Raw genomic sequence first — 1,085,560 nt, 5'->3', positions numbered from 1 at the left:
GCCAATCATAATCCCAGCAGGCTTTTGTGTAGAAATTGAAAAGATTATTCTGCAGTGTATGTGGAAAAGTAAACGACCTAGAATTGCTAAAACAATTTTGAAACACATACACGCAGTTGGAAGACTGACACTACCTGACTTTAAGACCTATTATAAAAATGTAATAGTCAACTCAGTGTGGTATTGGCATGAGGACAGACATATTGATCAATGGAACAAAATAGAAAATTCAAAAATAGACCTATACATATATGGTCAATTGACTTTTGCCAACAGTGCCAAGGTAATTTAATGGGGCAAAGGGTAGACTATTCAACAAATGGTACTGGAGCAACTGCATATCAATATGGAAGTAAAACGAACTTCTACCTTTATCTTAAACACATAAAAAAGGTTTTTCAAGATGGAGCAGAAACCTAAGTGTAAAAGTGAAACTGTAAAACTTCTGGGATGTAAATATTGCTTACTGGAACACCAAAAGCATAAATGATACAAGAAAAAATTGACAAACTGGACTTCATCACAAGTAAGAATGTTTGCTCTTCAAAAGAAACCTTTAAGAAACTGAAAAGACAAATCACAGATTGGGAGAAAATATTCCTAATACACATAATTTTCAAAGGACTTGTATGCAGATTATATAAAGAACTCTTATAACTCAGTAAGAAGAAAGACAATCCAATTGAAAAACCGAATGAACATATTTAACTAATGTTTCACAAAAGAAGATATACAAATAACCAATAAGCATATTCATTGATTATCAGGAAAATGCAAAACAAGACCATAGTTTAACATTGCTCTATGTCAATTTGCTTGGCTAAAAATAAAAATACTGACAATGGCAATGTTGGCAAGGATATGGAGTGACTAGAACTTCATATGTTAATAGTGAGAGTGTGAAATGCTACAACTACGTGGAAAAACTCTTTAGAAGTTTTTTATAGGCTTAAACATGCCTTTAACATATGATTCAATATTTTCATTCCTAGAAAAATGAAAATGCAGTCCACAGACATACACATGAAAATATATAAGAGCATTATTCATAATGGGTCCACTGGGAACATTGCAAATATCCATCAGCCGGTGAACAGATATATTATTTGCATTATATTTCCACAATGGAACACTATTCAGAAATAAGATGGAATAAACTACTGGTACATAGACCTTGCCTAGAAAGGATTTGAACTTGAGGTCGTCCTCACACCAAGGATGTGTGGGGACAGTGAGGCTTCAAACATGAAGGAATCTCAGAAATATTAGTCTAAGTGAAAGCAGCAAGATGCAGATTAGTATATACCGTGTGATTCCATTCATATGAACTTCTAGAATAGGTAACCTAATCCTATTGTCATGGAAATCGGAAAAATGGCTTCCTGGGATGGAGGTAGAGGAACATTGAGAGAGGCAGAGAAAGAGAAAGAGAGAAAGAGAGAGAGAGTGTGTGTGTGTGTGTGTGTGTGTGCATGTGTGTGTGTGCGTGCATGCGTGTGTATTGGAATTAGCTGCAAAGGGGCATGAGAAATCTCTCTGGAGCGATGGAAGTGTTCTATATCTTGAATGTGGGATGCTTACATGAGTGTTTACATGTCAAAGAGCATGCATTTTATTGCTTGTAAATTATCCCTTAATAAATTTGAAAAGCACAGACATCTTGTAAGCATTAGCAAAGTAAGAAGGTTGGCAATTCTTGGGCTCACCTCCTTGGTGTGAGGATGACCTCAAGTTCAAATCCTTTCTAGGCAAGGTCATCCAAATTAAATTTTGTATTATGTTGTTGGTCCTTCAGACTTAGTCTTGCAAAGTATGAGGTCAGAACTCTAATGAGTAAGCATTGGAGAGTAAAAAGAGAAAGCTTTCTTATTCATTGGTGGGACCGTTGTCCTGTTGAGACCCTCCTCTGACTTCTCTTGGGAGAGCACTGCTCCTGACCTCAGGCTAACTAAATTGACGGTTTCTACACAGCACTGATCCACTCCAAGCCTCACTGTCCTCACATGTAAAAACAAGGTAGGAGTTTGTGAGGATTTTTTTTTTGAGAATTAAATGAGATAATTATGTAAGGAAACCAACTAGGTGCTTGGCATGTAGCAATCATTGAATTCTGTAATTTTATTACCTGTTTTTTGAGGAGTAAATCTTTTGAGGTTTTTTTGAGGTCCTTCATTTTATAAATTGGACTGGAGAACACAAAGGTATCAGAGTGGAAGTGGAAAGACTTGTGAATGTAGAATCAATTTCTTTATATTGTCATGGATTTCTGTTTCTTCTTTTTAGGACTCAAGATACTGGTACCTTTGTTTTTGTGTTAGCTAGATCTCCTTAAGTTTCAAGTGACAGAAATGCAATTCATGCCAATTTCAGCAAGAGGGAATTTTACTGGCTCATAGGACTGAAAAATCCAGGATCTTCTATTTTCATAGCTCTAAAACTTCTAATAGTTCCAACAAAATTGCCCAATTGAATCTCATGGAACCTACGTGAATCCTGTTTCCATATCTGAACCAATAATTGTGTTGATGAGGATGGAATACAGTTTTCATCGTAGGCTTACTCTGTCAGCCAGAAGTAGGGTCAGCACCACCAGAACCGCATGGGGAGAGAGGGAAAGACACTGTTTCTCAAAGAAAAATACAAGTGCTGCTCTGTTTTGTCCTAGTTTTGTATGTCTGACAAGTGGTTTCTCTGGCACTACAGATTGTTCTCCCTGTGTTTGCAATACCATGGTGGATTATGCACAAGCAGCTTAGTGTTCTGGGGGGAACTTCACTCCTGTGAAACTGCCTACGCATCACATGATCCTGCTACGCAGTTTTCACATCTATTCCCAGTGAGGCACCCGTTCTAAAAAAAGAACGTTAGCTCCACAAAGGAGGGGAAAGAAGCTATTCCTACTAAGAATCTATGACTTGGCCTTGTGGTTAAACAGACTTTGGAATCTCTTTTTTTCCATTTACACAGAGTTTGAGTTCATTTCAGCACCACCCTTTTGTACACTGAAGGTGCCTTAGTTGGGAGGAAGAGAAGGATGGAATTGTTTGTTCTTCCAAGTATTCAGTTTTTACAAGCAGGCTAGTTGGTCACTTGGAACACTTTAATTGCTTCCTGTTATGAGACCAATCAAATTGGTTGAATGAATTAGACCATTCATTTAGAAGCCATAAATGCCAACTGAATGGAAAGAAACTAAACTCCCCTTTTCCAAATGGCAGTCAGAAAGTGTCCAAACCAACGCTGACGGTAGGCTGGCATCATCCTCACCATCATTTTGTGTTTTGGGACTTTGCACATTTTGCAAAGTGTTTATATAACATATGGGTAGTAGACACTGATGGTTTCCTGTGATAATTGATCCCTGCTTTTCTTTTCTATCAGGTATCTGTTTTTTTCGGGTATAGAAATCTACCAAAATGCAGGGAGTCACCAAGAAAGTTGCTGATTAATCTTGTTCAATCAGCACATGGTATTCCCTGAGGATGGCCAAGCAGTGAGATGGAATGATCTGGGTCCTTGAGGCCCTGATGGCTCTGCATCTGCATCTTTTTTAACCTCTGGACTTCCCACTGTGTGACTCTGTTGTGTAAGTTAGTGCAAGCCAAGACTTTCTTTTACTTGCAGCCCATACTAATACAGTGTGCCTGTCATCATCATCCATCCATTCATTTATTCATTCAATCTAACATTTCTAAATTCAGTCGAAGTACAGTCTTGTCAACAATACCTCTAGCACTTTAGCTTTGCTAGTGCCAAGGCTACAGAGCAGGTCTATGTAAATATTCCTGTAAATACTCTGTGAGGAATTGGCTTTTAGTTAGGCAATGTGCAATGAAGAAGGCATATTCCTTTCCCCTTCCAGACACCGGAACCAAGACAGTAGTTTTCAATTGGATCAACCCAAGAGTATCTGCCAGGAATGCTTTTGGCTACAAATAAAGAAAGTATGACAAAAACTTGCTGGAACACTCAGGCATTTGTTGCATGGAACAAAAAGTCCAGAGCTGGTAGGGTGGCTCCATGATAACTGCAGGGCTTGCGATTTTCCCATGTTTGCTTCCCACCATTGTCAGTGTGCAGGCTTCTGACCTCATGATTGTTGCCTCAAGGCTGCAAGGTGGCTTATACACCTCCAGATATGGCACCTCACTTCAGGCAGGAAGAAGGAAAAGGAAAGTAGCAACACCCTATTTCCCAGACAATTTCAATTTATGTCTCATAGTCAGAAATGTGTCACAGGGCATCCCTAGGTCACAGGAGTCTGGCAGAGTAAATGTCCTTTCATTGAACGTTTTGCTACCCTAGCAAAATCAAATTTTCCTTACTATGAAGGAAGGAAAGATTTTATTGGCTAGGCAGCCAACAATACCTGCCACACTGGTTCAGATATTTACCTTTAGTTCTTTAAGGAACTACAGACATTATTTAATTTGGGATTTTATAAAGAAAGCAAGAAAAATAGTTGGGAAGGACCAAACTAATTCCATGGAATTGACTGCTTACAGTTAACTTGAGCACGAATAAAGAGGCTCCAAACTACGAGCAATGACAATAATAAGGTCTCATATAATCCTTATCTAGAGCAAGTGATGTAACTCATAACCGGGTTCAGCACAGTAAAATGTTTCTGCCTGGATCTTCATCTCCCATCATCTTGGTTCTGAGCCATTCACAGATCTTCAGGTCCCAAAATGATATCCAGTTGTTTCCCTCTAGCAGAGCTGGTGGATAAATTGTACTCTCTCTGCCCATCATCATCATCCATCCATCCATTTATTCATTCAATCCAACGTTTCTAAATTCAGTCAAAGTACAGTCTTGTCAACAATAGTTCTAGCACTTTAACTTCGCTGGTGCCAAGGCTATAGAGCAGGTCTATGTAAATGTTCCTTCAATGTGGTCTCAAAATGCTTTGTTTTTCTTTCTCTCCTTCAGAGCTGCACAGATACTTTATGTCGCTCTCTGTTATGAGCAAGCTGTGAGCTTCACTACAAAAGTAGGAGCAGTTTTGTTATCTGCCTGATTTTTGACAGAAATGCAAAGCTTTCTGCTTGAAAAAAAGAGTCCCTTTTTCAGAGCCATCACTCACTCTCTAAAACTTAGGGAGATACTCAGTGCAGCATAATCAAGCAATGACTCTCGTCCTTCCCCCAACCAGCACCACTAGCCCACAAGCACAGGGTTTTGCTGTTTAACTCCATGGTGGAGAATAGGTGGAGTTCCTGTTTTTACACAGAGAGAAAACAAGAGCAAGAAAGTAATGGAAAAATTTAATATTTTTCTCTTGGCTTGCACAAGGAAGTTAGGAGTCTCATCTCTAAGAATCACAGTGAATATGATAATTTTTCTAAAAAACAGAGGGAGACTTTCTTTCATGAACACATGTGAACACACATGGATGATTTTCCTAAAGGTGCTAGGAGATATCTTGGAAATGCACAGACAGATGGTTTCTTAGTCAGCTTGGGCTACTGTAACAAAATGCCACAGGGTGACGTAGACCATAGACATTTGATTCTCACAATTCTGGAGGCTAGGAAATCCAAGATCTAGGTGTCCACAGATTTGGTTCCTGGCAAGGTCTCTCTTCCTGGCTTGCAGACAGCCACCTTCTTGCTATGTTCACATATGGTGAAGAGAGCGAACTCTGGTTTCTCTTCCTCTTCTTGTGAGGACATTTGTCCCATCATGGTGGCCCCCACCCTTATGACCTCATCTAAACCTAATTACCTTCCAAAGCCTCCACCCCAAAATACCATCCACTGGGGTTTAGAGCTTCAACATATGAATTTTGGGGAGACACAAACCTTCAGTCCATAACCAATGGTCAAGGGTGGGTGAAAGGGGCATCCTAACAGGGATAATGCAAAGAGGCATTTTGGTTATTTATTGTTTTGCAACATCCACCCCAAATTTAGTGGCTTAAAACAACAACCATTTTATCATATCTCATGATTCTGTGGGTTACCTAGGGATGGGCAGGCAGTTCCTCTACTGGCCTTGCTTAAGTTCTTTCTTGCAGTTGTAGCCAGTTGGCAGCTGAGGCTGCCACTGGGCTGAATGTCTAGGCCTCAGGCGCTTAGAGGCCATGTGGCCTATCTCCAGTTGATGGCTCATCCCCCAAGGCCTCTCCCTGTGGTCTGGCTCTACAGCAGGGGAAACTGGACTTCCTCTATAGTGGCTCAAGGCATGGCCAAAGATTTCAGGTCTTTGTAATGCCTGGGCTCAGAAATCCAGAAACATCACTTTCTCCAAATTCTATTGATCAAAGGAGTCATAGGTCAAAGCCAGATTAGGTGGCAGTGAATGTATAAACATGTAAGAGGAGTTTTAATGCTTACAGTGTGAAAAAGAAGAGAAGAAAAGGCACCAGACCAAACTTGGCTATTGCGCAGCTTGACGTGTAGCCAGCACCAGTGCCCAACAGCACATCATTTATGAGACAATCCTGATGTTGGGGATCTGGGTTGTGAAATGGGGTTGTGTAAGATTTTGGAGTTAGGCTCAGAGCCAGAGAGACTCTAACTAATACACTCATTTCCTCTCCGCAGCTCCACACGTTTTTAATAATCCTTTCCTTGGAATGAAGATGAGGCCTACTTTAAAGCATCTGAAAAAAAATGTGGAAAAATGGCCTCATTCTGCTATGAAGGAAGCCTTTGTGACCACCTATAACAGCGCCTTATTTAAACAAAATGTGTTGATTATTTTTAGCATAATTTAAGCCCCGGGAGACTAATGAGGTGTTAACAGTGTGTGTTAATTATGTGGTTTTTGTTGTCTTCATTAAAGTTAAGATTCTCAATCCTATTTGCCACCTGAAGTCCCAGTGGAGCCACATTTTACTCTTCTGACCCTGACATCTTTTAGTTTGCTGCAGTTCACACAATCACATCAACATATTCTGCTTCCCCTGCAGAGAACCAGATGAGCGCAGCTCACACACTCAGAGGACCTTGGATTCCCCCTTTTTAATTCTTATCCATTTTTAATCTCCATTATTAGTTGTTAGATCTTACAGTAAGTTCATGGTGTGGGAAGCTAGCGACATGAGCTCAAATTTCATCATTTAGATCTGACTGTCCTTCACTCAACAGAAAACTGCCAGAAAAGCTGAAAAACAGGAAGAAGGAAAAGCACAAAAATCAGCTTTCACTGCTTTTTGCAAGCATTTTAATTAACCAGGGAATTGTGTTGCATACACACGACTCTGATTATTTTAAACTTCTGCAATATATGCTATACCTCTGTCCCGAGTGACAATACATCCCATCCAGCATAACCTTTCCTTAGAAAGAGATAATCACCTATCCCAGACTCATTTGAAGTTGTAATCAACATCCCTCTCGTGACTTTGTCTGCATCGCTGATGTTCTGGAGTAACTTTATTTGGCAATGGTGTTAGGGGCCTTATTGCAAGTCCAGGAGGTAATGGAGTTCAGGATTTCAGCCAAGGATGTCTTAATAATGGCCTCATCAGGGTGTATGAAGTTGTAATGAAAATAGCAGGTGAATCTGTCTGGCAAATAGCACATTATGAGTCTTTCTAGTAATTAGAGTTGTCTAAAAATGGAATGGGCTGTCACATGAGGAGATGAGCTTTCCATCAAAGAGTCAGGATGTTGAAGTAGGGGTTTCTTATGAGGTGAGGGTTAGACTCAATAATTTTTTGGGCCCCTTCCACCTTTCATCTAGATTCTACGATTGTTTTAGGTCCACACAGTCCAGTAGTCTTGACTTTGGCAATTTGCAAGCCAGGTTCCATGATGGAATATGATCGAGTGGAAAGCCAGGCAGTCCTGGGTTCAAATCCCTGCTCTAGCACAATGTAATGGTGAGCAGTTTACTTAAGCTCTCTCTGTCCCTATAAATGAGGATTGAAATATATTGCTTCTAGGGCTGTTGTAAGTGTTAGAAATAATGCATTTAAAATATGAGGCCCAAGGTAAGCACTCAATAAATCACAGCTCTAGTTACCCTTAAGAATCTAATTCTCTTACTTTTTATTGACTCTCCACTTCAATGATACAGTCTTGGTTTATAAAACAGAAGAAATGAAGGGCTCATAAAGACACAAGAACAAGGTTATGCTAGTGCTGGGCCAGTTGAACAAAGCAGGCGGAAGAAATCTTCAGGAGTCACCAGGGAGAGTCTCCTGAGCAGGCAGAATCCCACAGCATCATCCCCTTCCCAGGAAAGGATATCAGCATTGCTCAGTGCCTATAGTGTGTTGGGCACATGCATGTGTTATCTTAATTCTCCATACCATTGTCATACCAATTCCGAGAGGTGGACCTGATCATCTCCATTTTACAGAAGAGAAAACTCATGTTCAGACAGGTTATGTGCCTAACCCAAGGCCATATGGCTGTTCCCAGATCCATCTCACCCACTCTACGACGAAGTATCCCCAGCATCACGCTGCATCCTCCATTCGCAGGGCAGAGTAAATACAGGTGTCCAAGTGCTGCCTGGTAGAGATACTCCCACCTGATGGGATGTGGTGATGGAAGACCAACCAATGAGAGTCTCTGGAAAGAGAGTGCTTTCAGTTTGTAGATTCTAAATTAATTGTGATTTGCCATTAATTCATTATTTATCCATTTACCCTGGGTTTTACAGAGGGGATGTATGTGTCTCTTAGACCTTCCTATCACCTCTTGTCCATATGGTTCAAACAATAAGGCATACAATGAAGTTACTCCCACACCTAGTCTCCCAGATTCCCACTTCTCCTCTTTAGACAGCTTACCAGTTTCTCTGTGCAGCCTGCCAGAGATTTATGTTTTTGTTTTCTTTCTTTTATCTTTCTTTCCTTTTTTTGTTTTTGTTTGTTTGTTTGTTTGTTTGTTTTGAGATGGTGTCTCACTCTGTCACCCAAGCTAGAGTGTGGTGGTGCAATCTCAGTTCACTGCAACCTCCACCTTCCAGGCTCAAGTGATCCTCCCACCTTAGCATCCCGAGTAGCTGGGACCGCAGGTGCACGCCACCACGCCTGGCTCATTTTTTGTATTTTTGGTAGAGATGGGGTTTCACCATGTTGTCCAGGCTGGTCTCGAACTCCTGTGCTCAAGCAATCTGCCCTCCTGGCCTTCCAGAGTGTTGGGATTACAGGCGTGAGCCTGTACGATTCAGTGGCATTTAATGTATGCATAATGTTGTGCAACCACTACCACTCTTTAGTTTCAAAACCTTTTCATCCCTCCAGAAACACACATACACAAATTACCCATTAAATAATCATTCCTCATTCCCTTTCCTCCATTCCCTGGTAACCACTAATCTGTTTTCTGTCTCTATAGATTTGACTATTCTGCCTATATCATATAAAAGGAATCATATAATATGTGACCTTTTGTGTCTGGCTGCTTTCACTTAGCATAATGTTTTTGAGGTTCATCCAAGTTGTGGCATTCATCAATACTTCATTCCTTTTCGTGGCTGAATATTATTCTAGTATATGTCCATACCACCATTAATTTATTCATTCATCCGCTGATGGACAGTTAGGTTGTTTTTACCTATTGGTTCATATAAATAATGCTGCTACAAACATTTGTTTTCATGTTTCTGTGTGGACATATGTTTCCACTTCTCTTGGGAATACATACGGTAATTCTATGTTTAAGTTTTAAAGAATCTAGAGGTTTTTAACGCACAATAATTTCCCCTATTTTTACACAGTTGTTTGCATACTATGCAGATTGTGCAATACCTTGCTTTATTCACTTTAAAGTGGGTCTTAGAGATCTTTTCAGTGGCGTGCTAGTAAATATTCAGCAACTGCCTCTTATGGAGTGAGCTGTGCTCTGATTCATACCATTTATAGATTTTCATAATGTAACTCCCACTGTGGCAAATTTCAAGTTGTTGCTGACTGCAAAATTAAGAAGAGACGCTAACAATGTGCCCTTGTGAACTGGTCCAAACTGGCTGTAGCACTGTACCGGATCATTCTATATCAGAGCATGAAGAGCTGCCTCATTCTCCTTTGTGTGTGCATACTGTGCCATCTTTAGAAGTGCTATAATTTTTTAACCTGTCCCTGATGGCAGACACTTAGGTTGTTTCCAGTCTTATACTTCCACAAACCAGGCTTTAATGGATAACCTTGTGTGCAAGTCACTTTGCTCATGTGCAAATATAGAAGTAGGCATGGTTCCATGACTTCATAAGAATCACTATGGGAGGAAAACCTTAAAAGGCAATTTATTACTTCATTGGACAGTTGTGACTGATAGGAAGAATTCCATGCAAATAAATAATCATTTTTGCCCCAGCTTCCTTGCAAATAAAATGGATGCAAATTAACTAGCCACTTGCCAACGTCAAAGCGTTGTCGTAAAACTTTGAAATGAAATTGAAAAGCATGCTTTTCTTTTAAAGATAGGAATTTCTGTAAATACAAAGTAGCACGGTTCACATTTAGTAACCTAAAGCACTTTCATAAGTAGGTTGGTGGGGAAAAAGTACCTGTTCCTAGGACCTTGTGATTCTGCTCTACAGTCTCATAAAGGTAAGATTCACAGCAAAGGAATTCAACAGCTGATTAGGAAATAGGATATTTGAAGAGCTTTAGCCCAGTTCTTATTTAGATTTTTTTTTAACCAACGAACTCTAAGACAATGTTTCCCAACTGTGCTTGTACAGATGCTCCTCAACTTATGAGTTTTTATGCCCCAGTAAACATAACATAAATTGATAATATAGCAGGTCAAAATGCATCAGATTACATTCTTATAAACCCATGGTAAAGTCAAAGTACTGTAAGTTGAAACATTGTGACTCAGATGGTCCTCAGTGTACAATGGAATGACATCTCAATAAACCCATCGTAAAATCAAAAAACTATAAGTCAAAACAACATAAGTTTGAGATCCTCTGTACTTTAGAATCATCTGGGAAGCTTTTAAAATCTTAGTACCTAGGCCACGGCCCAGATTAATCAAACTGGACTGTCTGAAGATGGGGACCCAGGCATTTGTTTGTTTGTTTGTTTGTTTCTGAGATGGAGTTTTGCTCTTGTTGCCCAGGCTGGAGGGCAATGGCACAATCTCGGTTCACTGCAACCTCCGCCTCCCAGGTTCAAGCGATTCTCCTGCCTCAGCCTCCCAAGTAGCTGGGATTACAGGCGTGTGCCACCATGCCTGGCTAATTTTGTATTTTTAGTACAGATGGGGTTTCTCCATGTTGGTCAGCCTGGTCTTGAACTCCTGACCTCAGGTGATCTGCCCACCTCGGCCTCCCAAAATGCTGGGATTACAGATATGAGCCACTGTGCCCAGCTGTATCTTTATTTTTTAAAGCTACCCTGGTGATTCCACTGTTCAACCAAGATTGGGAAGAGAATAGAAGAAAGGAATCAAATTAGGAAAGCAGGGAAACACGTTTGTCAGGATTCTCTGGAGAAATGGAACCAGTAGAATGTGTGTGTGTGTTTATGTGTGTGTATATACACACACATACAATTTACATATATGTATATATGTACATATATACATATATCCATGTATATACATATATGTATATATGTATATATGTACATGTATACGTATATATGTATATATGTACATGTATATACATATATGTATATGTACATATGTACATGTATATACATATATGTATATATACATATGTACATGTATATACATATATGTATATATGTACATATGTACATGTATATACATATATGTATATATGTACATATGTACATGTATATACATATATGTATATGTGTATATGTACATATGTACATGTATATACATATATGTATGTGTATATATGTACATGTATATACATGCATGCACACATGTATATATGTATGTACACCTATGTACACCTATGTACACGTATGTACACGTATGTACACGTATGTACATGTATGTACACGTATGTACATGTATGTGCATGTATGTGCATATACACGTATATACATGTATGTACATATGTACATGTATGTACATATGTACGTATATACATGTATGTACATGTATGTACGTATACACATGTATGTACATGTATGTACGCACACACATGTATGTACATGTATGTACGCACACACATGTATGTACATGTATGTACATACATGTACGTATATACATGTATGCATATACATGTACGTATATACATGTATGTATATACATGTACGTGTACATATGTACATGTATATACATGTATGTATATGTGTGCATATGTACATGTATATACATGTATGCATATACATGTACGTATATACATGTATGCATATACATGTACGTATATACATGTATGTACATACATGTACGTGTACATATGTACATGTATATACATGTATGTATATGTGTGCATATGTACATGTATATACATGTGTGTATATGTGTGCATATGTACATGTATATACATGTATGTATATACACGTATGTATATATGTACATGTATATACATGTATATACACGTATGTATCTATGTACATATGTACATACACATGTATATACACGTATGTATCTATGTACATATGTACATACACACCTGTATATACACGTATGTATATATGTACATATGTACATACACGCCTGTATATACACGTATGTATATATGTACATATGTACATACATGCCTGTATATACATATATGTATATGTGTACATATGTACATATATACCTGTATATACATATATGTATATGTGTACATATATACCTGTATATACATATATGTATATGTGTACATATGTACATATATACCTGTATATACATATATGTATATGTGTACATATGTACATATATACCTGTATATACATATATGTATATGTGTACATATGTACATAGATACCTGTATATACATATATGTATATGTGTATATATGTACATATATGTATATATGTACATATATACATGTATATGTGTATATATGTACATATATACGTGTATATACGTCTATATATGTGCATATATACGTGTATATATGTGTATATATACGTGTATATATGTGTATATATGTACATATATACATGCATATATGTGTATATATGTACATATATACATATATCCATGTATATACATATATGTATACATGTATGCGTACATATGCACATGTATGTATATGTATATGCATACATATATGTATGTGCATATATGTATATGTGTACACATGTATACGTAGACATATATGTATACATATATATACATATGTAAATTGTATATGGCTTACATATAAATGTAATTGGCTTACATGATTATGGAGACTGGCAAGTCCAAAATCTGCAGGGTGGGCCAGGAGGCAGGAGACCTGGAGGCAGGAAGAATTAATACTGCAGTTCAAGTCCTGAGGCCATCAGGTGGGGACCCAGGGAAGAGCTGATGCTGCACTTCCATCTTAAAGACTGTCTGCTGCTGAATTCTCTCTTGTTCAGGGAGATCAGTTCTATTCGGGCCTTCAACTGATTAGATAAAGCCCACCCATTTTATGGAAGGAAACCTGCTTTACTCAAAGTCTCCTGATTTCAGTGTTAATCTCATAGAAAAACACTCTCACAGAAATATCCAGAATAATGTTTTGTTTCTTTGTGTGTTTGTTTTAAAAAGACATATTTATTCGGCATCATGATCAGACTATTACATTTAGGAATTAATAGCATGGGTGAAACAAAAAAGTCTACATTTAATGCTTTGTGTTGGAATGCTTTATACTTTCCACAGAACAGAAACTAAAATAACCTATTATGCAATTAATTACAAATACAGTCCTTGAGTTTTTTGCCCATACACATGAGTATTGTCTAACACATGTCTTCTTTGTGGCAGCTAGGCCCTGCCACCACTGTGCTTGGCTGAGTTCACACATCTGTTGTAACCTGTAGCTTCCCTGTCACTTCTCTGGCTCGCTCTCCTGCCGAGCTTTGTTTCCTGGCAGTAATTAAAATCTTCCCCCACTGCCATAGCTACTGCTGTTACTGAAACCTTGGTTTCATGGTTTGGCAAAGTATCGGCCTCCACCACCACAGGGGCCAGAGCTTCTGCCTCCAAAGTTTCCTCCCTTCATGGATTCAAAATTTGAAGACTGATTGTTTTAATTGCCAAAATCATTGTAGCTTCCACCACCTCCAAAATTGCTTTTATCATTACCAAATTCCTTATAGCCATCCCCGCTGCCACCACATCCACCATCACCATGGGTGCCACCAAAGCCAGCACAACCACTGAAGTTTCCTCTATGACTAAAGTTGTCATTCCCACAAAAACCACCTCTATGACCACCACCAAAGTTTCCAGAACCATTTTGACCTCTTTGGCTGCATGAAGCACTAGCCATCTCTTGTGTGACAGGGCTTTCCTAACTTCACAGTTGTAGCCATTCACAGGATGGCATTTCCAAATGACAATCTTATCCTTGGAGTCATGGTCTTCAAAGCTTACAAAAGCAAAGCCCCTTTTCTTGCTACTGCCTCATTCAGTTATGATTTCAATCACTTCGGTTTTCCCAAATTGTCTGAAATCATCTCTTTGGTGATGTACTTCAGTGTCTTCTTTAATGCCACTAACAAATACCTATTTCACAGTTAAGTGGACACCTGCTCTTTGAGAATCTTCTCTTGAGACAGCTCTCTTTGGTTTCACAATTCTTCCATTCACCTTGTGTGGCCTTGCATTAATGGCTGCATCTACCTCCTCCACAGTGGCATTGGTGACAAACCCAATGACCCTGGAGCTCTTGGTGTTTGGATCTCTCAGACCACACAGTCTGTAAGAGTGAGCCTTCCCCATTGCTCAAAATGGCCCATCAGACTCCCATCAGTTGTTTCAAAGCTGAAGCCCCAGTGTAGAGCTTCCGCACCTGTTCAGGCTCTTTAGGAGACTGGCTTCGACATGACGCCCATGGGAAGAGAGACTTTAATGATGCTTCCTCGGCAGCATCCCCAGGCAGAAAGCCAGAATAATGTTTGACCGCATATCTGAGCACCACGGCCCCACCAAGTTGACACATAAAATTAACTATCACAATTTAAGTTGTTTGGAAATACTCAAAAACCTCATGTTTAGGGAGTGAAGACAGAAGTTTGGTGGTTATTTGAAGTTGTGCTTCTCTGGTTTGGTTACAAACAGATTCTCTCTGAAATTCCCCTGCGGCTCCCCCAAGATGAACCTTCTACTTGTCATTTGTAAGTCCTGCTCCCAGAGCCCATAGATTTTATTGAAATTAAGGACTATGAGAAGATACAGTGGTTTTTTTAGTTTTCATTATCTCTGAATTGGATGTTTTTATTAGAAGATTATCAACTTTTTTGTCAGTGGTAGCGAGTGTTGTAAAATGTGCAAAGAGATTCATTTTAAGTCATTAATATATCCTCTTAAGAAAATCTGATTCTTTCTGTCCTCTTGAAAGAACCCCAGTGTCCAAACCCAGAACTCACAAAGATTGGTGGCAAGAGTTCTGTTGCTCTCCATAGGAAGGAATCCCTGATTTATTGGGAAAATCCTGGACAACCAAATTATCCCTTCTCTCCTTTATAAAAGAGCTTTGGAGACTTTCCATGTCACCAGCAATAGAATTTGCTTTCTTCTATAAATGGTGGGAAAGTGTATTTAGAATCGCTTTTTATAAGCAGCTGGCCATCAGGTTGCCTGGATTTCCTGAGGTGTTTCATCTCAGGTAACAGGTGAGAACTTGGAGGCCTTTGGCTAAGCAGCAATCTCAGCTCTGCACGTCCAACTGGCCTTGCCTCCTCTACCCTTGTTCAGGCTCCAGGTTCAGAGTGCACACTCGAAATATTCAGTCCAGTGAGAAGGCCCAGGCCATGTGGAAACAGAAGGGGGTCTGAGGACTCATGCTAAGCCTCTTACAGTGGCCACATGCAACACTCTCGTTCCCAGGGATCTTGGGTTCTGCCTGGAGCCACTTTTAACCTGGGGAACCAGCTGACTGGTAAAGCTGGGACTGCTGTGAGTCAGCAGGAAATTGAGTCAGCCTCATTGATTTGGAATAGAAGGGTGTGGGCTGAGTTTGTGGGGATCCTGAATGGGTTTTTGTGGTCATGGAAATAGCTTCATTTTGCCAGCTATGAATTGACTAGCATTCATGCAGGCCCAGAAGCAGAAGAGTTCGTTAAAGATAAGTCAACCTTTTGGCAGGAACTATGACATATAGATCTGCCTTGTTTTAGAGACTCAAGGGGAAGGGGCAATAGCATAGGATCTCTCCCACATGGCTTCTCTGCTTACACAAGAGAGTACGTGGGAAGAGCTATCCAAGCATGAGAGACAGCCTGAACCAGCGCAGTGTTGTGCTCCTATCCTGTTCCCTGCTAAAGTTCAGCAGAGCCTCAGTTTTCTATGAAAACCTCTCAGGAATGACATGAGTGTGAGAACACTTCTGCTGTGTGTGGTCCTGGTTGTGTAGGCAGGACTGGTGTGCACCAGTCCCAGATGCTCCGGTTGTTAAAACATTGGAATATTTTCATACAGCCTGGTAAATATACATTGACTCAAGCTCTCTGTTTGCTTCCCCACTGTCAGCTACCCAGCCCCTCTTCTGGAACCTCATGAACTTCCCCAGGATCCAGAAACTAAAGGGTTAATTCCTGGCACAGTGGGACATCCAGAAAATCTGATTCACTCTTTTGAAAGAAAAAAAAACCCACTAACAAAACCCAGAATTCAGAAAGATTGGTGGCAAAAGTTCTACCAATCTCAATAGATAGAAATTATAGTTTGTTGGGAAAATGATGGAAAACCCAAATACCCCTTCTCTCCTTTATAAAGGGGCTTTGGAGATCTTCCATGTCACCAGCAATAGGATTTGCTTTCTTCCATAAATGATTGTAAGCTTCAGCACCAGGATCAGCTACATCCTTTTGGACTGGTCTTTGACAACACAGCAGTGGTTAAATACAGCGACCATCCCCACTGACTGTAGACATGTGTGTGTTCTGTTAAATGAAGGTGTTTGGCTGTTAACCCAAGGGACTACATCTATGGCCCTGCCCACATAGTTAGCAGAAAATATCCCATCATTCCATCCAGTGAATTCCAGCTAGTTCAGTGTTTTGGGCATCTCTCTTATGTACTTGGGCACAGACTCTTGTGTTCTGCCACTTGGATCTCTTCACCTTACCACCATATGGTGCCTCTGCCACCAATGATCCTCTTCTGGTGGCCTCACTGCTACCTCCAGCCTGAACTCAGGGAGGGGTTGCTACCTCCTTGTGTCCTCTTCATCTCACACATGGGCAGGCCCATCTGCTTGTAAGGACAGGGTAGCATTCTTATTGAGAACTAGCCTGGGTGTGGGAAAAATGGCACGAAAGTAAAAGCCAAATAAAAACTCACAGATTTGAAGGACCCAGGCCTATCCCTGCATTTTTATAGGTCAGTTTCCTAGATTGCATCCCGATGGCCACTTTGGGGCTGGGCTGGGCTTCCCTGAGCAACTGTCAGAAGCACCCCAGATCTCCCCACACCTTAGAGTCCAGACCAAGCTCCAAAAAGGGAAGTGCTTTTCTCACCTACATCTATGCCCAATATCAAGAGCTTGGTCAAAATGAAATAACACTAAACTCATCAGTCTCTCTTCAATGGTTCAAACATTTTGCAAAGGAGTCAGACCTGGAGTCAACCAGGTATAGAATAGTCTTCAATTCCCATTTACCACAAGGATGTTATATTATTATTCCCATTTTGTGGAAGAGAAACTGAAGCCCAGAAATGTTTAATAACTCAACTAAACTCACACAGCTTGTAAAGCTTCTCAGGCCCTGTACCTGGATGATCACTCCAAAATCCACGCTTTTAACCACTACACAAAGCACTTTTCTCGTGGGGATGAGAAGAGTTCTTTAAAGTCTTTAATCATCAACAAGTTGCAAAAGTATGAAAGGCATATGGAGCTTTTGAGTTAGGCATGAAGGCAAGCTTGAAGAGCTTTACTGGGTTTCATATGAAACAGAAGCCGACAACGAAAAGCTTAGAAGAGGATACATCAGTGGAACGCTTTTGAAATTTCCCTGTTAACTTTTTCACCATCTTACCTGTGATGCCAGGACAGGTGGCTTCAATCACAGCACTAGCGTTCTCGAGTTCCTCAATTGCCCTGTTCCTGCTAACGTTATCCACACACAGCTGTTTAAGATCAGCAAACACAGGTGCAGTGGCCACAACCAGCTCAGTGTTTTCACAACACCTTGATCTGCCACATTCTGTTGTTTCTTTTGTATCAGGCATCGTTCCATTGTGATAAAGGTCCATTTGGGATGAGTATGATCGTCCCAGCTGATCTTTTTCCAATCAAATTTGTCATTGCTATATTTCTTCCTTCTATCCTTAAAATCTACACATCAGTTGAATCAGTACATCAGCCTTCTGATTTACTTGCTAGCACCACAAAAATGCCCTTATGTATTCTAGGTAATCTCTTTGGTTTCTCATGTAGGTGAGAAACTATCCCCAGATTGAATCCTTTGAGGACAGGGACCATGTCTTAAGCATCTTTGTCTTTTTCTTAGCCCCTGGCACTGCACCTGATGTAGACACATTGGAATTTCCTTACCACCCACTTCAAGTCCATCCCATGGCAACTCTAAACAATTTCTGTGTGTCTCTGCTGTGCAGAGAAGGTAAGAAGCAAACCATTCTCATCCCCAAACAGCCTTTTATTTTCTTCAATTTCAATTAAACTTGTCAACATTTCTCTCATTAGGCAAACTGACAAATGTGATTTTCCAAAAATTGTTTCTTGCTACTCATGGAAGCCAATTTTACATGGTGGCATACGCACTGGGCCAAACACCTTTAAGGCAACTTATTCACAGGTGTAGAGGATTCCTATGTGGACCTCTTTGGGAGGCCATTGTGTGGCCTACCACAGGCAGAAAAGGTACTAAATGACACAGAACATCTTATTGTGCTAGAAAGTAAAGAAATGCTCAATAAATGATCAGGGCACGCCAAAAGGATACCAGGAATCAGCTTGAAGGACTTTTTATTAGTTTTCTAGGGCTGCCATAACAAAGTACCACAGTCTCGGTGACTTAAACAACAGAAACTTGTTTGAGCACCGTTGAGAAAGCTGGAAGTCCAAGATCAAGGTGTCAGCAGGATTGACCACTCCTGTGGCCGCTCTCTGCAGCTTGCAGATGGCTGCCTTCTCTCTGTATCTTCACATAGCCTGCCTATGTGCATGCATTGAGAGAAAGAGGAGAGATATTTGGTGTCTGTCTTCTTATAAGGACACCAATCCTGTTAGATTAGGGCCTCACCCTTATGACCATATTTAACCATAATTACCTCTTTAAAGGCCTTATCTTCAAATGCAGTTACATTGGGGCTTCAGGTTTCAAGATACACATTTTGGGGGAACACAATTCAGTCCATAACAGGCCTCTGGATCTGTACTGGGATCCAGGTCCTGCTGTGTGAGCAAAACTAGGTTGAGAAAGTTCTCTGGACATCAGCAGGTAGAGGGAAGTCTGGGTGTGTAGTGTAGAGCATCTAATAATAACACATAGCTTTTAATTCCACATTGCTTGAGTGATTGAATGCAAGAACATTCTGTTTGGACAGATCTGTACCACTTTTCAGTTTCAACATTTGACCTATGTCTCGTTACTTGTTTCATGGGGCAAACAGAATTTAATGGCCATGAAATGTGTGAACCCACTTGGGTGTCTTGATCCTGCACATAAGAGATAACACTTTTGGGCTTCCTCCTGGCCCTAATTAGTCCTTGAAGTGTCACATAATAGCCCCGTGCATTACCGCTCAATCCGACTTCACCACAGCCAAGGCTACCTTCATATCCAACTGGTCATGTTCTCAATGCTCCCTCTCATTCTCAAACCCAACTTAAAGTGATTCTCATGGCTATCCCAAAGATAAACTGTAAGATAAAAGGAGCAGAGGTTATAAAGAAAAAGTATCAAATCACTTAGAAATATGTTTTCTTTTCTTTCATTCATTCTTTCTTTCCTACTATAAAATAAATGGAAAAAAATCATCTACAATAATGAAAAAATACAATATTTTTTGCATTTCTTTCCAATGTTTTTCATATGTCCATTCCTGGATACTGCTTTCAATCCCAGGGCATATGCAATTATATATTCTGCTTTTTTATCGCTAACCTTAGAGAATTTAATATGTTGTGTGGCAGTTTTAAAACATATCTGCAAATTGTTTGTCACTTATTTCATGGAGGGGTGGTATCTATGTCCCCTACCCACGAATCTGGGATGACTTAGTGAGCACCTTATAACCAATAGAATGCAGCAGATGTGATGCTGTTTTTAACTTTCAAAACTGGGTCAGAAAAGACCATACAACTTCTGCCTGGTTCTTTTGGGATGTTAGCCCCGGGGGAAACCAGCACCATGGAAGAAGGCCAAGTATCCTGAGAGTGCTGTGCTGGAAAGCCCACATGTAAACACCGAGACAGCCCAGCTGAGCTCACAGCTGACAGCAGCGCCAGCTCTTAACCGTACACATGAGCCATCTTGGACATCCAGGATGGTCAAGTCATCAGATGTTTGCAGCCCCAGCTGACATCTTACTGCAACTGCATGAGTAACCTCAAATGAGAACTGCTCAGCTGAGCCCTTTTCAAATTTCTGATGCACAAAATTATGAGCAAAATGAAATGGTTGTTGTAGGCCACTACATTTAAAGACAAATTTTCACACAGCAATAGTAACCAGAACGAATTGTGGTACCTGGAAATGAGGGTCTGCAATAATAGAAATCTAAACCACAAGCCATTGGTTTTGAGACTAGGCATCAGGCAAGGGCTGGAATGTAAACTGACACCTGATTGGCCTTGAGAACTGCAATATGTCAGGGAGGGCTTAAAGGAAGGTGAGGGAGATTTACAAGAAGCTGAAGGGGAGGAGACCATGGTTATGTAGTGGTGGAAAGTTTTGCAAAACTATCACCTGCAGTAATGTGGAAAATAGAAAATGTACTAAAGGAACACGATGACCTAGCTAAGAAAATTCCCAAGCAGAGTGTTTAAGATACTATCTGGCTTCTTCTAATTGCCTATGATAAAATGAAAGTAGAGAGAATAAACAAATAAACTTTAAAAACCAACTATTTTATTTTCAAGGGAAATTTGAAAGAAATACGAAGGGCTCAAGAGAATATTTTCAGTCAGCAAAGAATTCTTAAAGTAAGAAAGGACCTTAGGGAAAAGATCAAACTCAGGGCTCTTTCAGGAAAATGCCATCAAAAGGTAAAAGTAAAGCCAGAAGGACAACTTTAAAACACCTTTTTTATGATTTCAGAAAGATTTAAAATGGTATCTCCTAGACACGGTCTGCTAGATAAAATGTATCTAAGGATCTTAAGATCATGCTTTGTAGTAGATCATCCCTCTTAAATCATAGAGCTTCTAGGCTCTGAAGGATGTTGCAGCCTTATAGAGAATCAAAGATGGAGAAGAGTCTGTCCCAAAGACCCTTTATGGCCGTTGTCCAATGAAGGGACTCTAGTAAGATTCATAAAAGCTGACAAATATTTCAAGGGAATTATATTGGCAGAGGCAATACCATCTTGGTCTGAAGGAGACAGAAGCAGCACAAAATGAAAGTGGTTCCGATCCACAACCTTCTGTGGGACGGAAGCCAAATGAGAGAACCACCCAGCTGCACTCACAGGCTGTTTATTATGAAAAGGGAAGGACGACTCGGAGGGAAAAACCAGGAGTGCAGATGGAGGAGCCGAGAACCTACAGGAGGAATTCCCTAGTACAATCAGTACAAATCAGTACTGATGAACAATCCCCTAGTACAATTAGTACAAATCAGTACTAGGGAATCAGTACTGATGTACTTAGTACATCAGTACAATCCACAGTACTGGATGACATGAACCAAGAACTGGTGACGGGTACCCAGTTGAATTTCAAGTTTCTCTGGACTAGTGACTGCTCTGTGCTTGTCATCCCTTCCTTTTTGAATAGGAGTGTCTATTTTATTTATTCTAACCCTTGATCTCTTTAGTCCTGAGGTCTTCAGAAACTTGAGCAGATGCATTTACACCTGGACCTGACTGAGATGATGTGATCCTGAACGTCCAGCCTGAGTCTGATGCTGTAATAGTTGAGCCTTTGGGAGATCTTGATAAGGGAGAGGGTATGTTGCACGTAGGAGGAATGCAAATAAGACTGTAGCAATTTTAAAACATGTCTGTAATTCCTCTGACATTCCTCCCATTGATGGGTGGAGTGTGTATCCCCTCCCCTTGAGTTTGGGTCAGCATTAATGACTCACTTTTGAGTACAGGAGACATGACACAGCATAACTTTCAAGATCAGATTAGCAAAAGCTACAAAGCTTACACCTGGTGTTTTTGGGGTTTTACCTCTGGGAGAAACAAAAACCCCGTAAAGAAATCTGATTATCCTGAGACTGCTATGCTGGAGAGTCTGCGTGTAGGTGCTCTGGTTGACAGCCCAGCTAAGCTTTCAGCTGAAACCAACTGCCTGTCGTGTGAGTGATCCATCTCGGATGACAAGCCTAGTCATGCCATTGGAGGACTACAGCCCCAACAGAGATCTGAATGCAGTCCATGAGAGACTCCAAGTAAGAACTTCCCAACCTTTTTGAATTTCTGACTCATAAAACTGTGAGCAAATGCACCATCCTGGCTAACACAGTGAAACCCCATCGCCACTAAAAATACTAGAAAGTAGCCAGGCGTGGTGGTGGGCACCTGTAGTCCCAGCTACTCGGGAGGCTGAGTCAGGAGAATGGTGTGAACCCGGGCGGCGGAGCTTGAGCAGAGATCGCGCCAGTGCACTGCAGCCTGGGCGACAGAGTGAGACTCCGTCTCCAAAAAAAAAAAAAAAAAAGTGAGCAAATGAACATGACTGGTTTAAATTGCTATTTTTTATTGTTTTTGTTTTGAGACAGCGTCTCATTAGGGTCTCATTCTGTTAACCAGGCTGGAGTGTAGTGGTGCAATCATGGCTCACTGCAGCCTCGTCCTCCCCAAGCTCAGGTGATCCTCCCACCTCTACCTCCCAAGTAGCTGAGACTGCAGTCACATGCCTCCACGCCCGGCTAATTTTTGTATTTTTTTTGTAAAGAGAGGGTTTTGCCATGTTGCCTACGGTGGTCTCAAACTCCTAAGCCTGAGTGATCTTCCCATCTTGGCTGCCCAAAGTGCTGGGATTACTGGCATGACCCACATCACCCAGCCTAAACTGCTATGTTTTCAAGTAATTTTGATATGCCCCAATTATAACTAGATTATATTGTTACATAAATATCCTTTGAATTATATAGCTGCTTTCTGTTTTTTTCTTCTTCTCCAATATAGGTAACGAAAACAATCATCTTCCTTGTTTTCCTTCTTTTGGATTATTTCCTTAGAATAACTTTGCAAATGAAGAACAATCAAGTGACAGAGTATGAATAATTTATGAAATTAGAATTTTCATAATTTATAAAATTAGAATTTTCATAATTTCTAATTCATACTGCCAAATTACTTTCCTAAAAGATAGTACCAATGTGCCACCAGCAACTTATGATATAGAAGTTTTATTGTAACTTCACCAGATTGGGTGTTGTCATCTTAAAGCATATTTAAAAGCATCACAAATTCAAAAACTGTTCTGGTGGACCTGTTGTAAAATTTCAGTACTTTAATCTTAGGAGGGAATTTACACTCTTTGTAGCTATAGAATCCTCTCCTGCTCAGTCTAACTCAGGCCTTTACTATCTAGTTAGTGCTTTTTTTCTTTTTTCTCGATAAAATTCTTCTACTGTGTTCTCAGCCTCCTTCTGGAAAGTTGGCCCAGGAGAACATTTGTAGCCTGGGCTAGATCTACTCCTCTGCATTGCTTACATGTATGTCAAAAATAGCCCTGAACTATGCTGACATTCTGGTCTATGTCCGGCCTGATACCAAGTTATCATTGATTGAGAGTTAACAATGAGTCATGCATATATTCATTTCATTCATTCTCTCAACCAACTTGCAAGATAGACTTTATCTCTCCTTTTAAGATGAAGATACTAGGCATCAAAGACATTCAATAACTTGCCAAGGTCACACAATTTGTAACTGATGGAGACAGGATTTGAACCCATGCTTTTGGCCACTACATTTCACTGGCTCACCTAGTCTGCTGGTCTGTTGGGTGTTTCCTTCCCACTTTCCCAGACTTCCTGGGAGGAACCTAAAAGGCAGTGGAAAATCACCCTCTATTCCCTCTAAACACTGTCTTCATCCATATTTTTGAACCACCCCAATTTAAAAGTTAATATTCATGTCATGCCTCTGTCTATATCCCCATATGGCAAGAACATTATAATGTGTCTTGATGTATATTTTGTTAGAAATTATTTGCAGGAAGTAAAAGTGAATATGCCTGTATAAATATATGAACATCTTTTCTGAAAAATTTATTTATGAGTCTACAAAATGTTCAGACTTCTTAAATAAAATGGAAGAAAAAAGTATTCTGAGTTATTCTACTTTTCTCTAGTCCTTTATCTTTCTCCTTCCTCAGGATAAGCTGTGATATGAAAAATTGAAGCCAAAAAAAGAATCCTCTGAGAGATTGAAGAGTGTGCTATAAACATGATTTTGCTTCTCAGGAATGGGAATTCCATGAAAGCAAGGACTTTGTTTTGTTCACTGCAGTGTCCCAGCACTTTAACAGCACCTGGCACACAGTAGGTGCTCTGCTCATATCTGCAGAGTCAATGAGTGAGCTACCTGGGTCCCTGCCTAACAATGTCTAGTCTCTACAGTTGCAGTAATCTGTCATGCAACTTCAAGCCCTGCATCTGCCACTGAACCAACCCTAGGCCCTTGATGCTCAAAGCCTGGTCCCTGGGCCAGTATCTGGAAGCTTGCTCAGCAATGCAGAATCTCAGGCCCCACCCCAGACTCACTGAATCAGAATCTGCATTTTAACAAGATCTCCAGCTGATTTGTACCTATATTAAAGTTTGCAAATTGACTGTCTAAGCCAATCTCAAGATGTGGTCTCTGGCCTAGCAGCATCAATATGACCTGGGAACCTGTTAGAACACCTATGAAATCAGAGACTCTGGGACCAGGGCCCAACTCTATGTACTTGTAACCTTTAGGAGATCCTGATGCATGCTGCTGTTTGCAAACCACATTCCCAAGCTCAGCTTCACCAACTTTGCTCCTAATTCCACCTGGACCTTAAATCTCAGTTGTAGTAACTGGGCTATTTTCTTACATCCTATAACCAAAACTTTGCTTAAACTTTTTTAATTATGGGGAATAACTTCCTCCTAATAAGCTTTGCATTTCAAATCTGGATAGTTTTGAAAGTTCTTCTTTGCCATTTGTGTGGAGTTTGATATATTCCATTCCATTCCAAACAAAATGAATAATCTCATCCCTCTGACCCAACCTTTAGAGTCTAGATAGAAAATTCCAAAAATGAGTTTCAGAAAATATGAATAGATGATGTGGAGACTATTCATAGCCATGGGTACAGCTATTCCCTGCATGAAGGTGCTCAGCAGATGGCCATGTGTGAAAGCTGAAATCCAGCTTATACTTTATTCCCCAAGCAATTCACCTACAGGACTACATCCGCCCAGTGTGTGCCTTTTTCTAATTGACCTGAAGTTATTGGACAAGCTAGCTGTGGTCCTGAGTCTTATGCCTGTGACTTGGGGACCATGACTTAAATGGCTGTATACAGTATAGTACTACTGTCCAAGATCGATGTAGTGCACACCATTCTAACAGCATTTTCTATGCTATGCCCATCCACCTTGATTACAGTGATTGATTATTCTCCTCTACAATTCCCACTCTTTCCTCCAGGTTCACTGTTGGTCTCTCACTTGTCAACTATTTGTTCTCTCTTCTAAGGCTTTACTTGTGTATCTTGCTTCGTTTGTCAGAACTCCTATACGTGGTTCTGAAAATTTTTACAAAACTCCTAAAATAAATAAATGCTAAAAATATACATAGCTGTTTTATAAATAGGGTTTGTATTATATCAGTTTCAAAATAGAAAATGCATATTTATTACTACAACTTGTGAAAGAATCACTACATTTAATTTTTAAAAGAGTAGGTGAACAAAACCTTAACCAAACACACAATTCTTACAGCTTTCACCTGCCTGTCACTCATCAGTGTCAGTATTTATAAATGAACAGTGTTAGTCATCACAATTATACATACTTTGACTAAAATTACAAAGTGAAAGACCACTTCTAGGTGACCTTATAGAAAACATATTTAAGTATTTTATATAGAGTCATATGGAATTAAAATGTATCTACTTGTAGCTTCTGCCTGTTGATCCTTGATCTGTCACTGGAGATAGAGAGAACAAATGCTATCCTTCTTCCACATCTCATTTCTGCAGATTTTGAAAATAGCTATGTTACTTCCCATTCTCTATTATTTCTACCCCCTTATTTTGTCCTCTGCAAATTAAATGCTCCTTCCAGTGTTCATTACATGGTGGCTGAAGTCAATTCACCATCTTGATTGTTCTCCTCTAAATGTGTTCTTGATAGTCTCTAGCACATAAGATGTGTGATGTCTAAAATGAAGATATAACTTTGAGTGCTCTAAGAAGGATGAAACAGAGGAGGACTATCAACTTCCCTGTTTAATATAATATATCTCTATTAATGCTATTTAATAACACAGATTGCTTGTTTATCAGCCACATTTTGCTGCTGGCCCACATCAAACAAAACCCAAAATTGTTTTTATACCTGATGTTGATAAGCAAGCCATTGCTACCCAATACTCCCTTGAATAGTTCTTTCAACGATGGCCTTCTAGAGACATTCCCCCCAACTTCCTGTCCCTCCAGAAAAGACTACCAGTAGCCAGTTCTCACCATGCCATGTTCTCAGGACCAGTCCAAATCCCATGTCATGCAGGCCAGGTCATCCTTCGTAACTACTGCTGGCTGTTTATTTACCAGCAGACTTGAAAACTTGATTTTTAACAAGAGTGACAACAACAAAAAAAGTGTGCTATCTATGAGGAAATCTGGTGACAATGATTTGTTATTATTACTGCTATTCCCAGCCCAGATGGTTCTCCAGATGAAATGGATAAAAATTGGATCCTTTTTGTGACTGGTGACAGGTGCAGACTTGGCCCCTCCAGTGGGATTTCATCAGGCACACAACATACCACCGGCATAGGCGCGTCCCACAGGCACGCGTGTGTTGCAGCAATCCCAAAAACTGTCAAGTGAATAATTGGCCTCTTATCTGGAGTCTTTAGAAGATTCCCTTCTGCACATCCTTTGAAAAGCTGTATCAGTCAGACTCTTTGTTTGCCAGAACAGAAACAGGCTCTGGCTAACTTGAGAAGGAAAGGTATTTATTGGACAGACATGGGGGTCCTTCTAGAATTGATGAAAGGCCGCAGAACCAGCCTTTGTACATGACGAGAACCAGAGGAGCCCTAGACGTAGAGGTAGCATGAGATAATTTAGAATCCGGTCAGGGTGCTGCTAAAATGAATGAAGTATAACACTTTATTTTTAGTTTTTGTATCACTCCTATCAAGATTTAAAATTTGGGACAAGAGTGTTTGATGGCTCAGCTATGTCTTAGGTGTATTTCCTGGCAAAAAAAAAAAAAAGGGTGGGGTATCTGGTTGGCAGTCCTAGCAAAGCAGCATACAAAAGAGCAATAACAAAAAAATTATATTGAAGAGATGAAACTTTGAGAAAGGTAGAGAAAGGAACTCTGCAAATTCTTCACTAAAGAAACAACTGAACAAAATTGTCAAAAAACAACTTTGAGACATTGAAAATTGACCAAAGGCATGCAAAAAATTGAGAATAGTTTATTCAAATAAACCTACTGACACTGGGCCAATGACACTGGTACTCTGATGTTTTAACCTGGGGCTGCACCCATCATCCCCTCAATTCCATCAGTGTAGTAGATCTACCAGGTCAGGGTATACTGTGAAAACCAATAGCTTTTCTGCCAGAGAAGACTGACTTGATTTGAAATGAATATGGAAAATATCCCATGCTCCCAGACATCATGGAAAAGAGTAGTTGATTCACACTAGTAATTTCATTAGCAAACAAATGGGGAAGGCCAATGTTGCAGTTAGTCTGTGGTTATAATATTGGTTAGGATAAGCAATAGATCAGAAGCATAGCTAGAAATTTGACAGGGAGCTCTAAGTAACTAGACAGCCACAGTGAGCCTTGTTAAACTCCAAAATATCCCTAAAGGTCTGAAAGACTGTGGTTATGTGCAAGGCTGACTGCATGTGCAGAAAAGACTGAAGAGGACACTAGCTATATACATTTGGCTGGCTGAATGTGAGATCTTGTGTACATGCAAAGAAGGCACAAAATCTCCATAGAAGGTAAGAGCAGGGACACAACTGTAAACTGCCTGAAATTTAAATGTGTTCTGCAATCCATATAGTGATCCATCAGCAAGGAGTAGAAGCTTTACTGACTTGATGTGTTTGAACACAAATTCTGATCGATTAGTAAGCTATGCTGAACCAAGGGTTAACAACAGTAATTAAAATTTAGGAAAAAAGTAAGAACAAAAAAGAAACTTTAGCAGAGCTATCACAGCCACATATTATAGTAGAGAGACTTTACAGAGTAAGTCCAGGAAAGTCAATACACAATCAAAATCAGCAGTAACAACTCCAAGAGAGAGGGTGAGAATTTACAGTTGCTAAAATATACTATTTAAAATTTCTAATTTCCAAAAAAAAGTTGTAAGACATCAAAAGAAACAGGAAAGTAGGAAAAGCTCAGGGGAAAAGTCGATAGAAATTGTCTCTTAGAGGTCTTCTAAGATGTCAGACTTTGCAGAAAAAATTTCAAAGCAGCTAGTAAAATTATGTTCAAAAACTAAAGGAAATTATATTTTATAAGTTAAGGGAAATTATAATGACAATGACCCATCAAATAGAGAATATCAACACACAGATAGGGATTATATTTTAAAAAGAACCAAATGGAAAACTAGAGTTGAAAAATAAAGTAAGTAAAATGGAAAGTACACTAAAGGGGCTCAACACCAGATCTGAGATGCCATAATAAAAAATCAGTGAACTTGAAGATAAATCAATAAAAATTATCCAATCTGAAAAAAGAAAAAAATGAAGGAAATTGAACAGATTCTCAAACAGCTGTGGAACTCCATCAAGCATAACAACATTCATGTAATGGGAATCCTGGAACAAGAGAAGTGGGAAAAAGGGCATAAAAATATTTGAAGAAATAATTGCCAAAAACTTTCCAAATTTGATAAGAGACATTAATCTACCCATTTAAGAAGCTCCATGAACTCCAAGTATGATAAGAACAAATAGATCTACATCTAGATACACAATATATAAACTGTTGAAAGCTAAAGACAAGCTTGAAAACAGCAAGAGAAAAATAACTCATCATGTACAGTGGGACAATACAATTAACAACTGACTCCTTATCAGGAACAATGGAGGCCAGAAGACAGTGGGAGGACATATTGGAGGTGCTGGGGGAGAAACATCTGACCACAAGAAATTAAATTAAATGTCCTCAACAGAGAAAATTTGGAAATTCACAAATATTTGAAAATTAACCATCCACTTCAAAATAACCAATGAGTCAAAGAAAAAAGTCACAAAGGAAGTTGAAAAATGTGTTTAAGTAAATGAAAATGAAAACACAACATATCAAAAATTTATTAAGTACAGCTAAAGCCGTACCAACAGGAAAATTTATAGCTTTAAATGCCTATGTTAGTAGAAAAGAAAGATCTCAGATCAATACTTAAGCTTTCATCTTAAGAAAAAAGAATGAAGGAGGAAAGTAAACCCAAAGCATGCAAAAAAAGGAAATAATAAAAATTACAGTAAAAATCAGTGAAATAGAAACAAAATAATCCTGAAAAATCAATGAAACGAAAAATTTACTCCATGGGAAAAATCAGTAGAATTGGCAAATTGTTAACTAGACTGACTAGGGGAAAAAAGAGACAGACACAAATGACAAAAATCAGGACTGAAAGAGGGGAATATCACTACATATCCTACAGAAATCAAAATAATTAGAAGGGATTAGTGTAAACAATGTTATGGAAACAAATTAGGTAACTTAAATGTAACTTAAATGAAACTAAAGGATGCATATTATCAAATGGACTCAAGAAGAAATAAAAACATATGAGTAGACCTATAACAAGAAAAGAAATTGAATTTAAAATCTCTTCACAAAGAAAACCCCAGAGACAGATCACTTTATTGGTGAATTCTATCAAATATTTAAATAATAAAAACACTAATCCTTCCAGAAAATGTAGAATGGAAACACTTTCCAAAGAATTCTATGAGGCAAGCATTACCCTGATGCTAGTCAAACATATTACAGGGAAATAAAACTACAGACTAATAGTCACATGAATATAGATAAAAAACTCCTCAACAAAATATTAGTAAAATGAATCCAGAAACATATAAAAAGAATTATATACCATGACTGAGTGAGGTTTATCTCAGTATTGCAAGATTGGTTTAATATCTGAACATTAATTAGTGTAATGCACTATATTAATAGAATAAAGGACAAAAGCCACACGATCATCTCAACACATACATAAAAAGCATTTAACAAAATCCGGCACTCATTCAAGTAAAACATTTTCAACAAACTAGGAATAGAAAGGAACTTTTCAACCTGATAAAGGGCATCTATAAAAATCTTACAGCTAATATCATATTTAATAGTGAAAGATTTAGTGCTCTCCCCTCAAGATCAGGAACAAAGCAAGATGTCTCTCACCACTTTCTACTTAATATTGTGGCTAGAGGTTCTAGCTAGTAAAGTAAGAAAAATATTTTTCATTGAAATGGTTCAGATTAGAAAGGAAGAATAAAATGGTCTTTATTTATAAATTACATGATCATATGGGGAGAAAATCCTAAGGAATCCACTCCAATTATTTTTAAACTACTAGAAGGAATATATGAGTACAGCAAGTTGCAGGACACAAGATTAATATATAAAAATCAATTGTATTTCTACATAATAATACATGTAACAATCCACAAAATGAAAATAAAATTTCATTCATGATAGCATCAAAAAGACTAGAGTATTTTGAAATAAGCTTATCAATAAAGTGCAAGACTTGCACACTGAAAATTACAAAGCATTGCTGAGAGAAAATAAGAAAGATTTTAATACATGAAGAGACAGTCTATGTTCTTGGATCAGAAGACCCAATATTGTTAAGGAGTCAATCCCTATAAAAATGCCAGAGTACTTTTCAGAAATTGACACGCTTGTCCTAAAATGTATATGAAAAAGCAAAGGTCCCAGAATGGCCAGAACAATTTCAAAAAAGAAGAACAATGTGGGAGAACTTTCACTTCAAAACTTATTACAAGCCTCTCTGTGTTCCTGCTTTTCTTCAGGAATTCCCTTGCTCTACTTCCTTCCTAGATGATGGCCTCAGAGCCATAAACCTCGGGTTTCATCCTGTAAGGGACTCCCTTCTTAGGCCACCCTGTCTAGACACCACCCAGTAAAGCTTGTTATGTATTACTGCATCTCGTGGTCATATGTTTTTCCTTGATCAGCCTCCAAAACCTTTGAAACTCTTATGATAACACAAATGACCCTTTAAAACATAATCAGAAGCAAGAAGCCAGACACAAAAGATTATGTATCACATGATTTTATTTGTATGAAATGTTCAGAAAAGATACATATGTACAGACAGAAAACAGATTAATACTTGCATGATGTTGGGTGTGTGAGTGGGGATTGACTTCAGATAAACATGAGGAACATTTCTGGGGTGCTGGAAATGCTGAATTTTGGTGACGGTCCCACAACTCTAACATTTACAAAAATCATTGAATCATACATTTAAAACAGGTGAAGTTTCTGGCATATAAATTTTATCTCATGAAGTGGTTTAAACATTATAGTTGAGTGATGATTCCAAAAGAAAGAGGCCAGGCATGGCGGCTCACACCTGTAATCCCAGCACTTTGGGAGGCCAAGGTGGGCAGATTATTTGAGGTCAGGAGTTCGAGACCAGCCTGGACAACATGATGAAACCCTGTCTCTACTAAAAAACACAAAAATTAGCCATGTGTGGTAGTGCATATCTATAATCCCAGCTACTAGGGAGGCTAAGGCAGGAGACTCGCTTGAACCCAGGAGGCAGATGTTGCAGTCATCCAAGATCGTGCCACTGCACTCCAGCCTGGGCAACAGAGTGAGACTCTGTCTCAAAAACAAAAAAGAAAGAAAGAAAGAAGAAAGAGAGAGAAAGAAAGAAGAGAGAAAAAGAAAGAAGGAAGGAAAGAAAGAAAGAAAGAGAAAAAGAAGAATTAATAATGGGTATCAAAACACAGTAAATGCCCAAAGCAGTTTGTGCCTCAAGCTGTCATTGATTCCTGCTGTCCTTGTTGGAAGTTAAGTGTATGTAGAGTTATGCATGACTTCTGTAGATCTACGGTGCTATCTTTCTCATTGTTCATCAATGTAAGTTTCAGTTCTCTGCCTTCTGGGCATAGTGTGATTGTACTTGCTGGGTCCCAGTGGTTGATGCAAGCATGTGACTGCTTCTGACTAATCAGTTGTGGGTCACTTCTGGGATCAGACTTGCCAGTGGAAGGAGCTCCAGGGTATTCCTTTTGACTCTCATGGTGACTGGCAATGTTCCATATGACTGAGACTCTGACAACCCCTAGTCAACCTTGATGGACAAGTAATGCAGGTAAAATAAATATTTGCTGTGTTATGCCCCTGAGACTTGGAGGATATTTGTCATCAGAGAATAATTTAGTCTCCTGACTGATACAAGGCAGCCTTATTGGAACCCAGTATTTTTTGGTCTGAATCTTAGTCATATCAATTGTCACTAATGGTTGTAGCACCATTTACAGAGCAACTGCTATGTGCCATATGCTCTGCAAGGTACCTGACCTATCCCTAATTCTCATAGCATCACTTCTGAGTAGAAATTACTTTTTCATTTTACAGATGAAAAAACTGAGCCTCAGGAAGTCTCAGTAATCTGAGTAAGGAGATATAAGACTGTCAGTTGCTAATATGAAATGCACTTATTTGTTCAACAAATATTTGCTGTTACTTATTACCTACTGATCGTATGTGCTGGGCACCAGGACTATGCTGGTGAGCAAGTTCCTCCTTTGCAGGGTTCAGATGCCACAGCCCTCCCCTAGAGATTCATTCAGTTGTTTGAGGAGCGGACTCTGGCATCAATGCTTTTCAAAAGCTCCTGGGTAATTACACTGAGCATCAAGGGTATAAGTCACTGGTTTGGAGTCCAGCAGGCCCAGTTCTTTTGACTCCAAACCCAAAATGTCCAGTCTCATCGCAAAACCTCTCACTTTTATAGATCCTGTGCCAGGTTTGACTGGGCCAAAGCCATCAGCTCCTCATGTCCTCTGCTCATGTCCTCTCATAGACTTCGTCATAATCATCTTTGTACCCTCAGCTGTCTCCCTCTCTTTCTCTGCTGGAGGTGTCTGTGTTACAACAGAATGTTTGAGCTGGGCAAGATCCTAGTTATAAAGATCAGTGGTTTTCTAATGTTTTCAAGCTATTAATGCCTCTTTTTTCCAAAACAAATTCTTATAAAATCACAATATATGATGCAGATATTAAAAAAGACCTGAATAGAATTAGGAGTGGGATCCAAAGGTTGTTTTTGCCCTCTTTTTCCTTCTCACCTGGGCAGATTTCTCCAGAATTCCTAGAGCTCTGAAGGACATAGTTTGAAAATACCAACATAGCCCTACTCCCCCATGGAAGTCACTGGCATAGCCCTACTCCCCCATGAAAACTGCTGGTGTAGCCCTGCTATCCCATGAAAACCACTGGCGTGGCCCTACTCCCCCATGAAAACCACTGTTGTAGCCCTACTCCCCCATGAAAACCACTGGTGTAGCCCTACTCCCCCATGAGAACCACTGGTGTAGCCCTACTCCCCCATGAAAGCCACTGACATAGCCGTACTCCCCCATGAGAACCACTGGCGTAGCCCTACTCCCTCACAAAAACCACTGACATAACCCTACTCCCCCATGAGAACCACTGGCATAGCCCTACTCCCTCATGAAAACCACTGACATAGCCCTACTCCCCCATGAAAATCACTGGTGTAGCCCTACTCCCTCATGAGAATGACTAGCATAGCCCTACTCCCTCATGAGAATGACTGGCATAGCCCTACTCCCTCATCCTATGGGCAGAGCAACTGAGCCCAAGAGAAAAAATGACTTCCCCAGGACTCCACTACTTCATCAGTGTCAGACACTGGGGCATCTTCTCACTCCCTGTCTAGTGCTTGTGCCACTACAACACGCAGCCTCCCACACCATGTTCCTCTTAGCACCAATGTTCTTCTAGAATCTGAAAATATCCAACCAAGCAATAGCAGGATCAATCAGAAAAGGCCCTTTGGGGAAGGAGTGGCTGAGCTGAGGCCTGGAGAATTAGTTGGTGTTAGGCAGGCCAAGGGAGGCAGCTTGTATTCTAGCTCAAGGAAGCTGTCTGTGCAAAGGCCCTGAGGTGAGACAGACAGTGGTAACTTCAGCAGCTGACAAGTCTAACCAAGTCATAAGAGATGAAGCTGAAATTACTACCAGGGGCCAGATCATGAATGACATGCTATGGAGTTTGAACTTGGCCTTTGTCCTAAAGGCAATGAGAATAACCTGGAGAAATTATATATTACAGAGTCTCACCCTGGGTCTGGTGAGGAGGGTAGTTTAAGTTAACAAAGAGTTGACACAGACAGCACAGTTCAGCTGCTGTGACAACACATAAGGGGAAGCTTAGTACCAGGGCAGTGAAGGCATGGGCAGACTGAATAGGGAGGCAATATTGGCGGGGCCTGATGAATGATCAAGTCGGGAGGATGACAGAAAGGAAAGCACCAAGGATGGAGGCTGGTTTATCTCATGGGCATTTGGGTTGATCATGATGCCATTCACTGTGATGAGGAACAGAGGAGCAGGGAGCCTGGAGTGAAGAAGGTATGAGAGCCATCCATCAATCAGATGCACTTGTCTCTAAAAATCAGGAAACTCAATCCCAAATGGTTGAGACGATAAGGGTTTGTACTATCTCATATTACAAGAAGTTTAGAGGAAGGAGAGTTTCCAAGCTGGCTAATTCAGGAGCTCAACAAATGTATCAAACACCCAGATTCTCCTGACTCTGTGCTGTCACCCTCAGTGTATCTGTGGGCACACATCATGGTAGCAGGATGGCACAGCAGCCCAAGGAATGACACTGTCACACATTGAATCAATTTCGTAGGGCTGCCCTAACAAAGTGCCACAAACTGGGAGCTTAAGACAATAGAAATGCATTGTCTCACAGTTCTGGAAGCCAGAAATCCAAAATCAAGGTGTTGGCAGGGTTGGTTTCTTCTAAAGGTTCTGAGAGAGGATCTGTTCCATGCCTTTCCCTTAGCGTCCAGTGTAGTGTAACACTTGGTGTTCATTCCTTGGCTTACAGCTGCAGAATTCCAATCTCTTCTTCCATCATCAAATGACACTCTCTCCATGTCTGTATCTTATAAGGGCACCAGTCATATTCGATTAAGGGCCCACTCTACTCCAGTACGACCTCATCTTAACTAATTACATCTACAATGAAGTCATTCCCAAACAAGGGCACATTCTGAGGCAGCAGGGTTAGAATCACAGTATATCTTTTTGGGGAGACATGATTCAATCCACAAGCCTCACCAAGTTAGAATGGGGACATGATGGTTCATTTTCTGTGTCAACTTGACTGGGCCACAGGGTGATATTTGGTCAAAGGTTATTCTGGGTGTTTCTGTGTGGGTATTTTTGGATGAGATTAACATGTGATTCAGTAGATTGAGTAAAGCATATTGCCCTTCCTAACGTGGGTGGGCCTCGGCCAATCAGTTGAAGGCCAGAATAGAGCAAAAAGGTTGTCCCTCCGTCGAGTAAGAGAGCATTCTTCCTGTCTGACTGCCTTCCAACTGGGACATTGGCTTTTGTCCTGCCTTCAGGAAACACAAGCTCTTCCTGGGTCTACAGCCTATCAACCTTTCAACTGGAATTTACACTGTCAGTTTTCCTCATTCTCAGATCTTTGCATTTGGGCAGGAATTAAATCATTGGCTCTCCTGGGTCTCCAGCCTGTAGATCTTTCGACTTGCCAGCCTGCTTAATACATAATAGCATGAGCCAATTCCTTATGATAACTTTCTCTCTCCCTCTCTCTGTCTCTCTTCATCTCTCTCTCTCTACGCAAAGACACACACACACACACACACACAGTGATGGTTAATACTGAGTGTGAACTTGATTGGATTGAAAGATGCAAAGTATTAATCCTGAGTGTGTCCATGAGGGTGTTGCCAAAGGAGATTAACATTTGAGTCAGTGGGCTGAGAAAGGCAGACCCACCCTTAATCTGGATGGGCACCACCTAATCAGCTGCCAGCAAATATATAAAGCAGGCAGAAAAGCATGAAAAAGTTAGACTGACCTAGCCTCCCAGACTACATCTTTCTCCTGTGCTGGATACTTCCTGCCCTTGAACATCAGACTCCAGGTTCTTCAGTTTTGGAACTCTCTCTGGCTCTTCTTGTTCCTCAGACTACAGATGGTGTATTTGTGGGATCTTGTGATCGAGTGAGTTATTATTTAATAAACTATCTTTTATATATATCTATATATCTATTCCATTAATTCTGTTCCTCTAGAGAACCCTAATACACACACACACACACACACACACCTCTTATTGGTTTTATTTCTCTGGAGAACCCTGACTGATACAGGGGTACTAGCTCTTCTTATTATCACTTTTACCCTTTTTTTTAGAGCTAAGAAGCCTTACTCGGAAGCTCTATTCTCATTGGCCAAATTTGGTGAATGAGGCTCCAATGACTGCCTTAGACCAACCTGAATTAATCCAAGCGACTCAGGGGAGATGTGGCTACCGGAACAAAACTAAGACTCCAGCATGGAAGAATGAGGAAAAGCCTGCCAGTGCCAGCTGCAGCAGAGGGCAGAGGAGTTCAGGGCCAAGCACGCCTAGGTCAGGACCCAAGCAGACAGGCACAGCAGATAGGAGTTCGCCAGAGACCAACAAACTCAAGTCGAGGCTCCAGGCCAGTGAAACATTTCCTGGTGTATCTTTCTCAAGGCCAGGACTCATCCCAGCAAATGGGTCTGCTGGAATCTCTAAGTGTGTGGAAATGGGAAGGTGCTGAAGGCAGACCCTGTCATCCAATCTTAACAGGAAGAAATATTTCCCCAGCTACGGAAATGTAGAGATGTCGGAGATTTTGCCCACTTGTATCCCATGACTCATTCTTACCCTTCAGATGAACCCGAAGATGCTGCTGCCCTTCAGCGAGTCCTCAGTGGCAGACACATCATCTGTCCCTGAGAGGCAGGCTGTGAAAATCCATTATCACAGAAAGTAAGTCCATCTCCACGCACTGGGTGTGGCAAAGAACTGCAAACATGGGGTCGCTTCTCTTCCGGCACTTATACTCTACTCCAAATCCCAAAACACAAGGCTATAATTAACATCACTCCTCTCTATAAGGAATACTTTCTAAATGCTGATGACCTGACACGTCCGTTGCCATTTCTTTCTCACAACAACATAGCAGGTTATCTTTATAGTTATTCCCATTTTGCAGGTGAGGAAATGGAAGCTCAAAAATATTCCCTCCCTGTTCAATTTACATGAGTGGCAGAGTTGGGACTCACACTCAGCTGTGATACCAAAGCCTGTGTTCTCACCCACAGTATCTATGGGGACAAATAATGTCTATTGGAGTTTCAGAAAGAGAGAAATGTTTGCATATGGGATAGGGGTAAAAAGCACAGATTTCCTGAAAGGACAGTAGTTTAATGAAGCTCACCTTGAACGATGAATTGAATTTATTCTACACTTTCTTTCCTTTCTCAGTGTGAGATAGTGAGACACAGTAGGAGCAATGAATCTCCCAAGGTCATGCCACAAGTCACTGGCCAAGCCTGGCCTGTCACTCAAAGCTCTGAATTCCCAGCTCACTGAACTCAGCGGTTGAAGCCACCATGGTGGGGCTGCGTCAAAATAAGTCTGGAATAAAGCACCCACCTACAATGTTTCCCCTTCTTCGACTATTCCCCACTGTGTCCCCTGTCTTCTCCACAAACAACCTTCTTATGACCCCTCCCACCTATCCATAAACTGTCCCAGGAAATGCCAGGATCTGAACATCATATTGGCCATGAGAGACTCGGTCAACTTCTTTGCCTTCTGGCTGTTTTAAATAAACAAAGGGCAGTTCACAAGTTATTAGTAAATACCAAGGCTTAGTTTATTGTATAAAACTTCAATCCAACAAATAAATGAGCCATCAAGTTTGAATTTATGTAGCATTCAAAACACATTAAAGCCATTTGACCATGACAAAGGCCTTTCCTGCTTTGAATGATGAAGCCAGCACTGCAAATACCCTTTGGATGAGACATTAAGTGAGGTCCTTTCAGTTGATCTCTGGGCACTGTCAGGGTGGAAAGTAAAGATTCTGAAACTCTGCTAAAGAATTCTTTGGGGAAAATCCCATCCTGGCTGATATCGCCTTTCTCAAAAAACAAACAAACAAACAAAACCAAATTTAAAAAAGGGTTTGTAAACCTATAACAGTCAGAAGAATTAGTCACTCATCTAGCTGACCATTCTTATGCCCTTATTTCCCTTAAGATATCCCGGAGAAACACCAGGGAACACATGGGTTCTCACGAAGGGATGCTGGTAGCTTACTCTATGAGGCTCCAGCTGCTATTGTGACCTGTCTCTGAGCAGTTTCTCCATCTGCAAATTGGCTGTAATACCTCAAAGGGAATGATGAGCAATGAATGAGATAATACAAGAAAAAGCATTTTTTTAATTCCGTAGTGCTGTTCAAATAAAAGCTGTCATTATTAATAATATGTAAAGATAAGGCTGGGCCTGGTGGCTCAAGTCTGTAATCCCAGCACTTTGGGAGGCTGAGGCAGGCAGATCACCAGGTCATAAGTTCGAGACCAGCCTGGCCAACATGGCGAAATCCCATCTCTACTAAAAATACAAGCAGTAGCCGGGCGTGGTGGTGGGTGCCTTTAATCCCAGCTACTTGGGAGGCTGAGGCAGGAGAATCGCTTGAACCTGGGAGGTGGAGGTTGCAGTGAGCTGAGATTGTGCCATTGCTCTCCAGCCTAGGCAACAAGAGCAAGATTCTATCTCAAAAAAAAAAAAAAACCAGTAAGCATAATAGTCAGTCTCACCTTCTCCATTTTAGTTTGCTTTCTTTTGCTATAGGCAATAGAAAGTTTCTCATTTCCGTGGCTGTTTCTACTTTTGCAAGGAGCTCTTGGGGCTTGCAGCTACTATTAATGATTATGGGAGTCTCGGGATTTGACACATTGGAGTTGAGCTCCCTCTGCAAGGCCTGAGCCTCTGCATAAGCAGGCAAGTTTTAGGCAGGCATCCCCTAGGGATGTAGAGCGCCTAGAAGGAATTCTATTTGTGTGGTCTCCTTCCCAATGTACCCCCAAGCCCCACCCAAATGAAGATCAAAGACAACATTGAAAGTATCTCCTCCACAAAACACCAAAAAAGTAGAAATCCAATCAGTCTTAGTAGGAAGGGTTGAGAAGGGAATATGTATTCAACAAACAGTGATTGGGCACCCACCATGCACCAGCACTGTGTTGCCTTCTGAGTTACAAAGATGAGTAAGATGCAGGCCCTGTTCCCCAGGGGAGTCAGATATAACTAAATGTACCTTGTAAGTACTCTGGCCAAACACCATGAGCGACCAGCTATGTCTTCCTAGAGTCCAGTTCCACTCCCTTTGCTTCAGGGCCTTTGGGGTTAAGACTCATGTATGTGTAAGTTTCTGGTCCATTTCAGCACCTCTTTCTCCCACTTGCAGGGCTCTCAGTCTTCACCTCCTCAGTTTCAGCTTAAGGTGACTGATCTCAGTGGATGCACCATAAAGATGCCCAATACAAATTCCCTACTTGAAGGAACTCTGGGTGACACAGTGAAGGGTTTCAAGAGGACAAAGAAGACACAGAGGTCAAAGAGGGTAAACCTTGTTCTTGGTCTCCAGGTTTCTGAACTTTTTTGTATAAAAGCTGGAAATAATTACTAATATTTACTCAATTCTTTTTGTGCTATGCACTCAATCTTATTTAATCATCACAACAACCCTGGGAAACAAATATTCACATCCTCATTCTACAACTTAAGAAATGAGGGCCTGGAGGAAATGTCTTCTCCAAGATCTGTAGCTGGTAAAGTCAGGATTCAAACTCAGCTCTAACTGATTTCAAATATGGACTCTAAAATATACACTGCACTGTCCCCAGCCCGAGCTCTTTTATCTTGGACTCCTTGTTAAAGGCTTGATCTTTTGAAAAAGATGCTTTGAGGCTGAACACAGTGGCTCATGCCTGTAATCCCAACACTTTGGGAGGCCAAGGTGGGTGGATCACCTGAGGTCAGGAGTTTGAGACCAGCTTGGCCAACATGGTGAAACCCTGTCTCTACTTAAAAATAAAAATATTAGCTGGACATGGTGACACATGCCTGTAATCCCAGCTACTAGGGAGGATGAGGCAGGAGAATTGCTTGAACCCAGGAGGTGGAGGTTGCAGTGAGACAAGATCCTGCCACTGCACTCCAGCCTGGGTGACAGAGTAAGACTTCGTCTCAAAAAAAAAGTTGCTTTGAAGGTTAAAGTTCAAGTGAGATGATGAGGGTAAAGCTTCCAGTATAACATCTGGAAACTACTAAGTATTTGCTACAGACTGAATATTTGTGTCCTGTCCAAAATTCATATGCCAAAACTTAACCCCCAATGTGATGGTATTAGGATGTAGGGCCTCTGGGAATGATAAGGTCATGAGGTGACTAAGCCCCTGAATGGGATTAGTACCTGTATTAGTCCATTTTCACACTGCTGATAAAGACATATCCAAGACTGGGCAATTTACAAAAGAAAGAGGTTTAATGGACTCACAGTTTCACATGACTAGGAGGCCTCACAATCATGGCAGAAGGTGAAAGACACATCTCACATGGCAGCAGACAAGAGAAGAGTACTTGTGCAGGGAAACTCCCCTTTACAAAGCTATCAGATCCCATGAGACTTATTCACTATCACAAGAATAGCATGGGAAAAACCCAGCCCCCCATGATTCAATTACCTCCCACTCTGTCCCTCCCACAACATGTGGGAATTGTGGGAGCTACAATTCAAGATGAGATTTGGATGGGGACACAGCCAAACCATGTTAGTACCCTTATAAAAGGGACCCCAGAGAGCTCCCTCACTTTTCTCACCATGGGAGGACACAGGGACAAGACAGCCACCTATGAACCTCCTTCAAAAGGAAGCCAGCCCTCATCAGACACCGATCTGCTGGCATCTTGATCTTGGACTTTGCAGCCTCCAGAAATGTGAGAAACAATTTCTGGTGTTTATAAGCCACCTAGTCAATGGTATTCTGTTGTAGCAACCCCAAGAGACTGAGACAGAGTTGAATATATGATAGTTATTTCTCCTACTACTATTATTATGCCATGGTGGGATCTCAGAGAACAGAATTCAGCTCTGGCAGAAGGCACTGAGGAAAGCCATGCAGATTATCAATATATTCAGGGAAGGTCCCACATCCTAATGCAAAGACACAGCTGAGCAAGTTCCTGAGGCTGCCTATGAAAAGAAAGGCAGATCTTTCAGCTAAACCACAAGATTCCTGAGTGTGTGTGTCCATCCAACCAACAACATATTTTTAAGCACATCACGTGTACCTGGCACTGAGTATAAAGTGGTGAACAGATGTAGCTCTGCTCCTGTGAAGCTAGCTGTAGGTGAGGAGTATGGAAAAAGTTAACACATAAGTAAATAAATATGTAATCACAAATTGAGAAAAGCTGAATGAGTGTAATGTATAGAGTGCTGCGCTAGAGAATAATCTAGGAGGTAACCTATTTAGAATAGATGATCAAGGAAGACCTGTCTGAGGAGGTGACATTTAAAACAGACTTGAAGGATAAGAAGCCAGTCAGCAGAAAGGATTGGGGCAAAGTGACTCGAGACTTGCCCAGGAGGCTTCTTAATAGCAAATCTTGTTGGCAAAATGGCTCACCTGCAATGTTTCAACCAATGTTGCAGCAAAAGGTGGTGAGTGACCCCTCCTCATCATTGGTGCAGGGACGGGATCATCCGGCTTTAAAGGTGACCCTAGAGAGATCCCACCACAGGGAGCTGGGATATACTAAACAAAGACACCCGTAGGGGCTGATGAGTTGTCGTTCAAATTCTCTCCCAATTCTTCATAAGATGCATAGAATGAAGGGGTTGGAAGTGAATTGGAAGAAGCAGTGGAGACTGGCTACCCAGTGACCTCGGGTCAGTCTGTTTTCCCAAGCCCCGAAAGGAGCACTATTGCTATTTATATTTCAATGTAAATCAAGCTGACTTCAACTAGCAAGGCTGTGTAAACTTGTGTTTAATGTCAGGTTTATATTAATATTTGCATTAACAAGATCGATCGTTTACATAACAATGCATATGTAAAGTCTGGGCTAGGTTTGGGTTTACACACATTTGCATAATGTTTACAGATTGATTGATTAGACAGACTGTGCATAAATCCAAGTAAACTGCTAGTTGTTTGTTTATTTTTTCTATTGGGGCTTGATAGCCTATATCTTAATAAATGGCTAAACTGAACGTAAGTCCTCTATTATAACCTTCACAGAAGATTTAATAGTTCTGAAAAGTAATTTTCACTGAAAAAGAGTGAGATGAAATCACTGGGCCTATTTTTTCCCTTAATCTCCAGCACTGAGTGGTTAAAAAGGAGGACACTGGCTTAAACTGTGCTCTAATAGAGATAAAACCAGGCCGGAGGGGGAGTATCTGGACTCAGGACTCCTGCGTGAGCCATTGCTGAGAGTCTCTTAGAGAGGCTCAGGTTTGGCAGGGACCTTTCTGGGCCCTGGGAATCTTCACTACCAGCTAGTCAGAGGAGCGAGGTGGAGCGTGGCTTCTTTCCTTTCATGCCCTGAGTGGCTCTGCCTGAGGAGTAATGATCTGGATACTTAGTCCCCAAGCAGAGGGAAGCTTGAAAAAGGACAAGAGGAGTAGAAGAGATTTCAGAAGAGAAAAATACCATGCAAAAAGAAATAAAAACAAGCTAATTGTTTTTTTTTTTTTTTTGAGATGGAGTTTTGCTCTTGTTGCCCAGGCTGGAGTGCAGTGGTGCAATCTCAGCTCACTGCAACCCTGCCTCCCAGGTTCAAGCAATTGTCCTGCCTCAGCCTCCCAAGTAGCTGGGATTACAGACATGCACCACCACGCCTGGCTAATTTTTTTTTGTATTTAGTAGAGACGGGGTTTCACCATGTTGGTCAGGCTGGCGTCGAACTCTTAACCTCAGGTGAGCCACCCGCCTCGGCCTCCCAAAGTGCTGGGATTACAAGCATGAGCCATCATGCCCAGCCCCAAAACGAACTAATTTTAAAAATGCTTTTCTGTATTTTGTGTGGACCTCCAAGAGTTTGGTGAATCACTTCCTCAGCTCATGGCACATGGTCTGTAGGTCCATGCAAGGCCCTGAGCTCCATTCTCCAATCCAGTTCATTCCCACCCCTCAAAAGGCAGCACTCGTGTGCCCTGCAGTTCTCTTTGGAGACTGTAGGAATAAACAAAGACCTACCAGATGAGAACAGGCAAGGGCTCTTTATTCAGAGCTTGTTGTATAGCAACAGACAGCCATCGCCACTTGCATTTGGCAGAGACTCAAAGGCAGGCAGAGGAGTGAGGAAGATTTATGGGGGAAAGCGAAAGCTTTGGGTGTGCCCTGATGGGAGGCTGCTGGCCTGAAGAAGCTGGAGGCAACTAACTAGAAGTGTGGCATCTTATGTGATTGATTAGGGGTGCATATTTGACTTTCTCTAAGTGGCCTGGAGTTGGAAGTGGGAACAAAAATTATGGAAGTTGTCAGTTGTTAATCAACTCCTGGCTGTTTGAGATCAATTGTTACAAAAGTTACTGTTTAGCTTCTTGAATTGTTACTAGAGATAGCATCTGACTTTCTAGATGTCTGACTTGCAGCAGGCTGGCTTCCTGGGCTGGGTATTGTAGATAAAGATTTGGTTTCCTGGGCAGTTTGCTGCAGGTCGTGAGTCCTAGTTCTATTTTCAAATACGGTCTACCACCGTTCATGTGTACATTCAGTTTCTCAAGATACAGATATCTTACAAAATATGCAGTGTTGTTTTCTGTGGGTATGTTATTAAACGGTATTGTGCTAAAGATCTCTTGATGTTCTTAACCTTTTTTCTTACTCAATAGTATGAGTTAAGGATATATCTGGGTTGCTGTCCATACATAGTTCCTTGGACCTTATGGTTGCAGCTGCTACATACTGTGCACCCACCAGGACACACCTTCCACATTTTATAACAAGTTGCCTCCGGTATCCACCATCACTAACAGCGCTGAGATGAATATCTTCATATTTGTTCAATTAAAGGATGGTTTGCCAGAGTTCCCTGTTTATATACTCAGGATAGGAGGGTTGAGTCATAATATATGTGTTTCTTAGTGTCAGTATGTAGCACCAGATTGTTCTCAGAATGGTTATAAAAGTGGATATCCTATCAACAGTGCATGAGAATTCTCATTTTCCCACGTCTTTGCCAATGCTTGGTAGTAACAGGGTTTCCTTTTTTTTTTTTTTTTTTTTTTTGAGACAGGGTCTCCCTTTGTTATCCAGGCTGGAGTGCAATGGCACAATCTTAGCTCATTGCAGTCTCAACTTGCTGGGCTCGAGAGATCCTTCCACCTCAGTTTTCTAAGTAGCTGGGACTACAGGCACACGCCACCATGCCTAGCTAATTTTTTGTATTTTTTGTATTTTTTGTAGAAACGGGGTTTTGCCTTGTTATGCAGGCTAGTCTCAAACTTCCTGAGCTCAGGCAATCTGCCTGCCTCGGCCTCCCAAAGTGCTGGAATTACAGCCGCCACGCCCAACCACTGGTGACAGGCTTTCTATTTATGGAAAATAGGATGGTATTCAGTATCTACTTCATTGATGTTTTAATTTTCCACTCATTTAGTACAAGTGAGTGAACATCTCATCACATAGTTATTACACGTACAAGATTTTCACTTCCGTAAAGTGTCTATTCATACATTTTTACTTGGTTTTCTTGACCTTTCCTTGTTGATTTGTAGAAACTCCTCATTTATTCTAGATGGCAATCCTTTGTTGGTTTTGAAGGTTGCAAATGTTTTCTCCTAGTCTGTCATCTTATTAAACAAAATTTCTGAATTTTAAAGGAAACAAATCCATCAATTCTTTGTGCATTTTGGGGCCACTATCTTAGAAGTTCTTCTCTAGCGTTAAGGACTCAAAAATAATCTCTTCTACTTCTATCAGCTGTATTGAAGGAGTTTTTAACTAGATTGGCATTAACCTGGAATTCAAGACGTCAGTGAACGTGGATGGGAAAACAATACATTTTTATTTTCAGTAACCTCTAATAGACATTGAGTATTTCTTCTGATTATGAATGTGGGCAACAAGCCACACTGGTAGTAGTGAGCTTTCAATTTTGTCTCCAAAAAAAGTATATTTTTAGCTTACATTACCATTGTTGCATATATTTCAAAATTGTTTTTGAGTGCCACATTTCAAAATTGCTATAGCTGTTAGATTTGCTGCCAGATCTGAGTAATGCTTGTATTAGTCCATTTTCCCAGATATTAGTCCGTTTTCGTGCTTCCCAACACTGGGAAGAAAAAGAGGTTTAATTGGACTTACAGTTCCTTGACTGGGGGTCCTCAGAATCATAGCAGGAGGCAAAAGGCACTTCTTACATGGCAGTGGCGAGAGAAAAATGAGAAGGATGCAAAGCAGAAACCCCTAATAAAACCACCAGATCTCGTGAGACTTATTCACTACCATGAGAACAATATGGGAGAAACCACCCCCATGATTCAAATTCTCTCCCATCGGGTCCCTCCCACAACATGTGGGAATTAAGGGAGTGCAATTCAAGATGAGATTTGGATGGGAACACAGAGCCAAACCATATCAATGCTTTAATACAGAAGCATGTATTTTACTTCACAAGTTTTAAAATTTCTACATAATTGTTTCTTTTGATAATCCTATTTTATTTTGTGCATTTAAAAATACTATGCTGCGGAGTCTATAGGCTTCCTCAGATTACCAAAAAGATATATATTAACAACACTGTTTTATAGCTGTACCTTTCACAATTAGATGTTAATCTGAAGTTCATCTTTGTATATGGTTTGAGTCAAATTCCTGATTCACACCATATGCCAATACCATATGCAGAGTAATCCTTTCCTTCCCCATGGACTGATTTCTGGTGCCATCTTTATTATGACAAACTTTCCATTCATACCCAAGTCTTCCCCTGAGTTTCTGTTCTACTCTATCAATCATTGCCTGGTCCAGGCTAAAATTTTAAGATGTAGAGCAGGAGGGATGGAGAGTGGAACTGGGCACACCCATGATGTCTGCATTTGGAGGTTCATTTTATTTTTTTTTTATTAAATGTTAATTTTTCCTGTATTTGTTTTTAATATAAAAATTAAAGAGAGACTTTTTAAAATATTAGTAAAAATGTATGATTTAGGATTCTTGGATTTTGGATAAGATTACTGAGTTCTCTCACAGTCCGTATCAGGAAATCACAAACTGTTTTTTGTAAAGGGCCAGACTGTAAGTATCTTAGGGTTTACAAACCCAGGCTGCTCAATTCTGCCCTTGCAGCATGAAAGCAGTCACAGACAATGTGGGAGCAAATGAACTTAGCTGTTTCAGTAAAACTTTATTTACAAAAACCTGCTGGCTGGATTTGGCTTACAGGCTATAGTTTTCCAACCCCTATCCTGTATCACTTGAAGTATTTTCTTCCCCATATAAGGTATCAATGTTCTTTACTGCGAAAGTCATCAAAGAAATTATTATCTTTGATTAAAGACCCATGTCTGTGGAGCTGGGCATTAGATGTCCACATTTGCTGTCCCAGCACTATTTATAATAGATAACATAATAGAAAATTGTATCATAAAAGATAACCCAAATAGCCAGAGGTAAGAAAACTATTAAGACAATTCTGATAAATCCAAATAATAGACTATTATGTAGCCATTTAAAATGTTTATGGAATTTTTAAATAAGATGCACATGTTTATAATATGTCAACTTTTACATGAGAATAAAAATAATACATATAAAATATAAACTATGTTTTAAAATTCATAGAGAAAAGCCTAAAAGGAAAAACATTAGTGACAGATCTGGATACAGATCTGGGTGAAATTATGAATGATTTTTATTATCTTCTGAATATGTGTCTGTATTTTCTACAATTCCTACAGCAGACCTGTATTAATTTTAAAATAAAATGCTGTATTGTTTTAGTGTAAAGAAAGTTTAAAAGATGGCATCCACAAAACAATCTGCATAAATCCACTTAACATCAAGGAGCACTGAGCAGATGGACAATGGAAATGCTCGTTTAGTAACAGCACAAGAATTCAGAATATCAAGTCAAACCAAAGCCATTTGTAACTTTAATTGGGGTATTGAAAAAACAAGTAATTAATAGTAAACAATATTTTAGAAAATATTTATTAACAACGGGGACTCTTATCAGAGTCACACGTAGTATGCTAAGAGTTTTTCAGGGATTGTGTCAATTAATCTTTCCAAAAGCCCTCTAAGATAGGCACTGCTAATATAATAATCATCATCATCATCCCCATTTTATAGAGGAGAAAACTGAGGCTTATACCCTTAAGAACTTGGTTCAAGCTCTGTGTACCTAGAAAGTAATGGAGATTGGGTGCAAATCCAGGGGGATATGATGCCCAACCAAGCACTGAAGAAATTGAACTCTTATAGAACTTTAAAAATAACTATTAGAGGCATGGCGTTTCAGGCCAGGCACAGTGGCTCACGCCTGTAATCCCAGCACTTTGGGAGGCTGAGGCAGGTGGATCACTTGAGGTCAGGAATTCAAGACCAGCCCAACCAACCTGTCTCTATTAAAAATACAAAATTAGCCAGGCGTGGTGGCACATGCCTTTGATCCCAGCTACTTGGGAGGCTGAAGCAGGAGAATCACTTGATCCCAGGAGGCAGAGGTTGCAGTGAGCTGAGATTTCGCCACTTCACTCCAGCCTGGGCAACAAGAGCAAAACTCCATTTCAAAAAAAAAAAAAAAAAAAAGAAGAAGAAGAAGAAGCATGGTATTTCCATCAGGTGAGGTGGTAGTTTCAAGTGGGATTATTAATTATTCACAGCAACAGTTCCCAACAGGATGTCTGTTTGCCAAAATTTGATCTAGCTGTCTTTATGTTCTGATCTCTGGAAAAGCTGCATTTCTTTAAAAATGCTCTCCAGTCAGACCTTTCACTGGTTTAGACACTGGTTCAGACAAGAAGTCATCATGCCTTCCTTCCAGCTCACCCCTTTGCATCCCTTCTGCTTCAGAATTACAGAGCTTGTATTTTCCAGCAATGCACTGCAGTAGTTGCAGTGGGAGGGCTTTGACTTTGGATGGCTTCCTCAGGAAGGCACACACTGGGCCCTATGAGCCATACTCCTTGTATTAGTCCGTACTCACACTACTATAAATAATAACCCGAGACTGGATAATTTATGAAGAAAAGAGATTTAATTGACTCACAGTCCCACAGGCTGTACAGGAAGCATGGCTGGGAGGCCTCAGGAAATTTACAATGATGGCAGAAGGGTGAATGGGAAGCAAGGACCTCCTCACATGGCAGCAGGAGAGAGAGAGCAAAGGGGGAAGTGCTACACACTTTTAAACAATGAGATCTCATGAGATCTCACTTACTATTGTGAGAATAGAAAGGGGGAAATCCACCCCCATGATCCAGTCACCTTCCACTAGGTCCCTCCCTCAACACTGGGGATTACAATTCACCATGTGATTTGGGTAGGGGCACAGAGTCAAACCATATCATTCCAGTCATTCCACCCTGGCCTCTCCCAAATCTCATGTCCTTCTGACATTTCAAAATGTGGCCGTCTTTTCACAGCATCACTAGGCAATACCCTAGTGAGGACTCTGGGCAGGGGCTCCAACCCCACATTTCCCCTATGCCTGCCTGAGTAGAGGTTCTCCATGAGGGCTCTATCTCTACAGCAGACTTCTGCCTGGACATCCAGGCATTTCCATATATCCTCCGAAATCTAGGTGGAGGTTCTCAAATCTCAACTCTTGCCTTCTGCGCACCTGCAGGTCCAACACCACATGGAAGCCACCAAGCCTTGGGGCTTGTGCCCTCTGAAACAACAGCCCAAGCTGTACGTTGGCCCCTTTCAGCCATGACTGGAGCTGGAGCATGTGGGATGCAGAGCACCATGTCCTGAGAGTGTACAGAGCCGTGAGTCCCTGGCCCTGGCCCACTAAACCACTTTTTCCTCCTAGGTCTCCAGGCCTGTGATAGGAGGGGCTGCCACAAAGGTCTCTGAAATGCCCTGGAGGCATTTTCCCCATTTTCTTGGCTATTAACATTCAGCTCTTTTTTACTTATGCAAATTTCTACAGCCTTAAATTCCTCCCTAGAAAGTGGGCTTTTCTTTTCTACCACATGGTTGGGCTGCGAATTTCCAAACTTTTATGTTCTGCTTCCTTTTTAAATACAAGTTCTGGTTTCAGGTCATTTCTTTGTTTATGCAAATGAGCATAGGCTTTTAGAAGCAGCCAGACCACATCTTGAATGTTTAGCTGCTTAGAAATTTTTTCTGCGTGATACCCTAAATTATCTCCCTCAACTTCAAAGTTCCACAGACCTCTAGAGCAGGGGCACAATGCCGCCAGTCTCTTTGCTAATTCATAGCAAGAGTGAACTTTACTCCACTTCTCAATAAGTTTCTTGTCTCCACCTGAGACCACTTCAGCCTGGACTTCCCTGACCATATCACCATCAGCATTTTGGTCACAACCATTCAACAAGTCTAGGAAGTTCAAAACATTCCCTCATCTTCTTATCTTCTTTTGAGCCTTCCAAACTATTCCAACCTCTGCCCATTACCCAGTTCCAACATCACTTCCACATTTTCACATATCTTTATAGCAATACCCCACTTCTGGGTACCAATTTTCTGTATTAGTCCATTCTTGCACTGCTATAAAGAAGTACCTGAAACTGGGTAATTTATAGATAAAACAGGTTTAATTGACTCACAGTTCCACAGGCCATACAGAAGGAATGGCTATGGAGGCCTCAGGAAACTTACAATCATGGAAGACGGTGAAGGGGAAGCCAGCATGTCCTACATGGCTGGAGCAGGGGGAAGAGAAAGTGAAGAGGGAAGTGCCACACACTTTCTTTCTTTTTTTTTTTTTGAGACACGGTCTCGCTCTGTCACCCAGGTTGGAGTGCAGTGGCGCTATCTCTGCGCACTGCAACCTCTGCCTCCTAGGTTCACGCCATTCTCCTGCCTCAGCCTCCTGAGTAGCTGGGACTACAGGCGCCCACCACCATGCCTGGCTAATTTTTTTGTATTTTTAGTAGAGACGGGGTTTCACCATGTTAGCCAGGATGGTCTTGATCTCCTGACCTCGTGATCTGCCTACCTCGGCCTCCCAAAGTGCTGGGATTACAGGTACCACACACTTTTAAACAACCAGATCTCATGAGAACTCACTATCTCAAGAACAGCAAGGGGGTAATCTGCCCCAAGATCCAATCACCTCCCACAAGGTCCTTCCCCCAACACTGGGGATTACAATTCAGCATGAGATTTGGGTTTGACACAGAGCCAAACCATATCACTCTTCACGTGTACTTGTCACGCTGACTTCTCTCGCCTTGCTCCAACAGGCCCTGCTGCCTCCTACTGGAGGTATTTGCCATTTGCTGTTCCTTCAGCCTACAATAGCTATTTCGAAAATCTTCTAATGGCTGACTCTTCATCATTCAGGTCTCAGCTCTAACGTTACCATCCAGAGAGCCCTCCATGCTATCCATATCTAAAATCGCCCCCCATCCTCCGCCCAGCATGAGCAATTCCATTCCTGTTATTTGATGCATTTTTTTTCTTCATAGCACTGCACCTGTTTGTAACCATCTTGTTAATTTTTAAATGTGTGTTGTTTATGCCCTCCATTAGAATATTAGTTCTTTGTGGACAAAAACCCAGCATGCAGTTTTTGCTACAGTCCTTGTTCCTGGCACTTAGGAAGGCCTCAGTAAAGATTTACTGAGTAAGGCCAGGCTTGGTGGTTCATGCCTGTAATCCTAGAAATTTGGGAGGCTGAGGTGGGCAGATCACTTGAGGTAAGGAGTTCAAAACCAGCCTAGCCAACATAGTGAAACCCCATCTCTACTAAAAATACAAAAATTAGCTGGGTATAGCGGTGTGTGCCTGTAATCCCAGCTACTCGGGAGGCTGAGGCAGGAGAATCGCTTGAACCCAGGAGGCGGAGGTTGCAATGAGCTGAGATCACAGCACTGTACTCCAGCCTGGGCAACAAGAGCAAAACTCCGTCTCAAACAAACAAACAAAAAAAGATTAACTGAGTAAATGATCCCATTTAATTTTCCCAAAAAACTCATAAAGCAAATGCTGCTCTACAGTTGAGGGAACTCAAGCTCAAAGAAGTTAAACAATTTCCCAGGTCACACAGCTAAAAACTGGGAAGGACAGGGGTTTGAAGCCAGCGTTTGTCTACCTCCCATTATTTTAACCACCTTCTATTCAGCCCGTTGATGACAAGGAGATTCTCTCCCTAGGGCTATAGGAATAGCTGAACACAAGACGCCTAACACTGGACAGCTGAGATCAGCAGCAGTTTACTAGTGACATATACTCACACCCAAAGAGAAGAATTGCTGCACCATGCAGGGCCACATGGGGGGTGCAGTCGAGAACAGAGTGAACCATAAGAGGCTGTGGAAGGCAGGTTGTGTAGTGTCAAGAGGGTGGGGTCCTCCTTGGTTCCCGTGAGAGGATAGATTGGCTTGTTTGGATAATTCTGCAGACTAGCAGAGAACTGAAACTTGCTACTCAGGGATAAGCAAGAGCTACACCTGGCTCATTTAACAAGAAGGGTCCTTTGGCCACTGGACTCTGTGGGACTCTAGAGTGGGAAGGGGAACTTGTGATTAGGCATTTGAGACCCTCCCAATATTACCGGATGTCAAGGTACAGATAATATTAGACCTTAATTTTAAGCTTTACACCACCCCCATATTAGAAACCACATGAATACTAAAAGAGAAAACAGGAGGACTGGTAGTAAGGGGATGAAGTGGAAGTGGCCTTTGAATAAGGCAGCCTAAAAATAGATTCAGCCAGCATCCCTCAAGAAAATGCATGGTTCTTTCCAAATGCCTTGCAATCTTCTAGAAATTCTTTCTTATTTCAACAATACTGCAAAATTGGCAAGGCTGGTCTCTCTGGGAAGAACCTCAAGGGCAATATTTTAGGGCATTTGAACTCATGAGGATGATAGACGATGGCTGACTTGCATCCTGGAACCGGTTCAACACCTACCCATAATGCCAATGGGTTTTGCTAGTATGGTTTTAAACATCCATAAAAATCAAGCTTTATTGATGGGGAAAACATAATAACTTCTTGGAAGTGAGCCCTGCTTTGTGCAAAGAGAGTATACACAATGTTCCAAATATAGATAACTGACCCAGGAGTCCTCTGGGGCTACTGTGGCCTCAAACATAAACACAATGGAAGAACTCGTTAAAAGCAGTGTGATTGGCATCTAAGTCATGCCACTCTTGCCTGCATTTTAGACACTTAGTTGTGTCAAATATCGAATTACTTTCATCTGTGTGGGATGAAGAGCTGTTTGAAGCTCTTGCTCATTTTGCTTTGGGCATGTGTGTGTTGTTGTTATTGTGATGTTCTTATCTTCATCTCTTTGAGATTGGATTCTTTCTGCACTTTTACACATCCATGCAAAAGAGAGGAGGTGAGCATTGAGGCTGACAGTCCTTTGACTGGCTGGGGAGATGTGCAACCTTTTTAAATGCATTGCTTGGAGATGTATCTCCTATGTGCCTTTCCTCCCCACCTAAGTGTGCACATGTGCACACACCACACATACACACACACACACACACAGCTGTGCACTAATGCCACAGACAATCTGGGTCGAACCTACCTTTGCCACTTGCCACCTCCCTCTTTCACCCCTGCTGTAGAGAATATTTGCAGATATTTCTGTGTCTTCACCTCCTGACAGTCTTCTGTTTGGAATGCTTTTCCCCGCCACTCTCCTGTCTCCTTCACCTGCCATCTCGCTCTCTTTCACTGGTTGACTCACACTCACCCTTCAGAGCTCACTTCCACACAGAGTTACACACTTTAATTAGAACCCTGCGTTTCCCTTTTGTCATCCTCTGTGTTTGGAGGCTGCCCTGGGCCTGCACACAGCAGCCCCTTCAGCTACAATATGGAATGTGGTCAGACGACAGGGGCAAGACCACAGCACCAGCCAGGAGGGTTGCACCTGTTCATTTCTTTTTTTTTTTTTGAAGCAGAATCCAGCTCTGTTGCCCAGGCTGGAGTGCAGTGGCACGATCTCGGCTCACTGCAACCTTCACCTCCTGGGTTCAAGCAATTCTCTGCCTCAGCCTCCAGAGTAGCTGGGATTACAGGTGCCCACCACCACGCCTGGCTAATTTTTTGTATTTTTAGTAGAGATGGGGTTTCACCACCTTGGCCAGGCTGGTCTTGAACTCCTGACCTCGTGATCCACCCACCTCAGCCGCCCAAAGTGCTGGGACCACAGGTGTGAGTCACTGCGCCCGGCCGCACCTGTCCATTTCTTTCCCTGAATTGTCCTCAAATTGGTCTTCCTTTCAACCCTGTTTCCTGCCCATTTCAGACCACCATTGATATCCCATAAAATACGTTAGCAGCCTTTTAACTGGCCCTGCCTCAAGGGTTGCCCTGCCCAATCTGATGAGGCAAGCGGCACAATCTTTCACCTTGGGCTTCATTCCTGGATTCTGTACTATAGAGGGCCCAGCTCCGGCTCTCAGAGCTCTTGGGTCTCAGCTGCACCCCTCCCTATGGAACAAGGAGTCTGCAGGCTAAAGGAATGTTCCCAACAAAGTCCTATCTGGTCCTCCACCTGCAGACGGTTCCAGATTAGAATGCAGACACCCAGGACCCTGCATTACTGATATTCCAGCCCTGAGCCAATTCTGGGCCTGCACAGGACTCCTCCCCTGAAGGTGGAGCCACTGCTAGTGTCCACACTACCAGGCCTTGAAGTGTGGTCAAGGGGTAGCAGTTTCCCTGGGAGTGGGATGTGGAAGGAGACTGGACATAGGATGGTAAAAACAGACACCTGCCCAAGTGGGGAGAATCTGGGGAGGGAAGAGACAAGAAGCAGGCAGCAGGCTGTAGGCCCTGCAGATGTGAGGACAGGCTGAGGTTGCTCCCTGTCTTGAATCCTCAAGGACTCCCTACTTCTTTCAGGAAATAATGCAAACCCCTTAGCATTGATATAAGGCCCCGAGGGAGCTTTCCCCTTCTGTACTTCTCCAACTTCAACCATGTCTCACGGTTTTCTTTCAAATTTTCATTCCAGACCCACTAAACAATTTGCATGCCCTTAGCAAATAATTGATCCTATTTTATCATGACTCCTTTACTTTCTGGCCCCACTTTTCCCCACTAGACTGTGTGCTTCTTATCATGTCTTGTCCTCCGCGGATGTCTCCCCAGCATCCAGGATTGGGTTTGGCACGCAGTAGACTTCTGGGAAATATGGTATGTTGGGGGAGGGGAGAAAGCAGGAAAGGGCCACAAGAACTGTGTTTCTGCCTGTAGGATTTGTACCTCTGAACCTCTGAGAGCAACCCCAGGCCATATGGCAACACTTTGGGATGCTTCTAAGAGCCCTTAGACTTAGTTGAGTTCAGGAAGAGGGGAAAAAGTGAGTGGGAAGAACATAGAATAAGTAACAAGAAATATTTGTATGGAGATAATGATGAGAAACAAGCCTTCATTAGAAATTATTCCAGAATCAGAAGCTGCAGTTCCCACCCTGGCTCTGCCAGGAGTTTGATGTGTGGACTCTAGTTCAGGGCATTGCTTGGGGGCCCAAGTTCTGAGCTATCTTAAGCTCTGGATGTGGGACACTGCTGTGCACACTATGATAAGAGATGCAGAAATACATTTTAGATAAATTAAAAACATACAAAAACAATTTCAGAATTATTTTGCTGTCTGCTGCCACCATTGCTTTTTTCATTTAGAGAAGGCATGTTCCTGATGTAACCCTGGATTGAGGCATCCATAGACAGGTGCATTATTTCACTCCTGGTTCCACCACTTATCATCTATGTCAGAGGTCAGCAAACATTTTCTGTAAAGAGACAGACAGGAAATACGTTAAGTTTTGCAAGCCTATGCTTCTCAACTCTGCCTTTGCAGTGCAAAGGTGGCCACAGACAATGCAGAACTGAATGGACATGGTTGTGTTTCAATAAAACTTTATTTACACAAACAGACAGTGGGCCGGATTTGGTCCACTGGCCATAGTATGCAAACCCCTGATCTCCATGATCTCCAGCATCTCAAACTTTATCTGAAAAAAAAAAATGGGATATGATATCTGCCTCTGCAGAAGATAAAGAAATGTTATATGAAATTATTTTGAAAACTAGAGTGAACTAAAGCACTAGCAAAGTATACATTATTAGTAATAGCAGTAATGTTACTATGCTATAGTTAGTCTCATTAATAAATCACATTTGTTAAGTACCCACTATATACTAGCTGCATTGTATTGATGATATTACTCAGTCTTCACAAAGATCTTGCAAAAGAAAATGGTTACAAACATACAGATGAGGAAACTGAGGCTCAGAGGCTGTGACTCAAGGGTTACATAGGAAGTCAGAGGTAGGACTGAATCCTAACAGCAGTTCCTGGATCCAAAACAGTGACCTCAAAAAATATATATAATGTGTTAAGGATGTAAATAACAGATATATATAGATGAGTACATGGCTGTCAACAGATGGGCCGCTGTTGCATTTAGTCAGTGGGATAGGATCAGGTAACTTTCTTGTTGCTATCAAATGACAGAAACCCCATGCTTGCCACGGTATTTGGGTGCTGGACACTCTTCCCTGGAGGAAAAAGGCCTTTCCTGGCAGGGTCCCAGATTTAAATCCTAAACGAAGCAAGCTACCCGTGATGGGCTGTGTCAGTGTTGGAGGGCTGGCCATCTCTGCAAGGGATTGTCTGAGTCACAAGGCAGCCCGCCAGAACTTTCTGGGCCTGCCCAAAGCCAGGTCTGCCTCGGCCCCACAGGGAGGCATGAGCAGCCGGCGCCACTTGAACGCCGAGTCTCCTGCTTCGAGGAGGCCAGATTTAGCAATCTGTCACACACAGCCCGCCTCATTGTGACACCGGGCTCCAAGAGGCTGGCAGCGCAGGCAAGCAGAAAAGCATCTGTCGGCATGCCATACAGACAGGGATTAGAGAGGATGGGGGAGGATAATTATGGCATTTGCTTTCCTATAAAGTGTATGTCAGGAGGAAAGGATTAAGCTAATTGAAGAAATCTCCAGCACTTACGTCAAAGGTGGTTGAAAAGCGATTGCTTTATCTTGCATCTCACCTGCTTCTGAGAGCCTGGCTCAAGGAGGCCTACCCACATCTCCACTTTGTCCCCAGCAACTCTTTGCAGAAATAGTTTGAGTTGGCGTTAGCCATTCTGCAAAGGAGAGAGGAGCTAAAAATAAGAGCATGTGAAGGATGCTCCCCACCTTTTTTTTTTTTAATTTCCAAAGCTCACATCAAGTTTCTCAGAGAAAGATGGAAAGCTGATTTTCCTGAGGTTTACATATTTGTGTGCGTGTGACAGGTGAAATAAATGGCACCTGTATTGCACGTACTACACGGGGACAGGTGGCGGCTGCCCTCAAACTCTATCTCTTTTTCATCTCTCTGGAACATTAGCTTATGCTCCTGAGGGCCAGGCTGCATGCAAAGAGAAAGCTCGGGCTTCAGGATCATTTATCATCACTCTCCCCCGTGCAAAACCCAAACATCCACAAACCCAAAACCAATGGAAAAAGGCAGGAATAGTCTTTTGTCTTCTGTCATCCAGATGGAACTTGGTTTTTGAGTTCCAGGTGACAGGTATTGGAGTTGCTGTGGTAATTAATTTGGAAAGGAAATAAATAGAAAGATTTCCTCTTTCTTTTAATTCCAAATATTATACTACATTTACACAAATATGACTTGCCACAGTGGACTATCGTTTTTCCAAGAATAAGATGTCACATCTGGAAAACATAGTTGGCTGCCTAATTTTTGCCATAATGCATCCTTAGACTGCTTAGAAAACGGATTGCCAGAGGAATCTTAGAAATATTTGTTCTAGTGATTAGGACCAGAAAGCTGGCTCCATTCTCTGTCGCTTTCTAGCTCTCTGACTTTGGGTGAGTTATTTCAACTCACTTTGATTTCTTCGTTTGTGATAGCTCAAGAAAAGCATCTGGCATATAGTAGAGACTAAAAAATGGGCACCGTCATTGTCATTATCATCATCATCTTCATCTACCAGAAAGGCATAAGGTATTATATTAGTCAGAGGTCTCCAGAGAAACCAAATAAATAGAGTATGTGCATATATCCTATTATACATGATAGAGATAGAGACTTAAACATAGAAAGAGATTTATTTTTAAGGAATTGGCTCACACGATTATGAGGGCTGGTAAGTCTGAGATATGTAAGGCCGGCCAGCAGGCTGGAAATTCTGCCAGGAATTGATGTTGCAGTCTTGAGTGCAAAGGCAATGTGGAGGCAGAATTCCTTCTTCTTTGGAGGATCTCAGTCTTTTTTCTTAAGGCCTTCAACTGATTGGATGAGGCCCACCCCCATTATGAAGCATCATCTGCTTTACTCAGAGTATACTGATTTAAATGTTAACCACATCTTAAAAAAAATATCTTCCCAGCCACATCTAGACTGGTGTTTGACGAAGCAGCTGGGCACCATAGCCTAGCCAACTTGACACATAAAATTCACCATCACAGGTATGTCATCTTATTTCAGGTTTTCATCTTATACAGGTTTTCAGGGAAAACCTAACCCAACTATGCAGTAAACGTTGAATAAGCCAGGTGTGGTGGCTCATGCCTGTAATCCCAGCACTTTGGGAGGCCAAGGTGAGTGGATCACTTGAGGTCAGGAGTTCGAGACCAGCCTGACCAAAATGGTGAAACCCCGACTCTACTAAAAATACAAAAATTAGCCAGGCATGGTGGTACCTGTAATCCCAGCTGCTTGGGAGGGCAAGGCAGGACAATTGGTTGAACCTGGGAAGTGGAGGCTGCAGTGAGCCAAGATCATGCCACTGTACTCCAGACTGGGTGACAGAGCAAGACTCTGTCTCAAAAAACAAAACAAAACAAAACGAATAAATCTTAGATTTACAACATGCTATCTTAAAAGGAACAACAACAACAACACAAAAGGTACAACAATCACCTGCTTAGCCCGCTTGGAACCTACCAGAAATCACAGCTGGCATCCCAGGTTCCAGACCCCTCTGCTTTTGGGTTAGTGTGTGGTTTTAGGCCGATTCCTGAGAATCTCTAAACTTCCGCAGCTGCAACTCATACTGAACATATCCGCCCTGCCTTCATAGGCGAAAGGTAAGAATAAAATTAAGCAACTCTTGGGAAGGGCTTTGTGAATAAACTTTTAAATGTCTTAACATAAGACATTTTCCTACATGAAATGTAGTGCTCTGGACAGACTGAGTCCAATTATTTGTACTAAAGCCAATAAAAGGCAACTCTAATATGTCATAAGTTTGACCTAACTCTAATATGTTAGCTAACAAAATCATTAACGTTTTCAATTAGAATTAATTTCCTCGCCTTCTCGTTAATCACATCTAATTCACATCCAAACACCGTTCTTGGGATTTAGAATGGCTTTTGGATGTGAATTAGATGACCAAGTTGTCTGAACACTAGCCTTTTTCCCCCACCTCAATAAATTTTCACATAGAAAACATTTCATTGCCTTTGAGCAGGGCTCAAAGCAGCAGGTCCAACAAATGTTTGTTGTAGGATAATTCATTCATTACAGAGATATTTATGGAGCCCTCGCCTTGCACCAGGCAGCGTGCCGGGGTCTGGATGAAGACGGTGGTGACTTTAAGTGCTGAGAGCCCAGTCATGGGATAGCGTAAGAATTTGATAGATGTCACTATTTATCATTGGTTCATATATTATTATGTGACCATTTTTATAAAAGTAAGACAGGATTAATGATTTAAAATAAAGGCATGGCTGAGCCCAATATTCTTTCCAACCTCAGCAGCTTTTTCAAAGTTCCCAGGTTTGCGCTCAGCATCAGTATAATATCACAGCAAAGCCAAGGCACCAACAGATCAGAAGAGTGAGGCAATTGTTCTTTGGAAAACTTCACCATCAAAGGAAATTGTCTTGTGTTGTCTCTCAGAACACTTCACACTTCATTGGGAAGCAATAAAAACAATTACCAGGTCATTAGTAAAGGTTATTATTTTTTTTAAGATTCAAACACCCGCTCTCAGAATGACCTTAGCATGCATTTCAGTGGGAGGCAGTTGCTGTAGTGGAAAGAGTGAAAGCTTGGGAGTGGAAACCAAACGGCCTCGGAGCAGGTGTTTAACCTTTCCCGGGCCTCAGTTTCCTCAGCCCTACACTGAAGCTAGGAGCCCCTGCCTATCTCTTTGACTGTAAAGAGGTTGAAATAAAATGGCTTGGAACTGGATGCAGAGGTAAAATCAAGCCTGGGCAACATAGCAAGACCCTGTCTCTTAAAAAAAAAAAATGGCCCTAGAATGACTGCCACCACCAGCCTGGCACTTGGAAAGTGTTCTGTAAATGCAATTCCTTCCATTCCCAGGCTCCAAGTTACCTGTGTTTGGGGCTAAAGATATGAATCAATAAAGCAGAAAAGATAGAAGTGAGCTCTGGATTCATTGGAATAGGCTAGGTTGTGCTACAATAACAACCTGAAAACCTCAGCAGCTGAAAACAACCAAATTCATTTCTCACTACACCCCACGTCCATCCATCATGGGTTGACAAGCGAGCTATACCCACCTTAGCCACTCAGAAACCCAGGCTGGCAGAAGCTCCGTTTGGACTCATGACTCCAAGATCAGAGGAAGAAAAAAGGAGTATAGCAAACAGTACACTAGCTCTCAAAGTTTCTGCCTGGACATGATACACATTACTTGCACTCACATTTCATAGACTGAAGCAAGTCATATTGCTGCACTGAGTAAATGGCATGGGGATGTATTGTCTTACCACAGTCATAAAGACTGGAGGTGTAGGAAGGGACCATGGTACAGGAACTTGGCTGAAGCAAATTTCCATATATAATTAAAAAGTATGTGGAATTCTAGCAAAAGTTTAGGCTTTGAATCCTGTCACATCAATAAAAATTATTTTCTATAGGGGCTGGGTATGGTGGCTCAAGCTTGTAATCCCAGCACTTTGGGAGGCCGAGGCAGGAGAAAAATTTGAGGCCAGGAGTTCGAGACCAGCTTGGGCAACATGGGAAGAACTGATCTCTACAAAATATTTAAAAAATTAGCCAGGTGTGGTGGTGTGCACCTGTGGTCCCAGCTACTTAGGAGGCTGAGGTGGGAGGATCACTTGAGCCCAGGAGGTCGAGGCTGCAATGAGTCATGATCGTGTTACTGCATTCCAGCCTGAGCAACAGAGCAAGACCTCATCTCAAAAAAAAAAAAAAAAAAAAATTCCTAGAACCCATAGTTTGCTTCAAACATTTAGACCTGTATTTATTCAATAATCTGGTTACATATCCTCAATGCTCCAAGCACTGTTCTAGGCTCAGTGAACATGATCTAGTCCCTGCCATTATGAAACTTACCTTCTAGAAGGAAGGCAGACAACAAACAAGTAGAACATATATACTTACATTTCAAGGCTTATGTGCTAAAAAATAAATAAATAAATAAAGTGGGTAAGGGTACTAAGGATGACTAAACTGAAGTGAGGGACTCAAGAGGATGTTGAATGAGTTGAATGCTATTCCCTTCAAATTTTATTTTATCCCCTCCCCCAGTTCTCTAAAGCTTTCTGAAAGGCAATGTGACTGCCTCAAAATAACAACCACAATAACAGTTTTCACAAACACAAGCACTAACACCTTTCTCCCACCACCACCACCTTGATCCAACTCCTTCCTTCCAATGTGAACCTCAGATACTGGGCAGTGTCCCCAGGCTCCTGCTGCACCATCACCCCACGGGACACAGAGTGGGGCAGGTTAGCCCAAGGTGGGACAAGAATGGCCTCCACCAGGGCCTGGGGTTACGCTGTAGCCACTGTCAAGGCCTCAACTTCCCTGTGCGTCTGTACTGATGGGACTATTCCATGTATTTGCCCACACCTGTGCATGGATATTCAGGTCACCTGTTAAGAGCAAAGACAGAACTGAGATGGGGGGAGGTGGACGGAAGGAGGGAGGGATAGCTCATTTCCTGAACACCCCACTGGGCCAGGTGCTGTCCACACACACCTTTTCTTATCTAACCTTCTCAATATCCTCATGAGGTGAACATTATTATCTCTAGTTTGAAGATAAGGATATTGAGGCTCAGAGAAAGGAGGTCATTTGCTCTAGGTCACAGGGGAGTAAGTGCCAAAGGTGTGCTCTGTTCATCTGTGCTGACTTGCACCTCTTGACCCTTACCTATGCTTTCTTCCTATCTTTGCCTCAGGTCCCTCCATTGGCATCAATAGTTTAGCCCTGCAGGTGATTCTCAAGGTCATTGGTTATGACCTTGAGATGCTAATGACTATGCTAATGCATTATACACGATAAAATCATTTTGTATTCAGTGAATTACTATACACCACATTAAACCTATGAGATGAATCCCTATGCTCCCATCTTTTGCATTAGAAAACAGAGGCTCTCAGAGGTGATGTCCAACTCTAGAAGCTACCCTTGCACCTATGGTGCCATGTTGCCTCCATTAACCCACATTTGTTTTCCAATAAGGCTACAAGCTACTGTAACTCTCTCACACAATAGCCCTTCAGGTAGACTTTCCACAAGGAAACTTTTTCTTTCTGTCCCAAACTTTTTTGAGAATCCAATGAAGGGTATAAAACCTTTCTCTAGAAAAATGCTCATTAAAAACATAAGAGGGAAAATGTACTACACTAGAAATGGACTTACTTTGTAAATGTTCAACCTTATTGTTTAATATATCATGTCTCTCACTTTTATTCAATGATGTAACAATTAATGGTTCATTCCAGAAAGAAAAAAATGCACAATAAAAGTTTTTCCTAGGCCAGGCGCGGTGGCTCACTCCTGTAATCTCAGCACTTTGGGAGGCCAAGGCTGACAGATCACCTGAGTCAGGAGCTCAAGACCAGCCTGGCCAACGTTGTGAAACCCCCTCTCTACTAAAAATACAAAAATTAGCCAGGTGTGATGGCTGATGCCTGTAATCCCAGCTACTTGGGAGGCTGAAGTAGGAAAATCGCTTGAACCCGGGAGGTGGAGGTTGCAGTGAGCCAAGTTCATGCCATTGTACTCTAGCCTGGGTGACAAGAGTGAAACTCCGTCTCAAAAAAAAAAAGAAAGAAAAGAAAAGAAGTCCATCTTAAATCTGCTAAAAAAATCAATTTTAAAAACACGATGGTGCTTGCTTTGAAATAGAAGTTGAAATGGTAGTAGGCAGCTTGACATGGTCCATGCATATCATCTTTGATATCCTTTCAGTCTGACTTTTCCTTTTGAAGATATTAAATGCTGACTCACAAAAGAATCAGTGCTCCCAAAGTCTCTGCTGAGAGACTTGTGCCAAGGAGCACCCGCATTCTCCAAAAGAGGATGAAAAATCAAGGATCCTATCCACATTTGTTAAGCTGTGATGGAGAATAAGCAACAAAATATATATAAATTGATTTAAATTTAAATTGATTTAAACCCTAAGAATGTGTTTTTCCCCAGGTAGTAAGTCTGAAAATAAGCCTGAAAATTGCACTATTAATTCAGCAGCTCAACAACATCAAAGTTCTGGGTAAGCTTCTCTGTAATTCTCTTCATGTCCCCTTCACGGTCACAAGATAGCTGCAGCAACCCCAAGCAACACATCTTCATAGGCCATCATATTAAAAGAAATAGTGATAATTCCAGATGGCTGGTTCCATCTGATGGAACTGTTGCTTCCATTTTCTTTATCTACCTCAATTCCCAAATAAGCTACGTCAGCTCCATAGAACAAGGATTTCCCCAAATATCTTCAACTGTATATGGCTGATTTTATTTGAAGGGTAAAGAAATAACTGTGTAAGATGTTTCAACCAAAGGATTTTGTATTGAGACAAATACAAGTTTAAATACAGGTCCAGGCTTTTAAAATTAAGCTTTCTCATGAAAAAAATGTCTGCATTGTCCAATGTCGGGATGGACAAACATTAACTTTGCCACACAAGAAGCACTGGGGTTTGGGGAGGTGGGGAATCCTTATCATGTTCAGTCATATAAATAGAAACAATGGATATAGGTAAATTTGGACCTCATCTCCTTTCATTGATATTTTTCCACTCAAGCTAGACCTGATGTGAGCAAAAGCAGGTGTGCCCATTCACAATGATAGGGTGTGATGTCATGCATTCCTATCGATAGGAATCTCCTCTCATCAATGGGATATCAGGGTAATTACTACTATATCTGTTACTAACCATGTACAGAAACATCTTTTCCATCCTACATTTATTTGCAGTGAAACTACACAGCAACAATAGTTTTACATTTAAAAAGCTCATTTCACGAAGATAATTTAGCATACAAAAAAAATTAAAGAAAATACCTATCTTCCCACCAGGAGGCTATTTATGGACTGCAGTCTAAGAAACTGTTTGCAAACAATTCTCCTCTTCTCCTGGTGTGAGAGAATGGTAGATGATACTTTTCATGTGATCTCAGAGTTCTGCCTCTAAGAACATCACCCACGCAGGACATGCTAAAAGGATGGGATGCAACTGGCTGGCAACCTTTCACTCATCACTTGCTCAGGGGTTGATACAACAGGTGCGGGAGAAAGGTGAGAGAGTCAGGGTGTCTCTTTGGAGGCACCTGGTAGAGAGGGGGAGGTATGGCCTGCCGAGTGAGACAGACATGGGTTTAAATGCTGGCTTTCCCACTTCTTGGACTTTTGTTAAGTCAATTACTATCTCTCAACTTTCATTTTCTTACCTGAACAAATGAAGCTAATCATTACCTCCAATGAGAGTGAACTTTTTTTTTGAGATGGAGTCTCGCTCTGTCGCCCAGATCGCAGTGGCACGATCTCAGCTTCCTGCAACCTCCACCTCCCGGGTTCAAGGGATTCTCCTGCCTGCCGAGTAGCTGGGACTACAGATGCCTGCCACCTCGCCTGGCTAGCTTTTGTATTTTTAGTAGAGACAGGGTTTTGCTATGTTGGCCAGGGTGGCCTTGAACTCCTGACCTCAGGTGATCTGCCTCAGCCTCTCAAAGTGCTGGGATTACAGACATCAGCCACTGCGGCCGGCCAGGAGTGAACATTTTTAAATTGCCCAAGTTGATCTATGTCTGTGATTAAAGGTGACCAAAGAAAGTTTTACTGTCTAAGAGTCACCAGTGAGCTGATGGGACCAGCCTGGGTTTCTACTAGGAAGGTGAGAGAAAAACAAGGTTGGTTGCATAATTCTACCCCCATCACATAAATATAAATACACATGAGAGGTCACTTGAGGCCACCCTGCCGTCCGTCCTGCATGCTCTACCCCTCTTTGGAGGCAGCAGGGTAAGGGAGAGTAGTCTAGGCTTACATTTGTAGGCCATTCACGCCAAGCCTCCAAACCCACCAGGATGAGACATTCTGCCACCCTGTGGTCCAGGGACGCTTCAACAGGTAGGATGGGCAAGACAATGTGGGAGGCACCAACTTTTGATTTCTTTACTTTGGTCTTGATCAGGCTAGAAGGAGAAACAGTAGCCGTGTAAATCCAAGCTCATACCTGTATGTCTTGGGTTAGTCACTCAACCACTTTTTCTCTTTCATTCTTTCCATTTACTTTATTTGGACGTGTTTTTGCTCATGATAAAGTCACTAGCATGACATACTATTAGGGGAGCCAAGAGGGCTGAGACCACTGACCTACAAGATCATAGTCTTCATCTGTGTCCTTAACTCACTTCATTCTGTGGGTTGCCAGATTGTAAAGTCTTACATTTTTACTACATCACTCATATATCTTACTAACCAAACATATTCATCTAAATCCACATATTGTATATATTCATTTCCACATTCATAAGCACATGATTCTTTGCATGTAGAAATGAATGTTGTATGTGTGCCATCTTATGCATACAAAACACACTTTATAAATGCATTATTTAACTTAATAAATTGTCCTTCTTACTGAATAAAAGATTAAATTCTTGACCACTCACCGTCAATCTCTCTGTTGTACTAAGGGTTCTGACAAATGTGTATCTTTATATAAAAGAAATCCATTTTTGCCCTTTTCTATATTCTGAGAAAGACTTCACATCTCTCAAAATGTTAAAGAAATTGGATCACATTTCCTACATTTCCAAGAACTGATGGAAGTCAAAAGGTGCAGAGGATTCTGTGAATTCCTATGTGACTACAGGTTCTTGAGGTCACCTGCAGAGTCCATGTTTTCTCATGCTGCCTCAGATCTGCTGCTTGGTGTGAAACTCAGGTCCGTCCTCCGATTCTCCCTCTACAGTCACTCACATCCAATATAACCAGAAAATGTTATCCAAAAATGCCAATTCACAGCTCTTCTACCGCCCCCTCATCCTGAGTTAAAGGGAAAATTTGGATGTGATATACTATGCATTTTTCTTTCTTATTCCTCTCTCACCCCACTGTGGGTTCTTATTATGCAAATGTGGGTACTACAGAGCTGGAGAATCAAAGTTTGGGGACTGCATTGGAAAATGCAGAGATTCCAAAGAGACAGTAAAAGAAAAGAGTAGAAAACTGATTGGAGAGAGAGAGGAAAACTAGAAATGGTCTTTTAGGTCAAGTGTTAGAGAAAATATATCTTAAGATGTATTATTTATCTAGCAACCATTTATTAGCTCTTCCTATGTGCCTAGTACTATCTTGAGGGTACAACAATTATTAACTCAATTACCTCTCATCACTACCCTATGAAGTAGGTACTATTATTATCCTCATTTTACAGATGAGAAAACCAAAGCAGAGAGAGGTTAAGCTACTTGTCCAAGATTCCACAGCTTGTAAGCGAGAGAGCCAAAACTCAAACTTAGGCTGCCTGGCCCAGATTCCATACTTGGGAATCCTTGCTCTATCCTCCTTCCCATGTGATTTGTGATCTGCATTTCCTTTTATGATATTACAGATATTCAAGTAAACTTTGGAATGAGCAACATACTGGATGACATTATTTTGCCCATTACAGCAACTTGAGACTAACCCATGGGGCCCCAAAATGTATTTGGCCTTTGTAAGAGCATCTGAATTGATAGGTTTTGCTGAAAATGCAGGGTGTAGCTCACAGAGAGGAATCATAACATAACGTTACAGACTTCTGCCTCCCTGGCATCCTCCTCCTTCCTTTTCTCCTCCATAGTCTTCTTATCTCTTTCCTCTGGGATTGCCTTGGGAACTCCAAATTCTTCTCCCTTCATTATATAGCTTTTATCTAGCTGCTTATTTCAAATATGCATGCCCCAACCCATCACTGGACCACTCTCCTTTAGACAGTGTTAAAAGTTTGCCTTTGGTTGAATTCCTTTGTTTCTCTAGTTTCTGAGAAGATGAATTAAAACTCAATATTACTAGGGTGTTATCCGTAGGGTGCTGATAAAGTGCAAATACCCAGAATTATAAAGAAGAGGCATTTAGAGTCACCCTCAAGAGTCTCCATGGAAAAATATTCTCATCTGTAGCACGCTTGGCTTTTTTACATTATCCGGTTTACCTTCACTTCACTCTTCTGATGAGCAGAATCTAGAGGTTGGTGCTTCTTAGATATAATTGCTTATTGCTGAAGCCTTGAAAAGCCAAGGAAGAGATATTTTTCAAAAATCTGGCCACTTTGATATCAACAGTGACTTGAGCCCAGTAGAGAATGTTACTTCCTATTGCCAAATTGCAAAAACGCCCTCTTGAGTTTCCAAAAATACCTCTTTGCTGAAGAGTTCTTTGCCACAAAGAAGGGTGACAGGTCGCAACAGTCACTGAGTAGAAGGCAGCAGGCATTAGTCACACAGGGGAGAAATTGCAGATAAATTTTAAGAGCTGCCACAAACACGGGACCATATGATGTCCAGGGGCATTTTTGTTTTAGCAGATATATCTTGGGATCTTTGAAGGAATGGTTGCACTGCCAACTCGTCAATTAATCAAGCCTCCCAAGGTCACCTGGGACATTCTGGATTGGGTTCGGGCAACAGGGGCCTGGAGGAACTGGCTTTAATTAAAGGATTTGCACAGTAATGGAATCCTCAAATCCTTTGAGCAATGTTGCATGACCTGGGCCTTTCAATCCCTGTGTGCATTTTCCATAGCTGCAAAAAAGTGACAAATATCCTGACCAAGCACTTCTTCGGGAGGATATTATTGTTAAACCATTTAGAAACCCCACTGAAGGACACATGGTTGGGAAACAAGCCCAAGCAAATGAAAAAGAAAAAAGAAAACTGCACTCTGCAGCATTGAGAAGGATATTTATCCGCTAAATTCTTGTGATAAAGTCCTGACATGGTCATTACTACTTTAAGGAATAATTGCTTTGAGGGACCTTAAGTATTTTGACATTACCTGAAGTCCAAATTCTCAGCAGCCATCTTCGTTTTAATTATTACTTAGGATTTGGATGGGATAATTAATATCTGAGAGTTAATAGTCTTGCAGTTTGTGTGACCCATTGACGGAATCCTCTTGCAGAATTCTGCCCTTAGATGGCTTTTGACATGCACAATATTCTCGCAGGGCATCTTTTAGCTTCTGAGAGATCAGCTACTCTATTTTGACCAGGTGTACACTCTCTGGGCCACTCCATACACGACCTCACTTGTCTGGCTCTAGAACATTTCTTGAGTTTCTGACTGATATGATTTGGATCTGTGTCCCCATCCAAATCTCATGTTTAATTGTAATCCCCAGTGTTGGAGGTGGGGCCTGGTGGGAAGTGATTGGATCATGTGGGTGGATCCTTCATTGATAGTTTAACACTATCTTTTTGGTGCTGTTCTCATGATAGAGTTCTCACGAGATCTGGTTGTTTAAAAGTGTGTAGCACCTGCACCCCTCTTGCTTCTGCTCCAGCCACATAAGACGTGCCTGCTTCCCCTTCCCCTTCTACCATATTTGTAAGTTTCCTGAGGCCTCCCTAGAAGCTGGCAGATGCCAGCATCATGCTTGCTGTACACCCTGTGGAATGATGAGCCAATTAAACCTCTTTTCTTTATATATTACCCGTCTCAGGTATTTCTTTTTTCTTTTTCTTTTTTTTTTTTTTTTTTTTTTGAGACAGAGTCTCACTCTATTCCCCAGGCTGGAGGGCAATGGTATGATCTTGGCTCACTGCAACCTCCGCCTCCCGGGTTCAAGTGATTCTCCTGCCTCAGCCTTCCGAGTAGCTGGTACTACAGGCATGCACCACCATGTCTGGCTAATTTTGGGATTTTTAGTAGAGACAGAGTTTCACCATGTTGGCCAGGCTGGCCTCAAACTCCTGACCTCGTGATCTGCCTGCTTCAGCCTCCCAAAGTGCTGGGATTACAGGCATGAGACACCGTGCCTGGCCCCTCAGGTATTTCTTTATACCAATGTGAGAATGGACTAATACAGTGACCCTGATCAGACATTTCTCCAAAGCCATGTTTATCCCCTTTCTGTCATTTGGCACTTGTGAAATTCACACATATGCCACCCTCGTACTCTCATGCCTGTCCCATATTATGGGTTATAGGACAGAAAATATGGGCTAAGAATAATGCCAATTCCCAGTAACTAACAGGAAGTCTACCTCACTGCTGATTGCTACACATCTTTTATCAAGTCCCATCACCAAAAACTTGGAGCCTGTGTGACACTACTCAGTTCTCTAAATCTTTTCAAAGAACTATGGTTTAACTTTTAGGCACCCGCTTTTTATCAGGAACTGTTATAAGGTCATCTTTATGTGTTTGAGAAACTGCTATCAAATTCTAATATATTGTTCAATGTCTCTTATCAAAGCAACCTGCAGGTTGGGTTACTTGCAGAGCTCTGAACTGGATAACAGTTTGCTTTCTTGATAACTAGACATATACAGTACGCATGTCATCATCTACTCAGGCTGCCATAATGAAATACCATAGAGTGGTGGCTGAAAAAACACATTTATTTTTCATAGTTCTGAAGACTGGAAGTCTCAGATGAGGATGCCACCATGGTCAGTTACTAGCAAGGGCTAACTTCCTGGCTTGCCAATGGCCTCCTTCTCTCTGTGTCCTCACATCGTGGATAGGGAAGGAGAGTGCTTTCTGGTGTCTCCTCTTATAAGGATACTAATCCTGTAAGATCAAGGCCTTACCCTTGTGACTTCAATTAACCTTAATTACTTCTAAAAAGTCTCTATCTCTAAAGTCAGTCACATTAGGGACTAATGTTTCAACGTGTAAATTTTGAGGGGACACAATTTAGTTTATAGAAATATAAGTTTCTGTCTGGTTTCTTTCTCCCTGGGAATATCATAGCAAATTTTGGGCTCAGTTCCATTTGCTTTTTAAATATAGGTTTTCACTTATAATATTTCCATATCCCCTTACCAGGCCCATCCCAGCACCAGGCCCCTACTGTCCCAGCAATAGACCAGTGCCCATGGCCCAGGGTCAGGGCTGGCACCTACAGACCCAGGCTCCTGGCTGTACCCCCACAGCCCTAGGCTCCCAACTCATTCTTGAAGACCCATGCCCCAGGCCCACTCCAGTACTATCTTCTACCACCCTAGGCCAGCATTCGTGGCCTCAGGCTCCAGGCTGGCACCTGTAGACTGAGTACCAAGCTTTCCCAAGTACCAGGCTGGACCCAGGGCCCTGGGCTCCAGGCTCCACCCATACAGCCAAGCTCCAGGCCCACCCCAGTGCCAGGTCAACCCTTGAACCCCCAGTCCTTGCAGACCTGGGCCCTAGGCCCACCCTTGCAGGCTCAGTCTCAAGGCCCACCCCAGAATTATGTTAATCTCCATGGACCCAAACTCCTGGGCAGCCTCATGGATCCAGGCTCTAGGCCCAACCTCTGGACCCAGGTTCCATGCCTGGCTATGTGGATCCAAGCTCCAAGTTGACCCTTGTGAACCCAGGCATCAGGCCCATCCACTCAAGTGGGTCCAGGCACCAGACCAACCAGCCCAAGCACCCTAGCAGCAAATTGGCCCATCCAGAATCTCTGGATAGGCTGACTGGTAAAGGGCTTTCCCTGCTGAAGCCAATATGTAAAAGCTAAAAGAATTCCCTACTTCTTCAAATACACAGATACCTATGCAAAGCCACAAAGATCATGAATAATAATAATAGTAATAAAATGACACCACAAAAGAAACAAAATAAAGCACCAGTAATCAACCCTAAAGAAATGGAAATTTACAAACTGCCTTACAAAGAATTCAAAATAACTGTCTTCAAATACAGTGAACAACAAAAGAAAATAAATAGACAACTAAACAAAATCAGGAAAACAATACATGAACAAAATGAGAAGTTTAACAAAAAGATAGAAAACATAAAAATGAACCAAGGAGGCTGGGCATGGTGGGTCAGGCCTGTAATTCCAGCACTTTGGGAGGCTGAGGCAGGTGGATCACCTGAGGTCAGGAGTTTGAGACCAGCCTGGCCAACATGGTGAAATCCCGTCTCTACTAAAAGCACAAAAAAATTAGCTGGACATGGTGGCAGGCACTTGTAATCCCAGCTGCTTCCAGTAGGCGGAGGCAGAAGAATCGTTTGAACCCAGGAGGCAGAGGCTGCAGTGAGCCGAGATTGTGCCATTGAACTCCAGCCTGGGCAACAAGAGTGAAACTCCTTCTCAAACAAAAAATAAAATAATGAAATAAATAAATTAAAATTAAAATTAAAAAAATGAATCAAGGAAATTCTAGAGGTAAAGAACACAATTACTGAACTGCAAAATTCCATAGAGATCTTCAATAGCAGGCCTGATCAAGCAGGAGAAAAATCAGCAAGCTAAAAGATAGGCATTTGAAATTACCCAAAGGAGCACAAAGGAAAAAAAATTAAAAAGAGTAAAAAAGGCATATAGAACTTACAGGACACTATCAAGTGAACCAATATATACATTATGGCAATTCCAGAGGAGCAGAAAAAGAGAAAGGGGAAGAAAACTTATTTAAAGAAATAATGACAGAAAACTTTCCAAATCTGTAGCGGAAAAAGAACATCTAGTTTCATAAATCCTAAAGAACCTCAAATAGATTAAACATGAAGAGATCTTTACCACAACACATTATAATTAAATTCCCAAGAGTCAAAACAAGAGAATTTTGAAAATAGTAAGAGAAAACAATTGTCATTTAAAAGGAACCATCATAAGATATCAGCAGATTTCTCAACAGAAACCTTGCAGGCCAGGAGAAATTCGGATGATGTATTCAAAGTGCTAAAGAAGAAGAAAAACAATCTTTCAACTGAGAATACTATAGCCAGAAAAGCTGTCCTTTGGAAATGAAAGAAATATAAAGATGTCCCCAAACAAATAAAATCTGAAAGAGTTCATCACCACTAGACCTACTTTACTAGAAATGGTAAAGGGAGTTCTCCAGGTTAAAGTAAAAGAATGCTAACAATATGGAAACATATGAAAGGGTAAAACTCACTGAAAAGGTAAGAATACAGTCAAATGCAGAATACTATAATACTATACTGGCTGTGTGTAAATCTCATCTAATTCTAGTATAAAAGTTCAGAGACAAAATATTAAAAACAACTATAGCTATAATATTGTTAATAAATATACAACATAAAAATGTAAACTGTGACATTCATAACATAAAGTGTGGGGGAAGGGAAAATTAAAAGTGTAGAGTTTTTGTATATGGTAAAAGTTAAGTTGTTATCAGCTTAGAATAAACAGTCGTAACCTTAAGATGTTTTATATCAGCTTCATGGTAACCACAGAGCAAAAACCTGTAATAGATATACAAAGATAAAAAGAAAGGAATCAAAGCATGCCAATATTTTCAAAAATTATTCAAATCAGAAAGACAGCAAGAGAGGAAGAAAGGAAGAATGGAACTACAGAACAATCAGAAACAATTAACAAAATGGCAATTCTAAGTTCTTACCTATCAATAATTAGTTTAAATGTAAATGGATTAAATTCCTCATTCAAAATGCATAGATTATCTGAATGGGATATTTTTAACAAATAGGATCTAATTGTATACCGCCTACAAGAAACTCATTTCAGTTTTAAGGACACACATAGGCTAAAAGTGAAGAAATGGGGAAAATATTCCAAGCAAATGGTAATCAAAAAAGAGGAGGAGTAGCTATACTCACAATAAACAAAATGGACTTTAAGCCAAAAACTGTCACAAGAGACCAAGAAGGTCATTAGATAATGACAAGGAACAAATTCATCAAGAGGATATAACAATTGTAAATATATATGTAACCAACATTGGAGCATCTAAATACATAAAGCAAATATTAACAAAGCTGAAGGGAGAAATAGATAACAATGCAATGATATGAGGGGACCTCAATACCCCACTTTTAATGATGAATAGATTATTAAGACAGAAATTAATTAAGATTATAATTAAGATTATTAAGACAGAAAATTGATAAGTAAATGGAGGACTTGAACATTATTGACCAAATGGACCTAACAGACATCTATAGAACATTCTATCCAACAGCATCAGAACACACATTCTTCTCAATTGACCACAGAACATTCTCCAGGATATTAGGTCACAAAACAAATCTTAGTAAATTTAAGAAGATTGAGATTATATCAAGTATCCTAAACCCTAAAGACTCCACCAGAAAAAAAAACTCTTAGAACTAATAAACTAATACAGGGACATTGCAATAATAATAGAACTTATACTATAAGTTCCATTACATAAATGCGGAATATCATTTAGCCTTTTTCAAAAAAGCAAATCCCATCATTTGCAACTATGTGGATAAACCAGGAGGACATTATGCTAAGTGAAGTAAGCCAGACACAGAAAGACAAATATTGCACGATATCGCTTGTATATGAACTCTAAGTCAAACTCATAGAAGCAGAGAGTAGAACAGTGGTTTCCAGGGTCTGGAGATTGGGAAAAATGAGAAAATATTCGTCAAAGGGTACAAAGTTTCAGTTATTTGGGATAAATAAGTTCTGGAGATCTAACGTACATCATGGTAACTATAGTTAATACTACTGTATTGTATATTTTAAATTTGCTAAGAAAGTATATCTTAAATGTTCTCAACACACACACAAAAACACACACACACACAAAGGTAACTATGTGAGGTAATAAATGTGTTAATTAGCTTGATTGTGGTAATCATTTCACAATGTATATCTGTATAAAAACACCACTTTGTACACCTTAAATATATACAATTTTTACTTGTCAATTTTGCCTCAGTAAAGCTGGAAAAATATCGAGAAATTCTAGATAGCCCTAGAATTTCTATCTGCTATCCTCTAATAAGTTGTGCTCTACTAAAACTACTGTGAGTGGTTTTCTGCTACTAAAAACTCTATGTCAGACAGGATCTTAGTTGTAAACAACAGAAGCTGACTTTGATTGATTAAGTTGAAAGTAGTTGAGTTAAAGGATGATGAATTGCCTCCACTTTCAGTAAGATAGACATACTTTCCCCTATTCCTCCCATCAAGTATGACTAAAAACCCTGAACATTATATGAATAAACATAAGAAGTCTCCAAAAGGTGAAAAGAAGAAGGTAGACTGTCTAGGAAACCTGAGATCCAAGGAATGACATGGTGATAAGGGTTTTATTTTGACATGGGCTTTATTTTGCCTCATATACCCTAGATTGGATACTGGAGAAATTGGAAACCCAGAAATGTCAATGAGTATAGACAAAACATCCCCAAGGAAACCTGCTTTCTCTTGCCAAATGACCAGAACAGAGAAAGCCAAACATACCAGAAAATGTTAGACAATAACTGCCCTAGTTAAACAGCACACATACACACACACACATACACACACACACAAAAAGCCCTGCAGCCCCACTCATACCCTTCCAGCAAAAGCCTATAGCCTAGACTCGCACTCTTGCCAGACAGTAGTGAGGTACCCCAACTTCCCTCCTGGGGTAGTATCAGAGAAAGCCAAGTACAGAGCCAAGATGTGTATCTCCCTCAGCATCAGGCAGTAATGACTCCTCTCCTGCAGTATTAGTGGAGGCCATTCAGGAGGCTGAATATTCACTCCCACCAGCCATAATGAGGTACCCTTCCCTGTCCTTTCACCATCACCCAGTAGTAACAAGGTCACTCTCCCACAGTGTCAGTGAAAGTCACAATGTGCCCCTCCCCCTCCCAGGTATCAGGGGCCTAGTGAGGAGCCCCAAAACCCCTTCCACCCAGCAGTACCTTGGAGCCCCTCAAAGAAAAACCTGGACTCCCACCCCCAGCTGGCAATAATGAGGTCTGCTCCCCCTTCACTCGGCAGAGTAGTGTCAGAGGAGGCCTGCCAAGTTCCAATATTTATTATAAATAGATGCAGAGTTGTATAATATAAAAATAAAAATATTGAGACTTCAATAAAAAATCACTCTTCATACTGAAGACCAGGAATACTGCAGGGTAAATTTAAAAAGGCAATCAATAGACATCAACACCAAGATGGCATGTGTTAAAATTAGTAGATAAGGAATTTAAAGCAAAAATGTTTCAATGAGCAATTGCGAGTCTTTAAAAAATAATTTTTTAAGACTTGGCAAAAAAAAAAGTCTCAGAAATAGAAGACATGCAGAACCGAATAAAAATTTTATAACTAAAAAATGCAATGACTAAAATTTTAAAACTCAGTTGGTGGGCTCAACAACAGAATGGAGAGGACTGAGAAAAGAATCAGTGAACTTGAAGAAAGAACAATAGAAATTACCCAATCTGATAAATAGAGAAGAAAATCACTAAATAACAAATGAGCAAAGCCTCACTTTTCTGTGGGACTATAACAAAAGATCTAATATTTTGGTCATCAGAGTTTCAGGAGGAGAAGAAAAAGATTGTGGGGCTGAAGAAATATTCAAAAAAATAATGGCTTAAGATTTCCCGAATTTGGCAAAAGACATAAACCTACATTTAAAAGGGCAAGTGAATCACAACCAAAATTTAAAAATTCACTGTGAGATATGCTATAGTAAAGTTCTGAAAACTAAAGACAAAAAGCAATTTTGAAGGCAGCCAGAGAGAAATGACATTACCTACAGTAGAAAAACAATTCAAATGTCATTGGATTTTTCATCAGAAACCATGCAGGCCAGAAGGAAGTGGCAAATTTTCCTCTTTAAAAAATTTATCATTTTTTACTTTAAAGAGACAGGACCAGCTCAGGCTGGTCTCAAACTCATGGGCTCTAGCAATCCCTTGCCTTGACCTCCCAAATTGCTTGGATTACAGGTGTGAGCCACTGCACCTGCCCCACATCTTTCAAGTGTTGTTGAAAGAAAAGAACTGTCAACCCAGAATTCTACATCCAGTGAAAATATCTTTCAGGAATAATGGGGAACTTAATATATTCCCAGATGAAATAAAACTGAGAATTGGTCACTAGATGATCCACCCTTAAAAAGATGGCTAAAGGAAGTTCTGTAAACAGAAAGGAAATGACAAAAGAAGGACTTTAGAACATAAGAAAGAAGAAAGAACATAGTAAGAGCACAAATATGTGTGAATACAATAGACTTTCCTTCTTAAGTTTTCTAAATTATGTTTGAAGTTTAATGCAAAAATTGTAACAGACTAGTGTGGTTCTCAATGTATGTAGAGGAAATATTTAAGAATTATTAGTAATGGAGGAAAGTAAAGAGACATAAAGGTAAGTAAGGATTTTATACTTCACGCAACTGGTAAAATGTCAACACCAGTACATTTTGATAAGTTATGTTTATATAATGTAGTCCCTAGAGCAACTTTTATAAAGCTACTCGAAAGATATACTCAAAATATTATAGGTAAATCAAAATAAAATTCTAAAATGTTTAAGTAATCCAAAGGAAGGCAAGAAAAATAAAATAGACAAACAAGAAAAAAAAAAACAGAGAAAACAAACAGAAAACAAAAAATCAAATGGCAGACTTAAGGCTTAAAATGTCAGTAATTACATTAAATGTAAGTGTTCTAAATATACCAGTTAAAAGATGGAGAATGAAAGAGTGGATAATAAAGTAACAGAACTGGCCAGGCACAGTGGCTCATGCCTGTGCCTGGTGGGCCGAGGTGGGAGGCACTGTTGGAGGCCGAGGTGGGCAGATCACGAGGGTAAGAGATCGAGACCATCCTGGCTAACATGGTGAAGCCTCATATCTACTAAAAATACAAAAATTAGCTGGATGTGGTGTTGCATAGCTGTAATCCCAGCTACTCGAGAGGCTAAGGTAGAAGAATTGCTTGAACCAGGGAGTCGGAGGTTGCAGTGAGCCGAGATCGTGCCACTGCACTCCAGCCTGGTGACAGAGCAAGTGAGACTTCTCAAAAAAAAAAAAAAAAAAAAAGTAACAGAGCTATATGGATACATTACATATACACACAAGAATCCCACTTCAACTATACTGATATACATAAATTGGCAGTACAACATGGAAAAAGTGTTCCATGTGAGTATTAATCCAAAGAATGTAGGAGTGGCTATCAGATAAAGTATACTTTAGGGCAAATAAATTTTCCAAGGACAGAGAAGGACATTACATAGTAATAAAAGTGTCAGTCTACCAGAAATACATAGCAATCCTAAATACGTATGTACCAAACAATACAGCTGCAAAGTATGTGATACTGATATATTGAACTGGTAGAACTGAAAAGAGAAATGGACACATCCACAACTATAATTGAGAACTTCAACACATTTCTCTCAAAAATTAATAAGAATAAAACAGAAAATCAGCAAGTTTGTAGAAGAACTCAATAACACCATCAAGCCATCAAGTCTAATTAATATTTACAGAACATTCAACTCAAAATAGCAGAATACGTGTTATTTTCAGGTTTTTACAGAACGTATCTCAAGGTACACCATAACCTGAGCCATAAAAAAACACCCTCGACACTTTTAAAATAATTGACACCATTATGTTCTCCGACTGCAATGAAATAAAACTAGAAATCAATAACAGAAAGATATAAAGGAAATCTTTTTTTTTTTTCGATAGGTTCTTGCTCTGTCTCCCAGGCTAGAGTGCAGTGGTGCAATCTCAGCTCACTGCAACCTCTGCCTCCCAGGTTCCAGCAATTCTCCTGCCTTAGCCTCCATAGTAGCTGGGATTACAGGTGCATGCCACCATGCCCAGCTAATTTTTGTATTTTTAGTAGAGACGGGGTTTCACCGTGTTAGCCAGGCTGGGTGCAATGGCTCATGCCTGTAATCCCAGCACTTTGGGAGGCCGAGGCAGGCCGATCACGAGGAAAAAGGAAATCTTAAAACATGGTTATATTAGTTTGCTAGGGCTGTCATAACAAAGTACCAGAAACTGGATGGCTTAAATAACAGAAATTTATTTTCTAACCATTCTGGAAGCTAGAAGTCTGAAATCAAGGTGTTAGCATTGTTGCTTTCTTTTGCAGCCATCTCTTTGTCTTACAGATGGCCACCTTCTCCCTGTGCTTCGCATGGTCCTCCGTCTGTACTTATGTGTCTTCTAATATTTTCTTCTTATAAGTGCCTCACTATTGGTTTGGGGCCCACACGAATAATTTCATTGTAACTTTATTTTCTCTTTAAAGACCCTATCTCCAAATATGGTCGCAGTCTGAGGTACCGAGAATTAGGACTTTAATGTATGAATTTTTTCATATGTTGAACAAATAGTCTGTGGGACATAGCTGAAGCAGTGCTGAGAGGGAAATTTATAACACTAGATGCTTAGTGTTATACAAAGAAAAAGCCTCAAAAATCAATAACCTGAGCTCCCACTTCAAGAAACTAGAAAAACGAAAGAACAAAACAAACCAAAAGCAAACAGAAAGAAAGAAATAATGAAGAACAGAAATCAATGAAATTGAAAACAGAAAAACAATAGAGAAAGTCAATGCAACAAAAAGTTGATTGTTTGGAAAGATCAGCAACACTAACAAATCTCAAGCAAGACTGCCAAAGAAAAAGAGAAGACACAAGTTAATAAAGTCAGAAATTAGGCCTGGTATATTACAACAGATCCTGCAGTCATCAAAACAACAATAATGGAATACTATGAACAATTCTACATAAGTAAATATGATTTTTGACAAAGATGAAAAAGCAATTTAATTGAAGCAGTATATAGTCTTTTCAACAAATGGTAGTAGGGCAATTGGATATTCATAGGTTAAAAAAAAAATTGCACTTTGGGAGGCCAAGGTGGGAGGATCATGAGTTCAAGAGATCAAGACTATCCTGGCCAACATGGTGAAACCCCGTCTCTACTAAAAATACAAAAAATGAGCCAGGTGTGGTGGTGCGCACCTGTAGTCCCAGCTACTCAGGAGGCTGAGGCAGGAGAATCGCTTGAACCCGGGAGGCAGAGGTTGCAGTGAGCCAAGATCACGCCACTGCACTCCAGCCTGGGCAACAGAGCGAGACTCCATCTCAAAAAAAAAAAAAAAAAAGAACTGTGACTTAAACCTCACGCCTTATACAAAGTTAACTCAATGAATCATACATTTACTTAAATGTAAAATGTGAAACTATACAACTTTTAGAAAATATTATAGGAAAAAATGTTTGATATCTAGGACTTTGTGGAGAGTTCTTAGCTATTATTACCAAAAGAACAACCCATAAAATAAAAAATAGATAAATTGAACTTCATCAAAATTTAGAGATTTTGCCCTACAAATGACCTTATTAAGAGGTAAAAGACAAGCTATTGACTGGGAGAAAATATTTGTAAACCACATATCTGACAGAGATCTCATTTCTAGAATATATAAAGAACTTTCAATACTCATCATTAAAAGAAAGACAATTCAATTAGACAATGGGGAAAAGCCATTAAGAGAATATATGGATGGCAAATAAGCACATGAAAAGATGTTCAACCTCACTAGCTGTTAGAGAAATGCAAATGAAGACCACAATGAGCTATCACTCTGCACCTATTTAGAAGAGATAAAATAAAAGACAGTGACAATACCCAATGCAGGGAAAGATGCAGAGAAACTGGATTTCTAATACATTGCAGATGGGTATGTAAAATGGCACGTCACTCTAGAAAATAGTTCAGCAGTTTCAAAAAACACACAAATAGGAAAAATGAAACCTATACTTACCATATGACCAGTAATTGCACTAGAGTTGGACATTTACCCTAGAGTTATGAAAATGCATATCTACACAAAAGCCTGAACATGATTGTTCATAGCAGCACTATTTGCAATAGCCAAAAACTGGAGACAACAAAAGCGTCCCTCCAGAGCAGAGGGGAATGGTTAAAGAAACTGTGGTACGTCTACACAATGGAATACTACTCAGTAATGAAAAGGAATAAAATATTGTTATAGACAACACTTAGGATGGATCTTAAGAGCATTACTCAAAGTAAAAAGTAAAGTCAGTCTCCAAAGAACATATACTGTATGATGGCGACTGAAAAAACATCCACAAAATGATAAAATAGAAGAAATGGAAAACAGATTAGTGGTTGTCATGAGCTGGGAATGGAGGGTGGAGGCGGGAGAATGACTATTTAGGGGTAAGAAGAGCTCAGAAGAGTTAGGTGTCTTAATTGTGGTGGTGAATACATGAATTTACACATGTAATAAGATGACGTAAAACTATGCACACATATTTACCAATGTAAATTTTCTAGTTTTTACTATAGTCATTTGAAATGTAGCCATTGGGGGAAACTGCGTGAGGGGTACATTGAACCTCCCTGTAGTATCTTTATGACTTCCTATAAATGTATACAGAATTAAAGTCAAAAACTAAGATTATTGGGGAGGCTCAGTGTCTCAGGCCTGTTGTCCTGGCACATAAGGAGATGAGGCTAGGCGCTCGAGACCAGCCTGGGCAACATAGCAAGCCCTCATCTTTATAAATAAATAAATAAGATTACTGACTATTTCACAGTTGACACTGGAGTGTTGGAGAATGAGCTTGAGGATAAGATTTGGTAAAGGATGACCAACTCTGAGGTGAAGGCCTGATCAGAAACAGAAGAAACAGCAGCCACCACCATATGCATGGATACTACAGTCGGCACTACTGCATTCTCAGTGTCTGCAGGCTCCACTGCACGAAAGAGAGAGAGACAGGGAAACACAGGGAGGAAGAGGGAGCTGGAGTGCAAGGGAAAGAGGGAAAGAGAAAGAGGAAGAGGGTGAAGGAGAGAAAGAGGGATACGGAAGGATAGAAAGAAGAAGAAGGAGAAGGGGGAGGAGGAGGAAGTAGAGGGGAAGAGGTGGGGTAAGAGAAAGAAGAAGGGCAAAAGGAGGAGAAAAAGAAGGAGGAAGAGGAAGAAGAGGAGGAGGAGGAAGAGGAAAGAGAAGAAGAGGAGAAGAGAGAGAGGAATAAAAACGTCACATGGGACCTTCTGATTGGCCAAGCTAAGGTTACATGGCTATGTCCCAGCTATGAGCCAGGCTGGGAAAGTGAACATCTATCTTTTCAGCTTCTAGCAGGGGAGGCCGTCTTTGTCCCACATCAATACTCATAAAGTGAGAAATCTCCCTAAATAAACAAAAAGTGCATCCAGATGCCAGGTGGCCCAAACAAATAGCAGATGCTCATCTCAAACCCTGATGGAGAAGGGCCTCTTCCTGGGTCTCCCGGCCTCCAGCCGCCCTTCATCCTCCACATGCAATCTTCAGCAGATTATTTCATTTTCCTTCACGGACTCAACCTTCAGGGCCAACGGCAAACACCTCAGCTGAGCACACAGACATTTTATGATGTGGCCCCTGCTAACCTTCCTGCAGCTTCACTCCATTATCACCTGCTTCCTCTGCTTATTACACAGGCATCCTAGACTCCAGTTCAACAGCCACGCTAAGTTCTTAGAGTTCCCACACAGGGTCCTGTTGCCTTGACTCTTCCTGTAGGCTGCCACCCAGGCCTAGATGGCTCCCCATCAGCACTAGCTTACTCCTATTCCTACTCAAAACACAGTTGGTCATATCACTTCCAGAGGGAGAAGGGGAGAAGCCACTCATTTCCCAGTCCACTCCCTGTGAGCTCTAGCCATGCTTTCTACCCACGGGTTCTAGCAAATCTCCTCCCTCCCCTTTTTGACAAACCTCCTTTTCAGTTTAAGCCTGTTTGAATAGGTCTCTGATTCTCACATCCAACTGTACACTGACTCAGACAAAATTCAAGACACCTGGTACGTGCCCCAAGCACATACTTCTGGCACTCCCCATGCCTCCAACTCCGCTTTCCTTTCTCCAGGTAAATGCCACTTCCTCTGAGAGGGCTTCTGTATCCTGACGGTACAAATTGTGCCCCTCGTATCCCCATCTGGTACCTCTTTGGAGTCCTAAACCTGGTGTGTAATTGCACATTCACTTATGACTGTCTTCACATTAGCTGCAGTTCTCTGGGAAGAGACACCATGTTTTTGTTCAACTTCACGTACCCAGCAAGACAAAAAACACAAGCCTAACAGGCGCTCAATAAATAGCACTTGAAGGAATGAGCTCTGCAACATCAATCATTCCCCGCATGCCTAACAGGCTTCTCAGGTGATGAGCGTAATGATGTGCAATGCAGAGGGTCAGCCTATTATAATAATGTGTCTCCTACCTTTCTCTCTCTTGCTGCTGCCAACCCTGCTCTCCTCACCGGGCAAACTCCCAAAAAGGAGAGAGCTGATTGTGACCTCCTCTCTCCACTTATTCCATCTTCCAGCTGTGAAGAGAGGAGACAGGAGAGGAAGAGAAAAGGCAAGGAGGAGGCAACACCTACAAACCTGTCCGCCCCAGAGGGGGCACCTGGCTCACATTTGCGCTCAGTGACGTTTTGGCAGCTCCTGCAATCATGCCCATGCCAGAATGCCAGACAATGAACTCTTGATGACCCGCAGTCATAAACTTCACGCCATTGTCAAAACAACCCTTTCTGTCCTCCAGAACTCAAAACATCAGAGGTTTTTGTTGTTGTAGATTTCCATCATTTTAAATTGGTCACATAAGGAGTACGCTGTGGTGGCTGTTGCTTTTAAGTAGGTGGAAGGTGCTTTTGAGCTAAGACCTCTCCTTGGCCCGTTGCTGCCTGGAACAAATGTTACAATCAAATCATCATTCCCTGGAAATAGCAGCCTAAGTGGGAAATGCTGACAACTTCTAACCTGAGCAGCGCAAATGGCGTTGATGGACTATCTAAAATAAATGAATACAGCAAAAAGAAGAAAAAAAACTCCTGAGGTATGGATTTCCTTAACACAGCAGAACCATGTGGCTCCGAGCCTTCTGTGAACAGGCAAGGGAAAGGAAAGGCAAGAAGATACCCAGCATGCAGTGGGAATGCCTTTGCTGACCTTTGCATAGTATTGTGTTCTGCCGGCATTGTTCTAAGGAGCAAAGCTGGCTCTGTAATGAGGCCTGGTCATCAGAGAGGTGTCAGAAACCGCCCCTACCCCGCCCCCCGGTTCTCCTGCAGGATGGCGAATGCCAGCCACAAAGCACCGGACTGTGCCTCTCGGATCAGGAGGAGCAATGCTTATGTTCATGAGGTCTTGGATTTACACAGCTTTCTCTTTTTCACAGTTCTTTTTAAAAGAGACAAGACAGGTATTTAACACTCCATTTTGTAGGTAAGGACACTAGCAACAAGTATGTGGCTCACCAGGTCTAGAGATCAACTTTTCATACACATATATATGGAAGAGAAGAGACAAGGTCTTGCTCTGTTGCCCAGGCTGGAGTACAGTGGTGTGATCTCAGCTCACTGCAGCCTTGACCTCCTGGGCTAAAGCAATTCTCCCACCTCAGCCTCCCAAGTAGCTGGAACTACAGGCAGAAACCACCACACCTGGCTAATTTTTTCATATTATTTGTAGGGATATGTGTTGCCCAGGGCTGGTCTCAAACTCCTGAACTCAAGTGATCCACCGGCCTTGGCCTCCCGAAGTGCTGGGATTACAGGCGTGAGGCACCATGACTGGCCAAGCTCAATCTTTCGGATTTCTAATTCAGTGCCCATTCCACCAAAATCATGTTTGGAAGTACATGGAAGTTTAAACAATAATAATGATGATTATAATAGCAATGATGGCTGACTTTCATTAAGAGTTCATAATGTGACAGGTCTGCAGTATTTCAGTGCACATTATCCCATTCCATTGAGTAAGCACCGCCATTATCCACATTGTGTAGGTGAAGAAACTAAAGCTCAGAGAGGTTAAGTAACTTGTCCAAAGTCACACAGCTAGCAAGTAGCAGAACTGACATTTAAGTCAGGTCAGACTCCAGAGACAGAACTGTCAACTCCCAGATAGGAGGCCTTGCCAAGGGTTCAATGTTAGGGGAAAGAGTAACGTTATTTAACTTATATATTTTGCTTTATTCATTTCCTTATTCTAAAAGTGATTTATTCTAACTGTGTAAACAGTTTAGAAATTAAGGTATGTTCACTTAATGGACTCTCCCAGCGAAATGTGGAAGATATAGAAAGGTGTGACTGATAAACATTTACATATAAAAGTAGGATACAAAATTGTGAATACACTATAATTACAACTACGTGAATAAGTACAGGGGTAAAAATCTATAAAGAAACACATCAAGATGATCAGTATTTATGTGAGATCATCTGTGTGTTTCTTCAATATTCTCTACTTCTAAATTTTCTGGGTTTTGTGTTTTAAAAATCTTAAGAAAACATGAAAAACTTTCCAAAAATATGGCTTGACTTGTTGCTTTGAATCTTTGGCATTTGGGATCTGTGGTGAAAAAAACAATGTTACATAAAGCTAAAAAGGTAGAAACAGCTCATGTTTTAAATTTTCATTGAACCAAAACTTCAAGGAATTTGTCTCGATTACACCAGGAAAAAAATGGCCCCACTGCCCTCCCCCCTCATTCCACCAAAAGAAAGAAAGAAGGGGGTAAATTTTGTTGCACAGCAAAACCATTAAATTTCATTGCTTTGTTTGGGATCTACTTAACAAGTCCACAAACACCAATCTTTCTGGGTAATTAAAACAGTGTAAATGTCGCTATTCCAATCTTTGACATTTGGTTTGGGTCCTGACAGGGAGCAATGAATTATAGAGAAGGAATCGTCCTGTTGCAAACACATGTGTTAGTAATCCTGGCACAAGGTTTTACTATTCCTCTGGATGTTTGAAATGATCTGTATAGCTAGATATATATGTTTCTTCTGCACTTCATCACACACTGCCTTGTGGCATGTCTTCTATGGCTTCTTTGTATTGCTGTGTGTTTGTCTTGAATCATTTGAACTTCCATGAGTGTGGGTCTGGACTTGCTATAGACATGGCATTTTCCCTGAGAGAATTTACTGTGTTCTATTTCTTAGTAACACAATATCATGTACACCAGAGAAGGTCAACCACATTTGGATGGTAACAATATTAATAATAACAGCTATCATTAATTAATCACCTACTATGCACTGGGCGCTGTTCTTCATTGACACCTGCTCGTTTCATAAGAAGCAGTGTGTACAGCGAGCATGGAGCCAGTCAGCCTGAATTCCAAGTCCCCAATTTACTAGCTCTGTCACCTCTGACGATTTTTTTAGCCTCTCTGCTTCTTAGTTCCATCGTCAGTACAATGAGGAAATAACAGTACCTTACTTCTTAGGGTTATCACAAAATTAAATGAGTTGGTATATGCAGCATGCTTGGTCACGGTAGGCACACAGTAAATATTGATAAACATCAGTGCATCACTGTTACTGTTCATTCTTACATTCATTGTTCATTATGATGTGTTCATTCTTATAATCATTGCCTCCCTCTGACCCTGTCTTTCCCGTAGACATCCCCATCTCAATAGATGGCACCACCTCCCTCCTAATCGTCCATGTCAGACTTCGAGGTATCGTTGTTTCTTCAAATTGACAAATGATGATTGCACATATTTATGGAATACATAGTGATGTTTCCATACATATAATGTATAGTGATCAGATCAGGATAATTAGCATATCCATCATCTCAAACGTTTACCGTTTCTTCCTGTTGGGAAGATTCAATATCAAGGTATCATTCTTGATGTCTTTCTTTGCCCTTCTCCAAATCCAATTACTTAGCAAGAACTGGCCTCTCCAGAATACCCTGAATTATCCCGCTGGATTCCATCCAGTGAAGAAGCACACTGCGGGGGCCCTGCCTGGATTAGGAGTCTTTCTGTACCACTTACTAAATATGTGGTACTGGGCAAGGTACTTGAACTCTCATCTGGTACAATAATGGAACATACATCAAAGGGTCATTGTGAGGATAAAATCATATAATCTGTGTAATGCACTTTAAACAATGCCTGAACATAGAAACCACTCAGGCAACGTTAGTTACTGTTGTTTTTGTCATTATACTACATCCACCGATTCCAATGCCAGTCCAAGCCGCCTTCTGTTCTCACTTGGACTCAGGCCATCGTCTCTGAATTACTGTCTCTACTTCAGTTGTTACCCTTCAATCCCTTCACCACGCAATAGCCAAAGGGATCTTGTAAATGGAACCATATCTCTTCACTGCTAAGAATCTTTCAGTGGCTTCCCATCACACTTAAATAAAAATCCAAAGCCTTGATCTAGCCTACAAGTCCCTATATGAGGTGACCCTGTCTGCTCTGACCTCACCTTGGGATGTTATTCTTCCCTCTCTGTAACCCAGGGGCACCAGCTATTTTTTAGGTCCTCTAATGTGCGCAGCTGCAGGCTTCCCTGGGCCGTTGCATTCACTGTTACCTCTGTCCCCAGAACATTCAATCTGGCCCTTCTTTTTATATTTTCAAGTTGACGCAGCTCAAATGTTTTCTCTTCTGCCAGGATTTCTATGGGGAAAATCTTCTAGCAGGAGTTGCCTCTCCCTCCCTCTCCTCAGTCGCATCACCCTATTTTTAGTTCTTTGTGGTCATGTTTGACATATCTTGTTGTTTACTGGCTTAGCATCTTTCTGCCCAACTAGGATACAGCTTTTTTCAGTTATAAGGGTGCCATAACAAATTACCCCAAAACTTGTGGCATAAAACCACTGCTTATTATGCTCATAGCTTATATAGCATGAAGTTCAGACGGGGCACAGTAGGGATGGATTATCTCTCGGGGCCTTCACCAAAGATCAAAGGCTGGGGCCTGGAACAGCTGGGATGCTATGGGTATCTTTCTCTGTCTCTATATGGTCTCTCCTTATGACCTTTCCATCTTAGCAGCTACAGGGTAGCTAAATTTCTTGTATATCAACGTAGGGATTTCAAGGCATGTGTCCGAAGAGAGAAGGCCGGGAGAATTCTGCCTCACGTTTTATGATGAGCTTGAATAGTTATGCTGTATCACTCCCCTGATGGCCACAGGCCTGCTCTGATCCAAGGGGAGGGAACACGGACCACACCTCTCTGTGGAGGTGTGTCAGTGTCACCCTGTAAGGAGAGAGTGTGTGATAGAATACGCTGGTGCAGCCATCTTTGAAAATGTGGTCTTGCAGAGAGCTCTGTGAGAGCAGCAACTTCGTTTAGTTTCCATTGCCCCTATATTCTAGAGCAATGTCTGGCACATAGTAGGTGCTCAATAAATACTTGTTGCATCAAGGAATGAAATGCTGTATGATTTAAGTATCTCCTCTTCAATTTACAGATGAAAAATAATTGGGCGGGGAATAGTGGCTCACGCCTATAGTCCCAACACTTTGGAAGACCAAGGCAGGCAGATCACTTGAGGTCAAAAGTTCGAGACCATCCTGACCAACATGGTGAAACCTCATTCCTACTAAAAATACAAAAATTAGTCGAGCATGGTGGCACATGCCTGTAATCCCAGCTACTCAGGAGGCTGAGGCAGGAGAATTGCTTGAACCCAGGAGGCAGAGGTTGTAGTGAGTTGAGATCACACCACTGTACTCCAGCCTGGGTGACAGTGCAAGACTCCATCTCAAAAAGAAAGAAAGAAAGAGAGAAAGAGAGAAAGGGAGACAGAAAGGGAGACAGAGAGAGAGAAGAAGGAAGAAAGGAAGGAAGGAAAGAAGGAAGGAAGGAAGGAAGGAAGGAAGGAAAAAAGAAAAAAAAATTGGAGTTCTGTGAGTGGCTCAGATAGAAACCCAGGTATGACTCCAACACGTATTTCTGAATAAATTATATACTGCATTCATTTCCTGCCCCATGTTGAATATCAAATAAATGAATAAAATAAAGGACTGAATGATTCTATTTCCTACCCTAATGAAATTACTCTGATATCAGTAATGAACGTTCAGATTCTCTCAAATCTTCCAATTTCATTCCTATATTTTTCTTTCCCAAACTTTTTAGTACTGATTCTTAACACTCATATGTACCAAGCATCTTTTTGTTCAATCAGGTCATATAACATGTGGTGTTAGAATACCTAAAACTACTGTTTCCAGGTAAAAGGCCCTAGGAATGGCTACACATGGTTCTCAATGGACTCCAGCCAAGGGCTGTCTAAGAAGCCTTCATAACTGAAAGCACCTAAAGGCTCCTTTCCTGTCCCTTTCAGAAGGCAGGCTCTTCCTGTAGACCAATTCCCAGTTTTAACCCAGGGTAGGGCAGGGTGACTAGATCGTAGTTCAGGGGCAGAGCACCACCTTTGGATGACTGACTCCACCTCCATCACCCTACAGCTGGACTTGGACCATCCTGCTCAGGACCCAAATGATGTGCAGGGGTCTTCTGAGTAGAACAGTGGAATCTTAGTCTTGACCTGCAACCCAAGTATTTGAAGTAATGCTAAGACAAATGGAATCATAGCACATTCAATATAGTGCAGGCCAGTGTGGTTCTGTGAGGCAGGGAGGTAACTCAAATAGGAAAAGACTCTTTCTAAAATACCACATGCATTTTTCTGGCAAGTCTCTTCACTGAATGTTACTTTATTAAGGAGAATAATCCCATAGCATATTTAACAGCATTCTAGCAAGACATTAACTGGGTTATTATTTCCAGAACGGTTCTTTCATTTCTATTTTCACATGTTTCTGAGAAATTCCAATTTATAACATAAGGCAGGAAAGACCAATCTCAAATGGGGCTTGTTTTAACTAGAAGGCTTATGGCTACAAGTAACAGAAAGCCCATCACAACCCGACTTAGCCATAAGAAACCATAAGCTCCTGTTAGAGAAAGTTTGGAGCTGGGATGGGGTTTAGGGTTCGTTAACCTAATGTTCAAAGATGCCATCAAGGATCGAGGTTACTCTGCAGCAACAAAAAGAAAAAATACTGATAGATGCAATGACATTGTGCTGAGCAAGAAGAGAGGTACATGAAGTATTTCATACCATATGAATCCATTTACATGAGGTTTTAGAACAGGCAAAACTAATATGTAGTCACAGAAATTAGCTCCATTATTGTCTGGGGCAAAGGATGGTAAGAAATGAATTGCAAAAGAGCACTAAGGAAGTTTCTGTGGTGATGAAGATGTTTTACATTTTGATGGAATTTGAGTTACTCGGGTACCCAAATTAGTCAAAACCCATTGAGTGGTACAGTTGAGATGTATATTTTACTTATATAAATTATATCAGAGAAAGAAAAAATGTAGTTAGTGACATGTATGCTGAAGTGTTTAACAATGAAGTTTATTGATGTCTGCAACTTAGTTTGAAATGCATTTAAAAATAAGATGGGTTGAGAGATGGATTGATAAAATATAAAGCAAATAGGGGAAAATGATAACCATTGTAGGATTATGGTGTTATGCATTTGAGTGTACACAGTATGATTCTTTCAACTTTTCTGAATGTTTGAAAATATTCATAATGAGAAAAAAGGAAATTTAAAAAAAAGAAGCCTAATGAAAATGATACATGTACCCACCATCAGGTTGAAATGACATAAGAAAATATCAAGTTTGGTCTGCTTTGGAATGGAATTATCTCAATTTACTAAATTATCTCATCTTAGTAAGAAGGACAGATTAGGGAGTTACCGACGGCATCAATTAATTTAAATAGGAAATTTTAAAAACTTGAGGTGCCCCTGAGCTTCCTGGCACATCCCTGTGGTAGAGATGAGCTCTTAAATTAAGTTAATTAAACCAAGTTAAAGAGATTGCTTTCCCAATTCTGTGTACCTTTCTGCAACCTCTTGACTAGTAAGAATGTTTTAATGAATGCCTGGGAGCCTGCCCTTCCCCAAGTCCATCACCTTCCTAAATTTCTACTTTTTTTAAATGAGAATCCTCCCTCCTCAGCTTCCTGCCTCTGGAAAAAAAAAAAGCTGCACAAAAAAATTCTCATTTGAAAGAGCCAACAACGCTGTTTGAACCATGAAGCGACTTAAGTGAAGATGAAGCAGAAGTATATGAATTAAATTTCCCCTCAAGTCCCATAGAAATCCAATAAATAAATTAAGTGCATGTGGATTTAAAAATTAAAGGCCAAGAAGGCTTGAGGCAAAGTGCATTTGACATTTGAAATAATAGAAATGAGAGGAGGCGTGTAGCAGGATGTGCACTTACCTGATGTAATAGGGGCTCGTGGTCACTGCGTCTGCCTGACTCTGTGTTTACGGAGCATAATAGCATTGCAAGGAAATTCTATAAAACTCTCTGCGAGCCAGGTGTGACTTGAGTGGCATCATTTAGAGGTCAATGTCAATGAGCCCAGTTCAGTCCTCAGCCCAGGAGGGCCATGATTGCTGCAGTCCATAGTTCCTGCAGAGTTACCATTCCCATTTGGAAGAGTTTGCCTAAAGCTCCAAAGCAGGCCTGCAAAAGGGTCTGGTTCTCTCTGGCAATATGTTACAAGAAGATAAAAGACGTTATCTCATTTTGACCCAGTTCCACTTTTAGGAATTTAACGTAAGCAGGGAATTCTGGGATGTGGCCAAAACTGTGTATGCAAGGATAATCATCATAGTGGTATTTAAGATGGCAAAAATTTTCAAGCAGTCTTATGTCCAGCAGTAGTGGATTGGGTAAATAATTGTTTCAGGGGCGGTTCTACTGTGTTTTACTTAAGAGTAGCTAAAACAATAGATGTGTGTTTGAGACCTGGCTTAGCCACGTGCTAGCTTTGGGATCTTGGGCCAGTTACAAACATAGCTGGCTGAGCCTCTCCTTCCTCATCTATAAAATGGGAATTACAACATTATCTCATGGGTGTGTTGGAAGGATGAAAGGAGACAATAGAAGCTAAACCCTCAGGCACAACTTGATACACTGTATCACAATTGTGACTATCTACTGTAAATGTATACATGTAGGCTATTACGTATCCATTGCAAATTACATTGTTTGAAGAATATTTAAGGCAGAGAAAATGCTTATAATATCTTATTAAGTAAAGGAAACAGGATAAAACTGAACATAAAATATCACTCAATTTTATTAAAGTAGATATTTTATAGACAGAGGAAAGAAAGACTGAAGGAAACTTTACTAAAATGTTGATAATGATTATTGTATCTGATAGGGAGAATACAGATGATTTCTGTTCTGTTTTTTATGCAAAACTTATACCAGCATCTATCCATGCAAACGGACCCATCTCATTCTTTTAATTTTTATCAAATTTGGTTTACATCCTCTTCTGGAAAGACTGTTGCTTTGAAATCTCTTCAGTGGGTCAGGAGCGGTGGCTCATGCCTGTAATCTCAGCACTTTGGGAGGCCAAGGCGGGCAGGTCACCTGAGGTCAGGAGTTCGAGACTAGACTGACCAAAATGGTGAAACCCCATCTCTACTAAAAATACAAAATTAGCTGGACATGGTGGTGCATGCCTGTAATCCTAGCTACTCGGGGGGCTAAGACAGGAGAATGGCTTGAACCCGGGGGGCGGAGGTTGCAGTGAGCCAAGATTGCCCCATTGCACTCCAGCCTGGGTGACAAGAGGGAAACTCCGTCAAAAAAAAAAAAAAAGAAAGAAAGAAGGAAAGAAAGAAAGAAAGAAATCCCTTTAGCAATCACTCTAATCCATGTCACCACCCCCTCCTTCTTCTCCCAGGTCAGCCATAGTTATCAGTCCATAAACCTCTTTCTATGCATTTACTTATAAAACTACATCCTCAGACTCAGCATATGGCATTGTTGTGGGGATTTTCTTTTTGCGTAAATGTTTTTACACTGTACACATGAGTTAAACTATGGCATACTTTTCTCTAGTATGAGAAACTCTAGTATATCACTAGTGTATTTAGCATTTCTCTACTATATCTTAGTATATTTAGCATTTCCCTGATGAATAGTTGACCTTGTTTCATTTTAGATATTTTACCTTGTTTCATTTTTTATTATTTGTGTAGCAAGAATGAAATATTAATTATTTTTGTTTCCTCTTCACTGAACCTAAAATATATACACAAATTTTAAATGGGATGTTGGAAGCTGAGAAACCAAAGCTCCTGTGGCTTACTCAAGTATTCAGATTCATGAACCATCTCGGGGTTTTCATGGTGTTCATCCTACTCTGGCCCTTTTGAATGAACTTGGTCTGTGCAATCTCACCCATACCAGCAGTCCATTCCAGGAGCTCCCCCAGGCTACCTCCAGTTTCACCTCCTCTGCGACTGTGAGCTTTTTCCCTCTCCAGATGCATTCTTCTCTGACTTCCACATAGCTCCAAAACTCAGCTCCTGCTTCTGTTCCAAGCCAGGAGGTAGCTAATCCAGCATTGAACAAGCTATTGCAGGTACTCATTGAGAAACAAGAAGAAAAGGGGGCCAGGAAAAAAGACATTTGGCCTATTTTTATACCTTAACAATAGGAAAATCTATACTCTGTAGTGGACCAGTTCTGTAACATTCCTGTAACTAATGTAGAAGTTTATACTTAAAGCGGGATGCTGTTGCAACACAAATCTAAAATGTGTGGCCTTGTTTAGAGGTCTTCCTTTTAAGCCATCACAGGTGTTTTGTCACTACACGAGTCTTTCCAGTTTCCAGAATCAGCTTCCGTGTGCCCACTGCTCAATTAGTGGTGAGTGACAAGTGATTTAAAAGAATGATTTTTGAAGCTATAAAGATAAAGATCACATTATGTGGTAGCAAAACATTTGGAGGCAAAGAAATAAATTAGACGAGAACATTCTTGTTTAGAAAACAATTTTGACCATGGTTACTGGTCATGGAACTGACTGGAAGCATATAGATCAGAAGCCTAATAAGATTTTGAGGGAATGATATTGCCAAAGAAACCATGAGCCAAGACTTTGTTTAAGCCTTAACCCAGTGGTTCTCAACTGGAAATGCTTTTGCCCTCCAAGGGACATTTGGCAATGGTTGATAACATTTTTTGGTGTCATAACTGTAATAGTAATGCCTCTCTATCCATGGCATCTCGTAAGTAGAGGCCCTTAGTGGGAGATGATGGGATCATAGAGTGGATTTTTCCCTTGCTATTCTCCTAATAGTGAGTGAGTTCTCACAAGAGCTGATGGTTTTAAAATGTGGTACTTCCTCCTTTGATCTTTCTCTCTCTCCTGCTGCCATGTAAGATGTGCCTTGCTTCCTCTTCACCTTCTGCCATGATTGTAAGTTTCCTGAGGCCTCCTCAGCCATGTAGAACCATGAGTCAATTAAACTTATTTTCTTTATAAATTTTTTTAAAATTAAGTAGAGACCCTGAATGTTGCTAAACGTCCTACAATACATAGGACAGACTCCCCACAACAAAAAAATTATCTAGATAAAAATGCCCATAGGAGTGAGGTTGGAAAATCCTGCTTTAAACCAATCTCAAAACCCCCAAATTGCAAAAGCTTTACAACTACCACAGTACAAGGGGCCAAGAAAAATAACAGACCACAGAGAGCAATAGACAAGGAAGTTGTCTTGTACAATTGCTATGGACCAGTGACAGCCACGTGGCTCCCATTCTGCCGTTTTCTGAATGGGAGTTCTCGTTGCCTTGTGCCATCTATATTCCATCATAGATTATGGGGGACATGTAGGATGGTGGCAGATAACTTGTCTTTTTAGATCACAGGTCAATGAATGTGAAATATTGCATCTGGACTTGGATATATTACATATCACCCAGAGATTCAAGACACTGGGCTGGACACAGTGACTAAATTGGGATTTGAGTTACCTCTCTTAAGGATAAAGGTCAGTGTGTTCTATGAATAGGAAGAAGGGGATGAAGGGGATTTAATGATCAGAAGGGCAGATTGCAGCAAAGATCCTTAAGCCCTGGCCTAGACTACATTTCCCAGTCTCCCTTGTGTTCTGGTTTGGCTGTGGCCTGACTTCTGACCTACAGAATGGAAGCACATGTCATGCTCACCACTGCCTGGCTTGGTCCATAAAAACCTTTTGCCAAGCCCTCTCCTCTACCCCTACTACCACCAAGTTGATGCAGAGAAACACAGGGGACTTAGCCAAGTGTGGAAGAGGACAGAGCCACAACAGGGAAGGAACCTGGGTCCCTGAAACACCATCTGGAGGAGAATGGCTGGCTGATCAGAGGCAGCTGTTTAGGCTTCATGTGAGCAGGAAATAAACTTCTCTTGTATTAATCACTGCTAGTTAAAGTGTATCTGTTACAGTGACTAGCATTACCTTAACTAATACACCACTGGAAGGGACTGTAGTCCAAATGAAGTCTGTGTAGTCCAACTAAAGTCTGGCACCCAGTTCAAATTTTTTGTATAGTCAACCTCATTTTATCCCACAAACTATGTGAGGTCAGCACATTGATTAACACTCAGTTGCTTGTTCAACACCTGTCTCCTTCATTAGACTATAAACTCCATCAGCAAATGTGTCTCTTGTTCCCTGCTGTCTTCCCTGAACCTAACAGAGCACCTGGTATACACCAGCCAATAAACAAATGTTTTGACTGAACAAATAAAGTATTCTTTATGCTCGCTCTCTCTCTTTTTTTTTTTTTTGTTTTTGATACAGAGTCTCCTCTGTCACCCAGGCTGGAGTGCAGTGGTGCAATCACGGCTGACTGCAGCCTCAACCTCCCAGGCTCAAGTGATCCTCCTGCCTCAGTGTCCCACCTCCACCAAGTAGCTGGCACTACAGGCATGCGCCACCATGCCTGGCTAATTTTTTTGTATTTTTTGTAGAGACAGGGTTTCATCATGCTGCCCAGGCTGGTCTTGAACTCCTGGGCTCAAGTGATCTGCCCACCTCAGCCTCCCAAAGTGCTGTGATTACAGGCATGGGCCACCCTGCCTGGCCTCTTTATGCTCTCTTAAACACTTTCTGAGGAAGCTTCTAAACCACTCATAACAGCATGAACTAGCATTAACTATGTTTATGCAGATACTTGTACTAAGCACTTTGCATGGGTGATTGTATTTTAAACATTCAACAAATGTTTGCTGTGTGTCTAAAATATGCTATTGTCTACCCCAGGCTCTGGGGACTCAGGAGATATATAAACAGATGAAAATCTCTGTCCTCAGAGAGCTTATATTCTGAGGAATTTAAACACTTGCAGCTCTTCCCTTGTGTACACGATAAACTAGATAACTTGTCTGACCACTTACAGTGGGGAATGGGGGACCATGTCATCCCAGAGCCCAAGTATTAACAGTAAGAATGCAGGGCGGGCAGCCCTGGTGCCTCTCCTATGCTGCTCTTTACAATGCACCTGCTGCCCACATAGGAACTCCTTTGGAGGGACTATCAATCCACAGACCCCAATCTGGGGAAGATAACACAGAAGAGGAGGGAAGCAGAGAGTGCTGGGCAGAGACTGTGAAAACTGCTTTGTGAGACTGTTGGGTACAATGTGGGATTCAGGTCCACAAGACCCACCCGCTGACCTGTACCCCAGAATGAATGGTTAAGACTCACTATCCCACAAGCCTGGGTGTAAGGGAGGGGCAGCTCTGGACTGGCACAGCTGCAGATGTTTTCAGGCAAGCCTAGGCGGCCTGGGCCATCAACACAGCTTCATTTATTGGGGGACAACTCTCAAACGTGGCCTCTTTAGAAAAAATATGGAGCTGCCTTGAAAATGGGAGAGGTTTGCCATATAAAAGTAGCCATGGGCCTTAGCCCCTCTGATGGCCTCGGCCTGCTCCAGGGCACCCGACCCTCATACCTCTAGCCCAGGCCCACATCTGGTCCCTTGGTCCATGTCAGAGCTCTTGGCTGCCAAGGCTCTGTGCTCCTCCTGCCCACTCTTATATGAGGCCGGGTGTTTCATACTCCTTGCCCATCGTTGCCTGAATTCTCTGCTTAATCTCTCTGATCCAGCACTTGCAGCTCTAGATGATTGGCTCTCCCAACACCCTACTTTCCCCATGCACACACTCACGCTCACAGATGCACACACATCCCAACACTTATCACCACCTCCTGGCTCTTCTTAGAGCACTCACCTCTGAGAGTCTTCATCTCACTTTTGCCTCGAAACTGACATCATAGAAAGCCCAAACACAACCCAGGCCCTCAGTGAGGGCTGTGTCTCATACACATAACCCCATTCTCTTTTTCCCACAGCCAAGTTCATTCACAAGACAGGTCTGTCGATCACATGAGACCAATACTAATAGGGTTGAATTTTCATATCTTTCAGAGGCGAATGTATCACCAGCCCACCTTGCAAGACAAACCTACTTGGGTCTCAGAATGTTAACTCACATTATCCCCAAACCAGTACATGATAAAAGAGATCAGTTCCGCTGCAAGGATCTCTCCCTCTGCTGCAATAACAACGTGTTTTCTAAATAATACACAACTCTTTTTTTCAAAAGGGAGGGGATTGCTCTGAGAGGTTTAAGGACCCCTTTGAGAAATGACTAGAAATCCTTTTCCCATTAGGATGCCCCAGAGAGTCTGGAGAGTGAGGCTGATTCACTAAGATCTCTGGCCCACTTGTCTAGGAGACCTCCAGACCAGAGGCAACCCTGGCTGACCTCAGACCTGAGTGGAGCAGCACTCACTCACTGACTCACTCACTCACTCACTCACTCCAACTGAGAGTCCTGCTGGTCTGGGGCTCTCTGACTTAATGCTGGCCCAGGCTGGTAAAGACGAGGAGCGGCAGAGGCTAGCTCAGTCAGGAGGATTACAACATCTTCCAGGATGCCAGAGCTTGGCAGGGTTCAGAGAAGCCCTTTCTGGCAAAGCAGAATTCCTGTCCTCAAGAATATTCTCTTTGGAAGGAACCTTAGAGAGCATCTAAGCCAGCCTCATTGCAGCAGCCTCCCCACAGATGCCAAATCTAATTCACCCTTTGCAATGAAAGAAAAAGAGAACTAACTCAAATACATTGCATTTTGAAAAATATTTATCAGTAAAATTACTCTGCATTTTTTTCTCAATTGTAAGCTCTTTGAGTACAGAGTATTGTACCCAACTCTCTATCCTCTGGGGACCAACCACCCTGCCTTATACACAGTCCGTGCTCAATATACTTGTTGAATTGAGTCTAATTGTCCTGATTAGACATTTAGGAAGATGGAGACCACCCCATTTGGGAATGGGGGGGATCTCTAAAAAGCAGATTTCTCATTGTAGGGATCCCTCTGTCTGCTGCAATAAGAATGTATTTTCTAAATATGATAATATGCATTTCTTTTTTTCAATATGCTTTTCTGTTTTTAACTACTCTTTCCATGTGTTTCTGGAGCTCTGAACTTTGAAGACCTGCATCCGGATTTTACAACCTTGGGCTAGACACATACGGGATGTTGTAGTTTCAACATCCCTTAAAAAAGATGATAAAGATGCCTCATTTGCCTGCCTTCCTGGTATGTTGTCAAATCGAAGAGGCAATGTTTGTGACAGCATCTTATAAACTGTAAAGCTCTGCATAAAGTCTTCTTCCTGTCCCACTTCTGTTTCTCTTCTTGCTAACATTCACTGAACATTATTTTGTGACAAACACTGTGCTTGGCTCCTTACATTCATCTTCTCATGTAACCTCATGAAAAGCCCGTGTTCTCTCCATTCTGTAAGTGAGGAAACCTAAGCTTAGACAAGCTCAAGGATAAGCCAAGAACAGGCAGCTAGAAAACAACCAAGCTAGGATTGAAACCAAAGTCTGTTTGATTCCAAAGCTGCAATCCCACCTTCTCCTCCTCTCTGCTTTTCTCCTTCCCCCCTTTTTCCTCTACCCTTTCTCTCCTTCCTTCCTCACCAATCTTACAGAGGAAGTGGAGGGATGGTGGAGAGACACTGTTAGTGGTCTTCCTGACAGCTGTGTTTCCTGCCTTTCTTCCTGGCACTCAGAATCCTAATTTTGCTCAGATACAAGGTTTCCTGCACCTCATGGAGGAGGCAGAGCCTCTCCCTTCTCCAGCATGAATCTGCATTGTTTGGCTCTAAACTAACCAAAGTAATTACATTCCTTTGCTAATGATTGTTTTAGGCATGAGCATGTGACTCATTTCTGGCCATTAAGAAGGTCTTTTGAGGGGCTTACTGGAAAATTAGCACACTGGAAAAAAAGGTACACATGAAAGAAAAGTGTGCAAAGACATGATGCCGGGAACAGTGGCAACAATTTCATTACAAGGAGGAGAATTGGCCTCTAACGAAGTAGAGAAACAGAAGGGATATGGGTCTTTGAAGACATCAATAAGCTGTTGATCATTTCTAGAGCTGCTGGAATAACTCTGGGCTTCTCGTGACATTAAAGTATCTCCTTATTTAAGATTAAGCTGGTTTGAGTTGCTTTTCTGTTATTTGTGTCCAAATTCTGATTTCCATACAATTTTCTTCTTCTTTTTCTCCTTTATGCTTTGTGGTTTCCTCACAGGTTGAGAAGTGTTGATCAAGGAACCTGACTATGTGACCCTCTTGTGCACTGTTGAACTGTACCAGAAATGGCAGAGGGGAGAAGGGCAAGGGACCCTCTGTGCCAGGATTATGTGGGCTCTATAGATGCCTCGAGGCCCACCTTATGTTCACATGACAGGTTAGACCAGAATCTCTTCCAGCTGCTCAAGGTGGTGTCCATAGAACTCCATGGTCATCGACATGCCTAGACACTAGACCAGTGAGTTGCTATCCATGGTCTGTAGCAAAAACAATGTTAAGGGAGAGAACAGGAGTGGTTCCCCTTGCCTGCCTCGTGGGGAATGAAAGATCGTGAAGATTGTCAGTGCTAGAGGGGACCTAAGACATCCAAGTTCATTCCCATTATTTCACAGATAAGAACCCAAGGCTTGAAGAGGGGAAATAATTGTCCAAGCTCCCACAATTAGTTAATCCTATAGGAAGGTCTGTGTATCCAGCTTTTGGGTTACCTAACTGAGGGCTTCTCCATGACCCAAAGTTGCTGCGATCAGGTGAGACACCTGGTCCCAGATTGTTAAGCATTCTCCACATTGTCCGTGGATATGTGTAAAGCAACCCTTTTTTATTTGGATATGGTTCAAATTTAAAAACAGTAAACTGAATCAGCCACCAGGGAAGAGGCAAGGGTGTGTGTGTGTGTGTGTGTGTGTGTGTGTAGTGCATGCAAAGAGGAGATGTGAGTGTTGGAGAAGGGAGCTGCTGCCACACTGGCTTTCCTGTTACGATCACTGGGCTTGTTGGTCACACCAGCTGCGCTTCCCAAAGCTCATTCCTTCCCAGCCTGTACCGACAAATTGCATTGATTTGCAAAACAGACAACTCTGCAATTGCCTGAGTACATTTAATCTTTTCAAATTAAGCCAACTTCACATTCGGCATACCATATGGAATTCTTCAGGGTGTTTATAAACACAGTTACTCTTAAGCCCTGGTCCACCGTGCTTAAAGTGTAGCAAAAATAGTCCAGAGAGCCAAAAACACCCAGATTGAAGGGATGATCTGCCACCAGGCCAAATCCTTTCAAAGGTGGAAAAGATGTTAGGCATCATCTGGTCTAAAGGCTGTATCCTGGAGGCCATGGGCTGAATTCGGCACACAGATGTGTTGAGTTTGGCTCACGTTGCGTTTCTGAAAAATTTTGTGCCAACATTTAAGAATTGAAAGATTTCACATAAAAATCCAGACTTCCCTCATCTTACAAAAACAAAACAAAACAAAACAAAACAAAAAACTGGAAATGTGACCACACTGAGCGCTCATTCCTACCTAACAACAGGTAAAGATGGGTAGTAGCTTCTCCCTCTGCCAGGGGGCGCCCTTTCCCGCCTGCTTTTCCGTTTTCCCCACTTCCTATCATCTTAGGCGATCTGCATCGCTCATCTTCAATATTTGCCTGATCCTTGTAGGCATTTGGGTTTGCCATCCTTATCTAAGTCAAGACACTTATTTTGCAGAGGATGAAACTGAATCCCAGAATCCAAAATCGACTTACCTAAGGACACATAACTGGCAAGTGACCCAGTCAGGATTTGATTCATGGGCATAGTGGGAATAGCAGGACAGACATCAGGGTCAGGAGGCTAAGGGGGGTAATGAGAGCACAACGCTGTCGCCAAACCCAGGAATTTCCAGAGGTTCCAGACAAGACCCTGGACTTACTTCCCTACTTCCCGGGCCATAGAATTGGGTGTGTGGAGGATGGAGGAAGACAAACCAGTTCCCTACATTTTGAGAGCCAGAGAGACCACAGATGACTTTAGGGTTAGAGGAGAAGGCAAGATAGTTGACCCTTGGCCTTGGTCTCATTGCAGATGTTCATTTGTTTGTTCATGCATCAAACTTTTATTATCTATTGCCTTTCAAGAACTATTTCAGCCTCTGAGGAGACAAAGGATTAAATCTTGATTCTGATACTCAAGGAGATTACAATACAGCAGAGTAAGCAGATGAATAAGCAGATGAATTCTTTTTTTCTTTTTTTTTTTTTTTGAGACAGGGCCTAGCTCTGTAGCCCAGGCTGGAGTACGGTGGTGAGATCTCAGCTCACTGCAGCCTCGACCTTCCAGGATCAAGCAATCCTCCTGCCTCAGCCTCCCGAGTAGCTGGGACTGCAGGTGTGCCCCACCACTCCCAGCTAATTTTTGTATTTTTTGTAGAAATGGGGTCTCACCATGTTGCCCAGGCTGGTCTACCAAGCCTTCTCAAGCCATCTGCCCACCTCCCAAAGTGCTGGGATTACAGGCGTAAGCCACCACGCCTGGCCTGTAAGCAGATGAATTTTTAACACCCCTTCCTTCCCGCTCTCTTTCGGTCAGATCTATAGGCAGAAGGCAGTACCAGGCAGTGGTTAAGGCTGACTTAACAGACTTGGACTCAAATGCTGGTCCTGCCCCTTCCTAACTTGGGAAAAGCCTCATCCCTCTAAGCCTCAGTTTTTACATCCATTTAAAGTCATCAAATGCCTACCTCGTGGAATTCTTATGAGGAAACATTTGAAAAGCTCCTTGCACAGAGCAGGCATTCGATAATTAGTAGTTACTCTTTTTCTAGAATGCTTTCATCCCCTCCTGTTACTCATTTTTCTTTTCTTCTTTTCTCTCTTTCATTTTTTTCTCCCTCTAATCTTTTCCAGACATTTGTTTACATTTTGAGATCTCCAAATATTTTCTAGCATCACAGGTACCTCCACTGGGTGATGGCCACGCCTCATAAGGAAAAGTGCCGAAGCTTATTAAAATAAACCCACGTGGCCTTCACTCTCGCCAGTGGCGCATTGTTTGCATTACTTTTTTGAAGGACAGAAAATTACTAAAGAGCGAAGCATTAATTATCTGGTCTCTTATTTGCATACAGCATCTTGGTTGACAGTCCTGCTTTGGGATTCTCACTTCTGGGCCTTGAGCATTCCAGATTCAAAGGTAAAACCAAGGACCAAGAGCCAGAAAAATCTTAGATTTTAATCCCAGGACAAATGCTGTTTCCCTTGTTGGCCACAGGAAAATTACCTCCCCCTCCTCACTTTCCCCACCAGCAATGTGGAAATCAATTATTTCCTTGCCTCACTCGAGGGCTGACAGACTTAATTAAGCTTTTGGAAGCTGGTTGTTAGTTAACCTAATTCTCTTTATAAACTAACCATTCTTTGCTCTCCTGATCACATCTCCCAAACTTTTCATAAATTTGTCCCCCTTTCCTAAAGCTAGAATCCAAGATGACTCTTATTTTTCACTCATCCTCTCCTATATATTTTTAAATTATACTGTTATCACTTTCTCATAAACAGATCTAGGGTAGAAAAATTCTCATAAAGACAGAGCACCTCAGGGATGACCAAGATCCCAGAGGTGCTGGAGAGAGGACTTCCCTCTCCAGGAAGAAAGTGTTATCTTTGACCTTGAAGATGGAGAACCGTCTTGGACCCTCTGGTCCTTCTGGGCCTTAAGGAGAATTGTAGAGTAGGTTAAACTTGCTTATTTTGCAGTGTGATATCTTAGAAGGAGCAAGAGCTTATCAGACATGGGTTCAAATTCTGGCTCCACTACCTCTTACGTAAGCAACCTTGAACACTTAACCTTGAAATCTCTTCTTCCGTAAAATGATGATGATAATGTTTGCAAAGCTCTCCTTTATAGGCTTGTCATAAGGCTGAAGTGAAGTGAAGTGATATGAGATTCCCCCTTCACATTCCCGTGCAGAGAGGTGTGTACATCTGTCCAATTTCCACAACTAGATTATCATAAACCCTTTGAGAATGGACATTGTGCGAGTATATTCAGCTTTTCTAACAGGGGTTCCACAAGAGAATTAAACTCCATGGAAAATCACGTAAGTGACTCTTTTCTCAATTCTCTGAAAAGACAAATAATATATAACTCATAGCATTTCAGATGCACAGAAGAGAAGTTAATTCATTATCTACATTGGATGCCTTAGGGCATTAGGTTTTTTGTTTTTTTTTTTTGAGACAAGTCTGCAGCTATCGCCCAGGCTGGAGTGTAATGGTGCAATCTCGGCTCACTGCAACCTCTGCCTCTCAGGTTCAAGCAATTCTCCTGCCTCAGCCTCCCGAGTAGCTGGGATTACAGGCACGCACCACCATGCCTGAGCCTGTAATTTTTTGTATTTTTATAGAGACGGGATTTCACCATGTTGGCCAGGCTGTTTTCGAACTCCTGACCCAGGTGATCTGCCCTCCTCGGCTTCCCAAAGTGCTGGGGTTACAGGCATCAGCCACTGCGTCCAGACAGGGCATTAGGTCTTAATTTCTTCCTACAATCTTGTTAAGAAGCCCAGGAAGGTAACACTAATCACTATAAAAGATAAACTCCAAACTTTCAATATTTCATATAATAGAAGTTTCTGTCTCATGGTGTGCCAAATTGACAGGAACAATCATTGAAAGGTTCCAAGGTCTCCATGCTCATCTGCTTCAAGGGGAAAGAGCTGGTAGGAGCAAGGTTTTCAGTTCACGTTCTGTTCTCTAAACTCAGGCCCAAGGAAAGTTGGGAAATGTATAGTCCATCTGTGGAACTAGGAAGAAGAAGAAAAATGCAAGCAAGTTTCTGCCATAAATAAGCATGATCCATCCCCTTGGTGATATAGACTATCATGGAGTATCATACTGTGAGTGATGGTGTTTAATAAATGTTTATTAAGGTCGGGCGCGGTGGCTCACATCTGTAATCCCAGCACTTTCGGAGGCCGAGGCGGGCGGATCACAAGGTCAGGAGATTGAAACCATCCTGGCTAACACGGTGAAACCCTGTCTCTACTAAAAATACAAAAAATTAGCCAGGCGTGGTGGGAGGCGCCTGTAGTCCCAGCTACTCGGGAGGCTGAGGCAGAAGAATGGCGTGAACCCAGGAGGCAGAGTTTGCAGTGAGCCAAGATCACGCCACTGCGCTCCAGCCTGGGTGACAGAGCGAGACTACGTCTCAAAAAATAAATAGAAATAAAAATAAATAAATAAATAAATGTTTATTAAATGGATGAATGAATGATTGAATTTTTCATTTATTCAATCAATCGATCCTCATACCCTGACTTTCTCTGTTTATCCTGTGTTCCATTTCCCCAAACCCTTTCTCCCAACCAGCTGCCACAGTTAGTAAAGGCCTCATGTGTCGATCTTGAAACAGCCTTTGCAAAATTATGACTGTAAGAGAAATGTTAACACCGTTGACTCCATCTTGCTTCTAACCTCCACGCTGTCCTTGGTCATTGCTAGGCACAGGCTAAGCTAATGTGGGGAGGAATTTAGTTTATAGTTTAAACTTAAAGCAAGGATGGTAATATCCCTTCTCAAAACTAAACCACTTTGGTAAAACTAATGAAAGGCCACAAGGTTAGGATTATGAGAGGGGCCTGCATGATAACCAGCCCCTCTCAAGAGTTAAATGATAACCAGCCATTGTTCCCGAGTTCACAAGATTTGTAACTTCCCCAATTACTCGAATAGATAACATCATTATTGTAGAACCTGAAATTGGCCTTTTGAGATGTTTTTCAGACTTCTGCATTTTTGATAGCCAATTGACTTCACCAGGACCTGCAATCTGTGGGACCCGCAGCTTGTGACTCAACCAGTCTTGTGGTCCCACCTAGAGGCTGACTTAGTGCATGAGATTTTCCACACCCCTATGATTTCATCCCCAACCAATCAACATTTGTCATTCCCTCACCCCCTGCCCACCAAACTATGCCTGAAAAATGCAAACCTCTGAGCCCTTCAGGGAGACTCATTTGACTGATAACTCCAATTTTCCCATATGGCCAGCCTCACATTAATTAAACTCTTGCTTTACTGCAATACAACAGTCTCCGTGAATTGGTTTTGTCTGTGCAGTGGGCAGGAAGAACCTGTTGGGCAATTACAATCTATAGAGTCAAATGGAGTGTTTGGAAAGAGCCCTTGGCCTCAACTTCCAAAGCCTTGGGTTTGAGTCCCAGCTGGTTCAGTTACTAGCTGGGTGCCCTGGGGCCAGTCGTTATAGGCATGTATTTCATGCTCCTTTGTCTATAGTGAAAATAGTGGTTCATGGCCATCTCTTGGTTTTTAGGAAGACCACAAGACTTAATATGAATTACAGTTCTTTGGGAAGTACCATACAAATATAACTGCTATTGATATTAATCCTTGTTAAATTATTGACAAAAAATACTCACGGTGTTTCTCCTCCACGGGCATCTGTATCATAAGAGAAAACCCTGAACAGATTACTGTTGTGAAATATCAGGCACTTTCTGGCTAAGCTATGCTTTCTGCTCAATGCTCCTATGTCCTAGTAGCTTTGTGTCAATAATGTCCATAATGGCCATCACAGGGGACCAGAGTGTGGGGTTTTGTTTGAAACTGTAATGATGACAGGCTCCAGGATCAGAAGGAATTTGCAAACACGGACTGGCTATGTCAATGAGATTCAAGCCAATTCAGAGATACGGGCAGAATGAAAAGAGAGAGTGGGGAGCAGAGTCTGAGAGGGATAGCAGGGAGGAGGCAAGGATGGGCTGCCACCCCACACAAGCTGTTGTGTGTCTCTAGCAACACAACTGCACATCAACTAATCCAACTGGACTATTTCCTCCAAAGGGAAAGGTTATAGTGAATTAGGGGAAAATGAAACGAAGAAAGGAAGTAATTCAAGGTTTGCAGATTCTTGTAAAGGGGAGCGGGGGGTGCGCCTTTGTCATTTGCAGGGAATCTAGGTGAATTCTAAATTAAACTATTCACCCTTTGTGGAACAAGGGTTTGCAGGGTATCATGTTATCACAAACAGAACTCTTACCTCTTAGAAAGAGAAGCCATGTGGTATAGAAAAGGCACTGGTTGTACAGTCAAGTAGATCCAGGTTCAAATTTTTGCTCTGCCATTTCTTTCTAATATGACTTTGGGAAACCCTCTCTGAGCTTTTTTGGAGATAATAATTCCTACATCAAAGGTTTGTTGTAAAGACTAGGTACAGCGACATGCCTATAGCCTGTACCTATAGACCCCTATAGACAAGGATGTGCCTATAGCCTGCCTAGCACATCCTAGACATTCAGTAAGTGTAAGTTATTATCATTACACAGACCAAAGCATTTATCTCCTGTAATGATGTAGTGACTGACATGCCCATTTCTGGACAACAAAGAAAGTTTGCAAATCTCAAAAACAACCTGATCAACTGCATCTGACTTTTCTAAAAACCTCACCCTGTACCATCAAGGTCATGTTCTTAAAAAGTGCACTAAGAACCTGGATCTGCTGTTGTCCTGGCTTTTCACATGGCTAACTCAATTCTTTAAGGTTGTGGTATAAGTAGTATCACCACCTCTTGGAAAAGAGGTATTTTTTCCTGAGCATCCAATCCAGAGTAGATCCTCCTGATAACCTCATCATAAGGGGTGCATTTGCATACTTGGTACTCAGTCTTTTCAACCGAAATGTATGCCCAAGAGGGCAAAGAGCTTGTCTGTCTTGTGCATGGTGGTTGTGCTGTGTGATACCACACACATGATGTGTTCAATAAATGGCTGTTGGAAGGAAGGACATGGAACGAAGTGGGGCTCCCTTAATGATTAGTATACAGTTTAACACTGGCAACCCTCACACCCCAGAGGTAGAGCTGCATCCTGAAATGCAGATGGCCCTCCAGTGGCAGCAGTTGACTGAAATGTGTTCTGGCATGTAAGGAACCCCTAGGAGATCCCAGCAAGGGAAAGCGCCTCCGGAGAAAGTGAGCTGGGAAATGAGGGTCAGGAAAGAGCTTGTCTGGCTGTCCCCTGGGCACTTGGGTACAGGTGTGAGTGTGGATTGGGAAGACGCTCTCCCCAACCCAGCCAGCCCACACACAACCCAATCTGCAGGCATCATCTGCGTCCTTGGTGTAGTCTATCTTCTTTTCCATCAGTGGCTGTGGGGCAAGGGAGGAAATGCCTTTCAAGACCAGACGGGAGTGTTGCAGTAAACAAACAGTACTCTGCCCTGTTGGGTGGGGTTTAACCCTTCTTAATACCCAAAAGGCAGGGGGAAATGCTGAAGTATTGTGCTGTAGAGCTTCTCTTCCGTGCTAGGCTGGGGAAACTCTAGCCAAGAGATAAACAACTAAAAAAGCATGAAAAGCATTTAAGAGCCCTTTTCTCCTAAGCAGCAGCATGTTAAGCCCATGTTGTTTGTTTGCCAAACCTCCTTCTCCATTCCCTTAACACCTCCTTCCCTCCCTCCCTCCTTTTGTCTCTCCCTGCTCCTTCTCTGCCTCCCATCTTCCTCCTTCCTTCTCCCTTTCTCTCTGTCTCTATCTTTCTCCTCTCGGTCTCCTTCCCTACTCCTTCCCTCCTCCCTCCTTTCCTCCTTCCCTCTTCTTCTCTTCCTTCTTCTTCCTCCCTCTCTCTGCACCTGCCTCCCCTTCTCCCTCTTTTTCAGCAGAATCAGTGACAATCTAAAAGGAGCCACTCTGACACAAGAGCGTGGTGGAGGAGACATAGGTTTCATACTAGGTGGGGACTCAGAAAGAAAGGGACCTGAAATTGATGAAGCACCTGTTGTGTGCCAGGCACTGTACCCAGGACACCTACATATGCATATACGTATTCATTTAACTGCCCCAACAAGCCACACAGCTGTCATTATTCTCCCGTCTACAGATACAGTGTGGAACTCAACAGTTTACTTGCCTGGGATCACAGAGCTAACTAACCAGATATCTGTCAGATTCCACCACCCATACTGTCATTATTTTAAATTTTACTCAATGTGAGGAGTATTTTCTTTTCTTTTCTTTTCTTTTTTTTGAGACAGAGTCTCGCTCTGTCGCCCAGGCTGGAGCGCAGTAACACAATCTCAGCTCACCACAAGCTCGGCCTCCCGGGTTCACACCATTCTCCTGCCTCAGCCTCCCGAGTAGCTGGGACTACAGGCGCCCGCCACCACGCCCGGCTAATTTTTTGTATTTTTAGTAGAGATGGGGTTTCACCGTGTTAGCCAGGATGGTGTCAATCTCCTGACCTTGTGATCCACCCGCATTGGCCTCCCCAAGTGCTAGGATTACAGGTGTGAGCCACCACGCCCCGCCAATGTGAGGAGTATTTTTTTACAAATGTGTATGCCATGTTCTTTCACCCATGAATGTCGTTTCCTGTGGAAATGAAGATGGAAACAAAGATTCAAAAATGAGGCTGTTGGTTACAGCTTTGTTCTGATAGAGGAAATAAAATAACTTAAATGTCCAATAACTGCAGTTGGTTAAATAAATTTTGGAATACCCATGCAGTAGGATACTCGTAGACATTAAAAATATTATGGTGGTTGTTTATTGCCATAAAAACATGTTGATGATTTATTATCAAGTGAGAAAAATAAACAGGTTTCAAGCAATATGTAAAATGTTATTTTGGCAAATAAAAACACAGGCAAATGCAAGCATATAAAAATTCAATAGAACATAAAATTATATCTTGGAAGAGTAGGATTATAGGTAATTTTTTATCTTCTTTTGCTTATCTGTATTTTTAAATATCTTTCTATAATGAGACTCCATCTCTTGAGCACTTTGTTTTAGTTTTTTCTTTATAAGAGTAATTTTCAGAATGATTAGAAAGCTGCTTTCTGGAACAATTTGCTTGAGGGCCCAGAATTTGGAAACGTCTCTATTCTTTTCTAGCCACAACTGAACAGAGAAATAAAAATCCTAGCCAAAAACTCACATTTGGCCGATATTGTTTCTTTTTATAATTATGTTGTCAATTGCTGATTAAAATGTAAGTGCCTGAAAATGGAAAATATGTCCTTTTTTTCCCTCTTTAATCTACGTCGATATGTGGTACTCAGCAAATATTCATGATTGTTTGATTTCTTTCCTCTACTTCTTTGAGTGTTTTTTCTTTTCTTTTCCCCCCTATTTTATACCAGAAGCTTTTTATCTGAACTCTTTTTAGTTATAGTTTGTGAGAATTTGGAGAATTTAGACAATATTAAAACTTACTTTTTTTCTTTGAGTAAAATTAGTTTGTGGAGTGAAATGTCCATGTAAGCAAGATGAGGTTGGAGGGGTATGTTTAACCTACTTGGGAAAATACTTTTGAACTCTGTACAACATCCTTTTGTGCCCAGTTAATTAATGGACTGGTTAGAAATAATTATAATTCATTGACTTGATTTGGCAGAATTTCTTCCTGGCAGCATTCTGTTTTCTATTAGTTTGTGTTATTCTCAGTATTGAAAGTAACATATCTTTTCCTTACAAATAGCACAAAAGCCAGGCATGGTGGCACATGCCTGCAGCTACTCGGGTGGCTCAGGTGGGAGGATCACTTGAGCCCACGAGTTCAAGGTTGCAGTAAGCCATGATTGTACCACTGTACCACTCCAGCCTGGGCAACAGAGACCCAGTCTCTCAAAAAACAGCAACAATAAAACTTAAAAATTAAAATTACACTTAAAAAAAAGCCACAAATATTTATTAACTCAGAACTTCTTCAATAATTTGAGTAGATCTTTCATACTCTTACTTCTAATTTTCAGATTTTTCCTGTGTTTTGTAACCCACTATATCCCTCTTTAAAATAAAAACATGCTTCTAAAAATGCAAAAGTTTTTCCTTCACTAAAATATACAGCTGTAAAATACAGGACATAAATTGAGAAATTAATTATTCTCTCTGAGTAAAAAAAAATAACCTAAACATGACCAAAGTGTGTAAAAGTAAAAAGTGGAAGTCCACACTGCAGCCCACCATGCCTGTCTCCATGCACAGGTGCAGTTGATTTCTGCTTGTGCATTCCAAGAGCCGTGTCTGCAGGGCTGGGGCGGGGCTTCCTTTCTCATTGAGTTGATGATGGCCGAATGCGTTCTGACCTCTAATAACCCAGCTTCAGAGTCTTCATGGCCACTTGGTACCAAAATGCCAGTTTGATAGAGTTGGTGATTTTCCAGTTTTGCAAAGTGCTTTTGGTTTTCTGTTTTGTTTTGTTTGCCAAAAGCAAAGTCTTCAATATTCTGTAACAGTATGCCTATCAGGTATTTTTCCCCTTCACTTAATAAAACAGGTATAGCATGGAGGTAAGAATTGATATATGAGTACATGAAATCTAAAATAGTCCCGCCAAAGCTGCGTTGTCTAGTACAGCAGCCAGTAACACATGAGGCTATTTAAATTTAAATAATATTTAAAGTCCAGCTCCTCCTTTGCACTAGCCACATTTCAAGGGCTCAATAACCACATGCAGCCAGTGGGTACCAGATGGAAAATGCAGATGGAGACCGTTTCTGTTACTGCAGAAAGTTCTATGGGACAGCACTGCTCTAGAGCCTAACATGAGACAAAAAAATGCAAAACCATTATTATAACAACTCCTTCCCAATATAGATATAGATTTCAAGTTTGGGCTACAGACATCTTACACTTCGTGCATTAGCTATAGTGCAAAAAAAATAGAGTATTGCTGGAAGAAGAACAAAAATATACCCCAGGCAACATGCAAATCAAAACCACGATAAGATATCATCTTACCCCAGTTACTATGGCTATTATCAAAAAGACAAAAATAACAAATGCTGGCAAGGATGCAGAGGAAAGGAAACTCTTATACAATGTTTGTGAGTATGTAAATTAGTACAGCCATTATGGAAAACAGTATGGAGGTCTCTCCAAAAACTAAAGATAGGACCACCATCCCATCTAGAAATTTCACTACTGGGCATTTTTCCAAAGGAAAGGAAATCAGTGTATCCAGGGGATACCTGCGCCCCCATGCTTACTGCAGCAGTAATCTCAGTAGCCAACATGTGGACTCAACCTAAGTGTCCATCAATGGATGAATGGATTAAAAATGTAGTGTACATATACACAATGTAATATTCAGCCACACAAAAGAATAAAATTCTGTCATTTACAGCAACATGGATGGAGCTGGAGGTAATTATGTTAAGTGAAATCAGTCAGGCACAGAAAGACAAGTGTCACCTGTTTTCACTCATATGTGGGAGCTAAAAAAGTGAATCACTTGGAGGTAGAGAGTACAATATAGTTACTAGAGGCTGGAAAAGGTGTGGGTGGGAGATGGGGAGGAAGAGAGGTTGACTAGTAGGTGTAAACACACAGGTCGAATGAATAAGTTCTAGTGTTTGAGAGCACAGTAGGGTGACTACAATTAACAGTAATATATTATTTATTTCAAAATAGCTAGAAGAGAAAATTCGAAACAGTCCCAGTATGAAGAAATGATCAACGTTTAAGGTGATGGATATCCTAAATACTAAATACACTGGTTTGATTATTACACATTGTATGTTTCAAAACATCACATGTACCCCATCAATATGTACAAATATTATATATTAATAAAAATAATTAAATTTAAAATTATATATTATTCTAGACCCCTTTTATTCTGCTTACTATTGTTATGAAACAAGTCACCCCAAAACTTAGCACCTTAAAGCAATAACAATTATTTTATTATCTCTCCTGGTTCTGGGGAGTGGACTTTGAGACAGTCTTATGATCTTATTATACTTCCCAGAACCAGGAGTCTTACTATCTTTCCTGGTTCTGGGGAGTGACTTTGAGATAGTCTTAGGCTATGTCCCCACCTAAATTTCATCTTGAACTGCAGCTCTCATAATCCCCACATGTCATGGTAGGGATCCAGTGGGAGGTAACTGAATCAAGGGAGTAGGTCTTTCCCATCCTGTTCTTGTGATAGTGAATCAGTCTCACGAGATCTGATGGTTTTATAGAGGGAAGTTCCCCTGCATGTGCTCTCTCCTGCCTGCTGCCATGTAACACATGCCTTTGCTCCTCCTTTGCTGTCTGCAATGATTGTGAAGCATCCCTAGCCATGTGAAACTGTGAGTCCATTAAACCTCTTTTTCTTTATAAATTGCCCAGTCTTGGGTATTTCTTCATAGCAGTATGAAAATGGACTAATACACAGTCATTGCCAAGGATTTCTGCAGTTGGAAGTTGCAGCTTGTGGCTGGGCTGAGGGTGGCAGGAAGGCTTCTCCCTTCTAGTGTCTGGCAGCTGATGTGGCTGTAACCTGGAACCTCAGCTGGGGCTTGTCCTGGAGGAAGTGGTGACATCTCTCATGACCTGGCTTGGGAAGTTACATTCTGCATCACACACAGAAGTCCTGGGCCTCCCATATTCAAGGGGAGCAACACAAGCTCTCCACAGTGGAGAGCCTGGGGACTACTGCTGCATGTTCTCAGGAACAAACTGCCCTCCTGGTCACTGACCCTTAGTGCAGATGGAGCCCCAGCTAGGAATCGATCACATTAAAGAAAAACTCTAATTGCACAGATTCTGCAGTGCTTTTTCCAGCCAAAGCAAGAATTCTAAGTATTTCATACTGTGGATCCCCTTGGCATTATCGTATAATAGAATCTATGGATTCCTCAGAATAATATTTTCAAGTGCATGAAATAAAAACATAGGATTACAAAGAAAATCAGTTGTACAGAAACACAGTCATCAAACTATTTAGTTACATTATAATTTAGTCAGCTGTAGCAGCAGGTATCATAAATTCTGTAATTTCTATTTTTTTTTTAGATGGAGTCTCACTCTGTCACCCAGTCTGGAGTGCAGTGGTGCAATCTTGGCTCACTGCAACCTCTGCTTCCCGGGTTCAAGTGATTCTCCTGCCTCAGCCTCCTGAGTAGCTGGGATTACAGGCCCGTGCTACCACATCCAGCTAATTTTTGTATTTTTAGTAGAGATGGGTTTTCACCATGTTGGCCAGGCTGGTCTCAAACTCCTGACCTCAGGTGATCCACCCACCTCAGCCTCCCAAAGTGCTGGGATTACAGGCGTGAGCCACCGTGCCCAGACAAATTCTGTAATTTCAAAGTTGTGATGAACATAAATGATATTTCAAAATATCTGTAACAATGACAATGCAATGAAATGATTTGTGATTTCTAATGATGACAAGTTCGCAAATACTGCCAATACCACTGTGGTTTGTTGCCTACATTCATATTTAAAGGAAATGCTGAATTTCAGCTGAAGGCTAATGAAACTAAAGATGTGATTTTTTTCCTCTCACCTAGGTTTGCATTTCTCTGAATCTGCACTGCTTAGGTGCCCCAGACCTAGAGGTGCAGGTGCTCTTCGGACAGCAGAGCAACCAGGAGAGCTTTGGGAAGAATAAGGTGAGGTCAGGCCTGGGTACAGGATGGGTAGAGGGCAGGAAGGCAGGACCTCAACTGGGCAGCATGAGAAAGTAACAGGGATATGGACAGGCAGAAGGTTCTAGAAGGCAGAAATCTGGAGACCATGGTTAAAGGTGAGGCCTGAGGGGAAAATTCCCTAGTGAGAAAATTCCCTCTGGCTAGAACGGCCAAGGAAACTTTAGGCCCTATTGAGATTCCTTATACTTGATCTTGTCTCCCCACCCCCAGCCAATGGCCTGAAATTACTTATGGCTGCCACACATGAGCCACTTCCCTTTTTCTGCCAGTCTAGGGTCTTCCAGCAGGTACAAGCAGAGTTTCTGCTGCAGCAACTTTCCTGAGCCAGTTGGTCCAGCCCCTTCTGTCGGGGCTTGAAGGAACTGATTAACTATAGCTGTCTCCTCTGGGCCAAAAAGGGAGTACCAAGAATGAATTGGAGATGAATGTCCAAACATCTGCTTTATTGTTACTGAAATCTGGATTGGAAGGTATGACTCAGAAGTGGGCTTCCAACTTCTCCCTGCCTCTCCCGCCACCTACGCACCCCATTCTGAAGCCAGGAACCTGCAGGGGAAAGCTCAAGTCTGTGGAGCACACAGACTTACTCAGGACTGCACCCTGGCACTGGCCCAGGAAGGAGGGTGGAGGGGAAGAGGGCAGAGAGAGGCAACACACACACATTTACCTTTAGGATTCTTGACAGGTTTGTTCTGTCCAATCTAGAAGCATGGATCGATGGCCATCACCCACCAAGAGGGTAACTCCCTCCACCTCCAAGGGGAGGAGTAAGAAGTATAGCAGGAGGCCAGGAGCGCTTTGGGAAAACTAATAGGGGGTCCCCCTCCAACACCCACATTCTGAACTCTCCTACGCAGGTATAAATAATCATCATTATAATTATTATTATTACGAAGAGGAGAATCAAAAGGGCTTTTTACCTGGTGATAGGGACTAGATTAAAATTTTAATACATAATCTCCTTTAATTTTCACAACCCTCTATCGTAGGAGGTTGAACCACATGAAACTGTAGATGCTGGACTATTTTGACTCACAAAAATGGTAATTTTGTATCCTTCAACCTAATGATTCCCCTGTTTCACAGGTGAGGTCACTGAGACTTACAGAAGGTAAGCAACTTGCCAAGGACCTCATAGCTGATAAGTGATCCATCTGGAACTTGCACTGAGACCTGACTCCAAGGCCTGTGGTTGGAACCATGGCACTAATTACGATGGAGGTGCGGTGGCACTGCCCAGAACACACCTGGAGGATTGTGGGGCTCATTTCACAGCACAACAAACACCCACCTTTTCTCTTTCGGTCCTGTGCCTATGCCAGGGATTAATAATAATGAGATAAATCATATACAGGATCTGCCTCCAGAGCCACCTTGCACGTAGTATAGTAGGTGTCCAATAAATATATTTTTGACAGGTCAGTTACTGAGGCTCACCTTCTATGGCACAAAGCACAAGGAAGGCCTGCTTGCTTGGGAGATGGCTGCAACCTTGCGGTGTCCGGCCCTTTACCATTAACAAAGTTAATGCACACGCATTCCCGGAGCTGGCCTGCTTCTTTGTTAAGCGCCTGATTAAGGACTGAAATGATTGCTTAGCCTGCTTCCTGAGGGCGATGACTCTCTGCTGCTCAGAATCCTGCCGGCTTACAGTAGAAATCAGGGCCAGAGTGGAAGCAGCCTCGGGCCAAGTTGGAGAAATGCTAGAGATTCAGAGGCAGGGCAATTTCTGATTCCTTTTTGCATTTTTCCTGAGTGTAAATCAACCATGGGGTTCTCACCCCTATCCCAAATCACTCCTGGGAAACAGATCTTACTTCAGGTACAACCTGACCCATGGTGGCAGTAGGACCCTCAGGCAGTGAAATCTTGCACCCCAGGCTGGGAAGGTGATATGTTCAGCCTATCAGCGCTTCACCCCCCAATTCCCCAGTACTAGGGTCTGGCGAGGGGATCACCGCAGCCTGACAGTTCTGCCTCCTAAACACTTCTAATTGCTGCTGCCACCACCCAAGCTCAGAGAGAGCAATAATCTCTTCCCCAGATTATTGATCTTTTAAACTCTGCCCTGGGCGCAGTGGCTAGCGCCTGTAATTCCAGCACTTCAGGAGGCTGAGGCGGGCTGATGACTTGAGGCCAGGAGTTCGAGACCAGCCTGGCCAACAACCCCGCCTCTACTAAAAATACAAAAATTCACCTGGCGTGATGGCGTGTGCCTGTATTCCCAGCCACCTGGGAGGCTGAGGCACGAGAGTCACTTGAATCCGGGAGGCAGAGGTTGCAGTGAGCTGAGGTCACACCACTGCACTCCAGCCTGGGCAACAGTGAGACCCTGTCTCACGGCTTCAGACTCTTCAAAGCGGTGTCATGCTGACCTTAGAATAAAGTCCAGCCTCCCTCACTAGGCCTGTGAAGCTGTCCCCCTCCTGGCCCCTACCTAACTCCCTTCCTCCTCTCCTTCCCACACACTCAAGGCTCCAGCCACACCACACTTCTCTCGCTCCTCAAGCATGTCATTCTCAGAGAACTTCCATACACACTGTTTATCCACCCGCAGCATCCTCCCCGTCTCCACTCATCTTCGCCCTTATTTCCTGGGAGACTTTCTCCCATCCCCCTCGAGCTCCTGTACGACCGTGCACTTCCTCTTTCCTAATACTTTTCCCACACCATTGTACTTCTTTTTTCAATTGTCTGCCTCTCCCACTACATCTGGTTGAGTTGCAATCTGATTTCAGTAAATACTTGTCAAATGCATAGATGAATAAATGAAGAAATAAAAGAGGAAATTAAAGTTCCATGCTCCAGAATATGTAGCCAGTTTTGGACCTGAGAGAACTTTAGTTCTGGGAGACAGACATACAGACCCTAGGCTCCAATTGGCACACATGTATCTGGGCAGTTCCAAAACTCCGTGGAAGTCTCAGCACCTGAGGCCACAGTGTGTCAGGGGTGGACTCCATAAGTCCAGTATAGGGCAGTGGCTGTGAATTAGGATTCATTCTTCATCCCACAGATTTAATCCCATTCAACAACACCAGGTCTAAGTCCAATAAAAGATGCCATCCGACCTCTGGATTTGCTTTTATTATTCATCTCAAATATGTTAAAATAAGTTTTCCCCCAAACTTGAAATGGACTGAGGATTTCTCGACTTCTGGGCTGCCCAAATGAACGCTGCATGGGAGCAGCCTTCCTTATGGACAGTTTTGCTTTAACAATGTCTTGCTGCTGTGTCCTCAAGGACAGGGGCCAGGGTTACCTGCAAACCCCTGGTGTATTAGGCTGTTCTTGTATTGCCATAAAGAAATACCTGAGGCTGGGTAATTTATAAAGAAAGGAGGTTGAATTGGCTCATGGTTCTGCAGGCTGTACCGGAAGCATGGCGCCAACATCGCTCAGCTTCTGGGGAGGCTCCGGGGAGCTTTTAGTCCTGGCAGAAGGCAAAGGGATCATGTGCGCCCCATGGCAAAAGCAGGAACAAGAAAGAGTGGGGGTGGGGAGAGGTGCCACACACTTTTAAACCACCAGATCTTGTGAACACTCAGAGTGAGTGTTCCCTCATCACCAAGAGGATGGCCCAAGCCATTCATGAGGGATCTGCTCCCATGACACAAACACTTCCCACCAGGGCTTACCTCCAACATTGGGGATTACAATTCAACATGAAATTTTGGCGGGGACACAGATCTAAACCATATCACCTGTCCACAATATGTGGTGGACGCTGTGCTGTGCTGCTTAAGATGGCTTTTAGCACAAAAGACTCTCCTTCAGCTGCTGACAGTGCCTCTGGCACGCAGCCGTCAGCTGGCAGCTCGCTTCAGGAACCACCTGAGCGAGGGGAGCTGCCTCAACTAGGGTGGCCCACTTCTAATGACTGATCAACGTGGGGGTATGATATAGTTTGGATCTGTGTCCCCCACCCAAATCTCATGTTGAATTATAAATCCCCAATGTTGGAGGTGAGGCCTGGTGGGAGGTGATTGGATCGTGGGGGTGGTTTCTTATGGTTTAACACCATCTCCCTTGGTGGTGTTGTGGTGAGAGTGAGTTATCAGGAGATCTGGTTGTTTAAAGGTATGTAGCATCTCCTGCCTCTCTCTCTCCTCTTGCACCGGCCATGTGAAGTGCCTGCTCCCCCTTCACCTTCAGCCATGATTGTACATTTCCTGAGGCCTCCCAAGAAGCTGAGCAGATGCCAGCATCATGCTTTTTGTATAGCCTGAGGAACTGTGAGCCAATTAAACCTCTTCTTTATGAATTACCAGTCTCAGTTCTTTCTTTCTCTCTCTCTCTTTTTTTTTTTTTTTTTTTTTTGACAAGAGTTTCGCTTTATTCCCTAGGCTGGAGTGCAGAGGCACAATCTCAGCTCACTGCAACCTCCACTTCCTGGGTTCAAGCAATTCTTCTGCCTCAGCCTCCCGAGTAGCTGGGATTACAGGCATGTGCCACCACATCTGGCTAATTTTCATATTTGTAGTAGAACTGGGGTTTCACCATGTTGGCCAGGCTGGTGTCAGACTCCTGACCTCGTGATCCGCTTGCCTCGGCCTCCCAAAGTGCTGGGATTAAGGGCGTGAGCCACCGTGCCAGGCCATAGTTATTTCTTTATAGCAGTGCAAGAATGGCCTAATACAGGGCTAAATGCCCAGCTCCCTCATCTCAGCTTGGGATAATTTGGAGGAGATATTCTAGCTTCAGGACATGACTCAGAATTGGCTGAGGTCTCCATTGAGGCTTCATCACAGCTCAACTTCTCCTTCTGGCCAATCCTGCTTCCTTCCCTTCCTTTTTACAGGCATTGATCCCAAGAGCTCTTCCTAATGAACCACAGGCACGTTCTCTCCATCTCAGAGCAAACTTATAGGAGAAGAGAAGTTCCACATGGTCAGCAGTTATAACTCTGCTATGCCTCCAGGAAGTCGCAGCAGAAGAGAAGAGGGAGGAAGGATGCTCTGGTGCCCCGGTGTTGGAGAGCCTGGGTGGTCCAGCTCACACAGCGTTTCACCTGTTTCCCCTATTGTCCTCCCGGCCAGGGGTCCAGGATCGTTGTGCTCTCTCATTATCAAAATCTAATCTTGGGCTGTTTTCTTATGCTTAAAATGAGGGAAATAGACTCAGTGGTTTGTAAGCGCTACAATTATGATGCTTCGAACATTTAAAAACATAGTCATGTGCTTTTAAATCTCAAACCCACATATTTCAGAGAGTCCCAATTTATGCAAACACCAACTAAAGAACATTACAATATACTATTTACTTTTTCAATACACTCTATTTTAGTAAATAGATTTATGTCACATCATTGAAGAACATTCAATGAGTGCCCGCCAGATGCATCGTATAGCACTTGAAAAATCAGCAATTGTTGAGATGTTGACATATCTAAATTTGGCTCATATTACATGAAGCAAATGGGAGTGCATAACTTAGATAGGAATTACATTCATGCTACATGGCTGTTGTTTCTTCTCCCTCTTCATCTTTTTCTTCTTCTTTCAAGCTGCCAGATGGTGTGGATCAAATTATTCCAGAATGCAGAGAGCCTGGATTTCTGCAGATGAGCCTAACAGTCGGTGCCGACTTGTGCTTCTATCACTGCTGCTCACGGTGGTGTAATCGGATCCCACCCCAGGAGCCCCCAGCCAGCCGCACAGCGGAGGCATAAGCATGGTTCCAGCAACAATCTTCAGTACGCTTTGAGAATTCTGAAATAAAACTTGCATCTCTTTCATTTATTTTCTTAAACTCTTAAAATTTCAGTTTTTAAAAATGAACTGGCCAGGGCCAGGTGTGGTGGCTCATGCCTGTAATCCCAGCACTTTGGGAGGCCAAGGCAGGCGGATCACCTGAGGTCAGGAGTTCAAGACCAGCCTGGCCAACATGGTGAAACCCCGTCTCTACTAAAAATACAAAAATTAGCCAGATGTGGTGGTGCACATCTGTAATCCCAGCTACTCAGGAAGTTGACGCACGAGAATCGCTTGAACCCGGGAGGCAGAGGTTGCAGTGAGCCGAGATTGGGCCACTGCACTCCAGCATGGGCGAAAGAGTGAGACACTGTCTCAAGATAAATAAATAAATAAATAATAAAATAAATTTAAAAAATGAACTGGACTGCTGGGATACTGTAAAATACAGTGACTAAAATTCCAGTTTCAAGAGTCATATAGACAATGATTAGATAGCCAATTTTTTCTGAGCATTTTCTATCTATTAACTTATTTCACCTTCATAGCAATGTCTCCATTTTACAGAGGAGAAAATAGCAGCACCGAAGAGAAGAAGGGCATCTTGCCTAAGGTTACCCAACTCATAAGAGAAACAGCCAGGATTTTAACCCTGGCAGTTTGGGTTAGGCTTTCAATAGTTTCCATCTACTAAGTGGTCAATTAATATATTTATCATTCAGTAACCTCATTAAAAGACAGGAATAAGAACATCATCTTCAATATAGGGTTGCTGGGAGATGATAAGAAGATGCAAGGAGTGCATTTGGCTCTCGGCCAGGCACACAGTGAGCACTCAGAATGTATTAATATTTGCCCATATTCAATTGCAAGGGGCCTATCAAGAGAAGTGCATATATCCCTTCAATATCTCACTATTGGGTCTGATTTGGAAACTTCATCTTTGAGGTGTTCACAACTTTGTTCCTCCATAACATTTAACCAACAAGGATTCTAACGGTCTGGAGAGCAAGGGGGTTTGCTGTGTGTATGTGTGTCCACACCTTCAGGAACACCACCGGGTGCCTCCCGGCTGCATTCGTTCACCTGGGGTTCCACAGCCTGGGAGTTCCATGCTCATGTCCACTTCTGAGGTACAGGAGAGAGGACATGCTTTGAGCAGAGACCAAAGCAGGGACAAAGGCAACCTAAACATTTGGCTTCATCTTTTCAGCACCAAGTTTCAACTCATATGTTGCTGGTGAGAAGCTATAAATTGGTGTAGGCTTTATAAAGAATTGGCAATGTCTATCAAAGTTTTAAACATGCATATCTCATGACTCTGGAAGAAATTATATCAAATGTATAAGGGCACTGATAAACTGTTTCAAGGGCACTGTTTCAAGGGCACTGATAAACACAGAAGATGAAAATCTATCTAGATGCCCATAAGTTATGGGATATCTATATAATGAAATAGAATGTTGCAAGAAATAATGAGATATTAATAGCTCACTATATCTTGGTGATAAGGAACACCACCAAGATATATAATTAAGTGAAAAAGCAAGACGTAGAACGTTATCACTTGTGTAAAAACCGTATCTATATATACACATATATACTACACATACACATATACACATATAAATATATGTGTGTGTATATATATATACATGTATATCTATGTATGTATACATAGGTATGTATGTATAGATAGATAGATATAGATATAGATAGCCCTTTTTTAGTTTGGGTCCCTCCAGAATCACACTCTGAGATGTTTGCTTGCAATCCCAGGAAATTCCGATAGGAGAGTGGAGAAGTAAGGCACGGAAGAAAAGGTAGTCAACTAAGGGAAAATATCAAGAACGTTACCACTGAGGGCAACTGGACGGCAATCCTGCAGGGGGAAACCAGCCAACAGTGTAGAACTCCCTTCAGAGTTATCTCACCCAAGATAAGCTGGGGTATTTATCTACCAACTTCCCACCTGTCTTTGGTTGTGGGCTACTTCCAGGAGCATTAACTCTTGGGCAATTCCAGTTTGCCAAAGGTGCTCCCAGGGCCAGAACAAAAAGCCCCCAGGCAGAAAAACTTGGATAGTCACAAAAAGCAGCCTTTGGTGTGTCGAGATGAGAGATGAGAAGATATTAGGTAGGACACTAACAGGCAGAGTATATTTGGAAGGAGATACACAAGGTAGTAGGGGTGGGGAAGAGGAAGGAGAGCTATTAATAAGACTAAACGAGACAGGCATTTTCACTATGACCCCTGTTGTTCTTTTGGAATGTTGCGATGTGCATTTATCACCCATTCTCAAAGTAAACAAAATAATATAGAGAAATTAAATTCAGCCCCTGCACAGATGCAGGAGGGGTGGGTGGCTAACAAGCATGGCTCCAGGGCACCCGGGAACTACTGACATTGTAGGCCAGATAATTCTGCCTTGTGCATTGTGGCATGTTTGGCGGCATCCCTGGCTTCTACCCACTAAATGCCAGTGCACTCCCTCCCCGAGTTGTGATCATCCAAAATGTTTCCAGACATTGCCAAATGTTCCCTGATACGGGTATGGCAGGGAAAATCACTTCTTACCCTGCTGAGAATCTCTGCTCTAGGGAACCTGATGAGGTTAGTTAAATCCCTCCGGTAAATGGAGGCACGAAGTGGTCTAATGCAGCATATCCAGATCTCTGCATGAAGCCTGTGTACAGGGAGGGACCACCCAGTTTATCCCATAAAAGGAGTGGAGAAGCTGTTGGTGGCTCTCTCCCCTGCCCTTTGCTATGGGCTCCCCCTCCACGTACATACCACCCCTCACCTCCCATGCACATGATCAACGCAACCAACAGGACACTTGGAGGCAGCAGGTCTTGCTCACATAGACACCATGCAAGTATTTCAATACACTGTGGTATAATCTGCTGCCCGGCAGCATTTGGGGAAGCGTTGCATCTGACCTTGGACACAGCTGAATCAAATATGGCCCCTGCCTGAGGTAGCTCCCAGCTTCAGGGAGAAGCCAAGCATGAAAGGTAAGCCTTCACAGCAAAGGGCTAGTCAGGCACTAAGAGGCTGGGCCCCTTCTCCTCCACCTTCCTTCCCTTTCTTTGCTCCCCTCTCCATTCTGTCTGCCCTTGGGAGCACTTCTCACTCTCCCAAATTATGCCTTTCATTTTATTTACTTGTTCGTTATTTGGCAGCCTCTGCTAGAAGTAGCTCAGATGGAAATTGGGAATGGGTTCAGTCCTGTTCTCGCTGTTTCCACAGCATCAAGAACAGCAATTGGCACAAAGGAGGTGGTCAATAAATGCCTATTCATTGAATGGATGAATGAATATTCTGGAATGTTGGAGAAGGAGGAGTAGAAACATAAATAAGGATGAGGGAAAAGAGAAAGAACAAGGCAGGAACCAGGACAGGAGACACCTGGAAGTCTCCAGGCATAGCTTCTACTGCTGAGAACTGGAATAAGATGAAAGCTCCTCCCCAACAAGGAGAGGGGCTACCTTTCCACCATCTCTTCCTCACCTCTTGCCAGTTGCCTTCCAGAAGCTAGAGCTGGACCGCCATTTCCAGGGTGTAACACCATCAGAAGGTGGTGGTATCTCTGAAATGAACTGACTTCAGATGGAATTTGATGGCTTTGTGCCCCACTTACCAGGTCCTTGCACCATCTGCCATTTTTGCAAACAGGCAGTGGGGAAAAAAGGAGTCTTTGTTTCATCGGAATGAAAGCCAGCTTTTCCTGAGGCTGTGTAGAATAGTTGTGATTGTTTGGATCACTGTTGAGCAATGCTCATGCTCCCTCCTTCTGTGGGCCAAGTATATCTCCCTGCTCCACAGATGTTGGGCTCAGCATCACAGCTTCTTTTGATCAATGGAATGCTAGCAGACACAATATGACTAGAGACCTTAAATGCACTCACCGATTAGGGCTTGGTTCTTACATTCTGGTATTCTCCCAAGGGAAGAGCATACCCTGCACAGCTACTGCCCTTTCAGAGTGAAAACACATGGAGTGGACTTGAACCCAACTCCCAGCCTAGACCCTATCCCACGGGAATCACAGCTTGAAGCAGAGGCATGCAACTGAGCCCAACTGGGATCACCCAAACCACAGTCATCCTACAGAACTATAAGCACGAGAGTAAATTCTGGTTGTGAGCCACTGAGTTTTGACATGGATTGTCAAGCAGCATTATGTGGCAATAGAGGATTGATTCCATATTATTAGCAATGCCTGGTCCAAAGTCAGGCATGAGCTGTAATAATGACTCTTTCTCTATAGCTACATAGCTTTGGGCAAGCTAGCTAAACTTTTGAGCCTCAGTTTCTTAAACTATACATAAAAAAGTAATAATAGCATGACTTTCAGCACCGTTGTCAGGATTAAATGTGATCATCTATATAAAATGCTTAGCATAGCATCTGGCCCAGAGTAAAGATTCTATAAATCAGAGATCACAAATTGGAAGTGTGTCTTCAAAAAATTCAATTAATTGTCTCTATTGGGATCAATTACCAACTGCCAACTGGGAAATTTTGTGTTTTAAAAAATCCAGATTTATATCTTCTCTTGAAAAATCAGAAAATCTTGTGACACTGAGCCAGCATTCCTATACAGCAACAATGGATAGAGCCGGGGGTAGCATATCACTCGGTGTAGAGCAGAAAACCTGACCACAGCGGCTTAAATAAGTAAGGGGTTAATTTTTTTCATGCAGCTAGATGTCCAGGACTGGCAGTGAGGCTGAGCAATGCCAGCAGGGACCTAGGCTCCTCAGCCTTGCTGCTCTGCTATCTTTAAGCATGAAGTGTTTGGTCCTCATGATCTCAAGATAGCTCCTGCACAGCAAGCTATGGCATCTGTGTTTCAGGCAGGAAAAGAAGGAGGGAATGGTAAAGGAGCAAATGACAAAATCTCTCCTAGCAAGACTTTGCTTTTTTATACAAGAAAGGAAGACTTTCCAGGGACTTCCACTTATGTCTTACAGGTTAGAAGTGAGGTAGCCTGGGCAACATGGTGAAACCCCTTGTATACAAAAAATTAAAAAATTAGCCAGGCCTGGTGACATGCACCTGTAATCTCACTCAGGAAGCTGAGGTGGAAGGATCGCTTGAGCTCGGGAGGCAGAGGTTGCAGTGAGCTGAGGTCGCACTACTGCACTCCAGCCTGGGAAACATAGCGAGACCTGGACACACACACAGACACACACACACACACACACACACACACACGCACACAAGAAAGAAGGGTGGAGGAAGGGAAAGCATCAGGAAAAATAGCTAACGCATACTGGGCTTAGTACTTGGGTGGTGGGTGGATAGGTGCAGCAAACCACCATGGCATATGTTTACCTATGCAATGAACCACACATCCTTCACATGTGCCCCAGAACTCAATAAAATAATAAAATAAAATAAAACAAAATAAAATAAGGAAAGAAAAAACAGAAGAACAAAAAAGAAAGAAGGAGTTAGAAAGGTGTTGAATAACTCAAGCTAGAGTCTCTCAGTTTAGCAGACTCTCCCCAGCCATTTACCTTCCCTCCATGGCGCCTGAGTTTGCCTGTGTTTGCAGCTCCTGCCATATGTGGTATCTGTTTTGATTACTCTCAGCTGAATCGGGCACAGTTTTGGAGTGCACTCTTCAGTTTCTCCCTTCTGACTTAGTCCTTCTAAGCTCATGACAGAACTGAACGTCCAAGGCCCCTCACTCCCCAGGTACTTTGCCACATTCTTTGCCTTTAGCCTCTCGTCTAGGGCAGGGGCAATAGACAATGTGCTCAAAGAAGAAATGGGAAGTTTCTGGGCCACCTCTTAAAGATCGCTTTGAGCATACTAGCCATATTCTTGATACAGCCTTGGCTAAAACTGAGAAAATACTTTTCCCTTTCACTCTCTTCGTCCTATTTTTTTTTTTTTTTTTTTCCTTTAGATGGACATTGATAGTTTCATGCCATTTTTCAAGGCAGGCGACTGAAGTTCCAGGAGGTGACCTCTATTTACTACAATAAAATTAGTGATTTATAGAAAGTCAGAATTCTGCAATCCCCCAAACTCCCCTTTTATCCCTAACTACTGTGTCAACAAAGCACCCAGCATCCAGCCTGGTTCAAAGGTCTGAATTGTGTAGCAAAATAAATCATTTTAAAAATCCCCATAGTAATGTATGGTGTGAGCATTCTTAACTTGAATTGAGTAAGGAGGAAGAGAGCAGATGCAGCCAACCTTGGCTGTGGTTTATTACTCAAGTTGATGTGAGGCAGAGAAGATTGGATATTTAATGTCAATGATACCGTGAGAGGGGGTGAAAAATTCCAAGTTCCACTAGAAAATAAGATGGTAAAATTTAGGTCCCATAAGCCCTAGCCTATTTTTTCTTTCCTCCCCCTCCCCAACTGTCACTCTCCCAGTTTTTTTACCTTTCTCCTTTCCTCTGTCTCTCCCTCCCTCCCTCCCTGCCCGCTGGTCTATTTCTGAGTCCACTGCTGAAGGCCTAGCAAATTTTTTAGTAGGGCCCTAATTTAAGTTCCACATTGACATTCTAATATATGCAGGATGCCGATCCCAAACTCACTTATTCAAATGCGCTGGATGTTGTGCTTTACATCACAATGTTCAAACCTAAATCTCTGGAGTGCACAGAGCTGCCCAGGGTCTGTGTGTGTGTGGGGGGGGGGGGGTTGCGGGGGGTGCGGGTTGGGGGTTGCCTTGTTTTGACAAATTTGCACATCAAGGTGGTCGCTGCTCCAGGCAGCTCAGGAATCCTGGAGAGGAAAGTCCTGTCCATGAGATAGGGGAGTAAGCTTGACGAGTCTGGCTGTTCAGTTACATCAGCTCACTGCAGTTCAGCAAATTAGTTTTGAGCTCCTATTACATTTAGGCGCAGCGCTTGGTGCTGGGGATACAAAGACTCACAAGGTATCATCCTCCCCTCAAGAACTCACCACCTAGAAGAGGGGATGGACCCCAAATAAATGATATGACCTTCCAGAAGAGCTCTACATCTCCTAAGACCTGTGCTCCTTGAACTTTAATGTGCACACAAATTCCCTGTGGTTCTGGTGAAATGTCAGTTTAGATTCATTAGGTGAGGGTGGGCTCTGAGATTCTGCAGGTCTGATGGGCTCCTGGGTGATGCCCAGGCTGCTGGCCAGGGGCCACACTTTGCCCATTCTAAGGTTGGGTGTCCGCTGTGAAGAGGCAGCCTAGAGGGCTGCTGAGTAAGAAAAGCCCCAGGGGCTGGGCATGGTGGCTCACGCCTGTAATCCCAGCACTTTGGAAGGCCAAGGCGGGCAGATCACTTGAGGTCAGGAGTTCAAGACCAGCCTGACCAACATGCTGGAACCCTGTCTCTACTAAAAATACAAAAATTAGCTGAGTGTGGTGGCACATGCCTGTAATCTCAGCTACTCAGGAGGCTGAGGCAGGATTCAATCACTCGAACCCGGGAGACGGAGGCTGCAGTGAGCTGGGATTGCTGTATCCAGCCTGGGCGACAGAGCCAGACTTGGTCTCCGGAAAAAGAAAGAAAAAAAAAAGCCCCAGGGAGCAAGTAGAGGCTGTGTCTTCAGAAGCTTGTGCACTTAAGAAGCGTGTGCCTCCACTCAGAGTAAGGAGTGCAAACTCCTTTTCCAGGCTTTACCCATCTTAGTAAGGCCACCTATCTCAGTGTCTGTGGCATGTGAATCAGAGCAACTCCATCTTGAATAGGAGCTGGGTAAAATGAGGCTAAGGCCTACTGGGCTGCATTCCCAGATGGTTAAGGCATTCTAAGTTACAGGATGAGATAGGAGATACAAGACACAGATCATAAAGACCTTGGTAATAAAACAAGTTGTGGTAAGAAGCCACTGAAAACCCATCAAAACCAAGATGGCCACGAGAGTGACCACTGGTCATCCTCACCTACTACACTTCCACCAGTGTCATGACAGTTTACAGATGCCATGGCAACATCAGGAACTTACCCTATATAGTCTACAAAGGGGAGGCATGAATAATCCACTCATTGTTTAGCATATGATGGAAAAATAACCATAAAAATAGGCAACCAGCAGCCCTCTGGGTGTTCTGTCTATAAAGCAGCCATTCTTTTATTCCTTTATTTTCTTAATAAACTTGCTTTCACTTTTTTGTATGGACTCACCCTGAATTCTTTCTTGTGCGAGATCCAAGAACCCTCTTTTGGGGTCTGGATCGGAACCCCTTTCCTGTAACAATGGTGTTGCCATAAACCAAAGGAGCATTTTTCGGCTGTAGCCTGAGTGATGTGACTGTTTCCAGAGGCAAATATTTGAAAATGAAACAGCAAACCAGTGCTTAGGGTTAGAGGACAGTCAGTGCATTCTAACTATTAGGTCACTTTTCATTTCTCTTTTCTGTCTTCATTGGAAAAAGAAGGCCAGGTGCAGTGGCTCACACCTAGAATCCTACCACTTTGGGAGACCAAGATTGGAAGATCACTTGAGCCCGGGAATTTGAAACCAAACTGGGCAGTACAGTGAGACCTTGTTTTACTTAAAAGAGAGACAGAGAGAGAAAGGAAAAAGGAGTACTTTTAGTGCCCTGCATATTCTGGAAGTCTCCATGGAGGCTCTTTTCTCCCTTGCTCCTTGTCTCTTAAAGGTTACTGTAGACACTAGAGCCTGTTTTGTCCTTCTGAATCTCTATTTAGAAAACTTTTCCTTCTCATTTCTTGTAAAGGATCGTGTCAGGGACCCACCATGTGGAAAATCTTTGGAAGATCAATGAGTTCCCAGTCCATAAAGCCCCAAATGTGTGCTATTGTATCAGCTATCTATTGCCATAGCTGATGCTGTGTAACAAACAAGACCTCATAAGCAATATACTTATTGCTCATGCATCTGGTGGTGGTCAGCTTGCAAATTCTGCTGATTTCACTCACATATCTGAAGATCATCCAGTTGTCAGAAGATCTAGGCTGGTCCTGGCTAGTCAACTGGAGAGACTAGGGCACTGCTCTGGGTACTGTCTTCTCGCAGGCTCTCCCAGGCATGTTTTCATAGCAATGGTAGAGGCTCAGGAGTGCAAGCAGACACGTAGTGCTTTTTTCCAAGCTTACACTTGCATTATGTCTGCTAAAATCCCATTTGCCAAAGAAAGTCACATGGCTGGGCAGAGTCAGAGTTGGGAGTGTACTGCAAAGTTACATCAGTAAAGGGCATGGATATGGGGAGGAGAGAAAAACTAGAGCCATGAATGCAATCCATCTACCACATCTTTCACATGCAACAGTGTAACTTTACACTTGGAGTTAAGCTGATCCAAGCAATATCTTTGCATACAGCAAACAGCTACCCTTCTCTGCTCCCAGAAAGATAAACAGCTGCAGAAAGTCAAGAGCAAACAAAGGCATCTGAGAGGAGGGAGAGCAACAGTATTTACTGACAATGCTCTATTCATAATCCACATTTAATTCAAACTCAAAAGGATGCATTTACAATCTGTCAGGTTTTAATATCCCCACCCTTTAAGTGGCATCTATGCAGCAGTAGAAATAGCAAGCTTTCTGCCTCCTTCAAAAGCAAGGACCTGAGCTCACAAGGTAAACAAAGGGTAATGAAACAGCAAATGGCAGAGTGTCAAGTTGTTGGAAGGTGTCTAGCGGAATGCCATGGGGACACGGTTTCATTCTGGTCTCATTTAACATCTTCATTAATGATCTGGAAGAGGGAGTAAACAGCACATTAATTATAATCACAAGTGATGCTAAATTAGGATTTCTTGCCTGCATCAAAAGAAGGGACTCTGAAAGGACCAAGTGGGAGATGGAATTCCAGCTTAAGAAAGGGAACTAGCACCAAGGAAAAAATATCACAGCATGGCTGGGCGCAGGGGCTCACACCTGTAATCCCAGTACTTTGGGAGGCCGAAGCAGGTGGATCAATTGAGGTCAGGAGTTGGAGACCAGCCTGGCCAACACAGTGAAAACCTGTCTCTACCAAAAAATACAAAAATTAGCTGGACATAGTGGCGCATGCCTGTAGTCCCAGCTACTCAGGAGGCTGAGGTGGGAGGATCACTTTAGCCCGGGAGGTGGAGGTTGCAGTGAACCGAGATTGTGCGCCACTGCACTCCAGCCTGGGTGACAGAATGAGACCCTGAAAAAAATAGAGAGAGAAAGAAAGAAAGAAGGAAGGAAGGAAGGAAGAAAGGAAAGAAAGAAAGAGAAAGAAAGAAAGAAAGAGAAAGAAAGGGAAACAGAAAGAGAAAATATCACAGCACTTGCAGCAAAGGAAAAAGTCACTTGTAAGCAATGAGGCCAAAGGGCAAGGAAGCTGCCTAAAATTCTTTCTGGGAAAACCCAGGGTATTTGCAAATAAATCTTTTGGTTTCAACCTTGTTTTCCCTTGGAAAAACCTTGTTTTCAAGGGAAAAGTTTACAGCAAGCAGATGGTATCAAGAAGTTACAGATAGACATTCAGCCGGCTGTTCGGGGCGACGAACTTTCCATCCCAGAACCATAGCCCAATTTGTCTGTAACCTTGCAGAAAAGGCCCGGGCACTGGTGAACGCTGCTGTGACTTATGCAAAGCCTGGATTGGCCACATTTTGGTACTATGCCAAGGTTGAGCTGGTTCCTCCCACCCCTGTTGAGATCCCTAGAGCTAGTCAGAGCCTGAAAACAATAGTCAATAGTGCTCAGACTGGTAGCTTCAAACAGCTCACAGTTAAGGAAGCTGTGCTGAACGGTTTGGTGGTCGCTGAGGTGTGGATGTGGTTTTGTGTCTAGCCAAGTGAGGCATGAATGGTTATAATGTTTAAAGACCAATCTTTTTTTTTTTTGACTCTGTCGCCCAGGCTGGAGTGCAGTGGTGCGATCTTGGCTCATTGCAACCTCTGCCTCCCGGGTTCAAGCGATTCTCCTGCCTCAGCCTCTCAAGCAGCTGGGACTACAGGTGTGCGTGACCACGCCCAGCTAATTTTTGTATTTTTAGTGGAGATGGGGTTTCACCATATTGGCCAGGCTGATCTTGAACTCCTGACCTCGTGATCCACCCACCTCAGCCTCTCAAAGTGCTGGAATTACAGGTGTGAGCTACCACACCTGGCTGAAAACCAGTCTTTAACATCTGATTATATGTGGTTTATTATTTGAGTGTTCTTCGACCATGTGTGATCAGACTGCTATCTGAATACAATAAGATTTGTCCAAAAAAAAAAAAAAAAAAAAAGGTAAAAAGGGCCAGGCGCTGTGGCTCACGCCTCTAATCCCAGCACTTTGGGAGGCCGAAGTGGGCGGATCATGAGGTCAGGAGATCGAGACCATCCTAGCTAACACGGTGAAACCCCATCTTTACTAAAAATATAAAAAATTTAGCCGAGCATGGTGGCGGGTGCCTGTAGTCCCAACTACTCGGGAGGCTGAGGCAGGAGAATGGCGTGAATCCAGGAGGTGGAGCTTGCATTGAGTGGAGATTGCACCACTGTGCTCCAATCTGGGTGACAGAGTGAGACTCCATCTCAAAAAAAAAAAAAAAATGTAATAAATAAGCGTAAGCTGCAGCAGGAGAAGGGGAGAAACACAATGTAATATTAAGTATAAGCTGGGGAGCAGGAGACGCTTGACATTTTTTCCTTCATATTTCCCTTCTCCCATGGGGACATAAGACCACGAGGGCAGGGATTTCTGTTGATTTGTTTTCTGCTACATCTGAAGCACCTTGAATTATGCCTGGCCTATAGGAGTTACTTAATAAATATTTGTTGAATGAGTGATAATGGAGTGTGACTTCTGAAGAAGGAATCAAAAGCAGCTTTCTAGCCAGGTATAGAGGTGTGAGCCTGTGGTCCCAGCTACTCAGGAGGCTGAGGTGGGAAGATTGCCTTGAGCCCAGGAGTTCGAGTCCAGCCTGGTCCACATAGTGATATCCTGTCTCAAAACAAAACAAACAAAAACAAGATATTTCTCTTTATAAGGTGCAAACCAGTCAGAAGGTTGACTAAAAACCAAAGAAACAGAACAAAAACTGGGGGTGAGGAGAAAACACAGAAAATGAAAACCAGGCAGGGCGTGGTGGCTCACCCCCGTAATCCCAGCACTTTGGGAGGCTGAGGTGGGTGGATCACCTGAGGCCAGGAGTTCCAGACCAGTCTGGCCAACATTGTGAAACCCCATCCCTACTAAAAATACAAAAATTAGCCGGGCGTGGTGGTGCATGTCTGTAGTCCCAGCTACTCGGGAGGCTGATGAAAGAGGATTGCTTGAACCCAGGAGACGGAGGTTGCAGTGAGATGAGATCTCTGCACTCCAGCCTGGACAACAGAGCGAGACTCCATCTCAAAAAAAAAGAAAGAAAGAAAAAAAGAAAACCAATAAAATAAAACTCCCCATAGAGCAGAGGCCCTATTGGTTTTATTATAGTGCAAACAGTTGTAGTAGTCATGGTGCTTAAAGATGCCTAGTACTGTTCTAAATACATTGCTTGTATTATTCTACTTTATCATCACAATAAAACTATGAGGTATGTTCTATCATTCCCTCATTTTATATTTGAGGTACAGAAAGATTAAGTCAGTTTTTCCAAGATTTCCATAGTGAGAGTGATGGAATTTAGAGAATTGAGAGGAAATCAACAAACACAGTCAAAACAGCACAGGCGACTCCTCCCAGCCTTCCCTTCAGTGAGACATGCCCCAGTGAGAACATGACACTGAAGAACTAACACTGCCCTTTGCCCTGACCGTGGCTAGGAGAAACCATCTGCAGTCTTCCTTTTTATTCTTTCATCCCCCTCGCCTTTTTTTTTTTTTTGGAGACAGAGTCTTGCTCTGTCGCTCAGGCTGGAGTGCAGTGGCGTGATCTTGGCTCACTGCAACCTCTGCCTCCCGGGTTCAAGAGAGTCTCCTGCCTCAGCCCCCTGAATAGTTGGGATTACAGGCATGTGCCACCACACCCAGCTAATTTCTGTATTTTTTATTAGAGACAGAGTTTTACCATGTTGACCAGTCTGGTCTCAAACTCCTGGCCTCAGGTGACCCACCCGCCTCGGCCTCCCAAAGTGCTGGGATTACGGGGTTGAGCCACCACGCCCAGCCTGGTTTTCATTTTCTGTGTTTTCTCTTCACCCCCAGTTTTTGTTTTGTTTCTGTAATCCCAAAGTGCTGGGATTACAGGCAAGAGCCATTGTGCCCAGCCTCATCTCTTTTTCATGTAAGTAAAAATCTGGAAATGTATGTTTTGCATGTGCATCCTTCATTATGTTCTGTATATTACCACATACCTCTGTTATTTGAATGTATTCAGCGTTGAATACATCAAACCACATATATTGTACTTCACAAGTGATTTAAGGAACTTTCAAGGAAAACGTTTTATAAGAATCATTTTTTTGTACCATAGTTTGACTTTAGAACAAAAATTTCATTGTCCTGTTTCCTCCTCCCATGAAACCACTCTCTGTTGCTTGGTGGGAAAGACTGAAGCTAAAGCAGAGAAAAGCTGTGGTTGGAGAGAAAATCCTGGAAGCATCAGGGGACTGTGGTTCCTGAAGCCGGTCCTCTGATTCTAAGTTTCTTGCCCAAATTACTAGCATTTTTTTTTTTTTTTTTTGGCCTGTTAAGGTTTAGCTTCTGTCTTTTAACAACCAAAAAAAAAAAAACAAAAAAACTTTAATAATGTAATCAGCTTAGGGTCTGTTTAATTTTAAACAATCTATGCTTTGGTTTTGGGATTCTAATGCTGATATTAACGGGGGATCAATTTAGAAGTGTTCCGGGGACAATAGGAAACCATTGTTTCACCAACATGGTGAAACCCCGTCTCCTGTCTCTACTAAAAATACAAAAAATGAGCCAGGGGTGGTGGCGTGTGCCTGTAATCCCAGCTACACAGGAGGCTGAGGCAGGAGAATCACTTGAATCCCAGAGGTGGACCAGGTTGCAGTGAGCCAAGATGGCACCACTGCACCGCAGCCTGGGCGACAGAGCGAGACTCCATCTCAAAAAAAAAAAAAGGTTGCTCTCCAGAAATCCAGGTAACAACAGAAAAGCATTTTCCAAAGTTTGCTCCTGTTACAATAAGGTGACCATAAAATTTATCCTCCAACCTGATATACTCTGGGGAACAAAGAAGAATGCCTTTAGCAATTATGCAAGGACAAAGGACAAAACAGGACTGGTAGTCCTATGTAAAATGCGCCTCAGCAAAGGGGCTCCTAGGCCCAATAAGTTGGGAAGTCTACATATTATTCTTCCTTCATTGAGAGTCACAACACCCATTCTATTAAAGGCCCTGAGTCCTATAGTAAAAAACTGTACTAAATGTCATCTAAACCAGCATTTCCCTAATGGATTTTATTATGAAATCTTTATTTTCAATAATAATTACTAGCATCCAGGGACTCCCTGTTTCGAAGAACATACTTCAGAAAATGTTGGCCTTGCAATAGACACTGGGGAATACTAGATGGGGGAGGAAGAGACGGAGGGAAAGGGGTAAGAATTGAAAACCTAACTGTTGCGTTTAACTATGTAACAAACCTGCATATCCTGCACATGTACTCAGGAACTTAAAATAATTTTTTTTAAAAAAAGGCAAAACAGCCAAGAGCAGTGGCTCACGCCTGTAATCCCAGCACTTTGGGAGGCTGAGGTGGGCAGATCACGAGGTCAGGAGATCGAGACCATCCTGGCTAACACAGTGAAACCCTGTCTCTACTAAAAATACAAAAAAATTAGCTTGGCGTGTTGGCGGGCACCTGTAGTCCCAGCTACTCGGGAGGCTGAGGCAGGAGAATGGCGTGAACCCAGGAGGCAGAGCTTGCAGTGAGCCAAGATCGCGCCACTGCACTCCAGCCTGGACGACAGAGCGAGACTCTGCCTCAAAAAAAAGGCAAAGCAAACAAACAGAAAGAAAACCTAATTGTTGGGTATTATGCTCAGTACTTGGGTGATGAGATTATTTGTACCCTAAACCTTAGCATCACACAATATACCCAGTTAATAAAGCTGCACATGTACCCCGTGAATCCAACATAAGAGTTGAAAAAAAAAAAAAGCAAATGTTAACCTTGAACCTGTCTTATTCAGACACAGCGTAACTTGCTACCTGCATTAATGACTTGAATGGAAGGCCGCTACAACAAAAAAATTTTCCCAGTAAGCTCCTACTCGACTGGAAGTTCTACCACTATTTCCTCCTTTAGAGACCTTTGAAAGAATATGCACATTATCATGGGGTTAGGCATTATGTCATCTGGAAGGAATAACTCATTAGCTAGCTAACATTAGCAGTAATTAGTTTATCTAAATAGCCATTTACCACCCAAGGATTCTGAGTGGAGAACAGGTCCCCCAGGAATTGCCTTCATAAGAAGAGTGGGGGCTGGGCACGACAGCTCATGCCTGTAATCGCAGCACTTTGGGAGGTCAGGAGTTCGAGACCAGCCTGGTCCAACATGGTGACACCCTGTCTCTACTAAAAATACAAAAATTAGCCGAGTGTAGTGGTGGGTGCCTGTAATCCCAGATACTTGGGAGGCTGAGGCAGGAGAATCGCTTGAACCTGGGAGAGAGAGATTGCAGTGAGCCGAGATTGCGCCACTGCACTCCAGCCTGGGCAACAGAGTGAGACTCTGTCTCAAAAAAACTAACTAAATAAATAAATAAAAATAAGAGTGGGGAATAAAGAGTATGGAGTATGGGACACTGGCCTGGCCTGTGCAGTATCTTAGTGGTGGGTTCTCGATTAATATGGTTCCCAGACTTTACTCCTTTGAAGGTCACTTCTCTTTGCCTGCTGCCTCATATCTCTACTTCTAAAAGATGTTGCCTCCCAGATAAACTAAAATTACTCACTAGAAGCTTTCGTGGCCTGACTGTCATCTATTTCCTGGCCTGCCCTTTACGCTTCTCATTCTGAGAATATTTCTTACCAACTCCAAACATGAGGCCCTGGAAAGGAGTTCCATGACCTTCTAACATTCAACTTTTGGACATAGTGATTAGTCTAGGGATGCATCGCTGGATGAAGTTGGACCAATCGGAGACATTCCCCGACATTTTTGACATTTGGATCAGGGTGATTGAGTCTCAGTCCCCCTTAGGTCACCAAAGCCATTAGATATGGGTCTGAGAGCTGCCAGCAGCTACGTTTCCAGGAGAAAGCTGGCTGCTAAAGTTTGTATGTACCCCCAAAGTTCACGTGTTGGAACTTGGTCCCCAGTGTGGTGGTACTGAGAGGTAGGACCTCTAAGAGGTGATTAGATAGAGCCCTCATGAATGATTAATGCTGTTGTAGAAGGAATGGGTTCTGCATAATAGTACAAATTTGGCCCCCTTTTTTCTCCCTTTCTGGCCCTCTCTTGCCCTTCTACTGTGTGATGCCTTCTAGCATGAGAAAATGCAACAAGAAGGCCCTCACCAGATGCAGCCCCTCGATCTTGGACTTCCCAGCCTCCAGAACTGTGAGCCAAATAAATTTCTTTTTCTTTTCCTTTCTTTCTTTTCTGAGACTGAGCCTTGCTCTGTCACCCAGGCTGGAGTGCAGTGGCACAATCTCAGCTCACTGCAACCTCCACCTCCTGGGTTCAAGTGATTCCTCTGCCTCAGCCTCCCAAGTACCTGGGACTACAGGCGCCCACCACCACTCCAGGCTAATTTTTGTATTTTTGGTAGAGAGGGGGTTTCACCATGTTGGTCAGGCTGGTCTTGAACTCCTGACCTCAGGTGATCTGCCTGCCTCAGCCTCCCAAAATGTTGGGATTACAGGCATGAGCCACTGCGCCCAGCCATATAAGCCAAATAAATTAATGTTCATTATAAATTACCCAGTTTGTGGTATTCTGTTGTAGCAGCAAAGAACAAACTAAAACATTGGTCTTAGAGCAGGCTTTCTCAACTACTACTGACATTTTTAGTGAGATAATTCTTTGTTTTGGGAGGCTGTTCTATACATTGTGGGATAATTAGCAGCAGTTTTGGCCTCTACCCACTGAATGTCAGTAGTACCTTTCCCCAAGTTGTGACAATCAAAAATATCCCCCAGATATTGCCAAATGTCCCCTGGGAGGTAAAATAGCTCTCCATCTCTTGTTGAGAACCACTGGCCTGCAGCATGGAGCCCACACTCGGAGAAGAGCACAGGTGAGAAATGGGGAATAAGAGAATGCCCCGGTGACATTTAGGGCCCTGGCTTCAGCTGTCCCTGAGACTCAGCACACCCCACTTATTTCTGTGGATTGATTTCATGAGCCAATTAACTCCAATTTTTCCCCTAAGCTAGCTCAAGTTGAATTTCTCTAGTTGCACACAAGAGTGTTAATCTATATTTTCTATTAGGATTTTTGACAAACTGAAAATAGCTCACTTCCTTGTTCTCCTCCTGCGCCCACCCCCTCCAAGTCCATGATTATATTCAAAGACCTTATGAGTCAGAGTTCTCTACCCCTGTACTAGACAGAGAAGTTGGAGGCATGAATGAGGGCAGAGGGAGTAAAAATGAGCCCACCATCGTCACCTCCACCAATGCATACAATAAAAACAGTTCCTCTCCTCTCCCCAGGAAGTAGCAGAAATGAGTTCGCCAAAAGATAAGCTGTTTTGGGGTTGTGTTTTTTGTGTGTGTGGTCGCGGGGAGGCATATGGAGACAGTAGAAATGGGGGAAAGTATTTTTTTCTTCAATAGTGGTAATAGGCTAAGCAAAAAAAAAAAAAAAAAGAATAGAAAGTTTGTGTCTCAATGTCAGAAGAAGCCTTTTCCTAGAGAAACAGATCTATATTAGGGAATTTCCTGGGTGTCAAAGCCAGTGACTACACCTCTGTATCTGAGGAGAGGCTGTAACCTGTCCTGACAGCCCCACTCAGAGCTGGACAGACATTGCCTTCTTGGGCCAGGCCTTGGACCATTCGCTACAACCTCCATGCCTGCCCCAGGATTGAGCTCAGTGACCTTCCCCCATCAAAGTATCCAGGCCCCATGCAAAGAGAGCTTCCCTAGGCCCAGCTTCAGCACACAATTGGAGATTAGAACTAGGTGCCTGGAACTGGGTAGGGCTGCCACTCAGGCAAGAAAGCACTGGGAATTTTGGAATACTTCTACACTGCTGGGTGAGCAGATGCTATCCTGAGCCCGCTGGGTGTGCCTTTGCAAACTCAGCCCCTGCCTTGGAACAGCCGGAATTAAAGGGTTAATGCTGCACAATGGGCAGCCCCAGAGCCCCATGGATTGATTTCATGGGCAAGACCTGTTCTTTTCTGGTTAGTTAGTACTGATGCCTTCCTGGTTGTTAAATATTTTGAATTACACACCTGCAAAGGGAAAACAGACCTGGGGAAAAGGGATGAGAGGATGGCAAAGACTGCACTTATTTTTACAACACTGCTTTGGAATGATCCTGCATTGCCATTTCTTCTTTATGGATGCATTTTTTCTGAAAGCATTTTGGACTTGCCCCCAGTGACGGAGTAGCCTTGGCTCCTGTCAAAGACGAGGGCACTCACAGTCCAGCAGGAGAGAGAAGACGTATTTGTGAGAGCTACGGGTGACGGAGAAGGTGCTCTGGCTGGAAGGCTGGGACTCAGCTGATGGATACCTTCATTTCCCGTGGAGGTCACGCTGCATCTCTGCAGTTTTCCAGAGAGTTCGGATAAATTAGCAGTGTGCATCCATGCTCTGTTTTGATCCCTCCTGAGGGGCACACATTGCTAAGTCTGCTGGTATGAATTCCACTTTTTCCTACCACAGACAAAATGCACCCACCACCCTGGCCACATCCAGGCTTTGCTGTGACCCACTGAGCCACCAAAAGACACGTGTGTACCACGACACTGATGTGATTAAATGGGAACTAAATTTAGAGCAGAGAAGGGTTCTGTAGCAATTTCCTTAGATTACTTTTAGTCTTTCTAATTTAGGCAAAGCAGAGATGCTCCAGCATTCCTCCTTAATTCAACTTATACTCAGGTCAAAGGGTATTTAAAACCAACCCTTTTAAAAATGACTGCTGTTGAGAAAGCAAAGGAAACAGCTGTGGATAATGGTGAGCAAAGTTCATTCTGGTCAAAATACAAGAAAGATCCCAAAATGACCCCTTTAATAAATACCCACTCTCTTCCTTCCCGAATTTATTTGTCCTTCCACAGTACGGTCCCATCCCTCTGCCATTCTGTGCTCCATTACAGCAGGATCTTAATGCTCCTGCGACCGTCAGCTATTAGCTGATAAGGCTTAACAACTCCCAGTAGGGATTTGCATTTTAATAGAGAATTATTGAAGACCAAAAAGCTTTCAGGGTCCAAAAGAACAAAGCACAGAATTAGAGGCTGCGAGGTGGATATTCTAGGGAGCAGAAAATTGTCCAGATTATTCTCAAGTTGTACCACATTTATTTTGTCCCCTCCGCAAGGGCCACTAAGTCTCTGATCCCTCTTCTGATGTTCTCCTCTCCCTCCCCTTCCCACCCCATCTCCACAAACACATTAGCTGGCAGTGGCTTGTTTTGAGGGGGTCCCTGAGGGAGAGAACAGCCCTTTGTTTAGTGAAAATTCTAATGAGCCATTCTGGTCATGGAAAATGAGCCTACAGGTGTGCAAAGCCTGTCTGGATGGAAGGCAATAGAGAAGTGAATTGCTTGGCTTAGGAAAATATTATGAAGGGAGGGTGGTTGGATTGAGAACTGTCAGCTAAAATTGTGACAGTTCAGAAGAGAGGAGAGAAAAAAAAGGACAAGAATATGGGGAATATGGGGATAGATTATGGTTTTATATGGAAGACTGGCCAGTAAGAAGTTCCTGGTACCGGAAAGGCCAACAGAGTTTTAGAATAGGGATGTTTAATGTTTAATTTTAAATTGGGACATATGTGCTATGCTTAGTTAATAGCAACACCCCATACCCTCAAAATTTCAGTGATTAGGCCGGGCATGGTGGCTCATGCCTGTAATCCCAGCACTTTAGGAGGCTGAGGCAGGCGGATCACTTGAGGTCAGGAGTTCAAGACCAGCTGGGCCAACATGGTGAAACCCCGTCTCTACTAAAAATACAAAAATTAGGGTGTGTTGGCAGGCTCCTGTAATCCCAGCTACTTGGGAGGCTGAGGTGGGAGAATCACTTGAACTCAGGAGGTGGAGGTTGCAGTGAGCCACGATGGTGCCACTGTACCCCAGCCTGGGTGACAGAGTGAAACTCTGTCTCAAAAAAAAAAAAAAAATTCAGTAATTAAAAACTTCTTCAGTTAATAAGAGGAGAGATATCTGCTGGGCAAATCCTTAATGTTAAAGGTTAGGTTTCAGTGGCTAAAAGCCTGTGAAATGTTTAAACTCTATAACCACTAACTCTATTTCTGGGAGTCAATCTTAAAAGGAATTATCTGAAATTAAAATAAAATGTTATTATGCAAATATAGTATCATTTGCACAAAGAAAATTTAGAAACAATGTCCAAAAGTGTTCAAAAGAGCTTCTACCTAGAACACTCACCAGCCTCCCTCTATCTGTCAATATCTTAGCCATCCTTCAAGGTTTGTTAGTTTGATTTCCTATAAAAGCAGATCCTGAATCAAGGGCTTGGGTGTAGGTGGCTTATTTGAAGGAGGAAGACAATAAAGTGTGTGTTAATCAGCAGGTTACTGCCCAGAGTAATCTGGGGCTCAATCCCTACAGGGATCTTCCAAGGAACTTTGTAAAATGTGTCACAGAATTGCTCCACTGTGGAATGGGGAGGCTGGGGTACTGATTCACCAGCTCCTATTCCCCTTAAGTTGAGGGTTACCATTGGGCACTTTAAGTCTGACACCTGCGGGCTACCCTGTGAGTAGACTCAGCAAACCTCGATGGCACTGGAGAAAGCCTCAGGCAGAGGAGCAGAGAGTCCCTTGAAATAAGAAGCGGTCAGGCCGGGCGCGGAGGCTCACTCCTGTAATCCCAGCACTTTGGGAGGCCCAGGTGCTTGGATCATCTGAGGTCAGGAGTTCGAGACCAGCCTGGCCAACATGGTGAAACCCGGTCTCTACTAAAAATACAAAAATTACCCAGGCGTGGTTGCGGGCACCTGTAATCCCAGCTACTCGGGAGGCTGAGGCAGGAGAATCACTTGAACCCAGAAGGTGGAGGTTTGCAGTGAGCTGAGATCACGCCACTGTACTCTAGCCTGGGTGACAGAGTGAGACTTGGTCTCATAAATAAATAAATAAATAATAAAATGAAATGAGCAGCGTGCAGCATGCGGGAACCACCCGCTACAGCTACCAGTAATCTCAGAGTTGGTCCTGGCATGATATGGGACATCAACAGCATCTCTAGAGTGCTAAGGTTCAAATTCATCCCCACTCTTCTTCCACACAAGGTAGCCTTTATAAAAGCACTAGTGTCTCCCTTTGCCAACAATTCTACAGTCTTTTGTCTATTAATATACATTGCCATCACTTTCTACATGAGCTAGGTATCTCTTTATGCCTCAGTTTCCTTATCTGTGAAATGGGAGCGATAATAGTACCCACGGTGGAATGCAAAAAACGGCTGCAATTCTTCATCGTTCTGGTATCCAGGCCCTTTACAGCATAATTTTGCAGCTCCTCTCATCAAAAAGCAGAGTGTATTGCCTCATTCCCTGAATCTGGGTTACCCTTTTAAATGGGCTTAGGCCAAATACAAATGTTCAGCAGAAATGGCAGTGTGCCCATTTTGAGTCTCGGCCTCAAGAGGCTTGTGTACTTTGTGCCCTTAGGGATCCTGCCTCTGCCAAAAGAATAAGCAAGAGCTAGGCTGCTGGAGGAGGAGACATCTCCTAAAACAGAGGCAAACTGTTTCATCTGAGACCCTCCTAGCACCAGCCAGCCCCAAGCTGCCCAGATGCACAAGAGAGCCCAGCTGAGGTGCCTCAGCCCACAGCCAGCTACCCTAGAAGCAGAAGCTGCCAGCCAGCACATAGACTTGTGAGCAAAAATAAATGTTGTGTGCCACTGAAGTTTTATGGTTGTTACACAGCATTATTACGATACTAGATAACTGATACAGCCTCAATTTCACTGGGGATTAAAGAAGCATAGAAACATATTCAGGACTTCGCACAGTACCAGGACTGTGATACATTTTCCTCAAATGGTAACTATTACTGTTATAGTCATTATGGCATTATCGTAGTGTGTCATGTATTCAGATTATTTATATATATGTCGGTTTCTCCTACTAAACTAGGGGCTCCTGGATGATAGAAAACCAGATCCAATTCATCCTTAATGACACATTTCCCTATATTCAGGAGCCCATCATTTATGAAGGAGACAGACATGTACATAAAGTCTGTTGTGAGCACGGGAGATAGCAAACATCCAAAAGTGCTGAACACAGAACTAGCACACAGAAGATGCCCAATAATGATAAAACAAATAAAACCAAAGCACCCTGCACGTCAGGGTATTTGCATGGGAGGTAAGATTGATAAGGGCAAGGCTGGCCTTCACGTTTGCCACATGGAGCACAGACAAGGGAATGAATGACGGGCTTATTTGGCATTTTTATAACCATAGCTGTTGCTCATGTTTCCAGGCTCCCTCTCCCTCCAGAGACCAAAACCATTGCATGATGAAAAAACTAATTAGAGCAAGCATGGAGCCCAGAATAAGCAGCCTATTAAGGAAATTTGAGTCAAATGAATGCAAAAGGACATCTATTGTAAATATACCCTTAACCAGTATTTATTTTTTGTTCTCTCCCAACTTCCCTAAAGGGAGTTTATTGTTTGAGAAAAGTCATAGTAAAAATCAGAAGGCTTTTACCATACACCTCCTGGTCCCCAGAGAAGTCCTCTCTGGGGCCAGCAGGCTGCATGGAGCAAGCTCCCAGCAGAAACACTCAGGCAGCGTGTGCTGAGCCTGGGCAGCAAGGTTAACAGAGACTCAGATAAATTCATCTTCATTTCATGTTTTCGACAGCCTCTTAACTTAGGTCAACTCCAAGGCAAACCAAGTGATTTTATCAGAGGCAGGGAGAGGTGATAGAGAGCACGTGGACTAACTTGGATTCCATTCCCAACTCCGCGGCCCACCAGCTGGAGGACCTTGACCTAGTTACTTAATTTCTCTGAGTCTCAATTCCCTCATCTGTAGAATAGGGATAATAAGAAGTCACCTTGTCAGGCTAGGATGAAGATAAAAAAGAGATGTCAAGTGTTTGGCTTATAATGGCCTGAGTTTTTTATTCCAACTTTGCCCTTTGCTGTCTATACGTAACCTCTCTGTGCCTCAAATTCTGTAAAATCTGTAAAGTAGGAAAAATCACTAGCCTTAAGTCTGTCGTGGGTATTAAATGAGTCAGCATATGTAAAGTCCTTCGAACAGTATCTGGCACACAGCAGGCACTTCGTAAGTGTTGCTATTGCAGTTATTCAAACAGAATTAATAGAAATCTCTGATGACCAGAGACCTCCTAATCATCTCATTTGAGTCCAGGTATCAGCTGCAATACATCAGCTCATATGCACAAATGGTAAGAGTGGATTTAAGCAAATCGTAATTCAGTGAGTCATGATTCCAGTTTATAAGCAGAGAAGCACAATTCAATTTTATAGGCAGCTGGGCTGCTAATTAAGAAGAAGCCCTTAATTACAGCACCTGATGTAGAAGCCCTGTCTCATGCTTACTGGCCTTGTTTTTCCTCACTTCTCCCTCAGTCTATCACCCATCTATTTACCTGCTTATTATTTATTTCTCTATCTCCACAGAGGGTATATATGTCTGTTGTCCAGAAACCTAAAAGTGAAACTGCTTCTTGGCACCAGAACTCACACATCTCTGCTGGAAGTAAAAACAGTACTCAGTTCCCCAGGGTGGTGATTTCTGAGGACGATGGGGGAGCCACAGGAGTTTGGGTGGGGGCAAAGAAGATGGTCCATAGAATTTAATTCCAGGAAATGAAAGGCTATGTTCATACAGAAATCTGTATGCAGATATTTATTATAGTGACTTTATTCATAATTGCTAAAAACTTGAAACAACCCAAATGCCTTTCAACTGGTGAATGGATAAACAAACTGTGGTACATTCATACAATGAAATACTATTCAGCAATTAAAAAAAAACAACTACTAGTACCAGTATACCATCAATACATCTATATTATTCCATTCTTGCATTGCTATAAAGAACTACCTGAAGGCCGGGTGCGGTGGCTCACGCCAGTAATCCCAGCACTTTGGGAGGCCGAGGCAGATGGATCACCTGAAGTCAGGAGTTCGAGACCAGCCTGACTAATATGGTGAAACCCGTCTCTACTAAAAATACAAAAATTAGCTGGGCGTGGTGGTGGGCACCTGTAGTCCCAGCTACTCGGGAAGCTGAGACAGGAGGATTGCTTGAACCTGGGAGGCGGAGATTGCAGTGAGCCAAGATCATGCCACTGCACTCTAGCCTGGGCGACACAACAAGACTCCGTCTCAAAAAAAAAAAAAAAAGGTTTCATTGGCTCACAGTTATACAGGAAGGCTATACAGGAAGCATGGCTGGGGAGGACTCAGGAAACTTACAATCATGGTGGAAGGCGAAAGGGAACCAAGTACGTACATCTTCACATGGTGGAGCAGGAGAGAGAGAGAGGGAAGCGGGAGGTGCTACACACTTTTAAACAACCAGATCTCATGAGAACTCACTCACTATCACGAGAACAGCAAAGGGGAAATCCGCTCCCGTGATCCAATCACCTCCCCCCAGACCCCTTCCCCAACACTGGGGATTACAATTCAACATATTTGTGCAGAGACACAAATCCAAACCATATCAACATCTCAAATGTATTAGTTAAGTAAAAAAAAAGCCAGACTCAAAATATTGTCTGACTACATATTGTATGATTCCTATTAGTATGACTTCCCAGAAAAAGGCAAAGCTATAGGTACAGAAAAACAGATCAGTGGTTGCCAGGGCCTGTTGTTGGCAGAAGGGGACTGGCTACAAAAAGCCTTAGGGAATTTGGGGAAGGAATGGAAATGTTTCATCTCCTCATTATGGTGGTGGTTACACAACACATGTGTTTGGAAAGACTCATAAACTCTACACTAAAATAAATAAATTTTATAGTGTGTGAATTATACCTCAATAAACCTAACTTTGAAATAAAATGATCCATAGGAACCATGGAGCGGCAATAAAAGAACTTTGGCACTTCCCAAAGTCAAACAAATAACCTCTATTTTTTTCTGACTTTTATTTTTACTTTATGTATTTCTTGAGATCTTTGTTAGCCATTAAAATATGCATATTTTAAAGTAGAGGGCAATTAATCTCACTCATCAAATATAGTAGCACTAGTATAGGAAAATATTTCTTTTTCCAAGTAAAATCACTGTTGCAGAGAGAATCAGATATGAATTCCATTGGGCAAAACACATTAACAGCCTTTATCCATGTCAGATGATGCATAGGAGGGAATGCATTGTTTCAGACTCTGGAGAAGGGGAGATAAGGGCTGTTGCCCAGCCTATTCATGGCTGACCTCAATGCACAATGACCTCAACACATAGGAAAGCTGGTCCTACATAACTAAGGCAAAGTTGAATAGAGATAAATGCCAGGTGGGTGCTCTCAGAAGAATAACTTTGGCCAAGTAAAATAAGTCCAGCATGGATAACAGTCCAAGAATTTACATTCAGAATACTCTCTCACTTCTCAGGGTATAGCTTTGCAGAAAGAGACCTGGTTTTCACAGTTCATCACAGATGTAGAAGAGTGTGCACTGATTGTTGTGAGCATTTTCCTACTGAAAACACACTTCACTGATGAGTCATTAGTGTCAGCTATTCAAAGAATGCGAGCTCCAAAACGTGTCGGTTGATAAATAAGTAACCCAAGGCTGGGTGCATGCAGAGAATGAGACCAGTGATATGGCCAGAGGGTATTGAGTATTTGCTGAGCCCAGATGTGTATGACATCACCTCATCCCACCACAACCTATGAGGAAGATGTTGCTATCACCACTTTACAGACAGGAGACAAAAGCTTAGAAAGATGAGACCACTTGTTCTTGACCATTTTATATTTTCAAATGCAAATGTTCTATGTTTCTACCGCAAGTGGAAATAGTGATTCTGAATTAAATTTAGACGGGGGTGGGAGAGGCAAGAGGAGAGAAAATAAAATCATAAAGACATGAACAGTGGTGTGCTGGTAAGTGCTTAACATCCAGCTCTGGGACAGGGGTGCTAATTTATACCATAAATAGTCTGCTATGACCAAGTTCAAGCTATCCTCACAAAGTCAACCAGCTTGCAAACTTCCTGACAATTTAACAATTGGCTCTCCTGAGAGTTGTTTGTAGGGAAGTTTTTGGTAAAAAATACCATTCAGAGAAAGGCTTACGAGAACCCTGTGTAAAGTAGAAGGCAGGCCATCCACACTACAACAAAACTTTGGGACCGTGAAATTTGGGTTCACGATCTCACAACTGAGAAGAGTCCCTCCACATTCTTGGAGCTAGCTGTGCACCCATTGGAATCTTTTTTTTTTTTTTTTGAGGCGTAGTATCGCTCGGTCCCCCAGGCTGGAGTGCAGTGGCGCAATCTCGGCTCACTGCAAGCTCCGCCTCTAGGGTTCACACCATTCTCCTGCCTCAGCCTCCCGAGTAGCTGGGACTACAGGCGCGCGCCACCGCGCCCGGCTAATTTTTTGTATTTTTAGTAGAGATGGGATTTCACTGTGTTAGCCAGGATGGTCTCGATCTCCTGACCTCATGATCCGCCCGCCTTGACCTCCAAAAGAGCTGGGATTACAGGCGTGAGCCACTGTGCCCGGCCAGAATCTTTAAGGTAAAACAAACCAGGGAAATTTCTCCCAAGAAGAGGATGGCATCCTTGATGTGAACTGCTTTTCCCAAGTTCACAAATTAAGACCTCTGCTATCATGAAACTCTTATCTTTGAATATTTTTCCTTGCTTATGCCTCTATCAACAATAGAAGTGGAAAGGCGCCTGTTGTGTGCACTAATGGAGTAGACTTTTATTTGTGAAGGAGTTTGCAGCCAGCCTTATACATGGATAACCTTCTACTTTGACAGATAAAAGATGAAGGCCCAATATAGGTGAGAAACTTTAATGGTACATGTGTTGCCTCATAATCAGTCAAAAACAAAACGTTGGTTCACTCTTCTTAACCCACATCACGGGTTAAAGAGAACATTGCCAGAAGGTCTTCACTCTTCTAAAAGGGCATCATTTGTTAGGTCCTTTTTCCATGGTTTAAGTAGAAGAAGCAATGATTAGAAATGTATCCCTCATGATAGGTTCTATAGCAAATTCTAGTTTAAAGGCTACAGTTACACAACAAACTTTAAATTCCCTTGTGAAAGTTATGCTAAACAATAGAATTGGCTAAACAGAAATGTATCTGTGCAGCTTCTGGCACTTGTGGCCTATAGGGGAATACATCAAACGAAGATTATATAAATTCAGTGGTAGGGGATTGACGAAGAAATTGCTTAGTGAAGTGAGTAAACTCTTTATCTAGCTCATTCTTTGATCTGTTTGATTTTAGGAGGTTTGATTTATGGAGACCTTGGGTAAGGAACATACTCCAAACTCTTGGTATTATCCTCCCAATAGTCATAATAATAGTCTCCCTGGCATGCTGTATTCCCTCAAAGGTTTTAAATACTTGCATGCAGCCATCTCTAGAATGTCATATGGTCTCTCTTCAACTGGAATAACAGGAGCTGAATGAAATGTGCAACCATGAGGACATAATAACCTATGAATGATATGCTGAGACCGGAAACCCAAAAAGATGGTAACGGAGAGTTGGCTCTAAGGCCCTAAGTTTTGGTTACGCTCTCACCTAAGTGAGAGCCTGACGAAAAGGGGGAATTTTTTTAAACACAATTATGGGAGGCCATTGTTTTGGACTGAGCTCACGCACTAGTCCCCAACAAACCAAACCAAACCAACAAAACCAAAATGGAGTTTCTCGTGCTAAGACTTTAAGGAAACACATAGATTCTAGAACAGACCAGGTTTTGTTTTTTCTCCTGCAAATCTCTATAACAAACATTTCTGACAGCATAGGTATCCACCCTCTGAAGTTCCCATTAAATCTTTTAACCCAATTCATTTCCTTTCACCTAGAGACCATCAAGCTTTAGATGATCAGGCAACGAAGGTTCCAGCCAGTTCCAGGTGAAGACATCACCCCTGGACATCAAGAAGTTACCCTGCCTCCACTAGACAGAACAGGGCGAGAGTTCCGTGATCCCCTAGAGGTAGAGACTATGCCCCAAGGCAGCATGAAGCAGTTACAGAAAAAAAAAAAAAAAAGACCATCTGTCTCTCTACCTTCCATAAAGATTTATGGGGATCACATCTCTGAGGGGGGAGATTAGGCAGGAAAATAGGATCTGGAGGCAGGGAACATAAGGCCATTCACACTTCAGCTGTAACAGGAACTATCCTCCCCACAGGGTGTATGCCATAAATGACTTTGTAACTTTACTTCACCCTCTCCGTTTACATAAGGCAAACCTGAAGTAAGCAGTGGAACCCTCTAGGGGGTATTTGAACTCCCAAAAATTCTGTAATGGAGCCTTTGAGCTCCTATGCTCGGGCCCGCTCCCACACTGCGGAGTGTACACTATCTTTTTCTATAAAACCATTCCCTCCTTGCTTTGTTTGTGTGTTTTGACCAATTCTTTCTTTAAGACACCAAGAACCTGGACACCCTCCACCGGTAACAGGTACGGCAGAATGACTGAAAGAGGGAAGAGAGCTGAAGGTTATGGAGGGATGATGGAGGAAGACAGAATGCAGGTGACGGATTTGAGACCTGCTGATGAAAATGGAGGCTCCATTGAGAGTTCAGAAAAACCAAAGAACCCCAGGTCACCCCCTGTGTCTCATGGCCCCTGAAGTTTAAGGCTATGGGTGGGTCTGGGGACAGAACAGAAGCTTCTGCTTAAGGAAAGGCCAATAACCCAGTAATCACTGGTCGGGGTTTAGAAAAGTGATCCATGGAACAGGAAACAGATTGAATCACTGAGAAGGGAAATTGTGATTTCTGGTGACCACATTGTCAAACTTACTCTGATGTCCAAGCATACAGAAGCAACCGTCTAGCCATCTGAGCCCCTCCGATAGTAAATCACACCCTGTGTCCTCCGTGTCAGCTTGGCCCCGCACCACTGGCAAAGGGAAGCCTCCAGCGTCACATGCTGCTCATAGATCTTACTTCTGAGTGCCTGATGCCAGCATTTTCTCCTGTCACATAGTTTATGACGCTTGCTGCTTAGCTTCTGACCTTATTTCTCATTCTCCTATTTGCAGCCTCATCATCAAGCCTGAAGGGCACACAGTCCTTCCTCTATAAATTTGGCTTTCCTTTGAATTCTCCCCACTCCCACACTCACGGCAGTTTTTAAACAAAGCTGCAAATTCCTTGACACTCCTTCCTTCTAGAGGTGCCGCTATGCAATTCTGAGATTGGGTCATAAATGGCCATTCAGCCCTGAGCTGCTCTGTTAGGAAACTAATCACCCTGAGGCCACCATGATGGAAAAGCCACAAATTGGCTCTCGGGGTGGTTGTTGGGGGGGAAGTTCCAGCTGGTCCCAGCTTTTCATTCAACTTGCCAAGATACCACATATGAGTAAAGTGATCTTGGACCCTCCTAGACTGCCCAGCCTCCATCTGAACACAGCAAATAACTTCAGTAGATGCTATATGGAGCTCTTCTACTGACCTCTGCCTAAAATCCTTACACACAAAGTCCTGAGATATAATAAAATGGTTGCTGATTAAAGTCAGTAAGTTTGGGGGATAGTTTGTTATACAGCAATGGATAATACAGCACCCCTCTCACAGGCTGCTCTTTTGAAAAGCCTGTGGGCTGACAGTGGATCTAGTCCTAACCCCAGAACTGCTAAGTTCCTTTGATCAGCACAATGAAACATTGGTTTGTTTAATCCCATCGCATAAACCAAGAACAATTTTAATAGCCTATATACTACAAGTGTGCAATAAAGAATCACAACCTTCAACACACATTTTCTTGAAATATCAGTCTCCGGACCTAAGGACCATCAGCCGTTTCTAAGATGACCTGTTAATATTTGTTTGCTACTTGTTCACTCACTTGTTTATGAACTACTCTCTATCACAGAAGTAGAAGCAGGTTCCCAAGATTCATAGACAATTTAAATAAGAAGATTTTATTCATTTATGTATAAGTGTTCCCTCTTGTATTTTAGAAAAACATTCTTCCAACTGAGCAGCAAAACACCTCTATTACAATTCACAGAACGAGGAATAATAAATTGGGAACTATCCCTTCAAACCTGTCATTCCAACTGAATTACTTGAACATGTATTGTCGGTTACCTGTCTAACTTATAGCTTGCCTTTACTCATTCATGACACTTTATTTACTGAGCATGTAAATATACCAAGTGCCATACTGGATTCTAGAACCACAGAGATGAGGGAGAAACAATAGTGGAACTGAGGAGCTTGTAGTCTTGCAAAGGAAACAAACACGTAGCAAGTATGTTAATTTTGTGATTGTAAATGCAAACATTCGTTAAATCTTGATATTTCTGGGATTGGAGTGTGTCTTCGCAATGTCAAATCTTACTTTCGTACCAGCTGCATAAAAATACAGCTGCACAGAAATACATCATACAGCCCCCTTTTCTCACCTCAGCGAATTATTTGCATTGGTAACAGTATTTTAACTAAACTTTGGATCTCTAATTTGTTGCTTAAAATGTCTTCCAGAATATTATGTTATGATGAAACATTAAAACAAAAACATATGTGCATACAGAAAAAAATACCTCTCTTCAATAGGCAATGCAATTAAAGGGGGTCTCTCAGGAATAGCTAATAGAGCTTTCAAACCAGGGAGGGACAGGTGTAACCGATGCACGCGCCACGAAGGGTTATCACTCAGGCTCTAGAAGTCTCTCTGTTCAAAGCTTCCTGTTTCTTAAAGAGCAGCCATTTAACTTCTAGCAATATGTCATTTGCTACTCTATGATCTTATCATGGTGGATATATGTCATTATAGAGTTTTTCAAACCCATAAAATGTAGAACACCACGAGTGAACCCTAATGTAAATTATGGGTGGGCTGGGCACCGTGGCTCACGCCTGTAATCCCAGCACTTTAGGAGGCCGAGGCGGGCGGATCATGAGGTCAAGAGATCAAGACCATCCTGGCCAACATGGTGAAACCCCGTCTCTACTAAAAATACAAAAATTAGCTGGGCGTGGTGGCACGGGCCTGTAGTCCCAGCTACTCTGGAGGCTGAGGCAGGAGAATCGCTTGAACCCAGGAGGTGGAGGTTGCAGTGAGCCAAGACTGCACCACTGCACTCCAACCTGGCAACAGAGTGAGACTCCATCTCAAAACAACAACAAACAAACAAACAAACAAAAAACTATGTGTGATAATGATGTGTCAATGTAGGTTCATCAGTTGTAACATGTACACCAGCGGTCCCCAACCTTAGTAGTTTCGGAATGAAACCATTCCACCTCAGATCCTCAGGCATAAGTTAGAGTCTCATAAGCAGAGCACAACCTAGATCCCTCGCGTGCGCAGTTCACCATAGGGTTCGTGCTCCTACGAGAGTCTACTGCTGCTGCCCGTCTGACAGGAGGCAGAGCTCGCTGCCCGTCTGACAGGAGGCAGAGCTCCGGCAGTAATGTTCACTTGCGCTCACCTCCTATTGTGCAGCCCAGCTCCTAACAGGCCACAGCCAGGTACGGGTCCACGGCCACGGGGTTGGGGACCCCTGATGTATACCACTGGTGAGGGATGCTGGTAATGGGGGAGACTATGCATGTATGAGGGCAAAGAGCATATGGGGTATCTCTGCACCTTCCTCTCAATTTTGCTGTGAAAATAAAAGTGCTGTAACAAATTAAGGTCTTAAAAATATATATATTATTCATCTTTATTACTGATGCCTTTGATAACCCCTTAAATTTTGTAACCAAGGCCAATGCCTCAGCAACTGCAACCCAGTTCCAGCCCTGTGTCTCATCACAGGCTGCCAAATCATCAAAGGGTTTTGCTTCCAGTGACTCTTATGTAAATACAAGCATTATTTTACAATGTTTTTAAATCAAATTACAAAAATACTGCATACTCATAAAAAATAAAAAGTAGAAAACAGCAGATGGGATGCGATGGCTCACACCTGTAATCCCAGTACTTTGGGAGGCCAAGGTGGGCAGATCTCTTGAGGTCAGGAGTTCAAGACCAGCCTGGCCAACACGGTGTAACGCTGTCTCTACTGAAAATACAAAAATTGGCCAGGTGTGGTGGCATGCGCCTGTAATCCCAGCTACTCAGGAGGCTGAGGCAGGGGAATCATTTGAACCCGAGATGCGGAAGTCTTAGTGAGCCGAGATTGCACCACTGCACCCCAGCCTGGGTGACAGAGCGAGACTCTGTCTCAAAAAAAATAAAAAATAAAAAAAAGGGAAAACAGCATAAAGTAAAAAGTAAGTTTCTTATATTGTGCTCCTCTCAATCCCATTTCCAGAATAAATTGTTTATTTATTCTGTTAATAAATTACATATCCATCCACGTAGTTTTTTATATAAATACATGCAAAATATGCATGTGATACATATCCTTTAAAAAACAAACAGGATAATTTATACCACTATTGTGAACCTGATGGGTTTTTTTTTTTTTTTTCCATTTAAGGACATAATAGATATTTTTCCATATCCTTCTCTTCTAGCTTGTTCTGTCTGAGCTGCTGCACAGAAATCCATTGCAATGTGTCTTAGTTGGTTCAGGCTGCTATAATACCATAAACTGGCAAATAACAGAATTGCATTTCCTATTGTTCTGGAGGCTGGGAACGCCAAGATCAAGGTGCTGGCAGTTTTGGTGTCTGGTAAAGGGCCACTTCCTGGTTCATAGATGATGCTTTCTAGCTGTGTCCTCACATCATGAAAGGATCTAATTAGCTCCCTTTAGCCTCTTTTATTAGGACACTAATCCCACTTCTAACAATTCTTTCCTCATGACTTACTCATTTCCCAAAAGGCCCCACCTCCTAATATCATTGCCTTGGGGGTTTCGGTTTCATTATATGAATTTTGGGTGGACATCAATATTCAAACCAGAGGATAAGCCATATCATAATTTAATCCATTCCCTACTGATAGACATCCAGGTTGTTTCTAGCATTTGTTGTTTCAAACAATGTTACAACAACAAAAATCCCCAATCGTATTTTTGCTTGTTTGTTCTAATTTAAATTTTTGATTAATATTGCCAAATTGCTTTTCCAAATATTTTATGTATTTTTTTCACCCTCCATCAACACTTTTGTGAATATCTACTTCCCCTCTCCATGGTGAAGGCTGTATGTCATTAAATTTATATAACTGCTAATCTGATAGGTAATTTTATTTATTTTGATTTTTTAATTATCTTTTTATAGATTCATTAGCCACTCATTGCTCTGCCATGAATTTTGTGTTCGTATCCTTTGTCCATATTTCTACTGGGTCACTGATCTTTTCCATGCAGATTGGTAAGAACTCCTTTCATATTAAACAGATTAGTCCTTTTTGTGTCACATATTGCAAACAATTTTCTTCTGTTTCTTGTTTATCTTTTGATTTTGTCTACACAAGGTTTTTTTGCTTGTTTTTTGGGAGCTTTTTTTTTTTCTGTATGGAATTTTCAGGTTTTTTTGTTTTTTGTTTTTGAGATGAAGTTTCACTCTCGTTGCCCAGGCTTAAGTGCAGTGGTGCAGTCTCAGCTCACTGCAACCTCTGCCTCCCAGGTTCAAGCAATTCTCCAGCCTCAGCCTCCTAAGTAGCTGGGATTACAGGCATGCACCACCACACCCGGCTAATTTTTCGTATTTTTAGTAGAGACACGGTTTCACCATGTTGGCCAGGCTGGTTTCAAACCCCTGACCTCAGGTGATCCACCCACCTCGGCCTCCCAACGTGATAGGATTACAAGTGTGAGCCACAGTGCCCAGCCACAGTTTCAGGGTTTTTAAAAAAAAAAAATTTAAATAATCAGCATTATCATTAGTAGTGTCTCAATTTCATGTCATTATTTAGTATGCCGTTCCCCATTCAAACTTTTAAAAAATCTAATTCTAGGATTGTTGTTGCTGTTATGGCATTTCTTTGAGAGGTCGAGCCATTGAATTTCCTTTGGTTGAAAGAAGCGATGTAGAGATCCAGGTGACCTTTGTCAAATGGCTATTTTCATAACGTACCTTATTGATGAAGTATGAAAAATGGTGAAAAGGCCATCTTTTACCACCATTTGAGAAGCCAGCTTTATCTTAAAATAATGTTCACATGTACTTTTGTTTCTTTCTGAATTTTCCATTCAGTTTATTTAATAGAATCTTTCTGTCTCCATACCGGTGTATAGCATGTTAATTACTGTAATATAATGATACATTTAAACATTTGATAGAGGTATTTCCCCTCGTGGTTGCTTTTTATCTGAAGATTTTTTTTTCTGGCTCTTCATCCATGTTTGCTTTTCTATATGAACTTTAGAAAAACTTCATCAAGTTTTTAAAAGCCCTATATTCTGACTGGCCTTATATAGAATTCATAAATTAATTTCAGGAGAATTTATATTGTTACTATCTTTAAAATAATACTTACAACTTTTTAATTCATAGAAAAAGGAATGCATGTCTGTTGATGGTATTAAAGTCTTCTTGAGCAAAATAATATTGCATCACGTGGCATGTCTTTGGAAGTTTAAGGAGGGAGATCTTTTCCATATTCTGTAATTACTATTTACATCTGTTTTAACATAAACTCATTCATTCTATGAGCAGTGTTGCAGCATCTACTGCATGTAGTAGGCGTCATGTTAGACCATGAAAAAAAGAATGAAGCGACTACATGGTCCCTGATCTGCCACCTCCTGATAAAGATGATCATTTCTACTAGGGAAGAGAGTCATAAAAAATTTCAGTGTAATGTAATGACTGCTATAACAGGGACAGTACAGTGTGGGATTGTAGAGTCATACAGATTGGAATTCCTTGTAGAATTGTGGAATATAGAATAACGGGATTTGAAGAGGAGCTTATTTTCCTGCGGATTTGTCCAGTGCTTTCAAGACATGACATGTCCACTAGATTTTGAGGAAAATTGGACGTTGGCCAATAAGAGTATTGTCCATTCATGTATGTGCTAGAGTCATGATGTTACTAAAAAAAAATTGTTTTATTTTATTTATTTATTTTTCCGAGACGGACTCTTGTTCTGTTACCCAGGCTGGAGTGCAGTGGCGTGATCTTGACTCACTGCAACCTCCACCTCCTGGGTTCAAGCAATTCTCCTGCCTCCCGAGTAGCTGGGATTACAGGCACCCACCACCACACCCAGCTAATTTTTGTATTTTTAGTAGAGACGGGGTTTCACCATGTTGGTCAGGCTGATCTTGAACTCCTGACCTTGTGATCCGCCTGCCTCGGCCTCCCAAAGTGCTGGGATTACAGGCATGAGCTGTGGCCCAGCCAAAAAATTGTTTTAATTGAGAATAACATCTTATGAGCTGGCACAGTGGCTCATGCCTGTAGTCCCAGCTACTTGGGTGGCTGAGGTGAAGGATCACTTGAGCCCAGATGTTCTAGTCTCCAGTGAGCTATGATCATGCCACTAGCCTGGCCCACAGTGCAAGACCCCTCTAAAAAAATAAATAACATCTTATTGCAAAAGTATTCATTAATAATTGAATATTATATATAGGCAACTTTTCATATATATGAGAGTGAATTTTTTAGATAGTATAGATATGAATTTTTTTTTTTTTTTTTGAGACAGTCTTGTTTTGTCTCCCAGGCTGGAGTGCAATGGTGCGATCTCGGCTCACTGCAACCTCCGCCTCCCAGGTTCAAGTGATTCTACTGCCTCGGCCTCCCTAGTAGCTGGGATTACAGGCGCCCGCCACTATGCCCAGCTAATTTTTGTATTTTTAGTAGAGACAGGGCTTCACCATGCTAGTCAGGCTGGTCTCAAACTCCTGAGCTCAGGTGATCTGCCCGCCTCAGCCTCCCAAAGTGCTGGGATTACAGGCGTGAGCCACCGCACCCAGCCAGATATGAATTTTTAACTGTTATAGATGATGCAAATACTTTCCCAGCTAACTTTATTGATTTCTATGGTACAAAAGTTCAAAAATATTAGACAGTTAAATCTGTCACTTCCAGTTTAATTTCTCTTATTGTTTCAATCTTTCAAGTGCCACCATCTCTACAAAGATCTAGTAAATGGGATCCCATTTTGGCCACCACATTTCAGTTGTCACATGGAACATCTGAATAGGATCCAAAAATGATGAGAAATGAAAAGTAAGTTTCCATTTTTTCACAAGTAAAAGTTAGAATAGAACAGACCAAAGACAGAACTTATGTATTATCCCCAAGAATAATACAGAGGATAATGAGCAATGATTTTCCATGTTCAACAATTTTGATTAAGAGAAAATGTGTTTACAGCAAAGTTGAAGAGTTCGGAGGAACATGAGGAAAAACTTATTTACTATCAGGGTGTTAGAACAATGAGATAAACTCCAAAATAAGAAAAGAATCTCCTGCCCCACAGGTTTTCCAAAGATAATAGAAACCATTTATCCTTAAAGGTTTATATCAATAATTTACAAACTAGAGTTCTTATTTGGAGTAACTTGTGAAAAGTGAGAGAAAGGGATAGGACTGTTAGCAGCAGACTAGGGCTAGGGTCTATCGGTGAAAACTTAGATTTGGAAAAACTGGTTTATCCTGTCCTCTGTTGACAGGTGGGTGCTGACTCAGATGATAACTCAAGGTTTCTTCTCAACATTGTTTGACAGCAGTCAAAGTGCAAGTCACATTCTTAGAAATAATAATATTGGTCACAGCTCTGTATCAATATATGTTTGGCTGTGGAAAATGGGCTCACAATGAACGCTTTTCCCTCCATTTCAACATAGGTACAAAATTACTTTGTAGTAAAGAACCAAAAGCATTGATTCTTTAAGTATATAATTTTTTTAAAGCAAGGAATAAGAAAGCTTGTTTTTCTGAGGCTTAGAAATGCTATGCTGGGGCTGGGAGCAGTGGCTCCTGCCTATAATCTCAGCATTTTAGGAGGCCAAGGAAGGCAGATCACTTGAGGCCAGGAGTTCAAGACCAGCCTGGCCAAGTTGGCAAAACCCCGTCTCTACTAAAAATACAAAAATTAGCTGGGCACAATGGAGCACACATGTAATCCCAGCTACTTGGGAGGCTGAGGTTGCAGTGAGCTGAGATCAGGCCATGGTACTCCAGCCTGGGCAACAGAGTGAGACTGTCTCAAGAAAAAAAGAAAAAGAAATGCTATGCTGGTAGGAAAGTTAGATAAAAATAGTTTAGCACACTCCTAAATTAACCAAATTTCTTTTTGTAGGGCAGGCATATTCAGTATATACATCAACGGTCAAAAATCGGTCTTTAGTGACTCTGAAAACAGACATAAAAATGCATATTTTACATTTTGAAAAGTCTTTAATTGACTACTAGAGCCATGGTAAAAAGATTAGAAATTTTTTCAGCTGCATAAGATTTTCAATGAGTTCCCTAAGGATGTGGGTGGATATCTTTGATTTTAAGATTGAGTTGATTAGTAGGAAGGAAATGTCGTGTCAGGCATTAGAACCTCATTTTTATTATCTAGCATTTATGCAATTCATTTCCTCTCTGAATTGAAAAATACTTTATAATATCATGGTTAATGTAGGCAGTGTTATTCTCAAGGGGCTGGAGGTGGAAATATTAGAGAAGTGCAGCTGGTGGCCAAGCCAGGATTCGTAAGTTCATCAGATTTACCCAGACTCGGAAAGACTGACTCACATCAACAAACTCTGTTCTCTGAGGTCAAGGCTGCATGATAATAGTTGAGTGAGACACGCATCTGCCTTTCCTTCCTCACCCAATCCTATGAAATCATGGAATTTTTTTTTTTTTGGTGGAGAGGTATAGTCATTTATTATTATTTATTTCATTCTATTCTATTAATTGACAAATAATAGTTGTATATATTCAAGGAGTACATAGTAATGTTTCAATATATATATAATGTATGGTGATCACATCAAGGTAGTTAACATATCCATCACCTCAAACATTTGTCATTTCCTCATGTTGAGAACGTTCAATGTCCTCTTTCTAGCTCTTTGAAACTATATACCATATTATTGTTAATATAGTCATTGTGCAGTATTATAGAACACTAGAACTTGTTCCTCTTACTTAGCTGTAATGTTGTACCTTTTAACAAATTAAAAAAAATAAATCTATAACAGTGTGAGGAAATAATAAAAAGCTTCATTAATGAACCAGAAACTTGGAATTATTCCTAAAGAGAGAAAGCAACAGGGATCATATTTAAGAGAAAAAACAATTCTAAAGAACATCATAGCTTAAAACAAATATAAGAGAGGAATTATAGGGGAGTGGGGGAACTGGTTTAGGGAAGCATCACACTCAGAGCCAATGCAATGCACAAATTCATTTTTTTATTCAACAAATATTTGTTAAGCATCTTTTATGTGCCAGGCACCGTTCTAGGCATTCAGGTAACATGAGTGAACAAAACAGGATTCTTGCACTCTTGGAGCTGATGTCCTAATGAGATAAGACAGAAAACAGAAGATAAACTTAATAAACACCTTTGTATGCCAGAAAGGGATGTGAGTGCAATGGAAAATGATAAAGTGGCTCAGGGCAAGGAGATTTGTTGTATCAGGGAAGGAAGGAGGATACTGAATAAAGTGGTCAGGGTAGGCCCTGTTGAGAAGGAGAGAGTTAGCCAAACAGATTATTAGGGAAAGGGTATTCTAAGCAGAAAGAACAGCGAGTGCAAAAACACCAGGGTGGGAGGGAGTATGCCCAGCATGTTCAAGGGACTTCAGGGAAGCCAGAATGGTTGTGGGAGAGTAAGTTAGAAGAGTGGAAGGAGATGAGGTGGAGAAGTCACAGGACGCTGTTTTTTTGTTTGTTTGTTTGTTTTTAACAGAGTTTTGCTCTTGTTGCCCAGGCTGGATGCAATAGTTCGATCTCGGCCCACTACAACCTCTGCCTCCAGGGTTCAAGCGATTCTCCTGCCTCAGCCTCCCGAGTAGCTGGGATTACAGGCGCCCACCACCATGCCCAGATAATTTTGTATTTTTAGTAGAGACGAGGTTTCTCCATGTTGGTCAGGCTGGTCTCGAACTCCTGACCTCAGGTGATCCGCCCGCCTCAACCCCTCAAAGTGTTGGGATTACAGGCATGAGCCACCGTGCCTGGCCTAGGATGTTGGTTTTCTCTCTAAATAAAATGGGGCAATGTCAGGAGAGGTATGTAGGGAGAAGCGGGGAAGTGCAGGGCTTTGAGCAAAGGAGGGATATGATCTAATGTATCTACGAAACGGCTTGATTCTGGGTGCCTTATTGATAATAACTTTAGAAGGAGTGAGAATAGAGCCAGGGAGATCAGTGATCTAGGCAAGAGAGGATAGATGGTGACCATGATGGAAGCAGTCCAGATGATTAAAGCTGTCCATTCTGAATGTATTTTGAAGGTAGAAGGAGCAAGATTTCCCTGATGCATTGAGTATAGGGTGTGAGAGAAGGAGGAAAGTCACAGATGATCCATGTTTTCTGGCCTGAGCAACTAGTTGGATGAAGTGCCCTCAACTAAGATAGCGCAGCTGCAGGTTCCTGCATGAGCTTTTCCCCCAAGGTCATGTAAGGTTTGGTGGGATTTGGGACGGAGGAACGTGGTCAAGAGTTCCATTTTGGACATGTTGAGTCCAAGATGTCAATTACACATTCAAGCAGAGATGGTAGTAGACAGTTACCCAGAGTCTGGAGCTGGGAAGAGAGGTCTGGGCTGGAGATACATGTTTGGGAATTGTTGGCGTATGTATCTTGTTCAAAGCCATGAGACGAGGCGAGATTATCACATAGGAGAATATAGATAAGAAAGAGAAAAATCACATTAATTGATTAAAAGAGAAAAATCAGAGTATCATCTCAACAGATGCCAAAGAAGATGTGATAAACCGCAAACACTGGTTATTGATTAATAAACAACAACAGTCCGGGCATAGTGGCTCACGCCTGCAATCCCACCACTTTGTGAGGCCGAGGGGGATGGATCACGAGGTCAGGAGATCGAGACCATCCTGGCCAACACAGTGAAACCCCGTCTCTACTAAAAATACAAAAAATTAGCCGGGCATGGTGGCGCACGCCTGTAATTCCAGCTACTTGGGAGACTGAGGCAGGAGAATCACTTGAACCCAGGAGGCAGAGGTTGCAGTGAGCTGAGATCAAACCATTGCACTCCAGCCTGGGCGACAGAGTGAGATTCCATCTCAAAAAAAAAAGAAAGAAAGAAACAACAACAAAAAGAAAGATAAAGAAACTTTTAAGGAAAAAAGGAAGACCTGAATAGATATTGAAAGATATCACATCTTTAGATGGAATACGCATATTTTTTTCCTTTTTTTCTCAAATTACAAAGCAATATAGGCGTATTGAAGAAGCAAAATGGTACAATGATGTGCAAAGAAAAAGTTAATCATAATTTCATCCTTATTTCAATCCCCTTTGAGTTAACACATGTTAACACCCTGACATTTATTCCTTCACACATTTTTTCATAGCTCATTCAATATTACAAGCATTTATGGAGACCACAACTATAGAAGTTTGTTTGTATGTGTTTGCTTTGACAAAACAGAATCATACTTACACATTACTAGCTTTTAAAAATTTAACACCATATCATGCGCATCTCTACAAATATGTAAATATGGATTCAACTCTAGCTTTTTCTCCTCTCATGTATATCATATATACACACACATTATACATGTGTATTATATTTTAGGTATATATGCATATAACGTATTCATATACATATTAATATGTAAATATATTAACAGAATATCATTATGGTAGCTAAAAAAAATTAGATCCAATTTTTCTTCTACCCTTCTCCTTTCAGATTTTACCCAAATCTCACACCCTCACACCCAACTCAACAAAATTCCTGTTAACAATCCAATGTAGAGCATTCCAAACTTTCTCCCCAAACTCATGTAATTATAAACAAATAGAAGTTTGTACACAAATATACATGTGTACACATACATACACACACACACACACACACACACATCCATACAGAGTCATGTGCTGCATAACCACATTTCGGTCAATGACAAACCACATATACAACAGTGGCCCCAAAGAAACAAAGAATTATAATACCATATTTTTGCTGTACGTTTTGTATGTTCAGGTACGCAATTGTGTTACAATTGTCTATAGTTTTCAGTACAATAACATGTTATACAAGTTTGTAGCCTAGGAGCCACAGACCGTACCTTATAGCCTAAGTGTGCAGTAGTAGCCTCTACCACCCAGGTTTATGTAAGTACACTCTATGATATTCACATAACAACAAAATTGCTTAACAATGCATTTTGAGAAAGCATCCCCATCCTTAAGTGATGCATGACTGAATACTGTTTATTACTGGAAACCATAATATACACCATTCTTGGCATCTTGCCTTTCTCACTCAACACCTTGTAGCAATCCTTCTAATTCATATGCAGCAGCTCTAATTCCTTCTTATTAGTAACTGCATAGTATTTTTTTTTTTTTTTGAGACAGGGTCTCACTCAGTTACCCAGGCTGGAGTGCAATGATATGTTCATGGCTCTCTGCAAGCCCCAACCTCCTGGGCTCAAGTGATCCTCCCACTTTAGCCTCCCTAGTAGCTGGAACTATAGGCGTGCACCACCATGCCTAGCTAATTTTTATATTTTTGGTAGAAATGAGGTCTTGCTATGTTGCCCAGGCTGGTTTTGAACTCCTGGGCTCAAATGATCCACCTGCCTCAGACTCTCAAAGAGCTGGGTTTCCAGGCATGAGCCACCACGCCCGGCCAACTGCATAGTATTTTATGATGCAAATACACACACATTTATTCAACCATTCCCTTATGGATGTATATTCACTTTGTTTTTTGGTTTTTGTTACTATAATTCTGTAATAAACAACTTTACTTATAGCTCTCCATATTGATTATTTTATTTTTACTGACTACAATCCCAGGAGTGCAATCATTGGGTTAAAGGGTATGAGGATTCTTTATTTTAATGGATACTGCTTGGCATTTGTTTTTCTCAAAATGTGACAATTCACATTTTCACAAGTAATGCATGAGATTGCAATAGATCATATCATTCTTTTTAACTTCTGCCAATCTGTTGCATGTAGAGTAATATCTCATTATTATTTTAATTTGCAATTCCCTGGCTGCCACTGAGTTGGGTACCTTTTCATATGTTTACCAGGCATTTGGATTTGCTATTCGTTTTATTTCCTTTTTCATACTTATTGCCCTTTTTAAAAATTGGAATGGTTTATCTTTTTCTTATCAATTTGTAAGAATTCGTTATATGTAAGAAATATTAACCCAATATCTGTTATCTACATTGTACATATTTTTCTAAATGAATTTTGACTCTTTGTTTGGGTACCTTTCACCACATAAAGGTTTGAAATTTTTATGTAATCAAATATGTCTATCTTTTATACTTTCCAGGTTTCTGGTTTTAGTTTAAAAGATGTTCTCTGTGCCCTAGATTTGCATGTAGTCACCTAAATGTTTTTTTAAAACTTATTGTTTACATTTATGTTTTTAATCCATTTGGAATTTATTTTTGGATTTGTTGTGAAATTGAGATACAAGTTCATTTTGTTCCAGATGAATAGGCAGTTATGCCGGCAATACTTATTAAGTAAGCCATTCTTTCCCACAGAATTGAAATACTACCTTTGTCACATATTAAATTATGATATATACTGAGATCTATTTTTGGATCCACTCTTCTGTTCCACTGATTTGTCTACTCTTACGCCAATACCACGTTGATTGTATTCCAGTGATTTTTATTACAGTGGCTTTCAGTTGAAGGCAAGTCTCTCATTATTTATCTTCTGCATACTTTCTTTGTTATTCAGGCACTTACATCTCCATGTGGCTTTTAAAATAATTTAATCCAATGCATTCTACTCCCAAAAAAGAGAACTATTAGGATAATACATGGAATTTTGCTATATTTATTTAGGGGAATATTATTAGTTTTTTAATCCGTAAAAATTTTAGTCTTTCTTTCTTTCTTTGCCGTTTATTATATCTTAAAAATTAGCAATAATTTCTTGATATGATTAAATATCTAGTCACTGCTTAAATTTCCCCAACTGTCTCAGGATTGTTTAATTTATTTTTTAGACTTAGGATCTAAATAGGCCATAAGTTGCAGTTGGTAGTGATAGGTGTTTAAATCTTTTTTAATCTGTTGACACCTCCTTCATTATATGTTTTCTTGCAATTTACCAAAGAAAACAAGTTGTCCATCAGCATTTTCCAAGCCTGAATCTTGATTAATTGTACCTCTGTGGTGTCATTTAATGTATTCTTTTGTCTCCTGTAGTTCTTGGATGTTGGTGGTTAGATCTAGAGCTTTGATCAGACTCAGGTTCAATTTTCGGGCAAATATTTGTCATAGAAGGTGACATGGAAAGTCTGATCATCTCTCTTTGTTGTTTAGCACATCTATATCCACTGATTTGTCAAGACTTGCACAGTGGTAATATTTTGACTCCATCATTCCTTCTCATTGTTAACTGAAGCAGCTTTAGAAGTTTCTTACACAATGGTGCAGTGTCTTCTTCAACCATCTGGTACCTAGACGTGCAGGTTATGCAGGGAAATAAGATAAGGAACTAATTTCAGATGAGCTGGTTTCCCAGAATCCTATAACATTACTACTGTGTTTTATTTTGTTGGTTTGTTTCATTATAAACTAGTGGATATCAACACATGTATTTGCTTTTTGTCTATGATAGTTATTATTTTTTGTTTCATTGGCCTATGGGAGAGAATTTCTTCAGATTGGATCTTGGAATCTTTGGACACGCCCCTGGGACCTTTGGGGTCAAACCAGAGAAAAGAAAGCTCAGGTACTTAGGGTAGGCTGTGTGTTTCCTGCGCAAGACCTGTCAAGGCTGTAATGCAAGGGACCCTGCTGTTTCCAGGGAATATGGTATTTGGGAACACCATTTAGGCATTTGGTGTTATGGGCTTAGTTATTGTTTCTGAGATTTTTCAGTAGACAGAATAGAAAATGGTATTTGTTTATAAGATTACATATGTCATGACTTTATACTAATAGTTGCAGTTCAACTACAGGGTTTTTGTCTAACCCATTGATATCTTTTCTCCCACACTGAAAAATTACAGAATGACCTGTTTACTTTAAGCCTCTCAGTATACACTACAGTCTCAAAACAATGGTTTTCACACTACTTCTGAAACATGAGATTTCTGAGCAGCTTAAGATATTTTTTGCAATTCTTTTCGCCCTTAGGGAATATCCCACTAGGGATGGGCTATCAAATTACTGTGCTTTCAAGCTGCTCTAAATATGTTCTCTCTGTGTGACTGTGCCACCAACCTAATTCCAGTTGTGTTGGGTTCATTTGCTTTATTTTACTTTCCATTTTAAGGGATTGCTTTTTTTTTTTTTTTTTTTTTTGAGACGGAGTCTCACTCTGTCACTCTGTCGCCCAGGCTGGAGTGCAGTGGCCCCATCTCGGCTCACTGCAAGCTCCGCTTCCCAGGTTCAAGCCATTCTCCTGCCTCAGCCTCCTGAGTAGCTGGGATTACAGGTACCCGCCACCACGCCTGGCTAATCTTTCGTATTTTTAGTAGAAACGGAGTTTCACAGTGTTAGCCAGGATCGTCTCGATCTCCTGACCTCGTTATTCAACCACCTTGGCCTCCCAAAGTGCTGGGATTACAGGCGTGAGCCACTGCACCCTGCCTATTTTTTATACTAACTTTTCCCATCCAAGGACAAGGTGTATGAAAATGTAAGCCTATCAGTCATGTTTCATGTTAGTATATAATTTAATTCAATTTCAATCCAAATCCTAACAGGACTTTCTAAGGAAATTTAGTAAGCTGGCTAGACAATCACAGGAAAGAGAAATAGACTCAGATGGCCAAGAAAATTTTGAAATAATAAGAAAAATGAGGGAAGACTTTCCCTACCAGATATTGAAGCATATCCTGAGAGTCTATAATGTAGGAAAACTTTACTAACATGTTATAAGACATCTGCTCCTGGCTATGAGGAAGCAACACAGCCCAGATTCAGCCTCCTCCCTAAACAACCATATTACTAGACAAAATATATGAAATAACAATTTTCAGGCATTGGACAACAGGCAACATAGAAAAGGAAAATAAATAAAGGGAACTCTAATGTTGCCAGCTTACTGTCAGGAGAGAATTTCTCAGCTGTAGCTCATGGAAGGAGCACCCAGAGTGCAGAGTCTGAAGAGGTCAAAGGAGCTAGGATTTGTGGGGCAGGGCCAAAGAGTAATGAGCCACACTGGGAGGACCCTGAAGATCTGCAGAGGGCTCCCCTTGAGAGTTTAGCTTAGTATCAATCAGTTTATGTGTGCCTTAGTCAGCTTGGGCTGCTGTAATATACACTGGGAGGCTTAAACAACAAACATTTATTTCCCACAATTCTGGAAGCTGGAAGTTTGAGATCAGGGTGCTGGCATGGTCAGGATCTTGATGAGGGCCCTCTTCCTGCTTGTGTCCTCACATGGCCTTCCTTGTTACTTGCATGTAGAGACAAAGAAGTAACAATTCCTCCTCTTTTTATAAGGGCATTAATTTCATGATGAGGGCCCCACTCTCACGACCTAATCTAACCCTAATTACCTCCCAAAGGCCTAATCAACAAATACCATTACATTAAGGTTTAGGTTTTCACTATGAATTTTGAGGGGGACATAAGCATTCAGTCCATAGCAATATGTATGGGAAAATTACATGAAGTGTGGGGAAGACCACCAGAATGGATCAGGTAGAACAATAGCCAGAACTAGCCCTAGGCTAAAGATTGTTCTGGATCCAACTAACAAAGCATAAAGGCAAGCTTTGAAAGGAGTGAATTCATTCAACAAGCCAGGATAGGTGTTGTCTGCCATCATCTTCACATGGAAGCATTGATTTTGACAACTACCCACAGATGACAGTACCTTTGTGGGAGTCTGATAGTTCAGCAGAGAAGTTCTAGTACACTGTGGAGCAAAAAGTCTGAGAATAGATGCATTGAAGAGGGTAAGAAGAACGATTTCACTATAACTGTGTCATCTTTCCCCCAAGACAGCACAGTTCAGTGCCAAGAGAAACTCCTTCAGCCTGCAATTTCTCCTATAGGGGAAAGTGAATGCATAGCAAGCAAGTACCTGGCTTAACCAGTCATGAAGAGTGCTGCTTGGGAGGTCCACCTCTTTCTTATCTCACACAGAATACTGAGGTGATTGGCACAATCAAAAAGCTCAGAAAGTTGGGAGCAAGGAAGAGAGCCAGGGAGTCACATTAACCAGGGTTCAGAACTCAATAAAGTGCCACGGATCTTACTAACTGCTTTGTTTTGCAGATTCCATCAGGAAGCCCTCCTATGAGTTACTGGAAATGCTTTGTTCACAAAATCTCTCAGCTTGCTCCCGGGCACACTAAATGCTTTGCATGTCCCACCCTTCTCCACCCCATGGCCCCTATGCCTGTCACCACAAATGCAATTAGAAGCCTCTGCAGATGGCTCATGAGCATGTGCAGAAAGCCATCCTAACTCTATGAGATTGGGACAAGGCACATAAACTTGACCATTTCAGGGAACAGCCTTAAAAAAAAAAAAAAGATCAAGAGAAGGCATACAGTCTTAGGAATCTCCCCTTCCATGAGTGGCAACAAGAGGTGTGAATCAGACACATTAATAGGAAAGGACTGAGAAAACCTCAGAATCCCTAGTCAGGCCGAATAGTGCAGGTATTTCTCTCCCAAAGTTAGTCAGCAGAGACTGGAGAGGGTGATTCCTTCTTCAGATGAAAAACAAAAACAAAACAAAACAAAAATCAACAATGCAAGATCTCAATGTAATTGAAAAATCAAGGAAACATGATACTAAGGGAAGAGACCACCCCTCATATTGTCCTATGCCCAATTTCTGCCTCCAAAGAAAGAAGAAGTCTTTCTGAAGACTCAGCTGCCTTGGGCAAAAACTGTATAATAGTACTATAAAAACAGTCACCTGGTAAACTTCAAACCACACTAAAAGAAATCTGTTTAGTCAATTTCCAAAGTTGCAAACTGTGTGGACCCACCTGGGGTCCCATCTGGACTGGACAGACCCCACTGGATTATACCAGATATGTGGGCATAAAGCCTATGCCAAGTTACCTGACCAGTGGGCAGGTAGTTGTGTTATTGGCACGGTTAAACCATCCTTTTTCTCACTGCCCATAAAAACAGGCGAGCTCCTAGGCTTCCCTGTTGATGCTTCCCAAGAAAAGAGAAGCATAGGTATAGGCAACTGGCAAGATGACAAGTGGCCTCCTAAAAAAATCATACAGTACTATGGGCCTGCCACTTGGGCACAAGATGGCTCATGGGGATACCAAACCCCCATTTATATGTTCAACCAAATCATATGGTTACAAGCTGTCTTAGAAATAATCACTAATAAAACTGGCAGAGCTTTAACTGGTTTAGCCTGGCAAGAAACCCAGATTAAGAAATGCTATCTATAAAAATAGACTAGCCCTAGACTACTTGCTTGCAGCTGAAGGAGGGGGTCTGTAAAAAATTTAACCTGACCAATTGCTGTCTGCACATAGATGACCAAGGGCAAGTAGTTGAAGATATAAAGATATAATAAAGCTGGCACATGTGCCCATGCAGGTGTGGCATGGGTTTAATCCTAGGTCCATGTTTGGAAAATGGTTTCCAGCACTAGGAGGATTTAAAACTTCTATAATAGGAATTATATTAGTAATAGGAACCCGCTTGTTGCTTCCCTGTGTGCTGCCTTCGCTCCTTCAAGTAATGAAAAGTTTTGTTACTACCTTAGCACAAGTGTACTATATGAATCACTATCGATCTGTCTTGCAAGAAGACATGGGTAGTAAGGATGAAAGTAAGAATGCCCACTAATGAGTGAGGTTCTCAAAGGGGGAAATAAGGGAGGAGACCACCCCTCATATTGTCTTATACCAAATTTCTGCCTCCAAAGAAAGAAGTAAAAACTAAAAGGCAGAAATGAAATCCACGGGCAGACTGCCTGGTGCCGTGCCCTGGGCCTGGTAGTTAAAGATCGACCCCTGACCTAACCGGTTATGTTATCTATAGATTCCAGACATTGTGTGGAAAAGCATTGTGAAAATCCCTGTCCTGTTCTGTTCCGTTCTGATTACCAGTGCCTGTAGCCCCCAGTCATGTACCCCCTGCTTGCTCAATCGATCACAACCTTCTCACATGGACCCCCTTAGAGTTGTAAGCCCTTAAAAGGGACAGGAATTGCTCACTCGGGGAGCTTGGCTTTTGAGACACAAGTCTGCCCAAGTTCCTGGCCGAATAAAGCAGCTTCCTTCTTTAACCCAGTGTTTGAGGAGTTTTGTTTGTGGCTTGTTCTGCTACAATACTACTAAAGGAATATAATAATTTTCCAGTAACTAACTCAAAGAAATAGGGATCTATGAATTACCTGATAAAGAATTCAGAGCAACTGTTTGAAGGAAATTCAGCTAGCTACAAAGAAAACATACACAACTCAACAGAATTGGAAAACAATACATGAACACAACAGGAAGTTAAACAAAGAGATGGAAATCAAAAGAGTACCAAACAGAAATTCTGGAGCAGAAGAATGTAATGAATAAAGTGACAAATACAATAAATTATGTCAATGGCAGTCCTAAGCAAAAGAAATAATCCGTGAACTCAAAGACAGATTACTTGAAATTTTCCAGTTAGAGGAAAATAATTGAAAAAGAATGAAAAGGAATGAAGAAAGAATTTATAGGACACAATCAAGAAAACTAACATATGCATTATGAGAGTTCTAGAAGAAGAAAGAAAGGAGCAGAAAGATTATTTAAAGAAATAATAGCAGAACACTTCCCAAATCTAGAGAGAGATATGATCATCCAGGTAAATGAAGCTCAAAGAAACACAGTGAAATCAAACTGATAAAAAGTAAAGGCAAAGAGAATTTTAAAAGCAGCAAGAGAAAAGAGACTCAGCATACACAAAGAAACTGACCCCATAAAACTAACAGATAATTTCTCACCAGAAATCTTGCAGGCCAAGAGACAGTGAAATAATATATTCAAGGTGCTGAAAGAAAAAAAAACTGTCAAAGAAGAATGCTTTGCCCAGCAAAGATACCCCTCAGGAATGAAAGGGAGATAAAAACTTTCTTAGACAATAGAAACTGAGGGAGTTTATCATCACCAGACCTGTCCTACAAGAAATGCTAAAGGGAGTTCTTCAAGTTGAGTTGAAAGGATGCTGATTAGTAACTCAAAAACATCTTAAAGTATAAAACTCACTAGTAAAGATAAGTATATAGTCAAACTGGAATATTCTAATATTATTATGGCAGTGTGTAAATCATTTGTAACTCTAGTACAAAAGTTAAAAGACCACAATATTAAAAATGAGTATAGCTTTCATAACTTTTTAATAGGTAAACAATATAAAAACATGTAAGTTGTGACATTAAAAAAAGTGGAGGGGGAATAAAAATTGTACAGTTTTTATATGTTATTACAGTTGTTTCTATCAGCTTAAAATATACTGTTATAAGATATATTATGTCAATTTCATGGTAACCACAAAGCGGAAATCTATAGTAGATACACAAAAAGATAAACAGAAAGGAATCAAAGCATACCACTACAGAAAATTATCAAATCACAAAGGAAGATAGCAAGAGAGGAAGAAAGGTACAAAGAAACTACAAAACAGAAAATAATTAACGAAATGGTAATAGTAAGTCTTTACCTATCAATAAGTACTTGAAATGTAAATAAATTATATTTCTCAATCAAAAAACATAGAATGGCTGAATGGATAAAAATACAACACTCAACTATATGCTGCTTACAAGAGCCTCATCATAGCTTTAAGGACATACATATGCTGAAACTGTGAAGGACGGTAAAAAAATATTCCATGCAAATGGCAACCAAAAGAGAGCAGTGATAATACTGAACTTGCATCAGACAAAGCAGACTTTTAGTCAAAAACTGATAAATAACTCAGTAAAGTTGCAGGATACAAAATCAACATACAAAAATCAGTAACATATTCATATAATGACAATAAAGGATCAAAAAAGAGATAAAGTCCTTAAAATGTCCTATTAGAAACAGAGATAATCCCATTTATTATAGTAACAAAAAGGAAAAAATAATTAACTATAAATTTAACCAAGGAAGTGAACTATTTATACTATTGCACTATTTATGAAAACATTAAAACATTAGCGAAAGAAATTGAAGACAAATAAATGAAAATATATCCCATATCAATGAATTGGAAGAATTAATATTATTAAAATACCCATATTACCCAAAACAATTATATTAGTCATTTTCTCACTGCTATAAAGAACTACCTAAGATTGGATAATTTATAAAGAAAAGAGGTTCAATTGACTCACAGTTCTGCATGACTTGGGAGGCCTCAGGAAACTTAAAATTATGGTGGAAGGTGAAGGGGAAGCAAGGCATGTCTTACATGGTAGCAGGAGAGAGACCAAGCAAGGGGAGAAGTGCCACACTTTTAAACCATCAGATCTTGTGAGAATTCACTATGACAAGAACAGCATGGGGGAAACTGCCCCCATGAGCCAGTCACCAACCACCACGTCCCTCCCTAACACATGGGGAACACAATTTGAGATGAGATTTGGGTGGGGACACAGAGTCAAATCATATCAGCAATCTACAGATTCAGTGCAATTCCTATCAAAATTCCAAAAGTACTTTTAACAGAAAAAGAAAAAATGATCCTAAAATTAATATGGAATGGCAAAAGATCCTGAGTAGCTCAAGCAATCTTGAGCAAGAACAGAGCTGGAGGCATCACACTTCTTGATTTCAAAGCTATCTTAATCAAAACAATATGATACTGGCATAAAATCATATATCAATAGAACAGAGAGCCCAAAAATAAACCCACACATATACAGTCAACTGTCTGACAAAAGTGCTGAGAATATGCAATGGACAAAGGATAGTCTCTTCAATAAACGGTGTTGAGAAACTGGATATCCACATGCAGAAGAATGAAATTGGCCCTTTATTTAACATAAAAATGAAGTAAAAATATATCAAAGACTTAAACGTAACACCTGAAGCCATAAAACTCCTGGAAGAAAACACAGGAAAAAGTTCCATGACATTTATCTTGGCAATTTTTGTTGAATATCAGGATACCAAAAGCACAGGCAACAAAAGCAAAAACAGAAATAAGTAAGTGAAACCACATCAAACTAAAAAGTTTCTGTATAAGTTTCTGCCAATGAAATAATCAAAAAATGAAAAGACAACCTCCAAAATGAGAGAAAATATTTGCAAACCATATATACCAGGGATCTCCAGCCCTACAGTACAGGTCTGTGGCCTGTTAAGAACCAGGCCACACAGCAGGAGGTGAGCGGCAGGTGAATTAGCTTTACTGCCTGAGCTCCACCTCCTATCAGATCAGTAGTGGCATTAGATTCTCATAGGAGTGCAAACTCTATTGTGAACTGTGAACATGCAAGGGATCTAAGTTGCATGCTCCTTATGAGAATCTAATGCCTAATAATGTGAGGTGGAACAGTTTCATCCTGAAAAAATTCGAGAAAAAGCTTTCATGGCCCCGTCCATGAAAAAATGGTCTTCCACAAAACTGATCCCTGGTGCAAAAAGGTTGGGGACTGCTGATATATATGATACGGGGTTACTACCCAAAAAATAAAAGGAACTCATACAACTCACTAGCAAAAACCAAAAACAAACCCAAATAATTCAATTTTAAAATGAATAAAAGATCTTAAGAGATATTTTTCCAAAGAAGACATATAAATGGCCAACAGGTATATGAAAAGGTATTCAACATCACTAATAATCAGAAAACCCAAATACAAAAACACAAGATATTACCTCACACCTGTTAGTATGGCTATTCCCAAAAAGACAAAAGATAACAAGTGTTGGTGAGGATATGGACAAAAGGGAACCTTTGTTGGCTGATGGTGGAAATGTAAGTTAGTAGAGCCATTATGGAAAACAATGTGGTGTTTTCTCAAACAATTAAAAATAGAACTACCATATGATCTAGCAATCTCTTTTCTGGGTATACAGCCAAGGAAATAAAATACTCCAATGTTAGCTGCAGCACTATTTATAATAACCAAGACACAGAATCAACCTAAGTGTCCATCAATGGTTGAATGGATTAAAAAAATGTGGTGCACATATATGCAATGGAACATTATTTAACCTTAAAAAACAAAGAACTCCTGTCACTTGCAACAAAATGGATGATATTGAGGGACATTATGTTAACTTAGATAAGCCAGGCACAGAAAAACAAATACTGCATCATCTGACTTATATATGGAATCTAAAAAAGTCAACCTCATAGAAGTAGACTGTAGAATGGTGGTTGCCAGGAGCTGTGGGTGGGGGAAATGTAGGAGATGTTGGTCAAGGGGTACAATCATAAGTTATAAGATGAATAAATTCTGGAGACCTAATGTAGAGTATGGTGACTATAGTTAATAATAATGTATCGTATACTTGAAATTTGCTGAGAGTAGATCTTAAGTCTTATACCACACACAAAACTATCTGAAGTGATTTATATATTAATTAGCTTGAGGTAATCCTTGCACCATATATACATATATCAAAACATTATGTTGTGCACTTTAAATACATACAATTTTTATTTATATATCATACCTCCACAAAACTGGAAAATAAAATTGCCAGGCATGAAAGATGCAGAATAATATAACTCATAATGAGGATTTAAATAATCAACCTGTAAATGGACCTGGAAATGACGCAGATGATTAAATTAGTAGGCAATGATATTAAAGTATTATAGTAATCACAAATATGTCCAGGAAGGTAGGAAGAAAGCATGAAAATGTTAAGGAGAGACGTAGAAGTTGTAGAAAAGACTCAAATCAGACTTCTAAGGACTTGGAGACTGGGCCATTCAGTGCATCAGACTTTGGTGAATTGGTTTTTTAGAAACTGGCTTTTAGAGAACTCATCAAGAACTATAGATTGGGCTGGGTGCAGTGGCTCACACCTGTAATCCTAGCAATTTGGGAGGCAGAGGCGGGCAGATCACTTGAGGTCAGGAGTTCGAGACCACCCTGGCCAACATGGTGAAATGCCATCTTCACTAAAAACACAAAAAATTAGCCAGGCACGGTGACACACGCCTGTAATCCCAGTTACTCAGGAGGCAGGCAGGAGAATTGCTTGAACCGGGGAGGCGGAGGTTGCAGTGAGCTGAAATCATGCCACTGCACTCTAGCCTGGGTGACAGAGTGAGACCCTGTCTTAAAAACAAAAAACAAACAAACAAAAAAAAACAAGAACTATAGCTTGGACCTGAGACTGATAGTGGGGCTAATATTTCTTCCCTCTTGTGGGAACAGGAGGTGGGAATAAGATAGATGCTCTACTTTGCCAAGCTTACCCTGAGAAATAGGAAAAACACAATGGACTCCATTTGTGGCTGTGCGGATCCAACAGAACAAGAGCCAGAAGACCAGGCCACAGAGAGACTCATTAATCCTGTCCAACTGAGAAACATGGACTGATGAATGTCAGGCTCTCACTGAGTTTGCAGAAATAGTGATATCTTCCTTCCTGGTACTTCCCACAAGAGGAAGGTGTGTCTGCAAAGTGCATAAAGCTGGGAATGGAAAGAGAAGCTGTCCCATACACTTAAGAAGGCATTTTGCTGAGAATTCAAATGTGGATATCATACGGTCCCTCTTCTGTCTCTCACAGTCTAATGGGCTTGGCTTCGTCATTTTCTGTTCCTTTCTGTTTTCTTTGTAGATTTCCATTCTTCTTACTTTTCTCCCAGTTAACATAGCACCTGTATGGCACTGGTAACAAGATGCTTCCCTGAGTTTCCTACTGCACACTATACACAACTATCATCAGAGGGGAAGAAACGGACACAAATTACCAGAGCCTGGAGCAGGACCTCCCTTAGACCCAGGTGACCAGGGCTCCTGCCATGAAATCTGGGCTGTAGGGCTCCACTGTAGCTCTCCTCAGGCCTGACGCTCTACTCATTCACATGGCAAGGTGTCTTTAGGGCCAAGGAAATGTGGCCACTTGGAGTCTCTGCCTGTAGGATCCTGGACCACAACCATTACAATTGTGCTGGCGTGTCCATACAGGGAAGTATGCACAGGCGTTGAGCATTCATTTATATCCTCCTCCAGATCCCTCAAATATTAGCAGTAGACCTGTCTGGCAATCCACAGGTGGCCTAAGAGTGTTCCATATTAATACACATCCCTTCTTACTAAGGGAACCCAATCTTATTTTTCACGAATGTGAACACTGTCTTTAGGGCCTGGACTGTGTATCAGAACCCATGGTTTAAATTGTTGCTCTGTGTCATGTCTCTGCCTCCCTTGAAATAATTGTCTATGTGTACAGTTGTGCACCTCATAACATTTTGCTAAACAATGGATGGTATATACAAGGGAGGTCTTGTAAGATTATACTATCATAATTTGAATGTACCTTTTCTATGTTTAGATTTGTTTATATACACAAATCCTTACCATTGTGTTACAGTTGCCTACATTATTCAGTACAGCAACATGCTGTATAGGTTTGTAGCTTAGAAGCAATAAGCCCTACCATATAGCCTAGGTGTGCACTAGGCTATACATCCAGGTTTGTGTAAGTACATTCAATGATGGTCACACAAGGAAATCACCCAACAATACATTTCTTAGAAAGTATCCTCATTGTTAAGTGACTCAACCATTTTCGTTTCTAATTTACTCAACCCACTTCATTTGAGTTTTCAGTGCCATCACTCTTCTGAAACAGCTCATATAAAGATCACCCATGGCCTCCATTTTTCCAAATCCATTTCTGTATTAGTTTTGTATTGTTGCTGTAACATATTACTACACATTAGCAGCTTAAAACAATAAGAATTTAATAACTTACAGTTCTGTGAGGCAGAAGACTGACAGGGGACTCACCAGGCTAAAACCAAGGTGTCTGCAGAGCTATGTTGCTTTCTGGAAATTCCAGGGAAGAATCTTGTTTTTTTGCTCATTCAGATTGTGGACAAAATTTGATTTCTTGTGGCTGTAGAACTATTTCCTTGTTTGATATCAGCTAAAGGTCATTCCCAGTTTCTAAAGGCCGTACTCATTTCTTTGATCATGGCTCCTTACTTGATCTTCAAAGCCAGCAATGCTGGGTTGGGTCCATCTCTTGCTTTGAATCTTTCCCACCTCCTCATCAATCACATCTCTCTGACTGACTATTCTGCCTTCTTCCATTTTTCTAGGTCCATGTGATTACATTTGCCCACCAGCATAATCTGGGAAAACCTCTCTATCTTAGAGTTTGTGACATGTGACATCAATTTTTTTTTTTTTTGAGATGAAGTCTCACTCTGTTGCCCAGGCTGGAGCATGGTGACACAATCTCAGCTCACTGCAACCTCTGTCTCCTAGGCTCAAGTGATCCTCCCACCACAGCCTCCTGAGTAGCTGGGACTACAGGCATGCGCCACCATGCCCAGTTGTTTTTTTTTTTTTTTTAATAGAGACAGAGTTTCACCATGTTGCCCAGGCTGGTCTCTAGCTCCTGGACTCAAGTGATCCTCCCACTTCAGCCTCCCAGAGCATTGAGATTACAGGCATGAGCCACTGCGTCGGCCCTGCGACATTAATTTCATCAATTTCATCTGCAATTATAATATAGTATTACAGGTAAAACACTAGGGAATGAAGATCATGGGCCAAAATCTTGCCTAACACACCTGGCTTCTTAGAAACATTTAAGATTTTTTCTTGAGATGTTAATTTTTCTTGACTTAAAGGACGTGGTTTGATGGTTGATTCTTCTGTCATTTTGGCTGGTTTTGGTGGTTAATACTTCCCAGTTATCTGTAATGGCAAATGAAAGAATTCAAGAACACCAGGGTTGGTTCTCAGTCTACTTCTCTATGTGGATAAAGTCATCTCAGCTACTTCCATTTCTTAAATATATCTTTATGCTGATGACTCCCAAATTTACATTTCCAGCCCTAAGATCAAACACAGCTGAGTCCTCGATATCTACTTCTGGATGTCTAATAAGCATCTCAAATTTAGTATGACCGAAGTAGAGTCATGATTCATTCACTTCAACTCCACTCACCACAATCCTCCCCAGCTCAGTAAATAGTTACATGATCCACCCAGTTGATCAGACATCCTATATTCTTCTCCTTTCCTTCTATTCTCGAACCTTCTGCCGTGACAATACATTGCCATGTCCTATTGTCTCTTCCTCTAAAGTATATCCCAAGTGCAACCACATCTTACCTGTTTAATTGCCACCATCTTAGGTTTAGTCACGATTTAGTCTACTCAGGCTGCTATAACAAAATATCATAGACTGAATAGCTTATGAACAACAGAAATTTATTTCTCACAGTTCTGGAGGCTGAAAAGATTAAGATTAAGGCATTGGCAGATTCAATATCTGGTGAGAGCTTGCTTTCCGGTTTATAGATGATGCCTTCTTCCCATGTTGTCACATGGTAGAAAAGGTGTTGAATCTCTCTCAGGCTTTTCTATAAGGGCATTCATGTAGGCTCCATCTACATGACCTAATCACCTCCCGAAGGCCCCACCTCCTAACACTGTCACGTTGGGGATTAGGTTTCAACAAAGGAATTTTGGGGGCACAAAAACTTTCAGACCATAGCTGTCACCATCATTTCTCATCTGGATACTTCAATAGCTTCCATTTTTTCCTTCTTTCCCCGTAGTTGACTCTGCAGTGGCAGCTGAAGTGACTTATGGAAAAGTAAAACAGATAATATTCCTCCCTTATTTTAAATCCTCCAATGGATTCCAATTGAAATTAGAATAAATCTGAAATCCTTACAATGATCCATGAAACCCAACACTATCTGGCTCCTGTCTCCCTCACTGACCTCCTCTCAGTTTACTTCGTCTTGTTCACTACCTCCATTCATTACAACCTTTTTCATATATTATTTCATAGGTAGAGACGGGGTTTTGCCATGTTGTCCAGGCTGGTCTTGAACTCCTGACCTCAAGTGATCCTCTCATGTTTGCCTCCCAAAGTGCTGGAATTACAGGAATAAGCCACTGTATCCCACCTGTATTTTACACACTCACACTCCTTTCCCTCCTTTTACTTGCTTTTTTGTCTGCGTGGAGTTTCTTCCCCAGTTTTTAAAAAAACCTGTTTTCATTTTGTCTTAGCTCAATGCCGTCTTCTAAGAGAATCCTTCCCCAACCCACTTTCGATGTAGTCCTTCATACCTCCAGCACCTCCAATCACTTTCTATCATACTGTTTCTATCATACTGCCCTATATTATTTTTATAGCACTCATCAATCTATTAAATTACCCTATTTGTTTATTTACTTGCTTATTGTTTGTTACCCTCCACTAGAATTTAAATGCCATGAGCCCAGGAACCTTCTTTATCTTTTTTATCACTATAGCCTTAGCACCTCGAACTGTGCTTAATATATAATAGGTGCAAAGTAAGTATTTCTTGAATGAATGACTGAAAACAAGCCTTTCTTTTTTTTTACTTTTTTATTTTTGAAACAGAGTCTCACTCTGTCACCCAGGTTGGAGTGCAGTGGTGCAATTTCGGCTCACTGCAACCTCTGCCTCCGAGGTTCAAGCGATTCTCCTGCCTCAGCCTGCCGAGTAGCTGGGATTACAGGCATGCTCCACCATGCCTGGCTAAATTTTGTATTTTCAGTAGAGACGGTTTTGCCATGTTGGCCAGGCTGGTCTCAAACTTCTGATCTCAAGTGATCCGCCCGCCTCTGCCTCCCAGATTGCTGGGATTACAGGCATGAACCACCACACACAGCCAAAAACATAAACCTTTCAAAGTCTCTGACAATTCATCTAGAATTTGTTAGGAGTTTATTCAAATTGAAAATGAAGAAACCAACCCTAGTATTTCAACTTGGGCTTCTTGGGAAGCAGTCTTGGAAACTGAGATTAGCATGCAGAAAGTTTATTGTGGAACACTCCTGAGATTCACACCAGTGGAGAAAAAGGCAATAAAGCAGTATTGGGCAGAGGATAAAGTTTGGGTGTGACGCAGAGTCTCACTCTGTCACGCCAGGAGTGCAATGGCGTGATCTTGGCTCACCGCAACCTCCACCTCCCAGGTTCAAGCGATTCTTTCACCTTAGCCTCCTGAGTAGCTGGGATTACAGGCATGCACCACCACGCCCGGCTAATTTTGTATTTTCAGTAGAGAGAGAGTTTCTTCCATGTTGGTCAGGCTAGTCTCAAACTCCCGACCTCAGGTGATCCGCCCGCCTCAGCCTCCCAAAATGCTGGGATTACAGGCGTGAGCCACCGCGCCTGGCCAATGAAGTTATTTTTAAAAAGCCTAAGCTGATTCCAAAGGGAACTCTGAAGCTGGGATATAGCCCTCTCAATTTGGCCCAGATTATGAAGGGAGGGGCCCGGGTATATATTCCCGTAATGATCAGTCATTAGACACAGGCTATCCTGGGGAGGGGATGTGTCCTAGAGTGAGGTAGCTCTCTCCAGATGAGGAAATTCTTGGAGAGGCTGACAACTGAGGGTTGTCTGCTGACAGCACTCCTTGCAAATGCTGAGGAAATCAGTCCTTCATTCTTGAAGGAGGTCTGGGTGGCACGTTCCAGGATCTATTACAGTCCAATCTTTGCATTGCCTAGAGCCACTTCTTCTTCTTCTTCTTTTTTTTTTTTTTTTTTGAGACAGAGTTTCACTCTTGATGCCCAGGCTGGGCTGGAGTGCAATGGTGCCATCTCAGCTCACTGCAACCTCCGCCTCTCAGGTTCGAGCGATGTCTCAGCCTCCTGAGTAGCTGGGATTACAGGCATGTGCCACGACAGCCAACTAATTTTGTATTTTTAGTAGAGATGGGGTTTCACCATAGTCAGGCTGGTCTGGAACTCCTGACCTCAGGTGATCCACCTGCCTTGGCCTCCCAAAGTGCTGGGATTACAGGTGTGAGCCACCACACCTGGCCTAGAGCCACTTCTTTGTATAAGTTTTAGGAACAACTTCTCCAGAATTCTGGAGCACCTTTTCCCTGGGGAAAGCTAAGAGGATGAAGGTGAGTGGGATCATCCACAGATAGCACCACTACAGTAGATTTCAGTGCTGCAGTTAATACTCATGGTCTCCCTGAACTACTAGCTGTCTATTTGACCCTTAAGCCTGGCTAGCACCTCCGCTGTCCTGGTGGCTTGTATGTAAGTATGACCCAGACCATCAACTCCTAAGGATCTGAATCCCTGGTCACCTATGTCTTTGTCAGGGTGTTACTGCTACACTTGTCTACTTACTATCAACATTGCTCAACAGAATACCAAGGTACTGAAATGGATCACCTGGTGGAAAACATATTTTTCCTTCTTGCCCTTATTGTGTAACAGCAGCCTTACCTCCTCCTGGTGATGGGGGCCATTTACTTCTGCCAGAATAGTAATTCTTCTTCTTGTCCTGGCCTCTTGGTGTGAGAAACTTCAAGAACTCAGGTCGCAACCTTTGTAGATGTATTCCTTCTTAGGAACCTGGACTCTTAAGTGTTAAAAACTCAAGAGTTTTGGCCAGGCACAGTGGCTCATGCCTGTAATCCCAGCACATTGGGAGGCTGAGGCAGGTAGATCACGAGGTCAAGAGATAGAGGCCATCCTGACCAACATGGTGAAATCCCATTTCTACGAAAAATACAAAAATTATCTGGGCATAGTGGCATGCACCTGTAGTCCCAGCTACTCGGGAGGCTGAGGCAAGAGAATCACTTGAATCCAGGAGGTGGAGGTTGCAGTGAGCCAAGATTGCATCATTGCACTACAACCTGGCAACAGAGTGGGACTCTCAAACAAACAAACAAACAAACAAAAAAAAAACAAAAAACAAACAAATAAATACAAACTCAGAGTTTCAAGAACGGAAAGCACAAATTCCCAAAATGAATCATTGGGAGTGAAGGAAAATAAGGGTACTCTCACTTTTACTCCTTGATTCCTAGACCTATGTGTTCTACCTACAGGGGAAATAGCACCATGTAAAGGTCATTCCTTTAGAAAGTGCACTGCATTCTGAGTGATGGCGAGCCATCTTCATAAGGCACTATCTCTGTGTTTCTGTCAGGACCAGCTTCTTGCTATGTGATACGAACATTGAATCTCGTGGTCATGTGCCTGTTTCTGTGCTTCCTTTAATATTAAATGAGTCCCTTTGTCTGACACAATAGTATGTGGGATCTCATATTGATGATAGAGGCTGGCTGCTACCAGTTGAATGACATGTAGTTTTTTTGGTTTGATTTTTTTTTTTTTTTTTTTTTTTTTTTAGTGCTTCTTATGTCATGGATGCTCTGATGGGCATTAACATCTGAATAAAGATCTTTACACTTTGTGCTCACTTCCATAAGTTCATTTATTTCCATATGTTCATAGCCCTTGTTGCCCACCAATCTTCCAAGTGTTCACCTTCCAAGACCCTGGCCAAGATGTATCACACTGCCCATGAGTCCCTGTGTGTCTATCTAACTGCAGACCACTTCTCTTTCCACGCAAAATGGCTGACCAGGTGGACTTCCTGGAATACTACTCACTGGGAGGATTTCCCCTTGCCACTACCTTTCAAGACTATCCTGAGTGGGGCTGTTGTACAGCCATCATCTATATCTAGCTTGCACCAACATACCAAGTTGAGCCATTTGTGAATAAAGCTCAGGCTTCTTCCTCTTACATCAACTAGTCATTACAGACCCCCATGCAGTCATGGATGTGAGCTGAGCAATGATGTGGTGGTAAATATTTAGCAACTAGCTTTCTGAAAAGGAGAAGAAAAGACCCAATTTGTAGTATTAACTAATTTCCATGCTGTAAGTACTTATGGTGAATTTCAACCTACCGATGTGGCATCAATGGGCTTGCAAGATTCCTGAAAATTTAACAAGAAACTATTATGAGCTGGTACAAACTTGCTTCCGCATATCCCCAGAGCTGGAGAAGATGTGCTGTGTAACAGTGGTAGATGACATGAACTACCCGCATGCTACCTGCTCACTCGGATTGCTTGTGCCCTCTGGTTTTATTGATGTTGAATCCTAGATGCTCCTCTTCCATCTAGACCCATCCTAATTTATCGCTTGGTGAGTGTGATGGAGCCTAGCTCATGAGAGGTAGTTTTGGTGTCTCCACAGTGAGGCACTTGTCTTTATTAGGGCCCAGTCTTATTCCAACATTTATTTTTTGGAAGGCGTATAATTCTCTGTTGCCATGGTATGGCTTTTATGCAGGATCTATGTTGTGATTCTTCCATTAGGGCTTGTCATAAAATCCACATGTCATCTTTTCACAACACTGATATTCCTCATACCATAGGGTCTGCTGGATTATGTGGTGCAAGAGGCCAGCTGCTTGCCCTGAAGCATGTACTTGATCCTTTCCTGCCATGGGCCCCATTGAAAAATAGCAACCATTGCCGGGCGTGGTGGCTTACACCTGTAATCCCAGCATTTTGGGAGGCCAAGGGGGGTGGATCACAAGGTCAGGAGATCGAGACCATCCTGGCTAACATGGTGAAACCCCATCTCTACTAAAAATACAAAAAATTAGCTGGGCATGGTGGTGGGCGCCTGTAGTCCCAGCTACTCGGGAGGCTGAGGCAGGAGAATGGCGTGAACCTGGGAGGCGGAGCTTGCAGTGAGCCGAGATCGAGCCACTGCACTCCAGCCTGGGCGACAGAGCGAGACTCCGTCTCAGAAAAAAAAAAGGAAAAATAGCAACCATTGTGTCAACCAGTATGTGAGCTGGAAGTGTACTTCTGGGAATACATTGCCTACAGAACCTGAAGAGGCCTACTACTTAGCATGCAATGTGCTTCCATTCTTGTGATGGGAACTACAAGATGCAGTCATTTCTCCTTTACTTAGACGATGTCCTAGCATACCCCAGACCACCAGACTTTTCAAAATTTACCTCTGCAGTGTGCTCCTGAATCTTTAAGGTTTATTTCCCTCAAGAGTGCATGTGAATTATCAAGGCCTTCAACCTCCTAGCTACTCTTGTTTATTTGGTCCAGCTAACATGATGTCATCAATTTCCTGGACCAGTGTGCTATTCTGCAGCACCTCCAGCTGGTCCATGTCTCTTCAGATTATGTTATGACAGAGGACAGCAGAGTTAACATAGCTCTGGGACAAAGCTGTAAATGAACATTGTTGTGCATTCCAAAGAAACATGAATCATTTCTGATTCTATTTTGTATAGGAATAGAGAAAGAATGGACTTGCCAAATCATTGGTCACATATCACGTACCTGAGTCCATGCTTATCTGTTCTAACAAAGATAGATCTGGAACAGAAACTGTAATTGGAGATACTGTTAAAATAATAGGTCAGGACTGTGATAATCCACTGCCATTCTCCATGATCTGTCTGAATTTTGCAGAGGCCAGATGGTTAATCTAAATGGAGATATAATGGGAACCACAGCCTATTTGTCTTTTAGGTCTTTAAGGAGGCAATCATTTTAATCTTTTTTCCCAAGATGCTTTATCATGGTAAAATATACACAAATAATAAAATGACCATTTTAACCATTTTTAGGTGTACAGTTCTGTGGCATCAAGTACATCCACATTGTTGTGTGACTGTCACCACCATCCATCTCCAAAACTTTTTCACTCTTCCCAGACTGAAAATCTGTGCCCATTAAATAATAATGCCCCATTCCCCCTTTCTCCTCAGCCCCTGGCAACCACCATTCTACTTTCTGCCTATGAATTTGACTACTTTAAGTAGTTCAACGAAGTGAACTCATACAATATTGGTTCTTTTGTGTGTAGTTTATTTCACTTAGCATAATGTTTTCAGGATTCATGTATGGTGTAGCACAAGCTTGATCAACCTGCAGTCCATGGCCCACATGAGGCCCAGGACAGCTTTGAATGCGGCCCAATACAAACTCTTAAAACATTACGAGATTTGTGCATGAACCTTTTTTTTTTTCAGCTCACCAGCTATCGTTAGTGTTAGTGTATTTTATGTGAGGCCCAAGGAAATTCTTCTTCTTCCAATGTGGCCCAGGAAAGCCAAAAGATTGGACACCCCTGTTGCAGCATGTGTCAGAATTTCGTTCCTTTCTAAGGCTAAATAATATTCCATTTATGCATATATGACATTTTGTTTATTCACTCATCTGCCAATGGACATTTTGATTGTTTCCACATTTTGGCTGCTGTAAATAATGCTGCTATAAACATTCTTGTACAGATATCTGTTTTTTGAGTCCTTGCTTTCAATTATCTTGCATATATACCCAAACAGAATTTCTGGATCACGTGGTGCTACGGTTTGAATGCCCCCTCCAAAATTCATGTTGAAATTTAATTGCCATTGTAACAGTATTTGGAGGCAGGGCCTTTAAGAGGTGTTTAGGTCATGAGGGCATTACTCTCATGAATAAACTAATGCTGTTATTGCCAAAGTGAGTTATTGTGGGAGTTCAGCCCCTTTTTCTCTCTGTCTCATGCCCTTGCTTCTGCCTTTAGTCTTCCAACGTGGGATGACCCTTGCCAGATGATGATGCCATGTTCTTCAGCTTTCCAGCTTCCAAAACTGTAAGTCAAATAAACTCCTGTTCTTTGTAAATTACCCCATCTGTGATATTCTGTTCTAGCAGCAGAAAATGGACTAAGACATAAGGTAATTTTATTTTTCATATTTGAGGAATCTCTATACTCTATATATTTCCACAGTGGCCAGACCAATTTACATTGCCCCCAGCAATGCACAGGTTTCCAATTTCTCTACACCCCTCACGACAGTTGTTGATTTCTTTCTTAAAAGAATAATAGGCATCCTAATGGGTGTGAAGTGGTTTCTCATTGTGGTTTTGATTTGCATTTCCCTACTGATTAGTGATGTTGAGCATCTTTTCATGTATTTATGGGCCATTTGGATATCTTCTCTGCAGAAATGTTTGTTCAAGTCCTTTGTCCATTTCTAAATCAGGTTTTTTGTTATTTTGTTGCTGAATTGTAGGGGTTCCCTATATATTCTGGATATTAATCCCCTATCAGAACTATGATTTGTGAATATTTACTCCCATTCTGTAGGTTGCCTTTTTACTCTGTTGAGAATGTCTTTTGATGAAGAGACTTTCATGAAGTATGGTTTGGGAAGTTTACAGACATTATTCCTTGAAATATTCTCTCTTCCCTTTTCTTTCTCTCTTCTCCTTCTGGAACTCCCATAATGTGTATATTGGTCCACTTGATGGTGTGGCAGGCAGAGCAGGTTTCCATTAGCAACAAGAACAGTAAGTTTCCACTAACCCTTTACTAGAGTTTTGATGAATGCATAAGTTAAACATTAAAGAACTAGAGAAACTGGTGCCTCAGTATGAGGCTGGAATGAGAAAACAAACCCACTAAGATTCTGCCTGGGTTTTCTCAGACCCTAAATAATAATAATAGCATTCATACACATGCATCTCGCATCAGGACCCACTTAAGATTAAGAAACTTTCCAAGACTCTAGAGAAAGCTTTCCAGACCTGAGACCCTAGTTAAAGACTAGTTATAGATTGAATGAAACACTCCTGTTTGTAGGTGCAATTCCACACATAGTATGGAGGATGTTAATATTAGGATAAGTTAATGTTTAACTTGTGCACTCATCAAAATTATAGTAAAGGTTGCTAATGGAAACCTAGCTCACCACAATCTCCACTGTCAATTTTTACATGATTTCTATCATGTTAGTTAATTTTCCCAAGCACTGATTTGTTAAAAGATTAGTACAAGAGTACAAACTATGATGTGGCAAACTAAGAGGAGGTGAGCAATGTATTCTCTCTGGCTACTTACTGCTGGAGAGGGTCATCGTCAGGGGGCACTGGAATAGAAGATGTTTATTTGGCATCGGTAATGTTCTCAACTTTGGGGACTCAAAGGCAGTGCTTGTTGAAACATGATCTTATGAGCTGAAGGAATGCTTGGGAACAGCATACAACAACAATATAGTCTACAACATAGTGTTATACTTATGCCCAGGAGGACAGCTAAGACAACAACAATTTTCTGCCACAGGAAGGTCCCCCATCAAACCAAGATGCTGTCAATTCATTGAGAGACAGTGCAGGACTAAAGATTGCCTTGATCTGTTGGTGCATATCCTTTAAAGCTAAAACAATGTTTCCTGAGTTATCAGGAATATACATACAACATTCAGTTTTAACTGCAGCTCAAGGAGGAATCTGTGATCATTTAAAGTTTTCTTTATAGGCCATTCTGAAATATTTTTTTCTAGTTACCCCAGTCATCTGCAACCCCGTCCATTGTTTAAGATCTATAAAGAAACCTAATCTTTTCATTGTACAGGGGAGGCCTACCAAAGCAGTGCCTTGGTGATAGAGAGGGGTAATAGACCACAGACCCAGCATGAGTCTTGCTGTAATCTATCTGCATAATCTTGTGCCTGTTTGACATGGTTTGGCTCAGTGTCCTCACCCAAATCTCATCTCCAGTTGAAATCACCATGTGTCAGGAGAGGGACCTGATGGGAGGTGATTAGATGAGAGGGGTGATTTTCTCCATGCTGTTGTCATGATGGTGAGTTCTCACAAGAGCTGATGGTTTTAAAGTGTGGGAATTGCTCGCTCTCTTTCTCCTGCCACCTTGTGAAGAACACGCTTGCTTCCCCTTCACCTTCCGCCATGATTGTAAGTTTCCCGAGGCCTCCCCAGCCATACAGAACTGTGAGTCAATTAAACATCTTTCCTTTTACCTAGTCTCAGGTAGTATCTTTATAGCAGTGTGAGTCCGAACTAATACACCATTATAGAAAAAGGTTAGGAGTATAGAAAGAAACAACAAAAGATGCAGTAAGAAAAAATATTATAAAGAAAAATCCTATCATTTTTTGAACAGAAATCTTAGGCCTTTGAGAGGTTTTGCCTCCTATTTGGCTATCTTGGGGTCCTCTGTTGTGAATGTTTCTTTCGGCAGGAACTTCTTTACAATGTGTAGTGGATCCATGGCTTGATGCCCGCCAGTTTCAGTGCTGAAACTGGCAGTTAGCAGCACCCATAGGGCCCTTTCTATTTCTCCTGTAGCTGCTGAGTTGGGCCCGTTCCCATCTATGTTTTAGCAGTACTTGATCACGGGACTGGAATGAGTGGCGTGGTTCTGCTGAGTTCACAATGCTGTTGTTGAAAGCAAGCTTATGCAAAACGTTAAGAATTTGTCCCAAGTGAGTAACACAATGTTTAATAGTTGACTTTTTAAGGGGCACCCTAGTAACCCAAGATGGATTAGCAGTAAAGGGTCTCTCATATATCATTTCACAGGACTTAACCTAATCCCACATCTGGGGAGGTCATTCTTACCCAGAGCAATGCAATGCCAAGTACCTGAATTCATTTTGGTTGAGTTTCCTGGCACAGTTTGGCAATAACTGTTTTCACTGTTGGATTTTCCTTTCAGTCTGTCCAGAAGACTGTGGTCTCCATGCTGAGTGTAGTTTCCAATTTATTCCAAGTGCCTTGTTTACTTGGAACAACTGCAGGTTCTTGCAAGGGCGATCAGTTCTGCCTTCTGTGCAGAGGCTCCTAGTGGTAAAGTCCTGGCTTCTGTGACCTCTGAAAAGGTTACCATTACATATATAGCATTTCTTTTTCTGTCGGTTACCAGGCTGCTCCCATCCATGAACAATGTCCAGTCTGCATATGGCAGGGCTGTATCCTTTAAATTAGGGGGACTGGAAAACATCTTAGTCAATAATTTGTAAACATTATGCATAAGTTCTTTTGGCTCTTCGGTAGAGGGAAGTAAAGTAGCTGGGTTCAAGGCTCTGGTAACCTGCAATTTTACTGTAGGTTCATCTAAGAGTGTGGCCTGGTATTTGCTCAATCTGCCCACTGTCAGCCAGTAGCCTCCCTTTTGTTCTAGTAACACTAGTACTTGGTGAGGCATGTAGACAGTGACAGGCTGTCCCAAAGTCAACTTTTCAGCTTCCTTTAATAGTAGGCAGGTGGCAGTGACCCCCCTTGAACAGGGGCCAGCCTTTGGCCACATTATCCAGTTGTTTAGGAAAGTAAACCTACTAGCTGCAATATTTCTCCTGTGTACTGTGTAAGGATCCCCAGTGCTAGACCCAGTCTCTCATGCATGTACAATCGAAAGGGCTTATGAGGATTTGGGAGCCCCAGGAATACGGTGGAGGTTAACTTACATTTCAGTTGTCCAAATGAGTGCTGGTGTTTTGCTCCCAGTCAAAGCCATCATTGTTAGGTCCCTTAACAGACTGTATAGTGGCTTCACTGGTAGTTCATAGTTAGGAATCCAGATCTAACAAAACCCTGCCATGCCTAGAAATCCTCTCAGCTACCTTCTGACAGTGGGTGCTGCAATGGAAGCAACCGCATTTTGTCTTTCCACTGTTAGAGCTCTAGTTCCCTTCTGTAAGAGAAAATCTAAGTATGCCAGTTTGTTGGCATATTTGAGCCTTTTTACTTGAAACCTTATACCCACGGGTGGCTAGGTGGTTCAGAGTTTTAATGGTGTTATTCCAACATTCCCATTCAGAGAGGCTAGGTATTAGTAAATCACCCACATATTGTAAGAATACCCCATTTTCCAATTTTAAACTCTTTAAATTTCAAGCCAAGGCTTCCCCAAATATATGTGGAGAGTTTTTAAATCCTAGTGGGAGTGTAGTCCAAGGATACTGAAACCACGTTGCAGCTTCAAGATCTATCCATTCAAAGGCAAACAACAGTTGACTTTCTGTGTCTATGGGTATGCAAAAGAAAGCATCTTTTAAATCCAATACTGTGAGCCATTTATAATCTCCAGGAAGAGAAATGAACGTAGTATATGGGTTAGCTACAGTGGGATGTATGTCCTCTACAATATCCCAATTAGGGTCCCTGTGGGGAATTGCCGCCCCTGGATCTGTGTTGACTGAATTTTCATCATGAAGTCATTGCGCCTCTTCCTTCACTTTATTGAAAACCAGCTGCCGCTAATCTGCAGTGAGCATAATGCTTAGGAGAGCTTGCACATCTGCCCAGGTGTGCACTGTGTAGCAAATACAGTGGCATTATAGGCTCAATAATATTGTTGGCTGGAGCTCCTTGCTAATTCACTTCTACTGAATATTGTTACAGTGGGAACTTCCCTGCTCCAGACTCGGTGACTCCCTGGCCAAAATTAGTACCTTGCCTAGTCCTAGAGGGAGATAGTAGCCCTGCTGCCTTCCTGTACTCTAGGGGTAGCATTCCCTCTCTTTCCTGAGCTGCGGCAGTAGCCACTATGGGGTTTAAGGTATTCATTAACTATTCGTTAAGTTGGGTTTCAAAGGTTTTCTCTTCCTCCCCTTGTGAGTCAGGACAGACTTGGCAGTGCATTGCACCATTAGCTTATTTCCTTTTTCTTTAGCAACATTAATGCCCAGACGTAAGGTATTTCACCTCATTTGCCTGACCTCTGGCAGAACAATTCTAATTGATAAATGCTATGACAATTTAAAGATCCAAAAACTGGCTACCATTTCTCAGACCCCAAAACATACATTGGCCAAGATGTGTTACAACAGAGGATTAACTCTTCTTGTCATTAGTGGATAACCAACATGCTTCTAATCTGACAAAGCTCTTCCCAGAGGACTATTTGTAGGGATAGATGCAGTGTTGCCCATACTAACTACTCTAAACTTAATATCAGACCAACAGAACAAATGAATTTTCACAAACAAATGCAAATGGGTCCTCTAACATTGTAAAGTGGGAATATACAAAGGAGAGTTTATTAAGTATTAACTCACACGATCACAAGATCCCACAATAGGCCGTCTGTAGGCTGAGGAGCAACAAGAACCAGTCCGAGTCCCAAAACTGAAGAACTTAAATTCCAATGTTCAAGGGCAGGAAGCATCCAGCACAGGACAAAGATATAGGCTGGGAGGCTAGGCCAGTTTCTCTTTTCACATTTTTCTGCCTGCTTGTATTCTAGCCTCGCTGGCAGCTGATTAGATTGTGCCCACCCAGATTAAGGGCAGGTCTGCCTTTCCCAGCCCACTGACTCAAATGCTGATCTCCTTTGGCAACACCCTCATAGACACACACAGGATCAATACTTTGTATCCTTCAATCCAATCAAGTTGATACTCAGTATTAACCATGACCGGGTATACAAAGGAGTCCTATTGTTTCCTCAACAGTACTGAAAAAAATGGCTACATGAGCTCTAATAGAGAAAACAATAGACTCCCAGCTTTCCATCAGGTTTTACTTAACCCTTTGAGCAGCTCCACTCCCAACCTCTGTTGTTCCCCAGTAATAGAGAGACGCGGTCTTTGCATCTAGGAAGGTCCTTGGGAGACTCCCCAGGACAAACCATACCTGGCAGCTGTTGGGAGTCTCCCGATGACTGTTGACTTACAAGCCACTGGCCACTGAGCACAGATCCATCCCTGAGGAGTCATCAGATTTGCTCCTGGACAGAACAAGGTCTGGCTGCTCATTTCTGTGATCCAATAACAAGATGCAGACAGACTGGGAAAGAAGGGAGTTTATTTCTGCAACCAGTTACAGGGAGAAGGTTGAAGTAACTCACCAGACCAACTCAAAGTTACAAGTTTTTTTCCAGTGTTGATATACATTTTAAGCTCCATGCTACATGTAGAATTGCATCTATAAGCAAGAGTGTTTCATTCGCTCTATACCTAATCTTTAACTAGGGTCTAGGGTCTGGAAAGCTTTCTCTGGAATCTTGGAAAGTTTCTTAGTCTGGTTTTTTTAAATTTATTTTTTATTTTTATTTTCTTGAGATGGAGTTATGCTCTTGTCTCTCAGGCTAGAGTGCAATGGTGTGATCTCAGCTCACTGCAACCTTTGCCTTCCGGGTTCAAGCGATTCTCCTGCCTCAGTCTCCCAAATAGCTGGGATTACAGGCATGTGCCACTGAGAGGTGACAACGTGCTAGCAGCCCTCACTTGCTCTGGGTGCCTCCTTGGCCTCTGCGTCCACTCTGGCCATGCTTGAGGAGCCCTTAAGCCCGCCACTGCAGTGTGGGAGCCACATTCTGGGCTTCACCAAGGCAGGAGCCAGCTCTCTCTGCTTGGAGGAGGTTTGGAGGGAGAGGCGTGGGCGGGAACAGGGGCAGCGCACGTGGCTCACAGGCCTGCCCCAGTTCCTGGTAGGCGCAGGCTTGGCGGGCCCCACACTTGGAGTGGCTGGCGTCGCTGGCCCCAGGCAGTGAGGGGCTTAGCACCTGGGCCAGTAGCTGCAGAGGGTGTGCCAGGTCCCCCAGCACTGCTGGCCCTCCTGTGCCGCGCTTGAATTCCTCACTGGGCCTCAGCCTTCTCCCTGCTGGGGCAGGGCTCAGGACCTAGGGGAAGCCAGCTGGGCTCCTGAGTCTAGTGGGGACTTGGAGAACTTTTGTGTCTAGCCGGAGGATTATATATGCACCAATCAGCACTCTGAGTCTAGCTTGGGGTTTGTGGATGCACCAATCAGCACTCTGTATCTACCGGGGACTTGGAGAACTTTTATGTCTAGCTGGAGGATTGTAAATGCACCAATCAGCACTGTGTCTAGCTCAAGGTTTGTAAATGCACCAATCAGCAACCTGTGTCTAGCTCAAGGTTTGTAAATGCACCAATCAGTGCTCTGTGTCTAGCTAATCTAGTGGGGACTTGGAGAACTTTTATGTCTAGCTAGAGGATTGTAAATGCACCAATCAGCACTCTGTGTCTAGCTCAGGGATTGTAAACGCACCAATCAGAACCCTGTCAAAAACGGACCAATCAGCTTTCTGTAAAACGGACCAATCAGCTCTCTGTAAAATGGACCAATCAGCAGGATGTGAGTGGTTGGGGGGGTGGTGGGGGTTAGATAAGGGAATAAAAGCGGGCTACCCAACCCAGCAGCGGCAACCAGCTTGGTCTCCCTCCATGCTGTGGCAGCTTTGTTCTTTCGCCCTTTGCAATAAATTTTGCTGTTGCTCACTTTTTGGGTATGTGCTGCCTTTATGAGCTGTAACACTCACTGCGAAGATCTGCAGCTTCACTGCTGAAGCCAGTAAGACCATGAATCCACCGGAAGGAACAAACAACTCCCGACAGGCTGCCTTTAAGAGCTGTAACACTCACCATGAGGGTCTGCAGCTTCATTCCTGAAGTCAGCGAGACCATGAACCCACTGGAAGAAAGAAACTCCAGACACATCTGAACATCTGAAGGAACAAACTCCGGACACACCATCTTTAAGAGCTGTAACACTCACCATGAAGGTCCACGGCTTCATTCTTGAAGTCAGCAAGACCAAGAACCCACGAATTTCGGACAGACCACCACCCCCGGCTAATTTTTGTATTTTTGGTAGAGATGGGGTTTCTCTACTGAAACAGGGCTGGTCTTAAATTCTTGACCTCAAGTGATCTGCCCACCTTGGCCTACCAAAGTGCTAGGACTACGGGCGTGAGCCACCACGCCCAGCTGAAAGTTTGTTAATCTTAAGGGGGCCCTGGTACGAGAGGTATGTGTAAGAATGCTTTTATTGTTCCGTCGGACTTTAGGGTTTAAGAAAACCGAGGCGGGATCTTAATGGGTTTGTTTTCTCATTCCAGCCCTCATACTCAGGCACCAGTTTCTCCAGTTCTTTAATGTTTAACTTATGACTTCATCATAATTACAGTAAAGGGTTAGTGGAAACTGTTCTGGTTGCTAATGGAAACCTGGCCTGCTACAATGGTGTCCCATAAGTCTCTTAGGATCTGTTTACTTTTCTTAAATTGTTTTTCTTTCTATTTCTCAGATTCAATAATTCCCATTATTTTATCTTCAAATTTGCTAATGCATTCTTCTACTTGCTCAAATCTCTCTTTGAATACTTCCAGTGAAATTTTCATTTTAGTTACTGTGTTTTTCAGCTCCAGACTTTCTTTTAGGTTTCTTTTTAGCCCTTCTACCTTTTTATTGGTATTTCCGTTTTGTTCGTACACTACTTTTGACTTCATCTTTTCTTTTAGTTCTTTTGGCATCTTTAAGACAGTTTAGTAGATCCGCCATCAAGTCTGTTTCAGGGACAGTTTCTGTTTACTGTTTTTCCTTTGACTAGGCCATATTTTCCTGTTTCTTATATGCTTTATGATTTTTTTTGTCGTTGAAAACCGAACATTTGAATACAGTGATGTGATAACTCTGGAAATCAGATTCTCCTTCTTCCCAGGGTTTGCTGGTTTTTGTTGTTTTTGTTTGTTTATTTATAATTGGTGTAGTTTGTCTCTGGTCCAAGAGTCAGCCTGAGGTGTAAACTTAAGGTCTTCTCAGGTCTTTTCTGGGCCTTACTCTGGGCAAGTTTAGTCACTTTCTAAGTTTTCCTATATGTGTTGTTTTTAATATCATTGTTTTTTATCTCTGGGTCCAGAAAAGAGAAAAAGAAAAAAATGAAACAGGGAGCGAAAGGTGCTGGCTTTTTAAATCCCCCAAAGTCACTTGAGCTGGAGGAGTTTGCAACAAATGAGGGTAGGTGCAACAATAATGGCCATTCACCTCTTTGTATCTCTCTGAACTTTTGTGTTCAGAAGTGACATTCAGGACCAGGCGTGGTGGCTGACGCATGTAATCCTGGCGCTTTCTAGATGTATCACTTGAGGCCAGCAGTTCAAGACCAGCCCGGGCCAACATGGTGAAACCCCATCTCTACTAAAAATATAAAAATTAGGCAGGTGTGTTGGCAGGTGCCTGTAATCCCAGCTACTCGGGAGGCTGAGGCAGAAGAAGCGCTTGAACCCAGGAGGCAGAGGCTGCAGTGAGCTGAGATTGCACCAATGCACTCCAGCCTGGATGACAGAGTGAGACTCTGTAAAAAAAAAAAAAAAAAAAAAAAAGTGACAGTCAGCGATCAAGCACAGAGTACTGATATTCAAAAGACAGAGTCCTTTTTGCCCAACCCCCCAAGCTGTTTGTAAGCTGCTTCAGGAACCTATGCACTGCTGCCTGCCTTGTAGATGTGTGGTGAGGGATAGGTAGTTGCTACTGTGCTAAGTGCTGAAATTGACAGAAATTAACCACAACTTAACATTACAAACCCTCCTCTAGAAATTGCAAGCCTTCTAGACTCCAGAAGTAGTTAGGAAAGACAGATTCTGCCAGTGCAATTGTTGCCTGCATGGAGAGACAGATTATTCCTGCTTCCTGCTCCACCATCTTCCCCAACCTGACCTCCTAGAGTTTTCAATATATATTTTAACCTAATCTATGTCCATTCTCAAATACCATTATACTGCTCCAGGTGTAGTGTAGATAAATTACAACAGAATAACTCCACTTCCTCCCATCCCTCATTACATTGGTGCCATTCATTTCACTTGTCTCTATGCTCTCCTCTCCCAAGACATTGTTACTCTTACTTTAAACAGTTATCTGTCAGATCAATTAAGAATGAAAAAAATAAAATATTTTATTTTACCTTCATTTATTCCTTTTCCAATGCTCTCCCTTTATGTAGGTCTAAGTTTCTGACTTATATCATTTCTTTTTCCTTGAAGAACTTATTTTAATATTTTTTGCATGCAGTTCTGCTTGCAATGAATTCTTTCCTTTTTTGTTGACTAAAAACTTATTTCTCTTTCACTTTTAAAGGATAATTTTTCTGTACCTAAAATTATAGCTTGATGCATTTTAAATAGTTTACTCCATTCTTTTCTTGCTTGTTTGGTTTCTTTTTTTTTTCTTTTCTTTTCTTTTTTTTTTTTTCCAATAGAAACGGGGTCTGGCTATGTTGCCCAAGCTGCTCTTGAACTACCGTGGAGGGCTCAAGTGGTCCCCAACCCTCAGCCTCCCAAAGTGCTGGAATTATAGGCATGAGTCACTACGCCTGGCAGGTTTCTGATGAGAAGTCCACTGTGATTATTATCATTATTCCTATGTAGGTAAAAAATTTTTTTCTCTCACTTCTTTAAATATTTTCTCTTTATCTTTGCTTTGTTGCAGTTTGAGTATGATATGCCTAGTTGTATGAGTTTTGGTATTTATCCTGTTTGATCCATCCTCAGCTTCCTGGATTGTGGTTGTATGTCTGTCATTAATTTTGAAAAATTTTTTACCATTATTATTTCAAATATTTCTTCTGATCTGTTTTGTCTTTCTTCTTCTTCTGGTACCAATTACACATAGTTACACTTTTGAAATGTCCCAAAGTTCTTGTATGTTCTGTTCTGGTTTCAATTACTTTTTCTCTTTGCATATCAGTTTGGGAAGTTTCTGTTGAACTATTTTCAAGCTCATGGGTTCTTTCCTTGGTCATGTCCAATCTATTAATGAGCCCATGAAAGGCAATCTTCATTTATGTTATAATAGTTTTTATTCCTAGCATTTCTTTTTTATTCTTTCGTCTATCTTATATTACCCATTTGCTCTTGCATGTTGTTTACTTTCTTCATCAGAGTCCTTTACAGATTAATCACAGTTATTTTAAATTTCCTGTCTGAAAACTTAAATCTATGTCGTATCTTAGCCTGATTCCAATGCTTGCTTTGTCTCTTCAGACTACGTTTTCTCTTGTCTTTTAGTATGCCTTGCAATTTTTTGTTGAAATCTAGTGTGATGCATTGGGTAATAGGAACCGAAGTAAATAGACATTTAGTGTGAGGTTTTATGTTAATCTGGCTAGAAGTTAAACTGTGTTTAATGTTTGCTATAGCTAGAGGGGCTGGAGGTTTCAAATTCCATTAGTGTTCTCTAGTCTCCCCTGTTGACTCTGGGATTCTCTAAGAACGAAGCATTAGTTAGAGTCTGTGTCTTGGACCTTTTCCAGCTGTAATCCACTGCTGTTATACTAGACTTATGTTGGTGTGGTAGAAAGGAGTGGAAAGGGAAAGTGTTTTGTAATTTTTTTTTTTTTTTTTTTGAGACAGGGTCTCCCTGTCACCCAGGCTGGAGTGCCACGGTGCAATCTCGGCTGACTGCATCCTCTGCATCCCAGGCTTAAGCGATTCTCCTGCCTCACTGCCCACACCCACCCCTACTTCTCTTCTGAGTAGCTGGAACTACAGGCGCCTGCCACCATGCCGGCTAATTTTTGTATTTTTCGTAGAGATAGGGTTTCACCATGTTGCCCAGGCTGCTCTTGAACTCCTGGGCTCAAGTGATCTGCCCACCTTGGCTTTCCAAAGTGCTGGAATTATAGGTGTGAGGCACTGTGCCTGGCCTCTTTTGTAATCCTGTAATTAAATCTTAGTCTTTTAATAGGCCTATGTCCCTGAGCTGTGACCTTCACAAATGTTCGTTAGCTTTTTAAAATTTCCTTAGGTAGACAGAAAGGCTAGTGGACTGGGTGTAGGTGAAATGCCCATTTCCAAGTTGGGATAAGGCTCCCATAAAGTCTTTTCCCTGGAAAGCAGGACTTCCATGTGGACAATGTTCTGGGCATGCTTTACAATGGTTACTCTTTTCTTTCTCTGCCTGAGCCACGGGGACATCTTTCTTAGCTTTTCATTGTGCAAACTGAGTGGGTTTCTGGAGGAAAACCCATTAAAGTCTGGGGGTCTCCCTAACATTAAAATACCCAGGAGTTTCTCATCATCGACAGTTCATACTCAGCCTCTAGAAATTTGTCAAAGTAACCACTTAAGTGTTTCTACCAATTTATGGTTCTGGTTGCTTCTGGTCAAAGTAAGCAGATCTCTGCTGTGACTCTTTGAACTTGCACGTCTCTTCAGATTTCAGCATGGCAGTTTACCCTGCAACCTGGTTCTCTAATGGCTCTAAGAAAAGCCGTTGGTTTTCAGTTTGTTCAGCTTTTCTTCTTGTAAGAATGGGAGCAGTAACTTCCAAGCTCTTTACATACCAGAGGTGAAACTGGTAATTCCATCCTGGGCTGTTTTTTATTTAGTATCTTGGCTGAGTTTTCAGGGGATGGGAAGTGTGTGCAACTTCCTAAACTTCCACTTGGAATTCCCCAGTATGATAGCTCTTACCCCTTACAGATCCAGAATTTAATATGGGGGCTGCACAAACTACTAAGGATGTTTATTCTATGTGTATGTTTGTATACTGGGGGCATAGCAAGTAGTTTGAGAACGCTGTAGACTTACCATGAGCTGGACCTGGGCCAGACATCCAGTCTCGATTTCCATATATCTCCATGCTAAGAAAGGGCCAATAATGAAACTGAGTCTCTTGGTATCAATGTCATTTTACACACTGTGTCCATGATGTCCTTGAAATCGTTAGATATTCTCTTTTCCCCAGTGTATGGCTACCTAAGTAAATGGCTATAGATCACTTGAGGGAAGGACTTGGGAAATTATTACTGTGTACACTTGTGCTGGTGCTGCAGAGTTCTTTCTTCTAGGGACATGCCCTCTCCCTCCAATTAAATATATTCTAGGTCCAAAAACTGGTTCAAGTCCAGAAACTGGGCAAGTGATCATGACTTTGTATCAGAGCATCAGCCTTTAACCTCCTGATCATCCATTCTTGGCTTAATTTGGTTGTTCAGATTGAAGACTTCCTTTGATGGTTGCCCATTTCTTTTGCTCCAGATGGCTTATTTGTCATCTCCAAAACATCTGTGGGTAAAGCCCCCTGGACTGCCGCTCTTGCCTTGCAGTGTCCATTTGGCTGTTTAAGTTTGAGTGCCATCATGTCACTTCAATGTTACAAGGTTCCATCATCTCTACTGTTCTCAGTGAACTCAGTTCTGAAATGGTATCTTCTGTCTTCACCCTGAACTACAGAGAGAACCACTGCTGAGTCTTAGAGTGATGCTGATTCCTCTCTAACCAGATAATGCCTTATTGATTTGGTAAGTGGTGTATTCTCTGAACTTTCCTTTGAAATATATTCATCTGTTGGGTTTTCCATTTTTATATAAGTATATTCACTCTAGCAAGCTCACTTCTTTGAGCCATTTAGTCCCTCCTTACAATGTAAACCAAAGCAGTTTTGGCATCTCTATGTAACCAGGTGTACTGTGAGCCATTGATTTCTCTGTGCTTCTAGATGACATCCTAAATGTGTTCACACTATCACCCAGGATCCTTGCATGAGTGTTAAATCTTGTATGCTGGGAGAGTATTACCAACTTGATACAATTCTCCCTTACCTAACTGTATGCTCCACCTCCCCACCCTGCCATTCATAACCTTCAGAATTCGGTCCTTGGCCAGACGTGGTGGCTCACGCCTGTAATCTCAGCACTTTGGGATGCTGAGGTGGGCAGATCACCTGAGGTTGGGAGTTCAAGTCCAGCCTGACCAACATGGAGAAACCCCATCTCTACTAAAAATACAAAATTATCTGGGCGTGGTGGCATATGCCTGTAATCCCAGCTACTCAGGAGGCTGAGGCAGGAGAATCACTTGAATCCAGGAGGTGGAGGTTGCAGTGAGCCAAGATCGTGCCACTGCACTCCAGTCTGGGCAACATGAGCAAAACTCTGTCTCAAAAAAAAAAAAAAAAAAAAAAAAAAAAAGAATTTGGTCCTGTGCCTACTCTCCTGGTTCCTGCTGGTACCTGTTGGCTGGGTCCTATAGCTTCTTTGAGTAGGATTGTATGCCAGTATTATGTGTCCTCTGATGTTGTATTAGTCTGTTCCTCTTTTATTAGCAAATAAAGACATACCCAAGACTTGGTAATTTATAAAGGAAAGAGGTTTAATGGACTCACAGTTCCACATGGCTGGGGAGGCCTCACAATCATGGCAGAAGGCAAAGGAGGAGTAAAGGCACATCTTACACAGTGGCAGGCAAGAAAGCATGTGCAGGGGAACTCCCCTATATAAAATCATCAGATCTCCTGAGACTTACTATCACTAGAACAGAATGGGAAAGACTCACCACCATGATTCAATTACCTCCCCACCAGGTTTCTCCCACAACACATGGAAATTATGGGAGCATCAATTCAAGATGAGATTTGGGTTAGGACACAGCCACACCATACCAGATGTCCTTGGAATATCATATGTAGTGATATGACCTTGTATCATGTGATACTTATATACTTTTTTCTGCCTTCCCACTGTAAGAAATGGCAGTCAAAGGAACTTTACTCACAGAGGTTTTGGAGACAATAAGTTAAATAAGGCATCTGGAGGAAAATAAATGGGCAAAAGTCAAAGGAAGTTCTCAATCTGAACAACCAAATTAAGCCAAAGATGGATGCTTATGATATACTTATATCATACGTAGTGATGTCCCTGGAATATCATATGCAGTGACTTCCTGGTTTATGTATCCTGAAAAGGGTGGTAGATGTTATTCTGCAGAGAGGAAACTTCTGCATCATTTTACAAGAGGGGAACATGAGCTTTTAATATGGAAAAGTAGGGTACTTTGGCAGACTCAGTGGGTTGAGGGGAATCTAGGGATTCAAAATTTTTCAAATACATCAACCCAAATGTCCCCATCCATGTGTCAGAGTCCCACTCTTTCCCATCCAGGGTCCTAACCTTGGTATATCACAATTGCCTAAGTGGAGAGTTAAATCTTCTTTGGAAGTTTCCACTTAATTTTCTGCTACTATGATAATTAAGTCCTGGAACTGCTTTTCAGTTTTCTCTGCCTTCCCACTGCAAGAAATGAAAAACTTTTTATATGCTCCCTCGTAGGATTTCTGGTTTTCATGCTTAGTTTTGAATTGCAGATAAATCACATCCAGCCTTTCATTATCTCTCCCCAAAATATTAATTCTACTTAGCAATAGCCATCAAATTCTAGGGAGCTTATAGTTACTAGTTCCCCCATATGTGAGAACTGCATGCCTTTTGCAGTACACCACATGCTTTTTTTCCCAGTAAGCTACAGGTGAAAGTTTTAACAATTGCCCTGCTTCCTTGTATCCTACCTCCACCACAGATTCATTGCCAGCCAGCAATGGGTGACCAACTCCAAAATCCAATCATAATGTCTGCTTTCTTTCTGGCACCAAATCTTTTAGGTCGGCTTCCATGAAAACTAGACTCTGAGGCAAAGATTAGCATTTAGAAAGTTTATTAGGAAGTACATTTAGGATCAATATCAGTGGAAAGAAAAGATAAAAGTAGAATCAGATAAGGAAAAGTTGACTGTGATGCTGTTGCATGACAATGAATTTGACTGGCCTTTATCCCTGGTTCATGGGATTGGTTCATTTTAAATCCTTGGGGTCTCCCAAGTCAATAAGAGTATCTTTTTTGCTCTCTTTAGGGAATATGCAGTGACTTCCTGGTTTATGTATCCTGGTTTATGTATTCCCTTTATTCTCTTTATTCCCTTTATTCTCCTTATGTATTCCCTTTATTCTCTTTAGGTTTATGTATTCCCTTTATTCCCTAAAGAGTTACTCTCTTTATGTTGGGCCCTTGGATGACATCTGAATTAGTGCTAAGGAGATAACTAAGGATGGGGACTGGTCATCCCAGAAAGGCCAACCATGTGATTAAAGGGTTGAAGCTTTGAGCCACATGTTACCAGCCCAATCTCTTGACCTTTAAGCAGGGAAAGGAGGCTGGAAATTGAGTTGAATCATGGAGCCAATGATTCAGTCAATCAATCATGGCTACATAATGAAATCCCAATAAAAACTGCAGACACTGAAGCTCAGTGGAACACCCTAGTTTGTGAGGACATGGATGTGAGGGAGGGTCACGTGTTCTAATTCCATGGGGAGAGGACACAGAGGCTCTGATTTGTTTCCTTTATAATAAAACAGCAAACTTAAGTATAGTGCTTTCCTGAGTTTTATAAGTTATTCTAGTAAATTATCAAATATGATGGAATTGTGAGAAACTCTGAATTTGTAGCCAGTTGGGCTGGAGTGCTGGTGGCCTGCAGACCCCTGAACTTATGGATGGTGTCTGGAGTGGGGACATCTTCAGTCTTGTTTGGGACTATGTCCTTAACTTGTGGGATTGGAGGTAACTCTGGATTGTTACTGGCCAAATTGCATTGGGATACATCAGATGCCATTATAACAAAGGCTTCAGCTGATCCCACAGAGGGTTCAGATGCTCTGAAGCTCCCAGTTGTCCTGAGTTGGTAGACAGGCCAGGTCTTCATACCTGTAGAATGTACTCAGGCTGCCCCTGGGCATGGCAGCTTTCTTTAGCCACGGAAGTTTCTGAAGAGGGCTGACATGAGGATTGTGTGCAGATGGCAAGCACTCCCAGAGCTGAGGGACGTCTCATTATTAAAGTGAGATTTTGATGGCAAGCCATAGCACCACTATAGTTTGTAACTATTTCTGTCTCTTACATGCTAGTGAGAGGATAAGGTGATTAAAAATAGTACTGAAAATTCTTTCAAATTTGTAAGCATTTTGTTGCTAAAGAGGATTCAAAGAGGGAGACTGGTGGATTGATCCTGGCAAATCCTCATGAGTGATCATATTGTTTTCCCACTTACGTCTCATTTCTGTTTTCTTCTTGTTTTAGGAAGGATAAAGGCTTACCTCTTCAGCAGGACTCCTCAGACAGGGCATGATATGCCCTGTTCTTGCATCTGCAGGATCACAGATGACAACTTCCTCATCTCAACACATATGTGTTGTTTTCTCTGTCTGTGGGTCGCACCTGACTTTTTAAAGCTTCAGGGCCTTTGCACAGGCTGTCTCCTCTGCTTGGAATGCTTTCTGCCTTCTCTGCCTGGACAATTTGCATTCTTTTTTTTTTTTTTGAGACGGAGTTTTGCTCCTGTTGCCCAGGCTGGAGGGCAATGGTGTGACCTTGGCTCCCCACAACCTCCGCCTCCTGAGTTCAAGCAATTCTCCCACCTTAGCCTCCCGAGTAGCTGGGATTACAGGTATGTGCCACCATGCCCGGCTAATTTCCTGAGTTCAAGCAATTCTCCCACCTTAGCCTCCCGAGTAGCTGGGATTACAGGTATGTGCCACCATGCCTGGCTAATTTTGTATTTTTAGTAGAGATGGGGTTTCTCCATATTGGTCAGGCTAGTCTCGAACTCCTGACCTCAGGTGATCTGCCTGCCTTGGCCTCCCAAAGTGCTGGGATTGCATTCATTTTTAAGGTTTTTGTCTAAATGTTTCTTTCTCAGAGAGGCATTCCCTAACCCGCAATGTAGATCAAGGCCACTTGTTATATGCTCTCACAACGCCTGTCCTCTGTAGCCGGCCTTTTCAGCACTTATCATCGTGATAACAACATAGTTATTTATGTGTTTAGCTGTTCAGTGCCTGTCTCTCTCCCTCTGCCAAGTTTTATGAAGGCAAGAACTATGGCTATTTTCTTCTTTCCTCTTTCCCCAGCACTTAACTCAATGCGTGACATGGGAGCTTAATACATATTTGTTGAGCGAATAAATAAATGGTAATAGTGATACTGTACAATGGTCAATAGCGCGGCTCTAGAGTTGGACTGGGTTCAAATCATCCAAATCCCCACTTGTGCTCTGAGAGTTCTGTAAACTAGTTCTCTACATGGACAATGCAGAAGTTTTATCAGTTCATGATCATCTTGTCAGACTGGGAGTACTTATCCTCAGTAACCACACCTTAGATGAATAAAGTGGAATGAGAATATCTATTTATCAGCCGCAGCAGAACATAGCAATTAAGCACACACACTGTCTGGGCTGAATCTCAGAACTGTCATCTTGGCCAAAATACTTAACTCTTTGAGTTACAGTTTCCTCAGCTGTAAATAAGAGTAATTCATTGGACTAAACTTGAAGTTGCTGTAAGTCTCAAACAGGCTCAGATGTGTAAGGAACAGCATCTGGCTCATAGTGCTTTGTATGTGTTTGCTATTAGCAATTATTTTTTATTAATTTAGGTTGGCTTGAGACCCTGCAGCTGGTTAGCTGCATAAGACATTTCCTCCAGGTGAGAAAGTCCATGTCATAGGCCAGAGGGTTGTCTAGTAGAGAAAGAGTAACAGTAAGGGAAAAGGTATTCTCTGGAAATATTTCCAGCCGAGTTGTGGAGGGCCTAGTGGGTGCCTTTTCTCTACTCCAGGGATAACGATGTCTGAAAATCCAGGGTGGATCATTTAGACCTAGAATTCTACCCTTCTTCCCAAGGAGTGTGCACATCCTGGCAGCTTCTGGCCACTTGTTCCCCTTATTCTAGATTCCAGAGAGGTCACTATCCTTCGGTAAGTAGGGCCTTTCTCTTTCCTTCTTTCCTTCCTTTCTTCCTTTCTTTCTTTCCTTCTTTCCTTCCTTTCTTCCTTTCTTCTTTCCTTCCTTTCTTCCTTTCTTTCTTTCCTTCTTTCCTTCCTTTCTCTCTTTCTGATGGAGACTTGCTCTGTTGCCCAGGCTGGAGTGCAATGGCACAATCTTGGCTCACTGCAACCTCAACCTCCCGGATTCAAGTGATTCTCCTGCCTCAGCCTCCTGAGTAGCTGGGATTACAGGCATGTGCCACCATGCCTGGCTAATTTTTGTATTTTTAGTAGAGACGGGGTTTCACCATGTTGGTCAGGCTGGTCTCGAACTCCTGACCTCATGATCCACCTGCCTCGGCCTCCCAAAGTGCTGGAATTACAGGTGTGAACCACTGCGCCTGCCCAGGGCCTTTCTTTAATTGTTCAGGTCACAACACAACTGATGAGGTTATGGTTTTCTTTAGCTGTAACCTAGGCCCAAGGGAAAAGTCTCATCACCTTGATTTCAGTTCCTCTTTTACCATTTATAAGAGGCTGACATCTCTTAGAGTGGAGCACTTCTGCAGATAGAATTCTAACTTTTTTCCCTGATTATTTCTCCAAAATTTTAGAGCACTTTATAACAGTCATCAAACTGGAAACCTGAAGACTGAGATTTTAATACTTCAAGTGAAATCTGTATTTTATTCTGACTTTGATACTAACTGATTGTGTGAACTTCGATAAGACCTAGGGGTTCAGGTTTCCTCATTTGTAAAATTAAGCAAAAAGAGAAAAATCAGATGGAATCCAGTGATTATACATCACGATCTGAAAAGAGTCAATACAATTGTCCCTCAGTATCCACTGGGGATTGGTTCCAGGAGAAACTGCCGACACTAAAGTCATGGAGGTTCAAGTGTCTGATATAAAATAGCACAGTATTTGCATATAAGCTATGCACATTCTTCTGTGTACTTAATCATCACTAGATCACTTATAATACCTAATACAATGTAATTGCTATGGAAATAGCTGCTATACTGTATTGTTTAAGAAATAAGAGCAAGAAAAAGTCTGTACATGTTCAGTCCAGATGCAACCATCCATTTTTAAAGAAAAATACATTTTTGATTTGCAGTTGATTGAATCCAGGGATAAGGAACCCACAGATAATAGAAGGCCAACTCATCATTTTAATTTCAGTTTTTTCATATACATATGTAATTATGATAAAGTGTAACTTATAAATTAGGCACAGTAAGATATTAACAACTAATAATAAAACATTTATAACAACATACAGACAGTCCTGACTTACAATTGTTTGACCAGATTTTTTGACTTTACAATGGGTTTATCGGTATATTAACTGCATGTTCAACTTACAATGTTTTCAATTTACGATGGCTTTACGATGGCCATCACCCCATCATAAGTCAACGAGAATCTATACTGTAATAGAAGCTATGTGAATGTGGTCTCTCTCTCAGAATATCTTACTGTACTGTGAAAGCAAAACCAGGGACAAAGTGGGGACTACTGTACATTTAGGATAGGAAGTTGTACTGAATATTTCACAAGTGAAAAAGATACTCACTTTTCTTTGTGTTGACTTTCCAATGTGGATTTGGTACAAAAAAATAAAAACCCTCCTTATCAATTGCTGGCTGGGCGCAGTGGCTCACGCCTGTAATCCCAGCACTTTGGGAGGTCGAGGTGGGCAGATCACTTGAAGTCCGGAGTTCGAGACCAGCCTGGCCAGCATGGCGACACCTCGTCTCTACTAAAAATACCAAAATTAGCCGGGCGCATAGCCGGGCGTGGTGGTGGGCGCTTATAATCCCAGCTAGGAGGAAGGCTGAGGCAGAAGAATAGCTTAAACCCGGGAGGCGGAGGTTGCAGTGAGCTGAGATTGTGCTACTGTCCTCCAGCCTGGGCGACAGAGCAAGACTGTCTCAAAACAAACACACAAACCCCTCATCAGTTGCAATATTTAAGTTGTATTTAATCCTAGCAATTGCAGTCCTGAGACTTTGATAAGAACCAGAGTATGGTCTTCCAGGGCAGCCAAACCAAGACATTCCATGAACAACAGAGATCACCCTGCTGCAGATGGTCCACAGATCTTTTCTTGTGCATTTCTTCTGGGAACGAATGCAACTGAGGAAGCAGAGATACTCTAGGGGGAGAGATCCACAAAAATCCTTAGAGTCATCTTGCCCCACCTCCTTGTTACGGCTTTAGATACAGCCCTTATGGCTAGGAGATGTAACCTTCCTCAGCCTTTGCGTCTACGTCTACAAAATAACAACTACCTTGCAGGGTGTTATTTAACACTGTGAAAGTGCATTAATAGGCACAGAAAGAAAAACAAAAAACAAACAAAAAAGCAAATTGTGACCTCACTGCGAATTCTCTGTATTCTAGTTAAAAACATCTATAGCTTGAGTGCATGGTGTCCGTGCTGGGCAAGAAAAGGGCAAAATAGATCATGACAAGCCTTAACATTTTCTCACTTCAGTTTCCTCACTGCAATTGATTTTTTTTTTCTTTCAAGTCGGAGTCTTGTTCTGTTGCCCAGTCTGGAGTGCACTGGCGTGATCTCGTCTCACTGCAACTCCGCCTCCCAGGTTCAAGCGATTCTCCTGCCTCAGCCTACCGAGTAGCTGGGATTACAGGCGTACGCCACCACGCCCAGCTAATTTTTGTATTTTTAGTAGAGACAGGGTTTCACCATGTTGGCCAGGCTGGTCTCGTACCCCTGACCTCGTGATCCGCCCGCCTCGGTCTCCCAAAGCGTTGGGATTACAGGCGTGAACCATCGTGCGGCCCCTCACTGCAACTGAGGGTAGCGCAGTGGCCACAAGTTCCAGATCTGGAGTTACTAAATAGCTGGGTTCCAACCCCGGCTCTGCCACTTATTAGCTGTACGATCTTCATTCATTTCTCAACCTCTTTGGGTCTGAGATTCCCTTAAAGCCGGGGTAATAGAGATGAATAGGATTTCCTAACTAGGACTAGACTTTCTCAATTTCTTGACTCAGAGGGGCAAGGATAGCCTGAAATGGAAAGTGAAGGCCTTCAGGCTCTTCCTAACAGCCGCTCCGAAGAGGGGAAAGCTACAGGAAGAGGGAGGAGACCCAAGAAAGGTCGGACCAATGAGGCAGCGGGCGGGAGAGGAGTTCCCGCCTTTGGGCGGCGTGCGCGCGCACCTCGCTCACACGCACACCCGCTGGCTCGCACGCACGCACGCACGCTGCGGAAGCGCGCGCCCGCGCAGGCCCAGCCCTCGTCGCCGCCGCCATTTTAGCTGCTGGTTCCGGCCGCACCGTGTGGGCTGTAGTAGCGGGAGGGGTGGGGGTCCTCCAGAGTTAAGTGGCTGTCCTCGACTGTGCCCATACAGCAGCCAGCTTTCTTCCTTAATAACTGCCCGTTCGAAGAGTGCGAGGATGTCCAAGCGGCACCGGTTGGACCTAGGGGAGGATTACCCCTCTGGCAAGAAGCGTGCGGGGACCGATGGGTAAGCCAGGCCGGGGGCGCGAGGCGGCAGCTCGGGCTTTGTTGGGGTCCTGGCAGGGAGCGGGCCGGGGCTGGCCTGGCCGAGCGGGTCCTGGAGCCCGAGCCTTTGTTTCCCTCTGGGCTGGGTTCACTAGCGGCGGGTCGGAGAAGCGCGGCGCCTGTTCGGCCCGGCAAGGGCGCGGGGGGTTGCGTGCGACGGGGCCGCTGCCCAGCCCAGTCCGGAGGGTGGAGAGGCCTGCAGTGGCCATGAGGGCGCCTCCTTCCCTAGGCCGAACCGAGCGGGAGTCACTTGCGAGGGCGTCGGGCGGGAGTGAACCGCGGACCTCGTGGCCTCGGTTCCCGAGGAAGGCCTGGAGCCGGGGGAGAGGGTGGGGGAGGGCGCGGCGGGAGTATTCGCTTCCAAGGGCAGCAGGCACTTCCCAGGCAGAGGGGCCGTGGGGAGGGCCTGGGTGGGGGCGCGGCCAGGCACTCCAGACGGGAAAGGCGGAGGGCGGAAAGTGAGAGCAGCGCGTGGATCCTAATGTAGGCTGGGATGGGGGTGGCGGGAGTTGAGAGAAGCCGGCAAATAGGGAATTCTCGGGGGAGGTGGGAATAGAGGACCTGCCGGGAGAAAGGAAAACGTGGAGTAATATACCTGATGGGCTGGAAGGCTGGTATTTTGGGGCGACTGAATATAGTTTGGCGGGAGAGAGCGTGCCTCGGTCCATTCAAACACTTCAAAGTAGATACTAGCAAACTTCCGCCCTCTGCCTACGCTCCCGCCATCTCCTCTATTTCCTGCTTTGGTTAAAACTGGTTACTGAACATCATCCCATGGGGAGGGATTAGAAGGCATTGTATTTTTTTTTTTCATCATTTGTTTTCTGTGCATGTCCCACTTTTCTTCATAAGTAGCTTTTGAAATACAGGGATCATATTCAAAACGTGTTTTTAGTATTTATGGCGAAACACCGCCCATGTGGAGGTTGAGAGTTGAAATACTTACACAAACTCATGGTGTTCCAGATTCCTTTCCTTAAAGGTACAGGGGAATTTAGCAGTTAATTTAAGCAATTTCGTGAAAATCATTTCTTGTCCCTTGTGTGTTTTCATTGCTGAAGTACAAAGACCTGTTTGGATAATTCAGGCAAAACCCACAAAAGCCCGAGTAGCGAAATACTTTGCATAATTGTGTCATTTTATTGTGTACTTGTGATACAGAATCACTGTGTCAAGTCACCTGTATAGCTTTTTTGAGTTTTTCAGCTAAAGTTCTTCATTGAAATTGATTTCCAGGGATATGTTTAGTGTCACTGTAGAGTATAAGCCAGGATAGGGTGTACTTTTTGAGGCCTTGCCATATGTTGAATTATTCAATAGAAAGCAAAAGCATGTCACATTTTAATTTTGTGAGTTCTTTAGTTTACGATATTAGGCATTGTAAAAAGAATGACATTGTAAGACAGACTCTCTTAGGCTATCACCCTCCCCCACCATTACCCCCCACAAAACGTTAATGCCTCTGAGCTGTATGTCACGGACTCTCAGAGCTGGAAGCAACTTAAAAAAGACTATACTCGGCTCCAATCAAGGAATGAGAAATGGAGAACAGAGTTAAGGTGGCTTGTGCAAGTTTACAGCAGGATCTGGAACCCTGCGTTTATCATTTTCACTCAGCAGCACACAGTTCAGTACTGTAGTTAAGAGTCATTACAGCCTATTTTAATGACATTTATAATGCGTTGGTAAAGTAGGGAACACTTAGTTCTTGATTTCTCTGAGGCAAAAATAAAATTGCTGTCATCTGGAACTGATGTCTCTCACAGGAGGTCAGATTGGAACAAAATATTCTGGGAGGGAATGAATGAATTCATTTGTATTTGTGCATATGTGCACCATTTAAAATGTTTCCCTTGGGATTAGTGGTCCCACCATGTGTATGTGCGATTGTTTACTTTCTCTTGCAAAAACAGATATCCTTAGTAAAAAGGTTGACTTTTGGGGTCTAATGGTAGCTTTATGATTCCCTTGTATATTATTTAGAATTTGCCTATGGATAAAGGAGAGTTCATCTTTGGAATAATGCCCAACTTATAAGAAATTGTAGAGGGAAGTTTTTATACTCATTTCTACGTCATTTGAGTGCCATTTATCATTGAACTGGTTTTATTTAACAGTGGACTTAAAATGTTTATCGGCATCAGAATTTTTTCATACTCGATAATTTTAAGTCACTTGTTGACTGCCATGCAGTCCTGCAGATTTTTTTATTTCCCTGATAGCAAGTGGTTTTATCGGAGAGCATAAGCTTGTCAGTCTTACAAACTCCACTGCCAGATAGGGTTTCTCCAGTGCTGAGAAGGGAAGGTAATTCAGTGGGAGATTTCACTTATATTAATGCTCCCAAACTATATAAGGCTTTATTTACTCCTGGCATATTTTAACTTTGAAATCAGGTGAAGTAATTATAGGTTTCTGTTGCATATTCTGGCCTCATTTCTTCTTTTTGTCAACCCACAGAATCTTCACTACAATTATTACCGAAAGTAATACATTTCCATACTTAACATTGAAGTACGGAAAAAAGTTTTCGATGTTAGGGACGTTTTTCATTTTGATGTTGGTTTTTGATATTACCACCTGATAAGAGTTTTTTCTGTTAATTATGGGAAAGTAAAGCTAATGTATTAATACTGTGATAACATTTGTAGAGCATGCACATTTTCACTACAATCCTGTATGGTAGATGAGGTTAAATGAACTTGCCACAGGAAACGTAAGAAATGTTTATACTCAAAGGTTTAAAGAAGGCATTCCCTGAAATCTTCATCTCCATCTTTGGAGAACAGTTTCTGGTGAACATTTTTTAAGATCTCTGCATATTGACTCAAAAATATGAACTATAAAATTTAATATCAGTGGGATCAACGCGTGTCATTTTGTACTTTGATTTTTTTTTTCCACTCAGAAATGTCATTAACTGTAGGTACACATTACGCTTTTAAATTGGCTGCCATAGGCCGGGCGCGATGGCTCAGGCCTGTAATCCCAGCACTTTGGGAGGCTGAGGCAGGTGGATCACGAGGTCAGGAGATCAAGACCATCTTGGCTAACACGGTGAAACCCCGTCTTTACTAAAAATACAAAAAGCCGGGTGTGGTGGCTGGCACCTGTAGTCCCGGCTACTCGGGAGGCTGAGGAAGAATGGTATGAACCCGGGACGGAGCTTGCAGTGAGCCGAGATTGTGCCGCTGCACTCCAGCCTGGGCAACAGAGCGAGACTCCATCTCAAACAAACAAAAAAAATTAGATTGGCTGCCATAGTACTCCAGTTGTAAAGGTATGACATCACTTATTTAACCAATATCCTGTTCATTGATAGTTAGTTTTCCACTTGTTGCTATTTTATAAATGAGAAGTTTGATGAACATCCTTATACATACGTATTTGCACACATCCTTGAGAGGTTCCTGGAAATAAGATTGACAGATAAAAAGCAATGCTTATTGCTGGGTGTGGTGGCTCACACCTGTAATCCCAGCACTTTGGGAGGCCTAGGCGAATGGATCACCTGAGGTCAGGAGTTCGAGACCAGCCTGGCCAACGTAGTAAAACCTGTTTTTGTCTCTGTTAAAAATACAAAAATTCACTGGGCCTGGTGGCGCAGCACTGTAATCCCAGCTACTCTGGAGGCTGAGGCAGGAGAATTGCTTGAACCTGGGAGGCAGAGGTTGCAGTGAGTTGAGATTGCACCACCGCACTTCCAGCCTGGGTAACAGAGGGAGACTGTCTTTTAGGAAAAAAAAAAAAAAAAGGCAATGCTTATTTAAAATATCATGATTTTGATGACCAGTTAACGTCTTCCTTAGCAGTACTTCAGTGCCTGTTATTATTCCATGTAGAATTTTTTTATTTTTTAGAGACAGGGTCTTCCTCTGTTTCCCAGGCTGGAGTGCACTGGTGTGATCATGGCTCACTGCAGTCTCAAATTCCAGGACTCAAGTGATCTTCCCGCCTCAGCCTCCCAGGTAGCTGGGACTACAGGCGTGCCACCACACCTAGCTAAGTTTAAAGTTTTTTTGTAGAGATGGGGTCTCACTGTATTGCTCAGGCTGGTCTCAAACTTTTGGCCTCCAGTGATCCTCCCACTTTGGCCTCCCAAAGCACTGGGATTACATGCGTGAGTCACTAGGTCTTGCCCTCCATGTAGAATTTTAACATGGTATTAGAACTTTAAAAAGATCTTTAATAATAACCAATACTGGCGGGGCGTGGTGGCTCATGCCTGTAATCCCAGCACTTCGGGAGGCCGAGGCAGTCAGATCATGAGGTCAAGAGATTGAAACCATCCTGGCCAACATGGTGAAACCTCGTCTCTACTAAAAATACAAAAATTAACCGGGTGTGGTGGCATGTGCTGTAGTCCCAGCTACTCTGGAGGCTGAGGCAGGAGAGAATCGCTTGAAACAGGGAGGCAGAGGTTGCAGTGAGCTGAGATTGCGCCACTGCACTCCAGCCTGGTGGCAGAGCAAGACTCCGTCTCAAAATAATAGTAATAATAACAACAACAACCGATATTGGGCATTTGCAATGTGCCAGACAACACTTAAAGCATATCACGTATATTAACTCATTTAATCCTATTGATACTCTATAAAACATATTGATAGCCACATCTTATAGGTGAGGGAAGAAATAACTGTGATCCTATAGTTGGCTTAAGTCTTGAGCCAAGATTGAACCGAGACACAGTACAGAGCAGTATGTTCAACAACTGTGTCATGTCATACCTCCCTCCCTGCTCGTGTTGTGGCTGTGTCTGAAGCACTGACTTGATACCAGTTTTTAAAAACCCTTATACTTCAACTAGTAAACTTTTAAGAACAAAACTCCTTTATAATAAAAAGTATCTGTGTAAAAAAGAAAACTCGCACATGCACAATAGTTGACAAATATTTATGAAGTGGAGGGTTTGATTTTCCCCTTTTACTCACCTTTCATTTGTATCCTCCCTCTCTCATCGAAGGAAGGTAGTTTGAGCCATAAGCAACATTTCCAGGTGGCTGAATTTGCCTCCTGCATCCTCCCTGTTTTCTTACTTTAATCTGAGACTAAAAGTATCTGAAAATGGTCTTCATTTTGCAGATCAGTAAATTGAGGCGGTGTCTTGCAACGGTGATTCCAGCATTCCTTTTATCATAATACCACAGCTGTCCCCATTGCTTGATCAGCAGCTAACCTTTTTATCTTTAGAATGTATTTTATACATCCTTTGTCTGGTTTGGTAATGAAGCATCTGATGAAGTGGGCCCCTGAAAAAATCTTTGTTAGTATAGGTATTACTTAAACAAACTAAGGCAATATATAATACATGATTTACTTTGTCTGTCACCCCTCTTCCCCCAAATTTTGTAACTCTTGAAAGGTTAGGTCCATGTCTTAATTGCCTGGTACTATGCTAGAAGTATAGAAATCATTAAACTCGGCTGGGCATGGTAGCTCATATCAGTAATCCCAGCACTTTGGGAGGCTGAAGCAAGAGATTGCTAGATCCAAGGAGTTGAAAACTATCCTGGGCAACATGGTGAGACCCTTATCTCTACAAAAATAAGAAATTAGCCAGGCGTGGTGGTGCATGCCTATAGTCCCAGTTACTCGGGAGGCTGAGGTGAGAGGACCACTTGAACCCGGAAGTTTGAGATTGCAGTGAGCCATGACCCAGTGAGCCACTGCACTCCAACCCGGGTGATGGAGCAAGATCCTATCTCAAAAAAAAGTTGTTTCAATTATTTTTTGTCGTCTTCTCCTTCCCCCATGGTTAAGTGAATACTGGAAACATGAATCCTTTTTGTTCAGACCAGATGTTCTTTAAGAGTTCTTTTCTAGCTGTATGATCCATGATCTTTAAGGTGTCAAGTATTTGAACCATTTGTGAGTACAGTGCTGCTTACTTTGCTGGGTACATCTATGTACTCTTATTATAAACTACACCTCGTTGGCATTTTGGAGCAATGTAAACACTTAATTAACAGTCACCTTAGGCCAGAAGCAGGAGAAGCAAAGATGGTTGATGGCATATTTCAGAAGATAGGCCCAGACTCTCAAGTATTGAATTGTGAGACTTCGTTTTATGTTTATTAAGTTATCCTTTGACTTTTCTTTCCCATTGATTTTCTTTCTGTTTATGCCAGGTGAAATGAGAGGCTTCATACAGTTCTGACTTGTATGCTCTGTGATTTTTGTAGAAGGTGAACATTGGGATGGAAGAGGGGAAAATCACTTTTCATGTTTATATATGCATATATATGGCTTTTCCCCTTTTTCAGTAAATTTGTACATGTCACACAACTGTACTTGGAGCACAGGGAATTTGTACTTTTGTGTGTTGTGGGTAAGGAACAATGACATGTTTAGGGGCTTGTGTCATAGCTCCATCATGCCTCATTATTTCAAGTCTGGGTTTAAACATCTTGAGGCAAATTTCTCTGCTGAAGGACTTGGTCTGAAGTAAACTGGATTAGTAAAATGAACAAGCACAGATTATTTTATTTTATTCCCACCACCAGTCTCCCAGAGGCTGCTTTCAGCCACAACGCATATGAGCAACCTGCAGCCATTCTGCTTGTGAAGTTCTTAGCATAGGTACTTTTAAAATGACTTATTAAGGTCAATCTCTAGTAACTGGAAATAGATACCAGAATTGACTACTTAAAATTGACCCAAGTTTAATAGAGTGGCTACCTGCATAATTTTAACATGTTAAACAACTTAATAGTATTCAGCGAAGCTTATTTTTAATTTGGCTATGTTTCATTTTATGATAGACGAAGGTACATAGATTTATAGAGTGCTTTCAGTGTTTTGCTGTTGCTGTTTAGGTTAAAATGCAAGAGTAAACAAGGAAGAAGGAATAAAAGTTTTAATTTCAGTTTTTTTAATAAAGCAATATACATTTACTGAAGAAAATTGGGAAAGTGCTGGAAAGTATAACTAAGAAAACAACTAAGAAAACAAATTCTGCAGTCCTGTAATTCGTATTTCTATTAGTTGAGATATTGACAGGTATAACATTGTACTATGCTCTTTTCACTTTGCATTACAACCAAACATTGTCCTATGGCAAAGAAAGGAATATTAAAGTAATTTATTAGAAGTGGATTATAAAAGTATTGAGCAAAACCCACCACTGTTGACTGTAATGATGTGAGGTGGAGTTGTCTTTATCTCCAGTAGCAGTGTTTGTGCTAACTTATGAATATACTTTTAGTGCAAAAAATACCTCTTCACAAATTGAAGGAGAATTTGAGAAAGATTGAGATGCCATCTTCTTTTACTCAATTTGGACTTATCCTTTCTTCATCCTACCCTCAGTATCTGATTTCTGTTGTCTAAGTAGGAGGGGTTTTACTTGCAGCAGACTGAGTTCTTGTGTTACCTCACCTTATGTTAAAAGTTAAGGAAGGTGAGGCATCAGCAAGGAAGGGAAAGATGTTTGTGGTGGAGAATGAGAAACCCTTGATTGTAGGGTATTTTTTATTATTTCTGATAGTTACATAATCCATTGGACTTTTTATTCATTTGAATGTTGGACATCTACTCTCTTTGTGATTATAATGCTACCATGAACATTCTGCATAAAATTCAGAATCTGAATTCTAAATTTTTGTTTTTAGGAAGGATCGAGATCGAGACCGGGATCGTGAAGATCGGTCTAAAGATCGAGACCGAGAACGTGATAGAGGAGATAGAGAGCGGGAGAGGGAGAAAGAAAAGGAGAAGGAGTTGCGAGCGTCAACGAATGCTATGCTTATCAGTGCTGGATTACCACCTTTAAAAGCTTCTCATTCAGCTCACTCAACCCACTCAGCACATTCAGCGCATTCTACACATTCTGCTCATTCAACGCACGCCGGACATGCAGGTCACACGTCACTTCCACAGTGCATTAATCCGTTCACCAACTTACCCCATACTCCTCGATACTATGATATTCTAAAGAAACGTCTTCAGCTCCCTGTTTGGGAATACAAGGATAGGTTTACAGATATTCTGGTTAGACATCAGTCCTTTGTACTGGTTGGTGAGACTGGGTCTGGTAAAACAACACAGGTGAGTTATTGTATACCATGGTACATATTTTATTTATGTTTAAGTTTACCAAATGTTGCATATTTGATTCTGGTGGTCATTTCCCTTGTCTGTCCTATAGAACATCTTGAAGAATAGCTGATTTGATGTTTAATTGGCACTCTGAATTTCAGAGTGGAAATCCTATAGAGAGTACCTCTCTCCCCTGAGTCTAGGGGAAAATAGTGGTGCTCGCTTTTCAAATTTTGTTACCTTATGTATGGCAGAGTGATGCTCTCCCACCCGTTTTGACTCCAGGACAGTACAGATTTAGGGACACACAGTTTGTTTTCTGGTGCTTGGGTGGAGAAATCACTGGGGTAGATTTTTGTTGTTTGTATTTAATATAGTATTTTGAACCATGCAAATACCTATTTTTCCAAAAAATGAAGTGCTAAAGTAATATAAAGTCTATACCAGTGACTTTTGTCCATCTAGTCGTCCTCCCCGCCATAGAACTAAACACTGTTACTAGTGTCTTATTTGTAATATAGCTAGGATATTTTTTAAGCGTGGATGGGCTATTATTAACTAGACCCCTGTTGATAGACATTTAGGCTGTTTCTCATGACTGTTTTGCATGGGGCAAGTGTTTCTGTAGGAAGCAGAAATTGCTGGGTCAGAAGATCATTTGTAATTGTGATACAGAAAGCTGGATAGCCTTCCAGAGGGAGTGTATCAATTTACCTTTCCATGAGCATGTATGAGAACACGTGGGAAACTATTAAAACGTGAATTTTTACAAATCCAATAGGTGAAAAATTGCATTCTAATGTACTTTTTAATTTGCATTTTCTTGCTGTGGGTGAGAAGTAACTGTCTTTATACACTAAAGCCTGAACCGTCAATTAAAAATTTCTGGTTTCAAAAGTAGCAGTCCCTGATCATTGTAGAAACTGAAAAATTCAGGAAAGTATTGAAGCAAATTTAATAATTACCTGTCTTACCTTGCAGATTGAACATACTGCATACACAATTTATCTTTTTCTAAAGTTACATGTGCATAGAGACATTTTGAAGGTACTGTAGCAACGAAAATAGGAGGCTTTTGTTACAGACTGAGCCTTAGTACCATTCTTCTTTTCTTTTTTTTTTTTTTTTTTAATTTTTGTGTTGTTGTTGAGACAGTCTCTTTCACCCATGCCAGAGTGCAGTGGTATGAACACAGCCTCAACCTCCTGGGCTGAAGCGATCCTCCTGCCTCAGCCTCCCAAGTAGCTGGGATCACAGGCATATGCCACCAGTGCCTGGCTAATTTTTAAATAAAATTTTTGTAGAGTTGAGGTTTTGAACTCCTGAGTTCAAGCAATCCTTCTGCCTTAGCCTTGCCAATTTTTCTTTTTTAATGAAGGAAAACTTAGAATTGATGTTAGGGTATTCAAAAATCACCTTACGCAAATTTAAAGAATATTCAAACTACATGAAAGACTGTAACTCTGAACTTACTATTTAATTGACATTTGGGTAAAGCCAGACACTGTATACTTTACATGTGTTAGCTTATTTATATTTTTCTATAACCCTGCAGGGAAGGTATTCATCACCACTTTACAGATGAGCAAAATGAGGTTTAGATTTATGAGAAACTTAGGTTTAGCGGATTGTCCTGGGTTACATGGATTATGGATTTTGGTGGGCTCAACATTTAAAACTTTGTGCCTTTGTCTTTATATCTAAAGTTATATTTCATACTGCTATTCTGTGGTCTGACATCATTTCAGAGATGAGTTTATTAATGGTTAGTGTAGAAGGAGGTCAGGTCAACTTAAGATGAGATTTGTGATTATTTGGATTAATATTTAACTTTTAGAGGGGTAATTAAGATACTTGAATACTGAGGATTGCAGCACATCTGGAGGATTTGAAGGGAAACCAAACAGTTTAAAAAGTGAATTTCATTCAAATGTTTCCTAGCATGCTCTTATTAAACTTTGACTCAAACCATTAAAGCCAGTCTTTCTGGTGATTTGTTCTTGTCAGAAAAATTCTCTAAATAAAATCTAAAGTAATGACTTTAACTTTTTTTTTTTTTTTAATTATTTTGAGACAAAGTCTTGCTCTGTCACCCAAGCTGGAGTGCAGTGGTATGATCTTGGCTTTCTGCAACCTCCTCCTCCTGGGTTCAAGTGATTCTCCTGCCTCAGCCTCCTGAGTAGCTGGGACTACAAGCGCGCGCCACCATGCCTGGCTAATTTTTTTTTTTGTATTTTTAATAGAGATGGGGTTTCACCATGTTGGCCAGGCTGGTCTCTAAATCCTGACGTCAAGTTATTGGCCTGTCTGGGCCTCCCAAAGTGCTGGGATTACAGGCCTGAGCCACTGCACCGGGCCATGACTTTAACTTTTGACAGACCTACAATAAAGACATTTCACATTGCTGCTTAGTAGACACATAACTGCACATGAGGAAGGAATTGAAGCTAGGTCAACCAAAGGGACAGTGGGAGCAAGGACACATGTTGAGCTAAGGGAATGCAGGTATGCTCTGGCTAGAATACAGAGGGTTTGGGAAGGTGGAGGTGGGGCAGTGAGACTGGAACTGTAAGTTGAGCCTTAATATATCTTGTATAGATTGGAAACCATCAGAGCTCTTGAATTGAAGAGGAATGATGAGGATTTTTTAAAAAAATGTCCTGTCTAGTGAACATATTGATGATAGACCATGTAAGAGGTCATAACAAAAGTTTTGATTCTGTGAAGGGCCTTGGGAATAGAAAATAAAGAATGAATTGGAGTCAGGACATTAGGAATTAAAAGTATTTTGGAGGAAGGTGAGAAATGGTTTTGCTTTTGAATGTGTGAATTTGAGAAACCAACTAGGTGGAAATGACCGTTAGCTCTAAGATGGAAGCTAGAGTTAGGATTGGCATTGATGTATTATAGGTAGTATTAGAAGTTAGAACATATAAGACTTCACAGGATATTGTGTAAAACAAGACTAGAACACTGAGGATCAGTTTTTAAGATGACCTCAAGTGGAGGAAGCAAAGAAGCTGAAAAGGAGGAATGGCTTTAGAATAACTTAGACCTGGCTGGGTGCAGTGGCCCATGCCTGTAATCCTGGCGCTTTGGGATGCTGAGGCGGGCAGATTACCTGAGGTCAGGAGTTTGAGACCAGCCTGGCCAATATGGTGAAACCCCGTCTCTACTAAAAATACAAAAATCAGCTGGGCGTGGTGGCGCACACCTGTAATCCCAGCTACTTGGGAGGCTGAGGCAGGAGAATCACTTGAACCCTGGAGGTGGAGGTTGCAGTAAGCCTAGATTGCGCCCCTGTGCTCCAGCCTGGGCAACAGAGTGAAACTCCGTCTTAAAAAAAAAAAAAAACAAAAAACGGATCCCTGGCTTGATTATACCAGTAGCCTACATATTTCAGGACCTCCTTGTTTTCCTAATGCTATTTTCCTTAGAAATGTGAACAGATGCGTTAACTGACTGGTTCTCCAGCTATTGCCTGGGAGTTCTTGCAAGTCCTTGAAACCATTTCAGGGATCCTAGAATTTGTAAAAATATAAGGAAATGCACTCTTCTAGCTAAGTTTTCTTGTTTGAAAAGTAGTCATTTTTATAGAGAGCGTTATTTTGTGTTAAAACAGAATGAGTTTTTATTGTTAGGAATTAATATTTTAGCAATTTTTCAGTTTTAATATCTTAACACAGTAAATTTATTAGCAGCTTGGCATCCTCAGTCATTTTCAGAGTGAGTGTACAGGAGTCCTGAGAGCTGCTAATTAACTTGTTGGTCTTGTTTTTAAAGTGGAGGTAAGCTGTTGATTTTAGCGGAGTGAATTAAAAAATCTGAACATTCTTGGCCAGGCATGGTGGCTCACACCTATAATCCCAGCACTTTGGAAGGCTGAGGCGGGTGCATCACCTGAGGTCAGGAGTTCGAGACCAGCCTGCCCAACATGGTGAAACCCCGTCTCTACTAAAAATATAAAAAATCAGCCAGGCGTGGGGGCATGTGCCTGTAGTCCCAGCTACTTGGGAGGCTGAAGCAGGAGAATCGCTTGAACCTGGGAAGCGGTGGTTGCAGTGAGCCAAGATCATGCCACTGCACTCCAGCCTGGTCAACAGACTGAGATTCCATCTCAAAAAACAAACAAAAAGACAAAAGATCTGAACATTCTTGCCTTGAGAATTTTGAATTAATTTTAAATATCTTTAGTTCACCAGTGAGTGAATTTCACTTTCTAGATCTTTGAAAGTACATTTTGCCTTTGTAAAAGGGTTGCCGAATTGAGGATATATCAGTAAGTAAGGCTTTATAGCCTGACTAGAAAACCACTTAAACATAGGTCTGTGGATTTACAGAACCCGATAGACACTACTTTAGTTATTTTTGTTCATTTAAAGTGTTTTAAAGATATATATGATGTTTTTAGAGAATCAGCATAATTACCCTCCCTTTCAGATATTTGTTAGTGACAAGTTACCCCCAAATTGCAGAAGCAACCTAACTAAAATGTAATAATAGTGCAGCCACAAATATTCCTTATCAGTTTTACTGTACTGATACTGTGCAGAAAACTCCATGTTTCCTGTAGCATTAGAGTTTGATAGGCTTTTGGAAGCTTTGATGTAAACCAATTATGCTCTTCTAGCAGTGGATTTCCATTTAATATGGTGAGCACTTACATTTTTCCCATGGTTCTTTTCCATTTAAGTGACTGGAAAACTGTGAAATTGGGGAATCCATTAGCTTATATTGATAATGGAACTGGGGGAAAATGTACTGCCGTCATGGCAACCAATTTAACTTGTGCTTGGGGGTCCCCCAACCCTTTGGCTGCCCTTAACGAAGTGGTGCTGCTCTAGGTCCTGTTAAATTTGAGACTGGCAGTTCTTAAAATTGACTTTAAGATGGTACCTAAGGTGCTGCCATTGTGCATACTGCTCCTGAGGGGGAAAGGATAGGATTACAAAAGAGTTGGGTGCTAAGAGTTAGGTTCTGCTGGCTTATAAACCAAATTTGAATTGAATTAAATAAAAGTACAGCTTCAGAGTTTCAAGGGGGTATGATTTTACTTGATTTTGCAACTCAAATTATGTAAGAATTTAAAAGTTACACTTTCTTAGAAATGTCTGTTCTAAAGTAGAATTTGTTGTAGGTTGGATTTTTTAAAATTGCATAGAGAAATACTTCATGATGGGATAGTCACACTGTCGAGTGTATCCCTGATTGTGTCTACCCAACTTGGGTGTGTATCATATCAGTATTATACATAACTGTTCCTTGGTTTAGAGAGCTTGTGTTGTTACAGGTTTTGAGTCACAAGTCTTTTAGTCATTTGCCTAATTGGATTTGGTGTTAAATCATTGGAATGAGATAAAGTGCTTTATGTTACATATACTTGATATGCAGGCAGAATATAATTAATTTAAATGTGAAATTATTTGATAGATTCCACAGTGGTGTGTGGAGTACATGCGATCATTACCAGGACCCAAGAGAGGAGTTGCCTGTACCCAACCCAGGAGAGTGGCTGCAATGAGTGTGGCTCAGAGAGTTGCTGATGAGATGGATGTGATGTTGGGCCAGGAAGTTGGTTACTCCATTCGATTTGAAGACTGCAGTAGTGCAAAAACCATTCTTAAGTAAGTACTGTATCTTTAATGATGCTTTTATTTCTTTGCTTGCTATTTTCTGCTATTAGATAGAAGACTTTGCTAGTGCAGGCTTATGTCATCCGAGTTTAGAATTATCCAAAGTAGGCCTTCTTAGACTTACCACATGACCTTAGTTTAATTATATATTATTGGTAATCTATAGTTATTTGGTAGAAATTGAAGTTCAAAGGTCAGATTTTAGTTACTTGGTTCTGCATTTTAGGTGAAATGTTACTGATACTGTAAAATGTGTGGTTTTAGTAGACACAATGGTGTATGACTTAATTGTGAAAGAAAAGGAAAGTGATATGTCTTACTTAGTAAAAGATAACTACTTTTAGCAAGAAGAATGTATAGGATGGGATATGATTTATTTAGGGGAGAGGGGTCTTTTAATGTTAATTATGCAGCTATTACCGTGCATCTGTTATAAGCTAAAAAGAGGAATCTTTTGTTCTGTAATACACTCTTAGAGCTGCCTCTAGGTCCTCGTTTCTCTATAGCTATGGTGCAGATAATTGACTACCGTATTGAGCTTTCTAATGTTTTAACTCTACCAACTTTTTATTGTCTTATACTTGCATTCTGCATAAGTTATGATATATGCTACCTGATGATGATTCTTTCTCGTCTTACTTCCCTCTGGTTGCTTCTGCTTATTCTGTATTTATGTGATATTTAAGTCCTTTTAAACGTGACTTGTTTGAGTGGGGCTCAGTGGCATATGCCTGTTTATTCCCAGCCACTTGGTAGGCTGAAGCAGGATTGCTTGAGGCCAGGAGTTCAAGGCTACAGTGGGCTCTGATCATGCCTGTGATGGCTACTGCATTTGAACCTGAGCAACATGGCAAGACCACATTTCTTTAAAAAAAAAAAAAAAAATCATATCTATGTGATCTTCTCCCTGAGATTTTTAAAAACCATTTTGGAGCATTGTGTAGGCAGTGATATGAGTCTGTTGTCAGAGAGATATATAGTGTTAATGGGATAAATGAAACAAGAGTCTTTTTGAGATGGAGTCTCACTCTGTTGCCCAGGTTGGAGTGCAGTGGTGCCATCTCAGCTCACTGCAACCTCCGCCTCCCGGGTTCAAGCGATTCTCCTGCCTCAGCCTCTCAGGTAGCTGGGACTATAGGTGTGCGCCACCACGCCTGGCTAACTTTTTGTATTTTTAGTAGAGTTGTGGTTTCACTATGTTGGCCAGGCTGGTCTCGAACTCCTGACCTGATGATCTGCCCACCTCAGCCTCCCACAATGCTGGGATTACAGGCATGAGCCACTACACCCAGCCACAGAAATTGAATGGAATAATGAACTGCATGTGTTTATCATCGACTTTTAACTATTTCAATCTTATTTATTTCATATCCAATCTTATTTATTTCCCTGTCCCATGTTATTTTGAAGCAGTCTTAGATACCAAATAATTATATATATAAATATTTTAGTGTGTGTCTCTGAGATAGTTTCTTAAAATAGAGCTATCATAACTTAAAACGATTTATTGGATCAAAATATCCAGTCTTCATTCAACATTTGTGTCAGTTTTTTCTAATTCTTTGATTTATCTCATTTTATTAGAACTTCTTATTCAGCGTGATATTTAATAGCAGTTGAACTTTAAAATATTTAAATAAGCTTATCCTTATTACTTTATGGGACATATTTTTGGCTTAAACCTTAATCTTCACTGAATAAATTCTTGTAGTTATTCAGTGATATGTTATTGATCACTGGTAATTACAATATAATTGACAATAATTACATAAGCAAAATCATAGCTCATTATGTTATATTACTTTAAAATGCAGATAATGTCAAGGACTTGAGGCTAATAAGGGGGAGATTTTACTCATCTTTAGGAGGAATATCATTATTCTGACTTGATTCACATTGCATTGAATTTTTCTTGGTAAGCCACAGTTGAGTTGAGAACAGAATTTGGAAGTTGGGATACAAGAAAGTTATGCAATATTGGTGCTGTGTGTATGTGTAGTAGGAAGTGGGTGGAGGTTAGGCTTTCAAAAGATGAGTACTTCTGAAAGATTTTGGTTCACCTCATAGGGAATGACAAGTAACAGATTTTATAGTTCAAATGAAGTATTTTTGGCATTGTGATTTTTTTTTTTTAATGGAACAGTTTCTAGAGGTTATAACTACTTTTAAAAGCTTACTTAAGACAGGGTAAGCTTATTGGGGTTTCTTTCAGGAGCTAACCTGGTGTTGCCTTTAAGTAATATAAGTCAAGGAGTGTATTATTACAATAAGTTGCTTAAAATTTAAAAATTTCAAATGTAACTCTTTGCTATTTGATAGGAAGAACTTAACTAATGGGAATGCTTCATTAAATGTAGCTCTTATCATATATAGATATAAAATGCATATATATCCATTGTGTAGCCAGGGCGAACTTTAATTTTCACTCTAGGATGGTAAAGAGGCTAACTTAGGCAGATTCTGCTTGAGCACAGAATTTAACCATAGTTTGAGAGCATTTTAGCTAAATAAAGTATCTTTAAATTGTCCCCATATAGATTAAGGGTCCATGAGATAGTTTCTTCAGTGTTTGGGATACCTATTCATAAATTTTAGGTTATAGATCTGATACTGTGCTCTTTTTGGAAGATTGGATCTGGTATAACTTAGTGCACACTCTGTTAGTCTAGCCTTAAATGGCTACCCCATCCCAGTGGACAAGTGAGTTTACAAAGCTGCCACTCCTAAATGGTTTTTATATTTCCTTTTTTATGTGTTTGCTTGTCTCCATCCTTTTCTTCTGAAGCATTCTTTTTGCAACATACTTACTTTCCTGTTGTCTTGGAGTGGAAATTATGAAGAAAAAACCCAAGGAGATACCTAAAGAGCTTACCAGTCAGGGAACAATATATTGCTGTATTTGTGACTAGTCAGTGTAAAATGCCTTGATTCATTTTGATGTAAGGAAGGAGAGGTTGTTGGCTTCTGGTGTAGCCCTTTTGCAGTGGATTTTAAGAAGTATTTGTCTGTTATTGTAACTTTTTTTTTTTTTTTTTGGAGACGGAGTCTCGCTCTGTCGCCCAGGCTGGAGTGCAGTGGCACGATCTCGGCCCACTGCAACCTCCACCTCCCGGGTTCAAGCCATTCTCCTGCCTCAGCCTTCGAAATAGCTGAGATTACAGGCACCCGCCACCACACCCAGCTAATTTTTGTATTTTTAGTAGAGACGGGGTTTCACCATATTGGCCAGGCTGGTCTCAAACTCCTGACCTTGTGATCCGCCCGCCTCGGCCTCCCAAAGTGCTGGGATTACAGGCACCCGCCACGACGCCCAGCCTGGTTGTAACATATTTTAATTCAGGAAATCACCTTCAGTTTTTTGAAGGAGCTGATAATTTTTTAGGGAAGAAAACAATTTGATAATCTTGTATGAGTAGAGAAACATAATGAAGTTGTTAATTTGGTAGGTAATTTTACTGTTATTTTAGGTGATACACTTCCTTTTTATTTTTTCGTAAGCTGTAAAATTAGAGATTTTTATGTTGAAGGAATCTAATTTGTACACATAATGATTAGTCATTCAGTCAGCTAATACTTAAGTACCTTCTGTGTGTTGAAGGTACCTTCTGTGTAGTACTAGGTATAATGAAAAGTGAATCTAGTCCCTGTTCTTATTAAAGCAAATAAAAATGTAAATAAAAAGTCTGACATTGTGATTAACCTTCTGAAGTAGAATATGGGTGTTTATATGAAGGAATGATTTGAGAATAAGTTTAGGTAGGAAGATGTTGGATTTATTTATTTATTTTTGAGACAGAGTCTCATCTCATCTGTCACTCAGGCTGGAGTGCAGTGGTGCCATCTCGGCTCACTGCAACCTCCGCCTGCTGGGTTCAAGCGATTCTCATGCCTCACCCTCCCAAGTAGCTGGGATTACAGGCGTGTGCCACCATGCCCAGCTACTTTTTGTATTTTTAGTAGAGACAGAGTTTCACCATGTTGGCCAGGCTGGTCTCAAACTCCTGACCTGAAGTGATCCACCCACCTCAGCCTCCCAAAGTGCTGGGATTACAGGCGTGAGCCACTGCTCCCGGCCAAGAAGTTGGAATTTAAGTCAAGGGTTGAATTTAAAGTAGTGGTTAGCCAGAACAGGGGGGGTTATGGGATAGGGAATTACAGGGCATTGCCATAGCGGAATCTTCGGTGTCTCTGGAAACAGCTGACTGAAGCACTAACTGTATAAAGACTACTTATGCAGGTTCCAGAGTGAGTTTCCAACAAGACAACTTCGTTTAAAAATACCTTGAGGCCAGGAGCAGTGGCTCACACATGTAGTCCCAACACTTTGGAAGGCTGAGGTAGGAGGATCACTTGAGTCCAGGATGAGTAACATAGTGAGACCCTGGCTCTCCAAAAAGATTTATATATAAAAAAATTAGCCGGGTGTGGTGGTTTGTACCTGTAGTCCCAGCTACTTGGATGAGGTGAGTGGATCACTCGGACCCAAGAGTTTGAGACTGAGGTGAGCTAGGATTGTGTCACTGCGCTCTAGCCTGGGTGACAGAGCAAGACTCCATCTCTCTTAAAAAGAAAAAAAAAAGGGGGGGGGTGGGGGCTTGTGAAGAGAATCAAAAGGAAATAGATCCTAGAGCATAGCCTCTAGGGTCGGTGTCTGAGTTGTCCTAGCTCTGCCCACGTATTAGCTGTGACATTAACTGTGTGTTAAGTAGCCTTCATGTGCTTATTTCTTTTTCAAAAGATGGAGCTGGTACTAACTACCTGACAGGGTTGTTCTGAGATCAGATATAGTTGTCGGTGTACAACTCTTTGTCATTTATGGCACTCTGTTTAGGGGTGCATCAGTCAGCATTGCTGATTCTTGCTGCTGTTGGTGATGATGGTAGATTTCCAGTTGGAGAAATTATTGGATCTTTTTAACCAGTTAACCCCGTTAGAGAGGGACTTATAAAACCACTTTAATAAAGTTCCTTTTGGCACAATAATTGAATTACAATTGGGGATGTAAACTTAAACCTTGACGTGACTTGTCACTGGAATGAATCAATTCAAGTATTCTTTTAGGGCTGGAGGTAAAGGTGAAACAGATGTGGCACTTTAAGGACCATTAATTATACAAACAATTATAAACTAATTTATTGAACATCTGTTACGTGGCAGTCTTGGTTCTAGTTCATGTGTAGCACGTAAGTTAGGTAAGGGTAATTTTATTGGACTCTTAAAGAGAGGTGGGAATAAAGGATAAATGTGGTTATTTAACACTTAGGCAGTTTCTACCAGAGGACTGAAAAGTTACTGTGGTCACCCTAGAAGTAGAATTCTATTGGCTTTTGCTAATTTCTAGAAAGCTAACTTGGTTTTCTGAGGCTGTACATGTTTTGTTAAATTTGACCTTTGTACTTAAGTATTTGTGATGATTAGATAGAGAAGGCTCTCTTCGTTTATACAGTGCCAGTGTCTTACAAAATATTAAGTAGAACCTACACATTCATTCTAGCTTTCTGTGAGTTCTGTTGAGGATGAAAGAATATTCCCTTTAAAACTTGTGAAAATTTGAAGAATAGGCAATATATTTTTATTTAGTTGTCTTTATTTTCCATTGTTAACTTCTTAGGCATTTTTTCGTGATTAGGTATCTAACTCTGAAATACATACCAAATGTATTTTAGCTGTTTACACTAACAAAGCTGTATGGTTTGATTGTGGTCTTAAACATTTCAGCTCTCTTTAAGAGTCCAGGGTTTGATGTTTTCTTTTTGCCCTGTTTGATGTATTGAACATTGAAACACTTCAAAATATGTTCCCTTTCCTTGTGAGCAATTACATCTAGTAGTTTGTTGTCACTGTAACCAGTATTTTGCTATATGTAGTGCTATTGTGATTACAGTAAGTTAGTGTTGCTCATATTGTGTAATATGGTTGCTAAGAACATACCAGATTGAACTAGAGCCTGTCTTTGTTTATTTCTTCACCAATAAAAGAAACATTATGTAAGGACTCTGCTAATATCACTGGCTCTTCACTGACTTGGTTGGGGAGGGGTAAGCTGTCAAGCCAATAAGAAGGTGATTTGAATATATAGAGATTTCACAGAGGAGGAGGTATTTCATCTGAGTTGAGAAGGACAGGGAGACTTTGATAGGCAGATGGACTAGCCAGTAGCAAATAGTATCAATCATTTCCTGATACTCTAGGTAGATGAGCTGATTTCCATCAAGGTTGAAGTTCTCACACTGTCTTAATTGACAGCACACTTAATATCTCAATAATTTCTCCGTAGTACCCCAGGCCTAAAGAAATATTTCAGAATTCCATTTACTAAGTAGTTGGGTCCTAATAACCTAAGTATTTGTTTCTTTTAAAAAATACTACACATACATTGAAAGAAAAATTATTTCATTCATAAATAACCACCATTATTTACTAAGTGTGTTAATGCTATTTGATCACTCACAGTTTCTCAAACCTTGATAACAGATTGAACAGTACCTCTTTCATTTCCTACTCTATACTGATGTTTGCCTCATGCTTTTTTTTTTTGAGACGGAGTCTTGCTCTGTCCCCCAGGCTGGAGTGCAGTAGCGCAATCTTGGCTCACTGCAAGCTCCACCTCCCAGGTTCACACCATTCTCCTGCCTCAGCCTCCCGAGTAGCTGGGACTACAGGAGCCCACCACCACGTCCGGCTAATTTTTTTTTGTATTTTTAGTAGAAACGGGTTTCACTGTGTTAGCCAGGATGGTCTTGATCTCCTGACCTCGTGATCCACCCGCCTCGGCCTCCCAAAGTGCTGAGATTACAGGCGTGAGCCACCACGCCCAGCCTTGCCTCATACTTTTTAAAACAGCAGCTATCAAAAGTCTAGCTTCCACAGATATGACATCAAAAGGATCTATGGTCTACTTTTGAAACTCTCAACTACCTTAAACTTGTAGTTCCTGGGATGTCCTACATGTTGAACATGGAAAATAGTAAAAAAAATTATGTTTTAAATCATTAAAATGAGAACATATATATTCTAGGTGATCATTTAATGCATTTACAGATGGAATCAACAACTTACTCTACCATTTGAGTGATCTATTTATATCCCAGAAAAGTAGTTTAATCTTCTTTGGCTGCATGGACATTAAAGTTGTAAACAAGTCCAGGTGCAGTGGCTTATGCCTGTAATCCCAATACTTTGGGAGGCTGAGGCAGGAGGATTGCATGAGTCCAAGAGTTCCGGGATGTAGTGTGCTAGTTTGGCATCCATATGGTAACTCCTTGGAGAGCGTGGGACTACCAGGTTGCCCCAGGGGGTGTGAACCGGCCCAGGTTGGAAAATGAGCAGGTCAAAGCTGATCAGTGGTGGGATTGCATCTGTGAGTAGCCACTGCCTTCCAGCCTGGGCAACATAGCAAGGCCTTGTCTCTTTAAAATATATACATACATATATATGTATTTCTTTATATATAGATTATATATATTTCTTTATATGTGTATAAAGATAAACCTAAAAGATCAGTTGTAAATAGAAAAATTATACCTGGACATTTAAATATGAGACCTATAGGTTCATTTATTGTTAACATTAATCAACACCATTTTGTTGAGTATGGGTCATTTGTTTGAAATTCCATGTAATTCTAAAGCTGGAATTTAAACTCAAACATTTAGAAAATACACAAGTTGTTTTTCTGGAATTTAAGACAATTCAGTCTTTTGGAATGCTTGGTTTCTAGGCTCTTTTAAATCTTTCAGAGTTGTCTCACAGATTTGGTAGTTCTGTGTGTGTGAGAGATTCATCTTGTTCTAAACTTCTGAAACATACGACTTAGCGTTCATATATATGACTCTCTTTTCTATGCTTGCGGTTTGTCATTTCATGTCAACTGTAATTCTCTTGACCCAACTGATGGAGACAGGATTATGTATATATTACACTATGTTTCATAAAGTGTATGGCTATCGCAAGGATTTATGAGTTACATGGAGACTAGTTAAGAGTGTGGTATAGAACCGTTTATTGAATATTTCCCAAGTGCCAGGCAGTTAGTGTACTGAGGACTTTATATATGTACATTGTTTTGTTTATTTTAATTAATTTTTACCCTGTTCACATTTTTTACAAAGGGACCATTACAGAAGAAATTGTCTTCTGTATTATTGTCTGACAATAATAGGAATAGGGACTTATTAGGAAATAGGACAATAATAGGAAATAATAGGAATAATAGGAAATAATAGGAAAACAGGGACTTAAACCCAGTTTTGTCTTGCAACAAGTATGTATTCTTAACCTCTGTGTGTTTTATTTCCTTCATCATCATTCCTCATTGCTCCATGTAATTCTCTGAGTGTATTGTAAAGCTTTCCTAGGTAATATGGAAAACAGTAAATCTCATTATTCAGATTAAACAGTGCCATTCATTTATAATAGATGCCTTTTTCAGGTTGCTTTATTTATGCTTTTTTAACTTTTAGGTTCAAGGGTATGTGTGCAGGTTTGCTGTATAGGTAAATTGCATGTTGTAGGAGTTTGGTGTACAGATTTTTTTTTTTTTTTTTTTTTTTTGAGACAGTGTCTCACTCTTCCAGGCTGGAGTGCAGTGACGCAATCTCAGCTCGCTACAACCTGTGCCTCCTGGGTTCAAGCGATTCGATTCTCTTGCCTCAGCCTCCCGAGTAGCTGGGGCTACAGGCGCACGCCACCATACCTGGCGAATTTTTGTATTTTTTGGTAAAGATGGGATTTCCCCATGTTGGCCAGGCTGATCTTAAACTTTGACCTCAAGTGATTCACCTGCTTCGGCCTCCCAAAGTGCTGGAATTACAGGCTGGTGTACAGATTACTTTGTCACTCGGGTAATAAACATAGTTACCCGACAGGTAGTTTTTCTGATCCTCTTTCTCTTCCCACCCTCCACCCTCTGGTAGGCCCCAGTGTTTGTTGTTCCCTTCTTTGTGTCCCTATTTACTCAAAGTTGAGCTCCCAACTGAGAACATGAGGTATTTGGTTTTCTTTTCTTGTGTTAGTTTGCTTAGGATAATGGCCTTTAGCTTCATATATGTTGTCATAAGAACATGGTCTCTTTTTTTTATGGCTGCATAGTATTCCATTGTGTATATGTGCTACTTTTAAAAATGAATTCTACTTTTGATGGACATTTAAGTTGATTCTATGTCTTTGCTATTGTGAATAGTACTGCAGTGAATATACACATGCTCGTGTCATTATGGTAGAAGGGTTTATATTCTGTATACCCAATAATGGGATTGCTGGGTCAACTGGTAATTGTATTATAAATCTTTGAGAAGTTGCCAAACTGCTTTCCACAATGGCTGAACTGATACATTCCCACCAGCAGTGGATAAGTATTCCCTTTTCTCTACAACCTTGTTATTTTTTGACTTTTTAGTAGCCATGCTGACTGGTATAAGATGGTATCTCATTGTGGTTTTAAGTTGCTTTATTTTTAATGGCTGCATAGCATTTGTGATTGTACCTTAGTTTACTTAACAGATTCTATTGATGGAAACTCATTTGCAGTTTTTGCTGTTAGAAACATTTGCTGTCCTCCATATCCTCTTACAAACTTGTACACACATTTTTTTCACACATACACATCTGTGAAATAAATTCCCTACAAGTGAAATTGTTCGGGTCATAGAGTATACTTGAATTTTATCAGCTTTTGCCAGATTGCCCTCCATAGAGATTTTTATATACTCTCACCAGTAAGGAATCAGTAAATGAGCATCTCTTTCTTTACCCTTGCCAACTCAGCATTATAAAACTTTTTATCTTTGTCAATCTTGTTAAGTGAAAAATGGGATTACTTTATGGTTTTAATTTGCATTTATTTTCTGTGAAATTGAACATCTTTGTATGTTAGCCATTTGTATTTCTTTTTGGAATCTGAGACTGGTGCTTTTTTCATCTCAGGATTTCTACCTAGTTGATAGCTGTTTTTAAGGTGCTATTTTAAAATGCATCTTAGTTTCAGAGAATTTAAATTTGACCAAATATGCGATATTATAAAATTGATAGAATTAGATGTTTCCTCATATGCTTTGCCCATATTTCTATAGTGGGTTGGCCTTTTTCTTATTGATTTGTAGGAGCTTATAACAGAATTAGCACTTTGGATATAAGTTGCAATTTTGCCCAGTTTGTCATACATTTCTTGGCTTTATGACACTTCATGCAACACAGAGACTTGAATTTTGTACACGTATTGAATTAACCACTTTTATGATGTCCAGATTTTGCATCATACCCTGCCCAATATTGTTTTAAATAATTTAATCCATGTATGTTACTATTTTGTTTTTGTTTTAAACATTTAACCAAGCTGGAATTTTACTGGGGAGGGATCATAAGGTTTCAGGTAGGGATTTCTGGTTTTCATTTTAGAAAAATGATTTTTTGCCTTTCTGAGGCTTAGTTTGTAATTTTTTGGAATGTTTCATAAAATGTATATACATATATATAAATACAAAAATACAAATAAGTAATATATTTGCAGGATGTAATGTTTTACCATGGTTTGTTCAAATCTGAATTAGTGATGTGTTAGGTGTCGTCATCTTGCTGAGATCATAGTTGGCAGTTGGCTTATAGTTACACTACGCCATCTACATGTGCCTGTTGCAAAAAAATACTTCAGCTAGGTTGATACTATTCAGTACATTGGGTTTTTGGTATATTTTATTAGGCAGTCACAGTTGAAAAACTGAACTGTTACTTACTCCAAGGATGTTTTTGCTACTTTAGACATCTACTTTAGGTAATCTGCTTCTTGTTTAATTTGTTTAATTTAGACTAGTGTTTCTTAAACTTTAGCAATCATCAGAATCACTTGAAAACTTGTTAGAGCAGATTGCTATGCCTCACCTTCAAAATTTCTGATTAAGTAGATCTGAGATGAGACTCAAGTTTTGTAGTTCTTACTAGGTCCCAGGTGATGCTGATCAATTTTTAAGAGCGTCTCTGCCCTAAAACAGTTGGAAGACACTGTAGATAGTAAGGCACCCAGTAAAGTATAGAGTTTGGCTATCCTGTGGCACTTTTATTAATTCATCATTGAAACGTCAAACTTAAAATTTTACTATTGTGACTCATTCCTTAGCCTGGATAAATATTTCATTACTAAGAAAGTTAGTAAAACTTGACTCTTACATAAAGGAAAATGGACTGTAGTTTTTATCTCCAGTGCCTGGTTCTGCCTTTCCTGAGTTCTGTGTCAAGTTAGTTTTTTGTTGTTAAGCAAAGGGTTTCATACATTTAACAGTATAGCAAATCATCAAGTACTGTTTCTATTTTTTTTTTTTTTTAGTGGCTTAAAATTAACAGCAAGTTCATTCTCTCACAATCCTGAAGGTCAGAAGTTCAAAAACAGTATGTTGGCAGGTTAGTTCCAGCTGGAGGCTCTAAGTGGCAACAGTCTTTCATGATTCTCTCCTAGCTTTTGGTGGTGGCTAACAGTCCTTAGCATTCCTTGGCTTGTAGCTTTGTAACCACAGTCTCTGCCTTCATCTTCACGTGGCTTTCCTTTTGTGTTCAAATCTCCCTCTCTTTACATTTTGTAAGGATACTGGTCATTGCATTTAGGGCCCACTCTTAAATTCAGGGCGATCTTGTCTGAAATTTATAACTTAATTACTTCTGCAAAGACCCTATTTCTGAAAAATGTCACGTTGATAGGTAGCAGAGGTTAGGACCTGGGCATATCTTTTGAATAGCTTTTTGCTATGAAATTTGTACGTACAATGTGTTCCTTTTTCTGGGACTTTGTGAAGAGTGTGTTAATGTAGGAGAGACTTAGGACTGGGAATCAGTACAGTGATACCTAGTCTTAGTAACTGGTTTTGAGAGCCTGGAAAAGTTGACTATGGTTTTTTCGTTTTCTTCACTGGAAAAGAAGTAAATTCGACTATATTCTTGAGACCTTTGAAATTTTAAAATTTCATTTTTCTTGAAATTCTTCATTGTACAAACAGCAATATCCCATATTAACTGGTGACGCAAGAAGTAATTAAGTGCAGCACCTCATGGAATGGGATCACTAGGTGATGATCAGTATTGAGGAACCATTGGGAATTGTCTGTGGATGACAGAAGTTTTGGCCATTTATCTAAGTACTTGTAATATGCATAGTTAATAAAGCACAATAAAATATTTCCATTAATCTAATTTATAATATTTATAGTCTGCCATCTGTAACATTTCTTCCCTTAGAAAAATAAAAAGGAATGTCTGTTGGTTAGCTCTGCTCCATATTGTGATTGATTAAAGCTTGAGGAATGTGAGGAGAAAAAAGATCAAAATAAAGAAGGTGACTTTTAAAACCAGTTTTAAGAAGTTTTCAACTTAAAGTCATATTTTATCATTTCTGTGACTTTTTTCTCAAGTTTTTATTGTCTGAAGTTACAATGTGTCTTACAATTTACTGAGATCTTGTAGTTGGTGGCAGTTTGGTTATTATTGCCTGTGAATACTTGAACTTGATCTAGCTGTACATATTTTCACCTCAAATAATGTGAATTGTTGGGTCTGTATATACTGAGAGTATTTGCTAATTTAAATGCCTTCAGAAATATTAAATATTACGCTATGATTCCATGTTGAAATGAGTACTGAGTATCAAGAGGCTGGGAAATGGAGCGATAGGGTGTAAATATGCTAGTATTTGAGCAAATGTCGGAAGAGTAACCAATCCATTTTTTTTTTGCCCTGCAAATCAACAGACAGCTCTATTGAAGCTAAGAGAGGTAACTCACAAATAGAGGAAGCTGTATGTTATGTTCTGCTACTGAGATCATATACAAGAGTATTGCCTATCTCGTGTCTGTGATATATCGGAAGACAGGAAAAATTACCAAATGTCCTCAGATCAAAGAAATTTCAAAGCAGCTACGGGCTATAGTGTTGCTGATTCATGCAGTATGCTTTACTGTCTTTAAGGCACTGAGTCATAATTTAATTGGCAGTGTTTTTTCTTTCCTGGTCTTACATAAAATAACCTTATAGCTAATGCTGTTTGTCCCTCCCAGGAATGTGGTAGTTTATTTTTAAAAATATGACCAAGGACAAGAAGCATAAAGCATATAAATGAGTTAAGATGGATTTGTTTGCCAAAAGTTTATGAAATTTAGAATTAAGTTTAGGTGAAATAAAGAGAATTCACTTCTTTTTGTTGTACACTATCAATTTGCTGAACTTAATGCTCCAACAGATGGCATGAGCTAAAAATATCCAGTTGGTCCATGAAAGATTAGGTTAGACTAATCATAAAAAGAGCCACAATCGTGAATTTATAAATGATCGCTTCAGATTTTTTAATACCAGTTTTAAATCCGTAAATAAAATAATGGGTTTTTATCTAACTGAATGAGCTGTGACTTAAGCATCTAAAGGCATCCTGTGTTTTGTCCAGGTGCCAAAAGGAAGATAGTTGTTTTTCATAGTGACATCAGTAACCAGTGTGGAATGGACAGGAGGTAGCTGACCCCTGCAAAGTTATACAATCTTGACCCTTGATCTCATTGCCTTCATTCTTCCGTGGCACCTCTCTTGTGATAACTGGAGTCCATATTAGCTGCCTTCACTTGAGCCATCCCTAACTAAGCCTGGTTTCTCTTTTTGGTTCATTGATCAATCTGACGTCATTTGTTTTTTTATCTTCCATTTATGTATCAGCATTTCTTTAGTGTTGATGCTGCCCCTCAGTCCCACTTCTTTCATTAATGAATTCCTTTTGTGCTTTAAGATTATTTCCTTGGGGTGGGAGGACTCACGCTTTCAGCCCTTTTGAACCAAGAGCTTGTTGTTAGCTTATTAAGTAAGGAATCGTTAAGGCTTAACAAAAAATGTTTATTTGCATGTGGTAACATTTTAGTAGTGTGACATGAAGCAACTTAAAATGGTTTATTAGATTTTGCGTGTTGAATATTTGTATGTTTTTAAAAGGTTTAAGAAATTGAAAATGACGAATTTTGCCTTGGCATTCGTGCGACACCACGTGATCATTATGTTCCATAATCGGCCATATCATGTCTTCCCAGTACATTTCAGTATTACATTTTTCAAGAATTGATGATGCATATCTTGTTTCATTGTATACTCTTAAAAGATTTTCTTGAAACTTAATTTTGCAATTGATCATGAAACAGTAGCACATTTGTTTGGGGCAGAAATTTATTTTTAATTTACCTAATGTCTTTGCGTTTCATTTTTGTCACGAAGTTTGGTTTTAAAATGACCTAACGGAATCTTTAACTAACATGTTCTTTGGAGTATAGGTATATGACTGATGGGATGTTACTTCGTGAAGCTATGAATGATCCCCTCCTGGAGCGTTATGGTGTAATAATTCTTGATGAGGCTCATGAGAGGACACTGGCTACAGATATTCTAATGGGTGTTCTGAAGGAAGTTGTAAGACAGAGATCAGATTTAAAGGTGAAGTAATTTCTTCTCTCCATTTAACTATATATGTGTGTATGTGGGCATAAAAACAGGGAATACATACTCATCAATAACCAACTGTAAGAAATCACCTGTAAAAGAAGGAACTAGTAAGTACCTTCTTGTTTTGTTTCTGCTTTGCTGTGCCTTCATTTTAGACTTTATTTCTCACCCTTTATAGTAATGCATTTTTAAGCCAAATCTTCTCAATTTGTAACCCACCTAGTTCTTTTATAATCTAATAACATATGTGTAACTGTGCTACTCACTCTACCCTTCATTAAGTACAGAGGCTTATTTTACTTAAGGATCAAATCTTTCTCCCTCAGATCCATGTCCTTGTCTCATCACAAACACCCATTGTAACTTATAATGCTGGAGAGTGGAAATGACTATACACAGGACAGGCAGCTCCTTAGAAATGTAGTCACTTGCCCTAGTGTGTTACTTCTTTCCTTCATACCACATGTACCTTGGCCCCTGTTACTGTATTGATTGAGGGCCTAAAACTACTTGACATTTTTGTCCCCCAAAGTCTATGACGTTCCGCTTTTTGCTGTGTTGTGTGTGTATACTATTCATTGGAATGTAGACTCATCCCTTGTTGATATGTGTGTTATAGAAGGGTTCATAGCCTGGTGACAGAGCGAGACTCTATCTCAAAAACAAACAAACAAACAAGCGTTCAGCACTAGCAAGAAAGATTCTGGGTCTTTAGAAAAAAAACTGAGGCCTGAGCATGTTTTTGTTTATACAAATTAGATCAATGCTTTAAAAAATATATTTAAAGAATAATGTGAGTACTATCATTATTTATTAAATTTATTGTGCTACCAAGGTTTTAGTGAGAATCTGAAAGTAGAAATTAAGAACGCTAATGAAACTTTTTATGGAGGAACCTTTTTATATCTGGTCCACTTATTTTTTTTTTTCCTTGCATTTTCTTTCTGTTTTTTCCTGTTTGCAAAGTTTTGTTTTAATAATGGTAGCAATAATTATACTGCATATTAATGTTTTCTTTTACCAATCTGAATTACATATAATTTTATAAAATCTGATTTTAAGGTATTTTATGAAGAAATGCTGTAGTTTATGCATTTATTTTTTTTCTAAATTTTTAAAAATGTAAACTTTTACTATAGTTCAGCCATTATGTATTTGATTTTTCATTTACAGTTTATTTGAAGGTTTTCATGGGCATTTTTATAGCTGATATATATGTAGAATAGTAAATATGGCTATACTTTAAGACCATGTAAAAATCCTTGAAGACAGCTTCAAGTAATTTACTGTTTGCTTTCAGGTTATAGTTATGAGCGCTACTCTAGATGCAGGAAAATTCCAGATTTACTTTGATAACTGTCCTCTCCTAACTATTCCTGGGCGTACACATCCTGTTGAGATCTTTTATACTCCAGAACCAGAGAGAGATTATCTTGAAGCCGCAATTCGAACAGTTATCCAGATTCATATGTGTGAAGAGGAAGAGGGAGATCTTCTTCTTTTCTTAACTGGTCAAGAGGTATTGTTTTAATTTTCTTCATTATTTAGCTTTTGACATACTGTTTCTAATACGCAGCAACTTTAATCATAAGAACATGTTAATCATATTTTTTATTTCAATGTTCTTCAACCTGATTGTATTAATATGTAAAATATGTAACCCCTTTTATCTGTTTACTGTAGGAATACTTTTGTATACCACTAGAGTTTGTGTTATAGTTAATTATTTTAAGAGTGTTAAATGCTTTTGGAATTTCAAGATTTTGCAATTGTAGTTTAAGAGATCCCTGGGATATAAGTGCTGTTATGCTGAGGCATGAATTTGCATCACAGCTGCTTTGAAATCAGGTTATCCTCATCAGTTATTTAGCTTGTGAGTGAACTTGGGTGCCTATTCATCATCAAAACACTTCAGTTTGGTTTTGTCTTCCCATATGCTCATGAAGGTTGGGAAGGATGACTAAAAGTTCTTAGTTAGAATTTACTTCATTTAAAATTTTATTCTCAGATGTAGCATTTCTTTTTTTTTTTTGAGACGGAGTCTCACTCTGTCACCCAGGCTGGAGTGCAGTGGCATGATTATCGGCTCACTGCAACCTCTGCCTCCTGGGTTCAAGCGATTCTCTTGCCTCAGCCTCCCAAGTAGCTGGGATCACAGGTGCCCACCATCACACCTGGCTAATTTTTTTTTTATTTTTAGTAGAGATGGGGTTTCACTATGTTGGTCAGGCTAGTCTTGAACTCCTGACCTCAGGTGATCTGCCCTTCTTGCGTTCCCAAAGTGCTGGGATTATAGGCGCGAGCCACCACACCTGGCCCCAGAATGCTTTTTTGATGGCATATAAACAGCATTTGTGCTATAATGTAGTATTGAGGCTGTTGGGATAATCATTTTGTCCTCTTGTGTCTGGTCTCTAGTTTCTCATTTCCTCCAAAGTGCATAGTGTATTTTTATTTTTATTTATTTTGTTTTATTATTTATTTATTTGAGACGGAGTTTTGCTCTTGTTGCCCAGGCTGGAGTGCAGTGGCACGATCTCGGCTCACCGCAACCTCTGCCTCCCGGGTTCAAGTGATTTTCTTGCCTCAGCCTTCTGAGTAGCTGCGATTACAGGCATGCGCCACCATGCCCAACTAATTTGTATTTTTGGTAGAGATGGGGTTTCTCCATGTTGGTCAGGCTGGTCTCGAACTCCCAACTTCAGGTGATCCACCCACCTCGGCCTCCCAAAGTGCTGGGATTACAGGCGTGAGCCACTGCGCCCGGCCATATTTTTATTTTTTAAATCACTATTTAAAATTGTCATCATTCTCAGATAACATAAGCATATTGAGATTCTATCAGAAATATCAAATGGCCTCATGGTTAAGGACCTGAAAGGTTTTTCTCTGAGACAACTTTGTGCGGTGTGTTCTGTGAATCCCACAGCTGGGGAAAGGAAGGGAGTAAGCCCAAGGGTTTTCAGATGTGTGCTAGAGTGTCTTTCACGAAATAAAATGCCGCTCTAGTTGTCAACTGTTTTTGTGCATACCATTGCTTCTTTAAATTATCTTTGGATTCCCAGTCTTGAATTTGAAGAGTTTTGGGGAGAAGGTAGCAGAAAACCTAATGTTTTGTTTACATTTCATTTGTTTTATTTAGTAGTAGAGCTGGTCTAAAGTAAATATTACCTTCTCATTTTTGTGAACCTTTGTTATTTTTACTTGGTAAGTTAAATGCAACTGCAAAATCAGTACTCCTTTCTTCATAAATTGAATAGCCTCCATGAAATTGAATAATCTCATAAAATTTTAAAACTGGTTTTTAAGAACATATTCTGACCACTTAAATAAAAGTGCTTCTATAGTCACGTGAGTTAATTTGGGAGGGAGCGAGAACAGTTTAAAGTGTTGCCTAGATAGTAATTAGATAAGAGTGATTGTAATTAAATAATTTTATTTTTAATTTTGCTTAGTAAAATTTTTTTTCAACATGCAGTGAGTTAATTGGTAAGGTCCAGATTAATTTACTAACATGTTGCTGCTTTTGGAGTTAAAAATCTTTCCTCAAATCAAAAACTCCTGAACTGTCTGTCTTTATTCTCAGTATTGCTAATGACTAAGCAGATGGCTGCTGTTGGGACAGTGAAACTTCTTTTCCTCCACTACCTGTTTCTGTTTTTATTCTGATGAATGCAGATAAGTTTTGTGGCATTCTCAGCTGATAGTGTTGACTTTTTGGAAGTTTGGCAAACCTCAGGGAAAATTTTTATTGCAAGTTTTAAAACTGTTTAGAACTTTATCTAAAAACATAAGTGTTACGGGATTTCTTCCACATTTTGGAGATGCCTTTATATCCTACATAGTCATCATTTTGTTTTAGCTCCATGCATACTTAGCAGATTAGGTACTCTAATCTCCAGTAAAGTTAGAATTGTCATTTTAAAATACTAGAATCACAAAGCAAATGTCTAATTTAAGCACTTAATTTTTAATGTGTGAAATCTGGATATTTTGTGATTTCTGAGCATTTATTTTTCATTTATATACGGTAAAATTAACAAAATTACAGATACTCTTAAATGTTGGAAGCCTAGTTTTATATTATGTTCAAATGTTTTTTAAGTTGGAGAGCTCTTAATTTTTTATTTGCATGCCAGCAGGGGGCATTCTAATCTAGATACAACATTTGAAAGCAGTGTTTTCAAAAAATATTTGTTCGCTTTGTTATATTTTTTATTTAGATGAATAGCATCTACTTTCATTTTCTTTTAGAAACTTGAGATTTCAAAGGAGGATCTAGTAACATTGAATCTTTAATAGTTTTCTGTGTTACAATTTTTGAGACAGATAACCTTTAAAACTGATGTATTTGAAATAAGTGAAAAGTAATTTATTTGTTTACTGTGTTTAAGAACGTTGTGTTTTTTGATAATGGAAACACAGTTTGGACATTAAAAAAATATAAAGTAAATGTCCTAAAATTCTTCCTCACCATTTAGTATCATTGTCCTTTGAAAAAAACACGTACTTTGTTGACAAGGGTAGCTTCTAATTGGGTCATTTATTGGACAGGCTGCCTAGTATATAATAAGCGTTTTACGTACTTCTGGGTTTAATTGAATTAATACTTCAGTAAAATTTAGAATACATTTGTCCGCAGTGCTGCCTTCCATTTTTAAGTTCCTTTGCCTCTCCCAGAGCTGTCATACATAATCTGTCTCTCTCTTTTTTTCTGTCTTGATATTCATTATGTCTCCTCTTGAATGCAAATGCGTTAGAATATAGTCATGTGCCACATAACAATGTTTTGGTCAAGACAGACTTCTCAGCCGTGGTGCTGCTCCCATAAGATTATAGTGGAGCTGAACGTAACCTTGCAACATCATAGCACAACACATTACTCATTGCTTTGTGATGATGCTAGTTCAAACAAACCTACTTTGCTGCCAGTTGTTTAAAAGTACTATATAGTATGTACAGTTGTGTACAGTACATAATGATAATGATAATAGGACACTGTTAGTGGTTTTTGTATTTACTATACTACATGTTTTGTTTTATCATTATTTTAGAATGTTCTCCTTCGACTTAAAAATGTTAACTGTAAAACAGGCTTAGGCAGGTCCTTCAGGAGGTGTTCTAGGAGAAGGCATTGTTATCACAGGAGATGACAGCTCCATGTGTGTTACTGGCCTTTGAAGACCTTCCAGTGGGTTAATATGTTAAGGTGGAAGATGGTGATATTGATGATCCTGACCCTGTGGGGGCCTAGGTTAAGTGTGTGTTTGTGTCTTTTAACCAAAAAGTTTAATAAGTTGAAAAAGTAAAAAATTTTAAATTAGAATGAAGCTTATAGAATAAGGATATAAAGAGAAAATACTTTTGCACAGCCATACGATGTGTTTGTGTTTTAAGCTAAGTGTTACTACAAAAGAGTCAGAGTTTAAAAAAATTAAAAAGTTTATAAAGTATAAAAGTTGTAAGCTAAGGTTAATTTATTGAAGAAAGAAAAATATATCGAAAAAAAGAAAATACATTTTTAAATAAATTTTGTGTAGCCAAAATGTACAGTGTTTATAAAGTCTACAGTTCTGTACAGAATGTCCTAGGCTATCACATTCACTAAGTACTCACTCACTCACAGCAACTTTCAGCCCTGCAGACTTCATTCATGGCAGATGCCCTATATGAGTGTACTGATTTTTACCTTTTTTTTTTTTTTGGAGACGGAGTTTCCCTCTTTTTGCCCAGGCTGGAGTGCAATGGCGCGATCTCGGCTCACCGCAACCTCCTGCCTCCCGGGTTCAAGCGATTCTCCCGCCTCAGCCTCCCGAGTGGCTGGGATTATAGGCATGTGCCACCCCGCCCAGCTAATTTTGTATTTTTGGTAGAGACGGGGTTTCTCCATGTTGGTCAGGCTGGTCTTGAACTCCCGACCTCAGGTGATCCGCCCGTGTCGGCCTCCCAAAGTGCTGGGATTACAGGTGTGAGCCACCGTGCCGTGCCTGGCGGTTTTTATCTTTTATACCATATTTTTGCCATGCCTTTTCTTTGTTTAGATGAACAAACACTTCCCATTGTGTTACAGTTGCCTACTGTATTCACTTCAGTAACATGCTCCTCAGGTTTGTAGCCTAGGAGCAAAAGGCTATACAGTTTAGGTTCATGAATACACTAGAATGTTTACACAACAGCAGAATCGCCTAACAAATTTCTCAGAACATATTCCTGTCATTAAGCAACGTGTGACTGTAGTTTTCTGAGAAAAAAATTTGTAGCTGCTCTAAGACATTTGGGTTAGCCTAGTTCTTAAATATCTGTGTTGATACTGTAAAGGTGTTTGTTCTCATTAGGCACAATGAAGCAAATCTTCCATATAATTGCATTAGTGATACGTGACATTAAAGCCTAATTGGCTTATTTAAAATGTCTAGCACATCAATTTCTTTTAGATTGTGAAAATTGAAAAGGTCATGAGTGCATTTAAATATTCCTGAGTGAGAAATTTCAATTTTAGTACAGTTTGTTGAGAAATAATTAGGAAATCTGACTCTAAGAAAAGGGGGGTGGAATGCAAATAAGGCAGTTATATATTCATTTGAATACAAAAATGAAAGTTTCTTGGATTGTTTTGGAAATCCCATTGAAATTTGCTAAATTAGTTTTGGTTACTAAATTGAAAATAGGGTATCCATGAAGTGAAAGATGGCATACATAAAACAGACTGCATAGAACTAGGATTATAATAAATACTTTAAAATGTTTCAGTATTCGTTTTTAGACTCACTTTTATTTTGTAGGAAATTGATGAAGCCTGTAAGAGAATAAAGCGTGAAGTCGATGATTTGGGCCCTGAAGTTGGCGACATTAAAATCATTCCATTGTATTCTACACTTCCACCTCAGCAGCAGCAACGCATTTTTGAGCCTCCACCTCCCAAAAAACAGAATGGAGCAATTGGAAGAAAGGTAACATTAGAAATGTTCTTCATAAATATTTCACTAATAATGAAAGAATTATTTATGAGATAAAAACTTTATTCAGTTATAAAGGACTAAGTTATGGGTGATTGTGATCTAGGTTTTATACAACAAAATAATATCCATTTGGAGGGTTCTGCATATCTCTTGACCCTAAAGTAAGAATGAGTACTGCTCCTAGGTAGTCCCTCCTTAGCAAATGGAAGATTCGTTAGGATGGGTTAAGAAAAGAGGATGTTGGCCAAGTACTATCTTTTCTCCTGTTAAATCACTTGGTATAAAGTAAGCACTTTTTCTTTGGTTCCTTGGCCTTCTGCCCATAATTTTGTTTAAGGCTTCACCAAATGTAATGTCTATAGGTGTGAAATGTTGACCCTGTGCAGACCTAATAACAGTAGCACTGATCTGGCCGGGCGTGGCGGCTCAGGCCCGTAATCCCAGCACTTTGGGAGGCTGAAGCGGATGGATCGTGAGGTCAGGAGTTTGAGACCAGCCTGACCAACATGGTGAAACCCTGTCTCTATTGAAAATACAAAAAAATTAGCCGGGCATGGTAGCGCGTGCCTGCAATCCCAGCTACTCAGAAGGCAGAGGCAGGAGAATCGCTTGAACCCTGGAGGCGGAGGTTGCAGTGAGCTGAGACCACACCACTGCACTCCAGCCTGGGCGACAGCGCGACTCCATCTCAAAAAAAAAAAAAAAATATATAGCACTGATCACACTGCATAAGTATGTGAGGTCCTGGAATGCAGAAGCTCCATCTAGATCCTGTCACACGGACAGGAACAAGATTATTTCAGCCCTATTTCTGAGATACTTTGTTGAGGGGCTGGGAAGACATCTTTGATTCCCCATCAGCAGATATAGATATAGATATATATATATAGAGAGAGAGAGAGAGAGACAGACATATATGTCTTAAATATTTATATAATAAGTTAATGCATCCTCCAGGCAGAGCTTTATTTTTTTTTATTTATTTTATTTTTTAAACAACATGGGGTCTCAGTATGTTGCCAGGGCTGGTCTTAAACTCCTGGGTTCAATGAGTCCCACCTCCTGGGCCTCCCAAAGTGCTAGGACTACAGGCATGAGCCACCAAGCCCAGCCCTCAGCCTGCCTAGTTTTCATTTGTCTTGAAATCATGTGTACTTTGTATATCTGTATTTGTTTTATTTTTAAAACGTTGTGTTTGTTTACCATTGAGTGAAACTGGTGTACAACAAAGATATCCTGTTTGTGCATCCTTTTGTGTACTTCTCGTTTCATTGAGTTCTTTGAGATATATGGGCCCATATTTACTACAGTTACACATCTGAGCTCTTGCTGTCGTAAGTCTATGAAGTAAATTAAAGTTTTTGTTTCTGTTTTGCTTTTTGTGTTTTAAATCCTTAGGATGCTGAGGAGAATTTTGTCTTACTGAAAAGAGTGACTCAGCAGTGGCTGGATATGTGATGATGGCCACAGCTGGTGATGGGCTCACTCTGAGGACTGATCATGAGCTTTTAATTCAAAACTAGGGGCTATATTGCCACTTTGCCATCCTGTGATGGTGTTTCAGCCAAAACTGTAGGACCTCTTGCTGGGAAATCATGTTATCCTTTCCTTGAGTCAATTTCATCTTAGAGGTTGAGACAAGCACTGATGTAGCTTCCCTGGACAGTCCTATGGAGAGTAAAGGAAGACTTCCTTGGCAGTTGCTGCATAATTTTCATTATGAGAAAGAACATTCTGAGGCGCAGCATGTTAAGCACAAATTTAAAGTTTTCATACAAGCCTAGCTTATAGAGGAGGGATCTATACAAGTTTTACTGTTCATATGTAATTTTAAACTTACTGTTTGCATCTAATTGTGAAAAAAATACTTGATTTTTTTTTGTTAAACTGTTCTAAGGATAGTAGATAGCATAAAGCAAATATATAAAAGTATTGAAAGTTTTTGAACAAATATGATATTTAATACAAATTTTAATTTCCATCAAATTGTAATTCCGTATAACTTTATATTTGAGTCCCTTTTATAAGGCAGTGCCATTTCTTATTTCTCTATTAGTTTATGAAAAATAGATTTTATAACTTGATTGTGGTACTAATAAAACAAACAGCCTTTTAAACATGTTACAGCACTAATGGTGAACGATTTCAAGTTTAGCAATCAAGAAAGGTTGAGAATGCAACATATATTTATATGAGGGTAGATATTTTTACCTCGATAATTTTTGAAGTTTATTCAAGTATTTGACTAAGTTAAAAGTTATAGTAATTCTTTACATGCATTCAAGTTTACTCTTCAGTAGATAACTTCTGCATTTTTTGACTGAGACTTAAATTGCTATTTTGTGGATTTGGTTGTTATTAAAATACAACTATAATTATTTTTAAAATATTTAGTTTTCATTAATTTTGTTCATACAAATAGCTGACTTTTCTATAGTTGATCCTACATTTCGCTAATTAATATGGTTCAGAGCATACATTGCTCAGTAAAAAAGAGAAATGGCCCTTGTGGAGATGGTTCTATAGTTTTAAAGAAAGACTTAATGATCCAGGATCTGAAGATAGCTTACTGTGGTGCTACTGGGATGTTTATAAGCAAATAAGTTGATGTCCTTGTGTTGGAGACCCCCACAGAGTTCCCTGGGAACTAAAAGTCCAAATTAGTTTAAATGCATTGTTGTGTCCAGACAGTATTCAGGTAGGGCAAATGAAGTACTGCGCGTTCTACTTTGAAGTGGAGTTATTGGGGGCGGAGCGGAGGGATGTGGTTCTATTAGAAAAAAAGTGAGTTCTATTAGAAGGCAGGTTATTGAGGGGGGAAGACTTACTCTTAGCATGTCCTGACAGTGATGCCAAGCTTTTCACCATAGGGTCTGTTCCATATTAGTCAATGCGGTTTGAACACTTTAAGGCTCTTTGAACGCTTACTGCAGTGTTGCAGTCTAGAAAGCATGTAGCAATTATATTGATTCTTACTGGTCGTAATGTAAATCCCTTGACAAATTCAAGGTCATTTTGTCTCCTGATGGGTTCCTCATTGTATGGTGTGCCATTTACAATTAGAACATGGTTAGGGCTTGCCTCACTCAACTGCTGAAGTACCAAAGAAGCTTTTATCTTGTCATTTATTAGTTTGCTTTTGCATTGTGTGTGTGTGTATTTAGCCTTAGCTATTTTTAGTCCTTGAGAAAGGCCTAAAACTTGTGCTTTTTTGTAAGGACTCAATTTAACTCTTGTATTTTAGGGTTTGACTTTTGGCTGGCAATAGACTCTTATTAATATCACTAATGACGAGGGTTTGCCAAGTTGGCATAAATCATTTGATTCTTAAACACTTGCAGAATCATGCTTCCGCGTCTTGTTAAGTATTACAGAATTTAATACACTCACCCAGACAAAAAACATACACACAGGATGAAATTATTTTGTGGAGAAAAATTAACTGTTTTCTATAATAGTAACTAAAGAGTTGGTCACATGAGAAATTTTTATCACATTGTATTATGTTATAGAAGAAATATGTGAAATGTATTTTTTCCCAGAACAACTTTTTTAAAAGTGATTTTCTTCATAAATATTTTCAGAACTATGGTTTTCACCCCAGAATTCCAGAAAGCCAGAAGACGTCTTCTGTATTTACAGGCACGTAGTTGGTTCTGTATAGATTTGAGATAGGGTCTCAGTCTGTTGCCTCGGGTGGAGTTCTGTGCCATGATCATAGCTCACTGCAACCTCAACCTCCTGGACTCAAGCAGTCCTCCCACCTTAGCCTCCTAGGTAGCTGGGACTACAAGCATGTGCCACCATGCCTGGCTAATTTCTTTTAATGTTTTGTAGAGGTGGGGTTTTACTATGTTGTCCAGGCTTGTCTCAAACTCCTGGACTCAAATAATCCTCCTTGGCCTTTTTAAGTGCTGGGATTACAGATGTGAGCCACCATGCCTGACCTATTCTGTATAGTTTATAGAGCATTTCCACATCCTTACATAATTTATTCCCTACAACCCTGTGTTATGTAGACTAAGTAATATGCAAGTTACAAAAGAATACAAGCTTGGGGGTGTTAAAACCTTTCCACAGTTACTTTAGCCACTCAGGTTTGATTGCTAGTTCTGCCAGTTACCTCTAAATTCATCGCTTCTTTAACTACAACAAACTGACTTTCTAGGAGAATATTAAATGCAGGTTATGCTTATTCAAGTTTCACCTGTTAACCTTATGTATGTCGTCGTTTGCTTCAGTTCTAGTTGCTGATTATTCATCTAAATGTCCTGAAGAATGTATTTCAGCAACATCATCAAACCACTTGTGGTTCGTTATTCCTTTGCTAGTTGTCAGTCTTTTCAACTGACAAATAAAAGGAAACATTTTGGTTTTTGACTTGTAAATTATTCTGAAATACCCTCATGGTAGATTGCTATTATGTTTTTAAATCCCTGAGGTTTCCTGCTATTATTTTGGGAAGTCTACTACTTAGTAAATATGAAATCAGAAAATGAAACTGTTAATATTAAGTAAAATAGTTAATGCAGCAAAAGCCTATGATTTTTTAAAGCTATTTGATTTATAAAATTAACTGTTTTTAAAATAAAATAGGGATAAATATAAATCTTTTCATTTTTTGTATGTGCCCATAGGCATTTCTCCCACATGTGTTTTTTTAAGATGGAACTTTAGTGCTAGTGCTGTTTCCTTCTCTCATGAGTAGGTCTTAACCTTACCTTCAAGGACTATCCTAAATGCTATTATTTTTCAGTAAAGCTTTTCTTGTCTTTGCTGTGGAAGTAAACCTTTTTAAATTTCACAGTGTGTCTTTGGTGCCACTCACACTTTCTATCCGTGTCTAATCATCCCTTAGAAATAGTAAAAGCAGACTGTTTGATTCATCTTCTGTATCAATTGCTTGCATATACAGACATCTTCAACTTAATATCAGTAACCTGTTCCTGAAAATCATGTCCTGAGTTAAAATACTAATGAGGAATCCCCATTTCCCATTGTTTAAAAAAAAAATTATGTGTAACATGTATTTCCCAAGTCCTTAACTAATTTTCTGAAACATGTAATATATAGTAAAACATGCACGTATACAAAACAAGCTGTCATATTAGTATGTAAATGCTTTAAACATTTTCCGTCAATAAAGAATTATAGTTCTTAACAGTTGCTTTGTATGTAGTAACGTATTACATGTCATCCCTTTGAGACCATGCAATTACCGAAATATTTACATTTGATTCTGCTGATCTGTCCGTTCTTATTGGATTATAACTTGAGGTTTTTTCCATGTGGCATTTTGTTTAAAATGTTGAGTTGAATTTTGGTGATATAAATAACGAAGTTTTCATTTGTAAATATTGCCTAAAAACATTGAAAGATACACTTGTGGAAATTTGAATACTAATTATAAGGGCTGTTTTATCAGACATTTTGTAAGGCATGTTATATTGCTTTATCAGTATTTTTATGCTGTCCATTAATTTGATTAAGCAAAATGTAATGCGGTTGAGTGATAACCTGAAGTAATAGCTTTGTTGAGAAAGAAGTTGCTGTTGTGGCGTAAACAAAATTTTGGTTTCTTAAATTTTAATTTACCTTTTTAAAGCCTTGGCCATTGAAGATCAAATCATATTTCTAGTTTATTTGCTGGTTTGAAATTCCTTGTGTTAGTGAAAGTTAGTGGCTGATCTTTAACAGTCCTGTTAATTTTATTTGATCTGTAATATAATTTATATACTGTATTTCTTAACAGGTAGTTGTGTCAACTAACATAGCAGAGACATCTTTGACAATAGATGGTGTGGTGTTTGTGATTGATCCTGGATTTGCAAAACAGAAGGTACATGTTTAGTGGATACTTTATAAATTAGAGTTGGTTTAACAGTACTTACTACCCATTCATTTAATGGCTAAAATTTACCTTTCAGAATATTTTCCCGTCTTTTGTTTCATTTTCAGATTTCTGCTGTATGAACCCTTTATGTTTTGGCTGGCTCTCAGAAATTAAGACAGTGTTTAATATGTAATTCTAGGCTTTTTTTTCTTTTAGAGTTGCTTTGGTTTCTTTGTTTCAGTGTAGTGACGGTGGGTGTTTTGGCTTGTATATTCATTTAAAAGTATGGGTTTAGTAATAAAGTCCAGGATTTCCATCCCTGCAGTTCAGTCACTTATCCAACATTAGAGTTACTGCTGTCAACTAGGCACACTATTTGAAAACAGTACTATGTTACTCCTCTAGTTTAACAGTGCTGTATACTAAATGAAGTGAAATGCAGGTGAAGTGGCTATTCAATAAATACATGTTTTATTTTTCAGATAACTTTTGGATAAATTGATTACATTTTGTTATTGATGGAAATTTTTTCATTAAACAGTAACAGAGTAATAGTACTCAGACCGTCGAGTTTTGAAAGTGAAGATTTCTTTTCGGGCAGAATCCTTGACTGCCCAGCATATAAAAAGCAAGGAACAAGGTCAGCCTGATAGAACTGAAATTAGGAGGAGTAAGGATTATGTAAGCTGTCTGTGTGTTTGACAAGAAGTTTTTCATGTTAGAGTCTTTCAGATGATCGAATTAGAACGTCTGAAAGAACTTTAAGGTTCAGGATGATGGGTTGTCTATTGTAGCAGCATGATTTATGGCTATCGATATTTCTTTGTTTATTTTGGAATTAACTGTGGGCTTTGGATACTTCTTTTGCATCACAATTTTGTGTTTGACTGAAGAAAGACTCTTGTGTTATTTCAATTCCAATAGGTCTACAATCCTCGAATCAGAGTTGAGTCCCTTTTGGTGACAGCTATTAGTAAAGCTTCAGCTCAACAAAGGGCTGGTCGAGCTGGACGTACCAGACCTGGAAAATGCTTCAGACTTTACACAGAGAAAGCTTATAAAACAGAAATGCAGGTATGGAGTATTGTCGTTTCCTGCCGATATGTTTAAAATGTTAAGTTGAATTATCTTACCAGAAGAAAATTGCCTTATTTACTTAATCTTGCCCTTTAGGATTAAAAGCTCCTTAGCTTTTCCAGGAGTGAAATGTATGGTGTAATTAACTTAAATAGTTGTACACCCCCTTATTCGAGGCTGATACATTCCAAGACACTCCCCCTCCCACGCCTGAAAACTGGAATATGCTGAACCTACTTATGTGTACTATGTATAAATATCTTTCGTTACAATTTCACTGATAGAAGATACATTTTTACTTTAGATGTGATTTTTTTTTCTTTCGTTACTAGGTTTCAACTTTTTTTCTTTCCTTACTAACTTTCAACCTTTCACTTAAAGGAAGCACTTCAGGGCCTCTCATTGGCATATCCAAATGACCAGCATCACTGTTCTTGGTGCTTTGGGGCCATTATTAAGTAAAAGGTTACTTGAGCACAAGCACTGTGATACTGCAAAAGTTGATCTAATAACAGATGGTTGCTAAGTGACAAATGGGTGTATAGTGTATATAGCATACTACTAAGAATGGTGCACAATTTGAAATTGATGAATTGTTTCTGGAATCTTTAAAATTTTTTCTGTTGACAATGCTTAACTGAAACCATGGAAATTGCAAGTACAGATGAGTGAAGACTACTATACGAATTTCTTTCTGCAGTTGCGAATTTTATGGACAGTAGCAAACACTTTGAGTACTATAAAGATAGTTGGAGAAAAATGGTTTCTCTCTAGTCTAGCCTACAAGTATTTATCTCAACTGAGACAGTGTAGAAGTAATGCTAAAACAAATAGCTCAAGAGGCAGCAGATTTTTGTTTTCTGGAACTAGGAGACTGAGGCATTTTTAACATAACAAATAAATGTTTTTGTTTTTTTGCTAGGATAACACCTATCCTGAGATTTTGCGTTCTAATTTAGGATCAGTTGTGTTACAATTGAAGAAACTTGGTATTGATGATTTGGTACATTTTGATTTTATGGATCCACCAGGTATGACTTATCAAAACACATTTTTATCAGATCTTTTAACCAAAATTGACTCTTAGTGTTTTTCTGCATCCTATTTAATATATGTATTAAATACATTTTGCTTTTTCCATCCAGTATGCATCAAGATTGTCTTACATGATAGCATTAAAACTAAAAAAGGTGACAGTTATATGAGCACATTATTTTTTTTCTTCAAAAGTTATTATGGGGGGTGTTTAGGTAAATTGAATTATCCTCTGGGCATGAAAATGTGAGAATTCCTAATTTTTCTTTGGGGAAAAAACAGTTTGATAAACACATTGATGAATTAGCAATTATTTAATATATTTCGGAAGAAGACAGTTTTGCCTACAGGAAAATTTTGTAATGTTTTTATGATTCATTGTTTGCTAGATCTGTATAATTGAATTGGATGACAGTTTGAGTTTGAGTTTGGTCCACTGCAGAATGAAAAATGAGATTGCTTATAATAGTTTATACTTTGTCACATTTTTGCTTGCTTAAGGCACTGTGTCTAATAGATTGTCTTTTACCACTAGCTCCTGAAACTCTGATGAGAGCCCTGGAACTTTTGAATTATCTGGCTGCTTTAAATGATGATGGAGATCTGACTGAATTGGGATCCATGATGGCAGAGTTTCCTCTAGATCCACAGCTCGCAAAAATGGTTATTGCAAGTTGTGACTACAACTGTTCTAATGAGGTCCTATCTATTACTGCTATGTTGTCAGGTAATAGAGGGAAAGGAACAAAAAAAAGCCCAGCTCTTCAAAGTTTGGGTGGACTTCACTTTTGTTTTTGTTTTTTAATTTTTAGTATGATAGTGGATTTTATAGATGGTTTTAAGGAATTAATTTTGTTTCCTAAATACCTTGTAAATAGCTTCGTAATGACATAGTGCTTACAAAAGTAAAGTAAGTCATTGTGCACAAAAGATAGTAAAGCATTGGCTCTCTTGAGTGCTAATAAAAATTGCAGTAAGTTTGAGCACAGTTGTAACTGAATTCTTTGGTCAAAGGTCCATCACTGCTATCTTTGTGGTTTTTTTGTTTTTTGTTTTTTACTGCAAGTACAGGAAGAACTTTGCTCTAGTACTTAGCTCTATTAAATGTGCCTGTGACAAACTTAAAGCTATACATTAAGTTGAGCCTTTTCTATATATGTACTCCAATGGCACCCAAACATGAATTTCAAACTTGATATCAAGTAAATAGAAATAGTAATGTATAATTTTAGGCTTAAAATCTAATCTGATAATGGTATTCTTTTACAATGGTAGAAAAACTTGGTAAAAGAAACATACCTAATATATAAAATTGCTAATTTTGTAAAATTGGACCATTAAGCTAAGGAAATAATGCTGTTTTTAGTAACAATAAAATGTAATCCACAAATGAATAGTAACTTGGAAATTAGATTTTCCCTAAAGGAGAAGAAATGTTAAGAAACAAATGAATGGCTATTCTTACAGCTAAAAATAGAAAATAAGTTCTTACTGATGATCAGAATATTCTCTGCTACTAGTTTTAGCATCGGAGAGAACTGACTCCCTATTGCTGAGTGGTTTATTGAACTTAATGCTGCAAATATTTCAAAATATTCTCTGGAATTAAAGGATAAATTGAAAAACATTTAAATATAAAATTATGGCTTAGTTTAGATGTATGGTATATTCATTCTAATGGTGTGAATTTTTTATTTAAGAAGTAGCTAAAATGTTTTCTTGCAGAGTTATGACTGATCAGACTCAGAGCAGATGGGCAGGGCAGTATTGAGTCACTTTAATTAAATTGTAGCTTAATTTGCGGAGGTGGTGGTAGGTTGTTGTCTGCCTTTCTTATATGTTGTTTTATAGATTCTCCCAGTTGTACTTCTCCCAAGATTTTAGTTTTTAGAAAAAGTGTGGGGCAAGAGCTAATGGATTGTGTACTTACTAGTCTATCTGCCTAGTTTTTATTTCTCTAGGTTCTCTTATCAGATATACTTACATGATTACCGTCGTTTGAGTTTAGAATATTAGCTCTTTAAGAAGTTTGTTGTTGTGATGCAGTTGTAATCTTCCAACTACATCTCAGTTTTATTTGTAATTTAAAAAAAAACCTTATTTTTATTTATTACAAATAAAAACCTTTAGTTTGGCAGGAGAATGAGCATTTATGTGCAGCAGTGTAAATGGACAGTTTTTAAACGGTCCATTTGTAGGAAAAGTGTTGAAATAAGAGGCAAGTAAGAAGTCAGGGAATAAAAAATAGTTTGCTGAGCTTGTAATGCTTTGTTTGACATTAAAATAGTTGTTGAAGTTTTGAGGTCCTGATATTAACAGTGCAAATCTAGAGGCCTTTGAGAGCACTACTTATTTATTCCCACTTAACTCTAGTGGCTAGTTCACATTAAAATTCACAGCTGTGAGAAGTTTGTGTGCTTTTATGAATTACCTTGCTTCAATTAAGCAAGAGTTTTAATATTTATTATGATCATGTTTTGTTGTCACTATTTGGCTATTTTGGCATCTTTTTAAAGGGGAAACTGTATGGGAAAGAGTAATATGATACTGTATTTTATCTTGTTGTTGATTATTCCCATTATCTTCTATCCGAACCGATAATTTATGAATTTTTTCATTGACAAGGTTTTAAGAGCTTTTAAAATGTGTTGAAAGAGTCCCAAGCTGTTAAGTATTTTTATTTTCATACTGCTTTTATGACTATGGAATTGCTAAACTGAATTAAGGAAAGTTGTATTTCAAAAATGTAGTACATGCTTTGTAACAATTTAAAGTTTTATGTGAATTAATATTGAGGCTCTAAACAAATAACTGTAGTTACATATTTTGATGACCCTTGATATGATTGTTTCAGACTAATTGTCAACTTTTGAAATATTGGACTTTGCTTTTATATTGAGGTTTTGATTCAAATAAGTTTGTTTTTTTTTCTTTTTTAAATTTGGGACTTTATTTTCTAATCCTTTTGTTAAAATGCTGAAACACTAGGCTGAATATCCCAGCCTTTTTGAATTTTCTTAATTCAAAGGCGGTTTAACCTTCCACCACTACTGCTATCATCCAAACCCAAGAGTTCTTGATATTTTTATGTTTACATATGCTTCTGCTCACCGGTGCTAATAGTGATACCCACCAGTTGGTAATAGCCACAGTATTAGGGAAAAAATTCTGATAGAAACATGGCAGTAGACCGGTTTCAAAGTTGTTGTTAGCTCTGCAGTGGGCAAGCATAGCTTCCTAACTTTCACAGCCGTTCAATAGATTTAGTGGATGCCCTTTTGAAAAATTACAGTTAGCTAAAAGGCAATTGACGCCATTATTCTGGTTATTGGTAGAGCTATCAGCACTGGTTTTTTTTTTAAATAAGTTGAGCTTTTTAGTATCCTGATGGCCTTCAGAATAGCTGTTTTGATGCCTACTTTTAGATCTAGTTAAAATAATAGGTACTCTGTAGCTTTGAAACCCTCTTGTCTTACAGATGTGGTTAGGTGTTGATGTACCAAATCAAGGTAGTAAACAGTCCAAGATGCAGTTGGAGGCCATCCTGCCCTGCCCTATGCTCTGTGAACTGACCTAGCTAGGCCTTGTTCCTCTATCTGTGAATGCGTGACTCATCGATATGGGCGTTTGTGTTGGGCCCATACCAACCTTGTTTAGTCCCACAGTGTTTTGTTCGCCCCACGGAGGCCAAGAAAGCCGCAGATGAGGCCAAGATGAGATTTGCCCACATAGATGGAGATCATCTGACACTGCTGAACGTCTACCATGCTTTTAAACAAAGTAAGTGTAAATTTGATTGGAGACACTCTTGTCTAAATGTTACTTGCAGTGTATAAGATGTTTCTTCGTCCCACTTGATTTATTATCCGTGACAACTTACATTAGAAACCCAGACTTACTTTGGAAAAACTCCTGACGAGCATTTAAAATAGAAATTGCCAATCGTTTTCCAAGTTGTTTATGTTTATAATCGGGATAAAGCACCAATTGTAGAAAACCTGAAAAATACAGTGATAAAAATGACAGACTTGTATGACATTTATCACTAACATACAAGTTTTTGTATACTTTTATTTCTGTGCATTTTACATTTTTAAGAATAGTTTTATATTGTTCCTACAATCATTACTCTAACATTTTTACTAATAAAGAACTTTTTACACCAAAATAAAACTAATAGAAAAAAATGGACAAGTATGAATGATGGTTCTCAGGCTACTAGTGGTCTCTAAACATGATATGGAAAAGTTCAGCTCTACTGTTAGCCCAAGAAGTGCATTATTATTTTGGCATTATTATTGATAATGAAAGGCATTACCATTTTCTCACATAAAATTTGCAGATATTGAAGAAAAATATCCCTTAGCTCTATGGGAGTGGGGTTAGTTGTGGTCTTTATGAAAAGTTTATTTTATGTTACCAGGAACTTTAGCAACTGTATACTCTTTGACCCAGAAATAATTTAGAAAGTTATTTTTTGGTATTCTATGGACACCGATTTGATTAAATAATTTCACCAGAATTATTTATGGTGGTAAAAAAAAATTGGCTACCTAAACCTAAATGCCCACCAGTGGAAAAATTGTGAGTTATGCTGTAGACATATGAAGTAATTGTTCTAGCTTTAAATCATCTTATCATAGAATATTTAGTGACCTGAAAAACATTTGCCAGTGACTTGTAAATGAGGAAACATAATAACAATGAAGTCATTGCTAGCTGCTGCTGTTGGAATGTACCATTTACAGAAATTGAGAGGAAACCTTAATAAATTTAAAGGAGAAAAAAAAAATACAGAAATTGCAACTGGATCTTTTTTTTTTTTTTTTTTAACTGATAGCCCTGCATCATCACCCTGTGCCAAAAATGTGGAATTCTGTCACTGAGTTTGTAGTTTCTTCTCATGAGAAATTGGTTTCCTAATTTATAAAGTTGACATTCCAATTTTGTATGTCTGGTTTTATTTGTAACTCATTTTTATTATCTCATAAAAATCTCATTTATACTCTTAAAATGGGGAGCCTGTTGACTTTGGCACATCTCCGTAGGGGTGATGGTGAATTTATTTGTCTTGGGGTCCAGAAGTGCTAGAGGGCCAGTGTGTGCACCAGACGTAGTACCTAACTTGATTTACATCTGTTCCTTACTCCAGAACCCTGATATGAGTTGAATAGAATTGATGACTAGCAGAGAGAAAGAATGGAGCCCTTCTCTGCCCAGGCCCAGAAAACTTGGGGCAGATATGAGAGTTAAGGGAAATGTGGTTGTGAAACCACAGGCTGAAGACCAGCACATGGTTTACCTTAGAACAGTTATTTAATCTTTCTTGTATCCAAATACTGGTATTACCTAGTGTTAAAGACTTACCCCTGATGAGACAGATCTACTCAAAAAACCTACTGTATTCCTCTTGTATGCGAAACATGTTGGGTGACCAAGAGATACATAACCTATTAAAGCCTTGAGAAGGAACAGATTCACAGTCAGAGGGGATGTAGTAAGTTAAAATGGTGTTATCCACTCACTAGATGTGTGATCTATTTCTGATAAATACATCAAAGTACTACTTTCTACATCAAAATACAACTAATAAAAGAGAAAAACGGACAAGTATGAATGATGGTTCTCAGGCTACAAGTGACCTGTAAACAAGAGGTGGAAAAGTTCAAGTCTATTGTTTGCCCAAGAAATGCATTATTAGTGAGAGGTACTATGATTTCTCACTGCCAGAGGGATGGTTAGTCATTGGTGGTTTTTAGGGGTTTGCAGTATGTGATGACTTGACATTTGGTAGAGCTGTCCTTATTAGTTAAAGGTAAGGATTTAGCCTTTAATCACTGATTGCCACCTTTTCAAATAAGAGAAGCTCTTTAAAAAAAAAAACAAAAAACTTTGCCAGATCCCCACGTGTTATTATTTCGATATATCCATATATATATGGATATGAAAATATTTGAAATATTTTCATGAAAGCTTTTTAAATGGTTGTATGTTATTAATTGAAACATTGAGTATATTTGAAAAAAGCGTGTTTCAGATACTGGTCAAGATGTTTTACATTAGAGACAATAGTTGATTACATAGTGAAGCTAAAATGTCATGTCAGTTAAAATGTTGTCTTAATTTATGTAAATAACCCTTTGAAATCCAAAACTAAATTTAAGTTATTTTGCAGTACCTTAATCTGTCTGGGGAGGGGAGATTTCTCTCTCAAAGTCAGACAAATGGTTTGGCTTTAGATCTTAGGGGTGGTTTTACTGTATTGGTGAGAGATAAATAGCTAGAATTATATTAATGTTCCTAGTTTTAGATTTACTTTTCCCATTTACCCAATTATTTCTCACAAGTTTAGAAATACAGTAGAACCATCAGGTGTTAGTTATTAGTCATTTGTTCTTAACAAATAACTTAGATTTGCAATTTTTCCATCTGTACTACATGAATTCTAAAAATTGAGAACCACACAAAAAAGCTACATTTCAAGCCATAGTCTGCAAATCAACAACCTTTTCAAAAATTTGCCTTTTTATTGTCCAGCCTGGGCATTTTTCTGCCTTTCAGCTTGTTACAGAGCATCAGCATAAGTAAAATTACCTCTAAGGTGTGCTGTTTCAGCTCCCAAAGATATTCAGTGCTTTGGTTTAAATGTCAATAGCTTCAGATGGGTAACTTTTATTTCTCATTCCAGATGGATTAATTAATAGGTATTCTAATATGTTATTGTATTCTTTAATTCAAAAATCTATTTCCTATCTCCACCTCACCCACCCTTAATTTCTGAAATGGGGATGCATTTCGTAATGGATAAAAATGTACTTATATATTTGTTATGTCTAAAAAACATTAAGGCAAAGTTATACACTATAACTGGTAGAATCCTAGAATCAAAGAGAAAAGAGTATGCTGAAGATAAGCATACATCACAGTAGCAAGAGAAGGATCAACAGTTTTAATTTTTTGTTTTCTCTCTCCCATTTCACAATAACCCTCTTAGTTTTCTTTATCAAAGGTCCTCTGAAATAAATAATGCAGTTCTTTGCCATGACTGTCTTTGGCACATAAAAGATGTCACTGTAAAATTTCTTTCATGATGCTACAGGTTGAGCTCTTTAAGTGAGCAACACTAGGCTAGTTGGAAGCTTATCAAGGATTCATCAGTGGAGAAATATCCTTTTGATAATACATGTAATAAAATTACTTGAAGTGCTTAGACTTAGGTCTTGTTTATTAAACATGAGTGGAGGTTTCAGGCATCCTTGTAAACTTTCTTCTGTTTCAGGACTTGCTCATAAATTGCTGAGAGGCACGTGTGTCGCAATAAAACTTTGCCGTCTTTAAGTCTGAGGTGCTCTGTCTCAGGCATAAAGAACAATACACAACAATTGTTTGCCGTTATCTTAATCTAAAGCTGTAGTTTCATTGAAAATGAACAGGCCATGACTTTTTACCAAATGCTTCCAGCCTTCCCTTATCTGATAGACCATCTTTTGGAAACAACCAGGTGGATGTTAATGGGTGAAATAATTCACTAAAAACAGTTAATTCAAAATCATTGTTTTGGCATCCAAATCCAAAAGCCTTTTTACTGTTTCTAATGTTGAATCACACTACAGATCTTTGAGAAAGTTGGTAACATTACAGTTCATTTAAAGAAAATGTTGTGGGTACATCTCCTTTCTGGTTTATTTAGCTTATTCTTTATAACAGTTTTTTTAATTAGAGAACATTCCTGTATGAATGATTCATGGTGCCCTCTTTTCTCCCCACCTTCTACCTTTTTAGATCATGAATCGGTTCAGTGGTGTTATGACAACTTCATTAACTACAGGTCCCTGATGTCCGCAGACAATGTACGCCAGCAGCTATCTCGAATTATGGACAGATTTAATTTGCCTCGTCGAAGTACTGACTTTACAAGCAGGGACTATTATATTAATATAAGAAAAGCTTTGGTTACTGGGTATTTTATGCAGGTATGTAGATAATATGGGAATGAATAAGTATTCACATGACACTGATTTCTATTAACAGTCCTTTGAATCCACTCAAAAGCAAAAGTGAGTTTATGCATGCTCATAAAAATTTATCTTAAATGTTGTTACATCCAGTTTCTTTGAGTGAATTAATATACTAAGAAATTTTAAGTATTTAATGAGTAACAAATTAATGTACTAAATGGCTAAGGTAGTCTAGTTATACAGGAATCATTCTTAGAATTATTTTATTAATAGAGCCTTTGTTATACAAAATGGAAACTTTGGCTACTTTCAGATGTGATTAGGCACCTATTTCTTCAGGAATGTGAATATTGATCAGTGCATTAAAGTTTCTCTGAATCTAGGTCTTAATTGGAAATACATTGTCATAACAGAGTACTAAAAGGAAGCAATTGAGCAGATCCAAAAGTACATACAGTTGGCTTTAGTCTTTATCTAAAAACTAAGCACCTCCAAATTCAAATATTCAAATACATGGATTTCATTTACAGTCCTCTACAGAGTGATCATTGGTAATTATGACCAAGACCCTTGCATACTGCAAAAGCCAAAAATGTCTGTTGAGTAGCAATAAAGATGAAACATAATTTAAAAGGTTTTATTTAGTTTAAGTGTGCTGTGTTAACGGCTATAAGAACAGAAGTAAAACTTGTCAAGTAAATACTGCGAACAGTTTATTTAAGGTGTTTATAAGATAAGAGAAACATTGAGAAAAATGCAAGAAAATTTTGTGGTGATAAAATTGAAAGCAAAACACTTCTCTTCTATCTCTTTCCTGTTTGTTCATTCTCTCTTTGGCTGTGTCTGTTAAGCACGATGTGGCTTACCCTTAAGGCCAGATGGGCTCAGTAGCTAGAATATGAGCCTGAGGACATTCAGTTTCAGAATCAAAAATCAAAGGAGATTGGTGAGATGTCTGTATTTGAATCTAAGTAACAGAATGTTTATTGTGGCATCTTATTATATAATAGGCTTATTAGAGTTTGGTGAATAATAGGTATGAGCATTCTTTCTTGAAACTCTTAACTGTATTCTTAATATTTGATATGTACTGGCTTCTCTTTGACATGTTCTGTTCTTTTTTAGGGGAGGGGTATGGGATGAGGGAGGCAATGTCTCACTCCCAGGCTGGAGTGCAGTGGCGCAGTCATGGCTCACTGCAGCTTTTACCTCCCTGGGCTCTGGTGATCCTCCCACCTCAGACTCCTGAGTTCCTGGGACTACAGGCACGCACCACTATGCCCAGCTAATTTTTGCCTTTTTGTGTGTGTAGAGAGGGCCTCGCCATGTTGCCCAGGCTGGTCTTGAACTACTGGCTTCAAATGATCCTCCTACCTCGACCTCCCAAAGTGCTGGGATTACAGACGTGAACCACCAGGCCTGGGTTGACATGTTCTTAAATTTGCTTTTTATATTTCAAAAAAAAACTGGCCGGGCGCTGTGGCTCACGCCTGTAATCCCAGCACTTCTGGAGGCTGAGGCAGGCGGATCACGAGGTCAAGAGATCGAGACCATCCTGGCTAACATGGTGAAACCCCGTCTCTACTAAAAATACGAAAAATTAGCCGGGCGCGGTGGCGGATGCCTGTAGTCCCAGCTACTCGGGAGGCTGAGGCAGGAGAATGGCGTGAACCCAAGAGGCAGAGCTTGCAGTGAGCCGAGATAGCGCCACTGCACTCCAGCCTGGGCGAAAGAGCGAGACTCCGTCTCAAAAAAAAAAAAAAAATAGATGAAATTATATTCAAGCATTATACTTCTTAATTGTGTAGACTAAAATTTGTTACAAACAGCTAGGCACCACAGAGTGTGCTTGTAGTCCTAGCTACTAGAGAAATTGAGTGGAGAGCAAGGAGCGTTGAAGCCAGCCCAGGCAACATAGCAAAACCGTATCTCTTTAAAAACAAACAAAAAATTTATTAGAAACAGCATGCATTATAGTACCTGGCACCTAATAGGTGTTTAGTAAATATTTTGAATGAAATTGAGTTTCTTTTCTATTATTCATGCTCATTCTTTAAGCACAGGATATTAGAATTGGAAAGGGAGAACTGTCCATTTTGATGAGTATCACCAGTCAAGGTGTTATCAAAAAAAGAAATGAGAGAGAAGCACGTGCAAGCTCTTATTTTTTTTTTTCATTTTTATTTTCCTGTCCTTGTAGGTTACCTTTTTCTTTTCCCTCTTTGCCCTCTTTAGTTTTCTACCTTATTTTTTATTCTATTTCTTTATTTTCTTTTTTGAGATGGAGCCTCTCACTCTGTCGCCCAGGCTGGAGTGCAGTGACTTGATCTCAGCTGTCTGCAACCTCCGCCTCCTGGGTTCAGGCGATTCTCCTGCCTCAGCCTCCTGAGTAGCTGGGATACAGGCACCCGCCACCACGCGTGTCTAATTTTTGTATTTTTAGTAGAGATGAGATTTCACCGTGTTGGCCAGGCTGGTCTCGAACTCCTGACCTCAGGTGATCCGCCTGTCTCAGCCTCCCAAAGTGCTGGGATTACTGCACCTGGCTTTAGTTTTCTACCTTAGACATGAATGTTGTGGTAATTGTCTACTCATAGTTGGCGCCCAGTGCTGAAGAGCCTGCTCTAGATGATCTAAGGTAGGAAAGATCAGATAGTAAATGTTGGGCTCTGTGGACCCATGATGTCCTTGTCAAAACTACCTAACAAGGTAATAGGTATAGACAAATGGGCATGCCTGTGTTCTAATAAAACTTTCCTTATGGACACTGAAGTTTGAATTTTACATGCTACTCATGCTTCACGGAATGTTTTTTGTATGATATTTTTTCTTTCTAATTAAAGATATATAAACCATTTTGGATTCACAGACCTTACAAATAGAGGCTGTGAGTTGGATTTGGCCCACAGGTGGCACTTTGCTTATCTCTGCTTTTATCAGACAGTGATAAATAAGTATAGCCATAGAATGAAAAGTAAAAGGGAGGCCTGCCTCTTCCTAATTATGTAGGTAGCTTTACAACTAGCATGTCAGAAGCATTGTATTAATAATATACTGGGTTTTGGTTTCAGGTGGCACATTTAGAACGAACAGGGCATTACTTAACTGTGAAAGATAACCAGGTGGTTCAGTTGCATCCCTCTACTGTTCTTGACCACAAACCTGAATGGGTGCTTTATAATGAGTTTGTTCTAACAACAAAGAATTACATCCGGACATGTACAGATATCAAGCCAGAATGGTAAGTACACTTTTTGTTCTAACAGTTTTTTGTTCGTACTTTGCTCAAAATGGAACCTGACTGTTGTTAGAGTCATGGCCTTGCATTCGCTCATTGAGAATTTATATTTCAGTGTGTAGGTATGAGGGAATTGACTGGATGGTGTGATTAATCTTTCACACACACCCTTTGATAAGTGGACAGTGGGATTGTTGATATTTATGGGCAGGATTTGAAGCCAAATGTGAAGTTACATTTGAATAGCATGAAAAGTTTCTTTAGGGGCTGGGCATGGTGGCTCACACCTGTAATCCCAGGACTCTGGGAGGCCAGGATGGGAGGATCACTTGAAGCCAGGGGTTCAAGACCAGCCTGTGCAATATAGCCAGAACCCATCTCTACTAAAATATATATAGGTGTGTACAAAAATTAGCTGGGCATGTATGTGCTGCACGTCTATAGTCCCAGCTACTGGGGAGGCTGAGGCAGGAGGATTGCTTGACCCCAGGAGTTTGAGGTTGCAGTGAGCTATGATCATGCCACTGTACTCCAGCCTGGGTGACAGTGAGACCCTGTCTCTCAAAAATACTTTTAAAAAAGGGTTTTTTAAATTTTTTTTTTTTTTTTTTTTTTTTTTTTAGAGTTTCTTTGGCGCCATTCTCTTGTTGTGATTAACTCAAGTCAGTACTGTTTCTTGCTTGCAGAAATCTGGTTGTTGTTTTTTTTTTTAACAATTTTTTTGTCCCATTACAATTAGCTCTCAACTATTTATTATTTATATATTGGTTTTTAGGAACTGTGCAGGCATAAAAATGATAGCTCTTTGTGTTTTAACATACTAGCTTCTACAAAATGTAGAGTAAGAACGGATTGTTTTATTTTAAGCAAAATAACCCTCACCTTGATGGTTTTTTGTTTTATTTATGCCAGAATCTATTCTATAACCTATGATAGGAAATGTCAGCCAAGAGTAGTGGGACTGAAGGCACGTATTCTACGTGCTGTCACCGCTTTATATTGTGCAGCTGCTTTCTTATATGGATTTGGGACTTTTGACACTTAAATTGTGTAGGACATTACCATTTTATCTTAAACGCTTTGTTGAGAAAAAAAATTGTATAGCTAAACTTTATAAAAGATTTCAGTCAAGTGTATTTTGGGGGTATAGAGTTATAGTTATTAAAACATTGAAAATGAGAGGATCCAATCATTTGAATACCACGATGTTTCCTACACAGAACCTGTTACATATTACTATATCTTTGGAGCGGCAAATTAATAGTGTGCCAGAGTAAAGAAATCAGTGACTTTATCTGTTATCTTTACATTCATGTATCCTGAGGGGTTTGTTATTAAGTTTATGGTAAGTCCAACATCAGAAAATTCACATCTTACTAAATAAAATAGTTAACACATTTCTAAAAGTGCTATTTGTAAGGATTAGTTATTTGTGTTTTTCTGAGACTTGAATTCATAGATTTGCCTTGGTTCATCAGTATATTAATGAATAATGCCTATCCTATTAACAACTCCAGTACTTCAATTAAATGTTAATTTGGAAATTTTTCTCCCCCTTTCTAAACAGGTTGGTGAAAATTGCCCCTCAATATTATGACATGAGCAATTTCCCACAGTGCGAAGCAAAGAGACAGTTGGACCGCATCATTGCCAAACTTCAATCCAAGGAATATTCACAGTACTGAATTCAGTGCTTAGAACTGAAGTTATTGAGAGGACAGCTTTAAAAGATGAATGAACTCAAAAGTTCGAGTTGTGCTCTTCACGTTGGTTCGATAATGGCCTTTATTTGAAAGCTTTTTAATTTTTCTTTACAGTAAATATTCCATTCTGATTTCATAAATTAAACATTTATGCCTCCCTTTTGTGTTGACACTGTAGCTCATACTGGAAAAGTCGATCAATGTTTTGCAGTTTATTGAAAGTAGTTCTATATATAACAATGTTATAAGCATTTCTTTAGAAATGGTTGAAAATGCTTCTAAAATGTGATTATCGACCATGGTATGCATGATCGTTGTAATTGTTGACATTCCTTTTAGAAGTTGTGAAATGTTACAACTTGTGCTTATGTAGACACAATCTTCTGTCTCAGTACAGAGGCACTGACTTCAATAAAGTCTATTTATACTAATTTTGGCCAAAGCCCTTTGGTATCTTTGTTCTAGTCTCTAAGTATAGCTGTTTTTCTTTTCAAGTGTGGAGCTTTTTTATTATTATAATTATACTATTACTACATATTTAGTGTCTTTCTACCAGGAGTACTCCTTAGGAAAAGTAGCTGTTAAAGCAATATTTTTAAGAGCATGGCTTAGCGCTTTGTTAGGTTAATCAGGATGTGATCAATCTAAAAGGGGTAAAGTGTGTGTAGTGATCATTTGAAACTGGACCCCGAAAGACAGAATAATGAAAGGAGAGCTCTCTACTTGTCTTTCTTAGAGTTCCTTTCATAAGGCTCATAATTTATTATCTTAACTACATTTTTGTCAGATGTTTTTATTATACTTCTAGCTTCTCAAACGTTTATTAGTATTAGGTAAGAGGAAAGCATATTTTAGATCTCAGTTTAACAAAATTCTTAGTGATGGAAGTTTTATGCAGTATACGAAATAATTTGTATAGTGTGTTAAAATGTACATTTGACCTTCCATTTTCTACGACAGGCAGTAGACAAGTTGAAAACTTGTATACATTCATTTAAGTGTTAAAGGAAATATATAGGTGTGTGCCTGGCATTTAAATATGCTTGGTAACTAGCATATGACTTAGGAAGTTGGGCAAGTTAACTCTTTGAAGCTAACTAGTATGCTTTTTAGTGTAGGTAGGTGTTACTAAATGATGCCTGGTGGCTTGAAAAAGTTAATGTGCCTTGTATAAGTGCCTCATTTTGTTCCCATGGAATAGTTTACATGATGGAATAATACTTCAGGTTACATTTAAATATTGGTTAGATATTCATGCAACATAAGCATTGGCAACATTGCCAGAATCTCTTAAAGTTATGTTGAAAAAGTCTAAGTACTTGGTCAGACTGTTCTCACTGAAGTGGCAGCTCTCACCAGAGGAATATTTTGCCTGTTAATTTAAGCTGCAAGTGTAGTTTGTAAGTTGTTGTGTATCTTTAAATCTGACCATCCAATTTTAAGTAGGTCTCAGAGTGGTGTAACGTATTATTTAATCTTGGGCTGTGTAAAATGTGAAGTTAGACCATTAGGTTTTCTTACAGTGAAACTGTTACGTGTTAGAGTTTTCAGATATCTAGAATAAAGTTTGGTATTTGGCAGAGCTTCTAGGAATGATGGATGTGCATTGAGAATGGCCACATAGAAAGAGCAAGTTGAGTTTTTATCATGATGTCTATCCCCCGCCATCTCCAGTTGTTCTAGGCTGCCTACATCTGACCAAAGCTGAAAATTCTTTTTATTTTATTTTTTTCTTTTTTAAAGATGGAGTCTTGCTCTGCTGCCCAGGCTGGAGTGCAGTGGCGCAAACTCAGCTTACTACAAGCTCTGCCTCCTGGGCTCACGCCATTCTCCTGCCTCAGCCTCCCGAGTAGCTGGGACTACAGGCGCCCACCACCACACCTGGCTAATTTTTTTGTATTTTTAGTAGAGACGAGGTTTCACCGTGTTAGCTAAGATGGTCTCGATCTCCTGACCTCGTGATCCACCCGTCTCGGCCTCCCAAAGTCCTGGGATTAACAGGCGTGAGCCACCGTGCCCAGCCTAAAGCTGAAGATTCTTACCATTGATGTTATTGACAAAGTTGTGGCTTTTAAAAATGGTCTTCTCTCAACCTGCTTATCTTATAGATTTGGCAGCTGAACACCAAAGTTGTTAGTTTCCTTTGTTCACATAGAGTTATGACTATCAAATAATTTATTTGTGCTATACAACAAGAAAATTAGAAAGTTTTTTGGAGATTACCTGAAGAGGTCACCTTCCTTATCTCTCAACTTGGAATAGGTGAACTGCTTGTTGCATTATGGTATAAGGAAAGAAAGCCATCAGTAAGTAGAACCATTGACCCTGCAAATGTCAGGAAGTTAACACAACTTGTGAGAAATGGGACAAGATAAAAGATGCCCTACAATAAACCAATTTAGCTAGAATCCAAAAGCATTCTATACTCAAGTTTTTTATATGGCATATGACTTAGTTCTAGAATTTTAGGTTTATAAGGTACTCGCATATACTTAGAAGTAATTTTAATGGCTATCCTCCCTAACCAGATACATCAAGAAAAACAGTTCATTGCCCTTGAAGGCTGCCTAATAGCTCTTAGAAATGCTAAGCTAAAGCCCTTTCTGTGTAACACCTGATTCCAGTTTTTCCTTCTAGAACATAATTAAATAAGGCAGTTCTGCTACTTGGTGGCCATTTAGATATTTGGAGTTAACTGTCATCTTCCCTTATTTTTAATTTAGACTGAATACCCTGGTTTTTTTTTTGTTTGTTTTCTTTCCTGTCAACATTTCTCTTTAACATGATTTCCATCTATTCTGAACATTCCTGGTTAACCTCTGCCAAGTACTCTGTGGATTGCAGTCAGTACTATGGTCTAAGCTGGACAGACTGCAGTTGAACTTGCTATTTCCCAGAGGACCAGGCCTACCATCACTTCTGTTACTACAATTTCAGATTACATTAACCTTTCAAGCAACCACAGCATACTTTTGTTTCATATTAATCTTAGTATAAACTTAAGGCTCCTAATTATTACTTGAGAATTTTAATCTTTGTGGCTCAGGGCTGAGAAGGGACCTTCACAGACCTTGGGTGGTGTTAATCTTTGGAGACTTCACCCAACATGTTCAAATATATCCATAGCTCACATGTTCAAATATATCCATAGCTCATTAATGACATTTAAAAAAATTAAAGGCAGGATAGGAATATCTTAATTATAAATGTTTTCTAACAGTCTCAGAATTCTTGTAGTATGAAACTAACCACATTATTTCAAATGCAGTTTTTATCAATGTTACATTTAAAAATGAAGTTGACAGATTTAGTAAATGATTGCATGTAAACATTAATTTGAATTTTGCAGTTTCTTTTAATATTAAAGAACATGATGAGGTGGTTTTCTGGTCTTGTGCATTTTTAGTGGTCCCTAAAAAATGGGCTATAAGGATTTCTTAGATGATTAACAGCATTTCAGAGCAAGAGTCATGGTTCAAAGACAGTTTTTAAAGTTCTGCTTTATTGAGGTATAATTAACATCAACTATATAGTTTGATAAAGTTTGACAAATGTATATAGTTGTGTAATTGTCACCACAATAAATACACAACGTTTTCATCACCCTAAAAAGTTCCCCATGTCTCTCTGTAGCTAATACCCTTCCTCCTATTCCAAGTGTTTGGCTACTTGGAATCATACTGTGTGTAGTGTTTTGTGTCTAGATTCTCTAATTTGGCATAATCCTTTCAAGAGTCATCTATTTCACATGTATCAGTGAGTTCTTTTTTTATTGCTGGGTGGTATTCCATTGTATACGTACTATATTTGTTTATGTGTTTTCCACTTGTTAGAAAGTCAGCTTTTGACGGTTACGAGTAAAGCTATTTGCGTGTAGATTTTTATATGGGCATGGGTAAGTTTTTCTATTGGGTAAGTAACTAGGAATCAGAGTTGCTGGGTTGTGATAAATATACGTTAAATTTTGTGAGAAACTGCTAGTTTTTCAAAATACTGTATCATTTTGCTCCCCCACCATCAGCATATAGGTGTTTTGATTGCCCTGTATCCTTGCCAACATTTCATAGTATCTATTTTATTTTAAATTTTAGTCATTTTAGTAGGTGTTGTACCTCGTGGTTTGTTTGCATTTCTCTAATGACTAATCAGTAATGGTGTGGAATATTGGGATATCTTTTCATGTCCCCATTTGCCATTTATATCTCTTAGGTGAAGTGACTGCTCATAACTTTTGCCCTCTTTATAATTAGTTTTTCTAATTATTGAGTTTAAGAGTTCTTTGTGTATACTGGATCTAACTTCTTTATGAGATAATGTGTTTTGCAAATGTTTCTCTAACCCGTTAGCTTGTACTGTTGTTTGCTTAAGAGTGTCTTTTGCAGAGTAGAACTTTTTTTTTTTTTTTTTTTGAGACGGAGTTTTGCTCTTGTTGCCCAGGCTGGAGTGCAATGGTGTGATCCCAGCTCACCACAACCTCCACCTCCCGTGTTCAATTGATTCTCCTGAGTCCTCAGCCTCCAGAGTAGCTGGGATTACAGGCATGCGCCACCACGCCCAGCTAATTTTGTATTTTTATAGAGACGGGGTTTCTCCATGTTGGTCAGGCTCGTCTTGAACTCCTGACCTCAGGTGATCCATCCACCTCGGCCTCCCAAAGTGCTGGGATTACAGGAGGGAGCCACCGCGCCCAACCCAGAAGAGTAGAACTTTTTAAAATATTGATCAAGTCCAATATTTGGTTTTGGGTTGGTTTTTGTTTGTTTTCTTAAATGGTTTAATGGTTTGTGCTTTTTGGTCAGGGTCAGTTTTGGTGGTATGCTAAGAGGACAACAAAGAGCAGTCTGGTTTGAATGGAGCATGATCTCTTTATTTAGGTAAAAACAGGAGACTATGAATTTAGGTTGGGGTTGAGTTGTGGAGGAACTTAAAGGTTAGGCTAGGTGTGCATCTGAGTTCAATATAGAGGATAGATTGTCGGAAGAGGGTTCACTGAAGTCATTTAGAAAAAAATACTACACAATAACCCAGGTAATGAGATTGAACCAGAAAAGAAGAATCAGAATGAAAGGGTCAGAGATGAAGTGGTGGTGTAAAGCAAGAGTCATCAGAGATAGCTTGTGTAGGCTATATGAGATGCATGGCTTGGGGTGCCAGTCATGAATCTAGGCTGCATATCAATTTGAGATCCTAGTTGCTGCTGAGAGAGAAAAAAATTGTGAAGATTAAAAAGCACAGAACCTTTAATAAGAGAAGGGGAGGTGTGAAGGAGCAGCCAGAAAGTAAAATAATTTATTTAGATAGTGGAGTTTCATGCTGCAGAGAGGTGTGTAGTGGATGGGAACTGTGAATCCTGAAAGCTATGGGAATTGGTAGTTTGGTCTTTAGCCAGCTTATGTACGTTTAAGGTAGAGGATTCAAGCAGGTATTCAAAAGGGCCCAGATGCAGCCTGCCCTCATGTGATCCTCATGAAGTGTTTCAAAGAAATAGAGCAACTTTCTGTAAAAATAGATCCACGTAAAGTTTTCAGAATATTCCTAAGTCTGGCAAGGGCAGGCCTACCTGAAGTTTCTCCTGACACACTGTTAATTAGCTGCTTTGTAGGTAGGCATGTATTCTTCAGTTTGCCAGAACCCGTTGCATGCCTTCATTTAGTCTACCTGTAGGCATTGTTGGGTGAGAAAGGGTTTTGAAGTGGGAAAGCTTGCAAAGACTGCTTTTAACAGAAAGTTTCATGGGCAGGATTGAGACCAAGAGGAAAGAAACTTCAAGTTAATGGACCACCTTGAAATTTTAGGCAAAACCTATACCTGTGTCATGGGAGAGACTGGGATTATGGCCACACTTGATCTGAAGTTGAGGTCAAACTTAGTGATGTTAGCCTTGAAAATAGGAGAGGTTTTCATAGACCAGGATGAAGATAGAAAGGAAAGTTACAAGGGACTTCAGCTTAAATTTAGTCTCTCTCATCTTGGCACAGAGGGATATATCTGTTAATCTGAGGTGGATCAAGTTCAGGCTTGAGAAGAGGGAGTAATGCATGAGACTTTGAAAGTGGTTTGATTGTGAGTAAGCAAGAGATGGTGAAAGAGATGCCTTAGATCATGGGCATACTTAGATCTTACAATTTTGATGATGAATTCACGCTAGCCTGAGAACTGAAGTGGAAGGCTACCCCTGGTTGATGATGGGAGCCACCATGCCCAGCTGGTATTGAGTTCTTAAAAATGGAAATTCTTTGATTTTTAAGGAATGATAGATAAAACTTGTGCAGTAGACTATAAAAGAAATGATTAGAATTTCATCTCTGATTTGTGATAACGAGTATGTTATTATTTTAGAATATTTGCATTTTAGTGTACTGTCTCAGTTCTGCTTACTACAAAAACATACTGAAGACTGTTTTGTAAGATACTTACTTAAAAAATTTTAAAGTTTTATATTTGGCTGTTTTGTTGAATCATTGTTTCCCAAGATTATATTAATGAAATACAGCTTACACCTCATTTTCTTTTTTCTTATTATTTCCCTTTTTACACTTAAGGAAGGCTGAACGGATAACTTTTAAGGTATTGTCTTACGTGTTAAATGTCTGAGTATGCTTTCCTTGCCTCTCCAGCAATATTTTAATAACCTTAGAGAAACATGTAGGATTTTCTACAGAAAGTGTCGGCTGCTTTAGAGGTGTCTCCCTGAAGTGATGCATGACTGATCAGGATCTACTCGTGTCGTCTTTGGTAAAGTTATGTTGCTTGTCAGGGTGAGGAGAGTTTTTGAGATGCAAATTTTCCCGTTTTTGTTTTATTACCATAGAGAAATGTAATAGTAGGTGTCTTTTGGTATAGATAACTTTTAAACAGTACAGGTGGCTCTTGGACAGTTACTGTTGTGTTTTAAACAAGCAGCAGTAAGGCAGACCGAAGACAGTAGAAAAAATGATCAACATGGTGGAGGGAAAGAAAGCAGTCAGTAACAACTTATATAATAATTTGCAGGAACTCTTAGAACTGAACCTTACAGTTAAGTTGTAATATCTGGGGTAGATTGTATTATTTCCTTATTTCAGAAGAACTGAGGCCCCAGGTCACATGGCTGTTTATCTGCAGAGCTGGCATTCCACTCTGCTTAGCTAAGTGCTCCCTCAACCTTGATGCTATTTTTCCTGAGCTGGGTACCAGGGGAGCTTGGATATGTAAAGCTTGGTTGATGTCCTTGATAGGTGCATGGCTCTAAGACTGTGATTTTCATCCTAAGTTTAGGAATTTACACACCTGTGTGGACAAGGTGGGTCTAATTATTTTTCATTCTGGTTTAATGTTGACAAGAAAACAGACATGGAAGAGGACTTTCCTGCACTCCTGGTCTTCCTTTTCCTTAAGTAGTGCTACAAGGGTCTGACCGGGAGATCTTTTTACTGGTGGCTTGCTGCTTAAAATAATACAGGTTTTGAGTACAATCATTTCTTCGTATTGTTTTTAAAGTAGAGCAGTGATATGGCTAGTCTGAAGTGAACATAGTCCAGAAGTCACTTGCTTGGTTTGGGGATTAGTATTTGCAAGGTGAACCACCCATTCTCTTCTGCTTATTTACACTATACTGCTTTTATCTATAACGTGGAGCCATCATTAAGGTAGATTGTTTTTTCTATCTCTGTCCTTGGAACCTGTTCAAGTATTTAAAGCTGTTTTCCTCTGCTAGGCTTTGAGTTTCTTAAGGGTTGGAGCCATATCATTATGTCCCTTGCACCTGGTTCTGGTATACAATATCATTCTTTCAGCAAATACTTTTATTTATTTATTTATTTGAGGCAGAATCTCGCTCTATTGCTCACGCTGAAGTGCAGTGGCACGATCTGGCTCACTGCAACCTCTGCCTCCCAGGTACAAGTGTTTCTCCTGCCTCAGCCTCCCGAGTAGCTGGGATTACAGGCGCCCACCATCACATCCAGCTAATTTTTGTATTTTTAGTAGTGATGGGGTTTCACCATGTTGGCCAGGCTTGTCTTGAGCTCCTGACCTCAAGTGATCCACCCACCTCGGCCTCCCAAAGTGCTGGGATTACAGGTGTGAGCCACTGCGCCTGGCCAAGCTTCTTTCTTTATATGGACTTTGAAACATTTACTGTGACTCTTGGGATTTCTAGTTGAAGTCACCTGCAAAGGGATTCCCCCTGTAAATGTCCATATTGCATATTGCTGTGAATATGACTGGAGGTTGTAACTTACCTGAATGTTTCCCTTTCCTGTTTACATGCCAGGTAATACTGAAAGGGAAATGTCCAGAAAGGATGTATTGGATGCTTTCAAAAGAATCACAACCTTTTCATGAATAAACCTCCTTTTATTTATGAATGGACATTGTGCTGTCTGTGACAATGTTTGTAAGTGCTGTAATCTGCTAAAATCAGTATCTGATTACAAATAAATGACCAAAGTATTTGTCTACAAGGGAAACTCCAGGACATTGTGTACTTTCTAAGGATCCTGTTTCAGTTTCCAGGGGGAAGATTTTGAACTATTTGGCATATAACAAGTTATTTTTCTCCTCTAACATCTTTTTTCCCCAGTCTCATAAGGAAGAGAGAAAAGTCAGAAAATAATATTTAAATTCTGTAACTAGCTTATTATTTTCATATTAAAAAGTAATCACTGATGGTTTTTCTATAGGTATGAGATCAAGGGAATCATTTTTAGAAATCATTTTCATTGTAAAAAGTATATTAGATGTCTTTTGCCAAATTTTATCTATAAACAGTAATTATAAACAGTATCAGTCTTATTTTCCTATTGTTTATGAACAATATAAAGACCTCTTAATAGTGATCTAAAAGCTTTCTATTGTCACTGGGTTACCTTCAGAATTTCTAGGCCTGTTAGATTTATTTTTGTAGTTAGCATTTAAAGTTTTGCTCTGTATTAGAAAACAAAACTTAGAAAAACAGATAGTGGCAGTTCATCACTTCCCCCACTTTTATTTCCAAGCCATTATCTAGTTTCTCAATGTGGCATTGCAACTCTGATTTTTTACTGTTCGTGCACTAAGGCATTTGAGATAAGCCCTTAGTGTTGAGGAAATCCTAAATCCTACTGCTGGGGGGTTAAAGGAAATACAGTGACAGGCTATGAAATAGTGTTGTCATAACTTATCAGTGGCTAGTAAATAGGGTAGTTGCCTTCTGACACCATTTTGAGTGAAGGCAGTTTAATTGCGTTGCCTCTGTTTAGATAAGCATTTGGAATCCACAGTCAAATGTGTGAATGCTGTGGTTAAAGTATTTCCATTATATGAGATTTGATTTCTTAAGTGATTTTTTTTCTCAGGTTCCATTCTACATCAAAAGTTATTTGGAAAATGTCTTTCACTGTATGTGTACATGGAGAACCATAACCTATAATTGTATGTAAATCTAGTGATTGTGAAAAACAAGAAACTTGCAGACACGTATTAACAGTTGGTGACTTATCGCCAGTTGGTGACTTATTTACCTACCCCTGCCTCTCAAATCTTGTTATAACAATTAAACAGTTCGTATTAAGACTTTGTAATTTTTTAGTTGTGTTATTTTTACTTGAAGAAGACTCTTTCCCTATTGAATTAAGATTCTAGTTTCTGGGCATAACACATTCATGCTTTCCAACCTCATTGCTTCTTGCAGCATAAACAATACACACTTAAACTCCTAAGCATTTACCAGGATACTCATAGAAGAAGGTTGCGGCTACTTGAGCTAATTTTTGCATGCTTTGTCAATCAGATTTTCTAGTAGGTTGAAAATCCACTTTGGTTTGCAGTGGTGATGGGTTTTATCCTCTGATGATTCAACCTTTTTGATTTTTGAAAGAAAGGAGTTTTAACCTTAGCAGTCATGTAGCACTTTAAATTCAAAATAAGAATCTGACTCTGACTCTTGAAATGATACTGTGTGTTTTGTTTTTGTGGAATGGGAGGGCCAAATGGGTAGTTAGTTTCTTTTGCAATTGGAGTAACTGTCATAAAATCAGAAAGTGCTGGAAGAGACCCCAGAAGTAATTGATTTCAAATCCTCGTACTCAAAGAAAACCAAGACCCAAAGATAACCAAGTTCTGTTCAAGGTCATTCAGTTTGTTCTTTTGTCTCATCCTAAGCGAGAGCATTTCCTCTCTATGGAGTATATCCTGTAACTGTGTTTTGTTTTTTTTTGTTTGTTTGTTTGAGACAGAGTCTCGCTCTGTCCACCAGGCTAGAGTGCAGTGGCAAGATCTTGGCTCACTGCAACCTCTGCCTCCCAGGTTTGAGCAATTCTGCCTCAGCCTCCCCAGTAGCTGGCACTATGGGCATGCACATCCATGCCTGGCTGATTTTTGTATTTTTAGTAGAGACGGTTTCACCACGTTGGCCAGGCTGGTCTCGAACTCCTGACCTCAGGTGACCCATCCGCCTCGGCCTCCCACAGTGCTGGGATTACAGGCGTGAACCACCGCGCCCGGCTGTACCTGTGGTATTTTATAATCCTATTTGGTTTCTTGCTTTCCCCAAATAAAAACCAATTTCGAATTGTGCCAGTGACATTAAGGAAAGGAGGATATAAAACTTGATGATAGTTATCAAAAGAACATTTTTCCCCCATTATTTTAGTGATATAACTATGGAGGAAATTTTAAGCCTTTGCTAATTTTAAACTTTTTTTTCTCGTTTCATTAGCATTTGATAAGGCTATGAAATCCTAGTCCTTTAAAGATGTTTATTTTTCATTAAATTGGCAGATAATGCATAACCATATCTTGACCTTCTTAAGGAAAAATCTTGATCTCTGGGAGAAAAACACATTTCCACTTTTGATTTGCCCCTTCCATGCGTTTGTACACCTAGCACTTAATATGCACGAAGTTTATCGGCTTTTCACAATACCACAGCCAAGGCAAATGAGGTACCATAAGGTTATGTAACCTGCCCAAGGTTAAGGACTAGTAAGTGAGAACTGTGAACCCCAGGCAGAGGGATGGGAAAGGTCCACAGAGCCCATTAACTTAATCTGTAGAGCTGGTTATTTTCCTTGGTATACCTTATACCACTTGCAGCCAGTGCAGAGAACTTCATTGTCCTATGCCTGTGTCCCTTTAAAGGCCCAGACTTTATGTAGAAATCTCAGTTCTACAGCACTTCACTCATTCCTCATCTTCCTGTCTCCAATGCATACCCAGTCACATTACTCTTACTGTTTGAATTTTTCCAGTCCCTTCCTCCCATCCCAGAATAAGCTCAGCTGTGCATTTAAAAATACGTATTTATGCCAGGTACAGCGGCTCACGCCTGTAATCCCAGCACTTTGGGAGGCCGAGGCAGGCGGATCACGAGGTCGGGAGATCGAGACCATCCTGGCTAACACGGTGAAACCCCGTCTTTACGAAAAATACAAAAAAAAAAAAAAAATTAGCTGGGCGTGGTGGCGGGTGCCTGTAGTCCCAGCTACTTGCGAGGCTGAGGCAGGAGAATGGCTTGAACCCAGGAGGCGGAGCTTGCAGTGATCCGAGATCGTGCCACTGCACTCCAGCCTGGGCGACAGAGTGAGACTCCATCTCAAAAAAAAAAAAAAAGTATTTCCTAAGCATATTTATTATATGCATTTCTAGGTGTTTTGTTGCAGGGACGCTTTCAGGTTATCTGTCTTCAGAATTGCTAGATACAGAAGTTGACCACTCCCTTTTAATCTTTACATCAAGGATAGGATTGAGGTCAGTATCGCTGTGTGCTGTCTAATGAATTATTTGTACAGATTTAGAAAAGATAAATATTTATTGGTGTAGTCAGATGAGTGAAAGTTTAGTAAGCTTCTTCAGACATATTGACATACTTAAGCCAGCTGATTTTCTGTCCTTTAGCAAATCTCACCTCCATTCTCTGGCATAATTAAGTGGGGTTGATAAACCATCTCTATTTTCTTTCCCCCGAAGCCTGACACCCAGTGGTCAGACTTTGAAACCAAAACCTTCCTGAGGGGGTTAACAAAGAAACCCCCTAGTTATTTGCTAGCCTCCTGCCTCACACTGTTCATCTTCACTGTGGAATAGATAGCTGAAGTACTGAGCTGGATGGGGAGAGCCACATCTATTCCCTTACAGGAGACTTGCCTTAAAGAGATGGGAATTTTGAGCCACTTCCTTGCTCAGTGTCCTTGTTGACTGCTGAAACTGTGTTCATTTCTTCTTCTTTTAGAGAATGATGAAGTGATGTCTCAGCTCTCATCCAGGGGCAGACTCTAAAGTCAGTCCTTAAGGCAGAAATCATGATATAGTCCAAACTGAGTCTCCCTAAGAAGGTGTTGTGATAGGGAAGCATGCTCAATTACTTTGCAGGGGAAAAATGGCCTTTTTTCCCTCCAACATTGAAAGATTACAGCTTTTGAGCTGAGAATCTTGGTTGGCCTTCATTCAGAGGCCATGTACAAAAAAAGAAATATCTTTATCAAAAGCAGAATCCCACTCATAGATGACACACATATGGAGAGGTGGACAAGGCTTGAGCACATAGCAGATTCCTACCTTGCATCTCATGCGCTCCAGACACTTTCACTCACTAGTGGACAGAGTTGCCTGAACTGTTTATATTGGGTTTTCTGTTTTGGTTGGTGCTTGCTGATGCCTTATAATTAAATGATCACATTTAATGATTAATTACCATCTTGGAATTGTGAGGATTAAGTTGGGTAATCATTGTGACAGATGCTTTGTAAACTAAGATCCCTGTGGTAGTCATTAATGCTGTTCTCCAGATATTTCTAATTTCAGGCATGTGGTAGGTTTGCACTGCTCCCTTGAAGTTACATATGTCCAGGTGAGACTTGCTTAGGTCAACAGGATTGAGCAGAAGCGATGGGGTCACATCTGGGTGGCAGCTATACGAGCACAATGTCATTTCACCATGCTCCCTCTCCCCCTGCCGTGGCAGCGTTCCAGCATGAGGCATCATAGAGCAAACCTCCCAAAAGATCCAAGATGGAGATGAGCAAGAAATCAATTGATGTTGTAGGAGCCACTGAGATTTGGGGGCTGTTTGTTACTACTGTGTGACTTAGCCTATCCTGCCCGATGGGCTACATGCACAGGTCTCATGTGGTTTTGTGCCATTTGCCCTAACCCCAGTAAATGGGCAAGGAAATAAGGATAAGACCTATTAGAAGGCTGGGAGAGTACAATGAGACTTACAGTGAAGATACAGTTGTGAATTGTATTTAAAATGAAATCTTTTTAACTCAACAGAAGAAGATGGCACCAAGATCCTTTAAGGGTATGTCTGAGTCAAGCCCCATTTCCATTAACCGAACGTAAGCATGACTAGAAAAAAGATGGAGATCTGATATTTAGTGAGCCCCTTCTCTGGCATTGTGCTAGACCTACTGGCACAATGAGCTCATTCAATTCTAATGGCAACCCTAGGAAGAACCCAGGGTGTTATTCCTATTGCATTAAATATATGAAGTAAGGGTAAGAGATATTAACTGTCCCAGGTCACTTAGGCAGTAAGAAGATGAGAAGATTATAAAGCACTAAGTGCCACAAAATGGTACTTGAATATACAGTGCCAGTTTCTGCTTAAACCTAGACATTTATAGGAATACCTACTGGCAGAAGTTTAGTGCCCCAATTTAAGGATTAATTCCTCTTATTATGAGTATAAGAGAGAAGGTGCAGGTCACTCCAGTGTACCTTGACCTTGCAAAAAGTCACCCTGGTGTAAACCTCAGCCTAACAAAGCCCTAACTGCCGGTGGGCCATCCTTAGCAGTTTGGAAGTTAACTTACTCCTGTTTGGGTGGGAGTGCTGGCTGGACTCTGTTTTACCAGAGCTCTTTATTGCTTGATTGATTTTTCCTGATTTATGTTTTCACTAAAAACAGAAAGAAAAAAACCCAGCATTCTAAAGTGATGTGCATTATCAGAATGCTACACCTTTCAAATTCAGATTTTTTAAAAATTGCAAAGCCAAATATATTCATTTGCATTTATTATAAATTAATATAATAGCTGAGAGTTAGCAACAGTTAATTGCTTAAGAATATAATTTGCCACACATTATGAAGCTGTCTTAGTTTATTATACAGCTGTATTCCCTTTTGTGCATTTCTGTGCGTGGACATGAGATGAGAGAGGAACTGCTAGTTTTAAGGGTGCTGCTTTGTAACGTGGTTAAAACAGTGGTTCCCAAGTCAGCTCCCACCTCAGATTAGTTAAATCAAGTTTGGGGCCCAAGCATCGGCATTTTTTTCATGAGTCCTCATTTGCTTTTAATACAAATCCAGGGTTGAGAACCACTGGGCTAAAACGGGCTCTGGTATTGGAGTTAGATTCAAATCCTGGGTCCACTGAGGAAATTAACCCTTTTTCAGTTTTGTCACCTGTAAAATGGGGATAGCCATCTATTTCCTATATTTCTATTAAGTATAAAATTATGTAATGTGTGCAAAAACAGCGTAGTCCCCAGCTAAATTCAAGTATTCAATAAATTATTAAGAGGTCTGGGCTGGGCACAGTGGCTCAAGCCTGTAATCCCAGCACTTTGGGAGGCCAAGGTGGGTGGATCACCTGAGGTCAGGAGTTCAAGACCAGCCTGGTCAACATGGTGAAACCCCGTCTCTACAAAAATACAAAATTAGCCAGGCATGATGGCAGGTGCCTGTAATCCCAGCTACTCGAGAGGCTGAGGCCGGAGAATCATTTGAACCTGGGAGGTGGAGGTTGCAGTGAGCGGAGATCATGCCATTGCACTCCAGCCTGGGCGACAGAGACCCTGTCTCAAAAAAAAAAAAAAAGAGACCTGTTTTTAACTGAGTGGGAAGTATATATCATGTGGCAGTGGAAAGGATGTCTCCATTTTCAGTGAAGCAAACCCAACCTTTACAAGGTTTGAGAAATGACTTGCCCAAGTTGTCACAGGCAGACCTACAATCCTGTTTTCCTCCTCCAAACCTAATCTCATCATCATTCCATGCTGCCTCCCCTTTTCAATTTCAGCTTCTTAGCTACAGCAGACAGCATTCCCTCAAATAAGCCAACAGAAATGAGCTGGGTGTCTTTACCAAGGGAATGTAAACACGGAGCTGCCTAAGCACCCACACAGTGATGCCTCCAGCTGCACCCAATCTGCATTTCCTTTCTAGGAATACTGTGCTGGATGACAAGGCTCAGGGCTTGGAAAGGTGAAGGGGCTTTTCTAGGAAATGATCCTTTGGGCTCAGGGACACATTATGATGCAGTAGTGAAAGGGTAGGACAATTGGAGTCAGCCAGTTTTTGATTCAGGCCCTGGCTCCACACTTCCAGCTGAGTAACTTCACATCTCTGAGACAGTTTCTCCCTCTATTCACTGGTGATGGTAATACCTGTCATTTAGGGTTGTGAGTAGGGCTGACTCTACTGATTCTGCCACTTCCCACTCAGGTTACCTGGGGATAATTACTTAAGGGATAATTACTTAATCTTTGATGCCTCCTATTACAATATTTGGTACCTCAATATGATTATCTGTAAGATGGGATAATAATAGTAATACCTACCTCTTAGGGTACTTTGATGATTAAATAAGACGATTGTGAGAAGTTGGGCGTATGCCTGGTACGTGCTCAACACCTAAGCCATGGCAACTATGCTTGCTGTATCCTGTTAGAGGAAATCGCCCATTTTTCCATCCCTCTATCAGATGTGATGAGGTGACATTACCCTTATGAAGCCTGCTTCCTCTTCTGAGGGCTGACGGGCAGTGGGCACAAAGTCGGGCCCATTCCACATTTACCTTCATGGAAAACCCATTCCCATTTGCCCTTGGTGGCTCCTCTGTGGCATTTCCAAGCTTGCCCCAGTTTGCTTCCCATTTGTGGATCCTGTTGGTCTGCGGTTTCCCTTGTCTTTGTTTTGCCTTCTAATTACTTCCTTACCATTAGTTTCACCATAGAAAGTGGGCAAGGAACTAATGGATAAGACATTCTATTAGAAGGCTGGGAGAACACATTTGCAAAACCATTGCTGTCTCCTTGTTACCCTGATAATAAGAAACTTTGCATTTGAAAGGCTGATTCTAATTCACAAGGCACTTGCAGGTATATTATCTCTGAGATGGACAGTACCCTGTTTTTGTAATTGTGAAGACTGTAAAGACTGCAGCTCAAGCTGGAAAAGTGCCTTCCCAAGGCTCTCCTAGTTATTGAATCTCAGCCTAAATTTTACCTTCTTTTTTTAAAGCTCGGGTGCAGAGGTTTGAGTGAATCCTATGTACCCTTTAGTATATGACACATTATCATCGCTTGTTCACGTAACGTGCCTCTGACAATACATAAACAAATGGGCATGGTGGTGTTCCAATAAAATGTTACAGAAACAGGCTAAGGGTGGATTTCACCTGAGAGTCACAGTTTGCTGATCTCTGCTTTCAGGTAACTCTGTGTTTCATGTGAATTTTCTTGTTTATGTATGTCCTTCCAAATGAATGTTTTGTTTTGTGGGGCTGTATTTTGAATTTACACTTTCGACATCATTTCATTGCTTATTTTTGTTTGTTTGTTTGTTTTTCTCTCAGCTTGATGCCTTAAGGCCCATTCTTGCTATGGGGACATTTAATTGGTTGCTTCTGGTTATTCCATACTGTTTGCAGGTACAACCCCGACATCTTCCCAACCTACCCTCCCGGTGACTGACTCACAGCTTTGCACTGCAGTAAATGAAGCTGCAGTGAGCCATTCTTGCACATTTTCCCTATGAGACTCTCTGTGCTATATGCCAGATCACAGAATGGGCTTATTCAAACAAGTAGGGCCATATTGCTCTTCACCATGCCTGTCCCGTGGACGTGTCCACCTATATCTCTGCCAGCAATTGGTATTATTCTACTTGCTCATTTTTGCCAAGTTAATATCTCTGTTTTAATTTGCATCTCTTTTGATTACTGGTGAGTTTGAACATGTCATCATGTGCATATACATTTTCTAATTCAAAAGCCAGGTTCCTTCCCTTAACCCTCATTTGCTTCTTCCCAAAAGACTTCAGGTTTTTTAATGAGATTTTTCAAACATGCACAAATATATAGATGTTTTATAATGAACTCCCGTGTATCCACCCCCTGCATCAACTGTTAACATTTCGCCAACCTTGTTTCAGCTATTCCCCTACACTTTTTTTTTTTAGTTGTTGTCAGTGGAATGTTTTAAAGCCAATTCCAGACCAAATGCTATCTCACTTTTAAGGTAGTTTGCAGCTCTGCCTAATCAGGATTTTTTTTTTTTTAAACATCACTTATGCCATTATGCCAACTAATAAAATGGACAATTCTGCAATATCCATATTCAGGTTTTCTCAGTTGTCTGGATCCGGCCGATTATTTCCTCGTGCTGTCACTTAGCTTGTTCCTCTGCCTTCATGCCTGGCTTCTCACCTGGAGAGACATTTGTGGCCATCCTGCCTTTGGGAGCCCCACCTATAGGCCCCCGAAGGACCAAGGCTGCCTGAACCTCACTCTGATTATCTGTGCCCAGCCTCCCCAGTGCTTCACATGCCAGTCACCTGCTTCTGGGTCCTTTCCTGTTCACCCACCCCAGGCCAGCAGGCCCTGAAGACTGAAGGTCCCAGCATTCTGATTAGCCAAATGTTAGCCGAACGCTGGTGTGGTAGGCCGAATAATGGCCCCCCAAACTGGTACACATCCTAATCCCAGGAACCTTTGAATATATTACCTTCTGTTCCAAAAAGGACTTTGCAGATATGGTTAGATAAAGGATCTTAAAATGGGAAGGTTGTCCTAGATTTTACAGTAGGACAAATGTCATCATAGGATCTTTACAAGAGGGAGCAGGAGGGTCACCAAGTAGGAGGTATGATGACAGCAGAGGTTACAGTGATGCCAGGAAGGGGCCATGAGCCAAGAAATGCCGGCGACTTCTGGAAGCTGGAAAAGGTGAGAGGACAGGTTTTCCCCGAGAACCTACGAAAGGAATGCAGATCTACTGTCACCTTGATTCTGGCCTGGAAAACCCACTTTAGACCACTGACCTCCAGAAATGTAAGCTTGTAAGTTTGTGGCATTTTAAACCAATGAGTTTGTAGTAATTTGTTACAGCAGCTTTAGGTAACTAAAGCAACCAGTATCGCACGTTTATGCAAAAACTATACATCATCATGGTAATGCCTTCTGCTTCCCTCTTTCTAGAATACCCTTCTCCCCAGGTACCCGCATGGCCTCCATTCACACCTCCTTCACCTTCTTGGGTGTCTCTAGTCAGATGCCACGTGCTCAGAGAAGCCTACTTCAAATAAAACACACCCTGTCACAGGGTTCCCCCTTGCCCTGCTTTACTTTACTTTTCTTCATAGAAAAGTCTGTATCTTTATTAATATATGAAAGCCAGGGCTTTGTTTTGCTCCTTTCACCCGGCACAAAGCAGGGGCCCCATTAAATATTTGTTGAAAGATTGAGGAAAGGAAAGTTCTTGCTTGTGGTAAGAACCCTCTAACTTAAGGGCTTCCTAAGTGAATAAATATTCCCACTTCACCAATATTCTTCGTGTGGTTTGTCTATTTCTTCCTTGAATCCTTTTCCATAAAACGAGGACAGTGCTTAAATCACGGAATGCTTCAAGTGCACCGCAGGTTGCCAACAAAAAAATTGGCATTTATTTTGCACTGCAAATGAGAAAAACAAAAGTGCCTGGTCCTAGGCCAACAGCTTTTTTAAAACCATAATTGTAGGGATTTGAGCTACTGTCCTGGGCCGAGGGCAAAGGTGAACCCGATGGCTCTGAGCGAATGGCTCACCTGGGCTTCCCAGGAGGAGCAGAATCATTTGGGGGCAGCACTGAATCCTAATTCACCATCTGAGGTCAGCAGAGCTGGGAATGAGCTGGGCGATTCTCTGGATTCACTCCTTGCCTTTGGAGCATGACTGTTGAAACATTCCTGGGCTCCGGAGTTAAAAAAAAAAATAGTCCCCATTCCTGGGTGTTCCCTCTCCATTCCTCTGACTGGCCCCAAACTCCCCAGGCTGAGACTTGATGGATTTTGGGGATACTGCTGTGGACGGAGAAATCCTTGCTCTCTTGGCTCCATGCAGAGGCCCTCAGGCAATTGGTGAGAGTTGCACCCTCTGTGTGGCTAACACTTCAGGCTGGCTGCCTGGGGCCCTTCCTGGTTTTCCAGCAGTGGGCAGGCTGGAAGGGTAAATGGCACCAGGAGTAGCCTTGAGTCAGTGAGGGGGCAAGGTTATGTAGCCTCCTCTCTTTCACGTTGGGACGATTTTCAGGCACAATCCACACCAGGGTCCTCCAGCAAGATAGAGCTCTAGTTGCCTTCCCAGGAATGGGCTTGATAAAGTCCCTTTTATTGGCTTTCTTCCCTTCCCTGTCCACACTTCCCTACTGGGACTTCCAGGGATCATCTCAAGTTAAATACCTGCACTGAATCCTTGACTGTGGGTTCGCTTCTGGGGGAACCCAGATTGAGAAGCAGCCCTCGGCTCCTTCACTAAATGGTTCACTCCATGGAAGCTACCCAGGCCTCTGAGCGTCTGCCCATGCCACTCCCACCTCCAGCAAGCCACCTCTCTTCCCTCTGCCTGCCTCAGTCCTCCTCAGCCTTCAGTGGCATCTTACCCTTCCTCTGAAACCCCTCCTTCCCTTCCTCAGCAGTGAAGTGAGCATCCCTCTTCAAACTGGCACCTATTCACTGCCTGTGGTAATTCTAATATTGTTCAACTTTTGGTAGAGTCAGAGTGGGTGGGGTGGACGTGTCACTCCCGACAAGACTATAAATTCATAGTGACCATGACTTAGACTTTTTAATCTCCCTTAGAACCTACGGTTTTGGACCAGATGCTTAATAGTGAGCTGTGATCACGCCATTGCACTCCAGCCTGGGTGACAGAATGAGACCCTGCCAAAAAAAGAAAAAAAGAAAATCTTTAGTTCTGAACAACAGAAAACCCAGCTCAAAATAGGGATATGCAAAAATGGGGATGCATTGATTTATATAGCAGAAAAGTTCGGAGGTAAATTGGCTTCAGGCAAGACTCATCAGGCCGGGCGCGGTGGCTCATGGTTTTAATCCCAGCACTTTGGGAGGTCGAGGTGGGCGGATCAAGAGGTCAGGAGTACGAGACAAGCCTGGCCAACACGGTGAAAACCCGTCTCTACTAAAAATACAAAAATTAGCTGGATGTGGTGGCGGGCACCTGTAATCCCAGCTACTCGGGAGGCTGAGGCAGGAGAATCACTTGAACCTGGGAGGCGGAGGTTGCAGTGAGCCAAGTTTGCACCACTGCACTCCAGCCTGGGTGACAGAGCAAGACTCCGTCTCAAAAAAAAAAAAAAAAGACTCATCCAGGACTTCAACAAGAGCACTGAGACATAGTCCTTCTCCTCCTCTTGCCTCTGCTTTCCTCTGTGTTGGCTTTGTTTTCAGGCTCCTCTTAGGGACCCCAGTAATCACCTACTTCATTGCCAGTTGTCTCAGCTGAAAAGACAGAGGCTGTTCCTGGGAGCCCCGGTCCCAGGATGCATCAGCTGAGATCTGCACTTGCCCCTCAGCCAAGCACTTCAGCCAGGGAGCTGGAACTTTGCTGACTGCCAGGCTGGGCCCTGCACCTCACTCTGGACAGGGGTAGAGTCCCACATGACTCACATGACCTGAGAGGAAGGGAGAAGGGGTTCCTTAAAGGAATATGGAGTGCCGCTGTTTCTGGCTCTGGAGCCAGGCAGTGGGACTTTGGGCAATTCATCTCACAATGACTGTTTCCTCATGCATGAAATAGGAAGAACAATAATAATAGTATTCACCACACAGCGATGTTCTGAGCGCTGGAAGTATCTTAGCCCATTCAGGCTGCTATAATAAGACACCATAAACAGGTGGCTGATAAACAACAGAAATGTGTCCTAGTTCTGGAGGCTGGGAAGTCCAAGATTGAGGCACTGGCAGATTCAGTGCCTGCTTTCTGGTTTATGCATGGCACCTTCTCACTGTGTCCTCATGTGGCGGAAGTGGCAAGCTAGCCCTCTGAAGCCAGTTTTATTAGGGCACTAATCCCATGAATGTGGGCTCCCCTGTCACGATCTAATTCACCTCCCAAAGGCCCCGCCTACCTCCTAATATTTAATACTATCACCTTGGGGGTTAGACTTTCAACATGTAAATTTTGGCAGGGAGACACAAACATTCAGACCATAGCATAGAGTTAACACAGTGTACTTAGAACATTCACCAATCCATGTAAAGTACTCCATAAATGCTTGCTATCAGTACAGCAAGCTCAATTTTTTTTTTTTTTTTTTTTTTTTGAGACAGAATCTCAGTCTCACTCTGTCTCCCAGGGTGGAGTCCAGTGGCGCGATCTCAGCTCACTGCAACCTCCATCCCCCTGGTTCAAGCAATCCTTTCACCTTGGCCTCCCCAGTAGCTGGGATTACAGGCGTGTGCCACCACACCTGGCTAACTTTTATATTTTTTGTAGAGACCGGGGTTTCCCCATGTTGGCCAGGCTGGTCTTGAACTCCTGACCTCAAGTGATCTGCCTGCCTTGGCCTCCCAAAGTGCTGGGACTACAGGCGTGAGCCACTGTGCCCAGCCTCGATATTTTTGATACTGTAGAAGCTTTCCCTCCAACAGATTGGAACTGATTGGTTAGTTAATAAAATGATGAATTTTTAAAAATGTTATACTCCTTCCATATTTAAGTTTAAAAGCATAACTAGGCCTGAGGCCATCTGGCAGGGCTGGGACGAGGGTGAGGCAAGTCAGAAATAAGAGCACAACATTTAATGAGGCGCTCGCTCTCAGGCGCTGACCCTACACTTGCATGGTCCTGAGGGCAGTGCCTTCTTAATCTTTGCACTCTAGGTGCCCCTCTTCTTGCCTTTCTGCTTTGCCATCTAGGTCTGTTGAGCAACATTCCCTGTCTATCTTGTCTAAGTCGCACCCTGAAATAATTCATCTATAACCTCCAGTTTCAGTTTTTTAAAATTCCAGGAAGAACTTACAGACATTTGCAAAGCAGAATCTCGTATTCCTACCATTTTCTCCAATAGTCGATGGTTGTCTGGCCTACGCCAAATTCAACAGCATTTGTTTGAAGCAACTTGCATCTATTCAGTCATGCCAAAATATTCAGCTTAGTTTTCATAGGAACAAAAACTTCTTTTCCCGTTCTTTTTTTTTTTTTTTCTTTTCTGAGATGGAGTTTCATTCTTGTCGCCCAGGCGACACTCCATGCATGTCATTCCATGCAATGGCATAATCGCGGCTCGCTGCAACCTCTGCCTACCCAGTTCAAGCAATTCTCCTGCCTCAACCTCCTGAATAGCTGGGGTTACAGGCACCCACCACCACACCCGGCTAATTTTGTGTTTTTAGTAGAGATGGGGTTTCAATTCACCATGTTGGCCAGGCTAGTTTTGAACTCGTGACCTCAGGTGATCTACCTGCCTCAGCTTCCCGAAGTGATGGGATTACAGGCGTAAGCCATCATGCCCAGCTTCCCATTCATTTTTAAATAGGTTTTACAACGTGTAATTAAACCATAGAAGCAAATAAGTATAACTAGCATAGAAGCTCCTTGAGGGCAGGACTTCTCTGTTCTATATCACTGCAGTGTCTCCAGAGCTTAAAACAGTGTGTACACATCATAGGTGCTCAGATGTCTGTGCATGAATGAATAAACTGGCCTTCACAGGTTTGGGGAGCAAAGGGTTAATTCAATATGTGGGAATCCATGGACAAAGTCAGGTGGAGCCTGCCAGCTTCAGGTATTTCAGGGGCCATGGGAATCATCAACATCATTTACAGAAGCCTACATGGTTTACAGTGAATCCAGCAGGGTAGTTAAGAGATGGTCAGTTGTGAAAGCTACTACCACATTATAAGTAAATATTTAAGGGAAGGATCCGGAAACATCTGTTCGTCTCTTTTGGTGAACAGGTGTGTCTTGGAGGGAGGGTATGGTAAGGGGGATGGCATTTGCATTCCAGCAGGTGAACATGCATCGTTTGAAAAAACCTATTTAACATAATTATGATATTTTAAAAATACGATAAATGAAAAATACCTACTGCTTTCATAACACATTATAGAAAGCAAAGCTCAAGAAAATATGGTAGTGGGAACAGGCAGAAGCAGCAGCAATTCTAGACAGTAAGTCCCATGAAGGCAGTATATTATCGATGCCTGGCAAATTGTCCTGACTTAATCAATATTGTGGTAGAAAACAGATTCTCAATAAGAAGTGTACCTCTTAAGGGCAATGTAGCTATGAAGGTGTAGGCTTGGAAAATGTCATTTCCCAATCAATATTTTAAAAGGCATCTTTTTAAAATATTGAAAAACCGTGTTTTAAAAACATAGCAACGTTTTTGGCTGGGCGTGGTGTCTCATGCCTATAGTCTCAGCACTTTGGGAGGCTAAGGCAGGCAGATCTCCTGAGGTCAGGAGTTCAAGACCAGCCTGGCCAACATGGCGAAAACCCATCTCTACTAAAAACACAAAAATTAGCCGGGTGTGGTGGTGGGTGCCTGTAATCTTAGCTAATTGGGAGGCTGAGGCAGGAGAATCCCTTGAACCTGGGAGGCGGAGGTTGCAGTGAGCTGAGATCGCGTCACTGTACTCCAGCCTGGGCGACAAGAGGAAGACTCTGTCTCAAAATAAATAAATAAAAATAAATAAAAATAAAAACATAGCAATGGTTGTTCCAAATAAATCACAACAGGATTCTTTTTCGGTGCTTCCCCAATGTTATTTCCTTGGTGGGATTTTGTGGTCAGTTGATTCACCGGACGAGTAAAGCTGATTTTTAGACTAACCACGGGGAATAGTTCACGGGATGGAATTGCGTTAGCATTTTGGCTCATGGAAATAGATGCGTATAGTAAGGTTCATAGAGGCCGCAGCCTTTCACTGACCAAATAATTGATTGTATTTGTAGCTAATTTAAACTGGAGTATTTTCTGGAAGAGTCGGAGGCTATGATGCTGTACCATCCATTGCACAAACATTAGCCACAAAATGGTGGAAGTCACTCGGTCTGGCCTCCCCAAGGAATCAGGCCCGGTCGTTTCCTCCCGGCTGCCTCCGGTGGAAGGACATTCCATACACAGCTCCGTGGTATTTGTAGCACAAGCCCAAGTCTGGTTATCCTAGTGGGGATTTCAAGTTCTTTGTTTCCTACCCTCCTTTTTAAACCTATTTCTTCCTAATCAGTTTTCTGAAGATATGAAACCTATTCCTTACACAAACCAGTTGAGCTCAATTTTTCCTTATCTAGGCTAAACCCCACTTTTGTGACTTTTCCAGAGATATTAAAATAAGCACTAACCACAAAACCAACAGCACCAAAACTAGCTGCATCTTTAGGACGGCACTGTGTTCTTCCTTGTTTTTCTTCTTTGCACGTGCTGTTCCCTCTGCTGCTGGGTGTGCACCCTTTAAACCTGCATCTCCCTGGGCTCATCACCATGCCAACTCAACTCCTGCTCGTGCCTAAAGACTTACCTCTGTTAAAGAGTGATGCTCCAGACAACCGCCCTTGCTCCCCACACCAACAGAGGAAATTATTTTTATTTATTTATTTATTTTTGAGACAGAGTCTCACTCTGTCACCCAGACTCAAGTGCAGTGGGGCGATCTCGGCTCACTACAACCCCTGCCTCCCAGGTTTGAGTGATTCTGGTGCCTCAGCCTCCTGAGTAGCTGGGATTTCAAGTGCATGCCACCGCGCCCATTTAATTTTTGTAATTTTAGTAGAGATGGGGTTTTGCCATGTTGGCCAGGCTGGTCTTGAACTCCTGAACTCAGGTGACTCACCAGCCTCAGCCTCCCAAAGTGCTGGGATTACAGGCGTGAGCCACCGTGCCTAGCCATGTACTTTCAAAATATATAAAAAATGTTGAGAAGATGCAGAGAAGAAAAATAAAATGCGGTCAAAGAACTGGACAATAAGACCTACCACTTACCCAGCCATCCAAACACCCATCTCTGAAACGCACATCAAGTCTTTGTGCCAGGTGCTGTGTGAAGTGTGGAGACACACAGGGACGAAAACAGTGTTTTGTAAAATGAGAATCTCAACCTGTCAAATAATTACATCAATAATTATGTACATCAACCTCTATCAAATAATTACATTGCTTGGTATGGGTCCTGTGATGTTTAATTTTTATATGTAAGCTTGGCTAGGCCCCAGTGCTCAGATATATAGTCAAACATTATTCCAGATGTTTCTGTGAAGGTATATTTTAGATGAGATTTAACATTTAAATCAACAGACTGTGAATAAAGAGATTACCCTCCATAATGTAGGTGAGCCTCATCTAACCAGGTGAAGGCCTTAAGAGAAAAAGACTGACCTCTCTGAGGGAGAAGGAATCCTGCTGGCTGACGGTCTTTGGACTTGAACTGCAATTCTTCCCTGGATCTCCAGGCTGCTGGCCTACCCTGCAGATTTTGGATTTCGCACTTGTCAGCTTCCACAATCATGTGAGTCAGTTCCTTAAAATCAATGTTTCTCTCAATCTCTTTCTTTTCTCCTTCCTTCCTTCTATTCTCCTTCTCCTTCTTCCTCTTCCTCCTCCTCTTCTTCTTCTTCTCCCCCTTTCCTCTCTTCCTTTTTCTTTCCTTTTTTTCCTTCCCTCCCTCCCTTCTCTCTCTTTTCTTTTCTTCTCTTCCTTTCTTTCTTGCTTTCTTTCTTTCTCTCTTTTTCTCTCTCTTTCTTTCCTTTCTCTCTCTCTCTTTCTCTCTCCCTCTCTCTCTCTCTCCTTCCTTCCTTCCTTCCCTGCTTCCTTCTTTCTTTCCTGTTTTTCTCCCCTGTTGGTTCTGTCTCCCTGAAGAACCCTGACTAATATGCCCCTATCAGGTCTTGCCTTCAAGTTTTCAGAACCATTTCACCAGTGTGTTAAAGTCACTAGAAATTGCCTCTCCAGCTGATTGACAAAAATTCTCTAGACTCTGGAATCAGCCCTTGACAGGGATAAGACGTGTTTGTGTCCAACTCTGCACAGTATAGAAATTCCCTTTGGGTGCTTGTCTTGGTCAGCGTTCTACACAGTGAGCAACAAAAGTGGCCCCCAGCCCATTAGGCTGGAGAGGAGTTTATTGAGAGCACATTGGGGGCTTGTCAATCTGCTAGGGTGCAGCAGAATGGGGCTCAAAATTCAGGAGCCAAACTTGAAAGCATCAGTCTAGTCTGATGAGGAATCCACCACTGATGCTGCCACTAAGCAGCTAGTTTGCCTCTATCAGGAACCTGATTTCACCAAAGTCGCCACTGTCACTAGCTCCAATGCCAGCTCTGTGCCAGAAAGTAGGCTTTGTGGCCACCGCCACCCTCAAAAAACCAGCCTCTTTAGCAAAATGGACTCCATGTCCCTGTTCTTGAATCACAGTCTGGACACTCCAGTTGCTGAAGCCTGGTCTCATGTCTGTGCGCTAGCTGCAAGAGAGGCTGGGAAAACATGCTTTCAGGCCGTGGCTTAGGGAAGAGAGTCACCTAATATGGAAATTGTGTTGCTTGGTATGGGAAGGGTGTTCTAAAGGGCTGGGCATTGAGGAAACATAATACATATATACATATGTAATACATATAATACATACATATAATACATATAATACATATATACATATGTAATATAATACATATACATATTATAATACATATATACATTATAATTATTATATTGTATATATAATACATATATACTACATATATAATACATATATTCTAATACATATATACATAAGTATACATATGTATATGTATTATATACAAATACTACATAATACATATATAATACATAATACTAATTTTTTTTTGTGTGTATATATACATATATACGTATATGTATATATACATATATACATATGTGTATATATGTACATATGTGTATATATGTATATATGTGTATATATACATACATATATATGTGTATATATACATACATATATGTGTATATATACATATATATGTATGTATATATACACATATATGTGTATACATATATTTTTTTCTGTAGAGACAGAGTTTCACCATGTTGCCCAGGGTGGTCTTGAACTCCTGGGCTCAAGTGATCCACCCCCCTCGGCCCCCCTCGGCCACCTTGAGGAATGGATAATACTTTAAATGCATCTTTTCCCTTCCTTAGTACCTGTTTTGATGACTTTCCCTGAACTGTCTTCTACATCCTCATTTTCTTCCATCTCTTCATTCCCTTCACTATCCTTTTCCTCCTTTTCCTCCTCTTGGAAAAACTGGTAGCTTTTGTAATTAGAGCGAGGTGCAGTGGCTCACACCTATAATTTCAGAGCTTTGGGAGGCTGAGGTGGCGGGATACTCAAGCCCAGGACTTTGAGGTCAGCCTGGACAACATAGTGAAACCCCGTCTCCACAAAAAATTTAAAAATTAGCTGGGAATGGTGGTGCATGCCTGTACTACCAGCTATTTGGGAAGCTGAGGTGGGAGGATCCCTTGAGCCCAGGAGTTGGAGGGTGTAGTGGGCCATGATTAGGCTGCAGCACTCCAACCTGGGTGACAGAGAAAGACTCTGCCTCTTAAAAAAAAGAGTGCAATAAAGAGTGGGTGATTCCATAAGTCTTAACCACTCTTAACTACTTAATTATTCATATAGTCCTTTCATTCACACCCACCCATTCATGTATCTATCTACCCACCCACCCACCCACCTATCCACTCATCCATCAATCCAGTTCCCACCCATCAATCTATCCAGCCATTCATCCATCCATCCAATGAGTTACCTACCTGCTCAAACACCCATCCATCCATCCAGTCCCCGCTCATCCATCCACCCATCCAGTCCCCATCCATCCATCCATCCATCCATCCATCCATCCTTCCATCCATCCATCCATTTGTCCATCCAGTCATCCATCCATCCATCCATCCATCTGTCCATATATCTGTCCATCCAGTCATCCATCCATCCATCCAACCAACCAGTTACCCACACACCCATATCTATCTATCCATTCATCTATCCATCCATCCATCATTCCATCCACCCATGCATCCAACCAGTCACCAACTCAGCTATCCATCCATTTATCCATTTAGTCACCCACTCATTAACCCATCTACCCATTCATCCAGTCACCCACCCATCCATTCATCCACCCATCTATTCATTCAGTCACCCACCCACCCATCTACCCATCCATCCAGTCACTCACACACCCACCCACCTATGCATCCATCCAGTCACCTACCCATCCATCCATCCATCCAACCAGTCACCTACCCACTCACACACCCATCCATCCATCCAGTCCCCACCCATCCATCTGTCCATCCATTTGTCCATCCATCCATCCATCCATCCATCCATTCATCCAACCAGTCACCCACCCACTAACATCCACCCATCCATCCTGTCATCCATCCATCCATTCATCCATGCATCCAGTCACCAACCTACCTATCCATTGATTTGTCCATTTAGTCACCCACCCATTCATCCATCTACCCATTAATCTAGTCACCCACCCATCCACCCATTCATCTATTCATCCAGTCACCAACCCACCCATCTACCCACCCATCTATTCACCCATCCATCCAGTCACCTACCCTTCCATCCATCCATCCATCCCTCCTTCCCTCCCTCCCTCCATTTCACTAGCGACCTTGCCTATTTTGCTCCAGGCACTGTACTTAGTTTTTGCTATGCAAGAGAATCTTATAGAGTCATGAGGGAAACAGGTATAAACCATACGATACAAACTGTTAAGTAAGAAAGCAAAGGGGAACAAACCAGCCAGTGGGGAGAGGGAGGCAGGGAATGATCTTATGTGTCAGGCATATAGGTGGTGCCTGCTAAATATTAATCATTTGTTGATTAATTTGGCTCCTTTTGCTCCCCAGGAAAAGCATCTGCTCCTATGATGAAATGAGAGCATGTGGGTAAATATATTATGTCAACTCTAAAGCTCTTACAAATGTAAGGAAACGTGCCTGTGGTTATCTGACAGGTGAAACACCTGAGGCAATGCCTAACACATAGTAGGTGCTAAATCCGTAAGTGCTTTTAGTAAAGACAAATGTCAAGGACCCAGCTGGTGTGCTGGCCTTGCTAATTTAAAGGAAAAAATCTTTAGCATTATGAAAACATTCCCTCTTTCCTATTCAGTCTCATAGCAGTGATATAACTGAAGCCAGAGGGAGGACATATTTTCATGAGAATTCTCCATTGTCTACAACTTTTCTTTTATTTTAGGCTAGAATCAGAGGTGCTTTCTTTTGCACCCACACAAACTCACCATTCATTCTACTTCTCTACTACCTATTTTCTCTATAGCATATTTTGTGGATTTTTTTTCCCTAATACTTTTTCGAATAATGAAAGATACTGGAGACAGAAAAACAGGGTTGCTGTGTGACTTGGGATGAGTTTCTTAATGTGTCCAAGGTCAAAGTCTTAATTCTCACATTTGTACAATTAAAGAAAATTGTGACGATTATAGGAGATAACATATTCAAAGTACCTACTTTGGTGCCATCACTTATAGTAGCTCAATAAAATTGTGTTCCAGTTATCTATTGCTGTTTAACAAATAATCTCACATTTAGTGGCTTAAAACAACCATTTTACTGTATTTCATGAATGTAGGATCAGATTATTTAGGGGTGAGAAGAGTAGGGCATGGCTGGATGACTTGTTGGTTTTCCAACTACTTCTAAGATGGCTCATTTACGTGGCTGGCAAGATGGTGCTGGCCATTGGCTGGAGCTCAACCAGGGCTCCATGTGGCCTCCACATGGGGCTGCTTGGTCTTCCTCACAGAAGGGTAGCTGGGTCCCAGGACTGAGTGTTCCAGGAGACTGACAGAAGCTGCAAGCTTCTTATGATTTAGCCTCAAAAGTCCCAGAACAGTACGGTTGCCACATTTGCTTGGTCAAGTGAGCCATTATGGCCAGCTCAGATTCAAGGGGAGGGAAATTAGACCCCACCTATTGAAAGGGGAAGTGTCAAAGGATTTGTGGCCATCTTTAACCCATCAGGAACAGTAGATGTTATTTTTCATTGTACTCCATCCTGAGGCATGAAGTCAGCATGAGCCACCAGGCTCATGTGCTGACTGTGGGGCCTCTCAAGGTCAATCCCTGCAGCTGTTCCAGCTGTGGAAAGCAGCTGGTTCCTCGCTTGTCTCTGCTGGCCTCTCACTGAACTGGAGAATGCAGCTTTGGGACCCAGCCATGGGTCTAACCATCTGTCTCTGTGGACTGTACCCTCTAAGCCATTCAGTACAATCGTAGCAAAACTTTCTTCCGTTGTGCGTGTGTGTGTGTTGATGAATACAGCAAGTTCATGAATAAACTCACATTCCATGCTAAGATCCAGCTCTGAGCATGCTTTGGAGATTAAGGACTCAAAATGTAAAATTTTTACCCCGTGGTGTGAAACATCTTGGTTACCATGATACTTTGTCTTCTGGATTACATTTTGGAGTCATCCTGAATGCTGAAATGGTTCTTCATATCCTAAAGACTTTAGGTTTCTGTATGGTTCTGGGTCTGTTTTTGTTTCATAACTCAGACTTTCCATAAATACCCTACTTGGACACACTTTCCTCTGTCTTTGAGACATCTATGTCAATCCCTTATTTGAATGTGTGAATTCCCATTCCTTCACTTTCAGTATGTTCCTAATGTTCTGAAGCAAGCTTATTTTTAAAAAATGAATAGATGTCATATGTATGTAACAACCCTGATGTCCAATAGGCTGGCCAAGTGCTCAACTAGATTAAACAAAGTCAAGCAAACAGGTTTCTTTACTGCAGGACTTCCCAGGACCTTTAACATACTCACCAATATTTTGTATTTCAGACAGAACAGTAAATGCCACATTTCAAATACTTCTATGACCGCAGAGACCTTTTTTACAGAGGACCCTTCAGGATTTAAGTTCTGTGGGACACACTTTGGGAAACACAGGCTTAAACCTACGCCCCTTTTTGGGGGAAGATGTATGTGACCCACCATTTTGTCAGTGTCCACATGTCTGGTGTCTGCACACCTTCCTTTCCAACAAAGCTGAGTATTGCTCTTTACAGGGACCCTGTAGGTGGCCTGCTAGAGTAGGAGAAGCCTGGGTTCCATCACAATTTCCACTTTCAGCTCTGGGATCCTGGGCCGATTAACTAAACCCCCTGAGCCCAGAATACCTAGGTTTAATATGGAGAAAATACAACCTCCTCAGCCGGGGCAATGTTAGATTACATATAGTAGTGCATCCAGAGATGGGCCTGGGAGAGTGCCTGGAACGTGTTAGCTCCCCCTTCCCTTCCTAGTTCCAGGACTGAACCACCACGGGGATCGCTGAGTAAGCACGCTCGCCCCCTAGTGGGCATTTCTGCCTTGGCCTCCTGAGTCAACCCATCCTTAAAGAGGACTGGATGGCCTCTGTCGTCCTAGTTGGTTTATTTACCAGCTGTTTTGAACTGGTGTGAGGGCAATTCATGTTAGGGTAACAAGGCAATAGATCATTTAAATGAAGGCGACAGGTTTGAGAATAGGGATGGTGAATTCTTTCTCCAGTAAGGGGTAAAGTACCATCCCCTTTTTACAGATGCTGGCCCTGAGGTCTCAGAAGGGACGGCAGGAGACTGGGACTCATGGATGGGCCGTTTGCACACATCTAAATGCTTGTGTGGACAACCGAGAGTGAGATCTTCTTAGTGCCTTTATCACACGTGGTTCTTAATTTTGAGGTGCAGGGAGAGGTGTGAATTGCCTTGTTCTGTCTGTGATTCAAGGTAGTCTCTATCATGGAAGTGCCTTGCAAAGAGGAGGCAGTAGGCAAGAAACCAAAGTTATTGTTTATCAACAGCTTGCTCTGTCAGGTATCTTCCTTAGTGTTTTACGTATTTAATCCTTGCAGTAAGCCTTGGAAGATGGTAGAAAAGACTCTCATTCCCATTTTACAGCTGAGGAAATGGAAGCCTAGAGCATTTGAGTGGCTTGCTTAAGGTCACAGAGCCACATGTGGAATAAAACCAGCATTGAAACCCACATGTCCCCATTTCACACCCACGTACTTAAGCAGGACTCCAACCTGCCTCTCTGAAAATCACTTGTTGGCCACCTAGTCAACCAACAAGTATTTATTGGGTCACTGCTGTGTGCCCACTCCTGTGCCAGAGCTGGGGAGGAGACAAATGATTCGGGAGACTGTTTGGTATCCAGGATTGCTCCAAAATTGGTTCTGACTTCTTAATAAAGGGTAAAATCCCTGAGGAAATACTGAATGATGAAATTTAAAAGAGTGAGTTTTTCAAAGTAGGAAGAAACTGGTTAATAGCAGGCTGAAGGGCAAACATGTTTAAAAAAAGAACCAACCCAGGAAAAATCAACACTGTATTAGTGACACATATGATTTGTATGCCTGTGAGCAGGAAAATGTGAAAGAGGGAGAGAGAGATGTCTTCTTGAGTAAATGAAGCATAGAAGTTCATTAGGACTACAAAAAAGTGTTAAAAGAGGAAGCCCTGCCTTCGGAGAATCAAGGGATTGTAATATAAACTATGTCAGGTAGGTGCAAATTGGAAACTAGAGATGCTAAGGCAAGATCTGAGGAATACATTTACAAAAATACCAGATAAATAATAAATTATTAAATATGTTAAAAGCTAAAAGGATCTTCGTGTCTGCAAGGCTCTCAAATTCAACAGAAAAAAAATGCCGGGCTGGTCTGGTCCGAGAGGGTAAAGGGAGGGGAATGGAGACGGTCTGGCTGGATTAGTCCTTCCTCTGAAGACACAGGAATACACCCCGTGTAGAAAATTCACAGGAAATCATTAGGCCTGGAGCACACACAAGTCTCCCAGGAAAATGCAGGAACAAGTTAAAAACACCAGGGCATTTGAGAGATGGGAGGTCTCCTATCCCTGTCCTCGTTCTGTGCCCGGGAGACCAAGGCTGGTGTGAGAACCCACTGCCTGGTGCTGGGAGATCTGGGCCCACCAAGACCCCTCTCTCCCTACTCTGGAGTGACCTTCAGCCCCTCTGCTGTCATCTTTGTTTCTGGCAGCTCAGACAGAGAATCTGCAGGCAGTCGGGCTTGGGAGACAGTATGAAGGTGCGCCTACTTTGGCATGCTTCCTCCCTAAGCTTCCGCAACCCCCTGTTCCCTCTCCTGCCTGGACTCTGGGTTTTATCCACGGTAGACCAGAAGACCCTATGGCCAGCAGAATAGCCAGGTGGGATGAGCAATAGGATTCAAGGTGAGTCTCAGCTCAGTGTCTTAACTAGCCATGTGACCTTGGGCAAGCGACTCGAACGCTGTCTTGTAAAATGAGAATGATAATGATGATGATGATGATGATAGTACTTCATTGAGTTCTACAGGTATTTGTGGAATACCTGCTTTGCCAAGCGCGACACCATCTTGCCTGTATGGAGGTTGCAGTGTGGCTTGGTGTGGCCTAGGAGATGGCCTTCTGGCTCCGCTCTACGTGTATTGCAGGCTGTCTGTTGGGCATTTTCCCCAAGAACTTTAGCAACATGAGTTGATTTCACATCACTGCCATTCTGTGAGGTAGTTATTATTATGATTCTCATTTTACACCCCAGGAAACTGAGATGGGCAAGGGCTAAATAAGTTGCCCAAAGACACTCAGCTGGAAAGAGGTGGCACTCACTTCTAAACCCATGTCCCTGATGTCTGAGCTTGGGCTCTTTACTCCTACTTTATACATGGATCCAACAGTCACATGGACAATTGTGCAATTGTAGCTGTGATAGGCAGGATGAAGGAGGAAGATACAGAGCTTGGTGAGCCCATAATATGGGCTTTTCACTGAGGAAGTGACACAAGCTGAGATCTGAAGATGAGGTGAGAGCTGACCGGGGAAAACGGAAGAAAGAGTGCTTCCTGAGGCAAAAAGGCTTGAAGACTGTTGTGGGGACTGAGTACATGAACGAGAAAAGGACCCAGCCCAGAGCGAGCTGCCTACCTGGCTGTGTGACCTCTCAGAACCTCGGTCCCCTCGTCTGTAAAATGGGGAGAACAGGAGGTAGGAAGATGAAGGTAGGCGATGGATATAAATGTAGTCAGAGCCATTGTTAACATGATTTACTGCCATGGACAAAGAAAGGTGAGAGAGAAAGAATTTTTCCCCAAGGGCCTCTACCACAACAGTGACATCAACTGAGAGTTGAGAAAAGTCAAAGGTGGTCATGGGTGACCCATTTAGCCTTCCCCCTCAGTCTATCAGAGTAAACAGACCAACTGAGAAGCCAAAGGTCATTCCTCTGAATTTTCCAAGTTGCTCTTGTGGAGAGACTTAATAAATTATGTGCCAAGTATTATCTAGATCTTAATCATAATATGGTGACAATACCCAATAAGCTCACAAATATGTGTAGTTTGTGAAATCTCAGGAAACTCCTTATTCTCCTATTGATTAATGCTGATGTCTTTTTTTTTTTTTTTTTTTTTTGGGACGGAATCTTACTCCGTCGCCCAGGCTGGAGAGCAATGGTGCAATCTCAGCTCACTGCAGCCTCCGCCTCCCAGGTTCAAGTGTTTCTCCTGCCTCAGCCTCCTGAGTAGCTGGGATTACAGGGGCATGCCTCCATGCCTGGCTGATTTTTGTATTCTTAGTAGAGGCAGCGTTTTGCCATGTTGGCTAGGCTGGTCTTGAACTCCTGACCTTAAGTGATCTGCCTGCCTCAGCCTCCCAAAATACTGGGATTACAGGCATAAGCCACCACACCCTGCCGCTGATGTCTTAATATTCCAGACTGGATGCTTCAAAGGGCAGGCCAATCAAACCCTGAGAGCTGATGTCAACAGTAGAGATTGCAGTGTCCTCCAGGTGCCTTCCATAGTTATTCCATTTCATGTTGACAGCAGCCCTGCTCTAAGCAATTGCAAGCCCATTTTACAGATGAGGTGACTGAGACTCTGTCAAAGGCCACACACGGGACAGAGCCAGGCTTACCCCTGCCAGCCAGCCCTGGCTCCCAAGCCTTGCTGTTTCCACTCTGCCTGCACTGTCTCATGCTCTTTATGAGACTTCTAAAAATAAAAGATGCTTCTGCTCACCATTCCCTCGGGTTAGCACTAAGCTTTTGTTTGATGTTAAGAGCTTTAGATAAATCTGACTCTAGATTACTGTGTGATGACTTCCTCTTGTCATCTGGGTATCACTTCAAATCTTACCTCCTCAAACAGTTTTCCAGAATAATCACTGCCACTCACACTCATCACACCACAGAGTGGAATTGTTTTTCTAGCACTTGCCAATATCTCAAATCATCTTGGTCATGTATTTGCTTGCTTATTTCATTGCGTGTCTCAACCCACTGGGCTGTAAGTTGCACAGCAGTGAGAATTGTATGGGTCTGCCATTCTTCACTGAGACCAGCAAATACCCTGATTGCAGTAGGTGCTCAGCGTGTGTGCTTCTGAGAGCACTGTGGGGTGGACAGCGCCTAAGGCTTGCAGGCAGGTTGTGGTCATTCCAACTACCCTCTGCCAGCCTACTGAGCACCCAAGCCTCGATTTTCTCATCTGTAAAATGGAGATAATAATAGACAACAAATACTATGCAGCCACCAAAAGTGATGTTGTGCAAAACTACGGAATGGCGAGGACAGATATTCATGATGTGGTAAATGGAAAATAATCAGGCAGTGAAACAGCATGTCAGGATGAACCATGAAGAACGCAGAACATGGGGGTTTTAGGCAGGGGCTGTGCTGTGGGCTGCCTGGTTTCCACCCTGAATTCCCCATTTACTGGTTGTGAGACCTTGGGTATATTACACTTTTTGTGCCTCAGTTTCCTCATTTATAAAATGCAGATGATAAGCGTCTATGTCAAAGGGTTGTGAAAATTCATGAGTTAAGAGTGTGTTAGAGGGGTGTTTAACACATAGTAAGAGGCTAAAAAAGACTAGCTATTGTTATCGTCATCACTACTATTGTTCTATTATTATTGGCATGCATCGAGGGAAAATAAAAAGATTGCAAAATGGTATGTTCAATAGAATTCTATTATTTAAAGTATATGTGTTTATAACTAGAAGTACATAGACTAAAATGTCACATGATCTCTTTGGCAGTTTTTTCTTATTTTATTTTATTTTTCTTATTTATTTATTTATTTTGAGACGGAGTCTTGCTCTGTCGCCCAGGCTGGAGTGCAGTGGCTCAATCTCAGCTCACTGCAAGCTCTGCCTCCCGGGTTCACACCATTCTCCTGCCTCAGCCTCCCAAGTAGCTGGGACTACAGGTGCCCGCCACCACGCCGGGCTAATTTTTTGTCTTTTTAGTAGAGACGGGGTTTCACCGTGTTAGCCAGGATGGTCTCGATCTCCTGACCTCGTGATCCGCCCATCTCGGCCTCCCAAAGTGCTGGGATTACAGGCGTGAGCCACCGCGTCCAGCCTTTATTTTATTTTTTGAGGATGAAGTCTTGCTCTGTCACCCAGGCTGGAGTGCCGTGGCATGATCTTGGCACACTGCAACCTCTGCTTCCTGGGTTCAAGTGATTCTCATGTCTCAGCCTCCCTAGTAGTTGGGATTACAGGTGCCCACCACCACGCCCAGCTAATTTTTTAATTTTAATTTTTATTTTTAGTGGAGACGCAATTTCACCATGTTGGCCAGGTTGGTCTTGAACATCCGACCTCAGGTGATCCACCTGCCTTGGCCTCCCAAAATTCTGGGATTACAGGCATGAGCCACAGCATCTGGCCTTTTTCTAATTTAATTCTGTTCCTTCTTTTCTCCCTCCCTCTGTCTTTACCTCCCTATCTTCCTCCTTTTCTTTCTTTTCACAAATCTGTATTATTATGTGTAATGAGAAAATACAACCAAGAAAAGTCTAAATATTTAAAATAATAAAATAATGAAATAGGCAAGGCGTACTTCCCAGGGAGTTGGGGAGTTAGGCTCTGGTCCTCCTTCTGTCACCTTTAACATGCCTCACTCCAAGAAGTCTCTGAATCAGGTAACAATAAGCAACGCTAACCAGATGGCTTTCTGGCACGCCAGACATTACACTGAACCCCTCACGTGCAGACCTGCTCAATGGGTACTATCATTGCTGTTACACTGATAAGGAATCCTATCAGTGTAAGGGCCTAGAGAATTAAGAAATTTGCCCAAGAGTGCCCAGCTACCCAGGGGGTGATTCCCAGCCAGGCCTGTCTGACTCAGAGCCTGAGGTTTAAATTTCCTCAACACTCACATTGCAGGCCCCAGCCAGCAGCAGCAGCAGCCTCCAGGAGCTTGCTAGTAGATGCACAATCTCAGGCCCCTGTCCAACCCTACCAAGCCAGAATCTTCACTGTGATGAAATCCCCCAGGTGATTTGTGCCCAAGGAGCCCTTGCGTGAACATGGCTTGTGGAGCCTCTCAGGTTGCTTCCGGCTGCACAAAGTCCCCAACTCATCGTCGCCTTTCCTCACTGTCTTCCTTCTCTCTGTCTGACCCCGACGCCATCTCACTGGGGTCTCACCCTCCAGATCTCCGCAGGAGAAGCGAGCAGAGGGGAATCCAAACCACTCCCTTTAGTGACTACTCAGCATCTCTGAGACAAAGGTTTGAAGAAAAACAGATGTTTGAATCTGTAGACGAGATGCAGGGATTATCTATGAAGTGTCTGTATCCATGTTATCCCTTTCCAAATAGTGGACTGTAAATAGGATATTTTTGTGATTTAAAGAAAAATAAACATTGCAGGCTTCGTAACCAGAGGCCTCTCTGATATGCTTAAATGCGGTCAGGATGCCATGATTTAAGGGTCTAGCGATAGAACAGCAAAGGAAATTCTCCTGGCCCGTGGGTGTTTATATATGATGATGGAATGCAAACAAGCGTTGTTTGGCTCTGAAAGCAGAACCAGAGAAAACTTCATCTAGGTATTTAATTATACAGGGCAGAGTGGAAATGATCTTTTGTTTCCTCGCTGGCCCATGGCTGAAACCCATAGGTCACTCCAAATCAAAAGACATTAAAATGTATAAGAAGGAACTGGAACATAACATTTAGCAGAAGTTTTAAGCATTTCTGGTCGTGTTTTTGTCACTAAGGCTGTTTGCACTGTAATTTGTAGCTGTAGCCACGTATGGAGTTAAATAACCTGGTTGGCGCGCCCACGCATGCGCGCGCGCACACACACACACACACACACACACACACACAAACACACACATACACACACACACACACATACACACACATACACAGGTTCCTTAGGGTGTAGGTGAGAAAACAAAATGATCAAATATGGTAATCTGGCATTTAATTCTATCTAGGTAAAAGAAGCATTGGAAATGAATGTTTTCTCCTGACACATGTATATATCGGTTGCAGCACCAGATAAAGTCAAGGTACCAGGCCGTAGCTCTTGCTTTTGCCAGTTTCTTATGAAATATCAGGGCTTTTTCACTAGTGTTAGAACCAAGGCAGAGAACTAGAAAGATAAATGATTTAATTCGGCCTGTCAGATTCTGTTTGCTTGGAAGCAAGGATTCATGAGGAGAAAAGCACATTAATTGAGGTCTTAAGGTGGTAGTAGAACACATTTTCTTTATTACTGCTTTCTGTGTAGGGGGATTTTTTTTCCTTCTTTTTAACGTTTATTTGGTCTTGTTCAGTCAACTTGTGTTGAGTAGGTTCTGTGCTAGGTGAGGAAAACCACAGTGAATAAGACCAGCTGGTGGGAGATGGAACAGAGGAGTGGCAGAAACCAGGAGAAGAGATGAAAGGGCTTTCCTCTGGGACCGTGACAAAAGACTTTCCCCAAAATGATGACCTCTACTCTAGAGTCTGAGAAGGTCTTAGGCAGGCAGGAAGGGTGGGAAAGCTTCTTCAGGCAGAGGGAACAGCAGGGACAAAGCCACACTGAGGTGGAAAAATCTGACGTCTCTGAGAGCTTAAGTGAGCTGGCCACACTGAGACCTTCTGTGAGTTGGGAGGCCTTTGAGAAGGAGCAAAGAAAAAAGTCACTTAAGACGAGCCTGGAGAGGTCCGTGGTAGGAATCTGATCACAAGGGGCCTTGTAACTCCTTAGAAAGCCCCGTGGGATTATGGAAAATTATGTCAGACTTGGGGTTGGGGTAGGTGTCTAGATTAGAGGAACTGAAAGGGGTCATTTTTAGGATTTGGGTTTTGATCCAAAGAGCAATGAAAGCCACTGAAGCGGGCTATGATTAGATTTGCGCTTTGAAGACATTATTCTTTTTGCAGGATGAAGAATGGCTGGGTCACAATGGATGCAAAAAGACCTATTAGGAATCTACCATAAGGTCCTGACAGAAGAGAAAGGTAGCCCAGCCTAGGTGACTGAGTGGAAGTAGAGAGAAGGGGAAGCACTTAAGGAGAGACATTGGATATTGATATTGAAGGGGAGGGAGGTGTCAAGGTGGTTCATACAACATAGTCCAGACTTCTTCCTGATCATCTGCCCATGGGCAAACACAACTTGCCATCATCTGTCTTCGAATGGCAGCCAGAACTTGGAGGTATGGACCAGGTGTGGCTTCTGTGGACATTTTACCCCCGGCATCTATATCCTCTGATTTTTTGGCAAATGTCAGACAACCAATGCGACAGATGATTGGATCTTGGCCTTTATCTTCTTCTCTCCACTGAACTCCTGTCACCTGCTCTATGGCAGATATCGTAAATTAACTCGTTCGGTTTCCATTGCAACATTCTCCTACCAACTCTGTGATTCATAGAGGCTGGAGAGCCAAAAACAACATTTCCTAGAACCTTTTGCAGGTACCTTTTGCAGGTCACCCACATGACCAAGGTGCCTCCAGGCAAACACAACTTCTCCAGTCTTACAGGCAGAAGTGCACAATGTATGGCAACTGCTAAGTACAGGGAGATCAGATGTTCTGGCAAATGAGGTTACCAAGCTTCCTGTTCTTCCGAGACCGTGGGTGGTAGAGTTTCTGGTGTCCAGTCTATTGTCATATAGCTTTTTTTCCTGGCAGCTTTGTTCCTATTTGTAGCATCCAAACCCAATTCTCTAACCCTCCTGGAAATTATATGAGTTACCTAAGACTTTCTGCCTAAAGTATCTGAAGTGAATTCTGTTGCCTGCAAATAACCTGTGATATGCTCATCAGTGAACTTCATTTATTATTATATATTTTATTTGTTGTTCTACAGGTAGTGATACTTTTTTTCTGAACATAGCATGTGCTCCTTAAAGACAAAAAAGCAGTCACGTACCCTCTATCATGTTATCCACAGTGCAGAGCACATAGTAGGTGCGATGTGGATGACTGCCATTTTTTCCTGCTTGACATCCAATCATCATTCTCCCAAAAGTACCAGATACACAGACTGTGCTCCAGTTTTCCTCTGGGGAGCTACGTCTTCTTCAGTCTGTTTATTTGCTTTGGTGTTATGGACTTCTAGAGCCAGGGATGGGCATGAGACTCAAGCCTGGCCAATCAGAGAGCATTGCATCCCACTGGTTACCATAATTAATGTAAAGATGGGAACATGACCCAACCAGAGCCAATGTTTTAGGATCTAAGGATTTTTGACTGGATTGTTGAGAGAGAGAGAGAGAGAGAGAGAGAGGGAGGGAGGGAGAGAGAGGGATGCACATCTATCTCATCTGTCTACTCTCTTTCTGTTAGGACCACTGATACAAAGGAAGAGGTGAGCCAGTGATATTGGGGGCTCCATGTGGAATGGAAAATGAAGTTATCCCAAAGGGAAGCAAAGCCAAGAAATTGGGTTGTTGACACTGTTTGAGATTTGCATAGATCAGCCTTGCCTGAAAACACCCCTACTCCTGGGCTCTTCAGTCAGGAGAACCATTAAAGTTCTTAAAACTTTTTTTTGTTTTGTTTTAGCCACTGAAGTTGGGTTTTTGTCACTTGCTACTGAGTCCTGACTAATACAGAGGTTGTCCAAAAATATCTCCTGATTGGGTCATCAGAAAAAAGGCAAGAGTTGAAGGTCTTAATTCCCTATTTTCTCCCTTCTTTTCCCTTCCCCTTCCCCTTCCCCTTCTTCCTTCTTCCTTCTTCCTTCTTCTTCCTTCTCCTTCTCCTTCTTTTTCTTCCTCTTCTTCTCTCGCTCTCTTTCTTTTTTTTTTGATGGAATCTTGTTCTGTCACCCAGGTTGGAGTGCAGTGGCACAATCTGGGCTCACTGCAACCTCCGCCTCCCAGGTTCAAGCGATTCTCTTGCCTCAACCTCCTGAGTAGCTGGGATTACAGGCACCCACCACCATGCCTGGCTAATTTTTTTTTTTTTTTTGTATTTTTAGTAGAGATGAGGTTTTACCACATTGACCAGGCTGCTCTCGAACTCCTGACCTCAAGTGATCCGCCTGCCTCAGCCTCCCAAAGTGCTGAGATTACAGGCGTGAGCTACCGTGCCTGGCCTTAATTCCCTATTTTCTTTTTACACTTTCTCTCACCTCCACTCCAGCCTTTCACCAAGTGATCGAGACATGTCCAGACTTTTAATGATTTGATGCAACAAATGATTCAAATAAAGCTGAGATGTTTGCCTCCATAACAGTAAAAAACAAACAAACAAACAAAACTGAGATGTACCCTGATCAATCACTCTGTTAAAAAAATTGGCAGCTGCTTCTGGAAGGGAAGAGACTCCCAGTGAGGGCCAGGCAATGAAAGGATGTGGCTCTGAGCTCTGTCCAGCCATAGATGCTATTTGCCACTATACAGCATGGTGGTTAAGAACCCTAGCACATATGGAATTAGGGTTGTATGGATCTGAATATTACTCCACACTTGTTAGATGTGCGATCTTGGCCAAGATGCTTAACTTCTATAAATCAGGCTCAAACTGGCTTATAATGAGGAGACGTTTATTGGCTTACACACTTAGAAAGTCCAGGGAGGTGTCTAGCTTCAGGTTGGGCTGGATCCAGTTGCTTAAAGGATCTAAGTCAGGAATCTGCAGTGCTTCCTCTCGGGCTGTCTTTGCTTCTGAGCTGGCTTCATTCTTAAGCAGCTGGGTTCATTCCGGTGGGAGTCAAATGGTCTGGAAGAGCGCCAGGCTTACACATTCTCCCAGCCTTGCTCTCCCAGCAGAGAGAGCACGCCTCTCTATGGCTCTGGTGAAAATCTCTATGGCTCTGGAGAGGGAGAGCTCTCATCCCGTCAGCTGGGTTCCCCTGCACATCCCTGGAGTGAGATAGTGAGGTCAGATCACAGAGATGGGGAAGGGAATGTTTCTCAAAGGAAGAGCAGGGGGCTGTTCCCAGAAGAGGGAACCGACACTAGCTGGGTAAAAACAACAGATGCCACTCCTCACTCTCTTAGATTGTGTTCTCCTGGGAGAAACTGGAAATGTAATCGTTCCCACTTCATAAGGTTTTGGTAAAATTAAATGAGTTAATGTTTGTGTCGCAGATGCTGTTGATCCCAACTCAGCCCTGACCGTTTCCACGCATGACCATTTCTATGAATTTCCCAGATTCCATCAGCAGCAGCACCCCTTTGCCCGAGGACTTGCTCTGGCTGCTAGACTCCACTTTGCCTGTGCTGGCCACAGGTGGGATGTGCCCGGGAGTGACCAACACCTGGGAGTAGCCTTCCACTGAGGAGGTGGAAGATCAGCAAATACCCCAGCCCCTCACGCTTCCAGGAGGGTGAGTCTAGACTGTGCATTCCACACTGCCTCCCAGAGGGTTCCAAGCAGAACTAAACTCTTCTTACCCATAGTTGCGCTCCTTACAGCCTCCTCCACTTCTTTCTCTCATTTCTCCTACTTCCTTACCTGTGTAAGCACCTTCCTTACCTACTTCCTTACCTCCCAAATAAACAACTTGCACTCCAATCCTTTTCTCAAGGAAGCCCAAAGCAAAAGAGATTGTTATGTGCTGTATATCATGCCTGGCACGTTAGAAGCATTCACTAAGTACTTGTTATTATTACTGCTGTAGCTGTTTTGAGGTTCATTTCTTCTTCAGTTTCTTTTCTTGATTTTTTTTTTGAGACAGCGTCTCACTCTGTCTCTCAGGCTGGAGTGCAGTGGCATCTCAACTCACTGCAACCTCCACTTTCTGGATCTAAGTGATCCTCCCTCCTTAGCCTCCCAGGTAGCTGGGATTACAAGTGTGCACCACCACACATGGCTAATTTTTGTATTTTTAGTAGAGACAGGGTTTTACCACGTTGGTCAGGCTGGTCTCAAACTCCTGACCTCAAGCGGTCCTCCTGCCTCGGCCTCCCAAAGTGCTGGGATTACAGGCTTGAGCCACTGCGCCCGGCCCTGCCTCAGTTTCTTTTTGCATTAACTGTTGCACCCTCCTCCCTGGCCTTGGCATCACGTGTTTTCCACAAAAGGTAACTTCCTCTTCTGTTATACATTCCTTTTGCCCTCCTGACATTTCCGTGTCTCACAACTTCTTAATTTTAATCTTTCCCCAGGGTAATTATGATTTCGATGAGATGTAAACTTTTATACAGTTTCAAAGGAATAGTGGCAACCCCAAATCCTAATAGACCAAACACTTGTTGAGACTGCAAACTTCTTGAAGGCAGGAATCATACTGGTTTTCACTTTGCCTCAAGTTAACACATGTGTTTGCATTCAGAATGCTTTTTTAAATAAGACAAATTAATAGACTTTAATAAAGGAAAGAGACGGAATGAAATCGACTTCTTCTGTACATTACACCTGCTTCCCATCTGCAGTTTTAGCCAAAATGATCATTTTTTATTCACATCTACAAGAATTTGGCCTCTTGCATCTGCAGAGCCGAGCAGTCATTGGCTAAATGATACCCTAGTGGTACGAGAGTGTTAATGCACCTCATTTATAAACAAGGAAAACATCCCACATCATCTGGACTATTAACTAATTTCCAATACAAGATTAATGCAAAACTTATTTCTTGGGTGGAAAGTATTTATGAATAAAGATGGATTTCTCACTAATAGGATGATATCAGTTCAACAAATTCCATATTTTCAAAGTGACAAATTGTGACTTGGCAATATGATAGGGGAATACGTGCAGAAGAAAGTTTGGTTTGTCTTGAGAGAAACAACCACAGCGGATCTGGAAATCGAAAGCTTTCTGTTTTGGGTTTCCATCTTCAGCCTTCTGAATACTGCACAGCAAGGAGTTGGCAAGGTGGCTGGAGGGATCTTTTCTCAATGAGCTTACGGCTCCCTCTGCTTCCCAAGGGGCTGTCTCCATCTGTTCTGGGCCCCGGTGAGGGTAGGGGGTGGGGTGGCAGCTTGTTTTATGTTGCTGGGAACTAGCAAACAAACCTCCATGTTACTGTGGTGATGCCAGGTGAGCAAATCTATCAAGGAAGGCAGAATTCTTTTGGGGTGGCAGAGCTGCCAGGGAGAGGGGTAAGCAGGGAAGGAGGCATTTTATCACAAAACTACTCAGGTGGCCGTCTTTGGGGGCTTTCCTGTTTAAAAAAGAAAGAGCTGGAGGCTTGATGGGAAACAAATGTTTGAGGCTGGAGGTGAGACTTTTATACAGCGTTCCCCTGTTTGTGCCCAGAGGAGGTTCTTTTAAACCTGTTCCTTCCTCTTTATCCCTGGATGCCTCTGCAGGCCCTGGGCCTGCTAGGTGGATCCATGTATCTGTTTTCCTGTGTGTTTGTTCAGGGAAAGAGAGGCATGAGCCAGAAGTCTTTGATTCAAGACCCAGCTCTTCCACTTACTAGCTGTAGGAAGGAGGGGGATTTGGGGAGGGGGGTCTTTCCTTAAGCCTCAGTTTCCTGGTCTATTAAAAAAAACCTAATAATTGCTGCCTAACAGGGCTCTTGTGGACAGTGATGAGCACATGCAATCAATTTTTAAATTAAGACATTTCACAAATGTACACTTGCCATCAATTGGGGGGAAAGGGTTGGAATCACTTACTCCATCTGGTATGTAGGGGGCCGAAATGTTCATACAAGAGCAGGCCTGTGATGGGCTCAGTTAGATCTGGAAGAAAGAGGTAGGTGGGGTCACAAAGTTTACGTTCAATTTCTATCACTTTGTAGCTGCGGGACCTGGGTTAGCTTATTTAGCATCTCTGAGCCTCTTTCCACAACTGTAAAATGGAGATAAAGAGTCCTGATTCTCCCAAAATTGTTGTGAGAAATGAATCCATTTATCCAACAAATAGAGGATGGGATAACACAGACAGAATGAACTTCCACTGGTGTGAATGTGGGAACTGAGCTAAAATCAGGGAATCAGTGAGTGGCTGCAGAAACAGAATGTTAACTTGGGCTAACGTATGTATGAAAAGCAATTTACAAAGTGTACATTTCTATAATGCTCTGTATAAATGTTATTTAGACAGGAAGCCTAAGAAAATGCAGGCATTGGGCCTAATTTAATATCATCCAGTCTCTTTACATTTAATGTTTAGAGGGGTGGGACTGCAAGGGGATTGAATTAGGGGCAGTATGAAGAATTCCTCCCTTCTTTTTCTCAGCCAGGAGACACAGGAAACAATAGATGGAACAATGGAGAAGCCCCTTTATTCAATATTGGTGAGATCAGCACCAATTTCAATAACTGAATAGAACTTCTGTGTGCCTAATACTTTAAAAAAACTATTGTAAGTTTGAAGCCAGGTCAGTCAGCATTATTTGGGCCTGAAGTTAGTACATAAAATTTCATCTCTCAATGTTCTCTCCAACATCAATTTTTAGAAAAAATATTTCCCCCCCTTATCAAAATCTACAGTGGCCAGTGTGGTTAGGCACCACTGATTTGAAACACCATTCTTCACCAATCCAGAAAAGAGGATGGTGACCCATTTTTTTTTTAAATATCATTTGACATGCCTTTGAAAAATAAGTCAATCTCAGAAAAAGAAAACAGGTATTTAGCCAGTAATGTTTTCTGAATTTCTAGTAGGAGGCATGCTATTCGCAAGGATGAAGGAACTGTCTTTCTAGAGCGACTCTTTGCTCCTGTTTTATTTCCCCTCTGAAATCACTAGCCGATGTTTCTGACATCACTGGGTTGCTGTGGAAATGTTTATTTCACAGAGGATTTCGACCTCCAGTGGGGAATTTACAAGTGGAAATGTGAACTCTTGGAAAAACACAATTGGTTTGAATAAAAATAGGCAGCATTTGGAAACGGGATTCAGAAAGAAAACAATATAAACTGCCTATAAGAGGTTGTTTCAAGTCTTCTTGCAAGGATTCAAATACTTCTAAGGGCATCTTACACAGATATGCTGGTTTTTATTTGAATTTTACTTTCTATAAATACCTATATAAAGAGTAAGGGGAAACAAGTAAAGAATGTCTTTTTGCAGGAAAAAAAAACACACCTTTCAGCCACCCAATTATTAAGACTGAAAGATTTGGTTCTAAAATACCATCTTGTGAGGAGAGAGAGAGACGACATTATATCCGTTTACATTTTTATATCATATAATGGACTTTAGAGAATAGCTCCCTTTAAATAATTGTGACTCAAGGGGCCTGAGTTTTAGTGCAGAAGCTACAAAATCCATTTTCGTTTTAAACTGTTAAATCAACAGAACGCCAAACTAGAGCCTTTCTTCCTGCTGGGGCAGTATTGTCCCCTAAATCCACTTTCCAGTCCTCTCAGCCTAGCCTAGTTTGATGTAGCATTGACTTAGCTTAACTACAGCAACCGGCAAAAGGAAGTGGGTTTGCATTTGGAATGGGAGGAGGCAGGCACCGGTGTGTCTGTGCCTGCGTGGACACGCGCGCGGGGGGCTGGAGGGATCGCGAAACCAAGAAAAGCGGGACATAGCAACTATGTGAAAATAATTTTCCCGTGGCTGGAAGGGGGGTCTCTGCATGGAAAAGCAATTTTAGGAATAAAAAAAAAATCTTCAAACAGGGTGGAAGGAAGGCTTGCCAGGAGGGTGCGGGACGTAGCGGGGGTGCCTGTGTTTTTCCTCGAGCATTTTTCCTCTTCCCGGGCTCAGGGCGGCCCACTCCCCACCCATCCATCCACCTGCCCGCGGCCTCACCCGCGCCCCCTGCAGTCCCGGGACGCGCATGGCCCGTCGGCTATGGCGAGGAGGTCGGAGAAGGCGGCCGGCCGGCCGGCCGCGGGCTGCGAAGGTCTGGCGGCGCGGGCTGATTTAGTGGCCGGGGCTGTAGTACAGGCTGTCCCCGGCAGCCGGCGGAGTCAGCGCGCCCACGTGACGGCCCCGGCTCTCCGGTGAGCTCCCCAAACAGACGCACACCCAGCCACACGCGCGCGCTCGCTCGCGCGCGCTCGCGCGCACACACACACAAAACACACACACACACACACACACGCACGCACCCCCGCGCGCACACGCCCGCCCGCTCGCGCTGCCTCTGCGCCTCCATCCCGGCTCGCTCATTATCTCGCCCTCTCGCTTCCCCTGCGGTCTCTCGCTCTGCGCGCACACACCACACACACGCACACGCACACACACGCGCGCACACACGCAGCCGGCACAGGCGGCGGCGGCGGCTGCCCAAGTCAGGACGAACCTCTCTAGGTACCGTCTTGAGAAGGCGGCAGCGGCGGCGGCGGCGGTGGCGGCGGCAGCCCGAGCATCCCTCCTCTCCCGGAGAGGGAGCACCGCCGAGAGTTTCCGTTCCCTTTGCCATTCCCTTCCCCCTCCTTTTCTTTATTTTCGAGAGAATTTCTTCTTGGCTTATTGGTTTAATTTGATTTTTAAAATTTTGGGTTGCTTTTGTGTATGTGTGCTTTTTTTTTTCTTTCCTCATTTTATTTGCATCCAGAGCATGGCGGGCTGCGGGCTGTCGGAAGACACCCTCTTCTCTTCCTTCTTTTACAACTACGGCTCCTCCTGGGAAACCCCTTCCAACCAGGTAAGGGGTGGCTCGGTGCCGGGCGGCGTCGCGCCCCTTGCCCCCTGCCGCGCGCTCACTTGGTACTCGGTGGGGAGGCAGAGGCTCGGGAGGGGGTGGGGATGATGGGGGGCCAAGTGGGTCGCACTGTCTGGGTCAGCGCCAACCGGCGAGAGGAGGTACCCCCCCTTCCCCCATCGCTAGCTTTCCAGTCTCCAGGTTCTGTCGCTTTCCTCCCGTGCCCAATCTGCCATCGACACCTTCCCCCACCACCTCCGAGCCCAGCGGGAACCCGAGAAAGAGGCAGGAGCCGGCGCGTCACCCCGAACAACTCCAGGCAGAACCAGGGAACTCGAGCGCAACCTTCCCCAAGTCGCCGCGGGCGCCGCGCCCCTGTGCGCCCGGCGCCTACCCGCCTTCCAGTTGCGCCGAGGGGCTGCAGAACCGCAAGCCCCCCGCGACGTGCTGTCCCCCCTCCACTCCCCTCGGGGCCCGAGCGGCCTCTTTCCCTAAAATGGCTGCAATCTCAAGTAGAGGCGTCCCCTGACCCGCGGAGGTGGGGGGGGGGTGGGGTGCAGAGTGGAGGCTCCGCTCCTCCTGACCCCGCGCCTCCCCCGGGGCGCACAAGCACCCCACAAACACACACACTTAACTTTGATGACTGTGCAATGCAGTCCGGCTGCATCGTGCCCTAGACGCTCCACGCCGCCGGCCTGTAGGTGTGCGTGTCGGTGTGACTCGGGGGGCCCAGGGACGCTGGGGGTAGACGCCGGAAGGGGGGCGTGGAAGGAGATGGATGTCAGCGGGCCACTGGTAACCTGGAGAGACAGGCATGTGCTCAGGGTCTAGGGGTGAAAAAGCTATTCTGGGAGCTGGAGCGAGAAATAGAGGAAAAATGCCTTTTAATTAAATAACTGTTGTAGTCTGCTGCCCCCACTGCTTGTTTGGTGAAAGTCTACAGGCATCTGTCATCTCCAAACTACGCGGGGAAGTAGAGCTGGGGTCGAGGCAGGGGAGGCATGTGTGTGCGTGTGTGTGTGTGCACGCGGGTGTGTGTCTGTGTGTGGGTGTGCGCGCGCGCTCGCGTGTCTGGGCTGGGGAAAGTTGGGGCCAGAGGAGCGGTGGAGGAGCAATGGTGAAAGGCATTAGCAACTCGGTGGGCGGTCCAGGGCGCCGGGGATTCCCGGGCCCCGCGGAGTGCGCACCGCGGGGGGAGCTGGCCTGCTAGGGGTGGGGGGTGTCGAGGAAAAGAGCTCTGTTCAGCCCGGCTCGCCTGGCCGCAGCGGCGCCTCTCCTCTGGAGCCCGCCAGCCAGCCTCGGCCCCTTGCGGGGCTGCCCGCCGCGCTCGCCGGCGCTGGCGCGCTCCCTCCCGGGCCCCGGGCGCAGCGCGTTCCTGCGAGCTCCCGGCAGAGAAGCCAAACCCCGAAAGCAAATAACCGAAAAATGTTCGCCGCCGCCCCCGCATCACCCCAAGTTTCCAAGAAACAAATCGCCAAACTACTAGCTGCCAGGTGAAGACCTCTCTCTCCGGCGTGGGCTCTCCAGAAAGCGCCGCGGCCATCCGAGTCAATAATACATAAGGGCCGCCGGGGAGCCTTGGAGAGGCTCCCGCCGCCGCGGCAACAGCAGCGGGAGGCGGCGGCGAGCTCTGGGCAGACCGTCGGGCCGCCGCCGCGGGTGGGGGCGTCTGGGCTGCCCCCGGGAAGTACGCCGGCCGTTCGGGCGGGGCGGGAGGGCAGCCCAGGCGCGCGGAGTGAGGGTTCGCGGTGAGGCAGCCGGGAGACACGAGGCCTCGCTGCGAGTAGAAACTTGCAGGAGCTACTGAGGTGGTCGGGCCGGCGCTGGAGTTGGGGGTCTGAAGAAGCACGATCGGGGCCCGGAGGGTGCCCGGCTGCCCGTGGCCGGCGCCGGTGGCTTTCTTCAGGCTATCCCGCCCCTCCTGGCGGGCCTTGGGTGCTCTCCACGCTTCCTCGCGTCCGCCCAGGATTGCCGAGAGCCAACGACCCCTCCGGCTCCGCAAACTCCAGCTCTCCAGGAGCGGGCGTCCGCGTGCCTGCCTGCGTGAGTGTGTGTGTGTGTGTGTGTGTGTCTGTCTGTCTGTCGATGAGTCAGAAACCAAGCCCTGCTCGTCTTTGAGGACTGAGGCGGGTACGAAAGGTTTGAACCACGCACCCGGCACAAGCCCGGCCGGCATTCGGGCGTCCTCGGCAGCGCCGCGTCCCCCAGTCCTGGAGTCAGATGCGTTAGGACAAGTTTCCAGGCGCGTGCCTCCGACCTGCACCCCGGGGCCGTGAAACTCAGGCACTTTGTATTCCTCCAAAGCAAGAGAGGAAGGAGACTTGGGTCTAAGGAAGCAGTGATACAGCTTTGCAGAGATGGGAGGTTTCGCAGCATCTTTAACGAGATAAGAAACAAGTCGTTTGAGAGTGTTTAAAAGCGAAGGGCTGCGGCTGGATTTCACAAGACAGGCAATCACGTGCAAACTCCTAGGAAACCAGAGGAGGTGGGAGAGAGGGACTGGGTGGGGGCAGGTTTGGAGCAAAGGAAAGAGAGAACCATTTGCGGAGGGGGGCGTTTTAAAAAGTGGAAAACTACCGGCTTCTTCGGGTAAAGTTAGTTTAACTTGAGGTGGAAAAGTGTTTCCCCAAGAGGCAGCATCTTTCTTCTAGAAGGGGATACTCATGTTGCTAAGAAAATCGAAAGAATTTCTGATAAAGCAGCTGGCTCTGCTCTCTGGAGAATGATTGGCTCTCGGGCTGGTATTGGGTACTGTGCTACTCTTAGTGCAGTGAAATTGTATGATGGGGAGAGGAGATTATTTGAAGTATTGATTTCTTCTTCCAGTGGTGCGGTATGAACTTTAAGATAAAGTACAGAAACAAATGAGAGATGTACATCATTAGGGGAAGGTGCGTCAGATGCTACCGAAGCTTTAATCTCTGGTGGTAAATGCAGCCGGGGCAGTGAATCTTACCAGGATTTGCGGTTTCCAACATTGCCACAATCTCCATTTTCAGAGATGAAGAATACATGTGCATAAGGGGCCTTACTGATCTCCAGTTTGCATTTTCAGCATTTGAGCATGGGCACATGTTTGAGAAACCTGCTCCTAACTGTTCCTAAGAAGAAAAAGAATACAACAAAGGCGATACTTTAAATCTCATCTTGGACTCGGGCAGAGCTGCTATAGGAAGGCCTGGGCCAAATTTGCAAGAGTGAGACTTATTCATGATTTTACCCTGATTGCTGCCAAAATGCTTACATATCCTGCGTTTCCTAAAAATAGCAATGTTCTTCAAATATAATTTGTTTACTCTACCTCAATTAAAAATGAAATCCTTTTCCTAGTGTTATAAAGTGCTTATGAAGGTAAGGGTTGGCTGTACTAAAAAAAAAAAAATCAAGCTTTTTATTTCTAGATCAATATGATGTGCTCTCAACATCTAATACCATGTAAAAGGAGCCTTTCTGCAACATCAATAGCAGGCAGGCATGTCTCCCTAAGAAGCTCTTTTCCTGGAATCACAAGACATTTTGATTACTTTCATTTTCACAAGAAACATGATTATGACGCCTCTCGTTATAAACAAGCAAGTAAAAAAAATAATGAAGATGGAGCTTCTTGATATATAGACCTGGAAAATTGGAAACAATGAGGGTGTTTATTCATTACTGAAAAACAGAAACATAAACAAACAACAAAAACCCAGCCACAAATCATCACTGACCAGGTTTTTACTTGTTCTGTGACATTTTATTCTTGAAGCTGGGGAGGGAGGGGTGATTTTTTTGGAGAGAGCCCAATGTGTATTAGAGCCGAAACTACATCTGTTACCATTTAAAAACTGGGAAATTCCATCCTATATCTGAGAGGACCATGTTGCAGATATTTTGCACCCACTTGCCAATGTGCAAAACATATCATAGCAAGTGTGTGTGTGCGGGGGGGAGCATCTGCTTAGGTGGAATTCATTTCTTCAATTAGAATGAAACCCCCAGTTAAAGTGTATATGTGAAATGTCTCTGATTTGGCTCAGTGCAGCAGACAGCAGACCATTCTTTAATTTACAGTTTCACGCCTAGGGATGGCAGTAGTGCAAGCTTCCAAAACCGAGCTTTATCTTTTGATGTTGTGCTTTTCAACCTGTAATTCTCTCCTGTAGTTGTTTTGGCTTTCTGTCTCCATCAGAAAGCTGACTGTGGAGTGGTCATTACTGCTTGCAGTTTGGACCCAGGTCACCTTATTAGCTGTCACTATGTAAGCCCAAATCGAAGCAGGCCAGGTCTGTATGATATTGAATCAATCAGTTGAAAGTGAAAAATGGAGCCAATTAGCTGACTGCTTGAGTGTGATGAGGCCAGACATCTGACTTTACTCACCTGATTGACCAGCTGTTTGGTTACTGGGTAGCTTAACCTGAGGCTACGTAAAAGACATTACCACGAGGCTTGACCCTGCTTTTTTAACTTTTCTTTCTCTGCCCCCTGCCCCCACCACTTCCCAAATTTTCCAGACTAGAAATATAAAATGGCATCTTCATAAGGGAACTATCTTCTCAGAGTAGGCAATGACTGTTTTGAATTAGCCAGTACCCATAGTTCTGTATACTCACTGTATCTTCTCCAGCAAGGTAGAAGTTTCAGTGCAGAATCATTAATGGATGTGGGTAAGTTGTCGAAAGCTTGTGCTGACTGCCCATTTTTTTTTTTGGCTTGGCATTACCTCCATGAATATGGATAGCCAAAGCAGAAAGCAGCCCACTGAGGAACACTTCTTTTCCATTCAGTCCAAATGCCATAAAGAATTCAGTGTTTTTTTTTCTTTCTTTCTGGACATTTCATAATTCTTAAAGTGGTGACAATGTTGGCATCCCCGGAGATGAGCCAAGACTTGGGAATATCCTCCATTTACAAAGTTGTTAGATAGCCAATACCTCAAAGTTAAAAAAATATCAACTGGGCTTCTATACCTTTTCAACATTTTTATTTCCCTGAAGATGTAGTATGAACTGCAAAAGAGTTTTAAGTGCATTTCTACATTCTTACCTTAAATAAATTTTAGAAATCCTCCTGTAAATCCAGCTCACAGAACCCCAGTTTTCACATAACTCCAATTTTTCTGACTTTGGGTTTCTCCTAGGGGTATAGGAGAGGAAAAGAATTTGTTGCAGGTCTTCCAATAAGGCTGGCTTACTTAATGCATCAGCTTGAAAACGTTGTTCACTTTTCTTTTTCTTTCTTTCCTTCCTTCCTCTTTCTTTCTTTTCTTTTCTTTTCTTTTCTTTTCTTTCTTTCTTTCTTTCTCTTTCTTTCTCTTCCTTCCTTTCTTTCTTTCTTTCTTTTTTCTTTGTCTCTTTCTTTCCTTCCTTCTCTCTCTCTCTTTCTTTCTTTTCCTTCTCTCTTTTTCTTTCTCTCCCTCCCTTCCTTCCCTTCCTTCCTTCCTTCCTTTTTTTTTTTTTTTGCTGGTGTGCAGTGGTGCAATCTTAGCCCACTGCAACATCCACCTCCCGGGTACAAGCAATTCTCTTGTCTCAGCCTCCTGAGTAGCTGGGACAACAGGCTCATGCCACAACGCCTGGCTAATTTTTGTATTTTTAGTAGAGACGGGGTTTCACCATGTTGGCCAGGCTGGTCTCGAACTCCTGACCTCGGCCTCCCAAAGTGCAATTTTTAGCTTTTCTTTGTAATTTATGTAAACCATAAACTTGGTAATTAAAGAGCAGTGACAATGACTACCATTTATCAATTGTTGTTCCATATACTTTATAAATATTTGACTCATTTAATCTCCATAACAACATATGAGGTAGGTACTTTTACTATTATTCCCATTTTATAGATGAGGCAAAGCACAGAGAATTAAGTGACTTGCCTAAGGTCTCAGCGCTAGTCAGGGAAAGCTGGGTCCTCTACCAGACAGACTTGTGCCAGCTTCCTCTTCTTATCCCCACTGTACTCACTTTCTGCTACAACACAGAAGAAACTGTGTGGCCACATGTACATTTCTGGCAAGTTTGGCAATTTATTTGCCAGCTTTGTGAAATAGTGAATATCTCCTTTGTTTGCCCAAGTTTACCCACTTTCTTTTATATAACCAGATAGAATTCTTTTTGATGAATGAGGTGAAGTTGTCTCTTTTGGTGGAATCAACCATAACTACCTGATGCTTTTTGGACTAGATGTTTGAGTTGACCATTCTTTTTGTTTTGAATGGTAGATCTAGCCTGGGAGATAGTCAGGGCCTTCTAAAACAGAATAATTATGGTTTAGTGGGGTGCTCATTCCAAATGTACCTGAATATCAATAAAATATTCGACAGGAGAAATGTAATTGTGAGATACACAAATAGAATAATTTTATAATCATTCAGATGTATCAAAACCCTATCATATATATAGTGAGGGATACACTCTCATGAGCTAATCCGTGTCACTTTCTGCTTGTGCTACATATAGTTACATTTGAGATTTAGGCTGAAATGTACCTTTCTCATCCCGGCCATGTTATAACAGGTATCTTCTGCACTGAATCGTGCGCCTAACATTTATGTCCATCATGAACTGATGCCTTTTAGTGGTTCAGCCCTTATTTTGTGATCTTCCAAAGTACAGTTGTGGGAAGGGGAGGGAAAACATTAAATGTCAGTAGTTACAGCAAGACAGTCTCCATGAAGAGGGCAAGGAGTTTCTCACTGCTTTCACGTTCCTGTGGCCCTAGCGGAAATGTAAAAGTGCAAGGCTTGCATTGGAATGAGAATGGGGTCACCTACCCCTTGTATTCATCATCAAGGAAGCAGAACTTCCTTCCAGAGAGACCACAGGAAATCAATGATCACACTTTGCCAGTGAAGAGGTAAATGTGTACAGCAGACGGCATTAAATAAAAGGGCAGCAGAAAAGTGATTTACTCTAGAAGGCAGTGTGACTTTTTGGTCCTTTCGAAAAAAATCACCTTTTTGATATAATAATTATATGAAAATGTTTCTTTCTTTTGGATTCTATGTTTTAAAAAAAGAAGAAAGGAGAAAATGCCATTAGGTGGTGTTACATTATTTTCACATGAAGATCGTTATTTCAACAAAGCAGTGTCTAGAATGTGGTACCAGATCCACCCCCACCCTTTTTGTGTGTGTTAATAAGGATTGACTATATTTATTGAAATTTACTGATTTTGCCAGAGCACAGTTTTTCGCACCTGTAATCCCAACTACTCAGAAGGCTGCGGCAGGAGGATTCCTTGAGTCCAGGAGTTCGGGACCAGCCTGAGCAACACAGGGAGACCCCCATCTCTAAAGAACAATAAAAATAACCAGGTGTGATTGTGTGTGCCTGTAATCGTAGCTACTGACCCCATCTTTAAAAAAAGTTACTGGGTTTATGTGCATTTTTGCATTTGTTCAGTGTAGTTGCTGAAGCAGAGGGGAAGCTTGCTACTGAGGGAGGCTCACCTTGACCAGAAGAGGTTACAGTGGGGTCTTCATACAGGAGAAACATGCGGTGGAGGGGAGGAGGGAAGGGGGTAGGGGAGGAGACCGTTGATGCAAAGGGAAATGTAGATGTGGAAACTTAATGGAATGTGGAAAAGCAGGTGTGTAGTTCTAATGTGCTTCCCCTCTGTAGTGTGCACGTCTGATTGCTTTGTGAGCATGTCTTCTGTAGGTTTCAAATAGAGAGCTGCAGGTAATAGCTAAAAGCCCAGTGAATGTCTGGCTTCTTTGTGGAAGAAGACAAGACATCCATGTAATATCTTGCCTGAAAGAGTATTAGAAAGTGTGTTGGTTGTATAATAACAAAACAACAAAAAAGATACAAAGAAAAAGAAAAATCTAACCAACAACCCCTACACATTCTGCTCCAATTTATTATTTCCAGTAGCAGTTTAGTCCCTAATGTTAACAATGAGTGATTATGATTCTGTAGTTTCGTTTACAGCATAAATTAGCATTTTGTTTCTGTTACAGCTTTTGAATGAGGAATTATAATGTATAATTTGCTGAAAATAGATGTTATCATCTCTTAGGATGAGAACAACCACATAAACTTGAACAAATGATAAAAATGGAATCAATTACATTTCAAATGGAAGTAGTTTACAAACCTCCAAATACAAAGTGGCAGTAGTAGCTGGTTATTGTAACAAATAATTAGTTTTTTTAAACAACATTTATTGAATTCCACTGACGATTTGGTAATTGTTCACAGTTGGCTGTAGGCCTCCCTCTCCTAAAATGAAATGTGGCATGGAACAACTGCATTTTATAAACTGTAGTTTGCCTCATTATTTAATGTTGCAACCAGAATGTATATTTATTTGCATATATAACCCTTTCTGAGTAATAGGGAAATAGCAAATTGAATAAAACAATGTCGCCAAGCCTAGGTGACAGGTAAACACCCAAGGGCTGGTGATTGAGAGTACTGTCAGATTCCAAAGAAAGAAAAGAAGCAAACAGTCAAAATGGATATGTGTGCATGTATGTTGAAGAAGGGGAAAACATTTTAAATGTTCTATCAAATAGGCAGATCATATTTTTATTTCAGCAGGAATTGACTTTTTTTCCCCCACTCCCATTGCCCTCTTTTCCATAAAGCTTTCTGTCTTGTGCTGTCATATTTATTTGGAAGTCTTTCCTCCCATTCTACTGAGGAAGCTGTTTTTGGGAAAGAACCACACCCTCTTCAATTCTAGATCCTCATCTTGCCCAGCCTGTAGTGGACAGACAGAGCATATGTGTTGGATAAATGGCTGAAATGTCAGAAAACAACTTTTATACCAACACATGTGTCACTTTATTTATCATTCTTTGTTCCGTCTCTTAGGATGATGGCAATTCCGCAATGTCATTTTTGAAAATGAGAATTTGACTTGGAGAATAAATGAATCCTGCTTCCATTTAAATGTCCCCAGGGAAAAACATGATTGGGTTACCATAGGCTTGCTAAACCTCTTAATTTTTCAGATGAAAAAGTTATGAAGGATATACTTACATTAACAAATCCAGAAGCAGTAAAAAAGGAAAAGTAGGAATCTGAAGAGTTTTTGCTTTTTATTATTTTTAGTAACTGCTCCATGCGGAGTGGATCATTTAATTTTGATTATTTCTAAAAGATTAATCCATTTCTTTAAAGTTAATATGCAAAGAAATATGTTCAACATCACTTTATTTTTAGATCCCACGATTTAGTCCTGAAACAAATCAGTGATGCATTATAAACCCATAAGAATGTATCTAATGACGGGAGTCAGGCTGAACAGATGCTAAAAAAGATGCTTCGTGTGAAGTCGAGGGAGCTGCAGGAGGGAATGGAAAAAAATCTCCAGAAGTTGGCGGGCTTGTGAGATGAACGCTGTGGAGACTTTTCACCTGCTAAGTATGTGCTTGTGCAAGTGCAGAAGGGACTCTGCTCCTGGGTGAAGGTGGAGGGGGTGACATCCATCCCCTGCAATTGTTGTGAGGAGTAAATGAGACCTTGGACCTGAAAGACGTTTGTTACTGACTTAATAAAGGGCTGAGTCAATGTTAGCTGTCACCAGTCATTCCTCAAATATTTATGGAGTTCCTACTGATGTGACCGCCGAGCAGACCGCCCGGTACATAGTAGATTCTCAGTAAATTATATTGAGTCCATCATAATAGAATCCATTTATAGACCACTTACTGTAACATTCCAGAGACATTTTAAAGGGCTTTACATGGATTCACTCATTTAGTCATCAAATTACCCTATGAGGTGGGTACTATTATTAGTATTCCATGAGGAAACTGAGGCACAGAGAGGTGAAGTTACATAGCCAAGGTCACGCAGCTAGTAAGTGGTAGAGCCAGGATTTATATGAAGCATGTCTGGTTTCCGAGCCCATGTTTTAACTATCCTGTTAGGCTGCATTCAGATGGATGAACTGATGGAGGAGTGGAGAGCGGAGCATCAAGGACAAATAAAACCTGCTGGCCAGGTGCGGTGGCTCACACCTGTAATCCCAGCACTTTGGGAGGCTGAGGTGGGTGGACCTGACCTGAGGTCAGGCGTTTGAGACCAGCCTGACTAACAAGGTGAAACCCTGCCTCTACTAAAAATACAAAACAAACAAACAAAAAAAATTAGCCGGGTGTGGTGGTGTGCGCCTGTAATCCCAGCTACTCGGGAGGCTGAGACAGGAGAATTGCTTGAACTGGGGAGACGGAGGTTGCAGTGAGCCAAGATCCTGCCAGTGCACTCCAGCCTGTGCGACGGAGCGAGACTCCATCTCAAAAACAAACAAACAAACAAAAAACATGCCGCTCTGCATGTCTAAAACTGAAAGAAAAAGAAAAAAAATGCTTCCTTCAACATGAATGTGTGTTACAAGTGGAGCCCCACCTGGATGCAGAGAAGATAGAAAACAGTTAGTGCTTCAGGGAGGAGATAGCGGTGCTGTGGTCATTTGGAGAAGGGGGAGTTTACTTTTGGCTGGAAAAATCACAGAAAGTTTCAAGAAGGCAGCGACATTTGTTCTGGGCTTTAAGAAATGGAGAACATCTGGGCAGATGAGAATGGGGGATGAGAGTGGGGACATTTGAGGCAGAAGGAAAGTGTAGAAGGAATTAGTCAAGGAATACCTGCCAAGAGTTTTTTTAAATTGTGTTAAATTTTTTTCATTCAATTAAATTTATTGAGCACCTACAATGTGCTTGCCCTACCCCCTAAGAGAGCTTTAATTTAGTAAGAGAGACATAAAAGTCACACACACACACACGATAGACACAATAGACACGATAGAGACATAGACAGTTGATATGTGCATATATATGAATAGATATACACAAAATAGTACAACTCTGTCCATCCATATCCATACACACGTCATCTTCACCCTCTCTTTCTCTGTCTCTCCCTCTTTCTTTCTCTCTCTTTTTCCCTTCCTATCATCTAGCTATCATTATCTCTTTTAAACTGTGTGAAGTACCAAGAAGGAAAAATAATGTGCCTAGAAAGAAGAACAGGTGAAAGGAGGCAGAGTCTTTCCTGCTCATTGTTTTGACTTCAGAAATTTAGAAGTAGGAACTCCTCTCCAGTTGTTCTGTCACAAGCAAGAAAGCTTTCAAACTTGGTTGAAAATAATTAAGATCTTTGCATCATTTTAAATCCGCCGTAGGCAGGCCATTGTGGCTTATGCTGTAATCCTAGCGTTTTGGAGGCTGAAGCAGAGGGATTGCTTGAGGCCAGGAGTTTGAGACCAGCTTGGGCAACATAGCAAGACCCACCTCTACAACAAATAAAAACATTTAGCCAGGTGTGATGGCATGCACCTGTAGTCTCAGCTACTAGGGAGGCTGAGGCGGGAGGATGGCTTGAGCCCAGCAGTTCTAGGCTGCAGTGAGCTAGGATTACATGACTGCATTCCAGCCTGGATGATAGAGTGAGAACCAGTTTCTAAAAAAATTAAAATCTGTTCTGTTGACAATGTCAGAAGAACAGTTTAATTAGTAAATCAAAGATGAAGTTTTATTTGGATTATTATACTTCAATAAATTACCAAACTTTTTGTGGATTAAAATTAGCCACTCGAGCTAGAGAGTGAAATAGCATCAGAAGTCGAGGACACACTCTGAGGCCCAGGAAGCAGCGCTAGTGAAGTCCTTTAGGTCTTTCTTTGTGTGATGTCAAACGAAGAGGGTTACACAGCTTTGATGAAAGAGCCAAACAAATGGTAAAAGAGAATGGAATTATCTTTACCATGTTTATCAAAGCCTTGTTGTTTCAGAAAATAGGACTTATTGCTAACTGATTTTTTGACCCTGATAGTAACAGTTTCATTAGAAAGAATTTAAAAATTATTTCTCCCAATTAAACTAGTCCTAGAGAACAGGCTGCTGAAAAACAATGGTTGCTTCATTGTTTATCTCTATTAACATACATACTGGTTTATTTTCCCAAAATTTTGGCCATATTCATTCTTTCACTGTGCTAGTATAATCAAGTATGATGATGTTTTGGGGAGTGTTTGTAAACCGTAAAGTATCCTCTTAGTCATTATCATTATGGTGGAAGAACAGTTCGCTGGCTGAAAAGAGAAGCCATTAGCATTGAATACAGACCCAGAATAAAGTAGATGTTAAATAAATATACGTTAGATTCACTTAGGGAGTTATGTTAAAATGCTTGTTTACAATGATATTAAACATTTGTACTGTGGCACCTTACCCCAGGAATAATGACTAAATCTGTATTAAATCTTTTTGTATCCACTGTAACCAATTCTGTCAAGAGACCTCTCTAAACATCCCAAAGCTTTGACTGAAGTCATTTCAGGCTATTGAGTCTTCCTCAAGCATCACTTAGTTGTTTAAATAAAGTAACTAGAGAATGTCCTATGATATGTCAGTCTTTAAAAATACACAAATATCTCTTATTTCCAGAGAGTTTTGGGAAACTACCTCATCTTATATTTGGGCATATACAGTATTTAAGAAGGCTTCGGAAAAAGCACTGCTTGAATGCTAATTGTTGTTATTAGTTATTTTATGCCTATTGTATTTGAAGTAAATATCTACAGTTTTTTTTTGTTGTTGTTGTTTGTTTATTTTTAGACAGGGTCTCGCTCTGTCGCTCATGCTGGATTTCAGTGGCATAATCTTGGCTAACTGCAGATTCAATCTCTTGGGGCTCAAGCAAGTCTCCCACTTCAGCCTCCCGAGTGGCTTGGACTACAGGTGTGCGACATCATGCCTGGCTAATTTTTGTATTTTTTGTAGAGGCAGGGTTTCACCATGTTTCCCAGGCTGGTCTCGAACTCCTGAGCTCAAGCTATTGCCTGCCTCAGCCTCCCAAAGTGCTGGGATTACAGGAGTGAACCACTGCACCTGGCCCAGTTTTTTTTTCCTTAATTGATTTCTGAATACCTTGAGTTTTTTTTTTTTCATTATTTTCACCATCCATAACATTAAATACAGTGTAGGGAATGAAATAGGCACTAACTAAAATCTTTATTAATCATGTGACTAGAGAAATAATCTTTAACTCATTCTTGGAATTTAAAGACATCAGCCCCTAATAGCCATGTGATTATTAGCAAAACAGAAAGGGTCAGAACTTAGATGGGCGGAGCCATTTCCTTTAAGCCCCTCCCCAAAAGAACTTTTTGCTAAAAAGGGAGTTTCCCCTTGAAATTAGGATATTTTCACATATAGGGAATATTGTCTTCCTTTATATTTTACCTTTTAATTAAAACAATTTAAACTTGGCTTCTTAGAGCATTATTTTTGCAAATAATATACCCAGGAAACTGATAAAAGCATATTATTAATTTTTCTTATTGTAGATAAGATATATTTTTGTTTTGGATTTTTTTTCTCAGAAAAGTTTGAAAAAAGAAGAAAACTCGAATCAAAACCACACATAGTCTAAATACCTAGAGATAATCTCAGATATTTTGATTTATATATTTCCTGTCTTTTTTCTAGGCGTATGCATTTCATGTTTAAGTTGGTATCACATGTAAATATTTGTGTAACCTTATTTTAGTCCAATAAATCATAACTGACCTGCCATATAATATTTCATATGCCTCTATATAATTTTTAGTGGCCCAGTAGTATCCCATTGTATGTTAATAGAACCATTTATTTAACAGTCCTGTATCATTGGGTATTTAGGTTGTCACCAATTATGACTAAACCGGGTACGTATCTATGAGTATTTCTTTAGGGTAATACCCAGTGGTAGAGCTACTGGGTTAAAGGCCATACAAATGTAATTGCCTCTCTGAAAAGATGCACCAACTTACACTCCAGACAGGTACATGTAAGGGTACCAGATGGAGAATATCATAAAATAAATCCTCATATTACAGTATTTTCTTTCCTTTTGAGACAGGGTCTTACTCTGTCACAAAGGATGGAGCGCAGTGGCACGATCTTGGCTCACTGCAACCTCTGCCTCCTGGGCTAAAGCCATCCTCCCCCATCAGCCTCCCAAGTAGCTGGGACTGCAGGCATGTGCCACCACACTCAGCTACTTTTTGTATTTTTTTGTAGAGATGGGGTTCGCCATGTTCCCCAGGCTGCTCTTAAACTCCTGAGGTCAAGAAATCCACCTGCCTCAGCCTCCAAAAGTGCTGGGATTACAGATGTGAGCCACTATGCCCAGCCCAATATTTTCTGTGTGCATTTGAAAACCCCAAAATAACCCTTTTTAACAACCATATATATTAGTCAAGAGGTCATGCTTACAACTCTGATGACCTTCCTTCATCTTTAGTTTTTGCAAATTCTTTTGGCTGCTAGAACCAAATGTTGATCAAGGGATCCAAGCAAATAGTTTAAATCAAGAGTGTAACTCCAGTTATCAGAGCATTTTTTCTTTCCTTCCAGGGTATAATATCTCTGCAAATACCTACTGGCTTATGTTCTGTTGAGATCTACAGAGAAAAATCTTTCTTGTTCTATTTACTGAACTACTTAACTTCAAAACAAGGAATAAACCTGGACTCTAAACAGTATCTCGGCTGGGCGTGGTGGCTCATGCCTGTAATCCCAGCACTTTGGGAGGCTGAGGCGGGCAGATCATGAGGTCAGGAGATCAAGACTATCCTGGCTAAAATGGTGAAACCCCGTCTCTACTAAACATACAAAAAAAGTTAGCTGGGCTTGGTGGTGGGCGCCTGTAGTCCCAGCTACTCGGGAGGCTGAGGCAGGGGAATGGCGTGAACCCGAGAGTGGAGGTTGCAGTGACCCGAGATCGCACCACTGCACTCCAGCCTGGGGGACAGAGCAAGACTCCATCTCAAAAAAAAAAAACAAAAACAAAAACAAAAAATAAAAAACAGTATCTCTTGTTATTCCTGAGATAATTCCAAGAGGAGAGGAATGTTGACTATATCCTATTGCATCATTATTGTTGGTCTGATTGGAACCAGGCTTGAAATCTTAAAGATATTTGTGAAAAATAAAGCTCTTATTCAAGATGAAATATTAAGCCCCACAGTGAAGGTCATTCGCATTCTCTCCGGCTTGCTCCTCTTTCTTTCTCACTTGATTTTCTCATAATTTTTTTCAGCAAAGTCTTTGGACCCCTGGTTCATTAAAAATAATGATCATTATTTAATATTTATTAAATTATATTTAATGAACCCCTGATTCATTAAAAATAAAAAATCCCCACATCCGATTTTTCCCCAAGAAAGTGCTTTCTGGAGAGGGCAGGGGGAGTGACTATTCATTTGTCTACACTTCCCAAGCTCAAAGGAGCTATGGTCACTATTGCTTCCGAAACATTCCTTTGCCATAATCCTGCAAAACTGTATGATCCCATACCTCCCAGTGAAATTCCCATAGACCATATTCTACCGTTTTTCCTGGCTGTCTTGCTCTATCCCTGTTACTTCCCCTGGTCCCATGAGGGCTCAGTCCCTTGGCTCACATCCTCTTTGCTATCTGAACTGCCACCATCAGGGTGGTCTTCAGCATCTGCGTGTGGAGGAAATATCCAGTGACTTAGCTTCAGAGTTGCAAGACTTCATCCCTACCATACTTTGCCAGCTCAGTCACATTGCCCACGCTCTGGCCTTGTCTTCTGTAATGTCTCTGCTTCCAGAACATTCAACTCCAGTGTAACCATATCTGGTTATACCCTCATAGCCTCTCTGCTTGCTCCCCTACTCTCCCTTTTTCCAAGTTCATTAACCATGCTTTTCCCCTGACTCCTTTTAGCCAGCTGAGAGATCCCATGATATATTATGTTAACCACTGTCTTGCTAAAACCTCAAAGCTCTTAATCTCTCTCCCTTCTATATCTGTCCACAAAAATCCTAGTCTTGGATTGGTGCAACTAACTGTTCTGTTTGCTTCTGCATGCAAGCTATTTCCTGCTGTTGGAAAAAACCAGCCATGTCAAAGAATGCCAGTATAATTTTATTATCCTCAACTTCAGTGTCATCTAGCAAATATTGTATGGAATATCAAGCTCACTCACTGTTCATATCTGCAGCTCTGAACATTTCCCACCGTCCCCAACTCCCCTGCCCACCAATGGGCTTCCTTCCAGGTAAGGATTCATGGTCACCCAATGTGAATTCCCTCAACCTCTTGTCTCATATCTGGAAATCTCTTATCTTTCCACCCCTAGCTTTTCTTCCACCTGTGCTGTGGATATCATCCCTTGCCATCCTCTCCAGGACTTTAATCCATCAGTTACAGCTTTATGACTCAATAAAGTTAGGAATAAATGTACCAAAATCTCTCCCATCTTGAAAAATTCCCCCATCAACCTTTCACTTCCCTTTAGGGGTTATTTGTCTCTTTTTTTCCCTTTGTTGCATGGCATGAAAGGCCCAGCTAATGCTGGGTACTATACCTTTTAATGGCATTAATCAGCATGAGTGTGACATTGGCTGCCACCAGTAGCTCACAGATTCTTTGAGCAAAGAGGCAGATAGTGTCTAAAGCAGCCTATCTGCCAAGCTAAGCTAGATAATTATCTTAGTTCATTTTGTGTTGCTATAACAGAATACCACAGACTGGGCAATTTATAAAAAACAGAGATTTATTTCTTACAGTTCTGGAGGTTGGTAAGTCCAAGAGCATGGTGCTGACGTTCGGTGAGGGCCTTCATGTTGCATCATTTCATGGCAGAAGGTAGAAGGGCAGGAACGCATGAGAGCAAGAGGGCAAGAGGAGGTGAGCTCCCTCTTGTAATAAGCTCACTCTTGGAACAACTAACTGTCTCTGGAGATAATGACAGTAATCCATTCATGAGAGCAGGGCATTCATCACATAATTACCTCTTAAACGCTCAACACTGTTGCATTGGGGATTAAGTTTCCAACACTTGAACTTTGGGGGACACATTCAAACCATGGTAGTTATACTCATTGTTTCCAATTCAATTCATCCCCTTCCAGGCACTTTTGTAAACAAAATTTATTTTAATTTGTTTCAGAGACTTGCTTTTTCTATGTTGCCCAGGCTGGAGTGCAGTGGCACAATGATGGCTATTGCAGCCTTGAACTCCAAGACTCAAGCGATCCTTCCATTTCAACCTCTCGAGTATCTAGGACTGCAGGCACAAGCCACAAAGCCCAGCTAATTTTTTATTTTTTTGTAGCGACAGAGTCTTGCTATGTTGCCCAGGCTGGTCTCAAACTTCTGGCCTCAAGTGATCCTCCCACTTCAGCCTCTCAAAGCACTGGGATTACAGGCTTGAGCCACTGCCCTGGCCCCGTTCATTCTTTAATGATGGCTGGTAGGAGTCAGCCTTCAATGCTTTGCTAAAACTCTTCTGGCAATGACTTTATAATTCCCAAATGTTTGGGACTCTTATCAATCCTATTTGTTTTTTTAGACATTACTATGACTTTGACTCTGTTGAGAATTTCCTTTGACTTCTCTCGTGTATTTCATCGGTTTCCTCTTCTCCCTAATTGACTTTCCTGCTTTACCTGATGTTAAATGTTGATGTTCATGGGGTCCTAACTTGGATCTCTTGTTACCTTATTCTATTCTTGCTTTTTTTTTGTGACAATCTACTCATAGATGGAAATCAGTCACATGACTATCTTTCAGATTTGTATTTCTAAATAAGACCTCTTGCCTGAGACTCGGAACTATTTAACTAACTGGCTTCTTGACAGTCTCATAGATATTTCAAACACAATATGTCAAATACAGATTTTTTTTTGAGACAAGGTCTCTCTCTATCACCCAGCTAGGAGTGCAGTGGTGCAGTCCTGGCTCACTGCAGCCTCAACCTCTCAGGTTCAAGTGATCCTCTCACCTCAGCCTCCTGAGTAGGTGGGGCTATAGGCATGCACCACCACACTCAGCTATTTAAAAATTTTTTTTTGTAGAAACAAGGTCTTGTCATGTTGTCCAGGCTGGAGTGCAACTCCTGGGCTCAAGTGATCCTCCCATCTCAGCTTCTCAAAGTGCTGGGATTACAGGTGTGAACCACTGCTCTGGGTCCAAGACAGAATTTCTTATCCAGATTGCTTTGCTCTTGAATTTCTTATCCAGGCAAAAGGAAACAATATTTATCCCACATACCAGTTAACTTTTTCAGTGTACCAAAAACTACCCCAAAACTTTGTGGCTTAAAACTGAAACCATGTACTATGTTAAAAAAAACAAACCGGCAACCATGTATAAGTGCACAATTATATGGGTCAGTAATGTGGGCTAAGGTCAGCTGGGTGGTCTTCTGCTAGACTCAGCTGGGTTCACTTATGTCTTCAGTCACCTGGCAGTTGATTGCTCATCAATCTGGCAGATGGCTGACTGCTGGCTGGGGAACTGGGGCTAACACAACCATGTATCCACGTTTCCATCAGCCAGTAAGCTAGCCCAGGCTTATTCAATAGTAGTGATCAAGAAGACTACCAAGAAGAGTAAGGGAGAAGAAGCTTGCAAGGCATCTTGAGGCCTAGGCTTGTTACTAATAAAGCGTCACTTCTATTTTATTCTATTGGTCAGAGAAAGTTACAAGGCCACCCCATATTTAGGAGTTGAGAAATAGACATTACCTTTTGATTGGAGTATCTTCAAGACCACATCATAAGGACAGGTATGTGGAGGTGGGGTGGAGGAGGGGTGAAGGGATGGGAGTGGGGAGGGAATTAGTGGCCACTTTTTTTTTTTTGAGACAGAGTTTCACTTTTGTTGCCCAGGCTGGAGTGCAATGGCATGATCTCGGCTCACTGTAACCTCTGCCTCCCAGGTAAAAGTGATTCTCCTGTTTCAGCCTCCCAAGTAGCTCAGATTACAGGCATGTGCCACCATGCCCAGCTAATTTTTTTGTATTTAGTAGAGATGGGGTTTTACCATGTTAGTCAGGCTGGTTGCCAACTCCTGACCTCAGGTGATCCACCCACTTGGCTTCCCAAAGTGCTGGGATTACAGGCGTGTACCACCGCACCCAGCCTAGTGGCCACTTTTATAATTTACTACACCCATAACTCAAGTCGACCTGCGTCTCTTGCTTTCCTTCTCCTTTTGCTTCTAGTCAGTCATTAGGTCAGGTTGATGATGCCTTTGTGAGAACTCCCTTACTTGTTCTTATCTTCAGCCATTGCTCTACATCATTATTAAGCTTAGCCTCTGTATTAGTTTGCAAGAGCTGCTGTAACAAGTACCACGGGCTGGGTGTCTTAAACAACAGAAATTATTTCCTCACAGTTCTGAAGGTTGAAAGTCTGAGATCAAGGTGTTGGCAGATTTGGTTCCTTCTCAGGCCCATGAGGGAAAGGCTCTGTTCCAGGCCCCCGTCCTTGCCTTGTAGTTGGCCATCTTCTCCCTGTATCTTCACATGGTTTTCTGTGCCTGTCTGTGTTTTGAATTCCCCCTTTTATAAGGACACCTGTCATACCGGCTTAGGCTTCACCCTAAGACCTCAGTTTAATGCAGTCGCCTCTGTGAAGTCCATGTCTCCAAATACAGTCACATTCTAAGGCACTGGGTGTTAAGACTTCAACATGAATTTCTTTAGGGGGTAGGAGGAACACAATTCAGCTAGTAACAACCTCCTCACACCCCTGTCATTTGCCTCATTCTAAATATCATTATTATAGTGATAGGGTTGAAATCCCAGGCCCTTTGTTGGGGATGTTAATGCCAAGAGATATTATTTTTTGCCGCTATTTTTTATGTCTCCCCACTAGACTGTAAACTCCACAAAGGCAGCATATTTATTTATCCTTGTGTTTCCAGCACATGGAAGAGTATTCCACCCCACACATGATTAAATAGAGTATGAAAACATTTCACTTTTGAAAAAATAAGTAAAATGAACAACCCAGAGCAGGCGGTCATTCAGAAATACAGTGATCTCAAGATTTATAATTTAGAAAAGAGTGGTGAATGTGTGGCCTAGTGTCTTTTAGCTGGCTGTCAACAAGGAATTGAACGGATCCTAGCCTTTGCCTATTCAAAGTCGTATTATAACTAGTGCACAATTATGGAAGAAATGAGGTTGAGAGAGTAGAACTTCTTAGACCTACCTATGCAATTAGAACACATTTTGTTAACTAAAGGAAGCAGCTGAAGCTTCACTGGAAATGACAACAATGTTAGAAAGTCTGTATTAGAATTCTCCAGGAAAACAAAACCAACAAGAATAGGGTGTATATGTGCATGTGTGTATGTGTGTGTGTTTGTGTGGGTGGGGGTGGGGCAGGCAGAGAGAGACGATTTATTTTAAGGAATTGGTTCATGCAATTGTAGAGGCTTGGTAAGTCCAAAATCTGCATGGCAGGCTGGCAGGTTGGAGATCCAGGGGAGAGTTTCAGTTTGAGTTGTAATTCTTCTGCTAGAAGTATTCCTTCTTGCTTAGGGGAGGTCAGTCTTTGTTCTATTGATGCCTTCAACTGATTAGATGAGGCCCACCCACACTTGGGAGTGTAATCTGTTTTACTCAAAGTCCAATAATTTAAATGTTAAATCTCATAAAAAAAACACCTTCACAGAAACATCTAGAATAATGTTTGACCAAATATCTGGGTACCATGGCCCAGTCAAGTTAACACATAAAATCAACCATCACAGCCAGGCACAGTGGCTCATGCCTGTAATCCTAGCACTTTGGTAGGCTAAGGTGGGCAGATTGCGAGGTCAGGAGATTGAGATCATCCTGGCCAACATGGTGAAACCCCGTCTCTACTAAAAATACAAAAATTAGTTGGGTGTGGTGGTGTGTGCCTGTAATCCCACCTACTTGAGAGGCTGAGGCAGGATAATGGCTTGAACCTGGGAGGCAGAGGTTGCAGTAAGCCAAGATCGTGCCAGTGCACTCCAGCCTGGCGACAGAGCAAGACGCCATCTCAAAAAAAAAAAACCACCAAAAACCAAAAAACCAAAAACCAAAAAAAAAAAAAAAAAAACAAACCATCACATAGTCTAGCTCTCTTGGTCCCATGAGGCACTTCATGGCATAGAATGTAATGACTGTAATGTAGGTAGAAGAACTGGACTAAAATAAATCAGCAACTGACCTATGTACATATGCAGAAGAGACTCTCACTGAAAGTGCCATTAGGGTCGTGCTTGTTTTAGAAGTCAGCCAGCTTTAAAAAAAGATATTTAGTAGCCTAAAAAGGGATAGTCAGAGGATTTTCTGTAGCCAGGGTAGAAAATATGACAAGCCCTGAATGTTTAAGAAAACGTTAAAATTCTTATTTGATGGTGAACTTAATTCCAGTCAATAAGACACAATACAAATATAGAAACAATATCCACTTTTATGCAAACACCAAATCAAAGTTCATGGTATATGCTGGCAAGGGGTATTACAGATTAAACAAAATAATGAAAATCAAAGATTTATTTGATTAGGAACCCAAGCCGAAGTGCTGATTATCTCAGCTTTGTTAACTTCCTTTACTATTACTCTTAGATCTATTTGTGATTCTAATCAAATTCCCTGTAGTTTCTTGTCTTTGAGCAGACTCAGAAGAGTTCTAAAAAGAAATGATAATTTTCTTAGACAGTTTTTGGTTTCTGAGACAGTCTTTCATAACAGAAGAGGCATCTGTGGGTGGTCATTTGAGGGACAACAAGAGGCAGAGAGGTACATTTCCACTGAGCCTTGAAAACATGTATAAAGGCAGGAATTTGGAACAGCTATTTTTTTTTCCCTTCAAATGGTCAAATATTCAGATGATTAAATACTGTTTTCAAAGATGTCTGTAGGCATCTGGCCCAGACTGAATATGCAGTGTTTATGAAGTCAAAGGAAGAAAGAAAGATTACTTGTAATGATGAATTCAACAAGGTGGTTATTAATACTGCCATCATTTTTACGGGTGAGAAAAATATAGACTTTAGATCCCCCCCCCTTTTTTTAACTGGGAAGAGAAGGATCTTTGAAACAGTTATATTCTCCTAGGCAGCTTTGTATAAGAATTCTATATTGCTTTAAAGTTTTGACCCTTCTAAATAAAAATCTTGCCATATGAAAGTTCTAGAAAGAAATTTAAGTATAATGTGATGGCGAAGGTCTTGTGTCTTGCAGTCAGCTCTGCACATTACTAATCCTCAGCTTTCTGATCTGTAAAATGGACATTTTAACATTCACCTTCTGAGGTTAAGAGTTAAAGGAGTTCGTACATGTGAATACAAGACAAAGCTTAGGACAATGTGTGGCATATGGGAAGCAAACAGAGGCCATCATGATAATGTTGGTTTAAAAGGAGGGAGAGAGAGAGAGACAGATGTGGCGCATATGAACAGATGCTAACTATGTTCACGAGAGACCATTTTTGGGGAACCATAATGTCCACTTGACCCAGTCATTTGTTTCTTCATCCTCTTCTGGACTTGTTCCCGCAGACCATGTTGGTGATGGGGTAAGTTTCAATAAAATATTTTCTAGGAACAACACATTTATTTCTTTGTTGAGAAGCCCTATGCTCTAATATATACCAGTTAGGTCATTTCTAGAAGGCTGTTGTCTGATTTAAATATTTCTTTCCTGATTTGCACACAAAATGGAAAAAAACTGCCCATTTATTTGCAGGGAATAAAAACATATAATACAAAAGAAAATTAGAAGGTAAAACTCCAGAATAACATGATTCTTCAGAAAATACAATCCAATTATAGGAGAGAGGTAATATCCAGTTCTTTTTTGGTTGACCTATAATAAATGCAGATTACTTAGGTATTTAATAGACAGTTGTATTTCAAAATCAAATGATGACTGTTATTTCTATTATCAGTGGAAAAAGTAATATTAAAGTAGAAATTAGTACTTCAGACTTATAAATGGAGGACAAAAGTCTTTTGTGCAAAACTACCTGAAAAATTATAACTCTCTCAATCTCAAGTCAGAGGATTTTTCTTCCAATAAATATTTTTGGAGGCTCTATCATGTGCCAGGCATTGTTTTAGAACCTGGACATACAGCAGTGAACAAGAAAGGAAGGCCTTGGCTTTGATGGAATTTATAATCTTGCAGGTAGAGACAGAACAAAACAACAAAATTGAACGCAGTTACAAGATAATTTCTGAAAATGAGAAGTACTATGAAGATTCCAAAAAGATCATGTGATGGGATAGACAATGATCAGCGACAGGAAGTGTTGTAGGACCAACAGTTTCCTATGCCCGCTGCACAGGAACAGACCAATTACACTGAGGCAGCAGGGTTTGCATCAGAGAAAGAGTTTAATGGCTGCAGGGGGCCAAGTGAGCAGATGATAGAAGACCCTCAAATCCATCTCCCCAAGGAGTTCTGGGCTGGGTTTTTAAGCAGTTCATGGAAAGTGAGGGGCTAGAAAATTGGGGTCATTGATTGGTTAGGATAAGGAGCAGGAAATCATTGAGACATGGAAACTGCCTTCGTTGGTGAGTCAGCTCTTGTGGGGTCCTGCAGACCAGCTGACGTCAGTAGTTTCACTGGTATGCGGGACCTGAAAGAACATCTCAAAGGGAAAACAACATTTTATGATGTTCAAGTTTTTATTTGTAGAGCAGTTAAGGGGAACTATAATCTTGTAATGGGGTCTATGTGTTCTATGTGATTCTGAGGCAATAGGCACCAACGACTATGAGGAAGCAGATCCAAAAGCAGGCAGACCTCATGATTCATGTTGCATGTGCTGCAAGCTTGATTTATCTTTGTTTCCCTGCCTCCTTTCTTCCCTAATTTTATAAAGTTGATAGGCATGGTTTCAAGGGTGTGTGTGAGATATGCAGGGAGGGGGTATTCAGACTAGGGGTGGTCACAGGAGGTCTCCCTGGAAAGGTCGTGATTAACCTTCGATCTTCTGGGTGGTGTTCCAGGCAGAGGCCGGGTGGGAAGCAACTCCCCATGTGGCCACAGCTGGGAGAGTTCGAGGCTGTGGTCTAAGATAAGTTCAGAGATGATAAGACCCCAGGTCCCTCCATACTGTGGGTGATGTGGGGAGTTTAGACTTTATTTTCAGTGATGTGGGAATCCAGTGGAGATTTTAAAGCATGGGAGGGACATGGCCTGATTTATGTTTTTCAAAGATCACTCTGACAGCTTCAAAGAAGATGGGCTGTAACAAGAACAAGAATGAATCAGGAGGAAAGTGAGGGGCTCTTGCGTAAAGCAGCAGAGACGGATGGTAGGGCAGGGACTAAAGATGGAGAGGCATTCACCTAAACAAAGAAGAGTGTGGGCCGCTGCCTCTGCTTACCAGCATTCTAGGGACATCTGTGTATTTGGTAGGAAGCGCAACTGATCAACCTGACGTGGGCTTCTCAAACGTTAAACAGCCTCCAGGGCCAAGGCTGTTTCATCAAGTTAGAGTATTGTAAAGTGTGGAGCAATGATACATTCAGTTGTATAGGAAAATAGTGTTTGCTTGGGTTAAAGGGGAGATTTAAGAAAATCTAGCATGACAAAAGTTTAGTAGCTTGTTAAGGGCAGATGTCCACAGTTCTTTGTGAGGAGCTGGAATTCAGTGGTAGATGAGAAGGGTGCACTGCAGCGGACACGCTCTGTGTACTCTTGGGAACCCTCTGGTGTTTTTACAAATATGTGTTTTAATGTCTAAATAAGCAAACCTGTGTTTTGTTAGTTACGGAGTGGAATGATTGCCTGGCTTGAAGGGCTTGGTGATAAAGTCTGTAGATGCTGCGGGCCATTGCCTGCTGTTGTTCTGTGGGAAAGGATGTCTTCTGCGACTGTTTCATGCCGATGTTTCCTCCTAACATTTAGGACCTAAATGGGGCAGAGGTGGGTTGAGTGTATATGTGGGGGAAGTGAGACAACTGGGGAAACTGAGGAGCCCAGGGATGTGGTCCCTGTCCTTTGTTTTTGTTCAGGTTCCTTTGTTTGCAAGGAGGAAACCCACTCAACTGGACAGCAGATGCATGACGAGGATTCAGACACATCATGGGCTCCAAGGTGAGAAAGTAAGGTGAAGCCACGTCTCCTGTGAAGTGGGACTGGGCTCTGCAGAGGCAAGGTCAAGACTGCTGACCCTCCCCTTCCTAGGAGCCCCTTTCTGCACTGACTCATCTAGCCTGAGGTTCAGCCCAATGGCTGCCAGCCCTGCTTCCACATCATCACCTTTTCAGCTCCAGTGCCGCATCCCTGGGCTCCTCAGTTTCCCTGATTGTCTCACTTCTCCTGTGTCCCTTCTCTGGTTGACTTAGTTCCATTTTTCCGGAGGGCAGCTCTGTTTGGCTCAGCCCCTGGTCAGTGATGATGGTCCTTTGTGTACTCAGCAGAGCTGGGCAGGGCAATGATGGATGTGTCGAATGTTGTTGTTTTGTGAAGAGACATCTTCTGTTTCTCTAGAGCCTTGGGATCACTTGGCAGGGGAGGGAGGAGAGTGTTAACAGTCACTTCTTGGAGACGGCTATGTTAGGGCTCAGCAGCTGGCCTGGCCTGTGGAGAATTCTAGAGAATTCCAGGGTGTCTGTAAGGGAGGGCTGGAGCAAGGCTGTCTTGGAATAGCTGCAGTCAGATAGAAGATGCTGCCAGAGGCTGAGGGCCTTCTCTATAAAGGGGTGTCTTTGATTCAGTGGGCAGGTTTTCACTTGTAAAATAAGGCAAAGTTGTGAGATAGTTCTCTAGCATTAATAAATTCAGTCCGGGAGTAGTGGCTCACACCTGTAATCTCAGCACTTTTGGAGGCCGAGGCAGGTGGATCACCTGAGGTCAGGAGTTTGAGACCAGCCTGGCCAACATGGCAAAACATCCGTCTCTACTGAAAAATACAAAAAATTAGCCAGGCGTGGTAGCAGGCACCTGTAATCCCAGCTACTCAGGAAGCTGAGGCAGGAGAATTGCTTGAACCTAGGGGGCGGAGGTTGCAGTGAGCCAAGATCCCGCCACTGCACTCCAGCCTGGATGACAGAGCAAGACTCCATCAAGAAAAAAAAAAAAAAATTCAGTGTTTTCCACTTCACCTGCTCTGTGAGAGACCTTTTCTTTTCCTCTGGCCGTTAGCACACCTCTGTATTGTTACTTTGCTAAAATAGTCTTTGTCTCCTCTTTCTCCTTGAAGGAATTAAAATATATAGAAACTCCTACAACTCAATGGCAAAAGACCCAATAATCCTATTAAAAACTGGCTAAAGACTTGAATAGACATTTCTCCGAAGAAGACACACAAATGGCCAACAGGTATATGAAAAGGTGCTCAAAGGCACTAATCATCAGGGAAATGCACGTCAAAACAATGAGATACCACCTCACATCTGTTAGGAGGGCTATCATAAAAAAATAAAAAACAAAAAGTAAAAGACAGCTGTTGGTGAAGATGTGGGGAAATTCGACCATCCTTCTTATCTTGGCTTTGGAGGATGCCAAGTTCCAGAACGAGGTCCTGTTGAGAGAAACCTGCCTTACCACTCAGAATTTCAATTATATTGAATGGATGAATGTCTTTTTTATTTTTATTTATTTATTTTTTTGAGACAGAGTCTCGCTCTGTTGTGCAGGCTGGAGTGCAATGACGCGATCTCTGCTCACTGCAATCTCTGCCTCCTGGGTTCAAGTGATTCTCCTGCCTCAGCCTCCCAAGTAGCTGGGACTACGGCACATGCTCCCACACCAGGCTAATTTTGTATTTTTAGTAGAGACAGGGTTTCACCATGTTGGCCAGGCTGGTCTGAACTCCTGGCCTCAAGTGATCCTCCCGCCTCAGCCTCCCAAAGTGCAGAGATTAGAGGTGTGAACCACTGCGCCTGGCCTCAATAAGTATCTTCTAACCAGCAATGTTCTCCAGATTCTCAGAACACACTTGGCAAATGAAGGCATCCCCTTCCTTCCCACTAGACCCAGAAATGTATAATGGTGGGATTTTCTGATCCTTTTCATGTCCTCTCTTGCCCCACCCAGATTAAAGGAGCTACAGATGTGCTCTTGACTTACCCTCTGAAATACTTTAAGTGCAAAGCTTCACATATACCAACATGTTTCTTGAGCGGTTTGGAAGAATTGAATCCACTGCATGAAAATTGTTATTATTTTATAATAATCAGAAAACCCACTGCGTGTATTCCGAACAGGGCCTGTGTAAAATATACGAATCCAGTACTGACAATCTGGTTGTGTCATCAGAATAGACAAAAAGGAATTGTCAAGATATCGATTTTGTATCCACACAGCCTTACTGACACATGATTTAGGAAACGTTTAAATGAAAGACCAGTCAGAGCAGAGGCATTAGATAAGTCTTCAGTATAGAAAAACAATCAGTCTTGAGATCTTATTCACACCTGTAAATGCCACTGACCACAGAGGGTTTGTTCTTTGATGATTGGGGTGATGGTCTTAACATTTTTGGAGATCCTAAGAGGGATTAGCCATAGAGGATTTGCTGAGATGACTACTTCAATGTGAAGCACTGCTCAGGATTGTCGGGTCAGTGTAGGGATGCTCAAGTAGCTGTGGTTTTCTCTCTCTCTTTTTTTTTTTTTTTGAGACAGGGTCTTGCTCTGTTGCCCAGGCTGGAGTGCAAGTGGTGTGATTATAGCTTACTGGAACCTCCACCTCTTGGGCTTAGCAATCCTCCCACTTCAGCCTCCCGAGTAGCTGGGACTACAGGTGTGTGCCACCATGTCCGGCTAATTTTTACATCTTTTCTAGAGACAGGGTTCACCATGTTGCTTAGGCTGGTCTTAAACCCCTGGGCTCAAGCCATCTGGCTGCCTCTCAAATTGCTGGGATTACAGGCTGGAGCCGCTGCACCTGGATTTTGTCTCTTTGTTCTTTCAAGCAGATACAAACTCACTTGCTCATCTAATACTCACCCAGGCTACTATCCCCTGAATCACTTCTTCTCAAGTTTAAGTTGGTCTTTGCTAGGAGGCCAATCCTGACTTTCTAAGTTACATCAATCTCTCACCTTCTGTGATGTTCGTATAGCAGTGGCTCATGCATGACCCTGTACTGTTCTCTGTTTCACTGTGTTGCTTCATCTTCCAGTCCAGACTGTAGGCTCTTTGGATGTAGAAATGATTCTCAAAGCTGACTTGTTCTCTTTGTGACAACTTTACCCCTAGCTTTTATTGTTGTCGTTGTTGTTTTTTTTGCTTGGATAAGTGCAGTAGACTCCTAATTGAACCACTTAAAAACAAAGTTTCTAAAACACAGGTCTAACTGTGGCAATTCCTTGTTTAAAAAGCCTCTGGTGGGGGCCGGGTGCAGTGGCTCACACCTGTAATCCCAGCGGATTACCTGAGGTCAGGAGTTTGAGACCAATCTGGCCAATGTGGCGAAACCCTGTCGCTACTAAAAATACAAAAATTAACCGATGCGGTGGTGTGTGCCTGTGTAGTCCCACCTACTTGGGAGGCTGAGGCAGGAGAATCACTTGAACCCGGGAGGCGGAGGCTGCCTATATTGTGTCACTACACTCCAGTCTGGGCAACATAATGAGACTCTGTCTCTACAACAACAACAATAACAACAACAACAAAGAAATTACTCTCAAAGCTGACTTGTCCTTTTTGCAACAACTTTACTCCTTGCTTTCACTGTTTGTTTTTTGCTTGGGCAAGTGTAGTAGACTCTTAATTGAACCACCTGAAAACAAAGTTTCTAAAACAAATCTGGCTGTGGTAATTCCTTGTTTAAAAGCCCTTTGGTGGGGGCCGGGCGCGGTGGCTCAAGCCTGTAATCCCGGCACGTTGGGAGGCTGAGGCAGGCAGATCACGAGGTCAGGAGTTCGAGACCAGCCTGGCCAACATAGTAAAACCCCATCTTTACCAAAAAAAAAAAAAAAAATTAGCTGGGCATGGTGGCGGTCGCCTGTAATCCCAGCTACTCAGGGAGCTGAGGCAGGAGAATCACTTGAACCCAGGAGGCAGAAGTTGCAGTGAGCCGAGATTGTGACACTGCACTTCAGCCTAGGCGACAGAGCAAGACTCTGTCTCAATAAATAAATAAAAACAAAAACAAACAAAAACCAAAAGCCCTCTGGTGGGTACCATTGCCTTTGGTGTGGCTTCCGACACTCGGCACAGCCTCCCTGACCTGGTCATTCTTGCCTGTGCTTTCAGTTCCCACCTTTATGTTTCCACATTCTCCTTTCCCCAGTGCCAGAGCCAGATGAGCTGTTTCCTGGTGTTCAGGTGTGACGTCATCTCTCATTCTGCTGATCCTGGGCTTTCACTGGTCACTGGACTGGACCTTCGTTCCCTACTCTTTACGGTTCTGAAATTTGTGGTGTATTATTAAAAAAAAAAAAAAACCCATACATTTTTCAAACTAAAATAGTGACGTTAAAACTGAAGGAAGAGAGGTAAGGAATGTATGTAATGATGAACATTATTTGACCAACCGGACAAATATATAATTTGTGCAGGTTAAAAAAGCATATTAATAACTTCATGAGGTTAACCAATTTAGGACTCAATTAGAAATGTGATCCCGGGAACTACATACAAATTATTATAATTATGGTGACAGGAAATGGCGCTCCTAGGAAATGGTAGAAGGCAGAAATTTAAAAGGGGAATATATTATTTAAAAGTCAGGCAGCTTGTCTTTGCGGCCCTAAGAGTTGAATTGGGAAAATTAAAGATCTGAGATCATAAAACTACCAGCAGAATGAAGTACTAAGCTAATCCACTCTGCAGAAAGCAGTTCACCACCATAATTGGAAATACAGGCTCGTGGTTACTTAATAGAAGTGAACATTTAATCATGTCAGGGCCACTGCGTGCCGTAGATTTAGCATACCATCTCTAACATATTTTGCAACTTGGACAATTAATTCCACACCTGTACTGTCCCATATTCAGCTTTATAAAACATGTCTTCCCCATAAAAATAAATGTATGTGGCAGATAGCCCTCTATCTTGTTTGCCAAAAAACAGATTACTATCAGGAAGGCCGAATTATCACCTGCTGTCAACAAATGGATTACCCAAGTTAAGGTCATTATTGTTGCTGTCATTATCTTACATATTAAAACTGTTATTTATGAACATAGGAATGAAATGGATGATCTTAAATTTATCTGGGGTTTCTATGAGACCTTTTTGAACTTCATTTTGCATGCTTGTAAGATTACGAATTAAAACTATCCATGCAGCCCCACATTTTTTAAAAAATAAATTGCCTCTTTAAATGAAGATTTTTTTCTCCTTACTGCTAAAGGTTTTAGATTAACTCAGCAACCCATGAACCTTTTCATGTTGTCATCTACTGACATTTTTCTTTTTGAGTTTTTACAAATATAATACAAGATAAAAATACACTTGGAGGTGAAACAGCAAGAGGTAGAGATAACAAGAATATTTATTTAGTTTACTCATCTGCTTTTATTTTTCCATTATTATTTATGTAATTTATATTTCTACTTTTTTTGAACTCTAAAGTCTATTTCAGTTAACTTTGATTTCCATGATTCTGATTTATTTAATTAAACTTTTTGAAGACTTTTTGCCACTCTATTTAAATGAAACACGACCAAGGAGAAAATGAATATAAACATCTTTGCATAACTGATACGTTGAAAAATGCATGACCACTTAAATGTCACAACCCAGCCTAGCATTTCTTTTTCATTCTGATGCTACTGAATTTTAAGGACAAGCTGCATTTTGCATTTGTAGCTTTGCTTAAATCAGATAGCAGCATGCTCTTGAGGTAAGAACCATCTCTCTGAGGAGCATGTTGTTGAGAGCTCAGAGTTTCTCCCTCCCTTCTCCTCTCCCCCTTTCTCTTCTTTCTCCTTCCTTTCTTCCACCCTTTTCCTCCCCTCCTGCTTTCCTCCTTTCTTCCTTCCCTCCCCTTCCTTCTTCCCCCCTTCCTTCTGTTTCTTCCTCCCTCCCTATTTCCTTCTTTCCTTTTTTTTGGACAATAGCCAGGGCTGTAGGGATGACAGATGTGAGGCCAGCCTTGGGCTGGGGCAGCAACAGGACATTCAGGGTGGCTGTCCCTCCTCCTATGTCCTGTAACATGCCTCAGGAATGAATTTTGTTCCAGGTGGTACCTCGTCCCTACTTCTGGCCCTGACGGTCCTACTCATTTACTTGCTCTTCAGCAGTCAGACTGCAGTAGCTTAGACTCTGAGAATGAGGTAAGGTCTGATTCTGATGTCCTCCCAGCAGCACCCCACGGGCAGAAAGGGGCAGGGGAATACAAATCAGAAAGGGAAATGAAAGGACACGGAAACAATTAGGTTATTACAAGACAGAATAAATCAAAGCTAGAAGAAGAAGTGTTCAGGAAGCTATCATTTTGTAAGCACCTGCTAGGGTGGAATACTTCTGTGACTACAGGAGCCAGGCAGGATGACATTCTGGGTGGGTGATGACTGGAGCTTGTATTTGTCCCTTTGTCACAGTCCCCACCATTCCACAGTATCTCTCTAACAAACAACTGATGAACTGAAGGCTGTTTTTAAGAAACAAGAGTTTTTATGTTATTGCAGATCTTAGCTTAATATTGTGTTAGATTGCTTGGGAATAGTGGGGAACCTGTGAGCCAGAAAAACGTATGCTTTTCTGGGGGAAGCAGCTGCTTCTCCATCAATCGTTGCTAGGTAGACATGCTGCATCAGTGATGAGTGCTGAGTTCTCAACAGAAGCAGATTCCAGGTTGGCTGGTTTGATTTTGTGTGTGTATGAAATTTCCTGATTTTTAAATGTTGGCAATTAAATAAGAGGTGTTTTTTTTTTTTTTTTTTTTTTGACAGAGTCTTACTCTGTCACCCAGGCTGGAATGCAGTGGTGCAATCTCTGCTCACTGCAGCTTTGACCTCCGCAGCTCAAACTATCCTCCTGCCTCAGCCTCCCGAGTAACTAGGACTACAGGCATACGCCACGATGCCCAGCTAATTTTTTCATTTTTATTGGAGACAGGGTTTTACCATGTTGGCCAGGCTGTTCTCAAACTCCCGACCTCAAGTGATCTGCCCATCTCGGCCTCCCAAAGTAGGGATTACAAGCGTGAGCCACTGCGGCCAGCCAAGAAATCTGAAAAGTAATGAACACTCTGAAATAAATATGTCGATGGGAGGCATGTGTCAGTTTCCAACTGTGGCCTGCCATGTGTCATGCTCTGTACTTTGCGTGAACTGGCTGAACCTCAGCCCATCTCCATGGGGTTGGTATTGCTCTTCCCTTCCATGGGAATTGAAGGAAAAAACCGATGAGGAGCTTGAAAGAAAAATTCAACAAATGTCTCCTGAGCACCTACTGTGTGCCAGAACCCATGTTGTCCCCTGTAGGAAGATGTAGAAGAGTTTCCTGCCCTGCAGATATTTATGGTCCACTTCTGAACACTGGAGGGATATATGAAAAGTTCACCACCACCACAATATTGAGATAACAGTTCAGAACAACAATACGTAGACCTCCTAGGATTAATTGTGAAACAAACTGCACACATAATTATTGTTATAGGGACTCAGAGAAAAGAAGGAGACCTCTTTTTGTGCTTAATATAGGGCAAGGGATTTGAACAGGGATTAAAAGATTAGGAAGATTCTCCAAAACAGGTTGAATAATGAGGAGAGAAATTAGAGCAAGGCACTGAATTGGCTTCTCTTTTGGAAGAATTCCTTTCGGAGAAAAAGTCTCCTTCATGGACCTTAAGGGATTTGGCTCTGAGGGTTGAGTCCTGTTCCCATGAGTGCACAGTAAAATCATGGTAAATCCAAGCCTAGAACCCCAGAGCCTATTTCTATAACCATCAACTGGTCATTTTATCAGGATTTATCTTGGATTTTTGATGTGCAAAGATCAGAATGGTTATAACGGAAGTCTCTACAGAGCTACTGCAGAATCCCTATGCCTACGGTTGAGACGCTTTCTAATGCTGTCTTGGAATTCTTCCCGTTTCTTCTGGAAATCTTTTTTTCACGTGAAAGCAGTTGCTGGTAGTACCCAGATGGTGGCCATATAGTCCCTAGGTATGACAGTCTGCCCAATACCAGTTAAACATTATAAATAGTCAGCGGGTACTCCTTGAATAACTTTTAACCTTGAACCTGGAAGAAGTGAAGATTACAGGAAAAAAATTATAGCAAGTGCAGAGAATGGAAGGGAGCATACCAATGACTTCTAACTGGCAAGCATAAGTCCTAGCTGCTCAGTAGAGCAGTGGTTTTCAGACTTGGTCTTATTAACTACAAAGCCCTTTGTTCATTTGAACTCATTCAAAGCCCCCAAGTCTAAAACAGATGAAAATGGTTCTCTTACCTCCTCTCACCTGAGCCTTTCCTTAGGGTGCTGCGTTTAGCCTTAGGGGTTGGAAAGCCATTATTGCATCAGTTCTTCTCTTAAAGAAGGAGAAGGATGGAGAAGAATCAGAGATGGGTGTGGAGATGCAGGGAGGACAATATTCTAGGGCTGTGCTTTCCAAACTGCAGAACATTTACCCACGGGGTTGCAAAGCCGTGGGGAGAGGGAAGGAGATACTGGAACTTTTATGTCGATTTATTTTGTATCTCATCCTTTTCCAGTTCCTTTTGGTTTGTGTTATAATGTGCATAATATATTAGTGCAGTCTAATTTATAATAAATTATATAATAGATTCCATTCCATTATATGATAAATTAAAAAATACATTCTGGGGGTATGTGTTCCACTTTATTTATTTTTATTTATTTTTATTTATTTTATTATTATTATACTTTAAGTTTTAGGGTACATGTGCACAATGTGCAGGTTAGTTACATATGTATACATATGCCATGCTGGTGTGCTGCACCCATTAACTCGTCATTTAGCGTTAGGTATATCTCCTAAAGCTATCCCTCCCCCCTCCCCCCACCCCACAACAGTCCCCAGAGTGTGATGTTCCCCTTCGTATTTTTTTATTTGACTAATGAGACACAGCGTCAAAAATATTTGGAGGCCAGTATACTAGATTATGAATTTCAACCTTTTGTATTTCAAATCCCTTTCACTAACGGACTCAGATCCCACCATGATAGCAATGAGAAGCCCAGCTTTTCCAAGAAGAGAGTTTAACTGCTCAAAGGCATTCTGTAATTTGTCATTTATGGCAGGTTTTGAGAACATAAACATTGCAGTGGTATTTTTGAGAGGAAATGTTTATCATTATAGCGCCAAAACACATCACAAACAGAAACAATAATTTCATTAGTAGCCGAAAATTGTAATAATGCTGTTGCATATAAATTTCACTGCTATGGTAATTCTAAATCACAAGGATGATGAATAAAATATTGCAATATTATTATTGGGAATAAACTTTATTGCCATGAGTGAGACACAAGTGGGAGGATTGATGGAGACTCAAATTTTGGATAATTGTTTTCAGCCAGTGGTATGGGTATTATCCACAGAAATGTATCCTCTTCTCTAGTATCACACCCTCGCCTCTGGTGGAAAATCCCTGCTCTGGAGAGAATGGGATAATGGTCCCTTCACTCCAGCCCCAACTCTCACATCTGTTTCTTACTCAGGCTTTTATTACCCCAGCAATTCCATCCTGTTGTGTGAGGTGAAACCCAAGGATCATCCTCCGTTTTCCTGTTCCTCCACATCAAACCTATCCCCAAGGGCTGTCATCAGTGCTACCTCTGGATTAGGTCTTGAGTCAGGTTATCCTTCTCCATCTCCCCGGTGACCCCTGGTCCAATCCTGGACTCTGCTGTGTCCTCTTGCTGGATCTGTCCCTCCTGTGCTGCTCCTTGCAGTTATTCATCACCAGACTGAGCATGGGCCAGCCACTCTCCAGCTGAAACCCTGCTGTGGGCTGGGCAGAGTGGGTCAGGCCTGTAATCCCAGCACTTTGGGAGGCCGAGGCGGGTGGATCACCTGTGGTCAGGAGTTCGAGACCAGCCTGGCCAACATGGTGAAACCCCTTCTCTACTTAAAAACCAAAACCAAAACCAAAAATCTAGAAACAAAAAATTAGCTGGATGTGGTGGTGGGTGCCTGTAATCCCACTTGAACCTGGGAGGTGGAGGTTGCAGTGAGCTGAGATCACACCACTGCACTCAAGCCTGGGCAACAAGAACAAAACTCCATCTCAAAAAAAAAAAAAAACCAAACAAAAAAACCTGTGCCTTTCCCATACTTACAGAATTAACTCAAAGTCCTTCACAAAGTCTTCAGAGCCCTGAGGGATCGCCAGCCTCATCTCCTGCACCTCTCTACCTGGGTCACTGTGTCCGGCTACTCATGTCTCCCTTCTAAATCTTGGACACCAAGCCTATGGCAGCCCTAGGACCCCCTGTTCCCTCAGCACTGAGCTGGCTCATGTCTGCCCTTCAGGTGTTCAGCTGTCTGTCCTTTCCTTGGAGAGCACCTCCCTGACCACCCCAGCTAACGTGGCCACTGGGAACCTCCATTTCTGTCCATCTGTACCCTAGAGCTGTGGCCTCCTTGCCTCCAGGGGCTGCTATTCCCACAGAACACAGGGCTAGAGGTGGTCCCTGAGGCTGTGCCATGAAGCAGTCCTTCATCATCCCTTGTCTTTCCTTCAAAGATCGTATCCCAATCTGACATTGCCATGCGTATTTGCTTATTACTTGAATAAACAAAAGCCCAGTCTTGAAAGAAAGGGAGAACTTGTGACTTTCAGGTTTGGAGTTTCACATCTAATGGGGAGGAACAAACACGATCACATGTTGGCAAATAAAATACCCATGTGTTCCCCATGCTCAGCTGAGGTCTCCCTAGAGCCAGCCAGCCAGACATTCCTGGCTGCGACCTGGGCTCTGGGGTGGCCAATAGATGTCAGCTCTGTGACCTGGGCTCTGGGGTGGCCAATAGATGTCAGCTGTGTGACCAGGGCTATGGGGTGGCCAATCGATGTCAGCTCTGTGACCTGGGCTCTGGGGTGGCCAATCGATGTCAGCTCTGTGACCCGGGCTCTGGGGTGGCCAATCGATGTCAGCTCTGTGACCAGGGCTATGGGATGGCTCATAGATGTCAACTCGTTGGCCACCTCTGCTCACCTGTGAGAGCTGCACAGAGCGGTGTTGTGGCGAGCCACATTGGAGCCTGAGGCAGTGGAAAAATCAGTCACACCCATCCTGTCTTTATTTCAAATTTTGACATTTTGCTCATCAATTTTTTGGTGTTAAATTTATACATTGCATTAAAATACTATCTTGCTTACTGAGATTTTGGTGACCCATTAAGTTTTGCATCCAAGGCCAGTATCTCACCGGCCTCACTTTTATCCTGGCTGGGAACATTATATTGATCGGGAATATCTAAGGAATATGCAGTATAAGGAATTAGAGGCTTAATTTGGCTCAGTGGAATAGTGGTTGAGGAGTGACAGTGGCTCATGTGTATAGAGTTGGGTGGATGAAACCTAGTAGCCCACGCTGCTAAACTGACAAACAAGAGTGGTACACATCAGGGGCTAGGACATTTCACAGTTATTTTTTTAACAGCTCAGTATTAGCGACTGAGGCCCGGTAGCAGGGTCATAACTAAATTGCAGAAAAAGCAGGGCTTGGGCATCTCTTGGTCTTAAGTTCAAATCTTGCTTTTGCCTACTTATATGCTGTGTGGTTTAGGGCAAGTGACTTGTCTTCCTTGAACCTCAGCATCTTTGTTAGTAAAATGGAAATTTTAAAAAATCACCTCTTAGTGGGGTGGTTGTAAACGTTAAATGAAATGATTGGTTCATTCGACTCCTATCTACAGGGTACTCAAAATGTGCCAGCTGTGGGCTTAGCTCTGGGATTCAAAGGTGAGGCAGTGAAATGAGGAGAGGTTGTCTCACCTTTCTGGAGCTTGCAATCTAGTGGAGGAGGTAGACATTTGTCTGAGTCACAAACATGTTAAGTCCCCAATCTGTGGGAGCCTCGGGGAGAGCTTCCTCCAGGGAGCCATGATCTAGGTGAGATCTGATGAGAAAACAGGAGTTTACTAGGCACAGCAAGTAGGAAGGGCTTCCATGCAGGGGAAACAGCTTGTGCAAAGACCCAGTGTGGGCAAGGGCATGGCCTGTCTGCAGAAGTGAGCAAATGCCAGTGCAACTGGAGAGCAAAGCATTAATTTATGTAATTTATGATGTCACTGTGCCATTATCCGCCTTCCTGCTGGGCCCTCGGTGATATAGGGAGGATGAGTTCCAGGTGCTTCACTGTCCTTCTAATACCACCTGAGGGAAGAACAGTTCTGCCTTCAAAGGCAGGAACTGAGGTCCAGGTATAGGGCTGTATTTCTAGAGAAGGTCCCAGAAAGGGGCAGGAGAAGCCCAACAGGGTGAAGAAAGAGGAAAAAGAGTTAAAGCAAAGAGAGCCAACCTTACGACAGACAGTGAATAAACAAGAAGGGACGTTTCTGTGTCACCTGCCATATTTCTTTGGAAATAAAAGTTATTTTTCCAGAAATAACTTAAGTATTCAGGAAGAAGAGGTCCTGAGCTGTAAAGTGCCAGGGCTGAGAAAATTCCCTGGTGTGTTAACATTTCTGAACAAAATGTACGGGCAGCTGTCATTGACAGCACCCATTCTCCCCACAAGGTGATTGAGTTTTGGAGGAAACTGAAAGGTTTCCATGGGCCTGTCGTGAATGGACAAAAGAATTAGGTGAGAGTGAGAGTGAAGCTGTTGAACTTTTAAAGTAAAATCCCAACAATGCATCGAGGGGCAATCTGCGTTGATGAACAATCTGATGTTGGCAAAATCCATTCCCCATGGAGATCACAGAACAGGTGGAAAGGGGCCACTTATTCTGTCTGAGCCTTTTGCTTTCCCAAGCCAACCATGACCTTAGAGAGCATGAGTTTCCAGGCCCCACCCTGAGACCCTGTGCACCGAGCATTTGTCACGCGAGCGCCATTTGTGGCAGCTGATATCGCCTGGAAACTTTCACTGAGTCCGCCAGAAGATAACGGCTTTTTATGGCCTTTTGCATTTGAACTAGTGATCCAGAGGTGAGAAATTCTATATTCCATTACTGACTCCCTCAGCTCTCCCGGGCACCCTGATATAGCTGTGACACTCAAGAGTCACATGTGGCATGCTGCATCAGCTCACGATGAAAAGCTACCTCAGTCTGAAAGCAAATCCTCCGTGAAAATCCCATGATTCTAGCTTAGCAATGAACAGATCCGACTTTCCTGAGGGGGCCTCATCACTGCCAAACTGTTAAAAATCCATACGAGAGGTGGTGAGTTCATAGCAAAGCCCCCTCTGTCATCTGTTGTTTATACCTCTCATTATTTAAATGCTTCCTTCTTTCCTTTCTTTCTTTCCTCTTTTGGGTAGAGAGAGCAGTTCTAATCAGTACCCTGCAAAGGATCAGAAAAGAATTCAGGGCAACGTGGAGATGGCAAGATGTTTTGACGATGATAGCAAGAATAGCAATCAACAGGTTGTCCTCCCCAGCTAGGGTCTTCCGTGGGTGGGAAAAGCAGTCATTATGGCGGCCAGCGAGGCTTGTGGTGTCGTTTTGTTAATAAAGGCTTTATAAGAACCAGGAGAACACCATCTGGTCCTGGGGCCCTGCCAGGTTGAGGAGACTTAATAGCTTCTTGAGTTTCAGCAATAAAAATCGGGCTATCCAGGGAACAGAACATGTGCTCAGGAATGATGAGGAGATAGAGCTTATTTAAAAAGTATAGGGGGCCTAAGATGACCCTCTGCATTGGCAGAGGAGAGAGATGATGAAAAAGGAGTAATTTACGGCTGCAACATAGCATCCCACATTACCCCGTCATGTGGGATCTGTGAATCAACAAGGAGAGGAAAGTCGTTATCTAAAAGGCTGTCAAATAATCCTTTAGGCAAGAGACATCATTCATAAACTCAAAGCCTGTAGAAAGGAGCTTTTAAAATGAGGGTTTATATGCCCCTCTGCAGATAATGATAATTAGCATGGGTTAAAAGAGATGGGGATTTTCCTAGTTTATGAAACTTGTAGGCCAGAATAAAACCCAGTAACCTATTTCATGAAGTAAACTGCCGAAGAGTTGACAGTCTCCCTCCAGAGAATTGCCTGTCCCCCCAGAGCGAAGTAAGGTAATATTTATTCATGGTATTAAAAAATTTAAATGAAGTCATCCAGTAGCAGCCTCCTGAGAAGGAAATAAAACATACAGGGACAGTGGTTGGAAATGTTGCTACAGACTAAGACTATGGAGGCAATTAATATTGAGAAAAAGTCAATCTAGCAGGGAAGGAAACTGAAATATTTATATAAAAAGTTTAAAAAAACCCATTAGCTATTACCCAGGTGGACATATCTCCATGTAATTATGGAGTCCGCTAACACAAGCAAATTTCTCTCTCCCTGGTTCCATCTCTAAGGCATTAGAGTCGGCAGAAATTCTTTTCATGGGGAAGTAATTTAAATAGATACTGAATGAGTTTAGGGTCTCCTCTGAAAATTGTTCTTATTTTATAGGTCAAAAATATGACACCCATGGGGCAAAAAGAGAGATGGCCAGGTGCCTGGTAGAGGCTGGTGTGTCTTCCCAGAACTGCATTATGAAAGATGGCAGAAGTTTGGTTCAGGGGAACCAGGAGGCGGCCACCTGAGCAGCATTTAGGAGTTGGTAACAGTTATTCAAATCAATTATCTGATTGGAGCCCCACCACAAGCCAGTGAGACTAGAAAGATATTACAGTCCCCAGTTGTAGACAAGACACTCAGAGGTATGGTGACACACTCAGGATCACACAACCCCATCCAGTGGGGCTAAGACTCGAGCTAACTGTGCTTATGTGCAGAGAAGAAAGGGAGGCTTTCTTCCAGGGCACCTCTCATTAGACCATGCTCTGGACGCCGGGTGGGTCCAATTTGTTTTTCTCTGTGTCTGCTCTGGTGCTCTATGCATTGCTAAATGGAGTTCCATGACCATGCTGATTGACACTGTATGAAGTCAGGCTATCTGATTTGCGCTAAGTCTTTGGTGCTTCATGAAATCCCTCTGCTCTCCCCGGTTAGCTACCTTCCAATCCCTGATGGCAGCACATCCAAAATGAGCTCTCCCTCACCCTGTGCAGGTTGTGCAGAAAATCTTGCCTCATCTTTCATAGAGAGGGAGAAAAAGATCCTTATCACCCATGGCAGGCACATCTTCTCCTCCTCTTCTTTTCTGTTACAGACAAAGCTTATTAAGGTCAGCCTCTTCACCTGTATACTGGACTTCCTAACCCATTCCACCTTTACCGCTACCTTACTATTTTGCTTTCCTCCTCTTTTAACTTCACTTTCTTTCCTCTGGCTTATTCACCTGAGTCTATACATGATCTCTGATTGCTTTCATCTCTCTTCCTCCAAATTAACCTTCTCTTGACATTTCTACCTACTCCCTTGCAACTCGTGGCCTCACCCCCATTTTCCCTGAAGCCATAACCATTTAGCTTTTATCCCAACATGTTATTGAAATGGATCTTGCTAAGGTTCCCAACAACCTAATTTTCAAATTAATGACCTATTTTCAGCCCTCTTTCTTGATTCTTTAAAGCAATTGCCTTGGTTGACAACTCTCATATTTTGAAATGCTTTCCTTCCCTGGCTTGATTTTATGTATTTATCCATTCACTTACTCAGTAAATATTTATTGATCCCTACCATGTGCTAGGGGCCCTATTCTAGCTTCTGGATATTCAGCAGCATATTTTATTCTAGTGGAGGAGACAGGAAACAAATATGTATAGAGATGAATGGAAAGTATTGTGTTGGAAAATGATGAGGCCACGAAGCACCTTCTGCCACTTGCCAGTACACTTTCTTCCAGCACCTTCGACAGTCTCTCTGGTTCTTCTCTCTGGTCCTTGAATGTTGGTGATCCCAGGGTGACCGGTCTATTCTCCCTGCTTTTTCTAACACCCAACCCTCTAAGAGATCTTATCCACTCGGAGGCTTTAATGATGATGTTTCAGCTAATTTAATCTGTATCCGTGTTTCTATCTCAGTTATATTTTGCAGAGTTTGCATTCTTCTATCCAGTCATTTACTGGACATTTCTGTTGGGGTTTCCTGTATACATCTCATATTTACCAAGTCCAAACAGGTAACCTCCTATCACCCAAACATGTTCTACTCTCTGTCTTCTCTATCCTAGTTAGTGTTGACATCATCCCATCAATCTTTCCCTCTAGAAATCTCCCCTGCATCCCCACTGTAACAAGTCACCAACGGCAGTCGATTCTATGACTGAATGGCCAGAACTTGGCCCTACTTTCTTGTCTTTTCTTTTTCTTTTTTTTTTCTCTTTTTTTTTTTTTTTGAGATGGAGTCTTGCTCTGTCGCCCAGGCTGCAGTGCAGCTCACTGCAACCTCCACCTCCCGGGTTCAAGTGATTCTCCCACCTCAGCCTCCCGAGTAGCTGGGATTACCAGGCACCCGCCACCACACCTGGCTAATTTTTTGGTATTTTTTTTAGTAGAGACAGGGTTTCACCATGTTGGTCAGGCTGGTCTTGAACTCCTGACCTCAGGTGATCCGCTTGCCTCAGCCTCCCAGAGTGCTGGGATGACAGGCTTGAGCCCCCGCGCCCAGCCCCTACTTTCTGTCTCAGTGTCTGTGCCTTACTTCAGACTCATACCATGTCTTTTCTGGACTCTTGCCTTGTAGCAGGCTTCCCTAGCTCCAGGGTTTCCTAGTTCAGTTCCCCTTTCACCTTGTTACTGAAATTATCACACTAAATATACCTGATTTTGTCAGTTGCCAGTTAAAAAAACACCCTGCTTGCCTCCCTGTGGCCCATAGCAGGGTTTGAAGAACTGTGGGATACAACTGATTCGTGACTCATGAGATCATTTTAGGGGGTTGCAACAAACATTAAAAAATATGAAATACTGTAATCCTAGCACTTTGGGAGGCCAAGGCAGGCAGATCATGAGGTCAGGAGATCGAGACCATCCTGGCTAACACAGTGAAACCCCATCTCTACTAAAAATACAAAAAAAAAATTAGCCGGGCGTGGTGGCAGGCGCCTGTAGTCCCAGCTACTCAGGAGGCTTAGGCAGGAGAATGGCGTGAACCCGGGAGCGGAGGTTGCAGTGACCCAAGATTGTGCCACTGCACTCCAGCCTGGGAGACAGAGTGAGACTCTGTCTCAAAAAAAAAAAAAAAAAAAAAGAAATACAAAATATCAGGGTGAATTTCACATAGAAAGGGCCAGTGTTGTTATGTGAACTTTTTGTTTCTGTTATAGATACTTGTGTGTATGCACTAGGTTGTGATATAAAATGTGTGTCTTTGGGCAGCATCAGAAAAGTTTTAAAAAGTGCTGGCTCCTAGGGGATAATCTAAATTCCTTCACTTGGCATGTAAGGCTTTTTCCAGTTCCACCTCAATCTTCCTCATCAGGTTCTTACATAGGACAAGGACTGGATCTCAAGAAAACTCTTCTGAAGTCACATGCAGATAAATTCTCACTGTCAGACCAGGCGCGGTGGCTCACACCTGTAATCCCAGCACTTTGGGAGGCCGAGGCGGGCGGATCGCCTGAGGTCAGGAGTTTGAGACCAGCCTGACCAACATGGTGAAACCCCATCTCTATAAAAATATAAAAAGTAGCCGGGCCTGGTGGCGGGTGCCTGTGATCCCAGCTACTTGGGAGGCTGAGGTGGGAGAATTGCTTGAACCTGGGAGGCAGAAGTTGCAGTGAGCCAAGATCATGCCACTGCACTCCAGCCTGGGTGATAGAGTGAGACTGTCTTAAAAAAAAAAAAAAAAAAAATTCTCACTGTCCCTGCACATGGCTCTGCCTGCTCCATGCCTTTCCCCTCCTGCCTCCTGCCCTCGGGCTGCTTTGCTTTTCTGTTGGCAAACCCCTTCTTGTTTTTCATATCCCAGCTTCAATGTACCTTCCCTGGCCGTTTTTAGGCAGAGTTATTTGTTTCCCTTCCCCCATGGGTGTCCTTCAAGCTTCCTGATCTCCCATTGAACACTGGCCTTTTTGTGATGTGATTCACCTGCTAATATGCCTTTGTCTCCCTCATTAGGCCTTGTGGGGGGTGATGCAGGAGGCCAAGTCATCTTTGTGTCTTTGGTGTCTAGCAAAGGACCTGATACACCAAAGAACTTAGGAAATATAGGAAACTGTGTGAGTGTGTGTGTGTTGCATGTGTGTGAAAGAGAGAGAGGGAGAGAGAGAGTGTGTGAGCAAGTGTATACACAGCACAGAAAAATAGACACGAGTTCTTTGGACGTTATAAACATGTGTATGCATGCACACAGCTCACTTCTGAGTTGTCTTGTTTTACTACTTTTGTGTATTTACTACCTCGCCCAGTGCCTGCTCAGGCCAGACACTGACCACAAGGGTGTACTCTGCCACTGTTCCAGGCCAAATAGATGGGAATTTGCAGGGAAATTTCACATGTATTTTGTCATATGCTGGCAGCAATCTGACACCAGTTTCTGACCTTTTGTTGGGTCTCTCATCACTTCCAGAGGTCAATGGCTCAGGCAATCTCATAATGCCTGAGATTACCCCATGGCCTGAGGCTTTTAAAATAAGACATTTGTATGCCTAATGATAAGAAAGATACAATTTCATTTTTTCAGTCTGGGAATGTTGGGCTTCCAATCACCACAGGAAAGAGAGGAGGGGTGTCAGCCTGAATATCTTCCTGTTATGTTATTCTTGCTACCCAACTACTTATGAATAGTTTTGAATCATTTTAGAAGATGTACCAGCCACCTCCTTGCAACAAGACCAAATACTGTCAAAGGGTGTCCTTTACTTGGAGAGAACACTTGTTTCTGAAGGTAGACATGCATCCAGCTTCCCCTTTATAACTTAGTCGCTTAGGTGATCTTTGACAAATTCCTTATATTTTGTGAACTTTTGTTTTGCTCTGTGTAGAGTAAGGTATAATATTACCCCTACAGGATTGTTTTGAAGATCGCATAAGCTGAGCTGCTTTGGAAACTGTGAACCATTCTCCAAATGTAGCATTTTGAGCAAAGAGAAAGAATAAAGAGTAAAATAAGAGAGAGGGAGTAGGCAGGGGGAAAAGAGAGAAAGAAGAAATCTTGGCTCTCTTGCCATTGACTGCCTTTGGCCATTCTCTCTGCCAGCACTGATGGAGGGTCTTCTATACGCTAGACACCAGGAGAGGTGCTGGGATGCGTGCGAATATCAGGAAGACGCCTGTTCTAAACAGCAAGGAATCTAGACTAGAGCTTCTCAGTCTTGGCACTGTGGTCATTTGGGCTGGATAATTCTTTTTTTTTTTTTTTTTGGAGACAGGGTCTCTCTCACTCTGTCACCCATGCTGGAGTGCAGTGGTGTGGTGCCATCATGGCTCACTGCAACCTCAAACTCCTGGGCTCCAGTGATCCTCACCCCTCAGCCTCCCGAGTATCTGGGACTAAAGACATATGCCACCATGCCTGGCTAATTAAAAAAATTTTTTTTATAGAAAAGAGGTCTTGCTATGTGACCCAGGCTGGTCTCCAACTCCTGGCCTCAAGTGATCCTCCCACCTCAGGCTCCCAAAGCACTGGGAATACAGGTGTGAGCCAGTGCACCTGGCCAGCGCTGGATAATTCTTTATTGTGGGAGACTTTCTTGTGGATCTCCTGACCTTTACATTCATTAGATGCCAGTAACCACCCCTCCTGCCACACCTCCAGTTATGACAACCCGAAATGTCTCCAGAATGACTCCAAGGGACAAAAATCACAGCCCATTGAGAACCCCTGTTCTAGACAGATATTGGCCCACCCACCTATGGCATGCTGCAGCTGTGAGGCAGATCCAGCGCTGTTGGGCCTGTCTCCACCGGCTCTGCAGACTCTTGAGTGTTTTACCTGAAAAAACAAATTGGATAGGTCACGGGTGGATCACCTGAGCCCAGGAGTTCAAGATCAGCCTGGGGAACATGGTGGAACTCCTCTCTACCAAAAATACGTTACCTAACTGGACATGGTAGCACTCGCCTGTAGTCCCACCTACTTGGGAGGCTGAGGTGGGAGGACGGCTTGAGCCCAGGAGGTGGAGGTTGCAATGAGCTGAGATCACATCACTGCACTCCAGCCTGGGTAGCAGAGCCAGACCCTGTCTCAAAAAAAAAAAAAAAAAAAAAAAAAAAAAAAGAAAAAGAAAAAAAAATAGATGCAGCATTTTCTGTACATTTGAAAAAAATATTTTAAGTGTGCAAAAATCTCTCAGTTTACAGGAGGCAGAAAAGAAATTCAGGTGAATTTGTAATGAGGACATTAGAAAATTGTAAAAAAATTGACCTTACTATGGGAACCTAAGCCTGCCCCACAAAGCAGTTAATTCTCAGCGTCATTGCCTTGCTTCCTCCCCAACAGGTTATCTGATTTACCTGTGCCTCACTGTTTTGATCTGCAGAATGGGAATATTGATATGTCATTTCACAGAGGTGAAGAACGTATTAACTGAGATTCTTGCAGCTTTCCTGACAGCTGAGATTTAAAAAAGGTCAAAATGTACCCGAGTCTGTGTTGTAAAAACATTCACCTGCCTTACTGGAGCCCGCTCTCTGTGTATGTTTTAGATTGCCTCGGCCTGAGTATTTATCTTTTCAGTATAGAACTATTGCCCTAAGGTACATATTTTTCAGATCATTATAAGATTCCTGGTGTGATAACACTAGAGAGGGAAAAATCCATGCACGCAAGCCAGACTTGGAACAGTTTGAGCTTTTATGGCAAGACTGTATTGCTTATTCCTAAGCTACACATCTGCAATGAGCACTAGCCCATACTTCAGCCATAATGCATGGTTTTAAGGTCACTGCCGGTTATTATCTGACTGGTAATGACCACAAAACTATACATTATTGCTATTAGGAACCATTTTTGTACTACTTTCAGTTTTCCTTTTTATTGAGTAGCTGCTGACACCCCCAGAGTTTCACAGAGTTGGATTACAGTAGCTGAAATTCTCAGTAATTTCACTGGGTTTTGTTTTGGGAAGAAGCTGGTATATCGCTGCTGTTTTTGTTCGTATGCTGTCAAGGAGATTGAAGTTTATTTGAAATGTTCCTTTTATTTTTAAATGGCACTTGGGACTTTTCATCCTAAGAAGCCCTGTTTTTCTTCCCCTTTAAATTAGGGACTAAGGTTAGAGGAGGAGTTGGATTTATTTTCTGACACTTTCTGAATAATTAGTTACTATGTCTCAGAAAGAATCACAATATCAATAGTATATGTTCTGGAATTACAAAGTATTATATTAGAGGGCTTCACCTCTCTACCTTCTTCTGTAGGAAGAAATAAGGACAGGGTCTAAACTTAACTGATTGCAAGCGTTCCCTCACTGTTGTAATTTTAAATCATATTTATGATTGCTTGTGTTACTTATCTTACTGAGAAAACAGTAGTGCTGGAATTTGAATTAGTCAGATTTTTATTTTTTCAAATGTGTAAGCATTCCTTTTTGAAATGTTTATTGTTAAATAAAACACCATAGAGTAATTTCTTTGTGTGTAAAAGCTTGTTATTTCGTTGTTAGCTTTAGTCAACTTTCATTTCCTGTGGAGATTCAAATAATTATTCAGAAAGTAATACAAGGGGGAAAAAATCAGGAATTCGGCACCATGACAATTTGATCCTAGATGTGAATTCTCTCCCTGAAAGTGCAGAAGTGATATGAATGATTTTATTCAGCCCAGTGGTTGGATATCAAGGTCTTAATAATGAAACCTCATTCTGACAGCTTTTACTGTTGGACAGCAGGCTTCGTTATATTGGCCATGTTGATTTATTACTTTTAACTTCTTTTACATATGTATGCATGCTATGTAACTATTTTCCTTGTATCTTCTGTTTTCATCACTATCTGGACTTATGAAGGAGCATATTAACATTTTTAATGGGAAATTTTATGTAGGAATAAGAAACGACTAACATTAATTATTATACTTGTCTAAAGTAGAGAAGAATCTCCACCATATATCTTTGTCTATTTATGTAACTGTCTAATGGTGGATAAATTATTCCCTGGGTGCTGCAGTAAATTAAAAAATAATAATAATCCAAGCTAGAGAAGCAGTTTTATAAATATATGATTCTACAGAAATATTTCAGGAGATGACAAAGTTTCCCCAAGACTTGGCTATTATGTTATAATGTGTGTCGTTGTGGTCCAGTTATTGAGACAATAATTATGGCCCGTGATATTTTAAGGTATCCTCTGTAATCTGTTACCATCACAGATTTTTTTCTTCCATAAGAGAAATCAGATGGGTGGGAAGTTGCATTCCATGTGATTCTTTGCCAAACTGGAGAGGCATTGAGCGTTTGGATGATCTCTTTTATACTCTTAAATACATAATCCCAAGAAGGTTTAAATCAATTTGTTAATTGGTAAGTGATACTGTAATTGTATGCATAATCAGGGAAATTTTGAATCCAGATTATTTGCTTGCTCTCAGAAAATTAATCTGCAGAGGTCATATATTAGATTGCTTGTTTATGAAGTGGAACCCCTGTAGTTTCAAAGTGCCGACTGGCTCTGCCCTCTGCGAAGCATTCTTCTAGATGTTCCCAGCAGGTGTCAACGGCACAGAGCCTCGAGTGCTTATTGATCCAGATTCAAACAGTTCATTAATCTAAGCACACATTATATAGATTTTTCAATGTAATTTTGAAAGAGTTGAACTATATTGAATGATGGGAGATGATGCTCAAATTATGCTTTTTATAGCACATCTCGCTTGGGACTGTGGCATTCTAACTGGGATGGATACTGGAACCTAAAGTACATAGTTCCTTCTGGATTTAGCATTTGCTTCACTCTCCGATTTCCAGATGTTTACTTAAAAAGTGTGTATAGCGGCCGGGCGCGGTGGCTCACGCCTGTAATCCCAGCACTTTGGGAGGCAGAGGTGGGAGGATAATGAGGTCAGGAGATCGAGGCCATCCTGTCTAACACAGTGAAACCCCGTCTCTACTAAAAATACAAAAAATTAGCCAGGCGTGGTGGCGGGCGCCTGTAGTCCCAGCTACTCGGGAGGCTGAGGCAGGAGAATGGCGTGAACCCGGGAGGCGGAGCTTGCAGTGAGCCGAGATTGTGCCACTTTACTCCAGCCTGGGCGACAGAGCAAGACTCCGTCTCAAAAAAAAAAAAAAAAAAAGTGTGTATATAGCATTGCTCTTTCATACAATTTTTTTTCCTTTTCCTAATTGGCATAACCACAGAGGCTCCTCAAATAATGCCAAAATTAGAAAGTCAGCTCTAGAAGTGTAAAGGGTGAAAACAATCATGTACTCTACAAAACATTTTTTAGAATATTTTTGTCTTTCTTATGGATACAGTAAAATTTTCCCCCAAGTTTTCCATTTCTTCTCAAGATCTTTACTTTTATACATGTACCAGTTAGTTTTAAATACGGTATTATCATGTTTTAAAATCAATGAAGTGAGACTCAGATCTAGAAAAGGTGCCAAAAAGAATTGTCGCTGGTATTTCAATCTCCACCATCATGGCCGCCATTTTGTATGTCTCTAGTTGAGCCAAGGTCACAGTCCATCCAGATGGGCCTGACTTGTAGGCAGCGTTGGGTAGTGTTTGACTTTTCCCTGGTCTGTTGCTTTTGTTGTCAGTTCCTTTAATTTGAAATAATGCCTTTACAGCCTCAGTTGGAATTGAGGCTGGGACAGGTAATGAATTGTCTTATTCATACTAATGTGCAAATAACTGACAGTGTCATATTTCCTAAGAGAAAAAGCAGTAGCATTAGGCAGATGATAAAAAATCAACCAATGACAAAAACTCAACTCAAACTTTTTATATGATAGCATACAAAAAGGGAAAGACTAGAGGTCATGGAACACCCTCCCCCCAGCCCCCCAACACAGCTCAGGTATCTTGCTTTGATAGTCATAACTTGTCAACCAAGCTGGATTACAAATAGAATACTTCTTTGATTAGTGAGAAATAGTTACTTAGTTTTGTTTTATTCTGCTAGTTTAACAGAACTGAATGGTCATATTCTCCTTGAATCTAATTTGGAATGACTTTAGAGGGTTTCATCTCATCTTTTAGCAAAGACATATCAAGCCCTATCATGTGTTAGGCACTGGAGAAAGCAAGTCAAACATGGGTCTTAATTTGGAGGCAACCGGGTCACTGATTTGTCACCACATACATGATTATGGCAAGTTGGTGAATACTGGACTTGTGAGAGCAACCAGTATCTACAGACCTCCAGAGGGAGAAGCAATGATTTTTGTCTATGCCAGTGTGGGAAGGCTCATTTAGGAGGTGACACTGAGCTGGAATTCAACTGTTTGTGTGTGTGTGTGTGTATTATATTTATAAACACCATATATATATGGTGTTTTCCAAGGTTGGGAAAATCTCTACAACTGTTCAATATCTGTAACAGCATAATAGGAGCTGTATTTTAATTTTATTTTAAATCCAAGGTGTCTATGTCTTCCCACCTTAGTGAATTGGCATGGGAGGCTGCAATACTGCTGACCTGTGGATTAGAATGCTATCATGCTTAAGGATGCTTAACTAGTGGGGTGCAATTACGCTTACTCAGGCATTTGCAACTGATTAAAGCTTTATTTCCAGAGCCTACCCATTGTTTCAGAAGTAATTTGTGCATGATTATGGAAGTTACTGTGTTACCTATTTATGCTAACTTTAACAAATTCTGTACTAAATTATTGTGTTGTTGGGTTATTAAGAAGGGTTTGCCTTATATGGTCATAGTTCTCTATGTGAGCAGATAGCTTTTTTTTTTTTCATTTTTAAAGAGAACACAATAAAAGCCATATTCACTTACTACTATGTAGCTCAGGGTGTAGGTGGGTCTGAGTTAATAAGGGAAGGCTTACTGGAAGAAGCAGATTTTATTCTGAATCTTAAAACATGAGAATGAAAGATGGAAAGCTTAGGCAGATCTGGGCATGGGAAAGAGGTTAATAAAAAGAATCTGAAATGGAAATGGAGGCCCTGTCAGCTTTAGACTGTATTGTGCCATATATCTGCTCTGTCCAAAAATATCTCCATCATGGGGACTTTCAACATTCTAGATTTTCCTTTGACAATCTAGGATGAGTGATGCTTTAGGTCAAAGATCAGCAAACTTTTCTTTTGTAAAGGGCCAGAGGGTTAATATTATAGGCTTCATGAGCCATATGGTCTCTATTGCAACTATTTGACTCTGCTGTATGCTCTGCTGCAGCATGAAAACAGCCATGGATGATACAATAAATGAATGGTGGGCTGTGTCCCAATAAAACTTTATTTACAAAAACAGACAGTGGGCCGGATTTGGCCTATGGGCCATAGTTTGCTGACCCCTGCTTTAGGTAATTGTTTCCTGAACTTCAATCCTTTTAGTATGACTTATTATATGGTTTAATCTGAGTAGCATCTGCAATAATGTTTAATTTTTCCCCTTAAACTGACTTACATTATTTTTTTTTTAACCAACAACTTAAGTTTAATTTATAAGGAGCTCTCTGTCACTACCATGGAAAAGCAGTATTATATGTCCTTAATAAGGAATCACCAAAAAATAAACATAACAAGAACAAAATGATAAAGGCATGTACTACTAATTGTATGCACACCACAAGACAGCTTAAAATTTGACTCTCAGATTTGAGTACTGCTTACTTAGATGTCTTGAAAGAATGTTGACAGGTACGCATCGTGGAGGCAGTGGCTGAGGAAGGACTCGCAGCAGGGGATGTTGCATGGAAGACCAGGGCTCCTCTGGGCTAGAGTTATTGTATCAAATGTAAACTGTTGGCCCGGTGCGGTGGCTCACGCCTGTAATCCCAGCACTTTGGGAGGCCGAGGCGGGCGGATCACAAGGTCAGGAGAGCGGTATCATCCTGGCTAACACGGTGAAACCCCGTCTCTACTAAAAATGCAAAAACATTAGCCGGGCGTGATGGCGAGTGCCATCTACTCAGCTACTCAGAAGTCTGAGGCAGGAGAATGGTGTGAACCCGGGAGGCGGAGCTTGCAGTGAGCCGAAATCGCGCCACTGCACTCCAGCCTGGGCGATAGAGTGAGACTCCATCTCAAAAAAAAAAAAAAAAAAAAAAAGTAAACTGTTCATCAAACTTGAATTCTAGACAAACAATAAATAATGTTTTGATTTAAATATCTCCCATACAATATTTGGGACATACTGCTGCTAAAAAATTATTTTCTGTTTATCTGAAATTCAAATACAACTGGATGTCTCATCTTGATTTTTTGTTTTTTTTTATTTGTTGTTTTTTCTAAATCTAGTGTTATGATCTGAATGTGCATGTCCCTCCAAAATGTATATGTTGAAACCTAAATCCCCAATGCAATAGTGTTAGAAGATGGGGTCATTAGGAGGTGATTAGATCCTGAGGGCTCTGCCCTCAAGAATCGAATTAGTGACCTTATGAAAGAGGCTTGAGGGAACCCTTTTAACATTTTCTGCCATATGAGGACATGTAGAAGGTACCATCTATGAGGAGCAGGCCCTCACCAGACACCATATCTGCTGGTGCTTTAATCATGGACTTCCCAGGCTCCAGAACTGTGAGCAATAAATTTCTGTTGTTTATGAATTACCCAGTCTAAGGTTTTCTGTGATAGCAACCCAAGCAGACCAAGACATCTGGGAACCCTACCCTGGTTCAACAGCGAGAATCAGTTCAAGAATGTGCCAAGTGGTAGGGGAGGGCTGCTGGCCTGTGTGGAAAATGTGGGCAGGGAAGAATCAACTTGGCCTGCTTAAAATTTAGTCAAGGGTGGATCTCAGCAGGGGACAGTGAGTAAGCCAACCAGGAGGTATGGATCAGAAATTAAGAAAGACGTTTGTGACTTGGAATCCCAGCCAGTAGTGTGGACATGATCCATTCTGCATTAAAAACCTGCTAGAGAGTTATAAAAAGGGGCATACGATCGGACAGACACTGATCTTTCAAAGAACCAGAGTGTCAGCCTATTTATGTAGCTATATCATGCCTTCAACGCGCTGGAAAAATAATCAAAGGAGAATTTAGAACTGTTCTCGGATTGTCAGTTTTTCATCTAAAAATGTTAATGTACATTAAACTTTTAATTAAAAAAAGCGCATCCCATCAAAAACTATTTTTAATATGGAATACTTAGCAGCAGTGCACTTTCTGTTCTGAGATTTACCAGGCCATTAACCAGAATAATTTGGGTTTAAAATGAACTGAATTAGGTTGTGTATCTCCATGTTAAGTCTCAAACAAATTACATTATTTAAGCTGTCATCTGTAAAAGGTGCATATGCTTTTGGTTGTTCTATGCAGATAAAGCTGCAGTCCAGTTAGAAGTGTCTGATGGCATCAGACATGTCAGCAACTGACAGAGCTGTTTATGGAAAAGAGAAAAGAGGAATCTCATTACAGGTTCTTCAGAGCCTATTTTTCACTTTTCTTTTTGTTTGAAAATAATTTAATGTATATAACTGCATGCCTTGAAGACTTTAAAATACACAAGGTTGCTTGGATTTAGACTCAATATTTGTGCTAGTTTGTGAGTTTGTATGAGGATGCATTTGGACATGAAAACCTAAAGTTGGCAGGAATTTTTCTATCCTCTTTTGTCTCTTCTGGGTGATTTGGATGTGATTATAATCAGGAAATAGTTTGAATGTGATAGAACCCTGATGATTCCTAATTCTGGCCGTCATGTGCACCAGCCACTTCTGTTTCTCTCTGGAAAGAATTGAAGAGTCAGCAGATAAAAGTTGCTTTTTCAGACTGAGTGCGCCCCTAGCTCACCTGGCCGCTAGGTGGCACTGCAGCCATAAGGAAGTGTGGTCACAGTTACATAGTTCGGCTGCGGCATTAAGGACGTTCTCCAAGGCTGAAATTGGGAGAGGGCAGCCTTTTTATCTCTGTGTTTTTCGGGATTGTAGGGTTCTTTGGATTCTATTGCATACTTTGTGTATCTAGGATGCTGCTAAAGGGAAGGGGATTATTTGTTTAGGGTGTGATGTTTCCTGGGTTTGTGTTGTTGCATCAGACACACGCGCGCGCGCACACACACACACACACACTTGAAGATTTGTTAGGAATTGTGTTGGTCAGGGAGTGGGAAGTGAAGGACAATATCACACTTCCGTGGTTTCTGAGCAGAATGGTCTGTTCCAACTGAGCAACAGATGGCGTCCTGACCTGTGTGCCTTTTTCTTTGGTGTTCATCTGCTGGAAATGTTCTCAGTAGAGACGACCAAAATTCTGGAAGATGGTTAAGTGTCATAGCATCTCTCTTTGTGCCAGCCTCCTCTCCTGCTTCTTTTCCCTCTGTTTTTAACCACTAAGGAAAAAATCATTATCCAAAAGTATTTTTTTTTTTTGTTTTTCCTTTTTGAATAGAAGCTAAGTATTTGAAACCTAAACACCTTACTATTGTCCCAGAGAAGAAAAGAAACCAACAAAGAATCTACTAAGAGTGTCAAAGAGTGAAAACTGAATAACAGCTACACAAGTTGCTCCGAAAATAACAAGAATTCTGGCAGATGATTAGCAAAAATATTTCCTAAATTGTGAAAGATGAGGAATTGACTGACATTGAGGTGTATCTGGTGAAATTAAATTTGCTGTTAAGTGACTTGAAAAGAAATGTGTGGAGGGTATGTTGGTAATTAAATCAGCAAACAATGGGATTCATAATGAAAATGGTAATAGCTATGTTTATAGAGGTCCTGCTATGTTCCAGGCATTTTTGTATAATTACTTAATCTTTAGAATAGATCTTTGAAATGGGTATGATCAAACTCTTTGGCACATAAATAAATGGTAGTGTAGCTAGGTTCATACCTGGCCTGGGTTCTAACACCTTTAAAAGCTCTAATTAGAATTAGGTCTGTTAGAGTCTAACACTTGTGTCTCGGTGTTTAGAAAATGACTTGATAATGGAACATAAAGGCAAAGAGAATGTCTGTGTTGCTTCTCATTGCATCTCCAGGACCTGCCATAGTGCTTGGCTGGCTCATGTAGGACTTCAGTATACATTTGTTCTACCCATAGATAAATGCCAGAGAGCTGGAAGATTCCATGGTGTTTAATTAGAACACTAGTTAACCTTTGATGTAGCAAATGTAATAACAGCTTTAGATGTGGATGGCCCTCTGCTGCTTAGAAGAACTGGAATACACTTTATTTCAGCTCACTCAACCTCAGACGCCAAGTTCTATGGGGTGGGGAATGTCATTGAATTTTACAAAACAAAGAAGCTGGAATTCTGGAGTTAAGGAAGCTTCCCGTGGTGGCTGTACTTGTTGAATTCAGGTTTTCTCACTTTAGATTTAAGGGTTTTTAAGGCAGCTCCAAGTTCACAAATGCCTACACAATTTTTTATTAATTAAAATTACATATAATGAATAATATTCTTATTATTTTTATGTATATATAATAAATATTCTTACAGAAAAAACAAAATAAATAGTCTGATGGTGGAGGGTTAGTCCTATAGCCATATAGAAGTCATTTCACTTTAAAAAGTATGTTTTTGAACTTTTACCTGCAGTTTTTATTTGAGAAAAATTAGAAGGTACAGATGAGCAAAATGAAATATGCAACCACTCATCTTTCCTTTTAGAAATTTATATCATCTATAAATTTTTTCTATGCATATATGTTATAAAAAGATTATGTTTTATAATTTGCTTCTAAACTCAATATAATGTATACATCTTTATGTGTCAACAAATTATTTCTACATTGTAACCTTTAATGGCTGCAAAGTGACCTGCTAGATGAACATATCAATTTATTTAACCAATACCTTGTTGCTGGACATTTGTGTTGTTTCCAGACTTTTGCTATAATAAAGCAATATTACAACAAACATCCTTCAATACGTATCTTTGTGCAATTAATCTTGACCCATTGTTTTATAGGGGAATTTACATACACCCAGAGAGGTTATGAGATTTACTTGCTAGGCAGAACTTGGACCAGATTTCAGGGCTCTTAAATCACTGACAACTGTTTTTCTGCTTCGTCAGTGAGGTTTCAGAACCTATCTGGTGGCTGTGGCCATTTCTTCCCAGGGAAAGGAAGGGATTCTTGGCATGTGCTGGGAGTTGTTCCTCAACAGAACTGAGTTACCCCTACAAAAGAAAAGTCAAGTTTAAGAAAAACAAACTGGATAAGGTGATTTTACTGCTTTAATACTGTTAATAGAACTCCTTCTTTAAACTATTTCCTTCCTTTTCCTCTGTAACTTTACATTCTGTTTCCTCCCTGCTTCTCTGATCTTCCTTTCTTCTTCCACTTCCTCCCTAACTCCCTTCCACCCCTCCTTCCTTTCCAACTAGTTGTCACTGTTACTTGAGTTCCTATCCCCAAATTTCTCCTTTTTCCACTCTTTCCCTGTTTTTTTGAGATGGAGTCTTGCTCTGTTGCCCAGGCTGGAGTGCAATGGTGTGATCTTGGCTCACTGCAACCTCCGCCTCCTGGTTTAAGCGATTCTCCTGCCTGAGCCTCCCAAGTAGCTGGGATTACAGGCACACACCACCATGCCTGGCTAATTTTTGTATTTTTAGTAGAGATGGGATTTGGCCATGTTGGCCAGGCTGGTCTCAAACTCCTCACCTCAGGTGATCCACCTGCCTCAGTCTCCCAAAGTGCTGGGATTACAGGCATGAGCCACTGTGCCAAGCCATGTTTCCCTATTTTTAATGGCTTCATCTATCACTTCCAGACACATGACTCCCAAATCTGAAACTTCAATCCTGATGCCTCCCCCACGGGCCAGTTCCATGCTTCCTATCAACTGTTAGATATTTGCATTCCTGGGCCCAGGACTTCTAATTAAAGCCTCTCATTTCCACAGCCAGAGTCTTGAGTCACCTGATCCCTTCGCCTAGTCTCACACATCTTGTCAAGTGCAGTCAGGTCTTTGTCTCTGGCCCTCAGTCCTTCTCTCCCATTCCCACTGCCTATGCCCTAATTCTGGCACTCCTGACCTCTTGCCTGGACTATTGCAGTAGCCTCTCACATGGTCCCGTGCCTCTCTTTTCTCCCTGGCAAATTCATTTTGCACAGGCTTGGCACATTTATCTTTTGAGGTCACTGCTCTGATCCACACTGTATACTAAATAGATTCCAAAGCTGTTAGCCTGGCCTTCAAGAGTCTTTGTAATTCGGCCTTAAGCTACCTTCTTAGGCCCACCTACCCTCATTCTCTGGCATAAGACATTGTGCTTCCGTGTATCTGGACTTCTTGAAACTTCTTTAACACACTTGTCTCGTAACTGGCTCTGAGCCTTTCTTGGATCACTTCCTGGGCCTGAAGTGCCTGTACCCATCTGCATTTTAAGATCTTAAAACACGATTACCACCTCTTCCATGAAGCCTTTCCTGATTCCTTAAGCCCAAGGTAATTTTTAAAGAATTAATCACGACCCCTTGCTGGCAGTACGAAACATCCATTGTAGCTATTCATGTACATGTTTTATGTCGCACTGTACATTTTAATCTCCTCATGGATAGGAACTTGTGTCTTTCTCAAATCCCTGCAGTCTCACTCCTCAACCTTAATATAAGTGTTATCCCCATACCAGATTCTCCAAAAACTCTTTGTGAATAAATAATTTTAGATTTAAAACATTTTACATAAATTTATAACTAATGCAGAATATTTGCAGTATACAGCAAAATTACAATGAACATCTCTGAATATGTAATTAAGAACTCTCTGTTCTTAAAGCAAAACAAACTTTATATGTATTCGTAATCACCATTACTTATCAAACCCTCTTCTTTCTCAGTGTTCTGGCAACACATACAAATGGGATTCAGAAATAACTGCTCAGAAGGTCAGTAGAGTTGGCTGGAAAGGTCTGCTTTTGTAAGTGGGAAACCTTTTCTTTGTCCTTAAAATATACTCTGCCCCATCCCCTCTAGAAGAAAGGTCACAAGACTAGAATCAAAACCTTTGGCCTCTGCTACTTATAAACTGGTATTACCCTGGGCCAGTTCTCTCATTTGTAACATAAGGTTGCCTACTATGTTACTTAAGAATTGCTGTTTGGCTATTGGTAATAGACATTTGATATGGTGGCTTGAAAATGGAATGATTTATTTTTCTTTCTTATAAATAAAGTCTGGAGATAGTCCCTAGCTCCACAACTATCGATGACCCCAGCTCCTCTTCTCTGTTTTGCCCCTTAGTGTGTGGTTTTCTTTTCTTTTCTTTCTTTTTTTGACACAGTCTCACTCTGTCACCCAGGCTGGAGTGCAGTGGTGCGATCTTGGCTCACTGCAACCTCTACCTCCGGAGTTCAAGTGATTCTCATGCCTCAGCTTCCCAAGTAGCTGGGATTACAGGTGCATGCCACTGCACTCAGCTAATTTTTCTATTTTTAGTAAAGACAGGGTTTCACCATATTGGCCAGGCTGGTCTTGAGCTCCTGGCCTCAAGTGATCCACCTGCCTTGGCCTCCCAAAGTGTTGGGATTACAGGCGTGAGCCACCATGTCTGGCCATGGTTTTCATCATCAAGGTCAGCCTCATAGACCAATATGGCTGCTTGTGCTCCAGCCATCATGTCAGCATTCCAGCAAGAAGGAGGAAGGGTGCAAGGCCACCCCCTCCTCCTGAATAATCTCTCTTCAAGCAGTTTTAAAACAAATTATCCAGAAGTTTTACCTAACAACTTTGGCTTAGAGCTGGTGCACAGTGCTTCTCAGCACCAGCTGCATACTTGGAACACAAGGGGCTTTTAAAAAGTACCTATACTTGGGCCTCACTGCAAACAAATTAAATCAGAATGTCTATGTTTGGGGTCAGGACTCAGTATTTTTAAATGACCCCAGGTGATCCAATTGGATAGTCGAGACTGAGGACCACTGAACTAGGGTGACCATATAATTTATCATCTAAATGGGGCTCTTCAGAGTGAAAGGAGCATAAACCAGGCTTATCCCAGGTGAACCTAGAGGTACGATGACCCTAATTATAGTTCATCCTTTGCCCCTATCTATCAGGTGGCTGGACACATAATTTTCTACTGCTACTGCTCTGGAAGGAGAATAAAGAAGAGAATAAAAGATATTGGTTAGGCACCCACTATTCCTTTCCATTTCATTCTCATTTAATTCTGCCCAAAAGCAAATGTACCCAGGCTTTTGGGCAAAATTAAATGAGATAAATGTACATGAAATCGCTTTGTAATCTGCAATGTTTCAAAGCTATGTTTATAAATAATATCATCATAATTTAGCACAAATAAGTACATGTGATGGCTAGAAGGAACCCAGTTTGGATCCTGTAGCTTGTGTTTGATTAATTTAGTGCTTTATGATAATTAACAAATACTCACTGGGAGACAGTGTCTCATGGTGGTTTCAGAGCGTGGGCTTTGGAGACCGACAGCCCTGGGTTCGAATCTCACCTCTGCTTTTTACCAGCCTTGTCATTTGACTTCTCAAAATCTCCTTTTCAAAATCCCGGTAGTATTTCTTGACTCAAGGGATTGTTGTAAGGATTAAAGACATTTAACATATGGAAAGGATCTAATCTGGGGCCTGGCATATCGCAAGCATTCAGTGACTGGCCTCTCATTATCATTTATAAGATTACTTTGGGGAATGCTGAGAAAAGGTCATCTTTTCTGCTTTTCAAGAGCTTAAAATATCAGGGGTCTTCTCAGGCTGATGTTGGGCAAGAGATCTTTCTCCTCTCCTCTCCAGCTGGGAAGCCAGCAGTGGAAAGAAGGAATTGCAGATTCAAACGGTCTTCCTGTTTCCCACGGCCCCTTTCCTGACTGATCCCTACCCCCCAACAAGGATCTGGGTTAAAATACCAGTGGGGATCCCAGCCGGCTAAAGAAGCTAATAGCCAGAATTAAATAAATTGTTTCCGCGACTTGATCCACACTTTGGGAGATTTGTGCATTGAAATAACCTTTGCCTGTGGCGATTTTGTCTCGGGATTCTTCCTTCTGGCCACTGTGTTCCTGGCATAATCTCCCTTTCCATCTACTCAGTTGGTAACCTGTAAACTTTCTTCCCTGGGGCTTGCTCCTCTAATCTTCCCTTCTCCGTGTTTTGCTGTAGTCTTGTCTTCCTTTATTCATTCTGCGTTGCTTTTATCTCCTTACCTTTCCTCCTGCTGAGTAAAAACAAACCTTAAGGCAAAAAAAATGAAGCCAGGCAGGATGCTGCTTAGTTCCCTTGAAGGGGAAAACACAGTCTAAATCTTAGCGACAGTACTCTTTACTGTTGGCAGAGTCAAAATTCAGTACTTCCTATGTGTAGCATCACTGCCTATACAATGCTAAGATGTCTGGGAAAGTAAGAAAGAGAATTCTATGGGGAGGAGGGCCACACAAGGAAACTGCCTTTGAATATATTTTCTCATTTGTTGGTTGAAAACCATTAGGAAGCCTAGGATTTTCTTCATTGAGAGGATACTTCTAATCGGGTCTGATTCTTCTGTGCAGGGTTGGCAAACTATTTCTGAAAAGTGCCAGATAGTAAATATTTTACGCTTTGCAGGCTATACTGTTCTAGTGGCAACCACTCAGCCCAACTGGCACAGCAAAAAAGCAGCCATAGATAGTGGGTAAACGGTGGGTGTGGCTGTGTACCCATAAAACTTTACCAGCTGGGCGTGGTGGCTCACGCCCTGTAATCCCAACACTTTGGGAGGCTGAGGCTGGTGGATCACGAGGTCGGGGGTTCGAGACCAGCCTGGGCAACATAGTGAAACCCCGTCTCCACTAAAAATACAAAAAATTAGCTGGCCATGATGGCGGGCGCCTGTAATCCCAGCTACTCGGGAGGCTGAGGCAGGAGAATCGCTTGAACCCGGGAGGTGGAGGTTGCAGTGAGCGGAGATTGAGCCATTGCACTCCAGCCTGGGCAACAAGAGTGAGACTCTGTCTCAAAACAAAGCAAAACAACAAAAAAACTTTATTTACCAACAATGGAATTTGAATTCCATGTAATTTTCACATCATTACATTTATTCTTCGTTTGTTTTTTTTTTTCCCCTAACCATTAAAAAATATGAACATTGTTTTTAGTTCAGGGGTTGTGGAACAATAGGTGGTGGGTGAGATTTGACCTCTGGGTAGGAGTTTGCTGACCTCTGCCCTGGTGAAATGGAAGGAGCATACTGATTGCAGTTAGAAAACCTTGGTTCCAGTCATTTCACTTGGAGGCTGGACTCTTTCTTCATTTTGAATATCAGATTAAATGACAACACCAAATTCTGGCAAGGATATAGAGCAACAGGAACTTTCATTCATTGCTGGTGGGAATGCAAAATGGTACAGCCACTTTGGAAGACTGTTTGGCAGTTTCCTACCAAACTAAACATACTCTTAACATATGATCCAGCAATCACGCTCCTTGATATTTACCCAAATGGAGATGAAAACTTATGTCCACACAAAAATGTGCATATGGATATTTATAGCAGCTTTATTCACTATTGTCGAAACTTGGAAGCAACCAAGATGTCCTTAGTAGGTAAATGGATAAACTGTGATATATCCAGGCAATGGAATATTATTCAGTGCTAAAAACAAATGAGCTATCAAGCATGAAAAGACATGGAGGAAACTTAAATGCATGTAACTAAGTGAAAGAAGCCCATGCAAAAAGTCTGCATACTCTGTGATTCCAACTATATGACATTCTGGAAAAGGCAACATGATGGAGACACTAAAAAGATCAGAGGTTGCTAGGGGTTACTGGGGAGGGAGAGATGAAGAGATGGAACACAGGATTTTTAAAGCAGAGAAACTATTCCGTATGATGCTACAGTGGTGGTTGCATGTCCTAAAGCATTTGTCAAAACTCAGAGAATGTGTAATAGCAACCGTGAACCCTAATGTGAACTATGGATTTTGGGTGATGATGTGTCAACGTAGGTTCACAGATTGTAACAAATGCACCACTTTGGCCTGGGATGTTGACAGTGGGGCAGGCTGCACCTGTGTGAGGGCAGCGGTTATATGAGATCTCTCTGTACTTGTCACTCTATTTTGCTGTGACCCTAAAACATCTCTAAAATTATAAAACCTACTGAAAAATAATGTTAGTGACACCTGCTCAACTGAACTCAGAGCAGTGCTGCAGAGCTTATGAGTTAATTGTAAAGCACTGAGTAAATGGGAAGCTGCTATCCAAATGTTAGTTACCCAGGACAGTTGGCTTCTCTTCTTCCTCCTGGGGTGTCCTGAAGAAGAAATGTCTGGAGAAAGAGCTCTTGAGTAAATCATTTCTGGGTACCTCTTGGAGATTCGCAATGTGCACATTAATATTTCTGAGAAGAGTTGTCATTAAAAACAGCCGCCACCAAATGCAAAAACCTCATTAAGGTTGTTTAACCTAACATTTCCCAAACATATACATGACTTCAGGATAGATGTATATATGAGAGGGAGTTTATTAAGGAGAAGTGACTCACACAATTACAAGATGAAGTCCCACAATAGGCAGTCTGCAAGGTGAGGAGCAAGGAAGCCAGTGGTGGATCAGAGTCCCAAAACCTCAAAAGTAGGGAAGCCGACAGTGCAGCCTTCAGTCTGGCCAAAGGCCTGAGAGCCCATGGCGAACCACTGGTGTAAGTCCAAAAGTCCAAAAGCTGAAGAACTTGGAGTCTGATGTTCGAGGGCAGGAAGCATCCAGCACAGGAGAAAGATGGAGGCTGGAAGATTCAGCAAGTCTAGTCCTTCTGTGTTCTTCTGCCTGCTTTCTTCTAGCTGCGCTGGCAGCTGATTAGATTGTGCCCACCCAGATTGAGGGTGGGTCAGCCTCTCCCTGACCACTGATTCAAATGTTAATCTCCTTTGGCAACATCCTAACAGACACATCCAGGAACAATACTTTGCATCCTTCAATCCAATCAAGTTGACACTCAATATTAACCATCACAAGCATTAATAAATATAAATTATTAAAATTAGTTGGTGGGGGCAGGAATCTGCGGGCACTCTTTGGGAAATGCTAGCCTAAGGCATTTCAATTAATACCATAGAAAAGATGAACACATGCAAAACTTTTTGTATTCTATTTTTCCATTTGTTGTATATATTTGTATATGTAGGAAAATATGTGTATGTGTATCTATACACATATGTGTATGTGTATCTATACACATATGTGTATGTGTATATATAATATTCATTCTATTGTTATTTGGTGTTACCTTGTATGTTGTTATATTTTATTACAAAACTATGAGCCATTGGCAAATGCGTGAGTGTAAGCTGACTTCTTAAATTAGATTATTTTATTAATTGTTTTCACAATTTTTTCAATAGTAACAGACCATTGAAATGTAAAGACAAGTTAATGGAGGAATCTGCTTCAGTTACGGATACTTGGCTTTTTCCAAACTCACTACATAGAGCTGTACATAGAATTATAGTTCTTGATATAGCAGTACACATTTGAGTGGATTAATTTATTAGTGAAGTTAATGGCTTGCTAACCTTTTTGGTTTTTGTTTGGGAGAATTATCAATTATCCCACAATAGATGCACATTCTGCTGTCCCCTCTGTGGAGTTGACCACAGCAAAGGGCAGGTTTGTTGACCTCCCATTGGAGCACACATGGTTTTCTGGTCCAAACGTACACTCTCTGGATTAACAATCACATGCAGTCATGTAAAACCCCATTTTTGATGACCTGTGTGGTGAGCACACATCTTCTCAAGATGCCCCACACCCCAAAAATGAGCCATGCACACCCTACATGTCTTATAGTTTAGTCAGGCCACCCCAGCACATCCTCCCTGGTGAAGAAGCATCTGTCCAGCTCCTGAATGTAATGTGAGAAAAGAACAGAAATTTGACATCATTTACACTGGTAGGTAGATGATCTATAGTGATATAATATTGTCAGGGCCTTAAGAGTAAATAATTTCTTTTTCATTACAGCTTGCAACACTAGTATCTGTAATTTTGTAGCACTTTCTGGTGTACACTGTCCCTTTAAGTATTTAGGAATTGGGCAACTTCATCAGGAAAAAAATTCTTTGCACATAAAGCAGTGAAACCCAGAGATGTTGAAGAATGTGCCAAAGGAACCCCAGCTAGAAGAAGGCAGAGCTGGGATTTGAATTTTACTTTTAATTGCAGGTTCTTTTAACTCCTTTACTGTCTTCTTAAAGATGGACATGCTGAGGTTGGACAGGTAATAATGAATTATCAATGCTGCACATTGAAATAACATCTGTGATGCCTACCACATACACTAACCTAACAGCTAGTATTCTTTTCTCTGTAGTCTTCAAACTTTGTCTTGACAAATCCAGAGATCTTAAAAAAAACAACTTTTTATTATAAAACATTTAAAAAATATTCAATATTATAGAGAAGAATATAAGGACTTTCTATGATCCAACTTCCCAGTGTCAGCCTTAGCAGCACCTGGGCAAGCTTGTTTTAACTCTACCCCCCTCCTCAACTGGATTAATTTGAATATCCCAACTATCATATCATTTCTTCTATAAATCATTAAGAACACATCTTTAAGAGAAAGTTTTCTGATTACTTTTTGCTGCATAACAAATCACCTCCAAACTTAATGGCTTAAAACAGTAGTTTATTGTTATGTTTCATGGTTCCGTGGGCTGGCTGGGCTCAGCAGGGTGGTTTTCATCTGGGGTCTCTAATGTGACTATAATCAGATTTTAGCTGGGGCTGGAGTCATCTAAAGGTACCAATGGGCTGGATCTCCAGAGTGGCTTACTGATATGACTGTCAGCTGGGGACTCAGGTGGAGGTGTCAGCTCTTCAGGTCCCACAGATGGTCTTTCCATGCTTTTGGGCTTCTCCCAGCATGGCTGCTGGGTCCCAAGAAGAAATATTCTAGGAGCAAGAGTTCCAAGACACTTGTGTAGAAGCTGCAAGGTTCTCATGACCTAGGCTCAGAGGTTGTAGAGAAGCAAGTCACTAAGGTCACCTCAGATCCAATGGAGGGGAATCAGATTCCCCCTCAATGGGAGGAGCAGCGAAAAAGTTTAAGAACAATTATTTGCTATCACAATATTCAATTAGTGTTTGAATGGACCCAATTTGAACTGTTGCTATTTTATAGGTTTTTGTTTTTTTTTTTTCAAAACAGTATCAAAATGAAAATTGGCACATGGCATTTGGTAGATTTGCCTTTTGTGTTTTCTTTTATTTTAAGATATTCCCTGTCTTTTTTTTTTCTTTGTTAGAAATCTATGTGTTGAAGGAGCAGAGTAGTTTGTCTTGTTGAAATTTCCATGGCCTGGATTTTGCTGCATGTATCCATGATGTTCCTCAGTCCCTTTTATCTTCCTCTTGTAAACTGTTGGGTTCAGAAGCTCACTCAAGTTCAGGTCCGAGATTTTGGCAGAAACAGTTCGTGGGTGGTGGTGTGTATGTCTGATTGCATCACACCAGGAAGTACAAAATCAGTTTGTCTCTCTTTGGTGATATTAAAATTGATTTGTAGGTTGAAGTGTTGAATCCAGAGCTCCTTATTCTAATCGAGCCTTTTAAGAAGAAGCTTTTAAGTAGCTGTCTCCCATTTTGCAGGATCAGGAAATGAGTTTGGAATAGGTCTATATTTATGTATCTATATCTGCATTTACTGTGTGCTAACTATGTGCCAGGCAGCCTTTCAGATACTTTACATGAATTAATGGATTTATTTTTCATAACCCAATAAAAGAGGTACTACAATTATCCCTATTTTATAGAAGAAGGGACTGAGGCTCAGACCCCCTATGTCCAATATTCAAACAGTGGATGCCTTCTGTTTAATTCTCATTTCCAAAAGGGATTAGTTCTTGTTTCCAGGATTCCTGGGGGAAACCAACTTAGGTCTGAGCAAAAGAGAGCAAGGTCAATGGGAGGGTGAAATGAGGCAGTCACACATTTACTTGCCTCCTCTTAAAATCGATGTCACTGGACTGGATCTGGGAGAATGCAGATGCTTGTGCGACAAATTCTGCCCCAGCTTCCCAGTGTTGGAGAATGATTGATTTTACCAGAACATTCTCCCACTCCCACTACACATTATTCATTGTGTAGTGGGGTCAGCAGGGTGTGGCCTGCTACCTCTGTAAAGGAGGCAGGGATGACGCCCTTATTTCATGTTAGTGCTACTTGTTTTACCCAGTCACTGGGTGCCTGCAGGAGGCTCAGAAATGACAATTTTATTTTAAAGAAAATATTTTCAAATGCAATTTGCAGTTTATACATGAAGAGTAATGAGCAAAATGGATGCAGCTGTCTTTTAAATTAACCCTGCAGTGCCACCCTGTTTTGCTTTCCTACCAAAGTGATAATGCAGGCAGCTTTTGTGCCTTTCGTGAAGACTTCGGAGGCCTCCGGAGCTTCAAAGAGAGAGTGGAGGTGGTTCAAGAAATACGTGCATGTCTGGTGGTGCCTGGTATGTTTCTACGGCCACCATAGCTGAAAAAGAAAAGGTTCAAAAGAACAGAACCCAAGAAGAACACAGAGAAAGGTTCCTGCCTGAGAATGAGCAGCAAGAGGATACTGATCCCTGAGGGGCCCTGGTAGCAGGAACAATTCCCTTTCTCCAGGGAACATGTTTGAAAGACAACATTTCTGGCCTCTCCGAGAGCTATTTCAAGCCATCTTGGTGCGGGATGGCCAGGCTCAATGTGGTCTCAAACAGATTCACTGCTTGTCAATCTCATGAGGTTGTTCTCTGCCTTTTCATGCAGATATGCCCACACTGCTGGAGCTGCTAGCTCTAACCTCAGCAGAAGACTCAACATTTTAGAGACCTTGACCTTCCACTGTGGGCATGTGTATGCTCAGCTCTGTGGGTCTCTAGGACATGGCACATTGGACAAAGGCCATTTCTTAACAATGTTTGAAAGGGAGAGATGACTAGTTCCAATTCCGAAGATGCAATTTCTTGGCATTTCTAGCATTGACGTTTAGTTATTTTAAAAGACACCGAGTGACTTAAATCAGCATAATTCCAACTCCCTTTACACAGACAGAGATATGCAGACACACTCACACAGTTTAATTTGATATCCAGTACTCTAAACAGACACAATAATGGTGCATTTGACTTAAGGAAAGAAGAAGGACACCTCGCCAGAAGCACAGGGGCACAGGTTCCTAGGAAAATTCCATGTACAATGAAGGAGATAGGATTCACTTGGGGATAGGTGATGACTTTATTTACATGCAGCCTAACTTCTTTTGGGGAGATGGCTGTGGCTGCCACATGCAGTGTCCAAGTTAACTTCAACATACTAGCCATCCAGGGCGAGAGTATTTTTACTGACCAAGCAATTGCCTCATTAAGAATGTGATGACATTTTACGTGCAGCACTGCAGTCATTGCTGGCTTCTTAAAATACTTTTCTGTAGCATGTGCCTTTCCCATGGACAAACAGCCCTTGTGTAGCATTTCTTTGCCTGGCGTCTTGTGATTTAGGAATTGAACCTTAGATTCTGTATCAGAATAGCAGGGAGGAAAATGAAGAAATGAAGGAAGGGAAAGAGAGAAGTGAGAGTGGGGAGGAAGAAAAGAAGGAAAGAAGGAGGGAAGGAAGGAGGGAAAGAAGAAAGGAAAGGAGGAAGACAGAAGAAAAAAGAAAGGGGAGAGTGAAGAAAACATGTGGAAGTCTTATAATAACCCTAAGACTGGGCAGTTCGAGTTGAGTTGAATAAATCATTGTTGGAAATTTTTTTTTGTCCTCTAATGTCTTCTTTCCTACCTTAAGGGGATTGGCCATACTGGCTGGTTGGAGGCTACCATTGGATCTATTCTCACCTTGGGATAGCAGTTCAATGTCTCAGGCAGGACAGAATCCCCAGCCGTGATGTAATGGGAGTTTCTACCTCATGCTTGTATGTCATTCACAGGCGTGGAGCACCATGGGAGCTGCGCTAGATTGATGTCCTCTCCAAGAATAGCACTGATTATAGAACAGATTTTCCCATATACAGAGCCATTTTTAATTCACTGCCTACCACAGCTGCCAGCCTGCGGAGATAATTCCTTCTAGCAGAATAGCTCTAGATTATTATAGGGAAATCAAATTTGCATAAAAGCGCTCGCTCTTCTCTCTCTCAAGTTACTAAACAGATACTGTCAATTACTTTTGTTGGAAAAACTTTTTGGGGGGAGGGGAAAATACTTTTTCTTTTCTTGAAAAAAAAATACCACCTTTTCATACAACTTAGAAAGATTTTGAGGACTAGCAGTTTGTGTGACATTTTGCATTTAATACATGCTTGACCGTTTTCAAAGTGCTTTTCAGTTCAACAAACTTTTAATTTCTATTTTATTTTGATTGACTATTTTATTTTTATTTTATTTTTCATCCTTGGGGACATAAAGCCCTTGTTTTTGAATAACTTATTTTATTTGATTCATGCAAAAATTGTATGACATTAATTAGGCAGGCATCATTAGGTCCATTATGCAGATGAGGAAACTGAAGCCCAGGGAAGTGTAAGTGACCTTTTGAAAGTGTGCATAAGTAATCATTGAAGGATTCAGAACTGGAACCCAGGTCTTCAGAGTCTTGTTTGGGCTTGTTGTATAGTACCATGATATTACTCAGGAGGGAAAAAGCTGCAGTCACAAATTGGCAGTCTGAAGTTGCTTGAATTTGACAATATTTAGAAATAAGTAGGTCTTCCTTCCTCAATCCCAACTCTGCCAAAGAAAAGGACTTTTGGCTTCTCTTGAAAAATATAAAATCTGGCAACATCGAGCCTGTATTCTATCTAGGTAAGATTGAGTGGCCAGTGGCCACCACTTGCCAGGTCCTAATGCCTGAGAAGTCACTCATTTAGTTTGCCAACTTTGGACCAAGAAGGCCTTGAGTTGCCTCCTCTGCTGAGAGAGAATAAGGATGTTAGTACCTTATACTGGGGACAGCATTCTTGCACTGTTTTTAATATATATCTTTTGGTTTTTCCATGCCTTCGCTTATCAGCTTTTAAAAAGAAGTCCCTTGTGAGTTCCCAATCCTGATGAGTCAGGATTTGAAGACTCACTAAAGATTTTTGCTTTATTAGCCACTGTACGCTGATATTCTGCTTGTGTTTTTAAGAAAGCTTTCATGAATGATGAGTTCACGTCCTTTGTAGGGACATGGATGAAATTGGAAATCATCATTCTCAGTAAACTATCGCAAGAACAAAAAACCAAACACCGCATATTCTCACTCATAGGTGGGAATTGAACAATGAGAACACATGGACACAGGAAGGGGAACATCACACTCTGGGGACTGTTGTGGGGTGGGGGGAGGGGGGAGGGATAGCATTGGGAGATATACCTAATGCTATATGACGAGTTGGTGGGTGCAGCGCACCAGCATGGCACATGTATACATATGTAACTTACCTGCACATTGCGCACATGTACCATAAAACCTAAAGTATAATAATAATAATAATAATAATCATAAAAGAAAAAAAAAAAAAAAAAAAAAGAAAGCTTTCATGGTTATTGTTTCCTTTAATTGCTTTCTGTTTTCTGATCTATTCTCAGCCACCTTTTGTTTTATTTATTTATTTATTTATTTTTAATTTTTTAATATATATTTTTTGAGATGGAGTCTCACTCTGTCACCCAGGCTGGAGTGCGGTGGCGCGATCTCGGCTCACTGCAACCTCTACCTCCCAGATTCAAGCAATTCTCCTGCCTCAGCCTCCTGAGTAGCTGGGATTATAGGTGTGTGCCACCATGCCCGGCTAATTTTTTTTTATTTTTAGTAGAGACAGGGTTTCACCATGTTAGCCAGGATGGTCTCAATCTCCTGACCTCATGATCCACCCACCTTAGCCTCCCAAAGTGCTGGGATTACAGGCGTGAGCCACCTCACCTGGCCTCAGTCACCTTTTAAAGGGATGAAGAGTTTGAAGGTAGAATTCTACCCAGCCTTCACTTTTGCATTTGAGCCTTAATTTCCTGATTTTGTGGGCAAATTTTTGTGCTGTATCTAGATTCTTCTTATTCGGAAAATGAGGATAAGACTATTGTAAGAGAGAGAGAGATGATCATGGTTTTAAAAATTCCTTAGATATAAAGTGTTGCTAAATTCTAATTTACTGTGGAAGCTTAATTAAATCATTTGATTTAACCATGGAAGTTACAGGTTAGACAGATCACCCAGGAATGGAAAAACAATATGAGCCTAAGAGATCTTCTGGGGAAGTGATTGTATCCAGCAGGTATTTTGTTTTGAGACCTACATTTCTGGTATCTCTTTCTGGTCTTATGCTGTCACATTTCTGTTCAATCAGAGATGAGGTGACAATCTGTCCAGGGTGCCGCACTGGGTGGAATGCTGTGCTGGGTGGCCTTTGCATAATTCTGCAATTCTGCAATTCTAAATCTGGGGATTCTGTTCCTCACCCACATCCTGAGAAGGTGGCTGCGAGTACGCAGTGTGATTTGATTTCAAAGCTAGCGAAAACCTTCTTGGCCCCAAATACTCCTTTTTCTTCTCAGAGCTTAACGTTCCACTGAAGTTGTGCTGTTTTGACTTTAGGCTTTGATTTTGTGTTAAAAATCACAGTTACCAACCTTTGCAAGTACAGTGATTACAAAACCCATTCATCCACCTTATCTCATTTCATCTTCATGATAGCCGTGGGAGGTGGGAGAGTGGCATTGTGTCCTTTTGGGGAAGAGAAATACAGAGAAAAGAGTAGGATTTGGGAGCCAGATAGGCTAGGTTTGAATCCCGCTGTAGCACTCATTAACTGTGTGACCTTGAACAGGGGATTTGGCTGCTCTGAACTTAATTTCTTTTCCTACATACAGAGGATTCAAATTTTACTTTACAGCAGTCGTAAGGATCAGAGCGAATATTTTCACTCGTTCATTCATTAATTCTCCAAGTATTCATTCAGCCCATAATGAGAGCCAGGGATCATACCAGGCTCTGGGGATACATTAGCAAACGAGACAGATGCTGTTCCTGCCCAAGTAGGGCATACAGTCTAGCAGCAGGCATAGAGCTGAGCACATAGTAGGTCCTCAATAAATGATGCTTGCTATTTATGGGCAGCCTCAAGGCGCTTGATGAGTAAGGAGCAGAGTGAGGAGCCAAGCTCAGATTTGGAGCCTCTGTCTCCCAAGTGTTTGGCTGGTAGGCTCTGTCCACTAGGCCTCTGGGGAAAGGAAGCTCATTGTTGCTACATTTGCCGCTTTATTTCAGTCCTCATCTCTGGTGTGTACTGTCTTAGGACAAAGTGTGACCCAGCTCTGGGCTGAGCCCTGGCTCTGGTGTTTAATTATCTGTCCTCGGGCAATGTACCTGACCTCACTAATTCTCAGGTTCCTCATCTGCAGAGAGGACATAGTGACAAACCCATGCCTCATCGGATTGTCATGGGGATCAGATTAAGACGTTCCTGTCACATGCCTAGCACCACCTGGCCAATGGAAGTGTTTGTCAAATGGCGGCTGTTGTTGCCGTTTGGGCTCTCAAATAGCGCGCATGTTGGTTGGGGAAGACACAGCAGCTCCCCCTTCTGTCTTGGCGATCCTTTCCTGTCGCTGGGGAGACAGCTGTAGCAGCCGCTGCAGAGTCCAAGAACCCTGAGGAGTATGTCTCTCCACCGCTCAGCCATTGGTCCACGTCCGCCATTCTGCAACAGTGCTGTGCTGTGGCAGGTTACGGAGTGGGGTAGGATGGAATCAACCAGGCCAGAAGGCCAGGCCTTTCCTGTATTCTGCTGCCACCTCAACCAAATAGAGTTCTATTCAGCAGCGCTTCCGTTGCCTGGGGTGGGGTGAGAGCACTTACGTGTGCAGATGAAGCTTCAGAGCAGCCGCGGAGTGGGTGCTGTATTTCCATTTCCCTCTTTATGTCAAGGGTCTGAAGCCAGACCTGCCCGGGTTTGAGTGCCAGCACTGCTTTTTACAAGCTAAGTAATTTGACTTCTTTAAACCCCAGTTTCTTCATCTGTAAAGTAAGTAATAGCCAAGACTTACATGTTTACTAATATTTACTATGTTCCAGGCATTTCACATGTACCAACCCACTCACCTCTCATCTGCCTTGAGTTACCTTCTATTGTCATGCCTATTTGTAGATTAGGAAATTGAGGCATAGAGAGATTAAGTAGCTTGGTTCAAGGCAAATGACAGCTGCGATTCTATCTGTGCTTTTAATGACTCTGCCATGCTCTTTCCCCAATAGGATGGGATATTAAGAATTTATCTTAAAGGGTTTTTGTGAGGATTGGATGAGATAAGAGGGAAAAACTGAGCATCAAACTTGGCACATAGTACATGCTGAGTAAACATTAACGATCATCCTCAGCTCTGAAGGTGGGTGTGGTTCTTTCTCTCTGGAGCAGTAAGCAAGCAGAACCCTAGAACATGAAGTGTGGAGAATTCTTCATAGACCTTGGAGTCATGGGCATACGTGTTCATTGGCCCCATAATGGAAGTTTGAAACCTAATGTTTGTGAGTGGCACCATCATAATAATTACTGTCATACCCTCATGACAATACTAATATTTTTTGAAAATATCAGGTATGGCCGGGCACATTGGCTCACGCCTGTAATCCCAGCACTTTGGGAGGCTGAGGCAGGCAGATCATGAGGTCAGGAGATCGAGACCATCCTGGCTAACACGGTGAAACCCTGTCTCTACTAAAAATACAAAAAATTAGCCGGGCATAGTGGCGGGCGACTGTAGCCCCAGCTACTCGGGAGGCTGAAGCAGGAGAATGGCATGAACCCGGGAGGCGGAGCTTGCAGTGAGCCGAGATCGCGCCACTGCACTCCAACCTGGGTGACAGAGCAAGACTATCTCAAAAAACAACAAACAAACAAACAAACAAAAAGAAAGTATCAGGTATATTTAAAGTACCTACTTAGACCTGATACAGGTTCATATGTTCCAGATACAAGTAAACAACTTTGAATCATGCCTCTTTGGAGTTTTAAGTTTAAAACAAAGAATGCTCCATTTGTCCTTCATTGATTTTAGTTTCAGTCACTTGGCATATCTGCCTCACATTTTACATAGGTGCTTTTAAAAATCATCACCATCTTCATCACCATTTTCATCATCCTCCCCACCATCATCCTGACAGTCTTACGATGAGCTAGGTGCTAAGCACTTTGACTGGGCCAGCTCATTAAATTCTCACATTAGAACATAAAATGAAGGTTTCTGCAAATTAGACACCTACAGATTAAAGCAAGTGTGTCAATGTCATTGCTGGCAATAGTTACAACACAGGGAAGGGGAGAGGAGTGTTGTATTAGTCAGGGTTCTCTTAGAAGGACAGAACTAATAAGATATATATAGATATATCTCCTATATATGGGAGTTTATTAAGTATTAACTTAGACAATTACAAGATCCCACAACTGGCTTTCTGCAAGCTGAGGAGCAAGGAGAGCCAGTCTGAGTCCCAAAACTGAAGAACCTGGAGTCCAACCTTTGAGAGCGGGAAGCATCTAGCATGGGAGAAAGATGTAGCCTGGTAGGCTAGGCCCGTCTCTCTCCTTTTCACATTTTTCTGCTTGCTTTATATACAATGGAAGTTGATTAGATTGTGCCCGCTAGGTTAAGGGTGGGTCTGCCTTCCCCAGCCCTCTGACTCAAATGTTAATCTCTTTTGTCGACACCCATCCAGACACACCCAGGACTAATACTTTGTATCCCCCAATCCAATCAAGTTGACATTCAGTATTAACCATCACAAGTGTATTTCAGCTCTTTGAATACTTAAGAATTACTCCATAGAATATTTAAAGAGATTCCTCCCCCAGGCATGGGGGCTCACACCTGTAATTCTAGCACTTTGGGAGGCTGAGGCGGGGTGGATCACTTGAGATCAGGAGTTCGGACCAGCCTGGCCAACATGGTGAAACCCCGTCTCCACTAAAAATACAAAAATTAGCCAGGCGTGGTGGTGTGTGCCTATAATCCCAGCTGCTCAGGAGGCTGAGGCAGAATTGCTTGAACCCGGAAGGCGGAGGTTGCAGTGAGCCGAGATCATGCCACTGCCCTCCAGCCTGGGTGACAGAGTAAGACTCGGTCTCAAAAAAAAAAAAAAAAAAAGAGATTCCTTTGGTGTAAATGTTCATATGCTTCAGATAATAGAATATGATGAACATCAAAATATTGGCACTCTACTGGTACCCATTTCCAAAATATTGTCTGGTGGAAATGAGTGTTCGTATTTTGTTAATATAAATATTTAATAAAAACCTACAATGTTCTGGCCCCTGCATGTTATCCCACATCCCACATTCTCTGCTCACCTGTGGAAGTTCTTGACTTACACATAATGTCCTTTTGCTGTGGTGATAAATTAGTTAACTTCAGTCCCAGTGAGGTGCAAGGTTTTTCCTGGAGCTGCCTCTCCATGCTGAATAATTTTTAGTTATGGAAAAAGCAACCCATCAGAGAAATTTTCGGAACAGTTAATAGGTGAAATTTCTCCTATTGTGTAGGGATAGTTTCATTTGTACTTAATATATTTTTTTCTCATTATAAAAGTAACATCAGCCTAAATTTCCAATTGTGGCTATATAGTGGGTTGCCCAGGTATTCTGGTAAATGACTTTACTCAAAGGACCTAAGAATGCTAGATAAAATATAACTAACATATTTTCATGACATCTGCAAAAAAAGTGAGTGAAATTTCCAGGGACTAAAAACAAATAGAAGGTGGAAGCTTGGCGGGAAGCATAAGCTGAGGGTCTTCGCTGAGAGCATTTGCTGAGAACAGGGTTAGATTCTTGTGCTTTGATTGGGGACCGGAAACCAGGCTTTGGGCCCTTGCAATGTGGGAAGTTGAAATCCTAAAATACAGCTAGGACCCTTGCAGGGCTACATTCTCTATAAAAAAGTATATTAGTAAAAATAAATCCTCATGTTGGCCAAGAGAGTTATTTTAGCTTTAGCTCTGGGTGGGGAAAATATCTCCTTCCTAATATTTTCACAACAGCCCTGCCCTCATTTGGCTTTGGAGGTTGAAATTCTCCTGCCTGAGAGATCTGGAAGAGATATTGATTTTAGAGGTCCTGGATTGGGGTGCTCAGAGTGCCTAGAAGATGTGCAGAAATGCACTTTAACCCCTGGAGAAATGCACTTTAACCCCAGGCCCTCTGGCATCCCACAGTTTCAGATTAGCCTCATGTGATCTTACAATCCAGGATTACAGACACATGAAGAATGTAGTCATCTTGTATTTAAGAGTCAAGGGAAACACAAATAGCAGAATGAGAGCTGCAAGTACTTCATGTATTGGAGTTGTGATGCTACAGAAAAGAGGACATGGTAAATAAATTTAGAATGTTCAATGAAAGAAGAGAACTGAAAACATGAACAAAATTATAGACTAATCCCAAATAATGTATGTGTCAAAAATATATCAGAAAAACTAGTAATATTTAAAAGAAGACCAAATATAACATCTAGAAATAAAAATAGAATTATTAAAATTGAAAGTAGAACATTCTCTTTGTAAGAAATTTGAAAAGGATAATGGAGCCACCATAAATTAACTATTATTCTCTCACTCAGAGGCCAGAAATGTTAATTTTTCAATATAATCTATTCTGTTACATATAAAGTATTTTTCTGTGTATTTTATAGATCTGCTTTACAGGTTAGACATAGTCTTCCATATGAGTATAATTTTATATGCCATCTTTTTTCTATATAATAATCATTTCCCATCATTGTGCTATATATGTTAATAAAGAAATACCACAATGTAAATGTTCTCATAAAGTTGGATTTATTTATTTGCTGTTATAAACAATTCTGCAAAGAGCATCTTGACAGAAGCAGCTAGGTCTTGTTAAGGCTTAGGCTGGGAATTGGCAGTGTCACTTTTTTCAGAGTTTACTGGTTTAGATGAGACACATGGCAAGCTCATATTCAGTGTAGGAAGGGACTATATAAGGATGTGAACACAGGGAGGCCTGAGTCAGTATAGACTTAGTTACCACATAGCCTTTTAGTTTTCCTCTTTTTATACATGTACTAGCATTTTATACACTGTTTTGCATCTCGCTCTTTTAAGCAAAAATATTTTGCACTATATTTGCTATTAATACTTATATTGTCTGCAGTTAGATTTGGCTGCAAGCAAAACTTCAAATTACTACGACTCAAAAAGGCTGGAGGTCGTAGGTGCAGATCTTTCTACTTCGTTGCTCCACCACATCTGACTTTCATTCTAAAACCACCTCAGCAACCAAGATGGCTGCCGGAGCTCTAGTCATCCGTTCCAGCCAGAAGGAAAGAGTGAGCAAGAGGGGGAAGAAAGTATGTCTCTTTTTAAGGATATCACTTGGAATTTGCACCCATCATTCCCACTTACATTCCTTAGGATGGAACACATTTACAGAGCCACAGCTAGGTACAAGAGAGACTAGAAAATGTAATCTTTATTACAAATGGCCATGTGCCCAGTTAAAAAATTGGGGATTTATTCCTAAAGAGGAAGGGGAGAGTAGATATTGGAGGATCATAGTACATTATAAATCCTTCTCCTCATGTTTGCATCTCAGTGCAAGCATAGGCCTTTTAATGTATTCTACATTGTTTTCAGGAAAATTGTGCCAGTTCCAGTAGACTCAGAGGCCTCATTTATGTCATTCTTATCAACGCTGGGTATAATAAGTTTTGTAATATTGTCAGTCATTTAAGATTGAGTCATATTTTAATTTACTTTTCTTTGATTACTAGTGTGTGTTGAAATTTTATTCTATAATTTATTAGCCATTTATTTTTTATCTTTTGTGTAATTTTGGTTCACGTCTCATGTGCATGGAGTTATCTGGCTTATTTGTTTTTCTTAACTGTTTGCTAATCACTTTATTCTAAAGTTATTGACACTTTATCTTGTTAATTGTAAAGCAGAAAAATTGTGTTTCTGAGAGTCTTGGAATAGAGGATGCATGAGAGTATCATTTTGTAACTGGAGAGTGATGAAAAGCTCTCCTCATCACACCAAAAGGGACCAGGATTTGTGCAAGTTCTATGTTTGAGTCTATAGACTTCTTTAGTGTTTTAGTTGCAGAAATTAGAGGATCTTTTTATGAAGGAATCAAAAAAGCCTAAAGGGAACAGAGAAGGGGTACCAGGGAGAGGGTTAGATGCTGTGTGTTTGAAGTGTGAGCTGTGGGGAGCAATGCGGTGCTCTTTGCCCCCTAAACTGATAGCTAGGGTTCTCTGAATCCTGCTTGCTCAGGTCTCTGAAGAAAAAAAAAAATAGGAGACATCCTAAAATAGGAATTCTTCTTTAGCTGGAGAAGATTTTGATGATACCATCTATCTATTAGAGGATGCTTCACAGACAGCCATGTTGGCATTCTTTCAGTTGAGAGCATTTTGTGAACGTTATGGCATTTGATCTGCCCAGGGAGGTCACCCACAGGAAGGATGCTATGGGAGTACTTTAGTGCTGGACTATAAAGGTCACGAGTCAACAACTCTTAGAGACCTTCTCTTAGAGATCGGGGGAAGTGACTTGCCTAGCACTCCCCAGCTCGTCAGCTGCAGAAGCAAATCTAGAATGAGCATGTGTAAGTCATATACTGAACTACCATATTCCTTGACGCACTGCTGCCTCTGAGCCGTCTCCATCGTCCTGCACTTGCTCTAAGGGTTTGGACTGCACACCTGCTCTGGAGCAGGGTGGCTGCACACTGAGTCACCCTGCTCCCTGGTGGCTCTACCTGAGAACAGCACTGTCCCCGGCACCCTGATGACCAAGGACCCAGTGTCTGTCCGGCTCTGCCGCAGGAGATGTGGGATCAGTAACAGGTTGAGTCTCTCAGACACTTGTTGCATCTTGAGAACACTAGGAGGAGGTGAGCAAGGGATTGAAGGCCAGTGTGAGGGCTTGGAAGACTGATCAAGAGTGAGTTACCAACCCAAAATGAGAAGGTAGAATGCAAGTGGAGAGAAAAATAATGTAATTATTTTTTAAAGAATGTTGTTTCTTAGTTATGTGGAAGCATGGAGGGGCAAGGTGAGCACCACATTTGGAGCCATACTTGAGCTTCCTTCCAGGCCCTGCCGCTTACAATGGTGTGACATTGGACAAGCTCCACTGTGTCCTCCCTGAACCTCAACTTCCTCTTCCGTGAGTTGGAACAGCAGTGCCTGTCTTAACTCCCTGGCTTGGTGTGAGGCTCAGATCATGTCCCAGCTTGAAAACACCTGGTGTAGTAATCCACAAATTAAAGAGATGCTGCTCTGTCAATTGGAAGAACAGCTTCCTATTTCCACAGTAGCATGGAGATAGATAATTCCACATTTTGTCTTCAGAATGATTCACATTTACAGACTTATTAATGTCCAGGAGGAGACTTGGAACAGAAAATCTCATGGAGCTTGAATCCGGGGTTGTACATTGACCAACCCAAATGAATCCAACCATATGGACCCCAACTTATTTGTCAGTGATCAGTTCTCATATACTATATTATTTAAGTGAGCATCAATACAGTGATGTGATGATGATAACCTAAGACCTTTGGGCACTGTGGTTCTTTGGGTATAATAAGGAAAAGAGGACAAACTATTTTACTAACAGTGTTACCACTGATAATATTAGTTACAAATGATAATTAGCTTTCATTAAAAATCAGTTTGGATTACTCTAGGCAGGGAAATGCTCAGGGTCCTTACTTTGAGTTTTCCTTTGGGAGGGTGTTTACATATTGAAAAATACAAAGAAGATGCTACAGATAAACCAACGGAAGTTTTGGAAGTTTGTTATTCATCTAAGGTGCCACAGCTGGTGAGTGGCAGAAGTAGCACTTGAACCCAGGTATTTCTGGCTCAGGTCTGAACCACTGTTTTATGTTGTCTTATCTCAAGAGGCTGACAATTTATTGCTCTAGTTACATCAGGAAGGACATTGTACAAGATATGCTTTTTCATTGTTTTTGAAAACCAATTAACTCCCAAGCTCTATATTATTTGCTTTTAAGCAATAGTGATTAATAATGTGTCTCACTGATTCCAAGCCAAGCATTTTTTCCCCCACATTTTAACATCTCTGAAATTGGATGCTTCTTACAAGTGATGGTGTATCATCATTTAATTGGCAGCATTTTTCTTTCTTAGTGGCGTATAAAATAATGGTGCATCTCACAATTGATAGCATCTTAGATTTGATGAAATGCAGTCATAACGACTTGGTTCATATAAAGGACGGAGCAGTATGGGAAACATACAGCATGCAAACGTGGTACCATTGGGGAGGAACATTTACCTATTCTCCATCCCTTCTCCTATTACTTTAGTTAAGATGCTTGGCTTATCTCAAATGAGCTGATCTCTTAGCTTTTCATCTCTTCTCTGTTCAATTATCTTTAGTACCACAACCAGCGTTTTCTTCTTAAAGACCTGTCTACCTGAAATGACTTCTTAGCACCTCAAGTGAAGGCCGTGAAGTGCTAAGCATGAACTTCAGGGTGCCTAGGGAACCTCAGGGTCCATACAAGTTACCAATCTGCTTTCTGCCTTCTCTCTCCTTGTATCCTTCTCTCAGCCAGCTCCTGAAGGACTTGGATCTCAGCGTTTCCAAGAGTGTGGGATAATGACTCAAAATGACCTTAGGTGGTACACTAACATGGCCGAGAGTGAACCCGAGTTACCACATGAGTAATTTATGCAGTTTAGAATTCTCTCTCACCCCTTTGGGATCCCTTGAGGAAGAATTCTTAGTTGCATATGGGGGAGTCATTAACATATTGACATTCTCACTTTCTTTTGTAGCAAAGAGAAAGCAGGCTCAGACAAAGTATTTAGCTGGAGGGCCATGGTTTTGTTCTTATTTATTATCTTTACAGTTACTTTATACTTGGGGGAAGTGACACTGGGCTTTTATTTAAACTAGTGCCATAAAATTTCTCTTTAACATATATATTTTTTTGTAGAAACAGGGTCTTCTATGTTGCCGAGGCTCGTCTTGAACTCCTGGGCTCAGGCCATCCTCCTGCCTTGGTCTCCTAAAACACTGAGATGACAGATGTGAGCCACTATGCCCGGCCAAAATTTTCTTTTTTATGCCATAAATTATTCTTTAAAAAAACTATTTCAGTAAAAATGGAGTCACTTAAAAAGAATGTTAAGCGAATACTAGTACAGATGACACAAGGACGTGGCAAGAATTGTGCATGTGATACTCACGACAGAAATGGGGCAGCAAGAATCTGTTCCAAGTGTTTTCACTTCTCTGTGTGTTTGCCCATGCTGTTCCTTAATCCTAGGTGCCCTTTTCCCTGCTCACTAATAATGGAACTCCTTTGCATCCTCCTTTATGAAGCCTTCCCTGATCCCTCTAGTGAGAGTTAATCACGCATGCCCGTAGGACATTGCTTAACAATTGATTTAGTACTATTACCATGCAGTGTGCAAGGGTGCGTATGTTATGTTATTCTTGTCTTAGTTATCACAGGGTTAGATTCATATGCCTGTGTCTATTTTGATTGGAAGCCTTTTACAGGAAGGGGCCGTTTCTCAATCTATCTCGGTGGCTTCTTCAGTGGCTTCTGTGTGGCTGTAGAAAAGAATGAATGGATGGAATTGAAATTCATGTTCGCTATTATTTTATGCAATTTCCCCTCCTCCTGCAGATCTCTAGCTTGGTTTTCGACAGCTCCTTTGCTTGACTTCCATTTCAGCTGCAGCATAAGTAGTAGTTACTGAGGCCTTTGTGGCACCTGCATTGTTCTGCAGCAGAAATATTTTGCCAAGAAGGTCATAGACTCATCAGAAAGCATTCATGAGCAAGTTAACCCTAAGGTAAGGTAAAGCCAAAGAAAGGCCAGAAAAAGGTGTGTGTGTGTGTGTGTGTGTGTGTGTGTGTGTGCTGATGGAGCAGTAATCCATGGGGTTTAGAGCTGTACCATCTGGTTGACTTCACTCTTCATTTGAAGCCTAAGAGACAAAATTCAGTGACCAAAGATAATGGTAATCTAAGCAGAAAGAAAGAGAGATAAATAAAATACTTGCAGTTTTTATACTCGAGCAGTCCTGTTATCCTTTTCAGAGTCTTAGATAAGGAGCTTTGCTCAGCCTGCGCAAGCTGAGGCAACGGGAAAGTGTGCAGAATTCCAAAGATAGATGCTGTTTCTGGAAAGAAGTCTGATTCTGCTACCCATGTTGTCTTCCGGAAAGAGAAAGGACAAAAAGATCTGGTACCACTACACCATCAATTAAATTGGATTAATGGTGTTCTAAGTAGCTCCTAATAAAGCCCACTGTTTACTAATCTTATCTCTGTTAAGGAGGAATGATGTCAGAGTGTGCCTACAGAAGGGAAGGTGATAAAAATGGGAGGCAGCTTTATGGGAACACACCTTTTATTGCCTGATGAGACTTTCAAAGCATATCTGGCTGCTTTCTATAAAAAATAGCTCTGCTCATTTCACGGTATATTCTTCAAGAATATGAGGAGGGGCAACAGGCATGAGGCATCATGGTTAGCCATCTGGCTTTTCTTTTCCTCTTTTCAGGATTCAACTGCACTGAGGTGCAATCAACATGATAGTTTAATTGTACTCCAAGGAATGCTCCAGTACAATCAAAACTGACACATGATGGTCTATGAAGTGAGAATTTTTATTTTTTTTAAAAAAGCCTTCACCTAGTTGTCAATCATTTACAAAAGAGATTCAAGTTTTAATGTCTGACGGCAATTGGACACATCTAACTGTCCTTCTCATGATAATTTTTTTCCTTGGGTTTTAGCTGGCAGATCCAGGAAAAAAGGGAATGACAATAAAATTCTTACTATCAGGTTTTCTATAGGAAAACTATCAGGTTTCTCCTAAGGCTCCCCTGGTGCTCTGGCAAAGTGAATTGAAATAATTAATTATTTTGATCAATTTTACATTAAAAACTAATTTCTGCTTGTACCTTCTGTATCCTTTGTCAGGGCATAATCCTGTGGTTGGCTGATCTTTAAAATAATATACAGCGTATCTATTTCAGAGTTCATTGAAAGCAATTTACTACTCACATGTTAAATATGTGGGACAGTTGGTCTTGCCACAGCAATACAATTATTCTGGAAAAGAATTTTCAATGATGAAAATGAAAAAAAGTTAAAATAGTTATAATTTACTTCTCTGGAGGGCTGGGCAGCTGTTTTCTGCCTCGATCTGTATTCTAATAAGTCTTTTAAATGAAGAGATTTATGAGATTATTTTAATTTTGATGTCTTTTTAATGCTTCATGCATTTTAAATACAACCTTTTAATAGTTTTTGAGATTGAAGAATTTAATTTTGTTTTATACTGCAGAAATAAATGTATTCTCAAGGGACCCCACCACCATTATTGTAATTCTTTCTTTCTTTTTTAAAATCAGCATATCCACTACATATAGCTCAATTTCCAACCAGAACCAATAAAGTTAGATTTCAACAAAGCCTTTTTCAGTTGGGGAGCTAGCAAATTAGAAGAAAGTGTACCTTGCTATGTTACAGAGTAACTGGTGCTAAGTAGAATTTTTGTAGGTTTAGATGTGTATTTACCCCAGTGGGGAAAAGATTTCTTGATGAAAAGGAGCCAACTTTATTTGGATGAGTAGTCAGAGATATATGTGGATTGAATATATATGTAACACGTGGCTTGAGAGCAAGAAATGGCCAAGTCAAACTCAAATTTTGCAGAGATCACTGTTGTGTGTATATAAAACTACAAAATGATTTCAAAATACAATATTATGGACAATATTCACCCAGGAACATATTTTTAAAAAGTAATAACTGATGCAATTAGATTTTTTGTAAGAATTTCATAATAATATTTTACTTTTACCTTTACTTTTTAGGCAGGGAAAACCATAAAGCTAAGGAAAGCTTTTATAGCCAAAATATTTGAAGTACTCAAAACAGGCCTTTAAAAATGCAAACAGAAGGAATTACTCTTAACTAAAAGCTTTTCGCTGATATTTTAAGGCAATATTAATTATATTCCTAAGTTGCTTGAGACAATTTTACATGTGCTAATTGGTGTTATCAGGGGGTCATGAAACTTAGATCTCCATATTGTATCAGAGAGATTTGAAGGGCAGAACATTCTTGAATCCACTTACTATTTAAAAAAGGTGAGCAATCAACATAGAAAGGCCACTAAAAATACCGCTAAAAATACCGCTTCAAACAATACTTAGTAACCTGGGAAATGCTCCCGATATAATATTGAATATAAAAATGAAAAGCAAGCAGGACAAAACAGCGTACACAGTATCCCAGTGGTGATAGAAAGCAGTTTATGATGATGTAAAAAATATTGTTATAAAATAATTTGCAGAAAGTGAAATAACATTGTAAGTAGAGGTAATGTACATAAGTGTACGTGCACATGTGCATAACATGCATATAAAAAACATTACAGTATTGACTGTTTATTTTGGGGTTGTGGAATTTAGGGTGGTTTTTCATTTTCTTTTTCATAATTTTCCACAATAAAAATGTTTTTATATAGTTCCAAAAAACTAATAAAAATATATCTATTTAATAATATTTCTGTATACTAATGCATAAAAGGGGCCAGGATTTCTTATAGAAATTGCTAAAAATTCTACCAGTTTTGTTACAAGCATAGTGTTTTCAAATAGTGATCTTCTCTTAATTTGTATTTGAGGGGCAAAAAAGTGCTAACTTCCTGTCTTGGGACTCTAATTTGATTTTGAAGCTAGAAACCTAGACTTGTCTGGGGAATAATCACATTTCATGAGCTCTTAGGATATGGCTGCTAAAACAGTTTTCACAATGCTGCTTTCTGGAATTTTCTTTCAGTCATTTTCTCTGAAAAAAAATAAGTTACTTACAATTCATGCCTTGATTAATGATTACTCAAGTTTTACTATACCATTAAAAACTCCAAACCCGCCCAAATTACTTTGTCAACTAAAAAGGAGGTCACAGACTCTCAACTAGTTTTTCCCTATTGGATCATATTGTGAGGACTGATGCTATTTAGACCTTTTTCTCTAATTTGTACCTTTAGAACAAAACCTCCCTTAGCCCTTAGCTAAAATCTCTATAGTGGGGAATCCTGTCATTTGAATTGTTCTCCTGGACCTCAGTTTCTTGAGCTATCTAATGGGTCTGAGCTCTGTCTCACGGAGTTGTAGCGCAATCAGAAAAGTTAATGCATGCAAATAATGCTATGCATGCAAAAGGCATAATATTATCCTTATTTATGTTATCATTATTAATAGTCATAAAGCCAGCCTCCCTGAAGGCCAGAACTCTGATTCTTCTTGTATCCTTGCAACATCTAATATTAATAATGGCTAACATTAGCTATGTGCTTATTATGATGCAGGTCTATTTCTAGGTACTCCACATACATTAATCTCACTTAATATTTGTAAGACCTCATGGGATAAATACTGTTATATCCATATTGCAAATGAGGAACCAGAAGCACAGAGCTTTTCTGTAACTCATTGAGGGTCTCCAAGCTAATAATGTGGAGCTTGAATTTGAACCCTTCTGACTCTGGAGCCTCCTTCTAACCGTTATAGGCCTTTATAGTATAAGCAAAATAAATTATTGTTATATGAGGGGACACATTGTTACAGGTGCTAAGAAGTTCAGTTTCCATGGAAATGTTGGGGAAACAGTCTTTGTTAAACTTAAAATGAAACCAAGGCCTGTTAACAGCAGACTGATCCAACTCTACCTCAGGGGTAGTGTTATTTGAGCATATTCAAAATTTTACTGAAAATGTTTTAAAAATAAAATTGTTTATTTTATTTTATTTACTACTGTAAATAGTATTCAACTAAAAATGCAGGGAAACTTGCTAATTTAGCACTTCAATAACACTTCATACTAGAACTGTCTGCCATCTTTATTTGTTTGTTTTCAGGAAAATTGGAGAGAAAAGTATTGCTTTTTTAAAAATGATTATTGGCCGGGTGTGGTGGCTCACTCCTGTAATCCCAGCACTTTGGGAGGCCGAGGCAGGCGGATCACAAAGTCAGGAGATCGAGACCATCCTGGCTAACACGGTGAAACCCCGTCTCTACTAAAAATACAAAAAAAAATTAGCCGGGTGTGGTGGCGGGCGCCTGTAGTCCCAGCTACTAGGGAGGCTGAGGCAGGAGAATGGCGTGAACCCGGGAGGCGGAGCTTGCAGTGAGCTGAGATCGCGCCACTGCACTTCAGCCTGGGCGACAGAGCAAGACTCCGTCTAAAAAAAAAAAAAATGATTATTATACTTTAAGTTCTGGGATACATGTGTAGAACTTGCAGGTTTGTTACATAAGTATACACGTGCCATGGTGGTTTGCTGCACCCATCAACCCGTCATCTACATTAGGTATTTCTCCTAATGCTATCCCTCCCCTAGCCGTCCACCTCCCGACAGGCTCCAGTGTGTGATGTTCCCCTCCCTGTGTCCATGTGTTCTCATTGTTGAACTCCCACTTACGAGTGAGGACATGCAGTGTTTTATTTTCTGTTCCTGTGTTAGTTTGCTGAGAATGATGTCTTCCAGATTCATCCATGTCCTTGCAAAGGACATGAACTCATCCTTTTTTATGGCTGCATAGTATTCCATGGTGTATATGTGTCACATTTTCTTTATCCAATCTATCAATGATGGGCATTTGGGTTGGTTCCAAGTTCTTGCTGTTGTGAAGTGTGCTGCAATAAACATACATGTGCATGTGTCTTTATAGTAGAATGGTTTATAATCCTTTGGGTATATACCTAGTAATGGGATTGCTGGGTCGAATGGTATTTCTGGTTCTAGATCCTTGAGGAATCACCACATTGTCTTCCACAATGGTTGAACTAATTTTACACTCCCACCAACAATGTAAAAGTGTTCCTATTACTCCACATCCTCTCCAGCATCTGTTGTTTCCTGACTTTTTAATGATTGCCATTCTAACTGGCGTGAGATGGTATCTCATTATGGTTTTGATTTACATTTCTCTAATGACCAGTGATGATGAGATTTTTTTCATATGTTTGTTGGCCGCATAATTGTCTTCTTTCGAGAAGTGTCTGTTCATATCCTTCGCCCACTTTTTGATGGTTTTTTTTTTCTTGTAGATTTGTTTAAGTTCCTTGTAGATTCTGGATATTATCCCTTTGTCAGATGGATAGATTGCAAAAATTTTCTTCCATTCTGTAGTTTGCCTGTTCACTCTGATGATAGTTTCTTCCTTTCTTTCCTTCCTTCCTTCTTTCCTTCCTCCCTCTCTCCCTCCCTCCCTCTCTCTCTCTCCCTCTCTCTCTCCCTTCCTTTCTTTCTTCCTTCCTTCCTTCCTTTCTTTCTTCATGGAATCTCACTCTTTTGCCAGGCTGGAGTGCAGTGGCATGTTCTCGGCTCACTACAATCTCCACCTCCTGGGTTCAAGCAATTCTCCTGCCTCAGCCTCCTGAGTAGCTGGGCCTACCAGCATGTGCTACCAGCATGCGCTACCATGCTCAGCTAATTTTTGTATTTTTAGTAGAGACGGGGTTTCACCATGTTGGCCAGGACGGTCTCCATCACTTGACCTCATGATCCACCCACCTCGGCCTAACAAAGTGCTGGGATTACAGTCATGAGCCACCATGCCCAACCTGATGATAGTTTCTTTTGCTATGCAGAAGCTCTTTAGTTTAATTACATTCCATTGGTCAATTTTGGCTTTTGTTGCTCTTGCTTTTGGTGTTTTAGTCATGAAGTCTTTGCCCATGCCTATGTCCTGAATGGTATTGTCTAGGTTTTCTTCTACGGTTTTTTATGGTTTTAGGTCTTACATTTAAGTCTTTAATCCATCTTGAGTTAATTTTTGTATAAGGTGTAAGGAAAGGGTCCAGTTTCAGTTTTCCGCATATGGCTAGCCAGTTTTCCCGACACCATTTATTAAATAGGGAATCCTTTCCGCATTGCTTGTTTTTGTCAGATTTGTCAAAGATCAGATGGTTGTAGATGTGTGGCGTTATTTCTGAGGCCTCTGTTCTGTTCCATTGGTCTATGTATCTGTTTTGGAACCAGTACCATGCTGTTTTGGTTAATGTAGCCTTGTAGTATAGTTTGAAGTCGGGTAGCATGATGCCTCCAGCTTTGTTCTTTTTCTTAGGATTGTCTTTGCTATACGGGCTCTATTTGGTTCCATATGAAATTTAAAGTAGTTTTTTCTAATTCTGTGAAGAAAGTTGATGGTAGCTTGATGGGAATAGCATTGAATCTATAAATTACTTTAGGCAGTATGGCCATTTTCACGATATTGATTCTTCGTATCCATGAGCATGGAATGTTTTTCCATTTGTTTGTGTCCTCTCTTATTTCCTTGAGCAGTGGTTTGTAGTTCTCCTTGAAGAGGTCCTTCACATCCCTTGTAAGTTGGATTCCTAGGTATTTTATTCTCTTTGTAGCAATTGTGAATGGGAGTTCACTCATGATTTGGCTCTCTGTTTGTCTATTATTGGTGTATAGGAATGCTTGTGATTTGTGCACATTGACTTTGTAGCCTGAGAATTTGCTGAAGTTGTTTATTAGCTTAAGGAGATTTTGGGCTGAGATGATGGAGTTTTCTAAATATGCAATCGTGTCATCTGCAAACAGAGACAATTTGACTTCCTTTCTTCCTATTTGAATACACTTTATTTCTTTCTCTTGCCTTATTGCCCTGTCCAGAACTTCGAATACTATGTTGAATAGGAGTGGTGAGAGAGGGCATCCTTGTCTTGTGCCGGTTTTCAAAGAGAATGCTTCCAGCTTTTGCCCATTCAGTATGATATTGGCTGTGGGTTTGTCATAAATAGCTCTTATTATTTTGAGATACATTCTATCAATACCTAGTTTATTGAGAGTTTTTAGCATGAAGGGGTGTTGAATTTTATCAAAGGCCTTTTCTGCATCTATTGAGATAATCATGTGGTTTTTTTCATCGGTTCTGTTTATGTGATGGATTATGTTTATTGATTTGCATATGTTGAACCAGCCTTGCATCCCAGGGATGAAGTTGACTTGATCATGGTGGATAAGCTTTTTGATGTGCTGCTGGATTCAATTTGCCAGCATTTTATTGAGAATTTTCGCATTGATGTTCATCAGGGGTATTGGCCTGAAATTTTCTTTTTTTGTTGTGTCTCTGCCAGGTTTTGGTATCAGGATGATACTTGCCTCATAAAATGTGTTAGGGAGGAGTCCCTCTTTTTCTGTTGTTTGGAATAGTTTCAGAAGTAATGGTACCAGCTCCTCTGTGTACCTCTGGTACAATTTGGCTGTAAATCCTTCTGGTCCTGGGCTTTTTTTGGTTGGTAGGCTATAATTTCTGCCTCAATTTCAGAACATGTTATTGGTCTATTCAAGGATTTGGCTTCTTCCTAGTTTAGTCTTGCGAGGGTGTGTGTGTCCCAGAATTTATCCATTTCTTCCAGATTTTCTAGTTTATTTGCGTAGAGGTGTTTATAGTATTCTCTGATGGTAGTTTGTATTTCTGTGGGATCAGTGGTGATATCCTCTTTATCATTTTTATTGTATCTATTTGAGTCTTCTCTCTTTTCTTCTTTATTAGTCTGGTTAGTGGTCTATCTATTTTGTTAATCTTTTCAAAAAACCAGCTCCTGGATTCATTGAGTTTTTGAAGGGGTTTTTGTGTCTCTATCTCCTTCAATTTTGCTCTGATCTTAGTTATTCCTTGCCTTTTGCTAGCTTTTGAATTTGTTTGCTCTTACTTCTCTAGTTCTTTTAATTGTGATATTAGGGTGTAGATTTTAGATCTTTCCTGCTTTCTCCTGTGGGCACTTAGTGCTATAAATTTCCCTCTAAACACTGCTTTAGCGGTGTCCCAGAGATTCTGGTATGTTGTGTCTCTGTTCTCATTGGTTTCAAATAATGTATTTATTTCTTCCTTAATTTTGTTATTTATCCCCCAGTAGTCATTTGGGAGCAGGTTGTTCAGTTTCCATGTAGTTGTGCGGTTTTCGGTGAGTTTCTTAATCCTGAGTTCTAATTTGATTGCACTGTGGTCTGAGAGACTGTTTGTTATAATTTCTGTTTGCATTTGCTGAGGCATGTTTTACTTCCAATTATGTGGTCAGTTGTAGAATAAATGCTATGTGGTGCTGAGAAGAATGTATATTCTGTTGATTTGAGGTGGAGAATTCTGTAGATATCTATTAGGTCTGCTTGGTCCAGAGCTGAGTTCAAGTCCTGAATATCCTTGCTAATTTTCTGTCTCATTGATCTGTCTAATATTGACAATGGGGTGTTAAAGTCTCCCACTATTATTGTGTGGGAGTCTAAGTCTCTTTATAGCACTCTAAGAACTTGCTTTGTGAATCTGGGTGCTCCTGTATTGGGTGCATATATATTTAGGATAGTTAGCTCTTCTTGTTTCATTGATACCTTTACCATTATGTAATGCCCTTCTTTGTCTTTTTTGCCCTTTTTTGGTTTAAAGTCTGTTTTATCAGAGACTAGGATTGCAACCCCTGCTGGTTTTTTTTTTTTTTCCTTTCCATTTGCTTGGTAAATATTCCTCCATCCGTTTATTTTGAGCCTATGTGTGTCTTTGCACATGAGATGGGTCTCCTGAATACAGCACATTGATGGGTCTTGACTCTATCCAATTTGCCAGTCTGTGTCTTTTAATTGGGGCATTTCGCCCATTTACATTTAAGGTTAATATTGTTATGTGTGAATTTGATCCTGTCATTATGATGTTAGCTGGTTATTTTGCCTGTTAGTTGATGCAGTTTCTTCCTAGCATCAATGGTCTTTACAATTTGGTATGTTTTTACAGTGGCTGGTACTGGTTTTTTCTTTCCATGGTTAGTGCTTCCTTCATGAGCTCTTGTAAGGCAGACCTGGTGGTGACAAAATCTCTCAGCATTTGCTTGTCTGTAAAGGATTTTATTTCTCCTTCACTTATGAAGCTTAGTTTGGCTGGATATGAAATTCTGGGTTGAAAATTCTTTTCTTTAAGAATGTTGAATATTGGCCCCTACTCTCTTCTGGTTTGTAGGGTTTCTGCAGAGAGATCCACTGTTAGTCTGATGGGCTTCTATCTGTGGGTAACCTGACCTTTTCCTCTGGCTGCCCTTAACATTTTTTCCTTCATTTCAACCTTGGTGAATCTGACGATTATGTGGCTTGCGGTTGCTCTTCTCGAGAAGTATCTTTGTGGTGTTCTCTGTATATCCTGAATTTGAATGTTGGCCTGTCTTGCTAGTTTGGGAAGTTTCCCTGGATAATATCTAGAGGAGTGTTTTCCAACTTGGTTGCATTCTCCCCATCACTTTCAGGTACAACAATCAAATATAGGTTTGGTCTTTTCACATAGTCCCATATTTCTTGGAGGCTTTGTACATTCTTTTTCATTCTTTTTTCTCTAATCTTGTCTTCACACTTTATTTCATTAAGTTGATCTTCAATCTCTGATATCCTTTCTTCTGCTTGATTGATTCGGCTATTGATACTTGTGTATGCTTCACAAAGTTCTCGTGATGTGTTTTTCAGCTCCATCAGGTCATTTATGTTCTTCTCTAAACTGGTTATTCTAGTTAGTGATTCCTCTAACCTTTTTTCAAGGTTCTCAGCTTCCTTGCATTGGGTTAGAACATGCCCCTTTAGCTCGGAGGAGTTTGTTATTACCCACCTTCTGAAGCCTACTTCTGTCAATTGGTCAAACTTATTCTCCGTCCAGCTTTTTTCCCTTGCTGGCGAGGAGTTGTGATCCTTCGAAGGAGAAGAGGCATTCTGGTTTCCGGAATTTTCAGCCTTTTTGTGCTGGTTTTTCCTCACCTTCGTGGATTTATCTACCTTTGGTCTTTGATATTGGTGATCTTTGGATGGGCTTTCTGTGTGGATGTTCTTTTTGTTGATGTTGATGCTATTCCTTTCTGTTTGTTAGTTTTCCTTCTAATAGTCAGGCCCCTCTGCTGCAGGTCTGCTGAAGTTTGCTGGAGGTCCACTCCAGACCCTGTTTGCGTGGGTATCACCAGCAGAGCCTGCAGAATAGCAAAGATTGCTGCCCATTCCTTCCTCTGGAAGCTTCATCCCAGAGAGGCAGCCAGTTGGAGCTCTCCTGTATGAGATGTCTATCATCCCCTGCTGGGAGGTATCTCCCTGTCAGGAAGCACGAGGGTCAGGGACCCACTTGAGGAGGCAGTCTGTCCCTTAGCAGAGCTCAAGCACTGTGCTGGGAGATCTGCTGCTCTCTTCAGAGCCAGCAGCAGGAACTTTTAAGTCTGCTGAAGCTGCGCCCACAACCACCCCTTCTCCCAGGTGCTCTGTCCCAGGGAGATGGGAGTTTTATCTATAAGCCCCTGACTGGTGCTGCTGCCTTTGGAAAAAAGTATTTCTTAAAAAATATTTACAGACACTGACTGTATAGAGAACAAGGTACCTGTCAGTATCATTTGAATGAGTCACACTTGCAAATGGATAACTACATTTAACCTTGTATCAGTTCTAAACAGGGCTTCCGAGCCTACAGATGAGTCACAGTCTACAAATAGTCTACAAACATGTCTAGATACATTTCAGAATTCTTTTTTTCTTACGTAGCAGTTTCCTTTCCATTGGTTTTGGTCCCCAGTTGTTCTCCCTCCTCCCTCCCTTACTTCCTGCCTTTTAAGTTCTGAAAGTTCTTATAAGAACATTAAGGGAAAATTTGAAATAAGAAACCCAAACAATTCTTATTCCTTCATTCTTGCAACACAGCTTTGTTTTCACCCAAGTTTGAGTTATCTTTAAGAGTTTTTTGGTTTGTACGTACAATTTATAATTATATGATTGCAGTCAGTGAACAATTTTATTCAGCTTTGTTTCATGCAATTAGTGACTGTACATTATTCCATTAAGTTAATGTCCACAATTCATGTTGTTTTTTCTCCATTGTTGAATTTTTAGGTTTTCTCTAAGTTTTTGTTCTTATAATGTCCGAGTGAATATTTTTGTTCATGTAGCATTTTCTCCTATTATGTAATAAATTTCTAAAAGCAGATTTATTGGGTTAGAAATAATAAATCTTTTTGTGGATTCCAATACATATAGTGAATTTGATATTTCTAGGTGAGTGGAAGGAAAGAATGATATAGACTTTTATCTCCACATGGATTGAAGTTCCTAACATTAAGTTGGGTAGTCCAGTGAGAACCACAACACAAATGAAGTTTCTTAAATTTCTTTGTAAACTTCTTCAATTACTTTGTACTATATAAGTGGATTTTTATCTAATCAACCTCAGGTCTACCTAATGTTGAAAGAGTTGTATAGCTAATTTAAAACATCTTGGCTATTCAGCAGATAACCTAGACAACAATTAATTCATTCCTGGTACCATGTTTTTTGTAGCTATAAACTGTATTCTTTATATTGGTCAACTCTTTCAATTACCTGAGTAACACCACAGTTTAAGGTGAGACTTTGGAAATGAGATTGTAGGATTTTTTTGTGCTAGCAAAACACTTTGTGAACGTGAATTTTAGCTAGATAATGCTGATGTCTTAAGAGCAAGCATTTGGACATGTATTGTCATATCTTGGTTTTGTAGCTAGATGACTATATTTTTATTAGGTGAAAAACAATGACTTCATTTCTTGTGTAATCATTACTGCAGTTGCAGCTAGTTACCTTTTAATAAACAATCAGTGTGGTCCTGTGTTTACTTCTAATTTTGGTGCTTTCTTTCCCAGTTCATGATTAAGTTTGTGGAAAGAGTTGCCACACTCTCGTTAAATCTGAATTATCCATAAGCTCCTGTTCATGCCACCCACTGAAACTGCTCCAGCAATGGTCAATGAGGATTTGTACTGTGAAGCCTAAATGATACATTTTGGCCCATATCTTACCTGATCTCTGTAGTATTTTACAACTGGGATCGCTCCCTTCTTGAAAGCCTCTGCTCCTCAGCTCCCATGACCTCTCTGGCTGACCATTCTGTCTTGGTTTCCTCCGCAGGCTCTGTGTGTCTGCCTCCAAATGTTGATGTCTCCCAGTTGTCAGAGCTCCTTCCTCATTTAGCCCAATCTTCTACAGTGATTCCATTCCTTTTTTTTTTTTTTTAATCACACAGCTACATGCTGAGTGTTCTCAAATCTCTTCTACCCTTCACTTATGACTTGCTTATTAATCCGTGCAGCCTACTGTTTATTTATAATCATCTTTAATTCTACATGTCTCAAATCCCTGGCTTTTTGCCCAGATCCACTTGATTTAGGTAACGACACCACTGTCCAGTCAATTACCCAGTCTAGAAACCTGGGAAGAACTTTAGACGCTCTTCTCATTCACCCCTACGTAACTGGCCATTAAGACATGTTGATTCTGTTTCTTAACTATCTCTGGAACTTTTTTTCTTTCTGTTTCCACTGATACTCCCTGGGTTAAACCCGTCAGAATCTCGTAACTGGTATCACTGACTCTCGTCTTGTCTTCCCTCCAATCCTCTGCTTGTTGAAGTCAGAGTGAGCTAAATGACTCCACTAATTTTACTACTTTCTTGATCTAACCTCTCCATGCCTCCTTTCCCAGTATGCTCTACACATTATCCAAAAAGGATGAGGCTGGACTCTTTCCTACAGTAATCAAGGTCTTCCATAATCTGGCATGTGCCATCTCCATGATCATCTTCTTTGATTCCTGATTGTATTCTTTGCTCCAGTGAAGCTCTTCAAGCTCTCTGTTGTTTCTCGTGCCTCCTGCTTCTGTGCCTCTGCATATGTGATTCCCTCTGTCTAGACTGCTCTCTTTATTAGTGAATACTGCATTTCTTTAAGACCCACTTAAAGGTTTTCTTCCTTCTACCCTGAATTTCTATCTTGAGTTACTCCCATGTACTGTGCTCTCAACTCTCAAAGAGATCTTAAAGGGCAAGGTTTATGATTTTGTTTTCCTTTAAATAACATTAATGTCCCATGATTAAAAAAAATACTATACATTTTATTGTTAAGGATTTAAATAATAGGCCAGGCATGGTGGCTCAGGCCTGTAATCCTAGCACTTCTGGAGGCCGAACGGGCAGATCACTGAGGTCAGGAGTTCGAGACCAGCCTGGCCAACATGGTGAAACCCTGTCTTTACTAAAAATACAAAATTAGCCAGGTGTGGTGGGGCGCGTCTGTAATCCCAGCTACTTGGGAGGCTGAGGCGGAAGAGTCAATTGAACCCGGGAGGTGGAGATAGCAGTGAGCCGAATCGTGCCATTGCACTCTAGCCTGGGCAAAAAGAGCAAAACTCTTTCTCAAAAAAAAAAAAAAAAAAAAAGAATTTAAATAATAAAGTTCAAAGAAAGAAATAAAACCACACATATACCCACCACTCACATTTATTTCATCCAGTTTGCTTATATGTTTATAGATAATTATTTCTTTTTCATAATGGACATCACAGGCCATAGATAAATTTGTGACCTTTTCAAAAGTTAATATATTGTGAAAATTTTCCTGTATTTTCCAAAAACCTAATTATTATTTTATTTTTATATTGATATATAATATTTTACATATTTATGAGGTACATGTGATATTTTGTTACATGCATAGAACGTATAATGATCAATATTTGACTTATTTGCCTGTTTATCTAATTTCTATGTGTTGGGAACATTTCATGTTCTCTCTTTTAGCTACTTTGAAATATACAATGCATTGTTGCTAACTATAGTCACCCTACTCTGCTATCCAACATTAGAACTTATACCATCTGTCTAACTGTATGTTTCTACCTATTAACCAACCTCTCTTTATCACCTCCTCCAACCCATACACCCTTTCAAGCCTCTGGTATTTGTTAGTCTACTCTCTACATCCATGATATTAACTTCAAAAACATAATTATTAATGTCTATATTATATTTGATATTATTATATCATATAGACAAGCCATAATTTATTTAATCATGTCCTATTGATGCATATGTAAGTTTTCTTTTCAATTTTAATATGCTAAAGCTTTCTTGAATAACCTTTTTCTTGATATTTGACAGATTTCATGAAATAGAAGAAGGGGACAAAGAAGATTTACCACAATACAAGTCTAATTTTTCTCAAACTTAACAAATTCCACGAAAGGCAGATACTTATGAATAGTAAGGACTGCCTGGTATAATAAAACTCCATTAACCCTTTAGATGTTTTTGTAAAAGCAATATTGATAATTAAACATGTTTTTAAGAAACCTAATCTTTGCTATAGATTAGTCATATAGAATGTGTGAGAGTGAGGGTTGGTAAGAGAACTTCAGCTTTCCCATTTTCTGATTTTGCAGTAATATAGCTTTTTATGTAACTAGTTCATATTTGTGAAGTGCTTTGAAGATGAAAGCTATTATGTAAGGGCAAAATCACTTCATAAAAATGTTACATATAAAATACAAAAATCCATAGACAGACTCTAAGATTTTCAAAGTAACATCAACTCTTTCATGTAATCATTTATAACCACCATCTTTTGACTAGTAATCCAGGATTCATTTATAGATTATTCTTGGAGTATTTTAGTGTTATCCGTTACGGTGAAATTGTTTTTACAGTCAAAGGCAGTGTGGTTAGGAATGATGTTATTTTTTTTAACCACGGTTATTGAAGTTGTAGCACAATTTATAAATAGGTAAAGATAAGTAAAAATTGGCTATAAATATAAATCTTTCTTTCTGCTATCCGACATTACAACTACACAGATTGGTATTTTATTTATTTGTTTATTTATTTATTTTGAGATGAAGTCTAACTCTGTTGCCCAGGCTGGAGTGCAGTGGCATGATCTCTGCTCACTGTAGCCTCTGCCTCCCGAGTTCAAGTGATTCTCCTGCCTCAGCCTCCTGAGTAGCTGGGACTACAGGCATGCGCAGCCATGCCCAGCTAATTTTTGTATTTTTAGTAGAGATGGGATTTTACCATGTTGGCCAGACTGGTCTCGAACTCTTGACCTCAGGTGATCTACCCACCTCAGCCTCCCAAAGTGCTGGTATTACAGGTGTGAGCCACTGTGCCCAGCCCAGATTAGTATTTTAAAGAACAAGATTTCATCATGTGTTGTTTAGGTTGTAAAGCTGCAGCAATCGTAAATTACAGATTATCTTATTTCTGTAGCATATTCAAAGAAAGATTGTACATTCTGTGTGAGTAATGGACCTGGAGAGTTAGCTAGGTGTTAAAATAAAGGTTTTCCCTGCATGCAACTGTGAGCAATATTCCACAGAAACAATATGTCATCCCCAAATTCAAGGTGTCCTGATGTCAGCATTTGACCCTTTTAGTCACACAATAATTTTCAGTTTAAAATATTGGTTTTAAAGTTTCTCTGGATCCCCCACTTATTACATACCTGTTACTGAAATCAAGTTTCACTGCTGTATCCTGAAATTGAAGCTACATTTTTTCAGTGATTTTTTGTAATGACAGTAACACTTTTCACACAGACACCTCTCAACTCACTGACTCCAAATGCCCATGAAACTATCCTATGATATGTGCTCTTTTTGGCCAGGATTGAAACTCAATTATAGTGAATTTAAAAACAGGAACTGAGAATTGCAGTCATGCAAGGAACCAAGAATCAGGCTGAACTTCAGTATAACTGACATGCCGTAGTTGGAGTCCAGGAATTTTGCTTTTGCTTTTATGCCTTTCTGCTGGGGTTGATGCATATTTATGCAATACGACTTCAACTTTGGAAATTGAAAACAAGTGAAATATTTTCTATTTATTTATTTTTTAGTTTCGGCTTCTAGTTGTGCCTATTTCTAGGCATCTCCTTTCTAGCTTCCTCCCTGACGCCCTACCCTGCTGCCCCAGTCTGGGCCGGGTTGGCTTTTAGGGGTATTTAAGCCTAGGCATACTCAAAGTGTGATAAAATTAATGTTGTTCTAGAAATCTTTCTTTTTTTTCCTCTTGGCTTCTGACCTTTTTGTGCACTTGAAATTGCATTTAATATTTCATTACTACAGGTCTTTCCATTTAATTTGCTAGATTTTTTTTCACGTGAAAAAAAAATCTACAAATTTGGCTTTGCAGTACAGAATTATGGAGTCTAATAATTCTCCAGTCTATGACAGTTCAGTAACTGGTGCCCTCCAGCATTTTTATTGCTCATGATTTTATTGCTAAAAGGTTAGGCCATTTGACCATTTTATTTTAGACTTATCCATCAAACATTACTTGCAGAGAATTAAAATCATGCACAATGTAAAATGTAACCAACATTTAGTCATTTTCCTTGAAAGGGGTATCCTTAACCTCACCATGAGAAGGACCCCTAACCTACAAATACAACACATAACAAATGGATATGTGATCATGGAAAGGTAGGTAAGTTCATCGTGTAGGTATGTCTAGTACTTCGTGCAGCTAACCGTATAGTTATGAAGGTAATGAATAAGTATTTCCCTAATAGTCTTCCTTTTTTTAGTCACCCATAAATATTTCTAGAACATTGACCTTTAGTCAAATGGTGAATTCTTTCATCCTGACATGACAACGGAAAGATCAGTGAGCTAGTTAGGAAAACTCTCTTGCAATTCGTTTTATTTTCCAAATGGCTCAAAAACGGCTTAAAAGTTTAAGACTGGAATTTCATAAAATTTACAACTTTTTGGGTGACTGGGAAATGGAAGGATGCTTTATTCAGTTGGGCACATTCTTTTGACTGCCTGAAGATTGACCTATCCATGGAGCTGATTGGATTTGTCCTTGACGTGACAGGCTTTCATGAAGAGCTGACCACTTTGGCAAGCCCTCCTCTTCACCCCCTACAGGGTTTGCTCCATAGGACTTGCCGTAAATACCTGATTGTTTTTCGGAGTTCACTTGTTTGATGGAAGGCTCTTGTCCTGTCTATGGTGGGAACCGTATATGCTTATGTGTGCTAAATGCATTAGAAACTATGTGTCATACTTCAAAGTTCCTTAATGATGTTGATGATAATCTTTAATGATAATTTCCGAAAGGAAAGTAAAATGTATGGGCTGTTAGGTGTTCTTTAATGTGTGAATGGAAAGCCATGACAGGAAATAAAAGTGTGCAGGTTTTTTTTTTTCTTTTTTTTTCCTGGTGCAATGTCTGCCATCTCGCACAATCCACGCAAATGATTTCTGGCAATGTTACCCACAATATCACTAGTAATCATTTGGTATGGCAAGTCACTGTGGGCCTGTTCTGCCTTTCCTCTTCACCCTTGGGCCCCCTGTCTGTCCAAGACCACGACAGGTCCCACTTATGAGTTTGGGTTTGCTCTTTTTTTTTGCCTGGGACATGATTCTGTGCCTCTTAACTAGGGCTGCTTTCATCTCACTCTTCCACCTGAACCTAAATACCTCCCTTCAGAGAAAGCATCCCTGTGAGCCCTGTCTAAAGTGGGCTATCTCCGTTTTTGTCTATCGCGGCACCCTTTTTATTCCCATGCTGGCTCTAGTCTTAGTTTTTGCTAGCTTTAATTATTCCCCTCACACATCCTCCCACCATAATATAAGCTCTATCGTCTGCCTTGTGATTTACCATATCCCCAGCTTGTACTGTGCTGCCTGGTATAGAGTAGGTGCTTAATAAATATTTGTTGAACGAATTGATGCACAAATGATGGATCTGAGCATGATTCTTGCTTCAACTAGTTAATGTGACATTTTCCTTTTAACTGCCTTTTTGGTCTATGCCCTGTTCGACTCTTAAAGAAGCTGAATGATTTTGGTAAAATTTGGTACACTGCACAGTGTAAGTCCCACCTTGAATTGGATTTATAACTCAGTCTGTCATCTTGAATCCAAATGGTGGCAGATAAACTTGACAAATCGGACTTTGAGCAGATTTCAGTACAGTTTGGGATATGGATCAATGTACCATTTAACTGAAATGTGTGGAGTCTAAATTTCACAACCTTAACCCTAACCTTCACCCACCTCAACCTGATTTTCCTTTTTAATGATACTGTTTTCTTCAAAACCTCACATTTGGGGCCAGATTAAAAATGTCTTGGGAAAAGAAAATCAACCTGGAGTTTTAATGGTGGATATTTGGTTATTTTCTCTGAAAGTCCCCACATATCCCAACCTGACAGGCATGATAGTGGACACAGGTTTCTTTTTCTTTTTTTTTTTAGGGTGGGGGGTTGGTGGATGTTTGGATTGTTTCTGCTTTTTGGCTATTACTAATAACGCCGCTGTAAACATGCAGGTGCAGGTTTTCATGTGGACACATGTTTTCCTTTCTCTTGAGCATATACTTAGGAGTGGAATTGTTGGGTCATATAGTAACACCATGTTTAATCTTTTCCAAATAGTCTGGTAATTCCTCAAATTAATAGTGCACATTTTTACAGTCGCATCATCATGGTATGAGGGTTTCAATTTCTCCACATCCTTGCCAACACTTGTTAGTATCTGACTTGTTGATTCTAGCAATCCTAGTGGGTGTGAAGTGGCATCTCGTGTTTTTGATTTCCATTTCCCTGATGACTCAGTGATGCTGAGCATCTTTTCTTGTGCTTACTGGCTCTTTGTATACCTCGTTCAGAGAAATGTCTCTTCAGATCCTTGGCCCTTTTTTTTTTAACATTTATTTTAAGTTCAGGGGTACACATGCAGGTTTGTTACATAGGTAAACTTGTGTCATGGGGGTTTGCTATACAGATTATTCCATCACTCAGGTATTAAGCCTAGATCCCCTTAGTTGCTTTCCCTGATCCTCTCCCTCCTTCCACCCCCACCCTCTCTGATAGACCCCAGTGTGCGATGTTCCCCACTATGAGGACACAAGGTTTCTTCGTGATTCCTGGCAACCAGGCCACATGGAGAGGTTTCAAAATATAGAGTGACAGGGTAGGACTGTTCTCTAACTTTCCTGAGTGAGTCTAGACCAGCAGCCAGGGATAGAGGCAGATAGAAGAAAAGAAATACCAACTTGGGTCAATGAAATAGAGGCTTTTCTACATGGAAAAATCTGTCCCTCCCAGAGGTGTTAACCATCATCTTTTGGCCACAGGAAGCAGTTTGAATGTTGTAGGAAAATTTTTAACTCTGATATCTGGGATCACCTCTTAGAAATCTATGACATCCTGTATGAGGTTTCATGTATTTTTGGATTGGAAAAATACTGACAAGTGGTGTTTCAAGAAACGTCAGTGCCTCCTTGGTTTTGTTTTGATTTCTGTGTGTCTGTGCTCAGTGCTAGGTCCTTTTGCTAGAGAATTTGCATCGTTGTTCCTCAGTGATTTATTTGTGTTTGCTATCACATAGCAATTGCCAGGTTCCAAAACACTAGAAAAGCCAGTGTCAACACGGAAAGTGAAAAACGTGAAAATAAAGACTGCAGATTACCTGCTATTTGCAGTGGCAAATTCTGACCTCAGTACCGTAGATATATAGTCTCATGAATGGGCAACCTATCAAGTTTTTATTTGATTTATTCTTAAAAACACAGCTGTCTTTTGATATCTTAATCCTGTGCTCTCCTTTTTCCCACCCACAACCTTGTCCCTTGTCTCTCGTTTATAAATTTGTATAACATGCCTCATTTCTTCCTTTCAATTTGTTTTCTGATAGTAAGAGACATTTTTATTCATTATAGATTTGCAGTCTGCAGAAATATACAGGGAAGAGCCTAGAAATGACCCAGAAGTTCAATATTTAGAGACAAACAGTATTAACATTTTAGCGTGTTTCCTTCCAGCTTTATTCCTATGCCGAAATATGCACTGATAGGGAAAAGCTAATTTTGAATAGCAGTCTTACTCACAGCTTTAGTGCTGAACATTTTCCTTGCCGCTTAATCTCAGTGGTCTGAGAAATTCTTTCCATGGCCCTGCCAAAGCTGGAAAGGGCAAATATCTTCTATTTTGCTCATCTTTTTCCTCCATCTGCTGCAGACACCTCTTTGCCCCAGTATTGCCAGACCCGACTGTTTCCTCATTAGGTCCCTTTGACCATTAGCCTCTCTTTTCCTGCTGCTTACGCCGCAGGAGTCCGGGACTGGCCTACTTATCTCATGGCCTGCAGTTTTGTGAGTTCACACTTGTAGCTTCTCCCTTCCAGAATGTGGAACTGGACTGTGTTTCTGCTACTCTGCAGCTGATGGAAGGGAAGACGATGCTCATGGCAGGGAGTCAGAGCTCTGAAGCTCTAAGTGTCTCCCGGGCTGGTGTTGATCTGCTTAGCCAAAGACTGCTCTTAAGGATTCTAGAAATTTAGACCGACTTTCCCCCAGCTCTCTCCTCTGTGAGCACAGAACCTCCTTCACTTCCAAGTTGCAGGAAGGAAGTAGTAACATTTATTCAGCATTTGTACTTTGTATACATTCACTCTTCACAAGGATCCATGAAATAGCTATTATTATCCCCATTTTGGAGATGAGAATGTTGAGGCCTAGAGAGATTAATAAAGTAGCTTGCTCAAGACTACCACATCGGGATTCAAAACCAGGCCTGTGTAGCTACAAAGTCTATATTTTTCACCAAACTCAAAAGTTCTTTTGGGTAGAAAAATAAACTTCAGATCTTTGGTGCGGGCAGTTCTCTGGATAAGACTAAGAACTGCAAGTATAGCCAAGGCAAAAGTGTTTACTGATAAGGGCTGTGTAGAACAAATAGAAACAAGAAAAGGCCACCAGCCCCTGAGTTAGCATTAGGGACTCAAAGACTGTCAGGGCTAGAAAGAACCTTAGAGTTGATTTAAGCTGGAGATCCTCAACCCTAGCTGCATAGCAGAACCACCTGGGAAGCTTAAAAAAACTACAAATGCCTAGCATACAGGAACCTAGCCAACAATTTTTAGGTGTGAGCCCTGGTGTGGGCATTTTTATAAAGCTCTTCAGGTGATTCTAATGTGGAACCAACTTTGAGAACCACTGATTTAGGTAAACTCCCTTATTTGGCATTTAAGTAAGCTCAAAGCCAATGAGTTAAATGACGTGCTCAAGGTCACAAAGTTGGTTAGGGAAAGACTTGGAAGTAGAGTGTAGCTCGTGTGCCTTAGTTTAGTGGCTGCCTGGGGTGAGTGGAATGAGCTGGAGCTTGCACAAATTGGAAACACATATGCTCCTCCCAAACTCTGGAGGCAAGAGAGATGAAACTTTATCAGTGTCCCTTCCATAAGTAGCACTAGGGAGTTTCAGAAGAGAGGCAACCTTAATTCATTCTACTGACTTTTTTTTTCTTTTTTTTTTTTGAGACAGAATCTTGGTCTGTTGCCCAGGCTGGAGTGCAGTGGCATGATCTGGTCTCACTGCAACCTCCGCCTCCTAGCTTCAAACGATTCTCTTGCCTTAGTCTCCTGAGTAGCTGAGACTACAGGCACGCACCACCATGCCTGCCCATTTTTTTTTTTTTTTTGTATTTTTCGTGGAGATGGGGTTTCATCATGTTGGCCAGCCTAGTCTTGAACTCCTGACCTCAGGTGATCCTCCTGCATTGGCCTCACAAAGTGCTGGGATTATAGGCATGAGCCACCGCACCCTGCCCCTACTGACTTTCCATGTTGCATTTATGAAGGGAGAAGTTTCCTGTTTTCATATCTGGCTCAGGGACTCTCCCCTCCCCTCACCTTTTCCTTTTCCTCTTAGACTTCTTGGAGGTTTTTCAGGAGATATTCTATCAGCTCTTTGGAGAAGACAGTGAGTGGGGGTTAGGGATGATACAAGTGAAGGATAGGTAGCTACCACCACTTAGAGCTTTTGCAAAGCTCTAAGCAACTTGATTGTTTTGTAGGAAGTGTATTGGGGACAGAAAGTTGTGTAAAGCTTGAAGGTGGGATAAAATGGTTCCTGATAGATCAAAGAGGGTCAGTGTATTTCATGTATGGTTTAACATAAGTTATATAAGATATGGGAACCCAAAGGATTATAAATCATTCTAGTATAAAGACACATGCACATGTATGTTTATTGCAGCACTATTTACAATAGCAAAGACTTGGAACCAACCCAAATGCCCATCAATGATAGACTGGATAAAGAAAATGTGGCACATATATACCATGGAATACTATGCAGCCATAAAAAAGAATGCGTTCATGTCCTTTGTAGGGACATGGATGAAGCTGGAAACCATCATCCTCAGCAAACTAACACAGGAACGGAAAACCAAACAACACATGTTCTCACTCGTAAGTGGGAGTTGAACAATGAGAACACATGGACACATGGAGGGGAACATCACACACTAGGGCCTTTTGGGAGTGAGGGGCAAGGGGAGGGAGAGCATTAGGACAAATACCTAATGCATAAGGGGCTTAAAACCTAGATGACGTGTTGATAGGTGCAGCAAACCACCATGGTGCATGTATACCTATGTAACAAACCTGCGCGTTGTGCACATGGATCCCAGAACTTAAAGTCAAAAAAAAAAAAAGAGGGACAGGAGAAACCCAGAGGAAGATGAGAAGAGAATGGAGTGGGACGTCCTGTGGTCTTGTTTCTGCTCTCTGGCTGATCTGTTTAGGAGTCTGGAGCGTGTAATTCTCACTTGTGGCTGGCCTTGGGCCAGAGTGAGATCCAATCTACAATGAAGCCAGATGCCTTTGCCTGGATTGAGTGGAGAGTCAAATTGTTATAGCTTAAGGGTATTGTTCTGAAGAATGGGACTCCAGCTTAATATTATGATCATCCTAATAACAAGGCTTTTCAATTTGAAGTCGTTCATCTACTCTTTTTTTGTGTTATTTGTATATGTCTCCTTATGTGTCATATCTATGTAAATATATTCTGTTTTGTATATATATGTCTATACACTATCGCTATTATTTACTACCTATTATTCATCCATTAGTCCAAACCATATGAAAGTGCCCATTTTTGACCATTTCTGATTTAAAATAAATACTAGTAGTTTCATGTGGCTTAATCTATTTATTTCACTTTTTCTTTAACCTCTGGGAATTTATTTGTAGAAAAAATTTTGTTACCGTTTTAAATGGAAAACCAGTATCACTTGCTATAGATAGAAGAATATGTAAAAAAAATGTTAAAAGAACACCAAAAAGTTAACATCTTTAGCTAGACGCTGTTGCCTGCTGAAGGCTATGAGCCTGAAGCTTGTTTTTCCTTTGTTAAAAGAATCTTAAGTCTTAGAAGTTTAATGTAAAGGCTTATTATCCCCAAGCCAAACCTTTCTCTTTGATGGAATCACGGTGATTAAAAAGGAGATAGCACATTACTTACTGCTGTGGGAGCCCACCTACTACCCTCCACTTTCTGCTGGTGGAGTCATCTCACACTGCAGGTGACATAGAGCCATAGGATGTGATCGTGACTTGCCGAGCCCCTGCTAACTCGGGGGGTTGGCGGGCAAGAAAGTCTTGGCTGCCTTTCTTCATTGTGACTTAGTCAAATGTGTTGATGGGGCAGTTGTGCCTTCTTGAATAATTATGCAACAGCAAATATGCCAGAATTCTTCTTGCTGCATTTATAGCTACAGCTTTGCAGGGTGTTAAAAAAGCATGGCACACTCCCAGCTCTCATGTTTTTAAAAAGTGAATGAGTTTGATGTTTTATATTTCTTTCTCTGTGTGACCCTAAGCATTCCTAAGCATTTTTTTTTTTTTCTGTTCTCTCTGAGCTTCAATTTTCTCATGTAGAAATTGGGGATTGTACTGCTTCTCTTAACTACTTCATAGGGTTATAATAAGGACAAATGAGATAGTGATTGGAAAGTGCATTTAGGATGTAAAGCATTGTTATTATTCTAATTCAAATTAATTTACTTGTAACTTCCATGTCTCGGATGCCATTCCCCCAACTCCTTGGCCTTATCAGTGAAAATGATCTGAGAAAATGTTTCCTGATCCCTCATCAAGCAGCTATTCTCAGAGTTTGAACATGAGGTGGGAAGCTGTTAGACTAGTTTTAAAAAATAATTTTGATGGCTTTTTAGCTATGTAAGAGTGATGTACATGTTTAATTAAAACACTGACCAAACAGAAATACACAAAAAGAAGGAGGTGACCATTATCCACGTTCTCACCCTGCTCTTCCAGTCTTTTTTCTCCAGTAACGCTGATCTCAAATTTGCTGATATCTTTAAATTCAGTGGCCTTGGGAAGAGATAATTAGTGGGCCAGGCTTCAGTCCCCTTCTGAAATGGTGGCTGTCAGAGCCAGATGGGGTGCTCGTGGGAGGTTGGAGACAGGGCGGAGTGAGCCTTGGGATCTCTGACTTGTCTCCATTCCATTGTCAGGAGACTCTGTGTGTCTGCTCATTTCAAAGGAGAGAATAAAACGGTTTGAAAGAAACTGAGTTAACAGGCCACAAGAAAATTGCCATCTCCCTCCCATTCACTCTCCGTTTCTTCCTCATCTCCTGATGGATGTGTCTCTTCGTTTTTGTTCCGAGGAAAGTCCTGTCTTTCATGCATGCTAGGTTTCAACTACCTCCCTTTAGTGTAGCACTTAAGAAATTAATTAAAATATTAATCAGTTTATTGCACAGCCCATTGGAAACAGGCCACTTAAAGGTCTTTTTCATATTTTGTGTGGTATGAATTATATGGTACAAACGTATAGAATAATGTATTGCTATTTTAAAAGCCCTTGTTCAGGGAATGTACCCTAAAATTTTGAAGTCCACCTTGAAGAGAGAACCCCCCCAAATTTGATTCCATTATTGCTGGAATCTTAGGTACCCAGCTTCAGACAAGGATCTATAGAAAAGAGAAAACTATAAGTGATATCAGGGGAAAGGGGAGATAATTTTTTTAATGTTTTAAATTTGCATGCAGGTTACCATGACTGCAAAATATCTTTATCACTTATTGAAAGTATCTGTTAACCTTCTGCGGCTGTCCCATCCACAGCTATATTTCACGATTGCTACCCAAAAATTGTATAGTACTTCAAAATTGCTCCTTTACCAGATTGCTGAGTCTGAGTTGAAGGAGTCCAGTTTTGATGCAAATAGAGTTCAGAATTCATTCCTTCTTACTGTAGTTTTCAGTTCACATTTGACCCAGTTGGTTAAGACGATTCACGTCTCACATCTTAACATACAGCAAAGCACTGAGGTTTCTGTGACTTGAGAGTGAATTAGATCTCAGTCATTTTGGCAAGTTGTAGGAAGGTATTTTTAGAAAACCTTACTTACATAATGTTGATATCTTTTCCTTTCTCTCTTCATCTAGCAACCATAGGTTAGTGTATAGATAAAGGGTGTGTTGGAGAGTGATGTATTGTGTCCTTCAAATAAAAGGTTGGATTTCCTAGCTGCACCCTGGGGGGGGACTGGCATATGATTGCAGTGATTGTCCCTGTTTATTGGACTGTTTTACAATTTCTGGTAACACTGTCTTGTTACAAAGCACCACCTACCTCATCAAGCACCAAAGGAGCTTGAAAATCGGCAGGTTTGCCTTATTATTATTTTTTCTATGGCAACAAAGAAACAACAACAATGTGTTCATTAAGGCAGCAGTTTAGATACTAATACATGCCCACTCCATAAGAATGTTTATAGAAATTAACTTCTATTTCTAAGCAAGCAAAAAAGAAAAAGACATTTTTAGGCATTTTAAGATGTCCCTGATATCTTCCCACTGTTCCTCCTAAATTACTTACTATTATTTGCATTAATTTGGAATGACTCTCATTTTTCATAATTGCAATCAGGGTGGCTTAGCTTAGTTAACCAGATTCTTCACATATCAGAGCTCATTGCAAAGCCCATTTCATTTGGAACTTTCTAGTGTGTGAGCCTGTTATACTTAAGCTTTTTAAATAAATGCCTTTTAAGTCAAGATGAGTGTTGAGGATCAGAACTTTTCTTTCTGTGTCTGCTCTTTCAACCTTGATTCTAGACTAAACAATATAGTTCTTGGGAATAATTTGGCCTAGTTATGGCTATTTAGTGTACATTTCTCTGATGGTGGAAATGCAGGGTTAGCCTCTTCCTCTGTGATTTTCCTGAGGAGTCCCCTCCCCCATTTCTTCCTGGGGTGCCCACTTTTCCTTCCACAGTAGTGGTTGCTCACCCTTAGGCTCTTACTAGTGATTACGAATCATTAACCCAAATGCTTCTCTTGACAGCAATTGCTTTTCAAAAGGAGGAAAGTCACATTTGAACAATTTTATCCATTATGATCTATTTTGAACGTACACACCAGAAAAGAGCAGGAGTTTAAAAACATACAGCTTTGTGTTTTTTCCACAAGTGTGTACATAAAATAACAATCCTGAAGTCACTTATTTCTCCCCTCATAAATGTCCCTGGAAGGAATTTCAGCATAGTTGTCACCTTGCAAGCATCATCAGATTTGGAAGTTGCAGAAAACGGTGGAAAATACTTGTTTCTATTTCAGAGAACAAAGTAATCTCTGTGGCATTTTATCAGTGGGAACCTCTAAGAAGGGCTGCCCGTGTTAGGTTTTGTTGGTTTCTAATTCATTACAATGGGGGTGTTGACGGAAAATAGCATCAGAATTTAGGTCTTGGGGAGAGCAGGATAGAAAGCTTTGAACCAGGCTCAAGTTTTTTGAGTAGCATCTGTTTGGGTAGGCATGGACTTTGAAATGTCCCAAACATTTTATGATACTAGTTTAATTGGTATAAGTTTTGTGTCACCCAATTCTCTTGAAACAGAGGAAAATATACTTGTTGTTGGTTGTGTTGTGGGGAAGTTTAATATAGAAGATAAAGGAAGTGAAACAAACAGACAGCAAACTTCTTTTCTTTGCTCGATCACTGGTAGTTGAGTCAAATATAGTAGGAAAAAAGTCACCAATCAATTCTTTCCAGAATAGAAAGGCTTCAGGTAAATTTCAGCTCCCAAATAAATTGAACAAAGTCAATAAAAATTGGCTTAATCATTTCAATAAACATGACATGACTTCTTTTCTCATTAAAGATTTAAGGAGCAAGCTACATAAACGATAACTCACTTCAGTGAATGAAATGGAATAAAATTTGTGAAAAGCACATTTTGGCTGGCTCTGGGAAGGAGATGATGGTGTTTTGGTTTAAGTGCCAAAGAATCATATTTTTGACTTAATATTTTGATGGCGTGCATTTCAGCTCTTGGCTAGATAATTTCTGACTGATGACTCTTTCAGGCTGGTTCAAGTCTGGTGGTTTTCATCCAGTAGGCTAGAGAGTGAGGGAATGTTTAGCTCCTTGCTTTCCCTTACTTCCTCTCCACAAGTTGATGATTAGGAGAAGAGCCAAAACTGGAAGCCTAGCATACTAAGTGATCTGGCTGTTCTAAAATTTTCATTGTATATTCTCTAATTTTGAAGCTGTCAAGTATTATCTGTCAATCATCTGCATATAGCTTGTTAAGATTACAGAGTCGTGAATGTGCATAGGAGGCTGACTAAATCCTGTGATTAGCAACAAAATGTATAAGAAGAAAAGTTGAAGCATATATTAAAAAAAACTATTGCTAATAAAGACCTCAGTGTTTACTTATGAAAAAATAGAAAATATGTGACTGGGAAAAAAGGCATTTTGGAGAATGCAGCCCAACTGGAATTTATCTGATGTACATTTAATAATCTAATAACAATACAGCTGCACCTGTGATGCTTAAGAACAAGAGGGATTATTAGATTTGTGCATGGAAGGTAAAATTACTGCAAAGAATTGCTTTGGGGAATATACAAGATACAGGAAATGAAATGAAATAAAATAAATACAGGGGCAGATGACTGGTTTCTGTATATTGCTGGGTAGATTTAATTAATTGCTAATATAGCACTGAGGCATGAATTACTCAGTCATTGCCATTGTTTCAATTTTGGAATTTTCCTCTTAAATACAAATTCATTAGAAAAGAAGAAAATGTCACCAGGCAGAGAATAAATTTGTGATTTTGGATGTTAACTTTTTAGAGTCAGTTGTAAAATATTGAGAAATCTTGGGAACATATTTTTAAATAACTTGGAAGGCTTTTTCCCCTTTATTTTCATGATAGGCTTTATAGTCTTTCAAAGTCCCATTGCAACTTGAAATCAATCAATTAATTTTTCTCTTTTTTTTTTTCAATGCCATCTCTGCATTAGCTTGTTATGGTAGGATCTGCAGGGAGTACTGAGAAAGGCTAGGGTTTCTGACTCAAACAGATCTGGTTCAAATCCTATATTTAGCATTTGGTAGAAGTGTCGCGCTGGGTAAGTTTCAAAAGGCACATTCTCTGTGCCTTAGTCTCCTTGTATATATGGGTATATGGTGAGAGTTAGTAATAATTCATTCATCTGCTATTTATTGAGTATTGACACGTGTCAAGCACTGCGCCAGATGCTGTGATATAATTCAATCATGATAGTAATAGTAGCTATCATTTATTGAGAGCTTACTAGCTGTTGGGTATTATTCTATTCATTTCATGTACAATGTCTAATTCAACCTTTACAACTCTCTAATGCATACATGTATATGGGTCTACATGTATATGGGTCCACACGTATACACAAATATATATGTATATTCACACAGAAATATATAAACGAATAATCACATAATAGAAGTGGAATTATTTGCTCTCAGGAAAGCTCAGTTTCCTCATCAGAGGTAAGTTTTAAAGTTTTCTTTATTATTATTATTATTATTATTATACTTTAGGTTTTATGGTACATGTGCACAATGTGCAGGTAAGTTACATATGTATACATGTGCCATGCAGGTGTGCTGCACCCACTAACTCGTCATCTAGCATTAGGTATATCTCCCAGTGCTATCCCTCCCCCCTCCCCCCACCCCGCAACAGTCCCCGAAGTGTGATGTTCCCCTTCCTGTGTCCATGTGTTCTCATTGTTCAATTCCCACCTATGAGTGAGAATATGCGGTGTTTGGTTTTTTGTCCTTGCGATAGTTTACTGAGAATGATGATTTCCAATTTCATCCATGTCCCTACAAAGGACATGAACTCATCATTTTTTATGGCTGCATAGTATTCCATGGTGTATATGTGCCACATTTTCTTAATCCAGTCTATCGTTGTTGGACATTTGGGTTGGTTCCAAGTCTTTGCTATTATGAATAATGCCTCAATAAACATACGTGTGCATGTGTCTTTATAGCAGCATGATTTATAGTCCTTTGGGTATATACCCAGTAATGGGATGGCTGGGTCGAATGGAATTTCTAGTTCTAGATCCCTGAGGAATCGCCACACTGACTTCCACAATGGTTGAACTAGTTTACAGTCCCACCAACAGTGTCAAAGTGTTCCTATTTCTCCACATCCTCTCCAGCACCTGTTGTTTCCTGACTTTTTAATGATGGCCATTCTAACTGGTGTGAGATGGTATCTCATTGTGGTTTTGATTTGCATTTCTCTGATGGCCAGTGATGGTGAGCATTTTTTCATGTGTTTTTTGGCTGCATAAATGTCTTCTTTTGAGAAGTGTCTGTTCATGTCCTTTGCCCACTTTTTGATGGGGTTGTTTGTTTTTTTCTTGTAAATTTGTTTGAGTTCATTGTAGATTCTGGATATTAGCCGTTTGTCAGATGAGTAGGTTGCGAAAATTTTCTCCCATTTTGTAGGTTGCCTGTTCACTCTGATGGTAGTTTCCTTTGCTGTGCAGAAACTCTTGAGTTTAATTAGATCCCATTTGTCAATTTTGGCTTTTGTTGCCATTGCTTTTGGTGTTTTAGACATGAAGTCCTTGCCCATGCCTATGTCCTGAATGGTAATGCCTAGGTTTTCTTCTAGGGTTTTTATGGTTTTAGGTCTAACGTTTAAGTCTTTAAACCATCTTGAATTGATTTTTGTATAAGGTGTAAGGAAGGGATCCAGTTTCAGCTTTCTCCATATGGCTAGCCAGTTTTCCCAGCACCATTTATTAAATAGGGAATCCTTTCCCCATTTCTTGTTTTTCTCAGGTTTGTCAAAGATCAGATAGTTGTAGATATGTGGCATTATTTCTGATGGCTCTGTTCTGTTCCATTGATCTATATCTCTGTTTTGGTACCAGTACCATGCTGTTTTGGTTACTGTAGCCTTGTAGTATAGTTTGAAGTCAGGTAGTGTGATGCCTCCAGCTTTGTTCTTTTGGCTTAGGATTGACTTGGTGATGCGGGCTCTTTTTTGGTTCCATATGAACTTTCAAGTAGTTTTTTCCAATTCTGTGAAGAAAGTCATTGGTAGCTTGATGGGGATGGCATTGAATCTGTAAATTACCTTGGGAAGGATGGCCATTTTCACAATATTGATTCTTCCTACCCAGGAGCATGGAATGTTCTTCCATTTGTTTGTATCCTCTTTTATTTCCTTGAGCAGTGGTTTGTAGTTCTCCTTGAAGAGGTCCTTCACGTCCCTTGTAAGTTGGATTCCTAGGTATTTTATTCTCTTTGAAGCAATTGTGAATGGGAGTTCACTCATGATTTGGCTCTCTGTTTGTCTGTTGTTGGTGTATAAGAATGCTTGTGATTTTTGTACATTGATTTTGTATCCTGAGACTTTGCTGAAGTTGCTTATCAGCTTAAGGAGATTTTGGGCTGAGACAATGGGGTTTTCTAGATATATAATCATGTCGTCTGCAAACAGGGACAATTTGAGTTCCTCTTTTCCTAATTGAATACCCTTTATTTCCTTCTCCTGCCTAATTGCCCTGGCCAGAACTTCCAACACTATGTTGAATAGAAGTGGTGAGAGAGGGAATCCCTGTCTTGTGCCAGTTTTCAAAGGGAATGCTTCCAGTTTTTGCCCATTCAGTATGATATTGGCTGTGGGTTTGTCATAGATAGCTCTTATTATTTTGAGATACATCCCATCAATACCTAATTTATTGAGAGTTTTTAGCATGAAGAGTTGTTGAATTTTGTCAAAGGCCTTTTCTGCATCTATTGAGATAATCATGTGGTTTTTGACTTTGGTTCTGTTTATATGCTGGATTACGTTTATTGATTTGCGTATATTGAACCAGCCTTGCATCTCAGGGATGAAGCCCACTTGATCATGGGGGATAAGCTTTTTGATGTGCTGCTGGATTCTGTTTGCCAGTATTTTATTGAGGATTTTTGCATCAATGTTCATCAAGGATATTGGTCTAAAATTCTCTTTTTTGGTTGTGTCTCTGCGTGGCTTTGGTATCAGGATGATGCTGGCCTCATAAAATGAGTTAGGGAGGATTCCCTCTTTTTCTATTGATTGGAATAGTTTCAGAAGGAATGGTACCAGTTCCTCCTTGTACCTCTGGTAGAATTCGGCTGTGAACCCATCTGGTCCTGGACTTTTTTTGGTTGGTAAGCTATTGATTATTGCCACAATTTCAGCTCCTGTTATTGGTCTATTCAGAGATTCAACTTCTTCCTGGTTTAGTCTTGGGAGGGTGTATGTGTTGACGAATTTATCCATTTCTTCTAGATTTTCTAGTTTATTTGCGTAGAGGTGTTTGTAGTATTCTCTGATGGTAGTTTGTATTTCTGTGGGATCGGTGGTGATATCCCCTTTATCATTTTTTATTGCATCTATTTGACTCTTCTTTTTTTCTTTATTAATCTTGCTAGTGGTCTATCAATTTTGTTGATCCTTTCAAAAAACCAGCTCCTGGATTCATTAATTTTTTGAAGGGTTTTTTGTGTCTCTATTTCCTTCAGTTCTGCTCTGATTTTAGTTATTTCTTGCCTTCTGCTAGCTTTTGAATGTGTTTGCTCTTGCTTTTCTAGTTCTTTTAATTGTGATGTTAGGGTGTCAATTTTGGATCTTTCCTGCTTTCTCTTATGGGCATTTAGTGCTATAAATTTCCCTCTACACACTGCTTTGAATGTGTCCCAGAGATTCTGGTATGTTGTGTCTTGGTTCTCGTTGGTTTCAAAGAACATCTTTATTTCTGCCTTCATTTCGTTATGTACCCAGTAGTCATTCAGGAGCAGGTTGTTCAGTTTCCATGTAGTTGAGTGGTTTTGAGTGAGATTCTTAATCCTGAGTTCTAGCTTGATTGCACTGTGATCTGAGAGATAGTTTGTTATAATTTCTGTTCTTTTACATTTATTGAGGAGAGCTTTACTTCCAAGTATGTGGTCAATTTTGGAATAGGTGTGGTGTGGTGCTGAAAAAAATGTATATTCTGTTGATTTGGGGTGGAGAGTTCTGTAGATGTCTATTAGGTCCGCTTGGTGCAGAGCTGAGTTCAATTCCTGGGTATCCTTGTTGATTCTCTGTCTCGTTGATCTGTCTAATGTTGACAGTGGGGTGTTAAAGTCTCCCATTATTAATGTGTGGGAGTCTAAGTCTCTTTGTAGGTCACTCAGGACTTGCTTTATGAATCTGGGTGTTCCTGTATTGGGTGCATATATATTTAGGATAGTTAGCTCTTCTTGTTGAATTAATCCCTTTACCATTATGTAATGGCCTTCTTTGTCTCTTTTGATCTTTGTTGGTTTAAAGTCTGTTTTATCAGAGACTAGGATTGCAACCCCTGCCTTTTTTTGTTTTCCATTTGCTTGGTAGATCTTCCTCCATCCTTTTATTTTGAGCCTATGTGTGTCTCTGCACGTGAGATGGGTTTCCTGAATACAGCACACTGATGGGTCTTGAGTCTTTATCCAATTTGCCAGTCTGTGTCTTTTAATGGGAGCATTTAGTCCATTTACATTTAAAGTTAATATTGTTATGTGTGAATTTGATCCTGTCATTATGATGTTAGCTGGTTATTTTGCTCGTTAGTTGATGCAGTCTCTTCCTAGTCTCAATGGTCTTTACATTTTGGCATGATTTTGCAGTGGCTGGTACCGGTTGTGCCTTTCCATGTTTAGCGCTTCCTTCAGGAGCTCTTTTAGGGCAGGCCTGGTGGTGACAAAATCTCTCAGCATTTGCTTGTCTGTAAAGTATTTTATTTCCCCTTCACTTATGAAGTTTAGTTTGGCTGGATATGAAATTCTGGGTTGAAAATTCTTTTCTTTAAGAATGTTGAATATTGGCCCCCACTCTCTTCTGGCTTGTAGGGTTTCTGCCGAGAGATCCGCTGTTAGTCTGATGGGCTTCCCTTTGATGGTAACCCGACCTTTCTCTCTGGCTGCCCTTAACATTTTTTCCTTCATTTCAACTTTGGTGAATCTGACAATTATGTGTCTTGGAGTTGCTCTTCTCGAGGAGTATCTTTGTGGCGTTCTCTGTATTTCCTAAATCTGAATGTTGGCCTGCCTTGCTAGATTGGGGAAGTTCTCCTGGATAATATCCTGCAGAGTGTTTTCCAACTTGTTTCCATTCTCCCCGTCACTTTCAGGTACACCAATCAGACGTAGATTTGGTCTTTTCACATAGTCCCACATTTCTTGGAGGCTTTGCTCATTTCTTTTTATTCTTTTTTCTCTAAACTTCCCTTCTCGCTTCCTTTCATTCATTTCATCTTCCAGGGCTGATACCCTTTCTTCCATTTGATCGCATCGGCTCCTGAGGCTTCTGCATTCTTCATGTAGTTCTCGAGCCTTGGTTTTCAGCTCCATCAGCTCCTTTAAGCACTTCTCTGTATTGGTTATTCTAGTTATACATTCTTCTAAATTTTTTTCAAAGTTTTCAACTTCTTTGCCTTTGGTTTGAATATCCTCCCGTAGCTCGGAGTAATTTGATCGTCTGAAGCCTTCTTCTCTCAGCTTGTCAAAGTCATTCTCCGTCCAGCTTTGTTCCGTTGCTGGTGAGGAACTGCGTTCCTTTGGAGGAGGAGAGGTACTCTGCTTTTTAGAGTTTCCAGTTTTTCTGCTCTGTTTTTTCCCCATCTTTGTGGTTTTATCTACTTTTGGTCTTTGATGATGGTGATGTACAGATGGGTTTTTGGTGTGGATGTCCTGTTAGTTTTCCTTCTAACAGACAGGACCCCCAGCTGCAGGTCTGTTGGAGTACCTGGCTGGCCGTGTGAGGTGTCAGTCTGCCCCTGCTGGGGGGTGCCTCCCAGTTAGGCTGCTCGGGGGTCAGGGGTCAGGGACCCACTTGAGGAGGCAGTCTGCCCGTTCTCAGATCTCCAGCTGCGTGCTGGGAGAACCACTGCTCTCCTCAAAGCTGTCAGACAGGGACATTTACGTCTGCAGAGGTTACTGCTGTCTTTTTGTTTGTCTGTGCCCTGCCCCCAGAGGTGGAGCCTACAGAGGCAGGCAGGCCTCCTTGAGCTGTGGTGGGCTCCACCCAGTTCGAGCTTCCAGGCTGCTTTGTTTACCTAAGCAAGCCTGGGCAATGGCGGGCGCCCCTCCCCCAGCCTCGCTGCCGACTTGCTGTTTGATCTCAGACTGCTGTGCTAGCAATCAGCGAGACTCCGTGGGCATAGGACCCTCTGAGCCAGGTGTGGGCTATAATCTCCTGGTGCACCGTTTCCTAAGCCCGTCGGAAAAGCACAGTATTCAGGTGGGAGTGGCCCGATTTTCCAGGTGCCGCCTGTCACCCCTGGAAAGGGAACTCCCTGACCCCTTGCACTTCCGGAGTGAGGCAATGCCTTGCCCCTGCTTTGGCTGGCGCATGGTGCACTCACCCACTGACCTGCGCCCACTGTCTGGCACTCCCTAGTGAGATGAACACGGTACCTCAGATGGAAATGCAGAAATCACCTGTCTTCTGCGTCGCTCATGCTGGGAGCTGTAGACCGGAGCTGTTCCTATTCGGCCATCTTGGCTCCTCCCCAGTTTTAAAGTTTTCTTTGGTTTTTCTTTCTTTTTTTCTTATCATTCTTAGAAAAAAGGTTTGACTATTACTAACCTGAGGAACTAGAGAAAAACTACGTAAGAACATGATGTCATGAGAGGCGAGGAGAAGTGCAAGACCTTTGCCTCTTGAGAGATTGGATGTGGGCCCAGGGGCAACCTCCCTGGAAGCAGCTTGACAGGAAGATAAGGTTTCAGTGCTTGCACCTTTAAACGTAGCGCTTTGTGTCTGCACCTCATTTCTGCGAAGGGTTTTCTCATCCGAAATGTCATACAAACCAATGTTTGCCACGTATTAATTCATAGAGAAAAGGGTCGGCGTAATTGCCCACAGAAAATCCCTATATATGGTTTGAATGTCTTTATTATGAATAAGCCTCAAGCACCTTAACTGAAAACACTTTAGAGTCATCAGAATGGCTGGCTTCTCTTTCCATTCCTGTGAGCTAGGAATGCTGGATCATCCACAGTGGATAGTTGCTAGCTGTTGATTTTGCAGTTGCGGCAGTTGTTAAAATGGGTGGACTTATTTGGGTGATTTTGGGCAAGCTTAATCTCATAAGAAAATCTTTAGCCAAGTCAGGTTTTTAATCGCTATGTTAGTCATCCTACTGATTACATAAGGAACACTGTAGGAGCATTTCAAATGCCATCAGCTCTTGGCAGCGGAATGACAATGAGGATGAAGTATTAAAAACTAGGTACTCATAAAGACAGTCATGGAGAGGGGCCTACAACTCCCTGCTCCTGAATATGCCTCGACATTAATTCCGCTCCTTATAAGAGAACTCAGTGGAAGAAAGGCATAATTTGAATTAATTATTTGCACATATGATGTGTCCCTGATGTCAACTAATGCTACATTAAGGACAGACATGCTGGGCACCCATTAAATAATCAAGTAAATATTTGTATTGTTTATGATAAACTGATTCCTTCTGTGGGCATTTTCTGTGCCTTTGTAAACATTCCTGTAGTAGGCAGATTTTGTTTGTTAGGGCTTTATACCAAGCTTAACTGTGACAAAGAGTGCTGTTTAAATTCCAAATCTGACAAAGAAACCTTACACCCACTGTGTTTTTTGGCGCTAAGTGAATATTTAGTAACACTTTAATATAATAGCCGGATCATTATGGTATATTACCGAACTGAATGTTATGTTAATAACATTAATCACATGGACTCATTCTTGTCCTAGTCTGAATGTTAAAAGCACTTCTATATGATTTCCACTATAATTCAATAGTAATTAGTGATACAATTACTTCAAGCTGGCACCAAATGTTTATATTGAGCCAACATGAGTGTTAGATCTCGACATATAAGTGAGCCTGATCTCTGAATAAAAGATTGAGGCTCAGGTAAGTTAGCCCAGTGTTTCTCTGATGAAATGTGTTTTATAACCGGGACAAATACAATGTTTATAAGTGCTCTGAATACATGAATGAGGTTGACTTTTCACACTATTCACTGAAGGTCACATTGTCATAGGGAAATATGAAAAGGAATAATCTCTGGACACATTTTCCTGTAAAGAATCCCATGTTTGAGAAAAGCCTGAAGTGAGTGCAAGAGAAAGACATCAAGTTGGGGAATTGCCTTAGAATCTGTTCTTGAAGTCATCTAAATATAAATTCCTAATAATTGTTAAGTTCTTACGATGTTTCTATTTCAATGAGTTTTAGGAAATCTTGATGCCTCTTGCACGTTTGATATTTGAAAGGAGCTTCCAAATGTGCTTGAATGCCTCTCCTGTCTCATGAAAGGAGGGTTTTCATATGCTCTTGGTCCTTCTGCGTAAATTCAAGTGTGGAAGTGAGTGGTGGTGCTTAACTGGGATTCTTGTGAAATGGGAAGAAACTGTGTCTGATGATGTCAGCTAATGGAGATTAATGGAACTCTTTGGATGACTAGACTTGCAAACAACCTCTAGACATTTCTTGAAAAGTTAGAGGTAAATATCTCATTCATTTTCTGAAAGTGGGGAGAGAAGGCCAATAAATACTTCTATCTACTGCAAGGCAATGTGGCTTGTCATTGTCTCCTTCTTGGCTGTGGAACTTAGTTTCTGGAGGAAAAAAAACTAGTCCTTTGATGCCCCTACTTTAGAAAAAACCAATCCAAGCCAAAACAAAAGTAAAAAACTTTAAAAGCATTTACTTCTTCTCTAATCCTAAGTGCAGATCTCCGATCTCTTAATAAATCCATCCATCCATCCATCCATCCATCCATCCATCCATCCATCCATCCAGTCACGTGTTCAAGAAGCTCATATTTGATTGCCTGCTAGGTCTCAGAAATTGTGCTCAATACTGGAATTGGTACAGGAATCTGGAACCTGTATTTTAGGGCAGCAAAATGAGGTGGTGAGAGACATACATTCAGAAAAAGGAAGATGATCACAGCCCGTATCTGAAGTGGGTGAACTTCTGAAAGGCAGGTACTGGGAATGAGCCCATGACTACAGTCTCTTCATAACAGGATACCAGGGACAACAATGTGAAGAATATTCGGATAAATGGTGACACTGAATGAATATAAGTTTTGCATAGGACTTTGTCTTGCTCTTCTTAAGGTTTTATTTTGATAGAAAAACCCTGAGAATGTCAGTACTGGGGTAAAGTCCAGTTTATCTTTTTGTCTTTATTTCCCATATGGGAAACTCTTTCAGACAATGGATTTGTATTTGAGGAGACTGTTTAGGTTAGGGAAGGAATCAGACTCTATGTTTCTCCTGCCTGGAGCCTCTGTGGCCGTCTTCACTTTCCAGATGTCAGAACAAGCTTTCTGTAGCTGATCACGCAGGCTTTACCTGCTCAACAAAAAGTGGACATTGTAACGTGGGATACGAATGCTGCTGCTTTCTTTGTTTTGAGGTCCTGAATATAAATTTCTCTGGTCTTCACCTGGATATCTTGCCTTTAAGTATAACACTAGATTTTTCCCGTTGAGTTTTAGATTTGGATTTTTTTAAGCTAAAAAGCTAAAATGGAGGCATTCCAACAGTGGATTATCAAATTCAGGGTGTTACATACACATCCCATCTATAGAAAAGGATATATAAAGCAATGTGGCTTGAGAGAGAGAGAGAAAGAGGCAGAGAGAGAGTCAAAGAGAAGGATAGAGAGAGTGAATCAGCCTCCCTTAGGGGAATGCTCATGAAATTCTTGCTAATGCTGCATTTGAAAGAAAACAAAGTCTTCATTTCAGGTCTTGTTGGCTATATTGTTATAGGAACTTTGCGGTTTGACTCTAAGAGGTAAATTGGGGAGTTGTAGGTTCTCACTGAATCTGTGATGTGCTTTATCATCTATGCTGCTTTCCTGCTTGTCATTTGAATCAGATGATGATTTCTTTCCCTTTTCCCTGTGAAGCTTTTGAGATCTGGCTCCTGCTAAACCTCTCACCCTGTCCTCCGCTGACTCCTTCCCTGTCCTCTGCTGGCTCCTTCTTCCTTCTTGTCCCTACCCCTCTGCTGTCACCACAGTTCCTTCTTGTCCAAGCCACACTGGAGCAAGTGGTCACCTGAATGCCTTATGCAGGCCCTTGCCTCGTTATCTCCTCTCATCTGCCTGCAACCCCTGCCTTCTTGTAATCCACCAGGAGCTAGTTCAAGGGGCACCTCCTTTGTGAATTCTATTCTGTGCCTAAATGAGCACTAGCTAATATTTTGTTGAATTCTTACCATGAACTAAACACTGTGCACTCGATGCTCCTTGTCTATATTTAAGCTATATATAAGGTACAAATCTATATATCCATATTTAAGCCACATCATATAGATGAGCAAAACTATGCTATAGCTTAGGCTATATCCAAGCATTGCATTACCTATGGGTTAGATGCTATTCTTCCTATTCCCCTTTTAGAGATGAAAAGACAATAAATACTTAGCTCTCAGGCAGAATCAGGCACTGCCCTGCAACACCTCAACTGCTGTACATTTGTTTTCTCCCAGCACTGCATTGCTTCAACAGATGTACTGAACATCTTTGATGAGCCAGGTACTGTTCTAAGTGCCTGGCAAACAGTGGTGGTTCACACTATGGCCTGTCATGGGGCTCCTTTTTTAGGCAGGGAGGCAGACAACACACAAACTCATATAATATGCCAAGCAGTGATGGTGATGAGGGTTCAAAAGATAAATAAGCAGAATGAAAGACAGGATGAGGGAGTGGTGCTATCTGGGCAGCCTCTGCTTAGATAGGATGGGCTTGTGGCTGGTGCAGAGTGAAGGATGAGAGTTCCAAGAAAGGATGAGGTCAGGGAAAGTAGCCATAGTGTCGAGTTTGGATTTTATCCTGCAGTCATAAAATGGTTGAGTGAGAAGTGAAATAATTTGATATATGTTTTTAAAACCACATTTCCCCAGTTTTGTGGAAAATGGACTGTGGTGGGCTATGGGTGGTGGTAGGGAGACCCATTAGGAGCCTTTTGCTCCAATTCAGGGGAGAGTTGATGTGGCTGAAATAAGTGGCAGCTATAGAGGTGGTGAGAAGTTGTGAGATTCTGGATGTGTTTCAACATTGAGCCGGTGACATATCTTCATGGATTGAGTGTGAACTGTATGAGTAAAAGAAGCAAAAAAGTGACCCAATCCACAGAGAGACTGGATTTACCTTCTACTCAGATGGGAGATGCTGGTCTTGAGGGATGTATTAGTTTCTTCGGGCTGCTGTAACAAGTTGCCACAAACTTGAATGGCTTAAAACCACAGAAATGTATTGTCTCAGTTCTAGAGGCTGAGAATTGTTCCAAACTAAGGTATTGGCAGGGTCATTTTCTATGAAAATTCCAGGGAAGAATTCATTTTTGCTCTTCTAGTGGTTGCAATCTTTGGTGTTCCTTGGCTTGTAGAAGAATCCTTCCAATTTTTGTTTCCAAAGTCACTTGGTGTTCTCCCTGTGTCTGTATCCAAATTTCCCTCTTCTGATAAGGACACCAGTCCTTGGATTAGGGCCCATCCTGGACCAGTATGACCACATCTTTACTTGATTCTATCTGCAAAGACACTATTTCCAAATAAGGTCCCATTCATAGGTATCAGGGAGTAGGACTTGAACATATCTTTTTGGGGTGACACAGTTCAGTCTACACCAGTGGGGATCAAGAATTTGGTGATTCAGATTAAGTTTAAGATGCCATTAGATATCCAGGAAGAGATGGCATGTGGGCAATTGGACATGGGGTATGGAGTTCAGGGTAGGGACCAAGCTAAAGGTATAAATGGTGGAGGCATCTGTATAGAGATGGCAGTCAAGCCACAGGAGCAAATGGAATCTCTAGAGAAGTGTGTATGTTCTGAAGAGAAGTTTAAGGACTGAGCCTGGGATGCTCTAGTGTTTGGGGGTCAGGAGAGGGAGAGGAAGAAGATCTGGATGGAAGTTATTTGATTTTGTGTATCTCTTTCTTACTAGGCTCTAAACTCCCAGAGATCAGCACCCATTGTTCTATTCCTAGCCCTCAACATTGACCCTGGCATAGAGAGGCTCTCCACAAATGATTGCTAAATAAAGACGGTGAACTTTCTTTAAGTTTTAAACCATAAATAAAGGTACAGCATCAGTGGCAAGTCAATACCAACAGAAATGGGAGTGCTCGCCTGTATGTACCCAGCCTGAAGTGTTTGTAATCGCCCCTGCTGGTCTGTGCTGTCCTCCTGGCATGGAAGAAACACATAGGTGGGAAAATGGGTGTGGAACATGAGGAAAATGTCTCTTCTTTGTTGAGCTTCTTCACACAACCTACCTGCTAGAAAAGGCCATGCCACGCTCAGGGTTCACTGGCCAAAGTCCTGCATCAGGGCAGGGGAGGTCATCTTCACACTATGCAGTGATCTGGCCACACCTGGTGGACCTCAGTTCTGAGAAATTGGGAACTGGGGTGGAGGTTTTTCACAAGGCATGGGTGGTATAGCAAAGGATTTGGATGTCAAGGCATTGCTAGTGACCACGTAAGACCACTTGAAAAGACATAGGATCACCATCTTTGAATATTTACAGTTTTATCAAGGGGAAAGAGATAAGACTAGTTTTGGATTTTGGAAGTCAAACCTAAGAATATTGGGTAGAAGTGATACTGACGACATTTAAATGTAGCATAAGAACTTGGGTCAATACAGATCACTGTGGTTAAGAGAGTTAACAAAAAGTAGTGTTTAGGAGTGTGGGCTGGGCCAGAACACCTGGGTCTGAATCTGGCCCTCTGCCATTTTCTGTGTGCCCTTCACAAGTTACTTATCCGCCTGTTGCCTCAGTTATCACATCTATAAAATGGGGATAATGATAGTACCTAATTCAGAGGGTTATTTTAAAGATTAAATAAATTAGTATTTAAAAATCTTGGACTAGTACCTGGCACATGCAAGCACTATTTGTTATACAAAAAGAGCTTAGACTTTGGGGTCAGAGGGACCTGGCTTTCAATTCTGAATCTGCCACATACTAACTGCATGACCTTGAACAGGTTACCAGCCTCAGTTTCCTCATCTGTAAAATGGAGATAATAACACCTGCTTGAAAGGGCTGTTGTGAGGGTTAGTGGAGTAATATGTATGATATCCCTGGAACATCACCTGATATATTGTGGATGCTCCTAAATGTTAGCTCTTTTCTAACAGGAAGGACTCAACCATCCTTAGAGATAGATTAAGCAACAGTAGTAGATTAGTCTATTTTCACGCTGCTGACAAAGACATATCTGAGACTGGGTAATTTATAAAGAAAAGGAGGTTTAATGAACTCACAGTTCCATGTGGTTGGGGAGGCCTCACAGTCATGGTGGAAGACAAAAGTCATGTCTTACATGGCGGCAGACAAGAGAGAAAATGAGAACCAGGCAAAAGGAGTTTCCCCTTAAAAAACCATCAGTATCATGAGACTTATTCACTACTATGAGAACGGTATGGAGGAAACTGCCCCCATGATTCAATTATCTCCCACCGGGTCTCTCCCACAACCTGTGGGAATTATGGGAGCTACAATTCAAGATGAGATTTGGGTGGGGACACAGCAAAACCATATCAAACAGGCATGATGGCCATCTATCAAGAATGTAGTTGAAGTAAGATCAGAGTAAATGCCTTGTAGAGCCTTCAACCCAGACTATTTTAGCAAGTGAAGCTGCTAGAAGCAAAACAGGCAGGAAAAAGTATAGCAAAAATATGGAAAAGTCTAATTCCAATGTATTACTTGAATGCTTTGATTAAATATCATGCCAGATAAGGGATGACAAAGAGATAGTATAATCTGGGGAGTAAGAGTATGGACTTTGGCATTAGCCAGCCTGGGTTTGGCTCTAGCTGTGTCATTTGTTGGTCATCTGGCCTTGGACAAGTACTGTGTGTGACCTCCCCCAGAAGCTGACCCTAAGTCAGCTTAGACTTGAGTTGCAGTTATTTATTTGGGTGCAAATTTATTTGGATTTTCCCAGGTTAGCGTCTTGGGGGAGAGAGTAAGGAAACCAGTGTAAGGGGTGTTGATGAGCAAGTTCCTGCTATGGCACCTGAATGCTCAGGCTGGGAACCTCTGGATGATGGTGCAGACCTGTCTCAGCATAGTCCCATACAAGAAAAGAAGCTCTAGTATTACCCAACTCTCATTAATGTTATCTGAGGGCTGCTCCCAGGATGGGGAACATTAATTCCTTTGCACTTCAATACTTTCCTTATCTCAAGCAGAGAGTGTCTTAACTTTTAGAAGAAGCTAAGTGTGCTAACCCCAGGGTATGGAGGGGAATTGGGTGAGCACTAGTGATATCTGCTAAGACAGTCATTTTAATCTAAATCTCAGTTTTCTCCTCCATCATATAGGAATAATATAATGTATATTTTATAACTCTTTGTAGAGATTAAGGGAGAGAATGAATATACAATGTTTAGCTTAGACTGCTTGGCCTGTGGAAAGCCAGCCAGAGTAGCTATTACTGTGATAAAAGAGGATGGTATGAACAAGGAGACTGTGACTTCCAAAGGACAGGGCCCAGAGACACTGCTCAGGAAATAAATTATTAGAGGGAGTTTGTGTCCATTTAATTTGCTTGGAGAAGTGCCCATAATAGAATCTTATACACTTGGTCTCTTAAAAGAATTATGTGTGGCCGACACATTGAAGTCACATTTATTCACTTGGACAGAAGGTTCATCTTGAGTATACAGCCTGTAATTTACTTACAGGTGTATATAGTGGGATAACTCAGGTTAATGTCCGTGAACAGAGACCAACAATTAGCAAGTTAATTAGGGTCCTGATTTTAGTAGAGAAGGATAATCATTTATTAGCTTAGGTCAGACCCTGGGCCTTCCCGTGAAGTGACTGTCTATGAAAATATTGACTGAGAGGGAATCCCTGTAGCTTCCCCTGTGCAATTCACACATGCTTGGTAAACTCATTATCTCTCTCTCTCTCTCTTTTTTTTTTTGTTTGAGATGGAGTCTTGCTCTGTCGCCTAGGCTGGAGTACAGTGGTATGATCTCAGCTCACTGCAACCTCTGCTTCCTGGATTCAAGCAATTCTCCTGTCTCAGCCTCCTGAGTAGCTGGGATTACAGGCACGCACCACCACGCCTGGCTAATTTTTATATTTTTAGTAGAGACAGGGTTTCTCTATGTTGGCCAGGCTGGTCTTGAACTTCTGACCTCAGGTGATCTGCCCACCTCGGCCTCCCAAAATGCTGGGATTACAGGCATGAGCCATCGTGCCCTGCCGTAAACTCATTATCTCTTATAGAGATAGGCATGAGGACTACAATAAGTTTAGGAGGCTTGGCTTCAGCTAGCCTGTTTTAAATTGATGGCAAAATATAAATGGATTCTAATATAACAATGAAAACACCAGTCCTTCCTCCCCCTCGCACTTCCATGTTCTTTTGGGTGTCGCTTGTCGCTCGGCAGGTTTGTGACTGGTGTGTGCTGGCACTTTGCTCTTTTCCAGCCAATAATCTCAGCTACATTAACATGGTCATTTCAATCAAGGCATTTGTTGAAACAATAACAACAATGAAGTGTCTCATTGTGCCTTGGGGCTAAAAAGCGTTAGAAAGTGGTAAGCTTTTCTTCTTTCTCATTTTTTTTTCACAGTGACAGCCATTGACCCACACCTGGGATTTTGTAGAAGGGGCTGGAGATTATAAATCCAATTTACAGAAGGGGAGAGGGCATAAATTGAAGAAGCATCTTGCAATACAAGAAGATATGAGCAGCAGCTCCTCTTCTTGACAATAAAAGGCATGGAGTTTCTTGTGTCTGTTTTGTCTTCTCTCTCCAGCCATTCTTGCCTATTTTTTTTTTGTTTCCTGGCACTGCTGCCTGCTTAGCTCGGTTTGAAAGTTGCTTAGCATGTCCCTTGACTAATAAGGTGGATGCTGGGCCATGCCTCATAAGCTATAGAAAGGATGATGGACAAGGCTTTTAAAATCGGTTTGGTTCCTGTTTCCTACTCCATCAGTCATGAATTCTGAGTGAGTTGTTTCTGTTTGTAAAATAGGAGAGAGATAATGTCATGACAAACATAGCTTTGGTAAGTCCCTTCAACTTTCTGATGGAAGCTGACCCTAGGCTTTGAAAACATTCCCTGGTCTCTCTTGGCTAGGGGCAGATCACCTAAACAATTTTTTCCATTTTGGTTTAAGCTGAATTGGCAAAAAGAAAGGCTGAGTGGTAAAAGTCCAAGCCAAGGACAAAAGGTGTTTTTTTTTTTTTTGACAGAGTCTTGCTCTGTCATCCATGCTGGAGTGCAGTGGTGTGATCTTGGCTCACTACAAGCTCCGCCTCCCGGGTTCATGCCATTCTCCTGCCTCAGCCTCCCGAGTAGCTGAGACTACAGGCGCCCGCCACCACGCCTGGCTAATTTTTTTGTATTTTTAGTAGAGATGGGGTTTTACCGTGTTAGCCAGTATGGTCTTGATCTCCTGACCTCATGATTCACCCGCCTCGGCCTCCCAAAGTGCTGGGATTACAGGTGTGAGCCACCGCACCCAGCCAAAAGGGTGGTTTTAAATGATATGTGTCTCAGCTGTTTTGTCTTAACGCTATCTTGGTAAGCCCAATTTTAGTGAGTAAAAGAAAACTAAATGATAGAACTACTGCAAAAATCATTTCCCATGATTTCCACGTTCCAGCATTCTGTGTGTAAATTGGTGAACATTTATGAATTGTTAATGTTCAACAAGTGCTCTTGTTTGGTAGTCAGAATAATGGCCACCCCCTACTTCCTAAAATTGTCTAGGTTCTGATCCCTAGAGCCTGGGAATGTTACCTTACATGGCAGAAGAGACTTTGCAGATATGATTAAGATTACAGACCTTATGAGATGGGGAGATTATCTTGGATTATCCTGGTGGGTCCAATGTAATCACAAGTCCTTAAAATTGGAGCATATTTCCTAGCTGTGGCTAGAGAGAGGGCAGCATGAGAAGGATTTGACGTCCCATTGCTGGTTCTGAGGTATAGCAGGCTGTGTGCAAGGAACTGAATTCTGCCAACAACTTGAGTGAGTGAAGGACTACTCCTCTCTTAGAGCCTCCAGGAAGGATCAGCCCTGCCTCGATAGGAGGCTGGTGAGACCACAGCAGACTTCTGACCTACAGAGCTGTAAGAAAATAAATTTGTATTGGTGTAAGGCCACAAAATTTGTGATAATTTGTTCCAGGGGCAAGAGCAAACCAATGCATTGCAGTTTCTCTGGTCCAAAGTTTTCCTAATGCTGAAGTGATTTCTGAAACTAGTGTGTGTACCCTGCAATCAGGAAGGGCTCAGTCATTTCCTATCAAAATCAAGAGCTCTGACTCTGATGTGTTTCAAAGGATTCCCACCTGTGGTACTGGGTTGCTAGAATGTTAGAAGACTTGGATGATAGAGAACCAAGAAGAAATTAATGAATATTAATGGTGCCTCCTTGTGTTCCTGAGTCTGTGCTGGATATTAATGATCTTACTTAACTCTCACAACAATCTGCAGGGGAGATATTATATTTTACAAGTGGGAAACAGAATAAGAATATGTTCTTTCTTTTATGACCCATTTTTGCATTCTTCTTAGCAAGGCTTAGGAGTCGGGAAATCTGAAGTTTAGTGGCCGAGTCTTTCGCTGTAGTAAACAAGAAAATAGAATCCCTTGCCAGTCTCGCCTTAATGTTTCTTCAGTTGATAAAACATTGATGAAGATGGAGAACATTGTCCCTGTCTTTTTTTTTTTTTTTAACCCACAGAGGGAGGGCGGGGGACCCAGATGAAATGGCTCATCTCTCAATCTCCACTTCAGTTCCCTTCTACGCTCGGCTTCCCTGATTACTAATCAGCAAGCTTTGTGGCTTGCAGAATAAGCACCTAGTTTGTTAGTAAAGGAATCAGGTTGGTATTTAAGATGAAAGAGGATTTGGAAAAAAAAAAAGATTGATTATTTAAAAGGGTCACTTGGGATTGGCTTTGCAGATTCTACTGCATTAAGCCAGATTTTGGTTCAATTGCTGGCAATGCCAGTCAGATCAGATGGATGCAACATGTCCCTGAAATCCCAGGATCCTCCGCCTGCCATTTAATAGTCCCACGTGTCACCCAGAGAGAACGTTGGTGGTGATCAGCTAACGAACTCCAGCCCCCTCCCATGCCACAGGAGAGAGATAGGCTTCTTTGAATTCAGCTGTAATACTTACTGGTAGGGAACTCCAGACAGGATTTATTTAATAGGTGATTTTAAAGCACTCCCTCTACAGCATTAAGTTCCATGAGAGCAGAGAAGAAGCATACAAAATGCTACCTGCTTCTAAGGAGCCTCTAGTTTAGTAAGAGAGGAGGCTGATAACAAACACCAGCAGGTTTTGGTAAACAATAGTTCTGTGCTCCACATGAGGGGAGGAAACTCAAAGATCGCCTGGGCACATGCGAAGGTTGGGGCAGGCAGTGGGACGTTTGGGGATATAAGTTTGCTCATGGGTTGGTTTGGAGAATGCCTACAGCAGCCCCAGCTTCCTTTCCAGCTTTTGAACTGAGTCCTCAGACTTTGGCCAGGCCTTTGCTGCTGGGCCTCATTGTTAAGGTCCCCGTAGCCAGTTGGACCCCATCCCTGAGATGTGGGGATGAACTGGGCACCATTCTCTGGGCACCCTCACCTATGGGACGTTGAATGACAGCTAGCTCGTTAGCTCTTCCTAATTACCTCTTTGGAGCTGGATTGTGCTTCTAGAATCTTCTTTTCTGGCAGCTAGAGTTCTCCCCACTTGTGTTGGCTGTTCCTATCCTAGCTGCACTCTCACCTGGCTTCTGACAGGGGCTGGCGCCTTACATCCCTGTGCTTTCTGTTGGAGTGATGCCTTTGAGCTGTGTGCCCCAGCTGGCACCTTGTTCTTCAGACTCAAAGCCCTCTTCCCCTCCCTATGTCTGTATTTGGGTCAGTTGCCATTCCCCTCCTGTCCCTCTGATCCCAGGCTTCTCCTGGCCTCTCGCGTCCCACTCCCGGGTGGCTCTGTATAGTTCAAGTCCCAGCATGCCTTGTTTTGGAGTGGGAATAGCAACAGAATGAACCCCAAATCAATCCCCCTGGCGCCTCCTTGATCTAGGCCCATCAGGTTTTAAACTCCCCTTTGAGGCTTTTGCAGTGACCCCAGAACCCAAAGAACATAGTATCCAGTTCTGCAACTTTTCACAGAAACTGCCACACAGGATAGCATTAAAATTCTTACTGAAATAAAAAAAGAACACCCTTTCTCTTCTTTGTTGACTGCAGGAGGCCTTTTTTGAAAAGACCATATTAAAAAAAAAAAAAAAACAAACCCTGTGATTTTTAGGTTAGAAAATAGTGTCAGAGTACACTATGCCCCTAATCAGGATGCTGGATGTTTCTGTACCATGAAGCCTTTTTATTTTTTCCTTAGCTCAACTCTTAAAGTAATTTTAAATATTTAAGACTAAACACTTCTTACATTACATAGTGTCTTTTTGGAGAGGGTCTTAGGTTATATTTGGCCTTATTTTTGTGAATTTTTTTGGTAAATGGAATCCTTTAATGTGCATTGTGTTTTTTTTTTATAAGCACCCTGCTTTAAGCAGAACACGTGTAGTCAAAATATCTCTTTAAACACTGCTTTCAACAAATCACTCTTCTGCTGAGAAATTTTGAGTTGTTTTCTAATCGCATTTTTCCTCTAATCTAATCTAAATTTTACCTTCTTTCTTTTTCTTTTTCTTTTTTTTTTTTTTTGAGACAGGATCTCACTCTGTTGTCCAAGCTGGAACAGTGGTGCGATCACAGCTCACTGCAGCCTCAACCTCTCAGGCTCAAGTGATCCTCTCGCTTCAGTAAACCGAGTAGCTACGACTACAGGTGTGCACCACCATGCCTGGTTAACTTTTTTTTTTTTTTTTAAATACAAGGGTTTGCTCTGTCACTCAGTCTGGAGTGCAGTGGCGTGATCTCAGCTCCCTGCAACCTTTGGCTCCTGGGCTCAAGCCATTCTCCCACCTCAGCCTCGCAAAGCTGGCACTATAGGCATGAGCCACCACTCCCAGCTAATTCTTGTGTTTTTGGTAGAGACGGGGTTTCACCAAGTTGCCCAGGCTGATCTTGAACTCCTGGGCTCAAAGTGATCCACTCCCAGCTAATTAAAAAAAAAAAAAATTGTTATTTTTCTAGAGATCAGATCTCACTATGTTATCCAGGCTGGTCTCTAACTCTTGGCCTCAAGTGATCCTCCTGTCCCCACCTCCCAAAGTGCTGGGATTACAAGTGTGAGCCACGATGCCCAGCCATCGAGTCTGACTTTCTAGGTCTTCTTGCACTCCACTCCACCCTACCTGCCCTTTCCTTTTCTAGTAGGCTTTTATAATTTTACCCTCTCCATGTTCTGCCGGTAGTGAATGAGAGACCATGTTATAGTTCGTGATAAAGACCTTGAAGCCACAGTTCCTTGGTTCAAGTCATCTATTAGCTGTGTGACTGGTAAATTGCAGTTTGTTTCGTTTTCATCTTTTGGGGTTGATATGACTACTAAATACATTCTTTCATGTGAAATGCTTTCTGTCACACAGTTTTATGCGTTCAATAGGTGTAAGCTATCATACCACTCCCTCATGAGGGAATTGGTGATTAGGATAAGGGAAGTATTTATGTCTTGCTCTTCCTTTTTCTCCTATATCCCAGGCATATGTATCCTCGTACTAGGTTTAACCTGAAATCTGCATACCATTTGGAACATCAAAAAAAAATTTTTTTTCAGATGCTATTTGCGTAAATGTACCCAGCCACAGGGCAGCTTTACTGGTTCAAAATGTACCAACTAAAGCATTTCCCAGGGGCGCCGTGGCTCATGCCTGTAATCCCAACACTTTGGGAGGCCAAGATGGGCAGATCACCTGAGCTCCAGATCGACTGCAAGAACAAACCAGCAATCCTGACAGGACCCACAGACCCTCTGAAGGAAGCAGACTGCTCCTGGGAGACACCCAAATATTGTGAGTGCCCCAACTGCAGAAGTGGGAAAGGGAGACCCTCCTCTCCCGAACACACCCCCCACTGGAGAAGCTGAAGGTCTGTTTGCCGGAGAAGTTTCCAACTTCACCTGGAGCTGAGTCAAGGTTGAGAGCCGAGCGAAATACAGGGGTAGAGAAAGCAGCCAAAAGGCCCTGGGAGCTCGCTGGGTCCCTAAGCAGCCCATTCCTGCCTGGCACCACAGGGATCCATCGGGAGGATGGTAAAACTCCACAGGGAGAAGGAATTCTCTAGCTGAACTTTGTAACAATTTGAACGGGGTGAGAAACCTCCTGGCCAGAACTTGAGGGATGGTGTGAATTGGGCGTGCAGACTTCACAGGAGGGGGAAGAACTAAAGCCCTTTTCTCTCACAGTTGGGAGGTAGATAGCTTCGGGTAAGTTTTCACGCCCCTCTTGCCCTCTACCTGGAAACAGACTCAGGGCTGTTGGTGGGGGCATGGTGGGAGTGAGACTGGCCCTTCAGTTTGCATGGGAGCTGGGTGAGGCCTGTGACTACCCACTTTTCCCCACTTCCCTGACAACCTGCATGACTCAGCAGAAGCAGCTGTAATCCTCCTAGGTACACAACTCCAGTGACCTGGGAATCTCACCCCCATTCCCCACAGCAGCTGCAGCAAAATCTGCCCAAGGAGAGTTTGAGCTCAGACATGCCTAGTCACACCCCCACCTGATGGCCCTTCCCTATCCACCCTGGTAGCAGAAGACAAAGGGCACATAATCCTGGGAATTCTAGGGCCCCGCCCACTGCTGGTCCCTCTCCACACTACTACAGCTGATGCTTTCTGGAAAGCCCCACCTCCTGGCAGGAGGCCAACCAGCACAAAAATAGAGCATCAAACCACCAAAGCTAAGGACCCTCATGGAGTCCATTACACCCTCTGCTACCTCCACCAGAACCGTATCCACGGTTGAGGGACCCATAGAGGGTTCACATCACAGGACTCTGCAGACAACCCCCAGTACCAGCCTGGAGCTGGGTAGACTCGCTGGATGGCTAGACCCAGAAGAGAGACAACAATCACTGCAGCTTGGCTCACAGGAAGCCACATCCATAGGAAAAGGGGGAGAGTACTACATCAAGGGAACACTTTGTGGGACAAAAGAATCTGAAAACAGCCTTCAGTCCTAGGTCTTCCCTCTGATAGAGCCTACCCAAATGACAAGGAACCAGAAAACCAACCTTGGTAATATGATAAAACAAGGCTCTTCAGCACCCCCCAAAAATCACACAAGCAATAGATCCAAATCAAGAAGAAATCCCTGATTTCCAGAAAAAGAATTTAGGAGGTTAGTTATTTAGCTAATGAGGGAAAGATCAGAGAAAGGTGAAGCCCAATGCAAGAAAATCCAAAAAATGATATAAGGAGTGAAGAGAGAAATATTCATGGAAATAGCTTAAAGAAAAAAACAATGAAAAATTCAGGAAACTTTGGACACACTTTTAGAAATGCAAAATGCTCTGGAAAGTCTCAGCAATAGAATTGAACAACTAGAAGAAAGAAATTCAGAGCTCCAAGACAAGGTATTCGAGTTAACCTAATTAAACAAAGACAAAGAAAAAAGAACAAGAAAATATGAACAAAGCCTCCAAGAAGTCTGGGATTATGTTAAACGACCAAACCTAAGAATAATGAGTGTACCCGAGGAAGAAGAGAATTCTAAAAGCCTGGAAAATATATTTGGGGGAATAATCAAGGAAAACTTCCCTGGGTTGTGAGAGACCTAGACATCCAAATATAAGAAGGACAAAGAACACCTGGGAAATTCATCGCAAAAAGATCTTCGCCTAGGCACATTGTCATCAGGTTATACAAAGTTACGAAGAAGGAAAGAATCTTAAGAGCTGTGAGACAGAAGCACCAGGTAACCTATGAAGGAAAACCTGTCAGATTAATGGCAGATTTCTCAGCAGAAACCGTACAAGCTAGAAGGGATTGGGGACCTATCTTCAGCCTCCTCAAACAAAGCAATTATCAGTCAAGAATTTTGTATCCAGCAAAACTAAGCATCATATATGACAGAAAGATACAGTTGTTTTCAGACAAACACATGCTGAGAGAATTTGCCATTACCAATGGCAAACTACTAAAAGGAGCTCTAAATCTTGTGGTGGCCCTAAATCTTGAAACAAATCCTGGAAACACATCAAAACACATCAAAACAGAACCTCTTTAAAGCATAAATCACATAGGACCTATAAAACAAAATACAAGTTAAAAAGCAAAAACAAACAAAAAATAACAAAAAAACCGCAGCACAGAAGCAACAAAGAGCAGGATGAAAGCAACAGTACCTCACATTTCAATACTAACATTGAATGTAAATAGCCTAAATGCGCCACTTGAAAGATACAGAACTGCAGAATGGGTAAAAACTCATCAACCAACTATCTGCTGTCTTCAGGAGAATCACCTAACACGTAAGGACTCACATACACTTAAAGTAAAGGGGTGGAAAAAGGCATTTCATGCAAATGGACAACAAAAGCGAGCAGGGGTAGCTATTCTTATATCAAACAAAATAAACTTTAAAGCAATAGCAGTTAAAAGAGACAAAGAGGGACAGTATATAATGGTAAAAGGCCTTGTCCAACAGGAAAATGTCACAATCCTAAAATATATGCACCTAACACTGGAGCTCCCAAATTTATAAAACAATTACTAATAGACCTAAGAAATGAGACACAATAATAGTGGTGGACTTCAATACTCCACTGACAGCACTAGACAGATCATGAAGACAGAAAGTCAACAAAGAAACAATGGATTTAAACTATATCTTGGAACAAATGGCCTTAACAGATATATACAGACCATTTCATCCAGCAACCACAGAATACACATTCTATTCAACAGCACATGGAACTTTCTCCAAGATAGAACATAAGATAGACCATAAAACAAGCCTCAGTAAATTTAAGAAAATTGAAATTATATCAAGCACTCTCTCAGACCACAGTGGAATAAAACTGGAAATCAACTCCAAAAGGAACCTTCGAAACCATACAAATACATGAAAATTAAATAACCTACTCCTGACTGAGCATTGAAGAAGATCAAGATGGAAATTAAAAAATTCTTTGAACTGAATGACAATAATGATAGAACCTGTCGAAACCTCTGGGATACAGCAAAGGTGGTGCTAAGAGGAAAGTTCATAGCCCTAAATAGCTACATCAAAAAGTCTGAAAGAGCACAAACAATCTAAGGTCATACCTCAAGGAACTAGAGAAACAAGAACAAACCAAACCCAAACCCAGCAGAAGAAAGGAAATAACCAAGATCAAAGAAGGACTAAATGAAATTGAAACAAACAAAAATACAAAAGATAAATGAAACAAAAAGCTGGTTCTTTGAAAAGATAAAACTGATAGATCATTAGCAAGATTAACCAGGAAAAGAAGAGAGAAAATCCAAATAACCTCACTGAGAAATGAAACAGGAGATATTACAACTGACACCACTGAAATACAAAAGATGATTCAAGGCTACTATGAACACCTTTATGCACATAGAAAACGTAGAAGAGATGGATAAATTCCTGGAAAAATACAACTCTCCTAGCTCAAATCAGGAAGAATTAGATACCCTGAGCAGACCAAAAACAAGCAGCGAGATTGAAACGGTAATTAAAAAATTACTGACAAAAAAAGGCCAGGACCAGAAGGATTCACAGTAGAACTCTACCAGACATTCAAGGAAGAACTGTTACCAATCCTTTTGACACTACGCCACAAGATAGAGAAAGAAAAAACCCTCCCTAACTCATTCTCTGAAGCCAGCATTACCTTAATACCAAAACCAGGAAAGGACACAACCAAAAAAGAAAACTACAAACTGATATCCTTGATGAACACAGATGCTAAAATCCTTAACAAAATACTAGCTAACAGAATCTCACAACATATCAAAAAGATAATCCACCATGATCAAGTGGGTTTCATACCAGGGATGCAGGAATGGTTTAACATATGCAAGTCAATAAATGTGGTACACCACATAAACAGAATTAAAAACAAAAATTACATGATCATCTCAGTAGATGCAGAAAAAGCATTAGACAAAATCCAGCATCACTTTATGATTAAAACTCTCAGCAAAATCAGCATACAAGGCACATACCTTAATGTAATAAAAGCCATCTATGGCAGATCCATAGCCACCATAATACTCAATGGGGAAAAGTTGAAAGCATTCCCTCTAAGAACTGGAACAAGACAAGGATGCCCATTCTCACCACTCCTCTTCAACATAGTACTGGAAGTCCTAGCCAGAGCAATCAGGCAAGAGAAAAAAATAAAGGGCATCCAAATTGGTAAAGAGGAAGTCAAACTGTCACTGTTTGCTGATGATATGATTGTTTACCTTGAAAACCCTAAGGACTCCTCTAGAAAGCTCCTGGAACTAATAAAAGAATTCAGCAAAGTTTCTGGATACAAGATTAATGTGCACAAATCAGTAGCTCTTCTATACACCAACAGCAACCAAGCAGAGAATGAAATCAATAACTCACTTCTTTTACAATAGCTGCAAAAAACAAAACAAAACAAAACTAAACTAAACTAAAACACTTTTTAGGAATGTACCTAACAAAAGAGTTGAAAGACCTCTACAAGGAAAACTACAAAACACTGCTGAAAGAAATCATGGATGACACAAACAAATAGAAACACATCCCATGCTCATGGATGGGTAGAATCAATATTGTGAAAATGACCATACTGCCAAAAGCAATCTACAAATTCAACACAATCCCCATCAGAATACCATCATCATTCTTCACAGAATTACAAAAAAAAAATTCTAAAATTCATATGGAACCAAAAGAGAACCCGCATAGCCAAAACAAGCCTAAGCAAAAAGAACAAATCTGGAGGTATCACACTACCTGATTTCAAACTATCCTATAAGGCCATAGTCACCGAAACAGTGTGGTACTGTTATAAACACAGGCACATAGACAAATGGAACAGAATAGAGAACCCAGAAATAAATGGAAATACTTGCAGCCAACCAATCTTTGACAAAGCAAACAAAAACATAAAGTGAAGGAAAGGACCCCCTTTTCAACAAATGGTGCTGGGATAATTGGCTAGCCACATGTAGGAGAATGAAACTGGATCCTCACCTCTCATTTTATACAAAAATCAACTCAAGATGGATTAACGGCTTAAACCTAAAACCTGAAATTATAAAAATTCTAGAAGACAACATTGGAAAAACCCTTCTAGACATTGGCTTAGGCAAGGATTTAATGACCAAGGACCCAAAAACAAATGCAATAAAAACAAAGATAAATAGCTAGGACCTAATTAAACCAAAGGGCTTTTGCACGGCAAAAGGAAGAGTCAGCAGAGTAAAGAGACAACTCACAGAGTAGGAGAAAACCTTCACAATCTATACATCTGACAAAGGACTAATATCCATAATCTACAACAAACTCAGACAAATCAGTAAGAAAAAACAAACAAACAATCCCATCAAAAAGTGGTCTAAGGACATGAATAAATAATTCTCAAAAGAAGATATACAAATGGCCAACGAATATATGAAAAAATGCTCAACAACACTAATGATCAGGGAAATGCAAATCAAAACCGCAACGCAATACCACCTTACTCCTACAATAAGGCCATAATCAAAAAATAAAAAAAAAGTAGATGTGGGGATGGATGTGGTGAACAGGGAACACTTCTACACTTCTGGTGGGAATGTAAACCAGTACAGCCACTATGGAAAACACTGTGGAGATTCCTTAAAGAACTAAAAGTAGAACTACCATTTGATCCAGCAATCCCACTACTGGGTATCTACCCAGAGGAAAAGAAGTCATTATTCAAAAAAGATACTTGCACACACATTTTTATAGCAGCACAATTCACAATTGCAAAATTGTAGAATGAACCCAAATGCCCACCAATCAATGAGTGGATTAAAAAAACTGTGAGATATATATATAATGGAATACTACACAGACATAAAAAGGAATGAACTAACAGCATTTGCAGCGACCTGGATGAGATTGGAGACTATTATTCTAAGTGAGGTAACTCAGAAATGGAAAACCAAACATTGTATGTTCTCACTGATATGTGGGAGCTAAGCTATGAGGATGCAAAAGCATAAAAATGACATAATGGACTTTGTGGACTTGGGGGGAAGAGTGGGAGGGGGGTGAGGGATAAAAGACTACAAATAGGGTGCAGTGTATACTGCTCGGGTGATGGGTGCACCAAAATCTCACAAATCACCACTAAAGAACTTACTCATGTAACCAAATACCCCAATAACTTACGGAAATTAAAAAAAAAAAGCATTTCCCAAAAGTAAGACACACACCACATCTCCACTCTCAGCCCTAATCATTTGCATATGCATACAAGGTATTATCTTTAATCCAGAAAGTCAAATAAGTTTCAGGTTTGGATGACTGCCATAGTCCATTCCTGCTGCTATAACAAAATATCACAGACTGTACAATTTATAAACAATAGAAATTTCTTTCTGATAGTTCTGGAGCCTCAGAAATCTAGGATCAAGGTGCTGGCAGGTTCGATGTTCAGTAAAGGATTGCTCTGTGCCTCAAAATGATGCCTTGTTGCTGCGTCCTGTGGATGGGACAAATGCTGTGTCTTCTTGTGGCCAAATAGATGGAAGAAGGAAACCCACTCCTACTCAAGCCCTTTATAAGGCACTAATCTCATCCATGGGCAGGGCCCTTATGGCCCAATCACCTTCTAAAGGCACCACCTTTTAATACTGTTGCATTAGAGATGAAGTTTCCACATGAATTTTAGAGGGGACACACACATTCAAACCATAAAATTACTTTTCCTGAATCGATTGCCATGTCATTGACACTAACGTGGGAAGTGTGGGCACAGAACAATCCATTTATGATTAAGGGTTTGGTTTGAACCAGGGCACTTGAGAAGCAGAGTGTTTCAGTGGTGGTTTTTGCTATTTTGAAACGTTCTATTCTGGTTCCTTGGCCTCCTCCCTCCAAATGAATCCCGCAAGCTGACTGACCTTCAGAGCTTAGTTTGAAACTCATTAAGAACATCATAACATGAGGATGGCATAGTGGGTCAGATTTCTAGTCTCTCTAGCCCAGTTTTCTGTCACCAGTATTGGAGGAAGTGTTGTCTTGTGGTGAAACATGGCAGAGACTGACCATAAAATTATCTTCAGGAAGTCAGGAGCTTACCTGATCAGCTAGCAGAGCAAGGTATCCCAGGACTCAAACTGGCTTGGGTGCCCATGATAGAACCCAACGGGGAAGTCAATCCAGGCTCAAGGTCAGAGTCTGTCCAATTTTTCAGTTGTCCTGAAACTTAGTTTAATTAAAAGAAAGTAGTTTTGTTTTTAATCACTTTGCCTATTTGCTCCGAAGAACAAGTCCTTCAATTTTACCATAGCTTAATGAAGGAAATACATTTTGCATCATGAATTTTAGTCTTAGTACTGTAATAATATGAAAGACTTCCTTATATGTCATGTGATATCCATGATACATATTTCTCTCTGAAAGAAAAATCAATGGGGTTCTTATTTTTATATTTTAGTTGTGGGAGGCTGGTTAGTGTAATAGATAAGGGAACACATTCTAAGGATAATAGATTTGGTAATTGTCAGCAGCACGATCTTGGGCAAATTCCCTAACCTTTATTAGCCTCAGTTTTCTCATTTGTAATTGGAGACAAAAATAATGAAGATTACACACCAACACACACACACTCACCCACACATATACATATGCTTCTTGCAGATTTTTTTTTGAAACTTGAATTAGCCAATGTATGCAAAGTGCTTTGGACACTACCTGGCACATACTAAGGTCTCATTAAGCAGAAGTTCAGTCAATAAGTATTTATCAAGTGCCTGTTTATTCATGGCACGTAAAAGAAGCAGGAGCCACAAAAATGAGTAAGAAATAGCCCCTGCCTTTGAAACATCTTACAGTAAAGATAAACGTGTGGGAAGTCTTTGAGTTTCAGTAATAAAAGAGGAAATAAGTTGGGCATGGATGTTTTGGGTCCTGTGGTGAGATGATGGAGGTGTCTTCAAAATGGCGGCAAGACCCTCCATGATCTGGCTCCTGGCTGCATGAGCAGACTCGTCGTAGGCTGCTCCCCTGCTTGTTCACTGAACTCCAGCTACATTGACCACAGTCATGTACTCAACAACCACTTAATAGATATTTAGTGAGCACCTTCTGTGAGCAAGACACTTTCTCTGTGCTGTGGTGAGCAAAACAGATTGGGACCCTGCCTTCATAGAATGTGTGTGTTGCGTGTCTCAAACATGCTAAGCTCTTTCTCACCTCAAGGCCTTTAATGCTGTCTCCTCTGCCTAGAGTGTTTCTTCTTGTATGTCTTCTTCACAGTAACTTCCATTTATCCTTCATATCTTAAATTTTGCTTCCTCAGACAAGCCTTGCTGACCTCTTATCCCAAACTGAATCCAAATTGAATTCTGTCATTATCTTTTCTTAAAGTATCCTTAACTTTTACTCAAAACATTTGCACAGTTTGTTCATATTGTTGTTTGTTTACTGCCTCACCCACTAGACTGCGGGCTCCATGAGTCACAGACTGTGTTGATTTTGTTTATTGTTGTACCCATCACATCTAGGACTTAGCTGACTCCCAATAGGTTCTTAAAATATATGTGCCAATTTAATAAAAGAATCAACTTAGTATTGAAATATATTTTCATTTTACAAGCACTGATGGAAAATATGTGCAGATTTTTAGTGGTGATAATGCATTCAGATCAGTTGGTTTATTTTGGTTCTGCTAGCTCATTTTATATATGTGTGTGTGTGTATATATGTATATAATTATATATATAAGTCTTTAATTGCTAAAGTATGATCCTGGGGAGCTATTCTTTATATTCGAAAAGCTTCCAAATAGTTTTCTTTTCCTTCCCATAGGATTCGCTTTTAGAGTTATATTTTCTTGAGATTTTTGTCATGTTCTTTAATCTTTGTAATAGCACGGATTGCACAGAATGAAAGTTCTTGGGTGTTTCAGAAGCTCATTCCTATGATGGAAAATGAAAATCTGCTTCCTTGATTGCCTGTGCCATCAATGTAACCCAAAATCTCTGGAGATAACTTTCAGAAGAAAATGAAGAAATGGATAATTTACTAAACCACTGTTCCCCATTTGCTTGTCAGTAGGAGTGGCGGGTGGATGGGAAAGGGAGTTTGGTGGTCAGCGGGTTTAAATGTATACAGCAGATCATAGCTTGGAGCACGGTTCAAACAGAGGTGTCTTCTTTTTGGCTAAGTTGACCAAGCTAGCCCACTGCGTTCCCATCTTTTTGAAAAGTGTTAGTTTCCAGTTTCAATACAGCTATGAAAAAAAAATCTGCCATCATGGCAAATGATACTGTTAGATGTGGACGGAAACCCCATAAAATTGTATGGGTGATATTAATTTAGTCACCTACGGCTTAATAGTCATTTTATGGACATTAAAAAAAAAGTTTTGTAGCCATAATGTTTTATCTATCTTTATGGTCTCTTATGCTGTGTTTAATCAGTGTAATTATGGGAGAAGATAATTAAATAGAGTACTATACAGTTCTTAAGATTTTAATGCTGTTATTACTAACTTAACCACAAAAAGGATGTATAAAATCTAAGGCACTGCAAATCTTAAAGAGAAATAGCCAGTCAGAATTTTCAATAAGCAGTTTAAGTAGCAAAGTTGTGCGTTCCTTTTTGTCAGTTTATTTATGCCATTTAATATATTTCTTGTTTATAACTGGGAAAGAAAATCGAGTGGAGATGAATATTTGTATTATTTTCTGAATAAACTGCTATATCTCTATAGTTCAAAATGGTTACATTAGAAATAGTCCAGTGCCCCCAAAGGCTATTCATGACTACATTTTAAAACTGAGATTATACATGCAATATTTTTATTTTATATGTGTTCTCAATACACATTAGTCACATTATTTTTTTTCCTGGCTTTAAATAAAAAGAAATTTCTATTTTTTAAAAACCTAGGCCAGGCTTGGTGGCTCACGCCTGTAATCTCAGCACTTTGGGAGGCTGAGGGGGGCGGATCATGAGGTCAGGAGATGGAGACCATCCTGGCTAACACAGTGAAACCTTGCCTCTACTAAAAATACAAAAATTAGCCGGGCGTGGTGGCGGGCGCCTGTAGTCCCAGCTACTCGGGAGGCTGAGGCAGGAGAATGGAGTGAACCCGGCAGGCAGAGGTTGCAGTGAGCCGAGATGGCGCCACTGCACTCCAGCCTGGACAACAGAGCGAGACTCTGTCTGAAAAAAAAACAAAGCGAAACAAAACAAACCTAAAACAGGGCTTGCCAAATAATTGAAAACTGTATTTTAAACTGTCTTGTTTCAGAGAAGGCGACTTTGAGCACCATTGGCTGTGATGAAAGCACACATTTTACAGCTGGTCCTACTGTAATTGGAGGGTGCTCCATAGTATGCATGGATCCACATGGTGGAACAGGCATTAATTGAGCACAGGGAACAACTAGGATTTTGATTAGAGAAAGCAGGATGGAGGATGTGCTGGGTTAAGGGACCAGTGTGAACAAAGGTAAAAAGGCTTAAAATCTCTGGGAAAAAGGTGATGAATTCCTGACTCATCTTCTCTGCCCTAGGTATGTAGGTCTCTGGAATGGGAAATAAGATAAAGAAAAAAAAAATCAGGCCAGAATGTGGAAGGCTTAAAACATTATGCAAAGAGTATTGAACTGAATACAATGGAATATTATTCAGCCTTAAACAGGAATGGAATTCTGATGTGTGTGTGCATATATATATATATATATATATACGTATATATGTGTATATATATATACACATACACACACTACATGGATGAACCTTGAAGACAGTGTGCTAAGGGAAATAGGCCAGACACACAGGGAACAAATATGTGATTCCACTTACGTGAGGGACCTAGTCAAATTCATGGGGACGGGAAATAGAATGGAGGTTACCAGGGCATGACGGGAGGGAGGAATAGTAATTTATTTTTTAATGGGTACAGGATAGCAGTGATGGTTGCAAAGCAATATGAATGGACTTAATGCCACTGAACTATACATTTAAAAGTGGTTAAAATGGCTAATTTTATGTCATGCATATTTTACCACAATAATAAAGATTTTTAAAAGTGTACTGAACTGACTGTAAACAATGAGACATTGGAGGTTCTTATGGAAGGGAGGCTAACATGCCAGTGGGGCCTTTGGAATTAAGCCATTTTTTTTTTCAAGCTTTGTGCTTTTGTTGGAAAGCTGTGTTTGAGACCATCTTTGTTGCTATCACATAGCAAGATGAGTCTTCAGTCCCTATAATGTCATGATGAAACAGACAGGATTGATAGATGAACATTTTTAATGGAGAATGCATAGTTGAGGTTGGAATTTGGGCAGCGAAAAGGACTTGAAACTGGGGTTGGTATCCCATATTTGAAAGACTTCTTGGCAACCCCAAATGAATTTTGATTTGTTTGTGTGCTTCTAGGAAACTTGAGTTGGATGAAGCATGGAGGCTTAATGTTGAAAGTTATCAGCCTGGATGGAATTAATGAAAAATGTGAGAATAGATCCTTAGGTTTTAGAGTAGTTTTGTGCACTGAATTGATGTTGTGTTCTTTTTCATTCCCCAGCAAATATATTCTCGTTGTGTGCTCTGAGGAAATGATTAAAAAACATCATTAAAATACTTCTTTTCCTTTCTTCTTCATTGGAAGAGGCCACAAGTGTCTGCTTTTTCAATTTGAACCAAACCTTTGCTTTTGTATTCTGATAGCAACCCTAAATGCGCTCGGTGTGGTTCAGTGGCTCACAGGATTTTATACCATGAGAATTACACAGGGGCTCACAAATCATCGTTTCTGATCTCGTCGCTTTAGAGACAAAGAAGGCGGGGCCCCGAGAATCATCATGGATCTTTTATAATTCCATCAGTTTCCTGGCAGTTAAAACAAATTTTATAGCCAAATGGCAAGGCTAGGCAGGGTGAAGTGCTGAGGGTCACCGTGCTCAAGAGAAGAGGGGAGTTCAGACCGGATGACAAGGAGCAGAATGTAGGAAAGCCACCCCTGCAGGGCAAAGCAAGGGAGGCTTCTGGGAAGAGGCGGGCTTGAGAAGGGGTTGCACCTCTCTTTGTCATTAACGGATGGAATGGGGTCGTCAGAGCTCAAGTCTTGGGGGGAACCTTATTTGGGCTGATGGAGCCTTTTTGGTAGACCCTTGATGAGCTCAATGTGAAGTTTTGAATTTAGTTACATTTGGTTTCACCCTTTCTTAGCTGTGTGATCTGGGACAAGTTATTTACTTTGCTCAACCTCATTTTTTTTTTTTTTCCATTTGTGAAAGAGCAATAAGATCTCCTTAGTGGAGGTGTTCTGAGGGTAAATGAGGCAATGCTTGTAAGTACAGAGGAAAGAGTAACTGTTATGTTATGATGTCACCTAGGGACTGGTCAGACATCATCTCCCCACGCTTAGTAGGGGCTCCTCTCCGAGGACCTGGAGCACTCCGTGCCTGCCTCCATGAGCTCTGGTCTCCCGGTACTGTGGCTTATTTTCATGTCTGTCTGTCCCACCACACCATTGTTCATGTAAGTTAGGGATAATGTTCTATTCATCTTTATATCCTCAGCACTGGCACAGGACCTGGCAAATAACTATTCCATAGCTGTTCACGAGTGGTTGAATGAATGAATAAGAGAATGGCTTTATTTGGCTTGTCTTGCAAAAAGGTGAGACAAAACCTAGAGGGCATAAGCTGGTGACCCTCCACAGGTGGAATGGGGTGGGGTGGTGAGAGTCAGAGGAAAGATGGACTCCCAATTTTTTGCCTGTTTCACAAAGGACAAATCAGGAGGTGGTTATTTGCTTTATAACATTTCTTTACCCAATTTATAAAAACGATTCTTAGCGTGGTAAGGGATTTGGAGAGAGCACGAACTTTTTGGAATGCAATTTACAGAACCTTAAAAGCATTCATAACCTTTGATTCAACAATTTTACTTTTGGAATTATTTCCCAAGGAAACCATTGAAAATTACAGAAATAACTTTTTGCACAAAGTCATCCATGGTAACATTATTTATTTATTATTATTTTAAATTAAAGTTTATTTTTTAGAGATGGGTGGGTCTTGCTATGTTGCCCAGGATGGCCTCCACCTCTTGGCCTCAAGCAGTCCTCCTTCCTTAGCCTCCCAAGTAGCTGGGATTACAGGTGCAAGCCACTGTGTTTGCCTCATGGCAGCGTTATTTATAACGCAAAAAATGGAAAAAAACCCAAAAAGCTAGCTATCTACCAAAAGGAGTATGACTCAGTGTATTTTAGTATGTTCATACATTGGAATAAGATGCAGCCATAATGATGTTGATGAGAATTAGAATAACGTGAACAGTGCATGTATGTATGTAAAATTAGTGATACATGAATGTGTGATGTATCATTAGTGATATATATGAACAAACGTGATGTTTGTTAAAATACAGGGATAAAAGGCATACACATTTAATAGTGATTGCTTTCATATTACAGTAAGAATTAGTGATTACGCTCTTTATATTTTTCTGTATTTTCAATAAGTATTTATTACTTTTATAATAAGAAAAAGCCGTGAAAAAAATCCAGTTCCGTAATCCATTTAAAATTAGATGCTGGGTGCAATTTTTAGGGTACATTTTAGGAGCAAATATCCCAGCTCGAGATGTACCTTCACCATCCCTGTCTCTTCTCAGCAGCAGAAGAGACCTATAGATCAGTGTGTCTTAAGTGACAGTATGACACAAAGCACTTGCCAACAGGGAGGTAAAAACTCTACTACTCTGCTATTTCCTCTTGGAACCAGACACAAAATACCAGAGAGGAGGTGCTCAGGAGATGAAGGGGAACGGTTCTTGAAGAGAGGAACAGAAAGATAGAAAGGATGTGGAAAACAGAAAAAATTAAAAGAGGCATGAGGCGTAAAAACGGGAAAAAAAAAGTGAAGAAATAGGAGAGAAAGACAACTGGTGTTTAGGGGAAAATGCAAAGAAAGCCCTCAATTAGCCCTTTTTATTGCTCTAGGCCTTTATTATATTCTGAATAATAAATCAGTAGGTGCTTAACTTTTATTTATTTTTATTTAGCAATTGTAGCACTAGGCAATAAATAAATGGGCATATCCGCCTGACTTCTGTCTCCAGGAAGCATTTGTAATTCAAATTGGAAGCAAGACCATTTTTTCCTCCCATGTTTCTCAGCTACCTTGGGCAGCTGGGAGCCTTGGCCTTGGCCCTGGGTGATGGACTGTCATGGGCCTGTTGTCTAGACCCAAACACTTTGTTTTCCTAAATAAAGGATCCTCTGTAACGTACCCTCGCGCTTATAGTTGAGGGCTGAGGAATAGGATTCAGAAAGAAGTTACGTATTTTATACTGAAACTTTTCGGGGGTGGCTTTGAGGGACCACTTTTTTCTACTATGAACCAATCCATAAAATGGGAATACCTTGCTGACATTGGTTGTTGGCTGGGATTCACAAAGACTTCTGATATTTGTGGAAGGAACCCTATAGAGGAGGGAAGACAAAAAGGAAAGAGGCAAGGAAGGAAATAGCCTAATGTAGTGGAAAGAAAATTGCTTTTGACATCAAGCATCTATGGGCTGGCATCATAACTTCAACCCTCACCTACTTCCCTAAGGACCTGATAAACACCACCTAACTTCTATGAATCTCGGTTTCCTCATCTATAAATGAATAGCCATACCTAAATCAGGGGACAGTATAAAGACTCAATGACATGCTGTGTGTAAAATCCTAACACATACTATGTGCTCATTTGTGTGAATCTCTGTTCCATTTATTGACTGCTTACCTTATGCCAAGAATTATGCTAAGTGATTTCCAGGGCCCCTGCCTAGTAATTTAGACAGACAACTCCCATTATTTCCTCCGAATGCAATAAAGTTGTTTTGAGTATATCCTGATAAGTAATTGCTTCCCTTAGTGATACTCCAGTGGAATACAATATGGAAACCTCTGAAGGTTCTTATTCTTGAAACTAATATTTAAGTACAAGTGCTTACAATTAGTCTTGCCTCGATGTGTTCGTAGCATACCAAAAAGCCCTGGGTTTCTAAATATAGAAATCAAAATACACTGAATCCTCTGAAAGCCAAATCAGAGAACTTTATACCAAAGGAGGCTATGCTCGCACTAATCTCCAACATAACTATGTATCACATCATAGGGAACGCTGTCTATCCAGTTGAACATTGTCTTAGAAATGGAAATGATCAATCTGTTTGAAACAGCTCCCCACCTTCACGTGCCCCCCAACATCCTCCACTTATAGCACATAAGGGAATTTCTTGGAAAAACAAACTCAGTAATTAACAAACAAAACAAAACCTCAGAAAAGAGAATCTATGGATACTGATGTTTGGACAATGGGATGGAGTACTTTGCCAAGACTGTGGTTAAAAATTTCCCATGCAAATAAAAAGGCGACAAAAACAGGACCATGTGCTAAGTGAGATTCCTAGAATTCTGCCTTGTTTTTGACTTTGCGGAGCACTTCTTAGACACCACTGTCTTTTGAATCCTCACGAGGTACCTGACAATATTTTTTCAGTAGATGAAGAAAATGAACCACAGAAAGGTTAACTCACTTTCTGAAGATTATAGCGATTTGGTTAATCATCAAGCTGGAATGCGAGTAGAGCTTATTCTTTGGGCTTCAGTATTCTCATCTATAAAATGGGAAAGGACTGTTGGGGAGAATCAAAGGAGTTAGTGTATGAAAAGGCGAGGTACTTGGTTCTCATGGTGTGACTGGCAGACCAGCAGCATTGGCATTACATGGGAATGTAATGCCAATTTTCCTGTTAGAAATACAAAATTCCTGTTAGAAATACAGGATCCCAGGCACCACCCCAGAACTCCTAAAACTTTGGGGTGGGGTGTGAGGATGCAACAGTCTGTGTTTTAACAAGGCTTCCAAGTGATTCTGATGTCACCCTAAATTTGAGAGCCGATGGACTAGTTTCTATGTTCTGACTTTTCTCTTAGTGACTTTTTTTTTTTTTGTTGGAGTCTTCCTCTGTTGTGCAGGCTGGAGTGCAGTGGCACTAACTCAGCTCACTGCAACCAGCACCTCCCAGGTTTAAGAGATTCTCTTGCCTCAACCTCCTGAGTAGCTGGGGTTACAGGCAACTGCCACTACACCTGGCTAATTTCTGTACTTTTAGTAGAGTCAGGGTTTTACCATGTTGACCAGGCTGGTCTTGAACTCATGACCTCAGGTGATCCTCCCTCCTTGGCCTCCCAAAGTGCTGGAATTACAGGTGTGAGCCACTGCACACCGCCACTAGTGATGATTTTATAGGCCCACTTGTTTGGGCTCTATACTATAAACCACAGACTAGAGGCTCAAGAGTTTGATTTTTTCTTTGCTGTTTCTAACTTGCTCTCTGCCTCTGGTAAGATGGAGAAGCTCTCTATACCATGAGATCCTTTGCTGAAAAGCAGAGAGAACAGAATAAAAACATGAGTGAAGAATTATAAAATGATTAGGAAAAACTTTGCAGACTGAGTATTTGGAACAAACAGGTAATAGTCATTTGTGAATGAATCATGAAACTCAGAAATAGTAAAAAATATATTACATTGATTAAAAAATTTTTAAATGTATTTTTAAGTATTTGAAATGTCAGAAAGAGAGGAAGACGGAAACTGTCAATTAGCTCATATTCCTATTACACTTTTTTTTTTTTTGAGATGGAGTCTCACTCTGTTGCCCAGGCTGGAGTGCAGCAGCACAATCTCAGCTCAGTGCAACTACCACCTCCTGGGTTCAAGTGATTCTCGTGCCTCTCAGCCTCCTGAGTAGCTGGGATTACAGGCGCGTGTCACCACGCCCAGCTAATTTTTGTAGTTTTTGTAGAGACAGGGTTTTGCCATGTTGGCCAGTCTGGTCTCGAACTCCTGAACTCAAATGATCTGCCCGCCTTGGCCTCCCGAAGTGCTGGGATTACAGGTGTGAGCCACAACGCCCGGCCTCTTATTACACTTTTAAAGTATTTACTCATCTGTTCTTCCATCTTAGACTCACTATGAATATTTCAGGTTGGTAAATAAGAAAGAAATTGTCTTCAGTATACAGTAGAGGAAACTGAGACTCAGCGAGGCTGAGCAAATTTCTGAAATATACACTCCAGAAAATTAATTAATGTTAATAGACTATCGCATCTGTTAACTCCCTCAGCCTGTGGCCTTTCCTTTCTAGATTTCTCTACTTGCCTATTATGTATTTCGGGGAGCACAGATGTTCATTTACATTTCAACTTTGTTGTTGAAAAGTTGTAAGTTTTACAACTTTGTAGCTACTATTTTGTTGGTAAGTTTCACATACACAAAATGAAAAATGTACTCTGAGTTCTTGTACATATTGAAATGATAAGTGATAAGAAATGAGACACAAGGTAAAGATGTTTCATTAATTCATTAGTTTGCTCCTTTGTTCATTCAACAAGTGTTTATTGAGGATTTACTCTGTTCTAGATACCAGGATGAATTTCTGTGTTTACCACAGTGAGCAAAATGGACCTCCATTGGATTTAATATTCTCATTTCATCATCCCTGCAATGTGGCCTTTATTAATGCATGTCGTACTAAGCCTGCCTGGCCACCCTCTCTTCTTGGGGTCATCCTAGAGGCTCCTCGACCAGCTTTAAATGCGCTCTTCTAGGCCAGGCACAGTGGTTCCTGCCTGTAATCCCAGCACTTTGAGAGGCCGAGGTGATTGGATTGCTTGAGCCCAGGAGTTTGAGATCAGCCTGGGTAACACAATGAGACCCTGTCTCTACAAAAGAAAAATGAAAACAAGACAAAACAACAACAAAAACAAAAAAAACCCACTGTTCTTCTGAGAACTCAGTTGTAAAAAATGGTTTGGACAACCAAAGCAGCATGTAGACTACTGCCTAACGTCAACAACTGGCTAAATAAACACAGAGTTTACCTCAGTGACAACACATGGACACAGGGAGGGGAACATCACACACTGGGGCCTGTCGAGGGGTGAGGGGCAAGGGGAGGGAGAGCATTAGGACAAATACCTAATGCATGTGGGGCTTAAAACCTATATGATGGGTTGACAGGTGCAGCAAACCACCATGGCACATGTATACTTATGTAACAAACCTGCACGTTCTGCACATGTATCCCAGAACTTAAAAAAATATATATATATATTAAAAAAATAAACAGAGTTCACCTTAGAGGCAAGTATAGGCTTTCTGCATGAGAAATGGAAGGTTGCACCTTATGCTGAAGATGCAACTGACATGATAGGGGAAAACGCTTTGTGTACGTGAGCACAACTGCTCCAGGGTGGCAGATCTTATGAAGTGAAGATTCAATAAACAAATATGCATTCATTTATTTAACAATATTTTTTGAGATGCTACTGTAGGCCAGAAACTGTCCTGGGGATTGAGACTATAGCAATAAACAAGATGGGCATGTTCTGTCCTTCTGGAACTTGTTTTCTACCTAAGGGAATTAAGAAACTGACAACTAATTAATACAATGCAGGATAAGGAGATGGTGAATGGCTGACTAGGGGTGGGGAGGGGTGGCTCCTTTAGACAGGGTGGTCACGATAGGCCTGTTGGTGGAGGGGAGATATTTTCTGAGATCTGAGTGCTGTGAAGGAGCAGCTCAGGTTGAAAGCTAAGAAAGCGTATTCCAGGGAAAGGGAACTGCAAACATAAAGGCTCTGAAAAGGGAATGAGCTTGGCTAGTACGGCTGGAGGGTACATTTATTGAGTGCACAGCATTGTGCTGGGCAAAGTGGGAATGGGCAAGGTTTTCTGGAGAGGTGGGCAAAATCAAAATAGAAGATTTAGTCTTGACCTTTAAGGAGATAACATATAGTTATGAAGCAAAAAACAGCATGAAGAATATTACTAGAACAATTAATGGTAAGGCTAGATGCCTGTCTTTAAATGTACCCAGGAATTTGGAGGAAGGGGACACCAGTAGAGGGTTCAGAGAGGGGATCATGATAGAGGTAGGAGATTAGGCACATGGGCAGAAGGAAAGAGAAGGGGACCCTTTTAGAGGGACAACAGCAGTAGAGACTACGTCTTGGAGGAGTCAAATGGAGAAAGTTGCCTGCCAAAGAGTGGTGTGGCTGCATGGATGATGAAAGCCTGGGTTCTGAAGCCAGCCTTCCTGGATTGGGCTCCCAGCTCCACCCCTTCCCAACTGTATGGTTTTGAGTGTTTTGGGTCTCAGTTTCTCATTTATAAAGCCAGGGTCATAATAGTGCCTATGTGTTTTGGCTATTTATTGCTGCCTAATAATCCTCCCCACAATTTAGTGGTTTAAAATACTAATTTGTTATTCTCTCTTACAATTTTGGGGGTTAACTGGGGTCAGCTGAGTGGTCTGTCATGGAGCTTCTCCTGTGGCTAGGGCTGGAGTCAGCTGAAGGCTCGATTGGGCTGGATGTGCAAGATAGTGCCCACATGTACGTGCCTGGCAACTGGGCTGGCATGGTTGCAACAGCTGGGGGCTGGAAGGGCGTTCTTTTCCTAGGACCTCTCCCTGCAACCAGCTCAAGTTTCCTCCCTGCAGTCTCAGGGGAGTCAGACTTCTTACATGCTTTGTGCCAATTAGGTGTTAGTTGTTAGTTGTAAGCTGGTTTCCCCCAGAGTGAGCCTTCCGACACAGAAACTGGAAAAGGCATGACATCATTTCCTGTGCACACTATTGGTCAAAGCAGTCACATGATAGCTCAGATTCAAGGGGAGGGGACAAAGACCCCACCTCTCAATGGGAGAAATGTCAAAGAATTTATGCATCTGTGCCCATCTTTAATACACTGCACTATTTTATGGATTGCAGTGAGGATCAAATAGATCAGTAGAGAATACTGAGTAATGCACATAGAACATATTACATGTTCAATAATGTTCATGATGATGATGATGATGATGATAAGAGAGGGTCCTGAGAGCCAGGCAGTAGATTCGATGGTACAGCCCTGATGGGAAGGCAGGACCATCTGAAATCCTTATGCCAGAATGATTGGAGAGGAGAGGTAGGAGAGAATACTCACTCCCTAGTTTGTGCACATTTAAGATGAAGATTTTGTTTTACTGGGTTTGCTTTGTTAGATTCTCTCATAGGCAGTCAATATCTTTTGTGCACCTACTTCATTCATTTGTGCATTTGACCTATGAAATATTCGGCATTGCACTAAGTGCTAGGTGTATACGATAGACAAAGTCCCTGCCAGTGGGGGAGCACAATTTTAAAGCAATAGTAATTATTCATGGTTGTGCTTAGACCTGTAATGAAGTTCTTAATGATCTTATGATCCCAGAAGATCATAATGGAGAAGCTTGCCTGATCTTTGCCGATGACATTCAACCTGGAACAAGGATAAGAAGGATTGCCAGGTAAAGAGAGAGGAAGAGCCCCAGGGGGAGGGCGCAGCACAAGCAAAGGCTGAAGGTGGAGAGGAAATTGGGGCAGTCAGAAACCGGAGGGGTGGCCATTGTGGTTGAGTGCAGGAGGTTTGGGGGCCAGTGGCAGGAGCCGGAGCTGGAGAGGCAGGTAGGACCCCATCACACAGGACCTCAAAGGCTTGTGAAGGATTGCAGATTTTATCCTAAGGGTAATGGGGTTCACTGGAATGGTGGTATTTGAAGAGTTCCCAAAATTGCTAAGTCTTTTTGCTTGAAGAGGAAAAAAAAAAAGCTTAAAGAGATGGGAGATGGTGTTGAAGGATGAACTTGGCTGGTTTCACTTGAACAAATAAATCACCGGTTGCCATTTATCCCCAATCAGCAATAAATCCCAGCATTCTCACCCTAGGTCAGTCTGGACAAAAGCTGCCCACTCTGCTGCGTTCCACATTTGTCAGCCCGTAATAGCACCCTTATCTCAGGAAATTTCTAGATTGCTCCCCAACATAAACTGTTTGCTGGGCAGCCAGGGTCAGCTGTGCCTGCTAAGCTCTCAGACTGACACAGGTGCCCTGTTTGAACTGTGGAAGGTTCAATGGAATTGAAGTGGCCAGTCTGAGGCAGTGTGTTTACTGATACAAGTTTTGGTCTGAGACTATAATTTTCCAGCACCCGTGAAAGCCACCTGCACTAACCAGTTCATAGACTGAATGGCCAAGCAGTGCATGTAGCCAAAAAGGACATTGCTTCCCCTCCACTGCCCTCAAATAATCAGACCATTTAAAGCAAACTCCATTCATGCAAGGAGTGGGATTTCTTAGAGATTGGGATGGGGTGGGGTGGGGTGGAAAAAACCCCTCAAGTTGCAAAATAAAACAAAAATACACATGGCCTTCACTTTTTAGTGCCAGTGTTGAATCAAAAATAGCCTATGTTGGGAAGGGAGATGATGTTAGTTAGGTAAACCCCTTTAACTATCTGCTGGATGGGCTGGTTGTGCTTAAATGCTTCAAATATTTCCTAGGAGCAGTTTGAGCTGGAAAAATCCTCCTTGCCTAAAGGGTTAAAAATGTGGAACATATTTTCGAGTGCCTCTTTTCTTTTGTTAATGGGAACTGACATTCCCTACAATCAAATGGGACTGAGCTTAATCATATTGTCCATGACAGAAGAAATTAAGGTCTGTGGTAGAAGACATTATAATCCTGACAGAATTTTCATGCTCTCCAAAAGCCCAAATTACTCTGTTTACTAAAATGACATGTTGGTTGATCTTTGTTTTAATGCTCTGATTGGGGGGCCTGCTAATTTCTGTTTTGTGGGGAGGGGGTGGTCTTCAGTGTTCCCAGAAGCTTCTCATCATTTATCTTCAGATGTGCTTGGACAGATAAGTGACTTTTTTGACTAGAAAATCTCCCCCATGCTGTATGACTTCAGGGTTTGGGCTGGCCAAAGGCAGCAGAGAGAACTGACTCATTTTGTTTTTCTCTAAGGCCCGGCATGGTTTCTTCCTTCCCAAATGATCTATTTGGGATCCACCAGCAGTTGAGCTACCCAGAATTTATTCAGCAGAGTACCTGAGGTCCAAACCCATGCTCAAAAAAATTGTTTTTTGATGATGGATGATGTGATAGTATATGCTGCTTTTCCATTGTTATACCAAAGACAATGTAGATAGTACAATGATATAATTTGACTACACATGATGAAGTTGCTATTCAAAATATTGTACAGTGCTTACAACATGAGCATTGACCAAAGTGGAGAGTGCAGCCAATCAGTGTGGATGGCTGTGCAAACAGCTGGTGTCCCAGTAACCAGTGGTGGGCTAGTATGTGCTAAAAACCTGACTCTCCCAAAAATCATGAAGCCCTGAGTCATAGTGCATGCTGATTTCTGAGGTAGAAACACTCCCACCACTGCCAGCTTCAAGCCACCAATGTGATATCAGTTGGCTTGCAAATTTTCTGCAAATTTAACAATCGGCTCTTGCAAAGCCTATGTAAGCCAGTTCCAGCACAACACTGTCTGTAGCAGGAACATACCAGCTTAACATCATCCCTGCACACACACACTCACATACACATGGATACACAGATACATCCAAGAGGTACTTTTCTCTCTCTGAAAAATGTGAAGTTATAAATGACATATAGAAACAACTCAGCTAGGAATAAAGTGTCTGAGGTGTTACCAGATGAACCATCAGGGTTGTCAAGAGAAAAGCTGCAGTTTGACTATTTTCTGCTTCTCCATTGTAGCGAAGCTACAACTCAAGCTTCATTTTCAAAATGCATTTCTCACCCAATGCTTTTCTTTTCTTTTTAAAAAATACACTTCAACTCAGGGGGGAAAATAATTTTGTACCCCAGCCACCAGTGAAGCTAGCTGAAAAGTCACTAATTTTAAAAAACCATTTTCAGATTTGGTATGTGGGCAAAATAAGCAGAGGCTATAATCAGGAAATTCTGCATAAGAGCAAATGGATTTGAGGCGATTTTAACTCGGTGGGTAACGAATTCTGCAGCATTATAGGTGGAATAATTCCTTGCAAGCCTTCTTGGGGAAGCTATGTTCTAAAAATGGTTGATGCTTCTATTAGGTCAGTGTTCTCCATTAGTCCATGATCTATTTTAGAAGAAAAAACAATCCCATGTAGCCCGTGAGATTTTTGATTTGAGCACTTCGGTCAGAGGCCGATTATTTCTTTTTTACGAACAAGTCCAGAGTTGCTCCTTGCAAGTGAAGTCCTTACAAAGAATTCTAATAGGCATCCTGCTGAGTTGTTGTCTGTTCTTAAGTCTCTTTTCATTTGAATTGGAAAGAAATAGCAGTCAGCTGAAATACTGGTCTCTGGCAGTGCCCTTTGCAGAGCTAAACAATAGCAACCAACGTCCATCATCACACATTATGACTAAATAATTTCAGTCAAGTTGCATGTAGCAGATAGATGGTGATTTTCACATTCTGCAGCTTCTGACAAATATTGCCTTATCCATCCGTAAACATCTCTATTGGTGCCTCTCTGGGTTCTGGAAAAGTAGTTCCGGCAGGGTAGTGCTGCGAAGAAATTAAAGTCAGAGAAATACTTGTATCATCCTTTTTTGCTTTGATTTATTTACATATCAAAATTAGTTTCTGATTTCCACTTGGGAGAAAATAATACAGTAGCTCCTAGTGGAAAACCTGTCTTCGGTTATATTTAGCAGGGAAATGAGTCAAACTATTGAGAGACTGCCAGCTTCATCATTATAGGATTATGCATTTTAATAGGACACAAGTTCGCAGGCCTTTGGGTGTGTTAGTTGCGTCATACACATTTTATTTTTCCAAGCATCCTGAGGCCTGGAATCTACCTAGTTTTTAAAAGCCAGGTGTTGGGTGACCTTTGTTTCTTTTTGCTTCATTTTAATCACTTGATCCTTCTTAACACGGTATCATTGAGGATGAGGGAATAGACACCGGCAAATTTAATTTGAAGGGCACCTCTATTTTGGAAGCTTTACATGATGACTTAGCAGAGAAATAAATTTCCTCTTCTTAGGCGCTGCTTAGATAATTCAGGCTTGCACGAAGAGGAGTCAGGCCCTACACTTTGCAACTCTTCATTAGTGCAGCTGGGACTCGGTGAGAGAAAACGGGGACCTGGATATCTTCCTGGACTTGTAAGGCTAATTTTTGGAAACTGCCAAAATAGTTTTGTCATTTCAGAGGACCGGAAGGGCAGGCTTTCTGGGAGCCATTTTCCGGCTCTTGACCTTGTTTGCACAAATTCGATTATTTTCGAAATAATAAACAGATATTCAGAAGTTTATTACCCGGCTTCCTATGGTCGTCTGTATATGTTTCTCTTGAATCGAATCTGTAAGAGGGTCTCCTCGGAGTAGTGTTTTTATGTAAAGCTTTTGCACACACACCCAAGAAGAGCTTCACTGAACTTTTTGCAAGAGAGACACCTGTTTACTGGCTTTGGCATCAAAATTCATCTCTCTGTTTTTATATAAGGATGGTCTTTGTTTTCAAAGGACATTCATTACCCGTTGAAATACTGTATTTTCGAGTTCCTGATGCTTAAACATATTTAGGAAATGTCAAAAAGAGCAAAAACCAAGTCTTCATTTTAAATGCATTGCTTTATGGAGAAAAGGGGGAGTAAGAGAAGGAGTGTGTATATCATGATTAATATTGAATGCTAAGGTTGTTTACTTTCCTTTGGACTTGGCCAAGTAAATGTAAATCTGGTAGAATAGAATCCATGAGGCATATAATTAATGGTGTGGTGTTTATTTCCTGTGAAGAAACTATATTATTTATTCCAGAATAAAAAAGGAGATACAAACTTTTCTTCCTTCTTGTGATGTGAAACAGAAGATAGATGGTAATTTTAGAAAACATTGCTTAAACCTCCAGGAAACAAAATGTCTCAGGAAGGTTTAAGAGCATTGTGGCAGTGATTCACAGCAAGTAAAGATTTTCAAAGGAAATCTACTAGTTAGAAATTTAAGTTTACAAAATAAATGAAGAAATCTCTCCAGTATTCTTTTAAATGGTCCCTTCTCCTCTTGCACCATTCAATTCAATGTTAGCTATTCTGGTTGTCTGATGTTTCTGCAGTCCTTGTCTTCTATAATGTGAGGCACACCTGTGTCTAGTATGACTCAGAAGGCAATGTCTTTCTTTTTAATGAGCCAGCTTTTTGAGAAACAAATATGAAGAAGAAGGAAAAAACTGACTGTGAAATCAGAAACATTCCTGTGGACAGAAAGAGGTACTTTAGAGAAAAGTAACATATCCCTCTTATAGTGAATTCAACTCATTCTGCAACAGTGTAATAGGAGGAAAAAATTTCTTGGAGAACCCACAGGTCTGCCTTGAGTTATGAGTATCAATAACATTAGCCATAACTGCAGAGAGAACCGTTAGGTGTATGAACATATAATTCTATCAAAAAGTAAAGCTCACTAAGCTACTTGGGAAAAAAGTGTCTACAGTAGTAAGTCCCCAAAACTCACTGTGTTATGTTAAAAGCCCGTGTTCAACCCATTTATTGTTTTTTTCCTTTTTAATTTCATGGAGTGTTTCCTGGGTATTGCCTTATGGCCCAAGCTAACTAAGGAGATCCACGTGGCATTTCATGAACCCTCATTTATTCATACTTTGTTCATACTCTATTTTTCTTGACACTTCTCTGTTTTCATAATGAAGCAACCCTTATCTCAGGACAAAAGTTGGTCTTTTCTCAAATGAATGAGTTTCTTTATTTTTATTTTTTGAGGTAGGGTCTCACTCTGTCGCCCAGGCTGGAGTACAGTTGAATTGTACAACCATGGCTCACTGTAGCCTCGAACTCCTTGGCTCAAGGGATCCCCCCACCTCAGCCTCTGAGTAGCTGGGACGATGGGCATGCACCACACACAGCTAATTTTTAACTGTTTGTAGAGACGAGTTCTTGCTATGGTGCCCAGGCTGGTCTGGAACTCCCGGCCTCAAGTGATCCTCCTGCCTCTGCCTCCCGAAGTGTGGGATTACAACCGTAAGCCACCGCACTCAGCCTAGTTTCTTTATTTTTGATCTCTTCTTGTTTCTTTTCTGCTCCCAATTCATTTTTTTGTTTGTTTGTTTGTTTCTCTTTTTGGTCCTGGAGATCTTCCTGTTATCTTCCAACTACAGAAATAGTATTCATTCTTGAAGGTGAGGTTCACATCCTACCTTGACTGGGAAGTTCTTCAAACTTTACTGGCTGGGTCGTTAATTTGGCACACTAGTTGTATTTCGTTATCTCTTTTTTGTTTGTAAAATCACCAACCAGATTGGAGGTTCTTGAGAGCAGGCATTCAGGGGCCCCCAAATTATACATCCTTGGCTATATCAGTATTTGTCATTCAATTTATAAAAAGCCTATTCTGATAATATCAGAGACAAAGATAGGACATAAGGCTGATTTAGGCGATAGCCTGATAATACTTTTCTGTGCTTTTTTCAGTGCTTAAAAAAATGCTGCATATGGTTTATTGGCACTTTGATGATGCCCGACTAAGAATAGGCATTCTCATGAAACTGTCCGCAGGAATGCTTATAGCTTTCTTTGGAGAAGTTATCACTTATTCTGAACTAAGCAAGTCACCCCAAAATAGCAGAGTGAAAGTATTTACTTTGCCTTTTCTGATGTTCCTTTGGATCTTGGATTGCTCAATTTGGTTAATTCATTTTGTTCCTTCTAGTTCTACCTGAATGAACTTCAAGCCAAAGAATTTTAAATGTTTTCACAGATGGTCTCAGAGACCTTAGAAACAGCTTGTGTCATTTCCCATTCCATCATTTCACAGATAGAGAAATTGAGGCACAGAGAAACGTAGTCATATGTGCAGGCTGGGCTCGGCTTCTTAGTGCCCTGCCAGCTCAGTGCTTTCTTCACTATACCAAGTGGTCGCCTGTCATTAGCTACCTGCATTTTTCTATTTACTGTACTTCATTTGACAAATCATTAAAAATAGATAGCACAACACTGGCTTCAGGACTAATCTTTGAGCGGCCCCATTATTTTTAGCTTCCCATGTGGAGAACTGGCTATTTATTCCTGGGCTTTGGTTCCTCTCAGTTAAGAAGGCTTTAATCACGACAGAACTTCACCTTTTACCCCATAGTTACCGACTTGCCTGCCTGGCCTTAATAGCCTCCTATGAGAGAGACCTTCTCAGCAGCCTTTAGAAAGTCTAAATAAATTATGCCCACAGATTCCTTTTTATCTGCTGTTTTTAGCACACAATTTTCCCAAACAAAAAACCAGGCCAGAGGGCACGTTCGTCTTGGTAGGTGCTTTGAAATGCCTTGCTGTGGAATTTATTCTTTTCTGGTGCTTGTATATAGGTGGATGCTTGTCTGGGTTCGGGGCTGGGGCTGTGGAGAACAGCAGCCGCAGCTCTGAAGTGAAAAAAAATCCAGCCCTACAACTGATTTCTCTGTCTACAAGATGCCAGGTGGCCAGTTCCACTGCACATTTTTTAGGGCCAGCCCTTTTGGTGTTGTTGGTTTTATTTTTTTAAGTCCTCTGAACACTGGGCTCCTCAAAGTCACCTCTGCTATGAGGGCTTTTGGACTTCCATTCTTTCATCCCAATCCCCGCTCAGTCCCTAAAGCAAGTAGGAGGATGTCTTTGTTCCTTGAGGCTTCCTGGTTATTGTACAAATGTCTATCATGGAATTGTAGCATCTTTGACATTTCTTTATTTACCTGTGGGTTTCACTGGACTGGTCACACTTTCCCTGCTATATGCCAGTGCCTAGGAGAGTGACTGCCATATAGTCAGGCTCAATCAATGTCTGCCTAGGGAGTGAACTGTGTGTCTCCAGTGCTTAGTGCAGGGTTGCAATATAGAGTGTTTGAATGAACACATGAATGAATGGAGTTGAGTTGCAATGGTTAAGGGTAGTGTGCCCACTCCTAGCTGAGTAACCATGAGTGAGCTGCTTACCCAACCTTTTTAAGCCTCATCTTCCTCATCTGTATAATGGGGATAATAATAATATTACCTACCTGATAGGGTGATGGTGAGGATTAAGCCATACAATTCTTAGAACAGTTCTCAGTTACAGTTTGAAATTATTTTATTTTCTGAAACAAAATGATGTAAATTTCCTCTCCCCTCCACCTACACCCATGGCAGAAATGAACATGGATCCTGCTGGAGGGCTGTGGAAGGTAGGGAGATTTGTAGTCATAACTGTTCTGAATTATCCAAGACATGGTGGCTTCAAGAATACCCAAGCTTCTTAGATGACTTTTAAAAACTAGTTACCATTTTCATAGTTCTTACAATGTGCCAGGCAAGTTACATATGCGATGTCATTTATTCCTCAAAACAAATCTTTAAGGATAAGCATTATTCTTCCCATTCTGCAGATGATGACGTGGAAGCTGAGAAAAGTCAAAGGCCAAGGTCTTGCATGAGTAAATGGCAGAGCCAAGAGTGGGTTTAGGGTCTTGCCGTTCTTTCTGTGGGACTGTACAATGGGCTTTGTCTGATTTTAAAGATGTGATTATAAAGCTAATGTGGAGGGTTTTAAAAACCATGTTCTTATATTAATATCTAGGAAAAGTTCATTTGTAGCTAAGGCTCCTCAGCAGCTTAATCCTGCCTCTTCACTTTTGCTTCAAAAGACTGCAGGTTATCAAATAACAAACAGCTCATTAAATAACAATGCAAAGCCAAGCATTTGGACATTGTGCTAATGGAGTCAGAAAGTCTGGTTTAGAATCTTGATGTGGACCCTATACTGAGCCAGCAGCTTGTGAGATGTGGCTAGTCATTTGGCCCATGCCTGTCTATCCTGGTCTAGCTGTCTCTGCCCATCTAAGATAGAACCCACTGTGGCAGACACATATGGTCTTGACAATTCAGCATCACTTTGGCTGGACCCTTGCATTGGGAGAAGTTGGTGATCTTTCAGATAGACCAACATAGATGAAAACATTCATGGTCCTGAAAATCATTCTGGAATCCAAGAGAAGAAACAAATTGAGCAGAACCGTCATCCCACAAAGGTCAGAATGAAAAGTCCTGGGTCCAGAAGCTACCCGCTTGGCCTTGCTTATATGGGCATTGGGTGCATGTTGGACTGTGGCTCTTCAAGCAGGCCAAAACTCTTGGATAGGAACTATCCCTTATGAAGAGCAGATCTAGACTAGAACCTTTAGATCTATCCCATACACTCCAGAATGGGTCTGGCCTTGAATGCCCAGGAAGGACCTGGCAATCTAATCTACAAATGATGTGAGCCTTAGAAAAGAGTTTCTCAACTGTTGCAGTATTGACATTTGGGGCCAGATTACTCCTTGTTGTGGGAGGGTGTCCTGTGCGTTCCATTGTAGGATGTTTACCAGCATCCCTGGCTTCTACCCACCAGAAGCCAGTAGCGTTTCCTCAGTGGTGACAATGGAAAGATCTCTAGATATTGCTAAATGTCCTCTGGGGTGGGACAAAATTGGCCCTGGTGGAAAACCACTGCTATAGGGTCACTGGCTTGTGAAACCTTGGCTTAGGCAGAGCTAGTCAGGGAAGACTTGGTTTGTGGACACATCTCTCCTCTCAGGTGCACTTCTGAATGCTGTGCAACTAATGCAGAGTCTATTCCTTATGGACTGAATTCTGGAAGATGTTTGGCACCTAACTCTATGCATAAAACACCATGAATTCCCAGCTTCTGCATATCAAGAAAGGCCATTTCCTTCATGTGGCTATACTTCTTAGATAGCAGATACATGGCTTATGACTTCCCCACGCCTCAACCCACACCTAGTCTAGTGCTCATGTAAGACATTATGAATCCACCTTAACATTCTTTTCCGACACTAGTGGCTTCAGCATCCTTTCAACGTAGGTTGCAGGAAGCTGTCATTGTTTAGAATTAGTAAGCAAAGTAGAAGCTCTTTATCATCTCTGGACTTGACTCTATGAAATCAATTCGAAGAGAACTGTCACACATTAAGATGGGTGTGGAAAAGCCTTCTGACCAAAGTCTTTTGGTCTGATCCTTGATTTTTAGTCTCTTTCAATTTTTTTTTTTAAGGTCTGTATGTCTCAGTTATTTGTTCTACAGAATGGAGCCAAACTTTACTGGAAGAAACAGGGATGCCATAAGAGTTATTAATTAACCTTTTTGGGTTCTTAGGTAGTGGAAAGCTGAGAGCCTAAGGAACTGAAGACATCTGTATAAGTGAGCAGAAGAGACTATTTCTGGCACTACTCTGGGCTTCCAAGGCAAATCTTGAGTTAATTATAGCTCTTGGTACATTCAACAATAATCAACTTAATAAAGTTAAGCTTTGTCTCCAGGTGATGGACAGAACACATTTTTGTTTTTGCAAATTAAAAACAAATAATAAAATACAGTAAGTTCTATGATCAAAACTCTATTATCACCATCCAGAATTGATCATTGTTAACATTTTGTCATACTTACCTCAAATCTTTCTTTTAATTAAAGAAATAGATTGTCTTAGTCCATTTGTGCTGCCTTGACAAAATATCTGAAACTGGGTGATTTGTAAACGATAGAAGTTGCTCCGGAGGCTGGGAAGTCCGAGAGCAAGGGGCTGGCTAATTTGGTCTGTTAAGAGACCATTCCTTATAGATGGCATTGTATAAGTGTCCTCCCATGACAGAAAGGACAGAAGGACAAAGAGGGACTAAGTTAGTTCCCTCCAGCCCTTTTATAAAGCACTAATTCACTCTTGAGGGCAGAGCCCTCATGACTTAATCACTTCCCAAAAGGTTCCACTTCTGAACATTACTGTGATGGGGGTTACATTTCAACATGAATTTTGGAGGGGACATGAACATTCAAACCATGGCACAGACTTCAAAGATAAAGTGAAATGCTCAGTCCATTCCTAGTTCCACATGACTGCCGAATCTCTCTAGAGCCATCCCATATTATACATTTATTGTATATCTCACTAGTGCATTTTTTACTCTTTTGTTGACATATATATGAATCTTTGAACTATTGTTTTAGGTGTTCTTTAAACACTTTTCACATGCAGTTTTTCGTGCTGTTTATTTTTTCTTCAATTGCATTTCATTCAAACTATTATGATTTTGAAGCCTATCCAAGTTGATACATATACATCTAGCTAATTAGAAGTTTACAACTTCTTGTAATTCATTGCATGAACATATCTTATTATCCATTCCTCTATTTATGGACATTTATGTTGTTATCCATTTTTCACTTCTACAAATAATCTTGCAGTGAACAATCTTGTAATTTCTCCTATAGTTTCTTTAGCATATGTACCTAGCAGTGAAATTGGTGGTTCATTTGACATACACATTTTAAACTTTACTGGATAATATAAATGTTCCATAAAGCTGGTGGCTCCAGTTTAAATTCCTGCTAGCAGTATATGAGAATTTCCAATTGCATACATTCTCAGATGGCCTGGATGAAAGCTCCCTTCTCTTGTTTGACTTTTGATCAACCAGTCTGTTGGGTTGTAATATACTGGCTGGAGGTTTTGCAGTTTGGAGATCAGTCTACCATAGAAACTGAATAAACTTTCCTACCACGGTAGAAATGTAACTTGCCTTGCAGTATACCACAATGTGAAGCCTTTTACATGGCAAGTGATGAGGCTATAAGGAATCAGAGATTACAGGCATTTTGTGCTTCTGAACTCTGACAGATGCCTCCTGCTTTGGCTGGAACATGGCAAATATCTTCTATCACCGTTTCATGCCTCATGGTTCCTTTTGATGTCTCAATCTGAGCTGGGCCTCTCTTTCACATAATAAGGTTTTTCCTCCCTTTCCTCTTATTGCCTTATTCTCCAGTGTGAAAACTGATGCAAATACATTATTTAGTTTCCCTGCAATCTCCTTATCCCTTTGACTATCTCCTTTGTGCACTGCTTGTCTAGCTGATTCACTGATCCCTTTGCAGCAGTCTTACTTCTGATGTACTTAAAGAATTTAATATTATTTGTTGTGTTATCATTCGCTGTTTGTTTTCAAACATCATTTTTAATCCCTTCTAATCTACACTTTACATCTCACCTGCTAAAGTTTATTCTTCTATAAGCCTCACACTGGAATGGATTTCAATTTTTTGAAATATCCTTTTTCTTTGGTCTCAATAAGCTTCTGAATCTTGCTGTTTTTTTTTCTTTATGGTAACTGTTTTAATTTTTGTTCTGATGTGACTTTTGTTCCTATTAGAGACTTAAAATTTGAAATCTTTCTCTTTCAAGGGATTCTTCATGATAAAATTACTGGAAGAATAGTATATACTGTTATGTTCTGGAACAAGGCAGTAAACAAATGCAAAACTTCTAAGAAAGTAAATTTGCTTTAGCTAACCACTGTACTTTGTACCACTTGTTAGGTCCTAGTTACAGAGTAGAGAGAGAGAACATGACAGTGAGTCAGTAAGTTGCAACCTTTTTTTTTTTTTGGTTAGTTGATGAAATCCTTCTCCCCCCACCCCACATTTTTTGGGGTAACTATATTCATAGAATTAAGACAAAGAGAAAAGCAAAACACAAAAACTGATTTTCTGATAAATAAGAAAATTAAAGAGTTTCTCTGTCTTCTTTGTTGATTCTTCTACAGAACACCCTGAATATTGCCTCAGAGCTCAGTCCTGGGATCCTTTCTCTTCTTCATTCACCTACGTGATTCAAACCTAAAAAAAATAGCAAAGAATATCCCTAAATATGTTGAGTTAATTTGGGAATGAAAAATGAGGATTATAGTCCAGGATGAATGGAATGGCAAGCCACAAGTGCATTTGGTGATGGAGGCTAAAGAGAAGCTTTTATTGGCAAAAAGGGAGAAGTTTAGGTAAACTGCACAGAAACAGAGTTTGGTGGTCCAGAGGCTCAAAGCCAGAGTTGTCATCATTTCATTGGTGGGGATGCCATTACTGGGCAAGAATTCTTTTGAGAGTGTCTTATCTGAATTAGTGAGGCTTAAAGAATGTCTAGTGATAAAACTTGTTATAGAGATACATGTATAGGTGCAAAACGTTCAAGCTGTGCAAAGCAGGAGACGAGTGAAGGATGCAAAGGGATTTCCTGTGGGTTCCTGTGGGGGATTGTGGAAGGTCCTTGGAAACAGTTTTTATCTCAGACATGTACAGATGAGCCTCCTCTTCTTCATGGCTTCCTAACCCTGTTTTATCTGGGTCTGACAAAAATGATTTCATCCTGGTATCTGCAACTTTCACAGTGATTTTATCTAACATTTGTAATCATGTATATTAGAACTTCTGATATTGTTCCACATGGCACCGAGACTCTGTTAAATTTTTTCAGTCTTTTTCTCTGTTCAGTTTGCATAACATGAATTGATCTGTATTCAAGCTTACAGAATCATTCGCCAGTCATCTTTATTGTGCTGTTAAACCTATCCATTATTTTAAGAAAAGAATTATTATTATTATTTTTGAGATGGAGTCTTGCTCTGTCGCCCAGGCTGGAGTGCAGTGGCGCGATCTTGGCTCACTGCAAGCTCCCACTCCCGGGTTCAAGCCATTCTCCTGCCTCAGCCTCCTGAGTAGCTGGGATTATAGGCACCTGCCACCGTGCCGGCTAATTTTTTGTATTTTTTTTTTAGTAGAGATGGGGTTGCGCCATGTTAGCCAGGATGGTCTTGATCTCACGACCTCGTGATCCACCCGGCCAAGACTGGGCACGGTGGCTCACGCCTGCAATCCCAGCACTTTGGGAGGCCGAGGCGGGCGGATCACGAGATCAGGAGATCGAGACCATCCTGGCTAACACAGTGAAACGCCGTCTCTACTAAGAATACAAAAAAAATTAGCCGGGCATGGTGGCGGGCGCCTGTAGTCCCAGCTACTCTGGAGGCTGAGGCAGGAGAATGGCGTGAACCCGGGAGGCGGAGCTTGCAGTGAGCAGAGATCACGCCACTACACTCTAGCCTGGGTGACAGAGCAAGACTCTGTCTCAAAAAAAAAAAAAAAAAAAAAGAATTATTATATAACTTACTATTCTATGTTGTATATCTTAATATTCTCACTTTAGTTGTAGAAATTCTATTTCATTCTTCTTTGTAGTATTTACTTTTCCTTGTGAGAGATCACATCTACTCATTCATTACAAGCTTGCATTCTTTTACCTCATTGAGTCAAGCTGTATTAGTTGCTTTAAAATCAAAGTCTGTTCCAACATCTAGGCCAGCTGTGAGGTTGATTTCCATGGATCATTTTTCTCTTAATACTAGGTCACACTTTTCTAGTTTTTTATGTGTTGACTAATTCACATCATATCTCAGATATTGTGAATTTTATGTTGTAGAGATTCTGGATTCTGTTATATTTTTCAAAGAGTGTTGATTTTTTTTTGTTTTAGTAGGCAATTAACTCAGTTGAACTCAGATAGAAATTTTTTTTTTTGGATGCCAGCTGAAATTTCGGTTCTGTTATTTTATCCTTAGGTGATGGGCTTTCAGTTGGCCTCATGCAGTTGTAGTTCAGGGTACTAGAGATTTGCTGCCCTCTGATTCTTCAGACAAGAAAAACAGTTTGTTTGTTTTTTTCTCTCTTCTTAAATGAGCTACGAACCACAAAATTGCTCCTATTTACCATCCTGCGGGTAACAACTATAATATATTCTGGACAAAATACCAAAAACAACTATATGAAGGACCTAGAAAGTAAATAAAACCAGGTAGATTCTAGAGAGGAATTCATACTTGGAGAAAGATACTGTCGCATTGTGACTTTCCCATTTTTGTGGTTTTTAGTTGATCCTAGGTAAGAAACTTAGAGGTGGATCTCTTCAACCCCATGTTTTAAAATACCATCTTTATGATGTTACATGCCACATTTTCAACTGCAACCCGGAACACTCTCTTGAGCTCCACGTGTATATAGCCAAGGGACCTACTTATCATTTCTAGCAGGCATCTTGAACACAGTATGCCTAAAATGCATTTTAAAATTTCTCTTTGCGAAATATCTTTCTCCACCCTCATTCTCAATAAATGGAATACCATCCTTCTGGATGTTCAACTAGGAGTCACTCTTGACACATTTTTCCTTATTAATTTTCACTATTTGACCCATCAGAAAATCCTATTCAATGCTTTACATACTTCATATACATTGAATACATTTACTTTTCTTTACCTCTGTTACTATCACCCTTACCACCATTATCTCTTTTGTTGACACATACAATACTCTCTCAGCATTGGTCTTCCTTGCGTTTATCCCATCTCCCCTTCAAACTATTCATCATGCAGCAGCCAGGGTGTTTTTCAAATATAAATCAGATTATGTAGCTGGGCGTGGTGGCACATGCCTATAATTCTAGCTGCTCAGGAGGCTGAGGCAGGAGGATCCCTTAAGCCCAGGAGTTCAATGCTGCAGTGGGCTATGATCATGCCACTGTACTCCAGCCTGGGTGACAGAGTGAAACCCTGTCTCTAAAAAACTAACTAAATAAAAAGATTATGGGACTTTCTGGGTAGAAACCTTTCAGTGATCTAGATAGATTCCTTGCTGTTAGAATAAAATCTAAGTTTCATACCATGGTCCACATCGCCATGTGTGATCTAGTTCCTGCCTACCTCTGCAACCTCACCCTGGCCACTTTTCCCATGAGGCTCCAGTCACACTATCCCCCTTGATGTTGAACAGGTTCCAATCTTTCTCACTTCCAGGATTTTACACTTGGGATTTGGAGGCATCTTTGCATTACCCCTTTTGCATTACTGACTCCTTCTCCTCCTCCTTTTTAAAATTAAATATCACCTTCTTAAAGCTACCTTGCCTAATCAATCAGGAGAGTTACTTTCTATCTCATCACCTTGTTTTTTTGCCTCAAGGTGTTTGTCATATTTGTAATTGTTTTGCTTATTTACTCCTTTGACATCTTTTTTTCTTTCCACACTAAAATATGAACCTTGTGAAAAGCAGAGTCCTTTTCTGTCTTGACTGCTGTTCTTCCATTGTCTTGATAATACCTACCGAATGAATGAATGAAATCCAGAGTACTGAACTATTTCCTTCTTTAATGTATGAACTCCTTAGCTTTCTAAATTCTTTCTCTTTTCTAACACCTTGTACTCAAATGTTGAAAAAAAAATCACTGATGTGACAGTGATTTTTCCCTATTTGTATCAATCTCCTTTGAGATTTTACCCCCATCCCATTGCTAATTAGCTGAATGACTCTGGGTAAGTCTCTCATCTTCTTGGGACCCAGTTGTTTTTATCTGTGACACAAGGAAGTAAAATGAAAACTAGCAGTTTTCAACTTTTTAAGCAGTAGGAAACCTTCCTCTCTTTTATTTCAAATGAAGTCTTATGCACAACCTCAAATTGTTCCATTTAAAGCAAGGCAGGAGGCCTAGAGCCCTTCCTCTCACCCTCACACTTGACCCATGAGACACCTCTGGAAGACCTGAGACTTTCTGAATGCAGCCTGGAAGCTGTTGCCCTTTCAGCTTGAGCAGCCTCTGGCTTCATAACATGATCAATATTTCTGAGATGAACTCTAGGTAAATAAATCCCATGCTGTCCACTGTGGTAAAGGGTATGATTAATTCCTCTGTGCAACATACATTGAAAAAATATTTGCGCTTGTTAAAAAAATTAAGGCAAGAAATATAGCCTCTAACTCAGCAAAACTAAATAAAAGTTAACCTGATTCAAATGTACCTCTAAGAAGACATGCTTTCCAAACTGATTTCTTTTCTTTCTTTTTTCTTTTCTTTTATCTTTTTTTTTTTTTGGTGGCAGAGTCTCACTCTGTCACCCAGTGTGGAGTACAGTGGTGTGATCTCTGCTCACTGCAACCTCCACCTCCCAGGTTCAAGAGATTCTCCTGCCTCAGCCTTCCCAGTAGCTGAGATTACAGGCATGTGCCACCACACCTGGCTAATTTTTGTATTTTTGGTAGAGATGGGGTTTAATCATGTTGGCCAGGCTGGTCTCAAACTTCTGACCTCAAGTGACCCACCTGCCTTGGCCTCTCAAAGTTCTGGGGTTACAGGCATGAGGCACCGCACCCAGCCTGATCTGATTTCTTTTTAAAACTTAAATTTCCTGAGGTTATAGTTGTGCTGTTTGTTAGTTGGGAAAGGCAGGAGTTTAGGCATCATGGCTTTGGAGCAAGCATCTGTGTCTCTCCCCATTCCCCAAAGGGTGACGGAAAGAATATCACTGCTATGAGACTGTCTTGGGTATTCATTTAAAAAGCAGGGCAGGTTAGTGGAAAAAGCCAGGACTAGAAATGAGGGTGGGCTCGAGAGTCAGCTGGGACTCTGGTTCCTGTTAATTAACGTCTCAAACACACTTCATCTTCTGAACCAGATCCTCTGCTGGTACTACATCAAGACTTCCTTTTCTTCTTATATACCTGTGGTCCTCAGAGAATCTGCCTTTATAGACTCATGGTAGCTTTTTAGACTTTTAAGTGCTTCACAAGGACTCTTAACTCTCCTAATTCTTTTGAACCATGTCCAGTAGCAAAATAGAATTGTTTTCAGTTTCTTCCTTGCCTCCTCTTATTTTGGGGAGAGCTAAGCTTCTTGAGGCCAAGGAAGGGTAATAGAGTTGCCTCAAATTCCCAAGAGTGCTCAACACAATGCCAGGCATACACCATGTGCCTTTGATATTGTTCAGTTCACACAAATATGTACAAAAGTGTGTTTTTCTCTTTATAATAGTAATATACATTGCAGAAAATTTAATTTTGCAATATTTATTACAGTGTAGATTTTACATCAAAAGGATGTGAAAAATACCAGAATACAATTTTTGTATTCCAGGGGTCACTTGGGGGAGAGCTGCCCCAAATGTCTTGATAAGATGGGTGAAATCTGTGTTTCAAAACCTGTGGAACCCTGATCCCCTTTCCATGGTACTGCTGTAGAGACTTCGGTATGTATGGCAGGACCACTGCTAGTGATTATAGGCATAGCCCATAGAAGGGGAGCCAGGCCCGTGGACTGGAAATTTATAGATGACTTAAATTTTTAAATAGAAGGATTAACTGGATTTTGGAAATTCTACAAACCAGTGAATATCCCATCAATCTTGAGACAAAAAAGTAGTAAAATTCTAGAGATTTAAGTAGCTAGTTATTGAATAGTAATAATGAAAGTGATTCAATTTTTCAATACCCTGGATCCCCTTAAAAGTATGTTTAGTGACAATGGTAACATTTTGTTTGAAATGTTAGCAAGAAGTACACTTTATAAAAGCCCTTTGTGGTTTCCCAGTGTTTTGTGGCCAATATTTAGCTGTTCCACCTGCCTCCTTCCTATTACTACTTTGTAGAGAGTCTAGATCAAGGGTTAGCAAGCTATGACCTGCAGGTCAAATCTGGCCTGCCACCTGTTTCTGTAAATAACACTTTATTACCATGCTGCCATGTTCATTTGTGTATATATTGTCTTTCATTGCTTTTGTACTACGATGCAGATTTGAGTAGTTGCAACAGTATAGCCTGCAGAGCCTAAAATATTTTCAATCAAGCCCTATATCACCAAGTTTGCCATCCTCTGGTGTAGATAATTGCTCGGAATTTGCAGATAAGGTGCTACTATGCTGGATGTTCACTATGTTGTCCAGGGTCTTGGAGTAAACCTATGACCCAGTCATAATCCCAATGGGCCTACTGATTTTGTCCTCTTTGTAGTCATCTGCTTCTGTCTTGATTGCTGTTCTTCCATTGTCTTGATAATACCTATTGAATGAATGAATGAAACCCAGAGTACTGAACTGTTTCCTTCTTTAATGTATGAACTCCTTAGCTTTCTAAATTCTTTCTCTTTTCTAACACCTTGTGCTCAAATGTTGAAAAAAAAATCACCGATGTGACCACGATTTTCCCTATTTGTATCAGTCTCTTTTGAGATTTTACCCCCATCCCATTGCTAATTAGCTGGATGACTCTGTAAGTCTCTCATCTTCTTGGGACCCAGTTATTTTTATCTGGGACTGTGGATTGTGCATCTGGAATCTGCTCCTGGAATTCTGTGGAATCTGCTTCTGCGGATTGTGTTCTCATAACTCATAGATACTGACTGCTCCCTAGGTCTTCTGTTTTCGGTGTCATTCAGATTTCTTCCATAGGATGAGGGTACATCCTTGCTTTAATGTGCTCATCTCCCTCAGGCCATCTTCAGATGTTGTACAAACCCAGCCAGCTAGATATCCTTTGAATTGTATGTACCTGTGGGATTGTGAAACTACCTAGGGCATGAGACCCCAGGCATCCCAATAATGATAATGGCCACCCTCTTTTTTTATTTTTTTTGAGATGTGGTTTCGCTATTGTTGCCCAGGCTGGAGTGCAGTGGCATGATCTTGGCTCACTGCAAACTCCACCTCCCGGGTTCAAGCGATTCTCCTGCCTCAGCCTCCGATTAGTTGGGATTACAGACATGCGCCACCACGTCCAGCTAATTTTGTATTTTTAGTAGAGATAGGGTTTCTCCATGTTGGTTAGGCTGGTCTCGAACTCCCAACTTCAGGTGATCCACCCGCCTCGGCCTCCCAAAGTGCTGGGATTACAGGCGTAAGCCACCGCACCTGGCAATGGCCACCATCTTTTAAGCAGTAGCAGATCTCATGCTAGTCATGTAATTTCCGTTATTACAGTTCTGACTAACACTTTGCAATGTAGATGTTAGTATTCATATTTTATAGATCAGGAAATGGAGACTGAGTGGTTAATTAATGTGCCCAAAGTCACACAGATAGTGAATGGAAAAGCCAAATTAAAGTACAGGTCTGTTTCACTCTCAAAGTCGTGTTTTTTTGTTTGTTTGTTTGTTTTTCTGCCATACACCCTGCTTCTTAGATATCATATATATATTATATATATGATCAGGCTATCACTAAGAAGCAGGGTGCTTTGGCAAAAAAAAACACATGACTTTGGGAGCATATAAATATACACACACACACACATATATGTGTGTATATATATGTATATATATGTGTATATATGTATATATATGTGTATGTATATACACATATATATGTATTCTGTTTTACAGTGCCCCAAACAACCACCATTCTTATGTATGTTATCTCATTTAATTGATTTTGATCCTCACAACAACCTACTCGACTGTAAGTTTCAAGAGGGCAGGGACTTTGTCTGACTTATCCATCTTCATCCATAATAACTTCATACCTGGCGCAGGGTTTGGCACATAGTAGATGCTTAGCAATATTTTATTGAATGAGCAAGTTGGCTTTCTGTCCTTCTTTACTCTTTCTTAAAAGCCGATAATCCATGACTTTGCCTTAGACCTTCCTTTATCATGTGAGCTCTTTATAAGATATATACCTTCCTTATAATGAGGGAGGCCATGTTTCTCCATTTGCCAGGGGTAATTTCAGTCTGCTCCTCTTGTTTTTGTACACTTTTTAATAAGATCCCCCTCATTCCCAAAAGTGTCCTGATTCGGTCAGTGAACCAAGTGGTCATCCAAGTGTGACACTGAAACTGTTGCTGAGCACAGGAGGGTTGAATTTGGAGGTCTGATGGAGAGGTGGTTACAAATATAGACTCTGGAGCCAGACCACCTGGGTTTTCATCCCAGCTCAGCCATGCATTTGCTGTGCGAGTTGGTCAAGTAATTTAACCTTTCTGTGTCTCCATCCCCTCTTGGTGATAAGACTAAGACCTTCCTCACAGGATTGCTGATGGGGATGAAATTAAATTAAATAACTGTGCAAAGTGCTTACAAAAATTCTGGGGTCATTGTAAGGACTTTAAGTGACAGCTGTTAGGAGTACCCCATTCTCACAAGTTATAATAAGTCTCTTAAGTTATAACAAGTCTGGGGGCCTTTTATTAGAAATGTCTGTCCTTTAGCACTCACTAGAAGTCAAAATAAGTGCACGAAGCTTCCCTCGGAAATGCTGCCCCATTGCCACACAAGCAGGTCATCTATAAGCATTTATTAGATCAAAATATCCTTGTGCCGAGTGAACAATGTATTCTCAGTTCTCCCAGCCATCCTGGATTTGGCAGCCTGTCCTCTGGTTGACTGAGTCTTCCAGAACAGATGCTTGTCTTTCGAGATTCTCCTTACATTTCAAGGGAGTTGTGGGGGTTTTCCTCTTAAGATTTGTCAATAAAACTGGTTAATGTTCTCTATGTACATTTCTTGTTGGGACTAACCCCATGGCAGAAAGAATTTTCCTTGTACATTTTTCCCTCTTTCTGCCATTTACTTTTAAAATGATAGCATTTGAGCAATACAGAGTTTAGTTAAACCAGACATGGAGAGTCTCTGGTTTAAAAGGCACCAGAAACGGACAGCAACCAATTTTTGCTTTTTTTTCTTCTTCTTTTGTACAACACTGTTTATTAGACCAGATGATGTACTCTATTCCAAAACATTCATATGGAAAAAAAATTGAAGAATTGTGATTAAAATTGATTTTTTCCCTTTGGGAAGTTGGAATCAAAAATGGTTACCTGCTCATTTATGAAACAGATTTATTCTGTTGACATGGAGGCTTGTTTGAAATGTAATTGAATTTCTGTTACCTAATGGAAAGTGACAGTTAACAGTATTTATTTTCCATTTGTGTCTCAGCAGATAACCTAACACAATTTTGATTTGTAGTTAGCTTTGGAATCTGAGATTGTTCTATCTCCGTAATTGAAAAGATGGGAGTGTGATGGCCCCAATACAATCCTTTTTTGTTTTTATACAACCAGTAAAGGTAGCTTTAATACAGTAAACAGCTTCTCTCCCATGCTGCTAATGGTTATATTCAGATGTACTGCGTGTGTTGTGTCTTCTTATTCGACTCTAACACATCTTTCTATGTTGATAATCTCTCCATTTAGACTCACATTTTTTTCCTTTGCAACGAATTTCTGTAAATAACGTCTTCTCTGTCTTCTGCCCCTCCCTTTTGCTCAAAAACAACTCCTATCTTGGAAATAAAGTGAATATTCTTCGTGAGGATTTAAGCTGTTCATGTTTAGCTGACATTTCTTGGTGCCTCGTGTAAGGGAGATGGAAGATGTGGGAAAGGATGACTTTTGAAGGTGGCCATGGTTCCACACAGGGGCCTGGGTTTTTATGTCAGGGGAAGGGATACTTCCTTTTACTTGATGTCACCCTTTTCCTTCTCTGGTCTTGACTGAGAGATCTCTCTTTGGTCTGTGCAAGAATAGAACGACTTCTGAAGTAGACTGACAATGGGAAAGCATATTCATTAAGATGGTTTTCTTTTTCATTTAGAGAAGCTGGAATCAGATCTTGAGTCTATGTCCCCAGGCAGTAATTTATTTGTCTTCCCTTAACCTTATTCCTTGGACCCCTTGGTTTCCCAGAAACCCCTTTGGATGGATAATTCCTGACTGCCATTTGAGAAACACTGAATGTGCATGACAAATGGCACAAATGGAGGTTTCATGGCTGCTGGACTTGATTACGGAATGCCCTGCCTGGCCCTTGACTCGCTAAGTGACCGTGGGAAGTTTGCTTCATCCACCTGCTGTAAACGAGGACCTGAAAGGCCGTCAACAGTGCTTGGATGAAAGAAAGGTCTTCAGTGAAGCTACAGCATTTTGATTCAATAAACCAGCCTTCTGCCTCAGGGCCACCTTCATCAAACACCTTGTCAAAGTGCCCCGGTTGAAGACAAGTAGTCACAGTGGCCTGTGGGGCAGGGGCAAAGAAGAGAGTGGTCAGATGCTGACCATTCATAACTGCAGCCTGCAAAGGGAGAACAGGCATTTCAGTGCTCACTAATTTCAAAGTTGCCCATCAGTCTCTGTGGGCAGTGCAGCTCTCCTCTGCAAATACAGTATTCCAGCAAGGACATTACCCAGGAACATTGTTTTTTGGATACGTGATGTTTTGTTAACAGTTATGCAGCCATGAAATCAAACCTTTTATACAACATCAGATATCATAACCATCAATTATTATTCTACCATCAAACCATTTCCTTGTTCATGCTGAAAAATGAACCAAGAAGGAAGATGGATTTTTGGAGGCAGCTTGAATCTAGAGTGGCAAGAGAGTGATGAGAATGCAGTGTCTGCCTCAAGAAGAACAACCTGGGGGGAAACGAAGGGAATAGGAGGTGGCTGCCCCTCATGCAGAAACAAACAGCATTGCTTCAAAGTGAATGCTTAATTTCAAGAGCAGCATGCCCTCCACACCCTGACAGGGCGATTTTAGAAAATGGCCATTCCTTCAGCAGACATTTATGGGGCACCTATAACACAGTGCTCAGTACTGTGTTAGATTAAATGGGCAGGATGAAAAGACCCCAAACAGGATCTTCGCATTTGAGGTAGGCACTGCTTCTAAGAACCAAGAAACTGGTCATCCCACAATGTATACAAGTATGGAAACAGGACATTCTACCCCATAAATATAGATAATGATTGTTAGTCAATTAAAAATAAGATAAAACTTAAAAAAGTACATTAAAAAATTTCAAACATTAAAAAAATCCACATGGCACATACTCTTTTTTTTTTTTGGCAATGGGTGTGGGGGTGCATTTTAAACATTTACTTAAATGCTGACCCTAAAAGAATATTCTCATGGCCTTAGCAGCTGACCGTAATCGCTTTCAACTGATATGGGTATTCACTAAATAGACCGCAGGCTATTTAACGACTTGATGACTCAGTTTCTCTGTCAATAAAATTATGTCAGTAATTTTACCTACCCCATAGGGCTATTTGCAATTTGCTACAAATTTTAGGGATGAAAGGCTGTAAATCACTACTGGTGTTATTATTTACTTAACAGCTAGAGTTCAATTCTCATCAACATGAACCTCATTAACCCTGGACTTGGATGATTTTGCCAGATAAAATCCTTCCAAATCATGGGGTCTAAAAAGATCCTGTGCTTCTTTTTACGATGAAGATTGAAAAAATATCTACTAGTGTTAAGGTAAAATCTGAATTGTATTTATTTATTCACTATTAATGGGCTCATACATGATTATTTTGACTTTTAATATGGTATCCTTTATACATGCTGAATTTGGTAGCAAATACATTTTGGCTTAAACAAATTAGGGATTTTTTTTCCTTCTCTTTATGAATAAAGACCAGAAATACTAGTGTGGTAGCTCCAAAAGTTTATTAAAGACTTAGGCCTTTTCCATCTTTCTGCTCTCTCATCTGTTGTATCTGAGCTTTTATCTTTAAGATAAAAGATATTTGCAGAATCTCCAGCCATTATTCCTATGTTTCAGACAGGAAGAGGAAGAGCAAGGGGCAGAAAGGGGTGAGTTCTAGGCTTCGTCATCTTTTAAGGAGTTTCTTGGACATGTTAGTCAATGACCTCTGCTTGCATTTCATTGGCCAGAAGTTGACTCTGCATACCTAGCTGCAAGGGAAGCTACAAAATGTCAAATCAACTGGGTACATTGGTGATCCAAATGAAATTGGGGCTTTATTATTAAGGATAAGGGGACTGAATATGAAGGAGGCAATTTACCTAATAAATACTAGGTAGATGTTCTCTGTCACATATAAACTGATGGACCAATTTAATTACAATTTAATTACAAGTCAGCTTACTGCCAAAGGTGAATAAGTTTACCTAAGTGGAAATTGATATTATCCATTTATAGTTATCTACCTGAGTGTCTAACATACTTATTTTTACACAGCCATGTATTTTGATATATGCTTATTCAATGCTTCATCTTCCGGGCACATATATATGCCAATATGCCTGTATCATGTAAATTTTTAACTTAAGCAAAAAAAAAAAAGTTATTATATAGAAAATTACCATTGCTTAAAGGAGGAAAAAAACCCCATAAAAGCAGTAGTAAGGTGGTTTTGCCTCATTTTTAGTTAATGAGGTCTTATATATAAAAATGTTGGCCAGGCACGGTGGCTTATGCCTGTAATCCCAGCACTTTGGGAGGCCGAGGTGGGTGGATCACCTGAGGTCAGGAGTTCGAGACCAGCCTGGCCAACATGGTGAAACCCCGTCTCTACTAAAAATATAAAAAATTAGTTGGGCGTGGTCGTGGGCCCCTGTAATCCCAGCTACTCGGGAGGCTGAGGCAGGAGAATTGCTTGAACCCCGGAGGCAGAGGTTGCAGTGAGCCGAGATAGTGCCACTGCACTCCAGCCTGGGCAACAAGAGCAAAACTCTGTATCAAAAAAAAAAAAAAAAAAGTGGCAAATGGAACAAAATGTGAGGAAGACACAAATAATGAATGTAGACGGTTTCTGTAAAGGACACTGGAGTAGATAACGAAGGCAGGAAAGCCAGAGTCCTCACTTTTGCTTCTGGCTGCTCCCACCTAATCAGACCTGACCTTTAAGAAAGCCCCAAGGCATGGGACCCTCATCAGATTGGAAATGATGAATTAAGTAAAAGCTTAAATTGCAAATATGGAAATGTTTAATTTGCACATCACAAACAAAAACCCATGTGATTTCTGATGCAGACTACGATCTCAGCCACATAATTCTTATAGAAGTTGATTAATATACAATGAATATACATATGAACATTTTATATTTCTGAAAATGGTGCTTTCTAGTCTGGATCTTGGTTCTACTAACATTATTCATATTTCGATTTGAGATGGGTCTTTTCTGAAGGATCTAAACAGCCAAGTGAAATGCTTCCCTAGATATTCCCCAAGACTGCAGTCGTTTATGTGTTAGGGGTGGTATGAATTAGTCTGTAGTTTGTCATGCTCGGTGCCACAGAGATTTGATTGGATACCAATCCATGCCCATATGATCATTTAAATATTCTGACTTATTTGGAGAAGAAAGACTAAGAGGTAGTTCACAGTTTTTAGACTCCAAGGAGTGAACTAGCTCTTTAATCCTAGCAGGCCTGCACAAGATGCTTAACCATTTTAGTCCCTGGAAGATACTTTATTTAGCAAATTACTGCTCCAGGGCATTCTGCAACCTTAAAAAAGCCCATATATTGACTTCTGTAAGTAGGTTCCTAAGTCACACTTGCTTAGGCAGTAAGGCTCATGCACAAGACATAGACTTTTAACATTGTGATGTTAATATATATTTTTTTTATTAAACCGGAAACTATGGCTTTAGTGAATAATTTTTAATAGCAAAAGTCCTATTCATCAACTAGCTTCTGTGGTTGGCTGTGGCGATTCATGCTGACAAATGAGGAAATCAGTGACTGAATTTAAAATCAGGTCCTTAGAGAAGTCATGTAATAAAGAGCATAAAATTTTCACTGCAGCTGTTCTTTGTGTTCAATCTGTGTATCTGGCTGTGACTTTTGGCAGTGTTTGTGCATTGGTTTTGCTATAGAATATTTTATCCCCTTCTTGGTAATGAGACCTATGGATTTAGTCGATGCGATTCTGTACTTCTTGTTACCACTCAGTCCACCAGTGGCCTATTAGCCATTATATTGGTGTAGCAAGAGGAGTTGTTTAGGCTCTTAACATTAAACATTTAGTAAGCACATTTATTAAACACATATGTAGTATAAATGCTGTTTCATAGGAGGGAGGCATAGGTGCCTCTAGTTGTTTACATTTTGAGGAGTAAATTTGTACGACAGATACCAGTAAAATCCAAGAACTTTATAGGAACTGTGCTTCTTAGACATCTGTTTCTGGGTTTTGTTTTTGATGTGGAATTGAGCAGACTAAAAGCCATGTTTTATTGAGACACTTCACATTTTCAACTGCATTTTAAGCTCAGACAGTGTCTTTTTCTATGTGTTCAGTTCCTAACCTAGAATCTTGGTACTTGTAGTACATGTCCGTTGAAATGAACGAACCTATTATGGAGGTAAAATGCCATAGTTAGGATAGGGTAGGTTATGCTGCAGTAACAACTGCAAAATCATGTGGGCAATGGTGAATGCATTTATCAATGACAAGAATGGTGCCCAATATTTATGGAGTAGTTGCTACATAGTAGATGCTATTTTAAAGAGTTCACATTGATTAACACTTTTAATCTCCACAACAGCTAAATGAGATGTATACTACTATCCATTCCTATTTTACAGAGGCACAGAGTGGGTAAGCAACTTATCCAAGGTTACATAGTAATAAGTGTCAGATCCAGGATTAGAGCCCTGGAAGTCTGGTTTCAGAGTCTGAGCCTGAATATTATTTTGTAAGCACATAATGTTTTTGTCCGTCTAAGCATCTATCTCCTTTTCTTTCTTATCTTTTTTTTTTCATTTGGTAATAGCACCTGAGTTTTGGTTCTCCAACTGGCTGTGTGATAAAGACGAGGCCAATTGGGGTTTTCTCTCACAAATAATGTGACTCCTGACTCTAATTGGAGCTAAAATATGCCTCCGTGGAGGTGGCTGGTAAGAGGATCTATCAGTTTCTGTTATTTCCATCTCTGTAGCTACTATGGTTCCTGTTCTTTCTGCAGCCTGACTCTCCAGTATTTTCTTTGGTTTTCACATGTCCTCTTATTTTCTCTTTGTAAACAATTGTTTGGGCTTACATTAGCTGAAGATCATTCTGTAGCTTGCAACAAAAAGCCCGATTGACCCAGAGCATAGTTGACAGGAGAGTGGTTACGTATTAGCAACCTGTTTTGTCTTCATTTCTCTAGTCATGGACCAGTAGAAGCTTTGGACACAGGCAAACTAGGCTGTTGCTGCCACTTTTGTCTGGTGTACAGTGGGATTCTCATTAAATAGTGGTTGAATTGAATAAAAATGTGAGGGATCTCACTGCTTCTACTTCCTTCAAAGCTCCTGATGAAGTGTTATTTTTTGATTCCTGCAATGGAAATAAACAAGTGAGGTCACCTTTTCTTGAGTTTATGGTAATGAATCATTTTTGCATTGACCCGTTTCTTCCAGATGTCAAGATTATGTATAGATGAATATAATTTGTTCATTGGCCTCTATGGAGTGTTATACATCCCCACGATGGCTCATGAAGGTAAATTGTGTTTTGAGGTGAGCTAAAAGCTGTGAGAATTCGTGGGCATAAAGGAGATGCTTTGAAAGTACATTTCCGAGAAGAATATGTATTAAAGCCTCGCAGCCTACTGGTTCAGAGTATGGACTTTATGGAAGAGGAATCCTGGGGATTTTTGTTTGAATCTTCTAGCGCTACTACATAGCAACTCTAGGAAAGCTATTCAGCCTCTGCCTCACTTCCTTACTGGTACTATCAAGGTTGTAATGCCTACCTCGTGCCTGTATATAGTAGGTGTTTATTAAATGATATTCATTATTAGGAACCTTGATTTGATACCCAGAACACTTTCTTCTAATGCACTAGCTTTGAGTGTGAATCACTTTGACACTTCTTTACTGCCTTCTCTTTATGGTGCTTTAACGCATTTGTCTTGTCTTCTTAACAACACTCAAGTCCCTTGTCTTTTGCCTTCTTCCTCTCCATTACCTGAATCAAGCTGCAGTCTCTAACACAGTCCTCTGCACATCGTCCATTTGCAATTGAAAAAAAAAGTGTGCTGATTTGAAAGGTGAGATAGGAGGAGATATACTTGGCAGTAAGACAGAACTTCATATGCATCCTGGCACCTCTATTTACCAGCTGTGTGACCTTGGGCAGTATTCTGCAACTCACCAAGTGATAAATAATACTGGCATCTCAGAGATTTGCAGACTAAATCAGTTAGAGTAATAAAGGCCTAGCACAGAGGCTGGGCACAAAAATCAAAGCATTCTTGATGACAATGTCATTTTCTGCTTGAAATGGGAATGGGATGCTAATTTAAAGGATGCATCACAGATACACACAGTGCAGGGATACCGAAGTTGTAAAATTCACAAACATCATGGCCACCAACCATGTTGAAATTAAGGTTATGTCCTGATGAATCTGTAAATCAGGCAAATCCTCAGCCAAACTAACTGACATAGTTAAAGAGGCAGGCTTTTAGGTGAGTTTGCCAACAGGACTTAACTCCTTGTCTCCTCAGAGCAACCTAAGTTCTTTGGAGATAGGGTTGCAACATAAAATAGGAGACACCCATTTTATCTTTCAAAGTACATTTCTGAGAAGAATATATATTAATTTGAATTTCAGATAAACCCTGAATAATTTTTAATATAAGAATGTCCCATCCAATATTTGGAACATGCTTATACTAAACAATTATTTGTTGTTCATTTGGCATTAAAATTCAACTGGATATCCTATATATATATATATACACACACGCACACATACACACACACACACACACATATAGTTGGGAAGTTATCGTGTGTGTATCTATATACGTGTGTATATATGTATATATGTACATACATATATATGTGTGTGTGTATATATGTATATATATGTACATACATATGTGTGTGTATATATGTACATATATACATATACACATATATACATACATACACACATATACATATATACACACATATATACACATATATAGTAGTTGGGCAGTTTTCTGCAACTCACCAAGTGATAAATAATACCGGCATCTCAGAGATGTGCAGATTAAATGAGCTAGAGTTATAAAGGCCTAGCACAGAGGCTGGGCACAAAAATTAAGACATTCTTGATGACAATGTCATTTTCTGTTTGAAATGGGAATGGGATGCCAATTTAAACAATTTAAAGGATGCATCATAGGTACACACAGTGCAGTGTGTAATATATATATAAATACATATATAATATATATAATGTAGCATATAATACATATATGTGTATATAATATAATATATATACTCATATATACATATATATAACACAAAAACCTATGAATATATATATTCATAGTTTCTTCCCCCTTAAACCTGGCAACTTCATTTGGAGCCACATAGCAGCTACCCTGTTAATCTTGCTAATAAAGATTAGTCTTTCAGGATAAAGTTAGATTTTTCTCCCCAGTGTCTGGTGCTCAGGATTCTAGTCCAATGCCCTCTCTGATGGTTTTCCCACAAACTCCAATAGCATCCTGTTTTACCTTAATTTTGTATTCATCTATTTTAATCCCTTTCATCAGATGAACAGCATTAACTCATCCTATTTATATATAATCTATTCATAAGCATTGAAAAAGAGAGGGTATATTTGGCAGGAAAAACAACTCCTATTTAGCAACTGGCAAACGTCAAGAGAGGTTTTGGCTTCAATAAACATCTCTCAAAGTTGTGATGGAGGGAAAGAGATTATTACCATCCTTTTCCTTTTTGGGTAAACTTAAAAAATGAAAACAAACACACAAAAACATCTCATGATAAGGAATGAAGAGATTTTGGTTTGATGCTTATAGAATATTCTTTGAGGCTACATCTAGCCCCAACTCTCAAGGCACTAACTAAACAGCTTTGCATTAATTGGAGAGGCAGCTGGGTTGAAAGCGGGGATTGATGCCTGTCATTGACCACAGCACAATCAGTTGCCCATGAAACTGCCTCCCTACTAGTCTCCCCATGGGCTTGCTGGTGCTGGTGAGGGCCACAGAAGGCCATGGAGAGTAAGGGGCCTAGCTGTGCTGGGTTATTGCACTGTCCTCTTAGTTGGAGCTGCTACTCTCAAAAAGCTGACTAGGTGACATCCCAGAGTTATGGATATGATTTGCCTGGAAGAACTGGGAGCTCCTTCTTGTCTTGTCATTGCATCTTTGGGGTATCACGAAGAAAACATAAAAGGAAACCTTTGCCTGGCTTCTTATCTTTCAAAGGAAGAGATTAAAATTGGACTCTACAGTGATTTGGTATCTATGAATGAAGAGACTCATGTGGATGCTGAGTTTTGCTAGGAATCTCCAAAGGCTAATAATTCTTTACCCACAGCAAGTTTGTTTTTGGGAGTAGGGGTGGGGAAGTTGTTTAGACCTCACTAGGCTTTCTTGGTAACTAATTCTCACTTATTCTTTAATTTGTGACCTAAACGTCCTTCTGAATTGCTTCCTATTTATTTCAGAAAAAGGAGAATTTGTAGCAATAGATAAGCAAGATTTAACCCCAGAGTGAATAAATTTTTATTCCTTTCCTTTAGAAAGAAAAGCTCATAAAAATTAAGCCTTCCACAGAGGAACTGTAATATACATTTTAAAGACATTACCTGTGTATTAATGGACATTGAAACATTGTTCAAGATCATATTTTCTGATCATGATTTTCATATCAATTATGTACCCAGAAAGGCACTGTAGTGAAGGCAGTAGCACATTAAATTTTCACAAAAGCCCTAGGGATAGGTAGTTTTATCTCCATCCTGGGCACCTGGGCCCCTGGGCCCCTGAGTTCAGCCTCAGTGTGTTCAGGCTGACCAAAAGCCTCGGCTTTGGTATGAGCTTGACTTGGGATGGAGCCAGTTCTACTACTTCAGTAGCTGTGTGTTTGGGGACAAGTTATTGAGCTCTCTGAGCCTCAGATAAATAATAAGGGCCAGTTATATAGATTTTCTGCCAAACTTGATCCAAAAGTTTTATATAAATTAACTCAATGCATTTATATATTTATCCATCTCTTCATACCATAAAAATAGCCTCAGCTTTGGCCCATGTCTAGGAAAACACAGTAGGGAAGAGATGGAGAAAATATTTCTATATTCAAAGATCTGGTTTTAAGTTCAAAATAGAAGGTGTTTGTGCCTGTAACAATGAGAAAACAATTTAGGTTGACTTAATACGAGAATTCGAAGCAAGGGGAAGGTGCCTGGGGAGTAAGATTATTCTAAAAAGCCCCAAGGAAAGCTGTAATCCCTGAGTTAGACCTTGAAGAGAAGCTGGGCTTTGATGTGAAAATGAGGAGAGGAGGAGCACAGGCAGGGGTGGGGGTGAGGGGACAGGGAGGAGCACAGGAAGGGGTGGGGGTGAGGGGGTAGGAGGAGCACAGGCAGGAGTGGGGCTGAGGGGGTAGGAGGAGCGCAGGCAGGAGTGGGGGTGAGGGGTTAGGGAGGAGCACAGGAAGGGGTGGGGGTGAGGGGATAGGAGGAGCACAGGCAGGAGTGGGGGTGAGGAGGTAGGAGGAGCACAGGCAGGAGTGGGGGTGAGGGGGTAGGAAGGAGCACGGGCGGGGGTGGGGGTGAGGGGGTAGGAGGAACACAGGCAGGGGTGGGGATGAGGCGGAGGGAGGAGTGCAGGCAGGAGTGGGGGTAAGGGGGTTGGAGGAGTGCAGGCAGGGGTGAGAGGTGAGGGGGTAGGGAGGAGCACGGGCGGGGGTGGGGGTGAGGGGGTAGGAGGAGCACAGACAGGGGTGGGGATGGGGGGTAGGGATGAGCACAGGAAGGGGTGGGGGTGAGGGAGTAGTGAGGAGGACAGGAAAGGGTGGGGTGGGGGTGTAGGGAGGAGCACAGGAAGGGGTAGGGGTGAGGGGTTAGGGAGGAGTGCACGTAGGGGAGGCAGAAAGGCAGGCATGAGGGAAACCTTCCTGATGCTTCTCCAGGAAAGGGTGTGTTTAGGAGTTGGAGCATTGGGTCTTGGGTACCAGCTTATTCATAATTGTCAATTTCTTTAGACCAGTGGACAGCAGTCCTGACTTCTCTTATGGCCTTCTTTTCTCAAAAGTGGCCAGGATCCACATAATCAAGCCCTTTGAAGCAACCCTTGAGAGTTCTCTCTTGCAGTGCAGGGAGTGCTTGTTGAGTGGCTATTTTGTACCTGGAGATTCATATGTGTTCGCCTGGGTTCATCCACGTGCAGGGGTGAGAGCAGGACAGCCTCCGTGGCAGAGGCGAGTCTTAGGGAAACTTTAGCGTGGCTGAATCTCCCACAGCATCTCAGCCTGTGTCCACCTTTAGGTCTGTCTCTCCACCTTCTTCTTCACTCACTTCTTTTCGTCTTTGGAGAAGCCATGTCATTCTCGCAGGTTTTCTGTGCTGCTCAACATCCAAAATGATAACCTTTGTTTTCTTTTGCATTTGTGGGTGTCCTGGTTTTCTCTCAGCTACGATATCTGTTTTCTCTTTGAATTCACTTATGTATTCATTTCTCACATTCTCCAATGAATTCTCTCTCTAACTCTTCCACTCTTCACTGGTTTTGTACCAGATGTTTATCTCTGACTTATGGTTTTCTTCCTGCTCTTTTTCTCTTTTACTCAATTAATTTAGTCTTCATTTTGCTGATCTCCATTCTGGGCCCCAGAGCCGCTGAGTTCAGCTTCAGTGTTCAGGCTGGTCAAGAAGAGCACGGGCTTTGGGATCAGCTGGACTTCAGATAGAAGGCGGTTCTACTGCTTCAATAGCTGTGTGTTTGGAGACATGTTATTGAGCTCATTGAGCCTCGGTGTTCCCATACTTGAGGATAAAACCACCTACCCCTTGGGATTTTTGTGAAGATTAAATGGGGTACTGCAGACTGTGTGTGCTGCTCAGTGCCTTGCCTGGCAGAGAACAAGAGCCTAATGAATGGCAGCCATGAGCTACGATTCATTGTTCAATGCCATCCTAGTTCAAGCTCAAGGAGTACTTTTTAACATTTACATCTTGCATGTATTTACATAGAATGGCTGCATGTGACCTCTTGTCCACTACAAAACCAAAATGAGGGACATGGTGGGAAGAAGCTAATTTATTATATCATTAAGAGATACTGAGAGAGAGAGAGAGTGTTGAATAGGCAGTTTTGTCAGGCCCAGGGGTTTGGATTTGTTTTAAAAAGCAAAGGAGACTCACTTCTTAAAGAAGTGACGCTGGGCACCTAATTCCTGGAGACTCGTTCGGCAATTGGGTGGAATGCTTTAGCGAGATTGGAGATCAGGAAACCATTTAGGGGCCTCAGTGATGATCTGAGAGATAGAAAGTGCCAGATTAAGGGCTAACAAGAGAGGAGGGGTGAATGGGGTGCATAAGACAGTAGAAGAGCAATGGAGGGTGGAGAAAGTAGAATCGAACCAAGATTTTTTCTGTAAGATATCAGGGAAGTGGCTGCTTCAAATTAATACAAATGAGGATTTTGCAAAAAGGAATCAGTAGGAAAAGAAACGTTGAAGCAAATTTTAGGCAGATGATGACTCTAATGTCACCTAGGATGGATTTCAAAATCAAAACCAAATCGAGTCAGAAGTGAGGGACTGTGTACAGGAATCATCAGCAGAGTCATTAACTGAAATTTTTTTTTTACTTTATTAGTTTGTCACAAGGTTATCAAGTGCCTACTATGTGCCAGGCATCATTCTATGAGCTAGAGATATAGGAGTGAATGAACTGAAGTCCCTGCCCTCCTGGAGCTTACATTCAAGTGTAAGAGTGAGTGGGCATTCAAGGCAATCATGATGGTCAGTCACATTGACTTTGGGATGGCACCGTGTTCAGCACTTTATTTGGATTATTTGTGTTATTTATTTCTTTTGACAACCCAGTGAGATAGATATTATAATCTCCATTTTATAGATGAGGAAATGGAGGCTCAGAGAGGCTAATGCAAGAGGAAAAGCAGAAGGCTTAAGACTGAGCTTTGCAGGATATTCACTGATGAAGCTGGGAGGGAGAAATAAGTATAAAAAATATAAAAGACTATAAATTGGGTGCAGTGTGTACTGTTCGGGTGATGGGTGCACCAAAATCTCACAGATCACCGCTAAAGAACTTACTCATGTAACCAAACACCACCTATACCCCAACAACCTATGGAAAAAATAAAAATAAATTAAAAAAAAAAAAGAAAGAAGGTGACATGGTTTGGCTGTGTCCCCACCCAAATCTCATCTTGAATTGTAGCTCCCGTAATTCCCACATGTCGTGGGAAGGATCCTATGGGAGGTAATTGAATCATGGGGGTGGGTTTTTCCCCATGCTGTACTCATGATAGTGAATAAGTCTTATGAGATCTGATGGTTTTATAAATGGGAGTTCCCCTGCACAAGTTTTTTTGCCTGCCACCATGTAAGATGTGACTTTGCTCCTCATCCATCTTCCTCCATGATTGGGAGGCCTCCCCAGCCATGTGGAACTGTGAGTCCATTAAACCTCTTCCCTTTATAAATTACCCAGTTTTGGATATGCCTTTATTAGCAGTGTGAGAACAGACTAATACAGAAGGTAAAGGAGGAGTCAGAGACATGGGAAATAAATTTTAAAAAAGCTGGAAGTGGTGATCAATGTGAAGTGCCCTAGGAAGTTTAGCAGAATAACAAATGAGATAAGGTCTCAGGAATTGGCTCGAGAGATCTCCTGATGATGTTCTGCGGTCAGTCTCCCCAAGTAGTACAAATAGATGCCAGATTTCAGATTCCTCCCCAGATTGAGGAATCACTAGTGAGAAGATGGACAGAGACCTCTCATCCCAGGAGTTAGAGAGAGAAAGAAGAGAAATAAAATAACAGTTAACAAACATGAACATGTGAAGTTATTTTCTATGTGGAGAAAACTTCCTGTGAGGGGAAGTGTCGAGGGGAGAATGAGATGTTGGTGAAGTAGAGAAGAGGAAATGTCCCAGAGAGCTGGAGGAGGCAGGATTGATGGCCATGCTGGAGGGGCCAACCTTGGGTGGGAAGGTTCAGCTCTGCCCTGAGAGTGCAGCGAAGGGTCAGAGAAGAGAGGTAAGGCATGGATTTGCTGAAATGGAGCAATATAATGGGCTAAGTGGGATTCTTGCTTTGAATAGCTAACTTTTTCTTCTCTCTTTTTTTTTTTTTTTTTTGAGACAGAGTCTCACTCTGTCACCCAGGCTGGAGTGCAGTGGTGTGACCTTGGCTCACCGCAACCTCCACCTCCCGGGTTCAAGTGATTCTTCTGCCTCAGCCTCCCCAGTGGCTGGGATTATAGGCATGCACCACTACGCCTGGCTAATTTTTGTATTTTTAGTAGAGATGGGGTTTCACCACATTGGCCAGGCTGGTCTGGAACTCCTGACCTCGTGATCCATCCACCTCGGCCTCCCAAAGTGCTGGGATTACAGGCATGAGCCACCGCACCTGGCCCTAACTTTTTCTTTGAGCAATAAGATCCCATGTCATCAGGTGCAAGTCTTGGTCAGCAAAAAGCATTGGTAACTAAAAAGAGGGAGGAATATTTGTAGTCTCTCTGAGGCATCCATCAAATGGAACTTACTATTCACTTGGTTGTGTTGTTGATGTCTACTGCTGTTTATTTATTTATTTTGGATTTTTTAAATAGCCATTCCTCTTATCCTGTTGGTGCATGTCTTGTTCTTGTAGAAAAATGCTGGTGATATTAAAAGGAAATTTGTATTTGCACTTTTGTTAGTCTTTCGCATCCTCTTCCTGTCAACTTTATTAGTGTGAAATGCCATTAATCATTACAGTGTCATAAAACACATTTTACAAAAATGTCATTTTCCTCCAAGGTTTATTTCTACCATTCTAAGAGATATTTGTATTGGAAATAGCTTTCATTTTGAGCCTTTCATCTTGAACTCCATAGTTATTCCTGGGACTACTGCCCCTTAGTTGATAATTGGTTTTGGATGCCCGTTACAGACTTTGTAATCTCCTGAGGGAGCTCTGTAAAGGGATGGGTTAGGCTGATAAAAAGACCCTTAGTTTTTGAACAAAAATCACCATATGGCTTTCCCTAGGACCATGTGTTCAAAGCCTGGAAGGTTGAGAAACCCAGCTAGGGTCATAATAAGGTAGAAAGAAGCTCTTTGCCCCTGGGAGACTGAGGAGTGGTCAGCTGCTGAAGGATCTGATAAATGAAAACCAGGGTTGTTGGTAAATTGCACAGGCTCCTGTAATTCAGGTCTGGGGTATAACAGTAAAGCTACTCAGAGAACAGGAATGGGTTGAAACTTGAAGAATGAATATAGATGTTGGGGGAAAATCCAAGAGTTGCTAGGTTTCTAAAGAGGGTTTACTTGGAGGGCACCCAGAAAAGTTGCCAGGGTGGGTGAGGGGGAGGGAGAGAGGGTGTGAGCAGGCAGAAATATGAAAGAAGGAGCTGCTGGATCAGCTGGCTGACATTCTCCTTCGCCTCACAGTCAGTGTTTAAGGCTGCTAAATGGTAGGTGACTCTTCTCCATTTCCACTCTAGAACCAGACAGGTCAGGATCTGTCTTTTTCTGAGCATGTAACCTTTATTAAAAGCCTAAAGAATTCCAACTGATATAATATGACCATTTCTTTTTGGAAGTGGTAGCATTTTTTACTGCTGTCTTCCTTTGTATTCTGACTATTGTGTCTTCTCCATCCAGGGAAAATACACCAGATGAGTGCAGTTGATGTCTTTCCTTTAGAAAAGTGTGTGTGTGTGTGTGTGTGTGTGTGTGTGCGCGCGCGCGCGTGCATGTGGTGTTGAGCATTTTATTGGTCTGAAATGGGAGCTATTGGTTCTGTATCAGGGCCCTAGAGGGCCACTTTATTGGTAAGAATGGTACTTTGCTTGATTTTTTTTTACTCAGTACTCCTGAAAGATGGAAAAAATAACCTTATTAATAGATAAAAATAAGTGGCTAGTCCCTTTATATCATTTAGGGTGCTCTTGGCTTCAAATAACCAAAGGGTCAATATTAAGTGGCTTAAACATTAAAGAAGTTGATTATCTTGTAAAACAAGATGAAGTATGTAGCCTCTAAGAGGGCGCCCAACCATCGCTGCTTCCTGGTATTCATGCCTTTGAGTGTGGGATTTTGTGACTCATTATAAACCAGTGATTCTTGACTGGGAATGATTTGTCCCTGTAGGACATTTGGCAGTGTCTGGATACATTTTTTTTTTTGGTCACAACTGGGGTTGGTGGTGGTAATACTGGCATCTAGTAGGTAGAGCTCAGGGATGCTGCTAGCTATTCTATAATGCACAGGACAGCCCTGGCAACAAAGAATTATCCAACCTAAAATGAATGTCAGTGGTACTGTGGTTGAGAACCTCTCAGTTAAAAGAATAGAATGTAGCAGGAATAATATGACTGGGTAATAAAGACTGTGACCTCCATCTGGGGTTCTTTGTGTCACTCTCTCTTGATTTCTTAAGATCTCTTTCTCTTGGGGAAGCCAGTTGCCATGCTGTAGAGTGGCCTGTGTGAGGAAGCTTGGGAGTGGATCCTGCCCCAGCTCAGCCTTGAGATGACTGCAGCCCTCACCAGCATCTTGCTTGAGATGACTGCAGCCCTCACCACCACCAGTAGCCTTGTGGGAGACCCTGAGTCCGAATTCCTCACCTACGCTGCTCTGATTCCTGGTTCACTGAAGCTGTGAGATAATGTTTGCTATTTTAAGCTGCCAAGGTTTGGGGTGATTTGTTACATAGCAATAGACAACTAATACATAAGGAGTGTGGAGGAAAGGTGGTTTCAGAATTGGATCAGAGATTCAACGATGGCATCTGGGCCCAGGTTCTCTCTGTGCTTTCACTCAGCCATCTTCTGTGCCTTGGCTAGTCCTTGGGCTTGGATGGCTTCTGTGGCATCACACACTCAAATCCAAAGGCTTCCAGGAAAGAGAGTTTCTTCCCAGGCATCTGTTGATCAGGGAGGTAAACTTCTCTTGGGAGCCACCTACAGACTTTCCCCTCAGATCTTTGTGGTCATGATTAAGACACGTAATGACATCTTAGTTGCAAGGCAGGCTGGGAAAATAAATATTAGGTATTTTCAGTCTCTATCATGGGAAGTGGTCGCTATTAGCAGGAGAGAAGAGCAAGACTAAGGAATAGATAATTCTATACCTTTCCCTCTGTGAGTAGAAGCCTGTAGCTTTGGACAACTTTCCCTCGGTAGCAATAGCCATATCATGACTTTAAGACTCTATTTTATTCTCTGGGCACTGACTGCTTGGACAATTGAACGTATCATTCACCTGTTCTGTTTCGTAGCGGATATTTTCCCACTGAGACATGCTCGCATGCAGAGAATTGGTAAAAGAGGGAGAGAGGGAAAGCCTGTATGGGTTCAGGAATTTTGCTCTTGGCTGCTGGTTGAACCTCAAGGGATTGCTGCTGTAATAGGAGCATTGTTTCCTCTGAAAGTTTGGGCAGAGTAGTTGAAGAGGGATGAACTGTGGCTTAATAGTTTCGCTTTTTCTTAAGCTTCAGTGCAACCGCTGCTGCTGCTGACTGTGGCCATAGCCTTCTAGAAGAGAAATTATGGGGAGAAATGAAATCACATATTTTATCCTCATGATTGCAATGGAAGTGGTGGGGAAATGAAGAATATATATGAGGGAGAAAAGTTTGTAAACCCAATGACCTGCAGAGAAATTGTTGAGCACAGATTCTGATTTAGAAATAGGGAGACCCAAGGTGATACCTGAGTTGCAAGAGTAGGTAGTTTAACAGAGAGAGGCAGAGGCTATGGGGATAAGATTATGGGATTTGGAGAGAAACATGTTCAAATCTCATCTCTGTTCCTTATTAGCTGTGTTATCTTGAGCAAGTCATTTAACCTCTCTGAAGCTCAATTTCATAATCCGTAGTACATGAAAACACTCCCCATAGTAAGCACCATGTTTTCTTCTCTACCATGAAATGTCAAGTCATGTCACTTCTGTTTGACAGAATCTTGAAGGCTTTTCCCCCACCTGTTTTTTTACAGCCCCCTTTCACCCTCTTATTCTTCATTCCTTTCTGAGGACATCCATGTGCTTGTGTATCTTGCCATGTGGAAAAAGGATCTGAGGAACACAGACAGTACCAGGGACCGGAATTAAATTTCTTACTTACCTAGAACATATTTGTAGTTTGAAAGAGGAGGACTTGATGGATATAGGCTTAATGCAAAAGCATAAACCATGACTAGTAAGACATCAGTGGGGAAACATTTGTTTGGGAAGCTATGTATAGGCAACAGCATCTCCTTCCTGTGTCCAAGACTAACTTTATCAATGCAAAGTTCTCATGAGAACAAAAGGGCTGCATACAACCCTAGCTCATGCCCTCTTTGCCTCACTGCATGATTTTTTTAACTTCTTCTTTCTTTTTTACTTTTTTTTGAGACAGAGTCTCTCTCTGTTGCCCAGGCTGTAGTGCAGTGGCACGATCTCGGCTCACTACAACCTCCGCCTCCTGGGTTCAAACGATTCCCCTGCCTCAGCCTCCCAAGTAGCTAGGATTACAGGCACCCGCCACCATGCCCACCTAATTTTTTGTATTTTTAGTAAAGACAGGGTTTCACCATGCTGGCCAGGCTGGTCTCCAACTCCTGACCTCATGATCCGTCTGCCTTGGCCTCCCAAAGTGCAGAGATTACAGGCATGAGCCACCGTGCCCGGGCTTTTTCTTTCTTTTCTAAGGAATGAATACTCTTCTTTTACATCCTGCTTCAGGGCAGAGACATATTGGGAAAGTTCATTTCTTTGTAGAGGGTCTGGGGTGAGGGGCAGAGCTGTCCCTAAGTCTGTGAAGCTTTGGGTAACCCCTTCCCCACTGGCATTCTGGAAACAATGGGGCACACACCTCCCTATATTCCTGACTTGACACTGGGCTGCCCCTTTGAAGCCCTTTTCCCTTCAAAATGTCCATTTTAAATTGATTTCATAAGGCTAAGAAACTCACAAGTAAACATTGACCCTAGGAAGAAGTGAATGGAGTGGTTAAGATCTTGGGCTCTGCAGTTAGACTGCCTAGTTCAAATCCCCATGTTGCTTTCCACTCAATAGTCATGACTTTCAGTATGCATTTTTTGTTTTTTGTTTGTTTGTTTGTTGTGAGATGGAGTCTCGCTCTGTCGCCCAGGCTGGAGAGCAGTGGCATGATCTCGGCTCATTGCAACCTCCGCCTCCCGGGTTCAAGCAATTCTCCTGCCTCAGCCTCTTGAGTAAATAGCTGAGATTACAGGTGCCGCCCACCACCATGCCCGGCTAATTTTTTTTTTTCTTTGTATTTTTAGTAGAGGCGGGGTTTCACCATGTTGGCCAGGCTGGTTTTGAACTCCTGACCTGAAGGGATCCACCAGTCTCAGCCTCCCAAAGTGCTGCTGGGATTACAGACGTGAACCACTGTGACCAGCCTGAGTATGCCTTTTAAGTAGCCTCCCCAATCCTCAGTTTCCCCATCTATAAAGCTGGATTAATGACAGTAATACTGATATGCAATGCTTATTTGAGCCCTAGTCATGGGCCGAGACCCGTTCAAATACTTTATACATATTGACTTGTTTAATCCTTTCAGCAGTCTGAGAGCTAAGTGTCATTATCCCCTTTCTGTGTGTACAGAGCTGAAGCAAGGTGAATTAAATGACTTGCCCAAGGTCACACAGCCAGTCAGTGGGTGAACCAGCATTTCAGTCTAGGTGGTATGGGCCCAGGGCCTCTGCTTCTAACCACTCTCCACTGCCTTGATTTTGTAGGATTCCTTTGGGGACTCACTGAGATGATGCAGGCAAAATGATGCAGTGGCCCCTTGATGGTTGTTATCATTCTTTCTATTTATTGGTCTACTTTCTAAAGAAAAGCTGAACTATCCTCTTAAATATTCATCAGGTTAAAGAGTTGTCTATTACTAACACTTAAAAGTTGCTGGAAAAAAATGTAAATGAAGGCTTTTCCTTCTTTTGTTCCCTCATTCAAGTTTAAATGCTACCAATTAGAACTTTCGTGTATTAAATACCTGAAGGTGGCTAGGGTAGATGGTATGACCCCCACTTTAAATGTGAGAAAGGGGAAGCAGGGATGGATCCCATGGCATGGCTAGTTGGTGGTGCAGTGAGGACTACCATCCAAGTAACCTCCTGCCATAACCCAGTGGGAGGTTGACATGGATAGGGTGGAAAAGTAACTGAGAGTGAACCTTGGTGGTCGAGAACAGTCATGTCTGATGTTAGATCATGATCTTTTTGGATCAAATACCACCACCATGTCTTTGTCACTACATAATGAGCCTCACGAGGGGGTGGCTTACAGAGGAATCAGTCATATGTCTTCACCTTAAAAATGTTGCAAAGGAGAAGTGAAGGCCAGCGACTGAGTTGATTTGTAAGGAGCATGGGAAGTAACCGCCATATTATAGAAGCTGACCTTCTGCTTAAACCTGTAGTCATTTCATCAATCACCTACGGTTAGGTCCCCTGAAGGTCAGTCAAATGATTCCGTTAATCACCCGCTCATTCTCAGGTTCTCGCTTCAGGAATAATAAATTTTTAAAACTTTTTAAAAAATGAAAAGTTGGGTGACAGATGTGTATGGAAGAAAAATAATCAGTTGGAAGAACAGTCATTTAGGAGCAAGCAGCCAGAGCAAGTGCTGGAAAAAAAGATAAAAGTTTTCCATGGCTGAGGAAGACCTCACTGACTCACAGGACTGTGCCTGGATGAAAGAGAGGGATGAGGTTTTGATTTAGCCGCGATGTGTCATCAGCGCCACTAGGCCCTGTGCTGCTTGGCACCAAGTGTTTCCAATACTGAGTAAGAAATGTTCAGAGCTGCCCATGGAGACATTCCTTACAGAATTAACCATACAGATAAAGTCCTCATCAGTGACACGCTCTGATGGACAGGTTCCTATGAAATCAGAGAGCTGCCTGACCCATTTTTCACTCGTCATCTAAAATATCAGCCTTTCTTTTTGTTATACAGCTGATTTGGGGGCAATAAAAACCACACACTCCAACCCCTAAAGAGTTTTATCTGCTTTATTAAACACGTTTCTTTGTGTGCAGAAAGAGACGCTGTTATTGACAAGATGGAGAAGTGGAGCCACTGACTCAAAGTGTAGGTTAGGGAATTGCTTGGTTACATGGTTATATAATACCATAGTTATTTCAAGATCATGGGCCTCCATGTCAGAAAGACCTGTGTGGGGTCCTCATTCTGTACAACTATGTGACCTAGGGCAAGTTGCTTAACCACTCTGAGTCTCAGTTTCCTAATTGGTAGATAGGAATCACCTTATTTGCTCTATTCGGTTGCTGTAATGTTCACATGAAATCTTTCATTCATTCAAAAAATGTTTATTGATGTAATAAACATCCTATAATAGCAAGAGGTTAAAAGCATAGATTCTGGAACCAGAAGATCTGTGTTAGAATTCTGGTTTCAGTGCTTCCTTGGACAAGTTGCTGAAGCCCTTTGAGCCTCAGTTGTTGCATCAGAGATAAGAGTATCTACCTTATAGGCTTGCTGTGGGAATTTGATAAGTTTCTCTATGTAAAGTCCTTAGAATGTGTCTGGCACCTAGTTAGTGCTATGTAAATGTTAGCCATTATTATGTGGTATGGACAACAGCAAGCCAAAAGAAAAATAAAAGGTTGGGGGTGGGGGGAGAAACAGAGGCATGATCTCTGCCCTTCATGGAACTTCTGGTTTATTAGGGGAAGACAAGAAATAAAGTGCTATTGCGCAGAGCCTGCTGTATAGTAAGTATTCAATAAATGGTAGTGTTATGATTTCGGTTTTTGTCCCCTTCAAACCTCATGTTGAAATTTGATCCTCAATGTTGGAGGTGGGGCCTAATGGGAGGTGGTGTGGTCATGGGAGTGGATCCTTCATAAGTAGATCAATGCCCTCTCTATGGGGTGAGTTCTTGCTGTATTGGTTCCCATGAGAACTGGTTGTCACAAAGAGCCTGGCACCTCACTCCTGTCTCTGCGAGATCCTCTTGCGCTGTGTGATCTCTACACATGCTGTCTCCTCTTCATCTTCCACCGTGAATGGAAACAGCCTGAGGCTCTCACCAGATGTAGATGCTGATGCCATGCTTCCTGTACAGTCTGCTGAACTGTGAGCCAAATAAACCTCTTTTCTTTATAATTTACCCAGCCTCAGGTATTCCTACATAGCAACACAAAACAGACTAAGACGGGTAGCTGTAAGTTTCATCACTGTTACTGAATTTGCTTGGCTTAAGTCACGAGAAGCCAGAATCTGAATGGCAGAGGTGAGCTGTAAGTCATGTATATGCCACATGTCAAGCCTATACCTCCTTCTAGTTCCTAATCTTGTGTATGGGATAGATGTACCCTTTGAGATAGGCAGGGAAATAGAGGTGGCTGCCTGACAGCTCACTCATAAAGCATATTTCTACCCATGATGAAACATGCTGGGCTTCTCCAGCTTTGGTTGGTTGATTCGGTTGTATATTACTGTACCCAAGAGAACACGGACTGCCACATGCCAGAAAATATCTTGAGTGATTAACTTTATAAGGCTTCAGCAAGAAGTTGCTGTTGAGAAATGTGTCCCAGAATGCCAAAGACAAGGAACAACAAAAGTGTCTTCACATATGCAATGTATACATGCCTGAAAACTTGGGGATCAAATGGAATGAAACCCATTTTCTCATTAACGTTCATTGCACCATTGGAGATTAAGTCCACTAAAAAAATTGACTACAAAATCTCTACTTTTCATAGAAATGTGTGCTCTAAGAAATAATAAAGCTATGTGTTATCTTCCCAACCGCTGTTTTCTACTCATTAGCAGGGAGACAGATAATAGAAGTTTTTTTCTTTCCTCTCTCCTTCCCTTCTCTTTCTCTGCCTTCCTTTCCCTTCCTTCCTCCCTCTCTTCCTTCCTTTCTTCTTCTCTCCCTCCCTTCAGAGGGAAAAGAGCTTCCAAGACATAGGAGAGCAGAGACACCCCTAAGCTTTCAGGATGTAGCTCTGAAGCAGGTCACAGCATATTTCTGAGAACAAAAACTGTGATCTCCTGCCCTTTCTGCTTCCTGGGAAGTTGGTTTCTTTATTTGGCATTTGTTTAGCATTTATTTACAAAGTTTAGGCAGCAGCTGTGACTTCAGCAGGTACACAGAGAGAAGAGCTAGCAGGCTGCCAAATTCCACGAGTACAAATCAAATGTAATGCCATGTTCCGTGAGTTCTCCGTATTATGTGGAATTAAACTTTGGACTGTCGAGTTGCTCTATGAGAAGGGATGCTTCCACTGATCTCTGCAAGCCAGTGGTTAACATTAAAGATGAGACGTGTGTCTGGCTGGGATGCATCAGGGCAGTTCTATTTGAAAGGGGGCGGGATGTGTGGGGCATTGTTGCGAGAAAGAGTGGATGGGCTAGATATTGGCTTTCTGGCTGAATTGGGCTGGGCCTCTCTAATAATAGCTCTCAGAGGGAAAGGCCAATTTGCTCTCCTGCTGTTTTCTAGAATGCTTAAATTCCCTTTTCTCAGTGGCCCAGTTATGTACCTTAAGCATATGGGAACTCCAGCAACTATCTGCCCCAAATTGCACATCCTGAGCACATTTCTAACAATGTGCCATTTTGATGGGAGCAGAGACAAGAAGGGGGGGTGGCAGAGATTGCCCCATGCCAGCCGAGAGCGTGACAGTCAGTCACCCTTGCAGGGGGACTGTGGAGGAAGTTTCAGTGCCTGAGGGTGCGGCGTGTGTCAGTGGAGCTTTGTCACCATCTGTGGCAGGAGTGGGGAGTGAGAAGACCATGTGTGAATCAACGCGGGAGAGTCTGCCTGGTTCTGGCTGGTGAATTCTTTGTTTGTTTGATTTTACTTTTTTTGGTTTGAGAGCTAGACACAACGATAACAAATGCTTGCCTCTCTACAGAATTCAAGATAGAAGGATCTTTTTTTTTCTCCCCCCTGTTACTTCTTTCTCTATCATCTTGAACACTCCCATGTTCTATTTCTCCAGCTCCAAAATTCCCTACATGTGACCCAAGATTGGGATTGTACAAAGATCAGTTAATAGGTGCAAAGATCAGTTAATAGGTTCATATTCTTTCTTTCTCATGATGCCTGGGAAATCACTAAATCTTGCATTGCTCTTTTCCCAGCATTTGGTCAACTCAAGGCTTCTCATTTATCTGCACCACATATTCGTAGCGGGAAAAAGCAAAACGGAGAGGCTTTGAATTCACTCAAGCCATGTACCCTTTGATTGTTCGACCAGGTTGGAACAGAGTGGAATGTGTTTTTGTACCATGTGGTTGGACCACGGAAGTATAGAATTGGAAGGCCAAAAAGGTTAGATGGAAAAAAGTGGTGGCAAATTTTGCTGGCCCGCTGAAGTGACAATGCTAACACCAACGTTTTCCTCAGCCTTGTAAGCTTTCCTTCTTGGTCCAGGAACAAACAGTTTCTATTTAGTATTTTTGTTGTGGGAAAACGTATCTGGGACTCAGCTGCTTTGGCTCAGGGGCTGACTTTCTGGTGAGTAAGAGTGACCTAGGGGAGAGTGTTGATGTGGACGCTTTCTGTTCTAGGAGCAGAGGTTCAGCTGTGTGGTTTGACTACTGTGTGCAGACACACTTCTGGTGAGGGGGAAGTAAAAAAAAATCATACGACTTTGTTGTTTTCCTTACAAAGCTAGCAGTGTAGGGATTTGTCAGTTTGTTAAGTCAAAATAGCAACACGGTGTGGAAAATCAAAGCTGACCTTTGCTTGGAGCCACGAGAAGAAAGGGAAGGAGTTGGGGTGAAGGTCTCTGAGGCTTCAAGAGGATGGGCATGCTTTTTCAAAAATCATGAAAAACAGAAGGGACTGAGCCTGTGTGCAGTACATAACTTTTTGCAAAAAAAATTTGTCCACTGTCTGTTTTTTCTTGTGTGTAGCCTTAAGTGTTGTACATAACCTTTTATAATTAGAGGTGGACAAATTCCTAGTACCTAGGACAAAGTCTGACACATAGTTGGTGCTCAGTAAATGTTAGTTGAATAAATAAATACATCTTATTAGCCATCACTTGGACTTGAAACAAGAAAGCGTGGATTATTTTTCTAGATAATAAGTTCCTTTTAAAGGTATAGATGGGGTGCTTATAACAGCTACCATCTTGAGCTCCTAAATTATGCTTGGTACGTTGTAGTATGTCTGATTTAATCTCACAGAAGCCATGCAAAGAAGTTTATTGTCTTTTTTTAATTTTTCATCTTATTTTATTTTATTTCAATCTTTATTTTTATTTTTTTCTGAGACAGGATCTTGCTCTGTCACCCAGGCTGGAGTACAGTGGTGCAATCATAACTTATGGCAGCTTCGAACTCCTGGGCTCAAGTGAGCCCAGACTCTTGAGTAGCTGGGACTACAAGCATGAGCCACCACGCCGGTCTTATTTTCAAAATTTTTGTAGAGCAAAGGTCTTGCTGTGTAGCCCAGGCTGGTCTCGAACTCCAGGCCTGAAGCGTTCCTCCAGCCTCAGCCTCCCAAAGCCCTGGGGTTACGGGTATGAGCCACCACACCCACCCCTTATTATCCTTTTTTTAGAGGTGACAAAACTGAAGCTCAAAGAGGATAAATTACTTACTGATGACACATAGTCCATGAGTGACAGGAGCAGCATTTGCTCTCCTGTCCTGACCCCCATTTGGTACTCTGTCCTCAACCCCCCTACCAGCTCATGTTAATGTTCGTAGCTGATTGGAAAGTTAGTCTTTTAAACAAGGAAATAAATGAAATGAGGGAATTTTATTTCCCATCAGATTTCATCTCGCCTAGAGAGATTTATGTCCCTGGATTGTATTTCATGGGGTCTTTTTATGAGCAGCTAGATTTATAGGTAATAATCAATAGAGTGCTGAGCTGGGTTTCTGTTGCATATGTGTACCTTCACCGAGAGCAGCTAAAATGATCAAGGAAGAGACAGTCTTCATGGTTCCCATGCAGCATCTTAACTGAGCTGACACTGTTGGAGGGGTGGGGGCAAGAAGAGGAGTGAGACAGAGTCTACACTTGGAGGGCTGCTTGGGAAACAGTTGGGGGCCAACTGTATATTTGGAGAAAGTAAGCCACCCGAGGAGGCTCACCTGTCAGGAGAGGGCATGACTTTTATATCAAAGTCTACATGTGCAGCCTGGGCAACATGGTGAAACCCCATCTCTATAAAAAATACAAAAGTTAGCTGTACATGGTAGTGTGTGCTTGTAGGAGGCTGAGGTGGGAGGATTGCTTGAGCCCAGGAGGTTGAGGCTGCAGTGAGCTGTGAGCATGCCACTGCACTCCAGCCTGGGCAACAGAGCGAGACCCTGCCTCAAAACAAACAAAAAGCAAAACTCAAAAATCCCTAAGGTCCACATGTGTATGTTTTCACAAATGAATACCTTTGAAGGTATCCCTGTTTGGACCTGAGTACATCCTGGGACACCTTAGGAGCCTGAATTTGAGGGTGGTCTGTACTCAGAAGAGCTACATGGAGCTGAGGTGCCTGACGCTTGATATTCATCATTTTGCTCGGGGGTTATATGTGATCCTAGACTCCATGTATGTGTCTGTGCAGGACTGGGTCTACTCACGTGTGTTCGATACTTTCCTTTTATGAGTCTTTTTCTTGTCCTTTTGGGCTTTTCTTGTTTAATTTCTGCAGGGCTTCAGTATCTAACAAGACATCATCTGATAAGAGGACTGAAGCTATTTCTTCTCTTAGGTATATTTGAGTTTAATTTTCGTACCTTTGGAGACCAGAAAACCTTTAAGAGGCAAAGAATGAATTGCTAATTATGGGATTCCGGGGTATTGAGAGAGTAGTGTTGTAATAATTTCGGGGGCAAAGAGCTCTTCTCAGATGCCTCTCAAATATGATCACAGAGGCCACTGGTTCCTAAACTTTGAAGAATAACCTGGGGAACATATTAGAAATACAGGCAGTCAAGAGTAGGACTGGCAATCCAGACACGCAGGTTTAGAATAGGACTCAAGGACCCCGATGTCTGAGGCCTTGTGTGGAGACAGATACTTGTTGTGCATTTGTGTAGGAATGGAAGTCACCAGTGTGAGGGTAGGCACGCATGCATTTGTGTGGTTGTGCACTTGGATGCATGTGGACTTACAGGACCTGGAGCTTTGAGTCATAGTTCCTTTTCTGACAATGTGACTTTGAGCTGCTCCCCAAGCTATAATCATGGCTTCTACCTCAAGAGAAAACAAGTGGTAGGCATTTTCCTTGTTTACTGGAGGGATTCAGGTGATTGAAGGTGGCTGCTGCCCTTTCTTTGAGTCTTGGGAACTCTAGTGTAAATGTATTGTTGAGCCCCACTAAACTTTCATTAAGTCCTCCCTCTGCTTCCTGGATGGCTAAAAGCATCCAGCTATAGGGTGTAATGATCACTTTGTAGTGTTTTTATATTTATGCTTTCCGTAGCTTTGCAATGTCAAATGTCATGTTTTCCTTCCCTCATTTCCTTCAATTCTTTCTCCCTTCCCTCCTTTTATCTTAGGGGCAGAAATTAATATGAAACTTAGTATTCAGAGAAGCAGCTCTATAGTTCTTCCCATTAGCCTGTGTGTATTATATATATGCATATCACTTGTGCATTTGTATTGGCAGTGCATGCTTATAAATGCTGCCATAAAGCTCACTTCTTCCATCCAGGATGGGAATGGAGTTGTTAAAGACAGTTGATGAGGTGGCATCTCTTGGCCAACAGTTTTATGCTGCACTAGCTCTGAACAGATAACATTAATAGGAATCACATTTTAAAGTTGTAAATTTGATGTAAAATACTAAATTTGACAATAATTTCATTATAAAGCAAAAATCCTATTTATTAAAGGGTTCCTGCCTCTTCCTCATGTGAGGGGCTCTAAAATTCTTGCTCATACCTGTCCCTGGCAATTATCATGCTTTCTCTAAAATTCTGCCTTATTTTTCCATTTTCATAACAACTACATTATGATGTGACATATTTTTCCAGATATTTTGCTTGAATAAATAAATAGGATATTAAATTCAACTGGGGTATTAGATTATAAATTAGTTCTGTAATAGGCGTCATAATGTTATTTAGATTTTCAGTTTACACAGACCTTGTAGCAACTCCCCAGAGCTATGCTACAGAATTAGAAGTAGATAGAAGTTGAAGTAAGAAAATTGGTTTTTGTAATATGCTGATGCCAGTAGAGTTGTGCTGTGTGTAAACGTATTTAAATAGCACGTTCCTACTTACTTGATTGTACAGACAAAAGATTGATAATAATTTCAAATGATTGATTTGTTGGTGCTGATATTGGCCATATGTGAAACTAAAATATTTCTTTCCAAAATTGAAGCAGTACTTCCTGTGTGAGGGCTAAGAATCCGGGTTGTAGAAAGCATAAGACTATCCTCTGAATAGATGTTTCTCTTTCATCTGATTGGTGTAACAATGATATCACAACTATTTCTTAGTGGCAAAGTTTCTTGGTCCTTTTAGTTATATTTCACATGGAAGAAGATGCTCTACCCAGGAACCCTGTGTGGTTATTGAAGTCGTTAGCAAGGAGGGTATAACCTTAGTGAATCATTACCCATGGGACACAAATGGAAAACACGCACATTTAATTTTAAAAAAGTGGATTTGCTAGGTGAGGGCCAATAGCAGCTTAAAGAGGGAGCAACTGGGTAGCAAAAGGAATTTGTTTTTTTGGTGGTCTCTTTCATCTCCCTAAACCAAGGGTTGGCAGGCTATGGCAGATAAGACAAATCTGGCTGCTGCCAATTTTTGTATAACTCATCAGTTAAGAATGGTTTTTGCATGTTTAAATGGTTGAATAAAAATCAAAGGAGGAATAATGCTTCATGACACATGAAAATGGTATGAAATTCAATTTCAGTATAGATAAATAAAGTTTTATTGGAACGCAGCCATGCTCATTTGTTTACATATTGTCTATGGCTGCTTCTCTACTGCAACGGCAGAATTGAGCAGCGACGAAGGAGACCAGGTGGCCCACAGAGCCTAGAATCATCATCACTATCTGGCCCTTTACAGAAAATGTTTGCTGGCCTCTGCTTTACAGTAAAACCAGGGTAGACTTCTGTGTTCTGGCCATATCAGCAAGGCCTATACTAGGAAGGGATAGAGTAGGAAGTGGATATCCTCTGCTTGGGACTTCGGTGACCAGTGAACAGTGACACTTTACCTAAAAGAGAGAATATGAATTAACAAATGAGAAGGATTGTACTTCTTGGTTAAAAAAGTTGAGGAATGTAAAATCAGTCCAACTAACTTCTGTAGCATGAGTAGAAATATGATACTGGGATAAATTCATTTCCAAATGTATGGAAACTTTTATCTAATTATCAAGAAGTTGGTGCCCCACAGGACTTTAAAAAAGTGCCCCGTCCAGGCGCGGTGGCTCACGCCTGTAATCCCAGCACTTTGGGAGGTTGAGGCAGTGGATCACTTGAGGTCAGGAGTTTGAGACCAGCCTGGCCAACATGGTGAAACACCATCTCTACTAAAAATACATTAAAAAAAAAATTAGCTGGGCATGGTGGCAGGTGCCTGTAATCCCACCTACTCAGGAAGCTGAGTCAGGAGAATCGCTTCAACCTGGAAGGTGGAGGTTGCAGTGAGCTGAGATCATGCCATTGCACTCCAGCCTGGGCAACAAGAGTGAAACTCTGTCTCAAAAAAAAAAAAAAAAAATGTGCCCCAAGGGGACAAAAGCTATTTGAGAGTCTCGTCCATATGACACTATCGGAAGGTGCCTTGGGCTGGGCAGGTGAGACCTGGGCCTGGTTGTTTTTGTCTCTAACCAGCCCTGACACTTAGGAAAATTCTCATTCTCTTTCAGGTTTTGGTCTCTTCATCTGTAAGCTGTAGTGGCTGGACTCAATGACCTCTAAAGTCCTACTTGGTTCTGAGATGATACAGTGTCTCTGATAATGGGAACCATCACTAGTATAACAAGGTCCCAGTCCCAGGAAAGAGAGTCTCTTCTTTCTGGAGTCTTCGTAGCTTCCCTTGCCTCTAAAATGCTGCATTTCATTAAGGGTTCACAAGTCTTGACATGTTTGTAAAGAAAGACACGGCAGGAATTCATATGCCTCGCCTTATAATAAACATGTTGTGAATAACCTATATTTGGAATACAATTTGTCATAGTGATGCGGGCAGAGTTTTAAATTTGAGCAGCTGCTGAAATGCAATGTTTTATTCTTCTCAAACAGCTCCCCAAGCTCTCCCACTTTACACTTTGAAGGGAGTCTTTATTGGAGAAGCTGCTCTCCATTTCCGAAGAATGGGAACATTTGCATTAAACGATGCAAGAGATGCCATTGTAATTTCATGAGAATTACCCTTTCCAATGAATGTTAGATTAAGAACCAAGTAAAATCCCTTGAAAGTGGCTGGAAGATAAATTAGAGCTGAGCTGCAGTTAGGTAGAACTAAATTTTATTCCTTCCCTTTAAAATGGTTTTTAATTGATTTGGCATACTTTTTAAGTTAATAATGAATACTGTACCTGGGTCTGCATGATCACACCTGTGAATTAGATCTATTGCGCTGGAAACAGCTTTCCCTTACAGAGGACAGTGATTTTAATGAAGAGTCTTTGCTTATTGCACCAGTGGAAATGTGGTTCATGGTGGTTTCAGACAGTTCCCTAATTAGCAGTCTGGTCTGTTACCCTGAATATTTAACCTGAAACAGTATGGAAATGTAGAAAGGAAAGACGCTTTATGATGACGTTGGGGGTTCTTCCCCACTTTGTGTGAGGACCTTGGGACTGGAAGAGTTGTGCAAATATGTAGTAAGGCCCAGAGAATTTTAAAAAGGGGTGGAAATGGGTAATTCTGAATAAATAATTGGTTCTTATGTTAGAATAATGAATTTCACACAAGATTTTTTTTTTTCTTTTTGTTGTGGGGGAAGTGTATTAAATTTCTAAGTTAGGGCCTAGTATCAGGTAAGTCAGGGAGGTATGATGTGGGTGGAGGTGGGAATTTCATGGCACTTGTATTCACCTGTTAGGGATTGAAGCCTCCTCAGTGGTTCTCTGGCATTATGGGTAGAGCACGGGGTGTATCCTGGATCCATACTTAAAGGCCATCGTTAGAGACAACAGGAAGGGCTCAAGAGAGGATGAGTGTTAGGAATAATGCTCAAAATCCTAAGGTACTATGAATTAAATAATAAAAGATTGATCAGATTATTTGAAGAGAAACCTCATCATATCCCACATGAGGTAAAGACAGACAGAGGTGAAAATATGTAGGAAGAACATAGCATCATCCCATGGACTCAGCACTGAGTGAGAAAAAGGAGATGGAGAAAACATGGAAGGAGTCAATAGAGGAGAAAACCCAATGCGTTTTGAAGAATGCAGTCCCTGAGAGACAGAAGCTAACAGTCAGCACGCCTCCACCTTAAATAGAACACTTGGTCACTTTTATGAAGACCAGGATCTTAAAAGCTTAGGAAAATGAATGATCTGAGTGTTAGTATAATATAATAACAAGTATGTATACCACACATGTATATACATACATGTCTATCTCAATACATAGTTGTATTGAGGACTTACCATGTTCCAGGTGCTAGGCTAAGTACTACATAGAGAATAATCTGCTTTTGTTGTTACAATACCCCTCTGAGGTAGGTAATACTATGTTTTCCATTTTAAAGAACAGGAATCTAAGGCACAGAGAACTTACCTTTAGCCCAGTTCATATGACTAGAAAGTAAAAGAACTCACTGAGATTTGAACTCGGCTCATGCCTGTAATCCCAGCACTTTGGGAGGCTGAGGCGGGCGGATCATGAGGTCAGGAGATTGAGACCACCCTGGCTAACATGGTGAAACCCCATTTCTACTAAAAATACAAAAAAAATAGCTGGGGTGGTGGTGGGCGCCTGTAGTCCCAGCTACTTGGGAGGCTGAGGCAGGAGAATGGCATGAACCTGGGTGGCGGAGCTTACAGTGAGCTGAGATTGTGCCACTGCACTCCAGCCAGGGCCACAGAGCGAGACTCCGTCTCAAAAAAAAAGTAAAAGGACAAGGATTTAATCCTGGAAGAATGACTCCAAATCTCATGATATGCTGATTCTGCAGAGGGAACTCAGTCCGCTATTTAAAGGTGGAGGAGGAATTGTGCATTTCTTGAACTTGAACAACAGGAGTCAGAGTGAGGGCTGCATGGAAGGGCTGCCAGTTCCCATGATGCACTAGAGCAGTAGACCCCTGCATGCTCTCTTGCTACCAAACTGTAATTAAAATTATCATGCAGTATAATGATTTCTAATACATTTCAGAACAAATCACCATCTTATATCTGACATGTTGTTAATGTTTGCTACCATAATTACCAATTTGAAATATAAGGCAGTGATTTTTATTAGTGTTTGGTTATGTATAATTATGGCAAATATGAGATTGCAATTTAGATTGAACCGTATTAGCCATGATCATACAAAATGATTATTTTTGTATGATACTGTATATTTGACACCCTGGGTATTTTACGGTTTTATAGATTTTTTTCCTCCAAACCATAAAGAATTATTTAAAGATAATCCAAAGGTTATTTGTAATGGTTTTCATTTTAAGAGTTTTAAACTGTAAACTTTTAAACTGTAAAACTCTTCATTTTAAGAGTTTAGACATACCAGAAATTGAATATACTAAATCATGGTTTGACCAAAAGGAATAGGAGCTACCAATCAGTGGATATCTTCGGCACGCTGGACCCTTTTCTGGACACTTTGCACATTAAATTTGTGATCCTCACAAGTTATACGACTTTCGTTTTTCCTGACCAGGTAATTGGAACACAGAGAATTAAAGAGATTTTTTTCTATGTAGTGAATGGTAAAGCTGAAATTCACGTTCATAATCTTTCTGGGAATTTTTATCCTGGGTGGTTAAAATAAGAGATCATTTATGATAGACTATTGCCACAGTATGTATTTCTACAAAATTAGTAGCGCCCTATATTTAATGAAATAATGTATATGCTGGTTCTTTTTAAATATATTACTCAGGGTTCTCTACAGAAACAGCCAAGAGCTGATTTTACACACATACACACACACACACACACACACACACAGAGAGAGAGAGAGTGAGAGAGACAGAGAGAGAGAGAGAGAGAGAGAGAGGTTGATTTATTATAAGGGATTGACTTATGTGATTATCAAGGCTGAGAAGTCGCAGGAGCTGCAGTCTGAAGGCCTGAGAGCCAGGAGATCCAGTGGTGTAAGTTCCAGTGAAGGACAACGCAGAGGGATCAAGATAGCAGATGGTGTAAATTCCAGTCTGAATCTGAAGGCAGGAGAAGCTATTTGTTCTATTCAAGTCTTCAAGAGATTGGATGGGAGCACAGCCCACAATGAGGAGGGCAATACACTGTACTCAGTCTACTGATTCAGATGTTAACCTTATCCAGAAACACTCTCATAAATACACCCAGAATAATATTTAACCATAGAGCTGGGTACCTCATGGCCCAGTCAAGTTGACACTCAAAATTAATTATTACATATATTATCTCATAGTTAAGTTCTGTTATGTCCATTTTAGAGCTGGAAAAACTGAGACTCAGAAGTTTAAGAGCTTTATACAAGTTTGTACAAGTTAATACTGGAAGAGCTAGGTCTTGAACTGAGGACTTTTGAATTAAATTCCTGTTTGCTCAGGACAGACTGTTACCAGCTTCCTTTGTGATTGTCAGCAGGAGACCAAAGCTGCCCCTCATTACAACAAGGCTTGAGTTTTTTTGTGTGATGATGATGATGATGATAATAAAGTGTGATGATGAAGACAGCTAATGGTGATTAAAGACTACATGCTAAGTAATATACTTTCATTATACTCGCGTAGTCTATGTAAAATGTCCCTTTTATAAAGTAACTGAGATGTGGAGAGGTTCTCTCTACACAGTAGTAGAGCTAAGATTTGAATGTAGAACTCAAATTATCATACAGTACAATGATTTCAAATACATTTCAGAACCAATCACCATCTTATATCTGTCATGAATACCAGAATTCATTCTCTTATGTGTTCATTCTATAGAGATAATAATTAAGTCACTTCTTGAGATAAATGACTCTGATTCCTTATCTTTCCCCAAGAAGACCCATTTTCCAACTCTCAAATATTCTTGTTTTAACACTTCCCTGAAAATTCTCCATTTTATCAATACATTTCAAAAATTTGATCGTCCAAATTCATTAAATTCATTATGTCAAATATTGATATTTCAATGACTAAAAACAAGCATAAAAACAAACAAAAAATACAAAACGCAAAATCCAGAAAGATTACTTCCTGGTGCTGGTACATTATCAAATTATTTAAAAGAAATACATAATTTAGATTTTAAAAGCAATAAAACTATATTAGAGAGAGTAGTTACATATCTTAGTTCAATCACAAATGTAACTTCGTAAATTTCCACTCACTTGTTCATTTACACATACTTTGTTTTAAAAAAAGGAAGCTCCATGAGGGAAGGGGCTGACTATGTGTATTCTGTTCTTCACTATACCTGGTTCTTACAACGGTACTCAATGTAGTGGGAACTCCACAAATATGTACGGATTAAATAATGAATCAATGACGTATAAATATTAGTTTGCATTTTGCTTTTTAATTTTGTTAATACATCTATATATTTTAATCAGAATTATTTTAAATATTGCTTAAAATTAAGTTTACAAAGTAATTATTAGTGAAGAAATTTGCATCTTGACAAACAGTGACATTTTTATCTATGATTGATTCTCTTGAAATGCATTTTACTTTTTTGGATTAATGCAAAACTGAAACTATATACCTTTGTAAAACCAAAGATTGTTCTCTCTGAGGTCCTGTTTGGTAGCCATAGAAACGCTTTAAACAAATTTGTTCCTGCATGCACCTTGTATTACTTATCTATGAAATCTGTGCCCAATATAAGAGCATCTATTAGGAGTTTCTGATTCCATCAGTGGTAGGGGGTTTGCTGGCTGATCTCCACTCACATTATTAGCCATCATTGGACAAGCAACATGCATTTGCAAGGCCATCATTAAAAACTGGACAAGAGAGGGTTTAACCATGTGTTATAACTGAGTTAGCTGACTGGATGCTGATTGAACTCATAGCAGTGACCTTGGTTAATACTGGATTCTGTCTGAGCCATAGAGCACCAAACCAGATCACATTGAAAATTAACCCACCCTTTCAGCTAAAATGGAAAAAAGAAAATATTTTACTTATTATTGTTTTACTGGACTTTATAGTAGAGGCTCATTATGATTGATTAAAAATGTACATGTCAAGATCCAGAACTTTATATTTTAATAAATCAAAATTACATTTTTTTGTTGTTTCAAGTGCTTCCAACATCACAGAGATGTATGAAAAAGTCCTTTTAAGGTTTATCCTGAAAAAGAGACTTATAAATCCTTTAACTTAATTCTACAATTGATCCCCTAAGAAAAGTTAAATATCACCGTTGTTTGTAGATTGCTAGATCACCACAAAGATAATTCTTTTATAAATACAGATGGTGCCCTTATGGAAATTACAAGACAGTAAGTAGGTGCCCATAGGAAAAAAAAATGACACGTTGATTAGCTAATAAAATGGTGCTTAGTAGAATTATGCTGCTTGGTCTACTTTGTGGCTTCCTTGAACTTACGATGCCCTGTTTTCATTTTGGTTTTTAATATGTGTTCCTCCTAAAACTTTAAAAGTAAAGTACGAGTTTGATTGTCTTGAGTGTAAAATGCTAATCATTGATGGACAGTGAACCACGCCTATGAAGCTTCCACCTCCTCACCCTCTTCTCACCCCAAATCATTCTTCCTGGCATGAATTGATGAAGCTGAAACAATTGCCAGAAGATGAAAACACAACAACGGATTGATAGTCACAAAAGAAGGAGCCAATGAATATGTTATTCAAAGCTTATTGATATAAAAATGAACCCTCAGCGTTTTGGCATTTAAGGGTGAAGGGGAAAGGGAAGGGGAAGGAACCTACATTTATTGAGTGCTTAGTGAGTGCCAGGTCATGGAAACAATCTCCGCTTTGGTTCCCTGCTGGGGCTTACGCCTTTTATTCTCTGTGGGCTGCATTGTACCGAAATAACCATCCCTCTCTCTTTTTTAACATCAGTTAAAAAAAAAACAAGTGAAGAGGAATTTTATCATGGTATCAGGACATGGAGGGCATTTGCATATTAGCATTCCACTGTCGCTACTCTGTTTGTTGGTCGGTGGAATGTTGAGAAATATTGCCCAACCTCTTGCAAATGGCATGTGAATAATCCCATAATCAGTGTAATGTATTCTGTTATGGGAGTCATCAAGTCATTCAGCTTTGAAGTAAGATCCAATTTTTAGAAAGTGGCTGATGAATGCAGTTTCAGGTATTTAGAGGAAGCTGATGTACCTAAACTATGTGGGTCTTCTGGTTGAACAAGGGAAAAAAGTACTTGAGGAAACTGAAGCGGATCATTCTAAAAATACCTAAGTTTCAGGATATATTTTCCTAGTGGCATAGTATTCAATTTAAGATTTTAAAATTAAACATGTCTGTTTGCTTTTGAATTTAGTGTTGTGGAAAGCTGAGTTAGCTGGTAGTGAGGAATGGGAAGATGGCCGCTTATTCTAAATCTGAGGATGGCGCTCCCTCCGCCTCTGTTCTTCTTTCCCTAGATCTTTGCAGCCTGGAGTCCTCATTATTCAAGGCTCAGCTTAAATGTTCTTGCCACAGGGATGCCTTCCCTGAACACATTTCCCCTGCCCTTAAGCCGCACTGTACCTCATCTCCTTTTCCTTTTTTTATTTTCTTCAAGGCCCTTATCACCAACAGAAATTCTTACTTATTTGTTCACTTACCCTCCTCTGGGATAATATAAGTTCCTTGACAGCAGAGATTCATGGTATTCACAAGACCCCAAACAATTCCAGGCACCTTGGAGGCACTGATGAGAGGCACTGATGGAGGCACCTACTGACTGACTGAATGAATGAATGAATGCTAAACCCATGGCCCCAAGATCCTGGGGCTCAGAGGGTTACTCTCCACCTGCATCATCTGCATCACTAAGCAATCTAACAGAGCAGCTGCATTTACTCCTACAACACGAAGCAACTCCTCAGCGGCACACCTTAGGGTCAAGGCTCACCCAAGTCCATCTGGTCCCAGGTGGGAGGCCGCAACTTATTCATTGGGCAGCTCCGGTTCCCAGCCAGGCCACAAGCCAGCAGCCACTGCAAAATGCTGCAGTGTCCCTGTTAGTTAAGCTTCACATTACTTAAGACATACATTTCAAAAATAACTCCGGCATCTCTCGTTATGTTCTGTTCTTGATTTGCAGTCTGTAGCAATCCAAATCCCATTAACGCCAGAGCCCTTGTACAAAGCCTTTTTACGGGCTTGGGTTAATTTAAATCTGTGCATTTGTAGCCTCCTCTCCCCCAAACTTAGGCTTTTCAATGACTCCCTTACTCCCCTCTTTTACACATGTGCTCCCCCTCTTTTTAGTTCTTTCCTCTCTCCTTCTCGCCTTTTCCTCCCTCCCTCCCTTTCTTCCTTCTCTCTCTCTCTTTCTCTCTATTCTTTTGCCTCCTAGAATGTGGGTGAGTCTTAAGGATTCTTTCTTTCTGCAATTGAATTCTAAGCACGTGAGGAACAATTTTCGCCCTAGTTTTCTCTTTGACCACCTCTTCCACTTCAAATGTATCTAGTATTCTAACATTAAGTAAGGTCTTCATGGAAAGCCCCATATATAAAATCTTCATGTACAAGTAAGCAATTTTTGGACTAATCGTAGGTGTATCAACACATCCCTATGAAATTTCTTTTCTTTTTTTCTGCCCCCCGGCATCGATTTTCTGTTTATGAAAGTAATGCATTGCTCACTGTGAAGCATTCAGATAATAAAGAAAACCCAGGGTGACTTTAAGCAGAAGGCTTCCCCTGTGCAGTCAGAAGAGGATTTGGCTTTCAAGAGAATAATTAACAAAACTCATTTTAAGGGCCCATTTATTGCAGAAAATAGTGGAATTACCTGTCCAAGGGAATGAGAAGTGTTCAGATGTTGCCAACATTTCCCCCAAATGCACTGTGGTCCCAGAATAATTACTTCTTTTTATAGGAAAAGCAGGAGAAGTTGCCTTGGTTCAGTGAATAGGAAACACTGGTACTAGGCTTTCTTGGTGTGCACAAAAATACGCTGAAGTCTGCCTTTTCAGTGAAAGCTACTAGACCACATCAGAACCAAATAGGGTATATATTTCTTATCTTTTGATTTATTTGTTATTTTAACAAACCCACATTTCCCAAAGTCTTCTCCGTAGAATAACTGTCACATGGGATTTTTCCATGCCAAAGGGTTCCATGGTCACATACATTGGGGAAACATACATTGTATGACATATACAATGTCATACATTGTTGACAGTTCTTGGAGATATGTGATGTGCATTAGCATATTAAACTAAGAGAAAACCTGAAGCAAAGAGAACTGTGCTACCTCATTTCTTTGTTGTTTCTAAAACTTATTTCACTATGAAGTCTCTCTCTTTTTTTTAAGTAACACCTGCAAGTATTCCCCAGATCCATTTGGCCACAAAAACAAAAACAGAGGAAACAAATAGGCAAAAGCAGTTCTTGTACACCTGCTCTGGGTGCATGGTCTTTGTTTGGGGCTTTTGCATTCCTGTTGTGCTTCTTATTCCTTGATAAGAAGATACGTGAGACAAGAACTCATCTCTCTAATTCTTAGTAGCAGGCACTGTGCTGGGTGCTTTCCTTGCGTTACTGCATTTGAACTCCATGGCAGCCTCAGTTCCACATGTTGCCGATGAAGGTTCTAAAGGCCTAAGAGGTGATGTATGTAACTTGCCTTGGGGCACTTAGTGAGATAGGTGGTAGAGTTGAGCATAGGATCACGGTGGCTGACCTTCTGCCAAGGCTCTTGATGCTTCCAAAGCTCATGCCCTTCAGCACAGCAAATGCAGTCCTCACGGCACCTTTTCTACTCTTGTGGGCCCTTGGTGGCATTCACTGGTCACCTTTCTGAAAAGAAACTGTTCAGCAGTGTGGCATCACAGACCTCTCTTGGTGGAGACTCTGTGCACCCTTCACATGCAAGTAACTGGAAATTGAGTGAGTGATATGTGTGTACACATACGTGCAGTTGAGCCTTAAACAACATGGGTATGAGGCGTGCCAACCCTCCACACCATTGAAAATCTGAGTATAACTTTTGATTCTCCCAAAACGTAACTACTGTTAGTCTACTATTGACTGGAAGCTTTACTGATAACATAAGCAGTCAATTAAAAAATGTTTTATATGTTATATGTATTCTATACTTTATTCTTACCATAAGGTAAGCTAGAGACAAGAAAATGTTAAGAAAATCATAAGAGCTGGGCAAGGTGGCTCACACCTGTAATCCCAGCACTTTGGGAGGCTGAGGCAAGCGGATCTCTTGAGCCCAGGAGTTCAAGACCAGCCTGGGAAAAATGGCGAGACCCCATCTCTACAAAAACATAAAAAATTAGCTGGGCATTGTAGGGCACACCTGTAATCCCAGCTACTCAGGAGGCTGAGGTGGGAGGATCCCTTGATTCCTGGAGGTCGAGGCTGCAGTGAGCCAAGATGGCACCACTGCACTCCAGCCTGGGTGACAGAGTGAGACCCTGTCTCAAAAAAATAAAAATCACAGGGAAGAGAAAATATCTTTACTATTCATTAAGTGGAATTGGATCATCATAAAAGTCTTCATCCTCATCATCTTCACATTGGGTGGACTGAGGAGGAGGAAGAGGAGAGGTTGGTCTTGCTGTCTCAGGTACAGCAGAAGTGGAGATGGACAAGGTGGAAGGGGAGGCAGGAGAGACAGACACACTTGGTGTAACTTTTATTGAAAAAGACCTCTGTATAAGTGGACCCATGCAGTTTAAATCTGTGCTGATAAAGGGTCAACTCTGTGTGTCTGTGTCTGTGTGTGTGTGCATACACTCACATATATGTATATATATATGTCAGTTTCCTTGAATCCACTCCAGGGCCTGAAACACAGTAGGAACTTGATGAATATTTATTGATGTGAAATGGGAAATAAACTCTGCATGAAATATGACAACTGTCCATGCACTCTCTCATCTCTTCTGCTTTGTTTTATCACCATTGGACATATATATAGTGTTTATTTGTTTTACATTTACTTGTTTATTTGCTTATAGGGTATCTCCCCACATTTGGGCTTGAACTTTTTTGGGGGAAAGGTCTTTAGGCCACTTGTTTACTACTGTGAGCCTACAGTAAGTGCTCAGTAAATATTTAGAAAAAGAGTAAATGGTTAGATTCAAGTTTTCTACCACGACTTCTCTTTTCCAAAATCTCCTCACATTGTTTTCTGTACTTGTCGACTCTTCTCTCTCAGGAGTAGTTAAAATCTACGTAGGACTGTGAATAAAGGAAGTCCAAATCTCAGCTATTCCAGTATAGCAAATATTGAAGCACCCTGTGTTAATGTGCATGGAGCCATCTGCAAGGCAGAGCCAGCTACCAAGTCTGATGTACAGGAAGTTGTACAGCCCTGAGGACAGTGTGGACAGTCACCACTTCATGCTTTTTACCACAGCCATCACTTGCCCAGCACAAATCTCTTCTGTAGAAATCCCAAGTTTAAAAAAAAAAAAAAATCCAGGGAGCAGCTATCTTTTCATCCACTAAAACCACATCCTGCTGCGCTGCTTAACTTGAGAAGTAAAGGTATTTCAATATAATTAATCTCCTTTGCAATCTTTTATAAACCGTTCTTGGAAGGGGTCCATAGATTTCGTCAGACAGCCAAAGGGATCTGGAAAGGTTACAGACCCCCGAAAAGCCCTGACTAATAAATAGACTGGGTGGAATGTTTTCACTGGTGCATAGGTAAGGGCAAAGGATTGAAAAATGGTTTCCTTTACTCTTTGAAGTTAAACAAAATTGATGTGTTCATTTCATGTTTTCCTTTGCCTTTTTCACTCCTTGTGTGTGGTGGGTACTGTCAGAGCCTCAGCCCCCAGACCCACACCTTCATGGCAGAAGTGCTTCTGATATCCTGCAGTTTGGGAAGGCAGGTGAAGTCCACTCCCTGGGCAGGGCCACTTTCACTTCTGCAGAACCACCAGAATGAGCACAGGACCCGGTGTGGAATGCAAAGTGTAGTTGAAAGGCATTCTGCCAAAATGTTTTCTGAGGACGGGTAGAGATTGAAGCACACCCAGCCCTGATTGGATTACCATGGGCCCAGAAGCACTTTATCCTCCACTGCTGCTACTAGGGGTGGGAAGGGAGTCATGGGGGTGGGGGGTGTGTGTTGACTTGGTGGGGGTTGGGAGGGAGGGTCTTAGGCATGCATCTTTGAGACTGCCGCTGGGAATATTAAACTGCTTGCCCCAGAGATAACAGTGAGGGATTCTTAAGTACGGGTCTGTTGATAACTTACCTTTCATTTGGATTATGTTGTATAAAATCTTTGTCAAAACAGGCTTTTAGCACACACAGCTTGGTGGAGGCAGATTGTGCATCTGTATCCGATTGTATTCAGAGAATAAACTGAAGCTTTAAAGAGGGATACACTTTCATAATGGCTGTGTGTTGGAGGTGGGGAGGTGGAGGAAAAAAAATTGACATGCTGGATCTTTAAGTAAGAGGGGGCCCTTTAATAGCCAGAAATAGGAAAATAAAAGAAAGGAACGGAAGAAAGCATGAATGAAATAGAATAACCAGAAATATATTACAATTCACAAAAATGGTGTTTACTCAATTACATTCTCGTGTCTAATGTGAAAACAGCTGAAAAAATTGAAAGCTCTTCCTAGGAAGAAATTTATTTTGTTGGACCACACAGAATAAAGCAAATCATAATTGGCTGTGATGAATTACATGCAAAGTGAAAAATGGAAATACAGCAGGCAGTCTGCCTGCAGGGGACCTAGAGTTCCTATAGAAAGAGAAAGTGTCCTGTAACCAGAGGTGGGTATCTTGGTTCCAAGGGAAACCAGATGACACAGGAGGAGGAGGAGAAGGGCGGGGAGCGGTCCTGAGGATTCAGAAGTGTGTGTGGGTCTGGAGAGGTCAGAGGCTCTGAAGGTTGAGCCATTTGCTCTGTAGGCTGAGGGAGAAGGAGTGCCAGGGCAGGGATTTAAGAATGTGGTCCAAGGGAAGGGAGAGAGAGATTTGCCTGGCATTGGCATTTTTGATGGATTGTAGTGATGAGAGATGAAGGCTAGAAAATGGAAGGCAGAAAGAGGAACAATGGAAACATTCTCTATTACCCAGAGACTCTCCCAGTAGGGTGGAAAGGCGTGGGGTGATGTGGTGTGCTGATTTCTGTGATCTTCATGAAAACAGGTCAGGGAAACTGACAAGGAAGCAAGTATAGAGGTGGTTGGAATAGGAATACCCATGTCTTCCTATTTACGAGGGATGTATGAACCCATGTACACACAAGTAACTGGCAAAACTCATTGGGGAAGCGTCAAGGTGGAAATTCATAGCTGTTATTTTTGTGGCCTCTAGCTACAAGGGCTAACAGGTAAAGATAGTCTGGAGACCCAAACTGGGAAAATAAATGACATTTTAACATTTTGTCAGGTAGGCAATTTAAAAATAAACTTGGATTCATTATATACCATTAATGCTAGAGGTTCTGTTATTATCAGTGCAAAAATGCCATCTTTTCCATAGCAGTTAAAAAAAAAAGGCATGTCGTAGGGGTGAGGAACCATGTATAGGAGAGGCATATGTGATTGTGACAGCAGCCCCACAAAGCTATTGAAAACATACCATGACTCTGCCCTCCAGAATTAACACCATAACCTATGTCAGGGACTCACTATTATCCTCATATCAGCTCTTGGATCCTGTCCAGTCCCATTAGCGATTCCCATGTTGATTGCTCTGTTACTCGTGAATGTTAATTGCTTCTAAATCTCTTTGGATGTTCAGATGCTCGGGGAAAAAATTCTGACTGGCGAAGGTGTGAGTTTTATTAATGTGCAAGTAAACAAGAAATCTGTTTAGAGACCCAAGTGGAGTTTCTGTGACTCAAGATGCCGTAAACAGCTGATGTGGCATCTTTCTTTGCATGTCTGTCATATGTTGGTGGTGTGAGAGTGAGGATGGGGGAACAGGATTTCAGTGATCACTGTGTTGTGTGTCCAAAATCAGTGTGCTTGTAGATGTAGACAGACATGCACATTCTTGCTTCTGGGATTCCTACTTTGCTTAATATGAAATGATGACCTTGCCACCTTTGAGAGAAGCTTATACTTAGTAAGTGCTATTAAATCAGAAGATGTAAAAATATGAATATAATTTGGCCTGTCACCTAGTTTCTGAACTAGAAGGAACTTCATAAATAAACTTCTTAAGCCTTATTTTACTCTTGAGAAACAAAGGCATAGGGAGAGGAGAAGGTAAGGGCTCACAGCAGAGCTGGCCAAGAAGCCAGGTCACCCAACTCGCACCCTGGCACTCAAGATAACAGAAAATGATAACAACAGGTGTTTATTATATTTTCTAGAAGCATTTCACTGAGTCTTTGAGGAGTTTTAATTTTTTCCTTTGGGTGGAAAAAATCTATGATGATTCAGTATTGAAATTCATTTATTAGTAATTATAACAGTATCTCAGTGAGAGTAAAAAGATAGAAAAAAGGAAGAGCACCTAGTTTAATGCTGTGATTCATGAATTCAATCAATATTCGTGGAGTGCCTTCACACTAGAATTTAGCAGTAAACAAAAAAATTCCCTGTATATACTATTTCTCCCAGGTTACAAACCTGTAGGCTAGGATGTAACTGTACTAAATACTTTAGACAATTGTAACACAATGGTAAGTATTTGTATCTAAACATAGAAAAGTTACAGTATAAATATGATATCACTGTATTATATTGTTATGGGACCACCTCATATATGTGGTTGGTTGTTGGCTGAAATGTCGTTCTGTGGCACGTGAATGTATTTTAAATAGGATGGTCAGGGAGACATCACTGAACAGGTACTTAAGCAGAGATCTGATGAAAGGGAAGGAGTAAGCTGTAGAAATACTGCAACAATATTGGCCCAAGCAAAAAGTTCCTGAGGTGGGAATGTGCTTGAGTATTTGAGGATGAGTGAAGGGGTCAGTGCTGTTGCAGAGGTACATAAGGAGAAGACAGTGAGAGATCGTGACCCTCAAGCCATGGGCTTTGGGAAAACTCCGGGCCAGTCATTTTAAGGAGACCCATCTTTTAGTATTTCTGTAATCCCAAATAGTATGGCTCATACACAGAACCCAAACTCACCCTTTTTTTGGAATATTTTCTGAAGATGCCATCTTTCTGGGATTGGTGTCTATGACTTGCCAGGAATGTCTAGAAACTATCAGATCTTTCTGTAGAGCTTTTGATTAGAGTGGTTGTCATAGTAATAAAATTATTGAACCATAAGATTCTAAGTTTCTTGACGGTAAGACCTACGTCATACACATTTTTGTGTCCTCCAAGAAGCCACACACAGTTCTAAACTTATTGAGTAAGAACTCAATAAATACTGATTATTTTTTCAATGCATGAATAAATGGTCTGAGAGTGGTAGAAAGGATGGGATGTCCTAGAAAGGACTGTTAAAAATACACCCTTCTAAAAATGTTGTTAACGAAATTACTTCTGAAGTATTCTGACTTCCTTGCAATCTTTTTAAAAGACAAGTCCATATGCTGAAATGTGAACATAAGTATATAACAAACTGAACAGTAGTAACATTATTTTCAGGCCAAATTTTAGTTGGATGGTTGCATTTTGTCAATCCAATTTTTTCTTCCATGTTTTAAAATGGATATGGGAATTTTTCCAATCTTATCTCTAGTATTAAAAGAATATTGGTGTCTGGGCTCATAAAAACAAGAGGTTGCACTCATCACTGTCTTACCCTAAAACGTGTTTAATATGTTAAGATTGTGGTGAAAATGACATAGGAAATATCAGTCCCCTTGGGAAAGATGGGTGGTCAAGATGCATTGTGATGGGGAAGGCTACAATGGTAATTCTTGTTCTCCCATGACTGAATTCTCACCATAATGGACCAATAATTTAAAACCTTATTGCCTTTCAGTATCCCCATCTGCAAAGTGGGGGTAACACAAACTTACCCTCTGCCTTTCAGGTTTTTTGCGAAAATCAGTGAACTAATATTGGTAAAATTGGAGCCCCATGGATGAAGGGTACTTTGTAAGTATAATACATTATTGTCATGTTATTTTCTGTTATTCCAAAGTGCAAATACCAAATGTCTGCTCTTGCCGTATCAGGGAATCTGTAACACCAAGCTTCACACCCAGATACTGATAATCTGACTTCTTTGAGGCATTTAATGTTTCTGAACTCTAATGTTTTGACAATATGTTGGATGTTGAAAAGCCACCTCCACCTGCCACCCTCCATAAATATAAATTCAAGCAATGCTTACTAATTTGGACAAAATATGTCTGTATATTATTATATGTAAAAATGTTGATATGAACCATGGATATAAATGTAAGGTGTCTTTATTTCTCTTCTCTCAACTCTCTCTTCCTTTCTTTTAAAATTGTATTTAACTTGTGTTTTGAGCAGTCAGTTTATGTCTCAAAGAAATGGTTGATTTCAGGGAGAGAATGAATGTTTCCGTGAGGTGAATGATATTTTGTTAAGGATGAAAGTTGATTAGATAGTTTGCTAATTATTGTGTTTGCAGACATGGGGCAGGGGGAGGAGGCCAACCAGAATGGTGAGCTAAGTGTGGATCACCCCTGCTTAACCAGGTTACAGTCCAGGGGAACCTGGGAATTGCTTCCTACCTGTACAATGGCAAAGGCTGCAAAAGGGCAGGAGGAGACTGTGCAATCCCAAAGCAACTGCTTCGATAGATTTTCTCCATTGAATGGTGCATCTTTTTATTTTGCCAGGACAACCAATGCCCTGGAATTGTGTGTGCTACCATAGATTGACCAGCTACATGCTCAGTGCTTAACCCATGGTTTGATTTTTTTTTTCTTTTAAAAGGTGGCGGTCACCCTTTAAAATCGATCATAGAGAAGTTTAAGATTAGGACTGCTTATTGAAGACTATTTTAGTGAGTAATCCTTGGATTCATGCGGCTGTAGGATCTAAGTCTGCAAGGGTCTTATGTGTCTCATCTAGCCCTATTTGTTGGCCGGTTCTAAGGGTTCCACCTGACTGGAGCCTGAGAACCTCTAGAGGCAGAAAGTCTACAACCTAAAAAGACAACTCTGACAGTTAGAGAATTCCTTCTCAAGTTAAACATAAATCCAACCTCTATGTATCTGTGCCCTTGGGTTCTACTTTTCCTATTCATCCTACAATGAACAAGTGTTCCTCCTACAAAATGACACCATTTCAAATATTTAGTGACACTTACTGAGTCTCCTTACAGTGGTCTTTCTGTCACCTTCAGTTCTTTCAACAACTAGAGCTCATTTCCATGATTTCCAATACTCTTTACCCCTCTGGAAAAGTTCTTATCTGTCTATATCTTTCTTAACAAGCAGCACTGAGAATCTATCTTCTCCAGGCCCCATTCTGCATCTCAGAGTCCAGAGATCTAATCAAAGTTTCGGAAGACAATGACCTCTGAAGAAATCGTCTAGAATCACATGTACCCGTGGATTGGTTTGAGTAACGAGACAGCAAAGCCCACATCCCTCTGTGAGGTGCAGGTGATTGACAGGAAGAAAGTTGTTTTGGTTAATAATACAATCTGCTTGCCTCCTGTAGACACAGCAGTAGCCTACTAATTCGTTAGAAGTGAATTAAGGTTGTTTACCCATGTTTTAAAGTAACTGTCAGAGTGAAAAAAAAGTTTGTACTAAATGAGACCATTCACCTACTTTGGAGTTGCTGTTTATTTTAAGCTGAGTGCATAAATAATATATTGAGATACGAAGGGTGAATTCAAGCATTAGAACACTAAGTCTCCTGTTTACTAACTGTCATTGGGCTGAAGAGAATTTAAACAGCTCTGAACCTTTTTGTCTGCGAATGCGAGGCATGAAATTAACTTTCATTTCATAGTTAGCAGAAATCATGATGACGGCAGAGTTGTTGACATGTCTCCTTCCGATCTGGATCTTTTTTGGTATGCAAGACAAACCTTGGCAACAGAGTGCTTTCCGTGTCTTCTTTGAAACAAGACTCCCTCCCTTCCCCACAAAATAAGTAGGGAAATGTCTGGGTCACTGAGTCAGTTTGTTCTGGATATAAAGAGCAATAGTGGAAATACATACTAGTCTAGTTCCAGTCTTGACTGCTGGCAACCTTCTCTGAATCTTACTTTCTTCATCTGTAAAATGGAAATAATAGCATCTACTTCCACTGCTTCACAGGAAGATGATGAGATCCCAATGAGGTAATTGTGGGGAGATGACTTTGAAAGGCATCAGGTGTCATATGTGGGCAGGACAAGTCAAGATAACAACAGTTAATGCTGTTAAGGCTGTCTTCTCAAGGATTTACATGTATTAACTCATTCACCCAACAACCCTATGGGATAGGTACTATTGTTATCCCAATTTTATCACTACAAAAACAGAAGCACAGGGCAGTGGAGCGACTTGCTCCATCATCTGATAGCTTAAAGTTTGCAAAACTGATATCCAAATACCAGGCAATTGGGTCCAGGGTTTGTTTTCCTAACTCTTACTTATTTGGGAGAAGAAGCCAGGTTTCCACATATATGATTATGCCTCTTGATCATGCACAAGTAAATGAAACATCATTCCTAAAAGCCTGGGCCAAATTTACGTTGAGAAAATACAGGTATGGCTTCTTATCAGCAAGGAGGGTTCCCACTGGGCAGGTATGTAGCAGACTGTATGGATTAATTATGTTTTATGTGTGAAGAGCCTGGTGATTCTTAAATGAAAAGCCGTAAGTAAAAAGACCTATTACTTGTAATGCTTTCAGAAACAAGAAATTTGATTCATTTTTTGTCCCCTTAAACTTGAAAATGTGATAGCCTATTTCAGAATATAGGGGGAGTGTTAGAGAATGAATAGAAAATGTATGGAATGTTTAATTTTGCATGATTACATTTCATATTTGCCAAAGTAACTGAGGCAAATAGAAATGCATAATAGTATCACAGCATACCTATTTGAGGTGTTTTGGTGGAATACTCGGGTTTTACAGTCTGATACATGAACTCTTTGGGATAAATCCTTATTAAGCAAATGAACAAGACTGTATTTGTGTTTGCATCATTGAAAATATGTAATTTGTACAACTGCTCTTTAAATGTATATTTACACTATATTTATTTGAATTTCAAAAGAGGAAAGAGTCTTAAGTGATTAATGGAAATAAAAATGATGTGAATTTGCAGACATTTTCCCCTGAAATATGCTCAGTCTTTACAAGGATCATGCTTAAAAATTGGAGTGGCAAGAGTGGGGGTGCTGACTTGCTTTGGATTTCTGAATGAAGCATTCCAAAAATAGGATCATTTCCATAATCCCTGAAAAATGGACAGATTTATGAGAAGTAATCAGCTGAGGGAAAGAATAAATTCTGCTCTTCCAAATTGTAAATTCTCAGCAATTGCTGCTGTGCTCTAGCACTTGTTAATACAATAAGATAATTGCATAATTAAATACACTATGGAATTTCAATAATTGGAAACTTTGTGTTCTCATCACAATATGCAACTTGCTGATGTTGAAAAGCACCAGCAGTGTTATCTGGAGGCCAGGATCCTTCTTTCACGTCACGCCGTCTGCAGCCTTCTGCAGCTCCTGTTGTGGTTCTGAAACACTTCCCTCTCAGGTTATTTTTAGTTGGTTGTATTTAGACAAAGTGAAATTAAGCAGGATGTCCCCCAAAGTCTGACTTATCTGCGCAGGCCATGGAAGCTGGGGATCATTTTGCTAAAAGTGTCCCTGGTGCTATCTAGATCTTTCTATGTAGTAATGGTTGAACGGCAACCTGAAGAAAAGAGCTTTATGGAACTGGGTAGTGCCTCTCTGGGTTAGTAAATGTGAGATTGCTTTGTGGAGCCTCCGAAAAGACAGGCTTCAGAGCTGGGCTACTTGGGTTCAAACCTGGTGTGGCCTCTTTCTTTCTGTATTTCTGGGAAAGGTACCCAATATCTCACATATTTTCTTACCTGTCAATGGAGAATCTTAGCACCTACATCTTTGTGTTGGTGCAAGGCATAATTGAGGTAATATATGGAAAGAACTTAGAAGATACCAGGCGGTTCGTAACCATCCAGTAAATGTTAGCTATGTTATCAGGCAATCCAGGGAAAAGTTTCACGTTCATCTGAATGTGACAAATCTTTGAGTAAGAACAAATAAGTAGACTTACGGTTTTGCTCATTCAAGAAATATTTATTGAATACATGATAATGATGATGATAAAAATAATATTATTAAATCAGTGTTTGGCAGATAGTAAGATATTTTAGCAGGAACTTGTCCATCATTGGTATCCCCAGCATCTAACACACCCATGAATACATATAGGATAGCTACTTAACATAGCGTCGATTCCATACATGCTTGGAGAATAAATGAGTGAATGAATGCATGGATAAAATTGATTTTAACCTTCTCTTTTTTAGGAGTTAGAAGAGTTTACTATGGTCTGTTTGAGAACATAGATGCATTTGCTTTTGTTGAACACTAGGGCTGGCACTAGGCAAGTGAGGTGTGTATGGTGACAAACGTAAAGAGGCACTCACTCTCAGCGTCGCACAAGTGCTTCCTTAAATTTTGTGTCCTAGATGTCTCACTTTAGTCACCATGGCCCAGGCCCTGTTGAATGTGTTAATCTTACATATATGACTATGCTTGATTTCTACCTGTGTTTGAAATTTCCCCTCAATTTTATTTTGAAAAATTTCAAAGCTATGGAAAAGCTGAAAGAATAGTACAAGAAACTCTGCATACCTTCTTACTTACGATCATCAATAGCTAATACTTTGCCACATTTACTATATCTCTTTCTGTATATATGAATTCAAACTTTGTCCTAATTCACTATAGAAATCATGTTGTAACCTCGACACAACATTCTCATTCCCTTGCCTCTAGTGCTCATAATGTTAAATAGGCTTCCTAAATTCTGAGTCTCAAAATTATGAATTTGGAAGAAAAAGAACAAAAAGAGCACTAACAGAACTTTGCTTAAATTTGTTTTTCAAGTTTTAAAACTGCTGCTTGAACCTTGTTTTTAGACTATTAACATACTAACATATTTAGAATACCCTCAATATAAAATGACCAAAATCTTAAAGGTTAGAAAGTTTTCCTGCATGCTCTCACACCTTCTTTTGCAGAGGAGAGACTTTTTAAAAAAGATAAATTCCCTTGACCATTATTTTTCTGAGATCCTTTCAAAAGTAAATGGGAGTCCAATTACAAATACAATGAGATCATTGTTTTCCAAGTTAGGAATATTCACTGTAAGGGGTGATTTTGCAAATATAATATAGAGGCTATATTATAAATTTGGTGATATGTCCTCAAATAGAAAGAACTACACACTTGATTTTGGGCTACACTGACAAACTTACAAGGAAAAAAAACTTTCTGATAATCTGAAATGTTTCTAAAAAATGAGGTATCTGTCCTACAAAACGACGATAACATTTGACAGAAGGTTGTATTATTTCAGTGGTATTAGGAATGTTCTCTATGGAAGCCCAGGGAATCTGAGGAGGGGCCTCAGGGCTATCACAGGGGGTGGAGATGGGAGTTAGGGGAACGAGAAGAGCATTGGAAATCCAGGCCACTCACTCATGTTCCACTGGAATAGCTCTGAAATGATGTGCTTTATATTGCGCATCTGTCTAAGAATCAGTTTTCATGACAGTGTTCTAAAGCTAAAAAGAAATAGTTTGGAAACCATAGCATTAGTGAGTAGAAGAGAAATAGGAAACATTTATCCAGCAATCTTGGTTGGCAGTGAGAAGTGAAAGCTGTCAACTCGAAGGGTGGGAGAGGTCAGAAAAACCACGAAAGGCAGAAACACAACTGAAAAACCATCTGGGAGTAGCAAGCAGGATCAAACACCCATACGTACCCTAAGGCCGTGGTTCCTAAACTCCAGTGATTCCTGGTCCTTAACCCAGACATTCTGATTCAGTAGATCTGGGGAGGGGCTCAGGAGTCTGGTTTTTTAATAGTCACCCTAGGCTGCACAGAAAAAAATTGCCCTAAAGTCATGTTTACATCATAGAACATTACCATATTTGGTGTTGATAAAGATGACCAGAGGTGTAAAGAAAATATTAAATTCAGTTTCATAGAATGTAACCCTTTTTCAAATTCAGGGAAATTTTAGAATGATTTCCTTCCAAAATGCTTAAAATAGAAAGAGTTATCCCAAATAATGGGGGGAAAAGACAGACAATAGTAATAAAGCATTATTAGTAATAATATTAGTAATGATATTAGTAATAAAGTACTATTAGTAATACAGTAATAAAAGACAGACAAATGTAATAGTCACATTACACTGTGGGTTTACTAAGTCTGATAAGAGAGGTACACACCAAGGGAGCAGAGAGGGCGCTCTGTCTGGTTGGACACTGTAATGAACTCTTGGAAGAGGGATCTTCCTAGTGGTACTGCGTGGCTTAATGGGATATTCACAGGCTGTGGAGTCAGACAGGCCTGGGTTTGAATCCTGACTCTCCTGTTGTAGGATCTCAGAAAAATGACCTAATCTTTTTAAGCTGCGTCTTCTTCATAAAGTCCAAATAAAGACTAAATTAGATGATGTGTGAAAAGTACTGAGCATGGGGCAGTAAGATGATAGATGCTCAAGTGGCTGTCATTAAAATAAATGGCTGTGATTATATTTATTTAAGAATGACCTTCAGATAGGTAGGCTTTCAAGAAGAGTGGGGATGACAGTGTGTTGTTTATCAGTTTTGGTTTAGGCAGGAAAAGAGAGGCAAAAGAGTACCCCGAAAAAGCGGGACAGCATAAGCAAACCTTGAGGTAAGGGATGATTTATGCTTTTGTGCATAGTTCAGTGTTTCCAAAGTGTTGTTCATGTAGAAGATTCTAATCGTACAAGTATTTTACAAATATTAACTAACGTAATCTTCATAGTGACTCTATGAAGTAGGTATTGTTTATTTAACAGACCATGAAGGCTAAGGCACAGAGAAGTTAAGTAACTTGCCCAAGATCACACAGCTAGTAGTGGCACAGCCAGGATTTGAACACATTCAACATCTGTTAGTTATTGTTATTATTGCTATTATTGTTAGTTATTGTTATTTATTATTATATTTGTTATTATGTTATATTATATATTATATTATATATATTATATTTGTTATAATAACAAATATTATGTATTTGTTATTATTGTTAGTTATTGTTATTATTGCTATTATTGTTAGTTATTGTTATTGTTGTTATTATTGCTAATAACTATGCTAGGCTATTTTAATAATGATGACTTATGCTAATTAGTGTGTACTGGGAAGCTGTAACTAGCACAGGAAAACAATGATTTTTACAGATATTGTTGCCCAGAATAACAGTAAAGTTTTCAAAAGTAACTTGATTTAAAATAAATCATATACAATGAATAGTAGTGGTCATGTCATCAAATGTGACAAAAATCCTGTAGGTGTTCCCCAGATGAGTTTGGCCTGGGAAATTCTGGGACAGTGGAAGACAGTGGCAAGGATAGATTGGGGCTACCATGGGAGACTACTGCCTCCAAATAATTGTTGTGTGAAACAACAAGAAATCCTTTACATTCTGAGGGAGAAGCCAGTAGGTCTATTGTAGGGTAGGAGGCTTAGGGAAGGAAAGACTGTAGCTTGATGAGTGAGTTCTCTCCCATTTCCTGCATTCTATTGCAAAGGGGCAAAAACCTCCCCTTGACCTGGACTTCTGAATGGCCAGCCTGAGACCTGTGCTATTTGGAAGTTATTTAGTTTTTTTCCTCCTCCTCTTTCCCCATCCCTTCTCCTTCCTCTTCCTTCTTTTCTCTTCTTTTGCCTCTTCCCACCTCCTTCTTTTTATTGTGCATGAGGACAGATTTCAAAGAGTCCATGCCCCCAAAATGCAAATGCCAGTTGCAATTCAATGGGAAAAAGAGTTTAATACTGTAGATGGCATTTTAATTTACCTTCAGCTTTTCAGGATGACACCTGTGTATCTCTTCTGTATCTCTCCTTGGATATGGTCAGAAAAATCTAAAAGCTCAGATAATCCTAAGCCAATCCATGCTTAGGCTTTTAAATTTGCAGATTTACCTTCCTATCAACTTATTTGAAGCTAACATTAAGATGAGTTTGCATTCCCTGAGCAAATGAGCACAGGTGTTAGTCCAGAAATTGCAGGAAACCAGAATGTAACCAGCCACACTGGGCAAGGAATGGTGTAATAATTACACAGTTCCTTGAGCCTGGGTGTGGCGCGCCTGCCCTGCAGGCTCCACATCTGCAGTGTTCTGCCCATGTTACACCTGGTCGTCATATCTAGAGACAACCAGTCTCCTTATCCAGTCCTGCCCATTTCCACTGTCTCATCCTGAGGACGAGCATCATAATCTGTTCTTTTTGCCTCTCTGTTCCCACCGTTTAGTGCTGTCCTTGACATAGGGTGTGCATTCGGTAAATGAACTTCTGCTCGTTGATTAATGAATGATATCAATAATTCCATACTTCTCTATTCAGATTATGGCTTAATGAATATGTATTGAGCACTTACTATGTGCTAGGTATTGTGCTAGGGGCTTTTGTACTATTTGAATCTTACAGCAACCCCCTTCACCTGTCACCAATGAGGAAATTGAGGCTTAGGGAGGTGGTATAGTTTAACCAAAGTCACACACACTTGGCTCGGCATGATTCAAGCCCAGATATCCCCACGTTCAGGCTCAGTTCTCTGATTTCTTTATGTCATTTTTTCCTGCCTTGCAAAAAACATCGAGTGAGTTTCTCCTCCCACTGTTAACCTGGGGTTTTCTCCCAACCGATCCCCTGGGATCTCTCTCTCAACCCTCAAGTTGAAGGAAAGTTCCTCCCTCTCTGACTGTAAAGAGAGAATTCTGTCCTCGTGGCGCGAGACCCTGAGTGTCATCAAATGCCACTGCCCACAGTAAGTCCAGGAACGGAAGCCGCTTTTGGAGTTTCCAGCAGGGGCTGCCTGTGAAACAACCACAGGCGAGGCCTGTGTACGTGTCCTGAACGCGGCCTCACAGATTAAAATAGTCGTCACAGTGACCAGAAAATTGGATTGGTTAGACCTCCTGGTTTTAGATTGTTTTTGGAGAGTGAATAACTCTATGATTTTTACTTGTCACAGGCTAAAATGAAAAAAAAAAAAAAAAGTAGGAGTGCAACTTCATAGCTATTTTTCTTTCCTGTATGTTCACAGTGGTTATTTATATCTGGGAAGTTTCCACTGGGATTTAGTTCAGGATGTAGACTTGGCAGGGTGGCTTCTGCACTCTGTGGTGACGTTTGACAGACTGCAGGCAAAGCAGGATGGATTTCTCATGTCTAGATGGATGGATTTGAGGGCGAAGTGTTGGGATTGGACTGTATTATAAAATGGATTTATGGATCTGAATCCAAAAGTGGCTCATTGCCTGTCAATATGAGATCTGTATCAATAACATTTGATAAATTAGGCCTCCCGACCCTTTGCTCTGTTTGCTTTATCAACTCTACTTGGCAATAACAATAAAAGACTCCAGGTGGTGTGTTTGGAGTGGCTTATTGAGCTTGCCATGTGCATTCCTGACCTTAGGGCCCAGCTCTGTGATCCTGCACATGTTATAACCCCCGGAAGGGCACTGCTGTGCCTGACTTCCTCCCCAGAATTAGACGTTCCCCTGCTAAGCTGCATTTCAATATGAGCCTCATGCATTAACCTTGAAACGCTGTGCCCATGATGTAGGTAGCATCTTCATTTTCCAGATGAAGAAATTAAGACACTGAGAGGTTAAATGAGCTGCCCAAGGCCACACAGTAAATCTCGAATACAGCTGGGTTCCAGATAAAGGTGTCATGGTCGCTGGGGGAGGGTATGACACTTTCATTCTCTGTAGTTACAGACTAAAAGGAGCTGAATTTGCACAAAGCTTGCTGATGATACACTTTTTTTTTTTCCAGAGGTGGTGTGTCTGCCATCTTACCTCCAACTCTTTCGGGGAAGCAGTCCGTGTCCCTGTGTAAGAAATAGAGGGTTCTCACGCCTGTAATCCCAGCATTTTGGGAGGCCGAGGCGGGTGGATCACGAGGTCAGGAGATCGAGACCATCCTGGCTAACATGGTGAAACTCCATCTCTACTAAAAATACAAAAAAATTAGCCGGGCATGGTGGTGGGCGCCTGTAGTCCCAGCTACTTCGGAGGCTGAGGCAGGAGAATGGTGTGAGCCTGGGAGGTGGAACTTGCAGTAAGCCGAGATAGCACCACTGCACTCCAGCCTGGGCAAGAGAGTGAGACTCCATCTCAAAAAAAAAAAAAAAAAAAAAAAAAAAAAGGAAAAAAATAGAAAAAAGAAAAAAGAGAAAGAAACACAGGGTTCTCTCGAGTTTTGGCAGATAATATGCTTTGTTTAGTCTTTGCAGCCATAGACCAAGGGTGAAGACTTTCTTCATCCCATCCATAAATGCTGGCCTTTATGGATTGGTTCTTATAATGCCACAGATATCTTTAGGGAAGGGAAGGGAAACTCTGTGTCCAGCCAGATCGATATTAGATGGGGGAAAGCAGGGCGGTGGGGACGCTGTTGACAGAAACAGGAGACCAGTTCTTCCCCCAAAAGTGCTTACATTTTAGTTGGTGGGAATGAGTGAATGCCAATTTGTATCCCCAAATCTCTTCATTTGTGGGCTGTAGAACTCCATGGTAGGTGAAATGGGCCCTGTAACTCCATTCACAGGATCACAGCTGCAGCACAATAATAATGAATGATTGCAATGTGCCAAATCCACACACTGCATACACTTACCCAGCCAATCCTGGCAACTACCTCGAGTGTGGTTCACAAAAGTCTTTGGAATTGGCAATATGTGTGTGCGCCACTTGGGGTTGAGATATAATTCTTAGTGCATAGCTGATCTCTTTGGCGTAAATTATGCTGCTCTTTTCCTTTTGAGTGTCTTCTGAAATTTTGAATTAAAATTCTCTTTACTCTGTCATCATAATGATGATAAGCTGGAATAGAAAACCAAAGGGATAATTATCTGGTGAAATATAGCAAAACATTTATGAACTGGAGGTAAATGGAGTTTTATCAGATTATCTGGAGCAAACTTTTCTTAAAAAAAAAAACATTTGTGGCTGAAAATTTCTTCTAAAGTATATCATGGAAGCATACTGGTATTTCTAGTTTCTGCCTTAGCATATATGATATAATGAGGATAACTCAATTTCCCCTTTTGTAGAGCCTCAGGGGGGTTATCATTCCAAAGACCAGACTTTTTTTTTTTTTTGGCGGTGGGCGGGGGGGGGGGGTGTCGAGAGGATGTAGGGCATTAGAGAACTGATGATTTTTAGCTTGACATTTTTGATACTAGTTTATTTCAAATACAGTGAGTTTAGGAGTACAGTTTTCACAATCTCACTCTCTTTCTTCTGCACCCAATCCATATGCTCCAAGACTCAAGGAAGAAAGACAATTTCACCTGAAAATACTGTTGGAAGTATAGATCTCCCCAGAGATTCAGATCTAATTGGTTTGGCGTGGCTCTAGCAATCTTCGTTTCTGATAAGCACACTGTGCTTTCCTAGCAAGCACCCAACATGTGTATTGCAATCTTCATTTCTTACAGGCTGGATTCTGTGGCTCACACTTTGAGAAACCATGTCAGAGGCAGAAGAGCAGGCTCTAGAGCAGGTTCCCCATGGAGCAGGAGAAGGGGTTTGTGTTTAGAAGAACCCAGCTCCCGGAAGATGGTTCCATGGGTGACGTGGTGGTGACTTTTAGTCAATGACCAACTAGTGTTACAATCTCACAGAATATTTAAACCTTATATCTTACCCCAAATGTGTTTACAAATATTTATTTATTTAATTAAATTCATTAATTTGTTTTTGACAGTGTCTGGCTCTGTCACCCAGGCTGGAGTGCAGTGGTTTCATGACGGCTCACTGCAGCCTTGAGACTTCCAGGCTTAAGCGATCCTCCCATCTCAGCCTCCTGAGTAGCTGGCGCTACAGACAGGCACCACCACGCCCAGCTAATTTTTGTAGAGAGGGGCTTTCACCATGTTGCCCAAGCTGGTCTTGAGCTCCTGGGCTCCAGTGGTCCGCCTGACTCAGCCTCCAAAAGTGCTGGGATTGTAGGTGTTTCCCCAGGCACAAACATTTATTGAAGACATTTCTTTGGGATCCCAGGGTCTGAATGAGAAACAGCACAATATGAATCACAGGGAAATGCATTTATTGTGGGAGCTTTTTTTTATAGTAGGAAGAATTTATTTCATGCTAATAATATATTATTTGATATTATTGAATTATAGGAAATATGTGAATATTATTTGATTGATCTTAACAGATTACAGGAAATCTATGAGAAAAAAACACCAGAAAATTATTACATTAGAATTATCCATCTAGCCATTTGTGTACCAGAAAAACAAGCATTATTTAAAATCGTTGCTGATTCTGTCAAATGGGGAAATTATTCATAGAGAACATTTTCATTACTTTCAAAACAACAACAGTACTAGGACCAAGCATAAGTGTATGTGTGTGTGTATGTGTGTGTGTGTGTGTGTGTGTGTGTGCGCACATGGCTTTCAGGTACGTATCAGCAAACAAACCATGTACTAATAATAAAACAACAAATAGCGATTTAATTAAGCACTATTTATGTCAAAGTATCTGAATAGGGATATGATTACAAAATTATATGTAAAAATTTGAGGGAAAGAGGAGATATTTTTCTTTTCTTATATTCAACTCCACATTCTGCCATTGTCTAGCAGCTGTATTTTGAGCTGCCAAGCTGGGTCTTGACTTGGTCCAAACCTTTTCTGAGAGAATAGTCTATGCAAGCTGGCAGGTTGTCAAGCTGTGTGTGGTCCTCGTACCAGCAAATGAGTAAATCAGAGTTACAAGTTGCAAATGTGCCTCAAATTAACTTCTGCATAGTAGGGAATGAACTTGGCGTCATTTAAAGTCCGGCTCAGTGACAGCCTTCTCTCGCAGCAGCTTAATCAAAAAGATGATGGAAAATTGAGGCATGGTGGGCCTCGAAGCTTCCACAGGGTGTGAACTCAGTGTACTGTGCTTGAAATGTCACATTCTGAGAGGTCCTGGAATTGCCAGGCTCAGTGTCATATTGCGCTGTGGGCTCTGTTCACATGATGCAAGCACTTGCTTATCTGACCAGGCCTAAAATAAGACGCTCCAATGCTTTATTTATGAGCTTGGGGCCACCCAGGCCCACGATGTAAGTAACCTTGGGGTACACAGTATTTGATCACTTCAATTTCCATTAACTACCTGTTTCTAAATGGGGAAAAGCATTTACCCAGCACATTGCGTTATTCATAAAGACACAAAAGCAGCCTGTTGTGCTGTCACTGGGACTGATTTCCATGTAATGCGATCCAGCTGTTGAACGCTGCAGATTGTCAGTTTCTAATGTTAGTTTTCTCCTTCTCTCTTTCTTTTTTCTTTCTTTTTCTTCTTCCTCGCCTGTTCTTTCTCCATCCTTCTTTTTTTCTCCATTCTTAAAAAGAACATCGGCCAATTCTAGACACTGTTACCATGTAACTGTATATCAAGGAGTTATGAGCTGTTCCCCTTTTCAATACAGAAGGTCACAAGTTGGCAGCAGAGAACCCATTTTACATAATGCTGAGATAATTTAGTGCAGTGTTTCTTCACTACAGTTCTATTAATGTTTTGGACCTGATAGTTCTTTGTTGTGGGGGCTGTCTGTGAATTGTAGGATGTTTGGGGCATCCTCTATTCACTAGATGCTGGTAGCACCTATCCATTTATGATAACCAAAGATGCCTGTAGACATTCTCAAATGTGCTCTGGGAAGCCATGTTGTCCCTGGTTGATTTAGTGTGACAGCTTACAGGGTCTTTGTTAATGAAAAATCTCTGTGACTCTCCTTGAGACTGTACAGATGTGGTTATTCGATGTGGATTGGGAGGCAGAAAACATGGGTTTGAATCCTGGCTCCAACACTTATTGTCTGTGTGACTTTGGGCAAGGTAGTTAGCCTTTCCAAGCCTTCACCTCTTCACCTATTAAATAGGAAGGCTAATACATAACTTAAAAGGTAACTGAACACCAGTGAACTAATATGTCCAAACGATATGTCACATGATACATGCTCAAAAATGGACAATCCGACCATAAGATCTAATATATGAAATATTATAATTGTCAACTTAAACATGTAGAGAAATAAAAGGCAGTTCTTTGCACCCCTCTAATCATGTGTTGCTCAATTCTGCTTTTGTCCTTCTTTTCTTTCCCTGTTCTTCTACCCCTGGTCATTCTTATATTTGAGGAATAGATTAATTATGGCCAAGGACATGAGACTGGGAGATTGGAAAGAGAAATGGTGAGGGGCCTGGAAGAGAAAAGTTTCCTGGTGGGATTATTCTATTAGGAAGCCCCAAGGGAGGTGTGGACAATTCATTTAGTTTATTGAATGTGAAAATACAGAAAGATTGTAAAAACAAAGAAACCCTCAACACGCCATTAATCTGAACCCTACTCTTCACTCAACAAACGCCAAATCTATCCTGTGTCTTTTGCTTTAGGAGAAAGTGGAATCGCTTTCCTTATTCAGGAATGAGGGTGACAAATGTTAAGTCTGTTTTCTTAGGAAACAGCTGAGAAAACAGTCAAAATGATTCCATGTGACTAGCACAATTTTCTGCCTGGCTCGTCAAAGTCTGAGTCTCTTTCGAGCTGTATCTAAATCTAGAAATAAGGGCCAGGCTAAGGAGGAAGGAGTAGCCATCAGACAGCTGCTTAAAGCTATTATCTTTGACATCTCTCTTTCAGCCTTCACACCTATATTGTACAGAGCCTCTCAAGTCTGCTACCTGCCAGCAATTAAGAAAACCTTGGCAAAAACCCTACTCTTTCTATTTGCCATGACACTCTCTTTTCTGAGGGTGTTGCAATTTCATTCATTTCTGAAGCTCTCTTTTCCTTACATCCATCCTCTTTCTAGTCTTTTCTAGTTGTACCATAGCATGCGAGGGTAGGAAGGGAAATGAATGATCATCAAGTTCATTGACTGAATTACTTCTGGACCATTCCTGATGCATTCCATATGTCTTCTCCTTAGATGATTTCAGAGATGGGGAGTTCACTGTTATGTGAGGTGGGATGCTCTGCTTCTGACCCACAGTCTCTAATATCTGCACTTAATATTCTTCCAATAAGTGAATGATGAGGATCCACTTTGTGCTGGGTTCCAAATATTAATAATATTAATAAAATATAGCTTCTGCACTCAAGGAGTGAATTATGGTCATGTTGGTATGTTGAATGGATGTAAATTATTCATTTACTCCTTCATGAGCAGTTCTGGTGAACCAGGTACTTTGCTGGGGGCTAGGGATACAATGGAGCAAGGATGCCATCCCTACCCTTGTGGAAATTGCAGTATAATAGAAGAGAAAGACATGAGTCAGAAATTCACCTTAATGAAATATAATTGCAATGAGGAAAAGGGGCATGGTTCTGAGTACATATAACCATAAAATTTGACTCCAGCTGAGTGGAAAAGGGGGATGGAGAAAGATTTCCCCAACAAACAGACTGTTTTCTGTGAGTTGTGAAGGGTGATTGGGAATTGATGAGGTTCTGAGGCTGGGAGGGATGGGGAGGGGCTGGCATCCCCGTCAGGAAGATGGAATTGCTGTGATGGGAGTGAGCTTGGGGACTCTGGGAGTGATGGGACCCAGCAGGACTGGAATCCTGAGAGCAGAGGTTGGGAACTCAGCAGGGTTTCAGGGGCTATAGATTTTGGTCTTTATCTTAACATCAAGGCTATTGAGACTTTAAGAATTGTTTAGGGGGTGAAGATGACATAGCTGGTCATGGTTGGCTATGGGACAGATAGATCAGTAGAGGGAGAAGACAACCTAGGATAAATGTCATGTGAGCACTGAGGATGGAGCCACAAACTCTGCTGCTGAGGTCACAGCAGACTTTATGGAGATGGTGACATCTGAGTCCTTATGAAGTAAGGGAGGGCATCTTCCAATCCAGCAAGTGAGGGAAGGTGTTCCAGGTAGGAAAACTGCAGCTACAGAGATAAGCAGGCCTGAAGACTCATAGGAATATTCCAGAACACATCAAGTTATCTGTCATGGACTAGAGCACATGGCCAGTGCTGGGGGGTGGGCATCAGGACAAGGCTGTGGCCAGCTGGCCTAGAGCCCTATAGACCACACCAAGCATGTTGGGCTCTGTCCTGAAGATGAGGCTCTGAAGGGAGCCTTGAGTGGGAAGAGTGAGAGCCTCAGGTGGAGTTTTAGAATTGTCACTTGGCTGCTGTGTGGAGGTGGAAACTGGAGGCTGGAACATCCAGTGTAAGGTCATGTTGCAGTCAGTGTGAGGGGTAAAGAGATCTCTCATCAGGGCAGCAGTAGTGGGCTGGAGTTATTAAGGAGGAGAGAATCAATAGAATCTAGTGTTGGGCTCTAGCATGGCACAGCACTCTGATTATTGCCTCCCTAATAACTGGAGAAATGCTGGCTAATGTTAACATGAATCTGTACAAAATGTGGCTTGGAAGAAAACTTGACAGCGGAGCAAAACGACAGGGATAAAATATACAACCACATATAGAAGCCACAATGAGTTTCTCCCATGTTATCTGCTGTTTTGGATTGTTCATGCACCTGTTCATTTTCTTTGTCAAAAGCAGAGTATTATTTATAAAACACTGCTCCACCCCCAAACATCTGGATGTTTGGAGTTGCACAGATAAAACATCTGGATTTAGGCCTGAAATTTTTGCTTATTCTCGCAGATGTTTGGCGTCCCATTGACAAAACTGGTGGGTCTTCCTGAAGAGCTATCTCATAAAAGTAGGCGCTAAACAAGGCGTGAGCCTGCAGATGCATTTTAACGGATATAAGAATGGAAAACCCCCACATTAAGAGCCAATAAAATAACAAAACACATTGTGAGTCCAAAGGGATTTAAACATTTTTCTGGTTGACCAATAAGGATGCAAAATAATATGTTTGTGCTTGCAAGGAGCATTTTATTTTTCAGATGAATATTTGCTTGGAACAACTGGGGAACGGGAGGCCAGGGAAGATTAAAATGTTACCCCTATCTTCCAGCTGAGTTCAAGTCTATTGTTTAACTTGGCTGCCAGAAAAGAGCTAGACACCCTGAAAGTTCAAGTTCATTCTTTCCTAAATAGCCTTTTTTTCTTTTACAAAAGTATTTTCTAAGCTTTTTGTTTGTTTGTTTGTTTTGCTTTTTACTAAACTTTTGTGATATTTTGTAAAAGAATGATCCACAAGGAATTTGGGCAATTATTTAACTATAGAAAGTATACACAAACTTTAGAAAAGTAAAGCTACATTATAAAATCCAGGGCAGGAGAGACATGCTTAAAAGAATGGGCGAACTGTGTTAGAAAATTGAGAGTGAACTGTCTTGACCATTCCTACAGCTGGAGGTGGGTTAGTTTGCTATATCTGTCTTCCTGCCACCCCTCAGCAGCAGAGAGAGTTTCACTTGTATCCTCAAATATTTTGTATCTTTGGATGAGAGGGAGATGTGACTGTCTCAGGTCATGCCACCAATGGTCTCAGAGTTCAGTGAGGCTGCTTGGACGGACTGGGGAGAGGCTTTTCTCTCTCCATGCCTCTAGGGTATACCCGACTTAGACCCTGGCTCTGCTGAAAAGCTACTTACTGCTGCCAGATAGAGAACAGCCTTAGGGCCAAGGGTATATCTGACTAGCTACATTCCTGTGCTAGACCTACCTCCGTTTGAACTACTGTCAAGGCAAAATTGCTTTATATCCCAATTTTGATGATATTAGCAAATACATGTAATGGGAAATAAAATTAATCAGTTTGTGCTTGTGAAATTGCCTCCTGTTTACCTCAGCCTTGTAGCGATTTTTCCCCCTCCTACAGGGGTTATTTTAATTAACAGCGTGAATTTTTGGTAGTTTAATTTATTTTATGATTGTGTAAAAATACTCCTTTGTAAGGGTTTATATATAACTAGCCAGCTAATTAGCAGTAATATTTTAACAACAGCTGTAGAAGCAGGGAGTCCCATGAAACATGGCTTCTCCCTTCAGACTGCCAAGATATTTATTGGTGCCTTTTCTTATCAGCTCTGGCTGAAGGCAACAAAGGAGGGTAGTGTGAGCATCGGATAATTAAAAGAGAAGTAAGCATTCAAGTCCTCCTCTCACCTGACACCCAGAACTTCCTAAGGACTTCTGTGTCTCTACGCCTCTGATTTAAGACTCCATCTCTTTGGCTTCTAGTTCTTCCAAAGTCTATTATATATTCCTTGTGAGCCTTAATATAAGACATACCTTTCCAGAAAATTATGGGTATTATTTTAATTTTAAGGGCATTAATTTAAACTAATAACAGTCACCAGCATTTGTACTATACTTTCCATTTATGCAAAGCATTTTTGACATAGAGCAAAGTACACCTTGCATTCGTTTAATTTACTTGAATTCAAGTGGAAAAACTGAGGAGAGAGCTGAGGTGTGTGGGGTGGGAGAGCGGGTGGGAGAGATCAGAGACACAGAGACATGGAGAGTCAGAGAGAGAATAAGCGAGACAGACAGAAGGAACTCCTCTTTCTATAGCCAACACAAACCCACCCGTTCCCTTCCAATCCCCCATCTTCTTCCTGACCTGTCATTTATTTTGCTGCATTGGCATTGGGTTTGAGACCCATGCTCATTGACCACCCTGAGTGAGATCCTAGTGTGCAAAGAAAAGTGGTTTATTTTTCATACCATATATACACACTTTTTTTTCCTACCAAAAACAAGCCAACTACTTACTCTAGAGCTCAGCATGAATTTTGCCTATGCACTATTTTCCCCTGACATGTGTAGATTTTAGATTCTGCCTCCTGCATAAATTTGTGATCCTCATTACCCTGTGAGAGTGGATATTCCCAGCCCTGTCTTGCATCCCTAATCTCATTTTATAGATAGAGACACAAAGGGTTAGAAAAGTCAAATGACTTGTATGAGATCACGCAGGAAGCTAGTGGTAGAGAGGCAACTGGAACTACACCAGCCCTCAAATGCCTGTGATTTTGGTTTGTTTCCTTAAAGCATGCTTGGGAAGCTTCCCTTTAGTTTCCAAGAGAGGGGAGACCATTCTTTCCTATGAACCCACCGAGCTTTGCCTTGTTTATAGCACACTTTCAGTTTTCTTGTCATGGTTTATTTGCATGCTTATTTCCTTCATGGACCATCAGCTCCTCAAGACAGCAGACTTTCCTTGTGCCTGCCTAGCTTGGTACCTGATCCATAGTAGATGCTTAATAAATAACTATTGAGTGGATGAAAAAAATTAGATTAAGTTGAACCTGACTTTCCAGTTCAAGCTTCTGTATAGTAAGAAACCTAAATTCATTGCTTGATATCCAACTTATTATGCTAATAGTTGTGTCTAAAAATGCTATATGTGCTGTGGTAGCAAAGTGCCTGAAAGATATTCAAATATTCAAATATTAAACATTGTTATTTCCCCATCTTTAGTAAGTGTCTATAGGAAATAGAATGTAAAAATTTCCAAAGAATGTCTCAAGCAGGAAAATACAGGGAATCGGTAATCAGATACACTTAGTGTGTGCATGTGGGTACACACCTACATGTAATCTCATACACTTAGCACTTAGCATGTGGATATGGGTACATGCCTACACACACACACACACACACATACACACACACATACACACACACAACCTTGGATTGATAGGATTCATGTAACAGATCTTCTGGAGAGGTAAAATGCCCAAGGAGAGGTGGATAGGTAAAATGTTCTTGAGAAGCCTTCTTGTACATTTGATCACTCCAATGACCAATATAATAACTTACGTTTGTAGAGCATTATACATTTCACATACAGGAGTGCTGCAATGCTGTTGAGATCAGTGGCTTAATTTAATAGATGCTGTTTGTCCAGGACTTTAACATGAGGTGTCAGTATCTGACACAGAGGAGGCTGAGTGATCTCATTTGGCTTTCAGCATAACTCCATGAGTGGCTACTCTTATTGTCTGTATTTGGCAAATAAGATACTCTAAGAAGTTAATGACCTGTTGCAAGTTCCCTAGCTAATCAGTGACAGAGCCAGGAGTCAACCCACCAAAGTCTATGCTTTATTTTATTTATTGTAAAATAACATCACTAACAATGCATTTACATGTGTGGATAGGTAAAAACTAACTATAAAGGCAGTTCATGGTAGTACTGAGAGGGTGATACTGTGTGTAGTGGTTAGAGATGAGGCTCTGTAATTAGGTGAATTACAAAACTTGGCAGAGTCAAGCTCTGAGTCCAGGTTACAGAACCTTACCTCTAACCACCACACACAGTAGGCTGTATAACTTGGGCTCAAAACATGACTGCCGCTTATTATCTGTGTGACTTTCATCAAGTTACCTAACCTCTCTGTGTGTCGATTTCCTCATCCACGTGGAAGTTATATTAGCACTTATCTATCTCATGACATCTTGAGGATTATGGGAGATGATGCCATTGGCTGAGTGCTGGGCACATCACCAAGGCTCAATGATAGCTTCCTAAGTGGGTGGCAGGTCCTGAGTTCTGTCGCTACGGCAGTGTCATCTTCCTGGGTCACCCTATCTTCATTTGAAAAATGACAAGCTAGAAGATGTGATCTATAAGGCCCCTTCCAACTATAAAGTTATTGCCTCTAGCATAGTTTTGCAGTGTCTTATGGATAATGTGAGCCCCCTCAGTATTTCTAAAACGTTTTCATTCTCTGTTGAAGAGAGAAAATAATAACATGAAGTGGGTAGAGAGAGAGGAGAAAAGAGGGGTTGTAAGAGCATCGGTAGGGGATGGATGAAGGCCTAGGTATCATATGACAAGTAGCTAAATTGGCCATTACGGGTATTGAACTCCATTTGGTGTGTAATAGTAGGTGAGTACTTGGCCATATGAAACTCATATCTATATATCAACTTTCCCTAAACACCATCTCAACTAATGAGCACTGAATGAGGAATGGAGATTTGGTTGGGCAGAGATAACAGCAGAAAATATGAGAAATATAAGTACAATACTGTAATTAAAGGGGAACTGCTGTGACTTATGACCTCCATCTCAATTCCTTTTTTCTTTCTTTTCCTGTCAAGCAGCGTAAAGCAAGAACTCTTATGGAAAGTAGACAGAGGAAGCAACATTTCTTTAAAAAATCTAAAAAAAAAAAAAAAATCCAATCTTGGAATTACTTTTGATGGGGAAACAATAAAGTGTTAGATAATTCTGAGATTCCCACTGCAAGAAAACAATAATTATATTTTGTATTTTATTATAATAATAGGTTCTGGGCTAAATGTACAAATCTAATAAAACCACAGTACCAAGCTACAATAGGCTTCATGAATTGGAAATGGAGTGAATTTACATGTTTTTGGCACCTGCCACCCAATTCCCCAATAATAAGATCTATAATTTCCTGATAAGCACGTGCACAACTCTTGTAAATGTAGCTCTATAAAAGGGCCAAAGACTGTTTTCAGTGCGCATGTTAATTTCTTATTGGCCTTGCCAGTCCCGCTCCTTCATGTCTAACCTTTTTGCCATTTAAATGCGTTGAAAATATTGAGATAGATTTTTGTAACTTTTAAAGGGATTTTTGAACGTATAAGTAGCTGTACAAGACCAGAAAAATGGTGAGTCATCCTGGGCTTATTTAGAGTGTTTCAAAAACACTGGGTGTCATTTGTACACATTTAAAGAACACTGTGCGTTTGCAGATGGGGCAGGACATGTGAGCATGTGTTTGAAAGGCTCAGGGCACAGCAGAAAAATGCTGCTTCTTTGATGGGACTGTCTGACATGACAGTTTAGTGCAATTTTCTTTAGTGCAGGGTACAGGTGTAACTAGAGGTTGATGTTGGCATGGCAAGTGCAGTGGGATAGATGAGGTTTCATTTTTCTGCCCCACCTCTTGGTACTGGCAAAGACCTCTAGACTAAAATTTTAGCAGATGACTTACAGAGCCTCGCACATGGCATTTCCGTGCACGTCTTAAGGTACTACACCAGGTCCTTGGAAGTCCTCTATCTTCAACATAAAGGGAGGTATCATTGCTGATGACAGATTTCAGGGTGAGTCCCATTTTATGACTACCTTAGTGCCAAGCCCACAAGAGAATACATGAAGAGGTCATCAGGAGTGTTTTCTGTCCTTAGATAAAGCTTGCTCACTCCTTCCAAAGACCCACCCAGCATCAGATGGGTGACTGCTCATGATATGACCCAAAAGTCTGGAAATTCTCATTACAAAGCTTCTGGATACATGCCAAAACTTTCAAAACTGTTGGCTCACAAGTAAGAAACCAATAGTAGGTATACCAATTTCGTTTTCTTCTTTCATTTAGTTGATATGCCATCCCACAGCGAGGATTTTATTCCTTTAGGCTCACACAGAACCCTGGGATATTGATGGTAACTTAATTGCTAGTGGTGGGAGTTTGAGATTGTTAATCCATATAGTCACAGGATGAGGAAAAACACACCTCTGAAAAACTTGCAGTTTCTCCACTGTGGGTGCCCTACCCTGTAACACTTTCTGCTCTCCTTTTCTGCTTGGAAAAGGCAGTTCAGTTGAGCTGAGTCACCTCCTCTGATCACTTCCTTATCAGCTGTGGATGAGTCTACCTTACCTTTGCCCCCAGTCTCATTTAATTAGATATAAGCCTACCTCAAAGTCAGTTCATTCTGTTTCTTAACATTGACCGCAGTTTCTCTTTTGGCTAACTCCTTGCCTTTCCCTGTGATTGAAGCAGTGGAGGTTGATAATTCATTTTGTTCTGCCATTATTGATTTGGTGGCTCTGGTCCAAAATTTGAAAATTTCTCTCCAGGTTGTTCTTGCCCTTGGTTTTTACAAAGACATTGCATAAAATGCAGGGTGTAGGTCAGAAATAGAAACATCAGTGCTACTTTAGGGTATGAGGGTCCACTTTCAATTGTGAAAGAGGCTTATTGTTAATTACAGAGATTTCCAAGGGCATCAGACACTTCTCATGCGGTGGCTGGGAAAAATCCTCCTTACACATGCTTTCTAAACTGAGAATGGATTTGAAAGACCATTGTCTGCCCCAGCTCAGAAATTATTCCCTCATAAAGGACTTGTGTAAAGGTTTTCAAGATACCTTTATGTGAAAGATAAACTATATTAAGGGCCCAAGAGCTTCTGCTCACCACATTTTTTACTGAGGGCTTCCATTCTTGATTCTTATAAATGTCAGTTTCTTAAAGTCACCACCCCCCAAGGATTGAAGATTCTGAATCCATAAGTGGATGCTTCTCTGACGTTTTTTCTTTAGATTCTAGGTAACTTGGTGGTTGTTAAGTGGCCAGTGGAGTTTTTTCTTGATGCATCATTACTAAAATAAGATCACTGGTGTCCTCTTACCTTGCCTTAAACAATATTCCCAAAATGAGTATTTCAGAAGTGCCAAGAGCCAAAAATTTGTGGTGTGGAGTTCTTGCAGAGGCTAACGTGTCTCCATTATTCCTCTAGAGTGTGATGTTTTATTTTCATGTTGCAAATACTTGTAATAGAGGACTATCCTAAAAAGAAAGAACAGAACAGAAAAGAAAAGAAAAGCGTATCTTACTTTGTTTCATTTTGCCCAATTAGTATGACGAGCTGAGCCGTTGATCACTGGGGTCTCTTTATTGGATTACGTGAAAGAGCAGTGGAAATGAACAGGATACATTACTTTCCCAGGCTACTTTACTTCTATGTAAAGGTGGGTCCTTTGAATTAGTGCATAACCACAGTAGTGTGTAAGCGTCTTACTTTTCTCCTCTGATTTTTTAAAAGACAAAGATAGAATCCATGACATTGTCTTATATTTTTAGAAAACTGGTAGTTGATGCCTTCCAGAGACACTTATTCTAATTGGAGCTAAATTCTTCCCTGTCTTCCTTCCCATCTAATTTGATATCATTGTTCTCTATAAATAAAACAAGCCTGTAATGCCAGTGTATCATTGGCTTAGAGATCAACACAGCATTGACCTCATGCCTGTAATGAACTCAGTTTTCTGTGATCAGATAGTGAAACTATAACTGGAAAAAGTATTTTTTCCTGAAGCTAAATAGAAAACCCAAAGATGCAGCCACCCTCTAAGGACTTTTAAAATATTTCCCTTCTGTCAGTCACGTCTGTTATAAACAGGTAGTGTGAAGATCTTTATAAGCCTCGCTGGCTGTCAGTTACCAAAGTGTCCAGCCAAAATCAGGGAAAACTCTTACTGTGTTAAGTGTGCTGGTTCCATGCAGCAGAATCCAAATCTGCCCATTGTGCTTTCATTTCAATAGGCCCTCTAGATTCTTAATTACAACACGGGCTAATTATGCAGTCAAAGTTCTAAACCGCACTGGATTTGCACAGCACATCTCTCCTCCCTGGCATTATTGTATTGGTTTTCCCGACCCTGTCAGACTGAGATTTAAATCCTGAACCTGACATTCATTGTGTTCTGTGTATCAGCTTTTCCTGCCTTTCTGAATTACGTGCCCAATAAAGTTCTCATCTCTGTCATAGGTCAGGACTTGGTCTTTTATAAATTCTTAGGCTGGGACCATTTAAATTCTGTTTTTGATTTTATCCTGCCTCTTCAAATTATTTGCCTTGTAAGCGCTTTAACTTTTTGGTCTTTAGCCCTAGCTTCTTAGGCTATTAATTTTTTTTTTTAACCTGTGTGACCACTGAAGCACATTTATAGAAAATCTTATTGACAGTGAGGTAGCTCCATTCTAGAGAAGGAAGAGAAATGTTTGGAAGGTTTTCAAATGGGAGTATTTGCTAAACCTTTTGTGTGTGTATGTGTGTGTGTGTGTGTGTGTGTTTGTGTGTGTCCTCTCAGTGCAGGTAAATGAGGAAATCATCAGCTATTAGAGCCCATTGAGTCTGGTATGTGTAGAATGTTCTCTATTCAAGCTTTTTCTCTGCCACTTATTTGGTGTTTGGCTGCCATTTCAATAGGACAGTGTCTTAGTTTCCTCTAAATCCATTTGATAGAGGGAGAAGGAGAAGGAAGATGAGGAAAGAGAGAGAGAGAGAGAAAGAGAGAGAGAGAGAAAGATGGAGAGAGAACTCTTTAGTACAATGTGCATTTTGAATGGCTTATGTATGATACATGAACAGACCAACATATCACATCATATCACATCATATTTTCTTGGCTATTGGGTGATTTGTTAAAATATTTTTATTTCTTTGTTTTAAATTGTGGAGGAAATTCTCAAATCTCATTTTATTTGCATCTGCTTCTAAGTGAGACTTCTGAAGGTTGTTCTTACAAAATTCCAAAGACACTTTGGAGACACATTTTTTCTGGCCTTTCCTTAAGAAGAAAGGGGGCCCAAGGCAGGCAGTGCTGGGCCTCTGTGGTCCCAGGGCCCCTCTGCAGCCTTGGGATCCTTGTGTGGACATTCTCAGTCAACTCCTGCTTGCCCTAGATTTCCCTCCATCCATCTCCTCATCACACTTACCTGTCTTTGACCCCTTTCCTTCACGATTTACTTTCTGCCAGCTAAATCAATAAAAATATCCATGCAGATATGTTAGAAGCTGCTAATTAGCCAAAATGTTACTACTTCTAAATAGAATTATTTGCATTTTAACATAATCCTTCTAGGACAATGCCCTGAGTCAAAAAGATGGTGCTTGTGGTGAGGCTTTATTTGATCCTGTGGGTATCTTCTAATCAGGCCAGGCTGAAAGCTAGGTTCCCTGCACTAGCATAAGAACGAAACTGACTCTAGTATGACAGTAGCAGCATGTCTTTATAAATTTTTTAAAAAGTATATTTATGTATTGTGCATCCCTGTATTACTAGGTGGGCAGCTTATTGATCCCAGCAGCTGCTGAATTTTTATATGCCATTTATGATTGTTCCCATGATATAGTGAAATATACAAGTCAAATTTGATCAGTGTTTCTTAAAAAGGTAAAGTACTTCTATACAACATTAGTCTGCAGGCATTCGGAGATGTCCCCTGCAAGTCCAAAGGAAGTTGGACAGGTATATGGAGCTAATAGAGTCACAAATTGGAGGCTGGCAAAGTGGTGACAGAGGAGTTTAAGCAAACCTTGCTCTGCATCACTAGTTAAACGGACGTGAGATCTCTTGGAGAAGGGAACGATGTGATTTCGCGGGGTTACTTCCCTTGTACAAAGAATCAGCTGTGATTCTGCTCCAGGATTTTTTTTCAATCCAGAATTTTTTTTTTTTTTCAATCCTTCCTGTCCCTCTCTCAGGAAGTAAAGAACGGAGTCTGATCATGATAGCTGCCTAATTCAGTCACGTCACATGCCGAACTGCCTGGTAATTTCATTGTCACACCAAAAGACAGATTGAGACATATTTCAAAAACGTGTTTCATGGTGACCTGAAAGGTTATGTATTTGAAGACGGCCACAGAAAAGTAGACAGTGTATACCATTTTGTGTGAATTTGAAAAGTTTTTCTCTTAAATTGAAGGGAAAACGGGAAAAAACAATGACCAAATACCGGGCTATTTTCTTTGCTAGAATAGTTGTTACTTTTTTTCCCCTGGAAAATAAATAGGTTACTATCTAGGTCTTTGTGTTTCTCTACCTCAACTTTATTGCATGTCTTGTCAGTTTCACTCTGGCACTATTATTATATTTGACAAGAAAAGGGCTGGATTTTGAGCTGACAAAAAAAGGAAGAAAAAAAAAAAGCACATATCCCAAATATCCAACTAATGGTTAACGGCACCCCCATTCTTTGTGTTTCCTTATGGAAATACAGTTTCTTTCTGGTGGACGTTTCTGATAGATACTAGACCTCCTCTACAAACTGCAGCTGGGCAGCTAATTCGGGAAGGATTACAGTTGCCCTTCCGGAAACCTTTGTTGCTTGGGTAAAGTCCCAAAACATGAACTCCATCTCCTAAGATTTCTGCGCTTGGGTCCTTTGGGATGAGTCACTCTGGGCCTTGAGGCAAATCTTCTGTACTGGAGACCCTTAGGAGACAGACTGGACCAGACTGGAGAGTAGCTTACGTCTGCTGGAAACGCTGAATACCTGAGGGCTCTGAATGGTCTGGGGTTTTAAAGTAGCTACCCTTTTGTCACAAAATGAGTGAATGACTGAGCCCAGAGCTGAGGTTTTAAACCCAGGGATTCCTGGTCCCAACTACAGCGTCTCTTCTGCCTCATTTTAGCAGCATAGTCCATAGCTGTAGAGAGGACTTGGATTGTGGAGTTTCAGAACAAGAGACGGGGGAGGTAGGCAGGGACTGAATCATAAAGAGCTGGGGTTTTGGGCAATGGACTTTGATTTTTCTCTTGGAAGCACTGCTGAGCCCTTTTTCCTTGTCATTTGGTTTGGATCATTCTCGATTTTTCTGTTTCTCTTTTACCATACCCGATGAGAGCTCTCAGTTTATAAAGTTGTAGTGATGCCATTCCTGATCAAACAATACAACCTTTGCTTCTTCTTCTTCTTCTTCTTTTTTAAATAGATCCTGTGATCTGTCTGTTTCCTTACTTCTCACCAGAGAGGTACAGCCCCCTTTGTCAACAACTCCCAGTTACAGCCCCTTGGTTAACAACTCCCAGTTGCCATTTTCTATATCATCCTTTGGAATCACTATTTGACATGTACAGTTGGCAGTTATCTTTGTCAAACCTAACCACTTCTGTCTCAAGATAACAAGGTGCAAGGAGCCCTGTTTGCTGTCTTCCACTTCTAGATCTTTCCTGACTTCTGCCTCACTTCCTTTTCTCTTCACACTGCTCCGAGATGTTCCAGTCCTGGAACTCAGACTCCTGTTCCCAGATGCCTTCCTTTTGCTGTCCTCAGGGTCTAAATTAGAGACCATATCCCAGGACAAATGAAGGTGCTATATGGGGTGGTTCCCAGGGTACCAGATGTGGATTCGGGAAGAGTAGGCTGTGTTCACTGCCCCACCAGGAACCAGCGAAAAGTTTACATGAATCAACTACATCAACTACATCTCTTGTGCTCTCTTCCCTTACCTTTAAAATGAAGCATCCATATAAGATGGGAACTGACTCCTGTACAACCTGGCCTCAGATCTTTGTCCTACTCACGCCTTCCTCAGAAGGAAAATCTAGAGGATTAAGAATCCCTGAGGTGGGGGGCTTTGACTGTTTTGTGTTCATTTCACAGGCAGGTTAGTGATTTAAAGATGATCCTTCTCATCCCAAAACATGTGCTAGCTAAATCCCAGGGCTTGTTTATACACATGTAGTTATGCAAGAATGACTAAGGATGATCAAATTGGAGCGAGTTGCTAAGAGCAGCGCTGCAATCAATAGGATTGCAATGGTAATAACCCCAGTCTAGTTAAAGAGATGTAAATTGCACTTCATTTGAAAACGGGGTTAGAACCACAATGGAGCAGGGTGGAATGAGGAGCTGGGCAGCCATAGAGTGGTAATGAGTTTTGATGCTGGCAGTGAGATTTTGGGATTTTGGTCTGCATTTCCAAAAATGCCTTCAGCTACCATGTTGTCCCTTATAGAGAAATAGGAACCCCAGAGACCAGGAGGCATCCAATGAACAGAAAGCTTTCCCTGCCAACAACAAATTTTTTTTTTTTTTTTTTTTTTTTTGAGACAGAGTTTTGCTCTTGTTGCCCAGGCTGGAGTGCAATGACACCATCTTGGCTCACTGCAATCTCTGCCTCCCGGGTTCAAGTGATTCTCCTGTCTCAGCCTTCCAGGTAGCTCGGATTACAGGCATCCGCCATCATACCCAGCTAATTTTGTATTATTATTATTATTTTTTTTAGTAGAGGCAGGATTTCACCATATTGGTCAGGCTAGTCTCGAACTCCTGATCTCAAGTGATCCACTCACCTCGGCCTCCCAAAGTGTTGGGATTACAGGCATGAGCCACTGTGCCTGGCCAACAAATCTTTTAAAGAAAGATTTCTTTTGAGGGGGTATACCAGTGGGTCTCACCCAGGCTGAACGATAGAATTACTTGGAGAACTTTTAAAAGGTCCATATAGGCTGGGCATCGTGGCTCATGCCTATAATCCCAGCACTTTGGGAGGCCGAGGCGGGCAGATCACCTGAGGTCAGAAGTTCGAGACCAGCCTGGCCAACATGGTGAAACCCCGTCTCTATTAAAAATACAAAAATTAGCTGGGCGTGGTGGCACATGTCTGTAATCCCAGCTACTCAGGAGGCTAAGGTAGAAGAATCACTTGAACTCAGGAGGCGGAGGTTTCAGTGAGCCGAGATTGCGCCACTGCACTCCAGCCTGGGTGACAGGGCAAGACTCCATCTCAAAAAAAAAAAAAAAAAGGTTCAGATACCCAAGCTTCAACCATAATCAATTAAATCTGAATTTCTGGAAGTGGGGCCCAGTCCTCAGTATGTTTTAAAGCTTTTCAGGTTATTCCAATGTGCAGCCAAGGTTGGGAATCGTTAGTTATAAACCTTGCGTCCCAAAGTATGACAGTCACTTGGGGTGTTTGTAAAAGATACAATGACTGACTCGGAACCCCGGGGGTTGGAGCCTGCATATCTGCATTTTCAACAAATTCCCCCAGTAACCCTGACAATAACTGGAGGAGGAAGATAAATCCACTGGCAAACAAAAAGATGGACTTTGGCTGATAAATATCGACTTTTGATAACAAGAACAAGTTACAGCCTTAAGTGGTTCATGATAATTCTTACTAATTGTAATGGGTATATTTAGGCAGTATTAGATCAAAGACCATGTCTAATCCTCATTGTTGGGAGCTTCTGAGGGGTCCTACCTTTATTCCCTACCTGTGTGTTTTTTCTTTTTCCCCCTTGACTTTTATTTTAGATTCAGAGGGTACATGAACCTGTTTGTTACCTGGGAATATTGCTTGATGCTGAGGTTTGGGATATGCATGATCCTGTCACCCACGTACTGAGCATAGTACCCAGTAGTTCATTTTTCAACCCTTGCCTCCCTTCTAAGCTGCCCACCCTAATAGTCCCCAGTGTCCATTGTTGCAACCTTTATGTCCATGAGGACTCAGTGTTTAGCTCCCACTTGTAAGAGAGAAGATCTGGCATTTGGGTTTCTGTTCCTGTGTTAATTTGCTTAGGTCAGTGGCCTCCAGCTGCATCCATGTTGTTGCAAAGGACGTAATTTCTTCCTTTTTTATGGCTGTGTAGTATTTTATGCCTACCTGGGCTTTGAACAAATTGAGAAATAAGAGAGTCAAAATGGCAGCTAAAATGGCATCATCTTTATTTCTATGGGAGCTGATTCTAGGTTTGCCCATGAGAAGCAAATGGCCCATCACTATAACCAAGGATTAGTTCACTTTATCCATCCAATCATTGCAGGATGTTCCCCCATCCCACTGGTGCTTGCTGAAGGGGATGCCAGCTTCCTGAGAGTAGCTGGTGCCGGAGATGAGGATGGAGCTGAGCTGAGCTGAGCTGCGCGGGCTCAGTTGTTCTTCCCAAATTCAAACAAAGGAATCACTCCATTCCCCCACTATAATCGGATGGGGAAAGACAGCTGTTTCCCAGGGAAATCTTTCCCCCATGGAAACCAAGACTAGGAAAAAGGTGTTCCTCGCAAGCACTAGGCAATCCTGTAAGTTATTTTTTGCCTTTCATCACCATTTTGTGCCCCAACAATTCTGGTGCTCAGTGCTCTCCTCTCATCAATCTGCTCTCAGATTTTTCATTAATGTCTGATTTTCTCTCCCAGGTAATGAGGATGCTGGAATCCTGGGCTCAGGCTGGGGTTTGGAGGTCCAGAGCCTGAGCTGAGGTTGGAGGTGAGGGGATGCTGGGTGCTTGTCCATCACCTGGGTAAACAATCCTCTGTGTTAAGTACCTCCTGTCTAAAATACATATAACGATCTCTGTTTTTATGTCTGTACCATGATTGATAAACTTGGCATTTTAAAGTTATCATCTTTATTTACTTAGTTATTTGTTTATTTAATTTCTGACCACCTGCTCTCTGTTGATGTCATCTTATTTAATATTCTCAACAACCTGGATTTCTTGGTATTATTCTATATTCATTTTACAAATGAGTCCCCTAAGACATAGAGAATGGAAGTCATTTGCCCAAGGCTGTTGTGAGAAGTGATGGAACCTGTAATCCTAGCACTTTGGGAGGCTGAGGCAGGCAGATTGCCTGAGCTCAAGAGTTTGAAACCAGCCTGGGCAACACAGTGAAACCCTGTTTCTACTAAAAATACAAAAACATTAGCTGGGCATGGCGGGGTGTGCCTGTAGTCCCAGCTACTGAGGAAGCTGAGGCAGGAGAATCGCTTGAACCTGGGAGGCAGAGGTTGCAGTGAGCCGAGATGGCACCACTGCACTCCAGCCTGGGCAACAGAGTGAGACTCCTTATCCAAAAAAAAAAAAAAAAAAAGAAGTGTTAGAACCGAGAATTCAAACCCAGCTTTGGTTGAATGCAAAGTATGTGGTTTTTACTTTGTTTCATGTTCCACTACTCTGCACATAACAGAGAGCCAAGATAGAGGTTTTCTCTTTTGGCTAAAGATCCTATAAGAAGTTCCACTTGGAGGGGGTGTGGGAGAGTGACCGAGCTCATCTGTTTTCTGCTCACATCTCTCAACTCCTGCCCTTGTGCATTTCACTATCTATAAACATCACACGATCATAGACCTCAGAGCTGGAAGGAGTTGAGCCAGATCATCTGGCTGGGCATCCTGCCTTCTGGAAGGCAACGACTAATTATCTTCATTTTTCCAAATGAGACAGCCCAGCGCTGACAGGTTGTGTGACTTGCCCAAGATGACACAGCCAGTAAGTGGTAAGGCAAGCCCCAGGAATTTTGTGTTACCTTAGCTCCTCCAGCTTTGCTGTAGAAATGCAGAACCAAAGAAATAAACCCAAAAGGAAAGGCTGTGAGATAGCTTTCCTGGGATTGTTCCAGAGGTGCTAATTCTTTCCTTTAAATCAGCCTTGGTACCTAACTGCAGGCAAGAGCAGACAGAGAAAGCTGCTGACTGGGGAATTCCCCACCTCGTTTTCCACCTTCCCTCTCTTCGTGTCTCCCTAATCCTCCTTATTAATGGTGAACAGTCTTTCCCCAGCCTACCTAAGTCAGGTGTGCAGAGGAAAGACCTGAAAACAATTCTTATTCCACGGCGAACATCTATTAAAGAGGATGCAGGCTGGGTCGGCAGTGTATGATGCAGAAGGCTGGGTGCCTCTGAGCTGTGAACAGATTTCCAATTTCCTGTGATCCCACAGCCCGGCCGGAATGAACACATTTCAGACAAACGTGAGCACATTTAAGACAAACGTACAAGAAATCATCATGTCACTGGTATTTAGTGTCAGGCGGCGGCAGAGTCAGACACATGTTCTTAGTTTAGCAGAATGGCAGAAGGGGAAATGGTAGATGGGAGGGTTACCTGACAATGTGAGCACTTGGAAACAGCTCTCACCTTGCCTCCCTCTCATCCTTTCCCCTGTTTTGTGGGTGGTTTCTTTCTCTTTGTCCCTCTGTCTTTTGTTTTATTATTAGTATTATTGTTTTATCTTTCTGACTCTCTCCTTTCATTTGGTCCCATTCTCAGTTTTAATTTCTCATTTTTCTGTCCTTCGATCATTTGTACAGATATTCATTCCACCTAAGCTCCAGTCAACAGGACAACTCTGCTTGAATATCTAATCATTTCACAAACTTATGATGTTCCCAAGGGCGACTCTTGATTTTCTCCATCCAAACCTATTCCTCCCACAGCCTTTTCCATCTCAGTACCTAGAAGCTCCATTTTCCATTTGTTCAGACCCCCAAAGCTTGGAGTCATCCTGGACCCCACTCTTTCTAGCACATACCATATGCAGTCCGTTTGTAAATCTCATGGGATCCAGCTTCAAAACATCCCCGGGATCTAGTCACTCTTTTTTTGTTTTGTTTTGTTTTGTGTGTGTTTTTTTTGAGACAGAGTCTCCCTCTGTCACCCAGGCTGGAGTGCAGTGGCCGACATTCTCCTGCCTCAGCTTCCTGAGTAGCGGGGACTACAGGCGCCCGCCACCATGCCCGGCTAATTTTTTGTATTTTTAGTAGAGATGGGGTTTCACCGTGTTAGCCAGGATGGTCTCAATCTCCTGACCTCGTGATCTGCCCCCCTCGGCCTCTCAAGGTGCTGGGATTAGAGGCGTGAGCCACCACGCCAGGCCCTAGTCACTCTTTAGTGTATTTCAATTATTGCTCCGGTCCAAGCCTGTTAGCTAGGTTATTAAAACAGGCTTCAAACTGACCTCACTGATTCTTTCCCTTCTCCTGTGGACTATTCTCAACCCAGCAGCAGGCTCTGTTAAAACTAGTTCCATCATTCCCCTCTTCAGCTCAAGACCCTTCAGGGGCTCCCCATGTCACTCAGGGTAAAAGTCATGTATTCAAATTGTCTCTGAAGCCCCAGTCTCTCCCTCTCTGTGCTCATCTCTGCTGTATTGACACTGGGCTTCTTGCTGATCTTTGAACATGCGTGACATGCTTCTACCTCAGGGCCTTTGCACTTGCTGTTTTCTCCCCCTTCTTTAGATATCCATATGACTTGCTCTTGTAGTTTCCTCAAGTCTTTTCACAAACATCACCTTTTCAGTGAGGTCTCTCCTGAGCACGCAATTTAAAACTGCAGGCTTCTCTCTTACTCCCAAATACTCTCATCTCGCTGAACTCTTGCACTTCTCCACAGCTTGCATCATGATCTCATGTTTTGTTTGTTTTCTTTATTTGCTTATTATGATCAGTCATCTCCACATCCCCTTTCCACTTTGCCCTCATTTGCACCACAATGTAAGCTCCTTGAGGGCATGGAGTTTTGTCTGTTTTGTTCAATGCTTTCTTTACCTTGTCTAGACAATTGCCTGCCATATAACAGATGCTCAGTAAATATTTTCAGAATGAGTGAATGAGTAAGTGTTTGAAAAAATGACTGAGCATATGCCAGACCAGGTATTGTGTTAGCATTTAGGCATCGCTAAGTCATTCTTTCACTTATTTATTCCTTTAACGAAAGCCTGTATGATGTGTCCTTGAGGATGTTCTATGCACTCTGTCTTTGGTTTCTCATTAACTTTTTCTCCTTTCAGAGCTCTCTTTGTTTCCCATCTTCTCAGCAACCTACTGACCCCTTTCCCATTTTTGAGTACCTGTCTTATTCTTAACGTCTTATCTCCATTCTCCCTCTTTCTATGGATCCCAATTCTCTTTTGGTCCAATGTGACAGTAGGTGTGCAGTCTGCATGGGTTCCATAATCTATCTGAGGGATTTGGTTAGGTTTTGGGCTTTCGCCCAACCCACTGCAGCCCCCAGGGTAAGAAGACAGGGCTGCTGCACTCAGTAATGACACTGTCGTGCCCTTTGCCATCAATGCCCCTACTCAACTCTTACTGGAATGTAGGTTGGTGATAAGAATTAAACTCTTGAGTTTTTGGCTTATCATCAATAAGAACATTTAACTGACTTTTGACTTCCATCTTATTTATAGGAATTGCGTCTCAGAGAAGGGATATTTCTTTCTTCTTATAAAAGGGAAAACTGTTAACACATGTGTAGTATCATAGTAACATTAGTGGAATGCTAAGTGAAGGAAGGAAAAAATTTTACTTGTAAATCAAACTGAATTTGTCTATACTGTCCTTTCTACTTTAGCCCTAAATTACATAAAATTTAATGTGGTTGTAATCCATATTTTCATGTTTCTATACAACTTCCATAGTTACTATTTTTAATGATGGCATACTATTGCATTTTCTAGATCATAAGATGCCACTGATTTTAAGATGCATCATTGCTTTCATAACAGCTTTTCAAAGAAGAAAAGAAATATCACCATTTTACATGTATACATTGAAAACAAGATGTAGTCTAACTTCAGAAATGTTAAAAATTATCCAAAAAAGGGCCAGGCGCAGTGGCTCATGCCTGTAATCTCAGCACCTTGGGAGGCCAAGGCAAGCAGATCATTTGAGGTCAGGAGTTCAAGACCAGCCTGGCCAATGTGGTGAAACCCCATCTCTACTAAAAATAGAAAAATTAGCCGGGTGTGGTTGCGGGTGCCTGTAATGCCAGCTACTCTGGAGGCTGAGGCAGGAGAATCACTTGAACATGGGAGGCAGAGATTGCAGTTGGCTGAGATCGTGCCATTGCACTCCAGCCTGGGACACAGAGTGAGACGGTCTCAAAAAAAAAAAAAAAAAATCCACAAAAGTACCATAAAATTGAGAAAATAAAGCAATTTATAATATGTATATTTCATAATTTATTTTTACTACAAAAATCCTTTTGTCTTTGTGCCTACAGCTTTCATCTTTTGAATAGTTTTTAAATACAAATTTATGGGGGTAAATTTTATAAATTTTTAAAGCATACTGTCATGATGTTTTCCAAAAGGGTCAAAACATTTTACACTGTTACGCAAAATGTATGCTTGAGTATATGTGCCTAGTTGCAACTCTGCCAGCATTAGGTATTATAATTTTTTGCTTAGTTTTATATTTTTTTGCTGATTTTTATGTATGAAGATGGTTTATATTTGCATTATTTTGATTATTTGGGAGGTGGCATAAGATACATTAGTAGCAAGTTTGGTATTGTGTCTAACTGCCAGTAAAAGGTGTTATTATTGACAAAGTAGTATAAGACTAACTTATTTAAATGACAAAGACAGGAGTTTGTTCTTCAAAGTTCTAGCCTTTGGCTGAGGTGAAGGAGGAGATTCAATTAATAGAATTATTGAAAAAGAAAATCAATTTTTGTTTCTGAGAACAAATTTAATTAGACTTTTGCCATTTCCCTAGGACCTTTAAAAGAAGGTGCTACAGTATAACCTTGGACTTTTCAAGAATTTCTGTTAGGGAGTTTGATGCTGCTTATAGAATATGGAAGGAGGGATTCAGTGTAATCACTTTAAATTTTTATAACAATGGCAACAGACATTTGTATGTGGCATTGGCCATTTGCTGGACAAAATCGCAATCACTTTGTATACGTTAGCAAATTCTCACAATAACTCTGTAAGTATTATTATTATTCCCACTGATGGATGAGGAAATTGAGGCACAGAGAAGTTGATGTATTTAGCGGGTTAAATAGCTGTGATATCAAGAGATGCAGCCTGGCTTTGAGCCTGTTTTCTTAACTACCTCAAGGTACTGTCTCTTACAAGCGTAATGCACCGCAGTGTGGACAGAAGGTTGATGAAGAGTCCTGGAGGACTTTCTACTCTATGCTAATGAGCTTCACTCTCCGCCTCTAGGTTGAGAGGATGAGATTTATTCTCTTGACAACTGAAAGCACATTTTTTAGCCTCCTCTGCTTTTTGACTCAAGTCCAGAGTCAAACATCATGATGATATCTTTTGCCCTTGGAGATGGTCCCTGAATTATACGCTTCTCTTGTACTCTTTACCTTCCCCCCAGTGTGTTATCAATGGGTATCTCTCAGTGAGGCAGATGTTCCAAACACTGGGACTTGCTAAAATTAACATTCCAAATGCTGCAGTATCTGGGATGTTTCTAGAACATTTTTATTCCCCTACCAGAAAGAATGGTGAACTTTGAGTGAAGAAACGTCTTACTGTTGTTGGAACAAACCAGATCATTTTAACTAGTTAATTTAAGTACGACAATTCCATTCATTGTCGAGCTTTTTAAAATTTTACTTTATTTTTTGAGTGAGGGTCTGTTCTGTCACCCAGGCTGAAGTACAGTGGTGTGATCATAGCTCACGGCAATCTTTAACTCCTGGCCTCAAGTGATCCTCTTGCTTCAGCCTCCCAAAGTGCTAGGATTACAGGCCTGAGTCACTGCACTCAGCCAAAACTTACCATTTTATACGTTTCCTCTGTACTATGATGCATATGCAAATATCTCCTCTATGTTTGGTGGTAAAGATTGGTAATATATTTTATTGATATGAAATTTTATTTTTGTTTGGGAATTAATTCAGTTGAATGATTAACAGCATAGATTTTGGAGTCAGAAAGACATTGATAAAAACCAGGTTCTGCCATCTCTCATTCTATGACCTTTGACAAGTTGTTTAATTTCCTCAGGTATGAAATGAAGATAATACCATCGTACGTCTTAGGTTTGCCATAAAGATTAAATAAAATGAACAAGTTAATGCTTATAAAATGCATAGACAGCACATGACACCTGGTAAGTGTTCAATAAATTGGCTAATACTAATATATATGTAATAAAATATAGTAAAAATTTAAGGAATGTCCAAACTCAGAACTCTTTGGAGGTAAACATTATATCTTTTTCTTGTTTCTCTTTCCCCAAATCTGTGACTCCCAGTCTCATTCTCTGTTCAATTTTGTTATTCCCTCTCTTCTAAAAGTTTCCTCTAAAAAGTAAAATGAATTAAGATTTATTTTGTGTAAAAATTAAAAAAAATAATGTTACAGTTTCTTTTGTGAGTATTGGAGACGTCCTCATTTTTTTTCCCCACCATCTTGTTATGGGATGAGTGGGTGAGTAGGATTTGCTATTTCTTTTAGCAGTTCCTAGAGTTGTGCAAAGGAATTGTAAAATAAATGGACCTATTTCTTTTCCTTTTCTTTTTTTTGATTCAAGAGGTACATGTGAAGGTTTGTTAAATGGGTATATTTTGTAATGCTGAGCTTTGGGTTTCTAATGATCCAGTAGCTGAAATAGTAAACATAGTATCCAATAGGTAGTTTTTCAACCTTTGTCTCCCTCCCTCTCCCCTTTGGAATCTTTAGTGTTTATTGTTCTCATCTTTCTGTCCTTATGCACCCAATGTTTAGCTCCCACTTATAAGTGAGAACATGCAGTATTTCATTTTTTGTTCCTGCATTAATTTGCTTAGGATAATGGCCCCCAGCTATATCCATGTTGCTGCAAAGGACATGATTTCATTCATTTTTATGGCTGTGTGGTATTCCATGGTGTATGTGTACCACATTTTCTTTATCCAATCCACCATTGATGGGTACCTGGGTTGATTTCATGTCTTTGTTATTGTGAATAGTGCTGCAATAAACACATGAGTGTAGGTGTCTTTTTGGTAGAAGGATTTATTTTCGTTTGACCATGTCCCAGTAATGGGATTGCTGGGTCGAATGGCAATTCTATTTTTATTTCTTTGAGAAATCAACAAACTGCTTTCTACAGTGTCTGAACTAATTTGTATTCCCACCAACAGTGTATAAGCATTCCCTTTTCTCTGCAACTTCGTCAACATCTGTTATTTTCCGACTTTTTAATAATAGCCATTCTAACTGGTGTGAGATGGTATCTCATTGAGGTTTTGATTTGCATCTCCCTGATGATTAGTGATATTGAGCATTTTTTTCGTGTTTGTTGGCCACTTGTATGTCTTCTTTTGAGAAGTGCCTGCTCATCTCCTTTGTTCCACTTTTAATGGGGCTCTTTTTTTCTTGCTGATTTGTTTAAGTTCCTTATAGATTATGGATATTAGCCCTCAAAATGAATTGACTTATTCCTAAGGAGAGAAATCTTCAAACTTTATGTCTAAAATTTGTCTAAAGAGAGAAATTACTTCTGTTTACTGATGGGACTCTGTGACTAGGCATTATCAGCAGGAAGAACTCTCTCCGTGGGGCTTCTCAACAGGGGGGATGGGCAGGTGGAGGCGTGAGCTCAGAATGTGGAAGTGGCCTTTGTGTTGGCTTCTGTCTGTATGGCCTCCAGTACCAGGTCTGAGGTACCACACACTGATCATCAAATATCCAAACATCGTCCCTATCCTCATATTTATGACGAGTACCAGAAGCGTCCATGTTTGGAGGAGGGGAGGAGGGGCCTCTGGAGTCTAGCCAGTGGCTGTAGGTGTTTAATGAAGATAGGTAAGAGTTAAGAGAATAATGGAGACAACTCTTTGATTGATCGATTGTTAACTGAGCAGGACGCCTCCCCTGAGGCTTTATCTTGATGGTGGCTCTCGTGGGGTGAGGCAGTGACGCAGGCAGTGACAGAAAAATGACTCCTTCACTGAAGAATTCAGGGCAAGCTAGAGCCCAGTATGACGGAGGAGATAACCTGGTTGCTGTTTGTGAGATTCGGCCCAGGAATGTAGCAATCCCAGCCTGCAGGCATTGATCTGACAGCTGCTCTTAGCCTTGGAGAGAGATTCAGGGACAGTTGGTGCCAGATAACAAGAGTTCAAAGCACGCTGCTGGCCCAGGTGTGACCACCCCTATTGGTGTGCTGGCATTTGCAGAAAGGCAGAGCGGACTTCCTGGCACTTTTGCCGAGGGTTGTGGGGCCATAAAACATCTCCAAGAGGTTTGGCTGGATGCCAGTTACCCTGTGTACTCACCTTTCTGCCACAACTACTTCAGAAGCAGCTGAAAATTTGGAATTCTAAGGGAGAAAATAAGCCCCTCTTTCTTGTCCCACACAAATAGCACTACAATTGTTTTAATCTGAAGAAGTTTATGTGGTCCCCACCTTGTACTTGGTGATTGTACTGGAAGAGGATTGACCTTATGAATGTGCATCTCAGGCAAAGCAGAATCAAGGACATTGGGGCATGAATCTCAAAGGGACGTGGAAATGTCACTGGAGGTGAAAGAAAAGCAATATAGAATTACTCTATTCAGGAAAAAGACTAAATGTGGTTATCTTCTCCATGATTGCTGCTTGAGCGCTGTCATCTCAAGAGGCACATTGAGCCACAACGGTGTTTCCTAAACCACCTCCTGAAGAGGAGGGATGCTGGTAACTGCTTTGCTGAGTAGGCTATGGAAGTCTGGGCCAGAGCTGAATTGCTGGGAACATTCTAGAAAAAATAGAAAAATGGTCCTTACTGCATCCTTCCTATCTGAAACTCTCAGCCACTCTTCTAAATAAATGTTTAAGCAACATTTGAATGCCTTTTTGAAAAGGTGAGAAATCGTTAGTCTGCACGGGGTATCCACATCATGGGCCAGCCCTGTATTCCTGCTAGCATTTGCTGATGAGAGCTACCTCCTTCTTTCCTCGCTGACTGCCTCATCCACCTGCTAGTTTCTCTGTATCCTTCAAGATGTGAAGAAACGTGTGTGGATGGTTTTGTCCGGGGCTTTTCAAACTCGTTGTGGAATCTTTTTTCCTGCAGCTATCATTACCATTTCATCTTTTGTGTACCAGGCTTGGTAAGAGTCTTGCCTAGCTCTTTTATCTGGTGCTCCTTAATTCTCAGAGCAGATAGTGTATGTCATTTATTTATTCCTTTGACAAGCATTTATTGAACACTTGTTATATGCCATTGTTTCTTTGCACCCTAGCAATATTTTAGATTAAACAGGTCTCTGGGTAAATTCATCACCATTTTCCTATCCACACACAGGAAAACATGTTTGTCTTGATTTTCTAACTTTGTATGAATTGCGCCAGCATTCTCTCCCAGGCACTCAAGGTTAAAGCCTTAGAATATTACAAGTACCTTCCTTTTTTGGAATATGTCATTTGTTTTAACAATTTCAAAAAACTTTTGTGATTTTTTGTACAAATATTACATGTTTCTTATAGAAACATTATAAGACTATACCTTAGCTAAAAATGGGGGGAAAATCACTGGCTGTTTCAAATAAATTGCCACATTCTGATATTTCTGCCTTTCCATGTTTTCTTTTTATTTTATTTTATTATTATTATTTTTTCATGATGGAGTCTTGCTCTGTTGCCCAGGCTGGAGTGCAGGGGCACACTCTTGGCTCACTGCAACCTCTGCCATCTGGGCTCAAGTGATTCTCCTGCCTCAGCCTCCTGGCTAGCTGGGACTACAGGTGTGCACCACCACACAGGGCTAATTTTTGTATTTTTGGGAGAGATGAGGTTTTACTATGTTGGCCAGGCTGGTCTTGAACTCCTGACCTCAGGTGATCTGCCTGCCTTAGCCTCCAAAGGTGCTGGGATTACAGACATGAGCCCCCATGCCTAGCCTCCATGTTCTCTTATACCAAGCCCCTTCTCTTGTCCCCATGGTCACCATCCAACACCCTCCAAACCTTCAGGCTCTTCCATCCAAACAACAGCAGTAGCCTCTAACTAGACACCTCCAATTCACCACATTCTAGTGTCTTTGGGGCCCACTTCTATGAAGGTATGGAATGGTCTAAGAAGACCATATGACAGGAAGGAATATTAGATTCCTACAATTGCTCAACCCATTGTTAATTCTGCCTTCACATCTCAGGTAGTTGAAGCAGGGCTACAATTCTTTAATCAGCTTCATGATCTATTGTTTCTTCAGAAGATGAATGTGGTACAAGCTAGCTGAAGTTCTGCTTGAGGTCGCAGGGAGAAAATACCTAAGGGACAAATAAACTCTTCATGTCCTTAGCTCACATTTTATGCTTTTCCTTGCCTCAACTCAACACATGCATATATTCACACATTGCCATCATTCCAGAGTCTGCTGAAGGCTGCCCCAGACTTTGTAAGTGAGATGCAGACCTAGCACAGTGATGACCTACTATGTGTCAGGTGCTTTGAATGTGTTATCTCTTATGTGATCTTTATTACAGTGGTAGGTATATTACTTAGTTCCATTTTAGGATGAAGGCACAGAGAGCATGAACAATGCACCTAAGGTCACAGTTTCAAAACCAGGTCTTGAGGCTTGTTGTACACCCTCTTCTCAGGGAGAATGTTGGTTGATCAGGAAATCTAAGGGGTGCTTACTAACTTCATTCTCTTTTGTGTAAGATTTTCTTTCTACCTGTTTTTTGGTATTAAGGTTTGTTTGTATATTCTGGAAACTGTTCCTTTAAATCCACCTCAAATATTTAAATAAGGAAGAGACTAGGGCCCTAGAGGAAGCTATGTTTCATGGAAGAAATAATTTAGAACAGAAAAACAAAAGCAAGAACAAAAACAAAAACTGAAGGGCAAAAAAAAGTCTCAGTGGATTTTCTCAACTGTGAAAGAACCTCATTATCTCCTCCTGAAGAAGAGCTGATTTTGAGTAAGTCAGCTCTGTGATACACCAGGTTTTAAGAAGTTAGCTGCAAAATGGGCCGAGTGTGATGGCTCACACCTGTAATCCCAGCACTTTGGGAGGCTGAGGTAAGCAGATCACTTGAGCCCAGGAGTTTGAGACCAGCCTGGCCAACATGATGAAACCCCGTCTCTATTAAAAATACAAAAATTAGCTGAGCGTGGTGATGCACGCCTGTAGTCCCAGCTACTCGGGAGGCTGAGGCACTAGGATCGCTTGAACCCAGGAGGTGAAAGTTGCAGTGAGGTGAGATGACACTATTGCACTCCAGCCTGGGCGACAGGGAGAGACTCCGTCTCAAAAAAAAAAAAAAAAAAAAAAGTTAGCTGCAAAATGGATGGGCCTTTGTTGTGAGGTTGTTCCAGACAGTGGGGAGGTCTGATCAGGCTGGATAAATAATACTTGTCTCAAATACACTTGGTGAAAATACCTACCTGGGAGGTTTACACACACATTTAAACAGCAGATGAAAAAAAGTCAAATGAGTCATTCTATCCACCTAGCTGCATGCCTAGAACATTTATTTATCTCACTTTTTCTAGTCTGGAGTAGGGGTGAACTATAAGAACTAGTAAGACATAGGGTTTGACCTCTCTATAGGAGAGCACATTCTCACAGCCATATCCCAAGGTATGACAAACCAATCTGCTTAGTATAGTAAATGCTCAATAAATGTTTCTTGCTTTAATTTAATGTGGATATCTCCGCACTACAGCTTTCTTGGCCATTCCTTCTGTACCTACAGGAGGGAGGAAAACCATGGATGTTCATATGGTATTATTTCATTTTCTCTTTCAGCTTCTCTCTGTGAAACCTTTCTAAGTTTGGTTTAAAATGTCTTCATTTATGTCTTTATTTTCTTCTGTAATAAGTATTTCAAAGTTGCATGTAAACCCCTTTAAAAAGAGATCAAAACCTCATTGATTAAAAAAGTAAACTCAAGCACAATGTGATCAAGCAACTAGTCATTAGCAAAGGCAGAATTCACTACCAGGATTGTCTGATTCCAAATAATTTTTTTTTCTCTCTCAGAAAAGGTCTTAGTAATTCTTTTAACAGTAATTTAATGAGGCCAATAAGCCATCATTTCAATCAGTGAAGGTCAGCTCGGGTCTTCCTAAGCTGATCACATAAAGCATACTCCATGTCCCATGCAAGTGTGCACAATCCCATTCTCTCTGCGTGTGCTTCTCTGATTCTCTTTTGCTGTGTGAAGTATGGGCTGACAAGATGCTGGTGAAATCACAGAAGGGCCATTTGTTATAGCCTGGTATATCCTGGGGAGACTGAGTCCTTCTCTTTCCAGATGACAGCCAGGCTGGGAGGCAGGGCCTTTTCAGAGGAGAGCAAGGGCGGTAGTTCCTTGTCTTTTGGCTCTCGCATTAGCTGCTAAAGGAAGGTGCACTTAGGGCTCTCTGTAATGGTGATTAAGATTCTTTTTTTCTGCTGGACCTCTGGGTTGGAGCCACAGACTTAAGGACCCGTGATTTAGAGCCATTTTGTTGGTTACAATGAGGAGCACGAGGCAACATACTTGGTGTTTGCATAAATACAAAGTACCCTGACTCTTCTGTGCCATTTCTGCCAAGTAGATCTTTTGCCTTTTTCTCCTTTTGGTCTCAGGCATTACTTTGCTTTTCTACCTACATATCTGTACCTTCTTGGGAGTGAGCATTTCAGTGATGGTGGGGGAATTAAGGATTAGCGTTCCAGCACTCCCTTTCTCTCCCCTAAACACTCCTGCTTCTTGCCCTACGGCAGAGAGAAATGGCCTTCGACACACCACAGACAGCATGGAAGATTTGGAGGGCAAGACTGAAGGCGGCACACTCTAGTCAAGAGAGCAGGTGCAGAGGACTCTGGGAATCTTTGTCTCCACCATTGTGGAGCTGTCAGTTGGAGTCCACTGTCTGCCTCTTGTCTCTCACATGGCAGTTCTACCCATCTCTTAGGTTTTTATGTCTTCCTCCTCTTCCCTGTTGCCAATGTCTTCCCAAGACCTTTTTAGGAAACACTATGCTGTCATTCTTTCTGCTCAACTTTTATACACAGGGCACAGTTTTTGAGGTGTGTGTAAAACCCCTTCACTGACTCCAGCTTCCCTTAATCCTTAGGAAAAGAATGTGCAATACTGCTGTTGTTTCCAGGGAAGCATGTCATTTGTTTTACCGGTCTGTAGTTGATTAATTTGCAAATGATATTCCCAATAAAGTGCTTAGAAGTAGATAATTACAACTATATTAACAGTTCTCGGGGAAGCAGATGGTATTCTGAGGAGCTGCCATGTAGCATTAGTGCTGATGCTCCACTGTAATGTACCATCCACCCCAGAAAACCACAAACAACAAGCGCAAATCCTGCTGATATTCCAGATTGGGAGGAAATTGTGCTTTTGCTTCACATTCCATTCTGATCAGAATTTTTGTGTGTGTTTTCTTGATCGCTACAGTGCTCAGTGAACTGCTTCGCTTTATGTTGAGTCTCATAACTCTCCAACTCTGTAATTCTGAATTAGCCCCATATTAAGCCTGCATGAAGCAAGTTTTTAAACTGTTCATCAGTGTTCCTCCTACCACGCCAGATATTTTTAAGCATAGATTATCTCTGTACAAACATATAATTTCAATTTCCTAAATTACCTGAGCTAACATCCCATGTTAGATAATCAATTAAGAATATTTGGAGGCAGAGAAATCTTTTCCTTTCTGTCTCTCCTTCTGTGTTACACACACACACACAAACACATGCACACACACACATGCCTGGACATATGCATGTACGTGTGTGTGCACACATATGTACTCTTTTCTAGGTAGCATCAATTTTATAAGTTGCTTGATAAGAAGGGACTTTTTTCCAGCTTCCAGCTCCAGGAAAAAGGCCGCAATGTCATGGCGTTTCTGTCTGGACAGCTATACATCAGGAGTTGTCCTTCCAAAGTAGGCTGGAGTTACATAAGTGTTAACACACAACGGGGTGTGAGAGTTAAAGGAAAAGAATCGGCCGGGCGCAGTGGCTCATGCCTGTAATCCCAGCACTTTGGGAGGCCGAGGCAGGTGGATCACGAGGTCAGGAGATCTAGACTATTCTGGCTAACACAGTGAAACCCCATCTCTACTAAAAATACAAAAAATTAGCCAGGCCTGGTGGTGGGCGCCTGTAGTCCCAGCTACTCAGGAGGCTGAGGCAGGAGAATGGCATGAACCCGGGAGGCGGAGCTTGCAGTGAGCCCAGATCGCGCCGCTGCACTCCAGCCTGGGCGACAGAACAAGGCTCTGTCTCAAAAAAAAAAAAGGAAAATAATCAGTTGTGCCCTGACCAGCTAAGACTCGGGGGCCATGGAGTAGAGCCTGTGGGTTACCAACAGTAGATTGGAAGCATGAAATGAAGACTCTTTGGCAACTGCCATTGGGTCTTTGCTCTAGGTCAGGCTGGCAGGTGTCCACCAACAAGGCTGATTTTGTCCTGTCAAAGGCCTACCTTCAGGTGCTGTTGTCTCTAATCACTGCAGTCCTGGAGGCGATATGTGTAGACCCTTGCAGTAGGCTTGGAAATGACCACGCTCTTATGTATGTCCCTAATTATTTATGCTAAGAGAGTAGGAAGGGACACAACCATTGTTGTCTCAGCTTTCCTTGGTAAGAATGGGCTAGGAGGATACTTGTGGGCTGCCAAGTGCTTAGTGCTTATTTAAAGCTGTCTTAAAGCAGATGCTTGCTGGCTTTTCTAGAAGCAGGCCTTGTGGTTCTCGCTGAGGGCTTACACATTAGGGGGCTTAGTTTGATATGCAAGTTGGCTCCAGGATCCCCAACAAGATGCCCAATTATCACCATAAGCCTTTTTACTGTTGATGTACACTAGAGGCTTTTAGTTTTAGCTGCCATTTTTGAGAGTATACCAGGCACCAGGCATTGTTATAAATACTTAGAATACATTATTCCATTTAATTCTCATGACACTTTGGAAAATAGAAAATTATCTGCATTTTACAAGTGAAGAAATGCAGCTAGAGACTCAGAGAGGTTAAGTAACTTGTCCCAGGTCACACAGCTAATACATGTCAGAGTTGATACTGAAACTTTAATCTACCTATTACCAAAGCTCAGGCTCTTAATTATGACATTATTCAACAGTCAGTTATGGTATGAAGTTAATTCACGAACATTTCTTTCAGCACCTAGAATGTTTTTATAGGATATGCAGATATCAAAGCTGCATGATCGGTAAACAGTGCTGCTTTGATTTTATATGGATTGTGCTCGAAGATCAAAGTAGAGCCTGGGAAAGACGTGAGAGATGTGGTTTGAGTGAGAAGTTGGACTTAGATCAAGAAAGGTCTTGAGGATTATATGAAAGAGTTTGGATGGCATCCTCCAGGCTGCGGGGAAGCCGTGAGTATGCAGGCAAGTGAGTCACATGATCAGAAGAAGTTGTAGAAAGGGCGTAGAAAGACGTGTTGGGGAACGGTGAGCCAGTAGATGAGCAATCTAGTTAGGAAGCCTTTGGAATAACCCAGAGAGTGATGATAAGACATTAGCTGGCTTAGGTGATGAAACAGTAGGAAATAGCATTGCGGAGGTAGAATATACCTGTGCAAGAAAAATGATAGTTAATATTTGTTAGTACACTACAGCCATATACTTATTATACTTATTGTTTTGCTCATTTAAAAATGTATGAACTCATTTAATTGTTACAACATCTCTATGAAGTAAGCTGTGTTAATTTCCCTATTTTACAATGAGGAGATGGAGGGACAAAATGGTTAAGCAACTTGCCCAAGGGACCTACGTTTATAAGTGGCTGAGCTTGGATTCCATCCCAGTCCATCTCACTCCAGATCTCGAGATCTGGCCAATATGTTATCAGATTCTGAATCAAGGTGAAGTTCAGGGTCCAACTTACCTTTTCTTAGATATACTAGCTATGCATGCACATAGGGCAGATACACCTGTGTATGTAGGACAAAGTTGGGGACACAAGAAAAGGGAATTGGCCTTAGTAAATTTGCTTGTTCTGTTGGTGTCCCCTTCTATATCCTGGCAGCTCCTTCATTGCTGGACTCAGGGGAGTGACATTCAGCTTCCTTTCTAGTTACCTCACTTAGGTAAGAATTATCTTCTATTTGAAGTCTCTGGTGAAATTGAGATCGGAAGACGAGTTCAGAACTGTCTTTGTAACTTAAAAATGCATATTTTGGGCACACGGCTTAATATCTTTGAATTTCAGGTTTCTCATTGTTTAGAAGAGGATGATAATATTTTTTCATGTAGTCACGAGTTTAAGGAATGAATATTAAGCACCTACTATGAGCCATGCACGTGCTAGGCAGGCACTGGGAATAACAAGACCTGAAAAAGTTCTTGCCTGTGCCCTTAAGAAGTTCAGCGTCTAGAGTGGTTGATACAAGTAAGTAAGTAAACAACCGCAAGTCAAAGAATCAAGGAGATAATATTCATTACAGTTTTAAAAAATCTGAAGTGCTTTAAAATGGTGAGCTATTATTGTTATTAACTCTATTAGGGAGAGTGAGGAGAGAGAGTTGGAAAATGCCAGCGAAATCTAGGTTGGGGTTGAGCTCCCCGCATCTCCCAGGCTCCCACTGGGAGAGGTTCCAGGAGTGCAGTGCCCTCCGTTGAAGGCACCACGGCTCCCGCCTGCTTTTGACCTTTCTGGAGAGTGCTTGCATGAACACACTTCATTTTCAAAAGTTTAAAAATACGCACTTGGAATTGTAGATGATCAAGCATGAATCCCAGACCATAAGTGGGTGGGAGAATTGTGCTGATCTGGGAGTGCACGGGGCCACATGCCCTTGCAATTTGACGTCAGCACAGTCCAGGGGGTGCCCAGCGTCTGTGCCCCTCTGCGTGGTCAGTGTGTGATGCAATGTGTTTTCACAGCCTGTGAATCAATTCCCTCCAGGGAAAAAAATAACAAAACACTATGCTGATTAATTGGATAGATCATTGTTGAAATTCCTGATTTTGCAATATTTAAGTACTTTCTCAGCTAAGATGGTGAAATAGGGTAAGCAGAAAATAAAAGACACATGCATTTATTTTACTCAAGCCCCTTCCTTTTAGAATGTTGGCCTTTGAGTTTCCAAATTGGGCAAAGAAGTGATTATCAGGAATACCTTAATAAAACGTGGTATGATCTCAATTTAAGAAAACAACTTTATATTTATAAATCCTTTGTATTTTTGGTAGCACTTTAATACCAGTGATGTAATTTAATCCTTCATGCCAACTTTGTAAAGTAGGCGGAACATTCATAATTAGATTGCAGATGATGACACTCAGGACAGAGAATGTTTGACCTTGTTCAGAGTCCTCAAACCTAGGACAAGGAGGGTAGGAGAGGGTGAAGGAGATGAGTGTTTGTTGAGCAATTACTATGTGCTAGGTGTTTAGTACATCATTGAATTTGATTTGTCATACAATCTTGGGAGATGACTGTTCTTCCCATTTTACAGATGGTTAAACCAAGGTTAATTAGAAGCTAAGTTGGGGATTTGATCCTAGATCTCCTTGAGTCTAAATCAATAGTCCTTTCCCTAGTCAGATGATTTCCAACATTCTCTGATTATGTGCTCCTATCAGGAAACTTTTCTGAGCATATACCTCCAATAAATGTGTATTTGTTTATATACAAATTGTATGCATGTACTATTGTACTATTACTTTATGAGCATAATAAAACATACACATGAAATAAGAACATTAAGATGCAGAGATTATGAATGGAAGACACACTGTTTTCTTTCTGCACTCCATTTTGTAGACTACAATCTAGGCAATGCTCCTTTCTTGGCAAGTTAGGGTCACAGGTTCATGCCTGCAGCTCATAGAAAAATCTATTAGCTAGCACAGGGATACTTTAGGGCAGGACTTCTCAGCAGTAGCACCATTCACATTTTGGGCCAGATAATTCTTTATTATGAGGGGCTGTGCTGTGCCCTGTAGGATGTTTAGTGGGATCTCTGACCTCTACCTACTAAATGTTAGTAGCAGCCTATGCACAGTTGTGGCAACTGAAAATATCTCCAGATGTTGCCAAATGTCCTCTGCTGAGGAATAGGGAGAAAAATTTCCCCTGTTGGGAGCCACTGCTTTAGGGTAGTCAGTAGGAATGTTCTCCTCCTCCTTGCTGATGCCCGAAGAAGAAGTCATCAGGCAGCACCTGTTTGGAAGACATTTTATCTTGCCTGTTTCAGATTCTTCCGGAGGACCCCTGGGCTTTGTTCCAACATGTATCCATCAGCTTCTGAGGTTGGCCAACCAGAACAGAGGTCTAGCCATTCAGTGATGAAACCAGCCTTTGAATGGCTCCTGTCCCCATGCATATCACATCTGATTTTAACATCTCATTCTTCACTGCCGATGACTTTGACAAGGCCCAGTGTGGAAGACCATAATGGTGCATTGTGGGGTATAGTGGGCTTGGTAGCTAAGAGCATGGGTTCTAGAATTAGGTATATCTGTATTCAAATCTGCATTCCGCCATTATTATCTGTGACCTTTGAACAATTCCCTCTACCTCTCTAAGCAACTCTTCCCATCACAAAGTGCTGATAAAACATAAAGAAGAAAACACTTGTATTATAGAGTTGCCATATTTAGCACAATGACTGTTCCTAGCTCTTAGTAGTACCTATTATTTTGATTATGAGGATGATAATATAAAACACTTTTGCCTGGCACATAGTAAGCACTTGATGAATTATACATATTACTGTAATATATAATATAAATATAAATATGAATATATATATGTATTTTTTTTCTGAGTTTGGTGAGTTTGATTGCAGATTCCATGAAGCAGGGACCAGACTTGCCTGATTTGTCTTTTGGTCCTTATTGCCTAGTTCAGTCTGACATATAATGGGTACTCAGTAATTATTTGTTATGAGTCAGTAAACGTGTGTATTTTTCCATGTAACCATCAAAACTGTGAGATCGCTGTCTCTTTTGATCTGTTTTACTATCACACATAGTGGCTCTGGCTAGGTAATGCCCGTAGAAGTTCTCCTGTCCACTTGATCCTATGCAGCCAGGGCAATGAATGAGTATATTCACTTCTACCATGGAGGGAAGGCAGCTCAAACTTCTCCCTCCCTCCTTCCTTCCCTCCCTCCCTCCCTCCATCCTTCTCCCTTCCCTTCCCTTCCCTTCCCTTCCCTTCCCTTCCCTTCCCTTCCCTTCCCTGCCCTTCCCTTCCCTTCCCTTCCCTTCCCTGCCCTTCCCTGCCCTGCCCTGCCCTGCCCTGCCCTCCCTTTCCCTTCCCTCCCCTTCCCTTCCCTTCCCTTTTTTCGAGACAGGGTCTCTGTCACCCAGGCTGGAGTTTGGTGGCATGATCATAGTTCACTGCAGCCTCACACTCCAAGGCTCGTATGCTCCTCCCATCTCAACCTCTCTAGTAGCTGGGACTACAGGTGCACACCAATGCACTTAGATAATTTTTAATGTTTTTTTTCTAGAGAGAGGGTCTCTTTATATTGTTCAGGCTGGTCTCGAACTCCTGGCCTCAAGTGACCCTCCCACCTTAGCTTCTCAAAGTGTTGGGATTACAGGCGTGAGTCACTGCACCCAGCCTCAAACTTCTTTCTTATGACTTGAAGCTCATGGGAATTCTTCGAAATTTTATCTAGTCAATGGAAGTGCAGAAACTTAATAATCAGAATTGTCTAATTGTTCCCTTAGATTTGACTGTGATGACTGCTGTCATGGTATTTTTCTGAATTCTATTTCTTAATGCAACTTTGCTTATATGGTTTCAGGTTTTTTATTTATTCTTTATTTCCTCTGGCTAGTTTTAGAAAAATTAGAACACTTTTGTGGCTTTACAGAAAAAAACAATAACTTTTGAGGCTGAGGAAATTTTTTTTAAATCGGGAAGACATCAAAAACATCAATAAATCAGGCATCACGATGCTTGATAAATTTAGGAGAAAATTGATTGCAGCAGCAATAGCAGATTTAAACTAATGCCTGGTTGCATCATTACTCAAACAAACACAGGAGCAACATCAGTTTTAATTTCTGTCTTGTTTAAAAATGAGCAAGTTTCTTTTCAGCAAATGACTGTTGATGATCTGCGTCTTTACATTAAAAAGGGGGAAAATTTCCACCATTTTCTGACTTGTTGAAGTATGTTCTTCAAATTTTTAGCACTTCAAACCTATAATTTTCAGAATATGTTTTATAAAAGTGAAATTGGCAGTTAGGGCCTGTTTTGTGTTTGTATGGGTATTGGGACTATGTTAGAGAGGTGTGTACATAAGTATGCATGCGGTTTCTGTCATTTAAATGAGATATGCAACTGGAATGTCCCTTTTGTTCAAAAAGTGTGTATTCAAAAATCATATTGCCTTTCAACTCCATTGAGTAACCTCTCTTTAGGTATTAATGGATGAGTGAATAGGATCTCCCATTTTGCCTGGTCTGGTATCACTCAAAGACTGATTTTATGTTAAATTACATGTAATTACCTAGCCACATCAAAACATTTAAAAAAATTTGAGAGCAAGACTAGTCCCATTATTCCTACTGCATCTAGGGAAGGACATTGTGATTCAAAGGAAGTAAACAACTGAGAGACTGAGGGTTTTAAGCTTCTTTTCTCCCTAGCAATTGTAAAAAATATGTGAAAAATATAGAAAAATACAAAAATCAAAGGAAAAAATTAAAACATGTAACATTGCAACCCAATGTTAGCATTTTTTTTTTTTTTTTTTTTTTTAATGTGAAGTCTTTCTCCGTCACCCAGGCTGAAATGCAGTGGTTGCAATCTTGGCTCACTGCAGCCTCCACCTCCCAGGTTCAAGAGATTCTTCTGCCTCAGCCTCCAGAGTAGCTGGGATTACAGGCACATGCCACTACCCCCAGCTATTTTTTTTTGTGTGTGTGTTTTTAGTAGAGGTGGAGTTTCACCATGTTGGCCAGACTGGTCTTGAACTCCTGGCCTCAAGTGATCAACCTGCCTCAGCCTTCCAAGGTGCTGGGATTACGGACATGAGCCACCATGCCCGGCCTCCAATGTTAGCATTTTTTATATGGTCTTTGGCTTTTTTTATAGATAAGTTCAAGTAGGACAGTTGAGATAATACTGTGAAAATATTATTGTGTCCTGATTTTTCTTTCATGTAACTTATAGTCATGTTTCTGTGTTATTGCAAATTTATAGCAGCTTCATATTTTCATTGGTGAGATAATTGAGGCATTTTTCTATTATTAGAAATTTAGCTTGTTTTAATTATTTTTGTTACACATAACTGAAGACTTCTTAATTTAGGTGAGAAGGCTCTGGTCCGGGTACTTGTTTTAGGTCTCATACTTTCATCATTTGCCTACACTTACTTCTGTGGTATCTTAACGTAGCTTCTTCACTAAGCAAAATGGCTTGGGTTATTTGGCCCTTTATTTTTTTATTAAAATGCTACATCTTTAGCAAAGGCTTGTTTCAGGCATAAAAGACCCAGGTGATTTGTTGCAATTCACCTTCAACTCTTGACCTTGGCAGGGAGACATTTTTGCCCTCAGCCCACAGAATGGAATAGTTGCCTTCAGCCATGAAAAGGATCTTGGCTGAACTTTGCCTTGCCTTTTAGAGCTGAGTTTTAATAATTCAAAGTTTGCTTCCTCCCAAACCTACTTTAAATCTTGATTGTCAGAGGTTTCTTATGTTTAGCCATATATTGTGCTTACTGAATATGGATTATTTGATACAGAAAATGTATAGTTTATTAACCATAGTCACAGACATTCCAATATGAACCTGCAGCAGAGTGAATCTCAAAGATTCTGACTCTGACTTTAGTTTTTTGTATATGGGTGTTGTGTTTGGAGCAAAAACTGCACCATATAGTGATCATATTCCAGCCTAAAGATGGATCCCTCCTGTTCAGGTTGGAAGGATAAGATCAGAGCGTGTGGGTGTGTGCAGGGTTCCTGTGTGGACGGGTCAAAGGTGCACATTCCGAACATTTGCTTATTTAAGTTTCACCTTCTTGTAATTTCGCATCATAATTTTTATAACAAATTCTCTGCTAAATATATGTATATTATAGTAAACATGTACCTTTATACCTGAAGCCTCTCTTTTTGGTTGGGGACTCTAGTTTTTCAGCCAGTGGTTCTGGCTAATTTTGTCTTCCTTCTGGTCTTGACTCTCTTGATCACACTGGTGGTGACCACTCTCAGTCTGGTCCAAAAGGAAGTTTCTACTCATCGAAAAAGTATATATTGAGCTCTTATTATGTTCTAAGGGACTACAGAGATGAGTAAAATGATTCAGTATGGGATATGAGGGACTGAGTGATGCCTTTAAGATGCTCCGGGATCAACATCACTAGATATACAGGGTGCCCGCCTTATCAAAATGTAAGAAGAACACATGGTTTCTGTTGCACACAGTTTTCCTGCTGCTGACACTCAGTTATAAACTTGCATGAGGCTGGGTGCAGTGGCTCACACTTGTAATCCCAGCACTTTGGAAGGCCAAGGTGGGTGGATCACTTGAGGTCAGAAGTTCGAGACCAGCCTGGCCAACATGATGAAACCCCATCTCTACTAAAAATACAAGAACAATTAGCTGGGCATGGTGGCAGGTGCCTGTATCCTAGCTACTTGGGAGACTGAAGCTGAGAATTGGTTGGACCCGTGAGATAGAGGTTGCGGTGAGCCAGGATTGTGCCACTGCACTCCAGCCTGGGTGACAGAGTGAGACCCCGTCTCAAACAAAAAAAACAACCAACCAAACAAAAAAACATGAATGGTCTCTAGGTATGTGTCTGTCAGGCCCCTTATCTCAACAGGCATGCCCAGGTAAAGCACCCCATAAACAACTAATATGGTACAGAGGGGTAAGTGCAAGGGAGTTGTGGATGAGATGTTACTGCGTCGCAAAGGAAGGGTGATGCTTTGGCACTCACTCTGATATTTACACCTCTCCCGCCAGTTCTTACTCTCTGCTTCCATCTTTCTCAGGGGTATGTGGATGTGGCCAGGGATAGTTTCCAGGAGAATTACTATAGGAAGAATTTCCCTTCCCTTCCCTTCTCCTGTCCTCCCCTTTCTTCCCCTCCCTTTTCCTTCCTTTCCTCCTCCCTTCCTTCCCTGTCCATCCCTTTCATTCTTACATTTATTTTTTAATTTATTCAACAAAATTATGTACTTATTATGCAGGTACTATTTACCAGGCTGGAGATACAATGGTGATGAATACAAAGGTTTTTTGCCCTCAAAGAACCTATATTCCAGTGGTTCAGCCAACTAGCACTGATTAAAGGACCAGATTCTAATACTCCATGTGGAATATTTCAACCACAATCAAATACTGCTGCTGCTGTCTTAGCAGAAAAGCCCCTTTTGGCTCCTTGTAAGCCCTTTAACTCTTTACTGGCCCAATGTGAGTTTTATTAACATCATGCTGTGTTCCTAGGAGGCCCTCATTAAGTACTTGTTTGTCAGTTGGCTGATTGTGCTAGTTTTCTAACTGATGCTACACTTTCCCTTTAAAATTTCGTTTTCAACATCTTGACTTTTATCTCATTTTCAGGCAGAGGCTCCACAGGAATTGACTCAATGGTGGTTTCAGTTCAATATCTATAATAAGCAAATCCCTTAAACATGTATTTCTGGAGGTTATGCTCTACGCTAGCAACTTAATTTCAGAGTAACAATGAACCATACATTTTTAAATGAACACTTCCAAGCACCTATAGGCATAGAGTCAAGTCCACTGCATCTGAGTAATCCAAAATTTAAACCATGCTAAGTAAGTTCTTTTGCACGTTCCTTTTCTTTCAAAGAGCTCAGAGCAACTTGCAAGTTTTATCTCCTTGATCCTCACATTATGCATCAGACATTCACAATGGGGTTTCATCATTGCCTCGCCCTCTGCGAGTCTGCAGGCAAAAGGATGGATTTTTATATTCAAAGACGTTTTATGCCTTTGCATTTGAAAGATGAACTCATAAATACTTCTTTATTCTTTCTCTATTTTCTCTTTCTTTTTCTATCTCTCATCTGTCTTTTTCTTTCGTTTTCTATCTTTTGCTTCACCTTCTTCAAATAGTTTGTTATTTCTGAATTGAAAGAATAGATCCCAAGCATTGCTCATTCTGGGCTCAAGCAATTCTCCTGCCTCAGCCTCCAGAGTAGCTGGGGTTACAGATGCCTGGCACCATACCCGGTTAATTTTTATATTTTTAGTAGAGACAGGGTTTCACCATGTTGGCCAGACTGGTCTTGAACTCCTGACCTCAAGTGATCCACCCGCCTTGGCCTCCCAAAGTACTGGGATTACAGGCGTGAGCCACCACATCCGGCCTGGTCATTCTTAATGAAACAACCGCAGGAGGTTTTCTGTGCTCTTACTTGCCTGGCGATCCACTACCTCTCATCTGGAAGTTTCCTTGCTTCCTCACACTCCTTACCTTTCCCTGTGTGGACCGCAGGTTGGATTTTAAAAGCTGTGCCCTGTTAAATTGATAATGATTCCTTTTCAGAGCTGCCTGTCTGGTTATGGATCCCCAATTGCTCCTGTAAGTCCCTTTTGGGGCCACAAACCTTTCTGGAGAAAGAGCCTCTTTCTGGCGAGTGGCAGACACCCCCTAGATCTCTTCCCCATGGATTTGGTGACCTGCCCTCTCTAAAGGTCACTGGCACTGTGGACTCTTTAATGCTTGTTTGTCCTGGGGATGGCTTCAGGGGGCACTGGATCCCTGCTGTCAATGACTCTTTTCTGAAATAGGGGCAGGGAGATAAGGAGAGTTCATGTTGCCAGGTAATGACCTCGCTTGGACTCACTTGAGAGAGACAGTGGCAGGAGGAGCCTGGCAGGTATCTTGCTTGTAGGGGCCTGGCAGAATGATGAATGGGCTGGCTCTCTGCCCCAGGGAGAGTGGGCAGTGTCCCCTGTGTCCCCAGAGGGCAAAGGAAAAAGAGAGTTGACTCACATGGACAGTTTTCCAACCTTTTGCCACAATGCTTTGTTATATTCAAGTTTTGGGGGTCATTTAGTGTTTATTAATGGGTCCACTATGTAGAAGATATCACTTTGTCAGCTTTCACCCCAAAACACTCTACTCTTCAGAAGACTAGGGACAGTGGGAGTACCAAGGCCAGAAATGCACTGAATTCATGAACATCTCTTGAGAACTTTGCATGTGCCTGGCTCTCTGTTAGGTTCAGTGGGACCACAACAACAAAAAAAAGTACAACATAGTCATTATCTCTTGTGTTTTTGGGCCCCGAGGCAGGCTATATGAAGCAGCTAGGAAACAGTGTCTGACTGTGTAGAAATGAGCTTCACGGGAAAATGAATTTGCAATATTATTTAAAAATTGCAGTGAAACTAGAAACACCCTGATGTCCATCAGAATGGGAGTGCTTAAAAATGATGATATCGGCCAGGCTTGGTGGCTCATGCCTGCAATGCCAGCAGTTTGGAAGGCTGAGGTGGATGAATCACTTGGGCCAACATGGTGAAACCCTGTCACTACAAAAAATACAAAAATTAGCTGGGTGTGGTGGTGCACACCTGTAGTCCCAGCTATTTGGGAAGCTGAGGCAGGAGAATGGCTTGAACCTGGGAGGCAGAGGTTGCAGTGAGCTGAGATCGCGCCACTGCACTCTAGCCTGGGCGACAGGGTGAGACTCCATCTCAAAAAAAAAAATGATATAACCAAACTGAAGAATATTTTGCACCTGTTAAAAAGATGCCATAAATAGAACTATAGGCAATGACATTGAAAGATTGCCAAGAATATTTGTTAAGTGGAAAAAAAGGATCTTACTTTCATTATGAGCCACTTATATTAAAAATAATTATATATGTTTATGAAGGTAGGTAAATGCATTGAAGAGAGACTTTCATAATTTTTATGTGTACTTTTGTTTTTCTATTTCATAAGGATAATATATTTATATGTTCCTTATGTAATCTAAAAGATGAACAAGGAAAGCAGCGAAGATTATATGCAATTAGAAGAGAGAAGGGACAGAGTGAGTATTCTCCTTCTCTATTCTATGAATATTGAGCCACAATCTTATTTGAACATAAGACAAACTTGGCTGAAGTGCTTCTTCTCAGGCCTGGGCCTGGGGAGTAGCCGTAATAATCAATATGACTTTAAAAATGGCTGACTCTGCTCGTGAACAACACCCAGGTGGAGGGATCCACCATTTGTCTTCATTTTCTCCTTCTATCCAAAGTGTTTGTGTTAGTGGGGGTGAGGGTTGGTAATGTAACTTTTGGCTCCTTGTCCTCAGGAAAGTCATAACATGACTGTTTAAGGTTCTTTTCTGCAGTTACTTTTTTAGACCTTGACAACTGCTGAGATATGAAAGAGCCGATATAGTATTTATGACTCCAATTTTATTTTACGGTGATACTGGCCACATACTAATAAAAATAGTTGCATTATGGTGATGTAGTTTTATGGCATATAATTTCTAAATACTTAAGTGCTCAGGAGCTATTTGAATGTATATGTTCTTTCTTATAATAGATTATATACTCATTGAAGTAGGGAGTCTTGTCTTTTTAGCTGGTAGGTATCCCCTATCATTATGTAGAATGGTACCTTTTTATATAATGGACACTAAATAAATGTTTGCTGAGTGAATAAATCATTGGGTTAATGAATAGAGTGAATAGTGTCTGACATATTGTTTTAATAAGAAACATATAGAAAACAGAGTCACCTCAATATAAATGAGGTCATAGATTGAAAAACCATATAAAATATATCTGTCTTTCCAGGGAAATTCCTTGGGCCATTTTTTAAACTCTGAAATCTTTCTAAAGAGAAAAACATGGAGGATAATATAGCAAATGCAAATGCCTAAGAAACACCCATGTGTCCCATAACCATATTTAACAAATGCTAACAATTGTCATGTTTCCGTTGGAGATTTTTTTTTTTGTGCTTAATAAATAAAACATTTTGGTTACATTAAAGCTCCATTTGTCTGCTTTCCAATCCCATTTCCCTGTTTCATATCTCAGAGGTAACTGCTACTCTATAGAAAGCTACATGTGTTTTTATAATTTTACTTTTTTTTTCTTTTGAGTCAGAGTTTCGCTCTTGTTGCCCAGGCTGGAGTACAGTGGTGCGATCTCAGCTCACTGCAACCTCTGCCTCCTGGGCTCAAGTGATTCTCTTGCCTCAGCCTCCCAAATAGCTGGGATTACAGGTGTCCACCACCATTCCTGGCTAATTTTTGTATTTTTAGTAAAGATAGGGTTTCATCATGTTGGCGAGGATGGTCTCAGACTCCTGACCTCAAGTGATTCACCTGCCTTGGCCTCCCAAAATGAGTCACTGTACCTGGTCTATACTTTAACGTTTTATGTAATAGTATATGTCATTACACAGTCTAGAGTCTGGTGAGTTTTCAAATTGACATAGTGGTATCATGCTTTATATACATCCCTTCAGTGACTTGCTCTCTTCTCTCATTATTTATTATTTATCTGTATTTTGAATATTATTTATCATCTCAATCTATTTCTCTATGTTAATAATGCAAATCTAGTTTATCCATTTTAACTGCTCTGTAGTATTCCATGATTTATTTATTGTCTGTTAATAGATACCTATTCTCGTGTTGGTGCATATGTAGGTTTTCGCCTTAGTTTTTCTGGATTACTAATGGTGCTGTCAGCAACGTCCTCATAGATGCTACCTTTTGCTGATAACAGCGTTCCTCTTGGATATGTACCCTAGAAGTAAATGGCTTGAATGTGGGAGAATTATATTTTCAACTTTACTAGATATTGATCAATTGTCTTCCAAAAAGGCTATACTAATTGACAATCTCAACCAGCAGTGCAGGGGAATGACCGCTTCTGTATATTCTCACTAACACTTGGTATCATCAGAGCCTTACACTTTTGTTTTTTGAGTAGGAATTTATTTCTGGTGGGTGATGGCCTTTACAAAGTTCAACTCCTGCCAACGAGCCTTATGCCCCAGATTTGTGTATTGTCATGTAGCCATCTTACCATTGCTAAAGCCATTCCGTTTACTAGGAACGCATTTCTTGCCTTTGATCGGCGAACTCCTACTCATTCTCCAAGTCTCAATTAAAATGTCCTCCATGGCACTCTCTCTGATTCTCCAGGGTCATTTGTGGTTCCCTCCCCTTGCTCCCATTGCTCTCTGTACAGATCTCATTTGTTGCACTTATCATGTATTATTGTTATTATTTTCTGTGGCTGTTTCTATCACTGGACTGTGATAGTCTCCAGGACAGGTATGATATGTACCAAGTTCAGGTTTGACCCCCTTGCATTTAGCCCAGGTACAGCTCAGAAAATGTTTGTTATGGAAATGCATGAGTAAATAAATGAATAAGCTAATCCAACAAAACCTGCCAAGTACTCTTGTAAGTGTTGGGGATGTAGCAGAGAACCAATCTGTTAACTTTCTGTTCTTGAGCTTACATGTATGGGGTGGGAATGGGGAGAGAAAAGAGACAGACAGTACACATCCTTCTTCCAATCAACAGAGACCCTGCCAGGGGATAAAAACAGCAGGGAAAGAAGGCAGAGTAGGGTGGCAGAGAGGGCAACAGATGCTGATCTGTCCTGCCTTACATCCCTTCAGCCCACCTTGACTTCAGCTGCAGCTGAGGAAGATGTCTTTTGCTTAGGACAACTTCTCTTCTCTGGCACTTTCTGCTCAGAGCGTTCTCCATAGTAAGGAGCTGCTTATACTGCTGCTTCTCTTCAGGACCAGCCTGTAGGTGCACCAGCCCTTCTCGCAGACAGGCTGGGTTCTGATTGCCCACAGTGATCACCAGCTCAGCTTCTGCCCTTTATTGGCTTTCTCTCATACCACCTTCCCTTCCCCATTCCCTTATTGCAGCTTCCCTGAACCACATCTCAAATAAACATCCTGCTTCCATGTCCTGGCCTTAGGCTCGAGGAACCCAACCCAAGACAGAATGCTGGAGGGGCTGCTAATTGCTAAAGGGTTTGTTAGGAAAGGACTTTTTAAATGGGGGACCTGACTGAAAAGAGAGTAAGCTTATTGACACTTGGAGGAAAGGTGTCTCAGAGAGAAGGAACAGCAAGTCTAACCCTAGCCCTGACCCTGAGAAACAGGGTCATGTGCTTGAGAAACAGCTAGGAGAAACAGCTGGAGCAGAGGTTAACAAGGGAGAAAACTGGAGATGAGATCCAAGTAGGAGCAGCGACCCTGTAAGTCAAGGTAGGGAGTTTACAATTTATTCTGAATGAATGAATTGGATGGATCTGAACAGAGGAGAGGCAGGATGCAAAACTGTAGTTTGAGATGAATGCATACATGCATGCATATTATGCTTGAAACAGATATAAGCAAATACTTTGGTTATTTAGAGGTTCCAATTTATGCAGATCTGATGGGCATTTGTATTTCATGAGACAGTGTTGAATTACAACCATTTTGGTCAGAACCGATTTGCTTATATGCTTAGATAGCCCTGAAGTTAGTTGCTTTCAAAAGCTGCTTTGCTTTGGTATGTCTGTGTAAGACTGAGAAGTATGAAGCGAAGGAGGGCAGTAAGAATTTGAGGACAGTTGGAATTTCACCAGGTACCAAGAATTTTAAGAATGATGTTTCAGGCTGCAAAGAGATCCCAGAGTACTTCACGCTTTGTGATGGGTGAATTTAAGTCCGAGTGTCTCCTACCTAGCAATGTTTTCTAGCAAGTCAACTAAAAGTAAAGGTAAGCTTTCTTCACAAAACCAAACCCTACAGCTAAAAGGGATGTTAGCTAATTCATCAGGTCTGTGAAGAAGGAACTGTTAACTGGCAGCTCTATGACTTTTGCATTCCTTGTGGTGAAGCCATGCAGGATTGTTGGGTTCTGTGGCACTTTCTCCTTTGCAAGGTGGAACCAGCTTTCTTTATTGCTGGATTTTTTTGAAAGAGACATTTATGATGTTTATTTATTGCTTTGTTGGACCCTGATCAGATCACAGAATAGGATAATTCAGATAAATGATTTCCCTTCCTTTTTAAGTCTTAGGAGCAACAGGGCCTAGCCATACATGGAATGCTAGGAGTTTGCATGTTAAATTATTCAAGACAGATTGTCAAGGTGTGAGCACCAAGGTGGGACCTGGAGGAAGGAAGATGATGCAAGTTCAAAAGAGAGAGAGGCCCTTTTCCTCTGTGGAAATTCAGGAATGAATAATCCCACTCTAATCTGACTTTCTGTGGGCCTTCCATTCATTTGTTCTGTGTGTATTAAATTTATCATCGCTGGCATAGCTGGAAAATGGAGGTCAAATTTCATTTTGGCCCACAACGTGATAAAAATGACCTGTGAAAGGTAGATGACAGGTTGTTATTTCATGACCCGGAAAATAGCAAAGATCAGATAGATAGTGGTTCCTCACTGTCCTCCTTGATCCCCACTTCTTGGATGGCTAATACTAACTTTCCTTAGTAATGCATCATAAATGCACATCCTGATTTGTTAGAAGGGTGGTCAAGGTTTAAAACAAGAACAATCTATTTCTAACTGGCAATTTCCATCAGTACAGGTTGACTAGGTACCTTTCACTGTGTGAGTTTTTTACGGAACCACTGACAAGTCATAAAAATATCCAGTGCTCAAGCATGACATTCAAACACACTGTCTCTTCTGCTTATAGTTCATTGACTCCCAGAAGTCATCTATTTATAGCAATTAATGATCTCTAAGCAATTAGATCCCCCTGTTTCAACAACTATCATGTTGTAGGATAAATCCTTCCCCATAGAAATAAATTCAAGGGGCAGGCAGTTTCAGATATAGGAATAGAGGCCAAAGTTGGTATTTACAGGGCAAAGGAAGAAACCTTTTTCTTTAGCATTTGAGATGGGCTAGGATTCCCATCAAATGAAGACTGTCAGGAATTGTGCCTACATCAAGAATTATTTAAACTTAGGAAATGCTTAACCTCCACATGGCCTTGCCTCCGAGGATGAGAGGGATAGCACCTGCCTGTCACTGTTCCAGGGACAGCCTGGCTACTGCATTGCAGCCTTCTCCACTGGAGGTCCGTCATGAGTCAGTGCTACTTTTGCTTTGCTTTGCTTTGTAAAGATCATTGCAAGGGCTTATCTTGGGTAATTGTTATTACTACCATCTGCATTACGGTATAATTACCTTTCCAAAATGCTAGATCTCTTTAGCTGATGTTTAAAGATAAGTAATAGCCAAATAATTGCAAAGCCTTTGGATACAGAGCAAGGCTCTCCAATAAAAGGTGGGCTGTGTGTAAAGCATGCGTTTCTTTCTCCTATTTTCATTTTTCTCTCCTTCTCTGGAAGTGGTAAGGGGAAGACTGATTTTCCTCTCTAGCTCTCCCTTTATTTTTACACAGATTTATGACTCAGTCAGCATTGTAGAATTTATCCATATTCCAATCTGATATCCATCCTATACTACTACACCATCCGTCAGGATGAGGGTGGTGGCATTCAACAAAGCTAACTTGTGTTAATCACAACTCATGGCAAGTAAATTCTCTCTCTATTCCTGAGCTCTGAAAGTAAGAAATCAGATGAGATAAAATAGAGAGAAACCCCATGGCGTCTTTCGGACGAAGCAGAGAGATTTAGTGTGGTCTCTTTCCTCCTGACTTCCCAACTTGTAAATCAGTTGTTGATTGGGACTTCTTCTCTTGTGGCCCTTGATGCTCTGAGGTACAAGCTACAGTTTGGTGATTAAAGCTTGAGTGTATTTCTTTATTAGCATAATCCATTAGCAGAACCTTAACTACATGTGAACCTGGTGCTTTTTCTATAAATCTTAGAGTATCTAGAACACAAAAATAAGGATAGCGAGGCATAAAAATGAAAAGAATGGGAAAAATGGAAGAAAATGAGGAGGGAAATATGGATTAATTGAAAATACAGAGAAAAAAGCATGACAATATCATGATGGTTTGCATAAGGAATAAGTATTGAATTTATGGTCTTAAAATTGCTATTTAAAACCCTGCTTGCTGTTTGATGTTCTCGTTTTTCTGGAAATTCATTTAATTAAGCAAATCCGGTCTGAGTATTTACCTTCCCAAATTCTTAAACAAGTGAAACAGATGAATTACTTTGAGCTATGTGGACTCAAGGAGTAGGTACAATATGCTCACAAAAAATTGAGGTAAGTACTAGCTTATAAAATATCATCATCTCACCTTTGCAGTGAGAACCTCTGGCAGACATAATAATTAGTATTTTGGAGATACTTCATAATTGCAACCATTTGAGGGTTACTTTGTGCCACCAACCCTACTAGGCTTTTTATTAGAATTATGTCATTTAATCTGCACCACAGCTATATGGGTGAAATTATTATTCTTTCAATTTTACAGGTAAGAAAACTAAGCCTTAGAGAGTCCAAAATCATATTAGTTAACAGAGCTGGGATTTGATTTACCTAAAGCAGGTGTAAGAGTCTGTACTCTTCACTGTTTCCATATAACATAGGTACTCTATTCATTTAACAGAGTAGATGAGATATCTGTATCTATATCCATAATCATACCTGTATCTATACAGATATATATTCATACATACACAAGTTTATCTGTGATTGTACAGTATGACCATGGGATACCTTAGCTATTTGTCTACTATTATAAGCCAGGATTTATACCGGACAAACCAGGAGGAATGCTAGTTTTGATCTCAACAGCTAACCATATTCTCTACTCCAGAGGAGAAAGTATGCTGGAAAAGATTTTGGTTCGTTGATGTTTAGTTGTAAAGCTGCACATTAGTCTCTTCTCTCTCAGTGGAAATAGCATCCCTTGTCTTGCTCTGCTCCTACCAGGAATGAAACAGTCCTTTTAAAGGCATTTCATATAGCCTCATTTTAAGACATATCTGCACCCATCAGAGCCAACATTCGAAGAGGCAAATTGAGTAACTTCTTGATGGTGTGTGTGTGTGGGTGTGCACGCGTGTGCCAGGCCACTGGTGTCTGATCTTGGTTCTTTTGACATACATTTTATTCAATGTTCAATGACAAAACTGCAAGGGGTGCTATGGTAAACTCTGATACTTAGTGCGAGCGATTTAATCAGGTGTTTCCTAGAGAAGCAGACTTGGATGACAGCAGGTAGAGAAAGCACAAGGACAGTGAAGATCTCATGGAAATTGAGAGGAACAGTGGAGTTGGTGTATAGAAAGAGGATGCTAAAGTATCAAGGTAAACACCTTCTTCCCCATTTTATATTAAATCAGCTCTCTGTCTGGTTATTTAACTGGATTAACCAAAAAAATGAGTTGAGTCAGTACAGGCTGCTTTAGTGGAAGTTCCTATACCTAGCACTAAGAAAATACATTAAATATATTCTTCCTACTGGAGAGTTGCTTCCTCCCCTAGTCTATCGTACTGCTTCTTTTTCCTCTTGTTCATTGGTGTACTTTTTTTTTTTTTTTTTTTTTGAGGATGGAGTTTTGCTCCTGTTGCCCAGGCTGGAGTGCAATGGCACGATCTTGGCTCACTGCAACCTCCACCTCCCAGGTTCAAGCGATTCTCTTGCCTCAGCCTCCTGAGTAGCTGGGATTATAGGCGCATGCCACCAAGCCTGGCTAATTTTTGTATTTTTAGTAGAGACAGGGTTTCACCTTGTTGGCCAGGCTGGTCTTGAACTCCTGGCGTCAGGTGATCCACCCACCTTGACCTCCCAAAATGCTGGGATTACAGGCATGAGCTACCACGCCTGGCCCCATTGGTGTACTCTTGAGCACGTTTCTGCTCTGTAGGAAGCACTGTGCTTGACTCTGGAGCACAAACAGAGAAAAGGCACATTGCCTGCCCTCACAGAGCTCCCAGCTGAAGGCGAAAACAGTAAGCAATCAAAATGCCCTGGGTTTTCTAAAACCCAGGAAGGAATTGACTTGGCCAGGAGTTGGGATACAGCTTGAAAAGATGACATTAAACTCTGGGCCCTGAAACATATATGGCGTCCCTATGTGTGGAAAGTGGGGAGAGGTGGAAACTTTTCAGGAAAGTGTCTTTCAGTCAGATTTTCAGATCCTGATGAGACCTTGGGTAGCTTGCAATTAGGAAGGGTAAAACAGATCATTGCCCGGGGATCTCACTGCGGGACACTCCCTACCACGATGCCCTTCTAGGGGAGGCTGGGGAGAGGTGAGATGTCGGTTTGAGTCATGTGTTCCTTTTTCTTGCATTCTTCTGGCATCTCTAGAATTGATGCACATTGAATTTCAAAGCAAAGGTACCACTCCATGTTACTGTGGTAAAGATCCAAGTCGTTGAAAACTGACCTCACCTTATACATTCCCGGCCTTGCCTCCTGCTATGTGTTGTTGAGTTGCAGCTAGAAGACAGCTCAGGTAAAGGCAACTCCATTAAAAGCAGATAAATGCATTTTAAACAAAGAAAATCAGAAGGCATCCAAAAAATTAAAATACCAAATAGTTTGATATTTGTGAGAAAAGTTACTAAACATCCTGAAATTTGCATTACAACTTAAATATGCTAAAGCATTTGCATTTATAGACTCAGTAATTGATCTAGATATCTCTTCTTGCTTTCTCTTTTCTAATGTTCTGGTGCTGAAAAAAACAGCATTTCTAATTTACATGTCCAAATTAGTTTCAACTTACTTATATTGAATGATAATAGATTTCTTTTTCTTATAATTAATGTTGTCTGAAAACATAATACAGATTTAACTTATCATTGTAAAGATCTTAAGATTTTAATATTTTTGCAGAGGCATAAATACAGTGTAGCTATAATTATTTCATTATGTATGTATAAAAATAGGATACGGCAAAAAGTACATGCTTTCCCTCACTGATTACTCTTAATGTCTCCCAAATTTCCTGATTTACAATATTCTCTAAGGATGTAGATTTTTCTAATTGAAGTACAGTAATTTGCATATTTTTAGACCTTGTTGACACAGTTAATTGATATGTCATTACTTATATCATGCTGAATATAATTTACACTCTTTATTCATGGCAGACTTACAATGCTGTCCTTTTGGGAAGAATTCACAAAATAGTGTTCTTTGTCTTGCTTTTCCTTTTTTGCTTAGCCAGCTTTTGCCCAAAGAAAACCCAAACGAATAATGTTCAGTTGGCAGGGTCTTCTGTTCAACTAAACATTAACTATTGATGTAATCTAATAAGTCTTAGCACTGGGGGTAAGGTGTACATTTTTTCCAGCAGTTTACTATTTTCAGAGGACTTTCTCATATTATTATCATCTCAATTAATTGTCATATAACCCTTGAGAAAGGGATTGTTACACTCCTGTTACCAGTGAGCAAATGGACGTTCAGGGAGGCCCGAAGACTGGTCCAAGGTCACATGTCTGGAGGACTGCAGAGCTGGGATGGGGAATAGTTCTTTTGTCTCCAGGACAACATTTTTCCCACTCCATTGCATATTTCACCAGAGAGTAGGGAAATAGAACTAGAGGTGTATAAAATAAAGAACAGGAAAATAAGGAAGAAATGCTAGTGGAGCCATGGATCAAACATATAAACTTAGAGGTGGGATTCAAGTTCAGATCAGTGGTGTCTGTCGAGGTGTGGCTGAAGGTTTTCATGTTTCTTGGTGTGGTTGTACACATCCCCATCTCCAAGAACTCTGAATGGGAGTGTTGTGTACTCTCTAAGGGTTGAGCCCAAGCTTTTTGCTCCTTTCTCACTCCCACGGTTCTTTGCTATGTTCAAATGAGGCACTCAGAAATAATTGTTGAATAAATGAATGGCATTCTTCAGAAGTTGGAGTTATGGCCTTATTGTTCTCATGATGGGCTGTGATTTTATCTGTGCCAGCTGTGGCCACCCACACCCGTCCTAATCACACAGGCCTCCTCTGCGAGATGAAATTACTTTTTGCCTTTCTCCTTCTTTTTTTCTTTTTTTAAAGCTCCATAACTCAGGCTGGAGAGTTCTCTTGTTAAAAAGGTGGTTGGAATTTGGCCTAGCATTTACGTGGATGGCTAAAGATGTAGGATCTGCTTTTGGTGGATGTCCAAGTGTGCAATCCATCCAAGCAGCTGAAAATCACAACAAATGGAGTCCAAAAAGCATGCAAAGGTGAGACATTATCGTATAATGGAAAAAGCATCAGCTTGGGAGGAAGACAGACCTGGGCATGGCTCCAAACTCTGCCATTTACTAGTCATGTAACCTTTTACGAATCACCTCCCTGAGCCTCAGTTTACTTTTCTGCACAGCAGGACTCTAGTTAATGCATCCCTCTGAAGGCAGCTCAGAGACCAAGTATGTAAAATACGTAGCCTGGTACCTGGCTCCTACTGGATATTATTTCTCTTTCCTCATTCACGTCCAAGCTGATGTTGACCCTATTTAGATGAGTTGTAATTTCTGCTCCAAGAATACATACAGCTCAATTCTTCATTCACAGATGTGGGATCATATAACTTTTTCATGCCTTGTTAATGTCACTGGTTTGTGTTGAGAACTGTTGAGGACTGCCTTTCGTCCATGGTGTGCACAAATAGAGGAGTCGCTGCTTTCTTCACCCAGCAGCTGTGTAGTCCTTTTATCTCATGGAATCTGCAGAACCACTGAGCTGCTCTATTTTACGGAAGAGGGCAGTATTCAGGCACCCTACAGGATCCTTCTTTCTCTTCATTTGAAACCGTCTTTCCAATGAAGGACAAACTGATGTTCCTCTTGGGGGCTGCAGCTGTTGATCATAGTCCACCAGCAGTGGGACATGGGCTGAGCTTGAGAAGGGAAAGAGGGCTGAACACTGGCTGGAGTTTGCCTCTATTTCTAGAGGAATGAGCTGGTAGAATTGAAAATGCCCAGGCTGTGAAGACCTGCAGCTGAATCCTGCCTTTGGCACAAACTAACTACATGGCATGGGGGAAGTCACTTCATCTCTTCAAGGCTAAGTTTCCCTTTTTATAAAGTGGGGATAATAAAACCTAGTTAATGGGGCATTGAGAAGATTAGAACCTGGGAGTCTGTGGGGATTCAGAAAATAATAGAGATAATTATTATATATTATATTATTTTATTTTTATTTTTATTTTTTTGAGATGGAGTCTCACTTTGTAGCCCAGGCTGGAGTGCAGTGGCACAATCTTGGCTCACTGCAAGCTACGCCTCCTAGGTTCACACCATTCTCCTGCCTCAGCTTCCCAAGTAGCTGGGACTACAGGCGCCCGCCACCATGCCTGGCTAATTTTTTGTATTTTTAGTAGAGACGGGGTTTCACTGTGTTAGCCAGGATGGTCTTGATCTCCTGACCTCATGATCCACCCACCTCGGCCTCCCAAAGTGCTGGGATTACAGGCGTAATCCACCGCACCCGCCCATATTTTACTTTATTTTTTTAGATTACTTACAGGCCTGTTATATCCATGGGTGGAGTTGGGAGCCACTTATGTATTGTGATTTGATCGAAGCCTGGATTGCAGAGAAGAAGCTGATTACTGGCCAAAGGGTCACAATTTGTACAGATTTTCTGAAACCCTAGACATTTCAAGCGTGTCACAGCATCACGCTACCTGTGAGATAACCTCCTTAGTAGGCACTACGTTAGCAAGAATTTATTTATTGCATCGGCCACTTCCCATCCTTGTAAACCAACAGGAAGTGGCAAGGGCTTGCACAAATGAAATACAGAGCAGGTGTGCTTGGGTGGAGGATGCCAGGACATGGTGGAAGGCACTGCTGCTGGGTGAAATTCTTCGGTGGGGAGCTCAGGGCAGTCTGGTGGGGACACTGTGGAGCATAGTAGGCAGTGAAAGACAGATAGGGCTGTCCACGACTTAATCCATTAAACTAAATACATGAAAAGTGAGGGTGCCAGGTGCTTAGACTTTGGACTAAATAAAGGTGGCCTCTCTTCTCAAGGTGCTTCCCACCACATGAACAAATTGTGAATGCAAGCCAGAAAGATAATAACCTATGCTAGAAGTAATACAAGGAATGTAAGTGAAAAAATGGGGAGTTCTCATTTGTAGTAGAGGTGATTAGGGAAGGCCTCCTGGAAAAGGCGACATTAGAAAAGCCTGGAAGTTTGAAGAGGACAATTGCTAAGTGCTTCTTATTTCATAGTCTTGTCAGACGGTGAGCTACAGCACTTAGAGCTTTCTCAGGGATGTGGCGGAACTTCCTGATGGGTTTATGTTTCTGTTTACATGCGCAGAGTGAATGGAGAATTCAGGTATCTATTTCAGGACCATTCTGAATCATTTAGATCAAGTCTCCCTCCCTCAATTTTTTTATTATGATAAAATACACATAGCGTAGAAATTACCATTCTAACCATTTCTCAGCATATAGTTCAGCGATATTAAATATATTTGTAATTTTTGCAGCCACCATCCATCTCCAGAACTCTTTTCATCTTAGAGCTTCAAACTGAAGCTCTAACAGATAATTTTTCATTTCCCACTCCCCGCAACCCCTAACCCCTGGCAACCAGCGTTCTACTTTCTGTCTCTATGATTTTGACTACTCCAAGTAACTTGTGTAAGTGGAATCACACAGTGTTTGTCTTTTGGTGACTGGCTTATTTCACTTAGCAAGATGTCCTCAAGGTTCATCCATGTTGTAGTGTGTGTCAGCATTTCCTTCCTTTTTAAGGCCGGATAATATTCGATTGTGTGGATACACTACATTTTGATTATTCATTCATCTGTTGATGGACACTTGGGTTGTGTTCACCTTTTAGCTATTGTGAATAATGCTGACATGAATAGGGGTGTATAAATATATTTTTGAGACCCTGCTGAAGTCTTTTGGATATATACCCAGAAGTAGAATTGCTAGATTATATGGCAGTTCTATTTTTAATATTTTGAGCAACCACTATATTGTTTTCCACTACTGCTCTACCCTTTTACATTACCACCAACTATGCATGAGGGTTTCAGTTTCTCTACATCCTCTCCAACACTTGTTATTTTCTGTTTCTTTGATAGTAACCATCCTCATGGGTGCAAGGTGGTTAGGTCAGATTTTAAGATCACATTGGGACCTTTACTTGAATTATCCAGGTAGTTCATTTCTTCCTTCTTTACTCTGCATTTCCCCCAGGACCATCCCTGTTGGTGAGGAGAATGATAGAGGGGAATGTCAAAGCACTAATAGTTCAGCGGTATTACATACATTCATAATGTGCCTAGGGGTTCCTTAAGAGTTAGTGCCTTTGCCTGATCTCCAAACTCACCTTTCGTTTCTCTGGGGAAAGCCTGATGTGAAGATGGAGTCCTTGGGGATGGGAACAGGGAAGGCTTCCCTACTGCACGGGTTATTAGGATTCTAAGGTAGCCTTAGAATATAGGACATGAATGGACAAGCGCACAAACTATCTGGCACTTGCCTGCCTCTCAGCTCTATCTGGTACCATTTTTCTCCCCCTGCTCACAGTGTCTTAGCTACGTTGCTCTTCCTCAGTTCTTGGGATTTTAATGACTTTGGAATTATATTATGCCATTGCCTTACACATCGGAATTATATTAGAGCTGCACACAGTCCATATAGAGGATAATTGGCATATTCTTTGCCATCTCAGGCTTTTGGATATATGCTGTTCCCTCAACCTGGAATACCTTTTCCTACAAGCTTTAATTAATTAACTTATACTCATCCTGCAAACCTTATTTTAAATATTCCATCTTCAAAAGATTCCTATACCTAAATCAGGTTCCTCATGTTATTCTCTTTCAAGGGACTCCAGTACTTATTCTTTAGGGCATTTATCAAACATTTGTGATTATATATTTGCTGGTATGCTTACTTAACGTTATCTCCTCTGCTAGACTATGAGAACCATGAAGGGAACATAGCTCTGTATATTTTTTACCCATGTTGCATAAAGACCAACAAAGTGCCTATATTTTAATAGATGTCTAATCCTCAATTATTATTTGCTAGGTGAATAAATGAATGAATGATCATATAACTGTTGATCTTGAAGGGATCATAGCAGACATTTACCATAAAAGTTTCTCTTTCTTAGAGGGAGATACTGAAACCAAAGATTTTAAGTAACCTTACCTAAGCCAGGTTAAGTTAAACAGTTAAAAAGGTAGTTGATGGCAGAACCAGGACCAGAACCTGGGGCTCCTGAACTCCAAACCCATGATTTTCCTTTTAGGTAATTTTATAGGTAGCTTAACATGGTGGTTAAGAGTGAAGATCCTAGACTCAGCACTTACTAGCTGTGTGACTGTGAGCAAATTACCAAATTCCTCAGCACCTCAGTGTTTTTATCTGTATAATGGGCATAAAAAGACTGCTCCCCTCATCTGATGGCTATGATAAATAAATGAGATGATCTAGGTGAAGCACTTAGAGGAATGCCAGTTCACAGAGCTTGCTCAATAAACATTAGCCATCATCATTGCATCACCAGCACTACTACTGCCACCATCATCATCATCACCTTGAGCCAATGAGGGCATTTGCAGATGCCAAGTGACACCATCTTAAAGTGCATAGGCAAAGGGGACTAGTACTCATGGCATCTGGTTACCTGAAAAGCTAGAAGTCCCTAAAGAAGCAACAGAAACTGCAGTTGCATGGTACTCATTGTAGGAAGAGTAATGTTTGGCAATTTTTAAAAAACTGTATTTAAGGAAAAGGTACAGTAAGCTTTTGTGCAAATAGATGCTCATCTGGAAAATGCTGCTGACTGCACATGCAGGAGCAGCCTCAGTGGTTCCACGAGGTATACATTTTTTTATTTTATTTTTAATTTTTAAATTTTTTTTATTTTCATTTTTTTGCAGGCAATTAGCTGCTCTCTTTCTTGGCAGCCCTGCCCATGGTTCTGGCAACCAGAGGCACTGAATGGGTTGAAAGAGCCATCGTACCCCAGAAAAGGAGCGTGTACTCCAAGTGGCTCCAACTGGGTACTCAAAAACCAATCTTTGGAGACTATTATGCCATAATAAAGTGTGAGGAATAGCAGCAAATGTTTATGGAGCCCTTCCTCACCACCTGCCAGGCACTGTTTTAAGTCCTTTACTGGCATTCATACTCAGTTAATTATCCCAACAACCCTGGTAGGTAGGCTCTAGGCAGTGAAGGACACCAAGATTCAGAGAGTGTGAATAAACTGCCCAAGGTCACACAGTCAGGATGTGGCACATTATGGATTTGAACCCAGGTGGTCTGATCCAGAAGAGCCCATGTTATTAATAACTAGAAGATCCTGACTCATGGGAGGCACAGCTGTAGTAGGAGAGAGGTGAAGTTATTTGAAACCCAAATACCTATTCTGACGTTACTTGACTCTAACTTACTGGATTCGCAGAAGGGTCCTCTTTGCATCCTGAGACATTTGGCACTAGGTCTCTCTGTCTCTATTTGTGTGTTTCTTATCTCTCTTGCTCTTCGTCACTGTCTCTCCCGCCCTCTTCTTTTGCCCACCCTCTCTCTGCCCCACACAGGGCTAAAGTCTCCCATCTGCACACAGTTTGTAGGGCTGATCATTGGCATGTTCAGCAGAGGTATTAACATGCCACAAATTCATGAACATTCAAATTGAACTTGCTGTACATGGGTAGCCAAATATTACTTTAATAATTTTATTTTCTTTTTTCCGCTCCTCTCCCCCTTCCAAATATGTGTAAGTAGAATCTGACCTAGGGATGATTCTTCATACATATAATGCTTTTACCACTTTAAAAGACAGGAAAAAGTTAAAAATTCTAGAGCCCTGAAAGAAAGCAATATTCTCAACTTAAAAAGAAAAAGAATTTGTTCTTTCCAGCTATAAACATTCAATAAATCACTCATACAAAGAGCTTAATCTTTAAACTGAAAGTTGGCAGCTGCTTCAACTTGCTTCTCGGACTGGTGAGGGGAGAAATACAACACCACCGTCTCTACCCTTGAGAAGGAACCGTGGCTACATATTGATTGTCTATGTTCAGAATACTGCAATTTTATAGATGAGCATTTCTAGGGTACTGGAGGCTGCTCATCTTATCTTTTTCTTTTTTTTTTGTGGAAAATTCCAAGGTTTGCTTTGTAAATACAAGCCTGACTTAGTCTTCAGTTTTAAGACGAAAAATCATCCACCTTTCTGTTTCACAGGTATATGACTTGAGAATTGTAATGATTTTGGAATTACATTGTGACAGGTTGAGGTTTATTTATTTATTTATTTTGGGAGGGTGGTGAAGGACATAATTACTCAAGTTTCAGGAACTCTCTGGTATTTCATGAGGGAAAAATGTCAACATTTGGTACATCTGATGATTTCATTTTATATATGTGAAAACAGAGGCAAATGCCTGTGTTTGAGGAGAGTAATTGTACAGATCAGTCTCTGTACTTTTCTCGAACACATTGTTAAAATAATAATTAAGCCTCTCCACCTGTTATACCGTGAACAAAATCTTCTCAGAAAACAGTGCCTTTCAAGCAGCTCAAAGTACCACCCAGATGAGGCTAGGAGTAGGACACACCTCTCCTCTTTCCGAGGCTTCTTTTTCCTGACTTCTTTTGTCTATTTTATTTTCCTTCCTTTTCTGCCTCTTCTTATCCCTCTCTCCTTCTTCCTCATCATTTCTCTTCTGGAGAAAGCTATTTCTTGACCCTAGAAAATGATTTTAGCTGGGCTGTCTTTGAGCCATATTGGGATTCAGTGCCTCATTCAATGTGTTTTGAGCCAAGTGGAATTTCAGGTCAGCTCTGAAGGATGAAAAAGAGGGTGCACGTGAGGAGGAGAGACTGTCACCAGCACCAAGAGCAGCATCATTACTTTCACCTGCCAAAGCCAAGGCTGGGCCCAGAGGATGGACACCAATCCACCAGCTGATATTTATTGAACACCTGCTGCATGTGCAGCCTTCAACTAGGTCCTGCCTGGGGAGGCACCATTTCTGCCCTTGGGAACCTGATGAGATTAGTTGTAAAACTAAGGCACCTCCCACAATACCAGGTATGGATTAAGCACCTGGTGAAGATCAGTGGATTAATTTCTTAAACATCTCTTCAATATTAGTTTCAGAGTTCTTAAAAGACCCGTGGGAGGTGGGAAAGAAAATTAGTTTAATGCTCACCACTGGATCTTCTGTTATCTCACTAGAAAACAGAATATTTTTTTCCAGTAAATTTACATATTTTCCTTAAGAAGTCAGTTTCCTAATTTCCAAATTGGGGATAATACAAGTACCAAAACTCTGGGTGAAATACTTAAAACAGTGCCAAACATGTTATTATGTTCTGTTACTATCGTAATTGCTGTTATTGGTTTCAAATCCATTGGCATCCTAGAATTTTCATCCCCAATTCCAGGTAGCTTAGCAATTCTTTTACAACACCACACTTCACCTAATGATATCAGAGGACAGAAGTGCAACTAAGAGAGTTGGACAGAAGATGTCCAGGAAATATATCCTTCAGGAATGTAGCAAAAGAAGATTCAGCAGCTTTGTTTTACTTTTTTGAAAGCAAGTGTTTTCACACCAGGCCCTTTTTGTAAATGAAGTTTTCTACGTACTGCAAGTGAAGTTGTATATCTTTTCTTTAGCCTGCAAACTGATCATTTCCCAGAAGCTGGACTACTGTAACATTTTATTAAAAAAATATTTCCGTGAGGAAAGCACTAAGTTGAATCTTGCGTTTTTCCTTTATCACGTGTAGATCCTTTTCAAGATCAGATGTTCCTGATATAGGTAACAAGGTCATTGAAGGCGAAGGAAAGAGCAGAGTGAGGAAGGGAAACCAGTGCACATGATAAGATAATTTTATATCGTGGGAATGTTGTCCCATTTGCTGCAAGTCTGTTCTGAATATCAGCCTGGATTTCTCTACAATCTAATGTCTCCCAGGGTGCTGGAAACACACCGGGTGTCTAATGACCATCACAAAGCTCTTTTCTAGACCTTAAAGAAACTTCCTAACTTTGATTTTCTTCCCTCTGGCCCATCTTTGAATGCAGATACTCCCTTTCAATGAGTTAACTCTTCAGTGGTTGGAAGGCGACATAACATGGCCAAGAGCTTAGGCTTTGGAGACAGACTTCCTACTGCAGAGCCTCGCAAGCTTGTAACTAGTGTGATTGTGGGTAACTTAGTGAGCATCCTGTGCCTCAGTGGTCTCATCTACAAAATGGGGGTAATAAGAGTTCCTTTCTGACAGGGATGGAGATATATTCAGGGTGCTTAGAGCAGTGTCTGGCACTTAGCAGTCCTGGAGAAGCATTTGCTTGTGTTATTGCACCAGCTATAGAGACTTACCATGTGCCAGGCACTCTGATAACTGCTTTACCTCAAATATGTCATTTTGTCCTTATTTCCATCTGGTCCTAATTACATCATTTCTACTTGGAGTATTGCATAAGCTATTTTGTCTTCCTCTCAGCACTTCTCAGAGCCCAAGATCATTTATGTTATTCCTTTGCGTGTTTATTGTATCTTCCCCCAACATTGGGATGGAAGCTTATTGTGGGCAAAGGTACTGTCTGTCTTGTTCATCGTGTTATTCCTGGCACCCAGGACAGCCTGGTGTGTTGTAGGCATTCATAAATATTGTTCGACTTGGTTCTCTTGTTTTGCAGAATTATCCTAAATATCTTAAACTTTTTATCAGGTGACTTGGTTTCTAGATTTTTCTCCAGTCTTATTAACCTTATTCCTCTTAAAGTGGGGTACCAAGCATTAGAGAAATGCAAATTGAAACCACAATGAGATATCATCTCACGCCAGTTAGAATGGTGAGTATCAAAAAGTCAGGAAGCAACAGATGCTGGCGAGGCTGTGGAGAAATAGGGACGCTTTTACATTGTTGGTGGGAGTGTAAATTAGTTCAACCATTGTGGAAGACAGTGTGGCAATTCCTCAAGGATCTAGAACCAGAAATACGATTTGACCCAGCAATCCCATTACTGGGTATATACCCAAAGGATTATAAATCATTCTACTATAAAGACACATGCACACATATGTTTATTGCAGAACTATTTACAATAGCAAAGACTTGGAGCCAACCTAAATGCCCATTAATGATAGACAGGATAAAGAAAATGTGGCACATATACACCATGAAATACTATGCAGCCATAAAAAAGAATGAGTTCACATCCTTTGCAGGGACATGGTTATAGCTGGAAGCCATCATTCTCAGCAAACTAACACAAGAACAGAAAACCAAACACTGCGTGTTCTCACTCATAAGTGGGAGTTGAACAATGAGAACACATGGACACAGGGAGGGGAACATGACACACCAAAGCCTGTTAGGGGGTGGGAGCAAGGAGAGGGATAGCATTAGGACAAATACCTAATGCATGCGGGGCTTAAAACCTATATGACGGGTTGATAGGTGCAGCAAACCACCATGGCACATATATACCTATGCAAAAACCTGCACATTCTGCACATGTATCCCAGAACTTAAAGTAAAATTTAAAAAAATGGGGTGCCAAGAACTGAGCACAATATGATAGATGTGATCTTGTCTCCTCAGAAGGATACGTTCCTTCACAGGATAAGGGAACTTTATCTTGTTTTCTCGGCGTTAAGGTCTCGATGGCTTTTGTACTGCTGTTTCAGCCAGGTACTGCTTATTAGCCACTGGACAACTTAGACTTTAGGAAGTTAGATTTTCTTGCTTGATTACAGTTGACCATGTAGGACTTTACTTTTATTCTTGTTAAATTAAGTTTTCTTGGCTTTGTGCCTAAATTTCTCTTTGTCAAGGTGTCTTGGAATTTTCATTCTGACATCTATTATATGAGGTCTTTCTCTTAACTTCACTCATCCATACCTAGTTAAGGCTGTATGATTTTTGCACCTTGAAGGAAGGAACTGGCAAACATGTAGATCTAGATAGAGTCTGTGGCACCCAATACAGACCTCTCATATTGACATTCATCAAAAAATTATCATGATTACCTACAGTAGTAATAGCTATTGTTAATTAAGTACTTAGCATGTGTGAGTTTTTGTTCTAAGAATTTCAAATGAATTAGCTCATTTAATTCCTACAACAACTCTACAAGGTAGCTACCAGTATTATCCTATATATTCATGGGAAAACTAAATAACTAATAATATGAGGGAAATAAAACAATTTACCCAAGATACCTAGGCAGAATTGGAATTAAATCAGGGGAAAATTTGAACCTGTGTTCTTCACTGTAACACAACTGGGCTGTGATCACTCTTGTAGATACTGACTCATTAGTCAATACTTCCTGGTTACAGTGATTTTTAACTTTTAGTAATTCACCTCTAAGTAACAGCTTATTCTCAAAGGAGCCAGGGAGCATTTTATCCAATATTGTGACAAAGTTAAGATTTACTTGTTTATGGCATTTCCTTGAATTTGGGCAATAATTGAAGGGACAAAAATATGTTCCCAAAACTGGAAGCTGGTTTACTGTGGACTTGCAACTACTTGCTAGATGAGGCAGAGGTAAACTTCTTTGTCCCAGAGGGATCATGTTTTGAGTCTTGATTTTGTGAATGACACAGGAAGAATGGCTTTAAATGCTCCTACTTAAAAGCTTATGTTGAGGATCAAAAGTATCCCAAAATGCTGTGGGGCATTGGGACTAGTCCAACAGCCTTTGCACATTTATATTCTAGTCCACATGGATGAGAATGACCAGTTTCACAGCCTCAAAGTCATGTAAGGGCCTGTGATATTTACCATGCCCAGCCTCAAGTTGCTTATTCAGATCATGAGTGCTGGAAAGAGTAAAAAAGTCAGTGGGGACCAATAAAATAGTAGCTGCCTATGGGCCCAGGGTTAGAACCCTTGCATATTTAGATGGCAGGGTGTTGCTAAAGTAAGTGACCGATAAAATTGTCCTTTCCATCAGAGATCCCTTTGCTTTTTCTATATAGCTGAGAGTCAAAGGTAAAGAGTTGAAGTTAATCAGAGATGGCTAAAACAATGGTTCCCAGAGCGTAGCCGGAATGATGATTTTTAAGTGGCACACAGATGAATATATACATTTTAATTTTAAGTTATGTAGAAAAAATGTAACCAGTTTATGAAACAAATTATCTCATGGGTATTATCACTTAGGATTAGGCAAAGTAAAAATGTAAGTCAACTTGAATTTCATTTAAAGAAAGATGCTCAGTAAATAATATAGGTAGTTTGCAGATTAGCAAAGATTGCGAAAGGGAGATGTAAATGAATACGATTTGGAGAATATTGGGCTAATGCAATGTTAATTAAAAATGTAATGTTATATATGTAAATGATACTAAAAGTTTTTCATGCTGATTATATTTTCAGAGCTCAAATTCAACATGTAGTCAGAGTGGATACAGCCATTCATTGCAGGAAGAAGGGTTAATGAATAGAAGAAAAGCAGTGACAATGGTACATCCTAGAGAGACAACACTCCTTGGTAGCATGGTGGGTAGGATCTATGAATAAAACACAAACACAGGAGTAATTAATCTCTACTGATCAAATAATCCCATGTTTTTGTCTTTTAATGTGACATTAACCCTCTCACTCCCAACTTCTATTTATTAATTATAAAATAATTCCTGTTTTTCTGTAACAAATAAAAAACATATCAGTTGAGACAGCCTTGACTATCTGAAGTACGTTTTTAGCAGTGGCACTGTATTGGCTAGCTCTTGCTGTGTAACAAATCACCTCAAAATTTAGTGGTTAAAATAGCAACCACTTATGTAGCTCATGATTCTGTGGTTTTGGAATTTGGGCTTGTCTCATCTGGGTTCATGCATGCTTTTGCAGTGAGCCTATGGTTAGCTAGGTAGTTTTGTGTTGGGGGCTCAGCAGGCTGTCACCTGGGCTAAAGAGGGTAGCTGAACTACATGTCTCTCATTATCTAGCAGGCTAGTATGGGCTTGTTCTACCAGCAAGGATAGGATCCTAAGAGAGAGAGAGAACAAGAAAGAGTGCAAGACCTTTTGAGCTGCAGAACTGGCAACAATACTGCTCTGACACACTGGATGGGTCAAAGGAAGTCCCAAGGCCAGGTCAGATGCAAGGGGAAAGAGACTCTGCCCTGGGATGAGAAGAGCTGCACAGTTACATGATAAAGGGGACTTGCTGCAAGGGAGGGAAACATTATGGCCTTTTTTATTTTTTACTTTTGCAATTTGTTACAACCAGTTGGCAAATATGTTACCATGGACAAGTCTCTTCACTTTTGCAGGTCTTGGTGTTCTTGTGTGTAAAAAGGAGGTAATATACTAGTCCCTCAGCTCTCACAGTTGCAACTATGCCATGTAAATCAGACCAGTCACAGATTACTCTACAGAACAGAACTTAACTCATAAAGAGATGTGAAGAGTCAATAAGACAACGAATGCACACCGCTTAGTCCTAGCACAAAGAAAGATCCCATAAACAGCAATGGCTCTTTTGTTATTAACAAAAAAATGAAGATTAGTTGTAGGTGAAGAATACGGAATAGGTTATGATTAAAAAAGAAACAAAAACAAAGGACAAAACAAACCTATTGTAGTGATATATGAGTTTACCCAAAAATCTACAACTGCTTTGCTATAAAATGTATTTGTTCATCACCAGTTGATGGCTTTTGAAATCAATTATTTTTATTGTCTAACAAAGGGCACTTTGTTGAGTGCTTCATTATCGGCAGAAATGCTTTAGCATTCGCAACAAAGCTCAGCACTCAAATGCTGGCACTGGCAGTACCTCTTAGTGATAATTTTCAAGTTAAGTATTATGCATCAGGTAAATGATTGTGCATATAAATGGTCATTTTAGATTGTGCATTAGCAGGTAGAAACGGACAATCTCTTTCAATAAATATTCAACTTATTTTTTCCCTACAGTTAACTGCTTCAAGTAAGAGGGCAGATCATGCTGTGATGTTGTACAAGAAATCAGATTAAAAAAATAAATAAAGGTCTTCAGACTGTTAGCTCTTCCAAGAAAAGACACAGTACTGTTTCCTTTTTTTCTGCTGTATAGCCCCATGTATGTTTATGATGTCATTTGGGTAATGCTAGTAAAAAATACCAATTGCCATATGCCATTTAGAACTTGTGGCTTTTCCTCATTACGGGCATTGTTTTAAAGTCCAGACAGCTAGATATAATGATAGCCTGTATCTCCCTCTAACAAAAGTACTATGCTGTTTCCTTCCTTAGCTTCTGGAAGGCATCAATTCAATTTTACTTAAATCTCAGTGAGTTGCAAACAGTAGGTGCTTAATCAATGCATGTTAAAATGAAGAGTGAATGAATAGGATTTATGGGGGAATAGTTGCATCTCATTTACACAATAGGCTCAAAGGCCATCTTTTAACTCAAATCTTTTCACCAAGGATGTTTACATCCATGCTGTTTTCCTGCGGAGGTGATTTAAGCATGCTGTTGGCAGGAGTATAGTACTGTAAGATAACGAATTTATGACATGCGGAGAATCCAATTCCCTTACAAGGTAGCCTTCAAAATTGAAGATGATTTCCCAGAAACAGAATCTGCATAATTCCACATAAGTAGTGGCTCATTCATTCCATAGTTCTATCCTAAGATTTCTCATATGCAATTAAAATGACCACTTTTCCTGTTGGTCTCTTTCTTCAGAAGGTGGATTCCTTGAAGACAGAGCAGCTGTATCTTATCAGTTGTATGCCTGCCAGCTCTTATCGAATGACTGGTACCTATCTATCTACTAGGCACTAAGAAGTCCGAGATTCTTTTTTTTTTCTTTTTTTTAAAAAATTTTATTTATTTATTTATATATTTTATTATACTTTAAGTTTTAGGGTACATGTGCACAACGTGCAGGTTAGTTACATATGTATACATATGCCATGTTGGTGTGCTGCACCCAGTAACTCGTCATTTACATTAGGTATATCTCCAAATGCTATCCCTCCCCCCTCCCCCCACCCCACAACAGGCCCCGTTGTGTGATGTTCCCCTTCCTGTGTCCATGTGTTCTCATTGTTCAATTCCCACCTATGAGTGAGAACATGCGGTGTTTGGTTTTTTGTCCTTGCGATAGTTTGCTGAGAATGATGGTTTCCAGCTTCATCCATGTCCCTACAAAGGACATGAACTCATCATTTTTTATGGCTGCATAGTATCCCATGGTGTATATGTGCCACATTTTCTTAATCCAGTCTATCATTGTTGGACATTTGAGTTGGTTCCAAGTCTTTGCTATTGTGAATAGTGTCGCAGTAAACATACGTGTGCATGTGTCTTTATAGCAGCATGATTTATAATCCTTTGGGTATATACCTAGTAATAGGATTGCTGGGTCAAATGGTATTTCTAGTTCTAGATCCCTGAGGAATCACCACACTGACTTCCACAATGGTTGAACTAGTTTACAATCCCACCAACAGTGTAAAAAAGTCCAAGATTCTTTGATGGACTAAAGACACTGCCCAAGCCCTGCCCTCAAGGAACTTACCATCTGGTGTTGAGACAGCAGAGAATTGTAAAGGTTAAGTTTCAGAAAAGATGAGAACCTTTAACTGGTTTCTGTGCAGAATGTGTAAAACAGGGCAAACTGGCGTCATGCTGGTGGTTTGAGGTTTTTGCCTGCACCCCCACTTTTGGACCTTTTTCTTTAGACTCTGCCTCCTTGTCCCCAGTCCTACCTCCCATGTGACTGTCTGAGCTGGTATTATTATTATTATTCTTGGGTTATGCTTTTCTGTGGGAGTTGTCAGTCAGGAGTGTTACGAGACCCTGGCTAAGAAGTGATAGCTCTTCCCCATGTCCCATGTCTGGCACAAGGCTCTTCACACTCCAGGGCTCCAGGAAACATATTTTTCAATGAATAGATTCTATCTTCTGTTTCTGGCTGTTTTCTAGTTCTTTACTATCCCTTCCAATTGTCATTTTCATGACCCTCTTCTGCCTTTGAAGATCTCCTGGCTCTCCTTTACCCCATTTCACATTCCAGGATGATTCTTGTGTCACGCCCCTCCATTCCTCCTCCCATTACACTTTTTTGTTGTGTGGCAGGACTATGGGTCAGCATGGAGGATCAAGAAGTAAAAGCCATGTAATAAATCAGTTGAGATATGTTGCAAAAAGAAAAATAAAACACCTCACAAGCTAAAAAGGGAATTCTGTTCGGGAGCAGCACTGTTCTAAATGCTGGAGACAAAGCAGTGAATGATAGCAACTGAGTTATAGAATGTTAGAGCCGGAAGAAGAGATCTTTATGCAACACAAGTTTATTGCATATCCTCAGAATGCCAGGAGCTGTAGTAGGTCCTGGAGATTTAACCATACTCTGGTCTAAAAGCTCTGAGAAGTGGCTCTTTTTGGGAGAGAGGCAACCCAGCCCAGTGATCCTTGAGACTTGAGACGGCTAGAATGAAGATTAAGTCCTTGTTATTCATTGTCTTTCTGGTTGGAATCCCCAGAGAATTTGCATTTGAGGATGGGTCAGTTGACTCTGTGCTCAGGGCTGCTAAGCTTTGAAAGGGCCTGTGAGGTGAGAGGATGCTATGTGCTGCCTGTGGGAATGGTCATGACAGCCCTAGTGAAATAAATGAGATTCTGGAGGATTTCACGTTCTTTTCTGATGAGTAAAGATAAGAGCGGGATTAAAATATTTTAAAAAAATATTTCATTATTTATGGTTACCTTGGAGCTATTAGCTATGTATAAAATAAAAAAAGAAGCAACAAAATGATAAACAAAAAAAAATCGATTGGGCGCAGTGGCTCACGCCTGTAATCCCAGCACTTTGGGAGGCTGAGGCGGGCAGATCACCTGACGCCAGGAGTTTGAGACCAGTCTGGCCAGCGTGGCAAAACCCCGTCTCCACTAAAAATACAAAAAAAAAAAAAAGAAAAAAAAAAAAGTCGGGTGTAGTGGTGGGCACCTTTAATCCCAGCTACTTGGGAAGCTGAGGCAGGAGAATCACTCTGACCTGGGAGTCAGAGGTTGCGGTGAGCCGAGATTGCGCCACTACACTCCAGCCTGGGCAACAAAAGCGAAACTCTGTCTCAAAAAAAAAGAAAAAAAAGAAACAAAAAAAACCCCAAAAACCCACCAGAAATCAGAGCAAGCTCAATGGTTGTTATCACAAAATGGGATCATCTACAGGGATGGGCCTTCATGCCTCCCAGGGTGGTATTCCATTTTCTTCAGTAAATAATACAAGGTTTCCCCCATAATTACCTGATAGACTAGAATAGCTCCTTGGGGTCCATTTTAGTCTATTGGGTAAATGATATGTTTTCTAATGACATTCTTATCCAACAGTGAAGCTCATGAACTAATGATATATATCGTGAGGCCTCTGTAAGGGGACTGTGTGGAGGCAGTAGTTACTTTTATAAAGTTATACACTAGGCCCCGAGCAACAAGATTCCTGGGAGACATTTGTATTTAGTATTACCAGAGAAAATAAACACTTTGCAAGAGCATTCTTAGGGCATTTTCACAGGATATGTAAAGAGGCCCTGCGTTGGTCAGGGCACCATTTCCAGCCAGTGACATTCCACTGGAAATGCAGCTGCTCTTTGTTGCTGTGAAAGACATGTTCAGATTAGTCTGGGACATTCCCATGACTAGTCCCACATGGCTGTCTGGATCATCGGCTGTGGAGTTGTTGATAGAGGAGTGATTTAGATGTCAAAGGCAACCATGAGATCATGGAAAAATGCTCCGAGCAGCAGTCATAAGACTTGGGTTGGAACCCAGCTCTGACACTTAAGGATAAATCACTTACCTCCCTGAGCTTCAGGTCTGTCTTTCAAATGGGGACAACCATGACCACATAGCATGGGGATTGGAAGTATTAAGAGGGATGCCTCGTGTGAATTACAGTGGGAAGTTTCCTAGCATATACCAGGTCCTCAGTGAGTGCTTATTAAGAAACCAAATCTATAGTAAATCCTTTGGCCACTAAGACAAGTGTTCTCCAAACTTGCCTGCTCCCATTAATCACCTGGAATGCTTGTAAAAATACAGATTATCAGGCCTCTTAACTGACTTATTAACTGAGGTGTTTCGGAAGATGCCTGAGACTCACTCTTAAATCTCTGGGCATTTAATAAGCATCTCAGGTGATTGTTATGGTCAGGTTAGGGTGGAACACAGTAGTGATGACACAGAACCTGCAAAGGGTTTACTTGATGGCTTTCTGTCACCTAGAATGCTGAGTCAGGATTGATTCTGTTATTTGTCCCATTTACAGGGCCCTTGATTTCTGCAATTAGCAATACTACTGAGTCATCACGGACAGTTACATGTTGATTCAGGTGTGAGGTGCAGATGTGTCCTGTGCCTTTACCAAGACCATCTCAGCGTGGCTCAGCTGCCTTTCTTTGACAGACTGAATTTTTTGTTGTTGTTGCTGCAAATCTAAATTCCAAGGCCCTCAAATGTATTCTAAGCTTAAAACAAATGTCACTTGAAGAATTATGGTTCCCCAAAAAGATAGAAATTAAAGTGACAAAGTCCACTTCAGTATCAATGCTGGTCATCAGATGGTGTGGAGTTATCATTAAAATGTTCTCCCTGTAGTGGCGATGATGGGTGATAACTCTTCAAATGTTATCCCATTTAATGTTCATAACAACTCTGAGTTATTACTCCCATTTTACAGACGAGGAAGCTGATGCTTGGAGATTGGTTATGTAACTTGCTCAAGATTACTGAGCTGCTGTAGTGAATAGCAGAAATGTTACTAGAACTCAGTTCCAACCATTGTGCTGTAATATGCTCCTCGTGACATATCCTGATGTTTCAGACTTTTCCAGCTGCTGAGTTCAGATGTAGTCTCATTGATAACTAATGCTCCCAGGCACTATATCCTTGACTTCAATTTGTCTGATTTTGTTGTTGTTGTAACAGAGTCTGCTTACGTTGCCCAGGCTGGGCTCCAACTTTTGGGCTCCAGTGATTCTCCCACCTCAGCCTCCCGAGTAGCTGGAATTACAGTTGTGCACCTCCATGCCTGGCTGTAGTTCATCGGAGTTTTGACAGCTTGCCTTCTCTAAATGTTTCTGAATTTTTTTTCTTTTTTTTTGTGGGGAAAGGACTTATTTGTCCAGTCCAAAACTAGCCACTGCTATTTTGCTTTTATAAATGTGATAATTTCACCTCCATGTTGAATAACGTAATCTCAGAATTAGAAGGGGCTTTAACGATCATTTAGGCCAATCCTTAAACAATGTCAGAATTTCAGCTCCACTCTGACACATTGTTAGCCCTCTGTCTGGGTATCTCAAAAGACAGACAGCATGCCCTGTCACCAGGCTGCCTGTAACAACTTTGGAAAACATCACAACCTGTTCACATTTACTTCCATATATGATCTTCTGAGGTCTAATGGCAAAGATTAGAGGTACTAAAATACAATGTTCAAAAAGTAATGGTTGGTTGAATCCAGGACATAGAATCCCTGGGTTTTGGAAAAATTGTCTTTCTTGGATAAATGCCAAAGCAACTTCACATTACAGCCAAGGAGAATGGTAAGATGGCAAAAACTGAAGAGGCTTTTAGGTCGCCAAGAGGGCTGATGTAAAGGAAACATGGCGGTGTTTTCAGGATTGAAGGGAGAGAGACTAAACCAGCAAGGGTAAAGTGCCGTGTTTGCATTTTATTGATTTCCTACCTATTGATTTCAATGGATGAACTGTCTGCCTGAGAGAAAAGAGACTGACAGTGAAGGCGAAACCCAGGCCCTTCAAGGGAGGGAGGGAATTACATCTAAAACACCCTAGGCATTCACTTTCACATTCAGCCCATGAGCACATTCTAGGACTTTAATCCTCCTCTTGGAATCCTGGAGGGAGACAGATTTGCGGGCAAGCCCTCTACTCTCCTCCCTGGGAATCTCCACTGTAGAGAGAGAGGAGTGGCAGCTCTCATTTTGATCTTACTGAGCCACAGGGTGACACTACCAAGACTATTCCCAGCTTCATTGTGTCTGATGCATCTGTGTGTTCCCGACCTAGCAAGTACTCACGCAAAATAGATGCTCAATAAATGTTTTTTAAAAAATGAATGAATGAATGCCTTGTTGAATTGTTCTTTTTCTTTGGCCGGGGGTTGGAGGGGGGTGGAGGTTCAGGCATTAAAATATCACTGAGTTGGAAGTTTATCTGAACATCTTATTTTCTTCCAGGTGGGAAATACCCAGAGTGATAGGCACCAGTCTTCAACTTCTCTTTCAGAGACGTACTGTGATACTGTGCTATATCTTGGGAGCCTTGAGGCTTGGCCCCAGCCTTTTTCTCTTTGGTAATACTAGATGGTAGTTTTTGCCATAGTAGAGGACTGCTGTTGGAGGTTGTTCTCCTGCCTCTGTCTTCTGTATTGACTCAGAGCACAATGGTAAGATAGTGCCTGGCTAGATCCTGAACACTTACATTATGGAAAGTCATGTGCTAGGCTTGGTGCAGAAAAGAGGGGGACAGAGATGAATAAGAAATGACCTTTACATGTATTTGTGAATTTCCCGTGCAGTACCTAAGTAAGAAATAAAAGAAACCCATGACATGATTGTCACTTTCAATATGTAAGGTGACTGTGTTTTCCACAACAATAGTCAATCTTACAAAGATATATGGATAAAAATCTTTCGAATACTATAAAATGGAATGCCATAAGTACATCTATCATGAATTAATGTTTTTATAGGGATGGGACATGTGCTTCCTGTAAATATGACTGCTTATCACATAGAAAGTTTGCTTGAAAGTTAAGAATTCATTCATCTGTGAATTTATATTTAGTGACAAGTGCCAGGCATGTTTCTGAGTGGTGGGGAACAGCAGTGAACCAAGAGTCCTAATCTCATGGAGCCTGTTCTCTAGAGGGGAGAGTCAGACAATTAAAAAATCAGGACCATATATAGTATGTTAGGTGGTGATAAATGCTGTAGAAAAAAATTAAGCAGTTAAAGAAGATGGAATGTTGTAGATGAAGATGGGCATGGGACACTTTTTTTTTTTTTTTTGAGATGGAGTCTCGCTCTGTCACCAGGCTGGAGTACAGTAGTGCGATCTCTGCTCATTGCAACCTCTGCCTCCCGGGTTCAAATGATTCTCCTGCCTCAGCCTCCCAAGTAGCTGGGAGTACAGGTACGCACCACCATGCCCAGCTACTTTTTGTATTTTTAGTAGAGACAGGGTTTCACCATGTTGGCCAGGATGGTCTCGATCCCTTGACGGATCCGCCTGCCTCAGCGTCCCAAAGTGCTAGGATTACAGGCGTGAGCCACTGCGCCTGGCCAGGACACTTTTAAATAAGGTGGTCAGGGAAAGCTTGACTGAGAAGGTAACATTTGGAGAGAGGTGTGAAGATTGTGAGGGAGAAAGCTATGTGAGTATATGGAGGAAGAGCATTCCAGGCAGAAGAAAAAGCAAGTGCAGAGGCCCTGAGGCAGGAGCGTGCGTGACACACACAAGAATCAGCCAGGGGGTCAGATGGTTGGAGCAGAAGCAGAGAGTAAGAGATGATGTCAGAGAAAGGGGACGAAGCAGGGGCAATGACACCTTTGGAATATGCCTTGCAAGATATTGAGGTTCTTGTCCCAAGGAGAGGCTGAAGGAACTCTTAGCAGGGATCTTATAATGATGGATCAGGTGTTAAATGCTCAGCTGGATATGACAGCTTTTCAGGTCCCTTGCAAAACTGCGATGGCACCATGATTCTATGAGATAGAAAATGGTTGTTCCGTACCAAATGGATGGAATGTCTGAGTGAATGAGATTTGAGCCAGAGGGCCTCCACTCTATCAACGAGCTGATGGAATATCACCCTGGCATTTGCTGTAGGTGGGTGATGGGAAGTGAGCAGGGCTCTGAGGAGCTTAGCACATTTCATTTCACCAACTAAAGTCTTAGTTAGGCCCCCTCCCTGCCATGGCATTGCAATTTAGCTCAGTTTAAAAATCAAGAATTCTTTTTTTCCCCTCAGTAGATTATACCCTCTTGGTATATAGGTAGGAGGGAAAATAATTTAGTTTTTGAGGCTACAACAGGTACTTTATAGTATATTAATGTCCACTTAGCTGCCACATGGATTGCTCTGTCAATACCCAAGGCATTTAAGGTTGCAATTTTAGGATCTCTTTCACACTGGATATAGACACACTTGAGCTGAAGTTGTTGCCTCTTACACCCCCAACTGTGAGTGACTAACTGATTTTTTACCTTCACCACCACTCAGTAGTGGATTGTTGGGTAGAATCAGATAGCACAGGTGGCACCACCTGCTATGCTTTCTCCTATTTTTAAAGCCTTCCTTTTATCTCTAGAAGCTGTTGCCTCTGCTCTTTTGCCAGTTTGCTCAATGATGAGGAAAGATGGGCCACCTATTATGGATGGTGTTATGAATTTTAAATTATTCATTGTCAAATATTTACGTGACTAAGCACTGAGATTGCCATGATGACCAGTGTATAGAAATCATAGTTAAATTGCCTTGTTTACGTTGGATTAAGGCTCATTTGTATGATCATGTAAAATAGTTTTTGTGTTATGTGGATGGCTTTGGTGAGAGATTATCTTTTTTTTTTGAGACACAGTGTCACTCTGTCACCCAGGCTGGATTGTAGTGGTGCCATCTCTGCTCACTGCAACCTCCTCCTCCCAGGTAACTGGGATTACAGGCGCCTGCCACAGTGTTCCCTAATTTTTATATTTTTAGTAGAGACAGGGTTTCACCATGTTGGCCAGGCTGGTCTCGAACTCCTGACCTCAGGTAATCCACCCACCTTGGCATCCCAAAGTGCTGGGATTATAGATGTCAGCCAACATGCTTGGCTGAGATTATCCTTTTTTTTTTTTTTAAATAAACTTTTAATTTTAAATCACTTTTAGATTTACAGAAAAACTGCAAAGATAGCATAGAGTTCCCACCTGCCCTGCCCCTAGTCTCCCCTGTTATAACATCTTACATGAGTAGGGTGCATTTGTTACAATTAGTGAACAAATAGTTATTGTTACTATTAGCTAAAGTTCATGCTTGATTCGAATTTCTGGTTTTTATACCTCGCATCCTTTTTCTGTTCTGGGATCCCATCCAGCACCCCATATTACATTTATTGCCCAGGTCTCCTTGAGGCTTCTCTTGTCTGTGACAGCTTCTCAGACTTTCTTTGTTTTTCATGGACTTGAGAGTTTTGAGGAGGACTGGTCCAGAATTTTGTAGAATGTCCCTCACCTGGGATTAGTCTTGTTTTTTTCATGATTAGATGGGCTCATGGGTGTTTAGGAGGAAGCCCACAGAAGTAAAGTGCCATTTTTGTCACATCCTATCAAGGTCACAAACATACTATCAACCCAACTTATCACTGTTGATGTTGAACTGGATCATATGGCTGAGGCAGTGTTTGTCAGATTTCTTCACTGCACAGTTATTCTCTTATCTACCCTTTTTTAACACAGGATTTTTTGTAAGAAAGTCACTATGCACAGGTTTCATTTAAAAACTTGTAGTTAAACTCTACTGCCTCAAAGACAGCATATTTAGATAAATTCTTTGGAATTTTGCTGAATGGGCAATTTGTTCCTTTTTCCTAATTCACTTATTTATTCAATCGTGTGTTTATACCAATATGGACTCATGGATATTTATTTTATACTTTGAGTTATAATCCAACAACGTGTTATTTTTCTTGTTCTGGCTTTGGCTATTGGGAAAATTATTTCAGTTGGTGGCTAGGTCCCTTTGATATACTCTCATCATTGTGTGTGTGTGTGTGTGTGTGTGTGTGTGTGTGTCTATGTCTGTGTGTTTGTATGTGTATGTGTGTGTGAGCTCTTCCTCACCTTCTTGCACTACAAGGTGCTCCAGGGTCATTTTTGTATATTTCCTACCCTGGTCCAAGAATCAGCCATTTCTGTATAGAGTCCTGATTCCTTTTATTGGAGAATGATGTAAGAAACCAAGAACTGAATGCTACGAGTGCTCATTGTTACTGGGTATTACTTTTAGGCCTCAAGGAGTTATATTATCTTTAACACAAACATTTATTGAGGAGACAAAGTTGTGATGTGGTGGAAGGGGCTCTGAACTTGTTGATATTTGGGGTGCTACCTCACCCTTGTTCATGTAAACGTGCCTGTGAACGTGGGCAAGACACTTTACCTGTGAGCCTCAATTTCCTCTGCAATATGTAAGCATTCCATGGAGATGTTGCAGATTCGGTCCCAGACCACCGCAGTAAAGCAAATATGGCAATGAAGCACGTTAACTGAATTTTTGATTTTTCAGTGCATATAAAAGTTATTTTTATACTATACTGCAGTTCTTGAAGTGTGTGGTAGCATTATGTATAAACATTTACATGCCTTAATTTAAAAATACTTTCTTGGCTGAGTGTGGTGGCTCATGCCTGTAATCTCAGCACTTTGGGAGGCCAAGGCAGGCAGACTGCTTGAGCAGGAGTTCAAGACCAGCTTGGGCAACATGGTGAGACCCCTGTCTCTACCAAAAATATAAAAAAGTAGCCAGGCATGGTGGTGCATGCCTGTGGTCACAGCTACTCAGGAGGCTGAGGTGAGAGTATCACTTGAGCCCAGGAGGTGGAGGTTGCAGTGAGCTGAGATTGCACCACTGCACTCCAGCCTGGGTGACAGAGTGAGACTCTGTCTCAAAAAAAAAAAAAAAAAAACCCAAAAAACAACAAATAGAAAAAAATCTTTCTTGCTAAAAATGCTAATCATCATCTGAGCCTTCAGCAAGTTGTACTCTTTTTGCTGGTGGAAGGTTTTGCCCGGATGTTGATGTTTGCTGACTGATCAGGGTGGTGGTTGCTGAGGGTTGGGTGGCTGTGGCAATTTCTTAAAATAAGACAGCAGAGAAGTTTGCCTCATCAATTGATTCTTCCTTTTACAAAGGAGTTCTCTGTAGCATGTGATGCCTTCTGATAACATTTTACACACAATAGAACATCTTTCAAAATCTCAGTCAGTCCTTTGAAACTCTGCTGCTGCTGCTTTATCAACTAAGTTTATGTAATATTCTAAATCTTTTTGTAGTCATTTCAACAATGTCCACAACATCTTCACCAGGAGTAGATTCCATCTCAAGAAACCACTTTCTTTGTTCATTCAGAAGAAGCAACTCTTCATTCATGAAAGTTTGATCATGAGATTGTAGCAATTCAGTCATATCATCAGGTTCCACTTCTAAATCTAGTTCTCTTGCTATTTCTACCACATCTATGGTTTCTTCCTCCACGGAAGTCTTGGACCCCCTCAAAGTCATCTATGAGGACAGGAATCAACGTCTTCCAACCTCCTGTTAATGCAGATATTTTGATCTCCTCCCATGAATTGTAAATGTTCTTAATGTCATCTAGAATGGTGAATCCTTTGCAGAAGGTTTTCAATTTACTTTGCCCAGATCCATCAACGGAATTGCTATGTATGACAACTATAGCTTTACGAAATGTATTTCTTAAATAATAAGACTTGAAAATTGAAATTACTCCTTGATCCATGAGCTGCAGAATGGATGCTGTGTTAGCAGACATGAAAAGCACATTCTATGAGAAGGATTGTATATTTATATCAGGGCTCTTGGGTGACCAGGTGTATTGTCAATGAGAAGCAGTAATATTTTTGAAAGGAACCTTTGTTTTCTAAGCAGTAAGTCTCAAAACTGGGCTTAAAATATCCAGTAAACCATGCTATAAACAGATATGATATCATCCAGGCTTTTTTGTTCCATTTATAGAGCAGAGACACAATATATTTAGCATGATTCTTAGGGGCCCTCATTATCTGAGTTGCTTACCTCGTTATTGCTTACTCCATTATCTTGGTTTCAGCAAAGATCCAGGATTTCTGAAATGGTAAATGAGCATTGGCTTCAACTTAGTCACCAACTCCACTAACCTCTAACAAGAGAATCAGGCTGTCCTTTTCATCTTTGAAGCCAAGCATTGACTCCTCCTTTCTAGCTATGAAAGTCCTAGATGGCATCTTCTTCCAGTGCAAGGCTATTTTGTCTATATTGAAGATCTGTTGCTTAGTGTAGCCCCTGTCACCAATGATCTTGGCTAGATCCTCTGGGTGACTTGCTGCAGCTTTGACATCAGCATTTGCTGCTTCGCTTTGCACTTGCATTATGGAGATGACTTCTTTCTTTAAACCTCATGAACCAACCTCTGCCAGCTTCAGACTTTTCTTCTGCAGCTTCCTCTCCTTTCTCAGCCTTTAGAATTGAAGACAGTTAGGGCTGTACTCTGCATTAGACTTTGGCTTAAGGGAATGTTGTGACTGGTTTAATCTTTTATCTAGGCCACTCAAACTTTCCCCATATTGGCAATAAGGCTGTTTTGCTTTCTTGTCATTGGTATGTTCACTGGAGTAGCACTTTTAATTTCCTCCAACAACTTTTCCTCTGCATTCACAACTTGCCTAGTTGTTTGGCACAAGAGGCCTGCTTTTCAGCCTGTTTCAGCTTTCGACATGCCTTTCTCACTAAGCTTCATCATTTCTGGTTTTTTATTTAAAGTGAGAGATGTGCATCTCTTTCTTTCACTTGAATACTTAGTAGGGGTTACTAATTAGCTTAATATTGTGTGTCTCAGGGAATAGGGAGGTCTGAGGAGAAACGGAGAGAGAGAGGAGAACCACTGGTCAGTGGAGCAGTCAGAACACACACGTTTATTGATCAAGTTCAACCTCTTATATGGTAATGGATCATGGCACCCTAATACAAATACAATAGTAACATTAAAGTTCACTGATTACAGATCACCTTAACAGATATAATAATAATGAAAAAGCCTGAAATATCATGAGACTTACCAAAATGTGATACAGAGACATGAAATAAGCACGTGCTATTGGAAAAATGGTGCTGACAGACTTACTCATTGCAGTGTTGCCACAAACTTTCAATTTGTAAAAAATTGCATTATCTGGGAAGTGTGATAAAGCAAAGCACAATAAAACAATGTATTCCTGTATAAAATGAGGTCATTGGTATCTTGCTTATGTCATTATCAATCAGGGTTGCCACAAAAATCCAGAGAGTTTCATCATTTGAAAAACGTTTGTAAATTGAAAAAGTTCTATACAAAGATTAGTTTTATTTTCATTATCCTAATATTTTTGCATATAGTGTGCCTTGTCACAATTTTAATTTCAGCTTGATCAAATTTCATGCACTTTCAAGCACAGGATCCCAAATACCAGCATTCAGTTATTTTTTTAAATAAAAAAATTAAAATTTTTTAATTTTTGGAACTTAATTGTTAATATGTCCATTAGAAATTTCCATTATGGAAAAAGGGTCCTAATATTTTTATTTAAATTATTTCACTTTCCTCAAATGCTTCCATATTTTGAGAGAGTTATAAAGGAGTCAGATAGGTCATATACTGACCAAAAGATTATTGTAGCTACTCCTTTTAGTTGTGTCAGCAAATCTTGGAGAGACTTTGAATCGTCCACCTCAGCAGGCTCCTCTCCCACACCAAATAAATGTGCTAAGTCAAAATAGTGCACTTGCTCTGCAAAATGTCACATTGAAACAACCTCCTTACCCCCATCTCAATCTGCTTGCCCGCCTTCCTCCCCCTTATAGAAATTCTAGGTCTGCCAATGTGTGTAGCCAGGAGGTTTATATACCCTTCAATCTGTGCACCAGGAACAAAGCAAAGACTCAATCATACTTTTCCCATGCGCTGCAAGCTATGATAGCTGTGCATTGTATGTAATGTGGCAGTGCTTTCGGTAATTTTAAAAGAGATTCTCTAAGGCAACTAATTTGAAAGGATAAAACAAAATCAAATCAACCCCTTTCTGTTTGATGTCCCTGTGTAAACCAACAAGATGGCATATGTATGTGTGTGCGTATATATACATGTATATGTGGCACCATGGAGATACAGTCAGAGATTATGGACAGGAGGCTCAGCTCAAAGCTGTCAGTCTCCGGGCATTGCTCCCTTGGCCTGGGCAACCCGGTGGAATAACTTCTAGCTGATATAGGAGAGGCAGTGAACCTTCTCAGCATGAGGGGAGACACATTTTGCCAGTGCTGCTGTGTTTGTGCTGCTTATTGGAATTTTAAAATGTGGTCTCATCCAGGAAAAGGCTCCCTTGCTTGTCCCAGCAACTGATGACTCTGAGGGTTTGCTTCTGCACTGGGTATCAGCTCCACTCTGCTACTGACTCATTCAACTTCCTTTCTTTCTGCATGGAGCTCAGCTCACTCATAACACCTGTTTAAATCAGTTAACTTGCCTTTCCTTTCAATTAAGAGCTAATATCAGAGAAGAAAAATAAGCATGCAAGGAAGATAGTTGCCTATTTTTATTATGGGACACAATGCAGAGATGCTCGTTTTGAAAATGAGAATTATTCTATTTAAACAGGATTTTCTTTTGCTGTAGATAAACCAACCTGTGGTCAAATGAACAAGGAAAGAGAAAGCAGGGCAGTGGAAGTCCAGACTGCTTCAAAATGTGTTTATTTAAATTAACAGTCATGGAATTTCAAGTTTGAGATGGGCAGGAGGCCTTCTCATTGGTTTGGAAAAAGCTCCCTATGGGTTGTTCGTCTTAAACACAGCCTGATAGAGTGGTACTTAATGAGAGTGATGCAGATCTCAAATTCAATTTTGTTTCTAACTGGCTAAAGCATGTATTTAGCTTTGATCTGTAAGTAGGAAGCAGAAGCATGATTGGCTAATGTTTGACTTCTAGTTGGCCTAATGAGATTTTATGAATATCAATATTGCTACAGCATCATAATGTATTTGCTAGCTTTTTGCGGCAGTGAAAAAATATCGCTATTAGTCAAATAACTGGGTTTCATAATGCCACAGTAATTATTCCGATTTCCCTTTGATGAGTATGGGGCAACAGCTTCTTAATTTTCGGAAAGGTCAGCATATTTTTTTAAATTGATGCTTAGTTTGACTACCTCTAATGTCAGTCAACTGTTGTTAATAGGCTCTATTATACCACAAAAGTGCTGATATTTTAAAAGTAGTTGGTGAACCCTGACAGGGCTGTGTATTCAGGACTGCTCTATGAGGTTGCATTAGACATTCAGCAGTGGTACGAACTTTATGTTGTTAAATTCATTTCAGCCATTGAAACTTGACAACTAATTTTGGATAAGAATGATTAGAATTGATAAACTCTCTTATTTTTGGAAGTGGCTGTTTTTCAAAACAAATCTTTTATCTAGTATGGCACATAATTTAGTGGAAACACACATAAATGGCATTGCTGTTGATCACAGGGCTTGGGGAGCATTCAAATCGTTAGATCCTGTATTTTTGTGAAATAAATAAAGACTATTGTATGAGAGCCATGATGTGTATTCAAAACAATATGCATATGACAATATTTTGTAAAATATTATTTTTTTAGAAAAGGAGATGGACAAAAAATACTTGGTGTTTGTTTTCCTTAAATTTTATCTTATTGTCATCAGAAGAAAATGTAACAAAACACTTGAACATTTCTGGCATGGCAGAAAATGCCAATAAGAAGGAAGTAAGGGCCAGGCGTGGTGACTCACACATGTAATCCCAGCACTTTGGGAGGCCGAGTTGGGTGGATCACCCGAGGTCAGAGGTTCGAGACCAGACCGGCCAACATGGTGAAACCTCATCTCTACTAAAAAAATACAAAAATTAGCTGGGCATGGTTGTGGGTGCCTGTAATACCAGCTACTTGGGAGGCAGAAGCAGGAGAATTGCTTGAACCTGGGAGGCGGAGGTTGCAGTGAGCTGAGATTGCACCACCGCAGTCCAGCCTGGGCGACAAGAGTGAAATTCCATCTCAAAAAAAAAAAAAAAAAAAAAAGAAGGAAGTAAGGAACACCTATTTCAGAAAAGGCTCTTAACGTATGTATCCCACTTCATCTTAGTAAGATTCTTCAATATAGCCAATATTAACTCTACAGCTAAGGAGACAGCTTTGGTAAGTTTGGCTCACTTGTCCAAGGCCCACTGTGGGAATATGGCTGAGAGGAGTACATATTCACGTCAGCCTGGCTCAAAAGCCCTTTTATTTTATTTTATTTTTATTTCCATAGGTTATTGGGGAACAGGTTGTGTTTGGTTACATGAATAATTTCTTCAGTAGTGATTTGTGAGATTTTTGTGCACCCATCAGCTGAGCAGTATATACTGAACCCAATTTGTAGTCTTTTATTCCTCACTCCCTTCTCACCCTTTCCTCCCAAGTCCCCAAAGTCCATTGTATCATTTTTAGGCCTTTGCATCCTCATAGCTTAACTCCCATTTATGAGTGAGAATATACGATGTTTGGTCTTCCATTCCTGAGTTACTTCACTTAGAATAATGGTCTCCAATTCCATGCAGGTTGCTGTGAATGCCATTATTTCATTCCTTTTTTTATGGCTGAATAGTATTCCATGGTGTGTGTGTGTGTGCATATATATATATATATATCTATATCTATATACATATCACAATTTCTTTATTCACTCATTGATTGATGGGCATTTGGGCTGGTTCCATATTTTTGCAGTTGTGAATTGTGCTGCTATAAACATGTGTGTGCCATTTCTTTTTATTAAAATGGAAGCTTCACAAGTGAAAGAGTTAGATCACCTTTGGTTACCTCTGTGTCTCCTACTGCCTGATGCAGTGGCTAGCACTCAGTGAAGCCATAGCTCCCTGCCAGCCCCCTTCCTGCTGACCTTCTCTGAATTTACCATCGGAACCTCTCTGAACTACATAGGAAGCTTAGCTATCTCTTTACATTTTATCTCCAATGAAATGAAAACCCTCTTATACTACTCATTTGTAGTTTGCTGCCGGCCCAGCCTCCATTCCCCTTTCTAGTAATTCCTCATAGTATCTCATGACAACCCCAAGAATGAGGTAGATCCTGACAGACCCATTTTCCAGGTGAGGAAACTGGGGTTTGGGGGCTGCAAGGAGTTAAGTGGCCTCTTATTGGCACACAGCCTCACATCCCATAGGTGACAGACTTGGTATCTGAATCCATATCTGCCTTCCTTCAAAGCCCAGGCTCCTTCCATGGGAAACCTGAGCTGACTCTTGCAGGCCGGGATGAATTGTGATGAGTTGAACTTTCTAGGTAGGGGCAGACTAGAATTCCTAAGTATGAGCAAAAGCTGAGAGGTGGGAGAGTACATAGCTAGACTTGAGAAGAGAGACCCTTGAATAAAGTCATTGAGATTCGAGTGTTTTAGATTTACTTGCTCAAGGGGGACCTGCATCGTTTAACAATGCTATATTCTTCCTTCTTGATCACTGCAATCCCAAGTCATGCTCTTCCTTATTTACGACCAGTCAGTAGGACTTGAGAACCATTTCATTGAGGGTAGCTCTGGCCTTTTGCCAGACTCCTTTTCTGATCACTCATCCTGTAGCCAGCAGCTATGAAAGATCTGAAAACTTTCATTCTAAGAGTTTGCAGGTCTCAGAATAAAACAGAGTGATTTTATCTTTCCAGGATCTGGGACCCTGCCTCTGAAGCCTTCAGCCAACCCTGTATCACATTGGCTACCGGTAGCCATAGTTTGAGTGTTTTGTTCAGCAGGTCCCAACTTTACCCTTGAGTTCAAAGCATATTTCTAAATTGCAGCTGGCTTCCAGAAATGGAAAGTATATCACTGATGCTTATTCTGCAAATATTAAGTGTCAGGGCCTGTTCTAGATATGAAGAACAAGGGTCCCTGAACTCAGGTGCTTATTTTCTACAAGGGGAAGGGACAATATATAAGGAAACACATATAAAAATGAGAGTTTCAGATTGTGGTAAGGTGTGTGAAACAGCTGAGTTGAGATGATGGAGGCATGAGCCCAGGCAGGAAGAATGAGCTAATTTAGAAAGCATTCCTCTTTGAAGAGATTGGCATGATGAAGAGCCAGCCATGCAGCAGTCTTGATGTCCTTCTTGGTGGAGGAGACTTAGGCATGATGGAACAGCTTGATGCTCTATTCAGAATCCCTGGGCAAATTTAAACTGCACACCAGTTCCAATTACAATATATGATGCTAATACTTTTACTTACTTAATAGTTTTAATAGTCTTAATAATCACCAAGTAATATGCTAGATACTCCACATATATTAGCACTAGTTGCTAAAATGTAAGATGAATAAGGACAAGGCTTTTTATCTGTTTTGTTCAATGATATATCCCACATACACATAGAAAGTGCTCGATGAATATTTGTGAAATGAATAATTCCTTACTGCAACCTTGCAGAGGGGGAAGTACCTCTTCTAATTGAGAGATTAGAAGTCTAAAATCCAGAGAGGTTAAGTGGGTCAGGTGATTGAGAAGGAGAGCTGGGATTTGAGTTTGAGACTGTCAGACTTGAAAACCACTGAATTTCCCACAGTGCTCTACCTCACTTGGTATAGTAGATTTGTCCTGCCTACTTCCAAAGTCTAATCTTGTTAGTGTTCCACTAGTCAGGACTTAGGCAGGGAGTTAATTTGGCTGCTTTGCTCTCTCTTGCTTGTCAGGGAGTGGCCTTTTAGCAGTGTGATCACTATATGGTCCCACTGACTTCCCAGCTAATTTGCTGCCTTTGATATGGGCTCAGATATTTTCAAAAGCCAGACCTCAAATTCTGACTGCCAAAGCTTGCTTTCTAAGAAGTTTTATATAAATCATGGAATCAGAGCACAGTTCATGCTTATACATTCAGGCACATGTAAACTCACAGAAAGGAAGGGAATTGACATGAGTTGAAAACCTACTATGTGACTTATTTGTAATGGGCATTTGCATTTTATGTACAAAACCTAATTTAATTTAACAATAACTATTATAGGAAAGTGGTGATGAGAATTGGTTTGGGGGTCAGATAGACCTGAATTAAATCATGGGCTTTAGCATTTATAAGCTATGTGACTTTAGAAAATTTACTTAATCTCAGCCAGGCACACTGGCTCACGCCTGTAATCCCAGCACTTTGGGAGGCTGTGGAAGGCGGATCATGAGGTCAGGAGTTCGAGGCTAGCCTGGCCAACATGGTGAAACCCTGTCTCTACTAAAAATACAAACATTAGTCGGGGTGGTGGCACGTGCCTATAATCCCAGCTACTCAGGAGGCTGAGGGAGGAGTATTGCTTGAACCCAGGAGGTGGAAGTTGCAGTGAGCCAAGATCGCACCATTGCACTCCAGCCTGGGCAACAGAGCGAGACTCCATCTCAAAAAAGAAGAAAAGTTACTTAATTTCCCTGATCCTTAGTTTCTTATGTATAAAATAGGTCTGATATTATTTATCATATAGGCTGATTGTAAGGATTAACAAATAAGACAACATTTATAAATGTTTGTCCAAAGCCAGCATTCAGCAAATGTGATATCATAAATTATTATACTTTATCGAGTCTAAGATGCAATAAATTAAGTACCGTTATTTTACGTACCACTAAGAAACTGCTGTCAGTTAAACTATCATGCGCTATCATCAGTTGTAAGATACTTTCTGATATCAGAGATGGTAAGATGTAGGAAAAGGTACATTTTAGAGTGATTGAAATATTGTATATATTCTAGGTTATATAACCCATTAATAATGGCAATAAATTAACAAATTACTGAAGCATCTAAGGCAAATAACTGGCTATTGGTTGCTAAGTGCTTTAGGAATCAAGTACTGACACCTTTCTTTATAGCCTTTCTCAATTATTCATGACCCTCAAAATCAAAAAGATTTTCCTTACAGCAATTCAAGCTATCCCACAACAATTTAAACCAGCTTCTGCCTGTTTATTTTACTCCAGAGATAACGAGCAATTGGTCAGTGTCCTCAGAACAGTCATTCATCTGCTTGTTAATTTATAACTTAAATGCCTTTCTTTCAGACTAATTACAATATAATTATCTAGGCCTGTAAAAGCTCACCAGTGCAATGTGGATGAATTCAGGGAAGTGAGCGATTTTAAAAGTTGGCCATTTAGAGATTCAACAAATACTAACGGAGAGCATGACATATGCCTGATCTTGTTTTAATGTTGAGATCGGGACAGTGAGCTAGACAAGCTCCCTGCTCTTGTGGAGTTTGGGGGAAGACAGATAATAAATCAGTGACAAAGAAAATAATATTTTGGTTGGCAATGAAGTCTGACAAAAGCAAAGCAGGATAATGAGAGAGAAAGTGACTGATGATGAGGCTCTCATGGTAGAACAGGATGGAATTTGCCCTGGGGAGATGTCTATTGGGCAACCTGAATGAGGGGAGGAGAGGGAGAATATTCTGGTCAGAGGCAATAACTATTGCAAAGATCTCTTATAAAGTAGAGATGGGCTTAGAGCATTTGAAAAACAAAAAGGGTTGGAGAGTGTAGTGAACATAGGAGGGGGGGGAAGCAAAAGTGGGGAGGTAGGCAGGGGCTAGATCATGGTGGCATTCCTAAGCCTTGGTAAAGAAGAGTTTATTCTACATGTAAAAGGAAGACAGTGTGTGTTGGAGGGGTAAGCGGTTGGGGGAGTGGTTTTTTAAATTGAAAAGTGATATCTAATTTGCTTTTTTATTTTTTCTGACTTTTCTGGCTGCAGAGTAGAGAGGGAGAATTGTGGGGTGGGGGATGAGGGCAATAATCAAAGCAGGGAGACCAGTTAGAAGGATGCCGCCAAGATTCAGACCAAATCAACAATGGTGGAAATAGAAATGGAAAGATGGGGTTGGATCAGGACAGGTTTTGGAAGCGGAGCTCTTGGAATATGGATTTGGGAGGATGAAGGAAAGAGAAAAATCAAGACTGACTTCTCGGCTTTGGGCATGAACAACAGGATGGATGGGCATGCTGTTTATTGAGGTAGGAAGAAGCCAGGGAGGTGCATATTCAGGGAGACACTTGTGGTCAAGTTCAACTACTCATCCAGGAAGAGGCAGATAGGACATGTAGGAGTTCAGAGAAAAAAATCACTGTTAGAGATATACATGTAGGATATTATTTAATGCTCAGGTGAGATTTTCTAGGAAGAGAATAAAGACGGAGTTGAGAAGATGTTTGGAGGAAGAAAAAATGGAGCACACCAAGGAGATTCTGAAGGAGTCCCCCAGAGGCTGACACCATTAGAAGATGAAGAGCTTTGCAGATCGATTCAGAGAAGAAAAATAAACAAAGGATTAAAGATGCTGAGAGCTGAATCTTAACTGCAGAGCAGTTGACCCACGATGGGGTGGGAATGTGGTTCAGGGGGAGTTTTCTTGGGAGCAAAATGGGTGATGATCAGAGGATCCGCCATCTTTTATTTTTCAGAAACAGAAAAGTGAAATGACTTGGCCAAGTTTATGCAGCTAAGAAGTAATGTTGCTGGGATTTGAACCCAGAGATTTTTGCTCCAGCATGTGGGTCCTTAACTGCAACCCTATACAGCCTCTATGTGGTATCCTTGAATAAATTAAATTTGAAGGGGAAAAATGAGTGTCTTGTATCAAAGGAGCGAAGGGATGGGAACTGTGGATTAGCTTAGTAAAAAGGTGTTTTGGTCAGCAACACCATTTGGGTAACAATGCCATTTTGAAAGAGGCCAGAAAGAATTATAATGAAAATTAACATTGTTTGGAATAGAGACAGCAGGCAGAGTTCATTTTCTCTCTTTCCCTTTCAGGTAGTTCTGAACAATAAAAGCCACCAACCACTATTCATATCTGATTAAACAAAAGTTAAAAAAAAAAAAAAAAACAGACAGAGAGAAAAGACCGCAACAGCCAAGAGGCAAGCTTAATCTTTGGTATTTAGAATGATAAAGAGGAGCAATTGTGAAATCCACTTAAAATATGATTTCATGTTCTCATATACATTTTGAATTTATGGAGAACTGACTTCTGCCATTTATTCTGAGAGCAAAAAAATGCATATACTACGCAGCTGAACTTATCATACCATAATGGGACACCTAGCATTTTCCATGAGTGATTGATCTTCTCCACCCCTTAACAGTCCTTTCCTAACTGTTACCAAAAAATGGAATACATTTCAAGCTTCTCTTGAGTTGAATTGAGCAGGCACCAAAGAAGACACTAACACTTGCCAGCTTTAGTAAGAAAAAAAAAAAATAGCAAGTGGGGAGGGTGGGGGAGTGTCTCCTTCAGTTTACTAAAAAGGAAGAAAATTTCAACTGGGAGAAACACCCGGGGGTGGATATGTTAATTGGAATATTCCCCACTAAGGTTAAATAGAACTCAAACACTGTTTGAAGCCTGTGTTATATATCCCAAAATACATACTGAACCAGGAGGTAAAGAAACTGGGTTTTATTTCCAGCTGTGTCGTTGATTTGAATAAGTTGTTTAACCTGTCTTTGGTGCTCAGTTTATCCATCTCCAAATGAGAAAAACAGAAAGCCAGGGTTCATATTCAAAGCTAAGGGTCCTGTTCAAATTTGAGTTTTATGATGAGTGGATCTTACTTCAAAAAATATTCATAATCATAGCAACAGGAAGAAAGAAAACAACTGGGTATAGGGGTCTATACATTCTCATTTTGCATGGACCCACCCCCAATTATAGAGATCCTAGTGCTTGCTAGTTCCTTTCTTGGATCTCTTGTGGATCTTGTAACTTGCATCTCTCCACTTGGGTGACCAACTCATTATGGTTTGCTCAGGACCTCCCTGGTTTTAGCACAGAAAATTCCATATCCAGGAAACCTGCTCAGTCTGTGTCAAACCTAGAGGAATGTTCACTCTAGTTTCCACTGAACCTTAGGTCATACTTGCCTCAGTGTTTGTGTGGTTTTTTGTTTGCAGCTAAACCACAAGCTTCATGAGGGCACAGGAAGTTAAACATAATGATCATATTCCTCTTGTGTGTTTTTTTTTTTACAGGGTTTTGTTCTATTGCCTAGGCTGGAGTGCAGTGGTGAGATCTTGGCTCACTGCAGCCTTGATTACTGGGGCTTAAGCAATCCTCATGCCTCAGCCTCCTGAGTAGCTGGGACTACAGGTGCACACTATGTTTTGTAGAGAAAGGGCTTTGCCATGTTGCCCAGGCTGGTCTCCAACTCTTGGGCTCAAGCTGTTCACCCACCTCGGCCTCCCAAAGTGCTAGGATTACAGTCACAAGTCACTGTGCCCAGCCATCTGCTTGTCTTTTTGACAGGGAGTGTTGGATCCATAGTATGTCCCTCTTATAAATACTTCACAGATTGATTTGTTTCTCAAATGCACCTTAAGATCTTAAGCATCTGCCTTCTTCAATATATTTTACTAGACATTTAAAATACATTATCATATTTTAACTCAAGAGCCTGTTGAGGTTAGCAGTGACACTCCTACCTATAGATAAAAAAAAAACCAAGGTTCGAAGGAGAAAGTCACATAAGGCCAACCATTTTCTTAGTGGCTGACCTGAGATTGGAACCTAGCTCTTCCCTGAGCAAAGCCCAGACTCTCACCACTACATCATGCTGGTTTTTACTTCCTGAGACTGGAAGACCCTTTCCCATCACTTGACCAGAGGATATCTGATACATTTCTCAAGGTGTAACTCAAGGCTTAGCAACTATTCCAAGGGGCTTTCCACAATGCCCTTACCTGTTAGAATCTCTTTTGAGTCAGTGACATTTGTTTTTAGATATTTAATTTTTCCTGCCTTTATAATGCTGGTTTTTATATCTGCATCTCGCTTTGTGTTTCGGAGTGATTGTATACATCTTGAGGACAGAGATAAGAGCTTTCTCATCTTCGAATTCCCAGCTCCCACATGGCTACTTATTCATTCATTTACTCATTCATTCAAGATTTGATAACTCGGCTTAGCAGCATCTTGCCTGAGAAGGGAACGGGACATGCGCTTCACCTGACTTGAAGTCAGTGGGAAAACGTGATATGAGAAAGCAGAGAGGAAATCTTAAATTGGGTTGGCTGGCCATGTATTTTGAGTTGTAGTCAAGTGCCAGACTACCATGGCTTACACAAGACTCTTTCCATAGCATTTTTTCCTATGTTTTCTCAACAGTTTTAAAGCTCTGCCATACAATACAAATGTTCAGATTCTCTGAATGTTAGAAGAAGCCATTTGCTTGATTAATTTATTTGACAGACATGTTTTGAGCATGTGCTTGTGCAGGATGTCATGTCCAGATCCTGTGGGGAATTTGAAGAGAGCAAAGCTCAGCTGCTGTCCAACAGGGGCTTGGGATCTGGGGGAGAAGCAAGAAAGACACATAAGTCACTGTGGTAGAACACAGCTTATGAGCGTAAGATGCAGTTGCGTGAGTTTGCAGGGCCAGGGGAAGGCATCATTCTGGTAGGTTTGGACAACTACTTGGAGATGGGATTCAAATTGGGCCTTGACCTTGGAAGAAAATTAAAAATAACAGTGGTTGTCAATTTCAAGTGTCTGCATGGGAAAAGTGGGTTTGGGTTTGTGAGTTCCTTTTCTTTGCCCATGGTCCTTTATCTTTCCTTGTGGGAAAACCTGCTTTTCTGAGACAATTTGTCCTGTACTCTCTTCTCCTTTCCCTCCCTTTCTCATATTTTCTCTACCTTTTTGTTTTTTCCCCTTATTTTTCATTTGGAGGGATCCGCTTTTGTTTGGCAAGTCGAATATTCCTTTCTGGGGCTGGTGGCCCACTTCGGTAACAATTTGGTGTTGTTTCTGACTTGCAGTGATAGAAATTCTACAGTCCAGCCAACAAAAATCAGATCACACCACTTCTACTCATCAACAGAGTCACCATTAACCTCTATTAATTATAGCACAGAAAATAATATCATCAGATTTTCATGTGAATGAAGAACATGGGGAAATGTTTACAGCATTTTATGAAATTTTTATGGACTATGGGCTGATTGGCATGTTAATAAACAGCAGAAAAATATTTCAGTTTGCTTTCTAGTTATCCTCATATTTCCTATTGGAAATTTGTTGTCAACTGGCATATGTCTTCTATGCCCAGTGTACACATGTCTGCTGATAATTGCTGTTTATACTTCATTTATAAAGAAATCCTAGAGGAACATTGGAACACCAATCTACGCTATTTAATTTCATTTTTGTTCAGATCAAATCTTTCTGATGCTGAAAGGAAGGGAAGTGGTTGATTTTTTTTTCAAAGTATGCCATTTTTTTGAGATGTTTTCTAAATTATTTTATTTCTGAGTGCTGGGAGCCTGGCAAAAATAATTGAATTGTCAGTGTTTGGTGCAAATTCAAATGTTCATCGACGAGGCTATTTTTGGTTTGCCAGTATTCCTCGTCCTCTTTCATGTAACTGTATAAACAGAGCAATTGTACAATTGGTATTTTCAGAAAACACTCTATGCTCCTCTATAGTTACCTTCTCTGAATCTGAGTTCTGCATTTTGCCTCCTGTATTCAAAATGCCTGTCTGAAATCAAATCAGTGCTATTATTACTGTTGCTAACAATAGCTCCTGTCCACAGCAGGGAAGAACAATTAACGAATTCATCAATTGTGTTTGTTTATATGTCTGAGCTCAAGGCTAATTATTTAATTAATGTCTTCTGTCTTGAACAGAAGTGTTAGCACATGAAAGTGTTGCTGAGTGGCAAACAAGGTGAGAGTTGAGAAATTCCAACTTATTTGTGACATATACATAGACATTTATTTATTTAAGACCTAGAGTTGGGGTAGAAGTATTTTAGTCTCAACAGTTAACTTTGGGAGTGCTTGATACAGAGTTAATTAATTAAATTAGCAAATGCTGTTTGCAGTGATTGGAATCTCAACAGTTAACTCTGGGAATTCTTGATATAGTTAATTAATTAAAGTAGCAAATGCTTTTCGTAGTGATTGGAAGTTACTTCATAGCTATGACTAAATAATACTAATAATAAGCGGCAAACTATTCAAATATTTTACAAAGGCTCTGTCACATTTCATGTTGTAGTATTGGCCAAATGTAGCTCGTGATTGTGTTCAACCTCAAAAGCTCAACTCAATCTCTGCCTCCTCTGTGCTCTCCCGTTAACTCCTTATTTATACTTTTTATATGGGTGTATACTTTGAATTGTGTAAAAAGGAACACTTTCTCTCCATGGATGTTGGCTTATATCTTGGTGTCCCATGATCATTCACCATGTTTCACACATCAGGTGTTCCACAAATGTTTGCATGAATAGAAGGCTGATTTTCAGAGTTTTGTTGATTTTGATGCCATGCAAGAAAATAGCTTGCCCTGAAAGCTCCTCCTTTTTAAATTTGTAAGTACAGATAGAAAAGTGAGACAGTTACGAGAACTTTGTGGTTAATAAAAAGCTTCTTTCTTTAGCTATCTTCATGTTTTGTGAGGAAGTGGCTTAAATCGAAGAAAGAAAAATCTTGGGCATATGCTTGTGCAGAATGTCATGTCCAGATCCCATGGGGGAATTTGTATCCAGCAATTCCCTCAGTTGAGAAACTACTCTTTCCTTCTTTGGTTTGCTCCACAAAGCATCTCTCTGCCACCAGGCAATGCATTTCTCCTTCCTGTGCATTATTGTTAAACCAAGTGAACCAGATGCTTCCTAAGACCACAAGCTCTGAGTTTTATTGAGTTTGATTATTTCAACTACTATTCAATTATTTATTTGTTTCTGCCTAAGTATGAGGTACTTAGCTGGGTGCTGATTTAGAGGCATAGACGTATTTGGGATGCCATAGTGTTAAGTTGAGATTGTGACCTCTGGAACCATAAGGTCTGTGTTCACTCACTCCTTCCATCATGGATGGGCTGTGTTACTAACTCTCTGTGCCTTCTTGTCCCCATCTGTAGGATAGGGTTAGTAATAGTACCTACTCGTCATTGTGAACAGATTGTTGTGGTGAAAAAAATGAATTAATATGTTTAATCAATATAAAGAACTTAGAACAGTGCATGGCACAAAAGTATGTTTTCTCAATTGGTAATAGCTAGGTACTAAAGACTGAATGTGTTCCCTTCAAAATTCATATGCTGAAGCCCTAACTCCCAGTGTGATGGTAAATGGAGGTGGACTTTTGGGAGGTGATTAGGTTTAGATGAACTTGTGAGAGAAGGGCCTTCATGACGAGATGCCCTTATAAGAAGAGGAAGAGAACAGAGCCCTTTCTCTCTTCACTGTGCAATGACACATCAAGAAGGCAGCTGCCTACAAGCCAGGAAGAGAGCCCTCACCAGGAACCAAATCTGCCAACACCGTTTTCTTGGACTTCATAGCCTCCGGAACCGTGATAAATAAATTTCTGTTGTTTAGGCCACCCAGCCTGCTAAGACTGTGTACACTAAGACACTAGGTACCCAGTTTTTGTCCTTGGGTGGCATATAATTTGTGAAAGGGGAGCAAGGTCAACAAATGCAAAAGATGCTGGCTGGCAGCACCAAGAGGTAATAAGAATTTAGAGGCAACAATGTTTTCACAACAGGTGGGATTATAGCAGAAACTTCACAGAATGGTAGACTTTTAAAACATGGAGAAGATCCCAGAACTGGGGAATCACATGTGGGAAACTGCAATTGGAACAGCATAGGCATATTTGGGACATGAAAGAGATGTGTGGAAATAGAGAGGAGAGGGTGTCTAGGGAGGCAGCAGAATATTAGGACGGGCAAATTATGGAGGTCCTTGGGGGCAGTACTCAGCCATGGTATAATGCATAAGAGAATGGAATTTGGAACCAGACTGACTTAGATGTGGTCCCAGCTTTGCTTTTTTTGTTGTACAACCTTGGGTATGTCAGTGCACCTTTCTTGGCACCAGAGTCCTCATCTGCAAAAGGAGCATAATTTTACATGTATCCTAATGCCCACGGCACTCAAAAGATCGCTATTAGTAGTGTGTGTCTCCTGTGTGCAGTAGGCGGAGTTTTTGGAATTCAGGAGTTATGCTCTAGCAACATTATTTTAGAGTTAACTGGCACAAGAAAAGAAAGGACCTCTTGGTTGTAATATTTCAAAGGAGTTGGGCTAATTGGGGTGGGTCAAGCCCTCTAGTTTTAATGTGAAGGTTTAATCTATGTTGATGAGTTTTTTTCTGAACGTTGTTTAATCAAAAGCTAAAGCAAGAGGTCTCATTCTTGCTCCCACGAGAAGAACAGAGGCTTCAAAGCCACCAAAATACTTGTTAAAAGAAGTTTGTTGAAGAATAATACATTAATTGACATTTATGTAGAGTGCCCTTTTATGTTACACCTACTTGTCCTTTCTGCATTGCAAATCCCACAGTGAGTTGGTCTCTACTGACCTTCTTACTCAATAGTTCGCTAGTACACCAGCCTAGGAGCAATTTTTAACCACAAAACACTGCCCGGTGTGTCTCTTCAGTTCGTGACTGAGGATGAAATAAGATTCTCTCATCTTGTTTGCACTACTGATTTGTTTGTTAGCTTTTTATTGATTAAAGATCTCAATGCACAATTTGTTTTTCATCTTAAGTAAGGATATTCTGTATCTGTCATACTGTCTATGAGTTATTGATTTACTATGATCTGTAAAAACTCTTTTGTCTATGAGTTATTGATTTACTATGATCTGTAAAAACTCTTTTGTCCTAAAAGTTGGGGGCACTCCACCTTCCTGAAGGGTTTTGGAAAGATAGTTGTTTATCCTATTCCAGATCAATGAATTTCAACTTCTCCCGTAAGGTTTGCTGTAAATCAATGAAAAATTAGATTTAGATTTAGATGAAAACAGTTAAGGCCAGGAAGGCCCCTCTTAATTTCTATTATTTCATAACTAGCTTAATGCAGGAGGAACTAAAAACATATAAAACTGCTGAACAAAGCTTCCACGCTGCTCAGGATTTGTTCCCAGTAATTTAGAATGGCAGGCATAGTGGCATTTCCATTCTATTTGCAAGTCCATTTTAGGAACATCTGCATCTATTGGACCATTAGAAGAGAGTTTGTCTGAGCTCTTACAAACTGCACAGCTCATTCACATCAGGAAATGTGTGTAAATTATAAAATATATGAAACCCAAGCCTTTAATGGCAGCAAATTGATTCCCTAAATGAACAAAGTAAATTAGTAATAAAAACAGCAATCCAACAGGCCTTTCTGCTTTAACCTCAGCCTAATTTTGTGGATACAGGTTGTGTCTTTTCACTGCCAACTTATTTTTTTTTTAATTAGAAGATTGTCATAGAAGATGCTAGATATTAAAATCTTTTTAAAATTTCCAAATCCAACAACTCATTAATACTGCTTACTTTGGTTTTGTCTTTGAGAAATATTGGCTTTAGGAGCAAATAATGAATTATGGCTATATATACAGGTGGCATATCTTCATTATTCTTGATTCACCATGCAAGATAGATAATGCTAATAGAAACTGTACTCATATAGAAAATTCTTTATCAGACTGATTTTATTCTTTATTCCCATACAGCTTTCAGGATTCTCTTTGTATTTTGCCAATGCTATTTTTGTCATTCATTTAAGCATGTCCTTTCCCCCCAACTTACAAATAAGTATAGAAATAATTTTAATGGGCATAGTGAAAGAGAAGACCACCCAGAGATGAACATTTGGATGCAGTATGATTTGAATGCAGCCTTTGATGCTAGTGAGCATGTTGGAGTTTTGACAGATAAATCAAACACATGTGTTTACATTGCATTTAGAGAGGCATTTAGTCTTATGTCAGTAATGAGTTGTCTCAGCTACTGTTTGTGAATGTCCTTACTTATGGAGAAGACGTATTTTTCATCTGCCTTGACAAACATGTATCATGTCCATGTCTACATGATAGAAGCCTTTCTAAGTACATTTCTTATGTGTGCGCAAGTAATCAGTTCACCTGACTTAGCCTGTTTGAACTTAGGATTCATCACAGACACATAGGCACCAGTTCTGACCCTGAACCTACCCAGGAGATCTCAGGATTCTCAGCCCATTAGTTGTTTTGTTTAGTTCATAACATTTTGTTCTATGGCTCATGTTGATTTGCTAGTTTCTTTTCATCTTGCTAGGTGCTCATTGAGGTCAGAGGCTATGTCACTTACGTCTTATAATATCCAGAACCTGACAGATCACGTAGTAGTTGCTCCACAAATAGGGAAAGGTGGGAAGGTGGGAGGGAATTTCAGTAGGTGTTACATGGAGTTAGAGATCATGACTGAGTTCATAAGAGGGAGTGATCAGTCTACTGGGACTCAAAGAAGATGTTGAAGAACAGGCAGGATTAGAGCAGGACCATGAAGGAAGGGTGGAAAAGAGAATTTGTGTGGATAGCCCTTAGCAGCCAAAGATACAGGGACAAGATTTCATGGATCTGAATGCTAGTGCATCTTAGATCCAAAGCAGGTGTTCTAGCAAGGAATATATTTGGTTGTGAGATCAGGAAAGCCACATGATCTAGTTAAAGTAATGTGTGTTTGTGGGGGGAGAAATGGTATAGAATATGGGAAATGCAAGCTGATCGGATGTTAGGTGATCTGGATTTAAGCATCCTATTGCAGTGGAAAGCATCTCTCTCTATCTCTAAGAAACTGGGGACTGGGTTTTCAAATTTTTTTAGTTGCAAAAGCCATACTGTACCTCATTTCTGCTTTATCCAGCTTCTCTGTATTTTGTTTGTTTGTTTGTTTTTTTAGATGGAGTCTCACTCTGTAGCCCAAGCTGGAATGCAGTGGCTTGATCTCAGCTCACTGCAACCTCTGCCTCCCGGGCTCAAGCGATTCTCGTGCCTCAGCCTCCCATGTAGCTGGGACTACAGGTTCACACCATGTCCGGCTACTTTTTTGTATTTTAGTAGAGATGGGTTTCACCATTTCCTTCTGCTCATTCATTGACCAATGTGACTGCATACCCTAAATTAATAAGACCTCACTCTTCTTTTGCTTAGGACTCACCGAGATGATGGTTTCTGTGGCTCCTAGATGCCCTCTCAGAAGAATTTGAGCTAATTGGCCATTAGTCAGTCTATGGGTTGGCTGGCTCTGACCTTGTGGCCATTTTCAGTTCAGTTGGCCAAGACTGGGTAGAGGGATGGGCAGACCTGTCCAGGGTGATTGAGTAATTCAGGTTCTTCAGAAGGGGCTGTGGGCAGGACAGAAAATAAGCTATGCCCGATACTGCCGAGTGGGAAAGGATATAGAGAGGAGTCCTCTCAAGCACTTAAAGGCTTTGAAATGTAGCCTGTAACCAGAGGGCTGATGCTAAGCTTGGCATTGTCTCCTCTGATTCAGGAAGCTGGGAAACAACCCCTAGCTCATGGATCCCCTGTCTCACTGAGCCCTTCTTGATCAACCCGACCTTCTGGTTCGAGCCTGAGTCCAAGGGCCTATGTGACAATTTGCCTCTGCACCAGACCTCTGCCCAGTTTACTCTGGCCTTCCTGATTTCTTTACCTCTCTTGCCCTGGGTTAGAATGAGGCCAGTGTAAATGTGAGGAGGAGTGACAGTTGGTGTCAATTGAAACCCAAGATTGTCACTCCTAAAGCTAGATACCTGTTCACCTGAATCAGAGTTCCCTAAAAGCAGAACATCCCTTAATACTGAACAAGTCTTCATGGGGTTGTTACTTGGTGGCAAGCACTGTTCTAGGCATGGGGGCTATAGTGATGAATGTGACAGTTATATTCCGGACCTCATGAAACTCACATTCTACAGAGGGGAGACAGGCAATACAAATAATAATACCACATTAGATGATAAGTGGTGTGGAAAAGAATAACAAGGAAGTAGGCTGGAGAGCCACTAGGGGTGCTTCCTCAAATAAGGTGGTCAGGGAAGACTTCTCCGATGAGAGGACACTGTCAGAAGGTGCTAATGTTTGTTGCATGAGAATCCCCCTAGTGCCCCATTCCAACCAACTCTCTTCTGACCTGCTGTTAAGGTCTGGTGTTGGCCATCGTATTGATTTTATCTTTCAGGCCTCATTTAGGCAGCATGCAGCTTGTCTGCTAATAACAGCTCATCTTTGGGAAAAAAATGCTGATGCAGATTGGATCTTTAATATATGCCTCCTATTAGGATCTAATGACGTTATGCCTCCCTAGTTAGCAGACCGAGGTACCCCTGGTCCCAAGTGTAGGGATACTTGAGGTTACATGGGACTTCTGGTTCACATTGATAGAGCAGGGACACTCATCCAGAGTTTTGAGGTTCTTTGTTGAAGCTTTGATTCTAACTTTACTGAGTCCTTCAAAATGAGGACTTCACGTTTGCACAAATGTGCATGCCAGTGCTGCCAGCTAGGGATGCACATGATTAATGCTAAGTAATGAACTCATATGTGTTCTGTCTGTACTTTGGTTTTGCATTAAACACTGGTTTTGCTACAGCTCTCCAATTCAACAGCCATTAAACTCTTGTTTTAATGGGCTAATAGAAGAGTGACTCTTTGTCACCTTCTCAAAAGTTTCTTTGGTCCATACTTTTGGAAAACCTGACACAGTGTGTCTCATCTTGGAAGTTCAGAAGACACATTCATGTTTTCTAATTTGTTACAGATTTTGAAGTAAGACACACCTGCTTAACTCTCTTTAACATGCTTTCTCAAACTCATTTGGCCTCGAGGCCGCTCTCTGGGGCATAATACCCAATAGTTGTTCTAGGCCTATGTATGAAAATACTCCTGGGACCTGCCTCTCCCAACATTGAAATGTAAGACTCAGAGAAAGCCACACGTCCTTGTGGAAGTTTCAAGCACATTATCACCCACTTACAGGCACTAATGACTTCGATAATGTAGTGAAGTTTAGCATAAATAGGCTCATCATTAAAGTTGATGGCAGAAGTATAAACAAGGCCCACACTATTAAATTTGCTATTTGTTTGTTATGCGTCTGGAATTATCCTGCTGTCTCTAGCTGTCTCATACTGAGTGTTTATAAACCTAAGTCGAATGTGGTATTATTTTGTTTTTCTGTCCAACCTAGAAGAATGAGGTGATTTTTAAACATTGCCTCTCCTACAAATGGGATTACCCAAGCTGGGAAGGACAGTCCTAGCATTTCCCAAGGCAGCATCTGCCATTCTGGTCACAAGGCCTTTCAGGGCACGAGGGTTTTACAGAAAACAAAAAGAAACAACTCAGCAATAGATTCAAGGAAGCAGGTTGAGGGTTTGATGACGTGATGTTGGCAAGACACTGAGATTTGAACTATTGTGCTGTAAGCAGAGATGGTCAAATGGCGTTATCAACTATTATCTGTTGGCAGCAATGGTCATATGGCACTATCTACCATGAAGGGGTAGGTCAAGGCACCATGCTATGAGGGTTACAAGTGCAGGGTGGGTTTGAAGCCAGACTGGCTGGGCATGGCTGCTGGTATTAGCTGAGTGTTTTGGGCAAAGTGGTTCATCTCTTCATTCCTCTATAAAGTGGAGCTTGTAGGACGGTTATGAGGATGAAATATGTAAATACATGTAAAGTGCTTACCCTGTGCCTGGCATGCATATATATGCATATGTATATACACACACACACACACACACTCATTCAACACTAGTTTTTATATAAAACAGATGTGCTTGAAACTGCAGAAGGGTATGGAGAGTCATGCAAGATATTAATTATTGCTGCCCCCCAAGATCCAGACTAAAAAAGTTAGTACTTTTACTAAAGTAAAAAAAAAAAAAAAATCCGAAATGTTTATTGCCTGCACAGAGCTTGCAAAGTGAAAACACACATGTCCCTGGCTGAGATACAAAATACCAAAATACCACCTCGGTGATTTAGCCAAATGTCAGCCTCAGAGGAGGGCTAACATTTATTTGAACAGACTATCTATTTTCTAGGGATGCTCACTGTGTTCTAACCTCCAGATGAGGCGACAATGAAGGTGCAAAGGAGGACAGATAGAAAAGGGGAAAGTGGAGGGAGAAGGGCAAGGCTAGTGGGGCGAGAAGGAGAGAGGTGAGTCCTTTCTCAGTGGCTCCCTCTCTGCGCTGGTCTCAAGCTCAGGTTTCCTTTCCATGCAGCTTTCTGGAGCAAGAAGCAGGGATCACTGTCATCCCCTGGGTTTGCACAAAAGGCCAGACATGGTACGGCGAAGGGTCCTGGCTGTAAATCTCAGGTTGCACATCTGAATGTGAATATCCCAAGCCACTGGATAACTCCCGCTTGGTTTCAAAACTCAGCTCCAGCATCACTTCTCTTGGGAAGTTGTCCTTAAAGCCATTAAGCAGGCATTTCCCTAATTTTTAATCTCAGACCTATGTATATCTCCATCAGAGTTTTCCTTAGGTCACTGAATGTCCTAATAAGAATATATACCTTTCTGAAGTTTACATTGTAAATCCTACACATTGGCACTAGTGGCGGGCATCTTGGACATTTATAATTTTAAGGTAATCAAAACAGTTACCATCTGTCCATGCTATTTGCTAAAATACATGTTAGTCATCACAGGACTAAACTGTGAAGACACTTTTTTGGGATGCTCTCTATATTGTAATTGTTTACCTGCGTATCCTGGCAAATAAGCCATAAGCTCCTCCAGGGAAATCATTCTTCCTTCGTCATCCCTTTACCTCTTAGCACTGTGGCAATGCAGAGCATGTGGCCAGTAGGGGCTGGTTGAATGAATGAGTGAATAAGTGAAAAGCACATGTACTTGTTGTTCAGTCAAAAGCATGCTAAAGAAAACCAGTTTTGCTGCTATTTTTGCTTCAAGCTTGAAGCAAACTTGGAGTAAGACTGCCAGGTTCCTGAAATTCGTCACTGGCTTGTCCCCAATTTGCTGTAATGCCAAGTGGCAGTTCTGAGATCCTGGTTTTGCCTCTGATTTGACTTAAGCCTTCCTGACAACAGGGGCCATGTCTGTGTTATTTATAACTTTATTCCTAGCTCAGTTGTTTGCATATATGTCTGATAAATGCTTATTTAATAAAAAAGTGATCAAAATACATGGCACAGTCACATAATTAAGACTACACATCTGTCTATCTATCTATCTATGTATCTATCTATCTATCTATCTATCTATCTATCTATCTTTCTATCCATCCATCTATCTATCTGTCTAATATGTAGGCTATTTTTTGTTACAAAAGCCATTTATATTCATATCGTCATATACTTTTCCAATTCAGAAGCTCTTCTTGCTATTCTTGCTTGATCATCTCTTCTCTTTTTGATCCTTTTGGGTTCACCCCAAGTCATCTCCTCAGTGAGACCTTCCCTTACCATTTTCTCCTAAACTGGCTCTTCTCAATTTCAACTATTGCTTGATTCTTCACGGCATATGTTACAGCTTGCAGTGGTGTTCACCTATTTCTTGAAGTTTATATTGCCTCCTCCCCTATTGGAAGGTCAGGTTAGGAGGGAGAGGCTGTCTGTCCCTACACCATTACATCCCCAGTGCCTGGGACACAGCAGACTCTCCATAAACGTTTACTGAATGAACAATTAAAGGAATGAAAAAGAAGAGAATAAATATCACTCCTAATCTTCATAATTCTCCTTTATCCCAAATAACTGCTGTTAACATTTTTGGTATGTATTCTATTTTTGAAAGATACATGTATGCACGTTTTTCAATTGGTATAGTTTCACTGCATGCTGATAATGTCCTTACTTGCTTTGTTCCCCACATAATAATAACATATTTTGCTCCTCTATGTTTCTGTTACTAAGCACACTATTATTTTATAATAATCACAGTGGCTTCCTTACTGGTTTTTGAGCATCCAGCCTCAGCTATGCGCCAGGCTCAGGGCCTAAAAGAGAGGTTTTAATCTCTTTTCCTTTCCCTACACCTATAATTCTAAAACTTAGAACTCCGGCCTCAGTGCTTTGGCTCATCCTACTCCATCTCTCTGGAAAGCTCTTCTTCCAGTGACCCACATAACCCTAATCTCCTTGAGGTCTTGTTAAACTATCACCTTCTCTGTGAGATCTTCCCTGACCACCCCCTCCCCATTTGTATTTATTTTTTATTTTTTGAGATGGAGCCTCACTCTGTCACCCAGGCTGGAGTGCAGTGGTGTGATCTCAGCTCACTACAACCTCTACCTCCTGGGTTCAGGCGATCCTCCTGCCTCAGCCACCCAAGTAGCTGGGATAACAGGCACCCGCCATGACACCTGACTCATTTTTGTATTTTTAGTGGAGACAGGGTTTCACCATGTTACCCATGCTAGTCTCAAACTCCTGAGCTCAAAGCGATATGCCTGCCTCAGCCTTCCAAAATGCTGGGATTACAGGCATGGGCCACCGAACCCAGCCCCCTCCCCATTTTTAAAGTCCAATCCCAGCACTCTTATTTCTCCTTTCCCCACCTTGTTTTTCTCCACAGTTCTTATCGCCTTCTGATGTAATATACATTTTGCTTATTTATTAGCATTTCATCTCTACTTCCTAAAATGTAAGTACCACCAGAGCAGGGAATTTTGCCTTCTCTTCTTCTTCCCTGCAACTCCAGTGCTTCAAACACTTTATGGAGGCTGGTGTCAATAAATGTTTGTGGAAGGAATTATGCCTCAACACTATGACGTGAGGTGCTTGGACTGTGTGGGCCATGGTGATTTAATTTGTTCCGTGTATGTGGCACTACATGCTGACTCTCTTAGAATAATATTATGAAAGCTAAATAGTTCTTTGAGTGCCTCACGAAAGGTTCATAAATTAGTTTTATGGGTGATCATTTTTAGCTTGATGCCACGGTTTTCGAGTCACTATTTGGTAGCTGACTTTGTGCCCTGATTAGAAACATGGCTCCTTTTCCTGGTAGTTGTTCTTAGAACCTATCAACCTGCAGAGATTTTTATTTTAATGGAAGGAAACTGAGTGTTTCTTTCTTTGCTTCAGATGGTCACATCTTTAGATCCTGAAGGGAGAGATGCAGCTTGTTCTCTCTGGAGTCCAAATGCAGCAACAGATTTTGCCTCCAAGCAAGTAAGATATGCTATAAAATCAAGCAACGTTCCTTCACCAGCCCCTCTCATTTGAATTTTCGATGCCTCGATGGTCATTTCGAGATGACAGCTTGTAGTGAGATAGCTGTGGCTTTGGAAGGGGGGAAGCATGCACCATTTTCCCTAGGGCCTTCCTGCTTTTGCTTGATAAGCAGTTCCTTGAATGGCATGTTCTCCACCTCTAGCCACTTTGTTTGTAGTCCCTACTCATTAGTCTGAGACGTGCATACCTTGGCAGAGCTGGTTAATAAACCCCAGATCTGGTATTATACTCTATAAGCCCAGAAAATTTTAAGCATAGAGTCAACGCTGATGATGGTGAAGACACTTCACAACCTCCACCTGTGTCCACTGTGTAGCTGCTACTAGCAGTGAGTTCCCTAAGGGGTGGGCAAACTCTGCATAGGCAGGGGACTGGTCATGTGAACCCTGAGGCCGCTTGGCCAAGGCCTTGTTCTCTGTGACTCTTCAATGCACCTGCCATCTCATGAGCCATATAAGGCATCATTTTGTCAGAGTTACATTGAAGTTCCTCTGGAGCAAGGGATTTTTTTCTGCTTTTGTTTCCCCCCTACTTCTCTCCCTAACTCACAGCTCTAGGGATCCTGACTCAGCATCTTCCAGTGCACTAATGGCTGTTCGAAGCCTGTGTTTGGTGATTAGCACTCCCTAGAGTTTCCTAACTTCTGTTAGTCCCTTTGTTATCTGGAGAATTATTTGAGACAGTTTAGAGAATGGAAAACAGATATGTCTGCATTGCCAAGAGCACTCTTGGCATCCTCATTTTTGGATGGGACTGTCTCCATCTTTGTTCTCTTTTGGGGAGGAGCTGATTGGGATGGGGGAAATGTCTCCTTCTAGTCTGAAAGGGCAAGTGTCTCTCGATTGTTTCTGAGGATAAGCACATTCATCAGGAACTGGGGGTTAGAATGAATCTTCTGAGGATAAGCATGTTCATCAGGAACTGGGGGTTTGAACAAATCCTCCTGAGTCACGTTTCTCTCAGGTATGTGAACACAAAGAAAGAGATTCACCTTTCTTTGTCTCCCTTTTGTCAGCAGAATTCTATTTTTAGGCCACTGTCATATAATTCAGCTTTCCTTGCACCCAAGTCCTGGCATTCCTTTTAGGAATTTCTAGAGCCACGAATGGTATCTAAGTTGAGGGCAGAGTGTATTATCATCATCCTCTTCTGGCGACAGGTACCTTTGAAGAGAGTGCTATTTTCAGAAAGTTTTCAATGTAGCATTGTCCAATGACCCGGTCACAAAATCACAGATCCTTGGCATTGTTGTGAACAAAAGAAATTCCTTGTTCCTGTCTTAAAGCAATGTGATTACAGGGCCTGTGATCAGATAGGTGACCCAAGACGAATGCTTTCCTAAATATAACTCAAGTTTATCTTTATCTGTCCCCACCTTTATCTCTGCCTGTGTTTTTTGCATTCAAAGATAGATTTATTTCCAGTCCTGGCCCTCCACCACACCTTGTGTTTACCCTTGGCTGTGGTGCTGAGGCCAAATGCATTCTCTTACCCACCCATGCCCTTGTGGCCTAGGGTTTCACACAGACAGATGGCAAGCAGACATCAAAGGCGGGTTTTGGCTCCTGACCGAGCAACCCTCTCTCCCCATGACCTCTGGAATGGCAGGGCTGATGGTGGGTGTGGTACCTGGAGAGACCCCAGCACTTTTCCATTTGTCGCAGGGAAGGAGCAAACCTGTTTTCATTTGTTTGTTTGTTTTTTGGAAAGGCTTTCAGTTGGGTTTTCAGACGAAATTCTTTCAGAGATGTTGCCTTTTAGGTTTAATCCCATGGATAATTGAGCCGTAATGGACTAGAGCTTTACAGACCTCCTTTTTGGTGCACTCAGTTCCAGCGTTTAAGCTCACAAATGAGCACTTCCCTTGTGAGTCATTGAGTGTGCAGTCTGCCTGATGCTTGTGCTCAAATGCTTATTAATATGTGCGAAGGAAGTAAGTGTACCCTCATACAAGGGCACGCACAGGATGCTAACATGCACAGTCAAGAATCCTTGGGTGTCCTCAGAGCCAGGAGGATGGGAAATAAGTCCGGAGATAATGATCTTCATGTTGAGATTCTGCGGATTTCTCACTACATGGGATCATTTGGATGATATGGCATCAATTAATAGCAAAAGTCTGTTTTTCTCTTCACTTATTGTCTGTAAAAAATGTTTTTTTACTCAAACATTCTGAGTATTTTACATTTACAGTGATTTTAAGTCAGCTGATTTTTAAAGAAATAGCTATTCAGCAAAAATTTTCTGGAAATGTGTCATTAGAAGTTTCTAGGCCAAGGTGGGCGGATCACAAGGTCAGGAGATTGAGACCATCCTGGCTAACATGGTGAAACCCCGTCTCTACTAAAAATACAAACAAATTAGCCGGGCATGTGGCAGACGTCTGTAGTACCAGCTACTCGGGAGGCTGAGGCAGGAGAATGGCATGAACCCAGGAGGCAGAGCTTGCAGTGAGCTGAGATCGCATCACTGCACTCCAGCCTGGGTGACAGGGTGAGACTCTGTGTCTAAAAAAAAAAAAAAAAAAAAATTTCTGATAGTGGAGAAAAGCAACTTAGTAACTTGCTTCTGGTTGAAATAGTTTAACACACTTTGCATCCACCATTGATTCAAAGGAAGAAAAACCGCACTGAAGAAGTCCACAGAGTTTTCAAGGAGTTACTGCTAATGGAAACAAGCTTCCCTTGGTGGATCACAATATCTCGCCCAAAACATAAGAAGTTAAAGGACGTGCTGGGACAGAGGCCACAGAGTGTCTTGTAGGTTAAAGGAGCAAGTCTCACAATCAATACTCTAGTTTAATAGACAGTCTCTGTGTGTTTTCAGACAGGGTGAAATGTATTCATATGCACACACTAGGATCTTTACATTACCATGGATTTCTGCTGATGTTTTTAGTCGAAATGAGTCGGTAGGCTACAGGGAGAGCTGACCATTTTAATGGCCAAAGGCCTTTGCCATTGTGAGAAGAGAAGGAGAGACAGACAGTTCTGCTCTCTTGCTTCTTAACAAGAACAAGCAGGAACTAAATCCTGTTAGGCTTGCTAAGACTTCAGTGATTTGCAAAAGAAAGTGCATTTCATGTGATCAGGCTGGTTGCTCCCAGGCACTTAACTCTGGGGTTTCACCAGGAACAACCAGAGGCCCCAAAACAAACAGACCTCAAGGATTTGTGAACAGGAAGCATACCTTCCCTTGTTGACCTTAACTTATATGTTGAGTAAACAAGTGCTTGTTCTGTATACCCTGGTGTATCTAAGGCAGCTTCTAATTTCACTGCAATTGGACTGTGTCCAATTGTCCCTTTGGTTCTGGCTCCTAAAACTGCCAAGAATTGGAGGTTGAGAGAGACCTGACTTAACTAGAGAAACTGACTTGGAACAGGCTGTGGGTGGATATGCTCTCAGGTTGTGGGTGAGTTCTCTGACCTTCGGGGGGAATTAAAAGGGGGGACGCATGACCAGGTGGCCCTGTCTGACTGCAGGTTAACTGCAAACCTGGCAGTGTGTTTGTTGTTCTAACTTTTAGACATCTTGTAGCTGGTTTAATCCTGTGAGCACACAGACCAGGGGTGTGGGCAGTTATATGCTCTGAACTTTGGGCCCTATGCTCACGTGACCTGGCCTTCTGGTGTCCTGGTTTTCCCTCTGGCAAGGAGCTCTTCAGGGGCTCGCATGACAATCCATAAATCTGACTGAGAAAGGTTTTCACGATCATGTTAGATGAGGGTGGTGCTTAGTAACTGGGCTTGTTGTCATCATAGAATTATCAAGTCGTTTTACCTGTGTGTGAGGGGGGAAACGGGTTAGCTCTTGTTTGATTGTTTGGATAGCATTTCAGGGAAAGGATTTTGAAAAAGCTGTTTGCTTGTACGCAATGATCTGCCACTGACCCCTTGTTGGTGGCTGAGGAACATTGAAGTTACATTAAGATATGAATCTTCCCATGGCCAGAAGCCAGGAATGTCATCTAGCCTTTTGTTTGAAGCGATTCTGTATGCCCACTGTGCTACCATTTCTTGTGGGAGGCAGTATGGACCAGTAGACCAGGCAAGGGTCTCTGAATTTTGAAAGGTGACTTTCTCTTTTTCTCACTTACTGTATCCACTCTAGGCAATTGATCTTGTGGATCTGTTTCTCTTTGTGCATCTGTAAAATGGGGTTGGGGAGAGTGGAATGGGAGCTAGCATTCCTTGAGGGACTGTGCTGTGCTGAGTATCTATCGTATCTGATTGCACTGGAGATTCCTAACGCCCTGTCTTAGTTTGCTTGGGCTACCATAACAAAGTACCATGGACTGGGTGGCTTAAGCAACAGAAATTTATGTAACACCAGTTCTGGGGGCTGGAGGTCAAGATCAAGGTGTTGGCAGGGTTGTTTTCTTCTGAAGCCCTTCTCCTTGGTTCCTAGATGTCCGTCTTCTCCCTGTGTCTTCCCATGGCCATGCTTCTATGTGTCTGTGTCCTAATCTCTCCTTATAAGGACACCAGGCATATGACATTAGAGCCTACCCGTATGTCTTCATTTTACCTTAATTACTTTTTTTTTTTTTTTTTTTTGAGACAGAATCTCGCTGTGTCACCTGGACTGGAGTGCAGTGGTGCCATCTCAGCTCACTGCAACCTCCACCTCCCAGGTTTAAGCTATTCTCCTGCCTTAGCCTCCTGAGTAGCTGGGATTATAGGCACATGCCACCACACCTGGCTAATTTTTGTATTTTTAGTAGAAACGGGGTTTCACTATGTTGATCAGGCTGGTTTTGAACTCCTGACCTCGTGATCCGCCTACCTCAGCTTCCCAAAGTGCTGGGATTACAGGCGTGAGCCACTGACCCCAGGTCCATTTTACCTTAATTACTTTTTAAAGGCCCTATCTCCAAATACAGTCACATGCTGAGTATTGGGAGTCAGGACTTCAACATATGGATTTCAGGGGACACAGTTCAGTTCATGACAGCCCTCCTGAGACAGGTCTAATATTACAATTTTCAGGTGAGGAAACAGGCTGAGAAAGGCTGTTTAACATTCCACAGAGCGAGGGAGAGCCAAGGTGAGCTCTTCTCTGACTCCACATTTCGTGCTCTGTTTTGTTGCTGTGCTTCTGCTGAAGGCGACCCCTCTCCTGAGGATGTTTGGTAGATGACTTCCCAAGTGCGGCATTTCCAAGCGCTATTCTTGTGGCTCTTCACCTCTGATCCTGACTTTCGGAGAGGGTTGAGTAACTTAGAGCTTGCCTATCTTAACGCTCCAGCCTCGAGATCTTACTTTGCATGTTTACAAGTTTAGTGATGCACTGTAACTCTACGTCTTTCCATGTTCCTCAGAAATCCAACTGTGGGACACGGATTGTAGAATTTAACAGATTATTCTTTGTGTAAATGGCAAACGGACTTATTACCTTTGAATGACCTCTTTATAGCCCAGGTTCACAGAATAAACGCTCATTGACCCAGTTGACTATACCCTTCATAATCTTAAAACAGTTCAGTTAAGTGCCTGTACAGCTTCTCCATATGTTGGTTGGATGCCAGGTGCCAATATTTCGACACTGCTTTCTCATTAAAATGATCAGGGCATAAGCCTGGAAGATTCCAGTGTGTGCCTCACCTGGGACCTCCCCAAGGGAACCGTGCCTGCCAAGCAAACCAGAAATAGCGTCAGGGAGGGAGCATACCCCCTCTGCTCTCTCCCCTCCTGGATCGAGTCATTAATGAGCACTTTTTACCCTTGGCAGGGCCAGGTAAGTTTGAGAAGTGTACCTCCTGTGGTGTTTAAACGCATTCTGGTTACTCCCATGATAGCGATGCATGAAGAAGCAACATATTGACCCCCCCAGAGTGTATATTAAATTCTGAAGGATTAATCAAAACTGCACCATGTTGTGTGCAATTAAACCCTTGAAAGGCAAAATAAATTTGCTGGAGCAGTAGCAGCTCTTGTACCACTTCTAGCCGGAATGAGACATTTTTCAGTTCTATTACTAACAGATGAGTTTTTGCTCAGGAGCGTTTTTCAGGAGGTGGGCTGGGCTAGAAGGAGGCATCTGCAAACATTTTGCGGATGGGAGGAAAACAGGGAGTCAAACTCTACTAGTGTTACCCTTTAGAACTGGGTAAATACCAAGAAAAATCCTTCCATCACAAGGAGCGCTGAGTCGTGTCATTTTCTTATGAGAGGAGAAAATGCCAAAGAATTGTCACAGGAGTAATGGAGGGAAGGGAACCTCAGGGGTCTGCCAGGGCTCTCCGTGGTGATGGGTGTGGCCTGCAAGGAGGGCCACTGGGAAGGATTACTGTTTACTTAGCCATGCTCCTAACTTAATGGAGATGAGGATTTGGTGTGCATTTCCAATTCAGGTAAACAAAATCTTGGAGAGCATTTTATTTTCTCCCCTCCTACAACTATGCCTGAAGCCACTCAGGATGGCTCCTCACAGAGACACCTCTGCATCCCCATTTAAATGTTGGTGGTGCCAAATTGCACATAGGATAGCCATTTTCATTTATTGTAGTTTTAATAGAGTCAATTAGAGTCTATTGCAAAGACCTAGGAAGCTGTATATTTAGTTCACCAAGGAGGTAAAAGAGGAAAAGGTTGGCACTGGATTGCTCTGGAGTGACACACGGTAGCCAAGGGGCCACAGAAGCAGTACTTCCGAGCTAGCCCTGTGAGCAGGTGGAGAATCAAAGCAGTGCAAGGTGTGCAGGAAGGGAATTAAGTAGCTCCAAAAGTCTTAATGAAGGCACAGATGAGACCAGAATTACATTTTTCTTTGTCCACTTTTGACAATAAATTTCCTGTGCCAGCCAGGTGCCAAGGCTCAGGAGAGACTTGTAAGGATGGCAAGTGTAGCATGCTCTTAAGAGCAAAAATTCAACTCCATGTTTCCTGTTCCACTGGAAAAAAAGTGAACCAAAATGCATAAGTCATTCCTATAAATAACTCAAAATTATATTCATTGCAAGAAAAATATTATGTTGAATGATGTGAAAATTTTGAATTAATAAATTCAGAAGCCCTCCCTGTGTTAAATTTAGCAATTAGAAAAATAAGGATAATGTGCTTAATTTATACAAAGTACATTTGCTTTTTTGCTTCCCAAAGTTCAGAAATAAATTTTATTGGGAGATGCATTGAAAACTCTCATGACATCTGGAATATGGAGATCTAATTGCTGATTCAATGGCATTGCGAACACGCAAACATATTTCCTTGGTGAAATGTCAAAAAGGCAGCAATCAAAATGAAGCGTTTAAGCATTAAAATGAAGAAATGATGACTAGGTTGATTTGTAAACATTTATCTCTAAGCTTACTTTATGAAAAAGAAGGAATAAGTTTAGGAACATGATGGTAAATTTGCATATTCTAAGTCCTCAGTAACGTGAGGGCAGGGACGTCTCAAGATGCATAGTGAGATCAATCAAAATTTCTATTTCCTTTAATTCTGATAACTCCACTTGGCTTTTGATATGGGGTTTATTGCAATTTAATGAAAAGCAAAAGGGTGCAAGGGTATTGGAAGGAATGGGCTAAGATGGGACATTTCTCTGTCTTTGAAAGAATCACCTTTTATGCATTTGGGAGTCATTTGCTCATTGTGATGTTAGCCAGTAACAATATTTGCTTTCACCTGTGTTATTGAATGAGCTAGGTTAGAAGCCTCTGGTCTGGTTACCCTCGTCTTTGGCCTGACTGTGTAACCTCAACCACTTCTTAGAGCTAATTGTTGTGAGGGCCAGTGTTCTTTCGCTATGATTGTATTCTGAAGGGGCAGTTTAGGATTTAAGGGTAGACCTCAAGTTTGCTCCTTATTCTGGTAGAAGAAGCACCTAGCAAACGTTAACTGGGACATTAACTACAGAACCAAAATGGGTTAAGCCACCCTACAGAGAAGGCAAATAAACCTGTTGCTGAATAATGTCCCCTTGTGCTTGCCTGTACCAATCTCTACCTTCTAGAAAAGCGGTCCTGAAAGAAGTTTCCAATGAAAGGAGGAAAATTGTTAAATCAACAAAAATCCCCATCTAGGGAGGGACGTACAATTATCTTAGCCACTAAATGAATAATCTCCCCAAATGGATGTATTTTCTGGGCCCCGAATTATGCCAATCATATGCAATGAAACTTCTCTTCAACGAAGACGTGATAACCAAACAAAATCTGCTAGAGGAGCCAAGTTGCTTTTCCCAGAGGCAGTGCGTTTGTAAGGACTCTACTGTATTGTGCTTGCAAATAACATTTATTTCTGTAGTGTAAATATGCAAGAGTTCATTTTAATAAAAAGTAAGTCCTAAAATAAGATAAAACCCATGACTAGACTTGCATTTGAAGATTTAGAGTGCATTCATCTGCTGGTTTTCAGCATAAATATTCATTGGTTTTGAGCTCTCAGGTGTTGGAACTTTTAATCTGCATTCAGATGGAGGTACTTTAATCAGACAGTTCATAAAAGTCTGCAACTTCCCCCCACCACCACCCCCCAGTGGGGAAACCACCAGAGTAACAGATAGAATAAAGGGTGCTAGGGCCTCAAAACCCACCAAGCTGAACTGCCTTGCTAGAGAGGGAAAATAAATAAACACCAAATGCCATTTTGTACCATAATATCAATATTCTATTAAACATAAATCTCTTGCTGTTAGACCAAAAAGTCTCAAAAACCTGTCACTTGACTGCAGTCTTCAGAGATGACTGATAATGGGTAAAAATCCCATAGCATCTGTTTACCATGTACCCACACAAACAGTTAGGAATGTTTTTAAATGTCAGCAGTAATGTATGCGTGTGTATTAGCTATCACAGAGCAACGCCACCACCAAGACAGCACTAGGGACTGTTCTAAATTAGGTAGGTCAAGTAAAGAAGGTGCCAGAGGAACCCTTTGAAAGGATGTTGTTTGTCTGAAAAAAAAAAATCTGAACAGCAAATGTTAATACATGAATACCTGGGAAACCCGCTACACCAGGTTTTGAATCAATCTTTAAATCGCAGGAAGGTTTATCTTCAAGACCCCAATGCAAAGGTCAGTTTTGGGAGAGCAGAGGGTAGAAGAAAAACATTTTGCATTAGATGTATTTTGCATTAGCGGGCTCTCAGATTTCTCTTGGTAACCTAAGCACATATCAAGAGAAGAAAGTCATTGAGGTACAATCGCTGACTAAACAATGTGATGGTGACAGTGTTGTTAGCAGCTGCTGTGTTACTCGAGAGTTCTGCACTGTTTAACTACTTAGAGGGAGACACTGCTTATTGTCCCAGGAATGTCACCGGGACTCTAGGCAGCCTTCAAAATGAACTTTACAGCAGTTACCACTTTCTTCACAAAACAGAAAGAGGGTTGATAATTGATTTTGATAATGGCCTTTTTTTTCTGATATAGAAAGCCTCATAAAGGTACTCTGGCAGATTGAGGACTGGAAGATGTGGCCTTATAAAGAATTGGGAATAAATTTGACTCCACAACTTGCAACAGTGTAACATCTAAGGTTTCATGTCTCTGCCTCAATCTCCTCTATTTCAAAACGGGGATAATAACAGCACCACCCTCATGGAGTTGTTGAAAGGATTCAGTAAGAGAATGTATGCAAAATGTCTTCCTCGCACTCAGGAAATGCCCGCGGCCAGTTCAGAGGAAGGCCAGTGTGAATTGGCACAAAGCCTGCACTAGGCCATGCTTTAACATAAATATGGGTTCATTATTTTCAAGTGTGCATGAGCATTGTGCCATGCCATCTAGAGAGTTCTGCCTTAACAATCTGGTGGAATGATTTGTAATTCACATATCAGAGCTGCTGACCTCTGCTTACGTCACGAGAGGTATGTTTGGACGAAAAATGGTTCCTTCTAAAGTGCTTAAAAGAGTCAGCTTCCTTTCTGATCTCGTTTTCAACATTGATTGGCTTACTAAGCTCCTTTTTAAAAGAAGAGAACCAAGGTCACCTTTAGAATACCTCACATTTTTGTTTTTATTTTAAACTGTCATGTTTTAGATAATGTGGTTTGATTTTGTTTGGCTAATTATATAAATTGCAGAAGGGAAAACATACAGAATCAAAGTAAGTGGTTTCTTTCCATTTGTCCAATCTGATTAGTTGGAGAAATATTTAGAAGAATGCTTCATCTTTCTTTTTTGTGGTCCTGTATAAAGTTTCTTATAGTATGTGCCATCTTGCCGTGTAGTTACTGATGGGCACTGGCAAACATATGAGTTTTACCAGGACAGGGATCATATCTACTTATTGGTGTAACAGACATTCTCAAAATGATGATGGCCCTTTCTAGACACTCATTTATCTTTTGTTGATTGATTAAAGCTGTAACGGTAGTGTGGTGATAGAGTTAGTGAAGTCAGTTTCTAATGCTTTTGGACGAACCAACAGATTGTGTTTTGGGTGTTAGATATAACTTTGCTGCTCAGATTAATACTGTTTTAAACACTTCTTCAGACTACTTTTTTTTTTTTTTGCTCATTCAACAAACATTTATCAAAGAAGCACTGTGTGCCTGGCACTGTGCTAGGTACTAAAGATAGACATGGCACCTAGAGCCAAGCCAACAGTTCAGTAGAAAGAGAAAGACACATCAATAAAGAAGTGCTGTAAAGTTGCAGTGTGTTGAAGGAGCCATTGATGAGGAAGGGGTCAGTTCTATCTGGAAGGAACAAGAAACATTTCCTGCAGGAAGCAGGTGGGAGAATCTCAGCAGGTTTTGCTGGGCACAGAGTGGTGAGAGCATTCTAGGATGAAGGGACAGTGCAGACCATGTGGCTCAGCATGGCTGGAACAGAGTGAGATCAGCCTAGAGTGGAGGGTAGGGCTGGTACTCTGTACTAAGGAGCCTGGGTATCTTGTGGGTGGTGAGTGGCTGCTGATGGGTCTTCAGCAGCTTGTGGCATGGGTTAATTTCTTTGTATAGAAGTACCAAATGTTAGAACTTTATACCTCCTCATTTGGCAGATGAGGACATTCAGGTCTGGAGATGTGAAGTGATGTGGAGATGATGGTGCATAATGGGAAGCTTGGTGGAGCGGTTTCTAGGAGGACAGTTTATGGTCAAAAATGAGTTGGGCCTTCTTATAAGTTGCATTTCATCAAACAAGTTATGTAATCTCTCTGAACCCCAGTTTCTTCATCTTTAAAACAGAGATAGGAATTCAATGTGTTGTGCAGGTGGGTAGACAGATATCATTGTAAGGCTTAGATGAGGCAATGCATGTGAAGGTCTTTGAGAGCATGATAGGCTGGAGAAATAGGAAGATTGTTTGTTAAAAGCCATGTTTTTGGTCTCAGATTGCCCAGGTTTGAACTTGATTTCTCCACTTTCTAACCGAATATTCTGGGCAGGCAGCTTAACCTCTTTGCCGTTCATTTTCTGGGGTATAAATGGAGATATAAAAACAGTACCTACCTCAGTGGCTGTTGTGAGCATTAGATCACAATGAAGGTAAAATCCAGTCCCCTGAGCATTGCAAGCTCTTAATAAATGTGTCCACCATTATTATTATTATTTTTTTAATTTTTTAATTATACTTTAAGTTTTAGGGTACATGTGCACAACGTGCAGGTTAGTTACATATGTATACATGTGCCATGTTGGTGTGCTACACCCAGTAACTCGTCATTTAACATTAGGTATAGCTCCAAATGCTATCCCTCCCCCCTCCCCCCACCCCACAACAGGCCCCGGTGTGTGATGTTCCCCTTCTTGTGTCCATGTGTTCTCATTGTTCAATTCCCTCCTATGAGTGAGAATATGCGGCGTTTGGTTTTTTGTCCTTGCGATAGTTCGCTGAGAATGATGGTTTCCAGCTTCATCCATGTCCCTACAAAGGACGTGAACTCATCATTTTTTATGGCTGCATAGTATTCCATGGTGTATATGTGCCACATGTTCTTAATCCAATCTATCATTGTTGGATATTTGGGTTGGTTCCAAGTCTTTGCTATTGTGAATAGTGCCACAATAAACATACATGTGCATATGTCTTTATAGCAGCATGATTTATAATCCTTTGGGTATATACCCAGTAATGGGATTGCTGGGTCAAATGGTATTTCTAGTTCTAGATCCCTGAGGAATCGCCACACTGACTTCCACAATGGTTGAACTAGATTACACCATTATTATTTTTATTGTTATTAACCTAGTATTCTTTCCAATGTACTATGCTGCTTTTCTTTGACCCTCTCCAAAACAGCTGCAAAGCCATCAAAACTTATAATTGACCAGATGTACATTCTAGACATTAGAATAATGAGCCATTTGCTAGGTGACAACATGTGGACTTTGGCATTTAATCCTAACCCTATGGAACATTTGGTACCATCTGTAGATCTCTACCAAGTATTTCATGGAGGCCTTTGGCTCTAGCTGTAGGGATAGCTAAGGCAAGTCTCATAACCTATGTGTTCTTTTGTCTCAGTGGATGGATGAAGAATTGAAATCCGGAAGATGAAATATTCCAGCTCCCACCACTCCTTCCCCCCGTTACCATTACTGTTTATTATATGCAGTCTTGTCATTTATATGCATGCTTCAGATGACAAGAACACCCAGAAAGTTCATTTTAATCTTAGTACAAATATGATTCCTTAAAATATGGAGTCATCTTTAATTTTTTGCTCTACTTACATGATACATTTCTGCCATTTGATGTGCTATGACTCCTCATTGAAGTATTCTGCTCTTCCTGGTGAAGTTTGTGGGTTCCCCACCTACTCAGAGAGTGAAGGGTGTTTTGTTACTTTCTATGTCATTCTTTTGGTGAGGCTTCGTTGATTGTTAGAGGGGGTCCTACTTCATTTTACCCCAAACTTCAGATCCTTTCCTCAAATTATGGATGAGAAGTCGAATCCTATTTAGGGGATTAGGGAAGTTATCAAGGCTCTCACCTCACCAGACTGAAGCCGCTTTTAAGAGAAGATGGGGAGAGAATTGATTTTGTATTTCTAATTGTTATGAATCTAATCTGATAATACCATGGAAAATTTTAAGAAATAAAGGTAGAAATCACCCATAATCCCACACCCACACATATACTGAGTTTGGTTTAATATGCATCCATATCATTGTACACAGATGCGTGCGCGCGCACACACACACACACACACACACACACACACACACACACAGTGTGACGGGCTTGAATGTTGATTTCAGCCCTGGGAGCAGATATCAGCTTTAGTTCTTTCTGTTACTGGCATGCAACTTCTCAGGATTGGATGCATGAGTCACTCTTTCAACCAAATCATAATAATTTAAAATGTCACGTATTTAATACTTAGAATTTATGAGGCACTGTTCCAAGCGTTTTATAGATATATATCAATTCATTTGATTTTACACAACACTCTGTATGAGATATATGCTAGTATTAATGTCTCCATTATAAAGAAGGAAAAACTGAGTCACAGGGAAGCTAAGTAATTGGCCCAGAGCTGGTGAGTGGTAAACCAGGACGAGTGTATAATGCACAAGCTCTTTGGTACCATGCTAGAAAGTGGGGGATGCCGATCAAAGCATGCTCCACAGAAGCAGCAACCCTGGACCTTGTCCTCTGTCCTTCCTTTCCTCAGATATATATGGAGGATGCTAAGGGGAATGGGAGGTCATTCCCATATGGTGTGCACATGCAATGACTTGGGTGAGAGGAAGTTCGACAGAAGCATTTGGGATTTGTATTTGGCATAAACACTAGCTATTACAGGCATAGAAAAAATGGAAACTAGTCTTTGTCTGATTCTATTCTCTGGGACTCAGTCAGGCTTTGAGCTTCTTATTGGTCCTTTAAGGCTGGATTTTGATGCATTTTCCTTACTATTATTTTTTTTTCTATAATGGTACCTTTATTGAACTGCTGATGTACTAATGTACTAGCCGTGTTTATGTAACTCTTCCATACATACCTGTGAGCTCCTATTTATTAATGCTTATGAAACACGATATGATGAAGAAGGAGGTAACTGTCCTCCAGACCCAAGTTAGTATCCTTGATTGTGGAAATTTACTCTTGGGAGAAAGGGAAAGCTGTGATGGAACTTAGGGGGTTAAATTTTTATGAAGTTCTATCTCTATCTCTATATATGATACAGTGTCTATATATATCCACACGTGTGTGTGTGTGTGTATATATATATATAAAGTTAATCATATGATTCTTGATAATTGTACTGAAATTCTAATAACAAAAAGATGATCCACCCTCATCTCATCCTCACCTCCACCAGATAAACATATTTCTAAACAATACTTTGAAGTGATAGAAAATCTTCAGATTTGGAAGAAAACTTGATACTATGGCTTATGGCGTGAAAAGGCTATGTTTCCCCCACCCCCGCCATACCAGTTTTTATTAGTTGAACTTTCTAAGTGCGGGCAGTTGTAAACTTTTTAAATACTCTGGCCTTGGCAGCTACTGGTGGATGGTGCCGTGGTTAAGAAGTTTCTCAAGGCTAATCATTTTTCAAAGGGGGAAAAATAAAAACAAAAAATCAAGTAGATTGATAAAAAGGGCATGGTGTTCTTGATGAGGCAGACAAAATCTCACGGCATGGCTCATCCCCTCTTTTAATTATCCAGTTCATTTAGTCAGCTGTGACCCAGGACTTTGGGAGGTCACCTGCAGTATGAAAGGAAGGCATAGCGGCTGCTGACCCATGGCTTGGCTCGGGGATAGGAAATGGCCACCCAGGCCGACATGTCCTTTTACAAATGGAAGCTGGAGAAAAGGGCTGAGTGTGATGTGTGGGTCCAAGAAGTCCTCGTGATGCCCTGAGCTTCCTTGAACCTCATCATAAAAAAGTAATTGTATCTGAGAAATTGGCCAGCTAGCCAGCTTCTCTGATGGCTCACTCACTGGAGCAGAGAGAGCTGAGGCTCTGCAATTGAAAGTTACAGGTAATGGCTGCTGGCATGCAGCCCTTGGGAACTCATAATTAACATCAGTGATGGTGTCAGACCCCTGGGTGCAGCCTACCTTTTTCCACCCTTGCTGACCATTTGATACACATGGAGTAACCTTTGGGGCATCCTGCCATTATGTCTAGACAGCCTCTGGGACATCATCTTTAGGCAGGGGGAAAAGGTCAGGAAAACTCACCTAGTTCCTGCCTCCCTCTCTCTGAGACTCATATATCCTAGGGGGACTAAGAAAAGCACCTATCTCATCCTGCTACAGGCTTCTACTCAGTCCTCCTGGGGTCATACATCCCAATTAAACTACTCAGTGTCACATAGCTCATTCAAAGCCAAGGATCTAGAGAAATGATTTTGTCCCCTTGTGTAACTTCAGACTGCAAAGGGCATTACTGATTAGTTAACTTAGAAGACATTTTGAGTCCATTTACCCATGTAAAAAATGATTGAATGTGTGTGTGTGTGTGTGTGTGTGGTGAGAAGCCAGGGCCAGTCAATGATTTAAATTATGATTCCAGCACTCACCAAGGTGGGGGAAATTAATTATTGTGAAATAATGCACATTTGGCATCTACATGGGATTGTAGACCCAGCAAGATCTGGATTTGAATCTGATTCTGCTACTTACAATGGACAGTCACTACCCTGGGCAAGTCACTTTACTCTCTGATCCTCAATTTTCTTTTCCTTCTCTGTAAAGTGGGAATAATGATGACTACATCAATAGGTCATTGTGAAGATTAAAGAGCAACCTCATTTCAAAGCCAGCCAGGAGTTTAAGAAAATTACACTTTGAGCCCATCCTCTTCTTGGTTTGGTTTTAAGTCATAGAAGCAAGGAAAGATGTTTACTGATTTATTCAAAGAGCCCTGCGAGACTCCTCTTGGGAGGTTGGCAGGGTAGATATGTGAGCCACACTCCTTGAAGCCTCACCTCAAGAAGCTTAGGAGCTAGTTGTCCTACTGTAGAGATAAGTCAATTTAACAAATTGGGGGTATGAGGTCTCTCTCTCTCTCTCTCAACTCTTACATGAACCTCTAATCTTCTATACAACTTTTCAGCAACTTTGCAGATTTAATGCCATTTTTTGTAAATTGATGATCTGTCTTGTAAAGATAATTACAAATACAGGGGATAGGAAGTAGGGAAGGAGAGAGAAACAATGCAGGAGTGGAGTTTTCCATTGAACCCTACTAGCATCAATGGGAGTAGACTGGTGGTTTACTTGCAGAACTGCTTCTGTGAGAAGAGAGGATCCCTGGCTAGTTATCTTTGAGACTAACAGCAGCTGCTTTGGGGTGTGAAGCTAGGGGTCTACAGCTCCAGGTTACGTAATCAGGAAGAGAGTGAATACTTGCATGGAGACCACGTTGGAGAAGCAGATGGGCAGGGAGCTTCTCTGTGTACTCACTGTGACAAAAATGAATTTATAGGCATTTTGTTGGAGCTCTCATTGGGGGAGGACCTGGCAAGTTTCTGGAGAGTCCAGAATGATAATAATAAGTGGGAGTTAATTATGTGATTCCCATCACTATTAATTTAAGATGTATAAAATACCATTGTTGGACTCTATATAACTTGGGCTCATTATTCTGCCTGAAGTTTGAATTGATCATAAAACATATTTTGAGATTTTTTCACTACTGTCAACTGCAGGCTCTCTAACCCAATATTTTCTATGAAGCGTTAAGTTTCTAAGCCTGAGTTTTAGGAGTTTCCTGGATTAATTCTTATCCCATGTTTTCTTACATTGAAGGAGGGAGTGTGAAGTATTTACTCTGAGAAATTGCAAGATCCAGGGAGGTTTTCTGAAATTCTTGTGCTCTCTTGTGTTTTCCATAAATCTGAGACAGTGATATGATCAGCAAGCTTATTTATGTCTGAATACAAAACAAGAATAAAATTTAAGCAGAGCAGTCTCCTTTTCTAGCATCTCCCATCATAGATTGAATATGACTCTCACAGCCACGGTGGACAGTCTGCCTACTACTAGATATTGATTAGTAATTTAGTTTGCAGTAAATTGTTCTCTGTACTAACATTTGCATCTCCTTCCTAAAAAAAATATGCTTCTACCTTCAGCTTCCTCTCCAATGTCATTTGAAGACTGTACCTGGCCAGCAACTAGGAGCTCCCTCTCCCCTGCTTTCCAGAGAACAAGTCACTTTGGCAAAGACGCGTAGCTTAGGGTTTCCACACTGCTCTGAAATGACACCCAGATTGCAGGTCATGCCATAGACTGTCAACATAAAGTGTGTGTTGGCACCAATAGGATGACTCTTCAGGAAGTGATAACTTTAAAAATGTATGATGAGTACCATTGAATTAAGACAGATGGGCTGATTTGTGTTATTCCTAAAATAACTGGCAAGTAGGTGTTTATCTCATTTTACAACAGGACAAAATTGCTTTTGGAGTGATTCATTTGTGATCCCAGCTAAGCTGTACTATTAATTTACTTTACTTCTGACTGGTGTATTTGCCTCAGTATTTATTGTGTTTCCCATCAGTATTGTCAAACTGTGGTGCTGCTGTGACACCTCGACATTTGCATTTAGATTATGGGGTTATGAGTTAGCATTGCAAGATAGTGTATCCAGCTATCGTTTGGTTTTTGAAGGTGGTATTCACAGCCATTTCTGACATCTTTCCTTGGGTTCTGCATGTAGAAAGAGCCCTAATGGTTATTGTAACCCTCCAATAGGTTCTCCTGCCTCTCATCTCTCCCCATCCTGTCACCCAATCTCAATACTCTTGCTCCAGTAAACTTTTTAACATGCAAATTTGATTCTGTCACAGCTGTTTTTTTGTTTTTGTTTTTGTTTTTTTGCCAACTTAGATTCCTATAGGAATCAAGCTTAGCAAAGGCATGAAACCGAAACTGCTTGGGTATGGTGGGGCCTATAGAGACCAGGAGAGCACACTCCATCTGAAAAGAGCAATGCTACTCCAGCAAATGGAAAAGTCAGCCCAGCTTCTTAGGGGAAGTCAGAGATCCAGGTTTAAGCAGAATGACTTGATTTTGAAAATCTTTCACAGGCTAAAAAAATTGCGTCTGTGCCTAACCTTGACTTTGAACCACTGACTTATATTTACCCACTGGTTCCCCCACTGGACCTCAGAATAATGTCCAAATTCTTTAGCGTGGAATATGCAACTCTTTTTTTTTAACCTCAGTTCCGACAAGAACGATAGTGGAATATGCAACTCTTGATAATCGGGGCTTTGTCTCTATGCTTATTTTCTGCCTTACACTCCATCCATGCTACTACCCATGCTATTCACAATGAATAAGGCTATAGTAAAACTTTCCAAGATGCAATGTGTGGGTTCCAAAAAAGTCAACCGTGTAAAACAAGGGAGAGGGAGCATTAGCTGTGAGGTGCAGGAAATTACTGGGCAGGCCCTTTACAGCTAAGCTCTTGGGTTTCAGGGATCTTGCTGCGAGATCCAAATCCATCCAGTCCCATCTGTAGTTTGGTACTACCTGGTGGCAGAGGTCTGTTCTGGCTCAGTTGTTTAGTGGAACAATTTTGGTTGGCCAGGACTTTCAGGATAGCTGCAGTGATTACAGGAGTCTAGCTAGTTGTCATCTGTTTCATTGGCTCACTCTGGAGCAATTGGATTGGGAGAATACTTGACAAGTGGGGACCGACTGTCAGCCTCTCTTCCATGGGCATGACCACCAGTGCTTGTGTTTGCACACACACGCACACACACACACACTCAACAGAACTTTAGCCTTCCCCATTTGAGAACTGGGGCTGAAGGGAGGACAAGAGCCAATTCTAAATTATGCCCATATTCACATTATTGCATGACATGTTATCCCGGGGTCTTCTTGTATCTTTAATTCCTCAAATTGCCAGCACCTTGTTGCATTTAGCCTCTGGGCCTTTCTAAGGGCTGTTCTCTCTAGTGGTATCATTCTGGTTAATTCCTCTTAATCATTTAGGATTCAACTCCTATTCAGTCGCTTCCTTGAAGACATCTCTAAGCCCTTAGTTGGAGTCAGATAACTTCCTTTTCAGAATTCTTAATTCATCTGAACAACTTATCACATCTCTCTAATTGGTATGTCCCATTTCCACGTCCCAGGCTAGTTCTGAGTTGCTCAGAGAGCAGGGACACTGTTCTCCATACCCACTTCTTTTCTCAGTACCTTATGGTACTTAGCAAGTGCTCATTAAATGTGTGCTGAATGATGGGATGAGTTAAAATAAAGTGTAACCAAATGGCTGCAGAAAAGTTTACTAAGAGTGAAGCAAAATTTATATAGATCTCTCTCTCTCTCTCTCTCTATATATATATATATATGCACACACACACACACACACACACACACACACACACACACATACACACACAGAGGGGCTAAGAAGTTAGAGCACCTTCCTCTCTACCCTATCCACCAGTGACATTATTCTGCATTTTAGTTTTTCTCTAAACTTCCTGGCCCAGAACAAAGGGCTCCATGAGTGAGTTCTTTCTTGCTGCTTCCTGGCTTGGCCTGAAGTCAGACGCAGCAGAAAAGAGCCTCACAAATAGGTCTGCTCTCACCAGCTTGCCAGCCAAGTTGTGAAGACCTGATCTGCTCGTTGAAGTTCTAAGCACACTGTCACACCGAACCCAAACCCTTTGCTGTCCACTTCCCCTATTCCCCGTCTCATGTATTTCTGTTTATCCAGCTCATCCCTTTTCTCTCTCAACTTTTCCACTCCCTTTGAGTCAGCATCAGTGACGCGCTCTTCCCAGTCACTTCGAGTCTTGAATCTTGCTAAAATGAGGTTCTCAGGAACAAAGGGAACTCGAGTTCAGGGTTAAGATGCTAAAATCAGATTGTTCTCCTCTGGCAGTAAATTGGTATGCCACTCTCACCACTGCCGCAGATAAAATTAACCATGCGTTGAAATCATTGCAATAGGCAGTGTCATCAAAGCTTATTTGTAATGAAAATATGATGTTTCAAACCTAAACTCAGGAGTATAATGAATGTAGGACCATATGTTCCCCTCCCACGTAAGGCTGCAGAGAGAAGATGCTATTTAAAATATATAGCTGTGTATGGGCCTCGTGGTTTCCTCTGCATTCCTCTCCCCTGGTCACCTGTGGTTGTTCAGAAAATGTGGAGGCTGGATCCGAGGTGCCTAGAACTGGCAGGAGTGGCTCCTGTGTCTAAGAGGGTATGGCGGAGGTCTCTGGCTTGATCAGCTTCTCTCATTCAGTGGTACTTGTTCAGTCCTTAGTGATATTCACGTGGTTGCTACTCTCCCCCTAGCAGTTGCGTCTGGAAACTCCTGCAATGAGGAGGAGGAGCAAAGAAAGACCAGATGGAGACCCTAGTGAGCGTGACCCCTGAGACTCGTGATCATGCTCAGAGGTTCCTGAGGGCAGGGTTGGCAGTGTTCTAACTTGTTTGAAAAACAGGAGTGGGAGAAGTCTTCATTCCAATAGCTGGGAGCCTGTATTCTCCATAGCCTTTTCCTGGCCAAAGCTGGCTCTCTGAAGGGGCTGGTCACTGTCACTGGACTGTAAGCTCTGGCCACCCTAGTGGCACTGGAAGTCCCAGTGGTGTGACAGAGAATCCTCACAATAACCTTGCCAGGCTGTTATTACTACCTCTGTTTTTCAGATGAGGAAACTGAGGGTTAAGTAGCTTACAGGAATGGTGACTAGCAAGCTGAATCATTTTGTGCTTGTTGCTATTGGAGAGAGAAAAGCCACTGAGCAAAGAAGTCCAATTACCTTGCTTTGCCATTGTCTTAGTCCACAGGCTGTTATAATAAAGTAGCATAAACTGGGCAGCTTATAAACAACAGAAATTTATTTCTCATGGTTCTGGAGGCTGGGAAGTCCAAGATTAAGGCAGACTCATTGTCTGGTGAGGGACCACTTTCTAGCTCATAGATGCTCATGGCCTTCCTGCTGGGTTCTCACATGGTGGAAAGGGGGAGGGGTCTCCATGGCCTCTTTTATGAGGGTACTAATCTCTTTCCTGAGGTATCTACCCCCATGACCTTATCACCTTCCAAAGACCCCACCTCCTAATACCATCATCTTGGGGGTTAGGGTTTCAACATATGAATTTTGGGGGCCACAAACATTCAGACCATAGCTGCCATTCAATAGCTGTAAGATCTATTGCAAGTTACTTACTCTCCCTAGATCTTCATTTTCTCATCTATAAAATGGGAACAATGTTTATCTACAAAGTCTTTATGGGGGTTAAATGAGATATTGCATGTAAAGGACAGGAATCAGTACCTAATAAGTACAAAATAAATCTTGGTTATGAATATCATGCCATTGTCTCTGCCAGGGTTTGCAGAGTTATTGTTTTTCTGCTGTCTCTGAACCATCTCTAGCCACATCCCTGTCAGCCAGCCTGACTGGGAAGGAACAAGATGGTGGTGTCTGGGGGCTTAGCTCCTCATCCATCCTTCCATGACATCCCTGGGACTTGGAGTTTGGGAAGCAGACAGACCCAGGTTCAGATCCTACTTATCAACTGGTTGAACCCTGGAGCCTCAGTTTCCTCACTATAAATTAGTAACAGTAGTGTCTACTTTAAAAGAGATTTATGCAAATATTACATAAGACCAAATATGCAATGTTGCTTGTACATCGCAGGCATTTTATTTATGCCTGTAAGATTCTTTTTGTTTCTTCCTGTACCGTTAGCTGCCTTCCACTACTATTTACATTGTTCTCAGGCCTTGTAGAGCATCATCTCTCCCAGGGATATTTGTAACTTAAGAAAATAATTTATGATGGCTAATAAAGCTTTTAAGATTCTAGGACTAAGTTTCAGGCAGAAGAATTTCAGGCACCTTTTATAAGTATAAGACAATGATTTTGGAGCTAAGAGTCTGCAAATAGGGAGTGGGTTTTGGAGGAGGGTGTGGGTAGAGAGTGGCTTACACAGTCACTCACATTTCAATTCATTCTAGAGCGACTGCATTCATTTATTTTCATTTATTTTTTGCTGCCGTTTTCCTATTAAAGCAAGCAGCACATTTTTCAATTAAAATCCTCCAATCAGTTAATTTATAAAAATAAGAAATCTTTATAAATTTTTTGTGCCAAGTGTGTTTAGTATATTATTGTAACATTGGGCAGGCCTTCAGCTTTTCTTTAGGCTTGTTAAGATAATGAGGTGCAAATGAGGAAGCGACCATCTCTGGTCCCACTTTGGATGCTAATTTGATATCCTGACAGTTTGACTGCTCAGTTGCCACAGAGAAGCCCCCTTATCTTTCTCCCCCTTCAGTTTTTACAACTGAGAAATTGGAAGAACAATTCCTGCCTTCTAAATCCAGGTCTTTCAGATCTGGTGAAACAGTTAATTTTTGAGAGACATTCCGAATGTGCTTCTGGTGACGGGACAGCATTGAGAGCCAAAGGGTTCCTGCTCTGGGCTTGATTCTTAGTGCTTAGATCAAGAGGTTTTGTGATCCAAAGGTGGGGGCAGCATTTCGGGGAAAGAGAAAAGTCTCCCTGTCTCATCTTCATTTTGATCAAAGGTCTTTTAGAAAGGTTTCCTGACAAAAGAGCCTCCCTCACTGTGTAAGGAAAGCAGGCTCACCATCCCACTTTATGTTGAGGCAATGCAAAACAAAATCCCTCTCCAATGACTGCCTGATAAAGGAATAAATTGACTGTACAAGGTGATGCGTTTGATAGGTCATTCTGGCCGATGCACTAGAAACACCTTCTATTAAGAACAAAATGAGGACAAATTTGTTATGCACCTTTTGTTATTTTTAGATTGCATTGACATTTTTTTTTTCAGGTTGGAGCCTATTATTCTGAACTTCCTAATAAACAGCAGTGACTTAGAAAATGTTTCATTGTGTTGACCTCCACTTAATTTTCTATGCAAGTGGAAAAAAACTATTTCAGAGGACCAATCAACACTTTAAATATCCCGTGTGTATATGTTAAGCTTATAAATAGATGTGGATATGGCTTTTGAGTATATTTTTATCAGCTTGTGTAAGGGTAAAGGGCTTATCTTAAAAATATATATGGTGTCTATATTTATCTGTTTCTAGAATGGAGGAAAATGGTTCATTTAAGAACCATTGTGGTTCTAGAGATCATGTGGTTACTAAAATGTTAAAACCGAGTAGTGTTCTAAAAATAATAATATTCTACGGTGGCTTGCCTTTGGTGAGCGCTCTGTGTAGGGCAATTAGACAAAAATGATATTCTATTGCTGTTTTCCTGTTTAGCAGAGGGCAGTGACCAGGAGTTGAGCTAAAAGTGTTTTCAGGGCCAGGAAAACTCCACAAGGAGATGCACAGGTTGGAGTGGCACCTTCTAACGTTTGGGTTTTTTTCTTTTAATTTTCTTCAAACGTTCAAACTATAGAAGGGTGGGTAATGCAGCTGTTCTTTGTAGCTCCTCCTCTGGCAGGCTGACAAGAAAATCAGAGCTGCTGGAGTCCCTGCCTTGGCCCGTAAATAGTGGCAAAGTGCTTGGTTTTGAAATGCCTGTGTAGCTCATTGACCGCACGTTATGGCTGGGATGCTAATGGTTTATGTGGCCTGCAGGTGACAGGAAGATTTCTGCAGGCAGGGCTTCGTTGTAAATTCAGTCTGCCATCACCTCCTACGGATCAGAGGTGGTTTCCAAGTGATCACTGACTTTTTGAGTTACGGCGAGAGAAGCCAAAATGAATGATGGGTTGGCCTAACACAGCTGTTGCTCTTGTCGTGTGGAATTCCAAAGGATGCATAAAAAGAGACTGTGCTGTGGAGATCTGGGAATTAGAAATGAGGCCCAGCTTGTGTGACAAAGTAGGGACTTTTGTGAGGACGCTGTATAAGAAATGCTTAGAACTTTCAGGTTACTATTCCAAAACTGCTGTGGACATGAGTATCATCCAACCAACACATGTTGATCTTCCTAGTTACTAATTATTATTAATAGCAATTATGTCTTGTTTCTGTAAAGGACTTTTCCATTCCACAGGGTCCCTCTGTCATCTGGTCTTATCCTCATATCAAGCAGCAGATATCAATGGAAGGGGCAGCGATCTTTCCAGGGGAGTCACTGAGCTCTTTTTGTAAGTGTCATTGTGTGCCTGGTGCTGTTGAAAGTTAATTGCAAAGACACGTTTTTTGCCTACTAGATGTATGTGGGCAAGAGAGACGAAACTGCAAATGCTGAACTTTCAGTAGCTTCCACTAGAAGGCCCTTTGAAAATAAAGAAAAAAAGGGCAGAAGTTTTTTGTTGTTGTTGTCTGTTGCTCTCCTTTGCTCTAAAAGAGGCAATGTTGGTACAAAAACAATAGCATCATCCAGCAACCTTAGTTTGTTCTTGGCCTTGTCCTAACTGGAACCTCACCTGAATTCCTTCACTTAATGGTCACAGCCACCAGACAGTGTTGGTACTAATGTTAGCTCTGTTTTATCAAAGAAGAAGCCGAGGCACAGAATGATCTCAAGGCCATGAAGCTGATAAAGTCACCGACAAGATATGAATCCAGCCATTTGGGCTTCTTGGAAAAGTATAAACCTCTCTATTGATGCGATATTATTACTTTGGGATTTCAAAAGACTTCTGGGAATTCCCTTGCTCAGTACAAATGTAATCCTGTCAGAGGAACCTAAAATATATATATTTTCCGTGATTTTTTTTTACCAACTTCACTGTGCATGCTTTTGTTCATTGTTTTTTGTTGTTGTTGTTTTTTGTTTTTAAACTTTGTGATGGTCAAGAGAGAACCCAGTTGGGGAATGCAGCACAGTTATGAGAGTGGACTCCCCAAGGGTTATTAGGAACTCTGTACCAAAGGACATAACTGAATCTTTTAACGTATGACGAGCAATGCTGTGGTGTAGGGGATAGACAGGGTTAGGAGTTTGAAGGTCTGGATTTGAGACAAAGTTTTCACAGAATCCAGTCTGAGCTTTAGTTTCAGCCCTTGTTAAATAGAAGGCATGATTCTGTCTTGCCTGTTTCTTCGTGTTCCTTGGTTCCTTGCTGAACTTGTTCTTGCTTCTGAGCCTTTGCATGTGCTGTTCCTTCTGCCAGGAATGCTCTTTCCAGATCGTTGCATTGGGTGGTTGTCTCTCATTGTGCTCACAATCAGCTTCTAGAGATGTGTTCTGAAACCAGTTTATTAAAGGAACTGCCTTCCACTCTTAAGCCTCGAGTGAATTATATGTTTTTCCATATTCTTCATAGCACCTATTGCTTTTAGAAATGATCTTCTTATTTGCTAAGTTGTTGATTATCTGTGATCCCAAACACATAGAGTGTGAGCTCCTGAAAGTGAAACCATGACCTGAAGGTCATGTGTATATGTTAAGCTTATAAATAGATGTTGATATGGCTTTTGAGTATAGTTTTTTCAGCCTGTGTAAGGGTAAAGGGTTAACTATGTAATTCCAAGTGCCTAGAACCAGCGCCCAGACGGGGCACTCAATAAATATTTGTTGACAGAATGAAAGAGAAAATAAATTAATGAGTTATCTAGTTGGATGGTTATCCAAGATAAAATAAACAAAAATCGTATATACAAATTATTGTCAAAATCAAGCACAAACACAATGAAAACAAGGGGGTGGACTTGCTTAGGATATTTAAATGCACCAGTGTGCTCTACCAGAAAATTTGCTTAGGTGGCTGCATAAGGTCTTTTCTCTCATCTGCTTGTGTCAGTTCCAATAACTGGAATGTAAGGTAATAGCTAACTTAAAATTAAAAAGTCTCTTCCCCCATTATCCTCACCATAACGCTGGAATCTAATAAGTAAATTTCTTGGATGTGTTCTTGATTGGAATTGAATAAAAATCAATGTAAAGTGAAGCCCAAAGCCTACCTTTAGATCTTCCTTTAGACAACGTTTCATGTCTCTGATTTTATCAGAGAGGAAGATCAAAGGGAGGCTGTGCTGGGTCAGTCTTTGGAGAAGAGGGAAATGAAGAATAGCCATTAATGATTTTCTAATACTTTGTCAGCATTAAAATGCTATGTCGTTGATATATGAAAACCATTGCATTTCTGGTAGCCATATGGAGTTCTCATTTTACTGGGAGCTGATTAGAGAGCTTCCTAGGTATGCTGCCATCTTGCATTCGATTTTAATGGGAATAATATAAAGCCTGGTTGATAATGCTCAGAATCAGAAAACCCTCCAAACATGGGATAAACTTTCAAGATAAGATTGAAATTGAGATGTCTGTTTTTGCATATCACGTGCACAGAGTGATGTATGCCAGGGTACTTGGTTTTTTTTCCAAGCCGTGGGATTTTCCTAAGCATGTAGGATTGCCTTTGCTACCTGCCCTTTGCCAGAAAAATGTTTATTTAAATATTGTACCATCCCCACAAGCACTTTTATTATTTACCGATTTAAAAAAATGACATCATTACTTTTCTTCTGAATTTTTTAAAGCGACAATTGTGCAATTAAATTACTGAATTCATTTATATTTAATTGTGCTTTTCGTTTTAATGTGTTATGGACACCATTTCTTTCTGAGGCTGTTAGTTTTCCATGCAACACAGAGAATCTAAGGCTATATCAAGGAAATATATTACATGGGCAAGACAAAGTCTCATTAGTGTTATTTATAGCATGCTGAAACCTCATTAGGGGAAGGTATGCTGGATTCAAAAATGCATTACCGGGAACGCTTTTTTTTTTGTACTGGAGAAATTGCTTTTATTGTGTTTCTTTGTCACAAGCATAGTGGCTACTGGACATTTTGGTTTCTTAAAGTATGAAATAAATTAAGTTAGAAGAAAAGAGTAATTAATCCACAGCAAATGTAGCCTCATCATACTAGTAGAATGGCCTACACATGATTCTAAGGAATTTCTATTTACCCACGCACCTTACCCTCCACTAACCATTAATTTATAACTTGTTTCACCTCAGGTAAAGAGCAATATTTTTCAGGGCAGTAGTTTGCATCTTAAACAGTAATAATGTGCTTTTAGTGCATTTTGAATCAGGGATGAGTGAAACTTGAGGTGCAAAGTCACAAATTGCCCAATTTAGGAAGTTCTGTTTGTTCTAATGTGAGCCATATATTCAACCCTGCGTAAATATCGTCCAGAAGGCATGCCGGGAGGCTGTGATTTGAGGCAAATGGGAATGAAAGAATGAGTCCCTGAGTTGTCAGACTCAGGAAGGAAACTCGTTTGGAGTGTGGAGCTGCCACCACTCACTTACTACACTGTCTGGTGAGGTGGAGCGAGGAGACTTTGGGCTATAGCAGTTAAAACCCTGTTTTTTCCAGACCTTTGCCTAGCTACAGGGTGGGATAGTGAAAGTAATTCAGACCCACTCACTGATTTCTCTGCTCCATTACCATCCTTACTGTAGTTGTTCATTGTCATCTGTCTTTGGGTGAAAGACCATAGCAGTTAGAAATAGTTTCCACTGTAAGATCCAGAACGCCCAGCTAAGAGTGGTTTACTGTATCAGTTAATTTTTTACTTAACAGGAGCTAGGTGGTCCCAGGGTTTGTTCATTAGTTCAGCAACATCATCTGGAACCCAGGTTCTTTCCATCCCTCTTTTTTTTTTTTTTTTTTTTTTCCTGTGATGGAGTCTCTGTCTGTCTCCCAGGCTGGAGTGCAGTGGCACGATCTCTGCTCACTGCAACCTCCACCTCCTGGGTTCAAGAGATTCTCCTGCTTCAGCCTCCAGAGTAGCTGGGACTACAGGCGTGCAGCACCACACCCAACTGTTTTTTGTGTTTTTAGTAGAGACGGCGTTTTGCCATATTGGCCAGGGTGGTTTTGAACTCCTGACCTCAAGTGATCCGCCCTCCTAGGCCTCCCAAAGTGCTGGGATTACAGGTGTGAGCCACTGTACCCAGCCCCTCTTCTCTATTATTCTCAGCTCTTTCTCTTCATGTTTATTGCCACACGGTCTCAAGATAGCTGCCACAGCTCCAAGTATCACATCCTCACACTAAGTGTTACAAGCAGAAAGGGAAAAGCAGGAGCAAAAGTCTTGTAAGGCTTTATTTATTTATTTTTCCCCATAGAAGAGAAGCTCCTCTCCCAAACTCTGCAGGCTTCCTAAGTTTCATTGGCCAGAACTGGGTCACTGGAACCCTTCTTTCCCTAAACACATTTCTAACAAAGAGCAATCAAATGATCAGGATTGGACTAGGGCATAGAGAGGGATCCCTACTCACTAAAATCAAGGCTTCTCTATGCACAGAGAAAGTGGGGTTATGGCTCTCAGGCAATGAATACCCAATATTTGTTTTCTCCCTTGTTAGCCACAAAGCAATTTATAAGATAGTTTGTTCACAGTAAATATTTCTACTAGTTGCACTTGTGATCACTCTCTCTGGGCTAAAATAAAGGAGGTTGTTCCCATCTATCCTTTGTATTTCCATCCATCCATCCATCCATGCATCCATCCATCCATCCATCCATCCATCCATCCATCCATCCATCTCTCCATTTCTCTTCATTTACCTACCCACCTACTGAACATTTGAAGCATGGCTACCACTTGCTGGGTACATATCAATTCTTTTGTGAGATAGAGAGACAAATAAATCAGACATGGATTGTGCTCTAAAAGGAACCCTAATATATTTTGGAAATTATATATATGCCCAAGTCATTGTAATTAAAGAAAGAAAGTGTGTACCTGGGAGTTCAGAGGTGGGAGAAGCAGAGAAGTTTTCTGGAATAAAATGGGATTTGAGCATTTTATGTCTATGTAACATCTATATTAAACACAGTAGCCCTTTCTGCAGCTTTCTCATTGAAAGAAATTTCCATTATTCTCTCAGGAGTTGTTTTCGACAGCTTCTCTTGGCCCGGCTTCCTGTAGCTGCCAGTGACACATCTAGCCATAGCGTGGTCTCTGATTGAGAAAGAAGTGGTGATAGGGCAAGAGATGGGTCTCGACGTTCTTTTCCCACACTTGATAATGAGCACATTTAAATTTGTGGATGAATTGGGTGGCTGGTTTTGATGAGATTGCTATTGGAATTATGTCACCAATGACTTCAAGTGATGCATCCAGGGCGAGATCACTACAGCAAAAAGCAGGTGAAGAAAAAGAAATCATCAACCACATTAACAGTGATGAATGATCATGGCATTGATGTTGTCTATTTCTTTTTTCCTCTTGGAAGCAGATAGCCTTGTATTTGGCTACATTTTCAAGACAAAATGACATAAATAACTCCTAGGTGTACATCTACAAATGGCCTACTTGCCAACTTAGTCTTGATGTCAGAAACCATTTAGGGCAGAGGGGCAAACTTGAGGCTTGTGGTAAAATTCAGCCTGCTTCACATTTTTTAGGGTGTACATGGTGTTTAAAAATAAAGAGATGTAAAAAAAAATTTCAGATTTCTGGCTTTCTGTAAAAAATAGAAAAATGTAGAAAGTCTGGGTTCACATTCCCCCACTGCAATAACCATCTGAAGCTAAGAAGCCATAACTTCTTTAGATAAGGCATGCCCTCTTCAGTTTGCCACAATCACTACCATTGTCTTACTGTCTTACATTGGCACTACTTGAGTCATTTATATTCCTTGGCTGACAATGAAAACTTTGGAGTTTGTCATTCCTGACTTAGAGGTTTTAATTCAGATTTAGGCAAAGCAGAATGGACAGACTCTACCCATTTAAAAATCATTCTACTTCTCTAATCTTTCCTCAGAGCAAAGCCTACTACTGTCTTCCAAAGGCTTTATTCTATTGTTTATTTTGTCTAAAGTCAAGAATAACTTCATATTTGAGTTGTTAATAGTTCTCTTAATAATGTGTTGACATTTCAGTTAGTTGTAAATGAAGTAAAACTATTTGGGCAGAGTTAATCTAGCTAAGTGTAAATTAATATGTTTCTTCAGAGCTATATATGTGTGGCTATATGTGTGCACGTGCGCATGTGTGTTGACTGTCTCCACTGGGAGCCATTTTTGGAGGCAATTAACTCTTTCAAGAACTATCATTAAACAATCCCAAGTGGCTTGAAAGAGTTAACCCACCTCCTAAGCATGCAATTAGCTTCTTTGGGGCACTGCAATTTACAATCTTGGAAAATTTGGTTGAGTTATTGCGGCTGTTACTACTGCTGTTAAATAGTAGTAATAATGGATTTATGTAGTACCTTGACACCATGGAGCTAAAAACAATTACATTTAAATATCAATTTAATTTAATGTGAAACCATGTTTTGTCTAATCATTGTAGCTAATTGCCATCCTTTAGAAGCAGTTTCCACAACATTTTTATTAACAATCTGGTAGCAAGTTAGTTGTTTGGAAGTTTCTTGCAGGAAGTATCATGCAGTATGAATTTATGTGTGTCAAAAATATCTTTTTAAATGTATTTACTAGCTATGTGTATATAATGTATGACCTACTGAAGATTAGAAACGTCAATAGAGAGAACATGTCTTTGAATCAAGTACATCTGGAGAATGTTCATGAGTCTGAGATGAAGGCTTCAAATAATGAAGTCAATATACACAACAACGAAGAAAGAAAGCTGGCTCTCCCACTCATTTCATCAACTAGGAATCTCTATTAACAATCAATAGGTGTTTAATAAATACACAGAGTTCAAACAGTATTGTAATAAGTAACGTTTGCAATAATCTCCCTAGGGCAATGCAAGATGTGTGACCTCAGAGTAACAACAAAGAGAGATTAAATATCTTAAAATGCCTTCTCTGTGTAGCTGCTAAAATAAGAAATGATCAAAAAGTCAAAGTCAGTGTGAAATAAAACAGTATTTAAGTTATTTATGTAGAATGACCTACCAGAATATCTAGTACTGGGCTGAAAAGTCAGAAGGCCTGGTTTTCAGACATATTTCTTTCATGTTTTAACTGTAGGACCTTAAGCAAGATACTAAACATTTCTGAGCCTTTTTCAGCTTCCCTTTTGAAAATGAAGATAGATACAATGTATATCTCATTGGGTTCTTGAGAAGTTTAAGATGATGAATGTGCCAAGCTTGCATAGTGCTGGGCACATTGGAGATGTTTAATGTGCTTGTCAAGTGTTAGTTCTTTTTCCTTTTACATCAAGAAAAACTTTTTTTGCACCTTGTATGTTTGGAATTTTCCAAAAATGGCCATTATTGTACCAAGTTCATGAAAAGGACCTCATTGTTTTTACTTGTGTTTCTTGCCTTGTCTCCAGATGCCTATTTGGCTACCAACACCTGGGCCTTCTTTCCTGTTGATTATTTTCCTGTTGATCATTTGATGATCTTTCTTGCAGAGCTGGAACAGGAGTTGGTAGAGTAGGAGCTGAGACTTTTAAGTCCCATGGCACTAAATTAAGTGATTTAGATAGGTGTTTGTTTAGTATGGCAATTTAGGTATCTATCTGATTTCATCTGAGTTGCTCAGGGCAACCTCATCCTAAAAACCACAGGTTGAGATATTTATAAGTGAAGCATAGCTTATTGAGCTTTTAAGTTAAAATCTGGTGGTGTTTTAAACTACATTTGGGTCATCTCCATACACAATGTGTCCATTGATCTTCTTACCTAAGGCTAAGTTGGGCTCGAAATGGGTAGTAGGGTAGACCAGATGGCTAGGTGAGGGCACTGGAATTCAGGCCAAGGAGTTCAGGCTTGCTGTGGTAGACAGCTGAGCACTGGAGCAGGGCAAATAAGTCGTGTGGAAGGAAGTACAGTCTGGTCTTCACCTGCAAAAAGATGGAGAGCTCAGAGGGCAGAGTCAGAGACCCCTGCTGGAGGATGGCTGTTGGGGGTTCCTCTTCCCCTCATGCCTCACTTTCTCTCTAGGCTCCTGGGGTTTCTTTCTTCTTCACCTCCTCTGTGGGGATGCTGAGCCCATCTGCAGCAGCTGGAGGAGAGGATCTTGGCTCTGCTCCACCACTTCTAAGGATGCAAAGGTAGACCACGGAATGTATTTTCAGGAACATGTGCCTTGCCTTCCTGCCCCTCATCCTAGAACTTGTTCCTCCTTCCTAGCCCTTTGCTTACACCCATGGGGAAGCCTAGGAAGGGAAAGTGGTGTGGGACACTCTACTACTCAGGATCTATTTTCAAGGTCGATTGTGGGGATCAATAATTGAACAGTAAGTTTTAAATATGAAGTGCCATATAAATGCTAAATAGACTTGTAATTGATGGAGACTCTAACATTTCAGATGCCATAAGTTGGGATGAGAATGAATAGATATGAAGGCTTATTCCATAAATACCATGATGAAGTAACACATTCATTTGTTCAACAAATATTTATCCAGTGCCTCCTAGGAGCCAGATATTATGGCAGATGCTAGAGATACAAAGTGAATAACCACAAAAGTAATGCTAAGCCTCCTTCCCACCCCCAACCCCCAATCCACAGAAGTTGCATTCTTATGGAGAGAGGTGATAAGCAAACGAATAAAAGTGTGTGTGTGTGTGTGTGTGTGTGTGTGTGTGTGTATATATATATATAATGAAATGGTGTTAAGTGCTATGGAGAGAAATAAAGTAGAGGGGGTATAAGGAGTTGGGGAAATGTGAAATTTTAAATAAGGCTGACTAGACAAGACCTGCTGGGGGCCATATTTTAATGATTAATTATTACCAATAAGTTTAGATTTTCCAAATGAAAATCAATTTCAGCCTAGGGTAAAAAATGCCTTTTGTTACCTATATATCCTTTCTAGCAATGGCATTTATGGTCTCAGGTGTGTGTGTGTGTGTATGTGTGTGTGTGGTATATGTGTGTGTGTGATTTTTATAGCTACCACGTTAGGATTTGTTTTGACCAATATTTCCAAGGTCCAAAAGTTCACTAGTACTTTTTTCTAATTCTTTCCAGTATTTTAAACCTTCCTCTTCCTATCTTTTTCTCTCAACACATCCTTCTTTTCCCCTAAGTTTAGCAGCATCTTCTGGCCAAAGTTACTGCTGTATGTGCTCCCAGAAATTCAAATTCAGTGAACCTTGGGAACTCATGTATGAACCCCAGGCTCCACTGGGTGTTCATGAAAATGTGCACAGCTGTGAGTTACTGGTCAAGAGTCCAGGCTCTGGATTCAGCGCTGAGATCTTGTGCAAGTTGTTTGATCTTTCTGGGCCTCAATTTCCTCATCTGCAGAATGGGGATAATGATTCCTCCTGCAGAGAGCTGTGTTGTGAATTCAGTGCGTGGTCCATGGATGGACAGGATACAGCACATTGCCTAACCTATATATAATAGGCTCAAGAGATGTTAGGTGCCCACCTCCTGATTTTCTTCTCATTCTAAGTATTGAAAGATAATTAGTATAGTATTATCATCTTAGAACTAGAGTGGATTGTGGAAATTATTTTGCCTAATTGTTTTAAAATTAATAAAATTATTTTTTAATCAATAGAAGAAACTCTAGTTTTTCCCAATGAAATTCAGCTAAGAACACTTGTACATAAGGAAGATAATTGGATTTAAGCTTGTTGAAATGGGAGCAAGATGTCTGGATACTCTCAGCGTATGTCCCTCGAGACCTCAACCCTCTCTTCTCTCCCAGGAGCACCCTCTAAGGCACTGGGAGAAATACTAGGGCTTCTTAGCTTTTTTAAGCTAATCAAGGCAATTTAGGCATATGGGAAAGAGATTGACTCTAATCTTCCGTCAAAGGCTGTGCATCCTCAAATTCTCTTTGTAAACAGTCAATCACAACTGCCTTCTCCATAGAAAAATTTGAAGTAGAGAACAGTCTTATCCCACCTGCTCTATTTCCTTCCCCTTTTGTGTTCTATTGAATTTTTTCCTTCCAGTGTCACCAGTGGCTATCTACTTGGCAAACCCAATAAATTTTTCATCCTCTTTGATCTGTATGCAGCATCTACAATTGACAGTCTCGTCCATTCTGAAACTCTATCACCCTGGGTTTCCCTGATCCTATAGCAAGGGCTTGAAGCCAATCATCCTTTCTAAATGATAGCTTTGATTACTTCACTCCCTCTCTCAGAAGTCCTCCATGGCTCCCTATTGCCTGCAGAACCAACTACACACACTACAACTGATATTCAAGGCCCTTCATAATCTATCCAGTATTAAGCTTTCCTTTTAACCTTAAATTTTGTGACTGCCCTAGATTATTGTCTGAACCTGCTCTACACCTTCCAAATTGTGTTTTTGAAGCTGAGAAGGTCTACTTATAGCTGGGGAAAAAATAAGGCTGGTAATAAAGAAGATGTGAAAGAGAAAAGACTATTTCATCTGGACCTGGTAAGGTGGGTCAGATTGAAAATAATAGAGATGACAGAAAGAAGCTGACATACCCCCTGCCATTCATTAAGTGTCTTGGAGTATGTGTCTTTGTCAACCCTACTAGTGGAAGTCATTTGATCAGGGATCAATGTGTTATTCATCTTCAGAGCTACTATTGTACCCAGCTCACAACTCGGTTCATTATAATCTTCAACAAATGAATGCACAAAAGAAGAAATGATTGACTCAATTTGAAGTCTAGAAAACTTTAAAAAGTTACACAAGTGAATATAGTATATTAATTAACAGATTCAACCATTTGCAAAATGAAAAGTAATATAGGAATGTGCTTTTATTATCTAATTTCCTAATGTGTTTTTGTGTTTATAAATGATGAAATTATGCTATTACAATGTATTTGTGTTCATTAATAATTTTGTGAGAGGAAAACCAATGCCCTGTTGGAATTATTTGTATACCTGGCCTTTTTATCATGGCTTTTCCAAAGGAAGATATGTCAGTTATTTTTTTCCAAATAATGCTATATCACAAAGCACTCTAAAACTTAATGGCTTGAAGCACCCACCGTTTATTATTGCTCATGATCTAAGGGTTTTCTGTGCAGTTCTGCTGCTAGGCCAGGCTCTGCTGATCTCAGCTGGGCTCACTCTTGCATCTGAGCCAGCTGGTGGGTCAGCTGGGGGCTGGCAGGTCATGTGAGCAAGGATGCCCTTGGCTTTGCTTTAAGTCTATTGACCAAAGCAAGGGACAAGGCAGCTTTGCCACAGTCTATTGGCTAAAGCAAGGGACAAGGTAGCTGAGATTCAAAGGGTGGGGAAATCAACTAAACTACCTCATATGGTGGGAGTCATTGCAGAGTCACATGGCAAAGGAAATAGATACAGGGAGGGACAGAGAATCGAGGACTTCTTTGTAATCAGTCTGCCATAGAAGATCTACATGCCTCTTTAGTTTCTCTTGAGATTAAGAAGGAAACTAGGGAAGATTCTTGAAAGACCCTGGGCTTCCTTTTTCTGTTGAGGCTCAAGTTGCTACTTGAAGGTGCTCAAAGTGCTGCCATTTGACCTGACCCTGAATCAGGTTCAATTCTTTAAAACTTAATTTCATATTCTGTCCTTTTCATGCCCTCTTCATTTCTTATCTTCTAGCCCAGGAAGTGATAGATCAGTTGATTTGTTGCCTTTGTGTCTATAATGAGTATAGAAGAAAAAAAGACTGGAAAATTCATAGGAAACAGATACATGGAGAAACTTAAAGGAGGCATCTTTCGGTTTGCCTCTTTCTGGGCTTGTTTTATTAAAGGCAAAATCTAGAAGAAAATAAAGTCTGCGGGCATCTTTTTTTGGCTTGGGCAGGATCTAACTAGGTGTGTGAGGGCATCTGGGGGCGGGGAAACGAATGGAAGTGCTGATCTGGGGTATTGGAAGGCACCAGAAAGAAGGGACTGATCAATAGCTATTTTTCAACTGCGTAGCATAATTTGTGTCAGGCTGCTGAAATGAGTTAGTGCTTCATAGTTAATGGCTGTGAGCACATTCCTTTATCGCAGCACTCTCCAAAATGTTTGCCGTCAACAATTCTAAAAGGCTGTGAGTGACTCACAGCCAAAGTGAGTAATGCACTGGAACTTCGTGAGCTGGGGCCTCTTCTCCGAAAACCTTCCCCTTGGGCACCATGTCTCTGTATTTACATCTCTGGCTTGGCTGCTCCTCAAATCATCTAGTCTTCTTGCCATCTTGTTTGGATATCACTCTTCTTTCAAACTTCTCTTTCTTTATTTGGGGATTTCCTGGTTCCCCCACTCAGTCGTTTCTTAGGCTCTACACAAACACCATTCGCTTATTATATAAGGGTGGTCCATGGACGAGTAACATAGGCATCATGGAGGAGCTTATGAGAATGCAGAGTTCTGGGCACCACTCCAGACATACTGAATCAGAGTGCATTGAAACAAGATATCCAGAAGATCTGTGTGAACAGGAAGGTTTGAGAAACACTGGACTATTTCATAAACATTGATTTTCACCCCTGCTATTTCCATTCCCTCACTGTTAACCTCCTCAGGCCCTTTTATCTCTTATCTTAGGTTGGAAAATACCTCCCCCTAGCTTTTCACCAGTGATCCCAAAGTGCGAGAGCTGCCCAGTCAAGGACTGAAATAAAGTCCCATTAGAAGGTTTGCTTTTTCAAGGTTGTGTATTTGCTTGGGTCATTGGAAACTGGTGGTGGCTGTTTTCTTCCTCCGTAACATGGGATAAACTATGAAGAAGTCTGAAAATTACGCAATTCTATAAACAAAGTCCACAGTATCTTACCTTCATTGTGCTCTAGTGTTAATCAAGCCTTTCTGCCAGAAGAGTGGGTGCTGTGTGTGACTCGAAGCATATTAGAAACATGTTCCAATGTAAATAGCTCCCACATGAGTGAGTTACATCCATTCATTGAGTGCTCACCTTGAACCACGTGCCATACATTGGCGTTGCATATTCACACTATGATTTAATATGCACATCAGCCCAGTGAAGTATGATCCCCATTTTCCAGATGATGAAATTGAGGCTCAGGGAAGGGAAGTAAATTGCCCAAAGTTACATAGCTGGTGAACTGCAGTATTTGAAAGAGGCTACATTTTTAAGTACTGTGTGATTTCTCCATCTGCAGATTGCTTTCTTTAGCTGTAAAAGGCTTTTTCCTCAGGGTTTACTGGGCATATATTTTTGGGGAGAGGCATTGCACCAAGCTAATTGTTGACCTTCCTCCACATCTGGACACAGGTATACAAACAGCCCCATTCCTGCTTTTGTCTTTATTGTCTGATTCACATGCTTCCTCCAGTTTGATGTTCCTTCTGATCCCTTCCAATGAGATGTCAGCTCTCTCTCTGAATTGTGTTGCCCACGGTCCTCTGGAAGCTCTACTTCCTTGTGGAATTACTACTCTAACAAGGACGGTCCATCCTTTGCTCCCCTCTTCTCCCTTTGCCTTGCCTGGCACTGTGCCTGGCAGATCACAAATAACACGTATTTGTTCAGTGAATTGAATCTGAGCTGATTTCTCTCTGACAGGGACCTTGGGAGTGTCAGAGCCCGAGTGGGGGAAAGGTTGTTGACAGAGGAGACTTTTTCCACACAGCCTATTTCACACTTTTTACCAAGGACCTGCACAGATCTCTCTTAAAATACAGTCCACAAAGCACTGAAGCTGCAAGAAGGATGAGTAGGAGATAAAGTATGTGATAAACCCCTATAGCCACCCGGGCCTGGCCTCCACAAAGAAGGCGCCCACTCTACTGTTAAGGAGCTTTTGCTGCTTAAACATCTCACTAGTGGAACTCAACTAGGAAGAAAAGCAGAAAACATGTAAAACTTCCTCTTGGAAAGCTATTCTGTCTTTGATTTTTCAGAATGTCTTCAAGTGATTTGAGTCTATTTTTAATACCTGTGAGACATGATGTTGTGAGGAGAGCTAAATATAGGGGCCACATCCCCCTTTCTTTTATTCATTGGCCTTAATCTTCCTAGGAGGAAAAGAAAATGCACACGATGTTTCACCACGGAGTGGTGACGTTTGGCCTGACGGGCCTGGCTGAAAGGAAATTCATAAATACTGTGTTGAAAATAAAGATAATGAATGGATGCTTTTTGGAGAAAACGTTAAGTGGGAGTTTATTTATGTTAAACCTCCCCTGTCTGCTGAAGACTGCGAGATAGTTCCTCTTGTTTTCCTCGGGGTCCTTTGGGGACAGCAGTCAGCCTGTGTTACTAGAGTAGGCTTCAGCACCCTACCAACAGCCTCCAGAAGAGCAGGACACTCAGCCAAAAATAACACACAGCATCAAAGCGGCAGCTATAATTCCGGTTCATTTTATACTGACGAGGCTTTTTTTTTTTTTTTTTGGAAGAAGGCATTAAGCGCATCTTAAAAGCAAAACAACTTTGTGAGTACTCATTGGACCAGAAGGAGACACTAGCGCTTCTTGCAGCAGCTGTGAGCCCGAGGGCTCTGTGTTGGAGGGCTCTGCTCTCTGTCCTGGGTGCTCTTTCATGCTTTTCTGTATCCTGCACACCTTCAGGCTCCACATTTCCATTTGTTTTGGGTGGACCTCTATATTATCAGCATCTGGGATGTGGGTTGCAGAAGTCTCTGAAGTGAGTCTTTAATCTGGTGCCAGGTGCTGATACCACCTTGAGTCTTTTGTTGAGGAGCTGATTGAGAAGGGAAGGCAGTTAAGAGTGTGGATAGTGGAGAGGGCTCTGGAACAACCCACTCGGCCAAGGCTTCCCCCTTTCAAAGCCATGAAAACTTTTAGAACTTAGTCTACTTTTCCATGCTTCGGTGTCCTCATCTGCAAAATGGGAATGATGGTGATATCATGCAGAATTGTTTTAAACATTGAAGCACATGGCGTGTTGCGGCTGGTCAACATTTTTGAGCCTCTGAGCTTATCATTGTAACAAAGAGTGAGGCCAGGGCAATTTCTGGCAAGGTGGCATGATTTCAAGCCCCTGGTTTGATATGTTTACTATGGTTTAACAACCATCTCCAGGGCAGACTTGGCTTAATTTGGTTTCTAAATCTGTTCACAGTCCTGATTCGCAGTGTTGTTTTCAGTGGGATGGCAGCCTCGGCTTTAGCTGGGAAGTTGTATCTACAAGTGTTGTATCTGTGCTCCATGTGGGCTGCCTTCTGGAGAAGAGGCCTCCCACTCTTTGCCTCCCTGCCATTCCTCTATAAATAAAAGCAGCCCACAATCCCTGCCAGGAAGATGGAACCTCAACTGGAAGTATTTGAGGATGTCTTCCAAAGAGGTGGAAATCAAAAGTTCCCGGATAGCACTTTTTCTGCCCAAGTCCAAGAAATACAATCCCCTCCCACTCCGTAAGCCTTCTAAAAGAAGATGTAGTTTTGCGTCTTTTTGCTGTTAAATGCAATTTGGAAAGATTTAACATGTCAGCTGCTCTGGGATTGTCCTACTTCCAAAGGGGACCCTGGAAGAAACATGGCCTCAGGAGCTATTAGATCAGAAGGACTCTTGTCCCCACATTTCTCTGTTCATACAAATCAGTGACTGAAGTCTAGATGAGGAGAGTTTATTAGCCTGTGTGGACATCAGTGTTGTGTAGGTATCCATGGATATTTGGATTTGGAAATGAGCCTGAAAAAAAAGAAAGGAATCTGTAGATAAGGGTACGATGAATTGTTCCCTGTCCTGTGGTCTGTATTGAAGTGAAACATTTTAGAAACTATTGTATTTTAAATACCACCATGATACTCTTGTTTTAGTGGCACCCACTAAAGGTGGGACAGGGTCCCCATGCTGCTCTTCTCCAAGGGCACTGTGACAAGAATGGTGATTGTTGGAGCTGAGCTATGTTGGGGCAGGGGGTTGGGTTGGGATGGATCCCTGGGGTCGTGCAGCCATATTCTCCTGCCCAGAGAGCTGATCTTACTTGCAGCTGTAATGGTTGCTTATCTGTCTTTCCCTCTCACAGGACGATGAGGGCGTGGATGTGTTTTTCTCATCTCTCAATCATTAGTACCTAGCACCATTCTTAGCACACAGTAGGTATTTAATTTGTGCTTTTTGAACCCATGAACGTATTCTGGGACAAAAAAAAATGATGTAAAAGCATGACTTTGCATCTGTTTACTCATGAAGAAAGACATTTATCTTGATTTCTATTACAGCACTGGGTGTATCTATGATGTCAGTTTCAGCCTTGGAAAAACATTTGAATTTGAATTCTGAAATCCAGTTTGGTTTGTTTATAAATTTACATTTTTCTTAAAAAATGGATACCTTATAATTTTACATATGTATGGGGTACATGTGGTATTTTGTTACATGCGTAAAATGTGTAATGATAAAACCGGGGTAATTAGGGTAACTGTTACTTCAAATATTTATTATTTCTTCATGCGGAGAACATTTCTGATAGGCACACTTAAAATCTGAAATAAAGTTATGTTAGTCCATTCTTGCATTGCTATAAAGAAATACCTGAGACTTGGTTATTCATACAGAAAAGAGGTTTAGTTGGCTCACAGTTCTGCAGACTGTACAGGAAGCATGGCTGGTGAGACCTCAGGAAACTTACAATCATGGCAGAAGGCGCAGGAGAAGCAGGCACCTTTTTCATATGGCTGGAGCAGGAAGAAAGGGGTTGAAGGTGCTACATACTTTTAAACAACCAGATCTTGTGAGAACTCTATTACAAGACAGCACTAGGGGGATGGTGCTAATCCATTAGAAACCACTTCCATGATCCAATCACCTCCCACCAGGCCCCACCTCCAACAGTGGAGATTACAATTCGACATGAGATTTGGGTGCAGATGCAGATCCAAACCCTCTCAAAAGTAAATTCAATACATCATAGAATTTGTCTTTCTACTCTTACCACCTCCTCCCTGAAAGCGTTAAGCAAATGCATGCTCAGTTTTATGGATGTTAGGTTAATACATGGTCTGCACTTGTAAATTGTAGTTTATTTGTTGTAGAACCTTAAAAAATTATGGCTGTTTAGACAGAAGCTAGGAAGTATGAATTCAGCTCTTATTTTGCAGTTCCTGTCATAATGCTTTCCTGGAAAAAAAAAATGAACAGCCATGTTACTCACAAGTGGCCTTACCTGTAAATTATATATTTTTTTGTGGTTTTATGCCAGACCCTTGATATTGCTTTAACCTGGTTTTCATAGTTTAATTTATTTTAGTTGGTAAAGATTATTCATCACTCATTTAATTCCAAGGTTATCTATTGATTCTTTTCTCCTCATTTGGTATTTTCTGACATGTTGTGGCACTCAATATCGATTTATACAAAATCAGTCATCTGAACGTCCAGAGGTGGCGTCATGCACTTGTCATCAGCTGTTTTTCTGAACTAATAAGTGGAATAGCCATGTATGTCGAAGGTGTTGGGTGATTTAAGGGCTGGAGTCCTGCCATTTGCACCTACTGGATCGTGCCTCTAAAAATCCTTGTAGAATTTTGAAAAATGAGATCCCTGAGAAAGTTCTCCAGAGGTATAACAAGCAGTTTCTTTGTAGGGAGCTAAATTCTTCCCCATAATGTTGATCAGTCATTCTGTTCCAAATCCACCCTAAGCCTGTGCTCTAGGTTAAAAATAAAGAAAGAAAGCTTCATATGCAAATAGACCTTCAAGGTAAGTGTCCCTAGCGCATTGCTTCTTAAACTTAATGAATCAGCCTTGTTAAAATGAAAATAAAATACTGTAGGTCTGGAGTGGGGCCTGAGATTCTGCTTTATATATATATATATATGTATGTATATTTTAATTTTACTTTAAGTTTTAGGGTACATGTGCACAACGTGCAGGTTTGTTACATATGTACACATGTGCCATGTTGGTGTGCTGCACCCATTAACTTGTCATTTACATTAGGTATATCTCCTAATGCTATCCCTCCCCCCTCCCCCCACCCCACAACAGGCCCCTGTGTGTGATGTTCCCATTCCTGTGTCCAAGTGTTCTCATTGTTCTTTTCTAACAAGCTCCTAAGTGATGCTGGTCTGTACCTCTTTGCGTAATGCAGCCTTAGCTCACCTTCCAAATTGCCGTCTTAATTCTCTCCCATTTTGAAATTCTTGAACCCTATCTGAGGTTCCCCTCACATTAGGATGTTGGTATTAGGAGTAAATGGAGAGGGAAGAAACATCCCATATCCCCTCCCCAATTTACATTTTACAACAGCCACAAGAACCTAGTTATGTTACAAGTACATAAACCAATTGGATAGTTTCTAATAATCTGCAATCAAAAGAATTTGGTCATTTCTAAAGTCCCAATTTTCCAGAACCTTTAAATTCATATTTTGTAAATCAATTTGTGCCTGGGGGAGTTTAGCAATCCCCCAGCTCCTCTCATCTAGCTATTTTTAAGGCTCCTTTCATCCCATCCGCGCTCCTTGCCTGGCTGCAGACAGTCCTGCTCTCCAAGCTGAACTGGAAAATAACTTGTAACACAATGTCAGAAGATAAAGCTTCAGGCTACCCCTCCTAGGAGTGTTTGAATTTCATAGACAACGACAGAAAAGGTTTTAAAATCAAAAGATATGGCAGGTGGGATTTTTAGACAGCTGGGGGCCTTTTTTTTTTTTTTTTTTTTTTTTGCAGGAGGGAGAGAATGAGGGGAAGAAGTTTCCAGCTTCTCTTAAATATATCATATAGCCATTTTGTTTTTCATTCAGTCTAGTCATTAGGTCTGCATTCCCACTCTACTCATTAGTTTATTGATTATTTCTGGGGGCTTATGACTTAAGATAGTCTTTAAAGGAAACTTTAAAGACAGTATTCTGTAATTTATCTCTGCTGGGATTAATATTTGCTAAGGCAATACTCTGTGTCTCTGGGCTCTCTTGATGCCCAGCATATCACAAAGTCAGAAACAGGATATAAACATACTGGAAAGGCCGATATTAGTTTTATACTGAATTGGGAAGGATGATGTATTGAATGTCTTCACCTGGTTGGACTTATATTTGATTCTTTGCAAATCAGTGACAGATTCATATGTAGAGAAAAATTGAAGTTCTCATCTATATGTTGTTTTTTATTACATTATTTTGCTTCGGGCACAAACATATCAAAATAATTTAGACACTGTGGATGAAGTCATCTGATTTCCATTAATAAATGTCTACTAAATCCTTCCGATCATAGTCAGTTGGTATTATTACACAGTTATAGAAAGACATAGTAATGCCATGCAGTAATTAATTGGCATCTACATGGCTCAGTTTCATACAAAATTTAATGTTTGTAGTGACAGCTAGGTTATTTCTCACTTAAGCGATATAAGTACACTTAAGCGTCGAAATGGATTCTGTTTCTTGGTTTGAATATTTGGGTCTTTTGCTTTCTATCTCTGTTCATTATGTGTAGGTTACGAAAAAGTCCTTCCTGGTTTATCATGTTCTTTTTTGTAATAGAAGCTTTCTTATTCCATACAACTGAAAATGGTAGTTCACTGGTTAATCACATAAATTGGTTAAATTGGGAAATCATAAATGATATGCAGACACAAAACATTTGACTTTTGCTTAAAACATATAAATGCACATTTATTTGCCACTATTTTGCTCTGGAGCCAAGGCCTTTTCTCTAAATATGGATCCACAAAGAGAAATTCTGAAGTTTTTCCCATGTAAGCCATAGCCTTAAAGTAACTCTACAAATTTCAGTTTTAGTTTCTCTAAAGTGAATCAAGAATTTACAGACAATGTCCAACAACCTGAGTACAGAATCTGTATAGGTTTTTAGGATTCCCGGCCCTCCAGTAACAACTTTTTGAAGAGCAACTTTTCTTTCCAAATCATTTGACTTGTTTCATGAAAGCAGCAACTTTTTTCTATCCAAACTCATATTTTATAGATATAATTGTCTAATTGAATTATGTAATTATATTAACAGGCACAATTGTCAATAACAGAATTGGGACAAATGTGAATGAATCTTGGTAAGCCTACAAATCAGTACGTGGGAGCCAAGAGACACAAGTAGACCAGAAAGTCTTCACTCCACCAGCCACAGGTGTTCAATTGGACATAAAACCATGTATGTCACTGCAGTTCAGGTTAGGTATTTTACAGAGAGAATGGTGAGCATCACTGTTCCAGGGCAATAGTGAACTGGAAGCCAGTACTCTATTTCCCCACCTTCTGAAATACAATGACTACAGTGCTGGAATTCATAGTTTTCTGATTTATCACTCTTACGACAGAAATTTTTTTGGATCTCTTTGTTTTATTATAGAGTTAATATATAGCCATGTCCAGTAGTGTGGGTTTGATACATGATTAGAATTTGTTGGTGAAGTGAATTTCCGAAGGTAAATACCTTGCTATTAGCATCTAATAAGAAAAAAACCCACCTAAAACAAAAAACAGAAGTAAAATCTATGGGAAAACATACCCTATTCACGTCTAGGAAAATTTCATTGAGGTGAAGTTAAAGTGGAAATGTATAACGTGGGCAGTAGGGACTCATAACAATTCTATCATAGCTGTTAAATGCAAGTGTGTACAAAATCCCATGGGTAGGTGAAAGATCATCCATTTCTTCCATGCCTGGGGACTCCTTGGCTCTGAACTTAATTTTCTCAATATCCTCCTGCTCCCTGCACCCCAAACTTTTTTGTTTTCTCCTCTAGATTGAATATTTGCATCTAACAGAGCAGGGTAAAGTACCATCTTTTACCAGCATTTAGCATTGTGGCATGCATGTTTTAATTTACCTGGAAAACTATTTTTTAGTTGCTTGATTCTTACAATGAGGTCTTAACCACCTTCTCCCCCTTCCCCATTGTTGAGACAGGGTCTCACTCTGTCGCCCAGGCTGGAGCGCTGTGGCACCATCATAGCTTACTGTGACCTCAAATTCTTAGGCTCAAGCAATCCTCCCACCTCAGCCTCCCAAAGCACTGGGATTATAGGAGTGAGTCACTGTGCCTGGCTTAACCCGTTTTTATTCTATCAGCTAAAGGAATTTATCTTAAATCAGGGAGGACTGACTGATGCACTTGGTATAGATTTTTCATATATATGTAACTTTTTCATAAGGAAAATGTTACAAATTCTAAAACTCTATTTCTTATTAGTCAGCATATTCTTAATATGCTGCTTATCTGGAGGGAAAAACAGTGGGTAAGGAAAAGGTTTTCCATTACTTTCTGGCATCAATTTGACATTAAATTTCATATGGTACCAGCAGCTTAACGGCATGACTGCAGGCCCCCACTCCTGACGTACTGAAAGTGTGTTGTTTATTCCGAGGCAAGAAATGGTAGAGTAAAAGTTTTTGTAAGGTACCTAGTTTACTCTACTTAAATATTACATTCTCGCCATGACTTCTACTTTATTTCAAAATTTATTTTATTTTTTAATTCAGAGTGTTTTAGTTTGCTAGAGCTGTGGTAACAAAGTACTACAAAGTGGATGGTGTTGACAACAGAAATGTATTGTCTCACAGTTCTAGAGGCTAGAAGTCCAAGGTCATGGTTTGTTGACAGAGTTGATTCCTTCCAAGGGATCTGAGAGAGAATCTATTTCATGCCTTGTATTAGTCCATTCTCACACTGCTATAAAGAACTAACTGAGACTGGGTAATTTATGAAGAAAAGAGGTTTAATTGACTCTCAGTTGTGCAGGCTGAACAGGAAGCATTGCTAAGAGGCCCCAGGAAATTTATGATCATGGTGGAAGGCCAAGGGGAAGCAAGCGCCTTCTTCGCATGGTGGTGGAAGAGAGAGAGAGAGAGCAAAGAGGGAAGTGCCACACACTTTTAAACCATCAGATCTCATGAGAACTCACTAACCTGAGAACAGCAAGGGGAAAATCCACCTCCATGATCCAATCACCTCCTACCAGGCCCCTCCTCCAATTCAAGTGAGATTTGGGTGGGGACACAAATCCAAACCATATCATGCCTGCTATTGTTTGAATAGATCCCTTCCAAAATTCAGTTGTGGTTAACATGATAGTACTAAGAGGTGAGGCCTTTAAGAGGTGATGAGGCTGCCATGAGGGCTCCTCCCTTGTGAATGTGATTAAGTCCCTCATAGAAGTGGCTTCACACAGTTCAATCACTTGCCCTTTTGCCAAGTGAGGACACAGCATTCCTGCCCTCCAGAGAGGCAGCCCTAACCAGACAATTGGACCTGCAGGTGCCTTGGTTTTGGATATCCCAGCCTCCAGAATGGCGAGAAATAAGTTTCTGTTCTTCGTAAATTAGCAAGACTGAGGTATTCTGTTACAGAAGCACAAGTGAACTAGGACACTGCCTCTCTCCTAGGTTCTGGTGGTTGCTGGAAATCCATGGCTTGTAGATGCATCACCCTGAATCTGTCCTTACCCTCATATGGCCTTCTCCCTGTCTACATCTGTCTCTGTGACCCAATTTTCCCCTTTATATAAGGACATCAATCATATTGGATTAAAGCCCACCCTAATGACCTCATTTCAGTTTTATTCCCTTTGTAAAGGCTCTATCTCTGGCCGGGTGTGGTGGATTGTGCCTGCAATCTGCAATCTCAGCACTTTGGGAGGCTGAGGCGGGCAGATCACTTGAGGTCAGGAGTTCGAGACCTGCCTGAGCAACATGGTGAAACCCTGCCTGTACTAAAAATGCAAAAATTAGCCAGCATGGTGGTGTGTGCCTGTAGTCCCAGCTACTCGGGAGGCTGAGGCAGGAGAATTGCTTGAACCCGGGAGGCACAGGTTGCAGTGAGCCAAGATCGCGCCACTGCACTCCAGCCTGGGCGACAGAGTGAGACTCTGTCTCAGAAAAAAAAAAAAAAGATCCTATTTCTAAATAAGGGTCACATTCTAAAGTAATGGGGGTTAGGACTCCCACATACATTTAGTTATTAGCACTTGCATTTGAAAACATTTTTAAAAAAGAATCTCCCAGTGGTGTCCTTGAGCAAGCTCAAGTTTGTGTGGTGTTAAGAAGCACAAGAGCTTGAAATAAAAGACTTAGAGTTCCTGAAATGTCAGTGTCATGGTTTGGCCAGAGTCATTATACATACTTTCCTTGAAGTTTATTTTTATAGTTTCTCCTTCATTTAATTAAAACATCCAACAAAGAAGAAACAAACCTATTCTTTTTTTTTTTTAGTGCTTGATTTAAGAACAGTGAATAAAAGCTATGCTGTTTAATAAGCTCCTGTATTCATGTAGGTTCTCATTATGTTTACAATTTGGACACACGTACTTTGTTTTATCAGCATCTAATTCATACAGAGCTACGTTTATTATTTGATGCTTCACTTTGCTTTCATTAACTTCCTTGCTAAGTGATCGGTAGCATGGAAGTCATGCTATTCTGAGTTTGGATTCTGAGACGAAGGCACACTGCATTGTTGAATGCTTTGCTCTTTCTTTTTAAAATTCATATTTCTGCATCATTTTTAGAAACTGCGACACTTAATGCCAGTATCTTATGAACAGGAAAAATCTAGACTGGAAAAGGAAGAGAGAATAGTGAAGTGTGAGAGTTTGGGTAGAAGAGACTAGGCCTGTAATGGAAGCTATTTAAAATAATATTGCAGGACTACCCAATGCCTGGGATCTATGTTCTAGCTAGATTTTTAAAATTTAATTTTCAGAACAACTCTGAATTGGAAAGTGTATTGCTCTGGATAGGCTAGCTTATGTTTTAACAAACAACACTGGAAGCTTATTTCTTGTTCACATAATGCCTGTTGTTGGTCCAGGTGACTGTGCAAGGCACCCGTTCTCTTTGAGAACAGGCTCGGCATTCCTGTCTGCCTCTGTGTTAAGGCACGGCTTAGCAACACACGCATCTGCAATCACCGCAATAGAGAAAGAGCGGGCTGAGGATCAAGTGTCTGTTATTGAAGCCTCCCCCACCCTGGGAATTAATACCCATCCTCTTACATTTCCTTGGACAAAAAAGATCATGTGGCTATGCTGGATTTTAAGGGAGTTGGGGAAATGCTATCTTGCTGTGGGCTTGGAAATAGAGGGGAACTAGATACTGGTGGACAATAATGTGCCTGAGACTATAACGCATACTTCCCCTTTACACACATGGACACCAGGTCTCAGAGAAGACGAGTAACCTGCCTAGGGATACAGAGTTAGAAAATAATGGAGCTGATAATCAAATCTAAGTCTGACTTCAAAGGCTATGCTTCCAACCACTCGTGTGCTGCCTTCCATAAGAACATATATAACTACATTGCAGATGGTGCAATTCAAATGATAAAACTAATTGCTCCCAGTTGTCCTTATGGGATGCTGTTGATAAGGATTTAGGGAAATGGGGGAAGAACCAATGGGGGAAGTGAGGCTTCCATTGAGACTAGTCTCTGGGGAAATTTTCTGGAACCTTGGTCCTCTGGCCTTTCTCTCTTACACCTTAGAAGAACCTCTGAGAAGCATCTGTATATTCTCAGTAAAAGGGAGGAACTGGGCAAGTAAAGGGTTTTGCATGTGTCTGTTTTACTAGAGATGAGGTGGAAGGTATAGTCTTGTGATTACTAAAAGGATAATAATGGCAAGTTAGGTTTGTATGACAGTTTACAGCTACAAGGCATGTTCCTATATAATCTTCAGATAAGAACAAACTTAAGTGTCATAATTGACCAAGGTGCTGTATTAATGAGGTATGATTGTCAAAACAGCCAGTGGGATCTGAGACTGCATCAGTGAAAGAGTATCAACTAGCATCAAGTAGACCTTGGAGTTATATCTGAACTAACTCTTGGCTTCATCACCAAGGCAAATGTCTTTATCTCTTTTGGATTCTTTATCTGTAAATCAGGAGCATAATAATAACTTCATAGAATGTTTGTAAAGGATAAGCTAGACAAGGTTAGTAAAGCACTCAGCACAGCATTGGACACCTAGGTCCATGCTCAGTAAATGTTAGTTGCTCTTATTATGATGATTATGGTTGATATTGTGGCCATTTTTCAAACAAGGCATGTGATTATTTGGCTGTGTGTGCAATAATAGATCATAGCAAGAATATTATGATCACTTCTGTGAGCACGGGAACTTGTAGAATACATTTCGAGGCTGGCAACCGGAATGGAGAAGTGACCTGAAACCATCTTACATTTTCTGAAGAACCTAACAATATTTAATCTGGAAATTAGACACTTTAGTAGAAGTTTGGGAGCATGGGGCACCCCTATCTTTGCATCTCTGAAGTGTTGTTCTGTAGAATAGGCTTTAGTTTCATTCCTTCTGGAATTAAGAAGCAGTACATCCATAGGTAGAAGTTGCAGGGAGAAGGATATCAATTCATTTTGGGACAAAAATTATCAGCCATGGAACAGGACTGTCTTGGGAGGTAGTGAATTACCGTATTAAGTGATATAGGCAGGGTCATGGGGATTCAGGTATCAGATGAGTGATTACATCAGAGAAATTTTACATGATACTCTGCACCGAGTTTTGTGATTCTAATCCTGGGTGCATCTGGAGAGCATTAAAAAAATTCCCAATGTCTTGGGCCCTAGTTTAGACCAATTAGATAAGAATCTCTAGGGGTGAAGGGCAATTCTTAGTATCAGGAGACAGCATCATTCTGCATGTGAAGTGCTAGTGAAGCATTGACTGGGTTTGAGTTCTAAAGTTTGAGGAGTTCATTCAAACCGAAGCCTCTGATCATTTTGTATACTGATTTGGAAAAGGGGTTGAGGCCCATGGTGGGATTGAAATGCCTGCCTGCAGAACATCTTATGGGGGAAGGGGAAGGATTCTAGATGCTCAGAATTCAACTATGGGAATGAGTCTATTTTCACCCAAAAGGAGCTTGCTATTATTCATGTTTACTGGCTGCTGAGTGATTCATACGCTGCTTTTTGGGGGAGATGTATTCAAATGAAATGTGTTGCTACTATGTAAAATAGTTTATTTCTTCTAGGATACACCAGCCCACTGATGCAACCCGGCAGAACAATGCAAATTCTGGTGTGTGTGTGAGCACGTGTGTGTGTGTGTGTGTGTGTGTGTGTGTGTGTGTGTATTGGGGCAAGGAGAAGATGGGAGCACACATAGAAATGCATATTTCTCAAGCATAGAGCAAGCCGGCACGCTTCCCTCTTCTGACCTTTACACCACAAGCATAAGAATGACCCATTGTCCACCAGCCCTGGAGCTTGGTTGTTCCTAATCTCTGGACGCTTGATGGCTGAGCTGGCCTTCAGCTTGGCCAGTTGGCATCTGTCTGGGTAGCCCCATGTGTCCCATATTTGTTCCCCGGTGGGTTCTTCCTGCCCGATCCCTCATCCTGTGGCATGGCATTTTCTCCATGACAGTCTGCCCCTGGACTGCCCTGGCTGCTGCTTTGCTAAAAGCTTGCAAGGAGAGAGAGTAACAGCCGCTGGCGAATCCAGTTTGTGCAAGCAGCATCAGCAATGGATGAGACCTCCCCAAGGCTGGAAGAAGACTGGAAAAAAGTACTTCAGCGAGAAGCAGGCTGGCAGGTAAGTGATGTCCTCAACTTCACACAGGACCCAAATCTCTCTCAACTCTTTTGGCTCCAAGTCTAGGTAATATGCGTACATCAATTTGTGGAACTGTGGTATCTGCAAGCAGGTCCTTTTGAAAAAAGTCATCAGTAGTGTCCATGTCTTTGCAAACCATGCAAATAAGACCCCAAATACATTTACTCTAGATTGTCAAGCAAGCTAATAGGGTTTTACAAATCTATAGGTGTTGCTAAATTTATACTTTCTTAATAAAGTTTCTTGAATTAACAAGTTGCAGGTGTATATCAAGGGAAACATGCAGATTTGGTTTGTGTGAGTACAAGTTCATTGCGATATAAAAATTTAATACAACACCTGTCATCAGACTTACTTTATGGTGTTATAGTAGCTTGGAATAGGGGCTTAGTTTTAACCTATTTTTAATGAGGTGACCATTCTTTTAATGCGGCTTGCGTGCCTTCCTTATTTATGCTGAACTCATAATAGGTAGAAGCTCTGTGGTATGCAGAGAGTTCAAGCTAAAGGATTCATTTTGGTGTAGAGGCAGTTTTCATTAAAATATGCAAAGCAGTAATGTTTGTACGTTACAATACCTATTTCAAATTAGCAAAATTATATGCTCCTGTCTCGTAAGCTGCCAGCTGAAATCCCTTCCTAAATCCTGTTGAATGGCTTTGATTACTCTTCTTCACATTACACATTACACACCTTTAATGCATATTTTTACGCATCCACTCCATTGCCATTTAATTAGACAGCAATATTGAAGACTGATGCCAGAGCTTTTTTTCTGTTTCTTTTTTAATAATGCTGCTGGCGTATGGAGAAAAGAACACTTCTGTGTATGAAGCATTTCTTAGGGATGATGTTGGATAAGGTGAAACTCTGATTTTCCATTTTGTCTATAGCAGAAACTTTCATATAAAAATGGTAATTGAGAATGAGTTGATTTTTAATGTCAATTTAAAAAATTCTTTCTTTTATAAAAAGAGGGAGCCTTTTCTGAAGATTTCTTCTTCAACAGAAATTTTAGTGAAATGTAATACTAGTATTGACTGGTATGTTTTGTTGTATGCAATGTGATGTTAAGTAAGGAGCTTCAGAAAAAACACCCTCTAGCCTGCCATGAAATTGGAATCCTTTCACTTTGAGTGGGAGCATTATTCAGGAAGTAGAAAAGGATACAAAATAAATCTCTGCATGCTACTTTCAGGATGACATGTGGTGGGTCTCCAGGGGTCCAAACGGATATTCAAATATTTTATGGTATGTTAATGTGACTTTTGGATTTTTGTCTTTCGTTTGCATGTTTTCCTTTGGAAAGTTGTCATCTTATATAGTCTTTATTTCAAAGGAGAGTGAAGGGAGGAAGAATGTGAGGAGATGACTCAGACATCTCTGTGGATAAAATATTTAAACTAGAAACATGAAGTCCAAATGTTTATGTAAAAATGCATGTGTCATATCACTGTCAGCATCCCGTGACCCTTTAGCTTATTAATTTACCAAAAGGCTTCTAATGAAAATATTGCCTGTGCTGTTTGCTTCCAAAGATGTAATCCTGTACAGCTGATCCACCCCTGTCATTTCCATTGTGATAGCTGGAGCTCCCCCTTCTAGCTAGTGGAGGTAGTGGTTAGAAAAAAGGCGTCCTAGGCCGGGCACGGTGGCTCACGCCTGTAATCCCAGCACTTTGGGAGGCCGAGGCGGGCAGATCACGAGGTCAGGAGATCGAGACCATCTTGGCTAACACGGTGAAACCCCGTCTTTACCAAAAATACAAGAAAATTAGCCGGGTGTGGCGGCAGGCGCCTGTAGTCCCAGCTACTCGGGAGGCTGAGACCTGAGAATGGCGTGAACCCGGGAGGCGGAGCTTGCAGTGAGCCGAGATCGCGCCACTGCACTCCAGCCTGGGTGATAGAGCAAGACTCCGTCTCAAAAAAAAAAAAAAGAAAAAAAAGAAAAAAAAAAGAAAAGAAAAAGGGCATCCTAGTCTCTGATTTGGTTTCACTGACTCTTGGTACTGCAAGGCATTGTGTGGAAAGTATGTCATAGTGTGTCAGCTACAGCATCATCTGCTTCTGCACCTCTTGAACATCCCCAGGAGGTCTGCCTGCTGCCCCCACTCATTTGTATTGCTAGGCTGCGTCCTCATAAGCCTGGAGTCACCTACTTCAGTTGACACCAAAGCTGTCCCTAAGGGAGGAAACTAAATCTGATGGCCCCAGATGCAAGGCCTTTGTGGTGAGGGTGATTTCTTTTAGCCATCCATGGTAGTAACGTAGCTGGGGAAGTAAAGATTATTTAAGAATGGATTGCGATGGCTGCTGAAGCTTTAGTTTAGCTGAGTACTATATTTCTTACTGGAACTGATTCAGTACTTTTCTACTTACCTACTATTTTCCCACCATAGCGCTAAGAGTTGTATATGTGTGAGAGAGTGAACAAACACACATACACACATATTTCAATCCTTGTAAGAAGTCTAGAAGGTAGATATGATTATCCCCATTTTACAGATGTAAAAAGCAAGGCTCAGAGAGGTTACATAACCTGCCCAAAGCCATTCAGGGTCTCAGTTCATGCCTGTTTGACGCCAATGCCTATCCTATTCCCACTTTTGTTGCTATGCCATCTGAATTAAATTTTATCTCATTATTTATCTCATGGAATAATAACTTACAAGCAGCTGTGATGTGGGCAGGCAGGAAGAAAGGGAAAAAGCATGATGATCTTCTAATGAAACAATCAATCTCTGAATCATTAAGACTTTAATAAAATGTTTTTTAATAGTTTTTTTTTAACCCTTACTCTATGCCAGACACTAAACTAAACTTATAATTCTTACAAGTACTCTGGCAGACAGATATTATTTATTTATTTTGTACCAATAGGGAAACGGAGGCAAAGTGGTGTTAAGGAACATGCCAACAGTCACATGGTCACAATGGGGATATGGACCCATTTGGCTTGACCTTGAAACCTGTACCTGCCTTATGACAAGGCTGCTTCTCAGAGTGTATTTTCTTTGTTTCCTCCTCTTCTTCTTCTTCCTTTTTTCCTTCTTCTTTCTTCCTTCTTCCTTCTTGTTCTTTCTTTTTTTTTAGACAGCATCTCCCTCTGTCCTCTGTCTCCCAGGCTGGAGTGCAGTGACACAATCATGGCTTACTGCAGCCTCTACCTCCTGGGCTCAAGTGATCCTTCCACTTCAGCCTCCTGAATAGTTGGGACTACAGGTGTACACCTCACATCTGACTGATTTTTAAAATCTTTTATTTGTTGTAGATTGGGATCTCTCTATGTTGCCTGGACTAATCTTGAACTCCTGGGCTCAAGTGATCCTCTTGCCTCGGCCTCCCAAAATGCTGGGATTACAGGTGTGAACCACCACACCTGGCCTCAGAGTACATTTTCACATTATATTTTATCATTCATACTTTAACTCTTTCATCTCACAATAATGTGATGGGATTGCTCTTTGAAAACTTCCCCGAAAGGATTTTCTTTTTTTAATAAGTCAAGAGTTGGGCAAAATGCCTTGCTCACTCACTTCTACAGAATGTATTTTAATTGGATGCTGTTTGCCTTAAGTGAACCAGCTTTTACTTATGGAGTTGGAAATGAACTAGATGCAATTTCTAGAATCAACTGTAAATCTGAAAATCCATTTAAGCATGTAACCATACTGGAAAACCAACAGCAGCTGTAGCACAGTTAATACCCCTGTCCTCCATAGCCCACTTCAGCTCTGGGAGAGCACTTAGGGACAGAGATGGCAGTGGCTTATGCCACCAGGGAGCTGTATGACCATGGGCAAACTTAGCCTGATCACTGGCTTCTTCACTTGTAAACTGAGGTGATTATGCTTGCATGAGGACTTGGAGGGAAGATGGGATGGATCCTTCATGACACGTCATTGTTTTGGCCAGTTGTTAGATTGAAGATATTATGGAGGGGCCAAGGACTCATGTCTGGATAATGATTCATGTTGGGATAGTTTCCTTTAAAACAACCCATGTCACTGCACTGTGGCCATTTTGAACTGGTCTAGAAATATTGTCTATCTGTGCCTGTCTCCCCACAAGAAGATGAATTCCTCAAGGATAAAGGTATATCATGGAGCCTGGTGCGCAATAAGCCCTGGATGAATGTTTGCCAAAGCTAAGTGAAATTGGATATTTGATCTGGAAGGAAGCAGAGACAGGTTCCTAAGCCCTCGATTTTACATGAAGAGGGAGAATAAGAGATTGGCCCAAGTTCCAGCGCTGGCTAGTGAGGAGCAAGTGTTATCATCTTCCAGTTCAGCTTTCTACCATTTTTCCCCTGGACTGCTTCTCCATAAACTTCCTTCTGCAACTTTCTCCTCTGTAAAATTGGAACTGGAACATATTGTCTGTGTCTGTTTAGGTATCTTTACTATTATGATACCCCTTTTTAAGCAGGTATTATAGCATATGTGTCAAGAACGTGTTGATCTTGATCAGACTTCTGAGTTCTAACCTTGGTGTCCTTAATTCCTAACTGTGTAACATTGGTAAAGTTTTTAAATCTCACTTTGCTTCAGTTTTCTCAGCTGTAAAATGGGGATAATTATAGTAGCGACTTTATAAGATTGTCATGGAGATTAAATGAATGACATTCTTGAAAGTGTTTAGAAGAACACATCAGTAAGCACTGCTTGGTGACCCATCAAATGCACAATATGTGTCATTATCTATCTATTACCTACTTAATGAGATCAGCTATTCAATGTTTTTTGAATACCCCCCATGTGCAAAGCACATCCATACTTAAGAAGATGAGAAAGTGACTGAAGATGTTGCCCTGCAACACAAGGTCATGGTGGGAGAGCACGGCAGGTCATTATAATGATAGGACAACCACAAAATGCTCCATGTATCATGGGAGCACTGTAGGTAGGCCTCCAATCTGTCTTGGGAGTTGCATGGAGGAGGCAATACTGGAGCTAATTCTTAAATGAAGAAAAGGAGTTAAGCCAGACAAAGAACTGGGAAGACAATTCAAGGCAAAAGAGAGCCTATGTCAGACACAGGAAAGAGAGCAGTGTTGAAGTGTGTGTTGAGGAGCATGCAGTTGGATGTGACACCAGCCATTCAGGGTGAGGCAGGAATGGTGGGAGATAAGTCTAAAGAGGCAGGAGGAGAAAAACCTTGCAGAGCCAAGCCAGCTTATATAAGTGGGTATCACTGCCTCCATCTGAAAAGAGATGATCGGAAGAGAAACTGAGGTCTCTGGGCTGATGATGGGGTGGATAATAACTAACCAAATCGTGGAGAAGAGTTATAAAAAATATGAGTAATACATCAGGAGGATAAACAAAGCCCTGTGAAGACTCAGAGAAGGTAATAATTTCAGGAATAGTTACCAATGACAATAATTTCAGGAACAGTTAACAATGATAGTTAACAAACACAGAGCTTACTCTGTGCCAAGAGCTGTTGGAAGCATTTTTCTGATATAAAATAATTGACTCCTTACCACCTCTGAATGAGGGGGATATTAGTTGTATTCCTATTTGGTAGATGAGGCTGGTTAAGAGAGGGTAAGGTCACTTAATTATTACATGAGACTGAGACCCAAGCAGCCTGGATCCAGAGCTTATAGGATTATGTCCCTCTACCTGGAGCAAGGGGAATAGGGACAATTTCACAGAGTAGATGGCATCTGAGCCAGGTTTTTCATGAGGAGATAATTTTGCAAGCAGGGAAAGCCTGAGTTAGGATGCAGGCTCTCACTGATAGTGGGTATTCTGTACTCAGAACAGATAGAGCAGTTTCTCTTATGCCAGGTCTCCCAAGATTATTAGACCAGCTGAATTTCTCAAGGTTTTATAGGGCCACTCCACAGCTCTCAATAGAGGCAGTACATGGTAAGGTGTACTGGGTGCTCACCAGGCACCCAACACAGGTGTACCTGAAATGGTCAATCTAGAAACGAGAAGGCCTGGCTGAAGGCCTATCAGTGTGACCTCAATCAAACCCCTTATTTCTCTGAGCTGTTTCTGCCTCTATAAGATGAAAAGGAAGATACTTACTTTTCAGGTACAAGTTCAGTGAAATAATGTTTGTTTTAAATAACTTTTATTACTGTAAAGCATTCCACAAGTGTAAGGTTTTATTGTCATTAATAGAAAATAAAGCAGAATTATGGTCTTGAAATGTACCAAATATGGATAGATTTGTGTACTCTCTTCCTTCTCTTTCAATTCCATTATTATTTCGCATTTCAGTTTTCATGTAGGAAAAAAAAATAAGTAGGTTTGATGTTGTTTCCTGTTCTCAGGGAAGGATTTGTTTCTTTATGTTTAAAGTGCTTTAGATTGGACATTGATGAAATAGTGGTTCATATTTTGAGATTACTTCATGTTTAAAGAAATATGCATCAAGATACTGTCATCTATCAAGTGAGTAAATGGTGATGATGGGTAAAAACCAGCACCTGAGGATGTAGACTGACCTTTTCTAATTTTATGTCAAGAGGATGATGGACCTAGTGAGAGATAGTTGGATCCTAGACGCCATAGAAGAGCTGAAATAAGTTATGTTTTTCTTCTATTGTTACATCTCTAGCACAAAAGTATCTCCCAAGAAGACCCCTTTTCTTATGGCTGGTTGTAATTTTTTGTCATTGCCTTTTAAATGTGGGACATGTTCATTCATCAATTCATTTTTTTCATTTGTTGAATCAAGGAAGACAAAATGTTTGATGTGTTTCTTAGATTCAAGTATCAGATTCATAAGGCTGGGAGAGACCTTGTATTGTTTGTTTTCATTCTACATGTTCCTCACTCTGAGCAGAAGCAAGTCCAAAAGGCTGAAGACAGATAACCTAATGTAGCTTCTCTCTATAACTCATTCCTAGGTCTAACAAATGACACTTAGGCCAGGGAAATTCTTCCTTGTAGTGGATTTAAACTCTGCCCATTGAGGCTTAGGCACAGTTCTGCTCCTTTCTCCTCCCCGGAGGTGGAGAAAAACAGCTCAGTCACTGTCTTCACGAATCAGCCTTCCTTTCTTGATGATCATTATGAAACCAGCCTGCAGCTTTTGCTTTCAAGGCTAAGCAACCTAAATCCGTAGGTATAATTCTTCATTTCTATCTTTCTGAGTTTTTCTGAACCTTCTCCAAATCTGCTTATTATCCCTAACTTCTATAGCCTAGAACTTTGCAGGAGGGTCTAGCCAGGACTAACCAGTACTGATTGATCACCTGCTCGGTCATTTAATCAGCTAATTTGCATTTAGTGAGCTCCACATACTGGACCTCTGAGCCAAGCCTTGAGGGTACAAAGATAGGTAAAAGGCAGCATAAAGGAACAGATAAGAGCCTGGTTAACAACCAGGCTGGTTACCCACTGATCAGCTGTATGACCATGAGCATGTTACTTAAACTTGCTGTGTCTCAGCTCCCTCATGGGCAAACCTGGATAATGATAGTAATCTATCTCATAGGGCTGTAGTGAGGACTAAATGAAGAAACACACACAATGCACTTGGAAGAGTGATTGACACTTAGCTGTGGCCACATGACTATTTGTTAGACAGGACAAAAATAAAATAAGATGCAGACACTGCCCTTGAGTTGTACTCATTCTACTTGGAAGGATAAACTAGTAAATGGCTAACAAACAACTATTTACAATTCAGTGCATTTAGTGCTGTAGTAGCAGAAGAAGCATGTGGGATGGAAGGTCAGAGGCCCAATTATGCCTCAGGGCATCAGGAATGGCTTCATGGTTCAACAGAGGTGAACTGTTCTATGTATTTCTTAGGTTCACATATCATTGACTTAGAGGCTGGGAGAGACCTTGGAATGACGTCTCACTGAGCATTTTCACCCTAAGGATCACTGAGTTGGGCCACAGGGGAAATAATCAGAGGTTTCTAGGTTGGCAAAGATTGTATAAAAGTGTTCTAAGTAGAAGGAGGCTTGTGAACAGACCTGGAAGAGTAAATGTGTGGTTATGTTTGAAGAATGCTGAGTGGTTAGTTGTGTTGTGCGGTGTGACAGGCACTGGGGAGAGGTCCTTCCATTTGGGTGGCATCAGATTGTCTGGGGACTTGGGAGACTTGCGGAGGTGTTCGCCTTATCCTTTGCCTAATCTATGCTCATGGGGCTTTATATCTACCGTAAAAAGCTATAGCTCAGTTAGGGAGACGGCCAAAGCATTTGATAGTTCTCTTCTAGTAGTTTTCTTACTGTCTGGAATCAGAGCTATGTATCAATCCCTGGAGGCCAGAATCTAAATCTTACTCATTTACTTATTTCTCTCAGGGCCTAGCACAGTTCCAGGCATAGAGCAGGCTCAAGTCATGTGTGCTCAAATCAAGTGGCCATATATAACCAGTGCCCTCATCTGCCTGTTCTAGAACAACTAGTTGTGCTCATGCATGAATGAACAAATGCAAATAAACCAATCCAGTGATTTTACAGTTTTCAAATTTGACTCAATTTTATATACCTCTTGGTACAAATTTGTGTAAAACCCAAATAGCCAATATAAGAAATCAATTCTCTCTGTGGTATCTTTGCCTTTTATGTTCAGCCTCCTGTACTCCTGTATCCCACATTCATGGCTGATTGTTCTGATGGGGGCCCAATGAACCTTGAGTGGGTTTTTCCCTCCTCCAACTCTTTCTCGAACATTGATTTTCATAGGTCACAACTTATGCTGATGATGGCTAAGGAATATTTGAGATGTGGAGGGAAGATTTTAAAAGGTCGAGGGCAACAGGCAGCTCTTGCATATCTAAAGAAACAAATATGTTTTACATCAAGTTTTCCTTTTGAAAAAAAAGTCAAAAGAAGTGTGAAATCCTGAAGTCATAGCAGCTGGTTGAATGCAGCGATTCTCTCACTTATGGTGCGAAAGCCGCAATTTTCTATCTAATTCACTACTCAATCATTCCATGGCCCCTGTCTCAAGCTCAATTTAAGCTAGTCCCCAGTACACAGAGCCACTGTACAGTGTATAAAAGAAATGACTGGCCAAAGGGACTGAGGGGAAAAGGAGCCATGTGGTGACCCACAGCTGACGTTATCAAGTCGTCCTAGGATCACGTGGCACCTCTCTCTAAAGCCTCTCATAAAGTCCATGTAAAATAGGTCATCCTTCCTTTAGCCTTTAAATTTTGATTATCACTGCCTGATAAAAGAATATGATCTGTTTAAATGCTCACCATTTATATTGGGGAAACAGACAATTTACTTGGGACTCAGGAGCAGTGACTGGATTGAAAGTTTGCTGCCTCAAGGGCTTTGAACTGAAATGGAAACAGGCTGGCTCTCTGCAGAACTCCATTACTGCCGATGACTGTCTTTTTCAGAGGAGTTCGGGTGAGCAATAAATATGACTACACTTTAGGGAGAGTGTCCTGGAAACTGTTGGATCTTTCCTTACACATATCAAGCGTATTTCAGTTTTCAAAAGCACTTTTCCATGTATACCCCTTTTTCAAATTAATAGAAGCCTTATCAAGGAAATGGTAGCAATGTTATTATTACCAATGGACAAATGAATAGACCCAGAGCTGACAGGTTAAAAGCCCTGCACAAAAAGGCCAGGATTAAAACCTAGGTCAGAAACACGATCCTGTGTGTGTTTGCTCAGATCAAACCACCTCTCTGTTCACTGGTCAAGGATAAGTATTCTTAAAGCTTGTAAAAAAAAAAAATGTGTTCTTAAATGAACACCTCATTAGTGTGAATCAATTGTCCCCTTCCTATAAAAGAGTGTGGCACTTTAAATGCTGAAACCTCTTTTAGCACTTAAAGCTGAAAACTTTTATGTAATGATTTTTAAGGAAGCACTTCTCCTACCAACCCCAACAATTGAAATTGTTTGGTGGAAAAGTAAGATCTTCATGTTTCCTATGCTGATCATGCTTTGGGCACGAGCTTCTTGCAGTGGTGGGAGTCCAGCAGGGCTGTTACATAGCCAGTAAGCCTGGGATATGCTGCAGAAATACATAATTTTGTGTACCACTTTAAAAGACTTTATTTTTTGCATTGCTGGATTCCTTTTATCACACGGGAAAAGGAAGCACACCATCTCCCTCAAGTCAGCTTCTTGCCAAGATGAGCCTTAAATAGCACAAATCACCTTAACCCCACCTTTTGCCTTACTATTCAGTGAATCAAAGATCTGAGTTAATGAGACCAAAATGCTTTTTGAGAAATTTTGGAAACTGAAATGGTCAAGTGGTTACATGATATAGCTTTATTTGTTTTGTAATAATACTAAAACTCTTAGATGCGTTTTTTTGGCCTTTGAAATGTATTCTTTTCATTAGTAATTGATTTTGGTGTCCACACATAACTTGAAGAACTATGAGGAAGCATTTTCTGTTGCACTTTTCTTGCATCATTAATGTACTCAATGTTCTCTTCATGTCTATGTTCTGCCTGCCTAGAAGCAACCTACTCTTCTCTCTCCCATCTTCTCAGCGCAAATATTCAATCAAACAAACAAACACCAAAAGAGATAAGAAAAAAATCTCAAAGCCCTCCTTCAAAACTCCTATCAACAAATCATGCTTACTTGAAATACTAATGTGTGGCAAGCATGAGCTCTGGAGTCAAATCAATGTGGCGTTGAAATCCTGCATTGTCACTGACTAGTTGGATAACCTTGAATATATTTCTACTATAAACCCTCAGTTTCATTGTCTTTAAAATGGGATTACAATAGTAACTTTCTCCTAAAGTGATTGAAGATGGAAGGAAATAATATAGTTAAATCCCTTGGCAAAGTGACTGGCATACAGAAAGCACTGAGTAAAAATTAGCAATTATTATTCTCGTTGTGAAAGTACTTTCTTTAAAACCAGGATCATGACAAGGGTGTCTACAGTTTCACTCATGACAGCCTACTAATACCTGGTTCAAAGTAAGATATAGAAAAGAGGAGATAAAAATGATATTACCAGGTAAAATTACTGTTTACATTGTAAAGCATAGATTCTTAGAAACGCTGAAAAATTATTAGAAATTATGAGTTGAGTTAGTTGATTCAATATAAAATAAATATATAAAAATTAATAACTAACTTTTTGATATAATAGTTATAATCATTTAGAAACTATGAAGATAAAAATTATTCAAAATAGTACCAACACATAAAATATCCAGAAATAAACTGATTGAGTAATTATATAGACTCTGTACTGGAAAAACAGCACAACTCCCAGAATAGATATAAGGTAGACTTGGATACAGGGAGATAGGTGTCGTCTTCCTAAAAAGGAAGAATGAATCCTCTCAGCACTTCAATTCTTCTCAAATGAATTTACATATTTAATGCAATTCTAATCGAAATCATGTTGCTTCTGTAGTTTTCTGGAAACTTGACCAAATATTCTAGAGTTCATCTTGAATAATAAATATAATGAGAGAGTTAAACAAATTAGGAAAAGAAGAGCAGTAAAGCAGGCTTTTCTCTAGTAGACATTGCAATGTGCTATAAAGTTAATGGTAATTAAAACAGGATATTCTGGAGTAAGAATCAACAGACAAATGGGGTTGAAAGAGCCAAGAAACAGACTATTAAATATAAGAGCTTAAAATGTGTTCAAAATTACATTACATATTAGTTGAGAAACTGACAAGTATGCAATCAGTGGTGTTGAGTTACCTGATTGACTGGGAGAAAATGCTACAAATTAAATTTCAGGAGGAAAAGAGTAAAATGCAAAAAATTCAAAACATATTTTAAAGAGGAGAAAGTATAGGGTAACATTTATCTGATCATGGGATGAGAAGGTCTCTAAGCATAAATGAAAAAACAGTGACAATTTTGACGATGTAAAAATGTAAAAATTCTCTGTGTTTCAGAGATAAATTCTAAGAATTGTATTAGATTAAAAAAAATGGAAAAAATGTTTTTGAGAAATCTAGCCAAAAGGCTTGATGTTTTTAATAAATGAAGAGCTTATACAAATAAGAAATAACCTCGCATTTCACTAGGAAAAAAATGAGCTTGGTCCATGAGCAATTAACAGAAGATATATGTTACCAATAAATATATGAAAAAAATGTAGTCACGTTTGTCAACAGGGAAATGCAAGTTAAAACAATAATGGGGACATGACTGATAAAGATTTTGAGAAATGATACTGTTGGTGATGATGGGATAAATTCCATTTAACTACTGCCTCTTCTTTGAGGAAGAGTGCTGATTTATTACTGCCTTTCTGGAAATCAATTAGGTAACATGTATCAATAGTTTAAAAATTTAAAATACTTGACTTAATATTAGTCTAGAAATAGATCTTAAGGAAATTATTAGAGACAAGACTAAACTTCATGTGAAAGGATGGCTATTTTTATGCTATTTATAATAATGAAATTTTGATTCATTCTAAATTTCCAATGATAGGTTAATGGTTAGATATACTATGAGAAAGCCGTTCAAATGGTGTTTTCAGTATTTTACTGAAATAAAGTGTTTTATTTACTCTATGTTTTCAGTATGGAGGAGAATGCTTTTGATATCCTATTAAGTGCAAGGAGTGGAAACTGTATTTTGAGTTAAATATGGTACCTGAAATCCTACAAAAAGACATTAGAAAAAGTTTAAAGCTCAAAGGACAAAGAGAATGAAAAAGGAGATGGCATCGGGGAAGAAATGCCAACTACATTTTGAAAGCTCAAAGAAAAATAAACAAATGGTAACTGACTTGGCACAGCATTAAAATAATAGTGAAATTTAAGCTTGTAGGTGGAGGAATCAACAAAAAGGCTGTTTTACTCTGCCAAATTCTGGAAATGCTCATAAATTGAAGGTAGAAGGTGAGACATGGGTCAGAGTGAAAACAGGTGAACAGATTTACAGAATGACCAAATAGACCAGATCCCTTCCCTGACTGGACCAAGACATACAACAGTTTGCTTTCTAATGTAGTTGAGCCAGATATCTGGACTAGGGGACAGTTAGGCACAGTAGAAGAACAGTTAATATGGAATAAGGAAAATAAGGAGGTTTTAAGTGAAAGTCTGTTTACTAAAGAGACCCCAGTTTCTCTCTTCTCTTTCAAAGTGCCAACAGCTTGCCTTATACCCTGCCAGAGGGAGAGCAAATGATTGTCTTCTGGGAAACTGACCAATCCAAAAAAGGCCTCTCATGAAAGGGCCAACTCTCCTCCATGTCAGATTGCAGTAAAGTTCACCATTTGTAACCCCTGCCCATGCTCCTGGAACTTCTAGTCAGCCTTGGATGTGTTACTCTTGAATGGAACAGATGACCATTCTTGGAAGGCCTCTAATATGAAAGAGAGAGAATAGAAGAGAAACAAAAAAAATTTGAGGAAACTGAGGCAGTGCAGGGCAGAGGAAAACATTTTTTAAAATCTCTCATTTATTTCTAGAGGTAAGAGAATATATTGCACTTATGATACAAGAACAGGCAACTATGGAAAGGAACATTCCAAAAACCAGAATAAAATCTTGGAAATTAAAAATACCAAAGTGGAAATTAAAATTAATTAATGAACTAGAAAACGGAGAAAAAAACTCTCTGAGAAGAATGGGAATGAAAAAATAAAAGCAAACATGAAAATTTGAAGATCAGCCCAGGAAGTCCGACATCTAAATCCACAGGAGTTTCAGAAAGAGATAACAGATAAAATGGAGGGAAGAGAACTGTTAAAGAATTAATGAAAGAGAATTTCCTTGAACCAAGAGACAAGTTTATAAGAGCCACAGATTGTAAGAGTCAACTCAATGTTAGTGTAATGAATGAAACACACACACACACACACACACACACAGACACACACACACATACCCCTAGACACATCATTGAAAAATTTCAGAACATTTGGACTAAAGAAAATCTACTAAAATATTCAGGAAGAAAAAAAAAAACAGTTCCTATGCAAAGAATTGAGAATCACATTGAAAAAACACTACTTGCAGCTAGGAGAGAATAGAGAATTATATTGACAAATTTAACTCTTACCTAGAAATCAATATTCTGCCACTTCCTCCCATTGCCATGGGAATAAAATAATGGACATTCATTTAATTAAGTAAGAGAATGAATGCAAAGTTGATCAAATTTTGGAATGGAATAAAGTATTTTCAGATATACAAGGTCTTTATGAATTTCTCAGAAAGCTACTAAATGAGATGTACCTTAAAAACAAAAGAGTAAACTAAGCAAGAGGAAGATCTGGGGTCTAGGGAATAAGAGGTCCAGACCCAAAGAGAGGCCAAAGATATTCCTTGGGTGAAGGCAAAGGGAAGTGCTAGAATGTCAGCTGTGCAGAATGCCTGGAGAGAAGCCACTCTGGATCAGAGCAGGAGGAAAAAAGTGGAACTGATCCGTTGTCCAATTTGCTTGTATATATTGAGAAAAACTTTCTGGTTTTGGCAAAGAACTTTTTTTTGGCATTGAGCCAAACAAAGGAGGGAAATAAGAAATAAGACAATTATTAACTTCAGGGGAAACAAAAAAGTATGTAAGAAAGAAAATTTAATGACACACTCCATAGTTCAGCGGTGAACAAAAGTTAAATAGTTATAATAACATAAATGTTGAATATTTACTTAACAAGAACATGAAGTAACTATATTGGGATGGTGAAGAGAAAGGAAATATATTAATGTATGTGAATGGGGGTATGTAAGACTTAGTTCTCATTTTCCATATTCAAACGTCACTAGGTAATACCTGATGCAACAACCTGGTGGGATGGGCTACTATAATTTGCAAACAAGGAAATGAGCCTGGGGATGGAGGATTTGTTCGGGATTTCACAGCAAGCCTACATGGTAGAAACAGATATAGTACCTAGCTGTCCAGTCCCCCAGGCTTGGCACTAAACTATGGCAGAGAGCTTGGCCCAAATATATCCTCTGCCTTTCTCTAGTTCTTCCCACATCTCCATGTTGGATGACTCAATAGAAATTCCCCACTCAATAAACTTGTATTTGAGTTAAAAATAGGTAATCAGTGATTTTTATTGTATTCTATGTGACTTTCATTCTAAGAGGCAGAAAAATATGCTAAGAATAGGCAGAATGTATATATGAATTGTGATTCGAGTGGGCTGGCTTTGTTGTTGCTGTGGATCTGGGTTTGAGGGCTGACTCCTCCACAGATTAGATGTCTGATCTTGGGCAAGCTACTTCATCTATCTTAAGCTTTGGTTTTCTCATCTGTAAAATGGGATTAAAATAGCAGGCATCTCACAGGGTTAAATAAGATAATGAATGTGAGAGATGAACACAGTGCCTGCTAATAGAAGAGCATAAGCCATGTAAAGGATTGTGGCAGCACTGGAAGCATAGTTGAGGGTGGGAATGGAAAGAAGCAGAGAGAGCAGTTGATCCTAGTAAATGCATTTGAACACATTTGTAATGTTAAAATTACATTACCTGGCTATTGGGAACTATGATGTAAGACTATCAGAGGAACATGGAGATATGCAGAGAAACTAGTCAAGGTGGTGTAAAACTGTTTTCAGGTCTCATGGTGTCACCAAGCTCTGTCATGGGTCAGAACCTGGTCTTAGCTCTCGTGGTGGTATGTGTTAGTCTGTTCTCACGCTGCTAATAAAGACATACCCAAGACTGGGTAATTTATAAAGGAAAGATGCTTAATGGACTCACAGTTCCACGTGGCTGGGAAGGCCTCACAATCATGGCAGAAGGCAAGGAGGAGAAAAGCCATGTCTTACACGGTGGCAGTCAAGGAGAGAGCATGTGCAGGGGAATTCCCTTTTATAAAACCATCAGATCTCCTGAGACTTACTCACTATCATGAGAACAGCATGGCAAAAACCTCCCCCCATGATTCAACTACCTCTCATGGGGTCACTCCCATGACACGTGGGAATTATGGGAGCTGCAACTCAAGATGATATTTGGGTGGGGACACAGCCAAACCATATCATCATATTTCACAGTTGGAGCAGAATTAGCAGTAGCACCATATTATAAGGTTTGTTATTTCTTCCAAATATCCATAGAATAATTCTCCGTGGAACATTTCTGGATATGAAAGTTTTGAGAATTACCTGAAACTTTCATGGGTGATGGTTCTGAAAAGTTGCTAACCCAACATGAGAAGCATGGCCTTGATCTCTTACCTTTATCAAGATGACTCTGGTGGACACCACCACCATCTCTGTGTTTTCACAGGGAGGAAGGATGGCAAGTTGCTTGAGCTACCATTTGAAACCCATGTGGCAACTTCGTTGTTTTTAGAAAACACTCCACTTGTGATACAGAATATTTTAAACACATGATGACAAGCCCTGTTCTCTGTTCTATGAAGTGGAGATGGGCTCATAGACACCTAAAGCTTTCTGCAAAGGATGTAGAATTTGTCTTCTCCCCTAGGGACACCATGCACTTTTGTCTATCACTCAGTATCGCTATTTGGGTTCTGAGACTTGAAGGGAGGGCTGGAGATGCTTAGGGCTCACCTAGGTGTTTACAGAGTGAAAAGCTGGAATCTATGGGGGGCACAAAGAGGATCTTCCTTTGTTCTGCTTTTCAGCAAAGCACCCTCTGCCACTTAGAGCAGGTGTGAGTGTCCCATTTATTGTACTCTGTTTGTACTATAGTTCCAAAAACCTAAACATCTCTCTCTGTGCAGAGTTAGGGTGTAGGGAACACTTGCTCAGGTAGATACTTAAGGGCCAAAGTACCCAAATATTGCATCCCACCACATGGGGCAAATGTTTTCAGGCACTGGGAGTTAGCACAGACAGAACATATTATTTAACATTTCAGAGAATTCTAGGAAGGAATGAAAGGGCAAGGCTGATTTTGCTGTAGAAAGACTGGGGAAAAGAAGAGAAGGAAAAGGACCATGTGAGGAGGAAAATGACTTCCGTGGGGAAAAGTGAGATAAACAAGGAAATAAAATATTTGTATATCAAATCATTATGTTGGACAACTTACATTATATAATTTTATTTGACCATTATATACTTCAATAAAGCTGGAGGAAAAGGGAGTTAAGCCAAAAAAAAATCATTCTGAATCAGGAGGAAGGCAACCTAGGTGATGAAATGCTGAAGTGTGTGTGGTAGTTTACATTTAATTCTCATGGCAAATTGTAAGTATAATTATATAATTATTCCCATTCACAGATGAGGAAACGGAAATTGGTAGAAAACGGAAATTGGTAGGAATTTACAATTATTCCCATTCATAGATGAGGAAATGGAGAAATTGGTTCTCTGTAGGGTGTCCAAGCTCACACAGGTAGTAGGAGGCAGTATCTACTCTCGTCTTTCTGGCTGCAAAAGCTCTCATTTTCATTCCCTCATGTGAGAGAAAAGTCCATTTCTTTCTTTTCCAGGTATTTTCCAATGAGTGGAAATCCCTTTTGTGGAATCTTCCCTTCCCTGCATTTGCTGGGCCAATACACTTTCCTCCTGGGAATGATTTGCCTTTACTTAACCCTCTACGCAGGTGAGGAAGGGGAGGAACACTGGGTGCTGTTTCTGGGTCCTGCATTGGGAGTGGTACCGGATACTCACCAGGAGCCATCAGGAGTCCAGAGACATCACAGTTCTGCCCTCTTCCCTGCACCGCCACACGCTCACATTTCATACACTGAGACACACAGCTGGTTAACTGTTCCTCCAGAGTGCCTGTAAAAGGGAGAGGTCCGTGCAATACTAGTCTGTGCACTAAAGGTCCAAATCCTGGTTCTACCACATAGTAGCTGCGACAATGTGACAATTTACTCAGCCTCTTTGTGTTAACCTCTATGTTTTCCCCATCGGTAAAATGGTGATAGTAGTAGTAGCTGCCTCGTAGGGCTGACCACAGGGTTAAGTAGAAAAATCACATCGTCATAATCATTGTCATCATTGTCACCATCATCTCACTGTCACTCCCAAAGAACCTGCATACAGTCATTTCTCATGTTGTTGGCTTGTTTCACTTGAGGTTGGTTTCAGCTGTTGAAAGTTTTAGGGGCAAGTTAAGGGGTCAGGGTTCAAGAGACGGAAAAGCAGAAATAAGAACAGTGCTTGTGCACGTGAAGTTGCCTGACAAAGTTTGTATGTGTGTTTCAAGAAGGTAGTTTAAAAATCTTTGATCATTGAGTGCAGAGGGGCTGTAGATTAACAATGAAGGAGCTGGGCGTGATGGCTCATGTCTGTAATCCCAGTACTTTGGGAGGCTGAGGCGGGCAGATCACGAGGTTAGGAGATGGAGACCATCCTGGTCAACACGGTAAAAGCCCATCTCTACTAAAAATACAGAAAAATTAGTTGGGTGTGGTGGCACGTGCCTGTAGTCCCAGCTACTTGGGAGGCTGAGGCAGGAGAATAGCTTGAACCTGGGAGGCAGAGGTTGCAGTGAACTAAGATCGTGTCACTAGACTCCAGCCTGGTGACAGGGCAAGACTCCGTCTCAAAACAAAACAAAGCAAAAACAAAACAAAACAAAACAAAGAACAATGAAGGGATGACAGCGTATTGGGGAAAAAAGATAAGTCGTTAAGAATCAAGTTTCTCTTTTTTGTGTGTGAATTCCTCATATTCAGATTTATAACAGCAAGTAATTATATTACCAACTAAATGAGAGAAAAAAATCTATAAAACTAAAGGAACACTATTCTTGCTGAATAATATATGTACATAAAATTAGAGCAATTCACAAATGCAGAATTCTAATGTTATATTAGCTGGTTGCAACTGCAAAGCCTGCATTTGTATTTCCATTAAAGCTCTGTTTTCTTTCAGTTTGAGGAAATGTTTGCCTTAACAAAAGCTCTAATGCCTTATTTTAGCCTAAAGGGATAAATCTCATGCAAGATCTGTTTTAAATGATTTTTTGAGATTTTGAAGAAATAAAATATTTTTATTATAATATCATTAATTTTGGGGGGTTGTTGCTCTTGGAGGACTCAAATATAAATGAATTTTAAAAGTTAAAACTTTCCACCTGCCTGGTTCCTAGTGAGGAGAGCTTGCTCACGAACTGAGAAGTTTTCAGTGAGAAAATGAAAAAATTGAGAGGAGGCAGAAATAGAAAATGTGGCATCAGAAGGGAAATTAGGGTCAGGTAACCCCACCGGTTCCTCTCATAATTCCCCTTGGGAAATATGTGTAAAATCAATATGGATGACTAAAACTCAATAGTATATCTAGCCTCGTCAATCCAGATATGAATTGGAAGTATTCTAAATTTTCTTCTAGCTTTAATTAAATAACATTTAAATGAAAATAATGCGTGCTTATATATGTATATAAAACGATTTGATTTAAATAAATATATATAAAATAAAAAATTTTAAATATTTATATATTTAAATCAAATTATTGAAGAGGACTAATACTAGAAAACAATGGTCCTATGGCCCACCTCTTTCCATTTTGAGCCCTATTTCTTTTAGAGGTGTATATCATTACTTCTTCCTATTTTTCAGGCCATAATAAAAGTAAACTTTAAATGTACTTCAAACTTCCATTCAACATTTGACTTCTTATAAGACGCTAAATGACTAATTTGAATTGATGGCAAGTAATTTTCCTAGAATCAGGGAATGTGAGAATGGGAACACTTCTCATGATCCAGGTGAATTCACATTACATCAAAAAGAAACCAAAGTTCAGACAGGGTCTGGGACCTGTCCAAGGCTGAACAGTTAGTTTTTGACACTCTGTGGGGTAAAACTTGGGTCTGATGCCCTTTCCTTTCTACCATACTGCTTCTCAGGATTTTTTTTCTGGCACAATTCAGACACATCCTGAATAGTGCTTTGATAAGATAGTTCTCTTCTCTAGAAAGTTAGACCATTTAAAAATGCTAGTTAACGTGAGTACAATTCACCAATGTATTTGTCATTTAAAGACCAGTGCAAAGTATAGTGGACCAATAAAAATTATAATGTACTTATAAAATTGACCCAGATGGGCAGAAAAAAAAAAGCATGCAATTTGGAACAGGAAAAATAAAGCATTATTGATAAAAGGAATGGCATAATATTTAATATTAGAAAACATAATTGGTTGTAGCTTTCCAATATTAATATTAAGTTATAGTAAATATCTTTCCATACTTGACAGTTTCTTTAGTTTGTCATTTGATGAGGAAACAGAGTATTGGTGGTTTAGGGGTTATGGAAGACTGTATAATAGTGATACAGAGGAAATCTGAAAGCATAAAGATTGGGGAAATGGAAATCAGAATTTAGGGTGTGTTTGTGCATGCATGTGGGTGTGTGTCTGTATATCATACTGAGGTGGGGATGGTAAGTTAGAGGCAAGAGTCGATAGGATGTCCTGGCCTTCTAGGCACCAGCTTTAACAGAGGCTGATAAATTTGACATCTAGTCTTAAGGTCAGAAAGCGCTTGATCAGGTAGGAGCTAAGTCGTGTTAGGTTAGTTTCACATACTGAAAGAAAACATAATTGGCCTAGACAAGGGATTGGCAAAATTGCTCTGCAAAGGGCTAGGTAGCAAATATTTTCACCTTTGCTGGCCATAAGGCCTCTGTTGCAACTACTCAGCTCTGTGACTGTAGCACAAAAGCAGCTACTGATAACATGTAAACCAGTGAACATGACTGTGGGCCAATAAAACTTTATTCATGGCTGCAGAAATGTGAATTTCATGTAATTTTGTTGTCACAGAATATTATCTTTTTAAATATTGTTTTTAACCATTAAAAATTTAAAAATCATTCTTTGCTCACAGACTATGCAAAAATAGGTAGGCTGCTGGATTTGGTCCATGGACCATAGTTTGCTGACAGTTGACCTAGCTAACAAAGGGCTAGGGTCTATTATTTAACAAATGATTCTTCTGTCCCAGCAAACAGGTAGAGATGAATTGCCACTTTTCAGTCTCCCTAATTTTGTGTTTCTGGAACCTAAGTACTTTCTGTTTTTGCTTTGTTTTTCGTAGGCCAGCAGTCTTGACCGAACACAGAGCAAGTTCTGTGTGTGATCTTTTCACTCTAATACCCCATTTCCTGATCTACCAAGCACTCTAGTGGATAAGACAAAGATGGTTCTTTACTGCATTGTACAAACCAGCAGCCAGATATGTTTGCCATCATGACTAAGGTGTAGACACTTTTAAAGACTGTTATTCTGAAGTGCATTCTGCATTCTGATGTAGTGTGTCATGCAGGATGTATACTGGTGGGAACTTCCTTCCTCTCATATGTCAGAAGGACTCTACTTGGCTAATAAACCGCAGAAGTATGCCCAGTGAGGAGAAGAATTCCCAGCTACATCCCTCACTGGTCACTGATGCCCCTCATTTGCATTTAGTATAATTCCTGTATGGAATCCCTGCACTTTTGATTGGCTCCTGGCCCCTAGTATCACAGTAATCTCTTATATGAATGGAATGCTTTTGAGGTAGAAAGTATCTGTTATATAAAATCCCTGATACAGATGGCAAAGTGACACTTAGGGAAAGTGGTGGAACTATAGCTCAAAGCCAAATTGGACTCCAGTTGCATTGCTCTTTCTGCTCAGCCAGGCATCCTGTCTCTAGCTTAGAGTTTATAGGGCATGGGACTAAAGCCACTTGTAAACTTTGATGTGATGAGGTCAATTATTTTTAAAATTTGTTGTCAGTAGAGAGTGTTTATGCCTTTTATTAATGTGTTTGCTTCCTCCCAAGCTAAAGTCATTGACTTGAGTGTAGGAGAGCATCTCATGCCTTAGAGAGTGAAAAATGAATACCCACGTTCAAATTTGTTGAGCAATTAGCTCCTCTTTCTCCCTATTGACCTGGAGATTTTTGACTTTGGACATTAAGAGAAAATAGGTACTGAAGGAAACAGGAAAATGTAACTAAATATTTAGAACATAACTTGAAAATCAAATTCCTTGGAATCTACTGGATGGATGAAGATACATACAAATTCCTCCTCCCTCAGCTAGTTTACAAATTACTTTATTTCCTTTGCAACATGTATTTATTCTACATGTGGACTCCTATATTATTTACTTATTCTTTATTCTTTCAACCTGTTTTGAAAACCCTATGCTTTTAGCAGTGGCTTCTGGAGAAGATATTTCTGGAGGGGAAGACAAGACCTGATTACTGGCCCAAGTAACATGCAATGTTGTTGGAAAAATCACCAAAGCTTGAATAATTCAAGAACAATACGAGGCAGTATGACCAGTGTCACTATTCATCTTATGCTGAGCTAAAGGTGACTTCGAAGAAGGAATGTCGTGTCAATGTAGACTCAATGTCTAGAAAAGTCTTCATGAAATAACACATATTTAACCTAGCTCTGGAAATGGGTAGGACTGGGAGAGACATAGGAAATTATTATTTCTTGAGTGCAAACCGTGCTGGTCACTTAAGTTACTCACTTAATTCTTGCCAAAAATCAGTATTACCATATCCACTTTGAATTTGAAGAAAACAAGGCACCCAAGAGAGACAGGATTAAATTTACTGAGATTGGCTCTAGACACTGCCATTCTATTAACCATGTGACTATATGCAAGACTCTGAAGCTTTCTTTGCCTTTGTTTCCCTCTTTATAAAGTAGGGACCATAACGGTGCTTACCTTGTGGCTTTATTGCAAAGTTTCAGTGAGTTAATGCACATAAAGTGGCACATATTAAATGCTTAATAAATGCCATAGATGGTTATGACTATCATTACCAAACACCTTGCAGGAGTAAGGCTGAGACTGGAATGCACATCTGACCCTAATTCCATGCTCATTTCACTACAGCTCAGTTGTAGAAGGTGGTATCAGTGGATCCATCACCAGCACAATGCTGGGGTGTAGAATGAGGTACCACAGTGGTACCATGAGGGTCCGTGATGAGAGTGAACCCTCATGATGAAGTAGAAGATGTGGGACGGTGAGTGGTATGACAGAAAGTTTGAGGCATGGGGGAAGTACCAGTGTCACCTTCAGGACTCATTTCATCAGTCTGGCTGGGCTATGACTAGGTAAACATTACTGCATACCTTTTCCTTCGATTTCAATTTAGGCCAGGTCTGTGTGAGTCCTGTTATGAAGCCAACACCTTCCACAATATAAACACATGTGCACACATATACACACACAAACCCTGAATGTGGTGTGGGCTGAGCCATACATATTTTCCCAGCCGTGGCTCTTATCCCTCATCCCCTACTATGCTCCAGTCATACAGAATGAGTTTGCAATTCCCTGAAGCCCATTGTAATGTGCATCCTGCCCTCACTGTATTTCTACCACCTAGCATAGCACCTAGGGTATAGTAGGTGCTCAGTGAATGATTGGCAAAAAGTGAGCCCATGAGTAAATGAGGGTTCTCTCACTCCTCTGGGCTTCTGCAGATACTGTTCTCTCTGACAGGAAAATCGTTCCTACCTTCTGGTTCTCTCCTCCAGAGGTATGCTCTGCCGCTTTCCTCTCCTCTCTTAAAAGCTGAGTTAGGTGTAACTAGGAGCCATCATTATTCCTTCCGTGGCATTGATTACATTGCATTGCAATTTTTCTCTTTATTCCTCTGTCCACCTCATTAAAGGGTGGCTTCCTGGAGGGTGAGACAAAAGCGTTCTTATTCAGGAGCACATGCTCTGTGCCTAGCAGTGCCAGCCTCTCAGGAAGACCGAGGACCTATCTGTGAACACAAGTGAATGTGCAGACCACACACATGCACACCTACACACAGAAGCACACACATATGTGCTCACACACCTTTTCGGGAGCTGTTTTGCCCTGGCCTCTCTGGGGGAATGAGTCACTAAGTAAGTAACAGGTGACTCAGGACACTGGCAGATGTCTCTCTCCTTTTCTGGCAGCGGGGAAAGCATGGTTCGGCCTCCACAGTTGCTTTGGCAGTTGGAATTCAGAGAAATCAGCAGCTGACAGCAGAAGTGAAGTGCTCGAGACGGGAACTCCGTAATCAGCTTTGAGACTTTTAATGAGTGTTCTCCAGAGCAGAGTCGCTAACAAACCATCCTGGACCCCTTGATCAGTTTAATTGGAGGACAGACGGTCTTAAACATTTAAAAAAGCTGACAGAAGGATCTAATTCCTAAGGCTTTCCCTCTAGCTAAACCTGTGCCTCCGAAGCTCACTTCCTTGGCCACGTGCAATGCTTGCATTTTGACCTTTAGTGATTCCAGGTCTCTGTGTTCTGTGCTCTGTTTCTGAGCCTGATCTTCATGTTGTCCTTTTGAGCATAAGCGGAATGATACCAAACTCGCTATTAATGCTGATGGCTTCCTACTGGAAGTATATTTGAGAGAGGGGTCCCTTTGGGGACATTTTGATGTCTGTGTATCCCATGGATTTTACCTGTTTTTATAAAGCGTATTTAAAGCTAACTCTGTATACTACCTGACTATTTCAGAATCACTGTAGCATTTCCTACTAATTGAGATGCTTGTTTGCATTAAGTGTGTTCTGTTTTTCTTAGCAAATTTAAATGCTTTGAAAATTGAATTTTTATATTAATAATATGTATTATAGAAGCTGATAAATGTGAGATTAATGGCCAAGAAGAGACATTTCAGATTTAGATTTTTATCATTTATTAATCATGGAAAGTAAACCTGATGTATAAGTAATTTTAGTTTTATCAAGAAGATAAATTGTTCTGCCTAATGAACGTATAGATATTCTATGCCAAAGACATTTGGAGTAATCTGTTAATCATTTAACTGTGTCAGGGCATATGCTATGTCTTCATAAGGCAATTAAAACACATAGCTTTCTCCACTGAAATGTGTGTTGGCCTTCACCGCCTAAAGCAAATAAAAATGGCATTTGTCTTAAACTAGGTTTCAGTGGCACAATATCTACAGGCAAAAACAAAAAAAAAACACAAAAAACAAAAACAAAAAAACAAACCATGAAAGTCTATAGATGTCGTGGCAAAGATAGACTAGTTCAATCTCTCATATTTGGGGTGAGGTTGCAAATCACTCCCCGAGTGGGACTGTACTAATGAGTAAAGACTTTCTGGCTCCCAAGTATCTATCACAGTGTATGGGTTCTTGGTGGAAAACCCCAGGGGACCTTTTCCCCTATTGGAGTCTGGGGATTTACATCTGTAGCTCCCATTAGCTCTAATGGGTGCTCCCCACATACGAACTGTCCTCTCACTGACGGAGAAACAGACTCCTAACTAATATTCTTGTGACATTTATATCTGGAGTTTAGAGACGGACAGAGGGCTGCATTAACAGGCTTTGGATAGTGTTATGGTACCATTATGCTAATAGAGATTTGTGTCAGCCCCTTTTTAGAGGGCCATAATTCTACCTTTAAAACTCTCTTTCAGGTGAAGCAAGTTTTTCAATATTAGTATTAACTTTTTGTCATTGTTGTTTTTTGCAAACAAACAATAACCACCATCATAGAAAACAAATGACTATTTTACTCGCCTGGCAATAGTTTGTGGAAGGTGATTTTTAGTCTACTTGCTTTTTAGAGAGCCTTCTACCTGATTTGCCCTGAGCTCAGGGCACAGCGACAATCATCCTCCCTCATGTGGCTCTGCCAGTCATGAGTGTTAGAGGACACCTGTGAGGGAGGTGTTCGGCAGAAAGCTTCCACCGAGGAGACTGAAGGCACCCAAGGAGACGGAAGGCAAAGAGAAGTGCACTAGAAGCATGTGATTCTGTGGAAACTGGAGGCTGCAGCCCACCTGAGTTAGAAATCAGGTAGTTGATTCCCAAGGTTGGTGGGAACTTAGTATCTCCCAGGCAAGTTTCCTGCCAGAGCTTCTGAGAAGGAAGTGGAGAATCATACAGGGTCTGGGCCTAATTTCCTTCCATTGCCTTTAAAGGGCACAGCACAGGGGGTTCCTCTATAACTGTGTGATGAATGAACAGGTAGGGCTGCCACTGGCTTTTGTTCGTTCCTCTTACCAGCTTCATAACCTTCCCAAGCCTCATTTTCCTGCCCTCTAACCTAGGGAGAGAAATCTTCTCAGACCTCACAGAGCCTTCATGAGGAGTCCAGGAGTTAAAGCACACAGAGGCTCTAGCTCAATGCCTAACCTGGGGTAGGCTCTCAATTGGTGTTTGTTGTTGGGGGTGGTTTTCCTTCTCATACAACTTCTGCAGACAGAGGGCCATTCTCAACAGAGACACCTTTTAGCACCAAATTGGCCTACTAGCAGCCCAGCAGAAGCAAGGTATGAATTTTGTGAAAATCACCTGTTTTTCTTAGCCACACTGAAGACATTGCCAAACGGAGAACAAGCTGGGCTGCTCTAGGGTTTTTGGAGGTCACTTCTCCACCTGAGTGAGTTGGGCAGGCATGGAAGGCAATCCCCTAACGATCATTATGTCAGGGCTCCTGTTGATGAAAGCTTGAGTGAAGGACAGGATGTAGTTCTGTGGGGGAAGGGACCCACTAATGCCTGCACAGCAGAACTAAATGGACTCAACTAGACACTGACCAAGCAGGCTTCCTGCTTGGAGAAGTAGGCAGGCTCCAATGCAGGGACCTAGAAGGGACTGAGTTACCCAGATTGGGTCTCTTCTTCCAAACTTGTGAATCAGGTAGGTCCCTTCTCCAGCCATGAGATGAGGGAGGTATCAGGTGGAGGAATAGTGTTACCCTATTGTGTCTTCTCCATGGAAACAAAGAAGTGAGGGATAAGTGGTCCTCCTAAACTCATTGCAAGGTGTCCCTGAACCCATTCTTTAGAGAGCTCAATGCACAACTATCTTAATGTTATCCTGGCACAAAGTCCCTGATACTTCTTTGTTCTAGAGTAATAATCTTTATATTTCCTTATTTTTTGAACTCCAACATCCACTAACCTGGATTGTGTGTGAGGCCATGAGGGGAGTGATTAGAAAGGAAAGGGGCAGGATGTGTGGTTGTATGATGGGCGATCAGCTAGCAAGATGCACATATTGGCATTAAAAACAAACAAACAAACCAAAAAACCCCAGAAAGGACAGTGTCCTCAGGTAGATGAAAAATCTGAATAAAAGGATGGTGCCGAGGGTGTTTTGAAGGCGATGACTTTTCACAAAAGGACAAGGGGCTGCTGGGGGTTTCTGGGGGAGGAGAATGCCCTGTGTGTCTTTATATGAGCAGCTTGGGTAGGCTTTGTGTCTCATTTTCCGGCAGTGACTAGCTCTATAGCATCTTCTCCCAACCCAGGCTCCGCCCTCTTCTCCCTGTCACCACCACTTTCTCTTCTCCGTGACCCTTTCCCCCTCGGCCTGTGATCTGCATCCTGGGCAATGGAAATATTGCAATTAACATGATGGATTAATTGCTTCCTGAGCCCTACACTGTATCCAGTGGGCCCCACTGGTCCCCTTACCTCAACCAAGTCTCCAGAGACCTTCTGGATATGTCAGGGGTGTACAGGCACCCACTTGCTATAGAGCCAGGGTATCGCATTGTCACCAGCCCCCTCCCCTCTTCGTTATTACCATTGATTGTTCTTCCCAATTGTTTTTTCTTATTGAATTCCTCTTCTAAGTTTTTATCCTAAAACAAAACCAGCTTCATTTCTGGTCAGAGGCCTGTGCACAGCAGTCTGTGCTCCTCTTCAGAGCCTGGGGCCCTGGAAAGCCTCTTCTGGGAGGGAGATGGGGAGAGGGAAGGTGCTGTCGGGCAGTTCAGATGTGGGCGTCTGGCCAGCTCAGGAAGGCTGGCCCACTCCAGAGTCTCGAACACAGATTCCCTGCTGAGTAGCATGTTGAAGCCAGCAGACTGCCAGGCGGGCCCCCTGATGTTTGTAATACACAGATCCATATCAGCATTATGAAGTTCCATATTAATATGATGCTAAATAGGGATTCTGACTCTGGGAAGAGGGGGATGGGGAGGCATTGAACGAGGTCACCAGTAAAAATGAAAGCCCCAGGACTGGAATAGCAGCAGACTTGCAGGTGACTGTCGAGATGCATTAGCAGTAGGGGGAAGCTCAAACAGCATCTGCCTGCATTATTCTTGGTTCCAGCCCAGTGCCCCTTCTCTCCTCTTTCTCATTGAATTTGATGCTTTATGGAAGCTGCAACGTCATAAAAATAACACTCTGCTGCATCCTTCACCCCGGGATCTCAAAGCCCTCTACGGACATTAATATTTGTCGCTAGGAACCTGGGATGTCGGCTGAGAAATATTATCCCAATTTTACAGATGAGGAACTTGAGATTGGGTGGTTAAGTGACTTGGCAGAAGTCACTCCCTACCTACTGAGTGGTGGGGCCATGCCCTGGGACAGATCCCAGAAAAGTATGCGGAGTGCTTGGAAGAATGGGAGAATGCCCTTTGTTTAAACGGAAGAAAACAGAGTGTGCCCTGAACACGCTGGAGAAAGGCAAGACAAGAGGTCTCATCTTCTCCCTCTGACTTTTATTCCCCTCTTGTCAGGCTTGAGAGAGTTGACTCTCTTGACCTGTTTAGATTTTCACTTCTCTGCCAACTTCACCAATTAAATCTGCCAGCTCAGAACTGTGGCTGGGGCATAGTGGACAGTTTCCATTACAGAACTTTCAGGGAGTATGAAGGGGCCCACTTGGGAGAAGGATGTCTATAATGGCCAAGAAGAAGAGGGACTTGCCACAGAAAGACAACAAAAAGACTCTCAGTCTGGAAAAGTGGAAGCCAAGATGAGAAGATCTTCCAAATCAAAGGTGTCTTGAGGATTTTAGAGAAGATGAACCATTGTTTACAGGTTAGGAATTCCAGAAGTATGGGCATATTTTCTTTACTTGAGATTATTCAGGAGGAATAAAGCGTAGTTCTACATTTTCCGTGTAAACAGGAGATAATCTATGCCTAGGAAAAATTACAAGGATTAAAAAATAAGAATTTAAGTGTATTTATAGATGAGGCCTTCATTTTGAGGGTATGTATCTGACTATTTGAGTTGGTAATATAGTCAATGACAAAGTTTTAGTTTCTAGCACTTGGTGTTCTGGCTAAGGAAGAAAACTGGACCAGGGATGGGATGGTGCTTCACCCACCTATTCCTCATTTCTAGCCACTTGTAAAGCTCTGACGAAGAACCATGGGCTGTGTGGCACCAGGGTTACAGAGTCACATAGAATGATGCTTCTGCCCTACCACTGGGGGCCCCCAGGCTAGTTGGAGGAGGCAGACGTGCAAATGAATAATTATGGAATTGTGAGATGAGCTGCTGCAGAGATCAGTACACTGTGCTATGAGAGGACAGTGGAAGAGATGATTCATGTTAGGGAAATTCTACTTGCAGATTATATTCTTCCTGGACTGGCCTTGATGAGGTTGGCACATTTCACCTATTAAGAATTAGACGGTGACCACCTGGTTCATTTTATGGGTAAACAAAATCTATTCTAAAACATTTGACCTAGTTGAACACAGTCATAACCTATGAAATGTTAGGAGGCATCAAAAGCTGAGATTCTCATGTCAAATCCTGCAGGTATTACAATAGTGTCATTGTCACATGCAGGGCATCCTGAGTACTACTAGGGAAGGACGTCAAAGTTGCTTTCTGAGGGCCAAGTCATGCCACTTCTTTGTTTCTTAGGTTTTTAATCAGTAATGTCAAAATAACGTCTTAGGATTGAGTTTACAAAAGACTTTGTTTATTGTTAGGAGCACAGATAGATAGTAGGGTAAGTTTTGTGGCATGGTATATTTGCTTGGGTTCCGGGTCCTGTGTGTCAAAGCCTTGGCCAGACCTGATGTAGCCATCACCACTTCTTCCTGAAGTTTATATAGATGGCAAGGTAAAGTAAACAACATTAAATTAAGAATCGAGATTGTGGCCCTCCCAAACTCGATGGAACTCAAGATCTGGGCAGCTGGCTGAACCAAGAGAAGGTGGTTGAGGACTCCTTTACCCATACTGGGTAGAAGAAAATGGCCTCCTTTCTCCTGGCTTCTGTTTCAGTTCCAGACCTTTCCTACAGTGTCAGCTGTGTGTGAGCATCAATTTAGAGCCACAGTTCAAAGAGAAGGGCCACAGAGGCTAGGACACCTAAGAGCCTGGAGACACCTCAGCAAGCTGAGTCAACAGCTTCAAGTCTTCCTTCTTTATATCCAAAGCACACTTCCCCATAGTTCTATTGCTTAGTGTATGGTCTGTCTCCTAATCCTGACTCCTCTTTGAGGGAGAAGTGAGTTGAGTCTGTCCACAGATATTTATTGCATTGAGAACAGTTCTTGGCACTTGGTTGGATAAAGGATCTCCATCATCCTCTGGTGGTTGGTAGGAGCCCAAAGGAAGTAGAACCAGGATGGTTGTCACCAGGCATTTTATGTGGTTTTTAAGATGCTTTCTTAGCGTTCTCCTTCACTAGACTTGCCTCATTCAGGGTGCACAGGATGCTTTTCCTGAGTTGCCTGAATGAATGGAATCAAGTCATCAGGCCAAACCTGACTCCTAGCCAAGGTGGCTGTTCTTCGGCACTGTGAATCCAACTCACATTCACCCACTTAAGGCTGAAACAGTGAAAACTGGATCCGTTTGCAGAGGAAGTTTATGAGCTCTACCTCAGCGTGGTGGTTAAGAGTGTGGGTTCTAGAAGGTGGTTCTAGATTGACTCCTGTGGGACATTTGATACATCCTGTAACTCTTTGGTCCTCTTTTTCTTTCTTTTCTTTTCTTTTCTTTCTTTCTTTTTTTTTTTTTAGAACAAATAAAGATGTTTATGCCATGAGGATAATAATGAGTTGCAAGGATTAAAGTAATTATGTATGTAAATATTTAACACAGTGCTTGATATGTGGTGGGTGCCTTTATGTTCTCATCTGTAAAATGGAGTTAAGTATTATATAGAACTCCCAGGGTTTTGTTAAGATTAAATGGTTAATTCACGTGAAACACTGGCTTATAAGGGCTGGCATGTTGTGAGCCCTCATTAAAGGCTATTTTTACTAATACGTGCCCAGTGCTCTTATCTTTATAAATTAGGGATTTCCAAGAAAGACCTCATGAAGCACTTCCCTTTCACCTACCACAAAGAAAGATTTCATCTGAAATGTCCAAGTGGCCAGGGCACTGTGATCAACTGACAATCTGAATGTGTAAGAAAGCACTCCCTTCAAATCCCTCCCTTTAAAAAAATTACATCTTTCCCCAACCTTAGAAAGGCTTAAATATTAAAATGCAAGGCTTGGGTACTTTTGTTTTTATAGTGATTTTTTTTGTTGTTGTTGTTCTACAAAAGTACTTTTAAAAATAGTGCAAACCAGTATTAGACAAATGTTTATCTGATTATATAGGCACATCAACCAAAAGAACATAATAAGGTAGAGTTACTAGAAATTCTAAAGATGAAAAACAGGCATATTAAAATGAATGAAAAATTATAGGTATTATTGCAGTAAGCTGCTTGTAATATTCTTTAACGGTGTATATTTCCTGAAATTGTTCTCCATAGTGGCTTGCTTGCAAAATGAAAGCTGATTTCCAGAGTCTGCTTGTGTGGCAGTAAACACAACCAGCAAATACTTTCAACTTCTGTGTTTGTGTATTGTCTCTTTGGTTTGGTTTGTTTCTGCTTTTTAACTTTCTGGGCTTCAGTCAGATGAAGTTCAATCTTTATTCATATCTTCAGAGCTTAAAGCTGTGTGCTGCAGGTAAGCTCAAGAGTCTGTGAAAAATAGCTCTGTGATGATCCTTTCTAGAGGGAAGAAGCATTCTTCATGCTCACTGCTCTCTGGTGCCTGGTGCCTGCTGTGACGTCCCAGGTGTGCTTGTGCATGGTGGCAGTGGGACGCAGAAAGGCGACTCCAAAACTTATTCCTTCTAGAGCAGAGACGGTGGAATCAGAGAGCCAGGTGGACTGGGATTGCTGAGGCTTTGAAGGAAATGATAATTTTAGGTCATATTGCCCTAGATTTTGTGGCTCTGGGAATAACATGGAGAGAAAGATCCTTGTTATAGAGGTGGAAAAAAGCTGGGGACTCCATAGGGGAGGGTAGGAGGAAAATTCTCCCATAGGGTGCTGGATCCAGAATTGCGAATGTGGTTGGAAAACTGATGACATTTATTTGCTCTTCTGCATTGGGGGTTGTCTTTTCGGGGAAGTGACCCTTGTCAAGAATGTGTGACAGCCACAGCTGTGCTGAGATGTGGGATGTGGGAGTGATGGGCGTGGGTGGAGAGTCAAGTACAGCTGAAGACAGTGGCTGTTCCTCCTTGGCTATCTCACGCACATAAGAGACTCAGGGTGATTTTTAGTAAGATGAATTGCCAAGTATGAAGTTTGAAAAGTGCTCACTTGTTTAGAGGAATGTTTGAAAACAGCTCGCTTGGGCTTGTTATGGGGACAGTGCATTCTGCGGTACACTTGGGTGAGCATTAATCCTCTAACACTGCAATTCCCACCTAAATAAATGATACTCTGGGTGGATTTGCATTGATACGTTGGATAAATTCTGAGAAAAGTCCTGTAATCCATGAGTCTGGTGAGGCCAGATGCTGTTCTTCTTGAAAAGGTCAGCATAGCATTGCATTAAAAAGCACACTTTTACGTTTTGCTTCTGGTAAATCATTATGAATGATATTCAGAGTTTTTGCCCTTTTGATAGCCACAGTATTGGCATCTTCTCTTAAAGTGGTGGGGCTTGATTGAAATAAACATGGAAATGCGCTTAAGGGATCTTTTGATGGGTTTCATTGGTAAAACACAACAAAATACTACCTACCCTCAGTTCTACTCCCACCACCCACATACAAAACACAGTCATTTTTTCTTCTCTTCTCTGGTTAGCTATATTATAGGAACTCAGTTTGTAGCATGTGCTCTAATTTCTGTCACCCAGGCTGGAGTGCAATGGCATGATCTCAACTCACTGCAACCTCTGCCTTCTGGGTTCAAGCGATTCTTCTGCCTCAGCCTCCCTAGTAGCTGGGATAACAGGTGTGTGCCACCACGCCTGGCTAATTTTGTATTTTTAGTAGAGACGAGGTTTCTCCATGTTGGCCAGGGTGGTCTCAAACTCCCGACCTCAGGTGATCTGCCCACTCCGCTTCCCAAAGTGCTGGGATTACAGGCGTGAGCCACCGCCCCTGGCCATGTGCTCTAATCTTTAGTTTTACCTTTGTCTCTCAGCCGCATTTCTCACTCGTTGACCTGAACTTGTCCCTTTTGTTTCCCTTTTCAAATTTACTGTTTATCTCATAAACAAGAGGAGGGGACCACAAATCAATGACTGCCTGGGTATGTGGTGGGAAGAGGGTCTCTAATTCGGGCTTGTTTGTGAGTGTGTAGGTGGCAGAAGTAAATTAGCTTGCAGATTTCAGGAGAGACTGTTACCAGCGTCCTCTGCCAGGGATCATGCAGAGTGCCAAATTACAATTGATTTCTCAATAAAATTGAGTTCAACCTTCCCCAACATAATCCAAGACAGAAATGACAGAGAACTGTCTCACTTTAAAAATTTTATTCTTTTCAGTCAATTTTGTTTTTGGAGGTTTATTATTGTGATTAGCCTTGGACCATGAGATACTCACCTCCCCTGCCTTCCTAGACTTCATAAAGCAGTCAAGAGTCAGCTGAGGAAGAGCAGGAGTGATGGGTCCGCCCCCAGGCCACCCCTCTGGGGCGGGGCTTCTCACTGGGTACCATGTGAAGATGCTATTGGCTTTTAAGGTCCAAAAGTACAAGAGTTCGCTGTCTGTTTCAAATGAATCCTGTGCTCAGAGCACCAGGGGCTGTTTCCAGCAGGTTGCTTCCCTTCTCTCCAATCAATCACTCGCTTCCGTCTCTCTCTCCCATGCACGAGCATGCTCAAACGCATACATGCGCTCCCCCTGCCTTCTGCTCAGGGCCCATTGCTTTGGGAACCACCAACCAACCAACCTAATTAAAACACGTTTTTCCAATTGCTGGAGCAATTCCCTGAGTGCTGTGCCTCGCCACCACCACACTGGGCCTACTCAGCTCACAACCTGTATTGAGCTTCCAAAGAGGCTCATCTCACTGCAAAAGAAGTGAATCCATTTCATATTGTTTTGCATTCTGGGATTGAAGTCCTGCATCTTCCTCTCAGGAAGCCAGCGTCTTCTGAGGAAGAGAGATGTACACACGTGGTGTTAATAGCACATCACTACCTCCTCCACCACTACCAAGGCTTTCCCTGCCATCTATGCCAATGGTTCAACATTCAATAAATGATTACAGTGGGCCAGCACTATGCTAAATACTTTTTGTTTCATTTTGATTTATGTGATTGCTCCCCTTTTCTTCAGCTGGCTGTCCCCATGGCTTTCTTTTTAAACCATCTTAGCCTTTTTGAAGTGTACAGTTCAGTGGTATTTAGTACATCCACATTGCTGTATAACCATCACCACAATCCATCTCCAGAACTCTTTTCACCTTGAAAAACAGAAACTCTATACCCATTAAACAAAAATGTTCCATCATTTCTCCCTACCACCTGGCCCTTGGCAACTACTGTTCTACTTTCTGTCTCTATGAATTGACTACTCTAGGTATTTTGTATAAGAAGAATCATACGATATTTATCGTTTTGAGACTTATTTATTTCACTTAGCATAATGTCTTTAAGTTTCATCCAAGCTGTAGTACGTGTCAAAATGTTCTCCCTTTTTCAGGCTAAATAATATTTCATTGTATTTGTGACATTTTGCTTTTCCATTCATCAATTGATGGATGCTTGAGTTACTTCCACCTTTGGGCTCTTGTGAATAATGTTGCTGTAAACACAGGTGTAAAGATATCTGTTTTTAAGACCCTGATTTCAGTTCTTTGTGGGTGTATACCTGGAATTGGAATTGCTGAATCATATGGAAATTCGATTTGTAATTTTTCGAGGAACCACCATGCTGTTATTCACAGTGGTTGCATCATTTTACACTCCACCAACAGTGCACAAGGGGCCCAATTTCACCACATCCTCATCAACACTTGTCATTTTCAGGTTTTTTGTTCATAGTTGCCATCCTAATGGTGTGAGGTGTTACGATAAGTACTCTATATGCTTCACAACAACTATGCAGTAGACAGTATTATATTCCTCATTTTGCAGATCAGGACATTAAGGCTTGGAGATGTCAAATAAATCATTCAAGCCTGCACAGCTGGTTTTATTCAAGTCTATCTGACTCTAGAGCCATTCTAGGAAAAATAAGGGCCCTATTCTATGTGCTGGCCATATCGACACAGATCAACAAAAAAATGAGTGCTTTTCTTTTTCCTTTTAATGGCTAAAATTGCCACATGCCTTCTTAGGGAAACAGAACTCTGCTCATTGAATATGAGCACAAAGAAGACATTCTTCCTTTATTATTCTAAGCAAAGCAAAGGAGAAATAAGCTAAGCAACAATGGGATAATTTATTCTCCATGCCATACTAACTTTCCTAATTGGGCAAGTAAGAACCAACCCAGTGACTCCTCCTAGGGTTGGGGGCAGAATGGCTATTTTCTATCAGCCTAAGCAGAACATGCCTTTAAAAAGAAGAATTGATAGCCCAGAGAGTATTGTCTCAGATCCAAGGTCAAAGGCATAAACGTAAACTTACGCATTTCATTCCCACCTATGAAACTTCTGCTTAGCAATTCTAGATTGGAGTCCCAAATCTGCCACTTCTTAGCTCGGCAAACTTTAGGAAAATTTGTTCACCTATTTGAAACTCAGTTTTCTCATCTAAAAATGGGAATAAAATTACCTTTTTTATAACATCTGTCCTCTTCTTCCCAAAGAAAGAGTGAGAACAAACCAAACAAACTTCTTATGTGTGTTAGAGAATCAAGCTTGGTCCCACCACTGCTCTCTCTGGTTCAACCCGACAAAAGTGTTCCCTAACGCAGACTGACTTAATCACTAAAAGACCTTGGAAACAGAATGTCCCAGCTGAGATGCGACTTGGTGCCAGGCTATTGTGGGGAAGTAGGAGGGCACAGCAATGCTTTCCTACCTGGAGGAGGATACAAATGTGCAGACTGGAACAGGGGAAATCCAGGGGCCTGGCCCAGTCTTGGATTTAATCAACTTCAGCTATGACGTGGGACAGCCCACTGAAGCTCTCCCAACTGAAGTTCTTATTCACTTCTGTAAAATGAACAGCTTACTTTTCCCAATAAGTCAATGTAGTTTTCTTAATCTTTCTGCCAAGTTAACACAGTTCTGTCTTTTGATTACTTTTGTGGCTCTATTTCTTATATCTGTGCTCCCATGAAATGTGTTCTTATACATAAATGCTTAGCACTTTTCTTGTCATGTATAGTTGTTCGATAAACATCTTTTCTTTGTTTCTCCCTCCTTCCTTCCACCCCTCCTACTTGCACCCTGGAAATGAGAAAGGTTCGTAACTAAGGCTCACGGAACTGTTTCTGGCTGCATGTTCATTTCATGTTTCATCACGACCCAGACCTAATTCACCACTACTTCTTGAATGAAGATGGGTGGTCATTATACAGTACCCTGAACAGGTGAAATAAGTCCCCAAGGATGTGGGAGCCCATGAAACAGAACTGTGGTTTCACAGTCAGAGAGTACATTCTGGAATCACACAGATATGGGCGGGAACCCAAGTTCCCCAAGTCATGTAAATGAGGCACATTCTAGAGTGGTGTTAAAGATCTCAGGTTCTCAAGTCTTTACCAGTTTAAATTCCAGCTCTGTCGTGTAGCAGCTGCATGATGTGGGGTGATGTTTAGCCTCCTTCTTGTGTTTCAACTTCCTCATCAGTAAAAAGGGATAGTGACAGAACTTAATTCACAGGGTTGTTGGGAGGATTAAATGCAATAACACATATGAAGCACTTAGGGCAATGCCTAATGCAATTTAGTAATATTGTGCTTATTACTGCTGCTACTATGATTATTATTTCTACAGTTACTGCTGCTATGATGGAGTCCACTGCCTGCTTAAAAGCATTACTCATTTTATGACTGTTTCTTGCATTCAGATATATCCTGTGAAAGACACCTTAAAGCACAGTTCCTAGAAATTATGTACTGACATCAAATTCTGAAGGGATTATACTTGTTTTTAAGTAGAATTTCTCAGATTATTAAAAAAGTATGTTAATATAAACTCATTTGCCAGTTGAATGAGATTATGTTTTTACCATGGGAATTAAATATATGTGTAAAAGGTAAATCATGTAAAATTTTTACTCAGTTGAAAAGAGATCTTTAAACACCTACCACACTACAGTGTAACTTATTCCAGGCTACAAATAAGATTAGTGACAAAGAGAGGAAAATAGTATTTAAAACCCTAAATGGACATGCATAAGCATAAATGTTGAAAATTTCAAGTGGAATAAACATTTCCAAAATACTTTCCTTTTTTAGCAAGACATTGATAATGGGCTATCTCAGATGGGTTACTTCCTCTAACAAACATGCATTATAAGTGCAAATATAGTGGGTTTTTTTTACAAGAAGGATGTGTTTCACTTCCTCCCAGACACCACCTCTCCTCAGTAGCAAATAATAATGCACATATAAAAGTGAGCACTTCTTTTCCCCTTAGGATACCTCTTCTTAAAATCACATTCAGATTCTTAAAATTCCAGTGCCCCAAACAGCTGGTTCTATCCTCTAATCCTTTTTCCATTAGAGATTTCAACACTACTTTGAGCAACACTGGTTAGCTCATGACCCAAATCTCCTTAATCCAGGGAAGCCATAACGTTAGATCAGTAACTAGTGTATATTTTTCTAATTTACTCCACACATTTTCTTGCTCCTTTCATATCTTCATGATGTTCTGATGATTAAAGCAGCATTCCATCCAGAGGTTTGGTTGGCTATGGCTGGTGGAGAGTTAGAAGTTGAAGGAGCAAGCCTTAGATTTATTTCTGACTCAGTATCTAGCACAGGATAATATGTTTTAAATAACAATCATGGTTTAATGAGAAATTTATGGAGCCCCAGTCAGATGCTAACAGCTTTAAGCAGATTATCTCATTTAATCTCCACAACTAACCTGAGGCTGAAGTATCTAGCATCATGTCACAAAGTAAATGGCTGAGATTCAAACCCACCTATGTCTGACTGTGAAGCCTTTATTCTTATTCACCATAAATATAGTTTTTGGATAGATGGGGAGAGATTCCTCTAAAATTCCATTTTAGTTGTCACAAAGATTTAGGTTAGATGGACCCTGCCTGACTTTTTTTTTCTTATTGCCCCTCATTTTTTCCTTAGGATTCTCCTAAGGCCTAAAGAAAGGTCTGGTAGTCATCAAAGCCGGTGCTTAGCCTTTTATGCATGCAACTTTCACCCATAGTATTCTACTTTCTCCTGTATTTTGCTCTTTTCCCATGTCTATGGTCATTGCACAACTTAAAACTAATTCCTTAGGCTATTTGAGTAAGCCTTTGGATCTCTATTTGATTTATATTCTGAATGAGAGTTTAAAACCCTTAAGTTAACTGGATAGAGGTATTGGTTGGACCTTCTTATTATCAGAGAACTCGGAGAGTGAGAAAAATTGTTGGACTTAAAAAAAAAAATCTGGGCTGGGCGCAGTGGCTCATGCCTGTAATCCCAGCACTTTGGGAGACCAAGGCGGGTGGATCACGAGGTCAGGAGATCAAGACCATCCTGGCTAACATGGTGAAACCCCGTCTCTACTAAAAAAAAAAAAAAAAAAAAAAAAAAAAAAAATTAGCCGGGTGTGGTGGCAGTTGCCTGTAGTCCCAGCTACTCGGGAGGCTGAGGCAGGAGAACGGCGTGAACCGGGGAGTTGGAGCTTGCAGTGAGCTGAGATAGCACCACTGCACTTCAGCCTGGGTGACAGAGTGAGACTCCATCTCAAAAAAAAAAAAAAAAATCTGTGTACGCCACAGGAGAATTTCCTTGGAATGACTTCTATAAATCGAAATGTTTATTTACCACATGAGCTAAAATAACTCAGAGGAAGAGATTTAAAGAAGACAGGGAGAAAAGAAGGCACAATTAGTATGCTTGGCCACAAAGGGGCAAATTAAAATAAAATGAGAGCACTGGAAATGTAGACTTTTTCCAGGGAAGTTTTTTTTTTTTTTTTCTGGGATGGAGTCTCGCTCTGTCGCCCAGGGTGGAGTGCAGTGATGCCATCTCAGCTCACTGCAACCTCAGCCTCCCGGGTTCAAGTGATTCTCCTGTCTCAACCTGTCAAGTAGCTGGGATTACAGGTGTGCACCACCATGCCCAGCTAATTTTTGTGTTTTTAGTAAAGACGGGCTTTCACCATCTTGGCCAGGCTGGTCTCGAAGTGATCCACCTGCCTCAGCCTCCCAAAGCTCTGGGATTACAGGCATGAACCACCATGACCGGTCTTTCCAGGGAAAATTATATGGAACCTGATTCTACTTGAGAGGCCATGCCATCCCCATCAAGTTCAGCTTTTCTAAAACACTTCCTTCACTCATTCATTTATTCATTCTTATATGTATTCATTGTGAGAACATCTGCATGCCTACTACATAGCAACTGCTTTGTCAAGCTCAAACTGACACATGTTCCTCCCTTATATGATTTTCAATAATAGCAGTAGTGGTCGTCAGCCTCAGAACCTCAGAATCATTGTTTATACTCTCCAAATACGTCCAATATTCAAATGTTTCCCATTGCCTTTTTTCTTTTTGATGCCCCTTACCCTTTATCTTCATTCAATTCATTATTATCCCAACCCCGGAGTAGTTATTTTCTTTTAATTGGTTTTGAGGCCTGCCCTTTTTAGTTTTTTTTTGTGCAAATCACTGCTGAGAATAACTGTCCCAAGTTGACACATTTACCAAGTTTCTTCCATGCTCAATGCCTCGGTGCCTATTCTCCTCTCTGCTCACTCCATAATCACACCTCCCAGAATGATCTTGGCTTGTCTATTCATTTTTAGCTTTCATTGCTCCTTGACTCAAACTTGTTATTTAAGCCACACTAATTTCTTCCCAGCCCGTCTTCCTACCAGCAGTTATCCAGGCACTGAACATGCATGCCAGACACTTACTTACATACAGGCCAGACACTCTCATGCCAATTCTTCTACATTTTCAGTGACAAATTTAAGAAAGCAGATAATGTGGATGCAAATCCCAGCACTTCCACTTGTGGGCTATGTGATTTGAGGCTAGTGCCTTAATCTTTTTAAGCTTCTACCCTCTTATCTGTAAAATGGGTATAAATAGCACTTGACTCATAGGGCTATTGTGAGTGTTAAGATAGAGAATGAAGATAAAGCCTTTAGTGTAAAGAGAGAGACTACATAGAGTAACTGAATGATAAATAACTATCATTATTGATAGCATTTATGATAGAATATAGCTTTTTAAAAATGTGTTTCATTTCTCTCAAATATAAAGATATTTCCTCTGAAATCCCTTTTTCCAGAGGGCAAGAGCCATGCCTTTCATCATGTTCCCATTTGTCAGTATAGTTCCCATGCAATAAAATATTTGCATGAATAGATAGAGTTTAGGTTTGGTTTTGTTTTTCTTTTTTTGTTTTTTTTTTTTTTTGAGACAGAGTCACGCTCTGTTGCCCAGGCTGGAGTGCAGTGGCAAAATCTTTGCTCACTGCAAGCTCTGCCTCCTGGTTTCACACCATTCTCCTGACTCAGCCTCCCAAGTAGCTGGGACTATAGGAGCCCGCCACCACGCCCAGCTAATTTTTTGTATTTTTAGTAGAGACAGGGTTTCACTGTGTTAGCCAGGATGGTCTCCATCTCCTGACCTTGTGATCCGCCTGCCTCGGCCTCCCAAAGTGCTGGGATTACAGATGGGAGCCACCGCGCCCAGCCCAGACCTTTCTTTAGGCCTTGGGAAGACTAGGTTCTAAATAAAATGTTGATTGGATTTGGTAGCAAGGCTGATAAAATTGCTTTTGAAATAAACTAGTTGTCAATTCAATGAGTAATTCAGGATCAGATTTGCCTTGGCCAGCCTGCATTTTGTAGAAATAGATCCCACAGTACTGAAGAACAACCACAACACAAATATTTCTTTGAAGCCACAGAATTAGAAAGTAAGCGAGAATGAGGGGCCAGATTGGCCACTTCATGTGAAGAAGGAAGCCAGACTAGGGAACTCTGAAGTGAGGGAATTAAGTAGCAATCACTTGATCTGTCTCTTTAAGTAAATTACAGAGAGGAAGAGCTTAGAGGAGCCAAGGCAGGAAGTTTTTAGTGGGAGAGTTAGAAAGTCACATAAAAGCCGGGCGCGGTGGCTCACGCCTGTAATCCCAACACTTTGGGAGGCTGAGGTGGGCGGATCACGAGGTCAGGAGATAGAGACCACCCCGGCCAACATGACGAAACCCCGTCTCTACTAAAAATACAAAAAAATTAGCAGGGCGTGGTGATGGGCGCCTGTAATTCCAGCTACTTGGGAGGCTGAGGCAGGAGAATCACTTGAACCTGGGAGGCAGAGGTTGCAGTGAGCCAAGATCATGCCACTGTACCCCAGCCTGGGCGACAGAGCAAGACTGCATCTCAAAAAAATAAAAAGATCACATAAGGGGCTAAATAAAGGAATACTCTAGCCACTAAACTCTAGCCGTATAAGTCAGCAAAATCATATTATCAATTTCAAGCATTCTTAAAAAGCCAACAGGAAATGATTCATGAAATAATTCACAAAAAAATCTTCAGAAAATCACAGAATGAACATTAGAAACTATGGAAATATGTAATTCTTTACACAGTCACTCCTTGATTAAGCACACTAATGAAGAATACAGATAAATCAAATTTGTGGATAATGTTGAAACTTGCTTTGTTTCTCAAGTGCTTCTGTGCTTTTCCCCTTCTCAGCAAGAGAATACACCTGACTATATTTGGTAATGTCATGCTGGAATTCCTAGGTGGCACTGACTAGAGTTGGAAGGCAGTGTCTCAAAAGGGCATGCAGAGCTTGAAGTGGGCTGTTCTGAATTTGGGGAGGTGAAATCAGCCATGGTCTTGGATAATGAAAAAGGGAATAAGCTACATATGACTTTTACAGAGCCCAAACCCCTCATGGAGCAGTCTTGGCAAGGAGCAAAGTTAAAGGAAAATAGTCATCGACATTAATTTGTTTTCATTATTATCTCTCCCACAAAGGCCCAGGAAGTAAAGCATGTGTAATACAACTTCTTTCCTCTATTCTCACCTTGTCTTTCAGATGGACAATTTCCATGCCCTTTAAGATTCACTGTCTTCCCCTTTTCCCTGACAAATTTCACCCAAATTCACCCCGGGAGTGTATTGACTTATCCCTCCATTCTATTCCTGAACTTACTATTTTTTAACCTTTCTCAGAATAAATCATCTGTCCTTGGTCCTTCTCAGGTTCTCTACTTCCCCGATTATTCACATATATGTATATTATATATATATATATATAATATATATTATATATATTATATATTATATATATACAGAGAGAGAGACAGTCTCTCTCTTTCTTCCTCTTACACACACTCACACACACACATGTGCACACACATGTACGTGTGTATAATGGCCCAGGAGCTCAGAGGAGGAGAACATATAAATACCAGAGTTTTTCTTGGGGGTGGAGGAGTTAAGGGAAGAGGCTGGAAAAATGAATGTGTTGTTCTCATAATAAGCATATGGATAATTGAGAGTTCCCTATGTAAAGACATGTGCAAAGTAGAATATAATCTCCATTTTACACGTAAAGAAACCGAGGTGCAGAAATGCCATATGTTGACTAAGGATAGGAAAATATTTCTTTAATTTCCATTAGTTGGAATTAGTGTATCAAATTAGTTGACTAATAGTTGGGAAGAGGTTTGTGTCTAAGCTTGTATGTGGGCAAGCGAGGGTTCAGGAAAATCAGGTCTGTGGAAAGCTTGACAGAAATTATAAAAAGGCATAAGAGTAGCAAAGCAATATTTTACCTTCTTCGTAAAGTCCATAGGCTCAGGTTGGGTTGAGACAGTTGAGACATGATTCTCACAGGCACTATTTGGGATAAGATGCATTTCATCAATATTGGCAAGACTGGCTTGAATCCTGTCTGAAGCCTGATTTCATAGGGTCCTGCCAGGGATGATTTATAGTTTCTTACATTCATCATTCTTGAGAATTCTTGAGTTTTAAGAAAATGGGCCATAAACTGTGTTTACTAAAGAAATGCTCTCATGTATATCATAGAAGATCAAAAACTCATTGTGACCATCGAAGAAAATTGAGCAAAAATGAGAGAGAGAAGTCAAGTATTGACCAAAGAGTGGAGCTGCGGAGGATAGAGGCCAAAAAATTATGTTAACTGTTGTCAGGAGAGGATCCTGATAGAAAAGTCATCTTGGAATGTTGAAATTGTGGAGTGTGTGCCTGTGTATATGTGTGTTTATTAGAGCACCATCTTGCTTTTAAGAAAAAGATAAAAAAGGAAAGACTGCACAGCAAGGGTGACAAAAAAGATAAATGGATTAGAGGGCATGACTTACTGTACAAAGAGAGATTGAAGTAATATAGCATAGATAGCCTAGAGAAGAAAATAGCAAAGGAAAAGGGAAATTGCTAATACTTCTAAGCACCTGAGAGGTTGTAACATGAGTGACATTCATTTTGGAACTTGGGCACATCAAAAGACCTGCTCAGTATAGTCTGGAGATATACATTTGCCCATTTACCCACTAAGTTCAATGGCGCTGAACCAGAAAAGGCAGGAAGTGAAGTGTAAAGAGTTAGAAAGAAAACATTTTAAGTGCTTATGTTACTTCCAAGGAATGATATTATTAACTTCCTGCTCTGTAAGATTAAGAGTGGCATTAAGCATGGACAATTGCATAGCTTCCCTGTGTAGGTTCATGAATAGGATTTCTGGATGGTGTCTCAGGCTTCACTATGGCCTGAGATAGGCCTGGCTTACTTGCTTGGTGGTTCTCAGATCCTGGATACTTTTCTGCTGTTGGCTGAGAAGGACTCATTACTAAGCATTTATTGCTTCGTGAACAATTGGGTAAATGCAAGGGGTTTGTATGTGTCTGTCTGCCTGGGTTCCAATCCTGCCTCACTTACACACTAGCTGTGCGACCTGGCAAGGAACTTAACCTCTCTAAGCCTTAGTTTCCTTTATGTAAAATGAGGATCAAGAATGGTGCTACCTTATAGGGTTCTTGTGAAGATTCAAATAGATATATGTAAAGCACTTAGCACAGTGCCAGGCACATTGTATTTGAAATTATGAATTGTCATTTATTCCAGAAATATTCAAGAGCTACTTCAGACCAGGTTAATCAAAATGCCAGGGATATAGTAGTAAAGAGATGGAAGGTCCTATCAAGGAGTTTAATTTCTAGTGGGAATGAGAATAAACAAATAAATACATAATATGTGAAGCAGTGATAAGTCTGATAAAGAAAAATAAATCAGGCAAATAGGGACAGTAAACTATTTCGAGTAGAGAGAGCATCACTCTGACGGGACCAAAGTCCAGAAGGAACGATTGAGTTTGGGAAACTGTAGTCATTCATTGAGGCAAAAAGATGGTACGAGATGGAAAGGGATAATGAATGAATGATGGAATAGGAGAGGTAAGTAGGGGCCAGAAAACAGAGTCTTCAGTGGTTTGTCTGTCAGAGTGGGCTTGCAGCTGTGATCAACAACCACCACCAGCCAGCATCTTAACACAACAGGAGTGAATTTCTCATTCATGTAGCAGGTGGTCTTAAATATCAATCCAGGAACTTAGGTTCTTCCATCTTGTGGGCCTGCCATTTCCTAGGGCCCCAGAACTCTATGGTTGACCTTTGCATCAAGTGGCAGATATGGGGACAGACACGGCTTGAGAGGCATCATGAGAGATTTTTGTGAAACACGTTGGAAATAGTGCGTGTCATTATCGTTCAGATTCCATTGACTAGAAGAAACCCACTCACATGGTCATACTTGACTGCAATGAAGGCTAGTCAGTGAACTCCAGCTGTGTGCCCAGGTGAAGAAGAAATGAGTTTTGATGAACACATAGCCAGCAGCACATGCCACATAGGACATACTAAAGATCTTAGATTTTATCCTGAGCGCGAAGGACAGTCACTGAAGCAATTTAAGCTAGTCAGTGATCGAGTTTGCATTTCGAAAAATCAGTCTGGTAGAAGAAGGATTGAAGGGGCCCCAAATTCAAGTTAACAAAGTGACTCATTTATGATCAAAAGAGGGCCTGAACCAAAGAAGTGGTAGTGGGAGTGGGGAAGAAGAGGCTCGTTTGAGAGAGATGAAAGAGTTTGGAGAGGGTTGCAAATGACTGGATGGGAGTGGAGAGGACAGGAATCAATGGAGAAGGATCAACAACTACTGACTATTATTTACTAAGAGAGGAAACCTAGGAAGAGAAGAAACTTGTGAGGGGGAAATAATGGGCTTGATGAACAAAACAACCTTATTGCTTTTTTGTTTTCCTGACTCCTTTAGTGAGCCTGCTTTCCAAACCATTATTGGGACATATGTTCTGACATGCTCAAATAAAGTTGTGGGCCTGGCATATTTATAATCAGGATTATTTTAGGATGTTCAGGGTACATTGTTACTCTATATCTTCTGTGCTACATAGTCCATGTTCGTGTACTCACAATATTTGTTCATTTGACATTTATTGAAGTCTTAATATGTGGTAGGAATTGTGTTTGGCACCTGAACTAAACTGTGACCATCATCACCAGAAACAAATAATAACACTGCTTGGTGACTGTTGCTAAGTATTTGGGGTCTTTTGGTTGATTGGGCTATGTGATGTAGCCTGTTTTTGGTAGTTATATTGATTTTAGACTATGAGGTCAGGAAAGGCCTAATGTATTTATTATGGGTTGAATTATATGATGAAGCTTTAACTCCCAGTACCTGTGAATGTGACTTTATTTGGAAATAGTCTTTTCACAGTTAATCAAATTAGAGTAAGGTCATACTGGATTTGTGCAGGTCCTAATCCAATTACTGGTGTCTGTATAAGAAGAGAGAAATTTGGAGACAGACTCACGGGGGAGAAGTCCATGTGAAGACAGAGGCAGAGATTGGAGTGATGTATCTACAAGCCAAGTAGCGCACCAAGGACTCCTGGCAACCACCAGAAGCCAGAAGAGGCCATAGAGGATTTCTCTCCTGGAGTCTTAAGAGAGAGCATGGCCCCGCTGACACCTTGATTTTGGACTTTTAGCCTCTATAATTGTGAAAGAATAAATGTTGCTTTAAGCCACTCAGTTGACGGTACTTTGTAATAGTGCCCCTAGGGACCTAATTCTGTGTTGTATGTGACAGTACCAAACACGAGAAGTGTTCTGGCAGAGATAGGGTGGTATATCTTTGCTCAGCATCTAAACTAATCACTGATTTTAAAAATATATTTATATTACAATATTAGAAAACTATTTCGTACCTATTCTTATATCACATTTCCACAGTAGAGAAGAAACAAAGGCTTGATGAATTAAGAAACTTGCACCAGTTCACATAGCAGTGAGTGACATTGAGGGCCTCTGGCTGCCGCACACATTCCTGGAGCTAGAATGATCTCTCCTGTGTAAGAATTAGGATGTAGGCTCTTGCTGAGTCATCAGGTACCACCCAGGGAAATTAGGAAACAGTGACCCCGCAGGCTGTGGGTAGTTCCCCCCGAGAGCTTCTGTGCTCAGTAGGGCTTAAAATACTTGCCTGGGTGGAAAGGCTTACCTTTCTTTCTCTCTCAGCACCGCCCAGAAGTGCAAGACAAGTGCAAATAAGGAGTTTTTCTGAGTTGTCATGTGAGCTGTGTGGAAGGAGGTTTAAGGACTCTTGCCCACTTAAAATGTTTCTTTGGGTGTTGCCTAAGTGGCCTGCCAGCTGCTGGAGGGTGCAGTGTGCTTCCCAGTGACCAGCCTTGCCAATTAACTGGGTGCCCTATGCTCTGGTGGAACTCTGTGTCACCATATGCCATTTTGAGATGCACCCAGTGCTCTTATGGCTCAGAAGTTCTGCAAGCTGAACGTATATGATGTCTGAAATATCGCAGAGCAGTTGAATATGCCTAAGCTCACATTTTTCATGCCAAATCTGGGATTAAAGACGCCATGTTTTGGCAGAATGAAACCTGTTAATGCTGGTGGGTAGTTAGGAAGCATGCATTCTTTCCTAAAACACTTCCAAAATGGCTGCTCTGACCCTACAGAGGCTTCTGTGAATCCGCCATGATTTTGACTAATGATGCTGTATTTCCTAATACTTTTGCTGTGCTTGCAGGCATCAGAACGGTTCTTTTAAGATACTCATTATGGTACAACTCAGATTAGAATCGGACCCTCAAGGTCTTTTAAAAGACGAAGGATTTGTGAGAAACTGCGACCGGGATGGCAAAGTGGCATCTCATTTGCTTTTTATGTAAGTGAATGCTCAGGAAAGCTGGAAAGGAGGCTGTGGAAAAGCCAGACTCAGTTCCTTTGGTAAAGGCAGCAGGGGTTCTTGTTAGACTCAACTGCCATCTTCTTGAAGGTGCTTCAGCCTAGGCGTTACAGTTGACATCTCTTAGAATGCAATTAGTGGTAGTGTAGTGACCCAGTTTGACACTCTTTGTTAAGTGAAAGCCAGCGTACACATATGGCATTTCCAGCCCAAATTGATCTACATAGATGATATACTCAGAAGCCAAAACCACTGACTCTTTCTTAACCTCAGAATTGAGGATAGGTGGTTTCTTTCAAATGTCCTTCCTCCATGTCTTTCCAAGTTACTTATATTGTGGCAGGTAGGGGCAGTGGAGGACAAAAAAAAAAAACAAAATTCTATTCAATTTTCAAGTTTATTGCTATATAGTAACCAGTTTAAGATAAAAGCAACAACTACCACAAATACCATAGCTATGTTTTAAGTATGTTGTATATTCAATCCTCTTAGTTACCTAACATTATTTACCCCATTTTACAACTAGGTAAAATGAATCTAATAGTTTACAAATAGATAAACTATTACCAGATAAATTACTGGGGTTGGACTGGAGAGCAGTGGGTAGAAAGGTATAGAAAAGATATCATAACATGCGATCGATGAGGTAACATTTAAACTGCCCAAGGAAAGGCATTCTGCATTGGTAGAGGGAAAAGAAGAGAAAAGGGGTGTTTATAATGAATATGATCCTCCAGGGAATGAGGATGTAATTCATCTGGAACCCACAGTAACACGGAGTAGAAAAAATGAAGTTAGAGTAAAGCCAGTGCCAGACTAATAAGGGTTTTGAGTCTCAGGCTGTAGAGTTCAAACAATTTCTTCTTTCAGTAGGGCATGAAGAGCACTTGAAGAGTTTGAACAAGATGGGTAGGAAGGGGGATGATCAAGGCTGTGCTTTTAGTAAGATTAATTTGGCAGCAGTGTATTGGATGGCGTCAGGGGTAGGGGACATAGGTGAGCTGGAGACAGCAAGGAGGAAACCCTCCTTTGGGCTTCTGAATTTAGCTGCCCGCTTATTCTTTCAAGATTAAACAGAAGTCATCTCCTGATTCCATAGGAGAGGACCCGTGTGGGGAAAGGAAGAAGGGAGGGCATCCCAGTTTTCTGATCCCAAATTGCTTTCTATAAAATTGGTAGCTTCCTGACAGATTAGGTCATCATGAGAAAGAAAAACCAAATTTTGAGGCACTCTCTTGGTATTGCTGATTACTACTGTTAATGAGAGTCACCAAAACAATCAAGGAGATCTTTGTTAACAAAGAAAATAATGTCAGATAATAAAGGAGGTGCTTCACTACTAATACTCTATGTGAATGATGCAGTTTATATATCTATGCATTCTTTAAAATTAAGAATACAAGAGGAATCTTTTATACCAATCTTATTTTTTGGCCTAAAAAAGAGAATAATTTATATACCCATAGGACACATATGCATCTATATACACTATATCATGATATTTAAACAAGTGTATATATTTTAAAAAGTGACTTTTAACTACTGGGTCATTAAGATGACTGACATGAGAAGGCAGACATCACCTAAGGTTTTTATTCACATGGTCTTCAGTTGACATTTATGTGGTCCGGTATCTATTGCATTGGCTCTTTTGTTCCCTTCTGTGTTCCCACACAGAATAGCTTAAGCTGTCAGTGGCTTAAGGAATATAAGTAGCATGTGTTTTCAGGAATCAAGGATTATGCAGTACACTTTAAATTTTAATAGCCACTGATAGAGACCTCAAGAGATTCAAGCTCACTGGAGTGTTGGACTTCAGCTTGCTTCCTTTCTTTTGTCTATAGAAAGATGCTCATTCTGGACTACAGGGAAGGCATTTAGGCAGAGAGGATGACTATTTGAAGTGGAATTTGTGTTTCATCACAATCCATGCCTGTTTTCTATTGGGGTGACTTGGTGTATACATTTTTTAATATTATGAAGCCACCAGTGTTAATAAAAAACAGCTGAATACATATTGGCATCCTTGGAGATCAGGCATGGGAATGCTGAGCGGGGCTGGTAGACAGTAGAACTTTAAGAAATCTCTTTCAGAGATTTTTGAAGACATTTACTTATCAGTTGTCCAGATGGCACTTGAAATGATTAATAATAAACTTTACAAGGAGGTAAAATCATGACTGATGGAAAACACATTCTGAGGGTATATGTGATAAATACATAATATGAGAAATACAGAAAGAAGTAAAATTAAAGATTCCATATAGAGTCATATTTTTAGGTTGATTATTCAGAGATTTCTTTCTTTTCTTTTTGTTTTTTTGGTGGGATGCCTTCTGATAACCTCAAATCTCACAATCTGATACCTGAAAGTAGGACTCTTTAAAGAACAACATGTTACCCATATAATTCACTCCTGAAAATAAATACTGTTTTCTTAAAAATCACTTTTCCATAGTAGGATTCATACTTTGGGATCCACATATGTGCTTCATGGGTGTGTGTCGAATCTTTGACATTGTATCAAAAAATTCATGTTTGTGACTATGTGCATTTTCTGCAGAGAATGATCTCTATATACTCTTTTCATTTAGGCTTTCAAAGGAGTGTGTAACCCTCAACAGGCAGAGAACCACTGGGTTAATAGAAGGTAGACATATCTGTAGGATTCTGGCAGGTAGCAGATGGCACACACAAATGGGGTTAGAGTTTAATGAAGAGACTATTTTCAAGATATGGGAAGGGTTAAAGAAATCAGCAGGTGATGACTCCCCTAGGGCTAGCAACAGTGGGAGGCCAGGACCACCTGGACCTGAAGATGCCAGGGAGGGAGCTAGTTCCAGAACTCAGAGAGGGGAAGCTATCACTGTTAGAGAGGGAATACTTCAGGAGTGTAGCCTTTGGTGGAGAAATGCAGCCCCTTCTAAACTGTGCCCAACAGGGAGGAGTTGGAGGGAAAACGTCCCCCTTCATTTTCCTCTTGACCTTGGCTCTATTGTTAGTGCCTTCCAATATCTCAACCTAATCAGACGTGGAAGGCAAGAAAGCCCATTGACACAATCTTTAAAGGTCAGTCTCCCAGGCACAGGCAATAGAGAAGGGTGAAGCATAGATCTGGAAGAGCAAATAGAGAATTCCCTGCACAGGGAAACCTAGCTAGCATATTTCATTATAATCCCAATGTCGGTTCTTCTACTGCCAACATGAACTGTAGCCAAGTTCTCCTATAATAACTTGAGCAGTTTAGAAATAGTCACATCCTAGACTAATGCAGCTTTTTCTATTTGCATGTTTTCAGTCTTCTGCTTCTTAAGGATGGTTTCTAATTGAGCCCGGTGAACATGAGGCAGTCAGCAGCTTAAAATGAATTTCATGTTAAGATAATTAATATGGATGTTGGGAAAACGTTTAAGGAAAGGAGATAGCATATGAGCGCAGTTTGCTAAAATGTTAGAGAAGCAAGGAGGCAAAATAGTCATTTATTCCCTGCTATTGAAACAAAACTATGGTTGCACTATATTCAACAGAACTTGTACTTTGTTTTTATTTCAATGAGATACTCAGATCTGTAAGCTCCAGTGTTGCATTAACTCATTGTACAGAGTTCATTATTGTAATTAGACTGCTTTTTAAGTTTATTAGTGGACTCACTAATGTACTCTTAAAAAGCTTTATTTGGAAGGAAGTCAATATCCAAAGCCAATAGAACCAAAGAGCTTGTGCCACACGCTCTCTTGCTGAAAATCATGTTATCAATTTTCCTGTGACTGTTAATCAATTAGAGTGACAGAGAGATGATTTGAAGTCAATTTTCTGTTTATTGCTAAATTAGCATTTGATTACATCTGCTTATTTTGGGTTTCAAAGAGGCTGTGGTTTCCTTTGTCAAGAGGCAGAATGGAGGTCAGTGATGAGAAAAATCATTTGTGCTTTTAAAAATATTTGCGCATAAAATGCAGAGTCTCCAACTCTTAGTCACAGGGCTAAGATGGAAGATGTGTGTATGTGGCTGGATTGGAACAGGTAGCATAGGAAAACTGATCTGATGGTGTTGTACCTAATGCAAACATACCTAGTCAGTGTGTAGCCCAGGAAATGAATCAAGTATTGGATGTCTATTGGTTGGTTATCACGTTGTCCTCAAAACAGACAGAAATTCAGTTATTCCAACTGGAGAAGCATACTGTATATGTATACTGTCTTCAGGATAGGATGTGGAGATATCCTGGCTATTGTGAAACAGTGACTGTGCTGTGTTGTGGCCAAATTGTTGGTTAGATATTGAGAGTGTCAATAGAATTTAAATGAAGACTATGAAATGATATAGTGAAATGACACTGGACATGATGATGATGGTGATGATGATGATGTTGATGGTGGTGGTGGTGGTGGTGGCAGCAGTGACTGTGGCTACGTTTCTTCGAGTGCTTACATATGCTTAACACTAAGCATTTTGGAGAACATACTTCTATAAGCAACTCTAGGAGTTGTTCTCTATTTGTGGCAAGTTGCTTTAGAAATTACCATCTTTCTTTAACAGAGGAAGAAACGAGGTTATAGAAAGATTAAGTAGCTTGTGCATCACTTAGGTTGAGTTTTGTCCAATTCCAGAGATTATGAATTTGACCATCATCCTAGATGTTCTCACTTGGCATCAGAGGCCTCTTTTTGAGACCTCCCTTTGCATTTTATAAGCTGACTGATCTTTGGGCTCCATTTCCTCATACATAAAGCAAGGGATTAAGCAAGATGAGCTCTAAGATTCTTTGTAGCCTTAAATATTCATATTCTAGAACTATCCAGAAGGGAGCAGTTCCTCTCAAATGTAGAATATTATGCCAATATTCCAATTATACATCAAATACTAGGGAATCTGGAACGCAGACATTATATTTCTCATAAGAACCTCAACCCCTTGTAATTGTGTATTTTCAATTACTCAGTGGTGCAATTGAATCACTAAAGTATAGCTTCTTAATTTATGTTGTATAGCAGGTGGACAAGTTTACTATCAGAAGTGTTGCACATTCTGACTTTTATCCCGTTAAGATATGCTTCCAATTGGAAAGCGAATAAATTACTTGGGATTTGTCGATGATTCACAGTTATGGAGGGAACATTAAAGCTTTGGGATGGCAGAATGTATTTTGTCCATATATTTGGACAAGTGAAGTTGAGTTTAAATTACTTATGATGATATTTAATGGTGGGCCACTAAATGCACTGTTGTCTGTTTCGTGAATGTAATTAAATTGTGTAAGACAAGACCTCACTGTGGCTCTTAGCTTGTAAATCTCTGTGGTGACGTGAGGTGAAGCTGCCAGTGTTCTGTGGGGAAATACCAAGCCTGAGAGTTAAAAGGGAGGATTTGCTAGCTTCTGCCATATATCACTTGCTCTATTTGGATTCTGAATGCCCATCTCAGTGTAGTGTCTGGTATGCACTTACAAAGTTTAAATAGAAATTAAACTGGAGCTGGGTCCATTGCTGAATATAGCCATTTGCTTCATAAACACGACTGAAGAAGGAGTGAAAAAAAGAACTGAAAGGAAAAATCCAAGCCAGCAACCCAGATAGAATGACTCTTCCCCTACCTTGAGGATCCTGGAGAATATATCACCCTAAGGAACAGCACTAGGAGTGGTTTCAGGGCCTGGATATAGAATGTTATTGCTCTACATTGGAAGAGAGAATTAGAATTGCAGGCTGGATTCAAATAACCTTGGAAGGTCAGACTCAGGAGAGGTAATTACTCTAGAACCTGGTCCCTGGAATATAAATATCACTTACAGACTTTGAGTTAATTGCATTGGCTCAAGGGTTACCCAAGTTATGGAGGATAGGTGCTACTGATTCTATCCATTAAAGGAAGGCTTAGGTAAACTCTAATGCACCCATGTCAATCTCTCTGTTAGTTGAGTCCCTTCTGAGTTATAGTAACCTCATGTGGAAGTGACAGAGACATCCAGGTCTGGTTTTGTAGAGGGGCTATAGGCAATCCTGAGTTGCGGAGTTATGCGAAGCAAAGCCCTAGGCATTTTATGTTATTTTGCTCTACAAGGTCATAACATTCTCCTGGTCATCCACTTATATTTGGGCAGGTTGTTTACTGCACAAGGGAAGTTGGTTTGAGAGGGCAAGTTGGGGGCTGAAATCCATTCTATTCTGTGCTTGCTGAACTGTGTGCCATGGTGTGGGGCTGATTGTGCTGAAAGAAAGTGGGTATCTTCATTGATTTTGAAAGAGTTGCCATTTAGACTACTAGCAGCCTGGATTATTCTAGACATTTAGGTCAACACAAAATTTTTGAGTGCCTACTTTTTATCAGGCACCACGCTAAGCTCTGGTGGGTATGGGATGAGCAAGCTGTGGTTTCTGCTTTTTAGTATTTAGAGCCTAGTGGGGATGACAGCCAGGTAAATGGATAAAGGAGCTATACTGTGATATACCCAGTGATGAAAGTATATTTACACAGCATGTCATGGATACAAAGAGGTTTGGCAAGACGCATACACAAGTGTGGGTGCAATACACATTCACATGTGCAGATGATTCCACTGATTTTTCTCTTATGTTATTGGAAAATCTGTCGGTAATCAAGAGATGAATGCAAACATACAACAAGGGATGCCCTGCTTTCTCTGCTATTAATAGAGATAGTACTTAAAAATAAAATCATAATAGACCACTCTATTTATAGGTTTTACAGGCATGGCTGTAAATAATTTGGAGTTGATCCTTCTATGTGATCTGAAAAGATCTTGTGGCCTTTCTTATGTAATTTCTACTTAAATATTCTGAAATGAGTCAAATGAAGGTGAGCTCAGGAAGGTAGCTAACTCAAATGTAATTAATGACTGTAAAATTCCCAGCTTTAGCCTTCATCATTTTTCTCTGAAAGTTAAAGATCAAATGAATCTGATAATAGTAATAGTAGCTAACTTTTTCTAATATCTCAGAAAGACCATATGAAGTAGCTTCTATTATCAGCTATATATTAAAAATAAAAAAAACAGAAACTCTGGATGTTAGGTAATATTGCCAAGGTTAGTAAATGACAGAACAAAATTTAAGGAAGGTTTTTCTGACTTCGGAGCCTATTTACTTGCTAGCCATGACGCTTCCAGAGAGGTGACTGGAACTGCTTAGCAGGACTCCCAAATAAGTTGTCCATTCTTCAGGATGGGAACTTTATTTGACAATCTTTGTATCATCATAACACATTTAAGCTCTCGAGACATGCTTGTAAACTCTTTTAAGTGTGTAGATAACTAGCAAATATGAGTCAATGTTAATAGCAAATACTTCCATAGTGCTCAGTAAGTACCTGACGTTGTTCTAAGTACTGGACATTGAAATTTATTTTTGATTTATTTATAAAAAGTAAAGTATATAAAGTATATTAATCTTAGGTATACAGCTCAAAGGATATTTGCATGTGTACATAATATCTCCAACATGCCAGAAGTTTCCTTTGTTCCCCTTTCAATTCAATACCCTATCCAAGTGGCAATCACCCCCTGAGGTTAATTCTATCATTATCAATTTGTCTGTCGTTCTTGTACTTCACAGAAATGGAATCATTACTCTTTTGTTTCTCATCTTTTTTTTACTAAAAAAAGTCTGTAAGATTTTTCTATGTTCTTACATATATTTGTGATTCACTATTTTTATTGCCATGTAGTGTTTCATTGTGTTAATATCACATTTCACTTCGTCCCTCTCCTGTTGATGGACATTTTGTTTCCAGTTTGGAGGTCGTGTAATTAAAGCTGCTATAAATATGTTCATACATGAGCTTCGGTGGATGTACATATTCAGCTCTCTTGGATATAAACCCAGGAGTGCAATTTCAGGGTTATAGGGTAGGCATGTGTTTAGCTTTAGTAAACACTGCCAAGTGGTTTTGCACAGTGGTTGAAATTATTTACGTTCTCACTAGCAATATGTAAGAGTTCTGGTCTCTCTACATTTATGGCAACACTTATTATTGTCAGTCTTTTAAATGTCAGCCCTGCAGATGAATGTATAGTAGTATCTCTTTTTTATTCTCTATCTAAATGCTTTATATTTAATCCTCACAATAACTCTATGAGATAGGCAATATTACTATCCCTATTTCACAGACGAGGAAATTGAGGCACAGTAACTTGCCCAAGGTTACGCAGCTAGTCAGTGTCAGAGAGAGGATTGGAACTTAGGTAGTCTGGTTCCAAAGTCCACATTCTAAAACACTTTGCTATCCAAGAGGGGCACTTATGGGAAGTAAACATGTAGCTATTCTCTGGGATAACATCATTTAACATCATTTACTCATATTTAAGTCCATAATTTTTCAAGCTTATGAATAGTAACTTCTAGCACTTTTGTTATAGTTCTTTCCCAACCATGCTAATGTTTACTTAATCATGTAAAACATAAAGGATTGCAGACTTTTCCTAAACTATTTCATCTATATAAATGCCAATTACCTTTGTCTTAATAAATATTAAAAATAAATCCATAACTCCCAAAGAAAAGTTGTTTGTGAACCACACAAAACTGCCTGTGTACCATCATGCTACTCATAATTTGGGAAACATTGGTTTAAGCTATATGAAGATCTGCCTACAAAAATTACTCATTTTCCAAAGTTTTTTATTTTTGTTTTATTTTTTATTTTATTTATTATTATTATTTTTTGAGACAGAGTCTTGCTCCATCACCCAGGCTGGAATGTAATGGCGTGATCTCGGCTCGCTGCAACCCAATCTCCTTCTCCCAGGTTCAAACGATTCTTGTGCCTCAGCCTCCTGAGTAGCTGGGACTACAGGGGCACACCACCACACCAGGCTAATTTTTTGTATTTTTAGTAGAGACAGGGTTTAACCATGTTGGCCCATCTGGTCTCAAACTCCTGACCTGAAGGGATCTGCCCGCCCCGGCCTCCCAAAGTGCTGGGATTACAGACGTGAGCCACTGCACCTGGTCCAAAGTTTTTTTTAAAACAATTGTTGCTATTATATAATGAAAAATTAATATTTAATTTAATTTATGGGCTATAGACACATACTATTACGTGCCTATGGACTGCCCTATTAGTTTCAACAGGTGTTTGCCACACATATACTATCTCCCAGATGTCATGTATTGCTCTCCTGAAGCAGAGCAATGAGCAAAATCCAGTCCTAGTAGTGGTCGATCTTGTGGAGATTACAATCTGAAAAAAGAGAAGAAAGAATTAGCTGTGGCTGCAAGTTTCTTTGCAGGAGGGCAGAATTGGCCATGTGCTGCAGAGCTGTTCACAGTGCTCCATGCCATTGTCTTCAAAGCAGCTTTTCCATATCATCCAGATGCTTCCCAACAGACTTGAGACCAGCTGTCGATGACTGTATGTGCCACTTCGGTTTCTGTATGCGTCATTCTTGGATCAACGGGAGAAAAGCCATTTTGTCTTTATTCTCAATCACTTACTTTAAAATGTCTTTTCTTCTTGATTCTTTAAAAATTAATGTATCTATTCCACTCTCATCATCTAGCATATAAAAACAGAGACACACTAATATGTTATTATAATTAATCATGATATACCTGTTACTCAGCTTTAAGAATTAACAATTCATGGCCAGTCTTGCTTCTTCAATACCACAATCTACTTCCCTCTCCCAGATTACATTGAAGCTAATTCAAAGTATTATTTCTCCTGTGAATATTTTATTGTGTATGTTTAATGAATAACATACACAATACCAATTAATGAATAACAATCACAATACCATGATCACATTGAAAAGTTTAACAATAAGTCTTATTATCATCAGTTGGTGTTAAAATTTCCAATTATTTTATAAATGTCATGTTTTAATAGTTTGTTTGAATGAGGGTCTAAATAAGGCCCACATGTTGGTATTGGGTGATACGTCTTTTGAGTTGCATTTAATCTATGTGTCCTTTTTTCGTTTTACTTTGTGATTTATTTATTGAAGACCGGTCACCTCTAACTTACTTTACATTACAAAATAGAATATGGATATTGAACAGCTTCTTTTCTCTCTATCTTAAGTATCTTGAAAGAAAAAGGCATTAGGACTGACTTCTGAGCTACTCCTGGGGAGAAATAATGAGGCTTCTTTGTTTAGGGATATACTTTTTGCATGTCCAGCAGATACCTACGTAATTATTTATTTATGGTGCTACCACATTGCTGACCTATCCAAGACTCTGCTCACCCACTTGATTAGGAAGATGAAGGCCAAATGGACCACTCAGATTCCTGAGGCTTCTGAGCCAGAACTTTGCCATTTTAATATGAATGCTATTTTTGAGGGGAAACTGTCTTGAAAGCAGCTTAAATGTAGCAGTAAATGAATATGAGTCGGAGTTAAGCATTCCATCAACTGGCTCCATGCAGCCCCCTTCTCTTCCAGCCATTTCAAACCATTTCTGCAGAACTTTGCCTAGTCAGTTTCACACAGAGTAACAGCATGAGACAGGAATAACTGCTTTTGTATGCCTGTACATGTTCCTTTTTCCCTCTGTCATCCACTCGAAGGCATTTTGGAATTGTGTTTTTTTCTTTTTTAACAGCATATAAAGCTAAATTGAATTCAATTCTAGTAAAAAGGTGGCTTATGTCAGAGACAAGGATGTGTTCTTTCAATTCTAAATGGAATAGCAAAACCCTGAATGCAAAGTGTTATTTCCTGTGGGGCAGGAGAAGATTATTTTCCCCTGTGACACTTCACCTGTGTGCCACTCTTGATTCTCTCTTATACTGCTCTTCTGTTCTTTAATTTGTACCTCGATGTGTGTGTGTGCGTGTGTGTGTGTCTACATCTATGTATCTGTTTATCCCTTCTATCTCCTTTATTATAAAAACAGGAAGTACTAAATAAATATAAGCTATTATACATCAGGCAATGTTTAAAGCACTTTATATATATCGACCCATTTAGTTGTCACCTCAACTCTTTGAGGGAGGGACTATTCTAATTACCTCCATTATGCAGAAGAGGAAACTGAAGCAGAGAGGTGACTGGTTCTAGATCACACAGATAATCAGTGTGGACTTGGGACACAGACCTAGAAAGTCTGACCGCTGAGCCTATGTTTTAACCAGTAGTCTGTTCAGCCTCTTTGGAATCATGTGTATATTCACTTTGGACTATATCCTCTTCTGAACCATTGCTAGGACAATTCTACATACAAGTTTTGTGACTTTGAACAAATCCCTTAAAAGCCAGTGCTCCTAGGTTTTTCTCCTTAAAATAAAGATATACCTTGTGTAAGGTTTTTGAGATATCAAATGAGATAATATTAAGTATCTAAGGGTGTGCGACTTAGAGCAGATGTTCCACAAATTCAATTTGATTTAACAAGCATTTGTAGAGCATGTGGCCTGTGCTGGGCTCAGAGGATACAAGAATGGTCAGTACAGACATGGTTCTTGCCCTCTGAGCTTCCTGTCTAGTGTCTGGTGGGAAAGTGGACAAAATCAACAAACTGACAAATTTTGACATGTGCTAAAAAATAAACCAGCTCCTCTTAGCATTCCTAGACGTGCTGAGCATAGAGCTTGGCCCCAAAGGAGAAGCTCAGCAAATACTTGTTGGATTAGATGAACCCCGTCAACTCCATCAGCTGCTGAAGGCTGTCACCAAACATGGCTCAAAAATGCAGATGTCAGATGGAAGTGTGTCTGAAAGGCCAGAAGGTGGAGCAGTCCTGGCTCAGCTGGTATTGTAGCTAGTACAAGTCAGGAGGAATGGTAGGGCAGTGGTCAGCTGGGAGCTGGCCCTTGGGGAGCTGGGTGAGCTCTATGAACACCATGACAGAGTGGAAAGGCAAGAGGCACCATAAGCCACCAGGAGCCCCTGTGTGAGCTCTGTCTCTGCAGTTGGTCTGCTCTGGGACCGGGCAAGGTTCTCAGCCTTGGCACACTTGTGCCCCTCATTTATAAAAATAGAAGTGGTAATATGTACCTAGCAGGATTTCTTTGATTTTTCATGTCAAAAGGTTATGAGAAAATGCAAAAAGGTCCTTAGAAAAGTGCTTGGTGCTTTGCAATTATTCAGTGAGTGTTAGTTTTTATTATTATTGTTATTCATCATTATTATTATAAGAAAGCATCTATATTGCTGCTAAATCAATGCTAGTTTATTATTATTGTTATTCATCATTATTATTATAAGAAAGCATCTATATTGCTGCTAAATCAATGCTAGTTTTCTTTACTTTTAGAAGCCTCAAAAAAGAATGTCATACAGGATTTTGGTGTGGTGGAATCCTTCTGTTATAGGAGGCAAGAGGCCTGGGGCTTCTGCTACCATGGGCATTGTGCTCTGAGGACAGCCAGTTCCCCCTCTCTGGGCTTCAGTTTCCTCATAGGCAAAATCTAAGTTAGGCTGGATGATGTCCAAGGTCATTTCTAATACTGGGGTAGTCTTCTGAGATTGTGCATCCTACCACTGGAGACTCTCAGAGGGAAAGATTACCAAGGGAACTATCATCTACTGCTAATCACAGTTTAATGAAGTCGTTCTCAGTTGGGGGTGACTTTGACTGTTTCCCACCCAGAGACATTTAGGGGTGAGGTGCTACTGTTATCTAGTGGATGGAGTCCAGGAATCATGCTAAACATCGAACAATGTGTAGGACAGATGGTGAAGAATGATCAGAGCCAGAGTGTGAGTAGTGCCTGGGTTGAACAATGCTTGCTTAATGCTTACCTTGAGCTTTCAGGTCAACTGGAGCTGAGCTGCAATTGCCCATGTATTGATGCTCAGGTCCACAGTTAATTTATCAGGTTTATTAGACAGTTTGATCATTTGAAGGGACCACATATAAATTTTGTTATTCAGAAGCCTTCGCTTCCTATTCTCTCTATCGCTTGGTGACAGGGAGTTGGGAACAAAGGTGAGGTGTCATGTGACAGAAGAAATGAAATCAGGGATACCTTAGAGCAGAGAGCATAAAGCAACTCATCTATTAAGGGGCCAGAAATGGAATGCAAATGGTTCTGTCTGTCTTTCTAAGGGACTGATAGGCAGCGAGTGATTCGATTCTTGTGGGAATCCTTTTGTATCATTAATTCATTAATTCATTCTCTCACCACTTATGGAGCATCTGTGGTGTGCCCGGCTCTGTGCTATTGCCAGGGACATAGTAAAGAGCCAAATGGAGCAAGTCTCTGCTTGTCAATGTGAGGTTTCCTGTGCCCATCCCTTTTTTGTCTCCCAGGCAAGTCCTACTAATCATTCCAGACCCAGCTCAAAGACGCCTCCATTTCTGCCTCCTTTTCTCCAATCATCTGTGTATCTGTCTGCTTCCCTGCAGAGACTAGGTTTTAATTGCTTCCTGCATCCTGAATATCTTACTTAGTGCCTGGCACAAACAACTGTTTGTTGAAAGAATGAGTGAGTGAGCAAATGAATGAGGCTGTGCTTCAAGGCCAGTCTTTGTGCAGTTTTTAAGACGTCTTTTCCCTTCCACCTTCCATTCCAGTCTACTCTGTGTCTCCCATTAGAAAGAGAGATATGAGAGAGGTGAGGCAGGCAGTTTTTCAGCTGAGGTCTCATGAGGGTGTGTGGAGACAATGGTCACTTGGAGAAAGGGAGGCTGATGAGAGTTGAGGGCATTTTTAACACAAGTGAGAATTGTGGATGAGGTGGTGCTGTGGTCAGGAGCATGAAAGTGACCAAGGGAAATAATGGGACCAGTAACTGCTGTATTACGGGGAAATATTAATGATCTCCATAAAGATGGTATATAGCTTAAAAGGTATTATTTTTAGTGGGTGTCTTTGAGTTGTATGAATTAATAAAGAGCAGCTTGGGTAGTGGAACTCATTAACTTCTCAAATCTAACTTATTTACACTGAATGTAAACCTTTCTCAGACTGTTGGCATCAGCCATTATAAATGATGCTCCCAATGTGAACTGTATTTTCTGGTGGCAACTGCATTTTTGTGTTATAGCATAGGAGTGGGGATGGAGTTTTCAGATGCATTTGATATCTGTTTGTGGGTGACTTCATCTTCTGTCACCTGCAACCCTCGTTGAAATCAGAAGTTCTGACTCATTGCAAAGACACTTGCAACCAATCATATACTGGCTGTGTTTGTTAAACACCATTGTGTAGCAGTTAATTCAGTTCTTTTAGAATCACTCAAGTTGGTCAATGGTCTGTTGTCCTCATCAATAGGTTATTAGTGTTAATTTACAGTAGAGTCTCTCTATTTCACTTCACTTGTAAAGGCACTCTGTCTGCATGGGGGCTGATTGTTGCGTGGGAAGTCTCTCTCAAATATGAGTTCCCTCTTGTAAACCCCTCTACAGGCTTACATATCCTTTTTCTACAGAGAGCACTTGGCAGCCAGCCATCCCCCCAAATTATTTAATATAGGGCATTTTCCTCAGATTTTCAGTCAAATGGTGTTGTCCACTGAGATGTTTTCTCTGGTAATTACATAAAAGTGATGTATCATATCATATCTTTTTTCCTGTGGTCTTACAGATGTTTTGGAGTTCTGACTTTAAATAAACAATAAGAGTGAAGGGACCCTGTCCTCAGATTTTATCAGTTCCCTTTCCTCACCCACTTCTACCAACTACTGTACTACCTGTTTTGCAAAGGAGGATAGAGAAGGGGAATCAAGTCTGTTGGATGTTTGCACATGGTATCCCATTTAACCCTTCCTCTAAGGTAGGCATTATGATTCCAATTATTCAGATTGGGAAATCAAGGATCCGAGATGATTTTAAACACACCCCAAATCACAGAGCCAGTTACATAGCAATCTGGGATTTCATTTGCCTTTGCTTCAACCTTCTGATAAATCCCATCAGGTACCATCCAGGAGAAGGAACGGACCTGGGAAAGGTTAAGGCAAAGCAAGTGAGAAGATTTATAGGGAAAATAGGATAATGTTGGACATAGAATGGAGAAAAAAAGTTGAGGCTTCATGGGAGCCCATTGATCTGGCTCAGCAAAACCTTCAGAATTCCCTAGTCGTTTCTCCCAATAGATCGTGAACCAGAGCTCTGAGAGAGTCAAAGTCTGATCAGTAACCTACCAGCATCCTATGTCCTTGAATTTATCATCTTGATGCTGCTTGAATTTTTGGTTCTCTTTGTAGGACATGGAGGGACAGCATAGCAAATAATTATATAAATAACTAACATTGGTTGAGGTTATGTATAACAGGTAAGCATCTAATCTGCTTCTCTAACTTTGTGGGAAAGGATTCCCTCTCTTCCTCTTTTTTCTTAAAAATTCTAATCAGTCATAGACTGTTGCCTTATTAACATATAATAAAATAAATTAATAGAAAAATAAAAGTAAAAATGGCACAGAAAATCCAAGTCTCATTGTTTTATTATTATTAGAGCTAATGGACATAAAAATAACTCTCAGATGTCAATTTCATACTTATCTGGTCATGAACTAGGGACATACAGGATACAGACCAGCTTGCATTTTGAGGAGTGCTTTTCTAAGAAACTTACATGCAGTCATTCTGAGGATGCTTATTTCCCCCATGTTGCAGGAGAGGGAACAGAAGCACCATAAATAACTTTCTATGGCTACAGGTAGTGAGATGAGGAGCCAGTATTGCAAGGCAGGCAGCTGATTCCAGAACCTTCCCTGTTAACCTCTTTGTATTCTTCCTCGACTCATAGTGCACAGAGCTTGGGCGTAAAGTGGGCTGGACCCTGAGCAAGTCTTTTCTCTGTCATTTAGTACCTGTATGACATGAGGATTAAATGACATCTCCTCAAAGGCTCATAGATGGTCCCTGGCATGGCATAGGTGCTCAACAAATGGAAACCATTCATTTTGACAAGGACAAAATTCCAAGTGGCACTTTGATAGTGATTTGGGATGGATTATTTGATTCAATGCAGTTAATATTCCACATGTCAATGTGTCTCAACTGTCATGTTTGTCAGAAAATGTCAGTTTTCTTATTCTATGAAAGAAATTAAGTCTTATTTTATCATTTTAAATCTCTGCCCATTTATTTCCAAACCCTGTGGAAGAAATGGCCAGCAATAAGGCTTACTATGAGAATAAATTTTGTTTCCTTGGGGAGCCAGTAGCACCACAGATTTTTTTTTTCCTTGAGGAGCCTTGGGGTCCAATGTGTGGTGTTAAATTCCAGCTGTTTCCATTTTCGCTGAAGGCCTTTGACTAAGTTACTTTAATTTTCCAAGCCTCAGTCTCCGCACCTATTAAATGGAGATGATAATAATATGACCCGTTTCAGAGTGTAGCTGTGAGGATTCAATGCATTAATATATAAAATGCACTTAGTATAGTATCCGGAGGATAAATAAACCCTTAGTGATTATTATGGGCACTGATTGGTATGTTGCGAGGTGGAAAAAGGGTGGAGTTCCAAGACATCATCTACTCCCTGTAGGAGAAAATCCACAGCCTTCAACCAAAAACAATGCACCTTAATGATAATATTAATGGTTAATTATTACGACTATTTTTCCTTAGCACCTGTGACATGTTGGACATGGTACTGATGGTTTCCATACACATTGTTCATTGAATTCTCTCAGCATTTCACTGATCAGTAATTAAATTTCAAGGTAGTTAAGATACTTGTTCGATGACCCATAGTGAGTACACAGAAACCCCACAGGTTGAGCTCAGGGTAAACCTGGATGCATCCCACACTGTTTTCAGTCTAACCAGAAAAAAAGACTGATAATAAATAATGAATTAACATTTACTTAGTTTTTACTATGTGTTGGGCCTTTTTCCAAGTAGTTTATATGATTTATCTCATTTTATCTTCATGCAATAGTATGAGATAAACACTCCATTATTTCCACTTTTATAGAGGAAGAAACAGAGTCGAGGGAAATATTGGGACTTGGGTAGTAAGAACTGAACCAAGGTTTGAATGCAGGCAGTCTGGTTCTATAGCTCATGCTATGCTATAAATGGTGGAGTTGGCATTACAGGCAAAAATATGCACACACACACACACACACACACACACACACACACACACACTAGCCTGGGGTCAGGTGTCCATGATCCTCCTGCATCTTGGGCAAAATGTTTCCCCTGCTCTGGTTCTTGGCATCCTCGGTAAAATAAGGGGATATTAGAGCCTCTTGAAAGTCCTTTCTGTTACTAAAAGCCTATGAGTCTGTAAGTAGCAGGACAAAATACAGCTTTCCTCATATGTCTCCACCACATTACTGACCCGTTAGAAAATAGCCATTATGTGAATCGCTTAATTTATATTTAGGTGTTATTTATAAAATTTGAGGGAAAGAGGGCAGGATGGGAGGCCCAACAGAGCAATTTAAGGCACGTTATCAGCTTCTTACTTGAGATTTAGTCCTGCAGCGCGAGTTCTCTTCTTGAACATATACAACTGCATTGTTGCTGGAAAAATTTCTCAGGCTGTGTTTCTTATCCCACAGCTTCCCTATACTCCCTGCTCCTTAGACAAACTGCAGATGATTGCCTGTTGTGCAAAGTGGACACTCCAAGGTTCAGAGTGGTGGATGGACGATTATTTGGTGGAAGCGTGTGTCTAAAAACTTGCCAATTTTCTCCTACAGAGTCTTTGACTGTCTGTGCTGTTGGTGGTGACTCCTTTATTGGTCTACAGAATTTAATTTTTTTTTGAAACTGAGCTTTTCATACTTATCTTGAGTATTGATTTAGAAAGAGGTTTTGTCTTTTCACTTAAATGCAAAAGGAGAAAGGGACCTGAAATGATTATGCATACTCTTTATTCTACAGAAAAGGAAGCTGAAGATCAGACAGGAGACTCAGCCAAGCTCTTGGAGCTCTGGATGACAGATAATCTCTACCGGGAGTTCCATGTACTTCTGAATCTTTACTGTGAATTTTGTGTATACAAACATTTCTCTGGAGAGAGGGTCTATGGCAGGAATCAGAAATGCATGGGCCCACAGATCATGCAAATGAATGACATAGTCAGGTGGAGGGCAATTGGGACTGGTGGGAAGTGGGGCCAACTGGACACCATATATTCTACTGTAAGGAAAAGTTGCTTTTCAGCATCAACTAATTGTTACCAGAAGTAGTGCCGATCCAGGACTGTCAGACCTTTGAAATTTTCTAAAGAAGCCAGTTTTCTTCATTTTAGGTAAAATATTTTAATTTTAAATGTTGGCAACTCTTTCAAAGATTTTAAAGATGTAGTGCAGACAAAGCACAGCATTACTTTGGATTGAGTGCAAATCATGGACCACACATTTACAAACACAGATTTATAACTCATAAGATTCTCAAAAAGAATCTTTGGAAAACAGGGAAACAGCAACTTAGGGAATGACAGTTACAGCTCCAGGACACACTTTTTTCTCCTCCTCCTCCTTTCCCCATTGAATTAGATGATGATTTTTATACATCACCTACACCTGGAGTTATATTTAGGTCAGTCGAGAGCAACTCCTCCTTCACTGAACATTACGTGTATTTATGACAATGTCTCTTATTCCATCTCCCTCTATCTATTGCACTTGAGGCTTTGCTGGCTTCTGTGCCACTTGTTTTAACATCCATACCTTATTTCCTGGTGACAATGTGTAGCAGCAAATACCCATCTGTGAGGGGGTGAGGCATTGGGCAGAGGTGACAGGCAGCTCTAAATAAGTATTAGAGATATGTCAAACTCAGTTAAATAAGAGTCGAAGGGGGTGGCGCCGGGAGGAGGGAACAGATCTGTGATTCTTGCGGAGGGAGGAGAGAGTACTCTTTCAAGAAAGATGGGAGAAATGAATGTGAATTGTGAGAAACTGGAGATTTTATCTCTGAAGATAAATCTCTACTGTACTCTCAAAATCCAGGGCCTTAGCTGTGACATAAAGATGATGGTGTGTAGTCAAGTGTATTGAGACTCCCACCGATGTTTATTTGAAGTTCTGTGTTAATAAAATACATAGAGGCATCTCTCCATTTCTCTTTCCTCATGCTCCCAGTCTCCTTTTGTTAATTCGTCCCAGTGAGCACCTGAAGAAAAGATACTGCTTATCTCATTGCTCTAGGTGTACCATATTTTAGAAAGTACAGAACTATCAATTTTAAAGGACTAGGGATCATTTTCACCATTAGGAAAGGAAATTCCCAGTTTAGAAACAGCAACATTTTATATTGCAACTTTGTAACAGGGTGCTTTTCTAGCTCACTTGTCAGAAGGAGTTTATTTGTCAGTATTGAAAGCACTAAGTAACATGTCGTTACTTCTGTAACAGTGGGAGATAATTAAATCCTACATGCTTTAAGGAATCAAGCCAGGGTCAGAGCTGTTTTGCATACAGCATGCACAGATTAGGTGAAAGTAGCCTGTTTCAACTGTCACTTGATATTATATTAGCTATTAGATAAATATTACAGAACTGCAGAGCACAGCAGCTATTTGGCAATGCTTCCCCATCCTTGCATCGTGCTATTGTGTGAACTACTACGCACTTACCTGGGGATGACTTGATAAACTTAGCCAATGGGACAGCTTGACCACTGGCTGGCCTGTTTAAATTGCCGTTAGGTACCATGATGCTTGCTGCTTCTCATTTCCAGAGAACCGTTAAAGTCTGTCTTTGAGAAAGACCTGGACAGGATGATGTGGATCTAAATTGCTGCCCATCAGAATTTAGGGATTGTCACACCAGGTATGGGCAGCAATATGACAAGGCTGTTGAGAAAAGGCAAAACCCAAAATTGAGTCAACTAGGACAATACAGGCAGACAGTGAAGGCGGAAGGAGATGGGAGCTGCTTCATGTGAAGTAAGCCAGGGAAGAACTGGCTGCTGATGTAGTGGAAGGAATGTGGTCCGTGGAATCAGATGCACATGCATTCCAAATCTGTTTTCATCATTCACCCACTGTGTGACTTGACTTAATCACTCAGCCTCAGTTTCCATGTCTGTGAAGTGTGCTCATGGGGAGGATTACGTGAGATAAGTCATGTAAAATGTCTGGGCAAGGAAGTGACACGTAGAGTGTGCTTTGTAAATGCTAATCCTGGCAGGATCAGGAGCCTAACCCTGAACTTAGTAAGGTGTCCATCAATGAGTTACACCAGAACACAGGCTGTTTGCCATCTCTTATTCTAGTCTTCCTGGTACATGTGGGTTGTCCCATTACTTTCAGCTGTTGATTACACCCAGAGGGAAGGCAAAAACAAACGAATCATGCCCATGTGTGCAGTATGGACATCCCAGGACAGCATTTTAGCGATAATCTGCAGCTTTAGTTGGCTACACTTTGGAATGTGTTCCTCAAAGAAGCTTTTCATCTGCTGTGAAGGTTTGTAGCAAAACAATCTCAGCTATCGATTGTCAGGGATACCACCTTCTCTGATCAGCCCTCATGTTTTTCTTCACTTTTCTTTTGCCACTTAGTATTTCTACCTTGTATTCCAGTGTTTGGGGGTTATTAATGCCTCTGGACAGAATCCCTGTGTGATCCAGCTTTGATGCAGCCAGAGGATCCAGGACAATCTCTGGCTAGAATAGGAGCTCAACAGATGTTTGCTTAAAGGTAAGGGGATGATTTTATTGACCTGTCTTAGTTTCTCTTGGCTAGTGACAATATTATCTCTATTTTAAATGTCAAAGGGAAATGAAACTTAAGTCTGTGGCCCCAGGAGTATATGTTTTCTGTGATATCAACTACTATATCCTTGTGGTATCACAGCTAGAAAATCTGCAGTGCACAGACTGCAGTGCAGTGTTCAGGAGTGTCCTGAACACTACAGCAGGGAGCCCATGTGTGGCACCAAGGGGCCACTGGTCTCTGTCTTTCTCTACTTTTTGATGGGGATCTCAGTTGGCCCTTATCTTTTTTTTTCTAAACCTGTCTATTTTCTGTTAACTTAGGCTTCAACTTCCATATATGTGAAATATTAAACTTTCTTATAACTTAAGCCAGTTTGAGTTTTTCCTGTAACTTCCTGTCAAAAGAATCAAACAGAATCAAAATGAATTTGATCTTAAATATTCATCATAACAGTGATGACTAATGAAAACCTATGGCAAGTATTTGTCAGTACTCTTAAATACGAAAGGAGTAAAATCCTCCAAAGTATATCTAATATAACAACCATACAAAAATCATGAATAATGATATGTATGTATCATAAAGTAGTATTACCTAAAAATAGTTATAGTAGAGTTGAGAAATTAAGAGTACATTATAAAAGATTTTAATTAGCATTTTAAGTGTTGCCTTCAAATTTTTCTTCCTATCATGTCTCAAAATATTAAGCTCCTAGAGGTTAAGGCACACGTCTGATTCATCCCAATTTCAAGTACAGTTGCTGGATTATTTTTAGTTTTATATGTCAGGAGGGATTAGGTTCTGATACAGTAACAAACAACCCTGAAATTTCAATCCTTAAAAGAGGAAAGGTTTATTTCTTGCGTAGGCTTCATATCCATTTAGGATTGAAAGGGACACGTGGCCTGAGCCACAGCAGGACTGAGTGGTCACGTGGGCTGGGACCCAACCCCTGTCCTTATTGCCCGGGACTCTGGCTCCTCTCTAATCTGAGGCTACTGGTGACACCAACTCCAAATTAGGGGTTCTGATTCCTGTTAAGGGAGGGAGGCCCTGCTTCTGTCTCACCTTCACCTCCCTGGCTCCTTGCTCACCACTACCACCATCACAACGAATGCTGGATTTACTCTCATGTGCCACGTGCTTTGCTAGGTGCTTGGAATCTGTCAGGAAGCAGACAGGCAGAAAACCCCAGCCCCGTGGTGCTTACATCACAGTTGGCAAGGGAGAGGGTCCAACATGAAGTGACAGGCACAGTAAGTAACTGATATGTATGTGGGGAGGCAGAGAGCGCTATGGGAAAAGAGAGCAGGGTGAGAGGGAGGCACTCAGGGAGGGAAAGACATAGTTGGAGAGAGAAGGGAGAGAACAGACACATCGGTCTGGTGGTAGAGACTGACAAAAAAGCAACAAGGGAGGAAGGAAAGAAACTTTGAGGGGCAGCGCGAAGATGCTCAGGGAGTGAGATACAGAGAGCCAGGCAGAAAGAGCAAAAGAGAGGTTGCTGTGCCAAGGAGCAAGGATTCCTTCACCTGCACGCTCATCCATCTACCTGCAGCTCAGCCCTCTCACTCTCCTTTGCAGCCTGACCTGGCCCCTCTGCCAGGTACCTTCTCACACCACTGTCTTCCCTAGCACTGGCCACTCTCTGCCTCTCCTGTCTCAGTTCTTACCGTCACTCCCATGCTGGCCACATTGTACTAAGTGGCCTTTCTTAAAGACAGAGCCCTTGCATCATCTATTTTGCAAGGGCTTCTCTGACCTCTCTGCTCCATTCTGCATTGAGGGCGCATTTTAATGGGCTGCCTGCTACTCATCCCAGCTATAGGTGAACTGAGACAGGGATGCTAATGGTAGTGACATTGAACACATCTGATGCTTACTGTCAGGCACTGTGCTGAACACTTCTCCTGTATTGCCTTGTTTAATCTTCCTAAGAATGCGTTAAGGTAGAACAGTTGTTATTAGCTTCATTTTAGAGGTGATGAATATGGCACAGAGAGGTTTAGGAACTTGCCCAAGATAACGTAGCTTGTAAATAGAGCAGCCCTTTCTTCTAATATGAATAAAAAGGTACATGTTATACTTACTCCTAACACTAACTGTATCACAATTTTTGTGATATTTCTGTGCCCCCCACTTCTCATCCTCCCTACCCCACTAGATAATGCGTACTGTGAGCTTCTTGAGAACTGGACAAATATCTTTGGTTGTTACTTGGTACCTGGTTGAGAATCAGCTCTAAGTACATCACTGAGGAAGGAATGAATAAACATATCACTGTTAGGACATCTGCTCAGTGAGAGGGCCAGCAAGTGACCTGTGTGCTTCTTAGCCATGGGCTTTGGAAGACCTGAGTGGCCACTACCCAGCATAAGCCTGTCTGAGATAGGATAGAATGCTGGAGGAGGGATGCTCCTGGGTGAGGAGACTCTTGGTGATGGGTGGTCCATAGTCCCTGGAGGCAGCTGCACAGTCCGAAGAGCCTCTGCATTTCTCCTGTCTGAGATAGGATAGAATGCTGGAGGAGGGATGCTCCTGGGTGAGGAGACTCTTGGTGATGGGTGGTCCATAGTCCCTGGAGGCAGCTGCACAGTCCGCAGAGCCTCTGCATTTCTCCTGTGCCTGCAAGGTGCAGATGGCCAGAGGAGGGGAACCCTGCTTGCCTGCTATGGGCCAGGAACCCTGCTTCAAGGCCAACACATTTTGGTGGCACTTCAGAGGTCATGAAGGGCTTTCATGCCCAGAGGTACACAGGAGGTACACTTCGTTGCCAAGAAGACTGGGCAGTTGACTGGAAGCCCTCATGTTTTTGCAGCCTCAGCAATGCTAGGCCAACTGCCACACTGGCCTGAGCAGAGCCACAGAGGCAGGGTTTTAACTCGTAACAGCAATCTTGGTGTTCTTGTAGGGATTCTTGACAGAATGAAGAGAAAGAGGTATTTCACAGAAGAAAAGTACAAAGTACTGATGCTCACCGTGGGGAGAAAAATGCATGTCCAGATGCCCCTGTGCTCATGGAGGCTTCAGAGACAAGGGGTGTGAGAAATTGAGCTCCGGAATGAGGATGAGGAAGGCACCTCTTCTGTCCCCCCTTCCCTTTCTCATCTCTGCCTTCAACACCCACTCCCCTCTCCCCAGGACAGAGGAGCTGTGAAATCACTGCCTTTTACTCACGTCCCGATCTCTTTGGAAAGATAAGGGGAGCCCATCTCCTTGCAAGCATTGAATTCTCTAGTAGCAGATTGCTTAAACCTGTGAAGCATTGTCTTGTGGGGATAGAGAACATTGAATACAGGAGAAAAACATAGAATAAATAAGAGTTTCTAAGACAGTCTGTATTGATATTATACTTAAAAAACCTAAAAGCCCTGGCTGACTGTGGAAAATTAATGATAGGTACAGTCAATATTAATTGTCCCTCAATAAAAGCAAGGGGAAAAATCCTCCAAAATGAGGATCAATATTATCCCCTTGCCAGTGCTGTATTGAGCCTTTCTTCCAAAAATAAATATATTTTTAAGCCATTGACAGGATTATTTAGGAAAGCGTTTACTTAGCCCTGCTAATGGAAAACCATGATAATGATCTTTGAACAATAGGTTTTAGAAACATCAGCTTTTGGGTGGTAGACTGGCTTGTCGGTCAATATTGCAGTTCCTCTTTGAAAGGGAAGAAGCCAAGATGAAGGAGTGGACACAGTTTGGATACCTGATCTCCCCTGCAGAGATTTTGTTTTTCATTCTCCCATGAATTATTAAATATGAATCCAGCCATGCAAGGTGGGAAAAAGGAGATAATTTCTCTATGAGTATGCTGATTAGCCAGTTGCTCAGGTCAGTAAGGACTCCACGTGTTTCCAGTTTCTATATATGTCTGTAGAAATGGAGCATGATCCTTACAGCATCTCAAGTGAATGATATTTCAATTAGCCTGTAGTTCTTTTGTGGTATTCCCTTTGCAGTCCTATGTGGGTGATGTAGAGCAAAGGTTTAAGAGGTTTTGGACAATTTATGTGGTTTGGAGAGGCTGTTTGTCAAGAAACAATATCTGCAACAACTTTTATGTTCAATTTGAGTCCCAGGTCTTTTGCTTATTTTTATAGCCCCATTTTCTGAGGTGTTAAAGCTAACTTAAAGGCAGTGTTTAAATTGTGTTGGTGGTGTTGGTGAGATGTTTCTGGACAGTGCTGGGAAAACTCAACCCTTAGATACATGGAGATAGTGGACTTTGTTATAACTGGAGGGCTGTTTAGTGTCTCATCAGAATACTTTGAAATGTGGATATTGTTTGAGCTGAAACTTTACCCTCAGGGTAGTAGAAGAGTGTGGACAAATTTGGAATTCAGCCAGGTCTTGGAGATCTGGAAATAGTACTTCCTAAGACAAATTACTTATGAATCATTATATCTCAGTTTTCTCACCTGTAAAACTGGAGTTGGTTAAAGATTAAATGAGACAATGTATGAAAGTGTTTAGCCGGAACCTGACATAAAGTAACACCTCAATAAATATAATTATTTCTATTATTATTGCTGGTGCTGTTTTTAGGAATCTAGCCTAGGATTATATGTAGGAATATATTCAAAGATTTGGTTGGAAAGATGTTCTTCACAGCATTGTTTATAATAGGGAAAAATTGGATTGCCTAAATATATTATAGCATATATGTACAAGGGCTGCTGTGTTATTTGGCTATTAAGAACCATGTGGATGATATTTAGTGGAAGAAGAGTATTCACAATAATTTAAGTGAAACATGAGGTTGCAGAATAGTATCATTCTATTGTTTGTTCAAATATGATAAGCATAAATATATACTCACACATAGAAAAATAATACTTAGGTGTATCCCTGGTATATGGGAATACAATTTTTAATGTTTTAATTACTTTTTTGCTTACCTACATTTTTTTACACTGCTATACTTGATTAAAATCTGTTTTTGATTGGAAAAAAGAAAACTTTAAAATGAGGTGAGGTCACCCAGTGGGGGAAATGGGGGAGGTCTTTAGTGGTGAAAAAAAAGTGAAAGTGTCAGTAAGGCTTTACCAGAAATTTGGGATGTGAACTTGAATGTGCTGGAGGTTGTGTCATTCCATCAGAAAACATAAGCAAGAGATGAAAGATCAGGAACATTTGAAAATGAGATCATGAGGAATGAGAACTATATAGTCGCTTGGCCCCATATTTTTTTTTTATTAGAAGACATACTGACATTTGAAAAATGGAGACCTGTGCCTCCGCCTTGTGGTTGATTGGCATTTATGGGCAGGGTGAGGCATGGTTTGCCCCCCCTCACCACCCTCACCCCACATCCAAACCCTCACCCATCTACCCTCTGAATTAAATTGGATAAGCTATAAAACTTCTAAAATGGCTATGTGCAGAAAGACTAGTTGTCATTTTCAAAATATGACTTATCTGGATAGAAATTTGAAAAAGTAACTTGTGACATTTTAAACACTTTTACTGACTCTTGATAAAAAAGAAAAAAGAAAATTGTACCTGTTCAGGGAGAAAAAGCAAGAAGAACTGAGAATAGTTTTATATCAAGTCTTTATTGAAATAGTTGGGTCTAAATCCCAACGGATTTTGTAAAAATTGAAATAATGTTTGGAAGGGACACATGATTGCTATAAATATCTATTTATATTCATACCTCAGGAGTGGGCCAAGTCCCTTAATTTTCTTCATAAATGGAAAATTATTTTCACAAATGGAGATTTATCATTTTTATGATGCTATAACTTGACCCTTAGAGTTCTGGAACTTTTAGGGCTTCCAGCTGAATATATCTCTTTCTGAGACAGGAAGCATATGTGTTCATGTATAAGACTGAGTATAAGTGAATGTGTCTATTTTCCTCCAAAGGGCTAAAGCACATTTATGAATATTTTATCCTTTTAACTACAAGTTTTTTTGCAAGGGAAGAATATATTTGTCCCAAAGCTATCATACTTTCAAAACTGTCCTTAGACACTTTTGCCATTTGTTAAGTATTTAATCCTAGGAATAATAAGTTTTTTTCTAGGGTCCCATTCATCTTTAACACACCCAAAAGTTGAACATTATAAAGTATGCTGAATGCTGTAAATAATGATGTCCTTGTGGTCAGTAAAAATTGCTAAAAACTGTTTTGTTAGGAAAAATATTCTAAGTACAAATTTAGATGAAGTATATTTACTTTTCTGAGACACCCATTTCTGTCTTAATTTCTCTCTTTCCTTGTTGCTTTGTAGTCTCTCTTTCCCTCTCTCTGTGTGTGCGCTATCTCTCTGTTTGCTTAACCATCTTGTCTTTTTTTGATCTGTCTGGTGTACACTATTATGTACAAAACATTCTCCATTACCCTCAGATCCCCTCTCCTGCCAGGGAGTCTTAGCTTTCCCAGCAAAACTCAGCCTCATCATTCATTTTTCAGAGCCCTTTTAGTTCTCAGGAATTACTATCTTAGGCTAATTTCACATACAATGTTAGGATTTGAGTGTCTTCATATTTTCTGTTCTACTGTTGAAGTCACAACTGGTTACCTGGTTTTTTTCTTTGATCCAAATACTGCCTAAATTTTTTAAATTGGTTGCCAGAGTTTCAAAATTTTTACATAACGCATTGGACTGTCTTTTAAAAGATCAGAAGATTTAACCTCTTTGCATACCTTACATGGTGATAGAGGGCTGACGTGGAGAGGGCAACTGCCCATGTTCTCCAATACATCGCAGCTCTGCCCTCACCCCTTGGGATCTTCATTCACTTATGTTACTACCCTAATCTCTGTAGACACTTTGCTGTCTCTGTTCTCTTCCTTCCTGTTCCTACAATTTCCTCTCCTGGAAACCCCCTTTCTTCTCCACTAAAAGGAGTGAGAACAATGGAAATTCCAGTTCCTATGACTTGACCCAAGATGGAGAATGTTGATACGAGAATTGCTATGAAACAGCTCCTAAAGTCATTTGAGATCATTGATATCTGAGTCAACCATTTAGATCTATTGGTGTAATTTGTCCTCTGATATTTCTCAGGTGTGTTATTCATTGTCTTAACCTTAGGAGTCATAAAATAAACAAATAAATTTTATCTCAATTTGAACAGTAACAAAAGTTGAAAGAACTTAGAAATTCTATTGGGGCCTGTCTAGTTTCCAATGATACAGTATATTCATAACTCTTGTGGGCTTCAGGAAGGATCTTTCATGGGATCATGTCTCAATTTTCTTTTTCCCCACAATTGTGTAATAACTTTTCCCTGTTATTGCCCCTCTAGCTGTGGCAATCTTTCTGAATAGGGCAAGAGCACACCAATGCCTGGCCTGCCTATGTTTAGCATTTAATGGATGTTCGTTAAATGAATGAACATTTTCATGTATGTTTATAAAACTGAAGCAGAGAGAGGAGAAAATAATTATCTTTGGTTATACATGAAGTCACTGAAAAATGGGTTAGATTTGGCTGATTGGTTCAAATATTTATTTAAGTGGAAAAGTGCTGCTTTCCTCTCATTCCATCCCAATCCCCATCCCACCCCATTGTGACCCAATTTCTCAGTAAATGTTCAATTTTCCTTTTCCATGAGCCCTTGAAATGGTCATATGTATTGGTGATTCAAATTCTAATTCTTATTTCCAACAGAATTGCACGAAAATAATGGTTTGCAATTTTCAGAACATTTACAAACTGTTTCCTTGCTTAAACAATTGGAATTCTGACATTTTGGGTTCATATTGTTCTAGTCGTATTGCAATTATTGCAGCCTAAGCACCACTCTATTGGCAGTGATTTTATCAAACAAAAGTACACACAGTCACATATTTGTGCATGCTTTATCAGCTTCCAATGAACTCATGCCTTTCTGCTGTGGGGATTCTCCATGGACATCAATCTCATCTCTTTAGCAACTGTTGGCAATAAAGCAGGTATATTCTCTTCAAGCTAATATATGGTGTCTTCTTGAAGTTCTCCCATCTTATGAAATGAACATTAGTTTACTTTAATTTTGCAATGTGTTTCTGCTTTGGGCAAGGCTTTCTCTGAGCAGCTTTGTACAAGTCATATGTACTGTCTGTTAGATGCAACTAAACACATCTACCAGAAATGACAAGTACTTTGAAGACCTTTCCTTCTAGAGTCTCCCAAGTGCCTGTACACAAGAGTGCATTACACACACACACACACACACATGCCACTGTGAACGGAGAATAGCATTGTCAGCTCTGAGCTGTTGAAGATCTAGGCAGTCATGATGATAGTTTGACTCAGAAATAAAAGCCAGATCTAGGATGAGCTTTCCCTTTTCCCTTGCTTCCTTGGGACTTCATTGTTGCTGCAAAAATGAAAGTGAAAGTGAAAAAGAGGACCTGTTAAAATGGAGAGTAAATAGTAACTGTTTTACCCATAAAACCACTGAAATATCAGCTTATATAAAAATATTATGAACCAAACTGAAAGAGTATTCATTGGTACCCCAGCAACAGGGTGATTTAGAAAGACTTAGAGACCTCGCTTTATGAAAGGAGCCTCTACCTCTATCTCTACCTCTATCTCTATCTCTATATCATCTATACCTATTCCTATCCCTAAACTATATTTATGTATGTATATGTATACATACAAATATATGTATATGTGTCTCTGTGTATATTTATTTATGGCTGTATATCATCTATTTCTGTTGACCTAAATATGATGAAATATTGGCAGTTTCATATGGCTCAGCCCACTAACTCTATCCACAGAATGGATTCCTGCCTGCCTTCTCCACCCATTTTTCTTTGTTTCCTTCTGTGTTAGAGAAGGAGCTGGGAATGTCAAGTGAGAATTTCAACACTGCTGTGGACAGAATATCACGATGGCCCTGAGATTCCCACCTGTCTAATCACCTCCTCTTCAGTGTGGTCAAAACATGTGAATATGATGGGATGTCACTTTTGTGATTAGGTTACATGATAAAGCAAAAGTGAATGGATTTTACAGCTGAAATTAAGGTCCCAAATCAGTTGATTTTGAATTAATCAAAAGAGAGGTAATCCTGGGTGGGTCTGAGTTAATCAGGTGAAAGCTTTTAAAAAGAGGGGTGTGGGTCTTTCCTGAGGTGACAGATACTCTCCTCATGGCCATGACAAAGCAAGCAGCTATATTGTGAGCTGCCTGTGAAGAAGGATGGCCCTCTGGAGCTGAGGGCCTCAGTTTTACAACTGCAAGGAACTGAATATTGCTAACACTTTGATTGAGTTTGGAAGAGGACCCTGAGCTCCAGATGAGAACACAGGCTGGCTGACATCTTGATTGTAGCCTTGCAAGGCCGTGAGAAGAGGATTCAGCTAGGATATGCTCATCTGATCTGCAGAAACCATGAGATAATAAAAGTGCATTGTTTTAAATCACTTAAGTTTTGATGATTAGTGATGCAATGAGAGAAAATGAATACAAACATCAAAAGATCTGTGTGTTCAGACAGTGGTTCTGATGGCACCTGTGCCTGCTGCCGCCTGCCTCCTTAGCATCATGCTCCATCCACCTCCACCCATAAGTGAATCCAAACGAAAGACGCAAGTGAGGTTCAAGGTTCAGGGGGAGTCTCTTGTTCATTCTGGCTTCAGCTGGGGCTTTTGCAAGCGTATCTGAACTCAGCTTTATTTGTATTGCTTTGTTTCATGACTGCAACAGGGAGAAGTTCTCTTTTCAAGACAAAAATATTTAGGTTGCTCTCGGTTTGGAAATACCAGGCATTTGATGCTAGGAATGAGGTCTTGAATGTAAACTGAAGTTCCCTTTACATACATCATCCTACAGCATTGCACGAGGAAGAAGGCGTGTGGCTGCTCTAATACACTTCTTTTATTTCCCTGCTTTCTTTTTTAATGCTCTTTCCTGTTCAGACTTCTGGGCTTTTTCTTCCCCTTTCCCTTTGTGTGATGGCATTTGCCTTGAATGTTGATGAGGGAAACTTGGTCCTTCCCCAAGAACTTATTTGGGGGTAATTAATTCTTGGCACCCTAGCAGTGCTTCACAACTGTGACTTCCTTAGGTACGAATTGACTGACTAAATGTCCAGGCATGGGACATGTGCAATTATTGCATTTCCTTTTGCCAAAAATTTAATTGTTTAATGAACTTACCCAAGCAGGATTGGGAATGGTCATTGTGTGTGTAGGAGAGTAAGGACAGAATTCATATGACAGCAAGGGAATATTTGAGAACATGAATTCTATTTCCTAAGTCCCTTCTTTTGCAATGTTGTGCTCTGGAGCTCTGGAAGAAGACAGTTCTAGGAAGATAAACCATGCTTCAGGGAGGTTACAGTCTATTAGGAAAGCAAATAGGCAAAAATGACCACTCGTGAACTTTTGATAGACTGTTTAACGATCAATACAAAGAGAAGAAGGAGAGAGGACAAGGAGACAAAACTGTGCCTAGGGAAATGGGGAGGGCATTTGGGAAGTGATATTTGGACTAGAGTGGGAAGGAAAAGGGGAACTGGGTAGAAGAAGAAGAAGAGTATATGGTGGTGATTAACTTATTAATTTTTTAGCAAATGTTGAACTTGGATTTGAAATTAGGTGTAATTTTAGTTAAAATTTTGTGCTTCTCCATGCATGGCAAAATAAAAAATTAATTAATTAATGCTCTGCTAATTTAGAATTTGTGACATGTTAGTGCTGCCAAGGTAAGAGCCACGTCCGTCTTGTTCTCTGCCACATCCACAGCATCTAACCATTTTGCCCGTAGTAGGTGCTAAACACAACTAGGGGCTAAATGAATGAATCTCACCCTGGAGCAACCTGTTACAGGGGTTTTCTAATAAGATTAATTGAGTGATTGCATGTGTAAAAACAAAAATGTGGGAGAAGAAATTGTGTACTTGTGGTGACCTGCAGTTTTACAGGTAGCAGACAGGACGATGGGTGGCCGCTTCCACTTGTTCTGGAAATACTTGCTCAATCACAAAACCTTGCTTCTCCTTCATTAGCCACAGAGCTACAAAGGAATGCTGCAAATAAATCCATTGATAGTCCAGTTGGATTTGCTGTATATTTTGAAAAACATATAAAAATATATCTTTTATTCCCAAAAATAGTATCTCTTTTATTAGTAATTAGTCTTTCTTCCCACCTGATCTGAATGAGTAAAGATTTCCTAAGGTTTTGGCAGGTTCTCCACTTTGATATTCTACCAGGTGTGGGGACAAGGAAGGGCTTTGGAGGCTGATGAGTAAGCCACGACTGAGTTCAAGATAAGTGATCTAGATCTGGAAAGTGTTACGAAGCAGGGCCTCAGAGCAGAAAAGCAGGTTGGCACGACATAGACCATCAGAGATCTGAGGCAGAGGGGAGTGTACAATTCAGATGGGCTGGCAGTGGTCATAGGATAGGCCAGCTAGAAGTCCAGTCTAGATGCTGTCTGTGGAGGGGAGGCTAAGAGTGAATAGTAGAAATCAAATGTCCAGTCTGACTAATGGATCAGGAGCATAATATGTTCAGGTCCACCATTAGGAGAAGACTTGTACTTCTTGACAATTGGCTTCCCTAATATCACCATCCTCACCTAGAAATGACCAACTCTGTGGTCAGCCTAGGAGGTCTGGTGACCCACAACATATTTTTTCTCCCAAACAGCTTACCTCTTTGTATATAAGCAGTTTATCATTAATTACTCTAGACACTTCATGAAAAATATTTCTTGGTGTCTAAGATTCATTGGGCTCGTGATGGCAGCTACATTTTGTCAAGTTGCCCCATCACTAGTTTCTAAGTGAATATTATAGGCGCTCCTATGAGGAGGCCGGGAGTATACAAGTTATAATATAAAACCAGATTTCTATTTTAGGTAACAAGAGATTATGTGCACAAAAGGCCTTTTGCTGGGTTGTATTTTAGGTACCTCATTAATGTAAAAACAGAATTTAAATGTAAATTATAACGCTTGTTATTACTCATAACTGCTGTTCATATGATAATTTGGCAGTTTTCCCATACCTTCATAAACCAGTAACCTCCAGAATAAATTATGTATTGTACCAATAAATACCTAATTGTCCTTAAAGAGGCAATGCTTATTCAGAAAAGGTTTAGGTTGCCACAGATTTCACGTGAAGCTGCTGCCACAAACTTGTGATGAAGTTTATTCTCTTTCCACCATTTTCCTGCAGGTTCTGGACTGACTAAATTCAGGTCTTGGGCATTAAAGAGCTGGAGCATTTAGTTGTAGTGAGTAAGGGTCAGGAAAGTTCGGTGAGAAGGAAAATCTAGGACATTGTGAACACAGGAGAGCAGTCTGTGGGCAGCCTTTAGATGGTCCCCAGTGACTCTCACCAGAGGTCACAGACTGGAAAACTAAGCAACGTTAGCACGTTTCCTCTTGGGTTCAAATGGTCTTGTTTATTCTCTGAGTATAGGAGTGAAAGTTCTATAAACTCCTTGAATGAGAGTCTCTAATATGTGTTTGCATGCATGGGTGTGAGTGTGTATGTGTGAGTGCTTGTGCAGTGAGTCTGTAAACGCATAATTGGGGCTGTCTTGTTTCCTTCAAGCCCTTAAGATGGGATGCAAAAGGCCAGATGGCTGATGGTGAAGTCCATATGCGGGTGCCTTTGCCCAAGAGCTCCAGAGAGAAGGGACAGAAAGTTTTGACCTCTCTAAAAAAGATGACATTACTCTAAAGTCTATTATTTTGCAGGTGACTTATTTTGCATTTAAAAGAAGAAAGAAGGGTTGGCAATCTGCAGTTTTACAGGTAGCAGACAGGATGACAGTGGTCCCTTCCATTTGTTCTGGAATTTGCAAAGGTCCTATTTCTGCTACTAATTCTTCATACATCTCAGCACATTCCCCAGAGAAACCCACTACCCCTCATTATCATAGTTGAACAGATGGTCCCAAGCATTTCTCTGAATTTCTGTATGATGCCAAGTGAAAATTATCACTCACGGGGACTCTCTGCCATTCTAAAACCAAGATCTCAGTTTTGGTTTTTGGAGACCCTGCCCCAACCTGGAGTGTGTCAGTAATCACAATTTACAGCATTTCTGTTCCTCTTAAGTAAATATTACAGGAATGTAGTCTGCTCAGAGGAGGCTGTGTAAACAGTTTCAGGTTCTTATTGTTCTCCATGATTTATAGTTTAGGTACATATTTATCAAAATTACTGCCCTATGATCACAAAATGTGTTAATGTATATTTTTGTAGAAAGCAGTCGTAAGTAAATATACATTAAATGAATGAATTAATATTTGATGTGCGTGACTACTTTCTGACGTGTCACACATTCTTGATTTTTTTTTTTTTTGGTCTGTCCTTCCCACTAGAACATAAGTTCTATGAGGGCAAAAATTTATTTTTATTCAGTGCTTTTTCTCAGAAGAGGAATACGGTAGGCATTTAATAAATATTTGTTAAATGAATGGATGACTCTGGGGAGCGAGTGAGGGAACAAATGGTGGCAGCAATGGGAAACACTTTCTGTGTATTTCTGGGTATTTCTGAATTACTCCCTCCTTTAAATACTTCATCCTGCACAAAGCCACCTTGAAAACTAAGGTTGTCTATTGAGTGGTCTATTGTGTTCTAGGTACTGGGATAAGTAGTTTATTGAACATATGAATAAGTCATTCCATTTATAATTCTATGAGGTAGAGATTATGATTATACCAATTTTGTAAATGAGGAAACTAAAGATTAGAGAGGTTAAGAACTTGCCTAAGAACACAGTATTAATAATGGGAGTGGCCAATATTTGACTGCAGATCTAATGAAATCCAGAGGCACTTTCTGAACCAATGTAGCCTCCCAATGTCTTTCTTTGATTCGCTTATTCAACCAACCAATCAACTAATCTAGTCTAATCTGCTGAGAGGTTTCTATGTGTGAGGTATCATGTTAGGCATCTGGTGACAGGGTCCACGGCTTTTCTACATGCTAAGGTTGGGTAGGGGAGTATCAGGGAAGGAATTAGAAGAGGAGGTGTAGGTGGGTCTGTGTAAAATAGCAGGTTAAACTGACAAGCTTCAGCCAATTTACTTCACAGCTACTCCCAATAAAGGTGGGAATGAATAGGGAAATATCCCATTGCTGGGACCAGAGCGACAGCCTGTTTGTGGGAAGTTGCCACTGATTCCGAAGCAGACTCCAATGTTGTTGTGTTCTGAAACTGAGATCTCATCAGTTTCCCTCCAGTCAAGCTGCACCCAAAACTGTCCCTTAAGACTTTCACCATAACTTGTGTTTTACCCACTTCACTTCTCAGAATGGAAGTTTACAGATAATTGTTTGTAGTTACTAAAAGGAGAGTGAGAAAGAAACTAGCAATACATTGTCAGCCCTGAAATGCGCAGCTTCTCACTGCCTGTCATCCTAATGGGCTGATTGACTCTTTAGAGCTGCTTATTAGTTTTCATTTAGGGCTATATTATTTTAATGTCACTCACATTGCCTCATAACCCTCATGCCATCATCAGAAGGCACCTCTAACAAGAATAAAATCAGACCCTATTTTCAGAATGAAGCCTGCAGAAGAAACTTGGCCATCTTTCTTTCTTGCCTCCTTTACTTGCAGATGCAGTTTCAAAATGTTTATATTAGCTTATTAACGTAAGACCGCACAGAAGGGGCCCTGTGCTTTATAATAAAACTCTCAATTAATTATGTAAAATTGATATAAAATAATGAATAATCATCAGAAATGTTTTGCCTTCTCTTTTTTTCTTCTATTTTTTTTTTCTTTTTTATAGACTGCGGGACACATTGGGACAAATATTTCACACGGGAGTTTGTGCCACCATAATAATTAATGCCAGAAAGTTATGTGAAGGTCTTCCTGTATTAAGTAAACTAGCCCTTGCTGAGAATGGAAAGATAAATGGTGGGAGAGTTGAGGAGAGAGCTGCTCTAAAAATGACCTAAGATTTAAGATATATAAACTGCAGGAAAAGAACCCACATATTTTTATCTTTGCTGAGAAAGGTTACTATTTTTCTAAGACAGTAGCGGAATAATAACACCTTCAGTTACCAAATAATTGCACAACTATGTGATCAGATGCCTATAGATGTTGCAAGGAAAAACAAAATTAACAGGGAACCGTGCTTTTCCCAGCTTTTGTTTGCTGCCCTTCTAGTGATTAGATTCTGTCAATCAAAGACTGTTTTTTTTTTTTTTTTTATCAGAAGCCATTAGAAGTTAGATCTTCAGTACTTCTGAAGGGCAACCAAACTTGAATGCAGTTAGAGACAGCAGTTACTCTATGGCTAACGTTATCATGGGGTGAATTATAGGTATTGGCGTTTAGCTTTGTAAACTGTGCTTACCTAGGGATTTTAATAAACCATGGATTGAAGTTTTATGTTTTCCCTTCCTAAGAACATATAGCATTTTTACACTGAGACTTTATTAGTTGTTCATATGGCTTCATCAAATCGCAATTCATAGGGTAGATGTACAAGGACTGAAAATAGATATATCCCAACCAGTGGAATAAGATCAGTTTGTAAGTCAATATCTGCCAAGGGGGAAAAAAATCTCCTAAGGATCTTTTCTGTTTCCTTTAAATAAAGAGCTCTTTTTCTTCAGGCTTCAAATAAACTGTTATCTTTCCAAAGTTGGTTGCGAGATCTTCAGTGCATCTAATGAGGATCAAGCCAGGGGTACAATAGGTTGACTCAGTGCCGGAGAGTTCAGAGGACAGAGTCCAGGCTGCTCACATAGCTTCCCAGCTGGGTGAGATCTGGCAGACCGTGTGGGCTGTGCTCTCTTCCTCTCCTTGTGCATTCCCAGTCTCCCTTCTCTGTCATGCTTTGTTCACGGTTCTCTCCCATCTGCAGCAGGAACCTTTATTGAATATTCTGACCTCATTCTCTGGGTATTGCTCCCAGGATGTCACTGCAAAGTCTGTGTAAGGAGCGGGAGGCGATGGAATGGCTGCACTGCAGAGCTGAGAGCTGCACACTGAGCCGGTGGAGAGAGAGAGGGCAGCTCTGAGTTTCGATGTCCCTATCAGTTCTCGACTGGACCACTGCACTAGCCTCCTAACCTGCACCCTCCAAGGAACCCGCCTAGCATCCAGAATGCTGGTTTTGATCTGAGCATTTACCTTTCCCAACCTCCCCTTTGCCTCCAGATTGTTCTTAAGATAAAGACAGAGCCCTGCCATGGTCGGACTCCCTCCCTCCCTATCTCATCTCACATCTGTGCCTCCCATGTTCTTTGGGCTCCAGGGATGTGGCCTTCTCAAAGCTATACTTACATCTGCCAAAACGCCTTTGGATCCTAAATTCCTCCTGCACAAAATGCCTTGCCTTCAACCTCTGTCACTTCCTCTCATCTCTACTCATTCTTCACTTTCTCAGGGAAATCTTCCTAACTAGGTCATTACCCTGTGCTCCTTCATAGCACCATGCACCTCTCCATGGAGTCCTTTACTATATTTGTAGTTTGATTTTGTGCGGTTCAATCAATATATTTCTATCTCTAGTAGGTGATAAGCTTAATGAGGACAGGGGCCACATCTGTTTCTGCTCATTATGTCATCTTCAGTGTTAGAGTAGCACTTGTCACTGAGTGGGCATTTGATAAATCCTAGTTTAATTAAGGAAAGAATAAAAGAATGAAAAAGTGTGAGAGAGAGTGAGAAAGGGAAAGAGAGAGAGAGCTAGATGGGCAGTTCATTTTCTTGTAACCTATGGAAGATCGTGATGGAATGGCTCTCGATTTCTACTTTAAATACTGTATTTCATTAAATCTAAGACTCCATAATTTTATGATACACAATTACTTTATATATCACTAAGGAAGAAAAAACACTGACAATTAAACTATGACATACTATTGATTATAAGATGCCTCCCAATTTTAGACATCAAAATAATAGATGACACAATGTGGAAAGATGTCCATTTTACAATTGATACATATTAGAATTAAATTACATTAAATCTAGGAAAAATAAGCTAACTTGACAGTCAAATGGATACAGGGTGGGTTGAAGAATGCAGTCTATGTGGGTTGGTGCTGTTGCATACCAGATTTTACATTTAGACCTCAGAAGTGTTTCTGTTTGTTTTTGGTTTCATCTGATAACATAAAGTGAATTGAGGCACATCTAGCTACACACGAGATCCTTGACCCGTGAAAAGTAACACCCAATTTTCAAGTGATTGGGCATATGAGGGGCAGGCTACGATATGGCAAGAGAAAGACATCGTGGCTATCAATGGTGTGTACTAACCAGAGGACCAGCAAGTTGCAAACTGTATGGAACGTTTTCTAAAAAGCTGTCTAAGCCTTTCTTTCCCTTCAGCATATTTGTGCATCTTTCTGAGGTTATTTCAGCAGCATGCTACTCTGAAAAAGAATGGATTAACAATGGTTTGAGCCAATGTTAAGGGGCAAACTCATAAATTGCAAAGTCATTGCTCTTGCTCTCACGAGTGACATTCTCAGCTTCCCTTCCCCACATGGGTGCTGCAGCCTTTGCTCTAGGATCCAATCAGCAGAACTCCCCATGGAAATAAAACTGGCCGGGCACAGTGCCTCATGCCTGTAATTCTAGCACTTCAGGAGGCCGAGGTGGGCAGATCACTTGAGGTCAGGAGTTCAAGACCAGCCCGGCCAACATGGTGAAACCCCATCTCTACTAAAATTACAAAAATTAGCCAGACATGGCGGTGCACACCTGTAATCCCAGCTACTTAGGAGGCTGAGGCATGATAATTGCTTGAACCTGGGAGGTAGAGGTTGCAGTGAGCAGATTGAGCCACTGCACTCTAGCCTGGGTGACAGAGTGAGACTCCATCTCAAAAAAAACAAAACAAAACAAAACAACAACAGCACAAAAAACCCTAAGTGGTCAAAAATCAGGAATCTTGCATCTAGTTGTGGATCTGTAACCAGCTGAGTGACCTTGTCAAGCTGTGTCACCCCATGAGGCTCAGTGCATTACATGTCGCCAAGAATCTTCCAACTCCCGCACTTAATCCAAGCCCCCGACCCTATATGATAATGGAATCATAAGATTTCTGGGTTTGTTCTTCCCCATGTTCCTCCCTTGATTCTGCTCCATCTTTTTTTAGCCAATCAACACACGTTCAGAGCCAGACACTATGCCCAGGTGATGTCCTCTGCCTCTTCTCCCCTTCGGTTTTATTGTTTCATCATTCTTGGCATTTGTTCTTTTCACCTCAATCCTTTCCGTTGGCCTTGGTGTAGCTCCTCAAATATGGAAACCTCCAGTTGCGTCTGGAAATGAAAATCTGAATAATGTGACAGTGAACGCTGCTGTCTTAGTCCCCGTGATCTTGGAGCCAGAGAAGTATAAAAATGCTGGATCTGACAGGATCCGTAGGGATTGTCTCAGCTAATTAGCTCATTTAACAGATTAGCAGACTTTCAAGGGGATGGGGTTGGGATAATTTACTAAAGGTTATCCAGCCGGTAGGGGTGGGTAGGCTACCATTCCCAACCCTCCAGACTACCACGCTGACTTTCATTCTTAACCATGCCCGGGACAATAGATTCCTAAGCCCTATTTTAAGTTTCTATTTACTCTGCCTTCTGAGTTGTACAAAACTTTTGACTCATATCTTTTTTTTTCTTTCAAAGCTCTGCATTTATTTCACATACATAAAAGTATAAATATGAATTCTCTTACAAGTTTAGTGCTTGTAACTTTCTTTAAACCACTAGCTTCAAGACTCTTTATTGCTGTTTTTAAAATTTAAATCATTTCTTAGGAATAACCTAGGGAACTAGGATATTTCTTCAAGGACCTGTCTTAAGGATTCCCACCCCCTTGAAGACCTCATCTCTGTTTTTATAAGCAGGTGGACTCTTTCCAAGTCATAAGTCCTTTTGGAAAGCCCTTGGGGAAAAGGGATGAGGTAAGTTGGCATGGAATGAACATTTCTTGCATACCTACAATGGGCCTTATACACATGACCCTGTTTTAACCCTCTCATCAAATAGCTGTGATGATCAATAAGACTTTCATTTATAAAGATCCACAAGTCACTCGAATAGCAAGGAGGAGAGCCAGGATTCAAACCCAAATCTGTCTCTTTATGAAGCCTGGCATTCTTCTAGTAATTTGCCTTTTCAGACCCAAGAACTCTAATTTTTCATAACGTGTGGCTTGTGTTGTTCTTCAACTGTTGAATTATTTAGCTTTTACTGAAGACCAGTAACAAAATCAGTGATTTCCTAAAAGAAACTTATAAACTGTCCCCTTCATTTTCTGTCTTATCTGAACATCCTTGGAAATTTATCATCAGCAGTCACCTTAGAGGTGAAATCTCATTTAGGTTAATGGTGTATGGTCACTACTGAAACTGAGTGGAGATTGGCAGAATAATATTAATCAGTTTGGATTTATCTGTGGTACAAGACTTTACTACTTTTTCATTGCAGAAAGTCAGTAATTGGGTTTTAATCATCCCAACTGATCTGGACTTTGATCTCTAAAGTCATGGAGTGTTGCGCCTTCTCAATGCAGAAGCTGTGTTTTTTCTGTTTCTCAGTTCATTCCTACCACTTCTTTTTGAAACAGGAGGATCTTTAGACTTTTCTTTTTAAAAGTATTGTTTCCTCTCTATTCAACTGGGAAAGCTTAGGTAGCAGAATTCTGAAATGGTCACAGCTTTGAGCACCAGAAACTTGCCTGTGTTCAAGTTTGGGCTTTCTTAATCTGCTATAGCAACACAGATGGCGTGAATTCCAATGATGACTCAACCCAACGATGCCCAACATCAGTTTCATCTTGCCTCTGTTTCAGAGATCTATTGCTCAGTGTTTCAGAACATGGACAAACCATATGACTGACTAGTGCCAAATTTTAAGACTCTTTGAAAAAAACTTCAATGCATGATTATTTTTGAAGATTGCATTGCTGTTTATATAATGACAGTTACGGTTTCCATTTAGATTTTGCCTTACCATTTTTTCTTCAAAAGGACTTTCATATGTGTTATCTCAATCCTACAAACCATTCTTCACACTGCAGCCAAAGTGATCTTTTTTGAAAAAAAAAAAAAATCAATCTGATCCTATCGTCTCCTTTCATTAAACCCTTCGTTCACTTCCTGTTGCTGTCAAAACAAATTCCAAATTCCTCTTCATGGTGTAAGATATCCTACAGCAGCTGATCCCTGCCTTCCTCGCTACCCTACCCACTGCTGGCTCCTTGCAGCCACTCTGGTCTTTTCCTTATTCCTGGAATTCACTTCTACTTCAGGGTCTTTGTACTTTCTGGTCTTTATGCTTAAAATGCTTTCTGGGAAGATGTCTGTGTGGTTGGCTCCTTGACACCTGAAATTGGTGTCAGCTGAGTTAATCCCCATGGCCTGGGCAATACTCCAGATGTGTTTACTAATTTCTGAGCCCAACATCTAATCCTCTTCCTCAAGCCAATCTTCTTCAACTGCACATTTTTTTCATCCTAATTCTATTATTTCATCTATTCTACATCTGTTTTCAGGCCTTATGTATTGTTAAAAATATATTCAAGTAAGCTCCCAGAGGCTGAAGGAGTATATCTTTGATTTCCTTGGTATTTTCCCTTTCAGTTCTGTTCACTTGGAGGGTAAGAAAACTTGAAGTTTGACCACGTAGTGGAAAGAATATTGGACTCTGGATTAGAGGATGTGTGTTCTAGATTAGCCCTCTTGCTAATCAGCTGTGTGGGTGTAGGTAACACATCCACCTCCCTGGGTCTTAGAGTTTTCACTTCTGGAAAATGAGAGGCTTTTTACTTCATTTTTCTTTTAATTCATGGCCAGAATTTTCAAACAAGACTGTGATTCCTTTCGTGATCATAAAAGTGGATTTCTCTGTGGTGACTGAGAAGAGGAATCAGACTAAATAAATCCACAAGAATGTAATGAGCACAGTTTTACATTTCAAATTATTCAAATTGTCTTTGGAAAAAATTCAAGATCCTGTGAGGTGGACCCAATCTCATCTAATGTGGGTCCCTTACAGACCTGTGTTTAGCATGTATGACTGGAACAAATCACAGCAAACAAAAGTGGGACACTTGTGGGCATATGTGGCATGCCGAGTAGCTGAATCCAAACAGTGAAACAGTGGCATTTAATGAAGGACACTACAAGGTGCATTTTCTGGTCCTTTATCTTGAGGTTCCCATGGAGAACTTGCCAAGTCAATATTGAGTCTAGTTCTTTTTGTTTGTGTTTTTGTGGAAAGCAAAGCTAGGAAAATATTGTCATCATTGCTTAAAAAAAAAAAAAAAAGCAGCATGCACTTTTGAGAACCATAATTAATGCTGGGATTATGCCAGGATCTCTTGCTTGATTCTTCTTTTTAAACTTTTCCCACTGTTTCAATAGCACATTGCAAGGAGATTGGTAATTCCTGTTCCCTAGAAGTAATGAGTCAGGTCAAACTGAATTTTTAAAGCATAGAGAGGTGTGGCTGGGTGCAGTGGCTCACACCTGTAATCCCAGCACTTTGAGAGGCCAAGGCGGGCAGCTCTCGAGGTCAAGAGATCGAGACCATCCTGGCCAACATGGTGAAACTCTGTCTCTACTAAAAATACAAAAATCAACTGGGTGTGGTGGTGCACGCTTGTCATCTCAGCTACTCTGGAGGCTGAGGCAGGAGAATGGCTTGAACCCCAGGAGGCAGAAATTGCAGTGAGCCGAGATCGTGCTACTGCACTCCAGCCTGGTTTCCAGGCACTTCCAGAAATGTTTGTCTTCAAGTTCTGTCTCTCTCTGTGTTTTTTTTGTGTGTGTGTGTGTGTGTGTGTGTGTGTGTGTGTGTGTGTGATTTTATCATCCAATTTGTGTGAAACAGCATTACAAGCCACATTCAATGACTCTCTTCCTGACGGTCAGGATGTTTGGCTGATTCTCTGTGCCCTTCCCTCACTTCTTGGTATGTTTTTGATAGATGTATGATTTGGCTGATTATATCTCTTACTTCTTGGACTAATAGACTCATTATATCTCTCTGGGTACTTGAAGAACGTCTGTTTCGGTGCCACAGTCTAATTAAAGGCTGGTACCCAGCTGCAGGAGTTTACAGTTCTTTAACAGCTTTCCTTGTGTTGTCACATGGAGTTAGCTCTCTCTGAAGACAGGATGAGTTTGTAGCAGTTAAAGCTCCTGAAGGAGATTACCGTAATTACCAGTGATCAATGTTTAATACCGCTCTTTCCAACCCCACCTTCGCACCTTCACAAGACAAGATGTAGGGAAAAAAAAAAAAAAAATCAGCAATAGGAGCTTTATAGTGAGCTTGATTTAGTTTACAAGAAAAGTGATTCTGGTTTGGCTTTTGAAATATACCTTGGCACAAAAATACACTATTTCTGCTGGGATGTCAGTTGCTAAATTGTTGCTGTGTTTTTACACAATGGATCAGGTTTTTGAAGATGTTCTCACTTAAAAAAATTACCAGGAGAAAAAAAAGTCATTTGAGTTTGCTCTCTCTGTTTCTTACAAGGGCAATCTATATAGTTCAGTAGGAGAGCTTGTGATTGGTGCCAGTGTCAGCAAAGCACTCAAGGTGCTACACAGATTCAACATGGAAAAATAAAGGTGCATCTTGAAGAGATGAATTATTTCCCCCCCACTTCCACCAATTAATAGCATATTATAATAAAGAAAATCATTAAAACATGAATGTGTGTTTTTGCAAGTCACATTTATCAAACATGGTAAGGTAATCTTGAGCTCTATTAGTTCCCGTGTATTTTTAACATGATATATGGATTTTCCTTTTCTGTTGTTCAAACATGAAAATGTTTTAAAAAGAAAAACGTGCCTTTATTTGCCACTTTTTAAAGTATTGAAGGGGATAAAAAGGAAAGTGTAATAAGAGCAGTATATTTTTATGTCAAAAGTAACCTTTCTATAGTACTCTTTAGATAAAACTGAATATTGGAAAAGAAAAGGAAAGATAAGTAGCTCCCTTATTCATCTTAGTCCAAAATCTATTTTACTCACTGCTGGTTGTTGGCATTGTGTGATGATGTGACATAGTACCAGAAGATCAGATTATCAGAAAAGAAAAGGAGATTCCCAATTTAATAGTTACTCACTGAAATTTTCCCCTTATCTCTATATCACAGAAAAATAAGTAGTTGTTAAATTTCAAATCCTGCAGTCTTTCTGATTTATCACCAAATTGTGGATGCACTTAGCTGCCTAGCGTCAGGGAATCCAATAAGTCCTGTCACATAAGAAAAAAAGGAAAAATCCTATTGGATAATGGGTTACATTCTCCCCCACAGTGATTTATTTCTGTCACAAGACTTAATTTTATCATGAGGCAGATGCTCTGTCTGTATCAGTGCATTCATTTCTGCATTTATCTGCTTCATTAAAAAAAAAAGCACCTGCTGCATTTTTAAGATGTATTTGGATTTTTTTTATTATATGCCCTGATGACCCCATTATGTGCTATTTAAGCACGTGTTTAATTTGTACTTTTTTCTGAGTTGAAAATTCCTTAGCTGTTTTACAAAGTGAGACCAGTGTGAAGGGGTGCCGAGGCAAATGAAATTGCAAGGGGTAACTGTTATAGCAACAGAAGGTGTTAACATCTGAGCTTTCTGGTACCAAGTCTCTGAGATTCATGTCAGAGGGAATAAGCAGAGCTTAGTGGGGTTATCAGGTGATACCTAGGATGAAACTGTGACAGCCTCTGTTATGAATTAATTTTGTTGGCCTGAATGTGGAAGACATTGTCGTCATTCACAAAATCTGCAGGTAGACTTAAACATATATATGAAAGAAAAAAGAAAGGAAAATGAAAAGAATAAAGGAAGGAGGGAAGAAAGGAAGGTAGGAAAGAAGGAAGGAAAGAATTTGAAACCTATCATTTTTATTCGGTCTGAGTCACTGTGCCTCACCCGAGAGCGTTTTAATGACGTGCTTGCGTCTCATCAACTCGGCCCTCCTTCCAATCTGCCACTTAATATAGATTCCACTCCTCTGAATAATCATCCTTGTTGTTGGGGCAGCTGAGGTCTACAGGTTGGAGTCCTTCACCAACTGTCCCCATTCCAGAGGGGCAGCTGCATCTACCCCTCCACGCTGCTCCTTTCTGTCGTCTCTCTCCATCACAGAGTGCCTTTTTCTTTCCCGTGCAAGGAAGTCCCAGGAAAAGATCGTCAGATAGCCGACCGTTCAATAAGCTTAGGATATCTGCAATTCCCATTTTGACATTCAGCCCAAAGGGCTGTCCTCTTGTTACCTGCCAATGACAAGTGACAAGGCAAACTGTGACTTCTAAGAAGTTTCCAAAATCCCTTTTCCAACTCCTTTTGGCTTCGCTTCTCTCCATTCTTGTTTCTTCATCTTATTTCCCTTAAAACAACAACAACAACAACAAATCAACCCAGACCATTCACATCTTTTTTGCATCAAACAGGGCACAGAGGTTAAGGTAGAGTCTAATGCTGAGTTTCTGAGATTTGCATTTTAGTGGGATCACTGCAAGAAAGCTAATAGACAGCAAAGGAGACCAAGTTAATGACAATTCTCTAAACAGCTGTTGTACAATTCAGCTTCACTACTTCAGTTAATTAATCAGCACCTTGCTGGCAACTCTGGGGGAGAGACTCGTTAGATACTGGTAGCAAACAGACAATGCTTTCATATCAAATATGTTCAACAACATCTAATACAGCGATAACTTCCGCAGAAGAGTGTAGGGAATACCGTGGCTTATAAAGGCACTCAGGAAGAGGCCCTTGGTATTCTCGTAGATACGCACTTGCTAGGAGTACTACATATGCTGTTTTCTTTGTTGTCTGTAACCAGCCCAAATGAAACACAGGCAAAAGAATCTCCAGAGTTCCTTGTTATCACAGATTCCTCTTTTTATTGTAATAAATAAATATGTATTCATAAGATTGATCTCAATATGCATGATACATAATAAATCAAGCATCTACATTTCAGATTTTAGTCACAGTATCCCATTTGGAATTTTAATCATTGAAATAGTCCTCAAACTTGACAACAACGAAGGGAGATCAAAACATTCAAACATAGGCCACTCACCAAGCTACCATGGCATTTAGTATGAGAGCTATTGACTCTTGAAGTTTTCCCTGGCTTTTTATATTCTGAGAGGGAAGCAACCTCTTGTTCTCCCTAGGAAGTCAATAAAGCCATACATATTTTATGAATGATAATGCACAGAAATTTTAAACAGACAAAATTATATCTATATCTGGCCCATGTACTGTAACTTTTCTGACTCTTCCAAAATTGTTGTCAGTAAATTAGATGCTGAGTTTAGTGTAAAGGTTGTGTTATTCTAGGTTTCTTGTTATCATGTGACCTACCATTGCTTAATTAAGAAGATATCATTTTGCATAGTTCTTACTTTACTCTCTCTTTGATAGTTTATCCTGACATTGTACAGACAAGAAATTGTAGAAACATGATGGCTAAAAAAAAAAAAAATTGCCATGGGTTTGCCATTATATGATACATACTTTTCTAGTGAAATTAAATTTTCCCTTACTGATATAAAGAGAAAGGTAATATTGACCACAATAAGCAATATACATAATTATTACATAAATCTTAAAAAGACATATATATGTATTTTATATGTTTGTGATTTTATGTATTTAATCATTTTCCACTCTGAAGGGATAAAATTGTGAGGTAGAAATTGTCTTATGTGTATACAAATTATCATGCTTTGCAAATTCCCTTTGAATTCCCTTCTCTGATATTCTTACAATTAAAATTCGGTCCTCAGTTTTCTATCCACCTGCCAGGGATCATGTGGAGAACTTCATACTAAGAACTGAGGTTGTATTAGCCAATTCATTTGGACGATTTATCCAGTTGATTCATATGTACTGATGTAGACAGTTATGGCTTCAGTTCCTTAATGAATCTTACATTATGGCAGAAGAATATCATAGAGTCTGTAATACTCCAGGGAACTGTAAAGAGAAATGTCCCTTTTAAATTAGCTTTATGGCACTGAAGCTTTATGTATTTACTTGCAAGTTCAATATTAACTCAAAATACTCTTCTTGAACCATCTCTATTGCCAACTACAACACTGCTTATAGAAAGGGCTTTTGGCCAGGCACGGTGGCTCACGCCTGTAATCCCAGCACTTTGGGAGGCTGAGGCAGGTGGATTGCCTGAGCTTAGGAGTTCAAGATCACCCTGGGCAAACCTGTCTCTACTAAAATACCAAAAATTATCCTGGTGTGGTGGTGTGCACCTGTAGTACCAGCTACTCAGGGGGCTGAGCAGGAGAAATGCTTGAACCCAGGAGGTGGAGGTTGCAGTGAGCTGAGATGACACCACTGCCCTCTAGCGTGGGTGACAGAGTGAGACTCCATCTCCAAAAAAAAAAAAACGGGCTTTCTTGGCATATATATTTATTAAGGGTGAATTTGTTTAAAAAAGAAAATTCTTGCCTGCTACAGTTGCTTTTGCTACAGAGAGAACAGGATGCCTCTTAATCCTGTAATCCCAGGTAATCTGACATACAAACCTTAGATTAAAAAAAAGGATTTTTACCTAATCTAACTTCTCAATGCATGATTTACTTTTAGATTCTGTCCATAGATAGACATTTTGCCTTCCTTCTTTTTTTCCAAATCATGTGTTCCTGATTTCTGAACTATTTAGAATAAAAAAAAGACATGAAACTTACAAGGGAAAGAGACAGTGGCAGAATGGCACGTTGGTGATTGTTCAGCTTTGGTGCATCTCAGGCTACTTGGAAGCTCTATTTTTCATGGCGTCTTTATATGCACACTCAAAGCTTAACCAGAAGATGGCAAATATGGCACATATACTACCATGATTCTTTTGACACCCAGAGCAGACATCACTAATTGATCATAACATCTTTCCTACAGAGCCTGCAGCCTTTTGAGTCTTCATGAACACCAAACTCCAGGAAACCAACTACTCATTGATCAAAGCTGGCACAAGAGATGAAGTTTAATTACTGTCCTTCAGTAATTAAACTGGGGGTTGGCAAACTAGCACTCATTGTCAAATCCGGTTGGCCACCGGTTTTTGTTAATAAAGTTTTATTGGAATAAAGTCATGCATATTCATTTATGTATTGCCAATGGGGGCATTAATGCTGCAATGGCAGAGTTGAGTAGTTGTGATCGTATACCTAAAATATTGGCTCTTTGGCCCTTTACAGAAAGGGTTTGCTGACGTTTGGCCTAAATCTTTATAGGTTTCCTGTATCTAGGCTTTTGTTTTTTGTAGAAACAGACACATTAGGAAGTGTTTTCAGGAGAAACAGAGTGGGGTTGGGAGAGGAGAGAGTAGGGGAAGTATGTAGCAGAGAAGGAACTCAAAGCCTACTCCCCAGCCAGGCCCTATGAGCTGATCTTTTAGGCTTTGATCAGATCTGACTGGCCCTGGCAACAAGAAGCAGCAAACTTGCTTCATGGGGTATTCTGTTCTGCAGTTCTGACTGGGAAGTCATTTTTGATTGAAAGAAGGTAAGACCAATGGATACGGGGACTTTTCTCACCTGCAGAAGCCGCTGTATTGTGTAAAGATCTTCATTTTCCCCAGCATCATACCTGAGTTGGGATCATGACCACTCCTCAATTTCTGTGTGACTTGGGACTTTGCATTATAAATGGGGGAGCTGCTTACCTCATGAGGTTGTTCGGTGACACGACATATGAAAAGTACCAGTCAAAGTTCAGTTGTAGTTAGTTTCCATCACCTCCCATTAACCAAAGGTAGGAGATGCCATCACAGCTCTGAAATTGCTTACGAGCTACAATGTCTGGGCAACTAAGAATTGCCCTTTCACTACTATCCCCTGAAGATGAAAAGAGCCTGTTTTCTCCTTAGCATCAATAAGAATTTCTAGGATGACATTCTTTCTCGCCATTGAGAATCTTCTGGATTTGGCTTACTGTCAGGTGTCCTTTGGAAGGCTGGTGAGAATTTACTTTTTCTTCTGAAGCATTCTGTGTTGCTAAAAGGGATTCTTCATGGCTTTATTCAGCTAATCAATGAACATATAAAACTAAATATGCCTCATTTCCTTCCTATAGTCTACTAGAGGAACAAGCAGGTAAATGACAATCAGGATGAGGAAGGAAGGAAAGGGTGGGCTCATGGGAAGGCTCCCGGAGAGCCTGGCCCCTTCCCTGGGAGGTCATCGAAGACTTCCCCACAGAAGGAACTCTTTAGCTAAATCTCGAGAACTTTGTGCAATGGAGGAGGGTGAAATGAGGGTTCCAGGCCTGTGTACTGTAAGGAAGTGACAGAAATGTAAGTATCAGAGTGAGAGGAGGTACATGCAGTTGGATATCTCTGGAGAGTGATGTGAGGTGCTCACAAAGAAAATCACAAAGACCTGTATGTGCAAAGCTGAGGGAATTTCAATTCTATCTCCCATACTACTGAGGACCACTGAGGGATATACAGCACTGTGACATGACCAAATGGTGAACAAGTCTTTAGAAGAAGACAATATTTTGGAGGTCAGAGAGGAAACTGTAAACTGAAATATTATACTTGCAATGAGAATAAGCACATGGCAATCTGGGAAAGTCTGAACAAGTGACTCCCACGTGAGGGATATGTGTGTGCGCATGTACATGTGTGTTTCTCTTTTTTGGAGAGTCAACCTGCATGACTTTCCCACGTGATTTTCTACTGTGTAGCCCAAGATATTAACAGGACCCACCAAAATCCACCAGTCCCTGTTTGGGCACTCTATTAGTCTGCAGCCTTTACCTTGACGTGAGTTTTGATACAGTCAGTACCACTGGGGGTTTTTAACTAGAACTTGCCACCACAAGAGATTGATTATAGAAAACGATTTAGACTCACAATAAGTTATATTAAACTGCCAACTTAGGTAGGACACCATCAATTTCAAACATACCCTTGTAAATGTGTTCCTTTTGCTCAGCAATCCTTCATGGAGTGAGTTGGTAAACATTTGAAGTCTGAGATGGTCTCTTTGTTACTCTGTTGATCGACTAGAATTCTTCTTTGCTTCTGTTGTCATGTTCTATATATGTTGCAATGATCAACATCATTTGGTGATGTCTGGTCACTGTCATTTCTGATAGGACTTTGGGGTCCTTCCTGCAAAGCCTGACCAATTTCCTCCCTTGCCCTACAGCCTTCTTTCTTTCTTATGATGTTTTATGCATTTGTTTTCCCATGCTCTTGCCTCTTGTATCCTTCCTTCTGGTCTTCTGCTGCATCCCTGCTATTGAGGCAGTGGGGCGTATTGCAAGGAATGTGGGCTTTGAAATCTGACAGACTCTAGATGGAAACCTGGAAGTGTCACGTATTATCTATGTGACCTTTACTAGTGCTTTATTAGTTGTGTGCTCTTCTCACCGCCCCCGCTTCTCTGCCCAATATGCAGAAATGTTTATTTCCACCAGGAAAGCCTATTTTATTAGTGGGAAGATTGACTTCCCCACAGACCACTTTTCTCCTCAAACCCCTCGAAGACTTTTGCCCCAGGAAACAAAATAGCCCCTTTCTGTAGTTCCTTCTTACTGATATACTTTAAAGTCTCTCTGCTGAATCTTCCAGGAGGGATCAAAAGAACTCTGGGCTCTAGAGCTTCAGAACATTTCAAATCTGCTCAGGAGCCTTTAACGGGTTACTTCCTACAACACAGGGATTACATAGACAGGGCAGGATGGGCTTGTTAAGCAGGACAGAGGGAAATGTCCAGAATGTTAATACAAAGAGCCTTTGCCTGGACATGAGGTGACCGGGATTCAAATCGTCAGCTTATTACTACCTCATGGCCTGCGTATCTGAGCAGGCTGGGACATTTTATTTCCAATTCACATTACCTGGAAACTTCTATTCTTTCTTTATGTAACCTCAGAAGAAATTGCCAAACACAAATGACAATCTTTTTACTATTGAATTCCCTTTAGGATGGAAAAAGTGTCTGATGGATTGTTTTAAGCCCCTAGGATACCACTGAGAAAATTACTCTTAAGGGTACTGAATGGCATCCTAGTCACTCAAGAAACTATTGTGCCTTTACTGTGCTGTTTAGGAAAAAAGAAAGCTTTCTTCCTTCTATCCTCTAAATTCCTGCTGACTTTCCAATAGCCTGGTGATTTCATCGGTAAGTAATGAGCAATCCCAAGAGCCTTTAAGTGTAGTCATCAATAGCTTGGACTTGGAGTTTGGTTCAAACCCTGCCTGTAGCCCTGATGAGCTGAGCTGTGTGTCTTTGGGCAAGTTGTTTACCTTTTCCACACCTCAGTTTCAACATCTGCAAAATGGGTCTGATAATAATGGGCCCTGGCTCATGAAGTGAAACTATGAACAGGATATATTGAGGACCTACAACAAGCAGAGCATGACTAATTTCAAACACATTATTGAAAATATGACTTCTTTTTCAACCATTAATCTCACTTCATGGAGGAAGTTGGTAAACACTTTCTGATGTGGGATCATTAGATGTCAGCAATTTATTCCTCCTCTGTTGCTCTAGTACACTTACTTTCTACTTTGTCTTCATTTGTCATCTCTATACATCACAGGGGTTAAATCTACTTTTCTGTTCCATCATTGTCTGACATTATGATTCAGTGTGGAAGGAAGAGGTAATCTATGTAAGACACTTATTGCATTACCTGGCACAGAGAGATACTCAATAATTGTTACATAACATCATTGTTCCATTTAGTTTCTATAATGAGGTAACATAGAATATAGTTTTAAAAAAAATTCTTATTACTATATGCACAGAGTTTGCCCTTTTTTTTTGTTTGTTTTGCTTTGTTTGTTTTAGTAGCCTTTGATTTTTAAGGAAGGACATAGTAGGGCCAAGTTCCTTTAGATTCTAGTATTAGGATATGAAGTTAATTTATCATATAAAGGGGTCACAATTAAACATAAGCAGTGATTTAGTTACCAAGAACATCTGATTAAAAGTACCTAAGGCTCTTTGAATTTTTCAGAAAGTGCTTTGTGAATTAAATGTTGTTTAATTGAACATAGAGACTGTGCTTTCATTGGCTCCTCAAATGTTGCAAGATTTGGCTAGAAGGAGCCTCTAGACTTCATTTCCATGTGTATACATAGAGGGCAAGAGCAGCAGAGGGAAGAAGAGTTTAAAATGAAAGCAGAAAACCTGCAAAGGGAATTGAAGGATTTTGATACAAGTGGGTATAAAATTAATGGGCTATATCGAGCCTTTCAATCAGTCTTTTAAAATGGGAACATGCAGCTTGTCAAAAGGTACGATTAACAATCACAAAGCCAGGCATCCTTCATTTAGCTGTGTCCGAAAAGATGGGCCATGGTGTCAAACTGATTTGAGTTCAAATCCCAACTTGGCTGTTTTTTTTGGGTGCAAACTTGGTAGGCAAGTTATATAACTACTCGAGGTGCCAGTTTCCTGATTATTTTTACCTGAGAAACATGATACCCATTTTACAGGGTGTTATGTAGGCTAAATGAGATCATGTGTACAGTGCTCAGAAAAATGCTTGACATGCAATAAAAAGAGAATAGTAATAATAGTATAGAATAGTAATAATATTATCTGCTAATAATAGTATAGACCATTAATAATATTATCTGATAATAATCATAATATCAATTGCAATACAACCTGGTGTGTTCCTGCCTTCTGTACTAGTGCAGAGCTATAAATGGAACGACTGAGAGTTCTATTTTCCATGGGACAGATGTAAGGAAATATGATTGAAACTACCTAAGGACTGACCACTTGAAAAAAGGGAAAATGCAGTAATTGATGCAATAATTATTTATTATGTTGTTCAATGAATGTCATAAAAAAAAGAACCCCAAAGTAAATTTCTTCCCAAATGCAGTACCTGTAAAATGTTTTGTTCTTGCCTAAAATGAGATAGCAGGAACTTGTTAGATACTAGAAACTTAATGCAAACTGTTTCGTGCTTTCAGGTTGCAGCCTTCCTCAGCTAAGATTTCTTGCTATTTTTTTTTCTTTTCATTCCTCTTTCTTTATGTCTTGACTTCTTACCTTTATCACACTTTAAATTTTCATTCTAGTTGTTGAAACACCTGGAGTGTAAAGGATAGATCATGACAATGGGTTTCAGAAGCCTGTGCTCACATTTCTGCCATGCCTCTTGTTAGTGTGATGTTTTGAGCAACTTATTTAAGCTGTCCCAGTCTCAGCGTTCTCAGTGGTCAAATGAAACTCTTAAAATTAGTTTGCAGGGTTGTTGGGGAGATAAGCTGAGATGATGCAGGTCAAGTTCAAGAGCAGGATTTGCCTCTTTGTAGGCTCTTGTATGTCACTGCCTCAGCCGCCCAGCTTTTCCTTTTATGATCTCTTTGAAGCTCTTTCAAGAGGGAAAGCTCCCTTGATGCAATCAGAGTGGAGGAGCCCCCAGGTTTGAAGGGCTTTCCCTTCAAGTAGAGATTGTGTTTGTCTGAGTAATTTTCTCAGTGTCAGGTGCTTCTCTTACTTGGTTGATTTTTGTTAATTCTAGATTGATCAATTGTTTGATCTACTTGACAAATATTTATTGAGCAGTATTGTGCTTGACACTGTAGTATAAGGGTAAGAAATATTATTCCTCATTTCATAGAACTTTCATTGGACTTTTACATCCCTTCTCAAAACCACAAAGCTATCTGCCTTTCCCTCCTCTTAATTGGCTTATCTATGGAGGAATGGCTATCATTTCCAGAAAGTGGAGTGGCTGTGCCATTTATGACTGACCTTTGAGGACTGGACTTGGGAAGGGCCTTCCCACCTGGTTAATATTAGTAATATGATTCTAGAGAGCTCTTTTCTTTCTCATTTTAAGTGGATATGTGAAAACTACATTTAAACATGTCTTCTACTTATGAGGATAGTTTGATTGCAGCTTCCAAACTCTTGTAGGGTGAGCTGTTTAGATACTTTTATTTTATTTTAGTGTTTTGGAGAACAGTTTTAGCCACAGATGTGAATTTCTATATCAGAGGGAGAGGAATCTTTCTCTCTCCTACTCGACTCGGTTTTTGCTTTGTCAGTGGTCATGCTTCACTCTCCTCCAGTTAAAAGAACTGATTGCAAATGGATGTAGGTCAAATTGATTAAAAATTGTGCCTAGGTCTTAGATGCTCCTCCATTTCTGTTCATTGCCTCCGAGTTAGTGATGCCTCCAGAAACCCCACATGTCAGGATGACTGCATACACCCCTGAGTGATGAGCTAGACCTGAGTGCACTAACTCAGTTCTCCAGGGATCAGGAAATGTTGAATCCTTCTCAGCTGGAACTCAGTCTCCAGAGTGGCTGGCAGAGTTCTTAACAGTGATAAAATGGGAGACGGATGTCGTTCCTTATGTTTCATGGAAGCATGTGGCAATTTTCTTATGGATAATGTAGTATTCCAGTAATTACTGTAAGAACACAATCTATCCTAATGTGCCTTAGTTCTGCTTACTACAATCTAGGGTGCACTTCTAGTGTGATAAGGTGATGCTGTGTAATTGCTGCACTAATACATAAGTATCACATAATATACTGAATGCAATATTTGAATGACAAAATTTACTATTATTGATATTGTTATTCTGTGCCTTCAGAGTACCTTGTAAATTATCAACAAAAAGGCTCAATTTATTGATGGTATTATTATCCATTATCATATATATAATATATGATGTGACCTCTTTTTAACCAAGGATTGGAATGTGTGTTATATGTATTCCATGGATTAAATATACATAATTAATAATATATGATATATATTATATATACATAATTAATAATATGTAATATATATTATATATAATAATATATAATTAATAATTATAATTAATGCTTATTTCTAGGGATATATAGATATACATATCTATATATAATTTGTACCTACCATTAATGCTTATTTCTAGGGATATATAGATATACATATATATACACATATTTATATATCCCTAGAAATAAGCATTAATGGTAGGTACAAATTATTTAAAGAAGCTAATTAAAAAAAATTTCAACAGTTTTGCCTTTTGGGGTGGGGATAAAATTATTAGTTATTTGTTTTGCATATATGTAATTATTTTCTTTTAAATCATTTTAAATCTTGTCAAAGAATAGCCTGAGAACAAAATATTTCATACATTAATAAGTTCATGATATGAGGAGTCAGAAAATTAGTTGAGGACCTCTTTCTACAGAAAACTTTAGTATTCATTTGCTCATTCATTTATTCACTCATTCATTATTTAATACAGTAAATATGTATTGAGCAACAACCATGCCAATGGTAAAGTGATGAAAAGTAAAAGCAATGTTCCTGTTCTAATGGAGCTTGTGTTCTTAGCGAAGCTACGCAATTCTTCTACACTTTGGTTTCTCTCATTCTGTAAAATATATATAATAGTGTCTTCTACTTTTCTTACCTGTCTCTCGTCCTCTCTCCCCAATTTTCCTGCAGGATTGCTGTGCCTGTCAAAGGGGATAAGATATGATAATACTTAGAGCACAGGTTAAAAATGTAAAGCTCAAATGCATCATGCCACACTTCCCTATTCCCTTACCCACTTGCACTTAGTTATGAAGACAAAGCATACATTAAAAAAAAAAATCTGTCAAGAAAATGATGCAGTGTTCAACTGCTACAGAAACCATTAATTATTGACGTGACCTCTTGTTAACCGAGGACTGAAATGTGCATTATTAAAAGAAAACTTCACCCCAAATTCTAAAGCCATTCATCTGAAAGTTTAGAAGGTATTAGATCTTGTAATGATGGGACATTAGAAACACTTTGATAAATATACACTTGCAGGCAACCTTTCCAGCCTTGCTTTTCTGCATAACCATGTCTGCATCTGGAAATGTCCAAATGTAAGATTTGTTCCCTAGAGGTCAAGGATGTAGTATACTATTATATGTGTATACATATATAATAGTGTATATATACTATATATATATTATATAGTATATATTTGTATATTATTATATATAATATCGTATATATTATATATAATATAAATTTATATTATACTATTATATAAATCTATATTATACTATTATATGTATATTATAGTATATTATATACATATATAATATAAATATATATTAATATTATGTATTATATAAATCTATACTATATATAATATAAATCTATATTATACTATTATATGTATAAATATTATATATATACTATTATATGTATAAATATATATTATATGTATAAATATATAAAATAATTCATAGTAATATACAGTGCTATTTAAAATATATGTATAATAGTATACTATTTCCTTGACCTCTAAGTGTTCATAGATTTATGTGTGTGTGTATATATATATATGCATACAAATATAAACACATAAACTTATGATGCAAATTATTTTTATGGTTAAAACTTTTTATGTGTTGTATTTAATGCCTGTTCTACGTAAATATACATATCTATCTCTCTCTATATATAAATATTCACATGAACGTACCCTATATAATTTAATTAATCTTCAGTACACTGAAATTTTAACAAATGTATTTTTCAAAGGTTTGTTTAAGGATAGTATTTGCATCTGGGTCTTTCCAACAATGTTGCACACCAGAGTTCTTCAGTCTCATTCAATTAAAAAGCATCTGTATTAAAAAGTCAGGAAAGAACATGCTGTGGGAATGTGGAGAAATAGGAACGCTTTTACGCTGTTGATGGGAGTGTAATTAGTTCAATTACTGTGGAAGACAGTGTGGTGATTCCTCAAGGATCTAGAACTGGAAATACCATTTGACTCAGCAATCCCATTAGTGGGCATATACCCAAAGGATTATAAATCATTCTACTACAAAGACACATGTACACATATGTTCATTGTGGCACTATTCACAATAGCAAAGACTTAGAACCAACCCAAATGTCCATCAATGATAGACTGGATAAAGAAAATGTAGCACATATACACCATGGAATACTATGTAGCCATAAAAAGGATGAGTTCATGTCCTTTGCAGGGACAAGGATGAAGCTGGAAACCATCATTCTCAGCAAACTAACACAAGAACAGAAAACCAAACGCCACATGTTCTCACTCATAAGTGGGAGTTGAACAATGAGAACACATGGACACACGGAGGGGAACATCATACACTAGGGCCGGTTGGGGGGTTGGGGGGCTAGGGGAGGGATAGCATTAGGAGAAATACTTAATGTAGGTGATAGGTTGATGGGTGCAGCAAACCACCATGGCAGGTGCATACCTATGTAACAAACCTGCCGTTCTACACATGTATCCCAGAACTTAAAGTATAATAATAATAATAAAGGTATCTGTAGATAACCTATCAGGCACAACCTTGAGTTGGGAGCTATGGATACCATGGTGAATAAATTGAGGGTCTACTCTCATCGGCTTCTAATTGAGTGGAGAAATGAGACAGGTCAGAGGTAACATAAATTAGAAGTGTATGTGCTAGAATACAGGGATGATGAGATGCTCTGGAAACATACAGGAGAGGCACCGCTTATGGACATGGTGGGTAGGGTGGGAGTTAGGAAAGGCTTCCAGGAAGCAGTGACACAGACGCCTAAGGCAATAGTGGCAGAAGTTAGGTGGATGCTGGGAGAGGAGCATAGGGTTGTCTGAGCTGAGTGAACAGCATCTGTTAAGACTCAGAGGCAAGGATAGCATGATGGGCTTAGAGAATCGAAAGTAATTCTTGAGGGCTGGAATATGTTTTGGAGGGCACAATGGTGGGGAATGAGTGTTAATGTGATTTACAATATGCATGCAAAGGTTTGGATCTGTAGTAAAAGAAATCCTGCTACAATGAAATCACCTTTTGCTGTTCTTCAGGTGCAGAGGGATACCTCTGTGTCATCTATGTCTGAAATGCAGGGCTTCTGGAAAGCAAGTGAGGTGGACAAACTCAATATTCTTAATATTGTTTTCATCAAGTGATTTTGCAGTTCTGTGCCTTTGACTTGATATTTCTGCCATATGGACTACTGTAAGGAAATTTCCATTTTGCATCCATCAAATATCTACAACGTATTCCCTAAGAGGTGTTATGGGACTTTATAATGGAAAGTAAGCCTAGATACCTGGGGATTTACTTTTACAGCAAGTTCTGTGTTCATTCTCTTGGCAGTAGTATTAATAATGAAATAAACAACGTGTAATTGCCAGGTTATATAGGAGAATTTGAAGATACAAAAGAGAAATGATGTTCTTGCTGATGTCTGATATACATTTTGTGGATTTCTTTGTAATTCTCTTTTGAACAAGTCATTTATTTAACGTGGAGGCTCAATAATGCCTCATTGTTGAATAATATACTCCAGAGAGGCAAGACGGCATATTAGAGAGAATCCACATGCCTGAGTTAGAATTTTGTTTTTGCTGGATAGTGAACTGTGTGACCTAGGGCAAATTTGACTTTTCTCAGCCTCAATTTCATTATCTGTAAAATTTAGAGGCTACTACCAACTGTTATTGTGAGACTGAAAGAATGAAATGAGATCATGTACATAAAACGCCTAATGTAGTCTACGTTTCTGTAAGCCTTTTCTGTAAGAGTTTGCTTCTACCTCTTGCAGGAAAAAGTCTAGTGCTCTGAGCTTGTTGAGAAGTCTCACAGTGCTGACTGTGTAAGCTGGCTAAATACTACACAGTTATCCTTGCAGGTAGAGACTTATTAACTCTTACTTTTAACTGAATGTTACCTGGAGTCATATACAAATCATTTTAATTTGAGAACCTGAGTCAAAATGTTAAACATTTAAGTTTAATTGGTGAAGAATGCCATGAACCAAAGTATGGTGAAATCTTTCTATTTTCCCCTAGCTAATCTTTATTAAGTATATGTAAATATTTCAGAGACTTTTTTTTTTTTAATCTGCCTTAAGGCATTTCAATTAATACCGTGATGTATCCCAGTGAACACTTTACTTTCCAAGTGTTTACTAGAAATTTTCTAATTTTCACGTTGACACTGAGGGAGCCTTCAATACATAGGTTACCTTTCATAACTCTTCAGTAGTGTACAATCAGAGAGTTGGGTTGTTTTAGAACTGACAAAGGGCTCAGGGAGTTTCAAATCAAGTCTTCTCATCTTACAGATAAGAAACTGAGAACAATGAGAACACATGGACACCGGAAGGGGAACATCACACTCTGGGGACTGTTGTGGGGTGGGGGGAGGGGGAGGGATAGCATTAGGAGATATACCTAATGCTAAATGACAAGTTAATGGGTGCAGCACACCAGCATGGCACATGTATACATATGTAACTAACCTGCACATTGTGCAGGTGTACCCTAAAACTTAAAGTATAATAATAATAAAATAAAAAAAGAAAAAAAAAGAAACTGAGATCTAAAGAGATGAAGGGTCATTGTCCAAGGCCGGTGGACTTGGGGTTATGTCTCAGAGCTAAGGCTGGAGGGACAGGTTTTCTGATTTTTTAACCAACATATTTCAAGTTAATTTACCATTGTGTACCATAATTTTCTCATTAAAAATTGGGTAGGGTATGATGTATGATGTGCTTTTGGCATAATTGACTCTCATGAGAAATAGCCCCAATTAGAACCATTATAAAGATATGTAAATTAGTTGTTTGTTAGTTTGATGATAAAATAGAAACATCTCAATGTTCTCTTTTCTCATTGTGATTTGTGTGTGATTTTATAGTTTGTTTTTGTTTTGTTTTGCTCCATTCTCAAATTTGAAAACAGCTCCCTCCCATTTAGATAAGTAATTGGTCAAAATCACCATGCTTATGGATGTGCCTTTATCTCTGCTTACTACATGTGTGTTTAGCTAAAATATTTTCTTCTAAAAAGAAGCTGAGAATCAATGCCCACAGTTCAAGTGTGGTCAGCAAAAAAAAAAAAAAATTGCGGAGATATATCTAATTATCCTGGCCTGGAAACTTCCTTATGCATCAAAGCCACCTCTGTACGTTGGACAGTGCTGGTCGGCAGGAGCCAGCCTCTTCCACAGACTTTCCATCAGAATACACGCCCTGTTAGATGAGCCCTTCTCACCCTTTCTCATCGGGGACTGAGATACCAGAAGTGAATTCTGCAGTCTGACAACTGCTTTGCTCACCCAGTCGTTTGTGTCATGAATGGAGTGTGTGTCCTTGTAGAATTTGCAACAATTTCCCATTTGTTTGGTAGTCTTCAGAACTGAAGAACAGCTGGCTACCCAACCGCCATGTAATAAACATTGATGGACTTGAAGACTGTTAGTAACTCATCTCTCAGCTTTTGTCCTCCAAACTTTCACCAAGGTTCTGTAATCTTTCTTGCTTTTAATTCCCAGAGCTTTAATTATTTCCATTTCTGTCTTCTGGCCGCTCTGAAATGTTTGTCAGCCTTAGATGGCATTGTGTATAGTGGGTTCGTCCAACAACTCCAATTCACATCTTCCCCAAGGCATCAAGAATTTCCCAATGCCTGGGGAAATTGCTGTCTACATCCTGTCTGACCACTGGCCAGTGTAGGCTGGGAGTTGAGAGATGTGGGTTTCAGTTCTTGTTCTGCTACCAACTTACTGTATGGCTTTAGGAAAATCATTCCTACTCTCTGCATTTCGGTTCCCTTGCCTGTAAAATGGGGATAAAAATCCGTAATCTCATCTACTTGAAGATGTTGAGAGAATCTGATGCAATTACATATAGAAAAGCCTTTTTTGAAAAATGAAGATGCCTGTGGAAAGTGATACATGATTATACACCTGGCTTTACCTTATCAGCTACCTTCTTAATACGACAATTTTTTAAAATTTATTCCCTAAGACTTTTTTTAAAGCATCCATTTCTTTTATAGACTAGTTTTATGTATTAGTTTAATTACTCTTTTAGTAAGATCTATGATATGCCAAAGCACACATGATATGGAAACCTTGGTAAGTAAATCAGACACGATCTTTATCCCCACTGTAAGTTGGAATAGACATTTGAGTAGATGTTAGAATTACTGATGAGATGGGGTTGGGAGAAAGAGAGAGGGAGTGACATTAATTGAATAATTTCAAACAAGCATAGAGTTTAGACTGTGAGAAACATCATGAAGGAGAAGTAAAAAGATCTATAAGAGCATAGAAGAGCAGGAATCCCCTGGTATAGGAAGGATTCCCCGACGAAGTGACCTTCCAGATGAGACCTGAAGGAAAATGAGTTGGGGATAGAGCCTCGGGAGAAAAATTCAGGTGTGGATGTCCAGAGGATATGAGAAACTATTAATAACCGAGCTCATAATAACTTTGTAACCTAACTTTAAAATGTTTATTTTTGGCATTTTTGAAGAAAAATACGCATACATAAATTGTATATATAATTTATAAATGACTAAATACTCACATAAGAGAATGGGTGATAAGACGTTATTACTGAAGAAAACGTACAATTGAAAATGGTAGGAGAATACTGTGTTAGCCGTGTAGAACAGGATGCATGGAGGATGATAAAGGAAGGAGAAATGGGGCAATTTTAAGAAACTTCAAGAAGCATGATATGGTTGGCAAGAAGAAAATGAGAGGTGCTGGTGGTGTGTGGTTAGCTAAAGAGGGAGACAGGATGGGCCAGGAAGAATTTTCTTCCTTATTGTAAAAACACTGGAAAGCCATTGAAGGATCCCTTCCTTCCTCTGTCTCTTACCTGCTTCTCTTCCTCCCTCCATTTGTTCTCTTCATTTAATTAATATTTCTATGCATAAGGCATTGTTTCATTTTCTCTCTATCCTGTATTTCTAGAAATTCTTGGCTTAGATTTTGCATCTTCCCATTTCAAACTTTATATATTTTGGCCATATGTATATAAAGAACTTGTTCCTTGTATGAAGGTGGATGCTGTTTTTCTTACTTGGACTTCAGGTAATCACTAAAGGTGCACACAGCAATTCCTAGCATATCTAGCATGAGTTGTTGCTGCCCTGTGTGGTCGTTACCTGTTTTAAAGGCACTGCATCTGATTGTAATATGTAAGCACATTATAATAAGATACTTGCTTTTGTCTCACGATGTCCTTCATGCATTCAGTAGTGTTCTCACAGAAGCAATACTGACCATACACTAAGGGAAATAAAACAGGATAAAAAGTTATACAGTATTTATTTCTGTGGTGCCAGATGCTTTATATAATTTATTTCCTTTATTTTTACAATAATAATCTGAAGTAGGTATAATGACTAAATTTTGCCACTGAGGAAAAAGAACATATGTGACCTACAGAAAGGTTTGTTTGGTTTTATAGGTCAAAGGTCAGTTAAACTTTTTTCTCTGTAAAGAAGCAGATAGTATATATTTTAAATTTTGCAGGCCATATTGCTTCAGTTGCAATGATCCAACACTGCCATTTTAGTGTGAAAGGAGCCGTAGACAGTGTGTTAAAAAGGGATTGGCTGTGTTCCAATAAAACTCTACTTATAAAAACAGGTGGTGAGCCAAATTCAGCCCATGGGCTGTAGTTTGCCAAACTTTATTAAAGATAATAGTAATAAAATATTAAGTACTGTTACGTATCAACTGCCTTTCTGTGGGTCAACTGCTTTACAGATATTATCTTACTGAATCTTTACAACCCTCTCCATGTGAGTGTTTTAATCCCAACTTTATAGATGAGAAAACAAAAACTTAACCAGAATAAATAGCTTATTTCAGTTGAAGCAGCTGATCAGTGACAGAGCCAGGATTTAAACTCAGGTCTTTTTTATTTGTAGGCTGTTGAGAAACACTGCTGGTTGTCCTTCAATATTTATCATTTCTTCTTTTTTTAGTATAGCATCTCTGAATTTTAGCTGAGCTCACACTGCCCACTATAGACCACATTTCCTTGCCTTTCTTGTAGTGGAGTGTGGCCATGTGATGGTTCTAGTCAGTGGGATGTGGGTATGCATGACGTTTTCAACTTCCAGGCACAGCTCATTGGAGAAAGGAGCATGGCCATGACATTGTCTTATTTTTCGTTCCACTGGCTGGAATGCCATCATGATGGCAGGCTCTGGAGCAGCTCTCTAGACCATGAGTTAGAACCAGTGGATTAAGGATGGCTGAGTACCTGGAATGGACAGCATTTCAGCCTAGGACTGATTGTTATTTGAACTGTTATGTGAGACAAACTTTTCTTTTGTTTAAACTACCATTATTTTGAAGAGCTTTGCTATAGTATCTAAACCTGTCTCTTGACTAATATAAAAGCCCATTTTGGAAGAAGAGGACATATTCTGAGGAGATTCTCTCTCAGAAGTATCTTTTGCTTATGGGTAGGAGTGGATATATTTTTCAGCACTCAGGGAGAAACGAGATGAAAAGGTGTCATTTTCTTGATGTGTGTGAGTCAAAACATCTTGCTCTTTTTCTGGTTAATTCTGGTTCTTTATGTTGGCCTTACATTTTCCTTCTGGCCTCAGAACCCAACCTTTTCTGCTTTTCTTTTCTTCAATTCAGTTACTCTTATGTAATTCCTGAGCTTTCTCTTTTCACTAAGCCCAGCATCTCCTTAGCTTCCCTATTCCTTGTGACCTCAAAGAAAAGTATGAGGGAATCTACTAAAGATCACTTTGTGATCAAACTGATCAAAGCAAAACAAAACAGCAAAATGAACACAGAGAATAATAGTAATTTAAAAAATAGTACACACATGGGGAAATTGCAAAGTTTAAAAGTATTACAGCATTTCTGCATTTAGGGGGTTCTGGTCTCTGGTTGTGGACTCCTCGTTGAAGGGTTTGGACCTGGGCTCTCCCTTTCTGTACTGTGAAACTCCTTTCCTCCTCCTGGCCCCTTCTCTTTGGTCAATGATGCTGATCTCATTTTCCAGGAATGCTCCTTTTCCAGCCCACACCTAATTTCCCTCAAGCTGCCCAATTGGCTTGAGTAACTATATAAGGAGACTTATAGGGAGGATCTCTATGGCAATTGGATCCTTGGAACATTTCCTTGGAAAGGTGATGTCCTACGGTTGTCTATGCTGTTTAACTTTGTTATCTAAGTTGAAAAGTAAAGAACTTTTTCTTTTGCATGTGTTATGTTCTTCTGGTTATGAGGTCAGCAATTTGAGATTTCTGCTCTCATGGTGTATTGACTGAAGATAATGTATATAGTATATATTCAGTAGGAAGCTGGGCAAGTCACTCACTTTTACTAAAACTCCATTGCCTTCTCTATAAAAGGGGACTAGGAGAAATACTCAACTGCAAAGATATTGGGAAGATCAAAAGAGATATGTGTAGAAGTGCTTTGCAAATTATAATGTGATTTAAATGTGTTAAATCAAGCAGAACATTTGAGATGTAGATAATGAGTTACAAGGAGTTCAGAGACAAGGGAGAAATTACATGTTAGAAAAGTTGAAGAAGGTCTTATGGAGGAGGTAGGGCCATAAGGCTAGCATAGTGGACGTTTGTCAAGTTCACGGTCACCCAGGACCTTATGCATTCATACCTCCCTGAAGGCAGGAGACAGAAACTTGTTTCCCAGACTTCTTTGATTCTAAGGTGAAGACATGTGATCTAAGTTCTGCACCCATGTGAGACTTCAGTTTGGAGGCCAACTACCTGAAAATATAGGCTCCACTTCAGAACCTGCTATCACAGGTGGTAGGGGTAGAATATCTAGTGGAAGCCTCCATCCTATGTGGTGGAGAGTCTGTGGCCGGCTCCAAATGCCTTGAGTCCCCACTGAGCTGCCCTGAAATCACATTTGGGCATTGCTCCTGGTTGCTTAGCTTCCAGCTTGGTGCTCTACTCTTCCTGGAGTTTCTGGGAAGTTCTTTATATCCCTTTGATTGTATTTTTTTCTGTCTAAACTTGCACAAATGGGTACTGTTGTTTCCAACTAAGAATCACGGCTTGTAAAGATTAGGAGATTTGTTAAGTAGAGTGACCAAAAGAACATGTATATCCTCAGAATAGTGTTAAGCAAGAAAAGTGAATTTACTTAGTGAGCTCCTTCTAGGGGAAAGCAGGAATTAAGTTTGGGTAGACAGGGTGGGACCAGATGAAAAGACCCTTGAGTGTCTCACAGAGGAATAATGATTTTTAAAATGATAAAGAAAGGGAGCTACTGAAGATGTTTGAGCAGATAGATGACATCACTGAATACAAGTTTGGAAGAAAATAAAGACCAAGCCATGTATCCTCCATTTTTTTTTTTTTGCTGGCTGGGAGTTTGGATTCTAGCCACAGGAGTTGATGCTGTCTAAATTAATCAAAACAGAAAAGGCTATGGGATAGCTATTGAATCAGAGGAAAACCTGGAGAACCAAGCTTCAGCAAAGTCTGAAGGGCCAGGGTCTTCTGAGGAGCCAACCGGAAGGAAATATTAAACAGTCTTTTCAGTGGGCTAATTCCCGTAATTACCCCCTGGCTAGGAGACAGCCATCTACCCTGATTAGCAGCCCCAATAAGGCTGTTCATAGAGAGAGGGATGGTTCTCCAGAGAGATCAGGTGCGTTGAGCAGAGAGGAGATATCCACTACACCTGTCCTCAGCAATAGCACTAAAGACATTGCACACTGGGAGGGAAGAGGCACAAAGGTGCATGCTGAGGTTATCTGAATAGAGGCGAAGCAAAACCATCTAAGTGGTTATTTTCCCTCCCTGCACAGCTAGGACCCATGGCACCATCCCTCAATAGGTTTACAGCAGCTTCTTGTCCCCCCCGCAGGGTTGTGAATTGGGATCGTTAAGTTTTAAGTTGCTCTGCTGTCTCCGTGTAAGTGATCGTGTAAATATCAGGATGCTGGATAGGAGAAGCAAGTAATGGCATGACTCTCAAGATCTTGGATTGTTGCTTATTAACTTACATCCAGAAAAAGCTTCAGAACAGAACCTTCATCCCCCAAATTGTAAGCCGAGGAGACTTTATGCGCACTGTGTTAGAAAGGCAAAACTAATAATTGTAACCATGTAGATGCAGAAACCATTAATGTTGCTCATGCCCTGTGGTAGGAAGAAATATATTAAAAATTGATTTTTGGTTACTGCCTTTGTCTGCATAATATTTATAATAAAAGATACAGGAGAAAGTATCCCTTAAAATTGATATTTCAAAGTATTTTGGGTTTGCTGATGTTAAAAATAAATTTTTATTAATGGTTTTTTATTGCGTGGTAAAAGGTCGGATCTGTATATGACAACGTTATCTTCTTAGAAAAAAATGGTGCTAGGGTTCTTCAATAATTACACACAAGCCAGAAATTTTGCTACATTATTGGGTTAAACCATTTTTAAACATGAAATTATCCTTTGAATGCAATGTGAGCTAAATGTAGTAAAATGTGCAGCTCATATTTCCTTCTTCCATTTTCTGTCTTCTTTGCTTTCTTCCCCTGTCTCTTTCTATATGCAATAGGGTGCAACTTTTTTCTATGTTGCATATATGGTGAGCAGTGAGGCATGTGTTTGGATTACTTCTTTGTCTCTGGGATTCTATTATCAGTTTACTCTTTTATAATTGAAGAAGCTTTTGTTCATCTGCAAAAAAACACATTTCATTTTACTTTGTTCCTGCTGCAGCTTCTTGGACATGATGTGATGAACACACAATCCTGCAGGTGTTTCCCTCTCCCCCTCCCCAGTAGCTTTAAATAAAATATTCTTCTAAAAAGCCTGCCCCATTTGTTGTGAATGTTTTTAGAATGTATCTTAGCTGCAATTCCCCAGAAATGAAGTGGCAGGGTGCACTTTTGGAGAGGTTTTCATTAATCTGGTATAGTTTTGCTGCTGATTTGAGTTCATCAAATAGAGTTATAACCTGATAGAAATAGTGCTGTCAAATGCTTGGATATATCATCTGTTTTGTCATTCCATAGATGATGTGGGCAAGATGGATCCATATCAGAAAACAGCCTTTGATTCAGAAGAGCCACAGAGGCTCCACGCCTTAATTGCCAAACCACCTAAAGTGTATAAAGAATGACATTTTGTGCTGCCTCGTTCATCACATTTTTAGAAAGACTATGTGATGGATTAATAAAACATAACAAATCTCCTATGCAAACCAAATGTTTATAATACATGGAGCATAATCTAACTGTTCTGCTATAAAATGAATTAAAACAGTCTCCAGCCAGTAAACTCAAACAAAATAGGGAAGGATGGTGAGGTGACCTCAACAGGCAAGAATTTTACTGTTGAATACATTATTTCCTTTTAAATGGTCCTCCCTTGTCACATTGGAGTTGGTTCAGTGTAATGCTAGAGCTTTTTCTTTAGCTAGTAAGGATGCAAATTGGACACTTGGAGGCTGGGGGTGGTGAGGTGCTAACTATGGCCCTCATATCCGAATGCAGTCTTTCTATAAATGCCAACTGAAAATAGTATCATTTTGATATAATTCTCTTCCCTATTGTACAATGTTCTAGTAGTTTTTAATATAACACCCATAGCTTCTGAAAACAGAAGACAAACTAATCAATTCTAATGCAAATTTATCAGGTAGCTTATAATACAGAAATGTCTTGAAAAACGTTTAGTTTTTACCTTTAAATTTTTGACAAACAGGTACCATCTTAGTCGTCGAAGTAGGGGACAGAAGGACTGATGATCACAAAGTTGACTGAAAGTAAAAACATGTTTTAATTTGTCATATTTGTATTTCTCTTCGAGCTATCCATTGCTTTCTCTTTTTATTTAATTTAATTTTGTTTTAAATTCCGGGATACACATGCAGGATGTGCAGGTTTTTTCCATACGTAAACGTGTGCCGTGGTGGTTTGCTGCACCTATCAATCCATCTCCTAGTTATTAAGCCCCACATACGTTAGTTATTTATCATGATAGAGCTATCCATTTATTAGACACGAATTTTTCTCTCATTGTAGCCCTATATAAGATAGACAGCTTTCCTAAGAATTTGATAAGTATTTTGTTGTCTGTTTATCACAGTGAGATGTTTTACAGGTAGCTAAGCTTCCTTTTTATTCTTCTTCTCTTTAGAGTAGAGGTAATTTTACTTAAAATATCATTTTGTTTTGGATTTAATTTCAGTGAATGCAATGGCTGGGAAAGCTACTGGGTGGCAAATATGAATGGTTTTGGTGCGCATGCAGAGGAAGGTGGGAACTAGGTGGCACTAATCCTGAGCGTGTGCGCTGGAGAGAGGTGAACTCTTCATCCTCACTGGAGGGTCATGGGAAGATTTTTCAGCAGTAATAACTATTTACAATATTGTGGTCCAAAGTAGATACCAAGGAGCATTCCTCTCCTTTTCCTCTGCCTCTCCATCTCTTTTTTCCTTCTGCAAGTCTTCTTCTTCTTTCTTCTTCTTCCTCTTCCTCTTCTCCTTCTCGTTCTCCTTTTCCTCCTCCTCTCTCTTTTCCTTCTCCTCTCCCTCCTCCTCCTCCTTCTTCCTTTTCCTCTTCCTCTTCCTCTTCTTCTTCTTCCTTCTTCTTCCTTTCTGTTAATCAGAGAAACTGCAAGTTCTTGGAGTTACTGTATTAGTCTTCCAGGGCTGCTAATACAAGATACCACAGGCCTAGTGGCTTAAACAGCAGAAATTTATTTTTTCACAGTTCTGGAGGCCAGAAATCCAAGCTCAAGGTGCCAGCAGGGTGGGCTTCTCATGAGGCCTGTCCCCTTTGCTTCCAGGCTGCCACCTTCTCGTTGTCCTCACATGGCCTTTTCTTTGTGTGCACACACATTTCTGGCGTCTGTCTTTTTCTTATCTTACGGATACTGTTGGATTAGGACTTTACCCTTATGCCCTCATTTAACCTTAATTACTTCCTTAAAGGCTGTATCTCCAAATATAGTCACATTAGGGATTAGGACTTCAACACATAAGTATTGGTGGTAGGGTGAGACATAATTCAGTCCAAAACAGCTGCTGGAAAGGTTGTCTAGATAAATAGTCAATTCAGGCCATTGTATGAAAAGATATCATCAAACTTTTTTGGAAAGCAAAAGTTATACACTTCACTTCCAAGAGGGATCTCTTTGTGAAGGTGTTAACACCCCCATCCCCACCCTCACCCTCCTTTTAATATCCCACTTTTCTTTCTCAGTGCATCTCTTTCCCCGGAGATCAGCTCTACTCCTCTTCAGGGTCCCAAGCCTACAGAACTGTTGGAATGTTTTTAGCAAAATCACTAGATTTTAGGATCCTTCTTTATTTAATGATCAAATAAATGTCTCATGATTCCTCTTTCCTGCCCCACTTTATAGTTTATTCACCCTTGTGCTCATTCCTTGCACAGTCTGCCCTTCATTTTTCTGAATGTCTCATATTTGCTAAACCACACCTGACTTACTTGTATGGCGAGAATTTCAAACTCCAATAGCTGGCTGATAAAGGACTATCATTATTGTTCTCATTGCTGTCTTCATCATTATTGCTAACATTTACTGGGCAGCCATTGCTTTAAGTAGGTTAATTTATTTGATTCTTGCAACACCCATATCCAGTAGTTACTATGGTTATTTGTATATTGCAGATGCTGAAACTGAGATCATTATGCTATTTGAATATTATAAATAAAGGTTCTTAAGGGTTTACATGATTTGCTCAAGATTGCACCATTGGTAACTGGCTGAAGAATTTGAACTCAGAAAACCTGGTTCTAGCACCTGTGCTATTTATTGTTATGCTGTTAAGAATGAATAGCCTAGTTTGGCTGAGCACGGTGGCTCATGCCTGTAATTCCAGCACTATGGGAGGCCGAGGTGGGTGGATCACTTGAGGCCAGGAGTTCAAGACCAGCCTGGCCAACATGGTGAAACCCTGTCTCTACTAAAAATACAAAAATTAGCTGGGCTTGGTGGCATGTGCCTGTAATCCCAGCTACTTGGGAGGTTGAGGAACGAGAATTGCTTGAACCCAGAAGTCAGAGGTTGCAGTGAATGGAGATTGCACCACTGTACTACAGCCTGGGCAACAGAGCAAGACTCTGTCTCAGGAAAAAAAAAAAAAAAAAGAATGAATAGCATAGTTTAGATCAGGAAGAGACTCTAGAAACCTTCCATAGTTCAACTCATTCTTTAATAAAAAAGAAGATCCCAAGTCATTCTTATTTTCATATGATTGTTTAAGAAATGCCACCCAACAAACTGTAGGCAACTGGGATTATTATTGTTATAATAGATAACAAAAATATTTACCAGTTTTGAATACATAAATACCACTTTACAATCTCAAATTTTCACAGTTGAATAAGATAGATTTCAATTCCCCCATTTTACAGATAAAGAAATCAAGGGCAGAAAAGAGTTTAAAATAATTAAATAGTTAGCTAATAATAAACTCAAAGCCCTACCTTTGTGGCTCTTTGCATTATAACCTCTCTCCTGCCTTTGTGCTGCGCCCGTAGCCATGGCTCCCAATCCCAAGTCCCCACAGCTGTCCTACTTTGAACAATATTATCTAAATAAAACAGACACTGGGGCCGGGTGTGGTTGCTCATGCCTGTAATCCCAGCACTTTGGGAGGCCGAGGTGGGCAGATCACGAGGTCAGGAGATCGAGACCATCCTGGCAAACACTGTGAAACCCCCCTCTCTACTAAAAATACAACAACAACAACAACAAAAAATTAGCTGGGCCTGGTGGCTGGTGCCTGTAGTCTCAGCTGCTCGGGAGGCCGAGGTGGGAGAATGGCGTGAACCCGGGGGGCGGAACTTGCCATGAGTGGAGATCACGCCACTGCACTCCAGCCTGGGCGACAGAGCAAGACTCCGTCTCAAAAAAAAAACCAACAACAAAAAATAGACACTGACAGTCCTGGGTGCAAGCCAGCCTTTGCAGCTACTAATTATGTAATTTCCTAACCTTTTCAAAGCTCTTGGAGACCATTTTCTCCTATGTAAGTGAGAGGAAATAATGGCAACCACGTTAAAGCAATTTTTTTAATTCAATAAATATTTATTTAGCACCTTTTATATGACTGTGAACATGAGAGACAGGATTTTGACCTCAAAGGTCACTGTGAGAATTAAGTCAAATAACACATGCAAAGAATTAGTACAATTTCCTGGTATATAGCAAGCACTCAGCTATTGTTATGGTTGGTATTATTGTTACTCTTATTGGTATTATTTTGGATCCATAGTAGATGTCTGCTCTGCTTGTATATAACATTGTCACAGATGCTTTGTGGAAACAGCATCCCCACCCAGTGCCACACACACACATATTCTTAAGCAGGGAACACTTTTTTGCCATGTTATTATTATTGGATTCTCGATAAATATTGGACATGGGGCAACTAATTCTTAGCTCTCGATCTACTAATACTTGGGCCTGTTCTCTACTGCTTTGTAGTCATTCATCTCCTTTTCCATCTTGGTATGCCATCAGAAGCCCCTCTCTTTGATCTCCAATAACCTTTAAAGCAGCTGGAAAAATCTTTTATTTATTTATTTTTTATTTTTTGCCTCAAGAGCTACTCGTCCTCCTCTGTAGCCCACCATATGCTGGCCCTTTCTATGACTTGGTGATGCAATCAATACCTTAAAGGTTACCAACCCATCCAGGCACAAACACATTTGTTTTGTTTTATGGTTATTAGTGTCCTTTACCAATGATGTTCTGTGTTTTCTCCTGAGCTTTTGATTTCATTTCAGAAGTAGATTCCATGTATTCAATTAAGAACACTTTTTAAAAAACTCCATTCTACTGGTTTATAGTCCCATCTGGAGGGAGGGAGTTACTCTGCAGAATAAATTGAGTGTGAAATTTGGCTATGCAATAAGAATTCACTTCCGTTAAGGCAAAGAGAAGAGATGCATAAAATTCAAATCATGCATAGAATAAATGCTTTATCTTTAAGAAACATATAAATAGACATCAAACACCATAGAAACATAGAGGGTTTCCTCTCTCTCTCTCTTTAAGAAACAAATTTGTGTGCAATTTCACAGCAAAAACTTTGCAAGGAAAGATTATGCATGTCCAATGCTGATAAGACTGCCCAAATATAAATTTTATGATGCATTTCCTTTAGAATTCCATCTTTCTAACCAGCACAATCAAAGAAAGGAAAATAAAGTCTGAAAGCCTTTGGAGAGCCAAGACCAGGCACCTGAGGACATCAGGAAAGAATTGAGAACCTAATATTGTAGCTAATTTGTGACATTTTTTTTGCTAAGGCTGCTCTCCTTAAAACAAGGCACTTGCTCTAAATTTTTTTTCCTTCTTGTTCCATAGGATTGCCCTTCCTGCAAACACTGGCCAGTGATAAAAATGCTGGGTAAGAAGTGAGAGAGTGAAGCAATAGGAAAGTTTGCAAGCGGCATCCATCCCAAGCCCAAGAAGACCACAGAGGAAGGGCTTATCTGATCCTGCAGGGATTTGTCAGTCGGTAGAATCCCTGCAATTGAATAATAATGCAGTTAATCTTTGCTTAACGAGCAGCTGAGGGATTCTCAAACTAACATCACTGGCACAGATAGGAAGTCACAGGTCGAAGTCTGAGATGGTCCCTCTGAGAACCCTTAGGGTAGGACACCTGAAGATATGCATGGAAAATGTGTCTTTCAAGCATCTTCCAATAGAATAATGTTAATACCTTACGTTTTTCTAATGTAACATTCACCAGATTCTGACAAATAAAAATGATTTCTGTGCTCAGATAAATTTGGGAAATATTGATTAAAGAAAGAAAAAAAGTAATTCCATTGTAGGACTTTTCAGAGTCTTTCATATATTCATGAGTGTGGTGAATAAATAAGAGAAACATAGTATGAGACAGCACAAAAGTAGTTTGATTTTTCAGTAAGTATCTCATAGGTCCTTGATTTTTTGAAACACACTTGAAGAGATACTAGTTTAGTGCTTCACAAAGGACTTTCGTACATATTATGTCTGAAAAGTAAGCACATGTATATTCCATCAAGGATGTGTTAAACTATGGTCTGTCAGTTTAATAAAAATTTCAGTTACCTGAGGGGTTGCAATCCCTCATCTGCAATCCCAATGAGTAACAGAGAGTCACTTTGGCCATCTCTATCTATAGTTCTCTGAAACTTTCTGTCTTGCACATCTGTGCTTTCTATTTTTAGAAACTGCTGTTTATTTGCAGGAAATATTGAATTCATCCTCCTAGCCTAGGTTTGTTCTACTGGCAAGAGATTTCAGATTTTCATTTTTATCATTATCTCTTTAAACCTGATTGTGTTTAACTTCTTACAGTTTCATTATTCCTAAGCACCACCTCTGATGTTTTACATTTCAAATTTTACTTTATTTCTTTAAATGTCTGTGCCTTTATTCCTGTGTCATTTGGGGAAGATGAATTTCTTCTTTTCCATCCTACTTAACCAACATCATTAGAGATAAGCAACTTGGCAGCCATAACATGCTGTTTCTAAGTACAGATGATGGTCCTGACGGTAGATTATGTGTTCTGTATTTGGTTAAAAATGGATGTTTTCTGCAAAAAAAAAAAAAAAAAAAAAAAAAAAAAAAAAATATATATATATATATATATATATATATATATATATATATATATAAAAATTAGAGAAAGCTCAACCAATAAAGGTAGATGCCTGAAACACATGGTCTGGGGGGTCCATTTCTATCTTTTAGAGAGAGGATCTTTATTTTGGGTGGTGTGATGGATATTACCGAGTGTCAACTTGATTGGATGGAAGGATACAAAGTATTGATCCTGGATGTATCTATGAGGGTGTTGCCAAAGGAGATTAACATTTGAGTCAGTGGGCTGGGATAGGCAGACCCACCCTTAATCTGGGAGGGCACCATTTAATCAGCTGCCAGCGCAGCCAGAATATAAAGCAGGCAGAAAAACGTGAAAAGGTTAGACTGGCTTAGCTGCCCAGCCTACATCTTTCTCCCATGTTGGATGCTTCTTACCCTCAAACAACGGACTTCAAGTTCTTGAGCTTCGGGACTCAAAAGCTCCCTTGCTCCTCAGTCTGCAGATGGCCTATTGTGGGACCTTGTGATCGTGTGAGTTAATACTACTTAATAAACTCCCCGTTATATATTTTTCTACCCTATTAGTTCTGTCCCTCTAGAGAACTCTGACTAATACAGGTGGTTTTCCTGCAAAAGTGGATCAACCTTCAGTAAATGGCAAATTAGGAAATTCTCAACACACTATGCCTCAACCATGCTGATGGTTACATCAGTAACCATGTAATACATGAATTATTATGTTACTATTACCTTAAATGTACATGGAAACTCACTTCCAAAAATCTCTAAATACTCTTGCATTTAGTGTCCTATCTATCTAGAGATAATATTCTTAATATGTGTATATACATGTGAAACCATGGGTACAACCACTTGGGCAATGATTAATCAGAATTAACCTGGGTCTAGCTCGGAAGTTGGAGCTTGGAGCCCTCTGCTGTGCCATGTTAGATGTTGAAAGGTCTGGCAGATCATGCAGTGGGCAAGGGAGTACCGAGGTAGCCAGCATGAAAGTGTTTTCATATTTTAACAACAATGCAGCTACACGGTGCTGAATATCAGGCCTGCGTGCATCATCAGAAGGATACTAGGAAATAGACAAAAGTGAGTACTATTTTTCTTATTTTAGAAAAATCAAAAAGGAAAGCAAAAATCTGGGACATAATGGCCTTTTGACCTTTAATGAAAATCATTGTCGCTGACTCCTCAGAATAGATACCGACCTGGTATTGTTTCCATTGAGGTAAGAAGAAAGGGTGTGAGTTAGTGACCTGAAGTCCCTTAGCTGCAGGTAAAGTATTTTGTAACACAAACACTCACCAGAATAAATTGATCAAGGCAAAGAACATAGCGCATGACTCCATGAATGGAATCCACCATTCTCCAAGGGTCAAATTCAAGCTTGTTAATTGTGCTAAACCTTTATGTAGCACTCCCCAACCCCGTTACCTACCCCCTCAATAACCAAGCATTACAGTGCCTGTATCATATGTAAGCAGCCAAGCATATAAATCATGATTTGAAAAATTGGAGAGGCCAGGCTGGGACATGTGGCTAACAGCTTGTTTTTTGCTAAGTTGCAAAATAGCAGGGCTGCGCTCAGAGTTGCAAGGTTCATCTGACTTCAGAGCCTGCCATTAACTCATTCGGCCTCAGCTCTAGTGGTAAAGCCCAAGAAGATTGCACCTGAATGCCTCAGCCCTTTGCAGCAGCAGGCCAAGTTTTGCTTGTGTCATTTGGTTTCCTATCTTACCAAAGGGTTGCTACTATGGTGAGTTGAAATTTATGGTGATCATATGTTTCATTAGTCCTGTGCAGACTTACACAGGAATCCTTAGACAGAGGTAAAGGATAGCTAGTAAAATAAGAATCTGTCTAAATATTAGTAAGTCCACATTGCTTTCAGTCAATCAGGGATGGGGTAGTCATACTCTAAACCATCACACAGAATGCTTATGGGAATCAGTACGTATTTATATCTTACATCACCATCTTGCTGTCTCGTTTGCTTTTGGAATGTTGGATAGAATGGTTTCTTCATCTCTGTGGGAAATGGAAAACAAAACAAAGGGAAGTCCTCCCCCATCCCAGGAGAAAAGATTAAGGGACATACCGGGATATTTTGAGCAAGTAGTAGGAAAAGTTGATTCCTGTGGAGAGTGTGTAATTCATGTTTCGATGCTGCCCTTGAGGCAGGCATATGTCTGGGAGTCCCAACGTGGGTGGGTTCAATGAGTGACCTAGTGGCAGAAAGAAATAAATCATCAGAATGTCCAGAGGTCTAGGACTGGGGCTGAATTTAAAAAGACATTAGAGAAAGTTGATTCATGGACAGCTGAGATCATCATGGGAACTTTGAAAGAAAATAAACAATCCACGCCTTCCAATTTTCCAAAATACTTAATACTTCTTAGGATAGAGTAAACTGTTAAAAATATTAGTAAATATTCACTGAGCACATTCATGTTTGGTGTGTTCTTCCTGGCACTGGAAGTATCCCAAAAAGTATAAAAGAAATTGCTACATATTTATTACGAGAGTATGCATATAGAGTTGGCCTAGGTAGGTCACAGCTACATCACTTACCAGTTTAGTGGTGCTGGGAAGGCCAGTTAACATGTTTGGGACTCAGTTCCCTTGTTTGCAATAAAACACATAGATAATCCCGGCCTCATGGGATAATGGTGACGTTAGTGTACTTCATATAGATGACATTTTTAGAACAGCGTACACAGTAAGCCCTCAATAAATTTTAGCCATTTCCTAAAGACTCTAAACAAACATTTATCAAGACTCTATCTTTAGTGTCATGGCCATAAGACTTGAATCTTAGACTCATATTGACCATGAAGTAGCTGTGTGGCTTCAGACAAGTCACGTAGCTACTGTGCTTTTCTGAGGCACAGAGCTCTTGTTAGGAAAATTAGAATCTTAATACTCGCCCAATGGGGTGAGAAGGGTTACTCTGCAGGCCTCCATAACACTCTCTCTGGTGAAAGCCCTTTGCAAGCTATGAAGTTCTGGACAAGTGTGAAGCCTCAGTAGTTTTTTGTTTTGTTTTGTTTTTTTGAGATGAAGTTTTGCTCTTGTCACCCAGGCTGGAGTGCAATGGTGCAATCTCGGCTCACTGCAACCTCCACTTCCCGGGTTCAAGCAATTCTGCCTCAGCCTCCTTAGTAGCTGAGACTATGGGCACCCACCACCACACCCAGCTAATTTTTGTACTTTTAGTAGAGACGTGATTTCACCATGTTGGCCAGACTGTTCTCGAACTCCTGACCTCAGGTGATCCCCCTGCCTTGGCCTCCCAAATTGCTGGGATTACAAGCATGAGCCACAGCACCTGGCCAATAGTTCTTATTTAATAAGGTATGTATTATTAAGAATAAGTTACTGTCATCCAGTTGCAGAAATAAGGTATTTAGAAGAAAAAGATGACTGTCTTCATAAAAGTATGAGTAGAGAATGAATGGGAAACTAAAGAGTGCTAAAGATACGTTAGGTGTGGAAGGGACTCCAGCATGATCTGAGGGCTGGGCTGGACTGGCTGGGTGCAGTGGGATTAGCATTGTGCTCTGAAGGAAGGAAGGACATTAGATCAGCAGAAAGGATACCAGAGACCAGTTTCATGAGCATGAAGATAATGATGATAGTGACAAGACTGCAAGCCCTTTGCATTTATGAAGCCCTTCACAGATACAGTGCCGTATGCCCTTTTGAACATGTTCTCCTCTAATTCTCATAAAAATACTATCAGATTCCCATTTTACAGATGTGGAGACTGAAGCTTAGAAAGTTTAAGTCACTTGCTCGAGGACAATGGGGCTTATGGGATTTGGAGGCTGTTCTGCCTCATGTCTAGGATTTCAACCATGAGGGCTCCACAGCCTTTCCATGAGCAAAGGTGTAAGAGAGAGGACCTGGCCATGGGGATGCCAGTGCCAAGTTCTTCCTTACTTCCAGTTCTTCTCTTCTGTTGTTTCTAGGGCTTGAAACACTCTCTCCCTTCACTTCTTGTACCTCTTCTCTTCCTTTAATTTGCTTTTTCTGGGAAGGCTTCTTTTGATACACTTTTCCCCACCTCTAAGCTATACGTTCCTATGTACTTTCTTCAACACAGCCCTTGCACACCGCTTCACACACTGCTTCTGTGTCGATAACCTTCAGCATGATTCTGAGCTCCAGGAGAGCAGAGACAGAGTCTGCCTTACTCATTACGATATTCAAAAGAAAGGAGGATGGAGGAAAAGGCAGAGAGAAGAAAGAAAGGAAAAGAAAAAGGACGGTTTATATCATCAAAGATAAACCTGATAATGACTTTGGAGGTTCAGATTGTGTACTAATTTTTAGAAGCTTCTTTAGGAAAGAATTCCTGTATCTCTTCCCTTCCCTATACACACTAATGGGAAATTTTTAAATTCCTTCCCTTGAACCTGACACTCCGAGGCGCCAATCAGAAGCCCGGTTCCCGAGTAGGCAGACTAATCCCATCAGCACTGGAGCTGCTGTTGTCTGCATGCATCTGCTTTACCTACCCAGCTGACATGTGGGCCCCATTGCTCAGAGCTATTGCAGCCAATTTGGTCGATAATCTGCAAATTAAAAATTCAATAAGTAGTTCCCAGAATCATTTTCAAAAGCTGGGACATAGAAATTAACATGTTAATAATCGGCGCGTGGTGGCATGGGTTTTCTGCGGTGGATTGTCATTGCTTTAATTTGGTATTACAAAAAGGCCACGGGATGCATTCCTTTAATTTTGCTGCACAGAGTGTAGGCTTTTAGGGGTATTCTGTAAGTATCGATGTGGGTAATGATATTGCATATGGCTTTTGTGGCAACTTAGGCAGGAAATAAATAGGGTGCTATAGGATTCATTAGAATTTCCTTTAATAATAAGGCATTACATCTCAGTACTTTTACTCTGTGGCACATCCTCAAATGAGTTTTGTGTATGCTCTCAACAAGGCTGAGAGGTAGGCAGGGACAGACATTTCTTCCTGTACTCACACATGAAGAAATGCTTTGGGAGATGCATGGTCTCACACCAACAGCTAGTGGGCGGTATGGCATGATGAGAAGCTGACTCTCTCCATTCCTAGACAGAAGCCCTCTCCTCTGAATGTTGAACCTGCAGTGCTAACAAATTCATACACAGGTTGCTCTAATGATTCAGGCATAATAACTTCAAGCCACAGTGCCTGGTCTAAAAACTACTCTGGCAGCAACAAAGCTTTGATAGACAGACCTGGGTTCGAATCTCCGCTCCAGCACAGATTAGTTGAGAGTCCATATTCATTCCTTAAGCTCTCTGAGCTGCTGATACACATTTTAAATGATGGAGAGGATAAGAACTACTCCAGTGGGTCACTGTTAGGATAAAATACAGGAGATGGGTGAGAAAGTAATCAGTGGATACTTAATGTGATTCTTGGTATTTGAAATTGAAGATGTGTGGGACAAGATTCTTGAAAGCGAACATGTATTGCATAATCTCTACTGCCCTGTCCATGTGGTAGCTGCTAGCTCTATGTGGTTATTTACATTTAAATTGATTCAACTTATAATAAAATTTAAAATCTAGTTTCTCGGTCTCACTACCCACATGCCAAATGTTCAACAGCCACACAGGGGTGGCTAGTGGCTACCATACTGGGCAGCATTGATACAGAACATTTCCATGATTGCAGAGAGCTCTACTGGATGTTGCTGCCTTAGGAGAAATGACCTCTCCAAGGAAACAGGCAGGGGAGATATCATGCAAAGTCTAGACTCTATGTTGCTGCAAGAGGAGGCCAGAATGAAGATGTGGACCATGTGTGCCCACTTTCCTTTGTTTAACAATATTGTTTACATTGGGGCTATGCAAATTGTGTGTGAGCAATACAGTGCAGTGTGTTTAATAGGCCCACTCCAGAACATCCTGCTGATAATTGTGTAGAGCTCTGCAAATGGTGGGTAATTTCCTCTCAGGTGCCTGTTCTACATGCTCGTTTGGCATGCTTTATTGTCGGGTGGATTTACACTCTGCATTTGCCATAAAAACTGTTTCCAAAAGAAACAAGAAGCGTGGCAAGATAAAAAGCGATATAAAAAGGGTATTTTGTGATTTATTTATGTCAAATTTATGGCAGATGACAGGAGGCATTACAGTTCCAAAATTAGTTGTCACAGTCAGGCTGTAAATCCTGTAGGACAGGAGTTAAAGGAGTGGGTTGGGAATCAGGACCCCTGGGTCTCGGAAGGGCCCATAAAAAGGCCAAAAGAAGGCAGAGGATTTCTAGAACCTGCCACACAGGAGCTTCGCCAGCCCTCAAGCTGAGGAGCTGCTGCTTAGTAGCTAACAAATATTGAGTGTTTGCTATGTTTTAAGCACTTTGTCTGTATAATATCATTTGCTTTTCACTAGCTCTTGCTATTTTAATCATTTTACGGATGTGGAAACTCTGTACTGTACCTCTGTACGGAGAGGCACAGTGAATAAGGGTGAAGCTGGAGTAACTTGTAGAGGCTGACTTGAATGTACTCATTATGCTTTCACTAAAGACTTAAATTCATTCATGCTCTGCAAGCTTTTATTAAGCACCCCCACTGTGGGCCAGACATAGTGCCAAGCATTAGTCGTATAGAAATGATAAGAGGTGAACTCTGCCATCAATAAATTTTTGGTCTAGCAATAAATTGAACTGATATACAAACAACTGTGATTTTAATCAGTCCAAGAAAAGTGATGTATAGCTATGGATGGGTTCTCTAGGACCATAAGGAATCTCCTCACTAATCCCAACTGGAGTATACAGAAGAACTTCATGGAGGAGATAGTCTTTGAGATGAAGAAGGAAATGAGTCCTTAGTGGTCAGATATGGGGGATGGTCCATCTCTGGTCCCACTGATGGGGGAATAGGGGAAGGATGGTCCCAATCACTTCTCCTTAGCTAATGAAGTGAGCCTTTATTTTCCTAGGAAATGAGTGGATGGCCCCAGTCTATCTATGCTGTCTTTGAAATTCTTTGTATTTAGTTTGTAAGTGGTATCCTAAAGAGGCAAGTGGAGGGAGATAAGGTTTTATCCTCAATTAGAAAAACACAGTTTAAATCAGACCAAGACTATTGAAACTCTCCTCTCTGTTGGCTTCCACTAAGCACTCTCTGTTTCTCCAGCCACTCTTCATTGAACTTCTTTAAGAATTCTTCTTTGTTCAACCCTCCAGTGTTGGTTCCCCTCCACTCCATTCTGCTCTCAAAAGGATTCTCTTCAGTCTTCTCTTTTCTCATTGCACACACATTCCTGTGTGATCTCATCCCCTCATACGACTCCCATGTGTTTTCTGATCACCACCAAATCTATAACACCAGGCTTAACTTCTCTTTTGAGCCCCAGATCCATATACCACCTGCATATTAGCCATTTTTACCTGAATATTCTGCAGACACATCAGACTTGGTCAACAGGTCTTAAGCATGCTTCTCTTTCCATATTCTGCACAGCAGTGAGAAATACCATGGACTATCAGGAAAAACCCTAGGAGCCAGTCTAGGTCATTCCTTTTCTTATCATCCTTACATCATACTGGTCACCATGCCCTTAACATATTTTAAATCAATCTCCATTTCTAATCTATGACCTTCATAATTAATACTAGTTGCTATGATGAAAGGAGCACAGATTCTGAAGACAAAGTGTTGGGTTTGAATTCTGGTTCTAAAACTTATGTTACTAATTCTCTCTGTACCTTAATTTTCTCATCTGTAAAAATGGAGGCAAAATATAGTTATCTACCTCTTGGAGTTGTTGCAAAGATTCAATGAATAAAAGAACAGTTCCCAGCTTAGGCAGGCACCATTGAAGCACTTGCAATCATAATTGAACTTGTATTATAAGGAATCTTGTTCTGTTTGCTTTACATTAATCTCATAGAATCTCCACAATACTGTGTAGGGTTTTCCCTTAGCCAAAATGGTGGTGTGGCTTCACCCTGTAAAGATCTTCTAACTGGCCTCCGGGTATTACCTCCATCTGCTATGTTCTCCACACATAGCATGATAATGTGCCTGACCACATTATCAGGAAGACTCATTTGAAGAAGATTACCAGAACCCTCAAAATTTCCTCCCTGGCCGATCCTTCCTTACTCTTCACCCCACTGTGACACCCTCATTTCCCATTCCCTTGGCCAGCTTTCCAGGAGCACCCAGGACCTACTGCAGGACAACCAGGAAAGGGGGTTCATGAAAGCAATTATGCGGTTAGCAGGAACCTAATTTATGGTCACACATTTATGGAGAGGTAAGCTGACCAGAGGGTGAAGGGAAACATACTCACTTCTCTCTAGGGTTTGAGGTAAAACTGTGCCTCCATGTAGATCTTCAGTCCTTCCAGAGTTTCTCCATCTCTACAAAGACAAGATACCTCTTGTTTCAAATGGACTGTGAGTCTTAACTAATAATTACAAAGGGCTTACAGGTTCTAGAAGACAAAGGCATTAAATACCCATGTAACAGAAATTATACATAGATGAAAAAGGAGACGTGTAAATTAGATCAACCAAAAGTAACTCATTCACTCTGCTCTGAGCACTCTGAAAGTTCATCCGGGATTGTCTCTTGCCAGGAGTGAATGGTTTTGAAAGTAAAGATTTTCAATGGTATTTTTCTTGCAAAATGTTCTTGCAGTGGGTAAAGAATGATATTGTTCATGGTAATAGCAACAAGAGAGGCCAGTGAGGGAGAATAATTTGCTAAATGAATATCCCTAGCTATTTTCCTTTGACGAACAATCATAAAAGATCTAGGTTTAATGCTAGGTCCTCATTTCTTCAGCCTGTGTTTTAGAAGCTGATTGATTGTGGTTTTTTTCACAGGGTCTCCACCATGTCAGGATCACAAAATGTCACTTTGCAGATAGATGACCCCCATTGGAAAGGCACTGAGAAATGGCAATTGCAATTCAAAAATCTCAATTTTCAAATATACCTTACAGCTTATTCCTGGTGAGAAACACTTTCCCCCCATCGTGAGCATGCCAAGTATTGTGCTGAGAAAAAAGGTGGCGAGTGTTCTTTTGAATGAAAGGAAATTTGCAGCTAGGAGCTCAAGTCCCTGGAGCTTAAGAGGCCTCCCTTCTTTTAGTGGTGCTTCTTGCTGTGCAGCTTTCCTGTGGGGTCAGGTAAGAGTAGGAGACAATTGAAATGGAAGAGGTAAAAGGCACAGACTAATGGCAATCGCATTTATCACCTTCCCTACTTGGGTTTCAGTCAAGGTTATAATCTGTACGTGCAGGCTCCCACCTGGCCCTGTGCTCTCAACAGACCAAATTCATGCAGTAAGCCATTGGCAAACAGGAGTCTTGTATTGACTTTGGGGATTGCTCAGTCGTACACAAATATCTTCCTGGCTGGGAAAAGCCAGCCTGAGTTTCCAACACCCAGTTTGGATTTGGAATTAGGAAGCATTGACTGCTTCTGACTGTCTGATTGTCTTGGGCAGCCTTGGACTCAGAGATGGTAGACTCGAGTGGTATCTTCTTAGTGGAGCAGAGGAAAGGCAAGTGGTGAGGTGCTCTTGCTAGAGAATTGTTTGGCTATGAGCTCTCTGTGGCTCTCTGAACCTTAGCTTTCTCATTTGTAGAAGGAGAGTATTGGGCCAGATGACCCTGTGGTCCAAATGTGATCCACTTGGGTAACTATCCTTAGTCTGGTCCCTTTCTGGGTTGCTTTACTTTCTTTCCCCCATAATATACAACAGAATTTGACAATTGTTGTGGAGTTGTTACTGAGACTTTTCTATTCCACAGCAGTTTATCTAGAAAAAAATTGTCCCCTTGCTATTTCTACTTTCCCTTGTTGTTATTAAAAAAAAATAAAAAGATGAGAAGAGGGGTTATGGAAGATGGGCCCATTTGGCTTTCTCAGCAGATTTGCTGTTTGATTTCTTCCCCCTAACCCTTTTTGTACTGGCCAGAGGGTTTGATTTAGTTGGAAATGGCACCTAACAGTGCAAATCCTCATTATCTTTATTGGTCGTGATCTGCAAATCCATTTCTTTGTCCAGGGCCTTCAAAACAGCTTATTAGTTAAAGTATTCACTTCGATACCTTTAGGGCTGGTGTCAGCTTATGGGCTGCCATCACCTTATGGGTAAAAGGATGATTTCAGAATTATCTGTGATGAGCATCTCATCACTGCCTAACATGCACAGGGGGCTTGTGGGAGGTGAAGAACATGGCCATTTAATACCTGTCCCAATTACCACAGGGAAGAGGGCCAGTTCTGGCACCATGTGGTTACAATGCAGTAACAGGTGACAGGGCAGTGTGGGAGATAGCAAGTCCTTGTCAGTCAGCCTGGTTGTTATGGGTTGCTCTGGGAAATGGATTCATGCTGAAATTACCCACACATGTTGTAACTGTTTATAGAAAGGATAAGATGTGGAGGGAAGCAGGGATGATGTGTAGTCTCCCCAATAGGTTATGAAGATACATTTTAAACATGCTGAGAACCTCCCACTATCCTATGTTTTCTGTAGAAGTGTAAGGGTAAATCATATCATTTGTTTTAGCTGCGTCCCTGAAATCCTCAAGAAGTAAAACTGATATTCCCTGGTCCTCCAGTTAGGAGATTTTGACCTTCTTCTTTCAAGTGCAGTGAAATTTTGGTCAGAGGGAAATTAAACCTAAATCACTGCTCTGTCATCGGAAGTTCTGTTATGGTGGCAGACCTTTCATGGAAAGATAGTACTGTTAGGAGGTGAAAATAGTAAGATGGTGTTACTTCCCTCTTTCCTGACATTATTATTGCTACCTAGAAGTGTGCTGCTTTTTTAAAAGCACTTTCTAGAAAAATTACACACGCGTACATACACATTCTCTTAGCCATCTTCTTTTCTTTTACCAACATGTAGACTTAGCTAAGTTAAAACATAGAAACATAATTAATGCAATTATTTATAGATTATTTCCTTGATAATGCTGAGAACACTCACTGATCAGAGGGATTACTCTAGCTACCATGGTTTTACCATGTACATAGAAGCCCAACTATTCCATCAGGTTCCCAGAGAAATTGGAAAGACTTATGTTAGTAATGCTTAATTATTTTATGAATTTGGGCAGATTAAGGGGAGCCCGAGGCCTCAGGCAATTTAGCAATGTGATGGGTTTGGCTTAGGTAGAAGTAAGAGAGCTAATTGAACTTGCTTGTTAAACTAACCCATCTGCAGGACACATCACACAGTTCCAGATGATGGGGCTCTCTGCCAGAAATAATGATAATTTCACTCATTTTCCTTGTAGCCATTTTCACAGGATAAGTGTGTTATGCACAGCGAAACTCTATGAAGGATTTACCTGCCCAAGGCTTGCCCAAGTAGGCTCATGGGTTTTGGCCATTCCTACCTTTCAAAATAGGAGCCAAAGATGAGCAGCTCATTGTTTTGGCCAAACTAGTTGTCATTTACCTACTTCTGTATGTTCTAGAGAAGGGTTTCTTGATCATACTTCAGCATTATTGCCATTTTAGACCAGGTAATTTTTTTGTTGTGTGAGGCTGTTCTGTGTGATGTAGAATGTTCAGCAACATCCCTGGCCTCCACCTACTCAATGCCAGTCATCTTTCCCCTCTTGCATCCCAGCAGTTGTCACAACAAAAAAATGTCCCCTGATATTGCCAGGTGTCCCTTGAGCAACAAAACTGTTACTGATCTAGAGACATTCCCGACACAAAAGAATAAATATTTAGATCTTCCTATCTAAAGTAGAGGCTGAATCTATCTGGCCACCTTATCAGGGGATTTCAAATCAGTTTTTAAAGGTTAGCCTGGATTGTTGCCTGATTCAACTCAGCAGGAAAAATCATACCATGTTGTGTGTGAACTAACTATAATTTATTAGCTCATTAGTCTGGCCTTGAAATTGCCATTTTGAGCACTTGCCCAGGCCGACCAAGTTTATAGGCTGAGTTGCTTTTTTGCAGACTCAAGGTTTCCCCTCTGCTTTTGGGCACTCATTGCATGAGCCTGCTGAGCTTATCATGGCCTGGTGCGCTTACTGATAAGCAGCCTTGACTTGTGCGTCCAACTATTTGAAATCTTCTGCCACCATTACCTTCCCAGCTGATATGAAAGTTCTGCTCTATAAATGAGAAGGACAAAGAAGCACTGATCAGGACAGCTAAGAAGGAAGAAGACTGACCTGTCATAAATACCTTTCTCCTTCCATCTTCATAGGAGACCCCAAGAGCTCATAGCTTCTTGAGGGTTTAGAAGGGCAGCAAGACTCATTATATTCCTGTTGGCATCTTTCCAAGTGGCCAAGAGGAAGGTCGGCAAGTGATTTTCCCCAAAGCCACGTCATGCTGGTATGCCCTTACTGAAGAAACAGAGTGGATTTTTTACTTCTAATTACTCTTACTCTGTTTTCTACATCTTATTATCACCTTCTGTAGAGTTAGCAATCATACTGGTCAATTGAGAAGGTTTCCGCACTCAGGAGTATGTCATACACATTCTAATGCCATAATAAGTACTGAAATATGCAAGAGGGGCACATTTCATTTTACCTTGGATTTGATGCCTGCACATAATTTGGAGACTGGGCAGCCAGTTCATGTATCCTGATAGATTTTTATCTGACCAGGTGTTCACTTTGTTCCCTGCTTAGCTCTCTGTCAGCAAAGAGCTCCTCCTCATGTTGACTCCATTGAGGAGCACCATATGGTTGGGCAATGCCGCCCCTTCAATCAATATGGTCACATTTGCATTCATTCTCTGATGAGATGGTAAAGGGGAGACTCCTCTCCTATTGAGAGAACCTGTTTGGAACAGAACTGAGTGTAGAATTCAGTTTTTCCATGTGATGAAGATTTCTTTCTCCTCTTTCTCTCTCTCTCTCTCTTTTTTTTTTCTTTGGTTTGGTAAATACATCAAGAGTACTAGCTAAAGTCATTTATTTGCATACTCAAGTTCTAGGATATGTTCCAAATTCTGCTCTTTCTGTCAATATGAATAAGCCCTTTAAGGATAAATAATACAAATAAACATATTTTTAAAGAACTAAGGCAAATAGTATTCTATTCGAATATATTGCTGCTAACATTTTCTAGCCTTTCTTAGTAGGAAGGGCATATCAATCTATTTTTATTCCATGTCTGAGTCTGGATTAAAGACAATTCTGTTACTTGAATAAGCTTAACACTTTCTAGAGATAATTTTACTGTAAATATTGTGGTATAAATACTTTATTTTACATTAGCTATTTGAGGGTTTTAAAAAGAAAGCACAGTGAGTTATGCTCACAAACATAGGTATGTATTGATGTGCATGTAAGGTCACCTTTTGAAAAACTCCCTTGTATTTGAGAAAAATTGATACCATTAAGGCAAAATGAATTGCTGGAGTATATTACACTTAATATAGATGTATTTACTTAAAATAAAGCAGAGTTTTAGAAAACACAAAGAAATTTTTGAGTTATAAACTGGGAAATTGTTTAGGACCCCAGGCTCAAATCTATTTTTGTTATGAATTTGTGGTACATCCAAAATCTATTTATTGGCTATTTATAACCTCAATACACTGACTTTAAGTTTGTCTTCCTGGAGTTTTCTGAACATTTAATAAGGATTTCAGATTGTTTCATCTAGAGGTATGCTTACATTTATATTACACCTTTAATTCTATATACAGTAAAAATGACCAGTAATTAAAATAAAAAGTAAGTAAAATGATGATTATTGTTAAAATCGCCCAGTGCTTGGAATTGACTCAAACTTGAACTGAACAGAGTTATTTGTGCTTATTACATACAGTCAAGCAAGTAAAAGCTTCATTCCTCCAAAAAATACTGTTTCTTAAACTATGGGAAGCTTTTGTTTCGTATCTCTCCAGTTTTCCTGTTTGCAGTATCTGAATTTAAATGCACACACAGGATGGACTGCTAGCAACTAAGTAGATCAACTGCAAAACTACAATTTTCAGGCCCCAAATGGACTCTATAATCAACCTAAACTCAGGTCCCCCCTATCTTTCTGTCAACATTCCAGGTTTTCCCCATGTTTTTTAAAGACCAGAGGGAGCTGTTTCTTAATTGCACGCAAAAGAGTTGATTAATAAAATTATAAATATCACCTATAAATAACTATGCTTGTTATGTGTATGTGGATATCTACATTAAAAAGTACTCCTTTAGTGGGCTTTTTTCCCTCTGTGGCATTTATCACTACCACCTTGTTCTCTCTCTCCCGTCAGACAGTAGGTGGCATTAGAAGAGGGACTTTGTTTTCTTTGCAGTTGTATGCGTAGGACCTAGAATGGTGCCTGGCATGCTGCAGGCACTCAATAAACATTGGAGTGAGTAAATGAATAGATACATGATGGCCCTTGATGAAAACTATTTAAAACTTATCTGTTTCAATCCCTTCTTTATACAGATGTAGAAACTGGCCTAAGGATGGTTTGCTAAATCGATTGCCTATCCATTCATTTATTATTCATTCCTCTTGTTCGTCTATCATATATTTCTTGAATACTCTCTACCACCAAGGATAGTGTTAGCTAATGTCAGTACCAGAAAAAAATAAAACAGAGACCCTGCCTTAAGGGAGGTCAACATTCCTAGGGGAAACAGACACAGAAAACAGAAAGACTCTGTGGGCATTTTCATATGTTGGGAAGAGAGGGAGACAAGGAACACTCTCAGAGGAAGTGACGTGTGAGCTGACTGCTGAGAGAGGAGGAGGAGGCATCTGATGACTAACGAGGGTTGCCGGCAGAGGACGAGCACTGCATAGGCTGGGTGGCAGGAAATGACATGGCCTGTCTCTGAAGCACTTCGCTGTGATGAGCATGTGAAACAACTTGGGAAAGAAGTATGTTGTAGTGATTAGAATATGGGCTTTGCTGTCAGAGTGCCTGAGTTAAAATCCTGGTCCCACCAGTTATGAGCACTGTAATTTGGTGCAATTTAAGCTATTAGTTTTGTTATCTGTAAAATGGAAATAAGGGCACCTACCTCATGCGCTAGTCTGAAGCAAAGATGAAATGAAATACAATTGTGCTTTCTACCTAGTAAGTTAACAAGACTTTGTGGCTATGGTTACAATGATTATAAGGAAATGGTGCAAGACAAAATTGGCAAGCTTGGTTTGGTGAGACTTTGAAGAGCTTAGCATTTGAATTTTATTCTGTGTGCATAGGACCACTACTGAGATGGGTATAAATCATGGATTGAAATATTTGCATTGTGTTTTAGAGAGAAGGAACTCTTAGGTCATTAAATAGAGGAAAGATTTCAAAGTGGGAGGGACTGAAGAAAAAAGAGGACTAGTGAGTGACCTGTTTGGAGGATATGGTTTGGCAATGATCTTGGGGGTAGAGAGGGACAGAGCTTCTGGAGATATATTTTAATGGTAGAAAAATAAGAATGGGAGGAGGGGGCTCTAAGGCTCCAAGCTCAGATAACTCTGTGGTCTGACTCTGTGAGTCATTAACTCAAACCCTGGATATAGGAAAATCTGCATCTTCAGAGATTGCTTAGGATATCATTAGAGTGCAGAGCTTTGCTACTGAGATCGTGGTCCCAAGACCAGCAGCATCAATGTCACCGGGGAGCTTGTTAGAAATCTAGAACTTCCAAACCCCACCTCAGACCTATTGAATCAAAATCTGCATTTTAATAAGATCCACAGGTGATGGGCGTGTACATTAAAGTGAGAGGAGCAGGAGTCTGGAGCAGGTATTGACAAACTCCAGCCCTCACACCAAATCCAGCCCACTAGCTGTTTTTGTGTAGTCTGTAAGCTAATAATGGTTTTTATATTTTTAAATGAAGAAAAATCAAAGGAAGAATAATGTTTTGTGTTACATAACAATTATATGAAATTCAGATTTCGGTGTCCATAAATAGTTTTATTGGATAGCCACGCCTGTTCACTGACACACTGCCTATCGCTGCTTTTGATTTACATGGCAGTGTTGAGAACATATGAACCTCAAAGGTGAAAAATTTGCAATCTGGCTCTTTACAGAAAGTTTCCTGACTTCAGGTCTAGAGAGAGCATTTGGGAGTCGGGAAGACTTTAGTCCTTGTTCTAACGTGGCTATTTATCAATATGTAATTAGTTACTTAAATTTTCTGTGCCTTGACTTTTCTTACTTGTAAAATGAAGATACAAATTCAACCTCATGAGATCAGAACAAAATAGGAATAATGCATCTGTTGTGCTTATCCCAAAGCCTAGCACATAATAAGGGCTCAATATGAATCATCTGTTATTCTTATTACTCAATAAAAATGTTAATAAATGATCGTGTTATAGCCCAGTTTTTTTTGCTTTAATCCTGTGTGTTTTTCACCCAACGCTGTTGCTTTCCTGAACATTCACTGTAAGTTACCTGGATTCCTGCCCTTGCCAACTAACTGATTTTAGAGGAATCGTAGTAATAAAGAAAATTGCTCCTTTACATCAGTAATTAGGCCTGTCATGAATAATGATATTAATAACTAATAACCTACAATGTGGTGTAGATACCAGGGAGTAATTTATTTTGATATTTTTATGCCATCATAATGAATTTGTTATTCATTATAACTCTACTTTCAAGGCATAAATCAATGTTGTTTTATATTCTGGGCAGTTGCTGTGTGTACTTCTAGAGGTTTTCTAGGGTAAAGAATTAACATTTATTTATAGAAACACAAGCATTAGATGTTTTGAACACATTTTAAAAGCAGCAGTAAAGAAATCACTGCTATGGATATTTTTCCATTTTGAGAGAATGCTGCAAATAACCATGTTGGTATTTAATACCTGGACCTTGATTTGAACTTAAATTGAATGTAGATAAACATTTTGGTTATCTCTTCAATTGAAGTATAACTTTCCTTTAAAAGAAAGAGTTTGAAGAAAGATTGAATGTTATTGGCTTTTTACCTCTTCCTTTTCTTATTAGCTACACTCTGACATCTCTTCTACAAATACTGATACCCAACAATGCTTAGTGAAAAGAGCAAGACAATAGTACAACAGGAGATTTATGTGCTGCTATTTCCTGGTTGTGAATGTAATATTTGGGCTGTGGTGTTAAGTACCAGGTAATTTCCTTAGATCTTCAATTACTGTAAATATCTTCTTGGTACAGCCTTAAGAGTTAGAAAATAGAGAAATTGACTCAGATATCCAGCAAGTTATAATTATTAAAAATAAAAAGAACGGAATATCGCCCCAAATATGAAACAATCCATTTCTTCACAACTTTGCAGAAACAAATACCTGTGTTTTATATTTATATTCTTATTCTCCATCTTAGTTTCGCTTCTTAATCAAATATCAATCAAACATCTATATTTCAGATTGGCATCTATAAGAATTATGCTAAAATTATGTTATATGATTACCAAGAATATTTCAAACTTTTACTTAAACTTCTTCAAATTAAACTTTTAAATGTGAGCTTTTTCTGGAAGACCTTGAGTTGTAATAGTGTGAAATAATTCTGTAGTTATTTTTTAATATAAGAGAGTATATATTACATTTAAATTACAAATAACAAAATTGTCCAGAGAGCCTCTAAGATGACTGTTGCTTAAAATAAATATATATTTGGTTACTAACATATGCCTTGGATTAACTTATTAGTAAATGTGCAATGTATGAAAACTATATCAACACAGTTAGCATTACTAAACTGCTAGAGTGGAAAAACAGCATGCTTATTTTCTGTACTGCATTTAGTTTGGTGAATTTGCTATGAAGATCTCATTCGCCTGTACTTTTTCTTTCATCCTAGAAACACTATTAAAAATGTGAGAATGTAAATTTCAGCTTGGTTGAGAAAGCTAGCCAGTGTCCACAAGCAATGTAAACTCTTAGTTGTGAAATTGCTATGCACAGTTAAAAAAAAAACTGAGTATAAGGGGTTAGGTGAGTAAGTTATAAGGTGGAGGGAAGAAGCCTTATTTTAAAAGAAATTTAACTGAATATTTTCTAGTAGACGGTACGGTCTTATGAAAAATCTTCATAACCATGAATGTGCTGTTCTAACTTGAAGCATTTTTATCATATGAGGTGCCTGGAATACTATTGTTTTCCACATGTGACAATGTAGCCTTGTATTTTCTTCTTGGCACATATCTCTTGGAGTTTCTAACTTTGGAAGGTGAAGTTGTTTGACGACTTGAATCGATTGTAAAATGGTCACTATTTCCTTTGTTCCCAAGTATTCTGTCAGTGGGCATTAGTAATGACATGGTTCTGAAAATTGAAAAGAATCAACAGATCATGCAATGCACTGTTGCAGGATTAATTTAAGTGAGTTTTGAATGTTCAGCGCAATGAGGCCCTGGCTACTTCCCTGGGGATATTACTCTATAAGGATTTCCTAATCTCTAATGCATACTCCAAATATTACAGTAAAGACAAAAAGCTGATCATTCAAATATCTGACTCAAATACCTACAGACTGCGTACTGTATGGTTAAACCAATCCAACAATTGTTCCATAATAAAGTTTTTCTTTCTGTTTCTGTAACATGGTAATACCTTCTACTAGACATTTATTCAAAAGGAATAGTAAGGAGTAATACTTTCTACTAAGAGATTTATTCAAGAGGAAGAGTAAGGAGTGATTTAGAAATGCTAGATAGCTACATTGCAATTACACCGACTAAAAATCTTAGTTGACCAAACATGTCTTTGAAAGGGTATTATTATATTTCTTTTACACATTTAATGAGTACATATCCAACACATTTAGCTTGTGATCAGCTTGGAAAAAGCTCATGATAGAATATAGTGTTTCCTTCTAGTCATGCCTCATTTTATTTATTTATTTGTTTACTATTTTCTGAAAGAAAGGTGAGACTCAAAAGTTAGATCTAAGTAAGTTATAGCAAACTTTAATGTCTTTTCAGGTAGGTAGGCAATAGGGGAAGAAAGGAACGTTGTAATGCATTATAGTAGTAATATAATGCATTCATGTAATGTGTTATAGTAGGTTTATGGACAAGGATTTCTTCAGGACATAGAATCTATGCAGATTGTTTAAATGAGTAGACTTTAACGAAAGAACTATTGAGAGAGGTGTGTCCATGTAAAGAGGACAAATAGCCATGTAGAGGCACTAAAAGATTAGCAAAAACTGAAAGTCTTTAGCTGAGTGAAGACTTGGCGTGAAACTATAAAGTTTTTAAGTTTCAGGGTTCCTTACATTGTATAAGCCCTTCCAAGGCCCTGAGGGGAACCAGCAATATCTTCTCATATTCATATTCTTTTTACAAAATTTACAAATTTAATCATACAAGTTTCGGGCCCCCTAAAACCTGGATATATCCCTGGACTTAACTCTCCTAGGGCCAAAGGTAAAAAAGAGGACACAGCATTCGTTACCTGAGCCTATGAGAACTGGAGTTATGGTGGGGTAACTGTCCAGTAGAGGGTAAAGTTGTAGAACAACAGAGATGCCTCTAGAAAGGCAGCCCAGGAGCAGGGAGGAAGTGAGAAAGAGATGCCTTGAGCCCTCTCCCACCCCACTTCCTGGTTTTCTGGCGGTGCTTCCCATTGACTGAAGCCATCAGGAAGCCAGCAGGTAAAAGCACCTAGGGGAGGCTTTATATGGGCCTCCAAGATGCAGAGCAGAGAAGGAGAATGGAATGGGGAGGGAGTGGGGAGAAAAGAATAAAGGGTAAACTATCATTGTGACCTGTTTTCTCTTTCAGATGATTTAAATGTGTAGTTTTGTGTTTTGGATTCTTTTTTAGAGACTCCCATGAGGCTACGAACCCAAGAGTTTCTTCTAGTGGTAGATTCTGAGAAGAATGAAATGCAATATGGCATTTAAAGTTGTACTCCAGACTTTGGTTTGTACAATAGCCTCAATCAGAACAAGGAACAGAACACACAGAGTGACTGTGGGCCAGGGTGTCCCACGCAGTAAATATGATGGGGAAGTGGGAGGAAATGAACACAAGTTCTAAACAGAATCATTCAATCTACAAACACTTTCCAGATGAACAACTACCTTTCATCATGAGCTTTCATTAATAACTGTTCAAATATTTACACATATCACTGATGAATGAATATGTTCATTAGACTCCTGAAACATCTTGGAAGTGAAAGTAAAAGCTTTTCTGGTAGGGCAGAGGGAAGAAAACTTATTTTTCATGAATGGGTTCTAGATTGAGAGACCTCAAATTACTAAAGTCAATAAGTTGAAGAGTTTAGGAGAGGGATGGTTAAGCTCTAAATGTTTCATCTAACTCAGATGTAGGTTTTTGTGAGTTTTAGCTAAAGGCTCTCCTGAGACTCTCATCCCTGACATTCATGTATCCTGCTGTTCCTTATTTGGGTAATGGACGTTTTCTTTGAAATCTGTTATACATTTGGGTTTTACAAACTGGAACACATTTTTCTTGTGTGTTTTGATCTTTAATAAAAACCATGGGATGAATTGCTGGGGAAGGAAAGAATCCTTTGGTAATGCATGGCATTATATCTCCTATTCATGGGTGAGCTGTTTCACATACTCTCTAGCCTCATGTTCCAGACTCTGCTCTTTAATGTTTATTTTCTAGTAAAAATGACCAACATGTAGCTCCCTGTATAAACACTTATAGGGTTTGTTTGTGCTGTTCCCTCTGCCTGGCATACCCTTCCCACTTCTCCTCACGCATGTAACTCTTACTCACTTGGCTTGGTCCCAGCATTCTTTATAGGAAACCATCCCCCAATTCCCTGTGTACCTCTGTGTTATCATTTATATATTATTAAAATCCGTGTGTTTGACTCAACCTACTGGACTGGGGGTCTTTCAAAGTTAGAGAGAGGGTCTAATTCTTATTAGTATCCAGAGTGTGCAGGCTCTGGCATGTAGCAAATCATCAATAAGTATTTGTTGAACTGAACAATTGTATAATTGCAAATATTGCATTTCCCCCAAAGCAGAGAGGACTACGTAATCCTCAAGGTAGTCTTAGTGTCCTAGTTAAAACTTAGTCCAATGTGTAAAATTTAATTATCTCTCTCTGATTAATTGGCTCCTGAGATGACTTTTGGGTTTTCCCTGTGCTTGGGGTAAAATTAGACCAGTAAGTGTCTGCTTCATCACACTAAAGTACCTGAAAGTGTAAGTTGTACTTTTTGTTAAGACTAAAGAGCAGATTAGGTAATATGTTTTACATGAAGTATAAGGAAGAGAACCAACCATGATTATCACTCACACCAAGTCCACAGCCAGAAAGATGGTAATAACAATGTCCATTATCACACAGAATCCTTACATCCACTCTTGAGGTGGGATCTTAATTGTTAACTTATGGCAAGCAAAGATCAAATAATTTTCCAAAGGTAACCATTTTGGAGGAAGCTGGATTTGAACCCTGGTATTCCTGAGTCAGGTCCAGTGTTTTCTATAAATCATTACAAGATACCTTTCAGCACTGAGAGAGGCTTCATCATGATCAGGTTTATTACTTTTGCTTGCATCAACCAATGCTTGTTACCTCCTGCAGCTTTGACGAGGTTTTGGTTTTCCTTTGAAGGCCATCTTGTGTATTGGGCAAATGATGTACCTTTTTGTCAATTTACCGGGAGTTGGTTTGGGAGACAGGGTTGGAAAGGAAGGAAGTTTATAGAAGAGGTGGGTATAGAAATGCTAGAGATTGATGAGATAATGAATATAACTTCTCTTAGGGCAAGAGAACACTCTATCAAAGATAATAAGATTCTCAGGGAAGATTTATATCAGTATTCTTGAAGATGTATGGAATATATACCTTTCTAGAAAGTGGGTTTGAAATCTACTTTGGGTCTATACCTAATGATGAGTCAATTTGCCAATGAAGTGTTTTGAGATTAGGCTATTTCCTATCTGCCTTTCTAAGTGCCCAAGTGCTTTATACCTTGCCAGGCATCATCCATTTCAGAGGAGAGCACTTTTAAAATGGGTTTCCATCTAAACTCAGCCACATTTTTAGTGCACGGTGAAATTAATTTGAATAATAGGCTTTATTTTCTATGTGCTTTCAGCAGAATTCTGAACAAGGAAAGAAAACAAGGCAGATTTGTAGGGTAGCTGCAAAGTGAAAAATATGCATTTGAATGAGTGATGGCATGTGCTTGTTTTTATTCCCCCACCGCTTGTGGATACTGCCCCAGAGTTTCATAGATTGTGGGGGAAGGGGTGGCTCTTGTCCTTGAATTCACATCAGACTGTGTCATTGAACCTTGTGACACCTCACAATGTAGGCTCTAGAGGAAGAAGACATCTTGAGATTTGCAAAGTCTACAGAGGCCTGGCAAAATGGAATCCATTGCTTAAAATGGTTGGGAGTTTATTTACTGGATTAAGTGTGAAGTATGTTGATAACAGATGGAATGAATGATCACATGACGTATTTAAATAGTCTAAGGATAACCTTGATGTCCTGGTCAATGTTCCTTCTCTCGATTAATGCCAGTGCTAATTAACTGGCACAAGTGTTCCTAGCCATATGGGGGATGTTGCTGAAAGCTGGCTGGCAGCATAGCCAGCCACTACCTGTACGTAATTTAGTGCTGTGCTTGGTGCCGTGGGACTTCCATAATGGAACAGCCCAGCACAGAGAGAATCGATGGTTGCAAGTGTCATTATGTTTTCTTTGTTTCTTTTGTGCATGTTACTCCAAATGTGCTTTAAAAATTAGAAATTACATTGACATGTTTTGCAGGAAGGTAATATTGTACTTGGTCTATGTATGTAGTACATACATACTCAAACTCCTTGAGTTTCTGAGTGGTCTGTTAATTGATCTGTATTTTGATTTCCTAATAATGGGCAGCTAACTCATTAATGATCTTCATTGAATCAGTGCTGTGCTATGAAGCTATCCATTTGCCTTGTGACTTGAAAAACGAAGAAGAAAACTAGTTTAGGCAAATAGAGAGTAACATGGTTTAAGAGTTACATTCTAAGTCTACATCCAGTTATGATTCTCATAGGTGCTAAGGGAAAGAGCACTGGATTCAGAGTCTGATAATTTGAGGAAGAAGCTCATTCAGGTTGGTCACTAGCCTTTTAGATCTGAGCACTCCTAAGGGCTGGCTTGGGAAACAAAGACTTTAGTTTCAACAAAGTCCATCAGGCTTCTCCATGCCACCTCAAATGAAAGTAAAATTGAAACGAAAATAGGGTGATCATATAATTTATCATAAAAATGGGACATTTGAGAATGAAAAGAGGAGTTTGTAATAATTACTCAGGGACCACAGACATGAAGTGGAATTATTCAGAGCACACTGGGATGTGTGGTGTCCCTAGGCAAGGACAATGAGCTCGCTCTGCAAATTCAAGTTCAAGACCAAGTCTCTAAGTACTTCCTTTTCCAATGAGATTTCAGCCCAAAGGGCCTCCTAGAGAGAAACCAAAAGTTTCATTGCCTTGAGAAAACATGTTGCTGAGCCTCTCTCTACCTCATTAGGCTATAAAAATGGGAGTTACAGTACCTGCCTCTCAGAACTGTAGAAAGGATGAAATATATGTCCAGCATCTATGACAGGAAGCATGACACAGGAGTCTTGGTAAATGCCCTGTTGTCTTCCCGCCTCCCTCTGGCCCCCTCCTTTCTTCCCCATGTAGACAAATAGTATTACATAGAAGAAAATTAATATACATTTTTAGAGGAAGGAACAATGGTTTTGTATTTTCTACTAAATGCTGAGCCCCTTGAGGGAAGCAACAGGGTTTTATTCATCATGTATCCCAACCACATGGTTCCCGGGACCTACTCAGTAAACATTTGTTGAATAGATGAATGAATTTAAAAGTAAAAGAAGAGCAGTCATTCCAGAACAGAGGTTTGCAGTCAGAGAAGAGTGTGGCTGCATTCTTGGCTGATAAGAATTCAGAAGGCATGCGAACACAGAGCAGTCTTTCCCAAATGGAAACTTAAGCTGAGTGGCACAATAAGAAAGCTCTTCCTGAGGGACTGTCATAACCGAGGAAGGACAGGGCTCTCATGTCCCCACTTGGTTCCACAGTTCCTGCTGAGCTTCTGAGATGGAGAAAAAGCAACATGGAGCCTAGGACAGCAGGGAGGAAGAAAAACCATATAATTTCCCTGTGACTACTCTCTGCCTCCCACACTGGCAATTATGGAGCTCCTCTCTGCAAGGCTGCTCTGACAGGCGGCCACACGCCTAGGGTGCAATGGACAAAGACAGGAACCTGAGGATGTCAGCTCTTGTGTTGGGCATGGAGAAGCATGATCTCCATGGAGTGCAGTCTCCACATCTAATGGCTGTGAAACAGATGGGCCACGTCTTGATTTAGTGGCTATTGGTTTTCTGTCTGCAGTAAAGCATTGTCAACAAGCTTTAGAGATTAGGGCAAGAGCAGATATCCTTGAGGAGGATATGGGTATGAGCTGAGGGGTGGATGAAGATGCAGGTTCTGGGGTTACACTGCCCAGTTCAAATCCTAGCTTCACTTCTTACCAGCAGCGTGACATTGAGCAGACTGATAAAATTCTTCAAGTCTCCATTTTCTCCATCACCGTTTTATATATATATATATATATATATATATATCTCACTATATAACAGTGATTATAATTATATCTGCCTTACAGGATTATTTTGAGGGTAAAATGAGCTAATCCATATAAAGCACTTACTACAGTGCTTGGCACACAGTAGGCACACAATATATATTCATTGCTAGGTTTTGTATCAGTACTCGTAGAATCATCATTGTCATCTTCATTATTATTGGGCTTTGAACCTGACCCTTCTTTATATCAAATTCTCTCAGTGAGGTGATTGCTCCCAGTTAGCTAACACCAGGGAACCCCCAGTGGGGGGAAAGTAGATATTGTAAGACAGAGAATTGTCACATCAAGTATATTACATGCTTCAATAGCCAGGGGCTGATTAGTACAAATCAAATTTCGTACCAACTTGCCAGAGGCAGATAGTGCACGATTGGGCTCTGTGGGTTCAGTTTGATTGTTGTAAGGAGCTATTTACACTAGAGGTGCCATGAAAATATTAAAAAATACCATCTTTGTAGCAGTTAATGACAATGGTTACATACGTGTATGTGTGTGTGTGTTTGTGTGTTTGTGTGTACATATACTTTCATCTCCCCACCAAGAAAGAAATATTTGCCCCTGAAAACTACTCTCAGACTTGAAGCTTGAAGGATAAATTCCATCCTAGGATGTGAGGGGGAACCAAATAGATAAAAAATAACAAACAATCCCCTACACTTTGGTAGCAGGATTTATTCATGTCCTCCTTTCTTTCTTGCACGTCTGGGTTGCACTGTACCTTTGCTGTTCTTCCTACTAATATTATTCTAGTGTCAAGTTCCTGGCACACCAGAGTAGGAAAGAATTTTTCTGTCCTTTGAGCTGGGCACTGGGAAATCCTCTTGTCCTGGATTTGTAGCAGCGCGAGGCCATTCTTCAAGCGGAAGCCACTCTGAATCTGCGTACGGTTCTTTGGCAATTGTTAGATCCAGCCCAGCCTTGGCTAGTGAGGGGCACTGCTTGATGTCGAGAAGAAGTGATTTCTTTCTTGTGCTTCCATCTGAGGCTCTCTCTCTATGAAAATAGAACCTGCTTTAATCTTGCTGGGCCTGACGAAGAGATATCTCCCAGACTGCAAGTCAGCATTTGCCCACATGGTTGTTTGGCAAAATCTATTTTTAGAATTGTATAATTTCTGTTGGTAGACAAAATGGGTGCTCTTATGGGGGGAAAGGGAGAGAATATATACCCTGTGATGTGTTGTGAGGTTAATGAAGCGAGATTCATTCCCTGTGCTTTGCCCCCACTCTGTCCGGGAACATGGTATCTTAAAGATATTCATGCAAACTTATGATATAGAGACAGAGGATTCTGCCCTGGGGAGGAGGGAGGGTCTGGCCTGTCGCTTTGTGTCCACCTCCAGCTGTTCCGGGTTGCACCAGTTCTGAATCTCTAGCCTTTTGTGACTCACATCTGCAGGTCACGTGCGGCTGGCCATGATGACATGTGAGTCACTGGCACTGGAAATACAAACTCAGAAATCAGGTTAGGCTTCTTTTGTTCTTTTGTTCTTCTTTCCTTGCAACGGTAGCAAGTTAGCAAGGTTTGGTGAGGGCTTTATTAATCAGGAGGTTTCAAAAAACAAACTTGGGGATAATGAAAAGACCCAGGTTGATGGACAAATCTATAAGGCAGGCTTTGTGCCTATCACACTATCTGCCCCGGCTTCCTCAATGCTGTGCTTTTGCTCATGCCGTCCCTCCTGCTAAGAGCACCCTCCCTGCTTACTCAACTTCCTATTCTCTAGGCCCAGCTGTCATCCCAGAGCCTTATTCTTTCCTTTCTCTCAAATTCTGTCCTCATGATTGCTTCTTCTGGTCACTTGTCTGCTCATCAGAGGCATTTTTAAGGCATCTCTTCTATTGCTTTACTAAGTGGTTCTTCAGCTTCTCAGCAGTGGTTTTTTTCCCTTGTCTCTCAGCTGCATGGTAAGTTCTATTCCTTGGGGAACAGAACAGTATCCTATGTATCTGGGTTATGTGGCTTGGGCGTATATGCATGCATGTTTATTTATTTTCTTTTTCATTAATGTTTTTAATAAGTATAATATATTTTTGGTACCTAAAATGTATGCATAAAGATAAGCAAAAATAAATTTAAAATAATTGAAATATAAACCTTAAAATGGCAAATATTGTTCATGTTAGGTGTATAAGTTCTAATATAGACTTTTTATTGCTCCATCTGAGTGATGGAGAGAGAGAGAGAGAGACAGAGACAGAGACAGAGGGATTATAATGTACCTGGCACTATTCTATGGGCTTCATACATACTAGCCCCTATGAGATATGTGCAATGACTATTTTTATTTTAAAGATCAGGAAGCTGAGGCTCAGCACTGTGAAGTTACTTGCCCAAGGTCATATAGCTAATAGGTGATAGAGCAAGGCACACAGTTTTATTAGTCCATTCTCACACTGCTAATAAAGACATCCCTGAGACTGGATAATTTATAAAGGAAAGAGATTTAATTGACTCACAGTTCTGCATGACTGGGGAAACCTCAGGAAACTTACAATCATGGCAGAAGGAGAAGCAAACACATCCCTCTTTACATGGCAGGAGCAAGGAGAAGAATGAGTGCCTAGCAAAGGGGGAAGCTCCTTCTAAAACCATCAGATCTCATGAGAACTAACTCACTATCATGAGAACAGGATGGGGGAAGCTGCCTCTCTGATTCAGTTACCTCCCACCAGGTCCTTCACACGACATGTGGGGACTATAGGAACTGTTGTACAACTCAAGATGAAATTTGGGTAGGGAAACAGCCAAACCATATCAACAGTGTTTTGGAATCTGATTTTATTTTCACTTGACAACATAACAATACACTCATTTATTTAACAGATGTTAAGTACCTGGTAGGTGTTATGTAGTGTTAGGAGATTTTGCACAGAATAGTATTAGCCTCTGCCCTAATGAAGCTGGAGGGAGACAAGAAGGTAAATACGTGGGGTCTGTGCTCTATGATGGGAGAAGTTCAGGGTGCTTTGGAGGACAGAGTAGCACCTAACTTAATCTGGAGGGGGTCCATACATTTATTTATCATTATTGTGCATGACTGCATTCTTTCAAATAAACTTTTTGTTTTAGAATCTTTTTAGATTTATGGAAAAGTTGTTAAGAAAGTACAGAGAATTCCCATATGCCTTGTATTCAGTCTCACCTAATTTAATATCTTATATTACTGTGGCGTGCTTGTCACAACTAATGAACCAATATTGATACATGACTGTTAACTAAACTCTACTTTTAATCAGATTTCCCTAGTTTTTCTATAATGTCCTTTTTCTATTCCAGGATCCCATCTAGGACACCACATTTCATTTAATCATTATGTCTCCATAGGCTTCTCTGGGTGGTGACAGTTTCTCAGACTTTCCTTGTTTTTTGATTATCTTGACAGTTTTGAGGAGCACTAGTCAGGTATTTGGTAGAATATGCCTCTATTGGGATTTGTCTGATGTTTTTCTCTTGGTTAGCCTGGATTTATAGGTTTTGGGGAGCAAGGCCACAGAGGCGAAATGCTGTTCTCAACATATCATGTCAAGAAGACATGCTATTAACAAGAATTATGATGATGTTAACTTTGATCACCAGAGGTCATGGGTGCCAGAGTTCTCCACTGCACGGTCAATCCTTATCCCCATTTCATAAGGTACTTTTAGAAATAGGTCACTAAATACAGCTCACACTTAAGGGGTGAGGAGTTACATTTCACTTTCTAGAGGGGGAAGCATGATTGCATTTCTACATTGCATGGATGTTCCACAACTGATTCACCCAATTACCTATTGATAGATCTTGCGGTTTTACCATTTTATTAACTATTACAGGCAATGTCACATGAATATCCTTTACAAACATCCTTAAATCCCTCAAATTTTTTCCCTTAAAATAAACCCTTCTGTATAAATTTGAGCCAAAGGGTATGTATTTAGAAAAAAAAAAAAAAAACCTTTAAATTTATCTAGATAAGTTACTTTCTACAAAGGCAAAACCTATTTGCACTCATGTGTGCTAGCTTTATTAAACCAAAGGACTGTTGTGCATTATTCTTTTGAATAACTAAAGATTCAATAAGCAGAGAATTTAAGCATTTAGTGGGCATACCCTTAAAAGAAGAACACAGAGTCAAAGTCCCATTTTGACTGAGAAATCAAAATTGCACTTACTTATTTTACAATGAAACAAATTCAGGTTGACTAAAGTTAATTCGGTGGGTATTTGCTGGGCTATGAACTGAGTAGGTAAATAGTCCCAACTCCCAAAGACATTTAAGCCTCAGGATGAAGGCAACATAAAAAAAGCTTCAATTATTCCTGCAACTCAAATTATACCTACAATTCAAATTGTACTTACATTTATTCCACTAAAAATGCAAAAAACACCTTCTTAGACTGTGTCTACATGACTTTTTGTGCTGAGAAAATGGTGAACATTGCTTGAAGTATTTCTGTAGTGCTAAAATTTATTTAACATGAAATTTAGAGACCAACATAGATGGAGAGGTTATTGGTGCATGAAGAAACCTACACTCCAAACAGAAATTGTTTATGTAAATATTGGACTCAGAACAGATCTTTACTGAGGAAACTTGCCTTTGTGAGTTCACAGATGCCAAATGGGAGGTGATTATGAAAGAATTATGAATTCCAAGATGTGGTGTTTATGTGTGCCTAAGTTTAGATTCCCAGAGGGACCAATTTACTAATACTAAGTGTATGAGTGCTTAATGGGATATGGTGAACACAGAGCTGCACAGATTCAATAAGTGTGGAAGTGAATTTTAAGTAAATAACAGTAATGTGGGTGTTTCAAAGACTGGGATTTGTTCTAAACTCTATACTTATTTGGGATGATAGTAATGTATGTCTAGGTAGGTTTGACGAGAGCAAAACAGACAAAAATTCTTAGAGTATTAACAGCCAAATCCACTAGTTCTGTTTAACCTGACCATGCAGAATTGACAAGAATATTGGGAATCATTTAGATATAAAATCTAAATATTGATACTAAGTCCTTTCTCAGAGGGACATTTTCAGATGTTTTTTCAGTGAATTCAATGACTCATTCCCCTTATTTCTTATGGGTTCCTGTGTATTATTCCCTGCTTAGAGGCCTATGTGTTGATTGTTGATGGTATAGTTTTAGAACACGCATGGATTGCTGCCAAGAGGTGACATGTGAAAATCATTCCATTAAGGTAAAAATCCAAAAATCCATGAGAGTATGATTCTTCTCTTTCTTCTTTTTTTTTTCCACTATCTTTCACAGTGAAAAGACTGTATCTGCCCATAGTATGTGGTGTTGGGTTGTTGATTTTTTAAGAGCTAAAGCCTATCCAGTTTAAAGTAGGGAGTCCAAAGAGCTCTGGCTATTCTCTGAAATGATGGCAGATATTTTAGTCTCCAAATCTAGATAAAGTCATTCTTAGTAGTAGAGGTAAGTAGGAAAAGGAATGATATTATAGTCATTCTTTAGGATGTGGTTGTAGCGGTGGTTACTGTTGTGGCTTGGGTGCATGCAGTGAGTTCCTTTAGTGACAATTCCCAACATGTATCCAGGGAAATCATACCTGAAAGGATCAATGGATCTGAAGCCCACTTAGTGGTGACATTGTGCCCTAGGACTGTTCATGACCCCTGTAGAGCTGGAACGATCTCACATCAGAATTCCTGCTCTAAAAAGCAACACTAGGTACCCTCTGACATGGAAATCCGTCACCAGAGCCGTTCTCTTTTCCCAAATGAGTGTATGTGAAATGAAATAAACTATAAATCCCTTCAGGGATGAGGTTAAAAGTGGGCCATTATTTCAATTTTAGAAGGTGATTCCCAAATTCTTTGTTTATATCAGTGGTCCATCTGATCCAGTCTGACAGATATCACACTCCATTCTGTAAATTGAATTTTTACTTTCCCTCCCACAAAATCGTTTGGTTAATCCATTTAGACATATGACATTAAAAAAAATTAAAACTGGGTACAGTGGCTCACACCTGTAATCTCAGTGCTTTGGGAGGCCAAAGCAGGAGATTAGCTTGAGGCCAGGAGTTCAAAATCAGCCTTGGCAACATAGTGAACACCTCATCTCTGAAAAACAAAAATTAAAAAAAATTCGTTGGGTGTTGTGCTGCACGCCTATAGGCCTAGCTACTTGGGAGGCTAAGATGGGAGGATGGCTTCAGACAGGGGAGTTGGAGGATATGGTGAGCTATGACTGCACCACTGTATTCCTGCTTGGGTGACAGAGTGAGACCCTGTCTCTAAAATGATAATAATAATAAAATTAAGAAAAATTATTTTCAGTGATTCAAGTTTCTGTTTTTGACAAGGTATCTATTTAACAAACATTAATTTTATGAGACATTCTAGGAAGCCACATTTTAGCCTATGGTTTTGGATACTTCTTACATTTGGGGTTTTAAAGTGCATTGATTTCATTTTGAGTTAAATTTTTTTTGTAGAGTCTGGAGGGGGATAATCTTAGGCTAGGATTTTTAAGTAGCAAGCAACCAAGAAAGACTCAGGCAAATTGGAATTACATCCTACACACTGACTCTTTGTGAGGCCTGGATATAGTTTGTCAGAAAGCCCAGAAAACAAGACAGTTCCATGAGCTAACTAACTACAAACATTTCATGGAGTAATTGAATTTTTCATTTTCTTCTTTGTTGATGTCATTTGGTTTCATGATGCTGCTATTAGTCACCATACAATTACTGTTCATTTGATATTTTCATTAGCATGTAGAGTTAGTGAGTCAGTAAAAATGAGATTTTTCTTTTTTGTTTGGTAATTTGTTTTTAACATGATAGCAGAATCTATAACATGTTTTCAAATGGAAATCTCAAATGTGCTTCAATCTGTCCTTCTTCCTTGGACAATTGCCTGTTGAGGTCACCTGAGAAATTCCAACTCATCTTTTAAGACTTAAATGAAACATCACCTCCTTCTGGAGCCTCCCTGAAGCTAACGGTGGAGTTGGCACTGTTTTCTCTTCCGTGTTCCATGTAGCGTCTTCCACAGTTCTCTGTTATAAGATGGTTTGTTACATTGCTGCAGATATTTTTGCATGTTTCTTGAGTTTCTCAAGACCAGGGTTGTATTTTTTCATGTCTGTGGATGAAACATTACATGACAAAAGAAGGTACTTAATACATGTTGGATAAATTAATTACTGTTTGGTAAATTAATCATTGAAGGAAGACCCAGACTGGTTCTGATAAATCATTGATTACATTTTACAAATTTGGATAAATTAGGGAAGCTGTGAGAAGTTAGAGCTCTAGGGAAGATTCCAGGAACATTAAAGGCTGTGAAATATGTTTTCAAGTTCATAGTTATATGCAGATTCTGAATACTTCCAAGTGAGGGAAGATGAGAAGAGATGGCTTGAAATAATGAGAGTGACCTTTTTTCCTCGTGGTTGAGGGGTAATATGCTACTTTTGAAAAAGAGACCAGATACTGAGGTTCTTATTATGTTCTTTTCTTACTGGTTATGTCCTTGAGCCTCATTGTTCTTGTAGGTAAACCTAGGGTAATATAACTTTCTTCTTGAGTTGTGAGAGTTAAATTATGATATTGTATTATGAAGTTCTTAGCATTAGCGTCTGCATAGTTAGTTAGATGGTAGCCATTATTAGTGTTGAATTGGGGATCTCTATAACTTCTAAGTTTGTGGCATTTCTTAGTTAGCTGCTCCCCAATCGTTTCCCTATCTCTAGAGAGGGAAATTTATTTTCCAGAAAATGTTCAAACATAGGCAAAGGCAGCAAAACCTCTGAGATTCCTACCACTATAGAATCCCGTGATCATGATAATCTTTGAAATGTGCTTTGGTTCTTTGGAAGGAGAATATATTGAAATAAAAGATAGTTGTTATTTTCTAAACATCCTTTGACCTAGAGGGTAATAAGGTGAAACACACATTTTTGAGGATGCTTATTGCATTTATGCATTATTTTGGCCCATCTGTCAATGAATTAGTCTTTAATTTGGGCTGAGCCATTTTGGTATTTCAAAACAAACAAACATATTTTAAAACAGCACAGAAAAATGTCATTATGGATTTTAATATGTTTACTATGCTTTATTTCGGGGGATTTTGATATGCAAAGTTCTTATTGAAATGCACAGGAGGTTGCTACCATTGATTTGAGTACTATAAATAAGATGTAGTCATGTTCTTCTTCCCTTTTTCCTTCTTCTTTTCCTTATTTGAGTAATTGTATGGTAGAGAGCTAAGTGACAAGAAAAACAGAATGCTAAAAAGCAACACTGGGTAAGCTGCCCAGGCTGGGCAGTCATCACCATGGACTCCATCCAGCCCAAAATAGCCTTGTTGAGCATCTGAGCAAGAGCAGCTGTGGAGGCTTCTCCCTGACACCAAGGGAGCATCCACTGGGGCAGCCACATGATGCCATACAGCCACCAGTGACCAACTTTTGTTGGGCAGCAGACATGCTCTCTCCTTAGCTCTTACTTCTCCTAAAAGAAAGTCATGTCGTAGGGGGATGGGAGGAAGGTTTGCTTCCCTGTCATTGTCCTACACTATTTCTCTGACCTCCCAACCTTCTTGTTTATCTGTTTCTAATTTTCGTGCTCAAACCTCCATGTTTTCTCTATGTGATCCCTGCTTAATGAAAGGGGCTTAATGAAAGGGACCACTCCATTCAGTGTCCTTCTTTTCTTCAGGTCTCTTACACTCCCATTCATGTTTATGGTGCTTTACGCTGTGAATCTTCAAGAAGAGCTCTCCTTGTCATCTTTAGCATTCATCATTCTCTGCTCTCAATCACTGTACATCTTGAACAGTCTTGCAAAGTCAGTTTTTCTGTCTCTACTGCATGCTCCTGGAAGGCATGTCTTGTTTGTTACTGTATCATATGGTGACTACCTAGAATAACATGTGACATGTATTATAAGTGCACTCATTTAATGAAAGAATAAATAAATGAATGACCTAGAAAATTGTTGGACCAGAAGAAGATGTACATTTTTTACTTCTAAATGAGGAAGTGTCCCTTGGTGCCTCTACCTTCCAGGGAGGGACTTTTCATGGTTCTCAAGACTTTCCCTGTAACAATTCTTACTCAAGATACCCAAAGATGCTAAAATTAATTACAAGGTAAGAACCAGAAGCAATACTTAGCAGAAACCGAATTTTTTACTGGTTTTCCTGTCTCTATGCAACTCTTCTACTTCCTTGGTGCACTCATTTTTTTTAGTCTCCCTGAAATCTTTACTCTGGATCTCATAGGACCCATTTTGGCCTCTCCAAGGCTCTCATCTGCCACAACAGCATTAGATAGTTTCTTTTGGACCCACCTCCAGGCCCAACTGTGTTTACACATATTATTCTGACTTTGCAAAGTCCTATTGAGATGAATAGGATGTTTGTCAAGGCACTTTCCTTTGGGACATTGTGAAAGGGGATTGATCCTAAATAGTGAGAAGTTGTATAATTGAATGGACTGTGATGATGAGGCAGAAAAATATCACAGGAAAAGTACCTGTGAGCCACAGAATATCTCAGCTCTTCCTCCAGGGGAGAGAGACAGAGAGATCATTTCTGTCCCTGGTAGAGATCTGTTAACCCATTCAGACTTATAGTATGTATAGTGGGAGAGTAATATCCAACAAGTGAATTTATGTTCAATGATTGAAAATTGGACAATACATTTCTACCTTTCCGGACCTGTTGAGGATAGGCAGAAATTTTGCTTATTTTAATAGGAAAAATAATGTTGAAAGGAGTCAGCAAAATTTAATGCCCTGGGTTATTTTTATTTTATTTTATTTTAATTTACTTTATTTTATTTTATTTTCTAGTGAAAAGAAAAAGGAAGTTGTGGGCTGGGAATAGGCACTCTTGGGGTTGATCCACAGTTCTACTTCTGGCTTAGTGCCAAGTTTTACTTTGGACAGAAGTGGCAGAACTTTCTGCCCCAATTTCCTGGTACAGACGGGATCAGCAGCATTTTGGAATGCATCTGCACATTGCATGGGGATATTTTGAAGATTAATCAGCTCCCTATGTGGGTGGGAGAAAGCCAATAAATAAACGAAAGGCAGATTTCACTTGTAAAACTACCATGAAAGCAGTAGAAGTAAGACAAATCAGGAGAAGCTACCTAGGGACTTTGGAAATAATATAATCTTATAGTATCTCCTATCCTTTCTCCCTCTCTGTTCTGGTAAAAGAGGTGTATCATTCTGTGGACCATGAAATTAGCGGTTTGTTGCCTTAGCAATTGACCTTCATGGCACCCCTCCTGGTCTCTGGTCTTCTTAGTGACTTCGCACAGAAGTACCTTCTTATTTTTGAGCATTGCCTAGAAGCCTATGCCCGTCATGTTCAGTACATGTAGGAGCTGGTGCTTTGCTCCATACTGGGAGTCTGTGTTTAATTTATTTACTTGTTTTCACATGATTAGGCTTTTTTTTTTTGAGATGGAGTCACTCTGTCACCGAGGCTGGAGTGCAGTGGTGCGATCTCGGCTCACTGCAACCTCCATCTCCCAGTTCAGACAATTCTCCTGCCTCAGCCTCCCGAGTAGCTGAGATTACAGGCATGCACCAAGATGCCTAGTTAATTTTTATATTTGTGGTAGAGACGGGTTTTCCCATGTTGCCCAAGCTGGTCTTGAACTCCTGACCTCAAGTGATCCACCCGCCTCAGCCTCCCAAAGTGTTGGGATTACAGGCACCTGCCACCATGCCTGGCTGAATTTTATATTTTTAGTAGAGATGGGGTTTGTCCATGTTCCCCAGGCTGGTCTCAAACTCCTCACCTCAGGTGATCTGCCCACCTTGGCATCCCAAAGTTCTGGGATTACACGCGTGAGCCACTGCGCTCGTCCTGATTAGGCTTCTTGACTCCTTCTGCTGCTTTTCATGTCCTGTGGATTGCCATGCTTCAGATCTTGGAGGCTGTAGCGTAGAACCTAAAACCAGATTGCCCAGTTCATATTCTGGGTCTTTCACTTAGTAGCTATGTGATCTTGGGCAAGTTCCTCAATCCATCTGTGCAAAGTAGAGCTGAAAACAGTGGCTATGTTATATGCATGTCGGGGGATTAGACATGCTAATATATGAAAATGACTTAGAATAGTACACAGTAGGCATTCAATACATCATACTTACTGTATTGATTCACCAATCATTTTGGTGAATCAGTTGTATCTGAAAGCTTTGTGGTGATATTGGCTTATTTAAAATTAAATAAAATTGATTAAACTTTTTTCCTCAATGTACCTAGGAATTCATATGCAGTAGTACCCATACTTAGTATTCGCTAAATTAAACATGTGCTGAAAAGTCTTACATGCTAAGAAGACAGAGCACATAAACTATTTTCTTCTTGAAAAAATACATGTATAGGCTGTTTATATATAGGCTCAATATTTAGATGTTAACCAACTTTGCATTTTTTTTTTTTTAAGATTCATGTCTTACTGTTATACAAGGGCTTCAGTTAGGATAATGAAACAGTTAAGAACATGAGGTTTGGATTCAGATAGCACTGAGTTTGAATCCTGATTTCCTGATTTTGCAACTTACTAGTTATATGACCGTAGGCGAATCACTTAAAGTTTCAATGCCTGTTGTTTTTCTCACCTGTAAAACAGAGATACAAATGTCTACCACATGATTTGTTATTGTAATAAAATAAGATACTGAATGTAAATAATTTTTATGCGTGGATTAAGGAAATAATTCTGTGGAAAAAGCCATATTGCACACCTCTGGGCAGCACTATTTACATGGTATTCTATGTAAGTAGTATCCCTTGGAGTTGCGCAGTAGAGGGCCTGATACAAAAATTGATATCTACTGACATTATCATTATGATGATACAGCTAGGAAAAAAAGTACCTGTGAACCAGAAATCCGTGGACATTTGCTCTTTCTCTGCTAAGTGTGTAAGCAGCAAGAAAATAGCCAAAATTAGTATATAATTTACTTCCAGATGTTGTCTCACTTTAATTTCACCAATTTGTATCTGAGAAGTTTCCTGAAATTGTGTGTATTTATTAATGACCAAGTCTACGGCTCTTAGGAAACTTACTGGGAGAAAGAGCAGGCATAATCTTTTCTTGCTGGATGTCCTGCTTGCCAGTGCTTGATCCTGCTCACCCTACCTCCCAGGCATGTGGGCATTGTGGGCAGCTCTTTCGGGAGGTGGCACCAGGACACCAGTAGTATTTTGCAAGAAGGATCCTTGGCTTTGCCTGTGGAGCAGAGAATGTGATCCCCAGCTGGGAGCCAAACCACAAGCATGTGAGCAGAACCTCGAGTTTGGTTTCTGCCCAAGTACATGTAGGGGAGTGGAAAAGACAGGGAAGCTTTGTGAAAGGGTGCAGCTCACATGCAGAGACAATTCCACAAGGTCTGGTGGGATATTCACCTTGGTTCTGAAGGAGAGAAAGGTAGTAGCAATTGTTTTTTGTTTAACTAAAATCCTCTCCATTGGAAAGGGAACCTGCTTATTCACTTCCTGGATCCGGGGTCTTGGGCAAGCCACTTAAAACCTAGATGAGCCTCAGTTTCCTTATCAATAAATTGAGACTAATAGTAACTTCTCTGCCTATATCATAGTGCCTAACTCAGAGGTTTTGCTGTGTTTTTTTGCAAATGTAACCAATATGATTAGCTTCACCAGCATGGGCCACACATGTAGTTATGTCTCTTATTATTCTGATTAGTCAATAGAGAGTCTCAGACACCATTATCAGCAGGAGATCAAAATCTCCTTCGTGAAGTCTCTCCATCATTCCACAGATTACAATCCCAATTGTTCCAAGTAACTAGGGGTTGACTTAGGCCAGTTAGCTCAGCCTTGAAAACAAAACGAAAACCCCACCAGTCTGCAGGGGGTGGTTGGGGGGAAAGGTTGGATGCCATGCTGTCTACTAGCACGGCTACTTCAGTTGCTGCCACACAGTGTCGCTGCTGAATATTGATCCTGCATAGCACAGTGGAGGCTGGGCCTCTGCTCTGTAGGGGCTGTTGTTGCCACAGCTCTCTACATGGATCCAGTGACGTCCCCTTGTTTTGACTTTAAGTTACCACTTTTCTTTCATCAGACTCACATGCTAGGTTAGTGCTCCTCATAGCATTACACCAAGACAGGGCAGCAGGTCCTAGGCAGTTTGCAGTCTCAGCCAGATTCACCCTTCCCCATGTCACCACCCACTTAACCTTCCCACCTTTCTTGTGGGTGCTCCTTTAAAACTTTGAGACTGCCCCATTCTAACAGAGGGATTCTAATAACTTTGGGCATCAGGTGAGACCTTTCCATTTTTCTTCCCAGAGATCTCCTTAGCCCCTATGCCAGTGTATTCACCTTTCCCCAGTGGAGAGTTCTGCCTAGCAAAGGCTGTTGGGAAACACACAGGAGACATTACACCTTTTCCTGAAGTCATGGTGCCTGTGGGTCTCATATTTACATAACCAAAGACAGAGTTGCTTTGCCCACTTGGGCGGATGAGTGGCTGGCAGCTGCTGATACCCTGTGGCATATGAATGATTAGGTGATGTATGTGAAAGTGCCTTCTAAAGAACTCTATATAAAAGAAGGCATTATGATTATTAATAAGTGGGCGGAATGATTTATACACATGGCACAGGCAAGGCTAGCTCTCATAAACTTCAGGTGATAGCCAGAAAGCTGTCTGAAATAAAATGCTTTCTAGCCTCTCAGAGTATGCTGGGCCAGTAGGCTATTTTCTTTAATATTAAATCATGTTTCCTTTCTTCTTTCCATTCTCCGGTTCCTCTGTCACCCATTTTCACATGAGTTTCTCTTGCTTCAGCCTCACAATCCTCCTACTGGTATGAGGTGAAGTTGAGAGTTGGTCCAACAAATCAACTATTTGTGTGGTAGGGAAGAGGAAGTTGCAAACACTTACTCCTGAAAGCAAAGTGAAAATAATAGTATAACTTACCATGCATCAGATGTATTTGCTTACTTTATCTCATTTATTCTTCAAAACAAACTGAGGACTTTTCTTTCTACATAGAAGAAAAATTCAATGAAGGTGGTGAGCTTTAGGGAGAGGCCCATTCCACACAGCTCTTGAATAATAAAAGAAAGAGGTAGACTTCATTCTTCGTGGTTGTTTTCTGTTCCAGCACTCTGCCTGGCTTCTGGAAAGGGAATGGCCCCTACTTAAAAAAAAATTCACAGAGCTTTCAGACGTTTTGGCACCAGAAGAATTGGGAAGAAGCTCCAGGCATTGGCCGGCCCCAATTCCTTCCTATTTCACTTCACTTTCCCTTTAGGGTTTTCTGATTTTTATACCACTAGAGTCACCACTTGTCGGGAAAACTCTGCCCAACTGGACAACACAAGTGTTCTTTCTTCTCTTTGAAGCACCTGTCTAATGCTAACAGCTTAGAACAGCGAGACTGATTCCTGGACCCCATGTGTTGGTGGCCTTCTCCTCTTCTGAGCAAATTGCTATAGAATTTTGTCAGAGAAATCTTAGAATACGCAGTACCCTGAGGAATCAGACTTGAGTACATGAGCAGGAAAATCTTGCTTTCCTCCTTCCAGCTGGAATTCTCCCCTCTTAAGTTCTCCATGAAATTCTACCTTCTAAGATTTATCTCCAATAAGATGTCTTTCTACTAAATACAATTTTTTATTTCTCATTTTTCAAAAAAAAATTCGTTAAGATACCATTTATTTTATTTCATTTTTTTTTTTTTAAAACACTACTTCGTTTTTTCCATTTTCCTTAAAGTAAACAATAATTTTTCTCTGCTGACATTTGTTGCTTTTGGTTTCGTTGCTAATGTTTCTCAATTTTTATTTAATTTTGGTAATGCCTTTCCTAAAAGAGCACAGTAGGGGCACTCCTGAGCTTTGGCCCCTTTTATGCTACTTATTAGCTGTGTGATCTGGGAAAAGCCACTCGAGATGTCTGCACTTCGATCTATAGAATGGAAGGATAGCATTAGCTCCCTGGAGGCAGAAGGAGGATGGACTAGATAGTTCCCAGCCAAGCGAGGTAAGATTAGTCCCACTAAGAGCATTCTCTTGTTCTCTGTCTTCTCATGTATTTGGGTCCTTTTAGACTCTTCCAATCTTTATTGATCAGTACCTTTGGTTTTTAGTTATCTCTTCTCTATACATTTGTCTGATTATTACTTTTACTTGTACATCTTGCTATTTCCGTTTGTTGAATTAATGAATAGATTTGCCTTCTTTCTATTTTTAGCTACTATGACCACCACCACTATGGCAACTCCTGTTACAAATTACTGTATAACTACCATGTGCCTGATTATTTGCTAAGTGTAAAGCATTAAAAGTAACTCCTTTTAACAACTCTGACAGTGGGGTATCATTATCCCCATTTTATGCATGAGAAACTGAGGCTCGGCAAGGTGAAATAACTCGCCTGAGGTCACACCATGGTAAGTGCTGGAGTCAGACTTTGGATCTGGGTATTTCTGACTCCAAAGATCATCATAACTTCCATGGCTTCCCATGAGCTACTGATTATTGAGCACCTGCCGCTTGTTAGCCACTTAGCATATATCACCTCCTTTTATTCCCATAGAAGTCTTGTAAATTAGGTATTATTTTTCCATTTTACTGCCGAGGATAATAAAGCTTAGAGAGAGGTGTTAGGTAAGTACACCAGAGGCACACTGCCAATAAATGCTCTCAAATCCAATGTCAGATGACATTGGATTCTTGCTTCCTTTCTGGCCTCTGCTTTGTGAATGAATCAGTGAGTGAATGGGTCACCTTCCTTTCTTCCTCTTTTTCACTATTCTTTGTTTCTTTATTCTCCTTTAAAAAATATGTGCCTTAACTTTTTAAATTAAAAATCTAAAATATGCTGGAAGTAAAAAAAAAAAGTCAGGGCGGGGATACAGAAAAGCACAAATAAAATAGAGCTAGTCTACAGTAACCTTCTACCCAGAGGTAATAACTTTCCTTCCTTTTTTTTTCCTCCTTCCTTCCTGCCCTTGTCTTTGTGTCCTCTTATCCAAGAGTCACATTCCTTCTCTACCTCTTCCAGCAAAACTCCCTTTGGGGGTCCGAGTTTCCCTGCTGTGGCTCTTGGCATAACGCGTGACACACACATTTGCAAAACTAATCAACTGTGGAGGGGACAGGGAGTCCCAGCACAAGCTCAGAAAGGCAGCGGCCACCACAGCAGCCAATTCCTTTCCCTGGCCCCAGAGGTGGGGTGAGCAGGCGACTCCCTGTCACTGATGCCCAGCTGCCCCTCACTAGACTGTGAAGCAACAGAGGCCCTAGCAACGGAAAATGCCACCGGACACTCCACGCGGCGGCATGTGCCGGGCTGCCTCTGGGAGCCTTGTGTTCTAAGCCAAAGTTCAGCTGAAGGGCAGTAGCCAAGCCAGAAAGTCATGTGGCTCCCATGTTGGTTAGTGTGTCACTTTGAACAGCTCTTATCTGATATTATTATGACTAACTCAGTGCTGACAGCATGGGACAGATTATAGGGGACATGTGACAATTATTTAAGGCATCACTGAGTGCACTGTGCAGCTTATATTAACCCCTTCTTTCCAGGATCACTTTCCTGCATGTGTTTGTCCCTTTGAGAGTCTGGGTAGGAAAAAAGAAACAAAAAGTACATTGAACCCTAAAGGGTGCTACTGGTTTCCATTTGAACAGCCTCTGGCAACAATTTATTTTTGTCCCCATAGCTTGAATGATATATGCTCTTTTGGCCTAAAAAGAAAAGAAATCAATGATAAGGTTGTTCATATTTCAGAACCTTTTTTTATACCTTGTAACTGATAAAATTCCATACCTTTGCCATCATTGTTGTTGTTAAGGTTGATCTTTAAGATATTAGAGAACTGTGTTGAAGTGCTAGCTGGAGAAATAGTCCTTCAGCGTTGTACCTAAATGTCAGTGGTCAGAAGGCATTACTCCCCACAATATGATTGACATCTTGGATGGTCTAAAGCAAACATAAGAAATGCTATAATTTATTATTTATTTTCTGCCCTTGAGTATACATGTAATGGTACAATGTGAGGGCTGTTACACCAAAAATCAAGTTCAGAGTCACTCATGGTGGAGAGGGATTTTGTCCTGCTTGAAGCCATGGGTAGTAATATAAATATTCTTTCTGTGTGAATGAAAAGGAATTTCAAACCTGATTTAGGGACTTAAAGGTAAATGAAACAGAATATCTAGGTAAAAATTCAGATAATATCATTTAAAGATGTCAAGGATGCTAAAATATACATATATTTAATGTGGCACCCTGGAGTGGGGTGACAAACAAGAGTCTGCAAACCTATAGGAAAGGTTGAACATCAGACATGTTTTGAGGATTTCCTTGGTGAGTTTAGGCCCTGTTAACACTCAGCTGTAAAATGGAAGGATAATACCCTCCTCATAGGGTTGTTAAAAAGATGTAATGAGAAGAGCCTCATAAAGGCTTAGCCTAGGGCGCAATGAATGCTAAATAAAAGGTGGCAGGTATTATTCTAGTTATTATTCTTGTTATTGTTATTTGTAGGCAAATCCTCTGCAGCAGAAGGCAGCAAAGTTTGAACACAGACTTGAAGTGTTAACACCTCCAGGATGATTTCAATCTTGGGGCCACTTCAACCTTCTCCCACTGAGGGTAAAGCCATTGCCAATCTTTCTTTCCCACTCTCCATAATGGGTGCCGCACTTTTTCCTCTCAGTAAAGTGCCTGCCATGGTTTCTGTCATTGACATTCAACAGTGTTCACACTTTGCTACTGCAGAGGGACCTGAAGCACTACCAGCAAAGTGTGAGTGGGAGAGCCTTGGGAAGCAGCACTAGCCTTACTCCTTTTATTTTTCCAAGCAATTCAGCTCTGGCTCCAAACTTGCATGTGCTGTTCAACCATATAAAAGGTCTGTGGCTAACTGGCATCCTAAGATGGTGGTTGATGGAACATCTATTATGATGTGAACACATCCTCAGGGGTTTTATTTTTCCACCTCTAGTAACCCACACAAGTTTTCCTTCTACCACGTATAGCATGCTCTGTCTCATTTTGTCTATAGAAATACTTTAGCATCTTTCATAGACTGTTGTTCTATGTACCTCCCTGGGTTGACCTAACATTTAATCCAGTTTGGGTGAGTTACTTTTATTTATTTATTTATTCATTATTATTTTATTTTGATTTTGATTTTTAAATTCCAGGGTACATGTGCAGGATGTGCAGGTTTGTTATATACGTAAACGTGTGCCACGGTGGTTTGCTGCACCTATCAACGCATCACCTAGGTATTAAGCCCAGCATGCATTAGCAATTTTTCCTGATGCTCTCCCTCCCCCAACCCCATCCCCTGACAGGCCCCCGTGTGTGTTGTTCCCCTCCCTGTGTCCATGTGTTCTCATTGTTTAGCTCCCACTTATAAGCAAGAAAAAGCAGTGTTTGGTTTTCTGTTCCTGCATTAGTTTGCTGAGGATAATGGCTTCCAAACACTTCCAGCTCCGTCCATGTCCCCTACAAAAGACATGATCTTGGTTTTTTTTTGTTTTTTGTTTTTTGTTTTATGGCTGCATATGTACCACATTTCCTTTATCCAGTCTATCATTGATGGGCATTTGGGTTCATGCCATGTCTTTGCTATTGTGAATAGTGCTGCAATGAACATATGTGTTCATGCATCTTTGTAATAGAATGATTTATATTCCTTTAGGCATATACCCAGTAATGGGATTGCTGGGTCAAATGGTATTTCTGGTTCTAGATCTTTGAGGAATCCCCACCCTGTCTTCCACAATTGTGGAACTAATTTACATTCCCATCAACAGTATAAAAGCATTCCTATTTCTCCACAACTTCACCAGCATCTGTTATTTCCTGACTTTTTAATAATCACTATTCTGACTGGCATGGGATGGTATCTCATTGTGGTTTTGATTTGCATTTTATTCATAGTAATTCTTGTTGAGTATTTATTTTGTGCCAGGTACCCTTGTTGGGCCTGGAGATACAAGAGAAATAGAGCCTAGAAGCCTAGGATATAATTTTGCTGCCTCCATTTTCCCACCAGAAGTTGTGGATTTTCCCTTTAAGGAAATTCTACGTAGTGGCAGCTGCATCCAAGAACAATAACCTTGAACAAACGAAGCACCAGACTCTGAAAATAGTCCAGACACTTTTTCCTGACATCTTTATTTTGATGCATCAGACCTGGGTTGATATTCGGCTGGGGTGCACCATCATGGCAGTACCAGTTGTAAAAATATCAAAACACTAGCTGCTGCCCAGGCCCTCCAAGTGCCCAGACTCTGTCAGTGTGGCTCCTGCTTTTGGAACTCCTCAATTGCTTCATGATCTAGTAACCAAAAGATTAATTCTTGCCACAGCAGGGGTCCTAGGATGCCTTCTGATTGGTTGAAGTCCATGTCCATACTGGCACTTAAGCCTGTAAGGATTTTTGAGTCATAATACAATTCTGTTCCATGATGTAGGAATCAATAACAGAAACTGAATTTTGATTGTGGACAGTGTAGTACAATTGAGGAGCCTTGGCTGGATCAAGATTCCATCCCTTCTGATGTGGGTGGACTTGGCTGAGTTATTCTCAATGCCTTAGTTTATGTAGATGGTAAGAATAGGAATGCCTAGACAGCAGGCTGCCTAGGGCTACTGCAAGGAAAAATTAAGTCAGACACACAAAGCACCTAGAACAGTGTTTCAAGGTAACAGGTGCTCAGGAAGGATTACTTATTATTATTCTTATTAGAAAATTTTGTAAAACTCAAGCTTAAATTTGATTGATTTCAAGAAAGGTGAAACAGATCCAATTACCCTCCCTCCTAACTGCAAAATTAAACAAAACAAAAACAAGAAAAAAACCACAAACCTTTTCTTGATGGATGTGAAGAAATAAATATATAGGAGGCTTTTATTTTACTGGCATAATAACATATATCTTTAAAATATCTACATGTAGGATATACAGACAGTCCTGGACATATAATAATTTAACTTTTGATTTTTTGACTTTATGATGGTGTGAAAGTGGTATACATGCAGTAGAAACCATACTTCAAGTACAGAGTACTCATAGAACCAATCTGTTTTTCACTTTCAGTACAGTATTCAATAAATTACATTTTATTATAAAATAGGCTTTGCATTAGATAATTTTGCCCAACTGTAGGCTAATGTAAGTGTTCTGAACACATTTACGGTAGGCTAGACTAAGCTAGGTTGTAGGTTAGATGTATTAAATGCATTTTTGACTTAGATATTTATGACTTACAATGGATTTATTGGACATAAGCCCATTGTCAGTCAAGGCACATCTGTATGTGTAAATGTGTTTTTGTTAGATAGATCATGTATTCAGTAATTATTGTTATGTGCATGGAGGATATAGATGAATAACAGATAACCCCTGCTGTCAATGAGCTCATTGTCTGTGGCGGAAACAGATGCATAAACCAGCGATTATAATGTGCTGGGTGCAGTAGTAGATGAGTACACCAGGCTCTGGAGGAGCCATAAGCAGAAGGACCTAATTTGGCCTCAAGCAAGCAGCGAGACTCCCTGGAAGAACTGACAACTGTGCTGATTCTTAAAGAATGAAGAGAGTTAGATAAGGAAAAAGGATTTGGGAAATGATTTCAGGTAGAGCTGGAACAAAAGCATGATAAAAGGGCATTCTCTTGGAAGTAGGAAGCAGGGAGGGATAAGAGGTCAGGCTGGAGGCAGGGCAGGGGCCAGCTCAGAGAAGACCTTTCTGCCATGTTCAAGAGCTTTCTCTAGGTCAATGTTGAGGGGCTGAAATGATAGACACCAAGGTAGGATGTAGCCAGAGTCAAGTTTTGGAAAGATCACTGGCTTGAACTAGGACGTTCATCATGGAACGGAAAGGAAGGAAGAGACTTAAGAATGATTAAGATTGAAGGGGATGAGTATATTTTTGGTTTGGGTGGATTGGGTTACTTCTTTTCAACAGATGCAAAGAACACAGGCAGGCAAGCAGCTGAGGTTGGGAGGATGTTAAGGCCCATTTTGTATATTTTGGGTGTTCTGGTCCTGCAAGATGTTGGTGGTGAGCACCCAGCTGTCTCTGAGGCTCTGGGGACAATCTGGGCTGGAGACAGATTCTGTCATGGTGGCAGTTAAAGCCTTGAGAGGCAATGAGATGAGCCAAGGAAGACTGAGAAGAATAAGCAAAGTGGGCTGAGAACAGAGTTATAGGCAACACCAGCAGTTAAAGGATGAAACACTGAGAAGCAGCATTCAGAGAGGCAGGCAAACCAGGAAAATGCATCTTGACTAAAACCACATTTAAGAGGGTCAGGTAGAAACATGGTCATGCCCAACTAACACCACTCTGTTACCACACTTCTTTGGTAACATTATAAGTTTGAAATTTTATTGGAACTGCCTTGACTAGAAGTTTCTTTCTTATTTTTTTTAAATTTTTTTTCTCTCTCTCTCTTTCTAGTATTAGGTTTCATTACAAGTAATTATCTAGTGCTAAACTGATTTTTTCCCCTTTTGTCTGTAGACTAAAACCAAAGTATACAGCTGGACATGAAAAATGATTCTGCTATACCTCCTCACGTCTCACCCCTTCCAATGAAAACTAGACTCATAAAACCTTTCCTATGAGTCCTGGCCTGAGCTTAGGTCAATTCTTCTTTCTAACTGAATCCATTCCATTTTCTCTCATCATCCTCAAAATACATCTCCTTCACTGCTTTTCACATCCTTTTATGAAATGTTTGTCCTAAATCTCTTTTATTTAGAGTGGCACTTATAAAACTAGAGTCTGGCACAGAGCAGATGTATTCATTTAATAGTTTGCTTTGATGGCGCCTTTAAGAGGCTTTCTAATCTTTATATTTTACCATTGGGTTTGGAATTTTATGCTCCTTTAACAGGTGTATTACCTTCATCAGATGTTTTCATTTTAAGCTGTTGACTTATAAACACATGGCCCGCGGGGATTGGTGTGCAGACAATTTATCCACTTACAGATTTATTCGCCTATTCATTTTTGTATTTAGAGCAGGGAACCCTAGATTGATTGATAATGACAGCTCATTGGTAAAAATGACTCTTTCAATGACCAAAGTAATTGTTTCCTCCAGTCGACAATGGGTCAGTAAAAGATCACTCAAATTGAGAAGATTTTTAGAAAAGTTAATTAAAAACAAAATGCTTTCAGACCCATATTTTGTTCTCTAAGTTTGCGTTTTAGAAGAAAATTGTGCTTACACATTTCTTCTGAGGACACTTGAAGGTTTGTCTCCTAAACGCTTTAATTGTTACAGTAGTTCATACTTTTCAAAAGATAATGTGTGTTGCTTGAAGCTGACATATTCTGGTCTTATGCACCATGAATCCATCACTCTTCTATAAAAAAAAGGAAAGTGGGGGTAGGAATCCACCTTTCTTCTGTTTGGTGTATGAAGGGAGACAGAGCAGGAGAGTCTTAAAAAAACTGTGCAGGACCAGTGAGCTATGCCAGGCAATCACTTCCTGGCACACTTTGGTGATGTGGGTGAGGGGAGGAATTCAATAAGCAACTATGTGAGGAAGTTGGTCATGCCTAGGCATGGTGCTGTATGGAGGTTTGTGTATGCAGAAAGTAAACTCTGAGATCCTTCTGCCTGGACATCTGTCTAAGAAAAGAAATGGAATGAAAGTTTTTTCGAAATGGAGTCTCGCTCTGTCATCCAGGCTGGAGTGCAGTGGTGCGATCTCGGCTCACTGTAACCTCTGCCTCCTGGGTTCAAGTGATTCTCCTGCCTCAGCCTCCTAAGTAGCTGGGACTACAGGCACCACCATGCCCAGCTAATTTTTGTATTTTTAGTAGAGATGGGGTTTCACCATGTTGGCCAGGATGGTCTTGCTCTCTTGACCTCATGATCCACCCTCCTCGGCCTCCCCAAGTGCTAGGATTACAGGCATGAGCCACTGCGCCTGGCCTAGACACTCAGACATCTACTGTGAACATTAATTGTTCCTTTCCTTCAAAGAGTGCTGAAAGTCCCCCCAAAAAAAGGGAGTGGAGAATCTCATAGGAAGGGTAAGGCAAAGCATTTGTTTTCATAGAGAGGGTTGCCAAGAAGTTGAAGGCTGGCCCATTTGGGGTCCTAGTTGATTTTCAGCAACATGCAATGAATTTGATGGCCAAGCCAATCTCCTATGACTAGTTATTTTCATCACAGAACCACTGTAAGTGATTCAGCATGGCCTGGTATCATTTCTACCTGTGCCCAGGAGAGGCCAGGGCTGAGCCAGCATGGAAATGGAATTGCCCCTGTCTCCTGGGCTCTGAAAAGGCATCTCTCCATAGGAAAGAGTGAGCATGCAGGCCAGCCCAGAAGAAATGTCATGATTTCTCCTCGTACTCTGGAGTGTAGTCCTCTCAAGGAAAATGGCATAGCTTCCACTAGAGCAAAAAGAATGAGAATATGAAGAAGATATTGAGGGTGGAGGGAGAACTAAGGGAAAGGAAGTTGGAAAATGATTTCAAAAGTGAACTTTTGGGGAAATATTTTATCTCAAGAAAAAGAATGAGATTGCCCTCTTCCTTTTCCATCTGAGGAGGTCAAGTTAAAATTTTGTTTCAGTACAATTGCAGCATTTTTGGAACCTATTTCTAAATATATGCACATCAGGGTACATTCCCTTCCTCCGTATTCTGACAGCTCTTCGATGTTACTTCTTTTTTAGCAGTGATTTCATTCTTTCTTTCTTTTTTCTTTTTTTTCATTTTTTGTTGACTGAGTAGTTTCTCCACGGACTTGTGAATTCCTTGGAAGGAGCACCCATATCTTATTCACTGTTTTTTTGGTCTACTAGCATCCTGTCACTGGACAGTAATATTTCTCATATTAGGCACTCAATTGTTGAATGAATGAATAGGTGAATAAATAAATCAGTGATTGAGCACGTGAACAGGTTGTGAAAGGAACAAATAATGGAATTGGATTGTTTTCAAGTGGGTGAGTCAAGAGTATAACCACGTTTCTGTTACCTCTGCTGACCTGCATATAATTTAAGGCCCTCGACACAATTCCATACCTGTCTGTCCACCTATTAAATGCCTTCAGTAATGCTTTCCTCACACTCAAAACCATGGCAAGACTCAGTTGTTAGAGGTAAGGAGCCCTAATATCATTTCACCAAAAATAAAAAAAATAAAAACAAAACAAGCAACAAAACCCAGTGTACTGAAGGCTCTATTGTTTTTAGAAAAAAATAACCTGGGGTTGTACAGCATCAGAGGAGTTAAAAGCAGCCAACAAAATGAAAAGCAAAAGCTCCTGGGGAAAAGTCAAGAACTAGAAAATGCAATAGTTAGCTCATAAAATGTCTGCTTCAGTTTCGGCCAACTTCCTTGAACCTTGCCCCGTTACAGTGGCCCCCAGTTGAAATGGCAAAGAGGTGTCAGTGGTAAATCACCTTGCCATGAAACAGCACAAACTTTAGTAAATTGCGTGTGGAAGCCAGAGTGGGTACAATAGTGGCGTGGCCCGGGCGAGCCAGCAGGCCTCCAGTGGCACGGAATATTTATCCCTCCTTAGCCATGGGATGCCTTCTGTTCATTCATAGATGGAAAATGAGTTGGGCGTTTTCATTGAAGCATTCCATTGTCTCTGTCAGGAGTAAACCAAACAAACACACAGAAAGCTAAGATGCCAGCAGAAACCTCCGCCTCAGACCCAGAAAGTTAAAGCCTTACCCTGTACTACTGAAATAAAGCACTGCTCTTACTCTTTTTGTTTCTTACATTATGAAACCAAAGGAAAGTGAACTAACTGAACTAATAAAACTAACTCTCTTAAAACATGACGGAGTTCATCTTAGCTATTGTGTGAATGCGTCTATTCCACTGCCATTTCTGGGGGAAAGAAAGGAGAAACACTTCGATGGTTATAGAAATTCAGACCACACATAGATGTGTACCTGCATATTTTGGCAAGAAAGTGAAGTTGTCTTGGAGATATTCCTTCCTCGATGTGACGGGATGTTGAGGACTCCTGGTCTTCTGTTGGATACCAAAGTTAAGCAATAGACTTTGCCCCAGCTGGAATCAATTTCTCTTTAAGTGCCAAGCACCCAGTCCATTAGAGGTCTGTGTCTAACAAGCCTAACCTTTCTGCCTTGCACTCTCTGTAAGGATCTTAGGTGTTTGTGTAGCACTTCCCCCTTAAGACTGCAAATTCCATAAGGTCAAAATCCATCTCTGATTATCTGGGCATTTTTTCTCGTTCTGCTAACCTTCAAGCATGCACAATATTTTATGAACATTGTGCATATTCAATAAATGTTTGTGGAATGAATGAACAAACGAATGAATGAATGAATGGTATTATTCTCTGCCCCTGGGTAATAAGCAAGGCTTGACCATGTAGAATGTGCTCTCTAACACTTGTAGTACCACACCATAATTTTGGGGCCAACATAGGTATTCCATTTAGGTGGATGCCATGTCTCCTTTTAAACCACAGAATCATTATTATTTTAACTTTTAGGATTGAGCCTTCATTTGAAAACTGAGTCCAAATAATTTCCAACTCCCAACTAATCCACGAAGTATGCACCAGTAAAACCACACTTGCTTTCAATAGGCTCCATGTACCTTTTCCAATACATTCCAGGAGAGCCACACACAAAGTGCGCTTGTCTTGTTAACCCCTCCCCTCCCACCTGCCTGTGGGGTGTGAGCATTTTCAGACAGTTCTATTGTCGCCAGTGAAATGTCAAACAAAATGGTGTTCAGTGTGCCTGGGAGCTTTACATGATGAGCTGCCTGGCACCCTGATATCTGCTGTGTAGTGCATTTTTAACGTAAGGGCAGCCAAACCGAATCCCATGGCTGGCTCAGGCCGAGAACTGGAGACACTGGAAGAAACATAGTTTTAAATTACAAGGTGTTTCACCCACATGCATTTCTCTTTGTGGCAGACTTTCCCTGGAGTTGAAGAATCCCTTCACATTCAATTCAATTCTTTTACACTCCCTGTCCCCTGACACACACACACACACACAGACACACACACACACACACACACACACACACACACATATGCACTTGGTTATCTGAGGACAAGAGTTGAGTTGTTTACTGTTTTCCCAGGATACAAAGTCTTAAAGAGTTTAATTGTGAATGTAATCTGAAGAATCAAAGTCAGCCCCATTCCTCAGAAGAACGGGGTGAGTGTGGGAGAAAGGAATTGTTCGCTTTGCACTGTGCTCAAAGTGGTGTAGCCCACTCTTTTCCCTTTGAGAAAGATGGTAGGAGGGGGTGGGGGGTGGCACGGGAGACTTAATTGTCCCTTTTATAGAAGAACCCCCAGTCCTCTGGGTTGTGCCCTCTAGGCTCCTTGCTGTTTACTGGACGGGCAAGCCCAGGCTGGGTCCTACGGCTGGTGTATCCTCAGTAGAGATGGAGTTCTGGCTGGAACAGGCTCCCCGTGGCTGAACTGGTTTGAAGAATGGGAGGAACTTCCCTGCTGCTTCCAAATAGGAACCTGAGTCTGTCCTGGCTTCGGTCATTTCAGTAGCAGGGCAAGCGCTGACACTGTAGGAGATGGAAGATTATGTAAAATAATTCTAGCAAAACACTGTATAATTTCCCCTTTTCTGAGTTTAGGGGAGGGTGAGGATTATAGAGCTGGGAGGAAGAAAGTTGAAGTGGAGACAAGAAAAGACAAGATGAATAATTTCAGGGTTTCTCATAGTCAACTTTAGAATTTCAGGGAAAATGAAGCTTTGAATTGTACAACTATTATGCCTGAATTAAATCACGCAGGGGTAAAAGGCATTTGCTGGCCCTGTCATGGGTACTGTTTCCTTCAATGCATCACCAAGCTGCTGGCCACATAGAGTTTTCTGCAGTCTAGTAGTTCAGTGGTAATGGATGACAAATTGAAATTTTGACCACAGTATAAACAAACTACCATTAAAAGGACTAATATAGATATTAACCTTGGATTCATTTTTTTAAAAATTAGATAGATCAAATTGTAGCAGCCAGAGGCTCTTTTCAGGGAAAAGACCTGGTAGTTTATGGAGCTAGTTCATCACCTGCCATGGCAGAATACAGTCCCACCGGTAGAAGCTTCCCTGTACTTGATCTTAACCCATACTGTTATATTTATGATGTTCCTTTGAACATTTTATGTTTTATCTTTTTTAAATCAATAGATAGTTTCTGACAGATTGTGATGGGATTTCTTTATGCATACCTCTCTTCTTGCTGAGTTAAAAATCACTGTCTCTAAGATTATTTCATTTACATTTGCTCCTACGTGGACCTCCAGGGTCAAACAGAACAAGTCAGATCTTTTGGATCTTTGCTTTTTTCATAGCCTCTCACTCACCACTGGTGATTCTTGCTTCCCTTGTCCCATTATCTTGTTGAATATGCTGGCTTCTGTTATATCCTCTTAGCGAATCTTTTATTAGCAAGAACCTTACTGCACTGGCTTGATTCTTCCGATTCGATCCAAGTTTTGGGCACTCTTTCTTTGTCCTCCATTTGCTTTCTATCTGTATGTTCTGCTAAGCTACTTTCTCTGTGCATGAAAAAGGGAGAACATTCTGTCAATAACAATATTTTATCTAGGGCTCCTGACCAATTAGTGTAAGGGCCATCACTCAAATCCTATTTTCTATTAGTAAGAGGATGGACTTTTTTTTAAGGGCTGAAGCAAGAGGAGAGAATCACCATTCATTTATTGGGAACTTAGAAGAGAGAGTGAGCAAAATCTGAGCTGCCTCTTAAAGGGATTCACAATTCACTTCTTTTTTTTTTTTTTAAGAAGTACTCATTTTGTTAGATGAAAAGAGATATTTCAAACTGCAAAAGTCCTCCTTGAGGCATAATACCTTCTAAGATGTGTAAAATCATAGGATGGTAAGTTAATCTGGGACTTGGAGACTTTGTGTTACCATCTCTATATTTTAGAGATGGGGAAACTGAGGCCCAATGTATTTTAATACATCGATCCAAAGTTGTGCATGTGGTAAGTATGTGAAGCCGAATTTTTAGGGGTCTGAGACTAATTTTTTTTCTAATGCAACTTACCACAGTAGAAACAAACTACCATTATAAGGACTAGTATAAACATTAACCTAAATGTATCTGTTGAGCACTTTTGATATAGCTAGGAGTATGCTTGGTGCTATACAGGTTAAAACAATGAGTATGTAAAGTTGCTGCCCTCAGGAGTTTTACATTATTTTTTTCCAAAATAGGACCTATCCAATTGATGAAATTAGAGAAGGGTGAGGCTTGATTTATAATCAAGTGCTAGAAGGTGCAGTATGGATAGGAGCAGCACTCAGTGTTAACCATGTTGGGTCATGGTTTATAAAATAGATGGGTCCTAAAATAAGTCACAGAGAACCAGCAGAATAGAGTTAAACAGAGAGACTAGTAGAGGACAGAGAAGCAGGGTTTGAATGAAATATATAGGATAGGAATGGCAAATCCTTGACACAGAGGCCGCTTCCTCCTATCTTTATTCATGTTAGACATTTCTCCTTGATTGCAGTACTTTACCAGAGCCCTAGAATGATAAAATCATTATTACTTTTTATTATTTTTTAAACAATTTCTGATAGCATGAAATAGAATAGACAGGGGACCATGAAATCTACTGGCTAACCTCCATGTTGGGTAAAAAGATCTCCCTGACCAGAGCAATGGGTTTATATTTTAATATTAGAAGACAAAAGTATGCAAGCCCTAACTTTGGTAGTCATAAGTAATATTTGTCATGATGTCTCATTAAGAGACCCAAAATGTTTTTGTATAATCGATTTTGAATTTAAATTATTTTTGACTGGGTGCTGTGGCTCACACCTGTATTCCCAGCAATTTGAGAGGCCGAGGTGGGTGGATCACTTGAGGTCAGGCATTCGAGACCAGCTTGGCAAACATGGTGAAACCCCGTCTCTACTAAAAATGCAAAAATTAGCTGGGCATGACAGCTGGCACCTATAATCCCAGCTACTCAGTGGGCTGAGGCAGGAGAATTGCTTGAACCTGGAGGCTGAGGTTGTAGCGAACAGAGATCATGCCACTGCACTCCAGACTGAGCAATAGAAGGAGACTCCATCCCCCCCCAAAAAAAGAATTTAAATTATTTTTGTTGTGTCGGACCTCCCCAAATCTAGCACTTATTGCAGTGCCTGGTAGTTATTGGGCATGCAGTAAATATTTTTTAAGTGAATGAAACTCACAGAGGGGTTAATTGTAGCCTTGAACAGGTGAAAGGCCAGAGTTTTATAAGCTAAATCCATCCAGCTCATGCCAGCACTGGAGCCATAGCATAGGTGTCCACAATGTATCTCAATGGACCGACTACATTCTTCTGTAAAATTGGTATCAGCAGGGCCTTCTGTTTCCTGCCATGCACATTTGCTCTAAGTCACAACATTAATTAATAGATAAAATTTATTGTTACAAAAAGAGTGGCAATATTAATTTGCTTGTTTTCATGCATTTGGATATCTTACCAAACCCCATCCTACCAGAAATAATATGGCAGGTTCAATTTTCAAAGAATACATTGGCACTACTAATTTTAGTTCCCAATCAATGAGATTGTAAAATACATAAGTTCGGGGCTTCACTCATTATTTCAACTGCTCACCCACAAATGAACAACATTGATTAAGTACCTACCCTTACGTGGTCTTTTATCAGGGAAAGATGAAAACACAGAAAAGCCGGGTGTGGTGGCTCACGCCTGTAATCTCAGCACTTTGGGAAGCCGAGGGGGGCAGATCAGGAGGTCAGGAGATCAAGACCATCCTGGCTAACACGGTGAAACCCCGTCTCTACTAAAAATACAAAAAATTAGCCAGGCGTGGTGGCGGGTGCCTGTAGTTCCAGCTACTCGGGAAGCTGAGGCAGGAGAATGGCGCGGCCTGGGCAACAGAGCAAGACTCCGTGTCAAAAAAAAAAAAAAGAAAGAAAGAAAACACAGAAAAGAGTAGGATGTGGTTCCTAATAGCAAGGAGCTGAGAATCTAGGAGGGCAGTGGTGTAATATAACTACGAAATCTGCCACGTACAGCATGTACAAATTTCATGGTAGCTACTCAGTAAGTACCCATTTTATTCTTTATATCTTCAACATGGGTTTAGCTAATACATTTCGTCTCTACTGCCTGTTCCAATTGCTTCATAATGACTATTTGGAGTTCATTGTCAAAAATTCTGAGGCCATGGGTAGGTTCTGGGGAAAAGGGCAGCAGTGAGTGAGTGATGTCAATCTACAGGCAGAGGAGGGTGAGGTAGCATGTGCTGGGAACGAGAACACAGTCGTTGTACTGAGAAACAGGCTCTTGGGAATAGTCCACAACACCTTCCCCTAGTTCTGATTCAGTAGTTCATTTGTTTTTTGTGTGTGTTCAGATGTGGAATCCATAAATGTCATGTTTTAAAAATGTTCATGTTAATACAATTAGATGAAAGCACCACTTCCAGCAGGTTAAAGAAATAGTGAAAGAAGACCTTCACAAGTTTAATGATAATGTCTGGATATTTATTTTTTAAATGGTGGTGATGATAACTAACATTTGTACGTTACTTTGTAGTTTACAAAGCACTTTCACAAATTGGAAACAACTTAACTGTCTGTGAATGGAGTATTGCCTAAATAAATCAAGGCACTTTCATACAATGGAATAGTAGGCAGCTATTATGTAGAATGATATAGATCTTTATTTACTCATGTGAGATATGAGATGAAACACCCATGTTATGTTTTTTTTAAAAAAAGCAGGTTTCAGAGCAGTACATCACGTGCGTCTAGCTCTTTAAAAATTGTGTTTTCACAAACACACACATGCACATATAAATCTGCATGTGATTATGGCAGAGAAAGAAATCTGGAAATTTATACAGGAAAATGCTAATGGTGGTTCTCATTGTTTGCTAGGATGTAGGGGATTTTACTTTCTCCTTTCTATCTTTCTGCATTTTCTGAAAGCCTTATGATGAATATATTCTTCCATGAAAATAAAAAACAATAGTCATTTATTTAAAACACCTAAGCACGTTATCACATATTAAGATTAATTGATCCTTACATCTATGCCAAAGGTAGTTATTATCCATGTTTTACGAATGAAGAGTAAGTTCAGATTAACTGCCAGTACTTTGCTTTACTTGTGCTAGGCAATGTAATTTACTTATTGCCTTATATAGTTGATTTACTTACATAAGCTCATTTAATTCTCACAGTAATTCTTTGAGGTAAGTATTATCCACGTTTTATAGATGAAGTAACTGAGGCACAGAGAGGCTAAATAAATTGTTGGAGGTCACACAGCTTATAAACCTATAAATGGCAGAGCCAGGATTTAAAGCCAAGCCACTTGGCTCCAGAACCCAGATGCTTCACAGTTATGCCATGCTGCCTGATAGAAGGCACAGGGAGGGGTGGTGGCCTTAGGAGCTGAACTTAGATCTTCTGCTCCAAATACTTTTCCCTTGTCACTACACATTTGCATGTGCCTTTTATTTTATGCTGGTCATGAATTGTCAGGCTATTGTCTCTCCCCCTCAACATAGCCTCATAGCCTGGTGTAATTTATTTATGGGACTTCATGATAAATTTCTCCTGGAATTCAGTATTTGGAATAAAATCTCTTTATGTGACTATCTATATCTATCAACCTGTCTATGTCACATTTGCCACGTGCCAGGCATTATTCTAGAGCTGAGCTAAAACAGTGAAGAACAAAAAAAGACTCTTGTCCTCATGAGTGTTACATTTTAGCAGAATAGATGAAAATATACCAAAGATAGAATTTAGAAAACTGATAAATGCTATGAAGAAAAATAGAAAAGAATCAGAAATAGAAAAGAAATGACTGGGGACTAGGATAGTGTTACTATTGAATAAGGGAGGTCGGGGAAGTCCTGTTTTCTTTTGTTGGATAATGAAATTTATTTACTGCGACAGACTTTAATTTTTGTCTAAACTGCCAAGAAACTCAAAGCTCAATTCAGAACTCAGCTACAAAAAATGGTACATTCCAGGTATGTTCTAGCATTTACTTCCTTATTCATTTTAAGTGGATTTGATATGGTGTTTCTATTGATATGCTATTCCTATTGCCTTGTTTTACGTGCCTAGCTTTTAATGTAACCAAAAATCCCATTTAAAGAAAAAGAAAATAAATTTTAAACATTAAAAAAATGAATTGAGTCAGTCCAAAGTACAGAAGAAATGAAGACAGACTATTTTCCTTTAGCTCGAAGGAGTCTCTCCTCCTTCTTAAGTTTTACGGAACTTCCTTGGACCTCCATACTTACTGGGAGCCATGAATGTTGATGGATGTGGTAGGTTTCTCCAGTAATTAAAATTATTGTTATTTATAAGGATTCCTTCAGAAATTATTGCAATATATAATTGCTGTTAATTGATGACAAATACTTGCTATTTATCAATAATGCAAAATATTGATATCAGCATCTTCTGTTGCTGTGTGCCCACTCTTAGCAATTAGATCTTGAGAAACAATGCTTTCTGTTTGTGTCAGTGGCTGGAAGGTAATTGAAAACATCTTGATATTGACTGACATCTAAGGTTGCCATGTTAGGTTCAGGCCACACTGACTGCCATTGGCATGGTTAGTCATGGAAAGAAACAGTTGTTTTTAAATACAATTTTGAAGGTATCTGTCATGTATGTTAAAAATATTTCTCTTTGGTTATTTTCCTTATATAGGGATGGGACAAAACATTCTCAACACATTTGTGTTGGCTGTGTTCAAAATCAGATTCTCAAGTTTTGGGGAAGTTTTAGAGGTGGTGTGTTTGTGATTATGCTCATAACAAGGCCTTTGCAGGACTGTAGGAATCAGACAGCCTGAGATTGTAGTGATTGTGGATCTGTCTATTTCCTCCACTAATTTTAAGGACAGACACTATATGCTGATTAAATTGGTGCCTAACATTGTATGTTAGAGGGCAAGTGATCAATAAGTATTTGAAAAGGCAGTATGTGAATGTATGTCTCTATGATTGTCTTATAGAAAAGGATATTAAAAAATATTAACACATACCAGATTCCCTAGTATGAAGAGAATCAGTAAATAAATGCAAAGGTCTTACAACAATGCCTGAAACACAGTAATAAGCACTCAATAAAATTTAACCATGATTAATATTTAATATTATATTGGGGAATAGTCTCATGGCATAGCATAGTGCTTGGCACAGAGCTCACTTCAATAAGGATTCATTTAAAGGATGAATCCCTCCCAGAAGAGGTTAGATGTCCATTCTCTGGACTTTTCTAGAAGCTCCTGCTTAGCTTTACTCCAGTACATAACACTAATATAAATATAACTTGCTTATTCAACTTACTACTCTGTGAGTGCTTCAAAGGCAAGCCTTTTGTCTTTTTCATCTTCACAGTCCTAAGGTGCAGCCTGTAGAATGCGGCAGGCACACAGTGCATGTGAGGTGAATGGATGGATGCAAAGATGGATGAATGAGCACATGCCTCCTCTGTGAGGCTCTAGTATCAGCTCAGATGTCAAATAGTTTGGGTTAATACCAAGTAATAGGAAAAAAAAATTCCCACCTGCCTCTACTTAGCTATAGAACTCTATGATCCATTCATTCAACACATGTTTACTGAGTTGTTCAGTTAGCATTTTAGGACCTAAGAACATAATTGTGAACAAGACATTGTTCTTGTCTTCATGGAGCTTATGTTGTAAATATCTTCAAGTCTCATTTTATTCACATTTCCTCTTCTCAGAGAGTGCTAGATTTGCTTTTGAAATCACATTGGAAGTTACTATCCTGGGCTTTTACACATTTCATCAGTTGTTTTACTACTGAGGAAGGGCCTCCATTCCATATGCTCATTTATTATGTGGGAGTGTGGTTGGAAACAGAGAGAAAAGGATTTAAGAGTTAAAGTTTTTAAAGTGCTTGATCACTGCTGCCATATAGAGAGAATTCAGTAAGTTGGAAGATATATCAGTTAGGGTTCTCCAGATAAAGAGATTTTCTCTTTCTCTCTCTCTCTCTCTCTCTCTATATATATATATATAAAATATATAATATGATATATATAGTATCTATCAATTGAGAGATTCTATATAATCATATGTAATATGATCTATATATTATATATCAATTGAGAGAGAGAGTGTATGTGTGTGTGCACATGCATGCTAAGAAATTAGTTCGTGTGGCTGGGCGTGGTGGCTCACGCCTGCAATCCCAGCACTTTGGGAGGCCGAGGCAGGCGGATCATGAGGTCAGGAGATCAAGACCATCCTGGCTAATATGGTGAAACCCTGTCTCTACTAAAAATAAAAATAAAAAAAAAATGAAATTAGCCGGGCGTGGTGGTGGGCGCCTGTAGTCCCAGCTACTCGGGAGGCTGAGGCAGGAGAATGGCGTGAACCCGGGAGGTGGAGCTTGCAGTGAGCCGAGATTGTGCCACTGCACTCCAGCCTGGGCGACAGAGCGAGACTCCATCTCAAAAAAAAAAAAAAAAAAAAAAATTAGAAATTAGCTCATGTGATTGTGGAGGCTGGCAAGGCTACAATTGGTAGGGCAGGCTGGAAACTCATTTAAGAGTTGATACTGCAGTCTTGAGTTCAGAATTCACAGTGTGGGCCAGCAAACAGGGAATTCAGGCAGGTTTCATAGCTCATAGGGAATTCTTTCTCAAGGAAACTTCAGCTTTCACTCTTAAGGCCTTCAACTGACTGGATGAGGCTCACACATATTATGGAGGGTCATCTGTTTACCTAAATCAATGGATTATAAATATTAATCACATCTACACAAAACCCACACGGCAACATCTAAACTAGTGCTTTATTAGACAATTGAGTACCATAGCCGAGCCAACTTGACACACATGATTAAGAATCACTTGTATTGTCTCACATGATCCTGATGGGATCATCATAAGACCCTAAGATATAGGCATGGTGATTCCTACTTTATACGTGAAGAAACTGAGACACAGAAAGCCTTGGTACCTTTCCTTAGGCCATAGAGCTGTGAGCTGAGGTCACTGCCAGAAGCCAGGGGTGTTAAGTCCTACTCTGCAACAAGCTGCCTCTTGGTCTGACCTAGAAAGTCCAATCTAGAACCTGCTTTTGAAAATGCCATCTCTTCACTGGGAATTTTCTAGAAACTGCTCTTGAAAATGCCATCTCTTCACTGGGAATTTTCTAGAACCTGCTCTTGAAAATGCCATCTCTTCACTGGGAATTCTGTCTCTCTTTTTCTAAAAAATTTCCCCACTTAAAAAATTCATTTCTCATATTGGATATCTTTTCAGACTTATCCTAATGGTCTCTTTGTGGTTCAAGCTTTCCATTTTGCAATTATGCAGTTTGAAATTGGTTATGTTTGGGGACATGCAGTTTCAGAGAAGCTTCCAGGATCACACCTTTATAAAAACAGGTGCTTTTTAGTTTCAGTTATGTAAGGTGACTAAGTTCTAGAGATCTGCTGCACAACAGTGTGCCCAGAGTTAAAAATACTGTGTTGTACATGTAAGAATAGGTTAAGAAGTAGCTCTCATGTTAAGGGTTCTCTCCACAATGAAAATGAGTGATTTTTTTAAAGCTACCAATATGCACATTAGTATATATATATATATATTTCTTGGTGAAATTCATATTGACTTGTCACAATTTCTCTAGTCCTTGATGGACACTGTCAATTTCTTGTCCAATTGGAAAGTTATTGAGTAATTATAATTTAACATGTGTTTCCTGGATAAATATATGCTTGTTTATCTCAGTTTATCAACAATTAACAGCAAATTCTTCAAACTCATGATCCATTAGGAAAATCATCAGTTAATTCTCAGAAGTTGATGCTGTGATTATGTCAGGACTCTAGCTCTATATTGTATCTGTCATCTCAAGATCTCAGGTCATAGCCATAAACCATGGGGATGCATATGAGAAGTATTTGTGTTCACATCTCTGCCCCCTGAAGATTGGTGACACCTTATGGGGATAGATTCTATTTTGTTTATATTTGTAAATGAGATTAGTGGAAAATGCTATCTTGATTATCCAAAGATGACAAAGGTGATCATTTTTCCTGAATGTGCCCAGTGCTATGCTAGGGACAGGTAGGTTGATATCAAAGTAGGGGAGGGGGGAGGAATACTGTTCTGCTAACACCTGCTTCTCCTTCTCCACTTTATTCTAGGCAGCCTGGATTTCTATGTTGCATTTCACTATGTCCTGTAGATTTCTCTGTTACTCCAGCCTCATTGATTCCATTTTCTCTATTAGGCTGTGGGCTGCAGGGAAACCAGGAGCCAGGTCTTACTCAACTATGCTGCTTTAGTGCTTCACTCAGTTTTAAGCAGTAAAGATTTAAAACTTTGGCAGACGTTAGAGCGAGGCAGTTTGCGTGGGGGTTGAGGGGAGGGGAGGGCATGAACTCTGGAACCAGGCTGCCCAGGTTCAAGTGTCACCCTTCCTGCATGTTATATGTATAACCCTGAGCAAGTTACTTAATTCTCTGCCTCAGTTTCTCCATCTGAAAAAAGATAACAGTAGTTGCCATTTCATAAGATAATAAGTGTAAAGCACTTTAAATAGTAATGGGTATAAAATATAAAATATACGGCCGGGCACGGTGGCTCACACCTGTAATCCCAGCACTTTGGGAGGCTGAGGCAGGCGGATCATGAGGTCAGCAGTTCAAGACCAGCATGGCCAATATGGTGAAACCCCATCTCTCCTAAAAATACAAAAATTAGCTGGCATGGTGGCACCTACCTCTTATCCCAGCTACTTGGGAGGCTGAGGCAGGAGAATCGCTTGAACTCGGGAGGCGGAGGTGGCAGTGAACCGAGATTGTGCCACTGCACTCCAGCCTGGGCGACAGAACGAGATTCTGTCTCAAAAAAAAAAGCATATATTTTATATATATAATTATATATATATATACATACATACACATATACATATATGTGTAAAACATACATGCCTATTTTCATTGTAAACTACCCTTGATTTTATGTCTCTGGTCTTCTAGTGACTTGCTGCTATTTTATGGATTAAAGAACAATTTTCACAATAAAATCACGTTAGCAGCTGCAGTCTACCACCTGGTTGAGAGCCAAATCTTGGCTCCCACTACCTTTCATATTTCTTTGTATTTCCCTTAGCAGCTAACATTGGACCTGGTATGATTCATCATTTGTCACTAGGACTTTTTATTTTCTAGCCTCCTTAGTATTGAGAAGAACTAACATTTACCAAATGTCTACTAGGTGCCAAGCTAGGTATCTGATCCTTATACACTGATAAGGACAGGGGTTTCATCTCTAGTATATAGAGGCCCAGGGACATTCAGGGTCTTGGCCCATTTCAAAGAGTTAGGAAGTGTCACAGCCTGGTCTGCCGCCAGATTGGCCTCATGTCAAAGGGAATGCTGTCTCTCCCTCATCATCCCTCCTCCTTCTGCCTGTCACTTTCCTGGGGTCCCATTAGGCACCCCTCAAAAGCCAGAGGAATCCATGTGTTGTTCTCCGGCCAAGTATGACTCTTGTAACCATTTGTTGTGGATGCCAGAACTCTTATTAGAGGGGCTATGAATGAATAAGCACGGTCTTGGCAAACTATACCTATTTTCCTGTGTCTGTACGTTGGCATCCATGCGGGATTAGTCAGTACTATGCTAACCTCGTGATTAGGGCGTCCAGCAATGCACGAGCCCAACGTAGGGCACCAGTCATTTTTCCTTAAAAGACTATTATATTTGATCTTTTAAAGTAATAATTGTAGCTGCTATTATGACAAATATTAGGACTTTACTGAGCTTCTCTATACATACATAATTTAGTAATGAGTCTAGTTTTTATTTCAAATTATGTATGGGTCAGGGACTTATAAAAGTCTTCATAGGGCCTGACTGGCATACTCATTCTAGGATGTTTTGGAGATTAATTAGATCTGTTTTCAAGACCCTGGCTGATCCCCACCACTTCTCCATCAATGCACTCAACTATTGTAGTAGTCACATGTGGATATTTTGATTGATTACATGTCGGATCTTCTATTTACTCTTAGACTGTAAGCAGCTTCAGAGAAGACAGCAATAAAATCTCACACAAGTTAAGCAACTGGGATGTTGCAGAACTATCATTTGGAGTGTAGTAAATTCTGATTGAGGTTTCCACTTTTATCTTGTGTTCTACACATTTGCAGATACACATATTCCCACACATGCACCCATGTGTAGAGAGCTTGTGATGTGTGTCTCTGTCTTTGTCCCGGCATCATGGAGCTAAAGTAGTTATTGGACCCCACTGGAGCCTTTTATCAAGGATTTTTAGTTTTAATTTTAATTGTTTAGGATCAACTTTATCTTTATAAGGTAGAAAGACTGTGAACATTTAGGATTTCATAGGCAGAGTTCATGTAGGGAAGAATGAAGTCTGTTCTGCACCCTTTGACGTGTCTAAAGTTACTGTCTGCGACATAAATAACCACTGTACACATGAATTGAGGAGATATATTTCTCTGGATAATTTTCCAAGTAGGGTTTTTTTTTTTTCTGTTCCTTATTCTCCTTTTGAGTGGTGGTGGCTACTTATAATATTTAGAGATATAATCTATGAATTTTATGCTTACATTTCTTCTCTCCTATGTCACCAATTTATTTTACTTATTTTCAACTTTGGGTAGTTATAGAGTAGTTTTATGATACAGATATTCAAAGAAAGCTTCAGTACATATAAGTACTCTAACTTACAAGTTTTCCTTTTATTCTGAGTGAGAAATTACTGCATTTCGCCTATTTTTGGAATTTTTAAAATTTTAATTTTTCACATTTAATTCTTGATGATTTTGCCTATAAATACCTAAAGAGGCACTTGAAATTGGAAAACACAGACACTGTCGCTCGTTCTCTTAAAGAGTGACATTTGGTGGCAATGTGCACCGTACCTTTCCACAAACATGTGCCCCAACATCCCATGACGAAGCATCGGTAGTGAATTCAAATAGCACTCTGTCCATTTCAAAGTTTTCAATTTTTTTTCATACAAATCTCTAATCTTAAAAAATGCTTCTCTTACACATTGATTGCAGAGGCTCACTCTGTGCTCCAAACAGTTTTCTTCTTTCTTCCTTCTCCATGTGCACAAGGCACCCACAGAGAGGGAAACACGAGCCGCTGCTTCCCATACGTGTTTGTGCATTCCTAAGTCCCAACGCCCACTTCATGGGATAAAACATGCAGAAATCTTAGTGTGTGCATTTTATTTTAAAATGCCCCAAGTAAGGAGGAAGAGGAAAGGTTAGGAGAACAGAAAGCTAACTGGAGCTGAGACACTCGAACAAAGTAGAAAACGGCATTTATGTAGTGGGAACTGCAGAGCAGGTGCTCTAAAAGGCTCCTCATCTACTTAATTTACTTAATCCTCTTGAATTCCCATGTTTAGTCTGTGAGGTAGGTATTATCCCCATTTTTGAGATGGAAAAATAAAGAACCAGACAAGTTAAGCAGCTTAACTAGTGGTATTGAGGTAGGGTGTACTGAAGTGGACTTCACACTCAGGTTTGTGTCTCTGGGACTCCTTACTGAACGCACAGCTTTCACAACCAACGTATTCTGCATGTGACTGAGTTCTAATTCTGCTTTGAGGTCTGTGTCTTTAAATGCATAATTTGCAAATCGAGAAAGGGTGATGAATGTAAACTTAATGCTTTCTTACAAAGTTAGTTTTTAAAAAATAAATCACTACCTTCGCGTCAGACCTCAAACTATTACAGAATCAGTGCATGCAACTTTCATTGCTACTCGGTTATAATCAGTGGTTTATGTTTCGTTCTTCCTTGCTTGTTTTTTTAGGTGTGATGGTGATGGTGGCAATAGGGGTTTCAGAATTAATATTCATGGGTCTACTCCAAATAGCCATAGGTCACCCCTGATGGCCTTTGTTTTTCTAGCTCCAGAAAGTGTAAAGATATCAGGAGAGGCAGTCTCTTCTGGTTTTGTGTTCTGGGCCATTTACTTTGGAAACTGCCCCATTGAGTGATAGCTCGCCAGACAGCCAGGTGACCCAGGTACTCTTTAGCTGTGATGACTCCTAAATCAGAGCCACAAAGTTCCTAAAGCCTACATTTTTGGAAATAAATTTAGTGGAGTTTGTTTTATTCATATTTCCTAAATCAGAGGAGATTAGAAAGTCACATATTTTAGCCCCACTTTCTGAAGGCTGGCACCACAGTGAGTTTTGAGTGACCTTAATCCAGGTGACCCTTTTCATATTTGACTACATTTCCAAGCAGAGGCTGCAAAATATCTATTAGAAGTTGATTCTACTATTGATGCTAAGAGGCAAAGTTAAAGTCTATCTGTTCTAGATTAGATAAACATACTGTATGCACTTCATGGAAACACACTTGTAGCATGGAAAATATCTTCTTTTTTTTTTTTTTTTTTTTTGGGAAACAGGGTCTCACTTCAATACCCAGGCTGGAGTGCAGTAGCACCATCAAGGCTCACTGCAACCTCCACCTCCTGGGTTCAAGCGATTCTCCTGCCTCAGCCTCCTGAGTAGTTGGGATTACAGGCACGCACCACCATGCCCAGCTAATTTTTGTATTTTTAGTAGATACAGGGTTTCACCATGTTGGCCAGGCTGGTCTTGAACTCCTGATCTCAAGTGATCCTCCCACCGTGACCTCACAAAGTGCTGGAATTACAGGCATGAGCCACCGCGCCTGGCTGTAAAACATCTTTATAATAAGATTTTTCATGTGGTCATAATATGTGTTTTACTACGGCCTGTGTTTGGAATTGCTATCTTCAAAAGGAGCCTTCATTTCATTTAAGGAGAAGGGTGGCATTATAATAAGTGTTTCTTCTCCTTGGGGGTGTGCTTCAGTGACCTGAATCAGACACCCCAAGTTAACTGTAGAGGTTGATCTGCAAAGAAAAGTGCACTCTTTTAAATGGTATGTCAGATCAAATTTAGAGACACTTGTTGTAAGGCTTCTTTTGATCAGAGCAGGGTGCCATGTGTTGGCTGTGCTCATCTTTGAGTCCTGCCTTTTCTTAATTTCCCTGGTGGTTTTAGCTGGATGTGTGTGGTGTTTTTATCTTCCTGCTGAACATGAAGCTGTGGTTCCCTTCTGATTTGTGAAGAGACTCCTAGATGTCTAAGTTGTGCGACTGTTGGGCACAAACAAAAAATGCTATTTTTCTGCATAGCCTGATTATTAAGAACAAAATGTTTGAAGTCAAATAAGGCTGTCTTGAAGTTTCTGGTCTCCCACTTACAAGCTTTTTGTCTTTAGAAAAGTTACTTAACCTCTCTCAACTTCAGTGATTTTATCCCTAGAATCAGATTAGTAATAATACTTACTTCTACTGTTAGTGTAAGGATTAAATGAGATAATTTACAGAATTACTCAGCACAGCATTTGACATACAGTAAGCATTCACTGAATACTGGATGTTATTTCTGTATTACTATTTTTGTTTTTATTCTAGCCCCCAAATCTATGAACTATGAATTTAGAAAAGCAGAGAAGACTGCATTCGTAAAGGTGAAGAAGAATAGGGGGAAAAAAGAAGACCTGACTTCATTTTCCATTCCTTAGACTTGTTTATTACAGTTGTAGGTCACTATGGAAACTTTCAGGATTAAGATGGCATTATTGAGTTAAGCATTCAATGAACACCTCAGGGAAGAAAAGCCATAACATGTATGCATGCCGTAAGTAATTTTCAAATGAAAAGGGTTATCTGGGGCGAAGAGTGGATGGCAGTTATTGACTTCCTTGTCTGACATCGTTTCCAGAATCCACAGAGAATTAGGATCAAGAGTTGAAAGTGTGATCATATCCCTATGTTTGCCCTTTTGTGGACCATTCCATAAAGTTGTCAATAGTTATGGCCAGAATTTCAAAATGGGAAGCTGCTCTTTACATACTAGGGAGTGGGGCTTTCCAAAATAGATTCTGAAGTCGAAAAGAACTCAGTGGTTTTTGAGAAGGGTTGACCTCCTTTCATGCCACTTACTGTGAATTAAAGCTGCGAGGGAGAACTAGTTTGGGCATGTGGTACAGCACTTAGCGCCACCGCTGCCAGGGAACAAGATTTGTGTTTCTAAGGAGATACAACAAAAAGGAGAATGCTTTAAGAGCCAGCGGCTGTCAGAGTGTAAAAGTATCTATGTTCAGAAAGGGAAATAGAAGCTGAATTAAGTAATTTTATACACACGTTATGGGGTGCCCTTCTGTGAGTAATTCTTAAATTCAAAAGCAAATAGTTGTGACCACAAAGGGCTTAGTACATCTCAGCTGATTTTAGCTCTCAGACTCAAACTGGATATGATTGGTATTGACCTGCTCTGTGCATGTGATTTTAAGATGGTCTGACTCTTGTCTGTCATTCTGTTAGGTTGTATTAATAACAGGGGACAAAGGGTGAAATAATCCAGTAAAGTTTTGAGCAGCCACTTGACAACGTATTCCAAATAAATGAGAGGAGGAAAACCCTAGCTCTACCAACTGGGGCCATAAAACAGAGTCTTCTACACTCTCTTTAATGTCAATATTAACCAGTTTGCAAATGTTTAGTCAGTTATGGGCATGGATGGATGTCCTGAGTGGGTTCCTGGGATAAAGTGTCATCATAGGACAGAAATCACAGGGAGAGTGCACCAAGGAAAAATTACAGTACTGCTATATTTACTTAGTGCCTCTGAACTAGGGTTTTATTTTCCACAGTTGGAAAGGGAACCACCTGTCTCAACTGCTGATGTCAGAGAGCTCCCTCGAGACACAGGGCTGCTGGAAAGCACATGATACTGTACATATTTGCTCTTACGTTTGTATCTGGCTAAGATTGGGTTTCAGATTTGTGCCCTATTGTGGAGTTCATTTAGCAGTGACTCTGAGGTGCCCTCCCACGTCACCATGCCCTTGTGAATTAAAAAGTGGCCTGCCGAAGCCCTTGTTGTGAGTGTTCCCTCATCTCATGATACCAGTATTTGCACTGCAGTAAAATGAATGACACACATGTTGGGGTTATCATCTATGGATTCAATTTTGAAAGTGAGTATCAGGAGGCATTATCTCTGCACCTAGGATGCTTTATGCTATTGGTAGGTGGGGTTTTGTTTTATTTCTGGTGATGAGGGCTTTTAAAGATACGTATATGTGTGTACACCAGATCTGGAGGTTTTGTATGTAGATTGCTAAAAAGAAAGAGATAAGTGTGTAGTATACTTCATTTTTTTTAAAGCTGTTCATTTGTTAGTGTGGAGAATTTGTTGTAGAGTAAATAAAATGCCTAATTTGGAAAGGCTGGATATTATGACCATGCATTTCAAGTGATCTAGTGCATTCTTTTTAATTTTTATTTTTAAAGATTTTTAGAGTTGTGTAATCCACTGCTCCAGTTTTCTGGGGGAGAATTCGGCTATTTAAATGTAGCTCCTTAAGGAAATGCGAGGACCACTGTATTGCATGACTCCAGGCACTCATAGTCAAGAACTCACACTTAAACTATCCTGCTGGCTATGTGTACAATCTCCAGAAATATGATGCTCTCAACATTACTCAAACATTATGTAAAAGTAGAATTGTTACCAACAATTGCAGGAGGCTTGCTATTAGTGAAGTTGCTCATTATTTTAATAATGCCATGCATCTCCATTTAAATATTTTCACCGACTGCAAATTATATGGTTATTACACAAAATAGGTGGAAAACAGAGTCTGAGGGTGTAAATTACAGTCTTGGGCCACATCAAATCAATTTCCTTTTAGGGATAAGAACCCGGATTCTTAATTCCCAGCCGTCCTATGATGCACACCTTCAATTAAATTTATATTTGAAATGATGCTTGATATTTTTTTCTCAAGTCCTAAAAATAGAGTAAATAGGATGGGCTAAGACCCCTTGGTTCATCTACTCTTTCCCCCAGTGTAGGATTTTCCTATGAACCATTAAAAGTGTTGATAATATATGATTGATATTAATTAGTTTTCTGTAAAGTACTGCACTCCTTAACATGAACTGAACTAGAAATAAATATATTACCATGAATTAAGATTTTATTAGTTGCAAAGAAGAATTGGATGAAGGCACCTATGTGAAATCCTAAGTACAGGCGTCAAATTGAATTAATGCCAGCACTGCCTTGAGATTAATTTGAGTACTGAATAAGAAATAGTATACCATAACATAACTGTGTTTACTGAATCATTTTTGGCATCAAAAACTAAAGCTACATTATAAATGCAAAAGCAGGCTTTTCTCCCTTGGAAGAGAGAGGCGGGTGCATTTTGTAATTAAAGTGAATGTTACCCTCTGAAAAATGCCTCTAGTCTCAGGAAGGAAACAGCCTTCTTGAGAACACTACATCCTTGTATATATCTCAGACTTTGCATACTTGGTGCTGCTCTGGCCATCTTCTGCATCCTAGAGTACGGTCAGCTCTATTCTCCACTCACTTTATATATTTTTGTCTTATTACTCTCTATATGTTTTGCAAAAGATGTGGAGGGTGCTGAAAAGTTTTATGGGATTGCCCCAGGGATGTTCTAGAAGGGATTGCTGATTTTATAGGGAGAATGATTGTACAGCATTCAATACAGGGCCATGCAGGCTGAGCCATGTGAAGTCCTGAGGATCACTTTTGACAGATTGTGATGCAAGTAGCGCCCCCTGGAGTTGTGCATTGCTGAGGCTCTACTCTACTTTGCCTTAATAATTCTGAAATTTCCTGATTTTATAAATTTTATACTCATCTATGATATAGGTTACTTGAAGACCAAATGCAAAACTTTAAAGTTTTGCACTGTTAAATAGGAATACTAGGCACATCACTCATCTATTTTAAATTGTAAAGTAACTACATTTTTAAAAAGGTAAATTTAATTTTAATGTCTTTGACTTAATATATTCAAAATATTATATTAACATATTACTCTAAGTTATTAATGAAATATTTTACATTCTATTTTCTGTATTCAGATTGAAATTCCAGGTATATTTTATATCTGTAGAACATCTCAATTTTTGTTTGGACACATTTTAAGTTTTCAGTAGCCATATATGTGGCTAGTGGCTACGCATTGGCTGGCATAGTTTTGGACTTAGATAGCAACTTGCCAGCATTTTACTACACAGAAAATTGCTTTAAAGAAAAAAAAACCTTACATATCTAAGACAAAACATAGCGTATCCTTTATGTCATTTATCAGTTTAAGAAGCGATTATATGATTGATCACAAATTTGCGAGAAGTGTGAATGCTAAGACAATTTAGTTGATAGCCCACTGGTGGTACAATGGACTTTATATTGAATTGTTTTGTCCTGTGGCTTTGTTTTCCCTTCTTCCCTCTGTGTGTATTTCAGATATCATCATTTAAAACACAATTTGATACTTTGTGGTTCCTCTCATTGTCCCAAGCTCATGCTGTCTTGTCAGTTTTCATGCACCATATGGATGTCTTATTTCTTTTCTTTTTTCTTTTTTTTTTTTTTTGAGACGGAGTCTTACTCTGTTGCCCAGGCTGGAGTGCAGTGGCACAATCTTGGCTCACTGCAACCTCCACCTCCTACATTCAAGCGATTCTCCTGCCTCAGCCTCCTGAGTAGCTGGGACTACAGGCGCATGCCACCATGCCCAGTTACTTTTTTTTTTTTTTTGAGACAGAGTCTTGCTCTGTCGCCCAGACTGGAGTGCAGTGGCACGATCTCGGCTCACTGCAAGCTCTGCCTCCTGGGTTCACGCCATTCTCCTGCCTCAGCCTCCCTAGTAGCTGGGACTACAGGTGCCTGCCACCACGCCTGGCTAATTTTTTGTATTTCTTTTAGTAGAGATGGGGTTTCACCGTGTTAGCCAGGATGGTCTCGATCTCCTGACCTCGTGATCCGCCTGCCTCGGCCTCCCAAAGTGCTGGGATTACAGGCATGATCCACCATGCCCGGCCTCCTGGCTAATTTTTATATTTTTAATAGAGATCAAGTTTCACCATATTGGTCAGCCTGGTCTCGAACTCCTGACCTCACCAGATCTACCCACGTCAGCCTCCCAAAGTGTTGTGATTACAGGCGTGAGCCACCACACCCAGCTGGATTTCTTATTTCTTAACAGAGAAATTCTTGAAAGACTTTTGGCTCAAATAACTTTGTGGCCAGCCTAGTGGAAACAAAAACTGTTTTCTTCACTTGCTGCTTCTGGTCTCTTTAGATGTCGTGCCAGCTCAGGACTGGTATGAGGCTGGTTTTTACTTTTCTTTAGGTAAGTAGAGAAACAAACAGGCACCTGGCATTCCTACAACTTGTGATAACACTGTCCCTCATAGAAAGTCAACTTACTATAGGACTTAAAGAGAACGTCTGATGTGCTTGGTTTCCAAATCTTTATTTTTCTTAGGTGAGGAAGGCAGGTGAAGAGCAAAGACTTGCATCTACTGTAATGTTGCTTGATTTTAAATTGAGTTTTAAGCAGTCAAACATGAATGGCAGCCATCATTATGGAGTAGCTATTCTATGCCAAGCACTTGGCTGATACACATTTTCTTTAACCTTAACATGAGCCATGTAAAATAGGCATTTATATTTCCATTTTTGTAGATGAAGTGCTTGAGGTTCAGATAGTTCAGGTAACTGTCTTGAGTTCCTACAGATAGATAATAGTAACAGATCTACATTGTCTGACCCCAAAGTCGATGCTCTCGGAGAAGAGGGACACATTTTCCAACCAAGTCAATTACATCGTTCAATAATGAGTTTTGAACCAAGAAGAAAGACTAAAATTTTAGTTATAATGTTCCTTCACTTCACTTATTCAAGAAATAAATACAGATAATATGTAATCCTATTCCATTTTTTGATAGATGAGGAAATAGATCAAGAAACTTAAAGTGACTTTGTCCAAGGTCAGACAAACAAACCTAGACATCAAGTCCTTTGATTTCTGCTCCAAGGGTGTTTTTCTAAGTGGTTTAAGGGCCCCTTTAAGGAGGTAAGTTGGACATTTGGAATTTTTTTTTTTTTTGGACAGGCAGCAAACTTCAAACATTTATGGTATAGAAACATTTATTTCTCTTTCTTTTCTATGCATTTTAAACTTGTTATCGAAATATATGATACTGGAAAGTATATATATCATAAGAGTTTAGCTCAGTGAATTTTCAGTAACAATCTACCCATGTAACCAGCACAGACAGAAAGAAAGAAACCCTAACTAGCTTGCTGCCTCCTCCGCCTTGACTGTAGTTCTCCCTGTCCTGCCCCAAACCACCACCCACGGCAACCTCTCACCTGATTTGCAGCCGCCTAGGTTAAATATCTGTTTCTGTGCTTTATAGAAATGGAATTATAATGTATGCGCCTTTCATGTGTGTCTGGCTTCCTTTGCTTCACATTACATTTCTGGGATTTATCTACATTTTGGTGTGTAGCAGAAGTTCATTAATTCTCATTGATATATTTGGCCATACTTTCAAGTATAAAATCCCTAATAACCATAATACTGTAAGTGGAATGAATAGGTTTATTTCACATTAATTACTATTTAAATTGCCTTTCTCCTAGAAAATTATTAGCTATAGTTTTGTGTGATTCGGGCTAAAACAAAATAACAAAGCTGAAATATGGTGGGTCAGCAGTTACAAAGCATAACACAACGCAGGAAATCACTACTGTCCTGTGGTTTTACGTAATAAGTGACATTGAATGATGTCATAGAGAAGACAAAGAGAGCACACAAGCTGAACATACCCACAGGAGAGCCCCAGGTGGGAGTTCCCACTTAGTGGCTTTGTATGGCTGTACAAAATGTTAGGTGTGGCCCGTTTTTAGGTGGCCTGCATGCAAATGGATCTACTAACACGGATGGTAGAAACGTCCACCTCAGGGGCTAGGCGCAGTGGCTCACACCTGTAATCCCAGCACTTTGGGAGGCCAAGCGGGGGCGGATCATCAGGTCAGGAGTTCGAGACCAGCCTGACCAACATGGTGAAACCCCGTCTCTACTAAAAATAAAAAAAAAAATTAGCCGGGCGTCATGGTGCACGCCTGTAATCCCAGCTACTCAGGAGGCTGAGGCAGGAGAATAGCTTGAATCCGGGAGGCAGAGGTTGCAGTGAGCTGATATTGCGCCACTGTATTCCAGCCTGGGCAAAAGAGCAAGACTCTGTCTCAAAAAAAAAAAAAAAAAAAAAATCCACCTCAGGAATTGTTAAAGATGTTTTTTTGTTTTGAAAATAGGTAGAGAAAGAATTTACTCTGATCATCTGCTTGGTGCAAAGTACAATCTGGACCCTTCAAAGAATAATAGAGGTTTTGGCTTGTTTAAAATGGATCTCTCATCAACCTCTTTTTGCAGATTGTCTCACAAGCACAGAATCAAGGTTTCTTATGTTAGTTTTCTTATTGCTTCTTCTTCGTGGTTGCAGGAAAATGTGAATGTAATGCCAGTGAATACTGCTAGTGAGAACCCAGCATTGTGTGAGAATAGCTGAGGGTTTATCAAGGCATTGTCCTGACTGAGGTTTATCATTTACCTGGTCATACTTTCCTTACTCCTCTGTTATCAGTGCTCTCTCTCCTAATTTCTGGTAGAGAAGTTGGTTTTCCTGTGACTAATTCACTCAACCTTAAAGGAAAACTTCCAAGCTGGTTGGTCTTAGGTGGCACCAAAGCATACATCATCTTCTATCTCTCGCTCAATAGAGTTGTACGTACAAGGAAACAGTTGAAAAGGAAACACTATCCTGTGATATGGTCTTGGTTTAATGCATTTGCTAACACTGTTATGGTAAAATATTAGGCATATGACCTTTTTTCCTCCCTCCACACCCTACATGAATATCTCAGCTGATCCCTTCCAAATTAAAAATATGTACAATCTTTTACCAAATATAATGAGCTTTTTATTTAAGAAGGGTCTTCTCATATTAGGAGGAAAGGATGTTACTTTAAGCTCTCATTTCCTTAGCTGCTGTAGACCTTATTCTTATTTACAAAACCCTGAATATAATATTCACCCTCCTTTCTAAATCTTCTGTCTCTGGGTGACACCATTTCTAAATCACGTGTAATGACTACCACATCAGTTGTGTGGTTTTCACAATTGCTGTGCACGCAGGGACTCGGTCTTACATATGACTCGTGCTACTTTCCAGAATTAATGATAAACAAGATGAAAGCCCGCTGTTTCTCTGGGCGGCTACCTGAACTTCATAAGAAACACAGGTCTCTAGGAAGCTGATCTTCTCAGAGCCAATACCTGTGGTTGAAAGTATTATATTTCACAAGTTCTCTAGTATTCTTTTTCTAGAATCGTTGAGTGGTTAAATATCTGTATTGCAAGGAAAATGATGAAGCTGTGCTCTTTCAGCAACACTGAGCGCCAGTTGCCTTTCTTGTACAACATCTCTGATTTCCAGTATCTTTGTGAAATGAGACATTTGGATTCACCCTGTGCAAAGAAGGCTTCCTGAGTTGTCTGTCAAGACAGGCACATCACTGCATTTTAGATCTGGCAGAGATCTTTGATTTAATTGAATCTGGCCATCTTCGTTGACAGATAAGGAAACCGAGGCTCAGTATCATTACACAAACCACCCAAAGTCGAATTGCTGGCAAGTGACATAGCTGAATGAGGGCCATGTTCTTCTTATCATGCATTTTCCTTTCATTTTGGGCTGAATCAAGATCCTCAAAGTGACTCCACCTGTCAGATAGACTTGAGCCTCCAGTACTCACCTTAAATCTCATAAGGCTGGCTGACTTTGGTTTAAACCTCATTACCCCTCTTCTTACAAATATTCTTAATGGTCAAAATAACGAAAACCCATGTGTAGGAAGAATGATCTGCAGAAAAGGCCCAGGAAATTTGAGAACATGAAATCAAATTGGCTGATATAAAGCTTTCAATCCTATGAATATAGTTGACCTTCCAGGGGAAAGAAAGTGAGTTATCCCCTCTTGTGATATTTGAAAAGCCAAACATGAGCTTTCTGCCCAAGCACAGGGCTGCAACATGGCAGCATTTACACAGGTTGTCTCACATTTAGGGATGGGCTGTGTTCCAGAAATTTACTTGCATGTCACCGGGTTGAAACTGGGACTGCATTTTCCTGGTCAAATCAATTTCAATCATCTCCAGTGGAAGCCATGTCTCTAAACACTCTTCCCCTAAGCCTTTGCTGGTGGCCCCTCCTTTTTTTTCCCCAGTTACTTGGTAGACCCTCTTCTCGAGAATTATTCTTACCCGTTTATTTATACCATTCTTGAAAATATTTACTATTGTATAAATGAATGAAGTTTCTTTAACCCCACCCGGGCTAATTAAGATTTTTAAAGAGAAAATTGACTTAACAATTGATTAAATTTCAGATTGAGAAACAAAGGGAAGATGGTACTGGTGTCTGGGGGATAGTGGTTTTGGGTCTACCTCTTGAGGCAAGCTGATAGGAGCTGATAGCTTCCTTCTCTCCATAATTCTGGGATTTCTAAGTATACCACGTACTAACTTCCCTCAGTGTTGCTCATGAGCTTTGCATCCTAAGTGGAGTAGCTGTTGGACTTGGTATGACAGGCAGAAATGGCTTCATTTTAAATATATGATGAATATTTGAGATATAATATTGGGCGTCAGGGGCTATTTCTATCTGCTACATTCCCAGTATGTTAAGCAGGCATGACGTTAATACTGAATCTCTCTGTTCCTCTCAAAACTGAGTAATTCTTCTTCTTCTGAATATAAAAGTCATGCATGGTTATAAGAGAAAATTTGAAAATTACAGAAAAGCACACTCACATAAAGGAACTTAAAAAGTACTTATAACGTCGTCAGCCACTACGAACGGCTTGTTATATTTCCTCCTCATCCTCTTCTTTCTGAGGATATATTTTTACAGGTAAACTTTTCATGATTATAGTTTTTTCAAGCTTCATTTTAAACCCTAATATATTTTGAACACTCTCCCATTATGCTATTAAATATATTTTACAACAGATTTTAATGATAACATTAAATATATATATTTAATATATATACACACACGTACTTCTCTATAATTTATTGAACCAGGTCACTTAATGTTGGATATTCACATTGCATTCAAGTTTTCAATAATGCAAATAATGTCGCATTGGGCATCCTCATATGAAAAATCTTTGTACACATTCCCTTATTATTGCCTCAGGATGAATTTCTATAAGTAGATGTTTTAGGTCTATGAGGTTTTTAAAAGTTTTGAACATATATTGCGTGCTCGGTCTGTATAAAAATTATACCCAGTATAATCCTACCAGTAGTATCTGACATCCATTTTTCGATTGAGCTGCTAAATGTAGAGGTCAATCCTAGAAGCGGTTGTCTTGGTTAAGGATGTTTTCTCGAAAATCTTGTGTCTAATTGGGCTAGCAAATATAAAGTAAGAGTTTATCTGTCACCACAAAACTGAGCTTAGACCTCAAAGCTAATTGCTTCTTAAGATGAGAATTTATTTTCCTTCTACCTCTCCGACATGTTTGAGATATATGTATATACATATCAGTTTTGCTAGAGCAAAATTCAAATATCAAAGCCCTGGAAAAACCCATAACAGAAACACAAATCAAATAACCAAAAATCCTTCCAAGACTCTGCCTGGTGGTATTAAAAAAAAAGAAAAAGAAAAAGAAAAAATATATATATTTATTGTTACCTTTTGAGACTATTTGCAAAATACAGTTTTGTTTTGTTTTGTTTCCCTAAGATCGAGAAAAGCTAAGCTAATTAGGACTCAAGCGCTAAAAAATAAGTATCAGGGGAACGGTTTGATTGCTTTTTTTTTTTTTCAGTTTAACAATTTGTGTACCTCAATTTTCCCTGGCCGTTACTAACTTCAGCTAGTGCGAAAAAAAAAAATCCTTCTTAGTAAATGAAATGTTATGTTATGTATTGAAGTTCTGTAGCACTTTAAAATTTTAAATAGTGCCAAATTTGACAATATGTAATATGCCTTATTCAGTTCCACTTAAAAAAAATTGCTAGATAATCCTATTGAACATTTATCATCTAAATAATCAATAACTGTCTGCATCATAGATAAATTAACCTGGAATAATTAAGGTAAATGAAAATGTAGATTCACAAATACAACCGAGTTGAACATCAGACAAAATCAGATTTTAACCACCCTTTTATTATCTCCTATCTCTGTGCTTAATAAGTACAATTGTTGCTTTGTGTTTAGATTAGTCCAGTTGACTGCAACTCAGATTAATTTTCATGTTATTTTTTGTTTTAACATGAAAAACACCAAAAGCACATTTTGAGGTCCAAATTAAAATAGAGGTTGACTCAGTTCCATAGAGCCGGTCTGCAGAAGGTTTTACTGGAGATGAGAGATGTTTTTGCTAAGGTTGTCTATCATAACTTGTTTATTAAAAAAATAAAAATAAATGCTAGGAGACATTCAAGCTGTCTTGATTTTCCTCTAGTTATTTTCTCAAAGGTTCTTTGTTCACGTGGACATCGCTGTGGCATTTTTTCCAAGCAAAATGAGGTTTAATTTTAAAGTATTTATAGAATAGAAGTCTTTGTTATATCCTATCCTGCTACCAACTTTTGTGTTCTACGCAGTCTCTGCTTCTAACCAGAGGCCCAAAACATGTGTTTAGAAACTGATGTGGGGTATCAGGATCAATTAGTCCCTCTAGGAATTAAAAGCAAGCAATTGAATGCCTGTTAACAATGATTAACTTGAAAAATATTAGCAATTCTAGGCAGGCCCCTTTGCTTTCTGGACGAATGCTCTAGGCAGGCAGCATTCCCAGGAATATTGGTTTCCAGCTATGTAGACTGTCCCTCAGTTATAAAGTTGCCTCCAGGGTCTTTGCTATGGCTTTGATTTGAAGATGATTATTATTCTTATGGATGAAACTTTAGTTCTTCCTAGAAAGGCTTTCAGCGATTTGCATGCTCTTTCCAGCTGCCCTCCAAACCTTGCCCAGCCTTATTTTTCTCCATTGTAAAATGGGTACACAGGTCATCTTTATTGGATAGTTTGGAGGACTAAATTGATTGAGATGTGGTATATGAAGTGCTGACCTTAATGTCTAGCCCATACGTGGTCTGCTGTGTATATGTTTTGCTTTCCACCTTTCTTTCTTGAGAAGTTTCTGCATACATATATTCGTATGTAGTTATTGTATAAATAGTGTATATGGAAACATTCCCGAGGTTGTATTTTCCTGTTCTTTCTTGATTTAGAAAACTGAAACTACAGTAATTTTCTGCTGTATGTAAGAGGGAAAATGTGCTTATGAACTGTATTCAGCAAACTTAAAATGTTAAAGCTCTTGGTCACCTTTTTATGCCCAGTAATGATAAACTGTCGATTTCCTTACCTTATTTGGGAATTTACTAGCAACTTGCTGCAGATATCACAGTAGACATATCTCTTATAATATGTATGATCTGAAAGAAGCAGCAGTCTGGTAGTTTTTTGTTTGTTTTATTAAAATAAAAACTTATAAACTTATAAAAAAAAATGAACAAATATATTTATCCTAATGGCTCTTCTGAGTTTGCTTCTGAAATCACCCACATTCAATATAGACAACAAAACCAATTGTTTTTGCTATTGTCTGAGGTTTTTGAGTTTGGGGGTTTGAATTTGATTCTAATTTTTAGAAATGGGCAGTTGTCTGAAATATGGAGGGATGGGAAAAGCCTTTAATTTGGAGTAGGAGTGAGGAAGGAAACCCAAATGTTATACACTTCATTCAACGTATTTGTTAGAGAATTGAATTATTCTCTTGAGGTTTTTTTTCCTCTTTGTTAGCAACTCGAGATAGATTCTCCTGCCTCTACTAATATTGAAACCCTGGAAAATGTTAACTGAACTACAGAGGGGAGAAATTATCAGAATGGAATGTAGGCTCTGTGTAGATATGCAACATTAGGGGCACTCAGCAGATGTTGATAAATACCTCTTTCTATTGTTGAGAAAAAATGGGTTTGATTTGGATGTGAACTGCAGTGGTCAATGAAAGGAACTTGTACCTCACCAGGGTGTGTTTTAAGCAGTAGAAGAGGAATCTGGGTGTTGATCCAAGTGACATTGGTTTTTCATACCAAATTATTCTCCATTTTTAAGGGTTGTCATCCCCCTAAAATTGTAAGCTCTCTTGTGTCCATGTCATATGCTTTCTTGGCAGTCCTTGTGATACGTGGCTGTGCACACAGTAAGGTTTCAATAGGTCCTTGTTGTCTGAAACCAGATATTTGGAAATTTTGGAGACAGAGTTGACGAAGGGGTGAAAAGAGGGCTGTGGGTAGAGAGTGAGAGAAATAGTCAAAGCAGAGAGAGAATTAAATAGAGAAATGGCCCCGGGAACCAGAAAGAAAACCAAGGTTGGTGAGCAATGAACCATTTAAGTTCTCCTGAGAAAAGAAAAAAAAAAACTGGACAGAAGAAAAATTTTAAACTGCAGTTAATTAACAAAATTATAAAACCTCTAAAACATCCCTCTCATTACAGTTGTAGTTTTAAGACAGAAAAAAAAATTGTGGAAAGCACTCTAATTTGTCCTAGGAATCTATTTAATTTTGATTTGTCCAGTAATAGAAATTTGAGGGGTAAATGCAATATACTGTAGTTTATGAGTCCTTTAAATGTTGTTACTTCTGAATTCCATCCTCTTTGTGATAGTGAGAGTGAAGAAAAAACAAGTGTATTTGAAATAACTTCTGGTTTCAGTGCATGTGCTGATTTGATTTTTTAGAAGTAGAATTAGATGGCAAAAAATAAGAAAACCCTAACAATACAATCTGGGCAGGTTAGAATATCAAAAATTATAACGAGCCTGTTCTAGTGTAAAGAACATCTCTAAAAGATGTGAATAGGTTTTAAAAGTATGATGAATATCTAGCATTGGATAAACACAAATAAAAGTATCAGTGAATATCACAATGGAAGAATCACATGATAATAATTAATAAACTGACTCTTCTTGGCCAGGTGACCAATATTATTTCACAGTTGATCGTTGAGGGCAGAGCCAATGACCTTTGTCCTGAATTTTAATAATTTACTGAAGTTTTACATTAAATCAGAATATAATTGGGAAGAAAATTAGTGTTTCTTTGTGGGGAGTGCAGAGTAATGCCACTAATTGCTTGTATAAAAGCATTCCCGAGGTTGTATTTTCCTGTTCTTTCATTAGAAAATTAAAACCACAGTAATTTTCTGCTGTTTGTAAAAGGGAAAATGTGCCTGTGAACTGTATTCAGCAAACTTAAAATGTCAAAGCTCTTGGCCACCTTTTTATGCCCAGTAATGATAAACTGTCAACTTCCTTACGTTATTTGGGAATTGACTAGCAACTTGTTGCAGCTATCACAGCACACAAATCTCTTATAATATGTATGGTCTGAAAGAAGCAGCAGTCTGCTGGTATTTTGTTTCTTTTGTTCTTTCTTTCACTTTAATATTTGAGCAATTTGATATTTAAAATATGTGTTAGGGCAAATAACCATGTTTTTCTGTTTAAGGAGATGGACAATGAAGAACAGTGTAAATTAACCTCAGTAGAATAGTGCTTTACAAATTATGTTTAGGTAACTGGGGGATTGTTTTCAGGTAAATTATCAAGTAAAAGAATTGGGCTGATTCTAAAAGTATATTGGGTTTAACATTTTATGAAAACATGTTTATTCACACAGATACATACATGTGTACATCTCCTGGGAACTTGGAAGGGTTAAGTCAGACCACTGTCATGTTACAGGAAGTGTTTTTCCACTGTGTCCAGTACCTTGAGTTTGTTATGTATTCAATATGTAGTGTCATCATAAAACAGTTGCACCTGCATTAGCCCTCATTGTCTCAAGGTACAAGCTGAAAAATAATAGAAAGTAAAGCTCAGGAATTGAATATTTCTGCTAATAGTGTGTTGGTATTTTCCCCTCAGTTCACGGACATTCTTGATTTCAAAACGCAAACTACACAACCCAGGGCACTAGGGTTGGAATTCAATGTTTATTCAAAAAGGCACCCTAAGGCAGTTAGGGAGGAAACGCTACATGTATGAAAAATAGGAGCCGGGAATCTAAGCTGATCTGAGCACAGCAGCAGCGACTGTATTTACTAACACTTGTTTTCTGGGAGCCTATGAGAGAAATGGAAATAATTAGAAGGAAGCTGAAAGGATGGGGTTTTGTGGCTTGTTCTCCTTATATGGAGCAAAGAAAACTGCAGCAACTCTTCGGGAGCTGGTATTCCCTACTGCCATGGGGGCAGCCGAATTCTGGGTGGAGGAGTTTGTTTATACCTTAACACATACAGGCTATTTTGTTGATTAAACAAGCAAAAAAATAAAAATAAAAATAAAAAGCCCCATTTGTGCTTTCAAACACTCCCTCAATGAGAAAATGTCTCATAAAAATGCATCATGTGATAAGCTCTTGCTTTAGTCCCAAACTGAGCTTGAGTCCACCTGGAGATCTTAGAATTAAAGAGTTCTTAGGGAATACACGTTTTAGCTAAGAATATAGTTACTCTGTCATGAAACAGGGAGCTTTGCCACTTGCTTGTTTTGGAAGGAAAATAAATTAAAAAAAGATTGCAGGGGATTTTGGTTATTATATGGCCAGGGCTCCATTTAGAGTCTGTGGCATTCAAAGCTGGCTTTAATCACAGCATGATGCCTGAAGCCTCCAAAAGTCTAAGTGTTTCCTTTCTTTCTTTTCTTTTTCTTTTCTTTCTTTTTTTTTTTAAAGCGTTACTTCACTGAGGCAGAGGGCTGCCTTTGAGTGACGTCACGAGTTAGAGCAGCAAGCTGCACAGGGGAAGGGAGGCTGGGTGAGTGACAGCCCAGCCTACTTTTTAATAGCTTTGTCATGTGACTGGGGACTGTAGTAAGACAGGTGCCTTCAGTTCACTCTCAGTAAGGGGCTGGTTGCCTGCATGAGTGTGTGCTCTGTGTCACTGTGGATTGGAGTTGAAAAAGCTTGACTGGCGTCATTCAGGAGCTGGATGGCGTGGGACATGTGCAACCAGGACTCTGAGTCTGTATGGAGTGACATCGAGGTGAGCTGGGGCAGGGCTCGGCGCTGCAGCCAGGACTGACGCTTCCCTCAGATGCTATTATTCCTGTAAGGGGGGATGGGCTTGGGCAAAGAGAGGAGCCAGGAAAGTAGTCCAGGCAGGAGCTTTTAGAAGAATCTCAATCTTATCTTAACTCCAATAAGTTTGCTATTTTAAGGTAGCTCTGAGATGCCTTGAGCAAATCAAAGCTTAGCTGCTGTCATCAGTATCTGTTGCAGTTAGAAACTCTTTCCATGTGACTTTGGCCCTGTTTCTACTCATATGCAATATTTATGCTCTAAGATATTGATATGAATCAGAAGCTGAAGTCTTTCCAGTGGTGTTTAGTGGCCTGGTTGGAAAAATGCCATTTCTATTTATAATAAGACGAAGATAAAAATATTAAAATGGATGTGTTCAAATATAGTCCGTTTTGACTCTAGTCCGGATTTTTTTCCCCCCTCTCTCTCTGTTCATCAGACAGAGAACTTACAAAATCCTAAATAATCCTGCTGGGCTATTTTAGATTGCTTTTCCCACAGAGCACAAAACAACGATGCTGCTTCCTTTAAAACTCCTGTACGTGGTTGAAAGATTTGGCCAGCGAATAAAAAGAAATGCCTGGCAGTGCAAGGTTTTCCGTTCGCGTCGGTGGCAGGGAAGCCAATGGTTAAATCTTCCTGTACCACGGAGAGCTGCCTGAAGCCGAGAGAGAATAGAGTTTATGCAGGACTGTGTGTGGAGCTGCTCACTGCTAGTGTAAAAATAGACAGCAATACATCAATTCCACAGTCTCTGCTGGCTACAATTCATACAGGGGGGAAAATAACTCAAGCAGTTTCCTCGTAATCTCTCGAGTCTAGTGGGGGGACGGAGGACCTCGGCGTGTTTGCATTCAGCACAATGGAATGTTCTCGGAAGGAAAGTTTGTACAACTTGGGAAACAAGCGAAACTTTCTGTGGACTCTGGTGAGATGGACTCGAATTGAATTGCATGGAGGATCCCAGCTGCTAACAATGAATCTGGCAAAAGACTGCGAGTGTTTCCTCTGGGTAGCTGGGGGCACGTAGGGTAAGGGGGAGGATCAAGCCCACACGTGATTTGATTAAATAAGATGTCCATGTGGTGCAGCGATACACATCTAAAGTGAAAATAATTTGGCCAAGGCCGTCTGTGAATGCATTTTTCCTATCTAGCGAGGCATGCCCGGGATTCTTAACTCTTTGCTGGGTTTGCAAATGTTGGCTCCATTTGCCCTCCCTTGCCTTGGTAGATCGTATTTGTGGATTGCAATTGTTATCTTGTTCTGATTTCTTGGTAAGGCAGAATAGATATGGATAATTCATATGCCCTGTAGCCATTATGAGTCAGGGTTATAAGTGGCTTCAAAGTCCTAACTGTCTTTGAGTAGCCAGAGTGTCCTGTGGGTGGTTGTCTGGCTGGCACTGTGGGTCTCAGCTGCTGTAGTTTCATTTTTCCATCATGTATTATTCCTGATGCTGTTAGGAGTTGATTGAGGAACTAGATCATATGGAAGATTTATTTTAATCATTGGAATTCCTGCAGTCATTTTCAAATAAGCATCAAAAGCATTTAGAACAGTGGCCTTTAAATTTTTTTCTTAAGGAGGAAAGGTCTTGGCTACTTGTCCAGCCATGGATGGAGTCGCCAGTTGGCTGAGATTGGCCAGTCACTTCTCTGTTGCACTATAGGCAGCTAGCTGCTAGAAGCTTTGTCTACACGGCAGCGGCTCTGGGAATCACCTCCGCCTGTATAAAATATTACGAGCAGCAGGTAGCATTGGCAGTTTTCATTTTTTGAATCATTAATGTTTGCTGTCATCGTAAAACGTATTATGCCCTTTTGCACATAATGACAGGGTAGTACATTGGTTAATAAAGGCCTATATCACTGTAGCTACTTGGAGTGCCCCGTGTTTCACAGTTTAATGAAGGTGATGTACAATGAGGTTACTAAGATTGATAGAGACAATTCACATGACATACACCCCACTAAGACTGTCATTCTTTACTGCCCCTCTCTCCACCCCCTTTCCCGTGTCTTAACTAATTTTTTTTAAGAACCAAGTTTCTTTTTTTCATTAATATAATTAATGTGGCCAACTCCACGCCTTCTTCTTTCTCTCTTTAAAATTTACCATCAATGGCACAAAAACCTCCAAAAGGTTAATGGAGAATTATACTTAATTATAATGATTCATTATCATCAGTGCAGTTAAGCTAATTTATTGTCTGCTCCTTAACTAAGAGAAAAGTCTGTTGGGGTGAAATAACATAAAATAATTAGCCTTTTGTGTTTAGTGACTGCTTTATCCTCTTAAATCTTATTATAAAATTGAGGCTACAGTTGTGAAATAGCTGTCATAGTTGCAAAGAGGCAGTAGAATGTGTCTGTGTAGTTGCAATAAAGCACACCTGTTACAGATGTATAGGGAAACAGTAAATATCAGCATGTCAGATGAGGACAGTTACAGGGCTTGGACTGTTAAGTCTGGCATTGTCCAAAGGCCAAATATAAATTAATAACAGGAACACTTGCTACCACTAATGTGTTTTAGATTAGCAGGATAATGCCACATTCAGAAGCACAGATTTTATTAGCATGTCAACATTGGCAAGAACGCATACGCTTTTCTCAACCGTAATATAAAAGCAAAATGAGAGAGAGAGAGAGACAGAGAGACAGAGAGAGAGAGAGCACGAGCAAACAAGTGAGAGGAAGGAAAGAAATATGTAAATGACAAGATAGCACCAATACAACAAATTGACCTTGTCTGTTCAATGGTTTTCAAAAGTTATTTTAAAATACATATTTATGGAAGGTTAAAGGGTTTTGAACAAGTCATGCCGAAGAGGGCAGTTAAAGAGAGGGACAACAAGAAGTTGTCCACAAATCAGTATGCCACTTTAGCATTCCAAAACATGGTTAGTTCCTAAGTTTCACAACAGGAACTTAAGCCATACGTAGAGCCTACATTTTCTTGATTATTTTTACTTTTGTGTTGCTATTTTTGTTGTTCATGTTTTTTGTTTTTTGTTTTTTTTTTTAAAGACTATGCCCCTATAAAATCCTAATGTATCTTGCACCATTGAAAAAGTTCTCCCCCTATCTCTGAATTGGTGACATTGAGGAAAAGTTAAGATAGTGTGTTTGGGCTTGGAGGATCAGCTGTGTGGGCAAGAATGGAGTCTGGGCAGTGTTACACCCACAACCAAATGTGAGCCTTGTACCAGAACGAGATCTCTTCAGCCCAGCCTCCACTTACTTATATGCCTTGTTAAGTATACTGATCCGTAATTTTGGGCTAACTCAGATAATAAAAGGAAAGACCAATAAAATGATAAGGAAAGAGTTTTGATGGTGAGGAAGGCCCTTTCTTTGCATTCCCTTGTTCCTGCTGCCAGGGATCTCACTGGGATCCAGTGGTCTTAGAGAAGGATGGCAATGATTTTCAGTCTCCCCCCATCCTCCCCTTACCAACTGCTGACTCTATTACCCAGTACTTACTTCTCAGCGTGTTGCTTTTGATACGCTGCTGCATATGACCTGTGTAATGTGGCCTGCTAGGAATCCCTGCCAGGGATAACAGGGGTGCTTGAGAAAGAAAATCTGCATAAAACTTATTTCATTCAAAATGTAAATGTCAAGGAGCATCTTTCGTTTTATGCCTAACTGCTGCCTGGATGTGAGCAATTCCACAGCATCTCTCCCGACCTTGGAAGGCAGGGCCATAAGCGTGCTGCGTCAGTGTGTGCCTCCTGATTTAGACACCCCCACTTACAGGTGGATGAATTCCTTACTGTTCTGGCAATGCCAGACCCCTGCAATAGGAGTTCCTGCAGTGTTCTTTACTGTCTGCAGACTGACATTAGCGGTTAGGTAGCCAATTCAAGTTTAGGAGACCACCTCATTAGTAAGGGGAGTCCACTTGCCTCCAAAAGCCACATGGTAAAACAGTTAAAAAGACTGTCTATTTCATGTAAGGGGATGAAATGCTTTGACAATCTAAAATAATCTTGGTGATAAGCAGCCCAGCCACGGTAGAAGATATTTTAAACCTCTCAATATGTAGAAATTATTTTAAAACTCTAAACAAAAATAGTTATTTTGAATTCACGTAGAGCACAGTTTAGATATACATAAATAATGAACAAAATATAGTGATGGTATGCTATTGTGAGTTTTCTTTTCCAGGTACTAGGTGATTCCAACCGTACACACACATATGCATGCACACACATACACATGCACACACATACACATACACATGCACACACATACACACACACACACACACATCTTGCAAGTTACATACAAAAGCCGTATAGAAAAAAAATTATGATTTTTGTCCTTCATCTTAAGGAACTTGCTTTTGCCTTTAAGGATGAAGTCCAGAAAGTCATGAAGAGTCAAATAAGAGTAAATGATTGAAATAACAATTCAGGAGAACCACAGATGAGTCAAAAGGCTTTGCATCATTAGTTGCTAAATGAATTATTTGGATTATAATGCTTAAAAGGAGTGTAAATGGAGAAAATTTTTCCTAGTGTAGTTCCTCTGTTCTTTTTCCATTTAGCAATAGTTTATTGAGTGTCTATTATGTGTGATAAAATTTCCAAGGTAAAATCAAGTTTGTATTATGGTTAACTATAAGACAGTTTAAAACTTTGGAAGCAGTAACTATCAAACAGGTACCAAGGATTTTGTGCAAAGAGGTCCAAAAATACCTAGTTGATTTTTAACTGGAAGAATCAGAGAAAGCTTTGTGGAGCATGGTATTTACCATGTGTTTGGAGGTAGATTTTGGATGGAATAAAGCAGGGAAATTATCCTGCAGGAGCCAAGTGAGTAAAGATTTTAGGATGTTTTTCCTGGTGATTAAAGTGCCAGAAACTAGCTTTGGTAGTGTCGTTGAATTAACTAGGCTTAATTCCTATCACATGCTATTGCAGTTTAATAAATTCCTGTGGTTAATGGAAGCTTTTTTCAATTTTTTTCTTCTGCCTCCTGCAGTGTGCTGCTCTGGTTGGTGAAGACCAGCCTCTTTGCCCAGATCTTCCTGAACTTGATCTTTCTGAACTAGATGTGAACGACTTGGATACAGACAGCTTTCTGGGTGGACTCAAGTGGTGCAGTGACCAATCAGAAATAATATCCAATCAGTACAACAATGAGCCTTCAAACATATTTGAGGTAAGGACATCCTTTAGAAACATTAATTTTTCATTGAGTTTGGCTTGGGCCAGACTAACATGGTAATAGACCTGAATGCATAATGAGTTCTTACTTTGTTATCATCAAAAGACTTTTCATCACAGTTACATACTTTCTGATTTATGGAAAAACAGCATTTGGAAAACAAATGTTTTATTTTTATTTTTTTAAAGATTTAAAAAATAAATCAACTAGGGACTAGGAATCAACAACTGTGAGTGAGTTAAACTGTGTTGAAATACTAAAAGGGTTGTGAAAGATTAGTGACAAAGAAGAACAAAAGTCTAAACCTGTTTATTCCTGTCTATTTCCCACAGAAAGAATGAGCAATAAATGGTACCTCATATAAATTAATAAATAAGAAGGCCTTTCTTTTTAACCAAGGGGGTAGATGTCTACTTTTGTTTGCTTTACTAATTAGGTGAGCTCTTTTGATTATTATTATTAATTATATTTTTGGTTCATAGTTCTAATTTCGTTATGTAATTGGAATTTCTAAACCTGACTAATCTACTGTATACTTAAAATCAGTCAAAATTCATTTACTTTTCAGTAGTAAGAATTACCTCCATGACTCCAGACTCTTATTATAAGCCTACCCTATAATAAAGAATGTTAATCTATTCCTATTAAAGTGTTACTTTGAGAAAAGGAATTCTTTCCCACAAGATCAGTACTCATTTACTTGAAAATACATTATTTTTTATAGGAACAAACATTTAATGAGTACTCTGGAAAGTGGATTAAACGAAGGATGACATATCAGCTAGTTTCTTTATCACAACCGCCAGTGCCATCATCATCATCATCTAACGTTTTCTGAGCACCTACTATCTGCTGGACTTTTCTTATTCACCAGCAAAGACATTTCTTATACTTCCATGTTATTTGGTTGAAATCTGAGTCTTAAGAAAGCCAAGTTTAAAATATTAATTGAGTTTTTCTGGAACCCAGCATATAATACATGCTGAATAAGTGTTTGTTAAATCATGAGAGAATGATGAATATATTAATGTTGATAACAATAATAGAAATGACAATAATGGCCAACATTTTGGTATACTCATGCTTAATATATGTCATCTCACTTATCCTTGAAAACAACCTATTGTTAGGTCCTGTTATTATCATTCCTGTTTTACATATGCAGACACTGAAACTCAGAGAGGTTATTTGATTTTCCCCAAATCACACAGTTGAAAATAAAGACCTGGGATTTGAACCCCAAATTTATCGGACTTTAAAGTTTATATCCTTGATAAAAATAGAGAACCCATGAATTTGGGTGACTGCCATCCTTTACAAAGACATATCAAGCTGCTTCTTTACTCAATATATTTAAAAATAGAACAGAATCTTTCCTTTCAGTGTTGGTTGGCACGGAGGTAGAGTTAGCTGGTGAGCTGAGACGGCTGTAGGTTCTGCCGATGGCTGAGATTTTGTAATACCTCTGGAGATTAAGTGGGTTTTAGAAGAATGCTTAAGGTAGTAGAGTTTGGACTGGGGAGACAGAACAAGGTGGAGGAAACACTGAAGGTTGTGGTTAGTTCTACTTTCCCAGGCTTCTCAGCCGGGTCTTAGAAAGTTCATGTGAGGACTTGGCCAGTTAGAACTGGTAAATTGAACATTCCTCACTCAGTACACTTGTCAGGTTACAGGCCCATTCTAAGTCATGCTGCATTAAATAAACAGTGCTTTAAAAAATGTCCATCTCCACAGACCTCTTATCTAAAAATCAGCTATTTCATATCAGGTGAATGCCATGCATTTTGTAGAGGCTAGAGAGTAACTTAGAGGTAGGGGGAGATGGCATAGGAGTCAATGCCTCTCTGGTGGGCTACTTTAAAAAAAATACAACTTTCTCCTTAACTTTTATGTCCCATGTCCCTGTATTTTGTGTTGTGGTATTTGTGAGAGGTAATTCACATTTATACCTTCAGGAGACTTGGTTCAGCATCTAGTTAATTATCTACATGTAGGTGCTTAATATATGCCATGCCACCCTTTTTGTCTCCCTATATCATATTCTATGCTAATAAAATTATTTTCAGCACTCTAAAACAGAAGTTCATTTAATTTAGTCTCTCATTAGGTCATTTTAAACCAAAGATTCTCAACCAAAGGCAATTTTGGTCCCCGCCCCACACCCCACTTCAGGGGACATTTGACAATGTCTGGAGGCATGTTTGGTTGTTATCACTGGGGACAAGGGGATGCTACGAGCATTTATTGAGTAGAGACTAGAGACAAGGGATGCTGCTAAACATCCTACAGCATACAGGACAGCTCCCACCACAAAAAATGATTCAGCCTCCAATGAAAAAAGCACTGAGGTTGAAAAACCCTGCTTTTAAATAAAGTCACAGACTTCCCCTTTATAAATTACTAATGATTAATTGGTCAGATTTCTGAGAGAAGACATAGTAAACTACTGGATATAAAGAATGAGAAGTCATATAACAATATTGGGATCCCTGGGGCTCCAGGACTAATAATTCAGGTATTCTCTTAGTGTCAGAGGGCAAAAGTGACTGTTTAGGTAAGTTCCCATAACAGTTTTCTCTGACGTCACAAAGCCCATTCTTTATATAGGCAAAGGGTAAGGTCATATGTGGCAATGCTCTTACCAACAGCAGCAGCTTCAGAAGTATTTACATGGCATGAGGACACCTCCACTCTTTGCCCTCTAGTGTTAAACTCAGGCATCTTTTCTATAATGCGAAAGGAAAGTGTGTTTTAAGCAGAGGTGACATTCTAAAATTGGGTCTTCCCTGTGAAGAAGGTTCATATGAAACCAGATAACTCTTTCATGGCCACAGGTTTGTGTTGCTTCTACCAAAGCAGCATTTTAGGGAAGTGCCTTCCCAGGGCCAGCCACTCACAGTGGACTTTTCGCCTGCACTCACCTTCTTCCAATTTGCAAAGCCCTGCCTCATCACATTTGAGAAGGCCTTGTACTTGAGCAAGTTAAACAGTCACGGGCTCTGCTGTCTCTGATCTGACAATAACAAGCATTATCTACTTTGGAATCCCAGAATAAAATCAGGCACTGAGTAGTTAAATGCTTTTCCCTGACTCAAGTAGCACGTCAACGACACCACTGGAAACTGGCCATCGGCTCTCTGAATTCTCATCAAAGCAGAAAGTGGGATTTAGGGGTATATAATAGAGTGGCAGAGTCTTAAAATGTTGAGAGTAAATTATGTATCTCTTCTTTTTGTTTCTTCCATATGTTTGAATCTAAGTTTAATTTTTATTTAACATCGCAAACTTAATAATGATAAACTATGAAGCTGAATGTCACAATTTCAGAAAGGGAATTCTGGGTGATGGCAGAGGGGTAGCAACATGCAATGGCACATGTTGGTTGAGTAACTGGACACGCAAACAATGTTCTCTGCTTACACAACCTGTGTTTGGATGCGTAAATGCAGGTGACCAGGTACGATTCAGAAGCCACTTTAAAAAACAAGGCAAAAGGCTCAGAGGTAACAGCCTCCAGTGAATCTGATCCATGTGTAAGGAAAACAGGATGCGTCCCTGGACCGGCTGGTAGCAAGATTTATGTTTCAGAATATTGCAACATAACTTCCTTCCCTCTGTTGCCTTTGTGCATTGTTTGAAGGAGGAGAATAAAGGACTACTTTTACAGCACAGCAGTGTGTAAAGATGGATGGCATGGGGTTAGTTTAAATAGCATATTGGCCTTTCTGGGTCACTGTGGGCAACATTGTCCCTGGTTTATTTTAACACCTGCTTTAATGCCTCCATGATACAAGTGAATGGGCATCTTTCATTCATTCGTCTGTTACTTCTGAATGAAGCTACTTGGGGTTCGTTAGAATGATGGCAAGTGAGAATGCAGTCGTCTCTAGGTCATTACTTGTAATACGTTCTGAGGCCTGCCTTTGCTGATGGGGAGAGAAGGACTCTCACAGCTGTAGCCAGCATTCATGTTTGGTCATTGCTGGAACTCTCAGGAAGCCTGAAACTGTGAACTTTGTAGCAGAAAAGGGTGAGTGGTGATTTTGTATTTGTGTGTAAATTATCCTGCTATATGCCATCAAGGAAATGAATGTGGACGCTTTCAAGACTACTTGGTTATTCTAGTGGGAATATAGATACTTTACATTTCTTCATTTGGCTTTCAGTTATATTCTAAATTTTGCAAAAATGGGCATATATTATGTACCTATCAAAAAGTTAAAAATAACAAATATTGGCAGTTCAACAGACCATGAGCATTTGAGGAGTAGGGAATCTGCCTGTCTTGTTCACTGACATTTTTCTAGATATTTTCTTAGAAAATAGCAGAAAGTAAGAACTCAACAAATACTTGTTGCATAATGAGTGAGTTGATCTTCATGTGTTTATTGATAGAATGAACTACGTTAGGTAATGTGAAGATTATATACAAAGCACAAAAGAAGGCCTGTGTCCTAAAGGACTTTAAATCTAGTTTTGGAGGCAAGATGAACAAATGTAAAACAATTAGGAAACCATGCAAGGCTGTGTATACAAATATACAAGTATATGCATACGTTTTTAGTTCTTAGCAATTGGAAAACAATATAAGACTGTATATTCATGTATATGTATATTTGTATATGTACCTACATAGGATTATATATATATATTTGCAATTTGCAAACATTGCGAGCTCATGTATGCATATATGCATGCATATATATGTGTGTGTATGTATGTGTATTTCTAGCTGAGGAGATAAACAGCAAGAATAAATTCACAAAGCCTTGTAAGAGAAGAGCAAAGCGTTTTCATAGAGGGGATGTGGAGGTGAGGAGCTTGGTTTACTCAAAGTAAAATACATATTAATGGGAACATGGCAGTAGAGGGAGTAAGTTTGGATGTAAGGTTGGTACAAAATTACGGTGGGTCATGAGAACCCAGTTGGAAATGTTTAGAGTCTGTTTAGAAAGTAAGATGTCATTGAAGATTTTTTAGCAGATCAACATAATGGAGGTGGTATTTAAGAGTGATAATGCTGATAGTAGTAAGAGGTGTAGGCAAGTAGGAAATATGGAAAATCAGACAGCAGGCAGTGCTGCATTCCAAACCCAATGTGATACAGGTACAGGGAAGGGACAAGGTGATAGCAGAGGGGGTGGCATTCAGGGAACAGATTCAAAGTACCTTGAAGGAAAATTCCATCAGCCCTGATAACTCTGAGTTAGGATAGAGAGGTGGTAAGGAATGCTAACTCAAAGATATTCCAAAGAGAAGCAGAACCTCGTGGATACGTTCCTGGTTAAGTTTCTGCTCACCTTTAGGAGCTGAAGTACTTTCCTAGATTCGTGAGTCATTTTACAAAGGGGCCCTCTATCTTTCCACTGCCTCAGGGACAGAACATATTTAACCCAATCCACAAATTTACGTGGTGTCTGCTTTTTTTCACTTGTCTCCTTGGAGGAAATTCTGCAGCCTTCCATGGTAATGAATTCCTGCTTCTGACTGTGCCTGTGGTCAGACAGACTTTTCTATGAATGGCAAACCTCTTGGAATTTTAACAAAACAAATAGACAAGAAAAAAAGAATGCATGTCTATACAACCTCACCTTAATTTAATCATTGGAAGAATAAATTCTTTTTTTGTTATGTGGGAGGACTGAATTAATTTACAATAATCACTTTTATAAGATTTCTGGGATTTCCAATTTGCAATCAATAAATGTTTGTCATTTAAATTAAATTTACGGCCCACAGCCAGATTTTTGCCACACTTGGTAATGACACTTACAGAGAACATAGACTTCAAGTAAGAAAATAATAGCCATTTAAGTGGAGAGATAATTGGCTGTAACATAAGAACATTGAAGAATGTTGAAACTCACGGAGACTTACAGAGTATTTTAAAAATTTATGTTGTACTTATCTTTGCATTTGTAGTCTACCACAAAATTCCAAATTCTGGGTATAAATCAGTTAGATGTTCATCTTGGAGAGTCACAAATCAGGAAGCAACAATCTGACCCAGCCTGTGTGCTGCTTTATTTTCAGCCTCTCCTGTCGGCTTATCTTGCAGGGAGACTAAATAGTGTTGTTCGTTTGTGTGTGTGTGTGTTCATCTACACACCTCATTTAAGCACTGTTGTTTTAGACTTCTCGGCTTGATAACATCTGGCTTATCTTGGGAACATCTGGTTTATCACCCTATTTCTTCCCTGCCATTATGCTGACCACTGGAAAAATATGGCTCAGGAGTTCTGACCCACAGGGCTCTGTCTCCTGGCATCAACCCCTGCTAATAAATAGCAACTCACAGGATGCAGGTTACATGACCATCTTTCACTGGCACTAACTTTCCTGCTGGTGGCTTTTGTTAATGGAAGGTGTGGCTAGGAGAGATGAGATTGGCTGCTTTTTTTTTTTTTATGGAAGTTGATTTGGTTCTTAGCCATTTGCAGTTTGCAAAGTGAGAATGTGTATGTTTCATTAGGCACAATGATTTCAGAAAGTGCTATTTTGTATTTTGGGATGGGAGAAACCAATGACTTCATGTCAGATACTCTAGGCACTCCAGAAAGTAAACTGGGACATTTTATGGGCTTATTGTAGGTTTTTCCAACCTCCCAGAGTCTCAACTGGCTCATCAAAGTTACTCTGCCTGGATATCTTTGGGGCCAAAATAGTGGAGACCCAAATTCACAAGGAGGAAATCTTGGAGCAGAATCAGGAAAAAATGGCTCATTGCTTCTTAGATTTACTTCAAAGATAATAGTGTAGGTGAAAGTAATCACAAGGTTCAGGGTGCTGCGTTGGACAAACTGTCTATTTGTATAGCAACCATGTGTCTGTGTAGAGACCTTATACACTTTCTGTGTTTATTTGTCCATGCACCACTATCTCTACGCCAGGTCCTGGAAGCACAGCCCAGCAGATGACTCACCTCTGGATGAAATCAACACACAAAGGCAGATAAAAAGCTGAACATTAAAGACCACATTGTTAAAGCAGAGAGCCAAATTGTTCCTCCACCATTCCCTATCCCAGACTTCACATCTAACAAGGTTAATTTGTCCCTATAATTATGTGCCTATTCTTTGAGTAATGAAAAATTTTATTGTGGGTTTTATAAAATGAATTGCCTGTGATGTAAAACAATTTCAGTAAGGGCCATTTTTTTTTCTTCTTCTTAACCTCTCAGGTTCCTTTTCACTTTTTTTTTTTTTTTTTTTTTTTTTTTTGGGGATGGAGTCTCGCTCTGTCACCCAGGCTGGAGTGCAATGGCAAGATCTCGGCTCACTGCAACCTCCTCCTCCTGGGTTCACAACATTCTCCTGCCTCAGCCTCTGTAGTAGCTGAGACTACAGGCGACTGCTACCACGCCCAACTAATTTTTATTTTTTTTGTATTTTTAGTAGAGATGGGGTTTCCCTGTGTTAGCCAGGATGGTCTCGATCTCCTGACCTCGTGATTCGCCTGCCTCGGCCTCCCAAAGTGCTGGGATTACAGGCGTGAGCCACTGTACCCGGCCTCCTTTTAACTTTTAAGACTGTGCGCTCAGAGGTACGTTTGAAAGCAAGGCAGGATCCTATGCTTTACTGTAGCTAGAATGAGAGCAGGGAAAAGGGGAGAGAGATCCACAATGAAATACACACTCTTATTCTTGGCAACGGCAAAGTTGTTTGAAGCTAAATGACTTCTTATCCATTAAGCCATTTGTCCCAAAGTGATGACAGAAGATACTTTTGTGCCTTTTCTTATCCAAAATGATAGAGTGATTTGCACAGTTTCAGATTCTAAACACTAATATTTTGTAGACCTGCCCATCTCCATTACTACTGCAAGTTATTCATTCAAGGTTTGCAGCCAGATGGATTAATGAATTACCAGATCTTGCATAAAATGACTTGGCCTGACTTAAACAACTACTTTTTTTTTCTTTCTCCTTTCCTTTTTTTGGGGGGGTGGGCTGGGGAGCAGTCTTACAATGGGTGTTAATGGGCTGTAGAGGGAGTGAGCCCCCATCGAGTTTTTTTAAACTAGCTTTTTTAAAGCTTCACTGCACTTTTTCACTCTTTTCTGAACTTCTGCTCAGAAACCGTCAGTTCAAGGAGGAGCAATCAGGCTGGTAGGGCAGAGAGGAGGAAGGAGACTCAGTAGTCATATCCCTGGTGGGCGATGCCCTTCCCTGTGCCAAATCAGCATGATTTATCAGAGCCCTCTCTTCAGCACAGAGTTGAGAGTGAGTTCCAGGGTCCTCCTCACACAATATGCATAGCTGGAGCTCTGAACTTTGAAGGAAAGCCTCAGAGCTATTTGCAAAGTGCTGGTGCTTAGTGAATACTAAATTACATTTAGGAAATAGTCTACTGCTACCAGTTATACTTCATTTTTATTCTTGACACAGACACCTAAATCAGAGAACAGTAACATTTCAGAGATTATGGAAGCAGTTTGGGTATGTTCCAACACTATAATAGGATCAGAATTTTAAGGCCTTTTGTATTATTACCAATAGTCACTTAGTTTCTACTGCAGTGTACTTTGTAGGGAATTACAGCTTTTACTAAAAAGATTAAAATGCTATTATGCAAATGATTGCAGTATGTTATTATGTTTACAAATTAACATCCATGGCTCAACACACAAATTAACTAACTATTCTATCTGTGTTATTAAGGATTTAATACAGTAACTGTTAATAAAAATGGGTAGCTTGGAACTTTAGTAGAAAGCAATTGTGATTTAACACATGGAACTTGAGCATTGTGTTTAATGTTCTAGGTGATATAATGGTAAAATAAAGTTGAAAAAAGCACATAGAAAAACCAAAACTGTGTGAACAGCAGAGCTGCTTGCCTGAGAGGCTGATGAACGTGAACTAAATAGCTTCAAGCTACAATGTACAGTGGGCAGCATAGCAATAAATCTAAGCAAAGCACACAAAACATCTTCTATTAATAAATAGTTCATTGAAATGATAATTACCCTCCATTACGTGTTTGATATGTTCCATACACTCAGAGAATACTTATATTATTCTAAAATGGATCTCAGAGCAAATTTTGCTGTGGCGAATGGGATTTAGCTGAAGAATATCACTGGGTGATAAAAGAGGAGAAGGCTGGGTTCAGACTAAGATGGCTTTACAAACAGGCTGCAAATTGCTATTCCTGGCTGTTCATAAGAGATCATAAAAGCAAGGAGATAAGAGCCACCAAGGTCCCTGAGAAATGAATATATGTGATTATGTTATCTCGTAGGTTGGATTTACTAGACAGACCGACAACACCTTCACTTTAGCCCAACAGGAAAAGTAGAAAGAGATACCGGTTTGGATAGCAAACTTTGTTAGAATAGGAAATTCTAAAACACTGTAATTCAGGTGTTTCAAAGAAGAGCCAGGATTCCAGTCACTGACTTCTGTGCTGGATCTCAAAAAAAAGAGTGAGAGATATGACCTAATATTAAGCAAATAAACGAAAAAGGAACAAAAGAATTACAAGAACATCCTGGAGAACTAATTCTATATTTCAAATATTTTGGACTCATGTTTCTTAATTCTCAAATAAAGATGTTGAAGACTTCTAAGTCCACAAACAATTATCTTTTTAGGTCTCCCTATTGAGGGATACTAACTTGAACTTCTTAGTAGGAATATCTGGATGTGCTTAAGAAATGTACAAGCAGGGAAGACACCACAAAGTTGGTCAAGGTTTGTGCCCTTGCATACAATACAAGCAATTTATTTTGTTCCAAATAGCACCTCTGTGGTTGCAAAACTACTTATGCAAATTTTTGATATCTAGCTTTAGCAAGGTGCCTGGTTCCTTCATTTCCTCCCACATTTGGATAAATTGTGTTGTTCTTCACTTTTCCAAATTTGTCCTTGTAGAAGCGAACACTTGGAAATTGGTTGAAGCTTGCTAAGAGAAAGAAAGGGAGGGGGTAGGGAAGAGGAGGAAAAAACCTGACCAAAAGCAGTTGCTGTGACAGCTTATGATTTGATGGTTTGTGGCCTTGTCCTGTTCTCAGGCACCTGATCAAGAAAGTGGTACAATCCTGCTATGCAGACATTCTGGAAATCTTGCCAACATTCACCTGACATGACCAGGGTTTAAAGTCCTTGCTGTAACTTTACAAAGTATAGTGAGAGTGTGTGCCCGTGTGTGTGCATATACACTCTCTCATATCTTTTTCTTTTTTTTTTTTTTAGGGGGAAAAAGTGATCTTTGCCGTAAAAGGGTGGTAAAATAATTAGTCCAATAGACAAATGTCTCGGCCCATGTTTAAACAGAGCTTTAAGGACACAGTGTTCCCAAGAGTCACATATCTAAATACAAACCAGTGTCAGCTGCCATGCAGACCAAAATGTAATAGCCTGCTTTCACATAGGTCATCGTCAATCCATTTTGGTCGCAGTCACACTGCACATCTGTTTCTGCGAGCTGCAGCTTCTTAAGGTGGCATTTGGACTTCATAGGAACACAAACAACCAAGCTATAAATTGCCACTGCTGGAGTTACTTTGAATAAGTGTATACTGTTTCATATTTATAATGGTGAGGCTTCATAATATTCACAGTGAATATATAACACCGATCAGTTCAACAAGCATGAAATTGTATGTTGTCAACTTGTCACATAAATAGAGTCATATTCTGGCTTGCAATAATGTTGAACTAACATTTTTTCCCCCAGAATTGTCGAAGGGATCACAAAAAAGTGAGGAGGTAGCATTTCCTTTGGGTAGATAACCAGTCAAGGCTATTGTAAAGTTGATATTACTGTTGATGAGTTCCTTTCTCCCCTCCCTCCAAAGCACTAGCTTTTCTTGGGTGAATGCTAATTGGCTAATCTGGTGTGTTTCTGCTGTCATCTAACGGTATCATTTTCAGCTAGTACTTGGAGGCTGTTTTTGGGTTGTGTATGTGTGAGTAGCTTTTTTTCCCCTTTAAAACTTCTTTTTTTTTCTTTCTATTCTTGTAGTGCAAATCAGTGCTAATTGTCATGAAATTCTCTAGCTATACTCTGGCAAGCTTTCTTGTTGCCTTTTCACCCCAGTTAACTCTTAATGTATTACCAGAGCATTAGGAAATAGTGAAAGCTGGACATTTTATTCAAACTTACCTGAGATAGAGAATCTAAAGAGATGCAGAAAAAAATTATTGAACCAAATTGGCACCTTACTAAAAAGAGAAAGGACGAATGAAATGTGCTTGCCGATAGCTACGGAGAAACTCAGAGACCAGTTTCCACAGTGGCTGATATTTCTGCACCAGAGGCATGGTAGAAACTGATGCAAGTCTGTTTTCACTTTTGAGAAATTCTTAGATGTGTTCAGCCTTCTTCATCTTTCTTCCAATGGCCTGAAGACAAAAAGGCATTGCAATCTGTATTACCCGCTTAAGTTGCTAACTTCAACACCTTGAGATAGTACTTCAGATTCTGTAAAGCACTATGCAATATTACTGAGAATTATTACTAACACTTTTCTTTTCATCCCATATCACTTGGGATACGGCTGGTCACATTTTTTTCTTTTTTCTTTTTTTTTGAGACAGAGTCTCGCTCTGTCACCCCGGCTGGAGTGCAGTGGCACAATCTTGGCTCACTGCAAGCTCTGCCTCCTGGGTTCACGCCATTCTTCTGCCTCAGCCTCCTGAGTGAGTAGCTGGGACTACAGGTGCCTGCCACCACGCCTGGCTAATTTTTTTTTTTATTTTTAGTAGAGATGAGGTTTCACCGTGTTAGCCAGGATGGTCTCTATCTCCGGACCTTGTGATCCGCCCACCTCGGCCTCCCAAAGTGCTGGGATTACAGGTGTGAGCCACTGCACCCGGCCCACATTTTCTTAGACAAGAACCAATTCACTGGCTAAAGCTCTCAGTTTCCAACTTTTGCAACATCATCACATTTCTTCTTGCCTGTGGATTTTAAAAGTTCATCTCTCCTCTCACTTATTTACTTACCCATTCATCAAAATATAATTGTCATCCATTAGCATGCTTAGTGTTTGGCCATTTTAGGGGGATACAGTGGTTAAAAGTAAACCTAGTCTCTGGCTCCATGAAAATTTTGGTTAGTGATGAAGACAGGCCTTTTAAAAATAAGATAAGCTGTCTGTTTGAGAAAGTAGAGCAGGGATTTCTCCATCTGTCTGTTACCCAGTTATCACTAGCAGATAAATTCTGCCCTTCTCCTACTTATTGTCTTTAGAAATGCCTACACCTTGAAATGGAATTCTGCTGGAGAGCATTTCTCCTAGCTAGAGGAATATTCTATTCCAAACCAAGATCTGTCCCACTGCCCCAACAAATGCAGGGCAGTGGGACAGAATATTTGAGATTGGAAGACCTGAAATTTATAATGTCCTACACACAGTATATTAAAATAACAATTTGCTCATTGGAATTGCAGGGTGGCCAGGGGGTGTGGAGGGGAAACAAGAGGAAGCCAACCAAGGGAAGAGAGCAAGACCGTCAGTGGAGAGTTCTTTAACCAGTGTGCAAGTCTGACCTGACCAGAATGCTGTGCCCTTGGTGGGGCTTCTATGGATGAGAACTGTTTGGTACCATTTTAGGTCTGTTGACCTTTCTATTTGAGAATGGTATTTCAGTCCAGCTGGAAGGAGTGACATGCTTTTTGCCTGTTTGAGACACTTGGTGTATGTGGCTTTTCTCTCTCTCTTGGATCCATCATCTCTAAGTGATAGCTCCTTGCTTCATGGGGTAATGCTATCCAGGGGCTATCCTGCACCCTTGGAAGAGGCATGTGCAGGAAGAATGCTACCAATCCCTTTCCTCTTCCCTCTAGAGGTACCAGGCATTACATCCCTGCCAAGCCTTACTCAATTAGATCTCTTTCAGATTCCTATAATACTCGAGCTTAAATCCTCTTCTCCACAGTTCTTTCTGAGAAATTTATTTCTGCTTTGAAACGGCTCTTGTATAGGGGAAAAGTGCCTCTATTATAGGACTGCCCTTGGTTTTTCCGTGGGCTCTTGGCTTAAGGACATTAGCTTCCCTGGGTGCCATCTCATTTGCTCAGATGTGAAGTTAGAGCTTCTGTATTCCAGACATAGTTCTCCTGGGTGTCCAGGGATCCTCGCCAACCCAGATTCTGTCCAGATATGTTCCCATGTCAGAATCCTCTTGTGTCTTGCCAGCCCGTACTTAGAGGGGGCACCCTGCTCTCTCCTCTGAGCTGCATATCTCAGCCTGCATTTTTCATTTAGGCAATGCTGTCTGATAGGCAGGTTCACTTCCCATTCCCACTGGAGAAGAGTCTGGGCAAATGCCTGAAAGTTTGAACACAGCCATGCCGTATAGGATAAGTGACTTCTTTTCCCTGCTGGTCCCCACTTCCAGGGCTCTGCGTGCAACAGATTTGAGAGTTACATTAGGTCACAATGCCACTGTCTAGCTCCTTTAATCCTATCACCGGCAATCCCAGCAATGTAGCTGAGGTGGCTGCCCCTGTCCTAAAGGAATTTGTGTCAGTTTCTCCTGGGACAAATCTAGTCTGGACCGCTTTGCAACATTCGTTCAAACTGAAAATTTTGACAAAGACATTCTGTTCACAAAGAGCCAACAAATGTTCTGTGTTTCGATACATTTGGAGGTTATGAAATGTTGCCTGGTCTTGGCAGATAACTAAGTCTGGGGACGCACATAGTGCAAGCCATGCCCTGTTTAATTTGTCTTTCAATGGCAAATGTGTTTCTTCTGTGATTCAGCATAAGGGATGATACCCTCCAACAGGACTGTGTGACCTCCCTGCTGCTTTTGTGGTATAGAAAAGAAAATAAAAAACAACACAGATACCACTTTTTTCCTTTAGTTGCTGGTTTATTTTTATTTCCAGCTACATCTTTTATAGTTGAAAGAGAAGATGCATGTTCTACGGATAGTATGCATTTTTATGGTTATTTTTATAATTCATACTGGAAAACCTAATTTCTGTAGCCATTAACAATTTAGGATTATTAATTGTCTGAAACATAGGTGAGAAGTACACTGTTTTTAAAATGTCTCTGAGAAGCCAAACTAGATTCAGAAAAATTCCCTCAGACGGAGCACATTTTATTCCCAGATACACTTCTTCACCCCTCACTTGCTTCCTTTTGCTTTACTTATGATTTAAATGAATCCAGTTGTCTAATGTTCTATCCGATATGTAATGTTCTATGAGCACATGTGACATTTGAAGAAATGGTTTAGAAAATTCATGAAATGGTGACAGTAAAAAGATAATGGTGAGCAGTGACAACTGACCAAAAGAGACAAGACTACAAACTACAGAAAGTTGACAAACCCTGAAAATATGACAGTCTGGGACCTTTTAGTTTGAGGGAAAATAATCCTATATTTCTCAATAGGTCCATATAGTCATTTTGCAATACCAGACAGTGCTACCGAAATCAATCCTCATAATTTTTAAAGTGGGGAAAATATGGTAAATAAATGATTCAGAAATCTTTCCATAAAAAAGTTTTAATAAAAAGTTTGGTGCTTAAGTTCTTTGATTGATCTGCACCAGTGCCTAGGTGGATTAAAGCCTGATCGTGTGAGGAAATAGGTGAGGCATATATACAAACACAAACACGTAGTTTTAGATCCAACAGATTTTAATGGGATTTGGATATTATCCTGTAAGCATTTCCTGTGTAGACTTTGACAATAAAGAAGAAAGTGCTCCATGAAATATTGAACTTCGTTTTATAATCTGTTAGATTACATCTTCCCTTAAAAATACAACTATTAAAATTTTCTTGAATAAAGAGACCACTCAATTCTTTTTCCTTATCAGTAGTAAAGCTTTTGGGCTACAGGGACATTGGTCAAGACAAATATAGCTCAGTAGAGTTATCATTAAATAAACAATTTCCCACATTACTTTAGAATGAAATCTCCTATACTTTTCTCCTTCGTGGCTTTCCGTATTTATCCTACCCAGTCCTCAAATAAGCCACCACCCCAGCAATGCACAACTCACTTGTAAATATTCATTTGGAGCATACGAAATCGTAATATCAGTACAGAGACTAACCACCACCACCCCCCACCATTTTGCTTTGGAGACCCTTATAAATAAATGAGCAACCTTAGAGCTTTCAAAACAATCATTAAGATCTGCTACTTGCTTTTGGATAAAGAATTTCAGATAATGTACAGGACTGGGCTTCCTAAATCTAATTTCTGTCTAAAAACCTAGGGAATGCTCTAGCTGTATCTTTTCTATCCAAACTCTCTTGACTGATTCTGGCACCTTTCACCTTGGCACAGCTCAAGGTTCTCTATATGGACCCAGAGCCTTGGTCGGGCCACGACCCTTCATTAATATTCAAACTTTGGCAGTTTCAAAGAATGCTGCCCTCCTTGACCACTGTGAGCAGTCCAGCTCCCCTGGTACTTTCTCTCATGCTTATCCTTTGTACAAAGACATTTGTGTCTTTCTTCATGTCTCTTTCAGGAGTAATTCTTCCCCTTGTTCAATTTTTTCCTTTCTCTTTATGGCTGTCGTAATAGCCCCTGATACAGCCAGGCAGCCATGACCCTGTCTATCACTCACCTGCAAGCTATTCTTGAACCACTGGATGGTCCCTGAGTGACTAGATTAATGGTGCCAGTGGTGAGCCTTTTCACCTGACCTTTCATCCAGTGACATACAAGCTGATTCCAGGCTGTGTGCAAGGCTGGCTGCCCTGCCATCTCTGCACCCTCCATGAAACCAAGCAGTGGAAAGGAGAGTATCCATGCAAATTAAGTGCAGAGGCAGGGATAGAATAAGGTGTGCAGTTGGGGGTTATCAGAAATTAAATCTGTCTTCCTTTGAGTGCCATTGGAAATGAGTCTTAAGGAATGAGAACTGAAAGGAAACTTTCCATAGACACCATTTCCATAAACAGTATTGTCACAATGAGCTATTTTAAAGACTGGTTGTTTTGGTCTGGTTACATTAAGCCTTTACCAGGCACGGGATAAACTACTAAGTCCCAAAATTTAGGAAATTATGTGTGGCTGTCTTTGGCACAAAGTGAAATTTTGTTGTCACATGTGCAAAAGAGTATCTTTTTCTTTTGTTAAGGCCTTTGAATTGTGGTCCAGCTTTCTAGGTAATAGCTTTTTGGCTAAATCTCTCAAGGTGCATTATAAACTGCATGAGGGAAAGAGGGACCTCATCACCTCCTCAGTCCCTAGCACAAAGCTGTGCACATTAAAATTCCCTCTAGTTTCTGTTAATGGACAGATTTACAGGGGCTCTACCAAATTCAGAAAGAGAGAGAGAGAATATAACATGACTTCCCAGCCATTCAGACCAATCATGCTAAAAATAAGACATATCCAAGATCTGAGAACATGTTCTCCAAGAGATGGTTTGTAAAGAGAGCCAATAGTGACAGCAGTGTGCTGTGTGTCTGCCAGAGTGTCTGTGAACTTACCCTCTAACTCAGGTACAAGACTTGCTGTTCAGATGAAGATATATGGTGTTGGGAGACATGTGGTTTTGTTAAGCCAATGTGCATTGGTGGGTAAAGGCGCTGCTATATGTCTACTGAAGACATAGAGCATTTACTCTTCTCTCCCCGAGAAGAGGAAATGGCTCTGACACTCAATGAAGAGCTCAGGAACAGGTACCTTACCGGGGTTCCAGAGCATGAAAGTAAGTGTGTCTCTGTTCAAGGAACCCGCTGTTCCCACGGAGCTCATGAAAATGCATGGCCACAGCTTCCCAACACGCTGTTCCCAGCACTGTGCCCGTATATCCTGGCTGGTTTTGACCCTCTCAATGGATTCAGACTTAAAATTTTTGCAACTGTTTTTGACATTGTTGTTGTTGTAGTTTCCTCGTTTACGATTGTAATGAAAACAGTTTACCTCTTGTGGAAAAGTGTGCATGATTGTACAAGTTTACTGTGCCATACTTGTATCGCAGTTACCTTATTTTTGGAAGAATCAAGCATAGGGGCTAGAAAGAAATCCTGGGCTGGGGAATGATAGGTAATTTCTCAAGGCATTCAGATCTTTCAGAAGTTGTGAATGATTCTGACCTTACTTTCATTTATAGTCTATGATCATTGGAACCAGGATGCAAAAATGGCAGAGAGAGGATCTCCTTCACCTTAATTCCCTGCCCTTTTCTGGTGTCTGTAGTACAATTGACTATACGGACATCATTGCTATTTTAGCAAAAGCTGGTGAGCTATCTTTTTTAGATGGGACAGTCTACCCAGTCCAGGATTTTAGTCTGACTTTCATGTTATAATTCAGTTTGTTCCTATGCAGGATGCTCTAATGCAGAAACTGATTTCATTCATTCTTAAATTGACCCATTTATCAACTATTTTAAAAAGCAACAACTACATGCCAGGCACTAATTTAAGTGCTCATAATACAAAGATGTATTAAGTACGTAATACCTATGACACAGAATTTTCCCTTTAGGAGTTGGTTGGCTAGTGAGAAAGACAGACTTCGGCAATTAATTATAAAATAAGGGGATGCATTCTGTATTAAAGTTAGAAATGAAGTGCCATGAAGACACAGATAGAGGAGTAAAAATGTCTGTGAAAAGGGCGAGAAGAGAGGAAATTTGATAATTGTTGCTAGATTTTTTTACTCATGAGTCTTCAATAAGTCAGAAGTTAAATACCCTCTTATTTATTTATAAAATTTAGCAAACTGCACTTCCCACCTCTTAGGAGGAAGAAAAGAAAAAGGATACACATAGTAGGTTCTTAATAACATTTGAAAATAAATTTGCCTTTTAACAAGTCCCGTCTACATTGCACTCCGCAGTTCAGTGGCTCATTAGGTTTTAACAAAAGCAGCGCAGCTAAATAAGAAGGATTCTTCAGTCAAGCACCCCCGGGCGGTATATCTGAGAGCAAATGTGACAAATAGAATCAGAAATGAATTAAATAGTCAGCTACAGCAAGCCAAGCTAAAAAAAAAAAAAAGCCCTGAAATGACCCAAAATGGAAACATATTACAGTTATCTGCATTCACAGTACAGAACAAGTTTGGTCGTATTTAAGATAATTCTCTAGTGCCTGCTATTTTTAGCTCAAGGGTAAGCTCCTCTAAGAGTCTTTCGGCATTGCATCCCTTTAACCTGGCCTAACAAACTAAGCCAATAAGCCGTCTGATTTTCCTGGACCATCAGGGAGGAAGAGAGATAGCTAAAACAAACCATTTGCGGGGAAAATGTTCGGCCTATCTTGTATTAACAGCTTTTTTCATATAGATTTTTAAAACATCCCAATATTAAGTGTTGCCTGTCAGAGACCAAAATGTCAAGTTTGCTGTTTTGAAATTGTAGGCTCATGGTTATAAAAAGACGATTTTATAAGCCTAGTCTAATGGAAATAAACATTACTCCATTACCTTCAGTAAAACCAAATCTTTACAGTTCAAGCTATCATTATTAATGTCTATGAGAAGAAAGAAATGTTTCTAGGGCTTTATTTATTTTTTTTAGGTAAAGAAAGACCGGTGAGCTGTACCATAGCAAATGAAAGTTTTCTTAAAGGTTTCTCCTCGGTGACTTTGCAGTGTGTAATTTAAAGGCAGAAAGCAAAGAAAATGCAGTTTTAAAACACTAGGCTGGCTATTCCTGGTATCTTTCTTTCTTACATATTAACAACTCTTTGTGAGCCTATTGTTCTGTCAATTCTTGTCTGTCTGTCTCTATATAGTGTATACAAACAACTTCATCAACTATTATTCACCACCTTCTAAGTGCACATGTGCATGTGTGCATGTCTGTGTGTGTGTAGGAATAAATGTGGGCTGTCTCAGTTTAAGCCATATAACTGCATGTGTAGATTATAACACTTAACAATATACTAGTTTCCACTCATTTCATCAGAAACCATGCTGCTGATCATCAAAGTTTAAGACTGTTCTCAGGTTGACCAGTTTACCTACATTCTGAAGCCTGCATTTGCCAATTTAGTGTGAAATAGATTTCAGCCACAGATGCTACCTGTGAGGCAATTAATCGCCAGATATTTCTTGAGTTCATATTATTATGTGCAAGGTGTTATGCCAGGTGCAGTAAGAGATGGAAAGATGTCTAACACAAGGCCTCAGTCCTGAAGGAGACTTGTCACTGAGCTGCAGAAATGAGATACCCATGTTGATAGAATGCCACCCAAGGAAACTTAAGACATTTATAGAGTCCCTACTGTGTCCCAGACACCATGCGTGGATCTTCTCTCTTAATAGGTCCGATTCTACCTGAATTACCAGCCTTCTCATAAACATTTTAATGGGGCTGTGCTAAGTGTCAATCACTACCCTTGGTTATGCGTGGTTTCTGTCTTCCCACAGATGAGGAACTTAGGACTTAGTATCTAACCAGAACTCAGATTTCTTGGTTCTTACCGCTTCTCTTCAGTGTCAGAGAAGAAATGGGTATTTTCTATCAGGAATCCTCAGAAACGCTGGCCAGTCACATTGCCATGTTCAAGGATACATTTGCTTGACTGAGATGGTCCATTGACCGTTGAAGGATCAAATTGTGACTCTTTCTTTTCTTTTGGAGGCAGAGTCTCGCTCTGTTGCCCACACTGGAGTGCAGTGGTACGATCTTGGTTCACTACAACCTCCGTCTCCCAGGTTCAAATGATTCTCCTGCCTCAGCCTCCTGAGTAGCTGGGATTACAGACGAGCACTACCATGCCCAGCAAATTTTTTGTGTTTTTAGTGGAGACGGGGTCTCACCATGTTGCCCAGGCTGGTCTCAAACTCCTGAGCTCAGGCAATTCGCCCACCTTGGCCTCCCAAAGTGCTAGGATTACAGGCGTAAGCAACTGCGCCCGGCCAGTGGTGCCTCTTTTTTGCAGAGAACTGCTGGTTGCAATTGCAACTGTGGTCTGCTGCCAATGCGGTCTTTGGTGCTTTGCAAGCTTGCTGCTGATCTTTAGTCCCCTTTAAGACTGGCTGTTAATCTTTAGCACAAGGCTGACTCTGCAATACAGCACACACCAGGTTGCCTAACTTCTTGTTTGTGTGCTCCCAGGGATCAGAAACCAGTTTGCTGTTTCCCCCCAAAACCACAAGCCTTGGGGTCATTGTCTCTATCTGTCCTTTGTTCTCCATGTACAGTCTGCTGTGAAAGACTTTCCTCTTGTTCTTCAGTACATGTTCACCATCTTCCTCCATCATTTCCTTTGAACCCTCAGTAACTCATACTTAGGTGATTTAGCCTTCCTCTCCCCTGCCAGGGCTGGTCCCTGCTACTCCTGAAGGTATCCTACCTCACACATACCATACTTGATTGTTAAACCAAACATTATTTTTTCCGCATCTGCTGTGTACCTAGAATTTTGCCAGAAACCATGATAATTACAGACCAAGTATATGGACTTGGGATTCCCTTCCTTTGGGGATGCATAGCTGTATAAGGAGGCAAGACTTACCTGGGTGACACAATCAGACAATGGGTAAAATGTGGATAGTAAAATGTGGGCAAAGCCCTGTTCTAGGCACCATATGAATACAAGAGACAATGAATTAGTCCCTGCCTTCAGTGTCCTTAAAAACTAAGGAAACGTGAGCATTGGCCTGATATTAGCAAACTACTCTAAGAATTTTAGAGGTGGGAAGAGATCTGTGAAACCTATGGGTGAAGAGGGAAGCTAATCTGGTGGAGGTTGCCTTTGAAATAGATCTTCAAGGCTGGGCCCGGTGACTCACGCCTGTAATCCCAGCACTTTGGGAGGCTGAGGCAGGTGGATCATCTGAGGTCAAGAGTTCGAGACCAGTCTGGCCAACCTAGAGAAACCCCGTCTGCACTAAAAATACAAAAATTAGCCAGGTGTGGTGGCACGCGCCTGTAGTCCCAGCTACTCGGAAAGCTGAGGCAGGAGAATCGCTTGAACCTGGGAGGCAGAGGTTGCAGTGTGCCGAGATTGCGCCACTGCACTCCAGCCTAGGTGACAGAGCTAAACTCTGTCTCAAAAAACAACAACAAAAAAAATACAGATCTTCAAGATGTAGAGAGATTTCCATGGACGGAGAGGAAAGGTGGGCATTTTAGACATCGGCTTTCATTTCATTATTATTTTAACACATATTTATCACCTACTATGTGCACGGATTTATGCTAGATGTTGGAATAAAAAACTGAATAGGATAGAGACAATGCTGTGAGCAACACAGTAGTGGTGAGGAAAGACCAAGTGATGACTGGGGACTCATCTAATAGAGCAGCAGAGAAAGTAGATACAAGTGAAGGGGATCTTGGAATTGTACTAAATTAACATGAGGGGAGATTTCATCTAGCATGCTCATTTCACAATGGAGAAACTGAGGCCCAGGCATGTGAAGTGACTTGCATTAAGAATATCAAGGTTAAGTCAGGACAAGCAGAAAAAAGACAATATGTGGTTTGTTAGACACCAGGGACTCTTAAAAGTTATCTGGTGGCATCAGCGAAGAAAGGTTATCTTAGAGCTTGCAACCAGGGGCCTGGTGAGGAAGCTGTTGAGGTTTTCAGGCTTGAGGTCATAGAGCTTGAATTAGGGGGTGATGGTGACAATGAAAGGAAGGAATGCATATGGGAGACTTCCTGAAGGAAGGATCAGTAAAGATTGTTGTCATATTAAGTGATAGGTTGGATGTTGTGGTGAAAAAAGGGAGGAAAAATGGCTGTGGTTTCAAGCTTGGGTGATTTGGAGAATCTGGGCTCAGTTAACAAAAATGAGAGAATGAGAAGAGGACACGTTTCAGGGAAGGCGCAGAGAGGAATGTGACGCACAGATTGTAAAGCAGGTGGGGCGGCTGCTATTGGAAGGAAGTCCGTGAACAATATACGACGGTGGAGCTCTGGAGAAGTCATGGAGGGCTTGATAAGGAGGGGTGTCTTCAAGGACATTGTTTATTTGGCAAATAAACTGGAGGAAAGATTTAAGGGATCCCCTTTTGCCCCACATAGTAAAGATTTTTCTCTTGCTTTGAGTTTGATAATTCGCCAGGCTTCTTCTTGCCAATAATAATAATACTACAGTAGCTTTGGGCATGCCTAGCACTGAACTCAACATCTTAAGACAATGTTAAAAACATAGTTTTATAGAGTTTAATTAAAAAAATAAAAATAAATACTAGTCTTATCTAATTCTCATAATTACCATGATGGGTTGAAAGTGTTACCTCATTTTACAGTTTGGAAAGTGAGGCTTAAATACGTAACTTGCCCAGGGCCAAGTTACAGAAAGTAACCAGAAGAACTAAGATTGCCTATCTCCAACAGTCAAGTTCGTAATCATTCCCTTACACTGCTTCCCAATTAATACCTCTATTGCCAGGCACTACGCTTCTCATCCCCTCCTACTCCCAGTCTCTTTCAAATTTTCCAAATGCCTGGAATTATTTCTGTCTTCTTGTTTTCAATTTTCTCAAATTTTAAAATCACAGGAACCTCTCAAATTCAGGAAGTGTTCCCTGATTAATTCCACCTCTACCTAAACATCTAGCAGAGACTTGACCTGACTTTGTCCGAGTAGATTTTGTATTATTTAGTGGAGAGATCAGCATGAATCTGTTCCGCCACAGACTGGTCAACAGATCAGTTCATGCCCTACTGACCATAGAGCTGTAGACACTTCCATTTGCAGAGGCTTGTACTTAAAAGCATGTATTAGAATTGTGAAACTGGGCACTGTTTGTGACATTCTTCATTCTCACTGTGTATGTGGTTGATACTCGTTGACTGATTGACTAAGATTTTTGCTGGCATTTGATTGAGAAGGAAGGCAATTACAAAGTATTGATAATGCATCTTAAACTTAGCTTTAAAGTCTTTTATTGAACTTTTGGGCATGTCTTCATACTAAATTCAGTAGAATATGCCTGTTAGATAAGTCTCCTGAGAGACAAGTTTAGTGAGGAATATAACTCTTTTTAAAATGCAATGGGATATGTGTATATTTCCCCAAATAAACAATTTCTTACAAATTGCACTTAGCTGTGATCATTCCCCTTCCTTTAGTGGGCAGCAAATCATGTTGCATTTGTGGTTATGCATTTTTTCAGAAATATTTTGGCTTTTTTTTGTTTCTGGACTAAGGAGTCAAACCATGCCTCATTCATCTTTTTCTTATATACAATCCCTTGCACGTAGTAAGAGCTCAGTAAATACGTAACACTGCATGGTATTCTCTCACCTACATTATAAGCAGGGATAATGGCTTTTGTTTCTTTTGATTCCTGTGTTCTCCTAGCAACTCCTCGGTTTCTAGTTCAACATTATGTCCATAAAAGGTACTCAGTAGCTGGTGAATGAAGGAATGAATGAATGACATTTAACTTGTTATCATCTAAACCATTACTAAACCAAATTGGAAATATTTTCAGGGGACTGGGAAAATTACCTGGGTAACATGAGCTGTTGAGCAGCTTCTGGGCTGGGTCTGGTGACTGTATCAAAATCTTCAGATACGTCAGTAATTCCATTTCAGCATGTTTATTCTTTGTTTCGAATAATACAGGTTTTTGTGCATTGATGTTTAAGATAAAGTGGTGCCTATTTTGCATTTCTGGTTATGTTTACACAACAGTGTTTTATTGCTGTCTAAACATGAGAGTGCTCTCAACCACTCCCACTGCAGCACATTGAGAAAGGGCTGTTATGTGTCTTTGCCCTTAGTTTGAAATATGTTGTATTTAGAGGTCATAGTGTTCTGGTTTGGGTAGCAAATTATTGATCGGGGTATTATGGTAACAGCTGTACTGCTGATTGGATGAAGATAAATATCCAAGCATGCAACTGGTATTACCTGGCATTATTGTTTTTCCTGGGAGCCTAGTCATCCCAAGGGGGCTTTATAAGAATGGACAGAAGGTAAATATTACCAAGAGTCTAGTAGGCAGAGTGCAAGCCAGTGGTACCCAATTCTCTCCATTCACCACTATTTGAATTCTGGCCCTTGTGTTTTCCTGCATTCATCTTTTGACTCTTTATTTAGATTTCCTTGACTTTTTAGAATTTTTCTGTTGTTCCTTGCTTCTTTTGCTTCTTGCTGAAGTATTTATTTTTTGAAGGATTATCAGGAAACAATAGCATTGCTTGTAATCTCTCTGCCGTTGAGTTTAGTGGTGCTTCCTCTGCTGTTATCAGAGACTTATTTTAAAAAGCATTATTTGTTACTGTATATATTTAAGATACAGAACATTATATTTTGATTTACAAACACATAGTGATGATTACCACAGCGAAGCAAATGAGCATATCCATCACCTCACATAGTTACTTTATTTTTTGTAGTAAGAGCACCTAAAATCTACTCTCAGAATCCAGTACAATATTACTAACCATAGTCCTCATGTGGTACATTGGATCTCTAGACATATTCATCCCACATAATTGCAATTTGTACACTTTGACCTTTATCTTTCCATACCTTCCCCTCCCCCCACCCCTGGTAACCATCATTCTGCTCATTTATTTTTTGTTTTTAAGATAGGGTGTCTCTTGCTCTGTTGCCTAGGCTGGGTGCAGTGATGTGATCATTGCTTACTGCAGCCTCAAACTCCTGGGCTCAAGTAGTCCTCCCATCTCAGCCTTCCATGTAGCTAGGACTACAGGTGCGTGCCACCACACTTGGCTAATTTTTAAATTTTTTGTAAAGACAAGGTCTCACTATGTTGGTCAGGCTGCTGTTGAACTCCTGGCCTCAATCAATCCTCCTGTGTAGAGTTCCCAAAGCACTGAGATTGTAGGGTTGAGCTACTATGCCCCACCTTCTACTCAAAGATTTCTTAATTGTCTAACTCAAAAGCCCTTTTTCAGGTCCCCATTCTTCTTGAATTTTCTGTGCTACTTGAATATTCCTTATTGACCAGGCTACATGAAAATTCTTTCTCTTTTTTGGTGTTATTTTTGTTTTTGAGACGGAGTCTCGCACTCTCACCCAGGCTGGAGTACAGTGGTGCCATCTTGGCTCACTGCAAGCTCTGCCTCCCGGGTTCATGCCATTGTCTTGCCTCAGCCTCCCGAGTAGCTGGGACTACAGGTGCCCGCCACCACTCCCGGCTAATTTTTTGTATTTTTAGTAGAGACGGGGTTTCACCATGTTAGCCAGGATGGTCTCGATCTCCTGACCTTGTGATCCACCCATCTTGGCCTCCCAAAGTACTGGGATTACAGGCGTGAGCCACCGTGGTGTTACATTTTAAATATTTTGAATTTTTGTTAATGCTCTTCTTTGCAGTCTCCCAATCTCCTTCCCTCTTCTTTGAACACATCTTTTCTCCTTCCTTTGCTGGAAGACCCTAAATGTACCTGTACCTTCCCCTTATACTTTCAGCATTCAGGCCAACTAGAGATAATTGGACAAGCCAAAGATCATGTCTGACATGGCTCGCTAGTGGCTCTGTGTCTGAACGGGTTGGCATCATCTTTAAGAATCTTGTCTTGCCCTAACTTGGGACTGACATTTTAAGCATTAAAACTCTTCACTAATTAACAGAGGAAACCTAAAGAAGAATAGTTTTTGAAATGATGCTTGAGTGTTCTCTTACTACATTCCCTAGGAATATTCCCTGGAAAGCTCACAGAGTTGATAATGTATTTGAATCGTGTACTGGAATGGGCTGGTATTAAAAGTTATTACAATACTATTTTAATTTATATTTATAAACTTATTTTTTGTATTATATAAATTTATATTTACATACTTTAATTTATATTTATATTTAATTTATTCTACAAAATATAAATATAAATTTACACTTTAAATCTATATAATTTATATTTATATAAATATATATTTATATACCTTAATTTGTATTTATATTTCAACTCAGCCAGTCCATACAACTTGTAGTTATTTTTCCTGTCTTTCTAAAAAGACTAAAAGGCAAATGTTCTACAGTATGGAATTGAGTCTCCGAGTTAAGAGGTTTGTCAGGTCACAGCTAGCAATGACAAAGGTGAGATTTGACTGTCAATTTTCTACCTTTCTGAACATTAGACAGACTTCCAATATTAACATATCATCTGTATATGGCATTTTCCAGGACTTTCTTAGGTCTTCAAAAACCAAATGAGGGACATATCTCTACTTCACAATGAGGAAACCAGGACTTAAACGGGCTTGCCCAAATTCCCTGAGGTCAGCAACCCTCTCTTCTCTTTGTATCCCAAGAACCTAAAGGCAATGGTAGCAAGATGGTTAGGAGATTGGACCTTGTAGTCAGACATGCCTGCCTTTCAAATCTTAGCTCTACCACTGACTTGCAGTAGGACCACGAATATCTTTTTTCTCCTTTTGTAAAATAGTGCCTGCCTCAGGGTTATTTATTCATTCAGCAAACATTTACTGATCACCTATCATGTGTGAAAATGTTCTAGGAATATAGTAGTGAACCAGGGAGTAAAAAAAATCCTGCCCTCCTGGAGGTTATGTTCTAGTTGGTTGTTGTTAAAATTAAATGAGACAATGCATTGAAAATGTCTTGCACAGTGCCTGGAACAGAGGGGATATGCATTTTGACAGAATTAAGACAAAGTCTACAAACTCCTGGAAGTAATAGCTTTTGCCTTTCCTTTGCATCTATAAAGATAGCAAATGTAATATTAATAAGTCCTTTACTTTTCCAAGAACCAATTCATTCCACGGATAGCCATAGCAGTATTTAGCCATAGTAGTTGTTTTTATATTTAGCCACAGTAGTTGTTTTTATAATTTAGCCATAGTAGTTGTTTTTATAATTTAGAGTTCTTTGGTTGCAAACAATGGAATAGAAAACAAAGAATCAACTCTAGTTTCCTCAAGCAGAAAGGCAGAAGGATATGTATGGCTGATGGAATTGATGAGAGGGTGTTGAGCTAGGCTTAGTACCTAAAAGACATGGAGCCTGGGAACTAAACTGCAAGAGGGGTGTCATCATGATTCAAATGTCAATAGGTTTTCCCTATTCTGTGCTAGCCCTGGAGTGGTGAGAATAGTGTGAGGCTTTTGCTTACTGGCTCTTGGTGTGTATCCAGTCAAGGAGGGATAATTCTGTGAATGGAAATTGTGGTGCATTTACAAATCTATTGGGCAGTCAAGAAACAACCCGTGACAGCTCTGAGGTCTTAAAGCTGGATGAGTTATACTGTCAGCACAAAGTGTTTGACATTAAGTAAAGGAATGGGGTTCTTGTTCCCAACTAAACAGTGGGAATTCCACCACCCAGTGGCTATCCTCTGAAATTCCGTGAATTGAAACTAGTGATTATGATTTAGTTAATATACATTTATCTGTATGCATATGCAGATAAATGTATATTTATCTATTTAGTACATAAAATCTATTTAGTACGTGTATGTGTGTGTGTGTCCACACACACACATACACGTACTAAATAGATTTTATGAAACTTCATCCCTGGCTTTATTTGCCAAAGGCGAGTCCTCCATCTTGTGGTTTCTGCATCTCTTTGGCATTTGTCGCTATGCACTTGTTGCCTTTTATATTGTCACAGCAATCCCAGAAACACCTATAGAACATCAGTGATGAGCATCTTCTGTGAGTCCAGTGGTGCGCTGGCTCTGGGAATATGGAGAGACCTGTTATATTACCTTCTATAATTACATGTATTTGCTATTCCTGAGTAATCATTTGTGTGTCTCTGCCAAGAAACATTAGTCTTTCCATTTTTTAAGTTTTCAAATAATATATGTAGAAATAATATAAGGAAAGTACATAGGTCAATGCTTGCACTTAATTGATAGTCAATAAATGGCAATTTGTAGGAACATTCCAATACCTTGAACTTCCTGGATAGCTCTGTAAAACGGAAAGTGTCCTTGGGAACAAAACTGCACAAGCATGCTGGTCAAGATTCAAATTCCAGGGAGAGAGTGTTCAACAGCCTGCCCCTGGGCTCTGTGCCAGCCTCTCGGTGATGAAGGGAGAGTCGGGCTTCTGTTATTGGCTCCCCAGTATGTATTCAATGTGTACCTTTAATCAAAGGTAAATTCCGTGAGGGAGGGACCATGCCTCTTTTATAGGCCACTGTATCTTTCATGTAGCAGTTTCTAGCACATGATATGCACCCAAGAAACATTTGTTGGAGAAATGACCAAATTGGGATTCTCTCTACAGAGGCTAAAGGGAAATGACTAAGCTACTTGCTGAGTGGCTATCATTAGTGCATAATTTTCAAAAGCAATCATAGAACGGGCAAGACGTTTAATCTCTGTCATGAAATGTAACCTTTAGAGGGAAGACAAGCCACCACAGTGTGACTTCTCCGAGTGTTCTGCAGCTTTGAGCATGGCCCAGGCCTCTCTCTGATGGGGCTGATGAAAGCCAACGAACAAAGGCATTTTGTATGTTAAAACAAACCACATTTAGTCAACAGTGTTTGCAATGACTAATCCCTGGTAAGAAAACACCAAGAAGTGGCTGACACCTCAAAAAATATAAGCACAGAGAATTCTTTCTTGGAATACTGGCTGCAAAAGTTCAGCGTTTGGCATTTGCAATGATTGCTGTTTGATTTTCTTTATGGTTGTGTTGGCACATTCTGGAAAGTCAGGAAGCTCAAGTATATACTGTGGGAGCTCTGTGGGGTGGGAATAGGAGATATACAAGCTTTGTTTTGTATTTTAACTATTGCAATACATTTCCAAATGTCACTTTTGGTCCATGGTGGGAGAACCTGGGGATAGTTCAATGTCAGATGGTTTCAAATGACATAACACTAGTGCAATAATTTATTTATTCAATTATTGTTTATTAAGTATCTACTGTATGTTGAGTCTGGTGACACTTTGGTTTTTCTGTGTTTAAATTTTATTGTTTCACTCTGATGTAGGACATCCCTTCATGCATCTCTTTGCCAGCCTAATTCCTTATAACAATCCAGACTTCCCCTCCTATATCACTTCTCCCAAACCACCAACACCTGGCACCCTACCACAGCTTAGGTGCCTCTGATGTGGGCCCTGTAGCAGTTTTATATTCTCCTAGGATTTCTCAATCTGCCTGTTTCTTATTTGTTCTGTCTCTCCCATGGGATGAGAAGCTATTTAAGGGTCTGGGCTATGGTTGTCACTAACCCAGTATCATTACTTAACTCAGTGTCTGAAATATAGTCGGTGCTTATTAAGCATATATTAAATGCATGCAGAATATGGAATTAAATAAACCTGAAATTATTTTTTGGAATACATTATACAATGCACAAGAGTAGGCATTTTTAGAAGCATCGAGCATAGTAGGTCCTTGCTTGTCCCAAGAGAGCATTCAGTTAGCTCAGTAATCCTCATATATTTGACAAATGCTTTTTGAATGCCAATTATGTTCCAGTTAACCATCTATTTGGAAGTAAAGATAAGTATTTAAAAATATAACTAACATTAAAAGTCTTTAGTGGTAAAAGGCAGATTCAAATAAGACAGTGAAAGGTCAGGGGTTGCATGGGTGTATTAGTCCATTTTCACTCTGCTGTTAAAGACATACCTGAGACTGGGTGATTTACAAAGAAAAAGAGGTTTAATGGACTCACAGTTCCATATGGCTGGGGAGGCCTCACAATTGTGGCAGGAGGTGAAAGGCACATCCTACATGGCGGCAGACAAGATAGAAAATGAGAGCCAAGTGAAAGGGGTTTCCCCTTATAAAACCATCGATCTCATGAGACTTACTCACTACCATGAGAACAGTATCGGGGAGTGCACCCCCATGATTCAGTTATGTCCCACTGGGTTCCTCCCACACGTGTGGGAATTATAGGAGCCACAATTCAAGATGAGATTTGGGTGGAGACACAGCCAAATCATACCAGTGGGTGAGGATATCACTTAGGCTGGTAAAGTATTTCCACCTAGTTTATATTGAAAACAGGCCTTTCTTTCCCTTCCTTCCCCTTTTTTTCTTTATAGCTTCTCATTCATCCATCTGGGATTTACCCAGTGTGTACCATATTCCAAGCATCATATTAGATACTTGGAATATAAAAATGAATGACACACTCCAACCCCAGGAAATACACAACAGTAAAAAAATTTTTAAAGGTGAATCTTGCCTTTGAACCAAACAGTTTAGTACAGTGTTTATTTTCAGTATAAAAACTCATATTTGTGGGACAAGGCCGTCTTCATTTATATAGTTCTTATTCCTTCTCTCAAGTTATGTTTCTTGGCCAAGTCTGTGGAACTGTTGGACTGTATGGCCTCTCAGTCAAGCCAGACACAGCTGTGAGGCCATCGGAAACTTGTAGGAATTTCTGGTAATTGAATAGGACCATAATCAAATTTTATATGAAGTCTGGATGTGCTGATGATGTGCCTTCATTCCCCAGGTCAGAGGGAAAATCTGGCTGCCTTAATACACCCAAAGGTTAGGACAGGCCTTTTCTGAAATTGTTTTTAAAGGGATTTCCATGACCAAAATAACATAACTATGCTAAAAATTCTGTGACCTGATAAGAAATCCCTTGCCTGGATTCCTGGCAACGTTACTTAAAACTAAAAATGATTCTCTCTTCTCAGAACTAACACTCAGTATCGGAGTGACTTATCTGACACTTGTCATGTACACATGGCCTTGTGTCATTAGTTGTATTTTCACTGCTCCTGTCTCACTCCCTTGACTAGATTATAAACTCTTTGAGGCTAATAAAAATAATACAGACAATAGCTAATATTTATTGAGGGTTTCTATGTGCCAGGCAGTATTCTAAGCACTTTACACGTTTCATTTAATTTTTACAACAACCTATGAGGCAGGTATTTTATAATTATCTTTCCTGTGTATGGAGAACTGGTCCCAGACAAGTTCAGTAGCTTGTCCTAGGTCCCCAGTCCTAGTAATTGGCAAGGCTAGGATTCATGCCCAGGCAGTCTGACTCTAGAACTTGTACCCTTGTTTACTTTATTGTTTGTCTTCTCTAGATGTCTTGTGCTTTACTACATGCTGACTTGCACGTGGACGATACTCCAGAAATTAAATCGTTGATTTATCAGATAGTTTTCTAAATGTCTCATAATTTTATCAAGTTTCTGTCTATCCTTCTGGGTAGGAGATATAAGGCAGTTGTTATTGTCTTAATATTCCTGGTGACAGTATAAAGGATAAGGGTTTATTTCAGGTACAGCAAAGAATTTTCTACAGAAATCCCTCCTCATTATCACCACTGAAAATTCACAGTGCCTAAGTGCTTATCAGGTTCAAATATGGAAACATGTCCCATCTCCGAATTTGAGATTCCTCTTGTACACATCTAGGACATTTGAGTACCTCCTCAAAATGTGTCTCATTGATCTGAGGTAACATAGCAGATATAACTTAGGAAGTCTTTATTTTCATTTCTTTAACAAATAATAGTCCTTTGGACCATTGTAATAGAACACATAAAGTATAATGACCCTAAGTTAATGTTGTTTTTTGCTTTATTTTCTGTACCATGTTTCTATCTTACATGTCTCTCACCTTCCCCACCTTAAAAGATGTTCTAGGGAGTGCCTGCCACTAAAAACTATCCCCTTTCTGTACTTTCCTTTAATCGAACTATGAAATTTTGTGTATTTAAAAATTTTGATTGTATTTTGCTTTCTATAATGAAAACCTTCTTCTAATACAGAAAACCAGTATACTAAATGCTAAATGCTTAATTAAAAAAATTCTTTTACAAATTTCTTATATGAAAAGGAAAACCTGTGAAAGGAAATCTCTCAGCTCCAGAATCAAATTAACAAATAATTTTGATTGGAATTGTTTCATGCAGACCATCCTGTTAACCTGCAAAAGACAAAGTGCATTATAATTTTTTTTTAGGGCAGTGATGATCTAGCTGGAAGTTGAAATAATTGGTGTACAAATATATTTGCAAACACGCACACATGCATATGCATATCTGGGTCATGTGTCTTGTACATATCTATTTCACTACCTAAAGGCTGGTAAAAATGTGCTCACGAAAAGATAAAATCTAGGCTTTATATGGTAAGTATAAAACATGGCATGATGCTGTATAATACTTTAAAAGAGTTAGGTTGGTGTGCTTAACCAATATTTCATGGGAGAAGAGAACTCAAATAGGATCTCAAGCTTTAGGATTTCTATGAAGAAAAAAAAATGAGAAAACTATTTTATAGTGAAGATACCAAAATGTGGAGGTAGAAAAATGGGGGAGGGTGGATTTTTAAAATGACAATCAGAGGAGAGTGACTCCAGTGCTGATGGGAGGTAGGCAGGAAAGAGAATGAGTGATGTGGCCTTGATGGAGAGCAAGTACAATGAAGATTGCCATGAAAATTCAATGTCAGGGCTGTAGGGGTGGAGGCAGTGGAAATCTGGGGAGAGCAGCCTCTCTGTAAAGTGATCAGCTCCTCCTCAAATCCCAGTTTCTCTAGATCTTCAGATTTATTTTTTAAAAGCAGAAATTTCAGATACAATTTGCAGTTTAATAACTGTTGTTAAGTAATCTAATAATGTTTAAAAACCTTTTGTAGGCAAAACCATGCTAGCCAAATGAAACATATGTCTGGGCTAGTTCCTCCTGAAGACCTCTAGTTTGAAACTTGAGCTAGAGAGAATGAAATGATTCTACATTTTAATTCAAAATGTTGTGGCCTGCCTCCTTAGTGGGGATTAATTGTAATGGAACAGAATATTTATGCCCTGCATGATGGGGACAAGTAGAAAAATGTGCTGAATTGGTGGAGAAAACTAGAACCTGGCTTCTGAAACTCTTGGTTGGGGACCAGCTTGAGCATTACCTGGACGCTTTTTAGAGATTCAGAATTTTAGGCTGTACCCTAAACTTCCTGAATTAGCATCTGCATCTTAACAACATCTTCAGGTGATTCATATGCACATTAATGTTAGAGAAGCACTGGATATAGTATACTTAATGTTCTTGTTTTAAAATAGCTTCTGTAAGACACAGCATACAGCAAAAGTTTGAAGAGACAGCAAAATCTCAGAGAATCTTTGGTGTAACTAGTGAAACATGAGACAATAAAAAGGTTCACTCTTACTGAAGCTTGAACAGAGCAGTTAATATGGTAATGTTGATATATTTAGTAATGCGTTCACAGTGTTAAGTTTTTTACAAGAACTTGGTGTGCCAAGCCCTAGACTCAACACAGGTTATGCACGTATTTGGTAATCAGTAAATTACCTTAGATAGTAAGTCAATTGTTGAATCCTGGACAACTGATAACATCATTTGCTTTCATGTGTTTTTTCAATATTGTGCTCAGCCTCAAATATAAATTGAATAGAGTGACCTTTTGATACTCTATGAAATTGACTGCATTTCCTAAGATTCTGTGGTTTCAATTACCATAAATTTTTGATATTGGGTCCATAGCCATTGCATTGCCCCAGCATAACAATATCTTATCATCTTATCATTGGTTCTGATAATACAGTCTGCATCAGCACAACATATTGTTACTAATATCGTATGTGTGTGAGCATGTGTGTGTGTATGTTCCCAGTCAGAACTTCATGTCAAGTGCAGGAGCAATCTGCAGTTTACCTAGATTAAATCTAATCACTATGTGTATTGTAAAATGCGAATTATTTTTGTTCCAGTGATGAAATTTCATTTGTGAGATGGATAAGTCAATTAGTGGTTCCTCACTTTATTAGCAACTTAATTGTCAGAATGTAATGAAACTTCTGAACTGCAGCAACTCATTAGAAGCAATGAAACACATGACATTTTTTCTAGAATATTCAGTGAGCTCCTTTTTCCCCCAAAGAGATCTTGAAAATAAAATTAACAATTAAGTTTAAATGTATACCTATAAAGGTAAAACAGTTTTGAATTCTGCCCTGAAAAATGCTCTGGATAAGTTAGGGTCACTGAAAAGAGGGGAACCAGCATTTGAATTCCTACTCGGACACATGTTTAAGTAAACTTTAATGAGTTACTTAGCTTCTTTAAACCTCAGTTTTCTCATATGTAAAAAGGTGATTTAATAGTTTTTTCAAACTATCACTATGAAGATAAAAGGAAGCGATGTGTGCAAAGGGTTTGACAGTATCCCTAGTGCACAGCAAGAGCGTATCAATGACTGCTATTGTCACTCTTTAATTTTCAACCTAGATATTTTAATTCTCCTGCCTTTGCCTTGAAATAAGTTTGATTTTATTTCTTCAAGGCCAAAGATGTAATCATTAAAGATCATGTATCCCACTGTATTTTCTACTAGAAACAAGGCTAGAAAGAAGGCTGTATTTCACTGCCATGCTTGTACTTTATAGAAATTGTTGGTGTCTACCAAAGCAGGAGTTTACTTTTAGTTCCCTGGTAGAGCTTGGTTGTTTTCATTTGGCCTTTATGACAATATTACTCTGAGCACTGTCACAGAAGCTCAAAGAAAATTCTTGCTTCTCTTCTTATGCTTTATTATAGCGACAGCTCCCAAAGATGATCTTGGCAATGTATAAGAAGCAGTACAAGCATTGCGAGTGGTGATTAAACCTTTAACTTATATTTCAAAGATAGCATTAGGTTGGTGCAAATCTAATTGCAGGTTTTGCCATTGAAAGTGATGACCAAAACCACAATTACTTTTGCACCAACCTAATTATTTCCTGAAGCCTATAGCCCAAACAAATAGTGTAATATGAAAAGAGTATTTCATTTCCATCAAAAAGCGAAAATAAAATTATGGATGACTCCATTCTCCTTCTAACTCCGTGTTCTGATTTTTTCTTTTCTTTCTCTTCTTATTTTCATTTTTGTCTATTTTTTTCCTTCATTCAACATTTAAATAATTATACGACATTACAGACTAATGACTCTACCGTGCAGCGAGGATTCTGTAAACATCATGAGGACAGGAGCAGTGTCTGTTAGGGCCACTGCTGTGTCTCCACATGCATGAAATACCTGCCCTCCAAAAAAAAAAAAAAATTCTAAATCTACAAATAAATACAAGAAGGAATAAATGAATAAAGCCAAATGAAACAAGACTACGACCTTTAAAGAGCTTAAATATCTATTATGGCCCCTTTTCTTTTTAAAAAATATTATCCAGAATTAAAGTAAAATGCTTGCTATATTTACTAAAGGTTCTATTCTCTCTAGTCTTATTTTTATGTAAGATAAATCAATTTATTTCTTCCCTTATCATCTTCAAACACAATAAACTTTTCTTTTGCATCTGTATCCCCTGTTTATATTTGCTATGATTCAGCGGTTTTTGATTTTTTAAATGATAGTTTTGTCCTAGTTCAGCTATTCCAAATTGAAGGCAATATCTGTGAGCCTTTTTATCAGCTATGCGATAGTCAATTTATTATGTAAGTAGAAAGGCCATGTATTCAGGGCTAAAGATTGTGATATGGCTCATCTTAGGTAACAGATTAAGTTCACATGGCATACGCTTTCCTAGGGTTCCTTCTTATGTTCTTTTATTGCCAGCATAACATTTTGAAAACAATTTTAAATAAGGAATATCATTAGAGGAATAATAGGAAATTTTTATCTGATGTATTACGGTGCTCTTTATGCTCAATGTCTCATTTAATCCTCACCACAATTCTATGAAGCAGATGTCTCCATTTTTTTCTTTGATACGGAGTCTCACTCTGTCGCCCAGGCTGGAGTGCAGTGGCGCGATCTCGGCTCACTGCAAGCTCCGCCTCCCAGGTTCATGCCATTCTCCTGCCTCAGCCTCCAGAGTAGCTGGGACTACAGGCACCCGCCACCACGCCTGGCTAAATTTTTTGTATTTTCAGTAGAGATGGGGTTTCACCGTGCTAGCCAAGATGGTCTTGATCTCCTGACCTCGTGATCTGCCCGCCTCGGCCTCCCAGAGTTCTGGGATTACAGATGTCTCCATTTTTACAGTTGATAGTACTGGGGTTCCAGGGCCCAGATGCCTTCCTCAAGGACACAGGCCTGTATATGACAGAATTATAACTTGAAACCCTTTTTTTCTAAGGCTAAATCCCATAAGACTTTGAGTCTACTACTTTGAAAATATTCACAATGGGCATAATATCGATAGGAACAGCAGCAAAAAATGAGAGGTCCTGGGTTAATGTTTCAAGAATATTGAATGCTCTTCCGGGGACAAATTGAGCAGCAATTGACGCTGAAATGGCACTGAATTATTTTGCTATCAATTGCTAAAGCCTTATGTTTTCATATCGTGTGCAGATCTATTCCAGGGCCACCTCTAGCTGATAGCATCAGATCTTTCACCCCTGAAGAGATTACAGCTGGCTGACGTTATCCTCACAAACAGACCTGGAAAGTTTGTCTACAACCACTGATAGGAGCTCAGGCGAAGAGGACTCTGGGAGAGGGTTAGCTTGAGGGCATCATGATTTCTCTTCTGCTTCTGTGGCTTTGCTATAGAGTCTCAGACCAATACTGTCATTGTTTTTATGCCGGTTGTTATAGTCTACTTGCTACTGTGAGGTGTTGTGAGGAAGAAATAAATTTAAGTCAAATTTGTAACTATATAAGCATGGTACGAATTCAGTAAATATTGCTTGAATGATTTTATCTGAGAGGCATGAATATTTAGCACTACACTTTTATATAATGCTGCTTAACTCTTCCTTAAAGCACATAATGATCGTGCTATTTTTTATGTCCTGTAACCTTATGGAACAACTATGGCAGATTTCACTTCTGCCTTTTTACAGATCAAAAAATTAAGGCCCAAGGAAGACAAATTTGAAAGCAGGGCCACAAAGTTGTGTAGACTTGGGCTGACTTTGATTAATTATTTAATCACACTTTAGCTATTTATCTTCTCATTTTCTCATGTATGGCATACACAAACACACTCTGGGGTTCTTTATTTTTATATATTTTTAAGAATAAAATGCTCATTACAGAAAATTGGAAAAAGACAAATTGACTTAAAGTCATCTGAAATCTCACCTTCTTGTAATATTTTGGGATTCATTCTTTTAGGCTTTTTCCAGTATCCATGCATAGATCATGGACTGAACAAGTGCTGTTTGACAACTGTCTTGATTAATTTCATAATATTTAATGGCTATGTTTCATTTTAACAAAGGTATACCTATATAATTGTTTTAATGGGTATCAAGCATTTCACAGTATGAGTTCCCTGGTTTTCTTTTTATCTTTAAACCCAGGTACTCGTTGCTTACACAGCCTATGGTCAGAGGTAACTCTAATGTGATCTGTGATTCTTTGTTTTTAAAGGTGTTCAGTCTGATGGCAGTAGTCATTGTAATAAGACTTTTGACTGGCGGGTGTTGCCATCATACACTAAAGAGATTTCATGACTTAAGACATTTCATGGACTTACAAGTACTGAAACAGGGTATGAGTGGTAATGGAGGAAAGGACTGCAACTCAGGAAAGAAGACTCCTTCGGTCAAGGGGTCAGACTTGGTATGCACTGGACAAAGATAAAACATCCATGTTCTGTGGCACATGTGAGGCATTCTGGGCATCTCAGTATGCCACAGCTGGTTCTCACTGATGGGCAAGCCTTCTCCTTCAGCCCACACATTAGATCATAAAAATATTCTCACCTTTCCTCAAAGTTTCTATTATTTAATCTTTTACAGGAGTGATTCTTAGTCCTGGCTTCTATTAGAATCTCACCTGGGAAGATTTTAAAACTACTAACTCCCACCTCCAAAGATACTGACTTAATTGCTCGAGGGAATTACTAACTCCCACCTCCAAAGATACTGACTTAATTGCTCAAGGGTGTAGGGAAGGGGCAAACCTATTTTTTTAAATGCATATGTGATTAAATTTAGAGCCAAAATTGAGAGTCACTACTTTACAAGCATCTATTACTCTGTAAGAGTCAGAAGAAAACCTTTATCCCAGTATGAAACCTTTTCTAAGAAAAAATATTTGTGCCCTGTTTTTGTAAATAAGCCTGATTTTTAAATCTATTTTGGCTTTACTTAAATACAAATAGAGTTCTTATTGCTTTTTCCTTTCATATATTTCTCACAGTTGTTTATTTTGTTTATAGTAATTTATTTTGTCTATTATCTCTCTTCCCCCAACAGAATAAGCTCCTTGAAGGCAGGAATTTTTAATTATTTTGTTCATCGCTATATCCCCAGTGTCAAGAGTGTCTGACACATGCTAGGTGCTCAAAAAATTCTTGTTAAAATTTTTGACACTAATTTTGATGCACAAATCATGATTCCTAGTCCCAGGAAGCTTGTGATCTATTAAAAACACACAGACATGAAAATACAATCCAGTATTTCTATGGAGGTTAATAAATTGTAATATATTTACAGTATGTTAAACAATGTTGAGTTTTAAAGAAAGCATATGGCAAATGTAAGAGACACAGTCTTTGCCACTTATTTCCTTTTATTCTCCTGATAAGCAACATGGTATAATAGAAAAACTAAGGAGCCAATAGGTCCAAAACAGATGTAGAATTAGATCAGTTACCAGATGACATTGAGAAAGTTTGTTTCACCCTTTGGATGTCAGGCTTCTCATCTCCAACATTATACTGTTGGAAGAGTTGACCACGCAACTTTTACTATTCAGTGTTTCCATGTTACTACATCCTATCATTATAGGAGCCACAATGTGGCAAGGCATTAAATGGCATGTTTTTCCTTTTCATCATTCTGTAAATCTTACGTTTTTATCCAGATTGATTTATACCTGTCTTGTCATTTTCCATGCTGTTACAGGGACACGTGCTTTTTTATCCTGTTATCAAACTCACTTTAAAAATCCCCCTTTGAGGTTATTAGCTACTTTGTCTTACCCAATGTCATATGCTTCTCCACTGTGCATGCTCTCCACATATGCATATAAGTCACTGGTAATCATGAATGAGTCTGCATTTGGAATTGATTCAGTGTGAAGTATTTAAAGATTCTTCACAAGGGGTTCACTCAGTCTGGCATTAAAAGAAGCTCAGTATCTAAATCCTAGGAGATTGCAAACTTGCTCAGATGCTTTGGAAACCTAAACCCATGTAAAATACTTAGATACAAAGTCACTGAGAAGATGAACTTCTCATATTGTATTTGTTCAGCAAGCGTTTATTGACAACCCGTTGCTCTGTGCAGAGCACTTTAGTGGAATATGAAAGTTAGTCAAGGAGTCAAAGACCCAATCCCAAGCTCTAAGTGGCTCCTAGTTTCTTGGGGAAAGGAGCTGGAAAGGCTCAGAGGATTAGCATGGAGCACACTTGGATTTCTTTCACCCTGGATGGCCTCACAGAAAGGACACCCTGCCTCTGAATAGCTTCCAACCACCTTGAGACAATTTTCTCTCATTCTAATGCCATTGCCAGGATATTACAGTAATCAGATCATTTGACATTACCTGCATCTTAGTGTCCCCAACCTTAACATACCATATAGATCCAAGTGTCGGGAATCTGCAGCTGCACAATTTCACACATTATCTTGTGGTGCTAAGTCTTTATGAACAAATAGCATTGACCTCTGTGATGGTGCCTTCTAAGCACTTCTTTTTGTCAGCAAATATACTATCTTATAGAGAACTCACTGGTTGTAATAGGAAATTATTCTTCCTTACATAGTCTAAAAAACACTGGTTATGCCCAGGGTTAATGTAGTCTGCTAATTTGTAACAGCAGAGCTTTGTGAGGTATTCACAGCAGGCCTCCGTGCTAAAGTCCTGGTGCTGCTGTTCTGATTGATCAATGTTCTTGTGCGATGTTTGTTAAATATTTTGCCTATCACCCCCCTCCTGCTTATACCTATATGTAAACCATGAAAAAGTAATTTCTTACTCATTGCAAGTTCCCCCTCAGGGCCTTTGGCCCTTACTCTTACTCTTTTCCCTGTCTAGAACATTTCTTTCTTAGCTATTATGCTTTGCTGCTCCAAATGCTACCTCTTTTTTTTCTCTTTGTGTATGTATGTGTGTGTGTGTGTGTATATAAAATATATATTATATATTATAATAATATATACCACATATTATAATATATAATATATAAATATATTATTATATAATATAATTATATAAGTATTATATATTAACAATATACAATATAATATATAATATGATTATTATATCATAATATATAATATATTATATGATTATTATATTGTAATATAATATATTGTCATGTACACATGGCCTTGTGTCATTAGTTGTATTTTCACTGCTCCTGTCTCACTCCCTTGACTAGATTATAAACTCTTTGAGGCTAATAAAAATAATTTTTTTGTATGTGTGTATATGTTTTATATATACACACATATGTATACTGTACATATTCTCCCGATGTATAAATATAAAATCTATTATTATCTGCCATCCTCTCACCACCAAACTAAAATGTAAGTTCCTAGAAAACAAATTATAGTACATAGTAGGCACTCAATAAATATGTGTAAAGATATATATAATATTTGTAAATATGCACATAAATATGCATGTTTGTATGTATCTGTAAAAATGTATATATGTATACATGTGTATATGTATCTGTAAATATGATATTGTCTGCATGTATGTTCACAAATGAAGGGTGTGTCAAGTATAGATATTGTAATTCAGCTGAGTACGAATTAAAGGTGATCATTCTGTGTAATAACTGGCAAGCAGTCAGTGATCATGTCAAACCATGCCTGTTAACTCTAGCATTTCAACCTTAACTAGTAACTGGGAGATAATGAATTTTATACAAATTATAGGAATTTTTGAGTAATGTGTATTTAGTAATTTTGGTACCATCCTTACAATTTCTACATTGTGTAGGCTTATTGTACAGAGTGTTCTTCCATTTTCACTCCATTTGTTCATGTCTTATCTCTTCCTCAAATTAGTTTTCAACAAATCCATATTTTGTCTCACTTATTTTGAATGAAATCTAGTGCATGAAAATGATAATGTTATTGTTATTAGCAGTAAAGATAAATCCTCACCATATACCAGACATTGTTCTATATGATTTGCATGGATTAGCTCAGTCAATTCTCAAAACAGCCCTGTACTGTAGGTCTTATTAAGGTTAAGTAACTTGCAGAAGGTCACACACCTTGTAGGTGATGTACTCAGGACCCCAAATCAGGAAATCTAACTTTGGAGTCTGTATTTTGCCTCACTGCCTATTTCAAATAATATAAAAATGTTATACGGCCTTTAAAAAATCTTAAAAAGTTGAGAAATGCTTAAGACCTCTGTGAAAATATATAGAAGAAAATCCTTAAGAATCATTTAGCAGGTAGACTATGTAATAAAATAGACTCCAGAACTGAAATGAACTTTATGATAATGGTGATAGTCAGAAGATGTTGAAGAAAGAGAATGATTGGCAATATAAAGACTGAGCTGCCTTAGGACTGTCAAAAACAAATTCAGGAAGTGAATAACCAATATGCTGTAATCAACAGGGAAGGACAGACCATAAAACAACTAGGCACATTAATGTAAGATATTGGGAAAAATAATTCACGTTGAATAAATAAAAATGTGTAAATAATAACTATTGAGATCTAGAATCACATGTGTTAGAGAGAATAAATCTAACATAGGTGGAATCATACATTTCAACTTGATTTACACACTACTCAGCCACAAAACAGCAAATTACCCAAACTTGCCTGATTATCAGAATCGCTTGGGTTACTTATCAAAATTAAAGAATCCTAGGCTCTTCCTACCAGGGCAGTTGTTCTCAACTGAGGGCAATTTTGCCTCCCGGAAACATTGGGCATATCTGGAGACATTTTGGTAGTCATAACTGGAGGTGTGCTACTGGCATCTAGTGAGTAGAGGCCAGGGATGGTGTTAAGCATTCTAAAACACACAGGACAGCCCCCAAAACAAAGGATTATCTGGCTTAATATGTCAACGGTGCTGCAGCCCAGAAACCCATATTTAGAGAGTTTGATTCAGTGGTCTGTGATGAGGCTTTGAAATCTGCATTTCTGTCTATGGATCTAAGTTTTTCTGATAAAACATTAGAAGCTTGGTGCTATCAGTAAAGCTGGACTTGTTGAAAAACATCCCATGGAAGGGAATGCTTAAGGTAGGCTTTGAGGTAGGGATAGAATAGAAACAAAAGATGTAAAGAGGGAAGAACATTCAAATAGAAGAGCAAATCACACCAAATAGGATAAAAAAAAGGCCATGAACCAACACTGGGCCAGCCAGCAATAAATAGTGAGAATCATTTGCAAAGCAATCCCCTCTTTCTGCATGGAAGGCCAACTGTGCCTCATGGCATGTAACTTGCATCTCCCACCTTAGATTTTAGCTGACGATAAATACATGCTATGTCATTCTAACTCACTTCTTAGTCCCCAATATGAAGATAAAATAGCCTGTGCCCACTCATTTTTCTAATAATATCTTCCATAAAATCTCAAAATATAAAGAAAGGGAGTGAGAATGATATTTCATCAGATATATCTGGTATAATATCCAACTCTGCCTTTCATTAGTCATGTGAGTTTGGACATAATAATAGGGTTAAATGGGTGGTTTCAATTAAATAATGCATGTAAAGAAATTAACTCAACATCAGGAACATAGAAAATAGTAAAGATCAGCTGCTATTTACTATTATTATTATTTATTAAAGTAATATTTATCTAAGAGAACTATGGCATTATTTAAATGAACAGAAAAAGTACAAGTTGGGATTTAAGATGATAGCAGGTTCTTATTATCAATCATAGCAACTGATTATTTTGCGCTTTGTTTTGTTTGAAGGGGATTGAGAAAATCCTGCCTCATAGAAATGAGTATTTTAAAATGGCTCCAGGTTTGAAACTATTCACCCTCAGTTCTCAAGATTTTTAAAAATCTGAATACAATACAAAATACAAAACGATTCAATTTGGCTACTTAATTTGGTCGTGGTTTCCACTGTGTTTCTGTATTTATGATAAGAAAGTTAACACACATGAGTGTGTTTTCTAAGAAAAAAATGACTTCTATTGGCTATGAATTAAGATATATAAATATATAAAATATACACTGTAAGATTTATAATAAATCCTTATACCAGCTATTCTAGTGTCCAGGGTTCTATGAAACACAGTTTAAAAACTTCTGGGTAAGATTAATATATATTCCCATCTTGAAGATGAGTGTGTTATATGGTATGGAATGAAGAAGCTCACCACTCTAGTCCAGATAGATTACATCAATGGTTTTCTCTTGACTAGAGAGTCAACACTCCCGCATGGTCAGACAGTAGGTTTGTCTGGCATGATTATCTCTTCACGAAAGCATCTTGACTCTTTCAAGATGTTTGCAAATTGATTGCTTGATGATGTGTCCCAGTATCCTTCCAGACAACAGAGTTGGGTTAATTTCTGCATTTTCAAGACCCATTTAAACTTCCTCTTTTACAAAAGATGAGCATTACATTTACTTCTATAGATTCACTGCCTAGGAGTTCATTTCAGAATTAGGCCCTCTATAGCTGTAGCTGTTCATATTCTTTCTTCCCCACTAAGAATATATCACTTGCTTGCCTGGCCTGTCAGCTGGTATATGTGAAATGAATGTGAGATGATTTTGAATCATAGCCTAAGCTAAACATTATTAAGAAGACAAATTGTCCGAGGGTAGGAGGAGGTGAGGATTACAAAGAAAATAACAACAACAACAAAAGAAGAATGAAAATCCATATATTTTTATATTATCAGGATGGATTAGACTCTTTAGTTACCATTCTTACTCATTTTAGTTAAGCATCTCCTATATACTAAGTATCTCAACAATAATCAGATAGGTCTCACAGACCTCCTCTTTTAGACAGTTCATGAAGAAGATAAATTACTAAAACATATGTTGAGTCAGAGAGATGAATGCCAAAGGGAAAAATAAGGTAGGGAAAATGTGTAGAATGTGTCCAGAGTAGTTGGAAATGTTGCACTGAGAAGGTGATACTTGAGTAAATGAGGGGACAAAGGGGCAATCCATGTGGCCCTCTGGCAGAAGAACCTTCTTGGCGGAGAAAACAGCAAGTGCAAAGGCCTAAGGACAAGAGAATGCTTGGCATTTTTGTGGACTAGTGAGGAGATCAGACTGATTGGGAAGGATTCAGATAGGTGAATGAGGGGTTGCCAGAGTCAGATGAAGTTGGCCGAGTGTAGGGCCACCATACATTCCAGTTAGCCTGGTGTAGTCTGGGTTCATCCCTGAGTAGCTGATTATGTGCACTATCCCCTCTCCCTCTCAAAAAAGGTTCTGCTTGGATGATAAATTATATGGCAATCCTTGGTTAGCAAGGCACTCTTAAGATTTAGCTTTTAGTCTTAGAGACATGAGAAGCCATGGAGGGTTTGGTCAGAAGAGGGGTTTCACATGACTTAGGTTGCATCAGGATCACTTAGTCTTCTGTGTTGAGAATAAAATATTGAGATGGGTTGGCAAATGGGAAGCCAGTTAGGAACTGATATGGTTTGCCTCTGTGTCCCTACCCAAATCTCATCTTGTAGCTTCCGTAATTCCCATGTGTTGTGGGAAGGACCTGGTGGGAGATGATTGAATTATGAGAGCGGGTCTTTCCTGTGCTGTTCTCGTGATAGTGAATGGGTCTCATGAGATCTAATGGTTTTAAAAATGGGACTTTCCCTGCACAAACTTTTTTTTTTTTTTCTGCCTGACACCATCCACGTAAGATGTGACTTGTTTCCCTTTCCTTCCACCATGATTGTGAGGCCTCCCACCCACGTGGAACTGTGAGTCTAACTAAACCTCTTTCTCTTGTAAATTGCCCAGTCTCAGGTATGTCTTTATTAGCAGTGTGAAAACAGACTGATACCAGAAACCTATGGGATTGTCATTCGAGACTGTGCAATGCAGCCAGAGTTGAGTTGTTTCACTTGAGGACATGTAGCTAGCTGGTGGTGGAAATGGATCTAGGATTAATTCTCCTGACTTCCAGTCTGGATTTCTTCCCACAGTGCCCAGTTTCTCTTTTAGTTTAAACTTGAGAACAAATAGAATGCCTTGCTTGCTCTTTTCAGGCCTATTAAGTCTCCAGTTTGATGGCACAACTCAGTTCCTTCCTCTTCCCATTGTGAGAAATAGGCATGACCCCCACAACCTCCCCGAACCTTTTTCCCCTTTCCCCTGAAATAGCTAATTTTGCATATATTAACCAGGAATTTTTAGGACTTTCTGTTGAACTTCTGTATTTATACTTTTGGCTCTTATAACCTCTACAGAATACTGAATTTCACGTGTACAGTACATATTTATTAACTCATGAATGTGTGATAGAAGCAAATCAATTAGAATGTAGTCTAAGTACAGATGTGAATATATGTTTTATGCCTGCTTAAATAGGAATATGTGTATTAATTGGAATTAAATGTATTCCCATGGGTCTAATTATGTCTGTGAATTCTTCAATTTTGTTTATATTTTATTTCCACTTGATTCTTATTTTATTTTTACAGGAATTAGCCCTGGTTTTTGATTGTTGCTTTCCTCAGTTAGAGTGGTTAACTGAGAGGAACAATGTATGTACAGATTATACATTTTTTTATAGTCAACTACAATTGAATATCAGAGAATGCACTCAAGGCATTGAGATATATATATGCATTAGATTCTGTTTTAAATATGTGTGCTTGAGATATAAACTTGTGGGTGTGATATGGACAGACACATTTACACACGTGGTATTTCAAGTAGCCTGTATGCCGATGGGGATTTACTCAGACAGTGAAATTAAAATTTATGTTATTTCTACCAGCCCACAAATTCCAGCAAATTTGGCATCCAACAGGGCAAAATAGATTGTCACATAATGTGCTTATCTCTCATGGGAATAAAATAAGAATAAACTAACTCTCAGGGCATATGTAAGAAATGAATGGACAAAAAGCATTTTATAATGTGTTATGTAATGTAAGGTGATATTTATTGTCTTGATTTTTTTATTGCACACATATGCTTGAGATTTATTTTCTTTTTCCCCGCCTTCCAGTGCCCATACCTTATTCTCAGCCCTGTATTTCATATGACAAACAGAAAGTAATTGGGTCATTTTAAGGACTCCTCCTTTGAGTGAGGTAGGAGCTAGGAACTTCTCAGTCATTACATGTGGGAGTCCGCCCACTTTTGGTTGGGTGTGTGAGAAAGGGGCAGATATACTGTCAGTGCCCACACTTGGGTATAAAAGAAGCAAAAACAAAACCCACAGTGGATTGCAGAGATTTTAGAGGAGAAAGATAAGGAAGAGGGAAAAAATCAATTGTTTGAATGTGGGTATTCAAAATATTTAACAACCTATAAGCCAAGGCTCAGACCACTTTAAGTAGACACATGCAGTGAAGTGGTGTCTGTTCTGATTAGAATGGGTTAAAGAAAAAAGCTAAAAACCTCAAATCCTATTCCGGTAGTCGACTCTGGATTGTTATTTTTAAATTTTATTGCAGGAAAAAAAACTTAGTTTTCTTTAAATTTTGACTTTACTTTCTTATAAATATTGAATCAAATTTTATGCATTAGAACCAAAATCTGTACATTTCTGCAAATGTTTTTTGCTGATCCATGCAGGAAACAGGTACAGGGTTTTATCTATGGGGATTCAAGAAAGGGACACACCTCTGACCCACTGTATTTCTTATTTGAGCTCCTGAATCTATTATAAAAGTTGCTTTCCCATGTAGTTATTTGAACTCCTGGTGGGGCCTAGTGGAACCAATAATCCAAAGTAGTGGATAATCCAAGAATGTCATTTATATTTGGCTTTGGAATACATTACCAGATGTTACTCTAGCAGATTTCCTTTCCTAATTAGGCCTCACTTAAAGTAGGAGTTAATTTTGTCTTCATTAGCTGTTTCCAAGTCAGCAGGATGGGGCAAGGAGGAAGCCTGGGGCATGCTGGGTATTTGGGGGGAGTTGGCCCAGTGCTAAACGTCTGTGGTAGATCCTGTTCAAAGAATAAAATTCAAACACAGATAATCAAGTTGATGGGAATATACACTGGAAATGTTTATGAACACCTTCTTGAAGAATTCTCAGGCCTTTGTCCACTCTTTTTTTTTCTATTAATCGTGAGTGCAAAAAAATTCCATAATAGGAATTAGGCAAATAATCACATTAAATTTTGTATAAAAAAATATTAGAGGCTCAGAGAGGTTAAGTCACCTCTCACACAGATTGATCTCTAAGTACACAGTACCTAAGATACTGAAACTGATTAATGAATGATAAGAAGACCCCACTGTTTCCTTCTTATTGATGATTTGAATAATGAGGAAGCAAGAATTCTTCTGGCCTAATTCACATTAAGAGAGCCAAGATAATGAAGCTGTGATTAAATGGCTATTAAACTATTTTTATCAAACAGAGATCAAGCAAGTGTGAGAATCTGGGGACACAGAGTGTAATTGCAATCCTACAAGATGCAGAAAAAATTACTAACATAAGCAGGGCATGGTCCTTTCATAATAGCTTGCATTTAGAAGTCTTTGGGATACCACATGCAGTATTCACTCTGCATTTCTCCCTTCAGGTGGCAGTTAGCATCTCAGAGTCCCTCCTCTCCTCCTTAATTTAGTGGATTTATTGACCCTCTGTGTGCAGTTGGGTGAATTGAATGCACTGTCTGCCACACCATGTATAACCAGTTGGAAGATACTTTTGCCAACTGTGCATAAAGGAAGAAGACCCAAATATTGCAAACTGGGTTCAGAATTTTAATGTAGAGGTGCCCCTGGCTACCTGAAGGGCCAGAACCTATCTTCTTTCAACTATGCCTTTTAAATTATGTCAGACTAGTACAGGTCATAGAGGGACTCAGCTGTCCCAAAGAGCAGAGATAAACCTTCTCATTTTGTTGACTGTTCTAAACTATCATTTATTAACGACATGGTAACACTTAGGAATTGTTGCAGATTCTAAATTTTGGGTTGTTAGTGTAAATGCATGTGTATCATCTGTCACTGGAAATTCTTTATACTGTGAGTGAGTTTTTGTTGATGTGCCGTCTTTCTTCCTAGAGCGCCCTTGGAGAATAAGGTGTTATAGTCACACAGACCTTTATTTAGGTCGGAAGAATTGCATTGTGTAAGGAGAACCCAAGGTTGACACCCACCATGGGAAATGCTGTTTGATAGCCACAGAGCTCAACTGTGGAAATGCCCGTTGGCCTGTTTTCTACCTTTCCTTCCGCCTCTGCTGCCAGCTCCAAGGCTGAGCTTAGTTTGTGCAGCTGTAGATCACTATCTAATTGGTGACCTGCTCTTTCTTCCTCCCTACTCTGCATTTTCTTTTCTTTTTTTCTCAACTCGGATGGAGCTAAGACATATATTTTTTGTAAAATAGTATTTTCAAACAATTAGAAAGCATTTTGTAAAATAGTATTTCAAACAAATAGAGAGCCGAGTCTTTGAAAGGTTATCTTGCAATGTCAGTGCAGTGACTAATGTGTTTCTATACCCTGTCACCTGTGAACAGACATGTGTGAGTAGGCCAGTGTGCTTCATCTGCGGTGACTTTGATTTATTTGCTCTGTAAATTGGGACCAAAGCAATAATGGGAAGTGACATTAATTGTTTAACAGAGTCCTCTTTGTCACATCCATTGCCTTCTCTGGGGTGTTTGATTGTTGAAACTCATGCTAAACTAATTGAATTTGCCACAGTGAGGGGCAATATCCACTCAACATTATATAAACACAAAGTGTCATCAGCAAAGAGCAAGTTTTCTTCCCGGTTTTCTATGATTAAAGAAAACAGAGACAATTTGAAACAATAACATTTTTTTCCTTCCTTAATTCACTAAAAAATTTACTAAAATAAATGGTCTTGGAGCACCTCTGTGAGTCACCCACATACAGCGATAATAACAATAATATTGAATAATCATTTATAATGGATACAGACTGTAAATAATCATAACAGCCCTATGGTAGATACTGGTTGAATAGTAGCCCTTACTACCCACATACTCCAACACACACACACACACACACACACACACACAAGCCGCCATGCTAATCTCCTGTCTTACAAATTCTCCCCTCTCATTGTGTTTCCAGTAGAGAGAGGAATTAAAATAGTTGGTGGTTTAATCAGATCTTATAAATTAATTATGACATTATCAAGCTCAAATATTTTTGCCTTTGTATTTGTTATACATTCTCCCAGACTTATTAAAGAAATTGGAGAAAACTGGTTGATTTAAGTGTTCTTTGTCATTTTAACTTGATTGGAATTATTGTAGTTTGTTTACACTAGGGATAGAGCTAAGGCGCTATTGTATTATGTGATTGAAAGCAAATAACGGCTTGTAGTATTGCTGGAAAGAAAAACACAAAATTTAAATCATAGTAAACAAAATTATCCATTTATTGGTAAATATTCTTAACTCTTTTTCTTGAACTATTTTTGAACATCAATGAAATAAGCCTTTTTGAAAAATGGGATACTTGGAAAAATGCCCAATTTACTGAAAGTGTGTATATGTGTCTGTGTGTGCATGTGTATTTGATGTATTTTCTAAAATTATTAGATAATATGGAGATAGTTATAATAATGTAAATCTCATGACTTTGAGATGATTTTTTAAATACATGTATTTCATTTAAATATAATTGTATTCAGAACAGTTAAATAACCTCAATTTAATTTTTGTATGTGGGGGAATCAAAGAAGGGAGTTATTGAAATCTTTGGATACCAGATTATGATCCTGGGTGGAAAATAAGGAATATCATTTCAGTCTATTTAATATTAGAATTACATATACAGGGTCCTTTCAAAGGCATATTGAAAGAAGGTAGATTGAAGAATCTACCTGAGGGCCTGAGGGTATTCAATAAGTTTCAGTTATTGGCTTGTGCAGTTTGGATTTTAACAATTGGTCAGTTTATGGAAGTAGGTGGCACCATTTTGAAGTTAACAGTTACCCCTTCTGATTAGGATTTGCCTCCTGAATTAGAGGTTTGGTTTTTTTTTGAGACAGAGTCTCCCTCTGTCACCCATACTGGAGTGCAGTGGCGTGATCTTGGCTCACTGCAACCTCAGCCTCCTGGGTTCAAGCAATTCTCTTGCCTCAGCCTCCTGAGTAGCTGGGATTACAGGTATGTGCTACCACACCTGGCTAATTTATATATATGTATATATTTTTTATTTTTTTTTTTGAGACAGAGTCTCACTCTGTCGCCCAGGCTGGAGTGCAGTGGCAAGATCTCGACTCTCTGCAAGCTCCACCACCCGGGTTCACACCATTCTCCTGCCTCAGCCTCCCGAGTAGCTGGGACTACAGGCGCCCGCCACCATGCCTGGCTAATTTTTTTGTATTTTTAGTAGAGACAGGGTTTCACCGTGTTAGCCAGGATGGTCTTGATCTCCTGACCTAGTGATCCACCGGCCTCAGCCTACCAAAGTGCTGGGATTATAGGCGTGAGCCACCGTGCCCAGCCAATTTTTATATTTTTAATAGAGACGAGGTTTCACCACATTGGCCAGGCTGGCCTTGAACTCCTGACCTCAAGTGATCTTCCTGCCTTGGCCTCTCAAAGTGCTAGGATTACAGGCATGAGCCACCGTGCCCTGCACGTGCATTAAAGTTTTAAACTTCATACACACCACACTGCACCCAAACTCAAATCCAGGGACATGAGAGGGATGCATTATGCAAATTAAAAAATGCCAATTAAAGTCCCTGGGGAGTACAAATGGCTCTTCTTGGCCTCTTGAATCCAAAAGAAGTCCTTAGTTTTACTCCTGGATGGAGGCTGATCAGGAATTAAGGAAAACAATTTTTATGTGAAAAGAGAATGTATACGTGATAAAGGCCTGCCTAATTTCTCTAGTAATACAATTTGATTTTCTGATTAGCTGTCTTATTCTGTGATTCTTGTAATTTTGTCAGGTCAATTAACTGGAGTTCAGTGCTAGAGAGAAAGGAAGTGTGGGTACTGCTAGCTTCATTAGATGTTAGCAGCTTAGGTGCATTTTCTAATAAAATCTGTGTGGGATAATTTAGCCCATATTTAAAAAGAAGACTTTGGAAGCAGGTCAGATTGAACAAACAATGTAAAGTGCTAAAAGAAGGAAAAGAAAATGGTCCAGAAGATATTGTTGGCAATAAATGCAGATCAATGAATTATTTAGCAAGTAATCATTGATTAGCTATGCCATGTGCCCAGTGTTGGTACTGGTTGTCCACGTGCATAGAATATCACACATTGCCTTGTTAACAAGGTACATGTTTGGAAGTACTTGAACATTTTATACAGAGTACTGAAATAAATATTATATTTTATAATGAATTGCTTACAGGTTCTTCCCTTCCACAGTAGCGTTATTAGAGGGACAGATTTTGTCTTGTTTCTCTTTGTATCTCCCACAATTCAGATGTCCCTGGCACAGAGTAGATGTTCAAAAATGTTTAAGTGAATGATTGAAGATTAGCTTTCTAAGAGTGTGTTGGTGGGAATGAATCAAAAACAAGGTAGAATATATTTGCAGGAGCCCCTATTAGAAATAATAGTGCACTGGGGCCGGGCGCAGCGGCTCACGCCTGTAATCCCAGCACTTTGGGAGGCCGAGGCAGGTGGATCACGAGGTCAGGAGATCGAGACCATCCTGGCTAACACGGTGAAACCCCGTCTCTACTAAAAATACAAAAAAATTAGCCGGGCGTGGTGGCAGGCGCCTGTAGTCCCAGCTACTCGGGAGGCTGAGGCAGGAGAATGGCGTGAACCTGGGAGGCGGAGCTTGCAGTGAGTCGAGATCATGCCGCTGCACTCCAGCCTGGGTGATAAAGCAAGACTCCGTCTCAAAAAAAAAAAAAAAAGAAATAATAGCGCACTGGAATAGTACCCTGGCCACAAGAAATAAATGCATTTAAGAAACATTACAAAGTAAGACTTTATTCAGTGACTGATCAGAGAAAGAAGAGTAAAAATAAGTCCAGAGTTTGGGTATGAAGAATTGTTATCCAAACTAAAGAAGTCAAAAGAAATAGCAGTTTTGTTGTGAAAGGTATACAGTTTGGATTTGGGGGATGAGGGAGCTATTATGAAGTAGAAGTGTCCAGTAGGCAGTTTGAGATTTATGACTAAAGTTGGGAGAGATGTCAGGGAGCAAAATAAATAAATGATTTTGGAGTGTTCAGTGATGAGATTATAATTGAAACCATGAAAGTGTATAGTTGCTTTCAGTATAGTTCCACTTTCTGGTGTTGTTCAAATAGAGAGCTGTCTAGACAGTTTGGGGGGTATGCTGTATAGGAGATTCAAACACTATATCTGAAAATGAAATTGATGATGGTTAAAATTCTCTCAAGCTCCAAGATTCTCTAAATCTTTTCTTTTAGTCAGGGAAAGAAAACATGAGCAAGTGGAAAGCACTTCTGTGACCAAGAAGAATTGTATACACCAGTTTTAGCACTGACATAACAAATTGATAAATTGGGCAGCTCAACCGTCAGAGATTAGTAGAGTAGAGGTATTCATTAATTGTGTCATTTGGACCAAAACATGAATTTGGAGTTTGAGAAAGACATGATCTTTGTGTTCTGGAATGGGCATTCTAGATTTCACATATGGTTCACTCATTTGGTCAAACACGTTGATGCATAGTGTTATCTGCCTCCCTGTGTCAACTCACATCTCTGTTTTTTTCTGTTTCTGTAGAAGATAGATGAAGAGAATGAGGCAAACTTGCTAGCAGTCCTCACAGAGACACTGGACAGTCTCCCTGTGGATGAAGACGGATTGCCCTCATTTGATGCGCTGACAGATGGAGACGTGACCACTGACAATGAGGCTAGTCCTTCCTCCATGCCTGACGGCACCCCTCCACCCCAGGAGGCAGAAGAGCCGTCTCTAGTAAGAACCCTTCCTACTGTTTAGCAGGAATTGGAGTTGCCTCTGGCTACCCGCTGCATGGGTATGATGTAGTCACAATAAGGTTTGGATTTTTTCATTTAGAATGATGCCAAAGCAATCCCCAAGCACACTCAGAGTTGCAAATTGTGTGATTCTCTGTTTAAAAGTGTTGATAATACACATCTTCGTGCAGTCTTATTGCAGTATTTTTTTTTTACTATCTTTTGCTGTTATGTGTGTGTATTTTTCTATCTTAGTATTATTTATGTTCATGATGAAAACTTAGACAATGTTGACAACTAAAAAGAAAAGACTAAAAATTTCACCTGTGATTTCAAATAACCTCTCATATAAAAATGATTGCAATATCCTTTTAAGATGTATCATGAACATATTGGTTCAAATTTAAATACATGCATAATTTTTAATGGTTGCATAGTATTTTATTGTATGGAAATATTCTAATATATTTTGCAATCTTTTATGGGTGGATATTTAGTTTTTTCTTCTATTTCTCACTATTTCAAACTGTATACTAATTGACATATTTGCATTTTTATTCTTATACATACAATCCTAAAGATAGAATTGGTGGATCAACGAATATGCAATGTTTTAAGACTTTGGATCCATATTTCTTATGAAGATTGAAAAACTATGGCACGTTTGCCACTCAAGTTACTTAAATTTATGGTAGACAATGAAGACTGAATTTGTTGGAAATGAAGAGAGAATTTTCTGTTCAATGCAGTGCTTGACCAGAGTTTTATTAGTTCTAAGATACAGTTTACCTTCTCATCTATGATAGCCATTTGTCATTTGCTATAAATCTGATATAAGGGCATGCTGTGTAAATTGTGGGATGCCATGATCCTCCAGACTCTAATATCGTGTTTGGCATGCCATTTAGAGGTTGTTTCTCTCCTATCGCTAAGTTTTTGAATGTTAAAAATACTCTATGCAAATATATGGAGGCCCTACTTACAGTCCATTGGATTTTGAGGTTTCTGATATAGAGAATATCTCATAAGTAATTGTTATTTATTATCCAATTTCTCCATTTTTTAGTGTCATTGGCTTTGCTCCCTAGTACCCTGATTTCTTTCCATTGATATCAGATTGTTTTCATCTATTCAATTTGTTCATTTGGGAAGAGCAGTTGACTCAGAGACATACTGTATGTCAGGACAGGGAAGTCCTTGAGGGTCATCCAGTGAAATGAAGAAACAAGAGGTCAGGAGACAGCAAATGCTTTGCCTGTGTCAGAACCCACATCTCCTGATCCACAGGCCAGGACTGTACTTACAAATCCTTTTTTTCTTTTCTAAAATCAGTGATAGTCATTCTTTTATTCCAGTCATTCTTTGAATCAGTAATTTCATATACCAGGTTATGAAACACGGTTCAAAGCATCACAAAATCTTTCATTTGTTGCCACTTGACGTATTTGGGTTTTTGGAAAAAAAAAGTGTATCTATTCTCCCCCACCCCCCACACTCCACTCCCATGTCTTCATTTAGCAAGGCAGCTTTTCTCACCTAGTAGTGATTTGGAAATTATTTTAGAAAGATGTTTTTTGCTTTATTTGTTCAAAAAAAATACATAGACAACACCAAGTCCAATTTATTCAGTAATCCCTTATGGCTGGAAATTTTGAGATTTTCCTTCTATTTTTCACTATTATTACTTGTATAATAATTGGCATACTTGCATTTTTGTTCTTATGCATACAATTCTAGAAATTGAATTGGAAGGAAAGGAAATATTTTCATAGTTGGTAGTGTAATGCCAAACTTTTTTCTACTCTTTAAATATCATATTTCCTGGAGCACTATTGCACTAAGGTGTGACATAAATAAAGTGATAGAATTAACTATTATAATTATAATAAATTACATTTAAAATTTCAATAACTTATTCCAGTGCTTAAAAGATGCATAACTTTACTTGCTTTTCCCTTTCCCTGATAATGTTTCTAGCTTAAGAAGCTCTTACTGGCACCAGCCAACACTCAGCTAAGTTACAATGAATGCAGTGGTCTCAGTACCCAGAACCATGCAAATCACAATCACAGGATCAGAACAAACCCTGCAATTGTTAAGGTACAAATGTAAATTTTTTAATACAGGGGGGAAGTACCGAAGGATTTTGGCTTGAAGCAGTAAAACAAATAAGTTTGTAGGTATTAATTCAGTTGGGACCCTGAAGCTGCCTCATAATGATGAAACAGATTATGAATGGGATTCCGTAAACAGCGCTTGAGCTACTTTAAACTAGGCAGAGTTCATTTACGCATTGTCTTTGGGTGTTTGGAATGGAAGTGCCACTGTCTGTTAGTTCTTGCCCACGTTATTGTTACCTGCAGCATTGTGGGCCACAGTAAAATTTGCTGATAAGCTGGTATCATCTGAGTGGCTTTAAGATGCAGAATTGCTGTTTTGCTAGCTGTCTAACCTGAGAAAGATTGCTTTTGGAATCACCACAAAACATCTATCTCTGCCATTAATTGGATGGAATGCTGGCAATGCCATAATTCAGCTAGTGGGCTGTATTAAACAATGTTTGTCTTGCCATTCACTGTGAGTGAAAACGGAGCATTAAGGGGTACTTAAGAGAGTTGTGAGTACTGGGCGTCAGCAATCAGTGGCAAATTAAGGTTTAAGCCAGCTTACTTTTTTTTATTCACAATAAAGGCACTGTAGGGTCTTGTTAGTTACATGTTGCTGAGTAGAAACATTGAAATGTAGGAGAAATAAAATAAAAAGCTGCATAAATGTCATTTAGGAATTTTAAATGTAATTTTCTTTCCTTGTTCTGCAAACAATTATTCACAGCTCATAGATCTAGTACACTTAGACTGAACACTTCATTGAAAAATCCCATCTCTTCAGAAAACCTATATGCATTCTGATAAGATTCAGTTCACTAATTTTAGCTTTCTTTATGCCTTGTTTTTAAGACTGAGAATTCATGGAGCAATAAAGCGAAGAGTATTTGTCAACAGCAAAAGCCACAAAGACGTCCCTGCTCAGAGCTTCTCAAATATCTGACCACAAACGATGACCCTCCTCACACCAAACCCACAGAAAACAGAAACAGCAGCAGAGACAAATGCACCTCCAAAAAGAAGTCCCACACACAATCGCAGTCACAACATTTACAAGGTAGGCTGGGGACCAAAACGAGCTGTTGGTGAGGGCACTGGAAGCAAAGAAAGCACACGCAAGGTCTGAGAACACACCAACTTCTTGCTTCCATCCCATCAGCGTCACTCTGTGGAAAGAGAATTCAGCACTTATAGAGTAGGGGAAGAAACCTTTCTTTGGACACAGGTTAAACATATTCTATTCAGCTGCTAGGCAGTCTAATTCACAAGCACCAAAAGACTCCTGAAATGTTAGCCAGGTGGGGAGGAATTGCAACATCACATGAGGTTTATATGAATCTCTGAATTGCTGAGATAATTGAGGTTATGAACAAGCTGGGCTAACCAATTCATTATAGAGCTTTTATTTTTTCCCTTCCAGTAATGGAAAAAATGAGCCACCAGTGATTTGTTATATACACCTTAAGAAGTAGTAAATAGTGTTTATGCAGCCTCTCTTGATTACTAAGTACATTCCTTTTCTAATTCTTCTTGTTCTTTCTTCTTCTTTCTCCCTCTTCTTCTTTCTCCTTCTTTCTCCCTCTTCTTCTTTCTCCTTCTCCTCCTTCACCTCCTGCTTCTCCCCTTCCTCTTCTTCTTCCTCTTCCACTCCTTCTTGCCCTTCTCCTTTTCTACAACCACATGCTATGCTCACAGATTTTATTCTGTAAATAAAGATTTGAAAATTCCTGATCATTTTCTTTCTATTTAAGAAAGTGCCTAGATTAAACTAAACATCTGGGTTGATTTTTATTATCACCATATATTGCCAAAGAAGGCTGATGTTTCTGAGGCAGATCCTGGTGATTTGGGGAAAACCTCTCTTGGCAGAGATACAATTTTCTGTCTTTTTGGCTCCTCCTTCTCAAAATGTCGTGGTCTTAGAAGCCCAAAGACCCCTTGAAATGGGCAGTTGATTTAAAACATGCCAGCTTCTACTTTAACCTTGTGGTGGAAGTAGGCATATTAGAACACACCAATTATAAACATACACCTCTTTTTTTTTTCACTTTCATTTTCCCAACTTTTCCTTTTAACTGCAGAGTGATAGCCAGTGATCTGTGCTTTGAACCATGATTAATTCGTGTAGGTATGCTGTTATTGCTGCTGATTCAATACGCTTTTTTTCCCCAGTGTTTTGAATTTTCTTCCCTCTTCTGTACCTCAGTATTAGCCCAGGATTTTCAGAAGCCTTCCTTTAATATTTTAAATTGGCTTTCCATTAGGTTTTCCCTGGTAGATATCTCAAATCCACTGCCCATCACTTTCTGTCAGTTTGGGAAAATATATGTAGTGAAAGGGACCACATTCTCATTTCTCCAGCTGGATCTTCCTCATAAGCACTACAACTGTTTTTCCTGGAGCAGAACCACTGTGCCATAGGCCTTGTTGGTCATGAAGGCCTCAGGTGAGGGGAAGCAGATGAGCTCGCTCTAGTGAGTGAACAAATGAATTCACCGGGCTACTCCTCACCCTGTCCTGGTCATGCATGCATTTTCTGGGGCCAAATTTAAAGTCCTTGTAATATGTGACCTATAAAAAAAGTAAACTTTTACAAATCATGACAATGAAGAATTAAATAGGCCTTTGGAGGAAATTTTCTTTAGATGAGACTGGCTGTATATGGTGTATATCTGTGGCAAGGCACAAAAGGCTCACCCCAGAACAAAACCTGTTGACAAACAGACAAAATCCTTTAGTTATGAAAGGCTTAAAAGAAATGAAACATGGCTGACAAGTAAGAACTAATAAATGCTCAACTTCAGTGATTATTTGAATTATTATTCAGAATTAAAATGTGGAAAATACATGAACAATTAGAGATAACTAGGAGGATCGATTGAAATTACCTTTCTTAAGGTGTTGTAATTTTTTCTCACTGAACATCACATATGATCTCCATAAAACATTTTGGAGTCAGGTTCTTTTCATTTCCTTAGGATGATTGTCTAGCCATGGTTGTGTGTTGATGTCTCATTTATTTGTTCATTTATTCATGCATTCATCCAAATACCACAATCTACATGAAAAAGACACATTCCTGACTTCAAGGATCTTACTACTCTCTGGTCTACCAGTCACTGGAACACAGTGGATTAAACTCTCAATAAACCAAATCAATACTCCTCTAATGGTAGCATTAGAGAGTCTGGGTTTATTCAGGGATCGTATTCTGTATGTGGTTTGGGGACTGTCCCCTTCCTATGGCTCTCATTTCCTGTTTGCCTTTGGTCTCATTAACTATGACTGTTGCCATTTCCTCTCCTTGCATTGACTTTGGCCTTACCTGTACCCAACAATCAGAATTCGAGAGTCTTCCTTTGAGCATTTCAAATAGCCTATCCTACCTCTTGAAAACTAGAATTTCAGTGACTGATTTTTAATGTACATTTATTGTGTCATATAGCACATAGTACATAGTTAATATCTGGTTATATTTTCTATGGAACTCGTATGAATTATCCTAATTATTAGTTGAGTATCATAAAACTTGGTAAACTTTCTTCATAAATGGATTCTTTTTGAAAAACTTGTTACATTAGACATACTCAAAAATTAATGTAAAATCAGCTCATTTATCTGCATAAATGAAAAACTGAATCAATCAATGTATCTAATTTGTTGAAGATATCATGAGCTTCATATTTCTGGATGTATGATATACCATTCAACTGTGTAAATCTAAATCTATAAATTAAATATGCAAATACTATTTATCTAAGTAAAGTTTCCAATTTCAGGTTAATTTGGACATGAATAATATTTTCACATTTCAAAAAAATTAATTGCTGGGGTTGATTAATTTACTTTAAAGTCATTGAACGCAATTTCTTTTGACAATAGGATAAAGGAAACAGAATCTTGGCCAACTCCGTGAGTAACTATTTTATGGCCCTGGAAATATCACTTAGTATCATTGGGTCTCAGTTTCTTCAACCATAAGATAAGGAACTTTATTCTAAAGACCTTTTTGGTTTTGATGCTATGATTTTCATTACATAAATAACTATCACTTGACCTTTTGAAAGTAATTATTTTAATGAGAAAAAATTGACATAAACCTACATACACATAAGCATATGCTTATAGATAAGCATAGATATACATAATACATGAATGTACAGCCCAAGTATGCCTCTCATCATATTTTCCCCTCCTGCTGTTCAAAATACAAGATTGCCACAGAGAAGCAATGGAAATTTTGGGTGAGAAGATTCTTAATCCACCCTTCATTATTGGGAAATGCCTCCCGTAGGAGGTAAGATTCAGAAAAGCACAAAAGGTGGTAGTTAGCCTCTTTGCAAGTCTACACACCTTTCAACTGATTAATGTGGTATTTTACTTTAGTTGTCTATCAGATTTGGGGATCTGAACCCCTTCTAAACCATCTGGATCAATGCCCACAATTTGCCATCATCTCTCAATTAATTTTCAGTGAGTAGAATAGTTACTGCATGAGCTTTGGCCTCATAGAAATAACCTATTATCAGGGCTAGATATAAAATTATACATTTTAGGAGTAAAATCAACTGAATATTCATAACGCTCTGTCGCCTTATAGTTGCTCTGCTGTTTTCTTGTCTAAACAAACCGTGTACTGTATTCCAAATTAAAACAGAAAACATTATTTCTCTCTGATGGTATGATGCAAATTTTGTATCTGTAACAGGGAGGGTTCATTTTTGGAAAAATTCTATTTTCATATGTGTTTTCGAATGGTAGTTTACTGATGCAAACGCTGTTTGGAATTTGTTTTAGCATAATGGACTTTTGTCTGACTTTGATTCAATATTCAGAGAATTCCTTAGTTTAGTCTTTCAGTTTTCTGGTTGTTTTTCCAACTTGACTGTTGTGGAAAGAAAAGAAATCTAAAAGACACTCAGTATTACATAATTAGTTTCTTTTTTTTTTCTTTAGCCAAACCAACAACTTTATCTCTTCCTCTGACCCCAGAGTCACCAAAGTAAGTATTAAGAAATGTAACCATTTTCTGAAAGGGAAGGGGGTTCTAATACATTTGGCTACAGCAACTCCATTTCAGTTTGTTTTTATAAATGTGCCATATCTTCCAGTGACCCCAAGGGTTCCCCATTTGAGAACAAGACTATTGAACGCACCTTAAGTGTGGAACTCTCTGGAACTGCAGGTAAGCCTTATATTTCACTTAGAACTTGTGTGTGTCTGTGTGTATATGTGTGTGTGTAATAAGATAATAGAGTGTACTATGTGGTTAATGAAATTAACAAAGAATACAAAATTGGATAAGAAGTTATCTGCAAATATTTCCAGTTATTTATTTTTCTTAAAAAAACTAATAAAAAATACTGAAGCGCTTAAAAAACTTAGACTAACTGAAGAGCTCTTAGGCAAACTTCTGAGTTGGTTGCAAATGGTGCCCTTGCACTAAGTGCTTTAAGTTTAGGTACTTGAACCCCACCAAAAAGTGAGTCTTGGGATGTCTAAACAAGAAATTCCTTGTCTCTGGCCATTGCTGATAAGGTTAAAGGAACAGTACATTAAACAAGATGCTTTCAACCAGAACTATGGTGCCTACATGCACCGTGGTCATTGTTGCTAGTTTAATTTCACACTTTGAGTTTGCTAAATTACCTTCTTATGAAAGGTCTAATGCATGATTGCATGACTTGGTCAAGCAGTAGAGTAGTTAATTTCATGGTGTAGTTATATAGTGTATGTGTGTGCAGATTCACACATATGTACCTGTATACATATCTTTATAGGCATGTACACATAGACACAAATCTTTACTTATAAGCATATACTTAACATCATTTCTTAAATACATACATAACACTATTTCTTAAATACATTATAACTTACATATATGTTAGGAGTAGCTTTTGTGTATATATATTATATGCAATAGAGGCCTTCTTATCTGACCAGTGAGGACCAGCAATTGGTGGGTTTATTAAAAAAGTTGATTCAAGCTTATACTGTTTTATTTTACCTTTGCTTAAAACATAAAAATATACATTCAAATATTACAGTTTTGGTAGAAGATGGAGATCTTTACCTTCAGCTTATGTTTGCTATTTGGGGGTCTATTGAATCATCTTTCTTGTATAAACCACACTAATATATTGTTATAAAATACATTTTATAGATGGTAGCCACTTTTTATTGCTTGCTCCTTGAAGGAAAAGATTAGAGACATTGGTATGGTAGTTTGAATTCTTCTAGATTTTTATAATTTTTCCAATATTTTCCAATTCCATCCATCCACAACTAATTTGATAACACTTCTTTTAGCAATGACATTTTTTGAGTTTTTTTTTTTTACAGGAATATTTTTCCACACTCACATTACATTCATTTACAGATTTTACCATCTTACATAATTTCAATCACCAGTACAATGCACATTAACTATTTAGTCTATTGGGGTACTGAGACACATTGATAAGTAGCATGAAAGCAAATATTATTTATTGGATATGTTCCACCACCTTCTAACAAAGGTAGGCCCAGAAAGCAGTTTTTAGTTTGTTGAGTGTGATTGTAATAGCTGTACGGATATAAATTGGGGAAGCTGAAGTAAAGCCAAATTGCATTATGTAAGAGAAGGGATTTAGAGCTTTGGAAAGCAAGGAGATGAGGACTTGAAAGATGCTGAATGAGGCCAGAAGGTAAAGTTTGGAACCTTCCTGGAGAATAATGTAAAGAGGAGATTGAGGGAGATTTGTTTTTTCTCTAGAGATATTCTGGGCTTGAAATGCAATGCAACATATAATGTCTACAATTGTCATCTCCTCTAAAAATCTTCAGCAAAATTGGTCGCTTGGTAGTGTTTGAAGATTGTGACAAACACTAATTGTACCTAGAAAGAATCACAAAGGGAGAGAAAGAGTTATCAAAGGGAAAACACTGTAGCATAGCTTCAAGTTTAAAGACATTGATTGGCCAAAAGATTTTTTTAAAATGATAAAGGCAGTTAAAGGACTGACAGACATATTTAGGCAATACTATCATCCTAGTGAATGACAGAGGTGACCCATGGAAAGGAATGTGGAGGAAACTGAGCTCTCCATAGGCTAACCTGACTTGGAGAGCCTTCAGGGAAAACGACAACAAAAGAATGCACAGATTTTGAAGCATAGGGGTGGAATGGAGAGAAGATGTTGATGGAGCAGAAGCAAGAAAGCAGGAAACCAAAGGGATGCTCAGATGACAATGAATTTGGCAAGGACTGTGAAATCAATAAGGAGCTACAAGATGGCACACACACTTTCCCTCCTGGATCTTTTGATTGCTAAGACTCTTTTCTACATCCTTGATCTCTTCTACACCTCAGTTTCCTTCCTTTCAAAGTAGTATTCATAACTACTGATCAAATTGTCTACTCAAAAGACTAAAATATAGATTGAAAAATAAAATTGCCAGTATGCAATCATTTTTGACACACAAAAATGGAATTTTATGTGGTTCGATCTGAAGTAAAACAGTTTATAAGCAGCAAAGCTTCAATTAAAAGTAGTATATCATGATTTTAAAGAGCAGATGGCATAGCTTGGTGAAGTTTACAAAACCTTGGCTTGGGTGTTGGCAAACCCAAGTTTAAATTCTGAATGACCTCCCATCTAGTGTGTGGCCTTGGTCCATTTACTTAACCTCTGAAAGACTAGGATTCTTATGCATGATATGAAGATGGTAACAATACCTACATCTCACTGGGTCAGAGTGAGGATTAAATGAGATAAAACATGAGTGCCGCCTTATTATATAAGTACTCAATAAATATTAGATATTTAATTACTAATTCTGAGTTAACTTCATTTGCAGTGGTCATTGTACCTTACTTCTTATCTTTCCAATTTTTGACTGGCTTCACCTCTTCCCTTTTATTGCCCTTGCTGTGTATCCTCTTTGGCAATCTCATATATGAAGTTATTTATTCTTTTTCTGTGCCTCCCCCACCCCCCACTATTTTCACATCAAATTGAACAAATACTGCTTTTGGTGTAGGTATGGAATTTACCAAATCAAGGTAGAACACTCACTGATTTGAGATTCTCTCAGCAACAGCTACTTCTATGACTACAATTTCTGGCAATTAGGCACTCCCTAAATAGGCACTTTACATACAGTATCTTCCTTACTTTCTACCCATTTCATCGTTGAGGAAAGATTTATACGTTGACACAAGCTATATAATGGACCCTGGGTTCAAAGCAGGTCTGCTTGAAGAGAAATTATGTCTCTTTCCTGAAGTCTGAATTTTAAACATAGTAATTGACATATGTTATGTTAAATAGGCTTAATTGCACTTGCCAAGTGTCATTGATTGGTACTGTCTGCCAGGAGCATTGTGCTGAGAAAGATTCTAAGGCCAAGTCTGTGCTCACAGGGAATGTCATGATCAATTAGTGATGTCTGCCATAGGTGCAGCAGGTGGGTGGCAAGGGTAGAAACAGCATTTATATTGGTAGTTTGTTGATCCTTGGTCTACAGGCTTAATCGGTTTGATTGCAGCAGCAGAAGTGACCCAAGCTTTGGCTCAGGCCTTCTGGTGTCTTCTTTTTCTTTGCCCTCACAAATTTTGGTGAAATTTTCCAAATGTTTAAGTGGAAATGTAAAGAGTCAACAAAATTCTAAGACCTCCAGAATAATGCCTCTGCCCCATCTGCAGTGTCTTTGGGAAACAGGAGGGATGAGATAGGAAGTTTGCTTTATTAGGTATTGCCAGCTGGTCTGACTTCTTTGTGATTGTCCTAAACTAGCTCATTTTGGCTGATAAAAAAAAACTCTTCTCTTTTACAGGTGTAAAAACTAATTTGATTTCAAAATAGCGGTTAGTAAAGCAAGATGAGAGAAAAGAGAATGCTCTTTTGGCAGAAGGCATTTAAATCTATTGCATATGGAGATTTTCAGAGTGCTACACTTTTTTGTTTCTGAAATGGGAATGGCAAAGCAATGTCAGCTCAACAAGGTGACGGTTTTAACCACAGACACGAAGGAATTTGGGTAGGGACCAAAGTGACTGACCCCAAAATTTTATGTATATGTATATATAGTTTTTATTTGTTATTACTGTAAACATTGTAACAGCAATAGAACTATTTTATAACTGATAAAGAAAATGAGAAGAGCAAAAAATATAATCAGATGTCATCACCCTAAAACAAGTAGGCCTTCATAATTTTTTCTCCATTGATATATGTTTTTCCACATTATTTTCATCAGAGGGGACATGTGATTTGATGTTATTTATTTTTTACTTAATTTTTTCTCTAGGCTTTAATCAGCAGTCATTCAAAGTGTACTTTAGTAGACTCACAATAAAAACAACAACAAAATACTCATTAACCAATTTGTAACTACCACTTTTATGTTGAATTTTACATTGCCTGTTTGGACTCTCAATTTAAAAGTTCATTTTGCTGGAAAAATGTACTGACAAACAGCATAAATATTGACAAATGGCTGTAGCCTTTTGGCATACATACTCCTTGTGTATGTGACATATCTTTGGGAAAGTGGACCAAAGTAAAATATGGGTACTTGTCGGTAGTTTTAAAAGGAAAACCATAGCATCAGAGAACTGGAAGGTGATTTTGACAGGCCACATAATCTATTCCTGTGCTTCAAGAATCTAAGAAAGGAAGACCCAACAAATTCTTTTTACAGCCCATTCCAATGCTTGGCTACTCTTACTGTCAGAGATTTCTTCCATATTTCAACCATATTCTTCATTTTCTATTTTCAATTTCATTCTTTTTGACCCAGTGTCTATAATGACAATTCCTTTATTCCTAATTTTTATTTTCTGGAAATGGTACCATCCTATTTCTTGTAAGCCAAGGATAGCAAAGGAATTTTCTCTCCCACATCAGCTTTGGGGTTTGGCAATAGCCACCTGAAATGCCAGGTTCCCCTTACTCATCCCCTATCCCAGCTCTGTGGGGAATTTACACAGGGGTCAATTAATGATATCTTCATCTTCCATGAGCAAGAGTTGGGGAATTAGGCTTATGTCATAGGAATGTTCTGAAGCTTTTCTCCAAGGCCAGTTTGTTACCCAGTAACCAGGGGTGATAGGAGAAATACTTAAAATGTACTGAAGGCAGGCCATTCCCAAATGGACTGTGGCCAGCCAGAGGACCAGCAGGGTCTGTTGGATAATCTTGGATAATCTTCTATGCCAAGTGTGAACACTTCGGTTGCTGGGTCTTGTGGAGCTCCAGTGAGTCTGGGGGAATAGGTGCAGAAGGAGAGAACACTAGAGCAGCTTTCATCAACTGAATATTTTAACAACTGCTGTAGAGGTAATGGTTGGTACTCAGTGAATATCAGCTTTCCCTCTGCACTCTTGACACCCACTCCAAATTCATGAGGCCTGAAATATGTGAGTAGGACAAGTCACACACCTCTCTTTGCTCAGTCTTCCTATTTTGGTGTGTTTTTAAGCAACTTAGAAACTCATCTCCTGATTTTTTTTCTTAAATACCTGAATTGGCATGCAACATATGCAAAATCCCAGTGTTAAACAAACTTGAAAGTAAGTTGCAGATTTTACAGTAGATTCTGCAAAATGTTATAAACTACTAAAAAAAAAAAAAAGATGTCATTGGTGAATAGGACATCACAAGAAACAGAGCCAGGGACTCACCATTTATCAGAGTGATTCAATTAAACAAACAAACCCAAAAGAAAACTCCTCCAAGAAAATCATTTCGTAGCAATAATGAAAAACAAAATAAAACTTGTCTTTGCCTTTTTTTTTTAAATAAAAGGGCTGTTTAAAAAGATGACTGTAGAGTACGTACCACTTCTCCCAGATTTGCTGTGCAGAAGTGCGTTAAGTGTGAGTGATGTAGAGGTGCTTGTTTATTATGGAGCACATTTCAATGCAGTAATCATAAATATTGCTAAGGTTGTGCTCTGTTGAAATATGACCTACATACTCTTGATTGTTTGTGTTATGTGATTTGTCTGACACCCATTACGTTCTGGGTAATAGCAGCCATTTGTTGCTCTGCACAGCAGGCTCTTTTGACAAAAGAAAATAGGCGGCAATAAAAAAGCTATAGTCTGAATTACATTCTGCACTGAGCTGCACTGCTGAGAGTTTGTGCAAGTGTGTTAACAATGCTCGGAACTGCCTCTTGTCAGCCTTCAGCCTGTAATGGCCATCTGTCCTCACATAAATCTGTCAAAACCTGCTAAGTTCAAGAGAGAGCACGGAATATACCTTGTACTGTCAACACCAAAATGTACACATTCCCCAGAAAATCAACACGCGGGAAATAATCCAGAGGTTATGGGAGGCATTAGCACTGTTGATTTGGGCTTGTGGCATGAAATCGAGAGTCCAGAGATTAGTGGGAAGATGAGCAAAGGTAGTGGCATCAAGGGATTGAGCACCGACCTCCCTCTTACTTCAGGGGGGAACGTTTTGGGTAGCGGAGGTGAGGCTAGAGAAATAACAACTAGTTCAGAGGCAGCAAGGGGTTGCCTGTCTCATCAGCAGCTCTGAAAAGTTTAACACTATGTTAAAAGAAAGAAACATACTCCTTGCACCTTTGTTTTGTTTTGTTTGGCTTTGGGTCTCAACTGTATCTGGAGATAGGCTTTCCATTAGGGAGGCACTTGGTGATAGGAAATCTTGTCATCTGTGAGATTTCTCAATCTTGCTTTGAGATATTCTCTGGTTAGAGGTGTTTCAGTAAACAATGAAGGGTTTAGGGAATTAGCCAAATTATTTTTTTCTCTCCATCTACTCATTAATCTTGAAATATCTTCCATTCAATAAGCAAGTATTACCTATTTGTTTCAACAAATGGTGCCAGCAGAAATTTACAGCCCTGATATTTTTACTCACAGGGCATATTTGATGGTCTCTGGGTGTTTCCATCAATTTTAAGCATATATGCAGAAAAATATACTCATGTCAAATTTTAAAGAAGTGCCTTTATATTAAAATTGATTGTGAAGTCCCTGGAGGCTGAGTCCCTGAAATAGCAGTATCTGGTGTCATATCCAGCACATAGTAGGTGTTCAATGAATGTCTGTTCAATGGCCACAGGCTGTCTAATGTGTGACAGAGGTAGAAGGCTTTTTTAACTCAAAGAAAGTACAATCAAGGTGTCACCACTCCCCAGAGCAACTTGAGAACCAGTTATTTAAGCGATAATGAGCTTAGGTACTAGGACAAGAGTTTCAAATTTTCAAGACTCAGAAGGATTTCTATATTTGAAATCCCTAGATACCTGAGCTATTTTTAGAACCAGTCTCTCTTTAATAGTGGCCTAATTTGGCGTTCCTGAAGTTTAAGGTTTCTTTTTATAGATCTAAAATATCTGTCAAGATATGTATACCTGAGAGTACAAAGTGGCATGCGGCAGACACTCTAGGGTTGGGGTTCTCCAGATGTGGCCTGTGAAGCATCTCATTAAAAATGTTTACCCAGTTTCCCAAGTGGTTCTTGGGCTGCTGAAATGTGAGACCCATGACTAAAGGAGAATCTAGAAAAAATAAAATTAGTACAAAATAGTAATGTAACAAATGTGCCTAAGCAACATCCTGCAAAGTGCTTATAATTGATTTGGAAAGACAAGACATAATTCACATTCGAAAAGAGATAAGCAAAAATGTTTAGTAATATATGATTGGTATCAAGAGAGGGATGCTGACAGTAAATTACTAAAAAAGTAAAAATTACCCTAGCTTGGGGTGATCATGCAAAGATTTATGGAGCTGGATGTGAGGATGTTGAATGCCATTTCCTCCAATTCAAGGGCTATGTCATTGGACATATTTGATTGGTATTTACTCAGCAAAGAGAGATTATTCGTCATTATTTCTTTAAGTATCTTAGGCTCCTAGGAGGAATATTTGAGAGTGTGCTTTTTTTTTTTTTTTCCTTGCTGGGAATTGCAAGTGGTAATTGAAGGTAGCACGTAGAAGAAATCAGTATGCTTGAATAAGGCAGTGCAACTGGTAAATAAAACAAGTGAAAACGGAGAGAAAAGAAAAGATTGACCAAATAGGAATTTCTTAGATTGAGTAAAAGACATACTCATCTATGAGAGAGGAAACAAGAGTTGAGTGTGCCTCAGTGGCACAGATGTTTCATTCAGTCATGTAATCACTTCCTTTGCTACAGCAAAGAGAGGGGCAAAGAGCCATCCAAGAGCAGCTGTTAACAAAGGGAAGCCTTTTTGAGACTCAGGTGTGACCATGAATGGACTACAGTGTCCCATTCACTTTGTGTTTGCATTTCTCTATCTTTCTGAGATTTTCTGAGTTGGAACTCTGAAGTCAAACCACCTTGCATTTGTATGCCTTTTCTTCTGTCAGGGAGAATTAGCTTTGAATAATAAAAATTGCCAAATATTGGTGTAAAATATTTCACTTTAGAGAAAACATTCATTCTTTCCATTTCTTTATTATAAAGTAGGAGAGTGAGGCAGCATCTTTCTGTTCATATCAAAACTTCATGTGGCTTTCTGTGACCTACTTGGCTGTTGATATATGTGTGTGTGTATGTCTGGGTTTATTTTTTTTCCAGCAAGGTAGCATTTTTTTCCTTGAAACTTGCCTTAAGTCTATCCCTAGGCTTGTTAGCAGACTTGAAGTTATTTTTGCCGAATGGTATTCACCCCGCCTCCTAAATAGAAAATGTATTGTAAACTAAAATGCTCCCTTGTAAGGATAAAGTCATTTGAACTCCAGCCTGCCCTTCTTCAAAGTTCCTTGGACTCTGGAGCCACTTGACAATGGTTCTTCCTCGGCACAAACGGATGAGCAGGACTTATTTGGGGGAAAACTCAACAGAGGAAACTGCTACGCTTCACAGACTCTCCCACAGTGGTTTCTGATGAAATGTTCTGCCCTCCTATAGAAAAGCAGAAAAAGCAACAGCTGACGGCTGTTCCTCTTTCTTCCTTTTTATTTATTTAATTTTTAGCTGCTGAAGCTTGGCTGAGTTTCAATCCCTCAGTCTCATAACTCTCCCTTATGTTGTTCTCTATATAAGATGGTCGGCTGGCACTGCGATATTTAGTGTTACTGTTCACTTAGGTTTCTGTTGCAGAACCTTATTTTAGACAGAATGTATTAGTTATGCTTACAAGAATGTATTATACCTACATTAGCCATGGTTTACTAGGTTAATGAACTGTGGCGACAAAGAATCACTGCCGTTAAGTTGTAGAGTTGCTCTAGGTCCCTGCATTTGGCTGTCGTATTTCACTGAACTTACTTTGAAGTTGCTTATGTCACTCTCACCATTGCCCCATATTTCCTGTCATCCCATCTTTTTTTTCTTTTCTTTTAAGTTGCTTAATTCCTTGGCTCCAAGGGTAGATTATCTTGATTGGACAAAGACCCCTGAGCTGCTTGCATCCTCCGCAATGTTCTTTGCAGACAAATGCTACCAAGGCTATTCTGTGATTCCTCAGTCTCACTTTGTTAATTTTCCATAAAGCAGCCCATACAATCCCCTTGAAAACGCAAGCTTTGGTAATAATGCCTAGTTCTGTGCAGGCCAGGGGTGATGCATTCATGTTTTCTGGGAAGCAGGATTTGTTAGCGTTGGTGTTTGAAATACAAAAGATCACAGCTCTGCCTCCTGCTCAGCACTGTAGATCCATCTTTTCTTGGTGACAGAGGCTTAGGGGATGAGTCAGTTTTTCAGGCCTTGTCATGAAATTAGTTTCCTTTTTCTTCACTCAGTTTGAACCCTTGTCTGAAATCTTGGAAAAATTAGAAACATGTGTCTTGGCATTTAAGAACATTATCTCTGTCTCTTTTCTCTTTCTCTCCTTTTTTTTTTTTTTTTTTTTTTAATTTTTGCCTTAGGCCTAACTCCACCCACCACTCCTCCTCATAAAGCCAACCAAGATAACCCTTTTAGGGCTTCTCCAAAGCTGAAGTCCTCTTGCAAGACTGTGGTGCCACCACCATCAAAGAAGCCCAGGTACAGTGAGTCTTCTGGTACACAAGGCAATAACTCCACCAAGAAAGGGCCGGAGCAATCCGAGTTGTATGCACAACTCAGCAAGTCCTCACTGCTCACTGGTGGACACGAGGAAAGGAAGACCAAGCGGCCCAGTCTACGGCTGTTTGGTGACCATGACTATTGCCAGTCAATTAATTCCAAAACGGAAATACTCATTAATATATCACAGGAGCTCCAAGACTCTAGACAACTAGAAAATAAAGATGTCTCCTCTGATTGGCAGGGGCAGATTTGTTCTTCCACAGATTCAGACCAGTGCTACCTGAGAGAGACTTTGGAGGCAAGCAAGCAGGTCTCTCCTTGCAGCACAAGAAAACAGCTCCAAGACCAGGAAATCCGAGCTGAGCTGAACAAGCACTTCGGTCATCCCAGTCAAGCTGTTTTTGACGACGAAGCAGACAAGACCAGTGAACTGAGGGACAGTGATTTCAGTAATGAACAATTCTCCAAACTACCTATGTTTATAAATTCAGGACTAGCCATGGATGGCCTGTTTGATGACAGCGAAGATGAAAGTGATAAACTGAGCTACCCTTGGGATGGCACGCAATCCTATTCATTGTTCAATGTGTCTCCTTCTTGTTCTTCTTTTAACTCTCCATGTAGAGATTCCGTGTCACCACCCAAATCCTTATTTTCTCAAAGACCCCAAAGGATGCGCTCTCGTTCAAGGTCCTTTTCTCGACACAGGTCGTGTTCCCGATCACCATATTCCAGGTCAAGATCAAGGTCCCCAGGCAGTAGATCCTCTTCAAGGTAAACCTTGGCAAAACCCTAATAACACAAAAGGTGTTCCTAAGAAGTAAAAAAAAAAATAAAATACAAATAAAAATTTGAAATCTGCAGCCATTCTGGCCCCTGACCACTGCAATTCTGGCACTGCTGGAACTAATGAGAATGTTGTTACACTCACATCTCTCTCCATGTTCTCTTAAATCTGTCAGCTCTGAACACAGTGTCTTGAGCCAGTCCTATCAGAGAGAGCAATTTGTTAAGAAACTTGCTCATCTAACTTTTTCCATTACCTGGAGAGCTGCCCTGTGCCAGGATAGTGGAGATCCATGCAAGATAAAGCTGACAGTGTACCAGACCTGGTGCTCAGTGTTAACATCAATAAGCGATGCTGAGAGAGAGCACATCACTCCCAGCCCTCTAAGCTGACTAGATGATCACAAACTGTCACTGGGAAATCTCCCTAGTAGCTGGGAAGAAAAAGCCAGTCTCTGTAATACAGTGTCCCAGAGGATGCTCCACAGTGCCGATAAACTTGGGTTAACTGGCAGTTGCAAATGCCCTTTTTGTTTTTCTCCTCTGTCGCAGATCCTGCTATTACTATGAGTCAAGCCACTACAGACACCGCACGCACCGAAATTCTCCCTTGTATGTGAGATCACGTTCAAGATCGCCCTATAGCCGTCGGCCCAGGTAATGAGGCATGTCATTTTCCTTTGGCTCCCTTTATCCCCTCCTTGAGATGACAAGATGTTCTCCAAAACCCTATACCCCTCCCCATATTATTATTCATTTTGCTCATGCAAATTGAGGTGGTTGACTTAGTGATGAAGTTATGTTTCCCAGGTATGACAGCTACGAGGAATATCAGCACGAGAGGCTGAAGAGGGAAGAATATCGCAGAGAGTATGAGAAGCGAGAGTCTGAGAGGGCCAAGCAAAGGGAGAGGCAGAGGCAGAAGGCAATTGTAAGTGGCCCGGAGCTCACTTTTATTTTAAAGTAGGGTTTCTTCTTTTTCTGTGTGCTTTTTTTGGTGATAGATTAGAAAATAAAAGCTAAGTATTTGTTAGAACAGGCCATTTTCAGCCTTTTGGCTTTAAAATATCCATAAGTCTTCGGTCCCCGTTGACCTAACTTATTGGAAAACAAAATGTTTAAGTCAGTATATTTCTCACTCACAGTTTCATTTTGAAGTTCATTACTGTTTTCACCTTCTGTTTTGAAAAATGGAAGGAGTAGAGATTTTTTTTTCAGTCGGATATTGGTTCTTTCTGATCACAGGATGAGTTTTTCTTTCCGTTTCCTGTTACTTCTCTCTTTGAGTGGAAAATGAGGAGGGATTGCTATCTCGTTTCAGTTTTTGTCTTTTTGGCTGGCAGGAGACTTAAATTGTCCATGAAGAGACTGAGTTCAAGTTGGATTTAAAGGAGGCAGTGGAGGAAGAGTTGCTAAGAAAGTCATCATTTCTGGCAGGGTGCAATGGCTCATGCCTGTAATCCCAGCACTTTGGGAGGCCACGGTGGGTGGATCACTTAAGGCCAGAAGTTTGAGACCAACCTGGCCAACATAGGAAACAGGAAACAACATAGGAGACAGGAAACCCTGTCTCTACTAAAAATACAAAAAATTAGCCGGGCGTGGTGGTGCATGCCTGTAATCCCAGCTATTCGGGAGGCTGAGGCAGGAGAATTGCTTGAACCAGGGAGGTGGAGGTTGCAATGAGCTGAGATTGCACCACTGAACTCCAGCCTGGGTGACAGAGTGAGACTCTGTCTCAAAAAAAAAAAAAAGTCATTTCTTCTGTGTGATGGTCGCCATCTAACTGGGTAATTGACACACCCACATTTCTTATGAACTACTTTTCAATGACATTTTATGGATTTCAGCACCACTTACCAGGGGGTATTATATTCAGTTGACATACAGACAGTTCTGACCCTTCTGTGTAAAGATCCACGTTATGTTATATTTGTTTGCTGTCTGAAGATCAGTCCTCATTTTCAGCAGCTGCTGACTAGTGGGTAGGCTTTACCCCAACTCCCTACCACTGTTTATCAACCTAGACTTTGGATGGCAAAAATAAGTCTGTCCAGTTGTCAAAATCCAGCCCATGCCCATGGCAGACATTCCTAATCGATAATGGAACTCTTTCCCATTGAGCCCCCTCAGAGCCTTACGGTCTTTTCTGACATGGTGCTCTAGGGAGCCATGACTAATCAATGAGATATAGCACTGCTTTTATTCAGTGCAGCTGCTGCCTGTCTGTGCTAGCCACTCAGAGTTAGCTCAGTGAAGATCAGCTTTTGACATATCTTGCATCTAAGCTAGCCAAGGCTTAGGGAAATGATTTTTGACTGTAAAGGTTAGATTTATGTGTTATCTTTAAAAAAACTCACTAGCATCAACACAATTTTGCAAAAGCTATATAAAAGAGCTGACTAATGGAATCAAAATCAAGCAAGCATTGGCCAACAGTTACCAGCTAGAGGAAAAAGGTTAAATGAGAGATTTGTTCAACACAGGCACTTAAGGAGAAAGAAGTGAGAAGTAATTGAACACTTAGGTCAAAGTTTTGGAGGGTTTGCTGCCATTTAACTTTGAATCTACCTAAGACTGAATCAAAGGCATTTTGCAAATTACAACAATTTGCCTCATTTTTCTCAACTTCCAAATGAGCAGTAATATTAAGATTTGCCAAAGTGTCATTAGTTAACACTTATGAAGACTAATGAAAATTAAAATTTAATTTTTCTAATATCACTGTATTTAATTAATGGCCTATTCAATAATTATAATAACTCACATTTATATAGTGCCATATAATTTACAAAGCCTTTTAATATGGCACATTATAATCATTACAAAAGAAAATCATGCTGAGCAAACATGTAGGAAAATGATTATTTTGGTGTTTGCAAATTTATATTTTATAAAATCCTTCATTTTTCCCCCAAAAATAGGACAGTAAAGAGAAAGATTAATAGCTTCATCATAAATTTGCTTATATGGCCAAGACACAACACAGTTATAACTAAAGCCAGATTAATATTTTAATCAAAAGTATGTAAATAAATGACTGGTTTATTTTATGCCTTCTAAAGATGATTAAGTGCCAGATATTAATAAAGAAAGGAAGGGAGGTGTCTTTTTTGTTGCTAGTTTGGCCCTTTACAGATAGAGCAAGTAGTGTCATTGGTCTAGATGAGACCAAAGCACCCTGAGGGTCACCAGCCTCAGCTTGGAAGCAGATGCTACCCTGTTGTCCCTTTGTGTTACAAATGTTGACTAGGTCCTCTGTTAATTCTTAGATGAAAGTAATCTGTATCAGTTCTCTTCCAAAGAGTACTTGTAATACAAATGTCAACTTGGTTTTTATTAAATCATTTTACATTAACTAGACATTTGTGAGAATGTTGGCTTTAAAGTTCGCTTTTGTTTTTGAAAAGTAGATTGAAGGAAACCTAGAACATAGAGATTGCTTACCAACAGAGTGAACTATAAGTGATAAGTGCTTAATAAAGATTTGGGACTTACTGTTTAACCAATTTCCACTTGGACAGTTACATGCTGTTTCTATTGAACATGAGTAAAAACTCACAGCTCTTTCTGTAATAAATATTTGCCATTTGGTTGGGATATAAAATTAGGAAAGACATGGTCCCTGTATCCAGGGAGCTTCAACTCTACTGGCAGATAAAATACACAAACAGGCAATACAGTGTGATAAGTGCTGTTATAAGGGGTTCATCTGTGGCACTGTTGTGGTGGTATATTGGGGGCATCCAGATCTATGTACGAAGGAGAACATCCTCAGACAGGGTAAGACTGATCCAAATCCTAAAGGGAGAAAGGACAAAGGTTTTCTCCACCTGCAGCATCCAATATGGTAGCCTTTAGCCACATGGTTGATTTGATTGGGCCATATTAAGACGCACTGTGTGATTGGATTTAGAAGACTTAGTATAAAAAATAGTGTAAAATACTTCATTAATCTTTTTATATCAATCACAAATTGATATAATAGTTTGGACATGTTGAGCCCAATACAATATATTATTAACATTGAATTTTTCATATTTTTACTTTTTAAAATGTGGCTCTTAGAAAATTTTACATGGCATATACTGCATTGTATTATTACTGGACATTGCTGTTTTAGACAGAGGCTATAGCTTATACTAAGTCTCTAAAAAAGAATAAGGTATATTGAGAAACTACTAGTCATTTAATTGGAACACTGAGACACAAGAGAGGCAAGAAATAAATCTAGAGGGAATGGTGGAAGACAGCCTAAAGGGTCCTATAATTCATGCTAAAGATTTTGAAAGCTATCTTGAAGGCATCATGGAACTATTTAATGAGTTTACCCACATGAATTTTTTTTTATTGGTTCCCTTCCTCCAAATAATTAGCTTTCTAGTACCATAATGCATCCCCAAAGTATATTTTTATGGACTTGAGTGCAGGGATATATGCAATGATTTTTAACTGATTTGAAAAAATTAGCTTGAAAATTCATACATAGAAGAGCTAAGGGAACAAGGACAGTCCAGACTTAAGTTGGTCAGGTAGGTGATGTTCTTTCAATGTTTGAAACAACCTTAAAGTAATGAGTAAGAAGCAAATTACATTTAAGATATCTTGGGGTCAGTGTTGGGTTATTCATTAATCAAAGCAATCATATATTTAGGGAACCAGAAAAACAGAGACTCCAAAAGGCAATGAAAAAAAACCTTTAGAAATTTAATAATTGTTATTTTACAATATTAAAGTCATCTTTTTAACCTTTGTCTGCATTACTTCTATTTTGAGTTCCATAAGTAGGAGGTGTTTTAGGAGATCTGTAAACTTTTCATTGCTTATGTTTCTAAAATCCTAATTCAGCCCAAGTTAAGTGAACCAAATCCAAAAGCAAAGAGAACACTAATAATTAGTAATTACCAATGCAAAATCATACATTGTGGTTGAATGTTACCATTGTTTCAGTTGGCACTTTCCTGTAATTTCCATCCAGACTCTTTCTCAAAAAGCAATTCACTTTCTGCCTTTCTCAGAACTTGTAAGCTTGAAATAATTCAGGTTATATTGGGACTCTGCAAGCCAGAGTTTAGTACTTAATGTCTAAACTGTCACTGCTCTAATTTCTTGTGGAGTTCTAAGTCCAACTCCATTTGCAATCTGTACAGTTTTCTGCCAGAAAACACGATAATGGGATGTTAATTTAAAGGGCAAATCTAGACATTGTGATATGGCTTAGCACTTAAAACCAAAACCAGATGTGCTCGGGCGGCAGTGACTGCTACTTTACTCCTCTGTTGGTCAGTGTCCAGCTCAGAAGCTAGGGACAGGGTATTACTGCTGATAATTATAAACTTCTTCCAAATGAAATGAAAAAAATTGTGACATTACTTAGAGTTTTTTTTTTTTTTTTTTTGAGATGGAGTCTTGCTCTGTTGCCCAGGCTGGAATGCAGTGGCGCGATCTTGGCTCACTGCAAGCTCCGCCTCCTGGGTTCACGCCATTCTTCTGCCTCAGCCTCCCGAGTAGCTGGGACTACAGGTGCCCACCACCACGCCCGGCTAATTTTTTGTATTTTTAGTAGAGACGGGGTTTCACCGTGTTGGCCAGGCTGGTCTCAATCTCCTGACCTCATGATCTGCCCACCTCGGCCTCCCAAAGTGCTCAGAGTTATTTTTTGGAGAAAATAAAATAGCTTTCTATGCAAGCCTCTTTAAAGAGATATTTTATGTGGGTTAGTATATGTTATATTGTGACTCTAAGTTCAATATTCAGAAATATTCAGTTTTATGGAAAGATGAATAATTATAGAGATCTGCTATACAACATAGTACCTATAGTTAACTATGCTATTATACACTTTAAAATGTTGAGAGGATAGATTTCATGTTATTCACACACACACACACACACACACACACACACACACAAGAAAAAAACACAAAAGAACACAAGGAAATTTTGGAGGTGATGAATACATATAGTACCATGATTGTGATGATAGTATCAAGGATATAGGCATATGTCCAAACCCATCAAAATGTATATGTTTCATATGTACAATTTTTTGATATATCAATTATACTTCAGTGAAGCTTTTTTAAAAAGTAGTTATGCATACTGTTATTCTATAATTTTCATGTTTTCTGACTTACCAGTATGTTTACTTGCATGTTAGCTTTTATTTGCATCTTACCTTTTAAGTAGACTAACCTAGACTTATTCACATTAACCAGCCTTAGACATAAGCAGGGATAGTAGCACACGGTATGTGAATGGGGGACACTTTGGAAAAATTTAATGCTACAATTTTGTTTTTTCTCTAAGAACACCCCCTAGTAGTAGGCATTTGTTGACTACCTACTGAATTAGGTTAGATAATCAATGTTAACGGCAAGAAAGAAAAACACTTTTTAGCATTTTTTAGAATCTTGGTATATCTTTCTATCTGTACCTTTCCATGACCCTCCACTCCACTCACCTTTTCTTTTAGCTGGAATACACCATACACTCAATTTATAATATCTTTGCAATTTTTGAGGCAGTCAGTTTACAGCTAATCTAGGAATGAACACCAGTATTTCACTGCCAAAGTTGATATGTAGTTTCCTTAGCATAGAAAAAAAGATTTTTACATTATTCTGACTTGCAAACATAGCTGCAATCTACATTATATCAAGCTCTTCCTTGTCACCTAGCTTAAAGGACATTTTAGAGAGATCACCCATTAAAAGCATTAAATGCAGTACTTGGCATACATAAGAATTCAACAAATGTTCATCTCTCTACTACCTTCTGTCTTTTCTTAGTCAAACCCCTTTTATCAGGAGTAGTTTATCTGATGAGAAACAACCACTGTATGTTTTCCTCCAGTAACTGGGAAGCTCTAGACTCTTTTTGATAACAATTTTAGTAATGCGAAGTCAGTTAATTCAGTCAGTTTTTTGTTTCTTTATTTATCTCCCATGTTTTGGTATAATGAGGATTTACTATAGATGTTAATGCAATGTAAGTCTTCAATTTTATTATGCACCCCATCAGCATACTAGCTTTTGTGAAAACTGAAGCTAAAAGTTATTTGATAAATGTTCCATCCTCCTCAATAGTGAAAACTGGTCCGAAAATCTTTTCAAGGAGCTGTTTCCAAAGGTTTAGAGTTCCTCCAAGCCTTTAAGAAGTTGAAATTGTTATTAAGCATTTTGATTTCTTTTCCTTTCATCTCCTGTTTAGAAATTAATGTCTTGAAAAATTGGCTGCAAATGTTAAGGTTTTTTAAAGATATGAAATCTATTCATCTGTCTAATACAACTGCAACATGTTTAAAAGAATCAGTTCTTTGCTAGACATTTTGGCCAATCTTAGAAAGACTTTTGTCTTTGCTTTCTAGGCATTTGGATGCCTTTTATTTTCATTTTTAGCAGTAGGAAAATCAAGCACTTCAATAATTTTCTCAAATAAGCATTTCAACATGTATTCAATCTCTGATCTTTGTAAGGTAGTGAGGCATGGCCCCATTCCTGTGTTTCGTAAAAAGAGATGGTAAAAAATATGTAATTCATGTAATTGTGGAACACCCCTTCGGTTTCCTGTTTCTCCCCTCTAGGTTATATCTTCTTTTTACTGTAGAATGTTTCAGTATCCATTATAAAAAGTCCTCTGGTTTATATTTTGTATGGGATCGTTGTTGCATACAACTTCGTATAAAGCTGCAATTCAGAGACTGTCCCAGTATGTCTGCATATGGGCATACATATGGTCGATTTTTGCTTTAACTTCAAATTTCCTTGAATACATAGGCTGTGTTTATTCCCATAATGGTAGTTGAGCAATTTCTTTGCAATGTCTCAATTTCTTTCTCTCACTTCTGCATTTCCCCCTCCTGTCTATACAGTAGTAACTTTTCTAAAAGGCTCATTAAAAGAAAAATTCCTTAACACCCGTGAAAGCAGGCGCCAGGAAATTTAAGTTTAGATAACAGTCCCATCACATTTGGCTGTTTGACTAGAGCTGGCTGCATAAATAGAATGGAATGTGGTGTTATGATTCCCTTGCTCAAGTGTGCATCAATGGTCTGGGATGTGCCTCTTCATCCATTTCTACTTTCTGACTGCCAGGATGTGCTTGGTGCTCTGAAGTGGCACAATCACAGCCTTCAATTGAGACATACAATCTACATGGAAGGGTGTCAGGCAGCTTGCACTGGTTACTCTGCTTCATCTGGTCATTTATTTAGTCTCAATAGCTATTGTTCGTAGAGTTCTGTTTTACCAACTGTTTGTTATCTCCTACCTTTGATTTTCAGAGGTGATTTTTATGAGTGAGATTCCTGCAAACATGTAGCTACTTCTTACACTTAAATCTGTAAAAACAAATTATGGAAATCTGTATTTCTTCACTCAACTGAGCTACCTGAGCAAGGTTTTTTTTCTGTGGTAAAACACCAAATCTAACTTTCCTTCTCCTTTGTGTTGGACAGTCTCAGAGAAGAAGGACCATTCTTAGGCATCTTTGATGTAATGAAGGGAATGGGATAAGTGTTCAAGATGATTAATTGATTAGTAACTGATTGATTTTACAACAGATATTCATTGATAGTCTGTTACGTTTTGATGCTTTGTTTAAAATACAGTAGTGAACAGAACAGATATGGTCTCTACTGTCATGAAGCTTTTATTATCCTGGGGAGATGGACATTAAACAGTGGATAAACTATTAATTACAATTGGAAAGGAGAGTTTTCCGTAAGAGCAACTAACAGGAATTCTGACCTCATTGCAAGTCTCAGAAAAAATGTGATTTTTGAGCTTAAGGTTGTTGTAGACAGTGTGTGTATGTGAGAGGCTTGGGAGTGGTGCAGTGTGAATAGGGTGTCCCAGTAGCAGGGAAAGAGCATGTGCAAAGGCTTTGGGGAGGAAGGTGCACAGTATATACTAGACTAATAGAAGCTCAGTGTGGCTGGAAAAGAGAGTCACAGAAAGAATGTGATATAAGAGATAAAGCCCATGATGACAACAGGCCCAGACCATACAGGGCCTTGTAGGTCTTGTTCATGATTTAGGTCTTTCATTAAAAGCTATGAGAAGCCATTGGAATATTTTAGAAGTTAATGGACATCATTGGATTCCTGTTTTCTTAGCAAAGACTATCCTAACAACAATGGAAGAATAGATTGGAGAAGAATAAACATGGACACAGATCCAAGTTAAGAGATTGTTTGTTATACTAGTCCAGAAAGAGAAGCTGGAGGCTTGGCTTAGGACAATGGAATAAAGAAAATAGATTACAGAGAGATTTAGGAGATAAAAATTAATAGGACTTGAGTGGTCAAACATGTGGAGAGGACCAAGAGAAAGGAGTAGAGGGAGGTACTTAAATTTCTGTCCGAAATAACTGGCTAGATGGTGTTCATTTCACTAATACAAGAACATTGGGAAAGAACCAAATAGGGAGAGGGCAAGGCTGGAGGGTTGGGCTTCGGTAAGGTTGGTGTAGTGTGAGGTTCCTCAGGCACAACCAACCTGAGATGTCAAGTAGATAGTTGATTATTTGCACCTGAGGCTCAGAGGAACTTACTTTCCTAATAAAAAATAGAGGCAAGAATGTTACATATGGTAGAATAAGACCAGACATTGGTAAGCTTATCATCCAGGAAGATATAGGGTCTGCGAATTGTTCAGTTACATTTCACAAATGCTTGTCGGGTGCCTACTCCTTACCAGATTCTTGGCCAAATACTGGGCATAAGAAAAGGAAAACCATTCAGTAAATAAGAAAGGGCATCTTTTTGCTTTCAGCCCGAATTACTCTTTTCATCACCCAAGACAAGGGACTCTCAGTACATCCAAAGAAAACTCTTGGGCAAGCCAAGTCTGTACCTCAGTTCTCTGCTTCTAGTCTTTGCTTCAACCTAACTTAAATCTCTGCAACCTTAAATTCATTTTATCATTGTTTGTCCTTACTATACATACAAACTAGTTGGTGAGCACATTCTTTATGTTAACTCCTTATGTTCTTAAAACTTTGAGAGACATCATAACTTTTGGCCTTATCTTCTTGGAACAAGAGGTATAGGATTGCTTCTTACACTAAGAATGTATTGCTATGCTTAAAAAAAGAATTTATCCTCAGGCTATAAAATATTATTCCTGTATTTTGTAGGTTATAAATTACTGATGACTTTCAGATTATGATATTGACTCCACTTGTGAAAATTAGGCCACACCCCTCTAGTCTGTTCCTAAAATAAGACTAGATTTATTGGCAAAGTGAAATTTATAGGCTCTTTTATTTAGCTCTTATTCTTTGGAGACTCATGGCTTAAAATGGCCTACATTTTAAGACTGTATTTCTTAAATTATTGTCTTTGGACCACCTGCATCAAAATAGCTGGGGTGTGCTTGTTAAAAATGAAGGTTGTAGAACCTTATCTTACATTTGTTTTAGTACAACTAGATAAAGCTCAATCATTTGCATTTTTAATCAGCACCCCAAGTAATTTTTATGTATAGTAGAGTTTAAGAACCACTCTTTTGATGACATCAGAATTTGTTCATCTCAGTATTAGAATTCTGAGTTAATGAGAAATATAATAGTTTTGTAAGCCAGGTCAGTTTCATAACAATTTTGATTCATAATCAAGTCACAAATGTTCAAATATTTAATAGGTATTGTTCCATGATTTGAAAAAAGAATGCACTATACAGATTTCTTTTCTAACACATCAAGTTCATCTGAGAGTAGAACAGAGACAGATAGGAAAGGTAGAAAAGAGTAGAGGTGAAGAGAAGAATCTATGTGAGCGAGAAGAGATTGATACTGAAGAAATGGGAATTAATACTTGGTTCAAATGTAGTCTTTCCTTCCATTGTAGTGTATGTTTTGCTCTAATTCCCATGCTCAGTGGGGTTTCTTATGCATGATTGTACATTTATGCATGTTTCTAGAGGGTTAGCTTTTTTTTCTTTTTCTTTTTTTTTTTTTTGAGATGGAGTCTCACTCTGTCGCCCATGCTGAAGTGCAGTGGCACAATCTCAGCTCACTGCAACCTCTGCCTCCCGGGTTCAAGCAATTCTCTGCCTCAGCCTCCTGAGTAGCTGGGATTACAGGTGCCCACCACCACGCCTGGCCAATTTTTGTATTTTTAGTAGAGATGGGGTTTCACCATCTTGGCCAGGCCGGTCTTGAACTCCTGACCTCATGATCCACCTGCCTCGGCCTCCCAAAGTGCTGGGATTACAGGTGTGAGCCACTGTGCCTGGCCGAGGGTTAGTTTTTTTCCCACTCCAGAACTCTCTACTTCCTTCCCCCCATAGGAAGAGCGCCGTGTGATTTATGTCGGTAAAATCAGACCTGACACAACACGGACAGAACTGAGGGACCGTTTTGAAGTTTTTGGTGAAATTGAGGAGTGCACAGTAAATCTGCGGGATGATGGGTGAGAATCTTCAAGATTATTTCTTGTTTAGAAGCTGACGTATGTAAAAAATTATGGCCATAAGATTACTGGGATGGGAGTTGCCAATGTAAGTGCTTTGACAGATGACACGTTGAGTTCAGAACCTTATTTATTTTCTTTCATCCCTATTTATTAATCTTTCTAGTTGAGATTTCCTGTCCCAGAAATAAGTATTTAGCTGCTTGACAGGACAATCACACTGATAAATGGATGCAGTGGCGCAGACGTTGGCACCGGAGAAGTCTCACAAAGTAGAAAGGGTTACAGTCCCATATGCTAATACTTCTTAACCAGCTTTGAACTTTTCTTTGTCCGTTGCAGAGACAGCTATGGTTTCATTACCTACCGTTATACCTGTGATGCTTTTGCTGCTCTTGAAAATGGATACACTTTGCGCAGGTCGAACGAAACTGACTTCGAGCTGTACTTTTGTGGACGCAAGCAATTTTTCAAGTCTAACTATGCAGACCTAGGTATGGATTTTATTGTACGTGGAATGAGGAATCCATAATGTAGAGCTCAAGATGGGAGCAAACATAATCTGTAGGCACGTTGGGTTGAACCATCACTTTATTTTACTAAAGGGAATGTTTGAATACAGATTTTTAAGAAAAATGTATAAGACAGTTTCAGAAGAAAGGGGCCTAGGTTTTGGCAAGAAAGAACAGAAGTAAATTCTTTGTACTATCTACTCAGGTGCTGAAAATTGTGGTAGGTATGTATGTGGATATTGTGTGTTTCCACGTGTTCATGATTTCTGTATGTGTGTTGTGTGTGCATGCAGCTTTATATTTTGTGAGTGCATGTATTGTGTGTATCTCTGTGGATATTGTGTGTGTCTGTGTGTGTTGTGTGAATATTAAACATGTATGTGTGTGGTATTGTGCTTTGTGTGTGCGTGTGTTATGCAGATGTGTGTGGCTATCATGTGTCTATGTGTGTGTATGTATGCAGGTATTGTGTGTGTCTACATGTGTTTATGATTCGTGTGTGTCTGTGTGTGTGTGTGTGTGTGTGTTTGTAACCTGATTTTGCCTTCCAGGCCTACCCTGAATCCCTTCACGAACCATAGCATTGCCATCATTGTTTTATGGAACAGAATGTGCAAGTCTCGTTTTTTCTTGTTATTTCACAGACACTTAGAAATATCATCATTTTCTATGAACTACAACTAGAGAGAAGAAAATTAAATTTCATATACTAAATCACACTATGCTTTCTTTAAAAAAAAAAAAAAAAGAAACACCTGTTATTTGTTGAGTGCTTCCATATGCCAGACACTGTGCCAGGAGCTTTGAAAGCATTTTCCATTTAATTACTGGAACTATCTTAAGAGGTGTATATTATTATTATCATCCCCATTTTACAGATAAGGAAACTGAAGCATACATGATATTAATTTTTCCTGTTATAAAAGCTGTACAGACTCAAGGGGTAAAATATGGTAAATATAAAAAGGTATTAAGAAAAAAATTAAAATAATGTATCAGCCTGTCATCCAGGAATAACCACTATTACCAACGAAGTGATTTGCCTTCCAGTATTTTGTCTCAGCATGTCTAATTTCTTATAGTTGAATTTATATATATATATTTATTTTTATATGTATATAAACTTCCAAATTCTACTTTTCTCAATTAATATACAAATTCATGCTCTGCTGTGACTCACAAGATTAAAAATAATTTATTAACATACTTTAATGGTTGCACAGTATTTTTCTGAGTGAATAGTACCATTATATTTAGTCATTACATTATAGCCAAACATTTAATTTTTAATTTTTGAATATTATAAATAATGCCAAAATGGACATCTTAATTTCGTTTCCAATTTTAATTTTGTTCCTTTGCATGTCATTCCCCATCTAATGTGTGCATTGTAAGCCTTTAAATTCTTTGAGGAAGGGAAGTGACAAATGTCTTGTGCATATGACATAATTATATTACATTTATTTGTAATATTTATCATGGAATTAACATATAAATCTAGTCCTCATCATTATTAGATATCTATATGCACTTTCTCTGGGTTGGTATAAAAAAGGAAACAAATACTAAATACAGGGATTTTTTTTCTTCTGTCCAACGAAGGAATGTCTTCCTAGAGTAATTGATACAGGTGATGTGCATTGTTCACAGGGAATATGCTATAATTCACTCCACAAACTAAATAGATAGTGGGAAGCAGTGGAGAGGCAGCTAACTGTTAGAGAGATAGCAGGCTAGGGATGAAAATATAGAACGTGGCAAGTCATTTGTTCAAATGTTGGCTGATAAAAACAGTCAAGACGGATTGAAGTCTTGAGTTGATTTGACTTATTTTCTTCAGTGATGAAGGCCAGGGTGTTTCTAGTCTCTCACAACATCTAGAGTTTAAAATAAGCTACCTAGAGGGGCCTTTAGATCACGATTCATCACTGGTAGAGAGGGAGGATTGGATGGTATTTCCAAATTGAACTGGAACCTCCTTGAAATATTTCTAAGAAGAATGCTTCCTCTCTCGTTATCTCCCTGCCTAGCCAGCAGCAATAGAAACTTTGCCATTGCTAAGCTCGCTCTGTATTTTCTGAAAAGTATGTTTGATGTGCGTTGTAGTAGCACGGATTTTTCCAATTCCCTCAAGCTCTACGATGGCACAAAGGTAGTTTTTTTCTGAGCTCCAGCATTGTACAGTCTGAAGAGGCCAGGCTTTGGAATCCTGCAGACCTGGGATTGAAATCTGACTTACCACTACCGTTGGGCAAACAATTCAACCCCTTCAGTTCTGCTTCTTCATTTGTAAGATACCGTATAGTGTTATTGTGAAGATTAAATAAATGTTTGTGATGCTATTAGCACATGTCTGGCATAACATAGGTGCTCAATAAATAGTGGCTATGGTTATAATTTAAAATGATGGGAATGAGAAGTTAGAAGTGTAAAGTTGTTTTAAAATGGAAGAATCGACTCTAGGAATCAGCTTTGGAACTGAAAACATTTTTCCTGTGTCTTGTCTTTGTTCCCTGAAGAATTCAAATATTCTTATGCTCACCATATTTAGTGTTTATGCACGCTTCAGGGCATAAGAATATACTGGACTCAGGGGTCAGGAGCATACACATATGTCACAATAGTAAAGCAAAAATGATGTGACACAGATTAATTTTACCAAGACAGGAAAGTTACTTATCATTCTAGATAGATTTAACCAATTTTCTTTCTGTTTACTTGCTCCCCCAAATTAAGTTAGCTTATACATCCTATTTCTCTACTACTGAAACTAGATAATGGTGACTACAATATTATTAGAGCAAAACATAACGATTTCAGCTACTATTTATGACCCAGTTTTATAAATGAGAGTGAGAGATTAAAATGACTTGATCAAGGTTAAAACAGCGAAGCCAAGATTTAAGTTCCAGTTGCCATGAATCTGTAGTGTGTGTGTCTTTCTATTTACTGTCTTATAAGCAAATGGATCTTTCTAAAGATCTCAATGAAAAAAAATCAGAGGGGAAAGACAAAGAGAAATTAAAGTAGGACTACAGGATCCAAACAGAAAGATGGGTCAGTATTATGAATGTAATAGTTTTGATTAGGAATTAGTTATGTTATATAACTTAAACATTTAAAAAAATAAATGACACATACATTATAAATTATTCATTAACTGAAATGAATGTATTGTATTATCAGTATTCTTGATTACACACGTAACTTTATGTATTTCTTTGCCATTCATTGATAAATCATTCCCACACCCCAATATAAATATTTTCAACCATGGTTTTAATAATATTTTGGTGTTTGAGATTAGTATATTCCTTCAACAAATATTAATTTGAGTGCCTCCTTTGTGCCAACAGTTTTCCAGGTGCTGGGAATATAAGCATGATGTGATTTGTTTCAAATAATACAGTATCATTATTTATAACAATTTATTTTGAAAAATTAGAGTGGCTTGAGTTATTCCTATTTTCATGCGCGTCCATGTGAAGAGACCACCAAACAGGCTTTGTGTGAGCAATAAAGCTGTTTGTTTCACCTGGGTGCAGTCGGGCTGAGTCTGAAAAGAGTCAGCGAAGGGAGATGGGGTGGGGCCGCTTTATAGGATTTGGGTAGGTAAAGGAAAAAGGGGGGTTGTTCTCTGGCGGGCAGGAGTAGGGGTCACAAGGTACTCAGTGGGGGAGCTTTTGAGCCAAGATGAGCCAGGAGAAGGAATTTCACAAGACAATGTCATCAGTTAAGGCAGGAACAGGCCATTTTCACTTCTTTTGTGGTGGAATGTCATCAGTTAAGGCAGGATGTGTATGTGCCATCTGGATGTGTACGTGCAGGTCACAGAGAATATAATGGCTTAGCTTGGGCTCAGAGGTCTCACACCTATAACATTTTTATTATATCTTACTGTGCTCCAATATCCTTTCATTAGCAGGAGAGAAATTGGTGGAGTAGATGTTATTGCCTCAGAAATGAAATGTAACCACATTCCATCTCATGCAACAAAAAAATATTTTTGGTTGTTTTCTGAATAACAGTGTGCCTGTGTAAGTGGGTATATATGTGAACACTATATTTCACAGTGAAGAAACTCTTGAGAACTACTATTTCACAATTTTTTAAATATTTGCTAATAAAATACAGAAACACTGAAATTCTAGAGTTTGCTTAGAATGTTGCAAAGTAAGGAAATTTAAAATATTCTCAAAGTGTTCCTCAAGGAAAGGTATGTGTGTATGTCCCTGATGGTTCCAGGCTGACTTTTATCACACAGACTCCATCATTGGGTGAATCTTCCCTCTTGATCTACAATGCAAGTGGAATTCTGATTTCAGACTAATCTCTAGCAATGAGCTAGACATTTTTTTTGTCTCCACAAAAAAGATTTTGATTTGAACATCAGTTGTTTGTGAGGCCTTAGCAATACAAGAAAACCATTCATTAGCCTATGAAGAGAAGCGTTGAAGCCAGTGTAATTTAAGAATTGACTATTTAAGATGTTACTGAGGAAAGATTGGCCAGTTTTGTCTCTGTTTTTTATTATTGAGACTGTAATTGTTCTCGTTGCTCTTACCTTAAAAAAAACTTGCTGAAAAAAACTCAGTAAAGACCAAAGGTGATCAGAATGAAAGGAAAACATAAATACAGACATTTCTTTGTCTTTAAATCTAGGTATGTAAAGGTAGATTGAAACTTGGGAAATGGGATGGTCAGGCCGGTGCTAGAGAGCTTGGTTTGCAATCTTGTCAGCAAAACAACATTTTAGGTCAACGAGTATGCCTCTGTAGTATCTAGTATTACACCCTTCTATTACTTTGACCATTTCGATTTTGTAACTTACTCTGGGAAAAGCATGGGAATTCTTATATTTTGGTAGAATTGTTAGTTTTCCATAATGGTTTTGTTTTCCTTCAAATAAATGTTTTCAAAAGAATTAATGTATTTATAAGAGACTTTTTATTATATTTCCAAGCCACCCCTTGTTACTTGCAAGACCAGCAGAAATATCTGGCTTTTTCATAGAAGTCAATGGAGAAAAACCAGGAATATTTAACAGAATTTTACTTTGCTTTCTGTATTGCTAAAACATATCTATTTTGTTAAGGTCTGTTTGAAGTAGCAGTGAAACTTTGCTCAAAAGCTTACTTGGACTAGTTTAAGAGTCCAAGAAGGGCATGGCTTTATTGATACCTGCACTTTATTTCTTCTTTCGAATTTACTCTCCTGGGATGTGAAGCATTTCTCTCAACCTTCCAATTTGGGGAGAATTTGCACCAAAAATTCTGGGAGGCCCAGAGGTACGGAAGTAGAGGACCACATCATATGTCCCCTCCTGCCTCAAAGAGAAGCATCAGGTTGAAGTTTAGGGGAAATTCTCATGATTCTTTCTCTCATACTCTACTGGATTTTATGCTCAATTAAATTAATCCCATTGAATAGGAAAATTAGTTCCAGCTTGTACTCTCACGTCTACATCTAAGTTATTGAGGAACCATGGGCAAGTCATTTGACGTGTCGAGGGAAGGGGAGGGTGGTTATCTGCCAGAGATATATTAACGTGTGCTCTGCGTAACTCCCAGGGTGTTTAAGCCTAAATGAGTCCACAGGTGAGTGTTTTTGAAAGCTCACTACTCCCCATCCTCTTCCTACATATCCATATATATCCAATAAAATCTGGATATTGTTTTCTAAAGTATATTGATGGGAAGAGTTGTTATCGAATCCGGTAATCTTGAATTGGAATGATTGAGTTAATGGCCATCAGCAAAGTGTGTATCTAAACTGGCTTGTGTTTCTTTCAGATTCAAACTCAGATGACTTTGACCCTGCTTCCACCAAGAGCAAGTATGACTCTCTGGATTTTGATAGTTTACTGAAAGAAGCTCAGAGAAGCTTGCGCAGGTAACATGTTCCCTAGCTGAGGATGACAGAGGGATGGCGAATACCTCATGGGACAGCGCGTCCTTCCCTAAAGACTATTGCAAGTCATACTTAGGAATTTCTCCTACTTTACACTCTCTGTACAAAAACAAAACAAAACAACAATACAACAAGAACAACAACAACAATAACAACAATGGTTTACATGAACACAGCTGCTGAAGAGGCAAGAGACAGAATGATATCCAGTAAGCACATGTTTATTCATGGGTGTCAGCTTTGCTTTTCCTGGAGTCTCTTGGTGATGGAGTGTGCGTGTGTGCATGTATATGTGTGTGTATGTATGTGTGTGGTGTGTGTGCTTGGTTTAGGGGAAGTATGTGTGGGTACATGTGAGGACTGGGGGCACCTGACCAGAATGTGCAAGGGCAAACCATTTCAAATGGCAGCAGTTCCATGAAGACACACTTAAAACCTAGAACTTCAAAATGTTCGTATTCTATTCAAAAGGAAAAAAAAATATATATATATATAAATTAAAAAGGAAAGAAAACTAACAACCAACCAACCAACCAACCAACCACAAACCACCCTAAAATGACAGCCGCTGATGTCTGGGCATCAGCCTTTGTACTCTGTTTTTTTAAGAAAGTGCAGAATCAACTTGAAGCAAGCTTTCTCTCATAACGTAATGATTAGATGACAATCCTGAAGAAACCACAGGTTCCATAGAACTAATATCCTGTCCCTCTCTCTCTCTCTCTCTTTTTTTTTTTTTTTTTCCTTTTGCCATGGAATCTGGGTGGGAGAGGATACTGCGGGCACCAAAATGCTAAAGTTTCCTAACATTTTGAAGTTTCTGTAGTTCATCCTTAATCCTGACACCCATGTAAATGTCCAAAATGTTGATCTTCCACTGCAAATTTCAAAAGCCTTGTCAATGGTCAAGCGTGCAGCTTGTTCAGCGGTTCTTTCTGAGGAGCGGACACCGGGTTTCATTACTAATGAGAGTTGGGTAGAACTCTCTGAGATGTGTTCAGATAGTGTAATTGCTACATTCTCTGATGTAGTTAAGTATTTACAGATGTTAAATGGAGTATTTTTATTTTATGTATATACTATACAACAATGTTCTTTTTTGTTACAGCTATGCACTGTAAATGCAGCCTTCTTTTCAAAACTGCTAAATTTTTCTTAATCAAGAATATTCAAATGTAATTATGAGGTGAAACAATTATTGTACACTAACATATTTAGAAGCTGAACTTACTGCTTATATATATTTGATTGTAAAAACAAAAAGTGTGTGTGTCTGTTGAGTGCAACAAGAGCAAAATGATGCTTTCCGCACATCCATCCCTTAGGTGAGCTTCAATCCAAGCATCTTGTCAAGAAATATCCTAGTCCCCTAAAGGTATTAACCACTTCTGCGATATTTTTCCACATTTTCTTGTCGCTTGTTTTTCTTTGAAGTTTTATACACTGGATTTGTTAGGGGAATGAAATTTTCTCATCTAAAATTTTTCTAGAAGATATCATGATTTTATGTAAAGTCTCTCAATGGGTAACCATTAAGAAATGTTTTTATTTTCTCTATCAACAGTAGTTTTGAAACTAGAAGTCAAAAATCTTTTTAAAATGCTGTTTTGTTTTAATTTTTGTGATTTTAATTTGATACAAAATGCTGAGGTAATAATTATAGTATGATTTTTACAATAATTAATGTGTGTCTGAAGACTATCTTTGAAGCCAGTATTTCTTTCCCTTGGCAGAGTATGACGATGGTATTTATCTGTATTTTTTACAGTTATGCATCCTGTATAAATACTGATATTTCATTCCTTTGTTTACTAAAGAGACATATTTATCAGTTGCAGATAGCCTATTTATTATAAATTATGAGATCATGAAAATAATAAAGCCAGTGGAAATTTTCTACCTAGGATGCATGACAATTGTCAGGTTGGAGTGTAAGTGCTTCATTTGGGAAATTCAGCTTTTGCAGAAGCAGTGTTTCTACTTGCACTAGCATGGCCTCTGACGTGACCATGATGTTGTTCTTGATGACATTGCTTCTGCTAAATTCAATAAAAACTTCAGAAAAACCTCCATTTTGAGCATCAGGATTTCATCTGAGTGTGGAGTCCCTGGAATGGAATTCAGTAACGTTTGGAGTGTGTATTCAAGTTTCTAAATTGAGATTCGATTACTGTTTGGCTGACATGACTTTTCTGGAAGACATGATACACCTACTACTTAATTGTTCTTTTCCTTTCTCTCACCCAACATGATCTTATAAGATGGATTTCACCCCCAGGCCAATGCAGCTAATTTTGATAGCTGCATTCATTTATCACCAGCATATTGTGTTCTGAGTGAATCCACTGTTTGTCCTGTCAGATGCTTGCTTGATTTTTTGGCTTCTTATTTCTAAGTAGATAGAAAGCAATAAAAATACTATGAAATAAGAGAACCTGTTCACAGGTTCTGCGTTACAACAGTAACACATCTTTAATCCGCCTAATTCTTGTTGTTCTGTAGGTTAAATGCAGGTATTTTAACTCTGTGTGAACGCCAAACTAAAGTTTACAGTCTTTCTTTCTGAATTTTGAGTATCTTCTGTTGTAGAATAATAATAAAAAGACTATTAAGAGCAATAAATTATTTTTAAGAAATCGATATTTAGTAAATCCTATTATGTGTTCAAGGACCACATGTGTTCTCTATTTTGCCTTTAAATTTTTGTGATCCAATTTTAAATACATTCTCCTTTTTGCCCTGGATTGTTGACATGAGTGGAATACTTGGTTTCTTTTCTTACTTATCAAAAGGCAGCACTACAGATATCATATTGAGGATTAATTTATACCCCCCACCCCCAGCCTGACAAATATTGTTACCATGAAGATAGTTTTCCTCAATGGACTTCAAATTGCATCTAAAATTAGTGGAGCTTTTGTATCTTCTGCAGACACTGTGGGTAGCCCATCAAAATGTAAGCTGTGCTCCTCTCATTTTTATTTTTATTTTTTTGGGAGAGAATATTTCAAATGAACACGTGCACCCCATCATCACTGGAGGCAAATTTCAGCATAGATCTGTAGGATTTTTAGATGACCGTGGGCCATTGCCTTCATGCCATGGTAAGTACCACATCTACAATTTTGGTAACCGAACTGGTGCTTTAGTAATGTGGATTTTTTTCTTTTTTAAAAAGAGATGTAGCAGAATAATTCTTCCAGTGCAACAAAATCAATTTTTTGCTAAACGACTCCGAGAACAACAGTTGGGCTGTCAACATTCAAAGCAGCAGAGAGGGAACTTTGCACTATTGGGGTATGATGTTTGGGTCAGTTGATAAAAGGAAACCTTTTCATGCCTTTAGATGTGAGCTTCCAGTAGGTAATGATTATGTGTCCTTTCTTGATGGCTGTAATGAGAACTTCAATCACTGTAGTCTAAGACCTGATCTATAGATGACCTAGAATAGCCATGTACTATAATGTGATGATTCTAAATTTGTACCTATGTGACAGACATTTTCAATAATGTGAACTGCTGACTTGATGGAGCTACTTTAAGATTTGTAGGTGAAAGTGTAATACTGTTGGTTGAACTATGCTGAAGAGGGAAAGTGAGCGATTAGTTGAGCCCTTGCCGGGCCTTTTTTCCACCTGCCAATTCTACATGTATTGTTGTGGTTTTATTCATTGTATGAAAATTCCTGTGATTTTTTTTTAAATGTGCAGTACACATCAGCCTCACTGAGCTAATAAAGGGAAACGAATGTTTCAAATCTACTTCTGCTTTTCTTATTTATCGTAACCAAACTCCTGGCATGTTTCTCAGATCAGTACCCATTACTCGCTTATTATTATTCTATTTCCTCTCTGGCTCTCTTTCCCTTTCTCCCTGCTTTTCCATATTCATGGATGCATTTCAGCTCTAAGGTAATGTGCACCTTCTGTATCTTGTCTTTTTCTAAACGGCAAAGGCAGACATGGTGGTTTCCATAATGAACGTTCAGAGGTGAAAAATGACATGGGATTGTATCAAATGGATTAGCTCTATTTTTGTACTTAACCCTGGGAAGTGTGTATTTTTAAGTACAAGCCCTTTCCCCTAGGGAAAAACTCACTGAATATTCAGTATAGAAAGCAATTTTGTTGTAGATGGACTGAATATTTCTCCAAGACTTGTAACAGGATGCAGTTCCCCAACATATGGAAGTCATCGGGTTAGTTAAATATGGGATGAGCTGATAGCTGAAGACACATCGTGCTGTCAGGATGTCCATTGTGGCTGGTAGATGATGGTGGTCCTAATGACAGAGAATGCCCTTGCCCAATTTCAAATGGTTGCTCTCATTGCCAATCATTTGCATTGCAAGACTCAACATATGCAACATTGGGGAAAGATGGCTAAATTATATTCCATCATTTCCATCTCCTAGAGAGAAAAAGAGTGTTTGTAAATATTGGAAATGTGATAACAGCTATCAGAAGTGCACTGAAATCTGCTAAATAACATAAGATACACTCCCCGTGGATTGTTTTATACCAATATAAAATTCATCAATTATTTTATCGAAATGGAAAATAAAAATCTACCATTATCTTACCAAAATACTGAATTTATCTGCCACTGTGGATACCAAGCACTCCTGAGTTTCAATAGATAAGTCCCAGTTCCTGACTTGTCTTCTATTGATGCTTAAATTGCATAAGGCATTTTTAATCTTCTGGTTGGAACTAGCAAGGACATTAGAACTCTTCCCTAAATGGTTAACTTTTTACCCTAACAAATCTTTTGAGGGCAGAGAGAAAATGAGGGATTTTCAGAAGCAGCATTAGTAGCTGCTAGTTTGGTACTGGAACATCCTGATTGAGATAAAGGATTTATTTCATATTGTCCTCAAAACATTGAATCACTTTCATTCTTGTTGATACTAATGGCAAAATAATTATTAAAACCAAAACTGGGCTGACAAAAATAAATTAACATTTGATATAGCTTTTTTTAAAAGAAGATTGTCTCAATTCAAAAGTCCTCCAAGCCAAATCTGTCTAAACTATATACAATATGATATTGAATTGAAATTCTTTTTTAGCGTTGTCGGTTTTCTCTTCTTTGTAGGTTTATTTAGCTAATCATTGGATATAATTTACAGCCCTAATAACGTTACTATACTGACTCAACTATAGTGTTACTAGCTACACAGTTGTGACTCAGTATTAGTTATAGAATATTTTAACTAAAACATTCCATTTGCAATATTTATATTAATCTTATATTTTGCAATTTTCGTTGCTACTCTTTGTTTTCAAACACACTACAATCCATTATAAATCAATCTTTGTACTTTATCAAACGGCAGAGAGTAATAAAGAAGGTCACAACTCATAGAAGAGTTCCTTGGAGGTTTGTAACATCATGATTTAAATCTCAGAAAGATTTAATCAAAAGCTGAATTAATCCCTGGGGGAAAAGATGGTATATAGATTCTATTGATGGACACAAAGCAGCCTATTTCTGTTCACTGGTCTCTGTTAGCATGTTGGGGAAAAGAAACACAGATTTTCTGTGAGAGGGAAAATAAGATTTTCTTGTAGGGGAAGGATGGTAAGACATAACCTTCATGTTATGCTTCCTCCCTTCCATTCAAAATGGCCCATTTTTATTTTCCACTTACTGGGGCATTATCTGTTCTCCTAGTGCATGGAGAATGTTAAATGTCCTCCACCCCCATGTTTCCCTTGTTATATTCCATGTGATTCCAGTAACTATGCAGAGTCCCAAAAGCTCCACTCTAGTCAAGCATGTGGAATGTGGGGTCACATGGGCTGGTTTCCAGGTCTCTTCTGTTGTAATCAGGTGACTGCCCTTGGGCGAATTCTCAGCACTGAGGACACTGGAAACTTGTAGAAGAAATGATTATGAAATGTGAATATTTTGAGGACCAGGACCAGGTTCGACTGAAAAGCCTTAACATTGTTTCATGACTAGGATGTAGGCTAAAGGCAAGAGGCCACCACCGTCCCACATGACTCTTTTCTGTCCATAATTCCAGAGGAATGTGACCATATTCTGTTCAGCTCAAAATCCATTACTTACCATTAGCTGACTTATAAAGGGGCAGAGTGAAATTAATTAATTGAAAAGAGTAAGAGAACTTTTAGAGGAGAAAACCAAATGATCCTATAATATTTTCATGATTAAATTAAATGAATGTAATTATACATGCACATATGCACACCAAGGCATTATTATAATCAAGGACCTTAAAATATTGTATCATTTCAAATTTATGCATATAGCACTTACTGAAGGCAAGTAGCTAGTGTGATACTTGAATTTGCATATTGACCATTTTCATATATTTTCATATATTAATTTATAGTAGGAAGAAGCTGAATTATTAGGAAAAATCCTGGGGTGATTTAGAAAAAATATTGTGCTTCTGCTTGTTTTTGAACATCAGGGGCACTTAGCAACATTATCTTTTTTTTTTTTTCCACATAGTTTTCTGTGATGGATTTTCAACAAGATGACATCCAAGTGAAAGCCAAAATTAAATGGGAAGGAAAGAATGTTAAGTGGTAAAATCCTAAATAGCTTATTAGACTACTTAATTGGAGGGAATTTATTTTTTGCTGCTGTTAGGAACTCTATAGTCAAGCTTCTCTTTAACAATATTAATTGATGAAAAAAAGTGGCTATAGTAATATAGTTACCACAAAATGCCCTCCAGCAAGTCATTTAAGGAAATTCACAGGTACTTTCCTTTGATGGACGTTGGTGTTGCTGAAAATCAAGTCCTGTCTTTATTCGTATCATTGCTTTCTCACTTCATTTCCAAGCAGGTCCCCTGCTTATTCCTATCATAGCTTCACAGTGCGCTTGAAAGACTGACTTAATTCTTAAAAGAAAATTAGGCCGTGCTTGTTCTTAGTTTAACCATCTACTAGGTTTTCAGCTTGATCACTACACCCTTTAATCAGATGTATAACTAATGTTTCATAGTGCTTAGAAGTATTGCCCTCTGTAAGCACTTCCCTATTTGTTGGCAGGAATGTGTATACACTATCACAGAATGATGAATAATTACTCTGCTTCCTAGAGAAGGGTAAGTTAGTAAACTGTTCACACGGTATGTGATGGAGCCATGTTACTTTCATGTCAGGCAATTTAATGATCAAGTGCAATGCATGGCGTCATTTCTCCTCCACTTATCTGTTTACATGGGAAAAGCATCCTGGTACTGATTCAATGAGCTGCCTTTTCCAGGGTCAACAATCTGAATTGCAATTCAGACTATCCAACAGGAAAACAATTGAACAGAAAGCAAAGATTGGAGTTCACCATCCACTGTTTGGCTTCAGTATTTGGAGGGTGGGAAGTACCTATGTGTTGGGCTGACATTTTGCCATTTCCAGTGGCGGGGCGGCGGCATTAAAGGGAGTGCCAATGTGTGCACCTGATGAATGAAATAATTCATAGACAGCTCATAAGAGTTTCTTTGTCACTTGGTGCCAGAGTCCCATTGAGCCACTGTGTGCCATGGCATGCCATGGCAAAAACTAAGACCAAAAATGTCACCTGAAGGAAAGAGAAGGAATAAATAGAAGGTTAACCAAACACATTTGAACTTCAGACACGAAGCAAGGTTTGGACAGAGATTTCCCGTGGTTTCTTATTTGCCTTGTATGCCAACTCATTCCATGAGATTATATAAACAAAAGAGGCAATTGTGCAGCTAGGCTGTAGAATTGTGAAGAAAGGAATGAACCTCACATATTGGTTCTATATGTGGGGGTAGTTCTGTGTCACATAGACAGTCGCTGGCCTTTGATTAAAATCCTGTGTACTTCCTGGCTACCACATTAATGGGAGACCCTTGAGGATTTCTCCATAGCTAGGTTTTTGGATAGAACTTTTAAGCTTTAATTTTGTGGAATGATAAGAAGATAATCCCTACATTCATACAATACAAAGAGCTCTTTAGATTTCAATAATGCATTGACGAGGCCCCCCTATTTTCTTCTCATTGTTTCAGTTCTACCATCTCAAAGTAGCCATTTCCAGCAAGGAACCTTCACCAACTTTCAGCATTCTGAAGGTTAAACTCAAGCCCCTTCAAAAGTCATATCTGCTATATTTCAAGGATACATAACTTCATGGCATTGCAATAATTTAAAGACGTTATTTGCTTGTTTTTGCTGTCTTAAAAACTTAGCTTCATCAGCTCCTTTTAGAAACTTGATCAACTTGGAGACTCCCTTTCCTAGAATCAGCGATTAGTGACACACCTGGTCATCCTGTATCACAGCCATTGGACCTCAGGTAATGATGTTGCTCAATATGACCTCTTAACATCCTCATTTTAAAATCAGAGAAATCTTCCTGTACTGGTAAGAAAGCAAATATGTAAAGCTGCCCTCCATTTGAAAGTCCAGTGAATTCAGGATGTGATTAAAACAGTGAAGATAATGACAAAGATGATGATGATATTAGCTAACATTTATTGTGGATTTATCTTTTAGTCACTTTACTTAGCTGTTTATATGAATTTTCTTCATTAATCCTCCTAAAGAAACCATAAGGTAGGTATACAACTCTTCCCATTTTATTGAGGAGGGAATGGAGGGTTAAGGTAGCTGAAAAACTGCCCAGATTTGGGCAAAGTCCAGTTGGTCCTAAAACTTATTTTTGAAACTCTTGTCCTATATATAATGCCTCCAGGAATAAAATATTAATGTTCAAAAGAAAAAAATTCTGTTAGAGGTAATTAATTGTTAAAATTTGTGTACTTGTGTTGCTACTGTCTGACTGAGGCCAAATTCTGCATGTATTGCATTCATCATTCTACATTGATGGAACTTCTCCAACATACTAGAAACTCCACATCTAGTTGGCAGTATAGTAAGAAAAAATTAAAAAATATATTTTGTAATAGCTTCAGTAGGACATTCTCACCAGAATCCTTATTGTGAGTATCTATATATCTATGTATCTGTGTATCTGTCTATCTTCTATCATCTATCTATCTATCATCTATTTATCCATCTGTTTATCTGTCTATCTATCCTACCTACATATATTGCATTTTGTGGAAAGTATATTGCTGTAAGACCAATGTCTATGAGGGTTGAGGCCAGAGATCCTCATACTTAATGGGCAGGAATGACCTAGTGCTGCGATTCTAAGGTGTATGATCTTACTTACAAACGCTGATAACCAACTTTACAAAGAGGTAGAAACCTCTTCCATAAGTTAAAATGGATTTGGAGGTATAAAATGGTATATTCTTACCACTGAGAAGTTAAATCACAAAAATAATCAAATTTAAGAGCTTTTTATGGTTTTTCAAGCACTATTAAAAAGTTTCTGGGCTGGGCGCAGCAGCTCACACTTGTAATCCCAGCACTTTGTGCTGAGGCAGGCAGATCACTTGAGGTCAGGAGTTCGAGACCAGCCTGGCCAACATGGTGAAACCCCAACTCTACTAAAAACATGAAAATTAGCTAGGCGTGGTGGCATGCACCTGTAATCCCAGCTACTTGGGAGGTTGAGGCAGGAGAATCGCTTGAACCCAGGAGGTGGAGGTTGCCGTGAGCGGAGATTGTGCCACCGCACTCCAGCCTGGGTGACAGCGCGAGACTCCATCTCAAATAAATAAATAAATAAATAAATAAATAAATAAATAAGTTTTCATTTCCGGGCTAATATAAGAAAAAAACTTAAAAAAGAATCAGTCCCTATTTTGCAGCCATTGGTAAACCAGTCATTTTCTCAGAAAATTCATCTGTCTTGGAGAACACAAACCCTAGGTTATTTTGACTAAGGTTCATAGAATTCTGAAAATGAAAGTTCATGACCAACTTTTCTTCTTTCCCACTTCATAATCTTAACTGACTTTATGCTCACTGAGCATGGCCACTGGATTGGAGATGGGCCTCTGGTATTGCAATGTGAGAAACTGAGCCCCTCTTTCCAGAGATTCTTATAGTATCCTCATACAAGCGATAGGCACATGGAGAATCCACCTTTGGACCAAATGCTTCCTTATTTCTGTGATTGCATTCATTGTTATGACACAATGCTAGCTCGGATATCAGCTGTTCATGATGGAAGACCTTCTTAAGATTTCTTAAATATGTTTATTTGGATTTCTCTCTGCAATGCTAACCTGTCTACAATCAAATCTTAGGATTACTGTAGATACTGATCGGTAGACATTCAGTGTTCTAATTTATGGATCACCCTTTGTAGGTAGTGTCTTTGCTGCACCCGGCATCAGTTGTAGGGAAAAGCGGGCTCAGTTTCTAACATTGCAATACCAGAGGCCCATCTCCAATCCAGTGGTCATCCTCAGTCAGCATGAGGTCAGTTAAGATTATGAAGTGGGAAAGAAGGAAAGGTGGTCATAAACTTTCGTTTTCAGAATTCCATGAACCTTAATCAAAATAGCCTAGAGTTTGTGATCTTAAGACAGAAGAATTTTTTGAGAAATGACTGGTTTGCCAATGGCTGTGAAACAGGGACTGATTCTTTTTTTAAGTGTTTCTAACTTTTAATTAAAAATCATTTCAAATAAACATGGAAGTGCATAAAATAATAGAATTGAGCCCCATGTACCTACTACCCAGATTTATGAGATGTTAATATTTTACTCAATATGCTTAAGATTGCACTTAAATCACATACTTATCCCTTTATTCTCCTTTCTTCCTCAGTAGCATTCTCTCCCCAATAGTTAGTATGTGTTATGCCTACTCACTTTTTCTCTTTAACTACATATCCATATATCCACAAATGAGATGCAGTATTATTTTGTATCTTTTGACAATTTACATGTTTTTCTACTATAAGTGTTCTTGTACAACTTGGCAGTAGTGCCTTTCAACGCAAATGCAACTGGAGCAACTGAGCCTTGGTGTAAGCCAGAAGGAAATCCTTCTTTCCAGGTGTTTGGAGTTGCCTTAACAGCTGCTCAAAGTGTCCCAGCTACTCATTCTTCGCTGCATTCCTGACATGCATCTTGGTTTCCTATTTATCACTTTGGCTCATGCTTAAGTGCATTTATGCAATAGCTTTAAAAGTCTTCGACCCTTCTCTTGCTTATTGAGTGATTGTAAAGTTGATCCAAGGGAACTGGAGGCCATAAAATCACAGCAGAAAATGGAAACTCGTACCTAGTTATTTTTTTTAAGAGAATGGGTTCTTGGATTTTTCTTTTTTAAGTAAGAAATTTTGCTACACTCTTCACCTTCCCACTCCCACATACCTCTGCATGGCCGGGCCCTGTCTAGAAAGGACATTGGGAGGACCCAGGACTATAGAATTTATTTCTTGTAATAGTAACCAATTAAACTAGTTACCACTTGGAAAGCATGTTCCAGCACTTAAGTTAATTGAACTGTTGCAAACGAAATATGATTCTAAATTGTTTCAGTATTCCAAATCACTTCATGCGTGCAGATAAAAATGAAAAAAATTACCAAATTGGTTTGGAATGTGCAAATCAAGTATACAGTGTGAACATTTAGATCTATGAACTGATAACTGCAGCAGGTACCTTGAAAAACTTTGTGGGCTTTTTTTCTTCTTCTTTTGCTGAGCTCTCCTTTGAATTCCTGGAACCGCTACTTGATGTGATAGTCAATGAATGGAAGTCAGGTGCAATCAGAAGGGGAACTGTCTGCATCAGGATTTTTCTACCAATTTGCCCAGAAAATAATCTCTTCATGATTCATTTCATGGGCCAGGTAAGAAGGGAATTGTTGAAAGGAGATTTAGCTTAATGGATGAAGTGTAGTATTTTATTCTGGGAGAATCTGGCTAATTTGGTGTATGAGTCTGGAGGGTATAGTTCTCCTTGGGGTGGTGACCCTTCTGTACCTAGGGCCACTGCACATAAACAATGAGTGTCTAAATTCAAGAAGAAGATGGTTTTGAGGAAAATCTCATGGCAAATGTTGCTACTTTCCTGTCTCCACAGTCTCTCACTCTTCATGTCTCCCCCATCACCCAACATATATATGGATGACACTCTATTTCCATAGCTTTCTATTGCTGTGAGTTTTCCAACCCTCTACATAGATCAGGTCAAGGGGTTGTTTGAGAAGTTTGGATGGGCTGTGAGGCTCTTGGCAGCTTAATGAGTCATCTTAAGTAACAAGTCACACAAAATCCATGACAATTCTCACCTCTCTTCAAGGTTATTCCTTCCCCTCCCAAAGGAAACCTAAGAAAAAGCAGTGAAATATATCAGTTGATTTCATGAGCTCTTTTTGAGCTGATAAAATAATTTGAGTTAGAATACAGGCTGCCATTGTTGTTGCAGTTACACTTCAAGTTGCCTGGCACCATACAACATTGGAACATAAACCACTGACAAAAACAAACTCATGCAGAATAAACGGAGTCAACACAAACAGCAGAGATATTAATGGACCAGTCAGGTGCATGACCAAAAGGAAGGCTCAGTCCTACTACAGTTTAGGCAGCTGTATCCATAGTATGAGTTGAAAGATTCAGAGTTGATATTTTTCTCCAAAATATATACTCCGTGGCTTACAAATAACACTGGAAACTCAACATTTGTTAATTCATGTATTTTTAAATTAAGTTAAGAAAAACAATAAACTGTAGCCATCATAAGTTCTAGCAAATCCTCACCTAGATCATTTTAAGAGGACAGCTAAGGCTGGGCTTGGTGGCTCACGCCTGTAATCCCAACACTTTGGGAGGCTGAGGCGGATGGATCACGAGGTCAGGAGATCAAGACCATCCTGGCTAACATGGTGAAACCCTGTCTCTACTAAAAGTACCAAAAAAAAAAAGATTAGCCAAGCATGGTGGCACGTGCCTGTAGTCCCAGCTACTTGGGAGGCTGAGGCAGGAGAATCGCTTGAACCTCCTAGGGAGGCGGAGGTTGCAGTGAGCCGAGATCGCGCCACTGCACTCCTGCCTGGACAAAGAGAGACTCTGTCTCAAAAAGAGAGAGAGAGAGAGAGAGAGAGAGAGAGAGAGAGAGCTAGTTGCATTAGGACACAAGTGAGAGAAATAAGGATATCCAAGACCTCACTGCCTGGAGAAAGGCAGGAAGAAGTGACACTAGGTGCTCAGAGAAAGGACACATAGTGAGGGTGCCATCAATTTCACTGTCATGTGGAAGTTTCAGTGGGCTCCTTGTTCATTAAACATTTATTGAACACTCACTTTGAGCCCTGTGCCAGGCATAGAAAGGATAAATAATGTTCTTCCTGCCTTCAAGAAACTTCTAATCAATTGTGGAGACATATATAGTATTCAACGAACTTTAAAAAGCTCACCTACTGTACCCTAGACATTGTATTAGTCACCAATGTGGTAGAAATGAATAAGAGACCCTGTCCTCAAGCAATTTGCAGTCTGGTGGATGTACATAAGGTAATCAGAGTATAACTAATAAATGTCTCAAGATCTGTGGGAAAAAAAAATTTACTAAGGAGGGAGGAAGTTCAGTGAAGGCTCTAAGGGATCTATATGGCCTGAGCTGGCCTCTGACATGTAGAATTAGGCAATGGGACAAGCAGAAATAGTACAACTCTCTCTTTTCCTGGATCTCTCCTGTAGTTGAGAGTATCCAAGTATATTGTTCAATTACTTAGTTCAAGTGTTTGCTCAATAAAAACTTTCCTGACCCATCTCTCCTCACTCCCTGTCCCCAGACTTGTAGAACTCACTCCTTTATTGTGTCTCCTGCACATTAACCTATCACAGCACTGATAATATTATATTCTAAATTATTTGTTTACCTTTACTTTGCCCTTTGAGTTTGTAAGGATGCTGGCTGACTGCTGGGATGGATGAATAAAAATGGATAGAATTTTCATGTTTACCTAAACAAATCCCCAAATGTCCTGGCTCCGAATCGCTTCTAGAATATTCTTCTCAAGCTCCTATAAAATGGCAATTTATGCTTTTTGAGATGGGAAAATGATCCCTGAAGCCTTCTCTGAAGAATTGAATGTAAGGAATACTTGTGTGGTGGCGTTTCCCCTCTCATGTCTCATTCATGGAACACCCCCAAACATAACCATTTTGCTATGACAGAAACATGATTTCATTTGCAGGCAGCCATGATGAGCTTGCCCCTCCTGGACCATGCAAAACATATGCTTCTTTCCCTAGCTTTTGGAGATTTCCCCACACAGGCTAGCTCTGGGGAAGTTGTTTTCTGCTTGTCTTGTTTCTAAGCATCTTTTGCTCATCTTTCCTAGCTGCACGGTTCTAATTTCTGATTGCCTGGATTACACATCAACTAGGCCAAGTTTTTGATTCCTTAGTCACATGGGAAGTTGGGTCAGGAAAAGGGGGCTGCAGAGGACTCGGGCACAGAGCCAGCTTTCCCATGAGTTGACCATGATTGTACTGATTCTGCGTATTGTTTTAAGGGTATGCCCCTGGGGGTCTAGAGATTTCTGCTGATCCTAGGGACTTAGAGAAGCTCGAAACCTAGCGCAAAAGACTCATCTGAGCTCATTTGGATGAAGCCTGGGGATATTTGCTCATGCCTTCCAAATATCTGTCTAAAAACATCTCATTTCTGCTATTTCTATGGCCAAATGAATTGTCACATCCATGTGCATACCTTACCCAACAATCTGTTTATCAAGAAAGAGGAGCCTGTTGTCTCCCAATTTCTGCTTTCCAGGCGACTGATATTAATTACTTTGCAGCAGGAACAGTTTATCTCTGGCTGAAACCAATGCAGATGAAAATGCTGCCGTGCTGTAAGATTTATTTATTTATTTTTCTTGAAACGATGAATGGGATGAAGATACTTATCTGAGAGAACAGGTTTCAGGTGGAGCCTCCGTCAGCCGTACTTTGAAATGTATTGTTAGAATATGGCTGATCTGGGTAAGGAATAAAAATAGCATGTCATAGTGTGACTACATTAACTCATTTCCAACACAGGAAGCTGAGGCCCCTGCACAATGACAGACTTGTCCTGAAAGTAGAAAGCACGACCTCCGTTAATGACGATGGAGCTAGTTCTCAATTACTGGCATTACGTAAAAGATACTGATAATCCCAGCATTTTGGGAGGCTGAGGTGGTCAGGAGTTCGAGACCAGCCTGGCCACTATAGTGAAACCCCATCTCTACTAAAAATACAAAAATTTAGCCAGGTGTGGTGACATGCGCCTGTAGTCCCAGCTACTCAGGAGGCTGAGGCAGGAGAATCTTTTTTTTTTTTTTTTTTTTTTTTTTTTTGAGATGGAGTCTCGCTCTGTTGCCCAGGCTGGAGTGCAGTGGCACAATCTCTGCTCACTGCAAGCTCTGCCTCCCAGGTTCACACCATTCTCCTGCCTCAGCCTCCCGAGTAGCTGGGACTACAGGTGCCCGCCACCATGCCCAGCTAATTTTTTTTTATTTTTATTTTTTTTAGTAGAGACAGGGTTTCACTGTGTTAGCCAGGATGGTCTTGATCTCCTGACCTCGTGATCCACCCGCCTCGGCCTCCCAAAGGAGAATCTCTTGAACCTGGGAGGCGGAAGTTGCAGTGAGCTGAGATCAGGCCCCTGCACTCCAGCCTGGGTGACAGAGCAAGACTCCGTCTCAAAACAAACAAACAAACAAAAAGATATTGCTAATTGCCCCAAAGCTATGGCCCTACATTAGACCTAATCTAAGTACCCTAGTACACAGAACAAAGTTTTAAAATCAACCTATCCCCCTTCTAGTTATTAAGATTCTACCCCCAAATGATTTCTTCTGGGTAGTTTGCATGTAGAGTCAGCATTGAATCCCCAAGAGGTTGACTGAGAAATAATTAGGACAACCTGACAACGAAATAATGGTCTACCCTAGTTATGGGACCCTAGGGCATTTATTTCTTTACATGTCTTAGCCTCGGTTTCCTCAATAGAAAATAGGAAAAGAAAGCCAACTTGGTGGGGTTCATCTGACCCATTTCTTAGGTTAATCCATCTAAAAGGACCTGGCAAACAATGATCATGCTCCCTTTTCATAATTAGTGGCCAAGAAGATAAATGTCTTTGAAAAAATGGAAACTAGTGATAAAATTTCCGGTCAAAGGATACATTTGGCTGGGTGTGGGGCTCATGCCTGTAATACCAGCACTGTGGGAGGCTGGGGTGGGATGATCACTTGAAGCCAGGAGTTTAAGACTAGCCTGAGCAACACAGCAAGACTCTAACCCTACAAAAAATACAAACATTTGCTGAGTATGATGGTACATGCCTGCATTCCTGGCTAGTTGGGATGCTGAAGCAGGAGGATCCCTTGAGTCATGGAGATCGAGTTCACAGTGAACCATGATTATGAGACTTCACTCCAGCCTTGGCAACATAGCAAGACTCTGTCTCTAAAATAATAAAAAAAATAAAAATAATGCATTTTTTAAAAATCAATTTTATTTTACTTCCCATACACTGTTCTAGACAGTGAGGCTAAGGGAAATAAAAACAACACAAAGGCTCTGGCCAATGTTGGAACCAGAAGCTCTGCGTTCTAGTTCTGGCTTTAATGTTGACCAGCTGCAATTACTTTGCCAATGTGCTTTACCTCTCCAGGATCCATTGGCTACATCTGTAAAGTAAAGAGGGAGACAGTTTCCAATTCTGACATGCTATGCAAATGAAAAAATGTACTTTGTGCATCAACCTCTCACCTTTTCTTGGCCACTTGAGCCACTCCTTTATTTTCCCCTTCATTAATTACTGTTCTTCTACTTAAATCTTTCATGCAAATATTCCCTTGGTAGTTTTCTTTAATCATATTTCTTTTCTTTGTCCATGTTTTCCTTGAGATGTATCATTGACTGCAGTAACATTGACTTCCCTAAGACCATGGGAAATGACTCTAAATCTATTTCCCCAACTGAAATCACTCTCCCAATCTTTTGACTCACTAACTACTGGACACCTCCTTTTGAGTTTTTTCCCAAAGTTTAAACATAGTATGTCCCAAACGGAACCCATTATCTTATTCACAACCAAAATCTACTTATATTCTTCCATTTTCAGAGATTGTCATCAACTCAAACTTCCCTGGCCCAAAGCTTAGGAGTCATCACAAGCCCTCCCTGCCATTCACAATCACATCTAATTGATTACCAAGTCTTGTTTATTTTACTTCTTCCAAAGCCCTCAAATCAATCGTCTTTCATCTGCATTTTTCCATTTACAACCAATTTCACTATATCTTCCACTTTGCAGTCAAAACATTGCTTCTAAAATGCTAACATTGTATCCTATCTATCTTATCTAGAGCCTACCGACAGTTTCACCTTGTTTCCTGGAATCAAACATAAAGTCTCTAGCATCAAGTATAAGTTTATCCCTGAATGATACCCACCCTCTCATTCAAAAGTTATTTTCACCACGCTCTCAGCCCCACAGCTCCACTCTTACTGCATTTTTTGTGTTTTGTGAAATAGACTCTATTATATTTCTAAAATTTTGTAAAAGCTGTTCTCTCTGCTTGAAATGCCCTACCTTTCCTTCTCTATCAGAGAGGCTATGGGAGTTTTTTCGAGGGTGGTTAAGAGTCTATGCTTTGGGGTAAGACATACCCGTGATCAAAGTCCAGATCCAGTATTTATAAGCTATGTGATAGTAGGCAGGTTGTTTATCATCTAAATTTTAGTAGTATTACTTTTAAAATGCAAATAACAATACCTGCTACATAATGTCATTGTAAAGATTAAATATGATGTGTTTAGTGTGATGCCAGGCACGTAGGAACATCAATAATTGGCAACTCATATTTGTCCCTTACAGCTAGACTCTATGATCCTCCTCTCTTCTCCCGACCACACCTCTCATATTCTGCTCTGGAATTTACATTACAGGATGCCAGAGACAGAGTCTATTTTGTTCACATTTATTTAGCACTTGTCATTGTCTGACCCAAGCAGGCCTACCATAGAATTTCTGTTTCCATCAAGATTCAACTAAGTCACTATTTCTTCTAGGAAGCTTTTATTGAACCCCTAATCTTCAGCATTGGTTAATTACTTAAGTAATAGGCTCTGTTTATACACAGTTGGAATTCTTTCCCTTTCTTCAGTAGAGTCTTGAGTTTCTGGATGGCAAAGACCGCATCATTTACACCTTTGAATCCCCAACACTTTTCCCAGCTCCATAGAGTAACACTAAAAAAAGCCTGTATGAATGCATGAGTGAAGGAAGGAATGGCTGGATGAGTGATGAATGAGTGGATTCTCTCTTTACCTGTGTTTCTTTCTTTTCCTCTTTTCCCCCTCTTACTATGCTCCATTTAAATTCTGTTTCTAAGAATCAGGTAGAGAATGTGGAAACTAATGGATATCAGGCAGGCGAGGCCACACCTTCACCCAGAGGAGATGTGTAGACTGCCCCCTGGTGCTCTGCTGAAATTGTATTGATAGTGGCACCTGGGAAGGAAAGGTCCTTTGATCACAGGAGATTTAGACAAGCTTTCCCCTGAGCAAGGGCATGAGAACAGGCAAGCTGCCGGAGAATTTTGCAGGCCTTCCTGAAAGGAGTCTGAAAAGCTGGTATGTAGGTCAGTGTCCACCCTGGGACTCAGCCCATGGAGGTAAAAATAAGAGCCTGGAAGGACTGTTTCCAGATGCCCAGGTGAGAGTGGCTGGGGGGAGATGGTCTGAAAAGGAGGAGGAAAATCCCTTTAATCTGTTCTCTGGGACATGGCCTCCAAACCACCTTGTAGGTAAGGCACAAAGCCAAGATGACCCTGATATGCATCGAAATGAAAAGGTTTGTGTGCAAATCAGGGAAAAATCCTTTCTGCATCTACAGGACAGATGCCAGGGAGTTAACATTTGGAAATCTCAGCTCAGTGCCAGGATGTTGTTTGAAAAGGAGATCTTGGAGCAAATGCCAGTGAGGTACAGAGGAGAAGAAGTAAGGACAAGGACTCCAGGAATTAGCTATTCAAGAATGTTCCAGAAACCTGATAGCTGTTTTCCCTGTCAAAAGAAAAAGAGAGAGACAGAGGAAAAAAAAAAAAAAAAAGGACATTCAAAGGAGCGTTCATCGAAGCAGGCTGCTCAGGGTTTTCAGGGGAATTGGGAGGGCAGATGCTACAAGGTTATTGGAGTCAGTGTCAAATGCGAGAACAAAGTGGCAGTGACATGAGCTAAGAAATGACTAAGCAACCGAGCCCTGGAGTAGTAATAGATGGATCCAAATGCCAAGTGAAGCAGTTGTCTTAATTCATTTGAATACTTCTGAAGAGGTGATGAAAAAATAACAGGAGGGATGGAACCTCTTCTGTTCCGGAATATCACAAGATGATATGATAATGTTGCATTACTCTGTTACTCTGTGATTTGCTTGATCCACCCTTCCCTATGGCCGCTTTCTCTTTAGTTTTAGAATGAAAGTTTTAGGTCCAGTGCACATAGGGTTTCCATTTGATATAGGGGCTGCTGTTCTTAGGATTTGATTCCTGCTTGCAGTGTGGGACTCTCCCTCTTCCCATGAAGGGATGCTCAGAGTTTTAAGATAAGAGCATGGTTTGGCAATCAAGCAGGTAAGTTTTTGGCTTACCCAGAACTTCCTCTTTCTTTCTGTCTTCTGTTTTTCCTCTTCTCATCGCTATTTCCATATATTGAAAAACCTGAAGAATTTGGACCTAAGAGATATAGTGAAGTGAGCAGAGAAAAGTTAAGGAGGCAAAATTCATATATACAAATTGTATTGTCTCACATGGAGTGTTTGTATATGAAGAGTAATTGAGTAGATATTTAAGCATATATTAGATGCTTTATAAATACTCCTATCCCTGCTGCTCCCGCTCCTTTTCAGTTCCCTCTTTCATTTCTGCTTTATTAAGAAAGATAAAGATTACTTTGAGAAGAATTATTGTCAATGATAGCCACCGTTTACTAAATGCCTCTTCTGCACCAGACTCTACATTAGAATATTTGTGACATCAGTTATGCCTTATCACAATTCAGAATGAGAGCAGCAACTGTCCCCACTTTACAGCTGAGGAAATGGAGCTAACACACAGTAAGTCACTTGCTACTGCTGCTAAAAAGTGATAGAGCTGGAATGCAAATTTAGGTGTTCTGCACTCTAAACCCATGTTTTGTTTTGTTTTTGTTTTTGTTTTTTTAATGCTGCTGCATTTCTCTCATGGATCATGCAAATGTAGCTTCTTGGAGCAAATACATAGCATTCCTTCGGAACTGGGGCCAGGGCTGTTTAAGTTGGTGAATTACACCTTGGGTGGCCATCCCTTACCTTTGGCATTCTCCTTCCCACTCCCTCTGTTCAAACAGCAACAAATCATGCTGCCCTTTTAGTCCAGCACCCTTTTATTCCTTCCTGAAACTGTATCTCACCAGCCCTATCCCTGTCCTTTAGGGGCCCAGGGTCTTAATTAGCTAATTAAATAAACTTATCTTGCCTAATAGCTCTTAATTCCAAAGTCAGTGCCTTTTCTTAGGTACTAAATACAGAGTCAAAGAGAGAAATTTCAGTTGGTAAAGGTTGCTGAGAAAGATAAATTTTTGAAGTAGACAAAACTTTATTGTCTCTCAAACCTCAGAGAAGCAGTCACTTATTCTATCCACATGTTTTTGGCATTTCCTTGCTTACAAAGGCCCCACTGAAAAACTGGGTATTGAGATCTAAGCCTCTAATTGTCTTAATAATAAGTTTCAGTTAGAAATGACTTTCCATAATTGGTTAAATATTTCCTGAGCACCTCCTATGTGCTAAGCTCTGTTCTAGGTAAGACATTCAGAGGGAAGCAACTCAAGCACCTGGAGATGACCTATGCTACAGGTTGAGTATCCCTTCTCCAAAATGCTTGGGACCAGAAGTGCTTTGAATTGTACATTTGGGGGGCTTTAGGATATTTGTATTATACTTGCTGCTTAAGTGTCCCTAATCTGAAAACCTGAAATCCAAAATGCTCCAATGAGCATTTCCTTTGAGCATCATGTCAGCACTCAAAAAGCTTTGGATTTTAGAGCATTTGGGATTTCAGATATTCAAATTCGGGATGCTAAACCTGTACTAAAAATTTTCCCTCTATCTTCCTCTGTCATTAGAGAATTTTATAGCTTGTTGACCCCTTAGGAAGATACCTTTGAAAAGATCAAGTATGTGACTAGGGAGAAAAAAATATTAAGGAAAAAAAAGAGAAATATTAGTTTGAAACTGCTCATTTAAAATTACTAGTTTCAATCAATGACAATTTTAAGATATTAAATACGTTCTGGAGTAACTTGTCAAAAAAAAAAAAAGGTGCCATTACTGATACTCTCCAAGGTTTTTCTAATAAGATCAGGGTCAGCGATGAGAAATAAGCTGGAAGATGAGTAGAGTGTCAGAATGCAATTGAGTTCCAAGCAGTTACAGCAAGTTCCCCAGTAAACACAGCTTGAGCAAGTTTGTTCCTGATGATGGTTAGGGAGGCCTTTGGTGAAAATGACCCAGAGAACAGCTTCTTTCTCACTACACAAAATACTGCTGGACCTTCCTTACTTAACCTATTGGAAAGCTTGCATTGGCATTCTCTTGTGAGTTAAGGCAGAGGAGGAGGTAGCCTCATGAACCTCTCTGCTCCTCTGATTCTGCACTCATTTTGATTTTGTTAACAGACTTCAGTATATTCTTTCCATGGCCCAAGTGGGACCAAATCCAAGCTCCATCTACTAGCTGTGTTTCTTTGGGCAAATTTGTAACTCCTCTAAGCCTCAGTTTCCTTATCTGTAAAATGGAGATAATAGTAATATGGCTAACAATAACAGCAAGCATTGACAAAATGATTATTTTTCTGTTGAGGCACTCCATGTTGGAGATACCTTATCTCATTGGATGCTCACAGTCCCCATGAGGTAAGTGTGATTACACCTACAAATAGCTATTTTTATCAAGAATCATGGTTGCAGTTCAGAAATTACTAGATGTGACATTTAAAAAAAATCATGGTTATCTTTTTTAAAGTACAAATGACTGTGCGACTTCTATGATAATCATCATTGCCAGAGAGGAGTTTTCATTATTTAATAAGTGGAATACTTTGGAAGGGCTTCTTCATGTAAATAGATATTGCTACCTTCAACTCCTACTGAGTCCTCTCACGGTAGTAGAATATAAGACATTTAGTGGGCTGAAAATATATATTACCTGGTAAACAAGTGTGTAGAGCACTTACATGTGGTACCAATTCCTTGTCAAACTCAGAGAGAGAGAAAGAAAGAGAGAACAGAGGGAAAGAGACAAAGATGGAAACAAAGAGAAAGAGACAGAGATAGAAACAAAGAGAGAGAGAGAATAATTTCATATGCCTCATTTGGCACTCGAAAATAAAGCAGGAAACCACGGTGTCCCCACCTGGGACCCCGATTCTGTGACCTGCTTTCTGATACAGTCTGGAAATTCTCAACCCAGTGGAACCCAGGGACACAGGTGTTTCATCTTCAGCAGGGTCCTGTCAGGGCCTCTCTACCTGAGGCCTCAGTCCTACACAGAGTACATTCTCCTTGAAGAAGGAAAGGAAGACTCCCTTCAGCTGGGCTGTCACAGAACTGCTATCTCTTCTCTCCATCCCTGCTGGCCTCCAGTCTTTTCTCTGTTTCACTCTTGTTATGGGAGCTGTGAGAAAAGAAAAATCAATTCTCTAGTTAAGGTCAGCCAGTAAAATTTGCTCCTAGGTCCCCTAACCATGGTCTGATGAATCCAGCCACATTTCTCCCAGGTTACAATTCAATAAAGTCTCCTAATGGCCTTTATCATGATTTCCCTCCACACAGGCTCACAGCAGTGCCTTTCATGCTCCCTTATAAACCTCCTTGTAGGGCAATAATTTTGTCTTTTAGTTTTTCTGGATCATTTTGAAGGTGAATTGGGCCAGGGTGGGGGGTGAGGGTGAGGGCTGAAGAAACAAAGCTTTTAGCCGCATCTGGTTATTCCATTTAGTTTTCGCAGCAAATTATTATAGCATAAAAGTAGCTTCAGATGGTGCTGACTGAGAATGGCTTGGCAGGGTTTCTCCCTGGGCTTTACCTGGTTCCTGAGTAGTTATGCAGCAACTTTTAAATCATTCGTTCATTTATGCTAGGCCAAGTGTGAGAAATATTTTATGAGCACCTACCATGTGCTAGAGAATGAAGCTGCAGAGAAGAAAGAGTCCCGGGTTGTTGCTCCCAATCTAAGTTGGAGAGACAGACCAGTAAGTCAGTGAGGACATTAGAATAAAGGCATCACAGAGTCCTTAACTGCTTTTCAAGTGGCAAGGGAAGTCCCCGTTTTCCTCCATAGGGGCAGAGAGCATCAGAGAAAATCTTTCTCGGCACAGCTGCCATGAACTGAATCTTGAATGTCCAGGAACAAGCGGAAGTAGTGGGCTTGCACATATGCTAAAATTCCATATCTGCCATGTGTTAGCCATGTTACCCTGGACCTATTACTGATCCTCTTAAAATGCAGGTTCCTGAGCCCTAAAATAGGTCAGCCTTGCTTGCAGAGTTTTTGTGAAAGTTAGCAAAATATAGGTAAGTGCTAGACTTATATCCTTATATCCAACACAAAGTAGATAAGAGATGAAATTCTATTTTTGTTATTATTATGTATAATAACTTTTATTTATTAAGAGTTTATCAAGTATAAACTCAATAATAATTAGAACTTGAGCACGATCCATGGAGGGAATGAAAAGCTTTCAGTTTCACAGATATTTGCAATGGGTGTAGAGGGGAAGGGTAGGAAATCTGGAGTGGAGACATGCGGATGGTTATGCAGGAGCCAGTTCATTGAGAGCCTTCAGTACAAGGCTTAATGCAGTACAAGGCTGTCATAAACTGGCTCCTGCATTAAGAAGTAGAGATTCATTGAAGGTTAACCACTTTTTAGGAAAGGGGATGTGGAATTAATTAGATATCCAGATGATGATGTGGCCCTTATTGCCAGCTATCTGATCCCAGCTCATAAATCATTGGTTCATTGACCACCTAGACATGGAAAATAAAAACCCAGGCACCACTTTGCCTCTGAAGAATTCTCAGCAATTTTTCAGAAAGTAAAACATCCTCTGTGAAATTCTTGAAGATTTCTCCCCCTCACTCTGAAATGCCCTGAATTTCAAGCAGCTACAATGTTGCTGACTCATTTCTAGTTTCATAAGGATCTGGGTTGACTTGTCATATGTTATAAATCTCCAGTTTATGGAATCGCTCCTACTGCTGTAAGGTAGACTTGGAAGTGTGTCAAAGGGATTCAAGGTGGGCAAAACAGAAGTTGAGCTTGAGTCTCATTATTTTGCTTATTTTATTTTTTCAGTGAAGGGAGACCTTTAATGGTTTTTTACAGAGGGCCATTATTTAATTTTCATCTTAAGGAAAAAATGTCAAGCAGTCGACTTTAAAGATATATGTCTATGTAAGACTGATTGTATTTAACACAAATTTCCCAGAGCTTCCTTTAGTCTATTATAGAATCTTTCTATATCATTCATGGCAAAACTATGTCAGGCCTTTGATGGGAAGCAAATTTTCTCTTTTTAGGATTTTGGTGTGACTTTGTCTATTGTGGACAGGGACATTTAGCCACTTTAAGAAATTGAACACTCAAGCCTATGTGTTACAAAGAAAATGCAAAGGTATGGAAATGCACAGTAACGGAAAAAAAGGCTGGACTGAAGACAAATATGGCTTATGTTACAATTTTGTTTTGGTATGTCTTTTCCTAAGATTCAGCTATATTGGCAAAGCCTACAGAATAAACATCATAGGACTTGAATATAAGTTTGCAAGCAATCGTATAACAGGGCAACTCTTTGCTATTGAGAGTAAACTTGTTTATGTCTTTGCATGAGTTGCTCACTCCTTCCAGAATACACAGATGGATGGACAGATGGATGGATGGATGGATGGATGGATGGATGGATGGATGGATGGATGATGGATTGTCAAGAACAGTAGCCCTTACCTGAAAACATAACTCCTTCACTCAGTGTTATATATATATATTTAGCTTTCAAAAAGATATAATCTCTGCTGGGCACGGTGGCTCACGTCTGTAATCCCAGCACTTTGGGAGGCTGAGGCGGGTGGATCAACTGAGGTCGGGAGTTTGAGACTAGCCTGACCAACATGGAGAAACCCCGTCTCTACTAAAAATACAAAATTAGACTGGCGTGGTGGCACATGCCTGTAATCCCAGTTACTCGGGAGGCTGAGGCAGGAGAGTCGCTTGAACCCGGGGGGCGGAGGTTGCGGTGAGCTGAGATCGCGCCATTGCACTCCAGCCTGAGCAACAAGAGCAAAACTCCGTCTCAAAAGGAAAAAAAAAAAAAAAAAAGAAAGAAAAAAAGATATCATCTCTGAATGCACTAATTATTGTTACTAATTTCTTTGAGGTTATTTTGTATTGTTTTGTTTTGCTTTTTTGCTACACCTTGCTTTACTCCCTTCTCTTTCTGGGTTTAATCCTCCTTGGACTAAAGCCAAGGTCAGAGGGAATAATATGCAGTGCAACAGCCTGCCTAAACATATCTCTTTATTAGGAAATTGAGCTTCTACCTTTTACCAAGCTGTGGTTTCTTATAGGAAGAAATGCTGACTCATAATACAGGCAAGGTGATGTGTACATGCAAATACACAATTTTATCTTTTAGGCTGATTTCATTAAACAACAGATCTGTGGTATCTGAGAAGTTGTCAAATACTCAGGCTTGATTTCACATAATTATACAATATAGAATGACATTAGCTCTGTATTTTCTTCTTGTTGTATCATCTCTCTCCCTTCCTGGAAATGTAAGCTCCACGGGGGCGAGAGTTTTGAGGTTTTTGTTAACGAATTATACCATCATCTAGAACGGTGCCTAACACTAATAGAAACTCATTAATTATGTGAATAAATGAGTAACTTAGTGCAAAGTCACAATACTCTCCTTTATTTGTTTCCAGTTTTTGCTTCATGCAGGCTTTTGGTTCCTCCCTTGGGGAGGGTTCACGGCATCACCTACAATGAGAGAATTTAGGGTTATTTTTCAAGTTCATGTCATTATAACATGGGGAGCTGGGATTTCTGTGCTCATTCTTTCTGTGTGACATCAGCTGATTTTAAGTCAACCTTTCTATATTTTTTACACTCTTTTTACTTCTGGCTTGGCTTTAATTAGAAGCCCATTTTTTCTTAGTTTTTTTTTATGTACATACATTTTTTCCAAAATGTTATTAAACTTAATTTTATGCTTTATTTTGTTCCCCACAAACTATATTACATTTTCTTTGTACCTTCTCATTTGCTCTTCTATGTAATTCTTTCAAGTCACCAAACAGCAATTTGTCTGAGTTTCCTGATAACATCTCTCTTTATTTTGGTATCTTCTGCAGTATATTTTAGCCCTTTTTAAATATAGCCTAGATAGAATAAGTACATTTCATGTACTTGGCAAGAAAGTGTTAAGCATTAACTCCTAATAATTCACTCCTTATTAGTCTCCTTTCAGGTGAGTTGCCAGACAGATTTCAAGTGATAAACGGAAGGTCACTCAAACAAAGATCCATTTTCCTGGATAGGGGAGGGGCAGTGTTTCAAAAGTCACATCTAGAAGCAAATTCCTTCTAATGACAGCTGTAGTTTCTCCAAAATGACAGATAATCTGTTAGTAGAGTCATCTTTTTATACATAACAGTAAGAATAGTTTTGACCAAGTTTCAGTGTTCAGCTATAAAGACAAAGGGACAGAGATAAAAGCAATTAATTATCAATAGAAAGGACATCGATGGTTTGCCGGCTATGGTAATGAGTACAAGTATCATAATTATGAGGCTTTGAATAAATTCAATGAGATTCTGTGTGTCTTCTTGAGTAGGCAGTCTTGAAATGGCAAAGTCAATTAGGACTGAAGGGAAATAAGAGGGTAGAAAACACTCAGTACCTTGTACCCTAACACCCGCTGCAACAACAAAAAGATATTATCAATTCCCGGATCAGCATGGATTTGTGTTTGAATCATGAACCATACCTGTACAATGTGTGTAAGCAATTGTTAAAAAATACAGTTATGTGGCCAGGGGCGGTGGCTCACGCCTGTAATCCCAGCCCTTTGGGAAGCCGAGGGGGTTGGATCACAGGGTCAGGAGATCAAGACCATCCTGGCTAAGATGGTGAAACCCCCTGTCAACTAAAAAAAAAAAACAAAAAATTAGCCGAGCGTGGTGGCGGGCACCTGTAGTCCCAGCTACTCAGGAGGCTGAGGCAGGAGAATGGCGTGAACCCGGGAGGCGGAAGTTGCAGTGAGCTGAGATCACACCACTGCACTCCAGCCTGGGCAACAGAGCAAGACTGTCTCAAAAAAAAAAAAAAATACTGTTATGTTTTACATCATATACCAACTCCAATTGATTGGTAGTGGCTGCCTAGAACTTTGCATTAGGACGGATTCTCAAGTATTAAGCGGTATCTGTGAGAAATAATGCTATAATTATCAGCAATGTCTTGTGGGCATCCTACTTGCAAGTGCTAGCATTAAGTTCTATGATTTTTTTTGTTTATTCATGTCTAATTATTACTTCATAGTTTAGTTCATTTTCTTCCGTTTTTTGCTGTTGTTGTTGTTTCTAAATCTGGTATTATAAAATTTGCTTCTGGGAAGATTGATGTATCATGATAGCCATCTGGCCCTTGTATTGTTTGCCCAGTTGGGACTATTGCAAAACTGCACCCTGACAGATTTCACGGCAGATAGCGTATATCCCACATGCACTGTGAAGAAACAAGAGATTTTGACCTAAGAAAAGAATAAGATATTCAGTGCAAAATTCACTGTTGATTTTACCAGAGCAGTGATACTAAAGACTTCAACTACATTACAAAGATTCTGTTAAGGATGCTTCCAACAGCAAACAATAGCAAACCCAGTTCACAGTGGTTTAAAGCAATATGAATAACTGTTTATCATATCACAGAAATCAGGAGATTGATTATTGCTGACGTGTTCAGTAGTGTAATAGTGTCAGGATTTGCAACTCTTCAACTCTCTTGGAGTTTTTCTCATGGTTATCAGAGGGATGCCACATCACCAAGTTTCATGTCCACTTTTATGTAAGGAAAAATGGGGTAAGGTAAAGAACCAGTGGCATCCCCTTTTGTCAGTAAAGTAAAAGCTTTCACATATGACCTCTGACCTTTATATCTTCTTATTTAGAAGCATGTCATATGGCTAACACTGGTTGCAGAAGCAGCTGGGAAGATAGATATTCACCTTTACTGCCCTCTGTGGTGGATGAGACAAGGAGGAAGGGTATTACCAATAGTCTCTGTTACAGTGTACCTCTTAGCCTAGTGGCTATCCATACATGTCCTTCTTCCTATAGATATGTTTTAAAAGAGGCTATTCATCTCTCTTCCATGGAAAATAACCACACATAATAGCATTTATTTTAGGATCTAGCTTGAAGTGCAGTATTGCTGATCTATCACTATCAGATCCAGATGTGGATGTTCTGGTCTAGTGACTAATAGCTAAAAAACAAGTTATCTGTTCCCTTTATCCAGCATAAAGTGTTGGTGAGCCGGCCGGGCGCAGTGACTCATGCCTGTAATCCCAGCACTTTGGGAGGCTGAGAAAGGCGGATCACCTGAGGTGAGGAGTTTGAGACCAGCTTGGCCAACATGGGGAAACCCCCGTCTCTACTAAAAATACAAAAATTAGCTGGGCATGGTGGCACACACCTATAATCCCAGCTACTCTGGAGGCTGAAGCAGGAGAATCGCTTGAACCTGGGAGGCTGAGGTTGCAGTGAGCTGAGATCGCACCACTGTACTCCAGCCTGGGCGACAGAATGAGATGAGACCCCATCTCAAAAAAAAAAAAAAAAAAAAAAAAAATTGTGAGGGAATGGGATACCTACAGTGAAATCTCCATCTTGGGAAAAGGAACAACGGGAATTACTTACAAATTACTGGCCTATAAGACACACATTAAACAGCAAAGACTTTGCCCTGGCAGTGGAGTAAATTCCTTTATTAGACAATCTGCCCATCCCTGTCTTTTCTAGGAGGATTCCTAGAATCTGGGAGGATTAGGGAGATAAACATGCTAATTATGTAGATGGCCACAACCGAAGTAAGCTTGGAAAAGATGCTCTTCTGAGGAAGGTACAACTTTCCTAGTTTATTTCTTATTCACATAGGTTCAAGGGCTTAGGGGGTTAACAGTCAAAGTCTGGGTTTCTTGAGCAACATCATCCCCTCAAAAATATAGTAACTCTGGGAGTCATTTTGCTTCTGATAATTTCCACATGGGGTAATTAAGAGCCAGTACATGTGTAGGCATAGTCTCTAATTGTGAGACAGCCTATATCCTAGTGCCTAAGTTTAGGGATTAGTCTAATGGACAACACCTTGTGGAGATATGAAAAATATAGGCTTGTATTGGAAGACATTATCCTGGAGAAATTCTTTGATTAGGAGCAGATGTTAAATATTGGAATGTTTTTACACTTCATGGTAAGTTGCTGCTTACTCAAACTAGAAATCTGTACCCTAAGATCTCACTACTAAAGGTTTAATGCTTGTCAAAGCATAGGGGCCTTCAAGGATCCATCTCCAGCCTTGTTGCCAACATTCATTTAATTCTTCATTGCCTCCACCTTACCAGGTATTAATATCAAATATTTCGTATATCAACTCCGGCTTATACTCAGTTAGGGCAGCAGAGAAGTATGTTCCTTAGTATGGGGGATCCTGGGACAAAGGCAAACATTTTCCAAGAAAATGTCACATTAAGAAAATGCTAATCAAAGCCTTAAAAAGGACATCAAGTTGTAAATGCCACTTATAAGAAAGTTATAAAAAATAAAGAGAAGGTTAAAAAATAGATTGGTTAGGCCGGGCGTGGTGGCTCATGCCTGTAATCCCAGCACTTTGGGAGGCTGAGGCAGGCGGATCACGAGGTCAGGAGATTGAGACCATCCTGGCTAACACGGTGAAACCCTGTCTCGACTAAAAAATATAAAAAATGTAGCCGGGCATGGTGGCGGGCGCCTGTAATCCCAGCTACTGAGGAGGCTGAGGCAGGAGTATGGCATGAACCCAGGAGGCGGAGCTTGCAGTGAGCCGAGACAGCACCACTGCACTCCAGCCTAGGCGATAGAGCAAAACTCCATCTCAAAAAAAAAAAAAAAAAATAGATTGGTTAGAGACAAAGTACGAATTGGTAGAAAGTGGATTCAGGAGATAATTATGCTAATGTGGACAAATCACTGTGGCATTCCTCTCCTGTGTGTCTTGGCACAGTGCTCTGTCCAGGGGCAGGCCCTTAAGCCATTGACCCATCTTCTCTACAAGCCAAACAAGGAAGGGTGAGGAGCAGAAGCCCATTTAATCAAGTACCACCAGTGTAGGTAGACAAGGGACCAATGACTGGAAGGTCAGCAAAAGCAAGGGGGGAGCAAAAAGGTGCCACAGGCCTCAGAACACAGGCAGGGTTCAGAGTTGAAGAGGTTAGAAAGTTGGCAGAAACAACTCTAGTAATAAGGCTTGAACTTTGATCCTAGGGCAGAAAGTGCTCCATTGTACTCTATTACTACCTGCTGAATGCCACTGAGTTAGGACCACAGATGCTGGGCATTGTCAGAAAGTCTCAAAGCCTTTTTATCATTAAGGCCAAGAGAGAGAGATCAACAAGAACTTTTCTGGATTTTACTAGCACACTATTTTTTATTTTTATCCATTTATTGTCATATTTTTGAGAATATGACGTTATGATTATTAACAATAGCTGAGATTGTTGGAGGGAGTGCTTACAACATGCCAGACACAGTTTTTAGTGCACTACATATAATAAGTATCTCATTTAACTCTCATAATAATATGCGGGGTTTTTTTTTGTTTTAATCATCATCACTTTATAGACAGGATACAAGTCTCCATCCTCTTCCTTTACATTCTTTGTACAAACTGTACAGTTTATTAACCCCACATTAGTCAGGGTTCTCTAGAGGGACAGAACTAACCTTGTATTAGTCAGGGTTCTCTAGAGGGACAGAACTAACAGGATAGATGCATATAGAAAGGGGAGTGTATCAAGGAGTATTGACTCACGTGATCACAAGATGAAGTCCCACAATAGGCTGTCTGCAAGCTGAGGAGCAAGGAACCAGTCTGAGTCCCAAAACCTCAAAAGTAGACAAGCTGACAGTGCAGCCTTCAGTCTGTGGCTGAAGGCCTGATAACCCCTTGTTAACCACCAGTAAGCCCAAGACTCCAAAAGCTGAAGAACTTGGGAGTCTGATGTTCGAGGGCAGGAAGCATCCAGCAAAGGAGAAAAGACGAAGGCTGGAAAACTCCGCAAGTCAAGTCCTTCCACTTTCTTCTGCTTGCTTTATTCTAGCCACACTGGCAGCTGATTAGATGGTGCCCACCCAGATTAAGGGTGGGTCTGTCTCTCCAAGTCCACTGAATCAAATGTTAATCTCCTTTGGCAACACCATCTCAGACACATTCAAGTACAATATTTTGCGTCCTTCAGTCCAATCAAGTTGACGCTCAATATTAGCCATCTCAAGTCCACCCCTTGTCAACTTCAACCCATACACACTTCCTGAAATAATACATAATCTTCAAATAAAAACAATAATAAGGTCATAATTATGCCTAACATTATACAGCTCTCCTTTGTACAACTGGAAGTGCACTAATCCTTAGGCTAAGTGCTATTACATAAAGTTAACAAGACTTAAATGTTGATATGAAGTCAATAAATCTTATGTCACATGATAAAGGCAAAAGAAAGGAAATAAAATGAAGATTTTTCTTAATGCAATTGTATACATGCACAAATAAGTTCTTAACAAAATAAAGAGGAAATACTCATGACAATTACATTCCTCGTTTCTGCAACTGGTCATGTGGTCATAGCTGGTATTGATGACTACTTTCTACTACCCATTCTGTAGTCATAGCTGGTATTGATGATTGCCTTCTTCTACTACCCTTCTTCTACCCATTTCCTTTGCCTTCAGCAAACACCTCAGCAGGTTGTGGTTTTTTACCTGGTGGAGTGACCCAAACCTTTATTCTCAAAGAGTCTGGGCCATTTGTAATCCTGCCTGGATTGGGTTGTTGTAGGTTCTCATTGATCTTAATTACAGGGCATGGTAATACTAAGAGATGCCCTAGGGGATCCCCTGTATTCCACACATACTCTTCCTTACCTCCATTGTGGAGTAGTAGACTGCTTTCATCTTGATAGTCTGAGTCAATCACCCCAACCAGCACTGTAACTCCCTTCTTGGCCATTGACTTAGAGGTAGGAGGAGCCCAAAGTGGCCAGTGGCAATCTTAACTTCCAGTTTAATGGAATCATTGTTGTGTCTCTTGGTGGCAGCATTCTTCTTTCTAGAACTAAGACCTCTAGGCCTGCAGAACATAATGTCGCAGGAAGAGGAAGCAAAATTTTTGCTAATGGGTCATAGGGGTGATGGTGAGTGGTGCCACTTCCACTTCCACCCCATGATTCTGGAACCATGAATCCTGGTTATGGGACAAATGGTACCATATATTGGATGCTGATTCAGAGAATACACAGCCCTCTGGAGAACTTTGCCCCAGCCCTGCAAAGTATTGTTGATGCTGTAATTGTGACTTCAATGTGCCATTCCACAGTTCCATCAGTCCAGCTGCTTCAGGATGATGGGGAACATGGTAAAACTAGTGAATTTCATGAGAATGAGCCTACTGCCACACTACTTTAGCTATAACCTGAGTGCCTTGGTCAGAGGCAATGCTGTGTGGAATTCCATGATGGTAGATAAGGCATTCTTTGAGTCCATGGATGGTAGTCTTGACAGAAGCATTGCATGCAGGATAGGCAAACCCATATCCACAGTAAGTGTCTATTCCAGTGAGAATAAACCACTGTCCTTTCCATGATGGAAGAGGTCCAATATAATTAACCTCCCACCAAGTAGCTGTCTGATCACCGCAAGGAATGGTGCCATATCGAGGGCTCAGTGTTGGTCTCTGCTGCTGGCAAATTGGGCACTCAGCAGTGGGCATAGCCAGGTCAGCCTTGGTGAGTAAAAGTCCATGTTGCTGACCACATGCATAACCTCCATCCCTGCCACCATGGTCACTTTGTTCATGGGCCTATTCGGAATGATAGGGGTGGCTGGGGAAAGAGGCTGAGTGGTGTCCACAGAACAAGTCATCCTATCCACTTGATTATTAAAATCCTCCTCTACTGAGGTCACCCATTGGAGAACATTCACATGGGATACAAATGTCTTCCCAGTTTTTGATCACTCAGAGAGGTCAATTCACATACCTCTTCCCCAAATTTCTGTGTCACCAATTATCCAATCATGCTTCTTCCAAGTCCCTGACCACCCAGCCAAACCACTGGCTACAGCTCATGAATTAGTATATAATTGCACATCTGGCCATTTCTCTTTCCATGAAAAGTGCACGACCAGTTACACTGCTCAAAGTTCTGCCCAGTGGGAAGATTTCCCTTTGCCATGGTCCTCCAGACCCCAGAATGGTAGATCCACTGATAGCTTGCACCGTGTACCTAGAAAAGTCACAGACATTCAACACCAGCCTTTGAAGACAACCAGGATGGCGGCTGTGCCACAGGGGAGGAGCTGCCCAAGGCTGTGGGAATGCACCTCTTGCATCAGCATGACCTGGATGTGAGACATGGAGTCAAAGGAGATCATTTTGGTGCTTTAAGATTTGATTGCCTTGCTGGATTTGGGACTTTCATGGAGCCTGTAGCCCCTTCATTTTGGTCAAATTCTCTTGTTTGGAAGAGGTGTATTTACCAAATGACTGTACCCCCATTGTATCTAAGAAGTAACTAACTTACTTTTGATTTTATAGGCTCATAGGCAGAAGGGACTTGCCTTATCTCAGATGAGACTTTGAACTGTGGACTTTTGAGTTAATGCTGAAATGAGTTAAGACTTTGGGGGACCGTTGGAAAGGCATGATTATGTTTTGAAATGTGAGGACATGAGATCTGGGAGGGGCTGGGGCAGAATAATATAGTATGGCTGTGTCCTCATCCAAATCTCATCTTGAATTGTAGCTCCCATAATCCCCACGTGTCATGGGAGGGACCCTGTGGGAGGTCATTGAATCATAGGAATGTGTTTCCCCGTGCTGTTCTCATGATAGTGAATAAGTCTCATGACATCTGATGGTTTTTAAAGGACAGTTCCCCTGAACATGCTCTCTTGCCTGCTGCCATGTAAAACGTGCATTTGCTCCTCCTTCATCCTCCACCATGATTGTAAAACATCCTCAGCAATGTGGAACTGTGAGTCTATTAAACCTCTTTTCTATATACATTACCTGGTCTCAGCCATTTCTTTATAGCAGTATGAAAATAGACTAATACACTCTTTTTCTGACTCACTGTCATCCATCCATCCATGCATCCATCCATCCATTCACTGATTTAATTAACTAATTTAACACATTGATATGCACATTCCCAGCATAAGCTAGGTGCTGGGAATACAATGGTGAACAACACTGACAAACTTTCTTCTTTGGAAGTTCACAGTTCAGCAGAAAAAAATCAGACAGTTAATAAATCATCATTTGTGATCAAGTGTGAGGTACAACAATAATATGCAAGATACAGTGTGACTTCATCAAAAGGGCACTTAATGTTGTTTATCAAGAGGTGGAACAGACTTTAATATCTAAAGTGAAAAACAAATGGTCACTAAGAGCTCACTGAGCAGGGTTAAAACTATGTTCAAGAACTAGAAAGGTACACATTTCCTAACTGGAACATGAAGTGGCAAAGACAAAAGGATGAGAGATTAAGGAAAAAAGAAAGGCAGAATGCCCAGCTGCAAAGGGCATTCTGAAGGGCTTGGACTTTATCTTAGTGGCACTGAGAAGCCTTTGATAAGTGTTAAATAGATGAGTGACATGATTTATTCATTTTGCATTCCAGAAGTATCACTCTGGCCACAGTGTGGAGGACAGACTGGATGGGGCAAAACTGTAGGCAAAGTCATCTGGGATCAGTCAGTTACAGTCACCAGGGAAGAAATAGTAATGGCTTGAACTTTGGCACTGGCCATTAGGATAGAGAACAGTGGATGGGATGGAGAGATATCTAGGAAGTCAAGTCAAGCAGAACTTGTCATGGGCCTTCCACATGGATTGTGTACTATAATGCCTATATTGCTATTCATCTGGAGTAAATATCACTGAACTAAGATTTCATGCCATGTTTGTAACATCTAAATGAGTGACTGGGGGCTTATGGGAAGCCTGTGCCTGCAAAATATACAATTTCATATTTCGTAATACAGGACAAGAGAACCTCTCATTTTAATGAAATAAGCACAGTATTTACAGCAAAGGATGGGTTGTATTAGAGCACCAGGGGACTTGGTTTACACTTGAATTATTTTCCTCCAGTTATGGAACCAAACGGAAGCTCCACTGGGAGGCATTGAAATAAGGAACACAGCGGGGAGCTTTAGGGGAGCTCTTCCCTATAGTAGTTGTTTATTTTGAAAGAAACGTATGGTAGAAAATATTTCCGGCCACTCAAATTCTACCTTCTGGTTCACGTGACTTTTTTTTTTTTTTTTTTTTTTTAAGGAAAGGAAGACTTGGAGCCAATTCTAAGAAAGCAAAATGACAGCAACAACTTGGGACAATCTGGACTCGGCCTGGGTGCCCATGCTAGGCAGTGATGTAGAACCAGAGAAGCCTCATTTTAAAATCTGTTTCACAGCCAGAAAGTACATGAATAGAAGCTCCTTTTTCAAATTATATTTCCTACCTATTGAATTTAACTTTCATCCACTTGAAAAGTCTCATATTTTACTGCCAGTCATCTCAGTCACTATTCACTAGACTATCAAGAGCAGGTTTTTCTTGCCTGTGGAAGATACTTTTATTGTTGTTGTTTCATGATCTATTCTGTAACATACTCTTATTTCTATCTGGCTCAGGCCTCATTCCCAATCTCTCATCATTTCTGAGCCTAAGCACCTCATGCCTTGTCTTACAAAGAGTTACATCACATTTAAACTGGCATTCAGATACAGCCAGATATAGAAGCTCTTTCCTGCCATCAAGTTATGGCTCTCATGCCATTGCTTTCTCGTCATTTCCCAGGGAAGAAGGCAGGGTGTTAGAGGCCCTTCAGTGCACAATGGCTTTTTTTCTCGCTCCATCATCACAGAGCACTTTCTTAAAGGATGGTGGAGAAGATAGAGTTCCTGTGATACCACCATTAGCTTCTGCCCGGATGACTGGAATAAACTTCCACTATCACTTCTGCCATCCTGCAACACACTCTCTAACCTGCAGCTAGTGGAATTTTAAAAATATAATCTCCCCTTTTCTGTCCCCTGTTTTTAAGCCTTGGGAACTATTTGAGCCCTTCATAATCTTACCTCTGATTAATTCTCCATAGATTACTGTGGTTTATCCAGACTGATTTTCTATAAGTTCCCTGGATAGGCTGTGCCATTCCTTTCATCCAGGACTTTCACATATAATTCCAGCTGTCTAGAATAGTCACCCCTTTCTATTCTTCAGGTCTCAGCTTAACCCTCATTTACTCTGTTTTTTTTTCCCTAATTATTCAGAAGTTCATAGTTCTCTTTATTTTCCTTATCACATCGTAACAATTCTGTTTTGTAGTTGCCTGTTCAGTCTGTCTTCCTTGATAGAACATAAGCCTCCTGAAAGCAAGGACTGCATTTCTCACTTTTAAATCATCAGCATCTAGCACCATGACCGTGGTATAGTAAGAGCTTGGTAAATAACTGTTAACTCTTTAGGGTAATAGGAAAGAAAAGTTCTCAGCTTCACAGCAAAAATCCCCCTCATTAATCAATGGAACTACCTAACATTAATTCATTAATTCATGTTCACTCAATAAATATTTTGAACAGCTTATAAATATACCATGGACTATGTTGAGTATTGAGGATATGTAGATGAATAAAGATATATTTTTTTCCTCAAGAAACTCTGGGGAAATAGAGACATAAATGGTTATAATATGATGTAATATATGGCATAATAAATGTATGCATAAATTGCTATGGAACATAAAGGAAGTGATGTTTGTTTACTTGAGCATCTAAAGGGATAGACTAATATATTTTGTTAGACTGATAACCACTTACACTTCATCAAAACTCATAACTGAGAAGAACTCAGTTTATGAGTTTTTACAGAAAGGGGACTTATAAGAAGAGCTCATAACTGAGCCTGATGAAGTGTAAATGGCTATCAGTCTAACAAAAGGAAAAAATCAACTCCTAAAAGGAAGAACCAACACAGGCAAAGGATCAAAAGTTGATGAGAACATTGGCATATCCAGTAAGCTGAATGATGAATAATGTGCCTGATGATGGTCGCTCATTGAACCTGCCAGGCTAGCAATGGGCTAAATCATTAAGTCTTTTGATGCAAATAAAAAAAACTGGGGGCTACTGATTCATTTTAGGTAGGAGAAAGATATGCTCAGGCTGGTACTCCAGAAAGATCACTCTAGCACAAGTGTAGAAGACGGATTGGAAGATGATAATATTAGAGGCCAATGAGACCTGTTAGGAAGACTTTTTAATTGCATTAAAAGTATGAGAAATATGGTAGACCTGCTGTATGTAAGTTTCTGGCCATATATCTGGAGAGAAAGTGAAATGATTATGAGTGGTTTAGGAGGTAGAACTGCATTGCCAAGGTTTGAAATATGCTGTTCCTTCTTGGATTATTATTTCCTCCTTTCTTTAGCCAAGCCATTCATCCTTTATCATTCAATTCAAGGGTTGCCCCTGGTAAGTTCTCTCTGACTCTTCCACTGCAGTCTGACTATGATACCACCTCCTTAAGCTCTTATTGAATATAGTATGTTGCCTCTGCAACATTAAATTGTAAGCAGTTTGAAAGCTAAGAGAAGATTCCACCTAGCAAAATGTTAACAGTGACTGGCATAGGGTATACATTCAATAACTATTTTTTGCATTGATGAATGTATGAGTGATTAAATGACTACTCAGAAATGGGAATTTTAAGAAAAAGAACAATTTAGTGAGATTCTCAGGCTTCTTACTGGACGATAAGGAAAATGATAGGAATAATCACAGAGATAGAAATAATGGGGAGAAACAAGTTTGGAGAATAGTTTGGGAAAGGTGACAATGATGACATCTATTTGGAACAGGATGGACTTGAGGGGCTTATGAGAAGAACTCCTAAAAGTGAACCGGTATGAAGTCCAGAATTGTGACTTATAATTTATAGAGAGATGGTAGTTTAGTTATCTATCTATAGATGATTAAATCATAGTTTAGTCACCCAGGAACATTAGGTAAACTGATAATAAAATGGTCTCAACAAACAGGCCTGAGTATCACCAACACAGTGGTACTTGGTTGGAGAAGAGGTCAAGGAGAACCACAACAAATGTGTGGACACTAATAGAGTAGTTTGGAGAGAGTGTTGCCATAGGAGACAAGAACAGAATACATTTCAGGAAATAGTCAACAATATCAAATATTTCCAAGAGGTCAGGTATGATAAGGGTCAAAAATAATCAGTTCATTTGTTTTGTAATTAGACCATTTGTTAAGTTATTTATTACTTATAATTATTTTAATGGAGTCTTGGGGTTACCACCGAGTTGGTACTGGATTGAAAATTAGAGTCATTAGAGCCAGTGAGAGTAACATACTCTAAAAACCTTGGTTGTAATGGAAGAGAAATAGGTGGAGTAAAGAAAGAGGAGAAATGAGAAGTGAGCTACACAGTGGAGGGAGTTTTTTTTAATATGGTAAAAGATAAGCATGATCATATCTTGAGAATAAACAGTGATTTAAGAGGGAAACATTAATAATACAGGTGGAGGAGATGTTTCCTGAAACAAGGCTTAGGATAGAATGGTATCGAGAGCCCAGATGAAAGAATTAGCATTGCTTGAAAGAGAGTCACATCTCTGTCTGAGATTAGAAGGAAGAAAGGATCAGTACAGGCTTAAGTTTGAATTAAATGGGGAATTCATTCACACTTGATTTATTCTATTTCTCTAGGAAGAAGGTATCAAGATTATCTGCTGAAAGTGAAGGGGACAGAGGTGATAAAGAGAACTTGTAAATGGTGACTGTTGACTGGATTCTCTGGGAATTAAACATGGAAGTAAGCGGAGTGATAAACAAAATTATTGTGTAGCTGTGCAGACCTTACTAAAATGAATGAAAATGTATCTACTGTGTATTAGTTTGCACAGTTGTGTGATTTTTTCAGCATCAGGAAATAGTGTGTGTCAAACTAAGATAAAGAAGGCAGATAATTATAGTGATGCCAGATGGCATTTATAGGGTCACACTTAAGTTTCTAACCTGAGGTTCATGATTCATAGTTTATATACCACCTGAGGAGTAGTTATCTTGTGGACTCCTAAAAAGGAATGTGACAATTTGTCTCTCTCTGGTGCACTCTTACTCTTACTCTATGTATGTGTATATATATATATATATGTGTGTGTGTGTATATATATGTGTGTATATATATATAATATACACATATAAACTTTCAAAGCAGTTGTTTTTAATCTAAAATTTTAAGATTAGAACGATTGAAGGAGGAGTATAATAGCTGCTGTTGAATAATACTCAAAATCTGGTAAGACAATTATGATATGATCCTTTCTTTTGGTTTGCATATTTGTAAGGGAGCTACTTATATTCACACACACATATACACACATGAAAAAGGATTAATAGCCAGAATATACAGATAACTCTTGAAACTCAATAATAATGAAACAAACAACTCCAAATAGGCTCCATATTTGAACTGACAGTTCACTACAGAAGATATGTGGATGACAAACGGTCACATGAAAAGATATACAACAGTGTTAACCATTAAAGAAATGCAGATTACAACCACAAAGAAATACCACTACCCAATTATTAGAATGGCTCAAATTAAAAAAAAAAAAAGTGACAGTACCAAATGTTAGAGATGATGTTGGGGAACTGGAATGCTAATATATTGCTGATACAAATTCAAAATTACACAGCTCTTTATAAAACAGCTTGGTAATTTCTTATGAAGTTAAACATAATTTACCGCACATCTCATCAATGCATTCCTTGGTGTTTACCAAAGAGAAGTGAAGATACATGTCTACACAGAAAACTATATGTGGATTTTAATAGTGACTTTATTTATAATTGTCACAAACTTGAAACAATGCCAATAATTGCCAGGTTGTGAATGATTAAACCAAGTGTGAAACACCACTCAGCAATAAAAAGAGAAATGAAGTTCTAAAGCATGAAACAGAATAACTCAAAAATATTATGCTAAGTGAAAAAAGTAAGACTCAAAAGGCTACAGGACTGTATGATTCCTCTTACATAGCATTCAAAGAAGGCAAACTAAGGGGAAAGACTTCAGATCAGAGGTTGCTAGAGTCTGGGAGTGAGGAAAGTGCATCGCCTACAAAGGAACACGAGAAATTTGGCAGTGGGTGGGGCGAGGGGTAGTGATAGAAATATTGTACATCCTGACTTTTGGTGGTTACTTGACTACATAAGTTTATCAAAATGCATAGAAATGTAAATCTAAAAGAGTATATTTTATTATATATAAATTATATGCCTCAATACATGTAGGAGAAAATAGAGCCCAAAGCACTACAAAAAAGTGCTCCGGAAGGAGAATGATAGGACAGTTGCATAAATGGTTTTGGATTTTTTTTTTTTCTCAGCATCACCTTTCACATCGAGTTTATTCTCTTTGATATAGCCAATCCCACAATTACAGATGCAAAGCACAGAACCATCTAAGGTTTTAACTGAGAAGAACTCTGGAAAGAGAATCTCCATGTGGTTAACAGTGGGAGAAAGAACCCTACTGGCAAGATGAAAATCAATGGAAAACAGCTGGGCCCTTCCTATCTAGGGTCTTTTTCCCAACTTATTTTCCATTGAAACTTTGAGTTTTATTAGTAACAAACTCCATTGCCCCATAGAGTTATACCCAAATACAAACTTGGCTCCAGGGAGAGATAATCAAGTTAGTTCTTACCAGTTCCTATTTTGCCTTAGAGAAAAATAGTGGAAATGAGTTTATTAGATCTTGTACACTGATTAAGGCATGTCTTGCTTGGAATGCATGGAGAGTAGGACTATTTTCTTAAAAATAATGAAAAAAGAGCTTTAGCTTCATGAGGTCCAAGCAAGGATAGGACACAGAGCTATCAGGCTTTGGCCAACCAGGGAACAGCATGAAGGACCTGAGCACACGAGGGAGAAACAAATATGGATGATAGGCAAGAAGAAGTGAAATTGAGACTGGAAATGTACTAAGAATAACATGATAGCAACTTAGTCATTATTGAATCTCTTACAGTACCAAGCACCATAGTGTTTCAGATATATTTTGGGGTTGGAATTAAGGGGAATCACACTGAATTTCATAGAGTTGAGTTGAATGGCCTCCACTCAAGAAAAGAAAGAAGGCTCTGAGTCATAGTTGCTAAAAGAGTATTTTTTGTTTGTTTGTTTGTTTTGAGACAGAGTCCCACTCTGTCACCCAGGCTGGAGTGAAGTAGCACAATCACAGCTCACTGCAACCTCTGCCTCATAGGCTCAAGCGATCCTCCTGACTCAGCTTCCCTAGTAGCTGAGATTACAGGTGTGAGCCAAAATGCCTGGCTAATTTCTGTATTTTCACCAGAGACGGCATTTTGCCATGTTGGCCAGGCTGGTCTCGAACTCCTGACCTCAAGTGATCTGCCTGTGTCAGCCTCCCAAAGTGCTGGGATTACAGGTGTGACCCACCATGCCTGGCCAAAAGTAGGTTTTGCTTATCATAAAAATGGAAAAATCCACCCCAAGAGTGCCTACGGTACCAAGACGTGATTCAAAACGTTGTCTCCCCAAAATATGGTATCTTCAAAATGTTGTTGATTATGGTGATGATGGGGTGCCTCATGGACCATACTGTTTCTTCTTAGCCTCAGATATCTATTATGTTAAAATGCTTCAAGGGCAGTATGTTGTTAACAGCTGACATACTCTGTAAAGAATTCCTACATAAAATCAGTAGCAGGAAGATTGTAGTGAAACCATCTGAAATCACACATATGATAGTTTAATAATAACACCTCTAAGAAGCTACAGCTACTGATAAACAGGAGGCATGACTCCTTTGACCTTAGTTCCCAATAAGAAAGTTACCCCTTCCACGAGAGAGGCAGAATGAAATGCTCTCCCATCAGTCCTCTGTGCAATTACAGAGTAATGAGAGGAAAGGGGAGGAAGGAAAGGGAGAGGAAGAATATAGGGAGACAGGTGGGGATGAAGGCATTGCCAAGGTAAAATAACACCTGGGTAGAACTTTGCAAAAATATATGGAAGGGATAACAAATTTTAGAAATAGCATAGCTAAATAAGCAGATAGCCCAACATTTGAGAAAAATCAACTTGGATATAAAAATGTCCTGGATATAAGAACAGAACAACCTAATGCAGACTGCTATGGGACAAGAGCAGCTCAATTCTCATGAATTGAGGGTTAGCCAAACAGCCACTGCCAATAGAATGAAATCTATACTAGATTGAACCCACTCACTGTCAGCTAGGGGTTTTCATCAATTTCTTAGGGAGGAATAATTGGAAATTAAAATGGGAATTTCATTTACATACAATTTGAATTTGCTAAATATAATTTTGTTTACATTATACATATGGTTAAACAAGAGTTTCTTTCTGTCAGAGTCCTAGCAAATAAATGATGACATACACAAATCAAGTAATTTGAAGAGTATTTAATAGAGAAAGTGCTTTCAAAGATATAGGAAACCACAAAGAACAGAGAGACATAACCAGGGACTATTAATGTGGGGGTGGGCAGCACACATTAACATTTCTAGGAATAAAGGAGCAGAGAGAGAGAACAGTTACTGGAAGCAAAGGGAAAAATATAAGGTGAAGATAGGCCCTTTCATCTTCTAATGAGAATATAGCCAGTCAAGCACAATGACTTAATGAGGAGAGTGAGGAAAACTACACGATTTCTTCTTTTTCCCTTTCCTTGGTTTCTAGCCAGTGCTCCCCATTGGTTGACTCTAACAGGAAGCCAGAGATTCTGGGAGTCCATTGATGACACTTTTATAGATTAGCCTCCCAAAACAAAGAACAAGATGTGGAAGAGAAGTGAGCAGATCTAGAGAGAAAAAGTGATGACCTACAACACAATCAAGCCCTCTTGTCCCTGGGCAACCATTCTTGTTCTCTAATACGTACAGCCCAAACAAAGAGACACACAAAAACATTACTATTAAATATATCATAGTGAGGGCGATGTCAATTTCTTCATTCTTCTACATGAAACTTAAAACTTTAGCCAACAGTCATGATATAAATTAGTGAAAGATGAGAAACCATAAAGAATCATAATGTTTAGTTGCTTTGCTTCGGCTTTAGTGGCTGATCATAAGGCCTAAGTTGTCCATCATAATTCCCATCTTCTACCATCTATTTTAGGTTCCTCACACCTTGGCTGGATGAGTGATGACCCGAACCTTTATATCAATAGGTCTGTGTCCTTAGTGATCTTGTCTTTGGTGGGAGTTGAGGAGGACACTGGGTAGATTCAGTTTTCTATTTGTTACTACTATTAGATAAGAAGTATTAAGAGATGTCCCTAGGGACATTTGATGTTTGAAATCTGGCCCTCCTTGTATTCACTGATGCCAGCAATCCAATCACCCAGGATTAGCCACCTGTGCAAGCATAGACACTCTTGTCTTACCATTGATGTGCAGCTGCATAAGGAACATGAAATAGCTGAGGGGAAGAATCAGCTTCTATTTCAAGAAAATCAGGCTCAGTATCTTGTTGCAGGTGTCTCTCACTGGCATTAGGATCTCCAAATCCATTAAGCTTTTGTATGATTAAATCAGTGAGTGTCATGGGTATTCGCCCATTGTTGCATTGCCCTTGCCTTAAAATGTATTACCTGGTTGGAGGTCATGTTCTGAAGGGTACTCTGTTAGTTTCCTAGGCAGATGTAAGAAAGTACCATAAACTGAGTGGCTTAGAAGCCAGAAATATATTTTCTTACTGATCTGGAGGCCAAAAGTCCTAGACCAAAGAGTTGGAAGGTCATGTTTCTCTGAAGGCTCTAGGAAACAACTTGTCCTGGGCCTCTCTCGTAGCTCTTGGTAGTTCAGGGCTTATGGCAGTAGAACTCCAGTCCTGACGTGGCATTCTTCCTGTGTGTGTGTCTGCTTTTGGGTCCAAATTTCCCCTTTTACTAAAGACACCAATCATTGCATTAAAGGCTCACCCTGCACTAGCATGGCCTCATTTTACTAAACTAATTATATCTACAATGACCTTATTTCTGAATAAGGTCATATTTGAGGACCAGAGAATCAGGACTTTAATATATGAATTTGGGGACAAAGGGGAAGCACAATTCAACCCATAGCAGGTACCATGATAGTCAGTAAGGCTATTTATCCTTCTACACAAAGTGTTCAACAGGGTGTGCTACCTAAAGCTATACCCATGGGAAGAATTATAGTCTTCCAGAAAATTGGAAGGACTTCATTATAGTTCCTACTCCGTGAGTTAGGACTTTTTAAATGACCACTTTTGTTATCTTTATAAAGTTTTGAATCAAAAAAAAATTCTACCAGGTTACTTATTATATATAAACACCAAGGCCGAGTTGACCACCAGACCATGTAAGTATCTCCCTATTAAGTATCGATTTAAGGATCCTTCTTTCTGTCTGTGTGTGCTTTGTTTCACATATTTTCAATGAAAGTTGAATATCTTGCTGAAGCAGTTCTGCACAGATGAAGACAGACTCAAATAAAGGAAAAACTTTGCTTTTGATTAGATCCAGTCTTTCTGCATTAGCACTGGTATTTTTTTTTTCTTTCCTCATCGGAAACAAGTCCAGAAAAAGCTCTACAGTTGGTTTATTCTTGTATTATTGGTTCTATAATCATATTTAACTTTAATTATTTTTAAGACCAACATGTGGCTGTGTACGCACACATACATGCACACACCCAAATGTGAAGTAAACAGCCATTTGCATGATATATGATTTAAGTGTCAATAAAATGCCATTTCTTGCCTCAGAGTCAATTTCTCTTAAGTACACTTTGAGTTCTAGAATTATCACTATGTACCAGCCAAAAATCTTTTCTGCTACAGTGTTCTAATCAGAAGTTAATGTTCTAATACAATTTTTCCTTAGAAAAAATAGCTCTCATGCAGTGAAAAGATGACAGGCTTGGGGATAGAAAAATGTAGACATTACCTTAAGTCCTGCCCCAATAGTTCATGTAAATGAGACAAATTATATATATTTGCCTTGTATTACTTCATTTTAAAGATAAAGAAATTTGATAAAGTCAGGGTTTCTGAAATTTGACTCATCCAAAGAATCTCATGGAATCCTTATTAAATGACGGCTTTCTAGACCCCATGCAGGACTAATCACATTGAACTCTCTGTGGTAGAAGTCAGCAGACTTTTAAATATTCAACCTAGCTCCTGCACCCCAACCTAAGTTCTTATGAACCCACAACTTGGGGAAATGCCACGTCAGGTAATTTCTAAAGCCATCCCTATTCCAGTTATCTGTGAAAACTAAATAAAGACCACTGTACCAATTAATCCATTAGCTCACTTTATTCCTTACAGCTTTCCAGTTATCACCAAGCAGATAACTGTCTTAAGGAGCAGAGCCTGGGATGGGTAACTTGTGATGATCAGACAGTTCGGGGCAGCAGAAGGCACAGATGTCAGGTGCGACTGAGGAAATATGGAAAACTTGAGGACAGAATGAGGGCCTCATGGATAAATTTGGAGATACGAAAAAAACTGCAAATGTGTACATTATCTGTGAGTGTGTGTGTGTGTATATATATATATATATATTTATAGAAGAAACAGACTAACTGTCCAAATTATGGATACATTTATAGATTGCTAAAAATGGTAGAGTAGATCTATATTTATTGAAATGGAAAGATGCATATGATGGATTTCGAAGTGAAAATTAGATATGTCTCTTAGCTTTCATTTTGGAAAAAGAAATAGTCCCTTTGAATTTGAAGACTATGCATTTGAAGTATGAGTGAATTTCTTTGCATGGTGAGAGTACGGTTAATCTTTATGCCTTTTTTTCTTCTCTTTCTATGTAAACTGATCTTTCTTCTTTCACAATGAGAATTCAATACTTTACAATCATAAACAGCAATAAAGTGATTTCCATTCTGACAATAAAAGAGAGTGCAGGCTGCATAGGGAAGGTGAGGATGGGGGTTGTTGTTGGACACATAAAGAAACCAAGTACGGCAGGTGTCAGATAAAGAAAAGGGAAAGCAGAGAAGAGAGGGAAGAACAGCTAAGCCTGGTAAACTCTGCCTTCTCCTAAGTTCTTACCACCTTGGCACATTGGCGCCCAGGTTGCAGTCCTGCCCTTCTGAGGCTAGTAAGAAACTTGTGAGTCAGCCCAGCAGGGATAATTGTCGTGCTTAAGCTATATTGGATTGTTTAAGATTGAACACCTTTGCTTCTGGTTGGCAGCCTGCAAACTGGCCTGGGGCCACCCGCTCCAAGGACCAATGTATTCATTTCAGATGTGCAACCCACAACGGCAGGGTTGACTAGCAGCTTGGCGGGAAAGCAAGGGAATGGAGGCTATTTATAGCAGATGGCAACAAAGGTTTCCTTTCTTTCCTTTACCACTAGTTGTATTTCTCTGAAACTCTGCCCATACCGTGCAGAAATCAAAAGGGCAAGAGACCAAGTTCTTCAGAGCTGGTTGGAAAGTTCCAGGGCTCTGTTTTTAGAGCAAATCTGCCAGCTTCAGAGGAGGTTGCAACCACCCTTGGATTCTAAATCAGCTTGATGGCGGTGCAAATAGATGCAAATAAGGGTCAAATCAATTTCCATAATGAACAGCACGAGAAAAGCAGACTCCCCTCCACTTGACTCAAAATTATTAGAAAATCCAATGAGGGGGAAAAGAAAGAAAGAAAAAAGAACACACAAACATGTCAGTAACTTGATTTTTGGATCTTGGAAACAGAAACTCTAAGGTCCAAGAATTATTCTGGACTTTATGTTGCAGGCTTGTGTAGGAAGGGATAATTCCAGTGCAGCCCTTCTGAGGATTTTGAATGTGACCAGGCCTTAGCTTTCTTTATCATGCTTCATCCTTCCCTGTTCCTGAGCTCCACTTATTACCACACCCTGGTTGGTTGAGATATAATTCATCTACCATAAAATTTACACTGTTACAGTGTACAATTCAGTGGTTCCTAGAAGAGTCACAGAGTTATACAACCGTCATTACTATCTAATTTTGGAACTTTCATCACCCCTAAAAGAAATATTGTAGTTATCAGCAGTCACTTCCCATTCTTCCCTCCCTTAGACTCTGGTAACCACAAATTGACTTCCTTTCTCTATGGATGTATCTATCCTGGAGATTTTGTATGAATGTAACCATACATCATGTGGCCTTCTGTGACTGGCTTCTTTTACTATGCCTAGTATTTTCAAGGTCTGTCCATGTTGCAGCATGCATCAGTGCTTCATTGTTTTTTATGGTAGGTTGTTCTTTTTCAGCAAAACCATTGCAGAGGCCATGTACTGCTGTGTCTCAGAGGATTGCAGTGAGCTCCACATGTTTCCTGGAAAACCACGTGGATTAGGAGATGATACTAACATGGCCTAATCTTATTAGTTTTTTAATAAGTCTTTGGTGACTCCCTTTAGCTGCTGATTTCCCTGCATTTTAGAAATTACGTTTATGTCATTCAACTAATACTGGGCTGAGTCAACTTACGTTTATAATTAACAGGTGATTTTATGAGCCACAGTGCAGAAGCATTCATTTTCAAAAACTATTTTGGTACTTCTGGCACAGCCTATGTCACTACATATGGTTGACTTGCATCTATGAAAGAGATGAGAGTTACTAGAGCTATAATACATATGGGCCACTGACTGAACCATCTGAGAAAATTTTAATTGCTGTGAGTAGGGAATGCAATAATTTATATGGATCCATTACTTTTAAATGCTTAAGTCTATGAAGGGAACTAATCGCATAGGTTTTATTTTCTGTAAGGTCTTGAATGCCTTTGGATGACCCAATATATCTTCGTATAAAGTGATACTTCCATGCAAGGCATTATCTTTAAGAGACATTTATCAAACGCTTCTCTCGTGCATGCCCATACTTTGAAGAAATGCGATTCACATCAGGAATTATGCACAGCAAACCTTCTGCTCCTGACTATTCCACCAATAGAACCTCACATTTAACAGGCAAATACACAGGCAGGTGGTATAATAAAAACTGAGGTTCTTGATAATGGCTCTGAAGTAGTGCTTAAATCTGTTGGAGGACAGGAGAATCAAGCTTAGCCTTAAATTGTGTTCATTGCTGGGATTCAGCTATGTCAGGGCATGTTTGACAAATGGGTGGAAAGTATATGCCAAAAATATATTTTTCCACCAAGTTCTAACAAAGGAGGGATCTGCTGGGAGAGAACTCATTTATTCCAAGACTGGTCTGGGATCCCACCCTTGGGATATGAGTTCTCTTAAAGTTGATGTGACATTGCAGAGGGTATCCAAGCCATGAAACGGACTCAAAGATCTGGAGGAAGAATACCAGTATTTCATATTCACATAATACCATGAAGAGGATGCCAAAGTCTTGTGACTATTTTTTCTAGGGTAAAAGACAAGATATCAAAGAGATTTTGATCTTGTGTTAGCCCATTTTGGGCTCTGTTACCAGGCACACAAGGGTTCAGATTCACTGTGCATAGAACTGGGATGGGAGACTTTGAAGAGTGCTAACAAAAGTGACTTTCTCTTCTAATGGAAATATAAGACAAATAAATTGACTGTATCTAGTAATCTGACTCTATTATTGGAACATAAATAATGGTGATTGTAATAAAATTCTTTAGATCATTCCTATTGTACCCTAACCTACAGGCTCCCTCAATCTCTCCCACACCAAAAACTCTATAGAATATTGAGTCACGAGACAAAATCATTTTTGTACCTATGTCACAAGTGTAATACAACAGATGTAGCAAAGTGTTTTCTCCACTTTTGTCACAGAACCCAGAGTTACTCTGGCACATCAGGAGAAAACCTAGGGCTTGGGTGGCAGAAGAATAGGAGGAGGCAGTGCCTAGAGGTGGCTGTGTGAGGGCAGAAGGATGATAGAGGGTTGAAGGGTAGATTACTACATTGATGGCACCAATGAGATTGATTAAGAAGAGGTACACAGCTTCTTGGGTGGAGCTGCTATGGTCATACACTTTCTTCGCCAATAGCCACCATTCCTTCTTCCTACACTCTCTATTTGGGGAAGGCTGAGATGCCACGTTCACAGGCACAGTGAGGACACCCTGCAGGAGTGCTCAGAATAGGTGAGTAAGATTATCAGAGATCTCGAAGTCTGCAATAGCAGGTTTGGGTGAAAGCCAGAGAAATAATAATAATGATTAGAACCATACAAATAACATCTATTGAGTTTAACATGTGCTAGGTTCTGTGCCAACTACTTTACATTTAGTGTTTCTTTCAGACCTCATGATAACTCTTTGAGTTATATATATTTATCACATCCATGATACAGTCAAGGAAACTAAAGCATCACAGGTTAGTCTTTTAAGGGACATTGTCAGAATTCAGAATGTTTCTTACTCCTAGGCTAACCTCTTAACTTCCATATTATATCTCTCAGGTTATTACAATAATATAACCACATTTTTAGCCATCTATATATTGTGTCCATATGGGTATTTATTTAGCAACAATAATATATTTTGTGGGAATACTATTTCAAAATTTTGGTTTATAAACATAAAGGTATATCTATTCATATGTACTTAAAAGTGCTATGTTCACATAGATAAATAATTACCAAAGTACATGTGAAGCCAGGATGGTGGCTCACACCTGTAATCCCAGCATTCGGGGAGGTTGAGGTGGGAAGATCACTTGAGCCCAGAAGTTCAAAACTAGACTGGACAACATAGCAAGACACCATTTCTATAAAAATTTAAAAATTACCCAGATATGGTGGTACGTGTCTGTGGTCCCAGCCACTTGGGAGGTTAAGATGGGAAGATCAGTTAATCTGAGGAGTTCAAGACTGCAGTGAGCTCTGATTACACCACTGTACTCAGCCTGGGTGGCAGAGTAAAATTCTGTCTCTGAAAAATAAAACTAAATTGAAGAAGTAAATGTGTACACTTTACAAAAGAGAAGATGTAAATGCAAATGAAGATGAGCATTGCAGAAGAAATATTTTCATTATTGTTCAGAGTGGCTTTAATGAAGAAAAGCAGGAATGAAGAAGAGTTCACTGAGCATCCTGGAATGTACCAAGTCTTAGGGTCACAATGAATCTTCACAGCAACCTTGTAAAGTGTGAATTAATATATTCATTCTGCAAGTGAGAGAAAGATGGCCCCAAGATATTAAATAACTCACTTAAATCTTAAGTCATAGAAGAGATTATGTATTACTTTAAGCCAGTTTATCGCACCATTGAGGCCAACTTCTAGTAGGATGTTGGAGGAAGGTGAGGTCATTATTTTCTGTCTTTAAATATGATCAAGCATAGAGAATATATTTATTTAATTCCACCAAGAAACGCCTGTGGAATATCTATTATATACCGCTACTATATGATGCTAGATGCTGAGTTTCTCAGCATTCACCTTGGTGGGAAATTTTATTGTCTGATGGAAGAGACAGACATAAGCAGATCATTAATTAATACGTGGGAAGTACAAGGTTCTATGTGAGGAAAAGGGAGGGAAAAACTATACATGCTTGATAGATTTGGGAAAAATCTTAAATTGGAGGTGACATTTGAGTTGGTCCTTGAGTAGGAGTTTGCCAGGCAAAGAACAAGGTAAAGTCAACAGCAAAGACCATCCTGAAGGCATAAAAGAACTCAGTTTTAGAAAGGGAATGATCATACTTCTGTGTGACTTGAAGGCCAGTTTTGAGATAGGTAATACAGAGAGAGAAATCTCATGACTTATTTCTAGGCACTGGCTTTGGAGAATTTTGTATGCCTGGGAAATGAGTCTGGACCTTTTCCTATGCCTGATGAAAAAACATTAAACCTTTCACAGAAAGTGTGATTAATTTTTTGTGTTAGAAAGATAACTGTATCAAATTTGAGATTGTATGTTGAAGTATTGAGAAGGGGGCATTAGGGAGAAGTTTAAAATCTAACCATCTTGAAGACATCCTTGACTTCTGCTACAACACTCCACACAGATGGTCACCATCTCTTAAGACATTTATTTTAAATCAGGTGCCTGCTGTCTGTCCCATTGCCGTGTCCATGGTCCTGTAACTCATCCTTACCTGAGTTATGACATAATTCCTAGCTACCTCTTCCAAAACCATGGTCTCCTATAGCTCCAGTCAGGAGCCGCTACAAACCCCAGGCCTTGAAGTTCCCCCAGTATACATACAATCTCAATTATGAGTGTACTATCATACTTTTATATCTTTCCTCAAGCAGAAGGAGATTGCTCCTTGCATAAAGTTGAACTTTATAAGAATGTGGAATGTTTCCTTATTGGTTTGCCCCAAATGGATTACAGTTGGTGAAGATTCTGAAGCCTTCATCCTTCAGGGGAGCCTGGCAGGCTACAGAATGGCTGGGGCTCAAGGCCGGTCACTTAGACAGCAAGACATCATCATCCATTGATTCTCATGCTTTATATGAGAAGTGCCATTTTCTGTGTGTCATCATGTAGTAATATAACTAAGAAGAATTTGAAAAGCAAGGTTGCTCCTGGGGGATGAGATTGTAGAAATGAACAGCGCAGTTGGAGAAATATACTTCATTTCACATTTCCCACACTAGACTGGAAACATTTCTAGAGATCTGAATTCTGTTGTTGGCTTTCTTTGTAGCTTGTTTTATGACCTTGGCCAAGTCAATTAACCTTTCCATTCCTCAAGTTGACCTCAATAAACTTAGAATAATATCACTCTGCCTGCTTGGCTTCCAGGCATGTAAGGTTGAAAGGGTTAATAGGAGAAAGTTTAGAAAGTGTCAAGCACTATTTATCAGAAAGTCTACAGTCTGTTGTGATAGGCAATCTATGGGTGAGTGTGCAAGATAGTGGAGGGTTATGAAGGCTTGGTAGGAAAGATTATTGGGCACAGTTATCTCTTTTCCTTGAAAGCTCTCAACTTACAGGTCAATGAGCACCTATGCACTGGGTTATATTCAAGGCTAGAGGAAACACATGCCTTACTATTGTATTGTAGCAAATCAGTTAATTACAGAGCAACATGTTCTTAACAGCCCCTGAAGGCACTGCCTGACCTTGTACCAGGCCTGTGAAAAGACACTTCCTGACAAGGAAATAACCAGATTTGTGAGGGCTTTCCTTGTATTCAGGTATTTACAAGGGTAGCTAAATGCAGCAGTTACAATTAAAATGATGAGTTCATGTCCTCTGTAGGGACATGGATGAAATTGGAAATCATCATTCTCAGTAAACTATCGCAAGAACAAAAAACCAAACACTGCATATTCTCACTCATAGGTGGGAAGTGAACAATGAGAACACATGGACACAGGAAGGGGAACATCACACTTTGGGGACTGTTGTGGGGTGGGGGTAGGGGGGAGGGATAGCATTGGGAGATATACCTAAAGTATAATAATAATAAATAAAAATAAAAAAATTAAAAAAATTAAAAAAAAGAAACTCACTATGCCTCCTCTCTCTCTGTGATTTCTCAACTTTGCCCAGAAAAGACAGGATTAAGGGGGAATTTGCTTGGGCATTGCACTTACTAGATAAGGGAAGGCTAGTGATGTAGCAAGGACCATCTTATGGTTCACTGGTATACAGGTGAGGTTGAGTTCCAGCATAACCTGCAGAGAGAGAGGGAAACAGAGAGAGGGCCTATTTTCAACGTCAAATTGAAATCACATTGGCAATACACTGGAAAGAGTGGACTATAGAAATAACAAGTGGCACAGGCTGATTGATATACATGATTTAGAGACTTATTTGGCTGTAGGTATTAATATTTAACTTTTGTGTACTCTACAACCCAGAAATTTCACTTCATAACACTATAGAAACAATCAGTGATGCATAAAAAAATCACGAATATGGACAAACAACCTAGTATGATTTGTAATTTGAAAAAAATGGTGGTGGTTAGTGTGAAGTATGTCTTAAATAGAAGGAATGACTGTGTAAACAATAGGATATTCATACTGTAGAATGTGACAGGATGATTTAAAAGAATGTGGATGACATATGTTCAATCCATCAGCAAACGCTGTTAGTTCTTCCTCTAAAATATACCCTGGGTCTGACCAGTTTTTACCAGTTCCTTCACAGACACCATCCATACCCCACCCAACATTGTTCCTGTGGACTAGGACCTAGCAATAGCCTCTTCCCTGACCTTCCAGCTTCCTCTATTGCCCCCTGCAATCTACTTTTCATTCAGCAACCAGAGTGTTGCAAATGTGATCATATCAATCCAATGACTTCTTATCACACTTAGAAAAACACCTAAGGTTCTCACCAGTGTCTGGAGAACTGTATATGATCTGAGCCTTGGCTACCTCTCCAAATTAATTTCTTACCAATATTTTTTTCCCCAGAACTAAAGCATGACACATAGCGGGTGCCTACAAAACATTGCTGAATAAGAGAAAGATGGACTCTAAGTACACTAAAACGAAAAGACCAGCATGAAACACAGGCCATAGTGTAAATAAACACATGGACTATCAATTTAAAATGCCTAGGTTCAAATCCTAGGTTTATCAGTTTTCAGCTGTGTGGCCTTATGCAGGTTAGTAAGTTCTATGTACATTAACTTTCTTATCTAAAAAACTGAATTGCTAATGTTAACTGTATCATAGATCTGTTATGAGGATTAAATAATCAATTCATGTAAAGTGCTAAGTCCACATCTTACTCATAGTTAGTATCAATTAATAATGTTTCACAGCCATTTGGAGCTCCTACGATTTTTTTTTGTTTTGCCTCTTTATATTTTCACCACCATTTTGTGTCATAGGTGCTATTATATGCAGTGTAATCAGAGAGGGATGTATCAGTAAGATGATTTTAGCAGAGATTTGAAGACAGCAAAGCTGCAGACCATGTGGTTTCCAGGGAAAGACTATCAGGCAGAGGGAATACTTAGAGAAGGTGCCCCGAGGTGGCAGCATTCCTCAATGCTGTTTATAAAATAGTAAGATGGTACATGATGTGGTAAAAATATACAGAGAAGAAAAAAAAAGACATAGTAGTCTTAAAATATTAAGACATACTATGAATAAGATGCAGCCCTAAGCTCTCTATTTGTATTAATCATTTAATCCTCACTCTGAGGTGGGCACATTCTTGAATGTTCTAGAGGGAGCAAAAAGGCCAGAGACAAGAGAAAAAGGTGTGAGAGGAGACTTAGAGATGTGATGAGGTGGGGGTGGGAGGATGGAGAATGTAGACCCTCGGGGACACCAGGAAGAACTTAAATAACTACATGAGTGAGCCAGGAAGCTGCTGGGAGGCTTGCATTAGAGAACTAACATGTTAGAAGAATCACTGGGTAGAAGCAGAGATATATCTTCTAGGAGGAGAGGGTAGTCATCTGTGGAAGAGATAGTGGTGGCTTGCACAGTAGTCAAGGGCATATATTAGTGATGGAACTGATAGGCTTTGTGCAGAACTGGAAGTGGTGTGTAAGAGAGGGCAAAGTAAAAGATAACCCCGAGCCTTCTGGGTGAGCAATAAGATTGAGGTGCTGTTTACTGCATTTACTGAATGACCATGGAACAAGGAATTTGGTAGCCAAGGGGCTCAATCAAGAATTTAGTTTTGATATCCAATTGGAGATGCCAAATAGGGAGGTGAATTTAAGAATGTCAAATTCTGGGGAGAAGCCCAGGGCTATTGAAAACTCAACATCGCCTCTCTAGAACTCAAACTTGTGCAAGACCTATAACGACTTTGGCGTCACTGAGATATGTATGTTGTGGGAAGGAGGATCCTTCCTTTTTATTCTTCTCTGAGTTTCAATTTTAAGATTTTTAGTTTTATCTGATTCTTCATTCCTGTTGAAAATCCAAATGAAAGAAAATAGGTAAGTTATATTGTTTGTGTGGGGGGTGGAAAAGGGTATTGTATTGTTTTGTTTTTCAGTTTTCACTCAAAATGACGCTGCTTTTGGAATAAAACAAGATAGAAGTTGGGTGACCACATAGATGAGATCTGAGATTGACAGTGATCAGAAATTGACAGATATTGACAAAGACTGACAGTGATTGACAATTTGTTGTGAAGAGGAAACAAGAAATGATTAATACTATGTTTTATAACATGAGACCTCAGAGAGAGGATCTAAAGATAAATATTCTTGGAGAGAGGATACAGATGAAAAAATGTATTAGTTAAAATAATCCAATGAGTATTAGTTCTAATATTTCAAAGACACGCTAGTTCTAATGGGAATATTATTCTTCTTAGCTACTATTACTCTCAATAACTCTTCTTGTTAACTTTCATTGTTTATAAATAGCACTTAACATGTCAGGTGCTTTTCTTGGTGCTTACTATACGTTACCTGATTTGATCCTTACACTTTGTCATGGTGTTTGCTGGTATCTCTGTTATTAAAGTGAGGAAACTGAAGATCAAACACATGTAGTTACTAAAATATGGGTGGTTTGGGGCTAGCATTTTCCAAAGTTACTTCAGAGAATATTAAGTATTAACAAAAGCAAAGAGTGGCCCTAGAAGATTGAGAAGTGTTAGATTAAATAAATACACACATGCTTTTTAACAAGACTTTTCAGGTCATTAATATGCTAACATAATGTACTTCCCTAAAAGGGCTTTAGCATGTGGCTTTTCTTAATTACTTGAGCACAGAAACAATTTCTTTACTGGAGCCACTTACACATTTAATACAAGGAAGAACACATCCTAGAACATGCCTATTTAAGTCAACTTAGCCCTGGAGCATGATATATGTCCATAACTTTGTTTTTCTGTGGCATTTTCTTTCAAATTTTTCCTCTTGAGCCTTTCTGCTATATCATACTGCTACAGGCATTTGATGCTATCATGTATTTCTGATTTCTCACTACATCCTGGACTTGGATGTACATTTTGATTGACGCATTGTTGCTGGTCATGAAAACATGATTTTACTTTAAACATGATTTTAGTTTGATAGACGCCCAGTGTGTTTGTCATATGCATAGAGCCTGAACATACAGGATTTTCTTTTGGCCAACTTTAGCTCTAGACCATTACCCCAATGCCACGGTCATTCCTTAGGCACTGCAGGCTTTGTGCCAGGCCTGGTTTCTATTGACCTACCTCTGCTCTCTTTTGCTCCTTCCATATTAGTCCAATACTCAAAACACTTTCTATATCTAAGGAGACTTAGTATGAATCCATTGCCTTGGATATGAAGGCTTGGTGTCCCTTCCTGAGCATGAGTTCTCCCCGCAGGACCATGAGTCACTGCTCTTTGTCCCTACTGGTCCTAGACTTAATGTGGTCAGATAACATTTCTGTTCTGGGCTCATTGCTGAGTTCATGCATCACTGTCCATTTAAAACCCCTAGTTCCGCTTAAGAGTCTTCATTTGGCTCTTGTCAATGTCTCTAGAGATTACATATTTAACTATGAACTTAAATCCATGGTCTGGAACTCAGCTATCTAGACAAATGCCTCAGGTAATGATTTGCTTAGACTTCTAGGCATCTCTTAATCAAGAGCCTCTTCAGCAGTGTCGTTTGTTCTATTGTTATCATGATACACTGATAACAACAGAAGCTTCCATTTTATAAATGCTTACTGTGCCAGGCTTAGGCTTGTGCTAAGGTCTTTACAAACATTATTTTATTAACAGCTTTATGAGATTAGTATAATTATCCCAATTTTTCACACAAGGAAACTGCCAAGTTAATAAACTTGCCAAAAATGATGTCACTAATTAGTGGTAGGAGCAAGATTCAAATCCAGGTTTTCATCCTCAAGTTTGAATTCCTAAGATAATACCACCTTCCACATACATTTAGGACACTCAATCATGATGCTTTATCTGAATTTGTTTATGTTTTTCATAATTTAAGTTGGAATAATATTTTGAATAGAAAGCAAAAATTACTTTGTATCAGACCTAATTTGCATGTTCATTTGTTAATCAAACATTTACTGAGGGCTAACTAAGTGTCAGACTGTGCTTGATGAGGGAGAATAAAACATTTAAAAGAAGACATAATCTCTGACTTCAAGATGCTCCTGGTTTTTAGGGAGACAGAAACATAAACAAGTATGTAGAGAGTATAATGATTACTGTTATAGGCAGTCATATATTTAATACTTATAGTCCTTTAACTCAGTAGAATGATCACTAGAACATTGTAAGTACCATTACTTAAGTGTCTATAAACCCAATATATCTCAAAAAAGTAGTGCTTGTGCTTATTTTAAGTATGTTCTAGTAACTGTACAATTAGATGGTTAAATGAGACATTACTTCTCTAGGTATATAGGTGATAGTGCTCCCTTTAGTGAGTCATTTAAAATTCTCTAGATATGTAAAGAATTAATGATTATCCAGAATGGAAGGATCAGGTTACTCAAGGGGATCACAAGCAGGGTCAGGAAATACCTCCTTGCAAATTATTTATGCACCAGGCTAGACTCACCACCAGGAAACAGGAGCTGAGAGGAAAGGCCCTAGGTTTCTGCAAGTTCTGAACCAGCAAATGTTGTCATTAGATGTGTTGGCATTTATCCCTGGAAGGATATAATAAGTAATTCTACATGTGGGTGCTGGAGAGGCAAGATGGTGCCTCAGGTAACACAGCTGACAGCCAGGCTTGGAAGGAAGGACCGTGGTAAGGGCTGTGCCAAACACTTTCAAGAATGCAATTATATTAGGGACAGGGAATTTGGGATGTGAAGGCTCTTCATTGCATTTCCTAGGATGTATTAAATCAAAACTATACTTGCTAAGATGAACTATGTAGCCTGTATTTGATCTGGTTATTTTTCTATAAGTGTCTGTTCAAAATGTCAACTTGTTTTAGGTATTCTAAGGAGAACTAAAGAGAGAGATTTGTATTCAGGTTTGGAACAGAGAGGAAGAAAAGAGCTTCCTTGCTGGGATAGGGCGGAAATAGGTAAAGGACAGGAAAAGTTCAAAGGGTGAGAAACAAATTCATGGTGTGACAGCAGGAGTAGCTAGGTAGTGAAAGAAGAGGAAATATAGAACATAGTTATGTCCCAGAACATTAATTTACCTCCAAATCAAGGAATTCAGTAAGAGATACTAGGTCTCTAGAATTCTCCAGTAGAGAAAAACCATGGTTTATCTTATTTTTGTTTTTTTTTTTTTTTTTGGCTCTATCGCCAGGCTAGAGTGCAGTGATGCAATCTCAGCTCACTGTAACCTCTGCCTCCCAGGTTCGAGCAATTCTCCTAGCCTCAGCCTCCCGAGTGGTTGGGACTACAGGCACGTGCCACCATGCCCAGCTAATTTTTGAATTTTTAGTAGAGACTGGGTTTCACTATGTTGACCAGGATGATCTCAATCTCTTGATCTCGTGATCCACCCACCTTGGCCTCCCAAAGTGCTGGGATTACAGGCGTGAGCCACTGCACCTGGCCAACCAACCATGCTTTGATTGTCTGTCGCATTGTGAATCTAAGATCCAAAGTACTCCAGAAGAGATGTTGCTAGCCATGAACAAGAGTTAATGGAGATAATTTGTTTGCTATCTGCTTCATCAAGCAAACCTTTCGGAAATTTTACAATTCTCTCCCCCTCACTCCTACCCCACTATGCTCTAAAAGTTCTAAGGGAATATGTTTAACTTTCTAAATTGTAATGTGATAGGACTACTGAAACTTGTCAGGAAAATAATTCTGTTTTAGACCGAAGACAAAGTGATAGCCACACCCAGTTTATCAAGGATGTTTCTATCATTCTTACTGTTTGCTAAAAGAGAAAATAATTGTGGTTGATCATTCAAAACTTTTTATTAAGAATAAACTGTAGACTCGCATGTTGCTGGAGTTTAGGGATACAATAATACCCACACAATTCTTACTCTTCATGAATAGCCGTGGGACAAAGAAAATAATTCTAATACATGAATATGAGTCCTATGTTTTTCTAACTTCAAAAAGCTCTAGAATGTCAGAGTAGAGAAAACTTACCAATACTGGTCATCAAGGGTGGCCTCTTAGGAAAGCTCACATGATTCTACACATGTATTAGGGCATCACGGACTAACACTGAATTAGCAAGATTTGAAGGAAACAGAGATGGGTCCCCACTCTAAATTTTCTTCTCTCTTCAAAGATCTAAGGAACTCTAGAAATTAGCATAACCATGAGGCAGTAAATGATTATTAGCTGTGATGTGTGATAGGGATAAGTTTATAGGCGGTCAGAGGAAAGAAAAGATCTCCAGGGTTATCGGTATGGCCAATTTATAAATGACTTAATTTGGACACTCACTCTGCTACTTTGCCATCTGCTTTAAAAGAATTTCCTTTCATTATGTACAACACCTGATCATGGGGTTGTGCCTATATTAATGAATGCCTTTTCTTTTAGGAAAGCCTCATGTGCTCCATCTCAAGTTGAGCTCCAGAGTCAGTCGATGTTCATGCTGTTTGCCACTTGGCAATTCTAATCTATCAACAGATGTCTGGATAGAGCACTTTTGTGCATAGAGCCTTTGAAAGAAGTCGGAGCTAAGGAAACTCACCAGCTTCTTTAGAGACAGAAACTCACAAGACACACACCTTGTGGTCCGATCTTTATGGCTGTGTGGGAGAACTACAGTGTGATTTCAGACTTTTTCTTGGCATGTGGAGTCTGTTAATACTGAAACTTCAAAATGTACATATTTCCCCCAAATGAGATGTAAGTCTGTTGAGTTAATTATCATACAATTATAGCAATGGAAAAGAAAACCCTAATCAAATGTGAACAGCTTGTCTAACTATTAACCAGACCATGGTGAACCATTACTTAGCTCTGACTTGCATGATCCATTATAGACTTTTGGCCCTCTGTGAACAAATGCTTAAATGAGTTCATAGTCATTTAAAGCTGAAAGGCCTGGCTGCCTGGGTTCTTGTGATTGTCTTTAAATTGTTTAGTCATTATATTTTACTGGCATGAAGTTATGGCAATCTTCCTCTCTTTTCCACATGATAGGAAAGAGCACCCAGGTCATGGACATGAAAGACATAGCTTCCCAGGACTTTGATCTACTAAAGTGGTGATTTGTTTTATAACATTTCTACTTATAGTCCCTTAAGCTACTAAAAAACATTAGAAGTCAAATCCCTTTGAATAAGTTTTCTTTCTAGGAAGAGCCAGAGTCCAAAGCATTGTATTCAGGGTGTCTTTTAGTGTTAGTCCAATTTGCACTATATTCAGGATAATTCAGCTATTTCCAGTATTCTAGCAGTCAAATACAAAATGACCCAGGTGCAGCATGGTGAACTTTTGGTTTACAGTTTTAAATTCAAGAGGTCAGTTTCGATTGATACAAGGATATGAAATTAGGGTTTGTTCTGGTTGAATAGGTTGAGGTTTAGGACAGGGAAGGAAAAAGAGAAAGGATAAAGACAATCAGATGGTATGACATCACATTCAAGACTAAATAATGAGACTGTGAGCTCATTTTATCCTCAGGCACACTAGAAAGTAGGCATACTATACAGTAACAGCCAACTTTTTGTTCATTCTAACTCTTACCACACCAAGCTTTCCTTGGTGTCAGCCACAGGGGTCACTAAGCCATCAGCTGATCAAGAAAGGTAGGAACTAGATTTTTTATATACATATAATTTGTAAAGTTTATTTACTTTTTTTTTTTTTACTTTAAGTTCCGGGATACATGTGCAGAATGTGCAGGTTTGTTACATAGGTATACGTGTGCAGTGGTGGTTTGCTGCACCTATTGACCCATCCTTTAAGTTCCCTCACCTCGCCCCCACCTCCCAACAGGCCCTGGTCTGTGTTGTTACCCTCGCAGTGTCCATGTGAAACTGGAATTTTCTATGGTACTATGTGGTGTCACGGATTCAGTCAAAGGTAAGGCTGACTGAATGTGGAACAGATTCATTTACCTTGGGCTTTGACAGAGTGAGACGTTTAGAAATGGAGGCAAGTAGCTGACTTTAATTTTGCAAACACAGGCTTAACAACTGCAAATGAGCTTTTCTATTGACAAAAAGGTAACATTTTGTTTTTTTTGTTGTTGTTGTTGTTGTTTCTTCCCCATAGCTAGGGTCTGGGCAATGGGAGGAGGAGAAAGAAATGTGGTGAAAAGAGAGGGTAGAGGTGAATCTCTGCTGATGGTGTTGTTGAAGCTGCCACAGCAACCACCAATGGTAACCACCCCGAAGGCACTATTTGTAAACAAACAGGCTGTTCCCATGAAAACATCAGTCTCATAAGACCAATAGCAGCAAGCATATTGTGTGTTCCTATTTTCCAATCCAGCCTTCTGCTAACAAGAAGAGAAAGACAAACATCTTGGGAATAAGAACCCAGTAGGGGTGAATATTCGAAGATGCTTTGAATGTCAAGACTTGCTTTCCAAGCTTGCCTTGCTTCTTGTAAGCATTTTGGAAAATTGAAAATAGGCTGTGGAAGAGATCCCAAGTAGAGGTTTGCTTGGGGAGAAGATTCCAGTAAGAATAAAGCTTATGACAAAGAGCCCAGGCCATGGCTGGGAAAAAGTCAAGCTTAGAAGAACAGGAAGCATAGTAACAATTGGTGTAGGCTTGTGATGACTGCAACAAATAAGAAGGTAGAGGGAAAGAAAGAAGAAAGGCAAAGGACTCTAGAAGACAATGAGAAAATACTAGTTAAAAGGAATAGTCTTAGGCGGGGAAGAAGGAAGCGTGCCCAACGATTCCAGGAACGGATTTCAAGGACAACTAGAGAAATACCATGGCATTAGAACGCAGTCTGATTTCTCTTTTGTCTCAGGTGGAATTTATCAAAGGATAATAGATCAATTTTCTACAAGTACCTCATAAAAACATTTCCCCAAGTAAGATGGAGGATAGTGACTTTTTGGAGAAACAGAATGGCTTGGTAGAGGTCCACCTAGAGAACTACTGCTTCCAAAATGAAATGATATGGCTGTATGGGAGGCTAATAACCAAAAGATCATGTGAACATTTCATCTACAACATGAGATGGGGCTAGATGGGAGTAAGATTGTCAGGGGCTAACTCTCCACATTCTAGGAACTCATCATTGTCTTGTTTCCACCACTGTGATCCCAAGGTTTTTTGCATCTGAATAAAATTGGGTCAAGTTTAGCTCATCTGGATTATATGCCAAGAAAATGTGGGCCAGCATGGAATACAGGAGCTTCGGGTGACTTTCTTGCATTTTTATGGCCACTATTTGCCTTTTTATGGCCACTATTTGCATTTCTTTTCCCCTGACAAACCCATTGGTCAGAATTGAGAAAACTAACCTTGATGAACTGCTTTTTTAAAAGGATGCATTGCCCTTAATCTAGCAGCGAATCAGATTCTGAGAGAAGACAGTTACATTTTGGGGATGATACACACCTTCAAAGTATTACAGCATTGGATGTCTGCTGCCCATTAAATTTCCCCAGTCAATGCTAATTGCCACAAACTCTAGCAAAAGTTTTTCTCTCTGATATTTTGATTACATAATAACAGATAAATATGTTTAACATAGGTAGGTAATAGCCCTTCTCCTACCCATCTGTTTGTTGTATGACTCCTGGCAGTACCATAGGACTAGTCCCCTTAATATTCCTGTTTTCCAGAATGCTCCTCATATTTCTGGATGAGGTATGATGACTGAATTCAACATTTTTCTTTGTCCTGAATAATTAGTGTTTTGTCTATCTTATTCTGTTTTCCTTTAATAAATAATATTGCTACCAAATACTTCAACTTCTTTATTTATATGCTGTTATCTTATAAGACAGCTTTGTAATAACAGAGTTGTAGCCATAGTTACCATATATTGAATACATTTTGCCAGGCAGTGTACTTTGGTTTTATATGTCATCTTGTTTTATCTTTATAGAAACTATAAACAAGGTAATTATTTTTATGTCCATTTTACAGATGAGGAAACCTGGGCTTAGAGAAGGAGTTAAGTACATTTACCTGAGTTTACACTGCTGGGAAATGGCAGAGCAGAAGTTTGAATGACAGGTGAATCAGAGTCTAGAATGTACAGGCATAACCATTAGAGCATGTGAATCAGAGTCTAGAATGTACAGGCATAACCATTAGAGCATGTAGCCTTTTTTGGGCAGCTATGATAAAAGTTACCAAATAAGTATTCACAGAATCAAATGGAATTAAAAATTGAATTTAAAACCAACCATCTCTAGACCCTGTCTTCAAGATAATATTCTTCCAGCCCTTTATGTATCTGCTTTTTAGTCTAGTAGCCAACATGCGGTGTGGATTCTGAAGCTGGACAGACCTCTGTTCCTATCCTGATTCCTCCACCTCTAGCTGTGTGCTCTTGTACAGTTTATTCAACCTTTCTGAATCTCAATTCATTCATTTAAAAAATGGAGATATTTTATCTATAGTGTTGTGGAAAGGATTACATGATATAAACAATGAATGCTCAGCAACTTGGCATAGAGTAGGTGTATGAAATACTTTCCCCTCTCTAACACCCACATGGCACTATCCACTTCTTAACTACTCAGTCTGAAAACCTGCTGGAGAGAGATATCAATAGTTCTATTCTTTGGACCTTAAGTCCAATTATTTCCTTTTAAGAATATGGGATCCATTATATTTACGTAATACTTCTACCTTCTCACAGGATACCTCATAAATGGTGGTGCAGTCCACTGATTTTCTCTTTTTTATGTCTTGATTCATGACCAGGTTCAGTCAACATCCTAATAAGTTATTATTACCATCTGCAAGTGACAGAAGCTTTTTAAAAAGTTAACACTGTCTATTGATTGCTGATGCGTCTTTTCCATCAATAGACTTTCTTGGTACTGATCAAGGGCAGTAGTGCCAATTGTGAAGCCATTACAGATGAGTTTGGATTTCACTGAAATCTGTAGAGCAGAGCTAATGGGATATATTGTTATCTGGTAGATAGTGCAAGAGTTGCTGTGGTTTACTTAATTTGAAGGGACATTTCATAATTCCAGCTAAATTGGAATCACAATCAGATAAAATTTAAAAGAAAATTACAATGATCTTGCCCTCTAGAGGCTTTGAAGGAATAAATTTTGCTGCAGTTGGTAATGGCTGTTGATAAAGGTTTTTTAGCTCAAGAAGGAAAGCTACTATTTCAGGAGTTAAGAGTTTTTGGGGTCCAATGACAGAAATGATCAATTCTTCACAAACTAAAAAGACTTATGATTAAAAAGGGTAAGAAATATTAGTGTTCAATGAAGCAGTGTGAAATTAAAGGACTTTTTAAACTATTTTAGGAGAGTGTAATGGGTATGCAGAAAACTGGCTTTGCCCAGTGTTAGGGTTCTAATATCAGGTTAAGAGGATAAAAAATATGAAGTTGAGGTACTGGGTAATTATTCTGTGTCAGGAACTACATTAAACGTGTGAAACATTATGCCGTGTAATTCTTGCAATAACCTTGAAGATAACATCAAAATTTAAAATGTATAATTACGAAAGATTAAATAATTTGCCCTAGGGCATATAGCTTAGTATATTTCACAACTTAATCTTGAACTCAGGATTTTTCAGAAAAGTGTGTTCTCTTTTTATCATGTAAATCTTGTTTCTGCTTTATGTCTTTTCACCCTCTAGTGTCACACTACTTCCTGGTAGCATCAATCTAGTGAGATTGGGCCTCTGTTGATTTGTTGGGATATAAATTAGGCTACCTTTATATGATACCAGGTATCAGTATTATCTCAGAATAGCTAAGAGTGGAGCTTAAGATTAGCAGAGTGTGAGTGGGGGAGAAATTTGAGAAGCATATTTGAATTGGGGACATCTCCAGGGCTACTTCTAGGTACATGTGGGGATTGTGCTCTGCTCTCTGCTCTGTCTAGGGATCCTCATGTATAGAAGAAGGCATCCATGCTGAATATGAGCTAACATGTGATCTCAACAACAATCACAAAGCAATAACCACTTCCCGAGCATCACTCTTTGTCAGGCATTGTCCTCGATGTTTTAGTTCTGATCCACTTAATCTTTCATGTTTCTATTTTTAAGATACGATGAAGGAAGTTGTGAAAGCCAACACTTGGATCAAAAAAATTGTATAGAATCAGACATCTGGAAAATGACAGATCTGAGATCTGCGTCTGTTCAACTCGAAGGGTTAAGCTTGCTCCACTTTAAATTGTTCATTGGTTAATTCCTAACACTTACCTACTGTTTGCTAAGTAGAGAGGATCAGAGATTAACAAGGAGCAAGTCATACACTCTGGGTTTTATATCTTTTGTATTTTAGTCAGTTCTCTCCTACTGCAAAGAAAGCATGCCAGCTTCTTGAACAGGACGGAGTTTTCTGCTTTCTTCTCCTCTGTTTTGCCTGCACAATACTAGGTAAGCAATAGCCATTCAGCAATGCTACATAATTGGCTTATCCATCTCAGGATTGCTCCTTCTACCATCTCCCACTTGGAGAGGTGAATCATGACCATTCTACTTGGAAACATGATTCATCCCTCAATGCTTTGGAGAATTCCAACTTTGCAATTCCCTTGCACTTCTATTAACAGAAATGGAAATGAGTGTGGTTAAGGGTAAAATGCCAATTGGGCATGAAAAGAAGCTGGAAAGCTCAGCAGGAAACAATGTGTCATAATCTCACAGGTCTTTTCCCTCTTGGATGTCAGTACTTTTCCCCTACCGCCAGTTCCCTCTGTGCTATTGCCCAGATCAATAGAGAAAGGCAAAAAACCAAAACAACAGCAACAAAAAACCCGCAAAAGGAAGTTTTAGGTGATATAATCTCATTCAGCTCCTCTCCTCTCTATGGGTTAGGAGATGGATTAAGGATTCATGGGCTACCAGTTTCCTAACTTGGGGAACTGGGAAGCCCAAACTCATCTTGGAGCCCTTACATCATGCTCTTGAGAGGTGTCACATGCCTAGAAAGATGTGTTTCACAGAGAAATGTGAAATTTCTCCAAATCTGACTTTTTTGGGGAGTGAGGCTTGGGAAAGCACTTTGTAAATACTCAATAACTATATATTATGAGGGTACCAACATGATTTCAAAAAGCAAATAAAGTTGTATGGATACAAACAAACTAACAATGCTGCTCCATTCATTTGTGTTTCCATTCAGTGAGTAGTAATTTTTTCTTTTTTTTTGAATGGAGTCTCGCTCTGTCGCCCAGGCTGGAGTGCGGTGGTGCGATCTTGGCTCACTGCAAGTTCCGCCTCCCGGGTTCACACCACTCTCCTGTCTCAGCCACCCAAGTAGCTGGGACTACAGGTGCCTGCCACCATGCCAGGCTAATTTTTTGTATTTTTAGTAGAGATGGGGTTTCACCGTGTTAACCAAGATGGTCTCGATCTCCTGACCTTGTGATCCACCCTCCTCGGCCTCCCAAAGTGCTGGGATTACAGGCGTGAGCCACCATGCCCGGCTGTAAGTAGTAATTTGAATGATTTCTATGTCAAAGGTATGGCTACAGGCCAAGAAAATACAGTGGTGGGTTAATAGACACAATCTTAGCCCTAAAAAGGTTTACAGTCTAGTGGGAGAAGTAGCCTAAAATAAGAGACTAGACGAATACATATACCATATTATTTTTATATTAAATTATAAAAGGAAATGACTAAGAACCTGATCTCAGATTTTTTAAAAAAAAATCTGTCTCCACAAAATTGTTTATGTTGTTTGATGTCCCATTCCTTTTGTTCATCTATATAAATAGTCTCCAGTTTCTTTTGTTTTATACATCCTATCACATTGCCCTACACTTAGCAGACATAATAAATACACAGCATCACAAACAGCAAACCTTTTTGTGGTGCTTTTATGTGTCAGTCATTGTAAAGCTGCTCCATCTAGACCCTGTGCTGAGGTCCTAACGGAATAAGAGCCAACATTTATTGGGTACTTTTTATGTCAGTGATTTTCACGTAATATTTATTTAATCTTCATGACAACCTTATGAGGTATAATTATTTTTATAGGTTAAGTCGCTTTTCCAAGTTCCTACAACAACTGTCAAGTATCTGCATGCACATATGATCCCAGCTGGTTTTGCTCCATAATGAGTACTCAAAACCACTGTTCTAGTATTATACATAGTCTGAAAATACACTAGAACATATCAGAATGCTTTTCACATATAAAAGAAGGTATTGTTTTGTGAGTGGTTTTCAGTTACAAACGTACTTTTATAGACATAGAATAGGTATGTGTGTACAGGGTCCTAATATAAAATTCATTCCTTATTTGCACCATGAACAAAAAAGCTTAAAAAGCACTGCTACTAATCCACAGAATCTTCTAACATATCGGCGTATAGGAATACACTCTTCATACCATAAAAGTTCACTGTTCAAATGGGCTTTCAGGAGGAGGTAATGCAGCTTTAAAAGTTGACGCACTTGGCCGGGCGCGGTGGCTCACGCCTGTAATTCCATCACTTAGGGAGGCCGAGGCAGGCAGATCTCCTGAGGTCAGGAGTTTGAGACCAGCCTGGTCAACATGGTGAAACCCCGTCTCTACTAATAATACAAAATTTAGCCGGGCGTTGTCACGGGCGCCTGTAATCTCAGCTACTCGGGAGGCTGAGGCAGGAGAATTGCTTGAATCTGGGAGGCAGAGGTTGTAGTGAGCCGAGATCGCGCCACTGCACTCCAGCCTAGGTGACAGAGATAGACACCACTTTGGAAAAAAAAAAAAAGGTTGATGCACTTTCTGCGGTTCATGAGCTTTTGGAGTTAAAGACAACTGAGTTCTGCCCCCTTGAGCCTAGCCAAGAATGTTGGAGATTCTTGAGAAGTCTTACGTTTCCTCAATGAAAACGGGAATAACCAGGTTTTCTTTGCAGGGTTATTACGAAAATATACTGAAATTAAATTTCTTGACATACTACTGATTTTTTTTTTCACATAATGATTTATTTTCCTTTCTTTTTTTTAAATTATACTTTAAGTTCTGGGATACATGTGCAGAACGTGCAAGTTTGTTACATAGTTATACATGTGCCATTGTGGTTTGCTGCACCCATGAACCCGTCATCTACATTAGGTATTCCTCCTAATGCTATCCCTCCCCTGGCCCCCCATCCCCTGACAGACACCAGTGTATGATGTTCCCCTTCCTATGTCCATGTGTTCTCATTGTGCAGTTCCCACTTATGAGTGAGAAAATGTGGTGTTTGGTTTTCTGTTCCTGTGTTAGTTTGCTGAGAATGATGGTTTCCAGCTTCATCCATGTCCCTGCAAAGGACATGAACTCATCTTTTTTTAATGGCTGCATAGGACATACCACTAATTCTTAACAAATATTATCCTAAGTGACTTCTCTTTTTCCAACACCCCCACAAGTCATACTAATCAAAGCTCCTAAAGATTCTACAAGTCAGCTATGTGACCACAAGCTGTTTGGCAGGTTTATCATTTCAAACCATTTGCTTAGGCTGTGATGACTGAGAAGAGGTAGTTCTATTCATTTAGGAAATAAGTAATGGAGCAACTCCTCAAGGTAGCCTAGAAGACAGGACTGCAAATATAGCCACCCGGGCGTTAGTCAAATAATAAGGCAATGAATAGGAAATACCTTGAGTAAAAGTGAAGCTGTGCTCCAGGTCTTTTCACCCCAGTAATATTTTGGAAGATAAAGTTGCTATGGCAAGTCACGTGTTGGAAGGATTCATGAATATTGAGCTTAGTGCACTTTAAAGATTGGAAGGTTGTGAAAACTCCCTCCTAGGCTACAACCTCCTGAGAACTCTGGAATCTGTATTTTTGTAGTTCTGCAAGGACTCCTGCTTTGAAATAAAAAAATAAAAAAAAAACACAAAAACAGATGCTCCCTGCAGCTGGTTTCACCTATTAGCTCTTTAATCTATCCTAGAATAGAGCTCTGCTTCCGTAATAGTGAAGTGTTCAATCTGGGAAGATGTGCAAGATGCTGGCCTGACAGCCTTAAATTGCAGAGGAAATTCCAGATACCAATTATCTTTCTTTACTTCAATAAATTTTCTCTCTTTCTTGCCCCTGCTCCAAGTTCCTATCCCTCTTTCCTTTACCCCGCCTCCCACCACCTTTGTGGTTCAAGTCATGGATAGAGACGCATTTTCAACCACTTGGTTTCCATCAATCCCCAGTTTTCTTTAGATATTGAAAGACTCTTTTCATGTTGTTTTCTTTAACAACATTTGCTTTTATTTGACTCAATGTTCCAATAATTGGGAAATGGAATCTTCTCTGAGAAGGTGTAAGTGAATGGGACCTAATAGTTCCAATTCAGCTAGAGCTGTAGGAAATGCATGAGGGTTACAACCCTTGTCAGAGTGAGACACTTGCTTTTATGAAGAGCATAAATTTAAACAATTGCAACTAAATACAGTCATCCTCACCCCTGAACCCATGAACAGTAATTGTGAATGGTGACCTTTAAAGGAAAAAAACAGGAAGATTCTTAGCTATGGAGTTGACTAGGTTGGAATTTAATTTTTGGACTAATTTTTCAGCTTTTGTGTGTGTGCATATATATATATATAAATATACAAATTATATATAAATATATAATAAATATTATATAAATTATATATAAATATATAATAAATATATAAATTATATATAAATATATAATAAATATTATATAAATTATATATAAATATATAGTAAATATCATATAAATTATATATAAATATATATTATATAAATTATATATAAATATATAGTAAATATTATATAAATTATATATAAATATATATTATATAAATTATATATAAATATATAATAAATATTATATAAATTATATATAAATATATAATAAATATTATATAAATTATATATAAATATATATTATATAAATTATATATAAATATATAATATATATTATATAAATTATACACACGCTCTATTTTTTCTTCCTAGTTTACTGTTAAAATTTACCATTATTAACTTTCAATCTAAACTCATTTTTATTTCATCTCTGCTTGTTGACGCCCAGGTTAAGAAAACAAACATTTACCTTCAGCCATAGGCATCCACAGAAGCAAATACCAACTAAAACATGACCAAAAGTCAATTGAAGGAGAAACAGAACAGACTGGAATTCCTTGTGGGTCCCCTCCTGGTTTCTTTCGGGGCCCCAGGCAAGCGAGCATGTGCTAATTTGCATGGTTGACTAAATGGCACGCCTAGACCCCAAATTTGCATCTCTGCTTAGGTTCAAAAGTTGGTCTCTGAACAAGTTTCTCTGTTACTTCCCACTCCTAAGTTAAACCCCTTTGGGACTGCTACTCACCAGGGTACAGCTTAGTTCAGAGAAGCAATAATTGGCTGGGACCCATCTTCCTCTAATATGGGGTACAGCCAGCTGGTGCTGATGTGATGCAATAAATTAGGGGAGACAAAGGGATGAGGAAGAAAAGGAGATAATTTCCAATGCAACAGTACAGAAGCCTTTGAGAGCAGTGGCATGCCCCACCCTGTTCTTTTTCCAAGGAAAGAAACTACTAAAGAACAGCCACAGTCTTTCATCCTCCTTCCACCTCCCCAGGTATACATGAAGAGGGAAAAGAGGGTTAAAAAGAAGCTGAACAGGTTTATCTAAACTACAAGTTTCTCTGTGACTCAATTTCCTTACTTGTGTAATGGGAATCAGTTACTTGCCTGGTCTAATTCACTACATTGTTAGCAAGGTTATAATGGCATTTCGAGATCATTTAAGGTTCAGGAACGAAAAGTAAATTCCACCCTGCATACTGCGGAGAGAAGTCTTCTGAAGCAGAACTGAAAGTCCTTGGGAAAGAATGTCAGAATGAGCTCACACTCACTGCCGTGTGGCTAGGTGGTCCATGCAGCTCCCTTAGTTCTTCTGATCTAGCTCAACCCTACCATTTCATTGATGAGGAAATTCAAACCCAGAGAACAAAAATAAATTGTTAAGTCGTGTTGGACTATCCAAGTGAAGTGTTTTTGCAAAGGTAAGGCCACTATACATTTATGCCAGTAATAAAGTTTTTATCAGGTTGCTATTTCTGTCTTTGCTGGGGAGAACATTGATCTAAGTAAACTACTTTATCAATGCAGTTGCAAGTGTCGGAAAGTTAACCCTAGCAAGCTATTGGCTAGAGGGGTCATTTACCAACTTTCACAATCAGGACAGAGTTGAACAGTCAAACAACGGTAGGAGGCGGGATCCTGCAGAATCTCAAGAACAAACGGAATCAGGGGTTTGAATGCTATAGACCCTCCCTCCAGGTCTCAAAGCTCCATCTGTGTGCCTTTCAACTGTATTCTTACTATTAATTTTTTCACTGTATGTTCTATTTCTGTGGAGGCATATGGAAAACAGGATTCACATTTTTTGGCTTTGACCACAAGAGGGAGACTGTATCACCCTCTCTGTGCTCTGAAATTTAAAATATCTCAGGAAAGTGCAGGGATTGGTCCAGATTGTGGGAGGGGTGAGGCTATATAAAAACATGGCCGTTCCAGTTACTGGTATATGGATAGAATAGGGAAGGAGCTGGTCCCAGTAAAAGAATTTTCCTGTGCAGAAAACAAATGTGATGAAATTATTTAAAATACACATTTAATCACATAAATACAACTGCAGATCCACTGTATGCCACTGAGTTTTCTCCTATATCATGAATTAAGAGAGATCAATTTGATGTTACCACCATCAATCTCAGCTTCCAAGTTGTGTTGAGACTGTTTTTTTTAATATATGATAGATCTTCTCAATCTAAGCAAACTACTTCCGCTGGTGTTCAAATGAAGAACAGAGAAAATACTGGAGCAAAAGGGGCCTACTATGATGAAAATATTGTGTGGGTTCTGCCTACGATGGCTTTTACTTTTTTCAAGGGTCATTTGACTTGACATGACCATTACCAAGGGCTCCAACTTGAGTCCCCAAGCAAGATGAGACTCCTTTGACCATGCCCGCCACAGTGGACTTTACAAAGCTGTTCCAGGGTAGGCACCTTTATCTTCTTTATTATCGTTGGGGTATCATAGACAGCATTGTATTTTTCTCCTTGGCTTGACAAACTGATAAGTCAACTTGTATGTTTCAGTACTCTTAGTTATTAAACAAACCAACTAACCAAATGCTAAATGGAAAGATTAAAACCCACCCAAGGTTTCTGGGTGCATACAAGAGCAAAACTGAGGTGACAAAAACTAAAAAGGCCCAAAGGTTCTCTGAAGACCGTTTTTATCTTCTAGCCAGGTGTTACTGCGATTAGAAATACAAGCCACCATGATTGCTAGAAAAGTATTTTGACCACCTCTAAAGTATAAGACTTTATCAATCAGTAAGTCATTGTTATGTTTCTGGAGAAAGGAGGCTTTCCAAATAAAATAAAATATCTCAGAAATTAATTGTATTTTTCTTATAGTTAAATAACCTTTTTTGCCTACAGATATGGCTGAATGCAAATGAAGGCGGTGTTTTCATATTCATAATGGATTTTAGGTTTAACTGTAATACAGATTTAACTAGGCCAAGGACTACAGAAGGGGGATAATATTTATTGTATATTTTTGCCAGAGATCTTGTTTTATTCACTATCAAAAGTGGAACAATGCACCATAACATTAAAAGAAAGCAAAACATTCCCATTGTGTGAAACTAGACGCTTGTTTCAATAAGGAGATAAAAAAACCTAATACTTTCTACAAGTATTGCTCATTGAGAAGTGAACATTTAGATGGCACCTTCATGTACCAGACAGGATACTTATAGGATTTTTTTGAAAATTCTCATAGCAATCCTATGTGGTAGATTTTATCTACATCTTAGAGATCTGAAAACTGCCGGGCGCGGTGGCTCACGCCTGTAATACCAGCACTTGGGGAGGCTGAGGAGGGTGGATCACGAGGTCAGGAGATAGAGACCATTCTGGCTAACACGGTGAAACCCCGTCTCTACTAAAAATACAAAAAAATTAGCCGGGCGTGAGGGCGGGCGCCTGTAGTCCCAGCTACTCTGGAGGCTGAGGCAGGAGAATGGCGTGAACCCGGGAGGCGGAGCTTGCAGTGAGCGGAGATCGCGCCACTGCACTCCAGCCTGGGGGACAGAGCGAGACTGCCTCAAAAAAAAAAAAAAAAAAAAAAAAAAGAGATCTGAAAACTGTGATTTTACATTATTTGGCAAGTTCAAGGTCACACTGATAGCAATTGGCACAGCCCACTGTACCACACTGCTTTTGCTTTGTTTTGACAAAGCTGATTCAGGAATGAATGAAACATGTTCAGCCCCAGCACATGCTATAGGCCATTCACATCATGTCTTCACACTTCCAGTAGAGATTATTGTAGGTGGGATTTAAAAAAAAAAATCCCTTTCAACTTCACATATTTATGAATGTGCCAATGAACACTTTAAGCATGTATCTATCAATATCAAATGTGGTTTTTAACAGAAACCTTGAAAAAATTGCAGAATTATCCTCTGAAATATTGCTGCTATTATTTTTTAAAATTGCAAGAAAATGTTCTGCCATTTCAGACCATTTATCTCTGTTAACAAGACACTTTTTTAGTTGGATAGATAATATACACCCATCTGGTGTGCAGTTTCTTCATTTACTCTGGTAATAATAACTAAAGGCATTTTTCCATTGCTTTGGCATTGTCCAGGCCAATCTTTTGCCTGTCCTGCTGTTGATGTGAGATGCGAAAAGGGAGAAGAAATTGGGACCTGGTTATAATACACAGACATGCCATTTAGAATGTCATTTCAGTGTTGAGGAAGGGAACAGTGCCTAAGTGTTAATGGAAGCAGAACCTTATATAAAACATCTCCAACCATTTAGAAAAGACATAGGGAAATGCCACAAAGCATTTTTATGTTATCTACTTTTCACAGACACACCCCATTCTGTTCTCTTTTATTTCATGAAATTCTCCAATACAAGGTCCACACATTTGCAAATTTGTGGGTAGTGTGTAATTCAGAGGTTTTTGGTTTTTTGCTTTTTTTTCTTTGCTTGAGTTATGCAGACAGATAAAAGAATTACAAATAACTCTACCAACTTTTCATTTGGTTTAAGCTTTGTTTACAACACAATGAGAAGTAAAGCAGGGAGATGATTTTCTGGATAATTCAAGGTAAAGGAAAATAATTTGCTTTCACTTCCTTGATGATCAGTAAAGACTGCTCTTCAGTATCTGCATAGTTACTTCATTTCTCTCTTTTCCTGTCTGTAGTCACAGACTTGGCATGTTGGCGTAGATTTTGCTTGGGAATTCTAGAAGGGATTTTAAAAATAAAGTGTAAGAAAGCGTAAATTGGCCAGGCGCAGTGGCTCAGGCCTGTAATCCTAGCACTTTGGGAGGTCGAGGCAGGCGGACCACAAGGTCAGGAGTTTGAGACCAGCCTGGCCAACACAGTGAAACCCCCGTCTCTACTAAAAATACAAAAAATTAGCTCGGTGTGGTGGGGGGTGCTTGTAATCCCAGCTACTCGGGAGGTTGAGGCAGGAGAATGGCTTGAACCTGGGAGGTGGAGGTTGCAGTGAGCTGAGATCGCGCCACTGCACTCCAGCCTGGGCACAGAGTGAGACAGAGTGCAATAACTAACTAACTAACTAACTAACTAACTAAATAAATAGGGTAAATTTTAACTCTAAAACTGTAAACTATAACTTTCCCCCTTTTCTTGTGTTTCCATTTTTTTCTTCTTTTGTTTTCTCTCCATCCTGTATTTTTTTCTTTCTCTTCATTTTCGCTAAAGCTGCCTGACCCTCTATTAATTGGTTTCATTGAATTTGCCTATCAAAATATGGTTGAATTTAGAGAAATTTATTTTGTATTTCAGTTTGACTGGATTTTTTTCACTGTAACATGTTTTTGTTTTGAGGCAGCACAGTGAAATACCATTCTTATTCTAGGCCTTTCTTGGCAGGTAAATAGATCTGCCTTCTTCCACTCACCAGCTGGTAGCAGAGACTCTGCCTCAGCTTCCACCCAGGCTGGGAAGGACACGCGGAGATGGGGAGGTAGAGATCAAACCACTGGCTATTTTGAAAACGATGAATATCTATCCACTAGCAGAATTCAAGATTATTAAAAAATAATAATACAGCTAGCCTGGCCAACATAGCGAATCCTTGTCTCTAAAAAAGTTACAAAAATTAGCTGGGCATGGTGGTACATGCCTGTAATCCCAGCTACTCAGGAGGCTATAGCAGGAAGATCCCTTGAGCCCAGTAGCTCCAGGCTGCAGTGAGCTATGATCATGCCACTGCACTCCCAGCCTGGGCAACAGAGCAAGATCCTGTCTGTAAAATTAACAACAACAATAATGAAATAGGTAAATACAATTCCACCAGCAGGGGTTTTGTCTCAATGCCACTTATTTGTGTAGATAAGGCTACTTAGTGCTGTGCAATAAGAGTGATTGTACACTTAAAGCGGTGATTTTGATTCTTTACTTGTCCAAGCAGCAGTTAAAAAAGAAAACTCATATGAAAATTTATGTTATTCTTATTTTCCTCCCCAAAATGCTGTTAATTCTTCTTAGATAACAACCTAAAGTGTCATGCTTTTTTTGTTTAACCTCAGAGCTTTCTTAAGGTAGAGTTGATGTACCATAAGCAGCATACATTTATAGTGTGCAATTGTGTGTGTTTTGACATATGTATACAGCTTCAATCTTGAAATTCCAAAAAAAAGTCCTGGTTCATTTTTGGTTTTACTGCTTAAAACTAACTGTGCTTACTATAAACATATACAAATTTATAGTGGAATGTAGAATTGGAAGTAAACAGATTGGAAATGATATAATAAGATGTCTTCATTTCATAGATGAGGAAACTGAGGATCAAGGAACTAATGCCACTTATTCAAGATCAAAGATTTTTAGTGACATAGACGTAGCAGGTCTCCTGATTGTTGGTTTCATGACAATTATCTATGTCCAGTTCTCACTTTCAGTCTCAATGACAGAAAGAGTAATTCAAACAAAGAAATTCTCAACATTACGAACATTACGTTAAAGCCTGGTTTACATGCAAATTTTCTTTTTTCTTTTTCTTTTTTTTTTTTTTTTTTTGAGATGGAGTCTCTCTTTGTTGCCTGAGCTGGAGTGCAGTGGTACAATCTCGGCTCACTGCAACCTGCACCTCCCAGGTTCACTCCATTCTCCTGCCTCAGCCTCCCAAGTAGCTGGGACTACAGGCGCCTGCCACCACGCCTGGCTAATTTTTTGTATTTTTAGTAGAGACAGGGTTTCACCGTGTTAGCCGGGATGGTCTCGATCTCCTGACCTCATGATCTGCCCGTTTTGGCCTCCCAAAGTGCTGGGATTACAGGCTTGAGCCACCGTGCCCGGCCGCAAATTTTCTTACTAAATTTACTAGGAAGTAAATAAAAGAGAGGCCCTCCAATTCCCCTTTAATTTTGTGTGTGTGTGTTTAGAAGGGTACATTCCAAGAAAAAATGTCAAGGGACAACCATACAGATATTGGTAGAGACATGAAGAAAGATTTATCAGGTAAGACTTGATGTTTTTTCTATTTAATAAACTTGTGCTGAGTTAAAAATGCAAAATTCTCCAAGAAGAAAAACAACACACAAACTACAATATGTAGATCCAGTGTCTCTGCATCTCTTTTTCATTCTTGTTTTGAGATGTTACTGGACTCCTTGCCAAGTTTTGCTGTTGATCTTTCTTCTTGAGATAGAGACCCTGGGTTGTGGAGGTCACCTGATGTTTTTAAAATCATATGGCAGCGGTCTCCAAACTTTTTTGGCACCAGGGACCAAGGTTTCATGGAAGATAATTTTTCCACAGATTGGAGGGGTGGTTTCAGGATGATTCAAGCACATTACACTTATTGTGCACTTTATTTCTATTATTATTACATTGTAATATATAATGAAATAATTATACAACTCCCTATAATGTAGAATCAGTGGGAGCCCTGAACTTGTTTTCCTGCAACTAGACAGTCTCATATGGGGGTGATGGGAGACAGTAACAGATCATCATGCATTAGATTCTCATAAGGAGCACACAACCTAGATCCCTCCCATGCACAGTTCACAATAGGATTCATGCTCCTCTGAGAGTCTAATGCCTCTGCTGATTTGACAGGAAGCGGAGCTCAGGCAGTACTGCCAGTGATGGGGAGCAACTGTAAATACAGAGGAAGCTTCACTTGCTCACCTGCCACTCACCTCTTGCATGTGGCCCAGTTCCTAACAAGCTGTGGTCCAGTCCCTGGCCCAGGGGTGGGGGATTCCTGATATATGGGACCAGGTCATGGTTAAACTATAAAGTAAGTTCTTAAAAAGAAGCACAGGCCAGGCGCGGTGGCTCATGCTTGTAATCCCAGCAGTTTGGGAGGCCAAGGCGGGCGGATCACGAGGTCAGGAGATGGAGACCATCCTGGCTAACACGGTGAAACCCCGTCTCTACTAAAAATACAAAATTAAAAAAAAAAAAAAAATTAGCCGGGCATGGTGGCGGGCGCCTGTAGTTCCAGCTACTCGGGAAGCTGAGGCAGGAGAATGGCGTGAACCCGGGAGGCGGAGTTTGCAGTGAGCCGAGATCGCGCCACTGACAGAGCAAGACTCCGTCTCAAAAAAATAAAAGAAGCATAAAAAGGAAGACGTAAATAAAGGCATGTTAAATATCCCCTTTCTGACTAAAAAGAGCTATAATATACGAATGTTAGAAATCTGAACAACTGATAAAGCATCATATACATCTTTAGAAATTTTTCATCTGTAACATCAAACCAGTAGGCATAAAGTCAGAGGATCAATGTTTTTGAATGTTGGGAATAAACTGCTTTCTATATTGTGTTTTGTAGTGCACAGGATAATTTTTTGTCTTTATTTTAATTTTTAGCTTAAATATTTATAATTTCTTATTGTCAACATTGATGTGGTATTAAAGCCCTGCCTATTAAAAGAACCACATGTGAATGCTCAGATGCATTAAAGCTAGAAAATACTGATTTAAAAGAGTTTGAAGGCCTAGCGCCATGGCTTACACCTGTAATCCCAGCACTTTGGGAGGCTGAGGCAGGTGGATCATGAAGTCAGGAGTTCAAGACCAGCCTGGCCAAGATGGTGAAACTCCATCTCTACTAAAAATACAAAAATTACCCAGGCATGGTGGTGGGTGCCTGTAATCCCAGCTACTTGAGAGGCTAAGGCAGAGAAGTGCTTTAACTTGGGAGGTGAAGGTTGCAGTGAGCTGAGATTGCACCACTGCACTCCAGCCTGGGAGACAGAGCAAGACTCTGTCTCAAAAAAAAAAAAAAAAAAAAGTTTGAAGTATTTGAGGTGAGAAAAGACACACTCAATGACATATACAAAACATGTTTTCTAATATCACTGGAGCATGGCATTATCCTCAAATTCCTCTGTTGCTAATGTATATTATTTTGTGAGATCCCTGAATGCAGGGACTCTTTTTTTTTTTTTCTTAACTGTTGTATCCACCACACCTAGTATATGGCCTGAGACAGGGTTGGATGCTGAAAGCACTTTAGGTAAAAGAATGAATAGTCATGTTAAATAACTTCCAGGCCACTGTTGTTCCAATGGTGACTTAATTGGAAGAATAATCACTAAGATGACTCACTGCATGTTGTGTCTGTCTATTTGCAAAGTCCACAAATATAGAAGAAACACCTTCTGTGGACCCTGGGATGTTCTAGATACTGGGCTACAGCCATGAGCAAGACAGACAACTCTTGCTCTCTCAGAGCTGTCATTTTACTAGTGAGAAATATACCAATCTATAGATTATCCTGGACAGCATTATATAAAAAATAGAATAGAGTAGTAAGATAGACAGAAGAATGGAGAGTGTGGGTTAGGAGCATGGTCAGGGACAGCCTGTCTCAGTAGGTCACATCAGAGTTTACATCTGCATGATAAGAAGCAGCCAGCCTTGGGATGTTCTGTGGGGATTGTGTTCCAGGCAGAGGGAATAGCAAGTGCAAAGGCTTCAGGTAGGAACAAGGCAGAAGTATCCCAGGAACAAAAAGAAGGCCAGGACTTTGGGAGGCTGAGGCAGGTGGATAACCTAAGGTCAGGAGTTCAAGACCAGCCTGGCCAACATGGCAAAACCCGTCTCTACTAAAAATACAAAAATTAGCAGGGCGTGGTGGTGTACACCTGTAATCCCAGCTACTCAAGAGGCGGAAGGAAGAGAATTGCTTGAACCTGGGAGGCGGAGGTTACAGTGAGCCATGATCGCACCACTGCACTCCAGCCTGGGTGACTGTGTGAGACTCCATCTCAAATAAATAAATAAATAAATAAATAAATAAATAAATAAGAAAAAGGAGGTCAGGATGGCTGGAGTGGAATGAAGGAGGGGGACAGGCATAGGAGAAGTGGAGAAAAGGGCAAAGCCAAATCAGGCAGGCCCTGCAAATCCGCTGCCTGATTGATTTTATTAGCTTTAAATGAAGATTCTTTCACTAAATACTAAAGCTCATTTCCTTAAAGTTTAGTTAATCAAGATAAGAGTTTAAGTTTTAAAGGTTGTATTTATAGTGCTTACTGAGGAATTATGATATTAAGAAAGGAATTAGGGCCAGGCACAGTGGCTCCTGCCTGTAATCCCAGCACTTTGGGAGGCTGAGGTGGGAGGATAGCTTGAGCCCAGGAGTTTGAGACAAGCCTGGGCAATGTGGCAAAACCCTGTCTCTACAAATAATAAAAAATGTTAGCTGGGTGTGGTGTCGTGCACCTGCAGTCGCAGCTACTTGGGAGGCTGAGATCTCGGGAGGATTGTTTGAGCCCAGGCCGTCAAGGCTGCAGTGAGCTGTGATTCTGCTAACTGCACTCCAGCCTGGGTGACAGTATGAGACACTGTTTCAAAAACAAAACAAAGCAAAAAAAAAAAAAAAAAAGAGAGAGAGAGAGAAAGGAATTAAAGGAACCCTTTACAATACAATAATGCTCCATATAGCTAGACAGGGTGCTTAGGACTTCTCCAACAAGAAAATATTCAATTTATAACAAGCATTGGCAAACGTTTTTTAGAGGGCCAGAGAGTAAATATTTAGCATTTGAGGGCCAAGTGGCAAAATGCAGGATAATATTATGTAGATAATTACATAACTTTTGTGTGCGTGTGTGTTGTAATTACATATAACAAGATGTTTACCATTTTAACCATTTTCGAATATACAATTCCTTGCATCTCCATTTATAATGTAAGCATTTAAAAATGTAAAAATCATACTTTGTTCATGGGCCATGAAAAAACAGGTGATAGGTCAGTTAGCTGTGGGCCATAATTTGCAAATACTGAGTTTATAGAAACATAAGAACTATTTTTCAACAAAATAATTGACATTGGCACAAAAAAGGCCTAGCATATTCAAACTCCAAAGAACTTTCAGTTTGAGCTATAACAGCAAAAAATAAAAATAAAAATAAAATAAAATAAAAAATTTTTTAAAAAGTTGGATGATTCTGTTTTATGGAATGCAAATCCTACTGGTTTTGTATGTGCCAATTTAAGAAATAGTGTTTGATGACATTCATAGCATAAACATTGACAAACAGAGGTGATACCTGTGATGGTTAAATTTTATGTGTCAACTTGGCTAGGTTATGGTGCCCAATTGTGTGGTCAAACACTTATCAAGATGATTGTGAAGGTATTTTGCCTATGAGATAAACATCTAGAGTTGACTTTAAAAGAGAACAGCAGTAATGTGCGTGGACTTCATCCAATCCATTGAAGGCCAGAAGAACAAAAGCAAGTTTCCCAGAGACAAAGAATTCTGCTTCAAAAAGGTAACAGAAAATCTTGTCTGAGTTTCTTGTCTGCCAAGCTGCCCTACAGATTCCAGACATGCCAGCCCACACAATCACACATAGCCAATTGCTTAAAAATAAATCAAATATCTATGTATGTAGATATATATGTATGTATCCTATTTGTTTTGTTTCTCTGGAGAACCCTGACTGATAAAATGCCTTTAGTGTTTATTCAAGTCTGAGAAATTGGAAGTTGCTGTGACTTCTTGGAATAAGACCAAACTGTTTCATTTTAATTTCCAAGCTACGCTTCATCAGCAAAGACAATATAAATAGACTTGGTCTACATGTTGCAAGAGTCTGTGGTCCTGAATTTAGAGAGCAGTCAAGAATTTTGGGAGTTATAACCTTAAGATTTTATTCAAATCTTACATATCACCTGTCTTTGAAAAAGCCCTTTTGTCCATAAATAGAATTTACAGTTGTTCAGCAATTGGATTCATTCTATATGCAAGTCTTTCTATTTGCATGTTTCCTCCCTTGGCCTTGTAAATAACCCAAATAAATCCTCTACGTATAGTTTATGGGAGTTCCTACTCTCAATTAGTAATAGAATGCCATAAAGTGGCTGTATCCATTGCAGAAAGAACTCTTCTCTCCTCATTAACTCTTCGCTTCAGAGAACTCAGTGCCTAGGGGAACCCTCATCTTGTACCAGGGTTTCAGGCTGTGTGATTTTTTTTTCCCCTAGAATTGAATGATTGTGCTATTGGGGAAATAGCATCATCTGTGACAGATAACTTCTTTATTGGGGAAGATGAGTAAGAGTGACTGCAGTACTGATATCATACTTAAAAACCTAAAGGGGAAGGAAGGTGATAGCAGGTATCACCCCACACCTGTCCATAAAGCTGATGATTCATCATACCCAGATCATTCTGCAGGAATAATACATTCATTGTGTCATGGCCGCCAAATCTTCCCAAGTTTAATAGTTGCTGCAGACCCATGGTGCAGTAGAAGCCTCTGAATTAAGATGATTCAGTAGGTTCCAATTCATCCTAAATAAGTGGCTGTCTAGATAAATGAAGTTCATCAAATTGCAATGAATACCATATAGCAACCTTGCTGGGATTGCATGCCCCTGGGACATGGACCGTGTCTAACTGTGCGCTAGGCAGCAACTCCTGTGCTAGGGCTTTGCAGTCCGTGTTAAATAATAACAATATGACAGTGTGTTTGCCCTGAGTCATTTTATTTTTTTATCAGCAAAGTTAATGCTCTAACTACATCAATTAAGTCACTTAAATTTGACTGGTTAATGAAATGCCTTTATGGAATGCAGCCTTGGAATATTTTTTTTAAGCAGCAAGGAAAAAAAACAAAAATCACTATTAATGAGATTTCAATCAATGTATTTAATAAAAGAAAACTCAGAATCAGGTTTTATTTTAATTAATAATCTGTATTGAGGAGGTTTCCTCAGCTTTGCAGGGTTATCTTTGCCTAGATACTTTTTTTCTCTAACACGCTGCGGAGACACTAGGCTGGTGAAACAGTGTGGTTTCAGAGAAGCTGAATTGTTGGAAAGTGACCCTGGGTCCTTACTCTGGAATGTTTGGACAAAGAGAGAGTGGGGCCAGCTTCTCCTTCCATAGTGTTTTCCACAGTGGAAGGAATCGCATCCAAGTTTGGCTTTCCCTGAACCAGGGCCTCCTCCTGTCCAGTAGGGGAACTATACTTCTCATGGTGCTAGAGACTCCAGTTGCAGAGAGTGCCTATAAAGGGCTGGTACTCATATACAGACTGTTGGATGCCAAGCAGCCTGTACATTTTCCACAGACAGGATTGCTTTCTTACACTTGCCCATACAGTAAGGAGTAAGGAGTAGCGCATGGTCACTTCCATGGAATGGAGACTCACACTGCATGCACAGCCATGTCCTGGTCCTGGCCCAACTCTCTGTGGGATGAGAGGATCAGGTGGATCTGTATCTTCCCTTTTCTAGCTAATCTTTGGCTAAAGTTTCTCCATTCTCCAAAAACTCCTTACTCCTACTACTTGCCCCTATTATGTGACATCATGGAATTCATCGTCAGCTTTATCAGCAAGATGGGGGTTGATCCAAAGGATTTCTCCCATTGACCATCACATAGTCTGACATGGCCTTTAAAGTCCTCAATTCTAGAAATTGCCTCAGTCCCCATAACCTGGCAGTTTCTTTTCTTTAAGATGATGTGTGCCCTCAGCACTAGCTGGGCTCATCTCTTTGGTCTAATGATTTTCTTCCTGACACTGTGGGTGCTTTGCCATTTAGGAGTGAGAGTACAGATGTTCAGGTGAAGCATGCATTCTAGAACCTTCTCACTGCCCTTTACCCACTGTTTGGAGCAGTGCTCTGCTGCTGTTTCTCCTCCAGTGGTGTCCCTGCTATGTTGGGCTGTGCAGCCTCTTTTTGTTTTGCTGCTTTGGGGCAATTCATGGACTTACAATGAAGCCTGTTTTCCATCTTGACATAGCAAACAGGAAAATGGAGTTTGGGATAATTATAATACCTCTACCAATGTTTCCCTTTCAGAAGCCAGATTGCAATGTTGAAATACATTTACATTTTACAAACGTTTTTGTGGTGTAAAGGGGGAAAAAAACAATGGATTTAGAATTTGAATATGAGATATGAATCCTAACTCACTGCTTGGGAAATTCCTTCATTTCCTGGCTTCTTAGTTTTTGGATCCATGCAGTGGGAAGTTGGGGTGTGAAGAGTTACCATTAACTAACTTCTCCCAGAGAGTTTATATAAGGAGCAAGTAAGGGGCTATGTTGAAAGTACCTTGTAAAGTTGAAACTGTTACAGAAGTCCCAGTTAGTAGATGTCCTTTTGGGTAGAAGGAGCAAAGGGTATTATTCCCATTAAAGACAGAGCAGCTGAGAAGTAGAAAGGTAAAGAGACTGGACCAAAGTTGTATAGTTAGTAAGTGACATCTGGGACTAGAACCCAGAATTTCTACCTTCAATTCTTTTCTCATTAAGAATGATGAATCCTGATTAGAAGGAAAAACAAAACCTGAAACTACTGAGATTCTTGAGTTCTGGGAATAACTCAGAGACTTTTATCACTTATTTCAGTGCAGGTGGCAACAAGACAAGTTCAGTTGACTTCCCCTAATCATTTGACTTTGATATTCTGTGAGGTTAATGGAATCTTACATATGATGTCTCTAGGGATTTGAGGATAGAAAGAGTGAAGGGACTCTTTTAATCCATTTTTTCTACATGGGAAGAGGATGTTGTTTTTAAACACTTTATGCATCTCTGAGCCTCAGATTATTTTCACATTAACACTATCTAGTACATTCACCTCTTTCCTTCTTACTAGGTGTTTTCAGAGATCATGCCTAGTCTTTAAAATAATTTCAACAGTACAAGAAATCTAGAACCTTGTGTGTGGCTCTGTAAAGTGCATTTACTTACACAAATGACTGTCTCAATGAAGTTTTACCCATAGCAGGAGATGGAGGTCCTGTCACTGGGTGGTTTTTAACTTTGTTTCCTGGATCCAAGGTCCCCATCCTCTGTACTTTGTAAATCCTGAGTCAGATCAGGATTTTGTTGGGCAATTTTCTCTTCTGTCTGGGACCAGCCTGGGTTCGATATCACTGATCCACAAGGGTGATTCTATCTGGTTTGTTGTTTCCTAGCTCTCATACCCTTAGGATTTATAGGGCAAAGTCACGCTGTCAAGACACACATCAGGAAGCTCTCTGAGCAAAGACTTTCTGTAAGTGGCAAGAACAGGAAAGACTCAGTTCCAGTTTGTTCCTCTTTAGCTAAAAGGAGCAGGATCTACTTGTACCTCATGTAGCTCAGCACACAATATCCTTTTGGGCAATAAATCATATGGATTACCTGAAGGGTAGAAGCATAAAGGATCCAGTTCTTACCATACCCAAGTGCCACTCTCAGGAATTCAAAACTCCTTTCTTCTTTAGGCATAACTAACATCATACTTTCAAGCTCCTTCTTATATGAGGCAAACCAGTTATAGAGTTTTTTCCTTTCTTTTACAAATACATGAATGACAGGCTATTAAATGGATGGTGGTTACCAGCATTGATGTTCAAACATCATCAACTGTGTCTTACATCTCTCGCTCCAGACAACTACCAGGCGAGGCCAGCTGCCTTCACCTGATCATCTCGTCCTTGGTTACACAATGTCAGTAGAATGTAAGGAGATGTGAGGTATATGTGCTGGTGTAAATCTTTGGGCAGTGGTTACATGGCATGATAGAGATGTATCTAAGACCAGGTAGGAGAAGGCAGTGCTTTGACCATGTAATAACATCTAAGGAACAGGCAAGAAACAGTTATAATGGGAAGTGCTTCAGAGTAATGGGAAAAACCATTTTTAGAGAGTGTTTGGCACAGTTGTGCTTTCCAAACCAAAGGGGAAAAAAATCTCTCAATACTAGAAGAATAATTAGGCATCAGAGATATTTAGGAGCCACCACAAGTTATTTATAAAATACTCTCACCCCATGTACTTCTCATTTCTCTTAGCTTTGTGAAATGGGAATTCAGGACAGAAACAGAAGAAACAAGAAAGGAAATTAATATTTTGTTGCCGGGCTTCATGAGTTAAAGACAGAACTTCAAGATATTGCTGTCCAAGATTCTGAGAATCTTTGTACTATGTATATCAGCACTGACACCAGGAAACATTGCCTTCTGGATAACAGCGTGAGACAAAGCACAGAGGCAAACCATACAGAGCCAGGCTAATGTACTGAAACATGGCTGTGGTCAGAGAAAGATGGAGACGCCATCATAGACATTTCTAGCAGATAAATTTTCTTATACCTGCAGAGGTGTCAGAGATTGGGGTGCACTAATACTTTGTGTTTATTTGGTGTAAACTGTTAGAGCTAGCAGGGAATGTAATTACAGCAAAGTAATTAGGAAGGAGATTGAAGAGTCAAATTGTCTGGGTTTGCATCCTTGTTGCATGGTTTACTAGCTGCATCAGTCAGCTATTGCCACAACAATGCTGAGTAACAAATCACTCCCAAACTCAGAGGCCTGCAAAAAGTAGAATCTTTTGCCTACTCAGATATCTGTGAGACAGCTAAGGTTTAGCTGATCAAGGCTATACTCATCTGTACTTGGCATCAGGCCATTGGTTCAGTTCAGGTGTACTGCATTTGCCTTTCATCCTTCTGAGACTGGCAGGCTGCTTGGGTCATGTTCTTTTAATAGTGAAGATAGAAGTGCAAGAGTGAAAGTGCAACCACATGCAAGCTTCTTCACACTTTGCTTATGTCACACACACTAACTCACCATTAACTGAGGCAAGTCACACAACCAAGTCCTAAAATAAGGAGACGTACACTCAACTCTCTGTGAGACCAAATCAAGTATCAAGACCAAGTTCAACATCAGTGAGACAGGGAGGGACAATCTTCCAAGGGAATGGTGGGTTGAAGAAAAAGGGGTGAATATTTGAGGAACAATAATCTACCATACTGGCTCTGTGGTCTTGAGCGTTTGTTTATCCTCTCTTAACCTCAGTTTGCTCATCTGAAAAACAGGAAAATAAAGGTGCTCAACACAAATGTAAGGTTTAAATTGGAATAATATATTTGAAGTGATTAGGAAGTTCCTGGCATATAGTAATTATGTAATAAATGTTAACTATTATTTCTATCTATCTATCATTTATCTATCTATTCATCTATCATCTATTTATCTATCATCTATCTATTCACCCATCTATCTACCTACCTACCTACCTTGCTACCTATTTATTATCTGTCATCTTTCATAGATTTTATTGTGTCACCTCCTTGCTAGAGTCACACTTGGTTATTAATATCTGAATGTTGTAATACTCAGGTTTCTTAGTTGTAAGCCATGAAAATGACTCTGTTAGATTGAAGCATATAAATAATTTAATTAAAAAATACTGGAAATGAAGCTCAGAAAGTGGTCAAGATAGCAGCAGAAAATTTCACTTTGGGACCATCCATTTATAGGGATATTGCTCTCATTGACACTGAATACTGGATGCCATCATCATTCTACTTTTGTCTCTGGCCTCGGGCACATGTAAGCTGGATGTTGATTCCAACATACAGCCCCAACTTGAGTAGACTCTCCACTGTTCCAGCTACTTCCTGGTAGAAGTCCCTAGAAGATGCATCCTATTGAGGGAGAGCAGGCCACATGCACATGAAAAGGACTTTGGAAAAGTGAATTTTGATTTTTGCTTTTTTGACATTTCTAATGGAGTTATATAAAACACTTCTCAATGTTTGAGGGATTTCCTCCGATATAAGTCTTGAGGCAGACAATTTAACTTTGGGCCAGGAACTTTCCTATCCCTTCAAATATATTATTCCAATTAAACCCTTACATTTGTGTTGAGCACCTTCATTTTCCTGTTTTTTATATATGAGGTAGACCAAAATGTCAAAGACCGATGCAACTGTGGTATCTAGTACCCAAATTCAGGTTTTACTTCTGGATTATGGCTTCTGGAAAGTTTACAAAGGGTTATGAGTATTTCCTTGTGAGTAATAAATGGTCTGAAGGTGAAATTTCCCCTCATTGGTTTTGTAGCTTTTATTTTCTCTTCTTAGTACTCATTCTAATTGTGGGTGATTTTCAGTTTTCTCTAATTTTGAGTGATTTTCAGTTTTCTCTAATTTTTGTAATCAAGTGGTTTATCTTACTGGGTTCAAACAACTAATTTGAAATCAAGCCCCTGAGTTTCAATATTAAGCTTTTACCTCTCCTTAGTGTGTATCATGTACATGTAGAAGTTATCAGGACTTAGTAACTGAACATAATTTTACCATGTGGACCCAATCAGGCATTACTAAAAGGAGGTACCTAAACTGATAGGTATGTAGCTGACATTGTAGATACTATTCTTAGTTGGTCACATAACAATGACTTTATGGATCTGGCTTCCTGGCAGGTATAGGTTAGTTTGAATCAGCCAGACAAGTGCCCCTTTTCTGGGAGAGTAAAAATTGCATAACCTCAGGATGAATTTTGGTTCTTCACTTTGCTAGCTGTCTGTCCTTGGGAATGTTAGCTAACTTTTCTAAGATTTAGTTTTTTATATCCCAGGAATATCACAACTCTTACTTTAAAGTTTCTTGTAAGCCTTAAAGAAAACGCATATTAATATTGGGCCACTTTTTTTTTTTCTTACCATTCTGTTCTAGCCAGGCTGTTTTATTTTCTTTTTCTTTCTCTTTTTTTTTTTTTCTCTTGCTTGAACAAGACAAGTTCCTTCCTGTCCCAGGATCTTTTTTATGCTCTTTACTACTAATGTTGCCACTACAAAGTTTTATTTATTCATTTATATAGCAGATATTTATTGAGTGCCATCTCCATGCCAAGCATTGTTTTAGGTGTTAGGGATATATCAAAGTATAAAATAAACAAGAATGCCTTCCTGCTTACAGCTTACATTCTATTTAGGAGAGAGAGTCTCAAATTAACATGTTAAATGGAATACAAGCTAAAGAGAAACATAAATCGGGGCAGGAATAGAAAGGGTTAGGGTTGGCTCTCTAGTTTAATTGAGATGGTCAGGTACAGATTACATGTGCCCTAAGCACCCTTGCACCCTAGAATTCCCAGACCCTTGCAGTGAGATGGGGCCACATTACTAGGTTTGGCCAATGGGCCCATACTCAAAGTGATGTGATCACTTCCATTCAGGGCATTGAAGAGTGCCTATGCATCCTCCATGGCTGTTCTGTCACTGTAACAAGAAGGCTGACTGTGTGCTCTAATAGTACCTGTGAAAGACAGCAGAGCCTTCATCAACCTGACTCCCTCAGTGATTGTGTGGAAAACCATCTGCCTGACAAGCTCACTTTAAACATGTAATACAATATGAGCAAGAAATATATATTTGTTGTGTTAAGCCAGTAATTGGGTGTTAATTTGTTACCACCATATTACCTAGCTTATCCTGCCTAATATGGTTGGTTAGACAAGAACTCACTTTTGAGTCACTATCTAAATGAGGCAAGGGAGTAAGCAGATTTTTCATCTTTTGATGTCAGCTTTCAAATCCTTCCTCATCATTTGTTTACTACCACAAGACCTTAAAACTGAACAAGTACAGGGACTACTTTTGTTTTGTTTTGTTTTTAAATTGTACTTCAGCATAGTGTGATTCAATACATATTTGTAAAGTGAATAAATATACAAATGAATGAATGAATTGCACAAAATAATTCTTGCGACCAGCCCGGACAACAAAGCAAGATTCCATCTCAAAAAAAAAAAAAAAAAAAAAAAAAAAAAAAACCCTGGATAATGGTGGGCATCCGTAGTTTCAGCTACTCAGGAGGCTGATAAAACATGACACATGAGGGAGGAGCCAAGATGACGGAATAGGAACAGCTCCGGTCTACAGCTCCCAGCGTGAGCGACGCAGAAGACGGGTGATTTCTGCATTTCCATCTGAGGTACTGGGTTCATCTCACTAGGGAGTGCCAGACAGTGGGCGCAGGTCAGTGGGTGCATGCACCGTGGGTGAGCCGAAGAAGGGCGAGACATTGCCTCACTCGGGAAGCGCAAGGGGTCAGGGAGTTCCCTTTCCTAGTCAAAGAAAGGGGTGACAGACGGTGCCTGGAAAATCAGGTCACTCCCACCCAAATACTGCGCTTTTCCGACAGGCTTAAAAGACGGCGCACAAGGAGATTATATCCCGCACCTGGCTCAGAGGGTGCTACACCCACAGAGTCTCGCTGATTGCTAGCACAGCAGTTTGAGATCAAACTGCAAGGCTGCAGCGAGGCTGGGGGAGGGGCGCCTGCCATTGCCCAGGCTCGCTTAGGTAAACAAAGCAGCCGGGAAACTCCAACTGGGTGGAGCCCACCACAGCTCAAGGAGGCCTGCCTGCCTCTTTAGGCTCCACCTCTGGGGGCAGGGCACAGACAAACAAAAAGACAGCAGTAACCTCTGCAGACATAAATGTCCCTGTAGGACAGCTTTGAAGAGAGCAGTGGTTCTCCCAGCATGCAGCTGGAGATCTGAGAACGGGCAGACTGCCTCCTCAAGTCGGTCCCTGACCCCTGACCCCTAAGCAGCCTAACTGGGAGGCACCCCCCAGCAGGGGCAGACTGACACCTCACAAGGCCGGGTACTCCAACAGACCTGCAGCTGAGGGTCCTGTCTGTTAGAAGGAAAACTAACAAACAGAAAGTACATCCACACCAAAAACCCATCTGTACATCACCATCATCAAAGACCAAAAGTAGATAAAACCACAAAGATGGGGAAAAAACAGAGCAGAAAAACTGGAAACTGTAAAAACAGAGTGCCTCTCCTCCTCCGAAGGAATGCAGTTCCTCACCAGCAATGGAACAAAGCTGGATGGAGAATGACTTTGACGAGCTGAGAGAAGAAGGCTTCAGACGATCAAATTACTCTGAGCTACGGGAGGATATTCAAACCAAAGGCAAAGAAGTTGAAAACTTTGAAAAAAATTTAGGAGAGTGTATAACTAGAATAACCAATACAGAGAAGTGCTTAAAGGAGCTGATGGAGCTGAAAACCAAGGCTTGAGAACTACGTGAAGAATGCAGAAGCCTCAGGAGCTGATGCGATCAACTGGAAGAAAGGGTATCAGTGATGGAAGATGAAATGAATGAAATGAAGCAAGAAGGGAAGTTTAGAGAAAAAAGAATGAAAAGAAACGAGCAAAGCCTCCAAGAAATATGGGACTATGTGAAAAGACCAAATCTACGTCTGATTGGTGTACCTGAAAGTGACGGGGAGAATGGAACCAAGTTGGAAAACACTCTGCAGGATATTATCCAGGAGAACTTCCCTAATCTAGCAAGGAAGGCCAACATTCAGATTCAGGAAATACAGAGAATGCCACAAAGATACTCCTTGAGAAGAGCAACTCCAAGACACATAATTGTCAGATTCACCAAAGTTGAAATGAAGGAAAAAATGTTAAGGGCAGCCAGAGAGAAAGGTAGGGTTACCCTCAAAGGGAAGCCCATCAGACTAACAGTGGATCTCTTGGCAGAAACCCTGCAAGCCAGAAGAGAGTGGGGGCCAATATTCAACATTCTTAAAGAAAAGAATTTTCAACCCAGAATTTCATATCCAGCCAAACTAAGCTTCATAAGTGAAGGAGAAATAAAATACTTTACAGACAAGCAAATGCTGAGAGATTTTGTCACCACCAGGCCTGCCCTAAAAGAGATCCTGAAGGAAGCACTAAACATGGAAAGGAACAACCGGTACCAGCTGCTGCAAAATCATGCCAAAATGTAAAGACCATCGAGAGTAGGAAGAGACTGCATCAACTAACGAGCAAAATAACCAGCTAACATCATAATGAAAGGATCAAATTCACACATAACAATATTAACTTTAAATGTCAATGGACTAAATGCTCCAATTAAAAGACACAGACTGGCAAATTGGATAAAGACTCAAGACCCATCAGTGTGCTGTATTCAGGAAACCCATCTCACGTGCAGAGACACACATAGGCTCAAAATAAAAGGATGGAGGAAGATCTGCCAAGCAAATGGAAAGCAAAAAAAGGCAGGGGTTGCAATACTAGTCTCTGATAAAACAGACTTTAAACCAACAAAGATCAAAAGAGACAAAGAAGGCCATTACATAATGGTAAAGGGATCAATTCAACAAGAAGAGCTAACTATCCTAAATATATATGCACCCAATACAGGAGCACCCAGATTCAGAAAACAAGTCCTGAGTGACCTACAAAGAGATTTAGACTCCCACACATTAATAATGGGAGAATTTAACACCCCACTGTCAACATTAGACAGATCAACGACACAGAAAGTCAACAAGGATACACAGGAATTGAACTCAGCTCTGCATCAAGCGGACCTAATACACATCTACAGAACTCTCCACCCCAGATCAACAGAATATACATTTTTTTCAGCACCACAACACACCTGTTCCAAAATTGACCACACACTTGGAAGTAAAGCTCTCCTCAGCAAAAGTAAAAGAACAGAAATTATAACAAACTATCTCTCAGATCACAGTACAATCAAACTAGAACTCAGGATTAAGAATCTCACTCAAAACTGCTCAACTACATGGAAACTGAACAACCTGCTCCTGAATGACTACTGGGTACATAACGAAATGAAGGCAGAAATAAAGATGTTCTTTGAAACCAACGAGAACCAAGACACAACATACCAGAATCTCTGGGATGCATTCAAAGCAGTGTGTAGAGGGAAATTTATAGCACTAAATGCCCACAAGAGAAAGCAGGAAAGATCCAAAATTGACACCCTAACATCACAATTAAAAGAACTAGAAAAGCAAGAGCAAACACATTCAAAAGCTAGCAGAAGGCAAGAAATAACTAAAATCAGAGCAGAACTGAAGGAAATAGAGACACAAAAAACCCTTCAAAAAATTAATGAATCCAGGAGCTGGTTTTTTGAAAGGATCAACAAAATTGATAGACTGCTAGTAAGACTAATAAAGAAAAAAAGAAGAATCAAATAGATGCAATACAAAATGATAAAGGGGATATCACCACTGATCCCACAGAAATACAAACTACCATCAGAGAATACTACAAACACCTCCACGCAAATAAACTAGAAAATCTAGAAGAAATGGATAAATTCCTTGACACATACACTCTCCGAAGATTAAACCAGGAAGAAGTTGAATCTCTGAATAGACCAATAACAGGAGCTGAAATTGTGGCAATAATCAATAGCTTACCCACCAAAAAGAGTCCAGGACCAGATGGATTCACAGCCAAATTCTACCAGAGGTACAAGGAGGAACTGGTACCATTCCTTCTGAAACTATTCCAATCAATAGAAAAAGAGGGAATCCTCCCTAACTCATTTTATGAGGCCAGCATTATCCTGATACCAAAGCCGGGCAGAGACACAACCAAAAAAGAGAATTTTAGACCAATATCCTTGATGAACATTGATGCAAAAATCCTCAATAAAATACTGGCAAACAGAATCCAGCAGCACATCAAAAAGCTTATCCACCATGATCAAGTGGGCTTCATCCCTGGGATGGAAGGCTGGTTCAATATATGCAAATCAATAAATGTAATCCAGCATATAAACAGAACCAAAGACAAAAACCACATGATTATCTCCATAGATGCAGAAAAGGCCTTTGACAAAATTCAACAACCCTTCATGCTAAAAACTCTCAATAAATTAGGTACTGATGGGACGTATCTCAAAATAATAAGAGCTATCTATGACAAACCCACAGCCAATATCATACTGAATGGGCAAAAACTGGAAGCATTCCCTTTGAAAACTGGCACAAGACAGGGATGCCGTCTCTCACCACTTCTATTCAACACAGTGTTGGAAGTTCTGGCCAGGGCAATTAGGCAGGAGAAGGAAATAATGGGTATTCAATTAGGAAAAGAGGAAGTCAAATTGTCCCTGTTTGCAGATGACATGATTGTATATCTAGAAAACCCCATTGTCTCAGCCCAAAATCTCCTTAAGCTGATAAGCAACTTCAGCAAAGTCTCAGGATACAAAATCAATGTACAAAAATCACAAGCATTCTTATACACCAATAACAGACAAACAGAGAGCCAAATCATGAGTGAACTCCCATTCACAATTGCTTCAAAGAGAATAAAATACCTAGGAATCCAACTTACAAGGGACGTGAAGGACCTCTTCAAGGAGAACTACAAACCACTGCTCAAGGAAATAAGAGGATACAAACAAGTGGAAGAACATTCCATGCTCATGGGTAGGAAGAATCAATATCATGAAAATGGCCATACTGCCCAAGGTAATTTATAGATTCAATGCCATCCCCATCAAGCTACCAATGACTTTCTTCACAGAATTGGAAAAAACTACTTTAAAGTTCATATGGAACCAAAAAAGAGCCCACATCGCCAAGTCAATCCTAAGCCAAAAGAACAAAGCTAGAGGCATCACACTACCTGACTTCAAACTATAGTACAAGGCTACAGTAACCAAAACAGCATGGTACTGGTACCAAAACAGAGATATAGATCAATGGAACAGAACAGAGCCCTCAGAAATAACGCCACATATCTACAACTATCTGATCTTTGACAAACCTGAGAAAAACAAGCAATGGGGAAAGGATTCCCTATTTAATAAATGGTGCTGGGAAAACTGGCTGGCCATATGTAGAAAGCTGAAACTGGATCCCTTCCTTACACCTTATACAAAAATCAATTCAAGATGGATTAAAGACTTAAACGTTAGACCTAAAACCATAAAAACCCTAGAAGAAAACCTAGGCATTACCATTCAGGACATAGGCATGGGCAAGGACTTCATGTCTAAAACACCAAAAGCAATGGCAACAAAAGCCAAAATTGACAAATGGGATCTAATTAAACTAAAGAGCTTCTGCACAGCAAAAAAAACTACCATCAGAGTGAACCGGCAACCTACAAAATGGGAGAAAATTTTTGCAACCGACTCATCTGACAAAGGGCTGATACCCAGAATCTACAATGAGCTCAAACAAATTTACAAGAAAAAAAAAACAACCCCATCAAAAAGTGGGCGAAGGACATGAACAGACACTTCTCAAAAGAAGACATTTATGCAGCCAAAAAACACATGAAAAAATGCTCACCATCACTGGCCATCAGAGAAATGCAAATCAAAACCACAATCAGATACCATCTCACACCAGTTAAAATGGCAATCATTAAAAAGTCAGGAAACAACAGGTGCTGGAGAGGATGTGGAGAAATATGAACACTTTGACACTGTTGGTGGGACTGTAAACTAGTTCAACCATTGTGGAAGTCAGTGTGGCGATTCCTCAGGGATCTAGAACTAGAAATACCATTTGACCCAGCCATCCCATTACTGGGTACATACCCAAAGGACTATAAATCATGCTGCTATAAAGACACATGCACACGTATGTTTATTGCGGCTTTATTCACAATAGCAAAGACTTGGAACCAACCCAAATGTCCAACAATGACAGACTGGATTAAGAAAATGTATCACATATACACCATGGAATACTATGCAGCCATAAAAAAATGATCAGTTCATGTCCTGTGTAGGGACATGGATGAAATTGGAAATCATCATTCTCAGTAAACTATCGCAAGAACAAAAAACCAAACACCGTATGTTCTCACTCATAGGTGGGAATTGAACAATGAGAACACATGGACACAGGAAGGAGAACATCACATTCTGGGGACTGTTGTGGGGTGGGGGGAGGGGGGAGGGGTAGCATTGGGAGATATACCTAATGCTAAATGAGGAGTTAGTGGGTGCAGCGCACCAGCATGGCACATGGGCACATGTATACATATGTAACTAACCTGCACATTGTGCACATGCACCCTAAAACCTAAAGTATAATAATAATAATAATAATAATAATAATAAAATACAAAATTAAAAAATGACACATGAATAAAAAAATTCAATAAATTATTGGGAGAAAAACAAAAATTTTAAAGGTAAATATTATTGCATGTAATGTATTGCTATTTCAACATTTAATCTCCCCTTTTCTTTCTTTTTTTTAAAGGATCTTGCTCTTTTGCCCAGGCTGGTGTGCAGTAGAGCAAGCCTAGCTCGCTGTAGCTTCAAACTCCAGGGCTCCAGTGATCCTCCCACCTCAGCCCCCAGAGTAGCTGAGACCACAGGCATGTGTCACCACGCATGGTTAATTTTTCAATTTTTGTAGAAATAGGGTCACTATATCGCCTAGGCATGTTTTGAACTTCTGAATTCAAGTGATCTTCCTGCCTCAGCCTCCCAAAGCACTGGGATCACAGGCGTGAGCCACCACACCCGGCCTAATCTCCATTTTTTTTTTTGTCTCTCTTATTTCATGCTCTTCTTCAAATAAAAATAATACCTATTTACTTAAAATTTTTTTATTAACAACAATATTAATTATAAGATGCATTTGGACATAAGGGAAACAGGAGTTATATAGGAGCTGAGGGGCTAATGTGTATGCCAGTTTTATGGCTATTGATGTATAGTTGATGGCAGCTAATAATGGCTAATAACCATTTATTGAAAAATTACTATGTTCCATTATGATACTAAGCCACATATACTAACTTGTTTAATCATCATAATGGCTCCAATAGTAGGTTTCATGGTTTTCTCCATTTTATAGCCATGGAAAGATTGAGAAACTTTCCCTAGTGACACAGCTAGTAAATGACAGAGCCAAAACTTGAGCCCAGCTACTCTTATTCCCAAGCTGTATCATTCACAGTTCCACCATACAGACTCCTCCTGGACCATCCTGCCTCTAGATGATCTACTGGAAGTAGCAAAGACTTCAACAGAAAGGTGGGTGGCTTTAATCTTATGCTTTGCCATTCATGTGACTCAGCCTTTCTAAATATGTCTGCTTTTCTCTGGGTCTGTCTGCTTCTCTCACCATAAACTCATTTATTCTTTCTCTCTATAAATCTCTCTGAACTTGCCCACTTTGCTTATATTCTCATTCCTCATAACCTCAGTGACTGCTCATGCCTTGGCCTTATATCGTTAATTCTCTCTGTAAATTCTTTCTGATTCTTTCAGGACTCAAGCAAAAGTTTGTCAGGCTCTTGGACTCCACTCAGATTTTGACACCAGCACAGGTCATAATTTCTTGGCCCCCTCATAGGCCACATGTAGACTGTGGCTACCAATCATTCAATCATCTAAGCTTTATGGTGGAAACAATGTTCCCTAAGAATTCCTGGAGTTAAGTGCTTGGGTGAAGCTGTTTACTTTAAAAAGTTTATGGGCATGGCACGAATAACAATTAATGTATGTACCATTATTGAATGTCTGTGGTGAGCATGAGCCTGGCATCACGTAAGGCACCTTAGAGACACTGGATTATACAACCATGGCCTTTCAAAGTAGGCACCATCATTATTTCCATTTTACAGATGGAGATACTGTATCTTTTAAACTTGCCCCAGAGTCCATGGCAAGAAAATAGCAGAGCAGGTATTCAGACTGTTTTGACATTTTTATTATACTAAACCAGAAGTTTTCTTTGCACATGTTTATTTTATTTAAAAACCTCTACTCCCCTTCTACCTGACATAAATAGAACACTTGAAAGTCATCACTACTGTCAGTATTAGAGACATGTCAAATGCTGTCACTTAGCCAGAAACCTGCTTTGGAATAACTGTAATATTAAACAACATGACAAGCTCTCATCCACAGTGGTAACTTTAAAACCATGGACATGGGGCTTGTGCAAACCCTAAAGCCATTAGCTAAAATCCCAGGGCTATAAGGCTGAAGAATTAACCACCAAACCCAATACAGTCTCAGCCCTGGATAGCAGAGGCCACTCTGCACCGATAGGTTATTTTCATTCAAGGCAAAATACGTGCCGACATTCAGCTTTCTGTTCTGGAGCTAGCTGAGCACATTATCTTCTCAGTATGGATTGGATGAGGGAAGTGAGAAGCAAACAGCAAATTCTTGGCAGCCAAAGGAAGGCAGGCAGGCAACAGAGAGGGGAGAGGAGCTGTCATGGGACTGAGGAGGAGTAATTTGACTCTTATGACGTTCTTGCCATTTTTTGTCAGTCATCAGCTTGCTGTTTGCAACTATCTTCTTGATAAACTAAGGGTGAAAGGGAATCATAGAAGAAAAAGACTGGAGGAGGTTATCTAATTCTGCCTTTATTCTGATCATCAATGCCAACAGCCAGGTTTTTAGCAGTTAAGGTAATTCCAGGAACAAAAGTGCCTAAATTACAGAACAACAACATTGAATTACATGAATGATAAAATAAATCGTCATAATTATGGATAGCATGAAAGTCCCAAATTAGCATAGGCTTACTGTAAGGTTTGCTACATTTATTTTTCTATATTTGTTCTGTGTAGTGTTGACTGATTTTCTTCTTGTTACAATATGGTGACGAGCAGCATCCAGCCTATGCATTTCCTCCTTCAGGAAGAAAGAATACCCCTCTCAGTAGTTCTCCCAGAGAGCAAAGGAGATTCTCTCCCAAAAGCCCAGCTCAGACACTCTCCAGCCTCCTTTGTACCACTTGAGTCTCATGTTTACTCCCAATCCAATTACTATGGCTTTGCTGTGGACTTTGCTGATTGACTTAAGCTAATTAAGAATCACCCTTGGAGCTGAGGATGAAATCATCTCACCCAATCTGAAAACTGTAAGCGGGTGGAAGGGTTGTTGTCTAGAAGTCTGTTGATCACTCGAGAAGGACATATATACAGAGTGACAACCACAGATGACATGAGGCCCTTGTCAAATCACAGCTGGAGTCCTGCAAATCTCCTAATTGAGCTCCTTGCCACTGGTTTTGTCTCTTCTGGTGCATGTTTGATACTGCTCCTGATAACAACAAAATGAAATTTAAGCAGCTCACATGGCATACAAACTCCATTTGAACTGCTTCCTAGCTACCTTCTAGTTCCCTTTTTATCCCTTCCCCACAATGAACTATGTGAAACTCCCTAAACACTTCCAACCTTCTCTACCTGGATAATTGTTTATGATTTTTCAAGGTTCAGCATAAACTTTTCCCTCTGGAGGCCTCTCATGATCTCACCACCTTGGGCTAGTTTCCCCTACTCTGTGGTTTCATAGCAATCTGACTTTACCCTGTATCACAGAAACATTGGTTTGATAATTTTTCTTTCCCTTCAAGTATGCAAGCTCCCTAAAGGAAAGGCCCACAGTCTTGTATCCTTGGTACCTGGGACTCCACATGGTATGGTGTAAGCATACAGTCACTAAAGGGGTGTTTAAAGAATGATCCTATTTGCCAATAAACTCTGCTAAGTTGTGTGGGCACAATATGAGCAGAAAACAAATGTAAACCTTGGTTGATACTGTCATAGAGCCTCTTCACTAAAAGAATAAATGAAGAAATGTAAGAAAGAATGTGAGCCATCTTCCAGCATCTAAAGAAGTAAATTAAGAAGAGCATGAAACCAATCTTCATTCATGGGACTTACAAAATAAGAAGGCTTCCAGTGCTTACCACTTAAAAAAAAAAAGGGTAATTATATTTTCACTATATTCTACCCAGTTTTTCTTCCTTTATTCTCCAAAAAAAGTGGAGGGTGGGATATAGGGGGTGGGTAGGGAGTGGGAAGTATGGGAAGGGGGTGGTTTGTCTCCATCCTGAGATGTCTGTGGAAATATGTGGATACCTGGATATGTGGCAACTATGGTAATTCTTTGTGAACATCCAGTTGCCAACCCTTTAAGCAGGTTGAGTGTTCAACAGTGGATAACTCTTCCCTAGAGTGCTAGTCAATTTTCTTGTGTGAGAATCAGAAAGCCTATTTAATACCAGGTACTGATCCCAAGGCTGAAAAGAGAAGAATATTATATTAAGTGGAAATGTAGTAAATTTGCTACTGATCTAAATCTTATCTTGCTATTCTGCCAGTGTTTTATTTCAATTCACTGCCAAATAAAGTTGCAACTAATTTTTAAACTAATATTTAATGTTGGAGAGATTTAGGGATATAATTTGTACTAGTATCAATGATACATTAACCAAATTAATTAAAACTAGCTTATACTGAAAAAAAATAAATGAACAAAGGATTTTTTTATGCAGTGGTCTCAATTTATTGTTGTTGCTTTTTTTTCCTTTGTTGCTCAGTTGCCAGTTCTCAGAATTCAATCTGCACTGGGTACCCCAGTCATTAGTATGAATTAGCAACACTCCACTGTAATTCACTGTAATTTGCCAGAGATGGAGTTTTGATAAATGGTAAAAGAGAGATCAGTGTTGTGAAGCCAAGTTGCAGAGAGACGAGGTCTCTTTGGTAACTAGGTTTTTCTTTGGTTTCCCCATCTTGCATTCCCTATCATCTTATAAAAGAAAAAAGATAACATAAATGAAATCCTTAATAAAAATCTAAATCTGAACCTAAGTTTTAATAAACTTAACATTAATAAAGAGTTTGGGTGATTAGAATAAGGACTTCTAATCAATCCAGACAGATAAGATCACAGTCATAATTGCATTGGCTGTTATAATTTCCTTTTCATTTACTTGTACCAAATGGAAAATAAAGTCTTGAGATGTCTACAAATGGAAATGAAAATAATGGTTTTCAGTGATAATTTGATAGGAAGTAATTGGCCACCTGAAGGGAAAAACCCTCATTGTGGAAATAATTACAAATAATTGGTTACTGTAAGATGGGACTATATTTGATGCACTCAGTACAATAAATACTCTTAACTAAAGATGTTACCATGGAAGTTTGAGAGTATTACTAACCATATAAATCAGAGACAATACAAGAGTTTACAGACTGGCTAGTCATGGTCCAACTTTGATCCAAACATATGACTTATTTGGCCAACAAAATTACTTTGACTTACATTTTAATTAGCTGTCAATACTTTGAAAGTG

General features: G+C 40.3%; 2 protein-coding genes and 1 pseudogene across 7 annotated transcripts; 2 read left to right on the top strand and 1 right to left on the bottom strand.

Annotated features, from left to right (window-relative positions):
- Window positions 1-13,890: 13,890 nt before the first annotated feature.
- On the bottom strand, window positions 13,891-18,191 carry LOC129034518 (heterogeneous nuclear ribonucleoprotein A1-like; annotated as a pseudogene).
- Window positions 18,192-203,166: 184,975 nt separating this feature from the next.
- On the top strand, window positions 203,167-260,247 carry DHX15 (DEAH-box helicase 15). The gene is made up of 14 exons (XM_054484517.2): window positions 203,167-203,851; window positions 211,503-211,938; window positions 217,360-217,553; window positions 231,845-232,004; window positions 233,314-233,532; window positions 238,796-238,963; window positions 244,725-244,811; window positions 245,730-245,879; window positions 246,805-246,913; window positions 247,453-247,644; window positions 250,575-250,697; window positions 254,700-254,890; window positions 257,947-258,116; window positions 259,681-260,247. The coding sequence occupies exons 1-14, from the start codon at window positions 203,490-203,492 to the stop codon at window positions 259,796-259,798; spliced, it is 2,679 nt and encodes an 892-aa protein (XP_054340492.2). The 5' UTR covers window positions 203,167-203,489; the 3' UTR covers window positions 259,799-260,247.
- A 46,717-nt stretch (window positions 260,248-306,964) lies between these two features.
- Window positions 306,965-988,877, top strand: PPARGC1A (PPARG coactivator 1 alpha). Of its 6 annotated transcripts, none has more exons than XM_054484915.2 (14): window positions 306,965-307,597; window positions 689,571-689,738; window positions 896,478-896,657; window positions 949,191-949,385; window positions 951,365-951,487; window positions 952,345-952,549; window positions 956,449-956,494; window positions 956,604-956,677; window positions 966,355-967,270; window positions 967,835-967,939; window positions 968,093-968,213; window positions 978,577-978,698; window positions 979,041-979,192; window positions 985,003-988,877. In XM_054484915.2, the coding sequence occupies exons 2-14, from the start codon at window positions 689,670-689,672 to the stop codon at window positions 985,104-985,106; spliced, it is 2,412 nt and encodes an 803-aa protein (XP_054340890.1). In that variant the 5' UTR covers window positions 306,965-307,597; window positions 689,571-689,669; the 3' UTR covers window positions 985,107-988,877. The 6 variants fall into 6 exon arrangements, with proteins under 6 accessions (XP_054340890.1, XP_054340893.1, XP_063519641.1 ...); XM_054484918.2 differs by lacking the exon at window positions 689,571-689,738 and adding an exon at window positions 522,876-522,940; XM_063663571.1 differs by lacking the exons at window positions 306,965-307,597; window positions 689,571-689,738 and adding an exon at window positions 836,098-836,295.
- The last annotated feature ends 96,683 nt before the right edge of the window (window positions 988,878-1,085,560 follow it).

Source organism: Pongo pygmaeus, chromosome 3 (genome assembly GCF_028885625.2).
Source record: "Pongo pygmaeus isolate AG05252 chromosome 3, NHGRI_mPonPyg2-v2.0_pri, whole genome shotgun sequence".
Classification (NCBI taxonomy): Eukaryota; Metazoa; Chordata; class Mammalia; order Primates; family Hominidae; genus Pongo; species Pongo pygmaeus.
The sequence above is the reverse complement of the archived record's forward strand: the minus strand, read 5'-3'. Positions and strand labels throughout refer to the sequence as shown.

What these genes read in the sequence shown, in the direction of transcription:
- PPARGC1A (XM_054484915.2), top strand. Translation starts at nt 689,670, where the DNA reads ATGGATGAGACCTCCCCAAGGCTGGAAGAAGACTGGAAAAAAGTACTT. An exon ending in AGCGAGAAGCAGGCTGGCAG is followed by an intron (nt 689,739 to 896,477) that starts GTAAGTGATGTC and finishes TGCCTCCTGCAG; the next exon opens with TGTGCTGCTCTGGTTGGTGA. An exon ending in GGAACTCTCTGGAACTGCAG is followed by an intron (nt 956,678 to 966,354) that starts GTAAGCCTTATA and finishes TTTTTGCCTTAG; the next exon opens with GCCTAACTCCACCCACCACT.
- DHX15 (XM_054484517.2), top strand. Translation starts at nt 203,490, where the DNA reads ATGAGGCAGCGGGCGGGAGAGGAGTTCCCGCCTTTGGGCGGCGTGCGC. An exon ending in AGTGCAAAAACCATTCTTAA is followed by an intron (nt 217,554 to 231,844) that starts GTAAGTACTGTA and finishes TTTGGAGTATAG; the next exon opens with GTATATGACTGATGGGATGT. An exon ending in CTGGATTTGCAAAACAGAAG is followed by an intron (nt 244,812 to 245,729) that starts GTACATGTTTAG and finishes CAATTCCAATAG; the next exon opens with GTCTACAATCCTCGAATCAG.